At 47.6% G+C, this 1,047,397-nt stretch overlaps 302 protein-coding genes and 2 non-coding genes across 304 annotated transcripts in view; 161 read left to right on the top strand and 143 right to left on the bottom strand.

Moving 5' to 3' along the window:
- Positions 1-11,294: 11,294 nt before the first annotated feature.
- GGS25DRAFT_517930 (uncharacterized protein) lies at positions 11,295-12,011 on the top strand (the record flags this gene model as incomplete). Its single annotated transcript, XM_049263457.1, has 3 exons — positions 11,295-11,422; positions 11,519-11,873; positions 11,931-12,011. The coding sequence occupies 3 exons, from the start codon at positions 11,295-11,297 to the stop codon at positions 12,009-12,011; spliced, it is 564 nt and encodes a 187-aa protein (XP_049119800.1).
- A 1,019-nt stretch (positions 12,012-13,030) lies between these two features.
- On the bottom strand, positions 13,031-16,444 carry GGS25DRAFT_474415 (AAA ATPase). Its single transcript, XM_049259627.1, has 6 exons — positions 16,120-16,444; positions 16,026-16,053; positions 15,915-15,970; positions 15,608-15,857; positions 14,061-15,552; positions 13,031-14,005 (listed from the first exon to the last, which is right to left on the bottom strand). The coding sequence occupies exons 1-6, from the start codon at positions 16,158-16,160 to the stop codon at positions 13,407-13,409; spliced, it is 2,466 nt and encodes an 821-aa protein (XP_049119801.1). The 5' UTR covers positions 16,161-16,444; the 3' UTR covers positions 13,031-13,406.
- A 2,015-nt stretch (positions 16,445-18,459) lies between these two features.
- On the top strand, positions 18,460-21,387 carry GGS25DRAFT_111734 (transmembrane amino acid transporter protein-domain-containing protein). Its single transcript, XM_049256048.1, has 8 exons — positions 18,460-18,880; positions 18,938-19,594; positions 19,646-20,058; positions 20,116-20,276; positions 20,329-20,367; positions 20,421-20,447; positions 20,505-20,899; positions 20,949-21,387. Exons 1-8 carry the CDS (start codon positions 18,711-18,713, stop codon positions 21,100-21,102), a joined length of 2,016 nt encoding a protein of 671 aa, XP_049119802.1. The 5' UTR covers positions 18,460-18,710; the 3' UTR covers positions 21,103-21,387.
- A 479-nt stretch (positions 21,388-21,866) lies between these two features.
- Positions 21,867-22,850, bottom strand: GGS25DRAFT_517933 (uncharacterized protein; the record flags this gene model as incomplete). Its single annotated transcript, XM_049263458.1, has 2 exons — positions 21,867-21,953; positions 22,209-22,850. 2 exons carry the CDS (start codon positions 22,848-22,850, stop codon positions 21,867-21,869), a joined length of 729 nt encoding a protein of 242 aa, XP_049119803.1.
- A 2,699-nt stretch (positions 22,851-25,549) lies between these two features.
- Positions 25,550-27,493, bottom strand: GGS25DRAFT_512798 (kinase-like protein; the record flags this gene model as incomplete). The annotated part of the gene is made up of 1 exon (XM_049262822.1): positions 25,550-27,493. The coding sequence occupies one exon, from the start codon at positions 27,491-27,493 to the stop codon at positions 25,550-25,552; it is 1,944 nt and encodes a 647-aa protein (XP_049119804.1).
- Positions 27,494-33,910: 6,417 nt separating this feature from the next.
- On the top strand, positions 33,911-35,397 carry GGS25DRAFT_111994 (enolase-phosphatase E1). Its single transcript, XM_049256049.1, has 3 exons — positions 33,911-34,101; positions 34,219-34,259; positions 34,578-35,397. The coding sequence occupies exons 1-3, from the start codon at positions 34,059-34,061 to the stop codon at positions 35,220-35,222; spliced, it is 729 nt and encodes a 242-aa protein (XP_049119805.1). The 5' UTR covers positions 33,911-34,058; the 3' UTR covers positions 35,223-35,397.
- A 2,044-nt stretch (positions 35,398-37,441) lies between these two features.
- Positions 37,442-39,264, bottom strand: GGS25DRAFT_112089 (putative methyltransferase-domain-containing protein). The gene is made up of 3 exons (XM_049256050.1): positions 38,241-39,264; positions 37,633-38,135; positions 37,442-37,552 (listed from the first exon to the last, which is right to left on the bottom strand). Exons 1-2 carry the CDS (start codon positions 38,895-38,897, stop codon positions 37,911-37,913), a joined length of 882 nt encoding a protein of 293 aa, XP_049119806.1. The 5' UTR covers positions 38,898-39,264; the 3' UTR covers positions 37,442-37,552; positions 37,633-37,910.
- GGS25DRAFT_474452 (60S ribosomal protein L25) lies at positions 39,205-40,298 on the top strand. Its single transcript, XM_049259628.1, has 4 exons — positions 39,205-39,340; positions 39,508-39,575; positions 39,646-39,938; positions 40,010-40,298. Exons 1-4 carry the CDS (start codon positions 39,313-39,315, stop codon positions 40,095-40,097), a joined length of 477 nt encoding a protein of 158 aa, XP_049119807.1. The 5' UTR covers positions 39,205-39,312; the 3' UTR covers positions 40,098-40,298.
- A 282-nt stretch (positions 40,299-40,580) lies between these two features.
- On the bottom strand, positions 40,581-41,051 carry GGS25DRAFT_512802 (Tim10/DDP family zinc finger-domain-containing protein; the record flags this gene model as incomplete). Its single annotated transcript, XM_049262823.1, has 2 exons — positions 40,581-40,747; positions 40,940-41,051. 2 exons carry the CDS (start codon positions 41,049-41,051, stop codon positions 40,581-40,583), a joined length of 279 nt encoding a protein of 92 aa, XP_049119808.1.
- Positions 41,052-41,982: 931 nt separating this feature from the next.
- On the bottom strand, positions 41,983-43,681 carry GGS25DRAFT_517939 (D-lactate dehydrogenase 2 mitochondrial precursor; the record flags this gene model as incomplete). The annotated part of the gene is made up of 2 exons (XM_049263459.1): positions 41,983-42,015; positions 42,074-43,681. 2 exons carry the CDS (start codon positions 43,679-43,681, stop codon positions 41,983-41,985), a joined length of 1,641 nt encoding a protein of 546 aa, XP_049119809.1.
- Positions 43,682-44,492: 811 nt separating this feature from the next.
- Positions 44,493-47,432, top strand: GGS25DRAFT_112238 (calponin homology domain-containing protein). Its single transcript, XM_049256051.1, has 4 exons — positions 44,493-44,727; positions 44,838-44,904; positions 44,977-45,956; positions 46,017-47,432. Exons 1-4 carry the CDS (start codon positions 44,681-44,683, stop codon positions 46,906-46,908), a joined length of 1,986 nt encoding a protein of 661 aa, XP_049119810.1. The 5' UTR covers positions 44,493-44,680; the 3' UTR covers positions 46,909-47,432.
- Positions 47,433-47,835: 403 nt separating this feature from the next.
- On the bottom strand, positions 47,836-51,222 carry GGS25DRAFT_474465 (uncharacterized protein). Its single transcript, XM_049259629.1, has 3 exons — positions 50,371-51,222; positions 48,608-50,312; positions 47,836-48,546 (listed from the first exon to the last, which is right to left on the bottom strand). The coding sequence occupies exons 1-3, from the start codon at positions 50,673-50,675 to the stop codon at positions 48,364-48,366; spliced, it is 2,193 nt and encodes a 730-aa protein (XP_049119811.1). The 5' UTR covers positions 50,676-51,222; the 3' UTR covers positions 47,836-48,363.
- Positions 51,223-52,594: 1,372 nt separating this feature from the next.
- On the top strand, positions 52,595-54,545 carry GGS25DRAFT_517942 (alpha/beta-hydrolase; the record flags this gene model as incomplete). Its single annotated transcript, XM_049263460.1, has 2 exons — positions 52,595-54,063; positions 54,122-54,545. The coding sequence occupies 2 exons, from the start codon at positions 52,595-52,597 to the stop codon at positions 54,543-54,545; spliced, it is 1,893 nt and encodes a 630-aa protein (XP_049119812.1).
- Positions 54,546-54,879: 334 nt separating this feature from the next.
- Positions 54,880-57,752, bottom strand: GGS25DRAFT_112273 (phosphoribosylamine--glycine ligase). Its single transcript, XM_049256052.1, has one exon. The coding sequence runs from the start codon at positions 57,590-57,592 to the stop codon at positions 55,214-55,216; it is 2,379 nt and encodes a 792-aa protein (XP_049119813.1). The 5' UTR covers positions 57,593-57,752; the 3' UTR covers positions 54,880-55,213.
- Positions 57,753-57,952: 200 nt separating this feature from the next.
- Positions 57,953-59,464, top strand: GGS25DRAFT_474469 (dephospho-CoA kinase). The gene has a single exon (XM_049259630.1). The coding sequence runs from the start codon at positions 58,190-58,192 to the stop codon at positions 59,012-59,014; it is 825 nt and encodes a 274-aa protein (XP_049119814.1). The 5' UTR covers positions 57,953-58,189; the 3' UTR covers positions 59,015-59,464.
- Positions 59,465-59,486: 22 nt separating this feature from the next.
- Positions 59,487-63,178, top strand: GGS25DRAFT_528934 (uncharacterized protein). Its single transcript, XM_049265234.1, has one exon. The coding sequence runs from the start codon at positions 59,787-59,789 to the stop codon at positions 62,667-62,669; it is 2,883 nt and encodes a 960-aa protein (XP_049119815.1). The 5' UTR covers positions 59,487-59,786; the 3' UTR covers positions 62,670-63,178.
- A 718-nt stretch (positions 63,179-63,896) lies between these two features.
- GGS25DRAFT_112328 (domain found in IF2B/IF5-domain-containing protein) lies at positions 63,897-65,630 on the bottom strand. Its single transcript, XM_049256053.1, has 2 exons — positions 64,354-65,630; positions 63,897-64,293 (listed from the first exon to the last, which is right to left on the bottom strand). The coding sequence occupies exons 1-2, from the start codon at positions 65,356-65,358 to the stop codon at positions 64,009-64,011; spliced, it is 1,290 nt and encodes a 429-aa protein (XP_049119816.1). The 5' UTR covers positions 65,359-65,630; the 3' UTR covers positions 63,897-64,008.
- A 2,379-nt stretch (positions 65,631-68,009) lies between these two features.
- GGS25DRAFT_512810 (uncharacterized protein) lies at positions 68,010-68,987 on the bottom strand (the record flags this gene model as incomplete). Its single annotated transcript, XM_049262824.1, has 2 exons — positions 68,010-68,338; positions 68,393-68,987. The coding sequence occupies 2 exons, from the start codon at positions 68,985-68,987 to the stop codon at positions 68,010-68,012; spliced, it is 924 nt and encodes a 307-aa protein (XP_049119817.1).
- Positions 68,988-72,359: 3,372 nt separating this feature from the next.
- GGS25DRAFT_474483 (protein FYV10) lies at positions 72,360-74,722 on the top strand. Its single transcript, XM_049259631.1, has 3 exons — positions 72,360-72,587; positions 72,758-73,303; positions 73,395-74,722. Exons 1-3 carry the CDS (start codon positions 72,537-72,539, stop codon positions 74,037-74,039), a joined length of 1,242 nt encoding a protein of 413 aa, XP_049119818.1. The 5' UTR covers positions 72,360-72,536; the 3' UTR covers positions 74,040-74,722.
- Positions 74,723-75,853: 1,131 nt separating this feature from the next.
- Positions 75,854-77,407, bottom strand: GGS25DRAFT_512812 (CAF1-domain-containing protein; the record flags this gene model as incomplete). The annotated part of the gene is made up of 2 exons (XM_049262825.1): positions 75,854-76,894; positions 76,973-77,407. 2 exons carry the CDS (start codon positions 77,405-77,407, stop codon positions 75,854-75,856), a joined length of 1,476 nt encoding a protein of 491 aa, XP_049119819.1.
- Positions 77,408-78,415: 1,008 nt separating this feature from the next.
- Positions 78,416-79,469, top strand: GGS25DRAFT_474490 (NADH-ubiquinone oxidoreductase B12 subunit family-domain-containing protein). The gene is made up of 3 exons (XM_049259632.1): positions 78,416-78,551; positions 78,618-78,722; positions 78,857-79,469. The coding sequence occupies exons 1-3, from the start codon at positions 78,538-78,540 to the stop codon at positions 79,023-79,025; spliced, it is 288 nt and encodes a 95-aa protein (XP_049119820.1). The 5' UTR covers positions 78,416-78,537; the 3' UTR covers positions 79,026-79,469.
- A 148-nt stretch (positions 79,470-79,617) lies between these two features.
- Positions 79,618-82,375, bottom strand: GGS25DRAFT_474491 (uncharacterized protein). The gene has a single exon (XM_049259633.1). The coding sequence runs from the start codon at positions 81,837-81,839 to the stop codon at positions 80,277-80,279; it is 1,563 nt and encodes a 520-aa protein (XP_049119821.1). The 5' UTR covers positions 81,840-82,375; the 3' UTR covers positions 79,618-80,276.
- A 2,846-nt stretch (positions 82,376-85,221) lies between these two features.
- GGS25DRAFT_112509 (transmembrane amino acid transporter protein-domain-containing protein) lies at positions 85,222-88,217 on the bottom strand. The gene is made up of 9 exons (XM_049256054.1): positions 87,309-88,217; positions 87,183-87,218; positions 86,997-87,046; positions 86,889-86,930; positions 86,698-86,839; positions 86,282-86,643; positions 85,874-86,229; positions 85,761-85,817; positions 85,222-85,712 (listed from the first exon to the last, which is right to left on the bottom strand). The coding sequence occupies exons 1-9, from the start codon at positions 87,555-87,557 to the stop codon at positions 85,438-85,440; spliced, it is 1,569 nt and encodes a 522-aa protein (XP_049119822.1). The 5' UTR covers positions 87,558-88,217; the 3' UTR covers positions 85,222-85,437.
- A 2,042-nt stretch (positions 88,218-90,259) lies between these two features.
- GGS25DRAFT_474499 (MFS general substrate transporter) lies at positions 90,260-92,607 on the top strand. The gene is made up of 7 exons (XM_049259634.1): positions 90,260-90,721; positions 90,794-90,970; positions 91,031-91,057; positions 91,117-91,134; positions 91,229-91,336; positions 91,446-91,548; positions 91,609-92,607. Exons 1-7 carry the CDS (start codon positions 90,421-90,423, stop codon positions 92,384-92,386), a joined length of 1,512 nt encoding a protein of 503 aa, XP_049119823.1. The 5' UTR covers positions 90,260-90,420; the 3' UTR covers positions 92,387-92,607.
- GGS25DRAFT_528944 (zeta toxin-domain-containing protein) lies at positions 92,534-93,830 on the bottom strand (the record flags this gene model as incomplete). Its single annotated transcript, XM_049265235.1, has 1 exon — positions 92,534-93,830. The coding sequence occupies one exon, from the start codon at positions 93,828-93,830 to the stop codon at positions 92,682-92,684; it is 1,149 nt and encodes a 382-aa protein (XP_049119824.1). The 3' UTR covers positions 92,534-92,681.
- A 702-nt stretch (positions 93,831-94,532) lies between these two features.
- Positions 94,533-96,574, bottom strand: GGS25DRAFT_474502 (mannose 6-phosphate receptor domain-containing protein). Its single transcript, XM_049259635.1, has 2 exons — positions 95,226-96,574; positions 94,533-95,077 (listed from the first exon to the last, which is right to left on the bottom strand). The coding sequence occupies exons 1-2, from the start codon at positions 96,174-96,176 to the stop codon at positions 94,922-94,924; spliced, it is 1,107 nt and encodes a 368-aa protein (XP_049119825.1). The 5' UTR covers positions 96,177-96,574; the 3' UTR covers positions 94,533-94,921.
- Positions 96,575-97,076: 502 nt separating this feature from the next.
- GGS25DRAFT_517956 (ERG4/ERG24 ergosterol biosynthesis protein) lies at positions 97,077-98,683 on the top strand (the record flags this gene model as incomplete). Its single annotated transcript, XM_049263461.1, has 3 exons — positions 97,077-97,144; positions 97,220-97,524; positions 97,593-98,683. The coding sequence occupies 3 exons, from the start codon at positions 97,077-97,079 to the stop codon at positions 98,681-98,683; spliced, it is 1,464 nt and encodes a 487-aa protein (XP_049119826.1).
- A 281-nt stretch (positions 98,684-98,964) lies between these two features.
- Positions 98,965-100,592, top strand: GGS25DRAFT_112712 (uncharacterized protein). Its single transcript, XM_049256055.1, has one exon. The coding sequence runs from the start codon at positions 99,246-99,248 to the stop codon at positions 100,431-100,433; it is 1,188 nt and encodes a 395-aa protein (XP_049119827.1). The 5' UTR covers positions 98,965-99,245; the 3' UTR covers positions 100,434-100,592.
- A 1,073-nt stretch (positions 100,593-101,665) lies between these two features.
- GGS25DRAFT_474506 (acetyl-CoA carboxylase) lies at positions 101,666-109,595 on the bottom strand (the record flags this gene model as incomplete). The annotated part of the gene is made up of 4 exons (XM_049259636.1): positions 108,818-109,595; positions 108,486-108,751; positions 103,575-108,421; positions 101,666-103,519 (listed from the first exon to the last, which is right to left on the bottom strand). Coding segments are annotated over exons 1-4 (6,845 nt in total), but the record flags the coding sequence as incomplete, so codon positions are not given.
- Positions 109,596-114,474: 4,879 nt separating this feature from the next.
- GGS25DRAFT_112903 (NUDE protein) lies at positions 114,475-116,729 on the bottom strand. Its single transcript, XM_049256056.1, has 2 exons — positions 116,311-116,729; positions 114,475-116,236 (listed from the first exon to the last, which is right to left on the bottom strand). The coding sequence occupies exons 1-2, from the start codon at positions 116,536-116,538 to the stop codon at positions 114,719-114,721; spliced, it is 1,746 nt and encodes a 581-aa protein (XP_049119829.1). The 5' UTR covers positions 116,539-116,729; the 3' UTR covers positions 114,475-114,718.
- A 2,913-nt stretch (positions 116,730-119,642) lies between these two features.
- GGS25DRAFT_517961 (HET-domain-containing protein) lies at positions 119,643-123,473 on the bottom strand (the record flags this gene model as incomplete). Its single annotated transcript, XM_049263462.1, has 6 exons — positions 119,643-120,375; positions 120,436-121,216; positions 121,268-121,422; positions 121,516-121,625; positions 121,846-122,630; positions 122,699-123,473. The coding sequence occupies 6 exons, from the start codon at positions 123,471-123,473 to the stop codon at positions 119,643-119,645; spliced, it is 3,339 nt and encodes a 1,112-aa protein (XP_049119830.1).
- A 1,437-nt stretch (positions 123,474-124,910) lies between these two features.
- On the bottom strand, positions 124,911-125,285 carry GGS25DRAFT_517962 (uncharacterized protein; the record flags this gene model as incomplete). Its single annotated transcript, XM_049263463.1, has 2 exons — positions 124,911-124,992; positions 125,044-125,285. 2 exons carry the CDS (start codon positions 125,283-125,285, stop codon positions 124,911-124,913), a joined length of 324 nt encoding a protein of 107 aa, XP_049119831.1.
- A 1,400-nt stretch (positions 125,286-126,685) lies between these two features.
- Positions 126,686-129,329, top strand: GGS25DRAFT_528964 (kinase-like protein; the record flags this gene model as incomplete). Its single annotated transcript, XM_049265236.1, has 6 exons — positions 126,686-127,334; positions 127,390-127,604; positions 127,703-128,189; positions 128,274-128,440; positions 128,506-128,742; positions 128,796-129,329. Exons 1-6 carry the CDS (start codon positions 126,845-126,847, stop codon positions 129,327-129,329), a joined length of 2,130 nt encoding a protein of 709 aa, XP_049119832.1. The 5' UTR covers positions 126,686-126,844.
- Positions 129,330-132,727: 3,398 nt separating this feature from the next.
- On the top strand, positions 132,728-134,001 carry GGS25DRAFT_113110 (uncharacterized protein). Its single transcript, XM_049256057.1, has 2 exons — positions 132,728-133,824; positions 133,917-134,001. Exons 1-2 carry the CDS (start codon positions 133,431-133,433, stop codon positions 133,988-133,990), a joined length of 468 nt encoding a protein of 155 aa, XP_049119833.1. The 5' UTR covers positions 132,728-133,430; the 3' UTR covers positions 133,991-134,001.
- A 1,528-nt stretch (positions 134,002-135,529) lies between these two features.
- Positions 135,530-136,549, bottom strand: GGS25DRAFT_474529 (bola-like protein). Its single transcript, XM_049259637.1, has one exon. It carries the CDS (start codon positions 136,361-136,363, stop codon positions 135,881-135,883), a length of 483 nt encoding a protein of 160 aa, XP_049119834.1. The 5' UTR covers positions 136,364-136,549; the 3' UTR covers positions 135,530-135,880.
- Positions 136,550-136,730: 181 nt separating this feature from the next.
- Positions 136,731-139,890, bottom strand: GGS25DRAFT_528966 (subtilisin-like protein; the record flags this gene model as incomplete). Its single annotated transcript, XM_049265237.1, has 5 exons — positions 136,731-138,211; positions 138,264-138,358; positions 138,419-139,276; positions 139,334-139,690; positions 139,762-139,890. The coding sequence occupies 5 exons, from the start codon at positions 139,888-139,890 to the stop codon at positions 137,038-137,040; spliced, it is 2,613 nt and encodes an 870-aa protein (XP_049119835.1). The 3' UTR covers positions 136,731-137,037.
- Positions 139,891-142,338: 2,448 nt separating this feature from the next.
- On the bottom strand, positions 142,339-144,715 carry GGS25DRAFT_474534 (malic acid transport protein). The gene is made up of 2 exons (XM_049259638.1): positions 143,583-144,715; positions 142,339-143,507 (listed from the first exon to the last, which is right to left on the bottom strand). The coding sequence occupies exons 1-2, from the start codon at positions 144,484-144,486 to the stop codon at positions 143,038-143,040; spliced, it is 1,374 nt and encodes a 457-aa protein (XP_049119836.1). The 5' UTR covers positions 144,487-144,715; the 3' UTR covers positions 142,339-143,037.
- Positions 144,716-151,819: 7,104 nt separating this feature from the next.
- Positions 151,820-152,146, top strand: GGS25DRAFT_517968 (uncharacterized protein; the record flags this gene model as incomplete). The annotated part of the gene is made up of 1 exon (XM_049263464.1): positions 151,820-152,146. The coding sequence occupies one exon, from the start codon at positions 151,820-151,822 to the stop codon at positions 152,144-152,146; it is 327 nt and encodes a 108-aa protein (XP_049119837.1).
- A 5,155-nt stretch (positions 152,147-157,301) lies between these two features.
- Positions 157,302-159,221, top strand: GGS25DRAFT_512822 (thiamine pyrophosphate enzyme, N-terminal TPP binding domain-containing protein; the record flags this gene model as incomplete). Its single annotated transcript, XM_049262826.1, has 3 exons — positions 157,302-157,466; positions 157,562-158,885; positions 158,962-159,221. The coding sequence occupies 3 exons, from the start codon at positions 157,302-157,304 to the stop codon at positions 159,219-159,221; spliced, it is 1,749 nt and encodes a 582-aa protein (XP_049119838.1).
- Positions 159,222-160,537: 1,316 nt separating this feature from the next.
- GGS25DRAFT_512823 (cora-like Mg2+ transporter) lies at positions 160,538-162,480 on the bottom strand (the record flags this gene model as incomplete). Its single annotated transcript, XM_049262827.1, has 2 exons — positions 160,538-161,117; positions 161,177-162,480. The coding sequence occupies 2 exons, from the start codon at positions 162,478-162,480 to the stop codon at positions 160,538-160,540; spliced, it is 1,884 nt and encodes a 627-aa protein (XP_049119839.1).
- A 1,874-nt stretch (positions 162,481-164,354) lies between these two features.
- On the top strand, positions 164,355-164,818 carry GGS25DRAFT_517971 (SPC12-domain-containing protein; the record flags this gene model as incomplete). Its single annotated transcript, XM_049263465.1, has 3 exons — positions 164,355-164,405; positions 164,470-164,529; positions 164,606-164,818. 3 exons carry the CDS (start codon positions 164,355-164,357, stop codon positions 164,816-164,818), a joined length of 324 nt encoding a protein of 107 aa, XP_049119840.1.
- On the bottom strand, positions 164,783-165,631 carry GGS25DRAFT_113389 (RING/U-box). Its single transcript, XM_049256058.1, has 3 exons — positions 165,425-165,631; positions 165,214-165,363; positions 164,783-165,161 (listed from the first exon to the last, which is right to left on the bottom strand). The coding sequence occupies exons 1-3, from the start codon at positions 165,542-165,544 to the stop codon at positions 165,063-165,065; spliced, it is 369 nt and encodes a 122-aa protein (XP_049119841.1). The 5' UTR covers positions 165,545-165,631; the 3' UTR covers positions 164,783-165,062.
- Positions 165,632-166,835: 1,204 nt separating this feature from the next.
- On the top strand, positions 166,836-168,065 carry GGS25DRAFT_517973 (uncharacterized protein; the record flags this gene model as incomplete). The annotated part of the gene is made up of 1 exon (XM_049263466.1): positions 166,836-168,065. The coding sequence occupies one exon, from the start codon at positions 166,836-166,838 to the stop codon at positions 168,063-168,065; it is 1,230 nt and encodes a 409-aa protein (XP_049119842.1).
- A 1,164-nt stretch (positions 168,066-169,229) lies between these two features.
- GGS25DRAFT_113427 (phospholipase D/nuclease) lies at positions 169,230-171,795 on the top strand. The gene is made up of 9 exons (XM_049256059.1): positions 169,230-170,011; positions 170,071-170,229; positions 170,290-170,501; positions 170,573-170,610; positions 170,665-170,799; positions 170,847-170,995; positions 171,054-171,250; positions 171,316-171,389; positions 171,462-171,795. Exons 1-9 carry the CDS (start codon positions 169,379-169,381, stop codon positions 171,608-171,610), a joined length of 1,746 nt encoding a protein of 581 aa, XP_049119843.1. The 5' UTR covers positions 169,230-169,378; the 3' UTR covers positions 171,611-171,795.
- Positions 171,796-179,763: 7,968 nt separating this feature from the next.
- On the top strand, positions 179,764-181,835 carry GGS25DRAFT_474559 (CDP-alcohol phosphatidyltransferase-domain-containing protein). The gene is made up of 4 exons (XM_049259639.1): positions 179,764-180,354; positions 180,517-180,878; positions 181,070-181,316; positions 181,431-181,835. The coding sequence occupies exons 1-4, from the start codon at positions 179,936-179,938 to the stop codon at positions 181,534-181,536; spliced, it is 1,134 nt and encodes a 377-aa protein (XP_049119844.1). The 5' UTR covers positions 179,764-179,935; the 3' UTR covers positions 181,537-181,835.
- A 566-nt stretch (positions 181,836-182,401) lies between these two features.
- On the bottom strand, positions 182,402-185,013 carry GGS25DRAFT_474562 (glucose-inhibited division protein A subfamily). The gene is made up of 2 exons (XM_049259640.1): positions 184,839-185,013; positions 182,402-184,764 (listed from the first exon to the last, which is right to left on the bottom strand). Exons 1-2 carry the CDS (start codon positions 184,961-184,963, stop codon positions 182,754-182,756), a joined length of 2,136 nt encoding a protein of 711 aa, XP_049119845.1. The 5' UTR covers positions 184,964-185,013; the 3' UTR covers positions 182,402-182,753.
- Positions 185,014-185,765: 752 nt separating this feature from the next.
- On the top strand, positions 185,766-186,169 carry GGS25DRAFT_528968 (uncharacterized protein; the record flags this gene model as incomplete). The annotated part of the gene is made up of 1 exon (XM_049265238.1): positions 185,766-186,169. The coding sequence occupies exon 1, from the start codon at positions 185,771-185,773 to the stop codon at positions 186,167-186,169; it is 399 nt and encodes a 132-aa protein (XP_049119846.1). The 5' UTR covers positions 185,766-185,770.
- On the bottom strand, positions 186,163-186,694 carry GGS25DRAFT_474563 (uncharacterized protein; the record flags this gene model as incomplete). The annotated part of the gene is made up of 1 exon (XM_049259641.1): positions 186,163-186,694. A coding segment is annotated over exon 1 (199 nt), but the record flags the coding sequence as incomplete, so codon positions are not given.
- Positions 186,695-188,371: 1,677 nt separating this feature from the next.
- Positions 188,372-188,443, bottom strand: GGS25DRAFT_t12. The gene has a single exon. It is a non-coding gene; the product is annotated as a tRNA-Cys (tRNA).
- A 207-nt stretch (positions 188,444-188,650) lies between these two features.
- On the bottom strand, positions 188,651-190,876 carry GGS25DRAFT_474571 (Sec1-like protein). Its single transcript, XM_049259642.1, has 2 exons — positions 189,487-190,876; positions 188,651-189,434 (listed from the first exon to the last, which is right to left on the bottom strand). Exons 1-2 carry the CDS (start codon positions 190,624-190,626, stop codon positions 188,796-188,798), a joined length of 1,779 nt encoding a protein of 592 aa, XP_049119848.1. The 5' UTR covers positions 190,627-190,876; the 3' UTR covers positions 188,651-188,795.
- Positions 190,877-191,178: 302 nt separating this feature from the next.
- GGS25DRAFT_474573 (uncharacterized protein) lies at positions 191,179-193,331 on the top strand. The gene is made up of 2 exons (XM_049259643.1): positions 191,179-191,356; positions 191,463-193,331. Exons 1-2 carry the CDS (start codon positions 191,319-191,321, stop codon positions 192,751-192,753), a joined length of 1,329 nt encoding a protein of 442 aa, XP_049119849.1. The 5' UTR covers positions 191,179-191,318; the 3' UTR covers positions 192,754-193,331.
- Positions 193,332-193,405: 74 nt separating this feature from the next.
- On the bottom strand, positions 193,406-195,228 carry GGS25DRAFT_113557 (uncharacterized protein). Its single transcript, XM_049256060.1, has 4 exons — positions 194,794-195,228; positions 194,689-194,732; positions 194,240-194,620; positions 193,406-193,998 (listed from the first exon to the last, which is right to left on the bottom strand). Exons 1-4 carry the CDS (start codon positions 194,840-194,842, stop codon positions 193,513-193,515), a joined length of 960 nt encoding a protein of 319 aa, XP_049119850.1. The 5' UTR covers positions 194,843-195,228; the 3' UTR covers positions 193,406-193,512.
- A 3,148-nt stretch (positions 195,229-198,376) lies between these two features.
- GGS25DRAFT_113587 (uncharacterized protein) lies at positions 198,377-201,625 on the top strand. The gene is made up of 3 exons (XM_049256061.1): positions 198,377-200,683; positions 200,739-201,157; positions 201,222-201,625. Exons 1-3 carry the CDS (start codon positions 198,657-198,659, stop codon positions 201,491-201,493), a joined length of 2,718 nt encoding a protein of 905 aa, XP_049119851.1. The 5' UTR covers positions 198,377-198,656; the 3' UTR covers positions 201,494-201,625.
- A 1,516-nt stretch (positions 201,626-203,141) lies between these two features.
- Positions 203,142-205,974, bottom strand: GGS25DRAFT_474591 (MBOAT family protein). The gene is made up of 5 exons (XM_049259644.1): positions 205,530-205,974; positions 205,389-205,433; positions 205,197-205,296; positions 204,073-205,094; positions 203,142-203,998 (listed from the first exon to the last, which is right to left on the bottom strand). Exons 1-5 carry the CDS (start codon positions 205,549-205,551, stop codon positions 203,442-203,444), a joined length of 1,746 nt encoding a protein of 581 aa, XP_049119852.1. The 5' UTR covers positions 205,552-205,974; the 3' UTR covers positions 203,142-203,441.
- Positions 205,975-206,696: 722 nt separating this feature from the next.
- Positions 206,697-208,496, bottom strand: GGS25DRAFT_113680 (uncharacterized protein). Its single transcript, XM_049256062.1, has 4 exons — positions 208,048-208,496; positions 207,874-207,964; positions 207,444-207,812; positions 206,697-207,389 (listed from the first exon to the last, which is right to left on the bottom strand). The coding sequence occupies exons 1-4, from the start codon at positions 208,318-208,320 to the stop codon at positions 206,950-206,952; spliced, it is 1,173 nt and encodes a 390-aa protein (XP_049119853.1). The 5' UTR covers positions 208,321-208,496; the 3' UTR covers positions 206,697-206,949.
- A 571-nt stretch (positions 208,497-209,067) lies between these two features.
- On the bottom strand, positions 209,068-210,832 carry GGS25DRAFT_474594 (NAD(P)-binding protein). Its single transcript, XM_049259645.1, has 3 exons — positions 210,692-210,832; positions 210,486-210,633; positions 209,068-210,388 (listed from the first exon to the last, which is right to left on the bottom strand). The coding sequence occupies exons 2-3, from the start codon at positions 210,624-210,626 to the stop codon at positions 209,384-209,386; spliced, it is 1,146 nt and encodes a 381-aa protein (XP_049119854.1). The 5' UTR covers positions 210,627-210,633; positions 210,692-210,832; the 3' UTR covers positions 209,068-209,383.
- Positions 210,833-212,193, bottom strand: GGS25DRAFT_474596 (Acireductone dioxygenase). Its single transcript, XM_049259646.1, has 3 exons — positions 211,872-212,193; positions 211,341-211,712; positions 210,833-211,259 (listed from the first exon to the last, which is right to left on the bottom strand). The coding sequence occupies exons 1-3, from the start codon at positions 211,899-211,901 to the stop codon at positions 211,140-211,142; spliced, it is 522 nt and encodes a 173-aa protein (XP_049119855.1). The 5' UTR covers positions 211,902-212,193; the 3' UTR covers positions 210,833-211,139.
- On the bottom strand, positions 212,191-214,067 carry GGS25DRAFT_474597 (derlin-2). Its single transcript, XM_049259647.1, has 2 exons — positions 213,582-214,067; positions 212,191-213,479 (listed from the first exon to the last, which is right to left on the bottom strand). Exons 1-2 carry the CDS (start codon positions 213,762-213,764, stop codon positions 212,916-212,918), a joined length of 747 nt encoding a protein of 248 aa, XP_049119856.1. The 5' UTR covers positions 213,765-214,067; the 3' UTR covers positions 212,191-212,915.
- Positions 214,068-214,327: 260 nt separating this feature from the next.
- GGS25DRAFT_474599 (histone H3-like centromeric protein cse-4) lies at positions 214,328-215,949 on the top strand. The gene is made up of 3 exons (XM_049259648.1): positions 214,328-214,955; positions 215,020-215,150; positions 215,214-215,949. The coding sequence occupies exons 1-3, from the start codon at positions 214,826-214,828 to the stop codon at positions 215,427-215,429; spliced, it is 477 nt and encodes a 158-aa protein (XP_049119857.1). The 5' UTR covers positions 214,328-214,825; the 3' UTR covers positions 215,430-215,949.
- A 69-nt stretch (positions 215,950-216,018) lies between these two features.
- Positions 216,019-216,926, top strand: GGS25DRAFT_474602 (uncharacterized protein). The gene is made up of 2 exons (XM_049259649.1): positions 216,019-216,798; positions 216,857-216,926. The coding sequence occupies exon 1, from the start codon at positions 216,405-216,407 to the stop codon at positions 216,672-216,674; it is 270 nt and encodes an 89-aa protein (XP_049119858.1). The 5' UTR covers positions 216,019-216,404; the 3' UTR covers positions 216,675-216,798; positions 216,857-216,926.
- Positions 216,907-219,780, bottom strand: GGS25DRAFT_474634 (aminopeptidase-like protein). The gene is made up of 4 exons (XM_049259650.1): positions 219,036-219,780; positions 217,881-218,967; positions 217,561-217,822; positions 216,907-217,501 (listed from the first exon to the last, which is right to left on the bottom strand). Exons 1-4 carry the CDS (start codon positions 219,274-219,276, stop codon positions 217,076-217,078), a joined length of 2,016 nt encoding a protein of 671 aa, XP_049119859.1. The 5' UTR covers positions 219,277-219,780; the 3' UTR covers positions 216,907-217,075.
- Positions 219,781-219,869: 89 nt separating this feature from the next.
- Positions 219,870-223,315, top strand: GGS25DRAFT_113858 (fungal-specific transcription factor domain-containing protein). Its single transcript, XM_049256063.1, has 10 exons — positions 219,870-220,562; positions 220,672-220,693; positions 220,776-220,996; positions 221,060-221,294; positions 221,359-221,646; positions 221,700-221,897; positions 221,952-221,999; positions 222,049-222,924; positions 222,977-223,086; positions 223,138-223,315. Exons 1-10 carry the CDS (start codon positions 220,466-220,468, stop codon positions 223,230-223,232), a joined length of 2,190 nt encoding a protein of 729 aa, XP_049119860.1. The 5' UTR covers positions 219,870-220,465; the 3' UTR covers positions 223,233-223,315.
- A 317-nt stretch (positions 223,316-223,632) lies between these two features.
- GGS25DRAFT_113893 (amidase) lies at positions 223,633-225,671 on the bottom strand. The gene is made up of 3 exons (XM_049256064.1): positions 224,169-225,671; positions 223,920-224,063; positions 223,633-223,824 (listed from the first exon to the last, which is right to left on the bottom strand). Exons 1-3 carry the CDS (start codon positions 225,526-225,528, stop codon positions 223,712-223,714), a joined length of 1,617 nt encoding a protein of 538 aa, XP_049119861.1. The 5' UTR covers positions 225,529-225,671; the 3' UTR covers positions 223,633-223,711.
- Positions 225,672-226,750: 1,079 nt separating this feature from the next.
- On the top strand, positions 226,751-229,120 carry GGS25DRAFT_114055 (MFS general substrate transporter). The gene is made up of 4 exons (XM_049256065.1): positions 226,751-227,140; positions 227,242-227,712; positions 227,763-228,443; positions 228,525-229,120. The coding sequence occupies exons 1-4, from the start codon at positions 226,970-226,972 to the stop codon at positions 228,672-228,674; spliced, it is 1,473 nt and encodes a 490-aa protein (XP_049119862.1). The 5' UTR covers positions 226,751-226,969; the 3' UTR covers positions 228,675-229,120.
- Positions 229,121-232,690: 3,570 nt separating this feature from the next.
- GGS25DRAFT_474704 (uncharacterized protein) lies at positions 232,691-233,864 on the top strand. Its single transcript, XM_049259651.1, has 3 exons — positions 232,691-232,946; positions 233,068-233,541; positions 233,677-233,864. Exons 1-3 carry the CDS (start codon positions 232,722-232,724, stop codon positions 233,776-233,778), a joined length of 801 nt encoding a protein of 266 aa, XP_049119863.1. The 5' UTR covers positions 232,691-232,721; the 3' UTR covers positions 233,779-233,864.
- Positions 233,865-233,874: 10 nt separating this feature from the next.
- Positions 233,875-236,820, top strand: GGS25DRAFT_474721 (uncharacterized protein). The gene is made up of 6 exons (XM_049259652.1): positions 233,875-234,037; positions 234,119-234,332; positions 234,459-234,567; positions 234,690-235,034; positions 235,198-235,517; positions 235,825-236,820. Exons 1-6 carry the CDS (start codon positions 233,975-233,977, stop codon positions 236,097-236,099), a joined length of 1,326 nt encoding a protein of 441 aa, XP_049119864.1. The 5' UTR covers positions 233,875-233,974; the 3' UTR covers positions 236,100-236,820.
- A 207-nt stretch (positions 236,821-237,027) lies between these two features.
- GGS25DRAFT_474736 (NicO-domain-containing protein) lies at positions 237,028-239,039 on the top strand. Its single transcript, XM_049259653.1, has 2 exons — positions 237,028-238,127; positions 238,207-239,039. The coding sequence occupies exons 1-2, from the start codon at positions 237,353-237,355 to the stop codon at positions 238,623-238,625; spliced, it is 1,194 nt and encodes a 397-aa protein (XP_049119865.1). The 5' UTR covers positions 237,028-237,352; the 3' UTR covers positions 238,626-239,039.
- A 567-nt stretch (positions 239,040-239,606) lies between these two features.
- GGS25DRAFT_517996 (cysteine proteinase) lies at positions 239,607-243,400 on the bottom strand (the record flags this gene model as incomplete). The annotated part of the gene is made up of 5 exons (XM_049263467.1): positions 239,607-240,505; positions 240,563-241,953; positions 242,052-242,589; positions 242,663-242,939; positions 243,023-243,400. 5 exons carry the CDS (start codon positions 243,398-243,400, stop codon positions 239,607-239,609), a joined length of 3,483 nt encoding a protein of 1,160 aa, XP_049119866.1.
- Positions 243,401-247,090: 3,690 nt separating this feature from the next.
- Positions 247,091-248,125, top strand: GGS25DRAFT_474745 (uncharacterized protein). The gene is made up of 2 exons (XM_049259654.1): positions 247,091-247,896; positions 248,065-248,125. The coding sequence occupies exon 1, from the start codon at positions 247,245-247,247 to the stop codon at positions 247,557-247,559; it is 315 nt and encodes a 104-aa protein (XP_049119867.1). The 5' UTR covers positions 247,091-247,244; the 3' UTR covers positions 247,560-247,896; positions 248,065-248,125.
- On the bottom strand, positions 247,892-249,750 carry GGS25DRAFT_474747 (PQ-loop-domain-containing protein). The gene is made up of 2 exons (XM_049259655.1): positions 249,273-249,750; positions 247,892-249,204 (listed from the first exon to the last, which is right to left on the bottom strand). Exons 1-2 carry the CDS (start codon positions 249,329-249,331, stop codon positions 248,199-248,201), a joined length of 1,065 nt encoding a protein of 354 aa, XP_049119868.1. The 5' UTR covers positions 249,332-249,750; the 3' UTR covers positions 247,892-248,198.
- A 153-nt stretch (positions 249,751-249,903) lies between these two features.
- On the top strand, positions 249,904-252,150 carry GGS25DRAFT_474748 (NUDIX hydrolase domain-like protein). Its single transcript, XM_049259656.1, has 3 exons — positions 249,904-250,111; positions 250,170-251,106; positions 251,167-252,150. Exons 2-3 carry the CDS (start codon positions 250,578-250,580, stop codon positions 251,862-251,864), a joined length of 1,227 nt encoding a protein of 408 aa, XP_049119869.1. The 5' UTR covers positions 249,904-250,111; positions 250,170-250,577; the 3' UTR covers positions 251,865-252,150.
- A 527-nt stretch (positions 252,151-252,677) lies between these two features.
- GGS25DRAFT_474749 (ribosomal protein L1p/L10e family protein) lies at positions 252,678-254,410 on the bottom strand. Its single transcript, XM_049259657.1, has 4 exons — positions 254,241-254,410; positions 253,988-254,165; positions 253,716-253,909; positions 252,678-253,654 (listed from the first exon to the last, which is right to left on the bottom strand). Exons 1-4 carry the CDS (start codon positions 254,257-254,259, stop codon positions 253,392-253,394), a joined length of 654 nt encoding a protein of 217 aa, XP_049119870.1. The 5' UTR covers positions 254,260-254,410; the 3' UTR covers positions 252,678-253,391.
- Positions 254,411-255,682: 1,272 nt separating this feature from the next.
- On the top strand, positions 255,683-256,480 carry GGS25DRAFT_114857 (uncharacterized protein). Its single transcript, XM_049256067.1, has 2 exons — positions 255,683-255,774; positions 255,887-256,480. Exon 2 carries the CDS (start codon positions 255,888-255,890, stop codon positions 256,281-256,283), a length of 396 nt encoding a protein of 131 aa, XP_049119871.1. The 5' UTR covers positions 255,683-255,774; position 255,887; the 3' UTR covers positions 256,284-256,480.
- Positions 256,092-258,164, top strand: GGS25DRAFT_114793 (uncharacterized protein). Its single transcript, XM_049256066.1, has 6 exons — positions 256,092-256,190; positions 256,463-256,729; positions 256,784-256,896; positions 256,947-257,129; positions 257,197-257,515; positions 257,576-258,164. The coding sequence occupies exons 2-6, from the start codon at positions 256,532-256,534 to the stop codon at positions 258,059-258,061; spliced, it is 1,299 nt and encodes a 432-aa protein (XP_049119872.1). The 5' UTR covers positions 256,092-256,190; positions 256,463-256,531; the 3' UTR covers positions 258,062-258,164.
- A 42-nt stretch (positions 258,165-258,206) lies between these two features.
- On the top strand, positions 258,207-258,785 carry GGS25DRAFT_474800 (uncharacterized protein). The gene has a single exon (XM_049259658.1). The coding sequence runs from the start codon at positions 258,267-258,269 to the stop codon at positions 258,522-258,524; it is 258 nt and encodes an 85-aa protein (XP_049119873.1). The 5' UTR covers positions 258,207-258,266; the 3' UTR covers positions 258,525-258,785.
- A 2,396-nt stretch (positions 258,786-261,181) lies between these two features.
- Positions 261,182-265,574, bottom strand: GGS25DRAFT_474805 (uncharacterized protein). Its single transcript, XM_049259659.1, has 5 exons — positions 265,071-265,574; positions 262,822-263,586; positions 262,523-262,762; positions 261,833-262,467; positions 261,182-261,773 (listed from the first exon to the last, which is right to left on the bottom strand). The coding sequence occupies exons 1-4, from the start codon at positions 265,154-265,156 to the stop codon at positions 261,843-261,845; spliced, it is 1,716 nt and encodes a 571-aa protein (XP_049119874.1). The 5' UTR covers positions 265,157-265,574; the 3' UTR covers positions 261,182-261,773; positions 261,833-261,842.
- A 1,572-nt stretch (positions 265,575-267,146) lies between these two features.
- On the bottom strand, positions 267,147-269,125 carry GGS25DRAFT_512843 (uncharacterized protein; the record flags this gene model as incomplete). Its single annotated transcript, XM_049262828.1, has 6 exons — positions 267,147-267,858; positions 267,919-268,040; positions 268,103-268,322; positions 268,410-268,467; positions 268,548-268,759; positions 269,001-269,125. 6 exons carry the CDS (start codon positions 269,123-269,125, stop codon positions 267,147-267,149), a joined length of 1,449 nt encoding a protein of 482 aa, XP_049119875.1.
- A 6,651-nt stretch (positions 269,126-275,776) lies between these two features.
- Positions 275,777-276,950, top strand: GGS25DRAFT_518003 (uncharacterized protein; the record flags this gene model as incomplete). The annotated part of the gene is made up of 3 exons (XM_049263468.1): positions 275,777-275,844; positions 275,907-275,969; positions 276,038-276,950. The coding sequence occupies 3 exons, from the start codon at positions 275,777-275,779 to the stop codon at positions 276,948-276,950; spliced, it is 1,044 nt and encodes a 347-aa protein (XP_049119876.1).
- Positions 276,951-278,404: 1,454 nt separating this feature from the next.
- On the top strand, positions 278,405-281,310 carry GGS25DRAFT_115041 (uncharacterized protein). The gene is made up of 4 exons (XM_049256068.1): positions 278,405-278,963; positions 279,036-279,582; positions 279,684-280,819; positions 280,918-281,310. The coding sequence occupies exons 1-4, from the start codon at positions 278,594-278,596 to the stop codon at positions 281,073-281,075; spliced, it is 2,211 nt and encodes a 736-aa protein (XP_049119877.1). The 5' UTR covers positions 278,405-278,593; the 3' UTR covers positions 281,076-281,310.
- A 1,741-nt stretch (positions 281,311-283,051) lies between these two features.
- Positions 283,052-283,942, top strand: GGS25DRAFT_512846 (uncharacterized protein; the record flags this gene model as incomplete). Its single annotated transcript, XM_049262829.1, has 2 exons — positions 283,052-283,209; positions 283,276-283,942. 2 exons carry the CDS (start codon positions 283,052-283,054, stop codon positions 283,940-283,942), a joined length of 825 nt encoding a protein of 274 aa, XP_049119878.1.
- Positions 283,943-285,025: 1,083 nt separating this feature from the next.
- Positions 285,026-286,593, top strand: GGS25DRAFT_474846 (uncharacterized protein). The gene is made up of 2 exons (XM_049259660.1): positions 285,026-285,642; positions 285,773-286,593. Exons 1-2 carry the CDS (start codon positions 285,351-285,353, stop codon positions 286,189-286,191), a joined length of 711 nt encoding a protein of 236 aa, XP_049119879.1. The 5' UTR covers positions 285,026-285,350; the 3' UTR covers positions 286,192-286,593.
- A 1,007-nt stretch (positions 286,594-287,600) lies between these two features.
- GGS25DRAFT_115259 (uncharacterized protein) lies at positions 287,601-289,293 on the top strand. The gene has a single exon (XM_049256069.1). The coding sequence runs from the start codon at positions 288,310-288,312 to the stop codon at positions 289,138-289,140; it is 831 nt and encodes a 276-aa protein (XP_049119880.1). The 5' UTR covers positions 287,601-288,309; the 3' UTR covers positions 289,141-289,293.
- Positions 289,294-289,386: 93 nt separating this feature from the next.
- Positions 289,387-290,889, top strand: GGS25DRAFT_474853 (chromatin associated protein KTI12). The gene is made up of 2 exons (XM_049259661.1): positions 289,387-289,494; positions 289,572-290,889. The coding sequence occupies exons 1-2, from the start codon at positions 289,489-289,491 to the stop codon at positions 290,637-290,639; spliced, it is 1,074 nt and encodes a 357-aa protein (XP_049119881.1). The 5' UTR covers positions 289,387-289,488; the 3' UTR covers positions 290,640-290,889.
- A 451-nt stretch (positions 290,890-291,340) lies between these two features.
- GGS25DRAFT_518009 (glycoside hydrolase family 32 protein) lies at positions 291,341-293,276 on the top strand (the record flags this gene model as incomplete). Its single annotated transcript, XM_049263469.1, has 2 exons — positions 291,341-293,085; positions 293,156-293,276. 2 exons carry the CDS (start codon positions 291,341-291,343, stop codon positions 293,274-293,276), a joined length of 1,866 nt encoding a protein of 621 aa, XP_049119882.1.
- Positions 293,277-295,347: 2,071 nt separating this feature from the next.
- Positions 295,348-297,118, top strand: GGS25DRAFT_115378 (Clavaminate synthase-like protein). The gene is made up of 5 exons (XM_049256071.1): positions 295,348-295,700; positions 295,786-296,272; positions 296,400-296,705; positions 296,765-296,926; positions 296,983-297,118. Coding segments are annotated over exons 1-5 (1,206 nt in total). The 5' UTR covers positions 295,348-295,450; the 3' UTR covers positions 296,984-297,118.
- On the bottom strand, positions 296,921-298,805 carry GGS25DRAFT_115345 (mitochondrial carrier). The gene is made up of 2 exons (XM_049256070.1): positions 297,346-298,805; positions 296,921-297,253 (listed from the first exon to the last, which is right to left on the bottom strand). The coding sequence occupies exons 1-2, from the start codon at positions 298,595-298,597 to the stop codon at positions 297,132-297,134; spliced, it is 1,374 nt and encodes a 457-aa protein (XP_049119884.1). The 5' UTR covers positions 298,598-298,805; the 3' UTR covers positions 296,921-297,131.
- Positions 298,806-299,233: 428 nt separating this feature from the next.
- Positions 299,234-301,346, top strand: GGS25DRAFT_512851 (uncharacterized protein; the record flags this gene model as incomplete). Its single annotated transcript, XM_049262830.1, has 2 exons — positions 299,234-300,087; positions 300,137-301,346. The coding sequence occupies 2 exons, from the start codon at positions 299,234-299,236 to the stop codon at positions 301,344-301,346; spliced, it is 2,064 nt and encodes a 687-aa protein (XP_049119885.1).
- A 202-nt stretch (positions 301,347-301,548) lies between these two features.
- On the bottom strand, positions 301,549-302,539 carry GGS25DRAFT_529054 (uncharacterized protein; the record flags this gene model as incomplete). Its single annotated transcript, XM_049265239.1, has 1 exon — positions 301,549-302,539. The coding sequence occupies one exon, from the start codon at positions 302,537-302,539 to the stop codon at positions 301,751-301,753; it is 789 nt and encodes a 262-aa protein (XP_049119886.1). The 3' UTR covers positions 301,549-301,750.
- A 1,309-nt stretch (positions 302,540-303,848) lies between these two features.
- Positions 303,849-307,011, bottom strand: GGS25DRAFT_474868 (glycoside hydrolase family 3 protein). The gene is made up of 6 exons (XM_049259662.1): positions 306,515-307,011; positions 306,132-306,446; positions 305,916-306,073; positions 305,462-305,856; positions 305,007-305,409; positions 303,849-304,957 (listed from the first exon to the last, which is right to left on the bottom strand). Exons 1-6 carry the CDS (start codon positions 306,606-306,608, stop codon positions 304,025-304,027), a joined length of 2,298 nt encoding a protein of 765 aa, XP_049119887.1. The 5' UTR covers positions 306,609-307,011; the 3' UTR covers positions 303,849-304,024.
- A 32-nt stretch (positions 307,012-307,043) lies between these two features.
- Positions 307,044-307,759, bottom strand: GGS25DRAFT_474870 (uncharacterized protein). The gene is made up of 2 exons (XM_049259663.1): positions 307,460-307,759; positions 307,044-307,386 (listed from the first exon to the last, which is right to left on the bottom strand). The coding sequence occupies exons 1-2, from the start codon at positions 307,596-307,598 to the stop codon at positions 307,310-307,312; spliced, it is 216 nt and encodes a 71-aa protein (XP_049119888.1). The 5' UTR covers positions 307,599-307,759; the 3' UTR covers positions 307,044-307,309.
- A 4,374-nt stretch (positions 307,760-312,133) lies between these two features.
- GGS25DRAFT_115502 (ankyrin repeat-containing domain protein) lies at positions 312,134-314,303 on the bottom strand. Its single transcript, XM_049256072.1, has one exon. The coding sequence runs from the start codon at positions 313,656-313,658 to the stop codon at positions 312,246-312,248; it is 1,413 nt and encodes a 470-aa protein (XP_049119889.1). The 5' UTR covers positions 313,659-314,303; the 3' UTR covers positions 312,134-312,245.
- Positions 314,304-314,841: 538 nt separating this feature from the next.
- Positions 314,842-315,429, bottom strand: GGS25DRAFT_529060 (uncharacterized protein; the record flags this gene model as incomplete). The annotated part of the gene is made up of 2 exons (XM_049265240.1): positions 314,842-315,324; positions 315,397-315,429. 2 exons carry the CDS (start codon positions 315,427-315,429, stop codon positions 314,974-314,976), a joined length of 384 nt encoding a protein of 127 aa, XP_049119890.1. The 3' UTR covers positions 314,842-314,973.
- Positions 315,430-315,558: 129 nt separating this feature from the next.
- On the bottom strand, positions 315,559-318,166 carry GGS25DRAFT_474884 (putative MFS transporter). Its single transcript, XM_049259664.1, has 10 exons — positions 317,720-318,166; positions 317,556-317,651; positions 317,477-317,486; positions 317,386-317,411; positions 317,184-317,306; positions 316,913-317,115; positions 316,665-316,855; positions 316,297-316,594; positions 315,679-316,239; positions 315,559-315,613 (listed from the first exon to the last, which is right to left on the bottom strand). The coding sequence occupies exons 1-9, from the start codon at positions 318,032-318,034 to the stop codon at positions 315,813-315,815; spliced, it is 1,689 nt and encodes a 562-aa protein (XP_049119891.1). The 5' UTR covers positions 318,035-318,166; the 3' UTR covers positions 315,559-315,613; positions 315,679-315,812.
- A 1,134-nt stretch (positions 318,167-319,300) lies between these two features.
- On the bottom strand, positions 319,301-320,761 carry GGS25DRAFT_529064 (thermolabile L-asparaginase). The gene has a single exon (XM_049265241.1). The coding sequence runs from the start codon at positions 320,580-320,582 to the stop codon at positions 319,446-319,448; it is 1,137 nt and encodes a 378-aa protein (XP_049119892.1). The 5' UTR covers positions 320,583-320,761; the 3' UTR covers positions 319,301-319,445.
- A 121-nt stretch (positions 320,762-320,882) lies between these two features.
- On the bottom strand, positions 320,883-322,811 carry GGS25DRAFT_474888 (histidine acid phosphatase). Its single transcript, XM_049259665.1, has one exon. It carries the CDS (start codon positions 322,737-322,739, stop codon positions 321,189-321,191), a length of 1,551 nt encoding a protein of 516 aa, XP_049119893.1. The 5' UTR covers positions 322,740-322,811; the 3' UTR covers positions 320,883-321,188.
- Positions 322,812-323,103: 292 nt separating this feature from the next.
- Positions 323,104-324,931, bottom strand: GGS25DRAFT_474891 (uncharacterized protein). Its single transcript, XM_049259666.1, has 2 exons — positions 324,566-324,931; positions 323,104-324,505 (listed from the first exon to the last, which is right to left on the bottom strand). Exon 2 carries the CDS (start codon positions 324,359-324,361, stop codon positions 323,744-323,746), a length of 618 nt encoding a protein of 205 aa, XP_049119894.1. The 5' UTR covers positions 324,362-324,505; positions 324,566-324,931; the 3' UTR covers positions 323,104-323,743.
- A 479-nt stretch (positions 324,932-325,410) lies between these two features.
- On the top strand, positions 325,411-328,707 carry GGS25DRAFT_474893 (uncharacterized protein). Its single transcript, XM_049259667.1, has 3 exons — positions 325,411-325,850; positions 325,943-326,270; positions 326,324-328,707. The coding sequence occupies exons 1-3, from the start codon at positions 325,758-325,760 to the stop codon at positions 328,522-328,524; spliced, it is 2,622 nt and encodes an 873-aa protein (XP_049119895.1). The 5' UTR covers positions 325,411-325,757; the 3' UTR covers positions 328,525-328,707.
- A 1,170-nt stretch (positions 328,708-329,877) lies between these two features.
- On the bottom strand, positions 329,878-332,742 carry GGS25DRAFT_518024 (uncharacterized protein; the record flags this gene model as incomplete). Its single annotated transcript, XM_049263470.1, has 2 exons — positions 329,878-331,977; positions 332,047-332,742. 2 exons carry the CDS (start codon positions 332,740-332,742, stop codon positions 329,878-329,880), a joined length of 2,796 nt encoding a protein of 931 aa, XP_049119896.1.
- A 2,006-nt stretch (positions 332,743-334,748) lies between these two features.
- Positions 334,749-337,043, top strand: GGS25DRAFT_115786 (carboxypeptidase S1). The gene has a single exon (XM_049256073.1). The coding sequence runs from the start codon at positions 335,178-335,180 to the stop codon at positions 336,882-336,884; it is 1,707 nt and encodes a 568-aa protein (XP_049119897.1). The 5' UTR covers positions 334,749-335,177; the 3' UTR covers positions 336,885-337,043.
- GGS25DRAFT_474901 (uncharacterized protein) lies at positions 337,015-339,341 on the bottom strand. Its single transcript, XM_049259668.1, has one exon. The coding sequence runs from the start codon at positions 338,810-338,812 to the stop codon at positions 337,289-337,291; it is 1,524 nt and encodes a 507-aa protein (XP_049119898.1). The 5' UTR covers positions 338,813-339,341; the 3' UTR covers positions 337,015-337,288.
- A 3,972-nt stretch (positions 339,342-343,313) lies between these two features.
- On the bottom strand, positions 343,314-344,570 carry GGS25DRAFT_115836 (uncharacterized protein). Its single transcript, XM_049256074.1, has 2 exons — positions 344,219-344,570; positions 343,314-344,140 (listed from the first exon to the last, which is right to left on the bottom strand). Exons 1-2 carry the CDS (start codon positions 344,219-344,221, stop codon positions 343,493-343,495), a joined length of 651 nt encoding a protein of 216 aa, XP_049119899.1. The 5' UTR covers positions 344,222-344,570; the 3' UTR covers positions 343,314-343,492.
- Positions 344,571-346,370: 1,800 nt separating this feature from the next.
- On the top strand, positions 346,371-348,784 carry GGS25DRAFT_518029 (P-loop containing nucleoside triphosphate hydrolase protein; the record flags this gene model as incomplete). Its single annotated transcript, XM_049263471.1, has 5 exons — positions 346,371-346,622; positions 346,683-347,438; positions 347,499-347,985; positions 348,058-348,576; positions 348,648-348,784. The coding sequence occupies 5 exons, from the start codon at positions 346,371-346,373 to the stop codon at positions 348,782-348,784; spliced, it is 2,151 nt and encodes a 716-aa protein (XP_049119900.1).
- A 211-nt stretch (positions 348,785-348,995) lies between these two features.
- GGS25DRAFT_115852 (uncharacterized protein) lies at positions 348,996-350,491 on the bottom strand. Its single transcript, XM_049256075.1, has 2 exons — positions 349,975-350,491; positions 348,996-349,915 (listed from the first exon to the last, which is right to left on the bottom strand). The coding sequence occupies exons 1-2, from the start codon at positions 350,162-350,164 to the stop codon at positions 349,122-349,124; spliced, it is 984 nt and encodes a 327-aa protein (XP_049119901.1). The 5' UTR covers positions 350,165-350,491; the 3' UTR covers positions 348,996-349,121.
- A 397-nt stretch (positions 350,492-350,888) lies between these two features.
- Positions 350,889-353,762, top strand: GGS25DRAFT_474917 (P-loop containing nucleoside triphosphate hydrolase protein). Its single transcript, XM_049259669.1, has 4 exons — positions 350,889-351,286; positions 351,369-351,924; positions 351,979-352,167; positions 352,220-353,762. Exons 1-4 carry the CDS (start codon positions 351,233-351,235, stop codon positions 353,374-353,376), a joined length of 1,956 nt encoding a protein of 651 aa, XP_049119902.1. The 5' UTR covers positions 350,889-351,232; the 3' UTR covers positions 353,377-353,762.
- Positions 353,763-355,485: 1,723 nt separating this feature from the next.
- On the top strand, positions 355,486-357,519 carry GGS25DRAFT_512860 (cytochrome P450; the record flags this gene model as incomplete). Its single annotated transcript, XM_049262831.1, has 6 exons — positions 355,486-355,548; positions 355,631-355,904; positions 356,068-356,782; positions 356,867-356,981; positions 357,111-357,277; positions 357,354-357,519. The coding sequence occupies 6 exons, from the start codon at positions 355,486-355,488 to the stop codon at positions 357,517-357,519; spliced, it is 1,500 nt and encodes a 499-aa protein (XP_049119903.1).
- A 775-nt stretch (positions 357,520-358,294) lies between these two features.
- Positions 358,295-359,997, top strand: GGS25DRAFT_474923 (uncharacterized protein). Its single transcript, XM_049259670.1, has 2 exons — positions 358,295-359,165; positions 359,230-359,997. The coding sequence occupies exons 1-2, from the start codon at positions 358,729-358,731 to the stop codon at positions 359,717-359,719; spliced, it is 927 nt and encodes a 308-aa protein (XP_049119904.1). The 5' UTR covers positions 358,295-358,728; the 3' UTR covers positions 359,720-359,997.
- Positions 359,998-360,329: 332 nt separating this feature from the next.
- Positions 360,330-363,342, bottom strand: GGS25DRAFT_529070 (uncharacterized protein; the record flags this gene model as incomplete). Its single annotated transcript, XM_049265242.1, has 9 exons — positions 360,330-360,698; positions 360,785-360,847; positions 360,916-360,972; positions 361,073-361,154; positions 361,220-361,460; positions 361,539-361,698; positions 361,766-361,935; positions 362,004-362,144; positions 362,217-363,342. The coding sequence occupies 9 exons, from the start codon at positions 363,340-363,342 to the stop codon at positions 360,330-360,332; spliced, it is 2,409 nt and encodes an 802-aa protein (XP_049119905.1).
- A 3,295-nt stretch (positions 363,343-366,637) lies between these two features.
- On the bottom strand, positions 366,638-368,816 carry GGS25DRAFT_474928 (alcohol dehydrogenase). The gene is made up of 4 exons (XM_049259671.1): positions 368,786-368,816; positions 368,171-368,682; positions 367,951-368,006; positions 366,638-367,853 (listed from the first exon to the last, which is right to left on the bottom strand). The coding sequence occupies exons 2-4, from the start codon at positions 368,176-368,178 to the stop codon at positions 366,853-366,855; spliced, it is 1,065 nt and encodes a 354-aa protein (XP_049119906.1). The 5' UTR covers positions 368,179-368,682; positions 368,786-368,816; the 3' UTR covers positions 366,638-366,852.
- Positions 368,817-368,857: 41 nt separating this feature from the next.
- GGS25DRAFT_474930 (uncharacterized protein) lies at positions 368,858-369,698 on the top strand. Its single transcript, XM_049259672.1, has one exon. It carries the CDS (start codon positions 368,941-368,943, stop codon positions 369,211-369,213), a length of 273 nt encoding a protein of 90 aa, XP_049119907.1. The 5' UTR covers positions 368,858-368,940; the 3' UTR covers positions 369,214-369,698.
- GGS25DRAFT_474934 (putative ABC multidrug transporter) lies at positions 369,681-374,624 on the bottom strand. Its single transcript, XM_049259673.1, has 3 exons — positions 374,011-374,624; positions 373,013-373,937; positions 369,681-372,962 (listed from the first exon to the last, which is right to left on the bottom strand). Exons 1-3 carry the CDS (start codon positions 374,128-374,130, stop codon positions 369,973-369,975), a joined length of 4,035 nt encoding a protein of 1,344 aa, XP_049119908.1. The 5' UTR covers positions 374,131-374,624; the 3' UTR covers positions 369,681-369,972.
- A 574-nt stretch (positions 374,625-375,198) lies between these two features.
- GGS25DRAFT_474941 (MFS general substrate transporter) lies at positions 375,199-378,034 on the top strand. Its single transcript, XM_049259674.1, has 3 exons — positions 375,199-376,099; positions 376,248-376,864; positions 376,926-378,034. Exons 1-3 carry the CDS (start codon positions 375,831-375,833, stop codon positions 377,840-377,842), a joined length of 1,803 nt encoding a protein of 600 aa, XP_049119909.1. The 5' UTR covers positions 375,199-375,830; the 3' UTR covers positions 377,843-378,034.
- Positions 378,035-379,548: 1,514 nt separating this feature from the next.
- On the top strand, positions 379,549-381,362 carry GGS25DRAFT_512866 (4-coumarate-CoA ligase; the record flags this gene model as incomplete). The annotated part of the gene is made up of 2 exons (XM_049262832.1): positions 379,549-379,948; positions 380,029-381,362. 2 exons carry the CDS (start codon positions 379,549-379,551, stop codon positions 381,360-381,362), a joined length of 1,734 nt encoding a protein of 577 aa, XP_049119910.1.
- A 438-nt stretch (positions 381,363-381,800) lies between these two features.
- On the bottom strand, positions 381,801-383,625 carry GGS25DRAFT_518039 (6-hydroxy-D-nicotine oxidase; the record flags this gene model as incomplete). Its single annotated transcript, XM_049263472.1, has 7 exons — positions 381,801-382,084; positions 382,170-382,369; positions 382,433-382,760; positions 382,822-382,912; positions 382,978-383,039; positions 383,101-383,435; positions 383,519-383,625. The coding sequence occupies 7 exons, from the start codon at positions 383,623-383,625 to the stop codon at positions 381,801-381,803; spliced, it is 1,407 nt and encodes a 468-aa protein (XP_049119911.1).
- Positions 383,626-384,450: 825 nt separating this feature from the next.
- GGS25DRAFT_529075 (kinase-like domain-containing protein) lies at positions 384,451-388,156 on the bottom strand (the record flags this gene model as incomplete). Its single annotated transcript, XM_049265243.1, has 10 exons — positions 384,451-384,488; positions 384,585-385,029; positions 385,183-385,467; positions 385,559-385,730; positions 385,800-385,846; positions 385,920-385,978; positions 386,059-386,186; positions 386,297-386,321; positions 386,402-386,897; positions 386,966-388,156. The coding sequence occupies 10 exons, from the start codon at positions 388,154-388,156 to the stop codon at positions 384,451-384,453; spliced, it is 2,886 nt and encodes a 961-aa protein (XP_049119912.1).
- Positions 388,157-388,764: 608 nt separating this feature from the next.
- GGS25DRAFT_116078 (cytochrome P450) lies at positions 388,765-391,243 on the bottom strand. The gene is made up of 5 exons (XM_049256076.1): positions 390,873-391,243; positions 390,671-390,808; positions 389,836-390,567; positions 389,546-389,759; positions 388,765-389,487 (listed from the first exon to the last, which is right to left on the bottom strand). The coding sequence occupies exons 1-5, from the start codon at positions 391,071-391,073 to the stop codon at positions 389,105-389,107; spliced, it is 1,668 nt and encodes a 555-aa protein (XP_049119913.1). The 5' UTR covers positions 391,074-391,243; the 3' UTR covers positions 388,765-389,104.
- A 529-nt stretch (positions 391,244-391,772) lies between these two features.
- Positions 391,773-393,031, top strand: GGS25DRAFT_529076 (uncharacterized protein; the record flags this gene model as incomplete). Its single annotated transcript, XM_049265244.1, has 3 exons — positions 391,773-391,955; positions 392,067-392,619; positions 392,724-393,031. The coding sequence occupies 3 exons, from the start codon at positions 391,773-391,775 to the stop codon at positions 393,029-393,031; spliced, it is 1,044 nt and encodes a 347-aa protein (XP_049119914.1).
- A 2,447-nt stretch (positions 393,032-395,478) lies between these two features.
- Positions 395,479-397,017, bottom strand: GGS25DRAFT_529077 (uncharacterized protein; the record flags this gene model as incomplete). Its single annotated transcript, XM_049265245.1, has 2 exons — positions 396,224-397,017; positions 395,479-396,166 (listed from the first exon to the last, which is right to left on the bottom strand). The coding sequence occupies exons 1-2, from the start codon at positions 396,610-396,612 to the stop codon at positions 395,479-395,481; spliced, it is 1,077 nt and encodes a 358-aa protein (XP_049119915.1). The 5' UTR covers positions 396,613-397,017.
- A 679-nt stretch (positions 397,018-397,696) lies between these two features.
- Positions 397,697-398,746, top strand: GGS25DRAFT_518044 (uncharacterized protein; the record flags this gene model as incomplete). Its single annotated transcript, XM_049263473.1, has 2 exons — positions 397,697-398,309; positions 398,370-398,746. The coding sequence occupies 2 exons, from the start codon at positions 397,697-397,699 to the stop codon at positions 398,744-398,746; spliced, it is 990 nt and encodes a 329-aa protein (XP_049119916.1).
- Positions 398,747-406,228: 7,482 nt separating this feature from the next.
- Positions 406,229-408,747, top strand: GGS25DRAFT_116203 (MFS general substrate transporter). Its single transcript, XM_049256077.1, has 2 exons — positions 406,229-407,070; positions 407,167-408,747. The coding sequence occupies exons 1-2, from the start codon at positions 406,460-406,462 to the stop codon at positions 408,539-408,541; spliced, it is 1,986 nt and encodes a 661-aa protein (XP_049119917.1). The 5' UTR covers positions 406,229-406,459; the 3' UTR covers positions 408,542-408,747.
- Positions 408,748-410,235: 1,488 nt separating this feature from the next.
- On the bottom strand, positions 410,236-416,390 carry GGS25DRAFT_474956 (uncharacterized protein). Its single transcript, XM_049259675.1, has 2 exons — positions 412,165-416,390; positions 410,236-412,098 (listed from the first exon to the last, which is right to left on the bottom strand). Exons 1-2 carry the CDS (start codon positions 415,850-415,852, stop codon positions 410,399-410,401), a joined length of 5,388 nt encoding a protein of 1,795 aa, XP_049119918.1. The 5' UTR covers positions 415,853-416,390; the 3' UTR covers positions 410,236-410,398.
- A 2,552-nt stretch (positions 416,391-418,942) lies between these two features.
- GGS25DRAFT_518047 (uncharacterized protein) lies at positions 418,943-422,530 on the top strand (the record flags this gene model as incomplete). The annotated part of the gene is made up of 3 exons (XM_049263474.1): positions 418,943-419,124; positions 419,253-419,954; positions 420,022-422,530. 3 exons carry the CDS (start codon positions 418,943-418,945, stop codon positions 422,528-422,530), a joined length of 3,393 nt encoding a protein of 1,130 aa, XP_049119919.1.
- A 1,029-nt stretch (positions 422,531-423,559) lies between these two features.
- Positions 423,560-425,277, bottom strand: GGS25DRAFT_512871 (MFS general substrate transporter; the record flags this gene model as incomplete). The annotated part of the gene is made up of 3 exons (XM_049262833.1): positions 423,560-424,504; positions 424,665-424,961; positions 425,026-425,277. The coding sequence occupies 3 exons, from the start codon at positions 425,275-425,277 to the stop codon at positions 423,560-423,562; spliced, it is 1,494 nt and encodes a 497-aa protein (XP_049119920.1).
- Positions 425,278-428,271: 2,994 nt separating this feature from the next.
- GGS25DRAFT_474963 (uncharacterized protein) lies at positions 428,272-430,133 on the top strand. Its single transcript, XM_049259676.1, has 4 exons — positions 428,272-428,573; positions 428,636-428,740; positions 428,814-429,190; positions 429,249-430,133. The coding sequence occupies exons 1-4, from the start codon at positions 428,382-428,384 to the stop codon at positions 429,730-429,732; spliced, it is 1,158 nt and encodes a 385-aa protein (XP_049119921.1). The 5' UTR covers positions 428,272-428,381; the 3' UTR covers positions 429,733-430,133.
- Positions 430,134-434,045: 3,912 nt separating this feature from the next.
- On the top strand, positions 434,046-434,786 carry GGS25DRAFT_518050 (uncharacterized protein; the record flags this gene model as incomplete). The annotated part of the gene is made up of 1 exon (XM_049263475.1): positions 434,046-434,786. One exon carries the CDS (start codon positions 434,046-434,048, stop codon positions 434,784-434,786), a length of 741 nt encoding a protein of 246 aa, XP_049119922.1.
- A 10,468-nt stretch (positions 434,787-445,254) lies between these two features.
- GGS25DRAFT_529081 (uncharacterized protein) lies at positions 445,255-447,344 on the top strand (the record flags this gene model as incomplete). Its single annotated transcript, XM_049265246.1, has 4 exons — positions 445,255-445,464; positions 445,549-445,983; positions 446,039-446,182; positions 446,237-447,344. 4 exons carry the CDS (start codon positions 445,255-445,257, stop codon positions 447,014-447,016), a joined length of 1,569 nt encoding a protein of 522 aa, XP_049119923.1. The 3' UTR covers positions 447,017-447,344.
- A 289-nt stretch (positions 447,345-447,633) lies between these two features.
- Positions 447,634-448,943, top strand: GGS25DRAFT_529083 (proteasome component pre6; the record flags this gene model as incomplete). The annotated part of the gene is made up of 5 exons (XM_049265247.1): positions 447,634-447,664; positions 447,755-447,761; positions 447,815-447,867; positions 447,921-448,308; positions 448,365-448,943. 5 exons carry the CDS (start codon positions 447,634-447,636, stop codon positions 448,690-448,692), a joined length of 807 nt encoding a protein of 268 aa, XP_049119924.1. The 3' UTR covers positions 448,693-448,943.
- A 63-nt stretch (positions 448,944-449,006) lies between these two features.
- Positions 449,007-449,542, bottom strand: GGS25DRAFT_518055 (zinc finger protein; the record flags this gene model as incomplete). The annotated part of the gene is made up of 3 exons (XM_049263476.1): positions 449,007-449,326; positions 449,427-449,470; positions 449,538-449,542. 3 exons carry the CDS (start codon positions 449,540-449,542, stop codon positions 449,007-449,009), a joined length of 369 nt encoding a protein of 122 aa, XP_049119925.1.
- A 345-nt stretch (positions 449,543-449,887) lies between these two features.
- Positions 449,888-451,656, bottom strand: GGS25DRAFT_474999 (uncharacterized protein). Its single transcript, XM_049259677.1, has 2 exons — positions 450,654-451,656; positions 449,888-450,523 (listed from the first exon to the last, which is right to left on the bottom strand). Exons 1-2 carry the CDS (start codon positions 450,984-450,986, stop codon positions 450,191-450,193), a joined length of 666 nt encoding a protein of 221 aa, XP_049119926.1. The 5' UTR covers positions 450,987-451,656; the 3' UTR covers positions 449,888-450,190.
- A 514-nt stretch (positions 451,657-452,170) lies between these two features.
- On the top strand, positions 452,171-453,086 carry GGS25DRAFT_518057 (uncharacterized protein; the record flags this gene model as incomplete). Its single annotated transcript, XM_049263477.1, has 3 exons — positions 452,171-452,179; positions 452,266-452,822; positions 452,894-453,086. 3 exons carry the CDS (start codon positions 452,171-452,173, stop codon positions 453,084-453,086), a joined length of 759 nt encoding a protein of 252 aa, XP_049119927.1.
- Positions 453,087-454,835: 1,749 nt separating this feature from the next.
- On the top strand, positions 454,836-457,386 carry GGS25DRAFT_475006 (Glucooligosaccharide oxidase). Its single transcript, XM_049259678.1, has 6 exons — positions 454,836-455,358; positions 455,539-455,830; positions 455,896-455,903; positions 455,996-456,195; positions 456,283-456,408; positions 456,481-457,386. The coding sequence occupies exons 2-6, from the start codon at positions 455,574-455,576 to the stop codon at positions 457,318-457,320; spliced, it is 1,431 nt and encodes a 476-aa protein (XP_049119928.1). The 5' UTR covers positions 454,836-455,358; positions 455,539-455,573; the 3' UTR covers positions 457,321-457,386.
- Positions 457,387-461,318: 3,932 nt separating this feature from the next.
- GGS25DRAFT_116793 (cyclin-domain-containing protein) lies at positions 461,319-463,207 on the top strand. Its single transcript, XM_049256079.1, has one exon. It carries the CDS (start codon positions 461,627-461,629, stop codon positions 462,668-462,670), a length of 1,044 nt encoding a protein of 347 aa, XP_049119929.1. The 5' UTR covers positions 461,319-461,626; the 3' UTR covers positions 462,671-463,207.
- GGS25DRAFT_475015 (peptidase M24, structural domain-containing protein) lies at positions 463,178-465,482 on the top strand. The gene is made up of 5 exons (XM_049259679.1): positions 463,178-463,661; positions 463,730-464,366; positions 464,457-464,828; positions 464,899-465,005; positions 465,063-465,482. Exons 1-5 carry the CDS (start codon positions 463,285-463,287, stop codon positions 465,160-465,162), a joined length of 1,593 nt encoding a protein of 530 aa, XP_049119930.1. The 5' UTR covers positions 463,178-463,284; the 3' UTR covers positions 465,163-465,482.
- An 815-nt stretch (positions 465,483-466,297) lies between these two features.
- On the top strand, positions 466,298-470,985 carry GGS25DRAFT_529093 (uncharacterized protein). The gene is made up of 7 exons (XM_049265248.1): positions 466,298-466,919; positions 466,983-467,448; positions 467,524-468,200; positions 468,283-468,994; positions 469,058-469,159; positions 469,220-469,636; positions 469,727-470,985. Exons 1-7 carry the CDS (start codon positions 466,526-466,528, stop codon positions 470,697-470,699), a joined length of 3,741 nt encoding a protein of 1,246 aa, XP_049119931.1. The 5' UTR covers positions 466,298-466,525; the 3' UTR covers positions 470,700-470,985.
- Positions 470,986-470,992: 7 nt separating this feature from the next.
- On the bottom strand, positions 470,993-474,508 carry GGS25DRAFT_475021 (ankyrin). The gene is made up of 5 exons (XM_049259680.1): positions 473,690-474,508; positions 472,819-473,628; positions 472,696-472,768; positions 472,374-472,638; positions 470,993-472,318 (listed from the first exon to the last, which is right to left on the bottom strand). Exons 1-5 carry the CDS (start codon positions 473,945-473,947, stop codon positions 471,541-471,543), a joined length of 2,184 nt encoding a protein of 727 aa, XP_049119932.1. The 5' UTR covers positions 473,948-474,508; the 3' UTR covers positions 470,993-471,540.
- Positions 474,509-474,736: 228 nt separating this feature from the next.
- On the top strand, positions 474,737-476,022 carry GGS25DRAFT_116844 (P-loop containing nucleoside triphosphate hydrolase protein). Its single transcript, XM_049256081.1, has one exon. The coding sequence runs from the start codon at positions 474,992-474,994 to the stop codon at positions 475,844-475,846; it is 855 nt and encodes a 284-aa protein (XP_049119933.1). The 5' UTR covers positions 474,737-474,991; the 3' UTR covers positions 475,847-476,022.
- A 547-nt stretch (positions 476,023-476,569) lies between these two features.
- GGS25DRAFT_116840 (cystathionine beta-synthase) lies at positions 476,570-478,442 on the bottom strand. Its single transcript, XM_049256080.1, has one exon. It carries the CDS (start codon positions 478,226-478,228, stop codon positions 476,672-476,674), a length of 1,557 nt encoding a protein of 518 aa, XP_049119934.1. The 5' UTR covers positions 478,229-478,442; the 3' UTR covers positions 476,570-476,671.
- Positions 478,443-479,328: 886 nt separating this feature from the next.
- On the bottom strand, positions 479,329-481,000 carry GGS25DRAFT_518065 (cytochrome P450; the record flags this gene model as incomplete). The annotated part of the gene is made up of 3 exons (XM_049263478.1): positions 479,329-479,735; positions 479,824-480,519; positions 480,577-481,000. The coding sequence occupies 3 exons, from the start codon at positions 480,998-481,000 to the stop codon at positions 479,329-479,331; spliced, it is 1,527 nt and encodes a 508-aa protein (XP_049119935.1).
- Positions 481,001-481,122: 122 nt separating this feature from the next.
- Positions 481,123-482,532, bottom strand: GGS25DRAFT_116853 (putative zinc-binding dehydrogenase family oxidoreductase). The gene is made up of 2 exons (XM_049256082.1): positions 481,828-482,532; positions 481,123-481,765 (listed from the first exon to the last, which is right to left on the bottom strand). The coding sequence occupies exons 1-2, from the start codon at positions 482,379-482,381 to the stop codon at positions 481,234-481,236; spliced, it is 1,086 nt and encodes a 361-aa protein (XP_049119936.1). The 5' UTR covers positions 482,382-482,532; the 3' UTR covers positions 481,123-481,233.
- A 151-nt stretch (positions 482,533-482,683) lies between these two features.
- On the top strand, positions 482,684-484,027 carry GGS25DRAFT_518067 (uncharacterized protein; the record flags this gene model as incomplete). The annotated part of the gene is made up of 2 exons (XM_049263479.1): positions 482,684-483,480; positions 483,550-484,027. The coding sequence occupies 2 exons, from the start codon at positions 482,684-482,686 to the stop codon at positions 484,025-484,027; spliced, it is 1,275 nt and encodes a 424-aa protein (XP_049119937.1).
- A 790-nt stretch (positions 484,028-484,817) lies between these two features.
- On the top strand, positions 484,818-486,943 carry GGS25DRAFT_529095 (cytochrome P450 oxidoreductase GliF; the record flags this gene model as incomplete). Its single annotated transcript, XM_049265249.1, has 3 exons — positions 484,818-485,433; positions 485,517-486,414; positions 486,528-486,943. The coding sequence occupies exons 1-3, from the start codon at positions 485,146-485,148 to the stop codon at positions 486,941-486,943; spliced, it is 1,602 nt and encodes a 533-aa protein (XP_049119938.1). The 5' UTR covers positions 484,818-485,145.
- A 1,248-nt stretch (positions 486,944-488,191) lies between these two features.
- GGS25DRAFT_529097 (PKS-NRPS hybrid) lies at positions 488,192-501,608 on the top strand (the record flags this gene model as incomplete). The annotated part of the gene is made up of 8 exons (XM_049265250.1): positions 488,192-489,438; positions 489,565-489,566; positions 489,615-489,668; positions 489,751-490,105; positions 490,163-495,746; positions 495,799-496,511; positions 496,572-498,620; positions 498,682-501,608. Exons 1-8 carry the CDS (start codon positions 488,889-488,891, stop codon positions 501,606-501,608), a joined length of 12,234 nt encoding a protein of 4,077 aa, XP_049119939.1. The 5' UTR covers positions 488,192-488,888.
- Positions 501,609-502,206: 598 nt separating this feature from the next.
- Positions 502,207-504,630, top strand: GGS25DRAFT_117039 (MFS general substrate transporter). Its single transcript, XM_049256083.1, has 3 exons — positions 502,207-502,767; positions 502,863-503,038; positions 503,114-504,630. The coding sequence occupies exons 1-3, from the start codon at positions 502,502-502,504 to the stop codon at positions 504,394-504,396; spliced, it is 1,725 nt and encodes a 574-aa protein (XP_049119940.1). The 5' UTR covers positions 502,207-502,501; the 3' UTR covers positions 504,397-504,630.
- Positions 504,631-504,653: 23 nt separating this feature from the next.
- On the bottom strand, positions 504,654-506,637 carry GGS25DRAFT_117052 (alpha/beta-hydrolase). The gene is made up of 2 exons (XM_049256084.1): positions 505,559-506,637; positions 504,654-505,374 (listed from the first exon to the last, which is right to left on the bottom strand). The coding sequence occupies exons 1-2, from the start codon at positions 506,378-506,380 to the stop codon at positions 504,832-504,834; spliced, it is 1,365 nt and encodes a 454-aa protein (XP_049119941.1). The 5' UTR covers positions 506,381-506,637; the 3' UTR covers positions 504,654-504,831.
- A 3,015-nt stretch (positions 506,638-509,652) lies between these two features.
- GGS25DRAFT_117066 (uncharacterized protein) lies at positions 509,653-511,950 on the top strand. Its single transcript, XM_049256085.1, has one exon. It carries the CDS (start codon positions 509,952-509,954, stop codon positions 511,920-511,922), a length of 1,971 nt encoding a protein of 656 aa, XP_049119942.1. The 5' UTR covers positions 509,653-509,951; the 3' UTR covers positions 511,923-511,950.
- Positions 511,951-512,576: 626 nt separating this feature from the next.
- Positions 512,577-514,775, top strand: GGS25DRAFT_475045 (uncharacterized protein). The gene is made up of 2 exons (XM_049259681.1): positions 512,577-513,195; positions 513,317-514,775. Exons 1-2 carry the CDS (start codon positions 512,965-512,967, stop codon positions 514,580-514,582), a joined length of 1,497 nt encoding a protein of 498 aa, XP_049119943.1. The 5' UTR covers positions 512,577-512,964; the 3' UTR covers positions 514,583-514,775.
- A 2,306-nt stretch (positions 514,776-517,081) lies between these two features.
- On the top strand, positions 517,082-519,086 carry GGS25DRAFT_475047 (NAD(P)-binding protein). Its single transcript, XM_049259682.1, has 4 exons — positions 517,082-517,661; positions 517,780-518,088; positions 518,172-518,262; positions 518,379-519,086. The coding sequence occupies exons 1-4, from the start codon at positions 517,591-517,593 to the stop codon at positions 518,886-518,888; spliced, it is 981 nt and encodes a 326-aa protein (XP_049119944.1). The 5' UTR covers positions 517,082-517,590; the 3' UTR covers positions 518,889-519,086.
- A 226-nt stretch (positions 519,087-519,312) lies between these two features.
- Positions 519,313-520,743, top strand: GGS25DRAFT_117123 (putative pre-60S factor REI1). Its single transcript, XM_049256086.1, has one exon. The coding sequence runs from the start codon at positions 519,502-519,504 to the stop codon at positions 520,510-520,512; it is 1,011 nt and encodes a 336-aa protein (XP_049119945.1). The 5' UTR covers positions 519,313-519,501; the 3' UTR covers positions 520,513-520,743.
- Positions 520,685-522,511, top strand: GGS25DRAFT_117361 (uncharacterized protein). Its single transcript, XM_049256088.1, has one exon. It carries the CDS (start codon positions 520,975-520,977, stop codon positions 522,316-522,318), a length of 1,344 nt encoding a protein of 447 aa, XP_049119946.1. The 5' UTR covers positions 520,685-520,974; the 3' UTR covers positions 522,319-522,511.
- On the bottom strand, positions 522,511-524,453 carry GGS25DRAFT_117286 (uncharacterized protein). Its single transcript, XM_049256087.1, has 7 exons — positions 524,160-524,453; positions 524,026-524,098; positions 523,859-523,974; positions 523,730-523,772; positions 523,492-523,673; positions 523,183-523,414; positions 522,511-523,124 (listed from the first exon to the last, which is right to left on the bottom strand). The coding sequence occupies exons 1-7, from the start codon at positions 524,281-524,283 to the stop codon at positions 522,704-522,706; spliced, it is 1,191 nt and encodes a 396-aa protein (XP_049119947.1). The 5' UTR covers positions 524,284-524,453; the 3' UTR covers positions 522,511-522,703.
- A 467-nt stretch (positions 524,454-524,920) lies between these two features.
- GGS25DRAFT_475097 (uncharacterized protein) lies at positions 524,921-525,879 on the top strand (the record flags this gene model as incomplete). Its single annotated transcript, XM_049259683.1, has 1 exon — positions 524,921-525,879. A coding segment is annotated over exon 1 (274 nt), but the record flags the coding sequence as incomplete, so codon positions are not given.
- On the top strand, positions 525,365-526,722 carry GGS25DRAFT_475151 (TLC domain-containing protein). The gene is made up of 2 exons (XM_049259684.1): positions 525,365-525,879; positions 525,965-526,722. Exons 1-2 carry the CDS (start codon positions 525,460-525,462, stop codon positions 526,403-526,405), a joined length of 861 nt encoding a protein of 286 aa, XP_049119949.1. The 5' UTR covers positions 525,365-525,459; the 3' UTR covers positions 526,406-526,722.
- A 150-nt stretch (positions 526,723-526,872) lies between these two features.
- GGS25DRAFT_117439 (Rad9-domain-containing protein) lies at positions 526,873-528,594 on the top strand. The gene is made up of 5 exons (XM_049256090.1): positions 526,873-526,963; positions 527,033-527,175; positions 527,241-527,378; positions 527,441-527,585; positions 527,644-528,594. The coding sequence occupies exons 2-5, from the start codon at positions 527,062-527,064 to the stop codon at positions 528,489-528,491; spliced, it is 1,245 nt and encodes a 414-aa protein (XP_049119950.1). The 5' UTR covers positions 526,873-526,963; positions 527,033-527,061; the 3' UTR covers positions 528,492-528,594.
- GGS25DRAFT_117407 (RCC1/BLIP-II) lies at positions 528,435-530,122 on the bottom strand. The gene is made up of 2 exons (XM_049256089.1): positions 528,588-530,122; positions 528,435-528,482 (listed from the first exon to the last, which is right to left on the bottom strand). Exon 1 carries the CDS (start codon positions 529,784-529,786, stop codon positions 528,698-528,700), a length of 1,089 nt encoding a protein of 362 aa, XP_049119951.1. The 5' UTR covers positions 529,787-530,122; the 3' UTR covers positions 528,435-528,482; positions 528,588-528,697.
- A 50-nt stretch (positions 530,123-530,172) lies between these two features.
- Positions 530,173-532,434, top strand: GGS25DRAFT_475166 (prephenate dehydrogenase). The gene is made up of 5 exons (XM_049259685.1): positions 530,173-530,462; positions 530,813-530,873; positions 530,930-531,041; positions 531,103-531,251; positions 531,311-532,434. The coding sequence occupies exons 1-5, from the start codon at positions 530,344-530,346 to the stop codon at positions 532,202-532,204; spliced, it is 1,335 nt and encodes a 444-aa protein (XP_049119952.1). The 5' UTR covers positions 530,173-530,343; the 3' UTR covers positions 532,205-532,434.
- On the bottom strand, positions 532,435-534,571 carry GGS25DRAFT_475169 (FAD binding domain-containing protein). The gene has a single exon (XM_049259686.1). It carries the CDS (start codon positions 534,380-534,382, stop codon positions 532,658-532,660), a length of 1,725 nt encoding a protein of 574 aa, XP_049119953.1. The 5' UTR covers positions 534,383-534,571; the 3' UTR covers positions 532,435-532,657.
- Positions 534,572-534,872: 301 nt separating this feature from the next.
- GGS25DRAFT_117575 (putative short-chain dehydrogenase) lies at positions 534,873-536,705 on the top strand. Its single transcript, XM_049256091.1, has 4 exons — positions 534,873-535,077; positions 535,236-535,430; positions 535,492-536,424; positions 536,498-536,705. Exons 2-3 carry the CDS (start codon positions 535,284-535,286, stop codon positions 536,422-536,424), a joined length of 1,080 nt encoding a protein of 359 aa, XP_049119954.1. The 5' UTR covers positions 534,873-535,077; positions 535,236-535,283; the 3' UTR covers positions 536,498-536,705.
- Positions 536,669-538,675, top strand: GGS25DRAFT_529107 (FAD-binding domain-containing protein). Its single transcript, XM_049265251.1, has one exon. It carries the CDS (start codon positions 536,914-536,916, stop codon positions 538,528-538,530), a length of 1,617 nt encoding a protein of 538 aa, XP_049119955.1. The 5' UTR covers positions 536,669-536,913; the 3' UTR covers positions 538,531-538,675.
- GGS25DRAFT_117639 (uncharacterized protein) lies at positions 538,675-540,391 on the bottom strand. Its single transcript, XM_049256092.1, has 2 exons — positions 540,116-540,391; positions 538,675-540,054 (listed from the first exon to the last, which is right to left on the bottom strand). The coding sequence occupies exons 1-2, from the start codon at positions 540,254-540,256 to the stop codon at positions 538,759-538,761; spliced, it is 1,437 nt and encodes a 478-aa protein (XP_049119956.1). The 5' UTR covers positions 540,257-540,391; the 3' UTR covers positions 538,675-538,758.
- A 2,659-nt stretch (positions 540,392-543,050) lies between these two features.
- On the top strand, positions 543,051-546,531 carry GGS25DRAFT_475192 (uncharacterized protein). The gene is made up of 5 exons (XM_049259687.1): positions 543,051-543,536; positions 543,716-544,408; positions 544,473-544,792; positions 544,848-545,192; positions 545,289-546,531. The coding sequence occupies exons 1-5, from the start codon at positions 543,363-543,365 to the stop codon at positions 545,947-545,949; spliced, it is 2,193 nt and encodes a 730-aa protein (XP_049119957.1). The 5' UTR covers positions 543,051-543,362; the 3' UTR covers positions 545,950-546,531.
- Positions 546,532-547,060: 529 nt separating this feature from the next.
- Positions 547,061-551,269, bottom strand: GGS25DRAFT_475195 (SNF2 family N-terminal domain-containing protein). Its single transcript, XM_049259688.1, has 2 exons — positions 548,783-551,269; positions 547,061-548,726 (listed from the first exon to the last, which is right to left on the bottom strand). Exons 1-2 carry the CDS (start codon positions 550,933-550,935, stop codon positions 547,640-547,642), a joined length of 3,240 nt encoding a protein of 1,079 aa, XP_049119958.1. The 5' UTR covers positions 550,936-551,269; the 3' UTR covers positions 547,061-547,639.
- A 197-nt stretch (positions 551,270-551,466) lies between these two features.
- GGS25DRAFT_117771 (Squalene/phytoene synthase) lies at positions 551,467-553,034 on the top strand. Its single transcript, XM_049256094.1, has 4 exons — positions 551,467-551,506; positions 551,563-551,765; positions 551,849-552,924; positions 553,018-553,034. Exons 2-3 carry the CDS (start codon positions 551,638-551,640, stop codon positions 552,816-552,818), a joined length of 1,098 nt encoding a protein of 365 aa, XP_049119959.1. The 5' UTR covers positions 551,467-551,506; positions 551,563-551,637; the 3' UTR covers positions 552,819-552,924; positions 553,018-553,034.
- On the top strand, positions 552,988-553,970 carry GGS25DRAFT_117768 (cupin superfamily protein). The gene is made up of 2 exons (XM_049256093.1): positions 552,988-553,655; positions 553,770-553,970. Exons 1-2 carry the CDS (start codon positions 553,157-553,159, stop codon positions 553,850-553,852), a joined length of 582 nt encoding a protein of 193 aa, XP_049119960.1. The 5' UTR covers positions 552,988-553,156; the 3' UTR covers positions 553,853-553,970.
- GGS25DRAFT_475203 (uncharacterized protein) lies at positions 553,842-556,445 on the bottom strand. The gene is made up of 3 exons (XM_049259689.1): positions 555,237-556,445; positions 554,075-555,141; positions 553,842-553,866 (listed from the first exon to the last, which is right to left on the bottom strand). Exons 1-2 carry the CDS (start codon positions 556,233-556,235, stop codon positions 554,089-554,091), a joined length of 2,052 nt encoding a protein of 683 aa, XP_049119961.1. The 5' UTR covers positions 556,236-556,445; the 3' UTR covers positions 553,842-553,866; positions 554,075-554,088.
- Positions 556,446-556,747: 302 nt separating this feature from the next.
- GGS25DRAFT_117844 (uncharacterized protein) lies at positions 556,748-558,451 on the top strand. The gene is made up of 3 exons (XM_049256095.1): positions 556,748-557,563; positions 557,666-557,787; positions 557,861-558,451. Exons 1-3 carry the CDS (start codon positions 557,128-557,130, stop codon positions 558,125-558,127), a joined length of 825 nt encoding a protein of 274 aa, XP_049119962.1. The 5' UTR covers positions 556,748-557,127; the 3' UTR covers positions 558,128-558,451.
- Positions 558,452-559,769: 1,318 nt separating this feature from the next.
- Positions 559,770-561,949, top strand: GGS25DRAFT_117871 (uncharacterized protein). Its single transcript, XM_049256096.1, has 4 exons — positions 559,770-560,162; positions 560,219-560,293; positions 560,375-561,472; positions 561,531-561,949. The coding sequence occupies exons 1-4, from the start codon at positions 559,965-559,967 to the stop codon at positions 561,837-561,839; spliced, it is 1,680 nt and encodes a 559-aa protein (XP_049119963.1). The 5' UTR covers positions 559,770-559,964; the 3' UTR covers positions 561,840-561,949.
- Positions 561,950-562,544: 595 nt separating this feature from the next.
- Positions 562,545-564,598, bottom strand: GGS25DRAFT_117898 (Nnf1-domain-containing protein). Its single transcript, XM_049256097.1, has 4 exons — positions 564,073-564,598; positions 563,847-563,974; positions 563,049-563,480; positions 562,545-562,772 (listed from the first exon to the last, which is right to left on the bottom strand). The coding sequence occupies exons 1-3, from the start codon at positions 564,394-564,396 to the stop codon at positions 563,198-563,200; spliced, it is 735 nt and encodes a 244-aa protein (XP_049119964.1). The 5' UTR covers positions 564,397-564,598; the 3' UTR covers positions 562,545-562,772; positions 563,049-563,197.
- A 169-nt stretch (positions 564,599-564,767) lies between these two features.
- Positions 564,768-567,938, bottom strand: GGS25DRAFT_475212 (uncharacterized protein). Its single transcript, XM_049259690.1, has 2 exons — positions 567,711-567,938; positions 564,768-567,644 (listed from the first exon to the last, which is right to left on the bottom strand). Exons 1-2 carry the CDS (start codon positions 567,859-567,861, stop codon positions 565,240-565,242), a joined length of 2,556 nt encoding a protein of 851 aa, XP_049119965.1. The 5' UTR covers positions 567,862-567,938; the 3' UTR covers positions 564,768-565,239.
- A 1,647-nt stretch (positions 567,939-569,585) lies between these two features.
- On the top strand, positions 569,586-570,926 carry GGS25DRAFT_518094 (uncharacterized protein; the record flags this gene model as incomplete). Its single annotated transcript, XM_049263480.1, has 3 exons — positions 569,586-570,290; positions 570,353-570,583; positions 570,648-570,926. The coding sequence occupies 3 exons, from the start codon at positions 569,586-569,588 to the stop codon at positions 570,924-570,926; spliced, it is 1,215 nt and encodes a 404-aa protein (XP_049119966.1).
- Positions 570,927-571,087: 161 nt separating this feature from the next.
- Positions 571,088-571,919, bottom strand: GGS25DRAFT_117979 (cwf21-domain-containing protein). Its single transcript, XM_049256098.1, has 2 exons — positions 571,585-571,919; positions 571,088-571,473 (listed from the first exon to the last, which is right to left on the bottom strand). The coding sequence occupies exons 1-2, from the start codon at positions 571,815-571,817 to the stop codon at positions 571,191-571,193; spliced, it is 516 nt and encodes a 171-aa protein (XP_049119967.1). The 5' UTR covers positions 571,818-571,919; the 3' UTR covers positions 571,088-571,190.
- Positions 571,920-572,130: 211 nt separating this feature from the next.
- On the top strand, positions 572,131-573,952 carry GGS25DRAFT_475219 (D123-domain-containing protein). The gene is made up of 2 exons (XM_049259691.1): positions 572,131-572,434; positions 572,521-573,952. The coding sequence occupies exons 1-2, from the start codon at positions 572,316-572,318 to the stop codon at positions 573,638-573,640; spliced, it is 1,239 nt and encodes a 412-aa protein (XP_049119968.1). The 5' UTR covers positions 572,131-572,315; the 3' UTR covers positions 573,641-573,952.
- On the bottom strand, positions 573,953-576,068 carry GGS25DRAFT_475225 (Smr domain protein). Its single transcript, XM_049259692.1, has 5 exons — positions 575,710-576,068; positions 575,380-575,480; positions 574,911-575,161; positions 574,650-574,771; positions 573,953-574,549 (listed from the first exon to the last, which is right to left on the bottom strand). The coding sequence occupies exons 1-5, from the start codon at positions 575,741-575,743 to the stop codon at positions 574,347-574,349; spliced, it is 711 nt and encodes a 236-aa protein (XP_049119969.1). The 5' UTR covers positions 575,744-576,068; the 3' UTR covers positions 573,953-574,346.
- Positions 576,069-580,934: 4,866 nt separating this feature from the next.
- On the top strand, positions 580,935-582,623 carry GGS25DRAFT_118172 (guanine nucleotide-binding protein subunit alpha). Its single transcript, XM_049256099.1, has 4 exons — positions 580,935-581,176; positions 581,234-581,576; positions 581,639-582,195; positions 582,251-582,623. Exons 1-4 carry the CDS (start codon positions 581,059-581,061, stop codon positions 582,292-582,294), a joined length of 1,062 nt encoding a protein of 353 aa, XP_049119970.1. The 5' UTR covers positions 580,935-581,058; the 3' UTR covers positions 582,295-582,623.
- A 1,243-nt stretch (positions 582,624-583,866) lies between these two features.
- On the top strand, positions 583,867-585,353 carry GGS25DRAFT_118218 (uncharacterized protein). The gene is made up of 3 exons (XM_049256100.1): positions 583,867-584,670; positions 584,756-585,084; positions 585,149-585,353. Exons 1-2 carry the CDS (start codon positions 583,980-583,982, stop codon positions 585,082-585,084), a joined length of 1,020 nt encoding a protein of 339 aa, XP_049119971.1. The 5' UTR covers positions 583,867-583,979; the 3' UTR covers positions 585,149-585,353.
- Positions 585,354-586,203: 850 nt separating this feature from the next.
- On the bottom strand, positions 586,204-587,928 carry GGS25DRAFT_475237 (3-ketodihydrosphingosine reductase tsc-10). The gene is made up of 2 exons (XM_049259693.1): positions 587,665-587,928; positions 586,204-587,577 (listed from the first exon to the last, which is right to left on the bottom strand). Exons 1-2 carry the CDS (start codon positions 587,707-587,709, stop codon positions 586,603-586,605), a joined length of 1,020 nt encoding a protein of 339 aa, XP_049119972.1. The 5' UTR covers positions 587,710-587,928; the 3' UTR covers positions 586,204-586,602.
- Positions 587,917-590,300, top strand: GGS25DRAFT_475238 (Sas10 C-terminal domain-containing protein). The gene has a single exon (XM_049259694.1). The coding sequence runs from the start codon at positions 588,344-588,346 to the stop codon at positions 590,219-590,221; it is 1,878 nt and encodes a 625-aa protein (XP_049119973.1). The 5' UTR covers positions 587,917-588,343; the 3' UTR covers positions 590,222-590,300.
- A 70-nt stretch (positions 590,301-590,370) lies between these two features.
- On the bottom strand, positions 590,371-592,215 carry GGS25DRAFT_118253 (SGNH hydrolase). The gene is made up of 2 exons (XM_049256101.1): positions 592,129-592,215; positions 590,371-592,037 (listed from the first exon to the last, which is right to left on the bottom strand). The coding sequence occupies exon 2, from the start codon at positions 591,940-591,942 to the stop codon at positions 590,656-590,658; it is 1,287 nt and encodes a 428-aa protein (XP_049119974.1). The 5' UTR covers positions 591,943-592,037; positions 592,129-592,215; the 3' UTR covers positions 590,371-590,655.
- A 402-nt stretch (positions 592,216-592,617) lies between these two features.
- On the top strand, positions 592,618-594,763 carry GGS25DRAFT_475241 (uncharacterized protein). Its single transcript, XM_049259695.1, has 3 exons — positions 592,618-593,266; positions 593,343-593,903; positions 593,988-594,763. The coding sequence occupies exons 1-3, from the start codon at positions 593,131-593,133 to the stop codon at positions 594,134-594,136; spliced, it is 846 nt and encodes a 281-aa protein (XP_049119975.1). The 5' UTR covers positions 592,618-593,130; the 3' UTR covers positions 594,137-594,763.
- Positions 594,764-596,659: 1,896 nt separating this feature from the next.
- On the bottom strand, positions 596,660-600,423 carry GGS25DRAFT_512891 (ras GEF; the record flags this gene model as incomplete). The annotated part of the gene is made up of 5 exons (XM_049262834.1): positions 596,660-596,687; positions 596,756-597,026; positions 597,098-597,314; positions 597,379-599,685; positions 599,770-600,423. 5 exons carry the CDS (start codon positions 600,421-600,423, stop codon positions 596,660-596,662), a joined length of 3,477 nt encoding a protein of 1,158 aa, XP_049119976.1.
- Positions 600,424-611,133: 10,710 nt separating this feature from the next.
- Positions 611,134-613,856, top strand: GGS25DRAFT_512892 (fungal-specific transcription factor domain-containing protein; the record flags this gene model as incomplete). Its single annotated transcript, XM_049262835.1, has 3 exons — positions 611,134-611,290; positions 611,475-613,662; positions 613,718-613,856. The coding sequence occupies 3 exons, from the start codon at positions 611,134-611,136 to the stop codon at positions 613,854-613,856; spliced, it is 2,484 nt and encodes an 827-aa protein (XP_049119977.1).
- A 1,688-nt stretch (positions 613,857-615,544) lies between these two features.
- GGS25DRAFT_518107 (glycoside hydrolase family 16 protein) lies at positions 615,545-616,746 on the top strand (the record flags this gene model as incomplete). The annotated part of the gene is made up of 2 exons (XM_049263481.1): positions 615,545-616,021; positions 616,126-616,746. 2 exons carry the CDS (start codon positions 615,545-615,547, stop codon positions 616,744-616,746), a joined length of 1,098 nt encoding a protein of 365 aa, XP_049119978.1.
- Positions 616,747-619,677: 2,931 nt separating this feature from the next.
- GGS25DRAFT_529141 (glycoside hydrolase family 64 protein) lies at positions 619,678-621,631 on the top strand. Its single transcript, XM_049265252.1, has one exon. It carries the CDS (start codon positions 620,100-620,102, stop codon positions 621,420-621,422), a length of 1,323 nt encoding a protein of 440 aa, XP_049119979.1. The 5' UTR covers positions 619,678-620,099; the 3' UTR covers positions 621,423-621,631.
- Positions 621,632-622,035: 404 nt separating this feature from the next.
- Positions 622,036-626,515, top strand: GGS25DRAFT_475267 (TPR-like protein). The gene is made up of 5 exons (XM_049259696.1): positions 622,036-623,981; positions 624,040-624,946; positions 625,004-625,231; positions 625,288-625,632; positions 625,693-626,515. Exons 1-5 carry the CDS (start codon positions 622,257-622,259, stop codon positions 626,109-626,111), a joined length of 3,624 nt encoding a protein of 1,207 aa, XP_049119980.1. The 5' UTR covers positions 622,036-622,256; the 3' UTR covers positions 626,112-626,515.
- A 1,045-nt stretch (positions 626,516-627,560) lies between these two features.
- Positions 627,561-630,218, bottom strand: GGS25DRAFT_118624 (uncharacterized protein). Its single transcript, XM_049256102.1, has 4 exons — positions 629,615-630,218; positions 629,486-629,559; positions 627,779-629,434; positions 627,561-627,708 (listed from the first exon to the last, which is right to left on the bottom strand). Exons 1-4 carry the CDS (start codon positions 630,072-630,074, stop codon positions 627,646-627,648), a joined length of 2,253 nt encoding a protein of 750 aa, XP_049119981.1. The 5' UTR covers positions 630,075-630,218; the 3' UTR covers positions 627,561-627,645.
- On the bottom strand, positions 630,078-631,026 carry GGS25DRAFT_518111 (uncharacterized protein; the record flags this gene model as incomplete). The annotated part of the gene is made up of 2 exons (XM_049263482.1): positions 630,078-630,787; positions 630,999-631,026. The coding sequence occupies 2 exons, from the start codon at positions 631,024-631,026 to the stop codon at positions 630,078-630,080; spliced, it is 738 nt and encodes a 245-aa protein (XP_049119982.1).
- A 2,835-nt stretch (positions 631,027-633,861) lies between these two features.
- GGS25DRAFT_518112 (Cryptochrome/photolyase FAD-binding domain-containing protein) lies at positions 633,862-635,890 on the top strand (the record flags this gene model as incomplete). The annotated part of the gene is made up of 3 exons (XM_049263483.1): positions 633,862-634,031; positions 634,083-634,924; positions 635,046-635,890. 3 exons carry the CDS (start codon positions 633,862-633,864, stop codon positions 635,888-635,890), a joined length of 1,857 nt encoding a protein of 618 aa, XP_049119983.1.
- A 195-nt stretch (positions 635,891-636,085) lies between these two features.
- GGS25DRAFT_118723 (uncharacterized protein) lies at positions 636,086-637,085 on the top strand. The gene has a single exon (XM_049256103.1). The coding sequence runs from the start codon at positions 636,289-636,291 to the stop codon at positions 636,967-636,969; it is 681 nt and encodes a 226-aa protein (XP_049119984.1). The 5' UTR covers positions 636,086-636,288; the 3' UTR covers positions 636,970-637,085.
- A 345-nt stretch (positions 637,086-637,430) lies between these two features.
- On the bottom strand, positions 637,431-637,766 carry GGS25DRAFT_518114 (uncharacterized protein; the record flags this gene model as incomplete). Its single annotated transcript, XM_049263484.1, has 2 exons — positions 637,431-637,625; positions 637,692-637,766. The coding sequence occupies 2 exons, from the start codon at positions 637,764-637,766 to the stop codon at positions 637,431-637,433; spliced, it is 270 nt and encodes an 89-aa protein (XP_049119985.1).
- Positions 637,767-638,088: 322 nt separating this feature from the next.
- GGS25DRAFT_475278 (Urb2/Npa2 family-domain-containing protein) lies at positions 638,089-642,824 on the top strand. Its single transcript, XM_049259697.1, has 5 exons — positions 638,089-638,239; positions 638,325-640,799; positions 640,857-640,957; positions 641,023-641,702; positions 641,759-642,824. Exons 1-5 carry the CDS (start codon positions 638,216-638,218, stop codon positions 642,541-642,543), a joined length of 4,065 nt encoding a protein of 1,354 aa, XP_049119986.1. The 5' UTR covers positions 638,089-638,215; the 3' UTR covers positions 642,544-642,824.
- Positions 642,825-645,773: 2,949 nt separating this feature from the next.
- On the top strand, positions 645,774-647,528 carry GGS25DRAFT_118827 (uncharacterized protein). The gene is made up of 2 exons (XM_049256104.1): positions 645,774-647,290; positions 647,388-647,528. The coding sequence occupies exon 1, from the start codon at positions 645,934-645,936 to the stop codon at positions 647,215-647,217; it is 1,284 nt and encodes a 427-aa protein (XP_049119987.1). The 5' UTR covers positions 645,774-645,933; the 3' UTR covers positions 647,218-647,290; positions 647,388-647,528.
- Positions 647,529-648,857: 1,329 nt separating this feature from the next.
- GGS25DRAFT_118927 (chloride channel) lies at positions 648,858-652,190 on the bottom strand. The gene is made up of 3 exons (XM_049256105.1): positions 651,287-652,190; positions 649,261-651,219; positions 648,858-649,188 (listed from the first exon to the last, which is right to left on the bottom strand). Exons 1-3 carry the CDS (start codon positions 651,899-651,901, stop codon positions 649,132-649,134), a joined length of 2,631 nt encoding a protein of 876 aa, XP_049119988.1. The 5' UTR covers positions 651,902-652,190; the 3' UTR covers positions 648,858-649,131.
- A 783-nt stretch (positions 652,191-652,973) lies between these two features.
- On the top strand, positions 652,974-656,663 carry GGS25DRAFT_475286 (DUF1740-domain-containing protein). Its single transcript, XM_049259698.1, has 3 exons — positions 652,974-653,023; positions 653,096-655,988; positions 656,082-656,663. Exons 2-3 carry the CDS (start codon positions 653,302-653,304, stop codon positions 656,647-656,649), a joined length of 3,255 nt encoding a protein of 1,084 aa, XP_049119989.1. The 5' UTR covers positions 652,974-653,023; positions 653,096-653,301; the 3' UTR covers positions 656,650-656,663.
- Positions 656,664-657,407: 744 nt separating this feature from the next.
- Positions 657,408-659,349, bottom strand: GGS25DRAFT_518119 (protein VTS1; the record flags this gene model as incomplete). The annotated part of the gene is made up of 3 exons (XM_049263485.1): positions 657,408-657,436; positions 657,490-658,797; positions 658,863-659,349. 3 exons carry the CDS (start codon positions 659,347-659,349, stop codon positions 657,408-657,410), a joined length of 1,824 nt encoding a protein of 607 aa, XP_049119990.1.
- A 6,909-nt stretch (positions 659,350-666,258) lies between these two features.
- GGS25DRAFT_518120 (ribosomal L29e protein family-domain-containing protein) lies at positions 666,259-666,690 on the bottom strand (the record flags this gene model as incomplete). Its single annotated transcript, XM_049263486.1, has 4 exons — positions 666,259-666,294; positions 666,380-666,482; positions 666,563-666,614; positions 666,684-666,690. 4 exons carry the CDS (start codon positions 666,688-666,690, stop codon positions 666,259-666,261), a joined length of 198 nt encoding a protein of 65 aa, XP_049119991.1.
- A 324-nt stretch (positions 666,691-667,014) lies between these two features.
- GGS25DRAFT_475299 (mitochondrial carrier) lies at positions 667,015-668,959 on the bottom strand. The gene is made up of 4 exons (XM_049259699.1): positions 668,431-668,959; positions 667,807-668,354; positions 667,499-667,736; positions 667,015-667,413 (listed from the first exon to the last, which is right to left on the bottom strand). The coding sequence occupies exons 1-4, from the start codon at positions 668,532-668,534 to the stop codon at positions 667,281-667,283; spliced, it is 1,023 nt and encodes a 340-aa protein (XP_049119992.1). The 5' UTR covers positions 668,535-668,959; the 3' UTR covers positions 667,015-667,280.
- Positions 668,960-669,236: 277 nt separating this feature from the next.
- On the top strand, positions 669,237-673,163 carry GGS25DRAFT_475304 (cysteine proteinase). The gene is made up of 2 exons (XM_049259700.1): positions 669,237-669,970; positions 670,023-673,163. The coding sequence occupies exons 1-2, from the start codon at positions 669,953-669,955 to the stop codon at positions 672,768-672,770; spliced, it is 2,766 nt and encodes a 921-aa protein (XP_049119993.1). The 5' UTR covers positions 669,237-669,952; the 3' UTR covers positions 672,771-673,163.
- Positions 673,164-674,214: 1,051 nt separating this feature from the next.
- GGS25DRAFT_518123 (uncharacterized protein) lies at positions 674,215-675,901 on the bottom strand (the record flags this gene model as incomplete). The annotated part of the gene is made up of 2 exons (XM_049263487.1): positions 674,215-674,329; positions 674,394-675,901. 2 exons carry the CDS (start codon positions 675,899-675,901, stop codon positions 674,215-674,217), a joined length of 1,623 nt encoding a protein of 540 aa, XP_049119994.1.
- A 7,939-nt stretch (positions 675,902-683,840) lies between these two features.
- Positions 683,841-686,495, top strand: GGS25DRAFT_475368 (putative alcohol dehydrogenase). The gene is made up of 7 exons (XM_049259701.1): positions 683,841-684,481; positions 684,577-684,631; positions 684,698-684,844; positions 684,905-685,466; positions 685,521-685,549; positions 685,604-685,696; positions 685,771-686,495. The coding sequence occupies exons 1-7, from the start codon at positions 684,400-684,402 to the stop codon at positions 685,865-685,867; spliced, it is 1,065 nt and encodes a 354-aa protein (XP_049119995.1). The 5' UTR covers positions 683,841-684,399; the 3' UTR covers positions 685,868-686,495.
- On the bottom strand, positions 685,704-686,495 carry GGS25DRAFT_119348 (tRNA-splicing endonuclease subunit Sen15). Its single transcript, XM_049256106.1, has one exon. It carries the CDS (start codon positions 686,320-686,322, stop codon positions 685,888-685,890), a length of 435 nt encoding a protein of 144 aa, XP_049119996.1. The 5' UTR covers positions 686,323-686,495; the 3' UTR covers positions 685,704-685,887.
- A 989-nt stretch (positions 686,496-687,484) lies between these two features.
- On the top strand, positions 687,485-689,473 carry GGS25DRAFT_475369 (uncharacterized protein). The gene has a single exon (XM_049259702.1). It carries the CDS (start codon positions 687,886-687,888, stop codon positions 689,032-689,034), a length of 1,149 nt encoding a protein of 382 aa, XP_049119997.1. The 5' UTR covers positions 687,485-687,885; the 3' UTR covers positions 689,035-689,473.
- A 140-nt stretch (positions 689,474-689,613) lies between these two features.
- On the top strand, positions 689,614-691,214 carry GGS25DRAFT_119371 (uncharacterized protein). Its single transcript, XM_049256107.1, has 2 exons — positions 689,614-689,789; positions 689,865-691,214. The coding sequence occupies exons 1-2, from the start codon at positions 689,706-689,708 to the stop codon at positions 691,038-691,040; spliced, it is 1,260 nt and encodes a 419-aa protein (XP_049119998.1). The 5' UTR covers positions 689,614-689,705; the 3' UTR covers positions 691,041-691,214.
- A 1,411-nt stretch (positions 691,215-692,625) lies between these two features.
- GGS25DRAFT_119407 (yippee) lies at positions 692,626-693,487 on the bottom strand. The gene is made up of 3 exons (XM_049256108.1): positions 693,185-693,487; positions 692,717-693,005; positions 692,626-692,669 (listed from the first exon to the last, which is right to left on the bottom strand). The coding sequence occupies exons 1-2, from the start codon at positions 693,281-693,283 to the stop codon at positions 692,772-692,774; spliced, it is 333 nt and encodes a 110-aa protein (XP_049119999.1). The 5' UTR covers positions 693,284-693,487; the 3' UTR covers positions 692,626-692,669; positions 692,717-692,771.
- A 653-nt stretch (positions 693,488-694,140) lies between these two features.
- GGS25DRAFT_475374 (ferric reductase NAD binding domain-containing protein) lies at positions 694,141-697,086 on the bottom strand. The gene is made up of 3 exons (XM_049259703.1): positions 695,845-697,086; positions 694,315-695,793; positions 694,141-694,256 (listed from the first exon to the last, which is right to left on the bottom strand). Exons 1-2 carry the CDS (start codon positions 696,520-696,522, stop codon positions 694,738-694,740), a joined length of 1,734 nt encoding a protein of 577 aa, XP_049120000.1. The 5' UTR covers positions 696,523-697,086; the 3' UTR covers positions 694,141-694,256; positions 694,315-694,737.
- Positions 697,087-699,736: 2,650 nt separating this feature from the next.
- GGS25DRAFT_518129 (putative cinnamoyl-CoA reductase) lies at positions 699,737-700,720 on the bottom strand (the record flags this gene model as incomplete). Its single annotated transcript, XM_049263488.1, has 1 exon — positions 699,737-700,720. One exon carries the CDS (start codon positions 700,718-700,720, stop codon positions 699,737-699,739), a length of 984 nt encoding a protein of 327 aa, XP_049120001.1.
- A 211-nt stretch (positions 700,721-700,931) lies between these two features.
- GGS25DRAFT_529149 (uncharacterized protein) lies at positions 700,932-703,053 on the bottom strand (the record flags this gene model as incomplete). The annotated part of the gene is made up of 2 exons (XM_049265253.1): positions 700,932-702,149; positions 702,216-703,053. 2 exons carry the CDS (start codon positions 703,051-703,053, stop codon positions 701,116-701,118), a joined length of 1,872 nt encoding a protein of 623 aa, XP_049120002.1. The 3' UTR covers positions 700,932-701,115.
- Positions 703,054-703,660: 607 nt separating this feature from the next.
- On the top strand, positions 703,661-707,249 carry GGS25DRAFT_119516 (P-loop containing nucleoside triphosphate hydrolase protein). Its single transcript, XM_049256109.1, has 5 exons — positions 703,661-704,822; positions 704,883-705,564; positions 705,612-705,721; positions 705,853-706,369; positions 706,446-707,249. Exons 1-5 carry the CDS (start codon positions 703,842-703,844, stop codon positions 707,132-707,134), a joined length of 2,979 nt encoding a protein of 992 aa, XP_049120003.1. The 5' UTR covers positions 703,661-703,841; the 3' UTR covers positions 707,135-707,249.
- A 496-nt stretch (positions 707,250-707,745) lies between these two features.
- GGS25DRAFT_529153 (uncharacterized protein) lies at positions 707,746-708,910 on the top strand. Its single transcript, XM_049265254.1, has one exon. The coding sequence runs from the start codon at positions 707,791-707,793 to the stop codon at positions 708,778-708,780; it is 990 nt and encodes a 329-aa protein (XP_049120004.1). The 5' UTR covers positions 707,746-707,790; the 3' UTR covers positions 708,781-708,910.
- Positions 708,911-709,381: 471 nt separating this feature from the next.
- On the bottom strand, positions 709,382-710,501 carry GGS25DRAFT_119584 (uncharacterized protein). The gene has a single exon (XM_049256111.1). It carries the CDS (start codon positions 710,310-710,312, stop codon positions 709,710-709,712), a length of 603 nt encoding a protein of 200 aa, XP_049120005.1. The 5' UTR covers positions 710,313-710,501; the 3' UTR covers positions 709,382-709,709.
- GGS25DRAFT_119579 (carbohydrate phosphatase) lies at positions 710,496-711,919 on the bottom strand. Its single transcript, XM_049256110.1, has one exon. It carries the CDS (start codon positions 711,769-711,771, stop codon positions 710,680-710,682), a length of 1,092 nt encoding a protein of 363 aa, XP_049120006.1. The 5' UTR covers positions 711,772-711,919; the 3' UTR covers positions 710,496-710,679.
- Positions 711,920-712,129: 210 nt separating this feature from the next.
- Positions 712,130-714,068, top strand: GGS25DRAFT_475405 (uncharacterized protein). The gene is given in 5 exon segments (XM_049259704.1): positions 712,130-712,252; positions 712,263-712,824; positions 712,873-712,877; positions 712,986-713,891; positions 713,966-714,068. The coding sequence occupies 4 exon segments, from the start codon at positions 712,301-712,303 to the stop codon at positions 713,971-713,973; spliced, it is 1,443 nt and encodes a 480-aa protein (XP_049120007.1). The 5' UTR covers positions 712,130-712,252; positions 712,263-712,300; the 3' UTR covers positions 713,974-714,068.
- Positions 714,069-714,128: 60 nt separating this feature from the next.
- On the bottom strand, positions 714,129-715,419 carry GGS25DRAFT_119610 (uncharacterized protein). The gene is made up of 2 exons (XM_049256112.1): positions 715,170-715,419; positions 714,129-715,045 (listed from the first exon to the last, which is right to left on the bottom strand). The coding sequence occupies exon 2, from the start codon at positions 715,019-715,021 to the stop codon at positions 714,203-714,205; it is 819 nt and encodes a 272-aa protein (XP_049120008.1). The 5' UTR covers positions 715,022-715,045; positions 715,170-715,419; the 3' UTR covers positions 714,129-714,202.
- A 947-nt stretch (positions 715,420-716,366) lies between these two features.
- Positions 716,367-718,749, bottom strand: GGS25DRAFT_475411 (alkaline phosphatase-like protein). The gene is made up of 3 exons (XM_049259705.1): positions 718,450-718,749; positions 717,216-718,386; positions 716,367-717,163 (listed from the first exon to the last, which is right to left on the bottom strand). Exons 1-3 carry the CDS (start codon positions 718,450-718,452, stop codon positions 716,625-716,627), a joined length of 1,713 nt encoding a protein of 570 aa, XP_049120009.1. The 5' UTR covers positions 718,453-718,749; the 3' UTR covers positions 716,367-716,624.
- Positions 718,750-722,509: 3,760 nt separating this feature from the next.
- Positions 722,510-723,428, bottom strand: GGS25DRAFT_475416 (uncharacterized protein). The gene is made up of 3 exons (XM_049259706.1): positions 723,373-723,428; positions 723,127-723,289; positions 722,510-723,040 (listed from the first exon to the last, which is right to left on the bottom strand). The coding sequence occupies exon 3, from the start codon at positions 722,710-722,712 to the stop codon at positions 722,554-722,556; it is 159 nt and encodes a 52-aa protein (XP_049120010.1). The 5' UTR covers positions 722,713-723,040; positions 723,127-723,289; positions 723,373-723,428; the 3' UTR covers positions 722,510-722,553.
- Positions 723,296-724,925, top strand: GGS25DRAFT_475419 (uncharacterized protein). Its single transcript, XM_049259707.1, has 5 exons — positions 723,296-723,584; positions 723,655-723,908; positions 723,997-724,235; positions 724,317-724,351; positions 724,421-724,925. Exons 1-5 carry the CDS (start codon positions 723,542-723,544, stop codon positions 724,675-724,677), a joined length of 828 nt encoding a protein of 275 aa, XP_049120011.1. The 5' UTR covers positions 723,296-723,541; the 3' UTR covers positions 724,678-724,925.
- Positions 724,926-724,946: 21 nt separating this feature from the next.
- On the top strand, positions 724,947-725,210 carry GGS25DRAFT_518139 (uncharacterized protein; the record flags this gene model as incomplete). The annotated part of the gene is made up of 2 exons (XM_049263489.1): positions 724,947-724,951; positions 725,018-725,210. The coding sequence occupies 2 exons, from the start codon at positions 724,947-724,949 to the stop codon at positions 725,208-725,210; spliced, it is 198 nt and encodes a 65-aa protein (XP_049120012.1).
- Positions 725,211-725,300: 90 nt separating this feature from the next.
- GGS25DRAFT_529157 (uncharacterized protein) lies at positions 725,301-725,645 on the top strand (the record flags this gene model as incomplete). The annotated part of the gene is made up of 1 exon (XM_049265255.1): positions 725,301-725,645. One exon carries the CDS (start codon positions 725,301-725,303, stop codon positions 725,643-725,645), a length of 345 nt encoding a protein of 114 aa, XP_049120013.1.
- Positions 725,646-726,723: 1,078 nt separating this feature from the next.
- On the bottom strand, positions 726,724-728,423 carry GGS25DRAFT_518141 (cytochrome P450; the record flags this gene model as incomplete). The annotated part of the gene is made up of 3 exons (XM_049263490.1): positions 726,724-727,800; positions 727,867-728,215; positions 728,293-728,423. 3 exons carry the CDS (start codon positions 728,421-728,423, stop codon positions 726,724-726,726), a joined length of 1,557 nt encoding a protein of 518 aa, XP_049120014.1.
- A 380-nt stretch (positions 728,424-728,803) lies between these two features.
- On the top strand, positions 728,804-729,511 carry GGS25DRAFT_475422 (uncharacterized protein). The gene has a single exon (XM_049259708.1). The coding sequence runs from the start codon at positions 728,846-728,848 to the stop codon at positions 729,407-729,409; it is 564 nt and encodes a 187-aa protein (XP_049120015.1). The 5' UTR covers positions 728,804-728,845; the 3' UTR covers positions 729,410-729,511.
- Positions 729,512-731,232: 1,721 nt separating this feature from the next.
- On the top strand, positions 731,233-733,484 carry GGS25DRAFT_475424 (uncharacterized protein). The gene has a single exon (XM_049259709.1). The coding sequence runs from the start codon at positions 731,677-731,679 to the stop codon at positions 733,282-733,284; it is 1,608 nt and encodes a 535-aa protein (XP_049120016.1). The 5' UTR covers positions 731,233-731,676; the 3' UTR covers positions 733,285-733,484.
- A 613-nt stretch (positions 733,485-734,097) lies between these two features.
- GGS25DRAFT_518144 (putative flavin-containing polyamine oxidase) lies at positions 734,098-736,032 on the top strand (the record flags this gene model as incomplete). The annotated part of the gene is made up of 4 exons (XM_049263491.1): positions 734,098-734,326; positions 734,442-735,074; positions 735,196-735,607; positions 735,690-736,032. The coding sequence occupies 4 exons, from the start codon at positions 734,098-734,100 to the stop codon at positions 736,030-736,032; spliced, it is 1,617 nt and encodes a 538-aa protein (XP_049120017.1).
- GGS25DRAFT_119724 (uncharacterized protein) lies at positions 735,892-737,266 on the bottom strand. Its single transcript, XM_049256114.1, has one exon. The coding sequence runs from the start codon at positions 737,133-737,135 to the stop codon at positions 736,173-736,175; it is 963 nt and encodes a 320-aa protein (XP_049120018.1). The 5' UTR covers positions 737,136-737,266; the 3' UTR covers positions 735,892-736,172.
- A 170-nt stretch (positions 737,267-737,436) lies between these two features.
- GGS25DRAFT_119797 (uncharacterized protein) lies at positions 737,437-740,281 on the top strand. The gene is made up of 4 exons (XM_049256115.1): positions 737,437-738,531; positions 738,589-739,420; positions 739,487-739,707; positions 739,783-740,281. The coding sequence occupies exons 1-4, from the start codon at positions 737,900-737,902 to the stop codon at positions 739,964-739,966; spliced, it is 1,869 nt and encodes a 622-aa protein (XP_049120019.1). The 5' UTR covers positions 737,437-737,899; the 3' UTR covers positions 739,967-740,281.
- A 438-nt stretch (positions 740,282-740,719) lies between these two features.
- Positions 740,720-740,792, bottom strand: GGS25DRAFT_t11. The gene has a single exon. It is a non-coding gene; the product is annotated as a tRNA-Lys (tRNA).
- A 638-nt stretch (positions 740,793-741,430) lies between these two features.
- On the bottom strand, positions 741,431-742,194 carry GGS25DRAFT_529160 (iron reductase domain protein; the record flags this gene model as incomplete). The annotated part of the gene is made up of 2 exons (XM_049265256.1): positions 741,431-741,754; positions 741,869-742,194. The coding sequence occupies 2 exons, from the start codon at positions 742,192-742,194 to the stop codon at positions 741,436-741,438; spliced, it is 645 nt and encodes a 214-aa protein (XP_049120020.1). The 3' UTR covers positions 741,431-741,435.
- A 5,042-nt stretch (positions 742,195-747,236) lies between these two features.
- Positions 747,237-748,954, bottom strand: GGS25DRAFT_512905 (glycoside hydrolase family 16 protein; the record flags this gene model as incomplete). Its single annotated transcript, XM_049262836.1, has 3 exons — positions 747,237-747,308; positions 747,360-748,096; positions 748,939-748,954. 3 exons carry the CDS (start codon positions 748,952-748,954, stop codon positions 747,237-747,239), a joined length of 825 nt encoding a protein of 274 aa, XP_049120021.1.
- A 281-nt stretch (positions 748,955-749,235) lies between these two features.
- Positions 749,236-751,580, top strand: GGS25DRAFT_119837 (histone H3-K79 methyltransferase). The gene is made up of 2 exons (XM_049256116.1): positions 749,236-750,262; positions 750,337-751,580. Exons 1-2 carry the CDS (start codon positions 749,682-749,684, stop codon positions 751,256-751,258), a joined length of 1,503 nt encoding a protein of 500 aa, XP_049120022.1. The 5' UTR covers positions 749,236-749,681; the 3' UTR covers positions 751,259-751,580.
- GGS25DRAFT_119851 (autophagy protein 16) lies at positions 751,491-752,600 on the bottom strand. Its single transcript, XM_049256117.1, has 3 exons — positions 752,232-752,600; positions 751,770-752,140; positions 751,491-751,702 (listed from the first exon to the last, which is right to left on the bottom strand). The coding sequence occupies exons 1-3, from the start codon at positions 752,314-752,316 to the stop codon at positions 751,526-751,528; spliced, it is 633 nt and encodes a 210-aa protein (XP_049120023.1). The 5' UTR covers positions 752,317-752,600; the 3' UTR covers positions 751,491-751,525.
- A 5,657-nt stretch (positions 752,601-758,257) lies between these two features.
- On the top strand, positions 758,258-760,540 carry GGS25DRAFT_518151 (forkhead box protein L2; the record flags this gene model as incomplete). Its single annotated transcript, XM_049263492.1, has 1 exon — positions 758,258-760,540. The coding sequence occupies one exon, from the start codon at positions 758,258-758,260 to the stop codon at positions 760,538-760,540; it is 2,283 nt and encodes a 760-aa protein (XP_049120024.1).
- A 1,227-nt stretch (positions 760,541-761,767) lies between these two features.
- GGS25DRAFT_475456 (DUF1649-domain-containing protein) lies at positions 761,768-763,932 on the bottom strand. Its single transcript, XM_049259710.1, has 3 exons — positions 763,420-763,932; positions 762,739-763,089; positions 761,768-762,619 (listed from the first exon to the last, which is right to left on the bottom strand). The coding sequence occupies exons 1-3, from the start codon at positions 763,493-763,495 to the stop codon at positions 762,426-762,428; spliced, it is 621 nt and encodes a 206-aa protein (XP_049120025.1). The 5' UTR covers positions 763,496-763,932; the 3' UTR covers positions 761,768-762,425.
- Positions 763,933-764,376: 444 nt separating this feature from the next.
- GGS25DRAFT_120050 (Peroxin-3) lies at positions 764,377-766,773 on the top strand. The gene is made up of 3 exons (XM_049256119.1): positions 764,377-764,628; positions 764,698-765,077; positions 765,156-766,773. Exons 1-3 carry the CDS (start codon positions 764,471-764,473, stop codon positions 766,289-766,291), a joined length of 1,674 nt encoding a protein of 557 aa, XP_049120026.1. The 5' UTR covers positions 764,377-764,470; the 3' UTR covers positions 766,292-766,773.
- Positions 766,774-767,002: 229 nt separating this feature from the next.
- On the bottom strand, positions 767,003-768,067 carry GGS25DRAFT_518154 (snare-like protein; the record flags this gene model as incomplete). The annotated part of the gene is made up of 3 exons (XM_049263493.1): positions 767,003-767,106; positions 767,416-767,916; positions 768,025-768,067. The coding sequence occupies 3 exons, from the start codon at positions 768,065-768,067 to the stop codon at positions 767,003-767,005; spliced, it is 648 nt and encodes a 215-aa protein (XP_049120027.1).
- Positions 768,068-769,247: 1,180 nt separating this feature from the next.
- Positions 769,248-772,063, top strand: GGS25DRAFT_120084 (Pkinase-domain-containing protein). The gene is made up of 7 exons (XM_049256120.1): positions 769,248-769,655; positions 769,777-769,858; positions 769,926-770,075; positions 770,134-770,527; positions 770,586-771,001; positions 771,056-771,193; positions 771,252-772,063. Exons 1-7 carry the CDS (start codon positions 769,474-769,476, stop codon positions 772,056-772,058), a joined length of 2,169 nt encoding a protein of 722 aa, XP_049120028.1. The 5' UTR covers positions 769,248-769,473; the 3' UTR covers positions 772,059-772,063.
- A 921-nt stretch (positions 772,064-772,984) lies between these two features.
- On the bottom strand, positions 772,985-773,803 carry GGS25DRAFT_120153 (uncharacterized protein). Its single transcript, XM_049256121.1, has 2 exons — positions 773,186-773,803; positions 772,985-773,131 (listed from the first exon to the last, which is right to left on the bottom strand). Exon 1 carries the CDS (start codon positions 773,627-773,629, stop codon positions 773,186-773,188), a length of 444 nt encoding a protein of 147 aa, XP_049120029.1. The 5' UTR covers positions 773,630-773,803; the 3' UTR covers positions 772,985-773,131.
- A 6,725-nt stretch (positions 773,804-780,528) lies between these two features.
- Positions 780,529-783,047, top strand: GGS25DRAFT_475484 (serine/threonine-protein kinase hal4). The gene is made up of 2 exons (XM_049259711.1): positions 780,529-782,367; positions 782,442-783,047. Exons 1-2 carry the CDS (start codon positions 781,033-781,035, stop codon positions 782,571-782,573), a joined length of 1,467 nt encoding a protein of 488 aa, XP_049120030.1. The 5' UTR covers positions 780,529-781,032; the 3' UTR covers positions 782,574-783,047.
- A 2,763-nt stretch (positions 783,048-785,810) lies between these two features.
- Positions 785,811-787,669, bottom strand: GGS25DRAFT_120209 (uncharacterized protein). Its single transcript, XM_049256122.1, has 2 exons — positions 787,294-787,669; positions 785,811-787,092 (listed from the first exon to the last, which is right to left on the bottom strand). Exons 1-2 carry the CDS (start codon positions 787,569-787,571, stop codon positions 786,000-786,002), a joined length of 1,371 nt encoding a protein of 456 aa, XP_049120031.1. The 5' UTR covers positions 787,572-787,669; the 3' UTR covers positions 785,811-785,999.
- A 7,221-nt stretch (positions 787,670-794,890) lies between these two features.
- GGS25DRAFT_475491 (uncharacterized protein) lies at positions 794,891-798,480 on the bottom strand. Its single transcript, XM_049259712.1, has one exon. It carries the CDS (start codon positions 797,917-797,919, stop codon positions 795,340-795,342), a length of 2,580 nt encoding a protein of 859 aa, XP_049120032.1. The 5' UTR covers positions 797,920-798,480; the 3' UTR covers positions 794,891-795,339.
- A 356-nt stretch (positions 798,481-798,836) lies between these two features.
- On the bottom strand, positions 798,837-800,457 carry GGS25DRAFT_475492 (glutathione S-transferase). Its single transcript, XM_049259713.1, has 2 exons — positions 800,146-800,457; positions 798,837-800,065 (listed from the first exon to the last, which is right to left on the bottom strand). Exons 1-2 carry the CDS (start codon positions 800,178-800,180, stop codon positions 799,312-799,314), a joined length of 789 nt encoding a protein of 262 aa, XP_049120033.1. The 5' UTR covers positions 800,181-800,457; the 3' UTR covers positions 798,837-799,311.
- Positions 800,458-800,742: 285 nt separating this feature from the next.
- GGS25DRAFT_518160 (NADH:ubiquinone oxidoreductase 6.6kD subunit) lies at positions 800,743-801,320 on the top strand (the record flags this gene model as incomplete). Its single annotated transcript, XM_049263494.1, has 4 exons — positions 800,743-800,764; positions 800,850-800,885; positions 801,028-801,143; positions 801,267-801,320. 4 exons carry the CDS (start codon positions 800,743-800,745, stop codon positions 801,318-801,320), a joined length of 228 nt encoding a protein of 75 aa, XP_049120034.1.
- A 465-nt stretch (positions 801,321-801,785) lies between these two features.
- GGS25DRAFT_475495 (Sin3 associated polypeptide p18-domain-containing protein) lies at positions 801,786-803,515 on the bottom strand. Its single transcript, XM_049259714.1, has 2 exons — positions 803,144-803,515; positions 801,786-802,998 (listed from the first exon to the last, which is right to left on the bottom strand). Exons 1-2 carry the CDS (start codon positions 803,206-803,208, stop codon positions 802,353-802,355), a joined length of 711 nt encoding a protein of 236 aa, XP_049120035.1. The 5' UTR covers positions 803,209-803,515; the 3' UTR covers positions 801,786-802,352.
- A 78-nt stretch (positions 803,516-803,593) lies between these two features.
- On the top strand, positions 803,594-805,201 carry GGS25DRAFT_120394 (uncharacterized protein). The gene has a single exon (XM_049256123.1). It carries the CDS (start codon positions 803,905-803,907, stop codon positions 805,009-805,011), a length of 1,107 nt encoding a protein of 368 aa, XP_049120036.1. The 5' UTR covers positions 803,594-803,904; the 3' UTR covers positions 805,012-805,201.
- A 190-nt stretch (positions 805,202-805,391) lies between these two features.
- Positions 805,392-807,056, bottom strand: GGS25DRAFT_518163 (26S proteasome subunit RPN7-domain-containing protein; the record flags this gene model as incomplete). Its single annotated transcript, XM_049263495.1, has 5 exons — positions 805,392-805,634; positions 805,689-806,453; positions 806,513-806,793; positions 806,854-806,898; positions 806,987-807,056. 5 exons carry the CDS (start codon positions 807,054-807,056, stop codon positions 805,392-805,394), a joined length of 1,404 nt encoding a protein of 467 aa, XP_049120037.1.
- A 730-nt stretch (positions 807,057-807,786) lies between these two features.
- GGS25DRAFT_475502 (uncharacterized protein) lies at positions 807,787-809,247 on the top strand. The gene is made up of 2 exons (XM_049259715.1): positions 807,787-808,592; positions 808,664-809,247. Exons 1-2 carry the CDS (start codon positions 808,283-808,285, stop codon positions 808,906-808,908), a joined length of 555 nt encoding a protein of 184 aa, XP_049120038.1. The 5' UTR covers positions 807,787-808,282; the 3' UTR covers positions 808,909-809,247.
- Positions 809,248-812,744: 3,497 nt separating this feature from the next.
- GGS25DRAFT_120446 (fungal-specific transcription factor domain-containing protein) lies at positions 812,745-816,372 on the top strand. Its single transcript, XM_049256124.1, has 6 exons — positions 812,745-813,072; positions 813,294-813,364; positions 813,416-814,163; positions 814,229-814,870; positions 814,923-815,307; positions 815,363-816,372. Exons 1-6 carry the CDS (start codon positions 812,840-812,842, stop codon positions 816,182-816,184), a joined length of 2,901 nt encoding a protein of 966 aa, XP_049120039.1. The 5' UTR covers positions 812,745-812,839; the 3' UTR covers positions 816,185-816,372.
- Positions 816,373-817,093: 721 nt separating this feature from the next.
- On the top strand, positions 817,094-820,088 carry GGS25DRAFT_120587 (metallopeptidase family M24-domain-containing protein). Its single transcript, XM_049256126.1, has 3 exons — positions 817,094-817,654; positions 818,107-818,233; positions 818,300-820,088. Exons 1-3 carry the CDS (start codon positions 817,447-817,449, stop codon positions 819,933-819,935), a joined length of 1,971 nt encoding a protein of 656 aa, XP_049120040.1. The 5' UTR covers positions 817,094-817,446; the 3' UTR covers positions 819,936-820,088.
- An 828-nt stretch (positions 820,089-820,916) lies between these two features.
- GGS25DRAFT_120465 (concanavalin A-like lectin/glucanase) lies at positions 820,917-822,989 on the bottom strand. The gene is made up of 2 exons (XM_049256125.1): positions 822,710-822,989; positions 820,917-822,647 (listed from the first exon to the last, which is right to left on the bottom strand). The coding sequence occupies exons 1-2, from the start codon at positions 822,820-822,822 to the stop codon at positions 821,363-821,365; spliced, it is 1,398 nt and encodes a 465-aa protein (XP_049120041.1). The 5' UTR covers positions 822,823-822,989; the 3' UTR covers positions 820,917-821,362.
- Positions 822,990-823,902: 913 nt separating this feature from the next.
- On the top strand, positions 823,903-825,974 carry GGS25DRAFT_475527 (glycosyltransferase family 57 protein). Its single transcript, XM_049259716.1, has 4 exons — positions 823,903-824,152; positions 824,220-824,492; positions 824,557-825,044; positions 825,105-825,974. The coding sequence occupies exons 1-4, from the start codon at positions 824,076-824,078 to the stop codon at positions 825,764-825,766; spliced, it is 1,500 nt and encodes a 499-aa protein (XP_049120042.1). The 5' UTR covers positions 823,903-824,075; the 3' UTR covers positions 825,767-825,974.
- Positions 825,975-827,547: 1,573 nt separating this feature from the next.
- Positions 827,548-831,275, top strand: GGS25DRAFT_120681 (ATP-utilizing chromatin assembly and remodelling N-terminal-domain-containing protein). The gene is made up of 7 exons (XM_049256127.1): positions 827,548-827,708; positions 827,789-827,854; positions 827,926-827,984; positions 828,048-828,066; positions 828,125-828,190; positions 828,268-829,994; positions 830,062-831,275. The coding sequence occupies exons 1-7, from the start codon at positions 827,706-827,708 to the stop codon at positions 831,125-831,127; spliced, it is 3,006 nt and encodes a 1,001-aa protein (XP_049120043.1). The 5' UTR covers positions 827,548-827,705; the 3' UTR covers positions 831,128-831,275.
- A 1,004-nt stretch (positions 831,276-832,279) lies between these two features.
- Positions 832,280-835,689, bottom strand: GGS25DRAFT_475537 (Poly(A) polymerase). The gene is made up of 6 exons (XM_049259717.1): positions 835,122-835,689; positions 834,312-835,059; positions 833,586-834,255; positions 833,334-833,445; positions 833,155-833,281; positions 832,280-833,056 (listed from the first exon to the last, which is right to left on the bottom strand). Exons 1-6 carry the CDS (start codon positions 835,259-835,261, stop codon positions 832,988-832,990), a joined length of 1,866 nt encoding a protein of 621 aa, XP_049120044.1. The 5' UTR covers positions 835,262-835,689; the 3' UTR covers positions 832,280-832,987.
- A 316-nt stretch (positions 835,690-836,005) lies between these two features.
- GGS25DRAFT_475540 (uncharacterized protein) lies at positions 836,006-838,825 on the bottom strand. Its single transcript, XM_049259718.1, has 4 exons — positions 837,836-838,825; positions 837,476-837,777; positions 837,278-837,428; positions 836,006-837,227 (listed from the first exon to the last, which is right to left on the bottom strand). The coding sequence occupies exons 1-4, from the start codon at positions 838,497-838,499 to the stop codon at positions 836,257-836,259; spliced, it is 2,088 nt and encodes a 695-aa protein (XP_049120045.1). The 5' UTR covers positions 838,500-838,825; the 3' UTR covers positions 836,006-836,256.
- A 947-nt stretch (positions 838,826-839,772) lies between these two features.
- On the top strand, positions 839,773-841,175 carry GGS25DRAFT_120851 (PHO system negative regulator). The gene is made up of 2 exons (XM_049256128.1): positions 839,773-840,007; positions 840,105-841,175. Exons 1-2 carry the CDS (start codon positions 839,939-839,941, stop codon positions 841,062-841,064), a joined length of 1,029 nt encoding a protein of 342 aa, XP_049120046.1. The 5' UTR covers positions 839,773-839,938; the 3' UTR covers positions 841,065-841,175.
- Positions 841,176-841,708: 533 nt separating this feature from the next.
- On the bottom strand, positions 841,709-843,422 carry GGS25DRAFT_475545 (acyltransferase). The gene is made up of 4 exons (XM_049259719.1): positions 842,928-843,422; positions 842,821-842,839; positions 842,636-842,740; positions 841,709-842,565 (listed from the first exon to the last, which is right to left on the bottom strand). The coding sequence occupies exons 1-4, from the start codon at positions 843,169-843,171 to the stop codon at positions 841,734-841,736; spliced, it is 1,200 nt and encodes a 399-aa protein (XP_049120047.1). The 5' UTR covers positions 843,172-843,422; the 3' UTR covers positions 841,709-841,733.
- A 669-nt stretch (positions 843,423-844,091) lies between these two features.
- Positions 844,092-845,749, top strand: GGS25DRAFT_475547 (ENOS interacting protein). The gene is made up of 2 exons (XM_049259720.1): positions 844,092-844,264; positions 844,367-845,749. Exons 1-2 carry the CDS (start codon positions 844,255-844,257, stop codon positions 845,524-845,526), a joined length of 1,170 nt encoding a protein of 389 aa, XP_049120048.1. The 5' UTR covers positions 844,092-844,254; the 3' UTR covers positions 845,527-845,749.
- Positions 845,750-846,675: 926 nt separating this feature from the next.
- GGS25DRAFT_120901 (mitochondrial carrier domain-containing protein) lies at positions 846,676-849,618 on the bottom strand. Its single transcript, XM_049256129.1, has one exon. The coding sequence runs from the start codon at positions 849,155-849,157 to the stop codon at positions 846,884-846,886; it is 2,274 nt and encodes a 757-aa protein (XP_049120049.1). The 5' UTR covers positions 849,158-849,618; the 3' UTR covers positions 846,676-846,883.
- Positions 849,619-850,373: 755 nt separating this feature from the next.
- GGS25DRAFT_475554 (SCA7, zinc-binding domain-containing protein) lies at positions 850,374-853,079 on the bottom strand. The gene is made up of 7 exons (XM_049259721.1): positions 852,969-853,079; positions 852,906-852,916; positions 852,611-852,859; positions 852,369-852,506; positions 851,727-852,248; positions 851,485-851,661; positions 850,374-851,422 (listed from the first exon to the last, which is right to left on the bottom strand). Exons 3-7 carry the CDS (start codon positions 852,636-852,638, stop codon positions 851,016-851,018), a joined length of 1,272 nt encoding a protein of 423 aa, XP_049120050.1. The 5' UTR covers positions 852,639-852,859; positions 852,906-852,916; positions 852,969-853,079; the 3' UTR covers positions 850,374-851,015.
- A 142-nt stretch (positions 853,080-853,221) lies between these two features.
- Positions 853,222-855,533, bottom strand: GGS25DRAFT_475557 (uncharacterized protein). Its single transcript, XM_049259722.1, has 3 exons — positions 854,707-855,533; positions 854,508-854,654; positions 853,222-854,455 (listed from the first exon to the last, which is right to left on the bottom strand). Exons 1-3 carry the CDS (start codon positions 855,220-855,222, stop codon positions 853,652-853,654), a joined length of 1,467 nt encoding a protein of 488 aa, XP_049120051.1. The 5' UTR covers positions 855,223-855,533; the 3' UTR covers positions 853,222-853,651.
- A 2,894-nt stretch (positions 855,534-858,427) lies between these two features.
- On the bottom strand, positions 858,428-859,606 carry GGS25DRAFT_518175 (RTA1-domain-containing protein; the record flags this gene model as incomplete). Its single annotated transcript, XM_049263496.1, has 7 exons — positions 858,428-858,530; positions 858,663-858,733; positions 858,789-859,031; positions 859,090-859,157; positions 859,215-859,297; positions 859,322-859,382; positions 859,489-859,606. 7 exons carry the CDS (start codon positions 859,604-859,606, stop codon positions 858,428-858,430), a joined length of 747 nt encoding a protein of 248 aa, XP_049120052.1.
- A 1,546-nt stretch (positions 859,607-861,152) lies between these two features.
- On the top strand, positions 861,153-862,495 carry GGS25DRAFT_121187 (kinase-like protein). Its single transcript, XM_049256130.1, has one exon. The coding sequence runs from the start codon at positions 861,472-861,474 to the stop codon at positions 862,309-862,311; it is 840 nt and encodes a 279-aa protein (XP_049120053.1). The 5' UTR covers positions 861,153-861,471; the 3' UTR covers positions 862,312-862,495.
- Positions 862,496-866,098: 3,603 nt separating this feature from the next.
- GGS25DRAFT_475604 (uncharacterized protein) lies at positions 866,099-867,920 on the bottom strand. Its single transcript, XM_049259723.1, has 2 exons — positions 866,262-867,920; positions 866,099-866,115 (listed from the first exon to the last, which is right to left on the bottom strand). Exon 1 carries the CDS (start codon positions 867,353-867,355, stop codon positions 866,615-866,617), a length of 741 nt encoding a protein of 246 aa, XP_049120054.1. The 5' UTR covers positions 867,356-867,920; the 3' UTR covers positions 866,099-866,115; positions 866,262-866,614.
- Positions 867,921-868,611: 691 nt separating this feature from the next.
- On the top strand, positions 868,612-870,488 carry GGS25DRAFT_121211 (uncharacterized protein). The gene has a single exon (XM_049256131.1). The coding sequence runs from the start codon at positions 868,899-868,901 to the stop codon at positions 870,342-870,344; it is 1,446 nt and encodes a 481-aa protein (XP_049120055.1). The 5' UTR covers positions 868,612-868,898; the 3' UTR covers positions 870,345-870,488.
- Positions 870,489-873,479: 2,991 nt separating this feature from the next.
- Positions 873,480-875,759, top strand: GGS25DRAFT_475618 (ZIP zinc/iron transport family). Its single transcript, XM_049259724.1, has one exon. The coding sequence runs from the start codon at positions 874,069-874,071 to the stop codon at positions 875,245-875,247; it is 1,179 nt and encodes a 392-aa protein (XP_049120056.1). The 5' UTR covers positions 873,480-874,068; the 3' UTR covers positions 875,248-875,759.
- Positions 875,760-876,552: 793 nt separating this feature from the next.
- GGS25DRAFT_518181 (uncharacterized protein) lies at positions 876,553-879,942 on the top strand (the record flags this gene model as incomplete). Its single annotated transcript, XM_049263497.1, has 4 exons — positions 876,553-876,725; positions 876,935-877,176; positions 877,483-877,815; positions 878,018-879,942. The coding sequence occupies 4 exons, from the start codon at positions 876,553-876,555 to the stop codon at positions 879,940-879,942; spliced, it is 2,673 nt and encodes an 890-aa protein (XP_049120057.1).
- A 454-nt stretch (positions 879,943-880,396) lies between these two features.
- On the bottom strand, positions 880,397-881,264 carry GGS25DRAFT_512918 (40S ribosomal protein S19; the record flags this gene model as incomplete). Its single annotated transcript, XM_049262837.1, has 4 exons — positions 880,397-880,449; positions 880,517-880,822; positions 880,899-880,962; positions 881,232-881,264. 4 exons carry the CDS (start codon positions 881,262-881,264, stop codon positions 880,397-880,399), a joined length of 456 nt encoding a protein of 151 aa, XP_049120058.1.
- A 989-nt stretch (positions 881,265-882,253) lies between these two features.
- On the top strand, positions 882,254-882,925 carry GGS25DRAFT_518183 (uncharacterized protein; the record flags this gene model as incomplete). Its single annotated transcript, XM_049263498.1, has 1 exon — positions 882,254-882,925. The coding sequence occupies one exon, from the start codon at positions 882,254-882,256 to the stop codon at positions 882,923-882,925; it is 672 nt and encodes a 223-aa protein (XP_049120059.1).
- Positions 882,926-883,286: 361 nt separating this feature from the next.
- On the bottom strand, positions 883,287-885,249 carry GGS25DRAFT_121783 (glycoside hydrolase family 18 protein). The gene is made up of 2 exons (XM_049256133.1): positions 885,049-885,249; positions 883,287-884,990 (listed from the first exon to the last, which is right to left on the bottom strand). Exons 1-2 carry the CDS (start codon positions 885,147-885,149, stop codon positions 883,649-883,651), a joined length of 1,443 nt encoding a protein of 480 aa, XP_049120060.1. The 5' UTR covers positions 885,150-885,249; the 3' UTR covers positions 883,287-883,648.
- A 2,772-nt stretch (positions 885,250-888,021) lies between these two features.
- GGS25DRAFT_121868 (microtubule associated protein-domain-containing protein) lies at positions 888,022-890,811 on the top strand. Its single transcript, XM_049256134.1, has 3 exons — positions 888,022-888,392; positions 888,456-888,723; positions 888,786-890,811. The coding sequence occupies exons 1-3, from the start codon at positions 888,282-888,284 to the stop codon at positions 890,681-890,683; spliced, it is 2,277 nt and encodes a 758-aa protein (XP_049120061.1). The 5' UTR covers positions 888,022-888,281; the 3' UTR covers positions 890,684-890,811.
- A 924-nt stretch (positions 890,812-891,735) lies between these two features.
- GGS25DRAFT_475673 (uncharacterized protein) lies at positions 891,736-894,675 on the top strand. The gene has a single exon (XM_049259725.1). It carries the CDS (start codon positions 892,115-892,117, stop codon positions 894,155-894,157), a length of 2,043 nt encoding a protein of 680 aa, XP_049120062.1. The 5' UTR covers positions 891,736-892,114; the 3' UTR covers positions 894,158-894,675.
- Positions 894,676-895,461: 786 nt separating this feature from the next.
- On the top strand, positions 895,462-897,194 carry GGS25DRAFT_121894 (PLC-like phosphodiesterase). The gene has a single exon (XM_049256135.1). It carries the CDS (start codon positions 895,647-895,649, stop codon positions 896,808-896,810), a length of 1,164 nt encoding a protein of 387 aa, XP_049120063.1. The 5' UTR covers positions 895,462-895,646; the 3' UTR covers positions 896,811-897,194.
- Positions 897,195-899,305, top strand: GGS25DRAFT_121895 (uncharacterized protein). Its single transcript, XM_049256136.1, has 4 exons — positions 897,195-897,782; positions 897,861-898,365; positions 898,430-898,476; positions 898,591-899,305. The coding sequence occupies exons 1-4, from the start codon at positions 897,578-897,580 to the stop codon at positions 899,019-899,021; spliced, it is 1,188 nt and encodes a 395-aa protein (XP_049120064.1). The 5' UTR covers positions 897,195-897,577; the 3' UTR covers positions 899,022-899,305.
- Positions 899,306-901,803, top strand: GGS25DRAFT_529192 (alpha/beta-hydrolase; the record flags this gene model as incomplete). The annotated part of the gene is made up of 4 exons (XM_049265257.1): positions 899,306-899,700; positions 899,763-900,138; positions 900,197-900,437; positions 900,502-901,803. The coding sequence occupies exons 1-4, from the start codon at positions 899,589-899,591 to the stop codon at positions 901,801-901,803; spliced, it is 2,031 nt and encodes a 676-aa protein (XP_049120065.1). The 5' UTR covers positions 899,306-899,588.
- A 1,374-nt stretch (positions 901,804-903,177) lies between these two features.
- GGS25DRAFT_518190 (uncharacterized protein) lies at positions 903,178-904,132 on the top strand (the record flags this gene model as incomplete). The annotated part of the gene is made up of 2 exons (XM_049263499.1): positions 903,178-903,496; positions 903,663-904,132. 2 exons carry the CDS (start codon positions 903,178-903,180, stop codon positions 904,130-904,132), a joined length of 789 nt encoding a protein of 262 aa, XP_049120066.1.
- A 525-nt stretch (positions 904,133-904,657) lies between these two features.
- GGS25DRAFT_475677 (DNA polymerase family A) lies at positions 904,658-908,898 on the bottom strand. The gene is made up of 2 exons (XM_049259726.1): positions 908,500-908,898; positions 904,658-908,420 (listed from the first exon to the last, which is right to left on the bottom strand). The coding sequence occupies exons 1-2, from the start codon at positions 908,705-908,707 to the stop codon at positions 905,158-905,160; spliced, it is 3,471 nt and encodes a 1,156-aa protein (XP_049120067.1). The 5' UTR covers positions 908,708-908,898; the 3' UTR covers positions 904,658-905,157.
- Positions 908,899-909,642: 744 nt separating this feature from the next.
- GGS25DRAFT_121965 (uncharacterized protein) lies at positions 909,643-910,748 on the bottom strand. The gene is made up of 2 exons (XM_049256138.1): positions 910,251-910,748; positions 909,643-910,189 (listed from the first exon to the last, which is right to left on the bottom strand). Exons 1-2 carry the CDS (start codon positions 910,661-910,663, stop codon positions 909,817-909,819), a joined length of 786 nt encoding a protein of 261 aa, XP_049120068.1. The 5' UTR covers positions 910,664-910,748; the 3' UTR covers positions 909,643-909,816.
- Positions 910,749-911,354: 606 nt separating this feature from the next.
- GGS25DRAFT_121949 (MFS general substrate transporter) lies at positions 911,355-913,258 on the top strand. The gene is made up of 2 exons (XM_049256137.1): positions 911,355-911,803; positions 911,883-913,258. The coding sequence occupies exons 1-2, from the start codon at positions 911,482-911,484 to the stop codon at positions 913,169-913,171; spliced, it is 1,611 nt and encodes a 536-aa protein (XP_049120069.1). The 5' UTR covers positions 911,355-911,481; the 3' UTR covers positions 913,172-913,258.
- Positions 913,259-918,318: 5,060 nt separating this feature from the next.
- Positions 918,319-921,785, bottom strand: GGS25DRAFT_475690 (chloride channel). Its single transcript, XM_049259727.1, has 4 exons — positions 920,735-921,785; positions 920,529-920,681; positions 920,362-920,476; positions 918,319-920,311 (listed from the first exon to the last, which is right to left on the bottom strand). Exons 1-4 carry the CDS (start codon positions 921,572-921,574, stop codon positions 918,633-918,635), a joined length of 2,787 nt encoding a protein of 928 aa, XP_049120070.1. The 5' UTR covers positions 921,575-921,785; the 3' UTR covers positions 918,319-918,632.
- Positions 921,786-921,941: 156 nt separating this feature from the next.
- Positions 921,942-924,546, top strand: GGS25DRAFT_475691 (DUF1941-domain-containing protein). The gene is made up of 3 exons (XM_049259728.1): positions 921,942-922,623; positions 922,712-923,033; positions 923,089-924,546. Exons 1-3 carry the CDS (start codon positions 922,214-922,216, stop codon positions 924,346-924,348), a joined length of 1,992 nt encoding a protein of 663 aa, XP_049120071.1. The 5' UTR covers positions 921,942-922,213; the 3' UTR covers positions 924,349-924,546.
- A 1,475-nt stretch (positions 924,547-926,021) lies between these two features.
- Positions 926,022-928,251, bottom strand: GGS25DRAFT_475693 (putative amino acid permease). Its single transcript, XM_049259729.1, has 3 exons — positions 927,871-928,251; positions 927,459-927,749; positions 926,022-927,392 (listed from the first exon to the last, which is right to left on the bottom strand). The coding sequence occupies exons 1-3, from the start codon at positions 928,203-928,205 to the stop codon at positions 926,366-926,368; spliced, it is 1,653 nt and encodes a 550-aa protein (XP_049120072.1). The 5' UTR covers positions 928,206-928,251; the 3' UTR covers positions 926,022-926,365.
- Positions 928,252-932,052: 3,801 nt separating this feature from the next.
- Positions 932,053-938,394, bottom strand: GGS25DRAFT_475723 (nucleoporin Nup186/Nup192/Nup205). Its single transcript, XM_049259730.1, has 7 exons — positions 937,879-938,394; positions 937,176-937,811; positions 936,842-937,075; positions 933,289-936,783; positions 932,799-933,226; positions 932,256-932,712; positions 932,053-932,160 (listed from the first exon to the last, which is right to left on the bottom strand). Exons 1-6 carry the CDS (start codon positions 938,090-938,092, stop codon positions 932,656-932,658), a joined length of 5,064 nt encoding a protein of 1,687 aa, XP_049120073.1. The 5' UTR covers positions 938,093-938,394; the 3' UTR covers positions 932,053-932,160; positions 932,256-932,655.
- Positions 938,395-939,022: 628 nt separating this feature from the next.
- GGS25DRAFT_518197 (uncharacterized protein) lies at positions 939,023-948,250 on the top strand (the record flags this gene model as incomplete). The annotated part of the gene is made up of 8 exons (XM_049263500.1): positions 939,023-939,071; positions 939,159-939,206; positions 939,274-939,316; positions 939,365-940,735; positions 940,785-941,125; positions 941,184-945,651; positions 945,708-948,160; positions 948,231-948,250. The coding sequence occupies 8 exons, from the start codon at positions 939,023-939,025 to the stop codon at positions 948,248-948,250; spliced, it is 8,793 nt and encodes a 2,930-aa protein (XP_049120074.1).
- Positions 948,251-948,561: 311 nt separating this feature from the next.
- GGS25DRAFT_122363 (uncharacterized protein) lies at positions 948,562-949,804 on the bottom strand. The gene has a single exon (XM_049256139.1). It carries the CDS (start codon positions 949,682-949,684, stop codon positions 948,932-948,934), a length of 753 nt encoding a protein of 250 aa, XP_049120075.1. The 5' UTR covers positions 949,685-949,804; the 3' UTR covers positions 948,562-948,931.
- Positions 949,805-949,948: 144 nt separating this feature from the next.
- GGS25DRAFT_122403 (uncharacterized protein) lies at positions 949,949-950,511 on the bottom strand. Its single transcript, XM_049256140.1, has one exon. It carries the CDS (start codon positions 950,339-950,341, stop codon positions 950,033-950,035), a length of 309 nt encoding a protein of 102 aa, XP_049120076.1. The 5' UTR covers positions 950,342-950,511; the 3' UTR covers positions 949,949-950,032.
- Positions 950,512-953,550: 3,039 nt separating this feature from the next.
- On the top strand, positions 953,551-955,268 carry GGS25DRAFT_122428 (cell division control protein 42). The gene is made up of 4 exons (XM_049256141.1): positions 953,551-953,904; positions 954,246-954,365; positions 954,500-954,878; positions 954,953-955,268. Exons 1-4 carry the CDS (start codon positions 953,885-953,887, stop codon positions 955,016-955,018), a joined length of 585 nt encoding a protein of 194 aa, XP_049120077.1. The 5' UTR covers positions 953,551-953,884; the 3' UTR covers positions 955,019-955,268.
- A 2,701-nt stretch (positions 955,269-957,969) lies between these two features.
- GGS25DRAFT_475739 (Arginase/deacetylase) lies at positions 957,970-959,856 on the top strand. The gene is made up of 3 exons (XM_049259731.1): positions 957,970-958,155; positions 958,376-958,502; positions 958,631-959,856. Exons 1-3 carry the CDS (start codon positions 958,018-958,020, stop codon positions 959,557-959,559), a joined length of 1,194 nt encoding a protein of 397 aa, XP_049120078.1. The 5' UTR covers positions 957,970-958,017; the 3' UTR covers positions 959,560-959,856.
- A 25-nt stretch (positions 959,857-959,881) lies between these two features.
- On the top strand, positions 959,882-962,061 carry GGS25DRAFT_122504 (asparaginyl-tRNA synthetase). The gene is made up of 2 exons (XM_049256142.1): positions 959,882-961,840; positions 961,910-962,061. The coding sequence occupies exons 1-2, from the start codon at positions 960,204-960,206 to the stop codon at positions 962,034-962,036; spliced, it is 1,764 nt and encodes a 587-aa protein (XP_049120079.1). The 5' UTR covers positions 959,882-960,203; the 3' UTR covers positions 962,037-962,061.
- A 4,963-nt stretch (positions 962,062-967,024) lies between these two features.
- Positions 967,025-970,180, top strand: GGS25DRAFT_122716 (uncharacterized protein). Its single transcript, XM_049256145.1, has one exon. The coding sequence runs from the start codon at positions 967,401-967,403 to the stop codon at positions 969,753-969,755; it is 2,355 nt and encodes a 784-aa protein (XP_049120080.1). The 5' UTR covers positions 967,025-967,400; the 3' UTR covers positions 969,756-970,180.
- A 699-nt stretch (positions 970,181-970,879) lies between these two features.
- GGS25DRAFT_122708 (histidine acid phosphatase) lies at positions 970,880-972,913 on the bottom strand. Its single transcript, XM_049256144.1, has one exon. It carries the CDS (start codon positions 972,571-972,573, stop codon positions 970,996-970,998), a length of 1,578 nt encoding a protein of 525 aa, XP_049120081.1. The 5' UTR covers positions 972,574-972,913; the 3' UTR covers positions 970,880-970,995.
- A 239-nt stretch (positions 972,914-973,152) lies between these two features.
- Positions 973,153-976,197, top strand: GGS25DRAFT_122742 (uncharacterized protein). Its single transcript, XM_049256147.1, has one exon. The coding sequence runs from the start codon at positions 973,274-973,276 to the stop codon at positions 975,908-975,910; it is 2,637 nt and encodes an 878-aa protein (XP_049120082.1). The 5' UTR covers positions 973,153-973,273; the 3' UTR covers positions 975,911-976,197.
- Positions 976,198-976,297: 100 nt separating this feature from the next.
- GGS25DRAFT_122737 (Mis12 protein-domain-containing protein) lies at positions 976,298-978,192 on the bottom strand. The gene is made up of 3 exons (XM_049256146.1): positions 977,956-978,192; positions 977,461-977,833; positions 976,298-977,381 (listed from the first exon to the last, which is right to left on the bottom strand). Exons 1-3 carry the CDS (start codon positions 978,016-978,018, stop codon positions 976,486-976,488), a joined length of 1,332 nt encoding a protein of 443 aa, XP_049120083.1. The 5' UTR covers positions 978,019-978,192; the 3' UTR covers positions 976,298-976,485.
- A 165-nt stretch (positions 978,193-978,357) lies between these two features.
- GGS25DRAFT_122802 (uncharacterized protein) lies at positions 978,358-979,843 on the top strand. The gene is made up of 2 exons (XM_049256149.1): positions 978,358-978,652; positions 978,777-979,843. The coding sequence occupies exons 1-2, from the start codon at positions 978,578-978,580 to the stop codon at positions 979,707-979,709; spliced, it is 1,008 nt and encodes a 335-aa protein (XP_049120084.1). The 5' UTR covers positions 978,358-978,577; the 3' UTR covers positions 979,710-979,843.
- A 128-nt stretch (positions 979,844-979,971) lies between these two features.
- Positions 979,972-981,116, bottom strand: GGS25DRAFT_122768 (translationally-controlled tumor protein). Its single transcript, XM_049256148.1, has 5 exons — positions 980,847-981,116; positions 980,617-980,734; positions 980,416-980,553; positions 980,198-980,357; positions 979,972-980,109 (listed from the first exon to the last, which is right to left on the bottom strand). The coding sequence occupies exons 1-5, from the start codon at positions 980,859-980,861 to the stop codon at positions 980,025-980,027; spliced, it is 516 nt and encodes a 171-aa protein (XP_049120085.1). The 5' UTR covers positions 980,862-981,116; the 3' UTR covers positions 979,972-980,024.
- An 855-nt stretch (positions 981,117-981,971) lies between these two features.
- Positions 981,972-984,083, top strand: GGS25DRAFT_475753 (fatty acid hydroxylase superfamily-domain-containing protein). Its single transcript, XM_049259732.1, has 2 exons — positions 981,972-982,915; positions 982,980-984,083. Exons 1-2 carry the CDS (start codon positions 982,234-982,236, stop codon positions 983,411-983,413), a joined length of 1,116 nt encoding a protein of 371 aa, XP_049120086.1. The 5' UTR covers positions 981,972-982,233; the 3' UTR covers positions 983,414-984,083.
- Positions 984,084-990,972: 6,889 nt separating this feature from the next.
- Positions 990,973-992,774, top strand: GGS25DRAFT_122889 (uncharacterized protein). The gene is made up of 2 exons (XM_049256150.1): positions 990,973-991,216; positions 991,272-992,774. The coding sequence occupies exons 1-2, from the start codon at positions 991,079-991,081 to the stop codon at positions 992,499-992,501; spliced, it is 1,368 nt and encodes a 455-aa protein (XP_049120087.1). The 5' UTR covers positions 990,973-991,078; the 3' UTR covers positions 992,502-992,774.
- An 825-nt stretch (positions 992,775-993,599) lies between these two features.
- Positions 993,600-994,205, top strand: GGS25DRAFT_475772 (uncharacterized protein). Its single transcript, XM_049259733.1, has one exon. The coding sequence runs from the start codon at positions 993,742-993,744 to the stop codon at positions 994,045-994,047; it is 306 nt and encodes a 101-aa protein (XP_049120088.1). The 5' UTR covers positions 993,600-993,741; the 3' UTR covers positions 994,048-994,205.
- Positions 994,206-994,341: 136 nt separating this feature from the next.
- On the bottom strand, positions 994,342-999,088 carry GGS25DRAFT_475780 (RNI-like protein). Its single transcript, XM_049259734.1, has 5 exons — positions 997,335-999,088; positions 996,768-997,234; positions 996,398-996,694; positions 996,018-996,340; positions 994,342-995,955 (listed from the first exon to the last, which is right to left on the bottom strand). Exons 1-5 carry the CDS (start codon positions 998,423-998,425, stop codon positions 994,891-994,893), a joined length of 3,243 nt encoding a protein of 1,080 aa, XP_049120089.1. The 5' UTR covers positions 998,426-999,088; the 3' UTR covers positions 994,342-994,890.
- A 4,533-nt stretch (positions 999,089-1,003,621) lies between these two features.
- GGS25DRAFT_123059 (kinase-like domain-containing protein) lies at positions 1,003,622-1,006,602 on the top strand. The gene is made up of 2 exons (XM_049256152.1): positions 1,003,622-1,004,139; positions 1,004,240-1,006,602. The coding sequence occupies exons 1-2, from the start codon at positions 1,003,723-1,003,725 to the stop codon at positions 1,006,550-1,006,552; spliced, it is 2,730 nt and encodes a 909-aa protein (XP_049120090.1). The 5' UTR covers positions 1,003,622-1,003,722; the 3' UTR covers positions 1,006,553-1,006,602.
- Positions 1,006,603-1,007,509: 907 nt separating this feature from the next.
- On the bottom strand, positions 1,007,510-1,008,806 carry GGS25DRAFT_518212 (uncharacterized protein; the record flags this gene model as incomplete). The annotated part of the gene is made up of 2 exons (XM_049263501.1): positions 1,007,510-1,008,000; positions 1,008,077-1,008,806. 2 exons carry the CDS (start codon positions 1,008,804-1,008,806, stop codon positions 1,007,510-1,007,512), a joined length of 1,221 nt encoding a protein of 406 aa, XP_049120091.1.
- A 323-nt stretch (positions 1,008,807-1,009,129) lies between these two features.
- On the top strand, positions 1,009,130-1,012,540 carry GGS25DRAFT_475791 (ATP-dependent DNA ligase). The gene is made up of 5 exons (XM_049259735.1): positions 1,009,130-1,009,428; positions 1,009,545-1,009,744; positions 1,009,812-1,010,973; positions 1,011,023-1,011,791; positions 1,011,843-1,012,540. Exons 1-5 carry the CDS (start codon positions 1,009,265-1,009,267, stop codon positions 1,012,377-1,012,379), a joined length of 2,832 nt encoding a protein of 943 aa, XP_049120092.1. The 5' UTR covers positions 1,009,130-1,009,264; the 3' UTR covers positions 1,012,380-1,012,540.
- Positions 1,012,541-1,013,210: 670 nt separating this feature from the next.
- Positions 1,013,211-1,013,995, top strand: GGS25DRAFT_123138 (uncharacterized protein). The gene has a single exon (XM_049256153.1). The coding sequence runs from the start codon at positions 1,013,337-1,013,339 to the stop codon at positions 1,013,925-1,013,927; it is 591 nt and encodes a 196-aa protein (XP_049120093.1). The 5' UTR covers positions 1,013,211-1,013,336; the 3' UTR covers positions 1,013,928-1,013,995.
- A 298-nt stretch (positions 1,013,996-1,014,293) lies between these two features.
- On the bottom strand, positions 1,014,294-1,016,656 carry GGS25DRAFT_475801 (acid protease). Its single transcript, XM_049259736.1, has 2 exons — positions 1,015,900-1,016,656; positions 1,014,294-1,015,846 (listed from the first exon to the last, which is right to left on the bottom strand). The coding sequence occupies exons 1-2, from the start codon at positions 1,016,092-1,016,094 to the stop codon at positions 1,014,599-1,014,601; spliced, it is 1,443 nt and encodes a 480-aa protein (XP_049120094.1). The 5' UTR covers positions 1,016,095-1,016,656; the 3' UTR covers positions 1,014,294-1,014,598.
- A 1,717-nt stretch (positions 1,016,657-1,018,373) lies between these two features.
- Positions 1,018,374-1,021,593, bottom strand: GGS25DRAFT_475805 (uncharacterized protein). The gene is made up of 5 exons (XM_049259737.1): positions 1,020,922-1,021,593; positions 1,020,531-1,020,808; positions 1,020,201-1,020,467; positions 1,019,001-1,020,146; positions 1,018,374-1,018,947 (listed from the first exon to the last, which is right to left on the bottom strand). The coding sequence occupies exons 1-5, from the start codon at positions 1,021,025-1,021,027 to the stop codon at positions 1,018,852-1,018,854; spliced, it is 1,893 nt and encodes a 630-aa protein (XP_049120095.1). The 5' UTR covers positions 1,021,028-1,021,593; the 3' UTR covers positions 1,018,374-1,018,851.
- A 1,344-nt stretch (positions 1,021,594-1,022,937) lies between these two features.
- On the bottom strand, positions 1,022,938-1,025,117 carry GGS25DRAFT_475808 (TPT-domain-containing protein). Its single transcript, XM_049259738.1, has 4 exons — positions 1,024,375-1,025,117; positions 1,023,680-1,024,309; positions 1,023,430-1,023,620; positions 1,022,938-1,023,370 (listed from the first exon to the last, which is right to left on the bottom strand). Exons 1-4 carry the CDS (start codon positions 1,024,645-1,024,647, stop codon positions 1,023,319-1,023,321), a joined length of 1,146 nt encoding a protein of 381 aa, XP_049120096.1. The 5' UTR covers positions 1,024,648-1,025,117; the 3' UTR covers positions 1,022,938-1,023,318.
- Positions 1,025,118-1,026,817: 1,700 nt separating this feature from the next.
- GGS25DRAFT_123321 (NAD(P)-binding protein) lies at positions 1,026,818-1,029,193 on the top strand. Its single transcript, XM_049256154.1, has 5 exons — positions 1,026,818-1,026,862; positions 1,026,927-1,027,178; positions 1,027,254-1,027,395; positions 1,027,448-1,027,983; positions 1,028,046-1,029,193. The coding sequence occupies exons 2-5, from the start codon at positions 1,027,139-1,027,141 to the stop codon at positions 1,028,570-1,028,572; spliced, it is 1,245 nt and encodes a 414-aa protein (XP_049120097.1). The 5' UTR covers positions 1,026,818-1,026,862; positions 1,026,927-1,027,138; the 3' UTR covers positions 1,028,573-1,029,193.
- A 2,332-nt stretch (positions 1,029,194-1,031,525) lies between these two features.
- GGS25DRAFT_518218 (S-adenosyl-L-methionine-dependent methyltransferase) lies at positions 1,031,526-1,033,005 on the top strand (the record flags this gene model as incomplete). The annotated part of the gene is made up of 2 exons (XM_049263502.1): positions 1,031,526-1,031,845; positions 1,031,901-1,033,005. The coding sequence occupies 2 exons, from the start codon at positions 1,031,526-1,031,528 to the stop codon at positions 1,033,003-1,033,005; spliced, it is 1,425 nt and encodes a 474-aa protein (XP_049120098.1).
- Positions 1,033,006-1,033,971: 966 nt separating this feature from the next.
- GGS25DRAFT_518219 (Pep3/Vps18/deep orange family-domain-containing protein) lies at positions 1,033,972-1,036,995 on the top strand (the record flags this gene model as incomplete). The annotated part of the gene is made up of 3 exons (XM_049263503.1): positions 1,033,972-1,034,188; positions 1,034,251-1,036,849; positions 1,036,923-1,036,995. 3 exons carry the CDS (start codon positions 1,033,972-1,033,974, stop codon positions 1,036,993-1,036,995), a joined length of 2,889 nt encoding a protein of 962 aa, XP_049120099.1.
- A 3,988-nt stretch (positions 1,036,996-1,040,983) lies between these two features.
- Positions 1,040,984-1,044,942, top strand: GGS25DRAFT_512940 (uncharacterized protein; the record flags this gene model as incomplete). Its single annotated transcript, XM_049262838.1, has 3 exons — positions 1,040,984-1,041,225; positions 1,041,313-1,044,565; positions 1,044,799-1,044,942. The coding sequence occupies 3 exons, from the start codon at positions 1,040,984-1,040,986 to the stop codon at positions 1,044,940-1,044,942; spliced, it is 3,639 nt and encodes a 1,212-aa protein (XP_049120100.1).
- A 2,329-nt stretch (positions 1,044,943-1,047,271) lies between these two features.
- Positions 1,047,272-1,047,397, bottom strand: part of GGS25DRAFT_123482 (uncharacterized protein) — a 4,703-nt gene continuing 4,577 nt past the window's right edge. The window contains exon 7 of the mRNA XM_049256155.1: positions 1,047,272-1,047,397. This exon is cut by the window's right edge and continues 265 nt beyond it. Within this exon, the coding sequence (XP_049120101.1) occupies positions 1,047,297-1,047,397 (101 nt within the window). The 3' untranslated portion in view covers positions 1,047,272-1,047,296.

The raw sequence follows: 1,047,397 nt of genomic DNA on the forward strand, positions 1-1,047,397 counted from the left end.
CAAGACTGACTCGAGACTAGCGTACCTAATAGGAAAATAGAGGGCTCTGTTTTGAGTTGTTTCCTCGAGAGCGAGCAAGTGATGAGGCACTGCTTCGGTCTAGCCAGGATCTGCACCAGGGGTGGGTGGAATCGGTGCAGTGCTGGCAGCGGGGACCTTTTTTTCCTTTACTATGTTAAAAAAAAAAAAAAGAAAAGAAAGAAAAAAGTCAGGTTTATTTAGGGTCTTGGAAGTAACGAGCTTCGTATGGGAGGCAAGGTACAACGAACCTTGAAGTGGGTAACCTCAACTTAATATATGGTTCCAGGGGGCGAAAGGTGGATAGGGAAGGGACCAGCTACAAACGAACGTAGATAAAATAGAATGTTTACCGACAAGAGGAGAATTATGTCGTATAATAAAAAAAAAGAGTAAGAAGAGGAAGAGGAAGGAATCAGAAAAAGAATAGAAGGTTTCACTTTTTTGATTTAAAAAAAGATATGGTTTTTTTTTTAAATAAAAAAAAGTTGTAAGTTATTGTAGAAAGGTCGGAGGATCTCGAATATGGTATGTAGGTACGTAGCGTTGTTGTCGCACAAAAAGTCGACAAAGTATGTAAAGGGTAAGGCAGTGAACAAGGAATCTATCTGCTATGGGTGGACAAGGTAGCAACAAGGACCGAAAATGTGGGATGTGCCTGTCTTAACACTTCCAAATTCAGATCAGGTAACCCGAGCCCAGGGTGAGAGAAGTATTAAATCCTTGTCAACTTGGTCGGTAGTGACTGTAATAGTAAAGTGTAGGACCAGTACGAACCGACTAACGGTGCTGGATACTGGATTCTGGGTGCTGGAGAATGCTTGGAGGAGCTTTGGGGGGGAAGCTTGGATGCTAGGTAAGTATGTATGTACTTAGATCAATGCTGGGTATAGATGTAAGTACTAAGGTTGAATGTATGTTGGAACAAGACAAAGACTCTATGCGTGAGTATCATATGTATGATGTATGATGTATGTATGTATGTAGGTATGTAGATATGTATGTAGATATGTATGTATGTATGTGTGTGTGTATATGTATGTATGTATGTGTGTGTAAGTATAATAGTATGTGTATGTATATGTGTGTGTGTTGGCCCACCACAAGAATATGGGAAGGGTAAGTGAGGTATGTAGAGGAGGGGAAGAGGTGAAAAACAAGAAAAAAGAGAAAAAAAACTAACTGCAACAATTGCAAAAACAGCAACAGCAACACCAGCAGAAACAACGTCAGAATTAGTCGTGATATTGACGAACGATACAAATGCAATTGGGAAGATTAAAAGATGGTGTGAGTGTGAAGAATGATGTGGGAGGATAGAATGTCAGTCAGGCTTCTAGACCCAAGCTTTGCGAGACGCACGTTAATGGGGAATTGGGAATTAAGAATTGAATAAAAAAAAAGTACGAGGGAACAATGCTCAATGCCCAGTGCCCAGTGATGAGCTGTCCGCTGTCCGGCAGTCGCGGTGGGCGTGACCGTTACCTACTAACCTTAGGTATATGTAACTTAGGACCTAGCTTCGTGCCTAGTGAACACGGAATGATTTTTTTAGTTGTTACTATTATATTGTGACTTAACGGACCGAGTAGGTAAAATGGTATGTATGTAAATAGGTATCTTGCAAGTTCAACGTTCTTGCCAAGTTCCGACTGTGTTGATCAATGTAGCAAGGTACCAGGTACGGATTCGATACCGCAACGTTCAAACGTTCTAACGTGCTAGGCTAGCATTTATGCTTTGCTGGGATTGCTAGGGCTGCTAGGGCTCTCTAGCGGATAATAAAAAGGTATCCTTTAGGGGAGTTCACCTTGTAACAGTTAGAGAAACTTGAGACTGCTAGAGACAATGAGCCTAGCCAGCTATAACTACCTAGTAGTTAGCTAGGTATGTACATGGGTACCATAGTATTATACATAGTACTATACTAGTAGTATGTACTGGCACATGGGTATTGCTGACAAAAGAAGCACAATGTGAAGAAACGATGATATAACTAAATAAAAAAATTTAATAAAAAATAAGCAAAAAAAATATGGATCAAACAGACAAATAGGACAAATAGGTGAATTATCAGGTGAATTACATAGTAGGTGAATTTAGCAGATCCAGTTGTCAAGGTTGTTAAGGCCCAAAAAAAAAAAGCTCTTAGCTTCCAAGGTTATTATGCCAATGTCAAATAGGGAGATGTGGTTTGTCAGAAAGACTTACACAAGGTAGCCAAACGGCTTGTAGCCTTCTCACCGCCTTGCATCTAACTCTATTCCTTGGGTGAGGGTCAAGGTTGTGATTGCAGCAAGCCCTGCATGCATAAAAAAAGCCTTGGGTCTTTATTCCAAAGGGACCAGGGGGGGAGGGTGTGGTCAAGAGTCTAGACAATTATGGTCTAGCCCAATAATAATAAATCTTAAAGCTCTTGTTGCTCGTCGGTGGCTTTACCAAGGGGAGGGGAAAGGCGAGGGGGGGGGAAGAGAAAGGTGTGGTGGGGTTGGTTGTTGCCTCTTTGTTTGATCCGTGGTCCGTGTTCCGCCGTGGTCAGTAAGTCGTAAGTATGTATACTCGGGAATGCTCCGCAGCCGTTGGTTGGTCCGTGACTCTTGGATATATGTAGCTAGGTAAATAGATACCTAGGTACTAGCTATCATTGGGATAGACTCGATGGAGAGTACAGTATGTACATGGAATATGTAGTTATGTATTGAGGACGGAAAAAAGAGGCAAAAGGGTATATTATACCTCGTAGTAATACAAGAAGACAAGAAGATCATTGATACTCAAGACTTTCACATCATGTAGGTAGAAACCTCATATAGATCATACTCAGCTTTAACAAGAAAAGTATTGGAATACTGTTCCAAATAGATCAATCCCTCGCATGCAATGGAAGATGGAAATAGCCTTTATGATAACTGCAACCCTAGGTATGTAAGCCGACGGATCAGAGAGCATAGTAAAATAGAAAAGATAGGACGATCCCTAATATATAGATGAGCAACATATCACTACCTTGACTAGGCAGGCAGGTAGGTAGGTAGGTAGGTTATAGGAGAGCTTGAGAGATCCTATGTAAGTGTATCCATCCGAATCTGTGCTCCCATGACTATGTTGAACTTCTCTCTCCCACCCGTGTAACTAACTCACAACTCCTATAAAAGTAGCCGCGGGTCCCATTACCATTAGGCCGGATGCCGTTGTGCATGGTGTTTCCACAGCCGAGGGGGGAGTCTAAGTCGCGCGCCTATTATGTGCCGATCTCTCATATAGGTACGTGCATTTAACGCAATGCAAATACATCCTATAAGACAAGGCCTATGAGACAGGTATAGGTAGTATCTCCCTCAACGCTTGTATATGGGCTTCCATGGCCTACATATGGGGTATGGGCCACATGTATATGTACTCTGCTCCCCTATTCCGGAGGGGGAGGGGCATCGTAAAGTTGTAACTGCCTAAGCAGACAGACAAGAGCAGATCAGCTACATCATCTGATATCCCATAGCCAGTAACTGGGGGGAGTCTGAATAAGTACATATGGCAGACTGCTTGGTATCTTGGTACCGCCTCCGACTTAGTTGGCTGGATATTGATCATCCCGCTCCTGAATATGGATTGTGGGAAGGGCGGGGAAGATAGATTCTGTCTAAACATCTCATAGGAGAGCCGTGCTGTAAGTAGTTGGAGCAGTTCTTCTCTCATAAGGGGACTGCCTCTTTTGGCACCCAAATCGGGACGGGGAAACGAAGGGGGGGGGGTTAGGAAATAAAAAATTCAAGGGAAGGAAACAAACCGGGACCATAGATATCTGTATCTGTACCGACCGCTTGTCGCGCAAGTTCGGACTGATTTTTATTTTATTTTTATTCATCCTACTCCAGATCCTCCCCCCATCTCATCCCCCTCATCGCTTTGAGAAGCCTACTGGGAAGGATAGAACATCCATAGATAGTAGTAAAGATATCGACTTCACCCGGACGGGGAACACTTATCCCACCAGGAAAGGGTTTTTCTGCAACTTAGGTTCCCTGCATCTACATATTTATCTCGCTTGTCTGTCCCGAAGTATGGCCAAACATGGGTCAACTATATATCTTGGCGCTGCACTGGTCGTGGCTCTGACTGGTTCGTCTCCTGACCGACCCTTTCGATAAGGCACGATAAGATCCGAACCTGGCGACCGGTCTGGGAGTGGATACCCATCTCATGCAGTCAGATTTTTGAGAATCGACAATAATGCCTGCCGACCAAATTCCCATGTTATTCTTACCATCAGATTTCCATTTGCGGAGCTCGGCCCCGAGTCCGTGTAATACTAGTGTCGTAGGTAGGTAGGTTACAGGTGTGGTATCCGTCCGCCGATACTGTTAACACAGTTGGGACATCCTGCCCTAGTGTAGACCTTCATGGGTTGTAAATTCCTACCATAGTAGATTTGCAATCATATTTGCGATTCCGCACTTTCTCATCTCGGCCAAGTATCCCAGCTAAGCAACGTGTCATACAGACTACAGCAAGCCACCGGCAAATCGCAGCCCGGCACTGACCAAATCTGAGATGACAGGAATCGCAATGGCACCCCCACCTTCTCTGGAAGTCCCCTAAGTCCCCCCCTGGTTTGCTGTTATTATACTAGGTAGGTAGGTGTCATAACAAATCGGCGGGTATATAATATCCCTCTCCATTGAAATATTATTTCCATTGTGATAGGGTGTTGGGTACAGATGCAGTCCGGGCTGGTACGCTGACTTGCAACTTCGGAATACGGCTGTCGGGGCCGTGTGATAACTCACGGAGACACCCCCTCTAACGCTGGTGTCCACGCCGAGAATGGAGAGGCCGTTGTGTATTGTACATATTTCTGCCTTTTACTTTGGACAGGCATGACCTGCAGCAGCATTGAATGGAAGAGGGCAAAGGCACGGTCCGCTTCTAGTGTAGGTCACCTCGGCTAGGCTTCTTGATAAAGGCTGCCACAGCATTATGTTCTGCAGCTGGACGCTTCTTGGCACTTCTTGTCAGACATCCCTGCATGTCCAGGCGGACAAAGAAATGGCAGCAGCGAACATTTGTCTCACAAGGCTGAGACTTGTCTACAGCAACTTGGCAGTTGTTTATTGAACGGCTCGGTCGGTGTTTGATCGATCAAGAAATTTTGCGGAGAGCGGAGAAGGTCGACCCAGTCCTTCTATGAAAGTAAGAGGAGCTTCTTAGATTCTAGGACTCCATAGAGTCAGCAATTAGGAAAAATGGAGTTAATTTACCAGATTTTTGGACGGCATACTGTCCACGTCATTAGGAATAGATGCCCAGCGCCTTTCTCCCAATGCTGAAGACATGCTCTTTTAGATATGACGTCTGAAGACACTTGTCTTGGAAGTATGATGCTGCAGCTGCAGCTGCAACAAAATACCACGGGTCAAACTCTTGCTTAGGCCTTCCAGGAGAGAAATTCTAAGGGGCCGTTGATGGTTTGATGAGTGATCCTTGTGAGCCATGCTTCAGTTTCGGTTCATGCTCCTAATAATAACCACAAATAATCAGTAGACGCAAGAAATGAACGTACATGTAGGTGATACCTACAAACTCGGACGACTACTTGTTTCTTCGTGCAGATGGGCTTAGGTACCTCTGACCTCGGCGTTCGCGGGTATAGATCCTAGGTACCTGGACATCTATGGTGGCTTTGTGTCTCAGACCAAGTCTCCATGTTTCTATATTCTACTTGCACTGCATTACTTTATCCCCTCCCACTCTTCGTTTATCGGTTCTTATATTGGATATGACGCCCCGCAGCAGGTATAATGCTCTCGTGGAGGGTTCTGGATACAAGTACCTATTCACCCACGTGTAGTAGGGGCACCGGCCTACAAATGCGGCCATTTGCTGCCTTCTCGAGAGCCGAGATTGTCAGACCCCACTACTACGCACAAAATTTTAGGGTGGAGATGGAAAAGTATGGTCGTGAGGTCTATTAAATGGCAGGCTAGATCCCGTGAGCTACCGTGGAGCTCTCAATCGCAGGGGAATCGACGTGGCAGAAGACAGCGTTTGCGCGCCGCGGGCAGGTGACCGCTTCTGCGTCCAAAGATGAAGCTACGCTTGATCTTGGAGTGGAGGAACCCATCGCGCATCGCCTTTAGTGATGTTTAGGTGAGTAAGCTATCATCTTACGCTATTGGCGGATCTATGGACTGAGATGCCTACTAGATCCTACGTACATACGTGGTAGTAGGTACCTATATACATGTAGTAATATGTACATGTATGTAGTAATAGGGTCAAAATCTGGATGAGATGGAACGAAATACCAAGAGTACAACTCAGTACATACAGAGTATAAGTTGTATAATGCGCAGCATGCACTATATGTATATAAATATGTAGGCCCCAGCCTAAGGCCATGTACATCATAGTACATAGTAGTTCCGGCCGAGTAGTTCAGCACTAGAACACATAGGGCTAATCAATGTATGTGGAAGGAATTGGACACTTGCTTTTTCCATGTGGCCTTCATGTGGCCGTCATGTGGCCGTCAGGGGTCTGGTTGTCTAAGAACGTACGTAACGGTGTGTATATCATACACTATAGGTAGGTATCATCACTTACTACCTACATAAGTACATACATAGAGTCAGTGTCTGACTCGGGCTGAATACCTTCGAAGGTGTGGGTGCCAACGTATTCTCGAGGATCAGGTTGACATCAAGGTGGTTATACATAGGTACCTGGGCACAATTTATCGTGACCGTGACTATGGCCCAATATGCGCAGCTCCAGCTTCAGGTCACCAGAGGTACCTTACCTAAAAGCATACCTACTAGGTAAATATACTAAAGACATGCGTATATACTACCTACATATGTAGTACTGCCAGATGCGTGATACGGAACCATGCAGTTAAATACATGTATTGAGGCTGAACCTTCACCAGTTCATCTACACATATCTTCCCCGAATAGGGGGGCTTGGTCCGACCACCCGACCACCCGGCCGGCCGGTATGGCAACCGGTGTGGCAACCGGCTAGGTCTCTTATTGGAGGGCGGTTGCGATACTCCCAGACTAGAAGACACCTCCCCACTTGGCTATGCAGCTCTCGGTATCTAGCAGCACATCGAAAACATGGAGATGCACTGAAACATATAAGGGGTAGCTAGAAACGCGTAATGTAGATTGCTTACATGTAGGTAGGCTAGGAGGTGCCCAGTTATCGAGCTTTAACTAAGAGCAGCAGAAGTGGTGATGGTGGTGGTGGCTGCTCTTAGGGGTTTAATCCAGGCCATACTTACAGTTTAACCCCCTATCTAGCCTTGCCATGTACTAACCCCCTAGCCTAGATAGTTCCCGAGTAAGCCACAATATCGGTCTTCAACTTGCCACCAAGTAGATGGGTATTCAGATGCCCCTAGCCAAATATGTACCGTTATGACTAACCATAGGTGACTACGTACATACATGTAAGGAGTCATCCTTCCCCTCTAGGTATAGGCATGTGATGCAAACTTAACGGGACTCCTTGCCACACCTGTAACGGTTCTAGTGCCACTGCTTTCTTATTAAGCGGGTTGCAGATGCGGGTCGATACGTCTACATGTAACCTGGTCCGGCTTTTGATTTCCCAGCTACCTGGTAGCCTTTCCTGCGCGGTCCTCGTCTCATCATATTACCTATGCCACCATACGTGCTTATTGGGGGGGTGGTGGTCGATTTCCCCGGCATAATCCTGCAACTCGGAGCCATCCGGCACCACCCGTCTCTGCATATGGCAACCATCTGGATCTTAGGACGGACCCTGGGAGATGCGTTTTGCATCTGGCCCAGTCCACTCAGGAGACTGGAATACAAACGCCATACGCCAAACGCGGAGGGTTATCTACCAGGTTAAGATCGGATAATATCGTCGTGGGGGCGCCAATGCCCTGTGTATTGCTATAGTGCCAGCCAGTACAGTCAGTGTTCCCGTCCGTACTAGTGAGAGGAGCACGCAACGATGCCCCTATCCGACAGTTGCTTACCAGCCCGCTCCACATATAACTGGTTCTACGCCCAGATGAAGCTACCCAATCGCGGCTTCATTGTCAAATCCCAGGATAGTTGCGCGTGATGGATCGGATTCCCCTCCCCCCTGCTATACTAGTTGTGCCACTGAAGGGTATAGTCCTATAGTTATGCCGCATTTCTTGCGTTAAGCTCCATTGGACGTGAATCTTGGTCATCGACCATATGACCACGTATCCCGCCATGTTCGTCCTATTAGATCACCGCTCCTCATCGAAAGAGGCTATTCGAAAAAGGCACTCGCACCTCGACGACTATTTTTACTTAGGTCTGGCCCTGATTCGAGTTTACGCGGGTAGCCGAGTCGCAACTACATTCGAGGTCACAGGTGCAAGACATGATAATGTGGAAGCTTACTGAAAAAAAAAAGTGCTACGACTTTCCAAGGCTTTCAGTCCCGGTGCAGGACAACAACATATTCCGAGTTGGTACATAGAATTTACTTTTGGGCTTGGACCACAGCCTACAATATCAGGCCGGCCGGAACTGCCGCGTAGGCATGAGACAGAGATGATGTTGTTACCATACACAGTTAGTCAGTGCCCCCCAAGCCGTGGGTAGCCTTTTAAAACAGGCGTCAGCCAGCTAGATCAAAAATACTGGAGACTTCTTTGGGCCCGCCAGCGCGAAATCCAAGAGTCCCCGTTACAGGACCAGCGGCGAGGGAGAAAAATGTTACGGACCTCTTATTTTCGAGAGTAAGCGACGTTAGTTCGTTAAAGGAGTCAGCAATAAACAATAAACGGTCGTCAAGTTCCCCAGCTTATGCGTGTCTTAGACGGGGCAAGGCCATCAAAAACTCGCCAACACTTGTCGCGACAGTATACCTAACGATGCACCGAGGAATTAGTGCAGATCACGGCAACCGAAAGGGCTGCGAGAAGCCTAATCTGACAGCCAATCGTCTTCCAGCTACCCCAGACAGACATCCCCGAAGTAACTGTAGCCGCCATCGCTAAAAAGTTCCATTCATTTGACCGACTTTTCTAAATTCTCGAGGTTTCCCAACCTACTAGGTACGCAGCCCATTGCTGCCCGCACTACGAAATTGTCATCCCCAGCCAGGATGTGTAGATGAGCTAGATGACCTGTCGCATTTTTGCATTATGGGGGAGAAAAAAAAAAGCCCAAATGCTGCAAAGAATCGATCAGTTGAGCTGGCCGGGGAAAACGGACCCCCCCTTTAGCGCGGCCGCGGTAACATACATATCTCAAGTAAGATTAGCGAATGGTTTTCCGAAATCGCGGCTCATCCGGCCGAGCTTGATTCGTCGTGGATACCTAGGCCGAATAGAATGCAAGGATCTTTCTACTACCTCACAGCACGAAGAAAAGCAAGAGTCGGTGTGGGTGGGAGTGCTCATCTGCCCAACTTGGAAGCTAAAGAATAAATAAATTATACGACGATATACCTAACCCGAATTCACATCACTTGACCTAATAAAATTAACATGATGGAGCCTGCTACTAATCAGTAATGGCGGTATGCTCGTTCACGTTGGGAATCACCGACTCGACAAGTACAGTACATGTGTATTATATTGCCAACAAGTTCGGGAGTCGCTAGATATGACATGTTACCTACATACCTTGGAGAAAGTCTGATTCTCTAGTGTAGTAGCAATCTAGAAGAGTCAACTTTAGGTACGATACATCATCCTGCAGTGTTGCATTCTAGTCGAGCCCAAGAATCGCTAGAGACGGTCAAGCCCACGCGTATTTCCAAGTTTCCGGATTTGCTCCTTAGGCATAGCATGCATACCGTCAACCAACCAGGTCGTATCGTGATTGCCCTACCTGTGCTGACGTGCATTGTTATACTTTTTATCATCTCATTATACCCCATTTCTAGAAGCACTTGAAGCAGCTCTTCCAATGTAACCATACCACATTACCTATATTTCCTACCAGTCAGGTAGTGTTGTCATAAGAGCTAAATATAATATCATATTAGACTGGTTACCTGAAAATAAATCTGAAAAGGTACGCCTGGACCTGTTTCAAGGGAGCCAACTCATAGATATCGCTTACTTTGGCTATCACATATGTATGTACCTGATCCATTCACACCAAGGATTCGATCCTGATTAGGGCCCAATTTAGTAGGTACGTTGAAATCCATCTAAATGATGATGACAGGAAACGTGGACGCGGTTTGGAATGTCGAGGTTACGGCGTTAAGGGAAAAAGAAATCCCCCCCCCAAAAACAATATCCAGGGAGTCCTTGGATCTGTACGATGCCGTGACAATTTGCAATGGGCCACCCAAGATCCAACCGTCGAATGAGACAGCTAGGTACCCAGTAATAGCCTCATCTTTCTAGCCCTTAAACTGTAAATCAAACAGGCACATAAGTTTTCGCAAATATGCCCTTATTGTGTATATCAATAGGGGTTATCAGTAGCTCATAGGTAGGTACCTACTACTACCTAGTAGGCATTGGTTATAACTGAGAATAACCCAAACAACTACTGTTTCGTCGACTGTAGTTGACGGATTATCACCTGTTCGTTCTTTGTTAGTAAGAAGAAATACGAAAATAAAGGTAACATATCAAGCTGGAATCTGTAAAGACGGTATTGATGGTGTATAATGTGTATGTCGCACAAAGCATCAATGATAGGATGTAACTAGGTTAGTATTAATTAACGTCAGTCCATAGAGACATCTCCATGGCAGCCATGGCTTGTTTTAGCGTGCGGTAGGTTAGGTTTGATAGGCTCGGCAGTAGAGTTGAAGCTGTCGGGTGGCTTATCATAGAGCGCCCCACCAGCCACATTTAACTAGCGACTAACCCTCTCAAGCTAGTCTCACATAGTAGGTACCCTAGTAGCTGCCTATGTAGCAAGAGAGTGGAACAAGAGAGTGGAACCTGACTAGTTAACCTTAGATTTGTTTCCACCCACTGAGAACGAAGCTAAAATATTTCAGCCTTGTCCTGTCAAAGTTTCCCGAGAATTGTCAGCCTCGTCATCTCCTTCCCATTCTAACACTACGATCCCACCAAATCATCACGGAATATCCAGCATTCCACCGAAACCGTCACTGAGCTTCTAGGCTTCCCTCCTTCCTTCGTCACAATAAACTTCCGGGTAACTTCGTCCGCTCCCACTGTAGGCCTGGAAAAGAACAACCAGGGATCACACTAGGAAAGAGGAGGAGGACCAGTTCCTCCACCCTTCCTACTCTACCCTACCTACCCAGGTGCACATAATCAAACAATGTCGCATCCACCGCAGACGCTCGTCAAGGTCCCAGCGTCAGCAGCTACGTATACGCCCGCAACAATGGATCCAGATCTTCGATCCCAGATCAACATGCTCCTATTACGGGAAGGATATGTCACAAAGTATGTGTAAATTTCAATTCTTTTTTTCTTTCTACTTTCTTCCTCTCCCCTCTTATCACGGTCGCAGGCTCCGCAAACTAATTTGATTATTTTTAGAATCCAAGAACACCTCCTCCACTCCCTCAACTCCCACCCCTCCAACTGGCCCTCCGCCGTGCAGTCCCACGCCCTCTCCCTCCTGCGCAGCGGCGACGTCGCCACCTTCCCAGCCCTCGTGCGCCGCGTCCTCGAGGACGTGCGGCAAGAGACGACCTCGGCCCTGAACGGCTCCTCCTCCTCCTCCGACAGCGCAAATGGCAGCAACAGCAGCAGCGGGGGCGACGCCGTGAACGGTGGCAGCGCGAACGGCAGCAAATCAGGCAGCGTCAACGGCACGGGCGCGGGCGGCAGCAGCGGTTCGGACGGCAACCTAGCGATCCCGCAGGCAGTCGTGGACGCCGTGTTAAAGGTGGTGCGGGAGTGTCTTGAATCCGTGTGTGAGGTTGACGACGGTTCGACGGCGGGCTAGAAGAACGCGGACGCGTTGGCCGATGACGACACTGCTGACTCCGAGACCGCTGATGACGACAACGACAACGACGTCGACTAGGATGGAGATACCAGCGGTGACAGCGACAGCGAAAGCGACAGCGACACCATGACCGAGAGCTCTTCTCCTTACACATGGTCTGGTTAGAGCTGTTGTATACATACACACACATACACATCCACACTCACATAGACACACGAAAACAAACACGCGGCACGCATATGGGGGAAATATGGACTTGGTGGTCAGGCAGGAGGTTGCGGTCGCGGCATATCAGAAACATCACTCATAATCATTCCCCCCTTTCTCCTCCCCATCCCCCTCTCCCTCTCCCTCTCCTTCTCCCACCCTCCTTTTTTTTTAAAAAGGCCCCTATTCCCGAACCCCCAACTCAAACCAAAACCACCCCAACTCAACCCGGAAACGGCATGGTAAAAAGAGGAGGAGGAAACACACACGGACGGAAGGAAGGAAAGGGGGGAAAGAGGGCGTTGGCGTTTAAGCAACCCAGGATTTGATTTTTTTGCTTTTTTGCTTTTTTTCCCTCTTTCTTTATTTTTAGTTTTATGTATACCTACTAAGTGATCGATCGATTGAAGTAATTAGCAAAGGAGAATAACCAGGGGGGGAGCACCCGGGTACCCCCCACCCCCCTTTCCTCCCTCTCCCTCTCACCTTTCGATTCAGTCCGCAGTAATGTCAAGTGATTGTTCCATTTTCCATACTTTGCTCCAGAACGACTGTGTAGGTAGGTAGGTAACTTCCTAGGCACCTAGATCTAAATATATATAGGTATAGTTGCGCGAGTCGGTTTTACGGGGTACGCTGTCCACGCAGGCAATTTTATATGCACCTAGGGACGTATGGACAATGAGCATTAGTCGCACCAGTAGTGTAGGGTATATAATCCTCATGATGACCTTAGAACGACTACTTACCTTCACCAAGCCGTTTAATTTACGAATACCCGCGTACGACTTGATAAGTACCTAACCTAGGTTATGTAGGTTCCTAGATAATACGTAGCTCACCTTCTTAATAAATCATGAATAATAGACAGTAGACAGAAACATGGCATATACGGGCAAAGTAAAGTCAATTTATGAATCTATCGTAGACTACCTGTGCTTGCCGCAAGGCGGCATGTGTGTGGTACCATATCTCATCGTGGTTGGGGGTTAACAGCATTTTTGGCAAGTTTGCCCAGCATTAAAAGCCATGACTTTCATCGCGCAAAGAAATCGGCCTTGTTCCGTTCCCGGAACTGACGGCCCCAAGTCTATTAGAAATGCAATCCCCTTTTCTGAACTGCAACTATGTAGGACGTCGTCATCATGTCCACGTAGTTCCAAGTAAAACGTGGTTTCGTGGATCGTGTAGAGGCGCACGGCAATTAAGAGATAAGGTTACAGGAGCAGTTGTTAATTGACCACCAAATTCAATGCGTGACTGGGCTTAGTCGTATAGACCATCATCATCACCGGCTTGGCCGAAGTTGTTATCGCCACCAGGAGCTGCACCATCACCGCTGCCAACAGCGGTAGGGAACTTGAAGAACGCACCGGGTCCAGCATTCTTCATCTGCTGAGCGAAAGCCTCGTATTTGCGGATCTCTACGTCGTTGACGGATCTTCGGGCCATTTGCATAGCCTCCTCAAAATGGCGTTTGGTCAACTCCGGAACAGGGTCCTCAACATCCTCATCGACATCCATGTCGCCAGCGCCTTCGGCTTCACGGGCACGTTGTCGCTCGATATCAAGAGTGATAGACTCCTTGATCGCAATCTTGACAGCTCTCTGAGTGATGAATCCGAGATCAGCACCGGAGAAACCGTGAGTCTTGGATGCAATGTAGTTAAGGTCGACATCGCCAGCGACTGGCGTCTTGCGGAGTTGGGCCGAGAGAATGCTGAGGCGACCGGCCTCATCGGGCAATGGCACGTAAATTAGCGAGTCGAGACGACCCGGACGGCATAAAGCCGGATCAAGCTGCTCGGGTCTGTTCGTGGCTCCGATAACGAAGACGTTCTTCTTTGAGGTCATGCCGTCCATTTCTATTAAATATGGTTAGTAAGAGACTTCCAAGTAGAGTATATTATCGAAACTTACCAGTCAGAAGCTGGTTGACAACACGGTCAGAGGCACCGCCAGCATCACCAACAGATCCACCACGGGCCTTGGCAATCGAATCCAACTCATCCAAGAAAACCACGCAAGGAGCAGCAGCGCGGGCCTTGTCGAAAATGTCTCGAATGTTGCTCTCAGACTCACCAAACCACATACTCAACAACTCAGGACCTTTCACGGAGATGAAGTTTGCTGCGCACTCATTCGCAACAGCTTTGGCCAACATTGTTTTACCAGTACCAGGTGGGCCGTAGAATAGGACACCACGTGATGGAGAAAGACCAAACTTGAGAAACTTCTCGGGATGGTCGACAGGGTACTGGACGCTCTCCTTGAGATCTTGCTTGACCTCTTCCAAACCTCCGATATCTTCCCATCGGACATTGGGGACCTCGACAACAGCGACTTCGCGCAGAGCGGACGGGTTCGAAACACCAAGGGCAAATCGGAAGTTCTCCATAGTGACACCTAGCGAGTCCAGTACTTCAGCGTCGATGGTATCTTCGTCAAGGTCAATGAGATCCATCTTCTCTCGGATTTGTTGCATGGCAGCTTCCGAGCAGAGAGCGGCGACATCAGAACCGACGTAACCATGAGTCTCGGCCGCAATCTGCTCGAGATCGACGTCATCACCAAGCTTCATGTTCTTCGTGTGAATTTGAAGGATCTCAAGACGACCAGTGGGATCAGGAATGCCGATATCGACCTCCCGATCGAAACGACCGAAACGTCTCAGCGCTGGGTCAATGGAGTTAGGTCGGTTGGTGGCAGCCATGACGACAACGTTAGATCGAGCCTTCATGCCATCCATCAGGGTAAGAAGCTGAGAGACCACACGTCGCTCGACTTCACCATTTGTCTTCTCTCGCTTTGGGGCGATAGAGTCAATTTCGTCAATGAAGATGATGGCTGGCGAGTTCTTCTCGGCCTCCTCGAACGCCTTTCGTAGATTTGATTCGGATTCACCGGCCATCTTGGACATAATTTCGGGGCCGTTGATCAAGAAGAAGAAAGCGCCAGTCTCATTAGCCACAGCCCGAGCCATGAGAGTCTTACCGGTACCAGGAGGTCCGTAAAGCAAGACACCACGCGGGGGCTTAATACCAATCGACTTGAAAAGTTGTGGGTGGCGTAGAGGTAGTTCGACCATCTCACGAATCTGAGCCATTTGTTTGCGGCAGCCACCAATGTCGTCGTAACCGACTTCGTTGAGGTTGTTCTCCTCTTCCTCGCGTTGGATAGGATCACCTTCGCAGTGGATCACGGTGTCTTGGGCAACGATGCCATACTCTGGAGGGTCAACCTCCACAACCTTGAATTCAACTTGTCTCATGCCGCCTCGAACGATGAATAAATCACCCTGGCGGACAGGTCGGTACGCTTCTCGGAAGTATGGGGCAAGGAAGACGTCGAAGAGGGAGCCGGTGAGACCCTCAACGGTATCAGCGATAGGGAGCACCGCGATACGCTTGGCCTGTTTTTCGAATTAGTCTATATTAATGCTTTCACTAACGAGAAAATAAACTTACGTATTTGATATCTGGGCATGCGTGAATAGTAATAATATCACCATGCTTGACGCGCAGGTTGTGACGGACGACTCGGTTGAGTCGGGCGCTGCCGTCGTCAAGATCATCATCAGCAAGAACAATCAATACGGTGTCCTTTCTCTTCTTGCCTCGCACGAGGACGGTATCACCACGAAACAGCTGGAGCTGCTCCATGGTGTTGTTGGAGAGGGCAATGATAGAATTGTCATCGTTCACGGCATCGGTGACCCTTCATGGATTGATTAGTAAATGCTAGTCAGATGTCCCGTGAAGCGACGATACATACATCAACTGGTTTGGCTTCTTCTTCTTCTTGAGGATAGCCGTGGATGTATCGTTCTCCTAGGTAATTCATTGTTAGTCGTAAACGACATCGGTATGAGGCTCGCCAACATACGTCTTTGGGCTCAGCGCCGGAGACATCGCTATAATTGAGAGGTTAGCCAAATGATTTGCCCACGATTATTATTTTATATTTGAGTAATACTCACGCCAAATTGGCCTTCTTCTTGTGATCGGGATCAGGCGCCATATTAATTGCTAGGCGGGTGAATGTGTTTGTCGTAATTCAAGAGTGGGTGGAAAATGTAGGTGGATAAGGTGGGTGGAAAGAGGTGCGAGCACTGCTCAAAAACGAAGATGGGAAATGGGGGAAAATCGCAAAGAAAGGTTAAATCCTTCGCGAGGTTGTTGATGAATATTATGAAGAAGTTGAAAAGATTTCCGCGATGACACAAATGTGCGAGTAGAGGGTGAGGTGTGTAGTGGGAAGAAGTGATCAAAGTTCGGAGTTTACACTTTGAGCTGTTGATGACGAGAGGTGGATGAGGAGCTCGGACCAGGTGGGTTCAAACCACAGTGCCCAGAGCCCGCCACACCATACCTTCCAATTATTTCCATAGCCTGCTACCTAACCTACACAGTAACTACTAGGTACCTAGCTTTACCAGCCAGCCAGCTTTAGTATTGTACAGCAGCCTACAGTACATTGTAGGCGCCTAAAAGCAATAAAACAAGCCAGATTTCGTTCCTTCCATGAGGCTTACTAACCCGATAATTTATCTACAGGCAGACAAGTTGCTACGCAATTAGGCACCGTACCTGCATACGTGGGCAACCTTGTAGGCCTTGTTACCCATTCACTACCCATTCACTACCTGACTTACCTAGTAATTATTGTATCTCTCACCATTTCATTGATCTGCCTGTTTGGCCCATTTGAGTCATGAGGCTTAGATTTCTCCTCTTTAATAAAGATAAGAGAGCCTTATTCCTTCAATATTTGGGTGCCAATTTGTCCCGTCAGCCTCAAATAAATGCGTCAATCACCCTTACGTTAGGATAGTTCATCTTACATGACAACCAATTATCCTACAATGCCAAATAAACAGTCAAGATGTTGCATTCCCTCGGAGATATAAGTCTAGATAAAACCTCCAGCTATATCAGCTTCCAGCTTCCTTCAATTGTTACGGTGTAAGTTCTTCTTACGTGGGATTATCCCTAAGCCTACCCTGTGTTCTAGAACGAATAAATACCTACTATGTAGGTAGCTTATGGATACCTGGGTTGTATCTATACACTATATAGCCAGCGTGCAAAATATACCGAACGACGTCGGCGTTATTTATCAATACCTCTATAAGTTCCTATCAGTCAACCATAAGTTGCTTAACCTGTTCACGTTAAACCATATCGGAGATCGAGTAGCTGATCAGCCAATCAAACGTTACTTCTACCGCTATGGGCGGCTGAAGGCTCACACAAAGGTCCGCGTCGCATGACCTCACCTGCAGCTTGGACGTGGGGAGGGGTTACCGATATCTAACCTTGAAGTGTTACCCCATACAGTACCTACCTAGTATCAATGACATCATTTACCATTACAACCTTCTGTTTCCTTCTCAAAATGAAAATAATAATCCGTTACATTGCATCTAGGAAATTTCCAGCATTTGCTTTCAGTTTCCGTTAACACTTTTGTCTTATCCAGGGATATGTCAAATTTAGGCCGACAAAAAGCGATCTCAAACCAAGGCCGTTGTTAAGCATCCCGAGATTGAGCATGCGAACCAACTGCAATGGCCACTATCAGAACATACTACATAGCATGAGAAAAATTTGCAAGACAGTAAATATGTGTGATACGTGTGACACAATCAGCCTTGCTCACGGGTCCTTTTTTTTTCAGAGAAAGAAGATAGATTGTTAGCATTCTCCATAATTCTTTGCATCAATTGGCCAATGATATAATAAGATTGGAATCGTCGTGATATGTCCGTCGCGACCTCCCAGACTGCTAGAGAACTAGATGGAGAGTTACAAAGCCAGTTCCCAAATCAGTCGAAGACAAGCAAGTGCGATGAGCCAAATCATGCGATTATTCTCCCTGTTCTCCCCATTCTCCACACCGGCAAGTATGTATGTGTAAGTAAGTACGGTACCTAGGGTATGTACAGTATTTTTCTTGCAAGCCAAGTCGTGTAATAGAGGAAATAATTAGTTAACCTCGACGCCATTTGAAGCATCTTTCTATAGGAAAGTACGATACCTAGAACTAGATACAAACTGACTACCTAGTAGGTAGCCCCACCATTATCTTTAAGTATAGATTGATAAATACTAACTAGGTAGCCTAGTACATGTAACTATCTAGATTACAACCTGGAAGAGATATGACTGTCAACATTACTACTTACCTACTAGGTAGATACCGTTTATCTCTTTTCCAACCGCCTACCTAGGTACTTGGGTAGTTTTCCATTACATCCCGAGTCTTCCCCAGGCTTCTTCTACTTCGGCTTCTCCTTTACATTAATGTGATATATTCCTCGCTTCTTTCCGCCATTACTCCTACTCCATCTCGTGTCTCATAGTTGAACGACTCGAGTAGGTTTTGCATATCGCTAGCCCTCCAACTAATAGCAGCATCCTTGCCTCCCTTCCTCCCAGCACCTTGTCAAGTTCTTATGATTTTAGATTGCAGTACTTGTTTACAATTTTAATTAACGACAATCCAATTGCTTTTTTCCCTTCGTGTTTTCATACTCCTGCCACCTGCTCTGTCACCTTGAATCTAGTAATGGCTGCGAGGCAGCCCACATCGTGGGATGAGTACCATCACAGGGCTTCACCAGGCCGGAGTGACAGTCCGTCGTCTATTGGAAACCAAAGTGACCCTTCCGAAGACCAAGCCCTATTGGGCGATTATCACAATGAATACGATGAAGATCGCCCGCGCCCAAGACGAAGGTTCGCACCTATATTCTAAATCGCCTAGCTTCGTAGACTAATTATCGATTCGCATAGATCGTCTGTAACGAACCGCCTCGCTGCGCTGACTGATATGGGCGGCGTCAACAGTATCAGATCTTTTAGTAGGAGCTGGCAACGAGCCGCCGTCTTCCCCGAAATCATACCCCAGCAACCGCCCTTCGTATTTGCTCCCGACCAAGAGCCGGTTCAGACGGTGGACCCTAGTCCGTATAATAGGCGTGACATTGAAGCAGGTCCTAGAACTTCGCTTCTAAGGCGAGATCTCGTAGAAGGTCATTTGCCTGATGCCGTCGATCACGAAGAGTCGGGACCAGAAGGGATATCCCCATCGCGAACTGAAGGTCAAGAAGGTGAACGAAAGCGCTTAGGGAGCGAAATTTATAGAGGAGCTTCCCCATCTGGCTCAGTTCGTAGCAACTCCATATTCTCTGTGCCACCACATTTGTCCGTGAGTCCTCTGGTTGGTAGCTATGGCTCGATTCGGAGTTATGGCACTGTTGAGTCAGCGGCTACTCATTCCTCCATGGTTCACGCTGCGGACCTGTGGCGCCAACAACGGGAATCAGGCGCCAACGCACCCGACGGAGAACGCCCGCCTATATTTGTCAAAGAAGTTGAACAGGAAGGGAGAATAGTGCTAGCGGTGTCTGGCCAATCAACTTTACCCCAAACTGTTGTGAACTCTACTAAGTGAGTGAGCCCCCTTTTGCACTTGTGGGCTATTGCTAAATTTCAGTTCAGTGTATTAATTGGTGTTGGCTTACTGAGTCTACCTATGGGGTTGAAGTATGCTGGTTGGATCTGTGGGCTCATCGCACTGGCTCTTTGCGCCGCGGTGACCAGCTGGACAGCCCGATTATTAGCGAAATGCATGGATCTCGACCATTCCATGATTACCTTTTCTGACATAGCCTTCATCTCCTTCGGCAGGAGAGCTCGCATCATGACAGCAATGTTATTCACCCTGGAATTGCTTGCAGCTTGCGTTGCCCTCATCGTGCTTTTCGCCGACTCGCTGGCACTCTTATTTCCGGGTACATTGAGTGTGACAGAATGGAAAGTTGTTTGTACTTTGATCATGATACCTCTTCAATTTGCTCCTCTGTCAGTTCTGTCATTCACTAGTTTCATCGGGGTGGTCTCCTGCTTAAGTAGTAAGTCGTCTCCCGCGAAGCATCTAGCTGATATACGATATTGATAAGCTATTTTAGTTGCCATCATTGTTATACTGGACGGCTTATTGAAAACACACGCCCCCGGCTCTCTCATCGAGCCTGCAACGACGTATCTATTTCCTGAAAACTGGTTGACTTTACCTCTATCCTTTGGGCTTCTCATGTCCCCCTGGGGTGGGCACAGCGTGTTTCCCAATGTAAGCTTGTTTCGGTCGAGAAATATAAGTAGGTAGACTAATTGACTCACAGATATACCGCGACATGCGACATCCGTATCGCTACAAAGAGGTATGGCAGCATCTTGATATCCGTGGGTATCATTCCCTACTGACACTCGGCAGGCGGTCACATACACATTTAGCTTCACTGTAAGTTCTAAGGCGTAATAAACAACGTCAATCTCCATAAATACTAACTATATGTAGATGATAGTAGACAGTGCAGTAGCTGTCATAGGGCTGATCATGTTTGGGGAGGGAGTTCGTGAGGAGATCACAAGTAACATTCTCGAAATTTCTGGATACCCTAATATTTTGAATGTTCTTCTTGTGATCTTCATCGCGATCATCCCCCTAACGAAAGTCCCATTAAACTCTCAACCAATTGTCGCCACGTTGGAAGTGATATTCGGTCTTCGCCAGCAAGTTGTCGCGGGAGAAACACCCCTAGTCGGGCTCTCCAGTGGCTCACGAGGAATTCTCAAAGCTCTTGTCCGAATTTTGACGCTTCTAGTCTTTCTAGGAATCGCCATTCTCTTCCCAGCATTTGACACCATAATGGCATTTATGGGTAGCGCTCTTTGTTTCACTATTTGTGTAACGTAAGTGATGGCATTTTCTTATATAAGTCACGGGCTAACAGCTTTTCAGGCTCCCCTTGGCCTTCTATTTGAAGCTATTCGGTCACGAAATTAGCGTGCGGGAGCGAATTTTTACTTGGACTGTCATGCTCATATCTCTTACCTTATCTATCATTGGAACAGTGTGGGCATTCCTACCCAAAGAGCTTATAGGGGCAAATTGATGATATGTAGATAGGCATTTTGGGGATGTTGTAACGACATTCAATAGTTAGCAGGAAAAGGGTTGATATCCATATATACATTCACAAAAGCATAGCGTCGATCAGCAGAAAATCATCGCATCTTGTTAGGAAAATTTGGGGTTCTGCGGATATTGAAATAGGGCACTGAAAAGTTATTGTTTTAGCATGGACTGGGAAAAGGGGGTGGTGAGAAAGGGGGGGTAATGCGTAATCATGTACTTAACCTACGAAGTACTTGGAAATCTAAGTATGATGTCTTTAATGCTGACTGTGACTAATGATCTACGAAAACGGAAGCATTTAATTTCGTATGCATGTGTCTACGGGTCTAGTTATTCGGCATCAAAAGCACTCACGGCTTCGTATTTACACATAATTCAGTCATGCCAAATCTAATAATCGGGGTGTGCTGACATCGTCTTGCAGCACGTTACCAAATGTTTACAATTGTAAAGCATCTTACACACTAGGAGTAGAATCATTATTCTCTAATCCATGTCTTTGTTCGAAAGATACAGTACCGGCCGGACACACCGTAGCCCCCTCCCCCCCCTTCCCCCCCTTCCCCCTCCAAACCCGCCAACGCCCGGCGCATACCCCTATACACGTTGGTTAGACATACACAAGCCCTCCCCCCCCCCTTTCCTAGCCATATGCTCAGAAGCATGGCAATATCCCTTCTTCTTCTTCTTCTTTTTAAATCAAAGAACAGAAGAATGAAGGGGGCTCTGGTCGATCCAGAGCTACCACGGAAAGACGATCTTGAGCAGCACGGTGCTGATGGCGAGGGGCTCCCACCAGCGCCACTGCCGGCTCCCCTCGATGTAGAACTAGACCATGAAGAGGCAGGCGGCGAGCTGGCCCGTCACGATGGACTGTCCGCAGTGCCACTATAATAATGATGGTGACGACGAGTGGTTAGTATTATTTCGTTTTAGTCAAGATCACTACCTACTAAGCAAAGTGTGTGGGGGGGGGGGATGATTGAATTTTGATGACATGTAAACCGGCAGGCACCTGGGGAAAAGGGGAGGGGGGAGGGGGGGGGGAGATAGGTACGAAGAGAAAACTGGAAAAGCCTTTACCTGCCGCGGCAGCATAAAGATCTGCCACCACTGCAGCAGCAGCATGCCGGCGAACCGCAGCAGCACCCAGCTGTGCCGGTACAGGGCCAAGTTCAGCAGGGCCAGCCCGCCCAGCGACGGCACGAGCTCGCACGCCACGAACAGGCACATCAGCAGCCGCGGGTGCGTGTACCGGCAGTATGCGCTGTCGCAGTGTCGCGCCCGCCTGTCGTCGTCGTCGTCGTCGTCGTCCGCTTGCCGTGGGCCAAGGGTCGTGGACGAGGATAGCCGACGGGGTGGGGGAGGCGGGGGGGAGGGATGCCGCTCGGAGACGGGTAGGATGGGCGGGCGGTTGTTGCGGGTAGGTCTGTCTTCGTCGTTGTCGTTGTCGTCGTCGTCGTCTTTACGCCTTTGCCCGCACTCGATCACGCTGAGACATACGGCGCAGCAGTTGAAATAGCTCAACAGGAGCGTCTTACGACAGACGAGACATGGACCGGTAGAAGGGGAGGAGCGGGTACAAGAGGATACAGAAATGGGACGTTTTGACGGCGACGGTGGCGGCGAGGGACGCGGCTTGTTGATGGACCGGTTGGTCTCGTCGTACTCGGCCTTTTGGAGCTCTGTGTTAACTATGTGGTCGTGATCGTGATCGTGATCCATAGTTGTGGTTTTCTAATGCCTGCTGTTTCTGCTGCTGCTCCTTTATTTCTAGTATCTATGGGTTGCTAGAGAATGTAGATAGCTAGTATGCTTGGCGGGCACGGTATAAAACTAAATGAGTCTATTCAGAGTTGAAACGAGCGGACGAGTGAGCGAATGAACGAATGAACGAACGATCAAGAGAGGCATGCTGCGAGCTTGAAGGAAGACTTGGCCGTTCTTTGCATGTGTAGTTCATATATACCTAGTACTATATATCTAGCTTTACTCTGAAAAAGGAGGCAAGACCAAGCATAGTTCAGTAAACTCCTATGAATATGACTACCTGGTGCGGCCTGCCTTGGACACTTGATACTAACTACATTCTTAAGGTAGGAGTGACTCTCACTCGATAGCGATTGATACCTACCTACCTACCTACCTAGGTAGGCAATTTATATATCACAAACAAGAGGAAGACATGGGCAGCTTGGTATTCCCTTCCTATACCTACATGACAGCCCGACCCGGCCCCAGCTTTTTGATTTAAAAACGGCTCGGTGTCCGGCCTAGGGATTCGGGGTGGCTTGAGCCACGTCACCCGAAATCCTGCATCAGAGAAGGGAACAAACAGCCAGCAACGCAATGCGTGTGTATACCCAGACCCAGACCCAGACCTAGACCTTGACCTTTGTAGGTTAAATAAATAGAAAATATACTAATTTAGTACATTTGCTTTAAAATGCCCAGGTGGTTATTAATAGAGGCAGCATGACTTTTGGATCGATCGCGAATGTTTCATATGTACAATACGTACGCCTTCAGCCTACCGCGTAGGCCCTTGTCCTCCCCCCCTTGAATACCTAGTAGGTACAGTTGCTTCCCTTAACCTAGGAAAGGTATAGCGGCCAAAAGGCTCCCTGACTCGATTATCCAACTATTCTATTTGAGTCCTGAAAATAGTATTCGAGCTAAAGTGCCTATAAGCGCCGTCTACTCCCTTTCCTACATACATAACTACCTAGGTTAGGTATGTACCATGTACCTACCCATGTAGGTAGACAAAACGATAACTAACGGAAAACAAACATCATCGTGATGTCGTTTTTTGGGTTGATCTTTTGATCTCATCCGATTACCTATGCACGCCATAGATAGCACAATAGTACAAATAAACTGTTCTAGAATTACATAGTACGTAGTCGTAGCTCGATCGTGATCACTTTCAATGCTTCTCACTCACATGCACTCTACTACTCCCTCTGGGACCCAGTCTAATGGTAAGCTAGGCAGATACCGACCTGCAAAGTCCCGTAAGTATTGTTCATTGCATGCCCTTTTTTTTGAGGGGGAGTTTATACAACACCTTGTTGTCCTGATTACACTACACCTGGCTAGAAAAAAGGAAAAAAACACAACGTATCTAAAGTGCTTACACATCTTGATCTACCCATCTGCCTAACGTAGTGCCTGCCTGGTCCCGAGTGACCATACGTACTATGTATTATTAGCCAACATACAGAAATCTACCGAGGTATGTTAATATGTAGGTAACCACGAACACGAACAACCTACATACGCCTACGCGAGGGCGAATATATCCACACGTCAACGCGCATTAGTCTTCCAAGTTTGTACATCTGTACATACATACATACCTACCTACCTACCTACCCAGGTACTTCAACTTCTCCCTCCATCAAGGCAACACGGCAAATTCAAGCCAAAGTCATTTCTCCACGTGTTTTTTTTCTTTCTTTTTTTTTTTTGGCTTCTTCCCGTACCTTACATGTTGTGTACCTATCTATGTACTGTATGAAGGTAGTAATAATACCGAGTGTTCCGTTTCCAATCAAATGGTCTGGTTACCTACTGTAACATGAATCTGGGCCATTCAATTCATTAATTAGAACCGGCTAGCTATGTATTTAGCGGAGCCCGGAGAGGTCTTGTGCTGTGAAAATAAGGTGGGAACTTTGGGAACTTCGGAAGACACCGGAAATGATGACTGTAATAAGATAAAGAAAGCTCTGAGCGAGAGCGAGATGCGGAGCGGAAGCGGACAGTTAGTTTATACTTCAATTATTGTCTATTGTTTATTACCACGTTAGCTTTTCAATGGATACTTAGTATACTACTGACGACGACTTCACAATTAGTAGAATTAAAGAACTTTGCCCCTATTAAGTGATAGCTAAAGTCAGCATCTAAACATGCACCATCCGCGTGAACAGTCAAACTGAACAGTCAAACTGGTCTCCTGAGTAGTAATATCTCGTCTCACACAGCAAATGCTAGAGACGATAACAGGATAATTCACATTGTAAAATAGCGACTCGAGGTTGAGTGGGTAACTTCTGGTATTATTGAATAATTTGGAGATATCTAATACCTAGAGAGCGAGTTGTAGCTAGATCAATCCGCTGAGGTGCTTGTGTGTGTTGGGGTGTTTGCTGCTGCCAAAGTGCCAAACTGTCTACAATCCAAAGAGAACCATTGCAAAGCCAACTCCATGCGTCGAACATGGTCTGTGATTTTTTTTTGTTTAAACCATCCTGTTTCTTGTCCCCAAGCAAATTAGTTAGTAACAGCAAGACGTGGCAAAATACAACCCCCAAAAAGCAGCAGCAGCAGCAACCCAAACACAAAAGAAAGACCTCCAAGTTTGCGGAAAGATGAGCACAACTACAAGTGACCACACTGGCGAGGGACGAAATAGCTCAGTGAGCTTCCTGCCAGTGGCCAACCCACTCCACGTCGCTGAAATCATGACGTCTCTCCTTACGCCAATTCCAGTCTCGGCCCTTGTTCCACGGACACTCGCGTGATGTGGCACGGTCCCGATTTCGATTGTGGTTTTGCTGGTTCAGAGTGGCGTGATCAATGGAGGTGATTCCTCCTTGCAAATTATTAAATCCGAATCCAAGTTGTCGTCGGGCCTTGTTGAAATCCGGCGACTTGGGCTCCGATGCACCCGTGTAAGCCCGGCGCCGTTCACCTAGCGCCGCCCATTTATCCGCATTGCTGCGCTTGGACGGCGGCGAGTAGCGAGCAGGGAACTGCTGGGGCTGTTCAACAGCAACGGGCTCATGAAAGAAAAATCCATCCGCGACCAAATCTCCGTCGATATCGTTGGAAATACTATCGTTCACAGGCGAAGCCACTGGCTTCTCATCATCAGACGCTGGCGTCCGGTGCAAGGATGCCTGATCCTGCCGAGGAGTACGGGTAGCCTCCTTGCTCTCCTGACTCCAAGTCCTCGAATTTAGCTCCTTAATCGCTTGAACTTGACGAAAGCGCTCTTCTTCATCTTCCTCCTCATCCTCGTCCCACATGTCGCTCCAACTCTTGGACACGACATCCTTTCGACGGCCAAACACCATGGACATAGCGCTGAGGGTGGGCCTAGACTTGGACATAGTGATGGGCAAGGATCCAGACATTGGGGAGACCCGAGCGGAAGTGCGAGAAGGTACAGCCATGGGTCGCGACATGTTAAGAGCGTTCATGGATGCAGCTAAGTTGGAAGTTAGGACAGATGAAATCGAGGGTGTCTGAGCCGAACCCGACATCCAATCTGTAGTCTCTGCCGACTTGGAGAATAGGTCTTCGGTGTAGCTCTCATTGTCAGGTATAGCGCTGAGTTGACGAATAGCCATCGGCGGGCTCGCATGCAGGGCCTTGGCCCACGGGAAGGCACCTTGGTCGATCTGAGGGCTCTGGATAGATGGAGTACGGAGCGGCTCACGATTGGCAGTAGCAATCGCAGTGTGCTCAGCCGTGCAGAAGTCGTCAAGGGCCTCATCAAGGGTGGTGAAGCTCACGACACGGTTAAGGGCATTCCTAACGCCGACCAAAGATCGTTTGCTGGGGTCCAGATTCATACAATGCACGATGACTTCGTACGTATCCTGAGACATAGTGGAAAAGACATCGAAAAGCGATTGCTTGTCGCGTGAAAAATCAAGAAATAGAGGGTCAGCCTCAGTGGGAGAAGTAAAAGGGTTTCGAGAGAAAAGAATATTGAGTAGGCAGATGCCAATTGCCCAAATGTCAGCCTGGGCTGGCGAGTATCCAGCTCCGGCTGAGTCGTACTGCTCCGGTGACATGTACCTGTCACTTCCAACGGTAGACTCGTAGCTCCATTTGTCCGTAGTGGCCAGACCGAAGTCACCGAGCTTCATCGAACCTGACTCATCGAGGAAGATGTTCTCTGGCTTGATGTCTCGATGATAGATACCCTTCGAGTGCATGTATGCCACGGCGTCAACCAACTCGAGCATGAAACGACGAACGTGCTCAGTCTCCAATGGACCATATCCAGTGCGAATAGCCTCATAGAGATCTCCTCGCGAGCAGTATTCGAGAACAAGATACACGTGTGCATCGGTTTCGAACGAGTGAACCAGGTTGACAATGTTTGGATGCGCTCCAAGACGACGGTGGCAAAGAAGCTCTTCGGAATTCTCGTCGATGGCGAACTCGATCCCCATATCGTTGCTAGCCCCCTTCTTGGTTAAGCATTTGATGGCGACGAGCTCGTTAGTTTGCAAGTCCTTCGCCATGAAGACCATCCCGAAGGATCCATGATTAAGAGGGGAGATTGTTTGAAATCTCCCATCGAGTATAACGCCATTGTGAAAGTTGTTTCTTAAGCATTCCATGACGTTGTCTCGACGTGAGACGGGATATCAAAAATGAGAGGAGGATGGACTGATACGAGCCACGGAAGATCGTATAAGCGCAAATGTGTTCCCCCTGGCCTGATGTCTATTTGGAAAAGAGAATATGGAGATTGAGGGGTATCCGAATGCGACAGGAAAAGTAATTCAAACTTTTTTTGAGATCTGGTACAGAGACAGCTGGAAGGTGCCGGGAGCGACGAGCGAAGCAACAGTTGATAAGAAAAAAAAATATGGTGCCAACCCAAGGTTAGAAGAGCGACGAGAGGAATTGCGAAGCGATATACAAGTTGTTGGTGTGGGAAAAGGAAAACAAATAACTCCAGGTCGTTAATGGTTCAGAGGCTCATGCAGGGTATGTCGAATTTAGTAGACAAATGAAAACAGGCGAATAATCGTGAATAGATGTTGGACCGGTGGCCCTGAAAGAGTGAAAGGAAAAGGTCGTTATAAGGACATGGATACGATAGTATCAAATCTGAAAGAGTGTATGTGACTTAAGTATGGCTGTCACTAGCTTTAGGGAAGTTGGTGGAGCTAGAAGACAAGTTCCTGTCTGTTATTCGTGCTGCTCTTATGTTGCTGTCCGCGGTGGTATAAGTGGAGCGGTGAGTCAACGGTAACAATGTCCGAAGGCGGCAGTCCCTCTTAGTTTAAGATAGCATCCAAAATAAGATGATATCCGAGTCGGTACGTTCGTCTCGGACACGGTGGGACGGTTGACCTTGCGGGTGTGGCTCTAAGAGACCTAGTCGTTGGGTGACTGGTCGGCCACGGGATGGAAGATAGCAGACGGGATGTTGGCGGTTATGTAGGTAGTACCAAATAGGATTCTCACAGCAGTCGACTCCCGTAACCTAGCTCGATACCTAGTATTGTAGTTACCGAGTAAGTTTTTTCTTTTGTCAATGACTCCTCCTGGCTTTGTTCAACGGGATATATCTTGGCAATCAGTCCTTTTCCGAGGTCTTCCTGGTTCTTTCTGCACAGATCCAGGCAATCAGTTGATAGAGTCAGAGCGGGTGACGTGGTGAACGCGCGATCAAGTCGAGTAATCTGGGACTTAGTTTCGTTGAATACGGATGGGTGTAGCAAGTCGTTTTGTCGGTATCAGTAGTTATGAAGTGGTTGAGCAGACAAAGACGGTTCGTTGAATGGTATCGATCACGTATGAGGCGGCGTCGTGACAGGATGGAGGAATCAGGTGGAAGGTAGAGTTGTGAAAGAGATCAAGAGATCAAGGATTGCTCAAAGGGAAGGAGAGAGCGCGAGCTTGTTATTAATTAGGATGGACAATGGGGATAGGAAGCTAAGATCCAGGATCCTTTCTCTTGTTGGGTACGTATTTGTCACTTCAATGTTGGATGGAGAACGGAATGCACGGAATCACTAAGCAACAGCTTAGTTTGGTTGAGAAGAGAATAGAGAGCGACGAGATGAAGATTAAGATAGATGGGTTAATGGGCTTGCTTGAGGATGGACGATCGAGGACAGAGGATTGGAAGCAGTAAGAAACGGATAGACGAGAGTGAACGGACGAAGAAATGATGGTGAAGGGTTACATGTAGGTACTAAGGTGGCCTGAAGGGGGAGATGAATAGGATTGAGTGATCGAAGGAAACGGACGAAACGAACTTGATTGTGTGGAGGTGGGTTGGTGACTGTTACCTCACTGGGCCTACTGGGCTGCCGGGTTGCTAGGCTGTGTGGGACGACCATGGAGCGATGCAGGCACTTCAGTCAAGGTATGGCGTGAACGAATAAGTAGAGTGGACCATGAGTGGACAGTGGTGGACAGTAGGGTGCTGCGCCTGGGTGGAGATTGTACGTAGTTCGCGACTGGGGGGTAGGACAAGGGAACTACATACTGTACGTACTAACTAATATGTATTGTACATACTAACTATCATTGATGTACTACAATATGTATGGCAGTATCAAATCAATGAATGGTACAATACATAATAATAACTAACTACACGTTGTAATAACTTCAATGAAGGGGGAACACAAGGCACAAGGCACAAGAGCCAGAGCCATTGAAAGCTAGAGCCAGAGCTAGAACCAGAACCAGAATAACTAACATTGAAGCGCCAGATTCAATTAGGGTCTCCAGGCCTGGCCCAGACCCACCATGCATAACTCCAAGTTCAATTGAAGTTGAATACGTTGACGGTTGTAATGAATCTAGTGAATCTAATGATTAGTGCAGGCGTGTACCTATGTCCTAGGTAGGTAAAGCTAAGGGAACAGTGTCGATACCGTTAGAAAGAGTAAGCAGTTGGAGACATCTGGAGGGCAATGACGATAGAACGGCAAGATAGCGTTAACAGCAAGGCCACGCAATCTGATAATGGAGTACTTGGGCCGAGTCTAGTCAGGGGGCGGGATATTGGTGGAACAGGTCGAGATCTCCCGGGCTCTTCAAAGTACTACCATATCAATAACATCGGATAAAATGATTGAGATTTGGCTCGGCCGTAAACTTGCCACAGTATTATCAAAGTAAAATTGAGACTGGCCAGGTGGTTAGCACTTGGGAAGTTAGTACATAATAGGTAATTAGTAAGATGATACATACCTAATATATACATGTATATGTAATGTATATGCATATGTATATTTATAGTAGTAGCTACATATATAATCTACCTAATAGCACAACGGCAAATAGCTGAGAAGGAACATTGATGAACTTGACAGAGCTGGAAGCTTGTCGAATCATCGGCCACGCGGGCTGGCACGGACTGCAGGCAGGAATGTCACTAGCAACTGCACCGTATACAATAGTCTTGCTGCGATTACTCCCACTAGTCAAGGATCGCCACACCGCCATCTACTTCTCCAGGCAGTACCTGATAACAAATTTCACTACTATCTAAGCAGGAAGGAGCATCCTGAAGTTACCAAGAGTATAAGTATCTTTATCGCTTCCAGTTGGAGATTGGAGAGATCGACGAGCAACATTGAACTTTGATACATACATTGTACGTAGGTACATGTGCACTCTAACTTCAATGTTCAAGACTTCAAGTTCAAATGTTGGATAAGGTACGTATGTGCATTAAATAAATACATCATATTAATACTGCACCGTGATATTGAAGGACAACATTCATTTGAACGTAATGTACATACATATGTATGTATGTCATTGTATGAAGCATCGCCTTCCAGGCACAAAGCGACATCAAAAGTCTGGACACGTTGCTGCTACAGAAGTACCTACATCTGTATTATGTACTATCTGCATTTAGATACCTACATATGTACATCTTGTAGTACATAGTATTGATGTACGTACTTTATGGTACATAACTAACTACATGCAACCCCACGATTATCAAAGAATGATGACGGCCAATGATTTGCGTCTCGACTATTCCAGCATCTTCGGTTTCACTTAAAAGCGACTAGGTAAAGACAAGGAAAGACAAGGTCCTCATTGGCTAGTAACTGTGCGCTTCCTGCACTCCTTTTTACCTGCATTGTCGCTGTTTACTTTAATGTGTACAAATGTAAAGCTATTGTCCTCTAGGTTAGCCAGCTGCCTAGGTAACTGATAACTACATACCTATCTAGGTATGCCAATATTATATGTATTATCAAGTCGGCAAAAAACAACCATTCACACACATCTATGTATCATCTTTGCTCCTTCATTGACCGCCTTTGTGCGTAATTTCAATCTGATGCGGGACATGGCCGTTCAAGTCGGCCGCGCATTTAAGCAAGCAGGTATCTAGATACCAACCAACATGATATCTTCCATATTCTTGAATGACATTAATAGGAATATATCAGGTATAAAGGTTTCAAGTTAAAATAAAGAGCGCCTCGCTGTTCCTCAAGGTTTGATGATTTGCGCGCCGACTTGAGCACCTCGATGGCCTACATATGTCATGGCTTCTCCTGTAATGAAAAGGGGGTCCACCATGTCATAAACAAATTACTACTTATGTATCATAGCAGAGAATTGCGAATTCACAAAAATCAGACATTATTAGATGGTAACCTACGGCGTATTGTGACCCCGAATTGTTGGGTTTTTTAATTACTTAATTGCCGGATTGATATGGGGCAGTCCTTGTCGGCCTAGAATCGTAATGCTACTATCCATGGTATGTTATATGTTTGATGCGGGTTTGCATCATCTTTGCACGCAATACGCCAGAGTAAATCCTACATGAGCGGATCTCACGATGAGAAAGTCTATACACCTTGGTACATGATGCAATAGCTTGGACAAAATGATTGATCGTCTCACCCATTTCAGTAGGTCAGGAAGGAGACATTCCACAGTGGTTGGTGTGATGTCTAATGTGATGTCTAACAACTTGTCTCCTAGTACTCCCTAGCATCCAGAAGATTAATTGCTTACCTACTTCAATGTTAGTAGGACCATGGCTACCTACTCAGTATGTAGGGACAGATTTCTGTCGTGTGACCCTAAACCGGCAGTGTCCGAATAGGATACATATTGTCTATCGCATTCCAATACAATGAATACATACATTCAGTGTTGATGTACATGTAGTCATTTGGTACTAATATTTTGTACAATACGTATAATAACAATTTGAGGCCGGAAACGGATGTAGCATGTATGTAGGTAGCGTTCTTTCGGTTCCCGAGCCGGACTAGATGCCGTCTTTATGCATGACTGAGATATAATGCAAATTCGCGTTCAACGGTTTCAAAACCAAAAGCCAAAATATTCGGGTTTCGTCCGTACCAACCTAAAACAAAATACTAGATTTGGTATGACCGAGTCAGTGGTCAGTCAATTGCTTTCGCAAACAGCTCAACGACAAACCCCGCTAAGATTCAATTTGCTTTAACCAAAGTATGCAAGTTTGTAAGAGGATTCAACGACCCCACGTAGGCGCATCGCATGAGTATCTGACGACACGCCGCGCAAAACCGCCTTTGATCTGTCGCAAAGCGACTTCATTCTGGATTACCAGATGTTGATGTAGTCTGGTGGTGAGGGTGATCGTGGTGATGCCGATGCCATAGAAACCTGAAGCTAGCGACCGTCTAGTTGCTATGTAGGTATTGACATCTTTGTTTGTTTTGCTTTGTTTTGCTTTGTTTTCTTTCTTTCCTTTTACGCCTGTATCCGAGGAAGAAAACACTTGGCGTCATGTGTCGCGATAGAGCTGCTGATGTTCTGGGGGTGGGTCATGTAAGATGACGGATAAAATGCAAGCGTCGTCTTGAATTGCGTCTCGGAGTGCCCTTTGTGCATAAGTTAGGATCAGATTGCAGCAAGATAAATGGCGATAATAGTAAGTTGGTGGAGATATCGTAGCCATCTTGGCTAAGTAAGTACTAGCGTTGAGTTGCTGGCATACTATAGTGCATATAGTATTGTACAATACATACGATACATTACCGTGCTATAAATTTGCCTATAATATTATGTAGTATGTAGGTCAAAAGGTGTAACTTAGGTTAGTCGACTTTCCCAAGCTAAACGATAGCCGTGTTTGTTAGACGAAGCATTCAACCGTATTATTATTACTATGACGGGACATATTACCATGGGACCTATGCCACTCATTGACGCTCTATATCCAGTTGGATGGGCACACGTCGTAGCGCATATCATTCACGCCTCGCGATTCCTATAAAGGATCTTATTTGTAGATGATATCCAGGTTCGGTAAGTACACCATAATCGTAGTAACTACTGGCGACTGGAGATTTCAATGTTTTGAAAAGTCAAGGTTGGAAGGTGAGGTTGGGTTGGGCTGGGCTGGGCTGGGCTGGGCTGTATTCAATCAAGGTGCTGTTCATTGTTGGCTGCTACTATAAATGTAGGTAGGTACATGGTAGGACTGGGACCAGGCAGTATGTGCGTACATGTGTGTATGCAAAAGATGCAGTAGCGTTGCTGGCTTATGCAACAAATCTCTCCATACGGCGTAGAGTTCCATAACTGAATGGTCGTACCTGCTCTATTCTCTTTTCGTGTCCATCAAGTAAGCACACCCCCAGCATGTCCTAAAGTCTTGGAAACTGCCAAATTTGTTGCGTCGATTCTGCCGAAACCTTGACAATGCAGTAGTGTACATGTACATGTGGCTTCTAGGGACAGGACAAGCCTTCAAGGCTATAGGTTCTTTACTAAGTTTACTTTGTATTACATTCATAGTACAACTTTGAATGAAAAATTTCAAACTTTTCGCTTTCTTGCATTTGCTGAATCTGCGCATTCTCTTGACCGCTTTCTTGACAACGCGCATCTAGACGCGGTGTGTCATCGCATTTTCTCAATTACCATTTCTGATTCGGTCATATCCTCGGGCGGGAGTCAACAGCGGGAAGAAAAAGGAAGCACATTCAAATTGGAAAAATTAAAAGCAAAAATTTTGCCCGTGAAATCTTCTTTCACGATCTCATCCCTGTGATATTCACCTTCACCGCTCTATATCGCCGGGAAGATTCGCAATTGACCCCGCGGACCCTCCAGCTTGTCCAAGTTTTTACATAGATCTCTCAAGATCTGAAAGACGGGAGGCCCACGGTTCTAATTCCCAATATGGTCGAGTCTACCTCAGTCAAAGTCTTGCTACTAGATATTGGTAAGGACAGCTCTAAACTTTGGTCATGCTTCAATATCTTCCATTTTCTCGTAGCTTGGTCCTTTGGTTGCATCAATAGCCTGGATATACTTGGCTAATGCGTATTGGTATCTCTAGAGGGCACAATTTGCCCTATTTCATTTGTCAAAGATGTCCTGGTAAGACATACAACCCGTACTTTGGTTCTCCAACCCCATATCCCACAAGGCCCGCCACCCCCATGCAGCATGACCATAAACAGCATAACGATCGACTACTCATATAGTGAACATGGTACGCTACCCGTCTGTTATGCTCCGGGCCCAGAAGAGCATCGTGCCACTAGGAGTCTAGCCACTTTTGGGGATTGTCTACACTAGCTAGCTATCATGAACTGCGTCGCTTGATCGATTATATGGACGGCAGCATTATTCATTGGCCTCGTAGAATTTCAGCCACGGAGAGAGGGGCCACCCATAACTAACACGTGGTTCTAGTTCCCATATGCACTGAGGGTATTGCCAGAGACATTGAGAACCCAGTGGGACGACCCAAACTTTGCAAAATATAGGGATGCATTTCCTTCGGAATATTCTTCGTCCAAAGAGGCACTAGAAGCTCACTTCAGGGACCTTGTGGAGAAAGATGTGAAGGTCTCCTACCTGAAAAGTCTCCAGGGTTACCTATGGAAAGAAGGCTATGCCTCGGGTAATTTGAAAGCGCCCCTGTTCGCAGATGTGCCTACGAAGCTATCAGAATGGCAACACAAAGGCCTTAAGATCATGATTTATTCATCGGGGTCGGTGGCAGCACAGAAGCTACTATTCCAGTACACAAACGCATCACCGTCCGATCTGACGTCTCGGATCTCGGACTGGTTTGACACCGTGAACGCCGGGCTTAAGACGGACGCAAACAGTTACAAGACAATTTCTAGTAAGTACCCGGCGTTTTCACCTAACGAATGGCTCTTCTTGAGCGACAACGTCAGTGAGGTGGATGCTGCTATTCAGGCGGGTATGCAAAGTGTGGTTGTTCAACGTCCTGGGAATGCGCCCCTACCGGTAGAGATACCGAAACGCCTACGAGTCATAGAGACTTTTGAGTCCCTCGACGATAATCTCGAGGCTCATATCAATTAATTGGTTCAATGCGCGGAAAGCAAACGGGTTTAGCATAAGAACTGCTGAGGGGCTGAGGGGTAGAAGGGGAATACTACCACTACCCTCGAGACGAAAGTGGACACGAGATGGCTAACAGTAGCCGGGGAAAGAGAGCGGCCCAGCAAACGGAGCTGGCGGGGGCGATATCAAGTGTAACCGGACTAGCCCGGCGAACCAATCTCAGCTGGTATTTCCGGCTGAGGGTGTCGAGCACTCGCAAATCGGCCGGTCCTCGACTTGGTGTGGGGGGCGGAGATCACGACTCGTAAGCCAAAATACCTAGCCATAGCACGGTAGTCAGTCATCAATCATACTATGTAGACCGATCGTTATCTAGAGAAACCATAGGACCCTTCTGTTGTGTGATGATCAACGGCAGTTAAGAAGGTCCTGGCGGGTTTGCTAGGACTTCTTGGTCTACACAAACGCCGGCACGCACGTAGCTTTTCATCCCTTACCTTTTGCACTGGCCCAATGGGTATTACGTAACGTTGAACGGACATCTGGACTCATTTTGCGTGGTGGTTTGTAATTAACTTGCTCTCCCAAATGAAAAATCCGAAACATCTGTAATCTTGCCAGCGTCTAAGCTTCAGTCCAGGAGGACCTGTGCACTTGCCCAGGAACCGTCTAATCTCAACTGGCGGTACGTAACAAAAACACTTGTGTCTCGGGACCATGGGAGGGAAAGCTATGGTAGTTATTGAAGTGTAGTGTAGCGGCCGCCCCCCCTTTTTTTCTTATAACATACTAAGGTTAGGCTAGTTAGCTAGTTACTAGTAATAGTTAATGCGTTCATCATTCAATAGCAGCGATATTCCCCGGATCATTTGAGGAGGAGGAGGAGCAAGTAATATCGGAAGCTAACCGTCGGCTCTGATTAAAAAAAAAAAGACCGTTCATCTTCTTCTTTTGCATAACATACCCAACCTACCTACGCACATACATCGTGCATGAGCTCCTGTCGGTATCGGCTCCCTGACAAAGAGCGGTGGTTCGTTATGGTACCAGCGATCACCAGTATCACCCGCAATAGCCAGCTACTTGGAAGGCTTCACAAACTAACGACCCCCTGACTAATTTCACACTAATGAAAACAAGCCGGTGATCGGAACTACACAATGTATGAATCGTCCCGAGGGTTTCCATGGGGGCCAGACAAGAATCTGGGGTAATAGTGTAAGTACGAAGCCAGTGATAGTTGCATGTAAGCTAGGTACCGTAATGTAGCATACTGTATGCACTCTATATGCTATGTACACATAGGTATGTAAGTACTAGCCTACAATATGAGACTTGACTCGTCACGAGGAGCTCGTTTTTTCCCGATAAATCATAAAACGGACCAACGTTAATGGTATGATATTGTGTTGATTGCTTTGATCGGCCAAACCGTCATCTGACCAAAGCGGGGGTTCCACTCCCTCGCGATTGACTGGAGCCAAGCCGTCCCCCCATTTTCATAAGTGAAGCTATCTCCCGCTCGACTCGTGGCATCGTGACGAAACCTCTCTGGTAAGTGCCTACATTGCCTAGTACAGTACCTAACCTAGGAGTTGGAGGTCCCGGTTAGCCTCGACGTGTCCCTGGATCCCCAAATTCCAACACGAAGGTTCGAAAGGGTAGCAATTGCCGACCTACCCGCTTAGAGAACGCATGTTGAGGAAACGATTTTGAAAATCAAGAGCTTTTTTGGAATCCGATTGGGTATCTCCTTAACAGTGCTAGTGTTAGTGGGGATAAGGAAATAATGGTTCTTCGACGATACCGAGTCCACGTTCGCTACGAACCGCATTGATCCCATTCCATTCTCGCCAATCTACCTCTCGCCCAGTAATCCGTCTAAAGAGCATGCAGCAAGTTTGCGACGCCATCACGAGGTAGAATTGCTTAACTCACAAATGCGCGTCCCTCGTGCTTAAGGTATCCTCACACGTGTCGTCGGCAGCTATAGCTTCATAAGTACTTAGTGCTGATGAATCTGTTGACCATGTTGAGGATTGTGCAGCAAACTGTAATCAATAGGTTAAATCCAGACTGCCGGTCTTCTCCAATGCCACGCTGGCCTAATGGACGCAAGCGAAGGGAGCTTTTGCGTGGTGGCTTTTCGATATAGCCTCGTAGTAGCATGATGTGTTCGCCATTGTCAATTCTACCAAGTAACTGATCGCCTAGGCGTTCTGACTGGTTGTCTTGAAGAGGTTGGCCTAGAATCCTCCAAAAAGCCACCGAAATTTCTGCCCAATGAAGGGATACGTCGTCTGACCATGAACATGAGACGTCGTTGGTTGCGGGCTTTCGATCTTGACCTATCGGATACACATAAGAAAGGCTGCGGGGTAGAGCTGGCCCACTGGCGATCTCGATGGGCAGTGAAGAGCTTCCATACCGAAACGAGCTATCAAGAAAATGTGCCTCGCTAGTTATGCATTAAGAGAATTAGGAAACCAATATGTGATAAAAGGTAGTAGAACTTGCCATTGGTGTTGGTGTGCACACGCTGTAACCCCATTAATGGAATAAACGGCGGCACTATTATTGATTCGGTGCAGTGATGATACCCACCATCACAAAGGATGCCAATCCGTTAGGATTTATGAGGAATTCGCACACTACATCGCCGATATGTCGAACGGTGTGTTTAAAAACTGGTTGGTCACTCTGCTATCACTCCGATGAGCCACGAAGCACGACAGCAAAGTTATTCCTAGTAGGGCCAGATCGAAGTTCCGCTTTCTTGAAAGTCCTAAGGGGCAGTTGGATGACAGTCTCTCTCACCCAGAGGTAGTATACAAGTTTCTGGGTGATCTTGTTTTGAGCTTTTACGTATCCTAGTGCTTTCATAATGGACTCTAGATGAGATTCATCCATGTACCTCGAATTGGTAACACACTGTGTGTGATATTCATCAGTTAGCAACGATCGTAGTCCATATCACGAGAAGTGAGAGTTCAATAATAGTTTCGTTGGACTTGAAGATTCAGAAGTCAAACTTACTGGCGCAGGGAGGACCATGAACAAGCTCGGAAAGAGACCACGTAGTTCAGACGAGTAGTGATCGATAGACTGCTTCAGAAAATCCAGAGTCCTGAGAAGCATGGCGCCGCGTCCGACCGAATCAGGCACGAAATTTAGGACAAGTGAGAGACTGATGATATCGAACCGTTCAGAGTCATCTTTAGGTAGTGGTCTCTTCATGAAGTCTTGCTGTATAATACCGTCACTTTGACTGTTCAAGTCTATCCTCTCCACGTTAAAGAACCCGCTACTTGAACATTCATTCGTAGTGCTCAACGCTCCAACCTCAAGCATTCTCAAGCCACTCCCTTTAGAAGGGAGTAGATTAAACCCGGTTGACTTGAGCCATTCCATAAGGACACGGGAGCTATCTCCTCCTCGGTCGATGCGCTGTCCTTGCAGGCTAGCTTGCTGATACTTTTCGATCCCTCCCAATGCAGCAATCTCAGAATCAATTGTAGTTTGAGCGACTTGATCTCCTCTAGCGATAGCCTGTGCCTTTTTCTTCTCTAGGAGGTGGAGAGCATTGATCAAGGTCTTGGTGGCCTTCCTTGATATCGACTTCGGTTTTCTGGCTGTTGGAGGCCGGCCGGCGGTCAGGCTCTTTACACGACCTCTCTTCTTTGAATTCATCATGAGGGACCACACTCGAGTTGGATGTATGATAGCAATAGGTAGTAATACCTGCTATTCTTGAAAGGTTTCACAAGTGACTAAGTACGTTTGAGTTGAGTTGATGAGGTGAAAGGACAGTGTGAGAGATATAATATGACTTGATACACTGTATTAAGGTTTAAGTGCACGGGCCATAAAGCACATCTAAGTTGCGGATTAACCAAATATCCGAAAAAGGTCATTCTCCCGAAGATTTCCCAGCAGAAATCTTTAGTGGCCTAATTAACTACAGGTACCCTAAGCGAGCTCCACCCACCAAATCGCTTTTCCAACTATGTCAAGTCGAACTTATTTTCAGATTTCCGTCTTCAACCACAAATTTTGAGAAATTCTATCACGACAACCACGACACCGGTATTCTCAAAAGTTCACCACAATGGGTCCCAAGGCTCCAGTAAAGAAAGGTACAACATCATGAGCTCTTGATTTTCATATCAGTATCCCATTATAATTCACTTCGTCGAAATGGGCGCTGCTTCCATCGCGCGCCTCATCGGCCGACGCATCGAGCAGAGCAGATTTTGCGAGTTCTAATTAAGAGCGATTGCTGATGCGTGTTTTTTTCCTACAGGCGGTGCCTCCAAGGCGCCGAAGGGCGTAAAGCAGGCCAATGCTGCGGCTAAGGCGGCTCTCCGTGGTGTAAGTTGCTTTAACCTCAGCTCAGTATTATTGTCGAGAATTTTGAAAATATTAACATGTGCTGCTCTAGGACAACTCGCACAGAAAGCGCAAGGTCCGCACCTCGACCACTTTCCACCGCCCCAAGACCCTTCAACTCTCGCGCTCTCCCAAGTACCACCGCAAGTCGTTCCCCCACGAGCCCCGTCTGGATGAGCACAAGATCATCATCCACCCGCTCAACACCGAGAGTGCGATGAAGAAGATTGAGGAGAACAACACCCTTGTTTTCATCGTGGACCCCAAGTCCAACAAGGCCCAGATTAAGCAATCGCTAAAGAAGCTTTACGACATTGAGACCGTCAAGATTAACACCCTCATCCGGTAAATACCTACCTTTGCAGCGAATGAAGTTGCATTTTAATGGAATCGCTTTTACTGACCATTTGTTGTAGACCTAACGGCTCCAAGAAGGCTTACTGCCGTCTAACCGCCGACGTTGACGCATTAGACATTGCGGCTACCAAGCTTGCCCTTGTTTAAGTGGGCAATCACGACTGTGGTTGCTGGATTTACGCGATAATACTGCCATGGCTTGGCAGTAAGGATAGGGTAGATCGTGCTGATTATATGCACAGTCCGAACAGGACGGAAATATGCATTCAGGCCGGCGTTGCGTTGCCTAGGGTTAGGCTCATGAGGTCAAATGGAAAATGACATGATTCCCCAACGCACATGAATCGAGTTGGCTGAAGTGAAGTGATTGTGTTTTTTTCTTGATATGCCTCCCGGACACGGTTCTATGAGTGATGATTCTGTTGCCTTACTGTTAAATTCTCGTAATTTTCATGATGGGATCCATGGCCATCTAGCCCCTTAAATTCGAGAGCTCTTTAAGACAGGTAGCTATTCGTACAACTCCTCGTCCCAGCATTATCTTCAATGTTCGTTACTAGATCATACAGCCCGTAATTTTATGCAGGTATATATAGAATTGTCCGGGGTACTTTATAAATTGTCCCACTCTTAAGTTTGTCGCAAGTTTTGCAAATGCTTCATCGTCAACTGACTGACGTCTATAAAGCGATCCGCGCAGTTCGCCATGCACCCCTCCTCGCTCTTGTCCAGCTTTCCGCTGCGGATCGTGCCGGTCACGCACTTCCGGAAACACATGTCTGTTAAGGAATGGACGGCTATATTTAGGGAAAAGAAGAAGAAGAAGTGTGTTAGCTGAGCTTCTGAGATTTTCTTTCGTTTTTTTGAGAGTGGAAGGGGAGGGGGATTGGGAGCGCAATAAGATATAAGACATCAGTCATGGTAGGTAGGTAGGAATTAGACGGAGGGAAGGGGAGAAGAGAAGAGGGCAAGGGGGGGGATTGACGCACTAGACTGGACGCGGACCTTCTGGCTCTCGTTCTGCAGGAATTGGCGCAGCTCGGCCTTGTCCTTCTCGCTAAGCTTGGTGAGGTCGAAGTCGTTGATGTTGATGTCGGCCATTTCGGTAAGCAAGCTAAGGTGCTTATGCGCCGAAACTTGTGTGGTAGGTATAGATGATAGATATATATGCGGCGGCGATTATAACTATGATCGCGGAGTGAGGGTACGGCGTGTCAGAGTGAGTCGTGCTGGGATTGGTATCGGCTTGGGGTGGTGATGACGATGTTGTGTTTAACTGCGAAATGAAATAGTTGAAGAATAAAAATAAAATAAAATAAAATTCATTGTTCGAAAATCCCTAACTATCTTATCGAAGCCCGCGGCACCGTTTTCCTTATCGATAGGCGGCTCATATACAGTATATACTATATTCGTATGATATTCTACAAGTCAGCGCTCTATGCACTTCAATGTAGGCATAAGATTAGAAACTCATGCAAATAATTATCCTAACTAATCCCAAGAGCTTTTATAGATCCATATTTAACACGCTTTATCGATATTTTTTACCAGTAACTTTTTTCATCTTTCCAAAGACGATCCTAGGTAGTTATAATCGTTGACCCCTTTTCACCTCCTGAGCAATTCAAGGCAGTTATTCATGATAGAAATCGAAAATCGTATGAGCGATAATCTGGAATGAAGGGGTATTCAGGAATTATAACAAGATATGGATCTTGCGGCTCACATTCCAAGAGGCTTACTTCCCCCTTTTAGCCGATGATTCCTAGCCAAAGCGATGTTGAGAAGAACGAGATCACCGAAAAGTTAATCTTCCTTCAACCCTTCTCGAGGTGTTATGTGATAACGTCGTGTATGAAGTACAAAAGCTACAGTGTTAATATACGAAGAGTCTACGACTCGGGCGATAGACACTGGGATCGAACGTTGAGTTGGTATTTTTTCATAACTTGACTAGGTAGATGTACTTTGTATCTTTCCGTTGAGGGAGGGAGCAGATCCAAATATGAGTAGGGTATATAATTCATGTCTATATGTATTTGTACGGGTTCATAATTCCTTTCTGTGTATATGATTAATATGCGGTTCAGGGGAGTATGAGGAGGTGAACTGATACATACCGGATCATAAAGATTCTTTATCTGCTTCATCATTGTTATCGTAGTGTCACCCCGGCTGTAGCCAATGTACTTTTTCTTCGCTAGACCTAGGCCGTGTTCGGCGCTGATGCTACCATCCTTGTGGCTGATCCATTCGTAAACATATGGCTCGAGCACATTTTCTACCACCTTTTCGTATCTCCTGACTGCAATGTTGAGATGTAAGTTCGAGTCACCCATATGCCCATATCCAACGACATCCACAACAGGGAACTCGTCGGTTTCGCCAATCAATCCGGCCTCATCGAGTCTCGTTCTAACATCGTCCACGAGTTGGTACATGTCCTTTATCGGAATCGAGACATCGTACTTGTATACCCCTCCCCAATGACCAATGGTTTCTGTGATGCCTTCTCTTTGAGCCCAAAGCGATCTAAGTTGAGTCTCGTCCTGCGCCACGACACCATCGGTGACGAGCTCCTTGGTCATGACGTCTTCGAGGAACTTTTCTAGTTTCTCGCTGTCGTGCTCAGAATTTGATCCACTTGTTTCTATAAGACAGTAGAAGGGGTATTCCCCCTCAAGTGGACGCTTATTCCCCTTGACCTTATGGAATATATCCTGACTTCGAGAATCCATTAATTCAAAAGCGGATAATATTTCGCCAAGTTGCGTCTTAGCTTCTCTGAAAGCCAGCTGGAGCTTTTCGTACGACTCAACACCGAGAAATGCGACGTTGATAGCCTTTGATCGTTGTGGGCAGTGAATTGAGACGGCGGTGATTATGCCCACGGTACCTTCAGCGCCGATAAAGAGCTGCTTCAAGTCATAACCGGTATTGTTCTTTCGTAGCCTGCTTAGGTCCTCGAGAATTGTGCCATCAGGAAGAACTGCTTCGATGCCTAGGACAGTGCCATGTAAACTTCCATAGCGTAGTAATCGGAGCCCGCCAGCATTGGTGGAGACGTTGCCACCGATGTGACAGGAGCCTTTTGCGCCCAGATCTAAGGGGAAGATATAACCCCTCTCAGCAAGGTATTGATCGGCTGCCTCTAGTATGACACCGGAATCCGCAACTAAGACACCACTCAATTCATCAAAGAATCGAATTTGGTTCATTCGGGCAGTACTGATCACGATCTCGTCGAATACAGGTACAGAACCCCCAACCAGACCAGTGTTTCCACCCTGGGGAACAACTGCCAAGAGGTTTTCATTACAATACTTTAGGATCTTGCTGACTTCTTCGGTAGATCCGGGCTTTAATACCAAGGTGCATTGGCCCTTATACTTCCGCATCCAGTCAAGATTGTAGGGTTCAATCTCACTTGCTTTATCGTCGGTAGTCACACCATCGATGATGGCGGACTCCTTGCCAAGAAGCTGCTTAAAATAGGTGACATGCTTCTTCGTTAACTTGGCGAAGCGAGGGTCTCGTATGATCTCAGGGTAAGAATCGGCCGTGAAGCCAGAGGATTTCGCAGCGGATGCCCGGTTGCTTTTCGGAGCTGCAGTTGGCACTACACGCCGAAAATGATTTATGGATGCATTGGCTGTAGTTGAAGATTTCCTTAGGGCGGGTAAGGCTACTCGCCTCGCAATTGGAGTGAGTATTGCCCTGTGGGCCATTTTTGGAAGGATGAAAAGGGTTACCAAGTTCCAAGAATGCAAAATTCTTATTTTATTTTATTTTATTAAATTGAAACTTCCTCCAAAGTTTTCTACCCGTCTGATGTCCGGCGTTATCGATATAGCCGAGGGCGTCAACCGCTAGCTCCTACTATGCCGTAGTGACCCTAGTGGCGGGCGGGTTTGTGCGGGCTAACTTCCATTTGGGAAGACCCAGACGGAAGATTCGACATTGCCCAGTAAAATGTCTAAATCTAGGCCCCATAAGCCCTGCCAGCGCCACAGGGGTTCTGCCAAGGCTAGTCCCTAGCACTAGTCCCTAGTAAGTAGTACGCTGCTTGGAGTTAGGCCCTGTAATCTGTGGGCTTATCTGCTTATCGATAGTATAATAGTAGCGGGGCGGGAAATAGGGGATCCCCTCGGCAACCAATTGGTCAATTGTGTCAATTGTGTGTACCTTGACTGGATTACTTCCAGGTTATTCAATGTTACATACTAGGTACTCAATACCTACATACTACATTACTATGTTAGGTACTCTATTTACCTACCTACCTACCTACCTACCTACATTATACACATCAATATTAATCATTGCAACAAAAGACGACCAACAACAATAATATTCCGATTCTTGCCATTGCGCCTCGACTTGTATCCACAATAATAACCCATATCCATCTAACTATACGGACACGAATCCAATCTCATCCCGGTAACCTACCAAGCTATATAACCCTGCGCCGTGTCCCACCACAACCATTGACGCCGAGGTCACGGAAGCTTCCAAATAATCAGTCCATACAACTGATCGCGACCTGGAATCATTTGACGTTCATCATCGCCACTTCCCTAATATCTCGCCTTTGACTTCACCCAAGTCTCTACTAGTTAAAGGCGAACAGATCACAAGAGTAGCACTTATTGTCAATCGCATCTGCTTAGCTCTACTCGACCCAAGCTGCCCCTGAGCGGCTGGGGAGCTGTACCTTGTTCAAGATGGCTCACCAGTGGATCAACGTCCAGCAAAAGACATTTACAAAATGGTTAGCTAGCAGTCCTTTAGAAATTTACTGTTATTGTCTATGGATAACGAGACGAGAGACTTTCTTTTCCCCATTGCGAGCCTTTAAGACTAACACGGTTGAAATGCTAGGATGAACACGAAGATTTCGCAGCGAGGTTTGGTAGTCAAAGACCTCGTGACTGATTTGAGTGATGCTGTACGTTTATTTACCTTACCAACTGACTGTCCTATTTATATTTCATGACGACTAATCCATTTCTGCTCCAAGGTCCTTCTAATACACCTGCTCGAATGCCTGTCATGCGAATCCTTAGGACGATATGCGGCGAAACCGAAACTACGAGTCCAAAAGTTCGAGAATGCCAACACGGCTCTCGACTACATCAAGTCGAGAGGGATCCAGATGACAAATATCGGCGCCGAAGATGTGGTAGACGGCAATCGTAAGATTATCCTGGGTCTTATTTGGACCCTTATTCTGAGGTTTACCATCAGCGACATCAACGAAGAGGGTATGACAGCCAAAGAAGGTCTGCTTCTGTGGTGTCAACGCAAAACGGCATGCTATGACGAAGTCGAAGTTCGAGATTTCAGTAGTAGCTGGAATGATGGCCTTGCTTTCTGTGCGCTGTTAGATATCCACCGACCCGATCTCATCGACTATGACGCATTAGACAAATCAGATCATCGCGGAAACATGCAATTGGCGTTCGAGATCGCTCATAAGGAGATTGGGATCCCTGAGCTGTTGGATGTTGAGGATGTTTGCGACGTTGCTAAGCCGGATGAGAGGAGTTTGATGACCTATATCGCCTACTGGTTCCACGCCTTCTCGCAAATGGAAAAAGTCGAGAACGCTGGTCGACGAGTCGAGAAGTTTGTTAACAATATGCAAGGCGCATGGGAGATGCAGAGCGCCTACGAGAGGCGGATGGCTGAGCTGTTGAGACTTATCAGGGAGCAAATGGAACAATGGCAACAAGCGACTTTCGAAGGAACGTACATCGACGCAAAGAGGCAAGCAGTTGAGTTCTCATCTTACAAGAAGGGCAAGAAAAGAGACTGGGTCGCAGAGAAAAGTGATCTAGCCACGTTATTAGGAAACATCAAGACTAAGTTGGGAACGTACCGACTTAGAGTCTATGAACCGCCACCGGAGCTATCCTTGGAAACTACGGATAGAGAATGGGCGAGGTTGACAGAGTCTGAGATGATTCGTGCCCAGCTGATTAACGAGACCATCAGAGAGTAAGTTGACGTAGCCTCAAGCCCTCCGTGAGAAACAAGTTCCACTGACGGTCAGTGTAGTATCAAGAATGCCCTTCGTAAGTCATTCGCCGACAAGGCGAACGACTTTGCCCTGGCTCTTAACACCATGCAAATCGCTATCTCGGGTCTCGAGGGCGACGTAGAAGACCAGCTGCTGCACGTGCGGAAGCTGAGCGACAACCTACCACCACTGGATGCTTACCTGGACAAGATCGCGGCCGTCGATGAAAAGTGCCAGGAGGCCAACATCGAAGAGAATGACTTTACGACATACACCTACGACGAGCTACAATACGAGTTAGGTCTTGTGAAGTCGTCCGTTCAGAAGAAGCTAGCGTTCCTCGAGAATCAAATGGTGGCACGGAGCATGACGAACTTGACGCCTATTCAGCTCGAGGAGTTCGAATCCGTGTTCCGCCATTTCGATCGTGACGACACAAACTCGCTGTCGGAGCTCGAATTCTCGGCCGCGCTTGCAAGTCTAGGATTGGTGTTTAGCGAGGACGAGATGCACGACTATTTCCTCGAGACATCTCATGGCCGTGACCGCGTTACCTTTGAGCAGTTCATTCGATTCATGGTAGACGTGACAGAAGATCAAAATACAGCCGAGCAGGTCTTCCAGTCCTTCCGTGAGGTCGCTGACGGCAAACCTTACGTCACCGAGATGGATCTCCGTCACTCACTTGTGCCCGACGAGGTAATCGAAAAGCTCTGTGAGATCGTGCCCCCTCACAATGGTCCCGACATGGCCCAGGACCGCGGCGTTCCCCAATTCGATTACATCAGCTTCATGGAAAAGATGATCTCCGGCCCGCAGCAAAGCAGCAAGCCGGGAAGCAGAGGCAGCAGTAGTGCTTCAGGGGGCCCGCTTCAAGATATAACGAACGGCCGCGTAAGCCCTACCAAGAAGGCTAACGGAAATCACTGACCTCTCGCACAAACCTCTTTCCCCCCTTTTTCTCCCTCGGTCTCTCATTCGCTGAAACTTTAGCTTCCTCTTCTTTTCTCTTTTTCTATTTTATCTCCCTTCAAGTACCTAAGTTTGAGGCGGGCGGTCAGGGGCAGACAACACGCACGGGCTCGAGAATGTTGCACCTACACCTTTTCTAAACCCGCCCTATTCCTTTTTCCCTTTTTTTTTTAATCAGGCTGATGCTGGAGACAGGCTCGTGGAGTGTGAAAGGGGAGGGTTATGTGTACAGGCATGGATTACTTAGGTATAGGTAATAGGTATGTACTAGGTCGGGCAGGCAGGCAGGAGTAGTAGGCAAGGTAGTAGTAGTAGGTACCCTACATACTATCCTATGTAGGTACATAGCAGGCATGGACTAGGTGTAAAAAGAAAACAACAAAAACAAAAAAAAGCCCCCCCTCCCAAGTCAAGTCAAGCCAAGCCAAGCCAATCCAATCCAAGTCAAAAATATTGAAGAACGAGGAATATATATATGTATATATGTACGTACCTTCTTGCAGGTGATGAAACCAAACAATTCCAAAAAAAAAAATCCTGACTTGCTACAATACCTACCTACCTACGCCTGCACCCACACCCACATATAACCTTATAAGGAGAACCTATCCCATAAGGGGGGGAAAGGAAATTGAAACAAAGGAAGAAAATAAGCCATCAAGCATTCTACCTACCTACCTAGAGCTTGTGGCTGGCGACTGGAGAGGAGAGTAAAGTGAGCATGAGAGGCCCAGGGGACTGATTGATAAGTAATATCATGTATGAGGGTGGGGAAAAGGGGGGTGTTTGGTTTATTCCCTCCCCCCCCCCTGTTTGAGAGAGACAGAGAGTGAATGGAGAGAGATATGGACTGACTGACTGACTGACTGACTGACTGACTGCTTGCATACTTGCTCTGCTTGCTTGCTTGTTTGTTTGCTACATAGCTATCTACCTACCTAGTAACTAACCTACCTACTTAGACTAGGTACCTATATGTCTTGTTTCCAAGAAGAATTTGGCTCTTAACAAATCCGATGTCTTTGTCCATATAATATTCTCCTCCTCCACCCTATTTTGATCTATAAAAATAAAATGATGTGTCTGCTTAGGTAGGTAGTTTCAGACACCTATCTATCTATCCCAGTTTAAGGCCATGCTAATGAATTTAAAGGGGTTGTTTTCTATGTTTTTTTAAAAAAGAAAAAGAAAACAAATCATTTACTGCCTCTTTCATGCCCCCCCCTAAATTCACAGACTCTGCGTTTCTTCTATCTGGACAGCTCTCGCGCCGGTTACCGAGTCTTGCTATAAACTCCAAGCCATGCAAGATACGCCGCTAATACATCCCATGAGCCGAGGGAGTTATGCAAATCTTCTAGTGATAGCCCACAACAAATAGCAAAATGAAAAAATATGAATCTAAGTAGGAGCTCATTCCTTGAAAGCGTCCATGTCCTTGAGAGCTCCTGCAAGGCGGCGATAGTCGCGTAGCAGCTCCAAGACGTCACCGATCCTTAGATCTGTGGGGTTCTGAAGCTCCATGAATTTCTTTTTGGGTGGGTCAATCTTAGGGGTGTCTTTTGGTGGCAACGCCGCTGCAATATCTGGAAATGCCTACATGCGCGGATTAGCAAGATTGTGTGCTTGACATGATCGCGTATCATAATGTTCTTACCGTAGCCAAGTCTCCGCCATCTGCCGCCTTAGGTACAGCATCCTTTGCCGGCGGCGGGGTCGGAAGAGTGGCCGTACGCCCAAAGCCACGCATCATGCTCATCCCGGAGAAGCGATTCATAGGGTTCAAGGAATTACCAAGATTCCGCATCGACTCAACCAAGGCCGGATTGGAAGATGTAGGCAACGGGGGCGTGGCTGTGTTAGCTGACCTATCCTTATTCTCTTCGGCTATTCTTTTCAAACTACTTGCGCTCCTCGCACTTTGTGTGCTGTCTACACTTCGGTCTCTGGATGCCTTCATACCACCTACTAGGGATAGTATTCTGTCATCCTTTCCTACTGGAGTCCGTTCGGTATCTTCAGTTTTTGGAGCCGAGCTACTGCCGTCAGCAGAGGCATCATCCTCCAGCGGTGGTGTGCCTATCAGTTTTCGGGCTTCGTCCAGTGTCCGCGGGACTACAAGTTCTCGCCCACTGGCAGAACTATCTCGAAGTTTACCGAGCAAGAACTTGTAACTATCACCTAAACTAGTTCCAATCGTTTTAAAACTTTGGTCAGCAGTATTAAACAACGAGTCACTTGCATTCCCAAGAGCTAGGGCCGGGGTTTGAATAAGATCGCTGAGCCTGCGGTGCTGAACAGCAGCTCGTAAGCTCGCGGATGATGACAAATGCTTGGTGCTCTGAGTAGTTTCAGTCTCCATGGCGGTAGGATTCAAGGCCTCCGCAGATAAGCCTGCGGTATATGCAGGTGGAAAGGTTTCTGATCTCACTGCTTCCGGCCGGCTCTCAGATTTCACGGGCCCTGATATTGCTTCATCCGCCCTGAGACTGGCAAGATCTACCGTTTGTAGGAAGGTAATTGCTGCTTCGAGGTTCGTCAAACAATATGCGGCCTCTCCTTCCAGCTTTTCTTCCCATCGAAATCTCTGTATAAAATTCAAGTCGCTTATCACATTGAGCTTCTCGGGCGGCATAGTTATCAATGTGTATATGAGCATCGGCATGATTTCGTCAGCTGACGAGGAAGGGTGAAAATGGGATAACGTGTCAACAATGCTCTTGTGAGCGGCCTTGAGATGATGGAGTTTGCCTAGTGGATACCGCTTCTCATTCATCAGGATAAGCTCTTTCCGGGCTTGTTCCAGATACTGGCAAATCTCTGCCTGCTTCGCCTCCAGAGACTCGGGAGTATCCTCTGAAGGAACTCCGAGGTCTACCCCCAAGTCTCCGGGCCCAATACCCACAAGAGATAGGGCAGCCGTTTTCGATCGAAGTCTATCATCTTGTGCTTCGTCTTGAGTAGTCCTATGACGATATATGCGATTATAAATGCCTTCGCAAAGCCGCCTCTCAATAGCTTCCTCGAGCAGTACTCTCTTTTGCTCCAGTGCTTTTCTAGCCCGCTTTCTTTCGGCAAATTCCTGCGCTGTGAGCATTTGCTGTTCCTCCTTAGTTGGTGTTCCTTTTGCCTTGTCCTTGCCACTAAAAGAAGCCGCCTTGGATCTCAGTAGGCTAGCTGCCGAGGCTCTTGAATAACTCGAGGAAGCTGGTAAGGACTCCCGTGTCTGTCGGGTAGCAAGACTGTCTATATGCGTCCGGATATGGGAGGCAGCTACATGGTAGAAATCTTGGAATAGGGTAGAAAGATTGTCGATATTAGGGGGTGTCGGATGGACCTTGGCTGAAAGCGAGTCGATGAAGCTGGGAGTGTATGTGTTAGTCGTGCTCGCCTCGGACAGTAAGGTTGTTACCACTCAACTTGTCCGTTTTGCTAACCAACTCGATGGGTATCTCATCCATGTCCACCGACGCTCTTGGTGCTTCAACTACATCGTCGACAGCCTCCGACTCGAACGTATCGGGTGTCTCTTTTTGCTGTTTCTCTGGGGGCGTTTCCTGTATGATGGTTACCTGCGGGGCGGCACCATTACCTGCTGTGCTTGCGCTGTGGAGTGGAGCTTCGGGTTTGTTGGAGTCTGGAGTTTGGGGGTTAGGCGAGGTGTTAGAAGTCGTGGGCGACCCAGGCGTAGGCTCGGAGCCCTTAGAAGGAGACGTGGATGCCATGAGGACGCGGGGAGATGCCAGGTGCTACACGGGGAGGTGTATGTTAGTTCAGGTAGCTCTATGATATAGAGTAAGAGTTTTAGAGATTCAAAGTCGAGCTTAGAATGGAATTTAAGTGCTAAGAGTATAACGCAAGAGAAGCATAATATAATAGACAGATGAAGTGATAGGCATAGATATGAAACTTGTTACAAGAACATAGTACCTCCACAATTTGGCAAGGAGACGAGGCGGTTCAAGGTATACGTCCAGCTACCGAGATGGTATGATATTTCTCTCCTCTGGAACGATGGGATGCTGTTAAACAAAACAGATGCCATCAAGGCTAGACAGGACAATATTCTCAATATGAAGGTGCAATATTTCCTGGTATACTAAGTAGGGAAAGGTAAAAAGAATATTGGTCAACAACTACTCGATGTAGACAGAGTGTGAAATGTATTGAATGCTTGGAGCTTTCAATGTTACGACGTTAGGCTTAACTACGCTAACCTAGGTTTAGTACTTTGTAGTGTTAGAGTGTTAGAAGTAAAGGTAAAGTATTAAGTCAAGCATTAAAGTTAAGGTGACGAAAGTCGGACTCCACACGCGATAACGGTTACCATTCTAACCTAGGTACCTACATATTAGTTACCTACCTGCTACAGGCTGCTAGTGTAGCAGCCGGGCCTGTAGCTTATGTGCAAGACTTTAGCCTTGCATCAGGGGTAGGACTGCACTAGAATGCGAACTACATAGGTATGTAATTCCAGAGTCTTATGTAATATGTATTGACCTACATATACACATAGTACCTAGCTATGTACTACATCATAGATGCGACGTTTCAATGTTCAATGTTGTTGTATCTATTTCATCCCATAGATGAGGCTAATTTTTCAAATTACAATAGTAGTATTATGTCTACATCTTATATGTATATACTATGCATACATACATTATCTCCGTGATAGATATTTTAAGGTAGTTATTAATTAGACATGGACAGTTGAATACGTAACATCAATGAGCATGGAGATAACTATGTACATGGTTACTTTACTTTAAGTTAGTTACCTAGGTTGTACAATACATACCTCTATGAGCACCTGATAAATTGACAGCTGACTTGCATATTTATACACATGTAACTATGCATAGTTCACATGCCCTGTCTTATGTCTATACCCACTAGCAAAGTACTGATATTACATACATCCATCGATAGCAACGTTATGCAAGTATGAAACTTCCCTTGTAGTAAGTATGTAATTATAGCTTAAGAGTACGTTGTCAACATCAATGCAAATCACTATAGCCACGAGATAGATAGATAGAATGAAGAACATCAAATGTATAGGTGTATACTATGTATTAGGGTCCTTATTATGTAAGGTACAATAACTACCTACATAATTAGTATTAGATTCCAAATTTCCAATTCACTTACCGCTTCCGACCTCAATGGTTGGGTCAGGGATCAGTAGCCAGACTAGCTTAAACCCAAAAGTTCAAGGTTGTCATACATATCTAGGTTAGGTTAGAGTACTTTGTATTATGTATTATGTAGTAAGGCAGAAGGCAGAAGATAAGGCAGCTCAGCGCCACCGTCCACGCGATAACTCAAGCTTAACTCCCCAAGTCCCAAGTGCGTGTGGGGATTTCAAGGTGCGTGACCAGTCACCCAATAGCCACTAACCATCTATCCATCTATCCATCTATCCATACATTCATTACCTTGCCTTACCTTACATACCTTACATACTTTCCATTAATTACTTACCCATCACTCAACAATAATAACAACAACAACGTTGCACCTTACCTCCTATCGATGCTTTTCTCCTTATTTTCATCTCTTTGCAATCTTGTTTATCCTTCCGAACCCTTTTCCTTCTTTTCCCTACCGCCCTAATTAGCTTTCTGTTTAAGGTGTGGCCATGGCTTCCAGACGGAAACGGCAGGGCTCAATCTGCAACTCTGCCGGCAGAGTGACAGCTCGAATCCTGTTATCTTTCCTTGCCATATCCTACCCCCCCGCCGCCGCCATCCTTCCTAACTCGGGAGCTATCCTCCCAAACTCTCCGGTATTAACGCCTTTAATCCCCGAACCACCCCAACCAGCCGACCATACCTTTACCTTACGTCATATCTTCCATCACGGCACTCATCGACACCCTGGCCTTCATCGAAGGAAAGACATACTTGAACCAGAAGCCGAAGTATGGCTGGCTAGTGAAGATGGGCACGATGCGGAGCGGATATTGCCCCTGAAGGCAAAGAGCCAGCCTCGGAAGATTGAGCGACTCCTTGACCGTCGACCGAGTACCGTAGATCCGTTAGTTGCCGAGGCTCGCCAAAGTGGTTTTGTTTTCGCGAGCAGCCCATCAGCGTGGACTATCGATGATGTCCCTGGCCCTGATGTGACTGATAAAAACACTGTTTTGACCATGGCTCTGGTGGCGTCTAATGCCTACGTGGAGAAGCCAGGCATGCCAGACTGGGAAGAAGTAGGAGTACCCTTTAACCGGTCCGCCGATTTTGGCTGGGAAACTGATGGACTGAGAGGCCATATTTGGGGGGACCAAACCAACTCGACCATCATCATTGGGCTCAAGGGAACTTCTCCGGCTGTTTTCGATGGCGAAGGCACGACTACCAATGATAAGATCAATGACAACCTCTTCTTTAGTTGCTGTTGCGCTCAGCAAGGCCAATGGTCCTGGCATCAAGTCTGCGACTGTGCAACCAGCACCTACAACTGCAACAATACCTGCGTGCGTAAGGCCCTGCACGAGGAAAGTCGATATTACCAGGCAGCTAGAGAGCTTTACGCAAATGTTACGGAGCTTTATCCAGAGTCAAATATCTGGGTTGCTGGGCACTCGCTAGGCGGAGCTGTTAGTTCACTCCTCGGCTTAACGTATGGACTCCCCGTCGTAACTTTCGAAGCTGTCCCGGAGGCTTTGGCAGCCGGGAGGCTGGGTTTACCAGTACCTCCCCACGCAGACCCGGAGTTTCCCCAAACCCGCGAATACACTGGATCGTTCCACTTCGGTCACACGGCCGATCCTATTTACATAGGGACATGCAACGGTGCAACAGCCTCGTGCTCTTTTGCCGGCTACGCTTTGGAAACCGCATGTCATACAGGTTTTGAGTGTGTTTATGACACGGTTGGAGACTACGGCTGGCGAGTTGGTATCGGGACCCACAAAATTCGATCCGTGATCAATGATGTTATTCGAAAGTACGACGACGTTCCTGCATGCAGATTTACACCGGACTGTAGGGATTGCGCGAATTGGAAGATGTACGAGAGTAATAATACAGATAGCACCACGACCTCAAGCAGTTCCACAACCACCAAGACACGTACTCGAACAGCTACTTGCCAGACTCCTGGATGGTAAGCATTCTCTCATACCCCTATCATAAAATCAGTTAAGCTAACATAGAACTTATAGGTGGGGCTGCTTGGACGAGACTACTACCACTGGAATAACTACTACAACAACGAGCAGCTCGACCTCAACATGTAAAACCCCCGGTTGGTTTGGCTGCAAGGACGAGGTTACCACTACCACCTCGTCCACGTCTACCTCTACTACCACAACTACTACGACTACGTGTGAAACACCAGGTTGGTGGGGTTGTAAAGATCAGACGGCTACCGTGACAAGACCCGCAACATCATTGCCACAAACGAAATCCCACATGATCACCTCGCCTCCTCCTATGCCCACTCCTACGGCCAAACCAGGGCCTGCGGTAACAGAGCCGCCCAAGTCTCACTGTGTTGAGCGAAACTGGGTCGGGGTCTGTAAAGAATGGGAGAAAGATGAGGATAAAGATGGCCTAGATGCCGCATGGGAAGATGGCGAGATATAGCCACTTGGATAGGCAATGTGCTTGAAGCCCTACCTTGTCCGTAGGCCACTTATTTTTTTTGCTTTGAAATTGGACTAGATTGGGATACACAACGGAGCTCATACGGCGTTTATCTGGATTGCATCGCGCTCATAACCTTGTCAATTATGGCGCAGGCATTGTACTTAGCACACAGCAGCAACATAACATCGACATTAAGAAGAACAACAACTTCAACAACAACTACAACACATGAGGCGTCAAACATTTATACCTCCTCACTTCTTTCTTGCCCATATGGACTGTTTATAGTATGTAGTATCGTTGATTACAAAGTTCGCTAGCTACCTAGTTATGCATATCAAGTTATGGTGAGATAATATAGAGACTAAATCAAAGATCAAAAAATCTCGAGTGAGGATTTTTTTTCTCTCCCCAATGTGTGCGATATTTGCCTGCCCCAAGTACCTAGGTTAGGCAGTCAGGCAGATGTAGATGTAGATAAATGTAGATAGATGGCCATGTAGATAGCTACTCACCTCTTACCTACCTGTATACTACTACTCTATGAAGGTGTGTGTATATGTATGTATGCATACATGCCTTTTGAGCTTGAATAGAAAAGTCCACCAGCCCCCCTTCTTTTTCTTTTAGCCTATAACCTTTTACCCCCCTCCGCCCCTTTTTTTTTAACTCCATGATTCCAAGTTCTTTAACACACAACCCGTTTGTCCATCCTTCCTCGCCGTCAACTTGCCGATAGTGTACACCGTCTCCCCAGCATCCTGCAGCTGTCGCGTAACTGCGTCCGCGTCCGCGGGGCTCACGACGGCGACCATGCCGACACCGGTGTTGAAGGTGCGCGCCATCTCGGAGGCCTCGACGTTGCCAGCGGTCTTGAGCCAGCGGAATACGGGCGGTAGTGTCCAGGCGCTGACATCGATCTCAGCACCAAGATGCTTGGGGAGCATGCGGGGTACGTTCTCGGTTAGTCCGCCGCCCGTGATATGTGCGAGACCTTTCAGGTGCGGCAGGGCGGCTAAGACGGATTTCACGTAGATGCGGGTGGGCGTTAGGAGGGCCTCGCCGACATTCTTTTGCGGGGAGGAAGAGTCCCAAGGGGCAAGGTCAGTGTAGTTTAGTTTTTCTCGCGCGATGATGCGGCGGACGAGGGAGAATCCATTAGAATGTACACCGGAGGAAGCAAGGCCTAGCAGTACATCGCCCTCGGCCATGGCGTCGTGGCGCGGAAGCCGGTTCGCTGCGCGCATGACACCAATTGCGGCACCGGCCGCATCGTAGTCATCTTCCTTGTACATGCCGGGCATCTCAGCAGTCTCGCCACCAACCAGTGCGCATCCAGCGTCCCGGCAACCAGCAGCGACGCTCTCGACGAAGACGGCAGCCACCTCAGGATCCAGCTTACTACATCCGAAATAGTCTAGGAACATGACGGGCTCCGCGCCTTGGACTACAAGGTCGTTGACGTTCATGGCCACGAGGTCGATTCCTACAGTGGTATGGTTCCGCGTCGCCTGCGCGATCATGAGTTTGGTACCGACGCCATCGATAGCACCGACCATGATAGGTGCGTCACTCGAAAAGCCAGCTTTAGACAGGTCGACCTCTCCTCCAAACCCGCCGATTTCTGCATCGGCGCCGGCTCGCTTCGTCGATCGAACAGCAGTTCGTATCCGCTCAACAAGCTGGTTTCCAGCGTCTATGCTTACACCTGCTTCTGCGTATGTGAGAGCTTCTTTGGTATCCGCCGTTGGTTTGAAGGCACGGTGTGCAATATCCCTGCGATAGTACATTTTGTTGAATTGGATGAGTTTGACACCTTCGTAAGCCTTGTCCACGGCGGCACGAAGACTCTCTCCGGCTGTAGCACTGGCAGCTATGACTCGGCCGCCTGCCGTTTGTAGTTTGCCGTTAGCAAGCTTGGTGCCGGCGTGAAATATGTTAATGCCCTCTGGAGGGGTTTGCACAGTCATCACGTCGCCCTTGGCGTAGGACTCGGGATAGCCCCCAGCGGCGACAACGACAGTTGCGCTGTATTTAGGTTCAATCTTCATCAAGACACTGTCTAGATAATGTTGTGAACATGCTACCATGATTTCGGCCAAATCCGTGTCCTGTGATAATAAGGGCAGGACTGTCTGGGTCTCTGGGTCGCCAAATCGAACGTTGTACTCAAGGACCTTAGGGCCAGTCAAAGTAATCATGAGTCCAGTAAAAAGAATACCAACGAATGGCATTTCATCCTTTCGCATACCGTCGATGGTCGGCTGGATAATATCGCGATCGATTTGCGCCACGAGATCTGGGGTAGCAATGTTTGTCGGCGCATAGCACCCCATACCTCCCGTGTTTAGTCCGGTGTCACCTTCACCTATTCTCTTGTGGTCCTGTGCAGGAGGTAGCGACTTTATCGTGTATCCGTCGCTGAAAGTCAGTATACTCAATTCGTCACCGGTCAGAAACTCCTCGATCACAACCTCGTCTCCAGCAGATCCAAATTCCCTTTCTTGCATGATATCTTTGAGAGCCTTTTGCGCTTCCTCTTTAGATGTGGGTATGATCACACCTTTGCCAGCTGCAAGCCCACTCGCCTTAATGACTACCTTGTGTTGCACTCGATCGAGGTATTCCTTGGCTTTTTCGTAGTCGGAGAAGTTTTCGTAAGCGGCTGTAGGGATATTGTGCTTCTTCATGAAATCTTTGGAGAATGTTTTGCTACCCTCCATCTGGGCTGCTCTCATGGAAGGGCCGAAGCTTTTGATGCCCGCATCTTCAAAGAAATCGACGGCACCTGCGACAAGAGGAGCTTCGGGACCAGGTATGACATAGTTGATATTGTTTCTTTTGGCCAATTCAAGCATAGCTGGGAGGTCTTCTGCAGATACTGAGGCATCGTTGGTGACTTTGGGGCATGTTGCCGTGCCTCCATTTCCCGGAACTGCTATAATCGACTCTACCAAGAGCGACTGGCTTAGTTTCCAGGCAATGGCATGTTCTCTTCCGCCATTGCCAATGAGAAGAATACGGAGTGGATATTTGATCCCCATGGCGAAAAGGTATAAAAGGCCAAGGGATCAATCAAGTAAATTGGTGAGCCAGGTGAAGATTGGTATTGGTGATGCTACAAAGAATAAATTCTATCAATTAGGGATTTTTTTTCAATGATAAACTTAATTAAATGAGCAAAATAGAAGCAGAAAAAAAAAAAAAAAAAAAAAAAAGAGCACAAAATGCCCCTCACTTGTTAAGAGATTGATTTGATTACCCCTCCCCCGCAATCTAAACATGTACTTGCAGGCGCCTTGCATTATTCCCTGAACTAAACCTGAACGCGTTTAATATATTCTCCTATCTATCACGCTAGAACCAATGAAGCATGATATCTGAGGCACTTCCCAGGTAGATAAGCCCATCGATAACACGGAATGCGGCTAATCCTGCGTCACCCCTGCCAAACTGTATTAAGACAACATCGAACGACTCCAATCGACTCCAATCGACTCCAATCGTGACTTCTTGTTTGAAGAACCTTGAAGTGACATCCACTATTATGTACATAGTGTACATATATCTTACTTTTTAACTTTCTGACCTATTAAAACCTATCAAGAACTCTCTCGTATACATATACTCAATCATCAACCATGCTGCTTATAGGCTTGACAGGTTCCATAGCCACAGGAAAGTCTACCGTCTCTTCCCTGCTTGCCGCACCCCCCCACTCTCTACCAATTATCGATGCCGATATCCTTGCTCGCAAAGTCGTCGAGCCAGGAACCAGTGGTTACAATGCCATCTTGAAGTACTTCGGCCCTACCACGCCAAACTTGCTTGTGCCAGCCAGTGACTCAATGCCAGTCGATGGCCCAGACGGTAAAGGCCGACCACTGAACAGACCAGCCTTAGGCAAACGTGTGTTCGGCAACAACGAAGAACGCAAGAAAGACCGAAATGTCCTCAATGGCATTGTGCACCCTCGCGTGAGAAAGGGGGTCTACAAGACGATCATGCAGAACTATCTAAAGGGACATTGGGCCGTCGTCCTGGATGTCCCACTACTCTTCGAAAGTGGTTGGGATAGGCTCTCCGGCGTGGTGATGGTCGTAGCTGTCAAAGACCCCGAAGTGCAAATGCAAAGACTTATGAAGCGCGATTCTCACTTGAGCCGAGAGGATGCGCAGAATCGCGTCCTGAGCCAGACGGACGTGAGGTTGAAGGCGAAGAGATGTGAGGCAAGGGGCAAGGGGAAGGGAGTGGTCGTGTGGAACGATGGTTCCAAGGAAGAGCTGGAAGCCAAAATCGAGGCTGCGCTCGCAGATATTAGGAAAGGTAGCCCTCCGTGGTGGAACTGGGTATGTCTTCTATTTCCCCCGGTAGGCGTTGCGGCGGGAGCTTGGGTATACTGGCAGAATATCAACATCAACAAAAGATGGAACGAGATGGAAAGAGATGAAAAGTCAAAGCTGTAGTTGAAAATACAAGGTATTTTCCAAATGAAATAGTAGTTAGTACTTAATAACATGAGAATAGGCATGAGGGACTACTACTACATACATAGGCACCAGACTACTAGGGACTACTAGGTATACTCGAGCTGTTACTACTAGGTACATAGTACACAGTAAATTCTGTATAACTCACCCTCGTGGTTGCCGTGGATATGTATTATATTGCGCATATTGAGCATATTGAGCATATTGCACATTTTGCACTGTAGCAATAGGGAAGGAGTCACAGGCTATGGGTCACTGGGAGTCTGTTTTGGTCACATTCGAACCTTAGATGCCTTAGGTTCCTATGGTTCCTCAGGCTCCTTGTATTCCTTTTCATTTTCTTCTATTTTAATTCTAATTTGCAATGTACCTTACTTACTCTTTTCAATCCCAATACCTAACATCAACAAGGCTCTCCTACTAAGTACCTACTTGCTTGGTAACGCTCCAGTCTTACAACATCTTGCTTTTCTGCAACCACTTTCTTCTTCAGCTACCATCAACATCCAATCCCCTTCTTATCCCTATACTACACATAGGCCCCTAAGATTTCCTAAATCATTCATTTATTATCATCAGACTGCAAACTCGCTCCATAATTCATGACGCCGAGTAACTGTCATCATCATACTAGGTACCTCTCCTCTAATCATTGCCCATTCCGGGTACAAAACAAAGACGACCTCTCGCACGCTGTTGGTTGTATTTGAGATCACCTGGGTACGACATTCCAAATAGGCTCGACACTATGCCGCCCCATTCGTTCCACGAGTGGATGATAGGCCAAAACATAAGCCGCCGCAGACTTCCTCCGCCTAGGAAGCCTCGCCCCGTCTTCTCTATAGAGCTTGAGACCGACGATGAGTCCGGATCTGATGCTTTGAAAGTTACCTATCCGAGAACTGGGAAAGCTACGCCAATCCAAGTCAAGAATCGAGGCAAGAAGGTTCGATTCTCGGATGATACTCCTCAGCCGGCATTTAAGAAGACGCCTATTCGATTCTCGGGTGATCCTCCTAAATCGGCACTTAAGAAGACGCCTATTCGAAATACACACCAATTAGATACCGAAGTCAGCACGGACGAAGAAACGGAAAGCAGTGACGATGAAGTCACTACTGATGAAGAGCTCGAGCAGAACTGTCAATGTACTAAGTGCGTTGCAGCACGAACGAGATCAAAGAAGGAAAAGCAATTAAAGGAGAAACGTAAAAAGCAGAAATCCGAATCATCTGCAGATGATAGTCAAGACAGCGAAACTATAATTGCACATCCCAAGCATGGGGCGAAGAAGGCCCACAAGGTAGCCAAGCACAATGCCAAGCACAAGTCTAAGAAAGGAAAGGAGAAGTCGGATACTGAGAGTGAAACTACTAACGCTACCGAGACGGACACCGACGTTGAAACTTCGGGAAAGGCCGATACAAATGAAGCAGTGGAAACGAGTGATGCGACAGATACAAGTGAAGCTACCGAGACAAGTGACGCGGTAGAGACGACCGAGGCAGAGACTACCGAAGCTGAATCCGAAAAGGCAATTTCGAATAAAGGGACAAATAATAAGAGCAATCAGAATAAGCAAGGCGACCAGTCCAAGCAGCATCAGCCCAAGAAACAAAAGGCACATAGCAAGAAGTCGAAACAAGAGAATGAGCAGAATAATCAGGGCAAGAAAAGTGAGCAGGGGGGCCAAGGAAAACAGGAGAACCAGGAAAACCAGAAAGATGAGGCGAAGCCCGAGTCCCCCCAGGATACAGCAAAGGAGAATACGAAGCAGGACAGCAATGATGCGAAGCCAGCGGAGAAAAGCACACCTTCTAGTGATGAGTCGACCGACCATAAAGAAGCCATAAGTGAACCCAAGCAGGAAGTAAAAACGAAAAAACGGACCAAAGCTAAGACGCAATCACCGCACGCTCAAGCAACTAAGCCACATACAAATGGCCAAGGACACTCGCATTTGCCAGCTGATACTCGTGTGCTACACGTAGAGCACGCTGTTGAGATACCTCCTCATCCTCGTCCTAACGCTTTCTACGACAACGTGAACGGAGTTATGCGCGTATATCACGGCCCTAGCTACGGCAATCCACATGGCACATCACACTCTCCTGGCATTCATTGCACCCAGAACTTGCCTATCGGCATAACGCATCCCGCACAAAATCCGTGCCACAATGGATTTTACCCTGCTTATAGCCAGACCCCATATGGACAACCTGGTTACGGGCAGCCTCCGTATGTACAACCTTCCTACGGGCAACCTGGTTACGGGCAGCCTCCGTATGTACATCCTCCACCTGGGTTCGGGCAGCCTCCCTACATACAACCTCCGTATGTACAACCTCCGTATGTACAACCTCCTTACGGACAACCTCCTTACGGACACGTTCCTTACGGACATCCTCCGTACGGACAACCTACTCCACCTTTCCAAGGGCCACCTCCCAATATACCTCCGACTACAGCTCATAATGCGCCCCAAGGCCAAGGACACCCATGGTATCAAGGAGACGGAAAGATGACTGTGGGAAATCCACCAGAGCAGCCACCTGCTACAGACTCTGCGGCAGGCTCTAGCCAGAATAAACATGCCAAACCGAGACCTAATCACAGTGATAGGGGCGGCCAATCCAATGTTATTCCCACCATCGAGGAGGATAGTCCTAAGAAGAGTCAGAGTGACGATGGGGTTGGAAGGGAGCCCTCGGACACTCAGAGTGCCCGTGGACGACAAAAGATTTCGCGGTCTCATGAACCTAAAAATGGTAGCAGTGGTGACAGCAAACAGGGATCCACCGACCACAAAAAAACAGCTGATGAAAAGGCTCACCAAGGACATAAAAATAAACATGGAAGCAAGGAGCCCAGCCCCGTGCTGCAGGATAAGTTCGAAACTAGCAGTTGGAACGGGCATGGGACACACAGCCACATCCCCAGCAAGGATACTTGGACAGGTGACAACAAAAACCCCTTTTCTGGGAGCAATGGGGATGGGGGGAGCGGGGGTCGTGCCGAAAATACAGGCTGGGTTAATGCCGCTGTAGATTGGGATCAAGGTGGGTTTGCGGAATGGAATGCGGGTGACAAGATTGATTGGAACCAAATGACTAGTACAGGTTGGGATGGGGAAAATGATGCTACTTCTGAGCGGAATGGGGGTGCTGCCAGTGCTAACAACGTTTATGACGGTACCAATGATGGCAGCGGTGGTAATGGGAAGGGCAACCAGAAGGGTAAAGGAAAGGCCAACGACAGTGACGACAAGAACGACAAGCGATCTCAACATGACTCCCCACGAGACAGTGCAGCATCGAAACGTTCTCTTCCCGGCGGCTGGGTCAGCCCACCAGTGTCACTACACTCTTTTCCCCTGGGATCTACACGCCCCAGCCCAGACAACGTCGGAGGCCACTATATCGGCTCCAACCATGGCTCCACAGGGAAAGCACCCTCTGTCACTGATAACAATGGTGGAAACAGTGGTCAAGGTGATACTAACACTCAAGGTGGTGGTCCCAGTTGGCATGACCCCGCTGCAGCTCAGACATCCGGTGGCGTCTTTGATAACGAGCAGAACGGCAGCGCCCAGGGCAGTGAAAAGAAAGAGAGAAACCAATCTTATTGGTAGAGCTGGTATGATTCACTCTCCCGCTTTAGATCATAACCCTAACGCTTCAGGCCTTTTCCTCGAGCCCCGAAAAAAATAAAAATAAAAAAATATCCAGAAAAAAAAAGAGAAGAAACAAAAAGAAACAAAGAAAGAAAAGGAAAGACTTCTGAAGATATAATAACCATCACGCATACCTACCTTCGCTACCCATCGATATCGCTATCGTCCTCCTCCTCTACGATCTTCGACAAGATGCCTAGAGAAACGAGCCTACGAATTAGCTGAATGGAGGAGACAGACACCCGTCTCCCTCTCCCCCCTTTTTTGCTAGGAACGCCACAGTTTGCGATATGTATTTACTAGGAACACGAGTTTGGCCCCCTGGTATAAATACTTATGTAAATAGCACGCATAGGTAGAGAGTTAGGAATGGTCTACGGCCTGTTTTTAGCACACCAGACAGAGTATTTTGCTGTCATAGGTACCTACATACTTGATAACAAATGCAACACGCAAAATACATAATATGCGGCTGTTCGCTATACATCAAACTGGTCTTTTTTTATTTTATAATTTCTTTTTTCACTATAAACTTAAAACCCTTCACTCGTCTTGAATCCTCACAAGCATTAACTAACTAACCTAGGTTACTACCTTTGTGCCAACGTCATCCAATACACACCATCATGCCCCAAACGTTCCGCGCCAACATAACTTTTAGCACCTATGTAAGTGCTCACACGGATTGGGAAAGATTCCATAGAAAAACTGCCTGCTACTTGCGTATTATTAGGTAAGTATGTACTATTGTGATTGAGTCAAGTTGAGTTGAGTTGCAAAGGTAGCTCAGTACTTACCTACCTACTCATTTTCACGGGCGTCGTTCTCATCCATGACGTGTTACAGTACATACCTCGGTAAAGGGGGACGGACTACTTTGCCTCTACTAAGAATTCACATATTACGCTGCCTTGTTTGCTTAGTACGTGTTGTTCTCGGAGATAGGATTTCTCAATAATGAATGTGAGTGGAATTGATGCCGTGATTGGTATATCAACCAACGAACTACTACCTAGTAGACTAAAAATGACCGCTTCGAAAGAACGGAACATAAGTTTTGACCACCTCCTCATATCTTGATATTGCCTTGTTGGGCTGCTCCTTTTTAGTCTCCCCTATGTGCGGGAAGAAAGCTGAAAAGACAGACACCAGCATACCAATTCATTTTGTTTAGGCTCAAGCGTTAAAGGAGTGAAAATAAGCGCGAAGAATTGAAAGCAAAGTTAAACCAGAATTACTCAAGGAGACTCAACCATAACCATGGCGAGCATAAACTCGTGTACTTGAGATTAATTGTTTACTCATCATCCGAATCTTCCTCGGCCTCTTCCAACCACTTGAGGAAGGGCTCGGCCGCACGACGAATCTTCTTCGAAGTAGCGAGGTCGACATACTTCTTGCTGGCTTTGGTTCCCCAGTTCTGGATGGTCTCCTCGCTAACTAGATCCTTGTCGTAGACCTGATGAAGAATCTTCACAATCTTGTCACTAGTCATCAACTCGGGGTGTTCTTTGCCTTGAGTGGCTAGGAGACGTTCAATGCCACCGAGGAAAGCCTTCTCGTGACGGTCGGTGGTGATCATCTGAGAATAATTAATATGACTTCAAACAAAAGGGGAAAAAGACATGTCTGTGGGACATACCTGCTTCAACATAGCAGCACGCCTGGGAATCTGAGTGATGATGTTCTCATCAAATAGGGTCTGCACGAGGACCAGAATGGTCTTGTGCTTGGTTTCGATTCCAAGCTCCTTAGCTTTGACATAGATTTGAATGTCATCGACCTTGTTGATACTACCAGCCTTGCCGGCTTCTTCCTGAATCCAGTCACCCATGGTGTCATAGACAGTGTGGCCACCGCCCTCTCCGTCCTCATCGTCATCACCGAGAACAAGTTTCTGGCGGAATTCACTTGGGAGCTGGCTCTGACGAGCCTTGACAGCCTTCTCGGACATGTCGACAGCCCAGTCATCGTCTTTAACTACAGCGGGGGCGTCGATGACCTGGGCGTCAGCGTTGATCCTCCGAGTAAACTCGTCATCGCTACCAACGTCATCCAAATCGTCGTTCTTCTCGCTGCTTCTGTTGGAACCGTTTTCGGAGTTCTCGCCACCGCTTCCTTGGCCATTCTCCTTGTTACCATTCTGGAGGGCTTGCTGCTTAGCTTTGCGAGCGGCCTTGCGTTCGGCCTTGTCTTTCTTAGCGCCCTTCTTGGGCTGGTTCTTCAAAATGAAGCCGCTCAGCTTCAGGCGAAGATCAACATCGGTGCGCTGACCGCAGGCTTTGCAATCGAGAACAATGTGGCCATCTTTGATGACAACATCGGTTTCAGGGTTCTTGCATTTTTTGCAGAGAACAAACTTGTTGATGAAGCCATCAAGTTGATCCTGAAGCTTACTAGCATCATGAGCACCATTGATGATCCAGCGGTCATCGGGAGGATCGATGTTGGTCTGAGCACCAAGTTCAAAGCCAAAGAACTTGATGACGTAAGATCCAGGGCGAGCGAGGGACGCGGCGACGCTGCTTAGATTGACGACGACAGTCTTGATACCGTTGCCTTTGCCTTCAATCTTGGTTTGAATCTTTTCCATCTTGTAGCGATAGAAGGCATCGGTGACATCACGACGAACGTTAACGAGCGCCATGTTTGCGGTATTGTAATAGTTAGGCTATCGTAGAAAGAAGCTCGGTTTTTCTCTTTCACGGTCGGTGTGACGGAGTTGGTTCCTGGAGGAATTTAGGGACGACGAGACTAGATAGTCATTCGTAGGTATTGGTAGAGAGAAGCAGGGGAAGATCGAGAGGATCGGGATGAGCAAGGGTCTCAATAGAGAGGACTGTTCCTAGTGGACATAGGGAAGACTGAATGGTTTATGCCGGCGTTGGAAGGCATGAACTCGGGCGATGCAATCGCGAATTTTTTTTTATTTCAGCCGACGGAGCTGATATTAGGGCTACAAGGTTTTCGCGGTATGCGAAACGACTGCAGCGTCAGAGGGGGTAGGTGTTTAAACACAGCGGTCTTGACGTGCTGATACATAAACAACAGTGTATCCTGTACCCTTTTATGTGTAGGGTGTAGTAGGTCCAAGGTGGGAGATGCGAAGTAGAAAGCAGGCGGTGAATGCTTAAAGGCTGTTGCCAGTCTGTCCGCGGCGTACCGTAGGAGCAAATAGGTGTAGATTGCTAAATGGAGCGGATGATGATATTCCAGGAATTAGGCAATGAATGCCGCGAGGATGTTCTTGTTATTGAGATAACAAGTTTAGTAGTAAAACGCCGACTAGAAAAAGTAGAGCGTTTTTATGTGATTATTATTGTGGTTGTTGATGATGGTGAGTTTTGATGACGAGGTGTTGGGAGGAAGAAGAAGGGAAGTTAGTAGGAAGAGGAAAGGAAGTAAGAATTGAGACTTTTAAAGAGGTGGGCAAATATTAAGAGTGGGCAAGTTCAAAGGAAGTCACGGAGAGGGGGGGGGGGGGGGGACTTGAAAGGATGATCAGTGAAAAATTGTGCAAGCACCGCCCGTTAAAATTTGTAAGGTCAGGTAGTATGCTAAGGTTTATTAATGTACATTACAATACATAATACAGTACATACATGTATTTGTATGTAACTACACTAATAACCTACACTATTATACATAATAATTTGAAATTTGTAACAATTCACAACCATTTATATCCAAACGTGCAAACAGCCAGCCATCCAGCCATCCAGCTAACCTAGTAGCCAGCCCTGAAAAGCACATGTGCACTTAAAGAACGCCACAGGCGGAACCCTAGTGTACCAAGCCCTACCTTGGCCTATACTTATGTAGGTCTAGTCTTTTTACCTATAACTAGTTAGTTAACTATTTTCCATTCAATCATTGATGACAATTTGATGTTCCTTTACATTGAAGTTAGTACCTTCAAATGTACCTGGATACCCTAACTGCCTAGGTAGGTTAGCACCTATATATGGTGCCTAGTAGCCTACAGATGTACCTAGGCATGCAACTTTACGGGGACAAAAGAACAAACAAAATGCCTCGACTTGTCCCATCCATCGCATCCATCGCATCCATCTGGGCATCCGCAAAAACCCACAAACCCACAACGGGTATCAAAATGGATATATGCCATATGCCTGTCTACCTGAACCTCTCATACACAAACTGATCAGCGCTACATACATATGGATGTCGGCATCCAATCCCCGACGTCCTCTTTTAGAATATGTAAAATAGCTTGCTCCCGAGTCTCCCGCCTACCTACCTACCCCAGGTACGTACATATATGTAGGTAGGTACGCTTTTAATAGGTTGTCGTTCTGTCTGTGACCCCAACGTGGCCTGCAAAACCGTGACTGATTAAATTAGCCCAACTGGGTCTTCTAAAGGAGCTGGGAGGGTCCTTAGTGGACTGGGCTGCATGCTTCCCGCTTCTTCTGTTCCGTTAACTCTAGAAACTTCGAGTATTCTAAACCAAAAAAAAAAAAAAAAAAATGGGGAGAGGAAGAGAGAGGAAGAGAGGAAGAGAGGAGGAGAGGAGGAGAGAAAGAGAAGAGAGGGAACGGAGCACTTAGAAAGTGCTTTAGAATACATAGTACTACCTAGTAGGTAGGTACATATAATACGTATGCTACATGTAGTAGCAAATATGTAGCCAATGTCAGAAACTTACCTGGATACATACCTACACATATGCATTTGAAGGGCATGACCTCAGAAGTTACTTATCCTGTTTAACATTGAACTACTACTACGTATGCACTAGTAGTATGTACATTCATTTGTGTGATCATACGGCCTAATAAATGGATGAGATATTATTAGGCCGTATGGCAACCTGCATATGCACAATGCAACAGTAATGCATCATTAAGGCCTCAAGCGTCACCATTGCACTAATAGAGAAATTCATATGTTTTACACTTTGCCCAAGGCTTGTTTGTATTCTTGGGGAGTACTCTTTGGTTGATTTCCATGGAAGTCAATATTGTAAAAAGAACCTGCTGCCTAGCATTAACGCCAATTCCTTCCAAGTCTTCTCGACCCGTTTCCTGCAGAAATCCTTAGGCCAACGTTCATTCGCCACTTGGTTTGGTGAACAAGGCCAATATAGGAAACATTTATAATGCCGATTTGCACATTGATTGTATCTGTGCCTACTTGGGACGCCGAAAGTCAACACTGTGATCGCGGAGCTGATGCCAAAAGATCGATGCCGCGGTAGAAAAAAAAGATTCAGGGTATAGAAGGAATGAGTAGGAAGTAGGAAAAGCATCGACTCCATTAACAGTGTCACCAATCTCACGAAGAGGATGAGGATTCGTCTTTCGCTTGAGGTGGCTGGAGTCCAGCGTTCTGGGCCACTTGCTTCCATATCGATAGCTCTCGGTAAGCTCTTTCACACTCCTGCTTCAGTTTGTCGTTAGAAGCACTGAGCTCTTGAATAGCTTGCTCAGTCAGTAGCTTCTCCAATGTCCACTTCTCAATATTTTGCGCCTCATTCTCTTTCAGCTGGGTGATGAAAATGACTGCGCGCTGCAGGATCGAACCCTTGTTCTTCTCACACCCAGGCACAATCTTCGCAAGTTCATTGATGCCCTCGTTGATAGTCTCACGACGGCGACGCTCCACTTTAACCAAGTTAGTATAGTTAAATTGGTGGTGTGGTGATCATGTTAACTTACCTTCTTTATGGTTATCCTTTCGCATTTTATGCCACTCTTCTGAACCCACGGTCGGTTTGGACGAAGAGCCTGAATATGGTACCTGAGCATGCCTCATACCATTCTGTGGCGTTTGCGACCCAAGACCATTTACAGACGTATCAGGAAGGCCATCGGGATGTAACATGCTGGTGTGGTCAAAGGATGACTCATGATGATGCTCTGCCTCCTCGACTTGTGCCGCAAATGTCTCTTCTGTGGACTGAGGGACATGAATAGTTGGATACATTGAGCCGAGAGCGGCGGCGGCAGTGCTTGACGCACTGGCATGGTCAGAAATATCATGATGTTCAGCGGCAGCCTGCTGTAGAGCCGTAAAATCGGCGTCTGTTGCAGCTTGGGCTTGAGCTTGGGCAGCAGCCTGTGCAGCTTCTACAGCGGACTCGACGTAGGCAGCATCTGGGGTGCCGGATATGGCTGAAGTAGGCACGACACGCTTGGCACGTCGTAAATCCGGGGAAGAGTCTGGCGCAGTGCGCTTTCGCTTCTGGCCGGGACTGGAGGGAGCAGAGGGGGTGTTAAAGTCATTGTGATCAGAAACAGCCGCATCTGCCATGGCGGCTAGGTGCTCTCTGTTGAGCTGGGCATGAGGCTCAAGGAGCGATTCCGTGTGGGTGTAACCGTTGGACTCCATTGTCACTTAGATTGAGAACAGTTTTGAGGTAGTCAATCAGTGGTAACTACTGTGCGCCCTAGCACCAGTCAAAACTGCAGACGATACGTGCGTATTGAGTTTTCGTCCTGTTACAATAATTCTGCTGGCGTCAGTTCATTAGATACTTACAAGCCTTGAATATAGTTGCCAAATGAATCGATCCGTTATTTGTAAATACACATAAGAACGGTCGTGGTAGGAATATTGGTAATGTGAGCGCATGAAATAGGATTTAGAACTCAGGTACATCATTGTAACTGATAAAGGGGAATCATTGCCGACTGGGGGGGACTCGGGGGGCCTACTAAGGGCGCCCATACGAGGGGATTAGGTGGAAACTCATAATGAGCGAGGGAATAATGAAGACAGCAATTCTCAAGGCAAAGCACTAGAGGAGCTTGCCCCGAAAATAGCCTGACTGTGGGAAAATGAGGACGTAGGAGGAGAGGGGATGAGAAAGAATCTGCGCGCAATACAACAGTGTGTTCTGCATGTAGATAGAGAGACTTTGCGTAGAAGGTACAGGATGCAGAAGAGATGCAGGCGAAGACGACGCGAAAATTTTCGCGCGTTAGATCTGCGGAGGCGACAATCGTGGATATGAAGAATGCGCAAATAATGGTGGTGATGACAATTCAGACTTGATCAAATTATTGGAAAAACAAAAATCAAAATCCAAGGAAAAAGAAGACGCGGACGTAGTTGGAATGACATACCTTGAAATCATGTGCCAGGTCTCGTGCAGTACTATGCTGGAGTTGGCGCAAGTCCCCTTGGATCTTCCAGCGTCAAGTGACTTCACGTGCTTTCGAGATAATAGCCTCGAATGGGCGTGATTTTGTGGGAATATCAAGGAACGGACCAGGTAGAATCGCCGAATCAACAACTTTTGTAATATTGACGAGGAGAGGCGAAACTTGAATGGGGGGGGGGGGGGAGTCGGGGAGTAAAAAGGATCGATGTCGTGCAGGTTAATATTATTGATCAAGTGGAAGAAGAGGAAAAAAAAGAAGAGTTGAACTTGCGCATCAATAGAGAAATTAATAAGAGAGATAGATGCACGGGTCGAGGAGAGAGAGGTAAGAGGAATTGAAGGTGGCATGCTCTGACCATATGACCCCCCGGACGCACGGTCCACCTCCTAGTCTTGTCTCCTCAGTGTGTCCCAGTGTATCCAGTGTGTCTAGTGTGTCTCCCCTGTTTGTTCAAAATACACTATGTAGGTAGGTAGGTAGGTAGCTACAATTGATGAGGCACTGTTGCTCTTTCCTCCAGTTTCTCTATCTAGCATGGAAGGTCAACAGTGTACATAGGTTTAAGCTGCTAAGGCCACCTAAATTCCATGTACCCCAAATTTTTATTTTTTTTCCCTGACTCCAACATTGGTGGAAGTCTTTTTTTTTTTCGAATCACCAACAGAAAGACCTACATCGTATGTACTTCATTGGTAGGAGTCCTGATTAGTTACCAACCAATCATCATCGGTGATGCCCCCACACAGCTACAACTGCCACCCACGCGAGCCATGGACCAGGCCAGGGTTTTAGGTCGCTTCTCTTCTCATTTCAATCTTCTTGACTCTCCTTTCAACTTTCAACTTTCAACTTTCAATCTACAACCTACAGGCCTTCAACCCGATTTTATTAATCCACTTTATCTATATATTTCACACCTCAGGAAACTTAAAATAAAATAAAAAAAGACCAAAAATAATATCGGGACAGACTAATGTATATGTATAAGGCTCAAAACGCATCGAAAAGCATAATAATCTGGTACGGCAATCTCGCTAACGAAGGAGGCTACAGAGCGCTGCAATGAGGAGAGTTGGGTAGGAATCATCAGATTCCCTCGCGTTTTACTTTGATGGTGATGCTCTAGTTGCCACAAGCGAGAGGATGGGATCTCAGCGAAATCCGTTTCATCAGGTCTGCCTGATTCAGTGATAGAACAGACTTTGCGAAGTTGACGGGATAAGAATCTGCTGGTAATGTAGCCGTGGATCTCCTCTTCCATCTGCAGATTGATTGATGTCGAGCTCGGCAAATGACTTGGTTTAGCATATCTACATTGTGAGTTTACTACGTAGATTTCCCCATACCTCTCTGTCTACAGTTAACCTGGATGCCTATGCGAATACTACCCAGTACCTACCTATACAATTCAACTGTTTTAGACGTTTATGATGTCCAGATGTCTCTGAAACCAACAACTGGTAGTCAAGTGACCTTGCCAAGGTTGACCTATCTGTTAAATTTTGGTTTGGAGCGGTTAGCCAACAGCTACCATGCTAATTTTGGTGTTAGTTGAACAAGTCCCGTGAGTCCCCTAACCCTACTTGCTACCTGTTCCTGTGACTGGGATCGGATGTGTGTGACTGCATAGACTGCATAGGTCGCACTAGGTTAGGCAATTTGCGAGCAGCACCACTCGGGAGTATCCGCCTCCGCAGCACTACAGAAGAGAATAGGCGCCACAGCTATGTACATAAGAGGTAGGTATAAATTATAATACTAGGTAACTAGGTAAGCATGAAAATCAACAGGGAATCCTACAGGTACATACCTAGTCGGTAAGGAATAACTAGATGCATACCAGCCCTCAGATCTTATTGATATATTTATAGACTACCTAAATGTGTCGGGACGATGAGTGTAGTAAGCCAAGTCACGAGGATGAGTGGAAAGACCATTCTTCAAAAGAGTAAAGTTGAAATAATCTGTGACCTATACATGTACCTGCTGCCCAACGTACCTAGTTACACAGATGACTTGCTCTACATACATCAATAGCATTAATCACATTTGATGTACATAACATATGTAGGTATGTAGCTTCAATGTCTCTGTAGCTTGCACGTCTGATATGCCCGACCCAAACTTTTCCACCAAGGGAACCGTCAAATAACAACTTTAGTTTCGTTAGTGCATGTGATCTTCAAGGAACATTGAATTACTACTAGATACTTTCCTAGTGATTCAATGTTAATTATACCATGTAATATTGTAGGTCTAATAAGAATAGAAAGACGCGACGTGATCAGTTGATATTAATGTATTTACCTAGGTAATCATCATGTTTAAGTACATACATTACCTACATACATGGTAATAAGAGATCCATGCGACTCTCTTTCGTGGGGAAGCCGGGCCGTGGTGGTAGTCAAGACGCCACCCCCACCTGCCTACATTGGACCTATCAGGCTCCATCAAGCCCCATATAATACAACCGACTTTGCTCCGAAACTCACATCATCCATGCCATAGTGCCGTTGACATGTAATTACGTACTAAATGCTCCAGAGTCATGTGCAATGTGCATAGTTACCTCAAGCTAGGAACATACCTGGGAGCATATCCTTGTGTCAACTTTCAAGTTTCAACCAACTCAACTCAACTCTACATATACCATTTCACACATCATCTCAACAACCTATAGTGTTTCTTCAAGATGGATGCTATAGTAGCCACCAAACTAGATCATGAGAACCACCTTCTTCTTGTAAGTATTTCTCTTTCTTTCCTTCCCGTATACTGATCACAGTAGTACATCCCACCTTTATGTCCAGCACACAGTTGTTTTACCACCTATCCACACACACATAGTAACTATTTAGCTATCTAGTAGTTACAGTTGGTCAGGCTAACATAAGCTTACCTTTAATAATATAGGACCAGCCCTTACTTCGACTGCCTATTGAGCTCCTGCGCAAGAACTTCCGGTCGGCACATTTCGAGGTAGAGAAGGATGGCAGCTACATCAAAAGCACCCTGAAAGAGACGGCCACCGGGAGCGTCAATGGCCGCAGCTCTCAAGCCGATGTCCTCAAGAACCTCGACTCCATGATCGCTCGTATGCGCGGCGTAAAACGAAAACTTACCACTTTCGCTGAAGAGGAAAGCCGCCTCCATCGCCATGAAGAAGCTCGCGTTAAGCATCTCTCCGATCTCTATAGCATACACAGCGTCGACGACGTCAAGTACGAGGCCTGGAGCCGGACCCGACTAGACCGGCTCCTAATCGATTATCTATTACGACATGGCTATGTCGACAGTGCAAGGGCCTATGCCCAAGAGAAAGGAATCGAGCTGCTCGTCGACCTAGATACATTTGAACAGATGAACAGAATTCGAAAATGCATCTTGAATCGAAGTGTGGCAGAGGCTTTGGCATGGTGTACTGCTGGTGATACCAAGAAAGAATTACGGAAGATGGATGTAAGCTACACTTGCACCTACACTTGCTATCCTTCAGATCCAAACTCGTCTACATATTTCCTTGCCACTAACCTTGATTGCCTTTTTACAGAGTAACCTCGAATTCATGCTTAGGTTCCAGCAATACATCGAACTAGTTAGGGACCGGTCTACGCAACCTACCGACGTCTTAGCTCACGCCCGCAAGTTCCTCATCCCCTATCGGGACACATACCAAAGGGAAGTCCTACAAGCATGCGGTATGCTGGCCCTGCCTCCTGGGTCCGCCCAGGACATTCCCGCCTACACAGACCTGTACTCGCCAGCACGATGGGAGATGCTTGCAAACCTCTTTACGACAACCCATAACGCTCTCCTCTCACTTCCTCCTATCCCCCTCCTTCACGTCGCCTTATCATCCGGTCTCTCTGCCCTTAAGACCCCAGCCTGCCACTCCTCACACCCGGCCTCCGCCGCTGGCCCTCCCTCCCACTCAACAAGCTTATCTTTGGCGACGAGCGTCTGCCCGATCTGCAGCACCGAGCTCAACGAGCTCGCCCGCAATGTTCCGTATGCTTTTCATAGTAAGAGCCACGTTGAACCAGATCTGGTCCTGCTACCAAACGGCCGCGCTTATGGCAAAGCTCGCCTCGAGGAGTACGCACGCAAAGCAGGCTTACTAGATGGCCAAGTCAAAGATTTGAGGACCGGTGAGGTATTCATGATGGAGCGGGTTAAGAAAGTGTACATCACATAACCGTTGCCTACCCTCATTTCCTTTGGCATCTACCATAATGATTATGACTTTAGCATCAGTGTATTATTCACTTTATTTATAAAGGACGAGATACGAGCACAGTGTGTCCTTTCCTTCCCTGTTCTACCCCCTTCACCTTGTTACTTGTACGTATATACCGACCTATCACTAGAACTGACGGAGGATGGAGTTTCACTGTGGAAGCCTTCACTTTCTTAATAATAGCTGGGGGGGCGGCGATCCGGTGGTTCGGTAGCTTGAAGTGTGGACATAGCTAGCTATAGTTTACTCAAGCAACATCATTTTGATCACTCACTCTCCCCATTCTTGTCCTCTCTCTTGAGTTACCTTTTTATGATAAACTGAAGACCTACTCTGTTATTCTGAACATTTTGCTTCCATAGAAATTGCATTGGTAGTCCAGACAAGACAACACAAGTCAGAAGATGTTCTGTTCTGCAATTAACGTCTCAATGCCCAGATCAATGAGCATGTGATCATAGGTACCTATCAACTGTGCCTATACTATCTTCCCTTGTTTGCTTTGCCATGAGGGCTTTCAAACCTTGGTACCGGGCATTGCCTAATAATCATATCGATATCATGCCTCCCCCTTTTCCCTCACTGGTGACTAGACATTGCCATGTCACTGATCAACCATCCCCCTTCACACTCGTCCATCTCGGGATAGCAGTACATGGCAAAGGGGAAAAAGAAAAATACATACATACATACATACTAATGTGCCCATGTATGTGAAAGAGGTAGACATGAAACATTAGAAATTAGAAATTAGAAAAGAAAAAGGAAAGGAAAGACAGAAAGAAGGATTTTTCAAACCTTTCAAGTCTGATTGATCATTGCGATCCCCATCAACTGAGATTTCCCCTTCCTTCCTTTCTAGCATCACGGCACGTCACGTCACGTCACGTCACGTCACATCACATTACCATCAACAAACAGCACGTATTATCGTCCTCATCGTGCCAATATCTCGGGTGTATAAGCGTAGGTAAGTATGGGCGACTTTTTCTCTCTACCAAACCCAACCCAAACCAAACCAGACCAGACCAGACCAGATTACTCACCCTCTAGTAGTGTACGAGTCCTCATCAGTCCTCTAAACACCCACCTCCTCCAAGTTCCGGACCACGAAAAAAAACTAGGGACTCCCGCGATGATTACTCACCTGTTCCTGTTCCTGTTCCTCTTCCTCTCGGGGGCGAGGCACCGTAGATGTCGCCAAGGTCAACCTCCTCCTGGCTTCCCTGATTATCCTGGCTCGCCTGTACACTGGGAAGCAAGGCTGGCTGGCCGCGTCCAACACCGGGCACTAGCCATGGGCTGATATAATTATTGATGTTGTTAGTACCGTGCCGGGCTTCGCGACGAGTTCCTCTATTCCGGAACCAATGAGGTGCTCGGCTCTTCTTTTTCTTCTTATTACCATCCTGTTGTGTAGTAGTAGTAGGAGGATGGTGGGATACCCAACCCCCTGGAGCATTTGGACCCGTCGGGATTTGAGTCTGGGGCCAGGGGAACGGTTGCATTGGGTATGCTGGTGCGGGTGGGACAGGAAACTGGGCCTGGACGAATGGATTGGGCCAAAGCTGTGGCTGGAATGGATTCCAAAGAGGAGCCTCGTATGAGGCGGCCATTGGGGTGGTACAGTTTACTTCGACACTACCATTGGAGGGACCGTCCCACGAGGATGTAGCATGGTTTGGCACATTCTGATATGGATGAGCATGAGTGGTTTGAGGTAAGTCAGTCAAAGCATCATGCTTCATATCACATTCCCAATCTATGGGATTCTATCTTGCATGAGTTGGGAAATTGAATGACCCAAATACACCTCCGCCGCCACCAGGAGTCATCGGTCCCATGCCTAATGCGTTACCATTCTGTGATTGCGTAACTGGAGTGTTAGCAAGTCCCACACTCGACGTGCTTGGTGTAGTAGGGCCACCATTCACATTGCCGTTGGTGTTGGATGGGGTGGCATCCGGATTATTGACCAGGCCCTGTGATGACGTGGGTACCTCCATTCCTGAAAATCCGAGTCCCCAGACCTTACCAATATGATCGTCCGTAATCTCTCCATTATATATTCGCTCTCGCAACTGAAAGAACACCTTGCCCGTGATAAGACTATCCGAACCCGCCTGATGCGCCGCTCCAAGTCGCTTTATCTTCAGAGCCTCAGCAATGCTCTCCAGTCCGGACTTTTGCTCAAACTTCTGCATGATCTCGGCCGTACCAGGATCAGTGGGAGTGAGCACACCAGAGCTATGAAGCTTAACCGCGTACTTCATCAGATGCTTGACATCGTAAGTAGTGGGGAACCACTTCTTCATGACCTTGTCAAACTCGCTCTCATCATTGGCTAGCTTTGTGTCTCCGAGTAGCTTAGTCAGATAGCCGAAGTCATATCCACCATGGAACGAGATCCACTTGATGTTGTCGTAGCATACGAAGCCGGAGGGGATGAACAAGGAAGCAAACTTGTTCGGGTCGATACCGTCGCGTTCGAGGAGGTTGAAGTCAATGCCAGCTTGTTGCAAGGACTCGATCGATGCCTGATTGTACATGTCTTCTTTGAGAGAAAACTTGAAATTAAACTGCCAGGCAAGAGGTAATTGTTGATTGGCATATTTCCTGATTCTTATGCCACATTCGTTCGGTGACGTACTTAGACGCTCCGCAGGTGTCTCGCCCTTTTCGTTGAACAGACTGAGTCCAATCTGGATTACTCGAAGCAGGTCGACGTTGACTCGTAGGCACTGGTAATGGTAATCGCTCTTGCCTCGGAAGTTGCCCATTGGCCGGCCCACAATACCTGGGAATTCGGTATCCTAACAATGTGCGCGGTTAGCAGGGGCGATATCTTCACCATGGGAACTGTAGAAAAGGGGATTTGTAGGTAGACAAACCATAGCAACATATGGAAATTCCTCGATCAAGTCCATGAGCATCGTCATTTCTTCCTGGTAGTTATGCTTCCAGACTTCGCGTATGCGACCTTTAGCGGCACCGCTTCGTCCTTGTCGCTCGATCGCGTGGACCTGATGAGGATTGTGCTGTTGAGATTGTAACTGCGCGGCATGCTGGAAGCCGGATCTAGCAGCATGACTAGCAAAGCCTGTCTGATCTCCAACACCAAAGCCAGCGGCGGCGTTCATGCTGGCACCGAGTCCTAATCCGTTCGCGCCGAAGGGGCCCATATGCGCGTTGCCTAGGTAGGCCGGGTTAGAGAGTGCGGGTGGTTGGTGAGCAGTCGCATGAGTTTGTGAAGGATGTGAAGAATATTGGTGTTGGTATGGTGCCATGGATGGCGGGCCACCCCCAAATCGCGAGGGGGGAGCCATTGGATAGATGCGCGTGTCGCCGATGATATTAGATTCTTTTTCTCGTCGTTGGGGTGGATGATGTAGCAATGTCGGAGGGCATTAGGGGAGCTCGATGACTAGATAGACGGTAGACGGTCTCGAGGAAGGATAGCTAAAAATGGCTGCAAGAAAGCAGAAAGTAGCTCTTAATGGGGCGTGGCAGTAGTAGTTAAATATGGCGTGGGGTTATTTGTCCGTGGGGAAAAAAAGGAATGAGTTTTAAGATGAACTCAAGCCACGTCGCGCGGCACCCTTTGCGCCTTCTCGTGGGTAGGTAAAGGGGAGATGTATGATCAGGTGAATTATATGACGTGGGGATGTAGTTGGTAAGTGGGAAGTGGGAGGTATTATGTAGAGGTAGAGGATCAAAGGTTGATAGTTGATGTGGTTTCGGGTTGAGTCGTTGTGGCGTTGTTGTTCTTGTGTTGTGCTGTACTGTGTTGTTGCGTTGCTGGATTGTTTTTGAATTTCGAAATGGAAAATGGAAAATCGAAAATCGAAAACTAAATCGCAGTGAGGAGAAAGTTGATACACCTAAGGTTCGCAGCTGGCAGATTGCACCTGTCTGCTGGATAGATCTGAAAATACTATCTAAGGTTCAAAGGTTAGGCAGATTACTAGGTAGGAGGCAGGTACTACTAGTAGTACTGTATGTATTGTACAATAGTTAGTTAGTTAGGTAGTTATGTAGAACTAAAAATTGGCAGGGCCTACCATTTGCTAGCGTACCCTCGATGTGATTGACGATTGACACGGAGCAGCAAGTTGAAGGTACCTAAGTACCGAAAACCTTAAAGCTGGGGCTTTGAACCTTGAAGTTTACCTAGTAACATTCAAGGTACATAGTACTTGTAGTTAGTTGTTTGGGAAAATCAATCTGCCGACATCACGAACCAATCAGAGGAGGGCACTTTAAGTACCTGGTCGTATGTACATTGAATTTGTAGTAATTTTGTACAGTACGAACATTGAAGTATGTAACGCTAAGAACCGCACTTCAATTGAATGGCATGTCTGATATCAGATAACTGATACCATACATAGCTCCCCGAGTCTCTCCTCTCCTCTCTTCTCGTCTCACCTACATCAAGCAGACGTATAATCACACAATGCATCCTACAAGGTACAAATTCCATACCTATGTATAGACTCTAATTACTGTCGCTAACGAACGCACCCAACAATACAGGATATTCCGAGCACACCACGGCGAGAAGCCGAACCTCACCGGCTTCGATATCAAGAAATTCGCACACGCAGCCGGCCCGCCGAGATACGATCCATGGGAGCGAGCGTCAGTTCTTTTTTCTCCCTCCCTTTCCCTTCCCTCATCAGCCCGGTCCTACCAAGTAGCTAGAAGAAGAAGCAGAAAAAGCAGCAGCAGCAGCAGCAAATCGCACGATACATTTCAAAGCTAACACATAACAGTGAAGCATGGCGCTACACAGGCCTCTTTTCGCGCTGGAATCGGTTCAAGGGCGCCTTCCCGGGCCTCGGCATCGCCACCGTCGCCTTCATCGCATACCTCGGGTACGAGAAGATGTTTCTGGAAGAGGAGCACCACCACGGAGATAGCCACGGGGAGGGGCATCACTGAAGCAAGAGAGAGAGTGAGAGATCAAAAAACCAAAAAAAAAGAGAGATCAAAAAAAGAAGGAGGGAGGGCATTGTATATATTGCTATCAGCCGACTACCTACCTACAAGCTACTAGGTACCTACCCCCCTAGGGTACTTGTATTGCTGTACCTATCTGTATGTCCCATCATGAATAAGGGATAAAGAAAATCTATCAAGAAGTTCGTTGATTGCGATTCAACGACGAAGACTCGGTACAGACAACGAAAGCAGCAGCCAACGTAGTAAAATGTCTACTTGGGTATACCTGTATACCTATGATGTCCCAATGCTCCTTGAGTTTAGAATTCTCGTCTTTTGGCAACTGCTCAGTTCAATTGGTATTAAGGGTCTATCTGCCGAGACTACATAGGGGGTTAACATAAAGTATAAGTACCTACATAGCTCCTATCGCCTCCATAAGCCTCGTGGAGAGATCAGAGATCCCCGCGCATCAACGATGTAGGTTGTTCCGCCTCTTCCAGGTTCCGCCTCATGACAATTAGCAGATGCTACGTAGAAATGAATGAATGCACGGCCTAGCCCAAGACAATTATTAGATTAGGTATCTAATCGCCGCTTATGATCTGGAATTGACTATGTAGCTAGCTGGCTGGTCTGCTAAGAAAGGCTTGTCTTGTCTTGTCGTCAGACTCGACTCAAGTCTCTCTGCCAGTCTGTCTGCTTGTCCGTTTCATATAAACGGCGCTACAGTAATATGTATAAATACTATTCTAAGTGACAACATGGCATGGCATGGCATGGGCAATGAACGATGGACAATGGACAAAATGGGTATTTCCAGCTCTAGCCTGCCTCATCCCACCATCCTATCCCATGCAACAAAGAGGGCCACGATCTCCTAGGCAAGCAAACAGGCCCCTTTACTTCTCTCTCTCCCCCCCTTCTTTTTTAATAAAAAATAAGCACACATATGCAAGAGAACCGTAATGCTCGCCCCATGATATCTACCTAAGTTATGCTCATTTCCGTCCTGCGCAGCAATAAAAAAAAATAGTCCCGCTGATTTTTTTGTACCCAAAAAGCTGTTGAAAAGTAATAATGTTTGTCCGTACGCCCCCATCTCTAACCCTGTCTTGTAAATTTTTTTTGGCAAGGATTTTCTTTTCTTTTCCTTCTTCCTTTTTATTTAAAAAAGAAGAAGAAAAGAAGAAAGAAAGGAAAGAAAAGGAGTATCGGTAGTAGTCTTCTGTAATAGGTGGGTTCTTCGATTCACCTGATCCCAATCCCATTCACCACGTCCAGCGCGCCCTCGACTACGACCTCTAGCTCGACGACGCGTTGCTTGAGACCCTTGTTCTCGTCGCGGAGGAGGCTCACCGTGTCCCAGGCCACGCTCGCGGCCTGGCCCCGGCAATTCGTACACCCGTCCACGCTGTTCTTAGCCCTCGCCGCCGCGTTGTCTCCGCCCGAGATGCCCTTGACTAGTTTTTGAAATGTGGTGAGCTGAGGTGCGGGCCGTCGCTGCTGCGGCTTGATCTGCTGTGAGGGGAGGGTGGCGGACGTGGACGCCCGAGCTGGTGGTGGTGGTGGGGGCGACAATAGCAAGACTTCCGGGTTCTCGGGGGGGCCATAATCGGCCGTGCAGGCCGTCATTGTGGTCGGGCTGCGGCTGCGGGAGAATATGCTCTCGGACTCGACGCTCGCGCGGGTGCTATCCGTAGTAGCCGCGCTCACATCCGAGCGCACCGTGCCACTGCTCTTGCGCCACTGCGTCAGCCTCCTCTCCCCTTCCCCGCTTCTTCTTCTTCCGTCTCTTTCCCTTTCCTCGTCTTCGCCCACGCACAGGTCCTCCGTCACCACCGACCCTTCACTAGCGGTAGCCGTACCGGTGGCAGTAGCGGCGGCAAGCATTTTCTCGTGGCAGATTTTCTCCTCCAAGCGCGCCTGCTTCTCGGCCTGCAGGTCCGCAACCAGGCGCCGCATGTCCGTCTCCTGCTTCGCGGCCTTTTCCGCCATACTTTCTAGTTGTGTCTTGAAGTGCCGGATCCGCAGCTCCGTCTCCTCCGCCTCTTCGCGCTGCGCCTCCCGCTCTGCCTGTATCTCCCGAAGCGTAGCCGTTCGGCGCTCGAACGCTTCTTGCATACGGTGTAAGACTCCCGCCGCGTTCATCTGTAGGTTCTTGTATGCCGCGGGCGAGAACGTATCGCGATCCGGTGGTGATGACGACGACGACGACGGGTAGAGGGCGGCTTCGATGTCCATGGTGCATAGCTCGTCATCGAGGGCCTCCTGCTGCTCTGGGGTGATTTGGGTTGGCTGGTTGCTGGTGCGGCGCGAACTCCACGATAAGAACCCGAAGCGAGAGGGGGTTGCGCTCTTAGGGGTACTTTCAGCCGTCGAGACGCCTCGTTTGGTACTAGGTGTGGCATCCAGGGACAAGCGTCCGTCGAGGGGAGGTGATGCGGCTGCCTGATTTAACCAACTGCCGTATTCTCCGGGAGAGTTTTCCCGGCGTCGTGTTTTCCGTCCATCGCCGGTCAGTGGCATTCCTTGGGACTGTTGCCTGACGTGACTTCTCTTGGGTGTTTGCGGCAGCGTCCCAGCGCTCGAGGGTGAGAAAGTTGGGGCAGAAGGCTGCCGTTGGTGCTGCAAATCGGATAGCGATGGGTTGTCGTAATCAGATAGTGATTCAAGACGGTTTGATGAATTTAACGAGGTGACGGGAGAGTCATGGTGTTCGAAGGAGGTAGTGGTAGGAGCAATAGTAGGAATAGTATTAGGTGATTTGCGGTTGTCGACCATTCTCCCAGATTCACCGTGTCCCCCGTCCATAATGGATCCTACCCTTGTCTCGCGAACAGTGGCACCCCTGAGTGTTGTTTGAATATAATAAACCTTGGACGCTTGTTTCGGGAGGGTGAACACAAGGAATACTGGGGAAGGGAATAGTGAGTATTAGTGACCCTTTTTCCCAGTCTGGCCTGATTAAGACTGGGGACTCTTTTCGCTAAGAATTTGGCATAAAAAAGATGATCCCCTTTTAGAATTGTTTCATGACTCGCATGCATATACCATACATGCGTAAGTACGTATGTATACGTCGCTATAACTACTTATTTAGTTATGTTGAGATAGATGAAGGAAATATGATTATAGAATATTACTTTATTATGTAACTTATTTGTTTAGAAAGTTTTGTTAAGATTGAGGGAAAGTGAAGAAAAGAAGAAAGATGTCGATTATTGGAGTGATAATCAAAGTTGGTCCACAGAGTTCAAATGTTGCTGTCTGTGTAAGAGCCAGAGCCCAATGCCAATCAACAAAAACAATGTGTATTTTATTAGTATCTGATCATGTGTAATATTGTGTATGCCTAGGCTAGTATTTTAGTATTATTAGAGTATGTATGCATGCGGTACGAATATGCTAGTAAGGTATGTAGTATAATCCACAGCCACATGTCTACCTGCATACATAATACACTCTAAACTTCTTCAAGAGCCCAGAGTCCACCTGCACTTGCCTGCAACTCGCAGTAACATACAAAGAAGACGTAACCTAGTGGGTCGCCCGCTGCTCCGGGATTTCATATTTAGTTGATGTATGTATGTAATCACTTGATGTACATAACTACTAGGTACCATACCAGGGTGGTATACGTATTCCCTGGTACATAATCCAGTGGTTGGCAAGGGTGCATTATGCCATGTGTGATTTCGACGGACAAGCCCCGAACTTCCATAGCCAATCATTTCCACCTCTCCCGCCCTGATACGGTATGTAATACTGTACATTAGACACAGTGCTATACTGCTATGTACCTGCATATATGCATTTAAAATATACATATGTATATACTAGGTATAGTCACATAGGTTTAACTAATTATATCATTCGTTCACTCACTTTCGCTTTGCTCGTTCCCATTTCCGAGATCTGTAAGCCTTGATGTGGAACTTGGGAACAGGGAAGGAAGCGGGAGATCGTCTTTTCTTGTGTCTTTTTATTGTCTTAAAGTTGGATGGAAGGTTCGGATGATTGACCAGCTGACATGGTTGACATGTTTTACGATTTACGTTTTGGGTTTATGAGTTTAATGTCTAGTATGTACTATGTACCTTGGACAGATGCGAGTATGTACCTACAGTATTATATGTACACTACCTAGTATCTTTTGAGTATGACGATCAATGAACATTGATGAATGTCTTTGTTTTACTACAGAATACCTACAGACTCGAATGCGGAATACGGAATACGGAATATACAGCCAAGCCATTCCTAAGCATGTGTGTACATGGGTCTTTAACCTATTATCTATTGCTGCAGATAGATTTGGGAGCATGGGCCAACCGTTTACGTATACATATAGCTCCAGAGCAATATCAATAACAACATTGGTGAACACCGATAAACCAGTTCAACTGCATGTGGAACTCTGCCGTGTCCATATATTTATATTTGTACACACATATAAACTCGGGCTACACTTGCACCAAGCCCTGTCTTGTTTCTTTGCTTCTTGATTGCAACACTTTCTTCCTCTTGGGAAAAATGACTGGAAATGACTGGCTACCTCAGACATGTATCTATGGTTGGTGTTCACATTCTCGAGAGTGGTAGTAACCTGAGCACATACAAATGTTGCACACTCGCATACACACCGAGTTGCCGGTCGGCTTCATGCCAGTTCCCACACGACAAGGCAGGATATGTGGAGATAGATGGAGATGTGCCCTCAGTCCAATCTATCTTATGTACAGGAGCTGACGAGTTTGTCCATTATCAATTTGTTCCTGGCCCGGAAATACCCACCTTAGGTAGGCTGCTTACATAAGTCATCACTTTACGAAGGTTGTGGCCAAAAGTTTAGACCAAGATATACCTCAGCCCCACAGTGCGCCACTCTTTTTCGGGCTTCTACCAATAATAGGTATACATTTAACGTCAAATCCCCCACAACCCTTAAAAATATAGCACCTTATAGCACACTTAAACGCTATAATGTGCTATAAACTTAAAGCTTTCAGTCCTAAACAATTGATAAACAGGCCTGTTAACAACCTTAAATTATTATACAAATACTTATATTAATTTAATAAAAAAAAAAATTACAAAAATTTCTATTATTAAATAAACTAATTAAATAACGTAATGATGTATTTAATATTTATTAGATAAACTTATAAGGCTTTATAGGTAGGTAGGTATGTTGGCGATGATATTTCCTACAGTGGTAGAAAAGTGGAGGAACTGTGGGGCTGAGGTATATCTTGGTCTAAACTTTTGGCCACAGCCTTCGTATTTGTGTCACATAATAGTACACTAGCTACGGTCATGTGACCTCTTGCATCATGCATACCATTAACTACTGTGTTATACATTTTATTCATTTAACTATGCAATATCTGAACAGTTTCTTCAACATTCACAATAGCTACATAAAATGCACTACTCACAATCTTCTACATTACTTCAAAACATGTCTTTTCTGCTTACGATGTAGGGATGGGATGCCAATCAGCGTCGAGCAAGTAAATGGGCCCTTGTGTACTCTACACTTTGTATAATCATTAATGGATAAAGCTCAGTTGAATAGGTAGGTACCCCATAGTCGCAAACAATGCATCCATGTATGCTGACGTAGAAGACAGGTGCTATGTAGCTAGCCGCCAATGAAGTAGACAACGAAGAGAAATTTGATCGGTAGAGCCATTGTACGTAGTAGAGATATCATCACTTCAATGTTGTACCTACCTTGTAAACAAGAATCGAAAGCCCGTGCTTCGATGGACGTTGAACATCTACAACGCCGGCAACCGTTGAATACAGCTCATGGATCTCCTTGCCCACAGTGTATCTACTACGTGCAAAACCCTCGATTATCACACACGATGACTAGAAAAGGGATGCGTGTAGGCAAGCCTAGCATAGAACTTGTTGAGCCATCTTCTCCGTGCCTAGCTAGGTACACTGACCTCCCCTGGCCTGTAGCGTAGGGCGATGTTGGGTATCTGTAATCATATTAGCTCTGTTACGAGATTAAGTGTGTCGTCGAGTTCGTATCGACCGTAAGGCCGTGATTGAAAAAGAATTGTCAGAAAATGGACTTGGACTTTGTCCTTTTCGCATCTACTAGATGCTTTCAAGTCTTCATGCTAGATTCTGGAAAGGCGCGATTGAAATGTATGCGCCTCTCCTCTTCTGCATTACTATACTGCGATAAGAAGTGTCAGACCCCCCTTGGTCCCATTTGGTCTCGAGTCAACCACCGTCTTCTAGACTCCGAATCAGCAAACCGTGCTATCCACTGGTTTTACAAATGTATAAAGCATATATCAATATCCCTGCCTCTTGCCATCATGCTCGTCGATATGTTCATCATTGGGTATCTCCTGCTCCTGTTGAAAATGTGTACATGAAAATACTTTTAAATGCCGTTACTCGCACACTGGAATGCAGTCCCAACTGTACCCAATGCAAATTCATCCAAGATACCTTGAACACTGGCATAGGTTCCGACCGTGAGAAAGAAAAAGCCGGTCAAGATGATGATGATATTCAATATGCCCTCAAACCACCCGCGGAATGATCGGTCTTTTAACAATGCGACAGCTCCATCGGCTTTGCGCAAGCGGAAGTAAGCAACACCCCAGAAGATGAAGCCAAAAAATGAATCGAATAAAGAGGACATGAGAGCAAGAACTAGAACTTGTTAGCTGTGCTCATGGAGTAGGAATGCTCGTAACCCACGGGAGTTGAAGAAGGGTATTGAGTTAGCAATGATAAAAGCGACGATCCAAGTAGCGACTGAACTATTTGTTAGCAGCTGTATAAAGGTTGGTAGGGTTATTAGAAGGTCATACGCAGGATAAGAGCCCAAGATACCCAGCCAACAACTGTATGTTCGTTCTTGTGTCGAGAGTCTTGGAAAATTCGAAAGAAGATAAATCGTGCTGATACCGAAGCGTATAAGACACCTAAAAAGATAATGGTGGGAATCATGAACGAAAAGGCGATTTTTTTATACAGTGGTATCAAGGACCCGAAGGCTGGTGAAGTCATATATTGATTGCCGACGAATGCATATGTGACAGCACCAACGATGCTAAACACTATTATCTCAAGAATTGTGCATGCCCAGAGAGCTTTGGGGAAGTCCCTAGGCTCACGCATCTCAGCAATGAAACTGGGAAGGGTGATCTGTCCGATAAATGTATAACTGTGGTCATTAGTCTCAATACAATATTCAACAGGTAAAAAGATAGAAATACCTGATATTAAGAAATGCCCCCAAGCCAGCAACAAACGTAGTCCCTAGGATTGGGACGGCCGTGACGATGGGGAGACCGGAAGGTAACGACGCGCCAGTGTCCGGGTCGGTGCTTGGCTCCGCGAGGAAACCAGCGGGGCGGCCCTGTACACCGGCGAAAATGGTGGCTAGAATGACCGAGATAAAAGTGAAGGCGGCAGATGCGGTGCCGAGCTTTGAAAGCATACTGAAAGTACGAGGTAGCGAGGACAGCCAGCAAACAACAGTGACAATGGCACCAAAAGACACAGTTTGGCAAGCAATACTCGCATCCGGGCCGACCATAGTGTTCAGGTATTTAGCACCTATGAGAACGTGGAGACCCTGAGAGATAAAGTTAGTTAAAAGACCCGATAGGGGGATCAAAGTTTGGCTTGCCTGGATGAAGGTATTATTCAAAATGAACATGACGGCCGTAAAGTACCATGCCCATTTCTGGCCCCAGAATAGCATCTGACCAATGTCACATACATCTCGAACCTCAGGATGTCGCAAGCAGAATTCCCAAAGTATTATAGAGCTATTATCGATTAGCAAATGGGAATGCTCAATTGCCTGGAACCACCTACGTGTATAATACTAAAAGAGCTTGAACAACAGTGAGAATGAGTCTAAAGCTGCATGTTAGTAACTAAAGGGTTTACCAAGACGGGTGCCTAGAAGCTAAGAAAGCTTACCCTGGAACAAGCCCAAGAACGCTGTAGGACCATGGAAAGCTCATAATGGCCTACCAACTTATTAATATCAATGCCGACAAGTTTGGATTCCTCTTGACGAGAAGACACATAGCCGAAGGAGCAAAGGCCAGAAGACCTGGAATCTGGCCAATGCCCAAGGGAAGGAGAGCGCAATCATGAACTTACGAGGCAGATATATTCAGAAAATAGCAATGCGGCTGTCTATAGGGACAAAAGCCAAGGTGTTAGTAAGTAAGCAAAGGAACGGTTCTTGGCTCCCGCCTTAGGGTTTCTTGTCGTCTTGGGACGCACCTTCTGCCAACTACAGGTACGATATTGAATAGCACAGTTGGCCTCTTCCTCCAGTTGCTTGTTCAGTATGGCATCACTACTGAGACCACTATCTGATTCGTGACTGTCAATGCTGAGCGGAACTATATGAGGAGCGATGCGAGGCCCTATCCTCACGCGGGGGCCACCGAACCAAGCGGACCATCCACGGGGTATAGTAGCCTCATGCCCATCGTAGGTCGATGGCTCGTCCAAAATGTCTGTCTTCATTTTGACAGTGAGTACGGGTAAGATTGAAGCCAAGTAGACGGATCAGAAGCAGACGGTTAATGGTCGATGTCAACGGTAGCACGTAACATGGATTGACGTTTCGATTCCAACCAAGTACTAAAGCATCCGGAAGTCTCCTTATATACTATGTGTTCTGACGACAAACGCGAGTGGATAGTGATAGTGGAGATAAGTTAGGATTCGCCCATAGGAAGAAGCTTGGAATAGTAGTGACAATACTAAAAATTAGATTCCAGGAGGAAGATTGTGAAGAGTACAAGAAAAAAGTTTAGAAGCAGCTTGAACCTTACTATAGTCAAGTACTAGAAAGCTTCCAGGTTCTTTGTACTACATATGTATGTATGTAAGTACTACTAGTACATACACATCATGGATGTAGCCAGCTGCAATTGCTGTGATATTCAAACTAAAAAGTTTGGAAAGGGCCGACCGAGCAGGCCATTCGTTCCTACCTGTGTATCTTAGGACGTACGAAGTACGTAGCAGTGTAGCACATAACTACTTCGTAAACCTGTGTAACCTTAGTACATTGCAATTTGCCTTACGCCTTCCAAAGATCCCTACCTAGTCCTTACCGTACTTACCGTACTTACCTACAGAGGCAATTGCAATCTTGTTTAGAATCTTTACATATACACATGTCACAGGCTCCTACCTTGCTCCTACACCGAATAGTAACAACGCGTAGCCAAGAAGAATCCTTTATCTAGGTATGTATTGGCTGAATTTAATCCTCCGAAAAGACTAATAAACATGTTAAACCGTCTTAAATTTACTAGCAATTGCCTTAACCTTGGAACCTTTTCTTAAGCTAAGCCTAGAAGGGCAGCGGTGGATCAATCACGCAACCGTTATCTAGAATGACGCCTACGGCGGCTGGCACTTGACGCTTGTTGCAGCTGGTGCCTGATGCAGGATGTGCCCTTTATGTAACATGAACCTCTCAGTGCTGGGCCTGCCTTGTCACACGTGCCGGGCCGTTCGCCTATGGCCTACCCCCCTATCTAACTTGCATGCCTACATAGTAGGTACCTGATGTAGTATTTTACAGAATGTGTCGAGAACTTCGGTAGCCGATTAATCGTCGACGTCAAGTATCTAGATTATATCACGCGATCAGATCCTACATTACTTCAGCTTCTGCTTTTTTGCCCACTTCTCAACAAGAACTGGGCATTTGGGGATGGGAGGCTTGCGCCATCTGCAAGCCCGTTCGAATAAAGAGTCACAAACCAGGTTCGCAACTAACAGCTGCATCGGGCTCCCCGTGTGTCACATTTACTATAAGCTTATTAGGTAATTCAAATAATATTCTTCGGGTAACAATCACTTACAGTACCAGATAGTGATACGAATGGGTCACATGTGAGACGCTCTGAAAACTAATAGACGATATTGTGTATTTAGGTATCATTTATATACCTCTATAACGCCCTTTACCTTTCAACTAGATGCAATAGAACCTATTGAAATAAGCATTCTACATCTAGACACCGACAAAGGATTCGCTCGCTCTATCTTATCCGGCAAAGGCACACACTCTTGGATCGTCTGAGTGTGGTTTAAATTCCCAAAGAGAACGACTGCCTGGAGAATGCCTGCTAGTCTGGAGATCGCAGTAAATGGCTCGTGTCATTTAAGGCTGCGTCGTTTCTACGGTACGATGCCGAGCTCACACATGGGTATGAAGGTGAATACTATGCGCCGTAGTTGGAACTCATGTCGATGAAATTCGCATTTGTGTCTCAGGTGTTGCAATGACGAGGTTCACTCTTGGACGAATGCGGCACGGTGCTAGCAAGAGACCATCGACGAAACCCCCAAAGACCTACGAATGCCGAAGATTGTGGGGTATTAGCCAGCCGATTTGGACCGGCTTCTCGCATTTGAGCACCCGTGCTCCATCCGTGAACTGAGTGTTTCTGTTTCTGTTTCTGTTTCTGTTGCTGATGCTGATGCTGATGCAGAGGAGGGGGAATTTGAGATGTACCTAACCTACCCAAATAAAAGAACTCTACAGCTGCAGATGACCATTTACTACCTGGTAGGTTAGGTACTGTAGGTTAGTTGAATCTTCCAGGGGCCCGGTCCCTTACTTCTCCGCAATATCTCAATAAATCTCCCCCACGAAAAGAAAAGGCTGGAGCTGGAATACGACGTATGAACTTTTCTATTTTCAGCTGATCTAGAACTGATCCTCTGATATTTACTACGTAGTAATAGATGGAAAAATACTACTCTGAGTCTACAGTACTTAGGAAAGAACTCGCTTGAATAAAGCGATTTCGGCTCCGACCTGAAGAAATTTCAATCACATCCTTTAAGACGATTATTTTATTTCCGGCTTGTCAATTAATTCTTTTCTTCTTCCTTTGAACTATATCTTCACCGGATCGGCCCAAATTGACACTTTAATAGTGAACACCAAGGCCGAGCTCTCCGAGTCTCCGACACTCACGAAGTTTTGATCATCAATAGAGTCAGCTTTTAGACCGAGAGTCTAGCGGTCAGCCGGCGAGATTCGGCTCGTCGCGAATCGCGAAAATTTTATCTCATTTATGTGTACATAGTCGAAACTAACATCATATCTCTTGAGATTCTTTGTCTTTCGTCGAAACTGTCCTTCTATCACATACTCGTTCGAGGTGTGTTTTGCGCCGGTTTTGATCTACATAATTGAAGATGCCCATTGGCAAGCCTTCTGGTGTGTTCCCTTTTTTTTTTTTTTTTTTTTTTTGCAACGCGCCAATCTTCTAGCTTTAATCGCTTTTTACATCGCATTCATAAGCAGAGTCTTGGAGTGCTGCCTACTTGCCTTTAGCGCAAGACTCGCTGGATAATTATGGCTAACCTCACTTCTACGACGGCAACAGTTCCGAGTGACTCGGAGAAGGCAGGTGATGAGATTGTCGGAAACAATACTTATCATCCCGGTACTGCCGACGTCGCATACGATGAGCTTCATGTACAATGTCCGCCTCACACTACAGAGCGAAAGCTCATGACACGTATAGACTGGCAACTCATACCATTCCTGTGCATCTTGTATCTCCTTGCTTTCCTAGATCGAGTGAATATCGCCAATGCAAGGTCTTTTCATCTGGCCGATGACCTCCATCTCAAGGATAATGAGTATAACACTGGTAAGCCAACAAGATCTGCATGTGGCATATGCAGGTGGAAGACATCGTCTTTACTAACATCACGGGTATTAGCGTTAACCATGTTCTTTGTACCGTATATTATTGCGGAAATTCCTAGTAATATCTTCCTAAAGAGGTTCTCTCCTCGCATTTGGCTCCCGACCTGCATGTTGGGTTTCGGTATTGCATCTGTGTGTCAAGGACTGGTCCAGAACTACTCCGGTCTTCTCGCGACCAGGTTTTTCTTAGGTATAACCACCTACGCATACGAATTTGAATAGGACACCCTACTTATTAAACTTATCTTAGGCCTGTTTGAAAGCGGCATGTTCCCAGGTAAATATAGGTCCCTACATCTTCCTAGGTTAAGCTTAAGTAACTAACTCTTCTTCTAGGATGTTTCTATCTCATCAGTATGTAGTCATTTAGGTAACACCTAAGATACAACACAACTCGTTTTAAGGGTTGTGTAAACGTGTACAGCCGCTAATACTCGCACTCGATCAGGCATGTGGTACAAACGAAGCGAATCACAGAAGCGGTACTCACTCTTCTTCTCGTCCACCTCCTTGGCTGGGGCCTTTGGTGGTCTTCTGGCCTCTGCTATAGGAAAGAGTATGTCAATCTATTCTAGCACTGTTTTACTTAGGCCGGTGATTTATTTCATTCCAGCCCACTAAGGCTAGGGTAAGGTCACTGAACATGGGCTAAACTCATTGAATAGTGCAAGGCATCCGGGGATATAATGGTTGGCGATGGATCTTCATACTAGAGGGGCTTCTCACATGCGTAGTCGCCATCATTTTCTTCTTTATATTTCCTTCATTGTAAGTTACCGTTTTATTTTTATCGTAGCTCTAACTGGTATAACACTAACCCGGCGGTAGCCCTGAGGATGCCAAGTGGTTAAATGAAGATGAACGAGCCTACATAAAGGCCCGTCTACAAGTTGATCAAGGCCGCAATGCCGCGGAGCGAAAGATTACCTTCCACGACGTCATATCGGTAATGAAGGACCACCGTGTCTGGCTCGGCGGCTTCATGTATTTTGGACTAATCGTTCCTGCGTACGGTTACGCCTTCTTTGCCCCAACGATTATTGGGACGTATCACTACAACGCTATCCAAACACAGCTATACAGCGTGCCTCCTTGGGCAGCGTCTTTTGTGTTTTCACTCCTGGTAGCTGCACTTTCAGATTATACACGCCACCGCGCAGCTTTCGCGCTTGCACCGCTCGCTCTAGGCCTCGCAGCTTTTGCTACCCTTCTAGTGGTGCACGATAACACTCCTGTGCAATATGCAATGCTTCATCTCGTCACGATGGGCACTTACGCCATCCTTCCTATCAATGTCTGCTGGTTTAGCATGAATCTCGGTGGCCACCATCGCAGAGCTATAGGAACCGCGTGGCAAATCGGATTCGGTAACATTGGCGGCATAATCTCAACTTTCGCCTTCCTTAACACAGATGCCCCGTACTTCAAGAACGGCTATTCCATTTGTCTTGGATTTAGCTGTCTGAGCGGCCTCGCGTCGGCCTTGTACCTCGTATCGATCTACCGCGAAAACCAGAGGAGAAAGAAGGCCGTCAGGGGAGGGTTGTCGGAGTATGAGAAGACGGAACTGGGAGATCTAAACCCTGAGTTCAGATACATGTACTAATCGGCACCTACTTAAGTAACTAGGTAGACAGGTACGTGGGAGAATTGGATATTGTCGGTAGGATCTTGGCCTATGTGGAACATGTAAAGACAGGGCTAGTAGCTTGGATAACGCTGATGTAAAAATTTTGGGATATTATGTCGTTAATATAATGAATGTATGGAAGCCCCTATTCTGCTCCACCGACAATTCACAACAAAGTCTTGAATTATAATCAAACCTAAAACTCCCCGCTATGCATGGCACACATTGTGAATCATCTAGCCTAGGTGCCTCTAGATAGATGCCTTCATTCTCACAGCGTCATTCCTAGCCTTAGACCTGCTTCACTATCGAACCCCTCATCGTGTTCTGAACGAGGCAGTGAAAGTGGTCTCAACGGCGTATAAGCCGGGCTATCTGAATCGCCGAACATGAGCGGTTTCAACAACTCCTCAATTTCCGCCAGCTGGCCCTCGAGACCATGCACGTCCGCCCCCCTCAGCCTCCGTAGACTTGCCTCCACGCTCGCTTTCTCAACAGGTGGTAACGGCCGCTCCCTCTCCGCGCGCAATGCTGCAGCAACACCGGGCGGCTGTTTCTTCCAATCACCACCACCACTACCACCACTCGCGCGCTCGTTCGCATACGCGACCATGTTGTGCCGCCGCATCACCACCACCTGGTCCACCGCATCATCCCCCGCGTCTATGAACGCCGCGGCTTCTAGTAAGCCCGCGTACGACTCGTCGTGCACGGTTCGGGGCGTCAGGCGGTTTGGTAGTTCCCTGCCTCTATTACCACTCCCACCACTTCCACCACTCCCACTCCCACTCCCACTCCCACTCCCACTCCCATCACCATCACCACCCCCATCCCTATCCCTATCCATACAATAAAACCTCTCCAAAATCCCCACCCGGCTAACCCCCGCCGGCACCGCCAACACCCCAACCTCGACGCGGTACCCGGCGCCCCTGAACAGCCGCGCCAGGTCCGCGAAGTCGGCCGGGTGCCGCGCCGCGCTCTCGAGGAGCACGTCGACGCCGTGGGAGGAGGCGGCGGATGCGGCTTTGAGGAGCCAGCGGCGGGCGTCGGGGCTGGTTGCTGGGGAGGCGAGGGATGGGGAGGTGGAGGGGGTTTGGTGGGAAGGGGAATGGGAGTGGGAGTGGGAGTGGAGGAGGGAGTGGTAGGAGGGGTGGTAGGCTTTGTAGGTGTCGGCGATGAAGTGGGCGATTGCGGTTGTGGGCCGGTGGCGGAGGGCGGATAGGACGGCCTTGATCAGTGGGCTTGCGTGGGATTTTCCTGCGCCGGTTTGGCCGATGAGGAGGATGGCGAGGGGGGTCCTGGGGTTGGGGTTAGGAGATGAGAGGAGGAAGCTGAGCTCGGTTGGGAGAATTTCTCGCTCGAAGATGGCTTGGGATTCTTCCTCGCTGAGAATGTAGGACTGTAGGTTGGTGTCCATGGCGGCGCGGCACCCGTTTGCGTTTGCTTGCTTTTACTCGGTGACGTGCCTGCCTGGTACTTGATTTTGTATGGTACATATATTGGTAGGAGTATAGTAATGTGGTTGGTTAGTGAAGGAGGCGGGTTTAACCACTCTTCCGTATTTAACGGCGTCTCGAAATTGTATAGGGAGAAATACCTTTTCAATCCATTTTTCATTTATTTTCTATACGGAACCTCCTCCAAATGGTGAGGAGATATTTATTACTAAGAGATTGAAGGTGTAGCTTATTTTGCCCTTGCTCTCAGCGTGGGGGTGAGAATGTAACTCGGCACTTTGCCGCGAATAGCTTCTCCGACAAGGTAGTAGAAATAACTACGAACACATCGGACATCGCGATACCTTCTTTTGTAAGTTATTTATGCGTATATCATGGCATGTAGATGGCTTGCTGCTTAGTTAAATGTAACCAATTTATCACTATGCACTTCGAACCATCAATACTTAGGTACCTATATAACTATATAGCCCTTAATATGGGATGTAGCTATAAGGGGGCACGTGACCACTATAACATCCTCCTTCGAAGGCATTTGCTACGGGGGCAGATGTTATCTAACTCGGGCCCTGTAACACATCCATGAAAGCCGAATATACGAGAGGATCAAACTGCGGAGAAGATGTGTTAGAGTGCAAGACAACAGAATCCAAAGCACAGAGCAGTCAAGAAGTCATCCATGTTGATAAGTAGTTAACCTGTGCATGTTAATATACCCAAGTCCCATCCTACCTATATCACCATGAGCATTGGTGGTAATCTTCATTACAATACATATACAATCCAATCCATTTCCATTCCAATGGGAATTGTTCGTCCCAATTTCAACGAACGCCAGCCCCTTAGTACCTATATCGCGTGTTCTATAAAAAAAAGCCGCTAACTCAAGCCAGGCCTAAAAAAGGGGGTGTCTGGAAGAAAGCTCGCTAGGAGTATATTTGACATACAATACATAACATAACATACGTATAAAGCTTAGAATGCAGGAAGGCTAATAAAAGACGAATAAGCATAATGGAATTAAGTAGAACTCCTTTTTTTCTTTTCTTCTTTAGTCTTCCCACTCCTCATCGTATTGATCAATCAACCGGTTTTCGTCCTCCCGGTTACTTCGACCCCTTCCAGATGGCGACCCCGAGACATAGTGGTAGCCCCTCCGGCTCGGGAGGAGCCGAGAACAAGAGGCAGTAACCATGACGAAGAAATCCTATGCGTTGGGGGTTAGCTTTGCATTCATTCATTCGTATCATAAAAAACATGTTATACGTTTCCTAAAGCTCTAAATACTAAGTAGTGTTAGGGATTTGGGGGAGGGGGAAGGATAAGGGTAAACGGATATTAATATATCAACTTACACAGATAAAACTCCATACACTAGCCCAGAGCGAGTAGTTGGGCAACTGCTTCCAACCCCTTGCGTGCGCTACCGTGCGCTGATAGAAGATACCGCCTAGCAAGTAGACTAGCACGGCGATAGCGAAGATAATGAGGAACACGGACCCAGGCCCCACGCTCCCCGGCTTATGCGGCTCGACGCCCGCGCACGCGTGCTGCGACTTGACCTTGAACACGTAGGAACACTCGTCCGGGTCCGTCGCTATGAACGAAACCTGCGCCGCGCCAGCCCCCGGGTCTCTATCGCAGCTGAAGAAAATCGTAGCGGATTTCCTCCTCTTCGGTTCGTCTGTTTCCTGAGTTTTCTTCGCACTAGTAATTTTTGTAGCCGACGGCTTGTCATCGTCGTCATCGTCATCGTCGCTCCCTTCGCGCTCATAGTCGGAACCTCGGTATGCTGCACCACCGTGTATGGCACTTCTACGTTGTAGATCGCGGGCGTGCCGCTTTTTGCTCTTCCCACACGGCGAACCGCCAGTATACTGGAGAACGAGCTCTTTACCCCGCGTAACCAGCGTACCAGACTGCAGACCCAGACTGTACGCATCTCCCTTAGAGGTGTAGTACGCGCTGATGTTCTGCCACTTGCTCTCCTCGACGCCGACAACGTTCTCGATGGGCTCGACGACGGCGCCGCATATGTTTATGGTGAAGTTGGAGCCGTAGTCGTAGCCCCTGGCGTGGTAGTCTAGCATGGGCGCTCCGATGCTGCGAGCGAGTTTTTTACCTTCTACTGTTGGCTTGAGGGCCATGTCAGGTCGAAGATCGAAGAAGGCACCGGACGTTGATGAGGCCGTACATGCTGTCGATGTAGTGGTTTTGTCGGCATCGGAAGCGAGAGATATGGAGGCGAGGGACAATATGGTGAATATGGCCGTACCTGCCGGTCGTGACTCTATGGAGAAGCGCATGGTTACGTAGGTATGGGTGGTTGCGTCGAGTGGATGGCAATGTAACGGTTGAGGGAAATGCGCTCGTTGCGCTACGCTGCTATGGAGGGAATCTGTATCATGGACAGGAAGAAGGATGAAGGATACTGTTACGATGTAGGATATAATATTTCTTTGGAATTAACTTCTCTCTTTGGAAGTTGAAGTTCCAGAATGTGTGATGGAATACACAAGTACAAATGTACAATGCAAATCCAAAAATCCAGAGGGGTAGAATGTTAGAATGTTAGAATGTTAGAATATTAGAATGTTAAAATGTTAGAATGATTCAAGTGAGTTCAATGTTGGTATTTTTCTGTTTGCCGTCGGAGCCGTGATTACCACAGTTGCATATGGCAAAGTATGTAGGTACATGTACTACTGTATGTAGTATGTACGCAGTAGTACGCAGTACCTACATGTAGTAGTATTTACGCCGTAGATGTATTTCTACACATGTAGCCATCGCAAGGATAGGCCTGGACCCCTGAACACTTGATACTAATAGTAGTATACTGATTTGGTACTAGCTTTACCTAACTTTGCTACATTTAATTGGCCATTTCCAACTAACGCAAGTACGTACTAGTAGTATAATCTCCACCTTTGGGGAATTGAATGTCTCCACATGAGCTTTTCTACTATGTAACTACGTTGCATATATCATTTTAATAGGAACTGTCAACTTTTCCTAATACTTAACAACTTCTTCTCAAATTTTGTGGTGTCATCCGGATGTTAGCCTTCCCGGACAGAAAACATCACCTACCTACCAAGCAGTAGGTAGGCAGTATATAACCAGCCAGGCCCCTATCCCTATCTCTCTATCCAAGAACGACATCTACAAACATTTGTTGTTTCCGACATCAATTGTTTCCAAACATGGCTCCCAAGTCCAAAGAAGCAAAGTCTACACAGCATGGCTTTCATGGTTATGAATTCGGTGGCCCGTGAGTATACAAGATATAGATATATTCATTAAACCATAAGTGAATAAAGCTGACTGAATGCGACGCATGCTTTAGATTCGGCGCCGCTGCCATCACATTCGGTCTCCCCCTCCTATGCTACATCTTCACCTTTGCCTGCAATGACGTCTCCGGCTGCCCCGCGCCCTCGCTACTGAGTCCGAAAACCCTGTCCCTCGACCAACTAAAGACCGAAGTAGGATGGCCAAAGGACGGCATTTGGGGCTTAGCTAGTTGGAAAGCGACTGGGGGAACCCTAGCCTACTATCTTTTCAGCGCTCTTCTATATCGTATTCTGCCCGCGACCGAGGTTGAGGGTACAGTATTATCCACTGGCGGGAGACTAAAGTATAGATTCAATGGTGAGTGCTTTATTTGATACCATATAACCCGACTTTATTAGTCAACCACCGCTAATATGTCTTCCAAGCCTTTTCCTCGGCCATGTTCACGCTGGTAATTTGTCTCGCTGGCACTGTTTCGCAAGGTGCCGAGTTTCCGTTGTGGACCTTTATTTCCGACAACTATATACAGATCCTAACTGCCAACATTCTCATCGCCTATGGTCTCGCCACTTTTGTCTACGTTCGAAGTTTCTCGGTGAAGCCTGGGGACCCCCAGCATCGTTTGCTCGCTCAGGGCGGCTGCTCTGGCAATCTCATCTATGACTTTTATATGGGGCGAGAACTTAACCCTCGTGTGACTCTTCCCATCATTGGCGAGATAGACATCAAAGAGTGGATGGAACTGCGACCTGGTATGCTTGGTTGGATTATCCTCAACTGTTCTTTTATCGCCAAGCAGTATCGCAATTTTGGCTTCGTCAGTGATAGCATCGTATTTATCACGGCAGTGCAGCTTCTATATTGCCTAGATTCTGTGGTTATGGAGCCCGCTATTCTAACCACTATCGATATTACCAACGACGGCTTCGGATTCATGCTGTCCTTCGGTGATCTCGTGTGGGTCCCGTTCGTCTATTCGCAGCAGACACGATACCTATCTACTCACCCAGTTACTCTTGGATGGGTAGGCCTTTCGGTAGTATCCGTTCTCCTTATCACCGGGTTTTCCATCTTCCGCCTGAGCAACTACCAGAAGAATGTTTTCCGTACCAATCCAAATGACCCGCGTGTTGCTCATATCAGCTATATCGAGACTAAGACAGGATCGCGACTAATGACATCGGGCTGGTGGGGTATTGCAAGACATATCAACTACCTCGGTGACTGGTTACAATCATGGCCATACGCACTTCCGACTGGTTTTGCTGGCTATGCGATCTTGTCAGCCGGCACCAATGCCGAAGACGCGATCAAGATGCTGGATGGGAGAGAAGTAGTGCAGGGTCCTGCAAAGTACTGGGGTATGCTTGTCACTTACTTCTACGTCGTCTATTTTGCTGTCCTGTTGATTCACCGTGACGGGCGAGACGACGAGAAGTGTGCTAAGAAATATGGTGAGGATTGGGAGAAGTACAAGCGTATTGTCAAGTACAAGATTGTACCCGGCATTTATTAAGTTGGTGTCGAAAAGGGGTAATTATGAGTTGAATGTAATGGGCAGATGTGGGCTAACAAGTCAGAGTCGCTGGAAGTGCTTATGCGGTGAAGGCCGTGGGACCATATAGCTAAAATAGGGGTTCGTCCATGGACGATACATAGGCAATTTCAGACTCTTGTGTTGTCACCCCCATTCCTCTCATGATTCCTGGGTCTACGAATGTACATATGCACTTCTGGTAGTTGCTACATTGTACTAGGTACTATCTACATATGTAGGAGGTATGTCGGTAGATAATTGGGTGGAACCCCCTTTCCGTATGAACATCAAGCTCGCTGTGTCTTTTCAGCAATCACCACCTGCAGCGAAGATAGAGTTGTTAAACACTCCCTTTTCAAGCTTCATCAACTCGAACACTCTAATTACTACTTTACCTCACCACCTTTTTGTAATTTTCAATATATCACCCTGTTGCAGCTTGTTTCAGTCTTACAGTTGTTGTCTACATAAGAAATCATTAGTGGTTATACTCTAGACTCAACAACATATATTACAACCCCTCCTTCTTGCGAAGTCCAACATGGATGGTCAAGGCAACAAGCGCCCCATCCCCCCTTCTGATGTCCAAGGGAACGGCGACTCGCCAAAGAGAGTAAAATCTAGGCCACCCACACCTCCGCCTGCGCCCACTCCCTCAACTATGTCACCCAAGAGTGTGAAATCCCCGGCCTCCCCTCAGCGACAGAACTCTCCCGAACAGCTCCCCAGCTGGAAAAGCCCCATACCCTTTACACCCATCAACGCTACCAAGGGCAATGTCCACCCTACCGGACGGAGTCATTCTTCTGCCACGAGCCAGACCGATTTACAGGCCCGGGACAATTCTATGACTGCGCCGACACCAGCTCGGCCGAAAGGACCGCCTCAACAGCAAGAACAATCTCAGCAGCAAGGTCAATTTCAGCAGCGGGGACCACCTCAACGCATGATGCCACTTCCACATCAGGGAGTACTTCAGCAGCTAGGACAGCCTCAACAACAAGGTCAATTTCAGCAGCAGGGACCACCTCAGCACATAATACCAGTTCCACAGCAAGGTCAACTCCATCACAGTCTATCGTTACCCTCATTTCGAAATTTGCACAACCACCCCCAAGTCGCTTTTCCACATCCTTACAACCAAATTATCGAAGTTCCGAGAAGATTTGAGCCGAATCGTCACGAACAACTAATGCAGTTAGTGGCCACACAACCTTACCAACAACCTCACTATTGGGAGGCGCAAGACACCAACAGGATAGAAGCCGCCGTGCAAACCTACAGCCAGCAGATCGACGAAATACACAGAAGGCTAAACTCGCTGACGCTCCCGGGGCAACTCAGACCCGCTGCCATTACGCACGCCAACTTTATAGAGCATCTCCAGAATATCGATTTTCGCGATCCGGATAGCCTTCAAAACGCATGGTACTTCCGCACCAATACCTTGCGGGACTATCAACTGTGCGCTCTGGAGAACGGGACAAATTATCACGTGCGACTCTTGCACCCTCCGGACCTGCCGGAACGGCCTTTTGCATGCAGGCCTCCAGAACCCAGTGATATTGGCACCGGTATTCGCACCGGTATTCGCACGGTGGATCCCAAGGTGATTCCTTTCCAGTACTGCTTCAAAATTTCGTACGGCAGACCTGCGCGCATGGACGTACTACCCCTCGACGTGATGCTCATTGGTGAGGTGTATGTGGAGAAGGAAAGGACGAGCTAGTACCCACGCCATACCTTCTCCACGAACTACTACCTGGTCATGGACTTCGGCAAAGTCGAAAGGCCCTTATGGGTCTTGTATAACCACGGGGTTTGGAGCCGGAACATGGTCGCCAACGGTCCCCGCGAAGCCTCCTTAGCCGTTGGTGGCGAGCATATCAATGTGAGCAACATGTTCGACCACTGCACGACCTTCCACAACTATAAACGCTTCGACGTGGCGTGCCTCGGGAATCTCGTGGGCGATTTCCAGCACCACTGTACGAGGGCAGGGAACGCACTGACCCCTCTTATGCTCGACGCCAGACAGGTTGACCTTCAAGTCAGGAGAACGGCGTCCCGCGCGTATCCTCGCTTCAATTTTTTTGTAGAAAACAAGGCGGCCGAGAAGGCGTGATGGAAGTTGCGAAGGTGGGAGGGGTAGGAATGAAACTCTCCCCCCCACAAACTTTCTTTAATACTTTTTCTTTCTTCGGGGGGGGGGGTTCGGGCTTGGTATAAGGAATAGACGATGGTTGGGATGGAATGTTCATACACACCTACATAGGTACCTGCCATAGCTTAGGTATCAGGGGGGTTCTGGTTACATAAGTAGGCAGGTGTCTGAGTCGGGTCACGGTCACGGTCACGGTCACGGTTTACATCGGGGTTGAAGCTTCTCTCTAAAGGAAAAGGGGTGGGTGGGGGGGGGACGGATAGGTTAAATTAGAAAACGGGAGAGGATGCCGAGTCTGATAGAGGCAACTTGTAAATTACAGACAGGCTTACCTATGGGGATGATGATGGCTAGAAGTCTTTTTTGAATCGAACTTTTATAGAGGTTACTACTAGGTATCACGACTCGCTCCGGTGGAGTTCAGTTCAGTTCAGTTCAGTTCAGTCCTTGGCTTTCTAGATCGTGTATGCTTGCTTGCTTGCTTGCTTACTCACCCGCTTGATTTCTTGGTGATGATGGTAGTGGTGGTTTGTTTCGTAAGAACTTGCGCGGATGGAACTTTCCAAGTTTATTACCTACCTAGGTATGTACGAAGTACCCATACCCCCTATCCCCCCCTATTCTTGCCTCTACCCCTAAACTGAAGCTTGAGCAACCTGGACGGCCGGATATGTACTTGGCAACGCGTAGATCCATTCGCACTCATGATCAATATACCCAAATTAAGGAAATGTACTACTACCATCACCGATACTATGTAGGTAGTAATACCAGTCACGCAAGTGGGCTAGTTACTATAATTTCAAACCATTGGATATAGGTAGGTATAGCTATGGATGTAGGTAAATAAAGATAAAAACACCCAGATAAGCAAGGCCAGGCCAACGGTACTCTGAAAAAAGAAAACGCACCAGCGCGCCACCGCCACCACCACCACGAGCCAAACCAATAATCCTAGTCGAGAGCTAATATACAATCGCAAGTCTTCCTTTTTTGATCATCATAATCTATAACCTTCTTTAAGATGGAAAACTGCCATGATAAGAGAGCCAAATATCTCCCCCCACTCCCCTTTTCCCCGCGAACGTTACTCATGAAACCCCCACGCTTCTATTTAAGAAAATTCATGATCTCTTCCCGTTCAACAACAGGCATCATATGTAACATATCCTTGAAGCCCTTGAGGGCAGATTGCCTGTCCGTTGTAAGGAGATCTGCAACCCCTCGTGAGATAGCATCCGCCTTGATCTGGTTGATCTTGGCTGTGATAGTGTCCGCATTTTCTTCGTACCAGTTCACCACGCCCTTGTCATCGCGGTCGAAGTCGGCGATGCCAGACCAGGCAGCTAATAGGCGGAGGTGATGTTTACGATTCTCTGTGGCGGCTGGGCTATTTGAGTCGACAACGGTATTGGCCGGAGCCGAGACAGCGACAATGCGCTTGATGATGTGTTCCTCGTTGAGACGTCTGCGCACGCGCCAATAGAAGAAGCGACGAGTGTTCTTCCACTCTAGGATTTCCCGAATAGTACCCTTGGCCTTCATGCGGCCAGCTCGGTCGTGCAAGTCAGCGAACTGCAGGCTGATCTGAGCATAGATCGGCAATAGTTGCTTCTCACGTTGCGTCATCCTATGCTTAACTTCATCCAGCTCGTCCTTAGATAAGGTGTTGTCGGCAGCTTGCTTCTTAAGCAGGGCGTAGGTTGGATCTAAGCGAGACATGGTCTCAAGTTGCTTTTCCTTCTTATACTTGATACCAATGATACCTTCAGGCTCAAGAACACCGGCGCGCGCTTCAACATCGGCGTACATTTCCATGGCGACAGGGTTGATGGTGGGGTCTACGACGACCCAAGAGCCACCACGTAGCTCGCCAAAAGGCGGGATGTACACGAAGATAGGCTGCTCGAATTTGACCAGAGCGTCGACAATGTATGATCCATATTTCAGGACCTCGTTGTACATATCTCGCTGACCGCCAGAGAATCCTCGCCAGTTGGCAAGAATCATTAGAGGAAGCTGCTCACCATAGTTGAAGTCGTTGATGGCCTGGGCAGTCTTAAAAGCGGAATTGGGGTACCAGACACCGCCAGCTTCGTTAGAGACTTGCTCAACAGAATCAGGGTTGGCGGGGTCAGCAGGGGTAATATTCTCTACAGTTCGGGTTTCCACGGCAATAACACCCATGGGAATACCACCAAGGCGAGCACGGCCGACGACAACAGTACGGGCCCAACCGCCTAGGGTCTCGACAAAAGAGTCCTTGTCGAATAGGCCTGGCTGGAAACCATCCTCGTCTTCCTTGCCACCAATAAGCCACCTTACATCGTGCGCCTGCTGTTTTAGTGGGGTGTAGATGACCTCTCGGTCCCAAGTGTCGAGGCTAGGTGAGATGGGCACTGGGAGGCCACGCTGGGCAGGAACGAAAGACAACCAGTTAACAATCTTAGACACACCAGCAAAGTCATCGTTAGCAGTCAAGTGGGACACTCCATTGCGGTACATGATCTGGGTGCCACCAAGCTGGAGGTTCGAGGTATACACTTCACGACCAAGCAAGTTGTTGAGAGCCTGAGCACCAGTGAGGATAATGGGCTGGCCTTCAATCTGAACGGCACGTTGACCCAGGCGCACTAGGTAGGCACCAATACCTATCACAAAGATTAGTACTGATTACGGAACGAAATAAGTAATAGCTAGACTTACCAATAGATCTGCAGGTAATAAGTGTTACAGTGAAGATATCGTTGTATGCGCGGCTTGTGGCACCGGCAATGAGACCAGAGCCTCTTAGACATTCGACACCAAGACCATCCTCGGCACCGACGATAGCAACAATTTTGTGGCGTGTCTCACCATTTTCGGTGACGGCTTCAGTAATAACATCACGCTTGTCGCCGTCCTCAAATCGCTTCTTGGCCGCTGCGTCTAGGTAAAGGTACTTGAATCCTGACTCGTGTCTCTCTGGATCATTCCAGGCGACTTTGAAGTGTGGCATCAACTCCTCGGCAAGGCCAAGCCGTGCGCCAGAGTTAGCTGATAGGTAGATGCGAGGGATACCTAAGCTACGAGCCAGTTCGGTGCACTTGTTGAAGAAGTGGTCCTCCTTGGGACCGAATGATCCAATCTTGTAAGTAATATCATTGGCGACAATGACAAACTTACGACCCTTGGGGTACTCAGGGGTGCGAGCATTGATGACCCAACCAACCATACCACAAGTGTTAGTACCAGGTTCGCGAGAAACTTCGATCAACCTATCACGGTCATCAAGCACGAGCTCGCTATATTCGATGCATTCACCTTGTGCGGGCTTCTGGTCGGCTAAGAATGGCATAGCCTTGACAGTCTTGGTCCATGTGTTTTCAACGGCCTGTCGGAAGAGTTCGGGGAAATCGTACACATATTGGGTACCCATAAGATGCGCTTTGTATCGCTTGGGCTGGAGCCAGTTCTTGGTAGGGTACGGCGAGCAGACGGGGAGTAAGTGCATAGACCCAATCCTGGTGGTGCCTCCGATAGAGTAGAAAACCATTTCGCCCTTCTCTGACTTTCTCTCTGCGTAGATTTCTATTTGTATGATATATCCAGATGTGTTGGTGATGATGACACGGAGGGGGTAGGGCATTCCCGTAGTCGCATCCGTGCAGATGATGCGGATCTCGACTTGAGATACACGTAGGCGCCAGGCACGAGGGCCAAACCTATCGAGGAAACCTTGCAGAGACTGTTCAACCTCCTCGGGCTTCAGCTGGAACACAGGCGTGAAGTTTAGGAACATGTGGTTCAAATCGGAGTTGTTGTTTCCGATGATTTCTAGTGCATCGAAAATATCGTTGATCACTCGGTCAGCCTCGGAGACAAGGTATTCAGCAGTAGGAATATCATCCCGAAGTCGACCAGGTCGGATGACGGCACGCGTGAAATACCGCTTATCAGTGTCAACACCTTTACCAATGGCCTCGTACACATGAATATTCTTATTCTCCGTGAAAACGGGGGATATTTTGAATTTCGAAAGACGGGCAAGTTCAAGCTGGAATGCTAAAGCGGGCTCGACGTGGCGAATGCTATTATCTTCGACAAATTCAGGGGAGCGGAAAGTATAGTAGCCCGGATAGGAGCCATCATTGTGACCGCAGACGAATGTAACGCGGCGAACTTTGTGAGCGAGGAGTTCGAGCTTGATGGAATCAACCAGTGTGCGAATACGCGCCAGGATATCTTCGTCATCATAAGATTCCACGTCGCGAACAGCGACGTTGATGACGTTAGTCAATTCTTCCACAATGGGCTTCTGAGTAAACGATTTACGCTTGCCACTGAGGTCAGGCATGACGGAACCACGCTTCTTCTTCGGCATCACTTCCAGAGCCTTGAGGAGCATTTCGTCGGCATCGTCGAGGTATTTGCAAGGAACAATGACACCTCGGCGAGTGGGTTCCTCGTCGGTGCGACGGTTCAAATAAGTCATGTCACTGACAGAACTTATCCGGCTGAAGCCGCCGATCTCTGTAGTTGGGGTACCAGGGACAGAAGGGTTGGCCGACTGTAGAGGAACCGAAAATTCAGTTTGACCGATCTTTCGGAAAGAGAAATCCCAGGACAAAAATTGCGGAACTGAATCCGTTTCATCCTCATGATATTCCAAGTTCTTGAAGACGTATGCTCGGTACGCTCGGCGGACGTAAACCTCGAGAGCGGCAGCGTTAACCCAAGGATCCTCATGCGCGAAGAACGATGCCAAAACATCGAAAACGGTGTACTTAGAGTCGACAACTTCTTTAATAACATCCAGGTTAGGTTCTCTGTGTTCCCAGCCAGTCTCGCCGTACTTGTTCTCGACTACAGAAGAACGCAGAATATGTTCCATCTGCGCGGTTCGCTCCTCGAGGGATGGCAGTGCGCACTGGATAAGAATCTCCCGAGCTTTCAAAGAAACCTTAGCTGTTTGGCGTGACTCGAGTTCTGTCAACTTCCGTAAAACTGGTCTCATATACTTCCCGATGTTGCCGACATTGGGTTTGTTTGGTCGATATTCCTCAAGGAGAGCTAGGATGAGATGATTCTTAGAGCCTACACGGCTGTGGGACAAGACAGTTGTGATGACCTTCATGTAGTCTTCCTTGTTCTCTTCACGAAGTTTCAAAATCACTTCCTCGTCCTGACTGCGACGCCCAGAGAAACGTCCCTCGATATCGGCGTACATATGGAGTAAGCTGGCAATGGCATTGAGTTCGCGGACCTTCTGGCCGTCGGAATAGCTATCGAGGACTTCGATAAGGGGCGCAATGGTGTCTCGAAGAGTATCAGCTTCGTTGCGTGATGCGTTGTCGTCTAAGAATTTGGTGAGTGTCCTCGCCAACGTTTTCGTGGGAAACTCAGTTCCTCGAGATTTGGCTTTGTCAACTACCTGGGTAAATTGAGCATCAAGCTTTTGAGGCATCCTAGAATGGAGAGCAGCATGATGAGTCGCCCATTCGCTGTAAGGAAGTTCGGGGCTCCTTAGCACGTCAATCATCTCTTTCAGTGTCTGTTGCATGATGACAGAGTTGTCATAGCCACAGAGAATGTTGTTGAGGATGTTGTATGCCAAGTTGAATCTCTGCGCAGGCTTGTTGCCCACGACTTGGGGCGGTCCAAATTCAGGGAGCTGTCCAAGGAACGGTTGTGCTTGCTTGACACGGGTAGGGTCGTCGAGGGCAAGGATACCAAGGATATCACCAGCCTCGATTGTGACACCAGGCTGCTTGATCAATTGTACAATGCCGTCTTCTTGAGCTAGTAAAGGCATGAACATCTTCATGACCTCAACTTCGGCGAAAGTTTGGCCAGCATTGACATGTTCGCCGTTCTCCACGGTGTACTTGACAAGCTTACCAGGACTGGGCGTGCGCAGTTGGGTGGGGTCATTCTCCTGCTCAAGCAAGCACGTTTTGCTATCCACAGAGATACGAGTGGCACCAACCTCTTCCTTCCAGTAAACACTGTGACTTCGCCCATCCAGAAGGATGAGCAAGCCACCATCGCTGAGAGCACGAACACCGACTGAGCATTTGGAGCCGTTGATGAAGAGATGGTAACTATCCACAGCCGCGCGGGTCGCAGTGAATTTGTATCGGAAGCCTTCATAGATGAAGTCAATGGGGAAGACCGTCTTGAGGATATCCTTGGACGGAACCTGACCCCTCTCCAGCCCAGAGCGGTACTCTGCTATGCAAGCTTCACTAGAAATATGTGCCTTGGTTGTAGCGCCGCAGACTACAGCAAGCATAGGATCTGGGCGTTCGGCAGTCAGCTTGTTGGAAATAAGCTCATCAAGCCAGCCAGTAGTGATAGTGTTGTCTTCGAAAGCCTCTGTCTCAAGTAGCTTGATAAGATATTCAACGGTTGTCCTGAAGTCACCACGAATGCTCAGTTCCTTCAATGCAACCACCATGTTCTTTCGGGAAGCAGCTCGGCTCTCTCCGTAAGCGAAGATGTGGCCAAACTGACTATCGGAAAAGCTATGAATGCTTGAGGCGGTACTGACGGAGAAATAACCCCAGACGTTGGCGCTACTTCGAAAGTTCAAATCGTGCATGACACCATTGGAAGGTTTGAAGCCCTCGCCAGGGTCTTCGGATGTGATTCGGCAAGCTGTGCAGTGGCCACGGGGCTGCGGCCGTCGTTGAGTCTTATCGCTTTCCGGGTTTTTGAATTCGAAGTCGATTTCGGTAGCTAATTTAGGATCGACGCCGTAGAGAAGTCGAATATCGCTAATTCGGTGCAGAGGAATACCCATGGCAACTTGTAGCTGGGCGACAGGCAAGTTGACACCACTAACCATTTCCGTAGTAGGATGCTCTACTTGAAGACGGGGGTTCAACTCTAAGAAATAGAATCGATCGTCTTCGTGGGAGTAGAGATATTCAACCGTGCCGGCGGAAACGTAGCCAACAAGACGGCCCAGACGAACAGCAGCATCCTCCATGCCCTTGAATGTTGGGGGCTTGGCTATTGTGACAGGAGCCTCCTCGATAATCTTTTGATGTCTTCGCTGCACAGAGCAATCTCTGCCAAAGAGCGAGATATTGTTGCCATACTGATCCGCAAGTAACTGTACCTCTAAATGTCGGGCATTACCGGCCAATTTCATGATGAATATTGGCGAGCCTGGAATTTCGTTTGCGGCGGCCTTGTATAACTGTTCGAAACCTTCTTCGGACATGGCTTTTCGGATACCCTTACCGCCGCCACCTTCAGAGGCCTTGATCATGACAGGAAAGCCGATTTCCTTGGCCTTTTCCAGGCCCTCTTCCCACGAGCCAACGCACCCCTTCATGTATATGTCCTCGGCGACTGTGACAATGCCCGAGCTGTCGACCTCGACTTGATCGACACCCGTTCCTGACCAGGGGATACATGGTACCTTGGCATGTTGTGCGACGATAGTGGAGGAGATTTTGTCACCGAGCGAACGCATGGCAGACCCTGGAGGGCCAATGAAGACGATCTTTTTGGGCGACGCTGCTAACGACTCTGGCAGTTTGGGGTTTTCTGATGCGTGTCCCCTATACATGATCATCAGCGACCGATCTCTGTAGAGATGTATAATACACCGTTTTCATGACTTACCATCCGGCCCATACAGCATGAACGTTCATCCGTTCTGCAATATCCACAATCAACTCAACGTTGGCATAGTTGTGGTTGTTCGTACCACCAGGCACTTCTACATAGTGGTCGGCCATTCGAATGTAATCGGCATTTGCAGCAAGATCTTCCGGTGTCGCCATCACCGTGAACTGGATAGCTCTCTCGTCGCCAAACGTCTCGTACGCCCATTTTCGTACTGACCGAATCTCTTTAACGGCAGCAATACCATTATTGGCGATTAGAATCTACAAAGTAAAATAATGTCAGGAACTATTATGCTTCTACTTTGAAGGGAGATTGCAATATCTCACGTTTGTGATTACGGTATGTCCATCATGTTTAGTGACAAAGTCCTTCATTTTCGAAGGAGGGGCATTTTCCAGTCTGTTCCCACCAATAAAGTGTTCGGGCACTTTGTGCTTCTCGGTGTAGCTGGCCTTGCCATTAACAACAGGCACCGTCCTGCTGCCATTAACAGCAGGGCCGCTGCCGTTTGTCTGGGTCATCGTGTCGGTGGTAGGGGCGGAGGAGGATATTGGGAGGGCGTAAGTAAAGGGAGTTGGGTTGGTAAAGCGAAATAATATGTTTAGAGGGTCATCAAAGTATAACGGATGCCCGAACCGAGCTCCTGCAGAGCGCCAAAGATACGCAATGGTGCTTAGGAAAGGATTTCAAGCGGAGGAATGACTGGGGAGTGTTCCGCTTCAGCCACTTTTGCTGCTGACTTGTTTCGATATAAATCGGGGAAAATAATATGCGGATGTAAGAGTTCGGCTTACTTCCCGTAAATCTGGCGTTGAAAACGGAGAAAGAGGGGAATCGAGAAAAAGACCGAATAGTTATTCGTTAGAAGAGGCAAGATTCTAGTGATTCTAGTGATTGCAGAAAAAGAGTGTTCTAGTTAGCCAGTTGTTCAATTTCTATCATTCTATCATTCAAGAAATTTTGGTGAGTGCTGGTCCACTGCTAGACAAAGTAGGGATCGAATCAGGTACACTGTCGTTGTTGAGCTGCAGTTTATTTGGGTACAACCGGCAACACAAGTTGGGAGTTAACTTTTAAGTAGTGTACTACTACTAGTACAAGGTACTAGGTAGTTTGCAAGGTAGTCATATATGCACAAATCGGGGCTTTGCGACTTACACAATGTAACAGATCAGAAAGTCAGGTTAAGCTTTTTTTTCTAACGTCCACGCATTGACTTTAGTTAAACGAGTGGGAGAGATTATGGAGAGAAATACTGAGGCATCGAAAAGCAATCAAGATGGGTGGTAAAAGAAGAATTGCAATCGAAGATTTCTATGAAGAGCAGAAAGTCGAAAGTCGAAGGGGAAGGACAAACTCGCAGCGTCTTGGGACGGAAGGGAGGGATATCATAATGTACATATGCATTTTGATGCCGTCCCTCTAATGTCTTATTAGAGGGTGGGAAGGAAAAAAAAGAAAAAAGAACGCTAATAAAAAATCCAAGCTACTAGCTAGGGACCAACGAGGCTGATATGGCTAAAATGAACCTAATAGCACGGTGGAGATCGACATTCTAAGTCAGATCCTGACCAATCGCCAACTTCCCCAGGGCGTTGGGGACATCCTAGCCCCTTCCTAAGTTGGAGTCTACGTCTCGGGTCGGGTCTACTGTATAACGGGGTGTTTAATGTTGCGGGTGTGCGGGTACTAACTACTAAGATACCTCGGGTACCTAACCTACTTTTATATAATAATATCTCCAGTGCAAGCCCAAGTATAATACATAACTACAGCTTACAATGATAGTACTATGTATAAGCGAATAACATCAGTTTTAGGCATACATGGCTAATGTGGATGAGATCTTTATCAAATTCAATCCAGAGCGGTTTATTTCCAATTCCCTATAAGTCCGGCGTTAGGTACCAGTGTAATTCATCAGGTACATAGAGCCTATGACGTCTGTCTTCTAACCCCACACATTGGTGAAAATGCACACTCAGACTCAAAGCAACATAACATTCAAATCAGTAATTCAATCAAATTAACAGAAATAGAGAAGAAATGTATTTAAGTAAGGCAACGCAACTATAATGTTAGATCTGGCAATTCAGGAATCATTATGCTGCCCGAATGGTGGTGGTGACCTTGATGTTGGTGGCTCTCGGACTTATTATTCTTTTGATCCACCGGTTTCTTAGACTGCCCAGGTGGATTCTTGAATACAGGGCTATTACCTACATACATAGTAGACTATTATGTAGTAGACTAGTAGTACCTAGCTGCCTATGTAAGTACCTATCTATACAGAATTATCAATCTAGATCGGGTTCCGATTCCTATATTTCTATTTATTACCAAGCTAATTCAATCTTTCTTAGCCTCAAATTACATATGTAATGTGCCTGATCCAATACATATCCTCTTCGACTCATCTCATTTTACTCCTTCGTCGATCTATCCCGAAGCAATTATGTTTCATCTTTCTTATAGCGCCGTCGAAGTCACGAACGACACAGGTGGATATTCTCATCGATGCCGTCACATCACTCCTTGTTCCCGGATTGCCTCTCCACTTATTACCCGGCTCTCAACAAATGATCCCGATTCGGTAAGATTTCGGACTTTGGGAAAAGCAATAGAACTAGAGATTAAGTGAGCCCCATCACTAGATTTTCTCTTTGTGTTTTCAATAATAATTTTTTCTTCTTCATCTCTTCCCCCTTCATTTCTCATTCTTGATGCCCTCGGATGTGGTTCTTTCCTTGCCGTACTAGTTTACCTAACGGCCTAACCTTGGTACCACCATACGGCCAATGCTTACTGTGCATCATCTATCCCAGCCGTTAGCGCCCCGGCATCTTCATCATCTTGGTCATCTTGGTCATCTTGATAAGGCATTGCTTACTTCTTCAAGATTTCTCTTATGATGTTCGAGATACGTTCTCGAAACTAGACGAAAATCCGTCTCATGCTAATCTAGATGCGATCATCCCACCCTCTTCAACATAGGTGCCATCATCGATACCTTGTTATAGTCTTACACTATACAATATAGCATCAATGCTCTTTCGCCACATTCATGAATATAACCGTAGATACCTCTTTCAAGGTAACTATTCTTATTTCAGATTAAGTTTGCGGCGAGCTAGGATCAACGAGCGAACTCAATTGTTGGGGTAAGCCCACATCTTCAAGAGCCCAGCCAACCGGTTCAGGTGCAGTTTCTAAATACGCATTTAACGAATTTAAGTATCAACTTATTAGCGAGTTATCGGAGTGCTAGTCAATTAAGCGAATCTAAGGTCTAGTGCAACAAGCCAATCAGCTAAAAATATCAACGGTGTTTTTCTTCTCCTGTACATTCATGTACACCATCGCGACGCAGGTCCCCAACGTCATGTCCGGCCAAATACGGAGACTGTCACTGTCTCCAGCGTAAGCTGCATGAAGCCCAGCATGGCATTTTTATCAAATATTTCCTCCTTATCTCGGTATTTCATCATCATTTTTTATCATTATTTGGGAAACTAATTCCCCGATCCAGCATGGTCCGCCTGCCTCTTGGGGATCATTCCCGTGGGATCTTGGTTGACTAAGAAAAATCCTTGAAGGATCCTCATAGTCATCCATGTCAGCGTGCTCTATTCTACCCCGGTGTCCGACGCGTCTTCGGCCACTTAGCTTATAGTCTCATATTCCCATCGCCGTGAGAGGGTAGGCAACTACTTAGTAGCAGCCACCACCAGACGGTACACAATCTTTTTACCAAACATCTATTGGTGCAGAGAAGTTATGTAAGAAGCTGGAAGATGGTTTTTGTAGTTCTTCGGGCCATCGTAAACGCTTGTAATGTCTTAGAAACAAACCCGCTTACCTGTCTGCCTACCTATCAACCTACCTAACCAAGTCTTACCTCGGGGAAAGGCATGAAACCCTGTGGAATCGGTTCCCGAAAGCCGCATATCTGAATTGCCGATGATATTATAGATAGTCCAAGATCACAGGTCCACGATATCCGGAGCAGCCGTCGACGGTCAACTTCCAAAGCTGTCTGTCATACAACGTCGAGCTCCGAATTGCCATTTATTTGTCATGCTCCATCTACAACAGCATCCGGCCCGTAATTAATGATTAAACGTTCTGCTACAACACACACTTCACCTCCTAGCAAACCCACAGCGGATGCAATGCAGATATAAGATCCACTCGAGTAAAAGGCTCGGATGCAACCGAGCATCGAACGGAAACGTGCGTAACCGACCGAGTATACGCCGTCTCGTTATAGTAATTGCGATAAGCTACAGTAATAGCCAGCCTTATCCGAACACCCAGTTCGGGGATTTGTATCTAGGTAACCCAGTAGGTAGCATTGATGAAGCCCTGTTGCCATGCACACCTACGTGGGCTAGGTTAGGTATCTTCTAGAACGTCACATGTAACTCACTCGCGAATTGAGAGCATGGCCGGATAAGCTTTTGCCCTCGTTTATTACACGTGCTAGCTACATAGTACGCTTGATCTACAAATCGAGGTAGGTAGGTAACTCAGTCATGCCTACATACATACTTTCTTTGCTTTGCAGATATAGCCAGGCAGATATGTAGCAAGGTCCCCAAAGTCTCCTTGAAGAGCAGAACTGGGTGAGGGATTTCTAAATCCAACGAGCATGATTAAATCCTTCAGTTATTTTGCAGTAGGCTTCATACCTACTGCTATACGTATGGTGTTCAGGTAACAAGTGCCCCCTCTGCTCCTATCTCCCTTCCTCCGCACAATGTTTATGTTTTCGAAGCAAAGAAGTGATATCAAAATAAGCACTCCATCTCCGCCCATCCCATAAACACAAAACGCCGCACAAAGTCATAAATGTGTCAGTCTCAGGACTACATGCATACTTTCTATGTAAGACAAGACCCTCAACACAAGGGAGAGAAGTGAAACAAAACCACCAACAATCACACAAGTGTCACACACACACACACACCGATTCCCCTACATAGTACTTATTACCTCCTGCTTTTCGACTGTGCGTTCGTCTATCTCACTCTTGCCAGACAGATAGGTAGATCAATGATTATTAACTAGGTAGGCATTCACGTTCTACAGCATAGCTCTAGGCATTACCAACCCTACATGCCATCGCAAGCACCTACCCCTCGATCACGCACGTCTCCTCACGGCACACATGACTTTTATATACCTACGCAAGGCACCTTTACACACGTATACAACGTAGGCTTGGGGTGCCTATATACTTACCATACTCTCCAGCCATCACCTCTACAACATTTCCACATCACTTCATAATTCACACATTTACAGCATCACAGCCTCACACATCAAGCATCGAACTACCACAACCACAAAAACCAAACAGTAATTGCAACAAAATAGTTTTTAACAAAGGGAAAGTATTTCTGCCGTTCGGGCTTGTATTACGTACTGCTACACGGGGCAAACAAAATGCCGACCTCCTGAGACAAGTCCAGCGACTATGTATCCAGGGCAGGTCTCTCTCTGTTTCTTTGTGCCCTCCTCCTCTCCTCCTCTCTTTCATTCTCTTTCCTCGCCTATTCGAACCTTCGACAATTCGAGCTTCTCCCTCTTTCTCTCTCTCTCTCTCTCTGTTTGTCTCCTTCCCTGTATCAAATGTTTGTCTTGTTTTTAACAAACTGTAGTAGTGGGGAAGGGGAAGGAGGAGGCTGGTTTTATGTACAACAGGAATATGTTTCCATTACACACAGTTTGTCCCCCCCTTTTTCTCCCACGCCACACTAAAAAGGGAGAGTCGTCATCAACTAAAGTAATTGTTGGTCGCTGCCGCCACCTCCTCCTCCTGCTCACTTAGTATGCAGAGCAAAGGGGGGGATTTGGGCATTGAAGAATAAAAGAGGTTCAACATCAGTCTAGGTAGGCCCCGAAAATAAAGCACTGACCCTTCCGTGATCCGTAAAACGCCCCGCCTGCCTCGAAAACACCATCATTCATCAATCGAGGGGAAAAGAAATATGCCTGAAAGCCCATTGACACCATCCGGCCGAAAATCCCTAGCCTATTATGATGAATGCAGACAGGCATGCTAGTAGAGAAGTGTTGATATGCAAATCCGTCCGTTAACTCGTGACGCCTCGGCTCAATGCCGCGACGGGGGGTATAAATACTGGTGCCTGTACGGTGCCGTCCAATACATGTAGAACTGGAAACAGGTACAAGAAAAGAGTAAAGGAAAGATTAAAGGGCCTTTAGTAAGTCTCCCCAAGGTCGCTCAATTTTCTTGGCCTTCCAGTGGCGGGATCGTTCGGTTGGCTAGCACTAGTTCTCCGAGCCGAATGCATTCCACCGCTTTGCCGCCGCGGCATCGGGAGCGAACTAGGCACTGGTATGGCACTAGCCGAGCCATCGGCATCGTACTTGCTGTATGTTCCCCGGCGACTTGGGGTACGCTCTTCGAAACGTTCGTCAAATTCGTCGTGGTCGATGCGGTTCATGCTTTGGGAGTGACTATGCAAGCTACCACTCATAGAACTTCTTGACCGCAATCCCATGGGCGTTCTCGCACCTGAAAAGCTTGTTCGAGACATGGGCCGAGCAATCTCACTACGACTAGCTGGTCTCTCAGGTCTCGCATAGCTCGTGTTACTAGCACGGCTGCTTGGTCGTGAGATGCTAACAGAGGAACTGTCTGGGTCGTAGTTGCTAGTTCGATTCGGTAGCGGACCGAAGGATAGCCTTGAGATGCCCGAGGTACTGAGTCTTGATACGTGTCTGCTTGTAGACTGTGTCGGGGTTTCATCTGGTATAGAAGAAGTAGAAGAACCGATAGTGCGCTTTCGCGAACGCATCGTAACCGTAGGTGGTACCTGACCTACGCCGTTGACCGATGGTCTCGGAGATGCGCGAGGCGGCGTAATCACAGGAGCGGGCAGCTTAGACCGCGCAGACTGAACACGGGCTTCCAGTCGTTGCATCTGGGCAGTGAGAGTACGGATATGAGTAAGGGACGTTGACGGTGGAATTTTGTGTGAAGTTGCGCGGCTTGTAGTGGTGCGCGACGGCGCCGGCGTGCGTGTGCTAGTAACAGAACGCATGCCTGGTGCTTTCATACCACTGGAGACCGCACCCTTTGGCTTTGGTGTAATGCTGCGGTCTGCTGAGGGGATGCGGGATCTCTTCTGTGAGTTTGCTGGGGTCTTTATCTTTGAAGATAATTTGGGAAGAGGTGCTGAGGCATCGGACATTGGTGGCGACGGAGGTTCGTTGATCGTAGGTGCTCCCTTGCTGGAAGGGGGCAAGGAAATTTCGTCGGGAGGTGTAGTGATAAGAGGGGAACTAGCCATGGAGCGGGGCGAGTCTCCGAATGTGGGCGATTCGGGTATAGACATATCCGTAGAAATCGTAGACAAATGACGATTCTCTGCCTTCTTGATCTTGTCCTGCATGATCTCGGCCTCTACCTTGAGGTCGGAAAGCTCCTCGCGCAATCTTTGGGCTTCGATTCGCAGTGCCTCTCGCTCTTGTTCGCCTATCTTGACCTCCTCCTCCATCATGACCGCTCTCTCAATAGCAACATTGTACTTGGATTCCATATCCTCAAGAGAGGAAGTGGTGTTTCGCGCCTGTCGCTCGAAGTCATCATTGGCCACCTCTATGTCGCGCAACTTCAGCTGCATAGTACGGTTGGCATCACGAAGATTCGTAATCTCCTTCTCCAACGCATTCTGCGCTGTGTTCGCCTCGGTCTTTGCTTTCCTGCATTTTTCCTAGAGCAAAATATCAGTATTATATCGAAGCAGACAAAAAAAAAAGAGCAGAGAGTAAAATAATATTTACTCACTTTCCATTCGTCGACTTCAAATTGCAGTTCTTCGGCTTTTCGTTGCAGGTCGCGTTGTCGCTTGTCGGCGGTGTCCAAATCCTTCTCGAGTTCGGCTTCAAGTTCGTGACTAGATTCACGGAATTCGGCTAGTTCGTCGGCCAATAATTCATACTGTCTCTTGTACCAAGCTAGTGACTCCTCCGGGGTAGCAGACTCGTTCGGTGGTGAAGATGGTGGCTCGGTCATGTTTGTGTATTATCAGTGTTGATAGTATGCGGTACGCGTAGTCAATCCCGCCTAGGTATGTTGTCGTCGCATTGGCGGTGTGGGGGAATATTCCCTAGGGGCTTGGGGTATACGAAGTGGCTTGATGCGATTATCGATCCTAGTATGCGACGCTAGTTGAAATATTGTTGGCTTTGGAGAGTAAAAAGAGGTCGAGTGTCGTGGTGTTAAGAGAAGAAGAAGGTTGACGATCGGAAGCGGAGAATAAGTCGTCAAGTTGAAAGTTAAGTTTGTCGTAAAAGGCGAAGTGAACGTGAATGTAAAGGTGAATGTGAATGTGAATGTGAATGTGAATATAAGTGTGATTGTAATGTTTGGCTAGGACTAAAGATGGTATATTCCTCTGTTCTTTCAGTCTGACGTTAGTATTTCTTGGCTCTCTTTATTTGTCGCGTCCATTCTATGTCAAAATGGACAAGAGATGGGTAGAAACACGCAGGAAACTTACATCATTGACGTCTGTTTTGCTTCGTCGGTGTGAATTTACTATTGCCGGGTCGCAAAAACAGGTCAAGACCTAGTCGAATAACCGTTGGGGAAAATAATAAAAGGGAAGGGAAGAAAAAAGAAAAGAAGGGGGATCGTTGTCGCAATCGCAGTCGTCGTCGGCGTAGGTATTTCGAGTTGGTCGTTCCACTTACCGTAGTCGTCCTGCTTATTTTTGTCGTGGTGTCCGGCGAAGATGGACTCGATGTTGTCGACGGATAAAAAATGAAGGAAATCAAGATACGAGCGAGTTGTAGCAGCGCTTTCCTTTCACTGTCAACATTCTCCAAGTGCCAGGTGCTCCCCCCTTCAATCCACGTCACGCTAATATTAGATAGGTTTAGCGCGGGACATGTGTTCCTGCCCGCTACCATGACAACCCGTTACCTATTTGGTCTTGCTACAACATGCACTTTCCATGGCTCACCAGACTTTCTCCACTGTACTGTAGAATACAGGTACTACTAGGTACTTTATGTAAGTATGTAGGTACGTAGAAAGTACAAATAAATGTGTTGTTGTGTTCGAGAAAGTACTTTGCATTGCATGTCTTTATACCGTGTGTGACAAGTACCTCCCCGTTATTTTGATTGGAGTTTATGTACACATGTGCAGTCTAGTACATCGGACGGTTATTCTTAGATCTTGAATGGATAAGAGCATTGATTGATTGAAAGAACATCGGATCTCTTAACAAGCTGCATTACATTAATTCATCAACATTGAATCCACTTCGAACTTCATCGTGCATCTGCACGCCGGGAGGGGAAAAACGCAACAAACCTTACCACCTTCATGCCACCTAACCTGCCAACTCCTGCTAACTAATTCCTACATACATACTACTAGTAGTAACTACATACATACATAGTATGACTACTAGGGTACATATTTAGGTGTAATAGTTGGTATATTAATCCATATGTAGTCCCTTGTCGACTCCACGTCCGTGAAAGCCCATGCGCTCGGCAACATGTATTTCGAGCTACACTTATCTACACTAGGTATGGGTGCCATGGACATACATGCCTAATGTATGTATGTTCTCTATGTTGCAGACATTCATCGTTATCTACCAGATTCTACCTAGGTATGTAGTGTAGTAACCCACCGTTCATGCGCCCAACCGCTGCACCATGAGACAATTTTGCATTGGATAGAGCGGTGTGTCATGCTGTTCTTCTAGTGTTTCAAGATCGTACCCAACATCACGGGGTTTAGAATCCTTTGACTATGACTACCTAGAGATCGGATGAATGCCAAGTCTAGCATCTACCGTTGCTAGCGTCAGAATTAGCAAGGATTTCCATATACACTACTGTACTCTTGGGCATCGAGGTTCCATATTTGGGTATGGATCAAATCATTATATTATGTCCTGATCCGAAAATTCTCGAAGGGGCGCACATGGTAATCAAGCGATCAGATGGTATAAAATAGGGGGGATTCTCACAACCTGACAAGGGAATGAAGATTGCCTATCTACCCAGGTAGATACCGAGGTATGCTCTCAAGCCCTTTTAGCTTCAACTGAATTCAAAGACAAATTGGCTTGAAGTATTAATGATAATGATGTCTTAGGCTGAAAGCTCAAAGGCTACTACCTCCCTAGGTAGATAGTTTCAACCCCAAATAGGCATATAACCCTATCCAAATGCGACTTTGGAGCCGCCGCCAACACAACATCAAACACTAGTTTATCCGACTACTCTATAAGATGCGCTAGTAGAGCATACGATGGAAACCTCGCCACTACATAGTATATAACGCTTCGGGGATGCCAACGCGATTTCTCAACTTGATATCCGTTGAGTAGAGGTGCCTGGGAGACTCAGGACTCAGGAGGCCCCAAAAATTCAAAATCGATTTCAACGGGTATATCCCCTATTTTCGACATGTCCGTCAAACATTAAGCAAGATTAAGTGAGTACATAGGGCTGATGGAGTTACAGGGTATATGATGTATGTAGTCAAAATGATGTGATGCGTGACGATGTCCTGGCTCGTGCTCCCGATTCGCAGCCCCATCCGGGGCCAAATTGTCTCAGTCCACGATGGAAGAAAGTATTTACTCTAACCTACCTATCCTCGACGTTTTGTTAGGTGGGCACCATGGGATTGATTGAGCCTAATCATGGAGCGATCCCCGTGCCAAAGGACAACAAGGACAATTGATTGTTCGGTGAGGAGCGAGTATTATCCATACATAATAAGCTTCGAGAGATTGCTCTGTGAACTAATCTGCTTGCTTTCTCCAGATGCTCAATATTCACAACTGTCTCTTTAGTATATTGACATTCGTCAACACACGAAAATCAAAGTATTCGGATGCGTCTCTACCGATTCTATGTAAGTACATATGAAAAAAAAAATCAATGAAATAGCTTACCATGAAATAGAGTCGTCTTGATCCAACCCCGAAATCGGCACTGTCGCTCATCTAGTTATTGTTGGAATATAGCAAGTGCCTTGATGAACTGCATCGTGCCCATGGGAAACCCGGCCAGCCTTACAGTAAGTGGAGATTGCTTTTCAGCTTCGTTATCATAAGTCTATTCCCCATACTCGAGAGCATGTCCTCATCGAATTAGCACAGGTTGTGGCATGCTAGTAGAAATGTGTTTCTCGAGAAGGGATCCGGCACCAACCCGCCGGTAGGTATTACCAGTGTTGCCTCTGGGTGCTGACACGATCACTATGATGTAATATCTCCGCGTGTCCTCGTCGCCCTCCTTGTCGCTTCCGAGGACGACGCAGCGTAAGACAGATGGGTCATCAACGTCGACATTGTCAAGGGTTAGTCGCTCTAATATCTCGTCACGATATTCTCTCATGTTGATATCCTTAGCAGGGGCTTCAATCTCGGGCTCCGGCTTGCCTGTCCGTGTCTGTGTAGAATTGCGGAGCCGGCCACCTTCGAAAGGAAGTACGAGGTCATTTTTGTTCCAGAGAACTCTGTCGAAAGGTGCTTCTACGTAAGATATTGGGCCGCTGTAGGCCATCCACGACCACGACGGAACAGTGCGGTCGCTTGGGTATTCTATGGGTACCAACTTATCGCTACCCTCTCGTTTCCACATTAAACTTCGGTGAAGGTAAAGCGCGAAGATCCCATAATCGCCCTCCGTTTTGAACGTCCGGGCTAGTCGTTGCTCTATACCAATGATTCCCATGGATCTATCCGTTGGTTTGGTGAAGGCGAGCCTTGAGTACATCGTATAAAGGCCTTGGAACAGTATAATCCTGCCCTTGCGGGAGTAATGTAAAGCAGAGCTGGGAAAATTGGAGTCTCCAAGAAACTCGGCTTTAGAGCTAAATGCATGGAAGGCATATTAGTGATCATCGCTGATATGAAGCATTTACAATGCTTACTTGTATATCTTGGCTAAGGTCTCGCAGCGAACTCCTTCTCCACACTCCCAGTAGACCTGGTTGGATGTGAAATGTATTGTCCGTCGCGACAGTGCTCGTTCTTGTAGTACCCAACCGCGCTCGTTTAGCACGGATTTCTCAACATCGCGATGAAAATTGTCGATGTACTTGCAAAGGTAAAACGTGCGCTCGCGCTCCTTCACCGTCACGTATGGCCTATCATGTCGATCGGACAGAAAGCCTTGTGAGCTCGAAGTGGCGGAACTAGCTGCAATCGTACAGTATGCCGAGCTAAACACATATTCCATCTTTCCTGCTTCAGTTCCCCAATCATCCGCATCTTCTTGTATTATGCAAAGCGAATCTATCCATAGGTACCGAATCTTTAGGCCTCGCGTCACTGTTACGGCATCTTGGAACGTCTTTGGGAGCATTTGAAAATCAATACCGTTCTTATGCTTCTCGATACTGCTTCTGTACGTGCAGAACTGTTCCTCTTTGGCAACGTTGCCCCATCGATAGCTAAGGGCAGTATATCGGTCGATAAAATGACCCTTTGCGTCAACTAGGCATATATTAGATGTCGAATTCCCCTCAACATCCAGAAGTCTCGTAGGCATGTCAATAGGCGACGAAGGAATCAGGCGACTACACCCGTGTGTTTCATCGCAGTCTGATAGCCACATCAATAAAAGTTTCATCTGTTCAAAGCTGCCTGGTTTGGGCAATTGTGGAAATCCTAATTGGGCGGGATGGAATGTGGCTAAAGTGGATGTGGGTGCTGTAGCTGATTAGTATCGATTATTGAAGACGGAATGCGGTAAGCCTGAACCTGATTCTTGATATATGGAAATAAGGGGCACGAAAGTGTTGTTGGTCTTGTACACCCCGAGTGTGGTTTCTTCACGCACAAGCTTCCCACTTTGGAGAATTTCTCTATCATTATCTGGAAGATCTAGAAAGCACTGGTAGAACAACGAACAAAGACTGCAAATATTTGAGTAAGTTACCAAGTTCGATATATTGTAGGAGACTTGGAGGTCAGGCAACGAAATGTTTATTAACTTGCAAGAATCACACTGTGCCCTGGAGCTACCGTTTGGGAATTTCCAGGAAAGATTCTTGAGCGCTTGTCGTCCAAATTCTTTATCCGGTTGTGGCATCCAAATGTCATCCAGTCGTTTTCCTTGCTACTTCACGAGATGTCAGCATCTATCCGAAAGAACTAGCCCGACAGTACGCGTAGGTATTGAAACATGACCAACCTGAGGTTTGGAATATGAAATCTTGACCGTGGCCAAGCGCTCTTAATCAGCCGCGCCGTAGCGAGGTCTAGGTAGGTAGGTGCTTATGAGAAGGGAACGACGCCCCTAACAGGGAACCAGAACGATCCGGTTAGCTGGCACGTACCTGAACATATTCATCTTTGTCGACCGGACCACCGACCTGACCACTATTGTTAAAGTTGTTGCCACTTTCATCACGTCTTGCTCTGGCCCAGATCGCTGGGTCGAAGCAATAGGATTCGTCGCACTTTGCTCGTGTCGCTATTTTCTCCATGCAGTTGGATAGTTCGGTGGCTTTTGCACGGCCAGAATTTAACGGCTCGTCCCCTGTTACTAATTCAACAACAAGGAGCCTTTTTTCAATCAGGTCCAGAAGGTCCTTGAGCGCATTTGTGGAGGGTTCGGGGCCCGTGACGATTGCTCGCACCTCATTCATCCATGAATTGACGGATCGAGCCACCTCGTGCTTTCCATCGTGTTCCTCCCAGAATTGATCCCGGAGGGTAAATCTTTCATGCCCCTGAGAACCATAAAGAAGCCACAATAGCCACTCCATCAAAACAGCTCCCATTGACCAAGTATCGAAGTCTCGCGACATGGCGTTGTTGGAAGCTCCATTTACATAGAGTTCTGGGGCTGCGTAGATACGTGTCCCAAATCTTACAGTTGTGCTTGGCCCACGCATCTGTGTCGCTTGGGTATGAATTCTAGAGATCCCAACATCGGCAATCAGAAATTTCCCTTCTCCACCCTCGTGTAAGATGTTCTCGGGTTTGAGGTCTCCGTGTGTAAGATTGATGTTCCAGAGCGATTTCAGACAGCCACAAAGTCCTGCCATCTGGGAGAGTGTCCATGATATCAGCTTTTTGTCGAGAGATGGAGGGGTTTTCCAGTAATCTCGAAGGTCACCTTTATCAGGAATCGGGTTAAGTTAGCTAAATTACCTCCTTTTAGCCTGGGGAGGACATACTACATACCTCCATTGCACCATGGAAACAACAAGCAGTAGTGTACACCAGCATTGAACCCCACAAGTGGTGTGATGAGATAATCATGCTCTAGACGCTTTATCTGCTCCAATATTTTCAACTCCTTTTCGAAGAATTTCTTTTCTAACATTTGAAAAGACTTTATGGCAACCACGTCCCCAAAGGCTCCATCGGCAATATGAGCTTTGTGGATGTAGGCGCGGTTCACGGTACCGAACTGACCTCGTGGGGGGGCGCGACTATTGTCTGTAGTGAGAGGTAGAGGGCGGCTCGGATCGAAGCGTTTGGATAGAACGCCCTTTTGGAAAACAGGAGCAAGAAGCTTCCATTGAGTGCTTTCGAAATTTTCAAGAAACAGAGGATTGAGGGAGCTGACTTGTTCCCAGCACTTGGAGTCACAATCGCCAGTACTCTCGTCTAAAGACTTGACGATACTTTTCTGCGGTTGCGCATCATCTATCTGTATCATAACGGGGAGATGCTCGTCGCAGAAATCATCGTTGTAGAAAAGCTCTATAGCTTCTGGGTTTAGCAGACACTCCAGAATCAGGAATACCTTCCTCGCTTTGTTCTGTATGAATTCCAAGAGGGTGTCCGCTTTCGCGGCATTGAAGTTGGCAGCCAGGGTGGTTTCAATCTCCTCTTTGGCCACCAAGCGTTGGATGGCATCCTCTGGCAAGTAAGGACGAGATATTTCCCCAAAGTTACTTCTCTCGAATTTCTTGTTGATTACAGATCTTCTCAACATAGCAGTTTCAGACATTGTTGGTACTTCTTTGATGAAAGGTGCCGATGAATCCTATAATTGAATATCTAAGTTTATTGAGAAGTTGGACGAAGACAGATATGACGAAACGAAATATATGAGATTCAGTGCTTCTAGTGTAAATAAAGTAGGATAGATTGTGGATGAATGTGATTACGTTGCTGTCGAAGACAGAGGAAGCGTACGTGACTAGTACCTAACCTAGGCAGATAGGCAATAGGTAAATATATTTGAAATTCCTCTAGGCATATTTGATTCATGTATTTCCGCTAAGGTGATCGATCGATCGAACTCATAACATAGTACGATTATTGAAGCCGAGTAGTGTACAAGGTAGTTATCCAGCTCATCGTAGACAAACCCCGAAATCTTCAGCAGGCTGTCAAGTCTAGATTTTGGTGGAGAATCTGGACACACTCCCAATGGATAGATGGCTTTCTGGATATGCGGCTTGAAGCAGGCTGTCGCTATTCATATTAACTGGGATAGATAGTTATAGGTAAGTATCCAATTAATGGAAGCGAGTAAGCAGGCTATCGCCTCGGGATTTGGGTCGGTGTGGGTAGGTAAGGTGTACTGCGAGGCTAATTCGGGCATTCGTCTCGCAAGATATGTCAAGTGCCCGAGATTTATTCGACGTATGCATAAGTTGGAGGTGGGTGACAACTGCTGCAGCGAAGTGTACCAATAAATAGCGAGAATTCTGTGATATTTACATGGCTGACATCATTCCTGATAAGTGATGCTAGGTGTAGATTGCCTCCCATCCGTGTAGATTGGTTCCAAAACAGCTGGCAACGCTCCGCCCCCTTTATGTTTTTAGACTGTTTATTACATCTCATTCCAATCTGTTCCACCACCTTCCCCCTTTTCTAGATACCATAGCTGAGCCTCACCTTGCAGAGCCGTGATTTAGAACTCTCCTGATGTCTTTAATGGTTTATCTCCTACAGCTAAACAGCTCGAGGCTACGCTTACCTAGGTAGGTATAAAGGATTGTATCGCCGTTTTAGGAGATGAGCCGCCTCGCTAATATACATCCAAGTCCTCCCTACGTGTGGCTGTATATATGGCTCAACATGTGGCTTGTAAGTCTTGGAAAACCTCAAGGCTTCCCCCCTTTGCAACTTCGAGCCTTCAAGTTGAGTTCAAAACGTCTTGCAAACATTCCTCAGTTAGTTCATAAGATGTTTTTTTTGCATTTAGAGCACACCTCTAACCTGGGAGCTTAACCTAACAGGTGAAGGTGAGTACATAGAGAAGAACCGTTGCCAACTACGAAAGAGAGAAATCAATATGTACCAAGCATTACTCATTTTCCATTCATACTTATGTTCCTTTCTTAGGTATTGAAGAACGTTAAACTATAGGCAACCTTGGAACCTAGGTATCTACCTAGGTAGCCTAGCCACCCATGACACTCCTAATCATACTCTACTCCGCTGTGGTTGGCAAAGAGTTGTTATCCTCAGTCTCCTGTTTCCTTCCGCCTATTACGACATCATGCCTTTTGTGACTGCTACATCTATTAGCACTTTATGTCCAACTTCTTGTCACTGGCACTTACTTCTTGATTTCCTTAAATTTTCTTTCGATCTCCTGTAGAGTATGGCCGATGATCCGAACATTGTACATATCATTCTGCAACTCAAAGCTAAATCCATCGCCAAAAATGGGTTTAAGCACGTTAGATAGCTCGACAGGGGTTTCGAAGTTATTAGAATGTAATTGAATGACTGTTCCTTCCGCCTGCTCCGTAGAATCAGAAGTGGCTCGATGCTGGGAGTCTTGTTGAGTTGAAGAAGTCATGGCGAAGAAATGAAAGTAAACTATTGAGGGTAAACACTTGGAATGCGTGGCTCTGGCCTTATGCCATCACTTGGAGAGGTTAAGGTGTCTGCCTTATACATACCTAGGTAATACCTCGTTCATTTCGGTGAGGAAATACCTCCTTAGGTACCTACGTAGGCTCACCGGGAGAATTCGGCGCTATTTGAATGAGCTTATTCGAATACGACATACCTAGGCATTAAAACAGCATATCCGAATGTGCAACTCTTCAGCTTGGTAAATAGCTTCCTTTTCATGCAGCTTCGTATGCCCGAGATTTGCTCAAGCTATTTCCTTTTACGTTATTAAGTTGAAATTGCGAAGGTTTAAGCCTTATGTAGGTAGGTATCAAGCGAGCTACGAGATACTACAATTACAATGTAACTACCTAGGTTAGTAGACAATGCATACTACCGGCCAATTCTTTTTCAATCTTGCAACATCATGTAATAAGCAACCTCTGGGGCATACGTAAGACTTTCTACTCGTATCCAATGCCAATAATAGAAGTCAATCTTGATGGAAAGGGTGGTGTAAGAGTAATACCAGCGCCGCGAACGTCTAATCAGCCGCCGAAATTATTGAGACCTATTCACCTCACCACTTACCTACTAGATAAATATTTCGGCTAGGTAAGTATGGAGACAGGCATGTTTATCGGCAAAACTAAGACAAAGTTGGCTGACACCTAAGTATGATCACCAGGTATGCTATTGCCTTGGCTGGACTTGGATAGATAAAGTCGGCAAGGGTGGTGTCGGGGTAGTTCTCCTAGATATTCAGCTTGTGCACGCATTTGTATTTAGATATCATACCCTGTAGCATCAGAGTGTCTCTGGCTAGACCTTTATAGATGTGACTGGCGGGCAGCTGCGCAATGTGACATCCATAAGTCTAGCCTCCTTGATAGAGGTGGTTCGTCTTGCCAGATGATCAGATATCTTACTCGCTAAGAAATGCTCAAAGTGTATGGTCTTCCTACTCAATATTCAAACTTGGGGCTCTGCTAAACGTGTACATATTTTGGGGATAACCGGGAAGTCCGAGATAGGGGTAAACACGCTCAAGACTATCCATACATAGGTAGGTACCTTGCTTAACCAAAAGAGGTTTGCTTATGAGTTATTAAACAGCATTACACCCTATGTAAGAGCGGCTCGTTCGTATACACACCATCAGGATCAAGGTGATAATATTAATCATAACAGCGAATGGAAAGGGGATCGATGAGGTATCGATCCTCGGTGTGTTTTGCCTTTTCGCTCTTTCTAAAGACCCGAGATAGTATTGCTTACCTAGGTAGGTACTTGACAGTTTAAGTAGCTCACAGCCATACATACCCTTACGCTACCTTTCGAGCCTTACGCTTAGAATCGCCACGTAGTTATACTATGATTTCTCCCATCTATCTGTTGAGTTTTGACCTTCGTAATCATACCTGTATTATATCTGAGCCTTATACTACCTAGAAAGCCCAGAGTATATCTGCGACATGTACTCTTAAGTCCAACTATAGGGATTTAGGATTCTCTCCAGGCATGTATCAACGCGATTACCAAGGGAACCACCCATTGTCAAACAACTCCCACCCTCCAAGGAGTATTTATACCGGAGGCATAGTGACTGTCCGCGACCTTGGGTTCCAGCATGGATGGGAAGCCTACGCGAAGGCCCAGAACAAACCTTGCATCGACAACGAATCCAGTATCATTCAACTCATCAAGGGCGAGCTGGGCCAGAAGCTAGTACGGCGGGCGCCTGAGAATCGCCAAAAATATGACTTCTTTCCTTTGAATGAAGTACTATCATTACTTCAAAAACCAAACATTGTGCTTGTACTACGTAAGACGTTTCCGGGAGACGACACTTTGATAGAGAAGATCTACCAGGAACGACCGGAGCATAGCCGACGCATGATCCTAGCTATATTGATACTCATCAATCAGGTTGAATCGATCAAACTCTTCATCGACAATGGGATCTATGATGGCAATCTTCCTTTGTATGAAATCGAAGGTCAACCCCATAGTAAGATAATCCTATGCCATAGAAAGATACGATGCTAATGACAAGCCAACACTAGCTTCCCCCTTTAAGAAATGGGTCAGCTACGAGTTATTTCGCGTATATCAATACAAAATCCTCGTCCCATTCTTTAATATGCCTCCCAATGCTGTCCATTTTTATAAGATTGAGGATAGCAGTATCAGGCTTCCCTTCATTGAATGGCATGAGTATAGGAATGGTGGATATGGATCGGTCCAAAAGGCTAAAATCCACCCAGCTCATCATAATTATGTAAGCTCCATTATGCCCCCCTTTTCTAGTTCGGGCTTCGATTTAGGGATAGGTGAATGACCGTGTAAAATATGTCTGGGCTAATTGTTAGGGGTTAGGAGCTAGCTCATGGCCAACCGTATTTCGCTATCAAAAGTATCTTGAAGAACAAGCAAGGATACCACGAACTTCAGGCCCTAGAACGGTTTAGTGGTCGTAACAAGGGCCATGAGCACATAATAAGGCTACTTATGGCTATTCAACATGGAAACAAATATCATCTGGTATTTCCGCTTGCAGAGGGAAACTTACTTGATCTCTGGAAGCAGGACACGATGTCACCCAAAAAGCCAACAGATGTAGCCTGGATACTTGCACAATGTTGTGGAGTTGCTGACGGACTCAGATTGATTCACAACGGTTCCGGTGAGCCTTCTGATGGCGCCGTAAACAAAGGGAGACACGGTGATATAAAGACAGAAAATATTCTCTGTTTTCAAGCACCAAAAGGCTACCATCGTCTCGTCATCTCCGACTTCGGTTTGACTGACTTTCACTCCTCTCATTCCGTCTCGGTTGCACCCGAAAAGGTCACTGGCCTAACACGTACGTATCGTTCCCCTGAAGTTGATATGCAAATACCTACATATCGGGCATACGATGTGTGGAGCCTGGGCTGCGTTTTCCTAGAGTTCATCTCCTGGTTCCTTGTTGGGCATAATGATACACGGGGAAAATTCAGTGAAGAACGGAAGAACGAAGACATCCTTTGTTGGAATATCGGTAACGTCTATACAGAAGACAAGTTCTTCAATATAAATAAAGAGATCCCAGTTCTGAAGACATGTGTGAAGAATGTGAGTTTATAACTCTTCTTGAATATACAAAAATACTTATTTACGAATACATTTTGATTTATTAGTGGATATCAAAACTTCGGACGACGTCTCCTGACTGCATCAAAGAGTTCTTGGGCCTCATTGAGGATGGTCTTCTTACTCCGATCCAGGAGGAGAGGTACAACATTGACCGGGTCTGCGTCAAATTATTCGAAATACGTGACGACTACACGAAAATGTTAGACTTCTCTGAGGACCTCGAAGTCAACTCATCAAGTGAAATGGCTATAGTGAAATGCCGTGTCACTGGATTGCTACACGTATGTTGAGCCCTAAACCATATATATGTACTGGAAGATGCTTACAACGGTAGAAACCCCTGGACGAAACTCGGGATACGCAAATAGACCGTATCCAGAACGCTATACTTAAACAGACAAGATTGAAGAGAGAAGCGAAAAATCCTCAAACCAAGGCTTATGAAGCCATAGACTCCAGTACTTCATACCCCAAAATTTCGCAGGAGAAGCCCATGGCCGAGCCAGAAACTCGAGGTTCATCAGATAGGTTGGCCGAGGGCAAATCAACTGAGGTCATTCAAAATGTCACTACCTATGTCCCTCAAAGCACAAGCACGGATGGTACATACCTAAACACCGAGGAAAGACGCCAGACAGCAAGTCATGGAATACCAAGGCCTGGAAACTCGGAGAAAAACCATATGCTGGAGCCACCAGAAAATGACAATGCGACAAGCCCACCTCGCCTCTTGGACCCGAAACCAAAGTTCTCTATGCGCAGACTGGGCAAAGAAATGCTTCTTGTACAAAACCCCGCCCGCTTGAAGAGGTTCTTCAAGAGATTTAAGAGGTTTTCAATCATAGTACGAAGGTCCACAAACCCATAGGTCAGGGGCTATGACAAGTCATACGTCCAGACATGGCTCCTGTCTATATAGTAGGTAAGACGTTTGACACTTCTAAATTCTCAATCAAACATGACTGGACACTTTTCAATAGGGGCTTTTCTATCTTTGAGACCTAGTAGTCGCAGATTTTAGCTTGCCAGTTTGGATGAGTAATGAAGGGGCACGGTCTCTACTTGATATCAATTAGGGTTCACATAACTAGCTCATTCCTGTTCATTAGGAATAATACACTCTTTATATTGCGCCTAATAACTTATAACTGCTGGTAGAGACACTTCTCTACATGTTTGGGGTCAGATTCGGGGTTATAGCACGTGAACAAGGCTCTCCCCAGATAGATATAAGTATGAGCAGCCCTTACAACACTCATCAGGGGGAAGCTGAAGACTGCCGTTAACTGAACCCTATGGGCTCATCCAGCATACCCTTCTGCACATGATTCAATGCTGTAATGTAGACTTTCTAGGAAACTGGCATACCAAGGGGATGTTTTACATCAGATGAAACAATCAGAATGGTTCTCATAGCGACCGAGGAAAGTTCCGTCGACTTCATTGAACAACCCACTTTAATCTCAACATGCCTCTAACATAGTTCTACTCTCCCTAACTTCCCCGGAGTATTCAAGGCTGGAGTCAGTCAGTATTATGCCGTCGGAGTGTTTTCAACGCGCAGTTTCAAGGGGCTCTCAGTGTTAAATTTCTAATATAAGTACCCTAAGTACCCAGGGTAAGCTACTACCTAGTAGGTATGAAGTAGGACTATTACTCGGTGAAAAGCATTGCCTAGATTCCAGATCCCTAGGCTAGGTGATAAGGGGGACGTTGAAGTATTCAATTGGCATAACATAGTATTATCTCTAGACTTCAAACGCATCAGAGATTTGCAGCGCCTCTTAATACTAGGTAACCTTGGAAAGTCGTTGTAGCCTGCTATAAACTGAGTGATATATCTCTAACTTGAATACCAGGGTTTAATACAGATAATTCATCACAACTTTGAAGCTATTACCAGGAATCTGAAATAGCCAGGCTGCTTCGCCGGGGTTGATGAAATAGAGGGCATTGCCTGGGCACTACTATAGTTGGCCCCGACGGCGTTGCAGAATCCAAAAGCATGCCTACCATGTACCTAGGTAGGTACTAACCTCTCTCACGTTTATATGGCACGGCATGATTACTAGGGATAGCCGCACATGTAAAGCTTACGATGGGAAGAGGGTCTTGTAGGTAAATGAGGCGACGCCCTCGACCAAGACAAGCCGTTGATACAAGCGTCACAGGAAATACAGGCCATCGTATCCCTAAGTTAGTATAATTGTAACACCCACAAACTGAAGACATCCTTGGCATAAAGTTAGGAGAAGTCACCGGAAGCCAGGGGTAAAAGCTTCCGCGAGGCATCTCACAAGAACATCACGAGCATTCGGCCTCGGTGTCCAGTGACCTGCCCTCGATGCGAAATAAAAGGAACTTCAACACCATCTGGTACGCACAGACCTGCGCCGTATACCCCAGCCACGAGACAGGTCATTTTCAGGGTCCATTGTGGTGAGATGAGAAGTGGTGTAGGATGCAAGGAGTGGATACTTATTGTAGATAGATTAATACCCCAGCTGTTGTCAAGAGATTCTTATTACTACCTGCCTGCATGCCTAGCAGTGCTCATATGCGTGTTGCATCTTTTGCCATCGCAGCGACAGCCCTATCTACCTGGTACAAGATAACCTTGTGACCGATCGTCGCCACTATGCATACATCGTTGCAGATCGATCGGATATCGACAGCCTCAACACATTCCCGGGATCTATTTGATTGGCTAGAAATCTTCCGGCAGCTTGCTTATTCCGTTTCAGAAGCAAAATTACGCTAATGCGCAATCGGCCGCAAAAGGTGTCATGAAGAAGGAAGAAGAGCCGCCCAAATTCGATGTGAGTCTAGCTCTGGGGGGGGGCGGTTCTATTAATAAATCTTTCAAGATAATAGTTTCTGCGATTGGCGTTTGATTCTAAATTTTTTTATAGCAGAGTCATGCTGCGCCCAATATATTGTTTATCGTCTCATACTCGTAACTGTTTATGTTTAAAGGTTTGATTACAAGTTGTATAGGACCATATTCCTTTTTATTTTTATTTTTATTTCTTTTCATTTTTGTTTTCCATAACCCTACCTAATTACGTTGATACATTTTCCAACGACCCATTCTCAATCAAGACTTAAAAAACTTATACCTAAATGAATGGCTGTGAGGCATTGAGCACAAAACCATCCGACATCCGTCTTGAAATACTATGGGACACCACAGACGACGGAAGTGTCCGCAGATTCATAATCCACACATGAACTACTTACTGTGACTCAACATACTACGCACAACATACATAGTATGTTGCATACCATAGCCGATCCATCGATTGGCAGAGGATATCAAATGCGTCCGAGGCCATCAATATAAACACGGCTCTGGTACCATCCAGCTCCATATTTTAATTCGATTCGCTACCAAATTTGAAATATAGATTATAGATTACGTACCTGGTACTAGGCTAGGTAGGCAGCTGAAAGATGAGATGAGTTTTTTTGTTTGGAAGGAGCCTGCAATTTGAGCATCGTGTTAATAATTACGTCGTAGTGATCGAATGTGAGATCGAGTCGAATGTTTGGAATCGCGGTATCGGACTAGGGGGGGTGGAAAGGGGGTGAAAAAGACCCTTGACGTAGGTACCTACAGTAACCTACTAATACCTATCGTACCTTAGGTATCGAACCTAACTAGACCGCACTTACACTAGTCAGGCCTAAACATGGGTTGCATGGAGAATCCAAGAGGGTGGTACCCCTTGCAACCCGCTTTTAGCTTTTGACACCCCTGTCTAGTAGGCCTGTAAATGTGACCTACCTCTCCATAACTCCATACATACTGCCTCCACTGCCCTCCAGGCCTACTCCAGGCTATGTAGTACCTACAATTACATAGTACTACCAGGTTAGTGCCTACTTACCCGTGGACCCTAAGACCCAACTAAACTTGAACCTCTTGTCTGTCTACATACCTAACCTAACCTAACCTATCCTACATACTACATACATCCCACAGTACCATTACCATACCTATATGTTTAACTATACATATTACATACTTCATAAAAATATCATCGTAATAGGTTAGCTGCTCTTGTTTTGTTTTACTTCATACGCAATCCCTCTATTCTATTTTTCTTACTGATTACTGATCATATTTTTTTGCTAGCCTTACACCGTTGCATGAGGCAGACACTAGTCTACCCATGGCCCACAGCCTCGGGTCCAGTCTATCCATTACCTAGTAGGTGATCAATCTTTAATATCTTATATTATACATTCTGATGGGGCAGCATCATTCTCAGTTCGTCCAGCTCGAATTCCAAAGAAGGAAGAAACAAGGCGGCTGAGGCGTTAGCTTCGCGTCATAGCTCTGGACAATATACAGCCCGCCCAGCCATTGGACCATGACCAAGCCTATGAGAAGTCCTAGTTGCGAATAAAGGGGGGGGCTTCGTGAAATGGAGGACTTCGTATGGATTCCTCAGATGAGAGGCCAGTGTTTCTTTGCTACTGCAACCATCTGAATCGTTGTCTCTAAAGCCCGGGCCTCTAAAGCCTCACCTCGAAGTCTATGATCTATCATCACCAAGGTGACTCGGATTCTCTGAAATATAACAAATCACACGAGCGCGGAGCACTCTCCGCGGAAATACTCAGTACACTTTTTCGAATTATTGTAACTTACGTGTATCATATTATTGTATAATGGTTAAAAAAGAAATGAAAAGGAAAAAATGAAAGGGAAAAGAAAAAATGAAAAGGAATAATAGTATCATCATCAATGCTTTAGGACTGGCATTGAGGCTCTTGACGTTTCTTCTTGGTATCACTCGGAGGGACTTAAATAGCCTTAGAAAGAAGTCACCACCGCAAAAGATGGATGCCGTCTCTTGTCCGGAAAAGGGTATACCAGCTAGACGAGTAAGGATTGTCCAAGTGTTTCCAAGTTCCAAGTTTCCTCACAAGTAGCACAACACCTACCTCAACTACCGTAGCCATGGTCACGATCGAAGTCCAACCGCCGGCGCAAGCCCAAGCCGGGGCGGTCATGTACCCGCCCCTGGTGATCAGCTCTGACAGCAACGCCTGCGACTTCGTCCAGATCGCCCTCATCGACTCGTACGGCCGCGTCCTCGAGGACCAGCTGTACGGCACCCTCTCCATGTCCGGCAAGAGCCTCGACGATCGACACGCGTCGCGAAGCAGCCGGTCCACCGAGTACTTTGCCTTCCCCGACCTCATCGTGGGCTACCCCGGCACCTACTACATCCAGGTCACCGCCGTGCGCATGGACTACAGCTCCCCCGACGGCCCCGCCGCAGTCATTGCTGGCTCCACCACCTCGGCCCAGATCATGGTGTATGAAGAAAGCGTCGCCACGGAGGTTCCATGTAAGCTTTTCACCGCGGTTTTTGAACTATGGCAACCGGTACATACATACCTAACTAGACACTGATGACTTTTGTTTTTACCAAATTTATAGCCTCCGACGAACAGTCTCTCCTGCGAAGACTACGCCGAAACGGTGGATTCGGCATCCCTCGATCGCCTAGATGATCGTAAAAAGTTTCTTTCTCTTTAACTAGGTAGCTGTAACGGGATTCTGGGAATGGCGCTTATGGAGATGGTTGGGGGATTGGGATTGAAAGGCAAAGATTGGGATTTGTGTGATTTATCAAGACGCTGGCGCAAAAGTTCAATGGAGGGGGGGGGGGTTAAGGAGGGGTTTAGGGGTTTCTTTTAGTCATTATTTTCAGGGGTATCTTCATCTAAATTGTATGTCAAACGTCAAATTGAGATTATTCTATTCACACGAGCAAGGTTGAAAATAGTACGAGATTGGGTTTTGACATATCAAGTGAGATCTGAATAGGTGCTTAGCTGAGATGTGATCACTGGTAGAATCTGTTTCTGGGTACTATTCCTCGCTTGTTGCTTATATCTTGAGGTGATTCAACATGCACTGGTTGGGTCGAAATGCCAAATATATTCCTTGCTCTTTTGAAGGTTAGGCTCATGAATTACCCTGAGTACCCATTACGCAATGCCACAGCCGATATTTTCATCAATGAATCTGTAGATGCAATGTTTTGCTGGTGTTGTGGCCTGAATATCGAACGGTAATCAAACGATGGTCATCATAGTCAAAGACCCTCGTACGGAGCCTCATTGCCACGACGTAGCCAACTAGGTAGTTGTAATAGTCACATGCATGCGAGCTAGCATTCGCGGGATGCGGATGCAGATGCAGATGCAGATGCAAGCTAGTCCGTAAGAGATCCTGCCCTGTCTCTCTACAGACTGAACTATTGGCTTCGGGGTACGCCTCTACCGCTAGCCACCTGATCGTCGGCCCCCAAGGGCAATTGGCATTTAAAGCTACCTAGTTACCTAATTAATGTCTATTACGCTACGCTACGGGACTAATGGGAACTTTTTTCAACCATGCAATCCATATGCACAGGAACCTGCCGAGGTCTCGGGTAATTGGTGAGAATAAATTCCCATATCGTGTTGCTGCGGTACGACACCGGGAACTTGCAGATCCGAATCGGAAGATGATTTTTATTTATTTACTCTTCTTTCTTTTCTTTCTTCCTTCGATCTCATTTGGAGATTTGCTTACGTACCTTAGGTAGGTAGGCTTTTGTTTAGGGTAGCAATACTACACAGCAATAGGCATGTCACTCGAACGCCAAGTTGGGAAGCGGGCTTGATGATCGGCATAAGCAGGCCTAACCTACATAGGTGAAGCATTCTAGAATGATTCCAGTTCCGACGGCTTGGGATACACTAGAGCTACATAAAGCCGGTAACAGTTTTACACGGGACTTGGCGCCACCGCCCTTCTTGAGTTACCGTCTGGAAAAAGATCGGCAACGCATTTGGGGCTTCGACGAATGCTTCTTGAATCAAAACAGACAGATGTCAAGCTAAATAGTCCACACACATAACCATGTAGTACACACACATCACTGGATCTACATAATCTAGATCCTGCCTTAGATCCATTCTTAGCCTCATGCAGGTGCGACTTGTTTCACAGCCACTGCTTATTTCGTTATTGAAACTTTTCGGTCTTAGAATTACTGCCCGTGATGGGTCAATCTTCATTTTGGTGTAGTGGAGTGCCTCGAAAGTAGGTACATGCATAAGGTAGGTAGGTAGGTATGTATTGTACAACGTTCAGCGAATATACTATTAGGTACACATGTACAATACAGTATAATAGAAAACCTGCCAATGCTTTGCGTATCCATGAAGACTCCAATGCTCATACAAGTAGTCATTAATTGGAAGTCACAAGTCTTCCCAACCCCATGTTTTCCCTCTGATTGGGTAGGTAGGTATATAGCCATTCCACTCCAGTTTTTTTTGTTTTTGTCCTCATCCGTCGATGCTTATTCTCTTGATTCGTATCTCGTATTTCGTAGCTCAATTATTGGATCAAGGGATCTTGGTGCGCAGTTGGACACCGTGCCAGGTCTTCATCTGATCGCCTAGCACGGCATTAACCATTCGCTGTTGCTTAAGCATGTTGACGCCGCGGAACTTCTCCGAAGAGATCTCAATTCCGTACATAGAGCCACAGCCGCCTGATATATCTTGCACTACGAGCTCGGTGGGGGAGAATTCGGCCATAAGCTTCTCCCATATGGCTGTTTCGGCGTCGTTGAGATAGTCGGGCTTTTCGGGGCGGGGCGATTTTGTGGACGGCGCTTTTCGTGGTGGCGCTGCTGTGTTTGGGTCGGACGCCGAGTAGTATCGGGTCCAGACTCGGGCTTTGTGCGAGTCCTTGTGTATTGGTCTTGACATGGTACTTTCTTGACGTGTGGATGTGAATGCGGTAATGGGTCGTGGGAATGTGGGATGGCTTCGACTTTGACGAGCAATTGTCGCGAGAAGGCGACAACGATTATGACGAATCATCCTGACGACCTTGGTTTACAAGTTGATGATGGGATTGGGGTTGGAATTGGAATTAGTTCTCCAACCTTGTATTAGGAAAATAAATATTGTTGGATTATTGTAAAGTTGTGTTTGTTTTTCTGGTTGAATGTTCATGGCGCATCTTATGATTAGAAATTGTGCTAGAGCGATAAAGCTTGAAAAGTGCGATAACGGTGATGATCTAGTTAAGTTAGTACCTTGTACCTAGTAATCGCTATCCCGGCACTCCTGATTGGTTCATGCTACTAACTACTACTAGGGTAGCTATCTTACGGTAGTAGATAACCTAGATTCTTACCTCAGGTTAGTTAGTTGTCAGGCACTTCTGTAATAAAAATGCGACTAACGTGGTTAAAATCCATTGAGAAGTGATTTGCATTAAACCGAATCACATATATCATCAATTGCAGTGAAACTTTGAAATCTCTACTTTGACATCTTTCACTTCAACATCTTGGACTTGCATGTGAGCTTCAGTGTGCTCTTTTTCTTTTGTCATTGCAAGCATAAAAACCCAAGTTAGAGCTTGTAGAAAAACAGTCGTATTCTATTTGGCTATAATTATAGTATAATTTGATATGTTTGGGTACCTCGACTTCAGCGCTTACATTCATGGATCTTTTTCTATACACAAATCAGGCTTGCTTAGCAACCTAGGAGTAGCTGATCGAAAACGACACCGACTCATCAGTATCATACTCAGCTGCGTTGGAAGCATCACCAAAGATATGCAATGCATCGATGCTTAGCTTGTATGCACCCTCCCGTGCTAGAGTACCATCTGCGAGTCTACCATCCCATGTCAATGCGACTGGATCACGGGATGCGTAGTAGAATGGGGATCCAAAGATGTGGCTACCCGCACCTGCATCACCTGATGTACCATTGAGTGGCACCACGCGAATATTGACCTGCGGCGAGCCAAATGCTAAGAGAACTACGATTACCGGGTACGTGGCATTGCTGGTGCCGTTGGTACTGGGTAGTACGAATGATACATTGCTTGCGATGGGATTCAACTCCTCGTCGGATGAAATCGAGAGGTAGCCAACGTCAAGCACTCGTGTATTGTGCAAGCTCCCGACCGCGCCGTTGTATGGCAAAGAAAGGCTGTCGCCGTTGGTGCCATTCAAAGTAATGTATCCAGAATAAACCGGCAAGCGGGCAGGGTCGACGTCTGGTGGGGTAACAGTCACAGAAATGACCGCTTCACCGCCGGGTGGAACGACGACTTTAGACTCGCTCAGTGCGATGGTGGCATATTGGTCCGTTAGCTCTAGGCCGGGAAATGGGTCGGGGTAGATGGAATCGGAGAAGGTGTAGCCGGTGGCGGCGCCCACGCTTCCGAGCTCGTAAATGACCTCTTCTAAGCCGGTATTTTTTATTTTGAATTCGAGTGTGTCGACAAAGTTGTCCGTGTCGTTAAAAGCAAGACTCGACTTGCTCAGCAACGTGGTGGCGAAAGCAGCATCATGCGCTTGAACTAGTCCGGCCCCGAGTTGAGAGATAGGCGCCAACGTTGGAAAGGTTTGATTTCCGTCATTTAATAATTGCGGGTTTGCGGTCGCAGAAAGTAGATTTTCGATGGTGGCTGGGTCTAAAGTGCCACGTACGTTGGAGATAAGAGCATATATCGCTGCCACCAACGGGCACGCCATGGAAGTTCCAGATAAGACAGCATAAGTACCGAGAGGAATCGGGAAAGTCGATAGAATATTACCACCCGGCGAGGCGAGCTGGGGCTTAATATCCATCTCAAAAGTTGGGTTCCAGGTCGTAAAAGAGCTAGCAAACCCTCCGGTTAGGGTATTGTCCTGGTAAGTCAAGCTGTCGGATGTCAGAAAGCAATCCCAAGATGATGTGTTAGATATGTACTTACCTAACAGGTGCAGTTAAAGGGTCAAGCATGTTCAAGCTGATGTTAGATCCGGCCTCTAACGACTTGACCCACGATTCACCTTGCGATGCAATTACCTATCAACTGTCAGCTGCTATTTTTCCTAAACCTGGCAACGATCATCTCTAGTCACATACCATGCCGGTCCCCAGAATATTTGGGACCCCGTCAACAGCAGGTGCAGTTACACCAACCATGACGTTATTATAGAAGAGAACATATTTGGCCCCAAACTGGGCAGCATTGGTTGCTTTCTGTACAAAAGTACAGGTACCCCGACGGATCAACACAATGTATCCAGAGAGGTCGGGGGTGTCGTCGGGGTACGCGGTACAGCCCTGAGCCGCCTCTGTGATATCGAACGAGGGGGCCCAGAGTGGAAGAGTGACGTTAGCCCATTCTCCTGGCTCGCCTAAGGCATATCCGAAAGTCTGTTGTTCACCGTCATCGACGGCGAAGTTCGATTCGGTGAGAAGCAAAGGCGTAACGGTGCTATCGATGGAAGCGATAGACGTGACCTTCTTACCATTGGAGGCCGTGCTGGCGTAGAACAACCCAACTGCGCCGTCGTTCCCCGCCGATACAGTACAAGGAACACCGGCTTCTACAATGCGAGATACGGCGACGGACCAAGGATCCTCACTCCATCCGGAAGAGCCACCGATCGATGCCGTGATAATATTAGATCCGGCCTCGAACGCTTTCATGTAGGCGTCAATCAAGACATCGTTTGCGGCACCACCTTCACAGCCAAACACTCTGAACATGCCCAGAGTGACTCCAGGGGCAGCACCTGTGAAGCCTAGTTCGTTTGCTTGTGCCGCGATAATTCCCGAGACGTGGGTACCGTGACCCCCGCAGCCATCGTATGGGTCGTCATCCGGAACCGGCAGGTTATCGCCATTATAGTCGTCGCCAACAATGTCAGTACCGTACGTAAACAAACAATCCGGCTGTCCGAAGCAACCGCCTAATGCGGGGTGTGTGTAGTCAACCTAAGAATGGTAAGTCATGGATACCCATCACACCAAGGGCAAATACTAGGTACCTACCCCTGAGTCGATAATGCCGATCTTGACTCCCTTCCCGGTGATTCCCTTTTCATGAAGCTGATCCACTTGAGTCATTACGTGCGGTGCGAAAGTGTCATTTCCTAACTGTCTCTTGACGTTCTTGATATAATCTTCGCCGCCACTCCGTCCGGTCCAGACGACTTCATCTTTCGGCAAGGAGTATATCCTATTTGGCCACACCTGCTTGATGCTGGGCAGAGAGCTGATCTTGGCTACTTCTTGCTCGGCTGTCTCGAGATCATGGAATTGAATTGACGCTCCCCTGAACAGTTTATAATCCAAGTTCATGCGCATCTCCGCTTTGGAGCCAATCTGATTGAAGAATTCTGCCGAGTCCTAATTTCACGCAGAGTTAGTACAGGCCTCTTCTTCGACCACTTGGCATATGTTCAGGCTAAATGAAGTACCTGGGCATCTTCAAACTCCACAATGTATGATCCAGCAAGGTGTCTTGTCTTGCCCTCGACCTTCGCTTCGGCCGAGAAGATGCTCGCCGCGCTGGCGAGCAGCGACAAAACAATGCCCCCACGAACCATATTCGGCAAGACGTTTGGTGGGTTGTGCAATCGGACAAGCGAGTATTCAGAAGTAGAAAGCCAAAAGAGAGGGTAGGTTCGCCAAACGACTCAGGAGAGACCAGAAGTCGGTAGGAAACTAACCTTCTCTCCTGGAGGGGGAGCCCCCATGAATATTTGTAGATGATAAATTACTGGGAAAAGGGCGACCGTTCATAAGTTGCCAAGTCCCGGCTCGGTGCATGCAAGATTGAACGTGCCATTGCGCCGTGCACTCGTGTTGCATTGTGATAGTGAAGATGAATGAGCTCCCTGAATTGGCCGGCTTGCCTTTATCAACGCCAGCTTCCGTTGTAGTATTGGAGATGCAAGGTGGGCAGGGGAGGGAGGTGGTTAGGTACAGGATTCCTTGACCTGGCGAGGCTTGGCAGGGGAGAGCATACTGACATTCCAGGTTAGGCGTGATGCTTTATCACTCATGATGGAATTCTACGTTGTCTTAATAATTATTATGTATGGACAGAGATACACGTCACAACAGCAATTGTAGAGACTGTTTGCTAAATATCATGGATCTTGATAAGAAGACGCAAGGGCTATATCTACTAACGAGATAGTTCATAATTACGACGACTTTGTTTGTCTGTTCTTAGGTATCTTGGGGCAAGATACCACGGATGTTGTGTTGGTCTGGGGTTGTATGGCACAATCAACTCCAAAGGCGAGGGAAGGCGGAGGCACGGCCTATTCGGGGTAGTGCTCCCATGAATGCTGCCAGCAGTTCAGTTCAGTGGTGTAACTCAACCAAATGAGACACAACGAGGCTCCGAACCCAGAAGACTTAAGCGCAGAATTATATAGTTTCTTAACTTGAGGATGTTGATGCAGGCACGTAGAATAAGAATATTTAAAGACACGGTTGGTTCCGTGAATGGTATAGTAAGGCTAATTGATGTCGGTAATCTAGGTTAGTTACTAGTACCTGGGCGGGAGGCTTCCACAGCAATTGCAATCTTGGAGAGAAGGGGGCGGTATCGGCAAAGCGTGCCGGATTTGCAAAGGGCGTATGTATTGGTGGATGATATGGGCATGTATTGCACATGGCACATGGGCACATGGTTCCAAGTCAATAACAAGATATTCCTGGAGAAGTCGGGATGCGAATGTCACCTAACACAGTAAAATACGATGGATGTCATGCTTCGTGGGGATGAGGTTGTATGTATGGGTGAGTGAGTGGGGGAAGCTGCCTACTACATACAACATAGGTACTATATCTGCCTCCCTAGGTATGATTCTAAACCCTTTTTTTTTATTTTCACGATGTTACCACACAACGTAGCTGGATTAATTTATTCCAGTCAATGCATTGCTGTCCTTGTCCTTTGGCCGTCTCAGGACGTCCAGTGCGGGGGAGGGGGAGACTCGAGTTTCGCTGCGACTTGTCTTATGCGGCTCTGGAAGGTTTTCAAGATTTGCGATGAAGAAACTAGTTAACTACTAACTACTTACTAGGTATTAAGGTTGACCTACGCAAGGAAGAACATTGAAATAACCGCGTGCGCTATCTGTGTTGGTGAAGAAAGCGAGTAGATCTCTCAGGGCTCCCTGTCTAAATAACCAATTGGCCTAAGCAAAACCTTGGAAGCTTTGCCGCTCAACCCCCTGTTCAGGCCTATCGGTACCTAACAGCCAGCATGTAATTTAGCGGATGGCTAGAGCCCAGAAGCCTTCGCTTTCCCCCTTGCGCCAATCCGTGCTAGTTTCTTAGTAAGTAGGTAGAAGTCTCGGCGTCCATTTTTACGAACATTAAAATCATGGATGCTTGGGGGGGTTCCTTTGGATCCCTCCATAACAGGTACCTACCTATCTTGGTAATTGGCAATTTCCGGGGCAGTCTCCAAGAAGGTTGTTGTGAAGACATCCTTTGTATTTAGCATGGCACAAGCCAGCATGCTGTTACAAACCCCCTTTATAGTAAAGCATAGATGCATTACATATGTTGTGGGATGAATTTCTTAGGAGCGCGTTTTCGTCTTGCACATGAGCAGGGCGCTCAGAGTTCGGCAAGCCGCACCGTTTTGACAATCGTGGTTGGAAATGCAATGTATGTAGCACTACCGAGCATTTGTAAATTCGTTGCATGAACTCTCACGTGCTACAGTTGTCGGGATAAAAAGGAATAGAAAGGAATTAAAGAACGCCGCGAGGTTACTCTATTTGATACTGTTTGACAACATGAATTAGGGCGATGTGAATGCAGTGAAAGGAAGAAGCTGTGTTTTAGGCTTTAAACGAACTGCGCCGTGACGTCGCGGAGCTGACTCCGAAAGAGGGCGCAGTTCGGCTCCGGGTAACAACCTCCGATCGGTGATACCGGGCGCCGCTTCGGAGGAGGAAGGAAGGAGCGGTCGCAACAACCAAAAGCGCGCGACATCTTTATTCCTTGTACATAGCTACCCCGGATGTTCACCGTTCTCAATTTGCTTCATAATCGACATAATAATTGATCTTTTTATAGGTATTCATCATGGATGGAGAAATCTTGATTACAAAGGTGGGGTACGATGAGCCTCGAGCGCGTTTACTGGCAACTATAGCAGATTCATTCACCTAATTCGGGTCAAGACGGCAAAACGTAAGCAACGATATCAGCTATTCGGGTTTTCATCGCTACGAAGATCCAAAAAAATCAAAGTTTTTTGGCTAATATTACATTTTGATTTTCCCTAAAGCCACTCTATGTATGTTTAATGCAAAGCGACGCAACCCGGTTTCTAATTCCCGCCTAACTAATGAATATTTCCGGCGGTGACCTAAAGAGAAACGTCCGCGCTCGTCTATAAAATGCCTGGGATATCTCGAGAAAAAAACCAAAACGAAAAACCAGCCAATAATATTAGGGTGGTTCCCACCAAATCCTAGCGCCGCCTGGATGTAGTGGTGTGTGTGTGTGAGAGAGTGATGAAGTGTGGTGTGTATGCGGTTGTGTGAAGACGATTGATTGTTCGTGTAGAGTAGTAAGTGTTCGAAACGAGTGAATGAAGCGTAAAAGTATGAATGATATAAAAAAAAAAGAACATCAACACGTTATCTGTGTAGCCTCTTCTCTCGTTGCCTTGTTGTAGAAGGAATTTAAGAAAGTTTAGGGATTGAAACAATTTTTTTCTAATGGTCCTCGACATCCTCGTCCCGTCCAGGATACATGATATCCTGGACAATGACGGCCCTTATGTGGTGGAAGAGGACGAAGCAGTACATGGCGAATAAGCAGATGGACATCCCCGTCGTTACCCATTTTACCGCGTCGTTCCCGAACTCGTTCGCAATCGAAATAGTGGCAAGGATGAACCCCGTGTTGGGGAAAACCATTGCCCACCAACCCAAGTGGAAGTATTTCGGAGGCGAGCTGACGACGGCGATGACGGCGATGAAGAACCACCAGAGGGATAGCGCCCAGAGGAAGATGGCACCGATGATGGCGAAGGTTCGGATTAGGTTGACGTCGATGAATCCATCCATGTCCCGGTCGAAGTTGTCGGGTAGACCGTTCGCCATGCCGATAAACGCAAGCGCAGTAAAGGCAGGTGGGCCCACGTTCATGAATAGACCAGGTCTGTGTTCACGGTGGGGAAGGCCTGTGAGGTGTTAGTGACTTACACAGCAATACAGGATGGGAATGATGAATTTGCTTCAAAAATATGGATACATACCGGCTGACATCAGACGACCAACCATGTGAGCATACATCATGATGGCGACGAAAAGACCTAGACCTTGGCAGCTCATACCAGCGACTACAATAGGGATAGCCGCGATATCCGGTTGCGTATCTGAGATAACCGCAGCGATCGTTCCTGAAAGCATGATGGGGAAGATGGGTAGAATCCAGGTCGGCATCATGGTCTGTAGGCCAAAGCTGTGCTTGGCAAACACAAAACTGTACTGTCCGACAGCCAAAATAAGCGTGACGACCACATATCCCCAGAAAGCTGTCTGAATCGCCCATATTAAGGCGGTATCGTTTGCGGGAATGGCGTAACGCTGAGTGCTGGTTATGATGGTGGCCACGGACAGGAAGTACGTCGGGAAGAAGAAACCCTCACGAGGATGTGATAGAGATCTGTAGAAGTCGCCATGGTGGAGGAAGAATCGTGCCAACATGGTGCATGTTAACACGGTGAAGAGAATGAGGTTGACGATATAAACGAATAAACCGATCTGCCGTAAACCCGGGAACTGGTGAGGCTGAGCAAAAATAAGTAAGGATAACCCGCCCGTACTCATGGGCAGCGTAAACCAAGCCCATGTGAAATGGTGTAAACGCTTGCGGAGTCCAAACTTTGGTCGGCTAGGATCGAAAATATCTAGGTCGTCGCCGTGCCCATGACCGTTCTCCACATCTCCATGGCCCTCTTTACCTCCTGCTATCGAGCTGGCCGCCGAGTTGCCTTGTGATCCCAATAACGCTCTCTCAGGTCTCTTCTCGTCTACGGGAAATTGATCTGGTGTTTGGTCTGCGTTATGATATGTAAAGGATGGTGTTGATGAGTTTCTAGCAAAAGCCCTGCTCTCCCTTGAAAAGGGGTTATGGCTATCTGTGAGATTCCGCTCCATTGTGACTCTGAAAAAAATAAAAAGTAATAAAAAACCCTTAAAACTATTCCAATACTACAATACGTTGCGAAGTGAAAATATGAGATAATGAGAATAGACAGATAAACTAAAGACAGTTGATGAAGGTGAAGATAGTTCTAGACGAACTAGATGAAATGGAGAAAATCCAAGGAAATAAAAGGAAAATAAAGGTAATACAACGAAGAAAAAACTAGAGAACCGGCCTCCCAAGATGAAATGAAATACCAAAAATATCGAACCCGAAAACAAAATTCTTGGTGTGGGCTCTTGAAGGGACTGGGCAATTACGAAGCCTTTATGATAGATTGGCACCATAAGCCACCCCCGGTTGGGTCGAGCCAAGAAATGAGGAAACATCTGGAAATAAGAAACAACCAGCGACGGAAGAGTCAGGGCTCTCACAGCACCTGAATCAGAGAAGAGGGTCCTCGATAAGGCCTACTGCCGAATCAAGCTTGCGCGCATACGACCAAGCTTCCATTGCGATCTTCAGTGCTGCCCAACGGGGTGTATCGGGATGTAGGGGGTCCCACAGAAATCTCAACTACTATGTAGTATGTACACTGCCTACAGTACAAGTTCAGACGGCTCCCGAGTGCATGCCTAGGTAGGCAGGTAAGGTACATGGTATACTTAGCTACATTCTCTACACTACACCTTCGAAATTCATGGGTTGTGATTCTATCTGACCCACGCGGGTGCTTATTGCATAGGCTCTCGAACCCTGCGCTCGGTACTAGATTGCTGGGTATACTACTCCGTATATTCTATGTAGAAACCTATGGGAAACGAGCTTAAACAGCTATACCTGTCCTCCCCCCCACGCAGTATCAAACAACCTACAAGTTCAAAAATAGAAGCGGGACGCTATGTATCATGAGTCGCCGGTGAACTACTGTATAGAATCTGCGATAAGTTAAGGATACGGGAGGGTATTATTGTAAGAACGAAAACGAAAAAGAAACAGCAAAGCAAGACAACAAGGCAAATAAGCATTGAAGGCGAAGAAAAGAAAATTCGAAAATATATATTTAAAAAAAGAATCTAATAAAAAAATTTGATGCAGTGTTCGAATCGGGTATGAAGTGAAGACATGGCGGCGACTTGGCATATGGGAGATCGTCAATGGGAGCCTCACGCTTACGGATGATACAATAGACAACCCAAAGTTATTGGACGGTTTCCTAATAAACTACTAGGTTAGTTATGTATCACTACCATCCTGGTCTAATTGTTTCCTGCAGAACCCAAAACGTCAAACGTAAAGCTGATTGAGGCTGGTGGGTCGGGAGACAGGATGGAGGGGGGGGGGGGGGGGACCCAAATAAAAGAGAGATCTTGCACACACCATGAGCCTCATAGATAGACGTCCTTGGCATTCTGGATCTTGGCTCTTGGCGGGTGGGCGGAGTGGGGGGCGGACGAAGAAAAGAGAAAAAGGGGTGGGATGTCAACTAAGAGTTTAGTTCCTCGAGGGCCCGTAAAACCCCCCGGGAAGAAGCTATATCAAATGCAGAAGAGACTAAGACTTGCACTATTCTTTGCATAGCCCAAGTGACAAGTGTAGCCTACTTATCGTTTCACATCCCGCGAATTGTTTCTGTTCCTTTTTCTTTTCATTTATTTATTTTGGCCTACCACAACAAGCCAAAGACATTGTGCCTGAAAAAGCCAAGTAGGGCGATGAAATATGCATAGCTATGTACCTACAGTGGTGGCAAATTGAATTTATTGTAGAGATAATTTTGCGTATCCCTATCATAGACGCGTAATGCGTGATGCTGATCATAGCCAAGACGTCTTGTCGTCCCATGGCACAATGTAAAATACAGTGGCTATCAACCAATATTCTACACCTTCCACTAACTACCTGATGGGCTTTGCACAAATACCTATCGGGTAGCTAAACTACCTTGTACAATATTGGATATGTACCGTGATTATTCCAGGGCTTCCAGGACAAAAAAGAATGCTGTGCCAGATGCAAGGAGAGTGGTATGTGGGCCTGCCGAGCCATCAAAAGCCGGCGCCATCGTCGTCACCGAAAAAAAACCCTTGTCCATACTACAGCTATTACCGTAGGTATGTACATACCTACCGAACTACTGTAGGCATGTACCTATGATACTGTTTCCAGAAACAGGGGTTGATAGCCCAAAAAAATAAAAGCGTCACAGACGAAACAGATATAATGGATCTCACGGTGCTTGGCGACACACGAAGTAGGATATTTATTTTTATCTTCTATTTTTCCCAAACACACCTTCATGCCCTTCTAACCTACTTCTCTTTATCAATTCGAAGGAAGGGCGGCTATATCCATCGGGCATACCTTAGATATCGCGATATGACAGGTTCCTCTACCGTCCACACCCCCCCTCCCCCACTTACGGATAGAAATGGCTTCTACGTTCTCGGAATATCTGATACTTTGTGTGCGGGCGCTACGGGAATGGGCCAGTCCACAATACTCCAGACTCTTGCGATCTAACTAAGCTGCTTTGCTCATCTGCGAAACAGTATGTTAGATACTGGGTAGGTAAGCTTGGTAGGTGAGTGACGTGTCCGCAAAAAAGAATTGGACTACGTGCCAGCACGACCGTCTCTTTTCCCCGTGGGCGTCCCAGATCATCATCATCATCATCATCATCAATCCCCAACCGCGCGGCGATTCCCCTGTGCCTCCTCATCCGCCACGAACCGTGTGGATACCGAACGTGATGTCGGGGAATCGTTGCTGCGGGCGCCTCCCGTAGCTAGAGTCGGTAGACGACTGTCGTCAGTGTCTTGGTGTTGTGGGGCCCACACCACTACTACCTGCGGGTGATGAAATCCAACCTCCAGCGTTTGCGCGTTGGTACCTTACAGCGGGAACACGCCTTGTAACGCAACCCTCTAATTCGCAAACTCAGGGGCCGTCTTCGATTCCGCAGTATCGTAGTGCTCGGCCGAAGAATGAGGTTGGCTGGCTGATGACAGTCGGGTGCGCATGTAAGTCTGCCTATCTATCTCCTTCGGCGTTGTTGTGGCTGGCGGTGAATGTTTCGTCATGATCTGCCACCGTCACCGTCTTAGAAAACTCAAGTATGCCTCGCCACGAGCCAATTGATGGGTTGCGCCACGATCGAACCAATTCGATGATATATCTTGTATATCTTGGCACCCGTATTTTCCCCTCGCTGCCCAGGTGGCTTCCAAATTACGTGGACGGTAGCAGTAGCTGTCGCTGCTGCTGCTGCTGAAACCTTTGTGATCAACAGTAACGGCACCCACAAATACGGTTGACCTCACCGACCTAGCTCACTTGCGTGGCATAAATTTCGGAGGGGTTCAGGTCTTGGCTGTCTTTGATAAAGTGCGAATGCATATATCTTGGCAAAGTCGTCTCATTTTCGTTCACGTTGATATCAGTGTATCACTGCTGATGTCGGAAGTATTCGGAATCATCCATTACTACAACTGCCATTCTTAGCATTAAGCTGCCTGTATCTCCGAAGAGTTTTTGGTTTCGTACGAAACAACTTGTCCAATTCCTTTTCTAGCTTACGAATCCAAGTCTTGGAAGTCGTGACTTGTAGATGCTGACAGGTTGCACAGATCGATAACGAACCAACCGGGAGAGTGACTAGTGACTTATCAATTCTTGGCTTAATCTATATTGATGAATGCGGTCGGTATTACTTATGCTACTATACTAAGAATAAGAATAAGAATAAAAATAAAAATAAAAATAAAGAAGTTAGTAAGATAGTTGTCGTGAAATCCTATCGTCAAATCCTTTCACTCGGTCTCACTCAAAGTGAAACCTCTAGTTGAAGTTCACGATTATTTTTATTTTTATTTCTTTTTTTAACTAACAAAACAAAACGAAAGTCACTCAAGTTTGTCAGCATAGATAAACGCCCCCCCTCCCCCTGCAGAGGGTCCACCTCCCGGAGCGTTTCCGAACTTCTCAAGAGTCAAGACACAAAACGTATTGCAAGGGTATAGATATAGCTTCTCTCTGCCGAAACACAAGCGCGGATAGCCCATACAAGGTAAAAGGGGGCTACAAAAATACAGCCAAGAGTCCAAGAGTCCAAGAGTCCCAAGACAAACACTCTTCCTTGGTAAGATCAATCAAATCTGGCATGCCAAGTTCCAACCAGTTTCGCCGACAAAACGCTTCTTTCAACATCTAGGGTAAAAATAGATTTCGGAGATTAGCTTTGGAATCTCTCTTTGAATCTCTCTAGAAGAGTAGTTAGCAATTGACTATTTTTTGCAATTGTTGTTTCATTCCTTTTCCGCGCCAACGTCGCATATCCCGACAACTTGGTTCTCTGCGACCACAGTCTCTTGGCCTATGTAGGTATGTATCTCAACAATTGATAATGGGTAGTTAACAGTTGAGTTTGCAGATATTATAAAAATGAAAGAAAAATGCCTACACAAGTATAATTATGCCTAGCACTATACAGAAATGAGTAATTTAGCGACAGGGCTGTGTAAACACTGTAAAGAGGGTCGGGCATCAATAGCTCAATAGCTAAATAGCACAAGACTTGGTACGTTAATTTAGAGCCTGTTGCCATTTCGTACACCATCACACCTATCTACGTCAAGTTGCTGCCTACCTATTGTGAAGTAACTTCAAGTAAGTCATCAAACACAAACAGGTATGAGGTAGTCTTCGCGCTTAATACATTCTTATACCTTCTGTAAATGAACTTCATGTCCGGGTCACATGTTCCGAATATTGTTCTGTAAGAGGTAATTACCTACTAATACTAAGCTTCTTTGTACTGTATGTATTCATTACGGCCAGCAGCCCGGAAGGGCCGATGCGAGCCATGTAACGAACTACGTAGCAGCACTACCGGATACCCTGGGGCAATTGCTCAAGGATATCACGGGTCCTTTGACATGGGAATGAAGTATCCATGGTACTTAATGCGTACCCCTTCACTATAGTTATGTAGGTATTGATACCTTTGGTAGGTATCTAGTTACTATCTAGTTGCTAGAAGAACATTGAATACACATTGGCCCTTGGCTCAAACTCGTCACCAGAGAACGGGCGCTACTACATAGGTGCATGATTGAGTTGAATTACATCTTCGAATATCTGCGTTCTTAACTTGGCAGAGATCTCGTTATCCCCTCCCAGGCCAGGGTGTATAATTGAGATTTGGGTCATCTAGATGAACCGTCTTCCCAAGTATCTTAGAAACGTTAGGAAAGCAAGCCTCATGGGGTACATAACCCCTTAACGAGGAGAATGCCCCACGCCGCCGGATCCGAAATAGCTTGCTGAAGAACAACAATTTCCAGAACAACTGTGTCTAAGCGTCTAACTTTCATTTGCCAAAGAAAAGATGACGTGTAGATTAGAAGGCTTGTCAGTCTTCGATGGAAAACATTAGAAGTGTACTATGTATTCCACCGACGAAGGCAAAGAACCAAGCTAACAAGAGACACCTATCAGACTTTGGTATTACACACGGAGGTTGCACCTCTACAGAAATGTTAGCGAAGTCTCAGCCTCCCATGCTAGAATCTGAGTTCTTCCAATAGTAGTTTAGATTCTGCTCAAGCAACCCAAGAGCAGGCCCCATCTCGTAACTGCTAACGTGTTACGTGACTTCGTTAAGGGTAATGATCAACACGCAGAAGTTCTAACCGCAATCAAGACCAGGCAGTGTTAAACTGATAGGTAACGATTTCATGTGACATGCTCGACGATATCGAATTACCTCCTCATAGCCTATTGCAATTATGGAAGGCTCTCCCCTAAACACCACAAAGTTATTTTTACCCCTTCTAGTTTCGTTTCGTGACAGCGGCAGAACTCAACATAATATGCTTGGGAGGTTTGAGATGTAGAGTGTGTGATAGGCCTTGGAAGGTGGTATGCGATGCTAAGAGTGAAAGGCGTGGATTGAGTACCTGCCTACTTAACCTAGTAAGTACTACCCTAGGTAGGTTAAGGTATCTAGATAATCTACATGTCTACGCCTAAAGATGCCATGTGCACATTATGTATGTTTACTTGGGGGAGGTACGAACTCTCCTTTCCTACAAATTATCACAAAGACACGTTTCAGGAACTTGCTCGTTGCCCGGTTAGTCATCGCTAGATGCCTACACGGGTAGGTGCTTAGTACTAACTCAGGCATGTACCTGACTATGATAATAAACTTTCAGTAATATATGGAGGCTACGGCCGATAAGTGAAAGAGTTGATGGCCAACTAGGCAGGCGTGTACCTACCTAACCTAGGGCAGGCACTCTTACTTCTGTGCGTCAAGAGACTCCAAGTATCGAGCTGAATCGTATTATCTGCCAACATTCCAAGGTTGCCTTCTCTTCACCTCACAATGACAATCTAGCCTGAGTACTTACAACTCTACTCAATAATAGCAATATAATTACATGCCTTCGCAGTCCAGTCTTCTTGTCACAATAGCAAACCAACAGGCATTTGAACAAGAATGGAAGCACATACATAGCATCCCGAGAACAAGCATTCACGTGTTAGTTCTCAGTTAAATCGCTCCCCTCCCCTCCAGCACCTACATCTCCACACTCTCTAGGTCTGGAGCTCGCGTCGGCTTCAAGCTCGATACAAGAGCTGCTGGCTGAGTGGTGACAATGCGGGTCTTACATTTTCCCCGACTAGGGGTGATGACAGGCCACGTCCTTTTCAGTCCTGTCAATCCTCGGTAATAGCACCGCTGAAACCTGGTCCGTTCCGGCTGCTCCACGGGATACACATCGGCATAACCTATATCAATTACTGCCACCATCTCTTGTGGACAGGGAAATGGATGCGGAAGACTTCCAGTGTCAAGAGCGCACCAAGCTGATGTCCCCCTTAGTCTATGCCTCCAAGAATCTCGTTTCTGAAGGCAGTTCCCTCTCTTTCTCTAGTCAAAGGGGTAGTGATGGGTCAAGTCTGTCGACTGCTCTCCCTCCAGTGTACAGCTCCTTCCGACTTAACTTATCCCCTGACCATATAGCTGGATTTCCGACGGATTATTCTTGGTGGCTGGCTACCTTTCCCAATACGTGCTTTCCTAGTTTGGCACGATACCCACCTACCGAGCTAACACTTTGCTCGGCGGCACGCGGCCACATTCTCTGACATTGTGTCCTCACATCTGGTAGCACCTATGTTCGGGTTTGGTATGTACTTTCGATGCCTCCATATAGCTTCACCTGCCTTAGCTAGCCCTCGGGTACACCCTTGACAGCCTACTTGCCACACGGGGGACTGATGCGGTACCTGTCGAGCGCGCTGTAGTAACTTTCGTCAAACTGGGAGGAGAGCATGCCGTCGTTCCAATTCAAGATTTGGGAAATCTCCGAACGACCTAGCATCTATCGCCATTCCACACCCCGGCTCCCAGTCGCTGTGGATTCAAGTGTGAAGCCTCAGATGCAGAACGCCGCTCAGCTAGTCGAGGAGTTCGATAAGGCACATAAGCTCACACTCGACGAAATCAAGATGGCCCAGGAATGGGATTCAAGTCACGAGCCCCCAGTTCTCCACAACAGAACGACCAACCACTTTAAGTTAACGGCCTTCGACCCCTACAGTCGCCAGTTGCCCCCAGCTGGGCCAATTCGGTCTAATATCACACTCTACAAGAGATAATTGCTCACAAGTCAGCGAGAGGGAAAATGCAGTACTTAATGTTCGTCCATGTCGCTATGCAGGAGGATTTTCTGATGTACAAGAGGGGGTGCTTATTGAAGTCGGTTATTTACAGACCAAGTTTGCAGACAAATAAGAGGAAGTACTTTACTCTTCGACTACGGACGCGCAACATAATACAGGGCAAGTTGAGCTACTAGATGCACACGGTGAAAATTGAATGATCTAACCTAGGTAAATGTGAGGACGCATTTGTTGGGTTTGGAAAGGAGAGAAGAATAGAATAACGTGATGTATCGTTATGGACTGAGCAGGTATTTTGAAGTTCATACAGGCAACCTAGACTAAAGATGTCATAGGTACGAGCAAAATGCCTCTGGACCCTCGTGATTTGCTGCTTCTGACTATGAGATTTGCCGGTGATCGCCCAACAGATTGGAACTTCCCAAGTATAGTAGGAGGAGGGCAAAAGGGGGTGGAGGAGGAGACTCACATAGGAGGTCAATGAGATCACGTGAATACGTACTGAAGCATCTATGCAGAGCTAACTACCTAAGTGCTGTATAGTCATGTGATCACTGTGATTTATGTGATTTAGTCACCTGACTTCACGAGTTACGTGATATTAATAAAGAATTTGTCGTTTGTACCACAAGGTCTTTGGGTACACACCAATCTTTGCTTCGGTTAGCCATAGTATTCGACAAATGCTATCAACTTAATATCTTGGCGACATTGTAAGTTGTTCTGCTAGAATAGGCAGTTAGACTCAGATTGTCACGGGGCAGAACATAAAAAACGCAGAACAACATCGTTATTGCACGGGGATCTCTAACATCTCCCTGAAGATTTTGGAGGCTATTAAAGCTACATATATATGTAAGCCGTCTCTGTTCTATGTAGCCCCCTATGTAGTCTCGGGCAGACCCTTGACGGATCAAGCCTGAGAACACCATTGCCTCTCAGAAGCCTCGAAAGTTGTTGAGTAACTAGACGTACTCATTGACCATACAAGGAATCCATGCTTCTAAGATTATTCCGGAGGTGTTTCCCGCTAAACTGTGCGCTCCCAACAGTTCATAAGCTGGGGTTTCGGACTGGGATGCCTACCTACACCAACCCGCGAGGCCTAGATGGGATAGGTACTGCACCTGTACTACACCTCGACGAATCCCACGTCATCCATTGCCAGTCGAGTCGGTCGTGCCCTGGGAGTTATCATGACTGGTGCAGAAGAGGGTGATGTTATCAGTAGGTATCGGAAATACCTACCTCTCGAGCTTGTGATATTCAGGGAAACCCTTCGCAGGTTATTACCGAAGTTCCATCTGAGGATGCGCGTGAGTTGATGATTGTGGTACAGAATGTACTGTTAGGATTAATGGCGTCCAATTTCTAACCCCTTTGCTTACCTAGTAGGTATCTTGGTCTGTGGTCGATGTGATCGGCATCCTTCGCTACCTACCTGGGTAGGTATATGCCGTATCTGATGGAATAATTTTATGTCTCGGATCGTAATAACATGCCAAGAGTCTGATTGATTTGTATATTTCCGGACTTAGCTTTTCTGGATAAAATGAGGGATGTCGAAGGTTGACGGCTTGTTTATCTCGGTAGGCCAACCCCTTTTTCGGTTGCCGACGGTAAGCGATGTACCTAGTGACGTCATTTATTCCGAAGACAGGCTACCCGAGTCACGGCCCGTAGGTTCAAATTCCCGCTACTATGTGATGAGAAGTCGCTTTTTACATCGTGTATAGACCTATTACCCAGGAGGAGATGTCCTTAGCCCTCAACTTCAACAAGCTGATGATGAACATGTTCCAGAAGTAAGCAGCCTCTCAGCTGAGAATTGGTAACCTTGGGTACAACCATAGATGCCTACCTTAAAGCAAGGAACACTATAGACGCTTTTAAATAAACTCATGAATCCATGTAGTCGGGACCCTTCCGCTTAGACTTCGTGCCTTACTACCTGTGTATTTACTGTTCCAGTAAACTTGAAAGTTTCCCTTCCATTGTCGAATTACCTAAGGGGATCTGCTTCTTCTGCATCACTCCATAAATCGAGCGTACCATCGACAAACACGAAGCAGAGTGGATCACTTACCTAGGTGTCTACCTCACCGTACACTTGCAGGTTCATGTACATGTAATTGTCGATTGCCAATTGTCAATTGTCAATTGTCAATTCAGCCCTATTGTCAATTAAGTACGTACCTATTTACCTAGATCACGGGTTGCCCTTTACAGCCGTCGGTTTCCTCCTTTTTCCGTCCAAGTTATTTATTTAGTTCTCTTCAGTTCATTCAAATCTCCACGCAACCAATAAGAATAGCAGAATAATAGAATAAAAAGATTTAAATCGACCATTAAAAGAAATCTCCGAAAGGATGCTTAAGCGAAAAGGAACTGGAATGGTGGGCAAATGCACCCCCCCACCCCTGTTCCTTACCCCGAACACGTCCCGATAGGTAGCTCCCCCACCTTCTCTGTCCTCTCCAGCAGTGACCTATCCCCTTGACCGTCGCAAGGCAGCAAAGGCAGCAGATTACTATTAATAATAATAGATATATCTTTTTCAACTTATTATATCTATAAATACTTATAACCTTATATATTAATCTATATTTTATTTAAATATAAATATGTTATAAAGTTAGCTAGTGTTATTAAATTAACGGTTTTAATTTAAATAAGCTTTTTAATTTAATATTTATTATAATTATATATTATAATTATATTTAAAAATGATTTTAATAAGTAGTTTTTTAAATGGGTTTAATATGTTAGCATAATTATGCCTGGTTATTATTTAAGTTAATAATATTAATTTAATTATACGTTATTTAAAAGCTTTTTTTAATTTTAAAGTTAATACGCGTTTTGTTTTAATGGAAATTTTATCCTAAGATTTCAAAATATGCGATTTTTTATCTTTTTTATTAAAGTTATTTTAGTTTTTTATGTTATTATATTTAATGGAAAAATAGGTTAAATATATTAATGTGTGGGAATTAAATAAAAAGGTTTGGTTTTATGTGAAAATTTATTTTATTAAATAATATAAAATAATAATAAATGAGGTTTATTTTTTCTTATTTATTATTATATTTATATGTTGATATTTTATGCAATATATTATAAATTATTAATAATTAAATATTAATAAAAGCTTTTATTATTTATTTATACGATATATTTTATATTATTAATTTAAAGTTTTTAAATGTTATTTTTATATATTTAATTTTTAATAAAAGTATTTATATATATAGTAACGAGTTAACGAATAAGTTATTTAAATATAATATATATTTAATTAATTTTAAGTTTTTAAAGAAAAATTATTAATAAACGAGATTATTATATAATTTATTAATAAAAATTTTAAAATAATAATAATATTTATAAAGCTGGATTTTATAAGTTTTAAAATATAAGTTTTTATAAAAAATGGGTATATTTTATCTTTTTTTATGGCATATTTTAAATGTAATATTTAACTTTAAACCTTAAAGCGTATTTAAAAGACTTAATAATTTAAAAGTTGCTAATATTATAAATAACGATATCTTTAATTTAACTTAAAAAATAGTTATTATTTTAATTAATAAATTATGTAATTAAGGCGTTAACTTTCTTATTTACGTTTTTATTAATAACCTTTTTTTAAGCTTATAATTATTTAAATAATTAAAATTTAAATAAGCAAGTGCGAGTGGGATTTATTATAAAAATTATAATATTATAAAAGTTATTTTTAAAAGTTATAAAAATTTAAAATTTAATAAAATATAATAATGGCTTATACTTAATAATTTAATTAATTAAATTATTTAATACGATAATAACTTAGTAATTTTTTTTTAACGATATATAATATGGATAATAAAATTATATAATTACGTATATAATTAAAGAATGTTTTTAAATTTATTAAAGTTGTATTTTAAAATATATGAAAAAAAAAATTAGATATATCTTTTATTATAAATAAATATAATTATTATATAAACGATGTAAATATTAATAATTAAATATAATTATTTTATAAATTTAATTATAAATATCGCCGGTAAGTTTTAAAGGTATTAAAGTTATGTTTTTTATTTTAATTAATCTTAATTAATACCTTTTATTTATAAAAAAAAAATATCGTTTATTAAAATATTACCCCGGCTTTAAAGTAATAAATAAATTTTATTTTAAATAAAGTTATTCCTTTTTATAATTTATATGTAAATATATATTAACGAAGTTTTAAAATAATTTTTAAAAAAGGTAATTTACGTGGTAACCTTATTAACCATATATAAGTTAAAAATAAAAATGTATTTTAATGTTAAACTTATAAAAGAAATAATATTTAAAAACGTTCTTATTAAAATTTAAAGCTATTACTAAAAAATATATTAAATATTAAAGTAAAAAAAATATAATCTTAATATAACATTTATAATATAACATTATATAATTTTAAGTATTATTAATATAAGTGGTATGTGTAAAATTAGGTGGGAAAACATATACCTATCAAATAATTAAATTTTATTGGACATTAGAATTATGGAGCGGTAGGGAAATTAGCTTAGTTATACCCTTTTCTAATAATAGTAATCTGCTGCCTCTGCTGCCTTACAACGGTCAAAGGGATAGTTCCCCGCAGCGGGAGTTCCGGGTGGTTGAGTACCCCCTGTCACAGTCACTAATTACCCCGTACACGCGGTACAAAAGATACACACGGACCGAGGCCGCACCTATTATACGTACTTCCAGTACATACAACAGTGGTACTTCCAGTACATACAACAGTGGCGCAATGTGGTACAGAGGGTACAGAAGGTATAGAGGGGACCGACGGTTATCTCTCGGCAACACATTCAACTTGTATAAGGCAACCTTCCCTGCACTTGTTAAACTTAGGCCTTATACCTCCCAAACTCTCCCATCCTCCCTATCTTCATCGTCCTCAACACCATTACCATCACCATCACCATCAACACCCCACTCTAAACTCGGATCTCTTGTAAAAACAGATACCCGACAACAGTTACATACACTTGACATAATCAAACCTAAACAACAACATCGCGCAATTTCTACTGCTACTGCTGCTACTACTACTGCTACTACTACTACTACCAAGCCCAGCATGTACACGGCGTCGTTCGCCTTTTTCGAGGCAATATGGGAAGCTGGAGTCACACATTGCTTCGTGAATCTGGGCTCAGATCACCCCAGTATCATCGAAGCTATGGTAAAGGGACAGAGGGAAAGTAAGGGGAATTTCCCACGTATCATCACCTGCCCAAATGAGGTAAGAACACATAAGATTTGGCTTTGCATCCCCAGCCACTAACCCACACAACCCCACAAACCAAAGAATGATCTGGACTGACGCCCCACCAATAGATGGTAGCCATGTCTATGGCGGATGGCTACGCACGTCTCACAGGTAAGCCCCAGTGCGTCATCGTGCACGTCGATGTTGGCACCCAGGGCTTGGGAGCCGCCGTCCACAACGCGAGCACCGGACGTGCTCCCGTTTTGGTCTTTGCAGGATTGAGCCCCTTCACGCTCGAGGGGGAGATGCGCGGCTCGCGGACCGAGTATATCCACTGGATCCAGAATGTCCCGGACCAGACACAGATCGTCGGCCAGTACTGCCGGTATGCCGGCGAGATCAAAACGGGCAAGAACATTAAGCAGATGGTCAACCGCGCCCTGCAGTTCGCAACGAGTGATCCCCAGGGTCCCGTGTATCTGGTGGGCGCGAGAGAGGTGATGGAGGAGGAGATCAACCCGTACTCCCTCGAACAAGGCGTTTGGGATTCCGTCGAACTAGGGGGACTAACACCGAAGGCCTCAAAGGAGATTGCCGATGCGCTGCTCAAAGCTGAACACCCGTTGCTCATCACAGGCTACTCCGGTCGAAACCAGAAAATACCCGGCGCTCTCGTAGAACTGGCAAACACCGTAAAGGGACTGCGCGTTTTGGACACCGGCGGAAGTGACATGTGCTTCCCCGCGTCCCATCCTGGCTGGCTCGGCCTTCGATTCGGCGTCGAGTCTGTGATAGAGAAGTCGGACGTGATTGTGGTACTGGACTGCGACGTCCCCTGGATTCCGACCCACAACAAGCCGAAGGAGGGCACCAAGATATTCCATATCGATGTCGATCCGCTGAAGCAGCTCATGCCGCTGTTCTACCTACCAGCGCAGCACCGATACCGTGCCGATGCGCTTGTTTCCGTCGAGCAGATCACAGCCGACGCCAAGAGCCAAGTTTCGAGTCTAGATAATGCGGTTGTAGCCAAGAAATGGGAAGCTCTTCAAGCTGCGCACAAGGAACGTCTGGACACCATCGCATCAAAAGCGACGCCAGCCGAAGATGGGACGTTTGGTACAGGACACCTCTGCAAGACGCTTCGATCCTTATGCCCTCAAGATACGATTTGGGCCATCGAGGCAGTCACCAACACGGGCTTCGTGCATGACAACCTGCAACCGGAGCTGCCGGGCTCTTGGATCAACTGTGGTGGAGGTGGCCTAGGATGGTCTGGTGGTGGTGCGCTGGGCATCAAATTAGCGTCGGACGTCGAGAGTGGTGGTAAGGGGAAGTTTGTGGTGCAGATTGTTGGTGACGGCACGTTCTTGTTCTCCGTTCCCGGTAGCGTCTACTGGATTGCGAGACGATACAATATTCCGGTATTAACTATAGTGTTGAACAACAAGGGTAAGTCTTTTTCTTTCTTTTTTCTCTTTGAGAAACGTTATGAAATACCTAAGGATCTAAGTTAACGAGATAACAGGCTGGAACGCCCCCCGAAAATCGATGCTTCTCGTCCACCCCGAAGGACTAGGATCCACGGCAACCAACGAAGAGATCAACATCTCCTTCGACCCCGTACCAGATTACGCAGGTATCGCAAAGGCGTCCGCCGGTGGTGACTTGTTCGCTGCCAAAGTAGACAAGGCAGAGGATCTGGAACGCACCATCAAGGAGGCCATCAAGGCTGTTGAGGGAGGACAGAGTGCTGTGCTGGACTGCAAGGTCACGCTGAACTGCTGATTTACCTGCTTAACCTAGGTTGGTGTCATATATCCCTAGCATTGCTGTGGCATTTACTTGGTATCTGGTATACATTTGCATTGATATCCCACGCCTGCCTTGACATAGTTAGCTAGATGCATTGGCATTATTTGAGCATGAACATGCGGCGCAACTTTTGATGAATCTCTCGTGCTTGTTACTGTGGTCTTGTGAATGTGCCCACACTTGTGTGTAATGTCCTAGGCGCCTAGGGGTAGTGATACCCTCGTGTATATCAGGCGTAACTCCGAGGCGTGGAAAGGGGAAGCTTAGCTACAATCTCGCTGCAGGTACTAGTGTCAAGGCTTCACCGCGTATATTAGATTCTGTAGGCTCATCGAGCATTGAATATCCCGCTCTAGGAGTAGGTAGGTAGCGAAGGCTGAAATGATTGTAGGCACTAGGTACTATAGTAGCCCCTATTCTACTAGGTACTTAGTTAGGTCCCTACACCAACAAGTATGTACAGCAAGTTCCATTCTTCACCAGGGCCTTACCGGCACGAGCCACGCGGCGACCATCCCTCCCTCTTCCGTCTAACCTACATAGCAAACAACTGCCTACCTAGTACCTAATACCTATCCATCATATCGACTAACTAGGCCCCCCAGGCCGCCCAGCTCATCATCCCGCATGTGTCTTCTCAACCCTCGGGGCACACGGTTCCTGTCCGAGCCAACTACCTAACCTACACACACACACACACACACACACACACACACACGAGATCAGCTGCTAACTTACTGTGTGTATCCCAGTGACCCACCCTATAAGTGTGTTGGGGGGGCGTTTGGATAGGTACTAACTACATAGACGTGTCCAAACCCATTGGAGAGAGTGATAGAACAAAGGGGTAAGACAAATGCCTAGGTTAGGTACCTAGGTACCTACCATGAAGTTGAGTGTACTCCACGATGTACTATGTAGGTTAATCGTTACATACTGGTTGATGCGTGGTTTATCTTACAAAGAAGGAAAACAAGGATATCGGCTCACTATGTAGACATCTTTCTACTAAAGACTCAAATGGAACCAGTGGTTAAACTAGAAAATCTTTGTATTAATGGCCTACTAGGAACCTAGGTAAGACCACGTAAGGGTGGAGGTATCTTGTGTGAAAGATCTAAGTGATAAGTAATCCAGCTTCATACCACTCTATGTACCCGAGCTGCAGCAGTAATAAAATCCTCCTATGGCTAAGCGCATTGTGTGGGATGCTCAAAAGGATATCTCTATATTTACACCGGCACTCTCCATCATCGCTTATACCAGGGGAGACAGATACGTCTGATCAACTAGATAAGCCGCATCCTACGCGCCACCATCATGCAGGCTGCGCAGAAGCAGATCAGACTTCCTAGGATGACAAAGAACGCATTCGTATTGTTATCATCCATGAAGGGGACCTTGACGTTCATCCCGAATAACCCCGTGACCACGTTGAGAGGAACGATGATGGAGGCTAGGAAGGTAATCTTACTGAGACCTTCGTTGGTTCTGGTTCCTTGCGTGATGCTGTCGATGGTGAGCTGGGCCAGGTAATTGCTATGAGCCCGGGACAAGATCTTCTCAAAATGGGTCAGATTTGTCATCATGGTGACGACGTGGTCCTGGATGTCACCGAGGTACATAGCTATGTCCATGCGCGGAGTGACCTTGTAATCCTCATTGCAACGCTTCGTGAAGCCCTTGAGGATGTCGGCTTTGCCCCCGAGGACTCGCATGAGAGCAAGGGTATTCTTGCGGACACCACCAATTTTGCGTAGAAACATGTGCTGATCATCGGGGCGAGCAACAAAAACCGAGTCCTCAATAGATTCTGTGAGCAATTCAATTCGGTGGATTGCAGGAGCAAACGAATCGACAATATTATCGCTATACGCTTTGTCAGTATCTCAGTTCTCATATTAACTCTTAAATGCAATAGGACTTACATTAGGGCATAGCAAATCCAATCGCTGCTCAAAGAAACATATTCTTTTAGGCTCGAGATCCTCTTGCGGACATGGGAGGCGTGGCTATTCGGAGAGAAGCTGAAGCTCAGTGTGCCCTGGCGGAAAACAACAACATAAATGTTATAAGGCTCATAATCAGGGCCATCATCGTCCTCGACGACATTGAAGGACCGGAAAGAAGCAAAGTAATACGAGGGGAAGATCTCAATCTTTTCGCGTGCTTCTTGGGTCGTGATATCTTCAATGGTCAATGGATGCACCCCGAAGGCCTTGCATAAGGTCCGAGCTTCTTCTTCGGTCGGCTGATTGACATTTAACCACCAAACACCATCTGGTTCATCACGAGGAAACGAGAACAGACCCCGTAGATCCTCGCCCGGTAAGACGAGGTCACCAAATTCGGCAGCATGGATAGTTGATTCCCAGGCAGAAGAGAAGAAACTGAACCGATTGGGATCGAGATGTTCTTTATCGGCTGGCTTCGATGCTGGTCCTGGAGCGTCGGCTGTCTTCTCCGGATCGGTATCAGAGGACCCGGATGGAAGATTGATGTAATCACCGTCAACGGTAACCATCGGTAAAGGTGGGGGGGTCGCTGAACTTGGTCTCAGATTAGGGAATACCCGAATCGCCCCCTGAGCTACAAGACTCTCCCTGCGAGCTGCACTCTCAGATGCGACAAAGTTCTCGAGGTAGTCGAAATCAATATGCAATTGGTCTCGGCGGTGTTCGTCTTGTACAGGGAAGCATACATCTTCCTCCGCGGTCTTATTCGTCGCTAAGCTAGCCGCATCATCAGCAACGAAGGTGCCAGGCCTGCTACGTCTAGAGCGTTGGCTCGCATGGCTACTGCGGCTAACAGAAGAATAAGTTCGGCGAAGTGCATCGTCTTCCTCTTGCTTCTGGGCCCGATCGTCTATAGAGAAGCCACGCTCTCGGCGTCGAGCTTCGGCAAAGGCCTTCACCGAGTTCGGGGGAGATACACCACGTGGCTGTTCATTTGTAGAGTTGAAGGTTGGCCGGCGGCTGTGGGATGCCATGGGAGACACGCTCCCGTCGTCCTCGTCAAGGACAGCTTCCTCGAAGTCGCGGACTCTTACATCGGATGGCGAATAGGGGGCGGTGGGCTGTAAGTGCTGGCGGGAACCATACAAGGTATCGACAGTACCGCGACGAGCGCGTTCGGGCCTTTGTGTAGAACCAATTTGGTTCCGGTGATCGTCAAGTTCCGGAACCGGGGTGTTGTAACCCGAACCCGAGCCTGTTCCTTCGTGTTCTGACATTTTGGTAATGATCGTCATCCGTTTATACACGGCTGAATATGTCTAGGTGCCAAAAAACCCCAAGAAACTCCTTTACAGCTTATTGACTCGACTTGATGTGAGGTGATCGGATGCTATGCTCCGGTCGAGGGAAGCCTTCCACGTGCTGGCTATGGGAAGGCATACATAGTGTGGGTGATGCTCTCAATCTAGCCGCATCAGCAGTTTGCAGCAGGCGTGGCAGCACGCCGACTGCAAAGGTGAGTTTGGTGTGATGTTCAGACCAATACCAAAGATGAGCGCCTGATTCGGATTTCCGAAACAAGTAGGCTATATACCTAGATAGACAGGTGAAGAAGTAGATATGACTTGAGTCAAAACAAATATTGCGACAATCAAGTTATGGTGGCTTCTTGTTAACGCCGCTGTAGACCCAGCAAAGAGGGCCGAGAAGCGGTCGGGAGAAAGAAAACTTGTCGCAGTTGAGGCCCGCCAATTTGGTGGTTGTAAGAAAGATGGCGGTATTTACCGCAAGAGAAATCGGACGTGGTTAGAAATGGCGCAAGTCGTGAAGTTCGTCGAAAGGCGTTGGTTACATAGAATGGTGATTGGTTGATGCTGCTGATTTAAATTTGTGGGATGAGGGTTTTGGTAAGAATTGAGAACAGCGATTATCAAGTAAGGTCGTTCAGTCCGATGACTAGAATTGTCTCGGGGATCGACGTTGATCGGAAAATAGTCGTGATGGATGGATGATGTACGAGAATGAATAGTAAGATTCTCGAATGAAGTTAGTCAAAAGGCTTGCGCACCGCAACAAGCACTAGATGATTGAATGGAGTCTGTCTATAAGAAAAAATGAATAGAAAAGTCTTGGGTAAAGACTGAAATTGTATGAAAAGTATGAAGTTGTCGTTGGAAGAGTGTTGTGAAATGAAAGAGTGGTGAGATGTATTAGTCGGGTTTAAAGCGTTAAAGCAGCTGATTTTTTTTTGTCTCTGCTTGTTTGAGTGAGGACCCGCTAAAAAAAATATTAGGCTATCGACGGTGCAAACTAACATTTGGACCAGTCACACAGGGGGATAATTGTCGCTAATTGTCGCTAATTGACCTCTAGGGGCGAATATTCCGGGAGGAACATTGAAATCTTGAACTGTAGACCCACATGTACGTAGTTCACTTACATTCACTGTTAAAATAGTTAAATATCATGGACTATAGACGTGCGAATTATATTTGCGATGATAAATATATCATAGACCTAGATGTAATGATTTAAGTAACGCTTAAATAAGAAAAGCACTTGTATGGTTGAAGGGTTTGTGCTCGCTTGAGATAGTCTAATACATCATATTCATCAAATGCGGTTTATTGGGCGGATGCTCCTTTATTGTATCACAATTGAATATATTACAACAGTATCAAATAACTAGGTATATATCTGATTATAGTAGAAGGGACCTACACTGTACATCAATGATATCTATCAATACCTAGTAAAATACTCGCTTTTACTCAATATTTGAGTCAGAATCTGTCAGATAGGTCGGAGATGCTACTTACACAGTAGGTCGATATTGTTACGACTTGCCGATTTGGGGAAAGCGGCTAACTATTATGTATTGTACATGTATGATTTAATAAGGCAAAGGTACCGAAGTACTAGCAACGCTAGCATAAAGCATGTTTCCCCATTCAATATTTCCTATTGGACGGTTCCTGTAGGTAGTATGTACCGCTTACTACCACGTCGCCTCAGTAGCCGCATCTAGATATTTCTAAGTTCAATGCTCTGGCCAAGTAGCTTAATTGTCCATCATCTATCTAGGCTTTATCGCGACCACGACCACGACCTACACCCATTCCGCAGTATCATAACACCCAGCATACAGAAGATGGCAGAACAGCTTTTGGAACAAGTGAGAGACTTAGCAGAGGGTCAAATTGTTCGTTAATATCCTGTACCTTACTTGCGCCAATCGGCAATGCTAACGGGCCCTTATTTTATAGGATTTTGAAGGCCAGAAACTATCTGAGATCCTAGCGACTGCTGTTCTTTTAATCGTCGGAGTATGACCTATTCTCTTTTTCCACGATCATATTCGCCACTGGACGTTTTACCAATTTACTAACTTGCATGACATAGGGAATCTCCTTCCTCGTCGGCTTCCTCCTCCAAGACATTGCTTTGGCCCTAAAGATCGGCCTCGGCGGTACCGCCCTCACCTTTCTTGTCGTCGTCCCTCCCTGGCCTTTCTACAATAAGCATCCCGTCAAATGGCTCCCCGTTGGAGGCCTACCAGCAATCACGAGTACACAACAAAATATAGTCATCGATGAGAAGTTTCTTGCGAAATGAAATGTCATTTATTCGTACCTAACCGTCTAGCTACGGGTCTCTTGGGAACAGGCAGGCAGCTATAGGGTTTGAGGATAGCATTTGATCCTAATGAAATCGATTCTGCTATGCTAGCATGATTCTACCCTGCAATAAAGTGTCCCGGAAGCGTGTTATGGCACTATAAGAACATGATATGATATGGGGCCGGTGTTGCCTAGAGAAGTCCTTCGCGGTCTTACTCAGATATAGACGTCCTACGACCTTAACGACCATACTTCTGGAATTCCCAGTCACGGTTGTCTAATGGGCAAACTTGTCGAGCCTTAAGCCATCTAGATATGCAATGAAAATGGAATGCGTGCTATAGATTGTTAGTCGATAAATGTATCATATCAAGAGTGAATGCGACTCACATTGCAAATCCCCCAAGCAACGGTGCACTCTTCACTGGCGGCCGAAGCTTGGTTTGCCTGGCATTCAATGCATAAATCCATAATGTGGTTTCGGCAGATAGCGCAGTTGTCGACGACGATATCCCAGGCCCATAAGGCGACAGCATTCCACTAGAGCTCACGTATTAGTATAATAGCATTGAAGATATGGATCCATATATATATTTCCTACCTTCTTCACCTCGAAACGCTTCTTCGCATCACCCTTGCTGTCAACGTCACCGCCCTTGCGCTCTTTCTTGGCCACGGAGGTGGAGGTGTTTGGCGCATCAGTCATATCGACGTCCGCCATTGTAGTAGTAGTATGTTTTAGGAGAGGGGTCGTTATTATATTGTCTTTTCGATAGGTAATAGACCGGATCTGCTTGTCTTGCGCTGGTTTCGCCTGCGGGAGTGTGGAGCGGGAGGTTTGGAGGGGTATGTATCGGGTCTGTTGATTTCTGATTCTGTTTCCGTTTCTGTTTTATAGACAAATAGACAAAGTATGGAAGACTAAGGCAACTGTTTATACCTGAGGTGAGCAAGTTTGTGCTATGATCAATCAGAAACAATGAAGAGGTAAGGAGGAAGCACTTTGTTCAATGTTCTAGCCTTCAAGGTTGTTAGGTATCTTCTAGTATGTAGTTGCTGTAAAGTTAGCAAGCAGCCTGGCAGCATAAACCTGAGGTAAGAACATTGAAGGTAGGCGGATAAGACTGGAGGCATTCATCAGTGACATCTGCAGGTTGCCCCTCCAGGCTATATCATTGATGTACTGGTATATAGTAAGCTGTAAGGTACTAGGAAGGTACTTCTATAATACTGTACAGTTGTATGGTAGTACGTATATATAACATTGTATCTTAAATGTACTTTTTATCGATCGTTAGGCACCTAGTAAGTAGCCTTAGGTACATAATCTATCCAACGTTTCTCCACCAAAATTGATCTTGACCAATGATAGGAAGCTAGAGCCGCACTAATGAACAGTTTGAAGAGTTATTAGTACTGTAACTTCCATAATCAAATTCCCAGTCATAATTTAAAGTTCGCTACCTAGTTCCACTCAAAACCACTCAGTTCAACGGCACACATAGCCACGATCACAGTGCTTATAAAACATTGACCCATAATTACCATTGAGAGCAAGCAATCACAGCCCACCAGGTTTTCCCCCGTTGATTCCTGCGATCATTCAATTCCATGGCTTCCTTCCATCAACAACAAACAACACAAATATGTCTGACCCGAAATCAACTCGCACCCAACGAATACCTTATCCCACATCATCTAAAAACCTCTTCTCTTCCATCATACGACGACCACCTATTTGATCTAGTCACCTTTACACGTCACGAACAACTGCGCTTTGAAAACTCTTACCTTCCTTTCTCTTTCACTCTACTTAACTTCATCTCCGATTCCCTTCCCCCGCATTGCCTTGTCGCAGGACATCACCAATTAATCCAATCCAACCAAACCAAACCAAATCAAACTACACCACACCACCACAACGAACTCGCATAGCTTTTCTATCTCTTTAGCATCGGGCTTCGCACAACCATTCCCTTGTTTAATTTCTTTCATATACATGCCGTGTCATTATGCAACCCACACAATCACAGAAGCAGACACCTAACCGTCGCCGTCAAGGCGGTCGGGCTCGTACAACTCCACAGAAAATCTACGCTTCAGAGAACGACGCTCCTCAGCAGAAGTCCTTCTATGATGCTAGCCCTAGCACCCCCACCACGGGCGGTCCGCAGTCGCTGCGCTCCAGTTCGACGAACCAGAAGCAGCGTACCAAGAATAACAAGCCCCGTAACAAAAATGGTCATAAGACGCCAGGGCCAAATATTCCAGAGAGCCTGAGCCCCTCTGCCGAACGTAAGGACGATAATGTTGCCATCTTCGCAGGCTCAACTTTTCATGCATCACCTGCTCCATCTGCGTTACCGATCCCAAGCTTCTTCAGTAAAGCCGACGTCGACTCCCCCAGCACGAAGGCCGCCTCCAGCCCAGAACAGGGCCTTTACTCAACCAGCAACAATTCGTCTGATGGAAGTCCCATTAGCCCCCCCTCTATCCCACGAGCAGAAGAGTCTCCCTTGGAATTCTTCTTCCGTGCCGACCGAGCTGAAAAGGAGAAGGCCCAAACACGTCGAGCCAGTTCTGATCAGCCCAATGCGGCCATTCTTGGTCCATATTCGCCACCCCCCTCCCACGAGTCGCCTAAGGAGTTCTCTACCTTCCCAAAATCCAACGGCTCTCTACAAGCACGACGTACCACCTCGTCTAAAACCACCTTGTCTAAACGCCTTATGACTTTGGGCATATCCGCAGATGAGCTCGACGGCAACCCTGGCTGGCCAGTCGGCCCCGCTTTCTCCACTCCGTACAATGAACGCATGCGAGCTGCTCGATCTAATCAAAGCTCTGCCCAATCTACGCCCACGGCTCTTCGGAGCCAAGATTTGAATTCTTCGTCGCACGCTCTCAAGCGTTACCTCTTCACCGGACAACTGAGTCCTAGTGAAGATCGATTACAGCAACAAACGCCGAGCAAGCAGAATTCCGTTCACAATTGGCAGCAAGCTCACCCGCGATCCCCGAGGCAGGAGAACCCGGCTCATAAAACCCCACCGCATCGCCTACCTCGCGGCATGTTCCCGGCATCTATTCTAACCGCCAATGCGCAGAGTGGGCAGTCATCAGCTCCACCCGTAGATGGCGAGCTTACTTCCTACCGATCGGAACAGCTAACCGCGATGGAAGATGGGCTACGCCGTATGCTCAAACTTGACTCTCCGAATCATTCTCTGCCGTTACATTAATTACGTCTAATTTCCTTTGAATTAAGGCTTCGGCACGGTGTTACGGGCGTTGATACGCGGATGTACGGTTCATTGTCGACATAGGCTTTGGCTGCGGCTAATCCTCACTTCATCTATTTCATTATCTTACTATTTTTCGTTTCTGTGTTTCTACTTCCCATTAGGATCACTTTTTTTTTCTTTTCTGGTGGGACGGAGTCCGATGACACTATGAAACTTAGGGATAGTCATAGTTGCGGTATATCGGGCATCTAAGCATCATACAGGGGAAATACTCTACGGAAATGCATCCTTTTGCCCACTTTCATTTGATAATGTCTTACGGTACAAGGGAGGCTTGGGCTTCACCCGGTTGACTGCGGTACATTAGTTGGGTGGCGGCGATATTCGAGTCTTGGGCTTTTTTGGACTGTGTCCTTGATACGAGAGGGCTACTCGTCAATTGGAGTCTCGGATATACGGCTACTTATCTTTGGGTTCGAATCCAGGGGTAGGATTCTAGACGGAACAGGATCACATTTGATGTTGAAGGCAACATTCAAAAAAGGATCGGCATGAAGGGACGGCTTCAACCTCGGACGACATCATCGTTTCGTAATCTGTTTCGAGATGGTTCGAAGGGTTAGCGTGGGTAGCGTGGGGAGATAGAAGGGGCATGGTGTTCATACATCAAAACGATGCGTCGACCACAAGGTAAAGAGGAAGAGGGAGAGGGGGAGGGGGAGGGGAGGAAGAGGAGACGAAGAGGGAGAGAAGGAGGGGAGGGAAAGGAGAGGACATAAGGAAAACTCATAAACTTTTTCTGGTGATATATCCAAGCCATAGGTCCAGTAACGTACCTAAGTACTAACCCAGACCTTCAGCAAACAATATAAGAGGCCTTCTAGGTCGTAGTATATCATCAACTCCATTTATGTTGCTATATATGATTGTGAAGGTTGCTAGATACGTGTATGTATGATATCATATCCAAATGGATCCATGTAACTAGGTACTATGCACTATGTACCTAGATTATAGCCCTGGAGGTTTCAATGTTGGTTTTGGTACCTGGTAAATATTGGTGTCCATGTGCGAGTGACGTCACTTTGATTGGTAGAAAGAATAGATACCTTGAAGCTCACGTGATCCCGTGTCTAAGCCGTGCTCTGGTCAACTTCCCAACGCGCTTTCATCACAATGTTCCTTTTACGAACATGCATCCAAGATCAAATTTGGAAACCCCGTCCTTCGTTTACTTTTCTTGGAACATTGTCCCGCCATCTTGCAAATCTTATTGCTAGTTTAATTCTAATTTAGACAGCATACTCGAGATGGATGATCTTACATCTTTCGACGGCGATGAGGACGCTGCCCTACGCTACGCTATAGCCCTGTCTTTGCAAGACTCTAACAATGCCTCATCCGAGAAACCCATTGAACTTAGCTCCGATGAGGATAATGAGGACTTGGACAATGGACCCAAATATCCTCCAATTACTAAGGATTCCAAAAATATGTCCATCAAGCAGCCGCCCAAGGATGCACCACTAGCTTCGCAGCAGCCTGCCCCTACAGTACCGGATAGCTTCGCGGCCCTGGGGCTTGATAGGAAGAAAATGGAGGAAGAGCGGCTGGCGAGATTAGGTAAACGAAAGGCCCCAGAGCCCGAATTGGAAGGACAGGGACCTCGCCAAAGACCCAAGCTTGATGTTGAGTCCTCGGTCATGGTAGCTACCAAAGGCAAGCCTCACAATCTTCCCTACCCGAAAGGCATCGTCAAGAAAACATGGGCTACTGGTTTCCCTCGTAAGGATGACATCAAGATTGAGGAGGTATTGCAGAAAGACGAACTTGAACTAGCCGTAATCAGCTCCTTTCAGTGGGATGAGGAATGGATGTTCTCCAAGATCAACTGCGCCAAAACTAAGATAGTCTGCGTTGCTTTCGCTTCAAGTAAGGCGCAGGTATGGTTTGCACAGCTTCCTACAGCTATCATCTACAATAAAACTAATAATAAGTACAGCAAGAAGAGATGAAAGCAAACGTGCCCAAAGGCATGGCCATTAGGTTCTGCTTTCCACCCATGATGCAAACAGGAAACATGCATTCAAAGTTGCAATTACTGAAATACCCTCAATACTTACGAGTAGTCATCCCTACGGGCAATTTTGTTCCTTACGACGTAGGTCAACATGCCCTCCCTCTAATAGTAGTAGTTAATTTTACTTACCGAATTTTGCAGTGGGGCGAAACAGGAGTCATCGAGAATATGGTCTTCCTTATAGACCTTCCCCGAATCAGAGATCAGAAATCGCAGTCGTCTAACCAGCTTGGCCCATTCGGCGAAGAGCTCCGTTATTTCCTTGAGGCCCAAGGATTAGAAGAGAGCCTACTACGCAGTCTAGCCAACTATGACTTTACGGAAGCAAACCGTTATAGATTCGTCCATACAATGTGCGCTTAGTCTCACCCAAACTCATAAAGATGCCCTCTTGGGTTTTCCTTCCATGCTAACTGTTGAGTAGCGGATCGTCGCATGTGGGTGACAAGTGGCAGCGAACAGGTAAGTCTTCATATATTCTTGTTCATTTCGCAATTTATTGACTAGATAATGTAGGCTATTGTGGTCTCGGTCGTGCTGTAGCATCCCTTGGTCTCCAGACTACGGAAGATATTGAGATTGACTTCATGGCATCGTCGCTAGGGTCAGTAAATATGGACCTGGTATCAGCAATATACTATGCCGCGCAAGGTGAGCTTGATCGTACCGCCAATCTATACTTCAATTAATGATGGTAGGGGACAACGGTATGAAAGAGTACGAAACGAGAACCACGAAGGGTAGCAAGAATAAGACGCCGACAAACGTAAGACCACATTTGGAGGACAAGTTTCGAATCTACTTCCCATCTCACGACACGGTAGCTCGAAGTCGTGGTGGCATTAATGTCAGTTCTACTTATCAAGCATAAAAGATCTGAACAGACATGACTGACCGTCTTCTAGGCTGCGGGTACCATATGTGTCCAATCCAAATGGTGGGATTCGGCAACCTTTCCTCGCGCGTTAATTCGCGATGCCCAAAGTGTCAGATCTGGCCTTCTCATGCACAGTAAGCTCATGATGGTCCGTCATTCCAAGAAAAGCAAACCTTCAGCTGCATATGCCTATGTTGGAAGCGCAAATCTCTCCGAAAGTGCATGGTAAGCAAATATCCAGTAAAGCTCGCTTTTTATCCTTGATACTAATATGTTATCTCGAAATCCAGGGGCCGCCTAACGAAGGAGAGGGGAACTGGTAACCCAAAACTTACCTGTCGCAATTGGGAATGCGGTGTGATAGGTAAGTATAGATGGGGGCGTTTCATAGGTCTTCGTCATCTTGATTCGTGGTTATTAACTCCAGATATCACAGTTCCCATTCCACTTCAGGATTCGAGCAACAATCTGCCGCAATCCGATGTATCTGACTTCAGCAACAGCATCCCGGTACCGATGAAAATTCCTGGCGAGGCGTACGGTGCTTCGAAATCCAAGCGTCCCTGGCTGTTTCTCGAGAATTGACTTGTAATCAATCGCACCATTTTAGAGGCTCCTACCTTGTCGTACTATACCTACTGGTAAGGCATGGACAGCTACTAGATCAACGTCTAGTGATTAGTGGCAATGCGGAACATTATCATTCAGCCGAGGTCATAAGGCACCACGGGTGATCTACAGCAAGTGTCCCACGATCCCCGCGACAGTAGTATGCGCCTTAGCTATGGGTCCACGCCGTCGAGTATGCAAACCATCAAGCGGCCTGCCTCTGGTGGTCATTTGACAAGCTATTATTGTCTCGTCACCGATCCTATTACCCAACCACTCGTACGCCTACCCCCGGTATGGCTTTGGTGATACAAAGGACAGGATTCTATACACAAATTCATAATCATGTCACAGATAATCAAGTATACACACCATAACCACCTGAATTTGCTTATGAGCCTACAAAATTTTCTGAAGCTGAGGGCAGAATTATCACGCCACCTATGTTCACATGAAAGACTTCTCCAGGTGGTTCGTAGAGCAAAACGCAGGGTATTTCCATGCTATCATTAAGGTTTACAGTATATCATCGGTGTCCTAGGTCGGTTGTTCGATTCAGTAGACCAGACATTTCACGACCGCTCCCGAATCGGTGATCGACTATTCCCCTTTCAGTTACTTTTCGGGGATAGCATATGCCATGATGGCATTCTGCTTCATTCTCGGCAAGTTTACCGAGCTGATGGTTGGAGTTTCAACTAGGTAAGCAACCATTCAACTTACTGATCCAGTACCTGCATTTTAAAGGCAATTGGGCGAAATGATGATATCGTATTCACTCCATGGATGAGAACGGACCTGGGTAGTAATCCCCAAATTTTTTGCTTGCACGTACCCCTCATGCTACTTTAGCGACCTCTCCTATACATGTGTGAGGCGGTTGAAAAGGAGACAGACACCTCAGGGAGGGCCTATGCGGACCTATGCGGACCTCAAGCAGAGGGGTATTGACCACAATGAGTAATATCTTCTACCTCTAACATATTTAGAAGAAACACTTAGACGCTGCGAGTCTTCTAAGGTACCTTGACTATACTATTGGTAACAAATTTGAGAGTTTTCTCGGTCCTCACTACATAACGCCTGCCTACCCAGCAAAGGGTCTGATTCTAGAAAAGGGGCCCGACCTCCGATCTGGCGCTATCGGATGTGTGGGTCATCAACAGCAACATTCACCCAGGTTAGATGCTTACTAGTAGCTAATAGACATTGATGCTACATATATCCCGAGTAATACTAGCTCATCTTCCTATTACTTTGCAGTTCTTATCCTAGTCCAGACAATTATCACTGCCACTAAATTGAGGCATACAAGAACCCCATGTCGCCCCCTTTTTTCCCAACTACCTCCACAGCATAAACGAGCACTTTTTTCAGACGAATTGACCTTTTCAGTTATAATTAGCGACAATAGACAACAGTGAGATGCAGCTTAAAATGACGACGACCACTTTTCGATTTAGACTACCTAATAGGCACCTGCATACTGAGCAGAATTTCGGCTATCGCCTACTTCAGATATTCCGTTGCTCGCTTGGCTGGAATAGTTTGGAGGTGAGCAATCAAGGTCCTAGCATATGAGCTATTGCATCTAGCAATAATACAGTAGCGTCTCTCGATGAATTATCCGATGATTCCGTTAGAATCCCAAAGACACCAATTGCAAAAACAGTCTATCAAGACATGCCATTCATGCCATACCATACGTCTTAGTCTTGGTCGACTATTAGGGGTTTCGAATATGTGTAATACGCAGCAGTGCGCACCTGAATCAAAGGTGCTTATTTTACTAATTCCATAGCTTTCGTTAGGGCTTCACGTCGGAAACATGCAGTAGGATACACGTCTAATCGTTGCCCATCCAGCCGACCGGAGCTAGTCCTGTGCTCTCGCTAACACATTGTCAATGTGCTATTACACATAAGCTTCGCTCAGCTGGTCCCTCCTCATAATAGCTCTGTAGCTATATCCCTGTTTTCTTATATGGCGCTGCTTCTTAGATCGACTAGAATATGGACTTGTCAGCCCTAAGCGGGTTTAGAGAGGGCCCTTTTTGAGCTAGGATACCCATACTCGAGGTTGAGCTTCATGTCAGTCCTTGGCATTAGTCTTGGTGCCTATCCATCGTTGACATAATGTGCCTCGATTCAATGTGCTGGGCTAGGTGCGGAAAATATTAAGTTTCAAGGTAAACCTAGGCTTTGATAGCTGTAACTTGCCCAAGGAACTTTGTCACCTTCCCCTCTCTTAGTCCCATTGGTACTGTGTATGTTGTGATCATACTATTCTATTTCTGTATGTAGCTCTTTTCTCCAAGGTCATCCTCGCGTCACATTGAATAATAGGGGACTGGCAGAGGACCAAATAGCCAGGGGCGGACAATTCAATTCGAGTCCCCGGGCTTTTTACGAGCAACTATGTTGGATGATAAGGTGACGGGAGCAATATCCTCCTGGCTCGTTTCATGAACTATCTATCGCTGTGGAACAGTCGACCATCTACCTAGGTAGGTAGATACCCTTACAAAAATCAGAGTTACTTTTACTTTATCAATATCATTACCCGCCTTTGGTACACGACACTAGGAAATTTTATTAAATAAAGAATTATGCATAAATTGGTGAGCCGAAAGATAGTAATGTTAAATTTCATGTCAAAAATGTGTACTATTATGTACTACTCCTTATGAATACCAACACGGCTCTGGTATCTGATAACTTGTTGAACATACTACATGTGATTGTCCCAAACTACTTTACCCCGGACCGTCTTCAAGAAATTCAAGGGTAGGGGAATGTGGCGATCAAGTTCTCTTCTTGTGTCCGGCTTGCCGTATTCTCCCTAGCTCGGGCGCGTCACTCCCGGCCCGCCGTCATCTAGAACTAGTCCGGTGTATGTTCGCGGCAATGTATCCATGATGCTAATAGATGCCCTAAGCTATGTAGGCCGTGACTAGGTCTCCGATGGCGCCGGGAGGTAACCCATGTGAAGCACCTACTCTCCTCATGTTCTCCCAAATAGATCAATAATGGCTGAATTGGACAGACTGAAAGGCCACGAGTGGTCGCGATGTAGAATGGGGTTTGGATATAGTTCAATAATCTAGTCCAGTCTCCAACCATCAACTTCACAGGCAATAGTGAGTGGTTCTACGCACAGTGTATAATTACCTACTACTGGCCCCTATAGAGGACTACACACTTAGAGTCACTCGCCCTATATGTGGAGATAGTCAACCTGGGGAAGGTAAGGACATAGGTTAGTGGTTAGGCTGTCTTTCTACGTGTAGTCTAACACAACAGGTGGAAAGGGACGGGGTGATTGGGGTTGTGGCGATAGATAAGCGGGAGGAATAGTTTGGAGTTTGGAACAAGAGGAACTAGAGAAAAGAGATGACAGCACAGAGGTTTTGTTTTGTTTTTTTCAAACCCAAGTGATGGCAACACGGTTACCGGGTGGACTTACATAGTAGGTTTCTGAGTAATATTGAAGAAAAAATAGTGAGATGATCTTGCTAAGCTGCACAGTGAAAACTAGCAGGTAGAATGCAGCAAGATCCACTCGTGGCTTCCTCCATAGTTGATATCGTGCCATTTCATACGTAGTACCTGCTACAACACCTAGAAAATTTAAGCACCTACCCCGTAACTACTCAGATACTGGGTAAATCCCTAAGTAGATTCCTTAGGCAGGGTAGGTATTCTGTAGAGAGGAAGGTGTGTGGTATGGAAAGAGCCATATCTACCCACCAGTCAACTAAATTCTCTCGTACTACTTACTGCAAGTAATACCTACCACCAAGGCGATGACCACTTCCCAATCTTGTTGATTCCAAGTGCACTCTCGTGTCCATTCTTTCCTCTGTTAGGTTCTCTACCAGGATCTAATCTGTTTAGCTCCTGCTACGTCTTACTGCTTCTTGCTTACTTCTTACTACCTCTTGCTTCTTTTCGAGGTCCAAGAAACAAACAGTCAGCCCACAACCCAGCAACTCGTTAACCTATTTTCTTATTCTCCCCATTTCCACGCCTTCATACTCTTAAGCACCTACCTCGGCTTATGGTAGTTCTGGGTCAACACAGCTCTAGAAAGGTAAACAACCAGCTGCAAGAGCTTCCGGTACGTATATCGCTTCCATATAAGTTCGTGGCCATCACATCTTTATTTTATTTCCTACGACCTGCATACTGCAAGGCAGACCTTTATCGTCTTTAACCTCAAATCAATCCTTCACCTTTCAATCTTCAAATCATATTACCAAACCAATTCCCAGCTGCTTGAAGAAAGTTCACAGCCTCAACTCAGTATACCTGCCCCACCTCATCATATCTAGATGTCTTGTTCTCTAACAATTACAAGTTTAGACAGTCGTCGACACAATACCCCCGCAATCCAGCAATAGGATCGATGCTCCCGTGTGATTGCTATCACTGATTGCCCAAAGACGCCTCACCACCCAGACCACACACCTCGCTTGTTTGGAACCTGGGTCATTCCCCGGTTTAAGAACAGCACCGAGGGGACCTGTGCTTCAGGCACACCAGTTCGGAGTCCGTCCTCAATTCCCCTGAGCGTCTGAAAGTTTAAAGGTGTCGGTGGTGGCACTTGAGCTACCGCCTCCAAGTATAATACCTCAGCATAAATAGGGGCGTTAAAAGCTTTTGGCGCGGTAGTCACGAACTCAATCGTGGGCTCGTGCCCACTAGTCTTTGATACACCCCTTCGGAGATCTATTGCCTGCCACATCAGAAAGTCAAAAGGTACTTATCGACACATCCACTACCACAAAGTGAACTAAAGCCCTTCCCACCCGATTAAGGTTCGTTCGGTCTAGCTACGCCTAGCATCTACCGCTAGGCCAAAGAACCAGCTCTTCTTCTATTCTGTCGAGCGCGACCAAGGGTCCTATCCTCTTGTTCTCTCCGGAATATTTGTCAGGCGCAAGCTGACCTTCTCTACCTACTCCAGAGAAGAGGAAAAGAACTGATTTATATTCATCTGTTCTCGGAAAAAGAATTCTATCACTCTATATAAGTTCTTCCTCCACCCCCCAGAGTTCCGTTTTCTTCATTCGACCGAAGCTTGTCCACCCTCCGATTGAACTGTAAAAACCCCAACTTGAGGTAAGCTTTCAAATTCACGATTGTGTTCCTGCCTTTTCATGCCTACAATCAAGCTTACCTTTCACGCCAGGGATATTTAGTTCTTCGGGACAACACCTTAACTCTTTCACAAGCACCCAGGCCTCTTATGTGTACTCGATAGTTGCCCTCCTTCCTCTACCAAAGGCATCTATTTACACATAGGCACGCTGTGAACTCACCAACCACGTGTTGAGAAACCTCCTGAGGTTATAGTTTATTTTTGACTGTCACCACTGTTTTGACTATTTCTCGGAAAGCTTTTCATCTATTGACCTGTGCTATACATTCCTACTACTCAGAGTCAATCATATCGCCGAGGAACGTCTATTTACCACGGTTGTTATGTCTTCCGGAGGCATCATGTCGGCAACGGACCGACCCACAGCAGCCCCGGTGCCGGGAAGTCCTCTTACCCCAACCTTCCATGGCTACATTGGAAGTACGATGGACGCCCTCATATTATTCGAAGCATGCCTTTCTGGCGTCCTCCACCATGTGCCAAGGCGACCCCACGATCGAGAACGCGCAAATCTCATTGTTAGCGGTAACGTCTTTATCTACGAAGAATCATCATCTGGCATAAAGCGCTGGACAGATGGTGTGCCATGGAGCCCTAGTCGCATATTGGGCAACTTCCTCCTCTACCGCGAACTTGACAAGCCTTTCCAGCCTGGCGAAAAGAAGCGAGCCATGAAGCGTCAGAAACCCGATGGGGGTATTTCTAAGCCTCCCAGCAATTCGAGAGCCAACTCGATCGGCAGTTACGGCGCAGCTGCATTAACTTCTGGAGGCTCTGCGTCTCACTTCGACAGCTCAACTAACGCTCGAAACGAAACCGAACGAGCTCTTGTAGGATCTCTTGTTGATTCCTACCAGTTCAAGCAAGATGGGTTGGTAAAAAAGACCATCAGTGTCACATACCGTGGTGTACAGCACCATATGGTCTCGTATTATAGCATTAACGATGTTGTCAACAACAAGCTGAGAAGACCAGCCGACGCTTCAGGCCTTCAACGGGTGAACCCTAGATCGTCTTTGATCTCGTCAGGAAACTTCCGAGCTCCAATCGATGACCAAGAACTTGTGGTGCCAGACCGCTACGGAGCGTTTGTTGGCGTTCCCCAGGGTTACAACGAGTACACCATGAACGGAGCTGCACCACGGTCGATGTCGATGCCTAGCATGCACGCAAATGCCTATGGTCAGCCTACTTGGGGAGCTGCTCCCGGAAACTATGCTCCCGGATATACTATGGGCCAAGCGTTGCCACCGATTCCTCCTAACTTTACGCCACATCAGACGAACTATAGCTATGAGCCGACTAACATGCAGACATTTGGCATGGACCCACGACCTTCGACAGTGTACCCACCACATGTGCCTCAACCACAAAGACGGTATCAAAACATGAACGGAGTAGATGGCGTGGGCCAAGTTGAATATCCAGCTCCCGATGGCCTAGAAAGAATCTCCATGGGCTCAACTCAGCTTCTTCCAAACGGCAACGGCCTCAACGGTCATAGTATGGCAAGCCACTCACCATACTCTCCTGGGACTGCTTTCGAAGCGTCTGCCGCTTCCGTCGCTGCTGCCACTGGTTCTAGCCAGGACACCAGCCATTCGCGTGATTTATTCGAGCATGCTACCCCTAACCAATACAATGACTTATACAACCCCGGGGTTCATCACCAGAATAACATGGATGTCTCTAGTTTGCACAACCCTGTCACCACAGGCGCTCACCAGGGATCGACGAGCTTTATCACCACTCTACCGGAACAACCGGGTCATGCGTTCACTAACTCTAGCCATGACACCACACCCCCCATGAGTCTTGGTCTTGAAAACCCAGAGCCGGGATCCGTTGGAATGACGGATGGAGATTGGACGGGCGACTTCGGCGGCCATGATGATTTTGCACCACAGTTAGTCTTACCACCATTAAAACTCACCACCGGCTAGGCTAATGTTAGGAAGGGTCTCCCAAACACGGTCTGCCAACCTTAGTACAGCTCTCCGACAGTTGACAATGGGCGAAAAGATCTGACGCTGCATCTCCCAACTTGCATGAGAAAAGTGGCCATACCTTTTTTCTTTTATTAAATCTCTCTTTTTATGGCATTCAGGAACATGGCAGAGCATGAGCAAGGCGTTATGGGATTGCCACGACTTTACATGAGCCCTTTATTGTTCCTTTTGGGTTTAAGGGTTGACTCACTCTGTCAGCCAAGCACACGGGAGACGGATGAATCTGGACGCAGATTATGTGGACCTCGGATCCTTCCCGCTGATGATACCCTGGTGATGGAGTTGCTTTTTCATAGGAGGGATTTCTGGTTTCTCTTTTCTCTTTTCTCTTTCCTTTTTTCTCTCTTCTCTTTTCTCTTTTTTCTTTTCCTCTTCACCATCGATCGACAACAGTTGAAGATGGTCTTCTATTACATGTGGCATAACCTGTCGGATATGACCGACCGAGTTGGGTCGTGGATGGGAGCTGAGCCTGCCATTCAACTTTGGGTTTTACAGGCCGTGTTGGTGGCTTAGAGTGCGTTTTTCGATTGTCTCTGGGCCCATTGACCAAGCAGCTGCATACGGTGCGGTGGTCATGGTTAAGATCGAGTCAGGACTTTCATTTTCAGGTGGTTTTAATAAGAGCATGAATGTGTCTGGGAGGGATGGGCAGAATGCGAAGGCTAACGCCTATACTACTATGGTAGATTTAGATTGCAGAAATTGATCGATCATACACATATATTAATTACTTTCATGCGACCTTGTGCTGTCTTGTATCTAAGTGCGTAACCTATCAGAATCTTGGGAAGGAAGAATCCATAGTATACATATGTCAAATAGAATAGGGGTAAGAAATAGGGGCGAGATACGCTTGGGCCACCTTGAAACATAAGGATGTCTAGGTTATGTAAGCTAGCAGGGGTTTAAGTGACGTAAATGGTAGGAGGCGGCTCGAACACGGTGCCTAACAAAGTTTTTCCAACTGTGAAAAGCGAAAAGCGAAAAGCGAAGCACATGCACGATTTCTTGTGATTTCTTGATTCATCTGATTCTATTCTCATCTTCTCCTCCGAACTTGAGCACCAATCCCGATTCTATCTACGCTCAGCCCAGCACGACAGAGCCATAATATGAAACACACATTATGAATTCACGGGCAGTATGTGGTGGCACTTACGCTTTTCGCAATTGTCCAAGTCTAGGTCCGAGGCTGCACCTCAGCGCAAGCTTGCTTAGCAGCGCTGGCCTCGTAACCACAACAAAGGCACCACTACTACTACTACTACCAAAAAGCTTCCCGTCTATTTGGGGGAGATCATCGCATTTTCTCAGAAATTCGCCGTCGAATAGTCAACATGTGACTTCGAATAAGGCGAAGCATTACGTGCTAGCTCGGACTTGGCCCGGGGACCGTGTGAGTGAACGGACCTGCTCTTCACAGCCAAGCGCAACTTTAAGATGCGCTTCTAGAGCTACCGTCTGGCTTAGGCCGGGCGATACGAGATGCTTCTCGCAGACCAACAGATTTCTTAGGGAGCAGGATGAGACTAAGAGTAAGGATGAGTACGTCGTCCTAAGCATGTCATCTTCCTGCTGGGTTGGATCGAGTTGGCGCTCTTTAGCTCTCACCTTCCTACGATAGCTTCTCCCTCCATCGAAAGCTAAAAACATTCGAATAAATACCGTGAGGTTTCTTCTGTGTAGGTTCACTAACTGGAGTTGTAGAAAATCATCATCTCACCCACCATCAGCACAACCACCGGCTCCAGAGCTAAGAGGGATACGGAAAGTAATCCCTAAGGTTTTGCCGGCCTTGACGCAGCATGAGAATATCTATACAGTGCCAAACATACTCACATTCTCACGCCTCATTGCTGCCCCTTTCGTAGGCTACGCTATCCTCCACGATGCCCACGCCTGGGCGCTTGGTCTATACGTCTACGCTGGCGTGTCAGATCTGCTCGATGGCTGGATCGCTCGTCAGTGGAAGCTGCAGACGGTGGTTGGCAGCATAGTCGATCCGATGGCTGACAAGACGCTTATGACAGTCTTGACTGTTTGTCTAGCGTGTAAAGGCGCGCTACCTGGTGAGATGTTTCTCTCTTTTTCTCCCTCTATTTATACGGTGGTAAATCAAGCACACGACACGTCATTAGAATGAACCCCTATTCTCTCATGTATCTACTAGCGAAGGATATTTTAAAGTTCTCTATCTCTTAGCGTCCCATTGCAATGGGAAATTGTCCATACCTACGCTAACATTACCTGTCCAACAAAGTTTGGCTAGCTGTCATCATCCTCGGCCGTGACATTGGCCTAGGCATTGCTGCCATCTACTACCGGTGGATATCTCTACCGCCGCCTAAGACCTTCACGCGCTACTGGGACTTTTCCTTGCCGTCGGCGGAGGTACGGCCTACGACCATCAGCAAGTACAACACGTTCTTGCAGCTGGGGCTCATGGGCGCTACGATGGTAACGCCGTTTTTAAGCGCGGATGTCGCGGTCGCTATGACTGCTTTTCAGTACGTGAACTTGCCTTGCCCTTCCTTCTTCCCTCCCCCCTTTCCGCGTTCTAGCGCGTACAGATCTCACCTTTTCTATCACACACATATGCTAATATCAATGGGAAATAATAGGTACCTGGTCGCAGCCACGACGGTATGGAGTGGTCTAAGCTACGTATTTAGCAAGGACGCAGTCAGAATCTTATCCGAGAGTAAGACGAAGCCTAAGGGTCGGTAGTGTTGTGTCAGCATTGCTCACATACCACCACAACTACGGCTATGGCTACTGCGCGTGCCATCCACGATATACACGTGGCCACCTACCTACCTAGGTTCCTAGCTAGGTGCTTATTTGGTCAAGTAAGTATGATGGGAATGTCTAGCACCGAGTGATCTAGAAGCTATGAGGGCGCTATATAGAAATAATGCGGATGCGGAAGTCTATGTTAGACTTTATCTCCTCATCTTACCAGACCTCCTGATGTACACTATTGACTATTGACACTACAATACACTACCTAAGTGCTTACATACATACTTACATGCACGGCTCCATGAGTCGGGAAGAAACACGTGGGCACACCGGTGTATGCATAGCATCTCCGGGTACCTTACCTAAGTGCTTACTACATACCCTGGGTATCTTACATCCTGTCTAAGCTTTGAACTCTGAACTCGGAATGGGAAATCCAATCCCCCCCCCCTCCCCCCCTTTTTTTGGAGTTTCCTGGACCATGTGTTCTTTATTTGTTCACGTAGACTATTCCATGTAGACGCCTCGCTCGTTCACCGTATGTAAATGAGTACTAAGCTTATCATGCGTACCTAAGCACTTAGCTACCTAGGTTAGGTACCTAGGTTTTCTGCCATCTGTCGTTTGAATCTATGTACCTAGGTATGTGCTAGGTAGCCTACCTAAGGTAGATTGGTAGATTTGGTTACCTACTAACTACCTAGAAGCCTAAAGGTTTCTAGGTTCTATCAAACAACCCCCTTTTCTTCTGATCACCTTGATCATCTGACCCAAGGAGGGGACTATGAAGGGTATCTAGTGAACAGGTTGGTAGGTAGGTAGGTACTGTTGTTGTAGGAGGTCTGGGATATGGATAGGTACCTATCAAATAATTTCTTTTCTTTTCATTTTTGACTTTTTTAGTTCTTTAGTTCTCATATAATGCCAATACCTTCAGCTATGTAGTATCAGAATCTAGGTACCTAGGTACTTTGAGTAACCCATAAACGCCCCATCACCATGCATTCGTCTGCCTCGTTCATACCTTAAATGTACATACCAACCCAGGTATAAATACATGTTTTGTGTTGCGTGTTGCATACATACAATGGCCCCCTTTTTCCCTCCCCCCTCACCTTCCACTATCAGTTGCTCAGGGATGGTTCTAGGTAAGTATACTGGATAGGTAGGTAGGTGGTCAGTAGGTACAGTACCTACCTACCTCATAAATCCCTCCTCCTAGCCTCCGCATCCAAGCCATCCACCTCGCTGCCCAGCGGCGCTATATCCTCGCCCAGGGCCGCCATCGCCTCACTGTTATCGCCGGCGAGCGCCTTGAAGACGTCGAGGTCACCGCTCTGCCGCTGCACAAACGCAAGTAACCGCACACACCCCGCGGGCGTCACGCCCTCTACGCGGCGCGCCTGGCCCAGGCTCTCGGGCTTCGCGTTGTTAAGAGCTACTTTTTCGTGGGTGCTGAGACCGAACACGGTGTCGTAGTCGAGGTCGGTGGGTAAGCGTAGGCCTTCGTCGCGGAGGAAGAGGGCGCGCTCGTTCTCCTGCATGGTGACGTAGGGGGCGTAGCGGGCCTCGATGACGGCGCGGTGGCGCACGCGGTCGCTGAACTGGTCGACCTCGGGGATGAGGGGGGCGAGGTGTGAGATCTCGATGCCGGGGAGTCGGAGCATGTCGAAGCCACTGCGATACTTGGTGTCGTTGCGGTTGCTGAAGCCAGCGGCGATCCAGGATGGCGCGCTAAGGGTGTAAGAGGAAAGAAAGCGCATCAGGTCCTTGAGTTGTATATTATCGTCTGTGAACTTTGACCATCGCCTATCGGTCACGACGCCCCATTCTCGGCCGAGGGCTGTGAGCCTGTGGTCTGCGTTGTCGGCACGCGTGCTCATGCGGTACTCGCTGCGGGATGTGAACATGCGGTACGGCTCCGAAACCCCTTTGGTAATGAGGTCATCGATCATGATACCGATATACCCGTCGGCGCGTGTAATAGATACGGGCTCTTTGCCCTGGGCCGTGCGTCCCGCGTTGATGCCGGAAATAATACCCTGGCCAGCTGCTTCTTCGTATCCCGTAGTGCCATTGATCTGGCCAGCGAGGAAGAGCCCCTTTATGGCTTTGGTTTCGAGGGTAGATCGCAGACTACGTGGATCTACATAGTCATACTCAACACCATAGCCGGCTTGGGTCATCTGGACATTCTCAAGGCCGCGGATGGTGCGAAGAACTTGTTCCTGAGCCTCAGCGGGGATGGTCATGGACAAGCCATTAGGATAGATGGTGTCGTTGTCGAAGCCCTCGGGCTCAAGCCAGATAATATGGCGTTCCTTGTGGCCAAACTTGATGATTTTAGATTCTAAAGAGGGGCAATAGCGCGGGCCTTGGACGGTCTCGCGGATGTGAACGGTCTTGTCGAGATTGTCGCGGACGATTTCGTGGGATTCGTGGTTGGTATAAGTAGCCCAGCACAAGAGCTGATGTTGGACAGAAACATTGTCGTTAAGGTAGCTGAAGGGCTCCGGGGGGTCATCGCCATGCTGCTCGTCGAGTACCTTGAAATCGATGCTATTCTTATGCAACCGTGGGGGTGTACCGGTTTTCAGCCTACCAAGTTTAAACCCAGCATCCTTTAAAGACTTGCTTAGACCGAACGAGGCCTTCTCGCCTATGCGCCCAGATGGGTAAACATCCAACCCAATATGTATCTCACCGCTAAGGAATGTGCCAGTTGTGATGATCACAGCGCTAGTAGATATTACTTCTCCAGACTCGAGGCGCACGCCGGTAATCTTGCTCTTGGCAGAGCCACCACTACTATTTGACTCGGCTGTTTCGCCCAAAACGATATCGGACACACTACCTGTTATAATGGAAAGGTTTGGATAGGACTCCAACTCCTCGCGCATATGCTTTTTATATAAGGCGCGATCGATTTGGGCGCGGGGTCCCCAGACGGCAGGGCCCTTTCGGCGATTCAGGACCCTAAATTGAACACCAGCCTTGTCGATGATACGACCGGCGACACCATCTAACGCATCAATTTCACGAATGATTGTTCCCTTTCCGATACCGCCGAAACTCGGATTACATGAGCAAACACCAAGGTTGTCGAGCTTAGGGGTGACCAGGGCGGTTCGCGCCCCGGATCGCGCAGCGGCTGCGCATGCTTCAGTACCAGCATGGCCGCCACCTACGACGACAACATCGAACGCTCTACCACTTTATGTTTATTAGATTTACACAATACCCAATTGGCAGATTATTAGTGTAAGTTGTAGGTAGCCCTTACTTACCTTGTGTCTTGTGCGACAGTAGCAAAGGTATTTCGATGATGAAGACAAGATAATGGGAGATATGGGCGTCTGTCTATTAAGCCACTTGGCCGGCTTAGTCCTCTAGGTCGCCATACTTTTCTCATCTTTGCGATGAATTTAAAAGGTGAAAGGTTTAGGATTTTACAGTTCGCACTTGGTCGCTCACAAATCTAAAATTTAGCGATAAGAGCTAGGCGATAACACCGATAAGAGATCATACCTTGATCAGGCAGGCGGTGGAACTAAGCTTTTGTCTAATGTGGAAGGTGGTCTATTTTCTGCCGGACTAATTATTCCAGCCCTGAGTGGCGTCTTCATTTTTTGAGCCGCCCCTTATTCTTCTACTTTTCAGCCTTAGTTTCAACCTAATAGCCATCAACGTAGGTTCTTACATTGCTCTAGGGCGGAGTTTAACCCCTTAATATCAGCTTACTAGCTTAGAAGTGTATAGCCTCTAGTTATAGCAATATCAATAAACTCAACTCAACCAAATAGATAGGTGGCATTAGGGTTGTCTATCACGCCAATTTCTGAAGTCATCAGCCAAGTACTTATAGTCAAACGTAAATTATTGGAGAAATCTGCAATCGCTGACATGTGTTGACTCAAATATGAATAATCACGCTTCTTGGCCGACTATATAAACTGGCCGTGGGACCTTTCTTCTCCCTTTCCCTTTTATTTTCATCCATAACATCTTACAATTCCTGGCAATCCTTTGTTAACAACTTGTCAACACCTTGTCAACACCTTGTCAACACCTTGTCAACACCTTGTCAACACCTTGTCAACACCTTGTCAACGCTGTGTCAAATCATTGCTGAGCAATCCGATTATCCAAGACTCAACTTGGCATCTCACCACACCGATCAATTCACTCCAATCTACTCACAAACACCATTAACAGAAAGATGTCTCCACGCATCCCCAGCACTCTTGTCTCACTCGAGACTATAGAATATCTAGGGTTCACCCACCCAACGGCAGTCGAACTATGGGACACTTGGACGTTCATAACAATGTACAAAACAGAGGGCCTAACAGCAAACCCCACCGAATACCAGAAGCTAATGCTGAGTTTTTTCATCAAATTCATCGTTGACCACTTAATTCAGTTCGAAGACACGAAGACCGACGACGATGATGACTGGATCCAATGCATGGAGAAGTGTGGTATCTGCAAGGACCTACAAGACACCATCATGGATCCCTTCTTCCGGGACACTCGACGTATGGCCACTTGCCATACCAGGCTTACCGAAATCATCAAGCTAAACTTTGCTGCCTTGCAAAAGACCCTTTCCCTTTAATCCCTTTCCTAACTGAACAGTACTATTGTTTTCTTGGTTTCGAATATAACGTTTAACTAATCACTGTCGACGGGGTCATTAATCCTTTCCGAATTATGGACAAAGAAAATCACAAAATACTTCAAAAAAATTTCAAAACGAATTTCAACTAAAAAAAAAAACCGACACCCCAAAAGGCAACAATAAGATACCAGAAAAACACCAAGAAGACACCAAGAAGACACTGGGGAAAACAACAACACCAAAACGACAAACAACAAAACAACATCAAAACAACAGCAAGGTAATAGTGAGGCAATCACAACAGCAACAAAAACGGAAAACGAAAAAAAAAAATCACATTTCATTTCAACGACTTTGAGCTTGACGACTGCTCACTTGGGGCATTTGGGGGGGAAGTCGACGATACTCTCTGGATATTGCACTCCGACTTCCCTGGCGTCGCCAGGAGAGGCCGGGGTCGGGTTTGGAGGAGGGGGGGCTCGGAGCGATGGATCGAACTATCACGGACGAGAAACAGCCACTTTTCATTCCAGCGAGTCAGAGCTTGGCAACTGCTCTCACTCACTGGGAAAGAACTTGGCGGCCGCCGACGATTCTTTGGACATTGTACTCCGACTTCCCTGGCGCCGCCAGGAGAGGCCGGGGTCGGGCTCGGAGGAGGGGGGGCTCGGAGCGGTGGATCGAATTATCACGGACGAGAAACAGCCACTTTTCATTCCAGCGAGTCAGGGCTTGGCAACTGCTCTCACTCACTGGGAAAAAACTTGGCGGACGCCGACGATTCTTTGGACATTGTACTCCGACTTCCCTGGCGTCGCCAGGAGAGGCCGGGGTCGGGCTCGGAGGAGGGGGGGACGGAGCGCCGAGGACTACTGGATTTGCGAGCCAAGGATATCACATGGCATGGCGTTACGGGTATGGCACATTTGTTCAGCCAATGGCTTGAACCTTTCCTTGTGCAGATGATTTTGGAGTTTATGGGCTGGGCATGGCATAAGCATTACCTATGGAGTTTAAGTTAGGGAATCGACACAACCTCGTTGATGAATATATTGGGAACTTTGAACCGGCAAGCAATTGACCCAAACTGTGACTGTACCCCCAAGCATTGGCAAACGTACTAAACCTAGCTTGATTTTCTGATGTTTCTCATTGACTTCCCATTCTTTAGTAACACATGCATTGTAGTCTAGGATGAACTCAATCGAGAGCAGTGGTAGGTATTCTTCTAGGTTAGCGAAATAAATGGGCCTAACCAGGGCCCCTATTCTGAACTGTGTCATATCGGTGTGTATGTAACTCGCAAGTAAGTGTCAGCATAGGAGTCACCCGGGTTATAAAAGCAACTCATAACATCAAACAGATAGTTGAAAAGCTCGATCAATGTCTCGACAAGCTGTAGGTAATCTATATCCTCCCCCGCTACCCCAGATTATTCGCACGGGACCATCTCAACGACTTCCCGGGTGCCTAACTTTTCTGTCAGAATATGGCCTACGCTAATTGCATTACCTGCCTGCTGCCCTAGCGCAAACCCCAGCACTTTTTGACCAGGCACGCTGGCTTGTTCATGGACCTTGAGGGCAGCAACCTCGCAATGCTAGCGTAGGGGGCGTAGCATTGAAAATACTCACACACGCTATCCGCTTAGTTTCGTCCTCAAAGCAGACCTTGAAGTGGCAGTCCATGCCTACCGCCCGTGATGGGATGTATCGCGCGCGCGGTCATACCGAAGCAGAGGAATAGAGTAAGGTAGTTAGTTATCCCTTGATGCAAGTAACTAGCTCGGGAAGCCAGAGCGGTGGTCTCAATGCTTGCAAGTAACCCGAAGCTGTTGATTGCAAAGCATGCAGTCGCCGGGGCTGCGGACACCTGGCTTTTGACGACATTTCACATCAATCACATGGCCAGAAAGGCATGGTGCCGGTCTCGCACGGTATATGCATCTACCTGTCTAGTACCTACGTTAACATCAATGACATGAGAAGTACAGTTATGTGAGTGATGTAGGATACATCTATGGAGATTATGCTTCACCTCGTTGTCTTGTAGGAAAATTCCCCTGGAAATTATAGCATTCGAGGTCGTTAGAAAAATCGTATGGTTTGAATTGAGGTCAAAATAAAAAAGTAAAGCGACGGAACCGAAGACGTTGCAAATGCGCAATCGCTAAAAAAAAGATACAAAAAATTATTTCTGAGGACCGAGCGTGGATCGAACACGCGACTTTAGGATCTGCAATCCCACACTCTACCACTGAGTTATCGATCCTATTGAACACTGTAGCTCATTGGTGGTGAAATTTAGTTCGTACTTTATGCTTTATATTTCTAACTCATTGATATCTTCACGTGATAGTAGCGTGAACTCTTAGTCCTTGGTGACTAGTACCTGCAGTGAGTAGTGCTTATCCTTATTGGCTAGTCACACCCGAGTACCTAGTATCATGCATGCCTTTGTAGTAGCATCAACCCGTCTAACCTACAACAATCATGTACATCTCTTTGGCGGCTCACTTGAATTTGATACGATAGTAGTTAACTATGTATAATTGTCAATTCAAAGAATAATCTTGTTGATTCAGTACTAGGTAAGATGCCTTAACTACCTAGGTATTATCCAACTACCGTCTTCCAAGCTCCTTTCTTAACCGCCCGGCCGTCGTAGTCGGTGGCGGCTCTGGCCATGAAGATACAGCTTCATCCACCTCCTCGAGGAAAGTTGCTGAATTATGAATGTTGGTGCCGCCTAGCACGACCCTAACACCCGGCGACGAGGCGTTGATGGTCGCAATAGTCTTGGCTTCCTCGTATGTCGCACCTCCGACCATGAAGACAATAATATCCTGCGGCTTGTCTCGTGTGGTGCCGCCGCCTTCTACAAATGGGTACTGCTGCTCTCTCAGCCGACCCTTGATTAGGTTCTGAAGGGTCGTTTCTAGATGGGGAGAGTGCTGTGTGTATACATTCTCAACACCCTTGAGTCCCTTTATGGCCCTAGCACCTGAGAATAGGCCTCCGGACTCGAAGATATCGGCGATGCCGCCTGCAGTCTGGGACTGCTGGAGTGAGTGGTGGTAAATCAACAACTTAGCCACCGAATCTGCTTGTCGTGGGGATACACCACCGGCAGCAGATAGTAAATCCACAAGCATAGCCAAGGAATTAGATGGGTGCTTTTCATATCGTAAAGCATATAGCGCCACTAGCCCGACCTTGTTTTCGGGGGCCACCGCCGGAGACTGTATCAGCCTTTGCACATTCTATACTGAATTAGCCTCTTTCAATGTGTTCGCCAGAGTCCAAATAACATACCCTTAGATCCGTGACATGGTTATCATTACAGGCCAAGCTCTGCTCAACCTCGCTAACCTCCAATAAGTTTTCTGCGCCTACTCTTCGACTAAGCTCCGAAACCAAAGTAACGTGCTTGCTGACATTTCCTGATAGCTTCCTGAATTCGGGGTATTCCTCAATGAATCGTTTCATATCCGTGATGGACTCGATGTTGGCATTGTTCTTCGTCTTGGATTGGTATTGCTCTACGTAATCCTTGATGTTTCCACCCAAATCACCAAAGTTCAGGTACATGTTCTTCTTGAAAAATGGATCCTGGTCCTGTGATAGGACAATCTCTTTGAGTTCTGGCCGGATGTCTGGGACATCATCTAGATTCACTCGCCCATTGTGAATTCCCATTAGCTGATGCACCATGGCTTGATAGGTCCATTGATTGAGAAGTGGCGTAGCAGGATCTTCCCTTCGGTCCAAGATGAGAAGTATCGGAGGCGTGTCAACTTTCCGGAAGTCGAATAACTGTTCCTCCTGGGTTATGTGATATCGTACTTCGGTGGCCAGTTTCTTGGCTAATAGGCTATTCCTCTCATACCGGATGAGAGGCTTTTTCTTGAGCGACAGCAGAATAGCTATTAACCCCTCTGTCGTACGCTGTAACGAGTCTGGGTTCCATAAATCTGGGTTTCCACTCCATATTCTTTGGTGTGGTAACGTGAAATTGAATGAGAAGAGGTCTGGATTGATGACGATATAGTCGGCGAAATGCTCTTGGACTTGCTTGACTACCTCGTGGTCATCTGCTTCAGCTAATCTTTCGAGAGACGACTTCTTTACCACATTACTAAAGTACAAGTAGTATTCACCGTACTTTGGGTCCCGTAGTTCATCGATCAGAAGTTGAATGGAATCTGGGGATGGCCGGATGAAGGATAAACATCGGAGGTGGCGCATCTTTTCACGATTCGGATTATCCAACCGATCTGTGAGGTAGACCTCATGGTTGAGTAAAGATGACTGCGTAATGGCTGTGGAGACTATGGGTACAGTGTCTTTGTCTAGTAGGAGTATCTTCATCTTAGCAGATGGGGTCCCTGATGCGCTGTCTCCAGCCGCCACTATCTTGGAGATGTAGCCCGAGACGGCTTGGACGACATCCATGTTGGTAGGATTGGGCTTCAAACACAGACAGATACCTAGATGGTAAAGGTATGATTACGATTAATTCGATTTGATATGACCAAGCTTCACCTCAAATTTCAAGTGAGAACAAATAATTGTTTATTTGTCGGGAATGTGTTGAATGAGTTAAGGAGTCAATGAGTTGATGAGTTTGAAGTTGTTGGTGAAATCGGATGAGAATGCTATAGTATGTAGTTAGGTACTGCGGTGCTACGGTACAGGCATTTATTAGTACATGTAATATGTAATATGTATGTACCTACATAAATGTATGTACTACGCAGCTGCCACTACATGAACATTGACAATGCAAGTTCGAGCTCAATTAATGCACCTAGAGATGCTGGGTCGTCAGTAAGACAGGGATCTACATATGACGGTAAATGCTACATGACGTTAAAGTACCCAATACCTCATTCCCTTAACCACCAATAAGAAGAAAAAGGTTACCACTACTTTGTCGATAAGATAAAGGACTGGGTAGCTGACGTGGGTCCAACTCTAAAGGAAACATTTAAGCTAGAAAGTCCAAAAAAGTCGGAAGCTTTTCTTTAAATGTTCCACTTACACTCCTCAATTCATTCATGGATTCGTTTCTTACATGTCCAAATATATGATAAAAACCCCCAGGCTCCTAGGGTTGTTTCCGAACTAGAAAGCCAGATGCCAAGATGGCTTCGGAAATGTGTCCGATGAAGCCTGAACCGACGTAGGAATACCTACTCTTTTGTCTCTACTCATTGACAAGCCATTGTCTATATCCGCAGTATCCCGCAGTATCCCGCAGTATGCATTGCTAACCTCATAGCCAATAGTTTGTCATTCACCCAAGGGCTCATCGTCGGTCAAATCTCCGTTGTCCTACTTCTTGCGGCTTTCATCAAATTCTTCATTTTCGGCGAAGCTCCCAATCCCGAAATTACAGCTACCGTCCGAGCTGCCGAACGTCGGTCCCGTACCCTCGCTCACAGAGAATCCCTCCTCACCTTACGGAACTCAACACCCATCATCACTACGAGACAACAACAGCAACCAACATTAAAAAAGAAGAAATCGAGTATATTACGAAGTCCACCTACGCTTACGATAGGATCAATCCTAAACAAAACGTATTACAATGTTGATAGCCACCAACCTGAATCCCTTGACTGGTTCAATGTTCTCATCGCCCAGACCATTGCCCAGTTTCGCAGCGATGCCCAGCAGGATGACGCCATCCTTTCCTCCCTTACTAAAGCTTTAAACGGAACCTCGCGCCCAGACTTCCTCGACGAAATTAAAGTTACCGAATTGACACTTGGCGAAGATTTTCCCATTTTCAGCAATTGTCGTATCATACCCGTAGACGAGGATGGACTAAGCCTAAACACAGGACCCGGAGGCGAGAAGCGCTTCGATGCTAATAGCTCGCGCGCGAAACAGGAAGGGTCAAGACTACAAGCGCGCATGGATGTCGACTTGAGTGATATGATCACACTGGCACTCGAAACTAGGATTCTTCTCAATTACCCGAAGAGGTTGACAGCTGTTCTGCCCGTCGCTCTCGCTGTGAGCGTTGTGCGATTTAGCGGTACCCTAAGCATATCCTTCATTCCGTCGAATCCATCGCAATCAACACCTACTATGATGACGTTTAGCTTCCTCGATGACTACCGCCTAGACTTTTCCGTCCGTAGCCTCGTTGGCAGTCGGTCTAGATTACAAGACGTGCCAAAGATTGCGCAGCTCGTCGAGTCACGCTTGCACCGCTGGTTTGACGAACGTGCCGTCGAGCCTCGATTCCAAGAGATCGCTTTGCCGAGCCTGTGGCCCCGTAAGAGGAACACGCGTGGCGGGGAGGATCCCCTCTTCGACGGTGCCTCCAATTCGTCCGCATCCGGTAGTGCCGGGAAGGGAAAGGGCCGTGAGATAGCGAGGGAGATGCGAGAGGAGGCGCGGAAAGAGGTCCAGGCCGAAGTTGCCGCGGGTGTAAGACGCGAGTTGAGCCCGCCGGATAGCTTACGGTATAGACGCATGAGGAGCCGGGGTGATGGATCAGATATTGGCACAAGCGAGTACAGTATGCCGGGGAGTCTGCCGGGCATGGCGATCGACCTACCGAGTTGAAATGACAAGGGATTTTTGGTACTACACACGCTCACGAGAATCGACGACGATGGATATTATGGCTGATGAGAGAATGTAAGTTATTCAACCTAAACTAATGGGAGCTCACTGTAACTGCACTTCCCCACTCAACACAAAGACGACTTCGTCGCGCCCTGAGACGAGGGGGCTGCTTGTGGGAGGGGTGGCTAGAGAATGGGAAATACCGCAATCTGGGTACCTACCTACCTACCTACCTACCTCTATATGCCGAGGATTGCGTGTCTATCCTCGTCCCCTCGTGGCCTAAAATGGGGTATCTAGGTACCTATCAAGACCAGACATGGCTTGTCTGCAAGGAATAAACCCCCACGATTAGAGTTCTAGGCTGGGGTTAAGGGCGAGTGGTACGATATATATATATGTAAAGATGTAAAGATGTAAAGTATTCGATGATATGTGGTTTGCGAAGTAGGTAGGATGACATTTACGATATACCCTGCATTGTACCATTTACACACACACACATAATCATGTAGCTACCTACCTAGCTGTATACTATTATGTAGTACTACTAAATAGATGGATGTATACTACTAGGTACTACCTACCACGCAGGTACGGCACTATTGGTGTATAATGATCCAAGTCAAGGGGCAGATATAAGACGTGATAAATATTTCGTCTCGCATTAATGTCTCATATATTAATCAAGTACACTATTCGGTACTTAGATAATTAAGCTAGGTTTATATAAATAGCGTGCATGATCACATCGCATCACATATCAATAGCGACCAACGCATTGGAGCTCTCCGTCAGCACGGCTAGATTCTTATACCAGCCCACGGCGCCCGCGACCAGCAGCACGTAGTACGCCACGGTCCACAGGACGGACGGGCGGACCAACTGGCCTTTGGAATCGGCGACGAGGGGAGGATATACGCTGCCCCACACTCGCGGGAGGCCCATGCAGTTGCAAAAGGCGTGGACCACGAAAACGGCAAGCACACTACCGGAACGTATAAAGAGGAAGGTGGCGTAGGAGCCGAAGAGCGTGGTGTAGCTTAGCTGTAGCAGGGAGCGCATTAGGACCACACTGTACGCTACTTGGGGATGTGTGACACGGAACTCGTAGGCGTGGTGGAGATGTGCCAGGCCGAAGACGAGAGGCGAGAGGAAGATGGTGGTTGTTACGGAAGCGCGGGCTGCGAGCATCAGCGGCACCGAGGCTGAGCGGAAGAGCACTTCTTCTGTGAAAGGACCCTGTTGCGATATCAGTATTTACTCGCTTATAGTGCAGATAATCTCAAGTCTGGGACTAGTGGGAATAGATAGGTTGCAATAATAATTAGGGGAACAGATCAGAGTTGCACAAAGTGCTATAGTGTGTATCCTCATCTGACAGGGTCTTAATCTGCTCAGAAACACGGACCAGATTTCTCATCATGATAAAATGGTAAAGGAAATTGAAGGTAACAAGTGCTAGATAGAAAAGAAGACTTACCGCTACGATGTTACGCCATGTCATCCACTCGCTGCAGAGTGTTGTGACCGGTTGTAGGGCCAACCAGTCTCTCCACCCCTCATCGATGACCAGATACTCATAAAGAGGTCCAGCAAACAAGACGGCGGTGAGAAGGAAACACTTCACAGTCTCCACGAGGCCAAATGGCCAATACCCTAGCGCATGTAGGGCCTCGGCGGTCGTGGCCCGGCCTTCTGACGTCAAGATCACCAAGGTGATGAGAGAACAGACGACACAGGTTAGTGACACAGACGCGATGCGCGCGCGGATTACAGATGGCGCGTCCCGCGACAGGGTTCGTGATGGCCTGGTCGTGCGGGAAATGTAGAATGGCACTACGTAGAACAGCGTGTAAATCACCTATGATTTTCAGCGCCTAGCATCTTAAGCAGACCCCGCATCTATCCGCAGAGCCGAGAAAAACTCACGAGCAAGAAGACGGCGGTTCTGGTGTTTATTGGAGGTGGTTTAGCTGGCGCGGCTAAGTTAGAACAAGGTCTTTTCTTATAGGATGGGGGTTAGGTAGTACTCACGTTCATCCTTGGCAAAATACCGAGTTATGAAAGCAGGTATGGAAGGCATTGTGAATCCAAGTCTGATTCTCCTGGCGTATTTTCCTTATCTGTTGATTCTACTTAGATGGTCTAGAATGACCGTCCTTGAGACCTAGACCCAAATTGCGTATTTTTTAGGCCTCGACGAAACAAAAACTGGAGAGATTGAGGAAATCCCGTCGGCTTGGTTCTCTACCTAAGTTAGGTATCTAGCCTTCCTTTCTTGGATAGCTATCTCCGATGCATAGAGATGAACTCTCTAGAACATTGAAGTCACTAGGATAAGTGAATCGTGGGTGCGCGGAAAAAGAGAATATCAAACTCGATCGGATTATGCCTTAAGAAGTGGGCGAGCGTGGGGATTACCTTGGCCCCTTGCTGGCCCAGTCAAAATGCTCCGACTTCCGAGTTCCGATTTTTCAACTAATGATAGACGAGGCTGGGGTTTCTTGACTTCAAGGCACAGCTCTCTCTGCTAAGCTCGGTTGTCGGTTGAAATAACTGGAATAATAGGAATAACCTTGGAACTGAATGGCAACATAAAACTTCAAGTAGGATTCGACTTGCGGTACAGTTGGAAACCAAGGCAAGCTCAGACGTAGTTCATCTCATGTCGTACGAGCAAGATCCAGGCTAAGAATAAGGGGCTGTTGCATCTTCCAAGATTCGATGTGCCTTTTGGGACTCCTGTTGGCGCTTCAAACGTGGTACAATGTACATACCTAAGGCGCCTGGTCTACCTACAGGAATGCAGTATAAGCGCGAGCGGCTCAAGCCTGGGGTTCTCACAGTTTCAAGTTTCAACACAAGACAGGCGCTTGTCTGAGCTGTATGAAGCCTGGCTGCATAGGGCTAGTTAAGAAGAAATGAACAAAGAAAAGAAGACCCGAGATGTAAAAGTTAAAAGGATGTTGAATCATTTTTGTAGGTCGTGAGACAATCGTTTGTGTCACTTAAGCAAGGGAGAAGAATTTCAATTTTATTTAAATTTTCATCTTTTTTCTCACATATTTTCTTTACTAGGGGCCTTGGCGCTAGTAGCTACATTATCATGTCATTATGTACGAAGGTTGTGGCCAAAAGTTTAGACCAGAATATACCTTAGCCCCACAGTTCCCCCACTTTCCTACCACTGTAGGAAATATTCTCTCCAACATCGCCAACATACTTACCTACTTATAAAGCCTTATAAGTTTATTTAATAAATACAAAATAAACTATTACGTTATTTCATTAATTTATTTAACAATAGAAATTTTTGTAATTTTTTCTTTATTAAATTGGTGTAAGTATTTGTATAATAAATACATAAAATATACTAAGGTTATTGGGACTTTTAAGCTTTGAAGGCTTAAAGGCTTCGAGTTTATAGTACATTATAGCCTCTAAGTGTGCTATAAGGTGCTATACTTTTAAGGGTTGTGGGGGATTTGACGTTAAATGTGTACCTATTATTGGTAGAGGCCTAAAAAAGAGTGGCGCACTGTGGGGCTGAGGTATATTCCGGTCTAAACTTTTGGCCACAACCTTCGTAGGCTGTCTAACCTAATTAGATTAGCCCATACAGTTAAACTAGTGTTAATTGGTACCATGCACTGTAAAGCACGGGCTATCACGATGGTCACCCCCGACTCTATGTAGTGGAGTCAAAAGAGCTACCCATGAGCTACAAGCTCAAGGTACGAGGGTTGACTGACCCTAAGGGAGGTTGGAACTGGGATTACGAATTGAACGTCATCCAGGAACTGTTCCAAGGGTCATGAATACACGTATCTTTGAGTATTCACTTAGCATGAATTCAGCGCATTGAAAATGGTTAAAGAAACGGCATACTCTTCTCTTTTTGGCGACAAATGGACAATTAAAGGATGAACGCGAAATGAACGCGACTACTAATTCATGTACTAATTAATTTCAAGTTTTCTTTTTATACACATCCACTGCATCAGTCTGCATGTACATAGTTACCTACATATGTAGGTTACTAGTATTAATACAAAGAAAGTTGTACGTGTACGACAGGTTACCGAGCATAGTATGTACCTGAGTATGATGTGGATCCATTTTGCTGAGCCACGTTCTTAATTTGGCCCAGGCTTTCAAACTTTCCTTACCTTTTATGTACTAGCCTTGTCACATAATTCTCCACTCGATCTTTTTAGACCAGGACCCATACCCTAGTATGACCTAGGATGACCTAGGGACCTAGGCTAGGGTAGTTCTCGGTTGGGCCCACGATCTTCTTAGCTTTCTGGAACTCCATTCTGCTCATCCCCAGATCTCACCCAATTGAACCTCACTATGGCCAATCTGTAATTTACACAACGCTCACCGATCTTTCACCCTTGCTATACTGTGTACAGTTTGAACTACAGTATCTTTTCGTACCTGACTAACAGCCTACTAGGTTAGGTCAGTAGAGTTGCATACCATCAATGTCTGTCGGAATATTCGAAAGAAAGGAAAGAAATCAAAATGCCGTTTGGCTGAAGAATACACGGCGCCTTTTGAGACGACACTGGCTTATTAGAACGTTCAATCATATCGAATGGGCTCGTGTAAAAACTTGACAGCCGTTAGGTGCTACTGCTGTAGCCTCCGGGCTGCATCTCTGGTAGGCTTGCTCGACCGCCAGCCCACTATTTTTCAACCTCATTTCAACTTGTACACGGACTTGCAGCTTGCAGTAGAGCTGCAGCTTGCATATGGATCCGACTCCGCTCACTGGCATTTATCTCAGGAATGACAGAAATGTACTGGACAACGAGACATAACAAAGTCCTTAGTGGGCCTATTCCGCATATCACTATTGTGACCCGATGTCTTTGCTGCTTTGTTATTATTTGAGTTACCTATCGTGCCATCGCAAGTGCGAAGATCGAAAAAAAAAAAAAAGGTACGAGGTAAGATGGCTCGGGGTACATGAGTGATCCTTGGTCAAGTCAGCCTTTTCCTAGTCCGAATTGGGTACCAGAGATCCGTGAAGCTTCTCCCTAAGTCCCTGTTTGTTAACACCAACTCGTTTGTAGTCTCCATGCCCACAAACTTGAAAGAATGGAACGCTACCACTCCATTTCGGCTGCATTGCATAGGGACCAAGGTAGGTAGACAAAGCAATAAGTGGCCACCATTAGATAGCAGACCAGAAAATGCTGGCCAATCGATCATGACTCGGCGCTCTGGGGTAGGAAAATAATACTCTACCGTCTGCCTCCTGACAGCTTCGCTGTTTCTTCTCTTTTCCGATCTCGTTTTCCCCCGCGGTTGTGTGGTCTGTAGCATAGAAGCTATTGTCGCTTTTGGTCTCTCGTTGTTGACCTGTCCCACTCCTTTCTACCGCCTATTACTATTCCTAGAGATCGGGTAGTCGTCTATGCCACGCTGGGACCACGCCTCCATGTCGGACCTCTTTGTTGCGCTCTAAGCTCATAATACCTTTCTCGAATTTCACGTCTCTCTCTTTGGCTATCTTTAGTTTTCTTCTTTCAGTCTTTGGTATTCTTTTCATATCTTTGCTACTAATATCTCGCATTGGCTCATTCGTGACCATTCCCATTTCCGAATCGTTCGGACTCCACACTCGCTATCATATTACGATACCATCGTACTATCACCATCATACACTCAGGTATACACTACCAGGAACGAATTTATCGGAAATCTACGTCTTCAATTCGAAGTTCGCATCTAGTCTCATCTAATCTCATCATTTGCATGATCGTTATGGCCTATGTCGATACATATTTATAGTCGCTGGATTTAGGTAAAAAGAAAATTTGAAAAATCATCGGAATTTTTCGTGAGATTATCCCCAGGGTTGAGGGCCAAGCCGGAGGCAGAGGATGTCATCTTCGGAGTCTTCATCGTCACCCCCACCGCAAAGGACGCCATTACAAGAAAGGTCTGAGTCGGAAAACAATAAACTGCAAATTCGCATCGTCCCTTACTCCCCTCCGAGGCCGAGTGAGAGCCAAGGCACGGCGAGCACGTCACATGCGCCGGAACCAGATGCTCGGGAAGATGATGCGCAGACCGCGGCAAAAGATCCCACGACACCTAAAGCAACCAGAGCTAGAGCTAGGAGTTACAATACAGGAAACTATGGCGCTGATTACTCGCCCTCACCATCGTTTACGACACCTGGATCACCTTTGTCGAGGGTTAAGGGAAAAGGCGTTTCAGGGACGAAACCCGTACCTCAGCCGGCTGATGCCCCACAGCCCCCTGTCCTTAAAAGGCCGAATTATGGGAGCAATATCGGACGAACTAATGCTCAACAGCCATCGCCAGCACATAACGATGACGAAGCAATTTCGCCAACGTGTAAGCGTCCTAGATCCCGAAGAGGCACTTTTATCAGTGTCCATTCCGACAAGACTTTCTCAATTGTGTTGAAGCCTACGCGCACTCACAATTCCGACACGTCGGGGTCCATTTCCGCACCCTTCTCCAATACGTCTACCGTTACTTCGCATGAAGAAAGCTCATTTGACGCATCGACGGATGATCGACACGGGTCTCCATTAAGTTCGGTAGCCGAGCGTAGTACTTCATCCTACTCAACTTCTTATTCCCCCGCGACGGTCACAGGTTTACCCGAAGAACAGATCGAATCGCCTTCACCTTCGCCTTCACCTTGGAATTACCGCATGGTCGGTGGTTTACGCAAGGTCCCCGATTTAAAGGGCAAAGGAAAGGAAAAGCAGCTTGCCGAGTCTCCTCTTCCGCCTTTACCAGAGGCGGTGGTTACACCACCAGAGCCATCTTCTCCTCTCGCGACGAAACAATCATTTAATTCTCAACAAAGTGACTTATCCAAATCTACCAACTCTACCAACTCCAACTCAACCATCGAAGAGACAACGAATTACAAAATAATAGGTCGCAGTTCTCCGCCGCTGCCGGATTCGCAAAGCATTGACGTACCTACTTCGTCAAGCAGCCCCAATTACAAAGTCCTGGGACGATCGTCACCAGTCCACACGCTTGCCTCTTCCACCGCTCCGGGGTTCGCTGATACGCCAGGAAGCAAGAATTACATCGTTTACGGCGACACCTCTACGATTTCCTCGGCAGATGCTCATTTCCGAGGGCACCAGTACCATTCCTCCGACGAAAGCTCAGTGCCACGATTACGGACAAAGTACTCTCAGGAAAGCCTTGTTGTGCCTCCGCTTAGGCCACACAAGAGATCATCATCGGAGAACTTAGGTTACAACAAGAAGCAGTCAGGGGATAGCCTTCGAGGTCGAGCCAATTCATTCTCATCCCTTTCGAGCTTGGTGAGTCAAGACGCTCCCTCGATCTTCGGCGGCTCCACACCGAACGTGGTTCTTCTTGCACATACGCCTTCCATTTCGTCTATCCCCAGGTCTACATGGGCAGGACTACCGAGTGCCACACAGCCAAGGACCAGGATGGATATTCACCAGTGGAGCTCACAGCTTTCAACAGTGATGTCTGAATACGAGGGTAGTGATCCTGGCTCACGTCTGGCCTCTGCCATTTCGAATCCGGAGCATCGAGTAAGCAGTGCTTTCGGAAGCAGGGACAGCAGGCAAATGCGAAGTATTTCGTCATCTCTAGGATTAGAGGCGTTGGAGACACGAGGTTCACACTCAAGATCGAATTCCCGCAGCGATTCTCTGAGCCGTCCATCGCCCGCATTTGTGAGAGGTGGGAGAGAATTCCCTCTTCCCTCGCCACGTGCCATTCGAGACCACGACGAACATGGCGACGGATTAGCAGATCTGCAACACAGGCCGTCTCGAACTCGTCTAGGCTTTTCTAGACAAGCATCAGACCGCAGCCTCCGCTCTTCCGCAAGCTCCCGGAGTTTAACATCAGCTTCCATCCCGAGTTGGGCAAGGTAGGCGTGCTAATTATCATATTGGGAAAAGTGTTTTAGCTAATGGTTATTTTAGACTTTATTATGGTAGCGGGGAGAGACGATGGCTAGCGACATCTGGATCTATTCGATCTGTATCCGAAGCTGGTGATAGCCGCCCTGCAAGCCCCTGGGTTGGACGTCGTAGATCTCCATCACAAGATCAGTTCACTAATCCGATCTACAACCCACGTCGGCGGCCGAAAGATACGGATCCACAAGCTGAACGTCCTGATTCCATGGAGATTGGGCCAGCCCTTGAGTCGGGCGAAATTCGACTAGCCCCGAGGAAAATGACTTCCAGCATCTGGTCTCCTCATCTACGCCTGGATACACGAGCAAGCCGGTTCAGTGTATGGAATGCACCGTCTGTCACATGGTCTGCTGACAGTGGCGTGTTTGGGAAGCGCAACATTCAAGTAATCCTATTTCTAGTGGGATTTTTTATTCCCTTTTGTAAGTATAATTCCCATAGTCATATGAACACATATGTATATGCAACTACTAACTAGAACAAAAGCCTGGATGATTGCGGCCTTCCTACCACTACCCCCAAGGCCGACCCTTGCCATGGACGAACGAGATCAAAGCACGAGAGAGTTTCATGACTCAGATCAAGAATACTCACATCCCCCACGGCGGCGCCACATTCTTGTCGATGAATCACGATACCAGAGTGCACGATGGTGGAGAAACGTCAATCGTTTCATGTCCGTTGCCGGACTCCTGATCCTCGGCGCAGTTGCTGCCCTCGTTGTCATTGGCGTTCGACAAAATTGGGCTCAACGATGATGACGAAAATGGCGATTTACGACATCTACATCTATTTACATCTATTTGCACACATTTATACGCATTTACACGCACAACTCGAAGTTACGACCGATATATTTTCCATCTATTCCCTTCTACATGACGATCCATGAATCTTAAAGTTAATATGTAATTATCTCATGAGCTATGCGACTGTTTCCGACAGAACATAGATCACTCTGGGACGACACCCGATCCCACATTCCTTTCCGACTTTACGAATAGCGACGTTATCACTAACGATGCGACATCTTTTGACTTTTTCACAACATCACCTACACATCCACTTCACTATATTTACCACCTTTCCACGAGGATTTTTTCTTTTTTCTTTCGCGATTTCGACTTTGCGGAGACCCTGTATAATTTACGACTTGATATTTTTACGGCCAACTTTTCTACTTTCACTTCTTTCCGATCGATCACCCTTAAGCGATTGTATTTTTTGTATAAACAGTTTAGATGGGAGTAACGGGACCATGATACCCACAAAAATCAAATTGCCTGCGTTCTTTTTTTTTTCTTCGGCGTAAGGAAAAATAAAACGGAGGAACAACAATAACAACAACAGAAGTCTTATGACGCACACCTGGATTCAGCGTATCCTTTATTTTTCTTCGCTTGTTACGAACGAAGCCCCTCCCCTGGAAAGGGGAGAGAGGCTCAGGTTTAGTTAGGGAGGGGGCGGTTATTTGAGAATATACCTTTTACGTACTTATTTGAGTAGGTACGAAGCGGTGGGCCGAGGAGCGAGGAGTTGAGAGGGGGATGTATGAGATATATCCTAGCGGACCACGAAAGGGAAAGGGGCGAGGGAGGAGGGAGGGACATGCAGGATTGCACGCGACACACACATTCTCTCTCAAGGAAGGGATGAGGTTTCGAACGCCTGACATGTCTGTCTCACGGACGGAACGAAATACGGATGAAGATGGGGGTTTTCTGAAAAAGAAAAAAAAGATACATGAAGGAAATGAACGGACGGACGACATGACGCCTGCGATGACGTTCTTTATGAATTGAACGGAACTGAATTGCGCTTGATGATGATTCAAAAAAAAAAAAGAACACAAAACATAATTCTTATGAGTGATAAACTCCGTGCTTTGACTGTGCTGAAAGTGATATGTGATATGTTGAGTGATAACTAGATATGTTTATACATAAGTGTACACAGGCAGGTGTTGGAATGGGAATACCACATGCTTCATCTTACATAGGCACCTACTGTACCGTACTTGATCTAACTATTATTATCCTCAAGCCACCCACCCACCCACCCGTCTCTCTTCGGAAATAGTTAGGTATAAGCGAAGGCGTTAATGTCATCCTTGGGACATACATACATACATACATACGTAGGTAGTACTGTACACGGACTTATATAAGCCCGTAAGCTCATATATAGGTTAGGTTGGGTGGCGTCTTTATCTTTTCTCTTTCTTGTCTTGTCTTGTCTTGTCTTTAGTTATTTCTGTGATCTGATCTGTGCCTACTTTCCTCCTCGTACAAAGATGCATAGGCAAGGCATCCGATTCCCAGCCACTCTTTACTAGGTTACTTCACTCATTTACTGCACACATATAAAGACAACGCATACACATACATATACACATGCACACATACATACATACATACATACATACATACAGTTCTTCAACTACACCAAATTATGATTAATGTACCTCCTCTCCTTTCTTTATTTCTGTCTTCAAAGCGCCACATCATCATCATCAGCTCCGTCTATTCTACATGCTTCGCTTGGGTAGTTTAAAGTAGATAGGTAGGTAGGAAGGTAAGGTAAGGTAAGTAAGCAAGCAGGTTAGTGAGGATGTTATAAATAAAGAACCAGCCATGCCACCTAGCCTTCAGAGGTAAGTTTGCAAAGGCTTATCACTCACTCACTAAACTCGCTTCCTTCGCTCGCTCAAATCCCCTTCTTCCCCTCCTTCATCGCCAACCCCTCATCCCCATCCACATCCCTCTTCGCCTTCGCCTTCGCGCTCGCATTACTATCATGCTCCCGCAGCCTCCCCTGCGCCCTCTCAACCTCCTCACGTAACTCCTGTATCGCCTCATCGATATCCCTACCGGGATCCGCACTGAGACCCAAGACAGGCTCCTGTCTGGACCTCCCACCAGCACCGGGTACACCACCGCTCAGACTCTCGGAGCTCGTCGTCCTTATCATTTTACCGCTGCCGCCGGCCTCGCGGGTCTTCTTCTCGAGCGCGGCTTTGAGGGACTTCTTGGCGGGCGAGGCGAAGAAGGCGATGCAGCCGAGGGTGCTGAAGATGGCGTAGAAGTAGACGCGGCGCCAGGCGAGGAGGGACTGGTCGAGGCGGAGGATGACGAAGGGGGCGACGACGAAGGAGAAGGTGGCTTGGGTGGCGAGCCAGGACGCGATGTCGTAGTACTTTTTGTTCGGGAGCGGTTTCTGCGTTACCGGGTCTACGAAAAAAGGGCGGAGGTGCCGACGACAATCTAAGGGTGGTGGTGTTAGCTATCTAAGTCAAGAAAAGGGGGTATAAGCATATGTGTAGCGTCGAGGAACGTACTCTTTGCAGCTGTCTGGACAAAACTAGCGAGGCCGAAAGACAGGTAGTACCCGGGGTAGAATCCATGCCAGAAGGCGCTTGTGACAAAGGTGGCCAAGCTGGCACGGAAGCCAGGTTTTCTATTCCGCGGCGTCACACGCAGGTAGATATAGTAGCGGAGCCACTTGTTTGTGTTCATGTTCCAGTTGCCCAGGTAGGCGCGGCTGTTCTGCGCACTCTCGACACCCCAGGGGTTAATGTTTTGCAGTCGGTTCCACGAGACCTTGCCAGTAACAGGGTCCACGCCGTTGTAACCGAGGCCAGCGAGAATACACGAACCCTCCGTAAGACACCATACGCCGTAGTACTTCGTCCGCGTGGTGAAGCCAACCATATGCATGATGAGGATCCGGCGTAGGAAACCTACTGGCGGGGAACGATCGACCAAGAGAGCTTCGGGGCTATACCACTTGCTTAGGTTTAGGAAAACCCCGATCCAGACCAGCCCGCTCGCCATCTTCCACATAGCCGGCGTGCCGCTTCGTGGAATCTTGCGCTTTTTCCTGGTTGGGGGTTTCTTGGCAGGGTCAATAGTGGCCGGGACGTCGAACATGGTGCAGTCGATCCAACCGCGGTACTCGTTGTAGTCGAAGGCCGGTCCTGCAAAGAGGGACGGGAAGAACAGCACGTAAGCCATATAGTCTAACAGCCCTGGCAAATGAATGATCCTGCTGTTTTTCTGAAAGTCGCTGAGTTGATCGTCGGGTAACGTGCCGTCTGCCACGTTCCAGGCAAAGGCGGAAAGCTTCATGACCAGCACCATCTGCGCACCGGTAATGTCGACCGAGGAAGGGTTATCGGCGAACTGGCGGGAGAGTTGGTTGGTGGCCATGTGGCCCATGAGGAAGACGAAGGCGATCCATGGCATGTAGGCGGACGTTCGTAGGTAGTAGGTGAGGGCGTACGTGCCCGCCGAGGAGATGATGAGGGTTCGGACGCCGCCCCATAACGAATACAGGCCTACCAAGTAGAATAGACCGACACTATAAACCAAAATTTGATGATCAGCCTCACGATATAAAAATCTAGGTAATGCTACGTCGACAAGGACGTTGGCGTTAGGATTATGTTTGTTTTCGTCGTACCTGATGATGAATAGGTTCTTGTATTGAGGACGAGCATCCGGCACACGTTTTAAGAGGCCGGCGAGAGGATAGGATATTAGGAAGGAGAAGATGAGCTTCACTATGTGTTCGGCAAAACTTTAGTTAAGGGATCGTCACAAGACAGATGGTAGATCAAATATATGGAAATGTAATAGGGATAGTAGGACCTACGCTCGTCAGGAGAGGCACCGACTGCCCCAGAGAGCAACTCGAAGGCTATTTTAAAAAAAAAAGAAAGTCAGCGCAAAGATATTCCAAGTCCATTTTGATGTATGTTACTATTCGGGTAGATAGGTAGGTAGGTAGTCCCACGTTTATTGATATAAGGAAGCATCCTGTATTCGTTGGATTCGGTTGTCCTTTGGAATTATCATAACTCTAGAAAGTCGAAGCTGGACGGACGAGTCGTCCTTTATTTTTATTTTTATTTATGAGCTTGGAGGGAAAATGTACAAATTCAAAATTCGGGTAAAGGAAGAATAATGTTGTGAGAGTCTATTGCCAGAAAAATGTTATGCATGATACATAAGTTTAGCTCAAGAGCTCGGTCGGTTTATGTGGTAAACGAGATAAAGTTAAGGGTCCCGCGCCGTAAACCATTAACTAAAAAGACTTGGGGGGATAAAAGTGTTGAGCCTCTTGAAGCTTAGTAGGGTATGTATTGTTAGGGAATTTGTAGGTTCCGAAGTGAAAGAGCCAAGGTTGGAAAGTTGAAAGGTGGGAAGCCGTGATGTCACCCGCCAAAGTGGATCCTCTTAGGCCATGTGTTTAGTTGAATATTTCAACTAACCTACCTGAGCTACCTACTACTAGGTAGTTAGTAGTAGCATGGACCGTGTTGGACCGTGTTGTATTGTACTTAGCATGTGCTGGTTTCACTCGCTGCAACTAGAAAACAAAATATTTTTATTTTGTCCATGATCAATGCGTTGCACCTGCATACTAGGTACACATCAACGATTGTTATACCTACATGTACCTGTACATATCTCAACTATCATGACATACATAAAAGCTTCACAACCACAATCACAATTATAGTCATCAATTAGTATTACGACTGCCCTGCCCAAACATAGATATCCCCAACAACAATCCATTAAAACAATCACTATCACATGCTTTAAACCCTTTGATTTCTGTCCTCCACTTTCCCCCAATACACTACCAAATTCACCATGCAATTCCATATTCGCTTTCACATATGCATTCAAGTAAGCCAACATCCGAGAGACTCCCCCTTCCGAGTCTGACTACATATCTTTCTTGACGTTGACGTTGACGTTGATGATGATTGATTGATTGATTGATTGATCAATCCATGCCTCAAACTTAACTACCTGCCAAAAAGGAAAAATAAAAACACTCGAAAATAGAAAAGCATCGAGGTCTTTGCGTTCCTGTTCTTTACGCCGTCCAAAATAATATGATGAATGACTTGTCCCCATATCCGTGAAGCTCCGTTTTCTCATTAAGTTAAAAAGTCTATACCAGAAATCAACGGCCCCCCCTTTTCATCTGACACCAACTCGAATGGAATGGCTTGTTTTTTAAATATTATACAGTAAACGTAGACGTGATAGGGCCGTTGCGTGGGTTCTTGACTGTCTCGCAGTGTCCGATGCCCGTTTGAAATTCCATAAAGTTCGAATTAGCCAGGTGCCTTTGCCACCCTAAGGGAGTGCCGGCTTGGGTCGTAGATGAAAGAAAGCATCCATGCATTTCCCTTCTTCTAAGAGTTGGCCGCATCGCGGTTGCTCTGCGAGCTTGCGCTCATCGTTGGTTGTGTGGTGGGCAGCGAGTTCTTGGCAAGTTGCGACTGTCGTACCTTGGCCCAAGTGTAGATGATACCACTGATGAAACCGATAATAATGGCGGAGACACTGCCAAGAGTAACAGGCGCAGAGAAGAAGACGAGACCGCTGATGGCGATAGGAAGCTTGTTAAGAGCTCCGACCATGGAGTATGTGGTAGACGAGGTAACACGAATGCACCATGCTGAGCAGTATGAGATGAAGATGGTGGCTACACCGGAGTAGATCATCCCAATCAAGAGAGCATTTCGAGTCTCTTCAGGGAAATTCTTGGCCAAGTTCGCGCTAGACCAATCCTCGGCGAGAAGGGAGCAGACGACAAGAATAGGGATAGTGAGAAGGTTGTTGTAGAACATAGCTAGGTACAGTTAGTAAATTGAGAGCCACATTCTCAAGTGAAGCAATGACTTACTATCCCAATCCTTGAAGTTCATGCTCTTGATAACCTTACGCATACTCAAAAGGTAAGAAGCGGTACAGAATACATTCAAACCCATCCAGGCGTATCCGGCGTTCAAGGTAGCAAGGGCAGCAGCAGCTTCGGCGGTTTGGCTAGCACTGCGGGTATCCGCCCAGGCCGCAATGACCGAGCTGAGAACCATGAGACCGAAAGATAGCAGCGCCAGCGGCGTAACGCTTCCTCCGAACCATAGAACCTCACCATAGGCGATGGCAATGATGGTCAAGTTCTTGAAGATGGTGTAGACAGGAACCGACAAGTATTGTAGCGACTTCGTACTCGTGTAGATCATACCGACTAGGAGGAAGGAGATGGGGAACCCTGGAGCGGTGTCAGCAAATTAGAACGCTCTGAATTTGAAGAGATAAGCAAAGGCACGTACATCGTTTTCCCTTGTTGAAATCAAAGGCTGCGAGGTTCGTGATTAGGCCCAATTGCCGGCATATCTCAATCGCAGAGATACACACGATAGCCTATTACACGGACGTTAGTGATCCCAAGTTCTCTTTGTGATTATGGCGAGGGAAAAAAAAAGGGAAAAGAAAAAAAAAATTACCTGAATCGCAAGATAGAAGAAGTTCATGTTCCACTCTGAACCGGATACCACGTATTTGTTGACAACGGTCATACTGATGGAGGAAAAGCAATAGGCCATAATAGAGATACCAGGGTTGTTCTCAATCATGGCTATCTTGGAGTTCAGACCCGGATGCGCTGCGACTCGCGCTGGCCGAGGGGGGATGAAGGGGTCCTTCTCAGCGCCGAAAGGACTTCGCATACCCGACTCGGGCATGCGAATGGTGTAGTCCTCATTCTTCTTGTCCGACATGATTGCGGTGTGTGAATTGCGAATGATATGACACCTCGAATGAAAAGTCCTTGGGATGGAACGGAATAGGAGGGGGAGAAGACAGGAGAGGACAGGACAGAAGAGAAGAGAAAAGGCGGGTGGTGGTTTGGCGATATCGAATCAAGGGTTATGGGTGCGAATGGGAAATGTTGAAGGACTAAACAAAATGCAAGTGCTTAACTTGGAAAATCAGGGGAAGAGAAAAAAGATGGATAGGGCTAGGTAGTTACATAACTATCTGTCAAGCCTAGAACGGCGCTGCGCACGGGGATGTGGAGCCGCCTAACGCGTAGGTTGCGACGAGATTGCAGGCTGCAAGAATGATGTATCGTTTATGTGGTTATCTTCATGTAATAAACCTCACTTTCTTCCCATAGTATTTCTAACTCTTTAATTGAGAGCAAGAACTTAATAAAGAGCCAGATACCTAATGGGAAATAAAAAATAAAAATAAAACCTTTTTCTTCTTCATAGACGCGTGTCAAAGTGCACAAGTATGGAGATAACAAGAGTGACTTATGCTGATAAGTAAAGGTACTTGATGTGGCGTTGCATCAACCTGTACGAGGCTTCTCAGCGATAGTGCAATCTTAGTTGAGGCTTGGCATGGTAAAATTAGAAATCCCAATCATTGATCGCTGTAAAATCCGCCACAGTTGTGGCCTATCAGCGGGTTCAGATCAAATACACCATTATTTGCATATCGCTGGATTATTTCAAGTTCCCTTATGTTACAATTTCATTTGCATACCTAATATACTAATATACTACATAGATGGTACACAGGTGCCTAGTAGACTGACCGCTTCATGAGTGATCAACTTCCCTTTCTTTTACTAATAGGGGGGATGGGATCATAAAGAAGACTATCTGAGCTTTATTAGTGACAAATATTTTTGGTTACCTAGATGAGTGAGTCTGTTTAGTCCAGACTCCTCACCAATGCCCGTGCCATATGCTCCATCGTATCGTGTAATGACATTCAATAAACTCTGCTGTGCGTAGTAAAACACCCTTAATCGTAAGACTTCCCCGTGAATCCCTAAGTAAGATCCATAAGCTCCGGCATCTCCGCCGCTGAATCCCCCGTATCGTCATCCCTCTCCCTATCTTTGCTACCCTCCTGCCCCGACACCGAAGCCGATGCATTGCCGCCACCAGTACTACCACCAGCACCACTCCCACTACCCCCCTCCGTCTCCGGAGCTGCGGGGTAATTCAAATGCTTCCAATCTTCGAGCTCCTCCGTGACGGACCTAAGCCTGTCCCGTATACTCTCGATAGCATAGCTCCCCAGCACAAGACGCAAGGGCGGGTACGAGCAGTGCGCGAGCTGCCACACGAGCTCCGCGCACTTTACCGCGCTGGTCGGCTGGCGATCACCGAGCCACTGCACCATGCGCTTCGCGTGCAGGGCGGGGGACGTCGCGTGCCCGTAGGCCTCGCTGGCCGGCTTGATGAGGAAGTGGCCCCACGTCGGGAGCGGGTTCGCCTGGGCGTCCGGCTCATCGCGGCGCACGAGCCCCGGCTCCACCAGCGTCGCCTTCACGTTGAACGAGTCGATCTCGTACAGCATAGCCTCGATCAAGCCCTCGACCGCGTACTTGGTCGCGCAGTACGGTCCCAACCCGGGGACACCCAAAGCGCCGCCCGTCGAGCTGAAGATCAAGTACCGGCCGGCACTCTGCTGCCGGAAGTAAGGGAGCGTGGCCTGGATGATGTGCAGGGTGCCCATGAAGTTGGTCTCGAACTGGTTGCGGACCTCGTGGTCGTCCTGGTCCTCGCAGGCGCCAATCACGCCGTAGCCAGAGCAGTTGGCAACGACGTCGACGCGGCCGAAGTGGTCGAGCGTGCGTTCCACGACCTGCGCTACGCTCTGCCGCGCGCGTACGTCGCACAGCAGGCCCAGACAGTTTTCGTGCGGGTTCGCTGCCGCCATCTCCTCAGGCGTGCTTTCGAATGTGCGGCCCACGTCCGCTACTAGGTCGCCGCGGGCTAGAGCACATTTCACGAGCGAACGGCCCATGTGGCCAGTACCTCCAAAAACCTTTTGCGCAGATGATGTATTTTAGCCATTGATCACACACAGACATGCAAAAGTAAAAAACAAATAAGAAAGTAACGGGGGATGGATGAATACTCACGATCCATACAAGCTGCTTCCTAGGCGCATTCGGCAGCGGAGGTTCGCAGCTGGCAGGCAGAAGCAGTTTGCCCTTGGGAACGTTACTGATGCTCCCCGCGGGCGAGGGCTGAGCAGCCTCAGACACAGATCTAGAATCCATGTTCTTGCTGATTACGAGTCAATGAGCAGCTCATCATTTTTCGCAGATACAATTCGTCTTGCTACCTTTACCCAATGATACAGCATGGTTTGTAGGGAAGTAGGTACATGTTGGAGGTGATGATGATTTGGAGATCAAGTAGGTATTTACCTAGTAGTGGATCTGTCCAAGGTGTCCAGGTGGTAAAAATCGGTAGTTTAGTACCGAATTTGGGGTTCCCTGTGCACCTATCGAACTGGGGTATGCAGTTTACTAATCCCCGCAATATCGTTTCCCGAACTTGTGGCTCACTGGCTCTACATACGTACATAGTAGTAGTACATGTAGTGACCACTGACCATGTATTCTTGGGTATAACTTCTAGATGGTAAATATCCATTTCATGCGTAACATCATCAAGAGGCTTTTATTCACAAAACTATTTGCTACTGTCTCATTCATTCGCTAGCTTGAAGAAACCTACAGAAACCCATTTTCACGATCCCCTCCATCCCTTCTAATATCCTCCAACCTTCATTCTTCCAGGTAGTGTTCGACGTACTCCTTGCGGAACTTGTTCGAGTCCAGCTCACTAGACCTGTTCAGGGGCGTCCACTTGGGCTCGTCCTTGAAAAGGCGCATCGCCTGGATATACTGCAACAGCAACGGATTAGCTCTTCTCATCCCCCAACGTCATCGCGTAAACATTCATTTATAAAGGAAGCACAGGCTTACATTGCTCTCATCCGTAGTAAACCGGTGGTAGATGCCTGGGGGCAGGATAATCAGATCGTCCTTCTCGAGCTGGATGCGCACCCACTCGTCGCCCTTGCTGCGGACGTCGAAGTACCCCTGGCCGTCGCGGATGTAGCGAATCTCCTCGTCCTCGTGCAGGTGCTCGTGGAAGAAGGACTTGACCTTGTCCTCGTACACGGCGCCCATCTTCTCGGGCGACACCGTGATCTCGTCGCGGTTCTTGTAGCCCCGGTCCTGCGCCAGCGCGTCCACCGCCGACACTTCGGGGTACTTGTAGTACAGCACGCCCAGCTTCTCCAGCGCCGCGGCGTCTATGTCCTTGCCTGAGTCATGGGGTAGGCGCTGGTCGCCCTGTGTTAATTGTTAGATATATGGATTATGTTTTGGTGAAGGATGTAGATATCGCAAGGCTGTGTGTGTTACGCATGAGCGCTTTCGCGAGAGTTGCCCGGGATGGTGTGATGAGGGGCATTTTTTTGCGCCTCGGATTTTTTTCTTTCATTTACTTACAGGAGCGTTATCGTACCAGTATGCTCGCATTTTGGAAATGTCTGACAAATGATGAAACTTGTATCGGCAACGATGAAATTCAAAAGCGATTTATTTAGATTCAACAGATAGATAGATGAATATGGTATGGTAGTAAGAAGCCAAAGTAGGTATGGATGGAAGAACGGAAGCTAGGTAGGTTAGCTGGTTATATAAATATATTGTATAAATATATTGAAAGTTGCGCTTCCTTCCTTTGTATAAGTGCCGCTAATTCGTAATTCCCTATAGGTTGGCTAGTAACATAGATGGCGCCAGCGATTCCAAGATTGTGACGTCGGGCAATCAGCATTTGGCTTTTTTTTCTCTTTGGTGGGGCTAGTGACATAACTTAAAGGCGGGATGGACTGGACAGTCTGGACTTAGTCAGCTTGGTGCGTAAGTGCCCTGCATTAGGTAGATATAGTTAACATGGGCGTGTAGTATGTACGAGGTATAGAAGCGATGTAGTATATGTAGTTAAAGTTGAGATTTGCCCCTTGAATAGTAGACTACTTCGTAGATAAATACCTAAGCTCATAGTTTGGTCTACAGTAACTACTAGGTATCCATGTAAACATATGATATGAATACGAAGTTTGCGGTAAATACAACATGGGATGGCGTAAGCAGTGGAATACAAGATGGACTAGCATTGCTTCCATTCCTATGAACATGTATGTCTACACACTCATAGCTACTCAGTACTTGCTTGCCAAGTAAGGTATCTAAGTGATTACCTATATGAAGCAATAGCATTGCTCTAGGTCGCGATCAAACGCATATTGATAAGCTCATCATTTTTTTAGAATCGTATGTACAAGTGCTCATCGGTGTTTCCTACCACACTTTTCTTGGATCGAGAGTATGAAACGCTACCCGTCTTGTTCGTGTCCTTTGCAACGCCTATCATAACCGGAGTCGTCGCACAATCTGACACCGTCCCATAACGCCCTTAAAATGATATTGATATGATAACCCATAAAGGAAACAGACACCATCGTCAAGTTTATCCGATGCAATAGCTTACCGCATGTCGGCTGCGGCTAGCTCGGGGCCCCCTGCCACTGCGAACTCATTATTAATCGCATTGGCCGTATCCTCTCTTTGTTGTCGACCTTCGAACAGACGACGCCACCACCTGGGTGGGTCAAGTGGCCGGGAGCCATTATGCATCGGAGGATACACATCAGTGAAGAAATACCAGATGTGCCCGACGACAACACCCATAATCTCATCCTTGGGAATCGTACTATGCATCACAAGGCTAAAGCCCATCAGAACCCAGGGTAGGTACGGCGCTGTGAAGACTAATAGACCCAAAAAGCTCAGGCGAGTGTCTGGGTTGCGTCGCGACCAGATGTAGACAAGCGTCGATGACAGTGGGTGGCCGAGGAATGGCATAGACACCAACGGCGAGAGTACAATCAAGAACGCCATCGAATACATGAGGAGCCAAGAAAAGTAGGCCGGTGATCGGCCCGACGACTCCTCAAGGAGGCGAGCGTAGCGTTGAAGGAAGTAGACGTGGAAAAGGAGATCGAGAGAGAACGGGCCGAAGTATAAAAACGTGGTCAATAATCGCCAATACTACACACATTGTCGAGTCAGCAAGTTCGATAGCAAAGCCAGAAATGTTGGTTGTCCATCACTTAGGAGGGCACGAAATAATGGTATAAGTTCTTCTCTTACCTCTCCCTTCTGGAATACTGTTCGGACACTATAAAACAGTTGAAACGGCGTGACCATCTGGCACTGGACCAGAGCACTAGTAAGAACCGTCGCTGTTGTCCACCATCGAGTGCATATGGGCATCTCCCAAAACCAGGCTTCTAACGGGTTTCGACCGCCATCGCCCATCACCATTTGATCCATCCTGGCCGGCTCGTTTGCGGGGGATAGAAAGCTACGTAAGTATTGTGAAGATGTATACGGTTGAGATTATATTTCCGAAAAAAGGTACGTTTAGGACAGCGCGCATCAACAAGAGGTACAGCTAGGTTACTTAGGATTTCAGGAGAAGAAGGAAGCTCAAGGTTTTTCAGGTTCAAATGCTGTTGGGTGGGTGAAGATTGAAGATTGAAGGTAAGATGGAGGTTTAACATGTACAGACCCTGGGTAAATGACGGCGATGGCAAGTTATGTTTGGTCAGCCCACTTGCACCTGCTAATCTGGCCTTATCGGAGCATTGATTGACCTATGACTTGTCATTAATTTATTACGGGCCGACACAACATTCAAATGGAAACTAATTCCTTGGTCCCTTTAACCACAAACTCTCTGATAAATGAATACTATCTTAGTTTTTGCATTTCAATGAGGTGTTTATTCATTAAACCCCTAAATAGTAGACTAGAGGGTTCTTTAGTCACTAGTGCACATGTGGAGATACAACTAACTAGTGGTACCTAGGTACTTATTTTCCAACATCCTGGCGCCACAACAGGGGTTTTAATTGAAATGGCTGGGTAGCGCGTCGCGGGGACGTGTTACTTCGTTTTTTTCGCGTTTCTATAGTGAATTTGGCAGGGTGAAGGGATATTGGCCAATTATAATTCCCAGCCACATGGTTTTTTGCATGTTCCAACGTTGCACGATCCCCGTTTCCCATTTTCCTACTTTTCCCATACAATATTTTATTTTCGCATTCACCGGGTTCGGATTCTTTCTTCTTGTTCTTTCTTTAATTCATAGGAATGGACCACTGCTTACAGTGTCTTTTTCTTTCACGACCCAGCTTTGAATGACGCTACCCATTGTTCGACACACAATCACAATCACTTCTTCTATCTACATACTGCTATTTCCCTATAACCCTAAGCTGCATACTGAGCTGAAGTACACACTGTCGCATAACTTTCGCATTGAGACGACTTGAAACATCGCTTCGGCTTTTGCACATTCTATTAAACCTGCCTGTCGCAATCCCATAAAAATGACTGGTCGAGGCGGCGGAGGCGGGCGCGGCCGTGGAGCAGGACGAGGCCGAGGAGGTCGAGGGGGTGGTAGAGGTGGTGCTGCTACTGGCGCAGGAGGAGGAGCAGGAGGCGCCGGGAATGTACAGCGTAAGTCTATGAAGAGAAACCATAGAACCCTTTTGTCGAAACGAAAATACTAACGTATTGGCAGCTGGCGACCCTATTCCCTACCCTCCTCCTCGAAGAAGACGGTATAGACCCGGAACTCTCGCATTGAAAGAGATCCGACGATTGCAGAACAGTACCGACCTACTTTTACGAAAGCTGCCATTTGCTCGAGTCGTATGTTTTTTTTCCCTCGCAACACAAACCCAATGGACGGCGCAATGCTAACTGAAACCATAGGTTCGCGAAATCGCCTTAACAATGCGCCCGGCAGACGAAGGAATGCGATGGCAGTCGCAAGCCATACTAGCACTCCAAGAAGCTTCTGAAGCTTTCCTCGTTCATCTTTTCGAGGATTCGAACCTATGCGCCATCCACGCGAAACGAGTTACCATCATGCAGAAGGACATCCAACTCGCCCGACGGATACGCGGCGTATGGGGTGGTCTTGGATAAGCAAGATCACACTATCCACTATTACCATTCTTCGCCCTTTTTCTACGCTTAGTATTATAGTTGAGGAGCATTGTGGAAACATTTCCTCGAGCTTATACAAAGCTACACTTGCCTATGTGGAGTGTAAGGGGGAACCTGTACAAAAGAGAGAGAACCGGTGACGAGGAGAGGCATGAGATACCAAGGCATTTCACAGGGTCGGTAGGAAGGCAAGGGCGAGCCGGGCGTTCAGGAGTCTCAAAGGAAGACCTATCCCAAGAAAAGAAGGTCAAAGTTATGTGCTCGGTTTTTGACGCCGATGAATTAATTGCATGCAATTGCGATGCATTCTTGCATTATTGATATAAAATATAATCCTCAATTTGCAACATCAAGGCTTGTCTCGGAGACTAGGTGACCTGGGAGATTTATACTGACACTTGAGAGTAAACTGACACTTGAGGGTAAAAGGAGGAGGAAGAAAGAAGAAGAAAAGAATGGTACTACTAATAACTATGCACAGCACTATGTAAGTAAGCTTAACACCAAGACACGGGAGCTAAATAAATCCCGTGGGCTCCGTCTAGCTAGCTCCGTCCAAAGCTGTGTGGAGCTTGATCCAGGGATTTTGACTTGTATCACGACAGGATGCCGTATCTGATTTGCGCAGCTGTGATCCTCTGACGTCAATTAGCTGCTAGGATTTGCTGTTCCGAACATTCCTTTTTTCCTTTTTACCTCCACACACACACACAACACAAACTACACGATAAACCAAACGTCTCGCCATCCTTTTTTTTTTTTTTAGCCAATCCCTCTTAATTCAACGTCGTATTTTGAAAAGGTAACCTAACCACTTGCTTACCTGGGAGGGTAGATAATTGCTGTAGCAATTCTCCAATCAATAGTCTTTTACACCTAGGTACTTAACCTAGTGTCTTCACATTAATCGTCTATAAACACCAACTACACATACCTACCCAAGACAAAAAAAAAATGTCAGCAAGACTCCTCACACGAACCTTCCTCCCACGCCATGCCCTCGGCGCCAGCATCGTCGGCCTATCCCTCGGCACAAGCATAGCAGCCTTCAAACAGCCCAGGCTACGACTCGATGCCCGAGACACACCACGGCCGATGACTAGTCGTTCTGCTCCCCCTAGACAAGAGAAGCTAGACCCCGAGCTCTTGAAGCAGCTCTCCGGTGGGAGTGTCACAGGTGCGTTTAGTATAGCCTTGGAGCTATGTTTGGCGGTTGACTACTAAAAATGGTGACTAATTTACTACTTAACTTTTGTGAGAAAAAAAAGGTTTCGTTTCTGGTGTAATTATTAGCATCTTTTCCAAGACCTTAGTACTGCTCCTGGGCCTATCCGTTGTTATTATCCAAGTGCGTAGACCTGAATCCCTCTCTCAAAAAAGCTTCTTAACCCTAATCTCATCTCCAGGTGGCTTCGAGATACGGTCTTGATCTAGTACAACAACTCAAGTTAAAGCAACGACTCGGGAATTCACGTGTCTTGGCAGCGTTGGAAAAGAATCCTGCGTTCAAGCTGTCATTCGGATTGTTCTTTGCTATGTCTGCTTTCATGCAATTCTAGTTACCTAGGAGTTTACATAACCATGCATGTAATATATGAAAAGCGAGAATGAAGCCAGCTATGAATCTAAAACGGCTGTGTCTCTCTCTTCAGCCATGCTGTTGTGATCTCATCACCCTCAAAGTACCCCTTTGTCTTATTCCAGACGTCGGTATGGTAGTCATTGAGCCACTTCTTCTCTTCCTCCGTCAACAGGCTAGCATCGATGAGCTTGCGGCAGTATGGTGTCATGGTGACGTGCTCAAACCCAAGATATGGCTTTTCGCCAAACTTGTGCTTAGTTTGCACCTCTTTAACCATGACTATATTCTCGCAGCGAATGCCAAAGGAACCATCTTCGTAATAGCCAGGCTCATTAGAAATGACATTACCCGGCGAGAGCGAAACCTCAGAGTATTGTGACCTAGTACCAATACCAATGGGGCCTTCGTGGACATTCAAGTACGAACCAACACCATGGCCGGTGCCATGGCGGTAATCAAGTCCATGTGCCTAAAAATTTTGTCAGCAGGTGCTCAGACTCCGGGGTTCTATTATCCATGAATCCATACCCATAAATGCTGTCGGGCAAGGCCATCCAGTGCAAACCCTGTTGTTCCTTTAGGGAATACGGCTCTGTCTAGAGCGATGTGTCCCTTCAGCACGAGAGTGAAGGCCTCTATTTCGGCTTCCGTAGGTTGGCCAAAATGTAATGTTCTCGTTGTATCTGTGGTTCCATCACGATACTGTGCACCAGAATCGCATAGATAGACTGCATTAGGGTCGATAACCGAACAGTTTCCACGCTCTGGCTTGTAGTGGATCACCGCGGCGCTGATGAGATATGTTAGCGTTGAATGGGATTAGTAAGACGACAATCTCTAACACTCACTTTGGCCCTGTTGATGATATTGTGGGAAAGGAGAGCCCCACAAAATCTTTTTGCTTCGCTCTCAACTCCTCGAGTTTATCAGCAGCTTCAACCTCATCGAGTTTTGCTTTCTTTGCTATTAGTTGATCTTCAAGCCAGGCAAAATATTCAGTGAGAGCCGCGCCATCTCGGATATGGCATTGCCTCATCCCTTCTAACTCTGTCTCATTTTTGACAGATTTGGAATCACCAATGGGACTTCTAATATCCTCAACCATCTCGTCACCACCCAGCGCCCGCTTAAGAGCCCAGGAGGCGCGATTTGAAAGAAGGAACTTCTTTTTCTCGCCACCTTCGTCAACCTTCGTTTTTGCTGATTCTCCCAGCGCAGCAGCGTCGCCGAATATGTCCTTGTACGGCTTGACAGTGACTTCGTTTTCTGTGAGGTGCGCTTGGCATTCCGCACTTAACTTTGAAGAATCTATGTATAATGTAGCTTCAGTAGCGGTGATAATAGCATACGAGAAGAAGACGGGGTTATAGGGGATATCATTGCCACGAAGATTGAAGAGCCAGGCGATTTCATCGAGTAGTGAAACAACGAATCCGAGAGATTTCTTCTTCTCAAACTCCTTCCGAAGTTCTGCAAGCTTTGTCTTGACATCCTTGCCAGAGAACTTTGTGTCTTGAATAATGACAGGCTCACTGGGCTCAGCCGGGCGGTCGTCTCCCCAAACTTTATCGACCAAGTTTTCATCAACAGGAGCCAAGTCCTTGCCGCCAAGCTTCTTGATCTTTTCGGAGAGCTTCTTGGCTGTGCCGCTCGTTAATAAGGTTGGGTCTACAGCCACGGTTTTGCCACCAGTAGCCTGGTCCGCAGACCAGTCTTGCCACGTAGGGACATCTTGCAGGCCTTGCTTCAATAATAACCAATTCTCGTCAAGCTGATGGGAGGCCTGGTTGAAATACCGTCCATCGGTAGCCAGAGCAGCCTTCTCATGGGTGATGACCGCACAACCAGCAGAGCCCGTAAAGCCAGAGATGAAGGCACGACGAGCATGGCAAGGCGCGATATATTCAGAAGAATGGCTATCCTCGGACGGGACGACTTGACAGGATAATAGTCAGCTGTCAAGATCCCAGGTGTTCAATGCAGATTCAAATTGGCTAGCCTACTGTACACATCGACTTTGTTCTCGCTCATAAGTTTGCGGAGCTCGGCAAGGCGAGCAGTTGTGTCGACCTTATCCATTTCGATAGCAACCGCGTTCCGTGATAGGGAAATCGGACGTAATATAAATGCCGGCGAGACTTGTAGGTTCCAAGATCGGGATCCGAGTTTGGGTCTTGAGGTTATGGATGAGAGCGAGATCCGTGGAGTTGTAAACAACGCAGAATGACGAAAACAGACTCTCATCAGCGGCACCTAGAGAATCGTAGTAATTATATATTCCCAGCGACTTTATATATGTATATATACAGCCGACCACGGATATAATATTGAACACCTAGCACATCAGTAATACCTCCGGGTTCCCTCCAGGGCTGTAGTCTTTTAGCCTGGATTTGATTCTAGTATAGAAAGTTACAGATGTGGGTAGAAAAGCCCCTGAGGATGAAGAAGCTTCAAATGTAGGTACCCTAGGCAGGTTTCTATCAAGTGAAAAGCGTAGTCGGGAACAATACCGTAGCGCTTATTTTTTTTAGTACTGTCCAGAATGATACCGGGAGTTGGGAGTTGGAGTTGTTGAGGGTAAATTAAGTTAATTAACAAGCGGGATCAAGTTTTTGTTGTACGAACGACCCTGATGGTGTAGTGTAGGTACTTAGGTAGCATTGGACTTGACCACTGCTGTTGGCAGTTGCTGTATTAATGGCGGGGTACTGCACATGTGTGACGCACACTGTAGGGGGTAATACCTATGAAGTACCGTACCTAGTAACTAGTTATTAAACGCGGCTGGGTTCAACCAACTTGAACCAAGCGCGTGCTGCATCACGTGCTACAAATGTCATACTAGTAACTAGTACCTAGTAAATGGGCTCCCAAAGGCCAAGCCCTACCTAAATCATGTGATCAGACAAGATGTGGCGTTAACTACAACATGTAGTGGCGTAAAAAGTTCGGAAAGTTCGGCGTGTTGGAGTCCTTTAGGAAAAGTGAGGCTTGGCATCTACCTAAGACCTGCGGCATTCATTGCTTAATCGACTTCTTTGCCCCGCTCCTATTCAAACAACGGTCCAGAGGATCTTCGATCTTCGGTCTTCGGCATTCCTCTTTACCCATTGCTCACTTCAAGTTGCCATCTTCCAACAGCTAAAGAAGCTTGCTAACTAATCTCGTTGGAATACTGCCCTTGACTGCCCTGAATGCCCTGAATGCCCTGAATGCCCTGATAACCCTTTATACAGTACTGCCCTTCACTGATTTCTGCACTGATTTCTGCACTGATTCTGCGCTAAGGTCCACACCCTTGATCGGCTTTTGTAGCCTGATCCTAGGTTCTATTCGTTTATTGGAATCCTCGGGCTTTGTGGTTGAGGTGGAAACTCTAAGCCCAAGTCCAACGGGTGTGAGTTTAGCTCGACATAGCAAATCGGCGCTCATGTCATCGGAACAAGACATCAATCAGGTTCCTATTCAGGACCTGACCCCTGAACAAGCTAGTCATATTATTCACTCTCACCGCAAAGTACGATATGGTAAGTTGATATGTTTTATTCACTGGCAACTTGAAGCCGATTACATTCAGAAACTTGGCATGCTCCCTAAACTCCACAAGGTCCATAAACTTACAAGGACTCTCTCTAGGTACGGCATGCTGGCCATGCAGGTGCGCAGATATTAATTCATATTTCTCTAGGCATGATCCGCAGGTAGATTCATGTCCGTGCTAACTATACTTTCCTTCTCAGACAGCGTAAGGTGAAATGCGACAACAAGCAACCCTGTGAAAATTGCGTCAAAAGAGAACATCCACAACTATGCTCTTACAAACCTAATCGTTCAAGTGCCTCCAAGCAGGCCTCCATATCAGCTGAAGGAAATCAGGGGAAGAAAAGGGCTCATTCTCCCGATAGTATCAACAATGACCAAGGCAGCGATAATCAACCCGAGGGTTGGACTCAGGCAATAGGTGTGCTTAACCAGAGATCTAAGACATGTCTCAGTATATCGCTAACTAGTATCGATGATAAAGACGAGCCCGAGACTATAGATATCTCACGCTACGTCGGTCAAAATAGTATTCCTGCGCTATTGCGGGATCAACCATCTCCCATAGAAACCAAAGATGGTGTTGACATACGCCGTGATATGCGTCCAATACTTGGGCTCGATAATTCTGCACCTTTCCCCCTCATGTCGTCAAAACACCTCAGTCAGCTGACACAGGACATCTTCTCGGAACTTCCTTCTGATCGAGAAGTAATGATGTAAGTCGATACAACCCGTAACCATCTTACTACAAGGGCGATATACCAATTTACGCTTCAATAGTTTGTTCAGGGCCTATAAAGAGATCGCGCACCCATTTTGGGGCTTTGTCATTGATATTGATGACTTGGAGTCTCGGATAATGATCTATCTCGAGGAGCGGGCGAAAAATGCTAGGGAACACAGCAAGTCGAATCGGCGCGTGTCTGCACCGTGGTTGGCCATCCTCTTCTCTGTAATGGCAGTTGGCTCACAGTATCGTGACTCACCATACCATATTCGGACACGAGATGCGCAGAGATATGTTCAGATTTCTTTCCATTTCCTCCGCCTGGGAAACTTTCTATTGCGGTATGTTACTGAGCCTACTTCGTAAATCCCTGGATTCTAATACTCTCCATTAGACCGAACCTAGATTCAATTCAGGCACTCCTATTGACAGGTTTCTGTCTTCTCAATGACATGAAAGCCGAGGCTTCTTGGGCATTAATAGGTATGACTTGTAGGTTAGCACAGTCGCTGGGCCTTCATCGTGCTGTGACATCAGACGAATCTGGCTCGACTGAAATATCGCTCAAGACATATGTGAGAAGAAAACTATGGTGAGCATACCTACTTTGAACTTTCTCTCAAGCTGTTCCACTTACACACCTCAGGTGGACTTGTCTATGGCACGATACGTTGACGTCGTTATCTTTCGATCGGTAAGGTCTCTCCCTACATTGAATGCAACCTTCACTGACATCTGTACAGCCCCAACATGACCAATATCCAGTGCTGTCCACTTCCATTATCACCAGGCTCTGCAGTGGAAGGATTGTCGTATCTTGAAGCGATGTACACTCTTTGCCAAATCATATCGCAGAAACTCAACCCAGATGCCACTGCTGATTACTCTTACGAAACTATTCTCGAGAATTGCGACGCCATCGAGTCCATTCGCGAGAAAGTTTATCCTCAGCTGCGCAGCAAAGAAGCCTGCAAAAGCGTAGTCGATAAACTCCAGCACTACGCCGTACGTTTACATACCGCATTTGTAGTATCTGTATGCTGTCGCCCAGCCCTTCGCCGAGACTGCACTAGCCTAGGACCAAATGAAAAGAAGGCACTGGCCGATAAATGCAAGACAAATCTGACTGAGACAGTGCGAATGTTTCTGTCAATGCACCAGTTATCATTCATACCGACCAGAAGTTGGGCTTTTACTTATCACGGCCTTTCTTCTGCTGTTCTTCTCGGCATTTTGTGCGAGACGAAGCTGGACCCTGAAGTCCGTCAGCTCCAGGGAGATTTGATTTCGGCTCTATCGGCGGCGGCGGCTAAGGAGCAAACAAGCCCCACCCCTGAATATATTCCTAAAATTGATAGAGATATCGAGTTGTCGGGGCCTCTTTCGAGAGCATTAGAAGCACTTAAAAACATATACGATTATGGATCTCTTCATGGAGCATCTGGTGTTAAGAGCGAGAGCGCATCTGGAACTCGCACACCAACTGGAGCTGCCATTCAACAAAATATCCCAAATTTAAACCAACAATTCCGCTTACAGCCTGGATATGACAGACATCAGGATGCAGCTCTTGCCATGGCAGAGCTACAGAATGGAAACAATATTGCGGATTACGCAACGTAAGTCAGTTATGATGACAATAGAGGGGGAGGTGCTAACAGGTGGATACAGATCGATGCCATACCAACCGCCGATGCAACCGTCCGTTGGGCTATCAGACTTGGGCCAACTAGATCCCAATGCCTTAGCTCCAATGGACCTTTACGATTCTATCTTCTGGGGTCAGTAAATACATCACGTGCCTTCGTATGGAAGCTAATTGATATCGCTAGAATCACCAGACCCTTTCTACGCAGGCGCTGATATGAATTTCGACTTCCTCCCACAAGCTCCTCCGGGACAATCTCAACAACAATTTTACTTTTAGGACGGGATTGTCTAGCACATGATCTCTGAACTAGGTGGCCACCCCAATCCTGATTGTCTATCCTCCTTAAAAACACATCGAAGACGGAAGTCTTTAGCTCGAATGCTATCACATCAAAAGTTTATCTCTGAATGATTTCGAATAGGCGTCAACATTGCAAGGGTGTATGTATATTGGGGTTTGCCACGTCGATACGACTAAAGTCGATGACAGTCACGGCTTTTCTTTCATTGATGAAATTGTAGTTGGTACTTGTATCATGTCGGATATCCATACATCTGTTATTTACCTAGGTATATTATCTACTTGGTGCCTATCTTAGGTACCTATGTTACATTTATAATCAGGACCTGGCCTCAGACTTGTTAGTAATGCCAGTATAACTCTATGGATGTCTTGTCTCTAGGCACCATCTTGTCCTCCTGTGTCTACCTAGATATGCTGGGTATGTAAATTTTGATTTCGAATAAGCAGGTTATCTATGATATCGCATCGAGCACGACCTTGCACATCTCCACGCACTTCTCCTCCTCAAGTCTCTGGGCTACTAGTTGTAAGTTGACGGGCATTCCGTGCACCGCCTCGGGATCATCTAAAGTTCAAATAAGGATATTGTTAAGCATATTGGGACTTGTTGTTGCGTTTGCGTGGGAAAAAGGGGGTGGGGGAGGGGGTGGGGGAGCTCACATTCCGTCTGTATAATGCGATCCGTCTCCGAAAGCGGCTTATAGGTGTCGCCCAGCGCGACATCGACGGCCTTGTCAACGCTGACGCCGCTAGGGAAAGATATGCACGCGTAGTCTAGGACGTTCCAGACGCCTGTGTAGCCAACTATGTACCAGGGGGTGGGGGGGTGCGCATGTGTTAGCATTCGTTCATTCATTCATTCATGGGAACCCAGCCTTTGGCGGAAGGGTGTGGAAGGGAAAAACTCACCATGCCTGAACTTCCCGTTCTCCACACTGCTATACGGCGTCGTGGGGCACAGCACGGCGTCGATCCCGGCGCCTAGCCAGCGATCCAGGTACCGCTTCTGGTAGGCCTGGCGCTCGAGGTGCATGTGCCAGCACTGCAGGGTGGTCAGCTCCGCGGCGTCGGCGTACATCTGCATCTCGGGCCTCCAGGGCTCGCCCGTGCGCTCCAGCTCGCGCGCGATCGCGCGCCCGCCGTCCGCGAGGAACATCTGGTTCAGCAGGTCGTAGCCCGCGGTCTGGTCCTCCGACGACCAGGCTGTGATCTCGTGGCCCGCGGATGCGAGTTTCTCGGCGGCGAGGCGCAGGGCCCGCGTCACGGGGGGCGTGGGCAGCGCCATGCCGTCGTCCCACATGACTGCGATCTTCAGCTTCCTGCCCTGCAGCTGGGGGCCGACGGGGCGCCACGGGATCGGCAGGCACCGGGGGTCGAGCTTCCAGGGCTCGGCGCCCACGACCGTGCGGCTGTACAGCTCCAGGTCCTCCAGCGTGCGCGTCAGCGGGCCGTTGATCGACTGCACGGCCTCCTGGCCCGGCATCCCGCTGCGGCAGCGCAGGGTGGGGAAGCGCCCGAAGCTGGGCTTCAGCGTGAAGATCCCCGTGCACGCGGCGGGGATGCGCAGGGAGCCGCCGATGTCGGTGCCGACGCCCAATGGGCTTCCCTTGAATAGAATCAGCGCGCTCTCGCCGCCGGAGCTGCCGCCGCTGGTGAGTTTCCGGTTTCGAGGGTTGACGGTGCGCCCGAAGACGTGGTTCACGCTCTCGGCGATCATCATGGCGGTCGGCACGTTCGTCTTCACGTAGAAGACGGCGCCGGCGGCTTGGAGGAGGTCCGCGAGCACGGCATCGTGGGGGGCCGGGTCGTCGACGTGCGCGGACATGCCGACGGTGGAGTCGAGGCCCACGAGGTGGAAGTTATCCTTTAGGGAGATGGGGAGGCCGTGGAGGGGGCCGACGGTCTTGCCCGTGTGCGCGAGGTGCAGGTCCAGGCGCTTGGCGGTGGCGAGAGCGCGGTCGAAGCAGGTTTCGGAGAGGCAGTTGACGAGCTGGTGGGCGACGGCGGCGCGCTTGCAGAAGGCGCGGGTGACGGCCTCGGAGGTCAGCTCGCCCGAGGCGAGTTTGGGGAGAAGCTCCGAGGCGGTCTGGCTCGTGATGGCGAGCTCGGAGGGGGTGAAGAAGCCGCCGGAGCGTTCGGGGAAGCCGGTCACGTCGTCCTCGTCGTCGGCCGGCTGCAGGTGCGGCGGGATCCGCCACTCCGCTGGGATCGAGCTCGCGAGCTGCTGCCGCTTCTTAGCTCCGATCTCCTCCCAGTTTCCCTTGGACATTTTCTGTTTGTTTGTGTTTGTGTATATCCGATCCTTTATGTATATATGATATGATTGAAGTGGGCAAGTATATACACGTAAACGCTACGCTTTAAAAGTGAAGAACAGCTAAATGGATATTAGAATAGCAGTGTTAGGTATGCATAGGCAGCGCTGATGGGAATAGTATTTCCGGAGTCTTTATTCCGTTATTGACGACGGTATTATTATAAATCAGCCAGCTAACACTTTGGGGAAAAGTATAGAATAGCAAACCAAAAAAGAATTTATAGTTAATAGGTATTCTCTATCTTACTTGGGTAATTTTACTAGGTAATAGGAAGTTTTGGAGGGGGGTTGGATAGAGGCTTGTCTCCCTTATACATCCGATATCGTCGTGTAGTGTGTCGTGTGTGCCGGCCTTGTAACTGTCCCATCTCATCGCACCGCGCCAATAGAACCCGAGTGACAGCTGCTTAGATTTTTCTTTTTCGTCTTCTTCATCTTTCTTCATATTAGATAGAGAGATACCGAGATAGAATATGTAGATAGCATCACCCGCTTTTAACATAACAGCCAAGGATCATTATCTCTAATCTAGGTATCTACGGAGGTAGAAACGAAGACAAAGGGTTTAGTATGTAAGGAAGTTACTTTAACCTAGATATGATACTAGATATGATATTATATCAGCTATCGCATCGGAACAACTTTCTTATCTTGCAGGAGAAAGTGGCATTTCGAATCGACCCGAACCTTGAAGCACCACATGCTAATCTAACCTGTCTAACCTAATTAGTAAATTAGTAAACCTAATACTCATCTTTATTTATACTACGCCGTAAGCATTAGGTACCCTATGTATGTACCTAACCTGGATGTTTGGTTTCAATCATTTATTAATCGCCTTTCTTATCTCCAAAAAACCCTTCCCCCGCAAAATACCAGCATCATGGATCTTGGTCCTTGAACCTGCAGGTCCTTACAACTAATAATGTACTTATGTATGTGTGTTCGTCACTTCAGCTTTCTTGGCGCAAAGCGGACTTACTGCGTAGTACATACCTTTAACATACAAACGTCTATCTTATCTAACTATGTAGATAGCTTCTTCTCAAGCTAGGCCTTACTTAGGTAACTTACCTATCTCAACCTACTAGGCTAGGTAAACCTTGAACATAAGTAAGTATATATTTAGGTCCTGTTAAGCATGTCAACTGGTAGGGTTATATTTATCTATCTAAGCACCTACCTCCCTACCTCCCTACCTACCTGCATACTAGGTACTAGGTACGTATAAATATTACCTATATCATATTGACCGACGCCATTCACCTCACCTTGGAATCACCTTGGAAAGCGAAAAAAAAAAAAAAAAAGATTAGGTGATTCATCTTTTTCCCCCCTTTCAGTCTTCCTACAGTAGATTGCGAAGAGTGGGGGAACCCACAACACCATAACGATGGCGACGGTGACAACAACGCAGCCGCCGCCGCCGCCGACGACGACGACACCAAGGTCAAGATTAAGGGAATACTTCCATACCGAGTATCAACCCGGTGAGCGGAAGTTGGTGCGAAAGATCGATTTCTTCATCTTGACCTTCTGCTGTCTTAGTTACTTTACCAATTACGTATGTCGTAAACTCTCCCCTTCCCTTTCTTTCTTTATGCCTTTCTCTGTCTCTGTCTCTGTCTCTGTCTCTGTTAGCTAATAAGTCAACGCATTAAAAAGTTGGACCGTTCCAACCTCAACAATGCGTACGTATCCGGGATGAAAGAGGACCTCGGCTTCGTGGGGGACCAGCTGAACCAGATCAACACGTGCTTCACCATCGGCTACGTGATTGGCCAGATCCCGGCGAACTTGTCGCTGCACTACATCAAGCCGCGATACTTCTTCCCCGCTTGCATGATCGTCTGGGCCGGCCTGACCATGGTAACCGCCTCCGTCCATAATCCCCAGAGCATCATGGCCATCCGCTTCTTCCAGGGTATCGCCGAGGCCACCACCTTTGTCGGCACCCACTATATCCTCGGCTCTTGGTACACCGAGCGCGAGCTCGGCAAGCGATCCGGTATATTTACCGCGTCCGGCCTGGCTGGAACCATGATCGGAGGTTTCATCCAGACTGGCATTAACTCCAGTCTCAATGGTGTCCATGGCCTTCGTGGTTGGCGGTGGTTGTTCATCATGGATGGCATTGTAAGTTTCGACCCTTATCTTTTGTACTTATGTTAATCATTCATGTCTAGATCACACTACCCATCGCGCTTTACGGCTTCTGCTTCTTCCCAGATACACCTTCGACAACCAAGGCATTCTATCTGAGCGAGGCCGAGAGGGCCTTAGCCGTATCCCGGGTGCCGCCCGTAGAGGACAAATCGCCCGTCTCCTGGAGCTTCTTCAAGAAATCCTTCACATCTTGGTTCTTTTGGGGGTTTGTGGTGCTCTGGATTATCGCCGGCGAGACCGAGTCCTTCAGTAGCAATGCGCTGCTGGCTTTGTATATGAAAAGTCATCCTACCATCAAATACTCCATCCCTCAGCTGAATAATTATCCTACTGGAGTACCCGCCGTCGGCATCATATCCACGATTTTTTGGGCGACCCTTACCGATTTCCTTAACGGCAAGCGATATCTTGCCGCATATTTCATTGCTATTACGGGCATAGCCACTTCTGCTATGATCCTAGCTGCCTCTAAGGACCCCACGAACCCGGCATCGACAGCTGTGGTGTTCGGCGCTTATTACTGGGCGGGCGCCGTCTATGCCTGTCAGGCTACCTTCTTCGCCTGGGCTAATGATGCTCTTCGATACGAGGAACAAATGTTCAGGGCTGTCGTGCTGGCCGGTATGAATTTGGGAAGCAATGCCATAAATGCTTGGTGGAGTATCGTCTTCTACGGAGCATCTATGGCGCCGTGGTTTATTGTAAGTCATCATGCTCCTAAACAGCTCACAAGATCCGCTTTACCTATCGCAAAAGTACCATGCTTATTAATGACTGGTTAGAGAGGAATGTGGGCCATGATCGCCGTCTCCATTTTGTTAGCCATATGGACTGCGGCATTGTCGTACACAACTACCAAGCACGAGAAGAAGCGGAGAGAGGAGTTCGCTCAGTTTTCTAGCGAGCACAAGACCGTTGCCGAATATGCATAATACGTAGAATGGGGGCGGACGCCAACATAAAACCTCAAGTACGAACCTCACAATTTTCGGAGTGACGATGTCTTGACTGGATCTTGTTTTGTTGCCCTACCGTGGTTAGTGTGTGGTTTGATAGCGGCTGCGGCGGGAACTAGAATAGCTTGTGCCATAATATACCTGCACCATAAGCCTAGGTATCTAGTTCTCGCTTCATGATACGTGTACGGGCGAATTTTAGACACGTTCCGGTTTCACTTCGAATCATTATGAGCCGCTTAGAGTTCGACTAGGAGAAATGGCACCACGAATCCTTAGGATGAAACGAATTTAGGCAACGTCCACAATACTTACCTTCTTATGATAAGGTGCAAGTTCCCCAGAAAGGAAATCCGGTAGATTGAAGACTACCGATGAGATAGGGCGGATAGGGGAGAGGCATTTCCAAGGGTGTTTCCAGACTTGCTGCTCGGCACCCTGAAAAGTTTTGTGGTTGCCATCCCAATTCAGATATCTCGGCATGACTGAGAAGTACCTGTTGAACCAGAACTTGTGAGCCTCGACAAAGTCTCCTCGTTTTGATTTATGCCTGTCCTATGCCGACGTGGTATGTAGAACGTTGGGGGACTTAATTTTGAAGGAAGATTTATCTTGTTGAGGCTGTATGGACTCGTAAGCCGCGGGATCGGACATGGGCGGTAGTACACTTGGCTTGACGTGCCGGCCGAATTCTCCTGCGGGCTCCACGAATCATATAGCTTGAGGTGTTTATTCCGTGGACGATTCGGATTAGTTGCTTCTCCATGGTGTTATTCCAGCACAAGGCACACTACACCATGTTCTGTTTTGCCTAAAGTTTCTTGGCCACAACGTGTAGAAGACGTGGATGTCACCATTGTCACCAAAATGATTCCTGTCATTCGATGGTATCGTCTATGTAAGCTTCAGAGTTATGAGGATGAGAGAAGCCTGGTGATCTGGTTGGCGGTATCCTTTGCTTTTTTGCTATACTACCGAAAAGCTAGGGTTGGGTGGCGATATCTTTCGATCGGGCATGAAGGATGAAGGGTTATGTGTTAAGGTGTTGAGGTGTTAAGGTGCTTGAGATCTCGATCGAAACAGGCTCGCCGGGGCTTGGGGCTATAAGAAGGAGGTGACACTTAGTAGTAGGTCGGCAATAGGCCATAGTGTTGGATCTTTCTATCAAATTCCAAGATACTATTAGATCGGCATCATTTCAAGAAAACGGTTTATTGGTCATCTTACTTTGGCTACGCTCATGTCATGCTAATTTTGGAGTTTTCGATATCTGCACATGGGATTCGATGGGGAGTAGGCAAAGGGGATTTTGACCGCTTTACGGCTTCTTCTATTTCGAAGGAAATTATGGAGCGCGGTAGACTCGGACGACGACTTGGCGTGGGATCGAGTGGGCTTTCGTCAAGATATCAATGGCACAGTGTGGTAAGCATATCTTATGTACTTTGACGGTATTTTGACGGTACGGGGATTGTTGAAGGCTGGGTGACAGTGGGCTCTATCAAGATCGAGCCTGAGGTTAGGGCATGACGAAATATTCCCAAAAAAACGTGGAATCGAGATATGAAAGGGAGGAGAAAGGTAAAAATAAGATTGAAGTAACTATGTAAGTAAAGGGAGATGACAGATGGGTCTCGTTTTTTTTAGTTTAGGATAGGAGGTATCCGCGCCCGGGGCAGGAAGCCCCAAGACCCTACATACTAATACCTTGCCTATTAACTCACATACCTCAAGTTTCAACTTACCAGGCAGGTACTACCTTTATAATACACACTAGTACATAATGGTCAAACCCTTATAGTTATGTACTTCGCAACATTGAACATTGAAGGATGTTACTACTATGTACCCATACATATTAGTACTACTATTACATGTATATGTGATTGAGTTACGTACCTGGATAGTACCAGTCTCGACTCTCCAGAAGCTCAACGTTCAAGTTAGTTATATGTGACTGAAAATTTAGCTTCAGCATTACAAAACATTGATGTATACTAGGTTAGGTATATTAGACTCGATGGGCTCCCGGGATTTTAGATATAAATACTTACGTACATGTACATACATATCTATGACGAACTCGGCTACCACTTTGCTTTGTTGCGCATGACCTATTCGATTGTGTGATTTATATTTGGTTCGTTGACTACATATCATGCGATGGTTTGTTTGAAATTTGAAGAGTTTGCCACTGCCCATCCGCTCAACATCATGTGGTCTTACGAGGCAGGTACATGTATGTACATCGAATTCAATGTTATCAGTTAAACTATAAACTGCATATACCGTTATATGCAAGTCTCATATATATATTTGCTATTATCGATGGTATCCCCCTATGGAATCCACTCACCTATTATTTCATACACACGTGAAGTCTCGTCCTAGCTTATACGACACCAAATACATCAATTCCATCAGCTCCATCAGCCTGCCGCAGGCAGTCGTACAACACACATTCTGGATCATTCACAAGCGGAGGACCTAATACTAGTATATCAAATACCTATTCTCATAGCTGGTAGGCACCTAAGTACCTAGCTAAATACTACCGGCACTGAGGTAAATAAGCGGTTCGTTACATACATAGTATACAAAAATGGTTGCTACATATGTACGTAGTGTCTACCTAACCTAGGTACCTATACCTACGTAACATCTGATAAGAATAACATGAGGGATATCGTAAGTGTTGAACATGCGTATATTAATCAGCAGACAAACATTGATTACCTCACCTACCTAGGTATACAAGTGAATGGAGTCGAATCGCATCACCTTACACGGAGATATCAGAAGCTCCCGGTGGGAGAATATGGAGGATTAAGTTAGTCTAGGTAAGTAAGCACGCCTACATTCCTATGCAGATATCGCCTATATTAGTATATGTGGCGAATAGCTCTCGGGTACTTCGCGAACCTCTAACATGAAAAGTTCGTTATATGTCATCCTCTCTCCCTGTGCTATGGATATACCACCTATATATATATAGGTACTCTAGGTATATATCATTGATATCACCACCTACTACCCTACATACATGTATGGATTGCTACACCTACCTAATATTTATTAACTTTTCAAACCCCCCATCAGCAGCAGCAATGGCAAACTTTATCATGGTTTAGCGAGCAGCATTTTCCATGTTCCTACAAGATCATTGATTTGAACACCCTAAAAAAAGTTGTAAGAAGGTTTTCCTATTAAGAAGTAGATCTTCATAATTGCCTCTAACTGGCTCGGAGCGCGCTCCAGATGTATCTGATTGGCTAACTTTACTTGCATCGCCTGACGATTTTGACCATTAGGAGAGCTTGTACAACGTCTTGGCGGGTCAGTTTAACAGGGGAGTCCCGATCTCCGTTCTCCTTCGGTGGACTCTCAGTCTCTCTTCGAAATGACTAACGATATATCGTGCTAGTACGTACGTAGACCTGAGAAAAAACACTGTATCGGGGTCGAAGTATCTTGCAAGGCTTCCTTGGAATCCTTGCCCTCATATCGACTTAATTTGGTACTTTGACCACACACTAATACCTACAGTACAGCAAACTGCGTTGCGTGTTACGTGGTATAAACGGTTCTAAGTTGTGTTCCAGTTTTAGAGCCTCGGTCGGACCACGACATACTTGCTGTCTACCTACCATATACACTGCTTCCCCAGTAACTAACTAGGTACTATCACTACTATCACTACTATCACTACTAACAGTAGCATGTAACAGGCAAATAAACCTACTGGTTACAAATCCTATTCTTAAAGAACTGCTCATAACTTACCCCCCCTTCGAGTTATCGGCCACGCTTAACTGAGACTGGGCCACGCCTGGTACAAATGGTCTGCTAAAACAGATTAGATCCCTAAACCCCTTCACGGAGTGAGGCCCGAATAATTCCACAGGTATGATTGGCCACACACGAAGCTTGATTCCCGATGTCGAGGGCTGCTACTAGAACTCTTCTCCTACCCGAACCAACTTTTAACGTCTCAGATTGCCCGGACCAAAATGTCCGATTTATATGCCAGGGAAACATGAGGTCTGTTATGGAGTCTCTGAGTCAAAAGAGACTTATGGGAATCCAATGTCCGAAAACTACAAACGCATCCTTCCGGCGCCTGTGCCTCTCGGCTCTGCCCAGGCAAATCTATCGGAATCTCCTTTTCAAAAGGATAGCGGTCCGCCCATCAAGAAGCGTACTGTTTCCAAGGCCGCCTGCAACAACTGCCGTCATAAGAAGATACGGGTATGTAGTAGTAGTCTTCGAGCCCATCCACCTTTTAACCCATGGCCTCCATAGACCCCCCTTCTTCTGGTACTTTGCTTCGGTGGAAAGTCCTCATACGAACTGACTGACTTTGTTCTAGTGTGATGGCATTAGACCTTCCTGCACGGCCTGCAGCAAGGCCGGCGTAGAGTGTAATTTTGTTACCGCCAGTAGCGATGAGACTCCGTTTATGGCCCTGAAGCGAGAAGTTGAATCCCTCAGAAGATCTACCGAAGACATTTTGGAGATATTCGACCTCCTGGAATCCGCCCCTGACGAAATTTCTCTCGACATATTAAGACGATTAAAATCCACCAGGAACCATGCCGAGGGGGCGAGCGATCCTGCCGATATTTTGGCATCTGTCAAAAAGGACCTCGAGGGCGAACCCCTTTTGCCCGTGAAGCTTTCTAATCGGCAGTTAATGGCTAACCTCATCCCCGAGACCCAAGAGACCACCGAATACGAACTCATAATGCGATGCCCAACTACCTATCCCATGCTGATTCCTATTGAAATCGCATTCATCAACTTAGCCGATCTTTTGCGACCTGCTATTCTAGAACGTCAGAAAGTACATAGCCTGTATGATAGATACCTCACGATTTCCTGACCTCCCGCTATCTATACTAACTCCCAATATCACGTCTAAATCGCCCCCTTTTTTCATTTTTATTTTATAAACATTTCCACTAACATACGGCCACAGTGCCGGGGCGGGAGATACGCCATCATCTTCGACTGTCCTCGGGGGGATGGAGGAAGGTTCATCCAGGAGTGGATTAATGCCAACCTCTTTAGAAGCGAGTGATCCCGAGATAGGAAACCTCGAGCCTCTGCAATCGATGCACTCGGTCATTGACGAACGACTGAAGGAGGTGGATTTCCAGAGATGGACCGAGGTGCCTATTTCGAACGAGCTGGCAGCGACTCTGGTATCACTATATCTGGAAATCGACTATCCTTGGTGCCCCTTATTCGATGCTGATTTATTTTTGAACGACTGTATGCAAGGGAAAACTCATTTCTGCTCTGCCCTACTGGTCAATTCCCTATTAAGCTGGGCCTGCGTAAGCCACAATCTCTACAGAACACTCAAGATGCATGGTAAAGACCTCGCATTGCCAAGAAAGGCTGTTGACGTATCCTAGCAATCCTACTCGAGCTTACAACCAGAAGCCGCAGGTTTTGTCGTTGCCTTCGAGTCGGCAGCTGAGAGAATGTGGGCGGTGGAGAAATTTAATAATACCCTTACTGCGGCGGCGGCGGCCCAGTTATTAAATAATACATCAGCATCCCGAGGTCGTGATGATTTTGCGAGCCAATGTTTGGAAGAAGGGATCGAGATGGGAAGGCGTATGGGTCGTAAGTTATCTCACGGAACATACTCCGAGTAGCGGCGATGTCACAACGATGTCAACGTCCTTGCGGCCGCCTCATGCAACATATGACACTTGAATCGAGTAATTGGCTAACCTAAGCGCGCCGTAGTCTTCGGGGTGGGTTCCGAGGACGCATCGGCCTTGATCTGGTTGGATCATCACCAAGATTGGCTAAGGGCTGCATGCCACACCTCGTGGGGTATCTTTACATGCGTCTGGTGAGTCGTTAATAAAATCCAAAACAAAAAAGAAAAAAAAAGAAAGAAAAAAAAAACGTCGAACTCATCTCTGGTCCGTCTCATTCTTCTATCTAGAAGCTGCTTACAGTTATGGTTGACAGCATGCGGTCCCTGCATCTTCACAGGGCGGAGATTGACATACCTCCCCTTCTTCCTATGCCAGGCGAGTACTTCGAGACCCACGGATACGCCGATTACAGTTATTCGCACACGAGGACACACATACCAACCAGAGTTGGCGGGGCCTTCAAGGCAATGTGTAAATTCAATCTGATTGTCCATGGGATTATCTGGACATATTTTGGAAAAAGCGATGATGTTCCCGCTGCCCGAGCCACGATGGAATTTGCAGAAAATACGTATGAAAAGATATTGGAGTGGGCAAAATCACTTCCTCTGGAACTGGCGCGGGGAAGACGTAACCGTCATTCAATTCTGATGCTCCAGTAAGACCCCCTTGTTCTATCCCATCCAGGTCTCTCCGTTGCCACCTACATTTTAAATAACATGACATGACACTTTCTACTTATTGCTTTTCTGCTTTCTACCTTCCCCTTTCTCCTTTGTATTTCTTCATGTCATCCTAACGTCAAATATCTTCATTATTAGTCTCTACTACCACTGTACGGTCATGGAGTTATTCTGGCCATTCTTGCAGCAATCCGGCAACCAGATGATCAAGGTTACCCACCTCACCCCCGGCACAGCTATGCCGAAAGACATTCACAAAGCCTCGGTAAACCAGCTTAAACGACTGGCACTTATTTATAGCCTCAACTTCAACAAGGCATGCTCGTCAACTCCATGGCATATCGCTCTCCTATACCTAGCGAATGCAATGCTCTGTGAAACCATGCGTTCCGGACATTTGCGAGACACCGAGTGCTGGTTCTATTTTATGCTCTGCATGACCTGTTATGAAAATATGTGGTACGTACTGACACCATCATCTTTCGTGTCTCGGGATCTTGGAGTCTTTCGTAAAGCCTGCGGCTATCAACTGGCTTCCATGTAAATGCTAACTATATTATAGTATGTGACTTCCCCCTTTGTTTTATTTTTAGTGTCTACTGTGCCTACTCCCCAAATTCACTACCGCGCATTTGCGAACGTACATCCATTGGGCTAATGCAAAGCTCCCGGTGGTAACCGGAGAGGTTTGGATGGATCCGTTTAGCTTTTCTTTTCTTTCATTTTCTTTATGGTCGGTAGTGTAAGATACTAATTCGGCAATAGATGGCTCCTTCCAAGTGGTTGAAGTAACAATGCTTGGGCTCTTGAGCATGTCGTTACGGAACGGGTTTTTATCTGCTCCCGAAGCAAATACGGTGCTTAGCGACATGAGAAGGATAGGACAACGGTATGACTCAAAATTTACGGTTCAAGCGAGCTTCATGGTTGATCTCGAGCTGGCGATGACAAATCCGAGGGAGGCGCAGGTACAAACACTGGCAAATGCTTTTCATGAACTCGCGATCTTTCGGGAGTTTACAACTGGCGAGCTCAGGTAAGCAAGAGCTCGAAACCTTGGAGAGAGAGCAAGAAGACTTAGCCCCCATGAAGATACCAAATTCTCTAATATGAAGGGTTAGGAAGCGGGATCACCACCCATCGATCATATCTCAAGGAGATGCGCACTCGTGAATATTCTACGCGTAGTGTTCGCTATACAACGCCTAATAACTTTAGTTAAGCTGCCCGAGCAGCGGTGAAGGCTGTGACAAGATAAACGCCGATATATGTAATGCGTTCGTGGGAGAGGGGGTGAGTGTATCTGTGTGTGTGTGTGTGTGTGTGTGTGTGTGTGTGTGTGTGTGGAAGTGTATAATACGAAGTTCGTGGTCCCGAAACTGCAAGATCCTAGTTCTTGTAGACATGTCACCTTCACCCTTTCATGTTACATAGTAGAAACACCGATACCAAAATATATAATCGGATACGGCCAGCATTTAATAAAATCATATAGTAATTAGCAACGCTAACCTAACAGGTTAAGCAATAAGCTGTTTACCTAATCCCCAACCCTTGAGTATGTATACATAAGTGAGGTGAGGGGATTGTGAGATTGCTTTACTGGAGTGTTATGTAATACAAGACAATGAGTTGAGATTTATTAGTTTAAAGGCGACGCTGGCTTCGAGAAGTAAATCTTCATCTCATCCTTTTAAAGACTAACAATGATAAAGGAAAACAAAGAAGAAGAAAAGGGAGAAAGCCAAGCTTTTATAGTACTAGGTAGTGATGAATAATGGTAATACAAGAGTATAAGTAATCGATTTAAACTTTTGCTTTTCACTATCTTATCGGGACACACTAGGCTTAGACTAGCGCTACCGAGCCGCCTTCCTATCCCTTATCTAAATCATCTAACGTGGGGTTGAGTACAATAGTACAGTACCTGCAATGAATTTTCCAGCTCCATCAATTGTATGAACCCTTTTTTTTTTTTTTTTTTTTTTTTTCTATTTTGCTTATATGTATCCATCCATGCGGTAGGTACGAAGGGAGGAGCATGATGCGGGGACTGCAGGACGGGGCTTATCCTACAAACTTTATACTAGTTATTTCTATCGTTTCCCTCCTTTCCGACCTTTCCTTCTTACCCCTCCCCCTTTTTTTCCTGGTCATCCCCGTCACTTTTTTTTTTTTTTCTGGGGGGGAATATAACTTCAAGTTTCTTTGGGGACTATACATATAAGAAAAATTTAAAAACGAAAAAGGTAATAAAATTTATATCCTCACATCAAGGGTCAAAGTACGAACAATGCGGGGCCTACCTCTCCCGTTCGCCGGGCGGCTGAAGGCCCTCCCGCTCCCCGTGATCCGGATCATCGGCCTCCTCGTGCTCGCGAACATGGTCGTCTGGGCCGCCGTCGGCGTCGTCCTGCACTTCTACCCGGCCATGATCACCCCCGCCGTGCTCTCCTACACGCTCGGCCTGCGCCACGCCCTCGACGCCGACCACATCAGCGCCATCGACCTCATGACCCGCCGCCTGCTCGCCTCCGGCCAGCGCCCCGTCACCGTTGGTACCTTTTTTAGTCTGGGCCACTCGACCATCGTTATTGTTACCTGTATTGTGGTGGCGGCTACGAGCGGCGCCCTGCGCGACCGCTTCGATAATTTCCAGTATGTCGGTGGTATTATTGGCACGAGTGTTAGCGCGGCTTTTTTGATCCTGCTATGTCTGGGTAACGGATGGGTTTTGTATCGTCTTGTGGGTCGCTTGCGCGTGCTGCTGCGCGAGCCGGACCCGCATCGTCCCGAGGAGGGGGGCGGCAGCGATGAAGATGATGAAGACGATCACGAGGGCCGTGCCGCTGCTAACCTGCAGCTCGAGGGTGCGGGGTTTCTTGCGCACGTGTTCCGGAAGCTGTTTCGCATTGTGGATCGCCCGTGGAAGATGTACCCTCTCGGCGTGCTTTTCGGGCTGGGCTTCGACACGAGCTCGGAGATCGCGATATTGGGTATTGCGAGTGTGCAGGGGGCGCAGGGGACGAGTCTTTGGGTTATTCTTATTTTTCCGCTGCTGTTCACTGGTAAGCTTCACCCTTTTCCTTTTCCTTTACCTTTTCACCGTCTCCTCCTCCCCCTTTTCTAACAGCCAACCCCCCTTAGCCGGCATGTGCATGCTCGACACGACCGACGGCGCCCTGATGATGGCCCTGTACTCCAACAAGGCCTTCGCGCGCGACGCCGTCGCCATCCTCTACTACTCCATCGTCCTGACCGCCATCACCGTCCTCGTCTCCGCCTTCATCGGCGTCGTCCAGCTGCTCTCCCTCGTCCAGAACGTCGCCGAGCCGGAGGGCCCCTTCTGGGATGGTCTCACTGCTCTCGGTGATAATTTTGATGTTGTGGGTGGCTGTATATGTGCGCTGTTTTTGGTGGTGGGGCTGGGCTCGGTGGTTGTGTATAGGCCGTGGAGGAGGAGGGCGGAGAGGAGACGGCGTGGTGTGGTTGATGCGGCGGCTACCCCGCAGAGGCTGGACAGTGATGATCATGTTGAGGATGGCTTTCGTGATGCGGAGAGTTGAGGTAAGGTGGTATATTTGATTTAAGCACATATATTACCCCCTTGCTACTAACCTTTCTGTTTGGGTGCCTACCCACAATGGATCTACTTGCGTATCTAAGTAAGGCCAGAAGCATCTATATATGGGCATACAATACGAGTTATAAGCTATCTCGCAACCTGTCAATTAGGGCTTAGAAAATATCAGCGAGGTAGGTATCTTATTTCTGATAGGTGAAATAGGACGACGAGGTGTATTTATAGGAAGTTGATAGATACTAGGTACCCAGCTTGGCATTAGGATAGGTAGGGGTGAAGCTAGGAACCAGAGTTAGCATGTTTAAAAGTCCTACAAGCAGTTACATCAAAATAGGCATCTTGAGATGATCACTCGTCGTTTCTCTTCCGAGTCAGGCCATCATCGCAACCACACGCAAGGAGAGAGAAGCGCAGCATTCTTCGTAACTCTGTAATAAATACACAGATACATTCCACTACCCCCTTTCCTGCCGGATTCTCCACGGCTTTGGTTCGCCGCTAACCCCCTATCCTTGTATCACTCATCCCTCCTATCCCCCATGATAATTCATCACAGCATAGTCAAGAAGAACAAGAAGAAGAGGAGTAAATCGTTACATCGAATGATAATGAAATATGTATTGCATCACGTCTAAGGAAATCAGGCCGTAACGTGAACGCAAATCGCAATCGTAAACCCAGGGAAAATACCTAATAGCTATGATAATATGATATGTTATAACGGAAACGATCGAAAAAGAAAATTGGTATCCCTCCCTACCTATGCGCCCCTTAAAAAAAACACTATATACCTCAACCGATGTACCTAATATAAGAACACACAACTGCAATCATAATTCAATGCTGGCCAGGGCTTTCATTCAAAGTTTCATTTCGCTTTGGCAATTTAATGGGTAAGTAATGACGATGACGATGACGATGACGATGATGATGATGATGATGATGATGATGAAGAGAGAGGAGTTTAGGTAGACGGCTTCTCATGCGGATACTGCGGCGTGCACTCCACGGTGTCGGAGTCCGGCGTTAGGATCGGGGTCGTCGAGTCGTCCGTGGAGTCGGACGCGACTGACTTGCCGCAGTCGTCTTTTTCGTCGGGCTTGGGGGTACTTTCGTCTTCTTCGTTTTTGTCGTCTTTGGTTTCTTCCTCCTTGTTCTCGTCGTCTTTGGTTTCTTCTGCAGGCTCCGCTTCTACTTCGTCTTTGTCCTCTGCCTTGTTGTTTTCTTGCTTCTCTTCTTCTTCTTTCTCTTCTTGCTTCTCTTCCTTCTTCTTCTTCTCCTCTTCCTCTTTGACATTCTCTTTCTTGTCTTCTTCTTTCTCCTCCCCCTTCTCCTCATCATCAGCATCAGCACCACCACCACCACCATCATCATCCTCCACAACAATCTTCTTCTTCCTCACGATCTCCCCATCCACAATCTCCACCTCATCTGTCACCTCCTCCGCGTTGTCCTTCTTCCCCTTCCCAATCTTCTCCCTCTCCCCCCCCGCATTCATCTGCGCGTCGTCGATATCCGCCGCCCCCTTCTCCCCCATCCCATTCTCCGCCATGTCCCCGCCCTCCATCACCACCCTCAGCACCAGGTCCTCGTCCTGCGAGTACGCCCGGAACCCGACGATGCACACCGCGTTCCACGGGTCCGGCAGCCCGCTCTCCCCGTCGGTCTCGGCCGCGTTGTCGGCGCCGGAGCTGGGGGCCGGCGCGGGAGGCGCGGGGTTGGGGCGGGGCTTGCGTGACATGTCGTCCGAGGAGTAGAGGAGCTCCCAGTCGGACACGGGGCTGTCGGAGCTGTCGCCGCCGGAGTCGGAGTCGGAGGAGGTGGAGGTGGAGGTGGAGGTGGGGGGTGGTTGGGGTTTTTTGGCTAAGGGGGGCTTGGTTAGCTTGGGTGAGGTCCGGAGTTTCTTTGGCGAGTGCTTACCCTGTTTTGGAGGGGGGTTCTTGGAGGTGGAAGTTGAGGGGGTTGAAGATGTGGGAGGAGTGGCTGTGGCTTTTGCTTCTGAGGTGGATTCTTCGGCTTTGGGCTCTGCTGCAGAATCGTCGGTCGTGGGCTTCTCTTCGGCGGTATCTTCAGGCTTCGGCTCTGCAGTGTCGGTCTGCTGTTTAACGGAGTCTTCTTTAGGTTTCGTCTCCGCAGCCTCATCATTGGCCTCCTTCTTTTCCTCGGCATCTCCAGTGGTTTGCTTCTCTGTGGTATCATCAATGGTCTTTTTTTCCACATCTTCTTTAGGCTTTGTCTCGGCAGCAGCAGCTTCTTCACCTTCGCCACTCTTTTTCTCGCCCTCCTTCGGCTCTTCCGTCTGGTCCGCCACGTCCTTCGGGGCGTTTTTCTCCTTCTCCTTGCGCTCGGCCTCTTCGGCCTCCTCTTTCTTCTTCTTCTTCTCGGCAGCCTCAGCATCCTCCTTCTTCTTCCTCTCGGCCGCTTCAGCTTCTTCTCGTTTCTTCTCCTCAGCCTCCTCAGCCTCTTTCAGTCTTCTCGCCTCCGCAGCTTTCGCCTCCTTCTTCGCCTCCGCCGCCTCCTTCCGGTGATCCTTCTTCGCCTGGTTCTTCTTCTCCTGCTTCCGCGTAACATCTCTCTTCGCGTGCCTCTTCTCCCACTGCTTCCGCCTCTCCTGCACACGCGAGCTGCTCGCCTTCTTCTGGTCGGACTTCTTCCTCAGCTTGGCAACCTGCTCCAGATGCGCGATCCCCTTGCTGTGCGCGAGGTCGTACGCGTACCCCACCTGCGCGAGCTTCGCGTTCTCCTCGCGCGTGCGGCACTCGCGCTTGACGACGTCCTCGACGGAGGGGCGCTCCTTGTTACGGACCGCCGTCACGCTGATGAAGATCGAGTAGTCGCCGGCCTCCATGCGCGGGATCTCGACCGACACCGACCGGTTCATCAGGTAGTTGCCGTGCGAGCGCACGATGTAGTCCTCGCTGTCCGGCCGCCCCTGCTCGTGCACCCGGAAGTGCATCCGGAACCGGTACTGCCCGTGCAGGCCCTTGTAATACCGGTTGTCGAGCTGCTGGAGCACCAGCACCAGGGGGGATTCCTTGGTCAGCTTGAGGTGGAACTTCTCGTTCCACTGCGCTTTCCACGGCACTTCCACGCCGATCCACCGCTGGCAGCACCGCCACGAGGGGTCCCGGAACAGACGCGTCCGGTCGAAGTGCTGGTACTTCTCCAGCAGGTCCTCGTAGGTGATCCAGAAGACGGAGTCGTTGCCGAATTGGTGGCCGAGCTCTTCTTTCACCTCGTTGTTCCACTCCTTGGACCCGTCGGACCAGGCGCCTTCCCAGACACCTTTTCGCAGTCTACCCCAAGGGTTTCTGGGTTCTTTGTTAGTATCCCGAAGAAGAAAAGGGGTGAAGGGGGCGGAGGTTTCTTAGGAGATATGGGGTAGGGGGGGGGGGGGGGGGAAGCTTACCTAAGTTTCACGAGCCGCTGTCCACTCTTCAACGTCCGCGCATCCATCACAACATACGCATGCCCCTCACGAATCCCATTCCTCTCACCATAGCCCCCGTCAAGCAAGCCCGTAGCGCAGCCGAAGAGGAACTCCTGGTTGACCTTGCTCAGCTCATCGTCCCAGAACGCATCGAGATCAAGAATGTCAGACCCAAGCAACTCCGTCGTAACACCTCCGGACAGATCCTCGAGCGCCTCGCCGATCCAGCCGCCGGAGAGCGAGCCGTAGTCGCCGTGGGCCTTGGCGTACGCCTTCTCGAGCAGCGCGACCCAGGTCTCGCGCTGGTCGCGGCACTGGCTGAAGAATAAGGCCTTGGACCCCGTCTGATACGTCCGGCGATACACCTTGTCCGGGTCCTCGCGGTCGATCTGCTGCAGCATCTCGCGCTGCATGCTCGGCGAGTCCCAGCAGGGGGACGTCAGGTACAGCTTGTCGTCGATGATGGAGTAGATCCACTCGCCGTCGCGGTGGAAGACGAAGCCGTAGATTCCGATGCCTGTGGATATGTGTAAGCAACAAAAAGTTTTCTATAGGTAAGTAAGTACTAAAAAAAAGGGGGGATTACTCACGGGTATCGTATTCGACGCAAATGCGCTTGATGCCATCCTCGACGTTAGCGAGTGCGCTCAGCCCGGCAACGAACCAGCAATCGCCGAGCGCGCCCTGCTTCGGCTCCGCGGCGTCGACATTCTTTAGGAAGGTCGGCTTCTCAAAGATCTCGTGCACGCGCTTCACGGCCTTGGGCACCGAGGTGTTGGTGCTGTTTTTCTTGTTGGCCCAGATGTTAAACTCGTCTGATCCTAGGTGGTTAAGGCAGTCTCCCTTGAGACATTTGAGATCCCAGTCCTGCGATGGGTTAGTTATAGATCATGCTACGGTGAGAAAGAAAGGGGCGGGGTAAGGGGGTAGGTTATCAGTTAAGAGCATACCAAATCGAATCCCGGGTCTCGGTAACGAGTATTGACTCGCTTGCACTCGGCAATAATCTTCTTCACCTTGCGCGAACACTCATCCCGCGCACGCTCATATCCGGAGACCAAGAGCTCGTTGGGCCGTTCGGGGGTGCTGGGGAGCGGCACCGGATCGAACGGCAGCACGGCCAAGGCCTTGGTAAACTGCTTGGTGGTAAAGTGCCTCCATATTTTGTTGATGGTCTGCTGGGGCGGTGGCTTGTGCTTCTTTTTCTTCTTCTGGTTTGGGTTGCTGGTCCTGGCTTTCTTCGCCTTCTGTGGCGGTTCGTCGGATTCGCTCGAAGAGCTATATCCGAATCTGGTGAGGTCCCGCTGCTGACGGGACGGGAGAGACATGGCGGTGGTGAGTTGTCTCTTGTGCTTTGTACTACCACCAGCTTTAACCTATGGATATGATATGTGATAGGTTTTTTTTTGTTTCGGATATATCTGCAACCCAGTAAATTTTTATATTTACGCAATGCCTTACGATCTCTTTTGCTGCCAATTAGCTCCAGTTTTGAGTGGTTAAGAGATTGTTGATTCTAATGTGCAGATGCAATGGCAACACAACGTAGGAAAAGGAGAAACAGAGGAAAACATCCTCTAATATACTTGGGTGAACGACATGATTGAAACAAAATAAAAATAAAAAGCCGTTTGAGAGATAGATAACTAAGGTAGGTAACTTACAATAATTTACGACAGATCTAAAAAGGTCGAGTGCAGGCAGCAATGAATGTAAGAACACCCAACGCCAACTAGGTATTCCGAGTAGAGTGAGGATGAGTAGGAGGAAATTAAGCCGACTTTCTACTACGCATGGAACAAGGCTACAGGTTTAAATAGGTAGGGCTGTGTCGGTCACCTCTCAGTCATGAATTTTTAAAAAAAAAATCCGACGGGGAGGGAGTAAGCATGAATATGCGGAGGAAGGAATATATGTGAATTACTCACCGACAACAAGGCAGAGAGAGTTACTAGGTAGTTTAGTTAGTGACCCTACACTCGAGAGAGAGGCTCAAATAAGCAAAGACCCAGTCTCCGGAGTCGCCTCTGTTTGCCATGATTGGATGGCAACAGTCCCCCTGTTTGCGCTGCGCTGCACGAGATTGACAAGGCGCATCTGGCGCAATTCTCTTGAGACGTGGAGAAAAAGAGCTAACCATCCCCCGATGATCACCTAGTCGGTTGGTGTCAGGGGTGTCTGTCTACGAGGTACAGACTTGCACGGTAGCAGCATGTGTCACGGTACAGTGTTGAATCGCCTACTACCGGGTGGTAGGTAAATGTTTGTACTCTGGCCCTATGAGCAAAAAAAAAAACAAATATCCAAGGCGAGGCTCTACCGTAGAACTGTTGTGACTGTGTTACGAACTTATGACCTACCGGCCTACATAGTAGGTACACAGGGGTCCACGAGGAGCTAAACAAGGGTCCAGCATCCGGCGTGCCGAGTGACGGGCACACCGTACTCGAAATAAGGCGACGGATAGACGGTAATTACCTATTGTTACTTTAGCGGGCATTTTTACTAACCTACACTACTACCTACACTAGGCAGATGGGGCCCGCCCTGCAAGAAACGGCTGCCTCCCGTTGACGTTGGGGGGGAATTACAACGTAGTTAAGTCCAGCCCTCCTGGCCAGGTGGGAAACCCCAAAAAAAGACGGAGTCGATCAGCGGCGGGCGGGGAATAGACCGCCAAGTTTTCCAACTAAAACTAAAGAAAGGGCAGACAAGACAGGCAACAAACAGATCCGGGATCTCCAGGGTCTATTTTTCAAGGGTAACCCCCCCCCCTCCAAATAGCCGGGGACTTTCGAGGCTCGCAGAACACCACAGTGCTAGTTACGCCACCCCGTTAGCTCGTCCGAAAAGGGGGTTTTTTAAGCTGGCTACTAACTCACGCCACATGCGTCAAAAATTACTGTACCAATTTCTGTTATCCCAAAGGCCTGGAAATGCAGATCCGATATGTGTGCATGTATGTATGCATGTAAATATATGTAGGTTGGCTAATATGTAAATGCCTACTTAGGTAGGTACAATACAGAAGAACACCTACATGTGTCATGTCGTGATTGATGTACTGTACCCAGCAAACGGCAAATAATATGCATAGATACCTACCTACTTGTGTCAAATCCGAGTCTGTCCAACAAGGTCTCTAAAATGCACTTGCTTCTCGGGTTTTCCTCATTGGCAAATGTCAGTGTGTGCGTGAGTGTGTGCGTGTTTAACTAGCGGCACGTCGAGAAAAATCGACAAGCAAGTCAGGGCTCAAGAACTCCAAGATCAGTATTTGGCCCCCATCAAACTATCGTTATTCGTCAGCTCGAAAGTCGGCTGACCCTGTCACCATTACGAAACCGGCCTACGCATCTACATACCTACATACAATCACCTCACCTAACCATGCATATGTTGGTGAGCCGCAACAAAACACCAAACAAAGTAGTAGTGGGAAGAAAAAGGCGCAGGTAGGCTGCCGCGTCAGAAATATAAGAAAATCAATTTAATGTTGCATAGGTAAGGTGGTGACTACTACTCACCCCCAGCCTACCCCCAAGCATTGCTAGGCACCTGGGTCGCACGCAGCTGAGCTTACATACCAGCCTACTTGCTCATCCCTCTTCTCTCACGGTGACTACACCCGTTGGCCTATCATCATCATCATCAAGAAACTCACAAGAGCAAGCATTCGTATAAAATACCTATAGAAGGCATGGCATACCAATCAGCTCGGGCCATGTAAGTGTGTTGGTGAACCTAGAGCGTTGTGCATGTATAGCATCACGACCAAGGAGTTACATTTGAACCACTCTGCTATGTATGCAGATAGAAAGCCCCTCCCGGTTCTCGATTCGTTATCGATGATTATGTGTATGCGGTGCAACGGCGGGCCAAGGTCGCTGGTACGCTGGTTCCACTAAATTCCAGTAACAGCCCTCCTCCGCGCTTCGATTCAGTTCCCAGTGGCCCCCGACTCAAGCGCCGGGACGCCGCCAGTTTTTTTTTTTTTTTTTTTAAAAAAAAAAAGGGGGTCCATCCCCAGACTTTTTGGTGATTAGGTCCTGGAACGACAAGGCGGAGCCTCCGGCCTGTCGGGAGCAAGGGTTTTTACCTTAGATACTCAGGGTTAGGTTAGTATGAATCTTGGCCTCAAATATCATATCATAATCGCGAATACTGCATAGACTTCTGCTGCTGCTGCTGCTACCGTAATACAAAAAAAACTATCGGTTTAATAGCTGATTGAACCCAGCATTGCATGCATAACTAACGGGCATTGAAATAGTGACGTGCTTCAAGTAAGTAAGGCGAGCTGTGTTGCTTCACTTTCCAAATGGATACGAGATTCGTCAAGCATTATCCTCACGTCTAGTTACTACCCAGCTGTCTGGTCTGGGCACTATCAATGACTACAACATCGGAGGATGCCGTATCGTATCGCATCGTCTCGCATCAACAAAGTTGTAGTAGTCTCTCCGTTTAGACGTTCTAGGCGGTTTCAGTAGCTAGCGATTGACGGTGATCGGCCTCGGTGGTCGATGGTTGGCTAGAATTGCTAAAATAGATAGGGAGGTGATAGGGAGGTGATAGGTAGGTGATAGGTAGGTATGTACTAATAATAACAACGTGTGGCGTGATAACGACAATCTTCTAAAATACCTATAAAAATACATAATGAATAGAATAAGAAAAGAAATTTCCTCGGGAGACAGAGGCGATAAGGAAAGAAAGCAGGTGGGAAAAGGAGTGAGTGGTTTGGAAGGAGATGCCGAACCCGCGTCGCAACACTAGTTACTAGTTAGGTAGTTACGGTAGGCGCGGTGGAGGGTAGCAGATTGGCACTTCTAGAATGTCGATCAGATCAACAATAGGTACCCACTTAGGTTAGCGGTCTCAAGTAGTACCTACGTACCTACCTCGGAAAATTACAATACTAGGTAACTACCTACATCATGTATGTATGTAACATCGATAACTAAGACAAGTGTAAGAGGTCTCTCGGTGGATTCCGATCGCTCCAAATACCTATTCAAAACCATATCAAAAGTATCCGTGGTGACAGACATGACAGACAGTTATTAAAAGTGAAGCGAAACCAGTCGTAAGGCTTGAAAGCCTTCGGATTACTACTCTGGGACATTCGACCATCCAATTATCTATGTGCTATACTATGGACGGTAGGTAATGAGGCTAGCCACGCTGTTGTCTCTAATGGTTCAAGTCTTCCCTCAATGGTTCAGGTGTCTATGCACTTCAATGCTGGGCTTGTGTTGCTTTGTTGTGGCGTGCCATGCATCCAAGATAGAAACCAGAGTTAGATGCATTCTGTATAGCAGCGCACATGTGCATGTCCAACGGCACTGTCGCATAAACCTTTCCTTCCCGTCTTACTTGTGCTTGGGCCTGGGGTACATAGCTCTGGAGATAAGAGCATCGAAACGCATATACAATCTTCCCCGGCCACTATCTTCAGGCACCGCATGGGATGTACAAATGTAGTGTATGTAGTGTCTAATCTGAGAGCGAATAGTCCACCTGGTCAATGCCAATGCAGCTCGTAGAACGTAGAAAATGTTTTGTTCGACGTGGGTCTTTCTCCCACGACTTGTGTGATAAGTACTAGGTATCGTGTGAAGTGAATATCAAAGGAGTACAAGGTGATTACATGGTTATTTCCATGTGAGAGAAGCTTGGGATACCTAGCATATTTCACCCCAAATACCAAAAGATGAATTTGACTTTTACACGTTTTACTATCATCTCAACATGGAAGGGCTTTATAATACTGTCCCACGCCTCTTCCCTATCATTTCAGCATTTTAACTAAGATGTTTTACTAGTAAACAGCGAATAAGTATTGAGCTAGATTATCACGTATATTTGTAAAGTAATGTATTACATATCAAGCTCCCCTTTTAATCGCTTAAGACAGGAGTGGTTTGTTCTATTCAATGCACCCATTTTGCCGCCAACCAACCCATACAGAATTATGAATCATGCTTACAGAGGAAATGTAGTTTGTATGCTCGAGTTCTAACTCCCATAGCCTTTTCCTTTCCGATCCAAACTCCTTTTGAAATCTCCAAGGTATGCAGGTGTTAGTTAGTACGAGGAGTCGAGGACAGCCATGTCCTTCTTCTAAGGAAGACCTGAGCTAGACCGTTGTAGGAGTGGTCGGTCGTCAAGTCGCTGTTCTTCGTCACTAGAGTACCCCTCTTCGATGGCTTCAACATCTACAACCGTTGACTCGTCCCCGCTGTAGATGAAGAACTGGGCGAATATGCCCAGGTCCAGGAACAAGGTCCCTAGACTACCAGCCAACCACGATGCGTTGACAAGTATGTACCTTCCATAGATTTTCGCTGCCTCGCCGGGCTCACATCGGTCTCCCACACAGTGAGGCTCATAGGCAAATATGGAAAGCACGTATGTGAGATTTCCTAAGCAGGCGAATAGGAAAAATAGTATGCTAACGCCTTCGGTCGACTTGCGACGCCAATTAAGCAGCAGTTGAGGAAGGCGTGATCCTAGGTAAAGAGCAGCGCAAAACCAGCCGAATATTTGACCCCAGACGTCGAATGAAGGAATACCTTCGTCGGCAGGCGAGGTGGAATGGCCGTCTGAGTACTGTCGACTAAGGAACCAGCCAATTATACCAGCCGCGCATACCATGAAGACAGCTACTGAATTCCAGACTACCGCTTGCAACCTTGTTGGCGTGGGTGGAGGTGTAGCGGGTGGCTCGGACACTAATGGCACGGCGGGACTCAAGTGAGACCATCCACTACCCCTCCTTTCCCTTTCTTCCAGATGACCGTTCAACAGCCCAGTTCTCTCAGTGGGCTCGCCGACAGCGAGGCCATTCTGCGGTTTTGGCTTGGTTTGTGGGATTTCGTCCTTCCAGGTGAAGCCCTTATAGTAGAAGCATTGAGCTAACAATACGAAGTCGGCTATGGTGTAGTAGATGGCTAGGATAAGCATTGTCGGTAGGACCCCCTGGAGAACGGCGCCGAGTATGTTGAAGACATCACCAAGGAGCCAGAGGATGATAAAGGGAACCGATAGACCATTGGCGGAGCCTCGTCGAAAATTCTCCACGATCTGGGGAGAAAAGACTACGACCCAAGCTGCGATGGAGATGGAGCTAGGTTAGACAATTGACAATGTTAGCGGTTGAAACATGAAGTGGTGAGATCAAGTAAGTGTTCTAACCCGCAGATACCCGATATGGCTTCAACATCGAGGTTCAGAGGCCCCGTGGGAGGCGCCATCCCGTACGTGGTGGACAAAGAGAAATGGTGATGGTGTAACCGGATCGCTGCCAAGAAACCTCGTAACTTGGATTGTTCACTGTGTCTCAAGATGGTGGTTACCTAGGTAGGTAGGTACCTCGAGTATATGAAAGTATATGAAATAGATATGTAAAATAAAAGACTTGTATATTTAGTTATTTAGTAAAGACCCGATCTCAAATGGAAAATAGTAGACGATATCTTTGTCCTTAACATATACAACCCGTGTTAAGAAAAAATGAAATGATCGCGAAAGGAAAAGGAAAATTTAAAGAGATGATGTAACACGGAAAGATGTTTTGGTCTGGCGCCGCCTTGAAACATAAAATATGTGCCTAGTGTACCCAATGTACTTGTACCTAGGCAAAAAAAAAAAAAAAAAAGGTTTCCAAGGTTACATAGTTATATGTAGTCTAGGTTAAATATGTTGCTGTGAAATAACCCGATGACGCTTTTAGGTCACCCCACATCCATGTGTTTTGCGGGGGAAAACGTGGCCAGCTCTGAACACATGAACTTCAGAGATCTTAACAAGAAGCCATTGGATAAGAAGACTTTTCACTTTTTATTCTGTCATTGCTTAAAGACTTGCATAAAATAATTACATTTCACCAATCCATATATCTGTAATATATCTGTAATATATCTGACGCAATGCAACTTCGCTTTGATCATTAACTTTAGCCTCTTACCTCAGATCTGTATGTAGGCACAATTTACTAACTTACATGCAGCATTCAGGAACCCATGTTCCTGCAGGTATGTAGGTTCAATTAGTATCATATCAATGTACTAATGTTGGAGCTAATGTTGAAAGAGGTAGTGTCTTACTACCGCAAACGCCGTTCGTCGGGGTCGGGTATCAACAAATTTACCAATTTACCAATGAATTACTCATCAACATATCACCATCCCTCCCCCCACTGAGGACATCATATCGTAAAACACCAATTACTAATTATCGATTAGTAGAGAACATATATTCAAACCCCGGTCTGACTACCTGTCTTTATACATAGTAACATAGTAGTCAGTTGCTTTACCATTCTTTTTGTGTGCTTTTTTTCAGTGTTGGGTCAAATTAGTATTATTCTGAAGATTCTTTGTGTATAACTACCTGGTACCTAAGCAAAGAGCACATCTCCTCTTGCGGTATCGTTACCTGCCCAAGCACCACGCAACGCCAGCACGGATAAGCAACTATACGCATTTCATATAAAGCGTAATGGGGCAGCCAGTTCCGGATCTCCCGGTCCTCGCGGAAGACGACTCCATGCTGTCGAGAAGGTTCGGCCGTGAGGTCGCCAACTACTTTAGCGGTAGTCCATTGAACCGGATCTCATTTCTCAGGACTGATTATGAGTTTCTCCGCGCCGCCTTCGCTCACCCCTCGTCAGCGTTTTTGTTGATGGATAACCTATCGCCTCTTGCCAAAGACGCTGCCAACTTATCCTATGTCTCTAGGGATGTAGTCGTGCCGCTGACAGGGGAAGAGCCGTTTAAGACGTCGGAAGCGGAGCAAGTCAAAGGGTTCAACTCATCTGTTACGCAGCCGGTAGTCTTGTTCCTTGGCATCGACGAGAAGAATACGAGTTTCAGGTATCGCGACTATACGGGTCTACCGTATTTTGCTGTCGATGTCACTCCAAAGGGTACCTTCGCAGACAAGGCCAAGAGCATCATAGAGATTGTCAAAGCCACTGGCGTCTCTTTCATTGATGGGAGGAGACTTATGACTTTGAACGCCCCTGAAGGTAAGCACTAGGTACCCTGTTTGAGTTTTGCATCACAAAGTCATACTCACCACAAAGCAGCCGCAATATTTGCAGAAGCCCGTGCATTGTTAGACTGGAACAGTCGGAATCCATTCTGCGGTGGCTGTGGCCAACCTACCATGTCCATCAATGCCGGATGGAAACGGGCCTGTCCGTCTGCCGATTGGGCAGGTGTTCAGGAAGGTGATGCTCCCAAGGAAAAAGCAGACTGCATAACTCGGCACGGCGTCAGCAACCTCAGTTTCCCGCGAACAGACCCCACTGTTATCATGGCGATAGTCTCAGCTGACGGCACGAAACTTCTCCTCGGCCGAAACAAACGTTTCCCGCCGAACTGGTACAGTACACTTGCTGGATTCCTCGAACCCGGCGAATCCATCGAAGAAGCCGTTAGGCGCGAAACGTGGGAGGAGAGCGGCGTGACGGTAGGTCGTGTCGTGATACATAGCTCGCAGCCTTGGCCGTATCCTGCCAACTTGATGATCGGCGCCATAGGTCAAGCTACCCTGACCGGCGAGACGATACATCTAGGTCACGATGAAGAGTTGACGGATGCGAAATGGTACTCTTTTGATGAGGTGAAAGAGGCACTGTTGAATGGGACGAGCGGTCTTGGGGAAGCTGCGCCGCCGGCATACAAGGAGGGTGGCTTGAGACTGCCACCGCAGACGGCTATCGCCAACCAGTTGATACAAGCCGTTATTAAGGGATATCTTGACGCGGTACCGAAGATATAAAGTTCCATAAGTAGTGTGGTTTTGAAGGATTTTGCCTTATTGATTACGAAGAGCGATGAGTCAAGAATATAGTACACTGGACAGCATTACGCATATAGAGAAGAGTAGCCTAACCTAAGGGATTAGACATCTAGGGTCATAAACTATTGATCTACAAGCTTTACTGGCGATATATATGTACTTACCTACCTAGACACTGTTCACATCAAGCTTTCATGCCTCGATAGCCGAAAGCTGTGGAATTATATATCAATAAGTACATAGTACCTAACATTGAAAATATACCCTGCTGTCGTCTAAGCATAAATACCTATGAATACCTAGTAGAAGCCCTATTCTTTTCATATGTCTAACTAGAAGAATTATCAAACAGATCACGCTCGGGTCTCGAAGTAAGAAAACTGGCTGGGTTTTTCATATGGATTGAGGGTTTGATGGCGATGGAACCTTGACAGGTATATTGCTGCTGGGTAAGTATTCTGAAATTTCATTCGAGTTTATCCCATGATACGGTATCGTCTTACTATATGTAGGTACTTATGTATATTCTCAGCACAATACTTGGATCGCGACATTTGAAATCCGGCGCGAAGAAAAAGAACATTGAAAAGAACCTTGAAGCAAACAGGTACCTGAGTACATCAAGCCTTTTCGCAACAAACATTACGTAACCCACCCAACTACCTACTAGGTACTACTAGGTACCTAGTAGGTAGTGTACCTTTAGCGCTCAGACCAGCACCGCGCCAAAAGAAAAAAAAAAAAAAAATCAACCGCCCCACACACCCCTCGCCCATAAATACCCCCCCAAGCCTCCAATCCCTTCCCAATCTTTTTTTTCTTTTCCTTTCTTCTTCATCATCAGTTTGGGTTAAATCTACATCGTCAAATGTTTATTTAATTTATAACAAAAATGGAGGCTCCGCTACGGCGGCTTGCTGAGGGTTATCATTCAAATCTCCTATGGGTTTCCTTCCGTTCCCGGCCTCCTTTATCGATTGAAAATGCTCTTCCTAATCAGCCGCCGACGCCAGCTCCTCCTGGTTCGTGACTGTGGGGTGTTTCCTACATTTCAACAACCATTTGTTGTTGTTGGTTTTTGTCATTATTAGAAGTAGTTGCTGCTATTTTGTGTGTGTTTGCTTGCGCCAATTTGGCAATAACCGATGTGGTGCAGTGAATTGTGAACAATTGAAGCTGTACTAGAAGTGTTCCAGTCGGCCTCTTTGTAAATTGTAGAAACAGACATGCAATATCGTGGCAAAGGTTCTCTAGTACATCATGTGAAGAATGACTGCTTACTGCATTGGCTTAATGTTTGCAGTTCAATTGTGTGTGATGGCTAGTCACCTAGGTGCATCCTACGGGCCATTGAACAGCCCGATGTACAACGTCTCGAAGAGTGCGCGATGAGTTTGCCTGGGAGGTTCACACTGATCTTATTTGCTATCTGAATTTTACGACTAGAACCTAAATCCTAGTATTGCCAGTAGTACATCCTCCAGTGTCTTTTCAATATCCTGTCGTCTAGTAGAGGCGCTTAGGGGGAGACATGGTAGCCTTGACGGTCAAGCTACCAACGTTTTGCCAACCCTTCTTGAGCAACGAGACGAGGTAGTTGATAGCCAACATGATGTTGCCGACCAGTTCATCCTGGGTCATACCGACGTTTCCGACGGCGACACCCATGCAGAGCACCTTCTTCAGCTGGAACTTGATAGTAGACTTGACCTCGTTGATCTTGCCAGTAAGATCATCAGCGTGCGAGACCGGGGTAGGGAATTTACCGGCTGAAGAATCATAATTAGCTTTATTGTACCGTTGTTGCCATTGTGAGAAATGGGGCCTTACCCTTGGACAGACCAGGACCTAAGAGACGAGGAATCTGCTTGATCAGAGCCTCGGAAGCGACAAAAGCATCGTACTTGCGAGCGAGCTTCTTGATCAGCTTCTTGTTCTTGTTAAGCTTCTTCAGGTCATCAGCGGACATGGCATCAATTCCACCGTGCTTGGCACGATCGAGATCATGCTGGTCACCCAAGATGCTATATCACGATTATTAGCCTCTACTGATCCGACCATAATCACCAGCGACTAGAAAGGGCGTGGCGTGGGTTTCGTACCAGATGCTCATGTTGGGGCGGGGGATGGCAGGAAGCTTAATGGTGCCAGAGAAACGCTTGTCACGCTGAGGGTCATAGTTCTTGAGGCCGATTTGGAGTTCGACGGTCTCGAGAAAGTTTCTCTTTTTGGTGTTCTGGGAGTAGTCGAGCAACTCGCCAACGTTGTTACGCACTCCGGCTGTGGCGGGGTAGAATTATTAGTACGATTGATTTGAAGGTGGCTATTCAGAGTTATTGATTTCGAAAAACATACCGACTGTGATTTTAGACATGATGACAGTCTTCCAGTAGAGATACTCTAATGGTGAGGATTATTGCGTTTGTGGTTGGTGAAGGAAGGGATTGTTTTAGAGGTGGGCGACTTGTTGTAAAGAAATAAAGAAATAAAAAATATTTCGTGATTTTTGAGACGCACTCGATAAATTTTGGCATTTGTGGGATCAAAGTAAGTGGAGACACGGCTTAGCCACTTCAAGTTAGTACTACATGTAGGTAGCTATTACTCGCTGGTCCGAGCTCCGTCATGTTATGTAACCAATTCTCTCTGGCTGAACTTCGGCTATAGTAGTTCCCGTCTGTTGGCACTTTTCAATGCAAGGCGATTTTCAAGATTCTAAACTCTTCTGTTCAACCTTACGTCCCAAGAACACGGAGTTGACGCCGCAGCTGCATACAGTAAGTAATATTGCAACCCTACATCGCAGCCTTCGCTACCTAGACGGATGAATCCATAGGCCCCGGGATTTACTATCGATTACATGCTTGCTTCCTCTACATCCGGATACAACTTGTAGTCCTCTCCTGGTCCTAACCGCAGATTCTGCAACCGCGAGATACCACACAAAGCACCCAATGGGGTTCAGGATTCTAATCCCCAAGTGAATATTCAGCTTTGATTCTACGATTGTGAGAACATGCCTCGAAAACCAGCTAGGCGTGTTTCGTTGTTGCCTCCTAAAATCAGCCCTGAAACGGTATTTCGCACCATCTCTGCGAGTGCTATAGATGCGGCCTCTTGTTGGTACTGCTAAAGACTGGTGGCGTCCTGTGCCGATTCGTACTTCCCAAATCATCAGAAACAATCAGTTCGATCTACCAGAATGGCCATTCATCAAAAGGCCTGTGGCCCTAGGAAGCCTATCGCCATATGATTATCTGCCCAAAGTAGCAAAGAGGGAGCTTACGAATTCGCACGACTGGCCAATTTAGCCGAAACATAGACTTATAGGGGTTAATTTGATATCACCACTCCTAGGAAACTCAACCACAGCCATGTATGAAAGTGCCCGGGCTGCAAACTTCACCCTGAGCTAGTCTTATCTGAATGCCAGAGCTCTGCTCTCTGCCTGTCCTTTGGATGTCTCCGGACGTTATCTCTTCAATTGACGAGCATGTAGGTGTCCCTTTAGCAGGTAAATTTTACCTAAGTATGACCATTATAGGAATTCCCAATCGCCAAGGATCGCTTACGGACTAGCCATGGCTGGCCCGCGAGGAAGCAGATATCTTTATGGGGCCAAAATCTCCAGCGCCTCCTGTTGTGCGACCAATGGTCCATATGCGCGGTCTTGCCGAAGACGATTATTTTCGGGTACGGTTGATATTTTGGCTCTCCAGTCAGTATATACGACTTCCTTCGGTCATTGATAGACGGGTTCTTCATTTCTCATTCCACCAATATGTCTATCCTGCGACCGTTTAGCACCTCAAGAGCTCCATGGCTGACATTAGATGTTAACACTATGATGCGAATATGGAGGTGTTATAATATGTTACTTACAGTAGTGGTCAGTCGCTAGAGATATTCGTCACAGTAATGCCCGCGGCTACTCGCATCTAGACGAGTTGATAAGCGCCGCCCTCTTCACCCGCCCTCAACTCACATGAGTTCCTATGCAGGATGCAGGTGACTTGCAGCACCTCTCTGCTTAGTTGCATGCAGCTTACCATGCTAGGATGTGCCCCCTTCCCCAGATGGCACTTCTCGCCGCCCCTTGATGGTGGGGGCGGGGGCAATAGGGCTACCAACAATACGAGAAACGTAGCAGCACTCATGGCTGCGTCGAGCTGTTTCCGAGTCTGTGAATCTGTCTGCGAATCTGTCCGGGGTATGCCTGCAACCCCGGCTATCGTGACCGACAAGTTCATACTCAGGTGTACGATGAAACCAAAACTCGATGGCGATAATCCATGCCTATCCTCAGTGAGTCTGCCTACAGTTGTACTTCAACATCTTGTCTTGCCGTGGGTATCTGGAGAAAAGCCCAACTCACCCCTACTCAATACTCCTTGGTAGAAGGGCTTGGTTGAAAGACACATCCTCGCAGAATGCTGTGCATTATGCTTGGGTCCATCACATCGATGACTTCGATATCATAAACAAATCCCAATCTAGAGTCGACATCAGTTAACTTGAATGTGGCCTAAGCTTGGCTTGATCAAGAATACGGCAGCCCTCGCTTACGTTACTGTTAGAAATCAAGTCAACTATATCTTCCAAGACGCTGAGCGACTTCAACTCAAACCGCATCCATCGAACGCAGAATGCATCTAAGTTATCCAACCCACGATGGCCAGCCAATACCTAACTTTCCTCACCCGAGAACTAGAGGTCATACTGGGATGATTGTTGGCTCACTGCTCTCTGTTTTGGTCACGATAACTTTAGCCATCCGTTTGTATGCACGAAAATGGCTGACGCGGGGGTTCGGGCTCGACGACATATTCATATTACTCGCATACGCATGTCAAGCTCTACCTTTTACTTATTATGTCGTATCCACTAACTCTTCATAGTTCCCTGCCACCGCATTCACGATCGTTGGTATCATTGGGGAAAGCTACTTTCAGTGGAACCGCCGCAACTTGGACGTGGAAGACAAGGTCTTCGTCCAAGGGCACCAATTGGTGTAGGGTCCTCCCACCACTCTAACCAAACTTCACGCTTATAATGTGCCAGATTTGCCAACCAGATGCTGTTTGATATAGCAACTAGTTTGACTAAGTTATCAATACTCACACTTGTATATCGATTCACGACAGCTTCACGAGACCGGAAGATGACCAATGCTGTGATGATATCGATAGCATTTATCTGCGTCATCTATGTTATATTCATCATAGTTAGCGTAACCCAATGCAGGTACGTTAGTAAGAACATGGGAAGCACCAGTGAGCAAGACTAAAGAGCAAGGCTGATAAGCAAGTAGACCTCTATCAGATTATTGGAAAGGTCCACACAAATCTCAGAACTGTATCAACCAAGGAGCCCATCTGATGGCGGTCAGTATAATCAATACTGCTACTGACTGGCTTGTTGTACTACTACCCATAAAGACAGCGCTCAGTTTGAATCTGGCTCCCAGGCATGTGAAGGTCATTATTTTTCTCTTTGGTATCGGCATCACCGCCAGTATTGCAGGGGCCGTGAGAAGCTACTATTCTTGGAAGCTGACTGTTGCTGATGATTACATGTGGGTTTATTGGGAGGTTTGGTTTAGTAGCACCATTGAACTTAACCTTGGTATAGTATGTGAATCCACCTAGCTACAGGCTTTATCCATGGGTTCTTGCTGACTTAGTAGCAAGATATGCGCTTCTGTTCCGGCAACGAAGCCGTTCTTTTCCAGCTTCCTCCCAAATACTTTCGAGTCTATCTTCAGACGACGGGATTCGATGGATTCCCCTTGGGATAGAAAACCATTGACAATTTCACCGGCTTTCACAACCTTTATTGACCACTCATCATCGACTTCCCTACCACGGCATCCGACAAGGCCTTCTCCCACACATTATCCGGCCAATCTTAATAAACCGTTGCCCCCTATTATAGATACAGTCAACAGCCACGTCGGTCTTGAGATGCGAATAATTTCCCCTGGCCACTTTAACCCCCACCCCCGTTCACCAAAGATACCGGGGCAGCAGCTTAGCATGGGTCTTAGTAACAAGCAAAGAGATCTAGTTCTACACAGTCCGCAGACACAAGACCGAACGACGATCATTATCATGTATCGAGGTGACGAAGCTCCGAGGCCAACGTATCAGATACCAACTGGAGCCCGGCTAGCATAACCTCACGAAAGCAGCACATTTCTATACGCATTTCAACTCGCCCTGGTCGGTGTAATACCTCGTTAATGTAGTGCATAGCGGTGTCCTGGTAGGCATTGTTTTATAGGAGGCTTTCTAATTACCTACCCAGGGACTAACCTAATAAGTATCGAGTATGAGTTACTTGCTACCCGCAGGCAGGCCATAAACCATCGTCATTCGTTAGATGGGCTTCAGGGTAGCTTTTTTTTTTTTTTTTTTTTTTTTTTTTTTTTGGAAGCTAGAGATTGGGATAGGTTATAGGTGCGAGCCCTGGGACATATTATACTTAATCGGCTGCATAGACAGGCGGCTACTACAGAGATACCCACTTTCGTTTATAGAGGTTTACGGCAGGCTTGAGGCCATTTTTGGATCAGCGCAGGCCGTTCTTTTCATTCCCTTTGCGCCTTTAGCCATTGGGTGTTGGGAATCATGGGAATAAAGGGGTGTGATAAGAAGGATTCTAGGTTCCGGATTTGTCTTCATGCAAGAGGGTGTTAATTCGCAATCACTTCTCCTGGCAGACCGTCACGGCTGTCCATTCTAATGGATACTAGATATGGAGGAAAGGAGATGGGGGAGATTCGATCTACAGAAGCACTTACCTAGATACCTAGATAGCTACCAGGCAATAAGCACGCTTCGATCGTCGTCGGCGCACGTTGATCTACTTACTATATGCAACTATGGCAATAAATGCAATGGCAATCAAAATGCTAATAATAGTCTACCTACCTACCTACATAACTGTACCCTGTTTATTTCCGTTTGGTACTACCTAAAGGCGTAGTTTATATCGTACCTATATTATGTGCATATGCACCATTGCACCCACATTCGTACGCCTGTGACGTACCTGCATGATTTTGGATTCTCTTTTGGCGTAGTAATCGGAACATATCCATATAACACAGGGGAATGGTACATACGCAGAGGGATGGTTACGTTCGAACAACCTAAGCTCACGTTAAACAACGTCTTTTTTTTCTCCTCCCCCCGCTCTACTTATGTGCATACATACATACATTACTACCTAGGGTAGGTTGGAAGGATTCGGTTTTCTACCACATGAAACGGAGCGGAACGGGATATGGGTACTCAAGTGTGCTCCGGGTAGGTGTATGTCCTTTTGACTGCCGGTGTCAACTGTTTCTGGCTGGGATGAAGCTCTCGGGTTTGGCTGGGTAAGCAAGCACTTTTGTCTTTCGGCATACTGAGGTAGGGCAGGCAGGTAGGTAGGTAGGTAGGTAGGTAGGTAGGTAGGTAGGTAGGTATGTAACACTATAGTGGCGTAAAGGCGTAAAAGAGGTAACGATGAGTACCTGCCTACATGTAGATACATACATCGGCAAGGTAGGTTCGTATGAAAAGGTGCATCGGGGATAAGTATCAGGTAGGTTAGGTAGATGATATACATGCGTATCTAGGCATATGTGTATGTATGTATGTATGTGTGTGTGTGTGTGTGTGTGTGCGAGCTCCAGCTCCAGCTCCAGCTCCAGCCCGAGTTTCAAGAGCTTTTTCCGATGAGAGTCAAGATTCTCACCTTCCTTCCTTCCTACCTCCGAAAGTTCTCCAACTCCCGCATCCGAAACATGAGAAGAGAAGATAACCTAGGTACGGGTAAGCTACTAGGTAGGTAGATACCTAGGTTAGGTAAGTCTACACCTCGATATGTATACCTACGGCGCGTCGCTGACTTCACTATCCACCCACCTGGGCATGCATCATTCAATGAGAACAATCTTGGTTGATTTCCTGATGCTAAATCAACCGTTTGATGCAACGAAGTTAGGTAATTGTCGGTCGTGCCGGCGCCATTTACACTTTAATACACCTTACCTACCTACCTACCTACCCAGATACCTAGGTAGTAAACGTACTTCCCGAACCCCCACGTCTGCTCTTCCATGCCTACCATCAATGTCCTGGGTCTAAGTAGCACCTACGGCATAGTACATACATATCGTTGGAGTCAGGGGTGGAATGGTCGAAAAAGAAGAACTTAACCTCAAACCAACACCATCACCAACACCAACCCCACGTTCAGGATTTTTTAATTCTCAGACGGGCTTGCCTTGCTTAGTACCTACCTAGCCTACATAGGTACACATTATCAAATTTGACGTTCAGGTAAAAAGGATCGATTTCATCTGAGTTCACCGGCCCATCATCGCGACCCTCCCGTGCCTCCGGAACTTGGATGCCTAGGTAAGGTACCTAGTTAGGGGTTTTGTGAGTCTGTCGTACATACATACATACGGCTCCAACAACAACATTCTAACCTACCTATGTAAGCAGCTGGAACGGGCCGAGTGTCAGGGGGTCGTGGTGGGGGGGGGGGGATGGTTTCTAGTAGGTACCTAGCCGTGTGAGGTGAGTCTTGTGAGAACATCTGCCGTGTAACAGCTAAGATGGTGGTGGGTATGCCATAACTACATATCTAGAGGTTTATTTCCCACATCCTCCTCGCTACCTCTTACCTACTACCTAGGTAGGTAACCATTTAACCTAAACGGGTTGCTCATCTCCATGTAGGTAGGTTAGCTACTTACGCCAAAGGCCTTCATTGTCGATGAGTTACTTAACCTTACAACATACCTACTGTAGGTACCTACCTAACCTGATACAACAATACACATCCTCTCCACATCCAGGGAACCAAATCTCCTTTAACCTCGAAAAAAAAAAAAAAAAAAAAAAAAAGGCTCCCGCACCAATTCGTCAACGAAAGCGGGCCGCAGCAAATTAACCACACGTGGGAGGGAGCAATGCAGGAACCGATCCAAACCAAACCAAACCAAACCCACTCATGCATCATCCATCACCTTTGTGTGTGTCTAGGTAGTGTGTCCCGTCCCCCTGGTACCACGAGACCCATTAATGAGCCAGGACTTTCCAGAAGCTGCAGCATCCATGAGGTTCGGCATGTATGACTTGCCGAGACGCGAACCCCTGGAACCCTTCGTGGAATGTAAAGGATGATGCGCTTGATCTGTCAATCGAAACCTTTTACCGACATCTTGGGACCCAAGATCTTACAGTACGTCCACCTTCCCCTCCTAGCTTCTAACACCAAATCACAAAAGGCGTATCAAAGTCTTGAATGCATCTGGTATATTCTGATTTTCAAAATTCTAAAATGTAGCTAATGTAAGCTAACTACGTAGGTAGTCTAAATACCTAGTAGATTCCATGGATATCCAAAACAAATAAAATAGCAAGTGTCTATGTTAATCAGATCATCATCACCAACCCCCCCTCTCTTCTATAAATCTTGTCATCATAAGTCAAGAATTATCCCCCTCCTGGTCTATTGAGACTCTGACTTTCCACATCTATACGACCACAATGGTCGTCATGCCCTTCCTCTATGGCATATCCTCTTCCTCTCAGGCGTATAAATCCTGGATATAATCTCCCCCTCGTCCCCTTTGGCATGTCCTTGGTTGGTTTCAGGTTTCAATCCGGGAAAATCTACAATCAACGAGACGTAGCGCCGGGTATCCCTGGGTCCAATGCCTGGCTCGGCTCGGAGCATGCTGATTCTCTACATAGTCCTCACGGAGCCTGGCCAGGCTCCGTCACGGTCTCCTGACCGATGGGGGTGGAATAAAAGTGGAATATAATGTGCACTTGCACTTTCCTTGGTTCGTAAATATCATCCTTGGGCCACATGTCCCGCTCTATGCTGAAATCATCCAAGTTAGCTGGAGTAATAGATGACGGGAATATTCTCTTAGGACATACCATTTTTCATTTAGCGAGAGTGGTGTCCGTGGGATCGTCTATAAGAATCCTGAGAGCCCAATGCTTTGTTTGAATGAAGAAGCTTCTGGGAGATTTTCCCCATGGCCGCCAGGTGGTCCCTGGCCTCAGTGATGTGCTGCAGGTAGTCAAACGCATCAGGGACGCTGTACTCCTGTAGGTAGGTTTGGAGGGCCTTGTGGTGCTGGTGCCATTCATCCACCATCGGCTGCTCAGCAGCTCGGTTAGCGGCCTCTGCCTGGGCATATCTGGAAGCATGCTTGCGGCTGGGAGCGCTGTCTACCGAGTCCTTGTTCTTGCGCTTTCGGCCCTTGGCCGATTGTGCGGCAGATCCCTGTCCGGATGGGGGAGATCCACTGACGGCGTTTAGCGAATTGCCATTGTCATTGTGAACACGCCTCATGTGGTCTTTCAAGTTCCACTGGCGTGGAAATCCGTTTCCGAGAACAGCACGATCACATCCTTCATATGTGCAGAGATAAGGCTTGTCGCCATGACCATGCATAGCATGAGCTTCTCGCTCATGTCGGAGGAGGCAGGCAGTCGAGGAGAAACGGGCATTCTCGCACGAATCGATCTTGCACCGGTATGGCTTCAGGTGCGAGTCGACGAATTTGCTACTCCGTCGATTAGATAAGTAAACGTGATTTGATTTGGAGCGTTGGAACTTACTCGTAGTTGCACTTCAGCTTCTCGGGCTTGTGGTTGCAGCTGGATTGGCCCTCCCACGGGCAGTGGAATAATCCATCGGCATGGGGGATGGCGGTCTTGTACAAAGGATGATCCCGAGCAGAAGACTCACCATCGCCGCTGGAGCGGCGAGTAAAGGAAGGAGGTAAAGCAAACATGTCATCTGCCAAAACAACTCCATTGGGATCCTCTGTGGTCATCAAACCCATCTGGCGATCGAGGCTGATGACGTTCTCTACGTCAGAGTGTGTCCGAATATCATAGCATTTAATTGAACATACCTTGGCGAAATGCCATCCATAATTGGCGAGGAATCATTTGTCCGTGTGGGAGATGCGTCCATAGGAACAGACCACGCATCCTCAGGGAGTCCGGGGGTAGAAAGTCGTGATTCGACGGGGCTCAGAGAGCTCCATGTGGTAGCAGCAGGTGAGTTTCCGGTGATGTTGGCATCGAAGTTCAATTGCATTTGGGTAGGATCGATATGTTGCTGCGTCATGCCAGACGTAAAACCGGCAGGAGAATAAGGCAATCCATCCGCGGTCAAGCCTACGCTCATGGGTAGGGTAGGGTAAAACATTTGAGAGGAGACTGAATGGGCATCTGAGTCCTGGAGGAGATATGCATCCATTTGTGGATTACCTGTAATGTCAAAATTGGACATGTGCGAAGAAGAGCCTTGAGACACAGTTGAGAGCAACCTCGGTCGGCTCTTGTGTGCAGAGGCTTTGATAGTTCTGTTCTTGTGGCTTCCAGAAGAGCCTCTCGAGCTGATCCGTCGCATGGGCTCTGCGGCGGAAGCGTGGGCCTGCTCTGCAGCAATCCACTTGCTGGTCATGTCATCAACGGCCTCATTTTGGTCCTGTCCTCTGGGAGTAACTTGGCCATATGAAAAATGGAAATCCTCATCACCATTGAAGTTCTGTGTTCCTTCTGCTGTTGTGTCCCACACTGAACCATGGAGGTCTGCATGTCCCGTTTGAGAGTAAAGAAAAGAACCGCTGGAATTGGCAAGCATGTTTCCTTGGGAATAAGAGCTGTAGTCACTGGGGTTGAGGTTAGTGTTCTGTTTTCCACTGTCCGGCAATAAAATCACCAAGATGCGCCAAAATCAAGTATAAGATGAAATGACTTCAGCATGGCACAACTTTGTATCTGTTTTCACAACGTTGGTTAGTCTCAAGGCACGGCGATGCTATACGGGAGGGGCATCATATACAAACCAGACTGAAGTGTTATTTGAACTAGAAAGTTCAATGACGAAAGATCCAGAGAAGACACCATTGAGCACATAATCCCATAAATCGGATGATCCAGATTGCAGAATGATTGGGTCGGCCATAGATAAGATGCAAGAAAAAAAGCAAGCAAAAAATAAGACAAAAAAAAAGAAATAAAATCCGGCTAAACAGAAACCAGGATGCTCCAGATCGAGGTGCCTATCATAGCACAAAAAGTTGGTATGTTAGTCGACGAACACGCGGGCACTCAGGTATCGAGCCGATCGAGTCAGCACAAATGGCATACGTACTGCAGTCGAGAACGCAACAAGACGCGCGAACCCGGGATTGCCATGACAGTTCCTGAGGGACACGGGCTAGAAAATGTACCTCGGAGAACCAGGGGAAAAGGGTATAGGCATCTATAGTCTTGTTGTTGAAGGGGGTCCAGTAAGAAAAATGTTGATGTTCAACCAGTCGAGTTTGTCGTATATCACGTGCGGATGCAAACAGTCAGAATCCTAGGTAAAGAAAACCAGTCATAGTGTCGCCCTAACCACTACTGAATATGCGAAGCAAAACAGCAGAAACGAGGGAATCACTACTTGTGGGGTGGCCGTGAATGTCGCTGCAGTCCTGGGGCGTAGTACATAACAAGAAAATCCATAGATCCGCGATATGAAATCCTGGCTAGGGCAAATCCGTAAAAAGTCGATGATCAATTTCAACACGGGTCCAAGGGAAAGGGTTCTCCTCGTCTGAAAAATGCAATACGAAATATCACTGGAATCCTGGAAGTTCATCCTGGGTGTCGCTGTTGTCACTGTCTTCGCGGGCGATACTTACTGTATGGATGATTGATTTTGGAGATATCTGATCTCTAATGATTGTGTAGTCCATCCGAGCGACGTGGCGGTGGTCGAGCACAGGCCGTAAAAACCCGTGCCGCTACACAACGGAGACGTTGTGAAGCCTCAGAAAAAAAATTCCGCGGTTGGGAGTCCTGAGAGAAGTTTGACCTGGTGTCCATCTGGTTCCATTTCCTTGAAGGTCCTGTTTCCGGATTATCCTGTCCGGGAGTCCTGTCCTGTCCTAAATCCTTTCCCGGTAACGGAATTTCCTCGAGCACGTTATATCCAGACGGATCACAAAAAGCGAAGCACTTGCAGTAGAATCGAACAGAAAAAGAAAAAGAACACCAAAAAATGCATTACATGACTTAAGCGCAACATGATTTTAAACCACACCAAAATCAACACCCCCAGACTCCGGTAATAGGAAATAAAAATGAAAAAAACAATGCAATATACCTCGCAGGAGTGTGGACATCGTCCATATCTAGAGATGAGTTGAAGCCAGACATGTTGTCCGGGCGGGGAGCAACCATGGCTGTCATTTGATTTCCTTGTGGAACGGAGCGTGTAACTGGCTCTCCGGATGATCCCTTTGAATCCTGTGGCAAACACTGGAAAAGGCGGGTTGAAATCCTTGCGGAGCAGAAGCGAGACTGGTTCTCAACTCAACTGCGTAATTGTACAGTCTCTTCTGTCGACAAGAATGTTGTACAGAGGGCGATCCTTGGATGATAAACAACCGGCAAGATCAAAATACGGCCTGATGGGTTTATTTGACGAGAATCCTCAGTGGGGAGAGTGAAAGCTGCGGAGCAGTGGAAAATGTCTTGGGTATAGTAATATAAAAATAAGCCGTTCGGATGGTTTGAGAGAGTCGAGGATGGGTCTCGGTTGGGCAGAAATGTCAGGGTCTTTGGGCTGGAAAATAGGAGTGAAGAATGGATGTTGGGCAGAGAGAGGGGACATTCGGGTTTTATTGTGTGCCATAGGCGTCAAGAAGGGACGGGGTTGGCCAACACACATGGTAGAAAAATGAAAAAACTGATGGAAAAAGGATGACACGATGGGCCAGGGTGTCGTGCTTCGCTGATGCAGTTGGTCGTCTTGTCCTACCAAGTTGGGTGTTAGAAGGAAGCAGGTGCAGGGTAAGAGCAGGGTAAGAGCAGGGTAAGAGCAGGGTAAGAGCAGGGCCAGCAGCAGGGAAGATTCCAAGGTTTTGCAGCATTTGCAGCATGATATCAACCCCGCTATGTAATATGACCCATAAATATGAGATTGATTGGACCTAAGCACAAGCTGGAACAACTAGTGCTGGGTTAGCACATGGTCGACCCATGGGTCTTGGCCTGTTCTTGCCTTGTTACTGGACGATTGATGCCATCACCGCCAACAAATAATTTCCCCTCTCCTACCTACTCCTACCCTCCTCTATCCTTCTTATCCACCAAAAACTGTGCTGGCTCTTTATGTTCTGCACTCGCAATAGGCTCCTAGGGCTCGGTCCGTATCCATGTGGGCACCCTGAGAGTTGTCGACAGCCTATTGACTCTGGCTTATGCACAGTGACGACTCTAACGAGGGGTCGACGGCTATGTAAGTGGCCAACTCATCACAGAACCGCTCTAAACTGTGAGCCTGTGCGCGAGCCGCGCGAAGAAGTGCCATTTCCTTCCATTTTTCTTAAAACCCTCGTTCTAGTACGGCAACTTCGGCAGCTGTTTCGATTGAAAAATTTTCATTTAATTTTCTAGACCTTTGATCTTGCTGGTCGGTGAAAATTGAGCCCCTTAAAATTGATGTTGTAGGCCAACGATGGTCCATGATCGGTGAGGGACAGAGAAAGAGAATTCAAAAGTGAGGGGGAAAATCAATAATTGGCGCCAAAGTCGCGCCAAAAGTGCTGTTCCTGACTTGTCATGTTTGACAATTGATTTCCCCTCAAGCCAATCCCTCAATAATTGGTCTGCTGTCTGGCCTGCTGTCTGCTTCGCTGGTCGCTGGCCGCCTCTGTACTGACAAATGGCTGTCCGCATCGCCTGATCAAAGATGTGATGCTTCTCCCTAGCTACATATTCATGGAGGCAGATACCTAGGTACTCAGCCAGCAAGGCAACCAGGCAACCAAACAACCAGATAATCAGGCAATACGGCAATCAATTGTACTTATGACGGACTTTCGGGATCTCTTATTCCCACCCACAGCAGATGATAATGATGATAATCAGCGGCAGAAGCGGTCGGAAATGGTGTCATTCAACAATGGCTGTGTAGAACGTAGCACGGCACAGCTCATCCTGTCTCAGTGGACAGCGTAGCCAGCCCTCGCCTTCTAACCGCTGCGACCGTGACGGCTTCAATCATACCTCGGTATAGTTTGATTATAGACAGCGATGACATCGAATTTGGCTCTCAGGTTTGGTGGATATCAGCATATATCCAATTCAAGGACGACTACTCTTTACAGTACTCATGGCCAACTAGGGTGCCAAAAGATGTAGGTATGCAATTATACAAGTCGGTCGTGTTCACTGCTTACCAGCAACACCAAGTGTCCTGATATTCGGTATTCTCTGGACTTCGCCGTCTGAAGCGTCTTCTGTCATCTTCCCACACAGCTTCTTCCCAAACAGCCTTCATCTCCAACTCTCCGTCGAAGTCGTCCTCCCAGGCGAATAGCCTCAGTATTGACTTGGCAGTTTCCCAATTCTTTATCCTCAGCACCTGACTTCCGAGGTTAATCTTATCTAGGTATATATCTCGCACTACGTTCATTTGGTTCCTCTCCAGGTCGTCGGTGGTCTTGGCGGCCATCGTGGCGCACGCGCCAAACATGGCGGACCAAAACCAAAGCGACTGACTGTATTGCCCCTTTTGCATGGGTGTCTCGGTCCGGCAGACATCTGTTAGCAATTGCTCAATGAACCAATTGAGAATAAATGAATCGACTGTGCCTTCGCGCATGATTATGTAGAGGTAAAAGTAGCAGGCCATAAAACCCGACCTGCTACAATCCAACGATCTCGGCGGCGCCAGGGCGTTGCTATCTCTTGCCTGGGGTGCCTTTTTTGCTAAGACTTCGGAAAGCAGTTCCCCGGAATCATAGGAACCTCCTAGTATGTACAGGCTGTAAATTGGCCGAAGTGCAACTCGAAGCAGCGATATGATCATGGACTGGTGTACAAAGTCTGTCCGACTAATATCCAAGATGTCCCAAACGGGACGACTAGATACGCTTCTTGCTGCCCTACGTCAAGAAGTTAGCCTCATTAATGCCAGGGGCACCTCTAGCAGGGATGCAACGCACATCAAAATCATACGCTGAAGTAGCCCCATCTTCTTAGGACGTCTCTCCTTGTCCTGCAATTCCTTGATTTTCGCTAGACCGCGTAAATGAGATGACACAGCATCTACAGATCCCAAGGCATTCTGGTGGTCGTTAGCAGGTCTATGCGGTAGTCATTCCCCAGTCAAAGACGAGCGAGACATACTTCAACCAAAGCGAGGCTTGATACAGCTGCGATGGTGCCATCGTGGATAGCTGCGTCCGGGTTGATTAACTGATCCGTGACGAATCGTATTGCTTGCAGCTTGTGATAGAGGTAGGGGACTCGAGAATGCTCGACATCGCCAGTCGACCACGCCCAGTGCAGGGCTGTCATTAGCAGCGCCGCATGGAGGAACCCCGGATGCGACAAGGCTTTGTGCACGCTAAATGTAAATAGGTAGGTCAGGCTATGAGCTCTTGTAACGATCGAGGCCCCCTTATTGCCACAATCTATGGTCGATCCCACTTACATGAACGAATTGGAGTTCCTTTTAACGCGAGTTGTATATAACACTCTCGTATTTGTGACTTGATGATGATCCACCAGTCAATTACCACTCCCTGGATCTTACTGCCTAACAGAAATCAAGGAGTAGGTAATTACTTACAGAGTTGGAAGAGCGATCGTGATCTGTAGGGTACGTCGTACGAAGTTCCAAGGAATTGGTCATTCAGGCTAGTGCCAACCAAGCGCTGGCAGGGTTCGGTAGATTCGTGAGGCTCCCCAGACCCCATTCGAGATTTGAGCCTATGCCTAGCCTCCGCGGCATTCTCTTCATCCGGGTAGCCACACTCTCCGCCATGACGAAGACAGTATGTGCTATTATGATACAATTAGTCTCGGGTTTTGTTGAACTGATCTCATGGCAAAAGAAAGCGATCATATTTGCATGGGACAAGAGGCGCAAATGGACAGCAATTGTTGGCTGGCGTTTTAGACACTAAATCTTCCTCTGCATGATTCGCAAAGGTAGAGCATACATGTAACTATGTATGATACCGTATAGATCATAAATACATAAAAGACGCGGGCCGGTAGTTGCATTCCCTCGGAAACGTACCAGAGTGGTTTTCTTTCGTCACACCGAATATGCTTAGTCTTGCATGTGGAACAGCCGTTTCGCGACCTGCGGTGGAATTTGCGTTGACGCTGACTTTGGACCATCGGGATAACTGTTTCGGCCATTATTGTTGTATTATTATCCGCGGGGGGATGTTGTTGTTGTTGTTGTTGCATGGCCAGTGAGATAGGATATATTATATGTATGTGATATTTTCGATTTTCGAATTTCAACAATTAATGAGCAGTAAACTTGACTATCACGAGAAAAAAAAGAAGGGAAACGAAACATACGAGTCGTCAAACCCCCCCCTTCATCTATCTATCTATCTATTATCTTTCTATGTAGGTTAGCTAGCTATCACATTGTAATATGATTTGAAGAACCTCGTTCAGGCAGACGAATTCCCATCATCCCGATAGCGAGCGAGCGAGCAGATACTGTACATAGTACATCCCCATCCCCCTACCCCCTGGGCCCTGGCACCTTTCATTTTTTTTTTCTTTTTTTGGGATGACGATTGATTTTAATTTGGCACAGTTGAGTTGTGAGAGTCCCCATCTTAAAAGGGCTTGGGGGGAGATATTCCCCACTCATCACCTCACGCATTTGGGTTTCGATCCCCCACTCAAAAAACGCTTACGATTTGGAAGATTGATGAGATTCGATAGCCTTCGATAAGCTTAATAAACACTAACTAACGCCCTACCAGGCTTAGTACCCTTTTTTTCTTTTAGTTCCCGCTCGTGGTCGGTGCTTTGCTCCGCCTAGTTAGAACGTTTGGATTAGTTATGTATGCGTTGTGTCGTATTACAGGTTACATTGGTGCCATGTGAACGAAAGTTGAAAACGTCAATGTCGTTCGAGAAGGCTTCTTTCTGCAGGTTTTCTAGGTAGGTGCATATGTATATGTACTGTAGGTATATTATCCATTGATTAGTAAATGATGTCCATCAGCCGGGAGGACGGGGAGGTTTTTTTTTTTTGCTTCCTTTTTTTTAGAATGGGAAAAGCAAGTCAATTCCTTGCCAATACGTCTTCATCCAAAGAGTTCTTCTATCTAAGGAAGTACACATAGACCTTCTGTACCTAGGACTTCCAGACTTCACACGTTCCAAAGTGACATGAAGGAGCAGGCAGTCATATTCTACATATTACTAACCTAGCATTGGCGCTGCTCACCACCAATACTAGGTTAGTAATAGTATAGCTGGTATTACATAGGCATCCAGATAAATCTGACAGAGAAAGGGCGCGCCGGGACACACGCACACACACATCTTAGCCACAATGCCAAATGGCTCTTATTTCTGACAACAATCCATCCCTGTTGTATGTAGGGCTTACGCAACTACTGGTGTCGGCAGTGCGAGCAGCAATGCTTATGCCTTCAAGGTTTACATGCCTACCTAGTTATGCTTAAGTCATATCGTTTAGACTAGGCAGTTAATATCAGATCTACTTGGTTTCGTAGGTATTCGTGCTGATTATCAGCATTCTGGATCTGGATCTATTACATGGATCACGAATAGAGGTGGTGTATTCGCTTGGGAACGTCCGTGCTATCGGCTTCTTCCCACGTCGCCCTACGATTCCTACAGTTTAGGCTATCTTTCAGCTGCCGGAGCCATGATCATGTCAGATTTCGCGAATCGAAGGTCATCGTTCCTTCCTTCCCCATCTCTGTCATCTACTGGATATTATATCTATCCCTGAAATGGTCGAGAGATATAGGGGTACCCAGATAGACATCTATGTAAAAGGAAAAGAGTCGTTTTTTGTGCCCAGGGGTGTTGGCCGTAGGCTTCACCTCTGTTGCCTCGTCTTGCGCCACTCTCCAAGGGCTGGTCAGTCAGCATGAGGCGTATGGGATATCTTGGCGGCTTCTTCGATCTACGGGATGGTATCTCGTAGGATGGGCACCAGACAACTAGATCATCCAGTTACCCAGAAGTATGAGTCCCCAAATGTGGTATTTAGTAGGTATATACCAACCTAGGTAGGTGGTAACGTTGTAATATAATAGACCCGAGAGACGACAGAAGCCGTGACACTAGAATCGGAGTTAGTCTTACTCTCCATCTAGATTGTTGCAAGTGATATAAGTCGAATGGATCCATATCCGAAGACGGGTATATGCAGAATAGAGAGATCGGATGAGGCACTAAACGCAACACCCGCGATAATTCAGCCCTTTATATATATGCAGTGACCCTCAACGTACAGGAGCTAGACTTACTCCGAAGGAGCGCCCAAGAAAAAATTAATGTAAGGCAAGGCCAGGCTGAGAGCAACAGACAGAAGCTGGAGGCGGGGCCTAAATCGGGATCATGATGGCTCGACCGAAGGTACTTGTGCATTTTGCGATTATTTTGAAGAAAGATCGACCCGATTTAGAGAGGGGGATCGGATTCGATGGGGGGATATCGGAACGCAATATATGATTTCGGCGATGCTCTCATGCTGTACCTGAATCTAACATTCTCCGTAACCGTAAATACCAACTCGCATCTGCGTAGAATATATCGGCATGCCTGAGTAGAGGGTTTCTTTTGGAGCAATTGGCCAGCGTGATATTACATCGCTCGTCGTCGTTCGCGTCGGAACTGCTTGCTCAAGTGAGGAACGGTTGATGTGCTGAGATCGACAGCTTCTTAGTGCTAGAATTTCTGGCCTCGAAGAAAACGGATGGAAAGTAAGGACAACATTGTCTATGAAGTTGGAAGACATAAGATAGACACCTTTTCAGTCACGAGTTGAGAATACCAGAACCCTCGAAGATAGTTAGCTCGAAATTAGGAATTCCATGTGGCCATAACACGCATTTACAATCTTCGTACTTGAAAGTATTCAACATAGCTTTCACGTAAATACGAATGCCAACGAACATAATGGTGACCCCAACGCCATTGAGTATTAGGGGAACTCGGGCGGCCCCTCTTAAACAGGATTCGACGTGGGTTTCCAACACCTCTGGAAGAAGTTTCATCGCTGGCGTGTTGTCTATGTCTATGCCGAGCCTTTTAAGGGATTTGGAGGGAGTTGCCAGCGCCAAAGATATATATTTGGAGTGGGCGGGTAGAGTGGGCAGGAACTCAAGTCGTTTACGGCTATCTAAGAGGTAAGTATTGGCCCGTGGCTGCGGTCAATCTAAGTTTCTACCATCTTGGTACCTAAGGGGATAGGAGGGGAGTAGGTATGTGGTTGGATACTCATACCCAACACTTCGAGAACGCCTTCTCATAAGAGAGTACATCATTCCAATCAAGATACTGGCGACTCCCTATCAACAGCAGGAGCTTCTACACCAGAAACCTCCTTGGCACGACTAGTCGTACTTCTGGGCTTCTTCCTCAGTACTGAGGCTCCGCAATATGTTAGTAATAGTACCTGGGCAGGCAGGTAAGTATCCACAGCGAGACAGTCGACGGGGCATACCGGGCCTGGGGAAGCAGCCCAGTGTCTCCGAGTATCTACCTAGGTAAACATGGCCTGCCTAGGTACGAGATGAATTCTGATTTAGGCTGCTAACTTGATCGATCCGGGCGACCGAGACAGGTATGCCGGACCGACGGTTCGCAGAGACGAGTACCCACTTGACATGGCAACGACCACCATGTATTGTCCGTGATATCCAGTGTTTATAGGTGTCAGGATATCTTTGATAGGAGCTCGGGAAAAGTACTACACATGTTTTGCCTGCCCCATCGCGGATACCTCCACCAGCCAGGCCTTGAGTTGCTTCCAAGAATAGGTCAAGTCCCACTCGGAGAAAAGGGGTTGCAATGATCGATTGTATCGGTGGATATGTATGCGTGGTAAGCGGATACACTCCTTGTGAGGTGTGCGTATACCTTGGCCAAGGATTGCCAAAATATCACTCACTCACCGTCGTTTGAGAGATAGTTCGTCTTAAACTGACATATGTAGATATCACCGCGCATGAAGAGGCAACAGATAAGGACATTAGGATGAGCCCGTAATTTCCGCCGGCGTATGAAGTTGATTTCTCAAGATATAAGCTCGGCAAATGACAATTATCTGTATGGACTATCTATTCGTAGGGCTGACGTTACAATATTGTCTTTGAGTGTTCGTGAAGGATCCAATCGGCATCGAGATATTGATGCTCAGTGTTGATGTTTGAAGTTGATGGTGGCATCTTACAATGTCAGGTGTTAAACGTCGCCTTGTTGTGGTGTCTCCCATACTACGTAGGGGAAACAACCGGAATGGTATTGTTTGCCTTCAGTGTACCTGTTCATGTTTACACCACGGAATCATGTTGAATACGACGTAGGGTGGCAATTGGGGTAATGAAGCTATACTTGTATGGGGAATTATTCACCAGATAGAAATCGTATGTGAGGAATTATGCAAGTCATAGATAGGTCTTACTTGGTCGGAGAAGGAGAGGTGTGATCTGATCTCATGTATGTATGTAGTCCTACCCCAGGATGATACAGGCAAGGTGATACCTCCAGGGCCACATAGTAAGGTAGGTAGTGTAGGTAGGTAGTGTAGGTAGGTAGGTAGGTAGGTAGGTAGGTAGGTAGTAAGGTAAGGTATGTAGAGGTTCAAGTTGCTTTCTCTAGCTTCGCGGCGTGGACTGGGATGTTTTGGTAATCGGGTCGCAACCAGCCCCCAGAGCGATTTAAAAAAGGCATCTGCCATAATTAGCCTAGAAACTTACTAGAAACTGTACCTGCCTTACCCCAGGTACCCCCAGGTACATCCATACCTCTATGTTCAGCATACCTAGTAGCACATACAATGGGTAACTGCACAAGTACCAACATAGAAAACTGCCTAGTACCTACTGTAGGTACAGTGGAAACTACAGTGGAGTCATGGACACAGAAAAGTAAAAAAGTAAAAAAAAGTCCCCACAGGAGGTCAAAGCGTTGGGCTTACAAGAATGGAGCCATTCTTTTAATATTCTCGTTCGATTCAAAAGCAAATTCACAAGAATCACAACTTTTATCTACTACGCAGTATGTACCGCTAGCTATGTGCCGCATAGCTGCCATGGCAGTTCTGAGATTCAATTGATCAATTAATCGACCTTGACCTTGTACTAGGCTTGTAGGAATTGCTTTAGTTACTAGCCACCTACCTAGCAGATAAGTATACTATTCATAGCGCATTCACAGTGGCTAGCAATGGCTAGCAATGGCTAGCAATGGCGCATAAGTCCCCAATGATAGTACCGAAGATGTGGGATCCGACTACGTGGTGAGTGGTCGAGAAGCCAGCTCACATGTTAAAACTGCGATGTCGTCTTGCCCACGTCGACACTCCTACCCACGCCGCTTGTTTTTTTTCGTCTTGATGCTTGAATACTTTCCTTCTCGACCTCCGGATCTCTCCATCTTGGGGACGAACTATAGATGAACACTGGATCAGAATGTTCCGGGCAGCAACGCACACGCACCACGCACTATGCACCACGCACCACGCACCATAAACCATAGGCCATAGGCCATAGGTTGGGCAATGCCCTCGTGCAACGCTTTCCTGCCCAATCTAGTCAGCTTCTCCGCCTTGGAGGGTCACCGCCATTCGTCCTCCAGGACTTTCCCTGCAATCACTTACACTCTTGACCCCTTCCAATCCCTCCAGGGCTGCAATCTTTGGGCAACAAGACGGGCAAGCAGGAACGAGAAAAGGCGAGGAAGCGAAAAAAGCCTCTTTTGGTTCTCAGCTGCCCAATGGTGCCCTAAAGTGCCCTAACTGCCTTAACGATGATTGGGCCGCAACCACCAATCACATCAAGGGGTCTATCCCGTACCTCTAGCGAGCAATGTGCCATGTATTGTTGCCATGGCTCTGAAGGGAGTAGTCTTTGTTCTTTACATGCGCTATAGGCAGGGTGTTCCTGGACATATGCGGTAGCTATGCCGTAGCTCTCCTGCGCTGCCCTTTACTACGGCATAGTATATCGCTTTACGCCTCTATCAAAACTACTTGGTTGGACGATCTTGACTAGTTTGAGCTTGGCAGCTCGTCCGTTCCAGTCTCGATTCGGTGGTAGACGCCCAAGACGGCACTCAATACCCCCCCCATTTCTAACTAAATTCGCGACGTTTACTGTCCGCCTTAGGACTACGTTACAGTCCCAAAGTTTGAATTAGAGCTGGGGCGAGCCCCTGATATTGGTCTACCAAGTGCCTTACTCGGCGCCGCTCGTCATTCCATAATCACATACGCAGTACTGGTCCGTCCGCGGTGGCAAATTTGGGACTAAGATTATCATCGCATAAAGTGTCCTCGTCTCGGACCGCAAGGCTTAAAAGAAAAGAAAAGGCAATTGATTCCACGATCTGTCTTCTCAAGAGAAAAAGGTGAAAAGGAAAGATACTGCACAACTGCCTCAAGGTTTCATCTATTCTGGGGCATGCGATATTGCCTTCGCATCCTCGCAGTCAGGCTTATGTTGTCCTCCCGAGGTTCCTACCGAATCCGCCGAGCCACTTGACTTCCATTTACTTTCCCCGGTCAACAGCGCAGTCGTGATTCACCGCTCCTAAACCGAGCCAGTCTACGCTTGCAGAGAACGTCGACCGTGGATCCCAGGGACCCAGACTTTTGGAAATCCGTGTTTAAAAAAAGGGATATTTCCTGGGCCCTCACTTCTGGAAATCCAGATGCACATCGCCGGAAACTTAACCACTACCGGAACTAGCGCACCTCTTATTTCTTCTGATACCCTCTCCCCGTCCCCGTCCCGTCGGTCACGATTCTTTTTTTCTATTTCTCCAAAGACCTGTAAGAACATGGCCCAGCAGGAAATAGCCTACCGAACCTCCGCCATGTCGAACGGAACCTGGAATTCCCCGCGCAGGTGCGATCATTGAACCAAGCTGTCGGTCTCTATTGTTGCGGTCAAGCTGACTTTATCTCAAGTGTCATCTACAATGACAGTTCATATCCAGGTAACGCGCGTGAGGGCGGATACTCAAGCTCAAGGTAAGGGCGAATGAGAAGCACCCTTCGTTTTTGTAGACCATGGAATAATAACACTGGCTTTTCCGAAGTGTGATATACTCGTCCGGGTCCGGTCCAGCGTACGGTTCATCGGCCAATGTGTCGGCTGTGGGGACCAGTGGTCCAGTCGGACGGCACCAGTCCGCATATTCTCCATCGCCAGTTTACATCTCGAGAGCGCAGTCTGGGCCATATGGAACTTCTTCTGGAGTAGGGTATGGCTCATATAATAGCACGAGCTCACAAGGTTGGGACCTCCCAGGCAGGTACTCGCCGACGGATTCCGTGGATGATATTATTGCATCTCCTAGTCTATCGGATTATGCCTTGGATAATTCTGGCGGAAGCACCGCGCCAGCAGGAAAATCCAAGAACAGTGGGAAGAGCCGTCCCCAGAGGCGGCCTTCGAATAGAGATGAATTCGACGGACCGCATCAGTTTCTAGCAAGACCCCCACCGGATTATGTTGCAATGCAGGAAAGGGAGCTGCCGCACCTCCCAACAAATCTCTTGGTACAAGAGCAGGATAGTGTCCTGACGCAGGTCAACGATCGACTCTCGCAGTGCGCGTTCGACTTTGTTGCAAAATACCAGTTTCCCATCCCATTGACACAGGACATGAGACCGGTGGAGAGACCGCAGGACCGAGAATGGACCGAATGGGTTTACTTACTGAAGCGCCTAGCCACCAAGAGGCGAATACCCGCCCGGGTTCTATACAATGGACAGATCAAGCAGTTCGTAACAATTTTGGAAAATTCGTTGGAAATGCGACATGCTGCTAAGCATCAGTCGCGCCCGCTGAAGGATGACCGGAACATCCTACAATTGATCAGTGCTGGTATCCAGGTTGCCAAAATCCTCAAGGATGCAGCCGCAATGGACTACCTGGACAGACTATACGTTTCAACCGAACAACAGATTCAGGAACGAAGTGCTGCGGCGTCGGCACGGTTTCGCTGAACGATAGGATCGGGAACACCACCGGAACCATCATTGGAATATTGCCAATGATAACCACGTTTTTTCCTCTCGGAGCTTTTCAGCAAACGAGACTCGCCCAAGGGGCAATTGGGCTGCGCCGGGTTCGCCCCCAATAATACGTTTAACGAAACATGTACGGGACCGACTTATATATACGGGATGCAACGAGATGTAACGAGTCATGAATTCCTTTCATATTGTTCATATTGTGTCAACTTGGACAGCAAAATGAATAGGAGGGTGAAGTTTTTGTCGTATTTCAGGGCGCAATACGGTAAAGACTGGTCCTCAATTTTGGATCAGGCGAGCTGAAGAGATCAGAGAAGGGAGAAGGGATAGACATGTCTCGTTTTATTTTTACTGTTTATCTTGTTAATTTTTTTTTGTGAGCGAACAAGCCTGCTGATGTATTTGATACTTTCCACATTCTTCTGATACTACTAGGTACTGAGCAAAGATGGGATTTCTAGACATTCGATTCAACGATCCACTATTTCCAATGATGTCGGATGGGTGGCCTTGGGCGGCCAAGTCAGAATCTTCCCAGCGGGATTGGACGAATGGACATTGTTGGGCACGAAACAACGAGAATTTGTATTGATGAATTGCACTTCTCATGCGTCAGCTTCCGCCCAACTATTCCAATGTGCATTAAGTACAACACAACCTGGACGAGATCCCCCGCAGTTCATATATGTATGTATGTACAGTACCTACATACCTAAGCATGTATTGTACAGTGTATGGTAATTATATCATTTTTTTGTACATTTCCCCATGTATATGACAAGGATTTAATGACGATGGCCGACATAACATTCGGTACATACAATACCTGCAGTACAGTCACTACTGACTTGGGTATGTAGGTGGTCACTGGTGGTGAGTAGGTAGTAGGTAGGTAAGGTGTCCCCAGGGAAATAGATTGGAGAGCGGTCTGATCTCTTTTTATCTAGAGTTCGAGGGCACGATTCAGCAGCTCGGATACCCCCTCTCAGCCATTTCAGCCATTGACATTGTGACTCGATGTTACACATCTATCTTTACGGCGATTGTGTAGGATCCAAACCTGTAGGATCGACACCGAAGTCCAAAGCGGGCTTAGCGCAAGGTATTCTCGTCGTAGGCCAGTCACTGTCGGTCGTCTAATTCAGCCTAGCTCACCTCTGTGGCGGAGCCGTCCTCCTCGGAATGCCTTTAAACCAGTGTACAGTAGGTCCCTCAGCCTTTTTTTCGCGACCATATTTATGACGGAATTCTGCAATTTGGGGTTCCTAAAAAACCAAATCTACCTGTTCGTGCCGCCAATCTGTCACCGAGAGGCTTCCTTTGGAAACTCTGCATAATCGGCTCATCCCAGAATTTCTACCGGCGACTTATGAGATCTGAATCTTTTTTCTGGCTCTCTCTGTAGTAGTCGCTGTTTGCTCGCTTAGCAGGCTCGTACCACGACCCCACGACAAACAGCCCTCCCCAGCCCATCGTGATTCTATAGTCTTGTTTCAGTACGATTGACAAAAATAAGGAACCGAGTCTCTAATAATAAATAGTTGGAGCGGTTTATTAGACTTTTTTTATATGCCCATTCATATCATCTATCCAGCTCCAGACGTATCCTAGCCATGGCTTCTGTCTCATCTGCCTCCCCCCACAGCTTCACTCACATGGAGTCCGGCGATGAATCCGACTCCTGGCAGTATGTAGAGTCAAATCCGGCATCCGTTGGTTTCATGCCTAGCCCGGCCAGCTCGAGTATGAACAGCTGGGGGATAGTCGGGTATCCCAATCAGGTTCAGGCATCTCCTGCTGCCATGTCTCCCTTGCAGCTAGATCACGATCATTCTCACGGGGCACCACCTACCTCCTATCCAAATCAAACGACGACCAACTCCGTGATGACGTCGAGCGGTGCCGACAGTCAATTGATGCCCGCCTTTGACGAACAGTCTTTCATGGCTAGCCAAGATATATTCTTCAACGAACAGCTTACTGGTGAGTTCCAGCGCGAGAACTTGATTGGCACCAAGGAGAAAGACAGTGTTGATTTTAACCTGGGCGCTGTAGACATGAATATGACGCAATATTATTCTACCTTCCAGGGTAACATGGGCGACATGACGACGTTAGAAGGGTTCGAGATGGCACCTCAACCTGTCGATTTGGGTATTCCCCAACAATTCCGGAACGGCAATGACGTCTCACCGTGGGCGCCGATGAATTTAAAGAATGAAGACTTCCCTCCCGTACTAGTAGACGAGACCAACAGCTTCACCACCCCGTCGCCCAGACAACAATCTCCCTCACATAGCCACAGCTCTTTTCACTCGAGCCCGGGGTCGCCCTACGTCAAGATCGAGCACCGAAAGAGCGCGAGCCCGATACGCAAAGTGAGAGATGGCTACAAGATCGAGAAGAAGAAGGCGGAGTCGTCCAGCAAGTTCGTCATTATGACGCCGAACCTCATCAACCAACACTCCGGGAAGCCAAATCCATTCGAGTGCTTCGAGGCTTTGCGAACTACGCAGAGGGGTAGGAAGGGACCGCTTGCGCACGAGACTAAGGAAAGTGCGTTACAAGTCCGGAGATTGGGAGCGTGCTTTTGTTGCCACAGGTGAGTTTTAGCTAATCTATCTTTCCCTATTCCATCCTATCCTATCCTATTAGGTACTATGCTATGTATTATACGGAAAGCTAACCTCATCACACCTACAGCCGCAAAGTCAAGTGCGACAAAGAACGCCCCTGCAAGAACTGCAAGAAGCTCTCCGCTCAGGTCCCGCAGATTCTATGCTGGCAGTTCGGCGACTTCCTGCCGGTGCTGTTCCCGGACTTCATCCGGGGCCACTTCAAAAAAGACCAGATGTCGAGCTTCATCAGCGAGCACGTGGAGAACTTCCGGCCGAACGGGGCGGAGCTCGCGTGCTCGGTCGAGCTGTTCTCGGGGACCCGGTTCGGGTCCACGCTCACGATCCCGGCGTGCTTCTTCACGCCCAAGTCCGCCGAGATCCTCCAGCACTGGCACATGAGCATGGGCATGAACCAGATGGACCTGCAGTCGCGCGGCGCGGCGCCCATCGGCATCGACCCCGACAGCGCCCCCCAGCGCGAGGAGCTCAAGAAGCGCGTCCGCGAGTACGTCCAGAACCTCACCTCGGAGCCCCTCTACGCCGAGCAGGTCACCGACTCCATCCGCACCACGCAGCTTCCGCGCAAGGTGCTCGCGATCGTGCAGCGCTTCGCGAAGCGCTCGCAGTCGTCAATGGTCAAGCGCGCGCTGTCCATCTACGTGACGCACTACGTGCTGACGCGGCAGCTGTGCCTCACGAACGCGACGATCGTCGGCCTCCGCGACACCAACATGGTGCCGCAGAACAACCCGTGGGTGACGACGCGGGTGCTCAACCGCCAGGTGAAGGCGGTGCTGGACGAGCTCCTGCTGCGGGAGATGCAGGCCCTCTTCGACGGCTTCTCCAAGTCCCTGAAGCCCAAGCTGCGGCGCGAGTGGGCCCCGTGCCTGGCCGCGTTCCTGGTCCTGTGCCTGTTCATGGAGACGGTCGAGACGGCGGCGGACACGTTCGTCATCTCGCAGAACGAGATCGCGCTGCGCAACCGCTCGAAGCCGGAGTTCAGGAGGGACTTCGCGCTCGCGCTGTGCAGGGAGATCGACAACCTCCCGTTCAAGCAGTTCGCGTACCAGTTCCACCAGATCTACCAGACGCACACGCGGGACACGGGGGCGAAGGCTTTCAATCCGCTGGTGGATGCGAATGTGGCGCAGATGGGGGAGATGGACGAGTCGGCGGCGGAGATGGTGCGGGAGTTGAAGGAGCTGCTCGAGGGGGATAGCTGTGAGTTTTTTTTGTTTTTTTTTTCTTCTTCTTTTTCTTCATTTCTCTCTCGTTCTATCAGTCTTTTAAGAAGTCTATACTAACAAGAAACCTTCAAGGGCACGAACTCGACTTCCTCGTCGCAGACCCCATCCTGCCGAACCTCGAGGGCCACCCCTTCCCCCGCGACGTGTCGCTGAACTACACGGGCCGTCTCGTCGCCAGGTTTTTGCTCTCGTTCACGGACGAGAGGTATCTGTTTGATGGGCAGTACTGATTTTCTATCTGATTCATATATTCTATATACCTACCGAGGTTTTATTTTTTAGGTATCTTATAGTAGACATCTATCTTCTATATTATCTCAAGGAGGGGGGAAAGGGAGGAGAGGCATTTTCTTTTGCACGCATCTTGTATAGGTACCGATATATCTAGAGTATGGTTTGGACAAGGTGGTGTAGGTCTTTGTGTGTGTATGCGTGTACGATACGGGATGGCATCGAAACGAGACGAAATCTAAGAAGCAACGAATGAGGATGGAGTGTGAGGACAATGAACCTGTAACAAATACCCTGGAGTGGTGGTGATGGGGATGGGGATAGGAGGCGCGCTTTACTATGTTTGCGGGATGAGAGTTATCTAAAGGCGCGATGATGGTGTATTATGTTGGGCTATGATTAATGGCTGTCTACTGGGTAGGCAGGTAGGCAGGTAGGCAGGCCACGTACCCGTCTATCATTGGAAATATGAATATATACCTACCTAGATATAGATACAGCGCCATGTATGACACAGCCTTCCAATTATCCTATAGCCTACCTACTATGTACTACCTACAGAGGCACCTTTCATCTACCATGATTGCTAGCCTCGAAGTGATCATATATCAGTTAAGACTTACTTACTTCGTATCCCAGGTGTATGTCTATAGCTGAGCACTTGGAAGAAGCCCACGTACAACCTAGGTAGGTACCTACCTATACCTACCTATGTAGTAGGTATTGATAGGTATTTTGCTACATCAATACACGTGCGCCAACTGACCCAATAGCAAGCCCCCCCGATCTAAATCTTTAGCTTAGAGGGTAACTACCTAGGTACCTAACATAGATCGGTCGGTCAGGGGCGGTCGTTGCACGTGGAACGGAAGAGCCAATGAAGCCATGACTTGGCCGGAAAGTCCCGCGTGGGGACGCGGAGTAGGAGATTAGTTACCTAGTTGCTTTGGTAAATTTCTTTTTTTTTTAAAAAAAATCTACGCAATGTCCATGATATGAGATCTGTTAAAATAATGATACCTAATATTAATGCTACTTACTGTAAACCAGGCACTGAAGACCATTGGGTTCGTTCGTATCGCAATACACGCATAATCTACCTAGGGCTGATTGAAGGGGGATGAGGCCAGCTACAGCCTACAGCAGGTAGGTACCAATAATCAAACCACCTATCTACCCCAGGTCCTAAAACCCATTTATATATCTACATACGTGACGACAGCGCATAAAGGAATAAATCTAAAGATCGATCGGGTCATCTGAGTTAAAATTCAGGGGTAGGGCTTTCGCTGGCTCAGCCTCAAGATCGGCCAATGCTACCATGGCATGGTTGACGCCATCACGAATGTAGAAATCAATTCGCGACGGTGAAGTCCCCTGCTTCTTAAAATTTCTTAGTAATTAGTAGGTATTAGCAGAAGGCAGTATGGAATATGGAATATGGAATATGGAATGAAACTAGGTAATTATATATGAGCTATCCATGGATATAGAAATTGGGCTCATGTAACTCGGAACTCATAGGTATTAGGCATAGTACCCACTGTACCTAGGTAACTTCAAGTCTTCAAGAGCACGTTGCGAAATCGATAGGGAACGGGTAGCTATCCATCAAACTTGGCGACTCCGCGCCAGGTTTCAGCGACGCCCATAAGTCCTTCATGCGATTCCAAAGTAGGAAGGCGAGCCGAATTTGGTTCTTGACAGGATCCCTGTCTAAGCCGACTTGACTCCAACTTACTATTAACATTAGCAGTCATCTCACATCACATGCTTACATAGTAGAGGAGATGGAATGGGGTAGGTATGTATGGGAGTAGGTAATATCATGCAAATCACTAATATGCTAAAGAATATATATAGGTGGGATTGAAGATCCCCCTTCTTCAAAAAGCCATGCTTAGAGCAGCAGCCTGCGACTAGCACGACGGACGATCTAGCCTAGGCCACCAAAGTCGAAAGCTTGCTCTTCAAGATGGCTATCCGAAAGAGCCTCGCCGCCACTGGGCTGGCTTTACTGATGGCGACTACCACCTCCGTCGTGAGTGGCAAGCCTATCGAGCATCTTTCCAAACTCGTAGCTAGGGACCCGCCGCAAGCGCTCCCCGAGAAAGCCACAGCTGGTGATAAGAAGTGAGATACCAAATTCCTTTTTTATAATAAAGTAATGAATGAACATGGACGCTCAACTATATATAGGTGGCAGCCGGCAATGGACTTCGACACTGATGGGTGCTACAACACACCGGCAATCGACGCCAACGGGAACATAAACCCAGGTCTGGATCACCAAAGTACTGGCACGTCCTCCAACTGCCACGATCTTTCGGACCTCACCAACAACAATGTGTACTCGCGAGCGCGGTGCAATAACGGGTGGTGCGCGTATATGTACGACTACTACTTCGAGAAGGACGTTGCGCTGCCCAACGTTCCGTTCGACCCCGGGCACCGCAACGACTGGGAACACATCGTCGTCTTCGTACAGAACGACGTGGCTAAAGCGGTCGCGGTATCTCAGCACGGCAAGTACCAGACCAAGCAGGCGAGTGATGTGCGCTGGGATGGCAACCACCCCAAGACTATTTACAACAAGGATGGAATCAGCACCCACAATTTCCGATTTGCCAACGAGGGCGACGAGGCCATCGAAAACGACACGGGCAAGTGGTTCTACGGGGCTCTGGTCTCGTACAACGGGTTCCCTAACACTGGGCTCCGAGACAAGTTGTTCGCGTACGATTTCGGCGACGCTTCCATTGCTATCAAGGATGGCAATTTCGTAAGACAGCTAGAATTAGCACGCAGCGACCTGGTGCCTGGATTCGACAGCAGTGTAGATGATGGGTCACCTGGGAATCCGTAAATAGTGTATTATCTAATAATATAGTACATGAATAATTATATAATGAGATATAAGTGTTTGTCCTTGTTAGTCCTGCTACCGCACTTTGTCTAAGGCAGCAGGGTGGATTGGACCGGCTGTCTAGGCCTTCGGTTCTTTCTCCCACACGAACGATAATAAATAAGTTGACGCTCTTGCGCATTGAAAGCGCAAGAGGTAGGCAATTTGTGGGTTGCAAGCGAGTATGATACTCGAGTGCTGGATAGGTTGAATAGAGAGATAAGACACTTGTCTGTCAGTCTGTTCAGACCAAACATGCGAAGAAAGAAAATAGGATTAGGCATGAGAATAAAGCTCATACGAATGAGGTATTCAATGGTGCCATCCTTATTCAGCTGCATTGAGATGTCGAGATGTCGAGATGATTATTCCCATTTTTTGGGATGAATGAAAATAAAGTTGAGAATGTTTAACATGTAAAATGTAAAATTTCCAAGAAAATTTGAAGAGATTTTAATGGTTGGCGAGCCCCATTATTTCTCTAGTTATTTCTCTATTTGCCTATTTCCCTCTAGCTACATATCACGTGACTCACACTAACTATCGCTTTACAGTTTACATAACTTCCCAAATTCTCCTTTCTACTTCTTCTTTTCTTCTCTTTTTTTCCTTACACTTTTTAAAACATCGCACGATTAATCAACCGATTTCCATTCGCTTACTTGCTATCGGTCATATTTGCGTGCTAGAGTAACTTTGTGCTTGCTGCCAAATTTCTAAAATGTGGTACTGATCCTTTGACGTATCGCGCTTTGGTGGCACACGTATATTTCTTTTTTTATGTAGTATATTACTACACCACCTCTGGTTATATTGATGTCGACGAATGGTAGCCCTATTGGTGATTATAGATACCTATGTAGGTAGGCAAGTTTGCAATTGACATATTGCCCGAGCGAGGAATTATCTTCACAAAATGTCGTGCCTGCAAATACCTACCTAGCCTACCTAGTAGTAGGTAGCCTGCATTAAGTAAGGTCATTTAAGTGGACATAATGTACCGATGGCGCCCCGATCTGGCGCTTTTAGCCTTGAGAATATATAAGATAGTATCAATTCGTAGAACTTAAATATACCTACTAATACCTACCTATTATAGTACTATACTCAGGCAATAAACTCCCGTAGAGTCTCGCAGCCTCATAAGTAGGCAGCCAACAGACCCTCAAAAAAACTACCTGGCCTACTAAACCAAAGATCCTAACACTAGACCCTGCAGGAGTGGGACTCGGTATTTGAAGTCCCGACCGGCAACTTTGATAGGATTCCGATTCGCGGCGCACTGCATTTCACTACCTACCTCACTTCAATACACCTTCCTTTAACCTCCCTATATTAACGACCGCGTACTTCCTAACCCAGGAGCACAATGGGCATCATCAGGACCGCGCTCCTCACAAGCCTGTACGGCGTGACCGGCGGCGTCGCCAGCGTCGGCGCGGGGATGGCCTACCTCGCCGCCTCCACCACCCTCGTCGACCTCACCAAGAGCGACCCCATGTTCAAGACCAAGACCTACGCCAGGTACAACCCCAAGGACAACCCCGCCCTCCAGGACGTCGTCATCAAGCGTGTCCCGCTGTCCAAGATCCGCCCCGAGCTGCGCGACAGCGAGGAGGCGCTCACGCTCGAGTTCTGCCGTGGCGTGTGGAGCCGCTGGGGTATGTGGGATGGCTTTTCTTTATATACCTACCTACTGTACCTGCATTACTGCCTGATCACATGACCTACCTACCTACCTACCTACCTAGATATCACATCATTCAATGCTTAGCAAACTAACCCTCCCAGGCTTCTGGCCCCAAAGCAAATTCCACGCGCGCTACGACCACCCCCCCGGCCTCACAGACACGCTCTGGTCGACCTCCGACCTCGCCGTCGCCACCTACCCCCCCGGCCTGAAATTCTCAAACCACTTCGAGGTCGTCGGCAACGAGGGCGCCGAGATCGTCGTGCGCTGCGGCGGGTCCCCGCTCGAGCCCGGCTTGCGGAACTCGGACGGCTTGGTCTTCATCAGCGCGCGCGTCGATCGCGAGAGCGAGGTCGCGGAGTTCAGGCTTAAGTCGGCGTTGTTTAATAGCGCGGCGGAGGGGAAGGGGAAGGGGAAGGGGGAGGGGGAGAAGCACCCGATTCCGCCGAAGATTGAGTTTCTGCATACGTGGTATGTGCGTATGCTGGTGCAGAGTGCGGTGGGGAATGTGAAGGCGTGAGGGGAGGGGAGGGGATGGGGATGGGGGAGATAGGTGCTAGGTAGGCAGATGTGCATAGAGGGCCTGAAATGTGGTGGTTTTTGGGATGTGCTTGGATGAGTGGGTGAGTGGAGGTGGGAGTTTATACCCTCGATATTCTATCCTATAGCCTTTTTCTCTGGTTGACTTCACGTGGTTCATGTCAGATCGATACCTATCTATGTACCTACTCAACTAATTAATCAAGTAAAGATCATGCGCTCGTCTCGACAGATTCAATATCTCTTTTACTCACTCACTCACTCACCCATCCGTCACATCACCCTAATGGCATTGGGAGTCCTATCTCAGGATTGCCATTCGTCACCCATATCATTCCACTACCTAGGTACCTACCTAGCAAGAACACACCAAAATCAACACCGAGGGAGGGAGGGAGGGAAGACATATAGTTTCCAAGTGCCTATCTACCTACTTATGAGGCCATATCATCATAGTCAACCTCAGAAGGCCTCTCCCAAACTCCAGCATCAACGAATCCACAGATTAGTACGTGTGGCGTCAACGTGTGAACCTTCACCTTCAATCCCCAACAGACACTCCCCTAACGCAAGCTTGCACACTTACCTACCCATTCCGAAAAGATTTCCAACCGCGTAACCTATGTACTCCTCCTTTTCGGGACACGTCGAAACTGATAGGTAGCTGCGTGTGCTTGCTTCAGAGAAAAACGTGATGTTCGCTAATGCATGGCGGAGATGATGTATGTCTATGGCCATGTGCCATGTGCCGTGTGCCCGTTCGGCGGTGGCTTTGCTATGCGGGCGTTGTCGCCGCGTAATTCAAGAAAGGGATGAAGGGATGATGATTACCTGGAGGTGGGTATGTAAGTAGGTAAGATACAGGATAGGGCACTTCGATTGGTCGACTTACGTTTAATGATGATTTCAGCAGGTAGTCACTTGTAAGGCAGGTAGTTAGTTACTAGTGCGATTACGGAAGGGAACTATGAGAGAAGTGAGAGGAGACTGGAAAGGGAATACTAGGACTTGCGATGAGAGATGTCACGTGGTTGAGTAGGTAGACCTTGAATAGGTAGCCATGATTTATATACTCATACATACAGCCTAACCTAGGAGAGATATTATGACTGAAGGGTTTAATAACGGTAACGAATAGGTAAAAAAGGGGACCTGTTTCAGAAGCTAGGATTCACTGTTGCCTGCCTACATAGGTAGTACGCATCTACTTCAGACTCAGGGGCTATTAAGCAATAGGATCCAGCTAATCCTCTTTACATGCCGTGTAGTATATACATAGCATACCGGTATTACCACCTAATAATAAGAAATAATAATAAGAAAATATTCAAAAGGGACCGGCCTCTCAATCGGTGTGGCTTAGCAACCCCCCTCCCAAAATAATCGCAAGTTAAGTTCTCATCGGTTTACCTATCCAGGGGTAAGCGGTGAAGTGCGTGCGATCTCCTCAGCCTCTAACCTACACTAATTAGCGCTTAGGCAGCTACATTATCATATTCATGTAGCATCATGATCACCTCGAATGTCCACATAGGGGAGTTCAACTTGGCAAAGCTTGTTCAAAGGTAGCCTGCTTACTTACCTACCGAGATGCATACTTAGGTAAATACCTGACCTAGAGTAGGTACTGTGCTGGTCCAAATCTCGAACCTGGGGCGGAGTCCCGAAACAGGGGGCCGTAATTGGTGTTTTCAGCCCTGACGAGCACCTACTAGGTTAGAATCGGATAGGCAGCTTACCTACACAGGTAGCAGTGCAAAAGCCAATGGATACTTCGCACTCGCACTCGCCTATCAAGCCTAGAGACTTTTGCGGGAACGCCTCATAATACCCTCAAACATGAGGAGCCCTCTCTGACTTACCTATACCCCCATATGTAAGAATTGTTTACGTAGCGTAGCTCATGATAGAATATATATAAAGTCGCGAATACTGCCAAGAAATAAAAGGCGACTTCCTATGAGATATTACTCCCTATGAGATATTACTCGTGATTTACCAATAGAAAGCCTCCCCGCCACCGTTCAAGATACCTACCCAACTTACTTCCTTACCTATAACATCTGCATCCTCGCCACACACATCTCCCCAACACGCAATGACGCTATCCGAACGAAACAACATCTCGATCGCGCAAATCGTCATCTACGCCCCCTCACTCCTCATCGCCATCTGGCTCGCCCTCCGCCACGGCTTCGGGCGCAACGCCGGGTGGTTCTTCCTGATCGTTTTCTCGCTCGCGCGCATCATCGGCGCGTCCCTGCAGCTCGCGACAATCGCGGACCCGACGAACCTCAGCCTGCACATCGGCGCCGCGACGCTGCAGAACGTCGGCCTGACGCCGCTGATCATGGTGCAGGTGTCGCTGGTCGGGCGCGCGCTCGGCAGCATCCGCAAGACGGCGGTCCCGTTCGTCACCGAGCAGCGGCTGCGTGTCGTACACCTAGTCGCGTTAGTGGGAATGGTACTCAGTGCGGTGGGCGGCAGCGATTCGAGCCAGAGCTACGCGGGCACGGGCGTGTACACGGTCTCGGGCACGTCGCAGGCGGGGATCGGCCTCGTGATCGCCGCGTACGTGCTGCTGGTCTTCTCGACCTTGTTGGTCGTGTCGCAGTTGTCCCAGGTCGAGATGGGCGAAAAGCGGCTTGTTCTCGCCGTCGGCCTCTCGCTGCCGTTCATCCTGGTGAGGCTGATCTACTCGGCTATATCGGTGTTCGCGCACAATCCGGCGTTCAACCAGCTCACGGGTGATATCAACGTTCAGCTGGGCATGGCGGTCATCATGGAGATGATCGTGGTTATTATTGTGGAGAGTATTGGGATGACGCTGCAGAGGATGCAGAGGGTGCAAGTTGCCACGGCGTCGAGGGATAGCCAAAGCCGTAGGCTGCAGTCGGAAGATGATCATGAAATGGGTGCTTACAGGTAAAGATTTGAACTTCAGCGTTGATGTTGTTAGAGAAGCGTGGGTGAGGATGACAATGAAGTTAAACTTTTGAAGATTATAACGAAGTTGGAGTTTAACGAAGTTGGAGTTGAGTTGAGGAATTAAATCAATAACGTAACGTATTTTAGTACTAGGTAGTGATATCATTGAATGTCTTAAAGCTTAAAATGCTATATGTAGGTATCCGTGGTGGGGTTGGCGGGGAATATACTCCAGGGCTCTTTTGCGCGGGGCATTTCTTCATTTCTCCATTTCTTCCTTTCTTCCTTTCTTTAGCGACTGCAAAGATTTTGATAAACCTCAAATCTACCTATCTATAGAACAGAAAACATGCCAGTGAGTTATTAGAGTACCTACGTACCTCATTCTGCACACGCTTGCATTTACTAGATATTAACCAAAACAAACCATAGTTAATCATCCTCACCGGACTCCCCACGTCCGGCAAGTCGACTCGCGCAAAACAGCTACACACCTACCTATTCGAGCGCATACAGCAAGCCTCCTCCTCCACCCCTCCCACCCCCGCCGCAAAGTATCGCCTCCACCTGATCTCAGACCAGACGCTTTCGATCTCGCGCTCCGTGTACGACCTCTCCGCCGCGCCAGCGCAGCACACGCGATCGGCCAATGCCTCGGAGAAAGACGCGCGCGCGGCCATCTACGGCGCCGTCAAGCGCGTGCTCAGCGACCGCGACATCGTCATCCTCGACGGCCTCAACTACATCAAGGGCTGGCGGTACCAGCTCTTCTGCGAGTCCAAGGCCGTGCGCACGCCGAGCTGCGTTTTGCAGATAGGTTGTATGAGGGATAGGGCGAGGGGCGTGAATGAGGAGAGGCTGCAGCGGCGGAAGCAGCAGCAACAGCAACAGCGGGAAGGTGCCAACGATGATGAAACCGATACTGCAAAAGGTGGAGAGAAAATTGAGGAGGAAAAAGAGAACGACGAGGAGGGCCCGTACGAGCCGGCGAACTGGGAGAACCTGGTCTTCCGCTACGAAGAACCGAATGCGATGACGAGGTGGGACAGCCCGCTCTTCACCCTCATCTGGGAAGACGACGAGCCGCAGGCCAAGCAGGTGTTCGATAGCATGTGGGATGCGATTGCAGGCGAGGCTCGGAAGTTGGTGCGGCCCAACCAGGCAACCGTGCAGCGGAGCCGAGATTCAGGAGGCGATTACTTGTACGTGCTGGACCGGGAGACACAGGAGATCGTCAAAAAGATACTAGACCAGCAAAGCGACGACGGCGGGGATGAGATAAGTATCTCGAAAGCTAGCGGCGAGGAGGGAGATGAGTTGGTCGTGGAGCTGCCCGCTGGCAAGAAAGTCGGCCTGCCTCAGCTACAGCGTCTACGGAGAGCTTACATGAACTTGCACAGAGGCGGGATTGGCCTCGAAGGGGTGGGGAATATGGGGCCGGGGAGGATACGAGAGACATTTGTGGGTTATCTGAACGACGCCTTCGAAAAGGATGGTTGATTTGTTGGGTTTTATATGTGTGTGTGTGTGTTCATAAGCCACAGATGGGAAAACTCTTGTTTTTATCGTGATACCCCCTCGCCCTAGCATTTATGAAGGACCTGAGTTTATATACTGGTTGAAGGTCACAAACGTCATGATCGCACCTTGATTATAGATATAGAATATTGAATTTTGTACGAAGATAAGTACGCATATAGTAGTATAGTACACTTACTTCATAATAAAAGACGCCAAGATCAGGGTGGAACATCAACGTCTTCTTTTCCACTGCCTAGACATATAGCACATAGGAAATCAAGGATTTACAGGACTAGAGTTAAACTAATGCCACCTACAAGGGTAGCTAATAGCTCTTCAAGGCCTGAAAGGGCCGAAACTATAGGCTTTCACTACCTAAGTAGGTACTAGGCTAGGTACGACAACTCCACAATGTCTCCATCTTCCCCTTCTTCCCCTGACCCCAACTTTCCAGTTCTCCGCGAAACCCCGCATACTTCGTACTCTCCAACTGACAAGGGATCTTGATGTCAAAGACTCAACACTACCCGGAGAGGAACTCGTGTATAAATAGAGGTAAGGTATATATGAATCATGACTTCCAGGCCCCAGAGTTTTGTTGTCTTACCAGAAGTATTGGGTATCAGGTAGGCACTAGGTACGCAGATCTCCACCTGCAAATAGGTAGCTCTCAAGACAAAATGAAGCTTACACCTGCTATCTACGCCAGTTCCCTCGCCGTGAGGCAAGAAGGAATCGACTACAACTCGGCACCGCCGAACCTGTCGACTCTTGCAAATTCAAGCCTCTTCGACACATGGCGTCCCAGGGCACACATACTCCCACCCTTTGGACAAATAGGTGACCCGTGTATGCACTACACCGACCCTGAAACCGGTCTCTTCCACGTAGGCTGGCTACACCTGGGTGCTGCCGGTGCCACCACAGACGATCTCGTGACCTACCATGACCTTAACGCAGATGGAGCGCCATTCATCGTGTCCGGCGGGAAAAACGACCCCATTGCCGTCTTCGATGGCTCGGTCATCCCCAGCGGCATCGATGGCAAGCCCACTCTCCTGTATACATCCGTCTCCTATCTGCCCATCCAATGGACCATCCCATATACCCGAGGAAGCGAAACGCAATCTCTCGCCGTATCAACAGACGGCGGCCGAAACTTCACCAAGCTCGACCACGGCCCCGTGATCCCCTCGCCCCCCTTCGCCGTCAACGTGACCGGGTTCCGGGACCCGTTCGTGTTCCAGAACAGCCGTCTCGACAGCCAACTCAAAAGCGCACCCGGAACCTGGTACGCCGTCATTTCCGGAGGCGTGCACCAAGACGGGCCGAGCCAGTTCCTCTACCGCCAGCACGACCCAGACTTCCAGTACTGGGAGGAGCTGGGCCAGTGGTGGCACGAGCCGGCCAACACGACCTGGGGCAACGGCGACTGGGCGGGCCGCTGGGGGTACAACTTCGAAGTCGCCAACATTTTCAGCCTCGACGCGCACGGCTACAACGCCGGCGGCGAGGTCTTCACCACGCTCGGCGCCGAGTGGTCCCTCGACCCCATCGTGCCGCAGGTGTCGGGTTTCCGGGAGATGCTGTGGGCCGCGGGCACCGTGTGCAGCGACAAAAAGGGCAACGTCAAGTTCGTCCCCACGATGGCCGGGAAGCTCGACTGGGGCACCTCCGCCTACGCGGCGGCCGGCAAAGAGCTACCGGCGACCTCGCTCGCGTCAAAGAAGAGCGGCGCGCCGGACCGCTTCATCAGCTACGTGTGGCTTACCGGCGACTTCTACGGCACCCTGCTGAACTTCCCGACGGCGCAGCAGAACTGGACCGGCGCGCTGCTGCTCCCGCGCGAGCTAAGCGTGGGCACGATCAGCAATGTCGTCGACAATAAGCTATCGCGCGAGACCGGGTCTTGGAGAGTCTCTCGCAACGACTCCCGCAGAGGCGTCGTGGAGCTCGCTACCCTGAAGCAGGAGATCGCGCGCGAGGCCCTCGCTGCGCTGACCAGCGGCGACTCGTTCACCGAGCCAGGGCGCACCTTGACCGCGGCGGGCAGCGTGCCGTTCCAGCGGCTTCCCGAGAGCAAGTTCCACGTGATCAGCGCATCTCTCTCCTTCCCGCGCTCATCTCGCGGCAACGGGGATCTGCGCGCCGGCTTCCAGATCCTGTCGTCGGAGCACGAGAGCACGACGATCTACTACCAGTTCTCGAACGAGTCCATTGTCATCGACCGCAGCAACTCGAGCGCCGCCGCGGCAACGACGTCTGACATCGACGTGCGCAACGAAGCGGGCCGGCTAAGGTTGTTCGACGTGGTGGGAGGACATGGGGAGCAGCGGATTGAGACGCTTGAGCTGACTATTGTTGTTGATAATTCGATTGTCGAGGTGCACGCGAATGGCAGGTTCGCGATTAGTACTTGGGCCCGGTAAGCCACCACCCGGCACCCCCCCTTTATGCCCCCTTTTAAGCGGTGATGCTGACTAAAACTAAAACAGGTCGTGGTATGCCGACTCGAGAGAAATTCGCTTTTTCCACGAGGGTAGTGGTGAGGTGACGTTTGGTAATGTTACAGTTCATGAGGGGCTATACGAAGCTTGGCCGGATAGAAAGAATTAAGTCTACCTCCCTGCGACCGGAGATGTTATCTAGGTGGCTGAGACGCACATGCCCGATAATAAGTATATCTATTATCTACATATGTAGGTGCCTACACGACGATGGATTGGCACGGATGATCTACAATTGTAGGACTCGTTGATAATGAATTAATGGAATGTGCATAAGGTGGAAGGTTGGTGTTGAATTACAAATTTCTGTGACGTGACTACACGCCGGTGACTTGATGTTTCTTAAACAGTAACAGGGGTCAGAGTCCATCGAAGTTCGAGTAAATGTCGTAGAATAGGTAAGCACCGTGTAAGAATCGAGATGATCGCCCACCTCCCTTGCGCCCGTACCCACTTGCGCACTCGAAACCATACAATCAGAGTGTGAAAACAACACTACGCAGGCCGGGGGGAGTGTCGTTACTTGCCTGTCTACCTACCTTCCAACCTACATATCTATCTAGGTATATGCCTATGTATATATAAACGCTGCTCAGCGAAACAGCCGTCAAGATGAACCGCACACCCTCCGTAACCACCTCGCAGATGTGTCTATCAACGGCACCCGCGACTACCTACGGAGTAAAGTTCATGGCCAACATTGGACGACATGGCGCGCTGCCCCACGCCCGTCAACAGCGACACCCAGGCATCCGACAATGCGCAGAGAGAGGTCGTGGCTCTGTCCCACGAGGCACACACGAGCAGAAGATTCACTACGATCCTCACCACTACCTACCACCAGCAGAACTCCGCCGTACGATCCTCGTCACCAGCAAGAATACATCGACACCGAAACAACGAACAGCAGATCATCCCGAGACCACCACGGCAAACCCACCACCACCACCACAACAACAACAGCCACAACAACAACAGCCACAACAAAAAAGAAGAGCAGCTCTCAAGGCAACAAAGGGAGCAACAACGAAGACCCGCCACCCCTTTCTGGGCCGGATGGCTGGATCTGCTGCGGGGTGTCGGGCTGGCTGGTAAAATCGGCAGCCTGTTCAAAGATCCCGCTTCTGCGGTCTCCGGCCCACGGCGTCGCCAAGCCATTCCACCACACCCCGACGCTGTGCGGCGACTCCACGGTGCGGGAGTGGGTGGCCCCAGATCACGGGGGTTTCCCGTCGGCGTGTAACGCTGGTGTTTGGGTGAGTAACTCTCCCCCCCTTTTCCGCTTAAGAAAAAAAGGGTTATTGAACACGAGATCTAATGTCTATCATACACACACAACAGGGCTTCTGGTTCGGCTGGTGGGGAGGGATGGCCTGACAGACTGGGTCGTGCTGCCGTACAAGGAACTCCAAGAAGGACGGTGTGCTGCGGGGCTTCTTCAAGAGGTTCTTCGCGAAGGGGGGGGGGGGGGGGGGGGGTCGGTAACGTAAATGTGTAAGCCGACTGCTGGTGAGTCTCCCGTTCTCTTTCTCTTTCTCTCGGTCTACAGGTGATGGTGTTGTAATTGGCTGTCATACTAACCATGCTACCTACCTCCCTAGGCCACGGTAGGCTTCTTCATCCATCCGTTTTATGGGGTATATATGGAAGCGTCCAAGGTCAAAGTCAGCATCAGGCGGGATAAGGGAGGCAAGGAAGGTTAATGAGTCGATGGTTTAAGTCTTAGAAAACACTAATAGGATCTTGTATACCCGGTTATCATAGGTAGTCTAATCATCTCATCTGTTCGAAATGAGAAAAACTGGAATTCTTGATCCTGTAGAGTATGCGATAGGCTGACGTATAGCATTTTGAGCATTTATGTGTTAAAGGTACTTGTTTATATGAATAATAACACTATCAACATCATCAGAACAGCAAGAAAAAAAAACCTAGAGACTCACTCGAGTTACCATAACCTATGAAGGTAGATGGGAGTATGAGATAGAGGAGGTGGTATCAACCAGTGTAGGTAACGCAAAAAGAGAAATAAAACAAAGACCACCCATCTATCTCCAAAGGCGTGCTAGAGGGTAGCATATGACGCCATACCCGGGCGGCGTTGTTCATTGGCCGGCCGGACCAACACCGGTGATACTAGCTACAGAGCAAACCCGTGACCATCGATAGAACCCAAGAACTATAAAGGGAGAAGGATTTCGATACGCAGCTACCCAAGAATTAGTACTAGGTAAGTACATGTAGCACTTTCTTAACGAACCGAATAGATATCTCTCACAAACCATGTCTCCCGCCATCATCCCCCGCCAGCCCGATATCGCGTATACCCCGGACCGCACCAAATGGCAAGCCCGCGCGGCGCGCCGGCTCGCGGAGGGGAACCTCCCCACCGATCTTCCCGAAGGCTTTCCGGCGCAGCTGAGCGGCGACCTAGTCTGGGAGGGCAAAACGATCGCGGACAAGTATAACTGGACGTATGTGCTCAATGATGCGCAACTGGATGAGATAGATCGAGCTGTGGAGCACTTCAAGCGTATGTACCTAGGTTCATCGATGATCCGGCATTTTAATCTGTAGATATGTCTTTGGGGAAAAAGGAATTCACAATACACATCCAGACACGGGCTTATCCCTGGGCCATCTCTCCCAAGAAACATTCCCCCTCCCAACTCTACACGGGGAGCTGCGCCGTCTGTCCGAGGAATTACACACCGGCCACGGATTCTTCGTTCTCCGGGGCCTGCGCGTAGACGAACATACACGCGAGGAGAACATCATCATCTACGCCGGCGTGTCGTCGCACATCGCCGAGCAGCGGGGGCGCCAGGACCACAAATACAATGGCCAGAAGGCCGACGTGGTCCTAAGCCACATCAAGGACCTAACGTGGTCGGCGGGCACGGGCGACATCGGCAGCCCGGCATACACGACCGACAAGCAGGTGTTCCACACGGATTCGGGGGACATCGTGTCGCTGTTTGCGCTGGAGACGTCGGCGGCGGGGGGCGCGAGCAAGCTGGCGAGCACGTGGAGGGTGTACAATGAAATAGCGGCTACGAGGCCGGATCTTATACATACGCTTTCGCAGGGCTGGGATATGGAAGTGTAGGTTGTTTTTCGCAATGCCCCCTTTCTCCATCATCGCTATACGAAACCATTGGAGAGGTTGACGTATGCGTGTACGTCGTTCTGCCCCGGCACCTTAGTGGCTGACCTCTATGCGCCCCTGTAGTTTCGAAAAAGCCTCCAAACAATACGTCGAACGCCCACTCCTCTTCCACTTCCCCGCGACCTCCTCCACACCCGAGCGGGTAGCCCTGCAATACGGGCGGCGGTACTTCGTCGGGTTCGGCGCGCTGCCACGAAGTCCCGATATCCCGCCCATCAGCGAGGCGCAGGCCGAGGCGCTGGACACGATCCACTTCCTCGGCGAGAAGTACTGCGTGAACACGGACTTCCAGAAGGGCGATATGCAGTACATCAACAACCTCGCCATCTTCCACGCCCGGGACGGGTTTACGGATACGCCGGAGAAGCGGTGAGTTGTGACTACCTAGGTAACCTCCCTTAGCTGAGAGGCTGACATTGCCGGTTTAGCCGCCATCTTCTACGACTTTGGCTACGCGACCCAGAGAATGCGTGGGAGACCCCTGAGGTCTTGGGATATCGCTGGGCGCAGCTATACGGGGATGTCACGCCGGAAGGACAGGTGTTTCCCCTGGAACCGTTTATCCGTAGTGCAGGAAACAAGGGTAGATAGTAAGAAGTAGCCTCTGTTCTCTTCACGAAAAAAGATCTTTGTTAAGCTCCCAAAGGCATTAGGTACCTAGGAATTCGGAATGGTCTAAAGATACAAATGAATGATATATTGTTGCTGATGCTGGAAAGGATATCTCTCGCGTGAGTGGGGAAATCTTGTTGCTAAACCTTAACGCCTAAAAAAGCCGGGAACCTATCACCATATTTAATCTAGAAGAATCTCGTAGTCGTCCTTTTTCACGCGCACCGGCTCGGTCCCAGTTCCGTATTTACGCCGAACCAGCTCGAAGATAATTAAGCCGGCACTGGTGCTCGGGACTTGGCGAACTAAAGCAGTAAATTGTCAATCATCATAATACCAGAGTACACGATCTGGTATAATTCAAGATCATAGCTCATATAGATGAGAGGCCACTTACTTGTATTCCACCAAAACCCTCTATATAACCATCGCGTTATGCCTCTTCCTTCTGAAGTAGCCTCTGCGACGCATTGTGACCAGGTTTCTTGATAGGCGTGATAATAAGCTCGAAGCATGCGCCATTTATGTCGTGGCTTATCGGGATTCGCGGCAATGGCGCTTCTCATTTTAGCTGCTTTGGCATCCAGGTCCTCGAGGTGGTCCCAATGCTCAACCTGGATGTGGGTCAAGGGGTGAAGGATAACCTGTTGAGTGAATGAAGCGGTGATGCCGGCGAAAAGCAGGAACATTGGCTCGATCGCGTAATGCGGTCGTATAACCACGGGACGGCTGGTGTCCTTTTTAGCATCACTCGTCGAGTTCAACTGGGTGGATGGTCGTTTTTGAGCCAGTTCGTCGACGACGTCAGGCTTTAGCCCACCGTAATACCACATGATGAACTGATAATAGCTCTGTGCTTTAACGTACTCGAAAGTACTAAAGAAAATGGCGCATCCAAAACTGTCTTTTAGAAACGACAATCCCCATCCTGCAAAAACACCTCGTAGGCCAATCTCTCTAAGCTTCTCTGCCGAGAAAGACCACATGCTTCTTGGTTTCCCACCTCCATTCCCAGAAATAAGGTCTCGATGGTCGTACCGCGCCTGAATTGCATCGAGTGGTGCAGCCATAACACTCTGTATACTTCCAGCAATGAAGCCGGCAGCAAAAGTGTGGATCGGATCCGGCGGAGGAAACACCCGCTTGTGTGCTCTTCCGGTTTCTTCATGCAGCTGGGCTAGAATGTGCAGGTAGCTGGTGTACAGAACCGCACCGACTCCGACGTTTGCTAAAAGCGGTGGAAGAATCTGCTGCGGTATTACGCTCCATCCATGTTGTTGAATAACGGAGGCGAGCAACCCCGGAGTAGTGCCCCTTGCCCACATCCATGCATGCTTGAAGGTAAGGCCTAGCCTGGTGGCTGATTGATTCTGGACGGCAGCGCGCATGAGCATTGCCGTCTGGGCCTGATGCACACTCCGGGCATATGCGAGATAATCTACACGGGTCCGGAAGAAGGCTTTGACAGGTGCTCGAAAGTAAAAAGCTATTGCTTGTGCGCTCAAAGCCCGAACGCCGGCAGCTGATGCGGCAGTGGCGGCATTATTGCGCGCCGGGTTGTCTAAGTTCCCATCAGGGGGTATGACGGGAAGAGCACCCCTATATATATCCTTGGGGGAGCCGTCAATGTCATCGCGGCCTGGAGTCATTCTTACGAATCATTTTGGTGTTGTTGTAGGTTGGTGTAGAGCATTAAGAGCTTGAGTGTAGGATGGATGATGTTACAAGTTCCAAGTTCGGAATTGATTTGTTCAATGTTTGGAATTGAATTTGTCGCCAGAGTCTTGGGTGGCTCACTTAATGCATAGCCTCTTACATGACTATTCCTTTTATAGTATATCTGCTTAGTCACATAGGTAGGTACTCACTCAGCTTTACTTCGTACATCGGACCCAAAAAAAGGAAACGCCCAAGACCTACTATAGTTAGATGACGTCACCGTTTGCTGCTCAGGGTCTTGAATAATTCATTCATAATTCATCAAGGATTTTAAGGTTGATTTTTAGGTGTTTTTTTTCCAGAACCTTACATACCATACCGTATTAACCCACACTCACACTGCATGCAGGAACCACATGTGCAACATCAATGATTAAAGCATTCAAAGTACAAAGTAACTTCTCCCTCCCCCCCTTTTTTTTTTATCAACGTGTCGTTGATTTTGGATTGATGCATCACGTTCATATTAAACCACACATATGACTTTCTATCCTTACTTTATTTACCTACTCCGTACTTCGTATGTCCTTATCTACTAAGTATTATCCCCCCTTTGGACACTCATTATGTCCTCTGCAGCACCGCTGTCTCCCCAGCACTTAGAAGCGTTACTAGACATACTTGTCCACTATGAGACCTATTCGGAAGTCGAGGGATTCAAAGACCCTGGGGCCATTGACCATTACGGATATCCCTTTGACAAGGTTGCCTCCAAAAAGAAGAATAATGGGGCTAAAAGGTCATCGTCACCCTTACTCCAGCTCCTCCTCACAAGGCTTGTGTTACCGATACCCGCTATCAGAGATCTACCACGTGAATTCTGGTCCACTAAATTCCGCCTTATGATGAGGCGGCTTGGAGAAGCAGAATTTTCAGAAAGCTACGATAAAGGGACGCTAGGAAGTAGAAAGCGGCTAGCCTCAGTCGCGTCAGTTGTCCATGAATGCGTAACTAGGGGTCTCTTAAGCGGCGTGCCTAATGACGGGCTGCCGGATCTCCAAGGAAGCTATGATTTGCGTGTTGCAAAGGATCTTGTCAGGGCCTGGGATGATGTGACCCGACATCTGGTCCATGGGAACTTGATTGATCAGCTTTTTGACCAATTCACCAAGACAGCAAATATTGAAGACCATTCAGTAGCAGTCGAGGCTTCTGTGGAACTGGCAATCCTCTATGTAGCCACGTTCCTCCACCATCTCTTTGTCATATCAGCTGAAGGTCCTTACTTACTGAAGCTCCTTGACAATGTCCACAGCCTAATTCCCTATACCGTGGTAGGACAGACACTACGTGTTGGAAACGCAGGAACCATGATTAACGCGATGATCAGGCTGTTCCTAGCAAAGGTGAGTGTTGGGGCATTGTCGAATTGGCTCGGGTTGACACAGAACGCTGCTGACGGCATGAACTTGATGCAGAGGTGCGTACTGACCTGCCTCCTATGAATGATATAAACTGACTGTGTTCAGAATCATATCTTTGGTTCTAGAGTGGGATACCAGTGACTTCCGTAAGGCCACCGAAGCTATTAAGCGAAGTAAAAATGGACCTACTGATTCACAATTGGCCGCGATCGACGAGCATCTACAAGCTCCTAGAGAAAAGCACGAATCGATCCGCGAGTCTAGTAAGCAGGTCGAAAAGTCAATCGTCATTGCCATCCTGGAGGACAAAAACCCAGACTTAATCCGATCTCTTTCGGAGTCACAGCATACTCAGTGTTTAGAGTACTACTCTGCCCAGCTCGCAATACGCGATAGACAGAAGATCATAGACGCTCTGTGCCGCCAGAACCCAGACCTAACAACTTCACTCGTGCGAGATGCAGTTGCCGTTTTCGAGCCCATGATTCGCGCCATTCATAAAAATGTAGATCTGCGGAAACACATTGGCTCGATCGAAAGATTCTTAACGGACTTGATAGAGACAAGTAAGCCGAAGAAACAGGATGACGGACAGGGCCAGGGCCTGGCCAAGAAACGCACCGTTCCTCCATCTGTGGAAGACTACGTTGCTCTGTTGAAACGCAACCGCCTCTTAGCCTACGATTACCTATATGACTTTGCCAAGGGGTGTCCGGATCTACGGGTAACCTGGCTTGGCTGGGTCAAGAGCAGTCTCAGATTCTTTGGACAGACCCCAGACAGCAACAGCAAAACTGTACCTACGGAAATGGGGGCAAGTAGTTCGGCTGGTGCTGGGGCAATGGACAAGCATCTACAAGATCTCTTTGATACGCTCCCAGAAGAGCGGCGTACTGCTGCCCAGTCCGTCATTGATGAGCACGCCAAGTATCTTGCTACTTTGGAGGAGATATCGAACGAGCGAATGCAAAAGATTCTCGATAAAATGCACAACCAAGAGAAAAAGAGCAGCGGGAACATGAGCGGGCCCGGTGTTTACATAACACGTTGGCACTGCCTATTGGACGCGACAGCCGTCACGCCCAGGACACCAAGAGGCCCGCCTAGGAAAGGGAAGGACGTCAAGGGTTTGAAAGCTTTGGGTAAGACGGAGGCCGTAGCCAGTTCAGAAACTTGGAATCCAGAGGAGATTGCTGGGCGGGAGCCAATTACGCAGCCTGAACCGCCCGACGTCTCGGTGGTGGTAGAGGCTCTGGGTTCTCAATTCCAAGCATTGGTTGCAAACATCTCTGGCCAAGGACTTACGACGAAGTAATAGGGGGTGAGGGAACCTACTCAATTTGGAATAATCTATATCTTAAGGCATAGAACGGGTGAATTTAATACTACACATAAAAGGGGTGGTAATTTGATTATTATAAGTAGGGGGCGGGAGACTAAAGGGAACATGATGGGTGAGAATACTTCACATTTAAATCTTATCAGGCATTAGAGGGGAAAGTGTGTTATGAAAGGAAATGAACTCAATAACAATTAATAGCTAAACGACTAAAACAAGGCGGGAAGAGGGATCATTGCCATCAGGTCCAAGACTTTGGCTTCCACGTGCAGCAAAGAGACTAACTCCAAAATAATTCAAAAACAGACTCGTGTACCATCGATGATAAGGGGCCAAGGAAGGGGACCCAGTAGGTTGGTGTGGCAGGCCGAGCTTTGCCTCTAAGCAAGACCACCAAGGCCACCCAAAATTCCAGCAATCCCACTCTGCCCCTTCTTCCCCTGGTTCTGGCTCTGCGCCGCCTGCGCAGCCTGCGCAGTCCTCTCACTCCCCGCCTTGCTCTGCTCGCCCGCATTCTTCGACCCCTCCGCCGCCGCCTGGCTCTTTGAAGACCCACTCTTGGACGCCTCTCCGGCAGCTAGACTTCCCTCGTCGGCTCCCTCGAAGGCGGAGTACGACCCTTCCTGCCCGGCGTGGAAGCCATCAGTGCGGTCGGTCGAGTAGCGGTCGCCGCTCTTGGCACCGCTCTTGTTGTTGTGCGCGACGCCGTTCTTGCTGGCGCTGCGGTCGGCGCCGTAGCTGCCCTGGTTGCTGCCCTGCGTGCCGTGCTCCGTGGCGTGGTGGCCCTCCTCGCCCGCCTTCTGGCCCTGGGCCCCCGCCACCTCGCCCGCGTGCTGCTCCTCGAACCCCGCGGCCTGCGCCTGCTTCTGCGCGCCCTGGCTGCCTTCCTCCGCGTGCTGCTCGTTCGCGTGCGCGCTTTGCTCCGCGGCCGCGGCCTCCTGCGCCTGCTTCTCGGAGCCCTCGCTCGCTTCGTTGGAGTGCTCGGACCCGCTGGAGCCCGCGACGAAGGCGCCGGCGGGGGGGTCGGCCCGCGAGCTGAGGAGCGCGTGCCCGACGATGCCGGTCACGGGGCCGGCGACCGAGGCGACGTTGCCGAGGGTCCCGATGGGGGTTGTGGTGGCTGCTGCGGCGAGCAGGGAGATGGCGGCGAGGATGGAGCGTTGCTGCATTTTGGCGGTTTGGGGGTGAGAGAAGACTTGGGTTGAGTTTTTATTGAGTGATGAGGATAGGTGTTTGATGTCAAAGAGTGACTTGAGTGAGTAGCTAAAATGAGTGACTGTGGGAAAGCTTGGTGGTTTGCTGGGTGAAGAACGATGGCGATAAACTGGACAGGCTCGGGTGTATTTGTATCTGGATGACGAGTAGGGAAACCTGGGAGGGATGGCTGTCGAGGAAATTGAACTACCTTCGCTCCATGCCTACCATCCCTGAATTCTCGAGAGTTGGATTTCGTTGATTCAGCATTTAGGGAGGATGTCTCAGGTCACATATGCAGAGGGCTACGATGATCAACATTTTAGGGATGGCAACAAGGCACTAAAGTCACGATGTGGAATTCTCTTGGAATACAAAGGACTGATCTATGAATCTATGGAACGTTAATTCATTTCATTATTGGCGCCATGCCGACAATTTCGCTCTCCCTCGTGCTGTTCTCCCAGTTGGCACAATAGGGGCAATGCTACCTAGTAGCTCATGCCATCTAGGGGTTGGCATGAAGTTGACAAAACCGCGTCATCACTTTGCGACTCTAGGTAGGTACACAACTTTTCCACAAACACACTACCTAGGTACGTAAAATGTTAGTTAAAATCAATTGCTTTAACGAGTAAGAATAACAGATGCCTTCGAGGCATCTCAGCCATGAGTCGAAACAAACGCACCACCTTGGGACCTCATGAAGCTCAAGCTCATGACTTCGTACAGCATTGCGAATTGAAAAAAAAAAAAATTCTCCCAACACAATTATCTCCGCCGTTTACAACATTCCCATACCGCCCACAGCAGAAGGACAATGACACTTGGCGCGCAGACGAAGATTGCAATCCAAGGGGCCAGACTCCCCCCACTGGGCGGCCAGGCTAGGGATGCATGCTGAGACGCGTCCCTTCTTAAGATGTGTCCTCCTCCGCACACGGACGAACGTAGATATCCGTCCAATCCACACAGTTTCTGGCTGATGTGTTGGATATTGTCAAACTGAATGTACGGAGCCATGATGCTCTGTTTTCTCTTTCGATATTCTGATGGTTAGGTGCCTAGGTATTCAGGGATCGACAACTCCTTCAATGCCTTTCAGGGATATCACACAACACCGCTTGTTATGTTTTTCTTTGAGCGATAGACAAGGCTTTATATAACTGATGTTCAGCTCCTTTGTTCGTTAACAATAGTCATGGTGTTTAACACGAAGGTCTGTCTTGTAGAATTTATGTTGGAGGACTTAATCAGTTGTAAGCATTCTCTAGATAGGTATCTGTCTAATTCACTTGGGATTGGATGGGTGAGAACAGTTCTTCACTCTTTAACTAGAATGAATTTCGTAGTCAACTAGTATTTGTAGAAATCATTACGTGAAAGACTTAGTATGGATTTTAGGATTGAATCGCTACCTGATTCACTAGAATATCAAATTTGTGGTGTATCTCAGCCTCCTAAACTGTGATAGAGCCATCTAATCTAATATCCCGGCTACTCGCGCCGACATACACTGCGTACTCACCACTCTGTACCACCCATCCTTGAGTAATGACATCCCACACGCTAAAGTCGCGCCTCGTCAGCTCGAAAACGACCTCGGTCGAATTTTCAGGCGACGGATTAATCTTCTTAAAGCCGCGAAGCTGCTTTGGAGGACTATTCGGGATGCCAAGGTAGAGCTGCGCTACTTCAGCACCAGCTACAGGCCCGGTGTTGGTAACTGTGGCGTTGACCGTAGCGATTACCTCCCACAAAGCTTCGTCGCTACTTGGGGTGGACGATCCTTGTGCATCCGGTTTGATACCTAATGGTTCGATTGCGAGTGAAGAATAATTGAATGTAGTGTACGACAACCCGTAACCAAACTCGAAGCGTGGGAGAATGTCCTTTTCGTCAAAATGGCGATAATCGACATAGACCCCTTCCGTAAAGTCACACTGAGGGTCTGTGGTATTGGTAGGACCGCGACCGCATGCCGCGTAGACCCCGTAATCACTTTCATTCTTGGCCAATGTGTACGGGAGCTTTCCTGAGAATACAGCCTCGCCGTATAGAAGTTTTACAAGAGCTTCCCCACTGTCCTGGCCAGGTAAATGAGCGATTACTGTTGCGGTGACATTAGGATGGTCAATCCATTGGTCAACGAGGCGAATCCCAGCAGCATGAATGATGACGATGGTGTTTGCACACTTGGAGGCGACATTTAGGATAAGGCCATCGCTGAAGTCATCGTGAAGTCCCTCTCTGTCCCATCCCTCAGTAGCGATTGCGTTGATGAAGACCAAGCACGCATCCGAGGCCGCGTTGACGTCGGGGTTAGATGATGTCAAATCCCAGTTGATCCAAGTGCCGTCAACTTTTGCCCGCTGCTGAAAGGCACTCAACGGCTACATAAAAGTTAGGTATGAAAATAAATAGTGGTATGAAGATCCTTACGTCGTCGATATAAGCTGGCCCGTTAGCGCCAGCTCTTCCGCCAGTGACGATGGTACCGCCTTTAGCGGCTTGGTTAAAGTGTTGCTCCGTGCCCAATACTGCTTGCCCCATCTCCGCCGAGGACGTGTAGCCAAGTTGGAAAAGATTATCCGTATTTTTGGTGCCTGGAATAGTGGCGTCGTAGCCGTAGATTGATAGCATAGTGGGGTTCTTCTTGAACGGTAAGGCATCGTTGTTCTTTACTAGAACGTGTCCAGCTATTGCTCCTTCTAATATCACAGGTTTGGACTCGGGAATACGCGCGTCAACCTGCTCGTGTGGTTGCGTAAGATTCTTCAATCCAATTCCCGGCACGGGGAAATTGGTGCCATTTTGGCCCACCAGGAACCAGGCTGCGAGGATCCTACATGGTTTGAGCGAATGAACTGGTGTCTAACTCACGGTATCTTGCTTACCTTGTGGCCATATCGGTTACCCTGTCTTCGTTGACAGATCCGTTCTGAACTGCCTGAGTTAGGTTGTTGCCCCAGAAGCCGCCCCCAGGCATAAGCATATCTAGTCCAGCATTGGCACTCTCGAGGTTGTGTTGGGCGTTCCAGTCAAGAAGCACAAACCCGTCAAATGCGAGTTCGGTCTTAAGGACACCGTTCATAAGCTTGCTATTCTCGCAGCCATAGGTATTGTTAATGCGATTATAAGAGCACATGACTGAGGCGACACCCGCCCTCACACCATCCATGAAGGGCCAGAGGTACAGCTCATGAAGCGTTTTGTCATCAACATTAGCCGAAACTGCTTCGACGCCAAAGTATGGCCTTCTGTACGTTTCCTGTTCGTTGGCTATGAAGTGCTAGGTATGTCACATAGATTAGCACCTCAGCCAGGGACTAGCTACTTCATGGTTGATACCTTTAAGGTCGCGATTACGCCAGCATCCTGGTGGCCAACGATTGTGTCGGCGTTCAGTTGGCCGGATAGGTATGGGTCAACAGAGAAGCCTTCCCAGTTTCTACCACCTAAAGGGGTTCTCCCTAACGGGCCGGCGTTGGGACCGAGTAAGACATTGACTGAGAGGTATAAGTTTACCATTTCAAAAAGGAGGCCATGGGGCTCGATTCAACCTACTTCCTTTCGCCTTGAACTCCTGCCCCATGTAATAGGCTCTATCGTAAGTCAAGTTCCTATCCCAACTGGCGCCGACGTGGAGAGCAGACGGGTACGAGTTGACGAGGTCCGCGGCTCTGACACCGTTGCCTGCGTCGTGTAGGCACATGCCGGGCCAGGCTAGTCGAGGCACAGTCCCGGTATTGCCAGCACAGACATTGTCGGTAACGGTGAAACCACGAGTAATGTTGACTTTCTCTTCCAGAGTCATCTGCCGTACGAAATCCTGTGCATTTTCATACGCGTCGGCCCATATGCCCGCACCTTTTCCGGGTGCTTTTTTATTTGTGAAACTTGAAGTTAGTACCTTGGTCAAGACACTTGTTGATCTTGTTCATACTTACGGGACGGGAACACTGGAGATGACTGCGCGTAACCCGAAGTGGTAGATGCGACAAACGACGGCGCAAAAAGGAGCGCTGTCAGCGAGAACAACATGACTGCTTAGGACATGAAAAGAGGGCATGAAAGAGGTTCAAGTAAAGAATGAATGGTGGGAGGCTTTGCAATGTTTCAAGACGTCGAAGCCCAACGACTTCATAGAAAGCGGAGACCAACATTTTATTCGGTGCCATTATCCCGAATGTTTTTTGTTAGTTGGTGACATGGATGACATGGATATGGATCCGATGACACTGCAACCCGCTTGGCAAAGTCGGGCAATGTAGCCTTACCGGGTTCGGGTTGAGGTTCTAGAAATTCCCTAATCTAGGAATATTCACCGCTCCGAGCACTGGCCACCTTAGTAGTACTATGTATGTACTATGTAGTTGTCATGTGCTTACATAATACCTATGCTACTACTATGTACGACGTAACTATTAAGAGCAACATTGAAACGTGATTAAAGACTCGGGAACCTGGAATCATCACTAGACATGCCAAACTTTATGTCTTTCATAGCATACTCTACTACTATGTATGTACTAACTTAGCTACATAGGGCTGAACATGTTAGTAACTAGTTTAACCTAGTTAGTTCCACGTAACCCCACTGCTCCTAACTCCAACACCTAACCCCAATTCCGCCCAATTAAACCAATCCGAAATCCAAATCTGATCTACGACGTAAACCAGGTACCCTTCCATAGAGCAGCGCCATCATCTTAAACGGTAGGTAAGTTGTGCTGCGAAATCATCTAGTGGAAGACGACGTTGACGATCGGTGGGTGAGGATCTCTTGTTTGCTCGACTCGTCTCAACTCGATATCTTCCCCTACATAGGTATATACCACATACAATTAGAAATACCTAGCCAAACAGGATCATAATAGCTTATTCATACTTACCTAGTAATACACCTGACGATGAAGTAGACCTTCCCGCCCGCCTTCTTCTAACCCACATAGTCCAAATAATAAGGAGGATTGGAGGTATGTTTATTAATACCCCAACAATGGAGATAATCGCTTCGGGAGACAAAGTCATTAGTGATTATATGGACGGTAAATACTTATGTCAAAGAAAATTTGTTTAAAAAGTTATTAGTGATTGTATGGACGGTAAATACTTGTGTCAAAGAATTTGTTAAAAGACTTGTTATTTTATAGCTCCTAATTGTATTTATACTTAATATCCCACTCATAATAAATATTACTAGGTGCTTTTAACACAGATCTTATTAAATACCCCGGGCACTCCAAGTCCTTTTACGCCTTATAGGGTAGCGTTTTTTATTAAAAGCCAATAAAAGTGCGCGGTTTAATAAAGGTTTTGCTTTTTAATTTATATATTTATATAAGTTAAAATAAGAGGTTTTAAACGTTATCGTTATCCACGCACCTGTTCGCCCCACTTTTAATGGATTTAAAATTACTTTTTTTTTAAAGTGTTATTATTTATACTTTTATTTTTTACTATTAAAGCCTTATTCGCATTTTTATCCTTTTAAGATTTAATATTAAGCTTTTTAACGCTTCTTATATTTTAAGCCTTATTAATAAATAAAATATAAGAGCTTAAACCTATTTTTTATATATTTATTTAAGTTTATTTTAAACATTTTATATATTATTTTTAAGAAAAATTAATTAAACTTTTAATATTTATACGTGTTTTTTTTTAATATAAAATATATATATATATATGTTATTTTTATTAATAATTACTTTTTATATAAAAAATTATTTAATATTTTAAATAAATTAATAATTTATATATCGTTAATTTATATGTTATATTATTATTATTAAATTTATTATCGTTAATATTATTGTTAATAAAATTTAGTTTTAATTTTTTTATATTAAATTTTTTAAACGTTAAAAGATTAATATAAACGAAAGTAAAAAATTAAGTATTATACGTTATTATTATACGTAAAAACGCGTTTATTATTTAAATTAATATATAATTAATAATAAAAAGCTGGTAATAAGCTTAACTTATGTGAGGTTTTAATAAGAGGCGTTAAAAAGTTTAATATTAAGTTTTAAAAAAATATATTTCTTAAAACTTTAAATTTAAGCTTAATTTAATGCTTTTAGCGCCTTTAATTACTTATATTAATTAAATTTAAATAACTCTTTAAAATATATAGTTATAAACGTGTAATTAAATTTAATTAAAAAAGTATTTAAATATTAATTAATTGATATAAGTTTTAAATTAAGGCGATATTTAGTTATAAAGTTATTTAAAAAAATAAGTGGTAAGTTAAACGGCACGTAATTAACTTTAAAGTTATATTAAAAGCTTTTAATATTATGTTAAAAGCCTTTAAAGCCGCTTAAAAGCCTTAAAACCGCTTAAGTTATATTAAGGAATGTTATATAATTATTATCGAAATAAATATTAATATAACTTTTTGATTATATATTACCTTAATTTATAATTAATATTAATTAATCGGTAATTAAATTCCCTTTTAATTAAATCCGGATATATCTTAATACGATATATAATTAAAAAATTATTTAAGGTTAAAATTATTAAATAAGGTTTAAGTTTAAAAACTTTAAAGGCGTTAAAGGCTTTTAATATAGCTTTAAAAGTTATTATATACTTTTTAAGTTATCATTTATTTTTTTAAATAACTTTATAATTAAATATCGCTTTAATTTAAAACTTATATTAATTAATCGATATTTAAATGCTTTTTTAATTAAATTTAATTACACGTTTATAATTATATGTTTTAAAGAATTATTTAAATTTAATTAATATAAATAGTTAAAAACGTTAAAAGCGTTAAATTAAGCTTAAGTTTAAGGTTTAAAAAATATATAAAATATATAAAAATACGGATAAAACCTTAATAATAAAAAATAAAAGTATAAATAATAACACTTTTTTTTTATATTTTTTTAAACGTTTTATAATTAAGATTTTTATTTTAATAAGCTTAAATTAGAAATTAAAAAATAATCGAGTTACGCCCGTTTATATTATAAGTATATTATTTTCTAACCCGTGCTTATATATATATAGGGCTAAAAAAATAATGTTTTTTAATTTTTAGTTTAAGTATAAATTATAAAACGTTAATCGAAATAACACTTTAAATTATTTTAATTAAAATTATTAAAATACCATTATATTTATTAATAATTACATTATAAAAATTTAATTAAATAATTTTAAATTAAGTTATTAATAAAAATAATTATAATATTTAGCTTTAAAGACTTTTTTTATTTGGTTATAATATTTATAAGGCTTTTAAAAATACGACGTTTTATAACTTATTTTAATTAAAATTATATGAAATATATTAAAATATTATTATGCTTGTTAATAATAACGCTATAATAATTAAATTAAATCGTTTTAAAATAAGTTATTAATAAAGGTAATTATAATATTTAACCTTAAAAATTATTTTTATTTAATTACGACGTTTAAAAGGCCTTTAAAAACGCGACGTTTAAAAGGTTTTTAAAAAGCGTAACGTTTATTATAATCGCGTTAACGCCGCGTTAATAATAATTTAATTTAACCTAACCCTTTAAAACGGTTTATAACTTACCTTATAAATATTTTTAAATCTTATATTTAAATTAATTAAAAACTTAATATTTAAATAAATAAGATAAATATGGTTAAATATTTTTATTTAATTAATTAATTAATTAATTAATTAAATTATTGTTATTTTTATAAAAATTTAATATAATACGTTTAAATTATAAGTTTATATTCATCTTTTTAACTTATTTAATTATTATAATTAATTAAAATTTAATATGGTTGAAAAAGTATATAAGTATAAACTTATAATTTAAATTTATTAAGATAAAAAAAAAATAACTTTTAAGTTATTAATAAAGTTTTAAATTAATTAAAATATTATTAATTATATTATTAATAAGTGTTAATATTATTATGGTAAAAATTCGTGATTTTCACCCCTTAAATTAAATAATATATTAATATTACGATAAAAAAATTAAAAAAAATGTTAATAAGCTTTAAAATATTTATTATTAACCTTAAAAACTTATTTAAAATAAATAAGGCTTTTTATTATTTTGTTATCGCTTAATAAGGGTGGTAATTAATGGTTTAAAAAAATAACTTAAATTTAAGTTTTTATTTATATTTTTTAAATTTTTTTATTATAATATATAAAAAATATATATAAGGCTTAATATGGAATTTATTTACCTTTAAGCGTTTAAAAATTAAGGATATTTATTTTTATTATTTAATTATTAATTATTTTATTGGAAAGGAATTTTTTTTTTATATGGCGTTTTAAAGAGGTAATTTTAAAAAATCACACTCGTGTTTTAGATTTAAAATTTTAACACGACACGTATAACCTTATAAATACATTAACACGGTTCATGTTTATGATGGCTATACGTGTATGGCGTAAAAATTTCAAGTTTAAGCTTATTAAAATAACCTTAAACCATTTTTTTAAGTTATAAGTTTTACCTTGTTTTATTATTAGGTATTTATTTACAATGATATATATTTAACTTCGTATATATATATATATTTCTTATAAATATATGTAATATTATACTTTTATAAGTAATCCCTTTACTTATTAAGTTAACCTTAATGGGTTTAAATTAAAGAAAAAAAAAAGTATATATTTAATTAAATAAATCCGTTAAAAAGTACTTATTTTCCCACTTAATTTATAATGTAATATATGTATATATAATTTTTAAAATTATATAAGGATATAATGCATTTTTTATAATTATTTTATAACGTTAATTTATTTTTAGTTAATAATAAAGCTTATCGACGCTTAATTTATTAAAAAGTTAATATTTTTAAAATTAAATAACTTTTTTAAAAAAATATATAATTAAGTAAAAAAAGTAAATATATAAATATTAAATATATAATTATAATTAAAAAAGTTATATTATATAAACGTATATATACGCTTATTTTATTTAAAGTTAAAAATATAAAATGTTAATTAATGTTATTAAAGGGTATCACGTGGGAGGCTATGCGTTAGTTATTATAAGCTAGCCTTATTTTAATTTAGATTCGTCATTAAAAAATGGTTTAAAATAGGTCTTATTAAGCCTTTAAGGCTTATTTTCCTTTGAAAAAAATATGCACATACTTTTATGTAATTATATAATTGATTTATTTATTTTTAAATGGAAGAGAATTGATATAAAGCTATTTGTTAAGAAGAGAAGATTGTTAATAAGATCTTATTATATGTGTCTCGATGTATCTAAGGATTGAATTGGAGCTTCACGTGATATTTTCTCCAATTTAGACCCACTGGGGTTGGCCCAGCAGGTAAAGGGATAGGGTATTTTAAAGTATATCGTAGGTGTCGAAGGGGATCAATGATTTCCGCCTACTCCAAAGCCACGTCACGTGTATATGTAGGTAGGTTACCTAGGCATATTAAATGTGGATTTTAGATTATCTTAACAATATGATAGTGGGGAATAAGCCGTAGAGCTTTAGTCCACGTGACATCCCACCATGTAGCGCGTTTGCATTCTCATCCAAGTTGATCCAACTGCGCAACCATAGTTATGTATTTGACAATTTCTCCATTTGTTCATACTACCTATATGTAGTGCTCTTCTCTCTCTTATTCAATACAACTGCTGCCTTAATTAGCGTAGTACATACATAAGTATCTCACACTATGTACCTTTTATATCCTTCGCCAGGCCCTTTGAACCTTTCAATACAAGCTTTGATCTTGTTCTGCGGGTCAATTCTTCCATGTGCGAAGCAGGCTAGCCAGAACGAGGTGTCCAGCCTCAAACGCCAGCTCGGCCGCGTCCCTGCATTTTTCTTCCTTGTCTTCCTCGTCGTCATCGTTCTGAAGCAAGAGATATACCATGTCGAGGTGCCCGTTCTCCGCAGCAGCATCGAGCGCGGTTTGCCGAAGTTCGACGGCGCCGCGTTTATATCGGCCCCGGCTTTAAGCAGTATCAACGCAATGCCTAGGAAGCCTTGCTTGGCCGCGATCTGCAGCGCAGTCTCGCCGTGCCTGCCACTTGCCGGGCCGTTGACGTCGGCACCCTGCAACAGAAGATACTCAACCATGTGGGCGGAACCGCTGCTCACAGCGGCCTGTAGAGCTGTGTTTCCGTTGCTTGGCACCGCGTTGATGTCCGCGCCAGCTGCCCTCAATGCTTCAACAATGTCCATGTGTCCCTCGGACACTGCTGCCGGGAGAGCTGTGCTGCCGTATATCGGACACTCATCAGAAGCATTCGCATTCACTCTAGCTTCTAGTAGGATCTGGAGGTATCCCTTCCTGGCAGCTGCGCGTAACGGACGGCCACAGCTCACATCCACATCAGCTCCCAGGTCTAGCAGTCTATGGATTACATCGAAATTTCCATTCTTAATTGCCTTCGCTAACACGTTTCTGCCAATTTTCACTGGGTCTGGGCGTAATTTTTCGATCAGTAGTTTCGTGACGTCGGTATGACCTCCATAAACCGCTTGTTTTATGGCAGAGGTGGTAACTAGGTCCGCGTTAGCATCTATAAGAATACGCACAATATCTAGGTTACCGGTATCGATTGCAGTTTCCAACAATGGTTTGCCTCGTATGATTGTAATAGTTAGTATACCTAGGGTAAGTGTATCAGCACCGGCATTTAAAAGGCAAAGCACCATGTCGATCATCCCGGATTTGATGGAAATTCTAAGAGGCTCCCCGTCGGCACCGTATCCGCTAGGCTCAGCTCCCTTTCTTAGCAAATACAGAGTCTGCTCATAATCGCGATTATAAATTGCCGCGCTGAGGGCAGTCTTGCCACCAAGGCTTGGTTCCCCGTTAACGTCGGCGCCCTCGTCGAGTAGTTTTTCGAATATCTTATGGTTAGTCCTAGATTCTACAGCAGCTTGGAGGGCAGTCCTTCCGCTCTTCAATGCTGCCGGCTCGTTAACATTGGCACATAAGTCTAGGGAAATTTTGACAAGTTCATAGTGCCCCATTCCAGCCGCTGCTTGGAGGCATGTTCGCCCACCATCAAAAGCTGGGGGCGCATTCACGTCCGCGTCAGCGCTGATCAACAACTTGACTATATCCATCCTTCCGGCTTTTGAAGCAGCCTGGATCGTTGTGAGGCCGCCATTATCATTGGGAGAAGCGTTGACATCAGCACCTGCCTTGAGTAAAAACTCGACTGTGTCTTTGCTTCCTGATGGAGTAGGCAGAGTAGGCAGAGTAGTCTTAGTCGCAGCATGCCTCGAAATTATTGACGCAATCAGATCTCGAACCTCAAACCACAGAATCTGCGTATGATCGATATCCCCATAGGTCTGTTGCGCAGGAGTACAGACAACGACCCCACCTGGGACATAAGCTGTGATGATGCAAAGATAGGGTCAGCTTCTATAACGATTGCCATTCACTCGTAAGAACTAAAGCTACTTGCCTGATTCTATATCAGCTGGGAATCGAGTGCCCCCATACCTAGAAATCTCCTTTCTCAGTTTCTTGGCCGGGATTTGAATTCCGTTTATATAGACCTCGAAATCTTTTCCTTCTAGTTTCCTCTTTTGCGTTTGCGTGGCAATGTACTTCCACGTGTCTCCGGTATCGTTCTTCTCTAGTTTCCATCGCTTCAGTTGCCGGACATATTGAGCCTTGCTATAAACAGGTCAGACTCTAATAAAATGGGTTAGAGAATGCTCTCAGTTACCTACCTAGCATAGAACCTAAGTTCGTCCTCCATTTGCCGTATGACTTCATCTAAAGTTAGGTCATCGTTCAAGTAGCGAGATGATATCGCTGACTTGTTGGCTTCCCATTCTTCTGGGGGAATGCTGCGTGCTGTAGCCATAGCCATGATGTATACATAGGTAGGTACCTATCGAATTTGTTGCATAGGCCACCTAGGGGATCACAGGTAGGTATATGCCCTTGGAAGTCAGATTTTAGGGACGGGGAGGAAGTGAGCCCTGCTCTTGGGATTATAACATGAATGAAACACATGCACCGCTTCACAGCCCGTACCTGACCTATTACTACATTCCACGACAACCAATCTACCGAGGGTGTGTAGTACGTCATCCCAAAATTTGCGCCATCCGATCAACTCTGATAACGCGGGTACGCTGGTAGGTATTGTACATCCCAAAGTTTTGGCCGGCCGCCCGACTTGTATGCATGCCAAAATTCCCGCCGAACCACGACAAAGTGCAATGCTACCCTTAGTACATCATGCATGTGGGTTGTATAGGTATACTTAGTAGGAAAAGGTGGGCGGTGAGAATCTTTGTGTTGCACACAAGATTTGCCAGCCCGCCCTCACCTATGTATGGGATGGTCTCTGTGAGGCACTCGGCTTTGGATAAACATACCTAGGTATATAAGCTGAGGTTACGACTGTCCGAGAATCGATCAGGGCAGCTCCTCCATCCGCACACCAGCACACAGCGCATCGCGCCCAAACTTCGTCTGCTCACAGTGCACCCGAAAGCACTCCGCGAAATCCAAGCGCCGATCCACCAGCGTCGTCGTCCCGTAGTGGCTCGCCCAGTTGGCGCCGTCGATATCCGTGATGTGGAACCGGTCCCGCACCCACGCCTTCTCACGGACCGTCGCGAGGTCTTCTTCCAGGCATTCTTGGAGGAAGACGACTATGGCGGTGGCAGAGGTGGGGGGAGTGGAGGGGAAAAGCTGCTCGAGATGCGCGAGCGCGGCGTCCATCCGCTCCCGCGCGAACGGCAGCATGAAGTCGATATTTTTATGCTAGAACTTTTGAAAATTAATTACTATTGAGGAACGTCGATATCCCTATTTAAGTGCGGTGCCAGATCGTACTGCGCCGCCCGTCGTACGACCTCCTACAGGCATTCTTCGCGGAAGGAAATACTATTTGTTCGTTCCTAGTCTATCTTTAATAATTTCACCATGCGGATCTTGGAGACGAAGGCCGCCCCCTTTACCGTACGTATACGTCGTGACGTGAAGACCAACGAGCCGAAGATAGTCACGCAGGAGGTGAAGAGCTTGACTGCTCTTCGTAATTTGTCTCGTGGTAACTAACTCTTATACACGCCACGAATTACTAGGTATTCATTGAAAATCTAATGTTTCTATCAGCAAAGCATTATACGCCACACATCTAATGCTCAATTACTAGGTAAGGAATACAGAAGAATCTATTCTCAAGCCTTTAAGCTCATGTCTTATTGAAAGCGCTTCTCGTGCGATCAATCCTGCCACTTTTACTCTAATCAACACTTCTCATCTTCAACATTGCCTAACACACCGGCCTCCTCATTTCCAACTGTGTCCTTTTCTTGGACCAAATGTTGCGCAGTGACATGCTCCTGCGTCATCGAGTACCCCTTTACCGTCAAGCTCAAAAGCAGGCCAACAGCCGACAATACCGTGAGAGTGAGCCATATTGAACTCAAAGCATCTGAGAATGCCTGCATAATTCGCATCTTAGTCTCTCCATCAGCCATTCCTTGGATCAAGATGCTTATTGCAGTGGCATCGCGCGAGTATTCGTCGGCAAGCGATGCGAAACCCGGGATTCGAAGAAGTTGCTGCTTCAACGAGTTCTGGAAGATCACTCCGGAGACAGCAATGCCGAGAGCTTGACCAAAGACGCGGATGAAGGAGAAGAAACCTGCGGCTGCGCCGTTGAGCTCGGGCCTGTAAAAGATGTTAGACACACTCAAGACATTGATGAAGCAGTAGGCAGGTACGTACTCAACAGCAGCTTGGATTGCTAAGATTTCTGCCGTGAAAAGCATTCCAGTTCCAATTCCGAATGGGATGTTAAGGAAGATCCATTGGACAACGGTGGTCTCTATGTTAAGCTTGTAGAGGAGACCACAACCCAACGTCGTCAACACCCACCCTATCCACAGAGCCCAGCGATATTTCTTCAGGATGCCTGTCAACGCCCCGACCGCAACGCTCGCGAGAGCCAGACACACTGTCTCTGGAAGGAGAGCGACAGCAGAGCCCACTGGCGAGTACAGTTTCACGGCTTGATAGTACAGTGCTATAAAGATCGATCAGTTCGATGCCCAGGAAAGTTTCTTAGATCTCTGTTGAGAGTAGCATTGTCTTACTAAGGAAGTATATCGCCGCCGATAAGACAAGGCCATGTATCATCGACTGTATATAAGCAGAGATTGCCGTCCAGTTCTGGAATATGCGCTTGTCGATAATGGGTTCCGAGGCAAAGTAAAATTCCCATCGGAAGAAACATACAATACCTATGAATCCGACGATCAACGGTATGAGGGTTTGATAAGAGGCCCTGTGGTCTGGGTATTAGGGTCATATAATGGATAGATCGACATGTCTGGATACGTACCATGGAAATAAAACACCTCCAGTGGTGACTCCAAACAAGAAGCCGGCGGAACTGACTGAGAAGAGGACGGAGCCAAGCCAGTCAAACTTCTTGAGCTTCTCGATGATATTCCCAGGGATATGGGCCTGTTTCAAGAATAACGTGACAAAGAGCATTCCGACGCCTACGATGGGCAAGTTGATCCAGAATATCCATCTCCAAGACTTTCACAGCGTTAGTTTCTTCATTAGGTTGCTATGTCTGCAGTAGTCACTGAAATTGTCATACGTACGACATTTTGGGCAAATCCAGCTCCGATCAGGGGTCCGGTAGCATTACCGACACCCCACATAGCCGAGTTGATGCTGAACCAAGTACCGCGGTGTGCCAGAGGCACGAGGTCAGATATGAGAATCTAGTAGCGATGTCAGCTTCGCGTTTTCCGCAGCATCCGATACGTAGATACGTTGGATGTGGTGAGAGCGGGGTTTTACCTCCAGAAGCACGATGAGCCCTCCCCCTGATGATACGATAAGTTAGGTACATAATTCCACTGTAGATTATGGAAGTGCTTCGACTGCCTACCTCCTGCTCCCTAGGTAATGTTAGACAATATGATCGTATGTGTGATTGTAGGCAACAATCGTATCCAAGACTGGCTTACCTGAATAGTCCGCCCAACCAGCACGACGTTGAAGTTCTGCGCAAGCGCAGCAATGAGCGAGCCGCCCACAAACCCCGCACTACTTACATACAGCATCTAGATGACTTAGCTTAGCATATATGTGTGTGTGTGTGCCTTCACCATCACCAAGCAGGGAAACTAACCATTCTTCGTCCCACAATATGCGACATCGACGCGATGGTCGGCTGGATCACCGTCGAAGCCAGAAGGAAACTGGTTCCGGACCAGAACGCCTGTAGAGCCGTACCACCTAACTCGGCACTCATTATAGGGAGCGCGGTGGGCAGACTGGTGGCTTCAATTGCCACGGCGGACACGATGGTGAGCAGTGACATGAATGCCAGGAGAAAGCGTTTCGTTGGCTTCCAGCCATCGTCTTTGCCTTGCCTGATGCTTGCCTTGCCGTTTAGCGGTGTCGTGGTGCCGTGAATTGGCAGAGGGACCGGTGTTATCTCCATGGCCGTGAATACCTAACTAGTAAGTAAGTACTCCCAAGGTTGTGGAGGCGATGAGAAGTGAAAATATGGAAGAAGTACGTGAGAATATATTAGTCTGGACCTGCATAATGGCAGTACCCTAGTAGTCGGCATTTGGAATTCACGCCCTTTCAACGACAAGAGACTTGCATGGATGGTCCTGACCTGACTATATAAGTACATGCATACGACTAAGACGAATTAAGCCAATAACTGCTCTTCGTATATCTTAGTGAAAATTTTCATAATGTCGTCGGCTCCCTCTGATAATACATTAAGCCAGCCCAATGTCTCCCATCCCAATACTCGTGAAACTCAACAATGGCAGGTAGGTACCTAGGTAGTAATATTCAAACCATGAAGAAACACCCCCCACGACCTGGGTAGCACAATCTCGATGCACCAAAAAGCGTCATATGCCTAACTACCTAGGTATCATCCTTTTCCAATGCGACCAAGCTGTTCGTAATGCCGTTGAAGGGCATCTACTACTACCTAGTAGCTGCCGAGCCCACCTAGCCCAGCGAAGTCTTGGCCGCCGGGAAAGAAACCTTGGAGACAGCGAGGGCGGTGGCGAATCCTTGGCCCTATACCACCGGTGTAAATAACCATCTTGTCGAGGAACTCAATTTTCGAACCACTCCCTTGCAGCCCGTGTTCGGGCAGGCAACCCCCGTCGGATCTTCCGGGCCCCTCCACGGACCACGGACCACGTGTCAAACCTCTCCGACATCGTGACCCCCAAGTTTCTCGCTGATGGTAGTTCGAGCGCTGAGGGAAAATGAAAACCCATCGAACAGGACAGTTGGACGAGAGACGATCTAGTAGGGTTCGTGGCTATTCCAGCGGGGCGGGAAGCGTCGGTTTCGGAGGGTTCCGCTGGCGATCTTTTGGTATTGGCTATCTCGCCCGTGGGGAAAGAAATGTATGGGTAGGTATGGGTTGACTGTGAGGGTCCTGCGGCTCTATGATATGGTGCATCTTTTTTTTTTTTTTTTTTTTTTTTTTTTGTTAATGATTGGTGTTCGTGGAAGTAGTAGGTAGGTACCTAGGTAGGGGAAGCGTGGTTTTACTGGAAAGAAATCAGCAGCATTGGCATTCATAGATACCTACTATATTTCCAATTGGTGTTAAGTGTGCGTTTGGTGTATCCATCTAACCTACTTACATCCCTACATACATGGGTACTGTGTAAAATCAACCTCTCTTCCAAGGAGGTAACGTAGGTAGAGTCTAGAAAAGGAGGATTGGAATGCTAGGCAAGCATGTATCAGTGAATCAGGGCCGCGAATGTGATAATCCTGAATTGAAAAAAAAACAAAAAAAACAAAAACTACTCAACGTGCGTTATTCGTAGAAATAACTAACCTAACCTACCTACCTTACTCCCTTCTCAAGCCGCCCTCAGCTTAAACGCAAACGTCAACCCCCCCGTCACCACCCCCCTCGAATTCTTGATCTCCCCCCTGCGAAACCCCTCCAACCTTCCCCTCGCTTCCGGCGTCCCGATCCCCAACTGCTCGAGCAGCTCCGCCGCCGTCGCCTCCATGGCCCCAAAATTCCCGTCCTCGATCTTGAGCGCGATGCCGATGGCGCCCTGGGCCCCAAGCCGCCGCGTGTCCTCCGACGCTCGGACGCCGATGGCGTAGCACCCGTCGCCGCCCGCTTTTCCTATCAGCGCGCCGCCGTGCGCGGCGATCAGCTCGGTGCAGAACCGGTTCGACCCGCCGATGTTCTCCGGGTGAGCGGCGATGGCGCGGTAGATGCGGGCCATGGCCTGCGTGCGCGGGGAGGACAACGGCACCGACTTGTCCTTGTCCTCGTCCTTGTCCTTGTCCTTGTCCTCGTCCTCCTTCTCACCATCATCAGCCGCCTGCGCAAAAGCAGCGAATATCCTCGCCACAGCCTGCAGCGGCGTCGCGGGCGAAACCATGTTGCACCCGTCCAGCGCCCAGCCGATCTCCGCGGCCGCCAGGCCCGTCAGCTCCTGCACTGCCTCTCCGATCCGGTCCTGGACCGGATGCCCCGCGAGGTGGTAACCCGCAACGCCCGCCCCGACCGCCCTCGCGCCCGCCATGACCCCCACGTGGTTCGCCGAGCACGCGGCGCACACCGGCGTCGGCGCGAACCCGCTCTCCACCCACTCTTTGTTCACGCGCGGCGATATCGCAGGGTGGGCCCCGCACTCGAGCTGGCTCTCCTCGACCCCGACCTTGACTAGCATCGCTCTCGCGCGCGCGACCTGCGCAGGCTCGCTGTTGTGCGTGCCGCACATGAGCGCGAGGTCCGCGGCGTCGAGGCCGAAGCGCGACAGCCCGTTCGCTTCGACGAAGGGGAGGGCCTGCACCGGCTTTGCGGCGGAGCGGAGGAAGGTTAGGCGGGTGGGGTCGCCGAGGGAGAAGAGGGGTGGGCTGGTGCTGGGGGTGGAGGAGGAGACGACGGCGGCGTGGACGAGGTGCCGGTTTTCGACGATGCCGCCGCGGGTGCTGTACAGGAAGTCCGTGCTGAGGGGGGGAGTGGGATGGTCCATGGTGCTCTTTGTGTGAGTTTGCTGTTTGTATGATGACACTGTACCTAGGTAGTGTTGCGTAGGTAGCTAATATCTACTGTTTATGATGTGAGCTGTCTCTTCTTTTGGGCTTGGTACTGGTGTTTATATTGGTGCTGACGAGGTATTTGGTTGTGCGAAGGGCGCGGCGCAGACTTTTGGCCGCGCCCTTCGCATGTTACCCTGGCTGACTTGCCCATTACCTGTCATAATATCACCTCATTTTCAGAAGTCCTTTATTGCCATATTCTACAATACGTTTAAAATTTAATATACTATTGGGTTGCATTGGATATATTTTCATACACGCGATGCACATATTAGTCAATTAGATTGTAAAGGGGGTACTCTCCATGCCTATGGGTAGGGGTAGGGGTAGGGTTGGGGTTAGGGTGAGGGTAAGTATCGCGCCATAATCTTTGACAATCTCGTTTGCCTGAAGCACACTTGGGATCTCATTAACACCAAACAACTCTTCAGCGATGCTATTGATATTTTTTCGTTGAAGCCCGGAAACAGTTATGTTCGGTCTTTTTCGCGTGTCTGTTACACGTTCACTATAAATCGACATTATACATTAATAATACTTTAGACGTCTAGGCGACCTTTGAACGCCTCGTATCTCTTCCCAACAACTGTCCCGTTCCCTACGCTTGGATCTGTATAAATTGACAGGGTATCTGTGGAATTGTCGTATCCGACACCACATTTCTCTGAAAACCCTTGGAACATCTCAACACGCTCTTGAACGTACTGCTGAAACCCAGACCTGGAGCAACTGGTTGCCGGTCCGTCAGCGCAGCTCGGTAACGGCTGAGGCGCGTTGTTGAGCAGTATGCGGTAGTAATCTCCATCGTCATATCCATAACTTCCCGAGCAATTCAGTCTTTCGAGTGCTATGTTGCTCGCAAATGGTAGTACGTGCGAACTCTTCCAAGCGCGGCGATGATTGATTCTGTCTAGTGGCATGGTGTCGTTTATTGCGGACTCACTCCCACCAAAGGCCGAGTTGTTGAATAAACCCATGGCAACCAAGACCATAGGCGGTAGTTCGCGGTGGGTATAGCTCACAAATATGTCTTGGTCAGACGAATCTGCTAGCAGTAGATTGGCTGAGGCGTTGAACCAAGGTAATCCCACCACTCCAGAGATCCTGTTGCCGTACCCGACATTGTAGTGGTACATGACGTCGGCCGTGTATTCCCATCCCAGCCAATCATCAGGCGAAAACAGGTCCGTGTCACAAAACGGTGAGCTTCCACGGATGACTGATTCATAGCCGCATATCTCCATCATACCGTAGATGTCGTCAGCCGTGAAGTTGAACCCGGGGGCCAACGCATTCAACCTCGCCATTATCGGTTTGGTGAAGATATCAAGATACACTGCAGACTGATCGCTTCCAAATGAACCAGAGTAGGCTGGGCAACTGTGGTACGGAGTGAGACTGTTCGCGCCAGATTCTCTGGATTCGTAGATGCTGACGACGTTGATTTCATTGTCATCTAGCTCCAATGATCTTGCTAACGATTTTGCTGACCTGAAGGTTCGTTCGGCAGACGAGGCCCAGACACGAGAGGGTAGCCTAAGATTGGGGTACCTAAACGAGAGCGTGACACCCAGTTGCGCTGCTTCCAGCCTACCGACGCGGGTCAACAGCTCTGATTCGGCATCGGTCAAAGGGGCCGTCCAGTCGGCAAGGAAGCTCAGTGCCGGGACCTTGGACCAGTCGATGGCTGTGTTATTTTCCAACTTGGAAACGAAGGGATCTATGTAATCCTCCAGATCGTAATCATTGGCATAGATTGCCGCATGACGGGAGAGATAAACTGCTCGTGATGCTGTACATCCTTGGGGAGGCGCTGGAGATGTTGGGGGATCTTGAGGCTCGAAGTATGGGGCTACACCGCCAAGATGCTCGAGAGGATTAAAGCTGTATGTGGAATAGAGTGATGTAGCGTAGCACGATTGAATGATCGGAACGAATGCAGTGAGTCGTAGCAGCTCTTTAGCGAAGGACGGTGCCATTATGGTGGAACGTAGTATGATACTACGAAGATGGCAGAGACTAGTGACATTGTGTCTAGTTTTGGAAAGACGGAGGTTTAGTTTTAATATATTTGTTTCCTTTGTAATCATATAATTAATCCGTCATGCAAAATGACGAGGAGTGAGAAAGAACGGTAACGGGTATTACTGGAGGCTTGATATCGGCGTCATCGAACAAGGGTCCAATAGCTAACCAGCCTTAATCAAAACAAGCTCAACGGCCAAGGAAGCTTACATGTAGCCTGGTAGGTACTAACTACTAGTAGTACTGCGTACATACGAGTAACTACATACTAGGTATGCTGTTTCTCCACATTCTACATAGTATCAAGGTACAACCTTGAAGATATCATTGATGTATATGTACTACTATGTAACCAGTTACCAGATACTTGGTCTCTAAAGCTAGTACTTCAAATGCACCAACGTCCGAAAACCCTTCGGTTCTATAATATGAATGCTAAAGTGCTTCAATGTTGGTTTTGTAGGCATAGCTACTTGAGTTGATGAATGGGATTAAGACACGACTTAAAGGAGGTGAAGAAGCTGTTGCTACAAGGATCTACTATGCAAGTAAATAAGCCCGATAATGTGGAACTTCATGCACCTAGGTAGCTTACAGGGCTGTAGGGACCACTATCTTCCCGAAACCCAATCACTGATATCCACCAAATGGACATCCGTGGATGGATCTTCGTACCCTGAACCAGTTCAATGCTTTCTTTCTTTTCAGAGCCATAAAAAACATACTTCATTTCTCGTGAATGCATAGCCCCTGCTGTGTTTTTGGGGGGTTTTTTTTTGCGCCATGAGACCATAAAAGTTATCCCATTTGAAGAATTGCATTAGGTAGTTACATGTAGCCCATCTTTTATTCTCCAGTAACGGAGTCCAGTTTAGCTGTAGGAGGTATGTACCTATAACTCCAGGGCTCCGGATTGAGTAACTCCGCTTATAAGTCCACATCAAAAATGCCAACTTTGAAAATACATAGTCATATTACCATACAAGTCTCAGACTCCATAGTCATAATAATTCGGATCATTATCGTTGAAAAATAAGTACGTATCAATCATAAACCACCCCAAAATCCATCAAGTTGAGGTCGTGTTTGATGAACCTCCAGACTCCTGCTGTTCATAGGAATCGTTATCAACATCATGCTTCCCATCGTCTCGAGATTCCACTATCGGCCTCCTGCTATGATAATCTCTGCTTCCGTCCGGGGACCGGACCCAGCCAGTATCCACGTATCTTTGGCGACCGTCGGGCTTGATAGCAACTACCTCATCTCGTATCTCGACTCGCTGGGATCGTCGTCGTCTAGTGTCATGGTCGGCGTGTCCAGTACTCCGTGTCCTTCTCCGTCGTTCGCTATCGTCTGATCCACCTCTGTGTAGAGCGTGCTTGACTTCTTCTTTGGCCTCATGGGCCCAAGATTCCTTCTCGCCGTATAAGATGCCTTTCGGCCAAAGCTTGGATGCAGCTAATGATGCAGCCCCTATAGCACCGAGAATGACCAGGGAGGTCTTGAGCTTGTCTTTCGTGCTGTGAGTATGAGACGATGATGTTGAACCGCGATGGCGATGATGATGATGGGATGGTGAGTCCATTGACAGACTCCTGTGGTGGGAACGGGATGGTGAGCGGGCATAAGAGTCTGAGGAAAACGACGAGGACGGTGACCGAGACTGAGATCTATAACGAGGCATTTTGCCTACGAATTTAGATTGACAATGTAAAGGGACAAGTTTATGAGATTTTCTTTATACCGAGGAAGGAAGGTCGAGAACAGAAAAGGAGAGGGTATTCATAGACTAAATGGGCGAGCTTACGCCCTACTAACTACAGAGCTACTGGGAAAAGCGAACTGTGAGTGTTCTGCATGATGATGTAGGAGGCCACCTTACACCTACTTCCAGTTGGGCTCGGCTAAGTCTCGAGGATGACAAGCAAGAACACAGGAAAATTAGCACAAAAGATATGCCAAACGAAGGATAGTGTCTGTAGATCACCGACCATGATATTCGGGGTTTAAGCGGCTATGTCCCTGGTCCATGGCCCCTAAAGCAGAAGTACGTATGCTATCATGCGATACGATGGTTGAATATGAGGCCAATTTATCTTACTGGTTGGGCGGTAACCTAGATCTAGATGCGGTGCGACGGTCAAGATAAGCTTTCGGGACCGTCTTGGCTGTTCTCGGATCGCCATCAACCACACCACCGGTAAGGAGATGTGTGATTGGTTTGAGGGGATGATGTTGTGTATATATCTAGCCTTGGTATGTCGCAGAATCAGATCATTGTACAAAACAGTTGGCCATTTTGAGGTTACCTAGGCACCTTGCCCTTACTTTGGGTTAGGCATCATTTTTTGCTTTTCGAATAGGGCTGTGATCTCACTCTAATTAATACGTGCGGTATTGCTATGTAGTAAGAGGCTTTGACCAAATAACTACGGCGGCATAGTAGATACATAGCTAAGTTCCATGTTCCATATGACGTCGAGAAATCAACATGAACTATGAACCTTCAATGTTTGCTATGTACATCCCGAGGTCTGTAAGTGTAACAGCGTATGTAACAGTGTAACATGGTATTATCTATTGATCCCGGTAAGCTGGTAAGGTATGAGCCATGTGGGGTGAATAGCATCTAAGCGGGGTGTATGCACAAAGGAAGCACAATAGGTACCTACAGGCTACAGCACTTTAATCGGGACTAGTGCCTCTTTTATCTTTCGTAATCGTGGTGGGAACCGCCGTTTGACGCGACTCTACCGGCCCGTTTTTCTTTTTATCTCGATTCTCGACGCGTTTCTTAAGTAACTACGAAGTAACTATAGACTACCCTTACCTAAGGTCACGAAGAAAGTTCAATTTAATACTTTGGTTTATACTTTGTTTTATACCTACAGATATCAAGTAGCAGTACCTACACCGTACACATCCTCCAAGATCCAATGCATGCACAAATGTTATAACAAACCACAAATCACAAACCATGAACAAATAAGAATCATATACAAACTACCTCATCGCTACAATGACAATGCTTTGCTTCCATTGACGATACATTGACGAGACTGGTTGAATCTACATATACAATGGAAATGGAATCTTCCCCGCCGCCATTCGATCACTCCAAACCTTTTGACGGTCTGGTGCTTTGTTGTACCAGTATCGAGGCAGATCTACGTGTAAGCAGCAAATATACCTCTTCTACTTTGCATAAGCAATAAGCCATACATGAAAACTTCAAGGCTACTAACGCTAAAAGTGTAATCCATAGACAGTAATTGCCCAAAGAACAGTCGATCTAGGCGGCATCCACAAATACGATCTTACGCCCGACGCCACACATCTAATCGTCGGAGACTACGACACTCCCAAGTATCGCCATGTTGCAAGAGAAAGACCTGACATTAAACCTATGGCCGCCGGCTGGGTTGATGCCGTGCGAAATTTATGGTTGGAAGACAAGGAATTCGATTTCGCCCTCCTAGAGGAGACCTGGAAGTTTAAGACATTTGAGACCGGCGGTGGCATTCCCAACAGTCTAATCGAGGAACAAAGAGAGCGGACAAGACTCACCTGCTGTTTGACCGGGTTTGAGGATCGTAGGTTCATCACCCAATCGCCTTAGCTAGTAAGGAAAACTAACAAAGCAAAGATGAGACGCGCCGCAAGATCGAGGAAATGGTTCGCGGGGGTGGTGGTAATTACGTTGGCGATCTTTCTAGACGTGTTACTCACCTCATCGTTGCCAAACCTGAGGGGAAGAAGTTCGTTGCTGCTCGAAATTGGGGGATAAGAACCGTCTCTATCGAATGGCTACACGACAGTGTCGAGCGAGGAATGATCCTTAACGAAGAATGCTACGACCCGACGCTACCGGCCGAAGAACGGGGAAAGGGAGCTTGGATAAGGAGGGACATCAAACGAGCTCCTTTGCGCAAACGACCGCGCGATGGTGTTAGCGCCCCCCCAGGCGACGATGGTAGACGTAAGTTGAGAAAGACTGCAAGTATGAAACTTACAAGTCAGAGGGATAATCTTTGGGGTGATATACTAGTGAAGCAATCGTCCATGGACCTCTCCAATCTTGCTAGTGCTGATTCCAGCATGCTTGACGATCAATCCATCAGCGTAATTTCTATGCCTGCCCAGGCCTGCCCAACCACGTCGACGTCTGATAGTGCGCAACCGATACCCTACGACCGTGGCCAACATGCTGAAGCTGGCGTTTTCTCTTCCTGCCGTTTTTATGTTCACGGTTTCTCTCGAAATAAACAGGAAATCATACATGGACACATCACGTCTCACGGCGGACAGATATCATCATCCATAAAGGATGTCGGGTTGTCGATCCATAATGAGCTATCTGATCGACGTTATATTATTGTTCCACAATCATCTCAACCTGCCTCTCATCCCGCATTTCCCGAGGGGATACATGTCGTCACTGAGTTTTATATCGAACGTTGTGTCCACAACAAGGTTCTTTATAACCCAAATGAACATGTTCTGGGCCGACCATTTCCACAGTTTCCTATCAAGGGGTTTAATAGTCTGATTATTTGCACCGCTGGATTTAGGAATGAGACACTGAATCAAGTAGAGAAAGCCGTCTTGCAGCTTGGTGCCAAGTTTTCCGAACGACTCAACGCGCAATGTTCATTGCTAATCTGCCCTTCTATTGAGAGTGCAAGAAAACAGAAATTAGCTTTTGCCGTGAAATCCAAAGTGCCAGTGGTGGACGCAGAGTGGCTCTGGCAATGTGTCACAACGGGCTGCCTCGTGCCATGGAAGAATTACTTGCTCCGAGGTTTCCCTCAGGAGGTAGACACAGAGCGGGCCGCCGTCGGGTCTAAAGAGATGGATAAAACGGTCAGATCTGAACCAGAACCTGTGCCAAAACAAATAACGAAGTCAGCCCATGCCACATCGGGGATGAAGCATGGCATTGACATGACCGCATTTGATAACGATACCCCGATGCCTCGGAATGCTGTCGTGGAACCAAAGGATACTGCGAAGTCAACCTACGAAACCGCACCCACCAACCAAGAAAATGATCAGGGTGTGGAGCCACCTACCAACTCGACGCCTTTATCAGAAAAGACCTCCAATGCACTTAACAAGTCACCCTCGCCACAAAAGACAAGCCGATCACCACGGAAGTTGAGACGATTCCCAACTGGAGGGGAAGTAGGTGACTCTCAAAGTGACGATGAGTTGGATGCTTCTCTGGGCGAAGCAAAAGAGGAGGAAGACGCTTCAAAGCGTGAGGAGGAAGAACGAAAGCGACAAGCCGAGCAGCTTCGCGCAGCAGAACGGCAAGAGATGTCCAAGAAGCTGACCTCTCTCATGCCCACTGATGGAATATCTCACGAGGGTGATGGAGCGAGACCGCAATCGGCGCCCAGACAACGTCGTAAACGCGAGGTGCTCGGTCGCGCAGTGAGCAATGTCTCGGCAGCATCGAGCGCTAGCATCGAGTCTTTGCCCCACCCAAGCAGCAGCTCTCTATCCAACCTTCGAAGAACCGAGTCTGCGGCATCTCGCCCCTCCTCGAATAACCAGACTACGGCCGGCGCTTTTGGGCTTCTGGATAAGATGATGATGCAGCATAGCGGAGAGAGTAATCATACGGTGGACAATAATGGTGGAGATAGTCCGCCAAGAGGCACACAGCTGGAATATGATAACCCGGAGGCGCGGAAACATAGGGCTACCCTGCTTAATCGCATGATGGCTGGAAGTAGCAAGCAGGATGCTGCGGCAGGTGAAAGCAGGCAACCACAGGAGAAAATAGTCTCGGCTGGTCCCACTACAACTGGCCCTACTACAAGGGCGTCGAGACGACGATGATGATTTTGTACGTACCTTGGATGTAACCTAGGCTAATGACTGAAAACATCACAAAGAAGATTTGAATATCCAAACAAACGAGTCACACATCTATCTCTCTACCTAGGACTTCTAGGGTTCATGAAGAAGTAAGCTGTAGGTAGATAGATACCTTATGAATAATGCCCAAGCCAGGTTCCCTAGTATTACATCTCAACCTTGGAAGATTTAGCGTACCTAGACATAATTGTGCATGCTTACCTACCTAGGGTAGGTAGGTAGGTAGGTAGGTAGTAATATTGACTTCCATACCTACCTGACTACTTACGCACTACCTACACGCTGGCATCGGACCCGTGAAGTGAAGTGAAGTGAAGTGAAGTGTCCATCCCCTTACATACATACCTACGTGGAGCGGAGGAGACCAACCTCAATCGCATTGGGGTCGGTGCCTACTTACTTACCTATCCATCTATGTAAGGGGTGGTGGCAATGCATAGGACTGACGGACGTCGAGCGGGAATAACATGCGCGAGAAAAAAAAACGCTGCTTCGGCAGTTCGTGTGGATGATCACCTTTTTATGATATACGAAGCATGCATACCTAGGTATACCTATATAAAGGTATTCATATGGGATATCTCTTGAGAAGACCCAAGGTTAGGTAGGTACCTACCTTGACTCGATTGCAAACACCATGATGGATGGGGGTTGCTTGGATGTGGATCGTATGAGCCATGGGTAACAACAACGTGTGTGTATGAACTTGGGTACCTACCTAAGCTAGAGGTACATACCTACCTAAGGTAAGACGTGCGGTAAGACGTGCATATGCCAGATGTTGAAGGGTTCGGAGCAACAGTAGGTATGTATGTACCCGGAGTGAGAATGCAAGGTAATATTTATTTCATCTCATTCATTCGTTTCTTTGTATCTCAACGTTGAAGGTATTATCCCATGTACTTGATGTCAATATTTTCAATAAGCCAATCTTCCTTAGGTATATTTATCCAAACTTTATCTAACCCAGTACCTGACCTAACCTAACCAAGCCATTTCTTTCTCGTCTGGCCCTCCCCCCCTTTTTTTCTCTCCTTCTTTTCCGCCCATTTACTCATCACCGCTATGTTTTGCGCCGTACACACTAGGTACCTAGGTAATGTGCCGCCGAACGATCGCTTCAGCTAGAAAAGACAAGAAAAAATAGCATAAGAATTCGTTAATCAGTCCCTAGCTCCCTTTTGTATCTATATCGTTATCGTTTCATTCGTTCGTCTCAGTTTATCCAAGCCCCATTCACTTTTCCATATTGCCCAAAAGTATATATCGCATCCGCAAGCCGGCCGGCCGGCTGAACCTTAGTGGGTATAATTTCTATAGCGCCGCCTCACTCAACATGCTCAACAAAGCGGCAGCAGTCCCGCCGAGGCCGACAGCCCGCAGCGTCTCATCGCGGGCCTTCCGTTTCGAGCTACGGTCATCCCGGCCCCTCCCATTGCTACTAGCGGCGTAGTGGTCGTCGTGGTATTCGCGGTCACGGTCTCCTCTCCTCGTGGTGCTCGACGAACTGGTAACGCCGCCGCCACTTCCGCTGTGATACCGGCGACTTTGGCTTCGGTGGCGATGTCGTTGTGGGTAATCCTCCCTGCCGTCATCATGGCCGCGGTGCGATGAGCGGTCTCTCTCCCGATGGCGATCTCCCCGCTCTCTGTCTGTGTACTGGTCTGAACGGTATTTCTTTTCTCGGTCATGATCTCTATCTCTAGATCGGTCCCTAGACCTATCTCTGGACTTTTCTCTGGTCCTATCTCTATCCCGATCTCGACGCTCCCGCTCACTCCGGCGATATGAAGAGGGTAAGCTCCGCGCCATCGAACTGGATCCCTCGTTCATTATCTGCGGGGTGGGATCGATTCGTACGTGAGGGTCGTCATTCTTGTTCTTGAGAATGGGCTTCGGCATCACCGTGGCGGCAGGACTAGGATTGCTGCCATCTTTGCTCTTGCTTTTGTCCTTGCTACCATCGCTTTTTGATGGCGGCGGTACAATGAACGGGTATGATTTAGTGCTCTTCTTCTTTTTATCATCTTCAGTCTCATCATCGTCACTGTCCACTCTAGCTTTTGGTCGTGGTCGCGATTTCTCGTTGTGCTTAGAAGAGGTCGAGGTCGAGGGCATGGTAGAGCTGCGACGAGTTTGTTGCGACCGGGAGTTTTGGAAATCGTCAAGGCGAGAGTTGGAACGAGGGTACGATTGCGAATACGAAGACCCGTATGAGTCTCGATCTCGATCGTCAGAATCGCTCTCCGATCCTGATGTTTCTTCATCGCTGCTAGAGTCATAGAGTTCAGTAACGGTGCTAGCCGTGCTACCCTTCCGCCGCCGAGTGCTGTTGTTAACGATGTACGTTACACCCTCTCCCTCGGAGTTATCGTCGTTTCTCCCATCCCTTCTCTTGTCCCGCCGCTCTGATCGCCGCTCTTCTTCTTGGATAACGTCCCAGTTCCTGTACTTATCCGGGTGATATCTGTCTTCGGCTCTCCTTTCCTTTATACCGGGACCGGTTGCTACGGTAGCAGTAGCAGGGGTAGACCACCGACGTCTCGCTTTCCTTACTTCGGCGGTCCGCCGAGCAAAATCGATCACATTCTGACGGGTCAACTCGCCAAGTATTGCCACGAAGTCAGGTCGTGCTTCATACCGCACTCCGGCCCCAGCGAGTACTTCAGGTGACACCAACCGTCGGGAAATACGTGTCCACTTCGCATCCAGTGGGATATCGCGACCTTTGCTGTCAGGTGCAAGACGTGTGTTTTGTTGTGGTGAGATCAGTGCCTGCTGCTGCTGGTTTAGTACGGGCACGGAGACCGAATATGAGCGTTGGGTAGGTGGCGAAGTGCCGGTAAGTTGAGGCAACTGTGGAACATATCGTGGGTCGGATTGAGATGAGGAAGAAGGGAGTGCAGGCTGAGAGATCGAAGGAGGCAGAGAGTGCAGCGCTTGGGAGGTAGACGTATGATAATTTGCACTAGTTGGGTTGGATGGTGGCACTGGCGGCTGCAGATGCATGCCTCCCATGGAGAGAGCGAGGTCAGCAGACCGTCTATCAAGAGCCATCAGCTCCTGCGTAGACATGAGTGCCATGGACTCATCATCGTCATCACCTGACGAGCGTCTCTCGTAAGAGAGGTAGGTAGGTTGATTCGGCATCTTTGGTGGTGATTCCCCATTCCTGTCGTCTGCCTGTAGACGTCTCATCCTCATCGACGGAAATAATTTCTCCTCGTCGATGTCAAGGTTCATATCCTCTGGGCTCAAGTCAGCCGGATCAGGGTATGTTGGGTACGGAGTAATTTGGAGTCCTTCGTCAGGCCGATGGTGGTAGTGCTCAAGGAGTCCCCGCACTGAAGGCGTGCTGCCGCCGTTGGCGCTGAGCTGTTCGTCTAACTGGCGAATGTATGCTCGAATGACGTCCTAGTGCATACCCATGTCAACATGGTGATATTGGATTGGAGGATGGAATAAATGAGGGTGTTAGCTAACCTGATTCTTACGCAGCACATTTCTAGAAAAGCCTTTGCGTTCTAACTCGTCTCTGAATTGTGCCCAAAGCTGCTCTTCATCTCCATCGCCGCCTAAATTGGAATTCTTTCGTTGGCATATTCGCGATGCGATTTCATCTACTTTGTCTTTGATGGAGTCGAAGCTAGCGTTATTTGTATCAACAATGCGCCGAGATTTGGATGGATTATGCAGTTGAATGGTATCCAGGAATATATCGACGTTTAATTTCTGAGTCGTGAGCTTCTTACGTATCAGTTTGATCATTTCACGTTCTCGACTTTCTAGCATCATCCAACCCTTCTCCCCATCCATCCGCGCCACGCCACCATCACCACCATCGCTGCCGTTTCCGTATTTTTCGAGTATGGTGTCTAGCTGCTGAAGTGCAAATTCCGAATCCTCGAGGATGGGCGTAAGTTGACGTATATATACGGCCCTGTCGTCGGCATTGAGCAGCGACTCAGGGTCCTCGGCTTCGAATTTCAGGTGCTTTAGTACAGTGTGCAGGTTGCGCACTGCAGTCGCAATCTCCTCCAAGTCGGGACCGGCGGCTCGCGCCCGCTTATACAACCTTCGTGCGAATGCATCTACCTGCTCAACATCTACGGATGAGATGCGCGAGGCAGCAGCACCCCCACCTGCCGATCCGCTACTTGGCTTGTTGCTGGTTGTCATTCGCTAATCGTGATAAATGGTAACACTAATAGGTTTCCGGAACAGGGTCCGTTTTATATCAAGTGGTAATAATAAATAACTGCTTTCGTCGTAACTTTTTTAAAAAAAAAATTTTTTTTTGATGTTGAACTTGTACGTCGTGGAGAATTATGTGTGGATTTAAGAGACCAAGATCTGGGATGATGAGGGAAGTGGGATGTCGGTGATGATGGCACGGTTGCTAGGTCAAAACTGGTGTTATAGAAGAAAAATAAATTAAAAAGCCATCGAGGGTCCAAGGGTCTCGGAGCCAGCTTGGCTTAGCTTGAGCTGCTTGACCAGGTATTTAGACCGTTAACCTAGTAACGTGGAGTATTTTAGTTCACGTTTGCCAGTTCGTAATGTCGATATGATGCTATTGTTAGTTAGTATTACGAAGCACAATGAAAAATTAAGGGTATCTGATCCGAATATAGGAACACTGCAGATACCGTTGATATCTTCTCGTAACGTACCTAAACGGATTCGGGCGATTTACAATGGGATTGACAATAGCAGTGGCGGCAAAGGAAACGCTGATGATCTCCAGTGTTTTTTGATCATAAGACCCAGATGCTCATTCAACGTTTGAAGTATTACATGTACAAGTACAATGGACACAATACATTGGACGAACAGGAGACTCGATAGTTAATTCAGGCACAAACTTAATTAATGACAGACAACGGTCAAGAAAAAAGGTGGTACCGTTCATGTCAAGTTCAGCTAACTTTCCCTTGATCAATTGTTTGGAGGCACTAACTAATAGTGTGTCCAGAAGAACGACAGGCAAGGGCAAGGAATTGATGAGAATGGTTGATTCAATTTTGTGACGTAGTGGTCTAGCAAAATATGTCATCATCATTCGCGACATCTTCGTTTATCCTTGTCGGGCGATCCATACCCTACGGCACCTACCCCTTTCCACGGTATCTGTACCCTTGCTCTCCACTACTAGCGTAGATAGTTAGTAGGAAATGATCATGTAACCCAGGCGAAGGAAAGAGGTATGGTGCTAATATTAATAATAAGAAAAGAAAAAGGCTGTTTGATCTGCTGACATCACAAAGTTTGAATACGCTGCGCCCGGTTGATCTGTCCTCCAACTTGACCCAACATGTATGGCAGCCATGGCTCAGTGTGTAGAAGGGGCCCTTCAGCCCTGGTTTTACGATTTTACGATTTTATGGGTCTGGGGTTGTACACATGATGTACATGCAGACACTCTCTCTCCATCTTTCTTCACATCTTCTCCACATTCGTCAGCAAACCATCCCCTCGAGATGATATGAGACGATGAAGGATTATGTGCACATTACACGGATAGATACAACGTTTGCGTAATATATAAGCGTGCACGCCCTCAGTGATGTTGTGCAACACCGCGAATGCAAAGTTTGCTGAATCATCTTCGCCGCCAGCGGGTTTTCTTTACCTAGGGTACTTCACAATAGTTACAGATCCACTGAAGTGTTAGCCTACACTCGGGCTGACCAACTTGGAGATGCATATCAGCCTACGTATGTAATACACTAGAAATGTATGAATGTTGTTAATAAAGCTTTGAAGATATATATTAACTAATACATGACTCACCAAATCAGTTGCGAAATAATACAGTAACGGCAAACTGAGCCGAGATAGTGCGAGGCTCTGACACGATTTACATGGCCGCTTATTACTTGATGTCCGATATGTTAGTAAACATAAGCCCGCAGTAAAGCGACATGTGTATGCTGTGTGCAATCCAGAGCGGTGGCTCGGCTCAGACAGATCGCGTGGCTTCACATTGCAGATTATCGCCCTATCGCCCCACTGCGCACACATTCCGCCGGGGTGAATGTGCCCAGGCTCTTAAGCTTGCTAAATCTGCTTATGCCGACTGATGAGTTCCATAGCAGAAATCAGAACCTAAGCTCAGCCGCATCTGCCAAGGTCTTCACTTATCGGAACGAATGGAGCTCGTCGTGACGGTCTAGCATCTCTGCCACGGAGCTGAGAGATGTTACAACGCTAAATTGCGGCAAGATGCGCTGGTATTGTCAGACCAAGACGTTCATACATACTGAGTATTATTTCGTATGCCGTATTACCGAGTAAGTAGTATCTAGAAGCTTATCCTAATGGTCACTGAGAACAGGATAATGACACACAGCATTATCTACCTACCTACCTGATTAGGAGATTGGCTCTTAAGGGAGGTTGTATTACTAGGCCATAATCGATGAGCTGATTTCCTATTGTAGTTATCGTCCGTTGGAGAAACAACCCCTGCCATAGATAATTGCTTTACATACCTAGGTTAGTGGATAGTAGGCGATCTCCTATTATAAACCTCCTTCGTTTGCACATTTCTTGTCCCTTTCCTCGTAGTGCCTTTGCTTCGCGATAATCCGAGCACGCCTCTCCCCTACGCCATGTTTTCTTTTACGCGACCATTGCTGCTCGTGACCGCGGCTTGTCACGGGTTAGGTCAGTTCGTTGCGCCGCCAACCACGCTTAAAGAAGTCGTCGGCCATGCTGGGATTCCCGTTCGGTACAAGGAAGTTCCTGTCGGCACTTGCGAGCTGGATCCTAATGTGAAGAGTTATTCGGGTTATGCCGACGTCGGAGAGAACGAGCACATTTTCTGGTGGTTCTTCGAGGCCCGTAACCAAGACCCAACAGAGGCGCCGCTGACGGTTTGGATTAATGGCGGGCCCGGCTCAAGTTCCATGATTGGCTTGTTTGAGGAGCTCGGCCCGTGTGGTGTTGATTACTACGGCAACGTGTACAACAACCCGTACTCCTGGTCGAATGTGAGCAACATGCTCTTCATTGACCAACCGACTCAAGTTGGCTTTTCCTACTCCAAGCCGGTAAATGCATGGCAGTCCCAGGGCAACATCGTAACGCTGCCGGATGACACATGCCCGGACTATGCAGCTGGCTCGTGCGCCACCTATTCTTATCCTAACATCACCTTGACTGCCAATTCGACTACTAATGCTGCGCCCAACTTTTGGAAAACCCTGCAAGGGTTTATGGGAGCTTTCCCGGACTACTCACGCAGCGGGTTTCATTTCGCGACGGAGAGTTACGGCGGGCATTACGGACCCGTATTCAACGCGTATATCGAGAAGCAAAATGAAAAGAATATCCCGGGCGCAAAAAAAATCCTGTTGGAGACGGTGTTGATAGGGAATGGATGGTTTGACCCTGTTCTGCAGTACCAGGCTTACTACAACTTCACCGTCTATCCTGGCAACACATACGACTACGCCCCCTTCAATGCGTCCTCGGAAGCCATGTTCTACAACAATTTGTATGGGCCCGGGAATTGTCTTGATCGGTTGAACGACTGCAAGGCTACGGGGAGGAATGAGATATGCAAGAACGCCGATAACTTCTGTGCATACATGGTCGAGTCCGTGTATGACGATGTGCTTGGCCGAGACGAGTACGATATGCGGGAGCTCGTACCTGACCCGTTTCCCTACGGATTCTATACCGACTACCTTAACACGCCAGAATTTCAAGCCGCGATCGGTGCATTCACCAATTTCTCGAGCAATGGAGCTGTAGGTGAGGCATTCGACAACACCGGCGACGACAGCCGGGAGATGGGCACCATCGAAGATATCCGCTACCTGCTCTCCAAGGGCATCACAGTGGCGATCTATGCCGGCGATGCGGACTACAACTGCAACTGGCTCGGCGGCCAGGCCGTGGCAGAAGAAATCAACGCGCCGGGCTTCTCGCAAGCCGGCTTCGTGGACCTCGTGACAAGCGACAACATCACCCACGGCCAGGTGAAGCAAGCGGGCAAGTTTTCTTTCCTGAGGGTCTACGAGAGCGGGCACGAAGTGCCTTTCTACCAGCCTCTGGCGTCTCTGGAGTACTTTGAGAGAGCCATCAAGGGCTTCGATATTCAGACTGGCACAAAGCCCGTGGAGAAGGGGTATATCACCAGTGGCCCGAAGCAGAGCACATACCGCCAAGGCAACTCGACAATGGTCTGGGAGGTGCTTCCGGCTAACACTACGTACGATGTCGAGACGAATATGCCGGGTGGCCCGTGGCAGCAGCAGTCGGTCTTGATGAAGAGGAGCTTCAAGTCACGTCCCGCGCGCCGGGGGAGATAGATTACCGAGTTAGGGCTGTAGAAAGGTTGATAAAAGCTACTATGCACGTTGTGTCAAAAATCCTGGCTACTCAGGTATTTTAATTAATCTGAGAACAAACATTTAAGTCACGATTTCCAATTGCACGCGCCCAATTACGAGATGTGAAGTTGCCAGGAGTAGTATTATGTAGGTGCTACCTAACGATTGCATTCTAATCATTCTAATCCAATGTAAGAGGGTATGAACTAACTATAACTCGGGTATGTCTTTAGGTATCTAAGTGATGAATTGGGTGATCTAGCGGGGTGCATGGATGGTGATACCCCTATATGTTTATATAGCGTATTCCGTATCCCCCCCCTCCTTTTCCACTCTTCTCCCCATCTTCCCCCAACCTACGTACCCATCTAACCAATCCCAATCTACTTCTTCGCCGACCTCGTCCGCTCCCTCACAGCCTTCCACACGCCCCTAAACCCTATAGCAATCTCCTTGCGCCCATCGTACAATGGGTACACAGAGACCGCCGCGAAGGAGAAGAACTGCCACGCGATCGCGACAGACGTCCACCCGCTGAAAAACGCCTTCGTGAATATGTAGTCGCGGTACAGCGGCATCGGCCACGCGACGAACGTTATCAGCACGACGAAGACGAAGAACCACCACGCGATCTTGTACCACCGCCGCAGCTCCTGCAGCGTCGCTTCGCTGAAGGGGTGCTGGATGTCGTCGATGGAGATGGCTGTGGGCTTGGGCTTGGAAGCCTTGGGCGCGGCGTTCTTTTCGTCGGCGGAGACGGAAATGGAGGTGTTGGGATCTGAAGCGGGCGAGGATGGCTGTTCGTCGATGGAGAGGTGAACGTCGTCAGGGGGAGCGGGGGCATTGTTAACGTGGCTGGGATCCCGCTTCTCGTCTCTGAGCGACGACTCCTCCGAAGACGAGGCCGCGGGATTTATCTGGTACTCGTCCGCGAGCTCGATGCGCAGGAACTCGCGCCAGTCGAACTTGTAAGGCTTGTACAGCGAAATCAGCACCGAATAGATAGCTGGCGAGAAGAAGGATCCGCAGGCGCCGTATAGCGCCGGCAGCCCTTCCCCGGTTGTCGCTAGAGTGATGGTGCCGTATAGCGCCTTCGCCGTGCCAAGCCATATGGCGAGACCCGTGAGAAAACCCAGGATTGGCGACAGGATGGCGGCGAGCCGTGTCTGCCCGGACCAGGTGAGCGTCAGCGCCAGCGGTATGATGCCCGGACAGCTGAGGACGGGGCGGAAGTACCCTATCCACGTCATGTCCGCGCCGCCGTAGTTGAGCGCGATGGAAACGCCCGTGATGAAGACGGCGTGGGCTACCACCGCGATGTGGCTGGCCTTCAGGAGCAGCTTATCGTTCGCTTTGGTGTTGATGTAGGTCTTGTACACGTCGAACGACAGGATGGAGCTCACGGCGATCATGCTCGAGCTGATGGTGCTGGTCAGCGCCATGAACAGCAGCACGAAGAACGCCACGATTCCGTGGTCGCCGATCAGCGCTTTCACCGTATACGGCATCACGAGACCGGCGTTGACCTCGGCGGACGAAAAGGGGCCCGGGTACGTCGGGAAGATGGGCGTGTTGTGGATGGCCCGCGCCACCAGCCCGATGACGGTGCCCAGCCCCCACGGGATGCCGAAGATGGCGACCGCCGCGAGGTTGTAGCCCGGCACGGTGGCGGACACCTCGCTGGCGAACGACTTCTGCCAGAAGGCCGTGTCCATGACGACGAGCGCCAGGTTGCCGAATTTCAGGATCAGCCCCCAGATGATGGCCTCTTTCGACTTCATGGTGAGCAGGGACCCTTCGAAGTTGCCCTCGATGTAGTTCTCGCTCGCCGTCGCCACGACCTTGTCGTAGAGGCCCCCGAGCCCGCCGACGGCCTCGTGCGTGAGGATGCTCAGGGTGAAGTACATGATCAGCACGAGGGCGATCGTCGTGTGGAGGTAGTCTGTGAGGAAGGTCGCCTTCAAGCCTCCCACCGCCGTGTACAGCACCACTGCCCAGTTGCTAGTCAGCTTCTTCCATCTTCAAAAAAAACCAAAAAACCAAAACAAGCGGTCAGGTTTCTCGATGTCAGAGATAGCTTACCGCCAATGGGAATCAGAACCGTGGCAGCTACGAAATGCATGCCAGAAATGCCGTAGATGAGCTGCGAGCCGGTGAGGATCATAGACGCGCACCCGAATACGTTGTTAGAGAGGTTTAGCACGATGAAGACCACGTGGCCGATCTTGCCGTACCGCATCTTGATGATTTCAAGAGACGTGTGCGCGTACGGGACGCGGATCTTCGCTAGCACGCCGAGAGCTGCCATCAGGGCAATCTGGAAGCAGAGGCCGGATCCCCACCACTGAATCGTGTTGCACTTGTCAGCCACCATCACCTTCCTCTGTCCCCTATCCGATGCGTTGGGATCTTTTTTTTTTTTTTTTTTTTTTTTTTTTTTTTTTTTGGAGGGGGTGAGGGTTCTTTGTGGGCAAAACTCACCAAAGGCACCGCCAGCCCGAAGCGGTAACACATAGCCGCCGAAAAGACCGTCTCGTTGATCCACATCCAACTAGAGAAGACCGCGGACGCCGTGAGTCCGATGCCGACGGAACGGTTGGCCACCATGAACATCTCGGAGGTCCCCGAGTCCTCGGAGAGGTACGCCTTCTGGATCTTGACGGCGGCCAGGATCACGGCGCAGAAGGCGACGCCTAGCCCAATCAGCAGGCCGTAGCCCGTCGATTGTGGGACTAGGGTTAGCCCGTGGACGCCCATCTCGAGTTGCGACATGGTGAGGGCGTGTCGGTTGGACGCTGAGTCCCCGTGATTGGGTTTAAGGTGTGTATTATGACTGCTACCTAGGATTTACGATATATAGGGGGGGGAGGGGTAAAGAAAGGTAGGATGCGGTAGCTGAGAAAGGAAGGAAATTTTCCTCGAATCCTCGAGTGCAATATTGCGAACAGGCCTGTCATTTTATCAACCCATTTTCTTCGTCTTCTTCTTCCAATACTATGCATGCCACTATCCATGCCCCCGGTTCGTTTATCGTCCCCGGGACACCCCCGACAAATTCAAACTGCTCCGATGGAAGAATATCGCTGCAGTAATGGCCCATGTCGCGTGTCACGCCGTAGATGTGGAGAATTGCGTTATAGATAAACACATGTAGCCCTACGGGTCGCACTACGGGAGATAGAAAATTGAAACATTGAAAAGCGGTAGTGCGCAACGTATGGTTCGTTCCGAACTATTGGGTAACCGTTCCCCCCCCCCTCTCTTTTCCCCTTTTCGATCGGAGGGATTGCGTGCGAGCGGTCCTGCATGACGGAACACCCGCTTGCATCCAGCCACGTTCGAGATTGATAGGCACGACTGAATCTGCGAATGGATATGCCGTGCTAGGTGTATTCTCCTATAGGGCAATTGGAAATATACCAGGTTGGATCCATGATCGAATTTTGGGTTTTCTACGATAGTATGAAGATCAGGTCGTTGTAGTAGTTAGATGTGCAGCCTAGTGGATGAGACGATACGACATCGCCTCTCATATCATGGAGGCCTTTTGAGAATAAATTCCAATATGATCCGATGGAGTTATGTCTTCTTGGTCGTGCTCATATAATGTAGCTAGCCTAGGAGGTAGGTAATGAAGGCATTGATGGCTCGGATGGCGTTTGTGTTGTGGCACTTGTGCAATCAGTAAAGTACCTAACTTAGGTACCTAGGTGTAGATCCGCCAACACGCCAAGCTATTGACAGTATGATAATGTACAGTTTACCGAAAAGAGTATACTGTACCTATCTATCATAGATCATAATCTAGGTGTGGTTGTTCACGTGATCTACGAATAAGATCTTGATATTGCATCGATCGCTAGGTCTCTCATGGATACAAGGAGCATTATCTCAAGGAGGCTGCTTGTTGAGTCAAATAGCTACACCCTCTTGCAATTGAACTGAATTTCCGCTAAGCTGTTGCTACCGCAACGCTGTTAGTTATTGTTATCGCGAGATACTCCTAGCTAGAGAGTCGTGCTGCTGACTCATTGCACTTTGCCGTTGTTAGGTTTTGCCAGAATTATCTCGGGTTAGCCTCACTTACAGCAACTATAGTTAGTGGTATGGGTGCTGGGCTATCACGTGAGCAGGCTGACACTTCCGCCACTTCGTCATAAAATGCACGACTGTACAAGTATTGGTCTATGTAGATAGCTAATGAAAACTGCTTACATATAAGTATGTAGGCTTAACGGTGCGGGGATGGTATTTGAACCCTATCCGTACATGTGAGAGTCACAGTGAGACCTTTCATCGGATAGGAGACTGCTACACTGCCACATATCAATAGCTTTTGGAGGTGGCTTCAAAATGTGAGCCAAATCAACCAAACCACCATATGTACCACTATTAGAGATACATATCAATGTGTTTGATGAAACTTATTCTACGAAGTAAATGGCTAATATATACCCACAATTAGTGAAATAAGTAAACAACAGCTCAACGGTAGCTCAACAACGGCTGCACAACAGGTAGTAACTTGAAGCAGACAGGTCCGCCAGCGGCTGCTATTATTGTAATCTACAGCTAGCATTCTCGTCTATAAATACTCCTATTTTAACCTTTAGGGGGCATCTTAGAGGCTCATAGCATAGGTACGTAGGTACCTAAGTCCCTAGCCACCCAATTAGGTACATATGTAAGCTATCAGTTATTCAGCCGTTGTCGAGCCGTTGTTGAACTCTTTCCGTATATGTAGGCAAACTTAGCTGGCAGCTAAGTTTGCCTATGGAAAGAACTTCTGATAGCGTCCTCCGTATATATTACCTATGGATCTGTAATGGCGGTTTATATGGCGGTTTACGTCGCGGTTATGGTGTTAATCCCTTGTAAAGGTATATATGTTACTGTGTAAATTTATATGGCAACCTTAGCCTTGTACATACCATATGCTTACCTAGGTAGGTATGCTGCCGTATGCAATCGTTTCTTTTTGATGTTTTAGTGGGATGGTGGTTTCAATACCTTAGGCACGCCCTCCTTTACTTTACGCTTGGCACGGCTTCGTATCAATCTTTTTTTCAGTGGCATAAACGAATGAATATTGCTACCATAGCTGCTCCAGTTCCTCCTAGGTGCTTAATGAGTTGCTAGACAAACATTTCAAAGTAGTATACCCTATCACGTCATCTGGAAGAAACATAAGTATTGTCCCAGAAACACTCAAGATTTCAGAAATCTTTCGGAACGGCGCCGATAACACTTCTCTGCTCAGCTTGCTCGGTAGCTTCATTCTCCTCAATGGTGGCTTTTGAGTCTTTCTCTGAAGAAAGTCCCTCTGTAACAATGAAATTGTTCTGCTTGGCACCCGATGCGGCTTTGTTTTTACCTGTGTAGGGCGTCCTCGTGTTAGTAATACCGCACTGAATCGTTCGGTACTTGTTTAGATCCGCAGCAACTTACCGATTCTCAGGTCATCCGTCAATGGGCGTCCATCCCGTCCGTTCGTGCTCGCTTGTTGGCTTCTTTTCGCTCCATGGACTTCCTTATCCATGGTGGAGCGATGAGTTGAAATATAAGAACGTAGGTTTGATGTAAACCTTTTTTTCCGAGTGCCAGTGATTACACCTCGCTCGGCAGCGGGGATTACTTCGAGAGTATTATTGGTGTTTTGCTTTCGTAAATCAAGGATGTCACGACGGTGAGTAATAAATGCTATCAAGTACTCGACGGTCAGAGGAGGAGGCATGGTTATCTCTACCTAGGTAGGTATGGTGTTATATTAGAGAATGCGAGAGAAAAGCAGAGGAGGGCGTTGAATTACAAAAACCTTGGAAGGAGAACACAGCCTCGAATTTAATGCTCTGGAGTTAGTTCGCGGCCTACCTACGACAGAGCCTCACCTGCAGGCAGATAACGTGTAAGGAAACCGGTCGCCTTTGTCCGGGCAACCTTCAAATATTGCCTGCATGCAAGTATTACTGTCCAGTATCCATGATATAGTCTAGTATCTCTCCATTATATCCTATTGCTACGCTACTTGCTAGATGCGTGTGATATGGCTTTGCAGAAATAAGCCGGTCCATTGATACATATGCACGCACACTTCAGCAACTGGAAAAGCCTTGCGAGAAGGAAAATGCACCTTTAATATTGTGACGGGTGAGGGGTGAATGCCAAAACTCACAACTACCGTATGATGTCGTCGGCATATGGTCTACCTACATGCCTAGGTACCTACCTAGGTAGGTAGGTATGTAGATAGCCCTGGGGGTATGCAAGGTGAAATTGCACTGCCTCTAAGTCGGCAGACAATTTGCTATGTCCTAATGGAAGGCTGAATATGTAGGCATTGGTTGAGACTTAGGACAATAGAAACATTCTACCATCCACATAAGGACTCACGTAGTACTGCAGTCTTAGGGGAGGTGTGTATCTATAGGTACCCAGGTATGCATACCTAGTAAAGATAGGACATGTTAAACCCCGAAGCGGCCCCCACCCCCCTTTACAAACGCCGAGCATTGCCACGATATGTATGTATGTATGTACCTAACCAGAGTAGATACATGAGAATCAAGACTCTACAGTATCTATACAGTCTAGACTTCGAGTAGAGACGCGAAGCATTGTCCCCCTATAATGATATTTTTCTGTTGACTGCATCCATGAGCTCTGTTATCAATCACTCTAGCTGTGATCGGTGCCTTCGAAGATTCCAACCCAATGGCTCCATTGATCTGTTTTGCATTATCCAAGGATTCATTTCTCCGTAAAAATAAATAAATAGTGTTCATTCCTGGTTCGTGGTTCATCTTGCTGTCCCTCAGTTCGCCTAGTATGTCATTGTTAATGATGCCAATTTGTAATGTTAGGTGGCCCTTTGCCAAAGCTAGTCGTTCTAACACATCTCTCAGCTTAGCATCATCCCGGTCTGCTCTAATCAAGGCGTATAGGCCTTGTCGTAGCATGCTCTTGTGTTGTCGCATAGTCATGACTTGTAGGATATCACGAAGCTCGACCGCGATCGCATTGATTCGTCCAACTTGACTGTTGATATCTGATACGTGCAGTTCGGGCCTGCTTTTGACTGTTTCGATGATTTCGGATAGGCTGTCTGCTTGTGCTTTGATATCTTGAAAAACTTTGGTGGTCGACTTCATGTTCTCAAGAGCCTTATCAACCTGCTGCGACAGGGAAATAGCTTGTGACATTAACTGTAATACAGCAGCAATTGAACCGATCGCTTCCTAATGTTGGGTAAGCATCTCATCTATTACTCGAAGGACGCACACTCGAAGAGTAGAGAAAGGCACGACACTACTTACCATAGTGGATAAAATTAATCGAACACCTCGAGTGCGTCTTTCCGTCAAGCGATGTACTATGTACTAGGTAAGAATACCGTAAGCTGACCCTTAATGTTGCAGTACATCTGCAACCAAGAAGAAGAAAGAGGAAAGGAAGAAAGCTTGCTTTATTCCCAAACTACGGATGGCGGAGTGCCAATATATGGCCATAAGGGCCATATGGCTAAGGGTGCCTAAGGCACCTGCAACACTTAATATGGTATTATGTATGGGAGAAGTGAGACACGTGACGAAGTTGAGCCTTGAGGCACAGCCACCAGAGCAGTTTATATCAGATTCAAGGCAGTCTGCAAGGTTTAATGTGTCCTTTTACACATGCTGAGGTGACCATGAGTTAAATTTACTTTTTAATTACATGTATGAGGTAGAACTACTATGACCTTCAGGCTTCATAAAATATTAGCTAACCTAGGTACATATTCATTAAAACCTATTCCCTCCACACATCCTTCCCCCAGGCTAACCAGAACATTGCACAACTCAATGACCCGGAACCACATGGTTATACTTGACTGGTGATTTACTTTTAATTTCTGTAAATGATCTAAGAGATGTTTATTGTTGCGGGTAGGTAATTGATACTAGGTACGTAGCATCTCACCCGAATATTATAACCCCTTTTTATAACCCCTTTTTAAGTACTGGGTACCTAGGTAATGATAGAGACGTGTATAGACATATATCATGTGAAGAAAATTTAGTATTAGCACCCAGTAGAGCTTAGAAGACGTAGATAAGCATCGCTGTAGTACGGGGATCTCTAGCATCTCCCCGGAGTCTGTACTAGGTATACATGTGGCCTCCTTATTCTAGTCAGCCCCCCATATAGCCTTCTCTACCTTAGCTAGCCCCCGAGTAGACAATTCACAACTACTTCCTGTTCTCCGTGTGTACCTCCCTTTTCAGCTTATGGCTTTTGTCTCCGTTATCACTGTACCAATAGAACGAGCCGTAAAGCCTCCTTGAGTGAAATATTCTTGATGGCATGGTAAGAGAGTGGCCGACAGAATGGACTCAGTTACCGGTAGCGATAACAAGTAGCTTCAGAATCCAAGCATCCATGAGTTGTACATGTTCATGGTGCCACCCAAGCTGTACATTGCTTCTTAGAGTAAAGATCATGTACGCGTCAAAGATAAGGGATTGTCCACGGATGGGCGGTCAGGGACTTCCACATCAGCGATGGATAGGTGAAAGAAGCATCTCCGTGAGGTGTGCCATCCGGAAAAGCATGAGAATCCTACTCTCTACAAGTATCAAGCTGCATATGTAGAGTTGGCTGTCCTTTCTCATATAGCATACTGCACACGCACGGAGAAACTACTGAAAGCGGCGATGCTGGGTATGAATTCCTCATCGATACTTCCTCGTGATAGTGTATTAGCTGCATATATGTATATCACGTTGCATACATACCGGCCCAACATTCCTTTTCTTTCTACAATGACAACTCATCTTGCAGAAATTCAGGCAGAGACCGGGATAGGGATGTAGGAAAACGGAAGCCACAATATTACTACTTACATCTAATTGAACGCGTACGTCCTTTGATGCGTCAATATATGCTGGTATTGGAGAATATATTCGTATCATGGTGGTACTGATTCTGTAGGTGTGAGAAAAGGATGTTCTAGACACTGATGGCGTCCAATGTGACCATGCTGGTGATCCATTGTGGAATGATTAGATGAGGCAATGCTTAGACATGACCATGTATGCAGTCAGTAAATTGCAAACATCTTGAGTAATTATTATTAGTGGCTGATGTTGACGAAGCGGTGATAGGAACAAAAGGAGGGTGGGGCGAAAAGGGGTGAAAGGGGAAGATGGAAGGAAGAGGAGAAAAAGGACTGAAGAAGAGGGTGATAACTACCTATCTACCAGTGACTGCATGGCTAACAAACGTTCTTAGTACATGAGATGACAGTACCGAGAAAAAGTTCACCGTTAGGTATAAGCTTTGGAGAACCCAGATCTATCATGGCTATTCTGCCTCCCTTAAACCCCTTTTCCCATATTTTGAAGAAAGCCTTCCGACCATCTCATACAATTGCTATCAAGTATGGGGCATCTTTTATCAAAGCAAAGAGAAAGGTTAGGAGCGTCCAATATGGTACACAATCTAACGAATCCAAAAGTCACTTGTAATCCTCAACTTCAAGTTGTCACTGAAAGGAACAATCCTCAACAGAGTCAAAATGAGTTTTGCTGCGATCAGCAACCCCGTCTATCACTAGCGCCAGTGTCAACATCAAACAGAGTTCCTCCAAACGCCGACTCTGATATATGTACTGCAGTTAGTACTGCAGTGGAAACAAGTGGCTCGACCTCTAGTGTCAGAGACATTTGCAGTAGATATCCTGTTAGTTTCAAGTCAACAAGATATGTCCTCTCTCATTGACTTAAAGAAAACGATATATAGGATAATGACTCTCGCAATGATCCATACTCTCCTCTTGGGGGTAGTATTACTGAAGGCTCATGTAACGACAGCCAGCTAGCATTCCACAGGCATACAAAGAAACCTAGCTATAAGATTATCTGCCCTGACTTTAACAATTTCCTTGGGAGACACGTCCCTCTTTCAGTCATAGTTCAGGAGAAGAGTCAACTTCCGAAGCTCAGTATTCATGAACCATATCAACTGATCTTCTACAACAGGTCAAAGATCTTGAAACTAGAGGCTGGACATGCTGACAATCACATCAAAGAACACCTACAAGCCCTAACCAAGTTCGCGAAGGAAACGAGCCCCCTTACCTGGGAAAAACAAGATGAGATAGATCAGAGACGGTGCTACAAGATAACCTTCAGCGACCTTTGGCTCCTCTACCCACCAGGGGCGACAGTGTTTGACAGGGGCGACGGAGCTTGGAGGGCTTATAAGGTCGACAGAGTGGAGACCTACACCGAATCTCACCCGGGAAAGATGCTAATCTACTGCTGGTTCCTTGATTTTGACAAGACTGGACAGTGGCTAGTGCCGCATGTCAAGGTGTTCCACGTCAATTCGTATTCTTCAGAGCGTCTGATCGAAAACCTTGAAGTCCTGCCCAGCTGGTATTGCCCCAGCATCGAAAATAAGCTCATTGAGCGGGGACAGTCATATTGGAGCTATGGTCGGAAAGTGTCCTACAAACAGTACGATGGCTATGCCTGGCCAAGGACGTCTCAAGAGGTGATTATGGTATCTAACAGACGTTACGTATTCTACACTTTATGCTAACCACCCTCCCAGAGCCCAATCAATGTCATCGTAGACTACGTCACATCCAGCAAACATGAGCAAGCCAGCCACCTAGACGAGCCACATTATACTGGGATTGCATGTTCTATCTGTAAGGGGAACTATGTCTCTCTCAAATCATATCCCATTGATGTTCCTCACGACAGCGACATATGTGGGACTGAACGACCAGTGAGCCTTACCAGTGATGATAAAGAGGTGCTGATGTTTTGCCCGGCCCAGTTATGGGCCTTCTCTCTCACACACAAGTCCTGGAACCTGGTTTCACTGTCGGAGTTACAGGACGTTGGGACTCGGGATGAGCCATTGACAAAGTTACAGATGGATGGAGATAAGAAGAAAGTTCTTGAAGACTTAGTATCTACCTACCTTCAGAATGGGTCAGGAAATGCCAGTCCCGGCCGCATTCAAGGGCCTAGTCAAGGATTCAACATCCTTCTGTCTGGAAACACTGGAACTGGGAAGACACTAGCTGTTGGTGAGTTTTATTCCCCCATTCCTGCCTAATCATCATACAAAGTCAACTAATCAACCCCCTACAATATAATAGAGTCCCTTTGTGAAAAGAAGAAGGTCCCACTTTACACGTTGACATGCAAAGAGCTGGGATATGATACTGATGACTTCGAGGACCGCCTCCAACAGGCCTTTATCCGTGCTACAAATTGGCGCGCCATCTTGTTACTAGAAGAGGCTGATACCCTGGTTAGACACCGCGAAAATTCTAGTCAGCACTGCGCGATTGTGTCCAGCTTTCTTCGGAGGCTGGACTGTTCGCACGCCATGGTCTTCATGGCCACTAACAGGGTGAAAGGATTCGACTCAGCGCTGCTATCCAGGATTGACACGGGGTTGGAATTTCCTGATCTGGACTTCTCGGCCCAGAAGGCGATCTGGATAGACATCATCAATCGTCTCCCTAATGCCACTCACATCGACAAAGCAGAACTCGCGTCGTGGGTGAAGACCAGCCTAGAGAAGCTGGACGGAGGCGTGTACACCGAAATGAATGGCAGGGAGATTAGAAACTGCATACATGCTGCTACTGCGGTAGCGCATAATAATAAGAGTAAGTAAATTTCCAGCTCATTTCATGGCCTTATCATGTATCCAGACTATTAATGAACATAATTCCTCAAGGAACTCTCAAGTCCTTTGATATTCAAAACATGCTGAATCTGGGAGAAAGCTTCAAGGGTTATTTGAGTCGATTACCGAAGGGTAGAGCATTGCGGAATAGGCAAGGGGATTTGGCGCAGAGATTGTTAGCGAACTGAAGGCGTAGGAGCAACATTTTTAGTTGCGCCTGCTGGTGGATGTTATGTTTCATGACCACGAAAGGAGTATTGCTGATTTCTTTCATATGGATATCTCCGATATTCCTAACTCTCTAGGTACACCTCTCTGGTTAAATATCTTCAGGGCTACATAGATACACATGGTGGTTAATGGAGTTTACTACTAGTGCGAACACAAGAATGTGAATGATCTTTGGAGTGAAATCAGTAGCTGATCCAACATAAGAAAAGAGTTCTAACATACACGAAGCATCTGCTCAAGTACCTAACTAGGTTTGGGTTGGGAAATTCGGAGAGCTCTGTTCTTTGGTGGATTCTAAGCCCCGTCACATTCATTTCCAGAGAAATAACAAGATGGTGCCTCCGCCAGCGTGATCACACGTAAATTCTTTATCGGCTCAAAGAAATCAGCTACATTATCTTCCAAACTAATGGCCAACACCTTCACGATAATTCCGACTTTCTTGAGGTCTTCGCAAAATGTCTCCAGCATTTTGATAAAAGGGTACTGGATCTCGTTGCAGCGTTTTGGAAACAAACAATGGATCTGATTGATGATGATTATGAGCTTTTTCGTTCCGGAGTCTTGAACGTATTTGGTAAGCAGGCCCCACAGCTGATTAACTTCGATGTCTGGCTCTTGTTTGGTAGTTATGCGTTGTTGGCATGTATGTATGTCATCGAATATTTCTGGGTAGGATTCGACGAGTAGGTCGAGTAGGGTTTCTACCAACAGTCTTACTTGTCGCTCCTTTGTTTCCGTGTGATACAGGTTACACATGTGAGCTGCAAAGGTGATAGTCGGGTTATATTTTGTTGCAAGTTGCAAATCTAGAATTTCTAGCAGGAGGGTGGTCGTCCAAGTAACGTTGCCTGGCTCGCTTACTACTAACAAGATCTGGTAGTCTTTCGACCCCATCCATTGCTTAACAGTAGAAAAGTCCTCGGGAATTAGTTGACCTAGAACTGACGGTCCACGTTCGTGTGTTTTGAGATTATCTATTTCATCCTTGACCCTATTAAGACCAAGCCAACATAGCCCATTGTGTTGACATGATGATGGTTTGCTGTCGATCACACGGGCCTGAAGCCTCTTCTTGCGCAAATATTCTGTTTCAAGTCAGCAAAAAGGAAATCGATAACAGCTACTGAACTAAATACACACGAACCGTGCGTCTCTGGAAGGTTGAATTTTTTATTCTCTTCCAGTTCTAGGAAGTCGGCAATTTCTGATTTGCCTAGTCCATCACTAAAAAGATTAATCGTACGGATCGTACCGACCTGCAGGAGCGAAAAGAGCTGGCGCGCATTGCATTGCGCCGTATTTCCAGAAATACTCAAGTTCGTGTTATGAGACATTATCTCTTAGGTAGGCATTAAATATAAGCATCAAATATAGGCATCGAATATATAGAAGTACTGAACTCGGCAATCATCCAGGGCTACCAAGTCGCCTGGGAGGACAAGCAAGCGTGAGGCTTAGGGATTATCAACTAATGAATTGATCTCCCCATTATGGCCGCAGAGGAAACTATTACTACAATGCAAGATGTAACATTGCCTTGCTCAAGCCTTCCAGTGATAAATGTCCTGGGGGTGTGATGCTCCCCGAACACCGATGCGGCTGAATTCCCTCCATAACTTATCAGCGAACATTGAAGGTCAAAGGTGGTGGCTGTAAGTAAGTGAAGGTGTGAAGAGTACTATGTACCTACTATACATGTACAGCTTACTATAGATATATATCTATGCACTACAAGATACTAAGTAGTGAGTACGCACATGTAGTTATGTAGATGTAGGTACCCCTAGGGTGTGCACTTAGATATCTAGGTACTTGTGGAGGGGCGCTCTACGAAGTTACGGCGTAATCTTTAAGCCGTAATCACAGTACCTAGTACTACATAGCTACGATAGGGCTGTTAGTACTAACTTAGTAGGGTTGGCAGTGCTGAAGAATAGGCCCCTATTTACTGGTTTTAGGTGGGGTGTCCGGGGTAAGATACTCGCGATTTGATTGATCTACGGATCATACTAGGCTGGATAGCTACCCAGTACCTAACCTAGACAGGTTAGCTGGTTAAGCACATCTGACGACGGTTGTTCTTCGCGTGATTGCTCCGAGCTTGCCCGAGTTACTCATACTTTTGGTGCTCTCAAAGACAGACTCGAGACTTCCTGAATCAAGTATGACTCGATCCAAACTTTGACTCTTATTTTATTTTATTTGCTGTAACTTATCTTCATTCTTCATCAAACGTTGGAAATTAAAACTTCGTACTCTTTACACACAAAACTACTACTTGCCTAACCTAGATATATGTCTATCTACACATTGGCATCAATTCCATCCTCCATATTAGTACCTTCGATGATCGTTCGAATATCTACCTCACAAACACAAACATTGATGCTCCAGCATCCAACATGACTACCAAAGGCGCAAAACAGATGCCGCATGAACGGCGGAAAGGTGAAGCTGTACGATAAAACTATCTGAAATTGTTGCCGTTGTCTTATCAATTAGCCTATTTGTTCTAATATACTTGACTTTACTTCTTAGGCACTGGGCGACTTTGCCGAGTATGTAGAGAAGCAACAGGCACTGCGCTATCCAAGTCTCAAACCAACCGCCGCGACAACGGGGACCGACCCAGTCCAACACCACGAAGAGCTTGATATTCTTGACTCACTCAACCTAGGCGACTCCGAGCCTACTATACCCCTACGCGCCCTTCTTTTGGCCCCGGCCGATGATGCGATTGCCCAGCAGAAGCTTACTGAGCATATTAACGAGCGACTTCTGGAGGGTCACGGCGAAGCTGTCTTTGACCTAGGATTTGAAAATAATGGCGAATCAATGTGTCTTACTCGTGACGAGTGGGATATTTCATTGAAGCGCTTGAAAGAGACGGTCAAAAGCGTCCGAGGCGATTGCGACATCCTGCTCACCAAAAATGTAGGCGGTGAGGTCGAGGCCGAGTCTACGGCAACGGCAACAACGACAACGTCAGGGAACCAAAAAAGGGATACCGATTGCACTGGCAAAATATTAATACGACAAGCCCCTTCTACAATCGAGGAGGTCATCGAGACTAGGATAGCTGTGGTTGGCAATGGTGAGTCAACTCCACGTCAATTTCGCAAGACCATCATACTGAACCTTGGATAAGTTGATGCTGGAAAAAGCTCCATGCTCGGGGTTTTGGTTAAGGGCGATCTCGATGATGGACGAGGGAAAGCCCGTGTGAATCTGTTTCGTCATAAGCACGAGATTGAAACTGGACGAACCAGCTCCGTCGGAATGGAAATCATGGGCTTCGATACAACAGGGCATGTCATCGCGTCTGATACCCCTGGAAGTAAGTAAATTCGATTCACCGTACCATACCCAGTCTCCTTACAATGTAACAGGGAAACTCTCGTGGGAAGAAATCGGGAAACGCAGCGCCAAAGTCATCACCTTCACTGATTTGGCCGGCCACGAACGCTACCTGCGTACTACCGTCTTCGGTCTGCTGTCTAGCAGTCCTAATTACTGTCTGCTTATGGTTGCAGCCAATAACGGACTGATCGGCATGAGCAAAGAACACCTTGGTATTGCCTTAGCTCTGAATGTTCCCATCATGGTGGTAGTGACCAAAATCGATATTTGCCCTCCAAATATCCTGGAGCAGACTATTCAACAAATCACCAAAATCCTGAAATCCCCGGCAGCACGAAAAATGCCCATATTTATCAACAACCGTGAAGAATGTGTTAACACCGCAACTCAGTTTGTGAGCCAGCGGTTGTGTCCCATTTTTCAAGTATCCAATGTCACTGGCCAAAACCTCGACCTCGTCCGGACATTTCTCAACATCCTTCCGCACCACGGTCGCTATGATAGCGACGCGCCGTTCGAGTTTCATGTTAATGATACCTTCTCCGTACCTTTCGTCGGTACTGTTGTGAGTGGCATTATTAAGTCGGGTGTGATACATGCTGGCGACAGTGTGCTCATCGGCCCCGATTCACTTGGCCAATTCACTCAAACGAGCATTCGATCGATTGAGCGAAAACGCATCGGCGTACCTGCCGCATCGGCTGGTCAATCTGCTAGTTTTGCGTTAAAGAAAATCCGGCGAAAAGATGTGAGGAAAGGTATGGTAGTCCTACCGAAAATTGAGGGGCAGCCACTGCCAAAGGTCTACCGCGAATTTGTCGCAGAGGTTCTCATTCTCTCTCACGCAACTACTATTAAGACGAAGTATCAGGCGATGCTTCACGTAGGGCCAGTCTCTCAAACGTGCTCTATCATCGACGTGGATCGCCCGTTTATACGAACGGGAGATCGCGCCATTGTAGCGTTCAGATTTGTGCAACGTCCAGAATACTTAGCACCCGGCGACCGACTATTATTTCGGGAAGGACGGACGAAAGGTCTAGGGATCGTGAAGTCTGTTGGCTATGATGCTGGGAAGCTCCTGATGCCTCTGCCAGACGGCGGAATTTCAGAAGCGTCCGAGGATACGAATAGCTCAGGTGACAAGGGCGTCATTTCTGCCACTGGGGTGAGGGTTAAGGCATAGCCTAGTCCATACCTACATAGTAGGCAGGTCTCAGGTCCTTGGCAGAGAAGTGTCTAGCGGACTTAACGGAGAAAAGTGACGACGATGCACAAAAGCTTAGCGTAGGGCAGGGCGGCTGCATAATCTTGCAGGGTGTAAAGTGATCGACACCTAGTCGTTATTGTCACATCAACTTTTGCCTCTAAAGCTCATGCACTGTTTGCGGATCGCACATCGGGTATTCTCGGAACATTTCCACGTGGAGTTGGGCGTTCATCCAAGGAGTTCTAGATTAATATAGCAATACCTCATGCTGTATACTCTACTGGGGAACCATTGTATACATGTCCTGACTAGCTACCACAAATTACGTATGTTTGATTACTCATTATTGATTACCTTTACATTGTCATATTCTTATACGATCGTATCTATGCTACCTTGTGATATGTTATACGATCGTAATAAGTTCTATGCATCTACGTAGGAATGTAACCCCTGATTCTACCCCGGGAAGTTCATTATCACGTGGTAGGAAGGCGGGATAATCTATCGTCAAAGCCCACGAGAGCGTCTTGATGCCCAGGCAGGTAGGCACTAGGTAGTATGTAGTGATAGAGCCATCTACCAGGGTTGCCGTTACATACCTAACCTAGGTAGTCACTCGGTAGGATTATAGATTGTGATTCCTGTTAGAGATATTATAGCCGGGCCTATGTATGTAGTATGTACGCCTAGTATGTACGCCCTATCTATCCAGTAGCAAGGGTATCACGTGAACTCGAGGTCTATGTACTCCATTTTCGATCATCTACCAAATCACATGATTTTAGGCTGAGACAAACTCAGGCTCAGGCTCTTGTAGGTAGACGGGTTACCGGGAACTAATTCGGGCCCTTCCAACTATCCGTCGAGGCGTTTGGGTAGCATCACTTACCTTGGAAACTTGGAAAGAAAAAGTGAGAGAAAGTGAGTCGAAAGAATGGTGGACTCGGCCGAATTGAATTACTTACGTAGGTATCTAGTAGGGATGTATAGGAATTCACTTGATATTGCCTCACATTTGCTGTAGTAAGGCGCTAATGTATCAACTGAAACCGGCCGCAACTAGGCATCTTGAGTATAAACCCCGGATATTATCCCGGCCGGCACGCTATGATAGTCGTGGAAGAACCTTGTACCCTATCATAAGACTGCGGGTGATCTACCGGCAGGGGCCTGGACCAGATTGTAGCCGGCATAGCCGCATGGCATTGGCAGAGTCCAGCCCACACGCATTGGTCAACAACTCCACACTCATCATTGGCTGCTTGACAGTTTCGACCGACACTTATTCAAGGCTCATGCCGAATACGACAGTTCCCACCCGGCGCTCTTCCGGGGACTCACTTTTTCTTAACGATATACCACGCATCCCCCGACTCCAGGACATCTTCAATTTTCACATGTTTTACAAATATATCCCCAGCAACACGCCCGAACACGCCTAGTATACCTAGTACTTGTCTACAGAGATCGATGACATAAGCAGTTTCAACGAGTAGGTACCTGCAGTAGCCAAGATATATGATAACCTTGGAATTTAAATCGTATAGGCACAAGACGAAAGCAAGCATCCAGTAAGCCCACACAAAGGAGGGGCAGTGTCGCCATTACTCACACGAAGAAGGGATCTGGAAACAACCCCATGCCAGGCCTCGATGTTTTCCAGGTTTTTCACGAGGGCAAACTAAGGCACGAGATGGCTGCATGAGGGGGGCTAGCTAGGACGAAGATGATGGCAAATTCGTATGTTCGTGTAGTCTCCGTAGTCTCCGAGAAGGTGTTAGATACGATGCCTGCGTAACAATGATGGTGTTGTGCATCGTCAAGGTTGCGCTGTGTTGTGATAGGAGCAGCAGCCCTATCTCGTGGAGATGCCATTGCGAAAGCCTGTTCTTGGCTGTATGAGAGATTATGAATCATGTATGCTTATCTATCTAATACGTACAGAGTCAGTATATAGATCTGTATATATTCCCCGACATGCAGAATATGATAGAGTATATAGTTCGGTACTGTGACACCTTCCACTCTGAGCAGAACAGAAAATCATCTCACGATAGACTTCTTCTTGCTTAGACAGCAATCATGGCCTTAACTATTCAACTAGCAGGCAATACATATGGCATCACATCGATAGCCTTTGCCGCTGTAAGTTGTCCTCCCTCTGTTCCAATATCTCTCGAGTTACCTTTAAGGATAGCCGCTTACCAAGTGCTGCCACCATCACCAGGTGTTTTTATATATCACCAGTGTAATCTTTTACAGACTTTACCTGCATCCATTACGTGCATTTCCCGGGCCCATCTTATGGCGTATCACTAGCCTTCCCCGCGCATATCATCTCGCCAGAGGCGATATACACTTCATAGTAGCTGATTTGCATGCCAAATATGGGCCCATTGTGCGCCTCTCGCCTGTGGAACTCGCATTCAATGATGTGGATGCGTGGAAAGAGATCTACGGCCACCGAACCGGCGGTCACCCGGAATTAGCTAAACACGAAGGTATGCCAGCCCCCTATATCCTACCGGTCGTTTCCATTTTCCCCTAAGCATAGGTACCTACCTAATATGCTATGTTTGATGGACTTCCTATAATGTGACCACACTACACAGTGAATTGCGTGCGTACCTACCTATCCCCTTAATTAACCGGTTAAATCTACAGGCTTCAACATCTCGGTCAATGACCGCCCCAGAACGGTGCTCACCGCGAACCGCGAGGAGCACGGCATCCTGCGGCGCCAGCTCTCGGCCGGCTTCTCGGAGAAGGCGATGCGCGCGCAGGCGCCCCTCATCGACGAGTACGCGAACCTGCTGATCCGGCAGCTGCACAAGTACTGCGAGAATGGCAAGGTGGCGCTGAACATGAAGAACTGGTACAACTGGACGACCTTCGACATCATCGGCGACCTCGGCTTCGGCTCCCCCTTCGGCTCCTTGCGCAACGCCTCCTACCACCCCTGGATCGAGATCATCACCGAGACCATCCGCGAGGGCGCCTTTGTCCGCGCCATGAACCACCTGGGCCTGCAGTCCGTCGTCTTGCAGCTGTACAGGTCCGGCCTGATGAAGGACCACGAGAACATGGAGCTCGTGCGCCACAAGCTCAACGACCGCGTCAACCTCGGCGTCGAGCGCGACGACCTCATCGAGGCCCTCATCAAGAAGAAGGACGAGAGCTATCTTGGTCCGGACCGGTTGGCCGAGAACGCGAACCTGCTCATCATCGCCGGGTCCGAGACCACGGCCACCGTCCTCTGCGGCGTCACCTGGCTGCTCACGACGCACCCCGATAAGCTGGCGAAGCTAGTCGCGGAGGTCAGGTCTACGTTCAAGAGCGACGAGGAGATTAACTTGATTTCGGTTGGGTCTTTGACTTAGTGAGTAACCACTGCCTTTCGAGGGCTTAGGATAAGTTGACTTTGGGAATTTGGCTTTGCTAATCTGACGATTTGCGTTAATAGTATGCTTGCGTGTCTGAACGAGTCGTTCAGGTGTTACCCTCCCGTGGCGGGTGATCTGCCGCGAGAGTCGCCCAAGGGCGGCGTGACTCTTCTTGGGAAATATGTGCCTGAGGGGGTAAGTCCATTCCACTCCATCATCCGTCCATGATCATCATCATCATCATCTCCATCTTCCGCGTTTCACTACTTGTCCTGTCCAATGAAAAAGAAGAAAGAAAAAAAGGCTAACGTGCAAAAACACTAGACTGCCGTCTCGATATTCCAATGGCCAATCAACAAGAACCCGCTTTACTGGAAAGACCCGGAGGAATATGTGCCTGAGCGCTGGACGGGCGACCCGAAGTACAAGGATGACAAGTTCGAGGCCATGCAGCCGTTCAGTTTCGGGCCGCGCAACTGTATTGGCAAGAAGTACGTCTATTCCTCCCTTACCTACAATAAGGAAAATTGAAGATGGGAACCTGTACTAACTAACTTTGTGCTGTAGTCTGGCCTACGCAGAGATGCGCCTCATCCTCGCCAAGGTCGTCTACAACTTCGACCTGAGGATCGCGGAGGACAGCCGCGACTGGCTCAAGGGGCAGAAGGCGTACATCGTGTGGGAAAAGCCGCCGCTAAACGTGTACCTGACGCCGGTTGTCCAGAAGTTCTAAGGGAAAAGGGAACATAAAAGAAACTCCGTTGGGAGCTTTTTTTTCTTTTCTTCTTTTTCTTCTTCTCCTTTTTTGGGGGGGGGTGCTCACCGTGTCATGCAAGTAAGATGGTTCGGTGAATTAGGTATTGAATCTGGTTTAGGTAGGAAGGTACCTAGGTTTGCTTTGTTTGAGTGGATGGATGGATGGTCGCCTCTCTCCCTCTCTCTCTCTTTCCGATTTCTTATTAGAGTAAAATGTTCAGGGTTTTCTAGGACTTGTGCCGTTTTAAAAAGACAACTTAGGTAGATAGAACTTTTTTATGAGAGATATATATTCTGTATTCCTGTACTCCTCCACACTGCCTACGTACTGAATTAGGATGACAGGGGGTTTTTTTTTTTCCCAAAGGAGGTAAGCAATGCGGTAATGATGCTGGTATATTTCCATGTTGTTGCTAGTCGCGTGCCGAGAACCGTTATTGCACTTTCCTTAAGGCTGAATATCATCTGCACCTTGAGATGATACAAGGCGATCACTTTACCCCATGAATATGCCGGATACTCCGACTCGGTACCTGTAAGCATCGATGTCTGTTACTAAATATGTACATACTGAGTAGTAGGTAGGGAGGTAAATACTACGTATGAAGGCAAGTAGTCGACATAAAAGCCTCAACGTCTAGTATACCAAGGTGAGAAGAGTGAGTCGTCACTTTACGATAGGTATACTAGAGTCTGAACAAGCCTAGACTTCTAAACAGTAGTTCCTCCCTGGTTCGTCCAGGAATGGCTGCTGATTTTCTATTAAAACTAGGACAAATTTCCACCCCGCTGGGACACCTCTTGTTTATATCACATTCCTTAACTATACCTTCAAGGCAGGGGACGAAAAGAGGTCTCCGACCTTTTTTTTTGACATGTAAAAAACCGGGACTCGGACCGTTCCTTCATTCGATGATATAATTCTCAGCAGCCTTACGCAATTCTCCATCCTGCATGTCAGCATTACCTACCTTACCGTTGTTTCAGCCGCTCAGCTAGAGCTGCACTTTGATGTAGCGCAAGACGCGACATCAAGCGTTGGAGCCCAAGGTCGAGCGCAGCCTACTTGATAGCTAGCCAGTGTCTTGGGTTGATAAAAGTGAATGCCGTGCGTGACCTAGGTCAGAAGTATCATTCTCAATTTCGGCTGAGAGGAACCGACTGGTTGTTGACCGATGTCTGCGGCATGGACCCTATTTCGATACTTCAAATCCTGAGCACCGTCATCGCTCTGGGCGATGTGGTCTTGAAATGCATCACAAAACTCCGCTCCATCAGTGCCAAGTACCAGGACGCCCCGGTGCTGTTGTTCACTATGATAAGCCAGCTCTCCATAGTGCACTCTGCCCTGGGCCAACTCAAGTTGTTCCATTCACCAGACCTAAGCCGCAGCCCGAGGTATCAGCAGCTGGCTCTCCAGGTCCAGAGTGCCATGGAAAGCTTTGAACCGTTGATGGAGAATTTGCAGCGAGAAATAGATCGCTTAGACGATGGCCTCCCTTTGTTGGTGGCGACAAAACTCAGGATCTCTTTTCTGTGGAGCGAGAGAGAGATGTCTTACTTGTCCACAATGCTCGATCGGCAAGTAAATGCGCTCAGCCTCCTATTACAAGCTATTCAATGGTAAATTAAAGACTCTCTACCGCGTGTATAACAAGTTCCGTCTTCTAATACTGTCAATAACTAGTCAAACCTGGGCGCAACAACAAGATATCCTCGAGTGCCACGAGAGCCAGCTCACGCTGAACGTGGCCAAAGACCACTCCTCCTCCATCGCCGGACAGGACGACCGATCCAGCTTCGACTCGCACGACACGCATCTCTTCAGCAGCAAGTTCGACTTCGACTCGATCATCCTCAGCTCACGAATCTACCGAAAGGTGCAGAGAAGTCACTGGAGGAAGGCAATACGGGGAGAAAAAGCCCCGGAGGCAGTACACAATACCCTTGAGAGCAGCGGTTCATCTCAATCGTCATCGTCAGATGAGCGCTCTCTTTACACCTGCGGCTCGAACCAGCAGCAGAGCTTGTACTGGAGTGCGAGGTCCCACCCAGACACGAGCAGTTTCATGGCATTGTCTCGTGCGGTCCCGCTGCAAGACAGGGATGAGTCGATCATCCACCGAGCTGCGACGCCTAGACCTATGGGGGGTGCTATCATCCCATGGGCGTTTTGAAGAACAGGTACCTAAGGCAAGGTTGCCGCCCTAGAGCTCAAGGTGGTCGGGTCCACAGAGTACCTACCGCAATCAATGAAAAAAAAAAAAAAAAATGAATGAATGAAAAACTACGAAAAAAAAAAAGTCTCTTTGTGGGTTTATTATGCCGTGACAGGATTCCACTTTCCAACTTACCCAGAAATCAGGTACCTAATGTTGATAAAAATACTGAGTACTATGTATTCCAGCAATGTCAAGCTCCAGCATGTACCTAACCGTATACAAGCATAGCACACATGCAACCAAGTCAATCAAAGCTCATGCCCATTAACCCTTCTAGGGTAACTCCCATTGCTGTCGCGGCATTATCATGGATGGTTACACATACTGTACTGTAACTAGTTGTGCTGGCTCAGGGGGTGGCACGTGACCACCTTCACTTCTGTGCCACCACAACTGGTCAGGTACCTATTAGTAGCAATCCCTCACTCGACCATTGCGAGATGAGGACAACTACCTGAGTAAGCTTGGGTAGATAAATAGTAACAACGATATTTTTTTATTTTTTTTCTTTGTTTTCTTTATTCTACACCCACCCGCACCTCTGCACTCGTCCCCCCCCCACCAACTAGCTCGCACCGACCATGACCACAACCTCATCCTCGCGCATCGGCCACTCGACGAACAGCGAGCTCAGCACGTCCGTGTAGCCCTGGTCGGCCGCGCGCCAGCTGCCCGGCTTGTCCGCCTTCACGTACGCGACGGGGAAGAAGCACGGCCCCATCTTGCCGATGTCCGCCGCCGAGTACTCCTTCTTCTGCTGCATCTGCTCGGAGTTGTTGTCGCAGTCGCGCACGTTGCGGAAGAAGTTCGGGATGTCGACGCTGTACTCCTTCTCGGCCCGGGAGACCTCCCCCCACGCGTTGTCGTCCTTGTCCGCCACCTTCTTGTGCCTGAGCTTGCCGTCCAGGCCGCCGACTTTGAGGACGAAGCAGCCCTGGAGGGGGGGAGAGGAAAGCGAACATGTTAGCTTTATTTGGGAAAAGTGGGGGGAGGGAGGGACGGAGGGAGGGGATTGCTTACCTTGTCAACGTATCTGGAAGCCCCTTGGTAGGAGTCGTTGCAGCTCTTCTCGTCAAGGTCCGTCTAAAGAAGTTGGTTAATATCATCATGATGATATCCATGTTGCTGGGAGTTTAAGGGGGTTTACTCACGTAGTGCATGACGTAGAGATGGCGGGCGCTGAAGATGTAGCCGATCAAATAAGCCCTCTATGATTGGCGCAGGTGTTTCATTAGCTTTCTTTATTCCAACGAATAATCCGAGGATTTGTGCGAAAAGAGAGAAAAGAAAGGGGAGAGAATAACTCACGAAGCCTTTGAAGCCTGCCTCAAACATGGGCTTGATGACTTTGGAAGCGTCTTCCTGTTTGGCGAACCAATTTTCTTGGAATCTGGTCAAGCTTGTTAGTTTTCTACATAGCAATTGCCGTTATCATCGGGCCCGGTAATCACTCACAGGTACGTGAGCGCCGTAAAATCGCGAGCGCCATCCTTGAACCGGCCATACCAGCTGTCGATGTTGGCCACAAAGTCCATGATGCTGACGTCTTTCTCCGGCTTGCCACCAAAGATCTTGGCCGTGAGTCCCTCAATGTTCTCGCTGATTCGCTCGAAGAAATTGCTCAGTTCCTGCTCGAGGCCCATCTTCAACTTATCTGGGTCAATGGTGTTGTCCGAGATAGCAGTACCGGCCGTAACTGCAGAGCCGTCATGTTAATAAATGTATGCGAGGAAAGTTGGCGCGAGAGAAGCGGAAAGGTGAGTAGGGTACATACAGAGAGACCCTCCAATAACGGAGACAGTTGTGCTGAACCCGGCTGTTGCCAGAGCCCCCTTTGTCAGCGTCCCTACGAGGACGACGGCTGCGCCGGCGAAAAACGGGAGAGTGATGGTTCCGATGAAGGCTAGCATGGCACCCAAGAGACCGATGATAGACTAATAAAACTTGTTAGTAATGGTGACCTTCGATGAAAAGGGAAAGAAAAAGCTAGTGTTCACTTACAGATGCAAGAGAGAATTTCTTCTTCCGATCCAGCAGCGTCGAGTCAGGGACGAACTGGCTGATAAGTTTATCGAGGTTGAGCATCTCCAGCAGAGTGTTTTTTATGCTTGCGATGTCCATCGCCTGTAGGATGCCGTACAGATTCACGGCCTGGGTCTGGATAAGGGCAACTATTTTGACATCGTTAAAAATTCCGATTACGTAATATCTCGAAAAGGGGGAAGGGGCTGGAGCGTACAGGATGCGGGATCATAGTTGTCGCAGTCACCGTCGCCAACGGGCGAGCAATTCTCGGAATGCAGCATGGTGCAGTCCAAAACACCAGTCGAGACGCCAGACTTGGCAGTGGCATTCATGTGCATTTGTTGCAGCCAATCATCTGATGGATATGTTAATAGGGGGGTGTCTTTGCGTGTACTAAGTAGGAAGAGTCGGAACAAAAAATACGCACCCATTTTGCCATTGCGGTCGAGGAACCAGCCGGTCATGTACTGAGTTGCCTTGCTCTTATCCCATGTGTCTTTATCCTGGTTCGTCACCTTTGCACATATTTCCTTGTTTGACAGGCTTAGCTTAGGAGTGGCAGTGGCAGTGGCCTTGGCCGAAGTTGTGCTGCTTTTGGAGCTGCTTTCCTTGGAAGTGATCTTAGAAGTAGTACTAGGGGCGGCTTTAGAAGTGGTCTTGGAAGTGACCTTTGAAGTGGTCGTAGAAGTAGCTTTGGAAGTAGTCTTAGAAGTAGTATTAGAGGTAGTTTTAGAGCTGGTGTTAGTGCTGGCCTTGGAAGTTGCTTTAGAAGTGGTCGTGGGATTAGCTTTGGAAGTGGTTATGGAAACGACCTTTGACGTGGTCTTAGAAGTGGTAGTAGGAGGGGTAGCCTTAGAAGTGGTTGTGGAAGTAGTCTTGGAAGTGGTCGTGGGAATGACCTTTGAAGTAGTCGTAGGAGTAGCTTTAGAAGTGGTTTTAAAGTCGGTGTTGGAGCTGGCCTTAGTGCTGGTTTGGAATGTGCTTTTGGGAATAGCCACAGTGGTCTTAGAGCTGGTTTTGGAAGAGACGCTGGACGTGCTGCTGGGTATAATTTTATAAGTGGACTGGGAGGTAGTAGCAGTAGTTTGGTAAGTGGGAACGATGATCTTAGAGGTCGCCTTGGAAGAGGCCTTGGACTTGTCCGTGGAAATGATCTTGGAAGTTGTGCTGGAAGTGGTCGTGCAGTTGGTGGTTACGAATGTAGTTTGACGAGTAACTATTGTAATATCCGAGGCTGTGATCTTAGACGTATTTATGGAGATAACAGGGGAAGTGGCCTTGTAAGTTGTGCTGGAAGTTGCCTTGTCGGTGGCACCATTATGATTGGAGTTTGAGTTAGTGTGGGAAGGGGGTATGATAGTTGCAGGATAGCCAATCTTGGTAGAAGATGTTGTAGAAGAAGAAGTATCTGTCCGAGGTGTTGTGGGATTCTCTACAGGATAATTTGCTTTCCGAAGAAGCTCCTTGTCATTCATAGGTATATTGTAAGAAGGATGGGAGTGCGCGCTCATGCTCAGCATGGTGGCGACTGAAAGGGCTTGTGCGAAATGCATCTTGTCTCTAATGCGCTTGTGTGTGAGCGAATGAATGGTTGGTGGTGTTCGGTCACGATCGAAAGAAAGACAGGGACATGAGACAGATATATGTATCTACTAATTATATTTCGGCATCAATGTAACCGAAACGACTTCCTGTAGGGTTGATAACATCATACAGACGATGGATTCCTCGATCCACCTTTGTAGCTTAGCTACTAGGTAGCTGCACGTGTAAAGCAGTAAATTGTACATAATATGAAATGGCCTTATCGTCAAAAGCCGCTCCTGTATGATACTACTAGGTATGTATGGTAGAGCACGACACCGTTGGATCTGAAGAAGGAATCATCTAAACGGGGAGGTGGGTACATTTGTCTGATTGCGATTCGGATGGATCTACATCAGAGTAGTATAATCTTATATACTAGCCATGAGTCCAAGGATGAGGAGGCTGCGCGATGATCCTGTATCCCATCTTAATGAGCGGCACAGAGCCTCCACGTTATCAGTTCGATGGATTGTCCAGCTTCTCATTGGCTGAATGTATAAATATCTCGTACTTTGCAAGGTTAAGCTATTAATTTATACCTACTTAAAAAGCTTTTCTGGGTATGCTAAGCCTTCCATGTCTTTTGCTGATGAGGCTAGGCTGCTATACATTGCGAAAATTTTGTTTATTTTGGGTTTAGTACGAAGACCATGTCGGTGGGGTTGAAAACCCCCTGAGTGATATTGTGTTCATAGTCCATTTAAAGGTCAAATGAAATATACCTGACCATGATGAGTAGTTAAATGCCATCATTGGTTACATCAACTGCTAAATACTGAGGGTATAGCTATATGTCAGCAGGTTATGAGTTTGAGGTTATTCCGAATATTTTAGCCTTGGAGATACGATATTAGGTAAGTACTTGGTTAAGTCAGCATCTACATACGTACTAAATGGATACTAGGTTGGTACTCATCCTTCATAATCAGATAAGCCATAAGGCAGGTGTGCCGGCTCAGGGAGGTAACGTGACTTATAAGCTCTACTCCGCATATCTCCATGTTACTCTTCGTCTGACAGGAGGTGGGACAACCCCGCAAAGAAAGAGATCAGAGTGTTGTAAAATGATGGAATACCTACCTATATAGGATAGGTATGTGCCAGGTAAGCAATATAAGCATATAATACCCTTACAAGTCTCTCCCATTCTAGATTACTTAATTATCAAGCTACCCCTGGATTAGTAAGGTATGTATCTAGAGAACCAGTGCATTAGATGCTTCAAGACTAAATAATGTAACCTTGGGTTAGATGTTCGGGTCTCGAAGGATGGCAATGCATGTAAAAAGGTCCGCCAAGGAATACGGACGTCCCACGCATCTCTCTCATCTCACCTACCTATTTACGGTTAGCGACATACGAGGAATGACAGAGAAAGAAGGTGCTGTATGGGCAATGACGAAGGAGTGTATCTGTGCCTCTTAGGTACTCTACAGAATAAAAGCCGTCTTGTAATGGAGGGGACGATAAGTCAGTTATATTATCAATACCTAGTACTAACTTATGAATTCTGGGATGCTCATCTGAAGATTGATAGAAACATATGAATCAAATGGTACCTAGTATGTATAGGTACCTACCGAATAGGTTTCGAATATACAAGTGCCAGATACAGTGTACCTACCGGGGTCATTGTGAAGCCTATTCGATAGAAAGCCACACAATGGAAAAGTCTGGTAACAGTGTGGGGGACCGTACGATCCAAATAGGTACTCATGTATAAGTGTAGAAGGCGTTGTCATGATAGTTACATGGATTCGTCAAGGGTGGCACATGGCTGCTGCACCTAAATTACTTCCTAGCTGAAGATCCATCTTAGAGGATCTGATCTCCTATACCGGCCGAGTGCTGCAAGTTGCAACACGGTTACTAACGAGCGGCTACCCACAATACGCGGCTCAATTAAACTGTACCAAGCACCTTGAGTGATCTCCTCTCAAATGCATATATGCTACACCATTACCCAATCCCCGGGTTTATCCTTGGTACTGGGGCGAGTACCTATGTACATAACTAATCTCAAGTGCATGTTAGAGGGATGATGGTACCTGAGTAGGACGAGATGGGAGTTATACCATGCTACGCCTCTTAAGCAACGGTGAAGTGCCTAGGAAGGTGACTAGGGTGCGCGCTGGCTCCTCCCAGGAACCACGTAATAAATGAAGCATAATCCTACTACCTGCGTTGCTAGGAGAGCGAAGGGCCGATAGTGATGTCCACGATAGCCTCTTGCGAGAAGGAACTGTACGACGAATGATACCACCAGAGCATTCTCAGGTCGATATAGTAGACAGTCAATTTACTCCTTTCACTTTGCTGACGAGAGAGTCTGCTGATTAGGTATGAACCCCATTAGCAACGAAGGCAACTATAGCGGCGTGGGTGATCCTCTATCTCTTAGGGATTGGGGATCGGAAATTCATTATCTAGGTAGTGTAGGTAGGATGTAAGAAGGCTGTGCACAAAGGTCTGTAGTATACACGTCATAGCCACTGGCAGAATCTTGAGCATTATCACCATTATGAACCCAAAGCGGGGTTTAATCAACGTAGAATTTTAGGATGAGTAACACTCCTCACGCGATAGAGCCGAAAAGAGGAATACTCGAGTGCTTTATCGTAAGACCAGACTAGACTATGTGCCCTGCTGAGAACGTAAAGCGTGAGCACCTGCCTTTGGCGGTGTGGATAACAACTATGGTATGATACTAGGTATATTATTGCTCTATCAAGCATATATAGATATGTGTGGCGAGTATTGTTTACATATAAGATCCTTCTTTGCCTGCTGCTAGTCATCGTAGTACCTATGATCGTACCACTTCCGATTCTTTAATGGGCCCCTGACGCACAGACCAAAGGAAATGAAAAAGGGGGGACTGACTAGGTACCTACATGTAGGTACAGAACATTCATTTGAAAGAGACACGAGAATCTTAATTCGATTATAGCAATACTTCTTGATCTCACCCTCGTAGTGAAATAAACAGCGAAATGTAAGACCGGGTTACCATAGCAATTAACCCCGCCCATGCGGACTGATGCGGGTCAAGCCTGTTATTCCGGTGTGCGCTTGCTCTCAAAAGGTTGTTTGCCGGTGACTACGGCTAGGCGGGACATTTCCTGCGAAGGGAATTATGTCGAAGGTGAGTAAAAATACTGGCGCGTTAGGAAAACTATTGCGTTCAATGTTTAGTTTCACGGGCTGGCGAGGATGACAACCTCTTTGTTTCGGAATGCCTCATTCTCAAAAATTAGATCATAACGAAAAATGAGTAACTTTGATTTTTCCATAGCATCTACTAGTAATATGATATTTTATATATGCATAGGTAAGTATGTGAGTGTAAATTCGTTCAGTCGTTTTCTCCTTTAGATCCGTCCATGACCAAGAAAAACCATCTTATATACAATAAATAGAAAAATAACACGTTGTGGTATTCCTCAACCTGCCCGAACTCCAAAAATCTCTTTTGTCTATTTGCTGGTGTCGACAACATACCGACCCGCGATCTTACCGGCCTTCATCAAGTCGAACACTTCTTGTAACTTGCTGAGACCGACAACCTTGTACGGGGCCTTGATGAGTCCTCTCCTGAAGAAGTCAATGGCCTCGGCCGTATCCCTACGGTTTCCGACGTAGCTGCCCTTGATCTGGATCATGCGAACAACGGTGTCGAAGACTGGTGCCTTCAGGTATGCGTTGGCGGGAAGACCAACACAGACGATCGTTCCGTGGCTGCGGACGTACTCGCTGGCTTGTTGGAAGGGGCCTTCGCTGACAGCAAGTACGATGACGGCTTGTGGGCCAAAGCCGTCAGGGGTTGCGTTCTTAACGGCCTGTACAACATTCTTGGTCGTGGTGAAGTCAATGTAATCTTCGGAACCAAGCTCCCTGCACATTTGACCCTTCTCTTCACCACCATCAATGGAAATCGTGTGAATACCCATGGCCTTGGCGTATTGGATAGCTAAGCTACCGAGGCCACCACCAGCACCGACGATAGCTACTTGCTGACCGGGTCTTGCGCCGGACTCCTTCAGCGCCTTGTACACGGTCAAACCGGCGCACAAGATGGGCGAGACAGCCTCGAGACTACATTCTTTCGGAATTCTCGCGACGTGGGCTGCCTTACCGATGGCATATTGCTGGAAGGAACCGTCCACAGTGTAGCCAGATAATAATGCGTCGGGGCAGAGGGACTCGTCTGCCTGCTGGCAGTATGAACAGCTCAGACACGAGCCATTCAGCCACTTGATACCGACATAGTCTCCTAATTCGACGTCCTTGACGAGGTCACCACGTGCGACGACGATACCTGCACCTTCATGTCCACCGACCAAGGGCATCTTGGTGGGAAGCGGCCAGTCTCCGTTCATGGCGTGCAAGTCCGTGTGGCAAACACCAGAGTATTTGATGTTGATAAGTACCTCATCAGATCCCGGGGTAGGAACGGGAATCTTTTTGTAGTTGACGGCTATAATTGATGTCAGTAAATGCCCTCAGAGTAGCTCTCATCATGATAGAGACAGAATGTGTAGGTCATGATGGTTGAAATGAAGGAGGCTACTCACGTCCGCCAGTCTTTTCGATGACCTGGGCCCATTGCTCCTTGGGAACTTCTGTAGAACTCATGGTTGCTGTTGGTAATTTGATAGTTGATAAGAATGGAATGTTCAAACTTAATATAATAATCTTGTCTTAAAATATATGAGATTGGATTGAGTGATTGAATAATGAATGATGGGATGATCGAGAAGGTTTGAAGCGAAGACCATCATTATATATACCTACTTGAACATATACGGAGGTATCTATTACTACCTCTTAGTAGGCTTACGTGACACCGATATCTCCATCGAATAGAGTCAAGGCTGTTCTCGTTTTCGAAAATCGCAAACAAGCCCAAGCTCGCGGCCGCCCGGAGACATGCCCTTGGGATGACATTGCATAACGTCACCTTACCCCTCTCACGACGTCTATATGGATGCAATCCATTGAATACACCGGGGCCAATTGGTGTTACAAGTTGCATAGGAAAATTGCATCCATGCTGCCGGACGATCCTGAGTAGAGTTTTTGCTAAGGCGTAGGCTACTGCAGGCGGATATGTACTATGTACGGAGGAGGCCGAGCGACTTAAAATCTAGGTAGCCTAGATCCCTTGGTAGACTGCTAGAGATCTGGTAAATGTCAGGCGCTTCTTTGATGTTAAGTTAGGCGGATCGGATGCCCGACCGGAGCCAAACGGGCAAAACCGCTGTTATTTTTGCCAAGGAGTGCATTTTGTAACGAGAGAAACGGCCCTTTCCATCATTAGCGATACGAAATTAATGATTATAGTTAGAATTTACCGCCTGTGTCACGTGGTTCAGGTGCTGACATGCCCTACGGCCCCTACCTACATACCTAAGAACCCTGGAGCCCTGGACTCCTGGAGATTACCAAATCTGGACCCTACTACGTACCTACCTAAGCCTGCATAAGCTGTATTCCTCCGGCCGCGCGGAACTCCGCCGTTGGAAATACTTGCATGTAGAATTCATGAATTTATATGCATCTTGATGCCAAGTTTTAGTGTACGATGCGCATCTATGACTTCAAACGCGGAGAGCGTTGTATCGACTATACTCTCTTTGGATGTTGTCTACATATTTCGAATTGGAGTTACATGTGTAGTAGTAGTGGAGATACATATGTACATGCAGTGTATGTGGTGTAGAATCCTCTTATCCTTCCATGCTCTTTTTCCATTTCTCCATTCTCTTATTCTTTCTCTTTTTGTTTTTTTTATCTCTTCTTTTTTTGGTCATTCGTATAGGTACTTACCTAAGTAGGTTGTGTGGTGGTACGATTCCATTCCGCACGAATGGAATGATGACAGGGAACAAGGAAAGTCAGCCCACAATCTCGAGGCGGGGGCGGGTCCTGCGCTGGCTTCTACCTACATAGTAATTTCTGCTGGAGTGTACAGTAGCTTCCCTCTCAGCTCTCCAGTTTGGCGTTGTCCGGTGGAATGGAAGTGGTAATTGCATCATGTGCTTCCTGTAGTCTTGAAGAGCTTATTGAGCTTATTTAGTAGGGAGGTACGACCCACATAGAATGCCTACTTGTGAGAAATGGAGATTAGAGATAATGTTTCAGGGAAACAAGGACTTAGGACTTCAAGTTACACGATAGTTAAAAATTTGCTCAGGAAGCGACAGCACAAGTTCGATGCACACACGTTGTTAGATTATTATGTATACCAAGAATACCAAGAATACCTAATATTTCCGTCTACTGTAGTACCTACCTAGGTACCTAATCTAACTCGAACCTTAGAAATTATTCTCTCACGTACCTGACGATCCTCTCATGACTTGAACTCATCTCACTCGTGTGGTATACTCGGAATTAACTTGAGATATATATTAAGCTCTTCCATTAACATGCATATACATCAATACCTAGGCATATATATATACCGTAGGCAGGTTAGGTATGTACAGAATCTAATGTTATTCTATGTACTAAGTAAACAAATCGTTACAATGATACAAATGTGCATTTCTATGTAAGAATTCGGCACTGATCCTCATTCATCGCCCCAATCATCAACCGTCCAAAGTCTGGTGCAGAACATTAACGCGATAGCTTTCGCTGCGAACCAATAACTCTTCGTGTGTACCTTTTTCCACGCAACGACCATCCTCAATCATGAAAATTGCGTCCGCCCGACGGATAGTGTGTAGCCGATGTGCTATAGCTACCACCGTTATACCCCTCGTTGCCTTATCCAGTCCATCTTGCAGTAGTCTCTCAGATTCTGCATCCAGAGCACTAGTTGATTCATCTAACAGGAGAAGTCGTGGTTTACGCACCAATGCACGTGCAATCGAGAGGCGCTGCTTTTGTCCACCTGACAGCTGCCCCCCGCTAGGCCCGCACTCCGTGTCATAACCATTGGGGAGGCTTACTATGGTTTCGTGGATGTTGGCCAATTTACACGCCTCCTCAATATCGGCATCCGATGGTTCAATACCTGGACGACCTCCTAGGGCGACGTTGAACCGAATGCTACCGTCGAAGAGAATACTATCTTGAGGCACAAGTCCTATGTCATCCCGGAAAATGGGCTCCTTCTTAGCGGAGATATTGACACTATCAACTTCGATCGACCCTGATCCGACGCTGTACATGCGCTCTAGTAGTGAGATAACGGTTGATTTTCCGGCACCGCTAGGTCCGACTAGTGCACAGAATTGCCCAGGACGAATTTCGATGTCTAGACCTTTCAATACTTGCCGGTTTGGTCGCGCTGGGTAGGAGAATTTGACATCCTTGAAGCTTACTGCGAGCCCCCCAAGGTTTGGTGTTGGAGCCGTCTTAGACTCAATGGCTGCCTCGGGGTCATTTGAATCTAGCCGCTTCGTTGATAAGGTCTTAGATGAGCCTAAATCAATGAGGTCGAAAATCTTCCCCACTGATCTACCTGCCCTCGTCACTTCAGGGGCGAGCGTAAAGAGCTGACCCCAGAGCTGAGCACTCACTAGGAGTGCAACCAAGACAATGAAGAATTGAACTTGCGTATAATGGCTGTCAATTATCTGTTTTGCACCCCACCAGTAAATGAATGCATAGATCAAGTTCGATATACTATAGGCAATCGCCAGGAAGAGGTTTGCATATAAGCTCGAGCGCGTCATCTCATTGCGCGGGGCTGAGAGCGATCGGCGATACGTTTGGAGCACTTCGTGTTCTAATGACAGCGCGGCAACCGTCTTGATCGAAGTTACAGCCTCGACGGTGATACCCACGGATCTCGAAAAGGCTTTCTCGTGACGCTCTGCAAAACGCGAAAGGATGCGCATCTGCATTATTCCCGAGCCTAGCATGAGTGGTACTGTTGCGAGACAGACGATAGCGATCTTCCAGGCGATAACGAGTGTAAGAACAACTGCCACGACAAAATTGACGGCGATAGAGAAGATAGTCCCTATTATTGATCCTGTCAGACCTTCTACAGCGGCCGAGTCGCTTGTGATGTAGGACAGCAACATTGACGGCGTTCGGCCCTCAGATTGGTGCCATTGCAAGTCTTGTTCAAATAGCGAGCGGAAAGAAAGAACTCTGATCGTGTATAGGACCTTTTGCGCAATCCAGCCAAATGCTGACCAGCTGATCCCGTTGGCGAAAAACTCTGCTATGGCGAGTACGAAGAACATCAGACCAAAGAAACTTCCAGCCGCTCGAATAGCATCCTCAGTATTGCACGGGCTCAAAGCACCGATGGTGTGTCCAAAAATTACAGCCGAACCGGAGTAAGTTCCACCTACGACGAGGGATGCGAATAAGGCAACAAACAGCCAGAGTAGATGAGGTCGAGTTACCGTGCCCATGCTCTTGATCGTAGCCCAGGTTGGCCTTGAGCGTTCTGTCGATTCTTTGTCGCTTTCTACTTCCTTATCAGCCGATAAATCAGTTTCTTCGCAAGCCTTCTCATCAGCAACTGTAAGTGTTCGAGATACTTTCTCCATGTCGATTTCCAGCTCCTTCATTGTGCTTCCTTTTGCAGTACTGACACTTGACGATTCGGAGCCTACACTTTGTAGTCGGACAAGGGCGGCATAATCTCCGTCCTTTGCGATGAGATCAACGTGGCTGCCTTGCTCCATGATTTTCCCGCCCCGCATGACGACAATTTTGTCAGCATTCTTCACTGTTGCTAGACGATGTGCGATCGATATGACTGTTCTGCCTTGGGACGCTTTCTCAATAGCGCTTTGAATGCGCTGTTCGCTAGCAGAATCCAGGGATGAAGTTGCCTCGTCTAAGACGAGAATCTTGGGGTCTTTCACTAACGCTCTTGCAAGCGCTACTCGTTGTTTTTGCCCGCCGCTTAGCAAGTCACCATTAGGACCAACAACAGTGCCAAGCCCATACTCCAAGTTTTTTAGGAACACCTCGGCGTCGGCAAGGTTCGCTGCGTGTTGAACCAGTCTCACAATTTCCAGTGCCGCGGCGCCATAAGACTCTGCCACCGTCGTGATATCTTGCCCGGATCTTATTGCTGCTGCCAGCTCAGAGAGTTGTGTGCTAAGGAGGACAGGTTGTAAATGTACGTGTTCAGGTCGTGGAGAGTTAATCAACCCAAGAGCTATATTCTCCAAGACGGATCGATCCAAAAGCAGAGGGTCTTGTTGAACGAGGCCAATGAAGCTCCGTAGTTGGCGCACGTTCACGTCGCGAATATTGCGGTTGTCGATGTAAAGAGAACCTTGATCAGGATCATATAGGCGAGTGAGTAACCCAGCAATCGTAGACTTACCGCTACCGGACAGACCAACGATTGCGGTCTGTTGTCCCGCTGGAAGATGCAGTGAGATATCTTGGATCACAGGCACGTCAGGTCGAGACGGGTAGGTGAAGTCCACGTTCTCGAGTCTAACATCACCTGTGAATGATTCGAAATCATTGCCCTCGGGATCAACCGTGCCGTCGATTTTAGAGCGGCGATCCATATCTGCCTGCAATTTCTCTAACGCTGCCGTTGCAGAGCCGAAAATTTGCAAATATGGTGAAATTTGGCTGATCACAATGGAAGCTAAATAATTAGTGAGTTTTAATGATCATGGATCTGTGTAATGAACTTACCATCGACAAGAAGGAAGATGATTGTGTACGTTGTACCAATCGTCACTCCTTCAGCACGGCCGCCGACAACATCAGCAATAGTCCGACTTCCCTGCCAGTACGCTAATCCACTAGCTGAGAAGGCTATGAAGTAGAGTAGTCCGGATTGTAAAGCTGTCGCTACGGCTTTCTTCACCCCGTCATTCTTGGCAGCGAGGAGTTTCTTAGAGAATCTGTCCTCAAGGCGGTCGTTGGCACGGAACGCGTGTACGACCATCACATTGGACAAGCTCTCGAGGGCAATGGATGATGCGGATGCGATATGTCCAGACGCCAAGGTGGAGTATTTTCCAATAAAATGGCCACCAATAAGGGACATCATCATAAACGCAGGGACGAGGGAGACCAAGATGCCGGCGAGCTTAGCGTCCTTGACAAAGGCGACGATGTAGGAGGTGATGAACATAGAGTAGGAGCCTAGATAGACGCCTACTTTCTCGGATGTTCCGCTTTTTATGATATTGATGTCGGCGCTCAGCCGTGAAGAGACTTCTCCAGCAGGCATCTTATCGAAGAACGACACCTCCTGGCGGAGGAGGGAGCGAAAGTACCGTTCCCGCAATCTGTGGGCAAGCCGTTCGCCGAACAAGTTAAAGCATACAATGTAGATGTAAATGAGAGCAAACTGTGCAAGAGCGCAAGCCATGACCAACAAAACCTTCTCGTTGACAGAAGCCTGGTACTCGGCGGGCGAGACGGCATCTTCGGCGGCACATGTTGCTGAGTTGAGGTCATCTAGCAACTGTCCGAAGAGAATTCCAAGTAGCGGGAACGGTATACCGGCGGCGATGGAGGAGATGGTGCCGACTATTAGTAGTATAATGTCTACTTTCGTTGGTTCGGCGGAGGTAAGGAGCCGAAAGTATCGAAAGAGACCCCGTGAGCCCTTTGAGAGATCAATTAGCTTATGGAACGTTTAGTTTGGGTGGATGGATGGATGGATGGATGAATGAATTTACATTTGTCAATTTGGTTCTTACTCTCTTTAGAATTGAGACTTTGCCGTCCCCATTCTCCTTTGAGTTGTCGGTAGGAGCAATGGTGTCAATGGCAGCACCCGAGTCAAGATTCGAACCCATCTTGACGTTCGTGATGGTTGTGAAAGTGGGAGAATACACAACACATTCGGGATCTTGAATCACCAGAGTTTTGTTTAGTTTAGAATTTTCTTTTTTTATTCCATCATTTCTTCTCAACTCAACCTAGACCCCGGAGAAGCCAGCCAGTCCCATTATTATTTATTTTTACTATTGCGTTCTCGCCGGCACCCGGAAGCATTTTACGTCCCGCAGCAGTTTTTTTTTTAGCAATACAACATTATTACCCATGATGGGAAAACGGGGTTAGACCTATAGCTTACATAGCTAGCAGCCATTAGAGCCATATAAACTACCAGGTATACTGGACGGAGTTCCCACAACCAAGGCCATCGGCCGGTTCTTAGAAGGGGAAGACCTTCTCGTTTCGGCGGGTTGGCATCGCGTACTAATACACAAATTTTCATGATGTAACATCAATTATACTAGGTTATACTAGGTTAATTATGTATGTATGTAATAATACTATATTATTCCATTGAATTGTATGCATACATGTGCATTTTAATGTACGAGCTCCGAGGAACGGGGGAGCATTATGTGTAGCTAAACCGAGTAGGGGAGGAGGAGGAGGAGCATTTTAGGCTGGCTTGGCATGCAGCATCTGATAAGATTATTTTTCGACGCCAAGCCGAGATTGGCTGAGGAACGGTCTGAACCTGCTTTGTGTGAATTGGTGACTTGACTTTATCTGATGGCACTAAAAAGTTGACTAAAGAGAAACCTTGGAATGTGATGGATCCCCATGATCCACAATGGAACAGCGCATTATTTCGTTAGGGGGTGTGGGCGTGGGCGTTTCAAGACAGCGTTATGTATTCAAGTTGTATTGTACATTGTAGTACATTCATCCCATATGATCGGGTAAAGCAGCTACAGCTAGTAGGTAGAAGGGTAGGTGCTACGCGCTGTAGCCCTGGAAGCAGCTCGGGTAGGCACTGGATTCTGTCTAGTTTGATGTTAGGGTGTTACATAGTGCCCTGTCTACCTAGATTAGTGCATTTACGCCCGAAATATTCATAACGGTTTTCTTGTAAATAATTGTAACTAGTTATACCCTACTTTTGCCTTCCTTCGGTACGGGCCCGTCGGCACCTAAGTGACCTAACATCTAACATTGAATTTGATCGCCTTGTGTCACTCGTTTCAATCAGCTGGTATTTTCTATCTGCCCTGTATCACGTCAAAATGTCTCTCAACATTAAAGTGAAGACAATCACTGGGTAGTTACATGTATTTCGTTTCGTGTCGTATGCGCAATACCGCAGACCCTCTGTGTCAGTTTGTCTAAGCCCCCGCTGGGTCAAAGTCTCTGCGCGAATAAATCTCCGTGCCTCTTAATTATTATTCACTGTTATTCTGTTATTCTGTTATTCTCATATATATCCAAGGGAGGTACCTCGGTATTTATATATTTTCCCGCGTCTGCCCTATTTAGTCCAATGTACCCAGGGTAATTCGTGAGTCCCTGAAAATCCTATCGGCTGACAGGGTGGCCTGATGGATGGTAGGCCCAGGTACTCCTTCTGCCTAACCTAGAATACTAGATCAACCACATGGCAGTTGACTCTTATTGGAATACATCGGATACATAATACCTACATACATACCTATCTATCAAGATCATATACACACCTTTCCCACCATTGCTACCCTCCCTTTTCCTTCCTTCCCGGGTTGGCATGTCGAATCTACATCGACGTATTCCTCCCTCGGTCAATATGGAAGACAACGTCACCAGCCAGGAGCCGTTACTTGGGCGGGAATCGAGTAGCGACGATGGAAATCTTGTGCGGAGAGATTCGTATGGATCTACCTCTACCAAGGACGACGCGGTAGATTCCACCAACTCTGAAGATGAAGAAGCCAACATTGGTCAAGATGGCATCAAACAAGCCGACGCTATCAACCAAGTTTGGTCGAGAACTGCGCTGATATGGGCATACTCTTTGTGAGTCGCCATCGCGGCATACCTTAGTACCTAATAAATAACGCAAACCTCAACGTCGACCGAGCGAGGCATTTACGTTGGGTTGGGTCGGGTTAGGCTGCGTTTGCTTTTGTTTTTGTAATCGCTAACCTGTTGTCGTTCGCTGTAGCATTTTCTTATGCTCGTTCGCGAATACGCTGCAATGGCAGATTATGTCAAACCTCCAACCCTATGTCGTCAGCGAATTCAGATCGCACTCTCTAATTCCTACTATCGGGATAGTAGCGTCCATAATGAGTGGCATTTTAAAGCTTCCAATAGCCAAGATGATCGATTCCTGGGGCCGCCCGCAGGGTCTTGCGTCTATGATCGCGCTTACGACCGTTGGTCTCGTGCTAATGGCCGCTTGCCAGGATGTCCAGACTTATGCGGCCGCCGAAGTCATCTATCAAGTCGGTATCAGCGGTTTCACTTACATCCTCGATATCATCATCGCAGACACGTCGTCGTTGAAGGATCGAGTTCTCGCGTTTGCGTTCAACTCGTCGCCCACCCTCATTACCACGTTCATCGGCCCAATAGTAGCCACCCGCTTTCTCGAAGACAGTTCTTGGAGATGGGCATTCGCGTTCTCTGCGGCGTTGTTCATGGTACTTTCAGTGCCCATACTTACCATCCTAGCCGTCAATGCCCGCAAGGCGAGATTATTAGGCATTCTTCGTAAATCTGCCAGGAGTAGCCCATGGACCATAGGGAAATTTCGCCAAGCCTTGATTGACCATGACGGTACGTGACCACTATCATCCATGCCAAGGTCCATGGCAACCTGGAACTAACATGTTAGTAGCGCTGGGCATGTTTTTTGCCGCAGCGGGTTTGACTTTGATTTTGGTGCCGTTTTCCTTAAAGGGTGCCTCGGTTAATAATTGGATCGCCATCACCCCCATTTTTGGGGTGTTCTTCATTGTCGCGTTTGGTGTTCACGAGCGGACGGCCAAGCGACCCTTTATACGATTCTCACTCCTATGCTCGCGCAACGTCGCGGGAGCTTGCTTGTTGTCCGTCACCATCTTTATAGCCTACTTCGCATGGGATGGTTACTACACGTCGTATCTGCAGGTTGTACATAACTTGACTGTCACCCAGGCAGGCTACATTGGCCACATCTACGGCCTGGGCTCTTGCATCTGGTCGGTAGTCGTGGGGTACCTAATCCGACGGACAGATCGGTTTAAGTGGCTCGCATTGACTGCCTTGCCAGTTCACATAATTGGCGGGGCTTTGATGCTGATCTTTCGCAAACCGGACACGAACATTGCCTGGGTTCTCATGTGCCAGATCCTTATCACTATCGGTGGTAGCACGCTCGTGTTGTGCGACCAGATGGCGGTGATGTCTGTTGCGAAACACACAGAGCTAGCCTCTGTCGTGGCTCTCTTGGGACTTTCTTACTATGTTGGATCAGCTATCGGCAATTCGTTGAGTGGCGCGATATGGAACAGTACGCTTCCACAAGAGCTGACCAGGCTCTTGCCTGACCTCTCTCCCGATGAGCTGGATCTTATCGGGTCGGATCTAAAGAAGCAGCTAAGCTATCCCGTGGGTAGCGTGGTGCGCAACGCCATCATTGCCGCATACGGCAAGGCCCAAGCCCGCATGTGCATTACGGGCACTCTCATATCCCTATTTGAGATCGTTGCAGTGTGCATATGGAGAGACGTCAGAGTCAGCCAGTCCCAGCAGGTCAAGGGGACTGTGCTATGATTTATGATATATTAGATGGTGTGTTTGATTTGATTGGTTGGGTAACGGCAACCTACATAATGCCTACCACATAACTAGACTTTGGAGATTTACATAGTAAAGCGACGTCGCATGGATGCATACCCAGGTATTGTATTGTACATGTTAAATACATCATAGGGCATTTACATACTATACATAAGACATTTGGAAAACCAAGACTTTCAGCTGTCCACTATGCACTATGTACTACTATGTACTAACTCCATACATAGTGCCTACATGAGTTGATGCAATTTGGATCATTCCTGTTATTTAATAGTAAGGCTTCGGTGCTAACTTGACAGTTTGGGCTGAATGAGTTAGGTATTGTACCTAGTTATAGGTAGCTGTCGTTTAGTACCTAGGCCTACACCCACTAGCTAGAGCTGGTGTAGTGAATGCTACGCCAAGTGGTATGGATCCATTCATGGCATGCAGTTCACATGTACTACTTGGAAGATATACTTCGTAATACATGCCTTGTTTACTACCTATGTATGTACTAACTAACTAGTTATGTTTACCACTTCAATTCGCATTGTACAATACTGACAAGAACATACATACCTAGGGTAGGTAGAATTACTATATATAACTTAATACATACGAAAGGGTATCCATTATGTAGGTATTGACAGGTATGTATGAAACGGCGGTTGTATCTTGGAGGCTGATGCTCTGTTCCACTACGCGAACTACACGACTACACGAACACGAATGAACAGCATAGGTACCTAGGTAATAAACGTACTATGCAAAAGCGGCAGTTTTGTGCGCTCCGATCTCGCATAGATAATACGATGAAAAAGTTGCCAGGAGCAAAATGATTTCCCTGTTTTAATCTTATCAGATCCGATGATTAGATTTTTTCTTCAATCTCCCCCCCCCCCCCTTTTTTTTTACCATACGCCATTAATAGATCCACTTCATGGCCTGGCCCTGCCAACGGGGTTGATGGATAGGCCGGACATACCCTCTTACTACTATGTATGTATGTCTACCTACACTACCTACATAGCCTACCATACATCAGTATACACCTGGACATACATACCTGGTATGCCGTCATTACAAGGATGAAATTTTCAAGGCGACTATGGCACTATGTTGCCTAGGTTAGCTCATTCTACTTGACCAGCTCTTCAGCTGGGAATTTGAGCTATTTTACGTAAGTTAATACCGATAATACGCGTCTCCATCGACAGTCTCTCGAGCATTGGACATGAGCGAAGTAATAGCATGCAATATTCCTAGGCTCAATCACCAAATGTCCCACTTTCAAGACTTCCAGTAAACACAGCTCGGCTCATCGGTGTTTAACGTGTTCTTAAGGTAATGTTGGTATCCAAGCCTTGGCCCAAGGCCATCAACGTGGTTTCCCGACTCTGCGGAGCCGCCCTCAAACTTGACCTTTAACAGAGGTTGCATCCATGTGGGGATCGATCTCTTCACATGTGGCCTAGCTAGGCACTTTACGTACTATTCCGTGGGACATCCACTAAGCATGGGTATCTGTAAATTCTAGAAAATAGATGCCGAGTCCTACGTTCACATACATACCTAGGTAAGCGCCTACTTGCTATGTAATAGTTGAAGATCTCAAAAGAAAGAAAGGATTTGTTGCTCTTGAATAGACAAGTCATACCTCCCCCTTTTCCCTAATATCTAATATTCAACCTCCCAAAATGGCTACACAGTCGTCGGCCGTCTTCTCCACATCAAATCCTCAATTTCAGAGGGAGAGGTTATCCTATTTAGAAGGCCCAACAGATCCCCCGCTAGTAGACCTGACGCTGGGCGAGCTGCTAGACCTACAATGCCAACAACACGGCAATCAGGAGTGCATAGTCACGCCGTGGACGGGTGCGCGGTGGACGTACAATGAACTCAACTACCAGAGCTCCCAATTGGCCAAGGGGCTGCTGTCACTGGGGATCGGTGTGGGTGACCGAGTTGGTATCATGGCGGGCAACTGTGAACAGTACGCTTCGGTTTTCTTTGCGGTCTCGCGAATTGGTGGTATAGTGGTCATACTGAACAACACCTACACGCCACCAGAAGCAGTACATGCACTGAAGTTCACTGGTGAGCTACCTACCATCCCAAGCCGTGTAGAAAATACGTAAAATACCTACGTAGCACCTACTAACCCGACTCGCTGCCAGACTGCAAGGTATTCTTCACCACCAAGAAGATCGGTCGGATGGAGAACACCAACCTGCTCGCCGAGCTCGCCAAGGGCGGGCAAAATCCCGCGGTCGTCATACTACGAGGCGACTCGAGCTCCTACCCGACGTACGCGGACCTCCTCAAGCAAGGGCGCAGCATCGACAACAACCAGCTGCACCGGCTCGGCAAGCGCGTGCTCGCGCACAACGTGTGCAACCTGCAGTTCACGAGCGGGACGACGGGGATGCCGAAGGCGGCGATGCTGACGCACCACAGCGTGCTCAACAACGCGCGCTTCATCGGCGACCGCATGCGCCTCACCCCGGACGACATCCTCTGCTGCCCGCCCCCCATGTTCCACTGCTTCGGCCTCGTGCTGGGGATGATGGCCGTCATCACGCACGGCGCCAAGATCGTCTACCCCGAAGAGACCTTCGACGCGCCCGCCATCCTGCGCGCCATCTCCGACGAGCGCTGCACCGCCGTCCACGGCGTCCCCGCCATGTTCGACACCCTCTTCAGCCTCGCGCCGCCGCCCGGCTTCAGCTGCGAGAACCTGCGCACGGGCATTATCGCCGGGGCCCCGGTGCCGAGGTACCTGATGGAGCTGCTGGTGCAGCGCTTCGGGATGACCGAGTTCACGAGCAGCTACGGGCTGACGGAGGCGAGCCCGACGTGCTTCAACGCCTTCACCGACGACGAGATGGAGGCGCGCCTCACGACCGTGGGCACCCTGATGCCGCACGCGCGCGCCAAGATCGTCGACCACGAGGGCAACATCGTCCCCATCGGCAGCAAGGGCGAGCTGTGCATCGCCGGGTACCAGCTGCAGGCGGGGTACTGGAACAACTCGGAGAAGACCGCCGAGGTGATGGTGCGCGACCCCGTCGATGGCGTGGTGTGGCTGCACACCGGCGACGAGGCCGTGTTCGACGAGAGGGGCTACTGCTCCATCACGGGGCGCTTCAAGGATATCATAATCAGGGGGGGCGAGAACATCTACCCGCTCGAGATCGAGGAGAGGCTGCGCGAGAACAAGAAGATTGCGACGGCGATTGTCACGGGGTTGAAAGATGCGCATTACGGGGAGGTGGTGGGGGCGTTTTTGGAGTTGGCGCCCGCGGAGGGGGGGAGGTTGAGCGATCAGCAGGTCCGCGAGTGGGTGCAGCAGAAGCTGGGGCGGCACAAGGCGCCGACGCATATCTTTTGGCTGGGTGAGGATGGAGTCCCGGCGACGGTGCCGCTGACGGGGAGTGGCAAGGTTAAGAAGTATGAGATGGCGCGCTTTGGGGAGGAGATCTTGAGGAAGAGGAGGTTGGAGAAGCTGTGATTGATTGAGGGATGCATGGATTGATGGGTTGATGAGTTTGATGAGTTTGATGTGTTTTACTTCGCGTGAGGGGGGGGGGGTTAGATACCTAGTAGTGTTGGAAAAGGGGTGAAGCGATGTTTTGATGTTTCTGTTGTCTTGAGTGCCATAGCTGGTACCTCCTAAGTTGACTTGTTATAGAATCAATTGCTTAGATTTTCTACCTATTTTGTTGGTATTCTCCTATCGTTGCATTTTATGCTATGATGCATTGTGACATGAACGCCGTTGCCTACCTATGAATCAAAAATAGCCAAATCATATCCCGCAACAAATGGTTAGCAACAACAAATCGTTTGAGATCGTTCCCAACTTGACAATAATTTATCATATTGGCAATTATTTAATAGACCAGGTGTGCGACACGGAACTTCAACCCTCAGCATCCATCAGATGAACTCACTCCAATAGCAATTTCCGTATAAGAAAGCCATCATTCTGCAGCTTCTGGAAGACCTCCTCCGGATCGTACTTCTTCGCCGTCTCCCGCAACCTCTTCGCATTCTCCGCGCCATAGCCCCCCAACACGTTCTGTGCAGCCGAGGCGTCGTTCATAAACAGAAAGTCAAGCAGCTGCCCTTGCTCTCTGGCGAGCGCTTCGAACTCCGAGCCCAACTCGTTCACGGCCTGCGCGCCGACCGCGTCGTTCGCCTCGTCGGACCACTCGGCGCAGAAGGCCCACCCTGGAAGAGAGGCGTTCAGTTAAATAGAACCTACCTAGTAGGTACTAGTTACCCGTCAGAGTCATCGGAACGGCTGGCTACTCACAAGTCTGTGCCACCTCCTCAATCCCTATTGCATTCCCTCCCCGAGCCTTTCCTATCTTCGAAACAGAGCTCGAGATTGGCTGGAACGCGTAGAACAAGTTTCCAGCCTCGGGATACTTATTCAGTTTATCCAGCCAGAGCCTGTGCGCGGCGAGGTAGAGGTCGTAAGATACTTTGGTGCTCGCGGTGTAGCATTGGCGTCTAACTCCTCGTCAATTAGGGCGGTTCATTTTCAAATCAAGCGTACCTATGGCGAAGCTTCACCTAAGCTGGCTGGCAGGGCCAATAGTATCCACGAGCGACTTCTGGGTACCGTTCGTAGTCGGCGCGAGGGAAGTTTTCAAGCTGTTGGTGTCGAAGAAGGACCGGTACCCTTTCGGCGTCTCGGAGACCCAGTCGGCGTATAAGAGTCCCGCAAACGCCATTTCGCGGTAGAAGGCGAGGAACATGCCGTGCTTGGGGTCGGTTTCCATGGCTTCCTGTGCTTCGATGGCCGCGCGAAAGAGGTTTTCGTAGTCGGACGGGTCGTAGAGGTTCAAGGTGTATTGGGCTCTGAGCTCGTATGTTTTGATGTCGAATCGGGTCACGATGCCTAGTAGTGTCAATGATTAGGTAGAGCTTGACAGACGGTACCTAGTATGGTGAAAGCCCACCAAAGTTGGTCCCGCCGCCTTTGAGGGCACGGAAGAGGTCTGGATTGTCCTCCTGGTTGGCGTTCACTATCGTCGAATCTGCAAGAACCACCTTTGGCAGGGAGAGCTATAAGTATCCATAACCAAATTATTATCGCAGGTGATCCAGCCACATACTTCAAAATTCACAACGCGATCAACCGCCAAGCCATAGAGGTTTGAGAAAGCAGCAAGGCCTCCTATCCCGTTTAGTCAGCCTTTACCATCACCAAGCCGAATAGAGAACTCGTCCAAACAAACCTCCAAGCAAATACCCCCCCACACCCACATCCCTCTGGCGCCCCCCCGTAACCGTGACGCCATGCTCCTCAAGCACAGCGTACACCTGGCTCCACCTACACCCAGCCCCTACCTTCGCGACACCGCTCGCCTTGTCGAAGGACACCGCGTTCAGCTCGCGCGTGTCAATCACGACCCCCGCGTCGACGCCGGCAACGTTGCGGTTGCAGTTGTGGCCCGCGCCGCGGACGGCGAATTTGGACCTTGTCTCTCGCACGGTCTTCAGTACCAGAGAGACTTCGGCGGGCGTGCGGGGATGCACGAAGCACGCGGCTGGGTGCCAGCATGTTGGGGACCTGGGTGTGAGGAGGGCATTAGTAGGCAGGGACCGGTGGTTCACGAGTTCTTGCAACTTCGACTTTCGAGTGTTTCGACTCACCACGGAACTTCTTGCTCGGCTTTGTATCGGGGGTCATTGGGCGTAGTGACCTGGCCAGGGAGGGCCGCACTCAAAATGGCGCGCGCAGACGTTGCAGAGCTCGACATCGTTGCGTTCAGCAAGAAAGGTGATCAGGTTGGGTGTTGTGATGGGCACATGAGGGATGACAGGGTCTTTTTAGGCCAGCCAAAACGCCGTACAGAGTGTCCATGCAGTATAGGGGCACGCATACACAAAGTCCCTAACTACTAAAGGGGGTCAAAGGTGTGAAGCCCCACACTTGGCCCATATATGGATGTCTAACAAGAGGCGTGGATGTGATGTATAGTACTCCGTCATTGACAACACTGCATGAGATCTGATTCGTGGCGGATTGAGACTTGCAGCAACCCAGTTATAGTGCACAACCCCCACAAGTGTAATCGAGATGGTTGGTCGTAGTATACGATGATCTTTGAAGTATTTGAGGTTAGGGGACTTTCAGACCTCAGCTTATATACCTGGTAGATACTGGGTAAGGGCACCAAATCCTACGATATTTCTTTAGCTTTTGGGTTAGACCATTCTATCAGTACACCTCATTAAACCCAATTATATTCTCATCTCAGGCGTGTCGACTGCGAGGTAAGTATATATCTATTAAACAACGTTATAAAATCATGCCAGAACCTAATATTACAAGCCAAATCTACCCCTTTCCGATCCCGATTTTAAACAGATACCCCTGGCTATATACTGGCCATGTTACCACTAGCTCAGTTCACCACCTTCCCCCTATATCGAAACAGATGTTGCCTACCTATCACATTACCTAACCTAGATCTTCAATAGTATCTGAGTACTATGAATGATTGAGCCTCCTTCGGAACTCTGCATAGCTTCGTCAGCAACGACATCGACAAGGGTGTTGAAAGCAGCAACTATTGCCCTCCCTACACCAAGGGTAACTTTCGCTTCAAGATATCCGCACCTGCATCCATCAAGTAGGCGAGAAGAAGAAAATACAAAAAAAAAAAAAGAAAGAAAGAAAAAAAGAAAGAAACGAAAGAAGAAGGGGAAAACTCACGTTTCCTCAACGACCTAGCTTTCGCCCGCATCCTCATCTGCAACCCCCTCAGCCCTACATGGAAACGACTCGGTTCCGCCGGCACGATGTTAGAGGGCTCCGGCCAGAGACTAGGCGGGACCGGGTCATCCCTGATGAGATACTCGCCGGGGGAGGAGTCGCCGAGGCTCACGTTCATAAAGCCTCCGCTCAGACCAGTAGACACTTCGGGCTGGTTCTGGGTGCCGGACGGCCCGGGCACTGCGGGAGGCGGCTGCGACACGGTGGGCTGGTTCTGGGTGCCGGATGGGCCGGCCACTGCGGGAGGGGGCTGCGACGCGCCGGGTTGTCCGGGTTGCGGCGGGCCGTAGTACAAGCCGGGTTCTCCGGGCTGTGGGATGGGGTACGCGCCGTGTGCGGTGAACGTGGGCCAGGTGGCACGCGGAAGGGTGCGCGGGGGGGCTCCCTCGTAAATGCTATTCAGGGGTGTTAGCTACGTTAAATGAAAGGGGAGGCGAGAAGAAAGAAGATTTCCACAAGTCTTTTTTTGGACGTACTGCACACAGTTAGCGATACGGACCCCCAAGTTTTAAGGATCTACTTTAAGTTATCAACATACCAATTTTCGAACCCAGCCTCGAATCATGTCGTCAGTCTCGCCCTCGTACGCCCGGGCCGTGCCAACCTGCGCCTGACGCACTAGGTCGGCGATGTCGGGCCGGTCTTCGGGCCTGTGTTTCATGCACGACGTGATCGCGTTGCGCAAGTCCAGGTCGACATAATGACTCATGGGGTGGTCGAGGAATATGCCATAGTTGGGGGGTGCGTCGGGCTCAAGCATATTGAACCGAGATATCTGCGGTGGTACGGGAGGCATCCTTTTGGTTATGAGCACCCACATAGTCTGCCGTCCGTGTTAGCTAATATTCCTTTCTCCTTTTTTAAGGGGTTTCTTTTCTTCTCTTTTGCGTTGTTTGGGCAGGTTAGGTACGTACAAGTGCAATCCCCCATAAGTTTGTCCACACTCCGTAGTGCCCGGCGACCCTTGACTCCGATAGCTCGGGGCCCCTTTCGTCCCCGGGTGCGATATAGTCCCAGTCGCGTCCAAATTGTTCGGGGGCATAAAAGGCATATTTTCCCCAGTCACGCTTGTAGGCATAATATTCACTATATTTCAATAAGTAAGATAAGACGTGAGGATATAAGGGTAGCCATGTTAGGTCATGATCTGCTTACTTGGACTTGTTTGGTTTTATCTTGTGGGTGAGTCCAAAATCCGATAACTAGGTTATTTACCACTGTAAGCATATACGTTCAAAGATTCGATTTGGGTTGAGTTGAGTTGAGTTGACGAACCTTTAAACAGGGGATCAAGCTATGTTCACCATCTGCATGGTCCAGGTGCCCTATAAGAACTGGCGGTTTGTTGAGGTAAGCATTTATATCCGATTTACAACAAGACTGGAGGCATGAGAGTGGATATGTCTCGACTTACTATTTTTTGGATCAATATCGAAATGAACCAGCCGCTCACCTGCCCACCTGCGACTGGCAGGTGGAACAGCTTCAGAAAGATCGCCCACCAAGTTACGTCTTTCGGGGTGGAACTTTTTAGGGGGATATCTGTAATAATCCATTAATACCAGACCTGGAACGGACAAGAGTTCTTTTTTTTTCTCTTTTTCTTAGTAAAAAGGGAGGGGGTAAGAAGGAAGAAGAAAATAAGCTCTTACTCCATGGCAACACAAGCCTTAAGCACTGATATTTTTCAAGTTGGTTAGCAGCTGCGCTCTATTTATATAACCACCAAGAGTAAAAAGGGGCTATCCTTAACTTACGGCAAAGCCAGAAAGACCACAGGACACGATTTGGGATGGTTGTTTCGTTTTGATCGAGGAGCCTCCAGATGAGCGACGCCAAGTCTCCGTTTGACATGAAATCGGAAATGATGTAGTCCTTGTGGAAGGCGTCATCTGGGTCATATGCCGCTGGGGGTCTGTAAGGTACAGTGCTAATGTCACCCCACAATGCACTATTGTTTTCCCTTCTCTCTCGACGACTAGCACGTCGCTCCTGCATCAAGTCGTCGTGCAAATCTATCTTTTCTTGAAACCCGATGGGGTCATTTTCCATTCTCTCCCTCCTCGTGGGGCGTGGTGGCGGAGGCTCATCTGGAATACTAGCTGTGTCATCGTCCTCGTCGGGGTTGTTGTCCAAGTCTTCGTCACTCGAATCTACATCGTTTATCCCGTCATACGGTATTGGCCTTTCCTCTCTCATACTCAACTCTCTTGGGTCGATCCACTGCATGGTATGGGCCGATCGACGCAGTTTCTACGAAAACCCCCCACCTATTAGCATGTCTCTCCCACGGTACTTCAGTATAGGTGTCTTTTACTTACCCTCATGATTCTGATCTCATCTCGGAGGTGCTCGTCCTCCCAGCTTCTCAGACTGATCTTGAATATGAGCTCTCGGGGTGGGAAGAACATATTCAGGCGATGCTCTACCTTCATCACAATACCATTCCCCCCGTACCCTAACACCTTGATGACCTTGAATGTTGGAGGCTGCTCATCACGGAAAAACTCCCGCGTTTGATACCATCTGTGCCTTAACTTATCCGCGTTTTTCGGATCGCGTCGACCTGGGCGGTCCCAATTCATATCCCGCCGATGAGGACGGCCATATCTGTAGTGGCCCATTGGCAGTTGCCGCGACCATGGCACACGGACCACCTTGTCATAGTAATCTCGAACATTGTTGTTGCCTGCCAAAGGAAACGGGTGGTTCAGCCACACATCCCGCGGAGGCTTGATGCCATGAAGGTCGGTTTGATTTTCGAATGTCTCTCGATATGCAGAGAAGAGGTAATTGAGATGCCGATAGTATTCAACGAAGCCGGAGGGCTTAGTCGGTAACGGGATTCGTTCGAAATCTCGTAACTTTGCCACTTGGGCTGGTCCAAAAACTGGTGCATCAGGAACTGGTGGCACTTGGGATGGTCCAGCATTTGATGCATTGGGAAGTTGTGGCATTTGGGATGGTCCAGGAAGCGGTACTTGGGGAAATACTAGATTGGGAAGTTGTGGATTGGGAGGTAGTACATTGGGATATTTTAGCCCTTTGATTGGCACTGGTACGCCTGCGATCGGATCGTACACCATATTCAAAAAGCCTCCTCCTGGTGAGGTGTCCGCTGTTCCGTACTCGTGGGATGGTGTCCCAGGTCCGACAAATGTTTCGGGATTTGCTGGCTGATTTGCTGGCTGATTTGCTGGCTGATTTGCTGGCTGATTTGCTGGCTGATTTGCTGGCTGATTTGTTGGCTGTTTCATTTGTCCTGGTATGTAGGCCCCTGGGAGTAATTCTAGTCCCGGCGGTAATGGGGTTCCTGGCGGTAGTTGCTGGAATCCTGGAGGTATTTGGAGTCCTGGAGGTAGTGGGAATTGTGATGGCCCTGCTTGCGCTGGAGGGGGTTGTGATGGGCCCGCTTGTGCCGGAGGCGGTTGTGATGGGCCCGCTTGTGCCGGAGGGGGTTGTGATGGGCCCGGCTGTGCCGGATACTGGGACACTTTACCCTGGTGATTCATGTTTACTTAGCTATGAAGGACTATTCCGTATATTTTCTTGTCTACTTGGGAGATCAGTTACGAAACATGATATTCCTTATATTATTTCCTACATAAACCTACTTGATGCTACAATGCCATATGTGTTAGAGAACAAAACTTAAATGTGTACAATGGATAAAGGAATGTGATTAGTAGAGAATAATGGCCGGAAATAAATGCTTTCATTGATTGGCACAGCCGGAAACGGAAGAGGGTGAATAATGCAATCTCAAAGGAGTTGTTTAAATACAGTAATTGGGTACACCTTTTAACCTGTATCCAACACCTCCTTCGCTAGGCACCTAGGCAGTTTGGGTAGTTTAAGAGAAATCAACTCAAGTTCTTGAGAAACAGCTGGTATATTTACCTAGGTTAGGTGGGTAGAGACATATCATAAATCCATAAGTTCCAAGGCTAACAATAAAAACGAAACAAAGCATTCAGAACCGCGTGAATCTTGAATTAATTTGGTAGCTTATTTAGGTAGTAGGTATGTAGGGTGTAACTGTTGCTTATTGTTGACTTTCTTTCAAACTTGATAATAATATCTTATATCTTATAATTCTCTCGTTTCGTTGTGAGACCCCTATTACTATCCCTATAACTTCCCTGACTCCCTACCTACTTTTCCAAGCCAACCTCGTATACAAGTAGTAGGGTCCCTTGTTTCCTATTGTGACATCCTCGCATGTACGAGACAGGTACTTAATAGCCCGAAAACTCTCCCCCCGTCTTGCTACACATGAGGCACTGTTGCAGGGTGGGTTGCAACCAAACGGAAGGAGGATAGAAGAAAGCTTGGTTTATTCCAGGCTACGATGGCGGGGTGCCAATATATGGCAGGCCTAGTGGAGCCATGGCCTCTAAGGCAAATGGCTCCTCAGGCACCTGCAACAGGTACGAAGTAGGTACATCATATGCCAGTGATCATGCGTTAACTCTTTCCAACCGAACCTCTAGCCCGTTAGGGCGCAGCGCGAATCCGGGATTCTCAATTGTGAACGGCTTGTCGACGCTGAAGAAGCGGAACCGCTGAACTAACTCGACGAGGATGATTTTGATTTCCATCATGGCGTATATCTTGCCAATGCACATGCGCGGCCCATTGGAGAAGGCCTCGAAGGCAAAGGGCGAGGCTTGGTCGGGAGTCAAGCGATCCCATCGTGTCGGGTCCGCTTCCTCTGCGTTGTCGCCCCAGATGGCTGGATTAAGCATGGGCATGGCTGGTATGATGTCGAAGGTGGTCCCCTTGGGGACGAATACACCATCGATAACCATATCTTCACCTGCCTCGCGGTGATGAGAAGTTGCTAAGTACTGAGGTTAGTGGTGATTCTCAGTAACGCGGCTAAATGGCGTAAGACTCACAAGGGGCGTATAGACGAAGAACCTCCTTGATAAAATTGTTGAGGTAAGGAAGGTTATCTATATCCGAAAAGGGCATGTCTGGTTTTCTAATAGCGAGATCGGCTATCTCATCGCGGACTTGTTTCTGGATCTCTTGATTTGTAGCCATCGTATACAGACTCCATGTGAGCGTGTCGGCACTCGTTGCATGGCCGGCCGCCATAAATTGAAGCAACTAGATTACCGGTATAAATTAGTCACCATATCATGAACTAAAGCGAGTTGCCAACCCCGTAGATGGATTTACATACGTGTCCTAAGAAGTTTTCTTCTGCGATATTCTCGGCAGGCCCTCCGGGCATACTCTCTTCGATAATGTAACTTAACAAATCCCGCGAGTCCTTCTTGACACTTTCGTACTTGCCCGACAGTCTAGCCTGATCAATTTTATTGTGCCGCTCACGAATCAGTTCCAAGAGTACTTCTCTCAGCCAATTGGTGGCAAATGCGAATTCGCGGTTAGCCTCCAGGGGCAACCATCGGGTAGGAACAAAAGCATTGGCGAAGAACAGGATTTTCCCGATCAAGCTCTGAGAAAAGATGACCTCATACGCTTCATGGAATGTGTAGTCTTTCTTTGCCTTGTACCGCTTCCCCTTGTCCCTCTTCTGGTCTTTTGTGCTGATTGACTTCAAGTTGGTGAGTTCGACACCCAGTACGGTAATGCCAATAATGTCGAGAGTTGCTTTGGAGAAAACCTCTGTGCAGTCGATCACTGTAGAGTCTCCGGTTCCTATGGCGCTGTCAAGGACGTCGCCGAGCTCCTTTGTCTTGTATCGAAAGACGGGATCGAGCTTCCTGACATTAGGTGTCGAGAATGCGCCCGTCAACATCTTCCGGTGTTGGCGGTGCTCCTCGCCCTCCAGTGATAGAACACCCTTGCCAGTGATCTCTACCATCATGCGTCGCCATCTTACCGGCTTGTGGAAAGCGTAGCACCTGGTTTGTAATACGTCCTTGAAGGCGTTTAGACTGTTGCATACCTGGGAGATGTTAGCAGCATACGTGTGTTGGGAACCCCTATTAGTTATAGGGTTACTAGGGAAGGCGTCAGACAGACTGAGGGGCTTGCAGTGCGCCACTTACCAGCACTTCCGTGTTTGCGAATGTCAGATATCTAATAACGGGTGCTTCGGGGAATTCTTTCATCCAATTGAGATACAACTCTGGCGGTGACTTGCACTTGATGAAGTTGATGGCTTGGCCGAAAAAGAAGTGGTTATTCTACAAGTGGTTTATTGTTAGCCATTGCGCGATCATTGCCGCATGTGCCTAGACTGGAGCTTACGGTCGGGCCGGGAAGGTGTCGAAACGGGGAAACATAACGATGGTAAAGAAATACTCGGTAAAATTTGATGAGCCCGTATTGAAGCGAGAAAAGGATTAGTGCCGTCTTCGGCGTAGCGTAGCCAAGCTGGAAGACGCCGCCGAGAACGAGAAGGACCAACCACTCGATGGCGGCAATGCTGGCGCAAACGACGACATCCATAGTGGTTGGACGCAGAAAAGTATAATGTGACCAGGCAAGAGAGTAGCTCGTGCAGTACAAGTCTTGAGCGAGGCCTCTTGTACCAGTTTATGTGGCTTGTCGTATTGCAGATTTGCTACAAGGGAGAGCTTTAGACCCCCTATTCCAATTCAAAGCACGACCCTTCTTCATAAAACATGAATTCCTATAATTTGGTTAACGTTCGAAAAAGTTGCTGCCTCGTTATCACACAGTGAGAATGAAGCTCTCCAACTCTACACAGCCGTGCAGAATTACGAATTGGCATTTGAGATGATCTAATTGGATTACATCAGTCCCAGCACCACCTGGGCAGGGTTGCAGAGAGACCTTACCTACATAGGTAGTGTACTGAGACTTTCTATGCCAGTACCACCACCCCGGCTTCTGGGCAGGATGACTGGCCCTACAGGATGCTGCCTTGAGCCATAAACCGCAACGGAGTGAACCGTCCACCGTGCTACCCCAGACCCAGGAATATCGGCTGGTGCTTCCGTACGGTTGTAGAACGCAATGGGCAAAGGGTGGCATGTGGAAGTCTACATTAATATGTGAAGGTCGCACAATAAAAAGCAATTGCCTAGGTAATTTCGTGAAGTTCTACGATGCAGGTGTATAGTTCTGTTCTCGAGTCCAAGTCAAGTTTGGAATATCTTCGTCCCAGGGCTAAGTTGAAACAAAATGGCACCAGCGACAATCGAACCGGAGACACGGGGACAGATCTTAATCGGCTTCACTTGGGCCTTGGGGATATTAACCACCATCATCGTCACTTTTCGAATATGGTTCCGATATTGGCTCCGGGCGTCGAGGATAGAACCGAATGGCTGGGGGAAAGATGACTGGTTGATTTGCTTGGGGTTGGTACGTCTTCATATATCTCATTCCTACGGGTACCTGCCTACATAATAGGCACACGACGAAGTATAAGCCAGCATTTACTGACTTTTCTTCTTTTTCTTTTCCACGTAACAGCTATTTTTCATTGCAGCGTGTGTCTTTACCATCGTAGGGGCCTATTATGGAATCGGATCACGCGACGGCAAGCTCAACGCGGAGCAAAAATCACTTGCCCTCGAGCTCGTATTTTTCTTTCAGCTATCTGAAGCGGGCTTTACGATTCTGGTCAAAGCTTCCATTGCGGTTTTCATGTTGCGAATCTCGCCAGACAAGCGATATCGTTATCCACTCTGGTGCGTAATCATTGCAACCATTGTTGGGTGTGTTGTTCCAGGCGTGGTGGTCATCACACTATGCAAGCCGCTTGCAGCTCAGTGGGATCCCTCGTTAGGATCCTGTGGGGATTACACCATCATCGCGATACTTAGCTATGCTGTATCCGTTATCACAGTCTTGACGGACTGGACTTGTGCCATCATTCCCATCCTCCTTGTTCGCAAGCTCCAGATTAGGCCGCACCAGAAGGTGCCGCTTATGATCACCCTCGGCTTGGGCATCTTTGCCAGCTTAGCTAGCATTGGGCGAATGCCGTACTTGAAATACTACACTGCCGAAAAAGATCGCCTTTGTAAGACGACCCTTTCCCTCCCTTTGCCCGTCACTTCATTTTTACACTATTATATCCGGAAGGTTCTTTGTGAGCTTTGACGACTAACTGTGATCGGTGTGCAGGGGGCGAGGCCAACATTCTACTATGGTGTATTATCGAAGGCGCTCTCGCATTCATCGCAGCATCGCTCCCGCCCCTCCGCAAAGCCCCGGGCCTTTGTTTCAACAAGCTAAAGACCACGATGAACTCACAGTCCTCAAGAACGCGTACGAATATACAGTTAGAAAACCAATCGAAAAATTTGAGCCAAGTTCGACCGGATCCTCGAGGTAGTCGAAATCCGCAAAACAACGACAGTCAGGATTCGCTGCTGAGTGACCCTCAGAAGGCACCGGCAGCGGTCATCGTGCAGAAAGAAGTTGATGTATAACTAGTAGATAGGAAATATCTACATCGGATGGAGGATCAGGCATGTTTCATACTGAGATTTGAAAAAGAAAATTAACATAATTCACATACGTTCTAAGAATAGGTACCTATCTAGCTGCACTATGCTACGCCGTACTACTTTTCTTGATGTTATTATTACTTAGATTTTGAAGATTGTACTAGTATTGTATTAATACCTATCTATTGTTTATGATTCCTAAATACACCTACATACTTTGCTCTACACGTAGCATTAATTGAATCACTTTCTATGAATGTAGTCCACCCCCCTATCCTACTAACATGTCGTCGTAAACAACCCCTGAGATCGAAACTCAGATTAAGTACCTAGGTAATATTCGATACATACCCAGTAAATAACAGAAGCGCCCGGACCTGGCAGCCCTGCTGTAGGGACGAACGAACCGTCCCGCCTCTTATTATTAGCACAGCTCGTAGCGAGGCGGATTAGTGCCGCGGTCGGTACCGTTCAAGAGGTACAACTAAGTTGGAATGGGGGGTCCCAGGCCCTCCAAGTCCTTCGGCCCCCTGTAAAGTAGCGTCTTTTAAAAGCCAATAAAAGTGCGCGGTTCAACAAAGGTTCCGCTTTTTAATTTATGTGTTCATGTACTTCCACTATTACATTTTTAATTGTTTTTTTTTTTATTCAGCCAATCAAATCTCATCACCTCATCAGCTGATCAATCATATTATTTGATTTTTGTTACAATATCTTGCAACATTAGCTACATGTACACACGAAACACCATACAAGGACAAATCAACAACTGCTTCAGCTGATCCAAATCGAGCCTTTTGATTGGACGCAAACCCCTCGTAAGTCACGTGACATACTTGAAGCGGCTCAAACGGTTTTTCCGATTGAAGCTAACGATCCAATCAAAAGGCTGCTTTTCGAAAAAGCAGGTAAAGCAGTGGATCAACTCTTGATCCGATTGGCTATTTGAAGCTAGATGTATTAGCTTAAAACGGCTAGTGGAAAGGCTTAAGCCTCTTAAGCAAGCCAAGATTTATCCGGATCCAAATGAGACGTTTGTCCGAATTAAGCATATTATTTGCACTAGGACCGAAATCAGAAAAAGCTAAACCCAAAGGGGAACAGTGGGATGGTTCAATTGGCTGGATTTGAGGAGCTATGCTCAGAATGGCAGTTGGAGCTTTTTTAACCAATTAGATTGTAGAAATTTATCTCTTTCTTTCCAATGTACCGCGCTATCTTAAAAGCGGCTAGACTAGATCCATTAATAGACAGGGGGCCAGAAGACCAGGAGGGCCTGGGACCCCCCATTCCAACTTATTGCCTTTTTCTTTTTTTTTTTGGCTCCAGGGAGAGATGAGATTGGTGGACGCCAAGATTCAGCCGCAGCCACGATTTACACGGTAGTCTACCTCTACGCGAGGAGGATGGGATAGTAGGCAGTCAGTTACCTGTTAAGTGTTGTGCAATGTTGTGGAGGAAACCTCGGACCCTTGGAACCTTGGAAGATTACAACCGACCATCATAAATTGTACATAAAGTCGCGTCGAGACTCCGTTTAATAAGCCTATCACCATCGCTGCCTAGGCAGTTAGGACCAATCTCAGCGAGCGATGAGATGACGATGTAAGCAGGCATCGACGCGTTTAGGGCAAGTAACTTAAGATCTTCGGCTCGGTTCGGTTCGTGGGTACACTAAAATGAGGCAACCCAGCCAGAGAGTTTCCAGCCTAAGCGACGGCTCCAGTGGTACGGTAGATTCGGGATCCAACCGATCCATCAATTGGCAGCTAAAAGTAGTTACCATGGCCAACGTCCGTGTACTTCCAGTTGCTTGGCAATTTAAACCTGAGCATCCATCTTTCCCCGGTTTCCTCCCCTCCCTTCACCGTCAGCGGTCCAGACCTCCGGAACCGAAGGGCATTCTCCACATGTTCATCCATTTCTCCTCTCGAGTAGTATTATTGGAAGTCTTAAAATGAGTTTAACCTTTGATACAGGCTTCGTCGTAGCCTATCCCATTCATGATGATTGTACGTGAATTGCGACGAAACGATCATTCCCTGTGTGCCTGCCTAAGTGCCTAGGCCAGCAGTAGGTGGGTGCTCTATTACCAGCTGCAATTCAGGGGTTATATCGGTATGCTGACATAGACTAAGGGCAGGTAACTGTGTAGGTAATGAGAAAGACTACACTAATCACTCACCTTTTGCCGTGGCTGTGTATTCTCTCAGGTCAGAGTTACGATATACACCTACTACGTACATACCAAAAAGATCAAAATTTCATTGCTGGGTAAGCAATCAATGAATGAATGGAAAAAAGCAAAAATATAGCAAACATCAAGGGTTTTAATTATTACCATCATGGTACGGGAAAACACTACACTAGAGATTCCGCGTCATACCACCCACCTTATCCCCCTCACCATGTCTCATATTATCTCAGACTCATTTCATAAACCCCGACTTCCCATCACCATTCGAGTCGACCATCGGGTTCAGCTTATCCAGCAAGCTCGGGTTGCTCTTCTGCTTCGACGCTGTCGACTCCCCATAGCCAGCATCATGACGGGTGTTCGACGCCGTAGTATCTCGCAGCCCCCCACCGCCGCTGCTGCTGCTGCCAAACTGCTGCGTCTGCGTCTGCGTCTGCTGACCCGCTAGCCGCTGCTCCCGCTGCGCATTCGCGCCGGAGCCGCCCGACGCCGTGCCCACGATCTTGTCGCTGATGCCGCCGCTGCCGGACTTGCTGCCATTGCCATGAGTGTGCGCGCCCCCCACGCCACCGCTCGACTGGTGCTGGTGATGCCCGCTCCCGCCATCCAACGGGTCGTAGTCGCCGTGGAAGACGCCCTCGGGGGGGTTCTTGAGCCCTTGATTCTTGTTGTCAGCGAGGTTCTGGAGGCTGCCGCGGATGGTCTTGGGCTCGCCTTCGAAGGCGTCGAAGCGCTCTTTGCTGCCGCCTATGGCGCTGCCCTGCTGCTCGAACTCGTGCATGCTCATGGCGGGCAGGGCGGAGGTCGAGTGGTGCTGGGCGGGGTTGTGGTGCGTCTCGTGGATGGGGACGGTCGTGTGCACGACGTTGGGCTGGATGGTCTCCTTGTGAATCACGGGTTGCACGGTTTCGTGGACGTGGCTGTGAAGATGTGTCAATAATGTAGAGCTACTAGACATGCATGGGAATGAGGCTCACTGATGAATATGCTCGCCCTCAACCGCAGCCCCATGGCTTTGTGTGTGGGTTTTACCCTCAATCACCCGCTCGTCTTTGAACTGCTCATTCTCCTTTGCCAAGGCCCGCTTGGTGGCTTCGTGGTCTCGATGATCATGGTCCCGATGCTGGACAGCGCCCACGCGGTGCTCGTGCTGCTCTGGGAGGACCTCCTTGTCGTGCACAGGTTGGATTGTGCGGTGGTAGTGATCCTGGTGGATCTCCTTGTTGATGGCCGTGTTGACGTCCTCGTGCTCCGTCTGCTTCACGGTCTCCTTCTTGATGGCTGGCGAGACCGACTCATGCACCGTGGTGTCATGCTGGCCGCTCTTGCCTATGAAATCACGGATTGCGTCCTTTGTCTTGTTCATATTGGATGATGATTATAAAAATGTTGATAGGTGATAAAAGAGTTTAGAGATTGTGTGGTGCACAGGAAAATGATATAGATTCCAATAATGGGGCGTTATCAATGGGTCGTGACAACACAATTCCGTCACATGAACGAAGATGCTCTTATATATCAGTTGATGAAGAGACGACGTAATAGACATTACAAGTTTTTGTTTTGTTATCCCACTCCGACCAAGGCATGGCGACGGATGCGGACTCGCAGTAGAGGAGTATACGTCAAGACCTTGGCTGCTATCGCAAGCTATTTGGTAATGAATGGAATATATCCGGTAGGAATGACATGCTGCATCAAGTGTGTTTCCTGTCTTTCTATCTCCCACGTTGCGGCCAGGTCAAAAGACTAAAGATACTAAGATGCAGTGCTACTACTGGACAAGAGTCAATGCCAAGAGTAGCGAATCGGGCTGAAGAAAAGGGGGGAATTGACTCGAGAATGCATTAATGATGTTAAACTGAGTCGTTTAGACACTTTCAGACAATCGACTGGAGCAATGATGATATCATGTGAACCAAAGCGCCCATAGTTTGAATAGCTCTTTATCATTGACAAGCTCATTTCCAAGCTTGCCTAGTAGCTGCCTAGGTACTAATGGCAGAGGTATGCGATGCATTCCAGATGTCCACAGCAACGTTCCTACAACATCAGCTGGGTTACCCCGTGTCAAGATTATCTGTTATGCGAAAACAAAAGCCGGCTAGGTATGGATTGCCGGCCGGATCCAGCTGAAACCCATAAGCATGATTTATTCATGACATGTCTCTTACTGTAAAAGATGATGAGACACCATGACAAAATTTGAAGGGCATTGTTAAGAGTTCGTCAACGTCATACACTTACTTGCATAGCACTACCAAAAAAGCTCCATAACAGCTATCCATGGATGTAAATTGAGAGCTTCAAGTAGCTCCCACCATTGCGTAAATTCCGGGGCTTGTTAATGTCAGAGTGGGTGCGACCTTTTACGTAGGCATTCGTCTGTCTCTTCTACTACTTGCTTCCTCCAGAATCTACACGCTGTTCAGAGTATCATAATTGGCATTATGCGGAAACTGAAAGCTGTCCTTCACAGTCACAAACGAAGCCACGATGAGGATACGAAGCAAGATCGGCCATTTCACGACCCAGAAGATCTAGACTCTTCCAATGGGCCCACGACAGGTGAACAGTCTAGCAGCCACGCCGAAACGAACGGCGTGAGACATAATGAAAATAGTACAAAACATACCGGCAACTCGCATGTGCCTACGAACAGTTCTAGCCCCAGCCAATCCACAATCGCGGATGCCAGTGCCAGAGACCCGCAAAAGTCTGTTAAAAGCTCACTTCATACTATCCATGAGCCAAACGAAGCGAGCGTACCACATCCAACAAGAGCTGCCCCTACAACTCACCGCACAGACGCCCAGGTACAAACTGAGGGTATATACGTACCCACAAGCGTGCTCAAGAGAAGACAGAAGCTTTTGGAGATGCAGAATAAAGAAGCAGCAGAGATATCCAAGGATATACCGAATGGCCAACCGAATGGCGGCTTGGCCGAGGAGGGGAAGGGGGACAACGTCGAGGAATCGTACAAGTCTGCAAAAGACAAGAATGTTGCATCTGGTATTGACACCACGGTAGAGACCGAGCAGACGACATCTCATGCCCCAGGTTAGTAGTGATATCCTCCCGCCAAAGCGCTGGCGAAACTAGCTGATGAACCCCTTGTAGCTGTCACTCACGAAACTGTTCGTCCATCCGAACATGAGGTCGTGGAGGAGAAGATCTACCGCGACATCCACAACTACGACATATACCATAGAATCCAGCCAATATTCGAGGTGGAGGTGTTGCCTGCCCGCCACTTCGTCCCGGGACCCAACAACACCTTTGTCGAGGTGCCCGAGGACGGCCTGCCCTTTGCAGAATGCAAAACCGCATACAAGCAATGGTTTGCTGACCGGATACCGAGCGGTGCTGGCCAACATACCAAGATCCATTTCGTATCCGCTGACCCGTCAAACGCAGGTGCCGAAAGTAGCACAGACTACGGATCTGGATCTATCGATTCAGAAGTTCTTAACCGTCAGGGGTCGACGGATACTTGAACAGCTAGCAAGCTAGTAATCAAATTATGCGTGCTTTTTAATCAGAAACAAAGAAACAACTAATAATGTGGGAGGTGGAATGAAGCAAATATGATTTCGATACCTAATTCTACACCGAGTCATAATTTAGCGGCCTGAAAAGCTGACCTCCATCAATGTTGTTTCCAACGGTCCCAATGCTCCATCTCCTCGGGCATCCGGCGCTAAGGTTGGCGACAAAGTTGTTGATCCTGGCTAACTTGGGAGATATCTCAAATCATACCGGCAATGGCGAGCTTGGTGTTAGTAACATTAGCTGTCACCCACCTTGCCGTCCCAGGTTTCTGGATGCCTATAGAAGGAAACTGAAAGATGCCTCTCCTCCGCTCTGCCGCCTTACACGCTTTATGTGGCGTTCCCTCGGATATGATGGCGACAGCATTCGGCATCTCGATGGTTGCTCAAAAGGTCAACACTGGAGAAGATCCGATGTTCGGATACCGCACTCATGCTCCAGCACGAGGCATTTTTGACTGCCAAGACCTATGTCTATGAGTTTGGAGTGGTATCCATCCACTTTGGTCTACCAACGCGAGCATTGTTAGCCTGGAATTCTAGAAAATTCTTAGCAATACTAATGTGCTCGAGGTCGTCCCCAAAAAACAAGATAGTAAGTAAGGGTAACCTGTCTAGTGTTGTCTACCGGCATTAGGCCAGCCCAGATTTGACTATCAACACTACGTCTCCGAAATAATCCGAATTAGCTGCATGTCATACGGGAGAGTATGCACATATCCTTGGACGTCGAGGATATCCCTTGTTGAGGATCTTCCTTGCGCGTCCCTTGCTTGCTTGCAGAGGGGCAAGCTTCGAGTTGGAGGTATATGGGAAGGATGATATTGCATGGCAACAAGACCCTTGAATACGGGTGGTTGCAACTTCTATGTGGTGTAGTGGAAGTTTTTCGACTATCTTGTACACGGGAAGCACCCCAGAATTAGAACATTCGATGTAAAGTTAACTTTCACTGGTGTGGTGAACTTACTTCTCGGGCAAGGTTACAACCATAAGACCAAGGTCATTGATGCTCCTTAAGTTTTATGTACGTTCACTTAACAGAAACTGTCCGTTGCTTCCGGGATGGGTAAGTTTAGACGTTTGTTGAACACGAAAGAGCCATGTATAGCGACATATTTTTATAAAAAACTTGGTTTACCGATGAATAATAAGTTTTGACACCGTGTGACAGAAGCACTTCGAATGGGGATTCTCGAAACATGGTGTTTGGTTTTACGACGATGGCTCCAGGATTACTATTGGTAGGCAAGCACGGCATTCCAGTCCATTGGTTTAAAGTACCGCTGAAAGGACCAGGGCAGACAATGAAAATCCCTGAAGCATTGCATTGGTGTGATTTTTCCTATTGTTGACAGCACCGGCAAGGGCCTGAAGCGGTTCCAATCGGGATTATTGCCGAGTTTGTTAAATCGGCGCATTCTGCGCGAGACTGCGGCACAGCTTGATAAATCTATTCTGTTGCACCTTTCTGACCTGTGCCTAAGGGATATCGCGTAGAACCAGACCTCACATTGATGCTAAGCAAGATGGTTCATCGAGTCAGCTTACTCTCCGCACAATTTGAAGCTATGGCAGATAACAAATGAAATCTGCGTGAGATAACCTGACAAGCCCGCAACATTGCGGTCTAGATTTGTCTTCAATACATATCATCGATATGCCGCGATTCTCTTTATATGGCCACTATCAATTTGTATGTAGGTGTCGTCTTATCATCGGCGCTGGCCGACTTCAAGTTTACACTCCCGTTTCTTGGTGTTGTAGGTTGGGCAGCAGCCCGGAAGTAACATTTCTTGTAAACGAGGTGTCTATTCCCGTCCACGCCGACCATACGTGTTGCGGCCGGCATTTAGTCAGAGGTGATGGTGATAAACCTAGGCTAGGGCTATGATCTCCCCGAACACCAGCTAAACTGTGTGATGAGTATGTTGCTTGGCAAACCTGACTTTCAGTTTGGGCTAAAAGTGAGGAGGTGCAGCATTGTCAGCGATTATCACAGGCGACCCTATGACAGCCGCAGTTGTTTGACCCTCGTCCTTGCTGACGGCTAGCTTCCCGCATACTGCATACATAGGTAGGTACCTACGCTTGGTAGGTACGTGTCTCTGTTCTGCATCTGCACTAGCTTGGAAAAGAAAAAGAAAAAAAAAAAACCATCCCTTTTCCCATTTGGCTGACCGGGCGTGAGGGGCGTAAGCCGCCGGTATACATATGTATGTACCTATGTTGTGCGTACGTTAGTGATATCTGACAATGGAAAAGAGGTCGATATTGCGTCTCAAGACGACTCACCGGCATGGTACTGAATGCGGCTGAAGATGGGGTACTTGCCTGCCGATCGAACTAGACTTTGATATCTTTCTATCATATAAGAGATATTATATCAACTTAAAGGGCCTGGAACGGCCATCTACCACCTATACACGGTTAAAGGAACGAAAGGTAACTCGAACCCCATGGGGAAGCCGGTCATTGAGAGGCGCGCATACGTTGCGGAGAACAGAACGTGTAAGGTGTCACATGAATGTAGACATAAAACCGAATGCAACCACGGATGGGAATATCGCAAGCCTCCTGGAACATCGGAGTGTGGAGAGAGTGGACTGCGATAGACCACCGCCATGTTTGCCCCTATGTTGTTTCAAACAGCAAGCGTGCATTTCTCACTGCGATCTATGAAACATGATCGTAGATTATCGCCGGAGACGATGAACGATGTCTCTGTACTTTGTGTTCCCTAATCTACGATGCGATTTGGAGTTCCGGTCGTTGACGGTCTAGCCCCTTCATCGTTCAATGTTGCTTTCGGCCTCGGAAGTTTGGTCTGGTCTAGTCTGGTCTATTCTGGCCTGGCATTTATTTCAGTTTTCAGACGCCAGATAACTAGTAGTCGCAGTAATGTAACGAATACCAAGGAGGAAGAGGAGATGAACTATGTACGGGACAATGCAGAATTAACCCCCACGCGCCGTCGATGGACATTGAAGCTACATATGTAGGCAGGTACGCACTAATTCTATAGTTCACGGAAGTAGATGACCTACCTACTAGCGTAGCTGCCTGCATGTGGGTTAGCATATTTTTTTGAATGGCGCTACTATGTACCTAGGTTAGTACTTTGACAGTAAAGTGGCTACTAGGTAACTATCCGTAAGGCTTCAAGTTCAATGTTGTGTCGTACTACATGTAACTTCAAACATGGAAAATTTCAAGATTTGCGCTTACATATGTACCTAGTATGTATACTAATCAGTATGTCGTAGTGTAGGTAAGTACTGCATAGAAGCAGATACATAAGCAGATGAATCAAACATTGAACTTGGAGCATTAGACTATACATACATATGTAGTGCATTCCATACAGTAGTGCATTGCATACATCTAAGTAAGAAACCCTTCAACGGTGAGGTATGTATAATAATAAAAGGACACATAATAATATCAGTTACTTCCTAGACACCGACTCAAGAGACCGAAATATATCCTTCAATATTGCCACAAACACAGCACATGGCATGGCGTTGCCAGGTTGCAAAAAGATCCATTACCTAAGTGTTGTCATGGATTGCTCGATTTTAGTGTGGTGATCGAAGAGACTAACAGAACATACGGACCGAATTGCATCCATAGATGGAGCCATCTGCCGTGTGCCTTGTATGTCTAAATATAAATGACCGATATGTTTAAGAGGCAAGGATAATCATTCTTGCAATGCTAGAGTACCTAGAGGCTAGTAGAGTAGCGTGCTGGGACTAGCAGACTAGGTTAGTTACTTTGCCGTAACAATATCTTTATATGGTATTTTTTTTTTTTGGTAATTGGTTCCTGGTGGGATTATGTAGGATGATGGATTTTATGGGATTAATGAAAAAGAGTAGGTAGTAATTAGAAGAAGTCCAGACTTCAATGTTATTCCTCCCAGGTCCAGAAAGACGTAAATAGGCACCGACGGGCTACTAGTTACATAGGTATTCATACTAGTTATGTACATAGTACAATACGTATCCTTGTATGGCTGACGGCTTGGGATATTGGCGCTAAGGACCTCCAAGGCACTACGATAAAGCTTGACTTGACCCGACAGCACTATGTTAATGATACCTAGGTGCTCAGTTTCCGATACGACTAGTTTCATGAATGTCCATCCAACGTACAACGTGATAGATAGTTCGATAACTTCCTCTTAGGTAGGTAGTAACTGCCTACTATACTATCCTATCTTCTATAAGTTGGAAGATAATCGTCATCATACTATGTAAGATTGCGGGGGTGGCATGATCTAACGTTCCTATAAACCTTCATACCCATTATGCCTACTACGCTATGTATTCACGTGCCCCTTTATCTTTAAAGCTAATTTGTGGCGAGTGGTGACTGAACATTGAAAAGAAAAAGAAAAGAAAAAAAAATCAAATAGAAGGAGGCGCGCCTCATCACCCTATCGCAGGAAGCCAAGCAAACAAAGCGCCGGGAGTCGCTTTCCTCTACACGGCATGCTAAACTAGAATAGGGTTAAAACGTGCAGAGCAAGGGCCGAGAGAAGGGTAACCCTGGACTTTCATATGTAACTTGTCAAGTTGCCATATGTACTTCAATGTCCTGTGTGTAATGACGTATCTGGTAATGTTTCGCAAACGCTAGGTTACAAACGTACTTAGCGCACTCAGACTCGAGGATTTCGATGTTGTTTTTCGCCGCAATCTCTGTACTTTTCGTTATTTCTATTTCTTAACATCGTCCGTATTAGCTGCGTCGACCTATATCACATTCCGGAACCCCAAATGAAGTTAGGTAGTTAATGCACACCATATTGACTAACTAGTACAAGCTTGAAGGCAGGTAAGTACGGAGTAGTTACTATGGAACTATCATAATCCATATGACTTTGGCGGACTCTCTCACCTTGGCACACCTAGCTCGAGCGGCTACAGATGCCAAAGGTCAATGCTTTTCGGTAGCCCATGCATGCCTAGCCCTGAACGTCAAAGGAAGAGATGGATGCCACCGGCATCCCATTCTGGGGATTAGCATCCGCTCAACCCCCATTCAAACCCCACGTTTAATTCAGTTAGCAATTTGAGGTTGGGTAGCAAACATGTTATTTCGTCTAATCATCTACAAGTAGACTACAACCCTTAGAAACCTCTACATGAGTACCAAAAGCCTCCCGCATTTGAATTGGTTACCGAGATACGGTAGCGAGCTCCGCAGAGCAGCCCAATGTCTGGTCCCCCCTTGGAAGTGTTCTCGTAGCAAGCCCGGTGCACCGTGCAGGTTGGCTGCGCCGTGTGGGTGTGAGTGTGGAGTGTGATACCTCCCAATCAGCCACCAAAGTGCGGGCGGTGTCACGGAAGTTTGCGGTGTTTTTTTTCGCGGTGTTGCGTGCAACCCAACCAGCCCAGGCTTTTTAATGGGGCTATGCGCGGTTGTCGGGTTCAGACAGGCCAGACCAGAGAAATTGAAACGCAATGAGGGTAATTGGCCTTGTTATATCCAAGTGATACTGCATGTTAAAGTCGGGGGGTAGAGTAATATGCCATATGGCAAAAATAAGGTGGTATAAGGTAGCTAGACCCAGCTGATGAAAGCTAAAGTAACTACATCATAACCTTGCATCATGGTCACAAAGAAATAGACAGGCGGTCACGGTAAGTATAGAAGGTAGTAAGTTCGACGTAGTTGACATCCACATGGGATAAAAGGAGGGTGTCAAGCGAGAGAAGGACCCTTCATCATATGAACATTGAAGCTTTCAATGTTAAGAGTTTCCCCAAAAAAGACAATGAATATCGAATCCAATAACATCAATGAGTGAAGTCTTCTCACAGTAGCCATGTACCTTATCTACGTATTTAGTAGCGATATTACCTAGCGAGTCCCACCAAATGACATCATCTTATAAGCCTTTCTCTGAGGCTCCGTGCTTAGAGCTTAGTAGGTACTAGTTCTCTATCGTCATCACCGTCATCTTCAGTTTGTTTTTTTCTCATCTCATCTTACTACTCTACATACATACTACTACATAGTTACTGTCAACAAAGCACTTTTCACCTCGCACAACGCGCTCGGCCTTTTTAACAGAACTCCACGTGAAGGTAAGTAATGTTAATGTTAGGTAAATATTTCCTTATCACTCCAGGTGTCATCCTTCAAGCCTTTTTTTTAGAATTCCTTTTTCCTTTATTTTTTTTACAGTGCTAGGCATGTACCTGGAATATTCCACCCCGTGTTCCACATTTTAATGAATAAAACAATTCTATTATTTCCCGCATTCCCCAGAATAAAAAATTGAGAAAAATATCGTGCCCATGGGCAGGCTGCATGGATACATGGGGGTCGTCTGACTGGAAATCCTGCATCCGGTTCAACCCCAAGGGGAGCCCCGGATCTGCCAAATCCTCCCTACCCAGACTTCCTTACCATGTCACAAATATGTCGTTGTCTGGTGGGATTTCACCCGATTTCATCAAATACACACACTACTAGGTATGAACCTAGCTCTGCTGGCCGAGATAGCCACCGAAAGCCCAACCTACAATCATACTGTCGTCATGTCTGTGAGGGCGGGTTGGAGGACCATTCTGAACTGCCTATTCCTTCTTAGAAGCCTAATTCCATTCCCCTTCTATCCGATTGTCCAACACAGAATACAGATTACATGCCAATCCGTTTCCCCCCAAAGAACCCCAGAGACTTCTCCAAGTTGAAGGATTCCTGGTTGCAATCCGTAGGGTAGTCCCGGCATCGCCATGTACTATGCATGTACGTCCGGAAAGAAAACGAACAGGGGTTATTAGATTCTTGCCTCAACCTGTCTACCTAGAACCATGTAACTGTACATATCGTACTGGCCGTGATAGTTCGATCAGTACCTACATATTCACATTGCAAGTTGCATGAAAGTGCATACTCATACATGAAGAATACATAATCTGTATATGCTAGTATATGCTGTCTTGTCGTACACACATCAATTACCTAGCATGTATGTACATGTAGGTAGCTCCCCAAGTAGGGGTATCCATAGTGTACTGTATGCCCATAATGTGGACTGACCGACTAGCTGACATCTATTGCATCCATTGCATCCCAAAAACTCGTCTTGTCACTGGACTGGTTCCGATGTCCCTGATGACTTTCCACTTTTTTCTGTCCAACGGTTCGGTCGGGCTCTTCTTGTCTTATTCCTCTTAAGATTCACTAGCTTTCTTTTTTGGTTACTCGGTTACCAGTGCCTGGTATTAGTTTGTAGCTTGTATATAGTTTGTATAGTCTGTGCAGTCAGCACCGTCTTTTCTCGCGGTTACCATTTATAAGCTCCTCGGTCCAGCTCGCCGTCATCTCACCCTATATAACTGGAGACTATCCCCAGACCGGAGGCAAATACTTTCCAACTTTGTTACCACCAGTCTTTTGTCTTAGACTCGAAACCCACTTCACAAGCCACCCACATCATATTACCCCAGGTCCATTCCAAGGGCTTGTCGGTCCAATTTTGTTTATTACGTCGTCCTCCCCCCTTTCCTTTCCTCCCTTCCTCTTGGACTGGGTGGTCTTAGTCCAATTGTCTTGCCTAGACATCATCATATTCCAGTAAACAGGCCTGTTGTTCCACCCATCCCTTGACTCTCCGCGTTACTACTTGTCCCGACCACCATGGCTTCCAAAGAGTGGCCCAGCACGTTTGGGCCTACCGAGGAGCGTCCGACCTACAGTTCCGAGGAGACTGTGGGCAATGCTGCTATGGGTGCCATCGACCCTACTATCGCTGGCAGAACGGCTGAAAAGGAGAGGATCAAGGCCGAGACGGGCAAACGTGAGCTCAAGGAAGAGGACTGTGAGGGCGAACTCGGATTCTCTTTCCCCAAGTGGAAGAAGTGGTGGATTCTCACCGTCATCTTCCTGGTCCAAACTTCGATGAACTTTAACACATCGCTTTACTCCAATGGCCTGAAGGGAATCGCAGAGGAATTCAACGTAAGCGAGCAGGCTGCCCGTCTTGGTGCCGCCATCTTCCTCGTCACCTATGCCTTTGGCTGTGAATTATGGGCTCCATGGTCTGAAGAGATTGGCCGTAAACCGGTTTTGCAGGCTTCTCTGTTTTTCGTCAACATTTTCACCCTACCTGTCGCTCTAGCTCCCAACTTCGGCTGCTTGCTAGCAGGCAGGGCCCTTGGTGGTCTCGCCACTGCCGGAGGAAGTGTGACGCTTGGTATGGTAGCTGACATGTTCGAGAGTGACAGACAGCAGTATGCTGTGGCCTATATGTGAGTAATATGATCTCTCCCTATTCTTAACGTACCCGTACAGTGAATGGACACGGGACCAAAATGTGATCTGATCAAACTAATACTTTGTTTAAGCGTCTTTTCGTCCGTCGGTGGATCTATTCTTGGCCCAATTGTCGGTGGTTTCGTCGAATACTTCGTGCCAGTCCACGAAGCCTGGAAGTGGTGCACCTGGATTCAGCTGATCTTCGGCGGCACCGTGCAGCTACTTCACTTGTTCACCGTACCAGAGACCCGTACCACCATTATGATGAACAACATCGCCAAGAAGCGCAGAAAGACAGGGGTAGATACTAACATCTGGGGCCCCGACGAGATAGAATCTTTCTGGGCACGATTCACGTTCAATGAGCTGATCCACACGTGGCTACGCCCCTTCCGAATGTTCCTTACCGAACCCATTGTCCTTTCGCTATCGCTGCTCTCAGGATTCTCGGATGCTTTAATCTTCATGCAGATCCAGTCTCTTGCACTCGTCTACAACCAATGGGGTTTCAATGCCTACGAGATCGGGCTCGCATTTGTTCCCATTGGCGTCGGCTATATCCTTGCTTGGCTTCTTTTCCTGCCCGCCTTCAAGCGAAACCAACGCCGTCGTGAGAAGTACCCCGAAGACGAGCATGTCCAGTACGAATCTCGAATGTCTTTGCTTCTCTGGTTAGCTCCTTGCCTACCCATCGGTCTCATTATATTCGCCTGGACAAGCAGCGGCCCGCCGCTCCACTGGATTGGCACCATGTTTGGAACCTGCATCATCGGTATTGCTAACTACGCAATTTACATGGCGACTATTGATTACATGATCTGTGCGTACGGTCCGTATTCAGCCTCGGCAACGGGTGGAAATGGTTGGGCTCGTGACTTTTTGGCTGGTGTGCTCACCATTCCGGCAACTCCCTTTTACACCAACATCGGTGCTGAAAAGGGAAAGAACTTGGAGTATGCCTCGACTATTCTATTCTGTATCGCATTCGTCCTAGTGATCGCCGTATACGTCGTGTACTGGAAGGGCCCAGTGCTCCGAAAACGGTCACCTTTTGCGCAAAGTCTAGCCCAGGGTAACGCAGACCTTGGTGGTGCCCATCTTCATCGCACATCGACAGCAGGAGATCGACCAGCAACAGCCCACACCCACTCCCGACCCACCACTGCTCCAACCCCAACAGCCGAAATGATGCAAAAGCGTCCCGGTGATCGTATATCGGCGTCTCGTCACAACTCGTACTACTCTAGCCAACAAGCTGCGAGTCGTCGCCAGAGTCGACAGGCTAGCCGAAATGCTAGTAGACGGAATAGTATCGATCGTACTCGTAAGTCACTGGAAGAAGCGAGTGACAGCGAGGAAGGTATCTCCCACCATCATCTGCATCATCGCCTGCAGAACTTGAACACAATTGCCTCGATGCCCATACCGGCGTCTCCCACTCCAACACACCAACAACCTAAATAAGCGGATGTTGTTTTGACCGATCTGACCGAAGCATATTTTTTGCTATTGCTGCTCAGAGGAAACAGGTAATCCCTTGGGGAAGGAACTTTGCTCGTTGCTGCCACTGCTGCTGATCGACGGCTGAGGGGGTCAATATCCTACTTGTATATATATACCATGAAGCATAAACATAAAATCATACATCAGCGAGGCGAATCAAGGAGGCGCATGACTATCAATAAGTCGCTGGCGGTTAGAGCGTGGAGTCATGTTGAGTCAAGTCGAGACGAACGGGTTAGCGAGTCGGCTCTTGATGCATTTCATTCGTCATGAGATATCGGGGAGATTCGCGCCAGACGTCTGGCGGAAGTGAAACGTAGGGATGAATAATTCCATTTAGGCGTTTTTGTTTAATTAAAAAAATCATCTTCATTCACTCTTCCCTTCTCATCGTGCATTTGTTATAACCCCTTTTGATGATATGGCCTTGATGCAAGGAAGGTAGGTAGGTAGGTAAGTAGAAGCACGGGATAGGGATGGATGTGGGGGAACAGACATGAAAAGACCAGAGGGAAAGGAGAGGTGAGAAGTATGTATGGCCTTTCTTTTCTATAACCGCACCGAGGTACAATACATGACTTGGTAGGTGCATCGAATGAGTAGGTAGCCGAGAGGGATCCATGTAACTAACTAACTCTAAGCCCTACATATGTACGTCCTTCATTTCAACTCGTTCTGTAGATAGGTAGGTAGGTAGGTAGATGATAGGTAAATAGGGGGCTTGGGTCCTGTGTGGTGTGTGTCTGTCTGTCTGTCTGTCTGTCTGTCTGTTGGGTGTTTGTGTGCAACATACTTACCTACCTATGCGTGGTGGTGTTTGTAGACAATTACGGACCAAAGTCCTACATATGTACATCTAAAAAAAGGCACACACACACACACATCTATCTATCTATCTATCTATCTATCTATCTATCTATCTATCTATCTATCTATCTGCAAGGCAACGCTGCCCGCTGGCGAATTAACTATGTACCTATCCTAGTACTACATAGGTTAGGCTAGGTCAGGCTAGGTACGAATGTGAGAGCGGTATAAAATTTTCGGCATCCTTCCAGTCTACCTAGGTAGTTAGGTACCTAGTTAACATCTTCGGCAGCGCACGCCGCACATTAGGTAGGTAGGTAGGTAGGTACCTAGGTTAGGTATGTATATATGTGCAATACGTAAAAGCCACATGCATTTATTAAGGTGGTCCAGAGAATAATTGTACCTAGGTAATGTTGGGGACATGTATGTTTGTAGGTTAGGTAGGTATAAAAGGGAGAAGAAGAAGAAGAAGAAGCTATGTACCTACATAGTTCGAGATAATTGATCAATGGAAGTAGATACCTATGTACATAGGTAAGTAGGTACTAGGTATGTTATACAGTTATTTACCTATCACGAACCATCCACATGTTATCTAACCTAGGCATCTTCCTCCTCAGGAATACAACTTACAACTTACCTCTTACCCCCCCTTAACCCCTTGTCCCCTCTTCCAGCTGTCTCTTGGAATCGTACGATATAAGCAGGTGGGTTAGCAACGGCAAATAGGTGTGTAGCAGCGGCAAGTTCTTTTGTGCTCCCAGTTTTGTATAGCTGTATACATCTACGCAACCCCACACAATGACAATACCTACTACGGATTCACGAAACAGAATGAACACCAATAATCAGGGGAAAAATACCCAATTCATAATAATTCAATACAATCAATTCATAGCGTCGGTACGTTACTTAATTTATAGTTGCATCCGCTACCTAACCGTTCGATCATTCATGATCCATCCTGCTGTAGCTTGCACCTATTCTTTCTTCTATTCATCTTAATTCTTATAGCCTCGAGCTAGCCCTCCAATTCGTGACTTTAGAAGCCGTGCCACCAAAATTGTGAAGACGTTCGCCCATGAGGTACGCCTCGTCACGAATGCGGACCTGCCATCCCTGAAATACGCGTAGCATCCTGCGCGTCATCAGGAGCCCGGCCCAGACGACGGCCATGAGCGGGTAGGCGAGGCGGAATGTTAAGACACGCATCTCGTGAGTGATTTCGGTGCTGGTCTCGATGCCGCGGTTCAAAACTGTCCATGCTATCATGGGAGGCGCGGCGATCATGACGAACGACACTAACACTCCGGGGATCACAAACGCGCGAGTAAGCACGCCGACATCGGGGTCTAGCCAGCCGCGACGCAGTACAGCGCGGACGGCGTGTGCAGGCCTGCCTCCGTACAGAGTCAAGGCCCGAGAGCTGAGCTTAAGATAGAGGATTCCCAAGGTCCAAGCCTGTATGACGCGAATGGTATGGCCTTCTCGGAACCCCTCAAGCCGCCTAGTGGTATCCGTTGCTCCAAGGTATACGTACGTATGTAGCGGCATGAGCAGGTAAAGCTCCACTAATAGCGTTATGAGGAGGGGGAAGACTATGAGTAGAACTACATAGGTGTATACTAATTGGCATGCGTGGGTTGCAAATTGAAGAACACGCCGAAGAGCATGGCGATCTACCATTGAATCTAACGCAGAGGCCATCCAGTGTCTCACCTTACCGAGCATAGCTCGTAGGTGGAAGATAAAATAGCCGACGGAGCCGAGGATGTAGATGCCGATGCTAAATGCATAGATGTCGTTTGTTCGTATGTGCGAAGGGATCAGGACCTTGAACATGCGGCGACCAAACACCAGCGGCACGATCGTGAAGCCAACTCCAGTGACGGCAGCGAACATCCATATAAAGAGTATGAAAAGAAAGATGCGGACGCGGAACCAAGGCGGGACGTACACGAACTGGTAGTGGACACCAGAATATAGGTCTGCCTCCGGTCGATCTTCTTTGCCGTCCTTTCTTTGATTATTTTCCGATACGTCGAGAAACACGGACTGACCTTTAGGGATCTTGACCTGATCGGATGCCGGGGATCGTACGAAGCGCCCATTTGGAATCAACTGCCCTGATTCAACGAGGCTCTTCTTGTTCGAGCTGTGAAGAACCATCTCCTCGGTAGAAATTCTCGACAGAGGCTTCGACTTGCCCTCCTTAAAAGTATCTTCCCACGTCTTTGGTACGACTTGATTCTCATCGTTAACCTCAAGGAAAAACCGACACCACCAGGGTTGGTTTTGATGAGGAGATTCCTTGCGTAGGACTAATGTACCTTCCTCGTCAATGCGTCGTTCACCGAACAAGAACCATGTTATCCGTAGAGTTCTTGCGCATGTGCGGAACCACCACGTGTACATTGCATGCAGTCCGTCGCTCGGCTTAAAGAATCTGACGGCTAGAGGCATTAAGAAGTTGTAGAAGAGAAGGTCTATGGGGAATTCGAGAACTGGCTCATTAGATGAATAGTGGATTGGCAGGACGTTGGGCAAAGCCAGAGACAATCCCCACACAACTCCCCCAAGACATATCACGACGAGTGCGCCGTAGACGAATGCCGAAAACAATATCTTACGGAGTTGCATAGTTACGTGGCGTTCAAGAACGTCGCGCACTGGGTGGAATTCGGGATCGTCTGGGTCTCTAATAAAATCTGTAGGCGAATTAGCAATGCTTCCCAGTACACAGCCGTGAAAAGAACCGATAGGGTAATACTTACACAGCACGCCTTTCCTCATGATCTTTCGGCACATCGAAACAAACAGGGCAAAGTGAAACATGTAACCTGTGCCCACAAACCAGTGTACGAAGATCGAGGTAAGGGGAAAGTTATATGTGAACAGTAAACGGGACCTCACACTGGTACCCTCGAAGAGTGGAAGCAGTGCAAAGTCCAGCAACAGTCCACAATACAGCGGGAATATTAGCATTTCTATGCTGATGATTAAAATCACCTTCATGACACCGCTAGCCTGGTTCAAGACATCGATTATCGAGGCTTCCCACTCCTGAGCGGTCTGCCCCGTGGAAAGGGGCGTCCCCCTCGCGAGGTAAAGCCCAGCCATGATGCAGAGAGACATGTAACCAATCAGAATAGCCCATGTTCTGTCATTCGCGTCCCAGTAGGCTAGGCCGGCATTCGGCAACGAAGGTGAACCAGAAAGACTAAGGTTCAACATCCACGATCCAGGTTGAACGGCAAGGGCAGGAATCGAATTAAGGAACTGGATCATAGCTGGACCGGCGACAGAAACGAAAGACTTGGCCGAGACCCATTTGTTCCAATAGTCACCCCCGAAAAAGTATGAAAAGATGTGTCCAATAGATGAGAGAGAGTAATGGATATCGCTCTTCACCACCACGAGGGCTTCATGGCTGATGGCTGAGAAGTTTCGTACCTCGCTAACTGATAACAGGGGCATTTCGGAGAGAAAGCTGGCGACAATCCTGTCGAGAGCGCCTGTGGCAATATGCGTAGTATCGATCCTTATAGTGTGTACTAATTGTTTCCCCTGCTCGATTTTGAAGAGTATTCTAAACGCTTCAATAAGGGCGAAAGCAAAGCTAGAGGTATAACCAACGGCTAATAGAACAGCGTCCTGGACGAACTTGGAAATGCTGAAAACTATACGGAGTAGGCGAGTAGGATTCGCGACGACCCAGACTGACACACGGCCAACATTGTATGGAACAAAAACGCAAAAGAATATAGAGATGGACACGAGAAACGCACAGAAGATCGCATTTTGAAATAAACCTGCGACAGGACCACGCATGCCGATAAGCTCCATGATCCCTTCAAAATCTTCGGCATCTTCGACTGCTTCTGGATCAAGACCGGCGGCGACAGCAGCTTCAACAACGTCGGGTGCCATCTCGACCTCCTCTTCTCTTTCTTCTTCGCGATCGTTATCGAAGAAAGGGGCGTTCTGGTTGTCACCGAATATGTCCACGGCCTCTTCAGGTTCTATGCCATCTGGTTGCCCAACTTCGAAATCGCCCCACATGAAGTCAGCTACACGATCCACGATGCCGCCCGGTTGTCGTGCTACTGTCTCCTGAGCATTTCCGACAGCAACAGCACGGTATTCGGCCGGGATATCTCCCGCAAGCGCTTCTCCGCCCTCGCCACCCACTCTATTGTCAGCATTAGGTGGCATTCCAAAATCGGCTTGCGTATTTGTATCCAACTGCCCGAGATTTTGCGCTTCGTGCCTGTTGGGTGTATTTGGCCTTGATTCTTCGATATCAAATTGACGTTGCCATTCTGTAGGATGAGGTGTAGGGCTAAAGGCTGAAGCGGCCCCGGCTGGGGAAGAACTATTCAAGTTTACGCCACGAGGAACATCTAGTGGGTCAGATGGAACGTTGGAGAAAGACCAGTTATTATTTGCAAGCGCATTAATTCCTTTAGGACCTTGGGGGCCATCTGAAGCGGATCGAGGTCTTGTCGAAGCTAACAAGAAGGGTGACGGGGCATCATTGCTATCGTTGTCGTTGTCGTCTCCATGATTGTTTCTACTAGATGAATGCGGGTGAATATCACCGAATTCGCCCCCCCAAGATTGCCAAGAGGTACCTTCTTCCATGTGGGATTCGATGGCCTTACTTTTCCCTTTATCGCGATGACTCTGGCTCGTGGTGCCGTCTCCATCATCAGTCTCAGCCCATGTCCAACTTGAGGTATCGCTACTAGTTCTGTTGGCCATAAGCGACTCCGATTCCTCGGAGGATTCATCTGGGCGATGCTCGTGTCGATGTGTTGTGGAGCCTCCGATGCTATCTCGTCGATCTGGGTTGTTCGCATCGACGAGTCTTGGAGCAGTCCCCATCGTCTGAGTGATGCGAATCCAATATCGCATGCGGTCCTCAAGGCCCTCATCTCGAATGATTTGAAGGATTTTCTTCTGGTCCCCCCCAGCTTCTCGGTAGATGCGTAGATATTCTGTTACCGTACTTTTTGAATTGGGGTCGTTATCACCCGAGCTGGCTTCCCCATTGAAAGCATTCGAGAGTGTTTGATTAAGCAAAGTTTGCTGCGTGGACGAATTAGGTTGCGGTTCTTGATCTTGCTCAGAGGGATCGTGATCTAGGTGCCAACTCCCCTGTTGAGCCTCGGCATTGGGTCGCATCCCCCTTCGCCGGCGGAACTCGGCAACTACTTGTTGAAACTCCTGTGTATCAACAACGTCTGGTGCACTGCCTGTTTGATGTATTTCACCCTGCTCGATGTTCCGGCCACCGATCAACTCACCCCTGGAAACGCCAGAAACGCTAGAATCGTCATCGGAGTCATCGGAATCGTCCGCCGGGTCCGGATTACGGAGCACAAAGTCATTGAGAGCCGCAGCGAGAGGGGCTTGTTCATTTTCTGCTGCTGCGAAAGCCGCACGCATGTTGATCTCCGGTTGCTGCTGGACAACATAATCTCTAACCAGTATGATCAAAATGAAGCACACAATGACCAACAAGGTAATGATCTGGCCCTCGAGTACGGCGATAACGGTGCGGTTGATAGCAGGGTGGCGTGTAAAGTTCTTCAAGATGGCAACATCACTCAATAAAGAGGATGGACGGCCAGCAACAGGCGAGATGGTAATATGATCGAACCGTGTCACATTAAGTAGATCTTTAAAACCTGGGGATGATTTCTCGGGAACGGGGGAAAGACCTAGGAGCGCAGTAAGCCAAGATGGGGGTGGTGTGTTCAGAGGCTTCGAAATAGCCTTCAGCAGATTAGACACGGGAATCTGGTCAATAATGCTCCCAATGCTAGCGGCGGTGGTGGTAGCGGCCAACAAGGGGGTGGATGCACAAGTAGTTGTGCCAGTGACGGAGAATGAAGATAAATCGCCTCGTCCGATAGAAGTGGCATTCCGGCCATCGAAGAGCGGTGGGCTAGAACCAAAGCCCTCGTCACTGATCCAGAACAGGAAAGACCAGACCGAGCGCATGAGGTAGGGAAGCCATCCTAGCCATACGCTAATGACCAGAAGAGCCCTCATCCAAACAAGCACATTTCGGAATATATATTTGGCCATGTGAGTGACGAAGATATGGAAAGGCAAACGTTTCGGCATATCGGGAGAATAGAGTTTCGTGAAGCGGAAGGGTGTTTTGCAGAGTTCGCAATGTTTCTTCTGCGAATGCGATAGCCATTCCATCAAACAATCTTGGTGAACGTATTTGATACTGCCACTGCATTTACATGGGTAGAAGAGCGGCTCGTCGGCAGTGCCCTCACCTCGACATATCCGACAAGTATCGGGGTCGGCAAGGGCATCGTTGCCCAGAGACTGCACGTTCGCGGCGGGTTGCTCGGCCATGGTATTGGATTGTGTCGTAGACAGATGGCGTCGCTCAACGGTGTTGGGAAATTCGGCGGGGTTTGGCAGCCAATCGTCCATAACGACGAGGCAAAGTTGGAGTGGATAGTGAAGACTGGAAGTCGTGCCCTAAGGGCTGCTCCTATTGGGACTTAGACCATGAGACTATCGTAACTGTTGTGAGTAGTAACAAAGAATAAGCGGCAAGTGAGGTATTAAATATTTTGAATTTGCTGATAGTTGACACATGCAGACATCAAGATTGTTTGCTATGCCAGCTATACCGAAGTGCAAGCAAAAAAAGGATTATCTGTGACGTGGAATAAAGTGGAAGATGCCTGAGGTTGGTTTTTGGTTTAGGACGTTGTCGATGCCGTTGAAAAGCCACGAAGTCTAATAGCGAGACACTTTATACTAGGAAATAGGTAAGTGCCTAGGTAGGTACTTAGGTAGGTAGGTAGAAACGTCTAATAGCGATGCGAGTTTTGCTATGATTATTCGGCAAAGTAGGTGGTGATGGCTAGGCTCGACGATGTGACCGCGCAACCTTAGGTAGTAGCTAACTAGAAGTAGTTGGTAAAGTAAAGTTTAGCTTGGGTGTGATGAACATTGAAGTTCAATGTTCTAGTGTTGCTTTCGGTAACTAACGATTACTCAGCTGGTGCTGTGCTGGAGGGGCCTTTCAATGTTGCCCAGGTGCTTACCGGGGTCTAGATTGGTGGTAACAATGCCTTGTAGGTACTAATTATGGCAGTACCATCCATGGTAGTAGCGCTTTCTACATGATACTGTACATAGTTACATGCATCATAGTTATGTATGTACTACATATAATTAGCACCCTGGATTCATAAGGCTCTCTCGGAAATAATCGAGCCGATGACAACTTGAGTACATACATATAAGTAGTATGTATGAAAACGGATACATTGACTACTTACTATTAATCCATAACTACTACATATAAAGATGAGACTGATTGGATTGATTAGAACGTCCATGATAAGTCATGTATCATACTATTAATTACCTTTGACTTTTATTGGGCAATGCAAGCATTCCAAGTTACCTGCCCATAGTTTATATTCATGTCGAATTGAAGCCAGTATAGTAGATTCATGACTACGAAGTACATGTAGGTACTGACTGTAAAGTTTGATGGCAAATTGGACTCGCCGAATTCCTTTGTTGAGCCCAGCTTACCTTAGATACCAGATACCTAGTTAGGCAGATATAACATTTGATCATTGAATATTTCCAGATGTCGGTTCCCAGTTTCCAAAGCTTGGTACCTAGATATTATATAAAAAAAAATTAGTATGCCTTGCAAGAGTAACAGCAACATGATTAGGTACACACGCATGACCATTTGATCATGCCAATATTCAACGTTGATGCACTTTACCTACCCTACCTAGCCTTAGGAACTACATACATGTATGTTTGCAGGCATTTATTATTCTGCTCTAGTTGCATGTATAAGGCTACCAGACATATCGATCCTCCATCTGAAATTCCGGTAGTTTGGGTTCAAATGTTGGTGTCCAGGGTTGAAAAATGGAGCGCTAAGTAGACTTTGATAGGTATTAGTAAAAAACTTGTACTTATGTAACTTGAATGGATTCGTGTATCGAGAACTGAGGTATTAGTGTAGTTATTATGTATGCACTTCAAGTCTTCAACTGTTGTCGGCCAACCGTCCTATGACGTCTTCAACACATCTTGTGGCACACGCTAGATGATGTAGGTATCGGAAAGTGACCAGATAACCTATCTGCAGCTTCGAGAACGGGTGAGATGGGACTAAGCGTCATAAGTGACAAGAACCTGTGAGCTGAAATGAGCGAAGACTTGTTTTTACTACCAACTATTTCCACAGTGGACTGCCTATGAAAGGACGGTTTCCTGATGCAAAATGTCTGTTTGCTTACCTACCTACCTACCTACCTAACCTACATTATACATTACTGTCAATAACTATCTCGCCTCTTTTTGTGCGACTAATATTAAGGAATTAGGAGTTCACAAGAGCTACAGCATAAGGCTTCCTGGTATTACTATTACTATATTGTGAGTAGGATCTTCTACCTATGTACATCCATCCATATATGCAACTTCAATGTTTAAAAACCCCTTCAATCTTCACCAATTAAACTCAATACGTTACATGCCTTTTATAGTAATTGCCGATGGCTCTTTCACGGATACCGTGATACCATGTAACTACTAACTACCTACATGTAGTACCTACTAGTAGTAGTACTTAATACATGGTAGTTAGTTATCTCAAGGCTGTTTCGTCATATCTACAGGGGTGTTCACTATCTACACTTCTTATCACTTAGTTATCATCCAATCACCACCGTTCAGTTCACCATCATCCCACCGTCTAACAGCTCACCGTTCACCTCTTTCCTTTCCCTGTTATTTTCCCTTTTCAAAAACAACTTATGCGATCATCACTTTTTTAAGTGGTAGAGGAAAGGGATAAAAATAATCAATAACCTCATTCTTGAAATTTTCGTTGTATCGTCCCTTTCGTCCCTTGTGCCCCTTGTATCATTTAGCTTCAATGTTCTATTAGGTAACTTGCAACTTCACAGTTGTAACTTGCAAGGAGTCGAAACAGCAACCTTAGCTCCCCCTTCCCTTCTCCCCCTAGTCCCAGACTGTCGCAAAACCCATCCGAGCCCATCGTCAAATCGTCAAAGCTCCTAACACCGTTGACAGTACCCGCTTTCCACCTATCTACACTAATGTACTCATTTTGCTCATTCTATTATTTTTCCCACTGAATTTTTGCAACAATTACATCAACTCTTTACCTCCTCTTTAGTTCTAGATTGTTAATCCACTACTTACTCGCATATTCGCCATAATCTGACCTACATCGTCTACCACTCAAGTAGTAGTTAGGTGTCCATCTCCATGCTGACAAAATTTGGTGAACAGCTTGGACTCGATAACTATCTTTTTTTTCCCTTCATCTCCCTTGCCAGTTGGACCCCGGTCGGTTTCGCCTAATCGCGTCTCATTCTCTCATCGCTTCCGAACCCTCCGTTGTTTTCGGTGGCAACGTGTCCAAATTTACATACGTCTGTCTATATTTCCACGATACCTTGATGAGAATCATATTAGATACTGTTATCAACCTCAATTAAGAGTGTCATTATGGCTGTCCCAACGGACGAAAAGTCCAAGTCTAATTCGAATGGAATTGTTAAAGGGCCCAGAGGAGCTAATGGGGTGAATGGAACTAAAAACATCAACGGCCACAGCACAGCTCCCAGGCAGAGGGCTACCAAGCCGAAGAGGAGGAGCTTTTTTGCTTGGAGCTTCAATATCGTCGCAAGGTATGTATTGGGGAGAGGCACAGAATGACAAGATATGCAAGATATGATATAGCATACTTGTTCAAATACCCACGTACTATGCAGTAGTATCATAGCTGCTCCGGAACTAATGTGTGGTTATATTACAGGTTACTAACATGGTACTCTATCTTTACTCTCCTTGTCCGCTGTCCTTCTACTATCGAAGAGTGCACCGATGCAACACCCAGGATCTGCAAACCATACTTTGAAGTCAAATCAGCGGCGTTGCCACACGTCACTCCTTACTACGATGCCTATGCCGCCCCATATATTGATATGGCAAAGCCATACTACGAAAAGGTCGATCGTATTCTTATCACACCTACTCAAGCCTATGCTGTCAAGTATGGTGGCCCACGAGTTGCACAGGCTCAAGCTTTTAGCAAGGCTAAATGGGAGAAGATTGTTCAACCCCAGCTAAATACGTACCAAGCACTGGTCAAGGCTCAATATGATCAAGCTGTTGCGCCTCACGTCGAGAGCGTCTCTAACGCTGTGTCACCCTACTACGATATTGCACGGACAAATGCGCTGCAGACATACCATGAGTTCCTGTTCCCGGCCTACTTGGTCGTACAGCCATACGCGGCTAGAGGGTACGATGTTGCTTACTCGTTCACTGCCAATACCGCCGTTCCCTCAGCCGTATGGACTTGGCATAAGACTGTCGCCTTTCTTGACTCCACCGTTTGGCCCCATTTGCGTGATGTGTATGTCATGAAAGTTGAGCCGCAGCTTGTGCGCATTGGCGAACGATTAGGTAGGTATAATGAGAAAAAGGCAAAATCAGCTAATGAAGAAGGGAATTTGTAAGTTGTTTTCACGCTTGTTCTTAATTCTTTTTTTCAAGCTTACAATTTGCTAATGTTTAATTAGCTCTGCCTCTAAGTCCACCTTTATGAAGGCGACGACGTCCACCTCTTCATCGGCTACAGCAGTTGCTAAAAGTCCTACCAAGTTTGAGTCTGAGCTTCCTATGGGCGAAACAGAGCACTTTGGAGCTGATGAATCTACGGCGGATATCAAGGTTGAACAGACAAAGAATCGTACACCACAGGAGGTGCGCGAGGCCGCTGCTAAGACTGTTGTTGAGGATCTTGAACTTTGGGAAGGAAAGTTCACAAAGGCCGCTGAGGAGGGTGCAACGGAGATTGAAGAGCGTGTTACTGAGATTGCCAGCCGCATGATCCAAAGACAGGCCGAGGGAATGGGCAAAGCTCTCCTAAAACAACTTGAAGAATCTGCCACCGCCGAGCTTGAGGGGTTGAAAAAGTCTATCGTGTCCATCATCAAGGAATACGGTGACGACCCTACTAAGAGAGACGAAGAGCTGGCCACCGCTATCCGGGCTGCTGGTCTAGTTATCAGGGACAAAGCCCACGATATCCGCACTTGGCGACAGACATATGAACAGGAGGCCGAAATCGCTGTTACCAAGGCTGCTCAAGAACATTACACTATTCTCCAGAAGACCCGTGATCTCGCTCTACAGAAGATTGGCATGAAATGGGCATGGATGGACGGTGTTACGTACAATGATTGGAAGAAATATCATGAGTTGAAGGCACGCTTCGATGAGTGGACGGTCGAGTTTAAACAGCTTATCACTACGCACCCTGGACTTCTTGAGGCACAAAAAATAGGTGCTGAGATCGAAGATGAGGGTATGAGTATTGCACAGGCCGCCGCCGAAGAATTAGGACGATTAAAGCAGGTCGCCACGTGGAAAGCGATAGCGGGCGACTCCAGTGAAAGTTTCGACACTGAGATGACTGAGTTGGCGGCAATAAATGTTGCTAGAAAGGCTCAGAGTGAAGCTCAAAGTAGTGCGTCGATGACCTCCACCGTTCCTAGGGAGGCTGAGAGCAGCCTTGGGTCTGCCGATGAAGGAGTCAGTGAACCAGTACTTTCTACTGATTCCGAGACGGTTACGGTGTCACTTTCTCTTGCCAGCGCAGAGTCTAACCCGGTCGACAATGCTAATGACTACACATCGGAAACTACCAACCTCGCCAACTCTGATGAGACACTACAATCCTCAGACCTCATCGATGGCCCGGAGCAGGTTCAGGAGACCATTATTGAAGAGCCTAGTGACCCGACTATACCTGTCGAAGGTATCCCAACAACCACAGTCAAGTCAGCCCTATTTGGAGCTGCAGCTCAATCTGTTCCTTCTCGGCAACCTATTCTTGACGAGGACATTGTCTCATCTGCTTCCAGTGCTGCATCCGTGGTACAGTCTGACGTCCCTGCTAGCATCACCTCCGCTGCCCAGTCCGCGTACACCGCTGCCCTCGCCGGGGCTGCGGATCACTACTCACGAGCTATGTCTATCGTTTCCGCTCAGATCCATGGAGAACCAAAGCCAATCCATGAAGAGATGTTAAGTTCAGTGTCGAATGCATACTTTGGTGCTGTTGCGACCGCGAACTCGAGGCTGAATGCTGCGATGACAGCAGCATCGGAAGGAATATACGGCACCCCTACCGCTAAGTGGGTTCCAGGTGTACCAACTGTGCCATCGCTGGATTGGGAACGGGTCCAATCCATTGCCCAACGAAACCTAGATGACTCACTTGAATGGGCATCACAACATTATGAATCCGCCAAGGTCGCAATTGGTGCCTCTGAGCCGACTCCTAGTAGCTATTTAGAAGGCGTGGAAAAGAGTGCCGAGAAGGTACTGGATCAGGCCAAGCACAATTACTATGCTGGTGTAGGTATCGCTCATGCTCGATATTCTGAGTTTTTGTCTGCTGCATCGACAGCTGTGAGCTCATTGACCGCGGCGCCGACCCCAACCAATGTACAGGAATCAGCTTCATCCGTCGCGTCTGTAGCTGGCGAATCAGTTGCCTCGGCCGCTTCTGTCGCTAGCGAGGGAGCAGAATCTATTGCAGGTTCGGTCGGTGATCTAGCTTCTCATGCGAGCGAATATATCGGGGAGAACTGGGACGCTCTTTTAAGTCGCGTCAGTTCGCAGGTTTACAGCGCCCCTACGCCTACACCGTGGTACGAGAATATTTATACTGCTGCCACTGACTATGCTGCATCAGCCACAGACGCAGCAGGAAGTCAGGTCTCGTCCGCGACAGCTCTAGCTGGAGATTATGCTGGCGCAGCTAATGATGCCGCTGCATCTCAATTCTCGATCGTGAGCTCTCTAGTTTCCGAACTCGTCGCGGGTAAAGAACCACCTTTCACCGAGTCCGTATACTCGCGTCTTGTCGGTGCATATTCAACTGGCCTCTCTTCAGCATCCAGTTTTGCCAGTGCCGCATCCGCTACGGCGGTCAGCGCTGCCGGCGAGGCCGGTAATACGGCTAGCTCTGTTGTCGATGCCGCCACTGAGAAGGCAAAACATCTCAAAGACGAGCTATAGAATCTCATGCTAACATCCTAAAACTTGATTTACCTTGAAGCCATCAGTTTTGGATGCTCATGGCAAACGAGTGGATCGAAACTGCAAGCTAATCAATACGCAAATACATGGTCACTACGATGTTTTAGTATTTTCGTCGAGGTGGTCTCCAAAGTCTGTCTTATTTCTTTCTCACTCTTTCGAAACATGGCATATACCCGGATCATTTGATCCCATTGGCATTTTTCTCCCTTTCAGTTTTCAAATTTTTTTCTTTTCACAAATTTGGGCAATACAAATGCGCTGAAAAATGGGTTTCCCTACGCCAGTCGTTGCGGCCAGCCTTTGCAAAGATGGGGAGGAAAGGAAGTAAAGGAAGGAGGCTGGATAGTATCACGCTTCTCGTTAACAGAAGATTCGCTGGATCGACTAAAGAGGAAGAAGGAACCCCTACGATTGAAGAGATAACGAATGGAATGATTTGGGCACGGGAAAGGCGATGATGCCGTCCAGGACCATTTCCTCTTAGCAAAAGGAAGTGATTACGCAGCACATCGGGGCTAGGGCTGGGCTGGAGGGGACTCGCGTGGGGAGGGTAAGGGGTGGACTGTAGAATTGTATCGATACATGTATGACAGTCTAGGGCACAATGATCAATTCAAGAAGTAAAAACATTGAAATTAATGGTCGTTTTCATCCGGTCTCGCGTGAGCAGTTACCTATGTAACCCGTCACGTAACAACGAAATCATATCCCAGGTAAGACCTAGTACATAGTACTAGGTAGGCACTGTCCCGAGTCGTTTGCTGCAAATTGACAACCTTAGGTTAGTCATTTCCTTTATCCATCGCATCGGACACTCCACTCAGCACACACAGTCTTGTCTTAATGATTCATCATCAATGCAAACGACGGAACAAGGCGAGCAAATGAAGGAATGAACTCATAAATGCCCTGGTCCCTAGCTACCTAGTAGTACCTAGGTATGCAAACCTCCCGTAACCCATAATACGTACATCGATCGCGTTGACCCTTCGCCACTTTTACTACCTACAACGTAAACCGAAACGCAGGATGGTAGTCTCCCATATTATCCACCTCCTCCTTAGGACGGGCCAAACGGTCGTCTCTCCTGCCGGCATCACGCAGCTTATTCTCGATGCGCATGCCGGTGAACAGTAGCGTGGCGGCGACGGCGCCGAGCCATACCATGGCGACGCAGGTGCCGTAGCCGGTCTGGTAGCGGGGGGCCTGGTCCTCGCGGAAGATGAGGGCGGCGACGATGCCGGCGATGTTGCCGAGGGCGACCTGGATGGCGGAGGAGAAGGAGCGTTTCCAGTGGCCGGCGACGTTGTTGGCGAGCCAGGCGAGGGCAATCGGGGTGCCGACGAAGCCGCCGACTGCGACGAGGAACACGGCGCCGTACTTGGCTGCGCTGGACAACCCCTCGCTTCCTTGGCCCTGGCCGAGCAGCATTCCGTAGCCGATGGTGCAGACGACGCAGCTCAGCATCACGAACGCGTACCGGTGTCGCAGGCGGTCGGATAAGTACGCCACGGTCACCATGCCGACAGCCGCCGCCGCGTACACGGGGATGGTGTGGACTTGCGCGGCGCGTGCGGTCCAGCCAAACTCGCGCAAGATCGTCGGCAAGAAGAAAGTGGTCGCGTACCCCGTAATCCCGACGCCCATGTAAACGATGGCGCTGAGCCAGATCTTCCAGTCGGTCAGGATGCGACGGTATGCGTATGCGTTCAGTGTGTCCATGCGCGCCGCCGATCCGGAATCGGAGCCGGCGCTGTCGTCTGCGAGGCGCAGTTGGAGAAGCTGTTTCTCTTGTGGGGTCAGGAACCGGCAGTGCTCGGGCCAGTCAGCGATCAGGAAAAAGGAGACTACGGCGACGAGGGTGGTGATGGTGCCTTCGATGATGAAAATCCAACGCCAGCCAGCTAGGTGGTGTTGGCCGTCTAGGGAAGCGATCGCGTACGCAAGAAGCTAGAGGGAAATAGTTTAGTTGCAGTAATAAAATCCGGGGGTTATGCAGGGACTGTGGATACGTAGGCACTCGGAAGGGGAGAAGCAAGGATGGGATGCAGGTACGAGACAAGGGGCAGAAGATGACTTGGGCCGGTAAGTAGATGAGAAAACCACATACCCCTCCAAAGGCACCACCGATCACAGTAGAACAAAAGAAGAAACTCATGCGTGTCTGAAACTCGTGGCGCTTGTAATACATGGACGTCAAGTAAACAATTCCGGGCATGACACCGGCCTCGAACGCGCCAAGAAAGAAACGCAGCACCACGAGCCCCTCATAACTAGTCACAAATCCCATACACATATTGATGATCGACCAGCTGAACATGAGAAACGATAGGTAATACGCTGGGTTCAGCTTGCGGAAGACCATGTTGCTGGGGACTTCGAAGAGGATGTATGGGACGAAATACACCTGCAGTGTGTAAGCGCCATAGTTTTGAAGGTCGTCATGAAGTTCATCAGCGAGGGTCACTCACGAAAAGAGCAACGTTGAATCTGTCACCATACAGACCAAGTTCCTCGGTCATACCCTGGATTCGGGCGTTGCTTATGTTGATACGATCGAGGAAAGACATCATGTAGACGACGAAGAGAATAGGCCAAACTCGGAGGTCAATCTTGCGGACAAGCCGTCTCTCCGCGTCGGCATCGATCATACCGGGGGAAGCGCCACCGGCCTCAGGCTCCTTACCCTCGGGCATGACGACGACGGTGGTGTGGGTAGGCATTGTGGCCTCACGCGCAAGCTCCTCTTCGGGGGCATTCGACGGCAAATCCATACCCGGCAATCGAAGTATTGTATGAGGAATCGAACTGTGGATATGGAACCATAAAGTTGAAAGTGTTGAGTCGGTCGTAGCTCTAAATTGGCTGGGTGGGAGACAGGGGAGGGGGGAGGGGGAAAAGAGAGACAAGAGTGACAAGAGTGACACCGACGCAGATCGGAGGGGTGGTCATTGGTGGTGAAGTGTCAAGATCAGACAATTGAACAAAATTACCAAATTGAAATAAAACGATTTATGGTAAGTGAAAAGTGTGATCGACTTTTATCTAGTCAATCTCGTAAGTTCTCGGGTGGACAACGACAAAGAAAGTACCTAAGGGGAGAGGAAGAGAGTCGAGAAAGAGGCATACTTACGACCGAGGTAGGTAGGTTGCATATAGCATGCCCCCCTGAAAAAGGAGAGGCAACTAGCCGGTGGCTAGTACTGGTCCTTTTTCATTGCTGTACATCTCGACTAGGTTATGGACATAATACAACACCGTCATGAGTTATGGAGGCGGCCTCGCTAGCCTTCTTGCCTCTCGATCCCTTTTTTGGAATTAGATCGCAAGACATTCCGTCGCATGGTGACAACCTGTTTCTAGGCACTTGTCGGGGCACAAAAACGGTCGCCGTTCCGGCAATTAGAACGGTGGTAGCCCCATCTCTACATGCCATACTTAACAATTCGCCGCGCCCTTCTGGCCATTTCACAGAGGTATTTCCCGATCTCCGGGGACAAAAAAGGGTCAACCTTATAGTTCCCAGAAGCCCGGAAAGTTCTATGGGTAAACGATGAGATCTTATGAGTGAAACGTTCAAGCAGGCACCTTTCACTCGCACGTGGAGGGTGTATATACTAGGTATCTAATAGCATATTGTTCCAAGGTTGTCAACAGCTAATCAGTACCTAGCTCATGGGGGGATATGTATATGATATCCAGAACCAGCCTATGACGTCTCAGGCGAGATGGCACTGCATTGAGTATGGAGTAACAAGCCGCAGAGATATCCCATGCAGCACTCATGCAGTATCACCATTAATTATCTTGGTAGATTGAAGTCGCCCAAAACTTGCTGGGGCCGACTTGCACGACATAAGCATAATCGATAGGTCGGCAAGATTGCCGTATCTGCGCCAGATTCGGGCATGGAGAGCCCGAGGTATGGAAGGTAGGCATCCCTTTCTCGGAGGCGATGGACCGGTTCTACCCCTTGATTAGGTAAATAAGACGGACCATTTACCGCCACCTACATACTACTATGTAGCATCAGCAAACTATACCCAACTCCACCAGCTCAGCTCTACCTTCGATAGACTCTCTACTTTTATGTTATAATTCATGTACCTCATACCTATCGACGGTTAGGGGCATGGATACCCAATAGTAATTATCGTCACCACACGGAAGTAATAAATAGAAGAGGAATAGAACAGCAAGCCACACAGAAGCAGCCAAGTGAAATCAGTTCCTGACTTGGAGGAGGCGCAACACAAAAGCAAGATTTTGAACACTTGGGGATAAAATGCATACCTAACTTTACGGGTCGTCGTATGCAATTGCGAAATTGCAAGATACTGTCTCACCTTTCGGGCTTGTCTTACCAATAGCCGCTTTTGATAATTCGCCACACAATATAACGCCGGCAAAAGGCAAAGATCTTGCAAGCCCGAATTTCAAAAGACAATAACCATTCAGATTTAGAACCGACGATTTCACAGCTATGGCGGTGAATATTCCGTGTTACAAAAAGGCTCGTTCATTTGAACATGATAGACCTCATTTGGCTCGGCTGTTCTTCATTAGCAAGTGTATGTGTAATGTGTACGATTTGAAATTGAGTAAGATAGTGTGATTTCTGGGGGGGAAGGGGGTTACCAATCATAAAAACCTATTAAATGCAGTCAATAGTTGTCGAGGCTTTCTTCTTCTCCTTCGATAACGTCTTGTTGTGGCACAGGGAAAATGACTACCGGTGTCATGTTCCACTGTCTGTGATATTTGTCTCGGTTCGTAAGTTTGAGAATAGTACCTAGGTACGGAAAGGGATATGTATGGATTGATGTTGGTGACTGGTTTGAGGTTTTTCGGAAACGGGTATTGATCTCGAGGCTATTATGTACATGTCTCGGTCAAAATCTGGGGAAGAAAGTGAACTTGGGCAGAATTGGAAGGAAAAGGGAACAATGTTTTGAAAGTCCCTTCCTTCTTCATATGCTCCCTCATTTGGTGCCTAGTAGGCAGGTACATTTAACCCCGGGAATACTAATTTGACAAAAAGTAATCTTGGAACATCATAAGGCAATTGCTACTTGTCGAAAATAAAAATCAGGTTGCTATTGCATGCTAGAACATTGAAATTTGAATCATTACGTCTTGGGTCGAAGTGCCTGATCTATCGAATCCACCAACACAAAGTTAAAGTTGGACCTTTCTTGCCAGTCCAACTATTCTATCTACCAGCGGAAGGAGCTTTCTTCTCGGATTATGGGGACTGAATCGTGGGCATTGACACCATCGACGTCACACCAAATTCCATTTAGAGCTTGTTGCTAGCGATTAAGGGATCGTAACTACCAGAAACCGAAAATCCATGTTGACTTATAGTTGCTTAGGTTAGGTACTTGGTATACCTTCCGATGCGATTTCCTTTGGTATTTCACAGTTTAGGAAACTAGGAGGCAACTGAGTACAACACGCACACAATTTGGCAATTAGACCCGGCCCAACCCTCCCCAGCTTCTCTCCTCTCCTCTTCTCATCCCTTATGTCTCGTTTGTAAAGGTGGCAGTTCACATTGTCACTGCTGGCCGGCCATCTATACCCCCTTGACGACCCCAGATTCAGCCATAGTCTGTGAAATAGTCACTCGAGAGCTTCATGTTCGGCATTTCATAAAACTAGACATCTTTACCTCTATCTTCTTTACTTAAACCTGCCTGGGACAAGTATTAGTATGGTAATTCTATTGATGTAGTAAAATACACACCTGATTTGGAAGGCCTGACTTCAGTCTGTCGTCGTCAGCCGAGTACGAAGATAGACCGCTCATTCGCAGTCAACCAACATGTTGATGCTCCCAAGAGCTGATTCGCCAGGTGGGGAGTTTGTGTACTCCGAGACGAATGCCGCGACGGTGTATATTCCCGTGGCCGTCTTCCTAGCCGTCTGCCCTATCATCGTTTTCACAAGAATCTGGGCTCGAATAGGAACCGGAGGAAAGTTGGGCGCGGATGATTATACGATTCTGCTATCTCTCGTAAGTCGAAGCATCATGATGATATATGGGTAGCCCCAATAGGCTGATGATTCAATTACTAGGCATTTGCGCTGGTCTCGGGTGCAATAATGCTCGCAGCCTGTCACTTCGGCTATGGTAGACACGCCGCTACCTTGTCGCCGGATGACAAGTACCAGGCCTTCAAGGTTCGTCTTCTGTTGTTGCTTTTCTACTTCGTGTGTTCGGAGCTCGGTCTCACTAACTAGATCTCGAGCGTAGTATTTCTACCTGTGCCAGGTAACATACAAAGCCAGCATCAACTCAACCAAGGCGTCCATTTTATTGTTGTACCTCAGGATATTCGGCCCCACCAAATGGCTTAGATGGGCGTGCCGCTTTATGTTAATGATCATAGTCATGTATTGCATTGCATCTGTCACAGCCACTATTTTCCAATGCACCCCCGTTACGAAGGCTTTCAACAAGTCTATGAAGGGCACATGTATTAATAATGGAAAATTCTGGTATGCTAACGCCGGCTTCTCTATTACAACCGACGTCATTATCCTGACACTCCCGATGCCACTTGTCTATGCGTTGCAAGTTCCCAGGGTTCAAAAGGCCGCACTGATCATGGTTTTCGCTCTCGGAGCCTTGTAGGTGGTCCTCCTAGCAATTCCTGTTATGTGTTTATTTTGTTGATAATAATGATAGCGTGGTGATCACTTCCTGCTTGAGAGTTACAACTATTGACCTCCAGGCTACGAGTCCCGATCCGCTTTACGATATAGCATCTACAATGTGGACTATCATTGAGATGAACGTCGCTATCGTTTGTGCCTGCCTTCCTCAAATTCGACCACTAATAGTCAAATGGTTCCCGAGGCTGATGCCATCACATTACGTCAACTCGAGAGAACGGTCCGACAAGAGAAGTGCTTACACCGCCAGTAACCTCTCAAAGCTTAATACGGGTAGCAACAACAGAAATTACTGGGGACCGGAACAAGGCAATTGGACGCGGATGAATAGTGCTGGTACTGGGCAAGACAGCACCAATCAAACCAGCGAACCCAGCCCAGAAGAGTACGCACTGGAGGATGACAAGGGACTACAGATACAAAAGACAGTGCAATATACGGTCGAGTATCTTCCAGAAAGGAAATCCGAGATGCGCTCCGGGCCGACAACCGCATGAACGAGGGTACGGGATTGGAGTTAGCTGCAAAAAGGCCGTGGAATGTGGTATACCTAGGACGGTGTGATGTACGGTATGATCTTCTTACGACGTTGGTGAAAAAGGGGCCTATAATTCAGCTGGATCTGGTGAATTTGAAGTGGGTTGATAGGTAAACAAAGTACCTCGGCAGCCTCGGTACAATTCTCCAGACGTAACTAGCCTATGCCGCTGAGTAAACTAGCAATATTTTCGCTGTATCCTTAAATGTAGTGCTGTTCCAGGCCATGGCACTTGGTCATCTTTTTAGGTAGCTAGAAATCCAAGCTTCCTACTAGCCTACCCCTTTGTGCCCGTTCGGTTTCGCATCCACTATAAGCTGCAAACCCGGCCACAAGCAATAATTAGGGAATTAAAGTAATAAAACGTTTACTCCATGAAGAGAGAATGTATTTAGCCATATAAACGTTTGTGACAAAGCTGTATCCTTAAACGTAAAGGCTCTTTCTCTTGGATAGATAGTCGTTTCTCTCGAACTGCCTACGTAGGTAGTACCCACCTAGTACGGTATCTGGCCAGTATCTTCCCTTCCTGGTAACGCTAGAGTATTAATGGAAGAGAGAGCCGTACTCTGAAGAGGTCTAGAAGTTTAGAAGTCGTTTGGCGCCCATCTAAGCATACCGAGGTGTCTACGGTGTAAGTAAGGCTAGGTAGGTAGTATTTAGGCGATGAATGATGTCGTGTAGGCGCTAATATCTTGAAAACGAGATCGCTTCACCCCATGGCCTAGGCTAGCGTCAGCTCCACTTCTCACGCTACTAAGCGCCATACATGCGTGCAGGGACCCGATACTGCTACGTGCCATCCATGGCTTGCAGTTTTTCGGGAGAGGCTCTCGTGAAGTAGACGCTAGCCCTGTCTAAATGTTTAAACATGCACAAGAACGTAACATCGCTACGAGCTGAACAGCTCGTATCCGCGGCCTTCGCTACTGATCACCTCAGATATCCTCTAAGATGGGGATAGAAATCGGACCTTGGATGAGTCCTCGGCATCCTAAACACACCGAACATTGTCGGAGTTGCTCACGGGGAAGCATAGCCGGAAAACATCAGTGGATGGGATGGATTTCTCTTAAGATAGTGAAGCTAATAGCAAAGGTCAACGACCCCGTGTTGCTTTTTTGAACGCATGATTTTGTGGCTTCGGTCAGTAAGCGGTCTCATCAGCTTACGGGTACTCATTCAAGGAAGGATAGAATAAAAAAAGAATAATGCATTTAAGAAAAACAAAAGGTAGGTGCTGAGGATGTGTCTGTAAGTGTAACCTGGGAGTAGGAGGGTCACCGGTATCTGGAGGAGTTGATATAATAATAGTGGGCGCAATATTAGGACTTGGACTTGGGCCTTGGGATAGAAATTCACAGAATCCATGTACCTAGGTAGATACTAGGGGTAGTTGGTAGCACAGACGTTGGAGGCCTATAACCTTGCATATAAGATCCACAGTTATGACATAGGACGATGCACGCGATGCGGCTGTAGAGTTGGGATGATTGATGATTAGCAAAACCACGAACGATGATGGAAAAAAGGATGAAAAAGAAGGTGAAATGGAAAACAATGATTAAGAATAGAGGCTTGTAAAAATATTCTTATTCTATTCAACTGTCTCGACCTTTAAACCGTTAAACCGGTTAGAAGTTAGAAGTGCATGCATATTAGGGCTACATATTAAGGCTACAGGTAAACAAGGCTCTAACCTAATTTGGTCTGTTCACCGGCAATACACTTCGCCGCAGGGGAATGCATGCACATTTGCATGCGCCATTGGCCGCAGCCAATTAGATAGGTAATAAGCCAATCAAATCTACCCAATTAAGAACAACCCGGTTCTACTTTGGTAAATAAACCAATGACAAAATAGGACGGGGACTAATAGACTTTGGCTAATAAGACCAAGCTTGAGGCTGGGGAATACCTAACTTGGGATATACCTAGGTGTACTTAGTTACTACTTGGTTACATACCTGCATAAGTAGCACTAACCAGGCCTAGCATAAATATGAATATAGAAATGGATTGGGGCTGGGGCTGAGGTTAGCTAATAATACGAAGACCCTATTAAATCGTTCAGATTGTGTCTGATGCTATTTAATGGTCTATAACGACCCAAGATTCTATAACTGATGATCCAGGTACTTACCCAGTAGGTAGGTTGGCAGGTAAGCGAGAGGCCTCTTGCCCCTTATTTGCCTACTGGATTACTCGGGATTACTGGGCTTAATGGGTAACTTTGTGAGTGCTTGGCTCGAGTTTTGATAGAAAATGGGTATTAATCATTAAGATCTTAAAGTAGGTGCAATAAGATGCAACAATAAAAACACCACAAGGGTCTCCCCATCATCGTCAAATCCGTGGTTCTCGTACAAAAGCAAGTGGGATAGTGGAAGACAGGAGTGGGGGGTCTAATGACGAGACAATAGAGTTCTTAGACTCCCCTTTTTTATTCCCGTCTATGCAGGGCTATATACATACGGTACGTATGTATTGTTGTATGTATTGTACGAATACATATAACTATGTACTACTAGTAGTAGTCAGGTATATAAGTATGTATGTACCTGGGGCCCTAGCAACATTCGAAGCATTTTATACGACGAGCAGGGTCGTTCTCTGATCCGTCTGGTGCTAAGCTCAGGAACACGATTTAGTATGGCCCTACTTAAAAGATTAGTCCGAACACTTTGATCTTCCATGTCCATGCATATAGGTACTTGCCTAGTAGTACCCGCCGCATATATTTGCAGATCATGTCACCCACGCTGCCACAACCGAACATAACGTTGCCAAGAAATGGTCTGTCAAAAAGTAACCCAAGCTACCAGCCCAAATTTAGACACGAGATGGTTATGTTAGTTCCCATTACTCGCCGAACTACCCAGCAACTTAGGACTTTCGGTAGGTAATAACGAGGATTGTGGTACGGTTGGGGCCGTCTGCTAAGGAAGTTGGACTGTGGGGTGTTTCAGTAAAAGCCGAAGATTGTAGTCAGTCTACTGCTACTACTACTACTACCACCACTGCTACTACCTACTACCGTCACTACTACCGTTACTACCACGGCTACTGCTACTACGTAGGTATCATGGATGTATAGAGGACCCATTGGCAGTCACGGATCCACCTAGCATATCTCGTGTTGAAGGAGCTCATCGCTACTAGCTACTTGGACGTTGGGTATTTACGATGAGATAATACCTACTAAGCTAGGTAGTTTAGTACACGCCATTCCAGCATCGAAATCCTTATGATCCTGAAGCTTGATGTTTGCCAAACTATAGGAAGGCAGCAATGCATCAGCGGTTCGTGGAGAGTACGACTGGATGAAGGTTCAGGGCCATAGACAAAAGATCAGACGGCCTGTGTACGTACATAATATTACCAAACTGTCGGGTCAGCCCTACGGCTTACATCCCACATGGCACGTTTCTCCGGGTGTCGTTACCCTCACTAAGCACTTCCCTAGTAAGAAGCTATGATAACACGTAGCTTGCCTAGCTCACCCATGTAAAGTTCCGGCAACCAAAAGTAGCTGAAACGGGCCGGGTATGCACGAGGTAGCGTGTCTCATGAAACATTCTGAAGATCGGGGAGATCTGAGGAGCCTCTCCTGGAGACTTACATGGAATACTACATGAACACTACATTGACCAACTCTACCCCGGAATAGCCTATAATCACAATAGGTATCGCTTCACTTTTACTGGCTCCCCTTCTTCTTGATGAGATCCTCTATCTCCGACACACAAGCCTATTCCTGCCGTCTCCCGTGCAGGATTAGTCTTTGTTCGTATCCATACGAGGTCAGATGGTGAGCTGGGAGTCATCAAATGCACGCCATGTTCCGTCATACGCCTTACATTTTCAAAATATGAATGTCCATTGTTGGTAAGAAAGAGAAAAAAGAAAGCACGACACCATTCGGGAAATTTGTTCCCCCCCTCGGGATATGGAAACGAATCGCCTATTACATAAAGATATACATACGCGCTGGGTATGACTAAACTTCATGTATCTTATATATCACCAACCTCTACGTCGTCAAGGAAAGGTCTGCTCTGCTCTGCTCTAGTATCTATTCAGCATCCAGCATATCCAGCATTGCATTGCATTAGGAAAGTCTATATCTTCCTCTTCTTTCCCACCACATTCGTTTATCATATCGTCCATCTTATATCCCGCCTCTCCCCCGCTCTCCTCGGACTTTATAATACAAACGAGTAATACGCGGTATATATATACATACACAATAATACACCCTCACCACCCACGATGTCGCCCCCCCAATTTATCTACATCGAGCTCCCCAGCTTCCGCATCAAGAACGCCAGCGGGCAGATCATGCGCATCAGCTACGCGCAGCTCGGGCTCATCAGCGCGCAGTACCAGTTCGTGCGCAGCGGCATCCGCAGCTCCTCCGCCGCCTCCGCCGCCTCCCCATCCACCGCCAGCGACGCCGTCGACCTCTCCGCCGCCCTGCTCTTCGCGGACGGCGAGCCGGACCTGTGGACCGCGCTCCCGGGGGCCGGGGACGGCGGCTCGGACCCGCACGCCGAGGAGAACATGCTGCTCTCGTACTTCCAGGCCTTCGACTCCCCCGGCTCCTACCCCATCGTGGACGCGATGCTGCTGCGCCGCGGCGAGCCCTGCACCCACTGCGCCGGCTACTTCACGCTGGCGGGCAAGCAGCTGCGGCCGCACGACGGGACGCCGAGCTTCCGCGCCAAGTTCACGGCGCGCTCCGACCGCGCGTACACGCCCGTCTTCTACGTCGCGAGGAGCCTGGGCGCCGCGCAGAGGGCCGCGCTGTGGGCGCAGATCGGGTGCATGCGCGCGGACGAGCCGGGCATCGTCGTCGCGTCGAGGGCCGACGTCCCGGTCGGCCAGGCGTACTACGTCATGCCCGACTCGCCGTGGTTCGCGATCAATGGCCAGGAGGCGATGACGGATGCGCAGATCGCGGAGGCGATCGTGCGGCAGGGGGTTATGCCGACTTATTGGATTGGGAGGTGAACGAGTGGGAGTGCATTAATCGATGACGGGGGAAGGGGGGGGGGGGTTCTTTTTTGATCCAGGGAAGTACAAGAGTGCATAAGGGGGCCAAAGAAGACGAGGGTCGATCGAAATAGCATCAGCTGATGGGGGAGGGAGGGGGGGATTTCAGTCGCGGCTTCTCGTATAATATAATATTAGAAGGGACATGCTTAGGTGCCTAGGCAGGTACGTAGAGGTAGAGAGGTAGAGGGGTGCATTATTTCTTGTCGTGTATGGCTATATCTATCATGGGATGGGGCTGGTTCCCATCGGGTTCGGGGAAAAGGGTTTGAATCAGGGTGAGTCAAAGGACTCCTGGGCGTATAAAATCTTTGCATTTGTAAAAGTTTACAACTTTCCTTTTTATTAGGTAGTAGGGCAGTTAGCGATGCCACTGAGTTTATAATGTAACTAACAACAATAAAAATCGACAGTCAAGTGCGTGTTTTTCTTTTTTGAAAGTGAATGTCTAGGTACATTGCGTTGAATGTTTCTTTGCCCACCCCCCCCTTTTCCATCATCCATCCCCCTTTCTCTCTTTCGCCGCCGCTTAGGTATGCTTTCACCGAGTATAGCGTAACACCTACGGCCGAAAAACATACAGACTCTTAGTCAGGACTGCTAGGGTCAAGACATAGGACTACAACAAGAAGTTTATAGTGTTGAGCTTAACCCTTTCAAACTTCTGGCTTACCTAGTAGGCATGCGTATACTCCGAAGAGGAGCCATAGGGATCTTTGTCAATATAGGACTTTGGGAAGTGGGTAACAGTAATACTATCCCCACGTTCCAGTTCTAGGCAATGATATATATGTAATGTCGATCATCACCATCGATGCCCCATCTTTTGTTTCCCACTGCCGCAACGTAGGAGCACACAGCCACAACCACCACGGCCCCATATATGGACGCCTATTATACTCCTTTTCCCACAATAATAAGCTGATGGGTATAGCCTTTGACATTGAATACCTAGACCTGAGTCATTCGGCATCATTGTGAGTCTTCTTTGAAGTCTCATCCATCACCCAGTTGATGATCACCACAACAATGGGAAGTCGAACTAGATCATATCATAAGCCCCGATAGCTATGAGAATTTTGGGCTCAGCGACAGGCGCGAAGTTTCGAATAGGAGAGTTCAAGAGTTCGTAGATCGCGGTCTTATGAGCAGAGGTACATAGGTGTTCAGCACTTGTGCTACCTACTACGCCACCCAGGTTCACGATCAAATGAGTGCTAGACGCCGTCTATCGAAGATACACACAACAACTCTCACAGGGCCGGAAAATCAACAGACTTACTTAACGGAACTTTAGAGCTTGAGAATAGTTATCAAGCAAGTATTCTATCAATTACGTGATCCAGAATCTGGTTGTAGGCATGCTTCCCATTAGCTTGAAATTCACTCAACTGACAGCGATGTGAGACTAACAAGTTGATAGAGATCTCTCGAAAGATAGATTTTGCTCTTTATGTTAGACAGAAAAACTATCAAACTTTAGACTTATCGAAACCCCCGGATCGTCTGGAAATCATATTCGACATCTTCACCTGTATCATGCATTTTTAAAACCCCCTTTCCCACCACCATACACTAACTCAGGGACACCCCGCATCGACGAAAATGCTTTCCCGCGTGCAGTCTGTCTCTTTGACACGGGACCCTGCACCGCGATATTCTCCCACGTTTTTCAAAACCCGCCTGTCACGGTTGTGTCACGGGAACGTGGGGGCCACATCTGGGCTGGCTCGTCGCCACCCGCGGCAAAGACACCACCGACTTTTTGAAACGGCTTTTCCGGAGTTTGGCGGCTCATAACGGTACCGGTGCCGATGCGAAGCATGTGACAAGGATTGCAGCTCCTCGGTTCATCATGTACCAACCGCGGCGGAGGAAGGGGGGGGACAAGATGCCGAGGACCAGCAGGCCGTGGTGATGGCGAACGAGAATGAGTCGTCCACCGACATCCAGGATGTCCGCTCAGAGTGTCCGCCAGAGGTGGATCGCTCGACGGCAAGCCCGCTTCGGGAGAGTCACAGTCAGGCTTTGCCATCGCTTCCGTCTCAAACCTACGACCTTGCTGCACCTCATGTTCCTATGATAAAGGTTGTATCACTCGTGAACTTGCTTTATGTGGCGCAGTGATCAAAAATGCAAGACGAACAGAACAGGTGGTGATAAAGGACTTGATCGGTTCGGTCGAGAGCGTAGGCTGTGAGGTCGGGGGTGGTCTTAACTGGGATCGATTCCAGGCATCGGTTGGGAAGCACGCTGTAAGAGCTGCCTGACCCATGTGTGAGTTGTGATTTCAAGTTGTTTATGAATATCACAGGAATCTATCGCATGTGCGCTGTCTGGCATACTCGGGGCTTTTCGCACCTCATCATCAATGCTCAGACCACAATAGCACTCAGGCACGGGCACAGGCGTAGCTTTGAAGATGAGGCGAACCGTGAATCAAATACAAGTCATGTAGGCTAGGGCTGTAGGACCTATATACATGCTACCAATATGTCAAGGGTCTACCTGGGGTTCACATGGAACAAAGACAACTTATGTGTATATGTAGGCAGCTTTCATAGTCTCCGGGAGACATCAACGATGTTGTTCTGCGTCTTCTACGTTCCGCCCTGTGACACAAAGGCTATTTATCTCGTGACGCCACCCTCAACCTTGAAGCCGCTATATAAACAGGCTCCAATCCAGCCGTCTTCTCTTCATCTCTCTCTTTCAAATTCCATATTCCACTACCTAGATCAGTACACACAGCAAGCTTGGAAACCTTGGAAACCTTGCACGAGCATTTCAGTATTGGATACCTACCTACCTCCCCAACCCCCAAGCTTTACAAACGTCAGGCACACAACAACGAACAAGCAGAAGTTCGAAACAAAAAATGTCCCCATCCTTCACCAACCCCTTCAAAAAGACCTCCTCCTCCTCCAAACAAGAACCCTTACCCACCAGGCTCAAAACCGCCCAAGACATCGCCACCCTGACCTCCCAGCTCCCCGCGACGCGCACGCGCCTCGCCGCCCTCGAGCCCCAGCTCGCGCGCGGCGTCTCCCTCGACTTCTTCGACGAGGAGATCCTCCGCAACGCGCACCAGTGGCTCGCGGAGCAGGCCGCTCGGCTAGAAGGAGGCGTGCACGAGGAGCTCGCGCAGGAGCTGGCGGCGGAGCGGGGGCGGGCGGAGGGGCTGATGGCGAGGAACGAGGAGGCCAAGGCGGAGGAGCGGAGGCGGGAGGATGAGGAGGGGTGGGTCGCGTTTTGCAGGTGGCATCGGGATCGCGATCGGGCGATTGGGCGGGCGGTGAGCCCGGCGATTGAGGAGGGGTGTCGCGATGGCGAGAGGATGGGAGATGCGTAGGTAGGTAGGTAGGTGTTGCAGTACATCTGCAACCAAGAAGAAGAAAGAGGAAAGGAAGAAAGCTTGCTTTATTCCCAACTACGGATGGCGGAGTGCCAATATATATGGCCATAAGGGCCATATGGCTAAGGGTGCCTAAGGCACCTGCAACAGTAGGTAGGTAGGTAGGTAGGGTACGCTACCTACAGTAGGTACCTACTTTTAGAAGAGAGTCATGCTAGATAATGCAGATTGCTGTACAGATTGTTGTTGTTTTGCAGATTGCTGGTTTTTTGACAAGTGGTAGGTAACCTAGCTGGAGCTGCCAATCCAACACACAACCTATACCGTACCTGTACTGCTAACCCATAAAACTGAGGCTATTCCCCAGCGAACGCCTTACCTAGGTCAGGATACCGTTCGTAAATAATACGTACCTAGGTATATGTACATTAACCAAAGGATCACAATGTACGTTTCTAAGTCCACCTACCACATGTCAAAAGGCAATCTATCTTCTGTAAAAACAACAATCTGTACAACAATACGGATCTAGCATGACCCTTTATTCACAAAGGAACGTTAATCAAGAAAAAAGAGCTTGAAGCAAGTCGGCTCCTGAACAAAAGTTGTTGTTCCACAAGGCGCAACGTTGAGAAGTCTTATAAGTTGTACCCAAAAGTACCTAGGTAAGTAACGCCATGGCTAGTTGTGAGTATCCAACCTCGCAACTATGTCTTATATATCTGCGGTATAAAATTAAACCATCATCCATTCGGATGTAACCTCATAGAATTTGTATCCAGGTAGTTGCAGTGCTGTTATTGTATCAAGGTAGGTCCCCAGGTGGGTGCGATTTGTCGGTACTGTCTTAGGCAGTCTATCATCCCCTTTTCCAATACTAGATTTCTAAAGTGAAGCTACCTAGTACATAGGTGCGTAAGCGAGCACATCTTGGTTGAACGATGAACATTTCATATGCTTTCTTGCTTTGACGGAGGTGTATACTTGCCTGCCTAGGTAACTCGATAAGTGCTAGACAGACAAATATGTAACATCTAAGTAAACCTACCACTAGAACATACAGGAGGTTCAACGTGGATCGAAATTTATGTATTCCGTGAACCAAGTCACCATACGCACCTATCTAGTTAAGTACCTATCTAGGCACTGAGGTGGAGTAAACCCTTTCATCCCATCCTCTAACTTTACCTACTAGGTAGGTACGCTTTCTACAAGAGATGCAAAAAGGGGGAAAGGCGGTCTGCTTACCTACCTACCTACTTATCCAAACACCCACCGCGTCATCCCGCAGCCCCTTAAGCGACAGCTACGTGCCGATCGACTTTAAAGTAGGTATGGCCGAAGAGCCATAATCGGCACCCGGCAATAGCGGCGGGTGGCGGTTGGTGGTGTTTTGAAGAAGAAAAAGATTCTAGAACCGCTCCATGCATTTTAGGAATGAACCTGACGTTCTAGCCATGATATGGATCGCCCCAATGCCCCTCGTTGCAGGCACGGAAAACACACCCGCTCCCACACGTTAAAAAAAGCTTTCTGCGTGGAGTTGTGAGCTGATTACCTATGGATCTTACTCGCATTTGTTAGGCACATACGTAGGTAGGTAGCTAGGTAGGTTAAGCAAGTCATCTTCCCGTCGACTACCTACATATCATAATGATTATTCTTGTACCACCACCCCATAGATATCTGATATACATAACGGATTAGTCAACTCATGCGGCAGACCTGCAAGACAGCCGACCTCTAAATGGAAGCCTAGAAGGATTTTTTCGAACACCGACCTGTGCAGTAGATGGAAACAATGATGATACGGTGAAAAAAAAAAGAAAAAAAACACGCAGTCGTTATTTTGAGATCTTTCTTCGGTGCCGGTAGCCTTTCTTTTTTTTCTTCTTTTTTTTAGTGAGCATAAGACGTTATAAGTGGAATCAAACCGGCTTGAGAAAATCGGCCGAATTGACAAGCATAGTATTTCCGAGACCAAGAGGCTCTGACCTCTAATTATTGTGTTAACGGTTCGCGGGTGATATTATTACCGGGGTAAATATGACAGGTCATCTAGGCTAGGAACTTAATAGATGTGTACATATGTAAGTATTGAAGAATGACCCCTTACCGCTAGACACATACGTGCCTCTTGGATACATATTGTACCCACCTAGCCGATTGCGAGTGCGATCTGATCTATCTGGGTATGAACGAGTTAGCAGTATGATGCCGGTCAGTAGGCAAGTGTCATAGAGAGGTGGGTAGGCTAGTTATTCATGTATGTATGTACCTACACAGCGGCACCGATCTAAATATCCCCCGCTTGGAACTGGACCGAGGTTCTCGTGGTTTGGTCTCACGGGGCCGCACATGTTATGTCATCGAGTTACGCACATGCCTAGTACACACGGAAGACCGGCTCGTCGAGTTATACAATCCGACTGGAGGAGAAAGTCCGGGGGCTCGCGTGGCAGGTGAGCAAATTCAGCCAGGCGAGGAAAAGCATAAGGAGGCAGAGGGCTGCAAAGGCCCGAGTCTTTCGATTCCCGATAACTAGGTAGAACACGTGTGGGAGCTGACGGACTTACCTAGGTGTCTTAGGTACCTAATAGGTACCTACGTAGTCACCTACGCCACTTGCTTACATACGGGTCCGATGTACCTAACCGACATCCGAGAGCGGTGACGAAGTCTTGAACTACATTGTACGTATGTAGGTATGCTAAGTAGATATGTAGGCTCTTTGATTTATTTGTTCCTGCATTCTTGTATCTTGATGAGCTTCGTGTCATGTAGATGGCGGTGACGAAGAGAGACAAATGAGTTTCGGGTGGGGGGGTTAAAAAGGAAACACTGCGGGCTACGACAATTAATATCGACAGGGCTGATTGGAATACTCAACGTTCGGGTGTAACGTCTTTTAGGTAGCCATTTTCCCATATGTACATACCTACCTAGTACATATGCCTCTCTAATGAAATGGGGAAAGAGTGCGTGTGCGTGTGTGTGAGTCAGGCGACTCTTGACAAGTCACTAGGCGACTCAACAATCTCGTATAAGAAGCGACAGAAAACAAGATGGTCATTGAGAAAGAGAGAGAGACAGAGACAGAGAGAGACAAGGAAAATAGAGGCCGAATTACTTTAGGGATCTACAACTACCCCTGTATGAGTAGGAGACAAGTAAAGGAAGAAAAGAAAAGAAAAGGGGGAGAGGGAATAGGAATAGGCATTCGGATTCGAATTTCGGATATTAGATCAGCTCCGCGTTGACATGAAGAGTTGTAGCGGTATATGTAGAGGTATGTGCAGCGGTATGTGTGTATGTAGTGGTAGGGTAGTAGTGGTAACACCACCGAACTTGAATATTTCAAGTTGAGGTTTACTGTTCCAAGGATAATACATACATACATACAGTACCCAGTACCTGGTAAGCTTGTGTAACCTCACACACAGCGCCTACCATCATTAACAATACACACGCCGTCACACGGTAGGCATCATCATAACTACATGTATTAGCCTTTAGGTACTAGGTATTGATGTATCCATTGTATTGTACAATACCATGTAGCACGCAGCTGGTGCAACCATCTCAGCGCTAAATATGTAAATAATAAAAGAAATCCCACCCGCCAATCCTTCCAAGACAGTAAATTAACAAATTGGATCAAGTTGATTACCTACCTACCTAACCAACCTATCAACCACTTTGTCTGGCCTTTTGCAAATTCGCCTCTGCTGCAACCGAAGCAATGCAATTACGAAAGCTGCCTACTTGCCCGGGAAGTACCTAGGTTAGCCATGTCATAACCCAATCCTTCTTTTCTTTCCTCTCGGGACCGGGGGCTGACAAGTTAACTCGGGTTACACACACCCACGTAGTAAATATTCATACCTACTACATACCTACTAGGTTAGGCTACTACATACCTACATACTATTCTGTAGATAGGTATGAGGTCCTACACAGTAGTAATAGTAGTAGTATGTCGCAGTAGTATTTGAAACATTCCAAGGCCAAGGCATTGGTTGATTTAAGGTTGTGGCTTGTTACGGGGTCTTCCTAGATACTATGTACATGCACCGAAAGTCCTATGCAGATATAGGAGTGGCCAGCATACGAATCTGTTGCAAATAGAATCAGGTAACCGTGTTTTTGATAGAGATGGTACTATAGGTAGTCATCCCAAGACCTACCGTCTACCCAACCAGGCACCTAAGTAAGTAGTTATAATTTCAAGAACTTGGATAGCTATGTATTGCCACTTCTATATCGTGTCCATACCTCCCTACCTATTTCTGTTCCTACAGGGTAAAAGAAACGAAACGAAAAAAAAAAAAAAAAAAGGGAGGGGGGGAAGGCTATCTTAGCTTACACTTGATTATGAAGCCCGTGAAATTTAGCGTGCTGATCTTCGTAAGCCTGCTGCTCTCCAATCAGAAGTTGTCTCTCATTCTAAGTAGCCCTTAGTCGTCTACCTAAGTGACTACTACCTATCACATGAATAGGTATCATCAAATCGGTAACAAGAGCTATCGTGTTCGAGTCCTTTGTTTCAGTCCATGTGCCAGTTCATAGCTAATTGGAGGAGATACTAGATGGTGTATGGCATTGCATCTTCGCAGATACCCACCTACCTACTGTAGCCCCTGAACTAGCATAGAGCCAATGGATGGAAAGGACAGAGGTATGGGTAGGCTACTAGGAAGGAAGCACATGTCTGCTTGAAAGGTGCATGTGGTGTAGTCTATGGTAAGATCAGCGAATCGTATAATCATCTAGTGCAAGGTTTGGCGGCTAATTGGTCTTGTACGACGGCACACAGCTTCGTTTTAAAATCTTCATCCCAATGGCCCTACACATACTCATGTGGTCTCGCCACCCGTACGCGGCAGGTAATGTGTAGTCCTAGACTGCCTGTATCACGAGGCGGAGCCTCGAAGACGCAGAATAACATCGTTGTCGCGCGGGGATCTCTATCACCTCCCCGGAGGCTATGGAGGCTGCATATACATGTAACCGTCCTTGTTCTATTTAGCTCCCCATGTACACCCCACGTACCTAGGTAAGTCCTTGACAAGCTGATTAAATTCCACGTTCCATTATCATTGTCTTTATATTTGACCAAGTCGTATTATATATTTCGTCATAGGCTAGTGGTGGCATGACACCTAGGTAGCTGATTTTGAATTCCATGGGAACAATCATTCGGAGTGGTCGGTATACGCATGTGTGGCACGCAACGCTAAGGCTCGTTTTCCGCTCTTGCCCGAGAACTTTCTACCGAGATGCTAGAACCAATTCTTGTAGGCAGCATATCCTAGACTGAACTGTTCGTAGGTACCTACTAGATCAATAGAATAATCCAAGAGGATTTAAACTACGGAGTTGTGGAGCGGAGATACTCACATATGTCGACGATGGTGAACCAGCCTCCTTGGGCGATGTTGCCAGGCTGAAAGTAGGTCTTTGCCAGGTTCCTTTCTTTGTAGGGCTCATTCATAAAGCGGCCTTTCTACCAATACTAAACCCTCATATCGTTCGCCTTACCGTTGGAGGAGGCCGTCACTGAGAAAGTCTAGATAGTGCCACATGCGGTGGCAGCAGCAGCAGCAACAGGCAGTGTAACCGGACACGACGGGCGGTGGTGGGTTAAAAAAACGTAAAAATTGCGTAGGGAACACGACGAATTGTTTCTGCAGTGGGCAGCCCTAAGGTCTCAGGAGATCTACAGATCTCGTTTCCTGGTTGCGTCTAGCTGATAGCTTTGACAGTTAAACTGTCTACAAAACCAGATTGCCAAGACGTCTGATGGTTGAAACAAACGCCACATCAAAGTTGTGCGTAGGTACTGACTGGGACTAGACTGTTTCTAACTGTTTCGTGATATTTTTGGAACCACGGTCCCGAAGACTCTTCTTTGTTCTAGATCCTGTTCATGATTATATTTTGAAAACAGTTCGTGTTAATTCGATGTCAACCCAAATATAGACGAATTGAACATATGATCTGTGTCCCTGGGAATCTATGCAGAGCAATTCCGTATAATAGGTACTTATCTTGGCATATCAGCATATACCCCATGGTAACACCAGATGTCAAAATTGACTTGGGTAATGGTATTATTCATGCATCTTATGCCGTCCATTTCGGCTCCTGATAAAACCTTCGCCTTGGGTTGTCGAATCAAGCCTCAAGCTCCACCAGATCCCTCGCTTCTTCGGATCCGGAGTGCGCATGTATAGGGCATGTATATAGTACCTGCCTACCTTTTTGGTGGTGGCAGTACCTTGGTTCTACATAGTATTCCTCCACTGTTAGCACAGCCCTACAGGGCGTCGAAGTGTGGATTGTCGCCCCCAAGTCAGCGTTATGCCATGTAGGTAGCTGACCTGCCGGACCTTTCAGCGAGGAAGTCATCCACGATCATACTCTACCTACACAAAAGGGTAAGTAGATACCTAGGGTAATAATTCAAAAAAGAAACGAATTATATTTCGCAGTCCAACCTTGTACTACCCATTGTCAGCATGCATATTGACGACATTGGCTCCTCCACTAGGTAGATTCAGTTTCATTTTGTCCAGTACATTTGCCAGGCTGGTTAATACCTACGACTTTTGGTATCGAAGTACACTCTAGCTGATGTTTCGAATTCAAGACCTTCTTAGCGTCGTCGCTGTACTTATCCCCCGTGATGGCCATGGCTCATGCTCTGGGATTATGAACCTGGATGCCTGGGCTATTTGTAGGTAGATATCGGGTCGAACCTATGCTGTACAGATTACTCTGCACAGCTACTTGTCTCCAGCTGCACTCCCCTATGTCTGCAGAATCTCGGCCCACCACGTCGATCTTGCATTTGTTTATATGCCACTGGTTCCCGCTCTGCATCCGTATTCTAGATTCATCGCTAAGAAACTATGAAGATTCGAAGATAGACCACACACTTTCTGAGGGTCACATCCATCTATTAGTCAGTCATACCAAGTACATTTTATTCGCTAGTCTCGGAGACGCTTGATGCAACCTCGGAGTGTCTGGTCCACTGACACATTTTGCAGATTTTCCGTATTGAGAATGGTCGGCGTCCCTGGGAAATACAAGGGCTGCAACACCTGTCGAGCTAGACGAGTCGCGTGCGATAACGCGAGGCCATTTTGCAAAAAATGTACAGATTATGGCCGTGAATGTGGTGGATATGAAAGGGAGGTCAGTAGTTGGAATCCTTGTTTGCTCATCCGCGCCGGCTCAAGGAGTTGTTTTACTCCTGGAAAGCACGGCACCGGAGTCGGCTACTCATTCGCCTGTGCAACTTCAGTGGGCTCTAAAATCGCAGACGTGAATAGTGACTGATAGTGGAATGTGAATTAGACCGTTTTCATCGTCGGTACCCCGGACGATAAAGGGAGATGCTCTTCTCACCCGCCACGAAACCAGCAGGGTAGCAAGAAAGCCAAAGGCAATGAAGCTCGAGCAACGGCCAAGTTAGAATTTGTCACCACGGAGCCATGGCAACCTGCGTGGGCTGATGTGGCGCCTTTGTCCTCTGCGGCTGGATCATATCCGTTTCGATTCGTTGCCCTCCAAACAAATTTCAACTCCACATTTCAAACAAGTAGAGCATCGTCACCCGGAAATGGCGTGACGCTGTCTCTGGATACTCTACCTCCTCCTAATACAACCCCGTCCTTTGGTGGCGAGGCATTCGGATTAAAAGCTCATTCCCTCATCCATTTGCCGCAGAGAAATCCGGATAAACAGACGGCCAGTAATCATGCAGAAGGGATCTGCATGTTTTTATACGAGGTCAGTTCATCAAATCTTAATCCCAACACATTTTGTAGCTGACTTGGTGCTCTAGCAAAACTGTTCTGCCGCCTATACCGACGAAGAACTCTGGAAAGACTCTTCTGCCTTATCTGACACAATTCGTGCACCAGGTCCCGCAGCGTACCAATCCTTTCCAGATCATCACTTCTTTGCTCGGGTTTACCGACCTAATGCTGTAAGTACTTATGCAGTCCATAAGCATTATCTTAATATCTAACCCCGAAGGCAGATATGGGCGGCTTTACTCAACCGTCAGCCAACGTTCCTATGCTCGCCTGAATGGACGATTATCCCATGGGAACGTCACCCTAGGACACCGCTTGATGACCTCCTCGATATTGTAGTCCTTTTACCGTCGATATACTCTCGGGCAGATCGTATAACATCACTAGAGCCAAGCTCGGCCCGCCGATTGAAAGCGAAGGATCTTCTGAGTAATTGCGTCAACATCGAGAGGCAATTCGACATCTGGTACTGCATGCTCCGGCAAAGATTAGACGAGTCGGGGTCACCGCTCTACTGGGCAGCGGACGTAGTACCTAGCGGTACACAGGCGCCTTTCTCTGGCACCTTCACCTTTCCTTCGCCGCTGCTGGGATTGGTACACGTTTATTACTGGACCGTTCTCGTTGGGTTTCACCAATGCGTGTACTCGCTTTTAAACATTATTTTCGAATGCGTGGGGGACTTTTCTTCGGGTACGGACATTCTACCAGAGATACCACCGGCTATCAACCTTGAGAAATACCAACCAGCCCAAACGAGAATGCTTGTTGCAAACATATGCCGAAGCTTGGATTTTTCACTCCAAACTACGGCACAACCGAATCTCTTGGCAGCTCCACTTTGGGTCGTAGCCGAATTTTATCATGGGATCGGACAGTTTGGTGATGGTGATCTAGAGCGACAGTGGTGTGCTGTATTCCAGGGAATGTTACAAGCAAAAATTGGAGAAATGAGTTCTTGTTTGCAAGAGAAGAAGTGGATTGAGGTTAAGCAACACGGATGATTATTACCTACCCTAGGTAGGTAGGTATATATCTAGGCGGATATATGTAAGTGTTTGATTTCCAAGTGGAAGACATTCAAACCAAGATTGAATGCATTTATAAAGGATAGATGGAGGCTATGTATGTACTGTACTGGAGTTGGTTTGGAATTGTGAGAGGAGTTGGTAAAAGCATCATTCAAGTTGTAAAATTCAAGGATTTGGTTAGGTCAGGGATGGATTGTATTTATGTATTATGTAAATTTAAAATTGTTAAACTTTGAAGTGAAACCATTCAAGTTCAAGTTGATGATGTATCCATGTACGGATATCAGGTGACCACATGATTTCCAACATTTGAAGTTGTAAGTGCTAACTAGGTAGTTACATGTGCCAAGTACCTTTAACTACCACCAAGTCCCACTTTGGAGCTCCCATATTTTAGTGGGTCTTATTCTTAGCGTTTGGGTTGGCTTGCATTGAAGCTTCGTAACTCTGGCAGCCTTGTCTTATTTCGTCAACCTCCAAGCTCCATCTTCTTCAAGCTTCATACCACCTTTCAACGTAACTCACCATACCTTTGGAGACGTCACCCACCAACATCCACCTAATTCCTTTCTATTTTGATAAAATAAGCCATGGCGTCAGGATACGATAGAGCCCTTTCTGGTATGTTATTGCCCAATCAATCATTTATCACACAACCCCTCGCACGTAATTCAAGTACCTGATAGCTAAACTAACCATGACCGTTTATAGTATTCAGGTTCGTTACAAACTTAGTCGCTTCGCTAAATACAGGTTTCTAACTGTCTTTAGTCCGGACGGACACGTTTTCCAAGTCGAATATGCCGGCGAAGCCGTCAAGCGAGGTAAATACCCCAACATATCGTTCTGCACCCCACATCCTCTAATGGTGTCGTAGGAACCTGCGCCGTCGGCGTGAAGGGCGCAGATATTGTTGTCCTCGGCTGCGAGAAGAGATCAGCAATGAAGCTACAAGACACACGCATCACCCCCTCCAAGATTGGTCTTATCGATACCCACGTCTGCCTCGCATTCGCTGGTTTGAACGCCGACGCCCGAATCCTTGTCGACAAGGCACGCCTAGAAGCGCAATCGCACCGCTTGACCGTCGAAGACCCGGTTTCGATTGAATATATCACCAAATATGTAGCCGGTGTACAGCAACGCTACACACAAAGTGGTGGTGTGCGGCCATTCGGTATCAGCACTATGATCGTCGGCTTTGACAAAGGCAGCAAAGTTCCGAGACTCTACCAGACCGAACCAAGTGGCATCTACTCTGCATGGTATGTTCAGCAGCAGTAAAATAAGCCGCAATGCAATGAATGCTGATATACCACAGGAAAGCAAATGCCATCGGCCGTTCCAGCAAGACAGTCCGGGAATTCCTAGAGCGAAACTACAAGGAAGACATGGACCGCGAGGCAACAATCCGATTAGCCATCAAGTCGCTGTTGGAGGTTGTGCAAACAGGCGCAAAAAACATCGAGATTGCCATCATGGCTCCAGGGAAGATTATCGAGATGTTACCAGTAGAAGATATCGAGGGTTACGTGAAGAACATTGAGCAAGAGAAGCAAGAGGAGGCCGCCAAGAAGAAGACCGGCCGAACACCAGGACAGGGAAGCGCAGCCATCTTGACGAGAGAACGAGAAGGTGGCAGCGATTAGATAGGGTCCAACTGAAACTTGACCAAGAGACGAATATCGCTTCATGACTTGTACAATACTAGACCATAAGCATGCATTGGTGATGGTTTTGGTAGAACAAATCACCATAGGTACCTTCAGCTTTTGCTGAAGTCGTCATTTTCGTTGTCTTCTAAGTCTAAATGTGTGGTATCATGTGAAGTTCATCGCTCTACAGCCTAAATTCAACCCCTAGTCCCTAGCCCTCGACCCCCCTATCTTTTTTTATTATCTTTTTTTCCTCCCCCTTTTTTTTTCATTTGTCTTCTTCCTCGTCTTCATCCAACCCCCACCCATCAGCCTAGCTTATCCGCATCATCCTGAATATCAAAAATCGTCTTGAACTTGTCATCCTTGACCCGGTCATCCTTGAGCATGCGGTTGTCCATGCGGGCGTCGCCGCCCTCGACGGTCAGGGCGGGCTTGGGGATGACGGCCTCGAGCACGAAGTGGTTGTCGCAGTGCGGGCAGTACTCGTCGGCCTCCTCGAACTCCTGCGCGTCCTTGCGGAAGCACTTCTTGCACTTCTTGCACGCGAACGTCATCTCGAAGGCCTGCAGCAGCTGGTGCGATTCTTTCTCGTGGTGGCATTCTGCGCAGTCGAACCATTTCTTGCCTGTTGAGGGGGGAAGGGGTTAGTAGGGTAAGCTAGGAGGTAGGGGGGTGTGGTCGAGAAACAAATAGGTCTGCGGAGGCGGGCTGGCTCGGATACGTACAGCATGGCGATCGGATGGAGACTTGGGCGTTTAGTATATGCTTGCTACGAAAGGCACGTAAGTTGGTCAGCCGCTTGAGTTGGGAAAAGAAAGGGGAAGGATTAGACTTACCACATGGTGATATGTATGTTATGCAACTATTTATCGTGCTGCTTCAGACTGGTAATAAATAGGCGATATATTAGGTACCTTTGGTAGGTGGTATGCAGGTAGTCAGTTAACGCGCTTGCTTCTCAACTTGAAAGTCGGCCAGCTAGTAACTATTGATTACACAGGTCGAGATTGGAAATTTTGGTGATTGAGTTTCTAATCGGTTCTCCTTATCCCTTATCCCTTATCCTATTATTTGGGTGCCGGGTGGAGCCGTTGGATTACCTGATGCGGGGGATTTAGCGTGACCCCTGGTAAGCCCCCTGTCAAGAATATCGATCGTGCGAACATTGAAACTTCAGAACTTAGAACCTTCATCTTCTTACTAATCCAGATAATTATTCGAGATCAACCTACATAACCTAGAGAGATTTATGAAGGAAACTCCAGAAATTTGCTCAAAATGAGACCTCACTCTACTACATATAGGTATTTGCTATCACTTCACAGTCAGTACCCAGGTGAGAACTACTAGCGTTCAAGGCTTCAAGTTTCAAAATTATATCTTGTTCGCATGCATACACCTTGGCCTTGTTGTGCTGTGCACCGTGGGTGCTTTTAGGATCATCACTTTTCACCCCGACACCTTCAAGACATGCTAAGCCCTTAATCAATTACTGTAGCGGGCCGTCAACTTTAGGAAACTTTCGGAAAATATCCACAAACTTATCAATCGGAGCCGATACTAGCATAACGACCTTTTCAAACGGCGACGCCCCGTCCGATGATTGATGGCTCCGGGTAGGTGCTAGGAACTTGGTGCGATCAAACGACTTACTCAGCTGTAAGAGTGAGTTGTGATCAAGACTGGCCTCTAGCCGCGGTATGTCATGCTCCCCTTCCTTCTTAACGTGACGTTGAAGGTTTGAGTATAAGTCGCGGAACGTTGGTTCATAGTCTGGGTCTTCCGCCTCCAAGCCTTGTAGTTGATAAAGTTGTTTTCTCATCTAGCATATGCGTAGGCACGTTGTTAGCAAAGCATCAAATCACACAACTTCATCGTATCACCCCCTTCTTTCATTAAGACCGCTGATGTCCATGAGTGAGGGCTTGGGTGAAAGCCTAGTGGGCACGTACAGTTCGAATTTGATGACGATGTTTTTTAGCGACATCATATCCATCTTCTAAGTTCTCTTCCATTGCCGGGCATACAACCATCTCCTCAGCTACTGAGTAGCGCGCTAGCTCCCACACAAAGAGGTTTCCATACCTGGTCCGCTCGTCCGAAGTCTTGTGGTCAACGATATGAGGAAGGAAGGCCTCAAATTCGCGATGATCGTATTTGATTGCATTTAAAAGAGGGCCGTGTCGTGCTGGTGCAACAGAAAACCCACGTAGATGTGGTACCTGGCGCAGGCCTCGTGCAATAGTAAAGAGGCGCGAACGGGGTGCTGTCGGATATCGCAACATTCTATGAAAGCGCGTGTAATTTCACGGTCTCATATTCAATTTAAGGCTTGGATCTTTCATATGTTCCAGGAATAGGATTATTTAAGGGTTCCTTCAACTAATAAGTAACAGCTAGTACCTAGATAAAGGGCCATATAATGATGATGCAAATAACTCTACATCACAACGTCATCGGAAAACAATAAACAAAACATCGACGGTTGACCATATCATGTCCAATCATTCTACGATTGAGCTAATTATTGACTAGTAAGATTTATCGATACCTATTTAGTGAGCGTGGCTTGTCAGTCATATCGGCTCGATTTCACTGCGATGGGTTAGAATAGCACCTACTAAGTGCTTCTATGACGGTGGTCTCCGTATGGAACAATTAGTTGATTTAATCTAAGAAGTTAGATCTGATATATTGTGGAAAGAGTAATTTATCTACTCCCACGAAACAGTTGCTAATGTCCATGATATGGAAGCTCTCCGGAGCGGGTTCACTCAGAGAGGATCCGGATCTTTGTTACGACTTCATCCAGAGTATCAACCAATCTTCTTAAAAGCCACCATATCAAATGTCAAATTTTATATACATTTCTCACATTATCATATCCTACGATTTGGTTTTTCCCTACATTGTGTACTCTTTCCACCATAGCGACTATTACCCCTGAAATGGAATGTGACATTCTCCCAAATGTCGCTAGGCAGCAGCATCTGTCAGAGGAGGGAGCTACAAACGCAATGATTTAGCATGGCTAGTTCAGACTATACAGTGATGCATATTGTTCCTATGGACACATTGTTTTTTCCATGATCCACCAGAGCCAATCCGCCGTGCCCCCTACTTGCGCCTTACACTTTGTCAAGGCTAACCCCCTCATCGATACCTACACATCGCAACTCGAACCACCATTCTTACGTGTAATACCTAAGGAGGGGTATTTTGGGTAGATATCTATTTACACGTTTAGCTATTCACTTTCTCCTTATAACTACCTAACCTAGGTATCTACATCGTAGGTATAATGCCTGTCTACCCTCTGTAGACATAGGGACGGTAACCATTGAGCCAAACAAGCGACGTGGTCAAGTAACCACTTCATTATAACCCATTCACAACGGGCCTATACACAAAACTGCCCAAAAATATCAAAGAGGCCGATGTGGTTGTTGCGGGAGGTATGTAAGAGACAATGGAAATTGTATTATCTCGAGGCGCCACCTGCTACGAACGGAGCCTTGCCTACTATGACGTACATTGACTTGGAAGGGACACGACAAGATGTAGCGCATAATTATCTACCCCCCAGGCTTTCGAGATGGTCAGCACCCAAACCTGCATGTGCTTGTAGACTCACAAGTGGAGCGGGTTTTGTTCGAAGACCAGACGGCCGTTGGCGTGGTCTATCGGCCGAACCCTGAGTACCAGCCCGGCGGGAGCAGTCAATTGATCAAGTCAAAGCGGATGGTGATTCTAACCTGCGGCACTCTCGGCACTCCACTGGTTCCCGAGCGCTCTGGCACCGGGAATCCCGAGATTTCAAAACGTGCCGGGGTCTCGCCTATAGCAGATGTCTGCGGAGTTGGCCATGAATACGAAGACCACCAGTCCACCATGCATCCATACAAGTCCACGCTGAAGCCCGAGGAGACTATGGACCAGTTCCTAACCGGCCGGGTCGACCCCAAGGATTTAATGGGGTGGAACGCTGTGGACGTGCAAACCAAGATCAGACCAACTGACGCCGAAGTTTCTAGCCTAGGGCCTGAATTCCGGGAGATCTGGGATAGGGAGTTCAAGGAAGTCCCAGACAAGCCACTAACGATCCTCTCGCCGTGTGCAGGGTGAGGAAGTCTCATTTTCCTTCACTTCACACTTTCTACAAACGACGCACGCCAAGCTAAGCACGAGAGAGCTACGACGGCAACCCGCTCCCATTCTCTGGGCAGTACTTCTCCCTGGTCGGGTGGAGCCTGTACCCCTTCTCGCGCGGACACATCCACATCACCGGGCCCCGCATCGACGACCTGTGCGACTTCAACCCGGGCCTCCTATCGGACCCGCGCGGCCTTTGGTCAGTACCTATCATTATATACACCAAGCCATAGATTTCTCATCCTGTATTAAGGAAGCGATGCGTGTCTTCCTGTTATTTATCGATGTTAGTCGTGAGCGGCTCTCCTGCAACTTTGAAGGCGCGTCTTGCCACTTTGGACATGTAAGAACTCTTCGGCTTGGCCATTACAGCACTAATGCTCCATAACTGAGTCTCAAACAATGAGTCTGAGAGGTAGAAATCAGGGTGATTGTCATCGCATGCTCACATGGACTTACATGATCCCAAGTCAACCTGAGCCCCTGGGTTAATAGACTTGCTATTGTTTAGGAAATGTTGGCGGCATAGAAAAAGCGATTAGTATTTCGTAATTTACCATTCACCCCTTACTTCGTTTGAATTGGTAGCACCGCATGGAAGGGGCTTAGTATGAACCCGAGTATGTTCATGAAGACCTGAAGAGCCACTCCACCAAATGAATCGTTCCCGCTTGGTGGTCTGTTGTTCGTTCTTAGGCATTCAGCAGCTTCTTTCCGGGCACTCAAGAATCTAAACATGCCTCGCATAGGTAGGTACATACTAGCGTTAGTAAAGGACGAGAAGGATTTAAACGAAATCCTGCCCAATCTCTATGCCGCTTTCGGAAAACGATATGATTGACTGCGCAAATGGGTCCATTCCCAATCCACAACACGGTGGAGGTAGTTATCGGATACGCAAAACAGCGAACGGTGAGGTTCTGGAAGCAAAATGAAGATATTCATCGGAGTGAAGGTCGCCAGTACTGATACTGGCTCCGGAAAGATTTAACAGCGCAGTCGAGTAGGAGGAGCGGCAGCCAACCTTGGAACACACGACCCCGGCAAGCTTCTGAAACCCTTCGATGCTTTATGGGCACATGGAAGAGTCAGGCCAAAAAGGCATTTGCCGAAATTTTATCTTAACGGGTTCGAAGGGCTCTATGAAGGAGCGCATGACTCGGCTGCATGCCGGTGAGTGCCGACCTGCCTAGCTGAAGAACAACAGTTAAAGCGCTATGGCTGTGGTGCGGGTAGACCTCCAGGGCTGTAAAAGGCCCCAAGATGTCTCATGTACGAAGTAAGTAGCAAGCGTGCACGATATTTCTATGTGCACTTGCCTGGGTGCGACGCAAAAGGTTGTCAGATGACTGAATTGTAATACGTGAGGTGCGGCTCTCTACCAGGGGGAGCTTGCTTGGCGAACAGCTGCAGTACTACTACATAATATAGATGGACAGGTGTAGGTTAGATGGAGATAGAGATGCATGTGTAAGAGTATGAAGGGTGGTGATGAGATGCATCAATAGGGGTACTAGGTAACACTACATAATATGTCTTGTACCTAAGTACTACTGCTGTGTATAACAAACCTTGAACCTGGAGGGGTTAAATGTTACTTCCCGGTGAGGTCATATCACAGACTGACCAATCAAAGACTATATAGCCATCCCCAGAATACACAGGGGGGCCTTTAAGTGCTGTGATTGGTCCCTGTGGCGCGACGCATCAGCTTGTCAGGTATGTACCTATGTACCTGTGGTGTAGTTATGCGGAAAACATATGTTATGTTAACGATGTTATGTTATGTTATGTAGGAACATTGAATTAGGAATGTGATTAATTTGAATGAGCACCTGGTAACTAACTACCGGTACGTAATTATGTATTGTGGATGTGTCACTTCAATAGTTTACTCGGCAGCGGAAAGCTCGGGCACTGCCAGCCTTGGAACATCTTTCACAATGTAGCATTGAATCACTTACATAGTACCATCTGCATAGCCTTGACCTACGTATGAAATCGTATTTACTTGAACTAGTTAATATCCTGTTTTCCCGAATTCCATGGTGGCGTCCTCATGTGGATTGGCTACTATAAAACCAGAAAAGTCCCGTTAAAGCCTAGGTCATGTAGAAGACTGCTGGCAACAGCGAATCCCGTTGAGCTGTGGTGGTATAACTTGCGGATCGCTATTCTTATGGATCTGTACCTAGAACTGCTAGGCACAATTAACGCGGTGAGCTGGTCGAGGGGCCAAACGATCCTTGCTCTGTGTTAGGTTGCCTCAGTCCAGGCTTCTCATCCCTATTGGGCATGTAGCATTGGGGTGGGAATAAATAATCCTTGGAAACAATTAATATTCGCTAGGGAATAGAAGATCAAATGCATAGTTACATGTGAGGTAGGTATTAAAAAGAGATGACTTGCAACTCTCTTTAAAGTCTTCAATCACACATTCTTTTTTCTGGTCAACATTCCAGCTCTTCCTCTTACTCAGTAAGGAGTTAAATCCTTTGAGTTTATGTAAGTATACTTTACAATACTCCTTCCTGCCTTGGGTCTACAGATATATATATCAGTAGTATATATTTGTAGTGTAAACATTAGAAGTTTACCAATACTTCCTAACCCCTGATTACTTTACTTAAACAATACGCATATAGTAGGTATAATACATACTAATCTACGTACCTACCTACATAGCTAGGACCTAAGCTTGCCTGCTACTCCCCTTCATTATGGGGCAATCATCGAGCAGCACGAGTTCGCTATCCGACTGCTTAAATGCAGTTTGCAACGGCCGCGATAGTTGCGTCGCGTACCCGAGCACTCCCCTCTATCAACTATCCTGGGTCAAACGGTACAACTTGGATATTCCAGTCGAACCTATCGCCGTGACACGACCCCAGACAGCCCAGGATGTATCGGATTTTGTTAAATGCGCCGTTGCGAACAACGTCAAAGTGCAACCCAAGTCCGGTGGTCACTCCTATGCGTAAGTGCATTCGTTCATTCATTTTTTTTTGACTCGTCGTCGCACTTTTACTAATACTCGGGCAGAAACTTTGGTACGCGCATTGCAAATTAACCCCCAAACAAATTCCCTCCCAGCGCACATTGGAGGTACAATTCAGCGCTAACGGTACTGAAAAATAAACAGGCGTGGGCGGTCAGGATGGCGAACTCGTCATTGACCTAGTCAACATGCAGGATTTCTCTATGGACACTAATACGTGGCGGGCTGCGATCGGCGGAGGCACCAAGCTTTCCGACGTCACGAACAAGCTCCACGACAACGGCAACCGAGCCATCTCCCACGGAACCTGTCCCGGTGTTGGCATCGGCGGCCATGCCACGATTGTAAGTTTTTTTTGGTGGTTTCCGTTACCCACGGCATCCGATAGGTGGTCTTTTTTTCTCTTTGTTGCTGACTAAATCGCCGGAAAGGGTGGACTCGGCCCTACGTCGCGCATGTGGGGATCCTGCCTCGATCATGTCGTAGAAGTCGAAGTAGTCACTGCGGATGGCTCTATCAAGCGGGCTAGCGAGACTGAAAATAAGGATCTTTTCTTCGTAAGTTCCTTGCCTTGTTACTTACCCTCCCTCCTTTTCCGGGTCGAAAACATTTGTGCTTACAAATTATAGGCCTTGAAGGGTGCTGGCGCAGGCTTCGGGGTCATCACGGAATTTGTGATGAGAACCCACCCCGAGCCGGGCGACGTGGTGCAATACTCGTTCTCGGTCACCTTCGACAGCCACAAGGACCTGATCCCCATCTTCCAGCAGTGGCAGGACCTGATCTCCGACCCGAACCTCGACCGGCGGTTCGGCACCGAGTTCGTCATGCACGAGCTCGGCGTCATCATCACCGCGACCTTCTACGGCACCGAGGACGAGTGGAAAGCCACCGGCATCCCCGACAAGATCCCCGCGGGCAACACGTCCGTCGTCGTCAACGACTGGCTCGCCGTCATCGCGCAGCAGGCCGAGGACGCCGCGCTGTGGCTGTCAGACATCCGGTCGTCGTTCACGGCGCGCAGCGTCGCCTTCCGCGCCGACGAGCTGCTGACGCCCGACACCGTCTCGTCGCTCATGAACTACATCGACGACGCGAAGCGCGGCACGCTGCTGTGGTTCCTCATCTTCGACGCCACCGGCGGCGCCATCAGCGACGTCCCCATGAACGCCACCGCCTACTCGCACCGCGACAAGATCATGTTCTGCCAGGGCTACGGCATCGGCATCCCCGTGCTGACGGACGACACGCGCGCGTTCTTGAACGGGATCATCGACACCATCCAGAGCAGCGCGCCGCAGGCGCTGACGACGTATCCGGGCTATGTGGATCCGAGCCTGGTGAACGCGCAGGCGTCGTATTGGGGCCCGAATCTGAACGCCCTCGGCCAGGTCAAGAGCAAGTGGGATCCGAGTGATCTGTTCCACAACCCGCAGAGCGTGCGGCCGGGGCAGACGGTGCAAGGCTGAGGAAGGACGGAAGGGTGTGATGGAGATGAGGAATGTTGTTGGCCGTGATTGATACCCCCATACCCCCCCCCCCCCCCCCCCCCTTCTTCTCTTTTCGATGATGATATATAAATTTGACTACGCGTACCGAATTACGTAGCAACCATTTTAATATGCCGACTACTCTCATGCCCTCACCTTCTTAATCTAGACTGAGTCATGGCTCTAAGCTGTCGACGCCTGTACTATAAGCCGATGGCTTTTGGGATCTATATAATGTCTGACGATTTGTAATATGTATATAGGCAAATGGAATGAAAGCGCACATACCTAGGTAGGTAGGCTGTGTCCCTAGCCCACGTACCTAGGTAGACACCTGAAGACATCAACATAATGGAGATGACATAAGATGAGACGTACATACTGTTCAAGCTGAACATCGGTTTCCTCTATGAGAGATCAGCAAGAACTCCGTGCAAGCAGAAAAATTTGAATAATTCCCCAGTCCGTACTCAAAACCCTACGTCTCGTTTTGCTTCTAAGCCATGTTTGTGGCACATACATCCCGCTGGGCTCGTATATTTATCAGCTCCGTGTGCGCACGCTGGCTCTGATGTAGGGCTCTGCTGTCGTAATATACATGTAAATATGTAGTACATCCCCACGCAGGAGATGCTTGTGCAACATATCTAGAGTATATATACATGTAGGCAGATAGCATTCATCGGCGCTGCAGGCTGTAGGCTGCATGTTGCCATGGCTTCCATGTAGCCTACGCTTCACGGTTTTCTCGTCATGCCAGCCACTTATATATGTGTATATAACTATAGGTATGTACCTAGGTATGTAGGCGTGTATGCTGAGGAACGGATATGTCTTGGCGCTGTATGTTGGCGGCGCAGTCACGATGGATAATAGTGTGCAGGCATACACCTTTACCTACTACGTACCTACCTAGGTAGGTACTAGGTACATATATGGGCAGGCTTATAGGACTGCATACCCCCTATAGGTCTGGAGTCATCTCCTAAGGAGGGACGTCCGAGGGAACAGTCATCGCTGCGTGAGGGGGAGCTCCTCTCGTACGATACCATCTCTCGAGCTCGTGGTAAACTTACCATTCATTTTTCTTCTTTTTTTTTTTTTACCTGGATACCTCACTTACGCGCGTTTTGTTCACGCGATGGACAGAATCTTATAGGTTAGGTCCTGCAGGATGCATACCCAGAGGGGGGTTCCGTGGGGTTCAAACTTTTTTTTTCTTGACCAGATTGTCTGTCGATCGTTGGTATTTCTGGGGTAATGCCAAGAAAAGAAAGCTATGGTTACATTCTGTCTAACCTAGGGATGTAGGTTAGGTTAGGTGAATGGCGAGAATCGTATCGTAGGTGCTAGCTTTCTTGAGAGCGCGTCTTTTTTCTTCTTCTCCTATTTTTGGTTAGGTAGGGGTCACTTAAAACCTCACTCTTCATCGTGACTCTTCTTGGTGTAAAGTCATGATGATACACGATATTCGTGAAGCAGACCTATTGGTGTGAAGAGTGTGGATTCTTGTGCGGCATGGTGGCACTAACGGCCTAGCAGTCGTGGGCATTTTTATGTCTTACGTATTACTTGGTGTAAAAGCTCGATAGGTGGTCGTCAGTATCAAGTAATGGAATCTTTAACCGGTGAAGGGGAGGTCCTAATCGACTCATCGCCTTAAATGACAACCCAATGAGTCTGACAAAGCGGCCATCTTGAATTCTAGGCCCCGGTGATGAAGTAGGTACAACATGTAGGTCTGTATATATCTATTATACCTCCATGCCTACATGTATTGTACCTGATAAGTACCAGACCGTCTAAGTATCTTGGTATGTAGAATGAAGTTCATTGAAGTATTTGTTTCAATGTTTCCGCTCAAATTACTTCGCCTCTTCAATGTTCCCTCCCGCCATCCGTTAGTAATTTATCAGTTATTTTCCAAGATTGCAGATGTGTACATCTCATATTCCGTGAGGTACCAAATGCTACACTGCCACCCAGGACATCTGGAATTTCGGAACCCTTAATTGCCCCTCATCTCGTCAGCCTTTGACTTTCTCCATAGTAACATATGGAGATCTTTCACAAACAATTTTGTCTATATTCGCCTCATGCCATTCGTTTCAAGTGGGATAACAACAACATTGAATACCTACTTTTACCCAGCCTGTTAGCTCATGAGACTTACGATCCATTTTCTTAACCGAATCGGGGAAACTTTTCAATCTACCTACCGAGTTCCAATCGACTACCTACCTAGCATGTTGGTTAGCACCAGATCTGGGACTATTGGTTATCACTGGTGTCGCGTGGTCTCTCTTTGCTTGGCGAATGGGGGGGACTCTGTAACATAGTGCAAATGAAGAATCTCTTGACAAAAGAAAACATTGAATGGAGAGCCATGATTTGAAAATGCCCGTCGATGGATAGTATTGGATACATCATGTAGATACTAACTACTAGTACAGATGTATTTCATACATATATGTAAGGTAATATTAGGTACATGTCGATGCAGTATATCTGTACCTAGTATCTATCCTGTATCCATATATGCCTACATACATAATATGTATGCCAGTCATCAGTCTCTCCAAGATAAGAGAAGTCGTTGGTCCACTTACACCTCGACACGGAGCTCTCCACTCGAGCTGGCAATACATATATAATATTCACGTGAAACGTGAACGGAACATTCGTATTTTACAATATCCCTCGTTTCTACCCGATCTTGATCAATTTTGTTCCTTGTTCTGGAGGATAACAGCTCAATCTTGTTGGGTGTGGTATTAGGTAGGTAGGCATGTGCTGTATTGGGTTGTATTGCCTCATATCAGAATACCAGGATGCATACCTACATAGTACATACTGTAGTATGTGTATAGGTGGAGTATGTAGTATGAGCTTCAATATTCATATTGATGTAGGTAAGTTCGGTCCATGCCTACAGTTACATGTACATACATCATGTATAGTAGATACATTACCTAGTAGTTAACTACATGTATGTATAAAAAATTGAAGGTCACAGGCCAATGCCCAAACCCCGGTGTCTGCGAGGGTGAAAGAGGTAAGCTGCATGTGCGACAGGACCCTTCAGGTACGATTGGACTAACCCCACCCAGAATAGCTACGTAGTACCTAGTACTACTACTACTACACATTACATGCATACCTAGTACTAGGGTCCATATGTTGTGTAGATACTAAGTTAAGCGTCTCAACTTACTAACTTAGACTTCATTACGCTCCATATGTATATCAATGTGTACAGATGGCAGATGTAGGTAGCAAGTTCCGGTTTAAATATATATTGACTGGCAATGACTGCTAGTTTCCATGTACGTACATTAACCTGATTAGAAACCCCACAACTTTACCTTCATTTCTAACATGCTAAATGCGGAGCCTAGATTCTCCAACGTCTAAAGCTTGAATGGGCTTCATCGTTGCAGCCCAATTGAAATTGAAAAACAAGTACTTACTATATACATATATACGCTAGTACCTTTTGTAATATCAATGATGTATCTACTACATGTAGTACATAACTACATAGTACCTTGTACTGAAGGGGTGGGACAAGAAAGAAACGTTTGAAAACCTTAAATCGGTTTGCTGCGTCTCCCGAGGTCGAGGTCACCGTCCCAGTCCCTCGTTTTTCTTTCTCGTCCCAATTCTCCATCCAAAGGCATTAGTCTCAACCGTCGCCTATTGAGATCTGGTAAGGCCTATCACGCGGCTCAATAATACCATACTAGCGCAAGTACCGGCCACATCTGCCCCTCATATGCAATCTTCTTCATCGCTTTGAGTGGCAACAGCGACGGCCTTTGCCCTTCCAGACACTTATCATTCATGTGGTTCCGCTACCTTTGTCCGGGCAAATTGGCCGAGTCTTGTTCTTTTGAATATCCAACCTCAACTTCATAGCTGCTGCAGAATTGGCAAACGAATCATCGCAATAGTACCGGTCTACGCCAGTAGCTTCGTTGGTATTGAAAATTAGTATCCTTATTCCTACGCGAGACCATGAGCTTAGGCTGGGACCGAATACTACAACCTAACTTCATTAAGCTTCGTGGACTAAAGAGGACGTCCGGGAGTACCAAAGCACAGGCCAAATCATTTGTCGGGCGAATAACAAACTGAGCTAACCATTACGACGACTACGACGACTACTACTTTGCTTTGATCCATTTGTATACCGCCCCAGACTACTTTATCGCGATATCGAACGGGAATAAATAGAGTTAACACATCCCTTTTTCACGAAGGAAGGAAGGGGCAGCATAGACCAATGGCCGACGAAACCGGCCAATCAGACGGTCAGGCGTCAGAAATAGACCGGGAGCGGGACGACGGGAAGATGACGCCTACCTCCCCCCCTCCACCACCTATTCCCTCGACAGACCCGAAACTAGTATGGCAAGCTCGGACACCGCCTCCGTTGCATACCGCCCCGAGTCCGTCCTCGCACGACCTCTTCAAACTCTCACCCATCGCCGCTCTTAAGCTCCTTTGCGCCGGTGTCGAATCGCTCGTTCGCATGACAGGCGATATACCTCCAACACCCCCGCCCACGAGCCCTACGCTCCCCAATATGCGCAGTATGCAACGAGAGAAGGCGGAAATTGTTCGGTCTTACTCAGAAAAAAGTTTGGCGCGACTCCGAGAACAGAGTGAGGCTAAGGATCGGGCCCAAGTCCAATCCCAATCCCAATCCCAGACTCAGGCCAGTCCCAGTCAGCTTATCGATGGTGTCCACCTTCGCCAACCATCAGCCCCTTCGCCACCGAAAAACAGTCCCGAGCCCTACATAGTCATCGGCGCCAACTCGCAACCCCTTAACCTGCAGCATAGTGCTATTACGCGGAAGTTTTTTAGCAAAAAACCTCCACCAATTAGTATTGAGGATTATCTCCTGCGAATACATCGGTTCTGCCCGATGTCTACAGCTGTATACCTGGCTACGTCGTTCTACATATTCCGGCTGGCTGTCGAGGAGCGAGCAATAGCCGTCACGAAGAGAAACTGTCACCGCCTGCTCTTAGCTGGCTTGCGAGTAGCAATGAAGGCACTGGAAGATCTGAGTTATCCGCACGCTAAGATCGCCAAGGTTGGTGGGGTGAGCGAAGTTGAACTGGCAAGATTAGAAATCAGCTTCTGCTTCTTGACTGGGTTCGAACTGGTCATCAGGGAGGAAACGCTCCGGGCTCACTGGGAGGCATTGAAGCAAAACAACGGTTTAGTCGGCAAGTCGGGCGTCGCAATGGGTGATGCGATACCGAAGTTAAACCTCAACCTACCACCGAAGAGGAATATCAAAATTTCACTTGACTGATTTTCCTCGAACACTTAGTAGCTTTGCTATATCCATATCAATAATCATACAGGGGGCTAGCGTAACTGGGAAGTCACAGCTGTACATGTCGATTAAGGATACTAGGCCCCCGCGATTCAACCCCGAGCTATAGGCTAATTGTCTACATTGAGATCTAGATCTAGACGCTAGATGTAGGAGAAGTAAGAAAGTTAACGAAGGGACACTACACGGGCTTTGGGGGCTTAGATGGCCAGATATGCGTTGTTTTCATAAGCATAAAGACATGTCGAAAGCATTCAGGAACGGATTCATACCTACGTAATGCAATACCCAAAACTCAGTCTGTGAATTATATTCACATACCTAGTACTTAGCCCCGCAGCTACGGATAAAGCCGTCCAACCTAACAAACTAAATAGGAAGGCCAATAGCTTGTTTTCTGTAATATGATTGGCTGATTATCATTCATTCTGGCCGTTGTCCGGCCGTCACGTCACCTTCCACCTTGGTATCTACCTAGGTACACTATCTACATATGTAGGGTATCTACTATCTACTTAGTACTAATATCTACCTGCTATATGTAGTACAGTTCATGTACATTCTTAACAGGTGTCCTATAATATGAGGATATGATACTGGCGTTGCCTATTAGATGCAGATCTTGCATTACTAGGACATTTGTCTCATCGTATTCATTCGGACCCTATTCTACATTGTCATATCTTAGGAAAGCTACCCCGCATCCATATTGCGCAGCCATTTCCCATCGCAAATATAATTCAAGCATATTCTCAACAAGACCGACATCGACGACAACAAAATCCATCATGTCTAAAGCTCAAATCGATGTCGAGGCCATATTGAGGGGCAAGTACCCTGCTAAAGCCCATGCAAAGCGTGTGGTGGAGTACATAAAGTCCAAGATTCCAGACGCGACAGGAGTGTTATATCTAGAAGGCCGTGCGGATAAACTGCTGGAAGACAGTGATGAGCCAATTCCCTTTCGGTAACTTCCTTCCGCCATACAATCTCCATCGATGCATATCACTAATGGTGCTAAAATCAATTGTGTAGACAACGGAGGGCATTCATGTATCTAACGGGCGTGGATGTTGCCGACTGCTTCCTAGTATACGATATCGCAACCGAACACTCAACCCTCTTCATTCCTCCGGTAGACCCGGACTCTGTCATCTGGTCCGGACTGCCACTCTCCCCGCAAGAAGCCCTGACAAAGTACGACGTCGATGCCGTCCTCCCCTCTACCGAGCTCAACCCGACCTTAGCTAGACTGGGAAGTGCGCCCAAGTCTACCGTTTTCGCCATCGCGGATCGTGTCGCGGACGCTGTCACCTTTCTCGAGTTCACCAACAAAGACTTCACCGTCCTAGGGGAAGCTATTGAGGAGTGTCGCGTGATCAAGGACGAGTACGAGATCGCCCTTATTAAGAAGGCCAACGAGATCAGTGGCGCTGCGCACAAGGCTGTATTGCAAAGCGTAAAAAAGGCGAAGAATGAATATGAGCTCGAGGGTGTCTTTATTGGTACTAGCATCAGCCAGGGGGCCAAAAAGCAGGCATACCCGAGCATAGTTGCCAGCGGGCGCGCGGCAGCTACTTTGCATTATGTGCATAATGATAAGGATCTTGCTGGCAAGCAGCTATTGCTACTGGACGCTGGTGCGGAGTGGGACTGTTACGCTGCTGATATAGTATGGGTTTGCCCCTTTTTATCGATACTCCTACCCCCTATTTCTATTCTCTCGTCGGAGAATCGAACATGCAAGCTAATAAAGCCACAGACGAGAACATTCCCCATCTCTGGCAAATTTACGGAAGAGTCTCGTGCCATATACGAGATAGTCCTGCAGATGCAGACGGACTGCATAGCCATGCTGAAAGAAGGCGTATCGTGGGATGAAGTGCACCTACAAGCACACAGGATCGCCATTGACGGTTTACTATCCCTGGGTGTCTTGAAGGGCGACCGAAAGGAGATTCTCGAGGCCCGGACGAGCACGGCGTTTCTGCCTCATGGTCTAGGCCACTATCTCGGAATGGACACCCACGATACCGGCGGACACCCCAACTATGAAGACCCGGACCCGATATTTAGGTACCTGCGGGTGCGGTTGAATCTGCCTGCGGGGAGTGTTATTACGGTGGAGCCTGGTGTGAGTATTTCTCTTTTTCTTGTATTATGATCGTTGAGTAAGGATGATGCTGACGAAATGAAATGAACAGATCTACTTCTGCGAGTACATCATCAAGCCCTACCTCAAGGACCCCAAACACTCCAAGTTCATTGACGAGAAGGTGCTGGACAAGTACTGGGACGTCGGCGGTGTCAGGTGAGTTTATTATATCAAATGAGTCCTAGTTGAGGTGACTAACTTGAGTGCTTGCAGAATCGAGGACAACTTACTTATCACGAAGGACGGCTCGATCAACTTGACGGAGGCGGTCAAGGATCCTGATGAGTTGGAAAAGATTATTGCTAGTAGTTGAGGGGTTCTGGGTGTAGAAGGGGACAAACTGTCCTGGGTAGTTACGAGATACCGACCTATCTAGGTTTTGAGATACCATTGATACACCAGGCGTAGAAGAAATCTACAATTTCAAATGGCTAGCTTAAGCCTGTCGTGGTCTATTAAACATCAAGAATACCTAAGTTCACAACCCGACCCTGACTGTTGTATTCCATAGGGACTTAGATTCATGATTTGAAGCACATAAGTTTTACCTAGATAAACCATGAGAGACTGCACCCTGAAGGTCTCACGTAGCTGTAGTTTCGGATATGTACCTACATGGATAGAAAAAAAGGCATTAGGAACGGATAGCGACAGCTCGCTGTATGACGCCGTGGCTGATAGAAAAAGCAAACAAGATAGCAAGGAAAAATATACAGGGGAAAAAAGAAAAGGGGGTGAGTTGTCACGTGGCTTCATGACAGACATGGATTACCTAATATTTCGGTTGAAAAAGGGGGTAGACCCATAACCTTCGGGGTGTAAATTCTAAATTCTAATCGTGTATCTCAACCATTGAAGGCGGATGTTGTACTCCTGGATATCATAAATTCATGGACGGGATAGGTAGGTACCTAGGTAAAGAGTCTGCGAAAACACCTAGAGGTGAACTGATAATATTAAGTAATACAGCCTCGTCGGAGTTGATACCGTCGTTGTGGTGACTCAGAAGGCTGTCCTCAGACAAAACCCGGGAAGAGGTCTATTTGGAACTGCAATGGGCGGTTTGCCTACGTACCCACCTCCCCTCCAACACAAAATCTGTGTCCATGAATCATAGATCGGAAATCTGTGTCCATGAATCATAGATCGGAAACATTTCTGCAGCTCGCGTATGTTAGGGAATGGATCTTCACCAGACGGCGCCCTGGGCACCAACCACGTGAGACTCAACTGACCGGTGCTTACCTCCCTCCAAGCACTAGCGGCAGCCTTGTTGCGCCCTGTAATCAAAAGCGCTGGTGATCATATTCTCTCCTCTGTTAACTGTGGCTGGAATATGAGCAAACACCGACAAAGGTAGGTACCTAATCACCGATGTACGTAAGCATATTTGCACTTTTGGCTTTCGGGGGATTCTCCTTTTAGAGAAATTGAGGCGCATCGAACGTGTCACCTCGACAAGGACAAGGAGCATTGACTGCCTAGGGCTAGGTAGATATGTAAGTCATAAGATTGTCGAATATGCAATTCTATGTATATAGAGTGATAATATGAAGACATTGGATCTAGATATATTTGGAGGCTGTGGTAGCTCGGATCCTCTTGTACTCTCAGTATTTGCCTGTTTCACTGCACCATTTCTTCCTCTTGATTCATCCCCACGCAACGCATGAATTATGGCGGAAATCGAGATAAGCTGCGAAACTTGTGGGAAAACGGTAGGCGTGACCTTCTGCGAAGGATGCAACGACTACTACTGCGACGACTGCTGGCCGTCCCGTCGGGCACACCGGATGAACACTGTTGGGCCGACGGGAATACCGCACAACAAGCTGGACCCGAAGATTGTCAAGAAGGTCCAAGAGTGGATGGCGGAACCGGAAGACGAGAACGAAGAGCAGAAGCAGCATCAGTTGGATGAGGAGACCATCTGGTTCGGCCTGAGCAATGATAAGGAGGGTGACCCTATTCTTGCCGAATACAGGCGAGTGGCTATCCTCATGATGGAGACGTCGGAGGGAGCCCCCCAAACACGGTATCCAGGACTCGTGTCGTTTGTTGGTCAGACAAGTATGTCAAGTGCCGTGTTGTCACTGGAACAAGTTCGTTGATAATAACTAATCTCCAATCCAGGTGCCGGAAAGAGCACTCTTATCCGACTTCTAATCGGCGGGAATACCTATGACACGGAAGACAAAGAATCGCCAGCCATGTCACTCCCAGTAATCGGGCGCAGCGAACAGGGACTCGCCACATCTGCCGACGTTCATCTCTACGCAGACCTCAGCACCTGCAAAAGCGTACGTCCGATCTTGTTTGCCGACTGCGAAGGATTCGAGGGCGGAGAACGCGACCCAACCGCCCAGGTTGTCTTGGACAGCGGGCAAGGCAGTTCTTGGGACCCGCAAGCTATAACCGCCAACGGGAAAGGTCCGTTGTCGAGAATTGTTTATGCTACCAAGAGAGCTCTGCGTTGGGCATCGAGAAATGCGGCGGACCACGAGAAGACGGCGAAACGGCAATTTGCCGTGTCAGAAATGTACCCGAGGATCTTCCACGCATTCTCTGATGTGATCGTCTTTGTGCTGAACAATCCCAAGTAAGTGTCTCCCTCTTTTTCTTCTAAGGGGTAGGTAGCATGGTTGTGATCATAGGTACCCTGACCAGTTCCTAGTACGATGGAGGATGTTGCAGAAAAGCTACTTCTCTGGGCGCATTCAAACCACTCTGCCTCCATCAACCTCCCCAGCAAGCCTCACGCGGTGATCGCGTTGAACAAATCTACCATCTCGAGCTCGGACGACAAATGGAGCCGGCACAGGGCGACGGAGGATTTCCTCAAGTCAATGGATGCCCAGATCTCGAAGAACAAGACGTTTGCGGCGTACGCACAAAGGTGGGCGAAGCAGGGCCTGACGATCACCACTATGCAAGAGCTCTTCGAGTGCTACTACTCCAGTATCCATGTCGTGAGGCTTCCGGAGAAGAGCAGGTACGAGCTGCTCGACAAGCAACGGGATGTTCTCCGCGAGGTCATAGATGACTGTTGCGTAAAGTCTTTCCGAAAGAAAAAGGGCCTCAAGATGCTCCCTGATGTCGACCAGTTCCAGATGTACTTGTCACTGGCATTCGACCACTTCTCAGAGACCTTGTCGAAGCCATTCGACTATGTGAAGGCTTCGTTGAAGCTGCGCCCTCCGCCAGAGACCTTGGCGGACAATCTTATGGAGTTCCTTCTCATGGTTTCTGAGAAACGAGAGCTGAGGAGGGACATTGAAGCACTTTTCTTGATGGTAACTGATGTAGTTGCGTCTTGTATCATGCTCGATTCAGCACGGAAAAGGCATTTTGGTTAGCAATTCCCCACTCCCTTTTCTTCTTCTCTATTGTGACGGTTAAGAAAATTCAACAATACTAACCTTCAACATCTCAGGAGGTCCACAAGAATGGTTTGGGACAACGACCCCTCGAATCTTGGCACAGGACACACCGTATCCGACAACGTCACCCATGAAGCAAGAGGGGGAGTCGTACAAGAGCCTGTGCAAATACATGATGCAAGAGTATTTCGAAACCCAGTTCTGCTGCACATTCAACATCCCGGCCCAGGCCCATCTGCTCCAGCCGGGCTTCCAGTGCGAGCTGTCGTATCGGACACACGATCAGTTCCACAGACAGACGATGACCATGGGCTTCGTCAGGGACGTGCCCGGCCGATTCCTCAGCAACAACTTCAACCGCCGAGACTTCGCCTGGGAGGAGAAGATCCGGCTGAAGCTCATCGAGATGCACCAGAGCGCCGAGTGGAAGGACGGTGCTTCGGGCGAGATAAGAGCACAGACACACGGGCGGAATCTTCGCCGCTTCTACGCCCCCCTGTTGGAACTGGGTCTCTTTAGCAACTCGATCTGCCTCGCTTGCTTGTTCAACCCGGCCCAACACCCGCTTAGCTGCGGCCACCTCGTGTGCGTTGACTGCGCGATGGATTTTGGTAGGCTGGAGGGTGGGATCCGGATCGTGGTGGAAAACTGCCCGTTGAGTGGCGGGTCGGGACTATGTAATAAGGTGTTGGCGATGCAAAGCTCGCCCACTATCATTCAGCTCGAACCGGCATACTCTGGGCTAAGGGTGCTGACACTTGATGGGTAACTACTACTTCCTTTTTTTTCTTTTTCTTCTTGACGATAATGGAGCTGACTATGTAACAGGGGAGGAGTACGGGGGATTGTTGAACTTACCGTGCTGAAAGCGATCGAGGATCGGATAGGTGTCCCTCTCCAGCGATTTTTCGATCTAGTAGTTGGAACGAGGTAAGCCATTATGCCATCCATTACCTACCTGATAGCTTTGGGATGCTAAGGCAATTATAGTACCGGTGGGATTATCTCGCTAGGCTTTGGCCATAGACAATGGTCCATCGAGGAATGCATCGAGAAGTTCCAAACCCTTGTCTTCGACGCGTTCAAGCCGCGCAGGGCACAGAAATACTCCGGCATCAAGCATATAGAGATGCTCATCAAGAAGAGCAGATACGAGACTAAGCCACTAATACAAGCTCTCCAAGGCGCGTTGGGTACCGGCAGGCTATTCGGCTCCTACGAGGCCCCCGAAAATCGACCGTTGAAAGTCGCCGTCATCGCAACGTCCGAGGCTGGGACTAAGCCATACGTACTATCCAACTACAACGTTCGGAGGGGTGTACCAAGTCCGACTAGACATGGACCTACGTTGGAATATACTAGATTCCGGCCTTCGAACCCAGAAGATGAGCTACAAATCTGGGAAGCGTAAGTGTCCTCACGAAAGAAAAAAAAAAGGGGCCAGGAATGGTTGACACACCTACCTACCCAGGCACCTAGTTCTAACATAACATACAGGGGCCAAGCAACATCCGCGGCGCCGGGCTACTTCAAGCCCTTCAGCAGCACGAACTCGCAGTTCATGGACGGCGCCCTGCTGCACAACAACCCGATCGAGATCGCCGCCGAGGAGGCGCGCAGCATCGCGCTCGGCCGCAACCTCAGCCCGACGCCCGACATCGTGCTCTCGCTCGGCACGGGCCTGCAGAACAAGTACCGGCACCAGGGCGACGACAACAACATCTCCTCGCGCACCCTCAAGGTCGTCGGCAAGGTGCGCCCCGCGCAGCTCAAGGTCCCCTTCTTCAAGATCCTCTTCACCCTCGTCAAGAACCAGATCGAGCAGAACCTCGACGCCGAGCGCCGCTGGGACATGTGGTACCAGCAGGCGGCCGAAGGTAGCAGCGGCAGCGGCAGCGGCAGCCTCGCCGACCGCGCGTACCGCGTCAACCCGGACCTCGGCATGGCGCCCCCGCTCATGGACGACGCGAGCAAGGTCACGTTCATGCTGCAGACGGTGACGGGGTGGGCCGAGACGAACGCGGCGGCGAAGCAGGACATCACGCGCATCGCGTGCGCGCTCGTCGCGAGCTCCTTCTACTTCGAGCGCAGGGGCGGGGGCGGGCCCGGCAAGAAGCGCGCGTCGCCGCTGAGCCTGAGCGGCGTCGTCAGGTGCCGCCTGTCCCGCGCCGACGAGATCCAGGCGCTGGGGAGGTTCCTGGGCTCGGGGGCGCAGCAGCCGGCTGCGCTCGTCGTGCTGGCGAGCGCGGACGGCGCGGGCCAGACCGTGCACATCCCGGTGCGGGAGATGGTCGAGGAGGGCGCGTTTGCGGGCGTCGACGTGGAGGTTGCGGTGCCGCACGCGGAGGCACTCACTCGCATTTCGCTGGTGCTCCCCGGGATTGTGCAGGGACGGCAGGTGTTCGACATCAGCGGGTTTCCGCGGAAGCTGATGAAGTGTGATTTTGCGCAGGCGGCACATCTGACCTAGGGGGAACATATATCCAGTACGCACCCAGGTAGGTAGCTAGGTAGGTAGAAGGCGGGTTTACATCGTTGGATATTATGAGGTACACACACACACACACAGCATGCTGGCATGGTAACATTTGCGGAATGACTTTATGAAGGCACGTCATTTTCATTTGGGAATAGGGGGAAAGGCACATGTGTTCGGCATCGAGGTATATAGTTGGGAAGACGTGCATTTTTACTCTTGTGTTGTGGCACTAAATGTGCTTCATCCTTTAATATACCTAGATAAAGTATACAAGTAATGACATACCCGTTTCTTGAGTTCCAAGGTTGTGAATCATCTTAGGTAGGTTTGCAATCAAAATGCCAACAACACACGAAACCGTTCCTCCTATTCATATAAGACAATACAGATCTCGGGCCAGGGGGTTTCCCCTATACCTATGGATACGAGAAGAAAACTCGCTTCAAACGACCTAGAGTAAATACTGGATACCTACCTAACTAGGCAGAGCAAAGTCTACCCACTAGCTTAAGTACTGCATTGAAAGCCACCCGTCCATAATTCAATGCCCCGAATGTTCATGTTCTAGCACCCCGGCTGTGTACAATACCATCCTACGAACCTCCGCAACTAGAGGTAGGTACCTAGGGGCCTGATAATAGACGTCACAAGTTTGAGTAGTAGTGTACATTCTAAGTAAGCTTTCGTTACCCCTACGTACCTAATCATTGAACACCAGCTTTCTTGACAACAGGTTTTCGTCCAGAAGCCACCTCCCTCCCAACCACGTGTTCATCAGCCACTGACGGTCATCAAGCATAAAAAAACCAAAAAAAAACAACAAGCAATTCCATCATACCTCCTCCACCGCCACGCTCTCATACCCACCCCTCCTGCGCCCACTGCCACCGGAAAGACCGAAACTCATAGCGGCAGGGCTCTCGTATATATCGGTGTAGTTGATCTTCTCGCCGCCGAGGATCGCGTCGCCCGTCTCCCTGCGTCCAAATATAGGCGCTGGGTCGCACCAGAAATCGCGGCAGTTTTGCACCAGGCCCTTGTTGTACGGGTTTCGTTTCTTTTGTGTCTTCTTGCCGGTGGCGGCGCTGCGGCCCGTAGCCGTCTCGATAAACGTATCTACGCCTAGTAGCTGACCCCATTGTTTTAAGAAGCCCTTCTTGTGTTGGTGCCCCCCCTTTCTGGTGCCTAGCGGGTCCGCAGCAGCAGACGCAGGCGCGGCATCGGGGTGGTTGGGATCCAGAGGCGCTCCAGTACTAGTGAATGCTGATCCGAGAGAAGAGGCCGAACCGTCCTGGATACCATACATGTTTTCGTAAGTTGTCATGGCACGTGCGACTTGCACAAATTGCACGAAGATAAGCATGCCGACCCACGTAAGCTGCAACGTGGTCCATAAACCTAAAAGCATGGTATATGAGTCGACGTTGAAGACTTTACAGATGGGCTCTGCTAAAAGGAGACAATCATCGTCGTCCGATTTGGGCAATTCGGAAAAGTAGTGATAAAGCAACCAATCGAAGGCAACAATGCCGAAGACTAAGTTGACCAAGTAGAGAAAAAAGTGCCTATGGTTGTTTACGCCAACACAATTGTTGACCCAAGGACAGTGGCTATCTCGTGTTAGTGATTCCAGTAATACGACAAGAGATATGGACTACAACTTACTGGTCATGTTTTGCTACACATCGCTGGCATCGGCGGCAATGCTTGCTCCTTAGAGGGGTTCGAATCATGCAAGTGACGCAAAAGTTGGATTCATCAAACTTCCACAAACTTAACAACTCATCAATCACGGCTTTTTGCTCCGCAATTCCATTGAGCTTTGGAACGTAGCCGGGATCAAAAACCATGCAAGCCGCATAGAAATAGCCCGTGAGACCGTAAAATAGGAGAAACCCAAAATTTAGCAAGGGGTGATCCGAGAAGGTGGCTAAGACAGTTTAGTTTATGTTCTCTAAGTGTATGCCAGCGTACCTAGGAAACTTACCAGGAAGTACAACCGTAATCCAGCGTAAGCCCGCCAGAAAGAGTGACGCCGCGAATATACCAGCTAACCAAGGCTGTGACAGATTAGCATATTATTATCTTCGTGTAACCTAAGACCACATACCGTTTTATGTAAATGTCTCATATCTGGAGGCGCAAATTCGAGCAGTTGATTCGTAATCCACTGAAAACCGAACCCAACCGCCAACGATATTGGCACGGATAAGAGAAGAGGGAGATGACTAAAGATCATCAACTCCATAAACAATAGCGGAATGGGTAGCAGAAACAAGAATTTGTTCATGAACCCTCGCTTATCCTTGAGAAAGAAGGACGCCCCAGGCCACCAAGGTGTAATAGCCTGCGCATCTTCATCATAGCCGCACTCTTTTAAAGCTCTGTGCCATGCATTGAGAGTATTGAGCTCTTTAGCCGTTGTTGCGGGGGTCTTTCCTGTCTCCGTCTTCGCAAAACGGTCAGAACCGTACTCTAGAAGCTTCAATACACATAGCGGCGACCCCTTCACCAACGCCCAGTGCAGCGCCGTAAAACCCTGCTCGTCGGTCGCATGAACACTTGCGCCCCATCGTAAAAAGAGGTCCACGCACTGGGGAAAGCCCTTATATGCCGCCCACATCAGACTGGTGTGTCCATAAGCATCAGCTACGTCGACGGGGATGCCCTGGTGTAATAACAAGACTACCAACAAAACGTTTCCGCTAAAAGTCGAGATATGTAGGGTATTGTAGCCTTGGGCATCGCTTATGAGGGGGTCGGCGCCACGTTGAAGGAGGAGATTCACCGTATAATAATTGGATCGTTGGGCCGCCCATTGTAACGGCGTTGCGACACTCTCACCACCCTTTTTATTGATGTCGGCGCCTTTTTCGATAAGAAATTTAGCCATAGCATACTGATTGTTGATAGCGGCCCACTAGATAAACCTGTTAGCAACATAACCTCCAAGTTATTTGACAAGTTTGATCGGCGCATACATGGAGCGGCGTGATCCCCTCATCATCTGTATATGTGGCGTCGTAGTCGGAGGACTCAAAAAGCTTCTCCATTGCTGCTATATCTCCCACTCTTGCAATTTGCATAATATCGGGCTCGGACGACGTTGTGTCGCCGCCTGGGAGGTTGCCCATCTCCAAATCTTGCGAGTTTAGTTTCGGGGCAGCCGCCGTGCCTTTGGAGGATAATTGTATGGGAGCACCGGCCGTACTCGAGTTCGATATCGAAGCTTGAGACATGATGTCGGTTTCTAGAAATGTAGTTTAAGAATGACAAAGGGAGCTGTGAATTTAAAAGGAAGAGTTCACGGATCCAACGGCAGGATTGGGAGTTGCGGTTAGAGTGATTAGGTATCACGGCTGGCCGCCAATAAGCATCGTTTGGGTGTTGTAAGTGGCTTTTGAAGGAGCCAAGGGTAATGAAGGTATTTAAAAATGAACTTCGTCCCAATCCAAGTCGTTTTTATGCGCAACGCAATTAGATTAAGGAATTAGTGACGCGACGCTCGTCTGAAGTTTGGAATAAAAGAAAAGAGAAATAGGTAAATGTTTTGTTGAAGTTGGTTGTAACAGGCCTCGCCCCCAGATCGTCATTAACGATTGTTCGGGTGTTTCATCAACGAATATGCCCATGGGTTGGTCAGCTACTGGTCAAGCTGGATCCTAATCATCAATTCGGTCAGCATCGAGTTAAACTTCCAGATAACAAAGGTCAACGGTAGAAATTGCGGCTGCGCGCGCGGGTACGTAAAACTTAGAGCTAAGCCACGCTCCCCTTGTTAGTAAGTTGTTACCTTATTAGTAGTTAGGACTTACATAGGACTCTGTACTAGGTACCTAGGGGCTTAGGTAGTAGCACTACTAGGTACTAAGCAGTGAGACTAGCCGCACGATATGAGGTTTTGATTGGCTAGATATTCCCCGGAATCAGGGCTGTCAGAAATCAGGATAGGTACCTACAAGTTGTAACTCACCCGGTACTACGGCACCCAAAGCTAAATTCGATTTTAAGACTTGGCATCGAATGATGACACTGTAACCCAAGGGAATTTTATCTGCACTTCACAAAAGTCTGGGCAGTTGCAACGCACGACATGACATGACTTGTCAACTCGCATCTTAACCATCGCAGCCTCTTCTTTTATTTATCTACCTTGGTATTTATTTACTTCTAAAACTATTCATACTATTTATCTTTTTGTTTTGCCCCCCCTGTCAACTTGTCCTTCTCAAAGGTTGCTAAACAAAACATTTGTCCACAGCGACAAAGCTGCCTTGGGAAAGATGGAGCTCCTCAAACAGCTCCTCGAGTACATCCTCACGCCCTCGACTGAGATTTTCATCATCGGTGCCATCATCGTTCTCGTCCTACCGACTCTCGTCCACTTCTACATTGTTCAGACCACGCCCTACACGTCACTCCCTTCCATTTTGCTAGCAGGCCCCCCCGGTGGTGGAAAGACATCTCTCGTCACCCTCCTCGAGACTGGCGATAACGCCGCTGCTACCCACACCTCGCAGGTCCCGCAGTCCATCGAGCTGACTGTATCCGACGACCATGGCGCCGCCACCTTCCGCGAGGCCGCGCGCATCGACGCCCCCGGCTCCCATCGCAAGTTTCTACTCGTCGACACCCCGGGTCATGGCAAGCTGCGGAACCAACATGCCATGACGCAGATCGCATCCAACACCCTGCGTGGTATCGTTTACGTCATTGACGCTGCGACTCTCGACGACTGTCTGGCTGATGCCGCTGCCTATCTTTACGATATCCTGCTCACACTACAGAAGCGCACGGGCGCTGGGAAATCCGCTAAGGCACCTACCGCTATCAATGTTCTGATTGCCGCAAACAAGTTGGATCTATTCACCGCGTTGCCTGCCTCGCTCGTTAAGAACCACCTCGAAGCGGAGCTCGGCCGGATACGGCAGTCCCGCAGCAAGGGCTTGCTAGACTCGGGCGTTGGCGCCGACGACATCGGGTCTGAGGAGCAGGATGATTGGCTAGGACAGTACGGCTCAGAGAAGTTCTCGTTCAGTCAGATGAAGGAGTTTGATTTTGACGTCGATGTCATTGGTGGCAGTGTCCTCGAGGGCAAGGTGGACAAGTGGTGGGAATGGATATCCGAACGAATTTAACCCACCTGCATGTGGACAGACATGATATTTATGCGTTATAACAATGCCTCCGAACTACTTATATAATTAATGAAACAACGACAGCCCTTCTGTTTTGGATTAGTATCTAAACCACCATACCCTCACGGGCGCATGTTTTGCATTGGAGAGATTCGACATAAATCAGTATGAGAGTTTTTTGAGGTCATTCACTACTATCTAGCACACTGGGCTTGCTTTATTTGCGGATACTAGTGGCACTGATGCTGACGAGCGACTACAATGTTTGTTAATGTGCGACAGCGGGGGATCGCCAAGACACAAAGATCCGAATATTTAACATGCCCCATACCCCACCATAAGCCATCGTTGAATGTCTCGAAGCAGACATCTCATGGTAGCCCATGTAGCATGTGAAAAGTTGATATATAGACGCCAAAGGCCATTTAGATCGCGGCGATTATCAAGATTTCCCAGGCGGCTATGCATGTGGTGTAGAGGGCTTGCAATGTCCTCCAGTGTACAATACCTAGCTAGGTACCCTACTATGGTAGGTACAGTGTCTACGGTACAGTGTCTAGCAATAAGAGAAAAAGAAACCCTATCGAAGACGTTGAGTCTTGAGTCTACCACATGATGCATAACCCTATTCTAGGCCAATCTATCCGCCAACATGATTACCTCGCTTCACGAAATATTTGATACCGATAACTTCGCTTCGTGAAATGTCTAGCACCGATACAGCCTATTCTCACCGTAGCGCCATGTCTATGTATGTCCATGAAAATTATTGTGTCTTCGCTCGTAACAACATAAGCTTGCCGTAAAACGTACCTAGGTAGGTAATCAAGTCTTGACCTGCTTCACCATCCACGTCAACAAGTCGACCTTAGTGACGACGGCAACGGGCTTGCTAAGCGCCTTCGCCTTTCCTTGCTGGCTCGGCTCCGTCACGATGGCCGCGCTGTTCCACTCGAAGAACTTGCTCAGCTGGGCGATCGGCGTGTCGAGCGTGATCTCGACGAACTTGTTCTCGTGCTCTTTTCCGTCGCGCAGGTCCGTGACCACTTCGTCGAGCTTGCTGAAGTCGAACATCACGTCCTTGACTGGGCTTTGCCCCGTGGCGCGCCCGCGCGACAAGTAGCTGAGCAGGTTCCCGAGCGTCACGAGACCGACGAGGCGGCCGCCGGCACCGGCGAGGACGGGCAGCTGGTCGAAGCCCTTGTCGCGCATTGTCTCGATGGCTTCGGAGCACGGGCTGTTGGCGGTTATGGAAATGACAGGCTTCAGCCTGAGCGAGCGAACTGTAGCTCCGGCGTACGGGTCTTCTGGCTTCTGCGTGGATTTGCCGCTTGCGGCTGCTTCCTTTGCTGCTACATCTGCAGGTGGTAGTAGGTCATTTGCTGCTAGCCAGTCGTCGTCCGCAAACTTGGTCAGATAGCTTCTGATGCTGTCGGGGAGAATAACGACCACGATGTCGTTCTTGCCTAGTTGTAGATCCTTCACCGCTTTAAGGGCAGCGCTTAACGCACTCCCCGAACTCCCGCCGACAAGCAGGCCCTCCTCGGCGATGAGTCGACGTGCGAGCTTGAAGGATTCTGTATCGTCCGTCTTATACCATTTATCGACCTTTTCGCGATCGAGAACTTCTGGTATGAAGTCGTATCCAATTCCCTCGACCTTGTACGGTTCATCACGATGCGCGTCGTTGAGTGCCTCAGGTAAAGCCAGGATACTTCCCTCTGGGTCTGCAGCCACAACCTTGATGTCTTTGTTGTGCTTCTTCAATCCCTTTGCTAAGCCTGTGATGGTACCGCCGGTGCCAGCGCCTGCTACGATGCAGGTGATCTTGCCGCCAGTTTGCTCCCATATCTCCTCGGCCGTGCCAAATTCATGAGCTAGCGGGTTGTTCTCGTTTGAATATTGATCCAGGATGTGCGCGTTGGGGATTTCCTTGACTAATCTCCTGGCTACACCGATGTGGCTTTCGGGACTATCCCATGCTGCCTGAGTCGGTGTGCGGATGATGGTGGCGCCCAGAGCCTTCAGAACTGAGACCTTCTCGGCAGACATCTTCTCGGGTAGTGTGATGATAGTCTTGTACCCTTTAATAGCTCCGACCAAGGCAAGACCTATACCTGTGTTGCCACTGGTTGGTTCGATCAACGTATCGCCCGGCTTGATGCGTCCGCTACGCTCGGCTTCCTCGATCATTCGCAACGCAATGCGGTCCTTGACTGAACCGCCGGCATTGAAGAGCTCGGTTTTGGCGTATATTTCGCATTCGATACCGAGAGACTGTGGGATTTTATTCAGACGTACTAGAGGCGTGTTGCCAATTAATTCGGTCGCCGATAAGACCGTCGCCGGGTGAGGCGGTCTATGGGGGATACTGGTAGCCATGGCGGTAGAAGGTATATGCACAGATTTGGTTCAGATAAGTGTTATTTCAAGATAATGAGAATAATTACAACAATATTTGGCAATGTAAAGAGAGAAATTAATTTTCCCTTTCTTCTAAATTAGTCGGTTAGGAAAGGAAACAAAATAGAAAAAAGGAGAAGGTACCCAGGTAGTTATTTAGAGTTTGGGTCGGATGAAAATTGGAAGAGCATCTCACCATGAGACTTCGGCATGAGCAAAGAAACACCCCGCTACAAGCCGACAATAGACGACGAAGGCAAACACGCCTCTATCGATAATAGTGGATGAAGGCATTAAAATCTCGGGCAAAGCCGATCGCCGCTAGTTACATGTTAGGTTCACTTTTTTAATCCTTTTTTCCAATTATAATTCCTCGTTTATCCAGTCTCTCTCATCTTCATATGTACATACTATGTATGTAAGGAATCCTAGGCATGTATCACAACATCCGCCAACGACACGATACCAACTCTTTCGGATTTATTTCAGATATTTGAAAGGCTTCAATATCAGACTCTAGTAGTGGTGACGGATTAGCGTCCAACGGAACTACTCGCTTCGTCGTTGACGAAATATATTGTTATACTTTATCACCACCAAGCCGTTCTGGCTAACCCCTTATTTATGGCTGTCAATGAAAGCGACATAACCATTCACGTTAAGAACCTATTGATTAACCTAACCTAGGTGTATGTAGCCGCAGGGTTACTTAGCTTAACCAACAGCTACGTTAGCTCGTATGAACACTACCTAGTAGCTTTAACCCCTAGCTAGTCCTGGTTGCCCTACCGGCTGCAGGCTGCAGGTCTCTAGGTCTCTAGGTCACTGAATCTAAACTAACTTCTAGGGTCAGCAGTCAAGGGGTCTGGGTAGATGTCAAGTCATACCGAAAGGATAGCAAATCTGGCAATTCCTTTGTCTGCTGTGTTATTGCAACGTACCACTACGTGCTTATTAACTGAATGCTAAATAGGCAGTCAGGCTGCTCCCATAAGAAGAGTGATATAAGCTACTGCGGATTTCTTCCTTCTGCAAAGACGGTGACAAGGCCGTACATACTAGGGTCTAGTACATACATACTAGGCACGAGCCTTTAGATCTAGTCTTGCCGTTGGATCCACCCGCACTGAATTGTCGAAATACACGTATCCCGGTTGCCCCGTGCCGTCTGGAAATTTAACGTCGTACTGGGTGATTAATAAGATGAATGCAAATTTGAGAACCAAAGTCGCCAGAAATCGTCCTGGGCAGGCATGCGTACCAGCCCCCCAGTTCAGAGTCGTGTCTGAGACGTACCCGTAGTGGAATTGGTTCGGGTCCTTTTCGCGAAGGCGGAGGAATCGATACCCGTCGAACTTTTCTGGTTCGGGGAAAAGGTTCGGGTCGTGATGAACGGCGTCAGCGGGAAACTGGAAGATAGTACCAGCCGGTAAGAAGAATCCGTCCTTAAAGGTATGGGACTTCTGCGCGTAGCGCTGAACTGTCACTGATGATGGGGCTTAGGGTCAGTTTGATCTCTTCGGTGCATGATGTCGAGATGTGCTGGAATTAACAAGAATACAAATATTACTTACTGCATCCGACCGGGTTTACCCGTGTGCTCTCCTTCATGAAACTATCTAGCTTTTTCATCTTGGCGACTCGCTGTTGAGTCCATTTGCCACCGGAAGACTTCATTTCAACTATAGCTTCGTTTATCTCCGCCAAAATATCGGTATGATACTCAGGGTGGGCGAGCCAGTCACACAAGATGGATTGCAATGTCCCCGCTGTAGTATGAATAGATGCCAAGGTTAAAAATAGTTGCTGGTTAACGACTGCTTTCAGCGATCTATCCACTTTTCTTTTATTCATGACCCAAAAAATGGTATCGTGGAACTTTTCGAACCCGTTCTCGTCGTGGCTGCTGTTCTGATTGATAGCACGCAGTCTTTCGTCGTATAATGGCTTAATTAACTCCATGGCTTGTTTTCGAATCACCCCAAGCCTTTCTGCTGAGTGGTCCTGCCATCGGGATAACCATCTCCAGTTTGGCGAGTATTTAGCTCGAAGATTCATGGTGCCTTCGACGATGGCAAACGTGGCATCTATCGCGATCTGCTGCCATTTGGGGTTTCGACACAGCGTGGGACCAACGAGGACATACGACATCGTGCGCGAAATAATGGTACAGGTAAGTTCGCCCCCCGGAATGGTCTTCCAACCAGTCCCAGGAATTGTCTCCTTGAGTATTACCTCGGCCTCGTTCCACAGCCCGTTTATGACATGATCTGGAATATCGAATATTAGCCGGTTGGCCGGCTACAACAGACTGCAATAAATCTCACCTAGGTTCTTGTTGATGTCCAATTTGGCCGCGTAAAGAAGAGCATCAGTCTGACGAGGGGCATCGATGTAGCTCAGGAGAAACAGTTTCTCTGAGAAAGATTCAAAACTATACGTCGACCTAGGAGCGCGCTTGACTTCTTCCAAATACTTAGTCGGAAGAACCACTTGATTACCTAACTCTTCGACTGGGTTATGCATCTGGAACGCGACGCCATGCTGGAGGTACTTTTCGTATCCCTTCTGAATTAGTGAGCGAGTCTCTGTTCTGTATCGCTCAGGCCTATCGTCCGTATCGAAACGGACCTCTGGAATGTGCGCTAGAGCCCGCTTCTTCGCAGCTAAGCTGTTGGAATAGAATATAGTATAGAAGACACGGCACAAGACCGCCGTAATGGCAATAGCAATGGCGGACGAATTCAGCATATTGACATACATTTAATTTGGAATCTAACTATACATCCAAATTGACTCAACTATCGAAGCGTTATTGGGCTATTTAAAAGCTCTGTATTACGACACCCCGCCCAATCCCAACACGATCTCAGCCTGAGCAAACATAATCCTCACCTAAGAGCAAACACCTGATCCCCGCCGATGACCAAGCTTAATCCGCCCTCACCTTAGTCTCCCCGAAAGCCGAATCGTGCGATCGGTGCTTACTTGTGATCAACGGCGACGACTAGTTTCTCCCCGGAAATCTCTTTCCGCTGCAACATATCAACCCCTTCTATCATTGCTTCAAAGCTGTTGCCCAAAACTCTCATTGGGTGTCGTTTTAATAAACCCTGGTCTAGAATCTTTTGCACATCCTTATACCATTGGATGCCGAACGCACGCATCTCGGGATCCTCGTCTCGCTCGTAACCTTGGCTTAGCGCAAGCCGGTGGCCCAACAAAAGTGGTCCCATTACAAAGCCGACCTTGATAGATTTGCGCTCGAGAATGTACTCTGGATACATCTCCAAGCAGCAATAACGGCCTCCAGCACGACCCATGGCTTTGTAGCAGAGGTCGACGCTCTTCACATCAGTAAAGGGATCAAGTATGTAGGCAAGAGTGTTTTTGGTATAGGCCTTGATATCTTTAGCGCAGTCTGGAGAATTGTAGTCAAAGACCTCCTCGGCACCAAACTTTTTGGCCAATGCAAAGTTTCGGGGAGAGCAAGTAGCTATGGGTACATGTCCGATGCTTCCACCCAGGGTATTAGCCAGAAGATGTCGCGCTATGATAGAGCTGTAGGAATTACTCACAGTCGCAGCAACTGAATTGCCATGGTTCCCACCGATGAACTACCACCGTGCACAAGCACTGTCCGTGGCTTCGCCGCCGGTTCGTCCACGCTTCCGGGCAAAGCCAGTACCTTGAACAGCGCCATGCCCAATGTCCCCACACCAGTCACTCCCAACCCCACAGCCTGTTCGAACGACAAGTCGGCTGGGATTTTTAGTGTGAACTCGGACTCGGACGGCATGTACTCGGTGAAGGAGCCCGATTCGGGCCGAAGCGGATTCGAGCCGTGAACTGCGCCGCAGACTCTGTCTCCGATCTCGAAATCAGCCACCTCCGAACCCACCGCGACAATCACTCCGGCAAAGTCGCAACCGTCCACCGCCCCAGGACAAGGAAAACGCGTGTGCATCTTGAAATCGCATGGATTAATGGCCACGGCCTTCACCTGGACTAAAACCTCGTTGGATCGGAGTGAAGGGATTGGTGCATTGCGCTCGATACGGAGGCGGTGATCATCGCCCGTTACGACGGCGGTGCGAGATGTCGGCAATGAAACATAATTTGATGTTGGCATACTGTCAAGTATTCGGATCGTGTGATAATCACGTTTCTTGGTAGTAAAAGTTCTCTATTCTCATTTCTCCTTCCTCACTTCTTCACGACCATTTTATATAGCTATACGACACTGCCCCATTTGATCTTCCAACTCCGATCGTTTCCGAGCCCCGTTTCAGTTATTGCTTTATAGAGCCGAAACAACAGGCATAAATCTCTTACCTCTATTCTTACGCCAGCTAGCATAGTCATCCATTCCTATCCTTCTCTGGCTCTGACCTCGTCCTCGACTCCGCATAGTCTTTTTTTATATCCGCTACAATGTTGATTCGTGCCATATCTCTTTCTGGTCTACTGGCTACCGCACTGGCCGCCGGCGATGGCTGGCCGGAACCTTGGCCATCTCACTGGCGGGAGCCGAGTAGCGAACTCTTTCCTGGTCAACAGGTCCCCTTAACAGCCGAGAACACTGACCCCGATGGAGGCTGCCGGATCAGTAACATCACCGCAAACGAGATGGTGAAAGGTAGGAAAATTGTCGACTTCACCACCAATGCCATGGGTAGCCTTGAAGAGCCAAAAATAAAGCCACTCAATTCTTCCGGTGGGGAGCAGTGGGAGTTTGATGGAATATCCGAGGATGGCATGCAGTCTTTCATCTTCGGCTTCTACCGAGATCCTAACTACGCCATCTTGGGAACTGGAAATCTTCGTCTATCCATCGAGTTTGGGTTTGCAGATCGTACGCGTTTCTCCGAGGTGTATTACGCGGAGCGGTCTGTGGTCGAGACGTGCTCGATAGGAACTCGTGGCCTGTGGATAGACAAGAAGAACGGCTGGCAGTTCTCGTTCCTGGTCAACGCCGCTATGTCGGAAGCCATTGTAACTCTGGACTCGGACACTGTCAAAGGCAAGGCTACTATCAACTCTCGCTCGCAGCCCCTTACCGCACAAGGGAGCGTTTGGCCGAACGAGAACGATTCTACGGTGACAATCCCATATTATCACTGGTCGCAGCCCATCCCAGCTGGAACGGTGGACACCAACGTAGAAGTGAAGGGCAAGCCCGTTCAATGGAAAGGCATGGGGGGACACGAGCGGTTCTGGTCCGCGTTCAGGTCAGTTCCATACGATATTTTTATCCCGCGTGTCAGCTCAGCTCACTAATATAATTCTTCAAATCATAGCTGGTTTACCACATTGAGAACTCTCCAAGCCGTACGCGCCATGCTAGGTCCTTATGTGCTTAGCTATTTCTCCTTTACCTCCAATCTCGTCCCGGATCTCACACACCAATCCGTCGTCCTTTTCCAGGACGGGATCCCCATATTCCAAAGCAGGCTCGGAACGGCCTCCGACACGGAAGACTATGCCCTCGTCACTAAAACGTACGGCGGCGCTGTCACGGGTACCCTGAAAGACAAGGTTACCGGCTTCCAGCTGGAGCTCGTGTCGCCAAGCAAGATGCGCCACTACACCTTCTTCGCCGAGCACCTCAACGTCGGCTTCGAATACATCCTCGGCGAGGGTGTTGGTGGTAGCGGCTTTTCTGCCCAGTCAAGGGGTGGTCATGTTGGGCTCGACCAGTACGATGGGGTCGCGCTCACTGAGGCGCTGACGTTCCCTAAGAATTCACCCCTATTCAGGAGCAACTATGTAGACTAAACTAGGTTAAGCCAATCGCTCTCTTTGGGAGTTATTGAAAACAGCGAAAAGAATTTGGCGCTGGAGTATATTCATCTAGTACGGGATATGCAGGTAGCGGAATTGGTGGCATCATTGAGGTCATTATACGCTTTATCCCTATTGCCATGCATCAATGCATAACGTTCATAAGGTCGCAATGTTCATGTTCTATTCTTGTCCTAAATGAGTGACTCAATGAGCATTTTCTGCCATGTGCGCCTATCTTGGATTGGTGAAGATCGGTGAATACCTCGGTAGTAAAGTCTGTTCTTGACTTCCCTCGGGAATTTTCTACGTGGATCTTTATGGATTTAAGAAAAGGGCTAACGGCCGCGAAAGTCGCTGTGATGCCACTTTTAATGGATATTGCTGATGCATCGTAGCTGAGGCCCATACCCCTGGTCGCCGAATCCGAACCACGCCGACTCCGAATGACACCGAATCGGTCGTTCAGGGGTCCCCGATTTCAACGCCCTTCACACTTCATTACAAGCAACTATATTCTACCTTACCTACTGTCCATCTAACTCATACGATATTAATGCACAAAGACTGTAGTTTCATAATGCATGTCAGCGGCTTATCTACCTGTAATACGAACTCCACTGTTTTGTCTCGTTCGGCAGTGCTTCGTATGGGGTTTATGTATAAGCTCCTACCTCCGGACGTGGGGCTTACATACGCCCAAGGATAGCCTGTGATGATCATCTTTGTGGTTGCATCTATGCTTGAAGGATATCAGATCAGGATATAGTCAGGCCCGGGGAGAGTTACGGCACGCAGATCATCGATCGCTGACTCTATCCCATGCATCGACCCCTTGACGTCGTCGCTCAAGGCACCTTTGTAAGCCTTCGGATTCGGCGCCAGGTCATCGATCCACCATCTGTATTAGGCAAAAATCTGCGTTTTGCGGTTAGAATGTCCAATGAATTTGCCAGTAGAGAGTTTCTAGTAGACGTATATTACATTCAATTTTCAGTACGAGTGTTGGGGATGTACGAAATCTGGGCTAAAGCTGTAGCTATCTATCCGCAGGGGATCTTTCCGCGAATAGACCTTTTGTTACCACCACATTCAAAGCTATCTACGACAGGATGTTTTCGAGCATCCAGACGAATATTATCGAGCCTTACCTGGTCATGCGGCAGAGCTTGGCGCCTCTGAAGCTGACTAGATGGCAGCTCACGAAGATCATGGTCCGCACTGCGCTTGATGGACTTCCGCCCATCAGCTTCTTTCTCCTGACAGCGCTGGTAATTTTCTTGACTGTAGTCTATCGAAAATCCAAAAAGAACACACGTGTAAAGGCAATTCCTGGGCTTGCCGTAGTTAAGAGAAACCATGCACATTTCCTCGACATAATCAGGGAGGGCCGGGAGCTGGTACGTGCAATCTAGCATCAGTGCCCTTCTGCCTTACCGAGAAGACATCGTTGGCTTGTAGTAGTATCTAACAGAAATCATAGTACCCAGGTCAACCCTTCATGGCCGTCAACAAGCGGCATAGTCTTGTCGTGTTCCCGCCTTCATGCTTTAACGAGATCAAGCGTCTCCCGGAAAACACCGCGTCTGCAAAGGCATTCTTCAACACTACCAACTATGGCCACTGGAGTCACGTCGGCGAGGAATCGCCAGAACTCGTCAAATCAGTTATTGCGGACCTAACCCGTTCGCTGCCGGCACGAATTATCACTCGTCAAGATGAGTGCCGGGATGTGTTTGACGAGGTGCTTGGGCGCCGACGAGACTGGAAGGAGTTCCCTCTGTTGTTGACTGCGTTCGAAATCATCACCCAGATAAACGCTTGCTCTTTCGTCGGACGGAAACTGGGCACTAACAAAAGCTGGGTCAAGTCAGTGATGATGTTGCCCATCTTCATTCACGTCGGGGTCATGCTGTTAGACGCCTGCCCCCTTGTGCTCCGGCCATTCATCGCCCCAATTTACTTTTTACCCAGTATCAAGAACCGATGGGACCTAACGCGCATGCTTACTCCCGTCCTGAAAGAGGACGTCAAAGAATACCAAGAAGCAAAAGACAAGAAGGAGGTCTTGCGACCACGCCCAGAGGGAAAGGTTCCTTTCACTGGGTTTCTCCTTTCCCACTACAAGTCTGCCGAAGCATCCCTGAAGCAACTGGTCTCGGACTATATCCACCTCAGCTTCGACTCGACCCCCAACACGGCAGCGGTGCTGTTCCATGTTCTCTGCGAGTTGGCCGCCCATCCGGAAGCTGTCGAGGTTCTGCGCCAGGAACTCGATGAGGTCTCCGTTGACGGGAAACTCCCTGGAACTCATCTCCAAGAGCTGAGGAAAATGGACAGTTTCTTGCGTGAGACCTTCCGGCTGCACCCTTTCGGCATCTGTACGTCTCTCTTCCCCCCTCTTCCTTTCTATATGTCCACCTAGTTGCGATAACCGTCAACCCATGAGCACCAAACCCCTTTCACTTCGTCTCTAACTTCTGCCCAAAAATAGTCACCCTCCAACGCCGCATCATGCAACCCGTGCAGCTCTCCCTCGGGCCCACCCTGCCCCCCGGGACCCTCATCGCCGTCGACGGACAAGCGATCGACCGGTCCCCCGAGCTGTGGCCGAACCCGGACACCTTCGACATGTACCGCTTCTACGAGCTGCGGCGCAAGCCCGGCAACGAGAACCGCTTCCACTTCCTCACCACCGGCGCGGACTCCCCCGGCTGGGGCGACGGCACCCAGGCGTGTCCGGGGCGGTTCTTCGCGACGAATACGCTGAAGATCGCGCTCGCGCACTTCTTGAGGAATTATGATGTCGAGATCAAGCAGGAGTGCTTGCCGTTGAGGAATGTGCCCATGGCGAGTGGTTTCTGGTCGCCCGATGATAAGGCGGTTGCGAGGGTGAGGGCGAGGTATTAGAGACTGGGTACCTACCTAGACTTATGGGGGAAAACAGCTACAGTAAAAGAAGTAGGTAGCTGGGTTCAGTTGCGGGTGGTGATCATGATGGGCTATTACATGTGTATTTATCTAGGGGTGAGGAATTGTACAATCATTAGGTAGTTTTAAGTGAAGGTATGGGATTGGTCCAGGCTAAGAGAACCCAAGAAGTATCTAATAACACCTGTCACTTTTGTTTTATAACCTTTTTTACTCGCATATGGGCTGTGGTTGGCTGGGAACAATGTCTGGTATTCACGATTAAACATTTCTTAGTTTACCACTGGTTGTTATTTAATATAAATTCCAGCTCCATTCATAGGTACCTAGTACTAGGTAGGTTGACCTAACACCCGCTGATGTCTCTGAAGCTCTTCTGGCTGTTACTAGATACTTAGGTATATTCCAGCTGGGCTAGTTTTATGCCCAGTTAGTTTACAATTTAGGTGTAGCCTGGCCATCTTACGCCTAGAAGCCTAGATATTGTTGAAGCGGACTTGAAGATAGGTAGTCCAAAATCATGTCTCTTAAACACTTATATTACCCCCTATTCAGCTTCTAAAGGAGTAATCTCCTCGAATGAGAATCAGTACTAGGCCAATCCAATTGTGTCAAGTCTTCCCAAGGCTGCCTGATGTTTCCCAGAGTGCCCAGTACTGAGAAGGTGGCTTAAACGTTGATGAATCGGTGAGTACCTGTTGCAGGTGCCTCAGGCACCATAGGCTCCACTAGAGCCATATGGCCCATATGACCATATTGGCACTCCGCCACTGTAGTTAGGAATCAAGCAAGCTTTCTTCCTTTCCTCTTCTACTTGGTTGCAGTAGAACTGCAACAGTACCCGAACATTGAAGTTTACCTATCGAGTAGGTACTTACGACATGATAATAGGTCACGTGATACCCCTTTTCCTCACCTAGGTTAGCTGTTGCGAACATATATAGACATGTGCCTTGGAAGATATATTATCTTATCCCTACTCATATAGAGGTCGAGTACTACTATCTAATAGCCATGCCAATTGGCTATCCTGAGTCACTCAAAGTACGCTTAAGAGGTAGGTTCTTCAAGTGAAAATCATCAATGATATAATGTGGCAGAGTCTGGTGGAGTTGTGAGAAATGTGGCAGTTAAGTGACTTCCAAAGCTAGGCTAAATCTGGTATAGCGGCTTGGCATAGCGTTTGCCAATTCCCCTTTCTTTCTCATCATCGCAATTATCAGCATACCTACCTACATACATACCTAGGTACCCAAGATATTGCCATAACATTTATCGGAATCGCGATCGTTGAATTTCATTGATTGTTCTCAGAGCCTAGTTTCGGCCGAAGTGAAGCTAAATCTGGCATGAGAATGGGGACATATGTGGTACCGTGGCGTACCATCGGCGTACTGCACAGCTTTGTCAGCCCTGTCCAGATCTCACCCCGAGAACCTATTGACTCCCACCCTTGGCAAATGACTGCGGACGGTTGCTCGCCACAGTTTCGGAGTACGTCTGAAATGGTCTCCGGACGGGTCTCCGATCGAAAATGAATAAGACAGCAACCAGTCTAGACAATGGCTCCACCACAGCCGATTGCGATGATTATCCAATATCCTTACCTAGAGCTCGGAGATGGGCGCCTGGGATGTGTAAGGATTTTGGGTTGGATTCCCTAGCGCACCTGAGATGCATGGTGTGGGCGATCGCATATCTCGGGCTGAGTCGTGTATTACGTTCGCCTAGGTTAATTTATCGCGCCAGGTACTCTGATTCGATGCCTTTTAAGTAGTTGACCCGAGTATAGAAACATTTGAACGATTGAAACGACATCGTAATTCCCCAGTGTTGCTGCTTCTTTACTGGACCACATTTTATATTTCTGAGATACCCCCTTTCTGTACCTAATACCATACCTACCTACCTACCTATACTCACCATGTCGTCGCCTCATGATCCCATCGCCATCATTGGCACGGGGTGTAGATTCCCTGGCCAGTGCAATAACCCATCTAAGCTATGGGATCTCTTGCGGAAGCCTAAGGACCTGCTTAAAGTGATTCCAGATAACCGATTCAGTACAGAAGCTTTCTACCATCCTCAGAACTTCCATCATGGCACGGCCAATGTGCGGCATTCCTATCTCCTGGAAGAGGACCTGCGCAACTTTGACGCACAGTTCTTTGGCATTAACTCTGTTGAAGCCCACTCTGTTGACCCGCAGCAGCGGTTGCTTCTCGAAACAGTATACGAAAGTCTTGAATCCGCCGGCCTCTCAGTGAAAGAGCTGCAAGGCTCTGACACGGCAGTCTACGTAGGTGTCATGAGTGCCGATTTTACTGATATGATTGGACGCGACACCGAGACTTTCCCGACATATTTTGCTACGGGAACAGCAAGGAGTATCCTTAGCAATAGGCTGTCTTACTTCTTTGACTGGCATGGCCCGTCCATGACCATTGATACAGCTTGTTCTTCATCTCTTATCGGTACGTATGAAAACACCTTATATCGAACCCCCAAATTCTTTGTTTCTGGGAAGTTTGAGGCTAACACATCGGCAGTGAGTATACTAATCAGTTGTCTATCTTGTCTCACGACTTGGGAACTGCTAGGCGTGTTCTACAGTTATATGTATATGGCTCTAATCGCATTTGAATTTTAGGCAATGCACCAGGCCGTGCAGACTCTCCGTGGAGGAGAGTCATCCGTTGCAGTTGTAAGTGACTATTTTTAGGAGAATCCGCTGCGGCATTCTCTTAAGATAGATTTGGCGCCAATGTTACTAACTGTATTTATAGGTAGCCGGATCCAACCTGATCTTGGGCCCGGAGCAATACATCGCCGAGAGCAAACTACAGATGCTTTCGCCTACAGGCCGAAGTCGTATGTGGGATGCCGATGCGGACGGCTATGCTCGAGGTGAAGGCGTTGCAGCCATCGTTCTCAAGAAGCTTAGCCAGGCTATCGCAGACGGCGATCACATCGAGTGTGTTGTTCGCGAGACTGGTCTGAACCAAGACGGCAGAACTCCTGGTATCACTATGCCAAGTTCTTCCGCCCAAGCGGCGTTAATCCGCGCAACATATGCCAAGGCTGGGTTGGACGTCAGCAAACGCGCCGATCGTCCTCAGTTCTTTGAGGCACATGGCACAGGTAATGCAATTCAACGTTCCCTCTAGAGCCGCAGAACGTATTAGCTGATCTCAAAAGGTACCCCTGCTGGTGATCCTGTGGAAGCGAAGGCCATCACCGACGCCTTTTTCGGCCCGGAATCCCATTTTAAACCCAAAAATTCTGACGATACCTTGTTCGTCGGATCTATCAAGACTGTTATCGGCCACACAGAAGGGACAGCAGGTCTGGCGGCCGTAATAAAGGCATCATTGGCACTCCAAGCGGGTGTCGTCCCTCCAAACATGTTACTAAACAAGCTGAATCCTAAAATCGAGCCTTTTTACGGAAATGTGCAAATTCTATCCGCGGCACAGCAATGGCCCAAGGTTGCAGAGGGCGGCGTACGAAGAGCGAGCGTGAATAGCTTTGGCTTCGGAGGCGCCAACTGCCATGCCATTCTCGAAAGCTACGAGCCCAGCCTGAGATCCCAGCATCAGCCATTTAAGAGGACTGAAACATGTTTTACGCCGTTCATTTTCTCGTCAGCCTCCGAAAGTACGCTTTCGGCTGAGCTGGAGAAGTACCGAGAATATCTTTCCGGAAGCGCGACTGTCAGGCTCGAAGATTTATCCTGGACACTTAGCAATCGCCGGTCTACGTTACCTTGGCGGGCAGTTGTACCGGCTACTAGTAATGTGGAGGACCTTATTCAAAAGCTCGAGGATTGCGTCGAATTCACGAATGAGTCCTCATCAGCCAAGACAAGAGGCTCGAAACCTCGTATTCTCGGCATCTTTACCGGTCAGGGGGCTCAGTGGCCACGGATGGGAGCTGAGTTGATCGAGAAATCACCTGCAGCAGGCAAAATCCTTGCCCGTCTGGACAAGAGTCTCCAGTCACTCCCCATTCGGGATCGGCCGACATGGTCGCTACGGGAGCAACTCCTCGCCAGTGCCGACTCGTCATCGGTAGGCATAGCTTCCATATCTCAGCCTGTCTGCACAGCTGTGCAGGTCATGCTCGTCGACATGCTGAGAGCGGCTGGCATCGAGTTCTCGGGAGTAGTAGGGCACTCATCTGGTGAGATTGGCGCTGCGTATGTGGCCGGCTATATTTCCGCTGAGGATGCCATCCGCATAGCATATTATCGCGGTCTCCACATGAAGGCCATCACTCAGAAAGGAGCTATGCTTGCTGTTGGAACTTCATATGAAGACGCCAAAGAGCTGTGTGACCTTCCAGCGTTTGAGGGCCGCGTATGCGTCGCGGCGAGTAATTCTCCAGCCAGTGTGACGTTGTCTGGCGATGCTGATGCGATTGACGAAATCAAGACAGTACTAGACGAGGAGAAGAAGTTCACTCGGCACCTCAAGGTAGACCGAGCCTATCACTCACATCATATGACGGCCTGTTCGAGGGCCTACGTAGCGTCTTTGCAGCATTGCGGCATACGACAGCTACCTCAGACAGCTGCTAGAAATTGCCGATGGATATCTAGCGTTTTCACTCGTGATATCACGGATATTGCTGCAACAGACAGTCTTGAGGGCGAGTATTGGGCCAGCAATCTAACCATGCCAGTCATGTTTACCGAGGCGTTACAAATGCTTCTTGGCGAAGATCAAGACGGAGAGGTCTACGACCTGGCCATTGAAGTTGGGCCGCATCCAGCGCTTAAGGGGCCAGCGCTACAGACGATCAATGAATGCCTTGGCGGACAGTCCATCCCATACACAGGCGTGCTATCACGTGGCAAGGACGATATAGAGTCATTCTCACAAGGTCTTGGGTATATATGGCGTACCTGGGGGCCAGGGGCTGTAGACTTCACTGCCTACGGTCGCTTTATGAATGACGAACAGGGAGAACCAAGGAATATTCCCTTAAAGGGTCTCCCGACTTACCCCTGGGATCACAACAGAAAGTTCTGGCACGAGTCGCGCCTCTCCCGTGCATTCAAAACTAACAAGGACCCTCCCAACGAGATCCTTGGGCGTCAGATTCTTGACGGTGCTCCTGATCAACTTCGTTGGCGCAATGTCCTCAAGCGTAACGAGCTTGCTTGGCTAGACGGCCACCAGGTTCAGCGACAGACCGTTTTCCCTTGCGCGGGATACGTTTCCGCCTGTGTGGAAGCCTCTATGAACATTCGCAGGGATGCTAATGTCCAATCCATCGAGCTCCAGAATTTCGTGGTAGGTCAGGCTATTGCCTTTAACGATGATGACTCTGGTATCGAGACTTTGGTCGTATTAGACAGTATCAAGGAACTCGAAGAAAAAGGCAGCAGCATAGTATCAGCGAAGTTCGCATTATATTCATCATCGAATAATGAGGTTCTGGACATGACAACCCACGCCAACTGTGATGTCCGAGTCACGTATGGCGACAGTAGCCCGGATCTTCTCCCACCCAAGTCTCAAGAGAATGACGAATATTCCATGCTAGATGTCGAGGAGGATCGCTTTTACAATGTTCTCGACCAGCTTGGACTTGGATATACTGGCCCTTTCCGAGCGCTCTCAGACCTGAAGCGCAAATTGGGCAAGGCTACGGGGCACATCCAAAATCCGGAACGCAGCGAACTTTGGCGAAATCCTCTCCTCGTTCACCCGGGAACGTTAGATGCGGGCATCCAGTCCATTATGCTGGCTTACTGCTACCCGGGTGACACCATGATGCGCTCCATATATCTTCCCACCGGTATCCGCCGACTCATCATCAACCCAGCGCACTGTCGAACCTTTGCCGGTAAGGAGACAAAGGTTCTATTTGACTCAGCAGCATCGGTAGACACTTCAACCGGCCTATCAGGGGACGTGAGCATTTATTCGCCTGAGGGCTTCGCTTATAAGGCAATCCAACTTGAGGGACTCCAGACGCAGCCTCTCTTCAATCCGACCGAGGCGAACGATCTCAACATTTTCACCGAACTGGTATGGGACATCGATCGACCCGACTCCAAGGAAATCGTCGGCAAAGTCGATGTTCAGGAGCTCAATGCGGACCTGCTATTTTCTCTTGAGCGGACCGCTTACTTCTACCTGCGAACATTGGATGAGGCGATTCCGCGCAGTCAGCGTACCAACCTTGAATGGCACTTTGGTCGCCTTTTTGCTTATGTGGATCATGTTCTCTCTAGAGTGAAGCGCGGGGAGAATCGCTTCGCTAAGCAAGAGTGGCAGCGTGATACCAAGGATATTATACTCGATATCTTTGAGCGATACCCTGATAACATTGACCTGAAGCTCATGCGCGCTGTGGGTGAAAACATAGCCGCCGTCGTCCGTGGGGAGATTACCATGCTGGAGCCTATGCTCCAGGACAACATGCTCAACGACTTCTATGTCGTCGCACATGGCATGCCTCGCTACACTACATACCTGGCCTCTTTAGCCAGCCAAATCGGGCACAGGTACCCTCACATGCACGTCCTCGAGATTGGTGCTGGTACGGGCGGTGCCACCAAATCGTTCCTTGGAGCACTTGGCGATATGTTCTCCACTTACACATTCACCGACATCTCTGGCGGCTTTTTCGAGAAGGCAAAGTCCGTGTTCGCAGCGCACAGTTCGAAGATGAACTTCAAGGTGCTTGACATCGAGAAGGATATCGAAGATCAGGGGTTCACGGAGGGCTCCTACGATGTCATCATCGCGTCCTTGGTCCTCCACGCTACGCGCGACTTGGGACAGACTCTTCGTAATGTCCGCCGCCTCCTCAAGCCCGGTGGCTACCTGCTGCTTCTCGAGATCACGGAGAATGATCAGATGAGATTTGGTCTGCTCTTTGGTGGTCTCCAAGGTTGGTGGCTCGGCTATGACGATGGGCGAGCCCTGTCCCCTTGCATTGGCATTGAGGAGTGGTCGACATACCTGAAGCAGACCGGCTTCTCGGGGATTGACTCGGCAATGCCGCATGATGATAAATTACCAGTTCCTCTCTCCGTCATCGTGTCTCAGGCAGTAGATGAACGGGTTGAGCTCCTGAAGCAGCCTTTACAGCAGCGAGAAACTAATACACCCGTAGTTCCACAGTTGACAATAATCGGCGGAGGGGCACTGGCCAAAGATGTCGATCAAATTCTAGGCACGTTCTGTGGCAGCATCAACTTTATTGAGTCTCTGAACCACCTAAGGCCCGACGATCTTCCTGTCGGAGGCGCCGTACTCTGTCTTAGCGATATAGAGGAGCCGGTCTTCAAGTCCATGGACGCAGAAAAGCTGAGCGGATTCCAAACAGTTTTCAAGCAATCCAGCAGCGTTCTCTGGATTACTCGGGGTGTTCGCGATGGAGACCCATTCTCCAGGATGGTTATCGGATTCGGCAGGACTATTGTACTAGAGATGTTGCATCTGCGTTTACAATTTCTGGACCTCGACACTAATGCACCTCCTGATCCTACCGCTATTGCCGAGTCCCTGTTACGCTTTCACATGGCAGAAAGCTGGGAGAATGATGGCACGGAAAATACACCATTGCTGAACTCCGTCGAACCCGAGATGTACCTCGATAAAGAAGGTAGGTTTTTTATTCCTCGGTTCAAGTTGAATAAGAGTCAAAATGATCGGTACAACTCGGGTCGTCGCGATATCACCAAGCAGATCGCCTTCCGGGAAACCCCCGTTGAGCTTGTCTCGCCCAAGACGCATGACGGATCATGGCGCTTAGTAGAGAGCAAGGCGATGTCTAAACTAAAGGAAGGTGTAGATATAGATGTCTTGTATTCTGTCAGTCGGGCAGTGGAGGTGTTGAGAGGCACCTTCTTATTCCCGGTACTAGGAATAAGGCGAGACACTGCACAGACCGTGCTGGCGCTCTCGCCGAAGCAAGCCTCAATCGTCAGAGTTCCGCAGGCTTTCATCCTCCCTTCGCAGATATCCACAGATTATCTTCAGCTGTTCTACACTGAGCTTCTTGCCCGTGCTTCCCTTCGAGACGTCTCGGCAGGTACAGTTGTCATTGCATTGTATCCGACTAGCATACTTGGCAACGCAGTGGAGCGCATTACTACAGACAAAGGAGCAAGAGTCCTTCATCTCGCGGCCGAGCCTGGCACGGAATGGGACTACATTCATCACAAGGCTACAAGAACGGAGATACAGAACTGGGTTACTTTAAAGATCGGAAACACTCCTCCATCCGCCGTGTTGATTCTAGATTTCGGTGCGGAGAAGTCCCTCTCCGCAGGCCTCCTGGAATGCCTGCCTGCAGAGATTACTCAGGTGAAACTCGGTACCCTGCTCGCATCACCCATGGCACATATTGCATTGGGTCTTTCAGAACAGGAAATCAGGTCCATCCTCGTCGATGTCAAATACTCTCTATTGGCAGCGCAGCAAGCACACGATTCTAGCCAAGCGCGCCAGGACTTGGAACTTGTTACCCTACAGGATTTGACTACCAAGAACATTGGCAACGTTGCTTGCGTGGTCTCTTGGCCACGCGAGCCTAGCACAGTTCCTGTTCAAGTCGAGCCTATAAACTCCAAGGTCAAGTTCAGTAACGACAAGACATATTGGCTTGTCGGTCTTTCCGGCGGCCTAGGCCTTTCTCTCTGCGAATGGATGGTTAAGCAGGGTGCCCGGTATATCGTTATCACCAGCCGAAACCCCAAGGTTGATAAACGGTGGATGGACAAGATGAAAGGTTTAGGGGTGAAGGTTGAAGTTATAGCCAAGTACGAACTGTTAAGCCTGATCCCACGCTCATTGCTAACCTCGTTATTCTAGCAACATCTGCGATCGAGAGTCTGTCCGGTCCGTCTATTGCCGAATCTGCCAGGAGATGCCTCCTATCGCTGGAGTTGCCCAAGGAGCCATGGTCTTGCACGACACGGCCTTCTCCGAGCTTGATTTGGAACGCATCAACAAAGTCACGCAGCCCAAGGTAAATGGAAGTACTTATCTCGAAGAGATATTCCATAATATACCTCTCGAGTTCTTCGTATTCTTTTCATCTATGGCTTGCGTGACTGGAAATCCAGGCCAGTCGGCCTACGCCGCTGCTAACATGTTCATGTCGGGTCTAGCCACTCAACGCAGGCGTAGAGGCCTCAATGCATCTGTCGTGCATATCGGCGCCATCTTTGGCAACGGCTATGTGACCAGAGAGTTGACTCTAGCGCAGCAAGAGTTCTTGCGAAAGGTCGGAAACATGTGGCTCTCCGAACAGGACTTCCGACAGCTCTTTGCCGAGGCAGTCTTTGCCGGCCGACCTGAAAGCGGCGGCTCTCCGGAGCTTTCCACCGGTATGATGACGATAGACGACAGCGATGATTTCAAGAAGACAATCACATGGTATAGTAATCCGATGTTCCAGCACTGCATCAAGGAAAGCCGCGAGAGCGAACTAGGTAGCCAGAGCGCGAAGGGCCGAGGCGTCCCGGTTAAGACACAGCTCCTGGAAGCAATTAACCCGGCTGAAGTATACGAGATAATTCACGGTAAGAATAACCCTTCTGTCAATTTATTCATCCATATATGGCTACTAATGTACATTGAAGATGCCTTCGCTGCCAAACTACGGTCGAGTTTGCAACTCGAAGAAAACCAGGCTGTAATAGATCAAACAGCAGACACTCTCGGTATCGACTCCCTCTTCGCTGTCGATATCAGGTCATGGTTCATCAAAGAGCTTCAGCTCGAGATCCCCGTCCTCAAGATTCTGGGCGGGGCAACGGTAGGTGACATTCTCGAGACTGCGCAACAGTTGTTACCTAAGGAGTTGACACCGAAGCTGGACCCCAACGACAAGAGCGCAGCGAGGAAGCTGAAGCCACAGGCTGTTAGCACACCAGCCAAGGAAAAGCCGGCGGATAAGCCCAAGGAGAAGATAGTCGAAAAGACCCCGGCAAAGAAACCTGCACCCGGCGAAAAGCCTAGCCCCAGCAGACATATTGCCACGAAGGTAGAATCTCCCGCCAAGAAAGTAGAAGCCGTAACCAAAAAGGCTGGAGCCGTCACACCTCCCTCGGTGCAATGGAAGGGACTTCCTGATGAACCCAGAACACCCGCTAGCGACTCAGATAATAAGTCACTGTCTAGTGACGACGGGATTAAAGTCAGTGCTTCCAGTCTCGATACGAGCTTCACTCAAAAGTCCGTCCCCTCTTCGAGTACAGGATCGGAGATCGACGCGTATGGGGCCCAATCCCATGGCTCGGTGTGGTCTCTGGACACGGTGAATAGCGATGTGGCTGTTAGCAAGAAAATCCCCATCGGATTTAGCCAGTCGCGAATCTGGTTCTTGGAGATGTACCTGAAGGATCCTGCTTCGGCGCTCAACATCACCTTGACCATTGACCTCGACGGCTCTCTAGACGTCCATCGGTTTGAGAGAGCCGTGAAGCTTATTGGCCAACGGCACGAGGCACTGCGAACTCGATTCGTCGCTGGTGATGAAGCCGGTCAGCCCATGCAAGAAGTCCTCGTTGACTCGACTTTAGCCTTGGAAAGACATGATATCGCTAGCGATGCTGAGGCAGAGAAGGTCTATCGCGAGCTACAACAGCACAGATATAAGTTGGCAGAGGGTGAGAATATGAGAATCATTCTTCTCAGGAAATCGTCCAAGTCATTCTGTCTCATTATCGGATACCATCACATCAACATGGATGGCATTAGCTTGGAAGTAGTGCTTCGCGAGCTACAAATGGCGTATGACTCGAAGAGACTCCCGAGCGCTAGCAGTATTCTCCAGTATCCAACTTTCTCCGAGCAGCAGCACCGGGAATTCAAGTCCGGAAAGTGGCGAGATGAAATAGCATTCTGGAGGAACGAGTTTGCCGCTGGCCCGCCATCTATCCTCCCACTCCTGCCCCTAGCTAAGACCCGGTCACGCACTGCGCTCACAGCGTATTCGAGCCACTTTTCGGAATTCCGCCTCGATCAGGAGGTACTCACTCGCATCCAGTCCGCATGTGAGGGATCAAGGGTCACGCCATTACAGTTCCACCTCACTGTCTTCTACACCCTACTGTCCCGACTGGTGGATGTAGAGGATATCTGCATCGGCATCGCCTCTGCCAACCGGCAAGATGCAGCGATGATGCAGAGTGTCGGCATGTACTTGAACCTCCTACCCCTCCTTATCAAGTCCCAGCCCAACGAGACTTTTGCCAGCACTCTGAAGCGCGTGCGCAGCAAGGCCATGGCCGCGTTCGCCCACTCCAAAGTCCCGTTCGATGTCATCGTGAACGAGCTAGGCCTCCCGCGCGCAACTACGCACAGCCCCCTATTCCAGGTCTTCGTCAACTACCGACCGGGCACAACGGAGAGGAGAAACTTCTGCGACTGCAGCAGCGAGGTGACATCGTTTGAGCAAGGAAATGCCGCGTACGACCTCAGCCTGGATATCATCGAGAACCCTGGAGGGGAGTGCCGCGTTATCATGGCCGGCCAGTCGGCACTCTTCGAGCAAGAGGATTTGGACATGTTGAGAGACATGTACCAACGCCTGCTGGTCACGTTTTCTCGAAACCAGGCTCTACGATTGACTACACCGTCACTCTACGACCCAGAAGGGGTGAAAGAAGCGCTGAGGATTGGACGAGGTAGGTTACCTAAGAGCGATTATTACTTCGTTTTCAAGCCACTAACATGTATTTTTAACAGGACCCTCACACACGCACGTGTGGCGAGAGACCTTGGTTCATCGTATTGATGAGATGGTCGAGCGGTACGGCGGCAGCCAAGCTGTTGTAGACGGCTCCGGAAGCTCTCTAACCTACTCTCAACTGGCGAGAAGAGTAAATTCTATTGCCGCTTCGATGCAGGGTATGAAACGTGGAAGCCGGGTCGGTGTCTACCTTGACCCTGGCGCAGACTGGATCTGCTCCCTCCTAGCCATTCTACGCCACGACGCAGTATATGTGCCACTCGACTCTGTTTCTGGGACTTCCCGACTGTCCGCTATCCTCCAGGATAGCAAGCCAGACTTGCTGCTAGTGGATGACTCCACGGAGGCGGATGCAAAGACTCATTTCTCCCCCCTGCTATCTGGTAGCAGGGTTCTCAACATTGACAATGTTTCCACCACCGCCGCTGGCACCTTTGCCAACGCAGCTAAGCGGGATTCAGTCGCCGCGCTCATGTACACCAGTGGTTCTACAGGGGTCCCGAAAGGGATCATAATGAAGCACGCGTCCTTCCGAAACAACATCGAAATCATGTCAGAGAAGCTGGGCTACAGTGAAGGCCGAAGTGTTACCCTACAGCAGAGCTCATACAGTTTCGACATGTCACTTTGCCAAATATTCTTAGCGCTTTCAACTGGCGGGACACTCCGGGTTGTACCGAAAGATCTCCGACTAGACCCCGCGGCCATCTCTTCGATCATTGCAAATGACGCTATCACTAATACGACAGCGACGCCTTCGGAGCTCATCAACTGGATCCGCTACGGCGACATCGAAGACCTACGCAAGTCAAGCTGGACAACTGTCCAAAGCGGCGGTGAGCCAGTCAGGGACAGTCTGAAGGTTGCGTTCCAGAAAGTCAACAAGCCGGAATTAGTCCTACTGGACTGCTATGGTCCGACCGAGATTACGTTCTGCTGTCATAGCAGGAAGGTCGACTACCAAGCAGAAGAGACTAGCTCGGACACGGGACTGGAAGTGCTGCCCAACTACTCCACTTACATTGTAGATGGTAGCATGAAGGCCGTTCCCGCCGGCATGCCAGGTGAGGTACTTATCGGAGGAGCTGGCGTTGTCGCCGGCTACCTGCACACTGAGCTGAACACTCGCGGTTTTGCACATGATAGCTTCGCCTCGCCCGAATTCCATAAGCAAGGCTGGACACAGCTACATAGGACAGGTGACTTCGGACGTATCAGCAAGGCCAATGGGCGCCTATTGCTTGAAGGACGCGTAACGGATGATACGCAGGTTAAGCTCAGGGGGCTTCGGATCGATCTACAGGAGGTTGAGTCTGCCATAATCCAAGCCGCCAAGGGAAGCATCGTCGACTGTGCCGTCTGTGTTCGCCAGTCCGAGACGGCATCAGATGAGTACTTGGTCGCCTTTTCCACCGCTGTTCAAACTTCCAGCAAGGAGCAGCTTGACCAAATCATCCACCAACTTCCACTGCCGCAATACATGCGGCCGGCTGCCCTGGTGCTCTTGGAAAAGATGCCCACTAACGTGTCCGGCAAGATCGACCGATCTGCTCTCAAGTCTATTCCACTCCCCCAGACCGGTGAATCTAATGCACTGGAGCTTCAGCATTCAGGCGATGGGCATCTGAGCGACACTGAGTCGCGTCTTAAGCAAATATGGGAGAACGTTCTATCCAAGGAGATCCTGTCCCAACACCAAATCAGCGCCGCATCCGATTTCTTCCACGTAGGTGGTAGTTCCATGCTGCTCATTAGCCTGCGAGCAAACATACAAGATGCCTTTGACGTGTCCGTCTCGCTCTTCCAGCTCTTCGATGCCAGCACCCTGGGGGGTATGGCTGCTCTGATCGATAGTCTTTCCAATAATAGCGGTGTTGAATCAGCGCAAGTAGAACCGGTCGGTACTCTTGACATTAATTGGGAAGACGAGACCGTCGTCTCCCCAAGTTTGCTAAACATCCCAGTACACAAGGAGTTCTTCACCAACCCAGAAGTCATCATACTCACCGGCGCAACTGGCTTCCTCGGCCAAGCGATGCTTACGCGCCTCTTGAACGATGGCATTGTCAACAAGATCCACTGTCTTGCTGTTCGGCATGATATTCCACTATTCGATTCTCCCAAGGTCGTTGTCCACCGCGGCGATCTAGCGCTACCAGGATTCGGCCTACCCGAGGAGGAACTCGCCGGTGTATTTGCCGAAGCCCACGCCATCATCCACAACGGCACAGACGTATCCTTCGTCAAGTCCTACCACAGCCTCAAGCCCGTCAACGTCGAGGCCACCAAGGAGCTCGTCCGCCTCAGTCTACCCCACCAGCTATCGTTCCACTACATCTCCACCGCCGCCGTCGCAAACCTGACCGGCGAAGACAGCTGGGAGCAGCGGTCCGTCGGCGGCTTCTCGCCTCCCGCCGGAACCGACGGGTACCTAGCGACGAAGTGGGCGTCGGAGCGCTACCTCGAGAAGGTCAACGACCAATGCGAGCTGCCCATCTGGATCCACCGCCCGTCCTCCATCACAGGCCCGCAGGCGCCCGCCAACGACCTCATGGCGAACCTACTGCAGTTCTCGCGCAAGATCGCGGCGGTCCCCGACACGGGCGCGTGGAGCGGCTGGCTCGACTTTATCTCCGTCGAGAAGGCGGCCATGCAGATCGCCGACGAGGTGTACGAGGACTACTCGTGGCCCGGGCACGTCAAGTACCTGTACGAGTCCGGCGAGCAGGTCGTCGCGCTCGAGGACATGAAGGGCGTGCTGGAGCGGGAGATCGGGTCTGCTGTTGAGGTGGTAGAGATGGAGGAGTGGATTGCTAGGGCCGCGCAGCAGGGCCTGAATCCCTTGCTCGCAGAGTATCTGAAGCATGCGGCGGGTGCGACGCTCGTCTTCCCTAGGCTCGTGAGACATGAGAGCTTCTTCTAGGTTACCTACTTGGCTACATAGATACTAGGTTGGTATGGGAGTTGGCTTGGCTTGTTGGCGTCAGGGGGTGGTGATGGGAGATTACCTAGGTACTATGTAATTTGTAAGTTTTTCTTATTTTGTCACATCACGTTGTCCTTACATATCTGGGCACATCCCTAGGTAATGTCAAAAGGGGGGTTTTACTTTGCAGTGTATAACATTTGAACTTTATGATTTTCATAGTCGAGTTTATGAACAAGTCGATGAAACTTGGTTTTCTAAAACATATGGATTTAAGTGATTACATGTATATGTAGGTAGGTGGTGATGATATTCATGCATGTGGTGCCAAGTTGTATGTTGTACATATGTAGTTTATTCAATGATGGATGTTCGATGTTGTTCACAGCCCAGTACAGTGCCGTCCCTCCTCCTTGTATTGTACAATACTATGCAGGTACGTACCCCTATGTACCTACCTAGGTACTCATTCGGCAGATGTCATAATAAGATCGTACAAGTTGAAGTGTCAGCCAATCGGCTTCGATTCTATCTTCAGCTTTCTACTCATTGGGCCAGATCCTTTGACACGTAATTAATTAATTATATGTAGGTACAAATCGTAACCCGTCTCCGAATCCTCCACAGTACCTATGTGCTACCAGATCATACATGTATCCAGCCATGGGTACCTACATATGTACATGTAAGACGTAGGTACCGTTTACTTCACGATTATGTTATGTAAGTCACCATCAGCAAACGCCCATATGTACATCTGCACACCTTCATTATCGTCTCTTTCCTAATCTACTTCTCACTTCTTCCTCTCCCAACTCTTACTCATCCTCGTCCCCCTTCTCCTCTACATGTAAATTCAAGCATACCTACTCTCAACAACTCAGCTGAAGATGGAACCAAGGAAAGATCCCGTTCCCGCGCCCGGAGATTCCATTCCCGCATCGATAGACACTATTCCCGAAACCAGCAGCCCACCCCCGGAGGAAAAGGCAGAGAAGGGTTGGCAGTTTTGGCTTATATTTGTCAGTCTTATTCTCACGGCTTTTCTGAGCGCCTTGGAGGGTTCCGTCGTCTCCACGGCACTGCCGTCTATCGCGCGTGCTTTGGAAGCTTCTGAGAATTACATTTGGGTTGTCAACGTTTACTACCTAACCAAGTATGTGGTCTTCCATCTAATCCGTCTCTTCTCACACTCTAGTTAGTCCGAACAGCATTTGTAACTGTAACTAATCATCTCCTGTTTTCCTTTAGTGCTGCCTTTCAACCAATTTATGGTCAGCTGGCTGATATATGGGGTCGGCGATGGTTGACCATTGGTGCCGTCGCTATTTTTACTGCCGGTAGTGCGATATGCGGCAGTGCGACGTCGACCAACATACTGATCGGCGGCCGAACCATCCAAGGATTGGGCTCAGCTGGTATCAATAGTAAGCAGTGATCAACCATACCATCCCGTCATTAACCCTAAAATCCAAGCACTAACGGTCGGTCGTGGTTATTAGTGCTTGTCGAGTTAATCCTCTGTGACCTGCTGCCTCTACGAGAGCGCGGCCAGTTCTTCGGCATTCTGTTCCTCTTCATCATCCTTGGGTCCGTCATCGGTCCCTTCCTGGGCGGCATTCTGGTCGATCGCGTTTCTTGGAGATGGGTGTTCTACATCAACCTGCCCTTCGGCGGTGTTTGTACGATCCTCTTGTTCTTCGTTCTCCATACCCCACACACCGCGTACGGCAGCTTTCTCAACAAGGCAAAGAGGATCGATTTCTTTGGCAACTTCCTGCTTGCCGCATCGGTAGGCTCCGTCTTATACGCTCTTACGTACGGCGGTACTCGATACCCCTTCTCTAATGCGGGCGTCATCGTGAGCCTGGTTCTGGGTCTCTTAGGTCACGTCGCCTTCCTCATTTTCGAAGCTTCGCCTTGGTGCCGCGAACCTGTCATGCCGATGTCGCTATTCAAGAATAGAACATCTACGGCCGCGTATATCGCGACGTTCCTGCAAACCCTCATCTCTTTCTGGGTCCTCTATTTCCTCCCGCTCTACTTCCAATCGACTCAGTTGGTCTCAGCCACGCGATCCGGCGTCATGCTCCTGCCTTTCTCAGTCATCTATGCGCTCTCAGCCGCGGCAGGGGGTGCGCTGACGACGAAATTAGGACGCTATCGGAATATCCACTTCGTCTCTTTCGCCGTTATGACTATCGGTATGGGAACATTCACAATATTGAACAGAGACACGTCTTTGGCTGTTATAGTGGTATTGGAGGTCATTTTTGCCTTCGCCATCGGCATCCCCACCCCCAACCTCTTGACAGCCATCCAAGCCGCGTTGCCGGATGATTTGAACGCCCTTAGCACGGGCACTTTTGCCTTCGTGAGGAGCGTTGGAACTATCTGGGGCGTCAGTATCCCGGCCGCCATCTTCAACAACCGCTTCGACCAGCTCCTGGGCGAACTATCCGATCCGGCCGCCATAGCGGCGCTAGCGCATGGAGGCGCATACGAATCCGCGTCGAGCGAGTTTGTGAATTCGTTCCCTCCCGCCGTTCGAGACGTAATCATCAGCATCTACGAGCGGAGTCTGAGGCAACTCTGGCAGATTGGGATCGTCTTCGCCGGTGTGGGGTTCTTGACCATTTTCTTGGAGAAGGACTTGGAACTGCGCTCGGAGAAGGAGACGCAGGATATTGGGCTACAGGATCGTCCGAATGCTGCTGGCTATTCCACCTCGCAGGAACCTATAGTTGAGCTGCATGAGTCGAGGCGAGAGGAGCAAGCCGTATAAACATACGGTGCAACGACAAGTTCGACGCTTTAGACTAGAGTATCGAGGTGCATACCTAGGGGGTTAGTAGTCGGGTGCTTTTTACGTACTGGGTAGACTCAGGGGAATATTTGTTTTGATGATGATTTACACACCTCAAGAATTACAGGAAGGATATAAAGGCATGGGTACATAGAATAGAAATTTTGATTAATACGAAGTTTATCATACCACCACGAGCTTCTATGTGGTTGACTGAAGTTTTGCACTTAAAAACGCTCGATGATAACATGATCATATTCTCCATTCTACTTAAATGTGAAACTGTCAACCTTACCTAGGTATATATCAACTCGATCCTAATTGTACCGAAATTCACCAAAATTTACAAGCTCAGCCTAATAATTACCATCGAAAGATCGTTTAAAACAAGGTACATGTATACATTTTCTATTTTTAGTCATGAAGCGCAACCTTCAGTGGCTCCCTCTTGATCCCAAACGCCTTGTCCAGAAACCGATACGTCTTCTGATTAGCCAACGCCAACGCGCCCATCTTCGCCTGCAGGCTGCCCTGGCCCTCGCTCTCCGGCACCCACACCTCCTTATCCTTGGCCGCGACATTGATAAGGCCGTCGTAGCACTTGCGCGTGTGGCTCGCCGCGTCCAGGTACAGCGACTTGCCTGCGCCGGAGAGGAGCACCGGGCACCGGACCCTAGATAAGAAGCTGTCTGTAGCAGTGGTGGAGGAGTCGTCCTTGCCGGTGCTGGTGCTGCTCAGAGTGTACTTCTTCATGTTCAGCAGGATCTGCGACGGCGACGACAGCCCGAAGATGGTCCCCGTCACGGAGATCTCCCACTTCATCTGGAAGGATAAGCGGGAGACGATGGACATGAGCTTGTCGACGAACCCAGAGCTGAGGAGACCGGAGGTCCAGGCGGATATGAAGAGGGGGGAGACGTGCGCGGTGCCGAAGTCCCACATGTCATAGAAGGGATCCTATTATGCTTTTATAAGAGAAAAGTTCATTATCATTTAGGCAGATCGTGTCAAGTCATGGAATCAACTGGTAGGAAATGGGATTGGATGGGAAGAAAATCGTCTCTTCTGACTCAGCCACGAAAGAAAAATGGAACGAAATGAAAAAGAGCAATGCAAAGAAAGAAAGGGGAGGATATCTTACAATAGAAACACAAGCCTTCACTCTGTGATCAGAAGCCGCTCTCAGGGCGTAGTACCCCCCCATAGACGCGCCAGAGACGGCAATGGAGTTCACGTCGAGCTCCAACTCGGGATGCTGCCCGCTATACGTCTCGAGGTAATCGATGACTGAACCTGTGACAGCCTCCCAGTCAGGACGCATCTGTAGCCCGTACTTCCTCAGCATGATGCCCTGTCCAGGGCCATCGAACGTGAGGACCGCATACCCCATGCCCGGCCCCGCGGCCGGGTTGAGATAGTACAGCTCCTCCTGGCAGGAGTCAGCGCCGCCGGTGTTCACCAGGACGGGAATCTTCTCTCGCCCCGGAATCCGCCGGCTAGCCGGCGGCAGATATAGGTACCCGGGCAGGACGTACTCGTTGTAGGGGATCTGCAAAACGCGCACCTCGCCCTCCATGAGGGGCAGGGCCTGGCGGAAGAGCCTGCCGACCTTTTCTGCCACAGGCAAAGCCCGCGGGTCCTGTACCAGGTCGCCACCGGCGGCTTCGTCCTCGCTGGGGCTCGAGACGTACATGTAGCCGCTGGCGCGGGCGTAGTTGGAGGCGCGCAGGTAGCCGCGCAGGGCGGCGTCGCGGTCGCCGGTGTCGCGCGCCTCATCCGCCAGCGCCTCCGCTCGCCACGACTGCCTGCGCCACGCCTCCTCCCACGACGCCGCGTCGTCCGACCGGATCTCCCCCACCGCCTCCAGCACCTCGGCCACGTCCGCGCCACCGTAGCATGTGGTGCCGAGGATGCGGACGGTCTCGAAGTCGAAGAAGCCGCTGCGGGGGAAGAGCTTGTGCATCTTTTCTATTTCTTATTTTCTCCCAGGTTTCCTTTTGAAAAAAAAAAATCTTTTTTTTTATGGTGTTCTGGATTAATGTGGGGATAGGCAAGAAATAAAAAGGGGTTAGGGGTTGGAGGGGGAATGAAAAAATGAAATTCTTATGAAATTCCTGAACCCCCCCTTTCTTTTCTTCTCACGCCGTTAACGTTAAATATTCGTTTTATAATTTCGCCGTTTTTTCCTTTTTCCTGTCGGTATACATGCATGTATGTATGTACCCCCCCCCCCCCCCCCCCACCAAAGCCGGTCAGCCCATCCCCTTTTTGGGCGCTGACATTTGAACAATAAGCTGTGCCTGCTCCTGCATGAACTCGCACACACACATCATCGAAGGAACTGTTGCCATCGAACAGACGAGGGATTCGGCGTGTCGGGGCCGAAATGCGGGGTGGATCGGAGTGGATTTTGTGGTGTCAACATTGTCTTGTTCGGAGCTAAGGAAGGCATCGGTCATACGAAAATATCTCGTGAAATTGATAAACACCTGCATCTTGGAAGTGATAGACATTCTTTCTCACATCATCGACAACTGGCTATGCTCAGGCAAAGGTGGGGCATTATCTTCAGCTACATGTGTAATACTAAAAATATATACTCGTCCCATATAAATTTCTGGGCTATCCATTATCCATTATCCATGGTACATTTTCGTCCTTGGTGGAGTTGAACGCATACGGCGTACATATGCATTTACCACTTTGGGCCAGCACTTAACAATTAGCATGATACTGATCCCGATGTAACTGGTTTATTTCCTATTTCCTGTTTCCTGTTTGCTAATTGCCAAATGGACTCACTCAAACTCCGGTGCATCAATTGACGCGCCCAGCCATGCACTATGCAGCTATCCAGGCACTCGATTGGCTGGGAGCTTACAGCTTTGATCTCGGTAACGGTCGGCAGCAGTAGCCAAGTTGGGAGATATAGTACTTTGCCAGGCAGGCAGGCAGGTTGGCAGGTGGTTACACATGGAGGTAGATCAGATCAAGCGCGCACACCCGTTCTTGTCGTTCAATCGGTTCCGGCGGATCCAACTGGCTGTCAAGCCATTACCAAGTATCTCGGCATATGGTCCAGACTTAAGTATGGCTGCGGCTCAAAGATCTGCTCATATTTTCATCTGTGGTGTTTTTATACGATATACCTTAACTTCCAGGATTATTGAGCAATAACGGTCGAAAAAGGCCGCTGCTTAAAAGGAGGTCACGTGGGTCCCCTGAGCTAACACAAACATTCCCCACGTTCCTATTTATTTGAATAGGTTTAAGTCGTGGCTTATAAAAAACATTTAAAACAATAACTAATTAATATTTAATAACGATTAACGCAAGTGCTAAATTGATTAAAGCGGCTTAAGTGAAATAACTTTTTAAATTAAAACGTTTAATTTTATTTTTATTTTAAACCTTATTTAAGCCTTATAAACACCCACTTAATTAAATTACCTATATAAATTATGTGTTAATTATATTTTAAAGTATAAATATCTTAAATAATTACATATACGGCATAATATTATACTTATTATTATTATTAAGCTTTAAAACCTTAAATTTAAAGCTTTTTTAAGCCGTAAAACGCTGGTTTTAAATTAATATTTAAATTAATAAACCGGTTATTTAAATAATATATAATTAACTTTAAAGCTAATATATAATCGCTTAAAGCCTTAATTATTTAATATTTAACTTAAATATTTAAAACATATAGTTATAATAATATAACTAATATTAATTAAAAAAAGATTTAATTATTAATTAAATTATATAAATTAAATATAAACGTAATACTTAATTATAAAATTATTTAGGTATATATATCGTAAGATATTATATAATATTTAATTATGTAACACTTTTAAGCGATTATATATAAGTTTTTAAAATAGTTTTAAAGGTAATCACGTGTGCTCGCTCGTTTAATTAACTTATTTACTTAAATAACTTTATAATTAAATATCTCCTTAATTTAAAACTAATATTAATCGATTTATAATTTAATACGCTTTTAATTAATACCGGTTACACCTTTATAATTATATATTTAAAAAATTTATTTAAGATAAAAAAATTAATTTAAAAGGTTTAATAAATATAATATAATATATTTAATCATTTATAATTTATATTTTAAGATATAATCGCTATATAATTTGTTTAAATAATATAATTAAATAGGCTTTTATAAGATTTAAAATAAAGACAAGGTTAAACGCTTTGATTTAAAAGGTTATTTCACTTAGGCCGGATTAAAAAGGTTAAAGCTTGGCAATCTAGCTAAGGTAGGTAGGGAGGGAAGGTAATATATAATAATAAAATTAGAGTTTAGAATCGTAAAGGTAACATTGAATGTACCCTCGTGCAGGTAGGCACTACATGTAGGTATGATTCAATGATTGATAGAACTATTACATAGTACATATGTAGGTATCTAAGTATAGTTAACCCTGCCCAGGTGTACATGACCTTGATTGAGTTCACATGCACCTCGATTCGTCGTACAACTACAACATCAAATACCACTTGAATATGTACCTATCTACCTACCTAGGTAGGTACCTACTATGTAAGATACTAGGTATGTATAATAATGGGGGGCGGATTTAAGGTATGCGCTAGCTAGCGTTTTAGCTTACCGTTGAAGAATCCCCAGTATTACCCCACATATCAGCTTGGCTAGCGCCTGGTGGGTATAACACGGCCAATGCTATTCTGATTTCTATCACGTTGTTCTTTTCTTCTCTTCAACTTTCATCATCAACAATACGCCGCTTACGTTACAAACTACTCTTGCTTGTATCCTTTCAATCGCCTGTTGATGCCGAGAGCCTAGAATTCTTTGATGTAAATTATATTACCTGAAAATGCATGACTGTGCATAATTACCGGCACATATATATCTTTTATTGACCGTCATTCGTTGGCTTCCCCGGCTTCACGTGCCGTGGCGTCTTGTCGTGGCGCCGTGCCGTGCCGCGTCGTCTTATGGCGACCTTGTGTGTTGTACTAACTGTATTATCTGTACCAAGAGAACTATGTAGGCAAGTAGCCGCGTCATACGGTGGTGATAATACGCGACCTTCGTATATAAGGTCCAATTGGCTGAAGAAGGCTTCTATCTTCGCTTCTCAGCTTCATACATTAAACCTAAACCAGTATAAGTAATCGTAAGATCAATTTTGCTTATGTGTTATATCCTGCGGTCGATTTCACACTAACGTGAGCATCGTAAAAGATGTTTAGTATTTGATTATAATCTTCATATATATGTCCCCTTGTATAAGCCTTGGATTCTGTAGGAGGCTTACTCAAATCATATATGACATAATAGTATCCTGAGCAGGTATCAGTATATTTTAAAAATCCGAAAAATAGAGACAAATAAAAACAAAAACAAAAAAGACTGACATACCAATAGAGACATCTCTCTTATAATACCATTAGAAATTTAGTTGATTTCTAACACATATTCTGTTTTTCATAAGCTTATATCTTCAAACCAGTCACATCCTGCCCTGATTATCGTCACAATGCAGAGGTTGAATCCTCGACGGAGCGCTTGTGACCGATGTAGGGGCCATAAACTTCGTTGTGTGAGGCTCGACCCGGGCCCGAACAAACTTGGTGTTCTGATGCCGTGCAAACGATGTCTAAAGGCTGGCACAGAATGCATTCACACCGCATATCTAGGGGGAAAGACTACGGGAGAGAATCCTCATGTGGCACGCCATATGTCAAACTCCTCTAGCCATTCAGCTTCCTATCAACAACGAACCCCCGTCAGCGACCGGCAGCTGAGGGACCTGTCCCCTAACATATCGTCCGCGCAATCAGCGCCTCATCATCAGACCCAAGACCGAGGAAGCAGCGGCCCCCATAGGTCAGATAAAGAACCGTCGCCTCCTTGGCAGATGTTCGCAACACCAACTTCCTCGAGATCACAGTTAGAATTCCCCAAGCTATCGAGCCATGAAGACGCGCGGACCGATCATACGACCGCTAGGATGGGGGTTGCCCCCGAGTCCTCCATCGTCACCCCACCCCTCAGCGAGAGGAACCCCCAGAGATCGAGCCGCATCCCTTCCAACTCCAATTCCACCTTCGACCTCGTAGACAAAGTACCGGACTCGGACGGCAGAGGATTCTCGATCTCAGGTCTGCTACACGACGCCTCGGGTACGAATCCGACGACGACTTCGGCACACCCTCACCACATGTTACAGTACCCGCAAGCGGAATCGCTTATGTCCTCGAATTACTTCAATACGGCAGCTGCGAACGTCATGGCGAGCAATGGTAGTGGGGGTAGTGTCGGTGGTGGCGGCGGCCAAGGCTTACGCGAGCAGCAGATGCAGCAGCAGCAGCAGCACCACATATCCGCCGGCGGTCGTGGTGGTGTTGGCTCCTCTGTTGCTACTACCGACGACTGCCTACATCGCCTTTCGCAGCTGAGTTCGAAGCTTTTGATGGAGTTCGGTAAATCCGGTGGTAATGGTAATAATAGTAGTAGTAGTAGTAGCGGCGGCGGTGGCGGCGGCAGCTGGCCGTGGTCCTCGTCCTCGTCGTCCTCGTCGAACAACATGGGAGGCGCAATGACATCGTTCCCATCCCTCCCCAGCGGCGGCACCTCCTCCTGGCACCAGAACGGCACGATGGCCAACAACACCTACTTGAGCAGCACCATCAACAAGCTGTTCGACAGCTTACAGGTCTTCCTGGAAACGGTCGAGCGCCTGCGGCCGTCGTCTTATCAGAACTTCTCCTCGGGCTCCGAGTGCTCGTACTCGGAGCAGTGGGACGAGCCCGAATTCATCAGCCCCACCGACGACACCCAGATGTACCCGAGCACCATCACCGCCGACCAGATCCACGGGTCCTCCACAAATAACCCCTCTGCGCATCACCGAGGCGTGGGTGCGGAGAGCGGAGCAAGTGGTGGGGCCCCGCCGTCCGACGACGCATCCCGAACGTTCGACATGCCGACCACCCTCACGATACTTACCTGCTATACGTGGCTCCTGAAGGGTTACGAGGTGGTCCTCTCGGGGATATATGAAGCGCTAGTGTCGCAGGATCGGATGCAAGACCTACATTCTCTCCCGCCCATCCTCCATGGCACGAGGGTCGGGGATTTCGGGCTGGAGGACCACCCAGACATGCAGATCGAGATTGTGATCCACGTTGGCTCTCAGTTCCTGCAACGGATCGAGGGGGTCTTGGGGGTCCACGTGATAACAGAGAGATTAGGAGGGCTAGGCGGGATGCAAGAGTATGCCTCTCAACCGGGCGGCGCCGCGGCGAGTGACGGGCGAGAGATCCTCGACACTAAGTCGGCGGCCGCGCTGCTGGAGAACTGGTTCACGAGCACCCACAAAGGCGGCAGTGGGGGAGAGGGCGACTTTGGCGACCCCTGTGGGGGTAGGAGGGTACAGATTAGACGCACGATAGACAACATAAGAAAACTTATCCGGGTTTACTGGAGAGACTATAGCGGAAAATAGAGAAAAGGAGAGAGGTAGAGATATAAGCCCCCCCCCCCCCCCCCCTGGATCAAAATACAGAGAAGGGACCTCGGGAGGGTTACCGTTCCCAAATCTTGGTTGCCATCTGCCCCCTTTTTGTACTAGAGGGAAAAGGAAAGAGAAAAGGGAGCAATAACAACAATACTGTAGTAGTGGAACGGATCTTGGTAACGGCCCGCAAGGGGGCTCGTTTGATCTCTGTACGGAATACGAAAGTCGGTAAATAATAATTAGGTATAAATTTTATCCATAAGTGCCTACGGTAACCCTTGTCGCTCCCGGCGCGTATGTACAATACAGGCTATGCAGTGGTCAAATGGTTGAATCTAGCAGTATATCGCTACCGCCTACTAGTTCGATACCCTAATACCTTAGGTAGGTAGTATTCTTAAAGTAACAACATTCCAAGGTTGAGAGAGGTAGGTATGCAGTATGGTTTCACCAGGTATACCTGAAATATCACGTGAGCTTTGAAATAGGGGATGATTTTCCGTACTTTTTTATCAAGTACCGTTTTGCTCGGATTAGTATCGTATAATTAATCTAAAACTTACGTAACATACCGTGCCTTCGGGGTAGTATAAAAATGCCTTACAAATATTTCTGTCACTTTTTCTCCAAGCTGATATAAGGCGTGAGAGCTGATCAGTTCCAGCGGATTTTGGTGGGGAACGGGCGTCCCGTAGGCAGGTAGGTAGGTTGGTCTGCTCCCGGTTAGTGGTAGCCGATGCTACATTTTTTTATTCCAGCTAATCGGAGATCGGACATCCGGGCGTTTGTTTAAAGTTATGCCACGATCTGCATTTCGACGTTTATTCTGTAAGGGGCACTTTTACTTGCAAGATCGTCCACAGTACCAGCTTGAATGTCTTATGCTTAATTACTGTATAATTAAGTGCACATTCTAAGCCGACATACCTACACACACACACACACACATATACACTGATGTGCAATCCTCGCACTGTCCTTTAGGCAGATCACAAGCATTATTTTCGCCTATTCCAATCAACGTTTTACAATGGAATTCATTCGTAGCCTTTTTACGTCAAGGAAATCTCCAATAGTAGAGACTGATGAAGTCTACCCACTTACTCTCATCGACCACCTTGCTCCGGCACGTGGTAGTGTTTTGAGCGAGACTCTCCGATTCGATCAGGTGCTGGATGCCGACAAGCTTCACGATGCGTTAACGAAGTTGATTCAGCAGCATGGCGATTGGAGAAAATTAGGGGGTCGCCTTCGACTTCGGGTAGGTTTCCGGGCTTCTTACACTTCTCACAATCTTTGCTATTTTTATTTTATTTTCTTTCGTTTCAAAAGATTAGACAGAAAATAGAATGTTAGTTGCTGATCAGTGTTATACTACAAAGCTCAATGGGTCTCTTGAGATCCACGTGCCCCGAGAGTTCACTGAAGAACGTCCTGCCGTTCATTTTACTAAGCAGGCCTTCGATATCACCATTGAGGAACATGAACTCGGTATTCAATTGCCCAAGCTGGCTGATGGCCCCTCCTTACAGCCAGGGCCAACAGTCTTTGATCAATTCAACCCTATCCCAGATAGGCCCCAGACATGGAAGGACTACGCTTATAGCGACCGTCCTATTCTCCGGCTTCACGTCACCTCTTTCACCAACTCAACCCTCGTCACTCTCATTTGGTCGCATGTCGTCTTCGGCGGCTGCGGCATTAAGGAGCTCATTACCGCCTGGTCGAAAGTGCTCCGAGGCGACGACGATGTACCAGCGCTTCTAGGTGCTCGGACAGATATCTTAGAGGGGATCGGCACCGCTAAAGATGCATCGGTGCCGTTCTGTCTTGAACCGAGCAAAATCACTGGCTGGAGCTTTGTCAGGATCGTCCTCGGACTGCTGTGGGCCCTGTGGATGCATCCGAAAGTAGAGACCCGCGCTCTATGCCTGCCCCGTCGATTCGTGTCGCAGCTAAGGAAGACCTGCCTGAAGGACCTTGAAAATGCCGATGGGGAAGGCAAGGGAGCATTTCTCAGCGAGGGCGACGTGTTGGAGGCATGGCTTGCAAGGTTTGTGGGCGAAGCACGTGGTGACGAAAAATCCGCCCTGATCATGAACGCGCTAGACATCCAAAGCCGGCTCAATGCTCCCTGGGGCGCCGGAGGCGTGTACGTGCAGAACACCGGCGTCTGCACCTGGACCTCCATCACGCCCGACATCTTGCTTCGGGGCCCGCTCGGCGAGCTAGCATACGTGATCCGTCGCAGCATCCAGGAGCTAGCCACGGACGAGCAGATCCGTGCCCAGCTGCGCATCTTCCGGTCCCTCGGGCACACAAAGATGCTGCCGCTCTTCGGCGACCCGAACTCCCACGTCATGAACTTCTCCAACTGGTCCAAGTTCAATCTGTTTGACGCTGCGGACCTCAGCCCAGCGGTAGTGCCAAACTCACCGTCGTTGGTTGGGGGCCATGTGGGGAAGCCGGTCTACATGCACTGCCAGGCGGTGGGCGAGAATCGGATGCTCAGGAACTGCTTTAATATTACGGGGAAGGACTGGGATGACAATTACTGGATCACGGCGTTTCTGTATCCGGAGGACTGGGAGAAGCTGGAGGAGTATATGGAGCTAACACAGCTGCATATTAGCGAGAAAACGACGTGAATACCTTTTTATGTATTATAATCGTTGGAGTGTAGGTACCTAGTATGTTGTGTTCCGTGGCTTAAATGTTGTGATAGGGATCATTCCATATACCTTTTCTAGGTAACAACTGGTTTAGTCTGCGGTTTGGTTATTTATAATAAATGAACCAATATATCTACTTCAGCTCTGAGGGTCTGTTTAAATATAGCTGAAGTTTTTGAGAATCTTTGTGGAGCGTAGCAATAAAGGCATCTGATGTTTCTTTAGGGGTTGCTGCACGAGATGAGCACTGAGTTGCCCAAGTAATGTCGCAAGATACCTACCTAACTAGGTACCTAGGCAGGTATGTCCTATATAGTATATAGATCGAGTCATGTTAGACATACTGACAGGCTTTGGCACCGCCTGTCCCCCTCTCCTCTTCAGTGTCAACAACATTACATAATATCAACAACTTAACCACAGCACTTTTTGAAAAAGAGAAGTTTCTTATATTGCATTGCCACCTTTCATTGTCTTTCTTCCTTTTGTATGGAGTAGAATTTATTTTCCGCTTTTCTCCCTTTACTATTCATTCCCCTGTTCCTCTAGGTAGGTACCTAGTATATTCAAGTTGTAATGTCGAATATCGATTGTCGAAATTTGTGATCACGCGAATGTTCTTTAACTTGTAGGACTCCAGAGTCGACCCTGCTGATTCTCATGTTTCTCGTTATATTTGGGCGACCGCGTCAGGTATATGTTCGTATTTTAAGGAGACACATGACTCCTGTGTATGTAGCAGCCACCCGCCATCGCACAACCCCCTCGGCAAGATAGACCTCTTGTTCAAGTTTCCCCCATTTTCCTTAGATATATACCTGCGGTTGCTCAGTCCAGTCCGGGTAGGGTATCGTGTGACGCGACTACTCAAGGAGGTAGATGATGACAAGCCCTTAGATCTTATTGGTTGTTCCTTCTAATGTTTGCGGGCGAGATTCATTTCGGGGCGACTGTCAACACAGATCCATCCACATCCCGAGGACATCCAGCACCGAAACATCCAGGGTCGAGTCAACAGCTTCTTCACGTACAGGCCCATGTACCTTGGGATTTGGGATTTAAACTTTCGAGTTCGTTGATACGAGTTTGGTAGCTACCCCTGACATTTGAGGAAGGGGGGCACTCCTTATATATACGAATGTTCTACTAGAACTACCCAGGGGTTGCTTGGTATGTATATACTATAAATCAATGCTACTTACAACGACACTCTTTGTCGGTAGCTACAAGTAAGTAGCGAACAGTACATTAGAATCCACGCTAGGTAGTCCCATCATATCATCGGTACGTCAGGGGTACATCGGGGATCAACAGACCTAAAAGGGAGCAAAAGAAATCAAGTATACGAAGACCTAGTAGCTACCCGTTCAATGCGTTCGGAGAGTCCTCGTGCCACCTGGAGCAATCAGAATAGCATGTTTTGCTTACAAGGCCAGCATCCGTTCGTTTCAAATGTAGTCCGCGGCATGAACCCAAGCGTTCGGAATCAGCATCTTCAACCACACCCACCCCCTATGTGGAGGTCTTTATTGGACTCGGACGGTCATCGCTACACAAGCAGGTTGCCTACTTAACTGTAGGACTAAGAAAGATCATCCACGTCGCGGCCTGGCATTCAACAGTCATCTCTCGGTGTATGCAGGTTCACGCTTAATGATACGCTATTAAGGAAAGTCCCGTCTCTAAACATGATAAAATCCATAAATGAGAATGACTCGTGGTCATCTATCGGGCCTCTTTAGCATCCGTCTATACTTACAGGATTCATCAGACTTCAGCAGCTACGCGACACTGTATTGTGCTGGGCAAAATATATCATATGGGTCAAATAGGGGCTCATTCAGGGGCTAATTACTTAATCGGGTACAGATTTCGTCTCCCTTTTTCCCCGCATGCGGGATCATTAGGGATGATTTTATATAAAAACACATGTAAACATTGTACGTACTAGCTCAGGGTAACTACGCTAATTACCTATATCTATGCTACTTAAGTGCTCTACTCTTCACTACCGTCAATGTCTACGATGAACTTGTCACTAGAAGTTGGTACTAGCATTTACCTTGTCCGAACATACGACGCATACATACCTAGTATCTGCCGTAATATATATCAGGGGGTGGCACGCTCGATTCTATCCTATCGACAATAAAAAGCAGGTGCCAATGTTTACCGTTATCATTCATACATAACCTCCAGTTTCTCTCTGGCCACCGAGTTGCTGGCGCAGACATCGTATCACCCCCCACAAAATCATAAATCACGAGACAGATCCTTACGTACCTAAGTACATGCTCGATGAGAAGGTCATTTCAGCGACGTTACGAAGTAGTAAGCCCGTGCCAAGTAAGTGCCGTGTGGGGCAACCTGCTTAGTAGAAGGTATGGGGGTTGACGCCACCCACACGGAAGAACTTGTTCGTCTACCCCTGAATGGGTAAGCCAACGGAGATAAATTAAATCCTTAATTCTCCAAGTCAATCGTACATCTAATTACGTAAAAACACATCGTTGTAAGATTCTCGGCACTTCATCACGCCTCCAATTCCGAAGAAGGGAGTATTCGGCGTGCCAAGACTCCATGCCGATGCCGAACCCGAGCACTCCGAATCCGAATTCCCCACTTCGGAACCAAGTTCCGCAAATTTTACAACGGCATATGCAGAACTAAAGAAAAGTGGCCAATGCCGATACAAACATTTAAAGTTGCAGATTCCGGGGTAAGCACGGCGGGCGTCACCGAACCACTCTCTGTCTGTAGGTAATCATATTATCCGATTTGGTGTGACATCCAGCTTTCAGGCTTAAGGAGAGATCGAACCATATCCTCCTAACATTACACACGGTCATAATGCACCACTCCTCCCCCATGATTGATTCGTTACAGCGACTTGGTTGCATCCATTTTTTTTCGTTCTGTTTCAAGTTTCTAATCTGGGCTCGTAACAATAAAGTAGAGACGTACACTGAGCTTGTAAATGCAATATGGCGTTGTGGAATCATAAACAGCATATGCCGGAGCTGCAAGACAAAATCGCCTTCGTAACAGGCGGGAAGTGAGTTATTTCTTCCCTTTTTATCCTCCATTCGCTTTTTTCCGGATGCGCCGGAAAAGTGGTGATCGGCAGCATCTATTAGTGGGTCAGGTATTCGCTAACCTTCTCAACATTGCAGCGCAGGTATCGGCTACCATGCCGTAGCGTTCCTAGCTAAGGCCGGCGCTAAAGTGTATTTTGGGGCACGATCGACCGCAAAAGCCGAAGCGGCCTGCGAGAGAATGTACCGGGAGAACCCGGGCTTGCGGCCAGGGCAGGTAAACTGGATACAGGCGGACATGGCCTCTATGGCGAGCGTTCTGGCCGCCTGCGGCAAGCTTCGCGCCGCCGAGTCCAAGCTGCACATATTGATCCACAATGCCGGCCACGAAGGAACAGAGCCGTCCAAGATGGCGGATTCCGGTATCCAGATCACCATGCAGACAAAGTAAAGCCCCGCTCTCGCTCCTTCGGCTGTTCGTTTCAGTACATACCAAAAGGAGACTTGTCACTGACTTCTTCATGATAAAGTTACCTGGCGGTGTTCGCCATGACCCAAGAACTTCAGCCGCTGCTTAGAGCTGCTGCTTTGGAGAAAGACTCCGACGTTCGTATCGTTAATGTAGGTGTTTTCATTTACCAATTCCTTCCTTATCCTTTACCTGCAAGAAAAGCAACTACATTTATACCTATGGGACATGTAGGCAAGACTGAAAGCTGATAAGTACTCGAAAATAGGTGAGCTCGAATGCTCCGTCTGTAACTCACTCTGCAGAGTGGCGCCCGGACTTTTCCGACCCTCATGGCGGGGACATACTGTACCCCGCTGGCCGGGAAGGCGGCTTTATGGCTGCGATGCGGAGATACAGCGTGTCCAAGATAGCGATGAATCTGCTAAGTTCGCAGTTACAAGCTCGTTATGACCGGGAGGGTGTGCCGATACTGGTAACATCCATTTGCCCCGGAACGGTATGGACACCCGGCACTAGGCGTGCTGTGCCCTGGTATCTCTTGCCAGTCTCCTATTGCTTCAGTTATAGTGAGGTTGATGGCCCTAGGCCAGTGCTATTTGCTGCAGTGGCTCCCGAGGTTCGCGAACAAGAAAGGTATTACAAGGGGCAATTCGTCAATAGGACCCATTTGGTAGTCAAGGGCCACCCTATCACTTACAGTGCTGTAGCAGGCAAGCAACTATGGTCGGCGAGCGAAGAGCTTGTCAGTGAGTACAAGCAGAAAACAAAGCGATGACGAAATGTCCCGATGCTAGGTACCTAATTACCAAGATACCTAGTGCGCAGGCAGGGAACTTGGAAGCAGCATGCTGGGTATAATGTATTATTCACGCGCCAATATGACTTTAATGATAACCTGCCTCTTAGAAGTGACAAGTAGTTATGAATATTGATTGACTGACGCTTTATCCACACAACCAAAGGACTATATGTAAGAATGAGGGTTGATTCAACTGGATACGGCTCTCCTACAACAGACTAGATCGGGTTCATTCATTATCATTCATTATGAATCATAGTAAACGAGTACCTTATTGGTGGAAGTAAGAAGCTCTAGTGGCGATGCAGTGGGGTGACCCTGTTCTAGGCCCAATGATAACGCCAGTAGATCGAATTGAACGCCATAGGTAACTTCTTACTACTCTTTTATAAGTGTCTGTAGTATCAACAGGTAAGACATCCGCATAGATATAAGACAGATAGGAATTCAATTTCATTTCATTCATTTTATAGCATATATCCAGTAAAATACAACACCAATTAATACCCTACGACATATTTACATACCTACGTACCTTGAGGTTGACCTAATAAAAGAACTGCAGGCACTTCTGATATACCCTTAAAATATGCTAGTGACGACGACAGCAACGACGACAGCAACGACGACAGCAACGACGACAACTACAACTACACCCATAACCACACTATCATCGAGTCCCGACACTAACTCTGATCCTACATCCTCTAAGGGGTCAATCGACTCTTCTAACACAGCCATGCTACCATTCACCCCTGGGCAGTGCCTATTCTGTCCCAGTTCCTCACCAAACTTCACTGACAGTGTCACACACATGCAAAAATCACACGGCCTATTTGTTCCAAACCAACAACATCTTGTCGTCGACCTCGAGACTCTCTTCGAATATTTGCATCTAGTTATTTTCGGATGCCAAGAATGCATATATTGCGGGACAGAGAGAGCCACTGTACAGGCTGTGCAACAGCACATGACCGGCAAGGGTCACTGCAAGTTCGATATATCGGAAGAGGACTCAGAACTTGCCGACTTCTACGACTTTTCTGAACCAGAAGACGATGCAAGGAGTGATATTGAGGGTGTTTGCGACGGAAACAATCGAGAGGGGACGACAAACTCAACCCAAAAGCTGCTGCTAGCTGATCACGACTCGATTCGCCTACCATCAGGTAAGATAATATCGCGGCAGTCATCAGCAGCTCAAACAGGGCCGTCGACTACTCAACTGCGCCGACGAGCCCGCGCCCCAGCTTTACAGCTCGAATACTCCCACCAGTCTTCCCCTGATGGCGACGAGGAGTCTAGCAGCAAAGAAGAAGATCTCGACTCGAACACACACGACACATGCTCGTTAACAAAAAGGGAGAAGCGGGAGCGGGCCATGGTGACATACCAGCTATCCAACATGAGCGCGAGCGATCGGAGCAGCTTGGTGCACTTACCCGCGTCGCAGAGGTGTGCCATACTGGCAATGCAGCATAGACACGCGGCCAAGGTGCAGAAGGAGGAGAGTCGACGGCATGGCAGGATTGATCGGAAAGAAAATAAGAATCTGTATGCGTACTGGCATACCGAGACACCAGTTTATCAGTGTGGTTAGATGCAGGCAGTTACTTGGTGGTTGTCGCGTACTGATATGTAAGCTATCTAGTACTTAAGGCAAGGGGTAGGTAGTTACATGACGATGGGAACTAAGGGTTAGCACAACCCTCACCTACCTATCTAGCTAACCACCATATTGCAAAAATACCAGGCATATTCTCTGGACGAACTAGAATAGATGTCAAAGGAACAAGCATGTTATAGCCATTATGAACGGGGGGGTATGGATTCCTCTTTCACGATTCTTTGTTCCGCCCCCTTTCCCAAAGCAATCCGAACTACTCTTTCATTCAATCCCAATTCGGAAATTCCACTGGACATTTCCTTGTCTTCCACGAGCTAACACGGCCCGCCCCTTTTAATAAATGTAGACCTACAATGTCTTGTCGCAGCCTAGGTATGAGACGGAGTAATCATTTTTTTTTTCGCACTTTTCCCCCCATCTTCCTGTTTCTCGACCATGGACGAGGCACTCCAACGCGACATCGCTCGCCAAGAACGCGACGCCGACGGCGGCGGGCCTGCAGAGCAACCTCGTCCTCACGACAGACGAGGACAGCAACAACTGATCGACTGGGACACCTGGTGGCGGATCATCATACACCGCAACGCCGACATCGTCGAGCTCCCGGAGCCTCCGCCCAAAAATGCCTACACCAACCGAGGGCGGCGCGCCTCCCCCCCCTTCCCCTTCAACCTCGAGGCAACCTGGTACTGCGGGATGGTGATGGCGGTGCTGCTCTCCGCGCACTGCGAGCTGGACACGCAGTGGCTGCACCGGCGCGGGTACGTGGAGTACTTCCTGCGGATCGCGATCCGGGCGGGGCGCACGGTGGCGCTGTCGATCAACAGCACGCTGTGGTTCGAGGTCTTCCTCAACATCTTCGACCTGGCGCGGGTGGCGCTGCTGGACCGCCTCGCGCTGCTGGTCGACACGTGGTTCGTGCGGCTGCTGGGCTGGGGGCTCGTCAACGACCGGTGGCCGGCGGATCTCGACGACGTCGTGGAGCTGCACCCGGACCCCACGCACCTGCGCGAGCCGATCCGGAGGTCGGTCATTGGGATCGTGGTCCTGGCGTTCAACTTCTTCGTCACCATGGTCCCGTTCTTCTCGCCGATGCCGCTCGATCCGCAGGTGACGGGCTCCGGGAAGCTCGGGGGAGTCGAGGGGGCGGAGGAGAAGCTGGGGCTGGGGCTGATCCTGTGGGAGTTTGGCATGCCGGCGGTCGTGCAGACGCTGGTCGCGGTGTTCTTCTACCTGCTGGCGTTTGTGTTCGTGGCGAGGGCGGAGACGCCGGTGATACTCAGGCGGGGCATGAGAGACCCCCTGGCTAGACTCGTAACCAGACTGCTCCGCGCGACGGCGATGCACCTGCTGGCGTATACGGCGTACCAGATGGTCTGCATCGCCATCGTCAACAGACAAAACTCGGCGATTCCCTTTCTGGATGACTTCATCTTCCACTTTCTCCTCGGCCGCAAGAGGATCTACGTGCAGTTTTTTCCGGTCGCCGGTACCTTGATTGTGGGTGCTCATTTGCTGCTCAAGAGTACCTGCAAGTTGTGTGTAAATCTGTTTTGGCCGTGGTGGGTTCCGTACATTGCGTGGATGTCACTTTTGACAGAAGCATCGGTTTGGTCTGATAGAAGTGTACTTGAAGGGTGGGAGGTTTTCGATGAGGATATGGATGTGTTTCATCCGGGTACGAGAGTACTATCGAGAGCGGCGATGACAGTTTTGTTTGGGTTGGGGAACTCGTGGCCGGCTAGGCTGAGGTTAAGTGAACTTGAAGGTGTTGATTAAAAGGCTCTAGGCAGTTAGTTAGCTATGTTTTTATAGATTTTATACCGATGATATATTTCGTCCACTGCACTGGGACCTCAATGCCTAGGTGATCAGCATACTATTATGAAATCTTTCTATACTCAGCTATTCGCAGGTATATATTCCTACCGCTACTAAGGTAGTAGAAACTAGGTACCTAGCATTGAACACTGAAGGTTGGGGCCGGAAAACCCCATGTTCATCAAGGCCCCCGAATAGTCTCTGCATATCGTCCCATTTCCATATGTCAACTGATAGACTCATATTTCATGATACTCATTTATATGTGACCTGTAATTACCTGCCCAGGTGGGCTAGTACCCAAAAATATTACCCTATATTCAATCGATTTCAGCTAGGCCGTTCACCTCGCTAGATTGGTGTTGAATCTATCATCATTGTCAACCAACAACGGTGTATTTAACAGAGTGAGTGACGCACGCCTTTGCACATTGGGATCTATATCACCCAAATGTATCTCAACCTCCGCCTCAAGCCGAGATTGGCTCGGCTTTGATGCATGAGATGCATTCAGTGGCAGCAGCTGTGCCCGTGAGCCACTCTGCCATCTCAGGGGGACTAATCTCTCATACATGATCTGTCGAAATTCTTGGGTGAGCCCAAAAATGAGCCAGATGGCCAGAGCTGGCGTCACGCCGTATATATACCCGACGATATTCGATCTAGCTCGCTCGGGACTCAGGTCTGCCGACTCTGCTTTGGCGTCTTTGGCAACGTCGTCGCGTTGGGGTAGGTGCGTGAATAGACTTGCGAATATGAAAACGCTGTATACTTTAGCAATAACATCAATCATGGCCATCATACTCCTTGATGGAAACTCACGAGATGAGAAGCACAGCGATGGATAGCCGCACAACCAACCAGTTGTTAGCGAACGGCACCGCGGAGATTCGACGGGCTCTTGAGTCGGTCCGTGAGTTGCTCCTGCGTCGTAAGAACCCCCAGCCGGTAGATGTACGAGACGAATCCGTATGCCCCACAAAGCGTTTGACATCGATATACTTCCAGAGAATGGCAAATATCAAAAGGATACTGAGCGCGCAGCTCGTGACAGCTAGACGAAATTAGCCTCTGCGCAACTAAAAACACTTGAGAAAAGACGTAATTATAAAAACATCTTATAGCACTTACATTGCACGTTAGCTACAATCATGTACACGAGGAAACTACTCTGTACCGGCGGTGTTTGCAGCAATCCGATCGTAATGCCAGCTAAGATAAGGGGTATTACTTTGCTACCCCACAGAAACCTTCGCTCAGTACGTCGCTTCGCCGACCAGAAGCCATATACCGAGAATGCTACGTGGATGGTGCTGAATGTCAGGTTAGTATGGTAGCATGCTCATTAGAAGTGGCATTTAGTACATACTACGAGAAAAAGTAGCTCGACTCCATGATGTAGCAAAACAGACCTAGCACCTAGGCGTAAACATAGGAGTCCAGATACTAAGAACGACATCATGGCTCGTTGAGAGTGCAATTTTCTTTCTACACGTACGAATATTGGCTAAATCCTTCATGAACCCAAAGTTGCCATTGTTGAATATGACATCCGCGTTCTCATAATTGGCCTTGATATATTCCAATTGAGCACGCATGAGATCATCCCACAAGCTAGGCCAATCAGTCAACATGATTCTACGACAGGCAAGCCGCGATACTTACACATAATTATATATCTGTTGAATGATACTACTGATGGTGCATAGTAGGACGAAATATGCGATCAAGGCCACATCTTGATAAAGTTAGCCTGCTGGTCTGTTCCATTTTAGGGTATGCGATTCTTCGCGACTCACAACCCAGCCTCTCTCGGCTTGTCCAGTGAAGCCATATGAGAAGGATGTTGCTGAACAGGCAGATGAAGGTATATATGAGCACGCCTACTGCATCCCCGATGGCCCCGTTTGGTAATTGAGACATGTAGGCACCTGGGTATGTATGTTATAACGCGTTTGCGCAAAGTTACGCCCATGCAAAAACCGAGAAAGTTACACGGCTTCCCTTTGGACAAGACATGAGTGGGGAAAGAGTATATATATATATATATATATATATATATGCGACATCCCTTGATATCAAATCTGCTGTGCCTCTTATGCTAGACACATGCACGTTCGAGTAACACAAGAACACCAACTTTGAATGTTGGTTACAGCAAAATCACGCTGCTAACCTTAGCACTTAGGTGTTATAAATACTCTGATAAGATAAACATGTGGGGGTTGTGTACGACCTGAACAATATTTCTGAGTTGACCTTTTTTCTTTTTTTCTTTTCTTCTTTTTTTCTTTTTTTTCTTTTCTTCTTTTTTTTCTTTTTTTTCTACATTTCTACATGTCGTCCGATCTCTATTGTACATTGTCAAGGGAGCCTCTTACGACTTCAAAAATTCAAACCGCTTATGGGAATAAGGCGATTTAACTAACCTACAGCATTTACAGCATGCACTATTACCCACATGATCACCCCTTTTTAGTCATAAAAAATGGAATTAATTGAATCTGGTAGGGCTTATAAGACGCTACCCGCGGGCTCCGAAGTAAATTAACAGATCATAGCTCAATTATGCTCAACTCCCCAGAAAATCCTAATTTTATGGATTTGTTTACCTCAATTACAGTACATTCACTCTATGATGAAAATTGAGACTGACAAGAACTGAAATAGACACCTGTCTTCTAGACTTTAACGAATCTCCTCACGTCGCCTTGCTTACTCGGAAACATGGCCACATCCCAGGCCGCACTCGACGATCAGCTTCATCCGGTGACGGGAAACGGCACACCATGTCGGCGCAGAAAATCGAGCCTCAGCGCAAACCACTCCCCTCGTCAGATTGGGTTCAGGCGAACCACCAAGTCCAAGAAGGTCCGGTCTCTTTTGCGCCGTTCATGGAGCATACCATTCTTCATCCTGCTGGCCTTCGGATTGGTTTACGCCCTTAACCCGACCGAGTCTAATATCGTCCACCGCTTCATGTTTATGTCCTACAAGGTAGAAAACGACGATGGTCCAGCCCAATACGGAAAAGGCCGCTGGGATTTCGCCTTCGTCTGCTTTTACACCGTTTTCTTGTCCTTCACGCGCGAATTCATCATGCACGAGATATTGCGCCCCGTAGCTAGCGCATGTGGCATCAAGTCGAAGGGCAAGCAGTCGCGCTTCATGGAGCAGATGTACACAGCGGTCTACATATCCTTCATGGGGCCTTTGGGGTTGTACTGCATGAAACGGTCGCCAGTCTGGTACTTCAACACCCGGGGCATGTACGAGGCGTATCCGCACAAGGTGCAAAGTGGTGAACTCAAGTTCTATTACTTGGTCCAGGCTGCCTTCTGGACGCAGCAGGCCATCGTGATGTTGCTAGGGATGGAGAAGAGGCGCAAGGACTTCAAGGAGCTTGTCGCGCATCACATTGTCACCATTGCGCTTATTTTCCTCAGTTACAGGTTTCACTTCACTTATATGGGCATTGCTATTTACATCACGCACGACATTAGTGATTGGTTTCTTGCGGTAAGTACAATGAGCCTCCAATGCCTCGGCTGCAATTTCTCTCAATCCGCCCCATAGTAATCCTACTAACATTTGCATTCGACAGCTATCCAAATCACTGAACTATCTGGACAGTCCCCTCCAAGCATATTTTTTTGCCCTGTGTGTAATTTCCTGGATATACCTTCGAAATTACATCAACCTGCGCATCCTCTATTCAATCCTCACCGACTACCGCACCATTGGCCCCTACGGAATTGTCTGGGAAACAGAGCAGTACAAGGGCCCGCTCTCTACTGTGATCACCTTTACACTATTGGCTCTGCTCCAGTTGCTCAACATATTCTGGCTGTACCTTCTGCTGCGCATCGCGTATCGCTTCGTGGTCCAGGGACATGCGAAGGATGATCGGTCGGAAGACGAGGAGTCGGAAGTAGACACAGCGAAACTAGACAGCGACGCCGCGGACAAGGCCGAGGCGCTTCCCTTAGACGGCAATAGTGCGCGCGCGCTACCTACCAAGAGACGGAAGGCTAAAAAGACGTAAATTTGTTGGGCCCTTGGCATGAACCGCTTTGTGCTGATGTCATGCTGCCTCACAAGCTACAAGGGTCTGGTACCTAGAAATCATGCGCTCAAGATGGGTTGATGGGCTCTTTTACGAAAATAGAAGAAAGAGGTGTTTGTCGACCTCGAGGTATGACGCTCTGGTAATAGAGTATATAATGCATAATGTATAATGTTAGAATTGAGCAAATCGTACCTATTTACTAAGCCCAGCCCTTTTGTTTACCTAGTAGTGTTCCCTTTCTCTTTAGTTGGTGGATATTAGCTATGGAGTTTAACTCTCATAGCCTCTTTAACAGAAAGCGAGTTGATGAAAAGGTCGGAAAGGGTAACTCCCGGCTGCTTGCCGAAGCAGAGAAGAAGAATCGAGCTGCCTAGTTAGCATTTGATTACCTAAAGCATTTCAATGTTAGACCCACATCTCCTGACTCATCTCATAGGTACATAACTACCTTAAGCTTGACGCGCGACCAGTGCCGACCACGCTTTTCCTTTTCCCATTCTACGGCGACAACAAGCGGGTCCTTCAGCTACAAATGTAGGTACCTACCTACACATGCAGAGCAACATATGGATATGGACTAAAGGTAAATTGTTATATGTACAGTTGTGTCCTGCTTCTTTCTATCCTTGGTGATGGCTGTATTGAATTTTACCCTGAGTGAAGAAGGAGTCAACGCCTTGAGAGATGCGTTGGCGTGCCTTGGTAAATTCAGCGATGAAGTTTCCCTCGAAGCCAAAAAGGATAGAGTATGCCTCTCTATGATAAGCCTGCCTACTAGGAACTTGCTGCTGAGACTTTTCTTTTACTCTAGCTGTTATTCACAACCTTGAACCTTTCCAAGTCAGCCTACGTATCCTTTTCCTTCGCAGCCAATCGCTTCTTCTCCAAGTATCACTTCGAAGGCGTAGCTCAGAACCGCGAGAAATTCTGCTGCAAATTGTATAGTCGGGTAGGCTAGCTGCTTCGCGAAATAGTATTCACTTTCTTAGATTCTCACACCCGTATGTCTAGGCCTTGCTATCCCTGTTCAGGGTCAGAAGCGGAGACTCTTCGCACGAGAGGGATAAAGACACCACGATTGATCGTTGCGATGTAGCTATAGTGGATGAGCCGGGCAAAAACAGCCGATTCATTGCTAAAATCATATTCCGAAATGGCACGTAATCATCGATTGCCAATTAACCCTCGTATCCTCACTGCTAACTAGAAGGTAGGGATCACCACAAAATATCAACTTCCATTTGAGGTTACTCCCCCAGTACACGCCACGTTTGACAAGGAGCAAGCAAAAAACCATTGGTCAATCCCATCCCGAACAATACGCCAGTTCATGGAGCATTTTGGCCGTGGCATTGAGTACCTCGATATACATTCCGAGGATGATGACACTGTGAACTTCACTTGCTTCACTGAGAAGGTTAATAATGGAGAAGAGGTCTTGAAAAAGCCACTCCACACATCCATTGCTGTTGAACGAGACGAGTTCGAGGACTTTGTCGTTGAAGAGGATAAACTTCATATCGTCATCCCCGTCAAGGACTTCCGGGCCATCATCTCACACGCTGGATGTCTCGGTAGTCAGATTTCGGCATATTATTCGATGCCATCTAAGCCCATGCAATTCAAGTATGATGGCGACGGAATCAAATGCGAATTCCTTCTGATGACAATTGGTGAAAGGGGGGCACCAGGTCAGAAGGCAAAGAAAGTCCGTAGCAACACGAAAGGATCGAAAGCGCCGCAACTCGAGGCCGCTGCGAGTAGGGCCACTTCGCACGCGCCCACACCGGCTCCCCAGCTCCCCCCTCAACCAACTGCTGCACGACCCGAACTTGTTCCTTCTCTAAGACCATCTATGGCTCGTCCTTCTCAGCGACCACCCCCGGCCACAATGGAATCGGAATCGCTCTTTGTCCCTCAAGATGACGAGCATAATTGGGATCCTGTCAATCTTGGCGAAGACGAAGACGGAGATGAAAATGCACGGTTGGAATGGGATGTGAGCGGAGATCTGGTGAGCATTCCTTGTCTCCAGACCTTTTCTCAGAAGTCGCTAATATAAGTTAGAACACATCAACAATGAATTTGAGGACCATGATGGCAAATGGGGGCACCCAAGACGTAAGGCCTGCCAATACCGTTGATGAAGATTTCTCACATTTTGAACCGACGCAACGACTCTCAGAGGTCCGCAGTTATGGGCTCTTCCAAGATTAGGAAGTTGTGATCATTCTCCGTTAAATGGTTAGGAGAAGAATTACGGCGCCTTCAAAGGAAAAGTCCATCTGCTGTAATGTTGATCCAGCTTGTAGCACATCCAGCCCCAATAGCTGTAAATCTAGACCCTTCTGACAAGTGCTTCAATGATGCGAGCACGTTCCATCGCCCCTTGACATCCCCGAATTTCTCGGTTTGCGGTCCACAATTTCCATGCTCACCCCAGCCCCAGGAAACTACTTCGCTGTTCCTCGTCAAAGCCAAGATATGTTCGCTGCCGGCGACGATACACTCAATTTCTGGAAGGCCAGGAGGTGGTAGCTGGCCATGGTCATCCCGACCCCATGCGACGAGTGTGCCGTCTCGTTTTAAGATGTAAATGCACCCCCAGCCTGCACTTATCATGCTCCAGCTGGGTACCTCAGTGGGCGCGGTGCTCTTTAGTCCCCATTTATCTGCTCCAAGAGCAAGTATGCGACCATCACCAGGTTCACCAATAAGACAAGTTGTATATTGACAGCAGACAGCCTTGGCTACCTTGAAAGAAATCCCACTGATTCTCCGAGGGCGAGATATGATGCCGTTTGGATCGGCTACATCGCTCACATCCCCTAGCTGTCCCTTTCGGCCATTGCCCCAACCGTAAACGTCCCCGTTGTCTAATACAGCAACCAAGTGACGAAACCCGGCAGAAATACATACAACTTCTGTTCCAGGCGGAGGAAAATCGGCAACTAAACCGGAGTCAGTGGCCACAGGCCCACACGCATACAGTTTTGTAGCGTTGTAGTTCTCATCCTCCAACACGAAAACCGACGAGTCCCATGTACAAGCTACCTTGGAGATAGGCCCCTGAGGCTGTGGAGAAACTGGTAGTATTACTTTGCGGAATTTTGACACTTCTTCGTCGGGTTTTCCTACGACCCCGCAGGCACCGGTTGATGGGTCGCCAGCCCAGTATGCCTTTCGAGACTTGGTGAGAATAATGGTGTGATTTCCCCCGGCTATGATTTGTGCAACTTCATCATAAAAAGCTTCCTCGTCTTCAAACTCGACCTGCTTGGGCACTGAGACGTCCTCTTTGTGGCCTATGCCAAGTTGGCCAGAGCCGTTGGAGCCCAGGGCGAATAGGCCGTTCATAGCTCCCACGATAGAAGGATATTACCAGTCAAAGGCGACGTTTGATTAAGATTTTTAAGGTGCCATCATGTATGATGATTCTGTGATCGTTGGTATCAGGTGTAATATGATGTATATGCCTAGGCCTCCAAGATTTATAAGAGATAGGATGTCTTAATACCTACCCTAAAAAGTTAGTGGACTTCTAGGCGGTTCAAGGCCCCAGGGCCCAGGGGTCGAACCTTAGTTAAAAGATTGGCACTACACTATGTAACTCCGTATAGAAGTGGGCCTACCGTATCGGATCAATCTGGTCCGACCACCGGAAGCCCCATAAGGCCCCAGCTCATGCCCCACATAAATTTTCCATAACTTTTCGGCGCTTCACTAATTTTTTTTCTTCATTCCTACCTCTTCACCCTTCACACTTCATACTTCAGTGTGATATCTACCGTTTGTACTTTACCTCACCATCCCGCGAGCGTAAAGGAGCTATTGAAACCTACAATAATGTGAACGTATCACTATTATTAGTTTTCTATCAAGGTAGTAAATCGCGGTAGGAAAGGATTCTCACCATGGCGGCCGACAACGACTCCAGTGTGCCTTCAAGCATGAAGAAGTTCGTTGTTGGCATCATTGGTATGGGTGATATGGGGAAGATGTATGCGCGGAGGCTTAGTGATGCTGGATGGAGGTAAGACATGGTCTGTCTGATCGAGCACGTCGCATCTAAGCCTCCGTCAACCTATTCGGTAAGTCAAGCTTCCTTTTTTTTCAACACACTTCCTTCGCATATGATGACTTGAGTGCATTTGGCTCGAGCATTGCTTTCGGCATTCGGGGTAGGCCATTCTGGTTCCCGGCTGTCGTCTGCTTTCCATGATGTAAATTCTCAGCTACCTTAATTATTTTTTGTCTGAAGCGCCTTCACAATATCGTATCTTGTTTGACATCTTCTCTCTGCATTATGCTAACAATACGATTCACAGGCTTAGCATCGTAATCACGAAAATTACTCTAAACGTACTAACAGGATATCGCCAGAATCATGGCTTGTGACAGGGAGGAGTTGTATGAGAGTCTGTGTGAAGAGTTTGCTAGTAGGGTACATAATCTGTAATTATCCACTCTCAGAAGCAAATCATGCTGAGAGGTGTCTAGACCAATATACAAATTCTCCGAAATGGCCATCTTGTATCCCGTGCGAGCGACTATACCATCTATAGCGTTGAAGCTGCATCAATTAGCCGTGTTGTCGCTGAATACGGCCCTTGTATGATGACCCCATCATAGTTATCACATAGTCTACGTCTACTAACTAGACATACGTATAGCAACCAAACTCGGGGCCATAGTTGGTGGACAAACGTCGTGTAAAGACCCCGAGATTAAGGCGTTCGAAGATCATCTTCCAAGCGATGTAGACATCGTGTCCTGCCATTCTCTTCATGGCCCTAAAGTAGACACAACGGACCAACCACTAGTAATACCTCAAATTCACGTTGCCAACTATACTATATAGTCCTGCTCACCAGATCCCAGGTCCTTATTAAGCACCGGGCTTCGACCGAATCATTTAACAAAGTTGAGACAGTTCTTCGATGCCTCCATTCGAAACACGTATACCTCACAGCTCACGAGCACGACCGTATCACTGCAGACACGCAGGCAGTGACACACGCAGCCTTCCTCAGCATGGGCAAGGCATGGCACTCGACCCGCCAATTTCCCTGGGAGGGCGCGCGCTACGTCGGCGGCATCGAGAACGTGAAGATCAACCTAACCATGCGCATCTACAGCCAGAAGTGGCACGTCTACGCCGGCCTCGCCATCCTCAACCCCGAGGCCCGCAAGCAGATCAACCAGTACGCCAAGAGCGTCACCGAGCTGTACAAGCTGATGCTCGGCGGCCACCTCGACGAGCTGCGCGTGCGCGTTCTCAGCGCCAAAGAAAAAGTCTTCGGCAAAGAGCACGACCCTAAGTGGGCCGGCAAGCCGCTGCTCAAAGACGAGGTCCTGGACCAGTTCAGCCTCGGCGGGCCCCGCGTCGACCACACCCCCTTGCCCAACAACCACCTCAGCCTGCTGGCGATGGTCGACTGCTGGAGCGCGCTCGGCATCGTCCCCTACGACCACATGATCTGCAGCACGCCGCTGTTCCGCCTCTGGCTGGGCGTCACCGAGCACCTGTTCCGCGACCACGGACGTCTCGACGCCGCGCTGCGCATCGCCGTCGAGGACAACACGTTCCGCAGCGACGACCTCGAGTTCACGTTTGCGGCCCGCGGGTGGGCTGAGTGTGTTGGGTTGGGTCACTTCGAGACCTGGAAGGAGCGGTTTATCGTCACGCAGAAGTTCTTCGAGCCCAGGTTCCCGGGCGCGATTGAGGTCGGCAATGCGATGGTTAAGGCGGTGCTGGAGAGTACGAAGGGTTAGTTAGGTTGGTGGTGGCTGTATCATGTGGAGTTGGTTGGCTGTCTCTTTATTTACATCGTGTGCCTATATTTTAGTTCTTTGGTGTGTCCGTCGCGTCAGCATATTATTTCACGAATGGTGGTATATATACACCTCACTTAGAATTGCAGATTTATATTAAGAGCGCCTACATATCTTGCACGCCTATGTACCTACTTTTGATAGAATGACAATTACTTGGTTAGTTCACCCTGTCAGAATTCGCTTACTGTCCTCGTAGCTTGGCCCTTTTCAATTTCAATCATTGCTATAACCAAAAAGAAAATACCATACATCATCGCCGCCGCTTAGTTTTAGTTGCCAGAGAACATTTCGAACGCTATATACATACAAGTTCCCCCCCCTAATCTGCCGATATCCCTTAAGTGTGAAATATGACCACAAGAATGAAGCGCACCTAGTTCCCTCTCATTTTCAAATGCTAGATTTTGGCCCCAACAGCTCATCAGCAATAGCCCGTCCAGCCGCTCTGCCCGAGAATATGCATCCACCAAGAAACGTGCCCTCGAGCGAGTTATAGCCATGAACGCCGCCGCCGCCAAACCCAGCCGCTTCGCCCGCCGCGTACAGACCCGGGAACTTCTCGCCGTTCGCCTTCATAACGTTGCTCTCGAGGTTCGTCTCGAGACCGCCCAACGTCTTCCGGGTGAGCAGGTTCATGCGCACGGCGATGAGCGGGCCGTGCTTGGGGTCGAGGATCTGGTGCGGCGGCGCGACGCGGCTGCGGCTGTCGGGCCAGTAGTTGCGGCCGTTGCGGATCAGCATCGCCTGCGCGTCCTTGCAGAAGCTGTTCTCCATCTGCGCGTCGCGCGCCTCCACCACTTCTCTGATGGCTTTGGGGTCAAGCAAGGGACCGCTGACGGATTGCGCGAGCTCGTTCATCCCGGACACCAGGTCCTCGAGGTTGTCGCGCACGACGAAGTCCTTGCCGTGCTCCTGGAACTTCTGCACTGGCACGGGGCCCTTGGACCCGAAGACGCGGTTGAGCAGGAGCTGCCATATGCTTTTCCCGGTGATGTCGGGGTTCTGCTCTGAGCCCGAGAGCGCGAATTCGCGCGCGATGATGGTCTGGTCCAGGATAAACCAGCTGTAGTCGTACCCCGTGCTACAGATATGCTTGAGCGTGGCCAGGGTGTCGCAGCCCGGGTAGAGGAAAGGTGGTAGTCGCTTGCCGGTAGCATCGAGCCAAAGCGACGAAGGCGCGGGTAGGACGCGGATTCCATGATTCGGCCAGATCGGGTCCCAGTTCTGCAGCCCCTCCGTGTAATGCCACATCCTATCGCGATTGACCAAGTTGGCGCCCGCGCCCTCGGCAATACCCATCATCCTGCCGTCGACGTGCGCGGGGACACCGATGACGAAGTTCTCCGGGACCTTGGGACCAAGCCGGCCTACCGGCCATACCTTTTTCACAGCCTCGACGTTCCCGCCAATCCCACCTGACGAGACGATGACAGCAGACCCGTGGAACTCGAAACCGCTAACCTCCGTCCGCGACGTCTTCGCACCCCTCGGCGCCGGGTCCAGTTCGAGAATCTGCCCCTTGACCCCGAACGCCCGGCCGCTCTCGTCGACCAGCAGCTCGTCCACCCTGTGCCTGAACTTGAACTCCACGAGCCCCTTCTTCGCCGCCTCCCGCACCGGCTCCTCGAACGCGCGCACGATCTCGGGGCCCGCGCCCCAGGCGATATGGAAGCGGGGTACCGAGTTGCCATGGCCATCAGCCGTCCCGTCGCCGCGCTCGGCCCAGCTGACATTGACCATGAAGCCGACGCCTCTGGCCTTGAGGTACTTCTCCATGCCGTCCGTGGCAAAATCGACAAAGGCCTCGGCCCAGCGGCGGGGCCAGACGTCGTCGCCGTCGAGGCGGTCGAAGCGCGCGGACCCGAGCCAGTCGCGCATGGCGAGCGCGCGGCTGTCGCGGATGCCGAGGCGCCGCTGCTCCGTCGAGTCCACGCAGAAGATGCCGCCCAGCGACCAGAAGGCCTGCCCGCCCAGGTTCTGGTCGCCCTCCTGGTCTACTATGATGGAGCGGACGCCGCGCGAGGATAGCTCGAAGGCGGCTACGAGACCGGCTAGGCCGCCCCCCACGATTATTACGGGGGAGGTTTGTTTGGCGGGGGTGTCGTCGTATGCCATTGTGCTTATTTTGTTATAAATTGTATAAATTGATCTTTGATTTATATATTATATACATACGAATTATTCTTATTCTTATTTCAACATTAGACATATGCGATTAAGAAATAATAAATCCTCCCTTGTAAGTTCAAGGTTGGCATGGTTAGTTGGGGAACGTCTTATAGTAGCGCGGTTCGCTTTCACGTGGTATCGAACCGAGGCACTTTGATAACTATGTGCGTAGGTTACAATAATAGCATGTACTGTACTATTACCCTGCGTCGTTCCTTCTTTCATCGAACGATGGTGGCTTCGTCCGCTGATCCTTATTGGCAAATACGAGGTTATAGATCCCACCTTCTCCAAGTATTGTTACATAAGCAGAAGGATCCTGTGAGTGAGTTATTGTCTACCAGATACATGTATACTAAGGTAGATAATCACGTGCCATGGAAAGGGGTTTTGTTGCACTCAGTGCCATGTACATAGTAAGTACATCATTCTCCAACATAAATTACGTTCGGTTTCGATAATGTGTGCGTACCTAGGTACCTTTAGGGAAGCCAACACGCCATCCCATCTACAAGAGATTCTAAATCTGGTGCCCGCGGACTCCTGAGAACTCACATTTGATAAATTACCTCGCAAAATGAGGTGTTGGCTACAAGATATTTGGAAGTAGTCATTTTAAATCCGCTAAATCCAGACATCAGGTAACATTCATGCATCTTACCTTCGCGGAGATAGGAAGGAATATATTTCTAAGGTAGCAGTGTAGGTATATATATAAATGAATAACGAGGTCAAGACTCAATACTGATGGCATGGTCAGACTTCTCACATTCTTGACTAACACTCCCTTCTCTTTGCTGCCCCTTTACACTTGACAGATAAGCCAACGAACCTATCTAGCGACAAGATGACGGCCACCACATACCCCGAGTTCCATAAGGAGACAGAAGCCTTGGACGTGGCCAAAGCTTTTGCGGAGGAGATTCGTGGGAAAACCATACTAGTAACTGGTGTGAACCGTGGAGGGATTGGGTTCTCGACCGCGCAAGCATTTGTAAATATCGAGCCAATTGCGAGCTTCTAGGTATAACATGAAGCGCTAATCGAACATGCAGGCTTCTCAATCCCCTGCTCACCTGATCATCGCCAGTCGCACCCCCTCAAAGATGCAGGAGAGTATTAATGAGCTCAAAGCCGAGTATCCTACAGTCAGCTATCATGCCCTTACGCTTGATCTGTCCACGCAGAAAACCGTCCGGGCTGCTGCCGATGAGCTGCTTTCCTGGGAAGACATACCTGCTGTCGATATCCTCGTGAACAGCGCGGGCATCATGAACATCCCCGAGCGCACGATCAACGAGGATGGGATCGAGATTCACTTTGCTACTAACCACATCGGCCACTTTTTATTCACTTGCTTGGTCATGCCCAAGCTTCTCAAGGCCGCAGAGAAGAATCCAAAGGGACGTACCCGAATCATCAACGTCACCTCCGGCTCCCCTACCGTAGCGCGCCCGCGGTGGAGTGATCGCAACTTCGACAAGAAGAACAAAGATCTTCCCGAGGCAGAGCAGCCCAACTACCAAGTACAGAAAATGTGGGGGGAGATAGATCCAGAGGAGAAATCGTATCTCTCACTCGAGGCCTACAACCAGTCCAAAGTGGCGAACGTGCTGTTCAGCGTCGGCGCGACGCAGAGGCTGTACGCCAAGTACGGGATCCTCAGTCTCGCGGTCCATCCGGGGACGATCCAGACCGAGCTGCTCCGAGCGTACCAGACGGAAAAGTTGGAGGCGCTCAAGCGTATGGAAGCCGCGGGGCGTCTCACTTGGAAAACTCAGGGTGGGGGAGCCTCGACGAGTCTTGTAGCGGCGCTGGACCCGAAGCTCGGGCTACCGGAGAACAAGGACGGCAAGGAGAACTTGGGAGCATTTCTGGCAGATTGCCAAATCTCTGACAAAGCGACCCCGGAAGCTGTCTCAAGCGAGCAAGCGGAGAGGATGTGGAGTTTGTCCGAAGAATTGGTCAACCAGAAGTTTGCTTGGTAGGTAAAGATTGACCTATGTATTGTTCCATCACACATTGTACAACAGCTGTTAGTAATTTGGCTAAGTTAGGTAGTTCAGTTATATAACTCCGATCATTATATACCGAAACCATAAGCCACATGACGACAGCGACAAGGTACCCTAAGTAGGCAGTCACTGAAGTCGGCAGTCATCATGCAGCCACTAGGTAACTATGGGGAGTGTGTTCCAAACAGTGAGATTCCAAGGCACTGGATCCGTAGGAATGTGTACCTCGAGGGCTGTGCTGGCCATGGAGATAGGGGCTTATAACCGAAGACAAGGAAAGATGCAGGGGTACGTAATAGGGGCCTGGGCTAACCTGGAATATATGCATATAGCATGAGTTTATTGCCAGTGGTTAAGTACATATTTACCTAGGTGTCTCAATAACTTCAAGGAAACAACATCGATTTCACGAACCAACCCAAACACATACTCATATCCCACCCTACATACTCTCCAGCGAGTATGGACTCTCATAAAGAAGCAGTCATATCCATCTCTAAACGTCTAGAGCAATTCTACGCCCAACGCCAGCCCTTCAGAGTCTACCACGGCACCACCAACAGCACGCGCACCTCAGACAAGAGCCGCAGCAACACCGTCGACACCAGCAACCTCAACCATGTCCTCTCCATCGACCAGACCAAAAAGACCGCCCTCGTCGAGCCCAACGTCCCCATGGACCAGCTCGTCGCCGCGGCCCTGCAAAACAGCCTAGTCCCGCTCGTCGTCATGGAATTCCCGGGCATCACCGTCGGCGGCGGCTTCAGCGGCATGGCCGGCGAGAGCAGCTCGTGCCGCCACGGCCCCTTCGACTCGACCGTCAACTGGATCGAGATCGTGCTGGCTAGCGGCGAGACCCTGCGCGCGTCCAAGACCGAGAGGCCGGACCTGTTCTGGGGCGCCGCGTCCGCCTTCGGAACCCTCGGCGTCGTCACGCTGTTGGAGGTCCAGCTGAGAGATGCCAAGGACTTGGTCGAGCTGACGCATTACCCTGCATCCAGCTTCGCGGCCGCGAGCCAGAAGATCCAGGAGGAGATCGCCGACCCGGCCGTGGAGTACGTCGACGCCGTCGCTTTTTCGGCGCAGTCGTTTGTCATCTGCTCCGGCCGCCTGGTCGACGCCGTGCCCGATGCCAAGCCGCGACGGTACCTGCGGCGTCAGGACCCGTGGTTCTACCTCGACGTGCAGAAGGTGGCGCAGAAGGCGAAGGCGAAGGCGAAGGCAGAGCAAAAAGCAGTCGTCCACTACATCCCCCTAACCGACTACCTCTTCCGCTGGGACCGCGGCGGGTTCTGGGTCGCGCGGTACGCGTTCCGCTACTTCCTCACGCCCTTCAACCGCGCGACCCGGCTCCTCCTCGACCGCTTCATGCGCGCGCGCGTCATGTACCACGCGCTGCACGCGAGCGGGCTATCCTCCACCTACATCATCCAAGACGTCGGCATCCCCTTCCCCCACTCCCCCGCCTTCCACCACTTCCTCGACGCCAACCTGCCCACCTACCCCCTATGGCTGTGCCCCGTGCGCGCGCGCCGCGACGACCCCGACTCCGCGCACGGGCTGCACGCGCACTTCTCGTCTTCCCACAACAACAACAATCCCGACGCCGACCCGCACCCAGAGTTCCTCCTCAACTTCGGCATCTGGGGGCCCGCCCCCCCCTCCCGCGATCCCGCAGACCTGGTGCGCCTCAACCGCTCCATCGAGCACCGGGCCCACGCCCTCGGCGGCACCAAGACCCTGTACGCGCAGGCGTTCTACACGGAGGCCGAGTTCTGGGCGACCTACGACCGCGGCGCGTACGACGCCGTGCGCGCCGCCTACGGCGCCTCGCATCTGCCGAGCGTGTATGATAAAGTCAAGGTTAAGATAGATGACGATGATGGGGAGGTCTCGAGAATGCCCGCGGCTCTGCGACGGGTTAGGCCGTTTCAGGGGCTGTATGGGGTTTATAAGGCGTGGAGGGGTGGGGAGTATTTGTTACGGGAGAGGGGGGAAAGAAAGGAGAAAGGGGAGGGGAAGGGACAGCCTGCTGCGAATAAGGATACTACGGTGGAATCTGCCACGAATGGAAGCTAAGGGCGTGTACGGTAGGCGAAAGTTCCAAGTTCCTGAGCACTTTGCGTGCGTATCTACCTAAGTAAGGATGATCACACGAGTTAAGCACATTCACTGTTTTCCTTTTGGTTATGTAAATTTCATGAATTCATGTCTATATACGATATTACAAAGAATGCGAAGCTAATCTAAATCGATAGACGACGCCACCAAAGATCTTCCTTCGCTTAAGCTACACACTTCCCCATCTTAAGATCGCTTAACGACGTAAGCGCCACGCTCAATGGTGTTGATCAAGATGTAGCCGCTCTTGAAGTAGGGGTAGTGGCTCCAGGTGCCCTGGAACTCGATCTGGCCACCGCCCTCAGCGTCGTCATCCTCGGGGTAGATGTCGAAGTAGGCGACCTCCTTGACGCCGGCGCCGGTGGGGTCCGACGGGATCGAGGAGATGTCGAGGATGACGAGGCCGCCGCCGTAGTTGCTCTGGTAGGCAAAGTCACCGTCGATGAACTGGTTGTGGTCGATGCCCTTGCGTGTGGCCTTGTAGTACCCGGTCTGCTTGGGCGCCTCCAGCGACGACACGTCCCAGATGTACGTGATGGGGTAGCCCGGCTCGCCGAGACCAACGTGGTCGTACTCGTCGTACTCGTCGTCGAGCACAAGGTACTGCTGCCATTGGGTATCGAGAAGCCAGCCCTGGTGGGTGTAGCTGGCGCCCTCGTACGACGTGCGCGAGATGACGCTAGTGTGCGCCTTGTCCGTCACGTTGTAGATAGTCAAGGTATCCTCGTTGTACCCGTAGCAGATGTCCTCACCCACGTATTTCTCGTCCGGTCCCCGGTAGATGAGACATTGCGCGTCGTGCACGTAGCCGTCGTCGGCGGCGCAACCTGGCGATGTCAGGTTCGATAGGTCGGACAGGTCGATGAAGATCAAACCCGACTTGCAGGCATCGGTACGCGGCTGTGAGCCGGAGGCGACGGCATAGCCCACCTCCTCGTTGGTCTGAACCGTGTGGGATCGGCCAGAAGGAAGGCCGTTGAAGTGGGCAATGTCATCCTCGTTGTTGAAGGTGACGGGGCTGGCCGGGTCGACATCGAGCAGCTTAGCCATGTCAAAGACCTGGACACCGTGGTTGACAGCTTCACTGCCAATGACAATCGAGCTCTTGTAGCCCTTGATCTCGCGCCATAGCGAGGGCTCGGCATCAGGGTATTGTGGCAATCGACCGAGGTAGATAAGCTTGCCTTCGGGGCTGATTTCAGCAAAGGCGGAACCGTCGGACTGAGCGATGGCAACGAATTCGCGGCCTTCCGGGCTAGTCCAACCCCATGAACCAGCACCCTCGCCGCCGTTGCTGCCGAGATCGGCGTGTGACTGGAAGTCGTACAGGTCTAGACCGTTGCACTTGAAGGTATAGAGAGGGTCGCCAGCAATGTATTCTGCAATGCCGTTTACGCAAGGAACCACGTCGGCGGCAGCGCCCATGCTCTTGTATTGGCTGGAGTCGAAAAGACCCTGCTCTCTTCGGCTGGCCCAGTATGACTATGGCTTTATCGTTAGCATGATTAGCTCAAACAATACTTGGAAAAATGAATGCACGTACCTCTTTAGCCTCCATAATATTCTGGTGTCGAATACCACTGTCGAAGAGCTCTGCTGCTTTTATCTCGTCTGGTGGCATCTCCTTTGCAGCCGCGAAGCTGGAAAGCGCCGCGAGGGCGACTGCGTTCAAGGAGTACTTCATCTTGCTTGACGAATTCTCAGGTTCTATCCTACGGCCACATACGAGTTTGGATTGTCGGGAGTTAGGCACAGAGAAGCATAGCCAAAGTAATTAAGAGATTCACATGGCCGCCCGACCCTTATATACCCAAAGTGATTAGCTGCCGTGAAAAGGCGCCCGGATCAAGAAGCCGTAATGCCAATGCGCCAATGCACTTGATCGCATATCGACGAGGGTTCGGATGTCGTGGGCAATGGCATCATGTGCGTAGATACTGTCGTAGCATCCCAATCTACCTAAAAGGGTAGGTGGATGACAGTTTTAATATGTAGACTAGGACGGCAACAGTCGAATTCTGGCCTATACCCCGGCATTTTCTCCTGTGCCCAGCCCTTGGCGCACAATTATGCCACCCTATCTTGATAGACGCTCTTCGATATTCAACAGGAATCGCGGTGCATACATAGCTATGTGATGGTCCCTGCTCGCCGATCCCTCCTCCCATGTATTGAGCCGGCCAATCAACAAGCTCCCCTTTGTTATATAACAAAGAATGCTTGGGGGTAAATATGGTTACTTCTCTGGCGTGTCTCGTAGCAATTGCCGAGAGAGGCAGGACAAGAGTATATACCCACGTCGATGGAGGTTCTTGGCAAAGTTCTCTACTATGTAGGTGACAGCGTGACTCTTCTCCATTCTCGTATAAGATATCATACCTAACCTACTTAGATACCTAGACATGAAGACAGGACGGCTAGGTTCGTGGGGTTTGTGAGTTACAATACGGGATCTGGAATGAAAACGAGTATATCGCTTGCGCGCACGCCATACCCGCGGCCGTATTAATAAGGCTTTACAGTTTGAGTCTCGACTCGGCCGGTAGCAGGCGGCTCTCCGGATTGTCGTAGTACGTTATCATTGATACCCTCCAAGGGCCGATTCCTGTGCCCCCCTTTTAGTGTACACCGAATACCGATGTGTGAGTAAGGTTGTTTTTCGGAGCTTTGGTCGTCGCCGATTGTTCAGCCTCTGCGATGAATGAGGCGGAAAACTCAACTCAACTCAACTCAACTCAACTCAACTCAACTCAACTCAACTCAGCCAACCAAGCAAGCAAGCAAGCATGACTTAGAAATCTTCAAGAGATACAGTAACACCAAGACTACAGCCAGCGCTACAAGAGGTTGCAATTAGAATATTACAAGTCGATCGCATCGAATACGGGTTCCATCGGTCTGACTGTGTTCAGGAACATGCCCAACCAATCCCCTCTCCGCCCCCGGGGCCCGAATACCTAAGCCGGGAAACTCCCATTACAGCAGTTCTGTCGGTTAGTTGGCTATAGTGGTTTGCCTAGGTAGGAAGCTGTCCAATAATTCGATTAGACGATTCCAGGCGATTTCAATATCATTTGCTTGGCGGGTGGCTTTTTGAGGTTCTAGAAAAACTTGAACTATCCATTCCAAGGCTTGTCTCTTTCTTATGATGGTGTCTCTCCCGTCTTTTCCTTGTTGCCTTCCCGAACCGCCGTAGTTCCAGCTAGCACTCCCGGACCTTCGGTGTACGAATCAATGCGGTTGACCTTGGAAACTTGGCGGCTTCACGACAATGGGGAGACGACAACATAGGGAACAACCAAACCTACAAATGAATAAACCTTGATATGAATGTTATGTTTCCTGAGTAAGGAGGTGCATATCACCACTATGTATGTAGTATGAAGGTGGCTTAAGGAACGAACATGCAGTACATAACTACATGTATGTAGAATGCTCAGGCTGGACAGACATGGAGATAAGTATGTACATATGTAGGTTAGTACAAGTACTATGTAGTTAGGCGATGCCAAGTCAACTTTGAAACATTGAAGATCTGGGCGGCGCGATAGATACTAGGTACCTAGGTACCCGGATTAGAATTTACTAACCTACATGTAGGTAACTAGTGTAACATTGAACGTGGAAGACTTAACCTTAATTAGTAAGCTATACGAAAGATGGGATGGCCCTGCTCGTATGCCTGCCTACTGTACCTAGGCACTAGGGTAGGTAGGCATCACAGTGATCACACATATGGAGATGACATTGTTTGAACCAAAACTACTGGTTGGCAGTGCTGCTTTAGCTATATAAATGACAAAGGCACGTCCTTCGATTCGTGCTATTGTTCATTCTCACTTCTCTACATAGTAATAACTTGAAAAGAAGTCGGAAGCCACAGACAGACAGAGAAGATTTACATACATCCATGGATGCAAGAAGACCATAGGTGTTAACCTACATGCGGTTAAAGCGTTACCTGATTTCAGTAATGATCTCAGTAGCAATGACTGACTCGCATTGGGGATATTTATGTATATCCATTACCTCAGATAATCTTTTACATAGGTATGTAAGTGTACATATGTATCCTAGGGGAAAAAGTTAAAGGGTCAAATATTTAACTTTGAAATCATTTACAGAGAGGAAATAAGGAAATAAGGGAAAATAAAGAAAATAGGCAGCCATCAATCAATCAATGATGATCCTTCCTTGTTATTTATAATTTTCACTAGTCAAGTTTTGTTGATTGAAGAAAAGAGTTAATTAGTATGTATCCTCACACAATGGTCTTTTTTCTGTGGAGATCTCTCCGCGGATTTCACTAGAACGGCTAGACCCGCTAGTCCAGCTGGATCTAGGTTAGAAACTCTGCCAAGTGTGTAGGTACTATCTCAGTACTTATTCCTACAGTCTTCTACAGACAAATACCTGTCAGGTACGTGTTACTTTCCACATCACATGTACACATGGGCAAATGTTGAACCTGAGCTAAGCCGGGAAAAACTCCGTGTCTTGTGTAACCAGTACCAGAAGAAATCGAAGCTGTGTGACGACCGTTGTCAGTGTTGCAAGGTTTCCAAGGATATTCCAAGCTCCCAAGGTTTATTCCACCGACAAAACGACAAACGGTAAACGGTAAACGGTAAACGTCAAGAGTTACCAAGTTACCAAGTTACCAAGTAACCCAGTTACCACCGCCTCATTTTTAAACCTTTGGACAAGCACAAAAATATAACCTAATAACCTAATCAGTTTTTTATATTTTATATTACTACCTATTTATTACCCTGCCTTGCCATCAGGCAATGGAGTCTGACCCAAATGACCCAAACGGTCCTGGTCCTAGCAAACGTCGACTGCTTTCAATTGCACCAGCCCCAACCAGCGGGTCGGGTCAAGGCAGATCTGCAGATGCGGGCTCGAGGGGTAGAAGACAAGTGACGGCTGCGTGTGAAGCTTGCCGGAAAAGGAAGTCAAAGGTGAGGATAATTATGTTTTTGTGTAATGGTGTTTTTGTTTTTATTACCTACCTAGGTATATATATGCCTAAGATATTGATTCATGAAGGAGTGTTACCTGTCACAAGTTCACAATAACTATATCTATGACTATCTATACATAAGCTAACCAACCGGGTCTTGTCCTTGTGTGTTCCCAGTGTAACGCTGAACGCCCAAGATGTGGTCTCTGTGTGAGACATGGGACAGATTGTCGATATGCTACGGCCCCAAAAGAAACACACTCGCAGGCCTTGAAACGGAAGCATAGCGAGTTGCAAAACCGAATCACCCCCTACGAAGAGCTCTATGATCTCCTCAAAACCAAGACCGAGACCGAATCTCTCGAGATCCTGAGAAGGATCCGATCTGGCAACGATGTCAGTTCTATCTTGCGTCACGCAAAGGATGGAGATCTTCTCATACAGCTCTCCTTGGCCCCTGAAGCTCGGCGCCGATACGAATTTCCCTACATCACTGACATGCCAGCTTCCATCTTGGTGTCGGACAACCTCTACTTGCGATCTTTTGTCTACGAGACCACCTTTCGTGCTCCTCCTTCTCATGGTTTTCAGCATGAGTCTCAACGTCAAGGGTATGGAGATGACCGATATCTCAAACCCTACCATGCAGCTCAGATCGTTGATCCCGTTTTCTCGAACCTCAACATCTCGCAATGGACTTCTGTAACATCAGACAACCACCTTTTAAGAAAGCTGCTCAATTCATATGTCATGTTCCAACACGCTTGGACTGCTTCCTTTCAAATGACATATTTCCTCAAAGATCTCGCGTCTGGACACACTCGGTTCTGCTCGTCTCTGCTAGTCAATGCTGTGCTTGCAGCCGCATGCGTAAGTCCACGTCGTAGATCGGTCATGGCCTAGGCATCTTACTTATTGGCTAATCCCCCCCTAGCATATGGATCGTGACGTTCCAAACCGTGCCAAATTTTGGATCCCTCAGAATCTAGGATACCAATTCCTGGCGGAGGCAAAGAGACTCTGGGAATTAGAGAGCCGGAAGAGCGCCAAAACCCTGACGACGATTCAAGCGGCCGTCCTTCTTAGCATCGTGGCAATCACGACAGCTATGGATAAGGTTGGCACGTCATATTTGATGCAAGCCATAGTCATGGCCATGGATCAAGATATGTTCAGCCCTACTACAGGCACGGACAACGAGAAGCTGAGGAGAGCACGGGCATTTACTGCCTGGGGATTGTTTTGCTGGCAAGCGTATGTGAATGCAGCTCATTACCTACACCGCTCTATACTAAACACGTTAGCATAGTTGGCAGCAGTTTTACTTCACCATGCCCCCATTAATCAGAGAAGCCCCAGCGTTCCCGCTGCCCGATCCCACGGTTGACCCTCAATGGTATGGGGAGATATGGATACGCTATCCAATGAGCCAGACGGTATACCCTGTTCATCTCGGCACTACTATCAAATGCAACTTCGAGCTACGCAAGATGATGAATGCCATGGCATCGGAGCTTTTTGAAGAGGATAAGCCTCCCATAGTGACGCCCGGGGAAATTCTAGAATGCAAGTCTAGATTGGATATGTGGTTCACTAACCTCCCAGACCCGCTCACCCCGACAAAAATTGTGCTGCCAGACCAAATCAAAATTCAGTGAGTAAACTACCTCGCTCTCCTTATACCTAGGTAGCATACAATTATAGTATACAACCGACATCGTAGGCTGACTGGGTGACATCGATGTACTAGCTTGGAGTATTATGGTACCATTATGGTTCTCGTGCGCCTCCTGATACAGTCAGGAACCACATTGGACCTCACATGGCAAAACGTCATTACCCATGCAGAGGTTCGCCTTGAGACTCTACTACGACTCTATTACCTCCGTCATAGCTACGAGTCATACGACCCATTACTGATGCATTGGCTGGTGTTTTTGGGCGACAACATGCTTCTCAAGCTCGGCAATACAGAGGGTTTAGGTTCAGATTCATCCACATCAGTACCGACGAGAACGTTGCCCCCCGCGACCTTCGAATCATTACGGTCGACGCTAATTCTTTGTGCCAAGGGTCTCTATGATCAAGCCCGCAATTACCATATTGCGGTACTTGTATACCGACTCCTCCGTGACCGCATGAAGGCCAATGATGTTGACCTGCTACGGACACACATCTTCGCGTCATCACCTACATCTTCCCCACCCCCAAGCAACGCTGCAACTGACGACGAAAACCTCATGGTGCAGTACGTCCAGGCGCAGTGGGTGGCGCCCATTGCGCCATCCGTCACCGATTGTAGTGCCCCCACTAGGAAAACGCTTGACTATCTGTTCAAGCAGTACGAAAAATTGACTCTAGACACGACTCCGGAAGAAGTGAGCGACGTGGGCAGCTCGACAGAGTCTTGATCGTCAGTCTAGTAAATGGTGTGCATCTGAAAAGCCACATCTATGTGAAATCGGCTCTTGCAAGCCAGCATATACAGCGTTTTCGCAACTTATATTTCCGAATTAAGAGCACTCATGGGCAATACCTTATACCTTTTCTAAGGAAACCACCCACTGAACTAATACGCCCTTTCAGTTTTTGATAACAGCATTTTCATTTTTTCTTGTTTTATTCATTTTTTGAGGTTACTTTGATTCCATTGTTCCAGTCATCTTCCATCTTACATACCTATATCTTCAGCATAGCATCACCTCCTACGCATCACGGCCAGTCAAGGCGGGTGGGGGTTTATATACATACGAGTTTCATGAGGGACAACCTTCTGCATATCCTTTTTTTTTTTTTTTTTTTTACTTCTCTCTCGGCACGAAACTTTAGGATGAATATATATATTTACGGTACCTTCTTAATAAGGGCATTTGTATACCTGGGTAGTAGGTATGCAGAAACCACTAACGGAGATTGTTGTTAATGGGAATCATAGAAAAAGAAAAAGAAAGAAACGACCTTCCATCATCATCATCATCATCATCATCATCATCTAGATCTAGATCTATATACACAAACAAGTATTAGAAATAGTTTTAATAATGAAGCACATGATATGATTCTAGAATCATACTTACACATATCCAATCACCCAAGAAAGGATTTTTTTTTTATAAACTAATATCAGCGGTTGTTGCTGTATACCTACAATCCCAGCCGCTCCCCTCCCCTCCCCTCCCTCACCCCCTTTTTTCTTGACTAAGCCAACTCCTACATACCCTCCTTTCCATGTCAACTGAGCGGATGATATCACTTTTTTTTTTTGGACGTTCTACATCCTTAGGTAGACACCTAGGTATCTAGTTAGGTTAATAGGCACTATATCTACGAAAAGGGTCAAGAGAGAGAGAGAGAGAGTAACCATCCTTTTAAAGTAGGTATAAATCCATCAGCATGCACCACTCACCATACAGCTACCTAGCTAGCTGCATTGCCTCACGTGGCTACTAAATCTGAGCAAAACCAATCATACATACCTAAATACGTACGTACCTACCTACCTACCTACTTAGGCTAGGCTAGGCTAGGATACTTGTAAGGACAGCAACTTCTGCTCTCAAGGTGCTCGTCACTCGCCTACAGATGCGCGGGTGGCTAATCTCATCTTTTGTTCTTCGACCACCTCTCATAAGAAGAGCAAGGGCAATCAATATATATAGGCACCTATTCTCTTATGAGACCTCCTGTCCCTTCATACAGAGGTATCCCAGCTACCCTACCTAATTCTAATACCGTACCCCCCCATACTCTTAGATTGATTTTTGAGCAGTTCATGACAATGATTCTATAAGGCGCCGCCCGAGTATTCTACACCCACCGTCGTGAATCCCAGTATCTTAGGCGTTACTTCCAAAGCAGACGCCCTCCCACTCACCCCCTTTCCCATGAAGAGGGTATATCCATCTAAATAGCAACAAACAATCAACACAGCTCGTCCTTTTTTAGTGGCCAGTCAAGATCAGCCCACTCAGCTCAGCAACTCCTTAATGTCCTCGACTCTTTGGAGCCTCTTCTCTTCATCCGTCATCATGCCCAATGAAGTGGCACTGCGGGGCGACGCGTTAGTTGAGCAACAAAGCAGAAAAAGCCGAGGGATAGCACTTACATGAACTTTTTTCGGTCCTGGACCTTCAGCATCCTTTCCTCCACGCTATCCTTAACAATGAACCGGTAAACTTTGACCTCCTCTTCCTGGCCCATCCTGTGCACACGGTCAATGGCCTGAGCCTCAACAGCGAAGCTCCACCAAGGATCCATCATGAAGACACGATTGGCCTGCGTTAGGTTCAGGCCTACGCCACCGGCTCGTAGACTTAACAATAAGATGGTGAATTTGTTCGAGTCTTTGAATTGACTAAGTATGGCGGAGCGAGCTTTCTGATTAGTGGAGCCGTCGAGACGCAGGAAATGCATGTTGGCTTTCGTAAGTGCAGGCTCGATAAGCGACATAAATGAAGTGAACTGGCTGAATACCACCGACTTGATTCGGGGGTGTTGCCTACGCAGATTTCGTAGGTGGTCCATCAACGCAACGACTTTTGCTGAAGACTCGTTAGAACCTATACGCTGAAGACTGATCTTCGACGAAGTTTGAACAACATCCGGGTCGTCGTCGTGTCGGACTACTTCGAATAAGTCGCGACCGTTGATAGGCTCGCGGCAATTGAAGCATCTCGGTATCTGATGATGATCCGTGCTATGCTTTATATAATCTAAAAGACATTTCTTGCAAGCAGAGTGCCAGCAACCAGTGACCGTCTGGTTAAGCATTGGCTCCTCGGTACAGATAGGGCATTCGTTAACAGCTTCGTCTCGAATTTGCTGGAGAACATGAGCACCGAAGACATTGGCATCTTTCTCGTCCCCAGTTGTCGCGGTGAATCGTTCGATTAAAGACTGAAGGTCCATATCGTCGCTAAATCCAACAGCCGCATCTGCTTCTGCACCGGCGATCTCCTCGTCTGCTACGATATCCTGGTTCCTAACCAGGATTGGGTGGCAACAAGACTGACGGAGACGGAGAATCTGAGCGAAAATAGTAGTGAAAGCCTTCATGACAGTTCCTTTCTCAACATTGGCAGAAAATGTCCGCTTTGCCCTATTGAAGATATAATCGTAAACATCTCGCTCTGCCCGCGATAGTTCGACTTCAACAACTTCAACGGATTTTGGAGGTAAAGGAACGAGGCTAATTGGCGTCAGCATCCCTTCTTCAGTTGCAACAAATAGGTGGTCCCAACTTACAGTTTCCCATCGGGTGTTTTCATATCTTTTGTCCTTCTCATGACCAAAGGCTCTAATACGGTCTGTACCACGTCTAGAGCGCGCATGAAGTCTTTGGACTCAAATGGAACAGTAATGAAGGTTCGCCAGAAGGAAAAGTTGTTCCAAGGTTCAACCCTAAGGAACCTGACCAAACTGAAAAGATCTTCCAGGCGATTTACGATAGGAGTTCCAGTTAGAACCCAGCGATGGGTAGCCGATAGGTCGTAGCAAGCTTTAGCAGTTTTCGACTGCCGATTTTTAATATTATGTGCTTCGTCAAGGATAATTCGAAAGAAATCTAATGAGAATAGACCATTGTGTGCATACTTATAACCGTTTACAGAAGCAATCTGAGTAAACTCAGAGAGCACTACCCCATAGCTCGTGATAACCATATCAGGGGCAGAGGCAAGATTAGCATCACAACATAATGCTTGGAGGTTATTGGTTTTATCGTTGCCGTAATAGACGATAGACTTCAGTGTACCCTCCTTAGAAGCATGTTCAGCTTCACTTTGCCACTGCGCAAGTAATGACATTGGTGCGACCACTAGAGTTGTCTTAGGCGCGGGAACAACACCAGACCAGGCGGAAGACTTCCGTAGCTCATGTTTAGAGCTGAGAGATGTACCTAGACGTTGAACTACTGCCTCGGATTTATGGGTGTGAATAAGACTCAACATTTGTATAGTCTTACCAAGACCCATCTCGTCGGCGAGTATGCCGCCAAGGCAATGCTGCTCCTGCACAGGAAAGTCTAATGACATCTCACCAGAATACGGGTTCATATAAAAGCTAGGCTGACCGTCAACCTGAGATATGTCCTTATCATCGGCATCCTTTGTGGGCCAAATATATTCTTCCCAGAGAGGGTGCATCGAGGCTTCACGAGCATCATTCTTCCGATCTTTTTCTTTCGCTAGCATCCAATGCAATGACTGCTTTTGGTATGGGCGAAGGGTCATGTTGAATGTTTCGGCGGGTTCAGCCTCCGGCGTATCAAAGTCAAATGATTGAGCTTTCCGATAAAGCGCATCCAGCTGACCTTGCTCAAGTTCCTGACCATCTTCAGCATCTTCCAATGGGGGCGATGAACCAGGAGTGCTAGACTTTGTGCCGTCATTCTTCTTGTCAGTCATCTCAACGGCATTAAGAAGACCCTGTCTGGCGTTCCTGGCAGCTGCCGCGTTGCCTGTTGAAGGCGTGAGGTTGATCTCTTGAAACAATCGTACGAGAGACGCCTGTCGCAAGCGCAAGCCTCGCTCCTCAGTAGTTTCCTTCTCCTCAAAATGGCCAGTTGAACGGTTATTTGATAATTGAAGCCCGTTGTTCTGGAAAGCAGATCTCATTAAGAAACAGCGTAACTGCAAGAATATAGTGTCGTTTGTCCGCAGCCTTTCGGGCGCGTACACGCAGCTACCCTCGAATGTGCAAACATTTTGATCCATAAGCGAAGAAACCCAATTCGCGGTGTCTTTGGCTAATCGACCAATTTCCGTCCCCCGAGCGTCGGTGAATCGCACGATAACGTCAACCCGTCTAGCTGCAACCGCATTGATCTTCTGGCGTTCGATCTTGACAACATCTCCATGATTGATAAGCTTTGTTCCACTTCGAGTAGCCCATCCCTCCACGCCGAGAGCACCGATATATCGAACTTCTGGCATAGAGTGTGAGGATGCAGATCGCAAAGGTAGTGGATCGAGTTCTTTGGAGTTAACAGAAGATGGGGAGACGCGAGTTGGGAAAACCGTAGCGATATTCTTGGGACATTTGGGTGTCCGATAACTCTTCCAGGTACCATCATAATACATATTCACAGCCCGCTGGAGGTCGTCCCCACAACGATTCCCGATTATGGCAAGGGCTTCTGAATCGACCTTGTCTCCCACTATGGTTTGAAAAGTATCCTCGTCGAAGATCGTTGTGTGGTCCGGTTCAGAGGTAGGCTCTGTTGAGAGGGTGCCAGAGGGGATCGGTAGTGGGGTGTGATGGCTGGCATGGTTGGCCGTCTTCTCCGTGAGGGACAAATTCTTCGGCAAGCAATGTAAATCTAGATTGTTTTCTACCTCTAGGTCTGCAAAGAATCTTCTCTTCTTGGCGGGAGGTTCCCCTGAGTCTTCAAAGCCCATCTTGAAGTTTCTTGGAGTATCGTCAACTCACGCCGAAGTGTGGAGGGGGTTTGTGAGCTATGTCTATAAAGGATGAAGGCTCTAGCAAGTTTTAGACATTGAGTCAACTAATAAAGTTGATAAAGTTGAATTTAGTTGAAGAATGGCACTGGGGTATAATTAAGTGGCATCAGGGAGAAAATAAGAGAAAAAAAGTGGAAGAAACAGAAAATTGCAAATGCTTGAACAAGGCAAATAAGTGAGGTAGGACAAGTGTACATGCATGGATGTAAAGAAGACGCGCCAGAAACTTTTACAATAATTGATTTGTATTACCCTAACCTAACCAGGTAGGTTAATAGGCGAAGAGACGCGACTTCTTTGGCAAATAGTTGCGGGTCATCAGGTGACCGCGTTTTCAATTAAAACATCCATGTAACTACGAGTAGTAGTGTCACTAGTGTGTACCTAGTACCTAGTAGTGTGATATCATTTTAATGCTTAGTTAGTGGAAGCTTGAAGCTTGAAAATTACATATCGATACCGAACCATTGGTGCAAATGCAATTCAAAATATTTTCATATTTCATCATGTATCGATTCTTATTGTTTCTTCAATAACTAAGGTTAGCTGCTAAGTACTACATAGGCATATTCCTATATTATACTAGGTATCAATACCATGGATTATTCTATATAACTTCCAAGGTTCCATCAATCTCATATGTATCGTGTGGTTCAAGCACGTCGAGGCCTTCGATGGCCTAGAGATTTGTTCCGATCCTCATCAAGGCATCTTGCCACCGAAGCCGAAGTAGACAAAGCGCGCGAGTATTGCGCTACACAGTTGAGGTAGAGATTGAATCCTTTTGAATCCTCATTCGTTACATACCACTCTTTCACGCCAAATAACTAAAAAAAAATAACCACAATAGACAGTCGGATTATGAAGCTTATTTAATACGGAACCTACTGCCCAGACCTAGGCAGGATGTTTATGACGCCTTGCGCGCTTTCAATCTGGAGCTGGTACGACTCCCAGAGCTTGTGTCAAATCCAACAATTGGCCAAATGCGAATACAATTTTGGCGAGATGCTATAAACAGCACTTTTAACGGCAAACCTCCAAAAGAGCCCATTATGGTTCTACTCCACAAGGCCATCTCAGAACTTACCGAACGAGGCGGTGCTCCGAATTCTATCAAGTTCTGGCTGCTACGTCTGCTCAACACCCGGGAGAAGCACATGGACAACCGACCTTTTACTAGTCTAGCTTCATTAGAGGAATACGCAGAAAACACCTATTCCACTCTCATGTATTCAAACTTAGCGGCAATTCCGATTCAGTCTATGCATATGGATCATTTGGCCAGTCACATTGGCAAGGCGTGTGGTATAGTAGCCATTCTGCGAGGTATTCCCGTCTTGGCCGCTCGATCTCCGCCGGTGAGATCCCCTGGGGGAGCCAATGTGGGTAGTGGTAGAAACCCAGTCTTATTACTACCAATAGACGTCATGACAGAAGCCGGCCTTAAAGAAGAGGATGTCTATAAACAAGGCCCACGCGCTCAAGGATTTCAAGATGCCGTCTTCCAGGTTGCCACGCGCGCTCATGATCACATCATAACGGCAAGGGAAATGTTAAAAAATCTTCACGCGGGACATAGCCCTGGTCATGATTACGAGCATCATGGCGAAGAGCAGCACGAATACCCATCGTTAGCTTCCGGAGAAGACGATACTAAAAGGGAATTGCGCCGAGGATTCAAGGTGCTACTAGAAGGCATACCAGCTGGTGATTACCTGGAGAGGCTTGAAGCACAGAACTTTGACCCTTTTATGGTAAGGAGTAGTTGGAAGCTCCCGTGGCGATTATGGAGAGCGATTGAGAATCACCAAATATAATACCATTTTCCATTTATGAATAAAGTAAGCTATGAATACGATTGATAACTACCGACGGGGGACCACCTACGTACATAGGGGTCAAGACTAGGAGTCAAGACTCCAGGTAAGCACTAGGTTAGTATTTTCTACTTGGAATTATAAATCTCGGTATCCGATCTATCCACCCCATCCAATCCACGATGCCTAACTTCTTTAGTAATTAATAATGTGAGGAATATACCTCACGCCTTCATCGGACTTCACCTCCAGGAGCACGTCTGATAACCCTCTTTACCTATCCCACACAAATTCATTTCACACGCTACTATCGCTCATTGCAATCAAGGACAGGAACAATGCGCTGCTTTTCTTCGATTCCAGAGTGTCTAGGCCTACTCTTCTTGATGGGAAGTTCAATTGGAACCCATGCCGCAAACCTAGGCCGAGCTTACCCACCAACCGCAATTGATCAGCGCAGTGCCCAGGAAGTTGTCAAGCAGCTCAACCTCATTCCCAACGATGAAAAGGGATACTACGTACAGACGTTCGAGGACCCAGACACAGTCACGTGGACCGGAAGCAACAGCACTCGGTCCGCTAGCACCCTGATTTACTATTTGCTCGAGGGCGCCGTAGGGTCCTCGTACTGGCACAAGGTTGATACCGTCGAGGTTTGGCACTACTATGCCGGCGCACCGCTGACGCTATCGCTGTCAAATAACGATGGCACCCCAACCGTCAATAAGGTACTAGGCCCAGATGTGTTCAGCAATCAACAACCCCAGGTAGTGATCCCGAAGGGCACGTGGCAAAGCGCTTTGTCGAGCGGGAGGTGGACATTGGTCGGAACTACCGGTAAGAACTAAAACCCCCTTTTTTATTTTTTTATATGTCTTAAGAAGAGGGGGGGGCTCATTTTCCTTCTTCTCTCTGAGGGTATATCGGAACGACGTAGCTAACGTACTTTAGTTGCCCCTGGCTTCGTCCCGGATGGCGTGGAACTTGCACCCCCTGGTTGGGAACCTAATGGTGCGGTGCATAAGGACTCATAAGATGGCACTTGCGTGTATGTGAAGACATCAATCTAGACATGCTCCCGATACTCGCGGAGGGTTTAGGTCGCAGGAATAGTTACGTACCTACCTAGTTACCAAGATGCATGAGCATATTAGGATCGTATTGCACGTCTTTATTACAAGCATATATTGCAATATTAGATGGCATACAAGTAAAATTGGTGAACAGATACTGACAGTTGTTCGAGCAAATGCTAGATACTATCTACTATCTACTGAAGTTGTATATCTATTAGATATTCTTCTTCTTCTTCTTCTTCTTCTGCTTCATCAGGTTCGGAATCACCACCTGTTAGGTAGCCATTAAAGATTGTGTAGGATCTTCCGGTTCCCCCGTTCAAATCCCGTTCTTTTCTCTTTTCATCCAAATATTCCTTGCCCATGATGAGATAAGCCATTGCGTAGGATCTGTTGTTATATTTTTCGATTGAAGGGATTTCAGGAAACTCTTCAAATATAGAGAGATCCGGTGGCGTTTCTAAGGGGGGGTTAGGCTCGACTCTTAGCCATATATCGTCATGTTCTTTGTATAGCTTGTCCTTGAGCTTTCGCGGAACATTCGTATAGTCAGCACCACGGAGGAGCAGACTACGAAGAATCCTATACTTGCAGGGTGTTTCCGTGGCCAATGCGAAATGCAGTGGGTTCTTGAGCTGGCCGTCAAAGAGATCGGGGGTTGGCGAGACACTACAGTTATCAAGAATAAAATCAACCATCGGCACAGGCCTGGATTTAGAACCGTATAGGCTCTCTTGTCGAATAGCCATTTTTAACGTAAGTGCAGGGCGCACGCTCGAATAGAATCGCACGGCTTCGTAGCAGCCATGGAGGATACTCGTCTTAATCATGTCTTTTTGTGCTCCTTCCTGCTCTGTTAACAAGTCAGATATAATCGAAGGCTGTAAGAACATGACTTTAACAATATCGAGATGCTTTGCTTTAGAGCAAGCGTCGAGACCAATTTCGCGGGCCCCTGCGACGGGGTGTTTTGACTTCATCCACATGTTGAAAAGATACGTCAGTTGTCCCTTTGGAATACCCCCCAATGTCCCATCCCTAATTTTAGAACTTAGCCACAGTATTTTATCAAAGTAAGGCTCGGTCACAAGCTTCAAGAGGCGATCGATCATCGTATAGTCCGCGATTTTGTTATCACCAGCCCAGTGAAGTGCATGGGTGATGATAGATAGGCGATGATGCGTGTTGAAAACCGGGTGATCTAATAAAGTCTCGAAAACTTCAAAGCATCCGAATTCAATGGCAGCCTATAACAATACGGATTAGCAATCTCCCTCAAGAAAAAGAACCTCTAATGGGGGCAAGGATAGACAAGTCTAGAGATGATAGATCATGTACGTACCAATATATCAGCCCATCGTACTTCGAGTCCGTTGGAAATCATATACAGTGCTACATCTTCTCGTTTGTTACTGCAGGCTATACGAAATGCGTTATCGTTCCGCCATCCGTCAATTATCATTTGGTTTTCAATATGATCTGGGACCGAACTAAGTGTGAAATGACACTTAAATGGTGCGCGATCATCTCTGCCTCTCATGTTAACTCCACACTTTACAAGTGCCTGTACAACGTCAAGTCTTCCCTTGGCGACGGCTACAACCATTGGTGACGAGACATCATCCAGGATTATTGACCTTATAAAATGTTTCCAATCGGAAATATCCTGTCTTATTGTATTGCGATCATAAAAGTATGAAGTAGTATAGATGAAGTTTGGAGCCATCGCCCTCCAAGACCACTCACCATGAAGTCCAGCGGGAAATACTTTCTGATATGCGCTGATACACCTATTGATCTCGGCAATATCCTTTCCACCTGCGATTGCATGGATAAGGTATGGTACTGGCATGACTGGGAAGAGTGGCGTCCGATTATCACCATAGCAAGAAGTGTTCATGCTAGCCATCCAATCCCACTCATCATCCTCTTCCCCGATGAAGGGCTGATCAATGCGATGCTCTATAATCGTGACCATTCTATCAATCCTTTTGAAGATGTCATATTTTCGGTGGTTGCGTTGCCGTCTATAAGGCTCTGCCAAACATTTCATATGGAATTTTGTATCTTTTGTACAAATATCGAACTCATTGATAGCATCGCGGGCGTACCTGCAGGTCGATCTAAATTTGAATAACTGAGACATCGAGTTTATATCGCTTCCTATCTGTCGAACGAGTTCCACTGGGAAGTCATGGAGACTCATCCTATTGCTTGGGATGTCCATATTGCTCGAGGTATTCATACTTAGGTAGGTATCCTGGATAGTTGAGTTGATACTGTTAACTGAAGTTGAAGTGTTACTCTCTGAAAAGGTAACATGTAGGTATATATCCAACATATATTTCACTGGGGCTCCAGAACAACTAGTTCAACTTATATACCTAAATAAGTTGAACGTCATGTGGTTGACGGGCAAGGGGCACGCATTATCATTAATAAGGAGGTGGTATTATATACAAAGAGAAGGTATAAGGGATTGTTCTTGCTTCCTTCTTTTTAGATTATAAAGTTCATTACTTTTAGAAAAACGCTGGTCTTTGATTTAAATACAACATTGAATGGTGGATGGGATTACCGTGCTGCCTTTTATATGCACATGGCAGTACTATCATGAAGAATCAATGATTGTATTACATAACACAATATCCCTTACCTTTCTATACCTAGTAGATGCATTAAGAGATTCAAATACAATGCTGCCGATTGAAACGGAGACACTAACGCGATACGTCATTTGGTTGCATGGTTAACAGGCGTTGTTTCTATGTACCTAGGTAACTATGTTTTAGTATACCTAGTTGTAGGTTAGGGTACCTGAGTTATGGCTCGCAACATGAAACATCGCGAGACACTTGGGGTCGCAGAATATATGTACATATGTAGGATAGCATGATAACGTGATGACAGGAGCGATAGGTGCTACATACCTAGGTTAACCTAGTATTTGCTTTTGTTAACTCATCTTGTCTTCATCCCAATTCTTTCCATTTTTATCACCTAACAGTCTTCACTTCTTACTGCATCGGCTTTTACGCCATTTTTCTTTCATTTCCACACTCCTGGGCCGGAATCCCATTATTTCATCGAAACTACTCTTAATCATTCATTCAATTCATTCTGCAGGTCAGGTACCAAAATCATTCGCTAGGATTCTTCAACGAGCCAAATATATATATATATATATATATAGTATAAAATATACTACGAGAAGCAGAGTACCAAGTGACATAATGAGAGATAGCCGGAGACAGAAAGACGAATACCAGACTCTCAGTACTGTGCATGAAGAATCGGATCACGACGACTCGAGCAGCAGCACAGACGTGGACTTAGAGGCGCTAGATCTGAACGAGAAGGATTACTTACACGATTCGGGAATGGATGGAGAGCAAAGGGGGGAAAGGAAGAGCGGGCTCCTCGCCATCCTCAAGGAGTACTGGTGGCTTGGAAACACATTCTTATTGATGGTCATTATCGTTTTACTTCTAGATGGACCAAGCCACGGGCGGAAGCACTACTTTGAAGGGGCAGGTGACATTACGGGGTTCGCGCCTGAGTTCTCGCAAAAGATCACAACTTTCTCCCCCGACCCAGGCTTTGTCCCAGAAAATACGTCAGAGTTCTTTACGGACGAGACTCGACAGAAGTGGCTAGGTCTCGTGCCAAGTAAGTCATACAATATACCTACCTACATAGCAGACTCCTACCATAGCATAGAAGTGGTCGATACTACGATGGCAAGCACAAACACGTACTAACCAGCGCCAGAGGGTCTCGGCTATCTCAAGATCAAAAACCCCGAAGACTATGACAATCTACCGACACGGTTAGATCCATACCCGAACGACTTTGTCGTCACATCATCGATGACGCATCAGTTACACTGCCTGGTACTTATACTACTTCTCTGCGCCTTTTATCTTCTGCTTCAACCTCAACTTCAACTTTACTAATGCTCAACAGTATGCTATCGCCGAGGCTTACTCAGCACTCACATCAGACACTAGCCGGGTTCCCAGTGAGACGCCATGGCATCTAACGCACTGCTTTGACTATCTGCGACAAGGAATCATGTGCTGTGGGGATGTTGCGCTTGAAGGCGAACAGACTAGCTTCCCGGCTGGGTTTGATGGAAGTGATGGTTGGGATGCGAAGCACGTGTGTAAAAACTATGATGAGATGTATGATTATCTCGACAAGAACCGCGCCGATAACAAAGTATGGATATAGGCGGTAAAGTATATGCCAGTGGCAATAACAGGACATATTCAGATGTTTGTTATTTGTATATACTATATGCTACATCCATGTATGCCGTGTGCAATATGTATGAACTTACATACCCAAGGTACTGTCAATCGAGTAAAGAAGTTGTTTTTTAGAAGGTTCTAAATCTAATCTATGAATTGTACCAAAATGTTTATCAGAGGGCAGATGGGGGGTCAGCCACTGGCACACAATACCTCATAACTTCGATTTTAAAAGTGACATCACGCACTGGCCTATTGTAACCCAGGACCCTACTTATTAAAGTTCAAACTTTGAAGTTCAAATGTTCAATATTGTCTAAATCAACGTTGAATGAATTAGCTTGTGTAATGATGGGGCAGCATATTAATGATTGTACGGAGTAAATATATGGGGCAATCATGTGGTGGGGGAGGAGAAAAACAAAACGCCGAAAAATATCCGACTAGATAACCACCCACATCATATATGAACATTGAATATAGCAACTTTGAACTTCAAATGTATGCCCCTAGGTACATATTGTACAATACACAATTCCATATACAATTCCATATGCTACCATACACATAACTATACATACGGCGTTACTTGTATGTAGACGGATCTCCCGTTGTCTGCCTTACTGCCTATAGTGAGAGAAAGAAAGAAAAGTTAGTTAGATCGAACAACATTTGAACATATTAATGAAGCTGATGTTTGTTCTTTGCTACCGTACTTAAGATTAGAATATGTACATATTTCCAAGTTACATAATGTACCACATTTTCTTCCTAAAATCAGCATGCCACTATTATCATCATCATCATCATCATTGTCGTTACTCTCGTTCTACTCTTTGTTCCCCATACCACATCGCACTTATATGTAGCAGTAGTAGTACTAGTCCTAAATACATACTATGTACTATAATCTTAGCGTGCATCGCGTCCTCTACTATGTAATATTTAACTTAGGCACTAACTAGTACGGATAGTGCATACCTAGGGTACTATATGCACTAGCACGACTGCAGCAACACTAGGTAGAGTCTGGACGTATTCACCCGTTAAGGTTCAAACATTGAATGTTCAAATGTTGTTTCGTACCTAGGTACCTACTAGGTAGTACCTTCTCCAAACCTGTCCAAACAAAAGAAAAATCAAAAAATCAAAAAAATCAAAAATCTCCAAATGATAAAAAAATAAAATACATATCAATCGTTGTCTACCTTCATACTTCATTGTACCTACCTAGGCAACCCAAACAAATTCTCCACCACCACCAAAAAACCCCCAAGTCTAATAAACCTCCCTCTTTTCGATTTTATCCATCATCCATCATCCATTTCAACTTCCACATTCACATTCACATTTACATCCACATCCACATCCGCAACCCACATTCACATCCACACCCACAATTTTCTCACCTAACGATTATCTACTGACGGTATTACGCCACCCGAAATCAAATCTCTACCCCCCCCTCTTTTTTCCTCCCAAGGTTCTCAATACCTACCTAACCTCAATATCATTTGGTCCTTTTTTCCCCTCCAATCTGATCAAAAGCATCTTCTGCTTTGTTCCCTCTTAACACATTACGCTCTTCTAAAGTCAAACTTTACCTATTGCGCCGCTGAGCATTACTGAGTTTGTATTACACCAGTCGCGTGTGAACTCCGCAGTGGTTTTTTTTCTCTTTGTTTCTTCTTTTTCGCTGGAAGAGCTTTTTACCTGAAGGTTATCTGATACTTGAGGGATTCCTCATCGTCGAGCTCTTTAACAAATCTCTCCTCTCCGGTTAGGCGCGCAACATATCCTTCCACCCAGCGCAAAAAATGGCGACAAACGGTAACGTTGGTCACTTGGACCAATTTTCATCATCCTCTACTGCTGCCGCGTCCTCTACTGCCATCCCTTCTGCCGACCAAGCGAGCAACACTAGCTCCAACAACAATCTTGGAAAGGATGAAGTCGCCTGGTTTTTCGTTGAGCAATATTACACTACCCTAAGCAAGAATCCAGAGAAGCTACATGTAAGTTGATCGCAACCCACCTTTGCTACAACTAGACTTGCTGATCATTTATCTAGCTGTTCTACGGAAAGCGCTCTCAGTTCGTCTACGGCCTCGAGGCTGAAGTCGCCAATGTTTCTGTTGGCAGACAGGTATGTTTTTCTTTTCCATTTACTTTTTCGGCATCGTTGTTGCCACCAGTCTTGTTGAATTGCGCTAAGACATTAGTTTAGAACATTCAAGAGCGCATCAAGCAACTTGATTTCCAAGATTGCAAGGTCCGTGTCTCCAATGTCGACTCTCAAGCTTCCTACGACAACATTGTCATCCAAGTCATTGGTGAGACCTCCAACAAGGCCGGCGACCCGAAGAAATTCGTTCAGACTTTCGTTCTTGCTCAACAGCCGTTTGGATATTTCGTCTTGAATGATATCCTCCGGTACATAGACGAGGAGAGTGAAGAGGAGCCAGTCGAGACTGTTCAGGAAGAGCAAGCAGAGCCTTCTACTCAGGCCGTCCCAGAGCCTGTAGAAGAGCCAGAGGCGCAACCAGAGGAGAACCCCGAGAAGCCAGCATTGATCGATACCGGTGTTATTGACAAGAAGCTAGAGGAAGTTGACGCAACCCCCAAAGAGACTGCCCCTATCAATGGAGTTGTACAAGCCGAGACAACCACTGGTGAAACGACTGCAGCCCCAGAGGCGGCTAAGAAGCCGGAGGCTGAGGCAATTCCAGATCCCGAAGTTGCCACCCAAGAACTCGCCGAAGAAGACCTTAAAGAGCCCGAGAAGCCTGCTGATCCAACACCGACGCCGGCGCAGACACGACAGCCTCCCGCGCCAGTTGCAGCTGCAGCTCCAGTTCCGGCTCAACCAGCCAAGCCGATGACTTGGGCTAGCCGCGCTGCTGCCGGCGCTGCCGGTACCGGCCCTCGACCTGCACTCCCTCTCACAACCAAGGCGCCAACTCCTACCCCCGCTACGCAATCACGTCCTCCTGTTCCTACCGCTACCGCAGTTACCCCTGCAGCCCCTTCACAAGCTACCCAGTCTGCTCAGCCTGCCACATCTCAGTCATCTGCCCCAGCCCAAAGCTCCGAGGCCACTTCTGCCGTTACCATGCCAGCCAAAGAATTTTCCACGGAGTGGCAAACCGCTGGCAGCGACTCGAAGCGGCAGAACCGACCCCAGTCGATCTCGGGAACCCAAACTGAGAAGGAGGGTACCATGGGGTATGTCAAATATGTCACGGAGAAGGTGAAGCACGAGGATCTAAGGACAGCTTTGGCACAGCATGGTGAGCTGGTCTACTTCGATATCAACCGCCAAAAGGTAAGTTATCCAGATATGTTTTATCGATCTCGTCAATAATCCAACTAACACATTGTAGAACTGCGCCTTTGTCGAATTTGCTACCCCGGCAGGATATCAGGCTGCTGTGGCAGCTAACCCACACGTAGTTAGCGGAGAGAACATCGTGGTGGAGCCCCGACGCCCTAAAGCAGGTGCTTATGGTGGTAGCAACTACACTACCAGCCGAGGGAATATGCAAAACCGCTCGGGACGTGGAGGTTTCGATGGCCAATCCAGAAGCCAGGGTGGACGAGGCAGTTTTGGAGGCCAGGGTCGTGGTAGAGGCGGTGGCAGTGGTGGTGGCGCACCTCGAGGTAGAGGTGCTGCTCAGCCTACGAACGCATAAGGGCCTCGTTGAAGACTCAGGTGTTTACAAGGTTGAGTAGGTGCTGGATGTCTGGGGACTCAGAATTCCTCAAGAACTTGGAGTTCTTTGGGGACTGAAATTCTCGACAAGCACATCTCAGAAGTGGCAAATGCAAGGTTCGTTGGAGTTTAGACATGGGCTGTTTACGGTTTGAGCCCAAGTCTACGCAGACATCTCTCGAGGTGTCTTGGGGCTGGGTTTAATTTGAGCAAGCATATATCATTGCACGATCACGGTCATCATTACCTAGCTCATGCCGCCTCTTTGTTTTGGGGGGAAGGGGGGTTTGTACATTGATGGACGGGGACGGCTGGAAAAAGTTAACGCTCATATGCATGGAAGGAGTGAAAAAGGAAGGGCGATATTGGGAAATCCAGGACCAAAGGTACATGTACAGTCGTGCAATACGGGCAAAGTCTACGTGATCAATAAACATTGAACATCTTTACCCTATGTACCATTGTAATCCTATCATACTAATCTATTCAACGGCCCTTCAGGTTCAATGCTGATATCATCCGAGCTGCCGAGCAGTGCAAAAATGTAGGTACATACTAAACTACACAGGCCTACCTTGTGTCCGACTGTTGTTACAAACTGTTGTTACAAACAACATTATACTACCTACATGCTATACTGCCCAGTACCTACTAGGCACTACATACATACATATAGTATATATAGGTGTGCATGTCTACACAAGAAGTATGCTAAGATCTAGTGGGATAAGAATTATGTACTTGAGTTAGCCAGGCACCTACTTACATATGTACCAGTCTTACCTAGGTACCTATGTACCTACATCCATCCATACATACCCAGATGATCCGAGGCCGGATACTAACGATACATATAAGTATGTGTTACATGTATGTATGTATCCAACAATATCTCGTTCGTCTACATAAGTACCTAGGTACATACATTAGGACGGCCCTCCATATGTAGGTATGTATCTGCTGCAGAGAGGCGCAATGCAGCTTTCCGGAATGAGACGAAGATCAGAGTGATTGTCTGTCTCCTATGTAGATTATTACAGTAAGACTGTGTGATGTGTGTGTGTGTGTGTGTGTGTGTGCATGTACATAGGCATGTAATATATGTATGTAATACGTATTGGTTGATTCGTATGTAGGTATGTAGGTATGTATGTATGTATGTATGTAGATGGCATAGCAAAAGCCTTACCATTATGCTAGTACATAGCATACATGTATGTAGGTAGGTACGCCGAAAACGCCCGACCGTAGGTATATGTATTGTACCAAGTAGGTAGGTACCTACTCAGTATGCACACACCTCTCTGTACTAACCAAGCAACATTATGTACCAAGCAACTACGACTCGCGCGCCATCTCAGCCTCGACGGCGCGCATCTCGCGGGCGAGGTCGTCGGCGACGTCGTCGATCTGGCCGTTAGCGTCGTCGATGTCTTCCATGACCTTGAGGAGGAGGCCGACGAGGGACTGCATCTCGGCGCGCTGGCGCTGGATGTCGGCGAACAGCCTCGCGTTGTGCGCCTGCACCGTCTGCAGCTTGGCGTTGAGCTGCGACTGCTGCTGCGCCAGGTGCGGCGCCAGGTGCGCGGCTAGCACCTCGTCTGGCGGGAGCATGTGCGGACTTTTTTTTTATGCGCCCCTCGGAGTTAGTAGATAAGATAAATTGGGTAGGTAATAAGGTAGGTGGGCAGATAATAATAGTGTGATCAAAAAGAAAAACAACAAAATATGACCCAAAAAAACAAAAAACGTACAACACCAGGGATTCGCTGGTCGTCACCGACCCAACTACTGATCTGGCGGTATCTGGCTTATCTATGGGAGAGCGGACGGGATCCCGAGTTTTCCAGATCCTATGGTCGTACGTGAAAGAATACAGCACAATTGTGACTTATATACCCAACTACCTGAGTTGAGGTATGCGTTTATTAAAAAAAAAAAAAAAAAAAAAAAAAAGATGGCAAAGTGGAGAGGAGATAAAACTTACGGAACAGGCGCCTCGGCCCCCACCACTCCCGCCTCGTCCCTCTTGCGCTCGGCCTCGATGACCAGGCCCTCGAGCTCGTTGAGCTTGGCTACTACATTCCGGGTCTGCATCACCGATTCGAATTCTTTCTGTAGTAGCGAACACGTGATCAATTAGTTGTTTCCAACTCAAAAGAAGGGGGGCAGGGGGTTTTTCTCTTCTCTTTCACAAGAAAAAAAAAACTCACCTTACAAAGCGCACCCAACCGATCGACCATCTGCTTCTGGACCGCGCGCAGCACGGCGGGCGCCTGCGCCGCCACCGTCGGGTAGCACGCCGCGAAGTTCTCCCAGCTGATCTTGCCCAGCGTATGCGACAGGCTCGAGTCCAGCACCTCCTGGAACCGCGACGCCCGCGGCCCCGGGGTCAGCGGCATGTGGCGCGCCGGCAATGGCGGTGATCCGTTTGGACCTTGCTCTTGCTGTTTTTGCTGCTGCTGCTGCTGCTGCCGCCGTTGCTGCTGCTGCTGTTGCAGCTGGTCTTGTTGTGAAGCTGTTGCTTCGGTCGTCATGTTTTGTTTTGTTTCGCTTTGCCTTCTTTTTGGAGGATCAGGCTGAGTATTTTGATGGCCAAGCTGGGTTGGGGTAAATTTGGCTTTGATACTAGCTTTTTTTTTTCTTTTTTCTTCTTTTTTTAATATATCTTTTCGTCGGTATTGTTGATGTTAACTGTCAGTGATTCTCTGCGAATGATGATAGAGTAAATGGACATGGTTTAATTATCAATAGGCGCGTTTTACAATCTTGGAACCGCGGTTTTGAGTTACGGGAACTTATCGATACGGCGCGACCGCACGTGGAACGGTAAGATTCTACCAGGCACTACGTAATAGGTACTATCCTATCATCGTTGTAAGTGGCACTAAGTGCACATTTAACAATGACTACTAGAAAGTTCAACTTCAAGTCCAACATCAACTTGACATTTATGTGTCTATGTACCAGGGCATCTACTCATCAAACTAGAAAAATAGTACACCTCATTTATTTCTTCAACCTGGCATCTCCCGCCATTCTCATCATCCTCATCATCACCATCGTCATTCTGTTATATTCATCCAGTACAATACACCAACACGTACGAGGAAATACAACTCGTTGGATATCTCGAGATATCATGCAATGGAATAAGGAAGAGACTAAAACCCTCCTCAACCCATCAAATCTTTCTTTTTTTTTTCATCAGGCATGATTATTTCCACACGTCGTAGTCCCCCGTGGAGGTAGAGTTCCGTCGTCGTTGATCTATGTTCCATAAGGAGAAAATTCAATTTCATATCCGAGTCGAATTCAAGTTGTTCAAAGTATACGCCAAAACACCGAGCAATGAATGAGTGTCGTCAGTCGCCAACCTGTTAGCTGAATTCCACAGTATTGGTGGGTCTCTGATCTCTCCTTTCCTGGCGTCTTCGTCGTCTTCGATCTGCAGCTGATTGGATGGATGACTCCACCGGTCCTACTGTTGGTCCGCTAGGTGAAGGACTCAGTGCGCTCCATTCATTCTGACTCTCCGTGACTATACTAGAGACAGTCGGGTCAGGATAAGGAACTCTGGCCGAAGGTCCTGGTTGACCGGAATAATACGCCGAGTCTTTCCCTGCTCGTCGACCCTTGGTAAAAGCAGGGCTTGGGGGAGATAATGACTGAGAAACCAATCCTTCCGCTGCTGTTTCGTCCGCCGTTTTGTGCGAGCTTGAATCACGTCGATAATGTCGACGGGCAGTCGGTGCCTCGCTCTCCGAAAGACTGCTGACCGAATCCGATCTTCCTCGGCTATGACGCCTAGCCGCTGCTGCCGTCTCTTCTTCGGTAAGACGACGCAATGTTATCTTCCTGTCTCTGTCGTCGTGGTATCGTACTTTCACACTGACGGGCTGGCCGGAAACTTGGCTGGTGTCTCGGCGACGATCTTCCTCGGCAGCTAGACCCGCTGCGCTAGCAGCAGCCGCCGCCGCGGCTTCTTCTCCCTCCCTACGGCGGTGTGCTGAAGGCCTCCTCTGCATCCCACTCTGCATCCCGCTCTGTGTCCCACTCTGCGTAGAGGCGAAAGAGTCACTAACACTAACAGACTCTGGGCGTAGCGGACGAAGCAGACCATGGGGATCTGGCGGCATCGACGGCATCGAGACAGGATCGGTTACAGCATCACTCTTTGCCCTTGACCTTGACCTTGACCGTGAATGTCGTGAACGCGATTGTGAACTCGGCAGTGAAACCGACACTGGAGGTGGCCTGCTTCCCGCGCCAAGGGGAGGCATTGGCGGACCAAGAGTACTTGTACCGGGAGGACGAGATTCAAGCATGGATGATCCTGAATCGACAGTGAATGATGTAGCGGTTGGAGCGGAAGCTGCTGGTGGTCGGCTTCGAGTTGACCTCGTTGGCGTGCTATAACCATCACCCGTGTATTTCGAGCCGCGACGTCCATCTCGTCTGGCATCTTCCATTCTTCGCCGCTCATCCTCTTCTCTCTTGTTGTCTCCTTGGCCTTTCATCCTCTTAGCCAACCAGCCTAGCCCAAGAAGTCCAAGAATGCCCTTCTCATCTTTGTTCTCCTCTTCCTCTTCCCGCTGTCGCCTTGCTGGATCCACATATGATGAATAATCTGAGATGTAGCTACTCTCTGCATGTGTATTAGTTGGTCGAGAATGTAGTGGGCGCGGTGTCATCGGCTCTGTGTCTGTACCACTTAGCACAGTAGTTGCGGCAGGGTTTCTAGGACCTGGCAGTAAAGGAGTATGCAGTCTGGGTCCGGCGTGAAGGTCTGTCCGGTCATCACTAAAGTCACTCTCCGTATACTGATCAGTTGCGGGCTTTCGGAACCGGTTCGGGCGATTGGGTGTGTCTGTCGGAACTGCCGAATATTCTTCATCGTCGTGTCTTCGCCTCTCTCTTCTATCCTTCACTCCTTTGACCAACCCCCCTGCTCCGAGAAGTCCGAGTATACCAAGCAATGAATTCATTATACCACCTTCGCGGCGATTAGTTCTACCGGATATTTTCTCGTCCGCGTAGCTGTCGGAGCCTCCCTGAGATGGAATTACCTCAGGAGGGCGGGCACGGCTGCTCGGTAGGCTACTGCGGCTTTTAGTCTGATCTGTTGGTTCGTCTCTTCTCCCTCGTAGTAGGGCCAAGATACCAGCCCCTGCGGCCAGCGGGCCTAGCCATCCCATTCCTCGTCTAGACTTGCCTTCTGATGTTGTGACTCCACTTTCGGAACGTCCGCCGTAATTCGTCACGTCATCGGGATGGCGCTCAGCTTCATGTCGCCATGCCAAGAAGAAGTAGGTGACAAATAGAATTGCCATCCACACAGCAAACAAAATAAAGGTATACAAGGGAGATCCGTAGAGCGTAAGTCCTAAGGGGATCTGTATAATTCCTAGGATGGCAACAGCTCTTCCCAGCCAACGATGGAGCATTAGTCGAAATGACCTCCTGCGAATATTCTTCACCAAGCGACCCCCGACGATCTGAACAAGAATCATAGTATAAATGGCGACTCCGATTCCATGATGTGGGTTCGTCAAGCTTCGGTTTGGGCCGACCGCGAACCACCCGAGTATGAAAACGACCGTAGTGAGACCAACGGCAAGGACTTGCAGGTATGCGTGTAGACGCACGGAAGAGCCGAACGGTCTGAATCTTGCGTAGATAATAGCAATGGGTACGAGGAAGAGAAAGGTGATGACAGCAAGAATGCCATGGCCAATAACCAATTGATGGTATTGCTCCACAGTCGCGAAGCGATTACCCATGCCTATTTCAACGTATGTTAGTTATTGATAATGATCAATGATCTAAGACGAGCGGAAGATAGGCTTACCATTGTATCGCATAGTCTCATAGTTCAACCCAACCAGATTTGGCAACAGGAAGGTATTCTTGGTGAAGTCCCAGGTTCCATCTCCGACGACCAGCGTGTCTGACGCATATGTCGACGACCCGGGCGCCGATAGCCCATCGGCCGACGCCATGGCGGCGGGGATCACTCTTTAACGAACAACTCGGCTTGCGTGCTTATGATGAAGACCCCTTGAGAAGAGGCTGGGGCCGCGGAATGCGGGATGCGGGATGCGGGATGCGGGATGCGGGATGCGGGATGACGGACAGATGCAGGCGTTGGAATGTAAACTTGGCAGTATGTAGTCGAATTGAGATATGTAGAGAGAGAGAATATTGATTACAACAACTCTTGTTAAGGTTGATAAGGCTCAATGCGAAGAACTACGATTCGTTGTAGCTTTCCCATTTACCTAGTATGTACCTTATCCCAGTGGTCCGAAACAGCCCAATCCAGAGATTGGGAAAGATGGAAAAGAAAAGAAACAAGATTGATGAATGATGAATGGTGTCGTTGTAAGGAAAAGAAGGCATGCAAAAGTTGACAACAACAGCCTATCTTTGGTTACTTACTACGTACATGTATGTAAGTAGGCGGACAGAGTCCGACAGACAGCTTTAGGCCTTTGGGTGACATGGCACTGCAGCTATTTTTTTTTTACTTACAGGGATCCGGGGAAGCCTCCCGCTCTTCAGCTTCCCTGGTTGTTTTCACCGCGGGTTGCGGGGTGACGAGCAGGACCCTTGCCGTTATTCTATCCCTGCCTCCATTTTATTTTTTTTGATTGACCTCCTTTGGTAACTACTGTGTATCTCGTACTAATAAGTTACTACTAACTACCTAGTAACCTTCAAGTAGAATAAACGCTGATATCCACTTTAAATAACAGTTATGATCAATGATACATAGGTACATAGTGTATGATTACGTTACCAAGCTATCGTTAAAAAACTGAGCCATAACTATCAATGTACATAACTATCTTCTAAGTGCCCCTCGTTTCTGCCGTTCATGCCCGCCCTTGATTTAAATGCTGCCCCTCTGAATACCTAATAGTACCCTCCCTACGGACCTGCCACTCAGTAATCATGGTTTACTATGATCAAAGTCAATCATGACGGTGTGGTTTCTTGGCACGGCGTGAGGTGACTATTGATCACGTTAGATATTACTACGTAGATCTGAAGCTTCGAAATCAAACGAATCGGCCAATCATTCGGACCTGGGACCTGACCGATGCTCCTCCGGACAGACCGCCCGACCCGTCTATCAAATTAAGCCAGCCCTCGAATTTAAAAGATAGTGTGCCCGAAATTACGGGGAATGTTCCATTTACTGCCTCGTTTTTTGACACCAGTTAAAAAGGTTTATTAAAATATTTATGGATGGTGGGCGACGTAGCTTGCTACTATTGACCAACTTGCTAGCGTACTAAGGTTAGGTAGGTACATACTAAAAGGTACATACTAAGTATTACTAACCATTGGTGACAATTTGGTGTAGCAGCTGGAGGTATTCGTGGCAACGGTTAAACAAGGCTCAGGGCTCTCAAGTGCTCCCATTAGTGACTTAAACCCCCCTGTTCAATTCTACATTTGTACCTACATACCAAGTTATACATGGATGTGCTGTTGGCAATATCTAAGATTCCATGCTAGGTGCCCACTGAATATTATTTAGTATCGTTTCGTTATTACTATGTACTAACCTTAGTAGTATCTTAACACTTTAACATTCGTTGTCCTTCGATTTATCAGACTGCCTACCTAGTTTGAATTTCAATCCTGCTGACACCATGCTCTTTTATACAGTCATCCCTCACATATCTACAATATAGCTATTGGCAGCCAAACGATCATGTCAACCGCCCGGTTGACCTTCTTATATCCTCACCTATTTCGGGCTGCTCGCTTTGGCAAGTCTCCAGCTCAGAGAGCAAACCTCCGATGTCGCAAGTGCCCCCCTAATATCCGAAAACCACGCTTGGCCGCCTTCTCCTCCTCAACTCCCGCAAGACAGGCCGTCTTTGAGAGACATGGCAAGGCTGTAGAGCCGGTTCCCCCTATCCCAGATGTCGTACAACTTCCAGAGCCAGGCAAAGATCCGTCAAAGCCGCCGAGTTTTGAATCCTCGACCGATAAAAAGAGCACAGAGAAAAAGGAAATAACACAAGAGCCTCAAGAAGCCAAAGATACAAAAGATGCTAAAGATGCAACACCAAAGGAGTCGGACAAGACAGAAGCTACTCCGCAGGAAGGGTCTACAGTCACCGGCTCGCCCTCTCCTAACCCGCGCCTAGCTGCGACGGAGACCAAAATGCAAGAGAGCGGCCCGATGGAAGCAGTATTACATATGCCACCCCCCGACAAATCGCACCATCCGCATCTATCAACACCGCCGTATGTCCATCACTTCGACAGCTATACTCTCGTGAAGGGGTTGGAGGCCGATGGCTACTCTAGGGCGCAGGCCATAACGGTAATGAAGGCCATCAGAGGATTGCTGGCCTCTAATCTAGACGTTGCCCAGGACGGGCTAGTGAGCAAAAGTGACGTTGATAATGTAAGAGCATTCATCCTCTTAGCTTGTCTTCCCTGTGACTACGTGCTAACGAACATCACTAGGAAACGTATTTGTTCCGCGCAGCTTGTTCAGAGCTCAGCGCCGAGGTCACGAACAACCGAAAGATCGCTGACGAGACGACACGCCAGCAGCGAACCCATCTCCAGCACGAGGTAGACATCGTGACCCAACGGATGAGCCAGGATCTTATGACACTCAAGGACGATGTCAAGGGCATGTTTAACGATCGTAAGATGAATGTCAGAGAAGAGCAGAGGGCAATGGATAGCACTGTTTGTCTCCCATCTTATTATTGTCTATCTCCATTGTTGCGCCTGCTAACTTTGTCCCCTCCAGATCCAACAGCTCAACCTCAAGATCAGCGTGACGCTCAACAGTGACTCTAGATCCGATATCGAAGGTTTAAGATGGGTGCTAATCCGTCGATCCGTGCTTGGAATCATATTCATGGCAGTACTCACGTTGGGTACTCTGCGGTATGCAACTTACGTCAAGCACGAGGCACAGAGGGAGGCCGAGGAGAAGGCTCGCCGAGCCGAGAGACGTAGGAACAATCTCGGACGGGAAGACCATGCTTTATCGGTAGACGCGGCAGAGATTCTGGCAGCGAATTAAAACATGATACCCATAAGAAATAGACAGCGGGCATGAATATATATATATGGGACGTCATTGTGCAATATGTCCCTTCTTGAATTTAACCATCTCGCGCCCAAACGATATGAAGTCATAAAGCCAGTTGTAGTGTAGTGCTTTCCGATCCCAGTGCTGATCAAAATGATATCCTGAACGCCAATGTGCAATGTGACAAGTAGGCACCTAGTCTGCAGGCAGATACCTAGGTAGTTGAAAGAAAACAGCGTATCGCATCCCGGGCATCTAATCTCTCTCCTTCAGCTCCGAAGCCTCCTTCTCCATCGCTCTTCGTAATCTATCCTCTTGCCTCTTCCAATGGCTGCCCTCTTCGTAGTTCTTGCTTATCTTCAGCGCGTTCCGCAGCCGCTCGCTCTCCTTGATCTTCGCGTCGGCTAGCTCGTGGACCTGGTGTGCCTTTAGAGGCTTCCTCGGCGCGCCGTCGCTGCCGCTGCCGCCTTTCTCCATCTTGGCTTGTAGTTCTTTGCGGAGGGTGGCGCAGCGCTTGTCGATTTCGTCCTCGGCGACACTAGAAGTTTCCCTCGTCAGCATCCTTAAGAGTTAAGAGGGGAAAGAAAGATTGTTTGTGGTGGGGGCATTGAGGAGTGCGCGGGAGCTTTGCTCTAAAACGACGACGTACCCTTCGTCCTCGAGCTGGTCCCGCAACTCGAAAACCTTGACCTCGACCTCGCGCTTCCGGTCGTGCTCGAGGATCTCCTGGTCCGGCTGCCGCTGGCGGTGCTTGTAGCTGTCGAAGTCCTTGGTGCTGTAGGGGGCGGCGCGGTCGCGCGGACGGTAGTGCGCGAGGTTGCGCTGCACGTAGCCCGAGGTTCCGCTGCCTCGCGGCGTCGAGAGCCCGACGTTTTCGGACATGATTGGTTTTTTTACGGTTTGTTTGGTTTGGCTGTGATATGTATTGTTAGGGTCGAAGTTAAAGAGTAGGGCGTAGAAGCTTCAATGGTATGTACATAGCACTTGAAAGTAAGAAGATTGAAAGAAAGGAAGGCGGTAACATGTGGCGTAATTATGGATAGTTACTTTGTACCTAAGAATGATCCATAGTAGGTACCTACTACGTACTAGGTATGTAACTAAAAATATAGTGGAGCTGAGTTGCCCCGCGGTCCCCCCACCATGGATAGGTATGAGTCGTAGACCTGGTGCTACATAATGTTTTTATTGTAGAGCAACATTGACATTTAACTACTCGAATATTAAAGACTCATACTCATCTTGAAGACTCATACTCAATCAATACATTGTAGGCCTACTAGGTATTAACTACTACGTGAATACATCATGTCTATGTAAAATCCTTTCTTAACTTCTTTTCACATCAACCAACCTCTACTTCAACTGCCAACTAAAAAGATGCCTGCTCCCACCAATAAGCAGTCCTCTGAGGCCGCTGCAACTTCACCGGCGCTACAGTTTCCTCCTATTACAAGAGATCATATACTCAACTGTTCATATGACTCCTGGTTCCCCAAGTATGCTAACATTATACGACCTATTGAACAGTTTCACATTTCCACATTTTCACATTTTCACGTATTTATAACTAACACGATTTTAGGTATCGCGCATCATGTATCAAATCGAGGATAATCCCACTCTCTACTAAGTTTGTAGAGTACATTCGCGAAGACGGCATTATCCTAGCCGACGATGATGTTGTCGAGCCAGAGGACGAGGAATGGGAATCGGCACCTTCAACCTTTCGGCCACCCGTTGAAGAAGTTGAGTCAGAATCTGAAAGCGACGAGGAGGACGAACTGCCCACGATACCACCGAACCAAAGATTTCCTGACTTACATCAAACAATCAAAGACAAAATTGCTGAACTTGGCGGCGCAGTGGCTCCAAAACTAAACTGGACAGCCCCCAAGGATGCAGCGTGGATATCACCACACCAGAATACCATCAAATGCACAAGTCCCAACGACATATACCTGCTACTCAAGAGCTCCAATTTTGTCACGTATGACCTAGAGCATGCCTTCGACGACTGCACCCCGACTCCCTCTTCGGCGGGTAATGCGCCACCAGCCTTCAAGCCTGTGCTCGTCTTACGCTCGTACTTCAACCCACATACGGCCATGGAATTCCGCTGCTTCGTAAAGCACCGAAATCTGATCGCCATCTCACAGCGTGACCTCAACTTCTTCGAATTCCTCAAGGTCCTACGTCCTGACATCATCGCGCGTATCAGCCAGCTGTTTAACAACAAACTAAGGTTTACCTTCCCAGACGGCAATTTCACATTTGACGTATATATCCCCGAGGGCGAGGATGAGCCCCTGAGTAGAGCCCGTCTGATCGATATCAATGCCTGGGCTCCGCACACAGATAGTTTGCTATTCGAGTGGAGCGAACTGCTAGATATGGAAGTTCCGAGTGGTCCAATGCTAGGAGTAGTGGGGGGTGGTGAGCCTGCCGATGGCGGGAATGATGAGCTATCAAGTGAGGAGGATGAGGACGAAGACTTCGCCCCTGAGTTAAGACTTGTCGAAAAGGAGGACCCATCGGCATACAACTTCAGCTCGCCGCAGTACTCGGCGCACAAGCTACCCAAGGATGTGGTGGACGCAAGCATGGCTGGCGAGGGTGGTATGCGTGAGTTCGCGCAGAAGTGGAAGGAGATGACCGAGTATAGGGAGAATGTTGCAAACTGGGAGATCAACGATAAGGAATGACTGGCAGGATGACTAGTCTGGACTAGATAGGGGGGTCAAAGGGGAATCCTACCAAATGCTAGGTCTCAACTGAGTGATGGCGTCCAGAACTTAGACTGTGATTAACGGTCTTCATAGGATCTCATAGGACTCTTAGAGTCTGGGCTAAATCCCATGGTCACACTGCTGAATTATTGCAGCTGTCGGGACTTTGTAAAAACCGTTGCTATCATAAGTCCATCAGATGCACTGACAGCCTACCTCGCATGGCCATTCATACAGCTATCGATGTATTCCTGCTTAAGCAGGCATGAACACGGATAATAAAACCCCTTTCTTAATAAAGAGAAAATCATATTTCAATTTCACATTCATTGACGTTATGTCTTGTACCTTAGATAGGTACGTAGATACCCAAGCAAGCATCTTTCATATCCCCCTCTCCCCCCTTATTTCCAACATGGGCCCTTTCACCTTCCCAAGAAGAAGAAGAAGAAGAAGAAAAAAATTCACCACAATATCCGGACGTTCCAATTTCATGATACCGCCGTAAACCCAAGACCATCTCGTGTCACGTATGTAAGAAGAAAAAATTTCCACCCTTTCCTTTCCTTTCGTTCCCTTTCCCTTTCCCTTTCCGTGTCCCGCCCGTACATTCAAAGGGGGAGGTCCCGATCCCGACCCCGACCCCGGCCCCCATCCTCATATAGCCATCCCAGTTCCCGCTTTACATGACAACACAGCAATCCGCAATCTTCCGCACAACCTTCGACAACAAGTCCTCGGGCTCGTTATCCTGCTGCTGCTGCTGCTGGTGATGCTGCTGCTGCGGCCGCCCACCGCTGGCATGGCCACCGTGGTGCTGCTGCTGCTGCTGGTGGGGGATCGTTGGGGGCGGGGGCATGACGGCTTCGCCGCCTTGGAGGTTGACTGTTTGTTGGTTTGTTAATATATATATATATATAAAAGATTCGAGTTTTATAAAATGGGAGAGGGGGGGGGGGAGTGGGGGGAGTGCTTAGGTACCTACCGTAGATGCGGCCCGTGTTCTCCTCCGTCGCGAACTGCAGCCCGAGCTCGCGGCACACTTCCTCCACGCGCGGCTTCAGCTTCTGCACGTGGTTCTCGCTGTGGTTGCCCTTGCCGACGATGCTGTGGTTTGTGGTTTGGTTAGCCGCCGTCTCTCTCTCTCTCTCTCTCTCTCTCTCTCTCTACCCCCTTCCTCCTGATATAAAAAAAAAGAACGGGAAACAACAAGGGGGGGTGGGGAGGGGTGGAGTTATGCACATACACATGCAGATGGGTCTGCCCGTGCTTCTGGGCGTAGCGGATGCGGCGCTCGAGGATGTCCTTGGCCTCCTCGACGAACTGGCCGTGCAGGTCGATGGTGTCGTCGGGGACGCGGCTGGTCGCGTTGTTCTCGCGGAAGATGTACTCGCTCGCCTGCTGGTTGTACTCGGCCATCTTGGCCGCGTGCGCCTTGCCCTCGTTGCTCAGCTCCTTGGCCTCCGCGCCGTTGCCCCGCTCGTACGCCTGCTTCGACTGTTTGCCATGTTGGTTTTGGTAAGAATCTCTTTTATTTTATTTTATTTTTTTTTATTTTTGTTTAGGTATTGCTTGCTTGGGGTACCCATGTAGTATGTCATATATCGGGTATGGGTATGTATGCCGGAGCTCTGGTGAGAGAGGGAGACGTTGTGTGTGTGTATGTGTGTGTGTGTGAAGAGACTAAGAAAATAGGGATGGGAAGGGCAATTTACCCTTTCGAAACAGTTGTTTCGCTTCTCGGCCTCCGCCCGAGCCAGGTCCCGTAGCCGGTCATATTCGGCCTCGGCGTCGAGGCTGGGGCGGTGGTTGAAGGCTGTGAATAAGACATAAAAGGTTAACTATCTGCTTTTCATCATTCATTTTTTGCATGTGCTTAAACTACTTCGGGCAACGTAGACCGAGCGCATCGTAAAAGATTGGGGTTATGGATATGGGGCGATAAAAGATTAAATTTATCAAAGTGTGGTCGGTCGACCATACGGCGGTGTGCTTAGATGCAAGGCATAGCTAGATATGTAGGTAAGGTAGGCACAGTTACATACCTCCGTCTCCCACGCGGGTTAGTGGAATGGCCATTATGTTGGTGGTGGTGAGCGTGCAATGCGATGTGAGGTTGCGGTCGGTAGGCTATTCTTCCAGTTTACATAGGTATGTGTGTGTATGTGTGTATGTGTGTAGTTGGGCAGATATCTTGGGTTTCTACGATGCTGCTACACCTGTAGGTAAATATGCATTTTCGGTTCGGTTCACCGTATCAAAGCCTTTCGAGGCGGGAAAACGAACGTTAATAGGCCACAAGCCCATTTCTTGACGGAGCTGTTTTGGTCGGGCCTAGTAATGACGCGACAAAGCAAGGCCGTTTGTTGGCCGATCTGCACCTCACCCGCTCCCGGGGGCGCTACTGTAAGTGGCTGGGAAAGCCTTGTTTTCTCCCCTTCGCTATCATAAACATAGTTACATATCATTGATACTAAAGTCTAACCTACATATGTAGGTATGTATGATGTATCTAGGTTAGGTATATATTGTGCATAACGCTGTACAATGAAATTCTAACTGAGACCTGATTCGCGAATCACTATAAAAATATATGAAGACACCTGCACGTATCCTGGTTTTCGGGATTTGGCAGATGGGGTTCCTGCTTCTTGGGTAGTAACACGAAGTGAAAAAAAAAAAAAAAAAATAGATAAAATTATTTACTTGGATATGAGGGATCGAAACCGTGAGGTAGGTAAGTAGATAGACAGGCTATCCAGAGACGAACATTGAATGTGCTTCAAAGGAATTGTGTAAAACGTGTACCTAGGCAGGTAAGCTTTATTGATAGGTAACATTAGTTAGTAGACAAGTAAGAGAAATACATGTAGCAATTGCAGAGTTTACAGGTGCTTCTAGAAGGATTCATTGATTATACAACTGAGGCATGATCGATCATGTTCTTCAAACCCAGGGGTGGCTGAGAAAACTATCCTTTGCTGAAACGGATTATTGTATACCAATTCATGCGCATGAAAGCTCAGCTTGGATAGACCTGCCCACTTAGGGAGGAAAACAGGTCAGATAGGTCAGATCTGTGAAGATCCTCCGGAGCTTGTTCACACCTCTTTTATATGTATCATCCAAGTTGTGTGGAAGAGAGAAAGAGAGGGAGAGAGCTCTGGATTAACTGGAGACATCCTATCTGTGGATTAAAGGGGTGACCTAAAGACTAAGGCGAAGCTGACAGTAGCGTATGCAGGGATCGGCTTTGGAGAATAAATGAAGGTTAGGTTAGTTATGTAGTTATGTAGGTACAGACTGTACAGTGAGTGGTTTTCTCATAATCTATGTAATCCCCAATGTCCAGATCGGCTTGCATCTAGATTGGTCGCGAGGGAATTCGCTGGACCGAAAATAGTGTCACCCGGACACAAAGGCGCAAATTGCAACTTCGGAGAAAAGAAACAAAGAGCTAGTTACTACATGTAGGTAGTCATCAGTAATTATGTACTACTGCACGTACTTTATTATTTATATATAATGTACGTAGTAACTAAATGTACAATACACTTGTGGGTAACTAGGCATTATTATACTAGGTACCCAGGCGTATGTTGTCTCGTTTCCAAGGGAAGAAATGTTCCGAGTAGATGAATCGTCATACCCAATCTTGGTGGCTGGGATGGCAAACGACAAACGCAAGACTGGACTACCTGTGGTGTAGTTAATGTGTTTGCGATTTTATCGAGTTCATCGAGTTCATCGATCAACTGATCTGGCCTCGGTTATAGGTTCCGTAACGTAATGTTAGAGTTGTAAACATACCTAGGTTACATAGTAATATGCCAGGTTAAGCCCGTTCCTTGCCATCGTGTGAACACTACAGCGAATATAGACTGGCGTCAGGGGCTATCGCACCTCTATACCCTGACTTATACCCACTTGATGGATCGACTTCTCGCGTGGTCAACATGGGCTAGTATTATTACAAGGCCACGGCTACCTCTCTGTAGCTACCTCTTTGTCAAGTCTGTTCGTGTTAAGAAGTTCTGGGGGGAATATGATGATAATTATTGTGTCTTGAAACTTGTAGAATCCTCTAAGTAAAGTGAAGGCCCAAGCGTACATAATATAGGGCCCCCCTCCTCAAGGAGATCGTCTATGAAAATCATAATATTCGTAATTATCATATAACTAGTTATACCTTATATACGAATACTAGCCTAGGTATAACTAGTTATGGTATCTTTTCTTTTTCCTTTAAATTGGTAGCCTCATCGCGTGGCAAATAGTGGTGACAATGACAACGGCTAGGCCGTTTATTTCAGACGAATTTGATACGGCAGCATTATTACATACCTATGTACGAACATTGCAGTACCCACCTAGTTACCACATTCAATGTTGCTTACTGCAGGTGGTTTCCAAAGTTTATAAATATCTACCTATAACTACATGATGTCTGTACAATGCCTAGCAGGCATTCGGTGTAGGAGACATTTAAGCTTACGAGACCTACATACCTACTAGACATCTTACAGGTCAGCTCATCTCATTCATCCTGCGATTTAATTCCCTTTTGTGTGTGTCGTCCAAGATCTACGATTGTGGAGCAAGCTCACTAACTACATATATGTAGGTACATATGCAGGTATGTATGTACTATGTAGGACCATTGTTGATATGTATGCTGCCTGGGTACTTTGGGGAAATATATGGCCCAACCCCCTTATCCCGCTCGTTCGCCTGCCTGTGTCTTTTTCTAGAAGCATTACACATCCACGCAACAAAGGGCTGTGGCGCACCCAAGAAATCCCGACCGGGGCTGATCAGCAACTATAAGGCACTCTGCGGCTGTTACGCAGCGCAATGTATGTCTGTTTCAGGGCTCACGTAAGGCGCAGCGGCCGTACACACAGGGGAGATCATCTGTAGGTCTAGATAAGTAAGTACATATATATATAGGCATGCAGGCGTGTGGAATGAGTGATGAACGACTGGCTATTCGCTCTGAGAATATGCAGGTTTCTCGGTGGTGGGTAGTAATGGACGGACCTGCAGCCAAGTTGTGGGCAAGGGCCCGAGCATCCTGATGTGCCATTGTAATCGGTTATAATGCTCGCCTAGCCATTCAGCGTTAGATGTGTTTACCTACAATGTCCTATGTATTGTACCTAGGTCCTACACACTACTACTAGTAGTATGTACAATACAATGAATACATAGACTAGTGTCCATGGAGTTGCCTACCACGTCTACATATCACATGTAATAGGCAGGCGACAAAGGCTACATCAGGATAGCCCTTGGAACATTATTCCTTTTTTATATCATATACGGCTATATGATTGGTGTAAGTGACAACGGTAAGTCCGGGCGTCTTGAAGTTGTCAGTCTGTCTCTGTCTGGTAAGGCTGGAATACATACCTTAGAAAGGCATTCCGTACAATGTACTATGTAAGTCATAAAGTGAAGGGTCCATATTGCGCCGTTCTTATTTCCCACTTGCATCAACCATACATTGGATATGCATCATATATAAAGTATGTATGTAACGGATCGTAAAACACATATTATAGAATATAGAATGGATCAACTCCAGTTTCCAGTTACCAATGCCTCGGTCATCTCCTTGTTCTAATAAAAAAAAGTAGTTCTGCTTCCGTGGGTGAGATTGGTTAGTTGATCTAAAGTATTGTATATAACTACTTTTAGACCAGTAAGCAGTTGAGTATCAGAGACTCAGAGTATGTAATGCTGACATGACATGTTGATACATGTACATACAACACAATACAATGAAATATAATACTGTAAGTAGGTATTCTCGCCGAAGATTCCGTTACTACGTAGGCACATAGTATGATAGTAGACACATGCCTGATCTAATATGTAGGTGCATATAAAAGATTCTGATTAATAATTGAGATCCGAGAACTACTGCTATCATTGTATATACCTTCAGTTCAATGCTGTTCAATCCAATCTGATACTACTAGTACTATGCCGTAGTACATACATAAATGAATGTTTGAACTTGAACATTGAACATTGAAGGTAAAGATATTAAGATAATAATAAGATATGGATGTAAGTAGTATGCATGTACACAAGATGCTAACCTAGCCACTACCGAACCTGTCTCCGTCCCCTTACCTCCCAGGGCTGCCCTGGACAAACCTACTAACGGTTAGGTTACTTATGTACCTAGGCTAGTACCGTATATACCTAGTAATATATGTAGTATTGTAGTTCCTGCCTGCCATAGGAAGGCAAATTGAACAGCTGCCAAAAGATCAATACTATCCAGCACTACTACCTGGGTAGGTAGGGTAGGTACTAACCTAGGCACGCTGTCAACGGTAATTACATTGTACATATGTAATAAAAAGGTACTTTGTACAGTTTGAAATTGCGTCATTTAACACTGGGGAGTTCGTCAATTCATCTGCGCTACATGCACATTATTCATTCGGCTAGTAATAATCTGGCATAGCGCTAATGGTGTTCCTCGCATAACCTCTGATAGGACTAACCATATATAGCATAGAGTCTCCTCAGTTGCTACTACTTGCTACCATCCCCCGGTCACTATATTCCACACCATTTCCGAATTGATCATATTGATTCTTGCACCCCTTCTTCTCTCCCCCCCCTCCCTTCTGCAACTAATCTTGTAGGAATACAGTACAAGGGGTGTTCCGGCAACAAACCAAAGCTTGCGCTCAAAGCCGCTCCACTTGCTCATCCATCTTGCCCCGTCACAATCTCTCACGTCCACCCTTATTTTTTTTTCCTTTCCCTTTTCCACCATCAGCTTTTCCTCGTAACGCTTGCCGCTCCTTTAACCTTCGGCGAATTCATCATCATCTATTTCCTATTTTGAATCTCCTTGTCATTGCAATTGACATTCTCTAGTAAGTCGCACTCTCTTCACCTTCATCTATCTAATATCCCCCCTATTCTACCAACTATCTCAACTATCTACTGTCAATCATCTACTCTCCAACTCCCCAACTTTCCACCCGACCTCCTTTCGCACATACCAACATCCCGTATTATTATACAAACTCATTGTCAACCTCTGCGCGTGCACGCAACCTAACCAACCACCCTTTTGCGATCGTCCCGGAACCCTTCAAACCGTAACTCTCTCTGTAATTGTCCAGTGTCAATGAGAAACGCGATCACTTTGGCTTTGAAACAGACTGTAACCTCTGTTGAAGGAGGCTTCCTCCTGATTATGACTATCAACTTATAATAGTGTCGAGACCCCTAATACTAATTTTCATCCGTTCTATCCGTACAGCCACGGTTCGATCCGGAGGACCTTCGCGATTAGACGCCGAGTCTCTTTTTTTTTTAATTACCATATTATATTTTAATCTAGTCGCGTCATATCCGTCAAGATGGGCTGTGGAATGAGTACGGAGGAGAAGGAGGGCAAGGCTCGAAACGAGGAGATCGAGAATCAGCTCAAAAGGGATAAGATTTTGCAGCGCAACGAGATCAAGATGCTTCTTCTGGGTGAGTGACTATGGCTTGATTGCATAGTGTTATAACGCGAGAATCTAACATCTGTAGGTGCTGGTGAATCCGGAAAGTCGACCATCTTGAAGCAGATGAAGATCATCAACGAGGGCGGTTATTCGCGCGACGAGCGAGAGTCGTTCAAGGAAATCATCTTCAGCAACACCGTTCAGTCTATGCGTGTTATCCTCGAGGCCATGGAGTCCCTCGAGCTACCATTAGAGGACCAACGCATGGAGTACCACGTGCAAACCATCTTCATGCAACCCGCTCAAATCGAAGGCGACGTCTTACCACCAGAGGTTGGAAATGCAATTGAGGCTTTGTGGAAGGACCGTGGTGTCCAGGATTGTTTCAAGCGATCGCGCGAGTACCAGTTGAATGACTCGGCAAGATAGTACGTGCATCATGGTCTTCAAACTACCTGGGTACAATTTTACTAACGTGAACTGCCCACAGCTACTTTGACAACATCGCCCGTATCGCCGCCCCTGATTACATGCCTAACGATCAGGATGTCCTTCGGTCTCGTGTCAAGACCACCGGTATTACCGAAACAACCTTCATTATTGGCGATTTGACATACCGAATGTTCGACGTGGGTGGTCAACGTTCAGAGCGAAAGAAGTGGATCCATTGCTTCGAAAATGTCACTACCATTCTGTTCCTTGTCGCCATCTCGGAATACGATCAGTTACTCTTCGAAGACGAGACGGTCAACCGTATGCAGGAAGCCTTGACGCTTTTCGACTCGATCTGCAATTCGCGGTGGTTTATTAACACCTCCATCATCTTGTTTTTGAACAAGATTGATCGATTCAAGGAGAAGCTTCCAATCAGCCCGATGAAGAACTACTTCCCGGATTACGAGGGTGGTGACGATTATGCTGCAGCTTGCGATTATATCCTCAACCGATTTGTCAGCTTGAACCAACACGAGACAAAGCAAATTTACACACATTTCACTTGCGCGACAGATACGACGCAAATCCGCTTCGTCATGGCGGCCGTCAATGGTATGTTGAATTTTTTGCGTCAATTGAAAAGCGCTGTGACTAACTATGGATTTAGATATCATCATCCAGGTGAACCTACGTTCCTGCGGTCTGATCTGATTGTAGATGAAGAACAGTCCATAAAACGAAATCCACGACAACAGCAATCCTACCTCCCAAAATACCCATAGCATATTCGACGGCCGCCAGTAATGCTGTAACTCTGGCTAATGACCTGTACTCCTACCACGACCTTGCCGACGGATCTTCTTCCATGTGTTTGTTTTGCGCCTGAATTGTCTCGCATACTCCTTTTGCTCCGTTTTACCGAGGCCGCATCGCCGACCTCAATTCAGGTCTCCGTGGTGCTGCTGATTGTGGGATCGGGGGGATCTGGGGGGTGGCTCGTGGGACAGTAAGAAGGATATTTGCATCCAAAGTCATGGCAGATTACATATCTTGTTTAATTATGAATTTGCGGTGACGCTGGCAAAACCCTTTTCTTTTATTTTCTTCCTTTTCCTTTCCTTTTCCTCTAGGACACACACACACAAAGTGCCTGCGTAGATGGCCTAAAAAATCTGGTCGGGGGCTGCATTCCAAACTAGCAACCCCTGAGACCGCTAAGAAAGGGGGGAGGATGACTGATGAAGCTATACCAACCGGTGTGTCGAGATCTGCTGAGACAGATGCTGAGCCACAATGGTTGGATCGGTGTGAAGATGAATAAAACCAACCATTAATCTTTACTTATTATGTATACCCTTATGAGAGTGTAATGTGCCGTAGTCAGCATTGGATAGGTTTTAGCGAACATGTATTTTGTGAAGTTTATGTGAAATTCAATTCTCTCAATGCCTACTTCTTAATTGTCTTGATTCTCTCAATTCCCTTAATCCTCCTATGCTCTTTAATTTGTCAACAATTCAATGTTAATGGTGCCGTTTAAACTGGATAGATCTTGTTAACTAAGTTGGGGTACATAATTAGAGCCCCAGTGTCTCCAGTGATGTGTTGGTGTTTAATGTTACTGTACGACATTATATGGAACTATATACATGTATGTATGTATGTATGTATGTATGTATGTATGTACGATATGTGCATGTATGCAGGTATATATGTATGGCTATGCTAGGTACGTAACCGTACGTTATGTAGGTAAGTATGTGCTACGATTGGTATATTGATAGTTAATAGGTATTCCCTTACACTTACGCAAAGTATGTTAGGGAAGGTGCTCCTACCTAGGTTAAGTTGATGGCAATCAATTATGGCTACATAGTACTAACTATGTATATTAGTTAAACTGGTTTCTTTTTTGGTAAATAGGAAATCAAGCGTGAACCTGTACCACTCCAACAGCATTAGCCAACCACAACTAAGCAAAATAAAGATAAAAGGAAACAAGAATATTGGCTTGACATTGTAAGTTGAAGTTGAGAATATATCTTGTACTAACATTGACCGCACTCATTCTAGTTTGGCTTACTACTAGGTAGTTACTTCGTACTAGTACCTGCATATTATGTGCCTAGGTTACTAGGTACCTAGTAGTTTACTACCTAGTAGTACGGTACTAGTACCAGCATTTAAGCGCTTACATAAGTACCATCTATTTCACCGAACTTCTGCCGCTAGCAATCCTAGCCAAAGAAAGCAGAGTCCAAAAAAGAAAGTTTCAAAAAGGTCTGTAACCACAGCTGTCAGGCAGCTGAAACAAATCATTAACCTTCCTTTCAGATCACCAGAACAACCACCAACTGTCTGCCAGCGGGCGGAGTTTCTTAAATCACCTGTCCAAGATGAAGGGAATTCTGGTTCCCGGCCGAGGCCGACCGAGCAAAGTCACCAAGCCGACTACCCCTTCACGTCCTCGCCCCGGTCGTCGAGTCGGCGGCATCAATGACTCTTTTCCTCAAACCTCCGATCTCGAGCCACAAGATGATGACAATCCCGACGCCAGCGGCGATGAGGATAGCCATCATCATCCCACATTTGATACAGAGGCTGCTATAGCTGCCGCCGCCGCCGCTCAACATCATCATGAGCAACAACAGCATCAGCAACACCTAGACCTGACCGCTGCCAATATTCTAGCCAACAGCGTTCAGAATCCTGATGAACAGCATGACGGGCTTGGTGGAAGTCATATGGAAGATGATGTCCCAAGGGTTGAGACTACTGCTGAGATCGCTGAGCGATCTGGGTATCATAATATTGTTATTGAGAGCGCCTTAGCCAAGCGACTGGCTACTGAACCCGGTGCCCGACCTGCACAACAACGTCGACCCGAACAAACTCTGAACCTGGCTCGACGTAGTAACGTTGAGGCTCTTTTCGCGCACATTTCAGGTGAAGAACCACCTCAGCCCTGCAAAAACTGCCATAAAGGCCATGGGCCGTGGACCAGTTGTGTTGTGGTCAATGGCCAACTATGCGGTAGTTGCGCTAATTGTTGGTTCAATGCATCCGGAGCCCGTTGCTCTTTTCATGGTATGTCCTCCTTATTATACTACCTAGTAGTGCCACTTCACTATTGTTCTATTTTTATAGGGTGCTAATTAGATGACTTTAGAAGCACGCAACCCTCCAGCAAACTCCCAGATGCTCGGCGGTGATGGCATGGGCTTCCAGATGCCCTCTGTGGCAGCTTCTGCCATGGCACCCTTTACATTTGCGTCGCTTCCAGCCTCTAGCGACCCGCAGGTCCGGCATAACGTACAGCAGACCATTGCGCAGTTCCGCGGTTCGGACAAAAAGACCCGCCACATGCTCTTGATCGAAGCTAGTGCGCGCATAATGGCTTCTCATATTATCCAGTACGAGGAAGCCGTCGAGGAGGAACAGATGCAGTCCGGCCAGCAGGGAGCTGCTCAAGCGGTTATGACTGAGCAAGATGGTTCCTAGGTAGGACACCATCCTCATCATACACGTGAGAGCCAGTATCAAGATCGAGAAGTTGACTCCCAAGGCATAGCCATACGCTCTCGCCCTCGCCCTCGCCCTCGCTATCGTAGCATTCGCCCTGCTCCAACCCGTCAGCAGCACGCTGAAGTGCCCATGCAGCATATGCCCCGGTACCCTATCCGGGGTTCCAGCCAAATTGCATCTCCATCACAGAATCCCAGACAGGGAACTAGGCTTGGCGGACTTGGCTTTGAGAGCGCGGCCCTGTACCCTGTCCCAGGCGAGACTTCTCCATCGGAGCTACACTATCCCTCACCATCCGCCAACCAACCCTATCCCGACTCCGATCCCAACTTCCGGCAGTCTCCATAAATTCCTCCAGTACTTATTGGTATCTGATCGCTTTTGGGAGGGAGGGAAGGAAAAGTCGGTTGAATATACCAAGTCGAATCTTACGATAGGCCTTCGAAAGCAATGCTCCTGAATTTTCTCACGGTGCATAGGAGTTTAGGGTGGAATCGTTTGTTTTATTGGTGGCCTCTTTTTTTTTTCCCTTTTTTTTTCTTTCGCTTTGCTCTTGCATTTATATACGTTGGGACGATATCAGTTGCTGTCAATACATACATAGGTTCCAATATGGGTACACCAGGTGCTTGGAGTTGCCATACGCATGAGGCAAGGATGGGCCCAGTCTGGCACGACATGCTGACTAGGTGCCTATATGAACTTCCTACCTAGTAGATAGTTGTCGCTTGTCCCTGGGACATCTATCTTTGCTTTGCAGATAGGATGGGATCGTGTCTCTCAAGGACTTGCTGGCTTGCTTGCTTGCTTGCTCTTACTGCCCAGTAACTTAGTCGGTTGCCTTAACGATGAATAAGATATATATGAGAAAAGAAACATGCTGTGTTAAACTTGTGTAATGATGATGATGATGATGATGTGGTGGACTTCTTGCTGTGCCTATACTTCCATGCCTGAGTACCTACGTGATATACCTAACCTGAGTACTAGGTACGTAATAAGACACTATCTAGGTACCTACCTAGGTAGGTTAGATGACGATTGCAAGGCACCTGGATATCGCGGATCGATCTGGCATTGTCAAGTAAATTTACACCAAGACTAACCATATACATTATATCGTGCTACGAATAGAGAGGGGGGGGGGAAGGTCAATCAAGTGTTTGTCTTTAGGTAGGTAGCTATCCATATATTATTATCTCCTGGGAGCCTCTGTATGTAGCAAGACCACCTAGGCTAGGTAGGTTACTTGGGTTAGGTATGTAGGTTTCTATGAGTTTACTTTTTGTTTCCCCCTCCACGTCCAATCTACCTAACGATACCTAATGAAAGTCTCTGAAGCAAGCATCACGCGTAAAATCGGGGTATATTACAAACTTCTTCGTAGGCGCATGGATGGATGGGTCTCCTATCCTACTAGGTATCCTATCCCCTTCGTCCCCGTCTATCATTTTGCCGTCCTACGTACCTAGGCAGGCAGATACCTGGTCTAATCTAGTCGCTCTTACCTACATCGGTAGCCGGATCCTGGTGCTCCGCGAAGCCCTCGATGGCCTTACCGCGGTAGGTGGACGGGTGGCCGTGGCTCCTGGCGTACTTCCGGATCTTGCCGTAGACGTCGGGCAGCGCGAAGATCCAGATGAGCGGGATCAGGCAGGCCATGAGGGTGTCGAGGAGCCAGTTGTTGCGCGGGGAGCCGCCGAGGGAGCCCCAGCGGAAGACGTGGCCGAGCAGCGCCGTGGTGATGGCGTAGTCGCCGCTCTCAAGCCCGCGGAGCGCGCTGCTGGCCACGGCGTCGGGCGTCGAGACCGGGTCCCCTTCCTCGATGATGCGCGTGATCTCGGGCTTCGTCATGTTCTCGCGCGCGAAGCCGGGGCTGCCGATCGAGGCCGGGTAGATGATGTGAACCTTGACGTTCTGCGGGTACACCTCGAGCTCCTGGGCGAGGGTGTCGGCGAGGGCGCGCAGGGCGCCCTTGGCCGGGTTGTAGGGCCCGTAGCCGATGCAGGGGAAGAGGGCGAGCACGGAGGAGGTGAAGATGAGGTGCTTGGGCTCGGGGACGACGGGGGCGTCGGCGCCGCACCACAGGCGCAGGATCGCGTGCGCCATCTCAGCGCTGCCCCAGAAGTTGATGTCCATCTGCGTCCGCGTGAGCGACAGCGGCGCCTCGATCCAGAAGTCCGGTCTCGAAGTGCCCGCCACGCACCACACGACGTCGAGGGGCTTATCGTCGTTCCAGGCCACGGCGCTGGCTAACAGGGGCGCGGCGTAGTCGGGCTTCGAGACGTCGGTGGTGAGGTAGTGGAAGCGCTGGGTGTCGGGACGCAGGGCGGCGGCCTTGAGCTCGACGAGGGCGGCCTCGAGCTTCTCGACGCTGCGGGCGACCAGGATCACGTTGGCGCCTTTGGAGGCGACGAGGCGGGCGGCGGCGCGGCCCATGCCATCGGAGGCTCCGGTGATCAGGACAGTCTATACAAGGAGATGGGTTTCTTGATTAGAACATTTAGGAACATTTAGGATAAAAACGCAACACGGAGCTAGCTAGTGCTTACGTACCTTGCCGTCCAACGGTAGGTGGTTTTTGCTCCAAGAGGCCCCCATGATTATTAAATTTTGGTAGAGATGTGAGTGGCTTAGTGTGTAAAAGAGTGTCAAGACAAGAAAAGCCAAGAAGGTCAATTGGTCAACTACATGTACTACTTACTAGGACTGTACTATGTAGTTACAGTACGGTCAGTACCTACCTTAAATTCCCTTAATATTGCTGTTTATGACAAACTTAAAAGGGGAACCATCAATTGGTACATATCCATATTAAACTACATACATGTAGCACAACACATGCATTTAATTCGATGAACCTAGGCAGCTACGCCGTACATCAATTGATATAATTCTGCCTAGTAGTTAGATTGGTCGCGACTACGACTATCCTGGTTATTCAGGTACCGTACTGGAGTCTCGAGCAGCTGTCAGCCAAGCACCAACAGGTGGCACGTGCCTTGATAACGATCCTCCACACTGCATTGTCATGAGGGTCCAATATTCGTATCGATAAGAGATAATCAAGTTCAATCTTGAAAGTTTGGAACTTTTTTTTCTCTTATTTCTTATTTCTTATTTCTTAGAATTCCCTCTGGATAACCCCCACGCATATCTTCGCCATTCTTCCAACAAACCTCAGAACAAGCGCCATAACCAAAACTCAAATTTGCGATTACAGGTTCCAAACATCATGGCAAAGAAGAGAAAGGCTACCAGCGACCCTTCGCAACCAAAGGGTCCCCGCGAATATAATCCTGCCGATGCGAGACTCGGCCCCATCACTACCTACCAAGACATTGCCGATTCCGAAGATGAGCATTTTATGGAAAAGGACGAAATTATGTTCGACAATGGCCCCAAGTCCAAGAAGCAGAAGCGATTGGAAGAGGAAGACGCTTTCTTAGAACACTCGGACGAAGAAGCTCTTGCATACGATGACGAGGGATCTGAAGACGACGAGGACGAAGACGACTACAAGCGCAAACCTACCAAATCCTCTAAAAAGGCTCAGGACGATGGCGATTCTGAATCTGGCCAGGGTGAGGAAGGGGGGGAAGGAGATTCTGGCTGGTGGGGTTCCTCCAGGAAGGAATACTATAATGCCGACAACCCTGAAACCGAGGCCGACGCTTTAGAGGAGGAGCAGGAGGCTCGGCGCTTGCAGAAGAAGAAGTTGGCCAAGATGGCGGAAAGCGATTTCATATTCGACGAAGCCGAGTGGCTCGCGCCCGAGGGCCAGGATGCTGAACAGAACGACGTCGTTACCGAAGTCTTGAAGGACGCCGAGATCCCCGCAGATTTGGGCCCTGAAGAAAGATATCGCCTGCTGCGGACGAGATACCCAGAGTTTGACTATTTGGCAGACGAACTTCAGCAACTGCAACCTCTACTCGTGACTGTCCAGCAAGAAGCCGAAAGTCAGCCACCTAAATCGCTCCCGGTGGTCAGATACCGGATCCTTGGCTGCTATGTCGCTACACTCGCCATGTATTTCGCCACCTTGACATCGCCAGCTAGAGATGTCAGTAATGGAACCGCAAAGACTCTCGACCCCACAGAGTTACGAGACCACGAAGTCATGGGAACTTTGCTTGAGTGCCGAGATGCGTGGAAGAAGGTAGAGCATCTTAAGATGGCAGATCATACGAAGGTAGCCGGTGATCTACTGTCTCCGCCAGACGAAGAACTCTCCAGAATCGAGGAGGAGGTCGAGGTAGAATCAGAGCTTACTGCGAAATCATCCAAGGCCGCGGCGGCAAAGAAAGCGAAGGACAAGGCCAAGGCCAAGGCAAAGGCAAAGGCCGAGCGTCAAGCAAAGGCCATTGAGGAATCACTTGGAGACCTCGATGCGCTCGTCAGCAAGAAGAACCCGAAGAAGAGGACAGAGACGAAAGCTACAGCCCCAGAGAGCGATTCCGATTTCGGAGAAGAAGAGACGCTGGATGCCAGATCGGCAGCCGAAAAAGCAGCTCGCAAGAAGAGTCTCAGATTCTACACCTCGCAAATCGTGCAGAAGGCCAATCGCCGCGCAGACGCTGGCAGAGACGCGGGTGGTGATATGGATATTCCGTACCGCGAACGGCTGAAGGACCGGGAAGCCCGCCTCAACGCCCAGGCCGAGAAGCGCGGCAAGCACAGCTCCCAGGGCGCCGATCTAGGCGGCGCCAGCGACGACGAAGACAACCAAGTCGCCAACGCGGTGCGCGACGACGAGGACGAGTACTACGACATGGTCGCCGCCGCCTCGGGCCGGAAGAAGGAGGACAAAGCCGCGAGGGCAGCGGCCGTCGCCGCCGCCGGCAAGGCCGACAGGATCGTGGAGAAGGAGGAGGTCGGCGAGGACGGCAAGCGCAAGATCACGTACCAGATCCAGAAGAACAAGGGCCTCACCCCGCACCGCAAGAAGGACGTGCGCAACCCCCGCGTCAAGAAGAGAAAGGCGTACGCCGAGAAGCAGAAGAAGCTCAGGAGCATGAAGCCCGTGTACAAGGGCGGCGAGGGACGGGGTGGGTATGCGGGAGAGCTGACGGGTATCAAGCCCGGGTTGATCAAGAGTGTCAAGTTATAGGGGTATAAAAGTATGTACCTAAGGTTGGTTAGTACTAAGCTTCTACGGATAGAGTACCTTCTAATACTTTCATTGTATACCTATATCTCCCTTCTTTGGATTAATAATGTGCCTACCGTATGTGATGTGTCCCCCCCCCCCCCCCCCATACCAGCTCTATTCGGACATGAATAGCTACGAGTGTCCATGAATGATGACACACCGGACTGGGCAAGGCTAACTAACGATGGCAGTGATATAGGTAGATCTATATCAGCTTCACTTCCACATAAAAACATAAAAGCTTATAAACACCCCAGTCGTTATACGTCTACCTTCTACTTTCTACCTAGTCATAATTATTACAATTATTTTATATATCAAAGTACCTCCACAAAGCAATACTTGCTGGCCAGTCATCCATGGTGTCCTAGCCTCGAGAGACGAATGAAACATTATTCTAGAGTCCGCCACACCTCATAAATCCTCTTCTTTATAGCTTCATGGCCAAGAGACTTGGGATGGAAAGTCTTGCCGTAGTACGTCGGAACCCACCACATCGAATTCTCCCCGACGGCATCTTCACGAGCAAACTGCAGACTTGGGTCCTCGTGCTTCGACATGGCCATATAGCACAAGGCTAACTCACCCCAATCCCCAGATCTCTGCGCTGGTGCGAGACAGGAAGACGGGTCCACCAAAGCCGAGTCCGAAGATAAGGTCTCAAGTCGAGAAACCCGTTTGGGCTGCGTACTATTCCTCGCGTTGTCCGGTCCCCCGACGAGGAAAAACCAAGAATCCTGACGCTCATAGTCTGGCTCTACGACTCCCTCCTCGCAGAACCGGTGGCCGTCAAACTCATCATCATAATCAACAAATACCAGCTTGTCTTTGGTAAATTTTGAGTTTATAGAGTCGACCGTTTTGCGAATCTTGGCATTAACCGTGAGTATCAATGCGTTCATGCCAAGTCTTAACTCCTTTTTAAGCTTGGGGCCCTGCCACCAAATTCCAAAGCTCCTGCCGTCACAGTCATCGGTAACGTCGTTGAAAAAGCGCGCGTAACCCGTAACCGTGATAAAAAACCAGGGCTTCTTCTCCCAGCGTACCTTATCCAAGATCTCCATGATGAGGATATAGAGGCGCTGCTCGAACTCGCCACCCTCGAGCTGGGCGCGCGCGTTGGCCAAGGCCGAATCGCAGGTCCCCGAGTAGAAATTATAGAAGCGAAAAACGCAGGCATTCATTACATCAAAGAAACCTAGGTCATTACCACCGATAGATAGAAGCGCGAAGTCGGCCGGTACGGATATATCAAAGGTATCGATTTGGCTTTCGTCACCACCGGAGAGAATTTGCGTAGTCGTAGCCCCGGTGCATGATAAGAACTGGAAAGCTGTAGAGTCCCGCCCCCCTTGACTGGCTTTCAAGTCGGCCATGATCAACACTGCATGAGCGCCTAAGCCGTGGCGGCAATCATCTTCCTTGTTTTTGAAACCGGTACCGATTCCAGCGCTGTAGGAATCACCAAATGCTACGAAGCCGGTGAGTAATTCCGGGTTCGTAGGTTGGCCCAGGGGTATAGGAGACTGAGGCCGTCTGCGATGACCAGTATCGCTGTTTCCGATTACATGTTGAGACCCCAGTTGAGACCCCAGGGAAAGCTGACGACGCGAGCGAGGTGTCTGGCTGGCGGCTAGGGCTGAGAAAAGGACGTAAGCAAATATAGCAGCCAGACGCATGACGAGGCTGGGCTATAGGTATGCCACCCGTAATTAGAGATGCATATACATGTTTCGAACACAACAATAAATGTAAATCTTGGACATATGCCTGCCTAGGTAGATAGTTATCGAGTCACCGCATGTCAGTGTTCTGGATGCCTGCTAAAGTATTATTTTGATGATAACATTGAAGCTTAGGCCTACACTTAGTAAGTCAGAAATCATCGAATCTGAGCCAAAGCCTTTAACACATGCACGGGCGCCAAGAACCGAGTACTGCAAGAAGGGTCAGCGCTACGGGTATATAACTGTTAAGAAGTGTCTAGTCTTTCATGGCCAGCATCGTGCTATGTAGAGTTGAAGTCCTTATAAAAATATAGAGGTCATAGACACGCGCACTTGTGTGTCTACATAGGTACTTAGGTATGGACAGGTTCAACGTTCAAATGTTGTTTGAAGATTTAAATTTTTTATTAGAAAGCAATTAAGTAGGAGAGAAAATAAAAGAGGATAAACAGATCCGAAACGGCGAAGCTTCTCAGCAGGAACGGGCTTTCATTCAGATTTAAAAAATATGATGACGTTTGATAAGTCTCTTGACCCCACCAACGTCATCGTTTCTTTTTCTATAGCCCCACTCCACCGTTGACATGAGCTTATAAGTAATGGCAACCAATAGAAGTTTCCAATTCTCATTCCTGGACACTACTGTAAGGCAGTTGCTATGTCGTCAAGCCACATGTGCTTGCTCTCTTCCTCGCTTTTCCCTCGTATTTCCTGCTAAACAGGCTACTACAATGTATTTATGTACTATACTAGCTTTTCTTTGTACAATGTTCCTGCCGTCCTAGCCATCATCCTTGCCCTGCAAGGGAAGCCATCTACGCCATCATGAAAGACGTCAGAGGTATGCCTTGTTATACTTGTATGTGTAACAACCATGAAGTACAAACATATATGTAACATGGAACTCCATATAATAAACCTAATCTAGATACATATGTAAGACATTGATGCCACGCCTTTTTAAATAAACCTTTCCTTACATTTACATACATATCCTACCCATATCCTACCCATATCTTACCCACACTCTCAACTGCCAAGTAAACTATCTACTATCCTACCCAAGATCTATAACCTAAGAGCAACCTAAGAACTACCATATACTTATTTACACATTACTATTATTATAACAACTACACCATGGAGACCGTAAACAACATGGCTAATGCTGCCGTAGCCGCCGTATGGGGCGAGAGCAACCAAAACGGCCCAGAGCCTATTTCAGGCCAGAGAGGCGACACTTCTAAGGGAGAGCCTTACGATGCTGGTAACATTGGTAAATACCTACCCCTATATTGTTTTATACACCTACCCACCTACCTAAATACTGACATAGCATGCTTGTTAAACAGAAGATCCTGCAGCTCAAGTTGCCAAGGCAGAGACAAATGGGGAGACAAATGGGGAGACAAATGGGGCACACGAAGATACCAAAGCTGCTGAATTTTCCAAAGAAACTGGTGTTGCGGCTGAATCAAAGGAGACGCCTAACAACCCATCTACCAACTTGAAGGCTAAGAGCATACCACAAGATACCACAAAGTCCCAGAACGACACACGGGACCCCGAAAATCCGCAGACGAACCCTAAGTCTGCGCCCACCGACGTTAATGACGCCGATGACGGTCCAAATGAGGCCCAGAAGTTGGATGGGCCTGGGCCTAAGCCGCTCGACGAGGTGGCGCGTGAGCATGGCGGTGATGCCGGAAAGCTGTCTAGGGATAAGGGTAAAGGCATTGCCGGCGCGGAGCAGCCTTCAGAGAGCAAAGAGGATGAGGAAGAGGATGAAGACGGTCCCAATGCGAAGAGCAAGGGTGAGGGTACCGGCGAGCAGTATGTTAAGAGTAACGGACTAAACGCCGATGGGGGTGACTTTGATGCCACAAAACCAGGTGCCGGACGAGAAGCTGACCGTAAGTACTACCAGTGGTCCAACCATGCTTTGGCTGAGTTGGTCCAGTCACGAGTTAAACAAATCATCGCTGACACAAGCACAGGTCTGATGGGAGAGAAAGGCATGCATGTTAACGACAAGCAACCAGATGCCAACGAGGCTTCTGCTGACGGCAACGATGCTAAGCACGCCGACAAGAAGGATAAGAAGAGCATCGGTCAAAAGATCAAGGAGAAATTACACCGACACTAATCCGGATTATCTTGTCGGTTTACGTCTTATGATCTCATGATTTCTCGTGATTCCCGTCCGTTTCTTTTACGAATTTTGCGGAAAGAGCCCTGCGTACTGGGTGTCTCTGGCACGCACAACAGATACCTAAAGGTACTGTTGAGCTAGAACTTCTTTCGCTTCTGGAAAAAGTTTTTGTATTGTTAGCAATAATAAGTAACCTACGTAATGTCATATACCGTTGATTCAAGATACCATTTAACCCATACGGAAGAATTCGCTGATTATCCCTATATGTTAGGTATATGGGTGTGATCGGCCATGTCAGTTATATGTGCTATATTCATGACAACTACTTACCTAAGTACTCCCCCCCCTTAACTTAAGTGCGTGGTATTTCGTATACCCAGAGACTTGACGCTTTCATCTACTTAGTAATACATAATCCAAGCCGGCGTATTGGGACCAATCATGTGTGAGCTGAGCTCGAGTTATACAGCATCAATATATGGATGTAGGTGGGCAGGTATCGTAACCATACCTACATAGTAGGTAGACACTCATCTACCCTGCCTCCATATCCCACGAAGGAATCATCAGGCTCCAAGTGTGTGTGTGTGTGTGTGTGTGTGTGTGTGTGTGTGTGTGCGTTGACTAATAACATACAACCCACCTAACCTAGGTATATATCTAACAACCACTTGACTCGCTCGCAGGAATGAGATGGACATCCTTCTGATCAGGATTAATAATACATAGGTAACCTGTAGGTTAGGTAGGTAGGTACACGTAGCATATGGCCTACATGTATGTATCTATGTACATATACTACCTATACCTATACCTACCTAACCTAGGTATGTATGTAACTCGGATGCATGAGTACATATGTAGGTACCTATCGTCGTCTTACCTACATGTAGGCTCCCACCTATATATATATATATATGTACATAGGTATGTAGGGCTCGATACCTACCTAGGTACCCACCTAGGTAGCACACCCGACACAACCCTTGATGCTCGCGCGCTCAATACTACATGTGTAGGTACCTAACCTAGGGTATTCTAACTACCTGCATATCTATCTAGAATCTAGATAGAAATATTGAATTATACCTACCTAGTATGTAGCATTGTGCAATAGATACATACTTAGGCATTGTATATGTATATAATTAAATAATGTACCCTAAATAACTAACTACCTGCACCTGTAAAAACATTGGAAAAAAAAAAAAAAAGAAAAGAAAAGAAAAAGAAAAAGAAACTCCAGTTTCATGCATATGTATGTTGATTGCATGCACATCATACCTACAGTGTACTTATCGATCCTTTCGCGCTCCTCCCGACGCCCGAATCGTTGTTGTGACGCTACCTACCTAGCATGCCTACACTAATGATAATAGGATCTGAATCCTACCTACTACATCCCCTACCTAGGTATTATTAGGTACCAGGTATGCAGCACATCACGATCATATCGACGAGTCATATATGATTTGATATCTTATTTTCTGTTTTTATTTATTTGTTTATTTTCCTTGATATAAAAATCGTAAAAATGTCGCCCGGGTCTAAACCCATCTATATAGATAGCCTTGACAAAAGGACATACGCCTAGGATGGCAGTGTATGGTTCGGCATGGCACAAGCCGTTTCTGATGATAATAAAAAAACAACAACACAAAAAGTAAAAAAAAAAAAAAGGGGGTAGGGGCCCTTATGTTCCCGTAAAATCCACGGAGAACATACCTTAAAACAACATAAAAAAATAGACCAACTACGTAGTTGTCTGAACAGCGAACGATGTCTATGTGGTACTCATGTACAATAAAATGCCCTTGATCATGGGCCACTTTGAATAATCCCGTTGATTCCTCTGATATCCTTCTAGGGTCGGGATTTCCCTGGAACCTTTTTGTTCGTCTTGATTCATCGCTTACTTCGTTGTTGGTGCTGTTTCTTTTTGTCGTAGAAGCCATCTAGATTCCACCGAAGAACTTTGGCGTCCCCTGCTTGCTGACTACTCTGTTCGATGATACATCCATGGCTGACTGGCGTCCTGAAAAAAAATCGCACGTATAGTTCCAGAGAGGTATCCCATGATTACTCTTCGGTAAAGATGAAGCAAAATGACAGATAGGTATCTTACTCCACATTGCATCCATGACTCCCCAAACCCCGTGTGGAATTTCCCAATAGCCAAATCATATGCACGATCTTCGATGCTGGGGAAAATTCTTCAAAAACAAAAACTACTAGAAACGCTCAGAGAACCTCCATCGCCTGGTGAGCATCGTAACCATGGGTATATCGCCAAGCTGAAATGGGTTCTACCTTCCTAGTAATATGTTATAGCTCCACGTGAACATCGCAAGAGTAGTCTAGTTCGGCGTCGAGATGATGTGATTCGTTCACTTATGTCGTGAGCTAGTGAGTTCGTGTTAGCATTTTCTGCTTGATATCATATATGGCTGATTCGGGGAGGCCAAATGGCTAGCTGTGTATTGTAGTTCATCGCGGAAGTGAGAGCGGGCCAGCTCATAAGAATCCGGACTCGGCCAAAACTCTGTAGACACAGCAAATAAGCCTCCGTGTAATTCCTACTAAGATCCTCTTGTTATATTATGAACGTACCTGACAATCTTCTCGTCCTCACGCTCGCGCGGCTCCACCACCAAACTCTTATCGTACATCTCATGTACGTCCCCGGCAGCTTGCATGTTGCTGAGAATATAATCCTTCAGTTCTGGCACAGGCTGAAGGGAATATGGCACATTTTGGTACTGCTGGATGTCGCGAATCACATCGGCCGTTTTGGCACGCTTGGCGAAATTAATCATGTTAGTCTTCTTGATAATCGAAGGAATACCATCTTCGATGAAAGTGAGATCAGTGAGATAAACGCCTGTGGAATATATGATTAGTCGCCAGCGAATAAGATGCAAGATGATGGCGCATAAGCAGTAGGAGACATACCAAAGAAAGGGATACATGGAGGGTTCGCAGCATGCAGAGCCTCTCTGTATTCACCAAAGTTCTTCGTGCTTGCCATCAGACGTCGCATTGTCTCTAGAACTGCTATAGTTCGAGCTGGAACTTGATCCCAGGTTCGCTTCAGACGAGCAATGGGTGCTGTGCCGAGGGCGGAGATAATAGAGGTCAGGGTAGAGAAGTTGTTAAGACCCCGACATTTCTGGAAATCGTTAGAATGGGACGTCTATCATGTAGTACTACTAGATAAGTTGGTGGACACTTACATCTGCGACGGAAACGAAATGTTTAATGACAATCACTCGCTTCTTTACATCCATCTGGGCCAAGATCATCTCGGCAACCCAATTTGTCATTTGGTTAGAATGAAGAATCAACAACTTCACGTTCGGCGCTGGTTCGGGCTCTTTTTCGCCAACCTTCTTCTGCCACGTCTTGTTAAGGCATTCCGTCGGCTTGATCTGGCCGTAGAGTTTGGACTCGATTATCGTCAACTGGCGAGCGAATTCAGTCACGTCGATATCGAGGAACTTGAGTTTCTTCATGTTCTTCGGCATGATTGGCGGTGGGACATTGTTCGCAGGTGTTTGGATGAGGCGTTTGGATAGGGCATCCTTCCCGCTGAGCCGCTGGTCTAGGATAGTTATTAAATTGCTGGCAGTGGGCGTCTCTGTAGATTTAACAGCGTCCCTTGCGAACGCGTACACGTCGCGGATCAGCTGCCTCGTCTCATCGGTCCGCTCTTCCATCCAGTAGTTTTCGAACCAACTCTTGATGATATTTACCACTCGGAACCGAATCAACTTCTGCTTTCGATCTCTCCACATCTCATAATCCCCATTGCTCAACCCTTCTGGAGGTTGAATGTTATAACGCTTGACTAGAAGCTCGAATAACTCTCGGGCCGTGGTGAAGGATCGGTATGTTAAGAGGAACGTGTTGTTGAAGCTAAAGTCGGATTTATCGTGCCTTGTGAGTTGCTCGACTAAAGCTAATAATGAACCACCCTTGACGGCTGCTGGTGTGACCTTGAGATCCCAGGATAAGTCTTGTTCAAGGTCAAGTCGTAAGAACGGAGGCGTTTCCTCGACTTGTTGGATAGGAGTTTGGGGTACGGCGCTTTCTCCCAAAATTCGTGCAGCCTTTGACATATCACCGGCCTTTCTGTGTATGGGTGGACTGTCCCCTTCGGTATAGGATAAAGAGCCCATGAGGCCTGGCCTACCATCTAATGGACTACGAGAATCTACGCGGAGATGTAGTGAGCCGTAAGTAGGCATCGTATCCCTCCTGGGATAATCCCTCGATAGGCTGTCTTCTCGCATGCGGGTCTCGTGTGTATTAATTTGCACCTGTTCAGAAAGGAGCTGGAGCGAAAGCCCAATGTGAGACGAGTTCATTTCCAAGGCTCTCGCACATTGCCTGACATAGTCGAACCTGCCTTCTAACGACTCGCCACGGACCTCGCTCCATTCATCCCCTAAAGGACCAGCAACGGCTTGGCATCCTAGGACGAGGTCGGATATGTTGTCGTAGATGCTTTGTTTGTTGGTGCTGAAATCGGCGAGCTGGGGTGTCTGAAAAGTATCACCCAATGACGATAGGTCGATAGACTCGATCAGCGCAACCCAAGGCTTGAACATCTCCAACACCCTCCCACCAGCGATGCATACGTTGTTGCCAATGAGCTCATGCTTATACGGAGATACGACCTTCTCGGATACCCCCAAATTTTTCTCTAGCTCCCTAATGCTGGAAACCAGCATCCTCTTATACTCGTCGAGCCTTTCGAGAAGTCTTCCGTCCAACATAGCAGTTGGCTCGTTAGAACCATCGTCGTCCTCAAAGAAATTCGACGTAATGGGATCGCGAGGGCCAAGTCCATTGTTCTGCCAGCTGCCTCCCGTTGTACTGCCGATGACGAAGCCAGGGAAGAGGCGTGGGATCTCTTCGCCCCTTTGCTGCCTCGCGACCTCGACAAAGCTGAAAACACCACCAAGTACGCCGTCGGCTTCCTGCAAGCATTTCTGGACTGACTCGGCGTTCGGCCAGTCCGCCGCAGCTATATGCGACGAAATAACTAGCTTCGAGAACTTCGACATCATATCTCGGAAGTGAGGATAGAGCGCCTTATTAGTGGAAATAATGGAGGGCTGCCCAGAATGGTTGTCAGTAGTCCCCGATCCAGCCGCCAAGAGTAGTCGCAAGTGATCAGAAATATCCTCAGCGCGGGCAACATATTCCGACCGGTTGTTAGTCATAATGGCATCCTTGTAGCGATCGATAGCGTGCTTCATATTTGCTATGAGGAGGTTCCATGTTAGAGGTTGGGCAGTGCCGTCGTCAAAAAAGGAGCGAGGTATCGTGGCAGCTTGCGGGAGATTGAAGCTGGTACCGGTGAAAGATGTGGCAGATGCCAACGTCGGCACGTGGCCGGCAGCGGACAATGGGATATTAGTGTTTATGTAAGTCTCAGCTCGCGATCGTATACCCTGTGAGCCATTCATAGAGTCCATAGACGGTGACGGAGAGACCCCAACACTCTCGCTACCGAAAGCGCGACGCCGAGGAGGCTATGAAAATATTACGTGAGCAAGCTAGAATAGAAGAAAAAGCACTCATTCCGGCTTAAAAAAAGAAAAAAGAGGTTCACTTACTAGGGAGCTTATAGAGCTCTTCATGAGCAATTCACCTTCGAGCTCCGAAGCTGAGGTCGCTTCTGAATCATCGTCCTCGTCTTGCATCAAACCTCGGGCCATCATCTCCGGAGGAAGTCTTGTTTTCTCCGGCATGTTCACGTTCATGCGGTCCCTCGGCCCATTTTCGTTGAAGGAAGTGGGTGACTCGAGCGGGAGTTCCATGCTGCTTTCTCCAGTCATCGTATTATAGTAAAACAATCTCCCGTCAGGCGTGGCTTGTGGTATCCAGAAGTCGGCGCCAGATTTCCTAGTAGTTCTTGTGCCCTCAAGAGGCAACGCGTTGAAATCATCTTGATCCGACTCATTGTCGTCTTCGTATTCTTCCTCGTATACTACTCGATCCTCCAACTCATCATCTCCGTTCTCTCCGTCGCCATTTTGCATATGCTCGGGGATCTCTTCGGGGTTCGTGATGGCCTGGCAATAGTTACTTGGAAACCATCCGCGGACTCCATTGATCACACCATCCCACCACCCACTTTCCAGCTGAGTGATGACCTGGATGACGTCGCCCTCGTGGAAGCTCAGGCTGGTTCGGTCGTCGGCCTCATAGTCGTACAAGGCACGCACGTATAACGTGCCAGGGGGCGCGGTGCCTAGTATACCGTTCATGGTGTACGTGTGCGTATTCTTATCGCGGTCACCGCTGGAACGATCCAACGATGCCGGGTTTCTTAGTTCAATTGCAGAATCGGGATTATTTTCGATGGTGTTAGATCGGGATCTGCTGCGCGAATTGTACTTGTTATCTTTCTGATTTGTTACTATGGCTGAAACTGGAGACTGCGTCATGAGCATTGTGATGTCGGATGCGCTAGGCGATGACTAGACGGGATTCCGAGAAAAAGAATGTATATTAAATCATGTCCAAGTCGACGTGGGGAGAAATAAAGCGGGAGAATGAAACTAGGTGGAGGAGGTCGATTTGGCACAGGCTGTGCTCGGTCTAAGAGATTGTATCGCAGTAAGATGAAAAGTAATATATCGGATCGTTGATAAATACCGCCGCCGCAATTAATCGTGGCAGAAATCACTAATGGGGGATTTTTGAATAAGATAAAAAGGGGGGAGGGGGAAAGCGCGTGTTCTTGATAAAAAGGTCCAATTGAAAGGTCGAAAGAAGGAAAGAACTAAAAGAAGGATAGAAGGATAAGAGTATACGGTGTAGTTGGTGAGTAGTCCGAGTAGTTCGAGTAGTTCGAGTAGTGTAGGCAGTTTTTGAGTAGTGTTGAGTAGTTTGAGTACTTGAGATAAATAGATAGGTAGATTAACCTTTTTGGTCACACTCTCATGCTTCTTAACTTTTTTTTTCTCTTTTTTTTTCTCTTTTTCTTCTTTTTCCTCTTAATTCTTTTAATCTTTTTTCTTCTCTCAATCAAGCCTTCTTAACCCCGTTTGAAAGGTTGTCTCCAAGCGCCAAAGATCTTGTTGCTTGGTGTGGATTGAGGGTTGGAGATAATATGAATGGTGGACGACCCTTCCTGACTGGGCGGGTAAAAAAGAAAGGAAGGTAAGGAGTTTCAATTCGCTAACGAGAAAAAAGACTAACTAGTTCGGTTGTTCTGGTCTGGTTCTTCCTGGCCCGTTACCTATTGTATTGTACTTCTATTGTACTTCTATTGTACTACCACGCTGTTCTCTCCCTACATGTAGGTTAGGTACTTACATTATATTATGTATCTAATCAATTATGTATTGTATTATTGTATGTAAATCCCAAGATCGGAATTACAACCTATGGGAGTTCCGGAACTGTTGCACAATACCCGTACAATACATACATTTACATACTAGTACTAGTTATTGTTTGATGGGCGATAATTAAACATTATTTTTATGATGTCTGACAGCGTATATTGCGTGTACTCCGGTTGCACGTATTCTGGTAGGTACTACCAAGGGTTTGTAGTGGTGGTACTATGTAGACTGGTAGTTAGTGTGTTTTGTAGGTATTGTACCGTTATGTAATAGCCCTGGAACAACCTTGGAGGGTCAGCTAGTGCTTTAGCTTGCTCAACGGTTCTAGTCATCATCTAGTTAGTTAGTTAGCTGTAGCGGGTGATCTTAGGTCTCTAACCTAGTACTGTATTGTACCTACCTACATAGGTAGATGCCCAGGTGGTCTCCCAGTGCCCCAGTGCTAGGAATCCTAGGATAGCTGGGCCCGGTACCCCTCTTCCTCATACATATATCAATGATAGTCGTCAATATCTTCAAATCCCGATCAACTCTTCGGTGTTGACATGACTTCTTATGACTGCTATGAATATACACTGACTACCTACTACAGCCATATGAACCCAGAAGCGTCGAATACCTACCACCTACCTACACGTACATACAACTTCACACGGGTGCTTGCCACTTCCGGATCATGCAAGTCGAAGGCAGAGTTCAAACCTGCAGGAATATCAGGAACGTTGAAAAGTTGGAAGAATACATACTCCCGTTGTCGAGAATAATGCAACACTGAATAACGCCTAGGGTAAATAGGTAGGCCGGCAGGCAGGTCATACTTGTCAGCTTCGAACATTTCTCGGAAACTCGAAAGAGAATGAAACTTGGGCGTAAAATGATTTATCGGATACACAAACTATCGAATCTCGAATCTAAGCCGAGTCATGTCGTAGTCGAGTCGATTCCATTGATCATGCTGATTCACACATACGATACTAACACTACATGTAATTGTTGATTCGGTCCCGACTGAATACTTCCAAGGCCCCTTTTAGGATGCCCACCAACATGTTATTTATCATGCTGGTGTAAAAGGGGTGGTATGAAAAAATAAAACTTCTAGAGAAAGGTAAATAATACCATTATTCATCAATTGATACATGAGTAAGATAGATGATGCGTGCTACCTATTCCACGTTAATGTGCTTACCATCCAGCCAACTAGTACTTGTATACCAGTAGGTGGTGCTCTCGGTGCTCCTTTACATACATAAGATAACATGGAAGCTTACATAGGTACCTACTTACCTACATGCAGTACCTACATATGTATATGAAGACATAACTAAGCCATGAGCCTTTTTATATCACCATAGGTAGGTATGTATTGTATGTAGGTATTGTACAATACCAACAACTTGATCAACTCCTATCGGAGCGCATCTTGCTACAGAAGTACGCATGAAAGTGAACTGATGTTTGGTAGCAACATACATGGATTAGCAATCGCCAAGGAAAAAAGAGGTAAGCCCTATGATGGGTGAATTACTACTAATAGTAGTAGAGCTGGAGATTCAATTCGTTGCCCGGATAGGAGGGAACTTCAGGGAAGGCTTCACGCGTGCAATGCAGCCTGCAACAACCTCGTGCTCCTACGCTTGGCGAACCAGCGATGCTGTACATACTGCTAGTAGTACAGTGCGACGTTCCCAATAATGGTCCCGGCTACGAAATCCCAGTAGAATTGTACATACATACCAATAGACGTACAGTTCATGAGTACTGTATTGCATCTGATGCAACCTGCCAGTTAATGTTCCTCTCGCATGTTCAATACACGTGGAGACAATACATGTGCAGTTGTACATACTGTATCTACTGTAGTCTCTACATACATGTATTGTATTGCACGATGAAAGGATGTGCTTTTCGGAATATTTCGAACGCGCATAGAAGGGTTTTTGCCCACAGACCTCACCCCCGTCATCACAAGTCCCGGGCAATGTCGATACTAGCAACCTTCCACTTCAAGGACCTTGCCCTGTTGCGATGGTGGCCGAAATCAAAGATCGTTCGATCAATCCTTCTAGTACACTAACTATTTGTATGTAGATTACCCAGGTATGTTAATGGATGTATGTACCTGCCTATCAAATCAAACCCCGAGGCTCGAGCACCACCCCCCGTTTGCCTATTATGTTAGCCAACCCGACCTTCTGGAGACTAGCTAGGTAGGTTACAGGTAATGTATGTATATCTGTACACATGTATAGCCACCCCTGCAGTAACCTCCTTGGAACTTCGAGTCCGATCTAGGATTCTACGGCTGGTTTTGGTAGGGATAGAACAGAGGGAGGAGGGGTTTCTGTCACTGAATACAGTAATCTAACCTACATAGTAGCGATTGTTTGCCCAAATTATAAAGGACGATCTCGAGGGAGGAAAGAAGGTCGATATAACTAGTTAAAATCCTACTGATACGGTGTGAGAAGTGAGCAACGCCAAGTAGTAATAGGTATGTGGTAGCATTGTGCAATATTAGCAGCATTTACATCAATGATGAGTCCGTACTTTACAATATATCCCCGCGTATAGCGACGATTTGAATTTCATGTTCACTCCGCCTCTGGTCACCCTTGCTATGTAATACCTAATCGTCAGCCCTCACTACTACCATGAAGAACAAGATTTCCAAGATCTAGTATAACAACTGTATATAGATATTGCACCTAAGAGGTAAGGTAACCTCAAGAACAACGCAAGACAGGCAACTATAGTCACTCCTGAAAACAAGGACATATTGTAGAGTATCGACCCCCCACCCCCCACGTCTCAACTAACTCTACTAGATACTATCTACATGTAGATAAAACAGGAACAGCCAGGCCATGTGGTAGGAACCAACGGCACCCTGGAATCCTCCAGCTCTTCAATCCCACCATGTTTGTCACCATGCCTACCTGGTTGTCATCTGCTCGATCCTGCGACGCTGGCTGCACAACATCGAGGAAACGCAAAAACGTCTGCTCTCTCTTGCCCGCCAGTTTCCATCCCACGTGAGGAGGTTGTCTTAGAAATCCTGCAATTCAACGAGGGCCGACACGCCCCTCCATGCAGTCCAACCGCACACTGCGTCAGTCCAATGTCGTACTCGTACCAGCCTACCTTCATGTAAGCACTGGCAGACATAGACGTAGACATTGACTATGTAACCTGTGCTGGAACTGTGTGACACAAGGAAGTTTTGGAACGGGCTATGGCTCGCGGGTTGCGACAGCGGGAGCAGCGGGACTACCCATCCAACGACCGTCGTCGGCATCATGGAGTCCCAGGTTTGATATCAAGAACGAGCCGCCCCTTTTTCATGAATGGGAATGCACTACTACATACATACCATAGTAGTAGGTCCAAGTTCTGACCCAACTTTTCTTGTTAGCAAGATTTCAATTTCATATATACGACTTGGGCCTCAAATATATAATGAATGTGGCCCAAGTGATTCGATTGATTGATTGCTTTGCTATTGGGATCTCCTCCAATAAGCAAGTCTCAACCGCGACTGTTTGTCCGCTTGGCTCAGACGCAACTCCTTCATTCGTCTTCCCTCTCATCTCGGCGGCCTCTGGCAATGTTTTGCGGTGAGAAGAAATAAGAGAGGAAATCGATTCCAAGAGGTAATTGATCGTCTTTCTCGTGTGTATTTGCCGATGTCTAACAATGCGCACCTCAGGCCAGCCAGTTGGATGGTTTCTTCCGCGTCGAGTACGAGTATAATACCTAATATTACCGGCCAAGCCGTTTCTCATCCATAGTTCGATTGCACAAACAGCGCCAGAAATGTAATCGCGTGTTACAAGTTGTACACAATATGTGTGTGAAATAAAGAGCATACATAATTTAGGTGTTTGACCACTCCAATTGGCTCTGCCCTCTCACGTGGCGTTGGATGAGATAAAAGTGCGGTACGAGAACACTATCTCCCACGAGGTGGTGATCTTCAGGGGGTGAGTCCCATGGGTCCGGAGAGAAGACGACGACTACACCACACTAAGGCGGTCGCCCAGGCCGCAGCGTTTCTTCCTCGATTTGTGTGCGCCTATGTAAATGCGCGTCAAAAGGGTAATTAATGAATTATCCCAGATCATTGGGACGCCCAATCTCGATACATCTTGGTTTTTTTTTTTTGTGTTCTGTTCTTTTTTTTTTCTCTTTCCCTTCGAAGCGTTAGTTATCTCCTGAATCTCCTTGCAAACTTGACTGGTCTCAAAAAATATGACATGATGAAGATGATGAAATGTGTACTAAATAATCCGAAAATGGCATCATGTGGGACCCCCCTCGAACCTATTTGGTGCTTTTCCTCCACATTGACACATTTGTCACAATACCTACTACCTAGCCCTCTGTGCATAGCTTGCGGATATTACCTATACTAGTCCTACTTTGGCTTGACGATCTTGGTTAGCACACGTGGAGCTCGACCGGAAGAGTCCCGCGAACCCCAGGACCTCGTTTCCCAACACGCTTCGACCGTTCCAATCTCTCTGCATCGGTATAGTGTGTACATAGGTAAATGTACATGTTAGCAGTACAACGTACACAAGAACTCGCGAGAGAGAGAGAGAGCGCAAGGGGGCCCGGGCTGCGAGCTTCGCTGAATCGCAACCCTGCGCATAAGAATACATGCAAATCATCTATCTGGCCTAGATCGGCTCCGTTATGCTTCCATTTCATCATGCTAAGCACGGAGGGAAGCGAAGTTGGTCGCTTCTGACGACATCGAAGCACACTCTCCTCCCTACATCTAAGGGCGGGAGCTAATCAAGGGCTTCGACCGCGGAAGATCTGCTGTACTCCAGAAATCAGAAAATGGATATTTAGGTATCATGTAGGGTGCAATACATACAGCAAGCGGACCAGCGGAGCCCATCAGACAAGACGGTCAAGACGCTGTTGGGCTCCAGTAGCTAGTGCGGTGGATTAATGGTGTAGTGTAGGTTACAACAACACAACTCCACTTCGTGTTCCAAGCGTACATAGTTTCTTTAACTTGTTACCTGTCTCGTCTCTGCTAAAATGCCAGTACTGGGAAACAGTACTCTTCAAAACTCACGATAATAGGATCTGTTAAAGTAATGTGTGGGAAGGGGGGCCCGACGAGACAATTCAGGACTTGTCGCTCGTACGTTAGTGACCACTGCTTCTAGAACCATACCATGGAACAATCTGTTCGCGTGTTTCTAAATAACCAGGTAGGTTATGGTATCGAGGGGTCGAGGAATCGAGGGGCTTTGAACCCACGTTTCCCAGGGTAGGATCAGTGCTCATACTAGGGAAGGGGGGGGAGGGGGGGTGAATTCTCATGGGGCAGCAATTGGGACACGCATGGCTAACGATGCGCTGAGCTGCCTCTTTTCACCGAATATGTAAGGACCTAATATCATAAAACGACGAAGCGGTCTACGTCTTTCGTCAAGTGGAAGTGTTAATAAGCCTCTAAGGTCCTGCCACGCTAACGCCATGACACGCGGTCAAGTACGGGGCAGTCATTCGGCATTCCGTGAAAGAGCCTTAGGAAGAACGTAGAGGGTTAGGAATCCGTCTTCCTCCACTTTAGAACGTCTTAGACAGGAGACTTAAAGAATTTCGGATAGCCCATCCCGTGATCTTGAGGGTATCCAGCATCGGGGAACCTGTCATCGCCGTGGGGCGGTGGGACGGACTTCCGACTTAACGGGCGTTGCAAGGGACTAAGGGGGGGGGGGGGGTGATGGTGTCTGGCCAACGTAATTTACGGGGAACATTCAACCTTGAACCAGGGAGGGATGATGTTTTCCTAGACAATATTTCGGGTATATTAAGAAGATAGTCTTCATTTTATACGGACAAGGATATGAAAAAGTTTTCTTCTCTCTCACCGTAGAAAGAGATCCTTCTGTTCCGTACTAATCACTAAATGGCAAGGTGAATAAGATGAAATATTTTTGTTGATTCACGATATTGTGCCTCGTGTGTATTCTAGATATGTAGGTAGTTTATCGTCTTGAAACAATTAGGTATCTAATTAGTTACTAAGCTGTTCGTTGGAATACACACAATTTACTCTATATATGATACTATGCAACCTATTTATGTGCCTATATCATTGTGACTTAATGATCATCAGGCTGGGGATGAGCCCCTCATCGAAGCCGTTTCTTTGCCCCGCTCCCAAGTGTCAACCCCTCACCACTCAGGAGAACGGTGAGGGCAACATGTTGTGTAGTTCGGCAAGCCATAAGGGAGGGGGTCCCGGGGACTTTGCTCATGCACGAGATGGAGGTAAGGCAGGTGTGTAGGTAGTCGGCATTCGAAGCTTTTGGTACTAGGTACATATTAGCAATGCCATCTACATATGTATTTTCTCTACTATCTATCTATCTATCGAGGACCGTGTGCCGTTTCTACATTCATCATACTCATCTTTTGTATTTTTATCTAATATCTATCGGAAGATAAGTATAGAAGGATAAGAATTCCAGGAATTTGGGGTCGGGATGTCCTTATTTCGGCAGCATTAAGCCTCTATTCTCCAGTCTCTTGCATGATGCAAGTGAGGCGGATGATCAGCTTGCAGCTTAAATACCTAGTAGTGTGTCTAGTGTAGGTATCAGGCATATAATCTACATAGTATCAACTGATTCGACAGCTATTTTCGGAAGGGGTTCGCTGCCCCCCATTTGTGCCGCTGAACACGTAGATAATCGCACACACCTACTACCTATGTATATCACCTACTATGTATATGTAGGAAATATGTACACACTTACCTGGTAGGTATGTGTGCGCATACATAGTCTATAATACTCACATAGCTATATGTAGATACCTGCCTAGTAGAGATCCGATTTTATATCTCATATGTATGTATCTGTTTAATCTGTTTACTTGACAACATGCCTCATCGCCATTGGACCTAGATCTCACGAGCGACGCCTGACTGAGAGCACACTATTATGTCTATGTCAGTAGGAAGCTACATGTAATTAACTATGTGTTAGCCCTTACTAGAATAATCTTATCAGAGGATCCTACCCAGACTATTATTACCCTTCTCTGACAGACTGATACATAGCATATTATGAGTCCAGATGTCTCTGAGATGCATCGGAGATGAAAGATAGGTACATACGACCGTCATCTGTTCCCCGCCAAACTAAAAGAGCTTCAATGCTCCGATTCTCTCGATGGGAATATTATCATATCATGTGCAGCATCTCTTTCTTTTTGAAAGAAGGAATGTTTTTTCTTTCTTTTTTTGGACACGACACGGACGGGTCACGGGTCACAAAATGAATCGTGGCACGCCAAGTTGAAAGTGGAATTGTACAGGGTACGATGGAGACGATGGAGACGATGGAGACGATGGAGACGTGTTCGGATCCCCTGCTTGGTAGGTACTTGTATACATACTAGCACATGCAAGACGGACCCCTCGGCGTTGCAGGGGTATGGTTCAAGTTCTATTGCTGTTCTTTCATTCTTCGATTATCATACATCCTGGGAAAATACTAGGTACTGAGTACTCAGTACATGCTCACTCATAATAAGTCTCATATTCATTACTATGGAGTGACATGTACTGGCTACACATGCATCCTTTCACCTTTTATTTCCCCACCCCACCGTTGCCCCCCCTTTTTTGTGGCTGGAGGTTTGAATTGGATTCAATGTTCAATCCAATTGAATTTTTTTTTAGAGCTGATCTGTTTCTTAAACCCCCGCCAAACATCCCACTCGTTTCAATAGCTGCTTCGTACTACAAAACCTGCCAACTTTTCTTTTTCTTTTTTTTTATTGAAAATACCCCTCCTGATCGCAACCGTTCAATGTTGTACTTGCATTTTTACATATCAACAACATTGATATAAACATTACACTTAGTCACCGTTACATACCAACTCCCAACTTCAATAGCTCCATAAAATATTTATCCTGATGCATTAAAAGAACCATTCAATGCAAGACTAAAATATTTCTTATTAGCGGTGTGAATAAACATGGCGTTTGCACACCGCATCGATAGCACAAGAAGGCCGATTGAGTTGAAGCGAAGACTACATATCTGTATCCTAGATAGTAAATGTTAGGTACATGCAACTGTAGGTATGTACCTAGAACTTAGAAGGTGCTTATCTCCACTAAAAGTAGCACTGCCCTTGTTCAATGTTGTTCTAGCTGTCGGGTTGCCCTGTAAACCGTTTTACAACCCACCACCGAGGTACCCAAAAAAAGCCCTGCATAACACCGCTAATTACAAGGCCAGAGCACGTACCGTTTGGGAACCCGTGCAGCCGGCCCGCATGCACTCACTTGACCTAATCTGGCTATCATCATTCCCACTTTACCGTAAGCATAACTTGTAACTTACCACCTTACCACTTTGGCCCAGAAAAGCCACAACCCGCCTCACCTTCACCACCATGATACCAACCCACTTTCATCACCCACTCAGAGCCTACCCACTTTGTCGTTTTGCCAATCCGACTGGTCCTTACTCTTTCCTGGAAGTTCAAGTCAAAGAGCAACGTCCCCGCTCTTCGTTACAAGCTCAAGTGTCTGCTCGACTAGCGTTATCAAGCTATCTCCTCGTACCCAGCCGCCTTAATTTGGCATCCTGGGTACAATAAGGTTACTTAGCGTGTCCAATATCTAACGCGACTTACACGGTTTAATGTCATTAGTTATGTTACACGGCAAAGGATTGAACATGCCGAATTAAATAATTAAAAAAACAAAAATAAAAAAAATAGGAAGGAACATCAATTGTCATCATTAGAAAGAAGAAAAGGGTACAACTGTCCGGTACGTACCTACTTTTTCTTTTTTGTTTCGTTCAATCAGATCGGGTCTTTGACTCCCAAGATTCCAATTCTAGCCTACCAACCTTTGAACCGTTCACCCCTCCCTGCACTAGCCACTTTTGCATGGATGGATTGGATTGGATTGGATTGCACTCGCTGCACAGCACAACACAAGCACAGCACAGAAGAGGAACCTCCCGCACAGCGCATCCAATTTTCCCTCCCTCATTTTGAACCGACCGTTGTCCCTCCTCAACTCCTCATCCCTTCCCCCCTCCTTTTTTTTTAAATTCCTACTTGATTATTTCCTTTCCATCCTCCTCCATCAACCCCCCCTCGAACCCCTCTTCCATACCCTTTTTCTACGATCGCAACCGCGCATCGCTACTTATTATTTTATTACATCGTTGTTCTTTTTTTAAATTCGTTTTTAAAAAAAGACGATTGTAATCTATATCTCGAACACATCCCCCTCAGTGCTTCGAGAATTATCCCCTCGGCCTAGGCCGCATCCCCCTTATACAAAGCATATTCCATGATCCCTATATCGATACAAATGACCAACCAGCAGCAGTCGAGTCAAGAAGACACACTTTGAATCCCACGGGAGTGCGCGTGTGCGAGTGAGGAGGCAGGCGATTTCAACTATCGGCCTGTGCAGGGTTATTCAAGAACGAGCAAGCATTACATAGCTTTACGGAGTATAAGACGCAGTCGTTGTCCCAAGTGAAACCATCATTGGATTCGGAATTCTTTCTCTCCTTATTATTATCCCCGACCAATACAACAACTACAATTCAAAATGCCCGGCGCCAGCGTGGCCGTTCTGCCCACCTCCGCCACATCAACTCCGGCGCCCCGAAAGACTACCGCCGCGCAACCAGAACGAAAGTACAAATGCCAGTTTTGCAATAGGGCCTTTAGTCGAAGCGAACACCGGAGCAGGCACGAACGATCGCGTATGTAGCATATGTGCCTTTTCTCATTCCTCCCGATCCCTTTGATCCCGTCTTGAACCCCTCCTCTGTGTACCATCACACATCCCCCCAGCGCAAATCGCTACCCCTCAACACCTCGAAATCATTTGTGATTCATTGTCATTGCATGCGTGTATTGCCTCAAGCTAACAAGAGTCTTTGATAGATACCAAAGAGCGCCCTTTCAAATGCATGAAGTGTAGAAGTACCTTTGTGCGACGCGACCTTCTTCTTCGACATGATCGAACTGTCCATGCCAAAGATGGAGGGATTCCTCTCCACAGTGACGGCAAACGTCGCGCTGGCGCTAATGGCGTTTCCAAGTCTCGAGCTGTCAGCGGTCCGTCCAAGTCTTCTATTGCTATTGATACTTCGACCCTTAGTGAGCAAATCGAGGCCAGTAGCGAAGGAGTCTTTGATGTGGAACACGCTGCTATGTTGGTTGCCGACCTTCATCACAAAGCGACTGCTGCAATGCGCGACAATGCAAGCCCTTATGAGCCCGGCCCATCAATGACTTATCCACCCACCGGCCCTCAGTTAATGGATCCCGCAGTCGCCTACTCCTCGAATCCTACCCCGGTGCCCCACAGTGTGCCTTGGGATTCTTTCGCACCACAGTCAACAGTAGATGCTAAGGCTCAGCCTACATCCTCAAATACGTCTGTCTCCTTCGAGTCGCAGCAATCCTTTGCTCATGTAAGTACCATACATACTGAACCTACCTTTGCGCCGTCATCCTTTGGCACCGGCTCCAGCGTCGTTGCGCCTATGTCACAACCCATTACAAGCCCACCACCATCTTCCAGCACGGGCCCAGTGACCTCCATCCCATCTCGTACATTCTTTACAAAACTTTCAAGCTCCTGCGCTAATCCACCTCAGGCTTCGGCGGGCTTCAAAGCACCACAGATTCAAAATGATGAAGAGCGCAATATGATCCTAGACAACATTCGAGCGCACGATACCGAACACGCGATTCCGGATGGTTTCCGTGTACCCAATCTGCCGTCGTTAAATCGTTATCTTGCGACTTACTTTGGGCTCTTCCATCACCACCTGCCATTTTTGCATCCGGCATCATTCAATGCCACCCAAGTCTCCCCAGCTCTACTGCTAGCAGTGCTATCAATTGGCGCTCTCTATGCCTTTGACCAAGATCAGGCTTATATGCTACACATTGGATCAAAAGTGTTAGTGAACCAATTCTTACAAAACAAGGAGAATTTCAGCTCGCGAAAATGCCCCTTATGGACCATGCAAGGCTCGCTTCTCAACATGATCTTTGCTAGCTGGAGTGGAGACCCGAAAGGGCTTGAGTGGGCTTGCTCCATTAAGAGCCTGCTTGCCAATATGGTTGCTGGTAATCGCTACGAACTGAAGCTTCGACAGGATAGTCGTGAGGGTGCGCAGCCCACGCGCGATGAGTGGATCGAAGACGAAGGCTGCCGTCGTACCTATTATGCCGTCTACATTTTCTTCGGCCTGCTAACGTTGACTTACAACCACACTCCTGCCATTAGCTTCAATGAGTTTGAAGATCTCCAACTACCATCGCAAGAGACGTTTTGGAATTCCAAAGTCACAGATGAAGCTGCTTGGCAAGAGCAATTGAAGTCAGCTCCTGCAATTACCTTCCTGGTTGCTCATGACAACTTGTTCCAGGGTGTATCGTTGAAGTATAGCGCTTTTGCGACGCGCGTTATGATCAACGCATTGTTCCTCGAGGTGTGGTATCACAAGCGAAGCCCTGAAGCGCTACAAGATGTTGTGACTGAATATAAGCTTCGTCTCGCTCTAGAGACATGGGAGAAATCTCTAGATCTCTGCGAGCCCGAGGCTGATGCAGTACCCCTAAGCGCTCCTCACAAGGGTCATCCGTTGATATTCAATGCCAAGGCCATGTTCCGTAACGCGCGTGCTCGTCTAGAAGTCGACTTGAAGACTGTGCAAGAAGCTCTCCGATACCATGACCATTACGAGGTTGCTGCAGCCATGTCGAATGCACGTGACAGGGTGAAGCGCTCAAGCGAAATGATCAAGGTTATTGAGGAGTGTTACAACTGTATCGAGACAGCTGTTCGCCAGGGCGTGCGCTGGGTAGCTCGTACTTCACCAACGAATTGGAGTATTGAGCATCCTCTATGTGGAATGGATCTAATGATCACTCTGACCCTTTGGCTGTACCGTCTGGAACATGACGAAGAAGCCGCTTCTGAGGAAGAAATGGCTATGTATCTCAAGGTCCGCATGCTCTTTGAGAAGGATGCAGAGAGCGCTATGAACTCTCAACAGCTGAGCGCTACTGTTGCTCATCTGTGGGGCTCTATGCTTGATGAAGTGGTCGTCTGGGGGTAAGTTGATAAGCGATCCTATTCTGTTGATCAAGTCACTAACTTTACTTTGTAGCATCACCAGGCTCATGGGCGAATCATTCCGCCTCCATTCACAGGCTCTAATCGGTTACGTAGACGATGTCGAAGCATCTTCTAACGTTTCAACGCCTTCTATGATCTCACAAGGAGGCGATGAGGAAAGTGTGTATTAGATAATATATCATGAGACTAACGATTTCCTTTGTTTCCGATACTAATAGGGGGGAAGGCGGTGGGGATGAAGAGTCTCCGAGGCCAATACCTCCTGCGTCGACGTTTATTCTCGTTTCGGTTTCTATGGGAAAGGCGTGAGGGGGAATTTTGCTTCTGGTATTTGCTGCGTTTCATAGTGCTTGCATCCGAAATCTGCATCTGTTCAATGGTCGTTGGAGGGCCTGGAAATGGTCGGCTCTCACGGATGGCCTGGTGGAAGGGAGGGGAATCTTCTGCGCGCAATTATGCGCAATCTAATGTGTGATGCAGTTGGCTGGCTGGACCATTAGTGAAACTTCTTTTCCCCTCTGTTCTATTAGCTACGGCACTTTATTCTCTTTAATGCTGCTGCTTTTTTTGTTACGTTACTTTTATTTCCAAATTTTGGAACCTTGTCGTCGCCTTTTTCTGCATGTCAGATACCTTGTTCTACATATTGGCTGTCGTTTTTGTTCCATCTTTTCTTGGCTGTTTTGTTTGCACTCACTCGCGGCTCAACCTCAACTTCAGGCTCGGATTCAAACTCAGTTGATTTTTGGTTATATTTCTGTTCTCCGTTGTTCAAATTTCCTCCTCTTTTCCTTTCTCTCTCCTTGAGCTTTTCGCGTCTTGTCGTGTAATAGAGCTAGCAAACTGAGTAACTAACCTTGAGAAATGGAAACTCGAGCCTGGCAATTCGGAAAGCATTGGCGCGTAACAAATTGATTTTTATCTTTTATTTATTTTTTTCATCTTTTATTTTATGTTTACAGCATTGATTTCCGGATCTTCCCAGATGGATTGGAAGTGGTCTGTCGAATTATAGATAGTCACACACACGCGTCGAAATTCAATATCAATATCACTTCTCTCTCCCAATATGGACCATCTGGTGATCTACATATACTTATAAGTGATTAACATGATGCATACTTACCTACATATGTATGTATATCTGTAACAAGCAGACGCCACTGGCTTCCACTGACCTAGCTGGGGAGGTGACACGGAAGACAAGAGCAAGCCTCATTACTTGGGTTAATTTAACTTCCCGTATCTCACGCAGATGCCATGACAGCAACTTTTCCCTATCTACCTGGGGTTACTTACCTATATGTAGGGTTACCTACCTAGGGTAGGGAATATTCTGCAGGCACCCGATGCCCTCGAGGGCTGCTTCCCTTACTTCCTTTTTACGTCCCTTATTTCCCTTATCAAGGTCCCATGGCCCTCGGGAAACAGCGAGTTAGATGTACGTACCAAGCACTCACCTTACCTGCTCCATATGTACCTACTAGCTAGTATCTACTACCTACATACGATAACCTCGAAAGTTCTTATTTTAGATTCTTCAACATTGGATGTTCCCATTGATGGACGATCCTTACATGTAGTGCTCGGTCACCATATTTTGTCATTGGTGATGGTGTTTACAGTCGTTCGCTAGCTCGATGTATTGGCTCACACGAAGTTGGGAAAGTCTAGCTCCTCCTCACTCGCTACATCCGCTCCTTTTACCTTGTTAAGTTGCCGCCGGCGAGGGAGGCATCCCTTTGCTCAAGTCCTTAAATACGACGACACTCGTTCACAGCACTCGCTACTGCGATATCCTGGTAATATACACCGTATTCAGCCAGCCATGAAATATTCACGAGCATCCTACCACACGATGGCATATCTTCGCGTTCTAGCTTCTTTGGCCATCTTCTTCCATGTCGTGTTGGCGGACTGCGAGTGTGGATATTCGATAACATCAACCTCTGGTGAAAGGCAGTACGTTTTTACCGATCTATTAGAAAACGACTTCATCCACTTAGACCTCACGAGCGATTCCCAAAGCTACGGAGAGTATGGATGGGCACCACAGGAATTCAATATGTCCAGCGAAGTTGCGCGAGGCCGCTACGGCGAGGCGTTTACTCCACAAAATGTAATATCAAACAATATTGCTGAAGAGCAGACCTTTGAGGGGCCTGGGTCCAAGGGGGGTGATGCTGGCCTGAATCTTGTGGTCAGAAGTGAGGTCCAAAATGGTATGGTAACCGGCGCCGACATATCAACGACAGACGTTCATTTTTTCCACGGCACGTTCAGGGCAGGTATCAAAGTCACTGATGTTCCGGGAACATGTAGTGCTTTCTTCTGGGTAAGCGATAGATGCCACATGGATAAGCTACACGATAAAGGAGAAAGGGGTTCATATTTCGCCCCCAAGAACATCAGGTCTTGCTAACCCCTCTCTATCATTAGTACATGAACGATACCCAAGAGATTGATATAGAGTTTTTGTCATCAGAATTCAACAGAACCAACAGCACATTCCCGGTAAACCTCGTACTGCAGTCTCAAGAGTCAAAAGACGCTGGGTTTGACGCCTCGAAGACTAGGGACTTCCAGAAGATCAACTTACCGTTTGATCCTACAACTGCATTCCACGAGTATCGAATAGATTTCCTGTCAGATCGAGTAATATTCTACGCAGACGACGAACTGCTCACAGAGATGAACGGAACAGGAGTGCCCTCCACTCCAGGCAACCTGCAACTATCGCACTGGAGCAACGGCAACATGGGGTGGTCGCAAGGCCCACCGGGGACGGACGCTACCACCACCGTCACCTACGTCAAGGCATATTTCAACTCATCGTTGGAATCGAGACAGCACGACTACCAGACGCGATGCAAGGACCCCTCGGCCCCGAACGCGATTTGCGCTATTCCTAGACATAACGCTACTTTCTTCTTCAGCAACGTCGATAATATGACGCCTAATCAGACGACGTACCACAATAATGGCGGTGGGCGGACGAGATGGTGCCGGCGGCTGTTTACGTTTATTGTGGCGCTTGTGATTGGTACCTGGGTGGCATAAGAAAAAAAAAGCCATACTTGTCATGGCATGGTATGGCGTGGGTGGTGTTGTGTGTTGTGGTGCTAAAAAAAGGAGAGTGTGAGAAAGACAGAGGAAACGTGATACATATAGATAATGATGAGTCAAGAAGATGATGTATAATGGGCGCTCTGATTAGGTACACAGTAAGAGGAGTTTACGTAGGTATTTGTCTACTTGTCAGTTATATATATATTTATGATATTCCTTCGTTTTGAAGCAGAACTGATAGGTCGGTGATGACCATCCACCCCTTTTCTTTGCCTACGTGGGTATAATAAGGTTCATTCTAGATGCCCCCTGAGGCTAAGGGCAAGGGGGTTTGAACATAGACGTGGTTTATGTTATTATTTACCTACCATTTCTCTCCTTTTCTTCCTTCGTTGAAGGAAAAGGTGAAGTACGCCTAGGAAGGAGTAATCATTGATAGCTGAGGTTATTGAGCCAAGCTCAACATATTCACGTTGGAAAATAAGTAGGTAAGCAATGTGCAACGTTGCGCCCTCGTTCTTTTGTCATTTTTTTTTAAAAAAAAAGAAAGAAATGGGAGGAAGGATAAGAATCTCGTGACCGTTCACAGATGTCGCCGAATTAAAGGCGGGAGGGTGTGGGGAGACAGGAAGGAAGGGAGGAAATCAGATTGATGCGGCCTGTGCTGGTGACACGGCTTGTTTAGTAGGTACTAGGTAGGTAGTTAGGTACCTAGTTTTTGCCTATGGCTGGTAGACGGATACATGTAGACAGACAAGTTATTTTACCTAATGCTGGCTGGTTCGAATAGTAAGTAACAAGGCTGGTGCACAGTGACACGAGGCGTGGTGGTTTGCTTGGACATCTCGTCTTGTGACTGACGGCCGAGGCGATACTTACCTAGGGTTAGTAGGTATTTTTCCTTAGGTACAATACCTACCTATTATTTACTTAGTTATACGTATAAAGTCTGGAAAAGTCATCCGGGTGGATTGCCGGGAATGCGGAGAAGATGGTGGGATGGATGAGGCCGGGGGACTTTTGAGGAGACTTTTGATATGTTTTATACAATGCCTAGCTATTTACTTATTTAACATTAGTAAGTAGGCAAGGTAGGTGATTTATTAAGTCTATTGTTCCCACCCAGTCAAATCGCGCGGCGCTCCTGTTCACCTGCCTGATCGGGATTTCTCTATACCACCCACCTCCCCTCCCCACCCCCTACCATCATGCGCGCGTGCTTCTTGTGTTAAAGGCGGAGAATGTGGTAATTAGGTTTAGGGACGTCACTGGAGTGTAGGGAGGGGGGAAAGGGGTGGTTACCCTCCTCGTGTGCGTATGTGGGTTCATGAATTAGTTGCATGATGGATGTTAGGCTAGTAGGTTAATGGGGACGGTAGGTAGGTAATGAATGGGCTCGTGGCTTGCAGTTCGGAGACTTCCAACAAAAGATCGATCGGGAATGGGGCGATCGTGGAGAAAAATAAGAGACAGAAAAAACGCCACAAAGCCTTTTTCTCGGGCTTTCTAACTACCTAACTTCTTCCTTCGCTTGGGGTTTGAGGATACCTACAGAATACACGGGTAGATACTGGTAGATGGGAAACGCCCGGTTGATAGGTATTACATAGTAGGGAGATCCTTTAACATCTGTAGGTACGCATGAATGAAACCACGAAGTCACTTGTACCTATAATGTTGCAGTCCAAGAACATTGAACCAACACTACATACCTAGGTAGACACCAAAAATAGTAACCACCTTGACCATGCTAGTTGACGATATCCAGGGTCTTTTACTAACCGGTTTGAATCTGCCAATTTCTCGTTTGAGCCCCTTTAAACTCCCAGGAAGTAGGCAAGTTAATGGTAGCATTCGAAAGGGATACCTGCCTGTGCATGTAAGTTAGTTACCTGTACAATCCTATAATAGGGCAAGACACAAGCACAACCTCTCAGGATCTTGTGTATCGTCCTCAGCCTCACGCCAATGGTATGACAAGAACAACTGAACGGCCTCTCCATGCATCTCTTACATGTTCGAATTGTCATGGGACGTGTTAAAGAGGATCGTGAGCGGCCGGGCACGGCCCGACGACCTTCGAAGGGCGGGACGATGCTGCCCTTCGTACGCCGGCTTCCTTCAACCTCCGAGACATAAAAAAACGCGCGTGTTCGTATTTAGGTAGACCTCGTCGTTGCACTCGATAATTGGCCCTTTGGTTTGAAACAGCTCTCCAAATTTACTTGCCCAGTAGGTAGGTAGGTAGCTAGGCGGCCCTCCACCTTTTTTTTACGACTGGACAGACAGGGTTCGATGACCACCGACTTTACTGGAGATGAGACGTCATCCCTCATATATTTTCCTGTTTGTCTTGGCTTTTTTTTTTACCTGCATTCCAAGTTGCTCGAGGTTACATTTAACTACTACCTTTGCCTTCCAAGTACCGACCTTAGGTGGTTATGTAGGTATGCTATACCCACTGCTATGCCTTGCCTCATTACCAGCTAGGTACCCTACCTACCTAGGTATCTAGCCAGTTGTAGTTACTAGTTACCCAATCCATCAACGAATACTTCACAGACCGCTATAAATACTTTTTGAATCATGATACCTCGCATTTACATTGCTTTGCCATCCGTCATACGTCATGTATATTCGAGCTTGGAGAGGCTACCTACTCCCGCAGCTACCATGTTGTTGGAAATTTAATATTGGCTTAGATCATTTATCACATGAAATCCATCACATCGTTGACACATGATGTCTCTGCCATGAAGCTTGGCCTTGATGGGAATCCTGGGAAAATAGTCCGAAGGGGAGCATCCCGACATGCACGGCGATCATGAATTATACTTCAGGTACCTGGGCACAGGTCAACGAGGCAACTTTCTGGCCATCAAATGATCTCAGGATTAGTTCACAAGCCCAGCTCCAAGAGGATGTTTGATTGAACAGTTGGTTCTACATCTTACGTATGCAATATTACGATCATAAAATCGGTTGGCTTTCCTTCCCGTTTCATTGCTTCTACGCCTCTGCCTCCCAAAGGTCACAGGTCGTTCTATCCAGCAAGGAATCTCGAGCACATGCTCGCAGGGTATTCCCACCAGAAGCTTGGAAATAGTTGGAACTTTTGCGGTCCTGGCATATACGTACCAAAGCCATGTCTTTCTTATATTAAAGCCACAAGAAGTCTTCGTGTTTCGTTCACAAACTTATAGCAACTTCACATTTGGATTAAGTGCCACTGATCTCGTTCAACTCGAGTCTGCCTATGATTTCGTTATCTATATCTCGAGATCAGTCATTCATTAAATACCCCCCTAAACTGTAAGATCGAAAAACCATTAAGAAGAATCAAGATGACGAACCCTACGACCGACATCGCCCTCAAAAACAACACGGGCTCCTCCGAGGCCTACGCGTACATCACAGGTCTTGATCTGAACCAGAACAATGTCCCCTTGTTCATCCAGTCCGACGGCAAGACCGTGTACCACCCCTCCTCGCCCTCTGCGACGCAATCCCCCCTGGAGGCCGACATCGCCATCTCCCTCGGCGCCCCCGGGTCCACGACAACCGTGACGATCCCGCAGATTGCCGGCGGCCGCATCTGGTTCAGCACGGGCTCGAAGCTGACGTTCCTGCTGAACCCGGGCCCCGCCGTGGTCGAGCCGAGCGTGACCAACACCGCGGACGCCAACTACAACATCGTCTGGGGGTTCTGCGAGTTCACGTACAACACGCAGCAGCTCTTCGTCAACATCTCGTACGTCGACTTCGTGTCCCCGCTGCCCATCGCCCTCGAGCTGCGCAACACCGCCGGCGACGTCCAGACCGTCCAGGGCCTGCCCGCCGGCGGCCTCGACACCGTGTGCGAGCGGCTGGCGCAGCAGCACGCGCAGGACGGCGCCGGCTGGGACCGGCTCATCGTCAAGGGGCCCGACGGCAAGAACCTGCGCGCGCTGAGCCCCAACAGCGGGCGCGTCGTCGACGCCACCCTCTTCGACGGCTACTTCCAGCCGTACGTCGACGCCGTCTGGAGCAAGTACGGCTCCGCCGACCTGACGATCAACACGCAGGCGTCGTGGGGCAACGTCACGGGCCGCGTGCAGGACGGGTCAGCGCTGACGTTCGCCAACGTGGGCTCGTTCGCGAAGCCGAGCGCGGGCGACATCTTCAGCTGCTCGACGGGCCCGTTCGGGAACTACCCCGCCGCGACGCGCGACGAGATGGGGGCCCTGGGCGCGCGCATCGCGGCGGCGCTGAACCGCGCGACGCTGCTCGACAACCCGACGCAGCCCGACGCCGAGGTCGTCGCGAACTACTACGCCAAGACGCCGACGAACCACTACGCGCGCATCTGCCACGAGACCAACATCGACGGCCGCGGGTACGCGTTCCCGTACGATGATGTGGTGCCGTCGGGCGACGCGGGTCCAGACCAGGCGGGCACGGTGTTCGATGGCAGTCCCGAGCTGCTGACGGTGACGGTCGGGGGCCCGGCGTCGTCGTCGAATGGGCCGGCGGTTGGAGGGGGGAGCGGGAGCGGGAGTAAGGACGGGGAAAAGGGGGGCAGTGGTGGGGAGAAAGGCGGGAAGAAGACGCCGGCTGCGGGCTCGGGATTTCTGAGTACCATTAAGAGCTGGTTTAGTGCGCTGAAGAGGGTGTTGCATATTAAGTGAGAGAGTGATGAGATCCGCATTATCGTTGTCCCCCTATTCCTGTCCATATTCCTATCCCCTATCCCCTATACCCTTTCCCCCCTCCCCCGGCATGGCATAGCATCGAGCATTGTGTTCTGCATGGAAATTCGGTGTCTAGGATCGGTCGTTTTCATCTCCCTAGGTTGGTCTCTTTTCCATTTTCTTTTCATGGGTGTTCTTGCCCCGGGTTTCTTTCCCCCCTTTCACCATTCATTCATCTGTCTGCCTGCATACCCATGGACCATTTGGATACATGTACATACATACTCAACCTAGCATTTGAAGGTATGATACGGAAGTATTTCCTTTAGTTATTTCTTTTTATTTCTTTTTCACGGGTTCGGTCTGGGTCATCATTCACTGTATATAGTTTACCTACCGATTGTACATATCAGTTTTATGAATTGGTGTTGTTTGTGTCGTTTAGTGAATTGGATGTCAACATTGAAGTTTCCAAGTTCGTTGCTGAACCAAAATAAGGTTCGATAGTTGCATATCTAGTGCCAGTCTAGTTGCATTTATGCACCGTCTTAATACCTAGTATGTGAAATATTGAAGTACTACTAGTAGTATATAACTTATCGAACAATAATACATATTTACCATTCAAACTTCGACTTCCATCGTCATCTTCCTTCAACTTCACCAAATCCAAAACCGAGTTGCTCTCTGGCGGGTTTACTATACGATTCATTAGGCATGACCAAGATAAATCATATGCCATTTATTTCTTGTGATTGGGGCTAGTTTTCGCTTTGTACGCTGGTAACCGCCAACTACATATATCTACTTCGAACATTTCAGTCGTACAACATGAGCCACCAGTTTTCATCAACTTTTGATGCCCTCCAGGCTCATTTCACCCAAAAACCAAGTACATCGCAGCCGGATGACACTGTACCTTCCAGTCAGCCTCAGAATCCCAGTTCTGGCCAAAGTAATGGAGATTCAACTCATGGTCCCGAAAATCTCAACTCAGACAACAACCATGTGTCTAAACCTGCACGAACTTTGCTCCCAGGGCCACCTAGTCGTGTTTCTGTCCCTGGGCCAGAATATCCACCAGTTCAGCCAAACCCACCTTTGTATCCTCAATTCGGTTCAATTGTCGAGCCACCAAAAATGCCCCAAACCTCAGGTTCAAACATTCCAGGTCTTGATGTTATGAGGGAATGGAACTGCCGTCCCATCCTGGAAGGACCACCCACAGAACCTGTTCCGAACTACATCTCTACAAAACCCCCCGTACCAGCTTTCACAATGAAAACACCCCATGGCGAAACGACTCGTCCACAGTCGCAGCTTCCTACGGGCAGCCAGCAAAGCCCGCGGGCTGGTGAGTTACCTCAAGTAGAGATGTCAGAGATTGAGGAGAGCGAAGAAGAAGGTGAAGATGAGTCAGGAGAGGAAGAAGAGGAAGAGGAAGAGGACGAAGAGGAAGGAGAACCCATGGACACTACGACAGATGCGCTTCTAGAACGACAAAATGAGTTGAACAAAGAAAATCCCTTGCCGCCCCTGCCTCCGATGCGTGGATTCGCTAGAAAGTACTTTATGGGCGATGATAAACCTCGCCTCTCTGTCCGAGAGCCCCGTGGGGGCCGAGGTGCAAGAAAGCGTGGCCCTCGCCGAGCTGCTGAACCCACTGGCGACATTAAGTATCGTCTCAATTTGGCATCAAACGCCTACATGGATGGACGCCTCGACGAAGCTATTGAATACGTAGAAGATGCTATACGTATCAATGGTGAGACTCATCGTGCCTGGGTCCTGCTAGCTTCATTCCTTCAAGAGAAGGGCGACACGAAAAAATATTATATCGCAAAAATTGTTGCAGCCACTTTGCAGCCAAAAGATATTGATGGTTGGCTCCAGTGCGCAGAGATATGCATTGAACTTAGGGATGAGTTTCCAGACGAGGCAGAAGCCAAGCTCGGTGAAGCCTTGTTTTTCTATTCAACCGCCCTGAGGGTTGATCCCACGAACAAGCCGGCGCGCCACGGGAGAGCCGCCTTGCGACTTGAGCTTGGACATCTCTTAAGCGCAGCTAAGGATTATGTGTTCCTACTTGATAACTGTGCTTTCGACATATACGCCTTGCGAAGCTTCGCAGAAGTATGCGTTCTGCTTGCGGATACTGGAAAGTCTCAACTCAAGGATAGGCCCAAGGAGGCAATAAGTGCATACTCCAAATGTATCACACATTTTCGAGAGAATGGCTTTGACCTTCAGTACCCGTTTGATTGGGAAGACGTTAAAATTGTTGTCGAGCTCCTCGTGTACATCGAACAGTTCAAAGATGCCATCCACGAGCTACGGTCACTATCAAGATGGCTTTTGACCCGTTCCGATGAGCAGTTCTGGGACAACTTTGACGATGATCGAGAATGGGATGTTGAAAGCACCCGAAGGCTTGAGACTGAGGAGTATCAACACGAAAAATACCCAGATTCATCGTATGGTATGAGCCTTCCGCTGGAACTGAGAACGAAACTTGCCATTTGCCGTCTCAAACTTGAGCAAAAAGATGAAGCCATGGTAAGATTGCGAATATCCCATAACCCAATTTGCTGTCGTAAAGGCTAATGAACGACAGTGTCACCTGGGCTTTATTGACCCAGAGAATTCAAATGTGCCTGAACTGCTCTCCGAATATCCACACCTAGTACTGGAAGGAGCTTCAGCATTGTACGAGACGGGCCATTTGTCAATGGCTCTGCGGTACTATGAACCACTCCAAGCCGCCGACCTCCTTGATACCGAAGCTTTGGTTCGGCAAGGCCGGTGTTATTTGGATGCAGGCGACCAGAGACAGGCCGAAGAATGTTTCACAGCGGCTATTGACCAGGATGAAACAAACAGCGAGGCTTGTATTGATGCACGCTATGAATTAGCAAAGATGTACGAGGCTGTCAGGGAAGAAAGAGAAGCCTTCATCCTCGTAAATGAAGCTATCAAATTACAGGAAGCTCGTCAACAAGCTCGCGAGGAGCGAGAAGACAACGATGAAGATTTGGAAGATGACGATGAAAACGCGACATTGCCCATGACATTACTAGGGGACGAAGCTAAAGGGAAGATGGGAGAAAAGAAGCTGAAGCAAGCCAAACCCAAGCGGCTACCTAAAACCAAAGCTGAAAAACCGAAACAGAAGCCAAAGGAACGAAAACCCAAGTTGGAATCGAACGCAGCAAGGCGACGGCACAAAGTGTTTGCTCGGGCTGAAGAATTGCAATTGGAAGAAAAGAGAAGGTCAGAGGAACTGGCCGAAGCATGGCAGGTTGTGCGTGATTCTCGGGTTTCATCTGAAGCTGATGCTAAGGGGCCTTCTAACGCATTCATGTTCGCTGCCCGAGAACTCGTCGATGACTTCAGGTCATACAAGGACCTGTACCCCTGGGAAAAGTACCTGGCGAATCTTGGTATCCACCAAGCTCGTGAGAAGGCCGAGGCTCATAAGGAGAACTCCAACCTGTTGGCAATGGCAGATCGTTTATCACACAGTGAGTCTTGTTGGAGCAACGCTGGGGGGATTTATATGCTAACTCGGTCAATCACAGACCTAAATCCAGACGATCCCAACTCAGAAAGACAGCTAAAACAGGTAGCTGTTAGTTATAGGGGCGTTCCTTTTGATGAGTGGTTGGATCTCCTTCTCGAGTACGCCATCGGTCTCGCGCAGACCGGAAAGTTTCAAGATGCGTACAAAGTGTGCGAATCAGCGCGTGATGCTACAGTATACTCCAAGTCCAAGGAAGACATGTTCCTAATACACGTGACGTGGGCCGGTAAGAGATAAGATCACATCCAAGACTATAGTGTATTGTAGCTAATTCACGAACAGCATGTGCATTACGTGGCAGAGACGAGGAAACATGTGTTGCCTCGGCTCGTTGGCTTATGAGGGAGTATCAGTTTGATACAGATCCATACCGCATGTTCTCTGCTATATCTAGATTATGCCCGTCCCCGGCATCGTGGTATGCTTCTGGTCCTGTCCAGAAGTATATGCTACGACAGATCAAGCTCATGGATCGCGCCATAACGAAGGCAGGAGAGACGGAGGATAGCGGTGACGATGATGGACCGCCCAGTGGCCGAGTTTATCCGAGTAAGGAATTGGACATCACGTTGCTGATGCTCTATGGGCATATTCTATTCATATCGAATAGCTTTACGTACGCATTAAGTAAGTAATGGGGTCTTTAGGAGCGACTAGCATAACGTTGAAGTATTAATATTATTGCAGACTATTTTATGAGAGCATATTCTCTTGATCCCTCCAACCCTCTAGTCATACTGAGTGTTGGTCATTGTTATATTCACTACGCACTTAAGAGGCAATCCGAGAATCGACAATATCTTCTCACTCAAGGATTCTACTTCCTACATGAGTACTACAACATAAAATCTGCCTCGCCGAGCGCAGCGCAGAGACAAGAAGCACACTACAACATGGCGCGCAGCTACCATGCCGTCGGCATTCCTCATCTTGCCGCCGACTACTATCGACGCGCTCTTCGCGAAGTTCCCGATGATTCAGACAACGGCATTATGGGGAGGAATGACTTGACTCAGGAGGCTGCGTATAATCTGCAGCAAATATGCTGGGCTGGCGGGGATATGGATGCTGTGAAGGATATTACGGATCAGTATCTCGTTCTATAGGTTCGGTGTAGAAGGCCATGTCATGATGCTATTGATGGCATGACATGTATGTACCTACCTAGGTTGGGTATGTAGGTAACATGCTATCGATACGTTGAATACATGACCTGGGATGATCCATGCTACTAAAATTAAAAGGAGTCTTGGGCTAAGATAGTGGTGGATGCTGTGGAAGTTTATCTGCATACTAAGTGCATGTACTGCCATGTAGGTCGGAAGCTTCATGTGCCTGCCGTGCCTAGTGCATCCCTAACCCTAACAATAACCCCTTTCGCACAACATGATCAAGAACGATCATAAATGTAGAAATAAAAGTGTCACATTAGGTAGGTAAACAATCAACCGACTAAGTTAGCCGTCACTAGGAAGAGGAAGAGGAAGAGGAAGAGGAAGAGGAAGAGGAAGAGGAAGAGGCATATCAGAAGTCTTTGTCACTAGTTATTCTGTTTTGCTTTTCCTTGGCTACACTAGCGGTAGCACAACATGCCAACCGAACGTTGCAGAAAAAGAAGGTGAGTAGGTTTGTAGGTTAGGTTATATACAGCATACATACATATATACATACATACATACATACATACATACAGCGCGGCTGCAATATAGGTACATACGTACCTACTCTAGGTAAGTTGCGTAAAACGAAGGGAAGGGGGGGTGAAAGAGAGAACTAACCTACTAACTTAGAGTTACAGCGTTGGCTACCTATAAAGGGGAAGGGGAAGGGGAAGGGGCTTTCTTAAATCCTTTTTGCTTTGAGATAATTACTTTCTTAAGGGGGTGTGGCTGGCTTTTTCGAGTCAAACTCCATCCAGTAGATCAATACCTACCTAAGGTATATCGACGTCGAGGGGAGGAAGCATCATTTGGGGCGACTATATTAATAACATGACTTATTAAAAAAAAAAAGGCGTCCGTGCCATCGTCGGAAGGTGTCGATTCGGGAGTATATGTAACTCATAAATATATCATTTTGTCAACAACAGCAACAAAACGAATGACTCAAGAAAACGGGTTGTTTTGCGGAATTGGTTATTTCCATGATGATGATTGATTGATGTTGATGATAATAAGATGGATGGTATTTCGAGGTATTGCTTTGCTTGCTTGCTTCTTCCAACTCTTCTTCCAGCCTCTTGCCCTTATTTGAAAAACCAAGCCAAACCAAACCAAACCAAACCATTCATCCATCCAACCAACCAAACCCCCTACTCAGTCAGACAGGTAACGGGGGTAAGACCAAGTGAAAAAGCCAAACCAGCCCCCCGATGCCTACTCCGTGCGCCGCACACACACACACACAACACACAACACATCACATACCAAACCATATGGAAATATGAGGGTTTCAGGACCATGCCATTATAAAAAAAAAAGAGAACAAAGAAGAGGGAGCCCGTTCCAAGAATCGAAGGTGAGGGGTCGTAAGTGAACACAATTCATAGGCTAATACAACATAGTCAAGAAGAGGAAAGAAGACAAGAAACGCCGGTCTTATGCGAACATGATAACAAGAAAGGGATAATGATGGGCGGCTCTATATCGTGCCGCGAAGCCGTTGTTTCCGGGCTAGCCAATCCCCGAGCATGTTATCCAATTGCTATAGAAATGTTAGTTTTACCACGAAATAGCGAGACATTACCGCTGAGGTCTAGGATAAGAAAACTTACTGTGGTGATTTCGGCCAACCTCGCATTCTGCTCTCTGAATAATGAGCCTACGATAGGATGGTCGGGGCTAGCGGGCGTGACATCATTCTTGTCATATACGATGACCAGCAAGTCTCGGATGTCAGAACCTGAATCGAAGAATGCATGGAGGCTGGCATCGTTCCATGTGGAGGTCGTTGCGGTCGAAGTAGATGTCGTCGTGGAATCCTGCTTTCCATGTGTTCGGGTATCGACATCGACAAGATCTGGGGATGGCGAAGATACCGGTGACGACCGGTCTTCCTGGCTAGACGTATCGGCCATGAGGGCGGGTGGGTTAGGCTGTGTGACGGGTGAGACTTGAACGGGTGATTCTGACAGACGTTCCTCAGCAGCAGGATGTGTATTTGTTGTCGTTGTCATCGTTTGATCACTCATTTCAGACACAGAGGTTTGAGAAGTTTGAGTGCTGACGTAGCTGTCTGGATATGCTCCCGGTAAAGTGGGCCGCACCTGTTTGTCCTCGGATGGCTGCAGTCTGGGTTCAGGAGCAGATTTAGCCGGCTCCGGTGCATTTTCCTCTTCCTCGGGCGAGTCAAAGTCGTCAAGCTCCACTCGTGACTTGGCCTTCGTAACTTTAGGTGGTTTGGCTTCCTTTGAAAGCAAAGACTTCGGGCTGCTCTTCTCCTCTTTCCGTGGTGTGGTATCGGACTGATCAGATTCAACCATTCTCAACGTTGCTGGCGGCACATTCGACACATTGTTGCTTCTAGCTTCCGATGCTAACATGGGACCACGTTCTGTGCCAGGCGCTTTACGTGTTGGTGAAGGATCGGCTCTGGTATGCTTTTGAAGTTTGCCCGGGCTGCGCTGTGACGCCGCCGCTTTTTCAGGTGAAACCTCCCCACTAGCTGCTGCTTGGAGCTCGATCGACTCTTTTTCTATCACTTCAGTACTACCATCCAAGGACCTCTTGCCAAACGAGTCGTCATCATCGTCAACAGATTTCTTCCTATTATTCCTCGAGAAGAAACTGCGAATAGCGCTTGGCTTCTTCTCCTTTTCTTTCTTGTCCTTATCCTTCCTCCTCTTCTCGTCCTTGACTTTATCAGGAACCAGCTCCTTCTCGAGGCTTGGCCGTTGTCGCAAAGAGGAAGAGTCTTTTGACTCGCTCGACATCCGACCTTCATTATCGTCTCGGAGCAGGCCGGGCGTAAGCGTGATCTTCTTAGTCTCTATTGTCTCATCCCTGAAGAAAGAGTCTGTGTTCCTGACAGTACCATTCCTCGTAACCCGCTCAGGCTTCACTTCGAACATCTCGTTGCTATCCCTTCGAGCTTCTCCTGGGGCACCCAATTTCGCATTCTCATCCCCTTCTGCTGTGGTCGAGTCTGCCTTGACTTGCTTAACGCGAGGTTTGAGTGGCTCCACCTTTGCAGTTTCGTCTTCTGACATGTCATCCCCGGCTTGTTGTGACGATGATTTGTCTTGGGAACCCTTTTGTTGAGTTTGGTTTTCACCCTCTCCGTCCTCTTCTTCCTCGGTAGAGTAGTCTATGTCAGAATAGTCAACGTACGTTGGTGCTGTAAAGGTGACAGTTTTTTTCTTCCTCCGAATAGCTGTCTTTATGACACTCTTAGATTTCTCTGCTTGGTCACCGAGCATTGTCGCCGACAACTAAGTCATAGTTAGCATTTTAATAGATGTTCCTGAGGCCTAGCCACCTACATCAATGTTCCTGTGCTTATTGAGACGAGCTAACCTTTCGGTGGGCGTTTCAATATGCTCTGCCGGTAAGTATCCTGGAAAAGAATGTGAGCTAGAAATCGAGTTAACTAGCGACAATGCCACACGTACCTATACTAGAGTCTTTCACGACCCTTACAAGCCACCAGTAGCTGTTGCTATCGTCAAGGAGAACCATCGTGTCACCTTTAGCGGCATTGGCTTGACCTTCGACTGTCGCGACGAAAGTATGAAGGGCGTAAACGAACTCGAAATCGATATCCTCTGCGTCTTGTAAGTCTTCGCTGCCCCAGCCAACTTCAATGAATTCAGGTGCTAGGAAATGGTCGTCATCATCATCGTCATCATCATCCTCTCCGGATACATTGTAAGGTAGTAGAAATCCGTAGGGCGAAATAAGGTGCTCTTCGTCGTCGAGTGCGAGTCCTCCTTCCTGCGTGTCAGACTTCTGATCCGAAAAGGAGCTCTTAATTATCGAATCCGGATCGGAACTGAATGCGCGATCATCCTCCTCTTCCCCTCCTTTAAAGTCCTGTCCCATTTTATCTATCGGTATCCCCGTCGCGTCCATTTCCTAAATGCTCGATTCGGTATCCGATAACGATAGGTCGTATAAGTTTTCGACATCGTCGTGGTTTGCGCGGTCGGTCAATCCAGTATACTCACCAAGAAGAGGATGATGACGATTTGACTTCTCAGCAGAAGCCTTGCTTGCCTGCTGGTTAAGAGGTTGTAGAGGTTGATGTGCAGCAAGTTCGAGATATGGTGAAGATGATCTCTCCTCGCTTAGTACTGGGGAACTTGGGGGATCGCGTTGCATAGACCAAGGGCGGAGCGAGTCGACGCGCCGTGGCCAGGCATGCGGCGGAAGGGTGTACCCACCATCTTCAATCGAAGGAGAACTCGATATCTTGTCCATCATATCGTCATCCATGTCATCGTCGGTGTTCGCGTCCATGTCTCCCTCGTCGGAGGTACCGCCAGCGACTCCTCCATTCTGCGCGATGGCAAGCGCATCGTCGGATTGCATCTTGTTGCCATTCAAGGAATTCGCAATACCGTTAACGAGCTGTTCGGCGTATTGTTGCAGATCTCGGCTATTGTTGTCACCATCGGTCCACGAGAGTCTGGGGCTTCGAGCTTCCTCTCCGGCCCTGCTTTCCTGAACCTCGCGTATGGTCTCTGCCTGGTGCGGCGCGAGCGACCCGTCCGGGGCTGTACTGGAAAAGGTTGGCTTGTTTGACTTCGCAGAAGGTGCTTCTTGACTCTGAAGATCAATGGTATCTGAATATCGAAAGGGAGAAAATGTTAGTTTGGCACAGCACAAAGATAAACAATTCACAATTCATAAGAGGTGGACAAGGGGTTGGGTTGTTGCATTGTAATTTTTCGTCCCCTGCCAGTCCTTTCTTTCAAAAAAATACCCAGAAATGGTTGGTTTGGTTGGTTGGCATGGGCATTGGCTCTCCGGGGGCTATATGTAGATCAGACTTACCAGCCCGAATCATCTGGGGTCTTGTCATTGTGTTAATTTGTCAAGAGGTTCCCAGTAAATTCAGTTCCCTCGGATCGGTCTGAGATCAAGTTTGGAATTGGTCCACTCGATCATAACAGCAACGCAACACACAATCTGGATCCTGTTGATTGAAAATTCGTCCTGATTTTTGACTTTTTTTTCCCCTTCAATTCGGCACCTTTTCCCTTTCTCCCTTCACTAGCCTCTTTTTCTCCCTCCCTCGTCCTTGTTCGGTAAATGGTGGGATAGGTGGATTGTCGCAAGGGGCTGGACAGTACAGAGTTGCTCGGGGACGCCTCGGCCACGGACCAGGCACAAATTGCCCACCAAAGGGAAGTGGTAACTCTATTTCCTCGAAAGTTGGTACAACTTAGACGATCGGCATGCGATTTTAACGGCTCGTAACGTTCGTAGATCTCGGGCCAATTGTTTGGTGCTTTATCTCTCTAAATATAGATAATAACCAACTGGAAAGAAACATAGAAAAAAAATGGGCAAGTTGTGAATGTTGTTGGGTAAGAAGGGGATAAGGAATGGAGAAGGAGAAGGATACTATGTATGGAGATGTCTAGTATTGTAGGTATGTAGATGGAGAGAGTGGTATCATTGGTATTATTAGAGTGTATCTTTCCATACGTACTTGTATCCTCCAAGTCGCAAGGTATCAAGGTCGCAAGGAAAAAAAAAAGATTAAAATCAAACATTATGGAATACATAAAGTCAATCCCTGCTGTACATTATGTATGGTGCATGCCTACATTGCCTAAGTTATTAAGTAGTAGTTACATACCTAAGGTTAATAGGTAATGTCGGGTACTACTAGGTAGTATTACGGTGCTAGCCTGCATACTGGATAGTGCTATGCAGTACCTATATCGGTTATACTATCGGTCACTCAACTAAAGGACTCGGGGGTGACTACCACTCAGCCTACTGCAGGTGATCAGATACAATCGAGAAAGATGCGAAAAGGGAGGCCCTGCAGATTGACTGTCCAATTGGGCCTGGCTTGAAACATGGCTAACAGGGGGTTTTGAAAGAGTGGGTTGGTGGATGAGACGAGCATGATAGTCAGACAGTGGCCTCTAGTTGCTCAGGGCGGTTGCTGTCAGGCAGTGTCAGCTTTAATAGGTAACTTAGTACCTAACTACATGTAGTCCCTATCAAGATGTACTCGGTACCTACAGTACTAGGTATTGTACAATACAATGAAAGCCAGCAGGCAGATAGCCCTGGGCAGATACACCGGATGAAAAATACAACGCACTGTAGTAGCACGTAAATCTTCAAAATTTCCAGAAGGTGCCCAGCCATCAATTAGAACCATGATGTCGCTTTTTATACTTGACATCCATGCCCGTTACCACTCTTATCTCCAGTGTATTCGTTTTAGCACGTTTATTAGTGCTTGCAATTTCTATTCTTGCATACACCTAGCATGTACCTAGCGCTTATCCATCATGTAATGTTACTGTAACGCAAGTACTAGGTATGATACGGTATGTACAATACCTCCTATGTCGTCGTACTTCTCGTGCGTTGCTCTTATTTGACTCCATTCGATCTTCAAATGTAGCCAAAGATTGTATCTCCATTTTTAGGTGTGCAGTCGTACGTCCTATAGCCTAACAACCTACCCACTGGTACCTGGCTCGATCAAGATCTATTATCTACTCGTCATGGGAATGCAGAGGTAAAGGCTATGGGACGAGATGGCTGCCTCACACATACACACACATCTCAACGATCTATTAGGCATAGTTACTACTAGTAGTAGTAAAGTTTACAAGAATAAGCCTTGGCATATTCTCGTATATCCAGCTAGCCGGCGACTGGAATTCGTGATACCTTAGGTACCTGCCAACAGTTACCTACATGTATGTCTTTCCGACTCTTTCGAGTATAACATTGAAGGTTGCATTCGTTGCCAATGGCTGTGTTGGCATGTATGCACATAAGTCTGAGTAATAAACAAACCCAACCATTCCGAAGACTACTATGAGCGGCCTACGTGCAGGTACCTGCTACGTACCTGATTTGCACAGAATTGTAGAAACAAATAAACAAGCCAACAACAAAAACATTCCATCCAACATCGAATATTTGTTATTGTCTCTCAACTGCTGTATTTTGACCTTCAATACTTCCTCTGCCCCTGTCTTGCGGCCCTGCCTACGGCAGACTAGCCCCTCCGGTTCCTGCGCTAGTGTGCCCGAACCATGAACCGTCTGTGGGGAGGATCGCAGTTTTGGGTTCGACCAATAATTCGATGGGTAGTTAAATAGCTGCCTACGAACCTAGGTTAGGTAGGAAGTTCGCGAATGGGATCCCACCTTAACTACCTACAGTAGGTATGTATCTTCAAAATCCATATCGAAATACCTTTTCCATACAAAATAGGAAAACAGAAATACCATCTCGTATAAACATCCACTATTAAAGCAACCATGCCCCTCCTCAAGTAACCATTAGAGGTTGTCAATGTTAAGCAGCACTGTCATTGTTACATATTCTATATGTACTGTAAGTATGTAGACACCGCCTTACACTTTGAGACCGCTCGAGAAACGGTTTTCCGTGAAGGGTGTGAGCCAAGGAAACCTTCACATTGCTTTTATCGCTCCCCCCATAGCCATGGGCCAACTTCAGCTTACGTAGCAAGAATTTCCTTGTGGCTGGAGTCCTGACATCATGGACTTCGTTAGGTTCAAAAGAGCCTTCACTAAGTAAGAGCAGAGCTTCGGATAAAGCTTTGAGGAAATGAAATTCCCATGGCCGTGATAAGGAGTATTTATTTTTATTCAAGTCGGTCAAACCCAGATTACAGCGCTGTAATCCCACAATGGGAAAACCACGTGTCGTGTACTGGTTTCGAACAGATCTGCGACTCCACGATTCTCCTGCCTTACGAGCTGCCCTTGATCTAGATCCAGCCACTTTATGGCCCATATTTACTTGGGATCCTCATTATGTATACCGAGCCAAAGGAGGAGTCAACAGATGGCAATACCTGTAAGCCCGCGTTCTAGATTGTTCAACTGGGCCGAATGTTGATCGTGTTAGGCTCGACTGCCAGGCTGATCTTTCGGCCTCTATTCAAAAACTAAACTCCAAGTCAAAGCTCTTCATACTACGTGAAGCACCACAGACTCTTTTCCCCAAACTATTCAAAGCTTGGAACGTGACACACCTAGTCTTTGAGAGAGATACAGATGCTTACGCCCGAAGCAGAGACAAGGCCGTAACAACGTTGGCCGAAAATGCCGGTGTGAAAGTAATTACTCGGTATGGACGTACATTATGGGATAGCGACGAAGTCGTCGCATATCATGGAGGAAACCCAACCATGTCTATCACCCAACTTCAAGCGGCTGGGCACAAGGTTGGGGAAATACCCAGGCCTATACCAGCTCCCAAGTATTTACCAGACCCGGGAGAGATGCCCATTAACTTCGAGCAGCAAAAGCCAGAAACGGAACCGGATCTCAACGCACCACATCGTCGTGGTATAGACAAAACGTATTCCTATATTGCAGGACCCAGGGGCGACTTCGCTATCGCGACCATCGACGAGCTTGGGTTTTCAGCAGCAGCCACAACACCGCATCGTGGCGGTGAAACGCGCGCTCTCAAAACCCTGGAGGAAATTTTCTCTAACGAGAAATATGCTGCAACGTTTCAAAAGCCAATAACCAGCCCAGCAGCATTTGAGCCACAGTCAACAACTCTTCTGTCGCCAATGCTTCACTTTGGTGCGCTCTCATCGCGTTTGTTTTACTGGCGGGCGCAAGATGTAGTCGAAAAGTACGGTAAAGGGGCGTCCTCGCCTCCTGAGAGCCTGACTGGCCAATTGCTGTTTCGAGACATGTACTTTGCTGCGCAGGCCGCAATAGGGTCACCTTTTGGTATGCAAATTACGAGCTCATCCATGTACTCCTTTCTAGATGGTCCCTAATTTTGTGGTAGTCCAAACCCTGAATAATACATACTGCCGTTTTATTCCATGGCATCTACCCTCAAAAGTAGTCGGCAGCGATGCAAGTGAAAATATTAACAACGGCGAGTATCATGTCGACTCATCGCAAGCCGAGGAGTGGTTCCAACGTTGGAGGGCAGGTATGACGGGGTTTCCCTTTGTCGACGCCCTGATGCGCCAGTTATGTGCCGAGGGCTGGATCCATCATCTGGGGCGACATATGGTGGCGTGTTTCCTGACTAGGGGCGGTTGTTATGTACACTGGGAGCGTGGAGCCGATGTTTTCGAAGAGTGGCTGATCGATCATGAGCCAGCTTGCAATGCCGGTAACTGGCAGTGGCTAAGCTGCACCGCGTTCTACTCCCAATACTATCGTTGCTACAGCCCAGTTGCGTTCGGGAAGAAATGGGATAAGAATGGTGAATTAATACGAAGATGGGTACCCGAGCTAAAGAATTTGGATGAAAAGTTCATTTATGAACCTTGGAAAGCTAGTCAGGCTGCTCTTGATAATGCCGGCGTGAAAATCGAGGGCGATGGGCTCCATGAAAAAAAGGCCGGGACTTACCCAACTCCGATGTTTGACTTTGGGGAGAGAAGAAGTATCTGCATGGCTGCGATGAAAAGGGCATATTCTATCGGACTACATGGAAATGATGACAAAGTTAAGGATGGGACTTGGAAAGAGGAATTTGAAAAAGCGGGCGAAACAGAGATGGAAGGCCTTGGTGGCAATAGCCAGGAGGAGGAATATGAGGAGGAGGAGCATTCGAATAATGTTCAGTATAACAAGAAGGAGAAAGGAAACCGGGGCAGTAGCAAGCATGCAAGAAGTCAAAGTGCCGTGGTCAAGGAAGGGCCAATGGACAAATTCACTAAAAGATTAAGGAGATGAAGTTACACATAATTTAACCTTGGAACCTTGAGGTATGTTAAGTTACTCTATATCATACTAGAAGCAGTAGCGATTACTCTGCTTTGGCACGTTTGCACGATCCCCTTTCTTAGTACCTACTCCTATTTACCTACCCAATCTTCTATTAGTAGCATGTAGTTGCCACACCTTCCAGAACAGCTTAGATCTATGTATATGGATTCGTCGTAAAGCTCGGCTGGTTTAAACTTGAACATTCATATACTTGCTACTTGGTTAGACATAAATCAGTCTTATATTCCTTCGACTATTTATATTCAGCCTTTGCCACCGTTTCAGGCATCCCAACGAGTCCCACCGCCACAAGCAAACATTACTGTATGTGTAGACGTATCATCTAATCAGAACAGCGTCTAATAATGTCAACTAAGCGATCAAGGCAACTCCGAAGATCAATTTGTCAAGGGGCGAGAAGACGAGCTTTAACTGTGGGTTCTCGTCACGCGGGGGAAGTCGAGTTGAGCTTAGGCAACATGGAATTCGCCGCATCCCCAAAAGACTACGGGACTGAGCATTCACAAATCATCAAATCTCACACGTTAGCGCCGACACACGCCTTCAAAACTGCGACAGCCACCTACCCTCTAACCTCTCCGTTAGCGAGCCATGAAGAGATTTATATAATGGCACTAGCAATTTGCTTCTTGGCCCTCCTAATTGGATGGCTTCTCATAGTATGCATACGAACAAGCCTCTACTCTCTCGCCCGCAAGGCGAGAAAGAAAGCCCAAGAAATAGACCCAGAGAGCGGTATATTATTAGGAGGGGAGCATGTCCCTGAGGAGGGTTCGTCGCTTCTATGTAGCTTGAGAAATGTGTCGACGGGTAGTCTAATCAAGTCAGCTGGGGGAAAGAGTTTGGACTTCGCCAATGGTATCACGAAGGAAATAGGACCGATTAGGAGAAAAACGCGAAGCATTCGCTATTTGGATGAAGAGGCAGCTGTGGGTTGTAATGAGGGCGAGGACGATGACAGTATGGAAGTGGGTGGCTATTTTTTACGCCTAAGACATGGGATAGCGGCTGTGCTACCTGCATAGAGGAGGAAAAGAAGTCCCAGGACCGAAGAAATCGCCGGCGTATCTTTCGCCTACTTCAGGGGTCTGTGAATACGGAAGACGAGCTGTGAATGGCTTGGTACCGTTAGTAACTCGAGCATCAGGACTTCAATGTGGAGATAATAGGGAGCTTGACTGAGAAAGCAGCGTCCTGGGAGCCTTGTAGGGTTTGTTTTTGTTAACTGTATACAACTTTCCCTTTATGTTAAGCGCATGATATTGTCATTGAGCCCTGGAACCTCATGCTTTCAGTCAACTACCATACCCCCACTTCCCGGGATAGGCCTCATTTATGTAAATGAACTCGTTCCAATTACGCCCGCCATTTTTAGGATGGTCGTCTATCGGTGTTGTTTCTGTTGTACAGGTATAATATCGTTCGCAAGGGGGCGTTTTCGTCGAGAACTGCCCGCATCTAGATAGAGCCACCACCTCGTGCTAATTCATGCCTTCCTTTTCAATTCCTGGGATGCTTGCTTTAAAGTCCAATTGCACTCCTCGTAAGCTCTGCCGGCACCAAATCCGACTCCCACAAATGCTGGCCATGCTCTTCGTCGGAATAGGAGGACTGAGAAGACAACACCAAATCCGAGGCCTAAGGTGGACTTAATGAGCATGTTGGAGATGCAGCGATCCCACTACAATTGCCTTCATGTTAGCGACTCCATGAACAGCTGTGAAAAAATAGTGGAGTTGCGCCATACCTTCTCGTTCAAAAGTGCCTCGCTCACAGGTCGGGAGACCGTGCTGGGCGGCGCAGGAACCGATGTCTCTGACATGGTGGACGAATACTAATATAGGTTAATGATAAATAAGTTTTGACTTCTACCTGTGCAGTTACAGGGGTTCATACCTTGCGGGTTGGAGAGTTTAAGTGAGAGTGGTGCAAATTGAATTATCGTCAACTTGAAGTAATTTATAATTTCTACGCATTCAGGTTAATTTTGGAGCATGGATCATGCAACTGGCAACGGTCGATAAGTCGCGGGAACCCGAAGGCGGTGAAAGCTTGTATGTGATTGTTTCTGGGCTAGCGTAGAATTTATAGTTAGTTATGCGGCAGAAACTTGTAGCGGGGAGCTCCATTAAAAAAAAAAGTTGGTTTTACTAGGATATACAGACATAGTTACAACTTACTATTAGTTAGTAGCTTCAAATGTTCAAACAATGTTCGTTGAATAGAAAATATTTCAGCGTTTGACAATATGCCCAATTGATCATTTTCACAATGAAGGCCAATGATGACTTAGAGGTGAGCTTTTTGGCCACATCATATGGATAAGCCTACTTATGTACATATAGTCAATGCGCAATTGAAAACTAACAACTGATTTTAGTCGCAACGGCTTGCTCTCATCAGAGCCGTCAGATCCCTCGACGAAGACAAAACAGTTGCCCTGCCCGAAAAAATACAAACACTTTGGACATTGCTTTCAGCAACTAAAAGCACAAGACTTCATGGCGTTGAAGAGAACATACTACGATGGATATTCAAACACATGAGCGGCAATACCGAAACTGCTGAACAAGTCCGTCGGTATCCTCTCACCTGGTCCATTCTTAGCTATGTGTTCCCCCAGATCCCGTCGCAATCTCTGGGGAGATCACTTGCCTCGCTTCGCTTTGTATCAGTCTTACATCAAGCCCTTGGAGATATCACTACAGCTCAAAGAAAGCCCCCGGTATTACCAAACCAAACGAATGGGATAGCACCGAAGAAAACGCGGAAGAGGAAGAGAGATGACAAGTTTCCTTCTGACATTGAGGAACTTCGTACCCCCGAAGGTTGCATAAAATCAGCTACCGAACTACTTAGGGCTCTGAGCAACCTCATTGGCCAGGGAAATCATCGTGTAGTGTCGAATGCTCCCGACCGAAGGGTTGGTGCCGAACACATCAAGTCGCTTTTTTCCTCATCCAACGAAGAAACTAGAGATATCGCCGCGAGATTGATATTGACATGCGATCGCTCATTGAGTGTTCTTGACGGTGGTCTTTCGCAAGATCAGGCACTGTGGATCAATACTATCACAACTTTATGGAATATCCGCCTTCACAATAAAGATGACAGCCTTGATTTTGCCAGGCACATGTATATGCCCGTCACTTCAATATTGACGAGGTTGCGCGGTATAGCTGGGGTCACGCCTGTACCGGTGGCCAGTGATGCTGTCAAAAGCCTTTGGATACAGCAGCTCGAGCAATCTTTGAGCGCATACTTCATCCGCCCTGCCCGGCACATATTTGCGATAGATGGAAACTTCGAGGTAATAGAGACCGCACTAGAAGTCTCAAAAAGGAATATAGGCGGCTCAGTCATAGCTATGTGGGATGTAGTAGCTACCGTTCCTCAGGACTCAAGCAATCCCAAGGCCAAGGCAGAGCATTCATCATGGGCTCAAAGTGTTTTCAAAATTCTACTCAAAGCTATTCAACCTCTGGAACCCTCGGGTCGAAATCAAGTCATTGCTCACATGTTAGACACGGCGATCAAGAGTGATTCTGTCCCAAGTACAGAAGCACTTCGTGTAGTATGTAGAGAACACGCACTTATGGTAGACGAAACCAATTGGAGCCTGATCGCCAAAATAATCGCTTGCGATGCCGACGTGTTCCTGATGGACGATACCTTGATCAAAGTCGTTTTCGATCGAATCAGTTCTTACTCGAACGAAGCCTCTTCTACTAAAGATACAATCGCTACCGATATTATTCTTCCCATAGAAGATGCTTTTGCGAAAGCACGGAATTTATCAGGCTTTATTCAGAAATGGTATGATTGCCTCTGCGAGAGCGTCGGGAACTCGTTGGACCAAGCTATTTGGTTTGACGTGAAAATCCGAGATCGACTCTCTAGCATTCTGCAGAGTTCGTTAACCAGCACACAACTTATGCGTGTCCTAGAGCGTCTGGACACTTCCGATGCCAATAGTGGTGCGCTTTTAGTTGTCGTGGATGCAATCTCTACTAGGGTTACTGAAGAGGAGTTCATCAGGAATGCTGACTCGAAAATATTCAATGCTATCTTCAAGGATAAGGCCTATGAGAACATCCCACCTTCAGTACTGTCATTAAGGTGGCGTATTGCTGGTAGGATGGCCTCTTGGGAAATGACAGACGAAGCCAGCCGACTTTGGAAGGAATTAAAATCAACTCTTAAACGGGTTCTTAAGAAAGGTGCTTTAAATGATCCTGAGACCTTTGAGGCATTCAGCTGCTGTTACAAGCTGTGGCTAGCTTTCTATCCCGAAGGCAAATATGAAGGGGATCTATCTAAGTTAGCCTATTCGTTCCTCCAAAGGCTCATCTCCGAGATGAAAACCAGTCATGACCTCGCTGTGTTTCAATTCTACATAGATCTCGTCTTCCAATCCCTCCCAATGCTCGTAGGATCGCCAAAACAGGATATCAATGCTCTGATCTCACTCATCGTGGATATATATTGGCATATTGGACAACAATTCACACTTGAAGGTGATATACAGCTTGGCCATCATATACGTTCACTTTTGCGCAATCCCGATTGCGAGGACGACGAAGCATTAATCGATGCCCTGATATCGCAACCCCTCGATGCTCTCGATAGTGCAGAGACACGATCAGGCTGGACACAGCTGCAGAGCCTCGGGCTACTTCGAATTCTTTCCGAGTTTCCGAATGAGGTTTTCTCGAAAGGACGCCGCAAACGCATTTTGTCCTCCTGGAAGAAATGGAAGTCGGCGATAGCTACTCATGCATCTCAGGACTCCCAATTCACAATAACTATGCTTGGGTTGTTGACTAAAATCATGCAGCAACCAACATTTTACGAAGTACTTATGACTCGATGTTCTTTTCATAATGGAAACCAAGGCTAACGTTTTTGATAGGATATGGAATTCGACGATCTTGTCGATTTGTCTCTAAATATAGAGATACTTGATAAGAATGTTTATACGTTGTTAGAAAAGCTCATCGATCTAACACTAAGGTCAGTGGCGCAACGTGTTCTCTGCAAATTTCGTATGACATGTCTAGTTTCTAATTTTGCTACAGACAAATGGCCACCGATACCGAAGGATCTTCGCTGACTTATTTTGCTGGTGCATCAAAATTTGTAAAAGGCATTGTGCCAGATGACTCAAGCCATACAAGCCCTCACATGCTTCTAATGACAGGCCTAGCTTCTGTGCTGCATGCATTGCCTCCAAGTAAACCGTATATTTCTGCCATCAACGTCGAAGAAATCACGCAGAAACTGGAACATATGGTCCAAACCAGTCTGTCTAGATTCGCATCTGATAGGAAGACGATGGAAGTGGCCGCAGCAGATGAGTCAGTGTTGCTCTCGCTTTCCACGACATTAAAAGGAGCCGCCTGCGTCGTTGATATCAACGAGGGAAAGCCCATCACACTTGCGGAGAAGACAGTCCACCAATTAGAAGCCATAAGTGCGACATACATCTCAAAGGATGTCAGCGTTGGCTGGGAGTTGCGTACCTTCCTTCTTCATAACTACCCTGGTCGATATGATACGGCAGCATTCTTCACGCAGCTAGAACAAGCATCTCAGACAGTGGATGAGGACGTAGTATATGCCCTAGTGGACGTTTTCGTGAAAAGTAAGGACAATGGCGCAAGAGACCAACTGCTTATCGATTTACTTGGTGATAAGCTTCCTACCAGCTCCGTCGGACTCCTACTTGCAGTCAGGAGGCTCATTGAGCTGCACCAAGGTGAGTTCCTTTATACCAACTATGACTAATAATAACCTAATCTGATGGCCTCTTAGGTTCCAATTCTCCATCAGGTAGTGGTGATAACCATGGCGGTCTCAATTTGGCAGCCGTCTACGAGCGACTTGCTTCACAGCTAAGCTGTGCCGAATCACTTCATCATTTCAAGCTTCTGTCGGATATTTTGGCGTTGCTACTTGAAAAGCACGCCAACTCGATGACCCAGTTCAATATTGAGATGACGCTAAGTAGCGTTGTGCACGTATGCTCACCGGAGGGCCCACGTTTCCAAGCCCCCAGGGCGGCGGGGGAAGTGTACGAGAAGTTATGCAAACTCGTGGCCATTGTGCTCAGACGGCATCGACTTCGGCTGAGAGGGCACTTTCCAATTCTGCTTACCACATTACACGTGCTTCTTAGTACTCTGCTTGCCGTCCCCGATGCTGCGTCATCTCAAATATGCTTGCCGTGGCTTCACTCACGGTTGCAGTCGAGGCATGCCGAGCGGTTTACTCGTTTGGTCACATTAATATGCGAGCCGAGCGCGGGATCGGTAGCGAGAGAGAGATTAAGTGATCTAGACTCGGCGACCGACGCAGCAAAGCGGGCCGCAGGGCACCATATGTTTACTATTTTGGAACTGTATATCAAATTGCAGCTCGAGGCTGCTATCCCTCTGGACATCAGAAAGGCGCTCGAGCCTGGTGTATACGCTATTATCGATATCACACCGCAGGGTTGCAGAAGGATATTAAATGAGTCGCTCGATGCCAATGGGCGGGCGATCTTTAGGCAGTTGTTTGCGGATTACAAGAAGTTCGGGAAGTGGACTGGCGTCTAGTTGGATCTTGGCTTGCTGTATACTGTATAATACACCCCTTCAAACTAAGTAATGGCTTAGATAGGTAGATATGATATTGTAACGGTTGTTGTGGGGGAGATCAGATCAGAAGGAAAGCAAGCAGACTAGCTTGAAGCTCTGCTACACTACCTACGATATAAATCGTATATACCTACCTGTAGGTAACATCAAGTATACCTACTGTCTGCCTACAATTCACATTCGTATATACCTGTATTCCCACCTACTTACCAAGGCTTACCTATTACGCGACTTGCCTATCACACGTGGGCGTGAAACGGTGGCACGATAAATTTGGCATACGACTATTCCCAATTTCCCATGGAAGGGGGGTATGAGCGACTTCCGCCGATGCTTTATATCTCACGAGAGATATGTGACTAAGAAAAACGTAAGGTTTATCGCTATTCACGGCCACATACATACTGAGTCATACATATCAATACCTATACCGAGCACGAAATAGACACAGAAACCGTTCACGGGGATAGACTCTGATTAGTTTAATGCGGCTTACCATTGCGCCATAGGCTATGTACATACATACTATGTATACTATGCCACTATGGTATTGTATGTACAAGTTGTATATGCTTGGACTACATCATTGTCAATAGATTGTCAATACATATGTCATTCTAAGAAATCACCTAACCTTAAGGTCATTACCTACCTAAGCAGTGCTCGGCCGATATATATGGGATTGGCATGGCTAGCAAATAGTAGCAATGACTGGCAAATGGCTAAGGTACCTAACTAGTATTGAAAGGGGCACCTATAAGCGCACGACCCGCTGGTCTGGAGACTTTCACACCGAGACACGGAAGTGGACTACTGTTCCGAGCCGCAGCGGAACGGCCGCCTTTCGTTTCCTTTGCTCCCTCCCTCCTTGAGTCCTTGGAGTCCCTCCCAGCCTTATTATTCCTTCTTTTCTTAGGCAGGTACACACTGTATAATCTCTGTATTACGACCAATTGCCACTTATTTTATAATTCGATCACCCCATGTGTCGACCAATCTGATCCGCGTATTGGCTGTCTACCTATAGGCGTTGAATTAAGTAATAATGTAATTATGAGCCCATGTTTTCTGTGTCCAAAAAGAAAAAAAGAAAAAAGAAAATCCAAACCCTTGAACCTTTTCGGGATCCCCATTTCCCGGGCAAAGACCGAGAGTGTTGTGCTGGTGAGGGCCAAATTTACTTTCGGCATTGTGGATATTTATTATTATGCTCCGTAGGTGAGATCACAATCCAGAATCGTCAATTCGGTCCAAGAAGGAAGGAAGCCTTTTTGTGTTCATAGCGGCGACCCATTGGCCACAACGGCGATTACCACGTGGGAGGCAGAGGCAGCCATTCTTATCCGTTCTAGGTTTTACTAATAATAATACTGTAGTCCAGAGGTATTCCTTATACTACTTGGTATCAATCCTACTCGGGTCATACACCTTTATGGTAGGTAAGTAAGTATGTAGGTATAATACTTCCTAAGAACCCTCCTAGGCGAGCGAATCGCATCCGACCGGCACTAGATGGGAAGTCATGTCATGAGAACAAAGAAGCGAAGACCGATCATCCCGGAACGCGGTTCTTTGGTTAGGGATGCCTTGAATTCCCGTTGCAATATAAACTCTTTAGTTAACGTGACTTTCTCGGGAATACGCTCGGCTGAATGGCCCCCCTTAGCATTCAGAAAAAGCCGGGCCGAATTCTGTTTCCCATTTTCCGGAGGTAGGTAAAGAAGTAAAGCTAGAGTCGACGCCGGCATATTTGGCGAAAGTACCGGTAGCGCCGGGACTACACCGTGGGATAAAACTTGGGAGGGAGCCATGAGAAGGAAAAATAAAAAGCGGGCTAATTACTTATACCTACTGATTACATGCTTAAAGTAGCAAGTGTCTCGGATGCTATGGCACCCCAACACGTGTCGGGTAACTCAACCGAAGACAAGGTTTTGTATTCTCTCCTTTTTTTTTTTTTTTTTTTTTCTTCTTTGGTTTGGCATGTGTTTCCTTCTTTCTCTAGTGTACTGTAGTTGAAGGAAACGTTGCACACTTTGATACATTACCTACCTGATACACAGTGGATATGTTTGAAGTCGAGACCAAGCTGTAGGCGCAAGACAACTAGGTTACTAACCTAGGTATGTAGGCTCACAGGCTATCAGGCAGTTGTTAGTATTGAAGAGTTTAACAAATCCGCCACAGTCGGTAGTATTATTAACTGCGCCTCGACTAATGACCCATCCTTCTTCCCATATCCATTTCCTCTTCCATCTCAATACCCATCTCAATATCCATATTGATATCCATATCCATCTCTATCCCTTGGGTATGTATACATGCCACCGTCACCAGATCAGATCAGAACCTGTCGGCAGTGAAATAGTGAAATAAGGACGAATCAGAATCCTTGGTTGGACTACGGTAATCTTGGCTTTACCGAGCGCTCGTTCCTCTTTCTTTTTTTTTTCTTTCTTATTTTTCCAACTAACTAACCCTACCTTGGTACTCAACTGTTCTCTACTTTTTTTTTAACGGTGTTTAATTTTTTTGGTTAGGGCGGCTTGCCTCGGTGTCAAAGTGATGAAAGGGGATAAAGGCCCCTAGAAGGACTGGAAGGGAGGGCGTGTGAGTGGTGCGTCGGAGCGACGCCGCGGCAAATCCGTACCATTTCTAGCGTAGCTCTCATCACCTCTCGGTCGCCCTACACGGCTTAGACTGGCAGCTTGGCGTCACCCCGAATGTCGCATGTGGGCCAATTGCACATCCATAGCCTGATTGCATACTTCTGTAGTGCTGGGTATTTTCCACCGGCTGCCTAATCCGGACTGTTCTGGTTCCCCCCTTAGGTACCGTCGCGGTAGTCGTAGTGGTATCATGTACGTCGTATAGGTGTGTAGTGCACTGCCAACGGAAGGGGGGAAAAGATGAAAAAAGGTGTTATCGGCCATTATCCCGAAGGTATAGTCGGTGATATTTGCCTTGTTCCCTACCTACGGTACCCTACGTAGTTAACTTACTTCCATTAGCACCATTCATAGTGGTCTTAGACTCTTAGTAGTACGATTGTATATGTAGGTAGTCTTAGTAGCAGTTACTAGATAGGTACCTACCTACATACCTACCTACCTACTTACTTACTTACCTACCTACCTACCTACCTAACTAGCAAGCCAAGGGACATATCGGATGAAGCCACGCCGTTCCCTTTTCTTTTACCTGCTGGTTTAGGGTTCTTTATATAGGAATTAAACGGTTTCCTCCCGCCGCCGCCGCCCTTACAAACCCCCCCTCCCCCTTTTCCCTTAATATCCCAAAGCCCCCGTGTAAGTTGCAAATGTAGCTGGTGCTTCTTTCTTGCCTGACATGCCCGTCATAGTCAGGCCTTCAGATCACGGGTCGAGATCCTGGGCAGGTCGGAGATATAGGCTCGCATCGTCACCCGAACTGCTACTGCACTACACCTTGACCGACGACACGCGCACCAGCCCGCCCAGAGCCCGGCAGCTGATCCAGAGCTCCTTCTCCGGGCTCGAGCGCAAGGACAACGTCTTCGCGGCCAAGAATGGCTTCGTCCACGCCTGCGTGGACGCCTACAACGAGCACCACTGCCTCGTCATCCGCCCCGAAGATGTCTGGTTCGCCATATTGACCCAGTTCAGCGCGTACATCAACGCGAACTCGGAGGAGCTGCACCGCCGCTTCTACAGCACCACCACCACCAGCGGCAGCAGCAGTGGTGGCAGTCCCCAACAACAAGATGGCCAAAGAAACCATCCACACCAACACCAAAATCAACAACAACAACAGCAGCAACACTCACAGCAACAGCACCACCACTACCACCAAAAGGAGCTGCACATCGACGTGGACCTCGACGGCGTCGACCACGGCAAGATGGCCTTCGCCATGACGAAGATCATCCAGGAGAACATGCGGGACGACGAAGGGCTGCGGGAGTGGGTGCTCCCGGCCTTCACGACGACGACCAAGGTCGACCAGGCGGTCGCGAGCATCATCTTCATGGGCTCGATGCAGAAGTACTTCACGTACAGCTGGGGCACGCGGTGCGGGATCCCGTCCGCGACGCTGCTGGGCGAGGAGACGGACTGGATCCGCATCCGCGAGCGCGCCGAGCGCCTCGCCACCTTCGGCTCCGAGCCCGGCCGCTGGCTGCGCCTGCTGCGCCCCGTGCTCGAGGGCTTCGTCGCCAGCTTCCGCGACCCCGAGGGGGAGAGGGCGAAGAGGTTCTGGCAGGGCATCTGCGACGAGCATGTGCCCAACGGGAGCGGCAGCGTCACGTACTCCGGCTGGATCACCGCGTTCTGCTTCTGGGACGAGAGCGGGCGGTGCCTGCACGGCAGCCCGAAGAGTGGTGAGGGCCAGGGGTGCCAGGAGGTCCAGCTCACGAGGAGCCAGATGCCCAGCGGCTTCTCCAAGGTCCCTGTCACCCTCCTGAACGACGGCGTCGAGATCCCCACCGAGATGGTCGCAGGCTCCATGGCGATCAGGGCGCTTCGGTCGAGGGATCTCGTGGGTGCTGATAAATCCCGGATACGACGGGGTGCTGCTGGTGCTGCGAATGGTGCCGGGGCTGCCGGATACGACACGATACAGCCCGAGGTCGGATGGTTTATGTACAAGACGTAACCACACGGGAGAGGCTGTGAGAGTCAGTTTTTTTTTGGAGTGGTTTTTCTTGTCCCGTTTCTAGATCGTTATGGTAAGTCCAGACAAGTAACCTACCTACCTACCTACCTACCTGCCTATGCAATACCAATGGGCTGGTTATATCGTTTTTTGGCTAACAATGACTGCAGAATACCTAACTACAAACCTGGCTACGAACGAAAGCACGAGGAATCGAGAACCTCGGATTCAACGAGCTTTTCTTTTTTGGACACATATACCTATCAAACCCCCCACTCGCTACCTCACACCGGGCTCCGACTCCTAATATTATATCCTACCTACTTGACCTTCCCTACGTACCTATCTACCTACCTACGCCCTCTCCTTCCCAGATATCTGGGCACATAGCGATGGATCCTCAAAACCTCCCAAAGAAGGATTATACACCGGCCTGGATTACACAGTACCGGCCTCGGCAGTTGGCTCCCCACCCCAACTCCACCCCTAATGAGCCTCGGCGTGGTCTGGCGACTTCCTCTTCCGTTAGGAGGGTAACCAGACTTTGGGATAGGAATAGCTCGCGCTATAGCGAGTATTCCTCATTATTATTATTATCATTATTATTATCATTATTATCAAATTTGAAGAAGGATGGGATCTGAGCTCGAAAATCTCGCATCGTCGTATCCGGCTCTCTCTCTCTCTCTCTCTCTCTCCACATTGGCCGACCTGCTGGAAACGCCGATTCATGACTGGGTATTCGGATTGGCCGGTTTCATCTTCTTTTTCCTTGGTTCTACTAGGGTTTCGGTTATGTCTCATATCATAATGGCTGCTCTGATTTTTATAAATCTTGGGGGGGGAAGCATTTCACGGACAGCGTTGCGGGGAAAAGGGATAACGCGATCGTGATTACCTAACGCCCGGATGTACGGGACAGAGAGAGCTGGCTCAAGGGAAAGGCTTTATACCTACCTACTAATTAGCATTGTCGATAGTTAACCTATCTACCTACCTACCTACCTACCTAAGCTACTCGGTGAAGTAGTTATCTACCTACCTAACCTAACCTAGATGCATATTCTGGCGTAAGTCTCAGGGGATAAGGGGGGCGACACTTGGATTTTAATAATTTGATACCCAGAAAGCAAAGTGGAAAATCTCTACTCTTGGAAGATAGCATTGTCGTCGAAGCTGGGAATTCGGCTAGGGTCTTTATATAGTATCTAGTAAGGTATCTTTAACCGCCTAGCGATATATATATATACATATAGGCGGCGACGTCATGCATCTCAAATATACCTACCTATCTAGTAGACAGTCAGTTCCATGAGGATTGAGTTCCTCATAAGTCCTTTTTTATGGATGAGTAGCATCAGGTATAGTTCCCTATATATCTCAGGCTCCTAAATGATCGCTTAATCTGCGATTTCAGAGTTACGTATTCATACGAGGCTATCACCACTCACTCCTACTGACAATACTACCGTTGCTCTTGGAAATATACCTAGGCACCTATCATATGGCGTACTAACGCCGAGGACAGGTTGCCGTATAATGACGTAAATATAGGTAACATACTCAATCATACTTATGTAAATGTAGAATCCAAAAAGGGGGGGGGGGGGGGGGGTTGGGACTGAAACTGAACCAATAAAGTGCAATATACGTCGTCTCTGACCTCTTCTCAGATTCATTGACTGAACTATCTACCTAAATTAGTTAGCAAATACTTATCGAGAATGTAACAATGCCATCCAAAAATCCAGGCTATGCAACCATGCCGAAATGCTCACGATAATGTAGCGTTGACGCCGCGTTTGCGTCATATCATATGTACCTACCCGAGGCGCATCAAAACGACCTCTACTATACATATTGGTATCCCATGAAATAAAATAAAATAAAATAAAAAACACTCCAATTCTAGAGCTAATGTTCCTTCTCCTCAAGTTCACGCATGTATTTCACAAATCTCTTTTTATGAGTCTGCATTGAAGTTAGTGAGTGTCTCAGGTACGTATGTGCTTAAGAGAGTAATGAAGAGCCGCATAAACTTACCATCCCAGCATAACGCCCATTTCTCAGAGCGCATATATACCGTAACCCAAGCTTAGCAAAGCACTCATACACTAGGTCCATCGGGGACATAATGTCTAGAGCAACAGGAGCTGGATCAATGTAGGGTGTGAAATTAGTCGGGTCCCGCTCCGGAAGCTCCTCGTCATCGATGTTCGGTACGTTTGCCATGAGACAGAGGTCGGTACTTTCATTATCGAGCTGATCCAAAGCGTATTCTAAATCTGGGGCTGGTATTAAGCCAACAAGGATGTCGTCTCTGACTATCGGTAGTCCGCCATCCAACTCTCCAGCTCGATGCAAAAGCTCAAGCTGTGAACGAAGTTTGGTGGCTGCAACAAGGGGCGACTCTGTGATGTCGATAACTCGCTCACGACGAACTCGAGAGACTATTTCGGCAAATTCCGAAGTGAAAATTGGCTTATGCTTGTTGTCTAGGAACGGATAAGCATTCATGTTGGTGAGCAAATCGTAGATGCTGAGCGGCTCCAATGCATCCGCCGTCCACTTGGCGACGAGTATAGCTAAAGAAAATGGCAACACATAATCCAGGCTTCCTGTAAGCTCGAAGAGAATGACGGCAAGGGTGACGGATAATCTCGTGACGCCGCACATCGTCGAGCCCGCAGCAATGAGCCCGTACACTCCCGGTTGGACGCATGTGGATTCTTGAAGGAGAGGGCAGGTTCCCCAAATGCCCCAGTGTGGGAAGCGAAGCACTATCCATTGAACAACATGGCCGACGATTCTGCCCATGAGACCACCAACAACCATGGATGGTACGTATATACCCGCAGGAACCTTTATGCCAAAGGTGATAATTGTCAAAGAGCCTTTTATGATAAAAGCGATGAGCAATGTTCGAAGTATACCAGGTATTTCGTCAATACTGGATGGGCAGAGGCCTAATTCGTCGTCCTTATTATCGTCGTTGCACGGTGCTGCGAGATTCAACAGGAGTTTAGCCACTGGAAGCTTGGTCAGGATATTCCAGTAGCCAACAAGTCCAGTTACCAAGGCCACCAGAACAACCTCGAGAAGTGGATGGTTCTTAATAGCAGGGATCTTGCGAAAAGAGAGAGCCCATCGACGCGATGCTTTGATGAACAAAGCACCGGTAATGCCCCCTAGTACACCTACTAGAACGAACCCGAACATTTCAAACCACTCCCAGTCAATTTTATACCGAACTTCAAACATGACAATCTTGTCGGTGCCATATGGATCAAGAAACTTCAAAGATAGGGCTGCCACGATGCAGCAGAAAAAAGTTCGAAAAAGGGTCTTGGCTGGAAAGTAGTAAGCGACCTCTTCGAGACCGAAGAGAACACCACCAAGAGGAGCCCCAAAAGCCACGACAACACCTGCTGCCGCCGCAGCAGACAAAACCTCGCGCCTCTTAGCATCATTGCGATCATACTTGGAGAATATTCGGCAACAGATGTTACCAATGCATGTTGCAATATGAACGTAAGGTCCCTCTTTACCCAGACTCAGACCCGAGGCAACACTTAGGATCAACCCGACCGTTTTGATGATAAGAGTCTTGAGACCGAGAAAGCCGTGTAAAACAAACCCACTAAGTATGACACGAACTTCAGCCACACCACTCCCAGCGGCGGAATAGTACACCATCGGAGGTGGAGGATCGAAAGTATTTCTACGTGTCCCTCTGGGACTGATGTTCTCATCGTCGTCGTTCTCGTTGTCATCTGGCTCTTGGGAATAGTCGGCAGCTAGGTTCTCATCGAATGTTGACATTCGGTAAGCAGAAGGGACTACTGTCTTAGTTGTGAGCGCAAGTAAGCATGCCAGCACCGAAAGAACAAGGACAGCGATTATATAAATCCCAAAATCTGTTCCAACATTGCCAAAGGGATGGCCTCCTAGAACCTCGGACCAGGATCGCCAATCGGTACATGGCCCATGAGGGCAACATCTCTGTCAACAATGTTAGCTATTAGATGTGCGATGTCAGGCAAGACATCCCTTGGCAATTGCATATTACCTTTTCTCTGAGGTACCACCCTTTTGCGCAATAGCCATCCTTGTAGTCGAAAATGGTTGTCTCTGCTACATCTACGCAGTAGGCTAGCAAGGCTACTAGGACTCCCACCACGGCGCTCAATATCCAGCCCTGAGCACCATCAAATATAACCCTCGCCCTACCCCAGAAGTCCTTCCGGCTCCGTAATTGCTTGACTCGGTAGGCATCGGCGATGCTATCGTGTACCCAGTCGGTGGAGGTGAACTGATCATACCATATCCGATCGTCGGCAAGAATGGAACCCTTTGACTCAGACATTGGATCTGGATGATCAGATATGGCCTGGATCAAACGTTGGCCCCAAGACTCATGTCGATTGTGGAAGCGCGAGACGTGAGATGCTCCGGCAAAGCTATGGTTCCTTGATAGGTAGCCTCTTGGGGTTCCTACAGGACTCTGAATGCGTACGCGGGAGCGCGAGGGACGAAGAAGAGCGGTATTTTCATCTGGGGTATCAGGTATCGAATGCCGCCTACTTCTTCTAGATTGGTGGCGTTGGTGTGTTGGAGACGCTGGGACGGATAGATTAGACGCCTGGGAGGGTGGTATGGTATCGTAAGAAGAGTTATCGGCCATGGTGGGCAGTAGTTGCGGATTTAAGACGGGTACTGGTTGGGGGAAAGGAAGGATGCTGCGAGGTGCGTAATACCAAGTATGAGGTGACTTGGAGTATCAAAAAGGCAAAAGATGATCAAGATGGTGGGCAGCTACTGGCATAGGCAGGCTGAAGATAACCTCACAAATTCGTTTTCGATGGCATAGGCGCACAGCATTCAGTAGTAGGTACCTAGGTCAGGTAGTTGTAGATATCAATGTAATCGGGTGATCCGGAGGCTCAATAATTTGGATCAAAATCCAATGATATTGGATGATGTGGTATATTAGCTCTTAGGTGAGTATGTAACCCACCGGGCAGGTTGAAGCTATCTGGCTATCGCGTCTGAAAACCCATTGTGTTTGTTGTATAGGGAAGTGATGTAAGTTGCCCAGTCTTCCTTTGCTATGTTCATCGAAGATAAGCCGGATGGATCTAAAGGTTGTAGTTCCAAGGTCAAACCAGAGTGACAGGTTCTTGTTAGTGAGGCAACATTGAAGGTAAAGAAGGTATGGTTGGTTGGTAGGCACATTGAAGCAGAACAAGGTATTTACGGACTAGTTACTACATGCCAATACACTTGAATACAGAAAGTACGTAACGGCGTCAACAGGGTAGGTGGACTTACATAGTAATAAAAAAAGGGTCAGATGGGTCAGATGGGGTATAGTGGAGTCTGCGAGTATTGTGTGATCAAGGGATCTACTACTACATGTATGTAGTATGTACTATGTGTGTGTATGTACATCAATAAGTAGTTACCCGTGACTTCAACATCAATGATCGTACGTACGTCGTACAAATGTTTCCAAACCATCGGGTACCTATTCAACGATTAATCGTGTTACCAGTCAAGGAAAGCACATGCGTATAATATGTACAGTAGTACGCCACGCCTGCCGCCAATATCTTCTTAAAAGTTCCGAGTTCTTCAATGTTTTTATGTACAGACACATGCACATGTACGTAGTTAGTACATAACTACATACATAAATTCTAAAACACATGTGCACCACATGGGATAAGAGAAAACTAGTCCACTTTAAGTATAAATCGGCACTTAAAGTTCAAACCAACGACCGCGCCAATTGACAACTACATATGTAGGTACATTGGTCTACTCTAGGTACATTAGACTTAGTTAACTACATTGCTCACAAATGTTTTTCTGATAGGCCATTTAATACGCCGTCTTTCAACTTCATCACTAACAAATTGGCGATTGACGCTGCATGCGCCCATAGGTAGCTACACCGGATCAAACAGACTGCTTGGAATGGTTATTTGGATCCATCTAGCATCTAGAGAGTAATACGGACCACTTCTTAACAGCAGCATGGGCATACAATAACAGCATACCTCCTTTGTCCATTTGTCCATCATGACATCTAAGCAAGGGAAGGTGTCTACCGTGCCTAAATTCTCCTCGTTTAAACCTAAGCTAGATGATCCCCAACCCCCAAAAGAGAACAAGGTCGTTGCATCTAGCGAACTTAACACTCATTCGACCTATCAGAAAAGGGATCGTCATGCCTCGGCCGTGGACGCATCTCACCATACTAACAAAGCCCACTCTCTCAAATCATCACAGCGGCCACATCCACAAGATCAGAATAGGAATACTCAATTCCTCTTCGATACACGCGGTGACCCCCTGATTAGAAGATATGGCGGCAATAATCCTCGCCAGATTCCCAGGTACCGCCGATTTGGGTCTGGTCGTATTCTTGGCATTGATGGCCGTATGAGGGTCGATCAATCAGGGAGTCGTGATGAGTTCTTCTTACTAAGCCACCACGAAAGCCGCTCATTGCTTGGCAATAATAGAAATAGTTCGTTGGCTAAAGCTGCTCGTTCTAAGTCCCGCCCTATTAGGATTCGGCGAGAGCAGTCACAGATAGCAACAGGATCTGAGGACTATTTGCCTCTCAGGCCCTCGAAAAAACGAAAACGAGCAAGTGCTGGGTCGGGGGAGTCCTCAAACGAGGAAGAAACATCTTATAGGTCGATCCATGGAAAGAGTAAAACTCACGAGCATTCCGATAGTGAGCTAGACTATTCTAGTGAGGCATCCGTAGACGCAGGCAATCGAGGAATAGATGACTCCGTGAGCTTGAGATCGGTTGAATTATCTAGGAGGGTACGTGACAACCCTCAAGACATCGACGCTTGGTTCGAGCTAGTCAACCACCAAGACATCGACGCTTGGTTCGAGCTAGTCAACCACCAAGACATCATCCTCCGATTAACTTCGCAAGATGGCCGTCATCCTACTATGGCGGAAGTCAAGAGCTATGCTGATATTAAGCTGTCCATGCTTGAGAAAGCTTACGCCCACGCCACTTCAGATTCTCAGCGGGAGAGGTTGCAGCTGAGGATCATGCAAGAAGGTTCTAAGATCTGGGACACCAAGACTATCTTAAAACATTGGGGAGAAGCCCTGAAGAAGCACGGAACCAGTTTTGAGTTATGGCGAGACTATGCAAGCTTCCATCAATCGAGACTATCCGCATTCCAATATGAGGAAGTCAAGCAAATTTATACTGAGAAGCTGCGACAGTTAGAAACAGAGGCCTTGGTGAAGTGTGCCCATCCAAGCCGTTTTCAAATATACGAGCAGATGATTTACGTGTTTCTGAGGGTTACACGCTTCATATCGGATGCTGGATATAAAGAACTAGCCGTGGCAGCATGGCAAGCTACTTTCGAACTGACATTCGCACGCCCACCAACTTTACCAGAGCGGCCAGAAAATAAGATACCAAGCGGCTTTCAAGACTTTTGGGAAAGCGAAGTATCACGGATAGGAGAGGAAAACGCTCAGGGATGGGCCATGTTTGAGCGGCATGGTGAGGTAATGGAGCCCCCCGAGCCTAGGACTCTAGATGCATTCAAGTCCCCCATTACTCGAGATGGATATAAAGCTTGGTCAATCGTGGAACAATACAAGGCTAAAGCATCCATTTATCCAGCTCGCACCATGGATGACGGAGCAGAGGATGATCCATATCGAGTCGTCATGTTTGCAGACATACAGGACATCCTCTTATATTTTCCGACAGGAGTTATTCCCCACATTCGAGGTCTTTTACTAGATGCTTTCTTAGTTTTTTGTCAGCTACCCTCAGCATTCTGCTCCAGTGGTGTCATTCATGATATACTTCAGGACGAGTTCCTCATCCATGGTCCAGTGAAACTCGCTGCCTCAAATATATCTTCAGAGTTGTCCACGAATTCCGAGGAACAGAGTACAAGGCCGCCAGACTTCTTGCATGACTACCAACGGATGCAAATAACACCAGATATTCTCTTCCCATTACCTAACTGGTTTACCTGTATGAAAAGCATTCGAGATGAGACTCCTGTTGAGCAGTATCAGTGGATTATTGTCACCTTGAAGCAACTCGTTCGAAATTTTGGCATCCGAGAGCTATCGCCTTATTATCTTGCCTTTGCGTCAGTCAACGAGCCAGGAAACGAAAAGAAAACGGCAAAGGCGCTTCTGAAGCAAGACCCCACGAATATTAATCTATATAAAGGCTATGCCACATTGGAATGGACGAAGGGGGACAAGGACGTAGCACGCAATACAGTGGCTGCTGCTCTAGGTTTGCCGGCAATTTCCAGCCACCAAAGGCTTTCCCTAGGAATCTTTGGCGCGTGGATGGAACTGGAAGACTGCAAAACGACAGGAAGCATTCTTCAACTATGTGTCTCGTCGGATGACAGTCTACCCAGAACCTCGAAACCGGATGACTCAGCGGTAGCTTCCGCAGCCCAGATCCTAAAGACGAGGCAATTCCTGTCGTCAAATCGAGACTGCTTATTATCTTCAAGCGATCACGAGAACGCAATTATTTATGCCGAAGGCCTGGCATTGCTCGAGTATCTAACACAACGAAGCAACAAGGAGCCGTCCAGTGGGGCTCAGGGCGATATATGGTCCGCAATCTCCAGCTTCTCCGCTTGTTCGGATGAGTTAGTTTCGCGCGGCCTCGGAAGCAGCTCATCCCACGAGCGTTTGCTTCAGTCCGCCGCTCGCCTGCTTTACCACCATGCTAGCCGAGGGTAAGTGTATCAATTCGTCCCCCGGATACAGGCAGCAGATATACATGCCCATCCATACCACAAGACTTTAAACTAACACTTTCCCTCCTCCAGACCTTTCCGAGCCGGATTCCTACGCGAGCAGCTTTCCAAGTACATCGCCCTGTTCCCGCAGAACACCCTGTTCCTCCACCTCTTCGCTTGGCGCGAGCCGCGCCTCTCCCTCGACGACAAGGTGCGCTCCCTCCTCGACCGCACCGTCCTCGCCTCACCCTTCGACTGCCTAACCAGCCGCATCTTCGCCATCCGCCACGAGTCCCAAGCCGGCAACCTATTCTCGACCCAGGCCGCCTTCGAGCGCGCCCTCGCACCGCGCCACCACCCGGACCTCTGGATCACCTACCTCCGCTTCTGCCACGCCCACCCCCCTCTACGCCCCAAGGCAAAATCCGTCTTCTACCGCGCCCTCCAGCACTGCCCCGGCTCCAAGGCCCTCTTCCTCGAGGCCTTCCGCTCCCTCGCCCACGACATGATGGACTCTTCCGAGCTCCTCTCCGTCTACCGCTCCCTTTCTGACAAGGGCCTCCGCGTGCACGTCGACATGGAGGAGTTCGTCCGCGACTGGCGCGGGACGCCGAGGGAGGAGGCTGGGGAGAGGAAGAAGGGGAAGAAGGATGGGTAAGGAGGGAGAAGGAGAGGAGGAGGAGGCAAAATTTTGGGCCCGAGATAGGGTTTGCTCATATCTAATAGACTAACCTGCCTACCTACCTACCTACCTACTTACCCACCCAGATACCTACCTAAGTTAGGTATGTAGGTACTTATTTACTACCCACGACCTATGCCTCTTCACGTTGCAAAATCTCCAGGGCTAGAAACGTTCATGTATACATACCTAGGTACCTAAGCATCGTATAGTTCCATGTTAGATATCTATCCAGGTGTTTCACATTTAAGAGGAATACAGATTGATAAAAGGAGACAGTTCAAATATCATATTGCAGTGTAAAATTCTAGTTTTCATAGTCTCTGATTAATACCGCCTCTAGCTCGACCAAAATTGCCTCGTGAGAAGATAGTGCGCTTTAGATCATAGCAGTTTGTATGCACGTTATGTTATGCCCTCACGACAACAGCTTGGTCTGCCGGATTTCCGAGATATTTCTTTTCTTAACACTATTTCCCATCGTATCTGAACTTGGACCAATCCCCTTTCCAAGCCATGTATCTGGACGTGTAACATATCCTCTTCCCTAGACTTTCCTAGACTTCCCATATAAACCGCATTTTGATCCTCTAGCCGAGGAAAACCCCTCCATATCATGCCTAGTACTAGTTGGATCCCGAGTCACTAGAATAGCCCATACACATGTCAAAGTCCCAAATTGATCATAAGTTGGTGGTACTGGGCTGATTCGTCTCGTCATTAGGTTGCAGCGGCTAGCCCAGCTTGCCCTCTGCCTTCGCTTCTGTAGACGTGTCAGGGGTTATGCATATCATTCCCGGGGGCGAAGGTGAATACCTTTGACCTGGTCAAAAACTTTCAACATCTTCCTTCGCGCTCCAAGGGCATTGACGCCACGCTCTTCTAGAGCTTTATCGTCGAGTTCGACTAAGTCCGTCCATTTCATGTCCTTCAAATTGTCTGTGTACTTGTGCAATCGGAGGCTTCGTAACCATGCAGGAATGTCTTGCAGGAGAGTAGGGTCGGTGGGATCCTCCGGGGGTTTCGAAGTCCCACGTCGACCACGCGGGGATCGACCACGATTGATATCCGAATGATCCGATAGATAGCCCTCAGGTACGCCCACACCAAGTTGGCCCATGTTGATGGCGCCCAGTCCGTTGTTCAACAGCGGATTCTGCGAGCCGTCATAGGCGCTTAGGAAGCCATTGGTTTGTGGGGAAGCAAATGACATCTGGCTAAAACCTGTTTGCATCGCAAGACCGGGGGAGTTGGGGCGGGATCGATGGGTTGCGAATCCACCCATGGCTTGTTGGTTTTGCAAAGCAAGCATTTGATCCCTGTTCAAAACCTGACCATGCTCATTGACCATAACAATATTTGCACCAGGCATGTTTTGTAGCCCGGGAGACATGGAGCTCTGGCCCTGGCCAGGAGCATCATTTGATCGGGCTCTTCGGTACTTGCGGACATCGTCGAGCGCGAAACGGTTGTTAACAGTAGATAGCGCAGCGAGCTTCATAGCTGTCGCATTGGCAACCATGTCGGCCTGGTTAGGGGTACCACTGCCATTGTTGAATGTCCCAACCATAGGGGTGTTCACCATTGAGGCCCAGTTTCCACTTCCCGCCGCGTAGGGCGAGAATAGAGGCAATTCATTGTTGGATTTATCCGGGGCATTGAGGACGGTATTCTGAATGCCAGTATTGCCACCCATCTGTGGGCGAGGCGATCTTAAGCTCGCAGAAGGCGGTGGCTGAGCAAACTGGCCCATAGGGGGCTGGCCAGATGATGATTTGGGTCGCGATGCGTTCTGATCGTGACCAGCACCCCAAGGTGATGCGGGATTCTGTGTGTTAGAGTCGAGTCCCTCCGATGGCGCAGAAATCGTTGGTGCGGCCAATGGGCTTCGCGCATCAACGGCTGTGCTATTACGATTTGACGGAGGCTGATTACCGGTTTGCTGGGTAAATTTGGCCTTTTCAGTAGCAATGGCAGCCGCAGCATCGGGAAACATGGCATTGATAGTCGACGGGTCAAGGCCAGAATGTCTTTTGGTGGCTGCTTGAGGCTGAGAAAGGGAGTTCCTAGCTGACCCTACATTCAGCTTGTTCATAGCATCACTCAGACGGTTTGACATTGGGTCTATCAAAAATGGGAAAACATTAGCGTACTGGATACAAATCAGGGAACAATCTTGTATGGCATACCTTTGTCAAAATTGGCTGGCGATAGAACACCGGACATGGGATGGTTTTTACCCATTTGTTGAAGCACCTGTATGAAGAAACGAATCTGGACCTGGGTTGTCTGTTGGAGCAAAGCATATAAAGCAGCAGTGCGTTCGGCCTCGGACAGGACCCGAAACCACTGTTCAATAGCACTGAGTTCGTCTTTGAAATCCTGGTCCAGAGTAGCAGCAGCCATTTCCTCCAGAGTTGTCTCATATTGATCGATATCGGCTATCCACTGCTGAGTGACTTTGTCCTGGGGGTCCGGATCGGCACCGCCCTGGCCTTGACCCTGTTGACCATAAAAGTCGGACGAGGGACGAATGCGGTTCGAGGTCGGGGGGCCGGCAAGGGCGGCCATGTCGGCAGACGCACGAAGATGGTGGTTATTGGCACCAACGGTTCGTGATGATGGCGGGCGTAACGACGACGCAGTCGAGGCCTCCGGAGTGCTATTGCGGTTCATAATAACAATAAACCTCTGGTAATCTAGGTACCAATAATACGAAGTGTTTTTGCAAGACTATATTGCCCTGTGAATATTTTCCTGTTTCTAAAATAGTGATGACAACGGAATCAAGTGTGAGTCAGGTAAATGGTCGTTTGGTGGCGGTCTTATGTCGGTTAGAAGAAACAACTCGGGAAATGTTTGCCTAAGTAGTAGAGTGGCAACGCAAGGTCTGTGGCATATGCCTAGGATGCACTGTCAAGATATTTTCGAGATTCGTATACAATCGGCTTCTGTGACGACAATACAATGGTCAATGTGACCAATCCAAATATTGCAGTCGACTAGGTATTGTGGCGGAGAATTCGAGTGGTTACAACACCATTTATTGTAATACAATCCAGGGGGATTGTGTGGTCAGCTTGTGACACACCCGATGCGAATGAATCGGTGTGGAGTAGGTTTGTCGATAATCAACTCAACAGGAAGCGCGGTGAACTAGCTTTCCGTAATCGTGGTAATTGTATTATAATTGTTTTGGCAAGGCTCGAGTTCAACTCTCTAGCAGAGAACGACGGTATGATACCTTTTCTTTCTCTCTCGAACTCCTGCAGTAGCCTGCTGACCTCAAAGGAGTCTTTGAAAGGAGGCAGTTGGTAATGAAGTGATTATTGGTAATGCAGAATATTAGATACGGTGACTGGGAAAGAGGTGTATGTTAGCAAGAAGTACATTATCTGATTTTTTATTTATTTTTTTGGATTGTTGAAGGTTAAGCAGCACAAGCTTAGGGGTAAGGGGTAAGCCGTGAGGTGAGGATGGGAAATGGTCGAAAGATGGATTAGTCTGAGGCTTGTGGGTTGATTCGATTTAATAGAGTGAGGCCAGTAGACAAAGTCCTAATGATACGACACCAAGGACATTGAAAGCCTTGCCCGACTCGCCCGACTATCGTTAAATGGGGGCCGATTGGCATCGGAATTCCATGAATACATAGTAGTAGGGTCTTGATCGACTTAACCCCCAATGTCCAATATACCGGAGACCAAATACCATCTGCGACAAGACTCAAGAAATGCACGGCATGCACATCATTGAGATGCAAGAAAGGAAAAGAAAAGGAATACCAAAGCAAACTTACCGACAATAACACTCGATTCAACTAACTTCTACTCCAAGGCCAAAAAGAAAGAAACCAGCGGCAGGAATGCCCTTGAGCTGCTGAAGAAGAAGATGGTGAAAGGTGAGGGAAGAAGAGGAAGAGGAAGAAGATAAAAAATAAAAAAAAGGAAGCCGTATGTATGTAGAGAAAATAGTGGCTAACGTACTACCAAGTACCTAGGTTAGTACCTAGTACCTACCTACATTGTTTGGGGAGACACAAAACATAGAAAGTGGAAACGGTGAACTCTTTCGGAAAGATCCTTGATCACAAAGGCTGCAGCGCCGCATAGGCCACAACCGATATAACAGTGTTGAAGAGGATGCTGTAACGTGCATGTGCGTACCATGTGTGGTATTGTACAATACATTAATAGTAGCAACAATAGAGTTGGAATAGCTAGACAATTACTTCAAGTTTACATCAATAGTACCTATACAGTAGGTACCTAGTAGTTAGAACATTGAACTTCCAAGTTCCAATGCATCGGTTAGAGGCTTGTATGCATCGTGAATGGTGTGGCTCGGCGCTAAGGTTCAATCTAAATGTGCGACAGCAAGACAGTACGTGACTTCGTCTAGCGGCTGTGATACGTTTTTAGGGGCAGACGTTTGGTTTCCAGCCCCTGAACGGCCTCCCTATGGGTACATGTAGATACACCTATTTTTCTGGAGCTTGGAGCTTCAAATCAATTGATGTTCCCACTAACACACCCTCGTAGTAGGCTCGTACACGACGTACAGTACAGGTATCTGCTACGTACCTGGTAGTGCAGCTAGAACCAACCCGAAACACCAGACCCTGACCATTCGGCTTGGGGCTTAATCATCCGCACTAGGCACTATTCCATCCACTATGGCACTACCTGCACATGTGGTGCTTAGCGCTAGTTACATATTCCAATGGGGGCGGCAGCCAAAATCCAACTTGAACACGCCATGTGCGGAATAGTATGCCCGAGTTTTCGAGGGTTACTGTACGGTTTTTTTCTCAAGGGGATTTGGCTTACTAAGCGGCCGTGCTAGGCTCAAATAGGAAACTTTTTCCACTTTAGGAAGGTGGAGATGTTGTTCACGTAAGCTTGTGGGTCTCTAGGGGAGGAATTTTGGACTTTGCAAAAGAGGAAGGTTTGCCAAGACTCCCAAGCCACATATTGAGCCACATATACAGCCACACCTATGGAAAAGTGCTCAAGGCTTTAGAGGAATTTTGAAGTTGCAAAAAAGGAAAGTTTGCCAAGACTCTCACGCCACGTGGGGAGCCACATATGCAGCCACACGTATGGAAAAGTGCTTAAGCTTTCAAATAAGGAATATTCAAGGTTTAATATTATCATAAGCCCTGGAGACATTCAAATCCGTCGGCGGCCATCAAGATCTGATTAAGCTACATATCACAGTTGATAAGAATGGACAATATATGTATTTAATTACGTCAATAGCCCGTGCAAGAAAGTCGGAATTGGCTGGAATCGCTGGAATTATGGGTCCCAGAGGCTGCTCTCAGGCTAGTGCAACGCAAAAGATTTAAGGTTTTGACATGATGATTTGATTGGGTGCAGTATCTATTGGATCACATGACCGGCTTTTTCAAGCTGCAACTCTTTTTTTGGATTGTAGGAGCCATCAACACTTCTAATTTAACCCTTCTTATTCAATTCAACTGATTAAATTGATCGGATTGAATCAATCGGATTGAACTGATTGGATTGATTGATTGATGGATTGATGGATTGATTGATTGGTTGATTGGTTGATTGGTTGATTAATTGATTAATTGATTGATTGATGGACGGATTGATCGAATGCAGCACCTTTCGGATCACGTGACTGCCTGCAACACTTTCTTTTTTGGTATGGCAAGGAACACACCGGCCATCAACCCTTCTAATTCAACCCTTCTTATTCAACCCTTCTTATTCAATTCAACTGATTGAATTGATCAGATTGATTGAATTGATGGATTGATTGAGTGAATAGCTGATCTGCATATCCTGTTGCAAGCTGGCTGGCTGGCTGGCTGGCTGGCTGGATAGCTGGTTGAATAGCCCGGGCCAGCTCATCCAACGCTGGATCCAACGCTGGATCCAAAGCTGGATCTAATAGCTGCTTGAATAGCTGATCAAATACCTGATTAACGATCTGATTTGTTGAGTGATTAAAGACCTAATTGAATAATGAATCAAACAGACCAAGGGATTAATGCAATCAAGGGGATCTAAGAGCTGATCGAGAATCTGAGCAAAGATGTTCCGGTCATGTGACTTTAATCAGGTCCTTAATCAGTTCTTAAATCCCTTGATCCCCTTAATCCCCTTGATTCCTTTAATCTAGTATTCAATCAGGTCTTTAATCAATCAATAAATCAGGTTGTTGAGCAGCTATTCAAACAGCTATTAGATCCAGCTTTGGAACCAGCGTTGGATAAGCTGGCCCGGGCTATTCAGCCAGCTATCCAGCCAGCTTACAATAGGATATGTAGATCAGCTATTCAATCAATCAATCCATCAATCCATTAATTCAATCAATCCAATCAGTCCAATCAAATTAATTCAATCTAAATCGATCAATTCAATCAGTTGAATTGAGTTCAGTTGGAAGGTTTGATGGCCCCTACTATACCAAAAAAGTGTTGCAGGCAGTCGCGTGATCCGAAAGGTGTTGCATTTAATCAGTCAGTCCATCAATCAATCAATCAATCAATCCAATCAGTTCAATCCGATCAGTTCAATCCGATTAATTCAATCAGTTGAATTGAATTGGAAGGGTTAAATCAGAAGGGTTGATGGTTTGTATATTCCCTACCATCCAAAAAAAAAAGAGTTGCAGCTTGAAAAAGCAGGTCATGTGATCCAGTGAGTGCCCCCAGCTGCCCACATCAATCCAATCAAATAACTTTTCAACAATATGTGGCACCACGATGCAACCGGATTTAACTGAAAGAGCATTCAATTGCCAATTGATTGATTTGGATCTCGAACTGAGGCGATATATGGTTGCAAAGTTATTCAAGTAAATAGGTTGGCAAGATGGGGCCACATTAAGAGCTCTTTAGAGCTATTAAGGGCCTTTAGAGCCGCCTAAGAGCCCTAAAAGCCGCCTAAGAGCCCTAAAAGCCGCCTGGGGTCATCCTAAGCTGTATTACGTGACCCTTTTCAATAGTTACATATACAAAAATAACTTTTCAACTACGTATTGCCTCAATCCAAGAGCGGTATCAATGAATTCATAATTGAATTTGCTTTCAATTGAACCCGGTTGCACCTTTGCAGCTATATGTTTCAGAAAGTTATTCAAGGTTGAAATTGTTGAATAAGGTTGAGCTCTAAGGGCTCCAAGGGCGCTAAGGGCCCTTAGAGTGGCTTCAAGGGTGATCACGTGCCTCCCGTTCTGCCACCTATTTACTTGAATAACTTCATGACCAGATATAGCATCAATTCGAGACCGGTATCAATCAATCGGCAATTAGATGCGCTTTCAATTGGGTCCGATTGCAGTATGGTGCAATATCTGATTCAAAAGTTATTCAAGGTGGAAAGAGGGTTGAATGTGGTTTGGGTTAGGGGCGGCGCTAGATTAGGCCCGGATTTGAAGATTTAGGGGACCTAGCAGATGTACGATACCTAAAAGTGCACCTAAGGGCCCCAGCCTGATCAAATACCTGATCAAATACCTGATCAAATACCTGATCAAATACCTGGTCTATTGATTGATTGAAGACCTGATTGAATATCAGATTAAAAGGATCAATGGGATTATGGGGATCAAGGGATCTAAGAACTGATTAAGGACCTGATTAAAGATGTTCCGAGACTTTGATCACATAATGTGATTGAAGTCACATGATCGGAACACCTTTGATCAGCTCTTAGATCCCTTTGATCCCCTTGATTGCGTTGATCCCTTGATCCCTTTGATTCAATATTCAATCAGGTCTTTAATTAATCAACAAATCAGGTCGTTTATCAGGCATTTGATCAGCTATTCAAGCAGCTATTAGATCCAGCTTTGGATCCAGCGTTGGATGCACTGGCCCGGGCTATTCAGCCAGCTATTCAGCCAGCCAGCCAGCCAGCCAGCCAGCTTGCAACAGGATATGTATGTAGATCAGCCATTTAATCAGCCAATCCATCAATCAATCCATCCATAAATTCAATAAATTTAATCAATTCAATAAATTCAATCAGTTGAATTGAATAAGAAGGGTTCAATTGGAAAGGTTGAATAGGAAGGGTTGAATTAGAAGGGTTGATGGCCCAATAGTGTTGCAGGCAGTCACGTGATCCAAAAGGTGCTACATTCAATCAATCAGTCCAGGAATCAATCAATCAATCCAATGAGTTCAATCCGATCAGTTTAATCCGACCAAGTCAATCAGTTGAATTGAATAAGAAGGGTTGAATTGGAAGGGTTGAATAAGAAGTGTTGATGGCCCGTGTGTTCCCTACCATCTAAAAAAAAAGAGTCACAACTTGAAAAAGCAGGTCATGTGATCTAAAGGGTGCTGCACCCAATCAAATCGTCTTATCAAGACCTTAAATCCTTAGCGTTGCGCTAGCCCGAAAGCAGCCTTTAGTAACATTAAAATTGGGTCCGAGAAAACTCGGGCATTTGTGGCGCGCGCGAGCGTGTGCCCTCTAGTTGTTAATACTGTCAAGCATTATACTTCCTATGTATCTGGCACATGCATACAAGTAACGAGTTAACTAGGTTAGATGTAGGTACATAAAGTAGGTAGTTGGTTACACGTCCGTGTCCTCTCCTTTTCTCCAATGATTTCCATACTTAGCATGCCGAAATGGGATGTTCATACGTAAGATCCTCCCTTTGGTTTCGATGATTCGAATCTGTCTAGCACCTATCTAGGTCACATTGATGTAGTTACTAATTATAACTATACTTATAACTATACTTATACCATGTAGGTTAAATGTAGGTGAGCTTAAATGATAAGGATAGGTACATATATCAATGGCTTCAAGCCTCCCAGCAGCAGCCAGTAGATAAATTGTATCTCAAATTAGCATCTTAAGATATTGATATTATGGTATCTTTGTAACTATATAAAAGTCATCATACGACGTAGTGTCATAGCGCTTTTGACCTAATAGAAGATGATCGGAACACATCTTGTCTTAGTAGCAATAACAACGACTCTGACGCCGCTCTTCTTGAACTGATAAACTGCGTAAGTAGGGGGTGGGAGGTGGGAGTAAATCGATTTGGACCAAGGCTCCGTCAACTATCTTACTTATTATGCTTGCTTGCCCTCTAGGATCACACACTACAGCATCAGAACTAGTCAATAGATTCAATGGCAACACGAAATGTAGCATTTCGGTATGTTGCCTAGCCTCCATGCACCCTTGCCTTAGAGCAGGTCGAAGCACGGGTGTTTGGTAATGGACTGGCGAGTCAATCTCGGCACGAGAAGAAATATCCTTCAGCAAATAGGCATGGGGTAGGCCTAGAGCTGTACACACATATGCCTGGGTTTTTTTTTCACGCATGATTAAGTTTGGAACAGCTGCACCAAGTTCGAGGGGTAAGGGGAAAACCACGAATGGCTAGGAACTTGAGACGTGGGATTGGTGACCGTATTTCATTCGGTTACCTCATGGTCTTCACCGTAGAAGATCGTGCCTGGATACAAGCAATAAATGTATAACCTTGACTCCATGATCGTGCCTCAATGCCCCCAAATTTGCCCTGATGCGCATTCGCGAAGTCGTGTCTCGGAACCTAATATTGATAATATTGGCCACCTCATGCCGTCTCTCGCTTGCCCTCCTTTAGTTCTTTCTGTAGAGATAGTTAGTAATCGTTCTCTAAGGATATTAAGCAAGAGAGCAAGCCCCGTTTCAGTAGCGGTAGGCGAATGACATACCAGAGCGCGCATCGTTCCGTGCAGAGCATGTCGATGGTTTCTTCGGAACTTGGGGTCGGTTCCCTTCAGAGACGGGTATCTGTTGGTCTTTGGCTTCTTGATACTGCGCGTCGATTTAACAGTTAGAGGATTCGATACTTGATACGTAGTAGATATTTCATGGATATAGGTGAGTTGACATACCCGTTACGGTGAGCCTTGCGCGACTGGTTGTGCTGCGACGAGTTCTTGGATTCTAGAATTAAAATGTAAGCGATATGACTCTGATATAATGGAATATATCATTATTTTCACTGTAACTTACTCGCCATTGTGACTGTATTTGTGTCGGTCGGTCTGTAGAAACACGGAAGTCGACGATGATTAATGTTGCCAGTGAAAAAGATGTAAGGTGGTTTGGTGCGTTTGGTATTGCCCAGTTCCAAGGTTGTGGGCAGAAAATTAAGCGAGCAGTAAAGCCACATGAGCATAATTACATAATTCCGTGGCTGCGAGAGGGGCTCTAGCCTCAATAGCTAAATAGGCCCATATATTATTTATAGCGTCAACGCTATTTTTGTATGCCTGCTTACATACGTACCGAGGCAGCTGTCAGCAGTGAGAGCACTAGTATTCCGTACGTTCAATTGATTTGACAGGCTGATGCAAGTGTCTAACAATATTCTCAAGAACTCCAGGAGAAATTGTGGTTTCGGTAATATATTCAACGTTCCTATGGGTTTATCTTGGTAATGCCATTAATACTCCGAACTCCCAAACCAATTAATCGACGCATCAATGCAACCATCCCGTCATCCTCTATATAACAGGCATTATATGTATCACAGATCTGTCTTTTCCAACTTTCGATTGACCTCGCGGAATTTCTCTCTAATAGGGAAATGCTGAAATATCCATCAGGCTATTTGGAAGTGATAGGAATGGCGACCTTGGTTTTAGAAGCAGCGGATGCCGCCAATGCCGCCGCCTTAGCGAGCTGCTCTGACCGAAGCTTGCGGACATATCTGAACAGGATGATAAATAGGAATTCCATTCTAAAGGACGTCATTAGTAATGTAATTTCAGGAATATTGCCTAGGTACCTAGGTAGATATCCATATAGACCAAATTGGGACTTACCGCTCTTTAGTCATCATGAGTATTCCTTGTACTAGAAGGCCTTTTACGATTTGGGGCCCGATGCCTTTGAAAAGGCCCGTCAGGCCTTCGTGCTTGATGATGAACTGCATTACCTCGACAAAACCCGTGAAGGGCTTGCCTTGTCGTTGTGGTGGGGGCTTCGATTGTAGCCCAACCTTAGCAACTATAAGTGGTTGTGTCACAATGGTAGCTAACGCTTTCGACATAGCGCCGAGGACTAGAAGATCATAATTAGCCTGACTCTTTCTCCATGTTATCCTTGGCCAAAGGATGGCAAGGTAACTCACGAAATGCTTCTCCGGCGGTCAACCGAGTTTTCCCAGGGAACATGGCCCCCTTTAAACGTTCGTATGCGCCATATGTGATAGCAGGATTAACAACCAACACCAAACTGGCCTTCAATCCTCTCCAAAGCCCAAATGCACCATCCTCGCTCTCAATGACTTCGCGAGCCGTTTCTATGAGACCTTTCCTGTCCGCCTTGCTTTGTGTCTGCTGCCTCGTCGTAACCACAGCCACTGGGATTGTACATATTTGAGCGACGGCGCCGGCTAAAGCGCCAAGCATCAACTCAACAGCCGTGGGAGGTGGCGCAGGGATCTTTTGCGCTTTGAAGTAGAGCTCTCGCACAGTCGAGTACCAGTAGAAGTAGGCAAAATTGGTAGAGGCGACACCCAGTAGAGCCCCGTTCATGCCTGCATATAAACCTTTAACTCCATCTTCGGCGACAATTTTGGTAATTGCATCCCATGTCGAGTGATAATGGGGGTCGCCCGAGTGTTCGCTCGTGTCTCCAGGCTTCCGTTTGACTTGGACTTGGAGACGTGTTTTCACTCTAACCCAAGGGATAATTGATTAAAATTGGGATTTCGTATGATGGCGACAATCTCCTAACATTGGTGTTTACTTACATATCAAGAGGGTATACCAGCGCATTTGCTAAGACAGCGCCGGTAGAACCAGCTACAGCGAGTCCCCACGATGGTAGTGGAGCTGGTTTTGACTGGACAGCCATGGCGACTAGAGAGAAAGAGAATAAGGTATTCTAAGGGAATAAGGAATATATGTACCACCGAGAGGGTCGCGTTTCCAATATGTACCTAGTATCTGTCTAGAACAGAGGCATCCAAGATAATGCAATTCGAATGCTGAATTAAATAGGTAGGTGCTTGGACTTTCGGGTAAAGTGGTGGGTGTATGGTTTATAAAAAAAAAAAAAAGGAAAAGTCGAACACGTCCAAATTGTCAAGTTAATTACGGCAACAATACATTGATTAATGATATATGAGTTGAGGACCAGTACGCATTTTTGTGTAATAAAGCAAATGCAAGATGCTACTAAAACAGATGTAAAAGAAAGATTTACGATGAGCTAGAGCCAAGGACAATGAAGCTATACTGACGTTGTCCGCGAAAACCGGAAGATCTACTTTAAAAAGGTCGCAAAGCCGAGTTTAAAAAGAGAGCTTGTGAACAATGAACCTCGGTCATATTCCTATCGGCATCTATACGGTACCTAGGTACCTACTGTAGTCTGTGTCATTCAAGGGTCCAGAATTTAAGTTCTTCTAGTACATAGTAACTAACAGGGTATCTTAGGAAGAGGGGCCTGGAGCCTGTAGATCCACTCCGGGACTATGTTAATCCATTATCTAGGGCTCACCAGAGTTACTTCCATAATTACCTAATTATACATTGCAGATGTAAGTACTTCGTAGCTCCTACATAGCTAGCACTTCCCAGGTCAATCAGATCAAAGATCACCTGTAAGATTCAAATGCAAGTTTCCGCTTTTATACCTCTGGTACGCCTGGCGGACAGACGGCAGCAAAGAAGGACCAATCATTAGCAACTGTTGTTACAGTACATAAACTCATCACGCCGGATTCACGACCATCATATTCCCAGCTTCGTAGCTGCGAGGTAACGGCAGGTAAAGTTTGTCTGTCCCTCAAGACAATGCAAACAAATATACGATATTTTCGTTTCCCTCTTTATTTCATCATCATCATTTAAACCCTCTTGTTCCTAGTACCATATGTACCCTGTCGACCCCTTCCTCCCCTATACGTACGTGGTTGAAACTTATAGGTTGGGTTGTCTTCAAGAGCTATGTCAGCTATATGTGTTGTGACGGGGGCTGTCTCTTTGGATACCTGACATATCTCGTTGAACACAATCTGATAGTATACCTATCTCCTATTACTTCTTCCATGTACTGTAAAACTTAGACCGCTTTAGCTTCTTGGAAGTTGGGGGTTATGGTGTTGTCCTCACTTGCCAGCCTTAGCTAACTTGGGGGTCGTGCCGTACTTTCCCTTGCTGATCTATATCCATATCAAATCCGAGTTCTCTACTTATCACCCAGACACATCCGGTTTGCAATCTCAATGTTATCATAGTCTGGAATAGACAACCACTTAATTACATACTATGGAGGCCTTGGCAAAGGTGAACACCCATATTCCAGTCATCATCTTCAGGTCTAATAGTGCATATATAGGATCGTGAGGCATTAGCCTCCAAAACACATGGCAAAGAAGCTCTCGATCACATTATAACAGCTGCTGAGCTGTACTTCAAAGCTGCCCAAGAGGCGTCCAGCCCTGAGGAAAAGAAGCGCCTCATGAAGAAGTGTCAAGCTCTTACCTCGCAAGCTGAAGCTTCTAAGAAGTCAAATCGACCCAGGGGTAGCGTAGTGGCCACAGAACAACGTCTAATGCTGCCACGACAAACACGCGACATCCCGAAAAGCGAACAGGCTATCTTGCTTCGCGGTTCTCGCCTTCATGGAAATGTCTTTCCGCCTTGGGAATCAGACCCCGGAGCAGACGAGTTCAATGGTGATCTCTTCTACGACAAGTCACATCTCTCCTTATCTCAACGTCAGATAGATGTCTTCTCTGGTTGGAAGAGACCACAGGAGATCATGATTGACCGTGGTTTTCTACCCAACTCTAACGAACAGTCCGATGATGATCTCATGAAAGCCCAGCAGGAATGCGATTTCGTTCAGGACATAACGACGGATTGCTCAGTCGTTGCAAGTCTTTGTGCTAGTATTCGCCTCTTGGGACCCGGACCTAAATCCATCCTGCCGGCCTTAATGTTTCCCATCGACCCGGAGAATGGGCAACCCAAGACCTCCGCCAACGGGAAATACGTGTTCCGTATGTTCTTCAATGGCTGCTTTCGAAAGGTAGTTATCGACGATCGACTACCCACGTCTTCAATAAACCGCACCTTTTATGTAGTAGACCGCCAAAATCCAAAGCTGATCTGGCCGGCCTTGATCGAGAAGGCATACCTCAAGGTTCGAGGCGGTTATGACTTTCCGGGTAGTAACTCAAGCACCGACTTGTTCACCTTGACTGGCTGGATCCCCCAACAACTATTCCTACAGAGTGATGAAATGGACTGGGACAGCGTGTGGGAACGCGTCAAGAAGGCCTACGACTATGGAGATGTAGTTGTTACAGTGGGAACTGGACGTCTTTCGACAGACGAAGAAGAGACATTAGGGCTAGCGGGCGAGCATGACTATGCCGTACTTGACATGTTCGAGGAGCCCGGGTCCAGAAAACTACTAGTAAAGAATCCCTGGTGCGATGGTCTCGCATGGAAGGGGGTTGCGTCATCCGAAGTATTATCTTCACGGACAGCATCCCACCATTCGGCTGTGCTAAAGCCTGGCTCATTTTGGATCAGTTATGATGACGTGGCGCAGCACTTCGAGTCGCTTTACTTGAATTGGAATCCGAGCCTATTCACGAAGCGCCAGGACCACCATTTCAACTGGGAAATCCCCGACAGCTCCATGGCCGAATCCTTCGCGCACAACCCCCAGTACTCCATGTCTGCCGATGCTGAGGGTCATATCTGGATTATCCTCAGCCGCCACTGGCAGGATCGAGAGCTCGACATCTTGCGGAGCCAACGTACTACCAGCACTACTAATACTTTGGCTGAAGTTTCAAGCAAGCTCGGCTTCATGAGCATATATGTGTTCACCAATGCCAATGGCAAACGTGTCCAGCTGAGCAGCCAGCCCCTATTTCGCGGGAACTTCGTAGACTCGCCGCAAACTCTTGCGCCTCTTGAGGCTGCCCCCGGCGTCAAGTACACTATAGTGGTGGCCGCCCAAGAGCTACCCTTACCAAAGTACACCTTGACGCTCTCTTTCTTTTCGCGTGCGAATTTGACTGTCGCCCCTGCCGAGCCTGCTCTAAAGTACTACACCGAGCTCAAGAGTAGCTGGACACGTCGTACTGCCGGTGGGAACAGCGACTCCGCAACATACCTGCAGAACCCACAGTTCAGCATCACGCTCTCACGCGCAAGCCCACTCTCACTTCTAATCTCCACGGCTAAGGAAGACCTCTATGTTCACGTAGATCTCGTCTGGGCGCGCGGTGACCGCGTCACGGCCCTCGGTAACCGCGATGTTCTCGCAACTTCGGGCGACTACCGGCGTGGCTGTGCGCTAGCCGAAAGCCCGCTCGTTGACCCTGGCACATACACAGCCGTGTGCTCGACGTTTGATCCTGGCTGCCTTGCCGACTTCACCCTGCGCGTCGGCTCTGACATCCCTTGCACTATAACCCCGATAGCCGCCTACGCCGCGGGTCGCCTGCGCACTAAGCTGCCCGATCTCGCGTTTCGTCCGTCCACGTCTACGTCTACCGCCACCTCCATCACCGCTTCTATCTCAGCCATGTCATTGAACGATACGGAAACGAATGTCGAGGTTCATAAGAAGAAACGCATTGCCGTGTTCGTGGATAGGCTCACCCGTGCGAGTGTAGTGATTACGAGAAGTCGTTGGTCTAACACTATTGATTCTACTCCCTCTTCTAGAGGCGGCAGCGGCAGCGGTATTAGCACCCCGCGCTCCTACCCCACAGTCCGCGCCACGCTGGAGTACGGCACAGGCCCCGACAAGTTTATCCTCGCCTCTACTGACGGCGGCGACACTATCAGAGGCGATGGTAATTACAGCAATAGCAACAGCAACAGTAGCAATAATAATAATAGTAGTGGCGAGTTCAGAGAAGTCGGCGTCAACGGCCTACGAACCCCAGACTTCGACATTAACCCTGCTGCTACTGCCCGCCTATGGCTCGTCGTCGAACAGCTCGGCTTATCGTACCACTCCGTGGCCACCGCCGATCCCGCCCTCGACGCTCTACACGTCGATATATTGAGTGATGCGCCTGTGCACACTGGGGCTTGGGAGACGGTTGATGATTGATTATTTTATCTGATTATTTGATTAGCTGGGTTTATAGTATAAAGTCATCGCTTTCTATACAGTAGGGGGTAATAATAATACAACGTTAGAGAAAGTTGCTTATTACCTACCTAGGCAGCAGTGCACTCAGCGAAACGAAACAAAACAAAACAAAACGAAACTACCTATTTCATGAACACGAATATTAAGATACTTGGAAGGAAAGAAAAGGGACATAGAAAGAGGAAGAAGGAAGAATGGATAGGAGGTATATGCAAACTACACACTACTAGGTACCTTACCTAAGTTAGACAGGTAATTAGTTACCTAAGTTATATATATACCTAGGTACCTAACCTAGACCTAGATAGAATACGCAGATCGCACAACATGACTTTCATCAGACATTGTACCTATATAAACGAGGTATTGGTTAGTACTAGGTAGTAGTACCTAGTAGTAGTAAATCAAGTACATGAAAACCTACCTAGGTAGGTACCAACCTTGGAAGGGAGGTAACTATGTGAAGCAAAGTGGCTCATACTACATACATACATACCTGCTTTTTACTCAGCGAGTACATAACCCCAGCATGACATGGGCATACCTACCAGCATATGCATCTATTCCTCCTATTCAGACCACAACATACATACATAGGTACGCAGGAGCAAAGTTTTAGGGGGGAGGGAGTAGATATATGTGATAACATAGATATTTCTTTCATTTAATTTTCTCCACGCCAAATAGCAAACACCATGGGAACTGTTAAGTGTCGCTATAAGACGTAAACATGGCGACCTACATAGGCTAGCCACGGATTCTCCCCTCTCCATCATCAGCTGCTCTGAACGAGTGGGGGAGAGGGGGGAAGCTGGTATTTCTTTCGCTTGCAAGTGTGTCTGTGTCTTTTGTGAATTTAACAAAAATATCCTCCGCCATGTGGCACTGTGCCCCCCTTTCAACTATGAACATGAACGAATATAAAAAAGCATATGGTGTTTTCGCCGGGTCAGCTACCTAGCTGAGTGATAGTCTCCTCGTAGACAGTCGTAGTTTCGTGGTAAAACTCCCCTCTCAAGAACCCTCGCACCTCTGAAAAATGGGTTAGGGGGAACAAGCGAGTGAGTATAAATAAAGCAAATGGATGCGTGGAATGGTGAAAAAAAAAAAAAAAAAAAAAAAAAAGCAAATAGGGGGAAAAGGAAAAAGTGCGCCCCTTTGTGGTATATTCGTCTTGCGCCCAAAACGCCTGCTCCCGCCCATTGAGGTTTGAATTGCAAAACCCACTCCTCAATCAAAGTCAACACAACAACCTGAGTCCAACTGTTAAGACTAACCGCCCCCCGGGATATCATCCTCTCCATATGTACATCTAAGATTCGAATGGCAATATATCGTAGCGTCGGAGGCAATCATTCCTCACATTCTTCTCATTTTCGTTACTTGGGTCTCCTAGCAAATGCTATGGAACAAGGCGACGTCTCCGTCCCCGGTTTGGGCCATCTGGACGTTGGGAAAGCACGTCACGTAGGGCTGGATCCTCCTTGTCTTTGTCGGTATGATGGACTCGAACGTGTCTATTTCAACAATTAGACATTGCCCGGTTTTCCTGGGTTAACAAGAGAAGCCAATAGTTCTTACCTTTGTAGATTATCCGGCCTGGGATACTTGTGCTCCCGATCTGGACAGAAGGGGCACACGTAACCAGGCGAATCGTGCACAAGTCCATGTCGGATCATCTCGTTTTTTCGCTTGAAGCCCTTCCCACCTTCGCTCCGCGGACAGCCTTTTACAGAACAGTAATGTGGCCTGGCGGAAGAATGCACGTTCGCATGCGAGTTTAGCAAATACTGCGTCTGAAACGGGGGTGCCATGCAGCCTTGTACCGTGCAAATGAATGCGCCAACTGGGTTTGTCATGTTGTCAATACTCATCCGCTCCGTTATTGACGTGGCAGGGGTTGAACCATCGGCATTCGGCGTGTCTGCGTTACTACCGCTGCTGTAGTCCAGTCCAGTCCGGTGATGGCTCGCACTACTGCTGCTTGAATAGTAATAAGGACTCATGGCAGGCAACGTGTGGACAGGAGAGGGTATGCCTTGCCGATATGCCTCGTTCGGTGACATCGGAGGAGGTGAGGCATGGCTTCCGGATATCCCACCCATACGTGGCGGACCACTTGGAGGAGAATGAGGGAATTGAGCATGTCGTATGGATAACTCCTTTGGTGGGCCTGTGAGCTGATCCAGAAGTTGAGATCTGATAGATGGTAATGGGTCGTGGCTAGTTGAATCGGATTTCGGGGATACTTCTTGGATCGGAGGTAATTCACCATGGCCAGACGGAGGACTTAAACCGGGAGGTGATCGAACATTGTTAGGATGCATCAGAACCTGACCTGGTGCATATTGCATGGGTGAATATATCTCCTGCGATGCCTGCGAGGAATACGGGGATATTGGCGCAGCAAGAACAGGTCTATTAGTATCTTTCATGGCACTATCATCTGGTGCGTCATCTTTTCGAAACCCCTGCGCCAACTTCGTCTTTTGCGCACCGCTAGGTTCATCGTCGGGGTGTTGCGAATCGTCCGAATCGACACTCTTCGTAGCCGCTTTGACTGCAGCAAGCATGTCCACGGCATTTGTCGCGAGAGACCGCAAGTCTACGGACCCCGATCCCGATGCATCGGTAGGACGTGAGGTGTGGTGCCGTGCAGGAAGAGGGGACATATCGTGACTCCTGCTGTCCTCCTCATCTCCCGACCCATCGGCGGATTCTTCTGTATCCCCTTTACTATGATCGTCGTCGTCGTCGTCGTCGTCGTATTGAGCGAGAGGTCGCGACCACGCCTCGGCGACTATATCGGGACGTTTTCCACCGTCGAGATAGTGGATCAAAACAGCATCACCGAGGCTCGGACGAATCTTTTGTCGACGATTAGAAGACTTCCGACCGGATCTAGGAGAAAGACTGACTTTAGGGAGAGGTATAGCCGGCGGGGACGGTGATGGCTCAAGCTTGGGGCGGTGAGGTTTCATCAAGGGACTGTTCTGAGGAAACACGTCATCCGGATCATATACGTCGCTAGCTGAAGGGTCGTGAGTGAAGGTTGAACCGACGGTCGTCATGCTTTCGCTCATTGGCATGGAATGGCCGTTACTCACGCATTTGGGGGCTCAAGTCATCATAAGGGAAACCAAGAGGGGATTTGCCAATTTCCGTAACGGGAGCCAGGACTGATTGCGCCAACGTGATTCAACACAATCAAAAGTGGCCGTCAACCTCCCATTCGCCCGTACCTGGTAGGATATTTAGGATATTTAGGATATTGTTTTTTGTGAATTGCGATATATTACTCAAATGTGCAACACGGGCGTGCCAGAGTCGACTGGAGAAGCGGGCTCAACCGTGAGTAATAGTGACACAGGACACTGGGTTTGCCCACCGCAAAGAGCCGCACGCGAATCGGTGGGTACTTGGACCCTATCGCTAGAGTATGGGGTGGTCGCGCGCTATCTTGCCTAGAGTCGCGGAGTTCCTAGGCCAGAATGCGCAATGATCGCAGAGACCCAGGGAGGGGGGGGAAGACAGAGAAATGTGCCAAATAAAGTAGAGGGAAAACAGGGAAATAATGAATGGAAGGGGCTCAGTTAGAATCAAAGCTTGGGGGGGAAGGATGCGGTTAATGATGGAATCAGGTTAGACGAAAGGGAAAAAAGGTACGGTGACAATAGATAGACGGCAAGTGTTCTTGGGGGGGAATGGGGGGGTTTGGAAAGGATGGTATAACGGAGACTAGCTTCTAAGGTGGATTTTGAAGTTCACTGCCAAGGTATTAAAGCAGTATACCCTCGTGCTCGTGACCGCCGAAGATTCGAACTTGATATTGGGGTAGCACTATGTAGGTACGGATGGATGTATGGGATTGTACGGTTCTGTTGCTGTTTCTGGTGGTCTTGCTGATGTAGGTGCCGATGCTGGTGCTGGTGCTGGTGCTGGTGCAACTGAAAGCTTCGTAGTAACGTTCTTGTAAGGCAGGGCAGGGCAGGGCAGGGCAGGTCTCGTCAGGTTCTGGTCTGGTCTGGTCTGGCCTGGTAGGGGTAAGTATGTAAGGTTTGGCGCAAAATAATGTAAGGCGGGGAGATGCTGCGGAGCCTCGTCTTTTTCTTTTTTTTTTCTCTTCCCTTTTTTATTTCTCTCGTGGTGGGATGGGTAGCGGATGGGCTGGGGTTTAGATGGGAAGGGTTCTGTAGCTAATAGTGTCAAGGTAGGTAAATTATATGTATGTACTACTTGGTAGGTAACTAAGTACTAGGCAGCGTGAGGTATGTAGGTTAGTAACTTGACTGGGTTAAAAGATGGGACAAGATGGGAACATCAAAGCACAGGCATATGTAGACCAAACATCTCTCTCAGCTACATTAGTATCCTATGTAGGAAAGCCAGAGCTACTACATAGTAGGCAGCTGCTAAGGTTAGGCCATTTAGGTTTGTATAGGTAGATACCTTGTGCTGCTAGGTAAGACTGGTAATTGGTAAGTACATATACCTGGCAATTACCACTGAGGCCAATGGCTGTATCCTTCAATATTGGATTTGGTGCTGGTAAAACCCGATGGGATCGGATCAGTCAAAATTGCCAGATTGCGCTGTGTGATAAGGTAGGTCCAAAGGGCAAAACCCGCATTTAATAGGACCGGGGTTAACTGTGTATAAGCTTTCTGCTTGTACAAACGAGCAGGGGGTCTCTATCATCTATGTAAGTAGGTTATGTACGAGGTTATGACAACACCTAGGGTAGGTATGTAGGTACTATTCATGAATGTATGTGCATAGTATGATAGAGTATGTATCATTGATGTATGTAGGTTAGGTATGTAGTAATCAGGTCAGAAACAATCCTTCTTTCGTCATGTTCGTCCTTATGTATTTCTTGAATTTCTTTCTATTGGGAATTTAACTGGTAGTGTGAGGGATAGGACGGAATGGTAAAAGGCTACAAATGGAAATGATATGGAAGGTCCAGCGAAACAAAAGAGAACTCAAATGACATGATTAAAATTAGATAGGGACGTTGATATAATTAACGGCAGACAATAAAAAGCACGTAAATATAATATTGAAACTCAAGTGCTACATGTATGTACATATGGATATTGCATAGTGTTATGGTGTATATATGCACGGGTAGACAGCATTTGAGCTTTACATAAGTAAGATACTAACTATTAGTTATCTATTATATTAGCTGTTGATGTATGTAATCTGGGAAGACAAGAGACAGGGACGTGGTACCTACGATGTAGGTATATGGGTTGAATTCCCCGCTGATGATCGATAGGGTTGATGGCAGGAGGTTGAATGAACCAGGAAGGAAGAGGCGTGCGGCGAAGAATGCGGCTACGAGTGGATGATCCAAGAACTGGATTCATGGGAAGGTTCCAACTTCCCAGGTCTAAAGTTACAACAGTACCTGCTAAAGCAGTACCTACACACTCTAGGTAGGAGTATGTATTATGTCAAGGGCAGTACATAGCACATGGCACTCTTCTACATTGGAGGGGTTCAGTATTGCAAGTATCATACTCCAAATTCTACATCTATAGCATGTACATACATAGCTAGGCCGATGTAACTAGGCACTGCGGTATATTCCAGGTATGTACCCTCCAAGATGCCTGCCGGCGGCCTGGGTTTATCCCCGTATCCGCCGTTTTAGTTCAACTTTTAGTCAATTTATTCTTGCGACTTCCACTGGTTCGGATGTTACAAAGCCTCATCAATCCTTCCCATTCAAATCTTGCCCCAGATTGCGATGCTGCTTCCAAGTGCACAGCGCCGTGCAGCGCGGCAACTAATAGCCGAACTAACTGTAGGGTTTGGGGTCTAGAAATAATTATCATTGTTACTATTAACATTCATTAAAGTTCATTAAACCTTGGAAGTTGGGATTCATGTACCCTTGGTCCCTTAGGTATTGTAACAATTGTACATACCTAGTTAATTGTACATTCATGGATGTACTGTAGTTTCTATTCTTTAGTATCTACTCTTTAGTCTCTGCTCTTTAGTCTCTACACTTTAGTCTCTACACTATCATTGAATGAACTATTTATTGGGCACATAACCACATACCTAAGCCAAAGTCGGATCAGATCAGTCAAGTCAAATCAGGTCAGGTCAGACCAGGTCAAGTACACAAGTTGCACAATGCACAGGCCACTGGGCACTTTTCGGGCAGTAACCAACAAGGACAATTGCTGACCTGTTTCTCATTCAGGTAGAGATGCTTCTCAGGTGCCTACATACCTAGGCGCCTAGGTTAGGTACGTAGGTAATACATGTATGTATATACCGTATGTAAGACGATCAGAAATCGGCCACGGGTGATAATAATGCGAATACAATATTACTTCGATCGACGAGTCTTTGCGTCCACCGGAACTGGGGTACGAATGAATAGAGTGGGAATCTGGCTGTCAGATGGGGATATCCAGCCCGGCTTTTTGCGGGGATAAAAAGGACACTGGAGCAAAGCATTGCGGCGGTGCCGTTATAGAGTACCTACCTACTACCTACTCCATACATGTAGGTTACTTCCAAGGTTAAGTAGGTAGGCAGGTACTAGGTCAGCTAACTATCTGGGTAGTATTGGAAACTTGCGGCGGCCCCAGATAACTATGGCGATCCAATATGTATCTTCGGAGGGGTGTGCTGATGAAACTCCCATTCGTCGTTTATTCGGACGTCGATTCATTCAAAATCACAAAACGAACCTACACGATATATACAGTCATTAGTCGAGTTAAGCAATATGAAAGAAAAAAAAGGGGGGCCGCTTAGTAGAGCAGGAGAGGGTAATTAGTTGAGGAAATGATCAAATGTGTGCATGTGTGTGAAAGACACTCACTCCTGTCTCGCTGGTATTCACTTTGCAATTTTTGGGGGTAACTTGTTCGGCATGCGCCCTCGGTTACCCGCCCTATATTGCGCAAGAGTGAGCAGATGCAAAACTTACCCATCGATTTGTGTGGGCGTACATGTCGTCTATCTCTCTCTTTCGTTTTCGTGTAAGAGTGTAAGTATAAAAAACGACGCGGCGGCGCAAGTTGAATCCACAAGAAGACCAGGTATTATGTGCCTACCTAGGTTAGTAGGTTAACGAGCATTGAACACCTCACCGAGGGACTATTATAGGTAGGTTACGACCTCCAGCTACATAATATCTAGGGCTACTTACCCATTAGAAACACCGGTGCCGCAAGATCCTTGGGGTGAGGTTTGCGATGTTCATCTAATTATCTTCTCAGGTCTACAATAATGCATATACGATGGGGCTGCCAATAATTAAAAAGCTATCAATAGCACAGATATGTCGTCGACAAGAAAAAAAAGGTGGGATTGCAAACGAATTTCGGTATTTAACACTATGAAGAAACAATTAACCTAGACGCATCGTGGCATGGAGCGAAGGCCTAGCCCTCCAGCCATGACGTGGACTTCACAATGCAGTCCTAATTACCAGCCTACATACTATGTAATGACTTCCAGGGCTACATATCACATATCGCACGATGATACAGCCGCATCTGCAAGCCGCTGACCGCAAATCAACCCAGTGGTGCTCGAAATGCATGGGTGCCTGGGGGAGTAGTATTGTCTTGTCTTGTCTTATTAATCTACCTCTTACTAGAACTAGAATGGGGAGGGGATGGACGGATAGGTGTGGAGGGTGGAGGGTAATACGACCGAGACAAGAAATGGGCTAACTATTAGGTATCGAGTCGATAGAAACATTCGGACACACACAAAATGCGTCTCCCGTCCAGGTTACCAAACCTTGGGGTTGTAACTTGTGATCCTAGTGTAGTTACGGTCACAGAAAGAGGAGAGAGTGACTTACTTACAGGGTCTCGTTCTTGTGGGGATTTTGATTTTTGGGGGACGGGGAAGGGTAACTTGGTATGGTATTGTATTGTACTGTAGGTTACAGTAGGTAGGGAACTTGGGAGGCCTCTTAATTAGCAAATCCATATTAGAGGACTTGCCCAAAATGGAGTGAGCGCGAGAGGATTCGATCGCTTTGATAGCCTATGTCGAATCTTTTTTTTTCCCTCTTTTTCTTATTTTCCCTTCTTTTTATTAGGTATTATCATTCTCTTTTCTTACGTTGTACATCGCCAATCAACACCGAGGTATACATATCTAGGACTTATAAGTTACAGTATACGCGGGCGAAAGAAGTGCCCAGCAAGACGCAGGTTTGCTAATTAGTATACCTACCTACCTATTCCGACGACTAAGATTATAGGAGAGTGTGGAATCTGTGGATTAATCAAGTAAGTAGTACAGCGACTCCATCTTAAGAGAGCGGGAGACATCAGTAGGTAAGAAACAAAAAGGGCAAAAATCCCCATGATCCGTCATCCCGTCTGAGTGAGATGGAGATATGCATTTCTTCTTCAAGTGGGGTGGGAAGAAGAAGAAGCCGAAGAAGAAGTAGAGAAGTTGATGGAGGGCAGATGGAGCTCCGGTACCACGCGAGCGCGATGCCTACCACCTACTCCATACCTTCGCCAGCATTTCACCTGCATAAATGCCCTCAAAACTTAGTATGTACCCTATTTCGTGGTATTCGTTCCAAGTTGTCATCTTGGGTGGTTGCAATATAGTTACCTAACCTACATACCCTACATGTAAGTATGTACTTTGGCCCAAGTAGGTACAAGACATACATACCTATACCTATACCTATACCTATACGCATTGCACGCACACACGGGATGGCTGGGTATGACCATTAATACCGCCTCATAAGATTTCATCTTGTTTTGTTTCAAGTTTCTCTTATTTATGTATGTAGGTTAATAGGTAGGTACATACATGTCATGTGTCTGTTGGGAGCATTAGGAAATTCCGGATTCCTTCCCATCTTCTATAACCCTAGGTACGAAGTATAGAACAAATAGAACAAACAACATAGTTAACCTATAGCATTATAACTATTACCCATCTCCCACTTTCCCTTTCATGAGGATGTGTTGAGGACACACACACACACACACACACTTTCACCCCCATCGCATGATCCTACTAATATCAATATTCATGCTTGCTTGCTTGCCTACTTCCTCCCTTCCAAGAGTTTGCTTTGCTCCCCCAAATCCAATGCTACTCGCGCACGACCCGGTCTAGGTCCGGTACGCAGGACGAAGATCGGCCATGCTTCGTTTTGCATTGCCAAAAATGCCAATAGGAGCATCTTCTGGCTGTCTTATTATGTCTTATAACTGGCTACCCAATCTAGCTATCAGACCCCTTATGACCTTACAGTATGTACAATACATACCTGCACGACCCCAAAGGAAGGACAAAACCACCTGTTTTTTTGGGGGGGGGGTGTTTTTTTTTTTTTTTCTGCTAAACGCCGTCCGCGGCTGTGTTGGTTTTGATTTTGATCATATGAACCTATCGCCGTCAATGGGCAATTACCATTTGATTTGCCGGCAATGCAAATACTTAAATGCATGAAGAACTCAAGTTTCCAAGCGATTTGGCGGATCCATCCTTTTTTCGAAAAAAAGAATACCCACCGGTTTACTACATGTTTCCGGGTATTTGCATCGAATCCTGTCCGTCTACCTATTCTACATATCTATCTATGCTATGTATCTATCTTGGGTCTGACTACGTTGATGCGTGCTGCTGCTGCGCGGGCGGTGGTTCGTACGCGCAGCCAAAGGGGGCGGTGTCCAACTAGCTGGAGAGGCTCAGCGTACGAGATGCTGCAGTGTCCAAACCCCCCCGCCTCCCCCCTTCTTCGGATCATCTGGGATTGTATGTAAGTAGGTATGTAGATATGCAGAGAGATAGGATACCACGGAATATATTCTGAAAGATAACCGCCATTCCATCATCACTTTCCTACAGTACATACCTACATACATACCTAATTACTGGGAGTTACGTATGTAGGTCGTTTCAAAATGACTTCCACCCTATCCGCATGCAACATGTCGCCACTCTTTTTTTTTTTTTTTTTTTCTCAAGTTCAAGTTCAAGTTCAAGTTCAAGTCTTACATACCCCCCCCCCCTCCTTTCGCTGAGCCTCCCTATGAGCCGCACCTAACCTAACACATGTCTTCCCGCAGTGGTCCAATGAGATGGGGGAGATGGGGGAGAATAAGGGTAGGACCGAACAAAGTCGTACAACCCAGGGGAGAGGGAAGGAAGGCTAGGCCAGCCAACCAAATCTGATGGAATAGGATACATAGGTTAGGTTAGGTAGGTAGGTAGGTAGGTAGGTACCTAACTAACCTAGTGACTATATGTAGGTAAGCTGGGCTAAGTACATACATACATGCGCACGCCAACTGAACTGCGGCGACTGCCCTTGGACGCCATAATCAGCAGCTTGACTACCTAGTACTAGGTTAGGTTAGATGAATACCTTATTCCTTCCCGCATGAAGTGGCGCATTTCGCATTCGCTTGACATGAGTGTACAATACAATGGTATGGCATGTATGGATTCTAACCCCAGGCTAGGTAGGTAGGTAGGTAGCTAGGTAGCTAGGTAAGATAGGAAAATTCCGATTCTTTCTTACATTGTACCTACGAAAGCCCCAAATCTACAAGAGGCTTTTCGATCTATCTACTACATATGTATGTAATTATATATGTGCCTTAGTAAATAAAGTTCCGAAGATACGAGTTCGGCAGTTCAAAAGCAGAACAGGGGTCAGCCTCGATTAGGGGAAGGAGGGGGGAAAATGTCAGCGGAATTGGTAGGAGTAGTTACATACATACATACATACATACTAGGTATTGTGCGTTCCATGCGGTACATATGTATAATCCGCTTCGACTCTTCATCTCTGAACACGTGGAGTCGAATGCTGGCGGTAACTAGATACATATATCAATAGATAGGTAGGGCGCTTGCTTGTCTACTACTATTGCACCGCAGAGCGCGAATCAACGTCTCCCCTCCCCAATTTCCCATATGCATTTTTTGGGGTCATTCCCCCTCCACTTACTAATAGTCCTAATCAATGGTTAGCAATACCTACATGATATGATATGATCCAAAGTGATATGATTTCTCTCCATCTTGCACGATTTAGCCTACATACCTCACCTTGCCTTACTAACCTAGGTACAATACCTTACCTATTTCCATATGCAGATTTCATAGAACTAACCCCCAAATCAAAATCCTCATGACATCCACATAACGTACCTATGTATAATAAACTAGGTTAGGTATTATACTATACTATACCATATACGTAAAACCCTCACGCCAACGAACGGATCTTCGTACGAGATCTATCTATCCATCTATCTATCTTACTACCTACCTACCTACCTAGTACTTCTGTTATCCCATCATTGCCCCACCCCGGATATGATTCCCCGCATTCTAGAATGTCGAGAAGGAAAAATGACTAAATAACTTATTAGTCGACCCGAACTCGGCGCGTCCCCGTACAACATGTATGTGCAACACCTACCTAGGTATACAGTAGGTGAAGTGATAAAGCCGGTATCTACAGGTTACCAGAAGGACATAGGACAGCAACGAACCACTGAGATCTCATTTGAAATTGCCGAGGCGTATTGCACCGTATCACCGTCCAAAGATGGAGCTGCCGCTTACGATGAATGCCGTTGTGTTCGACGGCCCGTACAAGGTTTCGCTTCAGCAGAGACCGGTGCCTAAACGTGAATCAAGCCAGCTCAGCCTTTTGATTATTTCTTGCCTCTCTGTGTGGCAGCAGCACCAAGTACGTATCTCAACTAACATGGCTTTATTATAGTACAACATGATGGAGACATTGTAGTCAAGGTTAATACAACAGCTCTCTGTGGATCGTGCGTAATTACCCCTTTCCATCGCACGTGTGTGGTCAGCCTCCTAATACTCACAACCCCCTTTAGCGAACTTCATGCTTTCCGAGGCCACCAGCCCTCTGACACCGGATTCATCATGGGCCACGAGTTCACCGGTACGGTAGTAGCTGCGGGAAAAGATGTCCATTCGGTTCAGGTTGGCGATAAAGTCGTGTCCCCTTTCACAGTGTCCTGGTAAGATCCTCGGGATTCCATATATGGTGAATGTGGTTAGAAAATTAACGCATTCCACAGCATGAACTGCTTCTACTGCAAGAACGGATACACATCTCGGTGTGACCATAGCTTATTGTTTGGCTCGGAGAAGTTGGATGGTGCTCAAGCTGAATATGTACGCGTACCTCTTGCTGATGGCACGGTAATGAAGGCGCCTGCCGAGATTGAGGACAATGCCTTGGTCCTTATGGCGGACATATTCCCGACGGGCTTCTTCGGCGCTAGAAATGCTTTCAACGCCCTTGGGTCGCAAGACCCTTCCGAAGCCACTGTCGTTGTCATTGGTTGTGGACCGGTTGGGTTGTGTGCAATAGTCTCGGCCCTTGAGTACAAGCCAAAACATCTATTTGCCATTGATAGTGTTGACAGTCGCCTCGAGCTAGCAAGAAGCCTCGGTGCGGAACCTCTTAACTTTATCACAGGTAAAGAGACTATGATTCCTCGAATAAAAGAAGTTACAGACGGGCGAGGGGCCGATGCAGTTATTGAAGTAGTTGGTTTCAGCCCTGCCCTGAGGACTGCGTTTGATGTGATAAGACCTTTTGGCTTCATAAGCAGCATCGGCGTCCACAACGCCGAGGTGAGTATAGCCCAGGCTACGCTTAGCTGCGTACTACGACTGACTTGTTCTTAGATCCCTTTTAGTGGCGATGATGGGTATAAGTAAGTGATGCCTTATTCCACTCCCTTGCTTTGCCTTGACTGATATTGGCGTAGCAAAAATGTAAGGTTACAAATGGGGAGGTGCCCGGTCCGGTCGATTTTTGCCGACGCACTCAAAGTCCTAGCTAAGAACCAACATCGGTTCGGGTAAGTGAACCCCTTCTAACATGTAGACTCAGGTAATGAGAAATCTGTCGTAGCTGACAAGTAAATTCTCATAGATTCATGTTCGAGAAAATCATGCCTCTTTCTGGGGCTGTAACGGGATATGACTTATTTGACAAGATGAAAGTCCAAAAGGTCGTCTTCAAGCCGTAGCTGGATGATGAGGGGACATATTAGTTCTGACGAGGTTTGACAATGCCATCATGCATAAAGTAATAAACGATAGTGGAATCGTCATGTATCGTAGCTAGCAAAACCCTCTTGGCTCGATCTGGAGATGTTGAGGCCTGTGGTGGCATAGAATCGAAAACACTTGCAAACGACCTGAGAGTCCATTTTTCAGCTAGATGAGTCGGTAACACCCATTCGACTAAAGGCGCTTCTGTAACATTATCTTTAGGTTTCTGATGGGACTTGAGCATCTCGATTTGGTCGTCTGGATGTAAATAGAGCTGATGTGGAGGCAAGCCGGAGATCAGTGGCCTGGGCAAAAGTGAATTGTCCACGGGGGAATGAGTTATGATTTGTAAGTCTGTCCAGTCATGTTGGTATCGAAGATTGTCAAGCACTGAAGCTGCAAGATGTTCAGCTAATGTCTTCTCTGCCATTATGATAAGTTTTTTTTTCTTTTTTTACAATCTTTCTCTGTCGTTTTTTCCCTTTCCTGTTATATTTCTGCAACTAGCTGCTTTTTTACGTATCGAGTGTCATAAAAGTGAGAACCTTTTTGGCAAAATACCTAAGGTTACTAGCAACAGAATTATGAGCGGTGTAAAGCGGCAGATCTCTAGTTTACATAAGCTGCATGATAACCGCACAGACAATGGGACTAGAAGTCTAGAACCTTAAGCTGTGGGTACTTACATATATGTATGTGCCTAGGTTAGGTATGTATGAGATCTTTAGATCGATGTCAACATTTAAGATGTTACACAGAGCATTTGGGTTGTGAGTATGTGAATATGTACACAAGTAGGCGCCAATCAGGTTTCTTAGATGACATCAGAATTATGTGATAGCTTCACAAATTACACAAAATACAGCTATGTACCGTTAACAACTGGCATTGCGCTGGGGAATTCAACGAAGACCATATACGAATATAATATTCTAACTATAGGCTGTTGCGAATCTCGGTAATATCTCCGTATTTCGTTTTAGCCAGTGCATCTTAGAGGCATATTGCATCAGGATAGTCTGACTGCCTAGTAACATAGTTACTACCTAGGGTATACTATTTTATTTATATGCTCAGTGCTGTTCTTTTTCATGTCACTTATGGGCGCTGTGCCGGGAATTTATCTGCGTCATGTTGAGGCGCAGATCTTACATAGTACCTAAGGGATCTAGAACATCGAACATCAGTAGTGTAGAACAACAGCCGTTTTGTAGTTGCAATACGCCTATAGCACATGCCAAAACACGTTGTTCCTTGCACATGTGTGTATTTGATGCCGCTGCATCCGTGACTCTGGACTTCTTATAAGTCTCTATCTGTATTTATTTATATACATATTAATAATTACATTGTAAATCCATGTCAAAGCTTAGCACTGAGCTTTAATGTTGTCGATAGTACTAGGAATAGATGATAGTAAGCCACTAAGGTACATAGACAACTAATAATTACTTGACCTCTTTAGGCGTGCATGTGGGCGAAACTCGCACCTTTCAGCCAATCACATTCTGTTACAGCCTAAGAAGACCATATGCCAAGGATGTTCGCTGCAACATATGCGAATTGTGCGAATACTCGTACAACATGGGAATCCTGACCAGGTACTTACCTTACCGTACGACTCTTTTTTCTAAAATTCCTGCTTCACCTCTTTCCATTTAGTATTTACAGACTATTCTATTGTTCTGGTTTCTTGTTTTCTCAATTGCCAGCGTTCTCGTTATTACTCTATCTTATTATTGTCTTCCTCCTCTCTACTCTATCATGGTAATGGGCTTATAACCTGACTCAAACGATCTAACCTGCGTGGTTACTAAATCGGTCCTTCGTCTTGGTGGCTCCCGAACTACTCGACTCGTTTCCTCATCCGCCACCTAATACCTTCTACGACGTCGCATCTACTCTTATCGCATCTATTTCCTCGTCGCTCAGTGTTCGACTAAAACCTTCGTAGCCTACCGAATACAAATACGAGAATAGGCAGCATCTAAAGATGCCACCAGACTCGCCAAGGATATCCAAAGAGGGTCAGGTTGACGACAATGTTGAACGAGCCACGACAGTTTCGACTGCAACCGAACAAAATGCTTCTCTAAGCCAACGCGCGGCTGCCCCGACAACCCAGGCGCTGGGGGACGCCGGTCCTGCGTTTTTCTCTAACGCGTCTGCATCGAATCTCGAGTTGCAAGAATATTCAAATGGCTACCACTTTCCACCGAAATACCCCATCAAGGAGCAAATCCAAACGGGGCTTGTTGCATTCTGGGACTTCTACAACACTGGATTCGGCTTCTTTCTCACCATCTACTCACTCAATGTCATAGCCTGGGGTGGCATGCTTTTCCTCCTGCTGTGTAATGCGGCACCAGCGATGTGTTGGGTCAACGGCAGGTTCGATTGCAACGATATCGATTCCCAACGTCGCATATGGATAGAAACAGACTCGCAAATACTGAACGGACTATTCTGTGTTACCGGGTTTGGTTTGGCACCGTGGCGCTTCCGTGACTTGTACTTTTTATTGCAATATCGCCTTCGAAAGGATCAGAAGGCTCTACGGAGACTCGCAGGAGTGCATCGGGGCTGGTTTCGGCTTGCGGGTTCTGAGAACCTACCGGTCAACCTTGGGCCAAAGAATATCGAAGAAACACCCGTTAATTTCAACGTTGACAGCGTACCCTTTCCCCTGACCAAAATGCCGGATGCACCACCAACCGGGATTCGGGCACCTCCTACCAAATTGTGGAAGCTGGATTTTGTCATCTACTTCAATGTTGCCAACACGTTCCTACAGGTTGTGTTATCATCATTCATGTGGGCATTGAACCGGTACGATCGACCAAGCTGGTCAACTGGTCTCTTTGTTTGCCTGGCATGTATAGCTGGCGCTACTGCTGGCATTATGTCGGGCATAGAAGGCAAGCATGTCAAAGCTACGGAAGGTGTTCCGGTGACCAAAAGGGACATTGAACGTCTAGCGCGCGATAAAGAGTTGGGCATTCCCCATTTCAATAACATCGGCGACAAAGACCCCGAGATAGAAAAGGAAAAGGCAAGGAAAAAGAAGCAAAAGAAATCGATTGGAAAGTCGGAGAGGTCCAGTGTGGCAACCGATAATGAAAGGCAGGCATTTTGTGTTTAATCACGGCGTTTTTGAGGTTTTATAGAGCGTGTAGCACTGTTTTCTAGTATATACCTAACTACCTGTCTAGGTTAGGTGTCTACGTATGTAATTTGCAGTACATTTATGAAATTACTGTTTTCCAAGGAGGAGAAAAGGGATAACTATATCCAAGGAGTACCCAGTTACTATTTAATCATGACGGTCATGTTCTAAGGTGCATGCGCAGGTACATAATGAAAGACTGCTCACGCGATGCGCATTTCATTCATTAAACGAGATTCGATGTTAGTCACATGTACCTATCAGGTCCTATACCTATCTAGTGCATATTAGGTAACAGGTATGCTCATAGTAGGTAGTTATGTGGTCTTGTGGCTGAAAAACGACGTTATCATCAGTTCAGCCACGCGGCCAATGCTTTCTGATCTGCTTTCTGATCTGACACACTACATGTATGTACAACCTTCGCCTCGTCTTCAACTCAAGGGGCTTCAATCAAGTTAGTAGAAGCTCCGTCACAGCTTCTGCATCTACTATTAAAGGTTCACTGTCGCAATTCAATCAGAAAACTAGCATCTCCAAGTTATTGACCTACAATTGTACTATCGTCGTTTATCCCTCTTCCGGCTGGCACGAGATTCTTTAAGGGTAGATAGATAGATCACTTGGGTGAAGTTACCATTCCAACGATGGCGTCCAAGGCGCTCATCCCATTCCTGGTGGGCATGATGCTGCTCACCGGAGTCGTGAACACGCTCTTAACCAAGTATCAAGTAAGTCCTATTATGACCCTATAAATCCTATTAGCCCGCAGACCTCGGCAGCCTTGCTAACCAATCACTGGACAGGATAACCAATGCGTCCGCGATTGCGATAGTTCCGAACCCAAGGATCGAAAGACGTTCATGCAGCCCGTCCTGCAGACGGCACAGATGTTTGCGGGAGAGTCGGCGTGCTGGATTGTCATCGGCCTCATGTCCCTCTACGAACGGTACACGAGCAGAAAGGATCCCAAGGCAAATGGATACCAGTCGGTTGCCAACGGCGATGCAGACGATAACGATGATGCCGCCAGTATCAACTCGGAAGCTCCTCTTACTGGCGGTGCACCGGCCAAGCGTACCTCTGGGCCCGATGGCCTTCTTAGGGGTTACGGAATTCTCCTGTTGGCGCTACCTGCTATTTGCGATATCCTCGGCACGACGCTCGTTAACGCTGGTCTTTTCATGGTCGCTGCTTCCATCTACCAAATGACACGGGGCGCGCTCGTGTTGTTCGTCGGTCTGTTCAGTATCGTCTTCTTACACCGCAAGTTGCACCTGTTTCAGTGGGTATCCTTGGTCGGTGTTGTAATCGGCGTTGCCCTTGTCGGACTTGCAGGTGTCATCTGGCCCGATTCCAAGGCCGAAGCCACCGATGTTTTGCTTCAAGCCGTTGATGATGCGACCTCTACCGAGGGACTTCTCGCTGCCCTCGGCGTAACTCTGATCGCTGGTGCTCAGATCTTCACTGCCTCTCAGTTCGTCCTCGAGGAGTTCCTATTGGAGCGTTCCAACATCGCGCCTCTTGAGGTCGTGGGCTGGGAGGGCTTGTTTGGTCTTGCTGCTACCTTGATCATCATGCTGGTTATGCATCTCGTTGTCGGAAGAACTGATGCTGGTCGCTACGGCATGTTTGACATGGTCGAGGGTTTCAGACAAATGTTTGATTACCGATCCATCTGGGTATCCAGTCTCCTCATCATGGTTTCTATCGGCGGGTTCAACTTCTTTGGTCTTTCCGTCACTCGCAGCGTCAGCGCTACGGCCCGCTCAACTATCGATAGCTGCCGGACCTTGTTCATCTGGATGGTCTCCCTCGGCCTCGGATGGGAGTCCTTCAAGTGGCTGCAAGTTGCCGGTTTTGCGCTCCTAGTCTACTTCACCTTCTTGTTTAACGGCGTCGTCCAGCCACCGTTCGAGTTCCTCCGCCCCACAGAAGAGGTTGAGGAGTTGCTCCCCGAGGAGCCTATCGAGCATAACTAGAATTTGTCCTTGGGCTAGTACTTCCTAGAAATATCTAGGGGCATTGCCGACTTGATTTATTATAGCACACAAGTCCTGATACTTGACATTGTGACAGATTCGGTTGTTTTTCATGCAAATGGTATATCGCAACTGCATTGGATGGCGTTTGTTGGTGTTCATATCGTTGTCATTACTCTCTGGGCACTCTGGTTTTTGTAATTATCACACATTCTACTGATCCAGACGCCCTCGCTTTTATGTTCCCTGGATCATACTGTTCTGTATACTATAGGTACCCACCCACCTACCTACCTAGCTAACCTAGGAATCTAAGTTGGTCAGGTAGGTAATCGTACGGAACATACCTAGGGTACGGTACGTATTACTATTAGGTACCACCTACATATACTAATATCAAGAGATTGAATATTGATACAAACGCATCTGCAAATTCTGTTTGACCTATCTAACCCAAGTGGATTGGATGATGCCAATACTTGTTGGGAGGTTCCGAAGGGGAGACTTGTGAAATACATACATACTTACATACATCATACGTATATCACGGGATTCAAAGTAGTTGTTGGCTGTGGGTATGTAAATACCTACCTAGGTAGCAACTTCTTGCCATGCGTAAATTAGACACCTACCTAGGTTAGGTTAGGTTAGGTTAGGTATATCTTACTAGCTATCAGGCACCCTTTTCACACACATACGCAAGCGAGTCTATACCTACCTACATACCTAGGTAGGTACCGAACTTGCTATAACTATCGTCAGAAATAGGATAATAATATATAGACGTAGTACATAGATTCATTTCATCTCACTATCCATCCAGCCTTCTTAAACCGAACTAAACTAAACTAAACTACTTTTTTTCTTTCTTCATCTATGGCATCAAAGAACCACACACCCCAAGCCATAAGATAAGCAACCTAGGAAGAGGGATATTCTTCGAAGGGCCCAGGCCCATCTTGCTGAACGCCCCTTGGTAGCCATGTTTTGGAGATGGAGTATGGAATTCGGAATTCGTTGATTGATATCATTTGACAAGACCAGGCATACGGGGAAACCTCCTCCGCCAAAAAAAGCGAAATTCAAACGGAGGAAGGAAGATAGATCCCTTTGCCGCTCCCTTGTCCTGCTCCGGCCCTGCTCCGCCTAGTCTAAAAGCCACTGTTCCCAAAAAAAAAAAAAACAACAATAACAAAAAAACAACACCATTGAATCAGTGCCCAAACCAGCCAGCCTGCAGAAACCCCGGGAAAACGCCTTCAACCTACGCATACCCATGCATACCCATGCTAACGGAAAACGGCGAGAAAAGACAAAAAAAGAAGAAGGAAAAAACAGGAAGAGATATACTGCCTTCTTATAGACGAGAGTTCAGTCATGTCCCTGTGTTGAATGAACCCATTCTCATGTTACTCGACCCGCCTCTTGCCTTGGTTTTGCCTTGTCCTCCTCTGCATTGGTTGGTTGGTTGGTTGGTCGGTCGATGAAGCAACGCAAAATAAATCGCTGGCCAAAACAAATCCATACGACCGAACCCTTCCCCCTGCCAGATCTGAACCACGGCTATATCGTCCCAGCTGGGTTCATTTCCGTTCGGCCGATCGTGAGACAGATATGGATGTATGTTGGCTGGTAAGGTAAGGTAAGGCAAGGTAAAGTAAGTCACGGTACAGTACGGTAGTATAGGTAGCGGGAGCCGAGCCGAAATCTTAGCTATGGATCCATCTACATCTAGCTGACGCTGCACAGCAGCTCGGCCTCGAGGATGAACTTCCCCTCCTTGTACTTCTCCGAGGACTCGTAGGCGCGGTCGTACTTCCACCCCACGGTCTCCTTGCACTGCTTGCAGGTGATGTCGCGCACGATGTGGCGCCCCGTCGTCATGCTCCGCTCCGAGGGTTCGCCGGCGTCGATGTTCACGACCGTGTTGAATAGGTAGGCCTTACCATGTTGGCCGCGGAAATTCTGCACGTGGGGGAAAGGGGGAGAGGGGGCGAGTCGTTAGTCAAATGGGACTGAAACTAAAGAGAGAGAGAGAGAGATGTAGATGGAGATGTAGGTATAGATAGGTTTAGATATGGATACAGATTTTTCTGGTGAATGGAGGGTAACTTGGGGGGGGGGGGGGAGAAATGATGCCATACTCGACTGATAATCTCATCATGGTTTGCGAGGTGGGCTTTGCAGTTCTTGCACCCATAGATCCTACTACAGTTGAGATACGTGTTATATGCGAGACCCATCGTGCCCGAGGTATCCGGAATTGACGAGCTGCTATGACTAGCTGTTGGTTGATCTTTTTCTCGTAGATGGTTCGATCGGAGTAGGGCTCGCTTATTTTACGGTGATAGATGGTGGTGGTGGTTTATCGGTTTGATTATACGGGCAGTATGCTGACTCGGAGAGAGAGAAAGAAAAGACAATATGTATGTCTGTATGTATGTAGGTAGGTAGGTAGAGAAGGAAATCAAAGAGTCTAGGTGCTCAGTATGTATGTAGGCACCTAGTAGGTAGGAACTGGTCTCCCCTTCTATTATGAACTCGAATACCTAGACTAGTACTTGGACCTTTGTTTGTCTAGGTTAAGCAATTGCTAAGAAAATGGAAGGGCGTAAGAGGTAAGACAGCCTCACACGATGCAAGTTCCAAGGTTATGTTGGTTGGTATAATGTTGTTTGATTGCTGTATGTAGGTGCTATAGATATAGCTGAGTATGTGGTACTACTAGTAGTATATCCCAGTGTGCATGTGGTGCATGTGGTAGGTGTGGTAGGTGTGTAACGACTGAGGTCACCCGGAAGGCTACAGTGCTTATCATTAACGGTGTCGGTCAAGTTGCTTGTTATCTTACTGACGGCTTATCAGGTTTTCTTGCATACAAGACCCCGCAATCTACGAATATACACTACAGGTACCTACATACATAACTAATATGCATCCACTCTAACTATTTGGCGCGGTATTGTACTAGGTACATATGCAACACTTGACCCCACCTGGCAAAGCGGATGCTACGACAAATACAATGACAGCACGCTATTTCGGTGTTTGTCAACGTCAAATTTTTAGCAAATATATACTACTTACTTTTAGTGTACGAGGTATATATATAGTAACATTCTACCCACTTCTCGATGAGGCTGACAAGCTACTAATTCCTATTCTTCTCAGCAGACACAATATACATGTATATCAAACATAGACTTGGTACCAATGGTGAGTCAAAGTGAAATAACAAATAACAAATAATACTGATTCTAGTCTACTTGAGTAGAATCCATATCATCTTCCTCTTTGTTGAACTATAGTAACATTCAAATATGTATTATACTTGTTCAAAGCAGTACGGCGACATCACCAACTCCTTTGTACGTCTACAAAGAGTCTTGAGGTTGCCTATGCACCAGGCAGTTCGCATGAACACATTCGTTTTACATGTTTGAGATCAAAAAGTATACCAGATCATTTTTATATATTCTTAATGTAGCCGGGCATAGCTACCATCGCTCTTAGGCCCACGTATCTATCAATCATCAGGAGTATTTACACGAAACCGCGAAACAGGTCGCAACAAGAAAAAAAGAAGAGAAATATGCACAATCGAACCGGGTCGTCATAATACAAGACGCCACTAATATGGATCCCAATCCCCAAGTAGGTCCGGGAGATTCCCACATAGTGGTATGGCTAACTTCGTTTACCACGAGAAAGCCTCTTCAATGAAGTCGATGGAACTGTCATATTGTCTCTTCCGTACCGCAAGCCGCACTTCATCGCTGAGGGCACCAGGTCCACAGACTGATACGCCCATGGTTCCAATCTGCTGTTCAGACTCCATAGAGATGAGTGTCTCGATGTTAGGTCTACCGGGGAACATCTGGACGGTTGATGACGGGCTGTGAATTTCTTTCGTTGAGCGTGGCCTGCTGACAAATAGCATGATGCGCAGTACATCACGCCGTCTGTCCATGGCTAGGATTTCTGTCATCCAGGGTCGAATCCACTCTAGATGTTCAGGGCTCTGGATAATCCACACGAGAACAACCTTCCGCGTGGCTACTGTGCCGTTGGCGAATCCTGTAACCAAATCTCGGACATGGGGGACTGCATGGGTGACGCCTACACCACCAGCGAAGAGCATGACCGTACCATATGAATGCATCATATGGTCTCCGCCATATGGACCTTCCACAAGACAAGTGGTCATAAGTCGACCATCAGGACGAGCGGCGGCTCTCTGATACAAGGTGTGAGTCATCCCGGTCCTTCCTCGAACGATGAACGACATGGTGGTTTTTCGTAGAGCAAGCACATCTTGGCGATTCATGGCTAGCTTATCCGATGTCAAGTCCTCGGCCTCCTCACTCCATGCGAGGGAAAAGGGGTGTGATTGCCAAAAACTGATTGATGGCAAATACAGATACGCATGCTGGCCAGGACGGAAAGTCCAAGGTCGAGCCATCGTTACCGTAATTCGGACAGCATTTCCAGGCAGTGCCTCAATGAGGGTCTTGGTTCCTCCCTTGCCAATGTTATGATAGGCAATGCGTACAACACGAGTGAGTCGATCGCCAGCCCAAATGGGTATGACCGGAAGCAGCCACTTCATGGCTGAAAGGTCCGCAAGATGATACCAAAGGCCGGCGATGGCCAATGCGGCGAGAAGGATATGCAGAATCTTGAATGATTCATAATAGGCGTGTCTAGCGATGCTTGCGGCCTGGAAGAAGATGGCAACAAACGCGCAGGTGCCCTAGAGAGTATTAGTAAAAAGCTTACTAAATTAATATGGGATATTTCTTACAAGGAATCCATATAAGAGAAACGGCTTGGAGACCGTAGCCGATAGGGCTGCTCCCCATCCTTTTGTCGATGCTGACGCAGCCCAATAGGCAAAAGTATGGCATACGGCCTCGAGAATCACGATACGACCAAACCAACGATGTAGTAGGTTGAATGTGTCGAACGACATCCCGAGAAGGTTAATAAGGGGGTTATTTCTTCCGGCCATAAAAAACAAAGGAATCATGTTAACGGTAGCCAAAGTTCCGCTGCGGTTTCTCAACTGTTTGCAGGCATCGTTAAAACTTCCGGCAAACGGGATGTTGATAACACAGAATGCGACGTTGGTGGCGAAATAGGCAAAGAGAAATAGGAATTGGAAACGCGTGGGTAAGGTGCCGACATTGATGGCGCTGCTCAGTTGGAATTCCCGGTTGTGTCGTTTTCTGAATAATGGGGAGTAAAGTAGGTTCTTCTTGATCCAGGAGAATTTGCCGGATGGGCGAGCATAGTATCGCTGTGTGTCGTTCGTCAAATTCGTGACCGTTCGGATATATCTAGCGAGACCCGTCGTGACCCGCCAAACAATAAGGGCTGCCGAAACAGCACCACAGACAATCAGAAGGTAGTTTGAAAGTGATTCGTTTTCCATAGCCGGCGTCCATCCTGCCGCTTGGCCCTCGCCAGCGTCTCCTGCCATGATGATAATAATAGGATACCGTGACTGTGAATGAGCGCAACCAGCTAAACCACCAAGAGGTTTAGTTTGTTGTAAAGTTCGAAGATGGCAGACCTATTGATATATGCCCAGGTGTTTTTCGTCGTGAAGGTAAGTGAAAAGACAGGCGCACTGGAGGTTAACTACAAAGATCCAGGAAACATGTATACTGGCAATCAAACGAGGTCAACTCGATTTGGCGTAACGAGTGCGAACGAATGAGAGCAACAGCCTGCTGTGACTAAAAGGTAGTAAAAATAGGCGTGGAAATCCTCCTTGATGGCAGTCCCGAGTAACTTAAGATCGAGTCTCGGCGAAGCACCGAGATGGAAGTGGGATCAGTATTATTTAAGTTGGGTGAATCGAACATCAGGTGGTGCAGGATTGGCTCCCCAGGCGAAAATAAAAAATGAGGGGACAAAGAATTTCGGAGGATTCTACCTTGATCGGGGATGGTTAACTTCAGAATAATGCCTTGTTTAAAGGCGTGACAGGGGCAATGTTACAAATGAATGAAGAATTGATTGGTGGTATTCAAGATCTGGCCATTAAGAAAAGGCCTGAATGCAGTTGAAGGAATGAAACGACCGGGAGGAGAGGTCTAGATAGAGGTTATGTCTAATACCCAGTAGTTGGTTCGCATTGCCCAGAAAATGACAAAATGTATATGAAAAAGGAAATAAGTAATAAGGAGGTGAACGATTAGGTGCTGCGGACCATTCTTGTGGAAAACCCTAGTACGTACCTGCGTACCCGCCTATCCGCCTGGGGGTGTGTTGCTCAATTACGTCGTCTAATGCCGGTATCCTCTTTCCATGTGCCAATCATTGCACTTTCACCCCTGGGCATCTAGGAAGAACCAGAACACTAAATAGTACGTACCTCAAATCACAGTCACAGGAGGGGTTGGCACGACTTCCCCCTCAAACACGCACACGTCAACCATAATAGTTATTAATATTTCAATATTTTTTAACTGTAACTGTTACTACTATGCATTATTTTTATGTCGGTGCTGGTTACATATTCTCAAAGTTCCACAATTTGTAAATGTTAGATATTTTATTGAATGTATCCTTTTGTTTGCTACAGACCCTAGGTACTAGGTAGTATGTATTATAATCACGTATAATTGATAGATTATGTAAGGTAGTATGATACTATGATGTTCTTCGTTTTCGGTATACGAAAAAGAAGTACATCTCGCATGACAATGTCCCTCCCAATAAATGGACCCTGTCGGTCAGATACGAACAAATCGAACTTGGCAGGTACCTTACGTACCTAGCAAAGTATGGGGATGGACCGATAAAGTGCCACCAATGCAAGGTACGCCAAGTCCAGGAAACAGCAAGATTGGCCGAGATTTGGAGCTAAGTCGGATCCGACAAGGGTTATCCCATGCCTTCCAAGACAACGGTAGAAGCGCATCCTTGCCTTTGCTTTAGTGCTCCCATTTCTTAGGTCTTGTCCATAATTTCGATGTTCATCGAAGGTTGAACCCGTAAACTGGCAGACTGGATCCATTGTCAATGCTTTATGGTATTTTAGTGTACTAACCTTACGTTAACTAGCTGTCATCTAGCTGACTAGCTACCTAACCTGGGCAGTTGGTTACTTTAAAATCATTCGTGATCCGATCTTGGCCTTACATACAACCGTGGGGAGTATCATGATCGACCCGCGTACCTAGGTAATTATGTACTTATGTACCTAACTACAAACCTAGTATTATTTGAAACGAATCTTGGCAACATCGAGGGCCCTGCTACTATCACTAGCACTTGGTATGGGCTTGTTTAGTATCGTATTAGGCGAAATCGATTATCCAATCGCGGCTCAAGATAACCTATCACCAGTCCTTGCACGGGACAGCCGGCCGTGACGAGAAGACCAATGACAGTCTTCTAAAGGCATTTTACATAACCTCCATACTCTATGAGTCTATGTTTGGGGCTGGCAACCGCAGCCGAAGATTTTCTTTAGAACGGTTTCATATTTCTATTTTCTTTTTTTTTTTTCGTCTTTTTAATTTATCACATCTCAACAGTTACGACGGAGCATCCTAAACCAACCCAGACACTCTTGACACTGTTAAAGACGAAGCGGCTTAATGCTCTCTGGTTTCCCTAGCAATTGAGAGGGTACGTCATGCCCTATTCGTCATACACCCTTAAGAGTAAAACATTGTGCAAGAGGCTAAAGCTATGTCTTTCTTGTGTCTAGTTTAAGGAATGCTCCGTTTTGGCCGTTCATGATAAGTCGCCCCAATCACGTTGACCGAATTATCAGGTGATCGATCGATGCCCTTGACGGAAATAGGAAATAGAGGATCTGAATGTCTGGCTCGGACCAATTGCGCAATGGGTGCATCATCCATCCACTACGTATGCTGGCGCATAATTATTTGATACACCAAAGAAGACATCTCCAACGAAATCGATGTATCAAGACCAAAGGAATGGAGAATTGCCCATAGTAGGCTCTCCACTACTAGATTCCTACGGCATCTATCTTATTCCAACATCCTAACAGATGCTTATGGATCACGATCACTCCATGGATCCATAGGTAGATGATGGTGATGAACACTGGGATGTTGCTGATCAGGAATCCATTGATCGATAGCATATCTAATGTAGATAGGTAGACACCATGTACGTTATAGAAGGTGAGTAATCGAAAACAGCTCATGGCCGCGCGTTACCCTTCTCTTCGCCTCTGCCCTATTTCGATGTGATACATGGGCAGCCCTGACGGTGTTTTAAATGTTTTAAATACAATCCGACGCTTAGCAATTGTCGGAAAATCTAGGCATAACCGAGCCAGTCAGATACCCAAAATAGTCGTTTCGCCTTCCCCTCCTCGGCCTAGATCTTGACATGAATAGTATCTACATAGTCGTTACATGGGTATCTACTTAGTATGTACGTAACACTGAGTAGGTTAGGTAAGTATGCATCTGAAGAAATCTATAAGCTTTAGAACTTCTAGGCTTCTTGTAGCGCTATCGGGCTTTCCTCAACCCCCCTGAAATGGTCCCGGTTACCATGAAGGCCAGCACTATTTTTAGAAGGTATATATCAGATGCTAACACAGGAATCACCCCACGCAGGCTCGCCATCTCGAATATGGTGGTGCCAACCATGACGTGGCTATCCATCTAGCGCTTCTCTTTCCCTACCTTCTCGAGATACTAGTCAGCAGCATCTAGCACAGCATCCTCAAAGCTTTTCGGTTTCCTACCTAACAGCTTCTCTACATCGTCCCCCTTATATTCGACGGCCAATGTGAGTACCTTGCCTCTCTTGAATACACCCTCCGCAACCGCTTTGGGAAACGCCCTTTCGACATAATCGAAAATATTCTCGTAATCCACCTTGATCGCGGCCCCAAAGTCTTTGGGCTCCCCTGGTTCTGGGTCGCGGAAGGCTACTCGCAGGTAAACGTCCGCTAAGTCGTCTGTGTGTATATAGTGGCCATGGACAGGGTACGGCGGTTCCCCGCCTAGGATACCCATTATCAAGAAGTTATTAGAGCTATTATGGGTTTGCATCATGTTGGCATCGAGCGCCAGCTCGTTGCGACCAAAGACGTAACCAGGCACAACGTGAGAAATGGCAAAGTGCGGGTTGTGCTCCTTGGTGAACTTGTCCGCGATGTGCAGCAAAACCATCTTGCCCAGCGTGTACGCTTCGAAGGGGTTGCCGAAACTAGACGGAAAGGGGTCTGGCAGCGGCGTGCGCGTAGATGCAGACGCAATGGTGGGGAGTGGCCCGACACCAAGGTTCCCGATGACAGATGAAGTGATGACAATGCGCTTTACGCTGGGCGTCTTGAGAGCAGAGGTAAGCAGGCCCAACGTTGTTTTCTCCATGGGCTGGAATATCTCTGTCATGGGATCGTAATATGGCATAGGGACAGGTGCCGCAGCGTGAATCACGTACGTTACGCCTTCCAGAGCAGAGTCAAAGGCGCCCGCGACTGTGAGGTCGGGGATGATGACGCAGGAAAGGCGGTCGAAGTTTGGCACCGCGGGGTTCGAGGTGACCAGATGCGCTTTTCCCTCTGACCTGGCAGTAAAGCGCACGGTGTGACCCGCAGCAAGAGCAGCGATGAGAATACGGAAGCCGATGAGGCCTGTGGCCCCCGTGACGAGTATTGTCGTAGAAGCAGACATTGTGTGCTATGTGCCCTGTCATTATTATTTTGCGTTTCTCAAGTGTCAGCTACCCTATGTAAGTATCTACGCAAAATTCTCTTTCCTTTGTCTACCTAGGTAGGTCCTAGATAGGCATCCATTTCCATTTTCTGTTTGAGGGGTACCGTATTATATGTATGTGCCTCCTTCTAATCACCCTAGCCTAGGTCATTAGGGCCACATGATGAGGATACCTATTGTTACATAACCAACCCAAAAGGCATAGAAACAAAGCCATCGTAGTTATGAACTTATCTACGAAAGGAGGGGGCGGTGGTCTGTACATGCAAATGTCCTTCTTTGTTCTCTGTAAGTTTTGCTGATAGCACCTACGAAACACTACTCTCGGGTTGTATAGGTATATTTCATTCTAGTCATTTACCTAAGGCAGATTTCGACGCCCCTTTTACCGCTTGGCTAATCTTACTACTGACCTTCAAATCCCACATCAGCTTATTAAACCCCATTCGATTCCCATTCCCATCTTCTGGCACTCTCAACACCTCCCCAGGGCCGTCAAACATCGCCGCCGCCCTGAACGCCCCCCCAGCGTGCGTCAGCAGCAGCTTGAAGAGGCCGCCCTTCTCGCTCGCGTGCCTCGCGACCGCCCGCAGTCGCTCCACCAGGTACCGGACGTCGTCTCGGTAGCGGTACTCCAGGCAGGCGAGCCAGTCGACGACGCAGAAGAGGACCGTGTTGCCCGGCAGCTGGAACAGCAGCTCGTCGAAGACGTCGCACAGGACCTTGAGGTCGTTGTCGTCGCGGATCGCGCGCGCTGTGCCGACCTTGATGAAGTAGAGGTCGAACTGGCCATGCAGGTACAGCAGCTGCCCGATCAGCGACCGCATGATCGCGTGCACGTTGGCCTCGGCGTCGCTCTTCGCGTTCCGGTGCTGCCCCGCGAACCAGTGCAGGCATAGTAGGCGGCGGGATTTCTGCGTCTGCTGCGCCGATTGGATGAGGTGCGCGGCCACGAAGGACATCGCCGGCGTGCTGTTGTTGTCGAGCTCTTCCGCATCATCCCGGATAAGCAGGACGCCGTTCTTGGGACTGAGCAGCCAGTTCGGCAGCACGGGACTCTCTATCACGTACACGACCCGGTCCTGCTCCTTTAGGGTGAGCTCGCTTCCTCGGTGCATGATGGCAGCCAGGTCCTCCCAGGGGACGTCGGGCTCGTACCGGAGGATGGACTCGCACAGCACCTGTCTCGAAACGACTTTCCTTCTCAGGGGTTGCGGCGGAGTCGGTGCGGGTTGTAGCAACTGCCCAGTCTGCGGATGGAGCTTTGGGTTGCTGCGCAAAGCTTCTACCAAAGACTGGAGAAGATTCTGCGTGGCAATGCTTTCGTGATGTATAGCAACGCTTTCGTTATATACATCACGGATACGACGAAGACCGTATAAGCTGGCTGCATTCTATATTATTAGCCTTGGCTTCACGGAGTAGGAGATGTTTCCATGGAAGAAGGGCATACCTAGGTCTTTTACGGACAGAACTGCCGTCTTGAAGTCATTGATCTTGTCCTCCAGCTCCTTCTCATATATACTCTGCTGCAAAATGGCCTTGAAGTGCCGGCCCGCAGACCTTTGACCATACCAGTTGATGATGTGCTCCAGAACCGCAAATATCGAAAGGTACATGGACGACACAGACTTGTATAGCCGCCGTGAGGTATCCAAGTCTTGATTATAGTCAATCATCAACTGCGCCGACTCCACCTCCTCAGGAATTGCCGCCATCGCCTTAACCATAAACTCCTTGATCTTGTCCATCCTGGCCGCGGCACGCAGTATTATCTTGAAGCCGCCGCAAATCAGACTGGTATATTCGCTTTTGTCGGGCAGAAGAACCAGCCAGCCCTCCAGCATCGGCGCCTTCTTCTGCAGCGAGCGGAAACACCCGCGCACCTTGCCAAAAGGAGATTCCCTGTCGCCCTTCTTTCGGTACTTCATCTCGGCGATGCTGGCTTCCTCGATGACTTCCGACCAGCTATGCTTGCCGTAAAGATTGAAGCGCGTCTTGTACTTGCTCGGTAGATCGTCTTCGAAGGTCTGCAAAACTTCTGCGAAGTGCTTGCAGTGTGTGTCCTCATCTTCACTTTGGAGAACTGGGTTGTCTGCCTCATTGGGGGGCGATTTCTCTTCGGAGCTATCACTTTCTCGATGACTGCTTTTCGGGGTTACCGCATTGATCTCAACTCGGCTTTCTACGAATTCTTTGGCAGGGTTGGATAGTTGGACAGGCGGTAAGTCCCTGCTATCCCGGAAAGGCCCTTTCATATGCGCAAGGCTCTTGCTAAATAAATTCGCCATGGCTAAACTTCCAGTATCAATACAAAAGATTACTGCACCAGCTTTTAGGATATAGATTATTTCCTAGATCCTATAAGGCCTAACCGTAGTTCAACTTGAACCGAAGTGATATGACGGGAGATAGAGAAGAGAGATTTTAGGTGTTACTACACAATCAAAGAGGACCCCGTCAACCTTACCGATACTATAACAGCAATAAGGGGGGGGAAAGGCCTTGGAACGCTATAAGGCCTGAATACGAGGGATGATGCGACGCTGGCTATGCTGCAATTGTGTCCTGCAGGCTGCAACATCTGTACATTTCTCACCGAAGTTACGGTATGTAGGCAGGCTCTGCTCTTCACACCAATAAGCAGCTGACGCGTTGGGGGATGATTCATAAGCGTATGCTTGCGAAGCGAGATATTTTTCGTTCAGCCGCAACATGGGCACAGGAAATTCACCGAAGGAGGTCACCGGAGGAGGTCACCGACTATTTAGTATAGTAATGGTGTTGGTAAAATATTTGAATATTCCGGGAAATGTATCCCATTTCACCACCATCCTCGACCACCAAATATGACTCAGTTGGCAGCCTGATAGCACCGGCTAGGCACCTACATATAAACTACATTACTTCGTCCCAACATACATACGTTTATTAACTCGCTATCTGAGCTTTGTACTCAATGCATCGGGAGTTGCGGTACTGCTCGATTGACATATAAATTCACAACCTTCCCATACCTTTGTGACATTCCATTAATAACGCTAGGCCAGAAAGCACAGCAGCCAAGTTCAAGCCAACGATGTCTGGAGAAACCACCCCTAAAGAGCCCATTTCGGGGCTATCCGAAAAGATGGCCGAGGATCTTCAGCTTATGAAGAGCCGGCTTGAGGAGATGGAGAAAAAGTACGAGCAATATTTGAACAAGCAAGACAAGACTGTCACAAAGAAGGAAGATGAAGAAGACACATCGAAGCGTAAGGCGGAGAAAAAGGATGAAGACCTTGACGATGAGGATACCCCCCTAATCGTAAAGGTGAATCGTCTCTCTTGGACACAATGGCGAAAGATTCGAGTGGCTGAGAACGAATGGGAAAATATGACCGACGAACAGAAGAAAAGGGGGGCGAAAAAGCGAAAAGCCAAAACAGAACGTTTCGTCATTGATGCCGTTGCTGATACGGGAGACCTGGGACTCCATACCTTCACAGAAACGCAGGACTTGGCCAAGCGCTCTAGGGTTCCTGGCCGAATCCGTATCAACTCCGAACATATACTGGATGTCTTGAACAATCTCATCAACATCGCTCTGCCTCGGAAATGCCAAATACTTCACCCTTATAAGATCATCATTGATCATGTAGATGAGATTGAAGGGCACATGAAGGTTCTGGAAGATGAGCTTTTCAAAAAGGAATTGAATCAACTTTCGCCAATTGAAGGATGCAAAGAGGCAGAGAAGGATTCGAAGACCCAAAGTAAAGAGAAAAAGCCCAAGACGAAAGTGGAAGAAGACGTCGAGCTTGCGCAGAAAAAGGTTGCACACTACAAGTGCTTCATGGAGCTACTTGAGACAGATCTAGCACCAGAGATTGAAGTGGCAAAAGCAGTAAAGGAACGAAGAATAGAGAAAATCATGTTCTGTCATTTGTGGCATCTCTTTCCACCCGGGGAAACCATTTACTACCAGAATGCGGATCGAAATCAGCCCCCCCAAGCAGCCCAGGTCTTGAAGGTCAGCGGTGGACGGCCTAAACTTCCGAATTCGAGTCGGTATTATGGTGTAAGTTTTCTATTTATAATGGTAAAGGGCAGGATGTATAGGTATCTAACTTGATTGTAGTGGCAACTGGAATTGTATTATACGGGAAAAACTAAGGCTTTTCAGAAAGTCTCTCCTTTTACGATTGACGCATTCCATCTCGACTTCGACGGGAAGAAATACCGCCTCGTCCAGGATAAATACGAAATACAGAGGTACACCGGAGAAGCCCCCATAACCTCACTGTTGGCCTTCCCCCTTCGCTTTTTCTCGGAGTCGATTAGGATGGAGACTATGGATATGCTGTTGAAGAGAGGCCAAAACTTCCGGAGCTTAGCTTCGGTGGACGTAGCTCACCGTGAATATCGTGGCATGACACTCGATGACGAACGAGAAGATATCGATGGCCGAGTTATCATCGACTTTAAACAAGCCCCCGTCGTCGTTCCTGGTACGTCCCGCAACAAATCTAAAGGCAGCAAAGACGACCGTGATGAGAATAAAGGTCGTATATTCGGAATACTCCCTTTCACTCAAACCAATGAGGTGGAGTACCAGGAAGTCATTGGGACCAACGAAGATCTTGACTTGACCTTATACGATGACCATGCATACGATGTAGATAAGTCAGATAAACTTTTCTCAGCCAACAAGGTTCTCCTCGCTCCATTACAAGAATTGAGCTCAGACGACTTGGACGACGAGGACCTGCGTCTCCTTCCTGGGTCAGTATACGCATACATCCTCCGTAGTCGGAAATACTGTAAGTGCCATCTACAAAATAGGGGGCCCAACACTGATAGCGTACAGGTAAATGCGACATCAACCTCATCAAGGAGATCAACCTGAATAAACAGGCCTTCGATGATCTGGTGCTCTCGAAGCATTACAAAACTCTTATAAAGTCTCTAGTTGAACGAGTAAGCACACATCCTATCCCATTAACAACCTTACCTTTTAGATTGATGGGCTGTGGGTGATGCCTCTTAATACAGGCTAACTTTTATAACCAATATTACAAACCAAAAGATAAATTCTAACGTTTAGCTAGCACTCCCTCGGCTCAAGGCCCGTCGAGAAGAAGGGCGAAGAGGCGAAGAAGAAAGATAAGCCAGAGATTAGAAGGACGGGTTCGCAGGAATCTCAACACCACGAGTCTGGCCAGCAAGACACCCTTAGCATCGTCAAGGGCAAGGGTCGGGGCCTGATCATTCTACTGCACGGCGTGCCCGGGGTTGGCAAAACCTCCACAGCCGAGACGGTAGCTGAAGCCACCGGACGACCTCTTTTACCTGTCACCTGCGGTGATATCGGGGAGAGCGCTGCCGATGTAGAGAAGAATTTGGAACAGATCTTCACAAACTCGCATCGGTGGCGTTGCGTGCTCTTGCTTGATGAAGCAGAGGTATTCCTCACGAAGAGGAACATCCAGGATCTGACACGAAACGCGATGGTGTCCGTCTTCCTGCGCGCTCTCGAGTTCTACTCTGGAATTCTCTTTCTCACAACGAACCGGGTTGGCACCATAGACGAAGCTTTCAAATCGCGTATCCATATCAGTCTTTATTGTAACCCCCCTCTTTCTTTTCTGTGCACTTGGGAAACTGGTAGTCACTAAGTATTTGGACTAACCATTCATCCCAGATGCCCCACTGGACTGGAAGACATCCGAGATGATCTGGCTCGTCAACATCCGCCGCTCGCAATCGCGGGTCGAGACCGACAAGGAAAAGATCATCCGCTTTGCCAAGAAGCACTTCCATTACTCGGACGACAGCAGCCGCTGGAACGGGCGGCAGATCTACAACGCGTTCAAGACGGCGATCGCGCTCGCCGAGTTCGAGCAGCAGACCGCGGAAGAAGAAAAAGAGGGCAAGGGCAAGGGCAGCGAGAAGGGCCAGAGGCCGACGCTCACCGCGAAGCACCTGCGACAGGTGGCGCGCGTCGCCAAGAAGTTCGACGAGTACCTCCTCGAGACGCAGGGCGGCGAGACGGCCGCGGCCCTGAACCAGCAGCAGAAGGTGCGCGCCGACGACTTCGGGCTCGGCGACGAGCGCGTGCTGTCGAAGCTCAAGCAACGGCCGACCAAGAACCGCAAAATAGACTTCGACGAGCTACCGTCCACGTCCACGTCCGAGGACGACTCGGACGATAGTGACGATGTGTCGGCGTCGTCGAGCGAGGAGGAGTCGGAGTATGAGGAGCCGGTCAAGAAGTCTAAGAAGAAGGGCGAGCCCGGAGGTAAGAAGGGAGAGGATAAGAAGAAGAAGAAGAAGAAGTCGAAGAAGAGCACGAAGAAGCCGGCTGATGATGACTCCGGTGATTCGTCATGATGGGTACAGGACCTCAAGTTGTAACTCTTTGATTGGGAAATTATACTCAGTAACGTGAAGGAGGACACATGATTTGAACGTATCTCATTAATTATAACATTATACAATTTCATTCACATTTAGATTCTTTGGTCATATCGGTATTCTACTAATCTAGGTACTTACCCCTATTCCCAATAGGTCACGTGAGACACTTAGCAAGCTACGCCCACCATATCAGAGGAATTCAATAATAGCTTATATGCCTAGGGAACAACAATATGTACTTACCTAGGCACCTACTATGTGTCTGTATCTAAAGATAGGTAGCAAATAAGTAGGGCAATAAATATCTGAGACAGTAGCCTGCTTAAATTTAGTGATAGCTCAGGTATCAGTTCCACGATATCGTCGACACAAAGAAGATGCCTTCCATTAGGCTCCTACCGCATCCCAGTACTTACGAGTTGGCTATAGCGCGAACTAGGAACTTAACCTACCATAGTTTGAGAGAGACATGTACTTTATAAACTGGGTAGGCTTTCATAGTCTGTAGGCCTACACATCTCTGCTCTTCAGTCGTTCATTCAGATTTCATCAACTCGAAGCATTCGAGGTAAGCTAGCTTCCAAGACAACCTTTCGTTCATTACAGAGCTGCATTCGAATCCAAAACAAATGAGTAAACAAATACCACTGTATGTCCGGGCGTACGGGGCCGCGTGTTCCATAATTCACCCCGCGACCCCCTACCACATCTCCGTGGCGTACCTCAACCGTCTCACCTTCATCCTTCTTGTGTTCACCACCCTCACAAGCTTAGCCCTCGTCTCCGCCACCGCCGCCATATCCCGCCGCTCCAACAACAACAACACCAACAACAACGCCACGATCACAGCCCTGACCATCGCCTACCTGACCGTCGTCCCCCTCATCGCCATCCTCGTCCTCTTCCTCTACACCCGCATCATCTTCTTCAAGAGACACCCCGCCCGTTCCCCTAGCATCCGCTACGCCGAGCCACACACCGAGTACCACGAGGACCATTATGAGTATGGTAGCCGGGAGGAGCAGGAGGAGGAGGAGGGGACTGCGGAGGGCTTTACAGAAGCCCCGAGTCCGCAGGTGGGCATGGCGGGGCTGCGAAACACCGGGTTCGAGGATTTCGAAGCGCGGCCCTCTCAGACGTTTCCCTCAGGCTACCCGGTCCCCTCGCCCGCCGACTCGTATCGCAGGCGCGCATACAGGGCGGCGGCGGCGGCAGTGTATGAGGAGGAGGAGGAGGAGGACGATGGTGAGGATGGTGTCGCGGCGCTGGAGATGTACGGGCCGCTGGCGAAGCTAGCCGGCGGCGCGATGCGGGGCGCCTACCCTCAGGGGCCGGGCGCGGCGCAGACGTTCCCCTTCTCGTCCGAGGATCTAGAGTTGGCGGATGAAGGCGTTTATGACAGCAGAGGCGGTGCCCGGTTCGGGAGGGGCGTGCCGTCGCGCTACGAAGTGCGCCGGTACCCGGAGTACACGGAGAACACGGTCGCTCGGCAGGGCAGCATGAAAGGTGTTGTTCAAAGCCCGACGAGCGCTTTCGGTCCGAGTCTGGAACGGATGCCGGATGGGGCTTGGGGGCTGCCGAGGCGGGACGAGATACACCAGGACCCGAGGAATAAATGATACCTAGGTCGTTTGCCTAGGTACCTAGGTTAGCTGTGCTTGAAGGTTGGGAATGCAGGTTGACTAAAACGAGAGAGAGAGCCGTGAAGTCGAAATACTCAACGCTAAGAGCATACTGGGTGTACATTCCATTGTTAGTAGGTTGGAGGTAAGGCCCAGGGTACACACCGACCAGCGCCCTACGCTGCTGAGCTACAACGAAGACCTTCTTCTGCGCTACTTAGACTGGTTTCTGGCTACTCGTAGGTGGGCGACAAATGCCGCGCCGGAGTGCGTCTCGGCGGAAAGAGTCTCGCTTCGTGCTAGGAATCGCGCAGCTAAGGGCGGTTCGGGACGTATAAGTAAGCACCGGCTTACCGATGGCTGAGGGGAGGAGACGTACGCCCGGGATGGAATTTGAGGAAGCCGAAAATGTAGTTAATGGGGATGGACGGTGCTACCTTTTAAAGTACCTACGCAAGCTGTGGGCAGAGAAGCTGATGAGTGCCTACTAATTGATGGCAATACCTACAAAAGAGACTTATTTCTACGGAGGAGAGAGAGAGAGAGAGAGAGAGAGAGAGAGAGAGAGAGAGAGAACAAGAGAACATCTAATAAGCATAGCGGATGGCCGTATTAAAGCCAAGTTCGAGTTTGATTATTATCAATTCCAATTCCTATTGGTGCCAAAGCAGCGATCGTTCCTCATCGAATAGTACATTAAGTCTGTAGTACAGAGAACGGCTTTGATGTATTCATCAAGTAACCACTTATTTCACAATCATCGTGACTTCCAAGTAAGGGTCTTCTAATGAAGATCCCTAGTATTAAGTACACCCATGAGTATTTCGATGTGTTCCCAAAAGCTGCCCCATTTCTACACCGGCGAGTTCAAGCGAGTATTTGTACATATGAATATTGTGCATGTTTCAGTTCAAGCGATGCTTTTGTCAATCTTTGTTCACGATGAAATCAATACTCATAGCATTGGGACGAGCACTGGGGGTCTTGTTCACGATGGTGTTAATATCCATAACATTTGGACGAGTAGTAACGGGGTCCTTGTTCATAATGGAGCTAATATCCATAACCTTTGCGCGCGTGGTAGTAGAGTCCTTGATCACAACGGAGCCAATATCCATAGCCTTTTGGGGAGTAATAGTAGTGTCGTCCTTGTTTAGGACGAAGTCGACGCTCATGGCCTTGTTCTGGTTAGTGGGGATTGGAGCGGATTGGCGTTTCTTGACTCGAAAGGCAAGTGCTTCTCGAAGATTGGTAGGGTGATAGTCCGACTGCGGCGCGGCGCTGTTCAGTAATGTCATCTTGGATGGACTGTGTAGAGTACTATAGACGCGGGGTGGCTCTTTGCCGCCGATTTGCTGTTGTCGCTTTGGACTTTGGACGGGAAGAACGCCAATGCTTTCTTGCTGTGTTCCCTTCTTGAAAGGGCATTGATGGATAGTATGCTTCGTATTGTCGACATTGGAACCGGGTGGAGCGGATAGTTTACGAGGCTCCATGGCTTTGTGCGAAGACATGGAGTCTGCCATCATGAAGAACACGGTTGTGATTAAATTCTGAAGTTTGAAGTAGGTTCTCGATGTATGGTGAGTAGATTCGTGGCTGGAGTATGGACAGAGCGCGGTTGCAAAATAGATATTCTACCTTGAACCTGGCCGGGCTTGGGTGCTCGGGAAGGAAGTAGGATTGTTTGCAATTGAAAATGAAAATATAATATATGGTGCGTTGTCCGTCGACCTTGGTACCTCATAGACATCTCTCAGGCCTACGGTGACTTCAGAGAAACTCCACACTGTGAGTGGCCACTGTCTTTTTGAAGGTGAAAGATACCTAAGGCATCACTTGGGACTGGACCCGTGAAGGGCCAAAGCTTGCCGCAATACTGAGTAGGTAGGTACCTTACGCGAGGAGATGGCCCTTTCCTTGCTCACGAAGAACCTGCTGTACAGTCTGAAGTACATTGGCGTGTATTGCCTTAGGAGCAGCAACAAAGCCGTGGTTGGCGGTCATCAGTCTTCCCACACCCAAATCGATAGGTTTGCCATCGACATCTGTGATTTTACCACCGACCTCTTCGAACAAAAGCATGGCGCCGGCATGATCCCAAATCTTGCCAGTGCGGCTGCGCTTCTTGTAAACCCAAATAGTCACATTTGCGAGCCCTACCCCAAGAGTAACCCATCGAAGGACCCAGGCTAATAGGTCGCACCCTTTAGTCTCGATACCGAGTCTGTCCATGACCAGCTGGTGCACATCATCTACCCCAGAATCTAGCATGTTGTAACAGGACACTGGCCGTAATATTTGAGATGATTCATCATTAGCATGTGGTTGGATTTTACGATTTTGTGTTTGGTCGTCTGGCGATGCCGTTAATGGGCGAACATACGTGCCATACCCCTTTGCGGCAAATACGATAGAGCCCTGACCTGTTGGGTCCAAGGAAGTGTTCGTGATAGGACTACTAGCATCAGCAGCTATTGTCGGACAGCCCACAATGCTTAAAACTTGCTTACTTCCTTCTAGGAGCGCAACGTTGATGGCATATGCTTCGCGTTGAACAAAGGTCTTGGTGCCATCAATAGGGTCAAATACCCAGACCCTTCCGGCAAGGGGACCTCCAGGTTCACCAAAGCCGCACCAGTCGATCATCTCGCACATCTTCTCCGGAGACTCAGGTAATACGCATAGTGACTTTGTATCGTCCCCGTTCAGAGTCTGAAGCAAGGCCCACACACGGTCCAATAGCAATGGGTTGCTTCTCAAGTCCGCTGCTGACTCTTCTCCGACAAATTTGTCATCTGGAAATGCCTGGTGAATAGTTGCAGTGAGCAGGGCTTGGATGGCAAAATCAGCTATAGTGACGGGACTGAGGTCGTCTTTCTCAAGGACACCTTTGTCTTCAACTGAGATTATCACTTGGCTAAGCTTAGCTGCTGCCTTGATTGCCCCTATAGCAACACATAACTCCTTGGAATATGGGCTATCCATTTTAGGATTATCTGATATTTATAGAGTTTAAGTGATTATATTTTCTTATACGTGTTTGTGAATTTGATATTGCTTTAGGCATGAGGAAGTTCAAGGGTAATAGAAGAAAGAGAAATGTGAGATGGAGATTTTTATGATTAGGGGGAATTGGTTATGTAAGGTGATATTTAGCGGGGTTAAGTCGGGCCGAGTGAGATCTTAACTAACATTGAAGTGCTTTAGGTAATCAAATGCTAACTAGGCAGCTCTGGGCACTTGTAGATAGGTGTTAGGCAGCTGTCAGGTCGCAACTACCATAAAATACATATCGCATCTAGAACATTGAAGTTATTACTAGGTAGTAGTAGGTACTAGATATGTACACAACGTCAATGATTCAATGTTGTAATACGCATACGTACTAGGTATATACTATTACCGTAGGCACTAGTATGTACGACCCTAGGCATTATGATACATGCATAGGTATAGTTTATACCATGTAGTACCTAGTAGTACCTAGTAGTACCTAGTAGGTTAGGAGGTAGGTATGTTGCCATCTATATCTTCAACATATACTCTTTTCAATGACCTTCGCATTGCACACTTCTTAATCGCCAATTTCTCAATCAATACTACCTATCTCTGTTCCTTAACACTCTCGAAGGTCAAGGACTATGTACAGAGCTGGTCCGTCGACAACATAAGTCAAGATCACCAGTCTGAGGATCCAATGAAACAGTTCCTCGTTCAGTTCAAGGGTAAAATGCGTATGCAAACGAACATTCAGTCCACTACGATCGAATGTATCAACTCTATCACCAAATACATCAAGAAGTTAGCAGATGACACTGGAACTGTAGCAGCTGTAACCAGCCTAGACCTGAGGACACACTCTTTTCCACATGACATACTACTTACTTGGATTACTCGACTCGGCAGATTGACGTCCCTTGGCACTGAGGGTGGATCAGTACTCAACTACAAGGTCGCAAAGGTCATTTCCGAATGTTGTCCTCACTTTGATGATTTAATTATTTCCGGACTTTACGGTTCATTTAATGGACTCACTCCGTATGTCTGTCTATGTCCAACTGTCATCAAAGAAGCTAACAGGACTAGTTCCAGTATGCCACAACATCCCTCTTCTTGTCCGCCTGTCTCGTACTTTGAGAAATAATTATCATAAGAAGGAAGATCACAGCGTCTCTGTACAATATACTAAAAAATGTCAGATCCAGACTATCAAGCCAACATCACAGATAAAGATCTGGCCGCTTTCTTTCAGGCGTTGCGCCCGAATCGCTTAAGAAGATTTCAGCTGATCGGAATGAACAGGATTGAAAAGCGTTCCATAACAGCACTAAGCGTACACGCCACCTCTCTACGAAGTCTAAGACTGGGATGTCTTGAGCCAGAGGCCATGACGGCCCTGGGTTCGCTGTCGGGATTTGCTGCCCTAGAAACGTTCATACTCGAGGACCGGACCCAAGGCAGGACGTATTTGGATAAACAGGAGCTCAAAGACGTTTCGACTTGGATTAGCAATTGCAAGTCGCTCCGAGACTTGAGCTTACATCTTCGCGATGCCTTAATCCTGGCCAAGGAGGCTTTCAGTGGCCCCGATATCCGTCTCACATCATTTTCCATCGCCTATTTCTTTCCAGAAACTGAATCGGAGTGGTGGACAACACTCGGGTCCCAAACATCCCTTAGAAATCTAACCATTGGTGACCCATGTGATGAACTGGAATATCATATATCATCTGGTCTAGAAGAGTCGCTATGCCAGTTGAAGAGTCTCGCATCCCTGAAAATAGACCGTTACTCCGTAGTTAACCCTCATTTACTACGACGTGTCGCCAGCGAATTACCCAATCTAGTCGAGTTAAGTTTCACGGACTATCCTGCTGCTGGGGAAGGCTCAGCGGCGGCTGCTTTGACCAGCTTTACCCAGCTAAGGTCCTTGTCTATCGAAAGCGACTGTGGGTTCACCGAGAAGGGTATTTATGACTTCATTACGAAGCTTGACCCTATAAAACACAAGGGGCTCAAGATTCATTTTAGCAGATTTGGTTGGTCGCAAATGTCAGGCACTTCACTTCGTCGAATAGGGCGCTATGTCGAAGAAACACTGGGCGGTAAATTCTATCCCCTTAATAACACCTACATTGGTGTAGAAGGGGATAAACTTGCTAATGACACCTCTGACCAGGTCTATGAGATGTTATGATAGACATGAGGTAATGAACTATCCATGAGATCTAGGTAATATACATAGGCATACCCCCAAATTCCTAGGTGGTGCTTGCTCTTACCATGGTGCTAAAGAAATAGGTACTTCATTATTCATACACATTCTCATTGAGGCTTCCGTGCAAGAGCAAACAAACTACGCATCATGAATGCTTTAGACTTTGTTCAGTTTACTTTTATTAAAATCCAATGTAGCTCACTCAAGGGCACCACCATCCATCCACCAAGCATCATCATCCTCCATGTCTACCTCTGGTACGACCTCGACCTCCTCATTCCATCCCAAGCCAGACCTCGCGACCCCGTACTGCGCGTCCGGATCGCCTAGCCATCCTGCAGTTACTGGGACGCCGGTCGTCATCGCGAGCATCTCAGCGGCCGTAGAACCCACACCCCCACCACTGCCACCACCGGCAGCGTTCTCCGCGGCGCCCGAAGCCTGGCCTTGTAGTTGCGCCACGTCCGCGATGAATAGGTCGAGTCCCCAGGTGTTGTTTACGTTGTTGTCGGGAAACGCCTGCATGTCAGCGTCTTCGGCGGCGATACTGGCGCTTTCTGGTTCCGGCGTCTGCTCCTCCTCCATCTCCATGAGCATGTCTTCGTCTATCCATATGTCCGCAGGAAGGTCGGCGGGCATGTTCATGTCCACGTCCATATCCATGCCCATGTCCATGTCGTTGTTCGTAGAAAAGGCGATGTTTACGGCGCCTTCGATCACCAATGCCATCTCTTGGTGTGCAGCAGCTGGCATCTCTACGTCTACGATTAGCGTAGGGAAAGGGAGGCTGTTGTGGCACTCCCAGCCGCAGGCATTTGGCGACGGCGCGTGGACGGTGTTGTGGTCCTGGCCGGGCTGGCACGCGGCGGGGTGGTTGTAGTTGAAGGCATCGGGCGAGAGCCCACTTGCTTCCATCGCGTTGACTCGCTCTAGCTCCAACTGAGCGGCTGGGCAGGTGTGTCTGGTGAAGATCGCGGAGTGTCGGCAGCGGTACGTTACTTCGATGTAGTGGCACATCTTGGCGGCGTTCTTGTTGGTTGTCTTGGGTGGTTGGGGAGTTAGTAGGTAGGCTTTATTTATATGTAAGTGTATGAAGGCGGATGAGGAGAAGGGGAAGGGGAAGTGGAAGGGAAGGAAATTGAAGGTAGGCATCTATCTATCTTACTTGGGGAGATGATTTGGACGCAAAATAGCTCGTGGTGACTCGTGCCGACCAAACCTTCGCAGTACTGTTTCTTTCGTTTCGAGGTTTGAGTGAGTTTATGTGTAGGCAATTTGCTTGTATCTTCAGGTTACGAAATGATATTCCTCCGTGATAAATGTGCCGAGTAATACACCTGGGCTTTGACAGTGCTCGCAGTAAAGTGCGAACGACGAAACTGGCTGTAAGATGTCACCGTAAACCGCTGCTGGGGTGTGTGGTATAAGAACAGTACCCAGGTAGGCATATATTGGTTGGCTGGCTCTTCAGGCTGCTATTATTAGTGCAGATGCCATCTGAATATGTAAGTAGTAGGATGTAAACAATTAAGAAGTAGGGTGGAAGTGTATATAGAACTTGGTGGCCAAGCAAGAAGCCAGGAAGTCGATAGACCCTCGTATGTCGAGGATTGAGTGATTTAATTCACCATGGCCTCCTGATTATTTGACTAGGCAAAGATATGAATGGCTAGTCGGATCAGATAATGGGATGATGGTAATTCACACGATTTTCGATTCTTCGTCCAGTCTTGAACAAACAATGAAGTCGCTGTATAAACGCTGCACCAGCAGGCAGGCACCTTCCATCGCACAGACGACATCGCAGATATCGGATGAAAGACATCACCATCACCATAAGCGACTGCCATGCCGATTAGCATAAACTCCTCTCATGTGACTGGGCTGGGATCGCAGCAACGTAGGCTACGCCATAATCTCATATATTTGACTTACTACAGGGAGATGGTAAGGCACTTCAGGCTCATAGGGGTGTCCACATTGCCAGGCATTGAGTTCAATATCTCCTGTCATTGCGAATACCGATACATGAGAAGTTACAGATGCTTTTACACCCATCTTAAGGTCTTGTGTGGGTATATATAATAACTGGCATCTGATACTAAAAGGCCATTGGTCAAGCACTACACACCTATATCCTCACCGGGATGATTGGGATCTCTTAATTATTCGAAAATGTGTATATACCTACACATATGATCAATATAGGTAGAACTTCGAAGGATCAAACGAATAACTTACTTACTTGCCTTACCCAATGACGTAGTACGGAAGGGCGAAGCATCTGACTGAATACTCTCGCATGAGGGAGAGGGATGAATCCTAGGCACCAACATTAGAAAGCCACCTAGTATGCTGTGAACACCTAGGTAGACACCTATCCAGCTTCTGTATATAGTAGTACTTTGTGCTAATATGATATACATCTATACGGGTCCTCCAAAGGGGTATCTATGAGTCTGTTCCCTATATCTGGTCTCCTAAGTAGCCAAGTAATAACCCTAAGTACCTAAGTACCTAACCATGCAGTGTGTGCTCGCTAGAAAAGAATGAAAGAGGCAATTTCGAAATACAAACATGGAATAGCAATCACAGCAGTTTAACTTGATGAGGTAGATCCTTATATGTTTACACCATTTCGTTGAGCTTCCATCTGCTCGTGGGCAGCCCAATGGTCCCCATCTCTGGTAGCCTCAAATTTGCTCTTTGAGGCCATCTTGTCGTTTAGTTCTTTCGTGATAGTATCCACATCAACGTTGAGATAGTCCCTCAGGTATTTTCCTACGTCGGTATTTTCCACGTTACCCCGGATGGCGTTTGTTCCAGGACCGCCAGTACTGTAGATGTTGACATCTACGGCCGAGTGGCCATGCGTGCTCCATCCGATCTGTGCACGAATGCTGATCATTCGGGCGAACAAATACTGGGCCTGGCCGGGGTTTGATGTCAAAACCGTGAGCTCTTCGTCGGAGGCATCGTGGATACCAAGGCCAGCAACTACCAGTTGCTCATTTATATACTTCTTAAGATGGCCGGTCGACTTATCAGTGGCACTAGCAACATGTCTTTGAAGGAGGCGGGCAAGATGTTCCGAAGAAGACGAGGCGTTGGCTAATACGGCAGGATACCATAAGTATTGTGGATAATTGGCGTTGACCTCTAGAATTGTAGTTAGCAAATATTCGAATTGGGTTCGAGCAGTGAAACTTACGTTTTGCCACTGATAGTCCACCAGTCTCATGGTCACTTGTAGCGACAAGAACTCCCGGAACGTCACTCTCTTCGAGGAAATCAACCACGGCTTTAAAAGCTTTGTCATATTCAAGAACTTCTCGAACTTGAGCAGCCGGGTCGTTCCCATGCCCAGCATGGTCAATCCGGCTCCCCTCAATCATTAGGAAGAAGCCTTTGTCGCTGCCCTCAGTCGCCTTCTCCAGAGCTCTCAGGGCCGTTTTGGCCATCTCGCTAAGACTTGGGTAGACGTCATTCATGTTGCGCCTGTCGAGTTCAAACGGGATATCCGTATCAGCAAAAAGCCCGAGCATGGGAAGAGGCACCTCTTTCTTGCCCTCCCAGAACACATCAAATCCTGCTCGGTCGTTAATATAATTCCAACCGTAATCCTTTTTGGCCATCTCTACGACATCGACGTTATCCGCTCGGCATCCTCCCTCGGTCCCATTTGGCAGGAAATGACATCTTCCACCACCAAACATCAAGTCTACCACGCGACCGAGTGGTCCATTTCCAACTTCTTGTACTGCAATATCATCGTTTTGTTGGCGCACATCGACATGACTAGCGAAGCAAGCAGGGGTGGCATCAGTAATGTCAGTCGTGACAACGAGACCGGTCTTGTATCCGGCTCTCTTGGCTGCCTCCAACACCGTCCCACAAGGCGTAGAGTCAGGCAGCATAGATATGGCTCCGTTATAACTTTTCATTCCACAGCTAAAAGCAGTCGCACCAGCGGCGCTGTCGGTTACGAGAGACGAACTACTCCGCGTCCGGCTCGTACCCCAAAAGTGCTTATCAAGTGTGAGAGTGTCGCCGTACTCAAGGTCGTCTGTGTATTGTCTGAAACTCCGGGTCAGAGACAGCGAGGCAGGGCCCATGCCATCAGACACCATGAATACGAGATTACGCTTGCCGGCAGGTTTATCGATGGAAGTCTGTTGTTGATGGGATACCCAAACGGCGAGGACTAATACACCGGCGGTAGCCAGGAGTGCCCAGGCGAACAACAGGGCTTCCCGTATACGAGTGTGCCATGGTCGACCGGAATGTGTAGCTGTAGATCGTCCGCGGAGTGCATTGTCGGAGTCGCTCAGCGATTCGGACTCGCGACGGTCATCGGCTAGAAGGGGTGTCGTATCACTAGCCTATATGATAGAAAATGCCGTAAGTTTAGCTAGTTCATAAAATTTACGTAGGTACTTGCTTACCATGTTGATTTGGAGTCATTTGACAAGAATACTTTGTGGTTAGAGAAATCGTAACTATGATGATTGCTGAATTGAAATGGATTTCGTAGGTTAGTATCTACCTAACCTAGGATATTTACTACTATGTATGTATGTATGCTAGTACCTAGGCAACTAGGTACATGTTGTAGGTTCAATGTTGTAAGTTTAAGTCCGTCCTGAACTTAGAATCTGAGACGCGCAGCTCAGCTCAGTGCTGCATGCAATACGAGCCCCACAACCTTAGTTCCCATGACGTTATCATATGAAGCAATTTGGCAGGGTTCAGGTTAGTTACATCGTTTCATCTTATCGGCAGTAGTCTCTAAGATTAAATGGTATAGTTGAATATTAAGGGATGAGCTCATTACATACATATCTAGGGTAGATACCTAGTTACTTAACCTTTGGTATAACTATGTATGTAATGAAGTTGCACAAAGCTTACAGTTACATAAATCACATAAATTACGTGGTTCCCAATTTCTCAGATCTTCTCATCAACAACATTGCGAAGGCCAAAAGCCATTCTCAGATATTATTTGTCTCCGCAGCATATGGTATACATGATTTCGGCATGCTGCTTAGCCACCTCCGAGTGAGAGAGCTGCGGGAACAACTTTTTATAGGCGTCAGCCAACATACCGAAACTGTTTGCAATGTACTTGTTGACCTGTCCATATACAATGACTTTCGGCGGGGGTATCTTATAGTCTTTTTGTGGCGGACGGGCCTCCATAACGTAACCAACCGTCTCGAGAGCTTTCAATGTCCCAGCCTACATGTATGTGTACCTAGATAGGTGAGTTTGTCATATATACCACGAGCCGGTGGATTTACGGGCTTCTTGGTGTCAAGCTATGGATTGAGAAGGGCGGCTAGTATAGCCGGAGACAGGAATGAGTTGTTAATCCTTGCACGTGTGCTCACACTACCTTAGCTGCTTGAATTGAAGTGTAATCTTGGTATATAAGTACCGATGTTCGAAGAGCCTCAACCTGGTGGCGGGGCACCAAGCTTGGCGTTGGCACATGTCTTAGGTATGTAGAAAGACAGCCCTCAGCGTTCTGTGGTAAAACTGGGCGCGGATTTGGCTGCTCCCCGTTGCGTTTCGTACATGTGACAACTCTCTTTTTCACTAGGCTAGTGCTTTATTATATTTCCGTTGGCACGCCTTCGACGACTGCAAACAACATGGACCCGTATCAAACCATCCAGTTGCTCTGAATCGCCGACCACACTCTTCATATGCATACCTAGGTATATATACATAATACAATGTTGCTCTATATCAGTTGTCAATAGCGTAAACAGATGCAGGAGGAATAATATGCAAGAAGATTGCTTTTAAGTAAATACGGCTGGGATATGAACCCTCGTGAGGTCTGATTTGATATATCAGCAACGAAGCCTATGTACCTAGGTAGGTACCTAGGTAAGCGGCAACATTGAAGCCTTAAACGTCGGTGAACTTGGGATCCAGAAATACTAACCCCTATTCTACGCCAATAATGGAAAATCTACTTCTATTGTTAATGGTTGCCTCGATTAGATGTCGGTCCAGAGATAGGGGTAATAGGCCCCACATAAGACTAGCACCTACATACTGTGTACCTAGGTAGCTATATGGTATTGAAGCTTTTGGATACAGTTACGCCTGCCTACCTAGTAACTATCTGGCTTTACGTGGGCAAATAGTCCTGTCCTATCTGAACTTCTGTTGTCTCAATGAAACATAGCAGCTTGACCGTAAGAGCTGACTGGACACTACGATGAGAATCGCTCATGGTTTTCACCACCCATAAAGATTAATGAATTTCTGCCTTGCTAAGAATTCCAGCTCAAACGTTTCTCTTAGATGATCACAAGGAATGACGAAGTAGTTATTGTTGACAGACGGACGTGGGCAAAGCTACGTGATCCGATTGAAAAGAAATCTTTGTAAGCTGTGTACAATGATGAAGCATAGTAAGTTCAGCCACGAAACAGATCGGCAGTCTTCAAGAAAGATCATTTAGAAATTAGGCTCTTTGTTTCTTGGGCGGATTAAGTAATGCCATGAAAGAGCTATTGTATTCTCATAGTTTCCCGAATACAATACGATTGTTCTTTTGTATCTGATTGTCCTCATGTTGTATATTAGGCTGAGCAGCACTGCGTTCATAGCCTTCCATTTTATCGTTCTCTACAACCCACAAACCCATCATATCTATACAAGTTGGTCCTATACTATTTTGATAACAGTCCGGTACTTTATCGAAATTACACTTTCAGCGAAACGAACCCCTACCATTCACCATGCAGACCATGAACTTATACTTGGCCACAGCCATTTTGGCAGCGACAGGCATCGCTAATGGCCATATGATCATGCAGAACCCCAAGCCCTTCGGAGGCCCCGACCTGGATAACAGCCCACTCACTTCGAGCAACTACCCTTGTAAACTCAAGGGCGATCCGGCCACCTTCTACAACACGCAAGGGCTCGACAACACAATGGCGGTTGGGGAGACTCAGACCTTGTCATTTAAGGGATCGGCTGTTCACGGCGGTGGGAGCTGTCAGCTTGCAATCACCAAAGACATGCAGCCCAGTGCCTCGACATCATGGGAAGTCATCCTGTCGATTGAGGGGGGTTGTCCTAGTAAGTCTGGCCAGGGCGCTGACACATATGACTTCAAGATCCCAGATGGTGTAGCGGCCGGGCAATATGTATTTGCGTGGACGTGGATTAGTAAACTCGCTGGCCAACCCGAGTACTACATGAACTGCGCGCCCATCACCGTGAATTCGAACTCGAAGCGCTCAGACTACGGCCTAAATGATACCATGCAGCTTGTATCTCGTCAAAGCCAGTTCCCGGAGCTCTTTGTGGCAAACCTGGCCGATATCAACTCGTGCAAGACATCGCCTGGCTCAGACCCTCAGTTCCCCGACCCAGGACCAAACGTCATGCGCCCGGGCGCGACCAACAAGTTCGCGCAGATACCGGACAATGGCTGCGTTCCAAAAGGGGCGAAGTCATCTGGAGGATCGAGCGGAGTCAACAACGCGAACGCCGGCCCAGGAAGCGCGGGCTCCGGATCTGGTGCAGCCTCGGGCAGCGCCGCCCCGACTAGTAGCGCGGCAGGGGGCAGCGCCGCGCCTTCAGGTTTCGTAACGAGTGTCTCGTCGGCTGCAAGCAGTAGCTCCAGCGCCCCCGCCCCCGCCCCCGCGGCCGCTCAGAGCTCTTCTGCTGCGCCTGTAGCCAGTTCAGCTAGCCCCGCGAGCTCCTCTAGTCCCATGGGCAGTGGCGCGCCTACTTCCGGCTCCACGGGAGGACTCACCGGAGCGTGTACGGCCGAAGGTATGTTCAACTGCATTGGAGGCACTTCTTACCAGCAGTGTGCTTCTGGCTCTTGGTCGGTGGTCATGCAGATGGCGCCCACGGTCAAGTGTGCCGAAGGACAGACGATGACGCTTTGGGGTCGCGATGAGACACCTTCGCGCCGGATCGGCCGCAGAAGCCAGTAAGTGTATATCTGTGGGTAGGTAGATAACTTGGTAGGTATCTAGGTAGGTGCATGGTTATATTCCGAAGTATATATCGTGCCTCTAGTAGGTAGGTGGTTGCATGAGCAAAGATTCATTGGTAGCCCCGGAGGGAAATGGAACGAATTCATCCCGATTTCTTTTTCCCCCCTGTCTTACTCAGTAGGTATGGAGTTGAGAAGAATGAAAGGCTAGATGATGAAGACTGTCGATTTGACCTTCAGGCATCTTTTCTTTAGCTTAATATATAAACTATACAGTACATAGAAAATAGATAGTGTATATAAATGAACATCAATGTTGATGGAATAGAATCAAGATTGATTTGGTAGAAAGAATACAAAGGCACATGAGATTAGTAAGATTCATAAGCTGGTTAAAAATAGGGGTTACCGACAGACCACATGCACGTAACCTACTACAGATACATAAACCCATGCTTCTGGTGAGACACATTGGATATTTTTTTAGCATCATCATCATTCAGTGTCTGCCATAATGAATATGTCAAGCCATTCTATTCCTATCTAGTTTCAATGTGAATACAATAGAGAATCATGCGCTGTTAGCATTTCTACTCTCTATTTCCTTAACAACTCGTTCGCTTAGTCCTGCTAACGTCGTTGTCCTGTTTAGCAAGTCCAAGAATGGCACGTCAACTTTGAAGGCCTGGTAGAACCAAGATCGAAACTCTGCACCTCTCATACTACCCATTCCATACGCGTCTAGGGGCTTGATGATATCCACCTTCTCGAACGGTATAAGCACAAGGTTGCCTAAACGCCTCGAGATATGTTCTTGCACTGTAAGATCTAAAGTACCTAGGTGTATAACCCCTATTTTATAGAACCTTGAAACGGTATCAAGTATTTTACCGTATATCGTTATATCTAGTATTACAACGCATGTTCCGTTTTCTTCCCCCAACGTCTTCAGGAGGTACCTGGGTACCTAGGGTAATCGTTGACTGAAATCCTTTGGGAGCCTCATTCGAGAACCCATGCCTCCCGGACGGGATATCTCTAAATACCGAGTTTTAGTACTAGTAAGCATGTCAGGGTATTTAGCATGGTAGGTAGGGCCAAGGATTCAGCTCTATCAATCGCGTTTTCTTGCTGGTTAGCCCACCTGCATGGTAATGGGAAACACCCTGGCGGGTAGGGTACTATAACTTTGATACATTATTGTCGGGCCGTAACTCCAGATAGTAATACCCAGGTACCGGTGTAACTACTGTATACCAGGTATTAGGAAGGAATCTAGAAAACATGGAATGCTACGGTACCAGTAAGATACCCCTCAGAGTACGTCACGTGACGGTATAAGCATGTAAGCCGATATTAAGACGACGTCGTGTCTATAACGAATAGGTAACTACATCCAATAGCTGTGTTATAGACTATATATCAACTTGGCTTCTGCGGTATAGAGGTACCTATCTACCTACTTAGACTATTCCAGGTCATAACCTATTAGAGTCAAGCCATATTACTTTCGTCCTCATACCTACTACCTTTGTCTTTGCGTTATCAAGACTGTCAGCATGAGTTTGGACATCAGTGGAATTGCAATAGTTACCGGGGCAGGTACGGAAGAGTGAAATCCTAGTCTCTAAGCCTTCAGTGTTCCTCTAACATGGTAGCTACTCGGCAACAGGAAGCGGCATTGGTAGAGACTGCGCTTTGGGACTTGCGGCGGCTGGTGCTCGAGCGGTTGTGTTCGCGGATATCAACCTGGAAGCGGCTAAGGACGCGGCTATGGCAAGCTCTGAATTCGCTACAAACCCTAACTACTCGGAACTGTCACTGGCGGTTGATGTAACTGACATATCAAGCGTTATTTACATGGTGGATACTTGCCTGGAACGTTATGGGAGGATTGACTACCTAGTCAACAGTGCTGGCCTCGGCGTAAGTATTGTTTTATTTCGCTTCCGTGCAGTCGGGAATCTTTGTGGGTGCAAAGCTTACTTACTTACCAACCTTGGAATTGGAACAGGTGAAAAAACCCGCCGAGGTTGCGGAGGCTGACTTACAGGAGTTCGACGACTTTTACAGAGTCAACGTCAAGGGTACGTTGCATTGCATACGCGAGGTGAGCCACGTGATGCGTGAGCAGACTCCCCTTGAAGCCGTCGGCCGAAACGGCCCAAGGATCGTGGGCCGTGGATCTATCGTGAACATTGCCAGCCTCAACAGCTTCTTGGCAAGTCCGGGCATCGTGCAGTACACCACGAGGTAAAAAGTCTCCGAAGATGCTACCTTGAATAATCCTAGGTATCATAAGCTGATCTTGGGGTTTATTACCCACCTATGCAGTAAGCACGCTATGCTAGGTCTAACGAGATCTGCAGGTGAGAGGAGCTAACCTGCACGACGGGTGCTTGATCTGATACTGTTCTGACTACTGACTACGGCGTTAGCTCTTGATAACGCTTCGTATGGGATCCGGGTCAATGCGGTGTGCCCTTCATGGGTCCAGACGCCCATGGTCGACGCCGCTCTAGAGGGGAATCCTCCTCTCAAAGATGCAATCCAACACATGATCCCGCTGGGAAGGATTGCGCAGGTAGAGGAAGTTTCGGATGTGGTTGTGTTTCTTGCAAGTCCCAAGTCAAGCTATGTGAACGGTGTCGGGTGGCCTATCGACGGGGGTTTGCTGTCAGGACGAGCCTTGTAGAAGCTGGAATATACATCTATCCTATTCTATGACCTGGAGAAAGAGACGGGGAGAGCCTAAGTCCGGTGACTGTCGATATTTGCCTACGTCAGGGAATATACCCTTCACATAAAACGTAGGGGCTTGCTACTAGATATCTATGAAGAAACCGCTATTGAACTTCTCTCAACATCAAGTTATCTGCCTACATACCTAGCCTATTTTACCATCTATCTATCGATATTTACATCGATACTTTTGTTACTGTACCCGTTTCGTTACCCATCGCCATGTCGTACCATGATAAAGAGTTCGGTCCTTAGACGCGCTGGCCCGCGGATGACCTACGTCCCATCACGAGGTTCATCATGACTCACCGATCCAATGGCAAAGCCGTCTTCGTCGATAAGGGCGATGACGGCGACCACCACAAGATCATGGCCAAGGGCAAGGGCTTCGCCAATATCATCTACAGCACTAAGGAGACTCCGGTCAACACCGCTGACGATGTCGACATCAAGTTTGCCAAGGCCAACGAGCCATTTCCCCCCTAAAACTTGTGTTTGCGTTTTTTTCTTCCCCCCTCTCCCCCTTTTTTTTCTTTCTTTCCGAGGTTACTATAAAACGTTCTAACATCTTCCACCATGTCGTTGTTTTCAGGCATCCACATCCCCAACGGCACCGTCGTCCGCATGATCGACTTCGCTCCCGGGGCAGAGAGCCCGATGCACCGGGCCATGTCTCTCGAGTACGGCGTCGTCATCGAGGGCGAGTTTGAGCTGACGCTCGACAGCGGCGAGAGCATCATCATGAAGCCGGGAGACATGTCCGTCAACCGCGCCGGCAACCACAAGTGGCGCAACGTCGACCAGAACAGGTCCGGACGCATGCTCTTCGTCCTGCTGGATATCGTGCCGCCTGTGGTTAATGGGCAGGCGCTCAAGCAGGACTTGGGCGGGCTCGTGGTCGAGTATGAGAATGCGAAATAAGGAGGCTGAACCTGAGTTCGTTGGTACTTAGGATTGGTTGAGGTACCTAGTTAGCTGGGAGTCTAGGCACTTCAAGATAGCCTTAGTCTACAAATCGGAGCTTCTTGCTACTACTGGCTTTTGAGCCAAGGTTTTTCTTAATGAGATGAGTCGTGCTAGGTGGAGAGCCCTTCTATGGAGAGTGATTTTTTGATACCCGACAGTCCCACTGAAAGAACTTGGTTCAAATATTGCCTTTATCTCAGCCTCGGTCTCTCGCTTATATTAATTATAGATAATCTGTAAGAAAATACGACGGGATACTAGTTAGGGTAGCGAGTATCATGTACTGCTTGGATTGATCGTATGTAGTGTATTCGCGTTGTAATCTCTAAGTGTTCCCTAGCCTATCTTGACTCTATTTCCGAGTTTCACGCTCCTTCGCGATTACCAGTCTAAGCCACCTCGGTAACTTTGGGATACATAACTGCGACTGTTAGGCGCTTCGCAGAACAAGGATATCTCGATCTGCATAATGCTACTTATTGTGGCCTTGAATGAGATGATATGTAAAGTGACAAACGCCATACTAATAAAGGAGGTAGGCAGGTGCTGGCAGGTGTTCGGAAAAACACTCTCCACCTAGCACAACTCTTTAATGTGACGAACATGTGGCTATCGAGTAGCAACCTTGGAACACTGGAAGTCTGGGAATGGAGTCGAACTAATATTGAAATAAACCAACCTAACCTAAGGTACTGGTATTTATTAAAATTATGGATGTTCTATAACTGGTTTTTCTAGTTGCTTCTTTTACGTGCTAGTTACTAGGTACCACCTGATAGGTGCCTAGTACCTACTGGTAACCAATTAACCACTACTCGGGATGTTCTACGGGACTCGACCTTGTCTTCTTCCAATCTATGAAGGATTTGCTTGATCTTCAAATCTCTTAGCACAAAGTCTTGTTTTTCCTACACTACTACGCCGTATGGTAGTCATCCGTCTTTTTGCTAGTAGCCAATCAATCTTGTCCAACTTTCCTAATGAGGTAGGTTACTCATATTTCTGTGGGGCTACCTCTGTGGAGTCGCTCGAGCTACCAGCAGTAGCAGCTTGGCCGGGAGTTTCGGTGGCATTTGCTAGAGACTCGGGGTCTTCGGCCGCGGGGGGGTTGGCCGTGGGTGAGCACGTGGTAGTCAATGAAGAACGCGACGATCAAAATGACCACGCTTACCGATGCGCACGCCGTGCCGAGGATGAATGCACCCCTGAGACCTTGCATGAACCCTTCGAGCACGGCGGGTATGTCTTCTGCAGAGAAAACGCGTCGGATCTCCGTGGCGCCGGTCGAGACTACCATTGTGGGGTCAATCTCTGGCCTCAGCCGTCGAATAGTGTTCATCAGCTGGTTGCCGAATATGTTTTGGCCTACCGGCACCCAGATGCCGCCCAACAGGTTCTGGATGAGGATCACGATGCTTCCAGCCATGGAAATGTCCTGAGGCGGGCTGATGCCTTGCACGACGACCACGGGGGCTTGGATCGTGAGGCCGTATCCTATGTCAGCAAGGAGCTGGTAGCCAATCCATTTGCCGGTAGAGGTGTCTACGTCACAAGAGCGTGGGCCGAGCGAGAACAGCATCTGCGGCGCCTGCGAAGGATCAACCACTTCCCCTTCTTCCTTTCCATCTGACTCATGATCATCATCCCTGACGAGCCAGCGCTCAGGGCGGAACTCGCCAAAGTCGACAAAATCCCAATCCTCCACAGCGTGGCCACCACCTCCTGCTTTCCAGGTCTCGCTGCGCAACCGTTCGCTGATGGGGAACGGGGGCGAGAAGAAGCCGGGCTCGTTGACGGCCATAAAGACGTTCGTGCCCTTGGAGATGGTGTAGCCCAGGAGGGGCGCGTCTTCAGTGGTGGTGCGGACGTGCGCGGACATGGTTAGCGCGGTGCGGAATATCTCCTCGGCCACGGCGTCCAGGTAAGGGAGGCGAAGAGCAACGATCTCAGTAATCGTGGGCGGCCTGCCCTCAGCTGCTGCCTGGGGTAGGGCTCGTCGCATCTCAGTGCGCAGGCGATGCTGTGCGCTCTGGTTATTGGAGAGGTGCTTCAGGCCCCAGAGGAGAGAGGACGAAGAGGTGTCGTGTCCGGCGATCAGAATACCAAACAACTAGAAACGATGTCGGTTAGAGTTATTCTGTCATCTCATTTCGCTGGAATCCGGGTTCTTTCTTACCTCGTCATACATCGATCTACTCTTATACGCCGGCGGCCGCTTCTCCTTCGCGGTCGTCTGAGTCTCGCGTCGCAGAATCTCGTCGATCAAGCACCTGCTATCCTCATCCGCCACCGACCCTTCGACAAAGCGCCGCGCTGCCTTCTCCAACTGCTCGGTGATCATGTCCTCCTTTAGAGCCTGCGCCTTCCTCATATGCGGCAGTTGTCTCAAGGCCCAGTGGTGCAACTTGGGTACTGGGGACTTGAGCGTCATCTCTAGACTGTTGGTGAGAGCGATCAGAGGATCTGCGAGGGCAGGCATCGGGCCTGGCGGGAACTCAACTGGGCTGTCGTTGTCGTCGGGGAAGCTATAGGGCCGTGGGAGGAGAGATGCTGCATATGCGCCAAAAGCACATCTGCAGATTCATCGAGGCTGAAGGTGGACGCCATGATCGCATCCAGCATCATGTTGGTTATATCATCGGCCATCCAGAACGCACGGCCATGAGCAAGCTTGGACTTGAGTTTCCAGAGCTTAATCATCTGCATCGTCTTGTTGTGCAGCTGTGGAGCCATCACCTATTCCATCGGAATTAGTTGGAAAACTGGGAAATGGCTACGTGTGGTGAGTTCTCACTTCATTCAGCGTTCAGCGTGCTTGGAACCATGATTCCATGTAGCAGCTTTCTGTTTGCCGCGAACCTTGGATCCGTAGACTTCATCGTGATTTGCCCCTATTGTATTCATATCGCTGATGCTGTGTACCTAGGGCTATCGCATGGATTTATCGCAAAGTGGTAGATCTATTATATATCGTATATCTTATGATAGGCTTAGATACCCATTATGTCGTTGAAAGATTGCGAGTTTCTATCCATTTGAATATAGGGGTTGAAAGGGGGAAAGGCAAAAAAAGGGGCGTATAAGTGGGGCCATCCTCCGAGCGCGGCCATGCCCTCAATCCGGCCAAGCGTACGTACCCACAGCCGCAGCTGTGAATGGCGAATGATTCCTTTGAAAAAGTTGAAGAAAAAACCTCAATTTTTTTCTTTCTCAATACACCAAATTATAAAGGGTCATTCTTTCAAATGGCGACACACTCGTCTGCCCCGGCATATGTACTCGGCCTGGCCTGTTTCAGCCGAGGCTTGATGGCCATATTCTCACCACGCGATGAATACGGCCGTGTCGGCCTGCCGCTTGAGCCTCACTATATAGCTATTGCTGCTCCTCCCTCTCCTTCCTCCTCCTCCTCTTCATCGTCATCATCTTCTTCTTCAGAGAGTCAGCTCCATGGCTATGTCGAAGAGTCCGGCGTATCACCGCTTATGTATTTCAAAGGAATACGTGAAGTCAGCTACGGCCTGGTGCTGATGGCACTGCAGCGGCAAGGCCACGATGACGCCGTCACGACGGTTGCAGCAGTCTTGTCACTCGCAAGGCTTGGGGACGGATTAGTCGTCTGGATGAGAGGAGGGAACCAGCTCAAATGGAAGGCGTCCGGCCATTGGATTACGGGAGTCGGGCTTTTAGGGTGGGTGGTTTGGAGATGGAGAATTTAAGGAGACTTTGAACCGCTAGGGATGGTATAGAATAATAGCATTCTTCCTACTTAGGTAACAATCAAGCCGACAACCCATGATAGTTTCACCAAAGAATCAGTCTACCTAGTGTCCATACTTTCTCGCTATATTTCGATTTCTTACTTGGTTACCACCGTACACCTCCTACATTCTTCAGCGCCACATTTGGCGCAATGAGTGTTATTTTCAACGAGCATCGGTCCATCACCACATTCACACTGTGGGTATTTAGTACACACGGAGAATAGGGGTTGAAGGTTAAGCACAAGAATACATACACAACACCAATAAGGTTTGGTTGTAGGTGAGCTTTTTCCAACCGTTGCGCAGGGGAGTGTCGTCGAAATTTTATCCATCGCTGCGGTAATTGTAGAGACCTCTACTATAGATAGTAGACTATATTTGGTGCTCCTTGTTATGTCTTCGTCCATAAGTTCGCATGATAGAAAAGCATTAACCTGGTTATATCTTCAAGTGATGCTCGACGTAAGAAATTGGCATAAGACTTGTCGTGGAAGTGCGGTGGTAACACGGAAGTATTCCATGTATGGGGTTTGATGGATCAAGAAATGGCACTCAATGTGAACGACTCAGCGTAAAGGGGAGGGAAATTTCCTTCCCTCGCTGTTCTAGTCGATGATTAGGGGAATGACCGCCTTAAACTACCTAGTAGACCAACATTGAACCTCCAAATAAGGAATCATGTTACATTTATATGATATCTGTTATTCACAGATATTAGACTAATAGGTATATATTTAGGAATAGTTTACCAAACGCTGAACGCCAACACTTTGAATCTTGCGAATTCAGGGGCTACATAGTTACTACTGGACTTTCAATGCTGCTTAGTCATCAAACAGTAGTAAGTACCTAGGTACCTAAGCTAAGCTAATAGGCTATGATTTGTTACATACCTAGGTTAGGTACATACCTAGGGTACTACCTACTAGGTACCTAGTAACTAAGTTGGAATGGGGGGTCCCAGGCCCTCCTGGTCTTCTGGCCCCCTGTCTATTAATGGATCTAGTCTAGCCGCCTTTAAGATAGCGCGGTACATTGGAAAGAAAGAGATAAATTTCTACAATCTAATTGGTTAAAAAAGCTCCAACTGCCATTCTGAGCATAGCTCCTCAAATCCAGCCAATTGAACCATCCCACTGTTCCCCCTTAGGGTTAGCCTTTTTCTGATTTCGGTCCTAGTGCAAATCATATGCTTAATTCGGACAAACGTCTCATTTAGATCCGGATAAACCTTGGCTCGCTTAAGAGGCTTAAGCCTTTCCACTAGCCGTTTTAGGCTAATACATCTAGCTTTAAATAGCCAATCGGATCGGGAGTTGATCCACTGCTTTACCTACTTTTTCGAAAAGTAGCTTTCTGATTGGATTGTTAGCTTCAATCGGAAAAACCATTTAAGCCGCTTCAAGTATGTCACGTGACTTACGAGGGGTTTGAGTCCAATCAAAAGGCTCGATTTGGATTAGCTGAAGCAGCCGTTGATTTGTCCTTGTATGGTGCTTCGTATGTAGCTGGTGTTACAAGGTATTTTTACAAAAATTAAATAATATGATTGGTCAGCTGATGAGGTGATGAGATTTGATTGGCTGAATAAAAAAGAAAAAACAATTAAAAATGTAATGGTGGAAGTACATGAATATATAAATTAAAAAGCGGAACCTCTGTTAAACCGCGCACTTTTATTGGCTTTTAAAAGACGCTACTTTACAGGGGGCCAGAAGACCAGGAGGGCCTGGGACCCCCCATTCCAACTTAGTTACCTACCTAAGAGCAGTTTAAACTTCTGAACTTGCAACTTGAATCTAAAAAAAGAAACAAAAGACTTTTATATCCTTTTTATAGTCTTTTACATAATACCTACTTGACTACCCTCTATGTGCCTAGGTATACTACTATAACCTAAGTAACATGGAGGTTTCCAACAACAAGTTCGAAATCCGCCCTTACGTCGCCGTGTTCCTGATAACAGAGCGGTGTTTGTTTCGACGCTGCTGCAATGTCCACTCGAAGCCAAGATGTTCATAGGTTGGTTCAGATTAGATAGCACTAAAAATGACGCGTCATGCAACAAGGTCAGGTACACGAATGGGGCCACCACACTGATGGTCACAATGAAGCGGTGTCGTTGATTTAAAAAAAAATTGGGTTTTTATCTTCAATCTTGGGGTGCTATTCAATGTGTTACTGTTACTTAATGGTAGACGGTCGTTATATACAGCTAGTTTATGAAGATGACGCCAATCATCATGAAGTTGTCAGCGCTGATGCTGCTGCTTGTTACCGGAGGAGCCGCCTCTCCCACCAGCAGCAGCAGCTTTGGACCCGATCCCGAGAGCGCTCGCAAGAATGGTCCTCAGATATTCAACGCCGTGCACAACGCGATGCGCGAGTTCGGGTCAGCGTTGCACCACAACGGGATGTCGCTATTTCCCGGAACCATCTCCGAGGGAGTCCTGTTGTACCACGGATCCCCCACCACGGAAGTGCCCGAGACGTTTGAATGGCTTGCGTTCGAGATAGACCACGCAGAGACGTTTGCTCGCGGCCCATTCGGGCTCCCTAAGACCACTCGTCTAGAACACTATACCGAACCCCCCCCGCCCAAGGGGGGTCGGCCGCCTAAGCCTCCCCCCTTCGAGCGGAGGCCAGGGCCAGGTTACCTGCACGTCTATCAGGCGACGCGGCCGCTAAACATACTATACATTGACGGGACGGCCGCCGGAAAGACGGACATGGGCACGCTCGACACCCAGGACATCCTACTGGCCGGCAACCGAAGCACGGTTCCGTTCGCCGAGTGGGACAGGGCTCGAGATCTGTGCTCCCTGGCCGCGGAGTGGAACATCGACGGCCTGGTGCGCATGGAGCCCGGCTTCGAGGTGATACACTGCGATTTCACAGATGGCCTACGACTGCTGTACGTCAACCAAGAGCCGGCGATGGATGCGCCGGGCGCCCCCGACAACGGCTGGATCAATGTCTTCGAGTGGATGAGGGCCGCCGCGTCGCGGTACTACGGCATCGGCTCGTCGCGCGTCGTGCTCGACTACTCCGCCATGGTCTCCGCCTTCTTCTACCCGCTGAACCTGACGAACCCGAACCCGAAACGGCCGGAGTTGCCCAGATTGCTAGGAACGAGCGATGCTGAGATGCATGCTGTGAAAAAGCACGTTTCTGCTGCCGTGGCCCGATCCCTGTCGCAAAAGCAGACGCCCGTAGACTGGCAAGGTGTCACAGACATGATCGTCACGCGGTATGCGCGCCGTTTACTCTTCATCGCGGAGACGGATTCGCTGGACATCGTGAGAAGCGAAGTCAACAACCTGTTAACCGTCCACATTGATTTCTCTGGTAACAAAACCGACGAGGGGTTTACATTCGCACGGCAGCGCTGCACAGACTTCTATCTACAGCCAGTGCAGGTGCGCACGCCGGAAGACGAGCTGATCTACGCCGCCATCGAGAACACGACCGCCACAATTTGCAAAGCGCTATTCGACACGCGTCAGCTTCTCGTCGAGGGCCACGTAGCAGACGAGGCGACTGCTCTCAGCGCTACGAAGCAGCTCTTCGGCTCGCTGATGGAAACCCTGCGGTGGGCCGAGTGGAAAGACTGCGGGCCGTGCCGATCGGACGAGGTGTGCTTCATCGCGATGTGGCCGTTCGGCAACGTCGAGGACCACGACAACCCGAGCTGCTTGAATTACTCCATTGTTCGCGACCGCAACAACTATTGGAACATCCCGGGCCAGTGGCCGGGGCCGATGCCGAATTGCACGATGGAACACTCGTGTGAAAAACGTGAAGACCTGCTGCGGAATGAAGAGCTGTGAAGAAGTAGGAGCTTGTGGAATGCGCATATAAACGATGGTGACCATTGCTTTCGATATCCCTATAGAGCTCTTTTTTTTGTTATATACCTATATAGGCATACTACGTGCGCGCTGGCGAATCTCTGGTCTTACTTGATGAGATACATACACGACCTTAGAATATGAATTGTTTTATACCTTCAGCTTGCTAATTTGATGTTGTTCGTGTTGTTTCTCCTCGACTTCTTGCGGTCTTTTATTGTCCCTATCTTCATGTCTATCCTTAATACGCGTAGGTATTCGTAATTGGGTAGTAGTCAAAGTTGGCTTTCGGTGTTTTAATGCCGATCAAGGTATTCAACCGTATGTTTCAATGCTATCTTCCCCATCCCCTTAAAGTTGCCTAGGTAGGAAATGTATGCATACCAGGTAGGTATGCATCATGGATCATGGGCCTTCTCATGGACCTACCTAGGTAGGTTAAGCAGGTATTCAGCTCAGCTCAGCCATCTGTTATCTCTTTTTTAGGGATGCAACCTCGAAATCGCCTAGCTTTGTGTCTCTAGCCAAGCCAAGCCTGCCGCTGGTGTGATATCAGCTCTCAAATCCGCAGCCCCAACGATAATCCTAGCTATCTATCCTCGGTACCTGCCTACATACAAATTACATAACTACCTAGGCAGATAGATCAACATCATGGCGATGTTCGTATATTCGCACCAGCGGGGGATATAAGACAAGTGCTTCGACCGGAACCCTGGGGCAACATAGGGTATTGAATACCTAAGTATATTCATTCGAATTACCTGAGCACGAGGTTGGTCTCATATCACTATGGTGCTCATAAGGTCACCGTCGTTCGCTGTGTGGTACACTGTCGTCGCGGCTCTTGGGTGTTCTGCTCGTATAATTCCGCGCCAGAATAACGGGACCCAATGCCGTCAAACGAAAGTCGCTATCCTCGGAGCCGGGGTGGCGGGTATCACTGCCGCTCAAGCGTTGTCGAACGCGTCGGTCTCAGATTTCCTAATTATAGAGCGAAATGACTATATCGGCGGTCGCGGTATGACAAAATTCCGTTGTTATTTGTTGGCGCATGGAATCAAGAAGTCCATGTGCATTCATTTACATACCTAACTTATAATCGGAATGATGAGTTTAGCTGATTTTCACTGTAGTCGCCCACACCGAATTCGGAGAGAAGCCTGATGGGACGCCTTACATAGTCGAGTTCGGCGCGAACTGGGTTCAAGGACTGGGCTCAGAAGGGGGGCCAGAGAATCCCATATGGACGTTGGCAAAGAAGTATGGGATAGACAACACGTACTCGAACTACAGTGCTATACTCACGTATGACAAAACCGGCGCGACAGATTTTACCGATCTGCTTGATGAGTATAACGATGCTTACACGACGGCGGAGCAGGATGCCGGGTACATATTGACAGACAACCTGCAGGACACAAGTATGCGGGCGGGGCTCAGTGTCGCCGGTTGGAAACCCAAGAAGGACATGAAGGCTCAGGCAGTCGAATGGTGGAACTGGGATTGGGAGACAGCGTGGCCGCCCGAGCAATCCGGATTCTTGTTCGGTATTACTGGGTATAATCTCTCGTTTTACCAGTTCAGCGATGAGAATAATTTTGTGTGGGATCAGCGAGGTTTCAACACGTTTGTTATTGGCGAAGCATATGAATTCCTCAAGGAGAACGACACCCGACTCTTGCTGAAAACTGTCGTGGAAAAGGTCACGTACAGCCCTGACGGTGTGGTTGTTCACCTTGATGATGGCGGTTGCGTCGAGGCTCAACGTTAGTTCGCGTTCCTTTCGTTCCCCCTATTTTGAAAATCCCCATCACATGATCGATTTACTTTCACATTGGTGGTTATTGCCTCCTCCACGGCCACAGCTGCTAACTTAGCGGGCCTTAGATGCCGTCTCAACCTTTTCCCTTGGTGTGCTCCAGAATGACGTGGTCGATTTCGAACCACCGCTGCCGCGATGGAAACGTGAGGCCATCGAGCAGTTCCAGATGGGGACGTACACCAAGATATTCCTCCAATTCAACGAGACGTTCTGGGACCGAGATGCCCAGTTCTTCTTGTACGCCGATAACATCACTCGCGGTTATTTCCCAGTCTGGCAGTCACTTTCAGCCAATGGCTTTATCCCAGAGTCTAACATCATCTTCGTAACTGTGGTTGACGACCAGTCGTACCAGGTTGAGCAGCAATCAGACGAAGAAACCCAGGCGCAAGTGATGGCGGTGTTGAGATCTATGTTCCCTGATATCGACATCCCAGACCCAATCCATTTTATGTATCCCCGATGGAGCCTGGAGGAGTGAGTAACGCGAACCTAGCCCTCACTTTCTAAAATTTCCGGCAAAATGAGCTTACAACTGACCAATCTACTCCCTGCGCAGATGGGCCTATGGCTCGTACAGCAACTGGCCAATCGGCATGACGCTCGAGAAGCACCAGAACCTGCGCGCCAACGTAGACCGACTCTGGTTTGCCGGCGAGGCTACCTCGGCGCAATATTACGGATTCCTGCACGGGGCTTGGTTCGAAGGACGTGATGTAGGGATGCGCATTGCAGGTTTGCTCGGCCAGGGTGGAAATTATGAGTGCGATGGTAATTCGACCTTGGGCTGCGGGTTGATGAACAATTATGAGCCTCTCCTGGGGACAACGTCCTTGAACGAGTATGATGTGAACAACGGGTGGTCGGCAAGTAGCTTTTCCACTTGGGGCTATGAAGAATGAGATTGAACTCGTGAATGCGCGTTTGCATCCCGTTCTCTATACTATTTCCAACCGCCCAGGTACCCATTTTGATTAGTGTACATAGCTTACTTTGATGTTTTCTTCAGTCGTCAATGACCTCTGTGCTGCTTAGTGGACGATTATCGTGTCTCTTCCCAAATTCGGTCCAAGGCCTCCTGTCTTACCTCCCAGGCCCAATGGTGGCAAGTCTGGTGAACGACAGGACTCACATCTCCTGCACTTTCTTCGTCTGCGTCGTCGCCTTCATCAATCACGCTCCGTATCCCCTTCTGCACATACTTTTTGAGCAGAGTCCTGCGCCACCGTCCCGTCTCCCCGACACATTTTCTCCATCTACTGATTTGGCGGTCATCATCTGCGCAACGCCGACCCAGCCAGAATCGGCAGTACCACTGGAACCAGCCGCGCACGTCATACTCATGCGCAATCCATCCCGCAGCCTCCCATTCCTCGATGCTCTGGCCGCACGCTACACCGTATTTGTTGACTTCTGGATCGTATGCTTTACTCGTGAGATACCTCTGCACGTCAAGGCCGGCGGTCCATGACGAAGGAAGTTCTGTCCAGTCTTCAGAGATGGTGGTGCGAAGATGTTGCGAGTATAATGGGCGCCAATAAGTGCCGCCAAAGGAGCCTTGGCGAATTATGTCCTCGGGAGACTTGTTAGGGGTAAATGAAGGGTGCGAATCAAAGTGGTAATCTCCTTGTAGGTCGCGGGCGGGAGGGCCCGCGACAGGAGTCCACAAGGACCAATTGGCGATCAACGCCTTAGCGTCTTGGTTCGGCGATGACTGAGGACGGGAGGACCCAGGAGCTGATGCTTGGCTTTTACGAGGCAGACGTTTTAACCTTTTCGACGGATTTGGCTCATCCTGGGTATTGTCGATATATACAGGATTTACTAACGCGTTTGCGATTCGTGCTGATGTCCTGGTGGGTTTACTGGCCTCTGGTTTGCGACGCTTCACTGCAGACGGCTTTGAACCCTTTTCTTCTTTTATATCATTTTGAAGCCCAATGTCTTTCACCAAGGCCTCGTTACGCTTGATATTCTCGAGCCGGCGAGCTTCATATTCTGACATGTTTGATGTTGGCCACCTACCTGCTAAGGTACCTGGAAGTATTCAAGTAACCTAACCGATATGTAGGTTACATATATATGTAGGTTACATATATATGTAGGTTAGAAGAAATGATGAAGCGTCTGTGAACGTCAACTACGTCATATATCCCAAGCCACTAACCTTAGTTTATCTCACTACCTTAAATCTATGTACATGTATGTCATTGATGCCGGCTCTAAATTCTAGTACGTAGTACGTAGTATGTACTATGTAGTATGTACTTCCAACTTTTGAAGATTCAAGTATCAAGGTTCCAGACCACTTTGTGCATAGAATTGCGAAAAAGATGCGGACCCAATGGATAGGTAACTCATGCTAGCCCCGATTTCATTACGCTAAATCGGCTTAGCCTACTAAATACTCCACATCAACAGCGCTATGAACGTCAGTTTTCAATCTCAACCTCTTTCCTCTTAAAATTCATACAGAGCAAAAATGAGAAGGAAAAAAAAGATAACAATCTAGACCAACCCAATTCACTTCCCCGTTGGAGATAGTGACGGTTTTAGCCAAATAGAAAAAGAGAAAGAGAAAGAGAAAAAAAAAACTTGAAAAATTATTCAATAACGAAGAGGACACTATCAACGCGTTTTGTCATGGAACATCGCATCCAAAGAGAAAATCAACTCAAGCACTAGGTTATCGAACACGCCTTACGTAACCGTCCAATTCATCAAGAACAACCACAAGGAAGCAGATCCTTTCCTTTCTAATCGTCAATCATGTCGCGAAAGTCTTCCGACAGCACGGTGACAGAGAAATTCCCTGAGATACCTGATATCAGCCTCACAGCGCCATCGCCAATGCCTGATACTACTACCACGGCAAGCGCGCCTGCTGCTGTTCCTTCACGAATTCCTTCTCGACATGGATCACGACATGGATCTCGTGTACATTATGCCTCGAACATAGATACCACCAGCCCAACACAAGCGCCCTACAACTCCATGTCCCCCAACACCGGGTTCCGACGCCGAATGAGTCGATCCAATACATTCAGGACAGTGGAAGAATTTGAGGACTTCGAAAGTCAGCCAGGTTGGCGGCCAGGTGCCGAACCTGGTATTGACCCTTCGAAGCCTGATGGTGGACAAGAAACCGTGCCAGACCTCCATGCCGAATGTCAGATTACCGTTGTCGACTACTCCCAAGATCAGTTGGAGGTCCATGAGCTAGACAATGCCGAACTCATCGAATTTGTCAAGCAGCCACAGCCAAGCTGGGTGAAGTGTCGGTGGATTAATGTCAATGGCCTATCATGGGATGTCATACAAGCACTAGGTCAATATAAAGACCTCCACAGGCTGGCAATCGAGGATATCATGAATACGAGGAATCGAACCAAAGCAGAATGGTAAGCACTTGTTACTTCCAGCTCATAATGGCGCATTATCTAACACATACTCTATAGGTATGCCAACCACGCATTCATCATCCTCACTTGCCAGAAATTGGTCCGCTTGATCGAAGACGATAGCAGCGACGACGAAAGCTCAGATGATGAGTATGAGGAGCCAAGCAGTAAAGGCAACTCTGTGACCAAAACTTTCAAAAAATGGTTCACTAAGAAGAAGGTGGAACATCCTACAGCAGCTTCGGTACTTGAGAGCGGTGCGAGGGTGCCTCCGGCGACTGGCCACAGCTTCACGCATCAGCCTACGGGGTTCTCTGATGTTTTTAACCCCAACACGCTATGTACGCTACAAAGATATCATGCTTCACCCAACACGGCTCGAACAGAGTATATGGAGAAGCATTCGGCGATGGTATCTAGGGGCGTGGCAGTTATGGCCGAGCAAGTTGCTATGTTCATCACCTCGGATAACACAGTCATCGCCTTCTTTGAACAGTCAGCCGACGACGTGGAAAAGCCAATCCTCTCTCGCCTGGCGAGTCCAACCACAATCTTGCGACAGTCTTGCGACGCTTCCATGGTGGCCCAAGCTATCATCGACGCGATCATCGATATGGCCATACCTGTTACGGCGTGCTATTCCGATGTTGTAGGTGATCTAGAACTTGACGTTCTTACTCATCCGTCGATTAAGCATACCAAGGCCCTGTACATCATTGTGTCCGAAGTCAATAAGATGTTCAGTCTTGTCAATCCCATACAAACGCTCATCAACGCGTTGCGCGACCACAAGACGAAACTGACCGCGGAAGATGTTACCAGAGAGTTACAGAATCCACTGGGGGGTGTTATTATCACTGGAATGACATACACCTACCTAGGCGATGTGGTAAGTAGGATATGGTAGAGGTGGTCCTATCCCGTGTTTTTGACTAACTCACTTTTCTCTACCTAGTACGATCACTGTATTCTCATTACAGAAAATCTTACCCAGATCAAAGAATCGGCTAACCATATGATCGACCTGATCTTCAACACCATTGCCACATCCCAGAACGAGAGCATGAAACAGCTCACTATTGTAACAATCATCTTTCTGCCCATGACCTTCTTGACTGGTTACTTTGGGCAGAATTTCGAACATTTCAGCGCCCTCGAACTTGGTGTATCGTACTTGTAAGTAATAACATGCTTTCAGTTACCCTCAGCCCTAGTTTCTGTGGGAAATATCATATACTGATTCCAATATAGTTGGTATATCGCAGTTCCTGTTGCAATAGCGACGTTCTTGATCGTGATGCGAGAGATGATATATGAATGGATGGTTAGATTCTTCCAACGTAGACATATCCTCGGCGTTAGAAAGCGACGGAAGGAAGGGGTCGAGCGGGCCAAGCGAAACAGAAGGCCACAACCGCCGCGGAAATTCTTGTGAATTTTCAGGAGGAAAATTTTGTCGAATTGGTCGTACTCGGGGGGTTTTTTTTTTTTGCATAAATGATACCTACCTACCTAGACAGGCGCTTTTGTATATAGTAGAGGCCATTGCTTGTTGGCCGGACCAGATTTTGCATATAAACAAATGATACCCCTGTGGAAATACGGTAATGTGAAGAGGAACGCTTTTTGTGGAAGCGAAAGGAGATGTTGGCTCTGACGACTTTTTGGCGACCTCGGGAGGATCCATGTGTGACGTGAAACCCCTGAATGCGACAGTTGGTAAACTCCCCAAAGCCTAGGTACCTATCATCTCATAGGTTAGTTTTTATCTCCTCCATGGCCATGCCTCTGTGGTGGGATGGCTTCGCCAACTTCATTGCTATGGTGCGTATATCACTTCTTTCACTCTTACTCTGAGAATCTCACCAACACCCAAGTTCGGCGTAGATTTTGTGTATTACCTTCACGGCCTACTCAATATCAATTCTATTTGAAAGAGACCGATATCAAGGCATGAACAGAGAGCACAAAGGAGTCAGCCAACTTAACTTAGGGTTATCGTCACTAATTTTCTAGGTTGGGCCCATAGTATTGGAATTGAGGCTAGAGTCGGGTTAGGGTTAGTTAGTTAGGGCCCATCACCTACCTACGCTAAAAGGGAGGGAGGAAAAAAAAGAAACCAAAAAAAACCAAAAAAAGAATTTTCAAGTTGCCTTTTTCATTTCTGAGAAAGAAGCATTAGGAATTGAGCCCAATGCGGGGGTCGAACCCGCAACCTTGAGATTAAGAGTCTCACGCTCTACCGATTGAGCTAACCAGGCGGATTAACTGAACTAGTTGGAGTTGGTTGAAAGAGTACAGTGTTATTGCCCTCTATCTATCGCGTCTAATCCATGGATATCCACTACCTATCTACCTAGTATCTAGCATAAGTTATTCTTAGCGTGGCAAACGCAGAGAAGAGATTTTTCATAAAGTCTAGGTTGTCCTCAAGATATGTGGTCATCCGGAGATATGATGCTGGTTGCCGTTCTATCCACCCGAGCTTACTAGCCTACAGAGTCGTGATACCTCCCCAATAAAGGGGGATGAACTATAGTGTCTGGATGTCTGTCTGCCTTGACACGGAAGAGAGATAAGGGGTTTATTAAAACACTTCAGGTCACCATGACCAACCTACTAACCAGGTACCTCTAGGTAACTGCTTCGAATAAGATTCTTCATGTATCATATGTGTATTACATCTCGGCTCCCAACTTGGTCCGCGAGGAACAAATGTACAAGCTCTTTCTTCCCTTCGCAATATCGAAACACATCTACTACTACACACCCCGAAGTCAGCCAGTTCATCAGTTTGAACCAGCCAACCCCCTTCTCTCTCTCCCTCCTTCCCGCGTTTAGATCCATCCCATCGTACCTAATACCTAGTTTTATCGTGCAACCTAGGTAGAGCCTTTTGTCGACTCACTTCAGCTGCGCCACCCAAGCGTCGAACTGCTCGGACTTCGCGGCGGCCAGGTCGAGGGTGAAGATGCCGTGCTCGGAGTGGATGCCGATGGGCGACGCGGGGTCCGTGACGTCGATGGGCGGCGCCGCGGACGCCGCGAACGCGAAGCTGGCGGCCGTCGCGCCGGGGTCGAGGGCCTCCTTCGCGCCGCCGTTGTGCGTCCACGTGCTGCACCCCTTGCACAGCGTCGTCAGCGTCCAGTGCGTCGCGTTCGTGCCGGATCCTTTGAGCACGGTGTGCTCCGCGGACTCGTAGACCTCGGGCTGGACGTGGGCGCTGGGAATGAGGCAAGCAGGTTAGTATTTAAGCTAGCTACCTAGGTTGTGTAGGTATGGTCCCGCAGTCTGGGGAGAGAGAGAGAGAGAGAAAGAGGGAAAGCTCCAAACTCACCTCGCGAAGCGCGCCCCCGGCACCGTGCTGTTCCCGTTCGCCCAGCCGAGCGAGATGGGGTTATACAGCATGCCGCCGCCCCAGGCGATGCCGGCCCAGCCGACGGATTTCGGCGCGACGATCTGGAGCAGGATGTCGAAGGGGCCCTCGGCGACGCTGGGGATCGCGATGCGCCAGGTGATTGGCGCCACGCCGACCGAGATCTCGGAGTAGCAGACGCCGGTGGGCCCGTCGCAGTACTTCGCGGACGCGGCGACCGGGGCCGCGAGACTAGGAACAGCGAAGAGGACGGCTACGGCTGTAGCGAGGCGAGCGAGATGACCCATTGCGCATATATATATATATATACCTTGAAATGATGAACGTGATAGATCTGTGTATGAGCTCCTGTATATGCCTATCTACCTGACCTAGGTATCTAAGAGAAGCCTAACTAGTAGCCAGCTAGACTGGGCTAAGCGAGGCCTATATACATGAAAGGGCGTCTGGGATAGCATATATCCGGGAGATCAGCCTAGAACTAAACCTGGAGGCCTGGGTGACGTATCCGGGGCTGTGAATATTAAATGGTACTTGCACGGCATAGAAGCCTCCGTCACTGGAACTTTTGGCATCTGAAGATGACGTCCGGTATGCTACATAAACCCCTTAGAACCTCATTTGGTAGAGTACTCCAAATATATATCTAAAGAGTTTATCTAAATATGTTGGTACCGATCAATAGGCTAGAAATCAATATTTCCAGAGTATTTGGCATAAACAAGTTTGTCTACCTAACTTTTAAGCGCGATGTTGACGATCTCTGTTTATGATCCTATGATAACCCCAATTCAATCTAGGTCTCTATGAATAGTTGCTTCAATAATCCCTTCTACCCACGTGAGCTCTTGTCTATCTGAAGGGATGTGCAACTCTTCTAGCTTGTTGCTATTGTCGTCATTGAGACTAACTAACTGCACGGCGATATCTGGGAGCTTAACCAAAGTCGTGCGTCGTTCACAACGTTTACTTATATCTCTACAGCCCCAGTTTCGAGAATCGAACCCTCGAGATATACTCCAACTATCTATTTTCTAGGAATTTCTTTTTTTAGACGCCTCTCCTCCGGCAGCCGAAGAAGCGAAGAAGCGGACCTATATAGGTCGGTAGTTGCATAGTAGGTAAGCATTATATCCTCACCACATCATAGGTAGCATTGACGCCCCCATCCCCCAAAATCCTGCGCTCATTAGCCGCCAGACGCCGTTTCCCCTTTCCTCTGTGCTCTCTCTCCAATTTCAGAACAAGCAAGCATTCGGCAGTTGTCGTTTGAGACAATCTGCGGAGCAGCAAAGCGCGAGCGAACCACGCTTTTGGTAATGGAAAGGGGGTAAAATACCCGATTGCTGATTGGCCCCCTTACCCCTATCCCTACCTATCTAATGGTACAATACTATATTATGATGTAGCATCTATGTACCCCGCCCCTCTGGATCCGAACGGTTCCCATTCATTTAGACTGCAGAGGCTTAAGTCAGGGAGCAGGGCTAGCCCTAGAATGAGTAGGGTAGGATGACGGAAGACGGTAGGGCCGCGATGTGACACAGAGGGGGGGGGGGGGGGGGGCATACACTATTAACACACCTAGTTAGGTACTTTCCCATTTGTGCTTGATTAACAGTTGATCCGCCTTGTTTTTTGGTGGTTAGCATAAATGGGTTGGTAGGTAAATTCGAAGTTAGGATGCGGCCCAATTGAGTGACGCGGTTAAAGAACTTTGAGTTACACTTCGAGACCCTTCAGGTAGTCTGTCAAGCTTTACTAGAGATGTATTCGGGAATTTATCCAAGTTGTAACCAAAAGCCCTCAATATCAGAGTAATTCCTAACTACCCACCTACATACATGTATGTAGAGGTAGATTCGATCTAGCTTGGCGGGAAGTACTCCCTTCTACGCCCTGAATATGCCTACTCTCTAATAGCATCAATGTTAGGGAAGAATCAGGCTCAGCTCTTGATGAAAACACAATGTTTAGGTACTCTATAATTGTACAATAACCATCTATCTACCCAGGTACCTTCCTAAATACCTATATGAGTTTTCTTTCTGGTCCAGTAATCCCCCAAGTCAAAGAAACTATATAAAATACAGACCTACCTATATATGCAAGAATGTTGTCCCAACCCAATGCTAACCAACGTAGTTAATGCAATATCCTATCCATCCAATCAATGTCCATGTCCTGCTCCATATCCATGACCACGTCTAAGCCACCTGCGCAGCGGAGCTGTTGTGCTCGTTTGAGTAGCGGCCTTAGCATCCCCTGCTGTACCAAGAGGTGCAGTGCCCATCGGGTAGCTACTAGGGAAGGGGGCCTCGACAGTACTAGTAACAGTCACTTGTGCAACTGTCTGCGTGACAGTCACCGAGACCGTTAAGGGCTCGCAGTCACAGGCCGCGCCCGACGGCTTGGAGCCATGGGATTGGTACACTGTTGCAGTATTCGTAGTAGACGACGTTACGATAGTCAAAGTATCGCTGCTGGTTGGGTAAGAAGCACCCCCAGGCGAGTTTTTCGAGCTAAGAGGAGCTACTATCAGTTGACTGGCACGCGAAGAGTTTTAGTGAGCATTGAGCACATAATTAGGGGGAATTAAGGGTATATGACTAACCTTGAAGCTGCGCTGACTACATCAGATGCTGACGGCGGGGGCATCGCTGCGGTACTCGATGGTTCACTCATCTGGTAGCTCGGGACATCAGCCGTTCCCGAGGATGCTATGTAGTAACTGGTAGGGGTAGCACCTGATGATACAGAAGCTGGAGTCTGAGCCTGCGGTATGATAGTATCATATTCGATTACCGTCGTGAAGTAGTTGCCTAATGTCACTGTTGTGCCCGGTCTAGAGGCGTTGGGGTACAGTCCAAGCGAGCTAGCCGCAATAGCCGCGGTGCCTGCAGTGGTAACCGTGCCAATATCTTGTGTGGGGTAGTATGAAGGAGGTGCAGGAGTATCAACAAAGCTGATAGTCGACGTAACTACGATAACCGATCCACTTACAGTATTGCTAAGTGTAACAGCAGCGGTAGTGTACTGTGACCCTCCAACCACGGCAGACGTGCCCGAAGTTGGTTTGTCTGCCACAGGGCAAACAGTAGTAGAGACAGCAACGATCTCTGTTGTTACCGAGCCTGATGCAGGGCAATTCGTAACTCCTGGTGCACAACTGGTAACGGTGTGAATATTTGTCGAGTAAATAGTCGAGGTCGTGTAAGTCGGCGCAGATGTTGCGTACGATTGCACAGGCGATACGTGAGATGACTCAACTAGATGACTACTTGACCCAACCGAAGGCACTGACCCCATCGACTTAGTGGTACCTTCTGGCAACGCTGTAGCAGTCTCCTCAACAGGACAGACCGTTGTATAAGCTGGAACGATCTCAGTTGTAACCGAGCCAATCTTAGAAGAACACTCAGTCGCCCCAGACTCGCATGAGCTGACCGTATAAATACTACTTGTGTAAACCGTAGATGTCGTCATGGCAACGCTATATGTAGAGGTATTTTTCAATGTGGCATATGACGAAATTGATTGAGCCGGTACAGACGATTCCGTACCCACCGCAAGTGCCGAAGACGTCCCTTGGATGGTTAGCGATTTGGAGATTGGGCCTATGGTCGTATAGAGAGAGATAGACTCCGTAGTAACCTGTCCCAACCTAGCAGGGCAGTTTGTAACATCGGGTGCACAAGAGGTTATGGTATAAACATTCGTGGAGTATACCGTCGATACAGTGGCCCCCGTCGCATTGTTGAGTACTGGAATAGATGAAGCTGAGTAGCTCAAAACTGGCGCCGTTGAGCTACCAGAAGCATACACGGTAGAGTTTTGGAAACCAGTGCCAGAACTAAGGAGGGAAGAGCTTGTTTCGGCGGAGTTTACTGAGCTGGCTGTGCCGGAGACGCTGCTAGAGCCTAGTTCTGAAGAGCTAGTTCCTACGGAGTTAGATGAGTTGCTGACGGTGTGAATACTGCTAGAGGTAGACAACGGAGCTGATCCAACCGACGTTGGATGAAGAGAACTCGCGGAATACGTAAGTAAAGATGATGAGGATGGGATGCTCTGTGCGGCCACCGTTCCACTGTAGGTTGTCCCATCAAGAATGGTATGAGTAACCGGGCAAACAGTGGTGTATAAGGAAACCATTTCAGTGGTCACATGGCCCACAGGGCAGTTCGTAACTGTAGGAGCGCAAGACGTAATGGTCACAATATTTGTTGAGTATACGGTGGACAATGTAGACGTGGTAATCTCGCTACTGACGCTATACGTACTCGGCATTGTCTGTGAAGAAGATTGGACTGCGGAGGTCGAGTACACTTGGAATGAGGCACTCATATTAGCGGTAGACGAAGACGCTGACGCTGAGCCTACAATGTTGGAGGATAAGCTTGAGTGAGCCGCCGCAACGCTGCCAGTGCTGGCGGTGCTTGAGGGAACTCCCTGGGATCCACTTGACTTAGTAGCAGATGACACTGTTGTTGACATCGAGATCAATTCCGTGGTAACCTTTCCCACTGGACAATTAGTAACACTTGGTGGGCATGATGTAACGGTATAAATGTTTGTTGAATATATCGTGGAAACACCGTTATCAAGTGGGCTTGTTTCGCTAGATTTAGGGCTTCCGGATGACATTGAATAAGAATATATAGTATCGCTCGTTGTACTAAGAGATTCAGACTTAATTGCCGAGCTAGATGAGCCTGGATAGCTGGAACTAGATTCTTGTGAACTTGAGCCAGATGCCTTGGTTTCCAAGCTGCTAGCGGAAGTAGGTCCAGTCGTTGAAAACACGTTCGGGTATGTAGGCTCCTTAATCCCACTGGAGCCAGACTCGGCCGTGGTGCCGCTGCTAGTTCCTAGCAAGTATGAGCTTAGACTACTCAGAATTCCACGGCTGCTGGTTGGGGAGCTTGTTGGATATTCATTGGGACCTGATGAAGCAGGCGTGTTTGTTGATTTGGTTATGGATTCTGCCGTGGACTTGGACAGTGGGGACGATGATGACGATGACACGCTAGCAGCTGGATATGTAGCAGCGGGTTGGGTAAGAGAAGAAGATACCGGTGAGCTAGCATCGTACGTGGGATACCCTCCAGAACTAGATGTAGATGAATGGGCGCTAGATGGCGGACTGACCGGATACGTAGCAGGTGATTCGATAGGGGATGAACTAGATGCATGGGCAGAAGGTGAATTGGCTTCATACGTAGCATATCCGGTAGAGGAAGAACTTGAAGTATGGATGACAGAGGATGATTGAGCTTCGCTAGCAGCCGATGGAGGACTCATGGGATAGCTATCATCAAACGCGTCGTTCCTAGCAAGCCTTGCGGGACGAGTCGAAGGACCGCAGCCGTCCGTGATCTTCTCGATCGAATCGGCCTTCCCACTCTACCCATTGTTAGTAAAGGTTTCTAAGTAATACGGGTGATAAGCATACCTTATCCTTATAATTGTACTGGCAGGCCGGATACTTGTTTGTGATATTGACGCTCTTGACATACGTAGTGTAAGGAACGCCGTCCATATCTATCTCGCCACCAGCCCAATGAATAGTCCAATAGTTGTTCGTTGGATCACCACCTCCCCATACTCCAAGTTGAAGCTTCATGGGGGACTGAGGAAAGGCAAAGCCGCTAGGAGTGTCTTTGGCCAGAACGCTACGGACAACCTTGTCATCAACGTACCAGTTCATGTGAGTCTCATCCCACTCAACCGAGTACTTGTGAAACTGCTCTGTTGGCTTGAAAGCATCTTTTTGGTAGGTTGCCGCATCATCCCACATCTTTCCCTGTGAAAAGATACTCGTCTCGATAGCCCACATCCCATCCTTAGGTGGGAATGGCTGCTCTCCGAACTGGTTGCCAGAGAATTCATAGTCAATCTCATCTTGAGTATCTGACCATAACACGGCGTTGCTGATCACACCTTGACCTGGAGCAATTTTCATTTCGACATCGTAACGGCCTCCAAGCAGGTAGAAGTCGGTCCACATATTCGGGGCATCTCCTTGTTTCGCGTAAGAAAACTCGGCTCCATTGGAAGTGAACTTGACAACTTCAGAATCTGCAATGGTCCAGTCTGGAGGGGTGCCTGTCTGCTTCGTAAAATCAATATAATAATTACTTTCCGATAAAGCCTTCTTCGGTTGGCAACTCGTGTGAAGGGGGTTACAGTCTGGTTGTAGTTGGCCATTGGCGAATTCGGCTATCAAGCCCAAAGCGCCAACTAAGCCTATGATTCCATTTTTTGACATTTCGATAACTTAAGTTTAGTCTATTATGTTATTAGTATTAGGGGTATCGTTGTAGAGAAGAACTCCTAAAAGGGGGGGGAAATGCCGGTCATGATGGCCCCATCGTTGGCCATATTAGTGATTATGAGAATAAAGCGCCATTGTTGAATTTTCTCCTCAATTTTGGCACGACAATGTCAAAGCAGGGATTGAAAGATTCCTTATTTGGCTTCCCGATCCGGGAATATTATCATCCAGCTGGGCTTTGAGGGGGGTCAGCCACCAATGGGCTTGTAAGGTGACCCTTTTGCCTTGACATTAAAGGGGGGGCAAGATGGAAGAACAGACTTGTCATAATGAAACCTAGTACGAGTATACGGCTCTTTCATGAGCCACGAAAGGTCTTTCAGGAATTACCTAAGTATTCAATAAGAAAATCAAACCTAGCTATTAATATCTTTTCGCTCGCAAGCCATTGTAAAGTGTCATGACTACTACTATCCATGATGTAGGAAAGCACGGTATAGGCTGACGACAATCTTCAAATTTGACCATGGCTTTCTTTAGAGCTTAAGGTTGGAAGTTAAGATACTTCATTCGTAAGAATCATTACTATGTATGTTTGACGGCAACCTTGAGGCGTTTGTCCTTGTAGAAGTGAAGTGGACAAAGGATAGGTACATGTAGTAGGCACAAAAATATCGATCTCGTCTCTAGAGTGCCTAGGATATCCTCGGTAGGTATAGAAAGGTTTGAAGTCTTCAAATAAAATATGATTGGCTACAGTATGTACAATACATGGTAGGTACCCTACCAAATAATTGTCCGATGCAAGCAACTTGAGTTGTAGTACATTAGGTACCCTAGGTAGTACTAGGTAGGTACTACTAGTAGTACATACTATGTATGTAAGAAAGAAAGAGAAAAGAGTGGGTCTCGCACCTCAGCCGCCTCATTCCAAATCTGTTTCCAACGGGGCAGCAGGCTGCGGACTGCCTGCGGGTTGCGGACTGCGGGCCTCACCTGTCACCTAACCAGACTACCTTACTACCTAGTAGGTACCCTGTAGTTCAATGTTACTAGGTACTTGTACCATACAATCAATTAAATCAATCAATCATCTTTTTTTCTTCTTTTTCTTCTTTCTTCTCTTGCCTCGTGCCTCGTTTCCATGCAACACACACAACATTGCACTCTTTTCCAACCTTGATTGCCCTGCATTTCCCGCATTCCTTTTTTTTCCCCATGCATTGCGTTAATATTATTCCTCTTCGCAATCTAGCCACTCCCTTTCCGCATGTTATAGAAGATATCCTAGGTATACTCCATTAATAACCACGGCCCAACATCACGTTGTCCCGCATCCGCATCATTACCGCTACCGCCGTTATTATTATTATCCTTAGCAACAACAACCTTTACGCCATCCGGTGCTTATCCCCCGCCGAACCGTTACTAAAGGCACCTTACCTACCTATCTATCACAGACACACCCCTATCGCATCGCACTGACACGTTAAGAGAACGATGGGCATCTTTAGCCAAAAGTCTAAAGTGAAACCCGCGCCGCAAGAGGTCCGCGTGGAGAAGGTCAGGGTTCCGGCCAAGCCGCGCCCCTCGCGACCTGGCCTGGCCCCGAACAGCAGCAGCAGTAGCAACAACGGCCCGCGCAAGCCCACCTCGGGCCCGTACTCCGCGTCGCCGCGCCCCTCGCCGAAGCCGCGGCTGTCGCGCCCCACGAGCGCCTCGCCGTACCCTTCGTCCGCGGACGAGCAGCGACGGGGAGGCGGAGTGCTCGCCCGCAAGCGCAAAAACATCACCAGCACCCCGCGAGACTCGCCCGCCTTCGGCAACGACTCCGATGACGATGACAACGATGAAGACGACGACCCGTTCCGCAAACGCATCCGACACAGCGAGACGCGATCGGTCGACCTGAACCGCAAGCTGCGCCACAAGAAGGCGTTCGGCGATGAGGTCAGAGACCCGCGCATGATTCACGCGGCCGATATTGCGTCGGTGGCTACTAAGTGTCCCCCTATTCAGGGCGCCAACCCAGAAGAGGTCGCCATCGAGCTGCAATATCCGTCGCGGTGCACGCGCGAAAGGTGAGACTACTGACTAACCCAACCCAACCCAACCCAGAGGGCATTACGAACTTAACTAACACGCGAGATGGAAGGTACGAATTGGTGTGGCAGAAAGATAAGATCGATGCAGTCAAAGATATCCTCTCCGTACTGGAGCACGTGGCTGAGACATATCTCACCGATGACGAAGCGAAGCCCTTCATTGATCACAACGCAAGCTTTAAGCGACAGATGGAACGCGCTATCAGCGAGAACTACAGAGACGTCGCAGTTTTTAGAACAGCACTACAGAATTACAACGACAAGCTACTACAATTGGTTGAGAACGGCACAGTGGCCAGGAACATAGATGAGAATCACCACCTCCCGCCCAGCCTCGTCTCCTTCATCCTCAACCAAATATACGACCGCACCGTCGCGCCCAAGGTGGAGATGCTCACCAAATACGAAATGGGCAGTGACAATGTTTATGGCGAATTGCTACACCCCTTCATTACAAAGCTACTCGTTGAGCAAACGAAGATGACTTCCGACCAAGTCTTCATAGATCTCGGTTCTGGGGTGGGCAATGTCGTACTCCAAGCGGCACTCGAGATCGGCTGTCGAAGTTATGGCTGTGAGATGATGGAGAATGCCTGCAACCTTGCTGAGGCGCAGGAGAAGGAATTCAAATCACGATGTCTTCTCTGGGGCGTCGCGCACGGGAGGGTTCATCTCGAGAGAGGCGATTTCCGCACCAATGCGAAAATATTGGAAAAATTAAAGGAAGCGGACGTGATACTCGTCAACAACAAAGCCTTCACTTCCACTCTCAACGACGCCCTTATCAACATGTTCCTAGACCTCAAGAAGGGCTGCAAAATTATCTCGCTAAAGTCATTTGTCCACGAGAACAAAACAGCTATCAACGACGTCGCAAACAGCATCCTCGACGTCGAACACTATCGCTATCACCAGAATTGGGTGAGTTGGGCCGCATCTGAAGGTGACTACTATATCTCAACGAAGAAGTAAAGTAGAAGGTATCACGCAACCTAAAAGAGAAAGAAGAATCGAATCAGCATTCATATTGATCTGTATAGAATAGGGAAAGAAGGCGAAAGAACACGCGTTAAGGATACCACATTTGCATAGACGAGCGTCATTGAAAGGATACCAGAGCGAGACCACTGCGGTTAGCACTTACCCTACAGGTGTGAGGGTGTATAAATAGAACACGGCGTCACAATACATTCGTACTGATATCTCTTCCTTCCATCATTCTGCTAGGCCAGGCGTCCGTCACCTCCGACTCTTACTACCAGGTGTTTCGTTTTCCAAGTTCATGGCATCCGCCTCGTGTCGCATCCTCTTCATCCATCGTTCCACCAGTTCCTTATTTTCGGCAGAAATCTTGGCTGCTTTCTGCTCCGTGACGTCTAGCTGGATGTTTAAAGTCAAGTTGTCATCTTGTATGTCCTAATGATACACGTCAGCTCCAACACAATATACCCGCATGACAATCCCCGCTATGTAACCCATTTACCTTGAGCATCTTGTTCTTTCCAGCAAGCTCCTCGTTGCGATCTTTTAATTTCGCTTTGAGGGCATTCCTCTCGGCCGTTAGCTCGTTAATTCGCTTAGCACTTCCCTGGGTCCCCGACCGCAAGGTTTTCAGCTCATCTTGGGCAGCCTTGAGGCGGCCTTGTAGCTGGCCCTTTGACCGCAGCGCCTCGGCTAGCTCTAGTCTCAGCTGTGCGATGGTGGGGTCTGCACTGCCGGCCGTGTCGGTCGCTGACGTAGGTTTGCCCGAGGCTAGCTTTTCGGTCGACGGGGATGGTTTCGTAGTAGTAGAGGTCTTTTGCCACAGAGCCTTCTCGGCCTCGAGGGCGGATAGACGATCGGCAAGCTGGGAGCCTGCGGACACACAAAGTTTCGTTAGTTAGTGCAAAGAAGGCGTCAAGAAAAAAAACAGCCAGTAGAGAGAGTATTGGTGGTTGGTGCTGACAGGCTTCGACGAGGTCCTTGTTCACAGGATTGTTCCGCTCTGCTTCTTGCAGGGAGGAGAGATAGTCGTTTCGCCAATCGGGCATGTTGATAAGCTAGGCTGCCTACTACATAATACCTCTGTAGCACTAGGTAGTATTGATGAGTATATACGATATGAAGTATGCAAATGATCGGTATTATTCAACGTCTAAAGCTTTTTGTGAGCTAAGTTTATTTCAAATGTCTTCAAGTTGTGAGATTAGATAAGTTTGATTTAAGTTCGGTGGCTTTGTGCTCTGAACATTGGGTTGTGGAGATAACTACTACTAGTACATAGTAGATGGATGGCGGTAGAGGGGTAGCAACTTATGTACCTACCTACCTAAACTACCTACCAATTTAATACTACACTACTAGCGAACATGATGGAGCCGTGTCATATGTAGCATGCAAGCTTAATGTGATCCATAAATATATATGGTACCCACCAATAAGGCTGACGGCAATTCTACATAGTGCTCTTTACCTAATACTACATACATGTATGTATGTATCCATTACAATGAATCGCCATCAGTCATCAATGCCATGTGATGTGTACATAGGTATACTACCATCTTACCAACTCCTTGGGTGTTGGATGTCTGATATTGCAAAACTGTAGTGTAGTTATGGGGCCATTCCTTTTAAGAACATGACACCGGATAGGAAGCTCGACGAATTCTAGGCAGGGTACTACATAGGTAATTCTCGCCATTTTTAAAAGTATCAAAGATTCGAAATTTAACATCGCGTCTGGATGGCTGGCAAAGGCAAAAAACGTAGGTTAGTGGGAATCATTACGCAGAATCATGGCAGAAGAGTAAAATGCACCTTACACTTCCCATTCATCGGGGTCTTCGATTGGCATGTCCATCTTGAAAGCTGGAATGTCCTCCTCACGTTGGGTGCACTGCCGTCTCATATTGAGATTGCCTCACTCTCACTGCCTACCTAGGTAGGTACCTAGACACACCTTTTTCGCCACCAAGCTGAGACTTTCGGTCAGAGGACTGTATATAATCCAAAAGAGGGCTTGGCTCTAGCGATGATTACGTCGTGCATAGCGGCGACACGGGCACTTTCATCCTCGAGAGAGGGAGCCCAATGAGGCAGTAAAAAGAGAGGGAGAAATGAATACGAAACGGCCTCATACCGGGACTGCGTATAGATTCACCTACCTCCTTACCTAGGTAGGCGATAAGCAGGCGGCCCAGCTTAGGGTAGTAAGCTATGTAGTCCTGACCTTGAATCCGTTGGTGATACCGGCCTAGTTCGGTGAGTTATATCTTAGTTTCGACGATGAACCACCTGGCACGCGAAGGCATCTTGGAGGCCGCAATTCCGGGCTAGCTTACCGAGGAGCACCCGGCCTACCTCGATCCGGCCATACTGATAGATGTTGGCGCCTAGGTATTGTCGCGGACGGCCGCCGCAATCCGGCCAAGCACATTTGTGAACCGCACGGCCACTCCCCGCCCCCAGAAGCCTGGCGCGTACTCCTTCGGTGTGGATTGCGGCAATCAGAGTCCTATCGGTTTGCCGACAGCTTCAACAGAAACGACTTTTTCGCTGCTATGAGACCTCCCGTGGCATTGCTCCAAGACAGGCGGGCTTTGTTGCCGAAGCCTAGCCTGTGTTTTGAAATCTGCAAGATAAGTTCATCAGTGTCACCGACTGGGATGACGATGATTAGGTAATATATACTTGAGTATAAGTATGTACATTGCCTACATACCTACTAAGCACCTGACTGTAGATTCTAGGTAATGAATGCATGTGGAATGCAGCAAAGAGCTAGAGTCTTACGTTTACTTACCTAGTACTAATACATAGGCCATTGTATGTGTGAATATATATTCTTCTATCTGGGTGATATCTCGCGAGAGACGCCTAGTTAGTCTTGAGCCTCGATCTGGGACGAGCTTGACGACGGGCCAGCAGGCGGGGGACTCCGTTGTTTCATGGTCTCCCTGCTACTGCATACGGGGCGTTCGGGAGAAATAAACGCAATGATGCTCACGCCATTGATGCCAATTTCCAACTGCATGCCAGACCTAGAACCTCTCGAAGCTAACACGGCCCGCGGGTCGGCCGATTTGCTGAACTGGGAGTTAATAGGATGCGGATAAGGCAAGGATACGCGGTGGCCTGGGAATTAAGAAAAAAAAAGACGCAATGAAGGAAGAACGCGAGTCTCAATAATCTCTCGAGTGGGTTAAGTTTTATTCGTCAGATACCATACCATTATGTGGCATACATATGTATATATTGCCTGGGTACTAGGTAGTAGGTAGTAGGTATGTATGTAGTACTAGGTAGTATTAATGACTGCATTATAGCTCTATGTATATCAAAGCTGGTGTAATTCTCATAAAACAACTTTCAACTCTCGAGAAAAAAAAAGAAAAAAAGAAAAGAAAAGAAAAAGATACTTAGGTACCTAGACATCCTACCCAAACGCCCAAGAGGCAAAATGTAGAAAGCCGTGCCTCGGGTATAGTGCTGCGGGTGGCCGAGATAATTAATTGATCACGGATGCGACCCCAATGCCGGGAGAACTTGGAGTTGCATATAATTATGTGTGTACTTAAAACCTATGTAGAGTATGACTACATATGTAAGTCCTACATATGTAGTGTGCATTCATTGATGCTATTGTATTGTAACAGGCGCTCTCCTAAGACAACCCGGTTGATCACAAGGCTGTTTCGGATCTGGCAAACCTCTATCATTCATGTATGTATGTAGTCATCCCTACTTACCTAAGTAGGTAAATGGTGTATATAATAGTCTCCTACTAGGAACTCAGGGAGATATTAGGTATGTAGCAGATGATTCGTAATCTTTTTTTTTTCTTCCATTTCTTGTCAATAGAATAAGGATACGATAGAGTTTAATTGGCAAGTTTCTTGTTATGTCAGACTGGCAAACTGTTAGATCACAGACAGCACTGCGGCTCTACATAGTGTAGGCCATAGGTATGTAGTCTAGAATGGATCGAATGGATCTAAGGCGATCGGTTAAACTGAGAATGAAGACTAGAGGACCCAGCTGGGAGGAAAGTAGGAGGGAATGATGTCATGCTGGACTCTTTCTTGGTTCTTGGTTTTGGTTGTGGTTCATAGTCGATAATAGATATGGGATTCTTCAATGCTTTTAATGCTTTAATACTAAAATAATGAATGCACTTCGTAGGGGATGGATGAATTCCTACCCCTTTTCGTATTAAGTGGATTTGGAACAAGTTGACCGTATCTTTGGATTTTGGACAATGAGCAGTGAGATGCCCGTGCACATGCCGCCAGCAGAGTCCAGCTACATACCTACAGTACCTACATACAGTACCTACATACAGTACCTACAGACTACAGTACCATTGAATGCATTGGGCGGAAAGCGTACAGCACATAGTTTTGTATTACATAAGGTAACAGAAATGTGATAGTGATACTAGTGATACTAGTACAGTATTACATACCATGTTTAATTGACCTCGAAACTTGACTCACATCCATTCATTGCAAAGACAGCATTTCCTTGGAACCTTGGAACCTTGAAAAACTATGTACTAGTTAGTAGCTTAGTGCCTATTAGTACTAGGTAGCAAGCAACTTATGTAGGACTCTACCCGAGATCAAGCTAAAATGCACATACTTTAAGGACCTACATCTGTACCTTAGTACCTAGTGCCGCGGGCATGTAGCTTACCTTTTAGGTAGGCACCTAAAGTTAAGTGCCTTCATGCGACACATGCATGTGCATGTGCAAGAAGAACTTTAATGGTAAAGCTCCAGGGCTCTAAAGTGCTTGTGGCTTGCGTACTAAACCACTTAGTAATGGTAGGTATGCAATACTACTTACTAGTAGTGGCATCAACCTTGAAGAGTTGAAGTCGAACGTCAAGCATTGATTGGTCCGACACGGTGTCATTTGCATAACAAAGAAGGAACGCGAAAAAAACGCGTCCTCGCGTTCCAAGGAAGCAAAAACCAGCGACCCGAACGAATCATCTTTTTGCAGCAGCTGCGGCGTAACCCTTCTAAAATCTTGAAGCCAATCATATGTGGCTGTTGCATTAATTGAATGAACATTGAATTGAATCTTCGCGCCTGTCATCAGCTATTGAAGTAAGTCCAATTCTGCACTTATTCTGCACTTGCGCACTCAATTGCCACAACTACAAGTTGAATGGTAACCGGAGAAAGGATTGAAGAGTGCATATGAACATTGAGGCGATTGATTGGTGTGATGGTAGAGCATTTCATTCAATCAATTGATGTCAATTCTTTAACCAGAGCCCCAGTCCTCTCTTCTTACATCACACCTGACCTCCTAAATTCCATTTTACACTGTCTTGATCCTCAAGTCCCTCTCCGTTGCTTTGCTTGTTTGGTTGCTGGCCCGCTTACTTCGGTTCGATTTTCTTCTCTACTCCATTGTGACAATTCCATTGTAACAATCATCAATCATTCCTCAGCAGCATCACGGGTCAAATATTTCCAACAAACGAGACCCGGTCATAAATAATTTTGCATTGCCGGCATATATCCCTCCGTCACAATTGGATAGCCGGCAAGGTTCAAGCTTGCTTGCTTGTCTGCTATTCTCACTGCTGCTATTGATCTAGGTATCTATCTACATATCTAGGTACTTGACCTAGTAGGCTGATAGTTGAACAATACATACCAAGGTAATACTTTCATAATACTGCATTTGGAAGGCCATCTTTCAAATCCTTACACAATCCCCACTGGCAAAACTAGGGATACCCTTCGACATTCCTTGCAAACAACCTTGAAAAGTGTCGGGTTTTTTCTTCCCTGTTCTTCAAGTTCACTGTTCTTCCTACACTTGTACATACCTAGGATAGTACACTACGCACTCTTCCTTGCTCGGTTGCTGTCTCTTTCGATATTCTTTGAAACAACCTTGTTAGGCCTCGTTTGGCATGGTCATATCGTGTCAGCTCACGACGGCTATCATCCAATCCTCTTTTGCATTGCACCTGCAAGTTACAACCATACACCCCACGGCGGGTCTACCTAAGTGGACCTTTTGCTGAGCTGGCGTTTTACGTTGGACCAATCCGATCAATTAACTCAGTTGGTTTTCCATTAACCCCATTCAGGTCTGTTCTCTCTTGACCCGGCTCCGGGCCCTGGTCTACCTAATCCTGTCCTTGTCTGCCTGGTCTTTCCTCTGTGCCGGTCTTGCAGATATAAGTACCCTCTATATGTAGGTTAGTGCATACATGTACCTCAAGTAGTGCTAGACAGCCTAGACTCTAGTTGTAGTACATGTACTCCAGCGCAAGCACATCGCTCTGCAGCACTGAGTCCAAAAGACTTTCTCCAACGCCCTGTAACCTATTCGACGCATTCGCTATCTCGATCCCCCACGAATCTGCCCTCGCCCTCGCCCTCACCACTCGCCCTCACCCTCACCCTTCCCCTTCCTTTCCCCCTTCATGTTCCCCTTCCCCTCTCTCTAATTAATTCCATTATCCCTTCAACTCCATACTTACCACTCATCAGTTACCCTATCTACTCACTTGCATCACGATATCATCAATGATCTCATTGAAATCATAACTATCGTGTATATCATTATTTGCGCTCTACGACATCAGTTCACTTTTGAGACCCTCTATCGTTTAGGCACGTCAACTGCCTAATACCTGGCGCGCCACAGGTCACCCTTGCTTCGTGGCTCCACAGCTAATTAAAGTCATCCGCGGTGAGTCTTGAGTACTAGATCGTTCCATCCTCACCACAAGTTCTTCCCCCCCAATCGTTACGCAGCCCATGAAAGTGGGAATAACCTTACCTCACCTCATCTCACCTTGCCCTGCTCTGCCCTATCCTATCCAACTTGACTCCTCATGAGCTACATCCTCGGTCACACATCAGTCTTATCGATCGCCTACCTTGCAACAACTAAGATTATTCAATCCGAACAGAATTCTACCACAGAGCGACCAAGGATTGACACCAATTGGCCGAAATGGCCAAACCCACGCGTTTTGCGGCTAACACTGAGCCGCTACACATATTCCAGGACGAATTCTACGAACAACCAGCACCGTCTATCAGCCGAGCACCGATGCCTTCCGTTGGCAAGCAATCCTCTCCGCGCCGAGCACTGCAGGCTTCTAGTGGGAACGTGATATTCAATCCCCCCAACGGGTACCAAAAGCAGCACTCACCGTTCAAAGCGACTGGGCGCGCCACCGCCTCTCCTTTGGGCCCCCTCAATTCTTCCCATGGCACCAAGCTGAATGCTGTTTCTATACTACCACCATCATCCCAGGAGCAGGCAACTACGGACTCGATGCTAAAGAAGCAACCAATGATGTCAAGATTCAAGACAGTTATTCAGAAGCCGACGGGTGAAGCGAGCGCCAACTATGGAAAGGAGAATGTTCATCCAACGTTATATCCGGCACCATCAACCTTCAATCTGAACTTGGAAAACTATTATCAAAACGCACCACCGAGGAAGCGCGCTTTACTGGAGGCCGCACCGATCCAGGACTCCAGACCGATGAAGAAAAGCAAATTGGAAGAATCTCCTCTACCGCCTCCACCGCCTCCCGACTCATTCCCCACAATTAAGGACGACGGCACGAAGCCTAGCCACAGCTATGCCCAACTTATCGGCATGGCCATTCTACGTGCCCCTCAAAGGCGACTGACTCTATCACAAATCTACAAGTGGATTTCAGATAATTATTCGTTCTACAATGCGAATGATGCGGGTTGGCAAAACAGTATCAGGCATAATCTTTCTCTGAACAAGGCCTTTATCAAACAGGAGAGACCGAAGGATGACCCTGGCAAAGGCAACTATTGGGCTATAGAGCCTGGAATGGAACATCAATTTATGAAAGAAAAGCCCAGCAGGAAATCTAGCACCAGCATGGGCAACGCCCCTTTCATGTCCAGTCGTGTTGAACCTGCACGTCTGGAGCCTACTGCTTTCCCCGATAGTCTCCCGTCTCTGCCTCCGGTGCTCCCGGCCCAGTCCCACGAAAGTATTCATGACTCGATGTCATCACAAGCTCCTATCCAGTCTGTGCATGAAGTTTCATCAGATGCCACTATTCCTCTATCCGATAATGCTGCCCCGGATGACCAACCGGACAAGAGCCAGGAACAGAGTCTCCCCGCAGAGATAAGCACGTGTTCTCCACTCCCCGCCACGATGCATTCTTCACCTCCTATTCCCCGTCGTTTAGAAGCTCGTAGTAATACTCCGCCACCCATGAAGAGAGAGGCTCCTTCCTCCGGTCCACGCAAACGCACCCACGGTCGCAAACATGCTTCGATGGATGCATCTATGGATGATAGTGGATACATCTCGTCCTTGGAGTCTTCAGTTATGCGTCCTAAGGGTACTCGACTACTTAGCTCGGGAACTGATCGTCCTCGAATCAAGCGAGGACGAGCAGAAGAGGAGATTGCTAGACTGCGCGCTTCGTCCTATGATAGCCCTACCAAGGGACGTTCATTTGACTTCCCCCCTCCATCTTCGTCCCCATTACGGCAGGCTAAAGAGGCTGGCCAAATGCTACCCCCCTTAACTCCAGCTGTCAAGATCAAGCCACCACCGAAGCCGCCTGCTTCTGTTTCACCAAACACGAACCTTCGCCTACACCGAGAGAATGTCCGATCCATGCTCAATTCACCTCTTCGTCGTGTTAGCAGCTTGGACGATGAAATAATTCCGTGGAGCCCGGCATTCCGGATGGACGATTCGCTCTTTAATATAAATGACTTCATCAATGATCAAAATGACTTCGACGTATACCAAGATGCGTCCCTTGATCCTTTCTTCTCCGCTGCAGATAACGGCTCTCCTATGAAGCGCTCAGCTAGGAAAATCTGCTTTGACAGGTCTAGTTCCGCTCACGCTTTAAATGATATCACCAACTCAGTCTCCAAGAGATCGATCACATCGGCTCCTTTGCTGAAGGTCTCGGGTTCAACCCCTTTGGCTTATGATACTCCGAGCAAGCTACTCGAGGGGCTTTCCCCTCCTGCCAAGCTGTACCTGCAGTCTCCTACAAAGAACATGTCTCCTACCAAAAATGCGTGGATGAACATGGATGACTTTTGCACTACTCAATTCTTTGAAGAAGGAGGGGTGGATGAAGTGGACGAAGGTGCGGGCATGGATATCCTTCAAGGCTTCGAGCGAATTGGTGGTAGCCAGCCCCCTGCCGGGCTATCCTTATCCAAAGGCTCGAAACCGTCTCTCAGCCGAAGCTTTAGCACAACATTCTAAATGCCTTTGCTCTCTCGTGAGATATCAGGGTTAGCCTCCTGTGACGATACTAACGAATAATGACTATTGCATTGGTTTTCTTTTGGCCCCGGAGTCTTTTCGGCAGGATAATGTCGAACACGCCATCTTACGCACACCCTCGATGACCATAGACCTCACCGCCTACCTTCATGCCTCACGGCTGTCTTGTCTACTGATTTTATAATGACGAAATGCGTCTGAACGTACATAACACTTCTTACTACTTCCCCAACACCCCTAAGACGAAATCTGGATTTCTCGTCTACTTTTTTCTCCCTTTTGAGTTTTTTGTACGGCGAATTTAGGGTATAATCGACCCTAGTGTCATTACCTGCTCTATCCCGATGCCTTTTTGACCGCATACTCTCACAAGAGAAGTGGAATGCAACTGGACATATGAGATGGCGTTTGTGAAATGGAAACATGCTTGCAATGGAAAGGAATCGGAATCGGAAAGTTTGGGCGGTAGGCAGGCAAAGGAGTGAAACAGGAAGCATGTGTGGAGGGTTTCTTACTACACTCTGCCAATTACCAGCAAACTTGCGGAGGAGTTTTGAGAGTTCTGAATTAAGAAGCACGGAGTGAGGAACGCATTCTCTTAACTAAACCGGGTCGGACAATGTTGCTTTTTTTGTGTGGATGGATTTGATTTTTTTGATGGTGTTTTTTCACTCTTTTTGCTCTTGACTTTTTCCACCTATGGATGGATATTAGGTAGGGCTGAACTACTTTCTTCAGCAAAAACAACCAAGCAAGCAAGCAAGCAAGCCTGGCTAATATCAAGATACTTTTTTCCATGCATCCATTGCCTACCTACCCAAGACTCAAGTTTAGTCAAACCTGCTAATAGCGACTACCCTCTTTAGCGATATCTTCATATTAGCGATATTAACTTGGAATAGCGATATAAATTCGTTAGCACACCCCAATCGCTGTTAACCAAGAGGTTTTACTGTAGTTATCTGCTTCAGCTCTCGTGACTTATTCCACATAGGATCATTCATTGCCTGTACCAGCTTCTCCTTTGCTCGGCGAGAACTTGGACTAGGTATAATGAATATGCACACGCCTAGGTTAGCCTATTTACTCAAGAAGGTACTGAGTAAATATCGCATCTCCATATGTAGGTATGGTCGTAATCATGTGCGGCTCTATAGACAAGACAACGTCTATCATTGAAAGATAAGTACCTAGTTTCATGATGAGTTACCGGGGGGGTATCATTCAATTATATCTCGCCGTACAATACCTATACATACATAGCAAACCCAACCAGCCTACTACTACATGTACCTGACCTTATGTAGTACCTAGTACCTAGTATTGTACATACATTGCAAGTGCAGTGCCAGATACCTATTGTGAGTCCAGTCTGACTGACAATGGTAAACGCTGCTACACCATGACGAAATATTAGGTTATGTTTGTAATCCGTGAAGAAGCCACCATGTATGTCTATCACTCACACGTAGCGATCCCATGATAATAATAAAAAGAGGCGCCCGTTTCCCAGCCCGATAAAAAACGAATAAAACGCCATGGCCAACATGGATATTACTGTTTCCCTCTTTCCCTAGGTATGTATGTTTGCTTCCTCCAGCTAGCCATAATAATAGCCAATAACGCATGGGAGACTTCCTTCTCCTCCCAGACCCAAGTATCTCTGCACGTGGCATTTCTATCATCTATCGTCTATCCTCTAACCTAAGCTTGAATGGAAGGTGGAGTTCAAGGTAGAACTCAAGGTGGAATTCCAGGTGGAATTCCGGGTCGAGTTGAGGGTCGAGTTGAGGGTAGAAGGACTGATGAGTTGCCACTCAGAATCGCTGCCCGACTCCAACGGCGACCGCGCTGGCAATAATCCCTAATACATGCCCATACGCGTCGCCCAGCCGGAAGCGTCCTTTTGATTCACGTTGATCTGGTAGGGGAAGGGGTTCGTCTCGCCGCTGGTGGTAATCGGTGGGATATGATCCTTGTGGGAGTTGGCGTATGTTACGATCTTCATGGCAGTCGTCAGGAGGGTGTGTTCCATAGCCTTCCGGACTTTAGCACGTTCTACGTTTTGTGCCGTGTTAGTTATCATTTCCCGACTCTACTTCTTTTTCCGTCGCTAACTCCGTCTGGCTTGCCCGGATCTGCTCGGAATGGTAGGGGGGAGCGATAAAGATTCTTACCACTCTCCGTGCGCGGCTCGGCGACGGTAACTTTAACGGTCCAACATTCCCAGCATACTTCCTCGTCGCCACCTCCATACGCGGCCCGCATGTACCATGTCTTACGGCGCTTCTTCTCGAAGAACTGAACTGAGATGTGACCCCTTCCACCTCCGCCACGCGAGGTTTGGTGCTGTTGGTGGGAATGTGTTCGTTCGGCATCGAGCTCGCGCGCCAGCTCGGCGGCACGCTTCTCGATCATGGTGTCAAGTTCGGCATCTTGGACAAAGGGCAAGGTAATGTCGAGAACTTCGCGCGAATGTGGAGTTAAGGATGGGAAGAACCGGTGGAAGAAGATGGTATGCAGGATCCCTGTAGATTTTCAAGATATTCCAAGTTAGCCTATGGTATGGTTATTTAAATACAAATGTAAATAGATAGATATAGATAGATATACAAGCGGTCAAGATAGGATATATGATCAAGTAACCTAGGTAAATAGGTAGCTAAGAGTAGATATGGGGAAGGGTCCATTTCTCGGGTTTCGTGGAGGGTAGTGATAGGATAGGATTTAGGGGGGAATTTGACGACGACAATGACGATGTAAAAACGATGGGAATGCGGGGCATGTGATTGGGTGATATGCATATGGATCTTTCTTTTTTTTTTCAAGTTCAATATTTCACGCTGCGAACACGTTACCTCGCACGACATCGCGTACCGAAGCTGGGTCAGCGAAAGCTTCAAGTATAAATTCTTGTGGTGCCTGTTGCTCCATGGTAGGTAACAGGTAATGGTACTGCGGAGCTGAGGTTGAAGTTCTCTGACTTCTGCGGTTGCCGGTTTGTCGGCTTGGCTTGACTTGACTGGATTTGTTTCAAGAACTTGATTTGATTCAAGAATGATTGATCCCTTTTCCTACTACATACATATAAGGTACAGTAGTTAGGTACCTCAGGTAAGGTTTATGTCATGAGCCAACATTGACATGGGCAAATGAGCAGATGAACAAATGAGCAGATGAGCAGATGAGCAGATGACTATTCGGCACTATAAAAGTAATATGGACTAAGTCGGAATGGTATGGAACGGCTGGAATGGTTAACCGTTAGAATAGTTGAGGTAATCAAGAATGGAGGGGCCCCTCCCCTTTCTTTCTTCAATCTTCCCCTCAACTTTTAAGTTAGACTTTTTTAAAGTAACGTGGGGTGAAATTACTACCTAGTAGTACCTAGTAACTACCTACGTACTCACTACCTATTGGAAGTATGTACACATACATTTAACTACTAGGTACAGTGCTAAATAGTTAGTGCATTACATAACTTACTATGTATGTATGTCAATATTGCAGTTATGGCAAGGTACAAAATCAATGTCATTGGGTCCTTATCTTATCAATTGATTCCTGATTAAGTAGTAGTCGCGCTGCATGGACCGAGGCACACGTCACTAACCTCTTATGTTATGTTATGTTTGTTCCATACGGCGTACCGTGCCGTGATTGTGCTGTTTTATGCTTGTGCTTTCGAGTCGCACCAACCAATTTCCACCCAAGAACATAATATGTACCTGCCAGGCTTATTACCTAGTACATATAGATGCAATACAATACAATACTATACATTGAATAACTCAATTCTTTAAATATCTTTTTAAACATTGAACCTTCCCAGCCTTTAACAGATATCATTCTCTTTTCTTTCCACTTCGGGGACTTTTGGTTCCTGAAGCCTCTCCTGGCTGCCAGAGAATGATATCAGCTACGCGGCGATGGTTTCGCCGTAACAGGACTCCTATAGCTGTTGGTGTTGGCGTCATCGGCGCCGGCTACCTAGCTACCCAATATGTTCTAAACAAGATCAATGATGCGCGCGAGCGTATGAGCAGCGATCGCATCGCGAAGGAAAAGTAGGCATTGATCACCATTCGAAACTATGTCGTGTCCATTCCACGCCCAGCATCTAACGTTTCTTGCAGCCTTCGTCGACGATTTGAGCAGAACCAGGAGGATTGCACCTTCACAGTACTAGCCCTACTACCTACTGCTACTACGAATATCCTCGAGACGATGAATACCGAGAAGATCACCTTAGAAATTCAGCAGATGAAGAGCAGTTCCAAGAGTTTGCGCAGCAGTGGGGAAATTTCAGCCACACCGCCAAGTATCGCCGACACCACCATGACCGAGGAGGAAGGAAAGAGTGTAATGAGCATGCAAAGCGAGAGCGGCATACACGCAAGCCAGATGACTCTCCCCTCCGTATCTAATGCTGGGGAGGGCTCACAAGATGGCGGCCAGGCCGTTCAACGACCCAGAAAAACGAAGAGACAATTATGGGATGATCTAACGATAAGCTGTAAGCCCTTAACCTTCTTCTATAACCGTTAAACCCATTTCCTGTGTTTGCGGCTAATATAACCCCCTATTTTTCTAGCAATAACGCGCGCCTTTACTCTCATATATACCCTAGCTCTCTTGACTATGCTTACACGGATTCAACTTAATCTACTGGGACGACGAAGCTACCTATCAAGCGTAGTGTCTCTCGCGACTGGCACCGCCCAATCTACGATAAATCTTGAAAACAACGACGACGACAACCCAGAGCATTCGTATGGCAGTGACTTCGAGACGAACCGAAAGTACCTAACCTTCAGTTGGTGGTTATTACACCGCGGCTGGGTCGAGATCATGGAGAACGTCGAAGCCACCGTTCGTGAAGTCTTTGGCCACCTAAGCCCCCGAGACCTCCTTAGCTTCGATACCTTCTCGCAACTTACCTTCGAAGTGCGCAAGAAGATGGAAGCTAAGAAGTCAAATGAAGACGGCACCAAATCGGGTGCTAAGTGGTTGCCATACCTACTGCCACCAAACAAGATGGAGGATTTTGTGCTCAAGGAGTCTGGCGTTTTAGGGGACAGTGCCGCAGCTCCAGATGCCTCGTCTACGTCGGGCTCGTCGGAGACAGCGCTCCGCCGCCTCCTTGACGAGACGTCTGACCTAATAGAGTCACCAGCCTTTTCTCACGTTCTAACTCTACTCCTTGACGCCGGGTTCTCCACGCTCCTCTACAAGAAGGTCTTCCCAGGGGCGTTTGACCTACCAGCATCTACTTTCATCGGCACTCCATCAGCCCATCTAGGACAACTCGTAGGCCAACAGGCTGCCGCAACAGCAGCGGCTTCGAAGGTGGTCCTGCTTCCCAAGATTCTATCTGTATTAACACGACAAGCCCACGCCATCGGCAACGGCATGCCAAACGAATACCTACAGGAGATGGAACAGGTGCGCGACCTCGAGGCCTTTGCAGCCGTCGTCTATTCGAGCAACTGGGAGAACGAGATCCAGGATGAAGAGCTAGCCGCGGCAGCCGCGGGAGTAACGGCGAGAGCTACGGAAGACAAGACAGGAAGCAGCAGTCCGGGTCCAGAAGGTAGTCTTGTGGGTCGGTTCTCACAGACGTCTACGCTAGAGGGTGAAAGCATGGTCGTGATCGATCCGTCGCAGTCGCAGCAGACACATACTTCGTTCGAGACTGCCTGGGAGAGGGCGACAGACACGGCCGCATGATAATGGCAGCACACGTACGGTTCTCGTCGGTAGTTCCCTGACTCTTAACGTATTCAAACTTAGGTACTTTAATGAAATGAGATAAGATCTAAGGAGGGAGGGAGGGATGGAGGGAGTATATAAGATTTTTTTTTTAAAAAAAGAGTCTATTCAAATCATGGCGTACTGTAATACTGGGCTGTGGTTAGGAAAGCAGCTTTACAATAGAAAGCATATCAGGTACTTTTTTTTTTTTTTTTTTTTTTTTGCTCGTCATGGCCATCATACCTAGTATCAATCATATCAAGTCCGCAAGAGGACTCTCAACTCCTTGGGGAAGAGGTACTACTACTACAACTATCATGTGACACCACCTCTAAATTCCAGCGTGAGCCTCGTCCCGGACTAGGTACGACTGGGTAAGATATCTAAGGTTAGTTAGCTTACATGAGCCACTCCCCAGTGCGCTTGTAGCTTAGTTCAGGCTCGTTCGTCCTCGGCCGCCAGTCCATCTATTTCGGGGAGACTTGGACTGAAGCGCACTATTCGTCCAAATTCAAGATTGCCTCGGCTTCATGCTCGTCTCGTCCCGTTCCGTTCAGTCCCCAGTCCACACACTCCTCGCAAGCTTCGGGAGTTGTTTTTGCATCCGTGTATATACTTGATTTGGTACCTAGGTACCTACCCTACTTAGGTACTTTTTTTTACCGTTGCCGTGGAGCTTTTTGGTGTTCACATTAACCCCCTGATGAATTTATCCAGGCCCATCTCGAACATCTCGTTCTTGACTCCCTCGCCGCCCTTGTGCTCTACCGGCGACAACGGATTCTTGACAACTAAGTGTGATAGGTAAGGTTAGCGAGGTGGGTTCTCTCTCTTTGGGGGTGCGCGGTCTCTTTCTTAGCTTGAGTCTTCTTTTGTGTATACAGGCTATCCGCCCGAGCTCTTCTGCTATCTGTATGGACGACAGCCGGGCGCAGAAGGGGGAAGGGGGAAGGGGGAAGGGGGGGGGGGTCGTTGGGCAGTTCATGCGAACTCTCTCCCTCCTTCTACCCTGTCCCCCCTTCCTATCCGTCTTGTATTCCCCTTGACTAGCCCTTCCAGGTGGAACGCAATAATATAAAGAAAGGAGACTGGGGACTCACCGTACTCAACCCAGAGGTTGATGTAGATCTGGTGGAGGACGTTGCGCATGCTGAGGGCGCCGGGCTCGGTGAGCATGGCGAAGCGGAGGTTGGTCGGGGTCTCGTAGTAGTGGAGCTTGTAGTGCTGGGTGCGGAACGCGATGAAGGCGTCGTCCTCGCCGCCCAGCTTGCGGACCATGTTGCGCAGGCTGAAGACCGTGCCGAAGATCAGCTTTGCGTCGTCCGAGGCCGCGGTCCCTTTTCCGCGCCGACGCGGCCCCGGGGGCCCGCCGGTGTTGCTGCTGCTGGTGGTCGGCGCGGGAGGCTGGGGGACTGCGATCGTGTTCGAGGCGGTGGTGGTGGTGGTGCTGTGGTGTGGGTGTTGGTGTTGTTGTTGGATCTGCTGTTGTTGTTGGAGGGCCGAGGATGGTTGTTGCGACGGAGGGCGCGAGGAGGGTGGGCTCGTGATGGAGCTACTGGGGATGGGCCGGGGAACCCATAGCTTGGAGTATACACACTCCGCTGGGATTGATCAGCTGGGGGTGTGTGGTATCGTGTTCCCGGCGCATGACCAGTTGTCCACCTAGTTGGCAAGGTATTTGGAAGGTATTAATGCCAGGACTGACTTACTGTGACGGTCGAAGATGTAGAAGGAGTAGACCTGTATAGGCATGGCTGCTAATAAGCGGCTGAAATCACATGCCCGAGTGAATGGAAGGGAGTGGGCGAGGTTTGGTCGATGTATGTAATGTAATGTACTATTTGGTAATATCGGTATGGCAATGTAATGCAATGTAGTGAATGTACAATACATGTATTTGTTGGTTTGGGTTTAGGATGGTGCAACTTCTAAAAATAATCAAGAACTTGGAATCATCCACTTATTAGGATCAGATGTATGTACCTAAGAGGTAAGCACCGCTGCACCGGCAAGTCGGCACATGGCTGAGGTACTAGGCACTGGCTGACAGTGGCTGTACCTAGCTGTACCATCAACATTGAATATGTACTTCAAAATGTTTAACTTATGGGTCTTGATTTGCGGGCCGGTCCAGGATACAATGTAGGTATTATCGATTTACTACCCTCATAGCCTACATATATAGAGTCTATAGACAGCTTTCACAGACCAACAACATTGAATACACCAGAACTTCAATGTTTTAATCTTCACATCCATAGTAGTACTATGTAAGTATGTAGGTATCCATGAATCACTTCTACAACACATACCTACGTATTGTTTCTCCCTTATCTTTCCACGATACTACATGTATGTATCAATCGACAATTAAAGAGAGGGGTTGCACCGTTGCATACATATTGTTCAGCTCTTCAGGGTCTTTATAGTTACTCCATGTACCTACCTAGTAACCTTGAAGCTTGTTCGAACCCGGCGGGGAACTGCTGTGCTGCAGCAGCGACAGGGATTGCATTAACAGTTTTGGGGGCCATGATTCGCCCAATATCGAGTTATTAGTGCATCTAGTTGATTAGCTATTGGGCTGAAATAGTATCTTTTTTTTAAAAACAGGGGTTTTATGGCATGGAAACATGGGGTGTCGTGTTGATGTGTACATACACAGTTAAGTATTATTAGTGTCGTGGTACTAGGTAGTATAGGCATAGGTAGTATAGTGTGGTGTTACGAGGGGAAGAGCGAGGAAACGAGAAGGAAAGGGAACAAGATAGAGCCTTCCAAGGTTGAGTTTCTTTCCTACGCGTATTTGACGACAACATGCTACAACAATATTGGAGATTACACTGCACTAGGTTAGGTAGATGTATGTACCTATAATATGTATCTACATATAATGAGGGCAGTACCTACTTTAATACAGAATTAGAACCATTTCTAGGGAACTTCAACATTGAAGTTTTCTTTCTTGTCTCACCCTTACTTTTTTGTTCTTTGATCTTTCCACTATTTCATTGAGCCAAAATCGACATCTCCAAAATTGGATCTGCGTTTTGCTAGAACGGATTCAACAAAGGAAAAAAAAAAAGAAAAGAAAAGAAAAGGAAGAACTCCCCCCAAAAAGGAAAAAGAAAAGGAGAAGAAAGCCCAAGATACCCACGATGCCACCCGCATCTACTACAACCTCACCTCCAACTGCCGCCTCGGCAGTGGCAAGCGGAAATATCGAAACAGAATCCAATGCGCAAGATCCCGACAGCACCCAAAGTTTACCTTTGTCGCCTCAAATTGAAATACAGCAATATGTCGATGCGCTTGGGCGACCGTCACTTGTCTCTCACTTGTAAGTCTATAGGAATAAGTATTGTTCGATAATTTGGCGTTGTTGCCCCGCGATTGTCTTGGCTATCGTGCGATTTTGTATGGATGTATGTGTGACTAAGACATCAATCGCTATTTCCTAGGTCTGCGCCGCCTACCGCTCCTCGCTTTCAAAGCCCCATGAGGCAACACAAGAGAACGCCGTCTCAACATCGCGAAATAAAAGTTAGTAAGATTGTGGAAGCAAAGATAGATAAGGCACCAAGAATCGCAAGCTAAAATCTCACACTAGGAAACACTCAATGCCAAGACGGAGTACACAAACGACGAGACAGATGGGAGGTCGCAACAAACCATAAACCAATACACCATCAAGGAGGAGATTGGGAGGGGTTCGTACGGTGCCGTACACCTTGCTACAGATCAGTTTGGGAAAGAATATGTGAGCATGCATGAAGATTAGAACTATATGTATACCTACCTAACACCTCTTACAACAGGCTCTCAAAGAATTCTCAAAATTGCGCCTCCGAAAACGAGTCCAGTCGAATATTTTACGAAGACCCGAGGGGGGGAGACCACGGTCTCTCGGCCCCGGGCAAGGCTTATTCAATGTTCATAGAAAGCAACTAAGCCATCATGATGCTGCCGAGGCAAAAGATGCCCTTTACCTCATACGAGAGGAGATCGCCATCATGAAGAAACTTGACCACCCGAACTTGGTGCAACTGATCGAAGTCTTAGATGACCCAGACAATGACTCGTTATACATGGTTTTGGAAATGTGTAAAAAGGGAGTTGTCATGAAAGTCGGTCTCGATGACCAAGCTGATCCTTATGATGACGAACAGTGTCGCTACTGGTTTCGCGACCTGATTTTAGGAATTGAGTATCGTGAGTTCCAATCAAGGCAGCCTCTTGGTAGAGATGTACTAACTACATACCATCCCAGTGCACAGTCAAGGTGTTGTACATCGAGATATTAAACCAGATAACCTCCTGCTCACTGAAGATGACGTGCTGAAAATCGTGGATTTTGGAGTGTCGGAGATGTTCGAGAAACCAGACCGCATGATGACCAGCAAAGCTGCGGGCTCTCCCGCCTTTTTGCCGCCTGAGCTATGTCAAGCCAGGCATGGCGACGTCCCAGGGAAACCGGCGGATGTTTGGTCCATGGGAGTTTCTCTGTACTGTCTCAAATACGGCAGATTACCTTTCAAGCGAGACAATGTGCTGGAGATGTATGAAGCAATACGAACCGAGGAGCTGCAAATACCAGTCGATAACGAAGACCCGGCGTTCGTTGATTTAATTACAAGAATTCTGGATAAGAATAACGAAACAAGGATAAGTCTGCGGGAGATACGAGTAAGCCCAGACAATACCCTCCTTATAACTACAAGCGGATGCTAAGCTAGATAGAATCACCCTTGGGTCACAAAAGGGGGTAGCGACCCTCTACTTTCAGAAGAAGAGAATTGTTCAGATGTGGTGGAAGCGCCCAATGCTCTCGAACTCAACCACGCGTTTACGCAGAAGATGGACCACCTTCTCTGCGTGGTAAGTATATTCTCTCACCATAGAATATTTCGTGCTGCATACTAAAACATTGCACCAGCTAATGGCAATCAACCGATTCAAAGGACTCATCTCCAAGAGCAGGGTCGTGACACCAGAGGTCAGAACGCCACGAACATCCCTCGCGCCAGGTTTTGCAGAACACATGGCCATCCCTGAGGACTTGGTGATAGAAAAAAGCTCAAATCCGGAACCTCAAACTCCTACACAGCCGTCCCGTCAAAAATCCATCGCGGAAGAGGCTGCAGAACTCATAAGGCAACGCAGGGCTTTTCTGGCGTCCCAGCAGCACGCTTCCACTCATCCACCGGCGTCAGGTGGGGTGGGTGAGAAGGGTCATGCGCATGACTTGACAGACAAGACACCCTTATTGCTAGGTATCGGCACTGGTGGACATGACGATTTCGCAGGTTCGGATCCTCCAGCCGATGTCGTGTCTGACTCGCCTACCGGGATCGAATTCGACATATACGACCGCGCTTTTGAAACGGAGATCAAGCGTATCCGTTCCGATAAGAAGAAGGGCCGTGCCAGAACTTATCTTACGCGACTTGTAGGAGAGCAGGAGGTGAATAAGTATGCTGGTGACGACTGTATGGTGCTGGATGCTGGGAAATCACCAACGAGCAATGTCAGTTTTCGTAACTCATCGGCCATAGGAAGAGGCCTGAATCAGCTGTATGAGGTGAAGGAACGTTGGCAACATGATTCTAATGGGGTAGAGGGAAAGCGCGGAGCCTCGGAGGGTGTCAAGGAAGCGGTCGAGACAGTGAAAGAGAAGGGCAATCGTTTCGCAGATTTAGTTACGGCCATGAGGAAAGACTTGAAGGGACAAAACTCGAACTAGGAGGTAGTGCTTAGTAAGCACTCCGGAGTCTCCGGCCTATACCCCCCCTATAGTTGAGGGAGAAAGCGGATTTCCTATTCTCCAAGGTCGTGATGTGACCTATCACCTTGGACGAAATCCAGTAGCGATATTCCATGAGTATGAATAATCCAGAGGCGATGGAAGGATGGTCGCTATTGATCAAGCGGGCGTTCGGGCTTCGGACAGAGATAGGAAAAGCAACTTGGTAGGCTCGGATTTGGGCGGTTCTCTTAGCATACCTGATATCACACAAGGCGCGTAATCGCGAGGCATAACGTTGAGACATGCATCATATACATTATCTAATACAACATCTGCCTGTCTAAATACACACCCAGATAGCCAACGAGCAGGCAGTTGCTTTCGTAATATATATGTGCTCATGCAGAAGATTATGTACAAATAGAAACGTCCATTCGGAGATTTTATTCCTGGGATATGTAGGTAGGAAAGGAGAATCCATTTTCTATCTCTTGTTCGTGACCAAGATCGACCGTTTTAGATCTCTACTCCCGTTTCCTCCCTTTCTTTTGAGTTTCGGTGCTGTTTCTAGAAAAATACCTACCAAGTATGTGGAGGAATGAAGAAATTCAAGAGCGAGAATGAGAGAGAGTGAGAGAGAGATTGTTGGGGGTTCGTCCCCTCCTCATCCTGAGGTTAGCAGAACGTTGCACTGGGCCTGGCCTGACGAGCATGCGCACGCAGCGCATTTTGCTGCTTCTGCAGAAAACAGGTTAAAAGGCGGGCGCATAACTTAACCTACCTGCCTTTGCCTGCCTACCTGCCTACCTACCTATATATGAGCTTTGTTTTTTATGCCGAGCTGGACATACATAGTATATATATCGGTAGCTGGTTATGATGGAGGTTGGGCAGGTTAGATATGGGATGGGATGGGATGGGATGACCGGGGCTGCTTCCATGCAGGTAGCTGCAGTCACATTACATACATTACCTGCCTGCTTGTCTGACTAGGCACCTAACCGACCTGCCTACCTAACCGACTTCAGCTTCAAACATACTCACCGCAGGTTCCGTTGGCATCGAGATATCTAGGTATATAGGTATTAACCTACTGGCCTTGTATAGGATGAGAGAGTACCTACCTAGGTAAGGGGGGGCCGGTGCACTAGAGTTAGACGTGAGGTAGGTATGTACACTATGCATATGTAAGGTAGGCAGGTTGGTACAGAGGAAGGCATATAAAAGGTAGTTAGGTAGCTACCTAGGTTAGTATAAAATACAAAAAAAAGAATTTTTAAAAATAAAAATAAGCCACCAGATAGACCAAAGAGGTTGCAGGATCCCACGCACGTGTAGGATCTGGTTGGATGCTGTAGGTAATGCTGTAAGTAAGCACATCTTGCGTTTGGCACTTTTGAGGGAGGGGGGGGCAGGGAGGCGAGGGTAGAGGCAGTTAGGTAGGTAAGAAAGATTGACGTGATGGATCTGAAACCGGCGGCAAGGTTGGATATATGTAGACATGTACAGGTAGGCATGTAGTGTAGGTAGCTGAAGATATGTATGTGTAGGTAGGTATGTACATGCATACACCGCTAATCAGCACACCGATGGTTATCGCCGTCGCGTTTCGTGAGGGTTGGCCGGTTGAAGTTTGGTTGCTATCCATGCACAATACAATACAATACATACATAGCTACCTATATATTACCTAGGTTAGGTAGTTATATTATACATGTTCCTCTTCAGGGGGTTAGATCCTGATAACCTAGTTAGTTATGATCATGATCGCAATGCCTATTTGGTCAAGTTATGTCACAGCAAATCGAGCTAGCGTTGTCTGAATTGATTCATTCTCTTGTTCATAACTTATATATAACCTACCTTATATGCACTCCGTCTATTATACTATGTATTTACCTCCTAACCTGTATTTGGGAAACCTGGGCGATATCTCTTCCCCTCACTCCCATTGATACCTAGGTATACTATATTAATATTTCATTCCCTTTTATTATGTACTATACTTGCATATTGCATGTGTCTTTTTAACAGTTCATACAATAACTACTTCTTTTATATAGAGAACCATGGATCCCAACAACCCCAGAACTGTCCCCCAGCTGGCGTAGAATCCACCAGAAGGAACTAACCTAGCCCCTTTAAGCGAGACGATCTAGATCTCTATTTGGTCTGGTCTGGGCTCCCTCCCTCTCTCTGCTTCTGATACCTACACTACTCTCTCGGCTGGCAAGGCGCAGCAGTGGTAGTTCGGCAGCTCTAGCTCTGCGTCTTTCTTCTTCCTCTTCTGGGGGCTGAACCTTGATTTTGTTATTTGCTTGGCTTCGGCAATTGATAAAAATCGGGGGGTTTTCTTTTTCTTGGGCTCGGGCTTATGTAGGCTTGGGAGGGGAGCAGGAGGAGGAGGAGGAGGAGGAGGAGGAGGAGGGGGGTTGAAGAAAGGGGGACGGGCCGTGGTCAAAAAAGAAAAAATACCTAGAAAAGAAAAGCAAAAAGCTCGGTCAATCTAACAACGAGGCATCCAGCTTCATATCGCTACTGTACATTGGATACAAGACCTCATCTGGATAAGAATAAAAAGGTAACGGGAATAACTACCCCTTTCCATAGGTACTCTGCGTTGGGTGTTGTAATCCACGCGTCATCCTTGAGTGTATACCTACATATGCCTACCTAAGTGCCTAGATAAGTTAGTGTATTCGTCCTTACTCTTCGCCCTACGGATGAGCTGTGTGAAACATATTGACATCCCACGCTCATGTACGTAAGGATACACCAAAAGTTTCCGTAGGTATATATCAGTTAAGTAATTTGGGAGTGGGGAGAGACGAGGGATTTAATGAGCGACAGCCGCAACCCGCATAGCCGGCTACGCCAGTGATTGGGTGCAATCTCCCGAAGAGAAAAAGGCATAACATATCCAGATCAGTATCATACAATGGCATCATAAGGGGAGTGCAACAGCAGCGGTGGAGCAGCATTGCATATGACGCCACCTGAAAAGTGACCACGACCACCACGACCACAACGGCCACCAACAGGGGACAAAGCAATATTCATACATACCTACCCTCACTACACTACTCCCCTAACCTACTTACTTACTTGCTCAACCCTTTTCTTGGCTCCGAAAAGGGGGGGTACACTGCGGTTGCACGCCCCAGGTTCTCCGGTTTCCTTTGATGTGCGTTTAAGGCAAAGAATGCAACACTCTAAACCATCGAACGTGCCAACCGCGGCGACTGGATAGGTAGATCCCTTAGGATTCCCTCAGGATCTAGAGCTTGTTGCGATCACTTTTCCCCGGTCATCTATTCTCTCGTCCGAGTAAACTGTTCCCAGTGTGGGCGCACAATACCCTACCATCGGAGTGGCCAGTCAAATCTCAAGAAGGAAACCCTATCCGACATTTAGGTATGCTTTCCGTTGGGTGGGCGCCCCCATCATGGACCTTTGATCTATAAAGACGTGTCGGACAACCAGTCAGTCAATCATTCACGTCTCCTGACCATGAAGTTACAATATAAGATCACCAGGCTTATTTTGTTCCGCCCCCAGGTGGTTGGTGAAAAAAAAGAGGTCAGGCTATCGAGTAATTGGCCCAAAACAGCATTGTGCAGGAGAAAACCACCAGATCCAAATCAGGCTCCCTAATACCCTACGAAACCATATTAGACATCAGATTTCTAAGTTCAAGCATTGAATTTATTCTTGTATACATACATAGTAAGTGAGTGCCCTTACGCTACATATCAATTGGGGGCTTTCTGTCGTTGTAATTCGCCGTACGACCTCCCCTCGTCCTCTCATAGTTTCCGGGAGGAGAGACCCAACACCGAATGACAAAACGCTACCATTCTTCTGCGGTGTGAGCGGTGTGCTGCAATACCTACCTACCTACCTTATTTACCTAGGTTAGTGGTATATATGCGAATTCGGGGATCCCTTGCCTGGCTGCAGAAGCTGGCCAGGGTGGATATATAGGTATGTAGGTAGTTAGACAAGTATCTAGGCCAAGTTCGTAACACCACTTGGAGTACAGTATCAACGACATCAACAATGCCTACGTGTCTACCTAGTGTCAAGAATCCGCTGTAGAATTTGGAAAAGGATGCTTGGGTTGGGGAAGGTGAGGTAGATGGCTGTGCGCGCCACCATGGAACTAAATATTGGCATCAAATACGGCGAGGATGATCGACGTAACGTCCATTGTGAGACATGTGGATATCGGACTAATAGATATCTGATCTTCGGTGCATGATGACAAAAAGGTCTTGGCGTTGATATCTGTCCGCTCCGGGTTTGTCGATGGCGTACAGGAACTTCGTTGTCACGCTACTTCTGTCTGCGGGTGCGTAGGCGCGGATGCGGGACGCACAGGGTGACTGCAGATGTGACGCGCCACTCAGTAGGCATGTAGGTACAATACAATACCTGGAGTCCAGCTGGAGCTGATATAACCAGATAATGCACAGCCCCGAAACGGTTATATGTCTAGGTATTGTAGGTATGAACGGAAGATGCTGCTCGATGGTCAAGCCTAACTAGACTAGAGATACTACTATGTAGAGCTCGGATCTAACCCCAAGCGAATGGGAGAAGGACCCATGATATCAAAGAAATATCAAAGAACTGAGCTCATGACCAAGTAACGGCATCTTGGTGAGTTAAAAAAAAAAGCATTGGGTGCTGTGTCGATTCCTGAACTATCTGGAAGAACCTGTGCGAAATATAGTAGTGATTGGTATATCAGCCATAACATTGGCCAATAGCCTACTCCTTTAAGGTAGATCGAGATAAATTATATCATAATTCGTCAACCTTTTCCAGACTACTGGGCCCAATTGCGATCTCGTCTGGTTAGAAGCCAAGCCCCCCGTAGCCTTATGACATGTCCGTTCCACTCGTATAAGTATCAGGGGCCGCGGCACGCCGGAGCCGGTTCGAAAATGAAGAACCACTTACCCCTTATATTCGTATATGTAGTCCATGCAGGAATGTCCGCTGGTGGGGTCCGTCCGGAGGTCTCCAGACGAATGTCAATTCCTAACTACTATAACTAGTATGTATTAATAAAAGATAGAGAGCAAAAGAAAGCGAGGGTCTTGGCATTTTATGGAACCACTCCAGCCCGCATAAAATAAAAAAGGTTGTCGTTGCTTCAACTTGATATATGCATGTAACTAGTTATAACTACCGCTGTAGCTATGGAAAGCTCTCGGCTTGGCGACTGGCCGGGCTGCAGCAAGGATTAGAGCACAGATGCTCGGTGTCCACAGCGATAATGACATGAGCTTCTCATAAGTAAGAGAGTGGGTCTTATGTAGAAACAAAAACCAAACTTCTCTTTGCTAGATCATTGATGTATGGCTGGCTTCCTTGGTTTACGCTTGCTTGAGTTGATATCCGACATATAAGAATTAGGGTAGGTGTTGGCGCATTGTCTTTGGGGTAAGTAGTGTGGTGGACGATTCGTAGCGGTGAGTGTATCCGAGCTTGCTATGCCGTGCGTTCAAAGTGCTCGGTGGCGGCGGGAGCGAGGTTCCCGATCATAGCGGATTCATATACCTACCTGGTACATACCTTAGTAGTATTAACATGTGGTCTGTTCTTGGTACGCGGCAGTCGAGCTGGAGCGTAGCACCAGGGGTCCAGTCCAGATCAAGTTGTCTCAGTCTCATCTGGTACATGGAGATTGCTAGTTGATAATGGGAAATGCCTCATCTAACAGTCAGCAGAAGGCTGGGTCGAAAATGCCGGAAAATGCAACGCTCAGATGACGGGGAGCATCTTTACGATGCTCCCGTAAGCTACTACAACTAGTTAGATAGGATATCAATCTTCCGAGCTGGCTGGCTGGGTATGGTACCATCGTTTGGGATTATCGCTTGGAGGTATGGATATATGTCATATAAGTGCTACGTCGGCAGTCGGACGAAAATCTTTTCCATGGTGATGTAAGAGGAGGTGATATTAGTATAGGAGCGACAGTGTTATATCCATAGGAAAAAAGAATGTGAAGAGGTGTCGAAGAAAGATGAGGTCCTGGTCTTCTTCGAGTTGGTGAAAACAACAGCATTCGTTAACTTTTTTCATATTCCTTCATGTTAATATCAGAGACTGGTCTAGAAGTGAGCGGACGCAGAAAGGCCAGTAAGGTTAATAATGAGATATCGGGGGAAAAGGATGATTCGGGGAAAAGCCGATGTTAATTTAGCATGAGGCTCTTTGACGATGACCTCGTGGTATCTAAATACAACACATATATTTATATTTATATATATGTCGTATATTGGTCGAGGGTGGGAGGAATAATGGATGCATCTATGTAGGATCAATCAACAGCTTAATGAAATTGTATAGTTCATAAAAGACGGATCGCTACTTGTAACATACCTACATACATAGCAGACTACCTATGTACATATGTAGGGTACCTAGGTCCTAGTAGTATCATGATGTTACCCAGGTAGGTAGGTACATATGAACAGACCAACCAGATGCAGCTACCTAATGCATGCATTAGTGCACACTGGTCTGTACCTACTACCTACGTACATATTTACCAGGTCTAGGTATGTAGGATATGTTAGATTGATCAATCATAGATTGAGGTACATGCTTGCTGGGGAAGTAAAAGCCCACCAATTACGGCTTTAGAGTCGACCATGTAGTACATACTATTAGTTAGTATGTAGCCACTTTCCATCGCAATTGCTTTACAATATTCTCCCTCTCCCTCTTACGCCGTACACATACACTACATAACATATGCTGCACTGGGACTGGGCTGCTCCTGTTCTTTAGACTTTTCATCCGTGTTACCCTCAGGGCTTTGTATTACCCTGTGAAGGAGATAGCCTTGGAGGTACATATATAAATCTAAATTTAAAAATCTAATATTAACTTCTGCTACTTGATCTAAATATCAACGGTTAACGATTTTGCATACATACATACCTACATACCTACATACCTACATACCTACATACATATATATGTAAGAATTACGGGATGATATTCATTACCTAGTACACATGTGAATATTTACAATACGATATACCTGATTGGGACGGGGCTCATCCCATTCAATGAATGGGTTTAATAGAAGACATACGAAGTACAAATTTCATTTCCCTTTTACTTCAATGTTCTCACCCTACATACCTACTGGGTATAGTATGCACATGCTTTTTTTTCCTTTTCATACCTGCATAACATAATTCGACATATTACATTAGCTACCCGGTACCTAGTAGCTACCTACATACATTATGTATGTATTGTACAATACAATATCAATGTTACTATACATACATATCTAACCTACTACTAAGCTACATGTTAGCTAGCAGTTAACTACATACTAATCAATACGTCCTTGCCTTGATAGCATACATACAGATTGTAATGTATTGTACTATGTAGTATGTAGGCTAAGTGCCAGTAAGTGGTAGCCTGTAGGTTACGAATACAAAAACCCTGACATCACCTACACACAACAGCCCATCCAATGCCCTTTTTTTGACCCTCCTTTTCTTGTTAACCTTAGTAACATTGAATTCATTCCTCAGCCTAGCTAGGAGCAAAAATTACATTTCTATTCGTGGTATTGGCCATCTCCACTTGGATCGACTCAAACCTGGCTTCCAGCGAATCTTAATTCTAGCTACTTCCGTCTTGCCGTACCTCTTTTCTCCATACCCATTTCTGTATCTCTGTGCGGCGTGCGCCCTCTCTTTGGTTTTGGCTCCCTCAAATGTTAACAATGACCATCTTTACATCGTCAAAACGAAATCAAGTCAGACCTCACCTGCGCCATCTCTAACATTAGCTGGAACCACTTCGAGGTTCCTATAGATTCATCTGACCGGACCACCCAAGTCATCCGTCTCCCTCTTATTCATCAATTCATCAATTCACCACTTCACCACTTCACCACTTCATCAGTTCATCTAGTGTATTCATCCAGCCTACCTACTTGCCTACTACTTCATCTATTTCACTTTTGCCCTTACCTTTGCATCTAATTTGCATGAGTACCTACATAGACCATACCCGAGGTGTTACGGTACAAAGTATTGATTGAAAGAAAGCATAGAACGATCTGCCAAGCTGCCAGCTGCCAACTAGACCGACATTACTCAATCATCTGCTCACTCATTACTCACTGCTTGCTCACTCAAGAATAATTAGTGGGAAGAGGCAAAGTTTAGAAGAAAAAAAAGAGAGCGAAAAATCCCACACCAATTACTACGGTGCGCTTTGCGATAATCACCAAAAGGCAACAAACAATACTTGTCTAGCGCCTAGCTTTTGGAAGACACTTCTACTTATCACGGTTAAAAATTTCTCTCGATAAAGTTTTTTTTTAACTGAAAAGACAGAGAGAGAGACAGAAAGAGAAAAAAAAAAAGAAAAAAAAAAAGAGGAAATCATTGACATAACCGGTCCTTCCTTACCTTACATACCTTCCCACTTCCCGCAAATCGCGAACGGTCACCATTTTATTTTATTTATTATTATAAGTTGGGACGACCTAGACTCGCGCAAGCGTAGCAACTAAACTACTATCATAATAGCCCAGTTTTTGCCTCCCCACACACGCTCTTGCCCTACTTTGATTATTAACTTGTTGTCACGGGAAAGTACAAATTCCCATTGTCCCGCTTCTATTTAAATTTCTCTCTTCTTAATTCTTCTCTTTCTTTTCTTGCGATTAAAAGTCAAGCCCCATCTTGCCTCGGTCGACACGCCGTTTTGCAATTCGTCATTAGTGTCGCCATCTTTTGGGCGTAGCCCACCAAGGCGACCTCGAGCCGCCAACCACTTCTTCTCATTCGCCAAACTAACCCTCCTTCCTCCCCGCCGGTGCCCCCCCGTCGCCAAGTATTATTTTTCCTAATTGAGACTTGATCAATCATAGCGATCACAGGACGAAAGAAAGATATTAGAATTATCATCATCAGAAATGTCGAGCGTTTCGGAAAAGACGGTCTCCCCCAGTGCCTCTAAGCAATCGTCAATAAAATCTGTCGACATATCCACGAAATCTCCAAGATTACCACCGCAAAATGGACAGACAGCTACCGAATACCTTCATCCCGAGGGTCAACCGAAGCCACCCGAGAAGGCCTCTTTCAAGGACAAGTTAACTCGAATGTTCTCCAATAAGGATGACATCCCCAGGTCAGCCGTTGCCGACAGCTCTCAATTAGCGAAGCGCGCCGTTCCAAGCCCTTCTCCGAGCCAAACTGCTGTCACCACTGTCGCAAAACCAGGACCTGTCGTTCGCAAGCCATCCGCGGCTGAACCCCCGGCAGCCCCTAAATTGCCTCACCATCAGCGATTTGTTCCCAACCCTGACGTTCAAGGCGGCCATGAGCATTACCTCAAGGGTAGTAAGCGACAAGAGAAGCTATCCGATATGTGGAAGACCCTCCTGGGCAGAAAGCAGGACCAACCACCAGATGCTGATTTGTCCCTGGTATCCAACTGGGTAGATACACTCAAGCAAGAGAAGGAACTGCTTGCGGGTGACAAGAGAGGGGGCCCTAATCAAAGCATCACCCTCGTTGAGAAGTATGGTAAATGCCAAGAGGTGGTTGGACGTGGTGCCTTTGGTATCGTCAGGATATCGCACAAGAAGATGGAAAACGGGGAGAAGCTGTTCGCCGTCAAAGAATTCCGCCGCAGACCCGAAGAGACGGAGAAGAAGTATAGCAAGCGCTTAACGGCCGAGTTCTGCATTTCGTCATCTTTGCGACATCCGAATATCATCCATACTCTAGACCTGCTAAAGGACCAAAAAGGTGACTATTGTGAGGTCATGGAGTATTGCTCTGGTGGTGATCTCTACACGCTTGTCCTCTCCGCTGGCAAGTTGGAAGTGGTGGAGGCCGATTGCTATTTCAAACAGATGATGCGTGGTGTGGAATACTTGCATGAAATGGGTGTGGCACATCGCGACCTCAAGCCCGAGAACCTACTTCTGACAAGTCATGGCGCACTCAAAATTACGGATTTCGGCAATGGTGAGTGCTTCAGAATGGCATGGGAAAATGATGCCCACATGGTATCGGGTCTCTGTGGATCCGCCCCATATATCGCCCCTGAAGAATACATTGACAAAGAATTCGACGCTCGTGCTGTTGATGTCTGGGCTTGCGGTGTTATTTACATGGCAATGCGGACCGGGCGGCATCTTTGGCGGGTGGCTAAGAAAGACGAGGACGAATTCTACGAGCGTTATCTTGAAGGACGCCGTGACGAGGAGGGTTACGGCCCAATAGAATCACTGCACCGTGTAAGTCTCTCACCCAATCAGCCGAGCCGAAGGTGGTTATTTTTTGATGAAATGAATTAACGAATTACATGCAGGCTCGCTGTCGTAATGTGATCTATTCCATCTTAGATCCTAATCCTACGCGACGTATCACAGCATCTCAGGTGTTAAAATCTGAATGGGGCCGTGAAATCAAACTCTGCAAGGCAGGTGAAGAGGGTCTATAAGCGGAGGGACCTACGACAAGCAACTCCTCTCAACCAAGGGTCAATCTTACTTCCCATGGTGTCTTTATCCTTGTGGTCAATGGTGACAACTCTTGATACCCTTCACCGCCTTGTTAGGGGGAGCAAGCATGCACCACGAATTAATCAACCTTAATCACACATGAGTCTTTGAAACTCTTTCATGAACGAATATTCTGTTTTCATTCCGCATGGAGTTCCGGTGAGATCACAGTTTCTGTCTGGCATTATCCTTCGATTCTCAAGCTCGTATTCTTCAATACACATTTTCTTTTTACTGTCAACTCTCGGCTAGGCAACCAGGAAGGATTCTACTGTGCGTCGCATCGGAACAGGATAGGTGATAGATGCGTCATGCGCACTGCGAGCGAGCGCCAAACCAAGGGTGACTCTTATATCCATTGTACAAGAATAGAAGCATACTCGCATTCTACTGGTCTACGCGAAAGGGGCAGGGGGCAGGGGGTGGGGGACTGAGGTGGGAAAGGGGGGGGGGGGGGGGGGGGGGAGAGGAAGGGGAAGGGGAAGAGAAAGGATTCTCTTCGTTCGATTCATTCGATCGGTTGATGGTAACTTTGGTCCAGAACGAATATGAAGCTCAATTCATTCAACCTTATTCGTTCAAGGAAACCCCGTAACTCAGAAAACTCTACATAGGCAGTTTGCAGTCCAAGTCGGAAGGCTTCGCCCTCTTGTCGTGATGCCAGACACGAACATGGGGTGAAATATTTTGAACGTCTTGGCAAAACATTTCAGCAATGCCTTTTGAGTAATAACAAATTCATTACCTAGGTACTTTGTATTGTTTTGGTGCCCCTATCATGCAGTAAATATGATTCATCATCATCTACAGCTCCGAGTACCCTACCTAGTAGTATAGGTGCTCACATCATCCCCTTTTATCTCCAACCTCACCGTCGATTCTTCCCCTTTCTCTATTATTATTTACCCTTCACCCTATGTCCTTTTCTTCCACTTGCTAAGACCAAGGCTAATTCATCAGTTCAGTCATAGTCATGGTGAACATGATACGAGTATGCGAGGCTACTGGAGTAGGCATGTATGTTTCTATGTAGGTACCTAGGTAGGTATGCAGATATGCGACGTGATTGCACTACCTGCACCGGAATCGTGATTCAAACGGCAAGTCAATGTGCCAGGATTGTAAATATTATCGAAGAAGCTCTCGAACGCCACAAGCCCGGTTGTATAACAAGCATGGATGGAAGATGGGGGGGGGGGGGGGGGTCGACGGAGAGCATCTATCATGTCGATCGACAACTCTAAATCCGCTGGGCCAACACATCATGTTTTGATGGCGGTAACATGGCGCCTTTGCATTTCATGATAAAAAAAAAGAGTTCATTTTGAGCATGTTTGATCAAGCCTACCTAAGTGACAGCTTTCAACCCCGGCGTTTCTTCTCAACGTCGAGCGCAAGGAAAAGGATTCGAATCAGAGCCATTTAACTATTTCTCTTTGAGCCTGCCTGCCTGCCTGCCTACCTAATCCAACGAAACAGAACACGCCAGCCTAAGCTATGTGCTGCTGGGGTGCAGATACCGGGGGGTGTTCTCACTACCTGGGTACCTACAACGATATCCAAGTCTTGATCGCCCATCGTGAAGCTATTCCTTTAGGTAGGAGCAATGCCAACATTATCCGTTTGAGCTCCCAAGTGGCCCGAATCCGTCATGGGAAAGTGACCGTCCGACCAGGAGCAGAGAAGCCCGTGGAGTGCCCTTCAGACAAAAGAAAAGGGCCGGGTGTTTATTTACAAAGAATCGTCGTCTTCGCGTCGTACAGTACGTAGGCTCTGCTTCGGCGAAAATGAAAAACATGAGCTGGGAGTGCCTATGTCGCCCAAGTTTGCGAGTGTGGCCATTCACTATATTATGTATGTCTGGAGAGATAAAAAGTATATATATATATATATATTTTTCTAAAAAAAAAAAAGAGAAGCTATAAATAAATAACTATTTCGCAAGTAACTACTGGTTCTTGGAAAAAATTCTTCCCCATCGGTCACGCTCTACACATTCTAGTTACCTATACGACCAAGAAAAAGCCAACGGTGCGACTATGGAAGAACAAAACACGTGCTTTTCAGTTTATATATTGAGGGAGGACCTTGTGTGGTGAACCCCAAAGCATTACCTAGCGACAATTATTAGTGTTTTGCGAAACGGATATACATACATAACAACGCTTGTAAGAGCACAGGATCTACGCTGCGCCAGGGTGTTCTTGGACGAAGAAGCAGAGCCAGCGATGAGGCGAGATGATGCCGGGGCCTCTTGCTGGCTCGGGGGGTAATGTAAAGATTATCGCTGTTTATGGAATCAAGAGACGTGGTTCATGTTATTAAAGACACCTTGTCGTGTCAAGGGAGCCTTCGAGAGAATTGGCATGGGTGCTTGGTGTCAAGACTACGGAAGATATAAAGATGGGGGATATGAAGGTGGAAGGAAGTAATTCTTCCGGAACATGGAAGGAAGACGTTATTGATATCATGTAGCATTTAATACCTCCTGGCACTTACGTACCTAGGTAGATATAACATACCATCAAACCTGAGCAGCTGTTTCCGCACATTCTGGCGTCCATGAATTAGTTTTAACATTGAGAATCTTGTTAGAAAGAGCCGTATTATGTACCTATTACCAGAACCCCCCCCTTCCCCCCTTTAGTCCCAGACTCCTTTTTCGAGTCATACCGACCTCCTACCCACGAGCCCTGTTTGTCTGGCTACCGATTTCCACGGTTTTGAATAAATACATGTTCCTTTCCCCTCCCTCGGCCTGCCCCTTATGGCCCGGCATCTGCTTCATCCCAGCCCTCCACAGATGTATCGCTCGTCATACTTCATGCTTTCTCCTCTGCGCCAACGAACTCGGTGAAGCTGAATTCACCTCCCAGAAAAAGACAAAAAGCATCACATACCCCCCCAACAATGACAAAGGAAAAATTAGCAGCACCTTCACTCTTCTGCTAACACTGGATACTGGTCATCCAGACCCTAAGAGATGAGGCATCTTACATGAGCCCCGGTGCCTAATTATAGCTAGCATGCCCTCTGCAGCCCTTGTGCTCAACGCCGCCATCTGAATCGCGGAGCTAGCACTGCTTAGACATTAGATCCCCCCAGTCACCACCCCTATCCGGCACATGAATGGCTCACGCCACGAAACAAGGCCACATGCGTGAGATTGTTGGCAAACAGGGCATCAAGTCCTAGGTCTAAGACTTTACCCGTCAGCAAAACCATTCTTTTTGCCTCCCAAAAATCCTCCACGGGGCTGATATACGAATATGGCGGTATGTATTTCGGGCCGTGGTGTAGCGTAAATTCGTGAAGTTGCAACAAAAAACAACCTGATCCATCCTGAGAAGATGATCGCCAAGTCCTCATGAGTGAAACAGATCCCAAGCTCTCTCACATAACCTTAGGAACTCTTCCCGCTTCTGTCGTTGTGTCTCGGGACTATCCCGGCCAGCCCCAAACGGCCCCCTCCGCGTCGCTGCAGGACCATGACCAAGAGGTGGACTGCTTCCCTCTTCATACTCGGCACGAGTTCTTCTCCTGCTCGTACCTCGGCCCGCATCCAAGGGTCCCGGCCCATTTCGGGGTGATGGGGGCGTGGGGGGTTGGTGTCCCGTGTAGTGGACGAGCTTGGGTAGTAACTCTGGTCTACCACCGGACAATTCATGCTGCACTTCTTCTGCTGACTTGTAATCTCGAGGGCGACCCGACATGGGTGGTTGTGATGGAGCCGGCGGCGGATGGCCCGGCGAAGCCAATGGTCTGTGGCTCGAGCCAGGATACAACGCTCGGTTGTTTGGGTCGGAATGCGATGAGAGCCCCTGGTTGCCAAACACATCGGAGATTGGGGGCAGACGATTGGCCGTTTGGTGGGCGGGAATGTGGTGAATATGGGATGTGCTCGACAGATTGGAAGGTTGGTTGGTAAGGTGTCGAGTTAGGGGCTGCGGGTTATGGCGGCCAGTAAATGTCTGTCCCAAAGGTGCGGACTGGATAACCCGCTCGTTGGCGAACTGCTCGTGGGACGGCGCTACAATGCTCAACCCCGGAGGGGCCTTGTTTCGTCGAGACATTCCTGGGGTCTTTGCGGCAAATTGAGAAATAGAGTCCTTCTCTCTTCCAGTATCGGGACCATCACCCTTGGCGGATTGCTGTTGCAGTCTGGCCTCAATAATACGACGTTGCTGCTCTCTGACATTCATGCTCTGTTGTAAATGTTCCTTCATTACGGGATCTTGGGTGACGAAGCCAGGCGATAAGCACGCTATGCCGACCTCCTGAATGCCGAGCCCTTCTCTTCCTAATGCCGGGCGTGCTGTTGCAGCGCCCGACCCGGTGATTGTGTTCTTGGAGAGATCCAGCTTTCGCGGACGATGCCGGGTGGTCGGGATACCTGGAGACCCAGGCTCCTTCTTCACGATGATCTTTGGCGCAGAACCGCCCGACACATTTCGAGTGCTATGGCAAAATAGTTGTTAGATTTATTTACATTAATGTATTTAGATAAACTAAAAGGAATATAATGTGTGATAGAAGACTTCTATTTTCTATTTTTTTTTTCACTTTTCTTTTTCGTCTTGTGTGATGATGGATGGATTTATGACGGATTGAAGGATTGATGCAAGACGAAAAAGAAAACTTGGAATAAAAGGTACTTACGCGCTTGGAGGGGAAGACTTTGCCGCAGTCTGGGCGGCCGATCTTGTGGGACTTCGGCTGGTAGTTCGTTGCGATGTAGAAGTACAAGTATTGGCATTCGGTGTGCCCGAAATCGCAGCCAAAGTGCGTGGGACGGAAGGTGATGAGACCGGCGCAGCGGCAGTTCCAGTCATCATAGAAGATGTGGTACCCGCAGCGCTGGTCGCAGGAGCCAACTCAGCATAAGTCGGTCTATCGTGGGGAGCCGGGGAAGGGGCCATAGCGATCGCCGCGCTCATGATGCAAAGTTTTGTATGTACGAAAAAGCTCAAGCTTTTTCTTAATATGGAAATTCCAGGTACGATGATGTTAGTTTGGGATTGAGTTTTCTCCCTACTTTCCCTTTTCCTTGATCGCTTGTCGCCGATCCTCTCTTATTTTATTCCCGGCTGAAATGGCTGATGCGCCACGCGGGAGTTGGCAGCAACGATATAAATGAGCGCAAGGTATGGGAAGCGTTGCAGCGATGGGACAGGGAAAAGACGCTCCAGACGTCAGCGAAATAGATTGAACAAAGATGAGGCGCACTTTTGTGTCCTCCTTCAACTTAGCGCTTCTGCGCTCTTGCAGGCCGGAGTTGCAGAAAATTCGGTATTGGGCCCCGATTATTGTTGCAAATGCTTGTGGCCAGTAGCGATAGCCTTGTCCTTTTTCTCTATCTATCCGACTTCGTATTGGTTGGTAGGTGGGCTTGTGTGCCAAACGCGCCAGTAGTTGATTAATGGCTCGATTTAACCTATTAATTCCTCAAGATGAGTTGAATTACCTTAGCTTGCCAATCAAGCAGAGCAGGAAAAATCAGAATTGGGTCAAGACACTTCAGCTCCCGAGTAAGCAACCGATCCAGTACTTGTATCGGGTTTGTGATTCTTTCTCAGGCCTTGAACCGTACGGATTAAATCTAGACTGGTGTCGAACGTATAGTCTTGCAGCCAATTGCTGATAATATAATATGTCGATGGGATGGAGGGAAAATCCCGGTCACCTAGATATTCGGATGTGGTCGATATTTCGATTCGATAATCGGCTCGAAGGTTGCTCCTGGAGATCGGATCCGAGATATTTTGGTTCGACCTCTCCTTTGTCTGTCCTTTTCCGGTTTTAGGTCACTACGAATTGTTCTTGCTCTTGCTCTTGTTCAGTCTTAATCTTGACTTGATCAATATCTTCTCTCAGATCGACTATGGTTATTAACGAACGCGCCCCAGCTCTTTTCTCTTTAATGATCCTTCTCAATATCGTACCGATACACAGGACGAAAGTTGCAGGCGATGCTCGGAATTTCTTGATGGGCTGAAATGGGCACTCGGAACACAAAACGAGCGAATCGCTATGGCTGAATGGCTGCTGATCGATGGAAATCAACGTATTACTACGGCGTTGGGTGTTGAACGAATACCAAAAAAAAAATATGGCTTGAATGGAGGGGGTGAAGAACGAGAAAACTGGGAGATTCAGAATATTCGAACGACACAGCGCGAGGCTCGAGTAAATTGGAGATATGCAGTAGATGGTATATACGATGGCAAACGAGACTCTTTCCCCTCGAAGAGAATTTTCTTCTTTTTGTTTTAGTAAGTGAAAAAGGGAATGAGAAATGGGGAAACTGGCAAAGGGAAGGAAGATTATAGAGTGAGGAAAGAATTGTAGCGAAAGCGAAAGGACTCGACGAAGGGACAAGTGTGAAAAAAAGTATGGATGGGAATTAAGGTATGTAGGGTAGGGTATTTTAGTGCAAGTATGTAGGTTAGTTAGTGTAATAAGTTGTAGATAGGGTAGGTAAGTTAGTGGTTAAGGTTCGAAGGAAGGGAAGGGTCAGGAAGTGTTTCGAGGCGGAAAGAGGGGCAGTTCTGATGGGCCGACCTCCCATGTTATTAGCGGGTATCCTTCAGGGACAAGAGGGCGTTTCCAGAAGCACAGACAGTCCTGCCCTGCAGCTCCCTTGGGTGTATGTATTGGGATGATGTCGGGTGTATTAGAGTACCTAGTACTAGTACCTACAACATTTGAACATTGAATACACGTATGTAGGCTGCTAAGTAGGTACTAACTAGCATAACCTAGGTACAATACATCATTGATCCATTAACTACATAACTACATACCAATACGCTACAAGTTTCCAAGTTTATAACTAGCACGGACCTGTGGATGGCCCTGCACGCTAGTGTGCCAGGTAGACACTAGAGATTCAAAATCCTCTCCCAATCGCGATTTATGAAAGGGGAACACAGTTGACACAAATAGTGTGTGAGATAAGTGTGGGCTCCGACAAACGTCTCGAAGGTACATATGTACCCTGCCTAGGACCTACATATGTAGGTACCTAGGGTACGTGAATTTTGAAAGTCTTGAATTGAATTTACTATGTATTCTGCGTAGTGTAGCTAACGTAGGTAATGAAGTCAATACTGATGTATGTAGGCAGGCATGCACAACTTACGACCCATGTCCATGACCAGGCACCATGACAATGACATTATGTATGTAGGTACAATACAATAATTAGCTATCAAATTATCAATGATAAACTGATATTACATAGTATTATTAATGTAGAACTTCAAATGTTCAATGTTGTTACCTATCAGCGCCATTGCTTCTATATATTATACATAGACATACATACATCCATACATACATACATACGAATTCCAAAACGAATGGGAAACTAATCAACGCGATAGACATGACATCTTTGGGCTGTCTTACACCCCTCTCCCCCTCCTCTCCCCCTTTCTCCTATCTTATGTATCCCCTTATGACAATGTAGGTAGGTAAGTATTCCCTAACTTGTACTGTATTTCAATGTTGGTCTAGATGCGACAAGAAACAAACGAGCAGCAATTCAGGCTGCATGGTGAAACCCAACTAAGTGGAATCCTCTTCTTCCGTTTCTGCTGTCTCTCTTCTTTTCTTCTTCCTCTCTTGTTTTTTTTTTCTGACCCTTTTGAACCCACAACAACATAGTCGCCACATGCAGAATTTACCAAACAGAAAATAAGTATGTACGTATTACATATGCGCTTGTAGAAGCTTTCGTCCTTCCCCCGGTTTAGGCGGCGGCGAGGAGCAACTGGTGGGTACCATGTTCTCGTGAACGGTCAGGGAAATAGAAGGTTTTGTGGAACTGTTTCCTTTCTCGGGAATCTGACGATGGATGGAGGGCCCAGCTGGCCAGCCAAGAAATGGAGCCCCGTTGCTCTGCCTCCGTAGTTTGTTTTACATTGATGCTTAGCAACCCGCCTAAGCCATCTAAATCCCAGTCCAAGGGATGATTGTCTTGAGTATGATTGGATGATTGGATGATTGAATCCTACGCCACCGATCAATTTCTGAAATTCTGGAATTACGGTAGCTGTTTTATTATTATTTTTATGTATTTTCCCCTTCTCTGTTCTACTATGTACTGGCAGCAACAACTTTGCAACTAACTAAGCCTGCCCATCGCAGCCCATCGCATACATAGGTCAGTTAGTCATTAGTATGTAAGAGTAGATAACTTGGGCGAAAGGGGGCAAAAAGGAACAGCAGAACGAGAAAAGGTGATGGAAGGTCAAACCCCAATCGAATTCATTTGGCCCTACTACTAGTAGTAACCTAGAAGATTTACACAAACTATTGAAATGCGAGGTGCTGGATCAACTCTCGGCTGGGACGATTCAAGATTGTTATTCGCCCAGTCACGTCACACAGGTCGGCGAGGTTCCTAGGCGAGGTATATTGTTAGTCTACAAGGGGACATGAAGGGACAGGAAAAGGGTTGAATGATGATGGATGTGATCCATTAGTCCATCCGTCTATCCATCCATTCATACATCCAGTTGAGTATCCCACTCGTCCAAAAATGTTGCCGCATGGTCCACCTGGTCTGGTCGTATACGACTGCAACATCGATTTTCAGGTGAATTCAGGTGAAGCTACTATACCCAGACTAGCGCAAGTTGTAGGTCGGCATGGATGTTTGTTGCTACATATGTAGAGCCTAGAAGTTAGGGTCTTTGTCAGATCAGATGAAGATTATTACATAGTATGTACACATTACTATGTACACACTACTATGGACATACTACATATGTAGTACCTTGATCCTTACTTTTTAACCCGAAAAAGAACACCGTCCGTTTGGAATCTTGGAAACTTCAATGTTTTCTCCTGCTCTAGCGCTATAGCATTGCATGCCTACTACATTCTATACTAGGTATAACAAAATACCATACAATGTAGTAGATGATATATCGTTGTAGTATTATTTGCATGTATAACTACCTACCTAACTTACAGGTATCGAAGATGAAGATGGGAGGATTCCATAAGGAGTAACCCCCCTCTTTGACGAATAATCCAGCCTAATCTAGGTACAGTACATATGTATTGATTGATAAATGCGTACATACCTTGTATATACATACACGCATACATACTAGGTAATGTATATCGTATATATAATATATAATATATACAACATAGTCATGTATACACAGCATTTGTAAATTCACCAAAGGCTTGCTATAATAACACCTTGACCATCATGGAAGAAAATAATCACATGAACTCCCGAGTCTATAAAAGCGTCTGACTTTGGAGATGCCGTCGTGTTTCAGTTGTAAGCTCCGGCCCGGAGGAGAGGGGGGAACTGGGGCAATTAGAATAGGAAATAAGAAAACCAGACGGCGGGATTGCGGCTTGAACTGCCGCATCGAGAGTGACGAGCAAGCAAGCAAGCTCTTTGTGGCGGTGGCCCGTGAACAAATCATTCACAAGCTAACAGATCGTCGTCAAGGGTAATTTTGGGGAGGGGGAGCTTTTTTTTTTTTTTTTTTTTTTTTTTTTGCGGCATGGATAGCTTCGTCTTTTCTGTGCTGTAACTAGTTAATACTACATATGTACGCGTAGTGACTGGTGATGTGGAGGTGAAGTAAGTATATTAACATCAGCATCAGTTTAAGAAGGCGATAAAACAACGGTTTCTCCCCCTTGTTTTGTGAAGAATGCGATTTCTACCTGGGGTAGCTAGGGTACATAGTTATGCTGTATTGTATTGTATTGTACAATTGTCAATACTTGACTTAATTAGGTAACTAACTAACTACTATGTAACTACCTAACATGCGCTAGGTACGTAGCAGTTGCCTAGGTGCCTCATCAATGGGGATCATCCATATAGAAATGATGAGAAGCAGACACGTGCTCCTCTCTCATACATTTTGTGTATGTGAATTTCAGTTGGCTTCAGTTAATTTACATCAAGTATGATAGGTACATGTTAAAAGAGAAAAGAGAAAAAAAGCTTCAGGTGTGTAAGCGCCATTGGAAAGTTGAAACATGAACCCTTGGCTCGTGTCCAATCCTAAAAGTAAAGAAGCCAGAGTAGAATCCTTGTCCGGTGACGATATGTATTGTACTACCACAGTTCAGTACATTGGTACCTAGGGTACCTAGGATACCTAGTAAATAGTAGTAATATTTCTCTTATTAATTGTCCCTCCCGTGCCGTGCAAGTTTAACATTACGAGACTTTGTTGTCTCACATTCTCGACTCACCAAGTTAGATCTTATCTTCCGCGGATGCCATTGGTGATGAAATATTATAAAATATTATGAAGGGTCTTTGATCATCGCATATCTGTATTGTATGTCTGCACAACTACCTGCTTATCTGTATCGTACAACATACATCCTACATACATCCCACATACATATGCATATCCCTCCTTTCAACGTCCATGTGCATAGTGACGAGAATTCGTTGGATTACTACCTATTAGTATACATAGGTGATGTATGTATTCTACATATTAGACCCACCCAAAGGTATTATAGGGAGGGAAGCAGCTGGGCTTTCGAGGGGCATCCCGCATATTCAAACCCCGACTTTTTGAGTCACCACATAATAACTACATATAGGTACAACTGTGCAGACCTGTAGGTGATACTACTCTTGTGTCTAAATTAAGCTCACACCTCTTGATTAGGCATAGGGCGATGCAGTTTGCCGCGCGGCAGTGGAGATTTACAATAGCATGTCGTGGGCACTGCATACTTTATATATATGTAGGTAGCCGGTTGGGGGCTGCATCTTCTTATAACATAGTTACCTACTGTACATACCTAGGTAGGCATCTAGGAAAGATGGAATAGGAGATAGGGGATAGAGGAGAGGGCTGAGGACTGAGGACTGAGGACTTAGAAATTTTAAAAAATAAAGAATATAGGGGAAGGGGAAAACATGTGCTCCTACTCGCTATTGGAACGCTCGACACAAGTAGGCTCGATGCCGCGCTTGGAGACTCCCACCATCTGGAAGCGAAAATCCCTAAGCGCCATTCCTCCTGCTACAAGATACCGTCGGCTATTAAATGGTAAAAGTACTATTATTAGTTAGATAGTACATACGTAATAAGTATGTAGCCATGCTTTCCATCCCGTCCTTCTACACGTGTAGAAGGCCTACATAGGACAACCAGGCCAACAGAAGCCCATCATCCCACATCCCACAGCTGAAAGCTACGAATATAGATGAGGCGGGCGTTTCCATAGCCCCAGCTGCCCATATACCTACATATAGGCAGTGTATGCACCCCCGAATCTCTAGGTGATTCACAAATCATACAACGAATCCCACGGCCCAATGTCGACGCCCCCCTACAAGAAGAGGAAAGGGAAGGCCGATAAGCGAAGAAGAAGAAGAAGAAGGCAAAATCCTCCGCAACGCCGCGAAGCCGCAGCGTCACACGTTGATTGCTGATTTATGCCGCAAGCTACCTACCTACACTAAGAGTTCGTTGAATTAGAGCCGGGGGAGGGGGGGGGGGGGGGGGGGGGGGGGGGGGAGGAACACGGATCCCTACTCACAGCACATTCGGATTACTACAACACAACCAACTAGGTACTGTATCTAGACGACAGATCTCGGAAAGGGTCTGATAGTTGTTACCTACCTATGTATGTATTTCCAAGCCCATGGCCGGGGTTTTTCTCTGATCGGAGGAGGCCTGGCCTTGGAGCATAGCATGTGACGTGATGTATGTAAGAACTCAAGTTTCACTCTAGCCTCCCTAGGTAGGCATTATGGATCGATAACCCACCGGAGGTATGTAATGTAATGTATTGTACAGTATTACGTAGTCAGGCCTCCCTACTGCTTATGTATTATTATATGTAATACCTACCTGTATTAAAGAAGCTTTTCCGGATTCAAAACCGTATCATCATCCGCGAGCATCAATCACGGGAGACATGAACACAGTCCGGATAATCGGCGGACGCCAAGACAACGTACAAATGATGGGAGCGCTTCTAGGCAATGGGCAGAGCCTGAACATTCATTCAGATGAAAAATACGCACGCACGAACATGGCAAAGCAGATGCTTACCTATGTTTGTTCAAGACCGTCCGGTATTTGCATCCGTCCCATGTACATAAGAACTTACTATTTCCCCATATAATACCTGGGTACCCTTTCGGCATAAACACACACACACCAATCTGATACCAATTTACCCCTGACCAACGTCTCCGAGAAAGCCCTGGAGCACATACATACATCATCAACAATGCAACAAATATTCTATAGGTATCTATGTAGGTATCTAGGCAGGGAGGTTATATCTGAACTCCCTCTATATGTCTAATATTATATATGCTAGGTCGGTAGTTAAATACTTCCGTTGGCAAAGTGAATAGGCAAGAAAATAGTCGATACCCAATAGTATGCGAATAGATTTCTTATACCCAAACGTACAAGGCACGCGTGTGCCCTTTTCCTATAAAAAGAAAGCACACAGGACTCCCATCGCTAATATATGTACCCCGATGGCCTTAATAGGTAGGTATTCAATGCGCCCATGCTTGTTTTTCCATCATTTATCGTTGTTTTTTTCTATTGTCCCGGTTGGTTGCCCGTGTCTATATCTTCCAATCTAGATTAACTAAAGCTTGAATATCAGACGGTAGTCCGTAGTCCACAGGAGACAGGTATCACGCATCACGCATCATACTTCGCCTCATACACTTAAGTCTCCCGGCCTCTCGACCCCTCGTCCAATACCCTTCCTTCGCCCTTTCACCACAGCAAGCAATGCCCTGCCCACAGCCTCCAAATCACCCAGCATGGTAATATGACCGCGGTCCGTACTGACGCGTCCATCCTTGACAAGCTCGTACCCGTCTGGTAGCATGGCCTCACGTGCGAGCACGACACCGTCGCCACTGCGAAATACGAGGTCATCGTACGCGTCAGCGCATGCGATCTGCTCTCTGGAAGCTACATGCACCGCCCACACCGTCGGGATCTCCTTCCCATAAATGACAGCAAGTGGAGGATACACGTTCGCCTCTGTATGTTCCGGCCGGTGCTCTGTCTCCGCCCGGAATCGTTTGATCTCGGCCAGTGTCCGTGTTAAGTACTCTAGATTACGGCTACGTGCCCCTGTGTCCTGCTCATGCTGCCGGTTCTGAGCGGCCAAATTGGCGCTTGCATCTCCTTGTAGCGTGCCCAACTGCGGCGCTAGGGTGCGATCGTTGGAGAACTCGATTTTTCGCGCGGCTTCTGTGACGGCGTTGCGTGACGGCGACCTAGACTCACTCGCTGCGCTATTTCCTCGACTTCTCAGGGGCGCCGGCAACCTCTCGGAAAACTCTCGTAGCGAATTGAGTGGACCGGTGCGGGACTTATAGGGGGGTAATGCTGGCTCGATACACGGACTCCAACAGTACTTGATCCACTCCTGCGGGTTGTAAAAATCGACCGGGTACTGCTCTCCCGTATTTTTGTTGATGTAGCAGAAGCCATCTTCCGGTAGAAATATAAAGCTAGTCCTTAGAGAGAAGTTGACTTGTGCAGTCAGGACCTTCTCGTTGAAGAGTACAGCATCACCGTTTCTGATAGGGCCCAAGATATTGATGCATCGCTGAGGAGTCCCCGCAAATATCACACCAGAGAACAGATCGGGTCGTTGATTTATGGCGTGACGAGTAATAAACCCCCCGAGGCTATGTGCGATAACCATTGCTCCGCTGCCCTTCGTATGGCCTGTCCCCTGGTTCGAGGGTAGTTGCTCAAGAAAGCTGATGAGTTTGCGTGAGAGTAGATGAGGGCTTAGCCGCCAGTCGTAACCATAGTCGTACACTCTGAGCTTCCCTGTCCTAGCATTTTCACTTTCTCTCAGTCGTTTGAACAATCGTTTCGAGATGTCGACCGGTCCTATATTTTTGAGCATCCCGGAGGCATAAATACTTTCCTCCATTCTCTCCTCATCCTCAGCATCTAGTCCGACCTCCAGGTTAACTTTTCGAATATTCAACCCGACCTTCACCGGCACCCAGACTTGACGATTGGTCTTTGTAGATCTCAGCACGGAACCGCGGTATCCGCCCATGATCACTATATCGCCTGTTAGTAGCTCTAGGGCACGGTCCAAGTCCGACATATTATCATCCTTCGGTGTCAATGGCCCGGCTTTGAGGTTGGGCGAAGCACGCGTAGAATCCGATAGAGACGTGCTTGACTGATCAAATCCCAACAGCGAGTTTCTCTTCAGCGGAGCGGGAATAATGTCTGGTAGCTGGGGTAGTTTAAACGTTGGCCTATCCCAGCTGTCCGTGATAGCCTTGAGCCTACTATTCTTCTGTTCCCGAATGCCGTTCCATCTATCATCATCACCAAAGGAGGATACGCGCGATAGTGAATGATAAAGCATGGACTCATCAGAGGTAGACCTTCGCATGGCCCGCGGTCGATTGGATGCTCGAGGCAATGCAGTAACACCGTCGGCACGAATGGGTAAGGTCATAACTGATTCCCTATTTGTCGATGAAGTTATGCTCCTGGAACTCGGCGTAGCCGGTTCGGCGAGGAAAGATGCATACTGCTTTGTCTCTGCCACATCACTACTTGAGAGGGTAGTTCGTTTGGTATCTGAGCCTATGGTCTTTGCCGACGAAGGTCCAGAAAAGAATGACTGAAGAGATATAGACGGTATGGATGGCATAGATGGAAGTGCGTCTCGTATTCTCTTGAGTGCATCAGCACCCCCAGACGAAGAGCGGCGGTGCTTGTTCTGTCCAAACACAGATGTCAATGAAGGCTTCAAGCTAGGTTCGTTTTGAACGACCATCTGCTTTGGTCCGGACAGCCAGGGTGATGGAAATCTTTGCGGCGGCTGCTGACTCGAAGGCAGTTGGCCGAGGGAGAAGCCCCTGATTTGACGCGTTGATGCCTTGGCCGCGTTTGTCTGATCCTCTGATTCACTTGGCGGGCCTATTGATGGCGAATGCAGCGAGCTTCCTGTTTCCGGCGTTATTGTGCCTTCGGCGACACTGAACAGACCACCACCTGGTAGACGCTCCAAGGCGGCTGCCTTTTCTGCTGCGGGTGTCTTTGGCAAGGTGAGCCGCGTGGCTGCTGGGCTCAGCGCCGGCTGTATCATGGACTGGGCATCATCTTGATCGATGTACAAGGGCTCATCATCTGGTGCACTATCGGAGGTTGGTGAGGCCTCTCCATCTGATATCACCAGGCTTGGCGGCTCTAGTATGGCCGGTAAAGGCGATACCCGTGGTTGGCGTGTCGGTGTAGTGGCCATACTGCCCAATCAAAAGCCAATGATGCTAATCAAGCCAATCCGATATCATGGACTACCTAATAAACCTCCGAAGATGGTTAAAATCACCAAGGTTGATGTTGCTAACAGAGATTCGTAGGCGTTGCATTGGATAAGTAGATAAATTGTTAATTCACGGTGTTGATGATTTGTTGGGCTGCATAACCGGAAGCACCGGGGAAGATAATTGTTAACGGAACTCGAATCTCTTCAAACAATTAACAACCCAGTTAACTGCCTAGGTAGATAGGTAAGCTCGTGACTCGGGGATGAATGGCCGGAGATTCGGTAGTGCACGCTAATCCGTGGACGGGTCAGAACGGGTTACCGAATAAGATGTATTGACGCTATCGAAGGTAATAATAATAGAACAGTTCTGGGTCTTTTGGGTCTTTGGGCCTTTGGGCCTTTGTGTCTTCGCATGAACCTCCTTGCGTTAGGCAGCACACATTGAAGTTCCCATAGTTATAATTGCATGTGAGGAAAAGAAAAGGGTTGAATCGAAAGAAAAGAGAGTTCTAAGGTTAGGGGTCTAACGGTTTATTCAAGGTTGGGCCTAACTAATACATCCATATAATAAGCAGCCTACTACTACGCCGTAGTTACTTACTACCTAGTATTATGTATGTATGTGTGTATGTATGTAGTCCACTTAGGTACCGATGTATGTACCTAGTAGTACATGCGTAGGTAAGTAATTAACTTTATGACACGTACGTGCTTTCCTAGACCTTCTGAAGACTGAAGACTAATTAAGTCTCTTTATGTTCAACGTTCATTGTTGTCTTTGTGGTTTCCCGAGGATCAAAAGTTGTGCCTACCATGTATTGCATGTGGTCCAAACACTCCGATGTCACTAAAAAAAAACATCGCCAAATTGGGCGGTGAAAAGCTGCGGGAAATAAAAAGAAGGCTGAACGTTTACTATCTAAAGACGTCATAATATGCTTTATTCGTACATAATTACATATGTGGATCTTTATACAATGTGGACATTGTGGAGAAATCATTGAATATAACGCCACAGCCATAATAGACTTCGAATAGGGCAGGAAGGCAAGTTGGCTGGCTAGCTGGCTGGCTTATTTCCTTGATGGGAGATTGGTTGTTTGATTAGTCGTACAGAGCCGGGAATGACGAAAGATTAAGTTGACCGCTACTGCAAGCGCCAGACTTGAACCATGATCCCCGTACCTATTAATATACAGTAATACAATATGGTTCTGTATCATACTATGTAGATATCTCTCTTTACATACTACTACTGTAGGTTAGTAGTATAAAAAAGTAGTATAAAAAATCGAGGGGAAAAAAAGAGGCTGAAGGATACGTTGACAAAGCCCCTTCAAAGTCAAGTTACCAAAAATGAGTTAATTATGCCGGAAACTCGGTGCCCAGGGTCTCATCAATCTGCTTGATCTTCTCGACCGACTTTTTATGTCCAGGATGAGCATCTAGCCTATCAATGTAGGCAAAAAACTTGGGAAACAACTTCCTGGGCCCTCCCTCATCCCAAGCCCCAAAGGCCTCAAAGCTGTCCTTGGCCGTGATGAGCGCGAAGCTTAGTAATACGTCCGCTCCCGTGAGATCCGGGCCGCACAGATAATCGCCTCCCGAGGTTTCCAACTGCTGCTCTAAGAAAGCGAGCTGTTTCTTTGCATTGGGGAACACCAGCTTGGCGATAAGCTGATTGGCCACTAAAGACGTAATCGGACGGAGGAAGAAAGGAACGGTCGGCCCCTTTAGTGCCCCGAGAACCATTCCGAGGTACAGCATCGGCATTAACGAGCCTTCGGCGTAGTGAAGAAAATATTGCCACCGAAGCCACTGCTCAGTCTCACCGCCGACCTTGCCCTCCTGTCCATCTTTCCAGCGCTTAGGCATCATCGTGGTCTCGCTACCGAAGTGTTCGCAAAGGTACTGAGTAATGAACCCACTCTCTGCCAAGACGATCGGCTCCGCAGATCCCGGAGGCGTTACGGAGATTACGGGCGACTTGCCCAGTGGGTGAACTTTCTTCAGTTCCGGTGGCGCAAATCTATTCACTCGGCGGAATGTCTCGAGCTCATAAGGTATATTGAGCTCCTCTAGAAGCCAGAGGATGTTTTGAGCACGAGATCGCTCTAGCCTACGCGAACGTTAATCCTGACTTCGACGTTGACTGGCCCGGGAGAGCAACGAGGAGCAATATTAAAATAGGGAACCCACCAGTAGAGCTTAACTTTGGCTTGGTCGTCGGCCATGTTCAAAGATGCGGTTTATGACTTGGGGGAATAAACTTGGATTCGATCAAGTTTTAAGATTTAAGGTAACAAGAATAAAAGTAGTCACAGTAAAGGAAACATTCATCCTAGGTATAACTGGGAAGACGTGTTGTATTTATTCTCCCAACTTCTCGATCTAGTGTAACTAACTGAGAGCTTAGAGCTTTAGAGCTTTCAAGTTGCCGAGGTCTCCTTGGCATCCTTGGTAGAATAGAAATGATGGTTGTACTAAGACGACATCATACTATGATCATACATCCTAGGTTAGATAGTTACTACTATGTATGTAACTATTGAATATGCATAGCAAGGTTTAGTTATCTCAATTGTGGCTGAGTGGCCCACATTATGATGACACAAGCCTCAGGCTCTTGTACAATGTACTCACCTCAATCAATTCAATCAATCATGATTGGAACTTCAAACGTTGAAAGCTTGACGTCTTAAAATAAGTCACCCTCAACCAGTTCGACATCATTCAAGCAAGCAGCCTTCCACATAAACCTACTCAGTGTGCCGCGTCTGCCTATCTGTCGCAAAGATGGCTGGCTTAGAGCACTACCGTACGTCTTCCCCTCAAAACCTCTACTTTGCGATACTATATGAAAGTAGTCACATACGAAAGCAGGAACTAATATTGGACGACAGAAATGGCGCAGGACCCGGCCATCCAAAAACTGGGAAGTACGTATTAACTATACCGACACACCTTTTTTAAAAAAAAAAGAAAATATCGAATCGCAAGCTTCGTCGCCGATCTGAACCGTGCGCAAGGCATTCAACAGACACACGGAATAGGCCTGCTAACAATGATGCGATGCTATAGACATGACGACGAACCGACACAAATACTTCCGCTGGACCCCGAGAACAGCGCGCATCTCCTTCATGTACCTCGTCTTCGTACCCACCATTCTCGGCATCGTTGCATATAAGACAGATGTGAGTAGCTCGACCGATCTACCATTTATATGAGGCAATCTTGCAAAGCTGGGTGCCTATACCTACGCATGTGCACGGATATACATATGTGGATAGATTCACTGACGCGCGACCTACGTATAGGGCAAATGGGACTTCCGAGCAAAGAGGAGGGGTGACTTGGTCGTCGAATACTAAACCCGACATCGATAAGACGCCATCATTATGGGGACATCTGTGTATGAAATTAACGCCTCATATAATGCAACAAGAAACTTGGCTTATGAAACTCTCTTGGTGCTCATGCTATGTGAAGGCTATCAGCCATCGAAGGGTCTCGTTGATACGCTGCAAGACACGGCCGCTGATTCTTCAAATAGCTTGGTAGTCATACTATCCAAGTTTCATCATATTCGATGCTACACAAGTAGCTACAAGTAACGGAGTGATGATCATTAGTAACATCTTATTACGAACGCTCTCCCATTACACATTGATTTTTTTTAGAAGGCTCCTCCTTTTTTATATCCTCTGATGTCTCACCTCACTCTACCGTGGTATAAGAAATCCTCACCTGCACCTACCGAGGAACTTGAAGGAAATAAGAAGAGTTGCAAAACATAGCAGCATAGCTTCACACATATATGGACGACGATAGGCCACGTCGTGAGTAATCGTCTGCTTTACTAAATAATGAATCATAGCTATATGGCATAAACATTCGTATACCAAAATCCCAACCCCCCCAAAATCATCCATGCGTAAACCACTCATAAAATGCATCAATAAAATACTGCCAGAAACGAAGAAAAAAAAAATGCCAAACTAGAACATGAACAATGCTATGGGGGTATCTATCTTCAAGCTGAATACTGAGAATTGACATCTACACATTGAGTCGTCTGTCTGGGATGAGACAACTCTGCCTGATGACTAGTTAGTAAACCCCAACCTTCCCGAAAGGATACTTGGGCAGTTGGTAGTTGGTAGGTCAGGGGGTAAGACTACAGCCTACTAGATGTGATAGAAGTAGAAGGTAGCTTACTCACTTTGCCACAGATCCATAGGTATAGAGCAACATGTACAACCAATTTCTTCTTTTTTTGTTTTTCGATTTTGGTTTACCATCGAGCCCAGTTGGTCTCATCCCTCCTGATCCTGACCACCTATTGAAAAGGGAGAGGCAGTGGAAGTGGGGGGGCACTTTTCAATTTTACCACGGCCATTATTTCAATATCGTCCTTCTCTTCTACCTCGCCCAGCAGCTGGGGGTTCGGGTAAACGTTCACCCCTCCGCCACTCTCCCGATGGTATAACGCTCCGATTTCCGAATCTATCGTACCCTCTTCCGCTATTTCTATCCCTCGCAGATCGGGGATTCCCATTCTCTCGCTCCCTCGCCCCGAACATGTTGCCGGGTGGACGTCCTACCATAGCTCTAGACTCGCTGGAAGTGCCACCAAGACCTGATCTCGCACTCGAGGTCGGCGCAACTGAGCCGTCGGCAAGGGGAGGTAGGATGGCGCAGGAGATGAAGTCACCAACGACGAACCTGGCTTCCAGCAGGGTTTTGTCGCCCTCGGTATCAAGCTTCTTCTCCTCATCTATATCTTCGGGGTCGAGTCCTCGATACCCATCACCAATCACCACGCTGCCCAGGTCCTTCACCGAGTATCGTGCAGTGGTCTGGCCTGCGGCATTGGTACGTGTGTCTGGGAAGATGAGACGGAAGGCTACACGGGTGCCAACTGCCGGGTTGGGGATCAGGTTGGGCTTTGCGGCAGCAATGATGTAGGTGAGCTCGGTTAAGGTGCTATCGTTCCAAGCATGTATACCTATGTGTGGCGGGAGACGTTCTGTGGTGAATTCATCGGGTCTAGGATTTATAAACAGTATAAGCGACATACTCGAGCATGTATGTACCTAGGTACTGTGTAAAGAGAATGATGTATATGATATATAGACAATATGCATTGTCTCGGAAAGAAATTGTTGATATCGGGACTTGGAACAATACTTGCCTGTGAAACGCGCCAGTTCGATAGAACAGCCGCAGCATAAAAGGTGGTGTAGTGTGACGGTTCATGGCGATTGTGGCGATTGTGTCTATCACTTCTCCCCCAAATAGCACCTTTGGGTATATTCAGTGAAGACTTTTAATTCATGGTTGATGTATAATGAAAATTCCTTAAAAATCTGGAGATCTGGAGAACACTAAAATGTGTTGTTGTTTGTGAGTTGGTGAGTTGGTGAGTCGTGGATTCTTGGATTTCAGCTATGAAAGTTGCACGCTCAATTATTGGTGCAAAAGAAAGTTAACGGACGGGAGCTCGCAAGCTTCACCGATAAGATCAAAGAAAAGGCGACGTACTAGTTGTAGGGTTCAATGTTACCGCAACCATCCATGTTAAATAAGGTTTAGGGACCCCACCTTCAATACCCCTGATGAGCAGTAGCAGCATAAATCAGCGGCTAGAAGTCTTTAGTGATGTAACCAGGTACCGCCGTATGGATACCACCGTATGGATACCGATGTTTTTGTCATAATAAATCTGCTGACATCGTTAAAAAGTTCAAATGCTGTACTACTACTAGTACTCTTTCTAGGTATTGTACAGTACATGCTACAGCGCTCGCCAACTCACCCAATTCATCATTTAACCCAAGATTCTCTATCCAGACAAACCACAAATACCAACCTCCAATCATACAGAAGACTTTTGATCAAAAAGAAAAGAAAGAAAACCTTCCATCTACACTGAGAAACACCGACTCTTTCAAAATGGATTTCGCATCCCTAATGTCGAAAGAAATCGCCAAGGCGAAACCAGCAACACCCACCACTACCACCACCACCACCACCTCCAATCCCGACAACGACAACGACAACAACACCCCCCCTCCCAAGAAATACATCCGCCGCTCCGAAGCCGAAGCCGCACGCGAAGCCGCCTACCTCGCCTCGCAACGAGCCCTCGAGGAAAAACGGGCCGCCAAAGTCCTCGAGAAGCGCAAGCGCGAGGAAGAAGCCGCCGACGAAGCGCGAGCGCGGGAAGACAAGCGGCGGCGCCTCGAAGAGGAGACACGGCGGCGACGCGAAGAGCAAGCGGCAGCCGAGGAGCGGCAGCGGCGGAAGCGTCTCGGGCTGCCGGAACTACCCAAGGAGGACCGGGAGGGCAGCCAGGACGGGGACGTGGGCGCAGACGAGGACATCCCGGACGAGAAGCTGATAGCGAAGCTGCGGGAGATCGGGGCGCCGGCGACGCTGTTCGGGGAGACGCACCGCGCGCGGCTGCGGCGGTACCGCCGCCTCACCACCGTCGTCACCACGGGCCCCATCCCGACGACGCTGCAGCTGGTCGAGGAGAAGGACATGAAGGTGTCGGGCACCATACCGCAGGACAAGGCCGGGCGCCTGTACCTGTTCCGGCAGCTGGCCTCGTACTTCACGATGGTGCTGCGCGAGTGGGAGGCCGCGCTGGCGCGGGAGTCCCAGCAGCGCGACACATTCGCCGCCAAAGCCGCCGTCAACGCCATGGTCTCGAGCCGCGACAACATGGTGCCCCTGTTCCGCAAGTTCGAGAAGGGCGAGCTGGAGGACGACATCCTGAAACCCGTCGTGGAGATCGTGCAGGCGGCGCAGGACCGGCGGTACGTCGACGCCAACGACGGGTACCTGCGTCTGAGCATCGGCAAGGCGGCGTGGCCTATCGGCGTTACGATGGTGGGTATCCACGAGCGAAGCGCGCGCGAGAAGCTGCATAATGGAGAACGGGGGCACATCATGAGTGACGAGGTCACGAGGAAGTACTTGCAGAGCATCAAGCGGTGTCTCACGTTTGCACAAGTGCGTTGGCCACCTGAAGATATTAGACAGTTGATGGGGTAGAATGATTAAAATAGAATTGCACTGGTACTTTGTACCCTATGTAGTTGCGGAGCGCACGCAGCTGGGAAACCCAGCAGTACCTAGTCGGGTATTTTCATGAATTTCATATGCACGCCATCCTCATCAGCAAACCAACCCAGCCTCGTAAAGCCTTCCCCAAAGGACTCTTATCGCAAATGTTCCGTGACGCCTCCCTATCCTAGCAACTCCTATGATCATAGGCGTGCTTCCATTCATAAGCCATATCATGCTACTCGGTGCATGATATATTTATTTTTGGCGGAGTCCTCCGAATCTGCGTTTTGGAAAGTGAACCGCCCCCTATTTTGTTCGTCTACTCGAGTATAATTCTCTTACTTTCGCCGTTGTAATCGTGCCCTCTAAGCCATCGCATCGGCCGAGTTCAGTGGTCTTCTAGCATCGTCCGCCCAGATCTCGCCCACGCCAGGGAGGTTACCCGCTCCCCCACCGCCTCCTTTTTGAAGACCTTTGACATCGAGATTGGCTGCTGTGATGCCCATTCGTCGAAGTCGTTCTATGACTTCTTGTTCGTAAAGCTTGATGCTCTGGAGAGCTTCCCGTTGCATATCAACCCGGGCGTTGGAAGAGACAGTGCTAAGAAGCTGGATTAAAGGCTTAGTAATGAGTCTACATTCAACAACGACAACTTGACTTACCTTGTCGATGGTGTTAATTCGAGCATTTAAAATGCCGCGTTTAATCATGTCGATAAGCTCTTTCTCAATAGACTCTCCGGGCTTGGCGAATATCGCGTTCATATTGTCAAGAGTGACGCACGAAAATGGGTAAACGTACTGGACAATACACTTGTCACGGATTTGCGAGTACAGCACGGAAACATGCTTCTGAAGATGAATGTCGAGAAGGTAGTCATTCCGATAAGATTCGAGGATTGCCAAGCATGGCGCGTATCTTCCGCTGATGAACATAGAGATAGCCTTGCGGATATGAGGCTCCAGTTCTAAGTACATGCGGAAGCCAGAGTTGTCCAAGACTTGAGACTGTAACTTGGATCGATCCATCGAAGCAAGGGCGAGAAGTCCACCGTAAGTGGCGACATCATTGGGGGTGGCAATGTTATTGTATCGATGGAAGAGGGCTGGTTCTCCAACCTCAAGGAAGCATTTGGCAGCCTCGTAGTACTTGGTAGAGCCGAGTTGTGCCAGACCAGCAACGACCTTGTAGTAAGGTTGGTCCGCAGCCATCTCCTCGTTGGTCACGTTAATCCCTGCCGTTTTGTTGATACTGGACAATATAGATGCCCACTCCCGTCGCTGTATCATCACACCCATAACGTGCTTGCTTATGTCTTGTATATGAGAATGAGTGCTAGCATCAGGTCGCATCTTATAGTACGTATCAGAGGCGGCACTAAGATCCCCAATTGCCTCTAGATGTTCACCAAGATCGCGATGGCCGATCTGAACCTGTTAGCACATAGTGTCTCGATGCTTTAGTTTCCCGAGATATAAATCCATACCCTTATGCTTTCCTTGATCAAGTTGTTCTTATAACCCTTCAACTCTTGCTCAAGTCGTTGGGTCTTCGATTTATTCGCCTTTTCAGTCGATAATACCCAGTGGTCATCCCATTTGGCCTCGGGCTCGTTAGGAGCAGCAATTCGAATACACTCCCAAGCATCGCGGTATCGCTGAATGTCCACTCCACCCTTCGCTTCGGCTATAGCGGCCTTCAGGGCATCTACACATAGAGGAACGGAAGATTGGCCGATCAGTAGTAGTCTATCGAAACGGGTTCTACCTGTTGGAATGAGTCAGATACAAGAGAAGCAAGACATGAACTAGCAACTAGAGAACGAACCTTTGTAGTTGGAGATATATAGATCAAGATCGAACTTCGGCGGCTCTGAGGATACATTCAAGTTAGCCAAAGTTATATTTGTCCTAGCCGATTAATCAATGAATGCAATATCCATCTGAAAACTATCGCCTACCTTTGACGACGACGTTCCCTTGGTTATCCATAGCAGTGAAATATTCGAGGAGGTGCTGGTCAGCCGCCATGGTGCCAGCGATCGAATAGGTGCAAGTACTTCTGTAACTTCTGGATCCTTGAGCTGTATCTTGAATCTTGATGATAATGCTTCAGTAGGTGAGTAAGTAAGTACCCAGATGAGGGATGCTAGTGACGATGCTGATATTGGTAGTATTGGTGTTGGTTGTGGTGGTGGTATTGGTATTGGTATTAACGATAGAAATTCAATGTTCAATGTTGTCTAGAAGCTGCGTGAGCCTACTAACTACGGCATAGTACTAGTAGTACATAACTACATCAATGATAGATGTAGATAGACGGGTTTGGAGGGGTAGCTTTGTTACTACATACTATGCATTTAACAGGTACGTATCGTATCAGAACTTGACTTGCATCTACCAGTGAGCGGTCTCTTGATATAAGCATAATCGCCAAGACAGCGCGATCGGATACTCACATGCGCATTCTAGTACGCGGGGTGGAAATGAATTGTACGAATTATGTAAGTCTTGGCAGGGAAATCGATGGTACGGCGTACTATGCCGTAGATCATAAATGGAAATTACCCTCGCAGCTGCTCTGCTATTGGTGACAAAACATCAGATTCAGCTCGACAGGGGTTCTAAGGTTTTAGTTACCAATTTCCAACTCACGGCAAATTAAGCTTAGCGCATTCTCTACTTTTGCTTAGAAGCATTACTGATCATCAGAGGTGACATTATCGATAAGGAAACCTTGTATATTAGATCCTGAGCTTGAGGATACTACTACGCCGTATCACCTTCACTGTTTTTTAAGATACATATGTAACTATACTACACCTTCGCATACTCTCATATTCAGTACGAGACTACCTCAGCCCCATGAGATCTCTCTCAGTCTTCGTTCATAAAGTATCAGTTTTTTATTTTCAGCTATGTCCCAGCTTCTTAGTACTATCGCCGTATCAATACCCGACCTTCTGCTACGAGTTACCCTACCCTAGGTTAGGTATGTCTTCGCTAAGTCTATAAAAATTACCTCTTCCGGTCCCCATATATAGGAAAGGATCGCGTAGGAAAGATTGTAGTCGGAAGCGAGGCATGGGGTAAGGTTGCCAGTATCGTTGTGTTGCAAGAGCCGCACCGTAGAGACCATGAAGTGGAATGTAACCAACACTCAACCAAATATTGGCCAAATGAAGCAGTCACTCTATGATCCTTAAGAATATCCTGTTTTCTTCTTTGTTAACCGGATTATCTTTGATTCAAACAACATGGAAATCTTCTTCAACTCGAGTTTCTTCCGCGAGAATCGAGCCGCTTCGTTGCCAACACCGGCTCAGATCCGCGCTCTAAACGGCAGGAACGGCGATATAGTCACCTTTGATGAACCACCTCCCGTCAAGATTGAGGCTCAAGACCAAGGCCAGACATTCCTATACATGTCGTTAGTCGACGGAGACCCATTGACTGAGAGATGGCCCTGCATGACGACGCAAGAACGGCTGACTATCTGTGCCGAACTGCGGTCAGCGGTATCTGCGTGGCGCAACTTGAGGCAGGACGAAGACACTTGCTACATTGGTCAGTGACGAGCATGCATGCATACAACATATTATGTTACTCTTGGCTAAAATGGCTGACCCATGAATTAGGGAGTATACACAAGCAGCCACTAACAGATACCTGCGTTACGCAGAGAACCTATGTCATCGGTCCCTTCCAAGATGTAGATGCAGTCAAGCAGTTCCATGACACAATGCGCATCTATATTGCAGATCCTGAACCCATCGTGTTCACGCATAGCGACCGCGTCGCGTGCAAAATCCTAGTGAAGAGGAACAGTCCGAAATTAGCAGCTATCATCGACTGGGGCCAGTCGAGATGGTATCCTGCGTAAAATCATGGACCCGGTAGATGAAGTGAAGGTCTGGCATCCTTTTCTACTCTTTGCGCTGCCGAGGTTTTGAAATCAATATCTGCGGTGCTGCAACACTTATTCTCGGCTTCATGATAGTTAGGAGTATTGGCGTTAGAATGGTATTGGATGCTTCTATTTCTAAGTTTATCATAAGACATTGCTTTAACGACCGACGGACCAAATAACGCAATATGCTATTCAATGACTGAAAATAGCTTTCATGATGTGTCTGGTAATATAGTAGTTATGATTTCAACTCCACGAGACCCCCTATATTATAGAACAAACCTAGCACGTCTGGTGTAATGCTCTATGACGAACATAACTTTGGGGCGAGCAATGGTGGTCTAGTTTTTGTAGCTAATATCTACCAGGTAATATCTACCTAGGAGATAAGTGCGGGAGGACCTGTAGTTATATTACTATGGAAAAGAAGAGATCTATGTAAGTATGGAGACTCTGGTAGTTAACTACATAGTACGGTCTGTATTTTTGCGCCTACATTAGTTAACAGCTTCTTGAGAAAACGGTCACTTTCCGTTTAACTAACCCAATCCATTTTCAACAATATGTGTATTGAAAGTTATGCAAGTTTTGTTCATTTTGGCATCTGCAAAAGCGGCATGGCTCAGGTGAAATCCCTATTCCAATTCAGGGCAGTCCATAATTACCAGTACCTTAGTACCTATAACTACCTAGACAATACACAGAACGACATGAACCACCTACCTAGGGTAGGTATTGGTGCGCACGCACTCTATTGCATTGCATTAATAGTACTAGTTATGACACTGTTATGTAGTTAGGTATGTATATACTCCTAGTAGTAGTATCACCAATTGGGCTCCTCCGGACTCCGTCCTCTAGAGACCCTCTCCGCCGGCTGATTAGGTAGATATTATGAATATGAGCCTCTCAAGTTAAATACCTACCTGACATTAGGGACCTAGCTATTATAAATAAGATACTAACTACATAGTACAGAATATTTGCATGGGCGTCCATAGATTCTAGAATTTCTTAGGTGCCCCGGCTGCTACTAAGTACATAGTTATAGGTAAGCCCTGATATTCGAATATTTTTACCAAGATGATTACAAACTATAATACAGTATAGTTCTCCTTTAGTCACAAGATAGCATACTGTTCCCATGTATGTATCTCTTCTTCTTCATGACGGGCCCTGAAAGATGTGAATAGTGCCAAGATCTAGCTCAAGCTTTGCGTTGCAACGTGAGCTCCAATCATGGCGAGTTCCGATCCTTAGGAGCCTTGTCGGTGGAGAGGGCCAAGAACCACTGAGTGCCGGTTTTCCGAGATCTCAGCTCAACAGACAAGTGACATTTCCGGTTGTTCGAGAATAGTGCGAAGAAACTTTTTTTTAATTATGCTGTTTATGGGTAAGAAAATGCAAATGTCGTCCATCCCATGTCTTGACGAAATGTAGATACTGCTGCCTTACTAGATTGCCCATCGGTTGGTCATCAAGATTTCCTACCCACCTGTGTGGTAGGTAGGTTCCATACGCAGACTCAAATCATGAGCCGGAAAATGGCTTTTACCATGTAGTTATGTAGGAGAGGTTTGAGGTAGGTATGCCAAGACTAGCGATGGACTCCCCGCGTCGGTGATGTGACCTGCAATGGTACCCTGTGTTCCTGGCCAGTAGTTCTCCTAACGTTGTCCACGAGAAGGCCAGGACAAAGGTCCACAGCCAGTGATTCGCACAGCGCCACAAGGGAAAGGTTCTTGATCCCATTCCGTACATTCTTCTCCGGGAGGTTTTAGCCTCTTGGCAGATATGCTGTCATGAAGAAAAAGCTCCAATGGTTATCTTCTATGTCATACATTTTTGTGTGCTGATGCCCGGGCTATAAATAAATGCTATGATATTAATCTTGATGAACTGCCAGGGTTAGATTTATGAAGGAACTGTGATTTTACTATGGTAGGTGAGCCTCAATCCTAGGACCAGGATATGTTGACGATATGTGCCTAAATATGTTAGGTCGCCCGTCTATGTATGATTGGAGAGGATGAAAACATACCTAACCTACACATATATAATATAATTGCTGGACACCACGCGTGTAGCCTTTCATGTTTCTCAACCAGCATTGATATACTAGGTAACTTCAAGGTTGAACATTGGACTGTCCACTATGTATATGTACCTACCCTAGGTATACATAGTACAATGTTATCAATAGTTAATCGATGTGTCAACCAGTTGACGGCTCAATGTTGTTGTTGAAAGTTTAAAATCACATCAGCACATACATATGCATATGTACCTATGTACCTACAGTCCGTGTGGGTACAGAATCAAAAAAAAAAAGTATTTAACTAGACCGGGATGATCCGTCTCTGCCGTTTTGTCTGCCATGACTTGTGGTACTTTTCATCGGATTCATTAACTCTATCATATTATGGAGGCAGCTAAGTGGACATTAGGGTACTAGGCAAGGTACATAGATCACCTAGACAGGGTTGGCTGAAGGTTCAAATGTTCGGCTGCCCCGCCCTTGCCCTGCAGGGAAAGTACAGACAATGCAGTAGGTTAGACTGTAGCAGTGTAGCAGTAGCAGTATGTACCTGCCTACAACTGCATCAGTGCATCAGTGCATCAGGTTGATTACATAGGACGTTCTGGGTGTATTCTGCCCAAACACCGTGACCTTTCTATCAACATCTCTCTCCACTTAAGCCACCATGTCTTCTTCCCAGCTGTTCAATCCATTGTCGTCTTCCCCCTTTGGAATCCCGAACAATTACCTCTTAAATTGTATTATTAACATTGAACTTCAAGCCTCTTTACCTGCTCCTCATAATTACCTGTAGGGCAGAAGATCTAAGCTGCAAGCCTTAAGCAGTGTTGAGACCTATCATTCTAATCTTTAACGTCGACTCAAGACCGGATCCTTCCGACCGCCTCTTTTTTTAAGATTCTTTTCTTTTTTAAATCACACCAATCCGTTCTGCCCGTCTGATCTGTGTGTTCCGTTAGTCGCCAGTGCTCGCACCTACATATAACGCCCATCACAACATTCGGATACGACAATCTTCGTCCCATAGGTAATTACTTTGAGCCTCTAACCTATAACTAGTACACATTTTTTTGTTGCCGTAGCCCTACAGCCCCCCCATGCATCTGTTTCGCTAAGACCATCTCAATAAAGGGACATACGTAATAACGCGAAACTACCTTCTACCTTTAACCCCTACCCTCTTTTTTCCCTTTTCCTTTTTTTTCTTTTTCTTTACCAGGTACATACATATCATAACATAACATAACATACATGTATTAGGTATGTAAGTACATACACATCTATCAATACATACTAGAGTCTAGGACATATCTTGAATCACCTAACATCTCGAGTCTTGGGCGCCTTGTGTGCTATTTACCTGCTTGCGCTACTGCATCAGCACCCTCCACCATCCCCATCTCTTACCTTGGCTACCTACCTTTTCTCAATTAACAGCCTTTGCCTTCCCCGGTTCCAAGCTGTCAGTGCATAGATAAGGACTACCTACCACCTTTAATTCTCCTTCATATTCTGCCTTGGTATTGTTCTATTTTCTGCTTTTGTGGTTGATGGTGGGACCATTTACCTTGTCATTACGTTTATTCGCAAGATCTCAATCGGATTTGAATTAAAATTATACCCGCCATCTTTTACTAAGTACTGACCTTTTTTTCTCTTTTTTTTCCCGTATAGTATACGTCTGCGTCCTGGCGTCTGTCGATCTAAGCAATTCTTCCAAGAGCGGCGAGCCTCCTCAAAATGCGTTGGGAATACGTCCGTTATCTACTAAACAAGTGAAGAAATTGAGAAAGAAGACGGTAGCGGGCTGTCCTTCACTTCTCCGAGAAGAGTGCCGGGCCCGGTACCAACAATTAGCCGGACATGACACCTCTTTCTCGCTCTTCACACACCCCTGCGAACCGCGCAGCATCTGTCAAACCCGAGGCCTCAGGGAGCCAGGCATCCGATGACGAGGATTCCACATTACAGACCTTGGGAACAGAGTCTCAATCTGGGACGCCGTCGTCCGCTCCCCCGGGTAATCGCGCCGAGAGTGCCAGCGAAACCCCTTCTGTTCCTCTCCAAAAGCGCCGGAGAGTCACGCGCGCTTGCGAGTATGCAGTTTTCAACCTAATTCCTCCTCTTCCTATTGTTGCTTTCCTGTTTTTGCCTCACGAAACACGGTCCCCCCTATTTTTGTCTTGTTTCTTTCTATTTTCCTTTTCTATTTTTACTATTTTTTTCTATTTTTTTTTTCATAATCTCTTTTTGTGATCTACATGAAGTGGGAAATATTTGTTATGTAAATGAACTATAACTAACTTATTTTTGTCAGTGAATGTCGTAGGAAAAAGATAAAATGCGATGGCAAGCAACCCTGTACTCACTGCCAGGTGTACAGTTACGGTAACATTTACCCGTTGCTGACGACGTCTCAATTTAGCTGATATCTCTTAGAATGCACCTATGACAAACCCTCCAATAGGCGTAGGAATCCGGCCCCGCAGTACATTGAGGCATTGGAAAACAAGTTGTCGAGAGCGGAAGCGTTGCTTCGCAAATTCATGCCAGATGTCGACCTCAATGATCCAAGTCTAGACCCCGCTGTCCAACAGGAGTTTCGCATTCGGGAGCAAGCCAAACTTCGAGGTACTACATCCAAGGGGAAGCAGGCCAGCTCATCATCGTCTCTGGATGCCCAGTTACATTCTATGATCGAAACCGTTGGCCAACTTGACCTTGACGACAAGGGCGATTATGATTTTCATGGAACCTCTTCAGGTTCGGTATTCTTCAAGAGGATGAAGGAACATTTCCGCAGTCTACTTGGCAGGGACTACCAGATCCCATTTCTTCCTCGCCCGCCGCGACCAGCCGGTGTTGCTCTTGATTCGCCAAGGTCGTCGTCAAGCTCGCGACTGCCACCAAGCCACGCACCCAGCGTGTACGACTTACCTCCCAAGGGGAGAGCTCTCGCTTTATGCGCCGAGTCTCTTAACAACGCGACATGTCTCCTACGAATCGTTCACATACCTTCTTTCTACAAAATGTTGGACAATCTATATGATAAACCGGCGGATGCACTTGCAAAAGACAAGAGGAGTTTAGCATTAGCGTACTCCGTCATGGCACTTGGATGCATGTACAACATTCCGGACAACGACATCTCGGATATGCCACCATACAAGATTTCCATGGATGAAGCGTAATTATAAGGCCCTTGTAACCGTAACCTAGAAGTTCGTCTGTACTAACCCATTCGCTTTTCAGGGTCAAATATTATAGCGCTGCAAGGATGTTGCTACAGGATATAACCGAATGTCGAGATCTCACGTCACTTCAGGCATTGCTGTTCATGATATTATTTATACAATCGGTATCCAATTTAAGTACATGCTATGGCTTTGTAGGGATTGCTTTGCGCTCCGCGTTAAGAATGGGGTTACACCGACATCTACCTCATATAAAACTGAATCCCATCGAAGCGGAGACGAGAAGAAGGGTATTTTATATATGTCGGCAAATGGATACGTATGTATCTGCGTTGCTAGGATTCCCCTTACTTCTGAACGACGAGGACATCGACCAGCCTTTGCCAACTCCTGTGGATGATCAGTATATCACAAGGGACAAAATACACATTCCACCCCCCGGAACCCCTTCGTTTTTCGAGGCCTTCAACGCGCATGTAAAGTTGATGGACATTTTGGGCAAGGTTGTGAAACAAATATATCCCCTGAAAGGCATTGAGCAGAATGAGGGCACAGCCGCCGAAGGCGCTAGGGAACCTTACGCATCTTATATGATTAGCTATGGGAAGATTAAAGAAATGGAAAAGGAGCTTCAACGATGGAATGAGGAGTTACCAATTGCCTGGCGGCCGGATCCTGAAGGCCCTGTCGAAGTTGTCCGGTAATGTCCAAGTATCAAAGGCAATCACGGGCTTTACTAACTTGTACACTAGGGTTCGCAACCTTTTGAGGTTTACGTTCGCCCATGTGCAGATGGTGCTATATAGGCCATTTTTGCATTATGTTTCGCCCCGGATTTCGGCTGGCAAAGACGTGAATGAGCGTGCTTATGCCTGTGGAGCCGCCGGGATAAGTGTCGCCCGAAATATCGTCCACATTGGAACAGAGATGCGGAAACAGGTTTCTCTCGTCGGGCCATACTGGTTTACACTTTTCACCGAATTTTTCGCCATCATAACATTGGTCTTCTTCGTGCTAGAGAATCAAGACAAGCCAGGGTCTACGGAGATTCTTGCAGATGCCGTTGCGGGCAAAAATATGATTTGTGAACTTTCGAGGAAGAGCTTGGTTGCGGATCGTATATCTGCCTCTTTAGCTGTAAGTTCAAAATTTTGCGATTGTGGCGGTGAAAAAATGCTAATTTTCAACAAAGATGCTCTTCGAGCAATTGCCGGATAATTTGAAGGAGGTGAAGGCAGCGTCATCGCGGAAACGCCCTGCTTCGGGGGCATGTGATAGCAACACGTCGATATTCCTCTCGACATATGCTACCGAATCAACGTCCTCCCATCCTAATAAACCCAATGGCTCCCAAGGCACATTATCGAAAAAGGCTGGGAAAGCCCCAGCGGTACCCATCACGCAAGGCATACCGGTCGAGGACCTTCCGCAGCCAGAACTCGGCGGGTCATTCTCCTCGAGTTTTCAGTTCTCACCGTTGGACTTATCAATACCGTCACCTGATTCCGTGACTGCGGCGGCCCTGCATGAACCAAGTCCCATGGACCTGCAGCACCAAGCATTTGGTGGAAGCAACCCGATTAATGAGCTTGATGCTGTGATGTTTCCCTCGGACGATCCCTTGGCATACCCCAACCAACCACAAGTTGATTTCGGGCCTCATCATTCCGGTATCTCTAATGTTAGCCCTGGGGATATTTCACGTCACGACCCATCCCAGTACTATATGCCTGACTTTTACGAGGGCATCGAAGGGCAACTCATGGGGCCGTTACCACCGTACTTATTGCAATCTCAAGGGCAGCCAGGCTTTAACTTTCCGGTCGAGATGTATTCGGATCCAATGCTACAGCAACTCCACTCTATAGAAAATCCAGCATCACAGCCGCAGGCTCAATTCCACTCTGGCCAATCACGGTCGGTGCGACGACGGGGCCAGCAGTCAAGAGATATGGAAGAATTACTAGCTAATGCGTCGTGGCATGGATCATTTCCCCACCGTGAAATGGACTAGGTCAGGTTTATGAATAGAAAAAGGATACCCCCTTGCATGACTGCAACACTGACTTTCCACGAATCTTTGCTTGCTTAGATGATTGTACGGGAGACGGAGTTTTGGGGCAATTAAAAAAAAAAGTATTTTGGGGGTTGACGTCGATTATGGGGCCCCTGATATCTGTGAATGATGATGTTCGTGTCATAGATGTGTAAATGTAAGGGCATATAAGACTTGATAATCACGCCCTGCTCTCTCGATGGTGGCAATCACGAGCATCTCAGGATTCTCGGTAGGTAGTATGATGGTTTGCCACAGAGTGCGAGCAGAGGGATGTACATAGAAATCAAACCAGCACATAACTATTAGCTTGGCATGTAAGTGGTAATATCGAATGGTGACGATACAAAGGGGAGCAGCGCTCTGTGCTTCCGTATTCGCAATATCGGGATTGACAAAGTGTACCCTAGGCGGGCAACGTTTGGTATTGCTATCCGAGTCGAAGGAGCTAGCCCACAGAATGGGTAAGAAGATAGAAGTCAGGCTCGTGGAAATGATTCTATTAGCACAATGAGTGCACAATGAGTGGAGAGTGTGGACACGGCGGCGTGGAAGAATCGGAGTATATAGTCCAAGGGGGCGGGATCTCCAAGCTCGTCAGAGGACCCAGATGACCCGCTGGCCCGCTAAGGAGGTTTTGGGTATAGTAAGGACTGCACAACGGCCTTACTGCAGGTCGGTTGACTTCAGGGGGGGTGTCGATGTGTCGAGGAATGTTCTGGCTCGTACGCGTGTAAATATTCTATAGGCATCGTGTTGAAACGCGAACGGCGCTCCGCCACGTGAGGCCGTTCCAACCAGACTTCACCAGCTCAGCTGGCATAAGCGCAGTTTACCGAATGGGATCAGCCGGTTTGGGCACTGGATAGGGGCACGCCCCGAGGGGTTGGGCCAGAACGTGTACAACAACAAGCGCATGTCACCCCCCACCTGTTGCCACTGTTTGATGCTGTCACTGCTCTACTCGTCGGACCAAAAACAAAAATGATAGCTTTATATTCGAATAAGTCGGTCGGTATGGAGGCTATAGATATCGATCACAGCCTGGTCGTTGACGACGAGTTTGATGCTCTGTACGTGCAACTACCCAATTTTTCCTCCTCTCCCCCCTTCGTCCAAAGTCGTCGTCGTCGTCGTCGGCTGTCTCTCAGCAGCAGCAGCAGCAGCAGCACGGGCAGCAGTCGTCGCCGTCGCCGTCGTCGATAGGAACTCATTCCAAGATGGCTTCCAACGTGGATCACCATACTTTCCGCTGCAAGACGAGAGGCCTGCTGCACAGCGCCGTCTCTGCCGCCGTCGCTGTCGTTTTCAGCATCCCGTTTATGTCGAGGCTACCACTAACCGATGTTGTGGGCCGCAGGTCGGTCGAGGTCAACGTTGCGGAGCTGGATGCTTCCAAGGCTAACGAGAACGTGAGGAAATTTCCTGGTAAGTAGAGCTATTTAACTAAGCTTGCAAGACAAGTCCTGCGTTTTTACTGTAGCGTCCTACCTACCACCTCCTTTTTGAAAAATGGAGAGAGAGAGAGAGAATTATGAACAAACCTACCAACGACCAAGCTGGTAGAAGGATATACTCCATTACATCTTACCCTACCTACATTCAACCTATTCACATATCTTCTTTTGGAAGGAGATGGAGCTGTAAAAAAAAACCAGAAAAAAAAACCAGAAAAAACAGAATTGGGCAATTCTCTGCTACAGCTCTTATTCATCCCCAGCCTTTCATCGGATCAAGTGATGCGATGTGCATCTGCAACTCTAGAAGAATTATCTACATGTACTATTGCGACTTTTCTTTTTTCTCCCATTCGCCGTCTAGATTACATCAACATTACTACATTTATTCTACGTACAAAGACATTCTAACATATCTACCAGCTAAATTACACGCAAGAAAAGTCGCCAAGGAACTCGGGACCGATACAGGTCTTATTTTCTTGCCTGGACAACTGGAATCAACATGGGAGGACTCAGATCAGGGTCCCCCGTTTCGACAACGCCGATAGTAAGCTCACCGCCTGCTCGTATTTACTATTTACATCAGAGTAAAGTTACTAACCAGAATACCTAGTTTCTATTACCTCACCGGGGCTGATTTCCCGGGCTGCAGCGTGACATATGATATCGCTGCAGACAAGCTCACGCTATGGATTCCGTTTACGCCTCCCGCCACGGTGCTCTGGTTCGGCAACACGCCGTCGCCGGAGAACTGTCTCGCAAGATCCGACGTGCACGACGTCAAGTACGTAGGTGAACTGCCAGGGTACCTAAGCGCTCGTCTCGCCACTGTGAAGACCTTGTACGCCCTTCGACCATCCCAGCTGCCCAAATTTGACGGCTTTGAACAAATGAAGCCGTCCCTACGCATCGACGTTGCATCACTACAGCCCGCCATGGACGAGGCCCGCCTGATCAAATCTGAGTACGAGATTGCCATGATTCGCCGCGCTAATGAGATTTCCTCGGCTGCCCACAAGAAAGTGGCTTCCCTCATGTACGGAATGAAGAACGAGTGCGAGGTCGAGGCTGCGTTCATTTCTGCCTGCACCGCCGCCAATGCCCACGCCCAAGCCTACCCTGTCATCGCCGGATCCGGTGCCAATGCTTCGACGCTGCATTACAGTGCCAACAACGAGAACCTGGCCGGCCGTCAGCTCATGGTCCTCGACGCCGGTGCTGAGTGGTCGTGCTACGCTAGTGAGATGACGCGCACGCTGCCCATCGGCCCACGGTATAAGCTCTCGTCTGAGACTAAGGCTATCTACGAGCTGGTTCACCGCATGCAGAACGAATGCATCGACCGTATCAAGCCGGGTGTTGTCTTCCGTGATCTACAACTACACGCCACGCTTATCGCTGTCCAGGGCCTGCTCGATCTCGGCATCTTGCGCGGCGGTACTGCTGAGGAGATCTTCAAGAACGGCACTGGTGCTGCTTTCTTCCCGCACGGCCTTGGCCACCACGTTGGGCTTGATGTTCATGACGTACTGAGTAGAGACCTCCTCCGGCCCGCAGGCGAAGGCATGTGGGGGAAGCGCAGGCCAATTGGCCCTCAGTCCGTCCGCGCCATGATCAAGCAAGCCGCCCGCGACGCCGCCCACAACGCCGCCGCTACCGCCAACCCCTCCGACTCATCCTCCACGCCTAGCAGCAACAGCAGCAACAGCAATAGTAGTAACGCGTCACAACGGGCCCCATCGCCCGCTAACTCATCTCCGACCCAGACCGCGGCACCGCCCCTACCACCCCGCTCCTCGCCCCCCACGTCTCCCAAGTCAACACCCCCGAAATCCGCCTCGCCGCCTCCGATCAGGATCATCGCGTCCTCGCCTCCGCCACAACTCCACCAGCAGAGCCGGACCGGCAGCATCGGCAACGGAAACGCCGGCAACGGGAAGAAGAAGGCAACCGTCACCAACCCCACCAGCACCAGCACCAGCAACAACAAGCGCGCGCACCACAGCACGCTGCAGCCGAACATGATCGTGACGGTGGAGCCGGGCATCTACTTCTGCCGGCCGTACATCGAGGCGTACTTTCTGCGCCGCGAGGAGCACGCGCGCTACATGGACGCGGCGGCGCTGGAGCGCTTCTGGGCCGTCGGCGGCGTCCGCGTCGAGGACTGCGTGCTCGTCACCGAGAGCGGCCACGAGAACCTGACGACGGCGCCCAAGGGCGCGGAGCTGTTGCGGCTTATGGGGTACTGATATGCACGGCGATAGCAGCATCAGTCTCGACCTATCAATATTAGCATCCCTACATGTCTACCTAACTAAGCCTACCTACTTATATCTATCTATCTATCTATCTATCTACCTTGCCCGAGAAACTCCCTCCTGGGTATATACACCTTAACCTATCTACCTACCTACCTACTTTATACCCTCTCGTACCTACCTAGTTTTTTGTGCAAAGCCGAGTATATACCTACCTACCTACCTATCTACCTATCTACAGTTAGTCAAGCCACCTATGAAAGGGAGGAAAAGAACAGCGATGGGGGGAGAAAAAAATGGAATTGTTATTGGAAATGGAAGGATGGATTATGGATTATGGAATTCTTTTTTTTTTTTTTTTTTTTGAAATGGGACGAATGAATGAAACGGATACATATATGTTCTCTTTAGGTCTTCTTCTACTTCTTCTATTCTTCTCTCCCTCACTTACCTACCTACCTACCTACCTACCTAGGTATACACACACACACCACACACAAAACACGCCACGCCTAAACATAACCTAGCATATCTACATACACATTTGCATACCACCGGAGTAGGAACCCCCCTTTTTTAAACCAATTTTTACAATGCTTTCTTTTCTGGAAAGGGGGTTTGGGAGAAAGAAAGGGGCCGAACACAGCGAGCCACCTTGCCTAGGTATATATAGCTATTCTTTTTTATTTATTTTTATGATATGAACTTGTTGTTGTTTATTTCTATACCTACCTCTTAACCTTAGGTACCTACCTACCTAGTTAGCATTTGGGAGTTTCTTGTTTTTATTTTATTTTATTATCATCATCGCTATTATTCTTCTTCTATCTCTTTAACTGTAAAAAGAGACGAAAAAGAGGTAAAAAAGGCAAGAAAGGAAAGGAAACGAAAGGAAGGGTAGCTTGGAGAAAAAAAACAAAAACAATATTACTTCACATCACATTGCATATATATCATATATCGTATCATATCAACTACCTACCTAGGTAGTCAGCAGCTGTGTATCTCTTGATAGGTTTTAGCATTCGTTTTTTTGGAGTTTGTATATCGGGATACTTATCCTTCTTCATCCTCATCCTTCTTCTTTTCTTCATCATCTTTATCGTCTACTAAATACATAGTGTGAGGGGAAATTCTGGTCTTGAAGATATGTAATATCAACCTTAGGTTTAGATTCATTACGAAATTACTATGCGTTGTAGCCGTGATACATTCTAGCCAGGGGCTGGCTAGCCCATGAACGCATTGAGGATCTAGGATAATATACCTCTGCTAGGTATTCATGCATGTTGAAAGACAGTCAAGCCATAAAAAAAATTCATTCCACATCCAAGTAGATAGGTACGTATTTTATACCAGGTCTCGCGCCATATCTCGCCCAACACCCAATGTATCGTCTCCCATATTACCTGTTAAACTCATAGATACTTTTTTGGCATCGCCTTCTTCCGTTCGTGGTAGATGTAGGCGCCCACTATTAATACTTGACTTCCAATAATGATGAATATGAGCTTTCCGTGCTTCGGCGCCGTCTGTACCGCCACATGCTCTAACATGCTGCCGTGGTGTGTGCCCATGAAGCTCTTCACCGCATGCTCCGATTCCTTTACCTTCGAATTGATATCGTTTCGCATCTCCCGCATCTCTCGCTGCATCTTCGAAATCTCGTTCTGGAGCGAGTCAAGTTTATCTAACCTCGATAAGATCTGCTTCACATCATCCACCGATCTTGAAACTTCTTCGTGTCGCTTCTCGCCGAGGTTGCCCAGACTAGCAACTTGGCGAAATATGGTTGAAAGATGGTGGTTGGTACTTTGCAGACGGTTGTGAAGGTCTGCGAATTGAGCTTTGGAGCTCGTGATAGAGTCGGCCATAGAGTCGGGAATAGAGTCGTCGAACATGTTATCCGTGTTAGGGTTGTTCTGGCTATTCTGGTTATCATTTCTGCGGCCGTAACTCGTTTGCGCCTGCGCTTGCCCCTGGTTCTGATTCTGGTTCTGGTTCTGGTTTTGGTTCTGGTATTGGTTCTGGTTCTGATTCTGATTTTGTTGTCCCTGTTGTGTGGGCGCATCCTGCCTAGCATCTAAATTTTCCGTCATGGTTACAAGCTTAAATATCTCGGCGGAATCGGGATTGTCGCCTGCGGCTGCCGTGATACCGAAGAAGTAACCTGGAGGGATCGAGATCTTGTCGCTTTCGAAACATAGCCGACCATCAATCTCCACCTTGAACACTTGAGGTGTTTGCCTCAGCTTGATCTGAGAGGGCCGGCCCAGGTTGCGATAGGCATAGTTGCAATGTCCAAACGCTAAGCTGTCCACGTTATGGTGTGTCTTAAAGTCGGTAGTGCCGTCATTCAAGAAGCCCCTGATCATACCCCCCGAACCGCCGTGTTGATCCAGAACGAGAGCTAGACCGTCGAATCTGTTGACCGTATAAATACTAGATGATCCAATTTCTTGGGGTCCTTGTCTCGCAAGCCAGATATTGAGGTTACCAGTTCCCCTTTCAGGGCCGTTTACTCTCAAGTCAACATCGGCCACCCATTGCGAATATTTGTTTGGCAGATCAGCCCATACTGCGCCTCGAGTATTCCCTGGAGCTGGCGGAGTGAGGATCAACTTGTTGGAAAGGACTTCGGGGGCGTTCGGTATGCCCTGTATGGAAAACCCCGGTACACTTGCTTGGCCTCGATCGTTTATCCTAAAATGCTTCCATCAGCCTTTCAGTATCGGAAAGTACAATTATAATGACAGGAGACCTACCTGCCCGTATAGCCGAAACTAAGCTCACTAACAAGAAATTGTGCCTGCGCTGCAGCAAAATTCGCGGTTGCAGTCAGCCCAAAGGCAAGGGTTGAGGATTGAATGAGACGCATTCTTCAACCCAGGGGTTGGCTACTTTGAAGCGGAAGCTTTTCAGGGAATACAGTGTAGTAAGGATAGTAAGGATAGTAAGGACAATATAGGTCAGGTCCACGGGTATATTATATTAATCGTGAGAATAAGCTTTCGGTAGGGATCGGTGAGAGTGGGAGATCAAAGGCAAAGAAAAAGGCTCTCTAAAGTATTCGCTATGCGCAATTCGCGATATTCGCCGTATAAGGACACTTTGCAACCAAAGCTCCTAATGTCTTGGGGGCCACAGCTCAAGGAATGTGGGGGAAGCTTACTACTAGGTAGGCTACCTAGGTAAGTAAGGTACTTGAAAGACTAAAAGAAAGGAAGAGAAAATACAAGGAATTCAATGAGAATATGGAGAAGCACTGCACAAATACAATCCAGGAGAATTGAGGAAGTTGAAAAATCTGTGGATATGAATTGGAGATGGAAAAAATAAAAATAAAAATAAAAATACGATCCAAGACACATCCATGGATCAGATTGCCAATTCACAGCCTCAAACCTTACCTTCCTTCCTAACACAATTGATGTACATAAGGTACAACAGTTACTGCTAGTGACATGTACGTACTACAATGTAGTTAACTATTCCAGAATCTGCGCTAACGTCACATTGGCATGCTGGCATATATTTTTATGCCCAATCCCTGCTTTACAAAGAAGTGGACACAATCTACTAGGTTAGGCTACTACCTGTAGGTACTAGTACCGTACTACGAAGCAGCCTGGAGCTGTGCAGGCGTTCAATGTTTGTGTTAGATTGACTCGATGAGAGATACATACATTATGTACATAGTAGTATTTCAATGTTACTATTTCTATACGCATATGGAGAATCGAGATACCAATCACAATTGATCGATGTAATACAATTGCCTACGATCTATGATTCTATGTACCTAAACTGAAAGAGACGCACAGACCCATGCTTAAGGTACGTACCCTACTACATAGGTACAATACCTAGTACCTAGTACCTAGCCCAGACATGGGATTGATGTTGCACATCGGTAAAAATACGTACCGATTCTGTGGAGCTTGACTACTAGCCTCAATTGACTTCAATTCTTCAACTCACAGTTGCGACGCTGGCAATGTAACGTGCGTCTATCTTGTCTATCTCTATCAAATCTATCCTTTTTGTACATATTGTGACCGTAACACTTACACACTCATACTCGAACATTTATAAACCTAACAAAACTCACTGTCATGACTCCTAGTCCAAATGACTGAGATATATCCAACTATTGCGCATTGCGCAATAGTTGCAACTGCTTTCAAGATCCTTCTTTTCCCGGCCTAGTAAGTATACCTCCTCTCATCTCATCCTACCACCTGCACCGCAATGGACAACTAAACCACTCCCAAGCAAATCCACAGACTTTGAGGTTCACAGGAACTGGTTAGCCATCACGAATAGTCTACCTCTATGGGAATGGTATTACGAAAAGACGTCAGAATGGACTCTGGATTATCCACCATTCTTCGCATACTTCGAATGGGTTCTTTCTCAGGTAGCAAAGCTAGCTGACCCAGCTATGCTTCGGGTCTATAACCTAGGATATGATAGTTGGCAGACAATTTACTTCCAGAGGTTCACCGTTATCGCCACGGAGTTGGTCCTGATATACGCTCTCCAACTGTAGGGGTTGCCTAATATCTCCCTGCTTACTTAGTTTGTTTTACTAATGTGAACTTATGAGCAGATTTGTCGAATCTTCACAAACAGTTACCAAGCGTGCAGCACAGGCTGCAGCAATCTCAGTCCTTCTCTCACCAGGTCTCCTTATCATAGATCACATTCACTTTCAGTATAATGGAGTTATGTATGGAGTCTTGATCTTGTCTTTGGTCCTGGCTCGTCAAAAGTCCGGTCTCTTAGTCAGTGGCCTTGTCTTCGCCGCCCTCTTATGCATGAAGCATATTTACCTTTATCTTGCTCCAGCGTACTTTGTCTACCTGCTTAGAACCTACTGCTTCTCGTCCAAATTTCGTATTCAGTTCCTCAACTGCTTCAAGCTCGGATCCGGCATTATTGGCATTTTTGGCCTGGCGTTTGGGCCATTTGCCTTGAAGGGACAGATTCCACAGATCTTGACCAGGCTTTTCCCTTTCTCACGTGGGCTTTGCCACGCTTATTGGGCGCCAAATGTGTGGGCCATGTATTCCTTCATCGACAGGGTGCTGATATTTGGTGAGTAGTGTCCGATATTCCAACGATACACGATACATGGGCAATAGCTAATGAAACCAGTGGCACCACGGATGGGGTTACCGGTCAAGATGGAGGCAGTAAATAGTGTCACGAGAGGCTTAGTTGGGGACACATCTTTTGCAGTGCTTCCTGATGTCACCCCTCGGGTGTGCTTTGCACTTACTCTCCTTTTCCAGGCAATACCGCTTGTGAGACTATTCCTGCGTCCTAACTGGGACGCTTTCATTGGAGCAGTCACACTCTGTGGCTACTCCTCCTTCCTCTTTGGATGGCATGTTCACGAGAAAGCTATTCTTCTTGTGATTATTCCATTTAGCTTGATCGCTCTCAAGGATCGACGGCACCTTAGTGCGTTCCGTCCCTTGGCAGTATCTGGACATGTCTCGCTCTTCCCACTACTCTTTACCCCTGCAGAGTTCCCAATCAAAATAGTCTACACCGTGTTCTGGCTGATACTATTTTTGATGGCATTTGATCGCATGGCTCCCCCTTCAACCCGACCACGATTCTTCCTCTTTGACCGGTTTACGATACTATATATCACGATTAGCATACCCCTGATTCTGTACAGCTCGTTGTTACATCAGATCATATTCGGCAAGAGTTATGAATTTCTCCCATTGATGTTCACTAGCTCTTATTCGGCTATAGGTGTGGTTGGTAGTTGGATAGGGTTCATGGTTGTATACTTTACATCGTAGTGTAGTATGGCTGACGGCATGATGCAATTCTCAGTGTGTCTCTAGGGCTTGCCTACCTAGCGTAGAGTGATTATATTATAAATTCGACAACTTGGACTGTTTGAAATGTGAGTGTGATGATCTTGTTATTGAAGTACCTACTACATATATAATAGTGTGTAGTTTTCAATGGCAAATACTGGGTACCCTGGTATGGTATATGTATGGGTAACTTCACAGTAGTAAACTTTCCGGTTTTGCTTTTATGCAAGGCGAGTTGATTGATTTTTTCCCACGTACATACGTACATACGTACATACATACCTAGTACATACTGTGTGTATATATATGGATAGTATGTAGCCGGCAGGTGATTAAGGTAGGTTAGGTAATTAGGGAGGTGTGGGTTGCTTTGGTTTGGTGCCAACCCATATGGCATAGGGTAGACATCAACTAAAATTCCCTGATGGACCCAGTCTCACCAACGGCCTGTCGGTCTTAAACAAATTATTCAGTCACCCAAACAAAGATGTATTAATTGACAGATGAATTCTAAACTTTCAACACTAGATGGAGGGAATGCGCGGAGGTGTATTGAGAACCCTCCTTGGAGAATTGCCACATTGCCTGCATCAATGCGGCCTAGGCGACTTACACACGATCATGTCTTATGACGGTATAGGGTTGATATATAGCTGCACTCGGATTAATATTTAGCAGAAAGATGAACAATTTACTAGGCTGTTAGATGATAAGGCGGGCTTTAATTAAAGGTATTCATGGTCGCTGTCCGACACGTGGTTGGCCTGAAAGTGGCCTTGTGAGGTCATTGTCTAGATCGAGGGACATGGGCAGAATTTGGGTTCGTATGGGACTCTGGATAGAAGAGATTTCTTATATTGGCAGTAGTTCTGGTTGGAGTGGTCAAAGGGATGATATGGAGTACTCTTTGGAATCGTCTTGAATTGGCGATCAGAATGAGTATAAGAATGTGGTGGTAAGTAATAAAGTTGATATGACCGTGTGAAGAGAGTTGTCGATGGGGTAGTAGGAGTGGTTATTCAAAGGTGGACACGACTTTTTGAAGGCCATCCCAAATAAGCGAAAAAGACCCACCTGCGGAGACAGCTTTGACCAATAACAAAACAAAGTTAAGTGGCTTAACCCCCGTCATCCCGGGGTCTGGTTCTACTTCCCGCCCGCCGTACATAAGGTACCTGAAGGTAGCGTTTCCCTTCTTCCTCCTTTGCCCTTCCGCCTTATTATTTTTAGTCCTCCCTCTTTTCTCCTCTCTACTTCTACAAAACTTTTACAACAATAACTTTGCTTGTCGCGTCGACAATCTGGCTTTCCTTTTCAATCAGCAACCACCACTGGAAAAACGAACATAACTTGTATACTGACATCCTTGACGCGTCTCTCCTACAATAAGGAACAATAAGGAACCGCGTTCCTAAGTAACTATAACTTGAATTTCACTTCCTCACATGTAAGTAGCCCTGCTGCTCTGCTGCTCTGCTGCCCTGCTGCCCTGCTGCCCTGGGAGCATGCAAGTTATACATACTATGTATTGTACCGTACCTACATACAATATACAGTACAGTATATACCCACCCACCATTCATCCACCATCCATCCACCATCTGGCCTGGTCCTCTCTCTTTCTTCCTACCTACCCTACCCTACCCTACCTTACCTTAACCTGACCTTGTCCTGTGCTTGCTGCACTGCCAATTTTTCCACACTTACCCAATTCCACAACAACATCAATATTCAAATCACTTTCTACTCAAACCCACCTACTAGCTATCTGGTAGATCAAGTATACTCATCTCATTTCCTTCTTGATCTATACTTTCACGTGCGCCGCCAGAGAAGGCTGACATTCAGCCTTGCAGGGTTCATTGTACGGCGAGCTTTCCAACCTTGGCTGTTTCCATAGTCATCAGTCACAGTCACCATGGTAAGTCGTCATCAGACAATGACGCTATCCTTTAGGGGAATACTAAAAAAGAAAAAGAAAACAATAACTAACTTTCATAGGTCCTTTTTAAACGCAAGCCGGTGCAGTTTATGCAAACTCCACCACTTGACGATGACTCCGTAGAGGTAACTTGACCTGAGAGATCCCATCTGTCACACAAAGTTCACACCCCCCTCAACTGACAAATTTTTCGCAGGTCTGGCATATCCCTCAGACCGGCGAGATATTCATCACATATGAAGCGTATCTAAACCGGTAAGTGCTTGATAGAATCACTACATGATATAGACATCACGTGCGCTAACCTATCATACATAGCATGGACTTCTATAGACAGGTTCGTGAGCTTGAGATAGGCTTTATTCCCCTTTAGTCATAAACTTACCTGTATTTAGCCGCGCTTTATCTGTCAGATCACCGGCCACTCTGGCCTAACGTTCTTTGAAGCACTAAAGAGCGAGGTACGTACCTTCTCAGATGTAGACGCCTCTTACATAGATCTATCGCCTCTCAGTATGTATACTAACTAATAGCGTAGCTTGCTGGCGCCCAAGAGGTTGACCAGGCATTCCCTGAAGCTCTAAAAGGCCCCATATTGCGCCGGGTACAGTTTCAGACCATCTCGCGCATCGATACTTTAGTAGACATGATCTATGATGAATTTAAGGCCGACTACTATCCTGGAGAGGCTGTGTCCATACACCTCATAAACGGAGAGCGCCTAACTGGAATTGTTCGAGATAAGGCTCGTCTAGGAAGTAAGGTGCTCCCTGACGGTACGCTTACACTTCCTTATTCGCGATACTCCACTAGCATTGACGGCCGTGCAGAGGAAGCTGTAGTGGACAGCGATCATATCTACCGTGACAGGCGAGTTTTCACAAAGTCAGTTTTACGGTCTTTTATCAAGAAGACCGTCACAAGGGAAGCATGGAACGGCGCACCCTGGCTGGTAAAGCATGATGTTGCCGCACAATATCATATTGATTCACGAATACCGCCACACCTACGCTACGACAATAAGTTACTCGAGCGCAAGCAGAATCAGGCGTACAAGAAGGCAGCCAATGGAGCTGGAGCCGGAGCCGGAGCAGTCACACAAGATATGAACGGCATGAATAATCAATTCCAGAACTTTGGACCAGCAAGATTACCAGAACTTAAGCCGGCGCCGAAGAGCCAAAAAGCCATGAGAGCTAACCATCATGACTTAGAAGTCCAAGGTGATTCAGGTATGTTCCTGACACAGGACCAAGGACCACTTCCACCTGTGCCGGGTAACCACCCTTTTCATTTCCCGGTCCCCTTTCGAAATAGTATGCCGCCCCCGCCTCATATCGTCCCTCCTTCAATGCCCGAGCCACCCCCACCGGCTCCACCCCCGAAGTATCCCATTGAGGACCTACAGCTTGAGCCCCGTGATGACTATGTTCGTCCTGCGTTGAAATTCATGTGCAGCGATCCTCCGGAGGGTGTCGTTGATAGTGGCGCACGAAACGATAAGATCCTTATGAAATCTATCGGGCCATTGCTAGAGACGTGGGATACGCTCAATGTTTACTGCGAAGTCTTCAAGCTTGACTCCTTTACCTTTGATGACTTTGTTGAGGCGATGGAGGTTGCTAACGAGGAAACCCCCTGTGAATTATTTACCGAAATTCACTGTGCGCTACTCAAACAGATAGTAAGCGCTGAAGCAGACGGTGGCAAGCTTTTGGTTGACCTACCAGAGCCTGATGAAGATGACGACGAGGAGAGCGCATCCCCGAGCCCTGAACCGGAACTGGAACCGAAGCCTACCGCCCGGGCCACTAGAAGCAGCTTAGCTAAGCTGGAGGCTGAGAAGATGAAGGCCGAAGCTGCTGCCGCGGAGAGAAGCGTCGAGCCAAAGATCAAGCATCGCGCTTCTGATGTCTTATCAGACTTCGATTGGGTTGAGCAGCTGAAGAAGCGTGAATTCCAGAACGGAGGCTGGCAGCTAATAATGGTTGGGCTTCTACACCAGTTATCCAAGAAGCCTCGTTACACTGAGATCTGCGAGGATTTGCTAGCACATCTTGTACCTCCTGAGATTGAGCCGAGCCAGGAGACCGTTCGCCAACAGTACGGCAAACTCGATCTTAATCTTCGCATCTCTGCGCTCCAGACCGTCTGCTTGTTAACCATTGACACCAAGGCAGTTCGTGGATATATGGAAGAGTGTGCCGAAACAATGACTGGCTATCGAAAGGAGAAGATTGAATGGCAAAGAAACCGAAAACAAACGTACGTCGAAACCTACTGCTACTGACTATCTAATTATCAAGGATTTTGCATACTGATTATTTTATAGCATTGAGGAATTGAAGGCATTGAATGATCAGCGCAAGTTACTTCTCCCAGAGAACATGCCCCCGTCGCCACCAGCCGATGAAGCGGAGATCGCGAAGACAAATGGCGACGTGAAAATGGCCGACGCCGACGACTCGCCTGAGGAGCCAAGTGAAGAGGCTGGTGATAGCGACGTGGATGCCAATGCTCGCCGTAATCTACGTAGGGGGGGCAATCGGGCAGCAGAACGTCAACGTAAGCGCGAAGAGCAGGAGCGCAAGAAGGAAGCTGAGCTGGCTGCCAAGATGCCTAAGCAATCAAAACAGTTCATCAAGGTGTTGAAGGATATTCGGAAAAAGGAGGAATACATCAAGAAATGCGAAGCAGAAATCGCCATCATCGACAATGACCTTCGAGAAGCAGATTGTGCACGAACTCGTATCCTCGGCAAGGATCGATTCTGGAATCGGTATTACTGGTTTGAACGCAACGGGATGCCATACGGCGGATTGCCCACTAGCTCGACGGCGGACGCAGGCTACGCAAACGGCTGTATTTGGGTACAAGGGCCTGACGACATGGAGCGCGAGGGCTATATCGACATGCTTCCGGAACACCAAGAGGAATACAAGGCCAAATTCAAGATGACCGTACCTCAGCGGAAGAAGATGGAGGAAGGCCGTACCAGCGTCTTTAACGCCCGCCAATGGGGCTACTATTCGGAACCTGCCGATGTGGACTCACTCCTCAACTGGCTTGATCCCCGAGGATTCAACGAGCTGAAGTTACGAAAGGAAATCCTAAGCTACAAGGATAAAATCGTCACTCACATGGAGAATCGGCTCAAGTACACCGGCTCAGCAGAGGAAGAGGAAGAGAAGGAGCCAGAGACCGAAAACGAGAAGAAGGAGGAGCCTAAACGCATGAGTACCCGCACCAAGGCACCGGCGACTCCAGAGCCTACCAATTTTAGATGCCTGGCCTGGGCCAATAATGTTGCAGTGGAAGAGTTTGGACATCTCCATAGCGAGCCACCGCCACCGCCGAAGACAAAGAGCCGCAAGGCCGCAAAGAAGGGCCGCAACTAATTGTGTGGTAGCAACCATACGTAACCGCTTCTCCCAAAATTTCACGACCGAATGACGATGAATTTGTGTTACACGACACTACCTTTAGCATATAGACACGGAAAGAGGCAAGGAAGTTACGAGTAAAAAAACGGGCGTTGGCAAATGTCTTGTTTTTGTGGTTTTTTCCCTATCGAGATTCCCTCTTAGAAGGAGGCAACGAGTAGAGAAAAACGCTGAAGGCTGGCGTGGCGTTAAGGATAAGGGGTGGTTTTAGCATTTATTTTTGCCTGTCCCCCACTGCTTTCTCTGGATTCATGTTACGAGTTGGCAGGGAAACTTCACTTCATCATAGGCGAGAAGGAAGCTCTTCGTCTCCTTTTTGTTCGTTTTTGCAAATTGTTACTTTTTTGCAACCCTTCACCCCCCCACCACCCTTCTTCACCACCTACAGCAACATCCTCGACACAAGAGGAGGTGGGATACTGCTTGTCGTCATTTACCATTGATACAAACGTTTCACAGGGGCAGAATCCTTCCTGTAATACGTAGGTCTCTTGACTACCTACCTATTTTCTGCAGAGGCCCGCTGAGGAGACGTGGGTGGACGGAAAAGGATGGCGGCATTCTTCATGCGGTGGTGAATGTACATATGGATAGGGAGGTATATGTACATACTTAGTTAGGTACTGGTACTCGGAGGTTGTCTACACGTGTGTACTGCCTACCTTCAATGGTATATGTACTACATAGGTACATGTATATGTAGATAGTAATAGTATCCTCCCTCGAGAGAGAAAAGAAAGCCTTATGCGTACTCTTCTCGGCTGTGATTTTCGGGTTTCAATGCTCTATTAACTTTTTGATTTATGTGACTGACTGACTGACTGACTGACTGACCTTTTGCCTGCCAGCCTACCTAATGTATGTACTTCATTATTGATTCAGACTACGATCTTGAAACTCAACTACGTAATTAGCTAGGTACCTAGGCAGGTGGGCTGATACATTATACATATAGGTAGGCGCCCAAGTATGTAAATACCACCTACATAGAGAAAAAGGGGGAAACCACAACAGCCAGTCAGAACATGGTAATCACAGCATACCTGGCACCTACCTAGGTATCTACTCAACGACTACACAAGAAAGGAAGCAAGAAATTAGATATTGTTTGTTTGTTTGTTTTGGGGCACTTATGCCCCTAAAACCAAGTTTTATTTATCTGCAAACGTAGACTCTAGATACACAAACGGCGAAAGCATGCAGCATCTCCCCTCCATCCGAATCAGTTCTTGAATTGCCATTAATGCCATTAATACCAGGTCGATGTCATGCTAAGAATGTTGCTTTTCTTCCCTACTTGATGAAAAGCCCGAGGGAAACATAAGAAAGGGAAGGGAAGGGGATAATAAATATAGGTATCATGATGAATGGAACGGGATGGGACATCTAATCTTCCCCTTCACATCACCAGTTTATCTCTTTTCGTCGTTAAAAAGGCCATGCTAGCAGCAAGGCCTGTGGGCTGTACTGGTTGCAAAGCATATGTGGGAGGGGATGAGCTTTATGTGGCTGCTTTGTGAATCAAATTCGCGACTACTGACCGGATCTTCCTTGAGCTCTGATCTCAAATCTCTGGGTTACTCATGAGTGGGCTAATATGCCTATTAATATGGGAATGCTGTCCCAGTATTAGAGAATTTGAAGAGCGCGAGGGCATTCACATAATATTGCGAAACCGGTCGTTATTGCTGGTCACTATTAGGTTAGTATCAATACAAGCTGGCATCAACTGTGGCAGATCAGTTGACATCCAAGCAAATGAGGGCGAGATTCGTTGATATGACATGGTCAAAAGACGACTGTGTCGCCCAGCGCTCATCCTGCTGCAGCGGCTGATGCCTGCTGCAGCGAGGGCTGTGGTCGCTTCGCCGGCGGAGGGTTGCCCTGATGTGAGTTAGTAAGCTCCCGAAAGGTAGAGGGATGCCCTAGGATATCTAGGTGATAGTCGCGACATCGGCTATCCACCATTCATCTCTACATACTTCGGACGAAGCATTACGCTTCTTGGGACCGAGGGCAGCGGTAGTGTTGCCGTTCGCAGCCACCTTTCTTAAGGGCCGCATAGGCTTCACTTCGCCCGGTTCGAAAACATCGTCCGGAAGATTCGTGCTATAGATATTTGAGTCAATGGTGAATAACGAAGACATGCTGGAGTACCTACTTCTTCACGTGCTGGATGCTCAAGTAGTTCAGGTTTGCGTCATACTTTTCCCACTGACTACACATAGCCTTGAACATATTGACTTGGTACGACAAGTCTAATGATTTGGCACCTATCACGTCATCAAGCTCAGGTTAGGAATCACAAATCATGTCTTTGCCGGCGTTCGGAGTTGGATAAATACTGCAAGGCTCAAATAGACAAAATAAAAATAAAAGGGAGATGAGAGGTGTGGTGAGGGAGGACACTTACCTTCGGCAAGCTCGAGGCCTACATAATGCGTCGTGGTGTATACTTTGGTCCCGTTAGAGGGCACATCAGGGATATTGTCGATTTCTACCTTTGGGTTCTCAGGGTCGGACTTGATGTCGAAGCTCGTTGATTCGTCGTTATCTACGTTCGTACCGGAACTCGCTTCTGTCTTGACCTCAGTCTTCACTTCGACTCCGTCATCCGTCTTTACTGCAAAGTCATCTTCATCTTCATCACCTTGAATAAGATGGGCCAGGCTTCCGTTCTGCACCTCTTGGCATTCTTCATCGTTCTTGATCCTATGCATCCTTTCGTATCCCTTGTTGAAGGGGCGCGCAATGGCGATCGAGGGGAGTCGTTCTAGGTCACCCACTAGTACTCGGACCTTGGATTCAATAAACCCAGACCATATCTTATGAGCTTCCTTCGTGGTGCTTGTCGAAATGACCGCCAGGTAATACTTGTGGTCAGTAGTGAAGAACGTATGTTTAACAAACAGATCCTTCCAGACGAGCTTTCCAGCCCTTATCTTGTCCGTCAGTTCAAAGCCGCGCTCAAGCTCGCGCTGTATAATGGACATTGTTGAGTGAGTAATGTTGAATGTTGCACACATCTGCGGGTAAGCAGGTGTGATGACAGGCATCAGATGGTAGCTATCACTCTTGTATACCTGCGGCTAGTTAGTCTAAGGGAATACCAATTTTAGCAAGGCATAAGAACACTGACCTTGGGATTCCAGACTCGAACATTGAGTGGACCTTCGTCCATAGACTTCAGTTGCACAGGAATGGGCCATTGCCAGGCCTTCATAATCTGAAAGAACTTGGTGACAATGGTAGCGCTTGTAGCTTTGGGATATAGTTGACAAACTCGTGCTACCATCATAGCCCATACCACACCGCCTGGGAAGCCGATGATGTTGGCATATATTGCTCGGCGCTGAGCCCATAGTTTAATAGCTCGAAGGGCAAGGCGAAAAGTACTTTGCTCGGGGACGAGGTTGAGAATCTCTTTGGTGACCCTTGTGCCGTTTAGAGAACGAAGTTCGCGATCATCCAAGCCGCGCAGGTATTCATTGTTAGTCAAGTTGAGTTGTCCATGAGGTGGGAACTGCTTCAGAGTAGCTATCCTCGAAAAAATCAAATCAATGCTGATACCCCAGTACTCGAATTTGATGATAGGCACAAAAGCGTCCTCGACGGCCGTGAGATCTGTGACAGCGCCCTTAGGGGCCATTTCTTCTAGTAAAGAGGGGAAGTATTTGAAGTAGTCATCGCGAGTTACGTATCGAGGGGCTGTGACAAGAGTATCAATATCGGAACCAGGGCCATAGACGCCTAGACAGTAGCTTCCATAGGTGAAGACTTCGCCACGAGCATCTCGAACAAGAACCTCATTTTGAGGTTCCTTTTCCCGGGCTACCCGTCTCACAAATTCGTCGGCGATGCGTTGAATATCGGCAAGCACTCGCTCTCTAGTCAAGAAGTGTCTTGTTAGTTTCTAAGAATATACCTCCAGATAGTGCCCTCAACTTACCTCTTCTTAGTCTCAGCTGCAGATTCAAATGTGTTCTGGCGTCTAAGTTCTTCTAGAAGCAAATGTGTCGATTGTGTTTCGACAGGCGTCGGCAGCGCAGTCGAGATCGGTGCCGTGATGCCCCAGCGCGGATTGGCCATGATGATGTTGAGTAAGATACCAACAGTTGGATACCAAAGATAGTTATTAAAAAAGTAGACGTGTAGAAATCTACGCAATCAAAGAAGGGAATAATCGCGCGGCATCAGGACAGGAGGAGGTAGGTTCGATGTTCAACGGCGTCCCTAACAAACAACAAACAGTGTCAATGGGTGACTCTCGATGGAGACGTCGTAGTCACGATTGGCTGCAGGCTGTATCGTCGTAAGGTTAGAGGCGCAACTAATTCACTACCATAAGCTGAGACTTAGAGGTGGCCGAGTCCGCATGAAAATAAAGAAAATGAAAGAAAATGACGGGATAGAAGTGATGATACGCGGAGGGAGAATAGATGTTTTGGTTTGAATGATGACGAGGGAAGAAAATGCTGTGTATGTAGGTAAAAGTAATATGTAGTGAGTAGATTGAGAGATTGATTACACTAGAACAAGGTACGCGGCGAACATTCATTATTAGAATCATTACTAACATTCATCAAGGTTACTAGGTACCTAGTACTAGCCTACTAGGTACTACTAGTACTATGCCGTACTAGTACATACAGTGTAAATGGTGGAACTTAACCTTAAATAGTTAGATTCAGCTTTAAGCACGCGCTTATCGATAGCGCACGTCAACAACTTATACCGGAAAGGGCACAAACCTGGAAACACCGACATCATTAACCGATTAATTAATTGATTAAAACACAAAATTCACTACTAGGTGCATGCATAATAAGTAGGTCCATAGGCACATTTTAGGGATTAAAAGTTGCCTGTAATATGTATGGCACTGTATGTATATTTTGGCCTTGCCAAAATAAAACTACATGATCCAAATGCTCAAACTTGCATAGGTAGGTACATCATACATACCATAACCTACACTGGTCCTACAGACGTACCTAGTTGAACATGGTATTTTGTTGTGAGTAGGGTTATCACCTCCAAAGCGACTCTTACAACGAAGGTATAGTTACATATACGAGGGTATCTTAGATGTCCATCCCCCAATGTCTCGCCCACTCATCTGCCAGTTGAACAGGATCTGTTTGCCAATGATGCCTCGATAGCCAGAACGCCAGACCCCCAACCACCCCGAGACTACCTACCACTTCTAGAGCAACCCACCCTCTTGCCTTCAAGTCTGCTGCCACTTGAAGCAATCCTAACGGATCCTGATGTTGTTCTGTCCTCTTGGAGAATGTGCGTTTGGATGCTCTCCTTGCTTCCACCGGTCTGTTGCCGTTAGCCTTACGAAGAGCCACAAGTGTGCCATCCTGCACACATTCGCTTAATTTTTCTGTAAGCCAAACCGCCCTTTCCCCCCGAGCAAGTGCTTCGTATTTAGCTCGCTCGCCAGCTAGACTGCGCTGAAGATCAGCAGCCCAATCTACTACGTGAAGCTGTGGCGGGCCTTGATCTCTATGTGCACCGTTAAGGCGAGCTAGGGCTAGGGACGTGTGTGCTTCCGTCTTATTTTCTGATGGTAGAGCTAAAGTGGACGATGGTGTTGCACCCGCGAAGTTCAACGGCCTGTACAAGTGGCGCGGTCGTGACGAAGTAGTCGTCCTCCAATCTAGGTACTTCTTGGCAGCGGCATGTCGGAGCCAGGATACCCCGTTTGGGCTGAACACAGTTTCGACCAAATATCTGAGCTCCGACGTGATTAAGGGTTGGACATAATCAGAACTCATTAGGAGACTTGCGTCCATTATTTCATGGTCCGAGCCGGTAGTGCTGGATACAGCGTAAGGAATATCCGGCACCAGTGTTGAAGACTGTTGGCTGGGCACCGCTATGAAGCTAAAAGGCTGGAGACCAGCTTGCCGGAGCTGGCTGGAAATTTGCTCTTTACACACTACGAGCTGTTCTGGCGATAATGAGTCGGCACGAGCTACAACGGGAATGACATTCGTTAGGGGCATCAACCGTCGAATGTATTCCAAGTCAATTGGCCTCATCTCTTGAAGCTTGGTCAGTAACTGTTTCTTCCGTGATACGAAGTTGACCTACTATGAGATATAAGATAGAAAACGACATCGACTTGAAAGCCTCCGCCGCCTCCAAGCATATTCAGCATCTCCGAGTCACTCAGAGAATCTGAGAACATCCTGTTTAGATGAGCCTCTACGTATTCGACACAAGGAATAATGGTCTCCATCGCCTAGGTCAAGTCAGCACTTTAAGCACCAGTCGTAACTGCAGACTCACAGATGATCCATTCCGATAACCAGGTGTATCTACAAAGCATACGTTACGCTCTAGAATACTGTCACCTAGGCTTTGGCGCCTTTCCGAATTATGAGGTTCATCCAACATAGACCACCATTCCGGATATGGCTTAGTACTGGCATATATTTCAGATATGCCAGATGTTGAGTTTGATGCCCTCTTCGATGAGGTGGCGCGCTCCTTGGGCTTATTTCGCTCTGCCTCCGAGAGGATAGGGTCGACATGAACAATGTGCTCGCAGATTTGGACAATTGCCTTAACCATGGAAGTCTTTCCGACACCTGAATGACTAAACATTAGCTAAAGATTTAAAGCGTACAGACTTGGCAGGTATAGTACCAGAGTCACCAGCAAACAACACCTTTAGTCGCCCCAGGCTCTTGCCTGTTTCGGTGAATGGGCGTCGGCTTGGCATTTTAATACTAGGCATTACCAACTGAGGTGTATCACCACTTTCGAACATGTTGGAGCAACTTTGGTCGAGGGGTTCGTCGTCGAAACTGACAGCATGCTCTGACCAAGACTCGGTAAGTGAGTTCCTCCGAGAAGATGGACTACTCATGATAGATCCAGTATAGGATGTACCCAGCATCATGGGTGTTATAGGCCGCGAAGGAGACGAGTGGTTCTGGGATCTCATCGAGGCGGGACTGTGGGTAAAGATGGAGGCTCTCGATGTCGGGGAGCATGCAGAAGTATCGTCTCTTTCCTTTTCCGATTGCCACGAAGGGTATCTCGATGCATCGACCTCTTTCTTGTCTTTGCGAGGGGGCAGGATATTAGCAGCAGAAGTAGTAGTAGTAGCAGCCTTCCGAGCATCCAGGAAACGACTATGAGGGTTTTGGTTTTGGTTTGAATGTTCGATATATGAATCAATGGAGGATTCATCAGCAAAGACAAATGACATCTGGCTATTGGAGACAGAGGCCATAAGGGGAGCGGGATCGTGGTCGGCGAAGCGCTGACGCCCGCTCCAAGCGTCTTCGCCAGGAAAAGGTCGCATGATACAAGATCACATCTAGATTCGGTTGGAAAAGGAGTTACAAGAGGAACTACTTGGGATTATGATTTTTACAGATATGAGTAGTTCAGTGTTGAGATGAAGTTGGAGTTATATGTAAGTAGTGTAGATACGTAGATGCAGATGCGTAGATGTTAAGAGTCCAAGAACATGCATGTGTACCGTACCTATCTTTGCTGCAACTAGTTGAATACTAGATGCAGTAGATGGGGGTAAGATGACTGGGAGAGATGGTGCTATGGCTGATGGTGCAATGGTTAATGGGCTGGATAGTTTGTAGATGATGACATGAAATGGTTGATTGGGGTTGATTGGTGTTGATTGGTGTCTACTTTATGGGCTGCGTGGTTGGAGTCGCCTGTGAATGGCTGAATCTGGTTGAGACCCCCGCATTAGATAAAGCTCCCGGCACCTCCTGAACAGGCTGAGCTACACAACATACGCGGTCAGGTGCAGGTTGTAAGTTTATGGTACAAAAAGAATACGGAATTGAGCTCGGACCATGTAAATAATGAGTCGAGCCATTTGAAGTTTGCGGTGTGAATGGCACTGAACGTAGGTACCTAGGTACATATATATGTAAGTATATGAAAGTACCCCTTTTACGATCAATTGATGTGCCAGACCTTTCAACATCGAAGATTCCCCCATTTGGCTTTTGCTTGACGATAGTACCGTTGACGCTAGTACAATTCTAGTAGTATGGACTCAGGCAGTATGTAGTCTGTGTATGTAGTCTGTGCAGGTGGTCAAACCGTTAACTAAAGTCCCAAATCATTTTGGGTTTGGCCATGAACTAATATGTATACCACTAGTTATGTGCATACCAAGCATATGCAACTTCAACTTGAGGTTCTGTGTGTTAAATACATACGTAGGTACAGCATTGAATATATGTATGTAAGCAGGGACATTACATAATGTTCAGAGTCCAGAATAACCCCTGTCTCTTTTTCCGCTCGGTTTGCCCCTCATTCCCTCAACGGCCCAACAGGGATGCAAGAATGCCATGTCATGTCATGTCATGTATTTCCATTTCTATTCCTGAATATTTGCAAAGAATACTACCCTCCTGAAAGTGACCAATAACCCAAGATTTACTACACATTAAGCGCCCTCATTCAGCAATAATCACTGTTAAATTCCCTTTATTGTCGCTTATCGATTTTTTTTCTTAACCGGCCTATCTCCGTTAAACGATCGGTCTTCTACATATCAACCACCACGCGCCTTGCATTACGACAAGGCCTTTTTAATACCTCCCTCTTCCTACCTTCACCACGACTTCCCCGGATATTCCCCCAGTTTCCAACTCCCGCAGGCAACCAGATTCTCTCGAACTCCTTAGTAAGACTTGTACTTCCTCCGATATTCTGTTCGACCGTCAATACACTTCCCGGCCACGCCCCACTCGCGGCAACATGGACGCCAAGAGACATCCGAGCTCGTTCCAGCAGCTCGAAAAATTGGGAGAGGGCACTTATGCTACTGTATGTCCCCTCCTACTCCTGTCCTCTCATGCGCCCAAGTTAAAACAACTTAGAAATAATATATATATAAAAAAAACTAATATAATGCGCGCTATAGGTCTTCAAGGGACGGAACCGCCAGACCGGCGAGCTTGTCGCCCTCAAAGAAATTCACCTTGACTCAGAAGAAGGCACTCCGTCGACCGCGATCCGTGAGATTTCCCTTATGAAGGAGCTCAAGCACGAAAACATTGTTGCCCTTCACGATGTCATCCATACCGAAAACAAACTCATGCTAGTATTTGAGTACATGGATGGTGACCTGAAGAAGTACATGGACACGCACGGCGACCGGGGCGCTTTGAAGCCCATCACTATCAAATCTTTCATGTTTCAGTTGTTGAAAGGCATCGATTTCTGTCATAAGAATAGAGTCCTCCACCGAGATCTAAAACCTCAGAACCTGCTTATTAATGGCAAAGGCCAGCTCAAGTTGGGCGATTTTGGGTTGGCGCGTGCGTTTGGTATTCCTGTAAATACATTTTCGAACGAGGTCGTCACCCTGTGGTACCGCGCTCCGGATGTCCTCTTGGGAAGTCGAACCTATAACACGAGCATCGACATATGGTCGGCGGGGTGCATTATGGCCGAGATGTATACGGGACGACCGCTCTTCCCTGGTACGACCAACGAAGACCAGATCGTCCGTATTTTCCGCATAATGGGCACGCCGACAGAGAGGACCTGGCCCGGTATCACCCAATTCCCCGAGCACAAGTCTAATATCCAAATGTACGCCACGCAAGACCTCAGGGCTATCCTACCGCAGATCGATCAAGTCGGAATCGATCTTTTACAGCGAATGCTGGTCCTTAGACCTGAGCACCGCATTAGTGCCCATGATGCCTTACTACACCCCTGGTTCTCTGATTTGGCCATGCAACACCAGATGCAGCAGCAGCAACAACAGCAGCAGCAGCAGCAGCAACAGCAACAGCAACAGGCAATGCAGGCGCAGGTTAGGGGATATGCACCTCCCGCGGTGCCATCGCAAGGCGTTTACGATCCCGGCTACTAAGCAGCAGCTTGTAACTGATGTCAGTCAGGCTTCCTAAGTACCTACGTTGGCCACCCCATCCATCCATATCCATTGTTCGGGGGGAACTCTTTGAAGGTTGTGTAAGGAGTGAGTAGGTTTTTTTTTTATTACAAGCACCTGGGCAACTCGGCTTTTTGGGGCAAATAATGGGTGGGCTGCTGGTGGTGTAATAATGATTGATGCGACGAAAGTTGACATTACATGGCAAAGGGGTTATGTTATATTTTGCGGTCCGGCGTTCGGAAAGAGTCGGTTTTATACAAACGCTTAATTCATAGACGACGGCTGCATCCAAGGGCATTTTTTTTTCTTCTTTTTTTTTTTTTGGTGAAGGAAAGGAAGGAAGAAAGTAAGACGCGTTTTATCATTTTTGAAAATGGAAAATGGGTATAACCCCCCGGGTTTCATCAGTCCACCGTTTGTTTAGTTCGTAGGGATTCGTGACATTCCCCCCCCCTTTTTACTTCGCCCTTTCTTTATGGCCGTTGCTATATTCGTAACCATAACCGTGACCGTAACCGTATTTGTAGGTAGTCCTAAACCACAAAGGCGTAGGCATACCAGTCCATAGCCATCCCCCCCTTTCCCTTTCCCCTTCCCCTTTCCCCTTCCCCTTTCCCCTTCCCCTTTCCCCCGTTTTAGCCTAGCTTAGTCCTTCCTGTTAACCAAGCCATCATCAACATTACTCCTAAACCGCTTCTTGTCCGGCTCCCTCGCCCACGTCTCCGCCAGTTCATAGCTAGGGTCCTCTTCGTCCGTATAGCCCATGCTCCTCCTAACCTTCAGCACTTCCTCGCGGACTCGCCTCGCGACCTCGATCCGCAGGCTCACGGCCTCGTGGCCATACTTGAGCTCGTCCGTCAGCTCGCCCATGGGCAGTAGCAGTGCCTCTTGCTGCTGCTGCTGCTTCGGGTCCGCGCTCCTTGTGTGCCGGCGCACGAGGTCCTGCCAGCGGGCGCGGAGGTCGCCGAACGTCTCCTCGGCGTCGAGGAGGTCACCGAAGGCGACGCGGAGCTTGACGGGAAAACGGGGGACGAAGCGGGGCCAGGTGCGGTCCTCGGGCATGATGCGCTGGGTGCCGTCGATGAAGATGGGCAGCACGTCGGGCATGGGCTCGCTCTCGAGGATCAGCCGCGATACGCCCCACTTGAAGTAGCGCATGAAGTGCTGCGGGTGCTGGTGCACGCAGGCCTCGGGGAACACGTGGACCCAGCTGTGCCGGTTCTGCAAGTACGCTGATGGTGCTGGGTAGGAGTCTGTTCCTGTGGTTGAGTACGTGTACGTGAGCCCACCCGAGGTAAACGGGTCGGGGACGTCTCCTCGAGACTCCGAGGACAGTGCCTTTGGGCTGACGAAGGGTTGCGATGATAATAGACGAATCGCTTGTGCAACGGTGGGCTGGAAAAGCCCCCCGTGTGGCGAATGCTGCAAACGATGGGTTGGCAACACTTGACCATAAGAGAAGAAAGACTCGAGAAACCTGGTGATGAGCGTCAGTTTTATATGCGTTTCAGGAGAAGGGGGAAGATGAGAAGGCGGAGCGCACGCACTTGTTCTTGAAGCATATGTCATGAGCCCCCAGGCCCCATCTGTGGTTGGAGGGATTGAAGGCATATTTCAGCGGCAACACTCCCCACATGACGGGATCGTCTAGTCTGGATAAGGGGATAAGCTCATGAGACTTGGTACTTTCAGGTAGGAAGATGGATGTTTGGTCATATTCTTCTTTACTCACATACTAATATGATTCGAAACTGAGAATGAGATGAAGATTAGTTCTTATATTACGTGGTTACAATTTTAATTTTATATGAAGTGGAAGTATGTATGTAAGTCTCATACCCGTAATGAGGCCCCTCTGCCTATTCTCGACATCTTTCCGCTGGTCGAGGATTTCTAAGAATCGCTCAAGACCGGTGACCTCGACTGAATTCAATCCGTACAGGAAGCCTCGACAGACAGCTGAAATCAATCCTATAGAAAGGGAAGAAATGATGCGCGATGGCAGGCTTGGTTGTTGCTGCGGCGGCGGCGGCGGCTGTTTATTGGTTTGAGATGTAGACATTTCGACTTGGTCGGATGCCATTGATGCTTCCACAGGATCTCGAACTGCATAACAAGCAAGTGACCAATTCAGTATTAAATATAGGTAAAGAATGACTTTAGGTAGTGAGCGTCATGGCCAGACTAGATCATGTTCCATGAAAAATATATATATTTACTTAACTATATATATCTGGCGACGTGGATCGATATAGATCGCCAAGATCGGGGTTTTTTCTTTTTTTTCTTTTTTCCTCTCTGAAAAACAAAAAAAATGGCGGTAATAAAAACAAGAGCAACATTGAATTGAGGTAACATTGAACTGTACGTACTTGCTGATGCTTAGATACCGTATATTTTCGGCATTATGGTCCTCTTGTTAGCTCCACTTATTAATGCGCTTTACCTAATTAGGGTGATTTACCCCAAGGTTTATTCAACTACACCTCATTTCGGAGGGATTCTTATCCGATTCCTACAATATTGGCACGCAATGTCACGTGTCGACACGTGATACCTGCTCTCCAATATCTACGTTTATCTGTTATTCGTTAATAAATATATGGATATTTGAAGCTTCTTAACTGATGCATAACAGTTTAGACCTATCCTTATTGAAAAAACACAAGAATAAGATAGGTAGAATTATGATCACGTGGGTTTTGATAACACTAGTACTAGAGCCTCAGCACTGAGCTAACCACATTGGGCAAGGCGCACAGATAAGTGGAGCTAACAAGAGGACCATAATGCCGAAAATATACGGTAATTCAAAGTAACTCGGTACTGTATGTAACAGTCGCGCGGCCGCGCCTGCAGGGACGGGATGATATCATTGGAAATATTTACCCCTGTAGGTAACTATCCGTACTTGCGTTAGCTAAGGTTGTATCGCATCTATCGATAAGCTGCAGGTTCAGGTACGTATTTGTCTCATAGGCATACCTACTGTAACCTACATATATGTAGCACTTACATATGTACATCAACATTATAACAATTCACATCACAGCTATCCTCAATTTCCCTATCATCAATATCATCTACCGTATACTCGTCTTGCTAGAACCTATATGGAATAATTGCTTCCAATTAACTATCTACCACGGTAGGTACCAAGTTCAACATGTCCCACAGTAAGTCCTCTCATCACCACCAAGATACAATCAACTTCCCAATTCCAAATTATCATAATCACCAGCGAAATCACTTACTAACCGCCCCCTCCCCTTCTACAGGCAAACGGAACACCTCCCGCGCCGTCTTCACATCCCACGAGCGGGATCTAGCCCGACGAGCATGGAGCTCGACCTCGGCGCGCCTGTCGCGCGAGAGCTACCTGCCTTTTTCCTCGTGCGGCCTCTGCCTCGAGATCGCCCAAGACCCTGTGTCGTGCGTGCATGGCGACGTCTTCTGCCGCGAGTGCGCGCTCAGCAACATTCTCGCCCAGAAGAAGGAGATCAAGCGGCTAGACCGTCTGCGCGAGCAAGAGAGCCGCGAGGCCGACGAAGAGAGGACGCGGCTGGAGGCGGAGGAGCGCGAGCGGGCAGTGCGCGAGTTCGAGATGACGCAGATTGGCTTAGATGCTAAGCCGAGGAACAATAATACCACAAATAATAACGCTGCTGCTGGGGGGAGGCTGACCGAAAGTCGCGATACCCCGGTAGCGGCGGCGGCGGCAGTAGAAGAGGCGGTCAATGGCGCGAGGAAACGCAAGTTCGAAATGGACGAGGAAGAACTAGCGCGAATAGCCAAGGACGATCGAGCGAAAGCCCGGAAAGCCCTGGACGACGAGAAGGCCGCAAAGCCCACGCTACCGTCGTTCTGGACACCATCCGTAACACCGTCGTCGAACACGAAAGATGTGCTGCACGAAGTGGCCAAAAAGACGAAGAGTACACCGATCTGCCCTGCGTCGAAGGAAGATAAGCCGCACGCTTACTCGTTACACACGCTTGTCACGGTCAATTTTACCGAGGAGGAGGCAGGCGACGACGCGGGCAAGGGCCGAAGTACCAATGGGAAGAAGGAACGCATACGCGTGTGTCCCTCATGCAAGAAGGGGCTGAACAACGCCTCGAAAGCGATGCTCGCCAAGCCCTGCGGACATGTGCTGTGCCGGAGTTGCATCGACAAATTCATGCGGCCCTCGCGGCAGCAACATCATCACGATCCGCACGCGTCAGCGGGCGAGGCCGAGCGAGTGCGGTGTTATGTCTGCGAGGCGGACCTCACCGAGAAGAGTGGGGGTGGCGATGGTGGCCAAAAGGGCAAGAAGAAGGAGAAAGACAAGGAGAAAATGCAGCCCGGTCTTGTGGAGCTGAGGAGCGAGGGCACGGGGTTCTCGGCTGGAGGTGCGAACCAGGTGCAGAAGTCGGGGATATCGTTCCAGTGCTAATAATCTTGAGGCGTGAGGTTCTCTTGTAGGTTACATAGATAGATCGGGATTGTGCTGTAACGATGTTACCAATAATGGTATAGCATTGTACGATCTACGAGCGAACTACTCCTTAACGCCCCAGTTCGAGGAAGGCATTTAATCAAGTACGAGATATACGGAATATAGAGGCAAACTCATGTTTACACATTCCAAATATCGTATTGAATTACTCAGACTAATGCTATACGAAGTAAAGTAAAGTAAAGTAATAAACAACCAAGACCAGGCGCCTTTCGAATACCCAACCTATTCATCCTAAGTAGGTAGTGATCCGTCCATCCGGGATCCAATCCATAAATCCGATCCTGACCCCCCCTAAGTAAAGTAATAAAGGAAACTTGAAAAAAAACAAAAAAAAACATGAAAGCTCGATGGTTATTTCGTTCATAAGCCACATACACATGTAAGTCGTTCGTCTTCAACTCGTTCGCTTCTTTCTCTTCTCTTCTCTTCTCTCCTCCATAGCTTTTTCAAGGTTAGAAAAAAGAAAGGAGAAAAAAAAAGGGAAGCGCCAACTCCAAAATATTCATATCCCCGTTCATGCGTGTATGTATGTGTGTAGGTATGTAGAGTAGATATGCACATGTAGCGTGACATGTGCAAATTACAATTACAAAACAACCTTCAAAAAACCAGGGGGGTTTTGCACTCCCTGGCAAATTAGTAAGACGTTGATGATTGTCGTCGTTGTCGTTGTCGTTGTCGTTATTGTCATTGTTTCGTTGCTCTTGTTCTTGACGTTGATGTTGCTGCTGCTGCTGATGATGATGATGCCACAATCCGTTTCCGTTTCATTCATCCAATCCAAATTCCATCCGGTCTCGAGGAAATATTGTTTTGTAGCTGTAGTTCCAAAAAAAAAAAAAAAAAAAAATTCCCAAATAAAAGCAGTCTTGTAATCTCCCCATCCCCGTTCCCCTTCCCCAGACAAGAAAAAAAAAAGAAAAAGAAAACATGGCTTTTGTTGCTTCCACCTCCCTTCCCCTATTCATCCCTTCGTGAGATGGTGGCATGAGATAGATCGATAGATATTAATGAAGGAAGGAAAAGATGACATTAGAAAAAAGGGAAAATTGCCAAAGAAGAAGAAAAAGGAGGGGGGAGGGAAAAGGGGGTAAGATGGTTGGTTGGTTGGTTGGTTACCTCTCTCTCCCCCCCTTATAAACATTCTCTCGTCTCTCGTACATGTTGCATATACTTCATTTCCATTTCCCCATTCTTTCTTTCTTTCTTTCGTTCTTTTTCTTTCTTTTTCTTTCATATCATTTTCTCTCCAGAGGGGGGGGGGGGGGTTCGTTTTCATTTCTCCCCCTCATCATTTCAAACCCCTCTGCGTCCCATCAATCATGTTCGCCACCACATTGACCACGAAATCCTCGACCTTCTGCTGCGTCGACGCCGACAGCGAAGACCGCCTCTCCCGCCTACCGCTACCACCAATTCCTCGGTGGTGAGCGAGCGCGGGCAGCAGCGACTGCGGGATCTGCTCGTACTCGTACGACGGCGCGTTGTCCATGCGGTACTGCAGGGCGCGGAGGGCGCGGCGGCGGGGGGCTGGGCTTGACGACGCTGCGGGGGCGGAGGAGGAGGTGTAGTTGTTGGAAGGGGATGATGATGGGTAGGAGGGAGAAGAGGCGTAGGCGGGAGCGGAGTCCCGGGCAGGCATCCGCGAGGAGGAGGAGGAGAATGCGGGAGGCGTGTAGCGCGGGGTCGAGCTGTAGGGGGTGGCTGCGGACGGAGCGGGGACGATCGACGATGGGATGGGTGCGGAGACTAGGGTTGAGAGGGGCGCCGACGCGGGGACGAGGGCGGATGCGGGAGGTGGGGGAGGGGCGGAGGTTGAGGCGGATTGTACGCGTGCGAGGGCGAGGGCGGAGGATGGGACGGTAGGTGTGGCCCTAGGTGTGAATGCTGAGGCAGGTGTCGGTGTAGGCGCCGGCATAGACATAGGTTCAGGCATAGGTGTGGATCTAGGTGTATGTGCCGAGACTGGAACCGGAGCAGGGGCTTGGACTGGGGTCGGGGCTATGGCTGGTGCTGACGAAGTCACCGGTGCTGGTAGCGATGGTGCGGCTGCTGGCGTCGGCATTGATACCGGCACAGCCTCAATCGAACGCGTAGCACTTTCTTCCATCAACGAACGTGCCGCCTCGGCAGAAGGTACGATGAAAGTCTCCTCCGTCACTGTCGTCGTCGTCGTCGTCGTCGCCCCCTTTCTCGGCTGCCGCCGCGCCATCTTGCCCAGCCTACCCATCCACGAACCAGCACTTGCATTTGCCTCACTCGGAGTATCACTACTCCTTCCCCTGGCCCTGCGAGCACGCACCTCGACCAGCATGCTAGCCAGCATGATGTACAGCTTGAACAGCAGCTTGTGCACGACGTCCTTGGCCAGCATGGTGGTGCCGTGGCCCAGGAAGCCCCGGAGCAGCTCGCCCTGTATGCCGTCGTACAGCGAGCCGACGCCCTCGTTCTTTGCCATGTACGCCACGGTGCCGAAGATGCTGTTCTTGCCGAGGTTCTTGACGGCGCGGAAGGGGTTGAGGTTGTAGCCCGCGTCCCGGTCGAGGACTCGCTCGGGCGGCGCGACGTTGTTGCGGTGCGAGGTCGGGTCAGAAGGTGGCATCTCCTCCGGGGGAATCTCGATCAGGGGCTCCGGCTCCCCGTAGCCTCCTGCCTCGGACGCCTGCTCTTCCTCCACCCGGTGGCCCCCTGACCGAGAACCCTTGCGTGAACGGACGGGGGGAATGCCGGCTTGCATTCGTGTCTGGGCGGTCTGGAAGGGGTAGGTGATGGTGGAGGCAATGACCTTGCTCATAGCGGCCAGGAGGAACGTCATGCGGGCTCCAGGGTTGTCCCATTTCTCGGCGGACACCGTCTTGGTCTTGAGAAACCCTTGCAGGTAAAAAGTAATACCAGGATTCAGCGTAAGCACCAGGCTGGCTGAGTATCCGGACCAGAGGCCGAGGATACCCTGCTCCTGTCTGATGGCATTGATTATTTGGCGGGTGCTGAGGTCTCTGTCGTCGTCCATGAGAGAGGCCGCCTGCTTGCGGGTGACTATGTTGGAGAAAGGGGTGGTGAAGAACTTGGAGCAGGCACTGGCGGCCATACCGACGGCCACCTCCTCAAGCACACCGAGGGAAGCCTTCCCTCCCCTTGCCCGGGCCCGGCTGAAGAGCCGAGCGCTGCGGAACCACTCATAGAAGAGAAAGAAGAGGAAAGAGTCCAAGACAGATTTGGCTGCATCTTGAGCCAGGCCAGTATAGAACGCTTTCAGCCCGCCACCGGAATTCCAGATCGCCGAAAAAGCCTCTGCGATGCCACCGGAGGTTGGTTCTTGTGCTAGACCGGTTGCTTCCTCTTGACCGTGGTGACTTGTGGTAGTGCCGTCGGGGTCGTATTGGTTGAGGCGGCCCTCTCGGCGTAATTGCCTTTGGACTTGAAGCCGTGTAATCACTAGTGAAAGAGGATAGAGAGTACATGTCGAGATGAGCGTGCCGGCGGAGCCCGAGATGGCGTGATGCAAGGCCGGGAGCAATTTGTCTGGTGATATGCCGTTGCTATTGGGGTAGCTTGACGATGGCATCGTTGGTTTATCCGGAATTCTAGAAAGCTAAGTGGCAGGGAGCAAGAAAAAAAGGACGCGAATGGTTTATATTCAAGAACTAGGCAAAGTTCCGATTTGGGCGCCGAAAGTGTACAATACGAAATAGGAAACGAGAAAATAAGAGGATCTCAAGGATCTCACTGATAGGCCTTACACCAACCGAAGCTCGGATCAGACTTGAAGGTATATAGGTCTGTGTGAGCTCGCCGTCTTAGTGGTGCCAAGAGGGTGCTGATGGATGATCCTATTCAGGAGAGGATACCGCCCACATGGTTGTATATACGTTGTATGCCTACCACCATGTACGTACTAACCTAGGTGGTATACCGTACTGATATCTGTTTACACTCCATTGGATCGACAAGAGTAGTACAGGGCCTCAAAGCATATGTACGGTATGTTTATTTACATTATTTGTTGCATTGAAAATTTGATGAGTGAATAGAATGTTGTGTTGTTGTGTATTGTTGTGTATACATCCGTATGGTAAGCATCTTGACGGACCCGAGGCTCGGGGTCAACTATCTAGGCATACAGGGGAATACTGTCCAGAGAGTGGCCACGGCGTGTCTAGTGTAGGTAGAGGGGGGGAGGAGGACAACATTCAGTGACTGACGACGTCATTATTATCGTCAGACTATATTATGTATACATAGTACCGTATACCAGGGACAATATTATGTATGCAGTGTACTAGGTAGGCATGTTGGTAGTATGCTGATAGTATGCTGGTAGCATGTAGGTAGGTATGGATGTATGTTACAGAACATACACATCCATGGGATACACAAACAGAACATACATCTACATGTACAGGGCTCACTTTATGTACCCCATACTCGACCCATTTTCCATCCGTCTTCCGTATAATAAGTGGGTAGGCACACTTGTCTCCATCCATTCCATCATCGTAAAAGCTGACTCCATAAAATAGGGGTGTTTCCGTAAAGGAGCTTCCCGAGCCCACATTGGCCAATAGGATATCTATACCGACACCCGAAGAGATTGGCGAGTTTACACGTGTACGGTACCTACTATGCAGTATGCATTCTGTATGCATTCTTCATGCATTCTGTGGTCTTTTGGTTAGGCTCTTCCCTGTGCCGCCACTTCGGGCACCGACACGTGTGCAGTGCAATATCAGCTCTCACCCGGGTCCTACATGTAGCGTCACCAAAGAAAACAACACTCCAAGTAGTGGACTTCAATCTTCTATTCTTAACTCGTTCCGCTCCAAAAAAAAATAAAAATAAAAAAAATAAACAAACATGTACGTACATCGTACATACATCGTACATACCTACTTCAAGACGAGTCCCATGTGGTATCGTATGAACTTTGCGCTTATGTAGGTAGGTAGACATCCTACAGCTCAGCTTATGGCAGCTGTCATATGGAACCCAATGCTTATGCCTACCCGTGCCATAACGAATCATTTCATGCCTAAAACACCTATCAAACCTGTCCAACGTAACGCCTCAATTGTGCTTGCCTGTTGGAAAATGCAGACATTAAAACCCGTCTGCCCTGAGCCGGTATCCCCGATCAACGCCTTTCCATGATCATAATTGATACACCCCCACCCAAATCCATATTCACCACCCAACCTCCATTCGCACATCCTTATTAACGACGGAGGGGCTCCTCATATGTTGGCGGGTATCACAAGTAGGTATGCAGTCTTGCGGCTGCTTCTAGCCCCAACGATTGTCATCCAAATATAATCACACCTCAGTTTTGTTCTGGTAGACTTGCTTTCCACCCAAGGTAAGGAACCGCAGGCCCATCTCGTCTGAAGCCGGGTTGATATGTATTGTCACCTTAAAAGCTTCCCTTCCTAGGCGCGGCTCGCCACGGACGGCCGTCGTGAAGCAGCCTGCATGCTGAAGCTTGAAGATCTTCGTGCACTCATCGAACCCATCATACCCATGTCTGGTTCGCCTGGTGCATCGTCTAAATCCATACTCATATCTAAGTGGTTCTCTGGAAGCTTCTGGGCGCCATACCCGACCACTTTAAATATATTAGTTCGTCCACCATTTGTTGCCGTCTGGAGCTGCTCGTGAAGACGTGCGAGCTGATATGTTCGCTTGATGGGTGCAAATATGGGTTGTGGTAAGACAGGTTGTGGGTTCCATCGAGCTAGCGCTCCCATGACCGCTGCCGTCTCCTCATCTGAGTCGACGGGACCGGCATTAGCGTCGTCGTCGTCCTCTAGAGGAGCGTTCGCATCTAGTGCAGCCTCTACTCAACATTAGTCGTCAAATCCAATCATTTATCAGGTCTGACAGTTTGTTTCTGCTTACTCTGCTGCTTTGCTTGGTTCTTCTTTTGGTATGCGGCAAGAAGCATGTCGTATGGAAGTGATCTGCCTGCAACCGCACGCTTTGCCCCCATACTATGGCTCTTGCATGTCAAAGATCGTGCGCATGGTTGGCCGTTGGGCAATATGACACCACATTGTTTCTCGACATCGACGGGACCTATGGATAGTTAGAATACGAACACCACAGCTTCAGGCATACCAGTTCGTAATGATGTTTATTACCTTTTGGTTTGGGGGCTTTTGGCTTTGGCTCCTCCTTTTTCTTCTTATTTTTGGGTGCCTTTTCGGCATCCCCTTCGGCCTTGCGTTTCTTGCCTTTCGGTTCACCATCTGGCTTTTTACCACCCACCTTCTTCGAACCCTTACTGGCGCTCTTCTTCTCTGGTGACCCGTCGTCGTCGTCATCGCTATCGTCATTCATCTTAGCGTCCCCGTCTTCGTCAGCTTTTCGCGCCTCTTCTTCTCGAGCTTGTTCCTTTGCACGCTCTCTTGCCTCTCTTGCCTCTTTCTTTCGCTGTGCTTTCTCCTTTTTGATTCGTAGGCATTGCGCGATGTGCCCCTTTGCAGCGGTCCTGATGATCCCCTTCTTACAATGCTTGCATTGTTGGAGATTGAGGTGATCTTCGAGTGGTCGTCCCGTCGCGAAGGTTTCACGAGAAGTCTCGTCGAGTTGATTTACTAAAGGACTGGGGGGCGAGGTGCCGGTGGTAGCAGGGGAATCGGTATTTTTCGATTTCTTGTCGTCTGTATAAGATAGGTAAGTAGGTGTACTATTAGTAACTGGCCTTGAAGGATATGAATGATAGATAGGTAGGTAGGTAGTAGTAGTAGTAGTAGTATTAAAAAAAAGAGGGCGCGACATACCGTCAACAACACTACCGTCTCTCCAGTTACCAGGCTTCGTGGTCTTCGGCACAGGCTTCTTTAACTTGATGGCTGCATTTGGTTTTTCCTTGACGACCTTTTTGGAGGCAACATTGATTGTGCCTTCATCATCGGGACCTAGAACGTGGGGCAGAATAATTCGAATTAGCACGGCGCGTTGCGTTGCGGTGCGCTGCAGTGCGCTGCGCTACACTAGTCAAGTCCAATTGGTGGTTGCATACCTTTTCGCCCCTCTCCTCCAGTCGCCATTCTGGTTGGCTTTGGGTTATCTCGTCACATTTACTGGTGTAGAGAATGATGTTATTGGCATGGCATAGATGGAAAGAAGATTAAAAATCGGAAAAGTAGTTGGTATGTCGATGATGTCGATGATATCAATGATGGAAGTTGGTAATGTCGTGTAATTAAACGAGGTCCGTCCTTGTAAGAGAGACTTATCGCGCTTGGATCATTGATAAGATCAATTTGATCTTTATGGGGTTAGCAGGTATTAATTACCCTACGCACCAGTCGCACCTAACTTGAACCTAACCTAGTTAACTGTTAAACTGTTACCCAGGGTATGTAGGTAGTTCAAACCTTGTCTCATTGAATTGTATTACCCGCAGAATAGCCGTGGAGTGCTTAGGTTTTTATATGGAATATTACGGAATATGAATTTGAAGGAGTTCAAATCAATCATGTTTGTTGAAATTCAAATAAAAAGCAAAGGATCTTCCCTGTCAGAATTTATGTCTTAGCGTTCGGGCTAGCTCCGGATTAAGCTTGCCAAACCAACCTGGCACTTGCGCCTTGACAGGTAGTTACCTATTAACCTAGTACTATCAATGATCAATGATGTATGACAGGTACCTACATAGTGTCACTACCTAATAGATATGCCAGTGTAGATAATATGTAGATAGTGGCGTCTACTACATAATGTTTATCCATATGGATAACTCTACCTACCTACCTAGGTAGGTACATAGCTACTAATGTCACCTGGCAGTAACATTGAAGATATAAATCAAGCAACTTCCGAAAATATGTAAGCCTAGTATCGCCAGCAACCTATAAATGCCTCTCGCCTATATGCCTTGCTGCCCCCTTAGTATGCCTAATGACAATGAACCAATAAAGCATACCCCTTCGTATCCCCAACCGCATCCATAAACGCCCGCTAGATTGAAATCCTTAGGTCAAAGAGTTTATATCATTTGACAAATCCCCCTTTTTCTTTTTCTTTTCTTTTCTTTTTTCTTTTTGACCCACCTTCTCTGTCAAGCTTGAATTCCTACCTGCATGCTCGCTTCTTTATTTAATTTTGTCCGGTGCTCCTCCATCATTTCCGATAACGCTAAAGCGTGTTGCATGCCCATCTGCTTCCAAATCACTTGCAAGGCGTTGTGGGCCCAACTCCAAAACTCCAGAGGCACATTTGGGGCGCATCCAGCGACCATGAGGTGCCAAAGAAGGCTAGGTAACCCAACAGCACCGGAATTGCCCATCCCACGTGCCTCGAAATTCCGCGTAGACTCAGGGTCAAGCATCGGATGATGCCAGTGCGATGGTGCACTTGTAAGGATGTCTTCAGCCAGCCGCTCAATGGTGGTGTAGCATCTTGTTTTCCGAGCCGTAGGAATGTTCTGTTTGCTTGAGATTGGATACTCGGTAACAAACTGGACCAGTCTTTGGTTAGCGAGGATGCGGGCCCAGCGGTAATGATTCCATATCCGACTGCCCCAAGTGTCGCCATAAGTGTGATATTTCTTACGGAAAACCGCCGCAGCCGGATACTCGCCCTGGTGTTCTGCAAAAGGGAATGCTCTCGAAAGGGGGGTTTCTAAATTGTCAAACACGTCATCCAACGTGAGAAACTGACGTATGAGATCATTCGTAATATAATGCTCGTCGGTGAGTACAGTATGGTCGGCAATCGCCAACAGCTGAATAAGTCGAGCAATAGCAAGTGCCAGGTCAACGGAACAACTCTCTGGAAGCCCATCCAACAGCTGCTTGCAAAACTTGAGCGTTTCAAAGAAACCGGGGGACAGAGGTGTGTCTGTCATTTGATATGGAATAAACTATAGTTTGTCAGAAGCTAAGCCAGGCGGAAAGAAAGGGACGGCACGATACCATTGAAAATAATAGTTGCAATACACCATGTGCACCTTTATTAGGGGCCTGTGGAAGAGGCAATACGGAACGTAAGACAGCCACGGCACCATTAATATGTGTATTAGCTGAGCCAACTGTTACTCGAGGTCCTCTTCCTTGGACAACCTACACCCGGTGAGTGCCTCTTCATATAGATAGGTTCTAGGCGTTATCTTACCTCAAATAACGCAAGCGATACGACACTTCGCAAGCGTGCTATCAGACCGGCAGGATTGTTACTAGCGATCAGCTGCCCTGTCTGCTTCAAGGCCGTAACGTACTTAGACCGCGCAAGGAGATTCATGTTCTTGTTTCCTAATAAATTAGACATTCCTGCAAGACCTACGGCTATCATGACGTTTTGAGCGGCATCTGCGTCGGAAAAGTAGGCCGCTACTTCATCCCGTGTCCTTGGGGAATCAGGGTGGTTCATAAGATAACGGTTGATATAGAACTGCATTCCTTGCTGTTCCACGTTCAACCCTATTTTATTGGGTATCCTGGCAGGAGCAACATTGCGTGATGACAAGGGAGAAGCTAAGGATGGGCTATCCGAAATAGAACCTGATGAGTCGTCTGCCCATGTTGGAGAGGAGTTTGAAGCCGAGCTCTCGCTCGCGTCTGTCGGAGAGCTTGAGGAGCCCCATTGAGCATGCGCTTTCTGTATGACCTTACTACTCTCATCTCGAAACATGAGAGACAACTGATCACGATAGCCAGGACATTTCTTGCCTACTCGAATGCATTGCGAGCATTCGGGGCGTTTTTTATCGCACTATTACCTCATAGTCAGTTATAAGTCGCATCATCCATATAGCGGCTCCGAGTGACTGGGTAGGTATGTAAGTAAATCGAGGCCAATGCAAACGATGTAGTCTAAATCTCGCAGCATCCTTGATGCGAGACCATCTATGATATCTCACCTGCATGGCAGGAATTGTGGGTGTAGGTATGGAAACGAAGGCAGTGAACCTAGACGTACCTTTATACGTCGCGTCCGACAGTTCTGGCATCCCTGGGAAGCCTTCCCACAATAAACCATGATGAAAGAAAAAAGCCAGAATAGGCAAGCTGAACGAGCAAATCAGAATGATGTATTTTGGTCTAGCAGTTTAGTCGTGCGTATCAAACTCTATAGGCTCGATGAGTGGCAGCTGTCGTTGGTCGATATTGGAAGTGTCGGGTGGTCGAAAAGGGAAAGCAATTCGTCAAGGCCGTGGGGAATAAGAAGGATCATGATTATGCTAGAACTAGCGGCCCAAGTTTGGTGCTGGTTCGCTCCTCTCCGTCACCGCTATAAAAGGCTCCTCGACACCTCTTCAGCTTCCAGAGATCCTCTCAAACAGATCTTTTTCAAAGATTATCCTAGGATAGGGTGTCTTGAGATATGTCTTGCAGCAGCTCCCGTAATGATGAGATAAAGTGCGCTGCACGTGTCGAGAAGATCGGAGCCAACGGTGTTAACCGACAGCCTTCAGCAGATTTCAATGCAACTGTGTAGGCCAGGCATCAATAACACAACGCCGGGAAATTTGGACTCTTCTCTTAGTCGTGTTGTCAAGGATCTTGTTAAGGATATGAATTATACTCTTATGCTCTTCTCCTCTTACAATGTAAGAATTAGAGAAGAGTATACGGCGTAGTAGAGTATTCTGGCGAGAAAGTCCAAGCTAACGAAAAACGGACCCTGAAACTCGAGCGCTACGAAGGTTGGATTGGATTGGATTGGATTGGATTGTGTATTGGGGGATTTGGGCGAAGGGGGTGCCGTGAGGTGGGTTCACGGTATTAAGGAATAGGCAGTTATACTGTAACTATATCGAACCTCTCCTCTTTGCTATCTCGTCAGCCTCGTCAACTCCGATGTTGTCAACACTACGCTGTTAATCTTGTGGAAAGGGTGGTTTTCAATGACAACATTGAATGCTGCAAAATGACAGGTCTGCAAGTAAATCTACCTACATGTACTAGTAGCACTAGAGGTAGGTAGGCAGTAAGTATTTAGGTACTGGGGGGATCTCGAGTTCCTATCTCGCTGGCTAAGAAATGTCAGGTCTTGGCCATTAGTAATGTATACATGGGTGGGTTTTCCGTTTTGAGACTCAAGTGCTTTTATTTCACCTTTAGAAACTTGGGTTGTTTGAAGCTCGATAGTACATTGGTATATAGTAGAAAAAAGGTAAAAGAAAATATGAAAAGTGAAGCTACCAAATAGGAATTTCCCCGCTTCATTTCTGACCCAATTGTTCGTCCGATGTGGGGGTTAAGAGACATGGTTCAGGATCTTGTTGCTGATCGTATTCAGGGTCGTGGAAGGTCTTTAGTAGACTCTTTACGGTAGTAGGTAGTACTACAGTACTACTAGTTACTAGGTATGTATTGTACTATGGTGTAAGGTTTGTTCAGGGGAAGTCGCACCTTCTCTAGAACATTATCCCTACATTATCCCTACACTATCCCTATCACAGATTCGGAAGCTAGTACTAGCTAGGTAAGCACTGTATTACATCGTAACATGGTAAGCATCGATGATCCATGGATAATCCAATGTACAAGGTTACTAATGTATCAATACTACCAGGTAACTACATGTATGTGACTATACATAATGGTACTTTACTTCATTCCGAGGTCCTCGGCGTGAGTTTCAATGTTGTTATATGTAAGAACATTGAATTATCACATTCTACATATCCTACATGCCTACCTACATACCTATATCATATATATATGTGAGTTTACGTATGTATTGTACATACTAGGTTACATGACTACTAACTACTAGGTAGTCTCAATACTAGCTGTGTATTCCTCCGGTCTGACATAACTAACCCCGTAACCCCGTAACCCCGAGAGCCTCCCTAGTACCCAAACCGGCCTTGAATCTCACATCTCACACATTGGCTTGACACATTAATAATAATTCGGGTCTTTAAATGACTCCTATTCGCAGATTCGCAGATTCGCGGATTCGGTAACGAACGATGAATAAGTTGGTGTAATGCTGGGATGGTAGTAAGATCTTGACTGTCGAAACCGTCAAACCCTGCGCTCCCGGGTAGCCTCTCTCAGGAGGAAAGGGGAGAAGGGGAGAAGGGGAATTCTTTCAAACACAAAACTTTCCGAATATGATCGTCACAATACTACTATGAGTACTACTATGAGTACTACTATCTACATAGAATGTAGGTATGATAATTCCACCCTAGCCGAGACGAATGTCATCATCACTCTTCTAATATACATTATATTTGCCTCAGTGTTTGCCTCAAATGCTAATGAATGAAGACCCTGCCCTTCGATGACCTGTTTCAAATGCAAGAGGATTCTTATTCCACCGGCACTCATCGTTGAATAACATCCAATCGATCAATGTCAAAAGCAAGGCGGGCGTGAGGTATTTGCCGCCAGGCATATACAAATCTACCTTCCCAGTCTGTGCTGTACGTCGGAAAATAAACGCGGGTGACAACGTCCCACTTCATATTGACTTCAATGAAAGTACAGTACACTGCATCATACAGTGGCATACACATGCATATATTATATGTACTCGCTAGATGAACGCACTATATCACTATGTAGGTACCTAGGTAGGAACCCATCAACTATCTCGCAGTCGTCATTGGCCAATACATATTACAAAAGTTGCTGCCTACCTATATATACCTAGATATATATCTATCTACATACTGGGTACCTACCTAGCAGGCATGTAGATATGGCTGTCTCCGAGCACTTCCGTCGATAACGATGCTCAACATTGAAATGGTGGGTAGCTATCACAGTGTACGCGTACTCGATAAATAAGCACTCCTACCTCAATCCCGACCTAACCCCAGCAGACCTTCACGTCACGAGGGAGGGGGGAAGTCAGCAGTTCGCTCCTCCGCACAACTTTATATCTCTCGTGGTGCAGTAGCCGAACCGTCCTCACTGCCCAGCTCTGCTGTAACGACTGGATGCTTCGGAACGCTGAAGCCCATGAACGGAAGATACGATCTGGGGAAGAAGAAGCAGAAGCTACAGACAACCAAAAATATAGGCAAGGTATATAAAATATACATGCTGAGTTACGACTTGTTAGCCTATGAGAATGCCTGTTGGAATACTCATTGCTAACCGAGCACTTACAAGTATTCATGCTGCATCACGGTGCCATGTCCACCTTCAGCGAATTCTACTACACGAAATACGGATCGAACCTGGCGAGTGATGTCAGAAGAACCGATTTAGTAGCTAGGGTATGTGTTGACGTACCAAAATCATGACGCACGATGCGTTTATGACATGCAAAAGCCGTCTCCAGCTGGGGTTGATGTTTTGAGACGACCCCTTACGGAAGATACCCCTATTGCCCACATCGACTTCATCCAGTCCTCTTGACTGACGACCTTCTTCGAACCGTCGGGAGGTGAAGTAAAAACGAGCGGCGACGACTGTGAATACCCCAAATGCTCCGATTTGTAAAGCGAGACCCCGCGGCGAGCGCGACGTCCTTGCCTGTTTTCAGCTTTTTTGCCGCATTCGCATCCGTGGCCTGAGTACTTGATGCGCTGACTGTGCCGATGAGTTGGATAATGAGCGAGACAACATCGAAGGCGACGAATATAGGCGTGACCCAACGAGCTACACTAATTAGCACAGGATATAAGCGCCGAGGGTGCTGGAAGACAGAATACACACGTGGGATCCAAAGAAGCCTCGTAGTTCTTTCGTGGGCAGGGACGACGTAGATGGCGCCAGCCATCAGTACAGGCGCGAGGATGCTGACGCAGAATTAAACAGCGTACAAGTTCAGGTTGCCGGGGTCGTTGGCAGATAGAATTCGATCGGCGTATCCCACGACTTCCACTGCGGCAAGGCTTCTGTCAGCTTCCGCACCCGATCGTTACACACCGAAGAGTCCACCTGCTTAGTATCGCAACAAGTTGGATTGACCATACCCAGGCTCTCTTACGGAGGGTCATGTATCCGGACCAAATGAAGGCAAGGCCGAACAGAGCACAATACACTGCAGCTACCGGGCTCGAAGGGTCATAGTCGTAGAAGGAAGCGTTTCTGAGTTTTGAAGCCATGTTTACCTAGGTACATACAAACAACTAGACTGTTCAGTCCGGTATACGCCTGGGCTGGATAAAGCTAAAGGTATAGTTGGAAGCAAATGTAAGTGTGAAACCGGCCGACCTAGTTACCTAGGTATATAAGGAGAGGACAAGAAGAGATAGCTCTCGAAGGTCTGGACCTGCTAAGCAAATTGAATTGCTGGGCCCCCAAGAGCAGCGTCGACGATTTTTTCTTCTCTCATGGTGTAGTAGTATTTCAGTGGACCTTCACGCCAGGAAGAGCTTCGCCCCCTACTGCAACACCATTACCATGCCCCAATGCAGGAGTCATTAGTCCAGATAAGACTCGGTTGACATCCAGCAACTTCGAGACTCTCTAGGCACCAACTACATAAAACAGACAATTATCATTATCTCTTCTTATTATCCTTGACAAGTCTCGCCCGCTTACGCGTCCGATCTTGTCACGTTAACGTTAGGGCTGAGTTGCAGCTGAGGCTCTCTTGCTGGTCCTAAAGAGGCTACCCCCCAAGTATCTATTCGATCCGACATACAGCTGGGTACTTCTGCTTCGGGTATAGTTTACGAGATGCTTGGCTTGGCTAGGCTCGGGCCGGGCTTGAATGGATCTTACAATATCCGTACGTACAGCTTTCATCGTACGTCACGTCACGTCAGAACGACATCCCAATAAATAGCAATCAATTTATATCATACCCAGCCCCCCCCGTTCCACGGCCAGAGGTTTTGTTTAACCCCATAACGAGAACGAATATCTGCTACCTACCTATACCTAACCTAGCATGTAGCTTACCTAGGCACGTAAAGCCCGCCTTATCTGCATCTGCCCGCCGAATCAGGCATTGATTGCATGGAACTTGGGGGCGTTCGTAGACTATACCAAGTTGAGACATCCCCATCCACCCAATATATTCTTCTTAATGAAATCTCGTATCTTGGGACCGCACCGTTTTCTCAATCATGATTGGACCAATGGTTTAAAAAGTAAGCAGGTAAGTAAGCGCATCTTACACCATGTAGGTACATGTAGGTACTACGGGTGATCTCATCTCCCTCCCCCCCAGTGCCACCGTGCCTCGTTTTACAACGAGAAATCATGCGATGCGATTGGCTACCCACGAAAGGAGACTTTGTGGTATGGGATTGGATGGGATGGGACGGCGGGGATCGTTGAGAAGGATCTTGTGGAACGTCAGGACATAGGTTGGTAGGATACATGTGTATGTTACCGGGTTTTTACATATGTGAGCTATCATCAACCTTCGTCACCCCCAAGACATTCCTAATATGAAGTACATACCCATCGTGCGTGAGAAGATATGTAGAACAGCCCCATCCCGAGCACCTTTGACTAAGCCCGCGCAGCATGAATTTGGTTGGTTTTTGGTTGTTTTTTTTTCTTTTGGTAACAGGAGCCCTTTCAAGATTCCTCCCGACCTAGGTCGGCGACTTTTCTTGACCCGACTCGGCCAACCCTTTGACTTGAACAGGTTACCTACCTAACTTAGGTACCTAAGATATATATTTTGTTGATAATAGGTATTGTCTATGTAGTAGAGGTCAATGGCCAGAGGTAGTTGCAAGACTTCAACGACAAAGGAACATCTCTATAGCTACCTACGTGAAAGAGCCGTTTGTTGCTTCTCGAAACTCATAACAAACCCAATGTCTATCCTTTGAGTGTGCGCATAGTATATGAGCCGACATGGCTTTTCCCCCCTCATCTCATCTCCGCTCAGATCCAACTCACTTTGATTATAGTTAAGCTGGAATTAAAGACTTGGGTTACCTTATTTGAATTGATAATTATTTCTTACGATATAACCTCGAAGAAAGGGGTTCCGATCTCACTCACAATGCCAGGGGCTAACTTACCTTCCACGGGCCGGATCCCAGCCAAAGACGAGATGGCTAACGCCACCAGCCTCTCGCCTTCTCAGCACGTGTACCTCCTCGCCGACGAGCGCACAATCATCAAGTCAGGCCCTCACACACGCGCAGCCGAGGCTGCGGCCATGGACTTCGTGCGGCAGCACACCAGCATCCCGGTGCCCTCCGTCTACAGCGTGGACCGGGACGCTCTTACCGGCCACGTCCGGATCGCCATGGAGTACATCCCGGGCGACCCGCTAGACCGCGCCTGGGCGCACTTCACCGCGGAGGAAAAACTCTCCGTCGCATCGCAGCTGCGCGCGCACTTCGACGCGCTGCGGCAGATCGAGGCGTCGTCGTCGTTCATCGGCAGTGTTGACGGCTCGGCGTGCGCGGACCCGTACTTCGCGCACGCGCCCGGCGCATACGGGCCGTACGGCAGCGAGGCCGAGTTTAACAGCGGGCTGTTGGAGGCGTGGGAGGCGAGGCACTACCACAACGACGACGACGCCGACGATGATGATGAAGACCCATTCGCGCCGATATTCCGGGATGCGCTCCGGAGGACGATGCGGGGGAACCGGATAGTGATGACACACAACAACTTCGACCCGAGCCATGTGCTGGTCCGCGGGGCCAAGGTGGTGGCGATCCTCGACTGGGAGCAGGCGGGATTTTACCCGGAGTACTGGGAGTATTGCAGAGCGCTGTGGAGACCGGATTGGGACAGCGACTGGATGAAGGATAAGGCCGTAGACAGTATCCTCAGCCCGTATCTCAAAGAGCTGGGCGTCATTTGGAATACTTCTAGCGTTTCATGGTAAGTTCGTGGTACATATAGACTGAACAGGTAGGTAGGTAGGTACCTACTAGATGTAAGGGCCCTAGGGGGGGCCGGGGGGTGACTAGGTACATGTAGGTGTAAGCCACTGTAAGGGACTGATAAGGTACTATTTTGTAGAGTGTAGAGGTGAAGCGAAGACGTAATATATTTACATACTATGAATACGATTGGCTTGGGCTTGAGATGCTGTGTTTGTTCTGCTGGTTACCCATGCTATGTTTGTTATGCCTACCTACAGACCGGCGGGGGGTTGCATGTCACATATCACATATCACATCCATTTTCAAATGTTTGCTCTGGTGATCTTTAGGTGTGACTTACCCAACTTTGCTTTGGCTCGCAGGCTACAGCCTCACCATCTAAAAAAAATTTTACCCTTCGTTCTTACACTCCACTGACTCCAGTCCATTCACATTGAGTCCACAGTCCGGAGTCCATCACTATGACCCACAACCACGCCACCTACCAAGCTCGACGAGACTTTGTTCAGGGCCTGCTGCGTGAGAAACTCAACCTCGAGGTAGTACCTAGTACCTATGAAAGTTCCTATTGCGCTGATCGTCAAATAAATATATTAATCGTGCACATTAGGAGGACGTTGAAATCGGCGATGTTCTGTACGAAACCCAATGGCCCTTTACATATAACAACTTTGTCTATCACTTCGGACCTTACCGCGAAATATGAACATCGGTAGCCCGGCTGTGATCCGATTCCTGATGGCACTCAGAAATCCATATTCCGCCTCGCGAATCCTCACACAGAGGGGGTGAGATCCGAAACCCGGATCGAAAATGAGGTAGCCATCATCAATCTCGCCACCGCGGCGCTTAAACGCCTCCAGCTGCCCATAGTCCCCTCTGTCCATACCTGGGACAGTGCCGCCGCTGCCCAGTCTTCGCAAGGTTATCATCCAAGAGCTGATGTCTGGCCAACGGTTGGATGAATAGTTTACATCTGTGGATCTTGAGCAGAAGGGCACAATCCTATCACAGATGGCCGAATTGCTCAAAGGTTTGCAAGATTGCTAGCTCTTCAAAAGCATAGCTGAGTTTGGGGAGGGGAATGACGTCTGGCGAGAATGGCTGGACGGTGAGCGCGGCCTTGACCAGCGTGGGAGCTGGGCTATGGCCTTCGTATGAAGCCTCCTTCAGAGGTCAGCTGGAACTGGGGCTCCAGATAGCGGAGATAAACACTAATGCAATGATGGCATGCCAATGGTGTCAGGAGTCGTTTGGATGCTTTCGTTGAACATGGCCTCCCAACTAAAGTTGCATCCCTCAGGACAGCACAGAATGAAGCTATCATTCTTGCTGATTTCAGTGAGTCTTACCTACTTCTCTTGCTGGTTCTTTATTCCCAATTGCCAAGCTAGAGGAACTGGATGTGAAAAAGCCCGCGACCATAGTGGGCATTGATAAGGTGGCAGATGTTGACGCCGTCCTTCGCACTATCTTGCCCTGGCGGCTCAGTACTGCTGATGCCCTACAGATGCAGTTGGATGAGACGATCATGAAATATAAGGAAGGAAATGAACGGCAGATTGTGCAGTTGCTTGAACGTTTGAGATATTAGTAGTCTGCCTGGGTTAGGAAGCTAGGTTAGATGGTTATACATTTGACCCCTGGGAGTGAGATAGATGCTATGTACCTAAGTAGTACCTAGTAGGTAGATTAACATTCAAACCATACTAGGTAAGATTGGATGAGACAGAAGGCTTGTCCTTCTATCTGACTTTGTACTTCCATCTGACTTTATACTTCCATCTGAAGAAGGTGTCTGTCAAAGTTCGCCCCGGTGTTTCAAGGCTGTGTATTATAAATCCCGAACGTTACAAGTTAGAATTATACATATCCATGGATATATACATACGTTCTAATTATACACCACCCTAGGTAGGTGCCCTGGAGGTATTTAGGGGTTGTATGCATTTCTCAGACGCTCTTCACTTCATACAATTTCTCTGGGGTGAGAAAATCTAAACAAAGACTAGGTAGAAAAGCCAACAGAAACACACGACTTATTCATCCGTTACAATTCTGCGGAGCGACGGTATTGGGATTATCACAATTCCACCGACTACTAAAATCTTCAAGAAGGTTCAACGATGCTTAGGTATAACTAATAAGGTATCTTAGCCCCCCTATAACCACCTAGGCACCCACAGAGATAGAGTACCTAGGCACTGAAACCGAGGCACTGAAAAAAGCAGACAAGGCAACACCAGACTCCATTTGTTTCGTCGCGGATCTCCAGAAACATGGTCTTCGAATTGCTTCCATGTTTGCCTACCTACCTAGGTTAGGTAGGTAGGTAAGTAGCCGAAGAAGTTTGTTTGCCGACGCCTATCCATCCTTTGCCCTCATATCGTAGCCGGGTATCAATCATCACTATTCGTAAAGAAACTCGCAAACCCCTTATCACCTTTACGGTCTCCCTTTTCGATTAAAATACCCGGCAAATTGCAAGCAATTTAAATTAGTAAAACTTTACTAATTTGATATCTGGAAAATCGTCGCTCCGCAACAATTTTGATTTTAAGTACTATTTCTTAATTTTTTTATTTTTTGAAATACTAAACATGTAATCATGCCTCCGGCGGCTCCTGCGGAGTGCTGCTCGCTCCGCTCGGAAAGGAAAACAGATTTAAATCACCCAAATGTTTAATCCAATTAAAAGCCAGCCATTGGCCAGTTTGAGTGGGCACTTTCTTTCACGTACGACATAGTAAGGCAATAGTTACATAACAATCACGTGATGGTAGGTTCCTTTCACATCAGACACCGATTACATAATACTCACGCCAGTGACGACGGGTTCCTTTGGCATGGATTACGTGGTACTCACGTGACGGTCGGAATACCGGCGTAATGGACGAACCGGACTCACACGTGAAAAGAGTAAATTATACTTCCCTCCAGGCCACGTGATATTGTTGAGAATATCAAGTGGCCCCATCTACTAAGCCTAGATCAACCCATGCGCCGGGACTTACTGGTATTAGGGCTGGGATCGGCTCGGCCGGATGGGGAGAAATTGTCGGATTGGGGGGATTTATGGGTATAGGAGGGAGGTTCGGAAAGCCGGTTGTCGGAGGCCGGCTGTATTTGGGAACCGCTTGCGGCGATGGGACTGCCCCAGGGGGGATTTACGGCTGATGGTACATGTTAGCGTCAGGGATAAACCCTCCCGGAAGCTCTGAAAGCTCTCCTGGAGCAGGTCACGGCAGCAGCGGCGGCAGCGCAGCATTCCGGGGCCGGCCGACCCGCCTCGGAATGGGTGTATCAGCCATTAATTCAATGGATCAACTGGGTTGGGGCTGTGTGGCTCTTGAAAAGCTCTTGAAAAGCTCTTGAAAAGCTCTTGAAAACTCTTGAAAGCCCTTGAAACCTGAAAAGTGGTTGAAAGGAGGAAGAAAAGAATTACAACAGCTTGGGGGTTGAGAGCCCTTATATAGACCGGTCTAGAGCACGCTCCATCAGTACGTACCCTAACCATCCAAGGCAAAAAGTTAGGCAAACTAAGCGCTAGTAAGCCTATTGAAATTGAAGCCATCCTATTGGCTCAAATCTGGACCTATTGAGCCGCTAGTAAAAAGTGAAACGTTTGGAGCCAACTTTCAAGCTGTTGATTGATTGATTGGGTGCATCGCTTTTCAGCCCCCAAATCCAGCAAACCACCTTCCACACCACCTTCAACACCACCATGTAAATCAATTATTTCAAATATTTCTTGAAATATTTGATTTAGGTGGTGGTGTTGAAGATGATTAATAAGATGGATTAAATGGATCAAATGGATCAAATGGAAAAAAGTTGAAAAGAAGAAGTTGGAATGGAAGAATTAGAAAAGATGGATTGGATTAAAAAGATGGATTGGATTAGTCAGCTTTGATTATTAAGAATGGAACTGAATGGATGGAATTGAATGAATGGAATTGAATAGAAAGTGGCTGAATTGAGGCTGTGGAGGCTCAGCTCCTTATCTTATCAGTTTCTGCGGGAAACAGAGTCCGAGCTTGAAATTTTCACTCATAGGCACGGCTCCACTACACGATTTTATTAAGTAAAACTTTACATTTAACTCGTCCCTCCTTAGTAAAGTTTTACTAATAAGTCAAGTCGTAGACCAATAGCCTGGTCTAATTTCTATCAGTTTACGATCTTCTTGTCGAAATATAGGATGAAAGCGCCCCATACTTACATAGCAGTTTTGCAAGTCCGCGTCCCGTCCAGTCCAATTGCAAAAGAGTGTGCCGAAGAATTGCATCTTTTCGCAGCCTTTTAACCTGCCAGCTCGTATATGGGATCGCTGGCTAGTTCCGGGGCCTTCGGTTCGCTCAGGATTGGTTGGTGGTTACCACCCGCTACGGCCAGAGCCTGGGCCTGGTCGTCCTCGCTTTGGGGTATAGTGGCTCGGCGGACGCGGTAGATGACGTACAAAAGTAGAGCCACGATGGCGGTACCGAGAACCGCTCCCACAGCTATTCCTGCTGTTTCGCCCGTGCTTAAGGTTGAACTGGATGATGCGTCTCCCTGGCCTTGGGCGGGAGTGAGTGTGATGGATGGCACTGCGGTTGGGCTCGCTTGCGAAGTGGTATTGGTGGTTGCTGTGGATGATGTGGCTGAAGATGGCCGAGTGGTTGAAGTCGTCGGGCTGCTCGTACTGCTCGTGGAAGTAGAAGAGGACTGGTCATCTCCGGGTAGTTCATTCTGGTCATCATTCAGTGCACAGGTATTCAGCTCGCAATGGTATCCCCATGGGCAACAGGCATCGCCGCATTCCGGTAGGTGTCCTTCATGCCACGACGTCTGTATGTCTGAACTCGGATCAAACAGTTGTCGGCTCAAGTCGCAAGGAATATTTCCAATTTGACTGCAATCAGCGCCGTCGGGACAGCATATAACTGTAGTATTGGCTGCTAGGACAAGGCATGTTCTACCTTGTTTGCAGCACGAACTGGCAGGGGCAAAGGGCACAGAGTCAGTGCAGAATGGTGCTCCATCATCGCCGCATTCCGCCATGTTGATTTGACTGCTGGGTAGAATTAGAATAGTAGTTTTCTGCTACCAAAGTAGTGGTCTTGGAGAGTTTGGATGTGATAAATGTTAGGTAGGTAAGTAGGCACCTAACCTTAGGTAAGTTGTATGATTGCCAAATTTACCTAGGTAGATAGATACCTATATGTATGAGAAGCGCGATTAGATTCGCGATACCGAACGAAGAGAGAGGAAAATATTATTAAAAAAGATGAAAATAAGGGGAGAAGGAAAAAAAAGTAGTCAGAACTAAGGTTTCTTGAGATGATCAGTTGACGTCGTCGAACACGTCGTACAGAGGCTTGGGAGGTTTAAGAGGAATAGAAAAATGGTGTTTGATATCCCTCGTTTTGAAATTTTCGGTTTGTCCCTCGAGTAACTCTGGACTATACAGTAGTGATACTAGGTACCAAAAGGGTGATAGATAATGGGTAATGGTTTAATCATTAATGAGCGATGATGTACCACCAAATGTCACGAGAGACAGCTTGTATACAGAGCTTGGGCCTTCTATCGACCCTTCAACACTAGATACCTACTGCCTAAGAAGGGCCATTCGGTCTACATAGATTTCATCCCATCATTTGATACTTAAAAAGCTTTTCCCTTTTGGTCGATAGATGATCTTTGTTGGGTATAACCTTGGAGGTGGACGATTCTTTGCGTTACACGAGGACAACCCCCTAATCAAACATTTGTGAATGTCCAACAATCCATATACACACTATGAATGAAGGTCCCTTAACTAAGTTAACTTATCCCTTGAGAGTCAAGAGGTATTTAATGAACATGGAACGTCAATTTCTCGCACTCGGTTCTTCCATTGACTATCCTTTTGTCCTTTTTTTCCCTTTCCTCCTTTCCTCCTTTTCTCCTTTACGGGAGTACCTTAAGGCGTGGCCATTGACATCCAAATTATATCGATGCCATCTTTGGACATACCAGAAGAGATAAATCTCTGATCCTATAGTTGTATATAGGCTTGATTGAAGAGGTATTGATGTTTGTGGCTTCTTCTAACCTTCAATACAGTGTTTTTGGGCCATTTTTGTCGATTTAACTCGATCAAATGTAGTTGATTCCATGAGTGTAAGTGGACCTGGCTAACTAGCATGTTGTACCAAACTGCAGCTTTTTGTTTTCAAAGTGCTCGAAGTGGTACAAACATCGACAAGACCTCGAGGTGGTCTGAGCTTCACAGTTCGTGCCCTATCTCATCTATCAGTACCGTATCAGTAACTGCCCCGGTTAAATCTCGGCCATGAGGTGACGTGACGTACCAAATGAATCGTACCTGGTAACATTCCAAGTTGAATGTAACAGAAATGATGCTAAATTTTGTGGCTTTCGAGCTCGATTAACACAATTAATTCTCTCCAAATTGATGGTTTTTTTTTTTACAAACCCCACGATACCGCCGCATTCACACATCCACGTCGCCTCGATTTTCCTAATGCTTATTCGATAGCCCTGCTTTCCAGCTCGCCTACAGCTGGGCTAGCTGGGTATTCGTCTGCAGCAATTAATAATGCGCGAGTTCATGGATTATATCCAGTCCGCCTTTTATGCTGCAACTAGTTGGAATCGCGACAGCAGCTATGCCTCCCTTAATGCCACATCTGACGCCCTATTAAATTTCCCAACCCCGAGGGGTCTTCGCCTCACTCTCTCGTCTCTCGCTACCCCCCGCTTTGCCACCTCATATCAGCTCGGCACAGTTGGTATAGTCGATGGCTCCGTTTCATACCTATACTCAACAGTACCTCTTAACGATGCCATAGCCCAAAGTGAGGATATACCTCTCCCGGATCTCTTGCGAAGTTACCGCCCACTTGCCGAGTTGCCGCGCAGAGCCGGGAAGCCAGGCGTGAAAACGGAAGAAGAAGGTGGAGGGCTCGTGAAGGATGGGCTGGCATATGGGAGGCTCTACCTCCCCATGTCAATGTTGGAGGCTTTACTGGTCAAGAGGATTTCACCTGCGCTGCAGTTACAGTTGAGCGCCGTATCCAGCCAAACATTAAAAAACGGGGGCACCGTGTTAGGCATGGCGCAATATGACGAGGGTCGTTATACGGTAGAGGGCCTCGCATCCACGGATGGTGGCTTGCTCGGCGTGCGGGGATTATACAACTTTGGGGGTGACGTTGGACACGTGAATACGCCAGCACCGTTGACGGCGGTGAATGGAAATGGGGGAGGAAATGGTGAACGCATTTACGGCCGCTTTAGCACCGGAGCGGAGCTTTACTACGGAACGTTGAATAAATCCGGTGGTATGAGTCTCGGAATTCGATTCGCGACGCTGCCTACGCATAACGGCACACCTCTCACGGCGACAATGACAATTAACCCGTTAGTAGGAAATATAAGTTGGACTTACGCGGTAATGGCTGGCAGCAATTGCTCCCTTGCAAGTAAGATGGATTTTAACGTCCACAGTTATGAGAGCGATTGGGCTGTGGGCATGGAGCTCTGGAGGAAAAGGGGTGCTTGGTCCATCGACCAAGAAATAAGCGAAACTCCATCAGCGCCACCAGCGCCACCGATACCACCAATACTACCAATACCACCAGCACATATAACACCCGAGAAGAGCTTCCAAGAAAATGTGGATAAGAGCACAGAACATCCTCCCAAAATATCAGAGGTGGCTGATAAACTATCGGATAATTCACAATCGCCGAAAGTAGCAGTTTATCCAAAAATCAAAGAACGAAGCTTTCAAGCTAAAATGGAATGGAGGTTAGATGATCCAGATGTAGATACATCAATTACGGCGGGAACCAATGAAAATGTAGGAGATGACGAGTACTCGGGCGTTTTGAAGGCGCGCCTGGACCAGCACCTACGAGTCGGGCTCTTATGGGAAGGCCGAGTCAAATCTTTGCTTTTTAGTCTTGGGAGCAGCATCGATTTGCGCCGGCTCGACTCCCCCTTCCGAACCCTTGGGCTAGAAGTCCAATTCTCATCCTGAAGAAGACCAATAGGCAAGCCTCGACTCTCCTCGGTGGCCGTTTTGCCCGGAAGCTAGGGCGCTTGCATCGGGCTTCTACCCATATCTTACGATGCCTACCTCCTAGTTAGTACTGTATTGAGTAGCTAGAAGTTGGTGGAACGGTTACAACTCCGGTTGTGGCCACCCATGGCTATTGGCTACCTATGAACCACTCGGGTACCTATTTAGTACTTGGCAGTGTCGGTCATTAGCGATGCAAACTAAGGCTACTTTCCGTTGTGAAGCGGAGGAAGTATGTACCTGTGGCTATCGATTCTTCAATGACAGCAAACAAGCTGTAGTCATGAATAAATGCGACCCAGCGCCTCCGGGATTTGAGCACCCTGATGCCTTGAAATACAGCTTCGGGTAAGAGATCTTATTACCGAGCACGGCGGGGTAGCCCGGGTTGATTACCAAAAAGAGTTGACACCCCCATGGACAATACGCCAGTATCCTTTTTCTGCTATAGGACATAGAGATTCGGCATGATTTCAAGTCGGGCAAATGTGACAACTTGCCCACCGTCCCATTGTATCTAGCCGTACATTTGAACCATCACCTTATTCACTATCGCGATATATATAGGCAACCATTCCGAACAGGCCATGAATAGGCCGACGCTAGGGAAGTCTTGTTTCAAACAAGCATCATAGGAAGAACCACAACTCAGAGCATGTCTACATGTCTATTAGCTTCTCCACAGATGTCACAGCAAGTGTGCAGAAGGGCTGATCTATGGGGCCCCTACTTTCTTTACCTACAGGCTACGGCGTAGTAGGGCCTTACCGACCTAGGCAGCCTGGGTAGGCTGTTAGCCTTAGGTAGGCCGCTACTAGGTAGAATGTAGACCCATTAGATCCATTTGTTATCTATTTCAAACTGAATGACAATGGCATAGCATACATCGATACTTGTCATGGACAGCAGGCTCGAACCTGAAGAATCAACATGCTAGGCCTTGATAGCTTGATCATATCGCATCTCATCTACTATGTACTGACTGTACTGACTGTACTGACTTGCGTAGTTGAGGAAATGAAATATAACATGAGGCTATACTTCGTCTTGATTCATGTCTCACTTCTATTCTTGTAAGTAGAATAATATTGCATGTGGCTTCAGCAACAGCAACAGCAACAGCCAGCACCAAGTTCAATGTTCAAAATTCAATGTCATGATGGATAATATGGATAATACAGAGTACATACATCATGATACATAGTACCTATGTAGTACTGGCCCTATCGGTACGTACCGAAACCTGGGGACCTTGATGGTTAGCTCATCTGGGTTTTCCACGCGAGAACCCTGAGGGACAGACTAACGCGGGGCTTACTTCCATCATGCTTGATTGTGGCACTGAACAACGAATCACACGCTGCGCATCACAGCTGGTAGAGGGATTTAAACGTCTCAGTGCCTAACGCAGTTAGTACAGAATGTGAAGACTGAATGGGTTTTCTTCTTTTTCTTCTGGTATCCGCCTACGTACATACTCAGTACCAATCATAAATACATATGTAGAAAGTCGTTGAAAACTTCTTGATAGAAGTTATTGAAACCATCATATAATCAGCACAGGACTACAGATGTCCTTGACCACGTCATGAATGTGGCTGCTGGGTGTAACTTATAGCAATCAGCCTTATTCATATCATATGTTGCACTGGTACGACACAACGTGGGAAAAGGACGTTGGTTTTACCTTTTGTCACCAGGCAGCCAAGCCCTGTGAAGCGGCCTCTTGGTGATGATGTGACATCATGGGCTATATGGATACAGGCATGGTAATGAGATATAAAAAGAGAATATGTAGGTATACATGTATTTCGGTATTATGCATGTAGGTACTATGTGGGATGCAACATTGACATGACATGCCGCCCCTTTGACATTAATGAACATTTGAAGTCCTTACCCGCATTTGTGAGGCTTATTTTCCCTTTACATAAGTACCTCCGACAAAACCCTACATAAGGCTTAGACATTATGTGTATCGTCGCATACCTAGTGTTTAAAAAAAACAACTGAACCTCTACGCAATACTACCGGAAAAGGTATAGCATATTGAACAATACTAACAATCAGCTGAACTAAAAACGGCCCCTTCTCACATGCACTTCCCAAACCAGCTTGGGCGCCCGACGAGGTGTGTGCAATGTACCTTGTCTAAGCCGGTCTAGGGCAAGCTTTTCAAGGGTCCTAGCAGGGAGGGACCATGGCGGCCTTTTTTTTTCTTGCTGACCATTGTATCGACGCCGTACGGCTTGCTTAACTTTACTTAACTGCATATAAACTTCGACCATCAAGGTTCTCTTTTTTCGCGTTCTTTCCTTCTGTTTTTCATCTTGTTCTCGCTTGCTACTTCTTACCTGCCAACTGACCCAACACAAACATTACTGACAAAGGGTGACCTATTACAAGACTGGAGTGTGATAAATGCATACTGTGTCCTAGTTATTGTCCTAGTTATGTCCTAGACGAGTTGAATGAGACAAGTTTTAGCCAACATTGAACATCATTAACTTGAAAGTACTAGATATACATACATATACAGTAAATGACTTTTAATAGACATCTGGATGTATTCTATGTTATATGACACTCTTTTTCTCTTCCCCCTGTCTAGAACCTTCATATTCCCCAAGGCTGTCGCGCTTCTCGTCCCGAATTTACTACACAGCAGTGACAGCACTGATTGTTCACCCTCATTTATACATCACCCGCCCACTCATAGACTAGGTTAGTGTCTTGCACTCTTACTTCTACGTGACTAGTTCTTATGTACGACCTAGAGAACCTTCAGCCAAAGCATCTTATTAGATCTCTATCTACGAGATCGTGCGAGATCCCGCCTCGTTCCGGAACCAGACACCAACCATCCTTCTAGATCTTCTTCTAGATCTTTGAGAATACAGCGGAACGCGAACCGAACCCTTCTATCCATAGGGGTTTGTCAATCCTGTGTAACTAAAGCGCGCAAGGTGGTAGTCATTACCTACCTATTATATATCACCGCTGTCGTCGTCATCGTCGTTACCAAACCCACCGAATCGGCCCCTCTTTCTCCAGAAGAAATCCTCATTTCTTGGGAATTATACGAAGCCCATCAAGAGGGCTAGTCAGCCCAGCTGGTTAGTGTATAACCCCATCAAGGTCCTCCTCTCTTTAAGACGAGTCATTTGAGCCTAGCCTAGCTTACCTTAGCTTCCTTTGAAATTCTTCACTTGCTCCATCTCAAAAAAAACAAGCCCATTGTTTCCCTTCGCTTTGGCTGTTAATCAATACTTTATATATACTGTCTACTTCTTATTGGGCTATCTCGTCTTTCCTATATCTTGGCCCATTCCCTCACCACCACCGCGAACAACAAAATAACCTTCAATTTGCCTTCAAACTTTCGCTAATTTATGTTGTCAGCCTTAGGAACTAGTGGATTCTAAGCTGGGACTTAATCCTACCTTCTTTTTATTCCATCAAGGCCTTTTGTTTTGTTTACATACCTTTAGGCTCTAACTATTTAAAGAAGGGACTTCCCGCAGGAATTCTTTACGCCATAACTTGTGATCATTATTCGTGGCTGGCTACCTCGCATCACCATAGTTATTTCCTTTCGAAGACGCTTTACCTAAAACCTAGGACCTAGGTATTCATTCTCTATCTAAAACTAAAATAATTAGTCGCCAACAAAATACCCAAGATGTCGGTGCTATCCACGGTTTGGGATTCCATGCTCAGAGCTCGGCAGGAAGATGGATCCTCTGATGCGGCTCCCGAGTCTGGCTACAGTGTCACAATAGATTGTGACGCCGGAAACGAATATGACGGGCGAATGGGACTACGGATTTCCTCCATTTTCGTCATCTTGGTTGGCTCTTTGATGGGTGCTGTTTTGCCCGTATACCTGGCTCGTGGTACTAAGATGAAGGTCAATGGCTCGGCCTTTTTCGTTGCGAAATACTTTGGTTCAGGTGTCATCATAGGAACGGCCTTCATGCATCTTCTTTCGCCAGCATTTGATGCCTTAAAGTCGCCCTGTCTCCCAGATGGTCCTATCAATGACTACGATTGGGCAGCTGGTATTTGTTTAATGACCGTGTTCGTCATGTTCACCATCGAACTTCTTGCCAGCCGCTTTGACTTTTTTGGTCACGACCACGATCACTCGGACGCCAAGGCGATCGATCCGTCATTGGAGATTCTCAAGAAGGATAGCCCAGTTTCACCTGCACCGAGGCACGACTTGGAGGCGGGTCAAAATAAGGAGAGCGGAAATGAGTCTATCAACCATGAATCAGGTTTCCCCACCGATGTCAGCTATCCCCCTGGAGGCGAAGATCACCTGGGTCACCAGCGCGACCACCACGAAAACGACTCCTACAGCGCTTTCGCCGCGCAGATGACGGCGCTCTTTATTCTAGAGTTTGGTGTCATCTTCCACAGTGTCTTTATCGGTCTCACACTCGCAGTTGCCGGCGAAGAGTTTACAGTTCTGTACATCGTTCTCGTGTTCCACCAAACGTTTGAAGGCCTCGGCCTTGGCTCGCGACTGGCTACTGCCCAGTGGCCTAGGTCCAAGGGTTGGATGCCGTACGCGTTGGGTGTTGGTTACGCTATTAGCACCCCAATTTCCATCGCCATTGGCCTTGGCGTGCGGTCCACGTTACAGCCAGGAAGTCCCAAGACCTTGATTATCAACGGTGTCTTCGACTCTATTAGTGCCGGTATCCTCATTTATACGGGTTTGGTTGAGCTACTCGCCCACGAATTCATGTTCAACTCGTACATGCGCAACGCCGGTCTCAAAGTCCAGCTCTTCGCTCTCGGCTGTGTCGCCCTGGGTTGTGGGTTAATGGCCGTGCTTGCCAAGTGGGCTTAAACCTTGCATTAAGAAAGGAACGACAATTTTTTAAAGGAAGTTATTAGTGGTGTAAGAGGGAAGGAAATGAACTGACGATAATCTTTGATGGGTTGGAGTACTCGCTTATACCCTCGCACGGAATTCGCAGCCCTGAGCTGCATACGGGTTTATATGTTCGGAACTGTTAACCTAGAGCTCGACGCTCACACGGTGTACTTGTGAAACTCCATCGAGGATAGGAGCCAATAGAGGGCCTAGATTAATTATAGAAATCATCACATATTACTAGGTTAATATGGTGCGTAGAGTTAGCAAACATCTATTCGGTAAAATTGTAGCCTATAATATTCCCTTGTTCCTGTTTTGTGATGTGTTCCTTTGAATACCAGCCTCCTGATGGCCTTCTCACCTTCCTATATGTAAGTAGGGAATATGGAGTAAATAGTAGACTTGTTGATGTCTTCTTCTTAATCCTTGAGTGAGCACATACTTATAACCTACTATGTAGCAACTGATACGTAGTCTTCCCGCACACGCCACAGTCAATATTTTGTCAGGCTGTTGCTTGCTTGCTACATACCTACATATAATATACATCTGATCCTGGTCTCCAACAAAAATATGTGTGCGAAAAAAAGCAAAAGCAGGAAGCACATGAGCTCTATAGAACCCGACCCTCCCTCCCCCTGGTCGTCATACTCTAGCAAAGTCCTACCGCTCACATATCATATTATAAACCCATGTTTCTACGATATAGTGACGCTGTCACGGATGGGGGCCGTTCTCTGTCGAGTAGGTCGGGAGGTCGGGAGGTAGGTAAGGTCGTGTGAGTGAACGTGCGTATGTACAGGTAGATAGGTAGCTTCGCTTTGGGGTAGACGAGGGCTTCCAGCCCCCGCCACTTTTATATAAGAACTGTGTGTATGTGTGTGTGTGTGTGTGTGTTGATTTCGAACGAGATATTGTGGTAACGTTCCGGTAAGCTACTCAGAGCCTGCCTACCTTACTTATACACCGCTATGTGCTTATACAATATCTGCTTTACTAGCATCGGAGGTTTTCTGATATGATATAGAGCAGTGTTGCGATCGAAGACCTATACTCACCATCCTGATCTATCCATTGTTTCCAGCATCGTAAGTCAAGACTGTCTACCAAAGCCGGTATAACTAACCACAACCCCCTATATAATTTCTGCCCCTCCCTTCAAAGCAGAACATTGTGCCCCTTCCTTCCCGCCTACTTATCATACCACCAGTCCTTCGTTCCAATACTCACTGACCTACTCTGACTTACTTAGTAGTCGTAGTAGTAGTAGTAGACATGGACGAAAACAAATACATCGCGGCCGCGGAACTCGGCCTCCAGCCCATCCACCTAGCCTGTCTCGAGGGCGATCTCGAGGAAGTGATCAAGCTGGCACGCGAGCCAAAGGCCATCGACGCCCTCACGGAACCGCCTGCCAGGGCCGAGTGGCGGTATAGGGAAACGCCGATGTACGTTATACCTAACTATCTATTTACAGATCCATCCATTCACCTTCCAGCCCTTCCTCTTTCATTCATCTCAGCCAAAAAAGGCATCAGTGAGGTGGATGAAGGGTGCTGGATAAGTACCTGAGCTACCCACGTACCTTTCCACCTACCTATATATATATATATATACAGACACCACCAAACTAACATCCTCTCCTCCCCCTATACAGCAAACTCGCAGCTCTCATGGGCCACCTCGAGATCGTCGAGTTCCTCATAGAATGCGGCGCCTCCCTAGCCCACGACGGGCACCACGCGTGGTCGTACGCCACGGACGACGGGCTCGCGCGGCGGCGGAGGGAGTTCTTCACGAAGACGGTCGGGCTTGGGCGTGAGCACGACGGGGCGGGTGCGCGCAAGAGTATATATAACCTCCTCTCTTCGCCGGGGAGGAGGAGTGTTTTGAGAGCAAGTATGTGTGTTGGTATATATCTGTCTTTGGTGTTTTTCTTTTTCTTTTTCTTTTTTTTTTCTTCTTTTTTTTTGCCTCCTTTCTTTCATTTCTCGTTTTTTTTTCTCCTTTAATAACTTGGTTGGTTGAGGTGGGAAAAGGGGCGGGGATGATTTCGCGTATACTACTATTTTTAAAATACTCTTACGATATCAATCGCTATCATTATCCTGAAAAGAGCAAGAAAAAGAAAGAAGAAACAGAAAAAACAAAACAAAACAAAACAAAAGATAAAAAGCCCCTTACTAACGCCAAAATCCCTCATAGTGCGAGGCCCCCGCGCCGACCTCGGGTACCCGGACTACCGGCTTGCGAAGCAAGGGCGGGACATCGTGGTGTACGCGCCGGTGCTGCGGATCCGGAGCGACATCGCGCTGGACCGGAGCAAGACGATCGGGGTGATCACGGCGAGCAAGGGGGACGGCGAGGTGCTGATGGCGGCGCACAGCGGGTACCGGCTCGGCGGCGACCGCGACACCGACAAGTGCCTCGACACCAACCAGTGGAACTACATCGCGCTGCACCACATCGCGGCGTTGATCGGTTTTGTGTTCCCCGGGAACAGGCATGATAATGGGGCGAAGAGGGTGGATGATGATAGTGAGTGTTTACTTGCATACTAGTTACCTACAGACCATACATATATCCCTCGTCGAGTCCGCTCCTTTTCTTCTTAATGTCTTCTGGTGTATTCTTTTCTTCCCCCTTCTACCAGCACCACCCATCTATCTATCTATCTATCTACCAGCCTATCCAAACAACTCCACAAAAACATACAACCACTAACCCCCTCCCCCCTTAGTGCACCGCGGCCGCGCCCACGCCGGGCACGTCGAAGTCCTCCTCGCCGCCTGGTACAGCGTCGAGCTAACGCGGCGGTCCTCCGGAAACCTCGCCGCGCCTCTCGACTGGCTCCTATCCCAGCTCCACACGCTGCGGCGCGCCATCCTGGGCCCGGCCCGCTCCGCCGTCATCATGATCGACTCCCAGCCGTGCGCCACCTGCCTGCGGTTCATCAACCGCCTGTTCCAGTACACTGGCTTGCACTTCTCGGTCAGGGGCGCGGTGGGGGTGGGCCCGACGCTCGCGACGAAGGACCAGAGGAGTAATATGCGATTTGATACTTTTGGGGATGTGTTTCCGGAGTCCGAGGGAGAGGAAGTCGAGGTAGGGGGCTGTGGGGAAGTTGACGACAATGATGATGATGACAATGATGACAACGATAAGATTAGGGAAACGGGTGAAGCTAGTATCGGGCTGGGAAGCCCCTTTTCCGTGGTTCGGGAAACGGCTGCTGCCGCTACACCGGATGTACGCGGTGACAACATCAACACGGACGGGATATATGCAGGCAACACCACGCACATGAACAACGTACAGACAGCAGCAGCAGCAGCAGCAGCATCATCCCAACCATACGCAAACTCCAGCCTCCCCACCCCTCCACGCTCATCCCCCATACCAGAACCTGACACCAGCCAAGCCACCCCAACCCCAACCCCCGCAGAACACACCACCACCACCATCATCCCCGTAACCCCCGCGCGGTCACGGATGCAATGGCCGCTCCCCGAGCACCGGATCCGCACGCCTCACAACCGAACCGCCACCGAAGACCCCTTCCGCGACATCCCGTCCCGTCGGCCGCCGAACCACTTCGAGCTGCTGGCCGAGTATAAGAAGAAGACGCCCGTGTACCATTTTCCGGGGTACGAGGCCGTTGTTGCGCAACAACAACGACAGCAGCAGCAGCAGCAGCAGCAGCAGCAGCAACAACAGGCTTCTCAGCAGCGACGGCTGAGAGACCGGCTGCGCAGGAGCCAGGGGCAGCTATCGCAAAGACTGGCGACGCCGCCGCCGCTGGTGCCGTTGGCTCTAAGGGATGTGGAGACTGGGGCGGTGGGGTGGAGGAGCAGGGGCGGGGAAGGGGAAGGAGAGGTTGTGCTTGTTGATGCGATGGGCGATAGAGACGTGGGCATGGACGGAAATAACGACGACCACAACCACGTTGATATTGTTCTCGAGAGCATCGAAGTCGACAACAGCAACAGCAACAGCAGCAACATTGGAGCAGCTGCCGGGCGCGCGTACTCGACGACGCCCGCCAGCAACACAGCGACGACCACGCTCGCGACACAGCGGCTGGCTGCAGAAGTAGGCTCGCACATGAAGGACCGCAGCAACCATTTTGCGGCGCCGGGGCTGGGGATTTTCTCCTACAGCAGCTTCGAGCCTGTTGCTCGGGATCGGGAGAGGGGAGACCATGCGGATGCCCATACCACTGCCAACGACAACGACAACGCGCACGCACATGTCGATACCCACAATCACCACATATTTCCGAGCCCAAGCCCAAGCCGAGAAGTCCACATGAAAGGCAGTGACAGTGACGGGATCAACGACATGGGGGCGAGAGCCGAAGTCGAAGCCGAAGAGGACGAGGACGAGGACGGCTACTACATGATCCGCTCGCTAGTCCGGCAAGCGCAGTCCGACGCCGTGCGCAACAACCATCTTCCTAGACGAAACGAGGAGGGCGAGGGAGAAGACCACATGGATGCCACGCCGTGTCCAGTGCCGGTGCCGGGCGTAGTCAGACTGCAAAAATGGCGATACCACCCCCAGCCACGTCCCCAGCCACGTCTGGGAGCGGCGCCGTGGGCTCTTAGAGTGCGGGATGGCGTACGGCCCGTGAGCAAGTTCCAGCCGATGACACGTTTTCCGTAGGTAGGTAAACAACTACCTACAGTTATGGGAGGAAAAGGAGATAAGCAGAAGGTTTAGAAATCTGCTCCGTCTCGAAGTAGTTCAGTGAATTTCGGGGGGTGGAGGATTACTATAAATGGCCTACCTAGGTAGGTTCCCATATAGTAGATAGTACTTAGTTAGCCCTCCAAAAAAACATAACCCGCTGTCACTCACTGGAATAGTCGCGAGTTGAAATGCTTAAACTTTCTTTTATTCAGTCTAGGGCTCAATGAATTCTCATTTTGAGTATCACACAAAGCAATAGTCACAGTCACCATTAATCCAAGTCCAAGTCAGCCTTGATGTTCCGTGGGGAAAAGAAGCGGATTACAAAATCCACCAGCAAATTCATTCAGCCGTTTTCAGACGCCGTGCCCAGAAACCTATGCTACCTAGACCGAAGTAGTAGAATCATTTCCACATGGTATCATGTTTATTCCTCATCCTCCTCCTCCTCCTCAGCCTCAGCGGTGGTCTGGGCAATTCCTATTGATACAAGTCAGTACGTGCTTATCTCCAAAACGCCAAATAATTAAGAGGCGGTATAACATACGGTCCAAATCTCGCTGGCCGGACTGAGTGATTCTTCGGCCACCAACTTCCTCATCATGCTCTAGAACGCCAATCTTCTCTAGGGATTGCATGATCTTGCGGTCGACGGAAGCGGAACCGTCAACGTGCTTGGAAGGGCGGGTGCCACGGTTCTTGGCGTTACCGTGGGCTTTGCGGAGACGGCCAACACCAACGGTCTTGCGCATGTAGACGTGACGGGCAACGGCGGCGGCGCGGACGTAGTACCAGTCGATGTTCTGAGGAGGAAGCTCGCGCGAGGGACCAGTCTTGACGGTGTCAACCCAGCCTGTATGATGACAGATAATATTAGTACGCATTGTTCCATAATACAAGGAGTGGAAGATAGACGATGTAGAACGTACCAGGAATGGGAAGCTTTCCCTGGCGCTTCAAGAAGCCAGCATACGCGTTGATGAACTTTTGCGCCTACATTTCCAAAGAACCCATCAGCAAATATTCCGTCATAGGAAGTCTTTCGACCCCCTCACGCCTGCTCTCAAGAATGTCCCATTGCTAGCATCAAAGGGAGGTTTGTGCTGTTGCTGCCTCGGGCCGGGATAATTCTCGATATTGAAGTCATATTGCGCCATGTTGAGCCGAGAATGGCATGGTGTTTTCGAGCTTGTTCACCATTCATTCATGGCCGTGGGCATGGGCATGGGCAGTTATTCATGGTGGGATGTGAAAAAACCTACGTCAACGTCGCGAACAGAAACTCCGCCAGTCATTTTTGCGGTATTGAATTTGTCGGTGATTTGCTAAATAATTCGGCGACCCGGTCAAAGGAGAGATATTGTGGTGATTGAATCGAAGGTTCGCGCAAGAAGTTGACGGAGTGCGGAAGAAAGGTGTGAGGTAAAATATTTAGTGAATTAAAATTGATGTGACGGAACTTGGCGAGATATTCGAAGTGGGGCATCACGATTCTTGGTAGAGATTAGGGCTTGCCCTTTGGTATGGTACCCAGATAGATAACTAGTGCCTTAGGTAAGCAAACCAAGAATGGCCTGTGCTTTTCTAGATAGGCTTGGCAATAATGTGCATTTCTCCACCCTCAACATGACGAACTCCAGATCTTCAATTATTTAACAATAGTCAACCCAGTGAACCCACCTACATACCACAGATACATGTACACCACATGTGCACCATTACATATCGGTACATACTTTGAATACTTATAGGTATTCGTGCAAACTATTGCCTTCTCATTTTGCCAATAAGGGCTGTTGCTGTTCATCGAGATCGACTTCGAGAAAGTCGCCCAATGATTTCTCCAATGTCTGCCATGTGGTCGAGTATGTCCAATCTTCACTACTCATGGAATCGGCCTTTTCTTATGTATTGAAATATCAGCCTCTGGATGTTTTGTGTTTGCTTGCTGTTCGTCTCGAGAGGAGCCCGATGCTTCGTTAATTATAGTAAGGTCTACAGCATTCTTTCATCGGGCAGAATGCCACTCTCCCTTCGATCCTGAGATGTGATTTGTGTCCACGATGCTTTTTCTTTTTTCATCGCAAGGGGGATTTCTTAGCATATTTATATGGCTGAGATTCCACCCGCCATGTCTCTGAAATGGCAAGACGTCATTCCGTACTGATTGTCCGATGTCCATATACTTTGTAGTCCTCGCTACCTTAACCCTTATACCCCTTTCTCATATTCCTTGTTACTTGACAATCTTATCTCGAGCCCCCTTATGGATCGAAAATTCAACATGGAGCCTTCAGTGTTGGATACCCAGCTATTTACTCAACTAGCTCTCAGGAAATGTAACTCCATCTCTAGTATTCGACAAAGAACGCCTTCCTTTGGCAGAATCCAGACTAAATCCATTCGAAGTACACGCACGCTGGATTCAACTTTCATGGCCGATTATCACAATGAGCTTGATACTCTTCGACGCAAATGGGAATCGCGCGTATTTCAGTTTTGGGGAACATATTGGGATAGATCTCCTATCCCCGAAAGTCTAGGCCAAGAATACCTTGCGACAAATCGACAGGATTCTTCTCACGTGCAACTTCAGTCGCCTGAGCCGGCCCAAACGTCAAAAGATTATCCTCCGAGGTTCTCAATATTCGGCAGAGATCTACGGCAGTGGCACATGTATCTGGAGTTGAAGAGACATCAAGCCAAAGCTGTTATCTTGAAGCGGAAGATTGACCATAAATATCGACACGAACTTGGATTGCGTAAATGCAAAACTAGCGCTGAAGATTTTCCAGTTGACATCAATGATCTGGCTTGTTTCTGGGAACCCTGGTACGTGACGGAGTATCAGCCAAGCCCATACATGAGGCAGAAGGCCGGGACAAATTACACGATCAGAGAGTATTACTCATCTGATCATCGACTACGATTAAGGAAAGTCCATCTTGATGGATGATGAGGCGGCAAAGACCAAATCATAGGTCGAACCGCATGATTTCGACAAGCTGGAAACCGCAAAGTCTAAATATATGAGCCTGAACACTGACTGTAGTGGCTCATCATAGTTTAAGCAAGGCATCGGACGCGCTTGTTGCAGTTTTTGGTGGGAAAAAAGGAGGGTACGGGCTACGGCTGTCTTGAATTTCCTTATTATATCAATGGAGCCTATTGCTATTATATTTAGGAATCACAGACGACGACCGGAATATTTCACGGTCATCTTGAAGACTCGATATAAGCTCTCTCCGGGTTCTTTTTAGTCGTCTTCTGCCTTCGTACATGTGCAATAGGTACCTAACCTAAGCATGTAAGTATCATATTACCAAACCAGATCACAAAATCATCACACAAGAAACAAGACCACAACCAATAGGTTATGTAGCTTGGAAGCTACCTCTTTTGGCTCATCGTAAACTAAGACCATACAATATTGTCATAGGCTAGCTAATCACCTCAAGCAATTGTACACCGCGAATTGAAGAAAACACAAAGGGCCAGGCAAGCCGAGCTATAGCATCCCAAAACCTCCGAACAGCATGAACCCGTGGTCGATCCGAACGTCTAGCATGATAAAAATGGGGAGGGGAGAGGATCGGGTCGGGTCGGGGGTATATTATTTTATCGTTCCATCTATACAACCAACATAATTTTTCCCTTCCTCCTTTTTTTTCGCGTCCCCTTATAGCGCAAACAGACGACCATGGGGCTTCTCAATACGGGCGCGCAGGTCCCTCTCGTTATGGGCATGGCGCTTGTTGAGGCCGATCTCAGTGCCGATCTCGATGCCGAGGGGGGCGCGAGCCTTCTTAGCGACGTCGCTGACAGCCTTTACGTGGCTCCAGTCAGCGCTGTCCTCGCCCATACTCCAGGCCATGACGCCGCCGAGGCCGAGGGGCTGTAGGACGTCGGTGAACTTGCGGTTGATCAATTCGGGAGTGTCCCAGGTCCAGAACACGCGCGCCTCGCTGTCCCAGTACCACATGCCGCCCTCCTTCTCGTCCACCTTACCGTTCTCGAGCGCCTTGTTGAAGAGCGTCGTGATGTCGGCGCCCGGGCACTTGCCGAAGTTGCCCTGGCATCCTAGACCGCAGTGGGCGGGAGTCGCGCCGCAGAAGCCGGCGGTCGAGCAGCAGTTGCCCTCGGCCTTGGGGCCGGAGCAGCCGAAGGAGGTGCCGGCGCCGCAGCTGCCGTCGGGCGTGTCGGTCAGGTTCGTGAGAGCGGCGGGAGGGTGCAGGTTAGCCTGCTCGAAGGTGATGGCGCCGGAGGTACCAGCGTCGCTGCCGTCGTCGTTCTCGCCCTTAACGATGGGGCAGCCGACGGGCTCGTTGCAGGTTACGCCCTCGGGGGTCTGGAAGTACTTGGCGTAGTACGCGATGCCGAGGTTCAGCTTGTAGGCGGGCAGACCTAGGTCTATGTACCGCTTGGCGGACTCGAGGGATCCGGTGACGGAGGAGTGGTGTAGAGTCGCATTGTCGCGGCGGGTGATCATGTCGTAGGACATCAGGTTGACCATGTCTACGGCGTTGAAGATGGCGGCTGACTGGGCTGGGGTGTAGGCGATCATGTCATGAGCCAAGGCGGGGACGGCGATGGAAAGGGGCTTAGGGGCGATGGCGTTCTTGATCTCCTGGAGAAACAGTGGGAATGAGGTGATCTCGCAGGTCTTGTTCTCGTTGGGAATCTGCTTGTAGTCTGCGCCGTTTCCGCCCGGATACTCCCAGTCGATGTCCACGAAATCGAAACCATGGTCTGCGGCCATCTTGGCTACATTGTGGGCGTAGGTGGTCCGTGACTCTGGCGTCGCGGCACCGGCTGAAAACCCAGCTAAGTCGCCCCAACCGCCGATGGCGATGCCGACCTTGGCATTGTCGTCGAACATGGCGCGGACGTCTTTCACTGGCTTGAACGGCTCATAAGGACCTGCTGTCCCAGGGGCGAAGAGGGACGAGTTGGCGAAGGCCATGACCACGTGGGTTATGCCACCCGTCACGCTCTTGTCTGGCAGGGTGGTTGTGTGATATCTAATGGCAGGTTGGTTAGCTACATTGGTTAGCCTTATACTGCACTGGCGAGACTTACTGGTCGAAATACACGACATTTCGGAACTTTGCTATCGGGAAATCGGCTACAGCGAGCCCGGCCATGACCAGGCCGCCCAGTATGTCGTTGCAAAACCTCATGATGAACGTGATGATGGACCTAGAACTACGAAACGAAAGAGTAGAATTTAGATAAAAGAATGGCTACGGTTAGCACTACCGTATGGGAGGATTTTTTTTTTTTGGCCCCTAGTTCCAAAAAGGAGAATCGATTCCATTCTCAAGCGTCTTACGGTTCTTTTAAAGAGCCCACGAACCCCCGTCATGCTCCAGTAGTGATCATCATTGCTCGGGGTGAGAAAGGGCTCCATTCAGCCCTGAGCCTATCAAGACAAAATTGGTGAAGGGGCGTGGGCAGGGAATGACGTGTGGAGGTGACATCCTACCACGAGACTGGCTAGCTTGATGATTGGGCAGTCCGCTTCGTTCCCATTCAGCTACGGCGTATAGTATACCCTGCATACCCTGCCACGCAAATTAGGATCGCTAACACAATCTGGGGTGACAGGGAGGACAAGGGGCGGAAGACCGTTGACGATGGATCTACACCGCGAACATTTCATCTCGTTCATCTTATGGTATGCACAGAATTAAAGGAGCAATCTGCTGGCCAAGCCGATTTGATTCATGCCTTCACAGATTGCCATTTCTACTTGCGACTTAGACGCGTTTCCGAACTCTGAATGAAGCAGCAACTCATGTGAGGGAAGGACTCTTGGCAAACCAGCAAACAACAATTGCCGGCTGGATGTTTCTAGCGCTTCAGGGAGACTTTTAGAAGATTGAATGTTCGGACGCGACAGCGGTGGAATACGAGCATTGGGCCTACATAAGGTTAGGTGTGTATGTATGATCTATGCATGTACATAGGTCCTTAGTAAGTAATGGAAGTCAATACCTAGTTATTATTGAATCATCTTGCTTTAGGCTAGAGTTGCTGTATATACTGCTGTAGAATATAGGAGGTACTGCTAGTAGTTAGTAAGTTGTAACAGGTAACTAGAATCTACGGCGTACAGCTAAAATGTTGGTCGTATAACAAAATAGCAGAAATGGCTAACGAATTCAAAGTGTTCGAACTAGAAAGACTGAGCCAACAAAAGACCCCTGATATGCCTTTCTAGCGCAGTAGGCTAACCTATTCTTGAATTAGAGGGCCCCAAAAATAGTGTCATGGCCAAAGTTTAGTCAGCCTTGGCATGTCTTTGAAACCTTACTAGGTTAGGTACGTTAAAGTAGCAGGGCGGCTCAGATCCAATGGACGACTCTCTATGCACCTGCAGCTAGCTACCGAGTCCAGCGCTCTCAGCTACACACCCTAGGTACTAGGTAGTTACCGTTTGTAGCTGCCTCTGTAACCGCGCAGCGTTTCTCTTTTTCGTTTCTTTTCATTGCGTTGGAAGAAAAAACGTCTGACCGTTGTAGTCCGTGGCATCATCAATTGCTTGGCCGAAGACATAACTACTATGTACAAGATTCGATGTCTCCTTTTAATTGTATTAGGTTAGTAGTATATAAATTTAGGTGGCCGGTCCTCTCATGTAGGATCCGTAACCCTTCAGACGCATTCGACACAAACTCATTCAATCACAATTAACCTATAACCGCCAAAGTCAGAGACAGGCTGGACCAACAGTACTTAACTTACATCTTGATATTATACATCTACAGACCTCAAGGTTGGAATAGATGACCGTCAACAATGCAAACATGCTGGAGTACGTGTGGCTTCACTAGTCATGTATAGTCAGGCCTGTTACCTAAACGATATTGATATCTCAAAAGGATAGTCAGTATTAGATGGGTATTGTTCTGTTGTGTCGTGCGTGGTGGCTGAGATGACTTGCATGAGCGCCATTTGATTCATAACAATAATGGAGTTGTGGTTGAATAAGTTACATGGTGACTCGCATGTGAAGTTCATATGTATTCGACTCGACCTAATTCCATTAGAGATGGCATTTCGTAACTTCTCGACTTGATTTTAAGGGGGAAAAACATAATACATAGGTAGTCAACTACTCCGAAAGTTGACTTATGTCACTGTGTACATAATAACTAAGTAGACTGTAGTACGCCTTCACCGACAAATCAATGATGGATTGGCAGGGCTTTTACGGCAAAAAGTGGAATCTGCTAGAAAATATCATCATATATACAGTATACTCCAGTATATATACAGTATGCATAGATTGTATGTATACTCGGGAGTCGGGTCAAGCCCGAGACAAGATGTTGGTTCCCGCGTAGTACAAAGTCCTAGACTGGCGCTAGACGTATCACCATCGACGATATCAAGCCGATATCGAATTGTTTTTTGTCTGTTTTTGGAAGTGCAAGCTGAAAGATTGTTTTGATTGGGCCGGACAGTTTGTTTATCGATAGGATTAATAGCCAAGAATCATGAGTTCAACTCAATTGCTTGATATGAGTGGTGGGTGGCTTGTGATGGTGGGGCATAGGGGCGTAGATCCACCAATAAAATCCACTAAAGTCAGCTAAAGTTAGCTAAAATCCATGCCGCCTTGCAGCTTTCGCAGCTTTTGTACGTCGTACTAATTTTTCTCTCTCAAAACTTAAGCTATTTGTTTCCGTAGCAACTATCCATGCAACTCAAGTGGGAGCGTTGAGACAAATTCTAGCAAATAATAATTCGCGCTTTTTGTTGATATTCCCTAACAGGCTACCCTGACTGCATCTCAACCTTCCCCTCCATTCTAGCTTCTCAGACACCGTCTCAACCGGCCTCTAAGACCCAGAACACATCATCATTTCTAACTAACTGCACCACTGTACCACTGCACCACCGCGAAATCACCTGCATCTCATACCCTGTGCATATATTATTTCCCCGACTGCACTTGCGCATGCAACAAGCACGAAATCGCTTCCGTTGTACCTTTGATCGCCTGGGATGCGTTTAATGACCTTCTCGCGATTTGCCTTGCTTGACCGAGAGAGCGCATAACTGATATTTACTGCTCAGATTACTGTCTACCTGGTAGTTTACTGTAACAATCGATACAGCACTGAACCCATACGTCAGTCGGCCGACACCTGATCAGACGAGAACCACCGGTTTTATCGCCGGTGTCAATGCGTCGCAGAGTGACATAAACAACCCCCCTTCATATTGATATCGCTTCTACCTTATCACAAATACAACCACAACTGTACCGTTCTACCAGCGTCGCCGGTGCGAATTACCTCAAAATGGATGCCAGCTACCTTTCCGAGCAGGTTAATATAATAGTTAGCCAGCTACATAGCCTCTTCGACGAGATTGGCGTCCCTAATCATGATCGCGAAAATAGAGAAGCAGAGGTATGTGAACTAACATCAAGTTGTGCTCACATACTATACAAGACTAACACGACCATTACGTAGCTCTTCGCAGCTCTCTCCGATACCCTGAACAATCAGGTGCAACAGGTGACGGCAGAGAAGAAAGATATGCTAGAAGAGGCCCAACGAACTATCAATTTGATTCGCCAGATGGAAGCATCTCTTGAGGGCTCCCGATCCCAGCAGCGCTACTCTGTAGAGGATGATGATCTTCGCATCACTTTCCCACTCACAAGATGCCTATCGAAATTGAAAGAAAAGCATACGCAAATAAGCAAGCTTCACCGTGAAAGATTCGAACAGGTTAAGAGTAAGTTGATCACCGGAGAATATCAAGACAAGAAAATCAACCCATACTAATTGGTCTCGTAGAACTTGTCCAAGCTCTTGAGTCCTATTCCTCCCATCTCGAGCCGACATTCATCAAAATTACTTTACCACCTACGGGTCCGAACCAATCTATTCCGGCCAACTTCGATCTTTCCCCTGCCTACGTCAAGAAGCTAGACGACGAATTTACTCGAGTCTACGAAGAGTACACGCGACGAGTGTCCACAGTCGAGACTTTGTCGGAGCACATTATCCAACTATGGGCAGAGTTGGGTACGCCCCAGGCACAAACTGATAATGCAATTATGAAGTACTATCGCCATGCCCCTGAACAGCTTGGTCTACATGAAGATGATATCACCAGACTTCGTAACAAGCGAGACAAGTTGGCAAACGAGAAGAAGGATCGCGAGAAGCGTATAAGAGACCTCAGGGCCTCTGTCGAAGCTCTTTGGGAGAAGCTAGGCATTGAAGAATCAGAGCGTAAGGCGTTCTTGAACGGAAATCGCGGCTGCGGAATTCGACAGATCAACGAGTTTGAGGATGAATTAATGAAGTTGAATGAGCTCAAACGACAGAATTTGCATCTATTTGTGGAGGATGCGCGATTCAAGCTTCAGGAGCTATGGGATGCTCTGTACTTTTCCGAAGATGAAATGCTCGAGTTTACCCCGGCCTTCTCTGACGTCTACAGCGATGCGCTACTAGAAGCTCACGAACGCGAGATCTCCCGGCTTGAAACATTAAAGGATCAGCGAGCACCTACTCTGGCGCTAGTTGAAAAGCACCGCACTCTAGTCCACGATCGAGATGAACTTGCCACATCTAGCCAGGATGCGTCTCGTTTAATGATGCGTGGACAGAAAGGAGAAAGACGGGACCCTGGAAAGTTGCTGCGTGAAGAGAAGATGCGCAAGAGAATTGCTAAGGAGCTGCCTAAAGTTGCAGCCGAGCTTGCTAAGCTTCTAGAGAAATGGGAAGACGAGTACGGTCGTCCATTCCTTGTTCATGGCGAAAGGTATCTAGACCTTCTAGAGCCTGAAGGTCCCAAGCAAGCTCCTGGCCCGAGATCCAAGACCCCAGCAGGTCCTCCGCCATCAGTAAACAAGGCGCAGAAAGGGCCAGTACTTACTCGCGCCAATAGTACTGCCAGCAAAGCTGCTGGTATCATAAGATCGAAGACACCGACTGCGAATGGAAATGGTAATGGAAACGGCACACTCAAAAGAGCCCCGACGTCAAATCACGCATCGAAGGAATCGAAAGATTTGAAAGGGAGCCCATCTAGAATTCCAGCACGAGTTCCCTTATCAAATCTTAAGCATGGTAACAACTCACCCGAGAGAGCCCGGCCTGAATCACGATCACAGGCGTTGCGTTCTGGTCAAGTGCTTATGCGCGCACCTCCCCCCAAGATGAGAGATCTGGGACCGCCTCCTGAGTTGGAGACACCGATGAACCCTTATCGAGGCACCGGGCTTGGATCAAGCTGCCATGTTCGCGCGGTTGAACCCGAGGATGTGTATGATGACAACAGATATGACCGCGATTCGTATTCGACATACAGCAGACCTGACTCACGCGAAGATCCGCACATATCAATTCATAGCGATCGACTGGCGCATTCCAACTACCCTCAGGCACCTCCCCCGAGACAAATATCAAACACCTCCACAGTTGTAACTGGTTCAGAGAATTGGGAGACGTACGACGATAACTCCGAGCCTGAACCCGACGTCTCTGACACCTACTACGCTAAATTACGAGCTGCGAGGGGAAAGCGATTCACGCCAGAAGACTCCTACGCTCGCCCACAGTCCAGTCAGGCCAAACGACAGCGTGGCTTACCTCCTTCTATGCATGCAGGGCATGCCATGATTGACGATGCAGGCAACCGAATTGTGTCGGGAAGCGAGTGGACCGATGAAGACGCTTACTGAGCTCTTCTCGCCAGTCTCCCCAATGCCCAATACATGGACAATACACGGATAATGAGCTTCTGAGGAAATAACGCATGTTAACGTTATGATTCATGGGATGCTTACCTAGTTACGTATTTGACGACATGTCAACGACGGCGCCCTTCCGAAACCCCCTTTCACGTATTCTTCTCAAGTCGCAGCATAAACCTATTTTCCGTTTGCAGAAAGAAGGCTACGTCTCTTTATTATGTTCCTCATATTTCATTTAATTGCATTAGGACGCCGACTGCCGCAAGGCCTCTAAAGGTGGAATCTTTTTCGATTCAGCAACGCACGATGTCAAGTCAAACACTGGTTGATGAGGCTAATCTGGCTACACAGTATTGCCCGAGACATTGACATCGAGACATTGACATCGAAGGCCGATGGTGATTTCAAGCCTGTATGCGAAATTACATAACCCTATTGATGGCACATAATCGGAAAGGAAATGGAGGGCGAAGAGGTGAAGTTTCGATGAGCAAAACAAAGTCATGGAGGTGTAAGGAATATCTGGAACAGGCGTCGGTTTTGCAAAGGGCGTTTAGGATGGAAAGTGCATAACGGATTTGATATTTGAGGTTCGTTCTGGTTGCCTTTTTTTTTCATAGCCTCATGACGAGTTGCACAATTCGTTATGGTAGCAAATACATGACCCGGCTTGAAGTCGGTAATTCATCCTGAACATGAGCATGAACACGAACATGAAGGATCTGGTGATGTGTTGATGCGTTTGTAATGGCTTAATACCTAGTATAATAATGCTAAAATACGGCGTAGTACATGTAAGTACACACGCGTGTCCACGGGTTAGCCGTGGTACTTGTACAGTATTTACCTAGTACCTACGTAATAGTACCTAGTATAGTTAGGTACATAATTGGTACCAGACTACTAGGTAGTACATGGCACATGATGGCAGTAATTGGTCAGGTTCAAAGCACCTATTTCAAGTTACTATTTACTGTACCACGTATGACATCAATGATGGATTACATCCATGATATGTATGTATGTTTTGAACTACATATGTACCTACTACTAGTAGAAACGCATCGATCCCTGTTTCGACTCTTTTCAGCTACTACACCAGTGATCAATTAATAGTACCTTCCTGAGGCATGTACTAATTACAACATTGGTATCTTTATAGCGTTAAATGATTAACATTGGAGCATGTTTCAGCCCTACCTCGTACCTCATCTCCTTATTTGATTACAACATTTTGGTGTCTTACTTCGAAACTTCAACTTTTTGGTTGAATCTATCTGATCTATTTACCAATGTGGGACTGTATCCATTGATCCATTACGTGACAATGCCTATTGTTCACGCAATATATCGCCTATAAATGAACAATTATTGTTCTAGACCTCCAGAATCAGGTGGTCCTACCTATCATCCGGCCTCATGCCGAATCCCCCGAGAGATCGTGATGACTCTTCTCAAAACGCTGCCCTAAAAGGCGCGTTTCTAGCCTTCCAGAAATCCATACCCAAACCTCCATCTACGACTACTCCCTCTTCGAGAACTGCTGGCAATGATGCCCTCATTGCCGCCACCTCGGCTTCGCGAGATCAATCTCGAACAACTAGTCGACACACAACGGGCAACAGTGTTCAGAGTAATGCCAAGCTCGAAGCTGAACAGGGGTCAACGAGCCAATCCGCCGGACAGCATCTGCAGCCATCATCGGAGCATAACCATCGCCCTTCCACTTCCTTGGGACTTACTAGCAAACAGTCAATGACAAACCCTCGTTCTCCATCCTTTATAGCCGCGACCCTCGCCGCCAGCAGATCCGCCAGTCCCGTTCGTTTACAATCGACACAACAGCATCCGTATTCTCAACAAGCTGCAAGGAAACTGAAAAGGCATAGCCCCACCCCCAATCAAAGCGCTGCCAGCTCAATGACGAGTCTTGATTTGGCAACGGATACAACATCGATACCACCAACCAATGCTCTGATATCCATGTTTGAAAAGAAGGAGGATGATACGGATCCTATCAAAAAGACCACTGCGGCATCGGGGAGCCGCAAATTACGTGGACTAGGACCTGAGTCTCAACCTCTGAGCCCTCCAAGGACTATTAGTCCCGTCTCTAAGATCGAGCTATCTCCCCCGAGACTGGCCAGTTCCATGGCATGGAACAGAGCAGTGTCCCCGTCATCTTCCTCAATTGGTTCTACCATCCAAGAGAGTTCTAGCGAGCCCCAGAGTTTATTAGTCGAGGTGAAGGGACGCCCGCCGACCCCACCACCAACAAGAGCGAAGAAAAAGGAAATCAATGCATCTGCACAAATTATAGCCGCAGGGTCCAAGGGAAAGCTGCGTGCTTCGACACCATCGTCATCATCCACCGGGCAGACAGACCCTATCATTATCTCCCCCCACCCTGGGCGACATGCCTCACAAAAAATAATATTAAATGATAAAAGTGACCATGGCTCGGTGTCCAAAGGCCAAACACGTCCACCTATCACTGGATCGCAGTCACCCGCTTCCCTTCACAACGTGCAAGGGCCGTTCCCACCAAAAGACAAAGTGCATCGAAGATCAACATCATCGAACGACACCTTCGTCTCCGCCTCATCAGCACTAACCTTACCACTGGATTCTCCTGTCCGAGGTAGATCTCGGCCATCCAGCCCGACTACGATACGACCTAAGCGGCCCATGTCATCTCAACCTGTATCTACTACTACTACCTTTAAGACTCGCCCACCTGCTCCACCTAGGCGGAGACAGCAACCCCAATCGCAAATACCATTAGACTCGCTCACAGATGCCATCATGGCGGGCTCCCTAGCCTCATCCCGCCTTACACCCTCCTCGACGGGGCCAGCTTCGCCGCCTAAGCTACCACCTCGCCATAAACACGCGCTGCATATGCGGCAAACACTACGGCAACCCCCTTCCAAATCTGACGAGGAGGATAACTCCTCGCGCGCGCGTTCGCGCCGCCGGAAGTCGCTAGGGAAGTTGGGTGGGAAGGGAAAGCATGCCCATCACGAGGGAGCGAGAAAACGGTGGCGAGATGAGATCACGGCGCGAGAGCGGAAGAGGTATGAGGGCGTCTGGGCGAGCAATCGGGGGTTGCTTCTCGCCTCTCCAGATGAACAGTCTTTCCCACCCCAAGGCCAGAACGCGAACCCAGAAAAGGAAGCGCAGCGGAAGAGGGAGTGGGAGGAGAAAAAGGAACAACTCGTAGCCAACGTGATAGTAAGGGATCTATGGGCGCGCAGCCGGCTGCCGTTCGACGAGTTGGCCGAGGTGTGGGATCTAGTGGATCGCCGTGGGAAAGGGTTCTTGGATCGTTCAGAGTTCGTGGTTGGTATGTGGCTCGTGGATCAGAGGCTCCGTGGGAGGAAGATCCCGAGGAAGGTCTCGGAGAGCGTGTGGGGGAGCGCCAGGGACGTCATGGTTGTCGCTGTCAAGAATAAGAAATAAGCAGCAAGGGGGCCGGTTTTGGATATTGTCTTCGACGAGTAATGGTGTGATTACACACAGGTAGATAGATGCCTAGGTTAGATAGCTTAGGAGGAAGGTTAGTTGGCTACTAGTGAGAGTAGGTCATGATACCCCCGATATAGGTTTAGCGTAGAATATTTAGATGGTATTCGTTTCATTTCTTGGGTTTGGTTCCATGAGCTTAGGTATCTACTTATCTATACAGGCACATCCACTGCCAAAAAGTAGTGGATGAATTTGAATCGCAATGCATCTTCTAATCAACCTCATACTAGGTGACAGGAGGTCGTTGCTACCCCTATTATCTTTGACACTGGTGCTCAGCCTCACAGCAATATCTCATATTAAGATTGACGTGTGATATATGAGAATAAAATGAGAATCTTTATCCAAGGAGAATGTGAAGACAAACAGCAGATTGTTTCTATATCTAAGATTAATATTCGCAACATTGAAGCTCTATAGAGTAAACGTATATACGTACGTAATTACCTACCCTAGCCTGTAAGTACTGCCCAGTGCCCAGTGCCCAGTGTTGCACATAGGATTGATGTACCGAAGCTAAACAAATTCCCCATACATGTACATGGTGGCTAGTGACACGCGTAATGTTTAAAACCAGCTATTTTAAGGTTCAATGTTATTCAAGGTACCTAGTACGAAATACTACGAAAATACCGTATATTTTCGGCATTCACCAGCCATTGAACTTCTACTTCTCTTTTCATCCCAACCTCGCCCTCGAACATGAACCAACATCATGCATTCTGCGCACATCACAACCAAGTACAGTAAAAAATGTTGATCAGGTCTCCGATATGGTTACTAGAGCCCGAAGTCCAAAATCCAAAATGGTCCAATCGCCGCCATAGTAGCGAATTCAAGCGCTGCCAGCGGGTCTTAGTTCGTTTCAAAGCTGGCAAAGAGCTGACGACGTCCTTGCTTCTAACTCGTGTCCCCCGTGGAGGCGCAGTCCAGCGGGTGCCGGATACAACCCCCACAAAATATAGGATACGAATCTTCATCGAGAGGCTGAGAGCCTCTCTTTGCGCGTGCTCATAGCCACATGGAGGACGCTTGTCAAAAATTTTATCCATGTATTGCCCGTTATTCTCGGCGTCTGACCTTTGTTATGCCATTATTCCGTGAGGCCGAGTCCTCCGTAGAGGAGGCGCTCTTTGACCCTACCTACAACCTGGCACTTTCTACATACCTGTAGACTTCTGAACTTCTAGGCCTAACCAACCTTGTTGAAACATGTATTGTATGCTATGGCATGGTAGTTAGCATCCATACAAAAAGGTAATCCGCCCTTCTCGGGCTTCCTGTAAGTTTTGGTCTATGATTTCGTTCTCTCTTTTGTTACTTTCTTTCCTCTGATATACATCACATACCTACTATATTATTATTTCTTATTGTTCAAGAAATCAACATCCCCTTCTTTTCTCGTACATAAATTGCAGCCAACATGATTCCTTCGTTATATGCATTCTTGACTGCTACCGCCGCGCTGGCGGGGACGGTGCACTCTATGCCGCAAGACGGTAGTGGATACGGCGGATCGGCTTTCTCGACGACTTCTTCGTTCGCCGTAGCTGGCGTCAGCACGACAGCTTCCGCATCCGCGTCCGCCGCCACTTCGACAACCGCCTGCAATAACTCACCCGATCTGTGCAGCCGCTCGTACAGTGATATTACACACATGGGTGCTCATGACTCCTCCTTCCTCAGAGACGAAAGCACAAGCAACTCGATAGCGGGCAACCAGTACTTCAATGCTACAGTCGCCTTAGACGCTGGTCTACGTCTACTACAAGCTCAGGTCCACGATAAGGATGGGGTCATAGAATTATGCCACACATCATGTAGTTTACTTGATGCTGGCCCGCTCCAAACTTGGCTAGCATCTATAAAGTCGTGGATGGATGCCAATCCGAACGAAGTCGTAACGCTTCTCATTGTTAATTCCGACAACAAAGACGTAGCACAATTTGGGTCCGTTTTCAGCGGCTCGGGGATAGATCAGTATGGGTACACGCCGTCAGGCAACGGGTGGCCGACACTGCAGGAGATGATCAGCGCAAATACGCGTTTGGTCAGCTTTATTGCTTCTATCTCAGCGAATACCCAATATCCCTACCTTCTATCCGAGTTCGATCACGTGTTTGAGACAGCGTACGAAGTCACCTCGCTCGAAGGCTTCAACTGTACCATTGACCGCCCATCAACCTATGACACTGCCAGCGCCGCCATCCAAGCAGGGATGATGCCGCTCATGAACCATTTTGCGTACGACGTGCTTATCAGTTCGATCATGGTGCCTGATGTAGACAATATCGCGACGACGAACAGCCCGTCGACATCTACCACGGGAAATCTAGGGTTACACGCACAGAACTGTAACCAGGAGTGGGGCATCAAACCCACATTCGTGCTCGTCGATTTCTACAACGAGGGTCCTTCGATCGACACAGCCGATAGCTTGAACGGCATTACAGCCGTCGGCCGATCCACCGCAGGTCAGAAGACTGTGACAGTAGCCACAGCTACAGCTGGCCCAAGGCAGAGAGACCTCGGGATGGGCACTGGAGCACTGGTGGCTTTTATTGCGGCTACTTTGGTCCTTGCCTAGATTTACGGATCGAATCATGATGAGATTGATTGATAGATATATGTCAGAAAAGGCGGTTGAGCGTGGTGGGTTTTTTTTAACGATTTGGATGCATAGCGATGGCGTTGTACTATTTTGCGTTTTGTATAGGGGATATATCCTGGTACCTACCTAGGTTAGGTAGGTGTACATTTAAGTACTACATTATGGCGAGGGTGGGGGAATGTATATAAAAACATTCAATGAGGGCAACCGATCCCAGGTACTAGGTAATCTATGTCTAATACTACTAGTAGTACATACAGGATAATCCAAGGCTACTAGGTACTAGGTATGATGCAACTACTACATAGTACCTATACATACCAATACTATATATAAAACTAGCAAAGTTAAAAAAGACGATATTTAACAATATATATCCTAATACCTTTTCTTTTACACCTCACTCTCTAATTATGTATCCTTCAATTATTGAGTTAGTTGTGTCCTAAAACGATTTAACCTCATCTACTAGGTATGATGATGTAAAGCCCCTTACACGATGATATTCACAAGCGTTGTCATGACTCGGCTTGATCCGGCAAGTCCAACAAATTGTACAAATATAATATGAGAATTATCCGACGATAACTTGAACATGTTGACGTGACCATTCTTCAAGTTCCGCAGTCTCGTTCCCCTCTATTCTGATCCAAAACTCCAAGGGATTTTGACCTTCACCACCAAACACTCTATTCTAGGCAGGCGGGCTTGAAGATAGGGACTTCTAGGTTTCTGTGTTCGATATGTCTCGCATCTCTTCGATAATCGACCGCAGCTCAACTCCTGGGAATGTAGACGGTACACCCCCAGACCACTTCCCATCTGATGGGGGGGTATACGTATGGCGAACGGCCGTTGTCATGCCGTTTATCACCTTTATCTTCGTGGCCCTGAGGTTATATACTCGACTATATATAGTTAAGGCGAAACGTCTCAGACTCGATGACTGTATGTCACTGTACTAGTATCCGTTATCAGTTATCCGTTCATTGTGAAGCAGGCCATAGTGCTAATATTCCTTTTTAGGGGTTGTGGCCTTGACTATGATAGTCTGTACCGCCCACTCCGTGCTGATAGCTAATGCAACATATAACGGCATGGGCCTGCATGTATGGCAATTCACCGAAGAGCTCACCTCGCAATACCTTCTCTGGCTTGGCATCGTGTCCCTCTTTTATGTACTTGGCCTTTGCGGTTTCAAGAGCGCGCTTCTCTTACTGTACATAGAACTTTTCGGCGTGTACACAAAGTTCAAATGGACGTGCTACGGGACCTTGTTTTTCACCGTGACCTATCTATTCAGCAACTTGGTAATTGAGTTCTTGGGGTGCCATCCGATCGATAAGAAGTGGCATCCGGAACTGCCGGGGAAATGTGTCGACATCACCGTGTCCGTTATCTTCTACGGGGCTTGTAATATGGCCACTGATTTAATTATTGCCATCTTGCCCCTCACGATGATATGGAATCTACAATTGGCATCAATATGGCATAAGGTTGGGCTAAGCTTACTATTAAGTAGTGGTTTTATGTGAGTATACCTACTGAACTCCAATTGGCCAGTGAGCTGTTGCTGACAAGTTGTTCGTATGGAGTGCTTGGGCCTTTGCCGTAGTCCGCTGGGGATACGCTACATATGGCGGTAAGTGCTTGATTTCGAGAGGCATTTCTTTTCCTATACATCCTCGTTTCCGAGTATAGGCTATTCTTGGAAGTCATTTTCTATTCGGGCTATAACAACTGACTTTTAACTTAGTAACCTCGTCCCCCGATATTACGGGACTCGGTGGAGTGGCCTTTACCATGTCGATACTCGAACTACACACGGGCCTTATCTGTTGCTGCACGGCATCCCTAGGACCTCTGTGGAAAGGATTGGTTTCGTGGTGGGGGAGCTGGAATATCGTTGCTCACAGCGCAGGATCTTCATTGCCTTCTTTTGTCCGTAAGCCTGGCAATGGCGGGACTTCTGGCGGGACTGGGGGACCGAGTCACCTGAGCAACGGCTCGGCGCCCTCAAACAAGGGCGAGATGTCGCGTAACCAGGCAGCCCCTACGATGAGCTACCCAGGCACGACGCTGAACGAAAGTCGTGAAATTGTTTACGATTCTATGAGTACGCCTGGCTCGAATGTCAGCGCCTCTGTTAGAGAAGATGCACCTCCAAGACACGTGGAAGATGTTTGAAATTGTATGTCCTGAGATATTGGATACAGCTGTATGTCATTTTCTTGTTCCTGCTCTTGCTCTTGCCGAATCCCTTGCCGGTCATTCTAGCCTTTTCACTCAAATATCCGACTTTTGGCTGCGCCGTACGCCAAAAAAAAGTTAAATGGAACACCAAGACTTCGGATGGTGATAGTGCTCCGAGTAAACATCAGGTTACATTCTCACTATAGCATTTCCCGAATTCGAAGGGGCTATAGGCACCGCTTTCGGTTTAAAGTAACATTGCGATCACCGAAATAGATGCCCGGTAGCTCTTGGAGAGTCTTAGAGAGAGCCAACTTGAACCCTATTCAGACCTTGCATGAAGCAGGAATCCACATATATTCTCTAGCTCTTTCTCTGTGCCGTACGCTAGACTGTCACTATCCAACTTCCCATGTTCTTGGCTCTCGTGAACTCGTGAACATATAGGAAACATATAGGACATGTCAAGGAGAAAAGTATTAAATACCTATGTTTCCTCCCAGGTAACTGGTGATTAGGTAACTTTCACGATTGTCTTCAACCTTTCAGCTGTTCGCGATCATGATGCTGTGGCGATTGCTATTCCCGGCTTTGGTCCTCAGGGCTGTGGCCAGACCCTCTCCGCAAACATTGGGTTCGGGTGTCACTGTACTCGTCGAGAATGATCTCCAAGGTTCGCTACGCTGTTAACTGTCCTCGGTGGAGATGAAAACTCCTTGCTGACTTGTATGATAGGTATCAATGGTCCCACTCCCAATGCTGGGGTCTTGCTTCTGGAGGCCCATTCATTAGAGGATGCCAGCGGCGCCTGTGAAGCATTTGGCGAACGACTCTGGTCCCCTGAAACAGATGCAACGGAGATTCAAAGCGTATTAAACTATACGAAGTACCTGGAGTCAGGTTCGGGCCTCACTGAGTTCTGGATAGCATCTCAGAACGGCTCAGGCCGAACTATTCGAGCGGATGGCCTTATGTCGGCTATTGAACCATCTCAGGCTACTCAATTGCCAATCTTGTGCACGCAGTCGGCACCGTACTCTAACGAGACGTATGCAGACACGAGTGAAAAATGGCAAGTTACGGTGAACTCCAACAACGAGAACATCACAGGGTATGAGCCTCCTGAACCGCCGTATCTCAAGAGCCTACGTGTTAAATGTTTTTACTAGGTACCGTGATCACCTCAGCTTCCGCTTCTTAGGAGTTCGCTACGCTCCGCAGCCTGAGCGGTACACGGATTCTGTACCCTATATCGGCGCGGGCGACCAAGTGTCTGCAACAGAATTTGGTTCCGAATGTATCCAATCCGCGTATGGATTTGCTGGGTCTGAGGACTGTTTGTTCTTGAATATCTGGACTCCCTACCTTCCAGGGCCTAATTCACCGAAGGAGAAGCTAAGGCCAGTAATGGTGCGTACCGGAAGCTATCTGCCGTATATATCTAAAGAGATTCCTAACTAACACTTGGTCGCAGTTCTGGATACATGGAGGCGCTTTCTATGCTGGAAACGCCAACGACCCCATCACTGACGGAGGGAACCTAGCGTCTAGAGGGGATGTTGTCGTGGTTGGCATTAACTATCGGCTGGGCACAATGGGATTCTTGGCATTGAACGATGGCAAAACCAATGGCAACTTCGGTATTGGTGACCAAATCAACGCCCTAGACTGGGTCATAAAGAACATACAAGATTTCGGTGGCGACCCGAACAGGATCACGATATTTGGGCAATCCGCCGGCGCTAATAGCGTTCGAGCCCTGATGGGTTCTCCTAGAGCGATCGGGAAGTTCATTGGTGCGATACCTGTGAGTCCTCTGGGGGGGATAAACTACGGCGCAGAGTATGGCAAGTATTACACGATCGAGGAGGAGATGGAGGTGGTTGGAAATACGATTCTGGCCGAAACCGGTTGCGCGGACGCTCCATCCCCAGTGGACTGTTTACGAGGTGTACCGCCAAATGAGATCGAGGCCTTGAGCACCAGGGCAAGGTTCCTGGTCGTCGACGGCACTTATCTCACGGCAACCGAACTTCCATTAGAGGGGCCTACCCTCCCCTTTCGTATCATGATGGGCATTACTCGCGACGATGCGGCGCCCATGGTCACTTTCCCCAACACCACAGACCAAGCAGCCTACCTCAAAGCCAATGGATTCGAAGTGCCCCCTTCAGACCTCTTTCCCATCCCACCCATCGCCAATGAGACCTTGGCATTATTCCAGATGGCAAACCAACTGGCGACGGATGGCATATTCCGCTGCATAGACCAGGCCACGGTGTACACGGGCCTGCGGAACGACAGGTTCCAGCCGGTCTACTACTACGAGTTCAACCGAACGTACGCGCACCCCGGCTGGCCCAACCTCGACGTGTGCGAGGCGCCCATAACGCCCTCGCACCCCAACGGCGACCCAGACGGCGAGTACCTCAAGTGCCACTCGGGCGACCTCTACTACATCTTCGGCAACCTGGGGCGCGCCGGCCTGCCCATGCGCGACGAAGCGGACCTCCCCTTCGAGCAGTTCGTCGTCGACTCCTTCGCCTCCTTCGCCCGCTCCCTCGACCCGAACCCAACCGCCGACTTCCTGCAGGCCAGGGGCTACCTGAGCACCCTGGGCGAGGTGCAGCGTCCCGGGGGCACTTGGCTCCCGGCCACGAAGGAGGAGGGGGGTCTGACGATCCGCACGCTGCAGTGGCCGAGCGTTCACGAGCCGTTTAAGGAGATCAAGCAGTGCGAGGCGCTGGGGCTGGGGTTGGATTATTATGGTAGGTAAGTAGATGGAAGGGGAGGGGGGGGGGGGGCTGATATGATATATAGTTTAGTGTTAGGGTTAGAATTGATGAATATATGTTTTTTTTATTCAGCTTGAGGACTTATGCGTGACTTAGGTGTTGATTGTTAGGTGAGTTAGAGCTTGCCTTTGCTATTGATGTTATGGGGATAGTATAGTAAGTACCAGTGTATGTTAGACATATAGTAGGTAAGCTTTAAGGGGTGTGTTGGCTTCATCATGTATTGGTTTGATCACCCCTTTCTCTCTTTCCCCTTTTCACTGCCTTTGTTGGCTGTGAAGGTTTGTTGTACCGCTAGGTAATACAACGCGTCGCTATGGTATATGTAGGTTTATATAATAAGTAGTCTCAGTGATGGTTGTCCTTGCGTTGCTGTAGGTAGAGAGGTGGCTGTGATGTGATCAGGTACCTGAGGTACCTATTAACGATGATTGGAAGTTGAACGTCTTGTATTCAAGCAGCGTATTGACCAGGCCTTTATGGGTTTCTAGGTATGCCCAGAGAACCTCATACCTGATGTGTGTGTGAGTGTGAGAGAGAGAGATGTACGTAGCATATTTGCTTTTGGGGCTTGACCGTGACGATATCGTCTCCCTAACACTCGAATATCCCCCATATCGTTTTTTTTTTTCGAGGCGACAGTGTCGATAGTGTTTGTACTTGTCCTTGGCTACCTATCTGTGTACCGTACCAGACTCGTCCTCCTTTCAAGATCCCTCGAGAATATTGGCCTAGGTGCCTGGCCAACTAGTACCTACTTACTACGCAAACCTTGGAAGCCCTGCTGGCATATCTGTGTTGGCAAGTTTACACACAATGGGTCATCGCGTATACCTCCCACTTCGTTCGACTTTTCTTGGTCTAGAAATAGCATGTTGCCCTACACCTACCTAGAACTCCTCAACTTTTGCTTCTTCTTCTCACAAACCCAAGGACATGAACATCTCTGGTTTTCATTTCCTACCTTCCTATCTCTCTCTGTCTATCAAGACAACCCTACAAGTTCTATTCAACCTCTTTTTGATTGCCAACTTGCCAACTTGCCAACTTCCAATAAACAGACTGCTATCTATGTGTGAAGATACAAGATACGATACGTTGCTGTTCAATAAGGAAGGGCAATTTTTAATTCTGTGAGTGATATGTTGTATCTCGTCCACAGTGCCTATTACACGCCATCTGCCTACTACATAGGTACTTACCTACCTTTTACTTCTATCCCTCCCTCCCTCTCCCGCATCTCAATATCTTCTCTGCTCCATCACAGGCGTCCCTGACCTTCTACCGTTTACTAACCACACCCACCTCAGCAACCCCACCACCAACCACAACCACAGCAACAGCAACAAACAAACATGTCCACCACAGTAAGCCCCGACCGAATCCACATCGTCATCGCCGTCGCGCTCTCGACCTTCTTCGTGTCCATGTGCATCCTCTACAGCTTCATCCGCTGGGAAAACCGCCGTCTTCGCCGCCGCCGCCGCAGCAGCCGCCGCCGCAGCCGCAGTCCAGCCGGGACCCGCATTCGCACCCACGGGGGCAATGTCATCGAGCTCTCCGCAAGAGGCCCGAGGGGTATGAGCCATAGGCAGAGACGGTGGAGGAGAGGAGGAGGAGGAGGAAGAAGAATGGAAGCTCCGCGAGCTGGGGATCTGGGACGAGAAGCTGATGGTAAGTAGGTAGTAAGCTTGCGCTTTCGCTTTCGCTTTTGCCCGCCCCATCCATCCATCCATCCCACCCTCTTTTTCCCTCTCTCGACATTTTCACATTTTCTTAAAGAATTTATATATAAACCAACTAGGTTAGGTAGCTAACATTTCTTTTTACCAAAAAAAAGACTGGAGCCCCCGAGACCCGCGCCGCAACGCAATGTTCATGGACCTCACGCCCCACCCTCCCACCCCTTCCGCCTCCGCCTCCGCGTTTTCGTCTCCGGAGCGACAACAGCAGCAGCAGCAGCATGATCAAACGACATACGAGCCTATCAAATGTCCTGCTTCGTCGTCGACGGCCTGGCCTCGAGAACAGGAATCAGACGATGATGATAATGACGAGGCTAAAGATGGTAGTGAGGATGGGGATGGTAATAATGAGGATAGCATTAAGCCTGAGGATGGTGATGGGGGGAATAAAGGAGAAGGGGTGGGTGGGGCAGGAGAAGGACTAGAAGAAGGGCTAGGAGGGATAGGGGAAGGGGAAGGGGAAGGGGTACAAGAAGAAGTACTACAACAACAACAACAGCAACAACAAGAGGAGGAAAAAGAAGGGGAAGAACAAGTGGCGGGGCCAGCATCTGGTGGGGGGTAACTAATAAGGGGGGAAAGCCATCGAATCCAAGATTCTTGCAAGGGGGGGGCGCATTTTAAAGGGGTGTTCTACGGCATATTTCCTTTTCCTTCCTTTTCTTTTTCTTTTTTTCTCTTGCTATGAAGTTTTACCAGGCGTGGGGGTAATATGGTATGGCATCGACCCAGTCTCGGACTAATCTGGGAGTTCAGCATCACGATGCTGGCTTTGCTTGATCCTGTTGGAATTAGCAAAAGTGATACCTAAGGTCCAGGTACGACAGGGTATCTAGAAGCTGGAATGCGACATACCCGTACTTGGGCTGATACGAAACTTCTGGGATTGTCCGTTAGGTATCATGTTTCTTCTTCTGGCATGGCACCTATAAAATAGGCACACTAATCGATGCTTCTACCTACATGGAGTGATTACCTTTACAAAGAGGGCTTATTCGATAGGGGTTGTCTACCATTAATACCCAAAAACTCAAACTTCACACGAAACTTGAATGCATGGAAGTAAAAAGGACGACAATAGATACTACTAGGTAGATCACATAGATACTTAGGTATATTGCTACCAAAACTATCAGGACTCACATAGACCAAACCAGCCTTGCCAAAATCCAATCCTCTAACGGGAGGGTACAAGTACTTCACTCAAGCCGCCGAGTAATAAGCATATCCCCAAGAGCCATGCCAATACGAGGTATATTCTTAATTCGCAAGCAAGAGGCTATGCTTGCTTGCTTCATTTTCAAGATACATGATAGCATAAGCCCTCATTTCCCCCTTCTCATTATTATACACATTCCTTCCCTCCCCCGGCTAACCCGTCAACGCCGGTTTTGATGTTGATACATTGCCACTACTACCATCACTTTCGCGTTGAAAATCATAACCGCATTCCGAACGTTTCCCCCTTCGTTTTAAATGCAATACCGCAGGGAATATTTGACAAAAAGAAAGCATGTTTTAGGATTGTGTGAAGCAGGAGTCAAGTATATAGGCTGTTATGGCATGCCCATTCATTCATTCGTTTAGAGTCTAGTTCCCCGGTCCTTTCAAAGGGCGAGAAGGTAAACTTCCAGAGGGCATGCTGGGGGGCATACTTTCAAAAGTCCACTGGTCGCCGCTGAAATCCCGGTTCGACGTGAATTTCGCCTCGAACGGTACGTACATTTGCGGCATGAGCTGAGGCTGTGAGCTATACGGCATTTTCCTCTGTCTGGGTTGTTTCACTGTGTCGCCGCCAGCTGCTGACCCACTGCTGGAGCTCTTCCTTAGGCCCTTCATGATTTCACGGAGCTCCTTTTCGTCGTTCGTGATCTGGGCCTTTAAGAAAGTGAAGTCATCGGGATTCTGAGAAGCGTTCAGCTGCGCCATGACAGGTTGCCTAACCGTATACGGTATGTCCTTTAGTTTAGGGGCGTGGCGTGCTGGAACGATGGCCGGGTCGAGGTACGCTTCCGCTCCCTTTTCGAGTAAATTTTCAATATCATAACTCTCTCCTGGAGGAATAGGTGTAGCATGACTCGGCGTCACACAATCCATGTCCACCTCTTTGCGAAGAACGTGATCGATATCAATCGCAGAGAAGTATGCACAGGCTTGTGGCAAATCATCGATACCGACTTGTTGGGCAAACATGGCCCGAGTCCAGAGATTGGCAACTTGAAGAGCCATCGCTGCTCGATATTTGTCCTCAGTCTTCACGAGATATCTGATTTCATCATGGACACTGATAGCAAGACGAGCGTCGATGTTGAAGCGTCGGGTTAGATAGTCCATGGAGACGATCAACAGATGGAGATAATCGACACCCGATGACTGAATTGCCCAGTTGATTCGGGAAGTTAGATAGCCTCCTTTGCTGATGTATCTAGCCATCAAGGCCTCCGTGATTCCAGCGCCAAGGACCGGCGTACGTGGACGTTCTTGTTCGGCAAACTCTTCAAGCTTGTTGAATACAAATGACTCAGTTCCTCCTCTCCAAAATGGTCGTTGATATAGTGCCTTCTTGTTCGTTTTTGTGCCCTTGGTGGCATGATATAAATTTCCAGCAATCTCTGAAGTCTCCTTTTCAGACAGGCTTGGATTGAACTGCCTGAGTAAGGTGGAAGCAAACTTGAGCCCGGCACCGTAAATTCGGCCATAGTTAAAAACTTTGGCATCGTTACGTGTAATACCCAGGATAGATGCTGTGCGAGAGTGAAGATCGGTTCCTGCAGCTTTGGTGCCTTCCAGTGTCATGAAGCCGATGGCATTCCCACCGTGCATTTTAAATGTAGCATCCCCCATGACACTGGCGATCCAAAGCTCTTCGGAATCGACATCAGCACCAACGAAGCAGTATCCCGGGGGGGATTTGACCATGGACTTCAACTCAGACCCAACCCGGTTCTTCTTCGCGTTGCTGGCGGTCAGCCAGGTATTTTCGACGGCTCTCCTGGTAATAGTTCCCATAGGAATAACTTGAGGTAAAATATACCCTCGGTCATCCTTAGGTTCCTTACCGGACGTTTCTCCATTTGTAAGCTTTTCATTTTCGTAGACAACCATTTGAGACATAATCCTGTCTCGGGCGCTGATCCAGTAAGAGCATGAAGCATTCATATCGAGTGCCTCTTTCGCCAGAGGGTACTCGGATGATAATGTTTCATTGTTAAAGTAAACAAGATATCCCTTCGCCAACGGGTTCACACACCTCGAAGACGGCCCATCTTTGTGAGGGAGTTTGAAGTAGACTCCCTCCAAGTCGTTTTTCAAATCCTCTATCGGTTCGTCCGAAAGGTCACATCGGACAAGCGTTGTCGCCGCATATTTTGGCACTTCTGAAGGAGGCACCTTAAAGATCCAGCCATATTTGGTAGACCAGACCAAGGGATGGCCATCCCATACAAGTCGGAGAAGGAGAGGGGCGATCCGAGTTCGGACTGTGAGACTGATAGGGTCATCAACTTTCTTGAACAAATCTTTATACCATTTGGGCATTCCCGGCTTCTTCTGGCGAGCGGCAGGTCGGGGCGGATCGTTCTTTTTCTTCCCTTTTACCATCTTGATTTCCTGGCCAGACCAGTCCAATTGCTTCAACCAGGGATCGTTACCCCATTTTTCGGCGTCATCTTTGATTTCGAGCGCTTTCTCCGCAAGCGAAACCAGACGAGCTTGGACATCGTTGGATAACTTGCGATACGTCGCCTCCGCGTTGGCAATATATGCGTCCCAGGACTTGTCGACAGGGAGTATGACGGAAGATAGATGTCGCAACGCAGCAAAACTGACTGGATGGGGACAGACTTTGAGGAAGTTGGGGAAAACAATCTTGTAGACTCGGTGGGTGATCGCCACATCCGCTGCACAATAATCCAGCAGCTCGTCAAGCTTGCCGACAACTCCGGCCCTGTCTAATTCTCCGAATTCGTTTCGAGCGGCTTTGTCGATGGTGACGTTTAGATGAAATTGAGCGACATCGCGCAGAGAATTTATTGAACTACGCTCAACCCAAAGTTCCTCCTCGTCTTCACGATCGACTGCCAAGAGGTTTGCGAGCTCAATATTGTCTGTCTCTTTGGCGATTCTTTCTCGAAGTTCTCTATTTTTCTTGTGCTTCATCCACGTGGGTCGTTGCTGTGAGCACATGCCATTTACAGCGACGTGCAATGACATGGTGTCAATAAAAGAGTTTCTCGACTGCTTCAAATTGTACTCTTCAAGAATCCTTGCTCTATCGTAGCCAATATTGTGGCCGATGATAATGCGGTCCTTGGTTGGATCGCCGAGTGGAATTAGATGTCGATCGCACTCGGATTCTCCTAGTAGCCAAGGTGATAGCCAAGCATACCACGCTGTCGGACTCATTGCACAGGCCATTACAGCGTAGGAGCTTTCTTTCCACATTACCTCCACATCGAAGCAAAGCATATTGTCGTCAGGAGCATCGAGCTTTTCGGTCCGTCCATCAGGGTAATATTTGGTCCACCCGCTTCGTTTGACCCATTCTCTTGGGCGGGGAGGTCCATTTTGTCTCGCAAATTCTTTTGCGTATGAAAGGAAGGGCTCGGCGCAATCAACGCCTAGTTTATGGAAATGTTCATCCAAGGATTTCCCTTGGAGGCGTGGAACGTCAAAAGCAATGGGAGCAGTTTTATCGGTATTTTTTCCGAACAGGTCATGACGGTTCAAATGGTCTTTAGATAGTTCTATGAGTTCTTCTGGAGGCGGCTCACAACCTCTAGGGAAGATCTGCTTGAATACATGGGCACTGAGTTGTTGCACGCCTATTTCGTTGAATCTCGCCTCGGACGGTACTGTGACATTGGGTTTAGAGAGCTGTGGAGGAGGAGGAGGAGGAGTATCCCAAATTAAGAATTATGGACTGTAACTAACTTGCAAGACTTTTGGGGTGGTCTCGTAGAAGAGATTCACTGTGAGATTCATTGGCGGATTGCGCAACTGCGGCAGTAGTCTGCATTCTCAAGTGCGACAGCCATGGTTTGCGCAAACCATGAGCATGATTTTGCACTTGGTGTTTGGCTAGTCGCACAAAGGTCGCAGTGGGCGCGCTCCTTATGCGACCTTGTACAGGATGAAGCATCACTGTCGTCTCATGAAGATCATGGTGGGTTGGGAAATAGTAATTGTCTCAGTATATTTTTTCGATGTCGATTGCGCATGTCATGACGAACGATGGAAAACGGAGAATGGGGAGATGGAAATCTTCAGTGGTGATAATTCTGATAGCCCGAGCTTTGAAGATTTGATAAGGGGGGCTTTGGCCACCTGGATCCATAGAGTTAGTACTATTTAGGTATAGCCTGTATATCACCCCACCACACAAGCTACTCAGTGCCGTAACTACAATTGACATTTGATATTTGTCATTCACGTATTGATGCATATTACTAGTTATCCGTTTGACTTGCAATCATCATTAAAGGCATAGATGTATAAATGGTATACTTCGTACTACTAGAAGTAGCTGATATCAATCTGAGAGACAACTTGAACCATCTCCTGAACGACATAACATATGTACATAAGAAATAAAAATGGAAAAATAGTACATCATCAGGTCTACCTCACCCCTGACAATCATTTCGCCTATCTCTCCTACCAAGCGGAACAGATCGATGTTGGCTGCCGTCGAAGAACTTTACCAGAAGGATTACCTATCTGCTTCTACCCGAAGAACAGACGACATGGCGGAGCCCAAGTAAATGTATCATTCGATGTTGAAAATGATTCATCTCCAGCACCACGTTTTTTCCAGAAGGATTTGGACGAAGAGCTCTCTGGCCTTAGGTAGTACACCACGATATAGAAAAAGAAACCCCAAACATTGAATCCCTCTCAAGTAGGAGGTTTCCTTCCTAGAGGAGTAAGGGGGAGAAATCCGGGTCCTAATCACATAAGTGATGATGATTCTACATTCGAAAGAATCCATACCTACCTAAGTACCTGGACCTGCATAGTCGGCAATGACTCGACATTAGGTAGTCTGCTTGTACTTACCTACTTATTATCCACCAGAGACACTGCGAGAACCATCTCATCACCACGACAGGTCTGGACGCCCCCCTTCGAAACAAACACGAAGTCTCATGAAACAGAAGAAGAGCCAACCCTTATCTAAGTATCCCGAACCACAAGCCATGAAATTCCATATATATAGGAATCTAGGTAAAAACTTGGTGAACCGTCATGCTAGGGGAGCCGATCTGTGGCCACGAGTAACCCTATCCCATACGCGCGCACGACATCGAAAGCTAGGTTGTTGATGGGGGTGAGAGACAAGGAGGCAGGAGGGGGCCACACATCCCATCCAAGGGCTCGGTAGCTGGGACATGAGAGGTTTGACCGGACTGGCCCCCATGGAAAGACAAGATGGATGACGAATCTAGTCTCGCATGACGACATCACATCGCCGACGGCATCGAGCAGCAGTAATTCCACTAGGTATGTATGTAGGCAGGTACACATTCCACGCTTCTCCTGTGGGTAAGTATGGGTGTACGTAGGTATCTCATAGACATATGGATACCTCCTACTACTGCGTGAACATATTGTACGTATGTGACTGCCGACCTAACATCAGAACTAAACCCCTATCTATACAACGTGGTCTCCACCCCGCGTACGTATCGCAATAAGACATTTCCCTGATAATGAAAAAAAATGCCACGAGCTCTCGCGTACCTATTGCGCGGTGCGATGGTTGTAAGTTGTAAGTTGTATGTTGTGGGCTTGTATGTTGTATGCATTCAGCGAAACCGTCCACCGCCTGGGTTGAGGTAGTTAGGTGGTTAATGTAGTTTGCCTGCTGCAACCGGTTGCCGAGAAAAGTCTCGGGCCAATTTGGGCGACCCGGCCGACGACAAGCGAACTTCGAGTCTTGAGTCAAGACATCTCTGATTACCATGTCTCCCCGTTCCCGAAACTCTATATCGAAAAAAAAAAAAATGGTGGAGAGAGAGAGGCGAAAACGAAGAAGAAAAAAAGGAGACAGAGGGTCGGAGGGAGGAGGATAGCAAACTTCGTGTTTTTCGGACATTTATTGTCGCTGAACTCGCCAAAACCCCCTTCTGTCTCATTTTATTATCCCCCTATCATTGTCCTTCCTACCCCTATCTCTAAGTAGTGTTTGTTTCCTTCGTAATAATACTAGCGTGTCTACATAAATGAACACGACAATATAGTTAAATTAAAGACTATCTTTATCCGATTATTGTTTTGATGAATCCCTGATGAATCCGTCGAAAAATGGGAGAACCGTGGTTATTAATAGCTTTCGAAGACTACTTACCACGAAGGGCGTGCAGTTCCCTCGAGTAAGCGGAAACCCGAAAAATCGGATGCGGTAGCGCCAGCGCGGTAGATCGCTCAGCACCTTGTGCTCGCTCAGTTCGTGACACCGGCACGGAGCGTTGCACGGAAATAGTGGGGGCAGAAGGAGGAGAGAGGCAGGCTGGAGTAATGGAAAGGAGAAGAGTGAGCACACTGCTCCCGCCGTATGTCCTAGTACAGAAGGGGGAACAAGAGGCAAAAAGAGGAAAGATTGTGTAGTATCGGCAGTTGAGAGATCCAGATAGTCGCGTGCTACAGAGATCTCTCTCATTTATGCTCCCACATAAGTCTCAGCCCTTCCCGAAACCATCTGGAGAGATTTGAGGGTAGGGAGTCACGGCCAGACTCGATACTATGCACTGCCTCGATAGCTCTGCGAGTGATTGACCATGGCCACTCTATGGACCCCGTACATATAAATACGAACCCTTTGGGCTCGATGTTTCTCTAAGTCTAGTATGTTATAATCCTAAGTCGAGTCTCACCACCACCAGTCGTCGTCCCCTCTCAGAGTAAGAACGCTCTATGGATTCAAACATATTACCAGCAGCAGTAAGCGGGAATGTCAATGGGCGTGCATCATCGTCGTACAGACGAAAAGACAGCCTTGACGATACAGTCTGGAGTTGTGATGCGTCGACTATACCCAAGCATGACCTAGACGGCAAGACCCTATCGCCAAGCTTAAGAAAGGATGACTACCAAAATCCATCGAGCCTCGGCAGTGACTCAGAAATGAAGAGAGATGGGGTTGACCCGCGAGCCCATATCTTCCTCGGCAGGCCCATGTCAGTCATTCACGAAGTCGCGTTCTTCGTTGTTGTGTCGACAGCCAACTTCACTCCTCGTACGTCAAACCCTGAATCACCCTCCTCCTCTTCTCCTCTTCCAAGGTTATCAACGGCAAACTGATTGAGATTTGATAGATTCCGGTTTCCATCAAGCACTTTGCATTCTGCGACTTATAGGCTCTGACCTGGGTGTCACGAGCCCCGGGCAGCTCGTATGGATCATCGCAGGGTACGGCCTTACGGGGACGTTTATTCTCCTAGCAGGCCGTCTCGGAGACGTATATGGGCACAAACTCATCTTCCTCGTTGGAAATGGCTGGTTTGCCTTGTTCTCTTTGGTCGCTGGGTTGTCCATTTACACTCCCAAACCATATGCCGTCTTCCTCTTCGCGCGCATCATGCAAGGCGTCGGCCCAGCACTGCTAGTACCAAATGCAGTAGCACTATTAGGCGTCACCTATGTACCTGGACCACGAAAGGCCATGCTGTTTGCAATTTTTGGAGCTATGGCTCCAGCATCTGCCATAATATCGCCCGCATTTACAAGCTTGCTGGCGTTGGCGCGTTGGCCTTACGCTTTTTTTGCGCTATCTCTTCTATTGATCGTTATCACAGTTGCCAGCTTGCTCATAATTCCTGGCGGGCTGTCTCCCGAGAGAGGGAGAGTACCTGTACGAGGTTTCAAAGCCTTGTGTACCGAGTTGGACATCCTTGGTGCTCTGACTGGAGTTAGCGGCCTTGCCCTGATCAGCGTTTCGTGGAACCAAGCATCCGTGAATGGCTGGCAGAACCTGTACGTTCCAACGCTCCTAGTAGCAGGCAGTCTATTATGCGTTATCTTCGTCCTTGTCGAAAAGCACGCCAAAAAACCTCTAATACCACTCGAAGCTATCAACTCGGGTGTAGTTTTCGTCCTCGCGGCTGTCTTCTGTGGTTGGGGGTGCTTTGGAATCTATATTTATTACATTTGGGGGTTTTATGAGGTACTACGCGGCGCGTCGCCCCTGTTGGCTACAGCGATGCATAGCCCAATTATAGTCAGTGGCGTTGCCGCAGCTATTACCACAGGCATGATCATTCATCGAGTTGGGCCTGCCGTGGTAATGGCTCTCGCCTTGTTAGCTTTTACCATCGGTACTACTCTTATTGCGACAGCCCCCATTAACCAGACGTATTGGACACAGACATTCCTCTGTAACCTGATCATTACCTGGGGAATGGACTTGAGCTTTCCGGCGGCGACACTCATGCTTTCAGACCTAGTTTCTAGTGAACACCAAGGTATCGCGGCTAGCTTGGTCACGACGGTGGTGAATTACAGCGGCGCACTGGCGTTGGGCGTTGCTGGGACAGTCGAACTCCAAATCAATAATGGCGGTGTGACCCCCGAGGATATCCTGAAGGGATATAGGGGAGCTTGGTAGTGAGTACACTTGGACCCCCTTTTCTATCCTTTAAAAACGAGTCCAAATCAAGGCTGGAAGTTCCTAGCCAATCCGTTTGGGATTCGTTACTTTAGAGACGCCTAGAGTGGAAATAATAACTGACTTATCTCGTGTAGTGTAGCTATTGGACTGGGTGTAGTTGGTCTTATCTCATGTTCGATCTTTACTTGGAAGTTTTCAAAACGTCAAAGGAGCACAGGTCAAAACTGATCGGACCTTTGGATGTTAGCAAGTCCTTCAGCCTTGGCGTTTTCTGTCCACCTGGTAGTGGGCATTTGGTGTTTATTAGCAATAGCGATACTCCGTTTCCCGGCATGCGAAGGCTCCAACTGCAGCTCTGGAGTGATCTGATATTTACCTACCCAACCTAGTCCTAGGTAGTAAGAACTCGTTGATAACTTGATATAAGCATAGGCTGATTCCAACCATGAAGAGTAAATATAGTCGTGGCATATGTATGGTTACAGACTGTAGCTTTGAATAGCCCCGTGCCGCTTTAGTAGCCGACAGCAAAGCTCGGCTACATGAGCTTATGCGGTATATTGGCCGCAGTAGCCGAGTAGGGTTATCTTCCCAAGTGGCGACCAAAGAATTTTCGTTCGTTTGATGATATGGCTAACTTGCTTGTATGGTAAAATCCGGCATTACGCAAGACAGGGCAGGTTTTTCACCACAACAGTGGTAAGCCGATATTCAATATCTCGGGACATCTTGTAATTCGCTGCGGAATGCTGCGGTACGGAGATAGATAGCGAACGGCCGAAGAGTAGTACCAACTACATTGTGTACATGATAATGTAGTTACATACCTAGTAGTACATATAGGTAGTGCCCTCACTCAGCAGCCATGTCGGGAGATGAGGCGGCTAAGGCTGACTTGGTTGTAAACTCTAGATGTCATCCATTACATATTAGCACCCCTATGTTATTGTACCTACATGGTAGAAGACCATACGCCGGCAATGCATACGAGGCTCGGTTCCGCAATCTAAGATGATGGTCGTTCCCGCACGTGTGATATCCAGAAGTAGGCACATAGTATGTACGTTGAACGGTTGTAGAATACATACATCACATATGGATGCGTGTATGTAGTCCAAAATGTTACGTGGCCCACTGTATGTACAACAGCTGTACATTATGTAGTATTGGAATTCGGGCTACGTACCTCAAGGCTTCAAAATGTTTTGTAGAGGTATGTAAGCAGGGACAGCTTCAAAATCGTTGATGTTGAAGGACATTGATCTGGAATATCATTGATGTATTGTGTACATGAAAGGGCCGGTGGATACATCAGACTGTCATCAGTACATAGATGATAGTACGTGGGTACTTGTACAGAATACTACCTAGTACTAGGTACTAGGTACTAGGTACGAATATATTCAAGTTGGTAATTGAAGCTGCACAGGGCCACAGGCTACACATGCAATACGTGAGGGGGTAGCGGCAGGCTCTTCCAGGCCCAAATGGGCAACCGATAGTTTCGTTGGTTCGTTGGTGGGGGAGGCGCATCCAAGGAAATGTGAGGTGCATGTGTAAGAGAGGGGAGGTACACCTGTGCAGACAAGTCACGCCGTCACGGACTTAACGAATTATGTAGTAGTTGGACAGTCTTGGACTAACTACCTAACTACATAGCAGTAGTTAACTAGTAGTAGTAACGAGTAATAACTAATAAGCACTGGACCTATATAGTAGGTACATAACCTACCTATGTAGCCACTTTAAACGAAACCTCAAGCTCACCTCATCTCCTCGTGCCATAAAAATAAAGACGGAAGGGCGAGAACGAAAACTTACCAGTGCGATCGTGTAAAATGCGCCTCTTCCTTTAAAAGAAAATTCCGAGACCCGACGAAAAAAAGAGATTATTTTTGATTTCTCACCTTTACAACAACACGTAACAATTTTATTATTTGCATCAGCCAACGATGTCCGAGCAACGAAATGTGGGAATATCTTGACGAAGGAGAAGGACGATCATATTTCTGTCGCCAGGCTATTACCAGGATCCCAGGATACTAACCTAGGAGCTTGAATAAGTGTTTGCAGTGCACTGATCACACTGGCGTATTCTTTTATTTGTGAAAAGATACATACTTAGCAACTCCAAAGCGTAAGAGTCAATCATCGGGCCACGGGCAACAGACAGCAGGCGATATCAAACCACGACTGATAGACATCTGGACGATACAGTTTTGAAGGTTGCTATCAAGAGCTTCAAACCTGCGAACGATCAACTTCAAGTTCAGGTTCAGAGACAACCAGCTAGCTGGAGACTGACGACTCGAGAACGAACCAGAAGATTTAATAATTATTTTGTTACTATCAACCCCGATAAGCAGATAAGCCGGATTGAATGTCGAAAAGTAACAACGTTAAACAATAGTTAAAGTTAGAAATACTTTTGAAGGAGAAAGAAGGAAGAAGGAAGAAGGAAGCAAAATAAAAACGGTCATTGAAAACAAAAGCAAAAGCAAAGGCAACAATGGCCCAAAGAGGTATTATACTTCCATTTTAAACTTCAATATTTGATGTTCACTCATTTCCCTATCAAATCCATACCTACATACCTACATACCTACATACCTACATACCTGCCTCAGGCACCTTGATTTTATACCTTCAATGATTCCATCATAGTACACACATACACATGCACACAACACATTACGGAGTCTTCAGTCTCCAACTTCCTTCCTTTTCAAACCTCAAAATACTCATACTTTCCTGACTCAATTATTCATTCATTTTTTTTGTACAAAACACACAGTTGCAATACACAACACAGCACAGCACCCTGCATAGTACAGAACAATACAATACAGCACTGAGCACAGTCTGATTAACTACCTTTATCCTTCTCACAACAACAAAGCAACAATCGAAAAAAAAAACCCTCTCAAAACCCTGACTAAAGAACATACAAACTAAATGCGGATGGGTGGAAACTACTAGTAAATCTAGCGAGCCTAGTATCCCAAGCGGATCTTGACTCCTCTCACATTAGCGACGTTAATTCTCTCTTCGATATCGAAACCACCAACATATTCAACCGACAATTATTTGGCGATCCCTTCACTCTACCTCCGAATCCTCCTAATCCTAACCCCGCCGTCGCAAACCACCAATTTTATTCCAATAACTACCACCTACCTTCACTACCAGATTTATTCGCAGATCGCCCATTTCCCGATACCTTCGATCCTTTTCACGTCAATTCTTTCGCCCCGCGCTATCGCCATCATAATCCGTCATCACACACAATCACCACCACCAACAGCCACTACCAGGAAATTATCAATCCTGCCCCGGCAAGACCAGATCCCTCATTCCACAGGTCAAATTCCAATCAAAGTCGACAGGACCGTCATTCTTTAATACCCACGCGTCCCGAAACCCCCTCCGTTACTTCAACGCGAATACAACAATCGGGACAGTCGTCCACCACCTATAATCCCTACTCCAATTTCCCTCAGCCGAACAGGCTAGACCACGAACCAACCAGCGACGACTTCTACCTTGCTGCCTTGGCCGAAGGGAATTTCTCTTCGCCTTCTCTGCCAGCAATCAATAGCAGCCCCCTCCCATCTATCCGCACACATTCTTCTGGGCTGCCAAAGCCTCTTGAAGTTGGCGAAGGATTGCCGTTGACTCCATCTCACGCTCAAAGAACGAATAAAGCCGGTCCAGTTGATTTAACCAAAGAAGAGCCTGATCTTGAACCCGACGTCGACCCTACCACACCCACCATGCCTGCCGCCAGAAAGCGGAGTGCTGCTGCCTTGAGTAATGGCGAGGCACGCCCTGCTGCTTCCAAGCGACGACGACCTTCCGCGACGTCTCCATCTTCTTCTGGCCGGAACAATAAATCAAGATCCAAACAAACGGCCCAAGCCAATCGAGCCGCTTCCCCCTTGAACGTTGACGAGCTCCTCAATGGTTCTGCCGATCAAGATGGTCCTGAGACCATTGATCTTTCTAACGCTGTCGAAGTCCCGGAGGAGCTGAAAGCCCCCAAGGTTGACAACCGAATCAAGTTGGGCCAGTTCCAGTGCGTTATATGCATGGATGATGCTTCTCAATTGACTGTAACACACTGCGGTATGTGCAAGCCCTTTTCTTTACGTGATCTTGGATTTAAAAAAAAAAAAAAAAAAAAAAAAACTAACTGGTGCCACTTTTAGGTCATTTATTCTGCTCCGAGTGCCTGCACACAGCTCTCCACATCAATAACGTTAAGAAGACTTGCCCGGTTTGCAGAACAAAGATAGATCCAAAAGAAAAGAGAGGAAAGAACCTGAAGTCCTTCTACCACCTCGAGTTGAAGGTCATGACCGCCACTAAGAAAGGGAAGCGCCCTGCTGGTCCCTCGTAACCGATCGGTGGTTGTCGCTTCACTATCTGCTCCGATGTGGTGCGGACGCAGTTCAGACTAGAAGTGTACGATAACGTACGGAGGTCAAAAGGAGCAATTATAGAACGACGGTACGCCGCAGGGCTTTCTCAGCAAATACCCGGACTGGGACGAGTCCTTACAATGTACTAGTATCCCCCTCTCGAAAGGGGAGCATTTCACGACAACAAGAGCAATAACAACGGATGGGCATTTTCTCACACGGACGGACGCTGAATACGGTGTGAGAGTCATTCTGCATGGAAAGGGGAGTTTTGATTCAAAACATTAACGGCGTGATACCCATATCTTGTTTTTTTCTTTCTAATGGATCAGGAAATGACAGCAAAAGTGGCTTGCGCTTTGCTTCCTTTTTCCATCCGACGTGGTGGACACGGGTCGAGTACATAGAAGACAGTGTTTCGATATGAATAATAGTAAGTTACATATGCACTACTAAGTGGTAAGGCCACTGCTAAAGGATTGACGACTTCGTCTAAATCCTTCGTATGTGTACCTAGGTAGATACATGATGAGTGATTGATTCTTTTACTCGCTACTATCTTCTCTGGATCCAAGCGGTATACCTACTTCCCGCCCAGGGCCTCTACTCCCTCTATGGGTGTTTGCCTAGGTACCTACATGCTGCAAGCACTACAAACATCCTAAAGGTAGCTTGGTTTACGTGCTTCCTGTGTTCATTTCCTTCTTTTCTTTTACAAGTGTATTTATCATCATCATCATCATTATTATTATTATTATTATTATTGTTTATATAGATTTATCGGGTGTACCTATCCACGGGTATACCTACTTATATGTAGTCATATAAGTAACCTAACCTAGTAGATACCTATCGCATGGATACGCCCGTCCACGGTCCATCACCATCCGCAAGGGGGGTGAGCACGCATCTAACCTTAGTTAGGTAGGTACCTACCTAGTAAAAACAAAGAACCCGAGCCAAACAAACCAAAGCAAAAATTTAGGATCTTAAATAGCTACCTACCTAGGTTACGGTACCTAGGGTAGTAGACAAGGCTATAAAATCCTCCTCCTCCGATCCCCAGCCGTCCCCGTCTCCGTGAGCAAGCCCTCCCGATCGACCACCACCATCCCCTCATCATCAACACCATAATCAACACCGACATCCACATCATCAATATCCTCTTCCACATCATCGACAACAACCCCGTCATCAACGACCCCTACTACATTCCTCCCCCCCTGCGAATGCGGCCTGCCTCCTCCTCCTCCGGGTCTAGGAACCTCTTCGGCACCGTTGAGCACGTACCAGCAGTCCTTCTTGGTGAGGAGGCCCTGGAGGACGCCGCGGTCGGTGAAGAGGACGTAGCGGACGCCGAGCTTCTGGAAGTAGGAGACGGCGAGGTGGAGGGTGCCGCGGCTGGGGAGGGTGAGGGGCGTCTGGTCCATCCAGGGGCGGAGGTCGAGCGTGGTGCGGGGATCGGCGAGCGGCTGGTGGGAGAAGAAGGTTTCGGTTTCCGGGGGCAGGCTGCGTGGGGACTGGGTGCTCACGGCGAGGTTGTAGGCGAGCTCATTGCGGCTGATGTAGCCTAGCAAGATGGCGTCGCGGGGGTCGCTGACTACGGGAAATCCGCGGTAGTCACAGGACTCGAGGACGGCGCTGAGAGAGGCAATGGTATGCCCTGTAGCGGTCAGGACGACGAGGTCCTCGATGCGGGTCATTATCTGGGAGGCGGGAACGTCGGGAACGTGCTGAGACCCGCCGCCCTCGTCGCCAGAGTCCAGGAATGGGTACTCGTTGAAATGGATCCAGCTCTCGTAGATACCGCGCCGCGAGAAGGCGTCGCCAACCCACTTTGACAACATCACGGCCACCATGATGGGCAAAACGTATGATAACGCACCTGTAAGTTCAAACATAATGACCACGATGGAAACCGTCATGCGCGTAACGCCTGCGAGCGTTGCTGCTGCCCCGATTATGGCATATACACCCGGTGTTACACATGGCCGGCCGGCATCACAGGCACTGAAGGCGAAGAAGTCAGGGTGGTTGTGCTGCCAGATCTCCATGATAATGCCGACTGCCCGACCAGAGAGGGCGCCAATGGCCATAGAAGGTAAAATGATGCCGGCTGGGATCTGTAGGCCAAAGGTAATACTAGCAAGGAAAAAGCCGAGAACGGAGGCAAACAATAGTAAGACAATGGTACCAGCTGTCGCAGCTCCCGTCTTACAAAGACTGAATTGATCATCCAGAATCAGGGCGCAGTCGGAGAAGAGTGAAGAAACGAGTTCCGAAGATTGTGCTCGCATGTAGAAATTAGGATAGTTGATGAGTGCTGTCCAGAAGGCCACGATGACTACTTGGGTCAGGGGGCCGGGAAGCCAGGGCGTCGACTTCTTCCATTGTGCCACACGCATATTGGCTTTGATGAAGAGACCACCGTAGATGCCACCGAGGATGCCGAGAAAGGCGAATGGTAACACTTCGAAGTTGTGCCAGCCAGTACTGAACTTGACTTGGTATAACACCAGCTTGCCGGACCGGAATGGGTCGAACGCTTGCAACACAACGGCTGCTGTCATGGCGCACACAAAGCTTTGCCACATGGTTTTGTCAGGGAAGTAGTAGGACAGTTGCTCAAGACTGAACAATACGCCTCCAATAGGGGACCCAAATGCAACGGATATCCCTGACGCTGCCGCTGCCGAGAGGACCTCCCGTTTCCGTGCTACTCTGTCAGCATATGTATGTGGTGTCATGAATATTCGTAATACACACCTTCATTATTATTGATATTTGGGAATAACTTGATGAAGAGATTTGCGCAGCAGCAGGCAACATGTACTAGGGGGCCTTCTTTTCCTAGCCACATGCCCGATGCGACAGCAAGACACTACGGTTCAGTTAGTCATATGCAGTCTCAGGGGCATGAGAGTAAAACATACCAATCCCAAAGACTTAGTGATCAGTGTCCAACCCCCTAGGAAACGCCGAATGACAAAGCCTCCTAATACTGTCTTAATCTCAGGTATACCGCTATGTTTAGCATAAATCGCATACTCCTTGACGAGAAATCCAGCCCAGAGAGCAAATGTTACCTAGTTGCAGTGTGTTAGCGGACCGAGCTAGAAAATGGCATCGACGAACTCACAGAAAGAGATAGAAAAAAGAAATATTCCATGAACCACTTCCCGCCAGTAGATCTAATGCCTAAAGCAGCAGCCCAGGGCTTCCATCCCAAGCATTTGTCGCCCTGATCGTAACCGTAACAGCAGAACTGCTTATTAAGATAAAATGCGCCGCCCTCGGGTCCAGAGGAGCAGTAGCCTGTCTTGATGTCTCCTAACCAGTCCGAAGCTACATCTATAGCGGCTGCTAGTGCACCGACGGCGATGCCTGTTAAGACAAGGACGACCCATGCCTGGCTAGAGTCCAACAGCTGCTGTATATATCCGACTATGCCTGTTGCGCTAGAGTATAATACCCTCAAACGTTGACGCTCCTTTGTGTATTCGAAGATCCAATCAATTGCCGTCAGATCCTCATAACCTACTCTCCGGCCTGGGCCCTCGACATACCAATCCAGCGGAGCTCCATCTTTCGGACCGTTCGGGGGTGTACGGGGGATGTTGGCAGTTGGATCGAAGTTCAAATTATGTATTCGTGTCGGTGTGGTATCTCCGGAATGCGAACGCGAATGTGAACGCGCATGGGAGGGCTGGGGTGAAGTGATGCCTAGACGATTGCCGGTCAAGGTGGACAGCAATCGAGCTGGCTGGGTGAAAACGGACTGTTTCTGCTTTCTCTTGAAGCTCATGGGCTCGGCCAATTCATCTGTTAAGGGGTCGTCCCCTAGGATATCTCCATCGCTCGCATCGAATATGTTATCGAGCTCATCTCTTTCGTCATGGAGCTGGGCGTTGGGTGATCTGGAGGAAGAGGAGGAGCCTTCTTCTTCGTGTGTGTTTATGAAACTCCTGCTTGTTGCCATATCGAAGGCTTGAAGATGCGATATGCCATATCGCAATGTCTATATTTGCCTTTGTAAGGACTGAGTACCTATACACTAAGTACACTGAATCTTGCGGCTTTGCGATCGACAGAGCACCGCAACTTGGGAACTTTGTAACCTTGTAAAACGAAAGGAAGTACGTAAGGTTAGCACGTAGTGTACCTAGGTAGGCACTGGGCAGCTGGTAGGTTGGTAAAGGCAGGGATGCTAGGGATGTTTAAGTGCCCACAGCACTACCGATAAGCGATAAGCATGTGTGTAACGTCAACCATTGTTACTGTTACCGTTGACGTTACCAACCTTGAATGATCTTATCCTTTATCCTTTTAGCGTCATGTCGTCTCTTGTGGTTGATGATTTATGAGTTATGATTTATGATAAAATAACGAATAATGAATAGAAACATCGCACCAAGAATTAAACCAAAAAACCAAATAATATCTAATCCGACGTTAGTTAGTTACTTCTTTCAATTTTTCATTTTTGAATCCTTTGAAGTATCAAACTGTTGGGCGAATACATAGGTATATCAAGTACATATGTAGCAGCAAGCCTTTACTCAAACTCATATAAGTTATAAGAAAATAGGGGGGAGAGGAAGAGAAAAGGAGAAGGAATATGGACGTTCCAGAGATTTCAAAACTTCAAGTCCAAGATGATGGCCAAAACGGCCCAAATACCACCACGGACCCATCTATCGAAAAGATACAACAACTTCTCAAGGCAAAAGATGGCACCTCCCGCTTTGTCGGCTTGGCCCTCTTAAAATCCGTCTTAGACAACTCGCCAGAGTTACAACGTGATGAGAGAACCATCACTATGTTATGGAGTTCCGTATCGCCCAAGTTCCTGGACCGTCTGTTACGCACCGGGTCTCAAGCCGGCCGGGGACAGAAGAACTCCAAGGATATGCTTGATATGGCCGTTGCTGTCATACACACTTTTACTGTATTGTTGCCTCAAGAGTCAATAAATCATCCAAGTCTACTAAACCGAATACCAGGCCTGGTTAAAGGTGTTCTTCATAGGTAAGTAATGTCATTGCGTGATGTTATATGTTATGTGTCTACCTGCCCAAGAAGACACTCCCTCCGTATAGGTACTAACGAGGATCAGCTCTAAAGAGACGACAGAAGTCATTATAAAAACCCTACTGACACTCGTTGCTGTGCCCGAGGGTGCCAAATGCTTCGCCAACCTTGACGTTGATGACTGGACCCCCCTCGTAGAGATTGCACCAGAGCACGCACACGTACTTACGATATTCATCTGGGCCTGGGAGAAGGGCACTGCTGAACTAGGAGACGAACAGTCTAAAAATGGAATGCGTTCTAAGATCGATAAAGGGATTCAAGCACTTGTATCTTCTTTCATAGGCACTGACGCCACCAACCTCCTAGAATTCATATCCCACCTCTTACGAACTCTCGACGAGCATGTAGGTTCCCCCTATATACAGAGGTCCTTGCTGAATATATCTAATATCTATTCAGCTCATTCCACAAAATCCCACATGGCTTGGCTCGGTCACTAAGCTCATACATAACCTATCCACCAACAAGCCGACCGCAGCTAGTCGTTCCGCATATATAAACTGCACTGGCGTACTACTCCTCGTCTATCCAGACCCAGCATTCGAACTCCTATTTGGAAGCGAGCAATATTCGTCAAACCCACCTGCCTATCTTTTCATAACCCTCGTCCTGGTAGACCTCCGCGCCACCCTACCGTCTCTCCTGGAGAAGCTCAATGACCCGGATTACCCACAAATATCACAGCGTCTCACATCCGCTCTCGACATTCTGACCGTTTTCATCAGCCGTCTCATTGCTCTTGATGGCCTTGAAGACGATTCGACCGAATCTAACCCAGAAAATAACTGGTTGAAGTGGCCTCCAGAGCTCATCATCAAGCTGAGCAAATCTATTCACGAGACTATCGCCATCATAATAGAACACCTGCGTGACCGTTGGGATGCCTCGACAGCAGGGGCTCACGGCCTACATCCGGAGGCGCGCGCAGGGAGTGCTCACACCAATGCCGGCTCCCACAAAACCCTTGCATGGGACTCGAAGGACTCGGCCGCTACCACAGACGCCTTCATACAGTCGGCCATACGCGCGATAGGGCTCTGGATCCGCGACGACGACAACGACACTCGGCGGAAAGAGGCAGCCGGGCTCATGGACATGTTCATGGAGCTGTACCAGACCAACCACGGCGTCTCGTTCCAGACCAACCGCGTGGAGTACAGGCTCCCCATCCTTGCCGCTCTCGAAGGCATCCTCCGCACCAAGAGAGGCGTCGAGGCTTTCACGACTTACGAGGGGTGGAAGATACTGTCGCAAGATCTGCGCATGGTCCTCCAAGAGAGTTCGGCCTCCTATCCTCCGCCTGAAGTAGATCTCATCGGCGGGACTCGGATCGCCGTCGTGCTGCAGATTCTCGCGGACGAAGTCAGTAGTACCCCGGAGGAATGGATGGGCCTGGTGACGGCCGTAGCAGCATACGATGTCCCCGCGGCCCCGAAAGGCGCCGCCCGGGAAGCTCTTCTGGATTTTCAAACAGACGTGCTGAACCTCGCCGTTACGCTGCTGATGAAAGCGAGCCCGGGCCTAAGGAAGCGGTATGTGCATTCGGCGAGTGCGATACGGGGCATTGTGAAGCAAGTCAGGGGTACGACGGATGAAGGCAGTGATGCTGCGAAGGGGCTAGAAGATATGCTGCTTGACCTGGATACACTTGTGGACTGAGGAAATACAATTGCCTGGGTGGTGCTCTACCGATCGTGGTGGAACTTTGCTTCGAGCGTGTTTCGCTCGAGTCTAGCCATCGGTGTTCGTTGTCGATCTAAGTAAATGTATTTCTCTTTTATGATATCTACTCTATTCCTACCCAGGTAGGTAGGTAATGAAGGAAATCTATTCAGCCGTACCACCTTACGATCTATGATTCTCAGCATCGTTATCTCGGATCCAACTGTAGATCATCGTGTCCATTACCCGCGATGATAGGAGACAGACAACACAACACTCGATACTTCGGTATACAAATCTGCCCACATCTCATCCCAAACTTGTCTAATGCTAACCTAGGATACGATCTATCATAGACCTAATATAGAACGGCACATGGTAGGTAAGTAGCTGGCTGCATACCTACCTACCCAGATAGCCCATCCCCAGCTCGGCCCAAAGCTTCGCTGAGGCTTATGCCTATTACCCACCCGTTATCTATCATCTAGGTACCCAGACATCCACTGTAAGCACCTTGTAAATCCTTGCGGCTCGCCAAAATACCTACCTACCTAGGTAGGCAGCGGCACAGCAGCTCGTAAGACTAGACTCACCTGCCTACTAAGTAAGCGAGGTTCTATTTACAAGCATCCCACGATCCCATCAGATCGTAGCACGCCCAAAACCCAAGTAATCTAGATGGCTCGCTATGAACCAAACCTCTAACTATGTCTACTACCTACCTACCTGTGTGCGTGTCTGTCTACCCAAAAGATTCGATCGCCCGAACCGAGCCTCGCCCCCCTCGACCAAAAGGAAAAAAAAAAAAAAAAGCTGTTATCAGACCGTGCCGTCGCCACTCAAGATGACTAACCCTCCCGATCCGATTCACACGCCACGTGGAAGTGGCATGGAAAGAGAGGGGAAGCGTGAAAAAAAAAGAAGGCCCCCCAAAGAACCACAACTCTCTCCATAAAAAAAAACGCACGTAAAACCACGCCGCGAGCATGCATACTTACCTACAGACCTACCTACCTAGATTAGACGCATCTCCCGATTCTCCCCCGCCCCCGGCCCCCCTCCCTCAATACATACATTGCTAAGCTAAGCAAACAACACCATAAATAACCAACCCGCCCAACAAAGTCCCGGATCCCTCGTATGTAAATAGTCTGTTTGCGCAGAAACATTCGCCACTTCCCTTTCCTTCTTCCCCTCCCTCGCCCTCTTTCAAGATAAAAAAAATAAAAAAAATAATGGAACTCCGATTTAGGAATAATACGTTGGGTACCTAGATAAGTAATTTACAACTGCTGCTGCTGCTGCTGCGATTCACCACCCGATGGTATGACAGGTAAAAGTGTGTAACGGGTAATATGTAAGAAGAAGAAGAAGAAGAAGAAGAGACAAAAAGAAAAAAGAAAAAAAAGAGGCTCAAGCCACCCGCCTTCCCCGGAAGGAGTTACAGATAATAAAAGCACCTCGGTAGTGTATGTGTGGGTGTGTGTGTGTGTACCACGGCCTATCGACGCCAAATGCAACCACCCACCGAGTAAGCCATCGTGGAAGTGTAACTTGATTAGTTACCTAGTTAGTTAAGCAGTAGCCAGGCAGGTTAACTGAACGTACTTTCTTATTCATTCACCTCATAACCTTCACTGTATACTGCATCACTAAGCATCACCAGATAGGTATCCGGATAGATAAATGGGTAGGTAGTAGATGGCAAATGGTATATACAGCTTACATATATACAACACCTCTCCAATATAACATCCATAACATAACATGACGTGATATGACGTAAAAACCCAATCTAGCTGCTAGGTATGTAGGTCTCTAGGCAAAATATATACAGGATACTCTAGGTAAATAGATATTATCCCTTTTTTTCCACTTTCCCCCCCTTATCCCGTGACGGGCAGGTATCCAATACAATACAACGAACCCGCCGTCTCCCTTAAGCACGCACGCGTGTAAAAAAAATAAAAAATAAAATATAAGGCCCTTTCGTCCCCACAGAGTGTTCGTGACTCTACAGCAGCCAAGACACGAATCTCCTATAGAAGATAGCGCCCTTAGACTCGGGCTTGGCCTCGAGCATGACAGCCTGAGCAGCGAGGAACTCCTCCTCTTCGCGGTCGATGACGTCCTTTCCGGTGTAGAAGTCGCACTCGTGGGGGCGGACGCCCTTGCTCTTGGTCCAGACCTTGTGGCCGCCGATGAGGAGGAGGAAGATGGGGATACCGAGGTAACCCGTGATGAAGGTGGGATACTTGGTGCTCCAGTTGCCAACAAAGACGTCGAAGTTCTTGGTTAGGGCGATCAGGCAGCACATGGCCAGGGCACCGTAGGAACCGGCGAGGCCGAAAGGCGCCGTGTATGGCATCATATCGTTCGTTAGGCCCTGTGCGCGTCGTCCGCGGACGAACCAGATGTGCGTCACCAAGATCGAGATCCACGTCATGAGACCGAAGATGGTGGTCAGGTTGACAAAATGGCTGAAGACGTTCTTGGAGTCGTCCGAGACGTTGAGGTAAGCCAGGAGGGCGAAGCAGGCAGAGGCGCCTAGGGAGTATAGCGGTACACCCTTGTTGTTAGTCTTTCGGAAGATGGCCGGGGCCGCGCCGTCGGAAGCCAGACCGTAAAGGGTTCGGCTCGCAATATACAGATCGGAGTTGGCGGCGGAGAACACGAAAACCAGAATGCAAGCATTGAGGATGTGGTCGAGGGCGCGGATGTTGGCGAGCTTGATGGCGACAACGAACGGGGAAGCGTTGGCGTTGCCAGCTTTGCTCGGGTCCTTGGAGGCAAAAGACAAGAGCTCCGAGTTGTAGGGTACGCACATGCCGATCAACAGGATGCTGATACAGTAGAATAGGACGATACGGTAGAAGGTAAGTCGAATGGCGCGAGGAATGGTTTTGCGCGGGTTCTGGGCCTCGCCGACCGTCACACCGACCAATTCGGTACCCAAGTAAGCGAAAGTAGCTGTGACCATGGTAGACCAGAAACCAAGGAATTTACCCCAAGATCCTGTCGCGATGTAAGGACGGAATGCACTATTTTCAGTTAGCATCGTCGCTCATAAGTTTACCGAAATATAGAGAATATAAGAAATCACGTACCCAGGATCGTTCCAGTACCGGAATCCTCTCGGGTCACCATCTGCGCCACCGGCCGCGATGACAAGAGTTAGGATAATGACACCGATGATGACAATGACTTTGAAACTGGACAGCCAGAATTCGAATTCACCAAAGAATCGAATACCGAAATAGTTGATACAAATAATCGCGACGAGGAATATAGTAATCCAGACACCGGGATTAACTCGATCTCGAGGCAGCCAAAATTGGATAACTATGGCGGCGGCGGTAAGCTGATTAGGCGTGACAATAATGTATTTTATCCAATAACTATAATTGTGAAGAAAAGGCCAAGAGTTAGTATAATCTTCAAGTATACCCAATACAGAAAGGCACGGGTGGGAGGAGATTAGGTCGATATCATTATATCAAGGAGTGGGCAGCCACTTACGTCCAACCGAGAGCAAAACCAAGCGACGGGTCGCAGAACCGAGAAGCGTAACCAGTGAAACCAGCAGACATGGGAAGCCAAGCAGCCATCTCACCCAGAGCGGCCATAACCAAGAAGACGACGAAACCGACGATAGAGTACGAGATGAAAATAGCGCCGGGACCAGCTTGCGCAAGAGCTTTGCCAGTACCGATAATTAGACCAGTTCCGATAGCGCCACCGATGGCAATCATAGTAATATGGCGAGCCTTGAGACCACGATGCAGCGCCGTCTCAGCCGAAGTCTCGATACCGCGGATGTGTGATTGCTCGAGGTCCAGATCAGTGTAGGTCATCTTTTCCTTGTCCCCTTCCGGGGACGAGGCACTGGACCTGTGAACCACGCCGGAGCGGTCCATGGCTGAGGTTAGGGGTATTTTCTTATTCTTTTTTATTTTCCTATTTTCCGACAATGTAGGAAAGCGAACAAATAGCGACGGGGAGGATGTTCAGCCTCAAGATTTGTTGATGATCGGAACAAGAAAAGCACAGAGAGGAGAAAGGCAGGGGAGTCTGGGTGATCCTCAGCTAATATATATTTACTTACCATCAGTTTAGACCAAGCAAGCACATGCGGGTAACGAGACGTCTTCCAACCGACCTACCTAGTTAACCAATCAACCAACCCCCATTCATGGCCTGTCGTACATTATACATACATAGTATGTATATACAACGTAGCAGTAACCTCAATTGCCACAGACATTTCCAGTCTGCCACACACGTGTGTACATACAGTATGTACATTTGACATTCAGTCCTGGATGGTCAGTAATCCTAAGTATAGGAGTCCCGCCAAGGCGGCGGGGCCCTGCTTATCTCTCCAACTCTTGTCCGTGAGCCAGTTACGTACCTAGTCATAGCTGGGCAAATACTCAAATACTATCATTGACCGAGACTATCCATACTAACCCCGGTCTTTAGCCCCTTGGCCTTGTGGGTTAACTGATTCTGCTTTGACCCCGGCAGGCTGGATGGTGAATATGTATGTACATATGTAGGTACGCAAGGTAGGTACACACACACATCTAATTCAGCGAAGAAGTCGCGTGCTTTTCCTGGACTTTCTTCGGCGCCTCATCAAAGAAGCAACCTAACCAATGCGTGAGGTTGAACGGTTATGTAGCATATCCGGGAGACTGTTGGGAGAAGCTTGTACGTCGAACTGCTCCGAATGCTACGGCCGCAGCATACAAATCACATGTGATGTTTCATGACAGAGGATTGAGCATTTCGAAATTATTACATATTTCGTTCAAATGTCGAATGCGGGTTCCTGATTCCCCAGCCGTGCTGGCCATCGTCATTTGCCTAGGGTCAGGTCACGAACCAAGTACAGCCAACCAAATCTCAGCTGGGCAATGTTAGTTTTCCGTCATCCCGGCGTGTGTACATTTTCGTGGTAGTAAATTTATTAAGTGAGTTGCTGCGAGTTGCTGTAAGTTGCTGTGAGTATGTAATGGATGAAAATGGAGAACGATGGAGAAAGATGGATACTAAAATGGGGTCTTGATGGAGACCGAGTGCCCATAATTGACTAGTGTGACGGGTAGACAATTGGGAATTTTGGGACAATTGGAATTGAAGTGAGAGATTCGATGTTGTGAGAGATAAGGGTTACACGGATGGGGAAGTCAAGGTCCAGGGGTCCGGAGGGAGCTTGCTACTAAGTTCAAAGGGGATAATATGGGCCGTCCCTGAATATGGGCCGTGGGGCGACTTAAGGCTCGAGCGCCCAATTAAAATCAGTAATTCAAATAGGGGTTGCTATTTTTATTATAAAATTCATGTACCATTCGGGTTTTATTTTTTTTAGCTTCTACTTTTAGCTACCACCTTTTACACTGTCTTTCAACCAATCAAAAAGCTTTATTCTTATCAAAATGCCCCGCACAACTCAATACCACCAATTAGCACTTGAGCAAGCTATCCACGCCGTGCAAAACGGTACATCTATTCGGAATGCAGCTTCTAATTGGGCAGTTCCAAGAGCCACACTTTATGGACGAATCAACGGCCGTCGATCAGCCGATAAGGCCCACCTTTTACGACAACGCTTATCGCCTTGCCAAGAGGCTGATTTGGCTGAATGGATCAGATGCCAAGACGCATTAGCCTTACCTCCCACCCATTCTCAAGTTCGAAGCTTAGTCATCCGAATTCTTCGAACCAATGGGGACCACCGACCGCTCGGTAAAAAGTGGATCCCCAAATTTTTAGCGCGGAATGAACCAGCTAAGACGCTTCGAGCAATCCCATTAGATTCGGCTAGAGCCAATGGGGTAACTTCGGAAGCAATTAATAAGCTTTTTGATCGCATCGAGGGGGAAAGAATTCAACAAATCCACCACTCAAATCGTTGGAATATTGACGAAGTGGGGCTCCTTCAAGGGGTTGGGTGCAACGGCCTTGTTCTTGGCCAATCAGAAAAAAAAAAAACCTTGATAAAACAAGATGGGTCACGTGAATGGACTTCCATTTTGGAATGTATTTCAGCCGATGGGAAGAGCTTAAACCCTTTGATTATTTTCAAAGGTAAAAAGGTTCAAGAACAGTGGTTTGAAAAGGAGCTAGCCCATTTAGGCGGCTGGCGTTTCACAGCTTCCGAAAACGGTTGGACTGACGATAAAATCGCCGTCAATTGGTTGACCGAAATATTTATCCCTGCAACAGCCCCAGCAGATCCAACTGAAAGGAGATTACTCATCCTTGATGGTCATGGAAGCCACGAAACGGAAGAGTTTATGTGGGCCGCCTACCAAGCTAGGATAACCCTGCTTTATCTGCCGCCCCACACCACCCACGTCACGCAGCCTCTTGATGTGGGCATTTTCAGCTTAGTAAAACGTTATTACCGAGCTTTTCTCCAAAATGAGCCAATCAGCACTCATTACTCTTGCCCAATTGGGAAAGCTGGCTTTTTACGGCTTTATCACAAAGCAAGAGTACTAGGGATCACCCCTGACACAATCTCTAGCGCTTGGCTTGGCGCTGGCCTTTGGCCAATCGATCGTGAGAAAATTCTTCAATCCCATTTTATGGTACAACAAGCGGCCAACCAACCGAGCGACGACCAATCAAATCAACCGTTTCGTAATACCCCACGCTCTGATTGGCTAGCTACCCCTCGAAAGTCACGTGACCTTGCGGAAGCTTATCAAAAGATTGTTGAGATTCAAGCTGACGAGCCAATTAAACAACGCATATTTGAGAAAGCAGGGAAAGCGATCGATCAATTGATAAGTCGGTTAGCCACAGCTGAGGCTGAAAACGCTAACCTAAAGCAGTTAGTCGAGCGGGCAAAGCCTCGTAGGCGACGGCAGGTGAAAATGGATCCAAATGATGTTTTTGTTGAAATTAGGCATGTACGTGAGACTAGGCTGGAAATAAATCGCAGGCTAAACCCAAGTAGGTCTAGTGTACAGGCCTCATTGGTTGGATTTGAGGAGCTATGCTCAGAATGGCAAATGGACGTTTTTTAGCCAATCATGTATCAATAATTTATCTCTTTTTAATGCAGCTCTTACTATGTACCACGCTTTGCCAAAAGTGGTAAGGCCTAAGCCCTAAGTCGCCCCACGGCCCATATTCAGGGACGGCCCATATTATCCCCTTTGAACTTAATACATAGTACTTTATTAGTTACCCTACTGCGTAGTATGTAGGTTTTCTCAAGTTCAATGTTGTTTGCCAGCTTCTGTTTCTGCTTTCTTGTTGTACATATGTATGTATACCATGTCAACGGTCAACGGCCAACGGTACATACACACACCATCTTGACATATGACATATGTAACGGTGTAACTAACACAGAATGGTCTGGGGCAAGAACGCTACATACCATTACCTGCCTATGGCCTATGCATGTCCCTCTTCATACCTTCTATATGTGTAGGTATTATGCATCAGCTGAAAACCCTGATAGGCTGACAACCGTTTATTACATCGTAGTACCTGCTAAAGTATGCCAAGGGGGCCACAAGCCACTAAGAGAGCGAAGCTAACGATAGCACGACGCACCACAGTTGATTGGCTTATTTGCTATATGCCATCACCTCCGAACTTCTAACCAATCATGGCCAACTTAGATATCGCAATTCTGCTATAACCAGCGGCTTCTAGACGAATTCCAATCCCATTATCCCACAACTTGCGCACAAGTCCTTGAACTTGACATCCTTCCATCTTCCTTGTTCCTTAATCCTTTTTTTTTCCTGCTAACCAAGACTTAGCAAGTAGATCCTAACCCTAGTAGGTGATTTATTCCTTACATAATTACACTACAATTACATTACAATTGCACTACAATTGCACTACATACCAAGATACTAAGACATAGTACATAGTTAGTACCCAGGTCCCAGGGTATAAGCGTATAGTAGGCTACATAATAGTAGGCTACATAGTAGTAGGTACATAGTAAGTATTACCTAGTACTCCTTCGTAATTGATTCCGGCTCGACCGTGGCTGGCGCCGATAGCTTCATCTACTACTGCTAGACTTGCAACTAGAAAGTGAAAAAAAATCTATACTACCTATCCTAGATAGATACCTATCTAAGTACGTGGTACGTGTTCAACTTCCAGTGCTTAATCAAGTACCTACACATACAATCCTTTTTCGTCCTACTCTGGGCCCGCCGTGCCGCTGTGGGCGTATCTCTCCCAGCTGAAGCATCCAGATCCATTCCTAGGATCATCGTATAACTTTTTTTTTATCTGATATCAGGGCTACTCTTCTGATATCTAATGAAATAAAACCGGCGCGGGTCGTCTATCCTCGTTAATACCATCGGTCTCGAACTAAAAATAGTAGAAAAGATAACGTTAGTTTGTTCGGTATAGATATTAGGCCAACAACTTTGATATCATCGTATTAATACACTTACTTCGAGAAAGTCGGTGGCGGTGACAACGACCATGAACGCTTCGGTTAATTCACTGACACGTTCTGAGAGCAGCACATCTATCTTCCCACCCCCGGCTCCGATGCCAGCTGAACGCTTGAGGACGTGCATCACCAGCATCCTGTGCTCGGTCAAGAAGCGTCTGCCTTGCAACACGTTATGTGATCCTCGACTAACTATCGCGGCACCGATGATGCGGGCGACCTTGACCAGGAGGGTATAGTGCCTTTCCAGAGCTTTGCTGTCAGACGAATCTACCTGCAGTTCCGGATCCGCTGAGAACAAGCCAGACTGCTCGATTGCGCGAAATAGATTTGCATGCAGAACGTTCTTGGCACCCTCGCGCGTCTGGCACAGCTGCAGGAGGAGCGCGAGCTTAGCGTTGAGATAATTTTGCTGTGCCGTGTCACCTAAAAATCGCCGACTGTCAGATTACTGAACGTCAAGAATGTGAATAGTATCAGAAACTTACCTGTCCGATAAGCGTTCTCCCATTCTGCCAATACGCTGCGGAGAGAATCGACAAGTATGCCGATGAAGTTCAGCCTGTTGAGTGCCTCCACCACAAAGTTCTCATTTTCCAGTTTGCCAACTTGCACCAGGGTGCTCAAGAGAACCAAGGCTGCTGACTGGCAGCCCGCATCTCCGCCAAACGCGTCGTCGCAGACCACACCCAACAGCTTCTCGCCGAACGCCTGTATCGTTCTTGTCGTTTTTCGAAGACCTGACGAAACCCCTTGTCCATGGTCCACGAGCCCCGTCAAGTAACGATAGCAAATACTGTAGTAAACTGCGCGTAATTCTTGATTTCCAACCCACTTTGAGATTGCACTTAGGCAGATCTGAAGAAGCTGGAAAAGCTTGTCGCTAATCAGATTCTCCACTGCCCTACTCTCTTTGTCTGTTGAGGTCATGGTTGCGAAGTCGAGCTCAAATAGTAGCACCTTCGCAAGGTTGGCCAGCTCGTAAGCAGCACGGGGATTATCCGATCCGTATGCTTCGAGGCCGGGCAGCGTTGCCTGTAGTGTCTGTAGGAGGAACGAGACTTTATTCGTACCTTTGAAGTCGTTGCAGTTGGTCATTACCATTAGGAGCCTCGACCACGCCCTCAAATTCTTGAGGTTATATAGCTTGACTTGGTTGAAACGGTTGAAATACCTCAAGTACTGCAACATATGTTCTTCTCCTGCCTCGATTTGCGCAATGTCTTGCTGTAGAACTAGCTGACCAGATTTGTGATCCTCGTTACGTTTTAAGAGTAAAATCTCCTGGACTTTGACTAGATTATACACCTGATTGAAATCGTCGTCCTCTTCAAGACATGACTCCAAACCAAGTGCTGTATACGGCCCAATGTCCGGCGAGGGAGCTTCAAACATACTTTCTTGAGGTAATGAATCGTGAAACTCGAACACCGAAGGTACAGGTATGACGTCTAAGCCGTCTACCTTGATTTGGCCGCCAAGGGCATCAAATATCCGTCGCTTGAGCACAGGGGTATGGCCTTGTGACACAGTACAGAGCTCGCGAGTGATATATTCGAGCGCCATGGCTCTCATGGAAAGGTGGTTGACGTAACCCTCAGCTGCGGGGGATGCGAGGAAGTCGGGCCCAGAGATTTCTTCCCTCTCCCACGTCAAATCTTGCTGGGCTATCAGATCTTGCATGAGAATATGGAACAGAAAGTCATTATCTCTGAGTTCGTCCAGAATGATGCTAGTCGATAGTGAAGATGTCCAGAGTATTCTAAGAATTCGCATCACCTTGTACTTTAAATTGATGAGCCATCCAAGCATAAGCCCCTCTTCGCTTTTTGATGGGACTTCGATGATCACGGGCAATAATGTATGGAATAGGGATGACCTGCTGTCGAATGAGCTACCGGGTGTGATCTCGAGTGTACTAGCACCGCAACGAAAACCGAGGAGTAGGTGAGCGACTGTCGGGTGATCCGGGCTTGCCCGTAGGCAAGAGTAGAGGAAATCGAGTATGTAGATTTTGATCTGGTATTCTGGCGAAGCGTCTTCCTTACGGAAGTCTAGGGGACACTTGAATTCGGCAATAAACGAACCAGCTATAGTAGCAGCATCGTTACCTTCCTCTAGAGCCATGATAGCTTTGTTGCGATGAGACAGTCGTGAAGGTCCTGACTGCCAAGCTGAAATCATCCTTGGCGAAGCAGAAATCTTCTCCAGAAGTTTTAAGCTAGCCAATGTCAAATCTGGATGTCCTATACCACAGAAGCTGCCAAGATCGGATATCAAGGTCATACTAGTCATGAGGCCATCTTCTATGGAAGCAAATGCCCCATTTGATGTTGGTATGTACGGCGATCGACTCTGTGCTCGAGCTTGCGGCTTCACAATTGGTCGAACGAGGTCTATGTAGGTAGCTTGAAGGTCTAAGGCTTTAGAGAGTAGCTCAACTGCGCGCAAAACACTCAGAATCAGAGGCGAATCTGGCGCCGCTTTTCCAATGTCTGTGGAGTTTTGATGTATTGTGTCTAGAATGCCTTTCATGAACTTGCTGTCATACATCCACTCCATGGCCCTAGCGAATGGGTGGAGGGCGACATAGTTCTCGAGAGTTTCACTATGAATAGCAGACTCTACATTGACATTAGTCTTATTACTGAATACAATCAGATCCTCATTGAAGTTGGAAATGCAGGTGAATGCAAGGTCCAAACAGGACAATCGCAAAATCCTCTGCTGGAGGACTTCCGGGACATCCTGAGCGCGTATTGAGAACATGTGCCCCAAGGCAAAGTCGAGGTACGGCTCGATCCCAGGACGCATGCGAGTAGAAGCACCAAGGTCCTCAGGGTATGGTAATACGTCCCTCAATGAATTAAATTCATCTGGAAGGGTCGTCAGGGTTACTAGGAACTGGATAAAGGCGCTGGCGTCGTCGACCTGTGGACTCATCTCCTGAAATAGCGCTTCCATGTAAAAAGATGGGGGCAGAGAACTTGTGGAAGAGGTTGGGGCCCTATTTGAAGTAGGGGAAAGAAAATGCCCCGTGAGGCATGACTCTATATACCGCCATATGGTATGATTCAGCTCGAGGGACTTTTGGTTGAGGAGGGCGGATAGTGCTCTGAATGTACATGCTCTGATCCGAGGTGCAACTAAACTGCTAATCACTTGGAAAAGCACCTCCAACAGCCTAGATTTGGGTAAATCAAGTAGATAATTACGTGCAGCTTCGCTTTGCGCAGCAAGTTTAGCCGTTAGTCTTAGGTAAGATTCCAACATTGCGGCAAATTCAGGTTCGGTCTCAGCTTGTTCAGCGTGGAATCTCCCAGCTCTCTGCACGTTGGCCTGGCTTGTAGTAGGTTTCTCATTTCTTTTGTTCGCAAAATAGTCCAACTCGTTGATGATATGAGACCACGTAATGGTCAGCGGCCTTCGAATTTGATGGCCTTCGTCTAGAAGAAATTCATGGGCAGAAGTTGCAGACTCGGAGTCCTCAGATAGAGACTGAAGCATTTCACAAAACGCTGCTTGCACCGGTGTTGTTGCCCTCCGGGATGCCCATTGCAGAAAGCCCGACAAGTTGCTCTCAGGATCAGCCCAGAACCCGTCTGCAGCCTCTGGTCGGCCCTCGAAGGAGAAGGCAATGATGAGAAGGAATCTCTCGAGGTCATAATCTTGTTCTTGGGCCTGGCTAGCTTGGCGTTGTTCATCTTCCTCGATCTTCAGCCTTCGAAGCACGTCGGGCATGTTGGTTATGAAGGCATCCACAAATGTCTCTAGTTTTGCAGCGAGACGATCCTGTAGAGGTTTGGAGAACGGAATAGTATCCGTGGGTAAGGTCGGGGTCCTTTTTCGTAGCCATTGACGTAAGGCTTTTCGAGCGGCATCTTCCCACTCGGACGCCCTAACATCAGCAACAACTGCAAGCAAGAAATCAAAAGCACCATCCCTCAAGGCTTCAGTAAAGAGTTTTGACCTCTGCCCATCCTCTTTTTTACTTGTTAGCTGGTCCAGTACATACGTATGAACTGGGAATTCTCATCTCACCTGCATCGATATCAATGCCGGGAAGGCCCGAACCAGCAGCATCTTCCATATACCAACCACTATATTCGGCAACCCACCAAGCTTTGATCGCGGCGTTAAGGAAAGGCAAGGTTCGCATGTCATCTGACTGTTGGCAGATGACTGTATTCAGTTTTCTGGCCTGTTCTATGGTCCCGCTCCCCTCTGTCGAGCCGAATAATGTGATATAAGTGCCAAGTATGGGCATGAGATGAACTAATGAGGTTAGCTACTAACATATATTGCCATAACAACTTCGAGCATCCCCATCCAAATAAAATGCAGAGATAAGAAGAAGGGTGCAAATAGGACTCACTGGTACACGAATCATATCTAGTTGACATCTTCAAGACTCGGAGAAAATCTATAAAGTCCTGCTCGACAGCCACATGTTTCTCAATAGCGTGACAAAGGATGACGGAGAGGAGTTCATGCTGCTGGATCAGACTAATATAGGTAAGCTCAATAGTCTCCTGAAATTGAACTTCGCTGGCACGGCCTAGCACTGCGGCACTCGTGACCTGCTCAGTAAGTCTTTGGAGCCAACCCCTGATTTCGTGCATAGTAGCCATACAGGCAGGCACGAATCGCGGCCGAGACAAAGAATTAGCGGCACCAGCAGCAGGAACGCTGGCTCGGAGAATGTTCTCGTTGACATATTGACCAAGGTAGCCTAGAGAGTCACCAATGTCTTCGTCTAGAAGCTGTTCTTCCTCCTTGGAAAGCTCGAGAAGTAGCAACATGCAATTGAGCAAGTAATTCCTTTGCTGATGGAACCTTATCACGGCACATTCTTTTTTGGAGCGCCCCAGGATAGTCTCGTCTTCTTCGGCGAGGATTGTCAGCTTTGCTGCTTCGGTCTCGTCTAGTTCGAGGCCATCGGCGACCTGCAAAACGAGCTCTTGGAAGTCCTTATTCAAGGTGTATTCTTCATCGAAGGCTTTGACTTTCCCTATAGGTGGGCTGTAAGCAAAATGAACAAGGCGGGTCAGGTAGTATGGGGCGAGATCAGAACAAACCTGATAGTACAGCATCCCGGCTTTCTTTCTTCCTCGCAGGCTTTTCCAATAGGCCCTGGAATTTGCCAGCTACCGCACCTAGCAAAGGGGACTGTGAAAGCTGTGATAGTAAGAAGGGGCCTTGTAATTCGCGATCATCTTTCAGGACCTCGGTAATGGTGACCAATTCCCTATGCAAAGCCTGGAAATTTTCCAGACTACCATCATCCGCCATGGTTCGCAAATTCGGGTTCTATCGCATCGTCGCGCAGCGTAGCGGGAGGGATGAGTTCAAGATGCAATGCAATGCAATATGTGCGTATTGCTAGTCGAGTTAGCGAGGTTTATTATTTGCTGCGTAGGTTCGTTGGTTCGTTGGTGGAGATATTCCGAGTTGTAGCCTTGTTGGTAGTAGAGGTAGAGGGGCGCGATGTAGCTGGAGGGTAGGACCGGTAGGTATGTAGCTTATGTAGCTATGCCTTTGTAGATTTATTTGTTCAATGCCCTTCTTTGTTAGATTCCAACAGAAATTGATCCTGGACGTGTCAAAGCTAGTGGCCCACTTATTACTACCATGCAAGTATCCATCCGCGCTAAAATCTACATATGTAAGTTACATAGTTACATGTATTACATAAGCGGGTCGGTACAACTTATTCAACTGTACCCAAGTACTAGTAATTGTGCCTGCCACTGCCTGCCACTGCCTGGCCCGCTATGTAGTACAGCTTGAAGGCGGTCAGGGTCGGTGAAGTTTCTGCCGGCAATACCTAGTATATTTGGCCTAGCTATAACTAGATTTTTGTGGAGCTCTGGAAATAAACAGAGGTCCAGCTCTCAGCAGCTCTCAGCAGCTCTACAGTTATTCAATGTTATGTATAGGTAAGCTTCCGCCCTGCGACCTGCAAAAAAGAAAAAAAAGGGAAAGCGATCGTGAAGCTAAGAATCTCATTTCTATCTATAAATGACTTTTCACAAACTTAAAGAAATCGGAATGGTAATCAGTAACATACTACTTCGTGCCCAGTAATAAACATCGTGGCCTCCAGCTACTTATAATTTCCAACAGCAAAACATACGGGTTACGCGCCATCTCATGTTTCGGTCGCTTTAGCCGAACTATACCAACTCCCTATAAAATTATAGATGGCACAATCATAACAAGATGGCGCCTCGTTTAAGGTCACGACAAATCACTATGGATGGCGCCCGAAGTAAGTTACATTATACTCTTAGAAATATCATCTACCTACCTATGTAGGAGATAGTAGTTCGGTATAGGGCTAAAACTGAATACATAGTTGCCATCGAAAGTAGTAATAGTAGCACCCGTTCTTCTGGTTTGGATGGTAAGTTTGGCCTTCGATTTTTATTTCAGATGAAAGATGAAAGTACTATAATATTAACCCCTTTCAGATTTAATCCATATCTTCAAAGAGCAAGCCAAAGCCTCGAATTTGTGAGCCCGTCTTAACAGAGCCCTATATTCCAAACTAACAGTCTCCAGCTCAACCCTTGATGATAAGAGCTACCATATAACATTTGAGGCTCTATTTCGATGTGCTTTGACTGAAAAAAGGGCTTACTATAGCAGCAAAAGCACTGCTGCCAATAGGCTTACCAAATGCGCAGAAGCTGTCCGTCTCGGTGTCGAACTAGGCGCCGGCAAGATTAAGCGGAAAACCGTTCTTGCTGTGATCGACCACATTACCCAGACTCTACCACACCCTGAAGATGAAGTAGTCCTGCCGCTTGTCCAAGATTATATCAAAGCACTAGTCGCTCTCCTAAGTCATGCTACTTATGTCGAGTTGCTTGCAATGGGAGATGGGGAGGGTTGGTTCACATGCGTTGACTTTGCTATTGATATCTTGACCTTGTATCTAGCAGCCACTGATAAAGACCTAACGGCTTCGAGGGCTTCGCCGGCACCCGGAACCGGACAGTCGTCTTTGACCTTGTCAACTCCAAGATCCACAGCTCCGTCCCAAAGAGCCAGCCGAGTTTCGAGGGGCCAACTGCCCGATCTCCTGCAATGCCTCCTTCACCTTGCAACCACTCCGAATGCGCCGCTCTTGCAACGCTCAAAGGAGATGTCGTCTGTTGTGATTCAAATCCTACAGCTTCGTTCCCTTGGAATAGGCCAGTTGCATCAGCTAGCATTCGCCTTGATTAACCGGCTGTTTGTTGTGTCCCAAACAGATGATTCTGATCATGCAAGCTCTCTAGCTATGGATTGCCTACCATTAGTGAGCCAATGGTGGCAAACGAAAACCGCATCTGCTCACGATGCACTTCTCAATGGCGTTCGAGTCGAAATGTTGAGGCTTCTACTGAACATGCATCTCCAACTCGAATATTTAGTAAGGCAAGGTAACAAGCCGTCGATCCTTAGTGACATTGAAAATCTTGCCGAATTATTCTGGAGCGAATATTCTAGACGGGAAGAACGCGCTCGGTTTCAACAAGATGACCTTACATATTCCTCTGCTCCTCGCAGTGGCACTGTCTTCCAAGTGCACTTATTTTCTTTACGGCCCTGCAATGTCGACGGTGAGAAACACTGGGCGGCCGTGCATGTTCTAGCCCTTCTAGAATGTCTCCTCTGGAAAGGTTCTCAGCAACCTCACACTACTTCTATTATTGATGAACACCCGCGGAAGAAGCAAAGAACGGCTGTGGGTTTTAGTCGCCTCCGCCAGAAATTACGGTCTCTAGACCACTCTATACAATATACCGCTCTACAGATCATACCATTCTTTGTATCAGGCCTCAAAGTCGAAATCGATGAGATGTCTGAACTTCTGTCTTTCTTAATGAGTCAAGTTACCAGCAAGAACAACCAAGTATCGACGTGGGCCATGATTGCTTGTGCAAGGTTGGTTCGACATGTTCCATATGAATACTACACGCTAACTATTGGAAAGCTTAACTCCTCAAGCCAGCGCCCTTGACGATTCTCTCTCTGTACACTGGAAGCAAGTATGGCAGATTGCAGTACGATCGGTCAGCATGACTGCAAACTGCCGAGCCTCAAGCATCCTTCTCCATTCTATCATAACTAACAAGCTAGTAACATATCGTGATATCGCTGACGATATCAACAGCATAGTTACTACCGCTGATGTGAATGGACCAGCTGTTGTAGTTGATTCCTCCCTCGTACTAATGACAACTCTTCTTCATCTTCGGAATCAACAACTACCTGGCGCCAGTTATGCGACTTGTAATCATGTAGTTCGCTGGATGTTTTTCAGATGGGATCCTGGTGAGTGAGCCTTGACTATCGAAGTCTATCCTAAATCTGACTTATTATGCAACTGCAGCCGATGCGTCCTTTATATCGTCTTATTCTAGTCACGTCATTCCGCTAGATGTCGTCAACCTAATACAAGCTGCCTATGGCAATCCAGAGGTGGTCTTGTCCAGGCCGTCTCAGACGATTTCCGGTCCAATTGGGGAGACGCTGAGTTTACTCCAGAACCGTGAAAGCTTGATCAGATATCTGCTTCTGTTAGACCCTATTGCTCCCCTATCTGATACAGAACCCAGCAACCAGCCCCCTACCGCTACAGCTGCACAGTCCAGCGATAGTTTGAATACGCATGGCACGAAAAAACTTGTCGCAGAACTCTTCTATCCAAAACTTGAGGAGGTCAGAGCTCTATGCGAGAGTTGGGATAAACAGAAAGACAATTCCGCCCAAGTAACTCCAGAGAAGCTTCAGAGTATTGTCTCTTCCTTGGTTGTTGGTGCTATTGCCCTCCCTGGAATTCTCGAGGCGGATTCGAGGCAATCGCAAGAGATACATCAACTCGTATTTGCGATTCTCCAAACTGCCTTAGCTGCTGTCTCAAAGTCCTACGAGAACCAAGTGCTTTATGATTGCCTCCTTGTATCAGTCCGGCCATACATGCCAGCGCTGTCGAGTGCCGAGTTGGGAAAGTTCGGAAGAGAATGGATGTATCTTCACAAATTGTTTGTTGATATATCTAGCGCATTTCGCAGGAGGGCTGGAAATCAACAATCCGACTCCAACAACGACGACGATTTCATGGATCTTGATGACGACTTTGACACCAAGGAACGGCGGTCTAATATATCATCCAAGTCACTTGAAATATCCCGGCGCGATTCCACCATTGTGTTGCAAGGGGCAACCTTCTATGCTGATAGCATTCAAAGACTCCGCCTCTTTGATACTCTTTACGAGGATAATGGTCAAATTGGTCTTGTACCAACGTCGTTTCTCAATGACTTCCTTGACTTATCGGATGAAGAACTCATTTCATGTCGCTGTTTGATCAAAGATTTATTCGACTCCGACCTCATAATAAACCCCGATGATGCCGATAAAGTGATCAACAGGATAGGTCAACTGATTGGCAGCACGGCTTTCTCAAGTTGCGAGGTTGCTCTGAATGTTTGCCTTGATGTAATGGAAGGGCTCATGCCAATATGGTCTGACAGCGATGGTGACATCTCTTCTAACGTAGGGGATCTATATCACTACTTCCTCAATTCTGGGCTGAAGAATAATATCCTCTCACCAAGCGCCCAGATATCACTATCTCGATTACTCTTCCGTCTAACTCTAGTTAACGAGAACTATCCACAAACAGTTAGAATGGCACCCCCAAGCACATCGCTGTTTGAGTTACTCAGGAGCGCATCGATGCCCGTGAAATATTATATCGGAGCCCGCCTACCCAGCTTATTTGGCCGATATGTCCTAAAATCCCATGATGGGATTTTGGTTGATGTTTTAGATGTCCTCCCAAGTAGAAGCGATTTTCTCGAAGGCATAGCATTGCGGCTCTTTGTTCTCTCCGAGTTAGCACGAGAGTGGCCTACCCTTCTACGACGTGGCATATACCACATCTTTGAAATCCCCGGGGAAATTCCAGGTTCGAACAGACATGCAGCGCGTTGCCTGGATAATATATCTACCTCCCTAAACCTTGAGAACACACAACAACTGTTCGATCTATTTGCACCCCAGCTACTTTACACTTGGCTTGAAACCAAAGATATCGACGACCTACCGTTTATGATTTTCAGCTTCTCATCGCTAGAAGATTTGCTACGACGTGCACAGTCTGAGGTAGTGGCCTTGATGGTGATGCGGGGACAGGATGAAGAAGCCGCTAAACTGGCGACAACTCTCGGTGATAGCCTGCCTGAACTAATTCAACGCAATTTTTCAAAGATTATTGCTTATAGTATGGCTCACGACATTAGTATGCCAAAAATGGAACAGCAAAAGAGTGGCGAAAGTCGATTGCGTAGGATTCTTGGTCGAGAAGCCTTTCTTGAAGGTATATACGTTCACTTTGCCGACATCGTCGGATTGTTTTTCTGCCTTATCGACCAGGAGGACCCGATCGAAAAGTCCTGGGCTAGAGAAGAGAGCTTTTCCTATGCCGCTACAATTATGGCAGAGATCAAGAAGCGTGGCCACTCTGATATCGTTTTATCCCCGAATCAGCAGCCAATGTTCCGAGCCAAGTATCTCACAAGAGAGATAGCACTTCTATGCAGCCGGACGGAATACGAGATAACCACGCTATGGACGCCCGCACTCGTAGTAAGCGTCGCCAGGAGACTACTTCATGGCATTCATTCGGCAATGGGACCATTACACACATGTTCTGTGCTTAGAAAAATCCGAGTGCTCGTTTGTCTAGCTGGTCAAAATGCCTGGCAATCGTACCCGTTGGAAATGTTGCTACAATCCATACGACCCCTAATTGTTGATACTGAATGTGCAGACGATGCACTTGGAATGAGTCAATATCTCTTGGAAAAGGGGCGAGAGTCCTTGTCTCAGTCGCCTTCATTCCTGGCTGGCTACGCTTTATCAGCTCTTGCTTCCCTCCGCGTATTCTTAGAAACCAGCCAGTCAAGCACGACGCAAGAAAGCCAATTCAAAGCTACTATGAGTAAAGCCCAGAGGTTCCATTCCTGGTTCACAAAATACCTAGAGGATTACAACTCACCTTTCTTCCGAGGCGACGAGCAGCGGAATGCCTTTGAGGCTATTACGCGGTCTGCGGCACACGTCCAAGCAGCTGGAAATGCAGAGCGAGGTACTTACGAGAGTAGACTTCTATTAGAAATTCTTCAAGATGGGGCACATGGATCTCAGTTGTTAAATGAGCCATCACGCAAACTCGCACTAGAAATGCTTTGCAGCCATTTCACGATTCCGGCTTCGCACAACATCGATGTGGTCAGCTCTGATGAAGAGGCATTGTCTTGGGTAACTGTTGTGTGGAAGAGCTGCCAGGCACAAGGTCTAAGCAACGAGTACCTTGCTTGGGCAGGCCGTGTAGTTGGTAGAGGCTTTGCCGCGTCTGGTCACGTTGATCCAGACTTGTTGAGAGAATCCGAGTTGTCGAGATACTACAACGTATCAATAGATGCCTCCGGATCAGAGCATGGCCTATTAAGTCTTCTACAGTCTTTGACGTCGGATAGTGATTGCTACAGGGCGGGACTTGCAGAGTCTGCGTTGAGAACCATCGTCTCGGATGCCGCGGCCCAAGGGGAGAACAGCTTGTTCATAGCATGTCAGAAGGTCCTATCTGATCAGCTTCTCGTGGCATCGGATTGGGCATCGTATAGAACCCCGCCGTCAGATAACCTGCTTATTACCCCTGTCCGCGAAGACTATGCTCTCTCTAGTGAGACATTCGAAAGCGCAAAATGGGCTCAGATTGTCAGCGTATACTTGGCACAGTCATATCCAAAGAGCATTATTCTAAGTGCTCTACCTCCTATACTCACCAACGTCAAAGGCTTTGCCCAACAAGCATTTCCCTTTGTTGTTCACTTGGTCCTCCTCTTTGAGCAGGAAAAGCAGCAATCTGTCAAACGAAGTCTCTCAAGTGCGTTAAAGATTTGGCTTAAACTGGATTCATCGCATGCAAAGGAAAACACGAGTCTTCTCATAAATGCTATTCTATATCTGAGAACACAACGGCTTCCAAAAGAGAATTCCATAGCTGACCGAGCCCAATGGCTCGATCTAGACCTTCTTTCAGTTGCTTCGGCGGCCGCAAGATGCGGCATGTACAAAACAGCGTTGCTATTCGTTGAAATGACGATCTCTGAAGGGTCTCGTGCATCTCGTCGTTCGTCTGTCAACCGAGCTCAAGAATCCACGGATGTGCTTATGGATATATTCGAAAATATCGACGACCCAGATGCCTATTACGGCCTCAGCCATACCTCAAGTTTAAGTAACGTGCTCGCGCGACTTGAATATGAAAAAAACGGCAGTATGAGCCTAGCATTTCGTGGTGCGCAATACGATAGTCATATTCGGAGAAGAGATCCAGCGGCCAACCTCGATAGTCAATCACTAATAGGGACTCTTGACAACCTCGGACTATCAGGGCTATCACATTCTTTACTTCAAACCCAGCAGAACATAGACAGTTCATCCACCGCCGTAGATAGCACGTTTAGTACAGCTCGACGTCTTGAAATTTGGAACCTCCCAGCCCCCACGTCAACAGAAACCCCTTCAGTTACTCTATATAAAGCATACCAGGCTTGGCACCAGGCCACTGAACTAGGCCCAGCAAGAAGAGCCACGTACAATGGTTTCAGCGAGACCATGCGAATGGTAGTTGGAAAAGAGCTCAGTCCAGCCCGCCTCCGCCATTACTTAGGGACGTTGGCCGTTTTAGTGGAGCTCAATGATACTGTTGAGGTGACCGACTCAAGCGAACTTGATAAAATATTGGCTTCATTTTCAGATCGATCTGAGTGGATGAAGAGCGGACGGTACGTAACGAAACGAGACACCCTTTCAACACCGTGTGGTCACTAACATCATGTAGGTATGAGGATGTCAGCCAAATATTATCCTGCAGAGAAACAACATTGAGTGTGCTAGCCCAGACCTCCCAGCGCCGCGATATGACCAGAATCGACCCTCCAGAAGCAACCTTGGCACAGATTAAGTCAATGCTACTATCATCTAGTGTCTATAGATATCATCGAGCATCCCAAGAATCTCTAAACATTGCAACATCTCTTACAGATCTAGTGTTGCCGAGTGTAGATCTAGGATTGCATCTCGACTCTGTGGCTAAATTCGAGGCCGCTGATTCTCTCTGGGATCACGGCGAAATGATATCCTCTATCCATATGTTACAAAGCATTGGCGATGATCCAAATCCCAAAAAGCAGACAATTCCTATCAGCCGGCCCGATCTCCTCGCGAAGACTGGATATCAAATATCGGTAGCCAAGCTAGAGAAACCAGAAACGATACAGAAAGATTATTTACAACCTGCTCTAAAGGAGCTTAGGGGAAAGACTGATGGCCGAGAGGCTGGTAAAGTCTATCATCAATTCGCTACGTTTTGTGACGAGCAGCTGGAGAACCCAGGTGGACTTGAAGACTTGACTCGTTTGCAGCACCTAAGGAAGGGTAAAAGTGACGAGGTCATGCAACTTAAAAGCCTCGTGTCCAACACGAAGGAGTCACAGGTCAAGGCGAGATATCAAAATTATCTCTCGAAAGCAAAGCAGTGGCTTGAATTGGATGAACAAGAACTGAAACGAGTCGAACAAAGCCGAACTGAGTTCGTGAGACTTAGTTTAGAGAACTACCTCCTCTCCCTCGTAGCCTCTGACGAATACAACAACGATGCGCTCAGATTTACGGCTTTGTGGCTTGAGCGGGCGACTGAGAATTATACCAATGAAGCTGTCGGGAAATACATTCACAAAGTTGCGAGCCGGAAATTCGCTCCGCTTATGAATCAGCTTACTTCGCGCCTGCTTGAGCAGAATAACCTCTTTCAGAAGCTCCTCATGGATCTCGTGTATCGTATCTGCGTTGAACACCCATATCATGGAATGTACCAGATATGGTCAGGGATAAGATCTAAAATAAACGACAAAGATGACATGGCCGTGTTACGGCGGACAGCTACGGATAGAGTTGGGAAGAAGCTTGCCCAAAATAGTTCGACCTCGGCATTGTGGACTGCCGTTGACAAGACAAGCAAGGCTTATCATATGTTTGCGTCAGAGCGTGATGCGTCGCGCTATAAGGCAGGTCAAAAAGTTGCCGTTAAGGACTCAAGTGCTGGTTCCGGTCTGGCCAGCGCTCTGGCAAAATGGCATATCCCTCCTCCAACTATGCAAGTAGAGCTCTCAGCCAGTCTAGACTATAGTCATGTTCCGTACATCTCTAAGATTGAGCCAACCATGTCTATCGCCTCCGGTGTCAGTGCACCAAAGATCATTACGGTGGTAGGCTCAAACGGGGAACGATTCAAGCAGCTGGTCAAAGGTGGCAACGACGATCTCCGCCAGGACGCAATCATGGAGCAAGTCTTTGCGGCCGTGTCGGCCGTGTTAAAACACCACCGATCTACCCAGCAGCGCAACCTTGGCATCCGAACATACAAGGTATTACCCCTTACTGCCGTCTCGGGTCTTATCGAGTTCGTCTCGAACACTATACCACTTCATGAATATCTCATGCCCGCCCACGAACGATATCATCCAAAGGACCTCAAGGGATCTCAATGCCGAAAGGAGATTTCTCAGGTGCAGAACAAGTCGTCCGAAACGCGTGTGTCCACTTACAAGAGAGTCACCGATCGATTCCAACCTGTGATGCGTTATTTCTTCATGGAGCATTTCGTCGATCCGGACGAATGGTTTGCCAAGCGTACAGCGTATACCCGTACTACTGCAGCAGTTTCCATATTAGGCCACGTTCTCGGCCTTGGCGATCGTCACGGCCACAACATCCTCCTCGACTCCAAAAGTGGCGACGTGGTCCACATCGATTTGGGTGTGGCTTTCGAAATGGGTCGCGTGCTACCGGTCCCGGAGCTGGTGCCTTTCCGGCTCACACGCGACATAGTGGACGGCATGGGCGTCACCAAGACGGAAGGCGTCTTTCGAAGATGCTGCGAGTTCACGCTGGACGCGCTGCGGGAGGAAACCTATTCCATCATGACCATCCTCGACGTGTTGCGTTACGATCCCCTGTATTCCTGGTCGATGAGCCCAGTCCGCATGTCGAAACTGCAAGGCACGCGCCGAGACGGGGAAGAAGAGGGGGCCGACGCCGCCGAGATCGACCCGAAGAAGAAGAAGAAGGCCGTCGCCAGCGGCACTATAGGCGTTGTGAACGAACCAAGCGAGGCCGACCGAGCGCTCGAGGTCGTGCGCAAGAAGCTCAGCAAGACGTTGAGCGTGACAGCCACGGTCAACGATCTGATCAACCAAGCAACGGATGAGAGGAATCTGGCGCTTTTGTATTCTGGTAAGTGCTTACCTACCCCCTTCGATTTTAGCCCAGCTATTATCGGACTTGTTCTAACATTCGTAATTAGGATGGGCTGCTTATGCCTGAGCACATACGTATGATACCCGATGTATAAAAACTCTCTAGAATACCCCAAGATCATCACTATTATGTATATACGATTCGGAAAAGATGGATAGATTGTATTTGTGCGGCTAGGAAGGTGGATATAGGTCAATCCGTACCTAGGATACGTAGGATATGGAACTATGGTATTTTGTGGTACTGGTCAAAGAAATGCAAGTTTTCGGATTGGTACGTGGATATGCAAAATTGCGTAGAGGTATGATGGTATGTTAGGTAGTTTGTATGAAGTCATCTGAGCTACCTACCTGGGTAGGTGGGTAGATCATTACACCGGACTGCGAGTCTTCGTGGAGTATATTGTAAAATCCAAGTGGGACATGGTACGCCATCGTGACACGATGCTGTAGATCGTGGGCGGTTTGTTGTAGATAAGGCTATTATCTACGCTTGCAAAGTCTCCCCTCTAGCCATGTAGGTATTTGGCTGCATGTAGGTAGATAGGCATGCATGTATATAGGTAGGTAAAATATATATAGCTGAAGATGCCTATATATACCTATACATCGGTATTTATGCCACTCTTGATCGGAATCAGAATAGGGACGGGGCTGAGAGATGGGGCTAAGGAATCCTGTGTGCTATAAATACACGGGCCTACCTAACTGCCACCCCCCCTTTTCTCCTAAAATAGCGTGACCGAGATCATACAGCGACCTCCTGCTTTTGCTCCTGCACCAATTCCTGTTCCTGCTCCTGTCTAGCAGCAGTAGCCTCGGCCTTGGCGCGCCGCTTACGCGCCCTGCGGACCTCGATCTCGACCTGCGCCATCTCTGCGCCGACAGCGACCAGAGCCGGGATCACCGTCTCGACGGCCTCGATGCTCTGCGCTTGGGCCTGGCGGAGCGCGAGAGGGGTTAGGAGGCCGAACCAGCGGATCGGGTCTTTCTGTTTCTGTTTTTGTTTCTGCTGCTTCTTTTCTTTGGTATCTCGAGGAAGAGAAGAAGAAGAAGAAGGGCCGGCTTGCTTGCCTAATCCTTCTTTACCGGAAAATCCCGGGATGGCGTTATCATTCCCAGCAGCTTTCTCCGTGTCGGAAGGCTGCGTGGCGTGTGTTGGCGGGTCCTCGGGGGATCTGGCTTCCGGATCCTCCGCCGCCCCCTTTTTTACGGTGAAGGTGAATAATCCACTGGTGACGGTTTTCTGGTCACCACCACCACCACTACTGCCACCGTCATCACTACTCGTAGGTTCTACCGTTATTCTCCGGGTAGCCTGCATACGCTCATCGTAGTGGTCCTGACCAAAGCGCATTCCTCGCTCGGCGGCGAAGTTGGCGCGGGCGATGTTCTGATACATGCCCGTCTGCAAGTTGCTGAGCTGGCCTCTTAGGGCTGTGTACTGGTGGAGGAGATGCAGGTATCGCTCCAGCAGCTTGTCGATGTGATCAGTCTCCATGGTTAGGACTAAGAGGTACTCTACTGCCTAGTAGTTTGGAGATTTCATGTGTAGATTCTTTGCACTGCCGTTCCTGTAATATTTATGTACATATGTAGATGGATGTTGATGGTACCTAGGTACTTGGGTACACTTCGTTGGAGACATGCAGATGTGGATCTCTCGAGGTTAGTTAGTTTGATACGCCACATGTGGCTGTAGTTATTGAAACCCTCTTTTGGAGAAGGACCCCCTTTCTCTCAAACCCCCACTTATCCCCTCTCCCTTCAATGCTCTTCCACCTTCAAATATTTCTTCATTCCTGTCAGACGTCACCTTGTAAGTTATAAAAGTCTCACTGCATTTATTTCATATCATTCGTTGGCATCGCGAATAGGAAGCAACGGGAGGAAAAAAAGAATGAAAAAAAAGTGACACCAAATACCATATGTCCACCTTCATTACTACCGCTCCTAAAGCTCCTACAGCTCCTACAGCTCCTACAGCTTGGCACATGCAGACTGTCCAAGTACCTAAGATCTCTTTTTTATCATCTGCAAGACACACCGATGCATTGTGAGCCCTACCAGAGGGTCCAAGTGGCCGAAGGGGGGTGACCCTCCTTCTTTGCTGGAAACCGGCCCAATAACGACCGTGGGCGGTTAGGATTCGAACCATGTGGCCAACCTCGGAGGGTTTTTCTTGGGGGTTTTTTTCTCGGCTTGGGTATGTTTGTTTGCTATCACCTTTTCAAATGTGCCTACATACTGTACCTTCACAGCTACGCAGCTATGTACGTAGATGTTCCCCCTCCACATTTCTCCACGTTACTTTCCAGACGATCTTGCGTCCTTTTTTTTCTTTTCTCCCAATACGATGTCGCTGATAAGGAGGCGGGGACAAGACTACCGTACTATCGGTAGGGCATCACACAAAAAGCGACCTCTGGAGAGGGCCTTTGCCGTGACGAGGGTTGTACTCATCTGGTCCCTCCCTGTGCCACTGCCTATACACATACATGTGCTATGCTGGCGAGCTTCTTTCTACAGCGCCAAAATCGCCTGACCGTTGCTTTGCCTGGCTGCCACGTAGTACCGGTGTCCCAGCGTCCCAGTTAAGAGGGTGTACAGAGAGAATGCTTTCTGATCTGGGCGAGAGGATGCCAATTGGAGCTGCAGATACCCTTCCTTCACCCTTGATCGACAGCTTTGCCACGACCGAGATCTCCAACCGTCGTGGAGTAAATTACACACTGGATATGTATGTACCCTAAATACCTAGGTGATGAATTCTCTTGGCCTTATCCCGAACATATTCAAATAGCACAGTCAACGCCGACCCAAGGAGCCAGACGCCAGACGTCAGACGCCAGACAATATACACCTCATGAAGAGGCGGCTAGATGAATGCTGCCGTGTCGGAGCTGCAACACTCGCTCCGAGTATAGATTGAGGATGTGAAGGGCCCGACGAATGATCTTGGTTGTAAGATGTGTTGCAGTTAGTTCGTGGTGTTTCACTGCAGATTCCATGCATCTAGTAACTCATGTTTGAACCCTTGGCTACCCTGGAATGATCGAATCCGATCCGTATCTCAGCTTCGCAGCTGTCAAAAAGTAAGGCTGCCGAAATTCTATGCAAAAGAAAGTTTGCTTCCGCTCCAGATATATTACAGTTTACCCTACTATGTATGTAGCTAGTAGGTATGTACTATGTAGGTCGGTGTGTAGACTTATTAAGTGCCTACTTACCTGGGTATATACCTATATGTATCTAGGGTACTGACTTCCACGGATGTTCTAGAAAGGAGCGCAGGGTTACAGTTATGAGGGCCCTTCCCACCTTGTCATTGCTTACCTAGCAGCTGTCTAAGTGACTAATACCTGATGTTCAATAAGGTATGTAGGCGCCATACGTCGTCATGAAGGGTCGTGATGACGCTGCATGAATAAACGACAACGGATAAGACCCAGGTATATATGCACATGCGCATGGCGAGCTGGGTTCATCGAATACGAAAACTAACCCGAAGGGGGCGACTTTGTCATGCTTTTACCTCCAGATGTCGAACCAAACCGAACTGTAGGACATACAAGTCTAGTAACAGCACACAGCACGTTGGTTTTTTTGGGGATATTTCTTCTTTTTTTTCATTTTTTTTTTCAGCAGGCTTATCTTTAATTATCAAGATCCCCTTAAGAGGAGGATCTCGTTAAACAACACGATGATATTTAATAACAGCTGTGTCGTAAGAAAAGTTTTCTCGTTAAAATTATTTAGTTAGTTGACCCCATCCTGGCTCCGTGTTGATTTCCCAGCGTGCACCACCCCCCTTAAGGCTTGAGGGCGTAAGAGATTCCGAGAGCATTGCGCATAAACTGGTCATCGCTTCTGTTATTCAAGCACACATATATATACTAGTATATACGTCGTATATCATTTCATTCAATGTTAACAGTACTACTAGGCATGTATCTATGTATGTGCGTAGTATTTGTTGGTTTGGGCTATTAATCCTGGATATTCAGTATTGTACATATATCGGTAACATTGAACTATGTATATGTGTGACATGGAATCATTGAATTGATAAGTCTGAAATACCTACATACATACTACTAGTAGTAGCAGCATGTTGAATCACAAATTAAACAGAAAAACTGAACAACGCATAAAGTTTCAATGTTGTTCAGTCGGGGCCAATGATCAAGTCAATTGACATTGCTGTGGTGTGATCAATGACTTGATAAGTGACGAGAATGTGACTTTGCGACTTTCAACGTTGTAAATTCAAAGTTGAGCACGCCCAGGCGGCCCAGCACAGGGCCAGCACTGGCCCAGCAGGCCTAGTACCATCAAATGTACTTAAGGTATTGTACATAGGCTGAGTGCTTGTTTAATTGCATAAATCCTAGAGGAGCTAGGCGGTATTGTGGGGCAAAAAGGGGATTACCTAGGCAGATTCAAGTTGAAAAAAAAAACATTGAAGACACATGCAATGTCTGGAATTGATAGGTATGGATAACTAGGTACATAGGTACTTTCATGTACCTAGGGGGGAGTCGGGGGACAGACATCAACATTGAAGCCAGGATGGATAAAGAAAATTGAAGTGGGAAAAATGGCTAAGAGAAAAAAGAAAAGAGCACGGGATTTTGAGTACGTACCTCTTAATTATCCCGTTTAGATGTTTAGGTCTGTGCAAGAACGAATCAAATCATAGTACAAATTTAATGTTACTTGCATTTAACTCAGTGGTGCAGCTGGTGCAGCGTGCTATCTACATGTACTTGTATGTACATGCTAAAATCACTGCACATGTGTGTTTTCAACGTTACCGAACCTTACAATAGGTACAGCACGGTACTCATAGCACCTAAATAATACCTGCAGGCTGCACTACATACCTAGTTACTCGCAGTCTTTGCACTACTTACACTTGCGCTGTACACTAACTGATCTGCTAATCTTATCAACGCTCCGGACCCTGCCAATTCTCCCAGTAACTTGTCCCAAGTTCCCAGTTCCAGTTCCAGTTCAGTTCCAGCTCTAGTCGCATTTGCAACAGTGCAGGTGCAAGTGCGAGTGCAAGTGTGCAAGTGCAAGGTGCAAAGTGCAAGGTGCAAAGTGTAGTTGCAGTTTGCAGTTCACAGGCAGGTCTAATCCAGTCTAATCCAGTCTAATCCAGTCAAGGCCCGTTCCTGTTCTTGTCGCCCTCGAATCCTTCTTTTCGTTCCGCCAACACTTTACCACTTTACCACTTTACCACTTAACCACCTACCTACCACTTACTGCCTACCTACCTTACCAACTTACTAACCTATCTACCTACCTAATACTTTCTCCATCTTCATCTACTTCCAAGTTCCCTCAACTTCAACAATTACAAGGTTCTCTCTCTTTGTAATTGATATTGCATCTTTTTCCTTTTTTTTTAAACACCCTCTCTCCCGCCGAGTCTCTCCCTCCACCCCCCAGTCTTTTCCCTCACCGCCGTCAACTATCGAGGTTTAGACTTGAGACATTGTCCCTCTCAGGCTCCATAACCCCTCTGCCATCTTTATTTTATTTTATTTTCCTTCGACGCCTTCTTTTTTTTATCCTCTGCGAATTAGCCGATACCCGCCGACGTCTATCCAGCTTGCTCGCGATAAGAGAAGCTGCACCATCGGGACATCGACGTATCGCTCTTGCTCCTGCGAAGGAGCTCTAGCAAGTCAATATGGTGGTGGCCACAATCAAGTCAGTAATCATTACTTCCTTCTTCGTCTTCTTCTTCTTCTTCTTCTTGTTCTTCTACTCGCTCCCCTTTATCCCTTACCCCATCCCTTCCCATCTCATATCCTATCCTATTTCATCATCTAGTCTATTCTGGACACAAACATCACATGGAAGAAACGCGCGGCTGCATAACCCATCTCTTTGAGAATGTGTAGACCTACATCAATGTCTCAACAAAGATGCAATTCACGCCGCTTTCATATCCAAATCACGCGTCACTCTGTCCATCCTATAATTCTCTAACATGACGCAATCGCCTTTCTTGGAAATACTATATACTAACATGATACCTTGGCTTACAGGTGCGTGGTTGTTGGAGATGGTGCTGTCGGCAAGACATGTTTGCTCATCAGCTACACCACCAACAAGTTCCCGTCGGAATATGTGCCGACAGTCTTTGACAACTATGCCGTCACGGTCATGTGAGTTCCTCGAACACTTTTCCCATCACTCTTGCCATTGGCGCGTTGGAGACATACTATTCATCACCAATTGGATCCATGTCAACGCTTTGAAGTGGCCATGAAGATAAGCTAATATAAGCTTTCACTTCCAGGATAGGAGATGAGCCGTACACGCTTGGTTTATTTGATACCGCCGGACAGGAAGATTACGATCGTCTTCGACCCCTCTCGTATCCCCAAACCGATGTGTTCCTTGTCTGCTTCAGTGTCACTTCCCCCGCCTCCTTCGAGAACGTCCGGGAGAAGTGGTTCCCCGAGGTCCACCACCATTGCCCTGGTGTCCCCTGCCTTATCGTCGGCACTCAGACAGATCTGCGAGAGGACCCTAGCGTCCGAGAAAAACTATCCAAGCAAAAAATGCAGCCTGTGCGCAAGGAAGATGGCGAGCGTATGGCCAAGGAACTCGGTGCGGTCAAATACGTGGAGTGCAGTGCCTTGACCCAATACAAGCTTAAGGACGTATTCGACGAGGTTTGTAGCTTCCAACCCTCATAAGATATATGATGGTATAGCAAGTTGCGAGTTAAAATACTGACTATTCTTAGGCGATCGTCGCAGCACTGGAGCCACCCCCGCAGAGGAAGAAGCCCCATAAGTGTTTGATATTCTAATGCCGCCGCTCGACCGAAGTACCAAACATTTCTTCCCTCTTTCGCCCTTATTGAGCAACGTCGCCACGGAATTCCAAGATTGGAAGGTTTACGGACATGTCGTTCTTGGGCAATTTCCACAACATATGCATTTTTCGTAATAAGGGCGATCTTTAGACATTTGCGCTTGTGATACCACAAGTGGATAGGATTCAGAATGAATCAAAGTTTGGTGGAAGCAACACCGCATCGATCAGGGAAGTAGTACCGTTGGAACAGCCACGCTAGGGATGTTCCTATAGGGCTCCAAGTCTAGCCTATCTACAAACTAAGGTACTTAGGCAAAGGAAAGACTTTTTACAACAGTACAGAAAAGGTCTTGAGGTTGGTGATATAAAGGAGGGGAAAGAGAGAGAGTGAAAATACACCAAGGGTGAACAGGGGATCAATGGACTTGGGCAGAAGAGGCGGTTTGCGAACTACAACAACTACTTTCCCTCTAGACAAACAACTTTTCAAGTCACATAGTTCCCCTGTCTCTAGTTTTTCTGCCCCCTTTATTTTTTCTTAGTACTTTCTTGCAGCCAGGGTTTGGAGGGGATTCATGAACGCAGGTAGGACTTTGATAGGATGTTTGGCGATCGGAGTGCATCTGAATTGATTTGATCGTCTTCCCATGTTTTCTGATGCTGGCTTTTCTGACCCCCAAAATTGTGAATTCAGTGAAAGCAAGAAGAAAAATCGAATAAAAAAAAAGCCCTATCTCCAAAATCTTGCTCTCAGCCGGTTTCAGTCCGCCTATGGATTTCCACGTGGTCATGTTCCGCCCTGAATTCAACTTGCGCGTGTCTCCGTATGGCTCCGTAAGATCTCCGCATCGGGAAGGTAGCACGAGAGACTGACAGCAAAGAATGGAAGATTTCCGACTTGGACCGAATGTTGTTATGTGTATATGGTCAGACGCTTCCTAGTGTGTAATGAAGTGACTGACAAACAGAACAGACAATAGTATTAGTAGCTTGGCTATATATACCGTTACCTGTTAACTGACGAAGTTACATACTACATATATGCGTGTCTCGGTTAGAGTGAAGTGTGCTTACATGGTATGGTATGTACGTCTATGCATGTATAGGGCAGATGGAGGGAGTGAGTGGCGGGGTGGGCTCAAGTTGGCAGATTGATTGATTGATTGATTATGATATCTACATGACTTGAAGTTGCTCATGTACATATATATATATATATGTGTGTGTGTATGTATACATAGGTAGCGTCGAGAGGATTGACGTAATAGCAGGTAGTTAGTTAGGTCAGGACCCGGTTACTACCACAGTACTGATTGACTGACTGACTGACTGACCGAAACCCAAGGCAGAACTATAGGTAGGTAGGTATTACCTGGGTTAGGGGCGTTTGCGATAGATTGTGGCTGGGCTTACCGACATTATGTATCGATTTCGACCCGTCGGATTTTTTTGGGGAGTTTACAGTACTTCAGATGCTTACCTACCATGTAGGTGGGTGGGTGGGTGTTATTTATTACATGTAGGTAGTAACTGACTGACTGACTGGCTGGCTGGCAGGCTAGATACTACTACCTATGTAACCTATATAGGAGCCCTTCTCGATCTCTCTCTCTCTCCTTTTCTTTGCAGTTGGGTGGTATATTGGTAGGTAGGTAGGTAGGTACTAGGTTAGATAGTCCGAGACATTGCGGATGAATGGTAGGTACTGTAAGGCGGGAGTTTTTTTTCCGGCTGCGGCTTGTTTCTATGTAGTTAATTCTTCTTTGGGGGGGGGGGGTTTGGTTCTATATACATAATATATGTACAAAATACCTACCTACCTACCTTACATACGTACTACCTACCCAGTGATGTAAGTAAGTATGTATGTATGTATGGCGTACGTATATCAACCTTGCTATTCGTTGTTCCTTCATATATAAAGTAGGTAGATATGACTATAATATATCACAGGAAAATCATGCTCGTATTCTACACCTGCATAAATATGTGGCTTGCTGGCTACATAGTTTGGGCTGTGCTATAAAGGTATCAGAAACGTGGGGGGCTTGCTTTTCCTTTTTTTTTCTTCCTTCTTTCTTTCTTTCTCTTCCCCTTCTTTCAAAGCCTCGGCTTAGGTATGTACATACATACTGGTACTCTACATTATAACCTTACCTAGGTTAAATCTAACTACATTGGCAGACGTGGGAATTACCAAATCATTACATTACTTCTCGCCGGAGCCGGGACGCGCGACTCTCTCTATGCGTCGGTGCTACCGATTCTAACCTACATATTTATTCCTAGTACCTAGGTTAGGTAGATAGCCAAGAGGTGAGTGCCGGTGTCAACAAAACAGGGGGAAATAACAGCCAATGGAGTTCAGTGTTAGTATAATTACCTAGGTTAGTACCTATGCTATATCTGGTTTCCAGATGTGTTCCTCTACGAACTTCTAGAATTATTATTATTACTATTATCATGAATCCCCCCCCCCCCCCCCCCCCCCCCCCCCCCCCGACTCAATGCGGTTCACTGCGGATCACCGCCCGAGTTTAGCTTACACTTGCCATAGGTAGCTTAAGTGCTACTGCTAGGTAACCTATAGGGTGGTACTAGGTAGCATCTAGTATGTGTAAGCGTTTATCTACCTAGATCAACCTATCTTACTCCGCTCCGTGATCGCGGACGAACTACAATACATAATAGCTGTAGTCTTTATGGAGTAATGGCTTGGGGGTGCTTTTTTGTTCTATCGTATCTATGCCCCCTCACTCTATCTCCCTATCTCGGTATATAAGTTTCTAGGAGTTATGGGCTTGCTCTAGTCTTTTAGTTACAGACTAATTATAAGAATTGTCATTTTTCTTTACCCCCTCTACCTACCTTCTTACACCTGAACCTCCTTCGTTGCGTTTACTTACTTGCATTTGCTTATCTATACGCTGTCCGGCGTTATAGCAAGCCGTCATATAGATACCCCTCCCTGTCTTATCTTACGAAGTACCTATGAAGCTGAGAGAATCTCTCTGCCTCGCCTTGAGCTACGGCTCGGCGGTCGTCCGGGCCTGTGCTGGCCACGGTGATCAAGTTAGGGAATGGAGTCAAGAAGAGCTCGATGAGCTGGAGATGAAATGGGGCGCCGAGGTAAGTCGAGTTTTCTTTCTTATTCTTGAAAGTTCATCCTATCCTATATCGTTGAACGGTATACCCGGGGTAGCTTGCCAGCTCAGTGTTTTGAGGTGTTAGCTATGCTCAAGAGGTATACAATCGCCGTTGTGTTGTCTTTGCGATCATCCTTGTCCAAAACTCTATCTCTCCACGTTGATTACTTAGATTGCACATGCTGATAATCATGTGTGTCCAGTGGGGATTTTCAGGAATCAATGTCTTCGCTCACCTCGAGTATCATAAATGCCTGACAAATCCAACCGAACTCTTTGATATCGCCATCATCGGAGCCCCTTTCGATACGGCTGTTAGTTACCGACCTGGTAAGTCAAATTATACTCCCCACTTCCCCTTTCCTATTTCCCTTCCGGCCTATGCGATATTCCATTTGTGTACTTGCATATACAACACCTACCAAAAACCTGTGTGAGTACGACTAACCGATCCCCAGGTGCTCGCTTCGGCCCTCGGGCCATCCGCGCGGCTTCAGCCCGGCAAACTTCCTTCCGGGGCTTTAACCCACGGGCAGGGATTAACCCGTATAAAAGCTGGGCGCGGATCATAGACTGCGGCGATATCCCGGCAACGCCGATGGACAATGCGGTAGCGGTTAAACAGATGACGGCGGCATTCAGCGAGCTCGGAGCCCGCGCCGCCGTATCATCACACCTAGCACCACGACCACGTCTCATGACGCTCGGCGGCGACCACAGCCTCTCACTGCCGGCACTGCGCGCACTTCACGCAGTCCACGGCCCGATTCGCGTACTGCACTTCGATGCCCACCTCGATACCTGGCACCCGGCCAAGTACCCTAGCTACTGGGCATCGGAACAGTCGCGCTTCACGCACGGCTCCATGTTCTGGCTGGCAGGTGACGAGGGCCTCATCTCGAACGTGACTAGCGCGCCCAGTGTACACGCAGGGCTTCGCACACGGCTCTCCGGCACTGGGGATTGGGATGATGATGATAAACAAAACTGGGTGCGAATTAGCGCGGACGATGTCGATGAAATTGGCACGAAGGGCATTGTGGATAATATCATGGAGACTTTAGGGACGGAGGATCCGGTGTATTTATCCATAGACATCGATGTATTGGATCCGGCGTTTGCGCCCGGGACCGGAACCCCGGAGCCGGGTGGATGGACGACTCGGGAGCTGATTCGGATCTTGAGAGGTATTGAAAAACTCAACTTGGTGGGTGCAGATGTGGTAGAGGTAGCGCCAGCTTACCAAGGGGCGGGTGAAGAGACAGCACTTGCGGCGGCGCAGGTTGTGTTCGAGGTTCTCAGCAGCATGGTTAAGAAGGGATTGGAAGGTATGGGGAAGACAGGGGCTGAAGAAGTTACGGTTGATGATGGGAAAGATGAGTTGTAGGTAGGTGTGTGTGTGTGTGTGTGTGTGTGTATGCGTGCGTAAGAGCAAGAAGGAAAGGGGGGGAGAGATCTATGTTGAGATTGGAATTACCGTCATATTTGGTGTTCAATGTTGATGACTCCCAAGTCCCGGATGAACCCGATATCGCAAGTCAGTTTCGGGTTACTCACCTATGTAACACGAACGCTCAAATTAAATCCCTTGAAACCGTAGTGCTTCAAATTACACACGGCCTTCCGGTGCTTATCTCGTACTTCGTATATGAGTCAAACATGGAATGTATAAATTCCGGGTAAAAGTTGAAATTGAAAAAATTGAAATAATTAATGGAAACTTTGGAGACATTTATATTTGAGTTAAGAACGACTGACTACATAGTACTTACTTGCACCTACCTACATACATACCTAGTAGTAGCGTAGTAACTAGCTATTGGCAACTGCGCACATAACCCCGCCATCCCACCAACCCACTTTCCACAATTCTTCACACATCCTATTCCATCCCACCTTCCACCTCCCTCTGCCTCTGGTTGGTAGCAAACTCTTGTCCAAGTTGCGCAGCTACTCAGCTCCCTCTCCCTTACCAAAACAACTCGACATAGAGAACTCGACATAGAGAACTCGGCACTACATACAGTAATCATGTCTGCCGTAGAAGAATTGGCCCAGCGGGTCAAGAACGATGCGAAGTCCTACATCGACACTGATGCAGGCAAGGACGACGAGACGGCTGATGGATCCGACTCGAAGCCCTACAAGTCACTGGCCTATGCCTATATCCAGAACTTCGAGAAGCCTACCCCACTATACCAAGTTCGAGCTTCTGTCACCGGCCCTGTTGCCGCTGATGAAGACCCTTCTGTGCGATTACTATGGAAAGAACCTGCCAAGAGCGCCGTGAAGAAAGCTCAAGGAGCTCTCGATGCGCATAAGAAGAAGGTCCAAAAACAGCAGCAACAGGCTGCAGCCGAAGAGGAACAGAAGAAGCAAAAACTACAGAACCTCGAGGCTGCTAAGAAGATAGTCATCAAGCAGGATGAGTCACTACCGAAGCCAATACGAATCAAGATTAACCGCAAGGACATTGAGCTTGGGGAAGGTGACAAGAAGGGCACGCGGGTTAAGGTCTTTGGAAGAATCCACCGTCTACGAGTGCAGAAGCAGGCTACCTTCATCACCTTGGTCGACGGCTATGGACAATTGCAGTGCATATTGGCTGCCGGCGACCTTACAAAGAATTACGATGCTCTAATCTTTGCCCAAGGCACCTCACTCGCCCTATACGGTGAAATGAAGAAGGTACCCCCCGGACAGAAGGCACCCGATGACCGTGAGCTGCATGTCGACTATTATGAGGTTCTGGGTGCGTCACCTAGTGACGAGGATGCCATCACCAACAAGGTCTCTGCCCAGCAGAACCAATGGGATGCTCAGATGCTTGACAACAGACACCTGGTCCTCCGAGGTGAAAATGCTTCTGCGCTTATGAAGATTCGAGCGGCTGTCGAGGGAGCATTTCAGAAGGTCTACGAGGACCTCAGCCTTACGAAAGTATCTCCCCCGGCCCTCGTCCAGACGCAAGTTGAAGGTGGCGCTACCCTCTTCAGCGCACCCTACTATGACGAAACGGCCTACCTTACTCAGTCATCCCAACTTTACCTCGAGACCGTTATTCCTAGCCTAGGAGACGTCTACTGTATCGAGAAATCTTTCCGTGCAGAGAAGAGCCTGACGCGCCGTCATCTTGCAGAGTACACTCATGTGGAAGCTGAGCTAGATTATGTCGATTTCAGCGAGTTGTTGGACCATCTAGAGGAAGTCATCTGCCGTGTTATTGATATTGTCCTGGCCAACCCAACTATCGCAGCCCACCTAAAGGAGCTCAACCCTACATTCCAGAAACCATCTCGTCCCTTCATGCGCATGAAGTATACAGATGCGATCGACTGGCTCAATGCACAAGATCCTCCCATTTTGAACGAAGAGGGCACTCCCCACGTGTTTGGGGACGATATCGCGGAGGCAGCTGAGCGCAAGATGACAGACATCATCAACCGACCCATTTTTCTAACGCATTTCCCGGTCGAGATCAAGGCCTTCTACATGAAGAAGGATCCCTCCGATCTTCGGGTGACCGAGAGTGTGGATTGCCTCATGCCCGGAGTGGGCGAGATAGTTGGCGGTAGCATGAGAATGGAAAACTACGAGGAGCTGCTGGAGGCATACAAGAAGCAGGGGATTGATGCCAAGGACTACTACTGGTATACTGACCAGAGGAAGTAAGTTGTGTTCTCTCGTGTCTATAGCATAATAGGGCATGACGTCGACTAGAAACTAATTTTTGATAGGTATGGTACCTCACCGCATGGTGGATACGGTCTCGGATTGGAGCGGTTCCTCGCCTGGATTGCCAACCAACACACCGTCCGCACCACCTGCCTGTATCCTCGCTTCATGGGACGTTGCAAGCCTTAAGCGGTGAAGCAGATATTTCGGTCTAGGTATTCCGGGTCTCTGTGCAAAGCTTACCGCCGCCGAGATCCGGAAATTCGGCTTGGGAACACGGGTATTGTGGACCACCGTAGTAGGATGTGAATGGAGTTGGGGAGAGCGGTCAAGCTCTGGAAGATATCGATTAGACAATGCTTTCGGTGCTTGGGGCAAATAGGGGCTGGTTCGAGAGCCATCTCTTTAACTAAATACGAATTGTGATCAAAACTCCCGAATCATTCGTAGGCAATTACCGACTCCTTTTTGAATAAGTGCTTACACCTGGGCAAACAAAGTTATAGAACTTGGTTCTTTGGGGTTTGGAATTGGGTTTGCTTGGGACCAAGAAGACGGTTTTGTTGCTATCGTGGCTCTCGTAGCACGGTCCATCTGGCGGGCTGGGTAAAAACCCAACTATCGATAGTTTTTGGCAAGGTGAAAAAAAGCAGAAAGGAAAAAAAAAGGAAAAAAAATCAAGAGGCTGACAGGCACTAATAATCCTCGTTTTGGGTGGAATCAGCCTACGTCACCAACTTCGTAAAACTGGATTCGAAGGTAGGCACATGTACAATACAGACAGTAGCTTGGTAGGCTGGTAGGCAAAGCTTGGATTTACGGGTGTTCCGAAGACTACACGATCGAGGCGCGGGGAGGTTATGTTGGGTAGAGGTAGGTCCAGAGGTAGGCCCAGGCGTAGGCGTAGGCGTAGGTGTAGGTGTAGGTTAGGTCTAAGCTGACCAGTTGACCCCCCCTAAGCTGCGGACGCAAACTGACCTGACGAAAACTAACCAAAGCCAATCGGAATAGGACCGCTTATATAATTTATACTATGTACACTGTTGCATATGTACATAACTACTTGAACTTATGTAAATGCATAGCCTAGAGATATTTTACTATGCTGTGTGTAAGGCTGGGGGAGGTAGGGTTGACATCTTGGGAATGACCGCATCTCAAAGTCTGTGCCTCGGTACTCACTCGTACTCACTCGTATTTGCCTCATTGGACGTGCGAACTGCCAGTAGATATGTAGTGTACCTAGGAAGGCTTGATTTGTGTTCATACGTCGTAGTTAGTGGTAGGACAATACTGTATGTGCGTATGTATGTGCGCATGCAACTATTCATAAACAACAATAACTACACGGTCCAAGCACGAAATGTCACAGCGTCGTGATCCAATCATACTACGGCACGCACGATGGTGGCTTTTTGTCTATTGAGAATTTGAGATTTATGTGCTACCTACCGGCGCAGCCTACCTAAACGGTACTTGGTGTGATTTTTTTTTTGCGAGCTACCACGAGAGAGAGAGAGAGCGGGATTGGGGGGATTGATGTTCAGGGCAAGATCTAACTATTTATTGCACATTATGGATGTATCTAATATAACATAATCGAATACTAAGGAGTTAGTAATTAGCAGTTGCTATGTATAGTTATATCTACTGTAGTATGGATGGATGGATGGATGGATGGATGAATATATGTATCAATTGATGCATTCAATGTTACGACAGTAAGGTACATACTGTAAGTAGGTCGGTACATAGTTACCTATTAAAAATTAAATAGTAAAAAAAAAAAAGGGTTCAGATGTTCCTACAGGAGGCAAAATTTTGTTCTGGCATCTGGCATCTGGCATCTGGCATCTGGCGCGTGTGCGTGTGTGTGTGGTCGCACCGCATGCAGCATTTCGCGCTAAAACATTGCGCACCTCGGGTACCTTGCCGTAGCGTCGCAGGGACTTTAGAAGTTCTTTGTTCGGGTGGGGCCAAACGCGTGAGCAACTGCTGGACTGATGAGTGAGCAGCAGTTGTCAGTTTTTGGCCATGGCTCTTTTTTTTTTTTTTTTTTTTTTTTTTTAGTTTCAATCGGGAAAATAGGGGTATTTGTCTTGGCTTGCATTTTTTTAATTACTTATTGGTTCATGTGGTAGTGTACACTAATACTTATGTATGTAGGTATTATACATTATTCAAGTTGTTTCTTTTGTTCATTAATACAAGGCTTATTACTATATTATTCATGTATTACCTGGTGATATTTGCTCAGTTAAGCAAGCAAACAAGTAACCAAGAAAGAGTAGGCAACCTATTAGAATCAAGGAGATATTAGAAACCGCATTGAAAGTTTATGTGCTATATACTGGAGTCCGGGATTATTAACAAGTCAATTCGATGCTGCTAGTTCTAAGCTGTATCAATGATATGTTACATGTATGCATTTACCAATCAGTAAAGACAGCAGACATTAAAGTGCTTGACAAGTTGAATGCAAGGGGCGGGCTAAATGCAGGAACTCCTGTACTACTGTACAAGTTTACAACCCGTTCTCTGCGGTCAAAAAGGCTATTATTGCAGGAGGATATGCGGGGAGCGTTAGACGGATGATACGATTAGATTTCAAAGTTTTCCCTATTGCATGGGAGCACATGCACACTTTTTACGCCTTTTTTCATGTTGCTAACTAATAGTTAGTTACTTCATGTACAACATTGAAGATGAAGTCGAGGGGGGACCGGACCCTGGAACGCGGAGAATATATCGAACTCGAGGTCACGTTAGTCTCACGCCGTTGGACGAAACGAATAGCAAATGATGCTCTAGGAACTTTAAGTAGAGGCCACTAAGTAGCCTAACCTTAGTTTCTAACTAGGCCCTGCTGCTTCGTATCTTACTGTACTATGCAAGTAGGTAAGGTATGTAATGAATCCCAAATCCAAAATGTCGAGATGATCCTATTATGGCCCGACCCCGCGAGGCCCGGCCAGGCTACCCAAATGTCCTGGATTTATTGTACATAGTAGGTTAGTTATTCCAATGTTGGGTGAGGCGGAGACAAGTGTATATACCTACTTTTTCTCCTTACAAGAAGGTATGTGTAAAATCATTCGGTGTCCCCTAGCCGGTGATCCTCTTTGCATGCGTGAAGATAACCTGGTCACCGAACTCTCATGCATAGTTACCGCATGGTGTGGTTCCCCTGATCTTTCGACGCACATATAACATACATGCATACATACATATATTGTACATAGATACTATGATAATATGTAATATCTGCATTGAGCTGTTCACGATCATCTGTGACGCTCGTGTCTAGGCCTCAACCTCATGCCAAGGATAGCATGATCGGTCTTTGTCTGTAGGCTAAGAGCCTCATGTGCGCTGAAGAGAGTGCATAAATGATAATAAATCAGGATTGAGATGAGAGGAATCAAATATCAAATATGGATCAAATACATTTTAAAGACGTTAAGAAAATAAATAAATAAGTAAATAGATAAAAAGATATTAAATCAGCTTTCTATTTTAGAGCACTAACAAGATAGTTCCGTCTTTTTAGTTCAAATTAAGACACCTTTAACAGGCTATACATGATGTACTCATTAAAAGATATGGGGAAAAGGCCTGTGGAACATTGGATTGGATGGGCCCTCAAAGTTCTTAGCGGTCCGAATATTCTAGGTTAGGAAGCATTGAACGTTAAATGTTTAGACGAAACCGTTGACATGAGGCTGAACTTTGATAATAGACAGGCCGCATGACAGTTAGCTACTGTACATACTATGTATGTATTTGGAAACGTTGACGTTGAAATTCCTTAAATCGGTCTTTAACTTCAGTGTTTTTATTTTTGCACCTATCCTGTCGACTTGCTTGATGAAACATAGGTACCTACCCTAGTACATAATATGGAGAATTATGTACTGGGTGAGCATTGAATCGAGCCTGGAAAATGGAATGAATAATATTTTAATACCGAAACATGTAACTCGGCATATTCGACAGTATGGGGCAGTACTTATCAATGTTCATAGGTAAGCTCTCCGATGTTCACCCCCCCTTGTCCTGAAGCAGTTTCCTGGTAAGGGATCGCTAGGGGGGTGAAGGGTTTAAGGAGTGGTACACAGAAAGAGCATAAAATTGGTACGGGACTTTGAGGTACATTGCCTTAAGTACCTCCTCAACTTAGATGTGACCAGGGCAACAGCTGGGCTAACTTTGAAGTTCGTAAGGAAGTTCGTAAGCTCTCCAGAGGGCTCAGGGCTCAGGGCTCATTGTTCAGGAAAGAACAGCATCCATGATTGAACAGAGTGGCCTGGCACTTGCCTGCCAATGCCTGGAGCCCTGTAGGTTTACTAGGTCAGGTTATTCAAAGTGGAAAGTATCGAAGTGGGAAAGGGTGGGAAGGAGGTGGTTCTAAATGGGCTTAGTACAAGTTGTAGCTGCAGGGAGTTCATTAAAACTAGCGCCCCCCATTTTGGACATTCTGGCAATCTGCACCAACCCAGTCATCCAATTACTTTCCTCCATTTTTCTGCTCGTCTCCTTCTTTTCACTTCCTCCCTCCATCTCCTTCTTTTTACCCTCTCCTTCGTACGGAGTAGTTTGTTCAGTCTTTCATTCTCCCCCTACTTACCACCTCTACCTACTCCTCTTCCTCATCCTTATTCTGCCTCCTTGTATCTTACCTATCCAATCCTTCTTCGCCGTCCCGCTCCTATTCTAGGGCTCCCTGGTATCCGCTTTGGATCTTCTTCTAGCCTTTATTTACCTACACTCATTCGCTATACTTTTCTAATATTCTTGTGAACTTGCATCGCCAAGATAGCTTTACCCCTTTTTTTCGCCCAAGAGACAGCTATCTCAAGTTCAACCTGTCTGCGCCAGCCCTGCCTAGCGAATCTATAGGCCCGTCCACCCCCCAAAAAGAAAGTCTACCGACAAAAGCTTTGTTGTGTCTCGTGGTGACTTGGACTTGGTCAACCTTCATTTCTAAGTAGATCGCTGTCTCGTTCGCTTTGGAGGATAATTATTCGTATTGTCTTTGTTCGACGTGCTCGGATCGACCAACCTAGATCAAAGGACCAGAACGAAACCTCACCGGGACTCGTCCTTCACCGCGTCGACCCCTGCTCCCGACTCACCTTTTTCGTCCTGGTCAGCTGCTAGGTAATAGCTCGTTCAACTATTAGATTACTGCACTCTTTCGATATTTTCAGCCACGGCCGATCCGATTATATCGCGTAATCTCGGCGAGAGACCACCGATCTATTGCATATAGTCTATATTCGTCTTCCTCGGTGGTGCCTCTTCTTTCGATTAGAGATACCCAATTATCTTTCAACTTAAACTATTGTTTGGACAAACTCGAGGTTATTCCATTTCCATCATTGACAGCTTGTTGTAATAGTCAACTTTGCTTGCTACGTTAGGATCCTGTACTTTTTGGATCCTATTTCTGCCTTCTGTCCCCGTGCCTCTTTTCGGCACGCCTAATCCTTCAAAACGGCGGTACTATCGCACGCCTCCCGGGACAGCCTTGTCCCTCCTCATCTTCTCGGGATGCAGGATCTCTCGGCATCTGGTGGCATCCCCACTGGCCCTGCCGCTAACTCGGCAGGCCGGTTCGGTCATTCGTCTAAGCCTTCTAATAGCGATACTGGTTTTTCTCACGGTGCCTTCACCTCTAATGTCTCTGGGTTTGCTGATAGACACCCTCGCCGAGGTAACATTCCTTCGATCAATACTCAGCAGCAAATGAATCAGCCCGCCCATAATACCAATCACGATATGACCACGCCCGGCACAGGATTTGATATGCAGTTTACGCCTCTCCTTCCGTCTCAGTTGCTTCTGGGCAGCCCCTTTCAGCCAGGAACCCCTGCTGCTTTTGCTAGCCCTCAGTTCCAGAACATGTCTGCTTTCCAGCACAGTCAGCAGCACAATGGGCAACAGCAGCAGAACATATCGAGCCCCGTCCAGCAGAACATTTCTCCTCAGACTTATCAGTCGATCGTGTCCCCTTCGACCTACGGCGCCCCCCAGTTCTTCCAGCCTCAGTCTCCCACCGGAATGCAGATGCAAATGCAGCCCCAGTCGCCAACCATGAGCCCTGGTGTCGTGACCGGAACTAGCAGAACTGTGTATCTGGGTAACATTCCTCCGGATACGTCTGCTGAGGAGATTTTGGGTCATGTTAGAAGTGGACAGATCGAATCTGTTCGTCTTCTTCCCGACAAGAACTGCGCCTTCATCTCTTTTCTGGACGCCAACGCAGCCACTCATTTCCACTCTGATGCTATCTTGAAGAAGCTCTGCATCAAGGGACAGGATATCAAGATTGGATGGGGCAAACCATCTCAGGTCCCAACCTCCGTCGCGCTAGCTGTTCAGCAATCTGGAGCTTCTCGAAATGTGTATCTCGGAAATCTGCCGGAGGATATCCCGGAAGAAGAGCTACGAGAAGACCTCGGAAAGTTCGGTGCTGTTGACACCATCAAGATTGTTCGCGAGAAGAACATTGCCTTCATTCATTTCTTGTCTATCGCCAATGCCATGAAGGCCGTTCAGCAATTGCCTCAGGAGCCGAAGTGGCAATCTCCTCGCCGCGTATACTACGGCAAGGATCGTTGCGCATACGTTTCTAAGACTCAGCAGCAGAACGCAGCTCAGTATCTTGGCATTGCTCCTGGGTATGCCCACATGCTGACGGGACAAGATCGCGAGGTCATTTCTAGTGCACTTGCCCAGCAATCTGTCGCTGCAGCAGCTGTTGCCACTACCGCAGGTGGCATTAACAACTTGGGCAACCGAACCATCTACCTCGGTAATATCCACCCGGAAACCACCATTGAGGAGATTTGCAACGTTGTTCGTGGCGGCTTGCTCCACCACATTCGATATATTCCGGACAAGCATATTTGTTTCGTCACCTTCATTGATCCGACTGCGGCGGCTTCTTTCTATGCCTTGAGCAACTTGCAAGGCTTGATGATTCATAATCGTCGTTTAAAGATTGGATGGGGAAAGCATTCTGGTGCGCTCCCGCCAGCCATAGCATTGGCTGTCAGCGGCGGCGCATCTCGAAACGTTTACATAGGGAATCTGGATGAGACTTGGACGGAGGAGAGGTTAAGACAGGATTTCTCGGAGTTTGGGGAGATCGAACTCGTGAACACGCTACGTGAGAAGAGCTGTGCTTTTGTGAATTTTACGAATATCGCCAATGCCATTAAGGCCATTGAGGCAGTACGAAGCAAGGATGAATACAAGAAGTTCAAGGTGAACTTTGGAAAGGATCGCTGTGGAAACCAGCCTCGACAGCTCTCGCAGCAGCCACAGTCTCCCCGTGGTGATGGTGTGTCGTCACCTCCACCAGTTGGGAGCGGAAGCGGTAATTCTCCTACCAACCCAACATCACCCCAATCCGCCAACAGCGTTAGCCTGTTCGCCAATGGGAACAATCCGCTTACCATGTACTTGAACCAAGTGTCCCAACAAGCTCAACATCAGCAACACCAACAGCACCAGATACTGGCCTCTCAGCAGGCTGCTCTCTTTGGGACTGCTGCATCGTCCCCCAACGAGCTCTCGCTTGAGATGCCCCAGCAAGGTCCGTCTCATGGACAGTCGGCCAGTATCTCCAATGCTTATGCATCGAATGGCTCTATCCCTGGTGCTACCACCATCGGTGGACTACTGGCACCAGGTAATCAACGAGGGCAGCATAACCGTGCTGTGAGCCTTCCGGTATTCGCGCCTGGCTTCGAGAATGGTGGCACTAGCCCAGTTAGTGGTGTTGGAGGACCGAACGAAGGGGAACGTAGAGGTCACCAGTATCAGGCCAGCTTTGGCGGCATGGGTTCTGGTCTTGGTCTCGCATTGAACGGATGGGTGGAGGAGGAGGTTGCCAACTAAGCAATCACGCACGACCACTTCCAAAGGTTATTGGTAGGGAAAGATAATATGTTGTAATTGCTGCGTTGGTTTTCTTCGGCGTTCTTTCTTCAGCTTTGAACGGCTACGGTTGTCATTTTTATATGATCTTTGTAAAACCTCTTGAACACAACTTTCCCGCTCAACCCGACATACCAAGAAAAGACATTGGTTGCTAATCAAAATTCACCTACAAACACTACTTTAAAGAACGACGGCAAGATGGGCCCAAGGCCATACGTTATTTGCGATTGCGATTTGGACAAACGAATAAGGATGGAAAGAAAGAATAAGAAATGGGTCTCTGAAAAATGAGGTCCGAAGGCCGGTTTGATAGGATGGTGCATCGGAGAAGATGGGATAAGGATAGAAGGATTAAACTCGAAAACGAGATATGGCCCGACTAGCAGTTCTCGACCGTCGTATGGGGATGAATGATGGTGATGGGTATGTTAGTAGTGTATGTTCCGTCACGTATCTCTCTAGCTCTACTGCTACCGTCGTCATAATCATCATCGTCGTCATTGTCGCGTACAATCTCTCTCTCGTCTTTGATAGGTTAGGAGGGTAATAATACAACGAAAGAAAAACAAGCTCTCTCTAAGTTTATTGTTGGAATCGTTCATGTGCGTGCTGGTTACCTATGAAACCTCATAACTGCTATGACTATAACCATCACTATCACTATCACTATTACTATTTTCTCCTTGCGAGCAAGATGGGCTGCGATTAGCCCCTGTTTGCACGGTTGTGTATCCCCTAGGTTAAGTTGATAGATCAACTTTGAGATCTTGCAGATTCTCTAGGCTAGCTAGCTAGCTAGCTAACCAACTAACTAACTATCGGTGCACGAATAAATAGATGTAGGTACATGTAACTATGTATAGTATGGTATGTATTGTACAGAGGGTCCTCTGATTTTTTATTTTTTTTTCCACCTTGCGTTAGAATCCTGCTTCGCGGACCGACATAACTATTCAAATCTCTCATAAAAATTCAGCACTAGGTATACCTAGATTTTCCATGGCACGAATGAATCATTCATTTACTGTCATATAACCTAGGTAGGTAGGTCGTGGGTAGGTCGTGAAGATGACTAAATGGAGATAGATACCGAGATAGGTAGGTAGCTTGGGTATCTCAAGGGGGGGTGTATCTTGATAGGCATGGTAGTAGGTAACTAAGTAGTACCATGAAAGCGAACGAGCTTTAGTTACTCATTCTAGTAGCCGGCAGGCTCGGGCTTAGTCGGGAATGCTGGGCCCTGGACATCTGCCCTGCACTGCTGCTTCCAGTTGCGGGGGACGAACTTGTCGACAATGGCCTTAAAGGCCTCGAGGGTGCAGAAGCTCTCGTCGCCCTCGAGGTGCTTGCCGGGGGCCTTGCAGCCTGGCACCGTGACGACTTGGTCGTTGTACCTTATGCGAACGTAGTAGCTGTTCAGCTTGGCTCGTTCCGCAGCCGAGAGCTCACCCGTCTGCTTTCGGCCTATGCCTGGTGGTGAATTGCCGGGTTTCGTGCGGGCCGAAGAGAATACGGAACTGAACCAACCGGGCTTAGCAGCATCGACGGAGTTTCCTGTCGTCGCACCCTCTTTCTGCGTGCTTGCTGGTTTGTTGGTGGTGTCTGCTTTCCGGAACATCTCGATGGCGATATGGCTTGTGTAGGGCGGCCATTTGGCGTTCTCGTACGCGCCCAAGCTAGCTAAGACGGCGGCAAGTGTTGTATCGTGACACCCGCTCAGTCCAAATCGGATGGGTGTAGCTCCAGCCCCTTTCTTCATAATGCTGGTCTCCAGCTTCCCGGCTACCTCGTACTCGCCATCAGCTGTAGAACTCTCGGCGCTCCCTACCATCCTGCCTACAACGTCACCCAAAAGCCCCCCGATACCTAGGGTCCTGTATTCCTGGCTCTCCCTGTAACCTGCAAACCATTCCTCTACCCCAATCTTGTCGATAATCTCACGCGCCTTGGGGTCGTAGAATTCTTTTGGAAGTCGCGTCTCTGGGCCATGCGCTAAAGTCGAGTTGATGGTATCCATGATACCGCTCAACCGCGGACGTGAGTCTACGGCTACACGCTGAGACTCTTCGGGCATCCATTTGCCCAAGAGCTTGGTCAAGTACGCCATGTCGTCCGTCTCGTTCCAGCGCTCGGCAGCGCGGCGCGCAAATGCGCGAGAGAGCGCAGCAAATCGGCGGCAATTGCTGTCGTTAGGGAACAAAGTCTCGTCGCCCGGGGCTCGGGTCAAGATGGGTGGGGCGGGGAAGGCAGGGGCTCGGGTGTGCGCTGGGTATAAGCCGGTAAAAGTTTCTTGCACAGATTCTAAGGCACGGGGGATGGGCGTCGCCCGCAAATAAAGGCCATCGGCGTTCAGCAAGACCGGTGGTAGGAATCGCAACTGATCGACATATAGTGTGCGTAGGCGGGAGCCGAGATCGAAAGTGGTCTCCCGGCCTTTGTCGGTCAACATGCCCATTTCACAGACTCCATCAACCTCTCCAGCGGGGCCCGCAGCTAGTACGGGCTCATCATTGCGACCGAAGGTTTCAAGCCGGCGCTTCCACTCCAAAGTATTGAATTGATTGGTATGACGGTCCAGTACAGCGGATTTCAGTTGGCGAACGGCACTGCAGTAAGGCCAGAAGGCAGGGAGACCGGCGTTCTGAAAACGAGCAGAGACAGGGGAACGTTCACCATGGCGTAGCAGAACTTGGACGAGCTGGAGTTCAAGGTTAGACGGGTAGAGGGTCTTGAGCTCTTCTTGGGTGTAGGGTGGTGGAGGCGTAAGGGATGTCATTTTATCTTGTCGCAATTCACGGAGATTAGAAGAGAGCTATAACTATGTACAGTAAGAGTAAATCTGTATGGCTGGATGAGTCTAAGATATATATAAGATATATATATATATATATGTATGAAAATGCTTGTATGTTCTAGGTTGTCATGACTTTCAAGAGTCAAAATTTGAAGATTGAAGATTGAAGATTGAAGATTGAAGATTGAAGATTGAAGATTGAAGATTGAAGATTGAATCTTAAATCTTGAATCTTGACTCTTAACTCTTTACTACTAGTAGTATGCTCTTTCCGTCATCTTTGTCAACTGGCTCTTACCCTGTAGGTTACCTACCTTAGGTTCTCACAGTCACAATCTCATTGGCTCAAGCTCTGGTACCTGAACTGTGACCTGATGTCTAGTCTGAACTGACGACTGCCTAACCTTATGTACCTACCTAGGTTAGGATACAGTCAGTAGTACTCAGTTAGTCTCAGTACTACGCTCCGTACTGGCATGTACCTTAGTAATATGGGATAATCGATAAGATAACTAATAACTAGTTAATAAGATAACTAACCTTAATTAAATCTCGCGTCCACTTTTCTTCATCCTCTAAATTGAACTTTTGTAAATGTCAAAAGTATACCTTTTTGAACTTTTCAAACTGTTCGATATACTAGGAACTCCAACGTACTTTCATGCTTATGATATGACATGACATGAAGGGCTCTAGGACAACTTGCCTACTATGTCGTCACATTATAACGACTTCGGGCAGGTCACGCGCTTCCCAATGGGAAGCTCAAGCAGCTCGGCTATCGAGTACCTCTGCGTCGCCTCCTCAAGATACAGCTGCTGAGAACCCAAAGCACAATTCAGGGGACAATCCAGGGTCATCTAGGGTCCGAAGAGTGTTACCTTCACAACAGAAACTCAATCCTACTACACCATGGTCGAAAATTGGTCGAAAAAAATTGCCGCCTAGGGATTCTGCCCGCACGGATGCTATATTCCATCAAATCGTTGGCGAGCAGACCACGAGGATTAACACCTCACCAGGCGAGGCACAAAATGGTACCAACATGGATCTGGCCCTCGTTCAGGCAATCGGCAAGCTTGGGCATATGATCGACAAGGGCCAATCCGAAGCAGAGGCATACGCCTACCTCAAGACCGAGATATATCCTATGCTGCGCAAGCCGGATGTCACTATCCCTCGCGTATTTTCCCAGGTCGTGCTAAGACTGATGGATAATATCGTTGCTGCAAAAAGAGAATCCCCACGTTCTCCTGAACTACCAACAGTCGCTGATATATTTCGAGTATACGCCGACATTGGTGAGATGAAGCCCCAGCGATGGGCTACGCTCGTGGGAGACTTGGTACAAAGCATCGTGAATATTGACCCATCTACTGAGAAGCAGGCCACAACTCCTGTCGACGAAAAACTTGCGACCCGTGACGCCATGCTCATTGACCTCGTTGAATCTTGGAAGGTCTTATCCCTTCCCGGGGTTGTTCCTGCTACTCCTGACAATGACCTGACCGATGGATTCTGGTTCCCGAAGCTCAACAAACACGTGCTGGTAAAATCCTCAGGGCTGGGGAATTTTCCTGCAGCATTAGGCAGTCTTTTTTCACAATACCATGCAAATCAACTTGGTGCTCCCGTGGCCGTGCTAGCCATTGCCACATACACTTTGCTCCTTGATCCCCAACGAAGTAATATGATAGCTAAACAGAGTGCTGCGCGCTTCATCTTTAAGGTAGCATACCTTATTACATTTGTAAATTATGGAGAAGAAGCCCTCCGCACCGATGTCTTGAATACATTCCCAGGGCTAGAAAACTATATCATGGGCCAGTGGCCTATCATCAAAAAGAAGTTAAAAGATACGGTCGACTCAATGAGTTCAGGGACTACTTTTGCACCACCTTCCAACCATGTTTCTTCAACTACTCCAGGGACGATTATTGGGCCTGTCGTGGCTAGCCGCCTTAATCGAGCTTTTGTGAACAAAAACCCCAACGAGGTCAGCAATTGTTGGCAGGGTTTCGTCGGATCTGGCGATGACATATCTCCAGAGAGGGTCATGGAGCTTCAGAAAAATGCGGATCTCTTTGACCTTTTTATCAACATTTGGATGGGCTTAAACAAACCTGATCGCGCAATAATTGCCTTGAATACTTTGCGCAAAGTGGGCCTCAGACCGACGGTGAAGACTTGGAACAGCATGCTCGATGGCTGCAAGAAAGCTCGCAACATCAACGGCCTAAAAAATGTGTGGGCTAAAATTGCAGCCTCTAAAATCAAACTTGATATGCGAATATGGACTACGCGCGTGTCAGGATTAATGGAGGGCGGCGATTTCGAGGGCGGAATCCAAGCCCTACAGGAAATGGCACAGTTATGGAAGAAGAGTCGCGTGGATGAAAACGTTAGCGCTGTTGAGCCGACTATCGAGCCCATCAATGCAGCTCTTGTCGGCCTCCTACGAAATGATCAAGTCTCAACCGCTGAGAGCCTCCTAGCTTGGGCCAGCCGACAAGGCATTGAGCCTGATGCCTTCACCTTCAATACCCTACTCCGTCGTTTCGTTCGCGACGGTCGCCATGAGGATGGACGGCGGCTCTTTTCGATCATGAAAAATGCAGGTATACAAGCCAATGAGGCGACTTTTACCATCATTCTCGACTCGGCTTTCTCAAAAATTGCACCCAACGATGTAGAGACGCAAGCGCAGACAGTAACAGATGTGCTCAACGAGATGGAGGCAGCTGGGTTGGAAGCGAATATGCAGACCTATGGTAAGCTAGTTCATACGCTGCTACAAGCAGGAGGCCAGGCTCAAAAGGCTCTTAAATTCGTACTCGCACACTTGTGGGGTCAGGGCCATGAGATTTCGCCGCAGATATACACGATGTTGTTAGAGAATTACTTTGCGCGAAGCCCTCCGGACCTAGACGCCGTCGAAGCGCTACTACAACGTCGCCGTTTACTCCATCATAATGACGTAGACCGCATTCTTTCCGATCGAGTTATCAGGGGATACGTTATGGTAGGCCAGACGGACAAGGCGCTCGACATGTACTACCAGGTCAGCAATACCAACACTACCATTTCGCTGTCCACGTCAAGGGATCTACTCCATGCGTTATTGAACGAAGGCCGGATCGACGAGGCGAGGGGCATCGTTGCCAATACGAAGAAGATGTACAAGGCCACGTTTGAGGAAGCGACCGAAGCCTCTACGTTCTGGAGGCACCCTTTCTGGCAATTAGCTGTCAACGCTGGCATTTTCGACCAGGAAGACCCTACTACCACTACTTCTGTGGGAAATGGAACACGTACCTAAATGCTTCCCCTGCCTTCACCCAGGGAGGTAGGTTTGGTAGAGCCAGTCGGCGTGGATGTATATACTTGAATGTACCTAGCAATAATGTTGAGTTCGGATACACTTCGAACGTGGACTATATATATGCGCCTTCTGGACACCTAGGTGGATAAACAAGTCGATTGTAAACTACCTTGGCTAGGAGATTTACCTATGTACTACTAGGTAAGGATCCATCATACGATAAGGCGTTAACTCATTATTGACATATTTTACCCAACACCAAATAGAAATATGAAGTAATCGTCGTGAATTTGTTTTGTTTTCTTTTAATAATAAAAAAAGACCAAACCAAAGCTGCCTGACTGGGTTTACCTACCTACGTTAAAGAGGGGGGGGACTCCAAAAGGAAACAACACCCACCAAACAAAAACGCCTTCCCTGTGTTATGTTGTGTTGTGTTGTGTTGTGAGATATAGGTATTCAAGTAGGAGGAGCAAAGCAAACTAAGTAGATAGACGGACGGGTGGACAAACATGGCTTTGGTGGTATGTAGGTAAGTAAGTAGGTAGGCAGGTAGGTAGGTAGGCAGGTTATCAAGACTCATCCATGCGATCCTCGACATCCCTCGACATCGACCTCGTCGACCTCGTCGACCGCCCGTGGCCGGGTGTTGTTGTTGCTGCTGCTTTCGCTGCAGCGGCAGGAGCAGTAGCAACAGCGGCGGTGGTGGTGGTACCTGCACCTCTACCCTTCCCCCCTTTCCCTGTCTCCGGTGCAGCACTCGCTTCTGCGGGGAAGAGCGCAAACGAAGACCCCACGCGTGATACCTCTCCGCCGGGGATGCGGCCCCCTTCGCCCTGCCACTCGCCGTCGCGCACCTCGCCGTGGCGGCCGAGCTCGAGGCCCTCGACGCTCTCGAGGTAGCGCTTCGTGGCGCCCTCGACGTACTCGAGGCGTTCGCGTCTCCAGCTCTTCTTTTTCTTACTGTTGTTGTTGTTCTGGTTTGCTGTTGTTGAGTCTATGTCCATGGTATCTTGGTCGTCGTCATCGTCGTTATGGGAAGGAGTAGGGGGCGGGAGTAGGTCTGGGGCGAGTCGTTGGAGGGAAGTGGAGAGGGCGCGCAGGGCTTGCATCTGCGAGAGGGTGAAGGCGGTGGTGGTGCTGAGGGGGGCTTCGGAGCCGCCGTCGGTGAGGGTGCCCTTGTGGTGGAGAAAGGCGAAGGGGCTCTTCTTTTTGTTGTTGATAGTTTCGTTGCCGTTGTTGGGTTCGGCTGCGTTTTCACTTGGTTGTTGTTGTTGCGACTGCTGGCTACCCGCGCCCGAGGGCTTCTCCGTCTTGATCTGCGTGTCGGGGTGGCCGACGAGGGTTTGCAATTCGTTGAGAAGCTTCTCGTTGCGCGCGCGTTCAGCTTCGAGGAGGGCGTTGAGCCGCATGCTCTCGCGGAGCTTGCGCCGCAGGTGGTTGATGGTGTCGAGGCTTGGGCTGTTGGCTGTGGATCATGGTACAGTCAAGTTAGCAAATCTGTGCCATATGTAAATTTTGTCGGATGAGTTAAAAGGTAGGCATACCCGACGGGGATGAGATAGAAGAAAAGTCGAGTCCCTCATAGTGGGAAAGACGTATCCAGTTGCGGACGTCGGCGGGTCGTACGCAGAAGATGTTTCGCAGAACGTAGATCTCGAGTTTGTCGAAGTTACGGTCAATGCTGGCGCACAGCAGAGTCTCGAGCTGGTGCGTGCCGGACTCGATCTCGTTCTTGGCCGCCTCGGCCGGGTTTAGCTGTTGCGCTACATCCCCTCCTCCTCCTCCTTTCCCGCGAGTAGGTTTAGGGGGCTTAAAGCCGATACTCGAGGGCGGCGCATTTAGGAGGCCTTGCTCGACGCTGTTTAGAGCGCGTTCGGCGAGGATGTTTATGCTGTTGATAATATCATCGATAAGACTCTACTGAAGTATTAGTATACGCCCAATTGGCAGACACCTAGTATATATGGCTCAGGGGAGGTCATCCAAATCATGTAGGTAGGTAAACAGGGAATGGTAGGCAGGGGAACTGAATTACTAACAACGGGAGGGTATCCGAAGTGCTCGGTCAAGAGCACAGTATCTGAGTTCGCGGGCGACGTCATGATGGAGCATCGTCAGTCTCATGGTCCCATGCGTCGTGGTCGACTTAAAATACTAAATTGATAAATTCACATGCAACTTGCGACACGCGCGACGCGACTGAAGTTCATAAATGTATGTTATCCATCTTATCGATAAAGATGTTAGTTTACTTACTGTACCTAGTTAGCTACTTGTTTGGTGGGGTTTTACTTCAGCCTCAATTCAAACCTTCAAGTTTTGACTAATGAACATTCAGTATTAAAGCGGGTAAGTATGTGGCTGATAAATTAAACAAAAACAGGGGGCACGTCATAGCTTTATCCAATTTGAACTCCTCTAACAGTCTAACCTAGTAACATTGTCGGTATGTAGGAGGGTAGGTACGAGGTACGGTGTACGTGGTACATATAATTACAGCATTCAATTTTTAAATTTAAATGCCCATCAAACACTACCTAGTACCTAGTACATATGTACCATGTATGTATGTAGCATTGATACTTAACACTTAAACAAAGATGTATACAACATCCCACTTCCAAACATACCTTATAAACAGGTAGCACATTAGTCCTTACCATGTCCGATTGGAAGAACAGTCTCAAGGGTGGCTGGCGCCCTGAAAAGGGAGGGCCAGGCATTAGAGACCAAGTAGTAAGGAAGCACATTCTTCTGTTCACTACATAGGATTGCATATAACTATATATCATATCATATATATCATGCATACCTAATATACCTCTTATCCATCCCCAGCACGTGCTAACCCGAGAATCAGAAAAGCTTCATTGGCCGAGGAGACGACTCGTCGACTCAATCTTCCAGCGAACACACCGCAGCTCCACTATCCTCGCTACGTGATCCCTCCTCCTTCGGTCCCCCTCCGAAGCGTATTGGTGCCCGAAGTCCAGCTCCACCACCGCCTTTGCCCTCCTCGACAAAGCCCAATGGACCGCCGCCCTCTCTACCCCCTCGACTACCTCCACGAAGCAGCACCGCATCCCCCGCCCTAAGCCCTGTTTCTACCCCCGGGGGCACCCAGTCTCCCAGCTACTTCAACCAAGGGGCCATCAGCCGCCTCGGCGCCGCAGGAGTCTCCGTGCCAGGCTTTGGGATCGGTGGAAAATCCGCCGCCCCTCCACCTCCGCCACCTGCCCGCTCCCCTACAGCCACATCCGCATCCACCCCTACGGGAGGAGAATCATCGGCAAAGTCGTACAGCGGCCACCTCAGCGATCTACAGGGCCGTTTCTCACGGTTCAGCACGAGCGCTTCTGGTCGCAAAGAGCCGGTAGCTGCACCAGCCGCACCGAGCCAGGGTACTACGTGGGCCGAGAAGCAGGCGGCGTTGAAGACAGCAGCCGCCTTCAAGAAGGATCCGACGTCCGTTTCGTTCGCAGATGCCAAGATCGCCGCAGGAACAGCACATAACTTCCACCAGAGACATGGGGACCAAGTGGCATCAGGAATGAAGACAGCAAACGGACTCAGTCAGCGATTCGGTGTGAATGAAAAGGTGTTTGGGAATAATGGTGGGCAAGCCGGACAAGGATCGTCGTCTCCTATGTCAGCATTGGGGCAAATTTCAGGGGTCATCGCGAAGAAGAAACCGCCACCTCCGCCGCCGAGTAAGAAGCCCCAGTTATTCGGAGCCCGCAGCGAAGGGGCCGCTCCTCCTCCCGTGCCGTCGTCTACGAGACCCAAATTTTGATAACCTAAGGCATGAATTCACCAACAATTTCTTAGTGTGCGAAAAGGCAATTCACTCGGAAGAAAAAAAATCACCAATTAGGTTTCATGTAAAATATTCGCAAAACTTTTGGTACTCGCAATGCATTATCATTTTGTCTAGGAAGCAGACTTCAGCTGCGTGATACGCCAGATAGCATTCGCAAAAAACGAACTTATGTATCAAGCCTAGATCCAGCGGGTTATAGACAGAAGAAAAAGGCGTCAGGTCGTTTGATATGATTCGTTTATGACATTCGTTGTCAGGTTTTCCGCCTTGATAAATGAGGCTATTATCTTAAACCTTCATCGACTCCACGCCGTGCTTCCAGATGGTAATATAAGGAGTGATACCGTCCTCACGGTAGTTGAGGAGGACAACCCTATTAATCGAGTATTAGTATAGGTATCTAGGTAGGTAGGATATATATATCAACCTCATGGGGGTCTAGAGGCAAAGGCTCGACTTACATTCCGTCAACATCCATGCTCTCGCCAGTGTAGAATTCGTAGTCCTTGAAGTTGCTGATGATCTTCTTGGCGAATCCCTGGGCCTTAGTCTGGAAGTCCTTGACTTCCTCGGGGGATGAGCCGGTTTCCTGAAGGTGCTTGGCGAGCTTCTTCATGTAGCCTATAGTTGATGTTTTAATTAATGCCACCTAATATCATTAGGTTAAATATAGGCTTACCCTTAAGATATGCCAAATATGTGGCCTTGTCAAAGCTGGTGGGCTGTAGACGGAAAGAGTGGATGATGTTGTTGACCTTCTGGGCGCCATCCTCAGTACCCTCATCAGCCTCCTCGGCAGATGCGTTGGCACCAGTGTCTGTAAATTCCTATCAGCACACACAAATATTTCCTAGGTGTAAAATCGTGGACAATAACATACTGACTTCGACTGCGCCGATTTCAATCATAGCACAGTCAGCTTCGTAGGCAATCCCATCAATCTCCTTGACCTCGAAAGAGTCAGACAGGAGCTCGTCCTTGCGCTCGGTGAGAACATCCTAGATGAAGAGAAAAAGTCATGTTAATAAATGATGGAAGATAGTTGTTGTGTGATATTCATTAATATTCTACTAAATAGGAAGTGAAAATGGTTGGATGGTAAAGACGTACTCTGAAGATAATCATATTGTCGGTAGCTACGAAGCAGATTAATGAGCGATAGACAAGGTGAATGAGGTGTAATTATCGAGGTCGAGGAAGAAGAAGATTGACGGTAGGGATTGTTATTTTCTGAGTGGAAAGTACTAGTCGAGGGGGAGGAAGAAGAAGAAGACGGCTTTTTTGCGACAAGTTTAATGAGGGGCAGATTTTCTTACTGGCGGGGGACCCTTTAAAATTTTGGGCAGGAGGAAAGAACCTTAGGTGGGAATTTGAATGGAGGGGCGACAAGCGCTAGGCCCAATTCAGCTTCTCGATTAGATCTAGATTTTCTGCTTCGACTTTTTTTTTTATGTACTAACTATGTAACTACTGTACGTACCTTAACCTTACATAATATTTATGGATGTATCATGTACCATACCTCTAAGCCTGTCTCGTCCTAGTGCATTTCTTCAATGCTCACTCCCGAACGCCGAATATATTGTCGGAAATAACTATTAACATATGCTCTTCTAAAAGTTCTCACTGTTTCTGATCTCCCAGGTGTGGCAACATTAGTCATACGATGCATACGATGCCTGGTGTATACTGTAGGTCAGATATTTCACACTGTCGGGCTGACGAGGTTTCTTGGTGTTACCTGACATGTATTTTAAGCTTTGAGCTTTACAGATCCAAATGTGATGGCGCATATGCATATTTGCATATTTTGATTTACATTGATGCTTGTTACATAATCAACGGCCTTCTATACATGTAACTATGTATGATTCATCATCAATGATCCTACATTACCAATTGAAGTCATATTACATATAAATTGTGCATTGAAATGTAGGTACAACCATACAAGATCTACTGCTAGTCTGCTACATATATACCTAGTACCTAGTACTGTGCAGCAAACAGTGTAAGAAACAGGTGATCTCGGACTTGACGGATAGTAGTCTGCCGAGATTGATGAAATTGATAAAAAAAATAAAATAAAAGGGGGTCCAGCGTGAAGATGTGCAGACAATGATTCGATGACGGGCCACTAGAGGACCCAATAAGCATTAACGGCCCTCACGCGCTAAAAGTTTGATGCGTACTATGCCGTACCTAGGTAGGTACCTAGGTAGTTATTGAGGAACATTGAAGTCACATAGCTCTCCCAAGTGCCAAAAGTGCCAAAACCTCCTTACAAACTTCAATGCTCCCTCCCTACCACTTACCAACCTAGTGCCTACGCATTGCACACAACTACATTCCTTCTTCTCTTTTTTTCTACGACGACGATCCTTTTTATTTTATTTTAACACTTCTTTTTTAAAGAACCGTAGACCTTGCTTTTACCTATTTTGACTTGAATTGCCCCCCCAATCCTAATAATAACCGCGCCTGGCACAACTTAGTCATGGCTAATAATATGACGTCCGTCACGGACCTCCCGCCGCTCCCATCCTACACGGCCGTTGAGGCACCAGATCTAATATCATGGTGCCCAGACTTCTATCTGTCAATTCTCGCGCCGACCGTTAGCTACTGGGTTGTCTCCATCTTCTTTCACATCATTGATGTCCTTGACCTCTTCCCCCAGTATCGTCTACACACGCCCGCCGAAATCGCTCAACGCAATAAAGTTTCGCGATACGAAGTTCTTCGCGATGTCATTTTCCAGCAAATCATTCAGGGCGTCATGAGTGGCGTTCTGAGCGCTACAGATCCTCCATCATTAATGGGCATGGAGGAGTATGATGTTGCTGTATGGGCAACTAGGGTTCGTCTAGCGCAAAGGGCACTTCCTGCTCTACTAGGTATACTCGGCATCAATGCCGCAACAGTATCGAAGAATATGGCTGTCTCCCATCCGCTCTTGGCCGGTGTACTCGCTGGTGGACACTATCCTTTCCTTACCTCGGACCTCTCCGGCCCAGACGGGATTCCAGTGCCAACTTTTGCTACTTGGGAGCTTCTAGTCGCTAAAGCTATCTACCATTTGATCCTCCCAGCCCTCCAATTCTTTATTGCCGTCACCGCTCTCGACACTTGGCAGTACTTCCTCCACCGCCTCATGCACCAGAATAAGTGGCTCTACAGTTTGTCTCTCCCAATTTTGGTCTAGGTATCTAGACAGACAATGATGACTAATTAATCCTCTAGCTACGTTCCACTCGAGGCACCACCGACTTTATGTTCCCTACGCTTACGGTGCGCTATACAACCACCCATTCGAGGGTTTCCTTCTCGATACAGCTGGTGCGGGACTTGCGTACAAAATCTCTCTGATGACTCCGCGACAAGGCATGGTTTTCTGGGTTATGTCCTCTATCAAGACCGTGGACGACCACTGCGGTTATGCCTTGCCTTGGGATCCTCTGCAGCACATTACCTCGAATAACGCCGCTTACCATGATATCCATCACCAGAGCTGGGGAATCAAGACGAACTTCGCCCAGCCTTTCTTCACCTTCTGGGATAAGCTGCTAGGCACCATGTGGCAGGGTGACACCACGCTCAAGTATGAGCGTTCGAGAACGAGGGCGGAGGAGCTCTTGGAAGCAGAGGCCAAAAAGATATCTGCAAAGGCCCAATGAACACCTCGCCATCAAATCTGCGCTTATTTAGTGCGTACATTCGCTGTATCATTCTAGGGACGTTCGCTGTTTTTCTAAGGCGTGACGGGGTATTCTGGATTCATTTTGATTGAAGAGTCATGAGATGTATACATCCGGTGAGCATAGGACGGGCGTTTTCTTCGAGTCAGTCGCTACGACTCAAAACATTGATTTATTATAAAGGGGGTTCGGCATTGTGGTGGTCCCGTCCTGTGTTTGAACATTGAATTTGCTTACAGGCTCGGATATTTTATTAGGCTCTTGGCCTTATACTGCCAGTCATGACTGATGCGGTAAATGACGGGCCGATTCAGGGGGTTGCAGAGGAGAGAAAGAGAGAGGGCTACGGCGTTGACGTTGGATGCTAGCAACAATCTGGATTGCGTGGCACCTTGACTCTAGATAGTCACTGCCATGGCTTCTCACAAGTAATGATAATAACAACTGATTCGATCGCTGCATAATTATGTTTGATATACTCCATGTTGCAATGTGCTTGATTATGTAAGCTAGGTAGCTATATCGACCGCTTTCTGTACTTTCACTTTACTCTCGGGTGAGGAGTACTGTAAGGAGTTGCAGAGAACTACATACATCATATATAAGGCCTTAGGTACTTGATTGTATATTGATTATCTTCCTCTGTTTCTATTTTTCTAACACGAGGATTCGGTTAAAGGATATACTACTAGGCACAGTGATGTAAGCTACCTAGCACTTGTTCTCAAGTACGATTTGGTTTGATACCTATATTGTACTTTGGTCATTAAGCTGGGTGCCCTGAACGACTCGACTTTCTGGACTCAGGTTGCTAGATTGGTAGGTCGGCGGCAAGGGAAATTCGTATGTATTGCTGCTGCTGCTGAGATACTGAAACTACCGAGGAGGCTGATTGCATGAAGGGGTGTATATCATCGTGGATCACTAATAACTATCTACACCCAGGAGGTAGGTAGAAACTTCACCGTCCATGCAGACTACTAGGTATACTCAATAGTCAACACCCATCTACTCTCTATACTTAGCAGCAGGTATGCCTCGATCTGTGTTCAACGAATGTTAAGGCTACCTAGCTAGGAAGAATCCATGGCTAGTAAGTACCCAGAAGCGGTCTTGAAGCAACGGCCAGATCCGAGTAGGACACCTACCTAGGTAATTATTCGTACACTGGGTAGCCTCCTGTGCTATTTATATCTTCTATTCCTGGGGAAATCTGACATAACTAAGCGTTTCCTTACGAGTGCCTACATCATCATTAGGCTACTAGAAGAAGTAGGTTCAGGGCCAGGAGTACCAAGCATCTCCCTCCCAATAGTGTATCCAAGTACTATATATTCAACATACCGTGGAATATTAAGTTCTATAAGGGGCAAAACTGGCTCACGAGTGCTCAATTGCCTAGGTGCCTAACATTATATCGCCTACACTCCAGACTGATTTCATAACCAGATACCTACACGTGGTTGATTACCAGGTAGGAAACGTGCCTTCCGGCCGAGTCTAGGAACTACTTCTTGCCAGTTCCAGTCATGAAAGTTGAGAGCACAGCTACCTAGTCAAAGCCTCGGTAAGATGCCGAGTAGCCAGGCTAGGTAGGCATGTAATAGCCTTGCACGAAGTTTTGTCGCTTGAGCGGCAATAGGAAGAGAATCATCTACCTAGCCGTCATTACCTAGCAGACAGTTAGAAAGGGGTGATTGAACAAGTAGAAAAACGATGGACCCTCTCCCAACCCCATTTTAATCTACCAACGCAGCCAAAACCGAGCCTCCAGACTATCAGAAGCCTAACCCACCCAGGCTTTCCTTCTTTGCCTCGGGGAAGTCCTGTAGCACATTCCCAGTACACCGAAGGGGTGGAAATGACGAACGCGGGCCTGGACCGTGTGTTCTTCACCGACCTAGTGGTAAGTATGGATGTCTCATGCTTGTTTGCTCAGAAAGGCAAGTAAGGTACCTAGGTAGGTAGTAGGTAACGGCTGGTTCGTCGTAAGCGTGTGTGTGCGTGTGTGTGTGTAGCGTAACGTACATTAAAGCAAACTCCCCACCGGAAGAAGCGATAAATAATACTTCATGAACGGTGGAATGGAACTGGTCTGAGACATTTCTGAGCTAGGCGGTCTAGGCATAGGACGCCACGGATAGAGCCGCAATGCCTAGCGAAGATATGTATGCACGCAGTGCGGCTAGCAATGAGTACCTGTATCGTTAAGGGGAGGCAAACATACAGCGAAATCACCTTAGAAACCGGAAATCCTCATAGGCAGGCAGGTAGCTAGCTAGAAGCTGACGTGTGCTGCTGAGGATGAAGGATTTGTGATTTTATACCTCCTATTGCATTAACGACTTATGCGCTGGAAAAAAATTAGTAGCTAGCGATGTCTCCGCGGGAGGTTCCTCAACGCCCCAGACATGCTGAGGCCAGAGGCCTGCGTAATCTCAGTGTTGTTAGCATTTATCGTTGTTGTTAGGTAGCGTTCTGGAATCAGTGCCCCCAGGCCCTGAATGCAATGTTCTACTTCTTCGCCAAGGCCAAGTATACGACGTGTGTCCTCTGGACCTATAAGGCTGTATTTTACGTACCTACGAGGAGGAGGAGCAGGAGGGTCTCGTGCCATGAGATGCAGACGGGCAATCCGAATCATTTTGATGGCATCATATTTTGGAGCGAATGAGATGTAATAAACGCCGGGCGTCAACTTATTACTTAGGGGGAGGTCTCAGGAGCGACGATATAGCGCAGAGACTGCACTGGATTTGTAGCTGCTTGGAATATAGGGGCAAGATGGCTGTATCCATGGCTACCGACATAATTGCCAGGCTTATTAACCACCTAAACATCCATTCACTAGGAGGTTAGGTATGCTATAGAATCAGCTAGTCGAACGATATCCCTGTTCTAGAACAGGTTTGGTTTTGCTTTAACAATGTGCCAGATTACTGAGCATGAAGCAAGCTATGCTCGGGGACAGCATAAGCATAGTTCGGTGAATGGAGAGGATGTCATTAGCTTTAATGAGTCAAATAACAAATAATGCCTTTGATTTATCATCAGTATGATAGAAGTCACGATCGTTGAACGAATCCTTTGCCCTAAGTAGAAAAATGGCCTGGAGACAGGGCGTCGTTCAGCTAGGGTGGATCTGTGTCAGACTATGGCTCATAAGTTCATAACCTAGTCGACGCCGACCCAAATAGTTGGGACGATTTACGAACTTTGCATGATGTCAATGGCAATAGCTGGTTTGCTTTTTAAGAAAAATCTCCCGAGCCAATGCCAATTTGTTCCTCAACAGTACGCCTCATGTGTCATGAAGCAAAATTTACACAATTATTATGGCGTCTGGGACCAGCAAGCCGGAACCCCTTGACCAAGGAGACTTGTCCTTCGGGGCGCATCCTCAACTAGAACGGATAAAGTTGAGGGCCATTAAAGACTCATCTCTTGTGGTGGTGATAATGAGTCACGACAGTAGGACGTGTTCAATGTTGCTTTTCGACGCCCAGGTAGCACATCCTAAAAACCCCCACGCTAAGCCGAAGTCCTTTTGTTGATTATACTCGGTATTCTCGATCTCTAGTGTTGCAGAGTACATACATAATAGTATGCACAGAAAAACATTGACAAAGCTGAGACCTGATTCGGATAATGACATGGATAGTCCTGATATCAAATGATGTATGCACCTGTATGTACTATGTATGTAGGTCGGTGACTAACAGCTAGTAACAGGCCCATCAATGGCAGATACTCGGCGATCTCTCGTATTGTCGTCGGACTTGAGGTCGACTGGGATCAGGCATATGGCATCCGCATATAAATGGGCGCCGCCCGCTGGCCCGGCAACTCGGGGCACTAAGAAGATGTGGTGAGCTTCCAGAAGCGTACGATGTCAAGCTGAAAGCGCCTTTGCAGATCATGATGTTTCACCGACGAGGTACTGTATGTAAGGAAGCCCAAACGGATGGGTCGGGTTTCGTGCCGTGGCATTCTCTTAATGGTTGTTTTTGAAACTTCTTCACTTCACTTCATTTTACTTGTTCTCCATTCACAACCACACTCTCGCATATTGGGTCTCGTACTTTCTCTCGTATGTCCTGTCGTTGCTAATGGGTTCTTGAGTTGAAGGCATATGCAATGCAACTCAGCTAATAGTTTCAGCCGATATATGCAAGCCACAACCTGTCATTTGGGTTCTTTAACCAGTCAACCGGGATTACCGTAATTGCGTTCACACCATTCCATATTAGTAAGTAAATTCTTCAGGTTCTTCAGGAAGTTCAGGTTCTTCAGGTTCTTCAGCATTACGGTAAATACCGAGGTGCATAAAACTCATTTTGGAGTATTATGTAGGTAGGTAGGTAGGTAGTTATGTATGTTACCGTATGTATGTAAATTTTGTAATGTTATCGCCAAGAGATTCGTGCTACGCGTGAGATACGCAGCGTTACACGCATGACGCGAATATTGAGTGCTGTACATGTTCTGGATTCTGGCCTTGATCGGTAAGTGTTGCTTTTTTCTTCTTTTCTGTCCAACTGATCTCCTGGCTTAAAGGGATGAATATAAAGTGTTATGTAGGTTGTAGGTTAGGTATTATTTAGAATTTTAGATAGTTCAAGTTGGTGACATAAGAAGGAGGCAGCCTGTCAAGCCTCGTTATTAGTTATTGTAATTGTTAGTTATCCAATTATTCCAATATCATTCTAAAACAACATGAACCTTGAAAGTCGGCGATTTGGCTGCAAAATGGGCTGAAACTTGGGGTATGCAAGAGCTGGAGAACGCTAGTCCTAGCGTGTTCCAGTTGAATGTATTGTACATTGTATTCTGGGTTCGGTTCAGTACATGTACATAAGCTACCCTAGGTTAGTTATGTAAGTTCAACATTGAATGTTGTGGAAGGTGTTCATGCTAGCAGCCGTTCGTTCAACGTGACCGGAAATATCTACATGTACCTATAGTTAATGTACCTAGTACGACGTAGATAGACAGCTACAACAATTCTTTCTGCTATCGAGTACGAATATGAAACAATGAAAGGCAGTTTTGGAATACCATGGTCTCGGGCTTTCTTTGTTGTACGGTTTCGGGTATTTGATTACATATGTAGTAGTTTATTGTATTTTACATATATATTCAATGTTGTACTCTTACATTTGTAGTACATACTACTACATGGTAAAGACTCCAGTTGAGAGAGGAGACTTGAGCAATTGATCCAATCGCATTCGAACAACACTAGTGTACTAGGAAGCTACGGGCACCTGCCTGCAAATAACATTACACAATCCCGAAATATCTAACCAGTCTAACCTAGCGTGTTCTGTACCTGAGTTATCCTAGCTATATCCTGGTCACCTAGGTAGAACTAGATAATTTCAACCAATAGGAATCAGGAATCAGTTTTCCCCTTTTCCTCTTTCGTCTCAATGAATCCCTTCATTGGCCAATCTCGGCCAAGATCTGCTCCACGCTGTCCCCATCAGACTGTCGTCATTGCTTTCCTTTCCTTCTTCTTGATCCTCTATTAAAATACCAGGATCTTCTAGTTGGCGTGTGTTGGAACTTGGATTGAGTTGAAGTGAAGGAGTGAGTTATTATTATTGTGTGGTCAATTTGGTATCTAACTTTTATCGTCGTCGTCATTATTTCGTATAACGTACATTATCTACATACCTACATACCAACACGACTATTCAGCCATTGTATTTACCGAGGTATAACATACTGTAGCCTTGTCTACATACCTATACATAATAGCTACAATTCAATTCTCAAACGCGATATCCACATCTCAGCTTTTTCAATACATTCAGGGCATGTATTGTACATACCTCCCTCCAATAAATATTACATGCTCTACAACTTGACTACAAGGCTACCTAGGTACAAGGAGGTAGTACGGTATGGGCCACCAAGACTGCTTTAGCATAGTTCTCCCTCGACGCCGTTCTCAAGTCTGAGATGAAATCTCAATGGAACATCTCCTAACCTAGTGACTTTCTGGCACTGCCTCCATCTTGGTAGCAACACGTACCATCCCTTTTTCTACCTATAACGCTTATAACCTATAACCTATAACCTACCTCCTAGGTACCCTCAGTGCTCCCTTACCATCCGATAATCTGGTACGTACAATACAATACAATACAATACCTACGCTGAAAGAGCCCTGGAGCCCTGGAGGAATCTCGCTTGTCTAATTTTAAGCGCCGTTCACCGTGACTGACGAATTTAAAGGCGCTACGGTGAGAGCCAGGCTTGAATACCATTGGCCAATTCCCTGGTTTGCCTAATCTCGAAGAGTCGCATTGCACTGTTGCTACGGTTCCTGCGTCTGTCGAAACATTATCGACAAAGTTAGCAACCCATCTCAATGTTCACTGGGCTATCTTGGGTTCTTGAGGAATTCGATATCCAACCGGCGGCAAATATTGTTACTTATTGACTGTTCCCTGGCCTGATCGACAATCTCACCCTTACGCGGTCGTCAGCCAGTCTCGACTATATTGTCCTTATACATATTTCCATTTCCATCACTCATTTCGTCATGGATCCGACTACTACTCTCTTTACTTTTATGCTGTAAGTTTCTACATTATCCATGAGTGCTTATTCCGGCTCTTTTATATATCTATAACGATCCCCCCTCGAGCCCATTGCTTTTGTTTGGGTTTGATATTGTTTTGTTGTTGTCATTTATCATTTCAATCATACCACTCGCTTCCTTACCTAGTACACACATACATACCTAAATAGTACTCGGTATAATCATCTTTCGTTTATTAATTTTTTCCTTTTTCCTTTTTCCTCTCTTTATATATATATATTTTTCGCTTTGAAATAATTTTTTCTTATTAAATTCTGTTCTCATCCACTTTCTACGGCGTCTATACTCAATCGGCATTTCCCGTTCTCCACCAATTCGCAAGTGGAAAAAAAACAAGTGGAAATGCTATTTTGAAGCCACACGGCATAACATTCCTTATTCTAGAATTCCCGATCTTCTAGGATTACAATACGACTCGACCAAACCCAGTCAGTATTTCCGGGCAAGGGTTCCACGCGAAGGTTAGCAACTTTTGTCATTCACTGACGAGAATATACCACTCCCTGTCAGCCCTGCCACGGGGCTTACCCAAATAGTGGAAGATGTGCTCCGTTTTCAGGCACCATCTGCTAAGCCAGCCACTCACTCTCACTGTTCCTGTCAGAGTCTGCCAGAAGCAAGTTGGTGCTCTGGTCTAGTGCCCTCAGCCCGCTTACATCCATGTCCTCTTTATGCCCCATCCCAAAAGTACCGGGAGTGGCATCTCTTCACTTTCACTCACCCACACCCCCTGCTTTCTTACGTCGTGTCTCTCTAAGTGGCAGATACTACTATGGATGTACGTACTTGCTTGGGTACATCCATGGATACCATCAATGATCCTTGGAGAAACATACCTAGGTATACATATACATAGTATGCATGCTGACTTACATACGTTACCTACTGCCTTTATTTATCATTCACTGGTTGCCCAACCATTGTACACCTCGATTTGACAACGAAGCTTACCAACTTACAGTCAAACCCACCCTTCTGTATCCTCAGTCCGGCTACTTGGATCGTGGGACAACTTCTCGAAGCACTACATCATGGAGCGTGATGCTAGACGGGACCGTAGCCAATGGCGAGGCTGCCATACCTTCAACAACATTGTATGCGACGGAGACCGAGTCGGAAACCCTAAGCGCAACGGAGGACTAAAGATGGGGCAAACATACTATTATTATGTGAGTTTACGTAACAGCCAACGCCGGCCATGCCTTTACTGACGATACATATAAGTATGAGACGGATGGGTCAACGGAAACGCATGACCACACTAAGCCCACCACAAACATGTGTCCTTATCTGCCTGGTCAGACCGTCAACACCCTCGAAGTCCCGTTGGAACACAATCTTTTAAGAGAGCGAAGTGCTTCCATGAACTCTCTTCGGGGCACTGACTTCCAAACGATGGACCCGGAGGATAGGTTCATGACACCACGACCAGCACCGCCAGTACCTAGTCTACCAGACCTTCGCGTTGGGTCATCGCCAGCCATGTCACTTGTTCATAAACGATCAACTCGCTCGCTCTCGCCTGCACCTCATTGGACTGGTGCTGCTCGGCGGTTCCTTGGAATCAAGAAGTCATTCAACCGAGATAGTGACACCGGTAGTGAGACTGAAGTTGAGAGTAATTATACGAGACAAAGTCGGCGCATAACGCCGTCGGGAAGCATTCGATCTCGTGATATGTCCCCAGAAGCCTTGGAGAAGTTTTTGTCTGATGATCGGCCGACGTCACCCGCTCCTTTTGGGCCGGCCCCAAGACTATTCATACCCGAAGAGCTTGTCGAAGAAGTTGACGACGACGAAGAAAATTTCGCGACATCCGCGGTATCCGAGAATGCGCCATATACGATGCTGTCGCCTCCGCCATTCCAACGAAGCCCCTCCGCATCTACAGTCAGGGGTAATGAGAACCCATCAACGGCAACCATTGTTCCTATGGAATTTCCACTGGAAAAGACCACCACATTTGGTTCCATTAATGGTCAAGATAACACGGATAGTGTCGAAGTGGCCCTGCCTCGGTCTCATTTCTCGTTCTCGACAACATCGTCGAGCTTGGCCTCCCCTGCATCTCCTGCATCGACTGGGTCTCGTGATCCAGGCCAATTCTCCTTCTTCGACGAGACGGACGAGGATGAGGAGATTTTCTCTAATGGGGACGAACCATTCATTCTACGTGGTTCTTACCGAGACAACAGAAACCGCAGCATCCCAAAGAACATACACACGCCCATCACGGGCTATAGCCTTCCCCAGCCTACATCGCATAACAAACATGCTGAGGTGAGCCACCTACCGGCGACACTAGGATCACCGGAGTTAGTTGCGAGACTCGACAGTGGTGTGCCTTTGGGAAGTGCTAGTCTTCTCAGCCGCCCCAGTATTGATACTGGGTTCGACGATTTAGTAAATGACATGGGCTGGATGGCCGACGTCATCCAGCCCAAGTATATCTAAACTTATCTCTTATACACCTATTTACGATATCCTATTTCTCTCTTTTGTTTTCACACATCTATAGACCGGGTATAGAAATTGGGCATGTGTTGTCACCAACCATTAGAATATTGGAGCATGGGCTTCTCAAAAGTAAAGCGTTGGAGTTTACGATGTCGTATTATTTTACCACCATCTCCTGTCATGGTATTTTGGCGCTCGGTTGGGAAATCGAGGACGGGTTATTATATCCTATACCACTGGTTATTTACGCGAAACACGGCCGATCATTTGAGGGCAGCGCTGGTTGCGCTTTCAAAAATTTGTCGTATATTAAGTATGGACGGACGGACGGACGGACGGGAGGATCTAATGAATGGGGGATGGAGGGAATGACCGGGATGAATTACGCCTCTCTCGGGTTCAAGAAAGGCCCTCGTGACAGTATTCACAGGGCGGATTTTACTAGGTCAGGTTAGTGGATATATCACTTTGGGTATGTAGTGTACGATGCATGTAGTGTATGTAGTGATACCCGTTTCATGCAGGTACCGACAAGCCGGGCAGCTAATGTTCGATCTGACTCATCGGATCATTTTCTCTCTCTTCCAAGTCATACGTACCTACATACATACATACATACATCATCAATACTAATTTAACAAAGCCATTCATCACCGAAACGTTGCTACGTACAATAGGTGACCCGAACAAACGCCTGATGAAACTACATGTACATAGATATCTATCTACATGTAGGTATACGGAATTCAAGAACCATATGTAGAGCTGACAGGTATGTATGTATTGTACTTACAGCTAACTGCACGTGTCAACTTGACGGCACAGCAGCGATAACATGGATGTACCATAGCACTAACTTACCTATCTGCTAGTTATGTAGGTAGATGCAGGTACGTATGTAGGTACTGTAGGTGAGAACGCTACGCTACGTATGCACCCAGACACCAGGTACATACCACTAACTCTGGGTGGCAAGGGTAGGTTAGGTACAGTAGGTATATGTAAGTGGTGATATACCTATTACCTACACTTCCCAGCGTACCTATATAACTAGTTATGGGGTAAAGGGTCTTTTTTTAGCATCCTTTTTTTTTTTTTTTTTTTCATCTGGACTATTGACGTACTAATCTCGTTTTACAACTCACACGTGGTATAAAGAAGGTGCCTACCTACCTAGTGTACGAAGTACCCGACTACCTATGCAAAGTTAGTGGTTAGGCAGACAGGTACGTAATGTATGTATGTATGGATGGATGTATGTAGGATGCGATTAGGACGACATCGTGTCAAATGCGGCGCAGTAAGGGGAGGATGGATGGATGGATGGAAAAAACGAACGAACGAACAAACAAACAAACGGGCAAAGCCGACGCTAAGCCAAGTACTAGGTGTAGGTATGTACCTATGGATGCTAGTCGCGATCCATCGCGTTTATGATACATACATCATATGTATGTATGTCCGGTCGTTGCTACATGTATGTGTAGGTAGGTATGTGCTGTTCCGGATTCCGAGGGTGGGGTATGCAGTTATTCGGGATTAAGAGCTGGAGATGCATGTGAGGATGAGGATGAGGATGAGGATGCGGATGCGGAAGAAGAATGCCTAGTACATGGTATGTAGGTATATGCCATGTATGTATCTCGTATAAGGCTGAGAAGACAGGGAGTGCGAAACCGCGTACATCATATTGAAATGCGTACCACTATGTATGTATGTCATAAGTCGAAGAAAAATCAAACGTCCTAGTTATTGGTTTACTCGTATTCGTGAGTTTTATTACATACCGTCAGTTTGCCGTCTTACGGCTTACGTATGTAGTTATCGTAACCGCCACCCCAACCCTTACCCTTACCCCTACCCCTACCCCAATATGATCATCGTTTTAGATCCCTTGAGTAGGTAGGTAGGTGCCTAACCTAGGTGAGTATCACACCTTCCATCCTGACTAACAGTCAAGTCGTCCTTGTTATAGACACTTACGTTAGTAATAACTTAGTATACTCCTTTAACGTCAACATATATATAGGCATTCTTCCTGAGGGAGGGGGGTACGCAAACTCAAACTTCCCGTGTTTCCATTGGGTATCTTCCATATACAATGTTATTCTACCTGTCCCTGAACACCACCCATCCACCAAAACCAAAACCAAAACCAAAACCAAACCCCATTCAAAGGTTGTTATGGGCCATCCAAACCGAAACAAGCGTCGTATTGTTAGGCTATACGAGAATATCCCAATGACTCTTCTACCCTCCCCATCTTCAACTATATATAACCCATCCCCCGTGCCCTGTGTTGCTTAGAGGTAGACAAGCAGTCAGACCTCGCCCCTCCTTATGGACGGCCATGGGCGTAGACAACCAACAGTCATCTAGGATTCGCTTAGTACGGATGAATATTGGGAACTGATTTCGAGGTCTGAGCTGTCATGCGAGTCGTTTCCTTCCCTTTAACATTGGTCCCTGAGATTCGTATTGACCAAGAAGGAAGACTCTGATCATCCCAGGCATCAAGGTACTCCCTCTCGAACTCAAGTGCATGATTACGAGGATCACTCCTGTTCCTCTCCAACACTTCTAGCGCTTTATTGGCTTCGGATCTCCAGAAATCGTCTACCCACTTCAGCAACCCATTTAAGCGCCCCTCCGCCGACTTCAATTTTTTGACCTGAAAGGTCCTTTCCGGTTGGGCTTGAGATTGGAGGAATGACTGCTTTTCCTTCTGTACCGCATATTCCCGGTCGGCGTCAGACATCGGGAAAGATATGATTTGCTGATTAGAACTCAGCGCGTAAACAAACTGTGCGAATTGGTGGTGGTTGAAGCTGTTGTGCTGGCAATCGAACATCGCAAGTCCCTTGTTCAAAGCGAGCACACGACAGAGTTCGCTCACATCTTCTGCCGTACCTAAATCATGGTTGCGAACGCGAAGTTGACGTAGCGTGTTGTTCCACTTAAGCCCGCCCATGGCTCCTGTCAGCTCCCAGCCCATATGGCTGTCTTCCAGTTTGCCGCTATAACCAGAAAGGTCGAGATATTGTAATGTATTATTTGATTCGAAGAATCGAGAGAGCAGCTCCGACGTTTTAGAACTCGCACGATTCGGAGGTCCCGTTCCCACCATACTCAGAAACTCGATGGTTTTGTTATGAGCAAGTGCCCTTAAGAGTCGGTTGAAATTCGATTCGTGATGAAAGTGAATCATATCCATATGGATTTTTTTCGGTGCTTCACTGCCATGGATTAAGTCAATCCAATCAGTTGAACCACTCTCAAGAGGATTCTCATTCAGTAACAAATGCATATTGCGGCCTGCACCGAGCCGGCAAAAGAGTCCAGTGACCATATCTCCCGAGAGACCACAATTGACAAGAGCGAGACGACGCAGGTTGCAAGACTCGTCAAGCTCAACAAACTTCATGATACTATGAAGAGTATCGGAATTGATCTATAAACATGTATACGTTAGCACGATCCCCATGGTGATTTGCATCCACGTTGGTCTCTTACCTTCCACCCAGAGAGGTCCAACTCTTCTAGACGCCAGGGTTCAAGACTTGACCCAGTGCTCCACGGTTTGAATAAAGGGCCATCTAGATTCCCCTTGATGGAGTAAGCAAGGTTTAAGCATCGTAATCTACTTGACTCGTTAAGAGTCTCCGAGGCCTTTATTGCCTCTATGCGGCCCAGATTGTGTGATAAGTCAAGAACCTCAAGAGTCGAATGTTGCTCGTGCAAGCCCTCCCAAAGTATTGCAAGTGCATTCTCGTCAAGATGGCAATTCGATACAGACATTTTCTTCAAAAAGCCCGGCCTCTTCTGTAGAACACGAGCTGTATGAATTGTTAGCCCATCTAAGCGAGTTACCATCACTTCTGCGCTATACTTACAAAGACCTGCTATATCAGACACGCCTAGGCGATTCCCACTCAGGTTAATTGAGTTGCATCGAGTCTGTAGAGACTTCCAGAGGAGGACGATAGGTGGTATAACTTCACACTCTCTACTCATTGGGCCCGGGGAATATTGACCATTCTCTGATGGCGAAGTGGGCATATTGCCGAGCACGTTGCTGAGATCAATATGCCGAATAGACTCAGACCCAAGTAGGAGAGCTACAATCTCTTGGAACAACACAGAAGAATTCTCTACAAGCTCGTACTCGGCTTTTGTAAGACTACGATTTCCTACAACAATATTAGCTCCATATGGCATATGCATGCATAGCTGTTGCAAGCAACTAGAACGAATTTAACGAACCTGTTCTGGAGAGCCAAGTTGTAGACTCCAGTCTTGCAACGTTATCGGAGGTCTCAGAAAGACTACTGAAATCGATATTGCAAAACGACAACGACTTGAAGAAATCGTTGAAGCGTAAGGCACGGAAAACAGCCAGGAGTTGGTGGGCAGTATACTTAGGCTGTCCCTTTGGGGCGAGGAGACAGAACTGAGGTGGGTTCCGCACATTCTTCCAATGCACCATCCATTCAACTGGAGCGCAGTTGTATCCTTCGATGAAAGCTCCTAGAGTCGTCTTGAAACCACAATAATCCTCGCCGTTGGGGAGAGGCATTTGTGGGGCTTCGCCGTCAATGCAGAAAACTTCACGGCGAGTCCACAGAGGCCAAGTCGGCTTCAGATAGGTATCTGCTTTGTACAGCTTTGATGAGATGCTTCGATGGTGCCGGCTGGAAAGCTCTAGCTTCCTAGCCTTCTCCAAGGGCAGTCTACATTTTCCAGGAAAATATATGGTGAGCTAATAATCTTGAAAATAGTTGATATGCCACCAGTAGACGGGACCAGGTGGATGAAGATAGGCAAACTTACCGAAAAACGAGGTCAAATCTTTCATCGTTAAGGATGACGTTGACTTTGGAAAGAGTCACCAACCCGAATTGAACAAGATTAGGATTAATCCTCAGGCCCGTTGAAGTTTTGGTGAACTGAGCAAGAACACAAAAGTTCTTGGTAAATGCTATATAGAAAGATGAATGATCCCTCCAGCCTCTCTTCGCCTCACCTGAGTTTGATCTCTGTATTGTATACCGCCGCCGAGGTATAATAGGATATATCTCCATCCGAATGGCTCTATGCTGTGTTTGATGAGGCTCTAATATATGCTTAAGCTCTAGTTCAACATCAGGGGGAGTCGGCTCTTCTAGAAGAGCTTTGGCGCGTACTTTAATCGCCTGTCGAATCTGCTTTAGCCATTCATTACGATCCTCTGGGAGACCAAAATCTATTTGGAGACATGTAAATGAGACCCCCCTTTGATCGTCCCACCAGACTTCGATACCAAATGATGGACGGGTCCCTTCGTCGTTGAACACAGACACGACTTTCTCCAAGGGGATACGTAATTCTCCATGATGGCTATGATCCTTTAAAGAACTTGCCGAACTATTCGGACCGGCGAGGTCAACGACGCTACCATTCGCCGAAAGTTGTGGGAATCGCTCAACTGCAGCAGAACGACTCTTGAACTTGATCAAGGCGAAAGGGGTAAGTACCAGGAATTCTTTCTTGGACTTCAGAATAGATGTCTCTGGTAGGAGAGGCCCCGACTTGATGACGGTAGAAGAATCACCAAAGATGCTAGCGCATTGACTGCCTGTACCCGAAGGACTCGTAGGTCTAGTCGAGGTAGATATCCGTTCAGTGTTATCTTCGGTTGAAGACTTGGAGGGCCTCCGGATCAAGTCTTCCTTTAAAGATTCAAAAGTGCGATTCTTCGTCAAAGTCCGCTTCCGACTAGTGATTGGTGAGGGAAGGTCTGTCTCGGAAGAGCTTGAGATCTGTGAGCTAATACTGAGCGACCTTAACCGCAATGCTTTCACAGCGGAGAAGGATGCGCGCCGCTGAGATTTCGGGATTTCTCTTCGGTCAACTAATCGCGGAGGAACTGGTCTCAGATCCATGCTTGAACTCGCGGAAGCCGAGAGATAGCTGAAGCGCGGAGTGATACACCTAATGAAGGGTCATTCCAGATACAAGGGTAAGGCCGGGTGTAGCTTCGGGTGCTTCGGGTGTAATCGGCGCTTGTGACGAGAGAAATATCGGCGGCTCACGAGAGCATATTAAATGACTTGGTGCCAAAGCCAAGCGGCAGATCAGAGCAGAGTGAACTTCGATAGGTCACACTCATCTGGGTACTAGGTAATATGGTATACCTAGGTCTAGGTAGTCTGTACCTATTTCACCTAGTTTACAGCTTGCTTGAGCTTGCTTGAGCCTCAATGTTGCCTTCTCACTGCTCAACTGACCTTGTCATGCTCGGTACTAGGTATATGTCTACCAGGTAACGAAAAGGGCTACCTATATTACAAGGAAATATACAAAGAAAGGGAAAGAATTGGTCGAAGGTAGAGGCCCCGAGACACACTTGCAATTATGTAAGTTAGGTTAAGGTACACGATTTCCCAAAATGTTTACGATCAACTTTCCAAGTTTGATGGCGCATATGTTAGCGTTATTGGGTCTGGCCGGAGTTGGATGAGGGTACCACATACCATACAGGCAAATTCTTTGTATGTAGGCACTATTGGGTGTAAAGGGTGTAAAGGGTGTAAAGGATGTAAAGTTGGTTATCGCACAAATCAACATTGAACCTGTTGCACCTGAAATCACAAACCTATGCCCCGGTATATACATACTAGTACTAGTAGTATGATACTACTAGCTATTAGATAGATGTTAGTACATAACTTGGGAAGGTGTTAGCACTGTTAGATAGGTGCTAGGTACCTAGTAGTGCTTAATATCAGTTATGAGGTAGGTACGCTGCAATGATCTTCCTCCACGAACCGGTTTGGAAGGACCACTTGGTCCAATTAAACTATTAAGCTAGAGTCATGACCATTCATATCCCTCACAGTGACGTATTCTATTCATTAAATAGAATGTGCCTGAAATACATAACTACATAGTATGTAATTACAACGATAACAAACATTGAAAGGCCTGTGCGTTGCCCTTTTTTCTTTCTTTCTTTTTCATACTTGCAGCTTTGTCTGCGTGTATTCATTTTAATGGAGAGATTTTCGATGAGGTGGAACACGTAGGGTCTGTTAAGTATGTATTGTGTATATACTACTAGTAGTAGGGCTGCTGGTTGGGTCAGGTAAACAAAAATCCTTCAACTGGGCAGTCTGGGCTTCCATTAATAACTACATATGTACCAAAACCCTCCATTGAAAATCATTGAAATCCATTCAATCTTCTCCAGCTCTGCAGCTCTGCAGCTCTCCAGTCAACGTCATCGTCCGTGCTCCATTTCCCCATCAGATCCCCTGATACAGATGAAGCATGGATGTGTTATGGTCTCTGATGTCTCCAGGTTATAATGGAACTTCCTTCTGCCTTACACAAACCAAGAGCAAATCTCCCTTCACGAGATCACGAGACAAACACAACTAAATGTGATTGGAAATGCGGTGTGGGTAGACCGTTAATCCTGGATGTATGTAGTTCTAACTTCTGCAAACTGCATTTCTTTGTTAATAAATTGTCTCGAGGCTTGTGTTACTCGAAGAGTCGATCCGAGACCAACGAGATTGATATCTGATATGCATGCCTCATACCTAGCACGATATAAAGAAGTGCTTGACAGGGACAACCATGTCGTTGAGGCATGTGAATCCAGGGCATTCCCCAACTCTGCACGTGTTAAAGTATGTACATACTACATACATACTACTAGGTACCTACTACTAGTAGTACATCACACATACCTAGGTTAGTACATAGTAAATAATCCTTCTTCATCTCCCAACCAACTATATTTATTCAGCATTGACGACGACGACTTGAAATAATGCTTGACATTGAGCGCATAGCATGACACTACATGTTTTACTTAAGTTCTATGTATATCGCCAACTTACTGATCTATCACTGTCAATCCACTTACTTACATCTACGAAGTCGAGGTTCATATGAGATATTATTTAACCTAGAAGTTACTCTAAGCAACTCGTTACGAAAACCCTAGTCTCATCCTCGAGGATCTCGGGATTCGCTGCTGCGTGCTATGCAATTTAAATGAACCGCTGATTGCGTTGTCCTACCCATGCGGGAGCGCCATGATGTTTACAGCCGCAACTGGCCAGATGGTCGGTCAACAACATATTAAAACTTTGAGGCCATTGGAAAGATTAACTATACCTAGGTAAGCATAACTTGGTGGTTGATTAGTACTTCAATGTTGTCACTGCTTGAAAGTTGACGCATCCTTACCATATAGATGCAACACTGTCTGGTCCTAGATCAACGCTAGTAGATTCCCACAACTTCCAGATCGTCGTATAATCGATCGACCCCTTGCCCGAAAAGCCTCGGTATGGTACATAGTTATTGGGTAGTAGTTACTGACAAATCCATAAGGCTCAACGGATGGACCGAGTATCTGACGATGATCCGTCAAAGCACCTGGGACAATCCAGGATCTCGTAGAGAAGAAACACCAGGCATCGCGGTAGCTGAAGTCGGCGAATTAGCCACGCTTGTGATATTATCACCTTGTGTTGTACTATTATGTACGTACAAGCCAACCGGCGTTAAATTCTTCATGCGATGATGCAAGGCTCGAAGGACCGCATAGGTACGGTACGGTATCTAATAACTAGTGATAACTACTCCATGACTTGATATACATATCCCCAAGCATGTATATATGTTACACCTGGAGAACCCTCAAGATACATACTTCAAGTTGGAACATTGGAGGCTGTTCCGACTTTGATATCATACTCCAAACAGTCATATGTACATCTCTTCGCAAATAACAAGGTTCCATACGGTGAATCGGAGATACCTTCTCCTCGGTGAGAGAATCATGGGATAGCTACATGTACTGTATGTACTATGACCCACAAGATCATCATACATATGTACAATACATGTATGTACGAGGCTACGAGCCTTCGTAGCCTCTACGAGACCCTCTGTAAGGGCCGGGGAGAGACAAAGAAGAAGGAGAAGAAAAGAAAAAATGACTCTTTTGGAAACAACAACGTTGGCAATCCCACGTTAAACCACACTGCCGGTAAGAGGCAAGTGAGGGATACAAAATGGCTCCATGACCGTTAAACGCCCCGATGTGCCCAGCTTATCCGAGCTAGTCGAAACTTGGAGGGTTTCATGTTGGAGATCGTGGCTAGACCCCCTATCAATCAACCCCCTGAAAACCCATAGTACCTAGGGCACTATGCCCTCCGCCTTGTAGCACCCCTCGCTTTTCTATCCTCTAAGTGGTTGATAGGCATGACTTGCTGGAGCGGCGTAGGTTAGTGAAAAGCGAATCAGCGTAGACGCCCAGTGATCCAATCAACATGACGCCGCTGTTAGCCCTTGATACTGGAAACCTCTACAAAAATATTTATATTATTATTACTATTGTTTTTCAGCTGACACGCAGTTTATGTTCGGCAAAGTCCCCACCACCTCGTTGAGTCGTCATGAGCACAAAACACTAGCTCTTTGGAATACGTATACCTATACGTAGAAGACCCCTTTTTCAGGAGGGGGCAGTATTGTTACAAAGCAAGATACTACCTCCATAACATTACAGGTAAGGCAATAAATAGGTTAGTTTCTAGGGACAATATGCGCATCGAGACTTCTAAGCCACTGAGGGCCTGAGGCAATATCGACACGGGAGCCTTCTGCCCATTGTTCGGATCGAAATTGGCTGTACGGGATGTACCCTAAAGGGGTACGCGCAGCTATATTCCAAATGGGGACAGAATGTGATTGTAGCCGCCCGTACTCATTCCTGTTAGTGAACCCCAGCGCTGCCTATATATATATCATGATGCTTTAAAGGTTGCTTCGTGTATACTTACCTGGTACTATCGGGTTATATTGTTAGATATACCTACATATGCACACATATAATCTACCTAGATGGGCGAGTAGTTATCCCGAAGGAGGAATCCATTTAAAGGTCTAATCTCGCATCATACATGGTGCATACACCTAGGTAGGTACCAAGATAGTACTGTAGCAATGTAGCAATGTAGTAATGTAGTCCTAATGTAGATGACTGTCGTCTGAGTATTTAGGATCATTGCGTGTTTTCCGCCCTATGTATGGAAGCGATCATTCATGAAATCTCATCTAATAGAACGATTATGTGGATGAGTCGATGACGGGACCTTTTCGATGATCTTACTACATGTTACACCTACTGAATAGAGGTAGGTAGCGACCGTGCGCTTGCTGACGAGTTTCGAAATATCCATACTACATGTAGTAGCTACCGCCGTTCTTCTTTTTTTTCTTCTTTCTTCAAGGTTGTTAGCCCAATCATAGTGGGGGGAATATGTCTAACTAGCACAGTAATGATACCGAAGAAGTTAAGAACACATCAGCGAATTAAGCCTATTGTGCGTAGCGGCAGGAAAGGTGAAACCAGCGGGCCGGTAATTGAACTAGGTGCAGTTGGTAGTAGGCGGTAGGCGCGTAGACGGTAAAGCTAGAGGCCGTAATAGGGCAGGATAGACCCCATCAACATTAGTTACTATGTAATAAGTTAATGTTTTCTTTCTAATGTTCTTTAATAGTGCAGGCATACATAGGCATACATAGGCATACATATGTACATGTTGACCCTAGGTAGTAGGTAGCCCTGGGGGCGTACAATACATGCCTACCTAATGCCTACCTAATGCCTACACTGTACCTCCTAGTACAGTAACAACCTTGAATGTTGACAGTACTAGGTATCATTGATGCGCAGTAACTAACTATGTGCTTGCCATTAACCACCCTGTTTGAGCCTATTATAAGGAAGTGGGGCCTAGGTCAGCTGCAACTAAAGAAAGACCCTGGGACAGTTACACCAACACCAACGAACTTCTGCTTGGTACTAACCTTTTTAACCTCAGGTACCTGGTAAATCGTTCTCCTGTAATTAATTCCCCCGATCCCAATCCTTCCCCAAATCCACGTTTCCACATAACATCGTCGAAACATACAAATCTACACTCTCTCTATCGTCGACACTTTGCCTAGGTTTGCGAAACCTCCCTAATTTATTTCTTGGTTTCGACAAGATTCGCTGCGTCATTCAATTCAATCTTTGTTCCAATTCCACAAGGATCACCACTCCAGGAATAAAGAAATACTTTCCCTTTTCTCCATACTCACCTATTGCCCTCGATATTTGATATTTTCCCTATGCGTACCTGACGATAACTCCCATCCATCTTTCACAATGGCAATGCTCGCTTCGAAGTCGTCTTTCCCGGCTTCGCTGGCCTCGTCGGGTTCTACTTTGGTTCCCGGCGCACAGTCATCTAACATGCCCCCCGCGAGGAGATCCCCCGCTGTCCTCGCTGCTGGTCAAGCTTACGCTAGCCCAACCGAGTCCGAGTTTTCTGATCTCGAAGGGCCTGATGCAGTCAAGAATTGGACGGAGGACCAAGTCTGCGAATATCTAAGGAGTGTTAAGTGTGGGGAGTATGAGAAACTATTTAGGAGAAACAACATCAATGGCGAAAACCTACTGGAGATGGATAAGGAGGTTCTGAAGGAAATGGGCATCGACAAGGTTGGCGATCGAGTTCGACTATTCCTGGGCATTAAGAAGCTTAGAACCAAGGCTTATGCGAACCAGACGAGACGCAACCGGGTAAGCTATATTCTAATACTTACGACACTTATGTCAACCGTGCTTGATATATATTTATGGATTCCATTCTGGGATATCTTCTAATATGAAATGTCTCTAGGATTCTTTCGGGGTGCTTGATTCCCAATACACCCCTTCATCATTAGGATCACCGCGACGTTTCTACGCTACGAAGCGTGCCATGACCGCCCCAGCTGACAGGAGATATTCTCGACAGATTGATATGTCGAGCCTAGCCATGAACCCAATGACCGAGCTTGCGAAGTCAGCCTCAAGGCCAACCTCCCCAATGCCTGGTACCGATCGATCCACAGGACGGCATGCATACCAACAGAACCAATCGCATACACCAAATTCTATTGGCCGTGGGCCTACTTCACCGACTATGCAGGGTCGTCTGGTAATGACCCATACGAGAAATACTTCCAGTCAGGATGGTTCGCTGATGGCTGCTTTACCACAGGGTCAAGATGTCATCCGCGTCATCTCCACCGGCGGTGGTACGAAAGTTGTTAAGATCGCGGACTGCAACACATGCGAAGAGGTTATGCGGGTGACACTACGAAAATTTGCGTTACGAGAAGATCATGACCGAAACTATTGTTTCTGGGTATTAGCCGGCATAGACCCCGATCCTACGCAATGCCGTCGTCTCGGCGATACCGAACTATGGCGTATCATTAAGGATCAGAAGCGGCCGGAGAGAAACCGTCTAATTCTCCGAAGAGTGCCTTCCGGAGAGCCTGGAGAGCCCGAACTACAAAGGGCCGCATCTATCGCCATGGAAGAGGCGCAGCAAAATCATACTGCAGCACTGGGTAATATTCAAGGCAAGAAAAGCCAACTCAAGGTAGAGAGTGTGATGGGTGAGCCCTGGAACGAGGGGCTGCAGCAGCCGTTGTCGCCAATATCGACCCGCGATCGTGAGAGAAACTTGCATATTGCTGCTATGGACCTAGAACGGCCTGCCTCCAACGATGCGCAGGTCACCCCGAGGAGGAAAGGTGTTCTGAGGCCATTTGGTGGTCTGAGACCACCGAGCGAGTTAATTACCTCCGATCTCACTTCATACTTCCCTGATCACCCAAGGGAGGATATTGACAGGACAGCCCGTTTATCCATGCGCAGGTCTACGCGTTTGAGCAAGGTAAACAGCCGACTTAGCGTTGCTAGCAACCTTAGTTTCGCATCGAGCATCCAAGATGCGCCGCCCATTCCAACCATTGCGGATACTTGGTTGAATAGCGGTCAGCTCGCCAAGGTTAGGGCTCGTGACAACCAAGGCCGCATGCCACACCCCTTCCGAGACTCTATCGCCTCGTCGGTCCTTGACACCCTGCAAGAGGAGTCTCCAATCGAGCCGAATCGTAAATCTTACGTTTCATTCGCGGATAGCAGTTCTGATAGCAACCCGGTCAGCATCACAGACCCAGAAGGACATGTTCGCCAAAGCTATTTCGACGAAACTAGCACACAGGGCTCTGGCTCTCTCAAAGAAATTACTCAAGCCCTGAGTGAGGATGGTGAAGATGCTGACGAGGAACTCCAGAGCTTCTTAGCTGGAGAGTCCTGGGATGACAACAAGTGGATGAAAGGTGCCTTAATCGGCCAGGGATCATTTGGTAGTGTATATCTGGCCTTACATGCCGTGACTGGAGAACTCCTTGCCGTCAAGCAAGTCGAGACACCCTCTCCCGGTGCCAATAGTCAGTCAGATACTCGAAAGAAGAGCATGATCGAGGCACTCAAGCGCGAAATTAGCCTGCTCCGGGATCTTCGACACGCCAATATCGTACAGTACCTCGGATGCAGTTCATCTTCTGAGCACCTTAACATTTTTCTCGAGTATGTCCCTGGTGGCTCTGTTCAGACGATGCTCAATTCGTATGGCGCTCTGCCGGAACCCTTGGTCCGCAGCTTTGTTAGGCAGATTCTGAACGGACTATCGTACTTGCACAACCAAGATATCATCCACCGCGATATCAAGGGCGCCAACATCCTTGTCGACAACAAGGGCACAATCAAGATCTCCGACTTTGGGATTAGTAAGAAGCTAGAAGCCTCGAATATTCTCAACGGTGCCAACAACAACAAGCATAGGCCCTCCCTCCAGGGCTCTGTGTTTTGGATGGCCCCTGAAGTGGTAAAACAGACTTCGTACACCCGTAAGGCCGACATATGGTCCCTTGGTTGCTTGGTTGTCGAGATGATGACTGGAACACACCCATTCCCCGACTGTAGCCAGCTACAAGCCATCTTCAAGATCGGCGGTGGCAAGGCTGCCCCAACTATACCAGAAAGTGCGAGCCCCGAGGCAACCACTTTCTTAAGCCAGACTTTCGAGATAGATCACAACCTGCGCCCCAGTGCAGATGAGCTTATGCTTAGTCCATTCTTGGCTCCTATCACCTAGGGGGTGTGGGATTCTTTGATCTAGCCTTTCGTTCTAGACAGTTCTTTCTCGATACCCCTTTTGCGACGATATATATTTTGATTCTCCGATTACGGAAGATTAATTTCTATGGACACCCACACCCAGACGGCAACAACTTTCGGGTGCCCTTTGGGTCTCGATCAACCGCGTTGAACCTCGCAATTCTATTCCGTCGCGACCCTCTCCGAAAATGGCAATCATGTCTGACCTTCTACGATTGCCATGGGGTCGCATATTATTAAAATAAGCCAAAAGAAAAAGTAAACCCCCAATCCTAGGGATGGGGATGAAGGGAAATTGCCGTCTTTTGATAAGTGCCGGTGAATTTTTATTTGATTTTACAAGAGCAAACATGGGCATTTACACAATGCATTGATGCGGCGAAATGGGGAATAGGCAACTTTTGAGATTCCGTCGCCGGTTCGTCTCGCTCTACTTTCCTAGGTGTGGCATTGGAAGTTTTTATGAGCCATCATTAGAATGATGGCTGCTATGGGATTTAAGAAAGGTGAATGCATGGATGAGAGTAAATGAATTGAGATGATTTTCTCGAATGCCTTCCGCATTCGAAATGCGAAGGCAAGTAATATAGGCATTGTGGCCTCACACGAGGCTCCGGAATATAAAGATGAACGTTGGGAGATATTCCTATGATTATGAAACTTGCCAATGAATTGTATTGACTAGATCGTGAGATGAGCTTAAGCTTGGAACCTATCCTCCAACGAATGTTTCCACCAGACTACCCCTATCTACATTACTACTGTCACGTACCTGGTAGCCTTGTGGCCAGCCTCATTAACATATAGTTTAGGTACTAGGCAGGCAGCATTGCAAATAAGTCTTGCCGTCGCAAACGTGCTCAAGTAGATTGGGGTAACATCTGGGGTTTCGTTTTGTTTCTTTTTGTAAATTATTTTGGCCTTCTTTCTTATTTTAGTAGTTTTCAGTTGCCCCTGGATTAAGGTCGTTGGGAAATATGCCAATTTTAGGCCTTTTGGATCTGTACAGTTCATCTCGGCGTGATACACGCAGCCGTACGCTGACGGCAGTGCCCCTTACGCAGAGACTCCCATTCCCACCCTCTATCCAGGTCTCCCACGTACGGATCTCTGAGTTCGGATCTTGCTCGGTACTGGCGAGCCTGACACACACCCGCATGGGTTCGGTAACGAAGAGGGGGGCTAGGTTCCTGTAGTCGAAACTGCGCAGCTTCTCATGCTCCGCGGTCATCTCTCGGCCGACCACGGAGAGCATGAGGGTGACAAGGAGCGGGCCGTGGACGAGTAAATTGGGATAGCCCTCCACCTCGCGGCAAAATCTGGTGTCGTAATGTATCAAGTGGGAATTGTATGTTAGTGCGCTGTACTGGAAGAGAAGACCCGGCGTAGGTGTAACCGTGATGGAGAAATCGGGGGCATTGGGGGCTATGTTTTGGAATGTCAGCCACGGGCACAAAGTTCATGAATAGGTAGGTCTTATTTTAGAGGACATAAAACATACCCTGAACGACCCTCGCCCTGTCTCGCTCAGCCTTTGCCAAGTTTTCTCGTACTTGTTCCGGGCTCAGCCCTCGCATGAAGACCAAAGTTCTCCGCTCCAATATCATCCGAGACAGAGGCATTGACTTAGTGCCACCGGGACCTTTGTATAATGACTTCTTCTTGTACTCGCGCACCACGTCGACAAATATCTTCTCTTGTCCCTCGGAACCCTTGACGGTGACTGCCTCTATGTGCTCACTGCATAGGGCAGGTACAAAATCCAACCGGAAATCACCGGTATATTCTAGAGAGCCGCTGGCCCACATGCGCCGCACAAAAGGGCCGCCTGGGCTGTGGAATGGGTCCGTGCCATCGGCGCCCAGCTGCGAGGCGGTCTTCTGCAGCGGGAAGTATACAAAATGGTGGCCCGGAGGAAGCGAGGATCTGCCGTTGACCTTCTCCACGGATGTAGCGCCCAGCTGGTATGTTCTGGCATGGCAGCTCTTTGGTAGGAAGTCAGCGAGGGCTATGCTGAGAAGAGTCGAGTTGGTCGGCGACACAATGGTCCAGGTTAACTGGGGTGGCCTGCCCAGCATCTCAGCCTTGATGGCCTCGAAGTCGATGGGCGGCTCATTGGAGGCGCTATAGCTGCGACGACACCAGACTGGTGAACAACATGGCTTGATGAATGGACGGCTGAAACTCCCAAGTCGTAAGGAATTGCGCAGTGACATGTGAGAGACTTTCATTTTTTCATCGCATCCATTAAAAAAAAAGCATACATCCAACAAGGAAACCAATTATAAACACAAATGCGAATTATACATACATACCTCAATGCTGAATTCAGCCGAAGAGAAATGAAGTGAAGCAAAATGATATACAGGTACCTAGGTACCTGCCAAGAATGGGGACAGGTTCTTATCGATAGGGTATTGTACCTAGCAGTACATACCAGTAGTTACCCTGTAGTTAACTAGGTACCTAGTACTCTATGATTGATGCCTGCAGAAATCGCGTCATAATTTCAATTAACACGGTTTAGTGTGGAAAGTCGCGTCACGTCGTGAAAGTTAGTTTAGGCCACACCTTCTGCCTAGCTATAGGCTCAAAATGGATTTGATACAAGCCAATTTGAATATGATACATAATATATGCACATAAGTTGCCTTGAAGTACATAACGTACCCCAACTCGTGACACGCGAATGCCTAAAGGAAATCAATTTCGATGCGGTGAATTTAAATCCATCATTTTTCCTCCAAACACCAATTTTATGAACTTGCCCCTTCGTCGTCCTTTTATTCATTTTGCGACAATCACCTCTACGACGAAACTGCTCAACATGTCACCCAAGCAAGCTACCTTGGGGTACGTGAGATCTTCTCAGACCACCTTAGGGTGGGTCTTCCTTCTATGCCTCTATGCTTCTATCCAATACAACTTGCTGCATTTTTTTATGTTCCTTGCTAACAAGTATTTTATAGCAAGTTCTTTGGCCAGCCCAATGGCCCAAAGCCGACACAACAGACAAAGCTTTCCTTCAGCACAAGGTCGGCTAAGAAGGTGAAGGAGGAGGAAGAGGATCCAGAACCAGAACCAGAACCTTCTAGCAGCGAACAGCAGCCGCCGTCACCCAAAGTAAAATCCAATGGTGATGCCAACGAAAATGCCGATTCTTCAAAGGGTACAAACCTACCGTTCGATGCCTGCAACTGATGAAGTGTATAGCTAATACATGTACACACAACCAGATACGAAGAAGCGAACCCGATCCAGCGCATCAACTAAGGGAAAGCCAAAGACTAAATCGTCTCCAACAAAAGTTAAAGCCGAGCCTGAGGAAGCTGATGAGGAGGCCGACGAGGAGGTTGAAGAAGTGCCGGTAACAAAAAGACAGCGAAGAACCCGCCCTCGGGTTGAGGAAGATGACGATGAAGACGAGGTCATGGTTGATGTAAAACCAGAGAAATCTAAAAAAGCGACTGGTACTGGTAAAAAGTCACCCAAGAAGCCTACTACCAAATCCACCCCCAAGAAAAAGGCGGCATCTGCACCTAAGGAAGAGGATGACAGTGATGCCAAGGAAGAAGCATCGGAATCGGCATCTGATATTGAGAAAGAAGAGGATTCTGATGGCGAGGGAAAATCTAAGACCGCTGTCAAGGCTCGAGAGAAGATTCAGACAATGCTCAAGAGCAAGGCGAAGGACCCATATCCTGACTGGAAAGCAGGCGAACCAGTGCCTTATGCCGCTCTGTGTACGACCTTTTCTCTCATTGAGCTTACGTCGAAGCGACTTCAGATCACGGAACACTGCGCCCTATTCCTTCGACAAGTCCTGCGTCTAACCCCCGACGACTTTTTCCCTACAATATTACTGATGATCAATAAACTCGCCCCAGATTATGCCGGCATCGAGCTCGGTATTGGCGAATCACTAATCATGAAGGCAATTGGCGAGACCACAGGTCGCAGTTTACAAGTCATAAAAGCGGACCAGAAGGATATTGGGGATCTAGGTCTTGTCGCAGTCAAGAGTAGATCAACCCAACCCACTATGTTCAAGCCTAAGCCCTTAACCATCAGGGGTGTTCACAAAGGTCTCATGGACATTGCTACTGTAACTGGAAACGGCGCGCAAGGCAGGAAAGTCGACGGCATAAAAAAACTGTTATCAGCCGCTGACTCGCAATCGCCCGGTAAAGTCGATATTCACAAAGACAAGGGTGGGCCAAGTGAGGCCAAGTACATAGTCCGCTTTCTTGAAGGAAAACTCAGACTAGGTTTGGCAGAAAAGACAGTCCTTGTCTCTATAGCACAGGCCATGATCTGTCACGAAGCGGAACAGAAAGGAAAGGTACCGAGCACCAAGGAGATGGAAGAGGCGGAAGCTATACTGAAGACGGTATATAGGTTAGTGAGCCTTCTCCCCCATCAAGCGACTTGATCTAACGTAAAATAGTGAACTCCCTAGCTGGGATGTGATTGTTCCAGCTATGATTAACAACGGCATCATGAGGTTAAAGGAAACCTGCAAGCTTCGCCCCGGTGTTCCCCTTAAACCCATGCTTGCGAAGCCTACGAAGGCGATCACGGAAGTCCTAGATCGATTTGAGAACCAAACCTTCACGTGCGAATACAAGTATGATGGCGAGAGAGCGCAGATCCACTACGTCGCTAAAGACCAGTCGGAAAATTATGTTGATGCTCTACCTGGTGCTGGGAAAGAAGCTGCTAAGGGTGTCGCATCCATCTTCTCAAGGAACTCGGAGGACTTGTCCAAAAAATATCCCGACATCCTTGCAAAACTTGATACCTGGATTAAGGAGGGCACCAAGAGCTTTGTGCTGGATTGCGAAACCGTTGCATGGGATGTGACCGAGAAGAAGGTTCTACCCTTCCAACAGCTGATGACTAGAAAGAAGAAGGATGTCAAGGTGGAAGATGTGAAAGTCAAGGTCTGTGTGTTTGCGTTCGACCTGCTCTACTTGAACGGAGAGCCGGTAGTCGAGAAGTCTCTCCGTGAGCGCCGTGAACTTCTACTCGGTGCCTTCCAACCAGTGGAAGGCGAGTTTGCATTTGCGACGCACATGAACGGCCAGGAACTTGAAGAAATCCAGGTATTCCTTGATGAAAGTGTTAAGGCTTCTTGTGAAGGGTTGATGGTCAAGATGCTTGACGGTCCCGAAAGTGGATATGAACCTAGCAAACGAAGTCGAAATTGGCTTAAGGTGAGATCTAACTCGAACTTAGCTGTTAAATACCCACTAACACGGTAACAGATCAAGAAGGATTACCTGTCTGGAGTTGGCGACTCGCTCGACCTGGTGGTGCTCGGTGCCTACTATGGCAAAGGCAAGCGTACATCTGTCTACGGCGCTTTCCTTCTTGCCTGCTACAACCCAGCTTCTGAGTCTTATGAGACGGTCTGCAACATCGGCACTGGGTTCTCGGAACAGGTTCTCGAAGAACTCCACAAGCAACTCTCCGAGATAGTCATCGATCGGCCAAAGCCATTTTACTCACATTCGACAGGTGGACAGCACCAACCAGATGTTTGGTTTGAGCCACGTTATGTCTGGGAGGTCAGGACGGCAGATCTTACTCTAAGCCCGAGATACAAGGCTGGGTTGAAGGAGAACGTGGATCCAGCGGGTGAGAAGGGAATTAGCTTGCGTTTCCCGAGATTCATCAAAATCAGGGATGATAAGAAGCCCGACGAGGCGACAAGCAGTCGCCAAGTGGCAGAGATGTACAGAAAACAGGAGAGCGTGACAAAAAGCAAGGGTCCATCAGTTGATGATGATTTCGAGTATTAAAAGGGGGTGGTGTACGATCTGGCTCCAAGTTTATGATCTTACTAGGTACCTACAGTAATTACCATATAGTATAGTATCTACCAATGGCGAATGATTGTAACGAAGTATGCTGTTTTGGCAACTACATGGACACCTTAGTTAGATGTTGTGACATGAAAAAGAAGGCAGCCGTGATGACTCAGTCAATATTTGTATGGTTACCTAGTAGGTATGTATCTGCCAAAACTGATCGCTCATATCTCAATTCTACTGATCAGGGGTTCGAGTCCGTACCATACAACCACCAACAACCACAACCAATAACAAGTAGGTAATACAGCGTTCCAACAGAACATCCATGGTGGTGTCGACACTTCTAACGACGCCTCACATGGCCCCCACAGACTCTCTGCCTATGACTTACTGCCACACGGTGATACCAGCCTATAGATTTTTGTCTTTCGACAACCAGATGCGATGCGCTGCGAGAAAAAAAACTTGTCGGTTTAAGAACTGAGAAGAAACTGGGAATGCGTGAGACTTTTGCTTTTGCTTTTATTTTCTTACTCCCCCCCTCCTTCTTCTCCCATCAGGCAACAGGCGGGTTCGGAGAGGGAAAAGAAAAAAGATATGCACGCTCGATTGGCTGAGCCGGGCCCTGCGTAAACGTTCAGCAATCATCACGTACATACTTACATACGATTCCGAGTGTATGAATCCCGTCATTTTTTCTTTCTTTCTTTCTTTCTGTTTCCCTGCTTTTAAGGGTCAGGGCATATATGTATATATATATACTATGCTATGGAGGTTGATGCGATGGTATATATCTATCTACCTACCTACCAGATCAACACCCTCACTTTCTCCCTTGCGACACTTTTTTTTTCTAACTTCCTCAGGATAGGTACCTACCTAGATACTAAATATAAAAAAATCCCCACAGACTAGCCCACGAAGTTACCTTTTTTCTCTCACTCAATGAATTCACCCCCTCGGCCTCGATCACAGTCTTCACTACTACCTAACAGAGAAAGAAAAGAGGAGGAGGAGGAGGGGGAGGGGGAGGGGGGGCTGAGTCGAGAAAGATGCAGAAGTAGAGAACGACACAAGCTCCCTTCCAGAGCACCGAGACCCACGCACTTCTCTCCTTCCACGGCCACGGCGGGGGAACAAGATGAATTCAAGCAAGAAGAGACGGCAACGACACACCCCACCACCACCACCACAGCAGCAGCAGCAGCCTGTCCCTGCGCCTGCCACGAAGAATCCGCAGCCCGCGAGGGGCGGCCGCGCATCGCGTTCACGGAGACGCGGTACCTCGTGTGTCCGGTGTGCTGGGTCGACGCGTACGTCTACGCGCACAGCAGCAGTGATGGTGATGGTGATGGTGATAGTGATAGTGGTACCAACAGCGACGACGACGACGACGACGACGACGACGAGAAGCATAAAAGAAGAAGAGAGAGGAGGAGGAGGAGAAGGAGGAGACACGTGAGGGGTCAGGAGTGCGAGATGTATCTCCGGGACCGGGGGCTGGATCCGAGGGTCCCGGCTTCGCGGCAGTGTTAGTGGGTATGGCCTAGGCATGCTTGTATAATTTTATGAGGATAGGAAGGGAAAAGGAAAGGGAAAAGGGGGGGGGGGGGGGGGGGGGATATCAAGAGAAATAGATATGGGGGTTATGGGAAAAGGGGATATCAAAGAAGAAAGGGGGGTTACAGGTACCTAGACTAAGCCCATCTATATCTATACCCATTTACAAAGGACTTCCACGACATTTCAGGGATCTAGGTACTACTCAGATGTATTCCCTAATCTCCTTCGATACCTGCCTATATACCTTTACAGGCTGATGTCCTGTAGTTTACCAACACTCATCAGTTATTTACCTAGGTAGGGACTTAGTTTACTGTTTTACGGACCGGGCCTCCTTTGCCCCTGAGGCGTCGTACATGCAAGTGTGATTCAATATTCTAAGCTATAGATCATGCTGTGGTTGTATTCAACCCAAACAAATCCGCTCCCAACACCTAACAATGCTCTAATTTCACATACCGCAACTGAGGAATCGAGAATAAGCAGATAGGGGGAAAAGAAGAAAAAATATATAAAACTGTGGGTATAATAGATGTAAATCTTCAAAAAAAAGTGCTTATTTTTTATAAATTCTTTCCCCGTCGCTGGAGCCCAACCAAGCCTTATTTTATTTTACTTCATTCTATTTTCTTTTTCTTCTTTATTCACAATACCGACAAAAGCGCCGCAACGCCAAGCGGCAAGGCCATGGATAGCATCGGAATGGAAGCTATCGCGACTATGGTAGCAGCGGCGCTTTCGTCATCGCCTAGACCGGCGTTGCCGTTTCCAGTGCTAGTGCCTCGCACGATGCCCTCAGTCGCAGCAACGGGGTTGGATACAGCAGTGGCGTCGGGGACGCTGGAGCCGCTGGCAATCTCCTGGACGTTGGACTCAGTGGTGTTGAAGTTGGTCTGCGCGAGGGAGATCTCATTGTTATCGATGTCGTACACCACGTACGCCGACCGGAGGAACGTGTCACCGAGCACGTTCGTCCCACTACCGGCGGGCGCAATGCCGAAGAGACAGGCTGTTACGCCATTCGAGAACGTCGGTCGTCGACCGTTGGCGGTCACCAAGTCGAGGACCAGTTCGTTCATCTCGACTGAGATCTTCACGCCCGAGAACACAAAGTCCAATGTGTCCGTCTCGTCCTGCAGGGAACAAGGTACGTACGCGGCGGCCTGGTTCGTATCGTATTGCGCCTCGACATCGTCGTAGATCGCCTCCACCATGTCGTTTGGTAAATAGGTTAGCGAGGACCCCGAATCGAGAAGAACTGCAAGGGCCTTGTCGCTGGCGATGGTTGTATTGCCTAGTGTTAAGGAAGTTAAGGTGATCATGAATTCCGAGAAGACGCCGTTGTTAGATTGGATGGGAAGGGTTTGGAGGCTCCCCGTATATTGCGCCGTGTCAACTCCTCCGAACAGGATACTGCCCAAATTCGCATCCAAATCGTTTAGCCACAGGCTGTAGGCATTTCTCGAGGTCAGTCCGGACGAGACCATCTTCATCGGAAGATTTTCGTACGGCTCCAAACCTGCCCTTCCAACCTGCACTTCATTGGTAGAGTAACCGATTCCAAGAATGCCTTGCTCCGAGGTACTCTTGTATCCAACACCAAATTGGAAATCACTCAGCGAGGTTTCCCCGATGGTTATTGTGTCGGTAACATAATCTCCCGAGGCTCCCGAGCCATCGACATAAGAAATATTAAACCAGCTCCCAACATACCCATAGGTGGAGGACGAGTTGGCCGAATACGTTCCGGCAAAAGAGCAGGGCTCAGACGTCTGGGAGCAAAGTGTCGAAGAGGGTGTATTTACCCACAGATCGCTGCTACCTGTATCCAGGTGCATACGTACAGTCTGCGGTGGAGTCCCTAACGTGCCATTCACGAAATATAACGTCTCCTATCAACAGTTCAGTAGGGAGACTTGGTTATCTAAATACGTCCATATCATACCTCATTGTCTAGTTCTGCCTTAATCGCATCTCTCCGTCGTAACCGGTCTCGTTTTACAGGGTTTGATATGGTTTTTCGTTGTGTAGATAAGCTTACCACCTTGGGTTTACTGGCGGTATTTGGTACATTACGGGCGCCTAGCGGAATCGCAAATATGCTTGCTACGAGGGCAAGTGCCGCTGTTGTCGTTTTCATGTCGTGTGAAGTGAAGTGAGCAATGTTTCGCCGGGATCGGTAAGAGAATAATAGATATATGAAGAGAAGTGCCGAGATAACTCTATCCCACCTGTCTAAGGCAGATGATAACCAGTACCAGGCGCTATAATCCAAACATTGAGAGTAAATATCTATCAGTAAACGTCAAGGTAAGTACCGCACTCTGTTTAATACCGCCGTATCCGGAAGAGGAGGCAAAAGGAAAAAGCCAATAACGCTATAGTGGAACGGGGATTCGTAAGTGATGCGCGGCCGGCCAGGGCTAGGAGATAAGTGTGCAAATGTCTGCAAGTCTGGAGGACAACTACGACAGTACAAAAGAAGATTGGAGAAAGAAAAAGATCGGTGACAATGGTAAAGGAATATAATAAGGATAATGATAATGATAATGCCTAGATATTAGATATTATCTGAAAGGAAAAGCAAACCAGCTGCTTATAGTGGTGTGAATAAGACACAACGGGGTGAGTTTGATAGTTACCTGGAGTGTGACGAGTAAGAAGGAAGATACATACATAACCTAATACATGTAGTTAGTATCTAAGCCACTGGGCCAAGTTACTCAAAATACACATCCATTATGGCATTACCCCAAGTCTCCAGGGCTAGTGCCTACATGTACATATTTAGCGCACTTCCTAGCACTTCCTATGTATTGTACCTAGGTACTAGGTAGTTAATAACCCACGATTTAGCCAATCGCTAACAATCCTAACCAGACCCCCGAACAATGGTGAAAAAGACAGGGGCAAAGTCCGCGCATAAAGGCCGGGCTTGGCATAGATTGGCATAGATTGGCGCAGGTTGACGCGCGTCCGACAACGTCTTCGTCAGTCCTTGAATGTCTCCTGATTCAAAATCATTTGGGGGTTTAAAAGACAAATCCCGTACCTACATGTGTATACCTACACTAACGTGAATCGTCTGGCCTGAATCACAAAGCCTACGAGTAATTAGATAAACAATTTGTGAAAACACCAGTTCGGAATTGTGGTAGTAGAAGAACACCTGCCCAAGGAGGTAACCTCAGGATCTTGCCTAGATGCTGGGCATCTGGGCATCTGGGCAAGACAAGGCTTAGGAAGATCATTGTTGAATGGATGTTGATACATCATACGTTTAGTTGTATCAAACGGTTGAACAGGGGTCCAAAGGGATCATTTCGGCTGGAAAGGGGTTTCCTGGAAACACATCAGACAACGCTGAGCCACGGATGTCGTAGAACCGTTTAGTGACTAATGTTTCACCGGGCTGAAAATAGCACGCAGAGCCTCGATCCCGTTAACCTGACCAGGTTCTTTTATGGGTTTGATAGGTGATTTATCCACCTAACCCAGTAATGTTATCGATAGATCTTCCCGCTGAGTTGACTCGCATAGAACATTGATGAGGGTATCAAGAATAAGTGAGGGGCAAGTTGCTGGCAACTTGAAGTCATTAGGTAAATACATCATAAAATACATCATATAAAAAGTATTTTTTCCTTTTAAGAAAAAATGAAAATGCGGCTCCGCGTTGCGAATGCACAATAATTAAACCCTTTAATAACATATACCGGGTTTCTGGTAAGTTCAGGTGTTAGCACGACATGGCAGTTACAAGTTGTGTTTGACTTGTACATAGTCCCGCAGCTTATCCCGATCGAGACTAGGCCCTCACGAACTTCAGAATTTGAACTACATTCTAGGTACATGCATATGCATAGTAGTAGTAATTACTATCAATACATATGTAGTACAATAATCTTGAAAAGCCAGGCGGTCAAATTCGCAAGGCTTGACATTAAAGCCACTCTCGCCAAATAAGGGACTATGTGCGTTGTCACCGGACATAACGTAAGAAAGGGCATCTCAATACCTAATAGGTGCTAGTAATTACTAGGTATACAAGGCATGCAGGCACATATGTATGTATATAGCCCTCTGCGCATGTCCAGAACACCAAGCTCACCACTTCGACATGTTCAGCTGACCAACAACACCAACAAACTATTAAATAACGCCACCGCCCTTCCTCGGCGCACAGGGCCAAGTCATACCCGCACAGGTCAGCGTACACATATGCATGCAGAACACGTAAGGACATACGCGCCTTCCTCATTCCCTCATCACGTTGTCTGCTAGGTATGCACATATCTATACCCCTTTCCATGTATGTAGTTAAATCCGAAGCCGTCGTCCGTAGATAAACATCGATATACATGTATGCACATATGTGCCTACTTATATAAAGACGAGCAACACAACATGCTTAGGTATGTAGGCAAGCAACTTTGACTTTGCTGTATAAGTATATATGTGGCGTGGAATGTTCATATGTGCCAAGGTACCTATGTAGGTGGATAAGGAGTTAAGAATAGAGTGACACCATTTACATGCCAGGGAAGATTCTAATGAGGCGTGGTACCCAAGAATCTGAAATTCTCTCTACCTACCTTTCGGGTAAACCCCGAGCTTCAAGGCCATGTACTAAACGATGAACTCGATTTATCGTGTAGATCGTACTACAAAACACAAAGCCTAAAAGTTAACCGCACTGAACCCCTAACTCCGCAAAGACGAGTCAACCGAAGTCTGGTCACGCGCGAGTTCTTTCGCGGCATGTTCGTATGATTGACTTATCCATTCCGAATCAGGGAAACCATCGTGATTTTATAAAACAGCGCAGTCCACTGTACAACCCTAGCTCCCAATCACCGAGTTCGTTGGTCCACTCCTAATCCTGCCCTCGGACGCTCTACGTCTCATCAATCTTGTCAACTTCAGCCTTCGCCTCTTCCCACGTCTCCTTGTTCTTTTTGGCCCATTCGATCTGGCTCTTAGCATAGGCAAGCTGGTAGGTTACTGTTAGCCTCAATTCTAGGTTCCCGGGGAAGATAGTCTTACCATATAGCGTTTGAGGTCATCTTCCTTCTCACTCTGGAATCTCTTAAGGTCTTGCAAGATGCTGGCACTTGCATCCTTCACATCTTGTTCCGCTGCTACCTGGGCCTGCTCAAGCTGCTCGATACTTTCTCGCGTTTTGCCAATAGCATCACGGCGTGTTCTCTCTGGATCGACGTCAGCAACACCTTGAATCGCATGACGTATCGGTCCAAAGATCTTGTTGGTGATGGAATTGCCACTAGGGGCCTTCTTATGGTTCGAAATAGAGGCTGAGCGTTCGGGGAATCCCATCCTCGCTGAAGGTGCCGCTGAAACATCGGCATGAGTAGGCGGAAAGTCTGAATCGATAGAAGCCGTGTCTTCACTGCCATCCCTATAGTGGTGTGTCGAGGTTTCCTTCATGCTAGATGACCTTCGAGGTGGATGTGCCTGGTTACCCCCGCCGAACTGTTGACTGCTGCTGAGATATTGGTCAATTCGTTTTGCTTCGGCTTCACTGGTCTCCAACTGTTCCAAGAGAGCCTTCTTCTTCACAAGCTCCTCATTAGCCAACTCCTGTTGCACCCTCTTCAAAATCCTATACCGTAGTACATTTCGAACTACGCCTGCAAACTGTGCACTTTCCCTCATGGGCTCAGCAAAGCTCGCCCCGAGCGAACTTGATAGCTCTTCCGTTGCAATGTATGACGAGTCTGCAGCTTGACCCACTCGCTCAATCGCCGCGGCGAGAGAGGGCGAGGGCTCTGATAGCGCAAAGGCGTTGAACTTGGCGCCCAGGTCAGATAGATCTGTGGATAGAGAACTCAAGTGATTGAGTGTGCGCCGGTTCACCTTCTCCATCGGGCCCATCAGTGCTTGTTCCAGTTCCTTGATAGAAGCCTCGAAAGTGATGAAATAGGGATCTAGCTCCTGCTCATTTAGGCTATGGGCTTCAGGAGGAAAACGACGGAGGAGTTGAGAAGCGACTGTGCCTGCGCTATCGAAGACGGGACCTGGTGGCTGGTTCACGGGTGTCTTTAGCCTGGCCGAGGAAGCCGGGACTGGAAGATACGAGTGTGCCGGCGTGGGATTTGCGGTATCTAGTGGTGGTGCTTTCATAATGGACTTCGGAATAGACGCAATAGGGTGTGAATGCAAAACCTCATTCTACCGTCAAGTTAGCTGTGAAAATGCGCCTGTAGAAAACGAAGGCGGGCATACCCAGCTGACGTTTGGGTCCAGGAATCTCCATAAGACCCCATCATTGAGCACTTGCTCCATACGTCGACAGCGGTTCAAGAAGACTGCTAGCATGCGTTTCCGCAAGTCGATAATCTGCTGATCTTGCTTTGCATTGGTTGGATTTGCGGCATAGTCTGCCATAGTATGCTTCTCGGGGATTGGAGGAACGATTAGAGTTGGGTGAAGCCTAGTTAGCGCATCACGTAACGATGCGAATTCAGAGTATCGACGTCGAACTTCGAGGTCCTAAATTCCACGTCAGAAAAATACATACTTAGAGAGTTGGGGAGCCAAAGGTCGATGACGCACGCCTGTTCTAATAGTGTAAACAATGTATTTACCACCACTTTCTGTGCTCTTCCCAGCATCGGTGATTAGGATGGGAAGCTCGGGGTTTTCATAGAGGATTTGCTCGATGCGGCTATCATAACCGCCTGGCTTCCTTCGTGGCGCTTCATGGTCCCGAGACTGAGCACCATACTCGTCGTCACTCTCTGGCTCGGCAAGCTGTCGCCCATAGGTCGGGAGCGGTGGCGCATCTTCGCTAGTAGAGGATGGAGTGTTGGGTGTCTCGAAGCGATGTTGGTCTATATATTCCCAGTCGGGATCAGCCTCGTCAGGAGAATCATCCAGCGCTATGTTTTCCCACATTATTTTTCCTGGATCCTTGCAAGAGCAAAAAGAGGGGGATTTAACTTACAGTCATGAGAGCCTGGGGAAGTAGGGTTTGCAGAAGATGAAGTGATAGAGTCGCGACGGTCGAAGCTTGTCCCATAAGGGTTATTGTCTTCTTCATCGTTCCACATAGTGAATCAGTTCTGCGTCTAAAGTAACGCGCCGAACAAAGATAAGTTTAAAAGTAAGATATCAAAGACGACGGTTCTCTAGTAAGCCAGAACACATTTGATTATGGACTATTGCGATGTGCGTCTGTGATATAACGGCGATGACGACGGGGGGCGGGGGAGGGGGTACTGTGCGTGAACGAATGAAGGCGCCGATGAACTGAGTATGCTGTAAGGTTCGACTATGAGGAGTGGCGTTATTTAGATATTATTGTATTCTACTACTAGGTAGATAGCGTTCGTAGTCTCAAGATACTTGGCGTCGATGAACAATGGAGACAATATTGCGATGTACATGTATGTGAGGTAAACGGAACTTCAATTGACCTTACGTATTTCATGGATGTATACGAAGAAGAGGGAACTTTAGATAGGTGGGATTGATAGCTGAGCTGTGGGTTATCGAGGTACCAAGACTAGGTACATACTGTACCCACCCAGTTGCTGTACAGCCTGTAGTTTACTACTAGTGTAGTAGTAGTCATCAGCTTCAAGTTTTGGAGCATGAGGGTGAGGTCATGTCTTACGCCGTACTTACCCTAGGTAGTGTATAATTGGGCACTCGGGCCACCTTTTAATGCTCCAGAGTCCAGCATACTAGTTAACTAATAACGCTAGAATGCCCCTCCATAACTCCATCCCGAACTCCGAGATCGAACTCTTAGTAAAGCTTCATCCATTTGTCGCAGTCGCATACTATTCATATGTTGTACAGCAGCATTAATCTTGAAATCATGTGTAGTCCTATGTAGTGTTTGTACTGAATATGGCCAACAATAGATATTTTTCGAGGCTTTCATATCCTCCAGTTTGCAAACATCACCCTCGACTACAAGATAAGCACTGAACAATGTATTAAAACATAACGTCATCAACATACAACTTAGAAGACAATGCATAGACAAGCTAGAAATCCAAACTCGTATTCATATTTAAACGCATTCGGAACCCTCTTCGCGACCCTAGTAACAAGCTAGAGATAGCAATGAAAGTGCTGCATCGCCTGGAGGCAGTGTTATACCAGGGACACGGTGGGAGGCATCATGCGCAAGCGCAGAGGGCGCACTCCCTATGTATAAAAATAAGAATAATCATAGATCGAGCCACTATGTGGCTCTTTCAGAGATTAAACTGAAAAGAACAGATACTACACTTGATCTAAGCCAAAAGGCAAAGAGAGCTGAAGAAAAAAAAAAAAGGGAAGTAAGTATGCCAAAGTGGAAGGACGCGAACATTAAATAGACATTACCTGCTTAGGCGGTAAGGCGGGCAGAGGCAGGCAGAATAATTGCACTAAACCCAATACAGCCATTCTAATTGCACAAGGTACGTACCCAATTAATTACCTCAGGCTGCAAACCCCCAGTGCCAACTGCACATGTGGAGAATGGCCCAAGCTTCTGGCTGATTACGGCTTCCCCAGAAAAAGTATATAAAGATCTCTGGTCCTCGCGGCATTTAGACCTTTCTTCTTTTTTTTTTATTCATACTTACCTTGTTCAAAGAACCCTCGCTCAAGAATGAGGGTTCTTAAGTGGGAAGACCTGCATTGCACAGCGTGGTGTCAGCCCTCTTCTATTATCCCTCGTGGATCGTAGTGAGCGCAATTTTTGATTTTTCAACTTCGGTTTTCGTTATGATCGGTGCCGCGACGCATCGCCATGAAGAAGACAATAATGGAGGTCTAGAAGATTTGCCTACCCATCCCATAACCTGCCTATGATCATACGCTGGACATGGAATCTCTACCTCTACATAGTACATACCTGTGTAGGATAGTCTAGCATTTCTGTAGCTCACTCGTGTAAAGATTGTGATATATATGTATCTACTCAACGTCGGTCTACTCTGATAACTGTATTATCCATCACCGTCACTATCACCATCTCTGCGTATTGAACTGTATCTATGGGCCTTGATAAATTACATATTTATGCTTCCAAAAATACAATCAGGAACCTATGGATAAAAAGGGTATCATATTCTTCTATGCTTTGTATGCTGCATACCAAACTTGTTCTACAAGACGACCTCTGTGTCGATGGCTCGCTTTATAATCCTGACTAACGCCTGTAAGTTCCCTCAAGGTACAGTGCATATACCATCAAGCTGCCTCCTCTTTTCCCAGAAAGCCAAATAATAAAAGAAAAATAGGAACCTTTCCAGTCTGATGGATGGTAGCATTGAATTCCTGAACTCCTGTGTGTCTATGTAGTAATCCTCTATGTCCTTGACTTTTCCTTTCATGCTTGCTAACTTGACTTGCGACACCGAGTCGCGTGCTGGAGCATCACAATCGAATACCTGTGCCAAGTTAGCCCCGAGATTTGTAGTTGCGATCTATCAAGGCTCTGTAGACTTACGTGATGATTCCCCCTATCGCGATGAAAACACCTATGACCGACCAATCACCAACCGATCTCCCAGACGTAACCCAGCCCAATGCTACAATTAGGCATGTCTTTAAGTGTCCGACAACTGTGCTTGACACAGGACCAGTCTGGCCAACAATAAAAAACTGCGACAAATTAATCAAGGCGGCAAAGACGCCAGACTACGGTGTATGCTGTCAGTTGCTAATACGGGAAACGGACAAATTATATGTTGGCTTACCATTAAGATCAAGAGCCATCGACCCACGGGAACTTCCGTCCACGGTGGGAATGTGTCCACAAAAGGGATGACGTATAGCAAGAGGATCGCTGAGATAGGAGCCTGGTTGAAAAGTAACTGCATGCTTGATACCTGCAGTTTTCGTTGATAGTTTTTGATCCATACTGTGTATAGCGACGAAGCGAATATGCCGCCAAAGGCGAACATCACGCCTAGGCTTGACGTAGTTTTAATATTAACGTCCTTCGTTGGAAGTGAGTCGAAGTAAGAGACCATGCCAACCCCCAGGCAAGCGGGAACAAGAGCAAGAATTGCATTTCGGGGCAAGATGGAGTTGTACAAGACGAAGTCCATAGTTGCAACAGTCGGGGTAAGTAAAATGCGCGCAACTTGATAAAAGGTTACGGTGGAGAATGCTAACGATAAATTCGGGAGGATGACATTAAGTGACATGGCGATGGAGAGGGGGATGATCTCTCTCAAGGCGATACGGCGGGACGCGAAGTACGCGAACCGAGGTCGCGATAATGTGAACAGAAGCAGCCAGGTCATGAAGAAGTGGAAAGCAGCGAATGTCAATTGCGCCAGCCGTAACGAGGGATCAGAGAAGATGGCTTTATTTGTGAAGACCTAATTTTGATGAATATCAGCGCCGTTCGCGAAATCAGGGGTTGAATTTTAACGAAGAGACATACAATGCCTATTGTAGCTAGAGTATTAACTACTATCCAAAATACAGCCCATCCGAAGCTACCTTTAGATGAACTTTCGATATCTTGGCTAGTGGTGTCCTTCTCTAACAATCCCTCGCCTTGTTCGGCATCCCGAAGTTTGTTCTCGTCCATAACGGCGTACTGAGAGACGCAAGCATTATTTGTGCTACCGAAACTGATAAACCCATCTCTATCATTCTGAGTTTCTGTAGATGAGGAGGCACCAGAAGAAAGTCGGCTACTCAAAGATGCCATATCAAGCTTGAGCTTCTAAGTGTCTGCTCGCCTGGACAGGAAATACATGTGTAGCTGTGATCAACAGTACGTTGTTTGCGATTGACCAGTAGCATTCGAAACGAACCAACGTATGTACAAGGGAGTAGCGGAATAGGACCAAGGTATTATGTTATGGAGTGTTCCTTTGTGGGGAGAGGGAAGTGTGTAGGCTGGGCTGGGCTGGCTGGCTGGCTGACAGGATGATAGATAGAATTAATGATATTGGATGACAGTAGATAGAATCTAATTCTAGGTGTTTGCATCGTACATAGTTGACCCGGTGGGCGGTAGGCCGCAGGTTACTGTTTTAGCCGACCACGAAGCGGGAACGGAACCTAGCAGAAACGAAACTTTACTGGCCGCAGGCACGAGACGATCGGTACTAGAGTATCCAGTTGCAGGGATATCAACTTGTAGTACAAGTTTTAAAGTTGTACAGGCAGACAGGGCGGACAAGGTGTGTTATGCAAGATCAGCACTCTAATGAATGGATCCCTATGTTTAAGAAGTGCATACCTCCAGGGCTAATTATATCATATGTACATGCATGGATGTAAGTTCAACAACATTGAAGAGCATTGAAGAGCATTGAAGTGATTCAGTGATTCAGTGATTCAGTGATTCAGCGCGATACGGTACCCTGTGCCACTAAAGGCTGTAACTTTCCGTTCCTTGTTCCTGAAACTCTACAATGCACTCAAGTTCTAAGCCACTTGGATTGTGTAGCTCAGGGCTTGAAATGAGTTGAGGTTTTTGCTCGTCAGGTACAACGATAAACAATGTGTTTATTATAAACTTACATCCAGTACTTCGCTTTTACATGTATAAAAATAACATGGATATGATTTGTTCCATGGTGTCGGTAACTCGGCAGCTGCTCGAATAGGTACTACATAAATAATCATGTCGTTTTTCATCGAGACTTTAGGACTTGGGAGTGGTCTTCTATGATATAAATATCGATGTTCGCAGCGGCGGGTAGATCTAACTAGAGAGACATGGTCAAGACCATGTCTTAGTATATTAAGATCCGCCATGTCGTAGGATGTGAAGACCACAAGATGTCTTCGAATACATGTTTTTATAGAATTACATTTGATTTCAATCAAGTGGCATTGGGCACGCGAAAAAGTTTAGGTATAAGTTTGTGCTGCATCTGAGGATTCTCACTGAGCCGAGACATCCATTAGTTAATGCGTTGATGAGAAATCAATCATGTATTCAAATCGACGACTCGTGGCTATGGGTCAAAGTGGCTGCCGATATAGCCGTTCTACAATGACGTAGGTATTATAACTGAAGCTGTACACACCTACCTTGTAATAGGCTTGTATCAATTAAACTCCTTAGGTAATACATGTATGTAGCCCTAGGGGCCTTCAAGGCTTCAAGGCTTCAACAATGTTGATGCTTGCTACATGTTTAATGTCGCTTCTATTGACAAAGTACTACAGAAGTAGTACGGTCTCAGAAGAGTATCACGATGTAGACCTTGGGCAAAATTACAGTCTAAGATTCGCAGGCCACGAGCTGGTAACAAAACATCATGATAGAAATGATGAAAGACATCAAGGTTAATACAATAGTACCTACATACCTATGTAGTATGTAATAGTTAGAGCACTGAAGTACTTGAAGGCAAGTACCTACTATGTAGGCATTATAGATAAAGTTCAGTGTTAATCTTCAATGTTATCTTAGCATGAAATGGCCTGGAACAGTTTGTGATTATAAGTGGATCCAAGGTAGATGTAAGGCAAAACTTTACCCGCGTACCTGCTTTATTTGATGGCCGATCGTTGCCGAATGATGCATGTACATACATAACAGTAGCCCTGGAAGTTCCATTTGAAGCCTTCGAAGTTCAAATGTTGGTTTATACACCTACATAATTAGTACAAAGTTTTCAAACATTAGACACGAATTACTTATTTTGTCCTGAAGATGTAAATTTGTTTGATTTACATATGAGATCTTCTCGTGGTATGTTTGTAAACTTATTGACTCTGAAGTCTTCAACCTAATAACACTACCTAGGTACTACTACTTATACACTAGGTATCCAAGGTACCTACCTACCTACTTGTCTACCTACTCGGCAAAATTAGCCATCTTGTCATCTTGCCATCTGATCTCAACCTGGTGATATCTTCTCACCATCCCGTCCTTTTGGCCTCTATAGATTAGAGATTCGGTAAGTCAGAAACTGTCTTACATTCCAAAGGCACGATGTCCAACTAATTGTAGTTGTACTAAAGATCTGCGCCCGGATATTTGACCACCTACAGCGCTGCTGTGCTAGGTGAAGAAAAAAAAAGAATGGACCTTGTTACACATCCCTCCTGATCATTTATATCTTATTCTGCATTCGACCTTTCTTTCCCGAACATCTCCCAGAAGCTTACATCCTTTTCTGAGTCTCGGACTTGTCTATTAGCTGTACAGCTACCAAGATCTCTCCTTACGTATCATGACGGCCGTACATGTTAATGGCACCAACGGGTTGCATTGTAAGTCATCACCCGCAACATACCCAAAACTGATCAAGCCGCTTATCATTGTGTGTGTGTGCTGCGCACATGTAGCTCCTACCAGAAAACCCTCAAAGCCTAGGTTCTTTGAGGACTACGGAGTCTGGAAGCAAGCTCCTATCTTAGTCGGATCCACCAAGTTTGATCCTTTACCAGATGTTAAGAACATCATGATCACCGGCGGCGCCGGTTTCATGTAAGGTTTTGCGAATCTCAAGGTTCGACGCTGCAGCTAATGAACGCCGAAGCGCATGTTGGCTTGTCCGTCATCTCACTCTTACCTATCCAGAAGCCTACAACATAGTCTCCTTCGACAAATTGGATTATTGTTCCTCGCTGAACAACACTCGCATGCTCAATGATAAGCGAAACTTCACTTTCTACCATGGCGACATCACAAACCCTTCCGAGGTTCTCGACTGCATGGAGCGCTTTAACATAGATACCATCTTCCATTTCGCTGCTCAGTCGCATGTCGACTTGAGCTTTGGGAATTCTTATGGGTTCACTCATACAAATGTATATGGCACCCACGTCATGCTAGAGAGCGCAAAAAAGGTCGGGGTGAAGCGGTTTATCCATATATCCACCGATGAGGTATATGGCGAGGTAAAGGATGACGACGACGATTTGCTAGAAACGAGTATTCTATCCCCAACTAACCCATATGCTGCGAGCAAGGCTGCCGCTGAGATGCTCGTTCACTCGTATACGAAAAGTTTCAAACTTCCCGTGATTATTGTCAGAAGTAACAATGTGTACGGACCACATCAGTTTCCAGAGAGTAGGTATATCCCCGCTCTAGTGGCGTTTGGTAGTAGTGCAGCTAGTTAACCTGAGAAGTAGAAATCATACCCAAATTCGTTTGCCTCCTTAATCGCCAGAGGCCTACAGTGCTTCATGGCGATGGGAGCCCTACACGGAGATACCTATATGCTGGTGATGCTGCCGATGCGTTTGATACAATTTTGCACAAGGGCACTCTCGGCCAAATTTACAATGTCGGATCGCACGACGAGATCTCTAACATCCAACTATGCAGAATGCTCCTCAAGGAGATGGATATCCCCCACGAATCCCAAGAGGATTTCAATAAATGGGTTAAATACACCCATGATAGACCCTTTAATGACCATCGATACGCCGTTGATGCCACCAAGCTTCGACGTCTTGGCTGGAGTCAGAAGACGACCTTTGCCGATGGGTTGAAGATTACCGTTGATTGGTACAAACGGTTTGGGGAAGAGTGGTGGGGTGACATTAGCAAAGTTCTGAGCCCTTTTCCAATTGTGGTCGAGGCCGAAGTAGTGTCGGACAAAGAGGAGATTTGTGATGAGCCTCAGGTTTCAAAGAAACGAAAGTCGCCTGGTTAGGTGAAGAGCGAAGCTTTGCGTAAACAGGAGGGAAAGAGATATATTCTTCGGCAACTGATGACACTGTTTTGAGTGATGATGAAAGCATTATCGGAGTTGAGGTTCTTTTCCTTGGCGAGTCTCGAGTTGGGCAGGGCTCAAGCATGACTTTATTGTAATAACAGATATCATGGAAGACATGAGGGACGTGAGGTGTTTTTCATAATCAATGGGAGAACTACTAGCTAAATGCTGGCGGCGTTAGGTATCTTGTAGTAATTAGCATCGACTTGATAAGGGTGTTATAATTCAAAACTGTTTCGCCAGGAGCTCTTGAACGGTTGAACCAGACGTCCCTTGCCCATTCCGCGGCCATGTATTTCGTTTAGAGTTAGACACCTGGGTAGGTATTCATCGCATTCATATCATTCTAACTGAATTGGTCGTTATCTGGAGGGATCTGTTAATAACTCGCGCTTGTAATTGGAAACCATTACCCCCTTATATCACTTGCAGCTTATTATGTCGTCAAGTTCCGGTACCGTGCCCGGCGGCGCAATAAATCGGGAGCCCGACTATTAATGTTATAAATTTAAATGTTGGCTTCCCCTTGAAGACCTACATAATCTGTAAGCACACGTCCCCGAGGCGGTGGTTGAATGTAGCCGTAGCATCATGCACCGGTGACCGGGGCGGTTGATTCGCCAAAGACGTAGCGTCAGGATTTCCGGGTGACTGGACCGTCAGGATAACCGGACCAATGAGGTGTGCAGTGGGCAGGCAAAAGTTCCTAGAGGTGGAACAGGACGCATTCCATCCATATATCAAAAGGCGTTAGCGACCCGAGGAGGAGGAACGGCAGGCGGCCACGAATTTGGGTCGGATTTGCAATTTCTGGAAGGGTAAGAAGGAATTTCAAGGAAGGAAGGGAGAGATGTAGTATCTAGAATAGTCAGTGATTTGCATACACGTGGGTCATTTCCACTCCACTCCACTGAGCCCACTCCTCTTTTGAGTCTTTTCAGTAGGGTTTCTAAAGTGTAGCACTTTTCGGAAAAGTGCTGAATAGTGTAAAGTGCTGTTTAAAACAGCACTTTACACTTTACACTTTTCCCCACTTTTCCCAAAACATCACTAGTATACTACCGTTACTATCACCACAATAACTTACACTTAAGCTTTAATCCATAATGTTTAGGGAATATAATATCGAGCTTGCTGTCGCTACGATATTACGAATTTGTGACTATCACGATATGCCTCTTAAAGACACGCGAAAAGGCTCAAACTTGAAATAATATTACGGCTACAAAAAAGCAAAAACTCAAATTTGGTATATTCAACCAAGATATTTATCAGGAATTAACTGAATTCATATCTTAAATATGGGTCCCAAATCCTAAATATATGGGTCCGGAATATTTCCGGCCCGAAAAGTGCTACACTGATTTGAAAAGTGCAGGTTTAGAACTGTTTAGAACTGTTTAGTGCACTTTTACACTTGTGCAATCCGAAACCCTACTTTTCAGACTTCAAATGTTTATTTGATAGATCAGATATTCCCGAAATTGCATACCCTAGGTAGTGTTATAGGTATTGTCTTTGTCATGTGTTGTAGTCACTGGTCAGTACATAATGTATACATACCTACCTATGTATTGTACAATACCTAGTGTAGGTAGAGGATAGTGTAGCACTCTACCAGTGTTTACTAGTGGTCTAAACTCACCGGGGACACTCCACTAACGGACGGTAGGGGCGGAGACAGACGGGATTTCCCATTTTCAGGGCTGTTCGGGGACTAATAAAACGAAGCTCGCTTATTAGACACTTTTTCGGTCCCCCAGTCCTTATGGACATCTGGAGCTACCAAAGTACGAGGTACCTAGGTAGGCTAGTTGCAACATTAAAGAAGATTCGATATTGAAAGCACTTGACTAACTACCTAATGTCCTATGTATGTAATAGTAATAGTAATTCAGTCTGAAGATATAGATATGTAGGTATGCCAAGTAGTATACTATGTACTAAGGCTGTAAGGTTCAAATATTCAATGTTAGGTTGAAAAATGTAGGGAATAGAATAGGGGGTAAGATTCCACTAGCATGGGCCCCAGGTCACGACATGCACATGGCTCATAAAAATACGTTCTATTACTAGATAACTACAGTACTATATGTCGTACTATGTATTGTACGTAGTAGTATCAGCTGTACTTCAATGTTACTATGTAATACTGCCTACGCCTACATATGTACCTACTAAGGTACTTAGATATTTTGTGTAGTATTGTGTAGTATTATGGATACATGCATGGATATAATCCCCGTTCATTGGATCAAAATCTGGGCTTAACGGTTACACCCAGTTTCTTAGTATGCAGCTGCTGGTGCTCAATTCGGTAGCCAATCGTCGTCATATTTGCCCTTGAATGGTTCCTAATGGTTCCTCTAGTTCCCTCGTGTCCATCCATTTCCCCAAACTCGTCTAACATTCTAGTCCCTCATCCTCGTTACACTACCCAATAGTCATCATCCACTTGCCAATCTCGAGATATCAACCCTCTGACCTTAATTTTCGCCTCGTGGTCAACGAATATTCGTTCGCCAATGTATCACTCACTTGACAATTTACCACCTTCAATAACAAACTTATAGTATAACCCCACCTTTTTACTTGAACGGACATCTTGAACGACTTTCCCTACGCCTTTGTTTTCGTCTGCCTAGTATAATCTCAAAAATACAACTACATTTGCTTGCGACACTATCGCCGATTCCCATAATTCTTGGAGTTGACGGAGGACTATGGCACTCGTCTAGGTGAATGAAAAGGAGTTGTCCGCGACCCTACTAAGCCACCACCGCTACCAGCAACAACACCGGATCCTTCCAGTGTGATTGAGATGAAGAAAAAGAAAGGGGCAAGGAATAATTCTGGGCAGGTTAGGATATCAGATATTCCAGCCGCAATCATGCCATCGCGAACCACTAGTGTGACCGATTCGTCTATCGAACCCTATAGTACCGAAAATGGCGGTAGCATAGGAGAGCTTCCCGTCCCCGACCTAGACGACGATGTATCCACCGAAGATTTCACAAGCGATTGCTTGAGTTCACGGACAACAAGTTACGCCGATCGAGATAGTCGCATATTAGAGCATGCCGACGGAGTTGAGACCAACCATCTCGACGCCTTGTCTATCTATTCTCCGACCCGATACCTACCCCAGGCCGTTCTGTATCGGATAGAATATCCATATGACGATGAAGATACTATGGAGGAAGAAACCTTGTAAGCTCAGGCATGGACTATTATTACTATGAGGGATGGTGCTAATGCACGACAGAAACTCAACAAGATCAATAAATGAGGAACTCGAGTATATCATGGAGAATGGCCGACGTTATCGCGGGTCATATTTCATGCCGAACGACGACGATGAACAAGTTCGATTACAGCTGATAAATCAAGTGTATCTGAAAACATTTGACGGCGAGTTAACGAGTGTGCCTCTGGAAGCACCCACGCATATTCTAGATATCGGCACCGCTGTTGGTGAATGGGCTATAGACATGGCCGAGCTCTATCCCGACTGTGAAGTGACTGGGACCGACATATCTAACGTTTTTGAGCGACGTGCTCCGCAGAATGTTTATTGGGAAATTGACGATGCCGAATTAGAATGGGAGCGTCCGGCGAATTACTACGATCTGATACATTTACGGAACATGACAGGATCATTTTCTGACTGGCAAAATATCTACCGATCTGCTTTCACCTGCCTTAAGCCAGGCGGTTGGATTGAGCTGCTGGACTTCGATGACACGAGGGGAATGAATAGTTTCCACCAACAGTTCCAGCCTGGATCGGTAGTACATAAGTTAGTACATGATGCCTTCGAAGCTTGCGATACGTACGGAAGGCCAATGGGTGTTTCTCATCTGGAACCTAGATTTCTAGTCAATGCAGGCTATGTTGACGTCCAACTCACGGAGCACGCCATTCCCTTGAGGACGGAGGACGGCTCGACAGGAAAATTTTGGCTTCTCGCAATCTTAAATGGGATTGAACCAACCTATCTAAGGCTTTTAACGAAATACAAAGGATGGAAGGCAGAAGAGGTCCGCAGAGCTTGCGACCTGATCGGGCAGGAACTTATGGAATTGGCACTTGATCCAAAGAGAGCGAAAGGATTTGTCATCAAGGTCAGAGTCCTAAAAGGGAGGAAACCAAATCCCAATAGCCAGAGCCGATGGCCTAGAGGGCCATCACACAAATCAGATTATAGGACATCAGGCGAGGTGATAAATACTGATATGGAAGAACATAACTTGACGGATGAGGAAAGCGGATATTGCTCCACTATATCCCACGAACCACCGAGTACCCTAAAGAGCGACCTATACGATTCTGATTCGGAGGAGATACGACCAACCGACATGAAATCTTAAAGTTGGCTCATAACTATGATCACAACTATGGTGATCTTAACCACGCCAAATAATCAAGCAAAACCACTACGCACACTAGGTATCTACCTACCTAGTAGTGTGCGTGAGAGACTAGTAGAGCAGACGGAGCACAATACTGTGACGAGAGGGGCATAAAAAAGGATTCAGTCACAACCTAATCCTATGCACCCTCTTTATTCTCACGCCGAGGAAGATCACCATCCAAGTCATGACCTGAACGCTTTAACGGATGACTGAGATGTGCTGAGCAGATATGCTTGACCACACTGACAAAATGATGGGGAACAGACTGGATGACGCAGAGCTTACAGCTCATTTGTGCCTAGAATGGTCCCCTTTATTATTATTTTTTACAAGAATCTGTTATAAATGGCATAATACAGAAGGGGGGGCTCTTTGGGTTCCAGGGCGTATTTGGGATACTATCGGCGTAAGGCTTTGTACATACATACTATTTCCCCATACCCATTTTTGGATTTCATGTTGCATAGGTAGGGGTAGCGAACGAGCAAGGGAGTTGCTTAAGGATATATTTTTTGGGGATATTTTGGAAATAAATTCACAATATTACAAGATTTGTAAGAAATATTGCGGTAACATAATTATCATGTATAATGTACTTCGTCTATATGCATAGGTATACCTAGTACCCTATGTATATCATTATCTTCTTTATATGCATATATACCTTATGTACTTGTACAATACGCTATACCGTATACATACATAACTACATGGATGTTTGGTACCTACCTCCCGAGTCCCGCCCCGAGCTCTACTACTAGTCTACTACTATGTACAGAGTCCAGACCTGGAGCTTCGAACTTGAACCCAAACTTACATCTTCTGCCTAACATTCTCTACCTACCCAACCCACAACACACAAAAACCCTCTTGAACATCGTCGCGACTCTGTCATACAAACATGACCATATAGACCTCTAAATGGCGCTAGACGCAACGAACGGATTTGCTGCCGCCAACGGCGTACACGGCCTTACGGATGGAAGCTTACCTATCTTCGATGTTGAACGAGTACAGCTCCAATTCTCCATCGCTGCCGACTTCGTTGCAGCCCAAGTTGCCAACAATGTTCTTGTCCTGGCCTTATCCAACGGACGTATTTTGCGCATCGATCTCAATAGGCCGGAAGATATAGATGGTGAGAGAGAGAGTAGAGAGGATCTATGACTTGAACCTAAGTTAACCTAAATAACTTGATAGATATCGACCTTCCCAAACGTGTCTCCGAAGTGGGCGTCATCCGGCGCCTGTTCCTCGACCCCACAGCTTCTCACCTGTTAATATGCACCTCTCTCGGCGAAAACTATTACCTACATACACAGTCACGACAACCGAGGCCTCTCAGTAGATTACGCGGCGTCCCCATTGAGTCTGTGGCCTGGAATCCATCTCTGCCTACTGCCACGACCCGCGAGATTTTGATAGGCGCCTCGGATGGAAATATTTACGAGACCTTTATTGAAACCTCTACGGAATTCTATAGGAAAGAGGAAAAGTACCTGAAGGCGCTAAACAAACTCCCAGATGGACCGATCACGGGAATATGGGTTGACAGTATGGGTGGGAAGTCTGATTTAAGGAGGGTAGTCATCAGTACACAGAGCCGTCTATTCCATCTTGTGGGCAGAGTAGGACGAAGTGGCCACGAAGGAAGCGGGTCAATCTTCACAAGACTATTCGATTCCGAGCAGCCCGTTATTCACGAAATTTCGAGAAGCACAACCGTCGGTCCTTCGGCACTCGCTATCACCCCAGATTCCCCCAACACAAAAACCTACGATGACGTGATCCCAGATCGAGCCTTCGCGTGGCTTTCGTCGAATGGCATCTATCATGGGAAGCTCTTGACGACTCCCATTAACAATGATCTGGGAAATAAGGTATTCGCTGAGTCGAAACTTCTACCAAGGCCTCAGGTAGTGTCTACCGAGGCCTCCGGGCGGAAGAAAACCCCATCTGACTTGATTGATGCGATTGCCTTAACACAATGGCATGTCGTTAGCCTCGTGGGGGGTCGAGTTATTGCTATAAACCGATTGACCGGCTCCGTCGTATATGACCAGGTCATTCTCGACCAAGGGCAAAAAGCGTTGGGCCTCTACGTTGATCAGCAAAAGAACACTTTCTGGCTATTCACATCCCAGGAGATTTTTGAGATCGTTGCCAGAGACGAAGATCGAGATATATGGCGAATCATGTTACAAAGACAGCAGTTTGATGTGGCCTTGCAGTATGCTCATACTCAGGAACAAAGGGACGCTGTGTCGATGGCATCTGGTGACTTTCTTGTCGAGAAAGGTCTGTTCGTTGAGGCTGCTGGTATATATGGGAAAAGTAGCAAACCGTTTGAAGATGTTGCACTGGCCTTCATTGATCATGGCCAGAATGATGCCTTACGGAAATATCTCATCACAAAACTCGCGTCATATAAGAAGTCTTCTACTATGCAGAGGATGATGATAGCAACGTGGTTAGTTGAGACATTCATGGCTAAACTCAACAGTCTTGAAGATACTATCACGATAGAAGCAGAGTCAGCCGAGAATGGGAATAGGAGGGACTCGCGGGATCAGCTCGACGCTGTCAAGAACGAGTTCCACGACTTCGTCAACAAGTACAAAGCCGATCTAGACCGCAAAACAACTTACGATATCATTAGTAGCCACGCTCGAGAAGACGAACTCTTGTTCTTCGCTAGCGCCGCTAATGACTACAACTATGTCTTGTCGTATTGGGTCCAGAGAGAGCGATGGACAGAGACTCTGAACGTGCTCAAGAAGCAGACAGATCCGGAGGTCTTCTACCGATATAGTAGCGTCCTGATGACACATGTTGGACACGAATTGGTCGAAATAATGATGCGTCATCCCAAACTTGAGCCGCGTAAAATCATTCCGGCCCTCCTGGATTACAATAGAAATTTTAAGGGGACTCTTCTCCACAATCAAGCTGTTCGGTACTTACAATTTGTCATTAACCAGCTTCACTCTACGGACGCGGCTGTTCACAACACTCTTGTTTCTATTTATGCATCCCACGACTCGAAAGACGAGTCTGGACTTCTGGCGTATCTTGAATCTCAGGGCGACGAGCCTAATTTTGATCCTGATTTCGCACTTCGTCTGTGTATCCAGCACAAGCGAACCCTCTCATGTGTACACATCTACACAAATATGGGACAATATGTTCAAGCGGTGGATCTCGCCCTATCACATAATGAAGTCGAATATGCTTCCATTATCGCAGACCGGCCGATGTCCAATCCCGTCCTTAGGAAAAAGCTTTGGTTAGCGGTAGCCCGCAAGGTGATATCACAATCCAACGGCATTAAAACGGCTATCGAATTCTTAAAACGTTGTGACCTTCTGAAGATCGAGGACTTGATCCCCTTCTTCCCAGATTTCGTCGTGATAGACGACTTCAAGGAAGAAATTTGCAATGCGCTCGAGGATTACTCGCGCAATATCGACACTTTGAAGAAGGAAATGGATGAGAGCTCACAAACAGCGGCCAACATCAAGATGGACATCGCAAGCCTCGACCACCGCTACGCTATCGTCGAACCAGGAGAGAAATGCTACGTGTGTGCGCTCCCACTTTTAAGTAGACAATTTTTTGTATTCCCATGCCAGCACGCCTTTCACTCGGACTGCCTCGGCAGAAAGGTACTAGAACAGGCCGGCGTCGCCAAAAGCAGGCGTATCAAGGAATGTCAGATCCAGATCAGCAAGGGTCTCGTCAACGGTGCTAAGAAAGAAGCTATGGTCGCAGAGCTCGATGCTTTGGTTGCTTCGGCTTGGTAAGTTGAGCATATTGTCATGCTATAGGGTGATCGTCAAAAGCTAACCAGTTTTACATAGTATTATGTGTAGCGACTATGCTATCAAACGTATCGATGAACCGTTCATTACGGCGGAGGACGATAAAGGAGAGTGGGCTCTATGATTGCCATAATCATTGCAGACAGTCGCACTCAATTATTAACTTGGTACCTGCGTTCTTGCCGGCAGGCTTACGATATGATATGACACGGATATTTATGTCATTCCAGGAATTTCACGGGGGCGGGGGTTGTTCCTACAACATGAATCAGGAATGCGGGATGGGTAGATAGTAAGTGGTGTTTCTTCGACTTTGACTAGGAGCTTAACACGCGTTGCGGAGAGGAAGAAGAGAAAGGGAAGGAGAGAAATTGATACCCAAATGCCAGATTCTTTTCCCCCACACGTATCTTGGAGTCGCCGAGTTTGCGTATATACGAGCAGTTTTATGAATATACATAGGCTTGTTGTACCTATCTATCTATAGATGCGTCAAAGCTTACTTGTTTGAATTTACCCCTTCTGCGTGCTAGGTCGGTGCCTACCTATACAAAGGATAGGTTTACTTGGAGGTTAATGGAGGAGGGATGTCGGGATGTCCGCCTCTTGGGAAGGCTGACGGTTTACGTATAATTAGGTATGCATCTTCTATGTAGGTAGGCGTGGGGTGAGACACGGGAATATCATTGATACTAGTAGTGAGTAGGTATGTTGGATGTCTACCTACCTACTAATGCTGAAGATCTATCTAGGTTAGTATATAGGCGATGTCGTGTCTTACATACCTAACTACCTAGTACATGTACTGTAGGTATGTGAGTGCTTATTAATGCTTAACTTGCTCGCGCGGGATTGTTGTGGCTGGATGGATGGCTAGATGGTTGGTTGGTTGGTTGTAGGTACATGGGCAGGTAGGTAGGTATTATATTGTATAAGTAAGATACTAACTATGTGAGACAGCTGAGTCTAGTAGCTATAGTTAATACCTGTGGAACATACATACATACCTACCTACCTATCTAGTTGCTGAAAAGCTTTAGATATGTATGTTTAAATTTCCCCAAATCTACCTACATACTTGGGAATGCTTATCTAAGTGGTGTGTGTGTGTGTGTGTGTGTGTGTGTGTGTGTGTGTGTGTGTGTGTGTCTTGTCTTCTGTGTTGGCGGAAAAAACAGAAATAGAAAAGTCTAGTTACAGAGATGGGGCCTCATGCAGCGTCGATCAGCTTACCGGGGTTTCGGATGGCTACTACGTATATATTAGATAGGGTATTCTGTATCTACGGGGAGAAGGTGAAACTGGAGAAGAGAAACACAAAGAGATGTAATAGCTACGTACTAGGTAAGATAGAGTAGGTAGTTACATACCTAGGTAAGATAATTGGGGGTGAAAGAAAGCAAAGCCTTGCCTTGTCGGTGGGTGTTTTACATACCGAAACAGATGGATTCCATAATGAGGCTGATGAGCTGAGTATTTAGTTGGTAGCAGGTGTAAAAGAAGTCAAGCCCCTTCTTATCTTATTCGAAGCCTCCGGATATGAAGGGGGAAACAAAAGGAAAAAAAAGATTCGGGTTTGGTCGTACAGTTTACGTGGAAATATCTACATAACTATGTAACCTAGTTATGTATCTCTTAAAATGTACATAGTATGGTGGCTTGCGGCTGGCCCAGTTCGTGAGGATTTGCGTTACGTTGGAAGACGACTTGAAGCGACGTTTCAGATTCCATGGCATGGTCCTCCCAGACCCGGTCTTGGTTACTGATTGGTCCCCTGGGCATAAAGCGATAGCTGCACATCTTAAGGCGCCATCTAGTTTGGTTTGGTTCACGAGCCACATATGACATAGATTACATAGTACCTAATAGTTACATCTGTAAGCTCTACCTACAGTACTATGTAAGTTGTCAGTAACATTGAACCTGCTACTACATGGTAATAGTACATACCTCATTTAAAAGGGTGCCCCCCCTCTTCATCTACTTGACGCCGCCTCTCATATGCAACGTCAGGGAGGCATGCCACAGCTCCTTCCAAAATAGGGAAGACACTAGACGTTTCGACCATTTTGAGCATTTGAGTGGTAACGGCTTGCTGTTTTCAAGACAAATTCTGAAGGAAAATAATGTCAGTTTGAATTAAACGCCCCGAGCTAGGGCAAAGGACAGCAATATGTGGTCGTGCATGAGCCGAAGAGCATGGGGATTGGCAGACAACAGACAAGAAGGACAAGAAGCATGCAAGCGACAACCGGATCCAGAGTGCCATTGTCCGAGGTGGAATCCGATACGATAGTTGAGCACAGTAGTTATGGATGGCATGTCGTCATTCTCGTTTACCTGGTCAGCAATTGCGGCACTACCACGCCTCTCCCGACGTGCTTGCACAGGACACATCTTCCTAAACTGTCAAATCAGCGTCCAGGTTTGGACATACGAGTCCCTGCGAGTCCCTGCGAATCCCTGGGCAGTTGTCAAATTCTCCATAGCTGCTGAATCGCCAATCAAGCGGCGGATACCCCTGTTTCGATAAAACCGAATAAAAGGGACGAGTGGAAGCGCTGGATGGAGTAGGTCAATCATTTGCTACTTATTATCATCATCAGGCACACAATATATGGATATGGATGTTGAGTACTTATGTACTGTGTAATTTCTGCGAGTGTGAAAAGAAAGAAGAAAGGAATAGAAAAGCAAAGTAGTTATGTGTGTGTCCATGGATAAACGTAGAGGATACGATATCTAGGGTATTTGTCAAGTTTGAGAAAGATGAGGAGAATAGTTGAAAAGGCACTAATAAATATGCGCATGGCTATGTACTAGGTTAACCTAGGTATGTATGTTACTAATGTATGTGGAAGAGCTTTGAGATGCATGGACATCCCGTTCAAGTTGTTTCAACATCAGGCAAGTATCTGTAGTAAGTAGCAGGTACCTACATTGATAGTGCCATAGTGCTAGGTAGGCAGCATGTTAGGTAGCATTGTGTGCTGATTTTGTGTTCAATATTCCCTAAAGAATTTTACTTTCAGGGCACAGATTGTATAATACTTCTAGGGCTACATCCTACATACCTAGGTAGTGTAGGTACCTGGAGTGTAGGTACAATACAATACCTACACTAGCATCTGGAGACTGGAGCATGGGAGCACGGCCCCCACCAAAATCCATAGTACCTTCCCATCCATTCCCTGCGGCGCTTCAACTTTTCGCACATTCATCGTCCGTCTTTTTCTTTGAACCTCCTGATAACTAATTATTATTACATACAAGTCTAGTCTTGACTCTTCTCTATATTCCTCCACAACCTTTCCTCTTCCCTTTTTTTTTTTTAATGCCCTTCTCCAGGCTCTCCCTCTCCCTCTCTCCTCGTCACCTTTTATAATTCCCCCGCCTCTAGATCATACGTAGATCTTTAATGGAGCCTGTATATTGACCCTGATCCGTTTGGTCACTTGTTTCCACTCTTCAGAGGCCCTTCTTTTTTTTCTTCCTTCTTTCTTCCCTCCCACCAAAATATTTCTTCAACGGGGGTTTTCGTCCAGGAAGGGGGAAAAAATAAGAGAAAAAAAACCACAGGTTAATTAAAATTGTTCCTCGTCAAGAAACGCTATATTCTTCCATCCAATTCGACTTGGACCTCGTTCTTAGAAGATTACGACACTCCTTGTATTTTCTACCTTGCAGGCCCTTTTTCAAGTTGATTTGTTCTATCCAATATCATCGCCTATTTCGACCTCACCCGGTCGCTTGCTCACCTCAATTGTAATAACCCAACAAGCAGGGAAGAACAATAAATCTTGTGGGATTACTACCTTCGAAATTTCCACTCATTCCATTGGTATACTCTACCCTACGGCCTCGTGTGCGACTTAATACACCGACCACGCCTGTCGAATTGCTGGTGTGGCTGGTTGAGCCCCGTCTTCTTGACCGCGCATTGTAATAGGACGAAAAGAAGATCAAAAATCGGCACCGCGTCATTCCGAACTCTCTTCGATTCCGTCACCTACTTCTATACGAAGTCAAACTGCCCTATACTATCATCATCCGTGGAGAACTATTACTACTACTTCTCTTGATGAGGGTCGGATGAATTGAAATAATCGATAATGTCAACTACTAGACCTGAACACCTGACCCTTGGTTACCCACCTAAGAGTGCCAACGGTCGTTCCACATCACCAACTACCAACAACTTACCTGTCGACTCGCCGGGTGCATCCTCGGTTAGATCTCCCTTCGGCATGTCTGGTGTCTTGAACCCGCCAGGCAAGATGGCAGGTAGCTCGCGTTCTGGGGCTGGTTCTCCTTCGCACGAGACTGCCGGTTCGAGTAGGTTGTATTCCAAGAGGTATGTCTTTATTTCTTTTCATAGCTTATTTAATATATTCATATCTGGCTTTGTTGAACCTCATTATATCTAACACTCCAATCATAGAGCGAGGGAAATCCAAGCCCAAGAGGGTGTTCCTGGCTTGTCTGGAAATCCCTGGGGTGGCCCCCCAACCAGTGGTCACTCGACGCCTCTACGAGAAAATATTCCCGAGTCACCCACCGATGGATTCCCAGACTTTGCGCAACTACCTACCCCCGACAGCTTACCATCGACACGACGTGCACGAGCAGGCACTGTTCCGTCCAGATTCCCAGCTGGTGGCATAGGAAATGGACTTCTTAATCTTCCCCCCATTTCTTCGCAATCTGGCCGCCCAACTCCATCCCAGAGTCCGTTCAAATCACCATCGCCAAACTTGAACGAAAATTCCGACTCTGCTCGATCTTCAAACCTCTTGTCAAGACTCCGAGCTGGATCAATGCCACAACGCAGTCCCTTTTCTCATGGCCCTGGTAGCAGCTCGCCGTTCGGGCCTTCGGTCTTTAGTACCTGGAACCCGACTGGCCGTGAGAGAGGCAATACTCTTGCTAGCATAGCGAGTATTGGATCAAATGGACCAAGCTCGCCGGCTCAGTCTGCCTTTTCGAAGGAAGGGCCTGGAGACAATGATGTTCATATGAGGACTCTCGACTACCTAGGTTTAGCTGAGACTCCGCAGCCCGCTCGTGCTCAGTTAGCTACACCTTACTTACCCGGACTTGCAGACTTCAATAAGCAAGCAAACAACCGATTCCGTTCGTATTCGGTCAACAACAAAGATAAGTACGCAGAGGAAGAAGATGGCTATGATGACGAGAGTCTGGCCCTCGAGAACCAGTATGCCGCCCATCTTCAGGACCAACTGGCTGCTACCAATGCTGCTATTCACAGCCATAATCTAGCAGTCCAAGGTCTTCAGGCTTTTGCGACTCAGGCCTCAGCTACTCGGCCACGTGCTCGCACGGCTGGAGTTTTAGAACTACAGGGAGCAGGCTCAAGATTGATGCGAAACTATTACCCTACCCCCTCGCGCCTTGATAATGCGATGTCTGCCGCTGAGATCCGATTGCCCGAAGAGAAGGAGTTTGATGACCTCCCAACAGCTGTCGCTGCGATGAATCTAGGTAGATCGAACAGCCGGAACAATGGCCTATTGACAGCCGAGGAGGCTGGTCTTGAGGGCCCTACGAGTGCACTATGGCTTGGCAGCATCCCGACTTCGACCACCACGTCGACTCTGACTGAAATGTTCAAGTCATATGGTCCAATTCTCTCCGCGAGAGTCTTGACGCACAAGAATTGTGGCTTCGTTAACTTCGAAAGGATCGATAGTGCTATTTCGGCGAAAGCTAGCATGAATGGCAAAGAGATTTTCCCTGGAGCTGGCCCAATTCGTATTAACTTTGCCAAGCCACCTTCTGCATCGAACACACCAGGCCATGATGGAGTATTCCCAAGTCCTAGCCCTGATCCATTCGCGAAGAACCAAGATGGAGGTATCTCTGGCGCCGCCACTGCTGCCGGCGATCATGCAGCAAATGCCTCGAATGCAACGAATGCTGTACCGGTGATTCCCTCTCTACGTGATATGATGACGGACATTATGCTCATTGTCAAGTCATTTGGTGCTACCGAGGACGACACGTACCGCATATCCCACAGTCTTTCGCAGTCGGTTCAGTTTAATGCGTTCGTTGACGAAATCCCTCCTATCCGAGAGCCTACCCACACCAGAGTTCACGATGCTCCAAAACTGAGGGATATTCGAAAGCGCATCGACAACCAGAGTTTGTCCCCGGGCGAGATAGAACACATTGCTACTGAGATGTTGCCAGAGATCGCCGAGCTGTCCTCAGATTACCTTGGAAACACGGTGGTCCAGAAGTTGTTTGAGCATTGCTCCGACAACATTCGAGATCTGATGCTGGCTAAGATTGCCCCTCACATGGCCGAGATCGGTGTGCACAAGAATGGTACTTGGGCAGCGCAGAAGATCATTGATGTTTGCAAAACACCACAGCAGATGACCTTGATTGTTCAGAACTTGCGACCTTACACTATTCCACTATTCCTAGATCAGTATGGCAATTATGTTCTGCAGGGGTGCCTCAAGTTCGGCTCTCCATTCAATGACTTCATCTTTGAAACCATGCTTAGCAAGATGTGGGACGTTGCCCAAGGTAGATATGGCGCCCGAGCCATGCGAGCGTGCCTCGAAAGTCATCACGCGACGAAGGATCAACAGAGGATGCTCGCTGCCGCCATTGCTCTTCACAGTGTGCAACTAGCCACCAATGCCAATGGCGCCCTTCTACTAACTTGGTTCTTGGACACGTGCACGTTCCCCCAGCGACGTAATGTGCTCGCTCCTCAGCTCGTTCCCTATCTCGTCCATCTCTGCACGCATAAGGTTGCCTATCTTACGGTTCTGAAGGTCATCAACCAGAAAGCCGAACCAGATGCAAGGGACGCCATCTTGAGAGCTCTGTTCTTTGCCCCCAAAGACCAGATCCTGGAGGCTATCCTGAACGATCACTCATGCGGCTCTACATTGATCTTTAAGGTCCTCACGACACCCTTCTTTGACGAGAGCATTAGAGGCCAAGTAGTCGAGAACGTGAAGAGTGTTCTCATTCGCATCAAGGCGCAGCCTAACCAAGGCTACAAGCGCCTTATGGATGAGGTTGGTTTATCTACTCGCACTGGAGGAGGAGGAGGAGGAGGCGGCGGCGGCGGCGGCGGAGGGTCTCGCGATCACTCCGTGGGTAACAACACCTCGACAGACCGACAACGGCCGACGTCTCGTCAAGCTCAAGCGAATGCTGCTGCCGTGCAGCAAAACTCTCAACAATACGGCAACCAGTACCTTAACCCGCTCAATCCCGCTAGTAATGCCTCGAATTTTGACATGAGTGGCTTCCCGGTGCCTAGAAGTGAGAGTGCAGAGTCTGGCATGTCTTCCTTCCCATCTTATGGCCAAGGGCAAATGTTTAATGTAAACAACGGATCGATACCCCCGACAAACCTCCAACAATTGCAGTACCAGCAGAATATGCTCCCACGCGGAACACCGCCCATGAACAACTACTACCCTCCGATGCAAGCAGGATTCGGGGGAGGTTACAACAACCCTAACGCTTCCATGGATCAATATCGTGGCCAGAACGCCTCGAACGGCAGCCCCATTCAGCCGCCTGGAGCTCCAGCAGGTTTCGCGCCTCCCGGATTTGGAATGGGCGTGAACATGGGAGGCTACGGATATGGCAATGCCATGCCCTACGTTCAGGAGCAGCCAGTGAACGCCAGGCGCGGACGCGTAGGTCAAACCACCCAACAAAAGAGGTCGCCTCGACCGTAAACTACGGACGGCGCTGACAAATGAACTTCAGAGATGATCTGAAAGGTCACCTTTACTGTTTTGCATGAAGCTAGATGCTTATCTCTACATTCACGCATCTACTTTCTCGACTTGCGTGGCTGTACTGATAAGGGAGTTGGTTGGCTGGCTTGGCATGTTTGATTTTTATTCTCAAGTTTGCAGATGAACAGCTATGGGCGATCCACCCAAGGCCCGACAAAGAGATCGGCATGGTTACGCTGTGGAGGGCAGGAAACCACACTGGTATTACTTGGATCCCCGTACGACGTACGGTTTATTTCATCAAACTGGACCCGTTTACGCGATTCTTATAGCATGGTTCATCTTCATTTGTAATTCTGCTGCAACAACAAATCATGAATGAAGGGATTGACCAACTTTACCTTATGACGACGACATTATCACTGGGAGGAAGCACCTGTGAACGAAGAACCTTTCGGCTATGTTTTATCATTGATCATTGATGTACAAAGTCAGTTTCCACGTGGACGAATAGAGGTTCAACTAGCTTCTCCGAACTTTGACGCAGTTGTGCTCGCAAGAGGCGATAGAAAGAAAAGCACGAACGCAGGAGGGGTAGGCTGGGCATAACCATGGCTGAGACAAAACCAGAAGTTATGGGCGGAGAATTTATATTATGGCCGCCAAGTCATCATGATGACAATGGAAAACTCGACTCGTTTGTATTGGTTTTCACTTTAGCCCCTGTGGCAACTCGATTACAAGCAAGGGGGAAGGATGGCGTGGCCGACGCACCCTGGTGGACGAGGGAACTGCATGACTAGTGAAGTAAATGGATAGGAAAATATTCTTAAAGTGCCGAATGAGTTTTATTTCTGTACACCGTTTCCTGTTTCGTCTCTTATTGTGACTTAACTTCTGTGATACCTTGCCCTAATGTTGTAATATCTTGAATGGCGGTGAACGCCCTTTTCTCGAGGTTGAATCGATAATGGATATGAAGAATGCTGTTTACAATAGTTTTGCGCCCTGGTGGGAATCGTGGGATGACGATCCTCCAGTATCCTACTAGGCTATCCAACTAACGTTATCCCCAACTAGGTAATTGGCTTCCTGGGTTCGGAGATTAACTAAATCGAATGAAGCCATTTCATTCAAACTTTGATGATGATTCCACACTTAACTGTCTATGTAGGCAGATAGTTACATGTAATTACTACCTAGTACCTATGTAGTACGAAGGCTTGCTAAGTAAGTTACTCTACGGAATATCATTGCTACTACCTATTACCCTTGCCCTTACTCTTACTCGCCTACAAACTGTTTGCTATGTACAGTAGGTAGGTAGGTTAGGTAGATACTAGGTAGGTACCTCATGCAGGTTAGGTTAGGCCAGTAGTTAATCAATTTGAATCACGATAGTTAAAAACCTATCAATTTCGAAAGTACAAAAAAGGGGGGGGTGTGGGTTATAATATTTCCATTTCAATAGACAGACACGCGGACACAAGACACATATATTATTCCATTAGTCTGATTTCAAGTCCACGCAAAAGAGTTCTTTTGCATGTCGTATGTAGTTATCAGTATCATGTGTGTGTTCGTTCCTCAATGTTGTATGTCTCTGTATGCGTATGGATTGTAGTACCTACTACCTAGCGTGCCCTGTGCCTACTAACGTAGGGAAAAGGGCATTACATGGATATTTCCCCTAATGGAAAACAAGAACGAATAATGATGGAAAACAAGAAAGAAGGAGAGAGAACACCCAAATAAGAAGCCAGCGCCGTTTTCCCTACTAGTATAGGAGAAAAAAAGACCGACTGATTCACTGGATAGGAAGAGAGAAGACAACTATTCGTATAAATAATAGTTGAGGATTTCGCCCAAGACGATCCACTCCTCTCTCCTTTCTTTCTCTGCTTTCTCCCCCCCTTAGAGAAACACTTCTTCCCTTTGAACACGTAAAAACGCCGATCCACGATCCACCTATGACTGAGCTTCTAACCACTCATATGAGTTGGTTTGTTTCTCGTCCTTGCTGTTTTCGATTAGGGTTGTCGAGAAAGTACCGGAGAAGAGGGATCGGAAAATTAGAAGAAATCGACAAGGGAAACTTTGTCAGGCCGCCGTAGGTAAACGAAATTCCCTTCCAGATTCATCCTCCCATCCCCCCCAACTCTGGTGCCGGAAAGCCCGAGAGGGCATTATGGAGGTGTAGAAACCAGCGTCTATGTAGTCGAGGGCCCCTTTTGCGAATATGAACAAGTGAAAAGAAACCATCGACGAAAAAGATAAATAGTCCCTCGAAATTCTCGAGTTACCTGTGACTGCTTCCCTCAGAATAACTGACGGATGCTCTTCGTCTCAGCCCTGAATGCAATGCCCATCATATGCATTTCCCTCTTATTAGAGTATTGATACAACGGATTTCGATTAGGAGGCGTATGGAAAGATGGGGGTTTCAATCTTTGTCAATGGTAGAAATTGTTGGTAAGAAAGATGGTGCACTATGACCTGTGCTCAAAGTCTTCGATATTATGTCCTTTGGAAGAGGGGACACAAGAGCCGTTTGCCAACGCCAAACGAATTAGGGATATCATCAATATGAATTCCACCCAGTATTGTCCGAGAGGAATGCAGACGGATTGTTACTAGTCAAAGACAGGTGCACCGTATATGCTAGACCATACGGGTTCACCTAGACTTAGTCGACCTCCATGGCAGAGCTATCGTCTGGTTTGCCACTGCCGGCCTCGGAGTCGTGAGAAGCACTATTCCCAACAGTGCTAGACTTATCGTCTTCAA

Source organism: Hypoxylon fragiforme (genome assembly GCF_022984875.1).
Source record: "Hypoxylon fragiforme strain CBS 206.31 chromosome Unknown GGS25scaffold_2, whole genome shotgun sequence".
NCBI classification, from domain to species: domain Eukaryota; kingdom Fungi; phylum Ascomycota; class Sordariomycetes; order Xylariales; family Hypoxylaceae; genus Hypoxylon; species Hypoxylon fragiforme.

Bases quoted from the DNA above. Each gene is read 5' to 3' on its own strand.
- GGS25DRAFT_117979 (XM_049256098.1), bottom strand. From the start codon at position 571,817: ATGTCCGAAAACGTCGGGCTCTCGACGCCGCGAGGCAGCGGAACCTCG. The intron at 571,474-571,584 runs GTACGTCGTCGT...GGAAACTTCTAG, and splicing joins GACCAGCTCGAGGACGAAGG to TGTCGCCGAGGACGAAATCG.
- GGS25DRAFT_117407 (XM_049256089.1), bottom strand. From the start codon at position 529,786: ATGAACGGCCTATTCGCCCTGGGCTCCAACGGCTCTGGCCAACTTGGC.
- GGS25DRAFT_475267 (XM_049259696.1), top strand. From the start codon at position 622,257: ATGAGCCACCAGTTTTCATCAACTTTTGATGCCCTCCAGGCTCATTTC. The intron at 624,947-625,003 runs GTGAGTCTTGTT...GGTCAATCACAG, and splicing joins GGCAGATCGTTTATCACACA to ACCTAAATCCAGACGATCCC. The intron at 625,633-625,692 runs GTAAGTAATGGG...ATATTATTGCAG, and splicing joins TAGCTTTACGTACGCATTAA to ACTATTTTATGAGAGCATAT.
- GGS25DRAFT_474634 (XM_049259650.1), bottom strand. From the start codon at position 219,276: ATGAGAGTCTGTTTTCGTCATTCTGCGTTGTTTACAACTCCACGGATC. The intron at 218,968-219,035 runs GTAGGCTAGCCA...TATCCTGTCAAG, and splicing joins GAACAAAGTCGATGTGTACA to TCGTCCCGTCCGAGGATAGC. The intron at 217,823-217,880 runs GTGAGTGTTAGA...ATATCTCATCAG, and splicing joins ATATCATCAACAGGGCCAAA to CGCCGCGGTGATCCACTACA.
- GGS25DRAFT_119579 (XM_049256110.1), bottom strand. From the start codon at position 711,771: ATGGATAGCCCATATTCCAAGGAGTTATGTGTTGCTATAGGGGCAATC.
- GGS25DRAFT_122504 (XM_049256142.1), top strand. From the start codon at position 960,204: ATGTCTGCCGTAGAAGAATTGGCCCAGCGGGTCAAGAACGATGCGAAG. The intron at 961,841-961,909 runs GTAAGTTGTGTT...AATTTTTGATAG, and splicing joins TGGTATACTGACCAGAGGAA to GTATGGTACCTCACCGCATG.
- GGS25DRAFT_114793 (XM_049256066.1), top strand. From the start codon at position 256,532: ATGCATCTAAGTTATCCAACCCACGATGGCCAGCCAATACCTAACTTT. The intron at 256,730-256,783 runs GCATGTCAAGCT...AACTCTTCATAG, and splicing joins TATTCATATTACTCGCATAC to TTCCCTGCCACCGCATTCAC. The intron at 256,897-256,946 runs GTAGGGTCCTCC...ATAATGTGCCAG, and splicing joins GTCCAAGGGCACCAATTGGT to ATTTGCCAACCAGATGCTGT.
- GGS25DRAFT_474736 (XM_049259653.1), top strand. From the start codon at position 237,353: ATGCGGGGCCTACCTCTCCCGTTCGCCGGGCGGCTGAAGGCCCTCCCG. The intron at 238,128-238,206 runs GTAAGCTTCACC...AACCCCCCTTAG, and splicing joins TTTTCCGCTGCTGTTCACTG to CCGGCATGTGCATGCTCGAC.
- GGS25DRAFT_118624 (XM_049256102.1), bottom strand. From the start codon at position 630,074: ATGGACGCGACGGGGATACCGATAGATAAAATGGGACAGGACTTTAAA. The intron at 629,560-629,614 runs GTACGTGTGGCA...ATTCTTTTCCAG, and splicing joins CGTGAAAGACTCTAGTATAG to GATACTTACCGGCAGAGCAT. The intron at 627,709-627,778 runs GTAAGTTTTCTT...ACATTTCTATAG, and splicing joins GGTTGGCCGAAATCACCACA to CAATTGGATAACATGCTCGG.
- GGS25DRAFT_118218 (XM_049256100.1), top strand. From the start codon at position 583,980: ATGAAGGGAATTCTGGTTCCCGGCCGAGGCCGACCGAGCAAAGTCACC. The intron at 584,671-584,755 runs GTATGTCCTCCT...TGACTTTAGAAG, and splicing joins AGCCCGTTGCTCTTTTCATG to CACGCAACCCTCCAGCAAAC.
- GGS25DRAFT_113587 (XM_049256061.1), top strand. From the start codon at position 198,657: ATGTCATCTTCGGAGTCTTCATCGTCACCCCCACCGCAAAGGACGCCA. The intron at 200,684-200,738 runs GTAGGCGTGCTA...TGGTTATTTTAG, and splicing joins TCCATCCCGAGTTGGGCAAG to ACTTTATTATGGTAGCGGGG. The intron at 201,158-201,221 runs GTAAGTATAATT...CTAGAACAAAAG, and splicing joins GGGATTTTTTATTCCCTTTT to CCTGGATGATTGCGGCCTTC.
- GGS25DRAFT_474559 (XM_049259639.1), top strand. From the start codon at position 179,936: ATGAATTCACGGGCAGTATGTGGTGGCACTTACGCTTTTCGCAATTGT. The intron at 180,355-180,516 runs GTACGTCGTCCT...CTGGAGTTGTAG, and splicing joins GAGACTAAGAGTAAGGATGA to AAAATCATCATCTCACCCAC. The intron at 181,317-181,430 runs GTACGTGAACTT...GGGAAATAATAG, and splicing joins GTCGCTATGACTGCTTTTCA to GTACCTGGTCGCAGCCACGA.
- GGS25DRAFT_474465 (XM_049259629.1), bottom strand. From the start codon at position 50,675: ATGGCATCCACGTCTCCTTCTAAGGGCTCCGAGCCTACGCCTGGGTCG. The intron at 50,313-50,370 runs GTTGAGTGGTAA...ATACACTCCCAG, and splicing joins TTGGTTAGCAAAACGGACAA to CTTCATCGACTCGCTTTCAG. The intron at 48,547-48,607 runs GTAAGAACATTA...CCGCGCATGTAG, and splicing joins ATGGCGGAGACTTGGCTACG to GCATTTCCAGATATTGCAGC.
- GGS25DRAFT_117771 (XM_049256094.1), top strand. From the start codon at position 551,638: ATGTATCGTGTGGTTCAAGCACGTCGAGGCCTTCGATGGCCTAGAGAT. The intron at 551,766-551,848 runs GTAGAGATTGAA...TAACCACAATAG, and splicing joins TATTGCGCTACACAGTTGAG to ACAGTCGGATTATGAAGCTT.
- GGS25DRAFT_474452 (XM_049259628.1), top strand. From the start codon at position 39,313: ATGGGTCCCAAGGCTCCAGTAAAGAAAG. The intron at 39,341-39,507 runs GTACAACATCAT...TTTTTCCTACAG, and splicing joins CAAGGCTCCAGTAAAGAAAG to GCGGTGCCTCCAAGGCGCCG. The intron at 39,939-40,009 runs GTAAATACCTAC...CATTTGTTGTAG, and splicing joins AAGATTAACACCCTCATCCG to ACCTAACGGCTCCAAGAAGG.
- GGS25DRAFT_475753 (XM_049259732.1), top strand. From the start codon at position 982,234: ATGGCTAATAATATGACGTCCGTCACGGACCTCCCGCCGCTCCCATCC. The intron at 982,916-982,979 runs GTTTGTCTCTCC...TTAATCCTCTAG, and splicing joins CCAGAATAAGTGGCTCTACA to CTACGTTCCACTCGAGGCAC.
- GGS25DRAFT_529064 (XM_049265241.1), bottom strand. From the start codon at position 320,582: ATGGACCATCCCACTCCCCCCCTCAGCACGGACTTCCTGTACAGCACC.
- GGS25DRAFT_113389 (XM_049256058.1), bottom strand. From the start codon at position 165,544: ATGGCGGACGTCGATATGACTGATGCGCCAAACACCTCCACCTCCGTG. The intron at 165,364-165,424 runs GTAGGAAATATA...CGTGAGCTCTAG, and splicing joins AGCGTTTCGAGGTGAAGAAG to TGGAATGCTGTCGCCTTATG. The intron at 165,162-165,213 runs GTGAGTCGCATT...AACAATCTATAG, and splicing joins TTGCTTGGGGGATTTGCAAT to CACGCATTCCATTTTCATTG.
- GGS25DRAFT_122428 (XM_049256141.1), top strand. From the start codon at position 953,885: ATGGTGGTGGCCACAATCAA. The intron at 954,366-954,499 runs GTGAGTTCCTCG...TTTCACTTCCAG, and splicing joins AACTATGCCGTCACGGTCAT to GATAGGAGATGAGCCGTACA. The intron at 954,879-954,952 runs GTTTGTAGCTTC...GACTATTCTTAG, and splicing joins TTAAGGACGTATTCGACGAG to GCGATCGTCGCAGCACTGGA.
- GGS25DRAFT_475419 (XM_049259707.1), top strand. From the start codon at position 723,542: ATGAGTTTGGACATCAGTGGAATTGCAATAGTTACCGGGGCAG. The intron at 723,585-723,654 runs GTACGGAAGAGT...ACTCGGCAACAG, and splicing joins TGCAATAGTTACCGGGGCAG to GAAGCGGCATTGGTAGAGAC. The intron at 724,236-724,316 runs GTAAAAAGTCTC...CCACCTATGCAG, and splicing joins ATCGTGCAGTACACCACGAG to TAAGCACGCTATGCTAGGTC.
- GGS25DRAFT_474599 (XM_049259648.1), top strand. From the start codon at position 214,826: ATGACTGGTCGAGGCGGCGGAGGCGGGCGCGGCCGTGGAGCAGGACGA. The intron at 214,956-215,019 runs GTAAGTCTATGA...ACGTATTGGCAG, and splicing joins AGGCGCCGGGAATGTACAGC to CTGGCGACCCTATTCCCTAC. The intron at 215,151-215,213 runs GTATGTTTTTTT...CTGAAACCATAG, and splicing joins AGCTGCCATTTGCTCGAGTC to GTTCGCGAAATCGCCTTAAC.
- GGS25DRAFT_121187 (XM_049256130.1), top strand. From the start codon at position 861,472: ATGCCAGGGGCTAACTTACCTTCCACGGGCCGGATCCCAGCCAAAGAC.
- GGS25DRAFT_119837 (XM_049256116.1), top strand. From the start codon at position 749,682: ATGGGCATCTTTAGCCAAAAGTCTAAAGTGAAACCCGCGCCGCAAGAG. The intron at 750,263-750,336 runs GTGAGACTACTG...GCGAGATGGAAG, and splicing joins TCGCGGTGCACGCGCGAAAG to GTACGAATTGGTGTGGCAGA.
- GGS25DRAFT_475225 (XM_049259692.1), bottom strand. From the start codon at position 575,743: ATGGCCATTCCACTAACCCGCGTGGGAGACGGAG. The intron at 575,162-575,379 runs GTAAATTGCCCT...CATGGCAAACAG, and splicing joins GAAACAACTGTTTCGAAAGG to TCGAAGCAGGCGTACGAGCG. The intron at 574,772-574,910 runs GTATGTGCATAA...CACAAACCACAG, and splicing joins GGGCAGACCCATCTGCATGT to CATCGTCGGCAAGGGCAACC.
- GGS25DRAFT_475673 (XM_049259725.1), top strand. From the start codon at position 892,115: ATGCCGAATCCCCCGAGAGATCGTGATGACTCTTCTCAAAACGCTGCC.
- GGS25DRAFT_475554 (XM_049259721.1), bottom strand. From the start codon at position 852,638: ATGGCGACTGGAGGAGAGGGGCGAAAAG. The intron at 852,507-852,610 runs GTATGCAACCAC...CCCACGTTCTAG, and splicing joins TGGAGGAGAGGGGCGAAAAG to GTCCCGATGATGAAGGCACA. The intron at 852,249-852,368 runs GTATGTCGCGCC...TATCTTATACAG, and splicing joins AGACGGTAGTGTTGTTGACG to ACGACAAGAAATCGAAAAAT.
- GGS25DRAFT_122708 (XM_049256144.1), bottom strand. From the start codon at position 972,573: ATGACATCCCTTACGCCTCCACCACCCTACACCCAAGAAGAGCTCAAG.
- GGS25DRAFT_474415 (XM_049259627.1), bottom strand. From the start codon at position 16,160: ATGGCGCCTGATCCCGATCACAAGAAGAAGGCCAATTTGGC. The intron at 15,553-15,607 runs GTAAGTTTATTT...TTCGAAAAACAG, and splicing joins CATGCCCAGATATCAAATAC to GCCAAGCGTATCGCGGTGCT. The intron at 14,006-14,060 runs GTAAGTTTCGAT...CATATTTAATAG, and splicing joins TGTCAACCAGCTTCTGACTG to AAATGGACGGCATGACCTCA.
- GGS25DRAFT_474502 (XM_049259635.1), bottom strand. From the start codon at position 96,176: ATGCGCTTCTCCATAGAGTCACGACCGGCAGGTACGGCCATATTCACC. The intron at 95,078-95,225 runs GTAAGTTGATAT...CCCAACGCATAG, and splicing joins GTGTATGGAGTTTTATCTGT to GATTTCTTCGTCATGGTTAC.
- GGS25DRAFT_475537 (XM_049259717.1), bottom strand. From the start codon at position 835,261: ATGGCCAATCCGCGCTGGGGCATCACGGCACCGATCTCGACTGCGCTG. The intron at 834,256-834,311 runs GTCAGTGTTCTT...AACTAGCCGCAG, and splicing joins TTCGAGTCTGGAATCCCAAG to GTATACAAGAGTGATAGCTA. The intron at 833,282-833,333 runs GTAGGTACTCCA...AAATATCTATAG, and splicing joins AGCATCCAGCACGTGAAGAA to CACGAATCTTCCGGACGATG.
- GGS25DRAFT_115502 (XM_049256072.1), bottom strand. From the start codon at position 313,658: ATGGATATAGTCAAGTTGTTGATCAGCGCTGACGCGGACGTGAATGCG.
- GGS25DRAFT_474930 (XM_049259672.1), top strand. From the start codon at position 368,941: ATGCCAAGTTTTAGTGTACGATGCGCATCTATGACTTCAAACGCGGAG.
- GGS25DRAFT_116203 (XM_049256077.1), top strand. From the start codon at position 406,460: ATGGCTTCCAAAGAGTGGCCCAGCACGTTTGGGCCTACCGAGGAGCGT. The intron at 407,071-407,166 runs GTGAGTAATATG...ACTTTGTTTAAG, and splicing joins CAGTATGCTGTGGCCTATAT to CGTCTTTTCGTCCGTCGGTG.
- GGS25DRAFT_475492 (XM_049259713.1), bottom strand. From the start codon at position 800,180: ATGGCCGACGACCAAGCCAAAGTTAAGCTCTACTG. The intron at 800,066-800,145 runs GTGGGTTCCCTA...ACGTTCGCGTAG, and splicing joins GCCAAAGTTAAGCTCTACTG to GCTAGAGCGATCTCGTGCTC.
- GGS25DRAFT_475780 (XM_049259734.1), bottom strand. From the start codon at position 998,425: ATGGATCTGAGACCAGTTCCTCCGCGATTAGTTGACCGAAGAGAAATC. The intron at 997,235-997,334 runs GTAAGTTTGCCT...TGGAAAATGTAG, and splicing joins AGATTTGACCTCGTTTTTCG to ACTGCCCTTGGAGAAGGCTA. The intron at 996,341-996,397 runs GTAAGTATAGCG...CAATTCATACAG, and splicing joins GTCTGATATAGCAGGTCTTT to CTCGTGTTCTACAGAAGAGG.
- GGS25DRAFT_475374 (XM_049259703.1), bottom strand. From the start codon at position 696,522: ATGGCAGGAGACGCTGGCGAGGGCCAAGCGGCAGGATGGACGCCGGCT. The intron at 695,794-695,844 runs GTAAGAAATATC...AATACTCTCTAG, and splicing joins TTCTCTTATATGGATTCCTT to GGCACCTGCGCGTTTGTTGC.
- GGS25DRAFT_475237 (XM_049259693.1), bottom strand. From the start codon at position 587,709: ATGGGGGCCTCTTGGAGCAAAAACCACCTACCGTTGGACGGCAAG. The intron at 587,578-587,664 runs GTACGTAAGCAC...CTCCTTGTATAG, and splicing joins ACCTACCGTTGGACGGCAAG to ACTGTCCTGATCACCGGAGC.
- GGS25DRAFT_474491 (XM_049259633.1), bottom strand. From the start codon at position 81,839: ATGGACGGGGGACACGGTGAATCTGGGAGAATGGTCGACAACCGCAAA.
- GGS25DRAFT_112328 (XM_049256053.1), bottom strand. From the start codon at position 65,358: ATGGCGCTCGTTAACGTTCGTCGTGATGTCACCGATGCCTTCTATCGC. The intron at 64,294-64,353 runs GTATGTCCCACA...AATTATTCTCAG, and splicing joins GTGCTGCTATGTTGAAGCAG to ATGATCACCACCGACCGTCA.
- GGS25DRAFT_119851 (XM_049256117.1), bottom strand. From the start codon at position 752,316: ATGCCCGATTGGCGAAACGACTATCTCTCCTCCCTGCAAGAAGCAGAG. The intron at 752,141-752,231 runs GTCAGCACCAAC...GTGTGTCCGCAG, and splicing joins CAAGGACCTCGTCGAAGCCT to GCTCCCAGCTTGCCGATCGT. The intron at 751,703-751,769 runs GTAAATGGGTTA...GTGTATCATTAG, and splicing joins GAAAGAACAAGATGCTCAAG to GACATACAAGATGACAACTT.
- GGS25DRAFT_120851 (XM_049256128.1), top strand. From the start codon at position 839,939: ATGGACGCCAAGAGACATCCGAGCTCGTTCCAGCAGCTCGAAAAATTG. The intron at 840,008-840,104 runs GTATGTCCCCTC...TGCGCGCTATAG, and splicing joins GAGAGGGCACTTATGCTACT to GTCTTCAAGGGACGGAACCG.
- GGS25DRAFT_475286 (XM_049259698.1), top strand. From the start codon at position 653,302: ATGACATCTAAGCAAGGGAAGGTGTCTACCGTGCCTAAATTCTCCTCG. The intron at 655,989-656,081 runs GTAAGTGTATCA...TCCCTCCTCCAG, and splicing joins TACCACCATGCTAGCCGAGG to ACCTTTCCGAGCCGGATTCC.
- GGS25DRAFT_475169 (XM_049259686.1), bottom strand. From the start codon at position 534,382: ATGGCATACGACGACACCCCCGCCAAACAAACCTCCCCCGTAATAATC.
- GGS25DRAFT_121965 (XM_049256138.1), bottom strand. From the start codon at position 910,663: ATGTCCGAAAAACACGAAGTTTGCTATCCTCCTCCCTCCGACCCTCTG. The intron at 910,190-910,250 runs GTACGCGGGGTG...TTAGGTCGGCAG, and splicing joins GAAATGTCTTATTGCGATAC to TCACATACGTACAATATGTT.
- GGS25DRAFT_474562 (XM_049259640.1), bottom strand. From the start codon at position 184,963: ATGAGAAAAGTATGGCGACCTAGAGGACTAAGCCGGCCAAGTGGCTTA. The intron at 184,765-184,838 runs GTAAGTAAGGGC...ATAAACATAAAG, and splicing joins ACTGTCGCACAAGACACAAG to TGGTAGAGCGTTCGATGTTG.
- GGS25DRAFT_475045 (XM_049259681.1), top strand. From the start codon at position 512,965: ATGGAATTCATTCGTAGCCTTTTTACGTCAAGGAAATCTCCAATAGTA. The intron at 513,196-513,316 runs GTAGGTTTCCGG...TATACTACAAAG, and splicing joins GGGGTCGCCTTCGACTTCGG to CTCAATGGGTCTCTTGAGAT.
- GGS25DRAFT_474868 (XM_049259662.1), bottom strand. From the start codon at position 306,608: ATGTTGTTCTCGCTGACAGCGCTCCTTTTTGCGCCGTCGTTTGTCGCA. The intron at 306,447-306,514 runs GTAAGTATGAAC...CAAATAAAAAAG, and splicing joins ATCTCCAGTGTTCCCGTCCC to CACCCGGAAAAGGTGCGGGC. The intron at 304,958-305,006 runs GTAAGGATCTTC...ACTTTTATGTAG, and splicing joins GGCCAGCTTATATCGACGAC to CCGTTGAGTGCCTTTCAGCA.
- GGS25DRAFT_475723 (XM_049259730.1), bottom strand. From the start codon at position 938,092: ATGGCGGATGATGGTAGTCTGGAAAATTTCCAGGCTTTGCATAGGGAA. The intron at 937,812-937,878 runs GTTTGTTCTGAT...GCCCACCTATAG, and splicing joins CCGGGATGCTGTACTATCAG to GGAAAGTCAAAGCCTTCGAT. The intron at 933,227-933,288 runs GTAAGTTTCTGA...GGCGATTTTTAG, and splicing joins GGAGAACGCTTATCGGACAG to GTGACACGGCACAGCAAAAT.
- GGS25DRAFT_119610 (XM_049256112.1), bottom strand. From the start codon at position 715,021: ATGTGCCACTACATCGAAGTAACGTACCGCTGCCGACACTCCGCGATC.
- GGS25DRAFT_474469 (XM_049259630.1), top strand. From the start codon at position 58,190: ATGCTGCTTATAGGCTTGACAGGTTCCATAGCCACAGGAAAGTCTACC.
- GGS25DRAFT_529093 (XM_049265248.1), top strand. From the start codon at position 466,526: ATGGCGGAAATCGAGATAAGCTGCGAAACTTGTGGGAAAACGGTAGGC. The intron at 468,201-468,282 runs GTTAGCAATTCC...TCAACATCTCAG, and splicing joins AGCACGGAAAAGGCATTTTG to GAGGTCCACAAGAATGGTTT. The intron at 469,160-469,219 runs GTAAGCCATTAT...AGGCAATTATAG, and splicing joins GATCTAGTAGTTGGAACGAG to TACCGGTGGGATTATCTCGC.
- GGS25DRAFT_475411 (XM_049259705.1), bottom strand. The intron at 717,164-717,215 runs GTAAGTTTCACT...CTACAATTCTAG, and splicing joins TGGACTATCAGTGGCAAAAC to AGGTCAACGCCAATTATCCA.
- GGS25DRAFT_116078 (XM_049256076.1), bottom strand. From the start codon at position 391,073: ATGGATGTCGTCGTTTGCGCCAGCATTGCCGCCATCGAGTGGTTGGTC. The intron at 390,809-390,872 runs GTAAGCTCCAGT...AACCACTTGTAG, and splicing joins GACACCTTCCCGGCCCGACC to AATAACCACTTCTTTTTCGG. The intron at 389,760-389,835 runs GTATGTAAATCC...CCGGTAATCTAG, and splicing joins AAGAAAACTTCTTAGGACAC to TTGCTTCAATTTATGGCGGC.
- GGS25DRAFT_474934 (XM_049259673.1), bottom strand. From the start codon at position 374,130: ATGGGTTCGAATCTTGACTCGGGTGCTGCCATTGACACCATTGCTCCT. The intron at 373,938-374,010 runs GTAAATTCATTC...GATCTCTCAAAG, and splicing joins TAAGAACCAAATTGACAAAT to GGCTCACGGGGTCTCTTTCG. The intron at 372,963-373,012 runs GTAAGTTCATTA...CTAATTATTTAG, and splicing joins CATCTTCCTTCTTGTCGATG to CTTCCATTGTGATCAGCCAA.
- GGS25DRAFT_474870 (XM_049259663.1), bottom strand. From the start codon at position 307,598: ATGACTTTGTCTCCCGAAGCGATTATCTCCATTGTTGGGGTATTAATA. The intron at 307,387-307,459 runs GTAAGTATGAAT...ATACCTATGTAG, and splicing joins ATCGTCAGGTGTATTACTAG to GGGAAGATATCGAGTTGAGA.
- GGS25DRAFT_474846 (XM_049259660.1), top strand. From the start codon at position 285,351: ATGGGCATCATCAGGACCGCGCTCCTCACAAGCCTGTACGGCGTGACC. The intron at 285,643-285,772 runs GTATGTGGGATG...TAACCCTCCCAG, and splicing joins TGGCGTGTGGAGCCGCTGGG to GCTTCTGGCCCCAAAGCAAA.
- GGS25DRAFT_474721 (XM_049259652.1), top strand. From the start codon at position 233,975: ATGCAAGGGAAAACTCATTTCTGCTCTGCCCTACTGGTCAATTCCCTA. The intron at 234,038-234,118 runs GTAAGCCACAAT...GACGTATCCTAG, and splicing joins CCCTATTAAGCTGGGCCTGC to CAATCCTACTCGAGCTTACA. The intron at 234,568-234,689 runs GTGAGTCGTTAA...TATGGTTGACAG, and splicing joins GGTATCTTTACATGCGTCTG to CATGCGGTCCCTGCATCTTC.
- GGS25DRAFT_113893 (XM_049256064.1), bottom strand. From the start codon at position 225,528: ATGTCCAAGGGAAACTGGGAGGAGATCGGAGCTAAGAAGCGGCAGCAG. The intron at 224,064-224,168 runs GTGAGTTTTTCC...CCTGGTACATAG, and splicing joins GAACGGGAAGTTCAGGCATG to TTGGCTACACAGGCGTCTGG. The intron at 223,825-223,919 runs GTGAGCTCCCCC...TTTGAACTTTAG, and splicing joins TCGCATTATACAGACGGAAT to ATGATCCCGAGGCGGTGCAC.
- GGS25DRAFT_474748 (XM_049259656.1), top strand. From the start codon at position 250,578: ATGGGGCAGCCAGTTCCGGATCTCCCGGTCCTCGCGGAAGACGACTCC. The intron at 251,107-251,166 runs GTAAGCACTAGG...ACCACAAAGCAG, and splicing joins GACTTTGAACGCCCCTGAAG to CCGCAATATTTGCAGAAGCC.
- GGS25DRAFT_475690 (XM_049259727.1), bottom strand. From the start codon at position 921,574: ATGGCAACAAGCAGGAGTTTCATAAACACACACGAAGAAGAAGGCTCC. The intron at 920,477-920,528 runs GTATGTTTTACT...ACTGAACCGTAG, and splicing joins TCACTAAGTCTTTGGGATTG to TGTCTTGCTGTCGCATCGGG. The intron at 920,312-920,361 runs GTGTGTATTACG...CTGACAGAGTAG, and splicing joins AAATATCAATAATAATGAAG to CACGGAAACGGGAGGTCCTC.
- GGS25DRAFT_120465 (XM_049256125.1), bottom strand. From the start codon at position 822,822: ATGCGTCTCATTCAATCCTCAACCCTTGCCTTTGGGCTGACTGCAACC. The intron at 822,648-822,709 runs GTAGGTCTCCTG...GAAGCATTTTAG, and splicing joins AGTTTCGGCTATACGGGCAG to GATAAACGATCGAGGCCAAG.
- GGS25DRAFT_122742 (XM_049256147.1), top strand. From the start codon at position 973,274: ATGAAGGGCTCTAGGACAACTTGCCTACTATGTCGTCACATTATAACG.
- GGS25DRAFT_112089 (XM_049256050.1), bottom strand. From the start codon at position 38,897: ATGATGAATTCAAAGAAGAGAGGTCGTGTAAAGAGCCTGACCGCCGGC. The intron at 38,136-38,240 runs GTAAGTTTGACT...TATCACACACAG, and splicing joins TCATGGTCCTCCCTGCGCCA to TGTGTTACCAATTCGAGGTA.
- GGS25DRAFT_122768 (XM_049256148.1), bottom strand. The intron at 980,554-980,616 runs GTATGTTATTGT...AGGAATTTACAG, and splicing joins AATCGGCGCAGTCGAAGTCA to ACACTGGTGCCAACGCATCT. The intron at 980,358-980,415 runs GTAAGCCTATAT...CATCAACTATAG, and splicing joins ATATTTGGCATATCTTAAGG to GCTACATGAAGAAGCTCGCC.
- GGS25DRAFT_113427 (XM_049256059.1), top strand. From the start codon at position 169,379: ATGGATGATCTTACATCTTTCGACGGCGATGAGGACGCTGCCCTACGC. The intron at 170,502-170,572 runs GTGCGCTTAGTC...ACTGTTGAGTAG, and splicing joins TATAGATTCGTCCATACAAT to CGGATCGTCGCATGTGGGTG. The intron at 171,390-171,461 runs GTAAGTATAGAT...CAGATATCACAG, and splicing joins TTGGGAATGCGGTGTGATAG to TTCCCATTCCACTTCAGGAT.
- GGS25DRAFT_120587 (XM_049256126.1), top strand. From the start codon at position 817,447: ATGGCTTCCAACGTGGATCACCATACTTTCCGCTGCAAGACGAGAGGC. The intron at 817,655-818,106 runs GTAAGTAGAGCT...CATATCTACCAG, and splicing joins GAACGTGAGGAAATTTCCTG to CTAAATTACACGCAAGAAAA. The intron at 818,234-818,299 runs GTAAGCTCACCG...CAGAATACCTAG, and splicing joins CCGTTTCGACAACGCCGATA to TTTCTATTACCTCACCGGGG.
- GGS25DRAFT_121868 (XM_049256134.1), top strand. From the start codon at position 888,282: ATGGATGCCAGCTACCTTTCCGAGCAGGTTAATATAATAGTTAGCCAG. The intron at 888,393-888,455 runs GTATGTGAACTA...ACCATTACGTAG, and splicing joins GCGAAAATAGAGAAGCAGAG to CTCTTCGCAGCTCTCTCCGA. The intron at 888,724-888,785 runs GTAAGTTGATCA...TTGGTCTCGTAG, and splicing joins AAGATTCGAACAGGTTAAGA to AACTTGTCCAAGCTCTTGAG.
- GGS25DRAFT_474534 (XM_049259638.1), bottom strand. From the start codon at position 144,486: ATGGAGCGGAATCTCACAGATAGCCATAACCCCTTTTCAAGGGAGAGC. The intron at 143,508-143,582 runs GTATGTATCCAT...AACACCTCACAG, and splicing joins TGGTCGTCTGATGTCAGCCG to GCCTTCCCCACCGTGAACAC.
- GGS25DRAFT_117123 (XM_049256086.1), top strand. From the start codon at position 519,502: ATGCTAGTGACGACGACAGCAACGACGACAGCAACGACGACAGCAACG.
- GGS25DRAFT_474704 (XM_049259651.1), top strand. From the start codon at position 232,722: ATGCCAGGGAAACATGAGGTCTGTTATGGAGTCTCTGAGTCAAAAGAG. The intron at 232,947-233,067 runs GTATGTAGTAGT...ACTTTGTTCTAG, and splicing joins GCCGTCATAAGAAGATACGG to TGTGATGGCATTAGACCTTC. The intron at 233,542-233,676 runs GTACATAGCCTG...ATACGGCCACAG, and splicing joins CTATTCTAGAACGTCAGAAA to TGCCGGGGCGGGAGATACGC.
- GGS25DRAFT_474571 (XM_049259642.1), bottom strand. From the start codon at position 190,626: ATGGATGTCGTCCAAGCCGTCTCGGGCTACATCTCCAAGATAGTGGCG. The intron at 189,435-189,486 runs GTATGTTATTTG...AATTCAGTATAG, and splicing joins ACCATGTCACGGATCTAAGG to AATGTGCAAAGGCTGATACA.
- GGS25DRAFT_114857 (XM_049256067.1), top strand. From the start codon at position 255,888: ATGCAGGTGACTTGCAGCACCTCTCTGCTTAGTTGCATGCAGCTTACC.
- GGS25DRAFT_529107 (XM_049265251.1), top strand. From the start codon at position 536,914: ATGGACTCTCATAAAGAAGCAGTCATATCCATCTCTAAACGTCTAGAG.
- GGS25DRAFT_475772 (XM_049259733.1), top strand. From the start codon at position 993,742: ATGTATGTATGGATGGATGTATGTAGGATGCGATTAGGACGACATCGT.
- GGS25DRAFT_474597 (XM_049259647.1), bottom strand. From the start codon at position 213,764: ATGGATCAAATGGTGATGGGCGATGGCGGTCGAAACCCGTTAGAAGCC. The intron at 213,480-213,581 runs GTAAGAGAAGAA...CAATGTGTGTAG, and splicing joins CAGTATTCCAGAAGGGAGAG to TATTGGCGATTATTGACCAC.
- GGS25DRAFT_474805 (XM_049259659.1), bottom strand. From the start codon at position 265,156: ATGACAGCCATGGTTGCTCCCCGCCCGGACAACATGTCTGGCTTCAAC. The intron at 263,587-265,070 runs GTATATTGCATT...CCTCAACCCCAG, and splicing joins GATGTCCACACTCCTGCGAG to TGACTACAGCTCTTATTCCC. The intron at 262,763-262,821 runs GTATGTTCAATT...GAACGTCATCAG, and splicing joins ATGGATGGCATTTCGCCAAG to CCTCGATCGCCAGATGGGTT.
- GGS25DRAFT_474490 (XM_049259632.1), top strand. The intron at 78,723-78,856 runs GTCAGTTCTTTT...AACACATAACAG, and splicing joins TACGATCCATGGGAGCGAGC to TGAAGCATGGCGCTACACAG.
- GGS25DRAFT_122363 (XM_049256139.1), bottom strand. From the start codon at position 949,684: ATGGAGACTGATCACATCGACAAGCTGCTGGAGCGATACCTGCATCTC.
- GGS25DRAFT_475805 (XM_049259737.1), bottom strand. From the start codon at position 1,021,027: ATGTGGAACGATGAAGAAGACAATAACCCTTATGGGACAAGCTTCGAC. The intron at 1,020,809-1,020,921 runs GTAAGTTAAATC...GGGAATATATAG, and splicing joins TTCCCCAGGCTCTCATGACT to ACCAACATCGCTTCGAGACA. The intron at 1,018,948-1,019,000 runs GTAAGACTATCT...GTAACCTACCAG, and splicing joins ATGACCTCAAACGCTATATG to CTTGCCTATGCTAAGAGCCA.
- GGS25DRAFT_475424 (XM_049259709.1), top strand. From the start codon at position 731,677: ATGAAGATGACGCCAATCATCATGAAGTTGTCAGCGCTGATGCTGCTG.
- GGS25DRAFT_114055 (XM_049256065.1), top strand. From the start codon at position 226,970: ATGGCGACGGTGACAACAACGCAGCCGCCGCCGCCGCCGACGACGACG. The intron at 227,713-227,762 runs GTAAGTTTCGAC...ATTCATGTCTAG, and splicing joins TGTTCATCATGGATGGCATT to ATCACACTACCCATCGCGCT. The intron at 228,444-228,524 runs GTAAGTCATCAT...ATGACTGGTTAG, and splicing joins CTATGGCGCCGTGGTTTATT to AGAGGAATGTGGGCCATGAT.
- GGS25DRAFT_121211 (XM_049256131.1), top strand. From the start codon at position 868,899: ATGCGCGAGTTCATGGATTATATCCAGTCCGCCTTTTATGCTGCAACT.
- GGS25DRAFT_117286 (XM_049256087.1), bottom strand. From the start codon at position 524,283: ATGTCTCAATTACCAAACGGGGCCATCGGGGATGCAGTAGGCGTGCTC. The intron at 523,674-523,729 runs GTATGTACTAAA...CCTGACATTCAG, and splicing joins TCGAGCTACTTTTTCTCGTA to CACCATCCACGTAGCATTCT. The intron at 523,415-523,491 runs GTAAGTGCTATA...AATTTCGTCTAG, and splicing joins GATTGTAGCTAACGTGCAAT to CTGTCACGAGCTGCGCGCTC.
- GGS25DRAFT_122737 (XM_049256146.1), bottom strand. From the start codon at position 978,018: ATGACGTCGCCCGCGAACTCAGATACTGTGCTCTTGACCGAGCACTTC. The intron at 977,834-977,955 runs GTTAGTAATTCA...ATACTTCAGTAG, and splicing joins ACTTCGGATACCCTCCCGTT to AGTCTTATCGATGATATTAT. The intron at 977,382-977,460 runs GTATGCCTACCT...CATGATCCACAG, and splicing joins TTCTATCTCATCCCCGTCGG to CCAACAGCCCAAGCCTCGAC.
- GGS25DRAFT_474928 (XM_049259671.1), bottom strand. The intron at 367,854-367,950 runs GTGAGTAGCCTC...CATCAATTATAG, and splicing joins CATCGAAAAGACTGGCGGAC to CCGTCAACTACAAAAAGATT.
- GGS25DRAFT_119516 (XM_049256109.1), top strand. From the start codon at position 703,842: ATGTCTGGAGAAACCACCCCTAAAGAGCCCATTTCGGGGCTATCCGAA. The intron at 704,823-704,882 runs GTAAGTTTTCTA...ACTTGATTGTAG, and splicing joins ATTCGAGTCGGTATTATGGT to TGGCAACTGGAATTGTATTA. The intron at 706,370-706,445 runs GTAACCCCCCTC...CATTCATCCCAG, and splicing joins TATCCATATCAGTCTTTATT to ATGCCCCACTGGACTGGAAG.
- GGS25DRAFT_474745 (XM_049259654.1), top strand. From the start codon at position 247,245: ATGAGGCTAGCCACGCTGTTGTCTCTAATGGTTCAAGTCTTCCCTCAA.
- GGS25DRAFT_475677 (XM_049259726.1), bottom strand. From the start codon at position 908,707: ATGCTTCATCCTGTACAAGGTCGCATAAGGAGCGCGCCCACTGCGACC. The intron at 908,421-908,499 runs GTTAGTTACAGT...CCAATGTCACAG, and splicing joins CCACCCCAAAAGTCTTGCAA to TACCGTCCGAGGCGAGATTC.
- GGS25DRAFT_118723 (XM_049256103.1), top strand. From the start codon at position 636,289: ATGTCAACTAAGCGATCAAGGCAACTCCGAAGATCAATTTGTCAAGGG.
- GGS25DRAFT_475166 (XM_049259685.1), top strand. From the start codon at position 530,344: ATGGCGGCCGACAACGACTCCAGTGTGCCTTCAAGCATGAAGAAGTTC. The intron at 531,042-531,102 runs GTATGATGACCC...ACATACGTATAG, and splicing joins TGTCGCTGAATACGGCCCTT to CAACCAAACTCGGGGCCATA. The intron at 531,252-531,310 runs GTAATACCTCAA...ACCAGATCCCAG, and splicing joins ACACAACGGACCAACCACTA to GTCCTTATTAAGCACCGGGC.
- GGS25DRAFT_475484 (XM_049259711.1), top strand. From the start codon at position 781,033: ATGTCGAGCGTTTCGGAAAAGACGGTCTCCCCCAGTGCCTCTAAGCAA. The intron at 782,368-782,441 runs GTAAGTCTCTCA...AATTACATGCAG, and splicing joins CAATAGAATCACTGCACCGT to GCTCGCTGTCGTAATGTGAT.
- GGS25DRAFT_115786 (XM_049256073.1), top strand. From the start codon at position 335,178: ATGTTTTCTTTTACGCGACCATTGCTGCTCGTGACCGCGGCTTGTCAC.
- GGS25DRAFT_474800 (XM_049259658.1), top strand. From the start codon at position 258,267: ATGGGCTTCAGGGTAGCTTTTTTTTTTTTTTTTTTTTTTTTTTTTTTT.
- GGS25DRAFT_474884 (XM_049259664.1), bottom strand. From the start codon at position 318,034: ATGGAGATAACACCGGTCCCTCTGCCAATTCACGGCACCACGACACCG. The intron at 317,307-317,385 runs GTAAAACCCCGC...CATCGCTACTAG, and splicing joins GGCTCATCGTGCTTCTGGAG to ATTCTCATATCTGACCTCGT. The intron at 316,240-316,296 runs GTACGTACCTGC...CATCTTTTACAG, and splicing joins GCAATCCAAGCTGCTGTTGA to GCCCGAGCTCAACGGCGCAG.
- GGS25DRAFT_120446 (XM_049256124.1), top strand. From the start codon at position 812,840: ATGACACCTCTTTCTCGCTCTTCACACACCCCTGCGAACCGCGCAGCA. The intron at 813,073-813,293 runs GTATGCAGTTTT...TATTTTTGTCAG, and splicing joins AGAGTCACGCGCGCTTGCGA to TGAATGTCGTAGGAAAAAGA. The intron at 815,308-815,362 runs GTAAGTTCAAAA...TTTTCAACAAAG, and splicing joins GTATATCTGCCTCTTTAGCT to ATGCTCTTCGAGCAATTGCC.
- GGS25DRAFT_474893 (XM_049259667.1), top strand. From the start codon at position 325,758: ATGGAAATGGAATCTTCCCCGCCGCCATTCGATCACTCCAAACCTTTT. The intron at 325,851-325,942 runs GTAAGCAGCAAA...TGTAATCCATAG, and splicing joins GTATCGAGGCAGATCTACGT to ACAGTAATTGCCCAAAGAAC. The intron at 326,271-326,323 runs GTAGGTTCATCA...AACAAAGCAAAG, and splicing joins TTTGACCGGGTTTGAGGATC to ATGAGACGCGCCGCAAGATC.
- GGS25DRAFT_123321 (XM_049256154.1), top strand. From the start codon at position 1,027,139: ATGACGGCCGTACATGTTAATGGCACCAACGGGTTGCATT. The intron at 1,027,179-1,027,253 runs GTAAGTCATCAC...GCGCACATGTAG, and splicing joins TGGCACCAACGGGTTGCATT to CTCCTACCAGAAAACCCTCA. The intron at 1,027,984-1,028,045 runs GTAGGTATATCC...CCTGAGAAGTAG, and splicing joins ACCACATCAGTTTCCAGAGA to AAATCATACCCAAATTCGTT.
- GGS25DRAFT_475801 (XM_049259736.1), bottom strand. From the start codon at position 1,016,094: ATGAAAACGACAACAGCGGCACTTGCCCTCGTAGCAAGCATATTTGCG. The intron at 1,015,847-1,015,899 runs GTATGATATGGA...AACTGTTGATAG, and splicing joins AGGCAGAACTAGACAATGAG to GAGACGTTATATTTCGTGAA.
- GGS25DRAFT_123059 (XM_049256152.1), top strand. From the start codon at position 1,003,723: ATGGCAATGCTCGCTTCGAAGTCGTCTTTCCCGGCTTCGCTGGCCTCG. The intron at 1,004,140-1,004,239 runs GTAAGCTATATT...AAATGTCTCTAG, and splicing joins ACCAGACGAGACGCAACCGG to GATTCTTTCGGGGTGCTTGA.
- GGS25DRAFT_475021 (XM_049259680.1), bottom strand. From the start codon at position 473,947: ATGTCTCAAGCTTCGATATCGAACTCGAGTACGGCCGGTGCTCCCATA. The intron at 472,639-472,695 runs GTAAGTTTCCTA...AAACTGTCTTAG, and splicing joins GATTACGGTTGTACTTCCTG to CCACCTTCTCGGATCACCCC. The intron at 472,319-472,373 runs GTAAGTTGTAGT...AACACGAGATAG, and splicing joins TGTGTAGCAAAACATGACCA to CCACTGTCCTTGGGTCAACA.
- GGS25DRAFT_475491 (XM_049259712.1), bottom strand. From the start codon at position 797,919: ATGGCCACTACACCGACACGCCAACCACGGGTATCGCCTTTACCGGCC.
- GGS25DRAFT_475192 (XM_049259687.1), top strand. From the start codon at position 543,363: ATGGAGTCTGACCCAAATGACCCAAACGGTCCTGGTCCTAGCAAACGT. The intron at 543,537-543,715 runs GTGAGGATAATT...GTGTGTTCCCAG, and splicing joins GCCGGAAAAGGAAGTCAAAG to TGTAACGCTGAACGCCCAAG. The intron at 544,793-544,847 runs GTATGTGAATGC...ACGTTAGCATAG, and splicing joins GGATTGTTTTGCTGGCAAGC to TTGGCAGCAGTTTTACTTCA.
- GGS25DRAFT_474747 (XM_049259655.1), bottom strand. From the start codon at position 249,331: ATGGCGCCTCCCACGGGGCCTCTGAACCTCGATGTTGAAGCCATATCG. The intron at 249,205-249,272 runs GTTAGAACACTT...TGTCTAACCTAG, and splicing joins GCCATATCGGGTATCTGCGG to CTCCATCTCCATCGCAGCTT.
- GGS25DRAFT_121894 (XM_049256135.1), top strand. From the start codon at position 895,647: ATGATTCCTTCGTTATATGCATTCTTGACTGCTACCGCCGCGCTGGCG.
- GGS25DRAFT_475151 (XM_049259684.1), top strand. From the start codon at position 525,460: ATGCACGAGATATTGCGCCCCGTAGCTAGCGCATGTGGCATCAAGTCG. The intron at 525,880-525,964 runs GTAAGTACAATG...TGCATTCGACAG, and splicing joins TTAGTGATTGGTTTCTTGCG to CTATCCAAATCACTGAACTA.
- GGS25DRAFT_475540 (XM_049259718.1), bottom strand. From the start codon at position 838,499: ATGCGACCTTTTCCTGGCGAAGACGCTTGGAGCGGGCGTCAGCGCTTC. The intron at 837,778-837,835 runs GTACTATACCTG...TTAGTCATTCAG, and splicing joins GTTGTTTGCTGGTGACTCTG to GTGTCGGAAAGACTTCCATG. The intron at 837,429-837,475 runs GTGAGTCTGCAG...GACTTGACCTAG, and splicing joins GTTATCGGAATGGATCATCT to GCGATGGAGACCATTATTCC.
- GGS25DRAFT_121783 (XM_049256133.1), bottom strand. From the start codon at position 885,149: ATGAGGTTTTGCAACGACATACTGGGCGGCCTGGTCATGGCCGGGCTC. The intron at 884,991-885,048 runs GTAAGTCTCGCC...ACCTGCCATTAG, and splicing joins AATGTCGTGTATTTCGACCA to ATATCACACAACCACCCTGC.
- GGS25DRAFT_121895 (XM_049256136.1), top strand. From the start codon at position 897,578: ATGTCTCGCATCTCTTCGATAATCGACCGCAGCTCAACTCCTGGGAAT. The intron at 898,366-898,429 runs GTGAGTATACCT...GTTCGTATGGAG, and splicing joins CTATTAAGTAGTGGTTTTAT to TGCTTGGGCCTTTGCCGTAG. The intron at 898,477-898,590 runs GTAAGTGCTTGA...CTTTTAACTTAG, and splicing joins GGGATACGCTACATATGGCG to TAACCTCGTCCCCCGATATT.
- GGS25DRAFT_117639 (XM_049256092.1), bottom strand. From the start codon at position 540,256: ATGAAGTACTCCTTGAACGCAGTCGCCCTCGCGGCGCTTTCCAGCTTC. The intron at 540,055-540,115 runs GTACGTGCATTC...ATAAAGCCATAG, and splicing joins ATATTATGGAGGCTAAAGAG to TCATACTGGGCCAGCCGAAG.
- GGS25DRAFT_119724 (XM_049256114.1), bottom strand. From the start codon at position 737,135: ATGTCAGAATATGAAGCTCGCCGGCTCGAGAATATCAAGCGTAACGAG.
- GGS25DRAFT_529141 (XM_049265252.1), top strand. From the start codon at position 620,100: ATGACGAACCCTACGACCGACATCGCCCTCAAAAACAACACGGGCTCC.
- GGS25DRAFT_120681 (XM_049256127.1), top strand. The intron at 828,191-828,267 runs GTACGTACCTTC...CTAATAGCGTAG, and splicing joins TTGAAGCACTAAAGAGCGAG to CTTGCTGGCGCCCAAGAGGT. The intron at 829,995-830,061 runs GTACGTCGAAAC...ATTATTTTATAG, and splicing joins CAAAGAAACCGAAAACAAAC to CATTGAGGAATTGAAGGCAT.
- GGS25DRAFT_120394 (XM_049256123.1), top strand. From the start codon at position 803,905: ATGGATTTCGCATCCCTAATGTCGAAAGAAATCGCCAAGGCGAAACCA.
- GGS25DRAFT_111734 (XM_049256048.1), top strand. From the start codon at position 18,711: ATGGCTGCGAGGCAGCCCACATCGTGGGATGAGTACCATCACAGGGCT. The intron at 20,368-20,420 runs GTATGGCAGCAT...GACACTCGGCAG, and splicing joins ATCCGTATCGCTACAAAGAG to GCGGTCACATACACATTTAG. The intron at 20,900-20,948 runs GTAAGTGATGGC...ACAGCTTTTCAG, and splicing joins TGTTTCACTATTTGTGTAAC to GCTCCCCTTGGCCTTCTATT.
- GGS25DRAFT_117361 (XM_049256088.1), top strand. From the start codon at position 520,975: ATGGACGAGGCACTCCAACGCGACATCGCTCGCCAAGAACGCGACGCC.
- GGS25DRAFT_113557 (XM_049256060.1), bottom strand. From the start codon at position 194,842: ATGCCTTCCATACCTGCTTTCATAACTCGGTATTTTGCCAAGGATGAA. The intron at 194,733-194,793 runs GTGAGTACTACC...TAGCCGCGCCAG, and splicing joins GTATTTTGCCAAGGATGAAC to CTAAACCACCTCCAATAAAC. The intron at 194,621-194,688 runs GTGAGTTTTTCT...TGAAAATCATAG, and splicing joins GAACCGCCGTCTTCTTGCTC to GTGATTTACACGCTGTTCTA.
- GGS25DRAFT_474917 (XM_049259669.1), top strand. From the start codon at position 351,233: ATGACTACCAAAGGCGCAAAACAGATGCCGCATGAACGGCGGAAAGGT. The intron at 351,925-351,978 runs GTGAGTCAACTC...ACCTTGGATAAG, and splicing joins GATAGCTGTGGTTGGCAATG to TTGATGCTGGAAAAAGCTCC. The intron at 352,168-352,219 runs GTAAGTAAATTC...ACAATGTAACAG, and splicing joins CGCGTCTGATACCCCTGGAA to GGAAACTCTCGTGGGAAGAA.
- GGS25DRAFT_475238 (XM_049259694.1), top strand. From the start codon at position 588,344: ATGGCAAAGAAGAGAAAGGCTACCAGCGACCCTTCGCAACCAAAGGGT.
- GGS25DRAFT_474901 (XM_049259668.1), bottom strand. From the start codon at position 338,812: ATGTACTTCACCCTGAGCATCCTCACGCACGAGGCCGTCGGCGGGCTC.
- GGS25DRAFT_475693 (XM_049259729.1), bottom strand. From the start codon at position 928,205: ATGACCTACACTGATCTGGACCTCGAGCAATCACACATCCGCGGTATC. The intron at 927,750-927,870 runs GTAAGTGGCTGC...TCACAATTATAG, and splicing joins GGTTTTGCTCTCGGTTGGAC to TTATTGGATAAAATACATTA. The intron at 927,393-927,458 runs GTACGTGATTTC...AACTGAAAATAG, and splicing joins CGGTACTGGAACGATCCTGG to TGCATTCCGTCCTTACATCG.
- GGS25DRAFT_474499 (XM_049259634.1), top strand. From the start codon at position 90,421: ATGGCTAACCTCACTTCTACGACGGCAACAGTTCCGAGTGACTCGGAG. The intron at 91,337-91,445 runs GTATGTCAATCT...CTCATTGAATAG, and splicing joins GGCCTCTGCTATAGGAAAGA to TGCAAGGCATCCGGGGATAT. The intron at 91,549-91,608 runs GTAAGTTACCGT...ACCCGGCGGTAG, and splicing joins TTCTTTATATTTCCTTCATT to CCCTGAGGATGCCAAGTGGT.
- GGS25DRAFT_119407 (XM_049256108.1), bottom strand. From the start codon at position 693,283: ATGGGTCTCGCATATAACACGTATCTCAACTGTAGTAGGATCTATGGG. The intron at 693,006-693,184 runs GTATGGCATCAT...CCCCACGTGCAG, and splicing joins ATGATGAGATTATCAGTCGA to AATTTCCGCGGCCAACATGG.
- GGS25DRAFT_117768 (XM_049256093.1), top strand. From the start codon at position 553,157: ATGCGCTGCTTTTCTTCGATTCCAGAGTGTCTAGGCCTACTCTTCTTG. The intron at 553,656-553,769 runs GTAAGAACTAAA...AACGTACTTTAG, and splicing joins GACATTGGTCGGAACTACCG to TTGCCCCTGGCTTCGTCCCG.
- GGS25DRAFT_120153 (XM_049256121.1), bottom strand. From the start codon at position 773,629: ATGCATGTACATACCTACCTACACATACATATCTTCAGCTACCTACAC.
- GGS25DRAFT_475502 (XM_049259715.1), top strand. From the start codon at position 808,283: ATGGAAATCTTCTTCAACTCGAGTTTCTTCCGCGAGAATCGAGCCGCT. The intron at 808,593-808,663 runs GTCAGTGACGAG...CCCATGAATTAG, and splicing joins CGAAGACACTTGCTACATTG to GGAGTATACACAAGCAGCCA.
- GGS25DRAFT_475015 (XM_049259679.1), top strand. From the start codon at position 463,285: ATGATACTGGCGTTGCCTATTAGATGCAGATCTTGCATTACTAGGACA. The intron at 463,662-463,729 runs GTAACTTCCTTC...TCAATTGTGTAG, and splicing joins GATGAGCCAATTCCCTTTCG to ACAACGGAGGGCATTCATGT. The intron at 464,367-464,456 runs GTATGGGTTTGC...ATAAAGCCACAG, and splicing joins ACTGTTACGCTGCTGATATA to ACGAGAACATTCCCCATCTC.
- GGS25DRAFT_117439 (XM_049256090.1), top strand. From the start codon at position 527,062: ATGGCTGTATTGAATTTTACCCTGAGTGAAGAAGGAGTCAACGCCTTG. The intron at 527,176-527,240 runs GTATGCCTCTCT...CTTTTACTCTAG, and splicing joins TCGAAGCCAAAAAGGATAGA to CTGTTATTCACAACCTTGAA. The intron at 527,379-527,440 runs GTAGGCTAGCTG...CCGTATGTCTAG, and splicing joins GCTGCAAATTGTATAGTCGG to GCCTTGCTATCCCTGTTCAG.
- GGS25DRAFT_474602 (XM_049259649.1), top strand. From the start codon at position 216,405: ATGTCAGCAAGACTCCTCACACGAACCTTCCTCCCACGCCATGCCCTC.
- GGS25DRAFT_116853 (XM_049256082.1), bottom strand. From the start codon at position 482,381: ATGCCAACATCAAATTATGTTTCATTGCCGACATCTCGCACCGCCGTC. The intron at 481,766-481,827 runs GTGAGTAATTCC...CCTGGGTGGAAG, and splicing joins GCAATTCAGTTGCTGCGACT to CATCGGACATGTACCCATAG.
- GGS25DRAFT_475618 (XM_049259724.1), top strand. From the start codon at position 874,069: ATGTCGGTGCTATCCACGGTTTGGGATTCCATGCTCAGAGCTCGGCAG.
- GGS25DRAFT_119371 (XM_049256107.1), top strand. From the start codon at position 689,706: ATGGCGTCCAAGGCGCTCATCCCATTCCTGGTGGGCATGATGCTGCTC. The intron at 689,790-689,864 runs GTAAGTCCTATT...ATCACTGGACAG, and splicing joins CGCTCTTAACCAAGTATCAA to GATAACCAATGCGTCCGCGA.
- GGS25DRAFT_118927 (XM_049256105.1), bottom strand. From the start codon at position 651,901: ATGGCCGATAACTCTTCTTACGATACCATACCACCCTCCCAGGCGTCT. The intron at 651,220-651,286 runs GTAATATGCAAT...CATTGTTGACAG, and splicing joins GGTGGTACCTCAGAGAAAAG to AGATGTTGCCCTCATGGGCC. The intron at 649,189-649,260 runs GTAAGTTTATGC...ACTTCAATGCAG, and splicing joins ATGGGCGTTATGCTGGGATG to ACTCATAAAAAGAGATTTGT.
- GGS25DRAFT_475791 (XM_049259735.1), top strand. From the start codon at position 1,009,265: ATGCCTAAAGGAAATCAATTTCGATGCGGTGAATTTAAATCCATCATT. The intron at 1,009,429-1,009,544 runs GTACGTGAGATC...AGTATTTTATAG, and splicing joins CCCAAGCAAGCTACCTTGGG to CAAGTTCTTTGGCCAGCCCA. The intron at 1,010,974-1,011,022 runs GTTAGTGAGCCT...AACGTAAAATAG, and splicing joins ATACTGAAGACGGTATATAG to TGAACTCCCTAGCTGGGATG.
- GGS25DRAFT_474529 (XM_049259637.1), bottom strand. From the start codon at position 136,363: ATGATTCGTCATAATCGTTGTCGCCTTCTCGCGACAATTGCTCGTCAA.
- GGS25DRAFT_123138 (XM_049256153.1), top strand. From the start codon at position 1,013,337: ATGAATTCACCCCCTCGGCCTCGATCACAGTCTTCACTACTACCTAAC.
- GGS25DRAFT_529153 (XM_049265254.1), top strand. From the start codon at position 707,791: ATGAGTAAACAAATACCACTGTATGTCCGGGCGTACGGGGCCGCGTGT.
- GGS25DRAFT_475047 (XM_049259682.1), top strand. From the start codon at position 517,591: ATGGCGTTGTGGAATCATAAACAGCATATGCCGGAGCTGCAAGACAAA. The intron at 518,089-518,171 runs GTAAAGCCCCGC...TTCATGATAAAG, and splicing joins CAGATCACCATGCAGACAAA to TTACCTGGCGGTGTTCGCCA. The intron at 518,263-518,378 runs GTAGGTGTTTTC...ACTCGAAAATAG, and splicing joins CCGACGTTCGTATCGTTAAT to GTGAGCTCGAATGCTCCGTC.
- GGS25DRAFT_117871 (XM_049256096.1), top strand. From the start codon at position 559,965: ATGGCGACAAACGGTAACGTTGGTCACTTGGACCAATTTTCATCATCC. The intron at 560,163-560,218 runs GTAAGTTGATCG...TCATTTATCTAG, and splicing joins AGAATCCAGAGAAGCTACAT to CTGTTCTACGGAAAGCGCTC. The intron at 561,473-561,530 runs GTAAGTTATCCA...AACACATTGTAG, and splicing joins TCGATATCAACCGCCAAAAG to AACTGCGCCTTTGTCGAATT.
- GGS25DRAFT_111994 (XM_049256049.1), top strand. From the start codon at position 34,059: ATGGTCGAGTCTACCTCAGTCAAAGTCTTGCTACTAGATATTG. The intron at 34,102-34,218 runs GTAAGGACAGCT...TGGTATCTCTAG, and splicing joins AGTCTTGCTACTAGATATTG to AGGGCACAATTTGCCCTATT. The intron at 34,260-34,577 runs GTAAGACATACA...ACGTGGTTCTAG, and splicing joins CATTTGTCAAAGATGTCCTG to TTCCCATATGCACTGAGGGT.
- GGS25DRAFT_118253 (XM_049256101.1), bottom strand. From the start codon at position 591,942: ATGCGTCTGGCTGCTATATTTGCTTACGTCCTTTTCTCAGCCCTAGCC.
- GGS25DRAFT_474999 (XM_049259677.1), bottom strand. From the start codon at position 450,986: ATGTTGCGATATCCGACAGCACCCCGTTCGCGCCTCTTTACTATTGCA. The intron at 450,524-450,653 runs GTACGTGCCCAC...CGCATATGCTAG, and splicing joins ATCGTCATCAAATTCGAACT to ATGAGAAAACAACTTTATCA.
- GGS25DRAFT_113680 (XM_049256062.1), bottom strand. From the start codon at position 208,320: ATGTCGGACAAGAAGAATGAGGACTACACCATTCGCATGCCCGAGTCG. The intron at 207,965-208,047 runs GTAATTTTTTTT...TCCGTGTAATAG, and splicing joins TCTTCTATCTTGCGATTCAG to GCTATCGTGTGTATCTCTGC. The intron at 207,813-207,873 runs GTACGTGCCTTT...ACACCGCTCCAG, and splicing joins TTTCAACAAGGGAAAACGAT to GGTTCCCCATCTCCTTCCTC.
- GGS25DRAFT_117052 (XM_049256084.1), bottom strand. From the start codon at position 506,380: ATGCACAAGCTCTTCCCCCGCAGCGGCTTCTTCGACTTCGAGACCGTC. The intron at 505,375-505,558 runs GTAAGATATCCT...AAAGCATAATAG, and splicing joins TGAAGGCTTGTGTTTCTATT to GATCCCTTCTATGACATGTG.
- GGS25DRAFT_112238 (XM_049256051.1), top strand. From the start codon at position 44,681: ATGGCTCACCAGTGGATCAACGTCCAGCAAAAGACATTTACAAAATG. The intron at 44,905-44,976 runs GTACGTTTATTT...TTCTGCTCCAAG, and splicing joins TGACTGATTTGAGTGATGCT to GTCCTTCTAATACACCTGCT. The intron at 45,957-46,016 runs GTAAGTTGACGT...CGGTCAGTGTAG, and splicing joins ATTAACGAGACCATCAGAGA to TATCAAGAATGCCCTTCGTA.
- GGS25DRAFT_122403 (XM_049256140.1), bottom strand. From the start codon at position 950,341: ATGGTTCGAATCCTAACCGCCCACGGTCGTTATTGGGCCGGTTTCCAG.
- GGS25DRAFT_475739 (XM_049259731.1), top strand. From the start codon at position 958,018: ATGAAGCTGAGAGAATCTCTCTGCCTCGCCTTGAGCTACGGCTCGGCG. The intron at 958,156-958,375 runs GTAAGTCGAGTT...ATGTGTGTCCAG, and splicing joins AGATGAAATGGGGCGCCGAG to TGGGGATTTTCAGGAATCAA. The intron at 958,503-958,630 runs GTAAGTCAAATT...ACCGATCCCCAG, and splicing joins GGCTGTTAGTTACCGACCTG to GTGCTCGCTTCGGCCCTCGG.
- GGS25DRAFT_112509 (XM_049256054.1), bottom strand. From the start codon at position 87,557: ATGAAGACAGACATTTTGGACGAGCCATCGACCTACGATGGGCATGAG. The intron at 87,219-87,308 runs GTGCGTCCCAAG...TTGTCCCTATAG, and splicing joins GTACCTGTAGTTGGCAGAAG to ACAGCCGCATTGCTATTTTC. The intron at 86,840-86,888 runs GTAGGTGGTTCC...AATCGATAATAG, and splicing joins GCTCTTTTAGTATTATACAC to CTCTATAATACTTTGGGAAT.
- GGS25DRAFT_475495 (XM_049259714.1), bottom strand. From the start codon at position 803,208: ATGAACCGTCACACTACACCACCTTTTATGCTGCGGCTGTTCTATCGA. The intron at 802,999-803,143 runs GCAAGTATTGTT...TATAAATCCTAG, and splicing joins CGAACTGGCGCGTTTCACAG to ACCCGATGAATTCACCACAG.
- GGS25DRAFT_475195 (XM_049259688.1), bottom strand. From the start codon at position 550,935: ATGGGCTTTGAAGACTCAGGGGAACCTCCCGCCAAGAAGAGAAGATTC. The intron at 548,727-548,782 runs GTAAGTTGGGAC...GACGCCAATTAG, and splicing joins AAAACACCCGATGGGAAACT to CCTCGTTCCTTTACCTCCAA.
- GGS25DRAFT_474749 (XM_049259657.1), bottom strand. The intron at 253,910-253,987 runs GTACGAAACCCA...ATCGTGATATAG, and splicing joins CGCCCCAACATGAGCATCTG to CATCTTGGGTGACCAGCATG. The intron at 253,655-253,715 runs GTAAGGCCCCAT...ATGATTCTTCAG, and splicing joins AGGTCCTGGTCTGTCCAAGG to CCGGTAAATTCCCTACCCCG.
- GGS25DRAFT_475203 (XM_049259689.1), bottom strand. From the start codon at position 556,235: ATGTTGGATATATACCTACATGTTACCTTTTCAGAGAGTAACACTTCA. The intron at 555,142-555,236 runs GTACGTACATGA...GTATTGTTATAG, and splicing joins TACGATGGGCTGATATATTG to GCTGCCATTGAATTCGGATG.
- GGS25DRAFT_475006 (XM_049259678.1), top strand. From the start codon at position 455,574: ATGGGGCAATCATCGAGCAGCACGAGTTCGCTATCCGACTGCTTAAAT. The intron at 456,196-456,282 runs GTAAGTTTTTTT...ATCGCCGGAAAG, and splicing joins TCGGCGGCCATGCCACGATT to GGTGGACTCGGCCCTACGTC. The intron at 456,409-456,480 runs GTAAGTTCCTTG...TACAAATTATAG, and splicing joins AAAATAAGGATCTTTTCTTC to GCCTTGAAGGGTGCTGGCGC.
- GGS25DRAFT_112903 (XM_049256056.1), bottom strand. From the start codon at position 116,538: ATGACCGAGCCACCATCTTCACCACCGAACGAGTCTGCTACCCCGGAG. The intron at 116,237-116,310 runs GTGAGTAAATAT...ATTTTGCTCTAG, and splicing joins TTGAAGTCGACGAATGGAAA to GAAAAATGCAGGAAAGCAAA.
- GGS25DRAFT_474573 (XM_049259643.1), top strand. From the start codon at position 191,319: ATGGCTTCGGAAATGTGTCCGATGAAGCCTGAACCGAC. The intron at 191,357-191,462 runs GTAGGAATACCT...CATAGCCAATAG, and splicing joins CCGATGAAGCCTGAACCGAC to TTTGTCATTCACCCAAGGGC.
- GGS25DRAFT_475278 (XM_049259697.1), top strand. From the start codon at position 638,216: ATGAAGGCCAATGATGACTTAGAG. The intron at 638,240-638,324 runs GTGAGCTTTTTG...AACTGATTTTAG, and splicing joins AGGCCAATGATGACTTAGAG to TCGCAACGGCTTGCTCTCAT. The intron at 641,703-641,758 runs GTGAGTTCCTTT...ATGGCCTCTTAG, and splicing joins GCTCATTGAGCTGCACCAAG to GTTCCAATTCTCCATCAGGT.
- GGS25DRAFT_475368 (XM_049259701.1), top strand. From the start codon at position 684,400: ATGGAGCTGCCGCTTACGATGAATGCCGTTGTGTTCGACGGCCCGTAC. The intron at 684,482-684,576 runs GTGAATCAAGCC...GCTTTATTATAG, and splicing joins GCAGAGACCGGTGCCTAAAC to TACAACATGATGGAGACATT. The intron at 684,845-684,904 runs GTAAGATCCTCG...CGCATTCCACAG, and splicing joins TCCCCTTTCACAGTGTCCTG to CATGAACTGCTTCTACTGCA.
- GGS25DRAFT_122889 (XM_049256150.1), top strand. From the start codon at position 991,079: ATGGAGCGTGATGCTAGACGGGACCGTAGCCAATGGCGAGGCTGCCAT. The intron at 991,217-991,271 runs GTGAGTTTACGT...GATACATATAAG, and splicing joins GGCAAACATACTATTATTAT to TATGAGACGGATGGGTCAAC.
- GGS25DRAFT_475808 (XM_049259738.1), bottom strand. From the start codon at position 1,024,647: ATGGCATCTTTGAGTAGCCGACTTTCTTCTGGTGCCTCCTCATCTACA. The intron at 1,023,621-1,023,679 runs GTAAGCCAACAT...CATACACCGTAG, and splicing joins GATGGCTCTTGATCTTAATG to TCTGGCGTCTTTGCCGCCTT. The intron at 1,023,371-1,023,429 runs GTAAGTCTACAG...AACTTGGCACAG, and splicing joins GCGATAGGGGGAATCATCAC to GTATTCGATTGTGATGCTCC.
- GGS25DRAFT_117898 (XM_049256097.1), bottom strand. From the start codon at position 564,396: ATGACGACCGAAGCAACAGCTTCACAACAAGACCAGCTGCAACAGCAG. The intron at 563,975-564,072 runs GTGAGTTTTTTT...TCGCTACTACAG, and splicing joins GGTTGGGTGCGCTTTGTAAG to AAAGAATTCGAATCGGTGAT. The intron at 563,481-563,846 runs GTAAGTTTTATC...ATAAAAAAAAAG, and splicing joins GGGGCCGAGGCGCCTGTTCC to TCCGCACATGCTCCCGCCAG.
- GGS25DRAFT_474596 (XM_049259646.1), bottom strand. From the start codon at position 211,901: ATGCGAGCATACTGGTACGATAACGCTCCT. The intron at 211,713-211,871 runs GTAAGTAAATGA...CAATTAACACAG, and splicing joins ACTGGTACGATAACGCTCCT to GGCGACCAGCGCCTACCCCA. The intron at 211,260-211,340 runs GTAAGCCTGTGC...TTGCTGTTGCAG, and splicing joins TTACTACGGATGAGAGCAAT to TATATCCAGGCGATGCGCCT.
- GGS25DRAFT_475604 (XM_049259723.1), bottom strand. From the start codon at position 867,355: ATGGCGGAATGCGGCGATGATGGAGCACCATTCTGCACTGACTCTGTG.
- GGS25DRAFT_120084 (XM_049256120.1), top strand. From the start codon at position 769,474: ATGCCACCCGCATCTACTACAACCTCACCTCCAACTGCCGCCTCGGCA. The intron at 769,656-769,776 runs GTAAGTCTATAG...GCTATTTCCTAG, and splicing joins CCGTCACTTGTCTCTCACTT to GTCTGCGCCGCCTACCGCTC. The intron at 771,194-771,251 runs GTAAGTATATTC...ACATTGCACCAG, and splicing joins TGGACCACCTTCTCTGCGTG to CTAATGGCAATCAACCGATT.
- GGS25DRAFT_119584 (XM_049256111.1), bottom strand. From the start codon at position 710,312: ATGATGGCAGACTCCATGTCTTCGCACAAAGCCATGGAGCCTCGTAAA.
- GGS25DRAFT_475422 (XM_049259708.1), top strand. From the start codon at position 728,846: ATGGCGAATGATTCCTTTGAAAAAGTTGAAGAAAAAACCTCAATTTTT.
- GGS25DRAFT_118827 (XM_049256104.1), top strand. From the start codon at position 645,934: ATGCCCGTCATAGTCAGGCCTTCAGATCACGGGTCGAGATCCTGGGCA.
- GGS25DRAFT_528934 (XM_049265234.1), top strand. From the start codon at position 59,787: ATGCCGCCCCATTCGTTCCACGAGTGGATGATAGGCCAAAACATAAGC.
- GGS25DRAFT_116793 (XM_049256079.1), top strand. From the start codon at position 461,627: ATGGCCGACGAAACCGGCCAATCAGACGGTCAGGCGTCAGAAATAGAC.
- GGS25DRAFT_475456 (XM_049259710.1), bottom strand. From the start codon at position 763,495: ATGGAGCAACAGGCACCACAAGAATTTATACTTGAAGCTTTCGCTGAC. The intron at 763,090-763,419 runs GTAACGTGTTCG...GAAAATCTACAG, and splicing joins GGTACGCGATGTCGTGCGAG to GGATCCTGCATACCATCTTC. The intron at 762,620-762,738 runs GTAAGAATCTTT...CACAAAACGTAG, and splicing joins CGAGCCGCGCACGGAGAGTG to AACGTGCTAAAGTCCGGAAG.
- GGS25DRAFT_117066 (XM_049256085.1), top strand. From the start codon at position 509,952: ATGCAGAGGTTGAATCCTCGACGGAGCGCTTGTGACCGATGTAGGGGC.
- GGS25DRAFT_474891 (XM_049259666.1), bottom strand. From the start codon at position 324,361: ATGCCTCGTTATAGATCTCAGTCTCGGTCACCGTCCTCGTCGTTTTCC.
- GGS25DRAFT_112712 (XM_049256055.1), top strand. From the start codon at position 99,246: ATGGATGGTCAAGGCAACAAGCGCCCCATCCCCCCTTCTGATGTCCAA.
- GGS25DRAFT_474956 (XM_049259675.1), bottom strand. From the start codon at position 415,852: ATGGACGATTGGCTGCCAAACCCCGCCGAATTTCCCAACACCGTTGAG. The intron at 412,099-412,164 runs GTAAGTATTACC...ATTCGCCTACAG, and splicing joins CATGAGGAAAGGCGTGCTGT to ATTTTATTAGAGACCCAGAC.
- GGS25DRAFT_112273 (XM_049256052.1), bottom strand. From the start codon at position 57,592: ATGGGGATCAAATATCCACTCCGTATTCTTCTCATTGGCAATGGCGGA.
- GGS25DRAFT_474888 (XM_049259665.1), bottom strand. From the start codon at position 322,739: ATGATTACAAAGGAAACAAATATATTAAAACTAAACCTCCGTCTTTCC.
- GGS25DRAFT_115378 (XM_049256071.1), top strand. From the start codon at position 295,451: ATGTCTCCCGCCATCATCCCCCGCCAGCCCGATATCGCGTATACCCCG. The intron at 296,273-296,399 runs GTAGGTTGTTTT...GCGCCCCTGTAG, and splicing joins CAGGGCTGGGATATGGAAGT to TTTCGAAAAAGCCTCCAAAC. The intron at 296,706-296,764 runs GTGAGTTGTGAC...TTGCCGGTTTAG, and splicing joins ACGGATACGCCGGAGAAGCG to CCGCCATCTTCTACGACTTT.
- GGS25DRAFT_475212 (XM_049259690.1), bottom strand. From the start codon at position 567,861: ATGGCGTCGGCCGATGGGCTATCGGCGCCCGGGTCGTCGACATATGCG. The intron at 567,645-567,710 runs GTAAGCCTATCT...ACGTTGAAATAG, and splicing joins TGAGACTATGCGATACAATG to GCATGGGTAATCGCTTCGCG.
- GGS25DRAFT_474941 (XM_049259674.1), top strand. From the start codon at position 375,831: ATGTCGAATCTACATCGACGTATTCCTCCCTCGGTCAATATGGAAGAC. The intron at 376,100-376,247 runs GTGAGTCGCCAT...CGTTCGCTGTAG, and splicing joins CTGATATGGGCATACTCTTT to CATTTTCTTATGCTCGTTCG. The intron at 376,865-376,925 runs GTACGTGACCAC...ACATGTTAGTAG, and splicing joins AGCCTTGATTGACCATGACG to CGCTGGGCATGTTTTTTGCC.
- GGS25DRAFT_113858 (XM_049256063.1), top strand. From the start codon at position 220,466: ATGTCATCGGAACAAGACATCAATCAGGTTCCTATTCAGGACCTGACC. The intron at 220,694-220,775 runs GTGCGCAGATAT...TTTCCTTCTCAG, and splicing joins ACGGCATGCTGGCCATGCAG to ACAGCGTAAGGTGAAATGCG. The intron at 223,087-223,137 runs GTCAGTAAATAC...TGATATCGCTAG, and splicing joins TTACGATTCTATCTTCTGGG to AATCACCAGACCCTTTCTAC.
- GGS25DRAFT_475545 (XM_049259719.1), bottom strand. From the start codon at position 843,171: ATGGCATCCGACCAAGTCGAAATGTCTACATCTCAAACCAATAAACAG. The intron at 842,566-842,635 runs GTGCGTGCGCTC...GCTCATCACCAG, and splicing joins GACATATGCTTCAAGAACAA to GTTTCTCGAGTCTTTCTTCT.
- GGS25DRAFT_113110 (XM_049256057.1), top strand. From the start codon at position 133,431: ATGGTCACGATCGAAGTCCAACCGCCGGCGCAAGCCCAAGCCGGGGCG. The intron at 133,825-133,916 runs GTAAGCTTTTCA...CCAAATTTATAG, and splicing joins CGTCGCCACGGAGGTTCCAT to CCTCCGACGAACAGTCTCTC.
- GGS25DRAFT_120209 (XM_049256122.1), bottom strand. From the start codon at position 787,571: ATGAGCGCGGCGATCGCTATGGCCCCTTCCCCGGCTCCCCACGATAGA. The intron at 787,093-787,293 runs GTAAGTACCTTT...ATTTTGCCATAG, and splicing joins AAGTCTTCCCCTCCAAGCGC to CACTCGAAATGTGTCGGGCG.
- GGS25DRAFT_115852 (XM_049256075.1), bottom strand. From the start codon at position 350,164: ATGTCTCATAACACGAACTTGAGTATTTCTGGAAATACGGCGCAATGC. The intron at 349,916-349,974 runs GTTCGTGTGTAT...GACTTGAAACAG, and splicing joins CAACCTTCCAGAGACGCACG to AATATTTGCGCAAGAAGAGG.
- GGS25DRAFT_117039 (XM_049256083.1), top strand. From the start codon at position 502,502: ATGGAACCAAGGAAAGATCCCGTTCCCGCGCCCGGAGATTCCATTCCC. The intron at 502,768-502,862 runs GTATGTGGTCTT...GTTTTCCTTTAG, and splicing joins AACGTTTACTACCTAACCAA to TGCTGCCTTTCAACCAATTT. The intron at 503,039-503,113 runs GTAAGCAGTGAT...CGTGGTTATTAG, and splicing joins GGGCTCAGCTGGTATCAATA to TGCTTGTCGAGTTAATCCTC.
- GGS25DRAFT_116840 (XM_049256080.1), bottom strand. From the start codon at position 478,228: ATGGCTACCAGTATCCCCCATAGACCGCCTCACCCGGCGACGGTCTTA.
- GGS25DRAFT_121949 (XM_049256137.1), top strand. From the start codon at position 911,482: ATGGATTCAAACATATTACCAGCAGCAGTAAGCGGGAATGTCAATGGG. The intron at 911,804-911,882 runs GTACGTCAAACC...GAGATTTGATAG, and splicing joins GACAGCCAACTTCACTCCTC to ATTCCGGTTTCCATCAAGCA.
- GGS25DRAFT_474963 (XM_049259676.1), top strand. From the start codon at position 428,382: ATGTTGATGCTCCCAAGAGCTGATTCGCCAGGTGGGGAGTTTGTGTAC. The intron at 428,574-428,635 runs GTAAGTCGAAGC...TTCAATTACTAG, and splicing joins ATACGATTCTGCTATCTCTC to GCATTTGCGCTGGTCTCGGG. The intron at 428,741-428,813 runs GTTCGTCTTCTG...TCTCGAGCGTAG, and splicing joins ACAAGTACCAGGCCTTCAAG to TATTTCTACCTGTGCCAGGT.
- GGS25DRAFT_474483 (XM_049259631.1), top strand. From the start codon at position 72,537: ATGGATGCTATAGTAGCCACCAAACTAGATCATGAGAACCACCTTCTT. The intron at 72,588-72,757 runs GTAAGTATTTCT...TTAATAATATAG, and splicing joins ATGAGAACCACCTTCTTCTT to GACCAGCCCTTACTTCGACT. The intron at 73,304-73,394 runs GTAAGCTACACT...GCCTTTTTACAG, and splicing joins AAGAATTACGGAAGATGGAT to AGTAACCTCGAATTCATGCT.
- GGS25DRAFT_475691 (XM_049259728.1), top strand. From the start codon at position 922,214: ATGGACGTTCCAGAGATTTCAAAACTTCAAGTCCAAGATGATGGCCAA. The intron at 922,624-922,711 runs GTAAGTAATGTC...AACGAGGATCAG, and splicing joins GTTAAAGGTGTTCTTCATAG to CTCTAAAGAGACGACAGAAG. The intron at 923,034-923,088 runs GTAGGTTCCCCC...ATATCTATTCAG, and splicing joins TACGAACTCTCGACGAGCAT to CTCATTCCACAAAATCCCAC.
- GGS25DRAFT_474591 (XM_049259644.1), bottom strand. From the start codon at position 205,551: ATGCTTCCTTATATCAATAAAC. The intron at 205,434-205,529 runs GTGGGACTACCT...TTTTTAAAATAG, and splicing joins GCTTCCTTATATCAATAAAC to CCTTCGAGTTGCTCTCTGGG. The intron at 205,297-205,388 runs GTAGGTCCTACT...CCGAACACATAG, and splicing joins CGGTGCCTCTCCTGACGAGC to TGAAGCTCATCTTCTCCTTC.
- GGS25DRAFT_475219 (XM_049259691.1), top strand. From the start codon at position 572,316: ATGCCTGCTCCCACCAATAAGCAGTCCTCTGAGGCCGCTGCAACTTCA. The intron at 572,435-572,520 runs GTATGCTAACAT...ACACGATTTTAG, and splicing joins TATGACTCCTGGTTCCCCAA to GTATCGCGCATCATGTATCA.
- GGS25DRAFT_117575 (XM_049256091.1), top strand. From the start codon at position 535,284: ATGACGGCCACCACATACCCCGAGTTCCATAAGGAGACAGAAGCCTTG. The intron at 535,431-535,491 runs GTAAATATCGAG...TCGAACATGCAG, and splicing joins TCTCGACCGCGCAAGCATTT to GCTTCTCAATCCCCTGCTCA.
- GGS25DRAFT_118172 (XM_049256099.1), top strand. From the start codon at position 581,059: ATGGGCTGTGGAATGAGTACGGAGGAGAAGGAGGGCAAGGCTCGAAAC. The intron at 581,177-581,233 runs GTGAGTGACTAT...TAACATCTGTAG, and splicing joins GATCAAGATGCTTCTTCTGG to GTGCTGGTGAATCCGGAAAG. The intron at 582,196-582,250 runs GTATGTTGAATT...CTATGGATTTAG, and splicing joins CGTCATGGCGGCCGTCAATG to ATATCATCATCCAGGTGAAC.
- GGS25DRAFT_475369 (XM_049259702.1), top strand. From the start codon at position 687,886: ATGCCACCAGACTCGCCAAGGATATCCAAAGAGGGTCAGGTTGACGAC.
- GGS25DRAFT_119797 (XM_049256115.1), top strand. From the start codon at position 737,900: ATGTCGCGAAAGTCTTCCGACAGCACGGTGACAGAGAAATTCCCTGAG. The intron at 739,421-739,486 runs GTAAGTAGGATA...TTCTCTACCTAG, and splicing joins ACACCTACCTAGGCGATGTG to TACGATCACTGTATTCTCAT. The intron at 739,708-739,782 runs GTAAGTAATAAC...ATTCCAATATAG, and splicing joins GAACTTGGTGTATCGTACTT to TTGGTATATCGCAGTTCCTG.
- GGS25DRAFT_120901 (XM_049256129.1), bottom strand. From the start codon at position 849,157: ATGCCATCGTCAAGCTACCCCAATAGCAACGGCATATCACCAGACAAA.
- GGS25DRAFT_475299 (XM_049259699.1), bottom strand. From the start codon at position 668,534: ATGGCTGTCCAGTCAAAACCAGCTCCACTACCATCGTGGGGACTCGCT. The intron at 668,355-668,430 runs GTAAGTAAACAC...CCCTTGGGTTAG, and splicing joins CTGGTATACCCTCTTGATAT to AGTGAAAACACGTCTCCAAG. The intron at 667,414-667,498 runs GTAAGTCCCAAT...GACGTCCTTTAG, and splicing joins CTCATGATGACTAAAGAGCG to AATGGAATTCCTATTTATCA.
- GGS25DRAFT_475241 (XM_049259695.1), top strand. From the start codon at position 593,131: ATGGAGACCGTAAACAACATGGCTAATGCTGCCGTAGCCGCCGTATGG. The intron at 593,267-593,342 runs GTAAATACCTAC...CTTGTTAAACAG, and splicing joins TTACGATGCTGGTAACATTG to AAGATCCTGCAGCTCAAGTT. The intron at 593,904-593,987 runs GTAAGTACTACC...ACACAAGCACAG, and splicing joins TGCCGGACGAGAAGCTGACC to GTCTGATGGGAGAGAAAGGC.
- GGS25DRAFT_122802 (XM_049256149.1), top strand. From the start codon at position 978,578: ATGTCCGATTGGAAGAACAGTCTCAAGGGTGGCTGGCGCCCTGAAAAG. The intron at 978,653-978,776 runs GTAAGGAAGCAC...CCCGAGAATCAG, and splicing joins CAGGCATTAGAGACCAAGTA to AAAAGCTTCATTGGCCGAGG.
- GGS25DRAFT_475405 (XM_049259704.1), top strand. From the start codon at position 712,301: ATGTTGCCATCTATATCTTCAACATATACTCTTTTCAATGACCTTCGC.
- GGS25DRAFT_474923 (XM_049259670.1), top strand. From the start codon at position 358,729: ATGGACCCTATTTCGATACTTCAAATCCTGAGCACCGTCATCGCTCTG. The intron at 359,166-359,229 runs GTAAATTAAAGA...GTCAATAACTAG, and splicing joins CTATTACAAGCTATTCAATG to TCAAACCTGGGCGCAACAAC.
- GGS25DRAFT_116844 (XM_049256081.1), top strand. From the start codon at position 474,992: ATGGAGCTCCTCAAACAGCTCCTCGAGTACATCCTCACGCCCTCGACT.
- GGS25DRAFT_122716 (XM_049256145.1), top strand. From the start codon at position 967,401: ATGCAGGATCTCTCGGCATCTGGTGGCATCCCCACTGGCCCTGCCGCT.
- GGS25DRAFT_475557 (XM_049259722.1), bottom strand. From the start codon at position 855,222: ATGTTTCGAGATGAGAGTAGTAAGGTCATACAGAAAGCGCATGCTCAA. The intron at 854,655-854,706 runs GTAAGATAACGC...CACCGGGTGTAG, and splicing joins TATCGCTTGCGTTATTTGAG to GTTGTCCAAGGAAGAGGACC. The intron at 854,456-854,507 runs GTATCGTGCCGT...GACAAACTATAG, and splicing joins TGCAACTATTATTTTCAATG to TTTATTCCATATCAAATGAC.
- GGS25DRAFT_474594 (XM_049259645.1), bottom strand. From the start codon at position 210,626: ATGGATTCTAGATCTGTGTCTGAGGCTGCTCAGCCCTCGCCCGCGGGG. The intron at 210,389-210,485 runs GTGAGTATTCAT...TCTGCGCAAAAG, and splicing joins GGAAGCAGCTTGTATGGATC to GTTTTTGGAGGTACTGGCCA.
- GGS25DRAFT_120050 (XM_049256119.1), top strand. From the start codon at position 764,471: ATGATATCAGCTACGCGGCGATGGTTTCGCCGTAACAGGACTCCTATA. The intron at 764,629-764,697 runs GTAGGCATTGAT...CGTTTCTTGCAG, and splicing joins GATCGCATCGCGAAGGAAAA to CCTTCGTCGACGATTTGAGC. The intron at 765,078-765,155 runs GTAAGCCCTTAA...CTATTTTTCTAG, and splicing joins GGATGATCTAACGATAAGCT to CAATAACGCGCGCCTTTACT.
- GGS25DRAFT_475416 (XM_049259706.1), bottom strand. From the start codon at position 722,712: ATGGGTAGTATGAGAGGTGCAGAGTTTCGATCTTGGTTCTACCAGGCC.
- GGS25DRAFT_115259 (XM_049256069.1), top strand. From the start codon at position 288,310: ATGACGCTATCCGAACGAAACAACATCTCGATCGCGCAAATCGTCATC.
- GGS25DRAFT_115345 (XM_049256070.1), bottom strand. From the start codon at position 298,597: ATGACTCCAGGCCGCGATGACATTGACGGCTCCCCCAAGGATATATAT. The intron at 297,254-297,345 runs GTAAGTGGCCTC...TTACTGCTTTAG, and splicing joins AGGGTTTTGGTGGAATACAA to TTCGCCAAGTCCCGAGCACC.
- GGS25DRAFT_115041 (XM_049256068.1), top strand. From the start codon at position 278,594: ATGGCTTCTGTCTCATCTGCCTCCCCCCACAGCTTCACTCACATGGAG. The intron at 278,964-279,035 runs GTGAGTTCCAGC...TGGGCGCTGTAG, and splicing joins CTTCAACGAACAGCTTACTG to ACATGAATATGACGCAATAT. The intron at 280,820-280,917 runs GTGAGTTTTTTT...GAAACCTTCAAG, and splicing joins GCTGCTCGAGGGGGATAGCT to GGCACGAACTCGACTTCCTC.
- GGS25DRAFT_119348 (XM_049256106.1), bottom strand. From the start codon at position 686,322: ATGGCAGAGAAGACATTAGCTGAACATCTTGCAGCTTCAGTGCTTGAC.
- GGS25DRAFT_475527 (XM_049259716.1), top strand. From the start codon at position 824,076: ATGACTGAGATATATCCAACTATTGCGCATTGCGCAATAGTTGCAACT. The intron at 824,153-824,219 runs GTAAGTATACCT...ACCACTCCCAAG, and splicing joins ATCCTTCTTTTCCCGGCCTA to CAAATCCACAGACTTTGAGG. The intron at 824,493-824,556 runs GTAGGGGTTGCC...ACTTATGAGCAG, and splicing joins CTGATATACGCTCTCCAACT to ATTTGTCGAATCTTCACAAA.
- GGS25DRAFT_117844 (XM_049256095.1), top strand. From the start codon at position 557,128: ATGAGAGATAGCCGGAGACAGAAAGACGAATACCAGACTCTCAGTACT. The intron at 557,564-557,665 runs GTAAGTCATACA...AACCAGCGCCAG, and splicing joins GTGGCTAGGTCTCGTGCCAA to AGGGTCTCGGCTATCTCAAG. The intron at 557,788-557,860 runs GTACTTATACTA...AATGCTCAACAG, and splicing joins CGCATCAGTTACACTGCCTG to TATGCTATCGCCGAGGCTTA.